General features: G+C 36.2%; 45 protein-coding genes and 4 long non-coding RNA genes across 173 annotated transcripts; 23 read left to right on the forward strand and 26 right to left on the reverse strand.

The window, feature by feature from the left end:
• Positions 1 to 46,938: 46,938 nt before the first annotated feature.
• LOC118269053 (uncharacterized) lies at positions 46,939 to 119,144 on the reverse strand. Of its 2 annotated transcripts, none has more exons than XM_035583938.2 (6): positions 118,801 to 119,144; positions 88,510 to 89,269; positions 80,981 to 81,068; positions 75,270 to 75,366; positions 48,963 to 49,085; positions 46,939 to 48,419 (listed from the first exon to the last, which is right to left on the reverse strand). In XM_035583938.2, exons 2-6 carry the CDS (start codon positions 89,186 to 89,188, stop codon positions 47,433 to 47,435), a joined length of 1,974 nt encoding a protein of 657 aa, XP_035439831.1. In that variant the 5' UTR covers positions 89,189 to 89,269; positions 118,801 to 119,144; the 3' UTR covers positions 46,939 to 47,432. The 2 variants fall into 2 exon arrangements, with proteins under 2 accessions (XP_035439831.1, XP_035439829.1); XM_035583936.2 differs by having other exon boundaries at positions 80,981 to 81,086.
• A 12,070-nt stretch (positions 119,145 to 131,214) lies between these two features.
• Positions 131,215 to 159,530, reverse strand: LOC118269048 (uncharacterized). 2 transcript variants are annotated; one of them, XM_035583924.2, is made up of 18 exons: positions 159,374 to 159,530; positions 155,364 to 155,526; positions 154,824 to 154,948; positions 154,358 to 154,530; positions 153,863 to 153,996; positions 147,944 to 148,146; positions 147,023 to 147,211; positions 146,515 to 146,657; positions 145,910 to 146,061; positions 144,722 to 144,903; positions 144,095 to 144,270; positions 143,331 to 143,740; positions 139,782 to 139,971; positions 133,083 to 133,504; positions 132,762 to 132,934; positions 132,557 to 132,666; positions 132,251 to 132,392; positions 131,215 to 132,026 (listed from the first exon to the last, which is right to left on the reverse strand). In XM_035583924.2, the coding sequence occupies exons 2-18, from the start codon at positions 155,503 to 155,505 to the stop codon at positions 131,643 to 131,645; spliced, it is 3,450 nt and encodes a 1,149-aa protein (XP_035439817.2). In that variant the 5' UTR covers positions 155,506 to 155,526; positions 159,374 to 159,530; the 3' UTR covers positions 131,215 to 131,642. The 2 variants fall into 2 exon arrangements, with proteins under 2 accessions (XP_035439817.2, XP_050554724.1); XM_050698767.1 differs by lacking the exon at positions 159,374 to 159,530 and adding an exon at positions 155,685 to 156,571.
• Positions 149,128 to 150,396, reverse strand: LOC118263849 (uncharacterized protein C01G6.5-like). Its single transcript, XM_035576044.2, has 2 exons — positions 150,314 to 150,396; positions 149,128 to 150,009 (listed from the first exon to the last, which is right to left on the reverse strand). The coding sequence occupies exon 2, from the start codon at positions 149,919 to 149,921 to the stop codon at positions 149,280 to 149,282; it is 642 nt and encodes a 213-aa protein (XP_035431937.2). The 5' UTR covers positions 149,922 to 150,009; positions 150,314 to 150,396; the 3' UTR covers positions 149,128 to 149,279.
• Positions 159,531 to 163,862: 4,332 nt separating the features above from the next.
• Positions 163,863 to 174,656, reverse strand: LOC118269051 (ATP-dependent RNA helicase DDX42). The gene is made up of 15 exons (XM_050698943.1): positions 174,153 to 174,656; positions 173,934 to 174,027; positions 173,325 to 173,497; positions 172,542 to 172,782; positions 172,003 to 172,159; positions 171,424 to 171,563; positions 171,090 to 171,189; positions 170,611 to 170,742; positions 170,101 to 170,275; positions 169,654 to 169,750; positions 169,294 to 169,444; positions 168,731 to 168,924; positions 168,227 to 168,336; positions 167,517 to 167,649; positions 163,863 to 166,799 (listed from the first exon to the last, which is right to left on the reverse strand). Exons 1-15 carry the CDS (start codon positions 174,398 to 174,400, stop codon positions 166,653 to 166,655), a joined length of 2,292 nt encoding a protein of 763 aa, XP_050554900.1. The 5' UTR covers positions 174,401 to 174,656; the 3' UTR covers positions 163,863 to 166,652.
• A 204-nt stretch (positions 174,657 to 174,860) lies between these two features.
• On the forward strand, positions 174,861 to 175,957 carry LOC118269069 (uncharacterized). Its single transcript, XR_004783080.2, has 2 exons — positions 174,861 to 175,189; positions 175,389 to 175,957. It is a non-coding gene; the product is annotated as an uncharacterized LOC118269069 (long non-coding RNA).
• A 111-nt stretch (positions 175,958 to 176,068) lies between these two features.
• LOC118269067 (partner of Y14 and mago) lies at positions 176,069 to 177,848 on the reverse strand. The gene is made up of 3 exons (XM_035583982.2): positions 177,638 to 177,848; positions 176,985 to 177,254; positions 176,069 to 176,470 (listed from the first exon to the last, which is right to left on the reverse strand). The coding sequence occupies exons 1-3, from the start codon at positions 177,669 to 177,671 to the stop codon at positions 176,202 to 176,204; spliced, it is 573 nt and encodes a 190-aa protein (XP_035439875.2). The 5' UTR covers positions 177,672 to 177,848; the 3' UTR covers positions 176,069 to 176,201.
• Positions 177,849 to 178,004: 156 nt separating this feature from the next.
• LOC118269066 (protein lin-37 homolog) lies at positions 178,005 to 180,462 on the forward strand. The gene is made up of 6 exons (XM_035583981.2): positions 178,005 to 178,197; positions 178,463 to 178,571; positions 178,842 to 179,027; positions 179,383 to 179,518; positions 179,781 to 179,929; positions 180,266 to 180,462. The coding sequence occupies exons 1-6, from the start codon at positions 178,122 to 178,124 to the stop codon at positions 180,273 to 180,275; spliced, it is 666 nt and encodes a 221-aa protein (XP_035439874.2). The 5' UTR covers positions 178,005 to 178,121; the 3' UTR covers positions 180,276 to 180,462.
• On the reverse strand, positions 180,401 to 184,140 carry LOC118269060 (rRNA N6-adenosine-methyltransferase ZCCHC4). The gene is made up of 6 exons (XM_035583963.2): positions 183,744 to 184,140; positions 183,319 to 183,563; positions 182,884 to 183,087; positions 181,359 to 181,566; positions 180,780 to 181,112; positions 180,401 to 180,541 (listed from the first exon to the last, which is right to left on the reverse strand). Exons 1-6 carry the CDS (start codon positions 184,035 to 184,037, stop codon positions 180,452 to 180,454), a joined length of 1,374 nt encoding a protein of 457 aa, XP_035439856.2. The 5' UTR covers positions 184,038 to 184,140; the 3' UTR covers positions 180,401 to 180,451.
• A 288-nt stretch (positions 184,141 to 184,428) lies between these two features.
• Positions 184,429 to 188,674, forward strand: LOC118269064 (complement component 1 Q subcomponent-binding protein, mitochondrial). Of its 2 annotated transcripts, XM_035583974.2 has the most exons (6): positions 184,429 to 184,772; positions 184,946 to 184,993; positions 186,007 to 186,157; positions 186,557 to 186,756; positions 187,381 to 187,469; positions 188,046 to 188,674. In XM_035583974.2, exons 1-6 carry the CDS (start codon positions 184,535 to 184,537, stop codon positions 188,193 to 188,195), a joined length of 876 nt encoding a protein of 291 aa, XP_035439867.1. In that variant the 5' UTR covers positions 184,429 to 184,534; the 3' UTR covers positions 188,196 to 188,674. The 2 variants fall into 2 exon arrangements, with proteins under 2 accessions (XP_035439867.1, XP_035439868.1); XM_035583975.2 differs by lacking the exon at positions 184,946 to 184,993 and having other exon boundaries at positions 184,431 to 184,772.
• A 1,577-nt stretch (positions 188,675 to 190,251) lies between these two features.
• Positions 190,252 to 244,023, forward strand: LOC118269054 (amyloid protein-binding protein 2). Of its 11 annotated transcripts, none has more exons than XM_050698302.1 (13): positions 190,252 to 190,452; positions 229,714 to 229,827; positions 233,694 to 233,808; positions 234,971 to 235,097; positions 236,058 to 236,222; positions 237,201 to 237,389; positions 237,832 to 238,039; positions 238,831 to 238,989; positions 239,312 to 239,417; positions 239,815 to 239,957; positions 240,425 to 240,590; positions 240,853 to 241,084; positions 242,530 to 244,023. In XM_050698302.1, exons 1-13 carry the CDS (start codon positions 190,291 to 190,293, stop codon positions 242,663 to 242,665), a joined length of 2,022 nt encoding a protein of 673 aa, XP_050554259.1. In that variant the 5' UTR covers positions 190,252 to 190,290; the 3' UTR covers positions 242,666 to 244,023. The 11 variants fall into 11 exon arrangements, with proteins under 11 accessions (XP_050554259.1, XP_035439833.1, XP_050554273.1 ...); XM_035583940.2 differs by having other exon boundaries at positions 190,253 to 190,452; positions 240,853 to 240,981; XM_050698316.1 differs by lacking the exons at positions 190,252 to 190,452; positions 229,714 to 229,827 and adding an exon at positions 229,837 to 229,920.
• Positions 240,878 to 242,422, reverse strand: LOC126911388 (uncharacterized). Its single transcript, XR_007705942.1, has 3 exons — positions 242,254 to 242,422; positions 241,224 to 241,326; positions 240,878 to 241,017 (listed from the first exon to the last, which is right to left on the reverse strand). It is a non-coding gene; the product is annotated as an uncharacterized LOC126911388 (long non-coding RNA).
• A 1,773-nt stretch (positions 244,024 to 245,796) lies between the features above and the next one.
• Positions 245,797 to 257,254, reverse strand: LOC118269061 (annexin B10). 6 transcript variants are annotated; one of them, XM_035583964.2, is made up of 9 exons: positions 257,149 to 257,254; positions 256,928 to 257,044; positions 255,546 to 255,722; positions 253,804 to 254,008; positions 253,298 to 253,377; positions 251,288 to 251,416; positions 250,889 to 251,021; positions 249,753 to 249,934; positions 245,797 to 247,386 (listed from the first exon to the last, which is right to left on the reverse strand). In XM_035583964.2, exons 2-9 carry the CDS (start codon positions 256,937 to 256,939, stop codon positions 247,327 to 247,329), a joined length of 978 nt encoding a protein of 325 aa, XP_035439857.2. In that variant the 5' UTR covers positions 256,940 to 257,044; positions 257,149 to 257,254; the 3' UTR covers positions 245,797 to 247,326. The 6 variants fall into 6 exon arrangements, with proteins under 6 accessions (XP_035439857.2, XP_035439860.2, XP_035439859.2 ...); XM_035583967.2 differs by having other exon boundaries at positions 251,288 to 251,401; positions 257,149 to 257,253; XM_035583966.2 differs by having other exon boundaries at positions 245,797 to 247,383; positions 257,149 to 257,253.
• Positions 257,255 to 259,990: 2,736 nt separating this feature from the next.
• On the reverse strand, positions 259,991 to 275,806 carry LOC118269063 (SPRY domain-containing SOCS box protein 3). Of its 3 annotated transcripts, none has more exons than XM_035583971.2 (6): positions 274,985 to 275,806; positions 272,748 to 272,944; positions 271,220 to 271,448; positions 267,764 to 267,994; positions 264,905 to 264,978; positions 259,991 to 260,891 (listed from the first exon to the last, which is right to left on the reverse strand). In XM_035583971.2, the coding sequence occupies exons 1-6, from the start codon at positions 275,112 to 275,114 to the stop codon at positions 260,805 to 260,807; spliced, it is 948 nt and encodes a 315-aa protein (XP_035439864.1). In that variant the 5' UTR covers positions 275,115 to 275,806; the 3' UTR covers positions 259,991 to 260,804. The 3 variants fall into 3 exon arrangements, with proteins under 3 accessions (XP_035439864.1, XP_035439865.1, XP_035439866.1); XM_035583972.2 differs by lacking the exon at positions 259,991 to 260,891 and adding an exon at positions 262,173 to 263,216 and having other exon boundaries at positions 274,985 to 275,343; XM_035583973.2 differs by lacking the exon at positions 259,991 to 260,891 and adding an exon at positions 262,173 to 262,905 and having other exon boundaries at positions 274,985 to 275,342.
• A 213-nt stretch (positions 275,807 to 276,019) lies between these two features.
• Positions 276,020 to 281,671, forward strand: LOC118269065 (uncharacterized). Of its 4 annotated transcripts, none has more exons than XM_050698855.1 (6): positions 276,020 to 276,166; positions 277,093 to 277,257; positions 277,437 to 277,569; positions 277,847 to 278,120; positions 278,699 to 278,866; positions 279,146 to 281,671. In XM_050698855.1, exons 2-6 carry the CDS (start codon positions 277,182 to 277,184, stop codon positions 279,317 to 279,319), a joined length of 825 nt encoding a protein of 274 aa, XP_050554812.1. In that variant the 5' UTR covers positions 276,020 to 276,166; positions 277,093 to 277,181; the 3' UTR covers positions 279,320 to 281,671. The 4 variants fall into 4 exon arrangements, with proteins under 4 accessions (XP_050554812.1, XP_035439869.1, XP_035439873.1 ...); XM_035583976.2 differs by having other exon boundaries at positions 276,119 to 276,267; XM_035583980.2 differs by having other exon boundaries at positions 276,119 to 276,267; positions 277,847 to 278,114; positions 279,146 to 281,318.
• A 460-nt stretch (positions 281,672 to 282,131) lies between these two features.
• On the reverse strand, positions 282,132 to 301,720 carry LOC118269050 (protein HID1). Of its 50 annotated transcripts, XM_050703351.1 has the most exons (24): positions 301,558 to 301,720; positions 301,269 to 301,482; positions 300,002 to 300,147; positions 299,522 to 299,575; positions 296,280 to 296,479; positions 293,103 to 293,244; positions 292,804 to 292,875; positions 292,153 to 292,347; positions 291,528 to 291,618; positions 291,032 to 291,262; positions 290,244 to 290,408; positions 289,729 to 289,876; positions 289,562 to 289,692; positions 289,354 to 289,448; positions 289,205 to 289,317; positions 288,884 to 288,996; positions 288,753 to 288,847; positions 288,491 to 288,585; positions 287,875 to 287,967; positions 286,596 to 286,699; positions 286,027 to 286,271; positions 285,597 to 285,763; positions 284,975 to 285,133; positions 282,132 to 284,636 (listed from the first exon to the last, which is right to left on the reverse strand). In XM_050703351.1, the coding sequence occupies exons 1-24, from the start codon at positions 301,621 to 301,623 to the stop codon at positions 284,573 to 284,575; spliced, it is 3,198 nt and encodes a 1,065-aa protein (XP_050559308.1). In that variant the 5' UTR covers positions 301,624 to 301,720; the 3' UTR covers positions 282,132 to 284,572. The 50 variants fall into 50 exon arrangements, with proteins under 50 accessions (XP_050559308.1, XP_050559622.1, XP_050559596.1 ...); XM_050703665.1 differs by lacking the exons at positions 288,753 to 288,847; positions 289,205 to 289,317; positions 289,354 to 289,448 and having other exon boundaries at positions 288,866 to 288,978; positions 289,580 to 289,692; XM_050703639.1 differs by lacking the exons at positions 288,491 to 288,585; positions 288,753 to 288,847; positions 289,205 to 289,317; positions 289,354 to 289,448 and adding an exon at positions 288,622 to 288,716 and having other exon boundaries at positions 288,866 to 288,978; positions 289,580 to 289,692.
• A 229-nt stretch (positions 301,721 to 301,949) lies between these two features.
• LOC118269068 (acyl carrier protein, mitochondrial) lies at positions 301,950 to 303,194 on the forward strand. Its single transcript, XM_035583983.2, has 3 exons — positions 301,950 to 302,176; positions 302,518 to 302,631; positions 302,750 to 303,194. The coding sequence occupies exons 1-3, from the start codon at positions 302,009 to 302,011 to the stop codon at positions 302,927 to 302,929; spliced, it is 462 nt and encodes a 153-aa protein (XP_035439876.1). The 5' UTR covers positions 301,950 to 302,008; the 3' UTR covers positions 302,930 to 303,194.
• Positions 303,195 to 304,309: 1,115 nt separating this feature from the next.
• On the reverse strand, positions 304,310 to 311,787 carry LOC118269049 (serine/arginine repetitive matrix protein 1). 5 transcript variants are annotated; one of them, XM_035583926.2, is made up of 7 exons: positions 311,564 to 311,787; positions 311,393 to 311,478; positions 308,285 to 308,497; positions 307,668 to 307,774; positions 307,452 to 307,586; positions 306,262 to 307,376; positions 304,310 to 306,160 (listed from the first exon to the last, which is right to left on the reverse strand). In XM_035583926.2, the coding sequence occupies exons 1-7, from the start codon at positions 311,598 to 311,600 to the stop codon at positions 305,049 to 305,051; spliced, it is 2,805 nt and encodes a 934-aa protein (XP_035439819.2). In that variant the 5' UTR covers positions 311,601 to 311,787; the 3' UTR covers positions 304,310 to 305,048. The 5 variants fall into 5 exon arrangements, with proteins under 5 accessions (XP_035439819.2, XP_035439818.2, XP_035439820.2 ...); XM_035583925.2 differs by lacking the exons at positions 311,393 to 311,478; positions 311,564 to 311,787 and adding an exon at positions 310,010 to 310,583; XM_035583927.2 differs by lacking the exons at positions 311,393 to 311,478; positions 311,564 to 311,787 and adding an exon at positions 309,610 to 309,973.
• Positions 311,788 to 313,968: 2,181 nt separating this feature from the next.
• Positions 313,969 to 355,505, reverse strand: LOC118269058 (6-phosphofructo-2-kinase/fructose-2,6-bisphosphatase). 4 transcript variants are annotated; one of them, XM_035583950.2, is made up of 10 exons: positions 355,176 to 355,505; positions 322,349 to 322,474; positions 320,534 to 320,694; positions 320,092 to 320,226; positions 319,462 to 319,722; positions 318,722 to 318,940; positions 318,123 to 318,357; positions 317,594 to 317,721; positions 316,698 to 316,724; positions 313,969 to 314,757 (listed from the first exon to the last, which is right to left on the reverse strand). In XM_035583950.2, exons 1-10 carry the CDS (start codon positions 355,345 to 355,347, stop codon positions 314,665 to 314,667), a joined length of 1,557 nt encoding a protein of 518 aa, XP_035439843.1. In that variant the 5' UTR covers positions 355,348 to 355,505; the 3' UTR covers positions 313,969 to 314,664. The 4 variants fall into 4 exon arrangements, with proteins under 4 accessions (XP_035439843.1, XP_035439845.1, XP_035439844.1 ...); XM_035583952.2 differs by lacking the exon at positions 355,176 to 355,505 and adding an exon at positions 325,047 to 325,224; XM_035583951.2 differs by lacking the exon at positions 316,698 to 316,724 and having other exon boundaries at positions 355,176 to 355,391.
• Positions 355,506 to 357,448: 1,943 nt separating this feature from the next.
• Positions 357,449 to 359,456, forward strand: LOC118269299 (uncharacterized). 3 transcript variants are annotated; one of them, XM_050698868.1, is made up of 5 exons: positions 357,449 to 357,587; positions 357,723 to 357,928; positions 358,248 to 358,336; positions 358,652 to 358,868; positions 359,412 to 359,456. In XM_050698868.1, the coding sequence occupies exons 1-5, from the start codon at positions 357,542 to 357,544 to the stop codon at positions 359,451 to 359,453; spliced, it is 600 nt and encodes a 199-aa protein (XP_050554825.1). In that variant the 5' UTR covers positions 357,449 to 357,541; the 3' UTR covers positions 359,454 to 359,456. The 3 variants fall into 3 exon arrangements, with proteins under 3 accessions (XP_050554825.1, XP_050554824.1, XP_050554826.1); XM_050698867.1 differs by having other exon boundaries at positions 357,449 to 357,928; XM_050698869.1 differs by having other exon boundaries at positions 357,449 to 357,928; positions 358,652 to 358,853.
• Positions 359,457 to 359,991: 535 nt separating this feature from the next.
• On the reverse strand, positions 359,992 to 411,759 carry LOC118268902 (uncharacterized). Its single transcript, XM_035583695.2, has 7 exons — positions 411,541 to 411,759; positions 411,247 to 411,401; positions 382,902 to 383,013; positions 371,978 to 372,168; positions 371,664 to 371,793; positions 371,169 to 371,309; positions 359,992 to 367,423 (listed from the first exon to the last, which is right to left on the reverse strand). The coding sequence occupies exons 1-7, from the start codon at positions 411,587 to 411,589 to the stop codon at positions 367,266 to 367,268; spliced, it is 936 nt and encodes a 311-aa protein (XP_035439588.1). The 5' UTR covers positions 411,590 to 411,759; the 3' UTR covers positions 359,992 to 367,265.
• A 532-nt stretch (positions 411,760 to 412,291) lies between these two features.
• Positions 412,292 to 439,606, forward strand: LOC118269104 (kinase suppressor of Ras 2). Of its 2 annotated transcripts, none has more exons than XM_050704819.1 (18): positions 412,292 to 412,605; positions 418,870 to 419,007; positions 419,917 to 420,055; positions 424,455 to 424,595; positions 424,882 to 425,011; positions 425,272 to 425,389; positions 429,492 to 429,667; positions 432,422 to 432,504; positions 433,220 to 433,314; positions 433,709 to 433,889; positions 434,314 to 434,409; positions 434,769 to 434,893; positions 435,723 to 435,893; positions 436,169 to 436,354; positions 436,608 to 436,753; positions 437,294 to 437,425; positions 437,877 to 438,006; positions 438,361 to 439,606. In XM_050704819.1, exons 1-18 carry the CDS (start codon positions 412,441 to 412,443, stop codon positions 438,511 to 438,513), a joined length of 2,505 nt encoding a protein of 834 aa, XP_050560776.1. In that variant the 5' UTR covers positions 412,292 to 412,440; the 3' UTR covers positions 438,514 to 439,606. The 2 variants fall into 2 exon arrangements, with proteins under 2 accessions (XP_050560776.1, XP_050560779.1); XM_050704822.1 differs by having other exon boundaries at positions 436,608 to 436,741.
• A 2,885-nt stretch (positions 439,607 to 442,491) lies between these two features.
• Positions 442,492 to 444,520, reverse strand: LOC126912489 (exosome complex component RRP40). Its single transcript, XM_050704824.1, has one exon. The coding sequence runs from the start codon at positions 444,406 to 444,408 to the stop codon at positions 443,698 to 443,700; it is 711 nt and encodes a 236-aa protein (XP_050560781.1). The 5' UTR covers positions 444,409 to 444,520; the 3' UTR covers positions 442,492 to 443,697.
• A 263-nt stretch (positions 444,521 to 444,783) lies between these two features.
• LOC126912491 (probable RNA 3'-terminal phosphate cyclase-like protein) lies at positions 444,784 to 448,365 on the forward strand. The gene is made up of 6 exons (XM_050704831.1): positions 444,784 to 445,174; positions 445,400 to 445,585; positions 446,078 to 446,247; positions 446,621 to 446,755; positions 447,356 to 447,526; positions 448,132 to 448,365. The coding sequence occupies exons 1-6, from the start codon at positions 444,883 to 444,885 to the stop codon at positions 448,327 to 448,329; spliced, it is 1,152 nt and encodes a 383-aa protein (XP_050560788.1). The 5' UTR covers positions 444,784 to 444,882; the 3' UTR covers positions 448,330 to 448,365.
• A 1,012-nt stretch (positions 448,366 to 449,377) lies between these two features.
• LOC118269493 (mucin-5AC) lies at positions 449,378 to 558,487 on the reverse strand. Of its 2 annotated transcripts, none has more exons than XM_050704285.1 (25): positions 558,186 to 558,487; positions 513,635 to 513,689; positions 506,530 to 506,715; positions 506,039 to 506,190; positions 504,373 to 504,605; positions 499,280 to 499,409; positions 497,958 to 498,143; positions 496,540 to 496,762; positions 496,091 to 496,196; positions 495,698 to 495,820; positions 495,406 to 495,503; positions 494,977 to 495,099; positions 494,371 to 494,597; positions 492,608 to 492,707; positions 492,244 to 492,385; positions 491,792 to 491,911; positions 491,320 to 491,538; positions 491,034 to 491,183; positions 490,511 to 490,946; positions 465,836 to 466,115; positions 454,112 to 454,381; positions 453,605 to 453,847; positions 451,145 to 452,368; positions 450,698 to 451,000; positions 449,378 to 450,418 (listed from the first exon to the last, which is right to left on the reverse strand). In XM_050704285.1, the coding sequence occupies exons 1-25, from the start codon at positions 558,231 to 558,233 to the stop codon at positions 450,225 to 450,227; spliced, it is 5,571 nt and encodes a 1,856-aa protein (XP_050560242.1). In that variant the 5' UTR covers positions 558,234 to 558,487; the 3' UTR covers positions 449,378 to 450,224. The 2 variants fall into 2 exon arrangements, with proteins under 2 accessions (XP_050560242.1, XP_050560241.1); XM_050704284.1 differs by lacking the exon at positions 492,608 to 492,707 and adding an exon at positions 493,957 to 494,056.
• LOC118269494 (uncharacterized) lies at positions 465,914 to 480,447 on the forward strand. The gene is made up of 2 exons (XR_007707106.1): positions 465,914 to 466,133; positions 480,325 to 480,447. It is a non-coding gene; the product is annotated as an uncharacterized LOC118269494 (long non-coding RNA).
• A 5,194-nt stretch (positions 558,488 to 563,681) lies between the features above and the next one.
• Positions 563,682 to 576,405, forward strand: LOC118269318 (uncharacterized). Its single transcript, XM_035584366.2, has 10 exons — positions 563,682 to 563,882; positions 564,506 to 564,635; positions 569,876 to 569,980; positions 570,236 to 570,463; positions 571,052 to 571,146; positions 571,364 to 571,595; positions 571,686 to 572,866; positions 572,967 to 573,150; positions 573,300 to 573,517; positions 573,734 to 576,405. The coding sequence occupies exons 1-10, from the start codon at positions 563,875 to 563,877 to the stop codon at positions 573,900 to 573,902; spliced, it is 2,550 nt and encodes an 849-aa protein (XP_035440259.1). The 5' UTR covers positions 563,682 to 563,874; the 3' UTR covers positions 573,903 to 576,405.
• A 1,500-nt stretch (positions 576,406 to 577,905) lies between these two features.
• LOC118269319 (transformer-2 protein homolog beta) lies at positions 577,906 to 584,802 on the reverse strand. Of its 8 annotated transcripts, none has more exons than XM_050699809.1 (8): positions 584,634 to 584,802; positions 584,384 to 584,517; positions 582,601 to 582,748; positions 581,738 to 581,866; positions 581,322 to 581,494; positions 580,927 to 580,974; positions 580,631 to 580,755; positions 577,906 to 578,544 (listed from the first exon to the last, which is right to left on the reverse strand). In XM_050699809.1, the coding sequence occupies exons 1-8, from the start codon at positions 584,646 to 584,648 to the stop codon at positions 578,483 to 578,485; spliced, it is 834 nt and encodes a 277-aa protein (XP_050555766.1). In that variant the 5' UTR covers positions 584,649 to 584,802; the 3' UTR covers positions 577,906 to 578,482. The 8 variants fall into 8 exon arrangements, with proteins under 8 accessions (XP_050555766.1, XP_035440266.1, XP_035440261.1 ...); XM_035584373.2 differs by having other exon boundaries at positions 577,906 to 578,348; positions 582,583 to 582,748; XM_035584368.2 differs by having other exon boundaries at positions 582,583 to 582,748.
• Positions 584,803 to 584,974: 172 nt separating this feature from the next.
• Positions 584,975 to 594,676, forward strand: LOC118269317 (valine--tRNA ligase). Its single transcript, XM_050699680.1, has 18 exons — positions 584,975 to 585,251; positions 585,715 to 585,882; positions 586,181 to 586,314; positions 586,669 to 586,827; positions 587,019 to 587,280; positions 587,524 to 587,654; positions 587,965 to 588,062; positions 588,350 to 588,474; positions 588,893 to 589,038; positions 589,423 to 589,615; positions 590,062 to 590,250; positions 590,485 to 590,591; positions 590,935 to 591,162; positions 591,486 to 591,627; positions 592,171 to 592,341; positions 592,675 to 592,869; positions 593,144 to 593,428; positions 593,958 to 594,676. Exons 1-18 carry the CDS (start codon positions 585,012 to 585,014, stop codon positions 594,171 to 594,173), a joined length of 3,189 nt encoding a protein of 1,062 aa, XP_050555637.1. The 5' UTR covers positions 584,975 to 585,011; the 3' UTR covers positions 594,174 to 594,676.
• Positions 594,677 to 595,245: 569 nt separating this feature from the next.
• On the forward strand, positions 595,246 to 596,641 carry LOC118269143 (AN1-type zinc finger protein 1-like). The gene is made up of 3 exons (XM_035584086.2): positions 595,246 to 595,695; positions 595,825 to 595,927; positions 596,089 to 596,641. Exons 1-3 carry the CDS (start codon positions 595,412 to 595,414, stop codon positions 596,611 to 596,613), a joined length of 912 nt encoding a protein of 303 aa, XP_035439979.2. The 5' UTR covers positions 595,246 to 595,411; the 3' UTR covers positions 596,614 to 596,641.
• A 225-nt stretch (positions 596,642 to 596,866) lies between these two features.
• LOC118269334 (lutropin-choriogonadotropic hormone receptor) lies at positions 596,867 to 629,361 on the reverse strand. Its single transcript, XM_035584393.2, has 13 exons — positions 628,997 to 629,361; positions 604,099 to 604,228; positions 603,355 to 603,429; positions 602,132 to 602,200; positions 601,609 to 601,701; positions 601,095 to 601,160; positions 600,072 to 600,140; positions 599,915 to 599,989; positions 599,720 to 599,837; positions 598,770 to 598,886; positions 598,528 to 598,631; positions 598,108 to 598,302; positions 596,867 to 598,012 (listed from the first exon to the last, which is right to left on the reverse strand). Exons 1-13 carry the CDS (start codon positions 629,040 to 629,042, stop codon positions 596,920 to 596,922), a joined length of 2,250 nt encoding a protein of 749 aa, XP_035440286.2. The 5' UTR covers positions 629,043 to 629,361; the 3' UTR covers positions 596,867 to 596,919.
• A 10,859-nt stretch (positions 629,362 to 640,220) lies between these two features.
• LOC118268850 (CCR4-NOT transcription complex subunit 3) lies at positions 640,221 to 661,270 on the forward strand. 7 transcript variants are annotated; one of them, XM_050699746.1, is made up of 16 exons: positions 640,222 to 640,589; positions 640,976 to 641,208; positions 644,169 to 644,324; positions 646,595 to 646,774; positions 647,340 to 647,556; positions 648,030 to 648,127; positions 648,772 to 648,813; positions 649,096 to 649,199; positions 650,941 to 651,062; positions 656,658 to 656,743; positions 657,020 to 657,147; positions 658,345 to 658,471; positions 659,219 to 659,305; positions 659,695 to 659,820; positions 659,965 to 660,174; positions 660,335 to 661,270. In XM_050699746.1, the coding sequence occupies exons 1-16, from the start codon at positions 640,565 to 640,567 to the stop codon at positions 660,431 to 660,433; spliced, it is 2,040 nt and encodes a 679-aa protein (XP_050555703.1). In that variant the 5' UTR covers positions 640,222 to 640,564; the 3' UTR covers positions 660,434 to 661,270. The 7 variants fall into 7 exon arrangements, with proteins under 7 accessions (XP_050555715.1, XP_050555703.1, XP_035439488.2 ...); XM_035583595.2 differs by having other exon boundaries at positions 647,358 to 647,556; XM_050699737.1 differs by lacking the exon at positions 640,222 to 640,589 and adding an exon at positions 640,737 to 640,764.
• A 6,026-nt stretch (positions 661,271 to 667,296) lies between these two features.
• Positions 667,297 to 674,211, reverse strand: LOC118269343 (probable ATP-dependent RNA helicase DDX47). The gene is made up of 8 exons (XM_035584410.2): positions 673,971 to 674,211; positions 673,514 to 673,772; positions 672,787 to 672,953; positions 672,085 to 672,321; positions 671,540 to 671,763; positions 671,123 to 671,255; positions 667,830 to 667,958; positions 667,297 to 667,469 (listed from the first exon to the last, which is right to left on the reverse strand). The coding sequence occupies exons 1-8, from the start codon at positions 674,103 to 674,105 to the stop codon at positions 667,314 to 667,316; spliced, it is 1,440 nt and encodes a 479-aa protein (XP_035440303.1). The 5' UTR covers positions 674,106 to 674,211; the 3' UTR covers positions 667,297 to 667,313.
• A 900-nt stretch (positions 674,212 to 675,111) lies between these two features.
• LOC118269410 (PHD finger-like domain-containing protein 5A) lies at positions 675,112 to 676,192 on the forward strand. Its single transcript, XM_035584519.2, has 3 exons — positions 675,112 to 675,327; positions 675,400 to 675,590; positions 675,877 to 676,192. The coding sequence occupies exons 1-3, from the start codon at positions 675,276 to 675,278 to the stop codon at positions 675,964 to 675,966; spliced, it is 333 nt and encodes a 110-aa protein (XP_035440412.1). The 5' UTR covers positions 675,112 to 675,275; the 3' UTR covers positions 675,967 to 676,192.
• Positions 676,032 to 693,733, reverse strand: LOC118269409 (kinesin-like protein KIF12). 3 transcript variants are annotated; one of them, XM_035584518.2, is made up of 14 exons: positions 692,938 to 693,733; positions 692,062 to 692,209; positions 685,919 to 686,011; positions 683,987 to 684,140; positions 683,476 to 683,607; positions 680,796 to 680,936; positions 680,168 to 680,309; positions 679,671 to 679,907; positions 679,209 to 679,324; positions 678,778 to 678,882; positions 678,289 to 678,406; positions 677,626 to 677,842; positions 677,275 to 677,319; positions 676,752 to 676,875 (listed from the first exon to the last, which is right to left on the reverse strand). In XM_035584518.2, the coding sequence occupies exons 1-13, from the start codon at positions 693,083 to 693,085 to the stop codon at positions 677,298 to 677,300; spliced, it is 1,773 nt and encodes a 590-aa protein (XP_035440411.2). In that variant the 5' UTR covers positions 693,086 to 693,733; the 3' UTR covers positions 676,752 to 676,875; positions 677,275 to 677,297. The 3 variants fall into 3 exon arrangements, with proteins under 3 accessions (XP_035440409.2, XP_050555737.1, XP_035440411.2); XM_035584516.2 differs by lacking the exon at positions 677,275 to 677,319 and having other exon boundaries at positions 676,032 to 676,875; positions 692,938 to 693,731; XM_050699780.1 differs by lacking the exon at positions 677,275 to 677,319 and having other exon boundaries at positions 676,743 to 676,875; positions 677,616 to 677,842.
• A 10,957-nt stretch (positions 693,734 to 704,690) lies between these two features.
• On the forward strand, positions 704,691 to 716,210 carry LOC118269350 (uncharacterized). Its single transcript, XM_035584416.2, has 5 exons — positions 704,691 to 704,929; positions 710,497 to 711,293; positions 714,096 to 714,224; positions 714,587 to 714,841; positions 715,178 to 716,210. Exons 1-5 carry the CDS (start codon positions 704,909 to 704,911, stop codon positions 715,419 to 715,421), a joined length of 1,446 nt encoding a protein of 481 aa, XP_035440309.2. The 5' UTR covers positions 704,691 to 704,908; the 3' UTR covers positions 715,422 to 716,210.
• Positions 716,211 to 718,350: 2,140 nt separating this feature from the next.
• On the forward strand, positions 718,351 to 776,665 carry LOC118269340 (unconventional myosin IC). Of its 3 annotated transcripts, none has more exons than XM_050699690.1 (21): positions 718,351 to 718,489; positions 718,777 to 718,944; positions 759,465 to 759,621; positions 759,951 to 760,066; positions 761,963 to 762,033; positions 762,229 to 762,620; positions 762,778 to 762,990; positions 765,283 to 765,545; positions 765,918 to 766,087; positions 767,844 to 767,998; positions 769,829 to 769,969; positions 770,860 to 771,001; positions 771,431 to 771,548; positions 772,361 to 772,474; positions 772,814 to 773,055; positions 773,472 to 773,741; positions 773,951 to 774,078; positions 774,213 to 774,431; positions 774,724 to 774,824; positions 774,980 to 775,082; positions 775,375 to 776,665. In XM_050699690.1, exons 2-21 carry the CDS (start codon positions 718,805 to 718,807, stop codon positions 775,387 to 775,389), a joined length of 3,270 nt encoding a protein of 1,089 aa, XP_050555647.1. In that variant the 5' UTR covers positions 718,351 to 718,489; positions 718,777 to 718,804; the 3' UTR covers positions 775,390 to 776,665. The 3 variants fall into 3 exon arrangements, with proteins under 3 accessions (XP_050555647.1, XP_050555640.1, XP_050555658.1); XM_050699683.1 differs by having other exon boundaries at positions 718,446 to 718,602; XM_050699701.1 differs by lacking the exons at positions 718,351 to 718,489; positions 718,777 to 718,944 and adding an exon at positions 725,785 to 726,091.
• Positions 776,666 to 776,741: 76 nt separating this feature from the next.
• LOC118269339 (cyclin-dependent kinase 12) lies at positions 776,742 to 797,349 on the reverse strand. Of its 8 annotated transcripts, XM_050699667.1 has the most exons (19): positions 797,059 to 797,349; positions 796,402 to 796,541; positions 795,726 to 796,209; positions 795,192 to 795,251; positions 791,178 to 791,341; positions 789,834 to 789,972; positions 789,054 to 789,179; positions 787,095 to 787,215; positions 786,295 to 786,426; positions 785,808 to 786,095; positions 785,450 to 785,611; positions 785,102 to 785,220; positions 784,574 to 784,700; positions 784,231 to 784,350; positions 783,285 to 783,512; positions 782,873 to 783,069; positions 782,387 to 782,591; positions 781,885 to 782,153; positions 776,742 to 780,185 (listed from the first exon to the last, which is right to left on the reverse strand). In XM_050699667.1, the coding sequence occupies exons 2-19, from the start codon at positions 796,487 to 796,489 to the stop codon at positions 779,957 to 779,959; spliced, it is 3,258 nt and encodes a 1,085-aa protein (XP_050555624.1). In that variant the 5' UTR covers positions 796,490 to 796,541; positions 797,059 to 797,349; the 3' UTR covers positions 776,742 to 779,956. The 8 variants fall into 8 exon arrangements, with proteins under 8 accessions (XP_050555624.1, XP_050555613.1, XP_050555612.1 ...); XM_050699656.1 differs by having other exon boundaries at positions 791,190 to 791,341; positions 795,726 to 796,541; XM_050699655.1 differs by having other exon boundaries at positions 784,574 to 784,692; positions 785,103 to 785,220; positions 795,726 to 796,541.
• A 1,182-nt stretch (positions 797,350 to 798,531) lies between these two features.
• On the forward strand, positions 798,532 to 812,717 carry LOC118268988 (titin). Of its 4 annotated transcripts, XM_035583850.2 has the most exons (9): positions 798,532 to 798,610; positions 798,857 to 799,260; positions 800,673 to 801,031; positions 803,790 to 804,638; positions 807,822 to 808,193; positions 808,330 to 808,437; positions 809,700 to 809,786; positions 810,504 to 810,734; positions 811,003 to 812,717. In XM_035583850.2, the coding sequence occupies exons 2-9, from the start codon at positions 798,966 to 798,968 to the stop codon at positions 811,042 to 811,044; spliced, it is 2,343 nt and encodes a 780-aa protein (XP_035439743.1). In that variant the 5' UTR covers positions 798,532 to 798,610; positions 798,857 to 798,965; the 3' UTR covers positions 811,045 to 812,717. The 4 variants fall into 4 exon arrangements, with proteins under 4 accessions (XP_035439743.1, XP_035439742.1, XP_035439744.1 ...); XM_035583849.2 differs by having other exon boundaries at positions 798,533 to 799,260; XM_035583853.2 differs by lacking the exons at positions 798,532 to 798,610; positions 798,857 to 799,260 and adding an exon at positions 800,144 to 800,291.
• Positions 812,718 to 817,826: 5,109 nt separating this feature from the next.
• On the reverse strand, positions 817,827 to 876,996 carry LOC118269207 (GATOR complex protein NPRL2). 2 transcript variants are annotated; one of them, XM_035584199.2, is made up of 8 exons: positions 876,593 to 876,994; positions 874,935 to 875,091; positions 874,068 to 874,194; positions 857,349 to 857,485; positions 823,827 to 823,970; positions 823,320 to 823,404; positions 822,787 to 822,956; positions 817,827 to 822,301 (listed from the first exon to the last, which is right to left on the reverse strand). In XM_035584199.2, the coding sequence occupies exons 1-8, from the start codon at positions 876,790 to 876,792 to the stop codon at positions 822,119 to 822,121; spliced, it is 1,203 nt and encodes a 400-aa protein (XP_035440092.1). In that variant the 5' UTR covers positions 876,793 to 876,994; the 3' UTR covers positions 817,827 to 822,118. The 2 variants fall into 2 exon arrangements, with proteins under 2 accessions (XP_035440092.1, XP_050559058.1); XM_050703101.1 differs by lacking the exons at positions 817,827 to 822,301; positions 822,787 to 822,956; positions 823,320 to 823,404; positions 823,827 to 823,970 and adding an exon at positions 838,530 to 839,343 and having other exon boundaries at positions 876,593 to 876,996.
• Positions 841,036 to 855,270, forward strand: LOC126912183 (uncharacterized). Its single transcript, XR_007706805.1, has 2 exons — positions 841,036 to 841,572; positions 854,697 to 855,270. It is a non-coding gene; the product is annotated as an uncharacterized LOC126912183 (long non-coding RNA).
• Positions 876,997 to 877,227: 231 nt separating the features above from the next.
• LOC118268828 (phosphopantothenoylcysteine decarboxylase) lies at positions 877,228 to 879,807 on the forward strand. The gene is made up of 3 exons (XM_035583569.2): positions 877,228 to 877,434; positions 877,514 to 877,717; positions 877,973 to 879,807. Exons 1-3 carry the CDS (start codon positions 877,309 to 877,311, stop codon positions 878,246 to 878,248), a joined length of 606 nt encoding a protein of 201 aa, XP_035439462.2. The 5' UTR covers positions 877,228 to 877,308; the 3' UTR covers positions 878,249 to 879,807.
• On the reverse strand, positions 879,805 to 955,675 carry LOC118268827 (formin-like protein). 3 transcript variants are annotated; one of them, XM_035583568.2, is made up of 18 exons: positions 955,294 to 955,675; positions 903,067 to 903,237; positions 895,817 to 895,896; positions 894,982 to 895,121; positions 894,338 to 894,561; positions 893,536 to 893,784; positions 892,775 to 892,918; positions 892,422 to 892,538; positions 891,978 to 892,106; positions 891,324 to 891,435; positions 890,245 to 890,588; positions 889,697 to 889,904; positions 888,777 to 889,349; positions 888,228 to 888,403; positions 887,805 to 887,906; positions 887,329 to 887,433; positions 885,890 to 886,007; positions 882,902 to 883,049 (listed from the first exon to the last, which is right to left on the reverse strand). In XM_035583568.2, exons 1-17 carry the CDS (start codon positions 955,444 to 955,446, stop codon positions 885,927 to 885,929), a joined length of 3,108 nt encoding a protein of 1,035 aa, XP_035439461.2. In that variant the 5' UTR covers positions 955,447 to 955,675; the 3' UTR covers positions 882,902 to 883,049; positions 885,890 to 885,926. The 3 variants fall into 3 exon arrangements, with proteins under 3 accessions (XP_035439460.2, XP_035439459.2, XP_035439461.2); XM_035583567.2 differs by lacking the exon at positions 885,890 to 886,007 and having other exon boundaries at positions 879,805 to 883,049; positions 894,338 to 894,525; positions 955,294 to 955,674; XM_035583566.2 differs by lacking the exon at positions 885,890 to 886,007 and having other exon boundaries at positions 879,805 to 883,049; positions 955,294 to 955,674.
• Positions 955,676 to 960,253: 4,578 nt separating this feature from the next.
• LOC118268715 (CBP80/20-dependent translation initiation factor) lies at positions 960,254 to 994,948 on the reverse strand. 11 transcript variants are annotated; one of them, XM_050703254.1, is made up of 11 exons: positions 994,130 to 994,362; positions 981,714 to 981,789; positions 976,526 to 976,605; positions 975,727 to 976,069; positions 975,132 to 975,210; positions 971,326 to 971,467; positions 964,656 to 964,806; positions 963,423 to 963,687; positions 962,848 to 963,038; positions 962,361 to 962,558; positions 960,254 to 962,021 (listed from the first exon to the last, which is right to left on the reverse strand). In XM_050703254.1, exons 4-11 carry the CDS (start codon positions 975,859 to 975,861, stop codon positions 961,800 to 961,802), a joined length of 1,383 nt encoding a protein of 460 aa, XP_050559211.1. In that variant the 5' UTR covers positions 975,862 to 976,069; positions 976,526 to 976,605; positions 981,714 to 981,789; positions 994,130 to 994,362; the 3' UTR covers positions 960,254 to 961,799. The 11 variants fall into 11 exon arrangements, with proteins under 11 accessions (XP_050559211.1, XP_050559201.1, XP_050559198.1 ...); XM_050703244.1 differs by having other exon boundaries at positions 975,727 to 976,090; XM_050703241.1 differs by lacking the exon at positions 981,714 to 981,789 and adding an exon at positions 980,791 to 980,866 and having other exon boundaries at positions 971,326 to 971,479; positions 994,130 to 994,358.
• Positions 994,949 to 997,234: 2,286 nt separating this feature from the next.
• On the reverse strand, positions 997,235 to 1,011,782 carry LOC118269232 (SWI/SNF-related matrix-associated actin-dependent regulator of chromatin subfamily A containing DEAD/H box 1 homolog). Its single transcript, XM_035584237.2, has 15 exons — positions 1,011,495 to 1,011,782; positions 1,008,939 to 1,009,156; positions 1,008,483 to 1,008,799; positions 1,007,818 to 1,007,986; positions 1,007,280 to 1,007,464; positions 1,006,143 to 1,006,336; positions 1,005,670 to 1,005,805; positions 1,005,155 to 1,005,290; positions 1,004,673 to 1,004,810; positions 1,004,109 to 1,004,348; positions 1,003,452 to 1,003,679; positions 1,002,821 to 1,003,032; positions 1,002,396 to 1,002,551; positions 1,001,793 to 1,001,923; positions 997,235 to 1,001,356 (listed from the first exon to the last, which is right to left on the reverse strand). Exons 1-15 carry the CDS (start codon positions 1,011,616 to 1,011,618, stop codon positions 1,001,280 to 1,001,282), a joined length of 2,661 nt encoding a protein of 886 aa, XP_035440130.2. The 5' UTR covers positions 1,011,619 to 1,011,782; the 3' UTR covers positions 997,235 to 1,001,279.
• Positions 1,011,783 to 1,013,119: 1,337 nt separating this feature from the next.
• LOC118269107 (palmitoyltransferase ZDHHC8) lies at positions 1,013,120 to 1,038,474 on the forward strand. Its single transcript, XM_050704814.1, is given in 10 exon segments — positions 1,013,120 to 1,013,317; positions 1,020,765 to 1,020,883; positions 1,023,788 to 1,023,945; positions 1,024,645 to 1,024,817; positions 1,025,766 to 1,025,960; positions 1,027,015 to 1,027,201; positions 1,029,490 to 1,029,710; positions 1,030,000 to 1,030,158; positions 1,034,731 to 1,035,117; positions 1,035,119 to 1,038,474. Coding segments are annotated over 10 exon segments (1,911 nt in total). The 5' UTR covers positions 1,013,120 to 1,013,225; the 3' UTR covers positions 1,035,339 to 1,038,474.
• Positions 1,038,475 to 1,039,111: 637 nt separating this feature from the next.
• Positions 1,039,112 to 1,040,902, forward strand: LOC118269161 (60S ribosomal protein L27). 2 transcript variants are annotated; one of them, XM_035584114.2, is made up of 3 exons: positions 1,039,112 to 1,039,267; positions 1,039,624 to 1,039,853; positions 1,040,681 to 1,040,902. In XM_035584114.2, exons 2-3 carry the CDS (start codon positions 1,039,635 to 1,039,637, stop codon positions 1,040,864 to 1,040,866), a joined length of 405 nt encoding a protein of 134 aa, XP_035440007.1. In that variant the 5' UTR covers positions 1,039,112 to 1,039,267; positions 1,039,624 to 1,039,634; the 3' UTR covers positions 1,040,867 to 1,040,902. The 2 variants fall into 2 exon arrangements, with proteins under 2 accessions (XP_035440007.1, XP_035440008.1); XM_035584115.2 differs by having other exon boundaries at positions 1,039,239 to 1,039,273.
• Positions 1,040,903 to 1,042,137: 1,235 nt separating this feature from the next.
• On the reverse strand, positions 1,042,138 to 1,047,159 carry LOC118269162 (dynactin subunit 2). The gene is made up of 9 exons (XM_035584117.2): positions 1,046,993 to 1,047,159; positions 1,046,716 to 1,046,918; positions 1,046,060 to 1,046,195; positions 1,045,612 to 1,045,718; positions 1,045,159 to 1,045,278; positions 1,044,807 to 1,044,882; positions 1,044,158 to 1,044,316; positions 1,043,693 to 1,043,789; positions 1,042,138 to 1,043,283 (listed from the first exon to the last, which is right to left on the reverse strand). Exons 1-9 carry the CDS (start codon positions 1,047,026 to 1,047,028, stop codon positions 1,043,102 to 1,043,104), a joined length of 1,116 nt encoding a protein of 371 aa, XP_035440010.1. The 5' UTR covers positions 1,047,029 to 1,047,159; the 3' UTR covers positions 1,042,138 to 1,043,101.
• A 480-nt stretch (positions 1,047,160 to 1,047,639) lies between these two features.
• Positions 1,047,640 to 1,049,972, forward strand: LOC118269145 (B-cell receptor-associated protein 31). Its single transcript, XM_035584088.2, has one exon. The coding sequence runs from the start codon at positions 1,047,841 to 1,047,843 to the stop codon at positions 1,048,513 to 1,048,515; it is 675 nt and encodes a 224-aa protein (XP_035439981.1). The 5' UTR covers positions 1,047,640 to 1,047,840; the 3' UTR covers positions 1,048,516 to 1,049,972.
• Positions 1,049,973 to 1,054,459: 4,487 nt separating this feature from the next.
• LOC118269160 (venom carboxylesterase-6) lies at positions 1,054,460 to 1,084,844 on the reverse strand. Its single transcript, XM_050700497.1, has 10 exons — positions 1,084,573 to 1,084,844; positions 1,075,274 to 1,075,370; positions 1,072,950 to 1,073,135; positions 1,066,057 to 1,066,242; positions 1,060,130 to 1,060,320; positions 1,058,471 to 1,058,639; positions 1,057,421 to 1,057,605; positions 1,055,971 to 1,056,121; positions 1,055,439 to 1,055,559; positions 1,054,460 to 1,054,800 (listed from the first exon to the last, which is right to left on the reverse strand). Exons 1-10 carry the CDS (start codon positions 1,084,795 to 1,084,797, stop codon positions 1,054,602 to 1,054,604), a joined length of 1,710 nt encoding a protein of 569 aa, XP_050556454.1. The 5' UTR covers positions 1,084,798 to 1,084,844; the 3' UTR covers positions 1,054,460 to 1,054,601.
• Positions 1,084,845 to 1,108,922: the final 24,078 nt, after the last annotated feature.

The raw sequence follows: 1,108,922 nt of genomic DNA on the forward strand, positions 1-1,108,922 counted from the left end.
TTATTATTGTACTCGATGAACATTTTACTCATTACTTGTGATTGGTCGCAAAACTTGGGCGCGTTCGTATTTCCGAATGCACTAATGGAGACAGCCAATCGCGTGCCCTTAGCTAAGTTACAAGCGGTTGAAACTAACAAACTTTCATTTTTGGCTACATTTGTCACTTTGTAAACTTGTATTCACAATAATAATTTCATCATAAATGGAACTAGGTAGCAATGCACGTGTCTATCTAGACAGACGTTAAATTAGACTAAATCGAATACGATTAGCCGGGCGACTAGACAAGGCGGTCGCCTAAAAATAACTAATAAAACTACTATACAAAACAATTTATTAGTTTGATATTTTTCTTGGAAACTGATTCATTAGTTGTATGAGGAAGGCGGGGACTGCATCCTTTGTAACCGTGTAATATTGCACAACATGCGCTTTGAAGGAGCAAACAGATTTCTAGGCTAGTGGGCTGAATTGCATAGTAATTAGAAAAAAATATATATAATAAACATTCTTCGATACTGATAAGAAATTTTCATGATTTTTAAGGGACAAAAATCTAAAATCACCTTTAACACACTACGTATTATTTACAGATAAAATAATTTCTTAAAAAAACACTGTATCAACTATATTATATCTTAACCTTTCAAGACATTAAACATAATTATGTATCGTAGATAGAAAATCCAAGTATAAAAAACTTACAAAAATAATTCACGTAATCAACTTACCTACTTACATTCTTCTATAAATGAAAATATCCCTTACCAACCCTCAAATAACCATTTAAAAACTTAAATCCAAAAATAATACACACTAAATATTTCTACGGAAAGTGACTCCCAAAATATAAGGTACAGCCATAGTGTATTAAAGGGTACCGAAGCAAGAAAGGACGGGAAAGGTTAAACGAGTGTCGCAGGTGTAAAAATAGTAAAAAAATCCCTTTGAAACTAGTCAGTGGGCTTTGGGATCGCGAACTATATATAGGGCATGTCCTAACCAATTATAATAGGTGAATTAGAGTGTATGGTAACGCGTGAGGTTATTTTTATCAAAGGTACCTTGTTAGTTGAGGAAGGAAAGTGTGGAGGCAGTTGTTGATGCTTCGTGTTGGGTAAAATGTTATGGATTTTTAAACTTACAGTTTTTATTTTGATGAAAGTCGGTATATTATTTTTGAACAGAAATTTTCACAAAAAATCTTTTAATTTATTAAATATGAAATAGTATCAAATACTTTTAAATTGTTAAAAAATATGCGTAAAATCTTATCCCAATAATGGTAATTTAAAAAAAAAAATTACATTAGTTTTGTGATTCATATCTAGAATTTTATAAAACTTGTGTAAAACAAAACAGTTTAAATAAAATCCTCCATATTATTATCAATTACTAACACACACTCACATTAAAACTGCATAATAAAAAAGAATAATATAAAATTGCATTTCCTGCAGAATATAGTGATAAATGTTAAAAACAGTTTGGTGCGCCGGCGCATTAGATCGATAGCCCGGGTTGCCGGCCTGTCGCCCTTGTTAGGCGAAGGACGAATCGACTAATACTGATAGGACTTAGAGTATGACACAGATGCGACTGTGATCAACATGGTACATGGAAAAAAAAGCAAAAGAAAACTGTGTTTTTTTTTATTTTATAAGCCACTTTTTCAGTTTTCTTATTTACGTAGGTATAGCAATATAATGTATGTAATTGCACACATATGCTGTTGTAATATTTAAATATAATATCTTTTAAAATATTTTCACCTGTGTGCCATTTTCTAATAAACTAATGAGTCAAAATCTATCCAAATAACGTTTTCATTCATTATTCGATCATAAACTAATGCGTGACAGTTGTCCACAATATAAAAAACTATGTATAGTATTTAGTAGCGAATAAACCATCATACATGTAATTACTCTTCTTTGTAAATACATACTTAATTACTCTTATTTTCACCAGTTGTTTTGTGAATTTCCGTTACCATAACATAAGAGCCTAAGGACTTACCGCCGTAATCAGAGTCATTTTAATGGTTTCTTAACCTAGTCCTTCGCATTTGGTTTAGGTGTAAATGTTTCTGATTGCGGCAATTAGGTTACTGACATTACCGGAGCTGCAGTCTACCTAGTTGGTTTAGAGGACTCCGGCTCGAAAAGCAAGTAAGAACAAGGTGGTTTTTAGTTATTAAGTGTCTGATACTCCCTGTCCACCCAAGGCGAGAAGTCATAGGATGGTTTTCGCCCTTCATAAAAGGGTAAGAAGGAGAAGATGGAGTCCTTTGTTCAGCAGTAGACGTTTTCTGGCTGATGCTGATCAGGAATATAAGATCTAAAACATACTAAATGAAACTATGAACTAGATTCAATTAGCATAAATGTTTTTTTTGACCTACACTTCTGTTGTGTCATGACGAAAACTGTCGCTTCTGTATAAAAATGTTCAAATGTTTATCGTTGTATGTGTGACACACACACACACATGTATTAGCTGCGTCTGCGCCGATCGTAGACGCCCTTTGTTTTGGAGCCCACGGCCGAGGATTAATGTTTTTTGTCCACATAAAATGTTAATTTTTCATCCTGACTTGTGTACTGAATAAGTAGTGAATATTTTCGTTAAGGTATTTTTTGAAAATATTTCTGAAATTTTTATTTGCATCTCATGCATTTATTTTAATATCTATTAAGTTATTTTTTTATAAGAAATATATGGAAGACCCACCAACTACATTTTTTTATGGTATAGGGGGCAAACGAGCACACAGGTCATCTGATGGTATGTGATCAGCGCCGCCCATGGACACCCGGAACACCAGAGGAGCGACAGATGCGTTGCCGGCCTACGTGACTCTCAATATAACATAACTGGGAGAAATGGGAGTCACATTGCACTTCTGACCATGCCTTCAGAGATTCAAAGCCGTGGAACTATGTGCGTGATGGTAAGCAATTGACACCACCCATGGACACCCACAACACTAGAGGACAAAGTGCAATACCGACTCTTAGCCTTATGGTTCCATATTGAATGGCTTTTTAAAAGTCCATAAATAATATTTAAGCTTCAAATAACAAGAGTTTTTGTATAAAAATAGAAAAACAAAGTACTTAGAGTATTATTATTTATTATATACGTCAAGGTTTTACCAATCCAATGAACTCTACATAGCGTCAGCGTGAGTCTCCACGTGACTCTATCATAGATGTTAATGTAGAGTCATTCATTATGTAGAGACGAAGTATAGAGACGAGATGTTCAATAAAACCAGTATTTGTTTACTTAATAAACCAAAGCGCTTTATTATTATTTAATATAATAATATAAAGCTCTACCTAAAGCAGGAAAATCGTAAGATAGAGCCATAACCTACGACAATATTATTTTCTAACGGCAAAATATTAACTCAAATGTAACCTTGAGTCTCCCGGTCAACGACTCTACCGTTCTAAAAAATAGAGTCACGCAAATTGAAGTGTTTCATCTATTATAGCTCGACCTGTATCGATGTCTCTATCAGAATGACCTTGGCTCTAGGTGCTCTAGGTCACCGACTCTATCTAATGTCTAATGCAAAGTATTACGTCTATGACCTACGCCAATGTTTGTTGTTAGAATTTTAATTTAGTAACTCTACCGGTCGTTGACTCTACATTGTATGCCGAGGCTATTTTAATTTAATACTCTGTTTTGTTTTTATTTTGTGAATATTCTGTTTATAATGCGATGTTTACAAAACTCTACAACTTCCTGTTTCAAACAAAGCTTTATATTTATACCAGGAGGAAAAATTCTATCTCCAAGTACATTATTTTCACAGACTCTACTTATAAAAATAAATACGAAAATAGTCTCTACAATAGCTCTATCAACGTTTGACCTACACTAATGTTGTTTCTATTGCATCGTAACCTTGACTCTCGGTCGGCGACTCTACACGATGACGTCACACAACTAGTCACGTAGAGTCGGTAGAGTTATGCATTCTAAGAGCTTGTGAGCTTCGCATGTAGGCGACGAAATGTAGAGCACGTTGCGTTTGAATATTTATACTCTATTTATTTTTAATTTATTCTATTGATTTAATTCATTTGCATTGAATCGGTAGTTCCTGGGTTTGATTTAAGAAAAAGTTTATTTTCTGTTTAAATAAATATTAGTCTTAATAAACAACTGTAACCTCACACCAATTAATACTCAAGAGAGTAGGCAGTAGAGTCCTAAAATCATGCTCTATTTTCATCAATTGCATTATTAGTCACATAATTATATTAAAAGCAAACATATTATAGAACTAGCTTTTGCCCGCGACTTCGTTCGCGTGGAATAGTGACTTCCGGCAAATTTTTGGTTTTAACCACATAGTTCCCGATCTCGCGGGATCTCTTCAAAAATGAGATGTGGAAGATATTCCAGGGAACTCTTCAAAAATCAACATAATGAGCTCTGCGTTTGAATTTAATAGATGTATACTCACTTAGGGCATTGAAAAAATAGTTTAAAAACGGACTTAAACTAACTTAAAACTAAAGAAAGCTACGAATTACGAATTTATAACAATTAAAAAAGAAACTATATTACAACCTATCCTCTATGCTATAATAACCAAGCTTAAACTAAATAATTTAAAAGAAACGACTTAAATCTAATCTAATTAATTTATATAGACTTACAATTTTATTAAAAAAACTAACTACAGTAACTACTAATAATCGATATCAAACTAAACCTACGTTAAATAGTTTAACCAGAAAACCAGGAAAACCCAACAAATTTTGACAAATACAACGAAACCTCTACATTGATAATACACTTTTTCTACGATAGTACCGAAGGGTCGGCCAATACCCAACCAAATGAATGTAACGAAACCATAGCGCGATCTATTTCGATCCCAACGCCAATCGAGGATAAAGACAAGATACTCCGTTCGGGCATTTTCTTTGTACTAAAAGTTTAATTATATTGATATTATTTTTTTATACCACTATTTACTCTACCGACTCTACGGTAACATGAACCGAAGTCGTGTAACGATCGACATAGAATTATCTATATTCCGTTAGAGCATTATTCTTTGTACTAAATGTTTTATTATATTGATATAATTTTTTTTAAATGTTAACTTTTTTTCGATGAATTTATGAACCGAAGTCGTGTAACGATCGACATAGAAGTAAATAATTTATTTCTTATTTTTATTTTTTGAAATATATCTATGTCCTTTCTAAGGTTCTAAACTATATCTGTACCAAATTTCAACCAAATCCGTCAAATAGTTGCGGAGATTAATGGTATAAGCATAGAATGTTCGACGTGATTCTTTAATTTGACATAACTTTTTTATTTATGAACCGATTGACATGAAACAAACACTAAATGTAAATTTAAGCATCCCACAATATATTCGTGAAAACCGCATCCAACTCGGATCAGCCGTTTCTGAGATTAGCGCGCACAGACGAACAGACAAACAGACAAACAGACAAACAGACAAACAGACACAGAAAACAAAAAAAAGTTGATTACGTTTTTGGGTTCGACATCGACATAACAATAACCCCTGCTATTTTTTTTATTTTTATTTTCAATGTACAGACAGCACTTTTCTACGATTTTATTATATGTATAGATTCTGGGCACTATTCCAAACTCTATTGCACCAAGTTCAACAACCGCTGCTCAAATCGAGAATCGAACTCAAAATCTCGTAATGAACAATTGTTTGTCCTTAAATAACTTATAGTAGGAAAATAATCTAAGGTACTATAAAAAAAACATAAACACATGTCATTGTTTTGTTCCACTCTACATTTGACCTTGGTGGGCAATGACTCTCTATTTGACCTTGAGGCAAAGATGTAGAGTCCATGACTCTACCGACTCTACGGTTAGTCTCATCTATGTATTATTTTAAATGTCAAATTACTGTCACGTGGGATTCCATGGGGCTCTTGTTAAAATTGTCATTTTAAAGTTATTTTAAAATATTATTATTATTTTTTATTTAATACTAGCGCCTCTGGCGCAGTCTATAAATTTTCTCGATTTATAAACTATGCGACACTAAACGAATTATCTACTCATTTTGGACCAGTAGTTCCGGAGATTAGCGCGTTCAAACAAAACAAATAAACTCTTCGGCTTTATATAATAAGTATAAGATAACTAGTTTAATTTATTAGAATTTGACATAGAACAAGGACGAAACAATCAAAACCAGAGATCGGGCTGATTACAGCAAATTTTCCGACTATAAACTCAACTACATTATATTAACTTTTTTAGTAATGTATGTATATTAATTTTAATACGAAAACAACGAATACAGTACCTACTCATTTTTTAAAACACACATAATAATTACTGATACTTAATAATTCGATTCAACTAAATTAATTATTATGTTATCGGCTTATTCACGTCATGTCTTGACGAGGTGCTCGACTAAAACACATGCTAGATGATCATATTCAGCATTCGGCGACAATCGCCGTGTCGTATGTCTCACGCAAGTAACAATAAAATCAATTAATTCAACAAAAAAAAATAATCTGCCTACTTCACCATCATCGTCGTCATCAACAGTCTTTAGAAATGACCAAGGTCCTCTCACGGAGAAGGTTTGATCATTAATCATCACGCTTTCTAAATGCGGGTTGGCGATTTAAAACTTATAATTAGAAATTATAAGCCCAGGTTTCTTTACGATGTTTTCCTTCACCGTTAGTCAGTGGTGTCTAAATATGCTAAGAAAGTATACGTAACTCGGAAAAAGTCACATTGGTACTTTGTCACTGGTAGGTTTCGAACCCACACCCTCATTTATGAGTAGCGGGCGTTTTAAGCGTCTAAGCCATCACGATAAGCTATACAAAATGCCTATAACTTAGACCTAAATAATAACAGAATACTCCTAAAACCCATACTCCCTAAAAAACTTATAATCCCAATTCACGTTTGACCTTGATCTTTGACCTTGAGCTGGTCATTCACTCATTCGCTCCTACGCCTATCCGGTCAACTATTGTCAGCTCTACGTAGAGTCAATTTATGTCAATGTGTTAGTCGTCTCTACTGCGCGATAATTGAGTGGCCCTGACATTCGTCGTGCGTACTGGCGCTATGTAGAGCGGTGTCAGCAGAGATAGAGACGGAATATTGTTTGTGTGTGCTTGGTAGAGTTCTTAGATTTGTTGAGTAATGGGTTGTGTATGTCAAGGAGTGTTAAAGTAGGTTATAATTAAAAGTAAAATCTAAAGTCAAAATAATTTATTTAAATTAGAACAGGAAAACACTTTTAAACGTCAAACAATACTTATATATTTAAAATGTCAGTCTATTGGTGATGGGCTGGTGCCTCGTCCGGACCTACGGACGACCCAGCGAGTGTACTGGGTCTTCGGCTTAATTCAGAAGTAGGAACGGGGTGATTTTTAGTCAGTAAGAGTCTGACACTCCGTCTCGCCTCGCCCAAGGCTATGGATGGTTTTCCACTAAAAACGGTCTGTATTTTAGTAAAAAAAAAACGGTAAGTACTCTAGTGACGAATTTTTTATTATTTTTTTTATTGATCAAAAATTCCACATTCTACTACAAAAACATTCAAGCAGAGAATTTCCACATCTCCTACAGAAACAAACGCAATTTCCTATTTCACATCCAAAACAAACAACAAATGACGTTAACAATCACAATTAGACTACAAAAATAGCACATTTACACCTCATGACCACGTTCTCTGCTTACCCCAGTACGTCACGAGAACAACAAGACACGCTGCAATACAAAAACTATTGCAAGTAGCCGGCCATTCACTAAGCACGTCAGTGACCCGCTCAAGGATACCATTATTTATGTAAAATTAGTCAGCTAACTGACTACTTTATTACTGACTGCACTTATACATGTATATGTGTATGTTTAACTAGCTATTGGTACACGGTTTCACTCGCTGCTCGGCTTCTATTGATCGTGGCATGTTTTTTTTAAAGTCTATATGTTGAAGTCTTCCTTGATAAACTTGACTATCCAACACAAAAAGTTTTATTGAATTTGAACTAGTAATACCAGTGATTAGCGCAATTATTGCGCAATTAATATAATATACCTACCTAATAAAAATACAACTGGCGAAAACTGGTTGAGTAATCTGGGGGCACGGTAGTAGGCCAAGCGAAGCGCAAGCACTACCTACCTTTTCTCGAAGCGCTTCGTCGTATTTTTGAACCTTCATAACTTGAGTTTGGGTTATACCAGATAAACAAAATTTTCAGGATATAATGTCAGTGGTAGATTTAATAAACCTCTAAAGTTTCAATTGCATAGCTCTTATACTTTAGATTTTATTGATATCTAAAATACCCCGATTTCGTCACTCACTCACTCACTCACTGATGATCAACAAAATTCTTAAGGTACTTCCTGAAGTCCTAGAAAACTGAAATTTGGTATGTAAGCTAGTATTAGTACCCAAACAACAAAAAAATCCTAAAACTTGGAACTTTTACCCCCCAACCCCTTAAACTAGGGGGTGAAAGTTTGTTCGAGACTTCCGCAACTTTTGACGCTAGAGGTCTGAATGCGGCCGCGGAGGGTAAAAATCTGAAATAGGGAAACTTAATTCCCTATTTCCTGCTTGAGATCTGAAAATTATACACAAGTACATAGAACACAAACTTTTCATCAAATCAAAACATTATCCTACCCATAAGTACTTAGATATGAATAATATTACTACACTTCACTTCGGTAAGTGTTTATTAATCAACCTATACTTTTGAACATAAGCATCGTAAGTATAGTATGCGCCAACGCCCGCCGCCTGCCCCCTCGTCCCCGCGCAGTAGCTAAAAATAATCGGCCCGTCAGCGAGCGCGGCACCCGAACGCGGGCAGACGCGCGAGGGCAGACGTCGTTGACGGTTGTCTCGTTGAATGAAAAGTTTTCGGAATATTTCGGTGATTTAAAAGTTTGCTATCGCGGAGAAAAAAACCATTTGCCTAATATTTAATTGTTAGTAGTTTAGTAGGTAAAGGTTTAGATACTAGTGTTTTAATTTTCATTGATAAAAATTATTAGGATTACGTTTCCAATTTTCTTATAAATTTAGTAGTTTAGTAGGTGAATTTGTCGCTCATTTTATCTTTCTATCATAAGCAACCTACAAAAAGAAATGAAATCCCACAAAAACATTTCATGTGAAATGTTGCCAAGACGAGACCATATAGCTCGCAATGTCAAAAAGTAATCAGATCCCGTGTAGAGCCAAGTTTCTAACCCTATACTTTTGAACTGGCGAGTTGGCCGCACGGAAAGAGTTTAGAAGATTGAATAGATTTTTAAGCTCAAGCCCATATGACGAATAGCAAAAGTCCGTGCGGCCGACTCGCCAGTTCAATAGTATATTACTACACGGGATCTGATTACTTTTTGACAAAACTGGTCTCGTCTTGGCAACATTTAACATGAAATGTTTTTGTGGGATAAATATGACTATTACTATCACCTTAAATCTAGCTGGAACTTAAATAAGCCACCGTACTTAGAGTTATCCGGAGCTGCGGATTAGCGGGTTTACCGGGGCACTGGCTCGAAAAGCAGGAGTAGGAACGGGGTGGTTTTTAGTCAGTAAGAGTCTGACACTCCCTCTCGTTACTAAGAAATAGTTTAAGTACTCATTAAATGTCTCTAAGTACGGCGGTAAGTTTAAAAAAGCGTATGTTGTTTATTTTAATTTACGTCACGAGCAACGAAGGGTAAACACCTCAACTACTATTTACTACTAATTTCTTAGTATATAATTATTCTCGAAACACCCAGCAAATTAAACAACAAACTATTTATAGAAAAACAAAATAAAATTCGTAAATAATCGCTGAAATATGATGCGATTTCAACGTACTGACAGCATATCAACGTACACTATTTTGCCAAAGCTGTTCATTCTATTTACAACTACATTGTGTTGTATTATGGTTGAAATTCTATTGACTGAGGGAGATATATCTTCTAATGTGAGCGATCTAGCGACCTAGCTTGTTAACCTTGATGGATTCGGCCGTTGACATCCACACTGGACTGTTTCAGTCGTGTTTAGTTGTAATTTGTAATTAACTACCTGAATATTACGTTTTATTTACATATGTTGTTGACCACTACCTTATGTACTGTGTGCGTATTACCTAGTGGGTTACCGGGTCTCCGGCTCGAAAAGCGTGAGTAGGATCGGGGTGGTTCTTAGTCAGTAAGAGTCTGTTCCTTTCGCCTCTCCCAAGACAGGAGAAGTCATTTGATGATTTTACCCACACCCAAAAGATGTATGTGCTGTGTTATCACCAATCCGCCTTCAGCAAGCGTGGTGATTAATATCCTAAATTCCCAAGTAGACTCCCATGACAGGCCACTGCTGAACTATGAGTCTCCTCTAGGTGCTTGCCATAATCATCACCGTACTAAGAAAGATTAGAGAATGTTCGTAATCTCGCCCTCAGGAAGAGTAGGAATGCCTAGCAGCTGCGGACGACCTAGCAGGTTACCGGGGCTCCGGCTCATAGCAGGTGTAGAAATAGTATTTTTAGTCAGTAAGAGTCTCACACTCCTTCCGTAATTATCGGATTATCCCCCATAAAATAGAGAAATTTATAGGTTTCTGCCACTACTACGTGGTAATGTCCTGTACGTACTAGTAATACTTTAACCTAAGCGTAAACCCTACAAGGTTAGGTGCAACAAAATGTGCCGGGGGATTTTTTATACACTCATGACCATGGTAGAATTTTAGTCATTCCGTTTTACGTATTTTAAAGAATTTGTATGTATTGTGGTTAGTTTTATATCATACGTAATATTAATAAAAATATCAGGAGTCCGTTGCGATCACCAAGTGAGATTTCACTTGCTGAGACGACTTTACGTTCATTGAAAGTTTAACATAGGGTATTGAACAATACAATGCCGCGTTGGTTAGATTCCCGGGTCGAGCAAAATACCGCTGGGCGTATTTCGGTTTTTCGCAAATTAAATCTGTCATGTAGACATGGTTCCAAATCTAAAACTATGAGAATTTTGGTTAAAGATAAAACCCCTTACGTAGTTAAGATTTTTTATTTAAATTTATTAAAAGGAAAATTGCCCAGTGCCGTCAATCAATCTACTAATACTAATGGTTATGGTCTACACATCAATTTGTATAACATTTTCCCTATCACAAATTAGGTAGTAATTACTTAGTTGTAGACTTAGTAGACTTAGTTATGCTTTACAACCACGTAGGTACTTCATTCGGTCTCCTATTACACTTGAGGCCAAAAATAACAGAGCAAGCGTCGCCAGTAACTCACAATACAGTAGTTAGGTACGTAGTTCAACAGTTGAATGTCAACAACCTAGACATCTAGACAAGGTCAGACGATTAGACTGAGCTAGGCCGGATATTGAGGTAGGTTGGTGATGCTGAGTCACTTATTTTGCTCGCCAGTGTACTCAGTTAGAGTGATTAGGTATTTAAAGTAGTTAGTGGTTATATATTGTTTGTTTATCCATTTAGTTACTAAGAAGGCCGTGGCGGTCTAATAGTTAGAAGTTCAGTTTGATTCTAATGGAGTCTTTTTACCGTTTTTGTTGAAATAATTTAGCAAAACTTTATTATCCTTGATTGCCGGTCATCCATACTTATAGCCTAATAATAGACAAAATAGATAATACTGCAATAAAATCTCTCGGAAAATGAACCCAATGAATAGGAGTGATAGCACTTGCAACCACTTCTTTCCTTTTTAGTGGTGCGAAAATCATGCAAAGACTTCTCCCTCTTTGGGCGAGGCGAGGAGTGTCAGACTCTTACTAAAAACCACCCGTTCTTACTCCAGCTTTTCAAGAGCCCCAGTAATCCCGCTAGGTAGCCCGCAGCTCCGGATCAGCCATACTGGGCCGCATATGTGGTGGCACATACACCCACTAAATAGATATGTAACACAAAACTGTGAAACAGAAAATACCTACATACCACAAAAACACTCCTACGCATAAAAATAATCGAAAATCTGTGCTCACTAGGTATTAAATTAGAACATAGACATTTGAAACCCAGTCATCTGGCAGCCATATTAGATAGACTCGGATTCAGTGTGAATGATTTCTAGCCAAGGTCTAGTACTCGGACGTTGCGGTAGGTCAGAGGCCTGACTCACTGCAATAGACACGACAATTTATATTAGTGTGCGTTTGTTTTGTTTTTGTGTGGGTGCCGGCAATATTTCTGTGAACAATTTATTAATGGCGTCATCAAGAATGTTCGGAATAGGTTTGGGATTTGGTCGGTATAAAATCTTGTTAAAATCGTAACTTCTCATAATTATGTTACATTTTTTTTTTTTAAACATTGGCCCACTCTGAGGTTTTCTCCTGTATCGTGGGTGTGTTTACAGACATACAAATTCACTTATACATCACACGCAGACTTGAAGATCAACAATTTGTGAATCACACAAAGAGTAGTTCCGTTCACCAATTGTGCAGTGACTTTTTCAACATAGAGCAATATACTCTCCTTTATAAACGTGTCTTTTAGCTGGCATAGAGTGTCCATTCTTACTACGTCTTGTACATCAGTACATCAGAGCATAGCTCCCTCCATCACTAACTGACTTTAAGACAGTCTGAGGTCAGAACTCAATGCCGTATGTTACATCTTTGATAACACATACAGTCTGTAACCCTATAAAATAAAGAAAATACATCAATAATATTTTTCCTTACTCCTAAACCAATTAAATATGATACAGAGCTACTGGTAACTGACTAAAACTGCTCATAGGGATTTTTGATGAGACATACATATTAAAATAATTAATTAGGTGTCTCGACTCCCTCCCAAAGTTATCCTTTACCAATGAATCAATTATAAACGGACATACAAAAAACTCGCACGTCACTTAGATACCTATTTAAAACCTTTAGCTAACAACTAAACCTCAGCATATTGACGTAAACATTAAAACAAACGTAGTTCTAGTAAATAACTTCACGTCAGTAAAATGTCATAGAAACACAAAAGTTGTATGTGCGACAAAAAAGTCGCATGCACTAGACGAAAACAGAACGTTAAGCAGACTCGAGTAGGTACGGAGTGTAGGTATTCAGGCGCAACCTTGGCAGTGCTGTCGAACTCTCGCCTTGGGCTGGGACGCAGCCTGCAAGGGAAAATCAGAAGGACCAGTCCGTCCAGTAACGTTTTACAAAAAAAAATCACATCTTTTCTCCATGTCCTTCCTCAGTCTATTTATCTTTTCTTAGGTAGTATTTTTCTTTTCTCAACCTAAAATTCAACACTTGGAAAACGATTTTCATTCGTTCTCATTACACGTCTCAAATTACACACGCTCCTTACGGAGAAGCTACTTTCATCGTTTCTCTGGCGCAGCAGGATAAATATTGTCAGCAAAATAGAATGGAGGAGAATTAGAAACCAAATTTAGCAGGGGGCAAGGAGCATCGTTTTTTCTGTGGGTCGCGGGACGCGGTGCCCATTTTCACCGGATCAACGCTGAAAAGGAGAGACCTCCACAACGAATGCAATGTAATATAATGCCAAGTAGAAGCCGTTGGACAATAGTCAGTATGAAAAAAGCTAAATGTGGGAGAGCCATGGCCTCATAGAAAACCGACGTGAAACAACGCTTGTGTTGTGTTTCGTCGTATGAGTGAGGTTACCGGAGGTCCAATTACTCCCATTCCCAATCTTTCCAATCCTTGATTCCCCAACAACCTTTAAATTCCTAACCCCCAAAAGCCGGTAACGTATTTGTAACGCCTCTGGTGTTTCGGGTGTCCATAGGCGGCAGCGATTGCTTTCCATCAGGTGATCCGTCTGCTCGTTTACCGAACAAATAGCTCCTCCTAAGTATGAATACAATCCTTTTCAACCACCCGAACCTTTATAGACATGGTGCTAACCTTCTGCCCATTTACTGTTATGTCCCCGACGCACTAAATTTGCTCATATTAGTTGCAAACGTTGGGTTATTGCTTGTATTTATTTTAGCATTAATGGTGGGTTGTTTATTTTGGTCCGATTTGTAAACCAGGTAGTTTCGGCGTTGCACACAGTATCAACATATAGCTGCGCAGTTTGTCGGTGTCAAGGCCGAACATAGTCACTATATTATGTTGTACACGTATGTTAAACGATAGAAAGTAACATAGGTTTTTGTTTTTTTAAAATATTATATTAATAATATTTTCATGTAGTAAAGCTCATGCATCTTCGGAATCAATATCGGAATCGTCGGAATAAGAATAAATAAGCATGGTAACTTATTTGTAGGTCCCTAGGTGTTTAAATTTTCATTAAATTGTTTGTGATAGATAGTAAGATGGAGTCAAGGAGCCATCAGACCACCGCAGATGACGCCCAGTAAGCCTGATGCCCAACCTGGAGCTGCGAACTATCTAACGTATTACCGGTTCTCCGGTAATACAAAAGCAGGAGTAGGAACGGGGGGCTTTTAGTCAATAAAAGTCTGACAATCCATCTCGCCTCGCCCAAGGCGGGAGAAGTCATTGGAAGGAGAAGTAAGAAGAAAATTGTGCTATGTGATAAATAAAAAAAAAACAATGCATAGTAATTATATATTATTTACTATAAATATTACATTATATACAAATGAGTGTATTTTAGTAAATATCAATAAAAGGCCTCGTTTCGTTAGAGTTGTTCACTTCCTAGTAACATACGTAACATAGGATACACAAACATTTAACCTATTTACCGGAGTATACAATAACATTGTGATACGTTTGTAGTACTACGACTGTGTATAGGCACTGCCCTATTCAATTGCTTAATAGTTGGGCACAATGAATGCTGCACAAAGCAATGGGCATTTTTATTTGACTCTTTGAGTACTAAAAACCCGGATTTTTATTAAATTTTATAATCATATCACCTATTACATAGGACTCATAACATAAGTAATTCTATGTACAAAGCATGTACCCTTCTTAACGCAATCACACTACTATTATAAATGTGAAAGTTTGTGTGTTTGGATGCGTGGATGTTTGTCCCTCCATCAGGCTGAAACCACTGAATGGATTTTGATGAAATTAGGTATACAGGCAGAGTATGAGCTGGTTCGGTTTTATCCCACGGGAACGCGGGTGAAGCCGCTCGCAGAAACTACAGTTCATATTTTCAATCACACCTTCTAAATACGGGGTATGAAAATTAAAAATCTGTTTAGTCCATCAGTTGGATCAGATCAGGTTGTCATATAAAAAAGCAATAATTAGATTAAACGCTAACTATTTCATTTCTAAGTATAAAACGCACCTAGAAATGACGCCACGCGATATTTCAAATCAAAATATCTTCGAAAGTATTTCCTTTCATAAGAAAATAAAAAGTACATGTCTAATATTTTAAATAATCTACAAGACGGATATTAAAATAAAATTAGTCATCTACCCCATTGTACTGGGTACAAATCAATGTTTAAAAAGCGACACACAAACATACCTCCAGGTCACACATAACAATATAAATTGGTAAAACTAACGACTAAACACAATATTAACATAAGTCAGTCTCCTTGAACTAATGCAGTGCATTGCCCCCTGACTCCGCTCGTAAAAATATTAGGTACTTTGCAATTGTATTCAGAGTTAGATCATACGTTTTTATAGGTACCACTTTTGTTATTATTGTAATTTGGTGACTAGGTATACAGATAAAATATAATACCTAGGTCACTGAGTTTGACATATTAGTCTAGAACTGCGCAGTAGCTTTTTCAATACCCGTAAAGCCTGTATTTACCTGACTCGGTGATCCTTGTATTCAATATTTTGACCCGCGACTCAGCCATTGAGGTACACATAACATAGTAGAAATATGCTTATTTAAAGCATTTTTTTTTTTGAGCGTGGATAATCATCCAGTTACTTCTACCGCCATAGGCGGGGCAAGAAGGAGTGTTAAACTCTTACTGACTAAACTACCTCGTTTCTTCTCCTACTTATCGAGCCGGAACCCCGGTATACATTAAATATACCCCTGGATTATTTAATGTATAAGATCCTACTATTAACCATCTAGATCTCATTTTGGGATAGCAGAGACAGAGTGGAATATATGAACATCATCCATACCTAATCATCCCATGATTGTAGTACCCATAGAGCAGACTTGGACTGTATCACATTGTTTTGATGATGCACCGCAGCATCAACCTCTAAACTAACGAATGACGTATTGGAAAGCTATAAGTACCAACAAACTGCAATCACAGATCACCCTTCAAGGCCTCACGGCACTCCAATGCGCATGCGCATAACGCGATCATTAACCTACGACCATGATTCATCTATTCTTAGAACAGATCAGGAGAATTTTCACCAACAGCCAAAAGTATAAAATAGAATACGAGTTCATTACACTCGACTCCTGCGTTTCCTGAACGCTAAATATTTACTCTTCCTGTAAAAATTCTTTCAGCTTTTTTCCGAGACTTCAGTTTGTATACTTTTAACCCGTAGATTTATCCGTATAAACAAAGCCATCAATCGCTCAAGAATTGTTCTCAATCTGATCAGCATCGTAGATAAAAAAATATATAAAAAGAAAAAAATACATATCTATAATATAGTCTATGGACAATAGGTTATAGACTTTACCACAGTCTAAGACGTTTTTTCAATAGCCCTAGCATTCAAGGTTAATTTTCTTCAAAATCTTTTCCAAAAGATAACTCCATTTTTTATTATTATCAATCCTTCAATCTTGCATAATAAAAGATGTCAATACAATAGCAAAGAAAATTATTTACACCAGAAAATACAAAGAAAATATCTCATACAAAATCTATGCTTACATGGGACTCCTTGCGGGCCTCTCATACACATCCTGGCTCCCTCGTACATAAGGAGTACATAAGCGCATAAATATAAAATTGCGTTAGGTCGTTAAACTGCAGTAGATAATACATAGGTATGTTGAGTGAACTCAACTCTACTGACGAACCAGTTCATACATTGGTGGCCAAAATTATTAACATACTTAAAATACTGTTGAAGAAAACTTTAGATTTTTTTTAATCAACGTCATCAATTTACTGCAACTACAGCAGTAACTGGATTCATATCTCTTAAAATGTATCCCTAATATCCAACCACTGAGTAAAGAGGTTATTCCTGAGTTACTGGCCAACGATCAAAACCTTCTGACTAACGTTCAGAAAATTCACAACTTAATTTTAGTTGTTCTTCTTAAAAAATATCATTTATTTAGACTCTTCCAAATTCAAGTGTCCACAAGATTCAATAATCAAAATTGCATTCCTATCATATGAACCTTAATTTTACTTGGTGAAATATTAAGGAACTAAAAGTTCGGAAAACTAACACATCAAAACCGTTCGACGCCTATATAATTGACAAAAACACTTCACATGCCCATGAATGCGGGTAACTTGAAATACCACCATAGGTTACAAATATCTAGATGGTGTCTACAGGCTCTAATAGGGCTAATAGACCATAAGTGGGGTGTTCCTAGCCCGCATGTAGACGCCCTAGACCTCGTTGTCCCAATTAACTATGTAAGTGCTGGCAATAAATTAATTAAGGTTCCTTTTTTATCACGTTCAAATCAGGAGTTCACGTTATCATTACATTTTTAACATTACATCCTTTTTCGGATAAATTTCGGAAATAACAACTAGTTAGTCTTTTTGTCTTTATTTATTCATTTAAGCAAATATTCGCAAATATGGACACAATGATGATAAACTTATAATACAAACAACAGAACTCTTTTATAAATCTATATTTCATACAATATCTACAAGTCACAAAAACAATAGTAAATCAGTCATCTTGCACCCACTCGGAAGAACGTCCAAAACACGGCGATATTTCAGCTGCACCAGTTTCCGTGGCACGCAGTGTAATCCTCGCTGCACTGAACATTTGCCAAATATTTTTTTCTAAATATGTAACCGTCAGTTCGTTAACCCCGACCGCCATTATCGGGCTCGCCGGACGAGTGTTTTAGATCGACGCAAGCGCATCGTTGTGTGCATTTACGACGCACATTATAATCTGCATGTGTGCGAATTTTTATGTTTCGACTTGTATTTTTTAGATTCGGATAGATGACGTCATTAGGGACTGGATCCAAATATACCTTTTGGTTTGAAGGTCGGTTCAAGGGTTCTATTCGGGCTGATGTTTCCTATTGCGGAGACGAAGGCAGATAAAGATGATGACATCAGTCGGGTACATTTTCTTAGCACAAGACGAATATCTCTTGACAATTGTATATGACTTTGTTATTTTACGCCACGCCCTATTTGTCCCTCAACTGCAAAATTAGAGGACCTCTAGAAGCTACCTTAAAATAAATAATACCCATAACATAACTTTGGAAAAGATGACGTAACAATTTACCTACGTACCTATGCTCTACTTAAGTGTTCACGCTTTGAAACTCAGTATGATAATCCAATGAGACACAACGAGAGAGGTTAGACGTAGGACGAATAATATTCAATGTTCACTGAGACGTGACGACTGAAAATTGGATACGAATATCTACAAACAATGTGTATAAAATACTACTAAATTGCTGTAAAATGCAATATATTACTTACCTATCATAGTTTATAATAGTAAAATAAAATAAAAATCATAAGTGACTTTTAATCACTCACATTGAATTTGACCTACCTCTAAAAGCTAATATTTATAGAATAGAATCAGGAACGCCTGAAATAAATCATTGTATAGTAAAGTAACGATTTTACTTATGTTTTTTCATTCCGCTTGTAGATATATTCTCAGCATACCGTGTACAGCACCACCCTCCCGCAATTAAAAGCACATGCAGCAGAGATGCTACTTAAAACACACACATAACATGCAACAATACAGCGACATATATTTCGCTCCTCCACGGAGCATCTTCAGGAGGTGTTGACTCGGCGGCTCCCGTAGCTTATAATAGTTAACTTACTTGACTTGACACTATGACCCCTAGATGGGGCAGAGGGCGTCCACTAGTCCTCCATCTCGATCGGTCTTGAGCTTCACCTCGCTCCACGTCATGCCGATGCCCGCCGCTTCCGCCACTACAGTACGTTTATAATAGTTAACTTAAGTTAAATCATCAAACATAAACAACCTCGGAAATCATAACAAACAATAAAATCATACACCCATAACGATTAACAAAACACCACTAACATTATGCACCCAATCATAACAAGGGTCTCTCGGAACACCGGACATATTATTTAATTCCAAACCACGCCACAATTATGGCACACACCCTTCCAACCCAAACTATTTCCCAAACATGATAACAATGTAAACAAACTACAAAACCCGGACATTTCCTCGTCTAGACGTGAACCCGCGACCCTTCGGTTGGAGGTCAAGTACGGTCAACTAGACACGAAGAATATGAGACCCTTGTTATTGTTACCTTACAGTTCTATGGGGAATAGTTCAGACACCTTTATGGCATTGTAATCTTTGTTGCAATGTGGAAAGGGGTGGTTTTGCCATAGAATGGGTTTGTTTTCATCTATTAATCACGTTGTTATGATAGATGCTTGGTATACAGGTATACAGCCTGGAGTTTATTTATTTACTTAATAAAGCTCGTTAATAACAAGACAATAAATTGAAAACTATATTGTGCTTCTTCAATTACTTCGGTCACATCATGCAAAAAATCAAAAAACATACATAAAATACGTAAATACAAGTTGTACGTAATTTAAGCATGGACTATGGACTGGATTAGAGTATAGAATTTATGTCATAAGCAGTGAAATACTGGCTTATCAAATGATCATTTCCATCTAATATTGTTAAGAAAAATAATAAAAATTGTTGACTCTCCATTATGAAATCACGATTATACCATTATCAGATGTAAATTACAAAATGATTATAACAAACCACTTAAATAAAACAATATCCTAAACACTCCATACAAAAAAACACACACTTAAAAAATAACAATCACATCAAAATAAAAAATCAAAACTCCACCCTAAATCAAAAACTACAAAACACAAATCCGCCCAAAATAATCGGGTCACGATATATCGAAGAAAATTACAGTGTATCGTGTAACTATCCGAGGGGGGTGACACACTACCCCATACGCCCGGCGACCCCATACACCCCCTGTGTCTAGACAGACCCCCTCGGTCAAGTACGCGATAGATGCCACTAATGCCGTGACTCACACGATTGCTTGAGAAAGGTCGAGGGAACAGGAGTAGGGTGTTTCTAACACAACTAATGGTATAAATGTGATAGAAAGTTTGTTTGGTTATCTTTAAAGCTGCTGGTAAAAGGTGGCTAGGTAGATAAGATTCTTTTTCTTGGTAATTAAGATACTTAAATGTTGTTGGTTTTGATTGTTATGTTTTCATTAGTGTATTGTAATTAGTTGAAAAAGAGGTTATGCATAGGCATGCTATAGGTCATGGGATATAGCTGAAATAATAAGTAAGGTTGTTAAAGTCATACATATATGTAGCTCTCCACTGCTTTTTTAGATCCTAAAACATAGACTTATCACACTATTCATCGTAAAACTAGCAATACATTAAACTGATAAAAAATTATTCCTTTTTCTAATTTTCTAACTTACCTAAAGATCAATGCCGGTTTAGCTAGCAATATACAGACAAGAAAGCAACCCCAAAAGAACAAAACTAACCACCCACTACAACCACATAAACCATGAACCCACAATTACAAACATTACAAGGAACATACACAACATAAAACTATTTAGAATCAATCACGTGACCCGACACCCCCTCCCCGCTCACACCCCCTACCCCTACGACCCCTCAGAACGCATTCCCGCCGTACACAATAACCCGATCCTGTCCGCAACCTTGAAAACGCCATCTTAACTATCAATAGACTCCACGTACGAGTGAGACGGTGATAGTCTCGAGGAAGGAGGGAGCGAGACGGGATAATAACATAAGAAACGCAAGGTCGCCGGGCAGTGGGTCAGCTCGTCTAGGCTGCGTCTAGCACGCACACTACTGTAGTGTAGCGATAGTCGGACAGTCTTGCTTCCATATTTATTTATTTATGGAGATTAGTTTACGGGTGTATGTGTGTGTGGATGGAAATGTTTATAATTGTCATGTGCATTAGCATATTTAAGCTAGGAATGTTAATTGCATAATTGTATTTGTGTATGGTAATAGAAATACAGTATTAGATAGTAAAGTAGTTTGATATTGAAAGTATTGGGACAGCCTTACTTTCAGAGTTGTATCAAATTAAATATTGTTATGTTTCACTTTTCCCACCAAAATCTAAGTTTCAGTGGTTCACATAAAATTATATAAAAATCTTTATTATAATCTCATCAATTGCTTAATATTTATAAGCGACGAAGCGCTCTTATTAAGACTGTAGGTATATGTGTGTGTAAATTATCCGACTCCATCCATCCACCGCCTAAACCCAAAGAATTAGCACATAGCGTGTTCCAATTAGGCAGGAACCAGATAATTAATGAACGTGGTCACGCGCAGCCGAAAACTGTAGCCGGTGTCACTGAACTGAAGGCCCTAGGGCAACTAAAAGACACTAACTATGCTAGAGGGCATCTGAATGACACCAACTATGGTTCTAAGCTGATAAGACTACGAAATCATTATCAGCCCGCTTCTGTCTGCTGCTGAAACTAGGCGCGCCTCTTTTATGTTTCATGTCTTTGTTCAAAACCATTGTATCATTGTCATATCAGCCAAAAGACGTCCACTACTGAACATAGGACCTCCCCAAAGACTTCCAGATAGGTTGGTTGGATACGACCTACAGGTATCAGGTCGTCTGTCCACCTTGTGGGTCTTAGGTATACTGCACTTACTGGTACGTAGCCTCCACACTTGAATTTTTCTGTCCCAGCACCGTCAATTCTCCGTGCTATGCTACGCTTGTAGACTGCTCCTTCAGGTTGCTAATCCGCTGGGTTATTTTGGAAACCATTACATATATGACCTTAGATAAAAAGTCACGAAAAAGAAGTACATGACGGGTAACGACGCTTTATTCTAAGTGATAAGTTTGAAAAAATAATTTTATTTCCCAGTTCGATAGTTTGACAATCACAAAACTTTGACGTAGTTTCTAATAGTGTTTTCACCTATATAGGGCTATAGGGTAAGAATATTTGACATAATATTCCTATACAAATCTTTACTAGTAACACCCATTCATAAGACTAACTTAACCAATTACAAATCCAAACAAACCCACCCAAAATTGATTAAAATAATATAATCGCAACCATTTCTAAGTTCCGCTGCTGTCGGTCCGTCCACACTAGCTCACACACACTCGCCCGTGTGTGATAGTGTATAGTTGTGTCGCTGCGAACCGTATTGTTCGCTACTTCGCTAGCAAACTCCGCTCTATACGATTACATGTGTCGGAAGAACGAAGAATGGAATGAGATGGAATGGGTAAAGGCTCTGGAAAATAGTTTTCTTTTCCTTTTACCAGTTATTTCAGCGTTTATAAGGCTGAGTGGATTAAAATGTTGAAGTTTATTTAAGGTTGAATTGAGTCATTGATTTACCTTTTTTTATTTCTTACCTTTTTTGTTAAAAATAAGATAGGTAAAATAAGTTAGTAATTATTTTTAGTTCTCTTTATTATATGTTTAGTTACAGAACAATAGCGCTAATAATGTTAAATCGACTGTAGATTCTCATTTATAACCGGTGAAAGATCATATTATTCCAAACTAAAACTTAGCTGCGGACTACCCCGGAGCTGTGGGCTTATCGGGTATCCGGCTCGAAAATCAGAAGAAGGAACGGGGTAGTTGATTTAGTCAGTAAGAGTTTGACACTCTCTCTCGCCTCGTCCTGTTGAGAGAAGTCATTAGATGTATTCGCCCCTAAAAAAAAACTAAAACTTATAAAAAGTACTTACAATAAAATGCTTAATTTATGCATCGTTTCAATTGAATACGAAGATAAATAAAATCTGCCTAACACTTCCAAACATTACTCTCGTATTTTAGTTTATTACGAAAACCTAACAATGATCACTGATTACCATACCCTTAACCGCAATTAAACAAACACACACAAACATCAACTTCGAATTATTAACAGTACACATCACACCATATGTATGTATATCAACATAACTATTAACATACAGAAATCAAATGTTACTCCATTCCCATAGAGGAAACAAGAGGATTAGTGTAGCTTACACATACCGCCCGGCAATTGGGGGGTGTAAGCGGGTTTGATGCCGGCTCGGGTTAGAATGTGGTTACAATATTTAATAGTACTGTTATGCTGAATTTCAGTAATTATTTCGTGAAGGTAATTTTCAATTGTGTTTAGTGAGATTTAGTTGATATAAGTAGATTTTTGGTGTAAGATATTAGTTTCAATATTTGAACCCTGAAGTACAATAAATTTATGAACTTTTACCGCCGTACTCAGAGTCATTTAATATTTAAGTAAGTCTTCAGCATTTGTTTTCAGAACAAAATCGTTACTGAGGAACAGTTTAAGTAATTGTTAAATGTCTCTGAGTGATTGAGTATTGTAATTGAGTGTAGCAGTAAGATTATTTGTTAAAGGAAAAATTCTACATAAACATTATAACGTAGCTAACTAGCATTAAGTTCTTTTTTTGGGACGAGCACGCCACAATCACCCATACCGCTGCAACTCCTGTAAGCCAAGATCTACAGTAGATACAACCATGAAAACACCGGAACACTAAAGTCCAGCGCGTCCCAGGGACATGAATAACTGTTATGGATCCTGCAACAAAATAAACCAGATGATATTATTAGAGAAGAAAATAAAACGATAGTTTACACTTTCCTCGGTGAAATTGAATGCAAGAGATAGAATGACTAAAGCCTAAAAGGCACAAAAAGAGTTTGCACAAGTGGGAGAAGCCCAGTCGTCAAGCACCACGGAAATTTGAATTAAATGTAAATGGATCTAATGTGTGAGCTGTTCACTTCCAGTTGTAGGTATGGCCCTTGCGCAAGGAAAGTGGGAATTCTGTGTAAAAATAATCTAACCGCCTTCCTTTTTTGGAAGTAAACATACCTCATGGGTGTTTTTGTTATACCTTCAAGGTAAATCATTTTTAACCGAAATCATAAAAAGGTTCTGTTTGACATGTATGTATATGTATGTTTTTCCGCGATTGTCTCGCGTTTTGGCTGAACTGTACAACAGTATTTATCAGACTTAGAAAAAGGTTTTAGCGATATCACCTGAGAAAACATGTATTCACCCCTATACATTTCTGCCTATTCACCCTTCGATTTCTTTTTACTCCGGGCTACCGTATGGGTCTCTTATAGATGAAAGGGTTTACCATAATCTCCACTTAGCAGGTGGATTGGAAATTGCAACTTAAAATGTTCAGAAAAATGGAGGCGGAGAAGAAAATAAAAGGCGGTTCCCTTTTTAAAAGAGTTTTTAATCAATAACTTTTTTACTTTCAGAACAACAAAATCTTACATCGAAGGTTTGTTTCTTGAGATAGCAACAACATTAATGACACTAATCAACGTCCTATCACAAAAATCATTAAATTCAGTACAAAAAATATACAAATTACATAATTTTCAGGTACTTTTCAGTTTCAGGGTCAACGCTAATATTAATGTACTCCATAAATCACTAGTCATCATCATTTAGGGTAAAAGTATAATCAAGTTAATACAAATTCGCCGTTTCATGATTTGCTGAAAGTTTCAGGCTCCGCGGCCGTCGGCAGCTGTCGGTACAATACGGCCTACGGTAACATATTTTGAACGTTTACTGTAGCGACTAGGCTCAACAACTTGGCTATTTTTAGGCTAGTAGAGATACTATTTTGATGTACGCTTCATACGATTACCAGCTCATAATATTAAACATAACTAATAAGCATATATGTATTTACCTAATAAGGTAATTAAAATATAACATCATAAACTTAAAAAAAGACTGAAATAAACTATAAGTATAATAAAGCATACATAACCTCATGCCTGTCTCCCATGGAGGTAGGACAATGGAACCCCAATTGCTACGAATCTTACATACCTACTATAATAAAGAAATAGATTTGAAATTTTAAACTTACGACACAGTGCGAAATTCTAAAGAGAAATAAATTTAAAAACACCGTATAAGTACAAAATTAAAAACAACAAAAATATTGAACTTAATTTTCTAGCGGAAAACGTTACTCTTCTTGCTAATAGTAGTTCGAGTAGCTACCTCAACGTTATCATCGTTGTTATTACCTAACAAATCGTCTACCATTACTATTTATTATTTCACTCCTAAAATCCTTTTAAGTGTGGGAGAGCCATGCTTCGGCCCGAATGGGCCAGCTCGACCGGAATGATACCACGGCCTCACAGAAAACCGACGTGAAACAACGCTTGCGTTGTGTTTCGTTGCGAGAGTTAGATTACCGGAGGCCCCATTACCCCCTTCCCAATCTTCCTAAACCATTAAAAAGACCTGCAACGCATTTGTAACGCCTCTGGTGTTTTGGGTGTCCATGGGTGGCCTACCATCAGGTGATTTGTCTGCACTTTTACCGGCGTAGACCATAAAAAACTTAGAACTTCAAACATTTATAAAGCCTTTTTTAAACATAGTACACGCGAGTGGTATGAGCAATGCAACCCTATCTGGCATTATCAAGACTAATCAATTAGGGACACCCTAAATGCTTAGGAGTAGGGTGCTGCCTAGCCCCTAGGCACACACGCAACGTTGATGGAAGTGATGTTTCGAAATATGTGAGTTGAGTAATGAAAATGTTCAACTTTGAAGAATTAGGGTACAAAATAAGTGCTTTTTTACTAATTTCGTACTAATACGGTGTTTTATAACTAGTCAGATTCGATACTGAAATAACCGATATTGAAATGTGAAAAGCTATTGTTTTTTTATATGGAAGTAATTAATTTCTTGAAGACTCGTTAATTCTTTATTAAATGTCGATAATTTGAAGCTGCAGAGAAAAACGGATAGAAAGATTTCTCAATGTGCAGTGGTAGGTACCTAAATTCTAAGACAAATTTACGGACCATTTGATATTTCGAACATTCGGTATAATTCAAAATATTTTTTCGAATAATAATTATCGAAATAACAGCACTATTTGAAAAATGGTTTTCCTCACAATACATCATTTTTACAGCTAAATATAAAATAGCATAAACAAAAGTGAAGTGCACCAACTGAAGACACTTATACTAAAATAAAAAGTGCTTGCAAGAAAATACACTACTAGTTTTCCTCTACAAAACTTACACAAGAAATAACCAAAAAGTACAAACTAGCAGAAATAATCTATAACCAAATAAGTATACATATTTATAAGTAAGGTATTATTATGGAAAATCATCAATTTCCTCATATACTGCGCAGTAGATACGGTTGAAATACCTAAGTCTAGATGCACGTGTAGAACTCATGCCTGGATCATCGACCTACACAAGGCCAGGTCTTGCTAAATCTAAGAAAAGGTAGCTGGTAACGATTGCAAAAAACAAAAAATAACATATTTTTTTTGTATATGCAAAAACTTAATGTAATAATTAGGTTTTTTCTAAAGGTTTATATATGAAACATGATCTAAGATCCTGGTTGTGTTTTCCTCTTATTACAGATGGAGAAAAAAACAATTAAATTCAATGATTCTTCAGCCCTTTCAAAATAAAAAATAATATTTTTTTCTTGTAATCTAAAAATTTTGAATTACATTAAAGAGTGAAAAATAAAACTGAAGATTTGCCACATATTGATTTAAAATGTACAGATTTTCTTTTTAATCTACCTATCAAACGTTAATAATATCTTATACCATTAGAATAACTAAAAAAAACAATAACATAGCACTATTAAAGTCATATATTAAATGTAAAAACGTGTAAAAAATTTAAAAATAAAAAACAGAAACCATTACTCAAAGCTTTTAAAAACACAATGTAAGTCTCCAAGACAAATTTAGCCGGGCTGACGTAAAAAAATACGTTGAGGCTAAGAATTTAGCTCACGAGACACTACAAGGTTACGTTAAAACTATTTGCTCAGTCTAGAAACCTGACCTAGGACAACTAGCAGGCTGAAACGTAGCCTTCACCTCGGCCTGGCTGGGACGTTGACTCAAAGAAGGCTAGGCACCTGATTTGTTCTAGAATTACTCATTGTTTTGGTCGTAACTTTATTGTTTTAGTTGACAAAAGGATTTTTTTTCTTTTTCATATTTATTTTTAGTAAATAAGCTTTAGTAAATGGTTTTTTACCTATAATTGATTTAGTGTTAGTTTTTTGTTATGGTATAAGCCAGTAAATGAGCAGACGGATCACCTGATAGTAAGCAATCGCCGCCGCCCATGGATACCCGAAACACCAGAAGCGTTACAAGTGCGTTGCCGGCCTTTTGGGGGTTAGGAATTTAAGGGTTTTTGGGGAATCATTAATTGGAAAGATTAGGAAGAGGGGGTGCTTTTGGGCCTTACTCATACACGAAACACAACGCAAACGTTGTTTCACCTCGGTTTTCTGTGACATCACTCCGGTTGAGCCGACCCATTCATAGCTTAGCATAGCTCTTCCACACTTGAACGCTCGTGATTTTTGGTTAATTTTAATAGCAACGTTATCTAAGTACCGTATATACCTACTTCATCTTTCACATTTCGTAATAATGCTTATAATATCACTATTAATTTTAATATTAATTAATATCTCAAAGCAAACAAATATTTTCCTAAAGATTTTTAAAATGAAAAAGAAATGGCATCGTTAAACCAATTTAAACTTTACTTTTACTATTCAACAATCTTGCATCGACATAATCATCAGCTGTTATTCTTGTTCATATTATTTCTAACAATATGTTTAGTTCTGCCAACACTACGGAAGATTGAAACCAATAGAAGAATAAGATATGCAATCAAAGCTGATTCAGAGTTACGATATGGTAAATACTGATATGTCATTGCGCAGAAAGATCTAACATTAATACTTATTATAACTTACACTTAACTATTACTGCCTTACTCAGAGATATTAAATGATTACTTAAACTATTCTTTACTGTTCTTCCTTCCGCCATAAATTTTCAATACCGCCTCAATTTTTTTGCAAGTCAGCAAATTTTCGTAATAACTTCTCCTACTACCTCTGAAAAATATTATACTATGCTGAAAAGGGCATCAAAATACATACATACATACAGACTAAACTGAGAACCTCCATTTTTTTAAGTCGGTTAAATATACTACTAGATTTTCATCTTTGAGGTATCGTGAAGAAGGAAGTATAACAATCACAATCTATCTCTCAGAGAAGAATGCTATTAAAAATATATTGTCTTGATCTTAGTTAAGAGACATGAGAAAGGAAACTATAAGTATTAAAGTGTAGAGTTATTTTTACAGTAATCTTACGGTGTACTGAGTAGACTTACACCTTACTCTGTCTTACTCATACTCGTAAACGTAGTAAACCACCTATACCCGAGAGACTACGTGATTCTTTACGTGCATCTTCACAAACGATTACCAATAAAACTACTTGAAGAATTCTCTTGCAAAAGTAAACCTTGCGGCTATGAAAACATGGTATTAATAAGAAAAACAACTTATTTATTATTTTCTTCTGTATCAGACAAACATCTCGACCGAACACATATTTATTCCCCAACCATCATCCGGCCGAATTAATAAATCAACATTTCCTTTGCAATACGAAAATCCAAACAACAAAAAAACGTTTCGATCCAGAAATTAAACAAACAATGTAAATTAAAAAGCGTATATGTATAAAAAGCCGCACATCGTAATTTAAAATGTAATGACGTTCCATTTCGCAGGACGACTGAACGAAAATTAAACATGCTTTGCAGTGTGCCAGTTAAAATTATTTTTTCACTACTTACACAGCACACTGTGTGTCCGCTGCCGTATATACGAAAAAAAAACGAAAAAGGCACTAATACAAACACGCAAATCCATCATGTGCACAACAAAATAACGCACACATTCAAACACTTCCACGTAACACATTCACAGCTTCCACGGCACACAGACGCAGAAAGAATGCATTTATACGAGCACACAAAGAAAAACACGCACACGAAATGAAAATTCGGTGTTCCTATAATCAAAAATTGTGTCTCTGTGTGCGTCCCGTCATTCCCACGCACAGGCAATGTGTTAACATGCTAGTTCTGCAAACAAGACCTCTCCATTCAACTTTAGACCTTAACTTTGAGCTACAAAGTTTACATTTGGAAAATTCATTTTAATGATTGGGTTGCATTAGGTTTGGATGTGTGAGTAAGCGATTCGTTCGTTTTGTTCCTTTTTTAAATTTCACCGTTTAGTTCAATCTATTTATTGGTTGATGGGCATGTGTGCGGTGCGGTCACGTGTGTACGAGCGGTCAGTGTGGCTGTGTGGGTGCGCGAAAGTGCGTAGAAAAATGGTGGGATATAATTATGTATGATTTTTAACTAGCAAATTATACGGCGGTGTCTGTTCTTTGTTTTGGTTTTATGTTGCACTAGTATGGGGTAAGGGGATAAGCAGAGATGTATGTAGCTAGTGTAATGTGTTGGTAATGAAGTCATTATCGTTAATATTCCAAGACAAGATGTTTGCGGTGGCCTAACTGCGACCATGCACGGTCGGTTGCCACATTTCTTGCATCTTGCAGTGTGTTTCCGAGGCGCTCAACAAGTTGTTAGCTCAGTGAATGGGTAGCTCTTGCTGACTTCCGCGTTGCATTTCCTTCCCTCATTTTTGCACCTTATCGTCTTTTAAACGTGGCTGTAAAAGATCTTCAACTTTAACGTAATCGAGAAAAACTACGCTGTTGCTTCTACTGGATTTTTAAGCAGCTATTTTATATACTTTAAATGTGATAAGATTAAAGGGAATTTAGGAAAAATAGAGACGTTTCTTCAATGAATATTTTCACTAGTGAATACGTTACGTTCCACTAACTGATTTAATATTAAAATTAGGTATTATATTGTACTATTTTCCAAAAAATAAACTTATACTACAAATAAATACGTGATTACGTACAAAATTCATAGAAAACTCTCAATATTGGAATTTAAAAAAGGTTTTAACTCTACTAGCTGGAAACAATTGGATTCAAAAGTAGAACTAGAACAGGCCACTCACAATAAAAAACATAGCCCTATAACATTAAAAAAACAACAGTTCCTATTTCAAAACAATGGGAACATTCACTTCGAGTACCGATAAAAAACAAATATTTAATTAGGCGAAGTTACCAGTAAGAAAAAATAAAATGTAATGACCTAATAATAATGTTTATTTGACAAATAAAAAGGTTTTTAAGTAAATTCAATTATTAACAGTAAATGTAATGACTTTTCTTTTAATATTAAATAAACTGAGTGTTTCTATGTGATTTTTTTTTTGCAAGATAGTAAGTCACCGGTAATATAAATGCAAATAAACATGTGTTTAATATCTTTCATAGGTAGGACGATTTTGTTACCTAAATAAAATTAGGAAACAGATTAATTCGAATTTCCAATACAACTTTACAACAAGTAATCACACTTTCAGTCATAGATTTGATGATCTACTAAATTTTCTAAAAATAAATCTGCTATTTGATGTAAAATTCAGATGACGTTTAATTCATAGAAAATATAGTTTGTTGACGTATCGAAAAAGTATTGAATTTGACTAGTATGAAACTAGCCTATTAATTTTTCTTTGGCAACACAGGTGAAACTAAATGTAACAGCTCAGCTACTTAAATATACTTTCCTTTTTGTGTTTTGAAGATAAAACTAATATTGATATGATTCCATAATATTTGCAATTATTTTTTCTTTTGCATCTCTCTTACTCAATAATTCCATGCGTAATATTGACCATATTAAAATAAATAAATAAGTATTATTGGACACCTTTATAACCACAGAACTCGGACGATTTCTCAAGATACAATCAAGAAAACCGTGAGGTCTTGATATCTTAATACAATTATTTTACCCGTCATACTACCGGCACTCCTTATCCATTTTTTTAATTGTGTAATTGCTCTTTACATGCAATTGAAGAGATGTTTCTGTATAAATCATTATACAAGAATTTAATAAAGTCAAAGTCAGGAATACAGTAATTAGACATTAAACATATGGCCGTATATTGATCCCAAAATGAGACTATTCGTATCAAAATATTGGATTCCTAGTTGCCTTCCTATTCTTTGACATATTATTCCCGGAAAACACAATTTTCTTTCTTCCTATCTATCTCTACGAAGTATTACATAAAGTATAATAATAATCTAGTTGAATACAGCAACGAAACCAAACAAAAAACGAGCTAAAAAACTTATTTCATTACAAAACAACATCAGAGAATGAGTGCCTACATCTAACAGCCACCCTGTACCCTGCACCCCTGTTTCATCCCCTGCATTTGAATCTCAAAGTAAAAACGGACGTAATTAAAAATTCTCCCAAATTTAGGGTGTCGCCCTAACTAACGAAACTAGTGCGAGCCGCCACGAGCCGCCGCGATCCGGTGCGAGCCAGTTCAGAGTGGTAACAACCGGTCTATTCCCGAATTCGTTCCTTGCCCTACAGGTGTGCATTAGTGCAGAATGCGTGCGTTTGCGTGCGCTGTGTCGGTGTGCGTGCCGGGTGAAATGCAACTTGTTCTTAGGAGTAGAGAACGACAGCGGGGCTCAAGCTGCGGTTATTTTTGGATGCGTTTTTGGAACTCGCGGGTGAAAAATGTTGCAAGACGTTACTTTCAAATGAGAATCTAACTGGAATAGTATAATATCTTGGCATCGAAAATGAAAATCTCTCGGAAAACTCTGATACCAAAATTTTGTCATGTTTTCTGTATTAAGTATACGTATTTTTAACCAACTTAGTTTTACCTGTATGTATTTATATGAATGTATGTTAAATCTCGCGTTTGGCTAACCCTAAAAAAATGCAGGTTCGCAATTAAAGATTTAAAAGCGTTTCTCTTTAAAAAAGAAAATGCCTTTCAACAAAAATACTATATTAGACCTTATTAGCTACAAAATCTGAAAATACTATATTAGACCTTATTAGTACGTGTCATACGTTAGTTTTAATCCCACCCAAAACATAAATGTGAAAGGCTGCCAAGTTCGATAATATTGGAATGCTTCGCCTATAAAAGAAGTGAGATCTAAATAAGTACCAAGTTCCATACACAGACCTCAGTTAAAAATGATATAACAAGTTGGCAAGTTTTCACACACTTTGTTATAAACCTACTAAACGCAATGAGTCAAGTATATAATTTTCTATTAAAACTTGCCAAATTATATCATTTTTAACTGAGGTCTGTGTATGGAACTTGGTACTTATTTAGATCTCACTTCTTTTATAGGCGAAGCATTCCAATATTATCGAACTTGGCAGCCTTTCACATTTATGTTTTGGGTGAGATTTCATTTATTTTTGTAAGGTTTATTTTCTTTTTTTCTTATTTTACTTTACTTTGACTAAATACAAATCTTCGTAACGAATTTTAAGTCGGTACGACCATTGGAAGATATAGATATTTTTTTTGTTTTAGTTCCTTAGGGGTATGAATTTACACCTTCATTATTTTTAAAACCGACTCACACTTGGCCATTTTCAGATTTTTTCCTTTACCTTGACCTAAAGACCTACCTCCATGCCAAATTTCAAGTCAATACGACCATTGGAAGTGGTCTAGGTTTTTGATGAGTGAGTGAGTGAGTGAGTCAGTCAGTGAGTGTATAGTAAAAATAGCGATTTTCTGACGTCAATATCTCAAGACCTACAATAGGTACATTAATGAAATTTTGTATTTTATATAAGTAAGTAGATCTCGACAGATACTAGAAATTTCATATGCGTAGATAAAATAGATTTTGAGTTATAGGTGGGTCGAACTTGGCCCGAAATGGTTCGTGTAATATAACCCACGGCCGGTGTGTCGGTTTTTTTGCTCGAACTTGGCGGACACACTGCCGTGTGTCTAGATAAAGGGCAATTTTATGAGCTGAAGACATCTCATACTACTTCTCGTTACGTTTAACTTCCAAAACAATGATTTAACATTGCCGCATACAGAACGTTTAGGAAATAATATAATGTGAGTACAAATACTAACATAACATTTTCATTCATTTCAAAACACTTTCATGCTCTTTCAGAAGACTTTCTTCCCTTATAGCTATAAGACAAAGTACCTTCGACCGGGAAGTAACGTAAAGTAACGTTTTGTTTTCATTTCTGCTTATATATCTCTAGAAATAACTACTTATATTATTGTGGTGTATTTTCTGTATAATGTACTACATAGCTATACAATTTTTCTTAAAAATAATGGTTTACTCAGAACTTAGAGCTCATTTTTGTATGAACTGTTAATCTTAACAAATTATCAATTGAATTATTTTAATGTATCGTTAATATACCAGAATAAATTAGTTTCAAACAAAACTGAGAATAAAGAGGTACTTTCAGTGACATAGGTATATTTTTACGGTTACGCTAAAACCTTTTACCTAACACCAGTGCTAGAACAACGTAGTTAAAGCATAATTAAATCTAATTAGACCAAAAAACAACATTACTTACAAGTAAAAGCTATTAGAAAAAAGTCCGTCGGGAAAATTAGTCCCCGAAAAAAGTCCCACACTTTTTGCGTCCGAAATCACATCAAATTAACATTAGCACTCGAAACTAAAGCCATAAACACGACAGTAGCATTAAGAACAATAACTATCTAACAAAAAAATATTAGTTCAACCGAAAAACTCCCAGAACAAACATTATTTGTGAAGTATAATTGCAAAAAGTTTGCAACACCTGGCATAGAGTAATGTAACGCGGTAACAGGTCTGGCGGCCATATTGAAACTTTTTTTAATGCTTTCGAATTTCGGGTGCCTAGGACAACGACCTCGGCCGCCCTGTAGGACTGGGCATAGGGTATTTTATGTGAAATTTTTAAGCATTTGCTGCGTCTTGGGTACACGTTTTGTGGTTATAACTTATGGTTGGATTGCTTTCTTTAGGACTAAAGAAATGAATTAGTTTTCCAGAAGAATGGACTATGAAACGATGTGTATTTGATACAAATGGTTTTGTCAGTAACCTACCATCATGCAAGCTGACGCCTCCTATACATTAATGATGGTATGTGGATAGATTTTGATGATTTTTATGTTCATTCCTTACCTACATTGCAAGTTTAAAGATACTTTTCCATACCTCAGAATGCGTGACGTTGTTTAAAGTAACATTATATTAACGCTAAATGTTGTGCCCATAATTTAGAATGAGAAATGATAGTATGGTACATACATTCATACGAACTTATTAGAAAGACTGACTTGACTGCACGGTTGACCCGTGGCTAGGCAACAGGATGCCGTACAACGTGTAGCGGGTTCAATTCTCGGAGTAATTCTTAGTGTGATCCACAAATTATTGTTCCGCGTCTGGGTGTCACGTGTATATGAACTTGTATGACTGTAAACACACACACTAGTGTGAGGCATTTTAGTTAATATTGATCTCAACTTAATTGGAAAAATGTAAGAAATATATACCTACAAAATAAAACTATGAAACTGTGAAAATAATCCCACGCAGCTTTTCTAAGCCAACAAATTCGAGGTCATCCAACAAGATGTATTGACTTAACAAATCTTATTTCTTACTTGTTTGATGTTTTCACGAAAATTCTTAGTACTCATCGATCGAATTACGATTCTGAGAAAACCCTAAGATTTCTATATTGCTAAAAGCTTATATGAGTACCGACCTTTTGTAAGAAATCTCCAGGGTGAAACCACGTATATGTCTTAAGTACGTTAATTTCTGGAAATTACTTTAATCTGCCTAATATGAGTAAAGTTGATGAATTATTTCGAAATAGCTGCAATACTTTTGTGGTTACTTGATCACCTGATCAAGTACTTGATACCATTGGTACTATTTTGGATTTAGGTTCACATAATGTCGCATCGTATCTCCGTCACTTTAATTTGAATATGTCTTCTACCATCTTAAGGGTGATTTTTCACCAGAGATGTGCTATGTTACGTTGTTGTGGATGCGTTTGGCTTCCACCAATCATATTCATTGGTACACATAGCATTGCACTGGTGGAAACGGACTCAGCTAAGCTATGTTTTTTATATGGAAAGATGCACGCTATGGATGTATGCTATGGATGGGTTCCCTACTATCGATACATCGCATATTCAAGCTGCGCATCTTCCTCGCACAGCTACATAGCTTAGTATCTGTAAAAACGTTTTTACAGACATACATGTTATCATACCATACAGTTATCATATAGCATCCTAAAAGGAAGATAAAACAAATTTACATAATCTTGTTTAAGAATGCCAGTGTGTTATGACCTTCCACACATGCACACCATGTATAACTATTTCAAACTATGAAAGGTAAAGACTTTAGATACTTCTTCATGGAACAATCTGACGACTATGTAGTGATATAATGGCATATGTAGCTCTCTATGTCTAGTTAACGCAAACACCACTCAAACATGACCAATCAATTCTCCTTAATAACAAAATTTAACTTAGTTTTCAATTTTGAACCTTAAAAAAACCTACATAGATGTAAAAACTAGAACTGTTCCACGATTTTAATTTACCGTCAGAGGGGGGTCGAAACCGTTTCTAAGTTAACAAATTTGAAGGGTTTTTTCGATGCCACCCTCGGGGGTGGGCCGCGGTCGCATGAACAAATACGGGAAAGTAGCCAGAGGTCGCTAATTCGATTCCCGGCATACGTATGTATATGTAGAACAAATATATGTGTGGTGAAGGGTTCGCTTCGTTGATGTACTGTTTATTAATTTTTTAGGATGAAACTTTCTTTTTTGTTTTTTTTTTTTTGTTTAGAAACCTTTTGTTAAATAGATAAGGATAGATACGTGGATGCGTTAGTGTAAACCCATTCTTTAATAATCACATTGAAGTAGATACCAATGTCGAAATTTTAATTCGAAACGGCAAACAGGGTTTGTCTGTAGTTTGTAAAATATAACAAACTAAACAAAAGGATTTGTATATAGGATAAAGTGACCAACAAGTAGAGTAGAGGGATCGCCAGACGGTAAGTAATCGACACTACCAGTGGACACCCATAACATCCGAGGAGTTAGATGTGCGATACTAGCTTTTGAAACTTGCTTCTCTACTGGAAGAGAAGTTCAAGATTACATATTATAGCCAAACCTAAGGCACCACCAATGCAACCAATCTAACACATTGAGGTAGAGGAGGCATTGTTTGTTTGTAATATTGAAACAACCGCTTTTTACTACATGCATATTATGAATATACATATATACGATACATAGACCAAAATATTCATATTTTACAATTTTTGTTTGTCTGTCTGTTTGTTTGTTTGTTCTGGCTAATCTCTGAAATGGCTAAACCGATTTTGACGGGATTTTATTGGTAGGTAACGGACATACTAAGGACTAACTTAGGCTACTTTTATTAGTCAAAAAGTCTATAATCCACACACGTGAAGCTACAAACATCAGCTAGTCTTAAATAAAGCTGGCCACACATGATGCGAGTAAACTTATAATTCACTTGTACCGCTCGTATATAAGAGAATCGGAACAAAAAAGTTTATTGGCGTTTGGAACGACGCCTTAGGGCGACATCGATCGTGCACAACATGTACCGCTTTCTAATGTACGCTCCAAGGCACAGGAGGTAGCGGGGCCGCACCCGCTCGAGCAAAAGCGATTTTTATAGTTATCTATTAAAATTAGGTATTATATATAGCCCGTGGCAGTTCTAGTCCTGCGTCGAAACATGGCTTTCATTTCATAAACAGGGTTTGTTATCTGTCAATGGCACACCAATTTTCCAGTATGATGGATATTAGGTGTTGTAAAGTTATAACATCATGAACAAAGGATAGAAATCGATCGAAAGATAGTATCCTCCTATTCTATCATAGAATATATCAAGAAAATAAATATCGAAGGAAATTCTATCATAGAAATAAAAAACTAAATAAATAAACTAAATCGTTGTTAAAATACTGACCATCTAAGTCAAGCGCCCTCCAGCAACGTGGAGTGACAATATCCGCAAGGTACCTGGCAGTGTTTGGATACGTAGAGCTGAAAATCGAGCTCAATTCATCATTCATTCAAAGTCATTAGAGAGGCCTATGGCCAGCAGTGGACGAGAACAGGCTAATGATGAGATGTGTGTCAAAAAAGCTACTGCCGTACTCAAAGACGTTTCATGATTACTTAAATTATACCTTAGTAATGATTTTGTACCGAAAACAATTACTAAGGGGTTGGGTTAAGTTACCATTAAATGACTCTAAGTACGGCGGTGGATATACAATTCTCTGCTTAAATCAAATGACGTTACATAATAGGTACAACATGAAACCCGCCACTCGCTTACAAATCACACCGCGGTATAGGTATACGTACCAACCCCTATCTAAAATCGCTTGGAAATAAAACACGCATAGCGATCTCCTGTAGGAATTAACCGAGGGTAGGCAGAACCACAACTAAATATATTGCGAAATAATAAAGGTTAGCCCGTTATACGGTCAGGGTTTCTACCGAAATAGAGGCTGCCCTAAAGTTAAAATTATGACTTTAATTTATACCTTTTAAAACCTTTTCTGAAATAGATTATGATCTTGTAGTCGGAATGGAAATGTGGATATAATTGCTATCTATACTAATATTATGTAAAAGAGTTGAAGGGTTTGTTTCCAACGTGGATAATCTGGAAAAAATGCTCATTTTAGGATTATTGTGACGTAATTGATTGATAATTATAAAGCTTCTGCCAACGGCTTCATCTGCGTTACCATGGGATAAAAAGTGTTGTATCACCTAAGTCAGCTCATACTCTGTCTGTATACTAATTTTATCAAAATCCGTTCAGTAGTTTCAGCGTGATTGACGGCCAAACATCCAAACTAACAAACTTCTAGATTTATAAGATTAAGTGTTATAGTGTGATTATTGACAACGTAACTATTGTATACTTCAAATCAACACGATTCGAAGTAAAAACTCGTTCGAAAATAAAACGCAGTTTCTGACATCGACGCGACGTTTAGATACTCATACGTCTCTTATTATCAACTTGTTAGACATCAATATCTTTGCTTGTTTTCTTCTTAAAATTCCTGAATCCTTCACATAATTGAAACTTAAATTCCTGCCCCTCCCTCGACTTACCCTTTTTAGAGAAATTTGTCGTGAAATATTATTAAAGCGGGATTTTAATCTAACCCGAAAATATTTGAGCTCGCATACCATTAGCGACATATAGGCATAACTTTTACAAAATGCTAAATATTTTTGAAGGCTTTATTAGCGCATGCCACCCCTAAATGGGCGGTGTTGCCACGCTTATAATGTTTAACGTTATTTTTCTAAATTGCCTGTTTGTGCCCGTTTAATCGAGCATATATTTTCGGCTAGGGATTTTTTAATGGTAACACATATTTATGTTGTAGTAACTGGCACATTTAGTTACATTGTTTGGTTATTTATTGAACATATTGTGTGGTTTCCTGGTGAGCTACATTCTTATGTTCTGAACGTATGACCTGCTACGACTGCTAATCATATACCACCAAACTTAAAGGAAAACTGAAGCTTGTAAGACCTTAAGATAATGCTTTTATGAACTCCATGTTGTAGCATGAACACGTGATGCGGTCTGCATCTCCTTTATCTTCGATTGCTTTGATGGAATTGAAAACGGATCACCTGATGGCAGGCGATTAGCGCCGCCCATGGATACCCACAACATCAGAGGAATCATAAGGCGTTGCTGGTCTTTTGAAAAGGAATATGCTCTTTTCTCTCTCATAATCACGCACAAACACATACATACATGCAGGAAAAACAGAAGACTTCCATACATTTTTTACGTCGGTTAAAAAAATAACAAATATAAAAATATAACAGGGTTCTATTTATTTAAAAATGCATTTAAAATTTCTCAAAAAATATGAAATAACATGCTTCGTCGATATCTTAGTTAAATAATTCTTTGTTCTCCAAAAAGAAATGTGTGTGGAATACTAACATCTGTTGTATAAGGGGTCGAATGTAGGTTAGGGGGGGGATTTTATAGACAAGGAGCCGATCAATTGCAGTATTGATAGTTTTCGAATGTGTGTCGAGAGGGCAACGCTGTAGTATTATGATAATGAGGCTTTTTATTGTGTTTTAGTTTGCTATGAAGAAAGATTGCCCCCGCCCTTATCGAGTTCAATATGGATGAATCGTTATCGGTTGAGGAACAAAATGTAATGAATTGGATTCTTTTTTGTTACTGTTGTCAATCAGTCGCGTGATCATAAACAGTTATTATTTAAAGTACATGGATTTAGTTTTATAATACCTGCTTGTTGTTAAGAAAATAATAGAATATACATCCAGTTACGATTTGCAACGTACTTGTAACTCCTTTCGTATTGCAATCTATCAGGATGATGTGATCCGTCTGTTCGTTTGCCCCATATCGCGTCAGTTTTGTTATGACTAAACATATACATGGTACAATTTAACTCATGGTTCTATTTTATTATTTTAACACTAATACAACATAGATTTGACGAAATGTATATGATATTATATAATGTATATTTAACAGTACAGGTTTTATTTTTGACTCTTTATGTTTTTAAATATGTATACTTAAATCCCTTACCACTTAACTAAAACATGGCTACAAACTAATAAATAATAAGAAAATCTAAAGCTGGGTACATCTAAAACGTTGCAACACGGAACCTCCATTTTAAAGTCGAATTCAAAACATTCTACCCACAATCAATCACACCGTGATTTTCCTCTCCAAAAATGCTGAGAAAGAGACAAAACATACGAAACCCACAATTTCTATTATAATTTTCCTTTGCAGCTGTATGTTGGAGAGAGAGGGAGTATAAAACACTCGTAGTTTTAGCTAATCTGCGATGTATTTCGGGCGACATTTTAAATTCGGGGAGGGTTGTGGTACCCTCCATTTTTAACCGGGGTAGCGTTCTCTATGGAAAATAATTTATCACTCGCCGTACAAGTTTCTAATTAAAACTAATATTTGTACACTTGGATGGTATTCTGATAAACCTGGGGATAAATGAATGTGGTTCGATATTCATATCACTGAACAACATGAAGGCATGCGATTGATGTTTACTTCAGATATTTGATCGAGCGTGACGGAATTCTAACGTCAATCTATTATTTATTTTACACTTCTTGTACCTATACAATGGTGGAGTTAATGCCTTGGCATTCTCTAACAGTCAATCTTATAAGTTGTGCTTAAGATGGAATACTCGGAAACAATAAACATTTCTATAAGTACTTATTTCCAGGGTGTTTGGCGACTGGACTTCTCTCAGTTGTGCAGTCTCTTTTGTGCCTTTAGGCTTAAATCATTCTGTCTCCTGCATTAAATTCACCGAGGGAAGTGGAAACTATCGTTTTCTTTTTCTTCTCCTCTAATAATATCTTCTGATTTATTTCGTTGCGGGATCCAAGACAGTCATTCATGTCCCTGAGACTGTCCCTGTTTTCATGGTTGTATCTACTGTAGATATTGGCTTACAGGAGTTGCAGCGGTTTTAGGAGGTTGTGGCGGGCTTGTCCCATTAAAAAAGTAGCACATATTAAGACTAGAACCAGGAGTTAAAGAAGAAAATCTGAAGGAAAATCCATACTTACAGTTGTTTACTTCGTATTTATCGTACTTTGTAAACTATAGAATAAGTTGCTGTTTCTATTTCATTGAAAGTTTTAGGGCCTTTTACACAAAACCTGATAAATATGCTTTTACTTTAAATCTTAGGGATTTTAGCTAAACCTGACCCTACGTGGTAGTTAGACTTACTTTGCAAGGCCTCTTTTACAACGTCTTATTAAGTTTCTGTTACTCAAATTGTCGGATAATCTTCATTGTTCAATACAAATAGTTATACACAGCTTCTTACTACTTCCAAAAAGCCAAACCACCGTTTAACACCTTATACCGTCTCTTGTTGTTTGAACATTTACCCTTTCATCTTATGGGGGAATTGTCTTCACCCTCAAACCCCCATACTAGTGGTTAACCATAAGCATTAACTATTGAGTTTAAGTAAACTGTTGTTCCGTTAACCACAGAACTTGTTAATTATTTTGTGTAAGATAAAGGAGATTCTTCTTTCTTAATATTGTACAGAAGACAGTACAGTTATAAGAAGTTTTAAAATCAATTATTGATATCTTAAAGAAGGAATAATGAGATGGAATCTCTTTAGTAATGTAACTTTAATATGTAAGATTACGTAATAGAAACATCATTTCTAGTCTAGAATCTTATAAAGCTGTAATAATTAAGAGCACGCTCTTCCGTCGGTATCTCCTAACGCCCACATGTAGGTAACACAATACCTGACCCTCTAATCTAGGTAGCGTCCCAAAATAAAAGTGTAACGCGAAACACAAATATACAACGGCGAAAGGGTAAAACAACACACTAATGATTCGTATTTCGCAAACGGTTTTAATGCGTGCCTTCGGACATATTTAAAACACAAAGTTTTCCGTACCCTCGACCCCTAGCCCCCCTCCCCCCACATTTCGGTAGTTAGCAAGCGGGCAAAAGAGAAAACAGATCCCTCTCGGAGGGGTAAAAAATACGTAGTTTTAGCTAATCTGCGTCGAGGCCCGCGCGGCATTTTTAAACTCGGGAGGGGTGGTTTTAGGCATTTTAACACTGTACAAAAATGTGGGGGGTGAGTGGGGGCGCGTGTGTGGAATCGGACTTATGTGTGAATCTATTTATGTGATGTACCCCCCTCGCGTTAATATCGGTTGCTATGGCGACGGGTAGATTACTGCATCGCATCTACTCGATTTTTCGCCGCTTTTTCTGTTGTAATCAAATGAGGTGCGACGCGTGTGTGTGGGGGGTGATGAGGGGGGTGTGTGGGGGTGTCGTGTGGAGGGGGGGTGACACGCGTGTACTCAATTATCCGCAGTGAATCAATAGCGGCGAGATGAGGGTAGTTGTGATGTTTGTGACGGGGCTAATGTCTTTTTATCAGTTTAAATTTTTTCCGTGTTTGAGCGGCGCGGCGGTTGTTTGACCTATTTTTCCCGTTTACTGCGGTCCAGGGGAATAAAAATGTACGTAGTCAAACGAGGGGTATTTTGGACATACGCGCGGGTATAAATAACTGCCGAGTATTCTTTTATAATTTATTTTAGGAGCTACTTCCTGGTGTAGCGCCCTGTGACATGCAAGCTTTGCTGTTTTTTAATTTTTGCAAATGTTCAAGTTTGTTCAACGATTATTATTGCTGTTTATTGTTACTCTAAGTATAAATATAACGTCTTGACTCTATCACAGTAGAGAATAACAACCTATATATAACATTGTATACACAACTACACATAAAACTATGAAACTATTCACAAAACTATTGAAAGTTTCACACAAATTATGTTTAATAAGATAATGATAATGACATTGTTTATTATATTTTAAGAGTCCTACATACGACATATTAGGACTGTACTACAATACAACTCAGGTACCTATGTTATATGCTTCACGGTGTGAGTAGAGGTGTACTAAACATGACTTATATTGTATTTGTTTTGTATCTCTTCAGGTTCCCTACTCATGTTACTGTAAACAAGGTTAACTTAAGTTAACTTAAGTTACAAAATACATAGAACTTTATGTAATAATTCAAGATGAAAAAGTTGAAAGTTTAAATTATCATCATCACCAGACCTGAAAGTTATTTTGAATCCTATGTATAAAACCAGGGACACAAATTAATTGTAAATTATTCTTATCATATCTTTAAATTAAGTTAGTTGGTCATTTCAAAGAGTAAATTCCTAAGATACTAACACAGATTTTATATTGAAGTACCACTAATCAACACTATACCAACTATGTTATTCTCAATTGTCCAATAACCAACTATCCAGCTTAGCACTCTCCTATTACTCAGCGTAAAGTCATATTTTCAAAATTTAAAAGCACGCCATCTACCACGTTCATCCCTAACTTTTCATTAAATGAAAACAATACAAAGCTATAATAAAATTACCCTCTCACTTATCTTTACTCTCACCCTCAATTTCAGTTCGTTATCCACCCGCTAGATGGCAATGTAACTAAAATCGTTGCGAGAGTCGTAACGCTTAAGTTAAATCTATAGCGTACTACTAACGACATCTATGTAATTTTTCCAGAACTACTAACGCACTGTTTTAACTTGTATGTTAACTTCTACAATGAGTCCGGTGTAGATAGTTTATACTTTTACGGTGAGATATTCCACCCAATTTTAAGTGATACTTTATTGTAGTGACAGAAATATGTTTTTTTTATGGTATAAGCCGGTAAACGAGCTGACGGATCACCTGATGGTAAGCAATTGCCATCTCCTATAGACACTCGAAACACCAGAGGCGTTACAAGTGCGTTGCCGACCTTTTGGAGGTTAGGAATTTAAGGGTTATTGGGGAATCGGGGATTAGAAAGAGGGATAATTGGACCTATTTGAGATCAACTTAAAATTGGGTGATGTTTGAACCATCAAATACCTTTGAATGAACTAATCTCAATGAACTTTGTAACGAAAATTGTAACATAATCGTGTACGCATAAGTCACAAATTCCAATAAAACACACCCTCCGCAAATCACTTTAAATTTATTTTATAAAAGTAACTCCAAATAAAATATTAAAATCATTAATGCGAACTAAATTCATTTTACACGTAGGTAATAATAATTACGTTATCACTTATGTACTAGTTTATATATTTCAAATTCTTAGCTTTTGAACTAGCCTACACAGAAATCATAGTTATTTCATTCATAATATCGATTTACGCGGATATTCCGTCTTGGCAACTAGTCTTACGAGTTTGGCAGACATTTTGTTTTATAATGCAATGTTCTCTTAGTAAATTAATAATAAATTTTGATTCTAAAATCTCATTAATAGCCCTAGTTTTAGAACTTAGGACCTCGTTCTTGGTAGAGACAGTATTTAATAGACTTCCAACCTTATTCTTTTGTAATAAAGTTAAAAATCTATTAAAGGAATTTTGACTTTGTAAAATTTATAACAAATGAAATGAATGATACTTTGTACTTCCAGGTTTGGTTGTATTTTATCTTTTTTATATCGTCACGCCTTTTACCGAAGAGGTAAGCAGAGATAATATCTAAGGTATATTACCTATTCAGAATAAAAGAGGTGTTGTCATGTATTAATCATTCAACGTAATTACACATAATATTTGTCTGTAATTAATTCGTAAAACTAGTTGCATTCAGTTAAACTCTTCATAATTTGTTTCATCATTTGGCACGTTACGTTTCGTTTGTCTCGCGGACGGCTCTAACACACAAACTAATATAATAGAGTGAAGGTTTCTCTTGACTGCAGTACACATGGGAGACATCTGTATTTGAAGTCCACAAACATTATCTTACGACACTAGATAACTTCAAAAATTAATATTAGAGAAAAGAGTCACATAAAAAACATTATTAATTGACTGTCTGTCTATTTTAATATAATTTTGTAGGTATTAGAGCAAATCACCTATTGTAAAATACAAAGGATTTTAGCGTCACTTTGTATCAAAACATAGGACGTTAGAGTATAGTTTTGTTTGTCATCCAAGCCACATACACTACAATCAACAGACACCTTCATATTAAACACAAAAATATTATATTTATTTAATAATAATTAATTATTTTATCTATAAATCCTATCACAACTTCCGAAAACAATTTAGAAAACTGAGCAAAACTAACTTTATCCTAACAACTAACAAATAATAATGTTTTATTATTAGTAATAGTAATTATTAATAATATATAATAAACTATATAAATACAAATGAAAAGAGCTTTTAATACTGAATCTCAATTCCTTAATTTATCAATATTTTTTTATAACGATAAGAATCTTAGTCTAGTTAGTAGCGAAAATTGGTGTAAATGTGGAATTAAAATGTTGACGGAGCATCACAAATTACATAAATTACAGATAAACAATTAAATCACCAATTACCGGCTTAACATTTTTAAACACTTATATTACTTTACCTGTTTGTCTGTTTGGGTCAAAAGTAATTGGCATTTTACCCCCTGACTAAATACAACAAACAAAAAAAATGTATTACTTTCAAAACATTTGGTAGAAAACAAGATATTATGTTAATACCTTTTTTTCTGCCATGGTCGTCCCTCTGCAGGGCAAAGGCCGGAGGCCTACGACCTTACGACCCACCCCTTACTTCTTCTACCCTTCTTCCACTCGTCTCTTCGATAAGCTTTCTGTGTCCAATCCTTTTCATAGGTATCGAGTTCATACCGCCATTTCCCTCTGATCCACTTAGTCGTTTAATACCATTCCATATTACTTCCATTTTCTGTCATCAAAATCTTCCTCGACATATCTCCCAACCTGATCATCATGCCGAAGAAAACAAAACTATTAGATTAGCAACAATTAGAAATACGAGATAATTGCGATATTAATTGTGCGTAATTTTCCATTATTTCTCTGAACAATAGCAGCTTATGGTTAGACCATAGCTTGCAATCACTTCACAGGCAAAGCAATTATATTTATTTAAAAATAAAATTAGCTGACAGTGACAGCCCTGCCAACATTCCTTCCACGATCACTTATGCTATACATATACAACTATTTGGCCACAACGATGAAGAAAACAAATGTACGGAATTATCATCATGGAAATCTTCCCTATAGCAGACATCTATGGTTGAATGTCAAAGACATATATGAATTCAAATCAGTTATTACAATCTCTACAGAAAACAATCAACTTGTCAGTTTTTATTCAAACTAGGTATTTAGTTATAGAGCATCTACATATAATAAGTAACTTAACTAAAACGGTGTAACAAACTACTATTTAAAAATAAATATTGCACTGTCAATAGTTTTTATAATGCTGTCTTTAACATTCAACCATTTATATTTTTACCTGTACCCTTACTATGAGTTTCCTTTACGTTTACCGTAATCGAAACGAGACCGCGTTCGGCGCTGATTGGTTGGCTCGAATAAACCCGCCAATCAAAGTTCCGAACACACTTTCGTTTCGATTACTTTAAACTTAAAGCAAACTCGTACTAAGGCGTACTGATCACTTTGTTTCATACCTATCCTACAAACACTAGGATACTTAGATGACATTTTGAAGAATCCTTCATCATCAGTTCATACTATAAATCCAATATCAACACCTACTGGTACCGACACATTCTCAAAGAAGGAATAACAAGCGATACTAATACAGATATCCAATTTATAGTATGAAGAAAGAGAAATACTAGATAAACGAACATAGTTATTTCTTACAAATCAGTTTTAATATTCACAGAATTCTTGTATCCTTAGTACGAATTTGCTTACGTAAAGAAATCATATCGAGAGCGCTTTGATTGGCCGAGTCGAATGAACCAACCAATCAGAGCGACGAACGTGTTTTAGTTTCGATCTCACTAAAAGTAAAACAAAGTCGTTCTAAGGGTACTGATTTTCTGTATAATTGAAGTAAAATTAGGTTAAGCTATGTGTAAGATACATACAAATATGCACATTGGTAGTCTTTATTCACTATGACACGTGGTCTTATCTTGGAATATTATTTTAATCCTAGATGTCAACTGTATCAAAAGCTTTTCTCAAAACTGGGAATGGTTTAATACAACAATGTTTGTAACTATGTCGCCTGAAAAAAGTAATTCAATAAAACAATATATTGTTAGTATCACCTAAGTATCCTCGTAGAAATCTAATTTACAAATTCACCTACAGAGCAACACACAGAGCGGTCGAGGACTACTAGTGGCTGAACCTGAACTGAAACGGAACGAGGTGACTGGAAGCTTACGACTACTTCAATAGATTTTACAAAATTATTTACTAAACAATGTGGCGACAGGGAGAAAGCGACCCATCCCAAAAGATAACTAGAAATAGACAAAGATAAGAAAATTAATTATTTAGATCAATATGGAAAATAGTATCGAGAATCAAATAGACTTCGCATATCACAAATTGGTATACCTGAATATCACATTAAGTTTCAATCTCTACTTGTATTTTATCAAGTAACCACTACCACGATATTATACTCCCTCGCTGTACTCTCTCCCTGGCACCACACCTCATCACATCAAAAAACAACCTCAAACATACTATATACATAAAAACGAGCGCTGAATTAACTCGTGCCGTCAGACTTGCTGGATTCACTCTCCTCTGTGATCGTGATCATCGGGGGCGAGTCGAACGCTCCATCCCCTGGCGATGTTTCATTCATCAACTTCTCAAACTTCGGAGATCCCGAAGGCAGAATCACGTCTCGAACAGATTCGTACATATCTGTCCTTATAATTGGCAACGATCCTCTCTTACCCTTCAATGAATCTTTCCCAGGAGCATCATCTTCTTTAATAGTTTCCATGGGCACCTTCTCCGGTTCTCCTTCTTCTAACCGCACAGGAAGACTATCAGCTCGATTCAAAGACTTGGAACTCTCAATTTTCTCCGCCACAGGAACTGCTACACCATTTTCCATTTTCTTCTGATCATGAAGATGTTGTAAGCTGTATTCTCTTGCTTGAACATCCGATAACAGAGGTCCATCAGTTGAGCCTTCGATGCAGTATCCTGGGCCTTGCAATGCGTCGCTACCTATGATGGAGTCCTGCTTGAATATTGCTGCAGTTACCACTGGCTTGTCAGGGTCTGTTGGGGTTTTGGTGATCAAGGGTTCTTGGGAGTTGTCGTTCACTATTCCTTCTGGTACATCATCTTTGGATATATCGTAGCCAGCATATACTGGGTACCCGAAAGGTCCTTGTTCATAGCCCAACTGACTGCTATATGAGTAGCTGACGTTGTGAGAGCCGATGGATGACATGCTGAGGTCTGAAATGGAGAGACCGGTACTAGATAACGCAAGTGCTTTGTCCTTTTCATATCTCGTGCTACTCTTTTCACTGTCTTCTTCGATTTTCTTCTCTAATTCTTCAGGGACGCGGTGTATCAGAGCCTGATTGGTTGAGATTTGAGGATCTTGGGGTGGGGAGTTAGGGATAGTCTTGTTGGGTCTGTAGGCTGCAGACTGTTGCACCTCAACGACGAAGATACCGTCGTTGTCAGGAGAATACTTCATTTTGGTTTCTCGACCATTTTTTGTGATGTCCTGAAAAGAGAAGAATATTTTCATAAGTATTTTTTTCAATATACATAACTATATATGTAAGTATACTCATTAAATAAATCTAAAAGTTCCCTCCGAGTTCTTACGTGGTGAGGGAAAATGCTCCAAGTGACCACAGTGTTAGAATTTGCATCAGGGATTTTAGAAAGTTTGCATGCTGGACGAAGCATCTGCTAGAATCCTAACTAACTTTAAATTATCCTAAAGCAAAGTAACATAAACTTTCTAACTCTGATTTACTGCTTTAATTACTATCAGAGAACACACTTTCTAAACTATTAATATATTTTACTCTATTCGTTTTTTTGTGTCCATTAAAATCGTTATTGACGGGAATTAAAATTGAAATAGATGACGGGATTTGAATATTAAAACAATATTTAGTCCGTCAGTTAGGTAACGAAAAAATATAAGACACGTATTTTAATCTCGTGCAAGACTTACTTTGTGAGATTAATGGATCAATGAATCAATGAATAAATAAAATATGAAAAACTCAGTTAAATATCAAATGTTCTAGCTTACATTTCTCTCCTCAGTTTCGACGATCAGGTGGTTGTTCTTCAAGGTCATGGTGAAGATGGAGCCGTTGGCAGCAGGAGTCTCCCCGCCATCAGTACCGGTACTCTCCTCCGTCGGGGACTTCAACTGGAAGTAGAAAAATATGCTTTTTTAACCTAAATGTTGCAATATTAGGTCTATATATTAGGATTTCAGAAAGAACTACGGACTACCTTGGAGCTGCAAATTATCTAGCGAGTTTACCGAGGCTCCGGCTCGCCGGAGTAGAAACCGGGAACACTCCCCTTTACCTCGCCCAAGGCGAGGGAAGTCTTCTTGGATGATTTGCCCCGTTAAAAAAACCGGTTTCAGAAACGGAAATATGTACATATTATATTCTAATAACAACCCTTTATATCTAACGCACTTATACATCCTCGATTATCGTCGTTTACCGAAAACGATACTAATACAATAATTATTAGTAGTTATTTGCCAATGCAAAGAACATACTTATATTCTACGTAACGAAAATATTAAAAGTTTTCCTATTTCGACTGAAGTTTTAATTTAAATCTACTGATTAAGAATAGAACTGTTCCTTATGACTTCATAACAACGGGCGAAAAGTCAATAAATATCATCATGATCTAACAACCCTTAACAAAAAATCAACAGAAGCTATAACATCAAGTCAAAATCATCATTATCATCGCTCTTTTACTCAAAGACGACAACCTGTCCCCAGTCCACACATACAAAAGTATATTGTCCATACGTTTGTCATGTTTTACCTGAAATAACCGCAATTATTACCGAAATGGTGATGGCATTCATAATGACTAACTTGGGGCCAGTCACAAAGAAGCTATCCTCTCGTTTGGACCCGCTAATGACCCGCATTGACAAATCGTTCACCTTCGCCCACGTAACTGGTGCAAGGGATGGGAGGTAGCGGGAGGGACTTATCACTCTACAACCCTACATCATTAACCCAAACAACGTCGACTGCTAATGATCAAAGACCTCTCCTATAACCAAGCAGGTTGCTATAATCCCCATGCTTGGCGAGGGCAATCTTAGTCAGGATTTTTAAATTTAGGAGATAGGAGATGCTGCTGTCTTTCTAGCAGCCTTTGGTAGCAGTTTTAGGACACATTCTACAGATAATAGCAAATGTTCACTGGCTATATTATATTCTCCATTTCCATTATGTGGGTCGTAAACTGATTTTCCATCTCGGGAGTATAAAAGTGACTCCTATTTTTGTAGTTTTCACCAAGTACTGTAGCGTGTATGTCAATCAATCAATTGAAAAATATATGGCGCAATCACAGACCTTTTTTTCTGGGATATGACTATCGCTACCTTTTCTCATTTACGCCACCCACGCCAAAATAAAAAGACCTCTAACGTTACATAAAAAATCCCTAATTCGTTTCACAATTTCCGAGCCAAAGTAAGCGGGGAGGTCATTCAATATTGGTCGCTCTCTCATTTCGTACTCAGATAGAAATTCTTATATTACATTTACATTAAATATTAGATTTGAAACTTAATGACTTGGCGATAAAGTTGCAAATCATACGGCAAAGAATTTTTATGATTTGCGTTTGTGGAAAAAATAAAAAAGTGTTTTGGTATTTCAGCTTTTGACGGGCAATGAAGCGTGGCCAGGTGTTAGCAACCTTTCGGAATTATAATTAGTTATTTAAAGTTATGTTATACGATATTATAGGGTTGGATGATCCTAATATAATTTTATAAGAGTGTGGCCATCAGCTGTCATCGTGAATCATTGTCAGCCAACATTGTAACTTTATACAGTTTACAACGTTGTTAAGTCTATTTACTGATTACAGTAATATTATTATCGCCTATTTAGTTCCTTGTTACCTTTTTTGCCTTTATAATCACAGTCAAGCAATCTTCTTGAAATTTTACATACTTTCAATGCTGGGAGAAGAGAAAATGAGATAAAAAATTGACGCGAGCAAATCCGTTGATGAAAACTACTTAAGTACCCTGGCACGCCTGTACCGTCCGTCGCGGCCCTGACATCAGATCCACTAGTCGCTACTCTGTCGCTAGCCTATAAATTGTAATTAAGAAAACTTATTTTGAAAACACGTAGTAAAGCTTTTATTTATTTCTTTCTGTCCTAGCCACAGATAACAAAACTACACTGGTGGGCGGGAAAACGTGGTCGCTAAGGTACCACGTGGTTTGTAAGTACAGTTTGTTACCAGAGTGACTATGTATTACATAATTATTAAGAACTGAATTAACAGGCGTAAAGCGTGTGTTAAGATAAACAGTATTTTATTCAACAGCTAACATGTGCATTTGTTGCGACACTTCGCTCAAATTTCTTTTCGACTAAGAATTACTTTTAAAGTAAGTATTAAAAATATAAAAAATTAGCATTAAGGCACAGTGTAAAACTCTTTCCTTCATGTAAGCCAACGTGTTGTGCAAACGAAACTATTGCGTCTCATTCAATCATCAACTATACGAAACCACATGCGACACTCGAGTAGCTACACAAACCAATCCCACCAGTCATTAAACCCCGAAATACCTAAACACGAAACACAATAAGTACATAATAAAACACAAATAATACACGACAAAAACTTACACCCACATTCACACTTAAGACCTAGGGTCTTTTAGGTCTAACTTAGGTCGCTGGCCGGTCATCGCCCGCGCATTTTGGCGCACTCTTATTTTTTTTACGCCCTCCCCCCTCCTGCACCTCGCTGCAGCCTCCCAATCGAGTTGCAGTTTTTAGATGCACCTACTTGAGTCGTATGACTATCTAACGACCTGAACAGGAGGTGTTGTAGAGTAGGTGTAGATATTTTTGTTTTTAAAACTTTTTGTCTGCTTGAACTTGTTGGAAAAAGGTTTTATTCGAACATTTTTTTTTTGTGATTTGATAAAATTAATAACGCAATAATGTGTGTTACATGAGCGAGTGCTGAAGAAAAGGTTTATTGTAATATACAAATATCATTATAATTAAAAGTAAAATCACCAAAAAGTTAATATCAAAGATAAAAGAAAACCCATAGATACGAACCATTCACAATTAGTTAAATCATATTGAAAACCTTTCTTATTTTGACGTGATAAAAATTTTCATGAACCCAAAATATCTAACATAAGAAAGTCGACTCCAATGCACTCGTATGCGCACACGCATTCATCGAGAAGTGCGTTGCACTATAGCGAGCCAGTTTGACTAGATTTTTGGCAACGCGCGGCGCATGCGCACTCCTCCCCCTCCCCCCTCTCCTAACCGTACCACCCCCGCAACGCTCCACATGCTCTTACGACTTTCTGCTGGCTTTTGAAAGAGATGAAAGATAATTTCGATAATTAGTTTTTGAAATGTTAGCATTTTGATAAATTACACTTTATCAAGTGGAAGCTTCTCTAAAAGGATTTAAGAAATCACAGTACGTACCCATGTACCACACTGTAGTATTCTGTAGTTCTCATAAACAAATATTTTTAATTAGAAACTTTCTCAACTCCAAATTCTACAGCGATAACCGACTAGAAAATGTACATGTGACAAATAAGAAGGAAATGTGTGAGATATGGCTTTACAACGATAAGATCACCAATTAGCAATCTGTTCTTAAAGTTTTTCTTTTATATGTTCACATATAAAAAACTATATACTAAGAAAACTTAATGCAAACGTAATGGAAACGTAAAAGACTCAATAATACGATAGATATCAACACGTGTAAGTGAGATAACCGAAGACCCAACTTCCTGAAAACTTCTATATCGCAGATATCCAAAGACAATCCTAATCAACTACCATCAGGTGACCCCATAAAAAATACCAATCCAGGAGTCTCCAGGACCTCAAGCTCAGCAGTCGACCTTCCAACCATTAGACGTACAAACATAACTGTGGTAGATTGTAAAGATATCCATGTTTTATGCCTTCCCCAGTGGCCACCATCAAGATAAGCCGGCCTTACAGTGGGTGCGAGGTTTTACAACTCTTTTTACAACTTCAACTGAGATGTACTTGAGATCTTGCGTCCGTTGTGAATTCTTCAAAATGTGTGTGATAACCTCAAAAATGTGTTTTAGTCATGTGTTTTTTTTATTTTTTATTTATAATGAATTGACTTTATATTATAACATGAAAATGAAAAAACCCTAAAACAAGAATACAAGAAAAATTTAAGCAGTCGGGACCCATTCTAAATATTATGAAGACTTAGTGAGGTCACATACGGCTGGCTTTCTAGAATGGGCCCCGACTGCTTAAATTTTTCTTGTATTCTTGTTTTAGGGTTTTTTCATTTTCATGTTATAAAGAAACGCAGTCGGGTTTTTTAGTTTTTTAAATTACCTTTTTTATTTTATTTTCTTTTAGTTTTATTATTTATTATATTTTGATATATCTAGTGTCACTCTCACAGTAAATACGAATCAAACAATTAAGCTGAATTCATCGAGTCGTTCAGGCTAGAGAGTGGGCAATATTCGAATTTGGCGCCAAAAATCCGCCATTTTGATTTTTTTATTATGTTGATATATCCAGTGTCATTCTCACAGTAAATACGAATTTAACGACACCTCTCAAGCCAAAATCCATCGAGTCGTTTAGGCTAGAGAGTGAGCAATATTCGATTTTGGCGCCGAAAATCCGCCATTTTGTTTTTTTATCATTTTGATATATCCAGTGTCACTCTCACAGTAAATACGAATCTAACGACACCTCTCAAGTCAAAATCCGTCAAGCCGTTTAGGCTGCAGAGCGTGCCAAACAATTATACATACATACATACATACATACATACTCTCGAAAAACATAACCCTCCTTCTGGCGCAGTCGGGTAAAAACAGTTTTTTATTTTAATTAGATTTAGATTAATTTTTATTTTAATGTCCGTCTTGTAAATTATTTTGAAATATTAGACACGTATTTTTTATTTTCTTAGAGAAACAAATACTTTTGGAGATATATATCTCCAATTTCAGATTTGAAATGTCGCGTGAAGTCATTTCTAGGTACGTTTTATACGTAGAAATTTTGGTCCCACTCCTAAACTCTGATTCGTTTTAAGCATTGCTATGTTATAGGACAAATTAAAAAATATGTGCCTAATATTTTTTCAATACTTAACAGGCGGACTAAGTAGATTTTTAATTTTCATACCCTGTCATCATCTCTATTTTCTATTTTCATATAGACAATATATAAGGTATTCTTGAATACCTGAAATCGTAATTTCAATTCATTGAATTACCTCGACGAAGACACTATTACCAAAAAAGATCAGACCTCATTGATTTTGGAAAACTATAATTATGTAAAGTTAATTATTAAGAAATTATAATTCTGATAACCTCACTTAAAGTAAAGTTGCATTGATACGTTCGTGGCAAGGCTGTGGAATATTGATAGGTAGCCTGAGGGCTGGGGCTCGGAGACATGGCCGCTAACGGTCGAGAGATCTCTTACGAAATACCTATATATGTACAGACTGCAAAACCGAGAATAAATACTACATTTATATAGTTATATTTAAACAAAAACTTCAATAATTAAAAGTTATAGGCAAAAGTATGCTTTATGACGACCGCATTGAACCACAGAATTCAGTTTTAGTGATCTAATTATTAGTTAAGTTTTCAATTAATTGACCTAAGATTGATCAATTAATAAGCAACACCATCACACATCATCAGCCTATAAGTGGCCAATACTGACCAAAGGTCTCTTCTCAGACGAACAGACTTAAATATTTTCGACAATATAATCATTTGAAATATCGCTTGACGTAGTTAGCTACCTAGCTCACTCCTAAACATAAATTCGTTTTACCTGAGTACCTATTGTTTTCTTATATGATAAGATAAAAAAATACGTGTCATTATCTAATTGAGGGACTAAATGAATGAATGAATTTCCAAACTGTTTTGACTTCATCTAGATTGTATTTTAAATAATTTTGATGTTTAAAAATGCTGTTTTGTAGCCTATGTACAAAATAAATTCTTTTCATTTAAATTAATCTACCAGACGGACATTAAAATAAAAATTAAGTAAACTTCCTTATTCAAAAATACAAAAACAAAACACATCACCTCACAATTTTCTTTCCTATCGTTACATTCGGAGTATCTCAATCTCACCCAGGAAGCCAGCATCGCACAAGTCCCAGCATTTATTTGCGCCCAGTAGGTACGTAGGTAGCTTGCATCACAAAGCCCTCCGGTTCCTCCCAGCTACCCTCTTTCAAACACATCCTTTCAATACCTATCTTCATAAGAATACGTATCAAGGATATACCTTCATAATTTAGGAGGTATCTTTTTTTCAGGACCTTTTCCTAAGAAAAGGCTAAAGAATGGATTAATGTTAGGATTTTTATGGTTATTATTCTTGTAGGATGTGGGAGATTGTGCTATTTTTGGGTTATTTTAGTGTTGGTTTTTAGCAATATCTGTACTTTGATTAGAGAATTGTGTTATACAAAAGCAAAAGGGGCTTGTAATAATATATTGGACACTATTATCTGTGTTTTTAATGTTAAATAACTAAAAAAAAACATTAGTTTGGACAACATACTGTTACATACTTGTATCATCACTACATAGTATAAAACAAAGTCGCTTTTTCTGTCATGTGTCATGTTGTCCCTATGAACGCTTAAATCTTTAAAACTACGCAACGGATTTTGATGCGGTTTTTTTTAATAGATAGAGTAACTCATGAGGAAGGTTTTTATGTATAATATCATCCATTAAATAGTGGACAAATACTGTTATTTTTGAGGTTTCTATGTATGTGATGTCGCAAATAATTACATTTTTTCCGCTTACATTGCAAACGCAGGCTGAATCCTACGAGATTTATCAAAATAATGTACTAAGTATTGTACACAATGAAAAGATCTACAGAAAACTCCGCGATGGTATATGTCTATCTCTTATGGATATCCCACAATAACATTTTTTTGTCATTTACTTTTTACGACAAATAATGACTAATATTCGTAGCGATTTTAACCAATACAGCATTAATCCTTATCCAATTAAATACCTTAAATACATTGTTGATTTAATATAGATCTATTTGGCCTTTTACAGCATCTGATTTAAATCAATATTTTTGAAGATGTACAGATTTAAAAATTGCAGAACGTAGCGTTTACGGCGACGCGGCGCGGCGGCAGCGTGCCTATAATATAGTATAAAACAAAGTCACTATTTTTGTCTGTTCGTCTGTGTGCTTAAATCTTTAAAATTACGCAACGGATTTTGGTGCGGTTTTTTGTAATAGGTAGAGTGATTCAAGAGGAAGGTTTATATGTATAATACATGTATAGTATGTCAACATTGCACCCATGCGAAGCTGGGGCGGGTCGCTAGTATTTTATAATTCAAAAAGTTTAACATTTCGACACTACTCTCATCCCACACATAAGACACAAAATAACCAAATTAAAAAATAACAAACTTCATTCAAACAAACGAATAAAAACCTCAAAACTGAGCAAAATTCCAACAAAACCCTTAACTTATAGAAATCGTGTAACTAAACAAATAAAACATGTTAGGGCCCGCAACTTCACTCGTGTATCCCCAAGTTGCTTGTCCAATATATAATTCAGTTGTACTCTACCATACAATCCCTTGAGGGCCCCCTTTCCTTCCGAAACTTGACGGGCACGCCTTGGGTAAAGACGGGTATATGATATGTGTACGTGTTAGTTTAGTAAAATGGGTTACAAAGATTTGGGTACTGAATTGTTTATTATTTTGGGTTAATAAGATTGGCTGATTTGGGTTCGATTCTCTTGTCAGGTAAAATGTTGTGATATTTTCATAATTGTCATGAGTAACACGAAGTTTGGTAGAACTCAAAATAAATGACAATCAGTAACTTTAGTTTTGGTTTTTATCACGCTATTTCCATGAATGTATGCTGATATATATTACATTAATCCGGATTAGATAGATTAGGCCTTAATTTTTTTATGGTATAAGCCGGTAAACGAACAGACAGATCACCTGATGATAACGCGCCGCCCATGGACATCTGCAACACCAAAGGAGTTACAGGTACGTTGCCTACCATTTAAAAAGAAATTCGCTTTTTTCGAAGGTTTGAAGGTTGTATGGGTTCAGAAATACCGCAGACAACAGCTCATTCCACAGTTTTGCTGTGTGAGTGTGAGACAAAAAGTTTCGTGAGAAACGCACAGTTGTGGCCTGTCAACCATCTATATGATGGTCACTTTACTAAATTGGATATTACGGCACATTATTTCAAGAAAATGTTATGACTTTCAGGTCAGATAGATATTAAATAGAAGATGGTGGAAAGCACACCCCATTAATCCCATCTCAGACGGCAAAACAACACCATTATGGTAATGAGCAGCCGTGTAACTCCGGCTAGCTGTTACAGCTTTCCGCTTTATTAATTCCTATTAAACTATAATGATACCAGTTATGGCTACTGCTGTCTACTGTCCTTGTAAATAGGGTGATGATTTAGTTTTATTCTTTATTATCTGTCTCCAAATGTTAGGTGCTAAGTCTTGTGTTCAATGTTCTATTTAAGAATGATTAAATAACATGGTATCACTTCTACTACTTTTTTATGGAATAGAGGGCAAACGAGCAGTTGGGTCACCTGATGGTAAGCGATCAGCACCGCCCGTAACACCAGATGAGTTACAGTCGCATCACTACTAGTATTCTCTAGTAGGAATATGCCTTATATATGACAGTTAGGTATGTTATGAGTCCCATATACTAGGGGGTATGCCTGTCGCCATATAGCGGGCACATTTCCCTTTCAGAATCTGCACTACTGTGAGGATATTTAATTTTGAAATATCGAAGAATCCTAATAGTAGAATCGAATCCGAAATATTTTTTTAGCGTTGATAAGTCTACGTTTGGTCACCAACCCGATTTCTGCCAGAATGGCAAAACTTGGTTAAGTGTGTAATTTCCGATGTCAATACTAACAATTGTGCACAATTCCAATTAATAATTCCCATTCTCACAATCATAATTCGATGTTTCTTAAAGACAAACGTACTGCTACTAAAATCTTAATATTTAGTATGACCTCTAAGATCAAACTCTTTACCGACACCGAGTGTAATTTCGGCATATTTCTTTTAATCAGTTTTAACATTCGAGTTTCATTAAGTACGGCGTAAATTATTATTTAATTGTACTTTAGAGAGTTAAGGATTTTAAAAGTCTCATATAATTATAGTCCGAAATATTTTATTATTTTAATGAACTTTATTTCATTATGTAATGTATAACTATACCTCGTTAGTTCAACACAATGTCTCTGGTTCGATTCCACCAGTCAGATCAGAAATCGTGCATAACGTCACGCTTTTTATTTATTTATTTATTTATTTTTATTTAAACCTTTATAATCAGGCAACTATGGCCCATAGATATATACCTTAAACTAACATATATACGTCATATACAAGTTTTAATCCCCGAAGGAATAGGCAGAGGTGCACATTATGGCACGTAATGCCGCTATACAATGTACACAAATTTTTCACCATTAGTGTTTTAAGTCCCATGTAATAGAGGAAGAGAGATGAAAAATCGTGATATTCTTTATACATATTATTACTTAAAACTCAACATTTTATGTACATTAGAATAACGACGAGTACAAAGCTGTTATATTTAATACTAAACATAAGATTATATCGAGCATAAAAGAGTAATAAGTCTGTTTACGACATATTTTCATTGCGGTATTATGTTCGAGTGAACTACGCTGGAATGTACAACTGTTGTTTTTGTTTCCGAAGTAAGAAACTTTGCTTTGCTTTGTATGAAGTAGAGTAGAGACTAGCTCGCATATATATTAGTCTACATCATTCCTTTAAACCGAGAGTAAAGTGCACTCTGCATATAAATGGTACATATCTTTCTTTATAAGCTTTTATTTAACTTGTAATGTATATATGTATGTGTGTGTGTGTGTGTGTGTGTGTGTGTGTGTGTGTGTGTGTGTGTGTGTGTGTGTGTGTGTGTGTGTGTGTGTGTGTGTGTGTGTGTGTGTGTGTGTGTGTGTGTGTATTTGTGTGTGTATGAAGTAGGATCTTATAGCAAAATTTTTAAGCAGATAAATATTTTATATTCTTCACTCGATTGAAGATTTCATTCAAGTTTTCAAGGTTTCAAGTTGAAGATTTGTAAAAGCTTATGTTTAAAAAATATTCATGTATGTATATTTATTATTTGTTTTTAATTTAATTTCACCGTTCTTATTACGAGTTCCGTGGAAAAAGGGGTGAGTCCATTGCCATACACTGGACACAATTCACACCTCCGTACTTAGATATTTTAAAACTGCCTAACCTCTTTTTTTTAAGGGAGTAAATCATCCAATGATTTATCTCGCCTTGGGATACGCAGAAGGGAGTGTCAGATTCTTACTGACTAAAAAGCACCCCGTTCCTTCTCCTGCTTTGAGCCGGAGCCCCGGTAACCTGTTACGTTGTCCGCAGCTCCGAATAAAACTGCCTACTCCTAAATGGATTAAAAGGTATGCAATCATGGTATATTACGTAAGGTAATGTAGGTTAGTATATCATTTAAAAGTAAAACGTTTAATAAAAGTATTTCGCGGTAAGCTTCAGTTGATTAATTAGCCGGTAAAATGCTCCGCAAAGTAAAGGTTAACCGACAATTTTCCTCAATCAAGTCGTGTATATTCTTTCTACGAATTTTTTCCACCTCTCTAGTAATATAACTCTTAATTTGAAGTAATCGTGCTATATTTTTAAGGTACTTTATTATAGTCCAAAATTAAAAACTGGATCCTATTGCTGAGGCTTTGCTGTCCGCCTGTTTACCTGTATATTTGTTGGTCTGTCTGTCTATCAGTTAGTCAGTTGGCACTGACTTTACTGACTCCAAACACTGAGTTGATACTCATGAACTGTAATAACAAGATTAGAATCATATTTGACGCATTCGTCTTCATAGATTTCTAAAGGTATGGTTTCCTTGTGGAAATCGAACCTGTGATACGTTGCACGTACAGTCAATTGCCCAGTACAAGTCTTTCCAGTTTTCATCATCTGTCAGTTAATATAATATCTCTTTTTAATCAGTTGGGTAAACATGGGAACGTTAATAATACAATGACGTGCGATTTCAGTGTAACTCATTGAAATCGTGCGCAAGTAGCACAGTTGTGTTAGCGGGAGAAAGCATCGTGCGCTTGCGCAGCGGACTTTGAAGTTATCGATCATTGATAGGGAAGCCATGAGATTCAAAGTATAAAGTGGACTTTTTATTACCAAATATTTTATGCAACCAATACTAAAGAGAAATAGTGAAAAATAATTGGTGTAAAAGTGAGAACTGTTTACTGAATATACACTAATTTTGGAAATGTACATCAGTTCCAAAATCGGTGTTTAGAGCATCGTCATGCTTCTAATAATAATAATATCATTTCAATCAAACATTAGAACTGAAAGTAATATCAGATCAAGTATTTAAACGTGAATATTGATAATATTTTTTTTTTCACAATAACTAAAGCCAAATAACCCAAGCCATGATTTTTACCTGAAAACTTTGAATTAATTTAATATTAGTCCCGTATACATAATAAGACATGGTCCCTATACTCTGCTCTCTCCGTAGGGCGGAGTACATCGCTAACGCCGGCGGGTGAAAGTACGACAGCCACTCCAAAGGGCACCGCTTCAATACTACATCGGTAACTATTCACTCACTCAACATATAAATATGGGAAGACTTTTTTATTTGTAAATACATCACTTATCATGACGAATACATTTTAGTCAGAAATAAAAAAAACAACTACTTCAAGGCGTTAGTATTTCAAAAAAGCAACGTCACGCCTTTTATTCCTGTAGGGGTAGGCAGAGGTGCACATTACGGTACGTAATGCTCTTCTCACCATTTGTGTTAAAGTCCCATGTAATAGGAGAGGGTGAGCCTATTGCCATATACTAGATACAATTCCAGACTCCGTGCTACTATTGAGAAGTTTTCCAAAAACCGAAAAAAGCCCAATAATTCTTTGCCGGGATTCGAACCCGAGACCCCTTGTCCGGCTTGTTGTGACAACTCGATTAACGAGGCAGTCATATTAGGCGTCATAGAGGCGTTAATATTTAATTACTACAACAATATTAATAACTTGTCCCATACTAAGTTACTGGATTATGGGCCTCTTCTATGTAAAAAAAGCATTTTTTTAAAGATTCAGGTTTATCACATAGCCCTGCTGTCCGCTTTCAAATCTATACTAAAAATCACTAAACCCACAAAATAGATTCATAAATTATCTATTTTACAATATCTAAACATAGTATCAAATAACTGTTTTATATACCTGAAACCTTTTCTCCCCAATAACCCAGTTCCTTTATCTCATAACCAATAAATTATAGTTAGGGGTCTTCGGTTCGATTCCCGGCTAATGAGAGAAAGGTACGGTTCTGAGAATAACTCGGTCAGTTAAAGTTAAGTTTAAGTTGTGGTTGGGATCCATGTTGGGTTATTTCCCAATGGTCATCATTTATTAGTAGAGAGGTAAACATCGATGAAATGGAGAGTTTTAAAAAGCCTTTGGAGTAGGAGTATTTTTTTGTGTTCTTGCTTTCATAAAATTTATGAGAAAAAGAAAAACTAGAATTTTCTCCGGTGTCGTAAGTGCGTTTACAAACATACAGGTTCACACATGACACCCAGACCCGAAACAACAATTGGTGGATCATACAAAGAGTTGCTTCGTGCGGGAATCAAATCCGCTGCACGTTGCACGGCAGCCAAATCTTATACTTTCAAATAACTTATTCAATTTCATTCATTGCTACTGAATTCTTCTTATGTAGCCATTTTCGTACTGATTTTATGAATCTTTGTAATAAATGTTGGATTTGACTCCAGTGTGTGATTCAAAAATTCTCAGAAGAAGTATCAAACAAGCAAAGCCCCAAAAATGTCGACAAGAAATGATATTTAACACTAAAACATTTGGTTAGTTATACAATTATGCAAATTAACTCTTCAAATAATTTTCAAAGGATTTTCACCTTAAATACGAATGGCAGAAAGTCCAAAAAGACTTGTAATATTAAACGTGAGCACACACCTGCTAATTAGAGTCATCGGCAGATGTGCCAACGTTTGAAAGTTGACATGTATTGCAAAAACTGTAGGGTAAATGTACCTGTTGTTGCCTTCAGCATTTCTAAAATTTGCAGAAAATTATGATATAACTTTATACCTTTTAATTCGCCGTATGTATCGATGCACACACTTAGTGGCCACTTCTCATTAGTTGTGAAATAAGTCCCGTGTAAAACTAATCCTTCCAAACTCCGTGCTATTTTAAGAATTTAAAAAATGAGTAGTACAATTGAAAAGAATAAGAAAAGTCAATAATACTTTGCTCGACTTGGAAACCGAACCCAAGCAAGTATTTGCAAAACAGGTATTCACATATTATATTTTACCGTAAACAAACAATAGCTAAATGAAGAATTCACTCACTCGAATACTAAACAAAATGGCGCCGGTTTTAATAACAAGGTTCCATCCAATAATTAGCTAACCAACCGGAACTAACCTGAATTCATAATTTTAAAATCGTTTGCATAAAAATACAGGAAAATTCTTTGTTTCCACACAAAGAGTAGAGACAGACGCTGTTGTAATTGTAATTTATGTATTGTGGATTATTTCTTAAGTCCAGAGATTCTGAATGAGACTGTTGAGGGTATGGTCTCCAGTTCCATCCATTAGGAAAGTCAGTTCACTGATCGAGAGGACGCTGGCTTTAACTTCTCTGATTAATTAACATCTAAATAAAAACCATTTCTTAAGATGTCTTAAACCAATTTTCTCAAAAACATATAAACTTCTCAGAAACTCTTCTCTCTCTTTTCAGCCAAAAAACGAACAAGAAACCGGGTAGACCGATTTGTCTACTTAAAAACATCTAGCCGCATATACTCCAGTTCATCCGTGATTGACGCGTTTGCAACAGTGCCAAAAGAAAACTCATAGAAATTAATAAACGTGGTAAATATCACATTTTAAGTTCTAATATGTTGTTAGTGACCATGTCAGTTTTAAAACTTATATTCTCAGAAACTACAACTAAAGAACAATATCTTTAAAAAGTATAGCAATAAATACTTGTAAGAGATGTGTGACGTCTAGTGCTAGACTCTAGTATATGAACTATGAATTATTTATGTGACCTGAAAACGGTTCGAAGTCTTTCCACTTTCAGCGCGATCTAACAAGTGTGACGTTTATTGTGATTAATGTTACTTTTTCTCTGTTGAACTGTGACAATATAAAATAACGTATTTCTTATAGATTTTATTACTTGTTATCGGTTACAATATCACCTTTCACTCAGATGCATCAAACCGCAAGTATGCGAGAAAATAAAAAGTAATACATCAAAAATTATGATTCGCACAAATAATGACATGGCTGCGTATAGGTGCTGGCACCCTACGTGTCCTTAAATATTGAGTTTGCCTTTATTATTAGCAGAGAAAGTCTTGTTTGGTTACCTTCCGAAATATTACGCATTCATCCTTTATGTAGACATATTTGAAAAGACTTATTAAACAGTGAAATATTTTTTAACGTGTACTTTGTCCAAATTAATACAAGGAGATAAGATTTTGTCAGTCAAATTAATACAAGGAGATAAGTTTCCAGATACTAATTAATTAAATAGTTTCAGAAAAATAACATATTTTTTTACTGATTGGTATTTAATAATAAAAGTTCTTCTTTCCTCGATACTATAAGTTCCACATATTTCTTTATCCGCCAAAGAGGTTGACAAATATGCCTTTAATATTAAACGAAACACAAATTTTGTATTACCGAAAAAACTCATTTTCCCCACAACAATATTAAAAAATTTAATCACAAAATAAATAGAAACCTGTTAGAGTTAACCCTAAAAAATAACAGTCCAGTGTCCAGTCTGAGGCAGGTACTTAATTTAAATACTAAACATTCAGAGTGGGAGTTACGGTCTAATTCCTAAACTAGTCGGCGGAACCGCCGGCACTTTAACTACAGGTTACATGGTACCATTTAATACTCGGCCATAACCTTTAATATAATTAAAAAGAAGTAATAATAGTTTGATGGGCCGGTACACTTTGTGAGGCGGTAACTACTTCCCGAGGTAAACGTAGTTGTTGCATTAATTATTATAGTGTTATCGGCTTACTCACGTAGTTGTTTTGCCAGGAGTTTGCGAACTCGACTAGTTTCAAACCATGCTAGAGGCTTATAATGATGAGCAGAATTTCGTGGCATACGACTTGGTGACAGTCACGCTGTAAAACTCGTTTACATATAAGTACCTAAGTATTAAAAAAACACAAAAGATACGTTACTATGAAGGGTAAGACTCGAAAAAATATTTAAACGCTAACAAAATGTTTATTTAGGACCAATACCTATAGAATATTGAAATAGCAATATTAAATTAATGGCCCGTAAATATTAAAAGAAATATAAAGAATAATCACAAAAATATAACATTTCTAAGAAGTTTCTCTGTAGGACTATCAGCCGTCAGAATAACGCTTGGTTTATTTAAATACAATTTGAACAATACAAAGGACAAATCATCGCGCACTTTCTCCTACAAAACATCTTTCCCTTTGTCCTCATTACTTCGAAATACCGAGAAAATTACACAAGAATACACAAAAAAAATGATTCATGACACTTCTACGCAACGTAACGAACGAAAGCTATTATAATTTACGACCGGAGACAATAAAAAACACCACAATTTTGTGAAACTACAAGGAAAAAGTACAATTTGTTTGTCAGTTTGTTCAAAAACCCCTCGAAGGTTCGAGAACAAAGAGATATTAGCACATTTTCTTTTTAGTCATCCCGTTAGCTGACCGGAAAGTTGGGCGAAACCTTTTCCAACTAATACTGGAAAGTTTGTCCAGTTTTTCTCGGACAGCCGTGTAAGTACGTGTCTGGAATTTGAATGTGGGACGTTTCATACAATACATGTCTTGTGACATACTTTTCGGATAAGATATTAACTTCTTTTCTTTAAGGGGGGAAAATCATACAATGACTTCGCCCGTCTTGGGTAAGACAAGAGGGAGTGTCAGACTCTTACTGACTAAAAACCACCCCGTTCTTACAACTACTTTTCGAGCTGGAGCCCCGGTAAACCCGCTAAGCAGCCCACAGCTCCGGATCAGGCATCAGCCCTACTGCCTACTACTACTACTACTACAGCATAGATATATATGTAACTAGGTAATATAGACAGCCTTGCTAATAGACTGATCATAAGTTTCCGACCTCAAAATTATGAATTCAATTCCCGAGTGAAATATAGTAATATTGAGATTAGATATGTTTCAAAATTCTGCACTACGGAGAGAAACCTTTAATTATCCACAATATTACTTCTACTTAAAAAATACTTCTCTTAGCTTTCAATCTCCTAATGAACCTTTCACAAACCTAACAATGCAACAACAACATCACAATCATCATGATAAATCATCGAGAAACCTAATCGATCTCCACCCACATACTTTCAATCACACACTATATATAATACATTGATCTCAAACTGCAATATATAAGACAAAGTTCAAAACCTATATAGGCACGAAACCAGTACTCCCGTTACCAAAAGAAGTATGTAACAAAGATTCTGTGGTTTCCTACCAAGATACCACAAAACTATAACACAAGGGAAAATAACCCTTAAAGCAATACACATAAGAGTCGCAGAATTTTTTGGGTGTGTATAAAAAAATGTTGGTTGCAATTTTGTGAACCCCAATTGTATAGTTTGTTCGTGAACAATGCTTATGACCGTTGTTATGGCAACGCTACGTGTGAGGAATGCGCTCGGATGATCATAAATCGTATTTATTATAGCTCTGCTTACCCCCATAATAATTGATAGATCGACGAAGGTTGGTTGTTGAGGAAAATGTGGCTGGAGATGCCGTTATTGGTTTCTATCTGAGCAGCCTGCGATGTGCGTTGACTTATACGATAAAGTATTGAATTTATCAGGTTTGTCTAATTTGAATTATTTCACAATAAGTTTAAAAGAAAAGGGAAACCGCCTTCAATTTTCTTTACCGCTTCCATTTTTTTAGACCAAGTAATATCTCGAAAACCTTCTCCTACGTCTGAAAAATATTACGCTGAAAAACGCATCAAAATCGGTTCAGTTAAACGCGAGATAGTTGCGCACAAATATACATACAGATCATAAGTACCTACTTTATTTTTGAAGTTAATTAAAATTGAATTTGCGTAGAAACTAAAACTTCTATTCTTCAAATTGCATAAGTACCAGCAAGCTCAAATGAATGAAACCTGATATTATTTTATATTCAAATTAAAGGTGTTATGCGATTAAAATACACGTGCCATACAAATCTCTACCTATAACCCTATAATAATAAGATCAATATTCCTTAAAAGAACTCATAAAACTCAGAAGTAGGTACGATCATAAAAAATATTATTCTTTGAAACATTTTTTCCAGAAAAAATCTAAAACTTTACACGAAACGAAGTAAACAAATCTTAGAAATTCGATGAAGTTTTATTGACTTACTTCAATAACACAAACTATGGGTAATAAAACTTGGTCTACTAACACAGAAAGATATATTTTGTTACATTTATCTTGTACTAGCTACTTCCGCGCGGTTTCACCCGCTCTGCTCGGTTCCTATTAATCGTAGCGTGATGTTTTATAGCCTATAACCTTCCTCGATAAATGCGCTATCCAATACAAAAAGAATTATTCAAATCAGACCAGTAGTTCCTGAGATTAGCGCGTTCAAACAAACAAACAATCAAACAAACAAACTCTTCAGCTTTATAATATTAGTATAGATCAGCTACATTTTCTTGTGATATTCTAGTGTTTTTCTGGCAAAAAATACAATAAATTCGCGTCAAAGTCAAATTCAAAATTATTTATTTCAAATAGACCGGGAAGACACTTTTGAACGTCAAAGTAAATATAATAAATATTAAAAAAATATATATCTGTCTGTCGGTCAGTTCTCTAGTTGCTCTATTTGCTCGTTCGAAAGTGTAGTTTCCTATGGAGAAGAACGAGCAAGAAAGTCCGTCGGTTACTCTTTTTCATAGGTGATAATAAAATCGGTGATAAAAAAATGCTCGGATTAGATATAGTAATTATTCCTATAATTCATAGTAATCAAATTCAATATTAATACAAATATGTATGCAGAAAACACATGAAGTGATTAAATATTTGTAAATAGTCGTACGTTAGAGAGGTATCAGTATTTTTTGGCAATAAATATTTCTACTAGACACATTTTATTTACGGAAAACTGCGAAACTTGTAATTTCAATGTCCTTCATTTCTCATTGTTCTGTCATTAACCTTATATTAACAACTTCCTCCAACATTAAGCACGATAAACCGATACATAGACTCAAATTACATTTCAAAAAAGGCCAAAAGCCTTACACCGGCAGGTCTTCTTAAGGCCAACGCCAAAATGCTTGGCAAAAAATAAAACAGATGCCCTATACTTTGTGGCAAGCAATCGCCAAAAATTCTTTCGTTGCTCATTAAACTATTTATAGGTGTATGTGTACCCTAAAAATGTACTTTGGTAAACCGGCTTACGCACACACGTGTATAGTGTATATGTGTAGATGTAAGTGTGTGCGTCTGCGCTCGCACATCACTCACACATGTTTGAGAAGGGCAAAGGGAAATTTTGGCAATAATTTCGTTTTGTATAGGCCGTGCGAAAGATGGAGGTGCGTGGTTTCGATTTTTTCTTTTAAATGTATTACAAAAACTATCAGCTTATTTTGTGACATCAACACAGCATAATTAAGAATACATTACACTTACACAATTTGATTTTTAAACATTGAAACGGTAACATCACGCTACGCGCTACGCGGACTAGTTAACTCGTAGCAAACAATAGATAATTGCTACGAATAGCTACGATGCGTAGCACGTAGCGTAGCACTATCTATTGTGCGTAGCACTTTCGTAGCCATTTCTATACATTCTGTAGAAGTGTTTATTTGCTATCTTTTTTGTTATACGCTCACAGCACACTTAAATAAAACTTCTAACATAAAATCACATTTGTATCTGAGGCCTGCAAGTGTCGCTTAGTAGATTTTTTTATTTTTTTATTTATCAAAAAGACAATATAAATTGTTACACAAAAATCGCACTCTAACACAGTGCATGGCACACTGCAGCACCCTGTATTTGTGAATGTGAATGTGTGCGTGCGTCGTACACTTAGTGTGTGCATCTGCGCAGGCGATCATTATCCGTAAGTACTAGAGGAGCAAACGTGTATGGGTAGAATTTGGCAGCCTTCACAGATACAACCATGGAGGTTGTATATGTATGTCTATATGTTTTATAACTCGTGTCGTTATGTATGTATGTTAGCCAATTGAGTTTTATAACTTTTGAATTGCTGGTTGCTAGGTATATTTTTGGTTATGTTAATTAGGGGCCGTTGTTTAAAATACCTATATATGTATGTATTAGAGTAGACGTAAATAACGTTTTTATGTTAGAAAAGATGTTTCACATAAGAGTAACATTAAAAAAAAATTATAATTACTTAAAAACAACAGATTTACTATTTAATTCAGTTAAATAAAACGGTTCAGGGTTTACTCACGTATTTTCATGGAGAAAAGCTCTACAAGTTTCGAGTCACAAACAGCGCAGCCTACGTTTACTACTATTTTTAGTAATTTAGTATGTCTCATGATAGTTATTACAAAAATCTAATTCAGTGTTATTCAACAACAATAGACGCTTTTTTATTCTCTTTACAAGTTTTCCAATATCTTTTCTCAATAAAAACTAATCTCTCTATCTAAAAACTTATAAGCATATGAGTTTATGCAACGTAAGTTAATCCGATCTGAAATTAATCTTATAACCCAGTCCGTTATGTTTGATATAACGCGTAATTATCTTAACAAATGACGGTACGCAGATAATTAAAAGGCCTTCTTCAGTGAAACCTGTAAATGCCGTGAAAATAACAAAATTAACGCTGTGCGGCGGTAACCCGATGAATTTCAACTAAGTCGACATCTCGCTGAATCGATAACTGTCAAGCGCTAATTAATTAAATCACGAACGTTACAGGGCCGCATCAGGGCGGTTGAGAGGTGCAACTGGTATTTATTAAAGTTGGTAAGTTTGTCTGTTAGATTTTTTGTCGCTAAGAAAAAACTAAATTTGGTTTATAAAATGTGTTTAGTATTAAACACTTTTATTGGTTGTCGAGTAAACTCAAATCACTTCGTAATATTTATCAAAAATCTGTTGGACAGAACCTAATATAATTTGGATCAAAACCAAATAGATATTAATAAATAATACTGATTGCATTTATGATTTTCATAAATATTAAATAGTAACTTTTAATAATAGAAATAGTAACGTAAGATTAACAATATCTGTTTATCAATTTATTCTTATCCCAAATTCGATATTCCCATTGAACTGAGTCACAGCTATGACGTCGACTAGGTCAACAAATTATATTATTTACAAAGCTAATAATCAGATTAAAACACCTATTCTTAATTCCATAGCTTCCATTGCACCCCACACCGACCCAAATCCAGCCCTGTACCGTGCAGTACTCGTACAGCGATCGTGCGACTGGTTGCCAAACAATCGGTTAATTAATACTATTGTGTTCAGTAAGCGACTGGCTTTCAGTTTAGTTGTATGATAAAACGACACCTTACTTCAGCCTTGAGGAATATAACCGGGCACGGAAACGAGGTTAGATTCTGAATAACAGCACTTAAGTGCTTCGAGTTATTGGGACAAATTAATAAGCTCCGTTTAACTGGAGGTGGGGTTAACGGCCGCCATATTTTGTTCAGTTGGGGTATTAGTTATGTTTTGTAGTTATGGAGTTTCGTTCCTGCATGAGGGATAGATTGTTGTGTACTTCTGCTAGTTGTAATTGCATCATTCTCTAATTTAATCATTTCGATATTTGTATTTCGTCTCATCACTTAGACATTTGTTCAGTCGCGCTTTTTACATTTAACCTCTCGTATGCCTATGTCGTAAGACAATAATAGAAAACACATTGTGTCTCACGTGGATCCACGATCTAAACAAACGAAAGTTTTAAACATAAGTCATCATAATTATACCCAAACATTTCCGAAGTCACCTAAAACCGCAACTAAAACATAACACCACTAAAGTTTTATTCTAACAACAAAAACGCAGCTTTCTTTCGTTGCATTAGTTCCACCAAAAAACTAAAATAAAACTGCAACGGCACGAAATATCTCATTACTTCGATTGCAAGCTTGTCCAAACTGCATTTTTGGGTTCTAGAGAGCGGTATACCCATCCTTTTCTAACTCGTGTGTTAGATAGAGAGGGAAGTACTTTGACCTATGGGGCTATGCGCCTGCGACGGATTTCGTGGCTGTTGCATTGCAGTGCACTTCTTTTTGTTCGATTTATGAAACTGTAGCTATATTTTTTAATATTTGGGAGCGAAGCCTTGTTTCATGTGGTTCGTGACTTTTGATAACGGAGTCTGAACGCGAACACATTAAATACTGTGTTTAACTCGAGGTTGCAGTACCTATTGGAAAGATGATCGAATTATTGTGTTGTTTAAAGGATGTAATGTTGTCTGCGACGATTTTGTTTTGAAGATTGTAATCGACGTAGTTTGTTGTTTGATGTTTCAATTAGTAATAATAATATTCCGAAACTCCTGATAGATGTCATTATATTTTTATTTTCCATTTCTTGAAACTCACTTGATCGAATCAAGTCAACCGATCTTGAGCTATGAATTATTATGAATTGTTTTCAGTCAACTTAGCTGTTCATTTTATTTTTAACGAACTTTAACCGATGATAAGTTAGACACAAATTATATTTCTTTTAGATGTTAGTCAAAACATAACTCACAATCACGCCCAGATGACTACTTGGTCAAATACAAAATCCTTAAGCACCATTACCCCAAACAATATCGTTACCACAAAATCATAATTATAGAAATTGCCACAAAAATCCCTTTAAACCATTCACCACAATTCAAATCATAAGTATATAATACCAAAAGAATGGCCAGCAAACACATGAACGGCCCTCGGTTAAATCATTGAGACGTGTGATTCCTCCCTGCTCCCAGTAGGGAGGTAAATCCTCTCCGACCTCACCAGACGTCACGAGAGGGTTTACCGTGCAAATACTGCTCAGAGGTAATACTCCTGAGAGGGTTACCGGCCTTGTGGTCATGTTGACAGAAAATGAAGGACAACCGATGTGAGTTCTTGGTTTTAATTTGATTTAGTTAATTTTATTGTTTAAATATTCAATTTATAACGTAATGCTTTAGAATTGGGAGAAGCTTTATAATTTAAAGAGGTAAATAAAGTAGGACTTTCAATTTGCCATTGATACCATAGAGCTTGAAAACGGGTGAATAAAGCGCAACATATTGCTCCTCAGTACATGAAACTAAAACGTTATAAGAACTTTTTTTTAAAAAATAAGCGAACCACCTCCATTTTTTGAACCAGGTAATATCCCTAAAACCTTCTCCAAGTCTGAAAAATACTATGCTGAAAACCGCATCAAAATCGGTTTAGCAAAACGCGAGATAATCGCGCACAAACATACATACAAGTCAAACTGAGAACCTCCTTTTTTGAAGTCGGTTAATTAACAAAAATCCTATCAGAAAATTGACCGACATATTACTCTCAATATAAAAATATAAATTATATTTATACTTAACAAGTTTTTTTAAATATATGAGCAACTTTACAAGTATTATTTTGTTCAAAACAATATTTGAGGAAGTTAGTATTGACTGCAAGCGCCTGCAGTATTAACGTGAGCAAACAGTTGCGGTTGATCGATTGTATGCGGGTTTAACTTAAGGAACTAGTCGGTAACTTGGACCAACTTACTGCTTACCGCTATTTGCTTTAAATTAAGAGCTTGTGTTGGTCATTGGTGTAACTTCTTGACAACACAATTACTATTAGTAGGTGCAGTGATATTTTCTTAATGTAATTCAAAGTCAATGTATTCATTTCAAATAAATGATTAATACTTAATTAGTCACTTTTAAAACGTCAAACTGAATTGTCTGTCAGTCTGTATGTCGGTAAAGCTAGGTGCTATAGAGATTCTAATCGAGAAGAACGACAAGAAAGTCTATCGTATACTTTTTTTATGTAAGTCTATCTAGTAAGTCAAAATTTTGTATTTGGTGACCATTTAAAACCAACAACCATTTACCAACTAAAAGTTTGTAAATTCCAGAAAATGTATTGGAACTTGAAGTATTTCCCTACTTTCTCTTCAGAGTAACATTGTTAATGTGTATGATTGTTTTAATTAGTTTGCTTGAAAACAAATCAGACAATAGCTTATCCGAAGAATAGAGAGAAAAAAAGTCTTACGATATTATTATCACGCCTCGAACTTACGGTCTCAGTTACCTGAATCCAAATAAATAATGTCAAAAATAGAACACAGAACCTATTAATAACACCTACGCCTTATAATTTGACCTTAGTATTGTACACCAAAATAAATTAGATTGAATTATTTATCCATTGTCTCAGTAGCGCCTGTACAAAATCTTGTTTCAAATTTACCCTTAAGCAACACATTGCCTTTATAATTACAGCAGGCGCTTTAACAAGAACGCCAGACTAATTTGATAATTTAATCATAAGACAGTTATTTGGTTAGTCTAGCTTAGAAATATGAATAGCAATTATGTAACTGAGAAATGATGTTAGTGTTTCAGATTGGGTTAGGTCTCGCAGCGGTCTAGTTTATCTAGGATTGGTAAATTACTGGCGGGTTTTATTATTTTGGGTACATCTGGCGTGTGTCTGGTGTACATTAAGCAGACACTACTCGTTTGGTTAACTGATTGATTATAATGCGTGTATACTACCTACTACTACTAGATACCAGTTGTATATCATTTTATTGTCATGATGTAGTCAACCATTTTCTTCTCGATTACTTTTGCAATTTAAATAATACTAAAACTAAAAATACTCCGTTACTGGTTATTTCAGTATACTTCTGCTTATCCCTTAAAATACGTTATTCCATATTAATTGAATGAGTTATTTGAATCAGACTGCCCAATATGAAAGCCTCTGCGGTGGAACCCGAGTAACCGACCAACCGAGGGCGGTTCTAAGCCCAGAGCTTAATATTCAGCAATGCGGTTAAATCATTTATATTGCAATGCATTATTGATTAATAAATATTATACAGTGAAACCTTGTTAAGTGAGACATCAAGGGGTCTTTAAATTCGTATCACTTATAGAGGTATTCCACAAACCCAGTGTCTCAGATAACCAGGTATAAATAAATATTTGTCTCATTTACAGAGGGTTCCATTAATAGAGGTGAAAATACAGGTTATTTCAGATAAAGAGGTGTGATTCTTAAATAAGAATATGTGTTATGTGCACATTGTAATTGAATAAGAATAAGTAAGTCGGCAAACAAAACGATGTATCTCAGTTACTGAGGTTTATGCATTTAAAATTCACTTGCTGTCTCAGTTATAGAGGTAACTAATATCAGTTATGAGTTATGACTAATAGAAGTAATTCAGTGCCAATGTGTTGGGACATCAGCATGAGTTCCAGTTGTGTTAACCAAGTTTCACTGTATATATTTCAAATTTTAAGTAACAAAACAATAGTAGACCTGGACACATATTTAGGTTCCAGGTATCCAACACAAAATTCCGAAACACTATACTTGCCAGGTATATTTTTATTATAAAAACTTTTCAAGAAACTAACTAGACTCACGTCTTGTGTTGGTCTAGAATTGCAAGTTCAACGAGAAATTCTTGTAAAATGGAGAACAATAGCTAGAAATGGTTTCTGGAACAGATTGTAGAGAGCTCGACCCGCGGCCATTGTGCCGCCTAGACAACATCTGAATGAACAACTCCGCGGGAAATTACATTTAGTCCGCACAAGATGAAAGATTTGAAGAAACTACGAGGTAGCTACTCGTTTCTTTGTTATATTTTATTTACTTTCGCTGCCTTTTTGGGAAATTGCAAAAGCCAAATAATACGTTAGAGAATACACATAGATTGTCAAGACTCCTTACGTGGGCTCCAGATCTTTTTCCTTATATGTTATGAAGTAAGATTTCTATCATGATAGTAGAATTAATATAAGTATAAATGGCTTGTTCGCGTAGTTTCAATCACACTGATCATGAATATAAGTCACGGTGTGGCTTGAAACTATTCAAGCTTTCCTCCACAAGCTCATTTAAGTTCGCCGTATATTTAAAAAAATGGTGTGTCTCACGACAGTTATAACACAAAAATAAACATATGCAGTTACAAAATTGCAAATAAGTTAAAATGTTTATTTAACCAAATACGATTTAACAGCACAACAACTATCCCAAAACAAAACCACGAGAAATGAAAAACCAAACAACGAAATTTCAAAATGTAATATTGTATCAGAACGGGCCTCCCAACCTAAATCCAATTACGTTATTGGGAGAAAATATAGAATGTAATCTTTGTTTAAAATTGTCCGCCACCCGGCCGCGGCCGTGGTCTGCAAATATTGGCGAAGGCGCTCGCTCGGTCAACCGATGCAATTGATTTTCCGTTCCTCTATCTTTTAGTTAACGTGCCGTGTTGGAAATTGGCGAACAATGCAATCAGTAGCTGCAGTTTTGATATTTTCCGGAGTTTAGCTTTTGCCCCTATTTCAGGTTTTGAATACATTGGACTTGGTTTTATATGATGAGGTTTATTCTGTAAACATTGTTAAGTAGTTGTGAATCATGCTGCTGTAAGAGCAATAAATTGGATATTCACGGAAATGGAGCAGTTATTCGTCTCAATCTCTTCTTTTCTCTGTCATATTCCAATGCTAAAGACAAAGTCAAACTTATTTATTTCAAACAGACCGGGAAGGTATTTTTGAACGTCAAAGCAAATATTATAAATTATAAAAAAAAAATGTGTCTGTCGGTCAGACCTCTAGTGAAGCCTAGAGAAACTATTTGTTCCTTCCACAGTTTTTTTTTTCAGTATGCTTAATGCTTTTTCAAGAAGCGCATGAAGAATTATTGGGTATCAATAATACGATTAATAAACAGATTTCTTAAAAAACATATTAATATTAGTGATCTTACCTGCTGATGATTATTATCCTGCTTCTCGCTGCTCTCAGAGTTAGTGGAGCCGGTGTGCTTCTTGCAGAAGGTGGGGCAGTAGCGACGACACAAACATCTGCGGAGAAGGGGGCCAGGATTAATAGTTTGAAGGTCCCCACTAGTAATATGTACGTGTACACCGTACGGGGATGACGTACGATACTAATAAATATTGTTAAAACGATTGATCATGTTCTATTCAAGCTCGAACGCATGAGGGTGTAGGTTGTGTAGATTCTCTTTACCGACTTCTAAAAATGGAGGAGGTACTACGTTCGAATGCTTATTTATTTATTTATTCCTTTTCCATATAGATTACATTATAATACCGATTACTCTGCTAATTGTGGTCTAATTTTCAAAATTTCTTTTTTTTTCATTCGCGAGGTTATACTCCCGAGAGGGTACCTTTTTTCACCAAGTTAAGATCTAATGATGGAATCTTAGGGAAACCGAGGGCAACTTTCATAGTAGTAGTAGAAGCGAGTAATTTTGACGGTCGATTTTTAAACGCCGTTTTTATTACTTTTAGTAACAGGTAGCAATAGTTTGGTTTCTTCTAATTGTTTTGTGTTTAAAAACGACCCAACAACTGCAACATGAAATCTGTGTATCACTAAAACGTGATTATATACCCCTAAAAGTAAACCAAACAAATCACAATATCCACAAACATGTCTTATACAAGCCACACAACTCACAAGGACACTACACAATACAGAACCTAACAATCTAGCTCCTAGAAAAGACGTAGGTCACGAGCAAACGACTAACTTATGTAACCACGTCCATTGGCTGACAAATACCTAAACGGCCCACAATGACTAAGTGGACTCACTGTATCCTGCCCACCAAGTCCTTTATGTCCAACGCTGAGGCTGAATTAACAAGCATATAATAGCATCAACAACATCCCGTTGAAGCGAAGGCTAGATGGCGTCCGAATTATTATTAAAGGTAGTTTGCTTTACTTTGCCCTTAACAAGGTTAAGTGTCGTCGAGCGGGCAGGAACGGATCTTTGGTTCGTGTAATGCTATTGTTTTCAGTGTTTGGTTTACCTTTTGATAGCCATTTTTGGTTGGATGTGTTTCTTTTTGGAACTTAAACGTGTTACTAATGTGTTATCTATCAACGAAGAGGTAAGTTCACGCCTTTTCATCTCAGAAGAGGCAGGCAGAAGTGCGCGTTACGGTACGTAAAGCCGCTATACAGTGGTACACCCACTTTTCACCATTTTTGTTATAAGTCCCATGTATTAGGGTGTTACCTATCAACAATTTTTTTATAAACACTACTAGCTATACATTTCTTAACTTAGCCATAGCATGATTGCATACATTATACAGAATCTTAAATAACAATTAACTAGCAGTTCTCTTAAAAAACTTATGTCGATCCCTCATCTTTTATCATGTTTATAATAAAATACGAGCTTCTTCAAAACAATGTTCGACATCTGTGTAATCGGTTGCCAGCAGTCGGCTGGGTAGTCGCAACGTATAGCGGTTTCGATTCCCGCACGGAGCAACTCTTTGTGTGATCCACAAATTCTTGTTTCGGGACTAAGTATCATGTGTATGTGAACTTGTATGATAGTAAACGCACCGCACAAGATAGGAGAAAACCTTACAGAGTTAAAAAAAATCTTACACAAAATACAAAAATCTTTTCAGTATTTTCCAAAGAGTTTGTCTAGTTCTGTGTTCAGTGTATGAAGGTAGGTATTAAGGAGAGTAGATGGAATTCAATAAACAGTTTGGCGTCGCTCCAACGTCGGCCACTGAATATATTTTAAAGCGACTTAATTTTACTTCGGGGACTAAGGACAGTTTTGGCTGAGACCAATTTAGGGGTAAAGAAATTGGTCCAGACACTTTTCTATTAGTTGCTGCTAAATTAGAATGTTTACAACATTTTCTAGGGAAGATTTTCTTGTAAAAAGATTAAAAGGAGACGGATTATTAGTCTCTTGGAATGGAAAAAGTAATACGGTATAAATAAGCTGGGTTTACTAAAATATGTGTGTTGGTTGAGTTTTTAATCAAACTGTAATTTTGAAAGAGATTTTCCTAACATAAAAACTGTTAGGAAAAACTATTTTACTTTTACTACTTAAAAATAACATATAACACAAAGAATAACTTGTTAACATCAACGAAATAAACATAAAATACTCATATATTACTTTTCAAAATAACTTTCCGTAGTCACTTATTCAAACACCTATAATACTTAAAATCTAATAAATCCAACAACCTTTTAGAAAGGTTTCGTACCTTAATAATTCTATTAAGATGAGGATCCCTCTAGCGAGACCGTTACTAAAGAAACATACGTTTGGTGGCTCGGGATAATGGCGCCCAGCGTGGGACACAATAACATACTTACAAAATCAACCTCTCGTAAGGTCCGGTGTGCAAACATTCATTGTTCAGCTCTGTGTTAAATTGCAAAATTATAAACAAACAGCCCTTGTTTGTCATAATTATAATTTGAAGGACAAAATGCTTTTATAGGTTGTAATAAATTCTATTACTTAATATATTTTTAGTCAAATTACTCAAGTATTGATGGAAAGAGGGCTTTCTTTATTCCAAATAAATTAGTTTTTCACAAAATAAAATATTAGATTTTTCTCAATATCATCTATTAATTTAAATCAATAAAAATATCTTGGCAGGTACGCGTGAAATAACTATACTCAACCAGCAAAGTTATGTTATAAACTATGCTATCACTATTGAAGCTCACAAATAGTGTCCCACTGTGGGCGCCATTAGACAATAGTGGCGCCCAACGTGGGTCACATTGTAACCTCAAAGAAAACACTCGACTTTAACGATAGCATGAACAACAACAGTAAACAGAACGCAAGTGACATCAATAGCCACTCTTATCAGGAATAATGGTAACTAACCCCGTTAAAAAACAATGTCTTTTTGTTATTGAACCATTAGCGTTGTGGGTGACTAAATTCCACTCATGTATTTTTATGTATATGACAGTATTACAACACGTACAAATTTGTGTTTAAATAGCATGAGCGACAACATTTATTTATCAAACAAAATTTTGAAGTCTATCATTTTGATCAAACTCCAATCAAAGTATTAAGAGTATTGCATTACACTCTTAATGTGAAAATAATACACAACGACAACTTATTGGAAACGTTAATGTAATAATTATTTTTCTCTCCATAGACATACGTAAACACTGTCACAACATATTACACCTTCATACACACACAATCAAAAATTAAAACACAATCCCCATTAATCGTCATACATTCATAAGATCTAATTCAGTTTGTCCACAGCAGTACATGTAACACAATCGCACAAAATGGAGTCGAAGAAACATAATTAAGGGGCCGGGTCAGTTTATTGAGTTTCCATAAACTGCGCGCGAGCGAGTTAGTTGGGATGGTGTCGTGTGTTGTAGGAAATACTCGTATAGCTACGTATTACTTTTGGAAAAAGAAATAAGGTTTCATGGGAGAACTTACCTATGTAGGTATAATACACGTGTGTGTTTGGAGTTAAAACATTATTATATGGTCTAATAAAGGATTTTACTAGTAATTAATTGTACTTTACACTTATATTTTTAGTGTGTTTATGCAACGTCGTCTTACTTTAGGAATTTGTCGTGAGTGCATCTATGAATCCATTCGCACATCACTCTTTTCCTCAGATCAATAGTAATCTTCTTCAAATTCAAACAAGATATGTATCACACAAATAATTGTTCCTTTTGGAAATCGAACCCTATTGTGCTAACCAGGCCCAGTAGGGCTTCGGTTCGAAAAGTAGGAGTAGAAACAGGGTGATTTTTAGTCAGTGAGAGTCTGACACTCCTCTCGCCTCACCCAAGGCGGGAGAAGCCATTGCATCATTTTCTCCCCTAAAAAACCATTGTGCTGACGTTTTGATTACTCCACAATACATGACTTTACAAAATAACTGAAGCTGACATTAATTACGTAACCTAATGAGCAACACTCAAACCATTAGCTTACGCAGCGTTTTGTTACATCCAGCAATAAAACATCTTCATGTCGAGGCAAAATGCCACTTATATATCATACGGAATTTTGAATAATTAGCCTACATTTAAATATCTGCAGTTAGTCAAGTCATTTGGAGTACAGGTAAGATAATAGAGACTGATTTAGTTTGAACAGTAGCGGTTCTTATCCTAAATTGTATTGTTTTAATGAAGCTTTATAATATCTCTTTCGGAGTGATCACGGCCTTACAGAAAACTGACGTGAAACCACGCTTGTTTTAAGTTTCACGAGTGAAGTTTTGTCGAGGCCTCATTAGTGCGTTGTATCGCGTCGTGACGACACGACGATACAACGTCGTGAGAAGATGTCTTCTCAATATATTTATTAAGAGTATTCTCAATTTATTTACGTAAGTCCCTAAACCATGACTTTTGATTAATTTAGTAGTAGGGAATAAGTCTATTTTCAATGTTCTTTACATTTAACTATTTCACATACATGTTTGATTAAAATAGACCACATAATACATTACAAAAAGCAGTAAAGTAAATACAACGAACGAATGTTCATACATTCGAGAACAACAACAATAAAACCACATTATATGTACATACATACAGAATACAGATATTGTTCCGTATTATAGAGGGAAGAAAATATTACATCATAATATCCCCTTTCAACGAACGACTTATGACAAATACGAGGCATTACTTAACAACCTGTCAATACCTATTGCTAGACGAATATCACAACCTTTACTCCTACACAAACGAATAAGAACCTTTCTTCACAAAAATACGGTGCAATTTCCGTTGAATATTAAAAATATGAACGCGTAATATGAGGGTACTTGCGATTCTTACGAATAGTTATTGGATTTGTCAAGTGGTCGACCCATTTTTTTCATTTTATTTTTGTGTATCGCTGTGAGCGGTCGTGTGTCGCGGCACTCGCACTTTTATATTTTTAAGCCTCGGCTTTTTTGCAGTGGTTGGAATATTAAAAATGTTTTGAATGTATTTTTTAAACTGTTTCATTTTGTTTGACAAAGCTGCTTAGTTTCGTTTGTGAGTAAACGTGTCGGGTGTTGGTTTAGTAAATGTTACTGTAATTTAGCATTTTGTTTGTATTTTCGTTTTGTTCGGACGCGTTTGAATTTTAATTCCACTTTCGAAGTGTATTTGTTTAAGCAGAGAAAATGTTCACAATTTTTCATTTATATTTGAACTGGCGACTGGGGTCTGGTTTATTCATACTCTCGTGGATTTAATTGTATTTATATCATAGTATAAGTCTATTACCTCTTTTATTTATATGGCCATAGCCATAGTTTCTCATAACTAAGTTTTATAGTTTGAACTACACATCAAGTTCTAGAAAAAAAAACAGAATTAACGCGTTTCAAATAAGGTACGGTAGTGTTGTTAAACTTTTTAACGTTATTTATTTAGACATTAATGTACACAATTCAATGAAATAGTGGTACATAAGGCATTATTCTGTGACCATCAATTATACCTACGACATATTTAGTCCTGTCAATATCTAGTTGCTTTAACACGTTGAGTGCGGAACAGAGCCTATAACAACTCGTCTATGTCGCGCTTATAGTGCGGCGAGGAAAAACAGTGTCGCAGGAAACGTGTTAAAAAGACAGATATTAATATCTCTCACCTGATGAGCAGTGTGGCGAAGAGTACAGCCAGCAGCGGCAGCAGCGTCCCGAAGCAGGCCAGGAACAGGGTCTGCACGTCCGAGTAGCCTGAGAACACAGACAAAACTGCGACAGTTCACATGACAGGCTAGCTTTGTGTTATACTGAGTAGCCTGAGAACACAGACAAAACTGCGACAGTTCACATGACAGGCTAGCTTTGTGTTATACCGAGTAGCCTGAGAACACAGACAAAACTGCGACAGTTCACATGACAGGCTAGCTTTGTGTTATACTGAGTAGCCTGAGAACACAGACAAAACTGCGACAGTTCACATGACAGGCTAGCTTTGTGTTATACCGAGTAGCCTGAGAACACAGACAAAACTGCGACAGTTCACATGACAGGCTAGCTTTGTGTTATACTTAGTAGCCTGAGAACACAGACAAAACTGCGACAGTTCACATGACAGGCTAGCTTTGTGTTATACCGAGTAGCCTGAGAACACAGACAAAACTGCGACAGTTCACATGACAGGCTAGCTTTGTGTTATACCGAGTAGCCTGAGAACACAGACAAAACTGCGACAGTTCACATGACAGGCTAGCTTTGTGTTATACCGAGTAGCCTGAGAACACAGACAAAACTGCGACAGTTCACATGACAGGCTAGCTTTGTGTTATACTGAGTAGCCTGAGAACACAGACAAAACTGCGACAGTTCACATGACAGGCTAGCTTTGTGTTATACTGAGTAGCCTGAGAACACAGACAAAACTGCGACAGTTCACATGACAGGCTAGCTTTGTGTTATACCGAGTAGCCTGAGAACACAGACAAAACTGCGACAGTTCACATGACAGGCTAGCTTTGTGTTATACTTAGTAGCCTGAGAACACAGACAAAACTGCGACAGTTCACATGACAGGCTAGCTTTGTGTTATACCGAGTAGCCTGAGAACACAGACAAAACTGCGACAGTTCACATGACAGGCTAGCTTTGTGTTATACTTAGTCTGAGTAGCCTGAGAACACAGACAAAACTGCGACAGTTCACATGACAGGCTAGCTTTGTGTTATACTTAGTAGCCTGAGAACACAGACAAAACTGCGACAGTTCACATGACAGGCTAGCTTTGTGTTATACCGAGTAGCCTGAGAACACAGACAAAACTGCGACAGTTCACATGACAGGCTAGCTTTGTGTTATACTTAGTCTGAGTAGCCTGAGAACACAGACAAAACTGCGACAGTTCACATGACAGGCTAGCTTTGTGTTATACCGAGTAGCCTGAGAACACAGACAAAACTGCGACAGTTCACATGACAGGCTAGCTTTGTGTTATACCGAGTAGCCTGAGAACACAGACAAAACTGCGACAGTTCACATGACAGGCTAGCTTTGTGTTATACTTAGTAGCCTGAGAACACAGACAAAACTGCGACAGTTCACATGACAGGCTAGCTTTGTGTTATACCGAGTAGCCTGAGAACACAGACAAAACTGCGACAGTTCACATGACAGGCTAGCTTTGTGTTATACCGAGTAGCCTGAGAACACAGACAAAACTGCGACAGTTCACATGACAGGCTAGCTTTGTGTTATACTTAGTAGCCTGAGAACACAGACAAAACTGCGACAGTTCACATGACAGGCTAGCTTTGTGTTATACTTAGTAGCCTGAGAACACAGACAAAACTGCGACAGTTCACATGACAGGCTAGCTTTGTGTTATACTGAGTAGCCTGAGAACACAGACAAAACTGCGACAGTTCACATGACAGGCTAGCTTTGTGTTATACCGAGTAGCCTGAGAACACAGACAAAACTGCGACAGTTCACATGACAGGCTAGCTTTGTGTTATACTTAGGACGTACAGACAGATAATCATGACTGATTTTAACTTCGACTCCTGCGTTGCCTATCAAAGTCAAAGTCAAAGTCAAAATAATTTATTTCAAATAGACCAGGAAGGCTTTTGAACGTCAAAACAAATATTGAGGCATTTAATGATTACTTAAGTCTTTGACTGCCAATAGAAAACTGTTGAAGACAAATCCTCCGCTAACATCGGTCACCGGTGACCACCACGGCGTTCAATGTGTTAAACTATTCCTTAGTAACGATTTTGTTCCGAAAACAATTGCTAAGGACTGGGTTAAGTAACCATTAAATGATTCTGAGTATGGTGTTTAAACTTTATTGAATATATTTGATAACTGATTTTGATTATTTCGTCGGTCGAGTAATTGCAAGCGTGACTATAGAAAGAGGTCTTGGATTCGATTCCCGGGTGTGCCGAAGTATTATTAAGACGTTTAATTTTTTTCGGAAATTCCTATAAATAGCATGTAGTCTGAGATTGTATTAGGTGGTACGGCAAAAGTCTTACCAGTTCATAACATAACTAACGAAAAGTCGGTAAATACATTTATAGCTCTGCCTGTCCCTTCAAGGATAGAAAAGCGTGACGTTATGTTATGTAGGTAAATAAACTCAATTCTAAATATTACATAAATGCAAAACACATTTATTACTAAAATTCACTGGAAATTCAACATTTTGAAGGTAAAGCATATGTGAAATGGTTTCTATGCTCGCATGGGCCACTCCATCAATCCTGATTGGCATGTTTTGAATAGACATACTCGTACTAGTACAGCAACATTTTAACTAAAAGCTACTACATTTACAGTTGAACGGATTTCAGTAAACCTATTCGAGAGCTGTCTGTTTATTACATTTGTTGCCATTGCTAAACAAATATGTATTTCATTGAACAAGAATTTCATGATATTACGAAATATTCAATATGATGAAAATCTCATTCAGGTTGATATATTCATTTCCATTGACTTAATTAAAGTTATGAAGGTACTCAGATGCGGTTTCACAATCTTGGTATTAGCAATAATAAAAAATGACTGCTTTAAGGAGGCTGCCGTGAAACGCATTTTAGGTTTGGTTCCTGCACGGAGTAACTCTTTGTGTGATCTACGAACTGCTATTTCGATTCTGGGTAATAAAATCGATCGCGTGATCGAATTAAAAAAGGAAAACAAGAATAGGCCCTCTGCTGTCATAATATTACTAAGAGCATAAATAGAGTAAAATAGTGTATTCTACAATTTCTCATTTAACCCTATAACCCAGGTAGTAGAATAACAGCCATTATAGAAAAAAAAATAGCTCACACGATACTAAAAATCATCTTTAATCAAATTCTCACAAGTGAGGCGAGGTAAAGTTCAAAGAAGACTTACAAAAGAATCATAATATCCTTCAGGTGCGCGATGTATTTTAATAAACTTACACAAATTGCTCCAAAACTTAGAAACACGTTGGAGGGAAACTCTAATGTCTGTAATAAAAAGTTCTGCGGGTATAAACTCAAGGAAATAATGTTCCAGCCAATATACGGAATTACTCGCGAAACGTGGGTAGATCGTATATTTTGTCTAACACCTCCAAACTCCTTCAATTAACCAGTATCAGTTCGATCGCACACATGAGCAGACGTGTTATCTATCCGTCCGCTAGTATTGTTAGATATTAATTAAAAGTCAATGTCAAAGTCAAATTATTTATTCCAATTAAACCATAAATACTTAGGTACTTTTGAAACGTCAATAAATAAGTAATAGGTTTGTCAGTCTGTCAATTTATTTCAATAAAAATATAGTACGCAGTATTTATTCGTATAGATGATACGAGTAGTTAGTTCAGTTTTAAATCCACCTTAAAATTAATGACTTTAAACTGAACTCTACAATTTTCTGCAAAGTTTAACTAAATTAAAATCTCCATTAAAAATCTTTTGGATACTTTGTTTTGTTATGAAACAGTGTATGAGGAAGTAATTTATTTATTCGCTAAAAGGTTTTGTACAGCGAAGCGGAGTTGCAGCTCAACTGAGCGGACGCACAGATATGTGGGTACATAGACTTTTACTGTATAATTTGTTAAATGCGCCTCTCGCTAAACCCAGTCGTGTTGAAATACGACGTAGTGTTCAAACATACAATTATGTACATTTTAATATATATTCCATACAAATATAATTACTGAGAGATACTTTGAAATATATATTATAATATTTTTGGGTAGTAATAGTTTTAGATTCTTATTTTTTATTGGTCCCACTATGGGCGCCAATAGTTCAAATGGCACCAAAATAAAATACGTAAATGAAATACGAGTTCACTCAGGTATTTTATTTTGTTGTTTATTTTACTTAAATTAAATATGAGTTTTTTAATTCGCCTTTATGCATAATATTCATAGAATACGAAAAATACCATAACAAAATTGTATCAAGTTTCATACAGCAGATGACCAAAGTCCACTAAAGAGGTACAGTACACGCTTCAAATAAGTCAATTTCCGATGTTCTTTGAACCAAACATTGTGAAGCTGGGCAGCCTTCCAATTGGCACCCACCGTGGGACCAGTCTATCTTGCTGCTGCTGAAAATCTCGACGCTATTCCGTTACAAGCATCGATTCTACGTGACCCAACTAGCAATTAATCGGTTGAGGAATTAGCCAATAATAAGCCGCTATGAAATCGTATTACTGATTCTTTTTGCTTTCTCGGAATTTATTCGGCTCATTTCTACTGATTATGTACAAAGATATAAGGAGGTTTTATCTTTATTCCAGTTTTTATATAATATCTATTTATGTTTAACTTTATGTGAATTAATTTAGTGGCTATAATTAAGTAGCCTTATCTGTCATCTGATTTATACACTCATGTACTTAAAATTTCCAAATAAACCACACCCATCATTAAACAATAAAAGAGGTCATTAAATTTGTACCCCTTTGCTAAATTTACATTGAAAAGCTTGTACAAAAGTTAAAACGCACTAGAAATAAAAAGATATACTTTGAGAATTCAAAACTCCTAATGTTGAGTTATCCCAAAGGGATACAGCAAAACAATCAAGAATAAATAGCATAATAACCAAACAATTCATCCAAAACAGACTAAAACTGCAACAATAGCCGCCTAATCACGCAAACCAAACAGATTGAATTGACACAAACAAAGCACAGCTCGGGAATATCAAGCCGGACGGACAAACTGACGACCATTTGTTCTCTCTATTTATTTAATTTATAATTCCTCAACAATACAAACACTCATCCATTATTGGAGAATCACATCATAAATGAGAATGGTCCAAGTGACTCTGTGCCAAGGGAAATTGTATCAAAAGTAGTGAGGATTTTGTGTCAGTTTTGCTTGATATATTTTTGGGCGGGTAATAATAGATAGTACATTGAATCTTTATCAATATTTCACCTTAATCGACATTTCATTTTTATCTAATGGGTCGAAGAATTTGCCACTATGTCGCCTGATAGAGGCCTACGACGGAGCATAATTTAAAAAAAATATTTAAAAAGTACTCATGTTACTTTCACAAGAAAAAAGTATTTATTTGACAACAGACATGGAACATGGTACATAAAAAAACTTTCAAAAATAAAATAACATCTACAAACAGCAACAAGAAAAAAGAATCAAAACAATTGAAATCTTTACAAATAAATAAATTGAAATAAATCAACTTCCAAACACGTCCCCACTTTTCCCCTTTTATTCCTGTTTCCCCGCCCTCCGCTTTTAGCACGCACCATACAGCTACCGTGGACCCTCGGGACCTGAATACAAATTCGCGCTGAGCAACAAGCCTACTCCATAAATTTTCGAAAAGGCTCGCTAATTTGTCAAAAAAAGGTGTACGATACAAAGTGAGATGTAGCAGAGCGTAACGAGGTGAACAATACTGCCTACCCTCTTTCAGTAACGGTGTAATGTATTCAGAATCTCGAATAGGAAAACACGAAATCTGTTTTTTTTTGGTTGGGGTATTGAGAAAAGAGTGTAAGATAGCAAAAAGTGAGTGCTACACGTAGTACACGTGTACCTCGCGTCACTGACGGACAGACTGACAGATTATTATAGGTTTCTTTATTTGTTGACATATCAAAATACCTATTTATGGTTTAACTAGCTTCTGCCAGCGACTTCGTACGCATAGATAGGAAATCCCCGTTTTTTTTAGTTCCCGTGGGAATTTAGGGAAATCCTCTCTTGGTGCTCCCCGACTCTATGACTGACTACACATAACAACTAATACCGTACTCTTCGAAACTAGGACTACCAAATTTATACCCGTAGTTTAACTTTTTAGAATCAGAACCTACAGCCGCACACACATTTCTTTATGATATAAAAAATATAAAAATAATTTCGTTGAATGGACGCAAAACGTCGTATTCGGAAGTCTCACAAGTCAGGCAATCAATCGAATGAAGTTCTCGAATAAAATGAGGATAAAAGAAAAAATCCGTTATCAAGCCATTCGGTACTTAATTCTTTGCGATAAAATGAACGCTTGTTTGAATCGGAAGTGATAAAGTACGCTTCTCAACTTTTGATTAAGGATAAGACGAAATCCACTCATTTTAATGGTAAGAAAATCCTCATAAACCGTTCCTTGTAAAAGTGTTTTTAACTGAAACGAAACGCTCAAAATCCAAGGCTACTCTTGAACAAAACAAAATGGAGTGAAAGGAAAGCTGAAAATACTGAGAATTTTAGAACCGAACAATTTCATTTTTGTACTCAAAAAGATATAAAATCCAACTAAAAGTCACAATCATAACCAAACAAATGTTGAAATTCCAGCAGAAATCTGCATCTATAATGCACCATTACGTATTCAGTTCGAGACAACATAATACGGAATCTAACTGCGTATAACTATCAACTTAGATAATAGCTCAGGTGCACACAAGCAAGATAACAACCCTAGTCCTATGATCCGGTTCAATGACTCCATTCCAAGCTCCTTAATTATTAATTTACCGTCTAGGGACCGCCAGGTAGCCTCAAAGATATCCATGCATAATACATAGCATGTCACCTTTATTACAAAAGCAGTAAAGCTGATTTTAATTCGCACCTTTCCCTAGTGTCTCTATCCACAATGAAAGCACTTAATGTATATTTTATTCATTTTTTACGTTGGACTGAAAGTTTTGTGTTTATAGGATCAAATTGATACTGAAATTTAGATATAAGTTTTTAAACTGACATGGTCACTAACACTATAATTAGAACTCATGACGGGATATTTACCATGTTTATTGAATTTGGTGAGTTTCCGATATTTCGGCACTGTTGCAAGCGCTCCAGTTAATCCGTGATCATGGCGCTTGCAACAGTGCCGAAATATCGGAAACTCACCAAACAATAAACATGGTAAATATCCAGTCATGAGTTCTAATTATAGTGAAATTGAGGTGTAACATTGGAGACAGTTTCAATTTTATCTGATGTTTGTAGGATAGCTGGTGAGTAATATTTAAAGGTAAACATAAATATAACATCACGTCTTTTATTCATTGAAGAGGCAGGCAGAGGAGAAAAAAATGTAATCTATCCTTTCATCCCTTCTAAAGGCAAGTTTCAATATGAATTCCTTAAAAACTGCTACGTCGTCTACTAAGTTCATCATATCTGAATACTCACTCGTATCAGGCGCCAGGTCGTTATCCACTTCATGTCCAGTGATGTTCATCATCAGCGCGCTCCTGTTCTCCTTCGAAGGCTTGGCCACCTCCACCAGCTCCACATAGTCCACCTTCTTCAGCACATCACTACTGTTCCTGTCTCTGTCTATCTCACTAACACTCCTATTTAGAAAGTCACTCTCATTTATTTTTGCTGCTATCAAAAATTCAAACTTTGGCATGTCTTCAGCAAACTCTGTGTCTGGCCTGAACAGAATATCAGTGATGGTGTCTTCTCTGTCGGTTTCTGAGTTTATTATATCATCTAGCAGACTACTTGATATGTTCATTTGTTTCTCGACTGCCCTATCTTCCCCGTTTGGTATTTCCATGGTCTTCGTCTGGTCTCTCATGACCTTTTTTGATAGATCTTCGTCTCTGCCTTGTTCAGCGTTCATGAGACCTTCTAGTTCGGATTTTGATGTTCTGTCTGTTTCTCTGATTTCTTCATCCGTCTCTTCAGCTACGATGAGGGTATCAGAGTTGGGGTCGATGGGTAAATTGAATGTGTTGTTGTTTCCAAACTTGATGACGATGTCTGTGCTATTCATGTCGGAGTAAGGCCGGGCGTGGACTATGTCTGCTGTCAGCAACGCGTTCAGGAGGAAGAACATGAGTTTTAATTTAACGTTAGTCATTTTGTGTTTGATTATGGGTTCATTATTATTATTTAGCGTCAGTTCATTGTTGATGGGGCTTCAGAGGCTGCTGGTGGACATCTGTGAACAATAACAATATGTTATTAATCTTTCAAGCTTTTCATTTAATATCTGATGGTAATAGTATAATGGCGGGTCAATTATATTCTCACTTGGACGCTCTATGATGGGATTGATTGATGACATTTTATTGTTATTGGCCATACAATAGTTGACTTTATTGCCTTTTAAATCAATTTATTTTTTTCTTTATTCGCGAAATATATAAATAGTCAAGCTCGTTATTCAGTGATACCAGTTGTTATGAATCATAGCTGTATTTCGACAATAAATAATAGAGAGCATAAAATAATAATATTTTAATAGTATCATAGGGTTCATTTCGTTATTACAAAACCAATAACAAAAACTTTCTTCTGTAACAAAGTAATTTTATTCATAAGTTCAGGAAATACATTTTTATATGAATATACCTAACCTACCAAGACACAACCCTAATACCAAATTGTGACCAATTTGCGAACAGCCCCCTGTAATCAAGCAGTAAGCTAATATAAGAACATAGACCAGCAGTAAGCAGTGCCCAGCTAACTACACGATATGATGGCGACGGTCGCGCCGTTCCGTTAACCCTGCCCGTTGACCCATTTCTGCGCAAACTATGTAACGATGCGTTTAACTAGCGTCAGTTGCGGCCGGGAACCGAAGCTGTGACCCTGATAGGTTGCGTGTATAGGCTATCGTTTACACAATGTGTAGAAGATCGTCATTTGTTAATCAACTATTATGGTTTAAGCCCGATGTATTGAAGGGGCTGAATAATTTGTCATCCTACGCTAGTTACAATGCTAGACTCAGTATTACAACTGAAAACTTACGAACATTTGAAATATCCAATAATATTATACCCAATCTAAATCCGAAGTCTTGACCTGACCTCAACCTTGAACAACAGTAGAACTTGCGAACATTCGACGTATGAAAATTGTAAACAAAGTTCGACATATTATTATTGTAAGTAGATATATGTATATACCTAATACATGATATTGATATATGATTGCAGGTAAAAGTCATTGGATGATTTCCCCCTTAAAAAATGGTAAATCTATCTTCTTATAACACACACGTTTGACGACCCTTAAGAGAAATAACACTCATGCCCACCATTTCACAAAAAAGGTACGACAAAAATGGTACCAAAGTTAGTTAAGGTTTAAGGTCGTACACGTACATGCGATGCGTACCTACTGATAACGCCATACGAAATGCGTACGATGCCTACGATGCGGGCCTGTGGATGCGTACCTTTAACAATAAAAAAGTAAACAGCTCACAAATCACAGATTTGCCAAAAACTACCGTACAATAAATAGCCAATGTGTGCGCACGCTTACCCGCGCTCCAGCCGGGCCGTAACGTTTGAATTAAGAATGACTCGCCGGCAATTTGTCAAAGTCCTCGGGACGCGTGACGGCTCATTCAATAGAATGACGCGTAGTTTGCAACGAAGCGCTTTTAACACGTTTTATATCATGAAGTTTTGTACCAGGCAAAATTAGTAATTTCACACATGTTGTTATGAGAAAGATATAGAAACGATTTCCTTATTGAGCAAGGAATAAGAGCTACTATACGATGTCGACTTGTCGCTCAGTCACTCATTGACTAAAACATTGGTGACTAGACAGTCCAGGAGACGAAGCCAAACGACAACTTACAAAGTAAGGACTTTGAAATGTGAAATAGTATGTAAAGAACACGCAGTGTCGAATACCATCCATAAGAAGTAAAGTATCACACTCGTATATTAGATACAAATACAAAAAATTTGTAGTAGTGACTTTAGAATTATCAGCAAGCACAATTATGGCGACTCAATGACACAGTTCTACAGTAAAAGTTGAAAAACTACTAGCTGACCGGGCAAACGTTGTATTGCCATAAAAGTTATTTCGTCAAAAAAAATTTTAAAGATCAACCCTTATCAAATTGTGGTATGGAAAATAGATAGTAGCCGATTCTCAGACCTATTGAATACGCAAAATTTGGTTAAAATCGGGAAAGCCATTTAGGAGGTGTACGGTACCTAACTAACATTGTGACATGGAAACTTTAAATATTAGATATAAATGCAAATTAACTTCAAATCCCACACTACCAAAACCAACAACCATTCTTTGCATCCACACCTCACGACAATACCTTTGACATTTAAGATGACGCAACACAGGGTTGGTGTAAAACTACGCTTGAGAAAATGTGGGACTTTAAAATCACTGCGGCGAGAAAGGGTTACACCTCAACGGCCCAAAATAACCACAAACCCTTCAACTTGTTTGTTATTTACGCAAAATCGTATTCAAGAGGTAAGTAGATACATAATGTAGACATTAGTCTAATATTTTTTGTAAGCTGTAGGTCTTTTCATAATGGAAATATTTGTTTTTATAGTGATCTCCCAATATACTTTCATATAATATATTACATATGTATATTATACATATAATACATGACCGCCTCGTTTATCGAGTGGTTGTAAGAGCGACTACTGAGCAAAGGGTCTCAGGTTCGATTCCCGGGGACGTGCAAAGTATTACTGGGCTCTTACAGTTTTTCGAAAATTTCTCATCAGTAGCACGGTGTCTGGAATTGTGCCTGTACATGATAATAGACTCTCCCCCTATTACATGGGACTTATAACACAAATGATGAAAAGTGGCAGTACCGGTGTACATTGTACAGTGGCATTACGTGCCGTAATGTGTACCTCTGCCTACCCCTTCGGGGATAAGAGGCGTGACGATACGTAATACATTCTCAAACATATTAAACATGGTACTTTATGAACAAACCATAAATTAATATCCTTACAAACAGCCAGAAACTTTAATTAATCCACTCACACTCCGAATGACATTAACCAAAATATTGTATTCCAGAAACACTCCTAACAATCAAACTCTAAACTTTAAACCTTACAAAATAAGGTTCAAATTAAAAAAACAATTGACATAATACAGTTTCAAAGAGTAATAAGTTTAATAATAGACGCTATGGCTAATAACTTTAAAACTATTTCGGCATGTAGCGTGGAATGGTTGGGTGAAGTGCCGTAGAGAGTCACTCCCACTTTTAACCGGCAGTATAAAAGTGATAAAACCCGGACGGAGGGTAGAGAGCACTTTGAGCACTATCACGTTACTGGGAGCGTGCTTATCTGACATGCTAGTAGCCTACATCTAGAATAATCTAGATCATACGTGGGGCACTACGCTTATCATATACTTATATTATATTCAAGTGTAGGAGAGCCATGCTTCGGCTTCGGCACGAATGGGTGATACCTCGGCCTCACAGAAAACCGACGTGAAACAACGCTTGCTTTGTGTTTCGTTGCATGAATTATTTACCCCATTTCCCAATCCCCGATTCCCCCAACAACCATTAAATTCTTACTGTCAAAAGGCCAGCAACGCACTTGTAACGGCGCTGATGTTTCGGGTGTCCGATTGTTTACCATCAGGTGATCAGTCTGTTCGTTTATCGGCTTCCACCATAAATTAAATTATGTGTTAATTAAATTAATGTACCCATTACATATCTTACAATATAAGTACATAGGTCTCAATAGTACTAAACGCACAATATTTGTAGAACGTAAATTTTGTAACTGGCTTTAACATATTAGTATCAAAACAATAATTAATGCAAATTACTTTCCAGATTTTACAGGTGTAAAACCAAACAAAATTAATCAATTCAAAATACGTAATAATTTATCTTAGTTCCGTATAATCTCACACATTTATCAAACAGAGTTACAACTAAACAAAAGTATAACTCACACTGAAACTTACACCCTCATGAAATACAGGAGGTTCTATAAAACAGCCTGTAAAGCTAAGTTAATCTGTCTGCAGATTTCCCGCGGGATTCGAACCCGCACCGCGTAGAACAATGGCTCAAATGTCACGACACATTGTTACTCAAGTCGTTTTGATATCCGAGATTATCCACCCTCCATGTTTGAGGTAAACTCGTCAGGTGGGATTGGAGGGGATTCGATGAATGCTCGTCAATTCAAAACTGCGACTGCGACTCAAAACTGACAAATGTTGGTTATCATCGATAATACGATGTCACTAGTCTTTTGTCAAATGTTCAGTCATCTACAGGAATACAGCTTCATTACAAAATAATGCTAAAGGTACAAGAAGCTATAGAATGCTAAGATTATAAAATTGCACTTGGAATAAAGAGCAAAATGTCCGCATCATTTTACAAAATGTTTCAATTAATACTATCACTGTCACTATCACCAGAGTAAAGTATACTGACTTGTAATAACCTCAGGGATCTTAGTAGGAGTTTGTTTTAAGTTTGACGAGATTGAAATGAGAGTACCGATTCAAATGAACGAACCATTTAGAGCCCCAAACGCGCTTTCGTTTCGATTTCGGGTTTTAGGAAAAGTCTAAATGCATTATACACATAAATACGACATCCACAAACCCGTCACAATATCCGAGGCATGTAATATCACCGACTTGTCACATCTTTGAACATTCTTTAACGTCACGATGCGCAATGTAGAAAGGGTTTCTGTGTCACACCCGCGGCATTTTACAATATGGCGGAGTTTCCCGCATTTTTCCCAACAAACCCTTTGATTCCCCACATAGATTGCGGCGGCCTTGACCATGGGGTTATTATAAGGTGTTTGGGAGTAGGGGGGAGGGGAATGGAATATTGCGTAAGACTGCGTTCAATTGTCCATGGGTCGTTTTAGCTGATGCGTTAATTTACTGGTTAATATGAGTCTCGGTTTAACGTCAAATAAAGTACCTACATTCATCAAATACATGAAATTGTTAACATAATTACGTAGAATAGAGTTTTCTTAAAATTTAAATATTGAGTTATAAAAATATCAATTAGGAAAACGTTAATTAACGAAAGTTTAATTACAAAAGACGTTCTATTCTAGAGTTATATAAAATCGAAAAGACTAATTCATTGTTGATGAAACGAAAGACGTGTGTAAGAATCGTAGCAATTGGCGTTCCATTATCTCTGCCTACCGTCATTGGAGACAGGCGTGAGGTTATGTATGTATGTAAAATGTAAGAGTCACCATACATGGACTGCTCAAGCAGCTAAACAGTGATTCACATATGCAGTCACAGTATTTTCTTTTGTTTTCCCACCCACGTAATACTCATGTTAACAGAAGCATGCACGATTTTTAAATACGTTTGGCAAGCTTACCACCCGCTTACGAAATTCAGTTTTAATCCCTTGTAATTAAGTGTTTTTTACAACGTTTAGCTGTGCTCAGTGGAAATTTTTCGTATAACAAACAAACCGACTAAAATTGCCGGTGTATGAAAGACTTAAAAATTTGGAACGAAAAGTATTGGATGAAGCTTTTTACGTTGGGAGTATAAACGATTAACATTTTTTTTTTTCATATCTAGAATATAGTACTTGATTTTGCCTACGGCCTCGCCCGTATTCCCTTTAGATATGGCTTATGTGTTTTTCCTGACCATAATCTACCCCTGTTTCAAATTTCATCTGGATGTCTACAGCCGTTTTGATGAGAATGAGTAACAGACAAACAATATTTACTTTAAAATATACTCGATTTGTATTCAATTAAAAAAAATAACTTTGCTACAAGTTCATATACACATAATACCAACTAACAATTTGTGGACCACAAAAAGAGTTGCTCCGTGCGGGAATCGAATCTGTTAATGAAAACCGTAAATAGTATCTTAAACCAACTGCTAAACCCTTTAAAATAATCATTAACTACACATGCATGTTTATAAAACATAGTACTTAAAGTATACACAAAGACAAAACAATATCACTGTAACTTGATCAAAGACTACAATCACCCGCGCACGACAAACGACAATAAACAAGACGGAACAAACAGGATATTCAATTATCTAAACATTAATTAACAGCGTCTCAATAACAAAGCCTCTCTATACAGATCTACCTACTAATTATATTCCATTACGGATACCCAACCCATTTCATTTGTTCAAGAACAGTGTTCCCCGATAATGATAGCTGAATTTAACAGTTTACTTAATGGTCCGCTATGACTCTGACGTTGCTGGTGTACTTAGTACATGGTGACCGTTTACCATCAAGCAGATGGTAAACTTTGTTGTTATTGATAGTGATTTAAAAACGATAATAATACTTAAGTAAAGTAATATCATGGCCTCACAGAAAACCGACGTAAAACAACGCTTGCATAGAGTAAGTGAGGTTGACCAGAGGCCTGATTCCCTAACAACCCTTAAATTTCTAACCCCAAAAGACCGGTAATGCACTTGTAATGCCTCTGGTGTTCCGGGTGTCCATGGGCGGCTGCGATTGCTTACCATCAGGAGATACGTTCACAGGCTTATACCATAAAAAAGAGAATGGAATTATGCAATGTTGAATAGATTCATCCCATCATATGGGAATTCAATGTCTAATTTTCAAAAACTGTACAACTTTAGCTTTGTTTAGCTTCTGCTCACACCTTCGAGAAAATAAAGTCATGATGTTTTGTTTATTTAATCAGGAAAACGTTAATTAACGAAGGTTCAATTACAAAAGGCGTTCTCGACCATTTTACAATAAATATTCTACGCTGTTGAGGAGGATTGATCTCTTACAGGTTTGAGAGCTTTCGGGGTCTTATTAAATTCTATTTATATCGTTGATGATGAAAAATATGTAGTACGGTAGTTAATTGGCACTTCATCTGTATAGACCTATTTTAGATTTGTAATTTAAATCTTATAACGTTAACAATAGAGCATTCGTTAAAAAAGTGTCGATAGGAATGCGTTCTGATAAATAGTAACTAGATACTTATTTACCGGCGTCATCTAATTAAAAATGTTTGTTGGAAGAAACAAATAAGTGACTACACGTTTGACAGGCTCCCACCTCTCTGACATATATTACAATTTTCAAATCGCATCCTCTTATTATCCACAGTGGACTGCCACGAGCTATTGACAATGACACTTGGAACGACCAAATAGCTTCAATAGAGGACTAACCGACAGACTGACTTTTAATCTTTTGTTTCACGTTCGAAAGTGCCTTCCTGGTCTAATAAATCTTGACTTTGACTTTGATCCAAGAGGTACAATATCCACTTCATTTCCAGATTTCAGATTTTTCTGTTATTTCCTCTCAACCCTTCCTCCGCCATTATTTATTCGTCAGCTGCTAAGAGCAAAGTTATTAAAGAAACAAGTTCAATGTTTGTTCTTAGATGTATTCCTGGAAGATAAATAATTTTCGAGCAATCCTTACATTAAATTACAGCGCGATGTTCGAAACAAAGTATTTATTCTTGGAATCATATATTCAAATTCCAAAAAAATCTGCAAAGCCTTATAAATACATTCGTTCTTTAAAGCTCGGTGAAGTGCCACCGCTTCATGGTAGATATCCTACCCATTCGCACGAAGCGCTTCGCTTCAAGCTTCCTTGTGCAAACTGCTTGGTAGTGGAAGTCCTTGCCGGAGTCTGTGTTTCCTGATAGGTATAACCTGGGTATCTTTAAAGCCCGAGTAAATAGGTTACTTGTGGACAGACGTGCTCAATCGAAGGCCTCATCGTCAATTACCATCAGGAGACACAGCGACCAAACCATAAAAAAATATATATTCAAAATATTTCTTCAATAAGAAGCGAACAACCTAACTACAATACTCACCTATTAATTTCATAAAACTCTCTCAGCTATGAATCAAAACGAACAATACAAGAAAACTCTAACATAAAGAAGATTGCAAACAAAGCAGATAAGATAGTGAAATTCCACCGAAGGTACCTTGGCCTTTACCGACGCAAATACATTTATTTTCAAAATAACTACGGTGTTATACGATGCTGCGGTAAATACGCCACTACACAGGTGAACGGAGAAGGTGCACAATATCTATCAAAATACTGAACCAGAGTCCAGAGGACCTAAAAATCTGGAGATGCGGACAATATAACCGGTTACCGGGGCTCCGGCTCAAAGTAAGAGAAGGAACGGGGTGGTTTTAAGTCAGTAATAGTCTGAGACTCCCTTTCGCCTCACCCAATGCGGAAGAAGTCGTTGGATGATTTTCCCCCGTCAAAATAAGAACCCCTAAAAGGATTTCACGAAAGTTTAAGTTTTACTTAATTTGTCGCGAGATATGATGTCATATCAATCTTATGACAATGGTATAAGTCGTGCTAAAGTCTCAATAAAATACCTATTACCCAGTACAGCGGCCACTCTTATACACAAACAGCGTCCTCAGTAATCAATTAATTACACTTTCAAACACTTGACACAGCTAAAAGAATAACATAACGTGACACGTTTGGTCCCCAAAAGAGAAGGCAGAGATACATACACAACATAACACTAACTTTTCACCAGTTATCCAATCCCCGATTCTCCAACAATCATAATTATATTCCTAACCCCCAAGAGGCTGGCAAAGCACTTGTAACGCCTCTGGTGTTTCGAGTGTCCATGGGCGACGGCGATTGCTTATCATCAGGTGATACGTCTGCTCGTTTACCGGCTTATTCCATTAAAAAATGATATGTTATGAGTTCGATGTAGAACTTCTCCATAATTTAAACCTTCTACATAACTTGAACAGTGACAAACAAACAAACGCAGCAGATTTACTGCTGCTCAGGCTTTCATTGAAATTAGACGATCGTCCGACTGAATTTATTTTATTGCTTTCGAGAAGGAAAAGCATTCTTTCCAACCATTTTATTATCGCCAAGTGAGCTTCAGGGAAAAAGGCGTTGGAGCTAAAAAACTATTTGAAAAACGAGTTTCAAACAGTTTTTGAACAAAAAATGGCGTTCAGTTTTCTGTGTGAAGTTTTTTAAAATTGTTTTTCAATGTAAACTAACTGGGTGTGGTTGTGAATGGAGGGCTTTTGTGTATTTTATATGTATGTATGTATATAGATAGGTATATGTACTAATGGTACCTATGTATATACATGTACACTAGGATAAACTTTATAACTATCTGTGTTACCCATATCAGATAACTTTCCAAAAAATATAAATGTAAGCGAAATATTTTTTTCCTAACCAATACTCGTGTAACGTTTATTCCATTAAATTAATGAGATATGTAGAATTCTGAGTAATTTATTCCATTTAAATAAGATTTTACCAGTGAGCAATTTCGTATCTTTCACTAGCGAAAAATGAATGTATAATATTCACTTCTACACAATAATATTATCAACTTATACAGCATATATGTAGTGTAATATTATCACAAACTCCCTAACAAAAGAAATTACAATAATATTAAGTCCAGTTGTTATAAACCGACACTCCCCATAAGTCCTTCTTCACACACACTTCAGAATCGATTTTATTACACGTCCATGGGGCTGCCGATACCATTTTCCCTATGAGTCCCATAAGAGGGTGGGCTGGGTACTTAGACAGCGTTTTATTGAACAGTCGGAGATGTGCTGTGTTTGTATATAGGAATGCCTCTTGAATTTTAATTATACTGCGTGATGATATAAATTGAATGTTGTTGACGAAAGATCTTGGATTCGATTCGAAGTTAAGATTGTTAAGAAAAATTAAACCGTTATTAGATATTCTTAATGTTTTGTTATATTAGCTAAGACCTGCCATAGTAAGTAGAAAATTCCGATCCGGAACTGCAGACTACCTAACGGGTTACGAACGGGGTGGTTTTTAGTCAGTTAGGGACAGATACTCTCTCTCTCCTCGCCCAAGGCGGGATAAGTCATTGAATGATTTTCCGATGATTTTATGAAGAAAATATTTTGGTACTGATCTGATTTCTGGTTTAACAAAAATAAGGTTTCGGTTTTTGGGTTTCAAAAGCGTTGCTATCAATACATCCAAAATCATCTCGCTGACCAAATACTGAATATAAATCTTTTAATTATTATTTTTTTAAACAAAATACTAACTACACACACACACACACACAACTTCACGCCTTTTATCCCCGAAGGGGTAGGCAGAGGTGCACATTACGACACGTAATGCCGCTATACAATGTACACCCACTTTTCACCATTTTTGTTATAAGTCCCATGTAATAGGGGGTGAGCCTATTGCCATATCCGGACACAATTCCAGACTCCGTGCTACTACTGAGAAATTTTTCTAAAATCCGAAAAAAGCCCAGTAATGCTTTGCCCGACCCGGGAATCGAACCCGGGACCCCTTGTTCGGCAGTCGCACTTGCGACCACTCGACCAACGAGGCAGTCCAGCCAAATACTAACTATTTAAACAAAATACTAATAATTAATGAAAAAAAAAAGAAATCACGAAAATGATATAACTATTTTACAACGTCATCGTACTTAAAGCAGCTTATTTAGTTCTGAGCTCTTTATATCTCGTACCTAGATAATAAACGTTCAACTTTTATGATGATGAGATAAAAAACAAAACAAGTCGAGACAAGCCTTCAAAATGTAATTACATAAACTTGTTGAGGCCACTTCAGGAGAGTTCTTATGTAAATATGAAAAGATTTAACATTTCTATGTAAATTGTATTTATTGTTTTGTGGTATATTTAAATATTATTGTGTTTTGAGTATGTTTTACGTTTTTATTACTGAAAGGGTGTGTTGTTGAAGTGGTGTTACTGTCAAGTACAAAGTCTTGAGTTCAAATCATAAGCTTCGAATAAGGACTTCTTATGTGATGCTCATCTTTTTCATATGATTTATGATATAAACAAATAAACGAGCTGGCGGATCATCCATGGACACCCAAAACACAAGAAGCGTTACAAGTGCGTTTTTAGGGTTAAGAATTTAAGGGTTGTTGGGAAATCGTGGATTAGGAAGATTGGGAAAGAGAGTAATTGGGCTCCCAGTAACCTAACTTATACAACGCAAGCGTAGTTTCATGTCAGTTTTCTGTGATGCCGTGGTATCACTCAATACCACAGTTGAGCCGGCCCAATCGTGTCGAAGCATGGCTCTCCCACACTTAAAAGTTAGTGGATTTAACTGATTGAGTTAAATAATAATGAATTGCAGGTTCGCGTTGGTTTTCAATCAGGTTGGTTTGTTGGATCACTATAATCGAAACTTTATTTGGAAAGTTCCATCTGTCACAAGTCTCGTCTGTTATTTTACCTGATCAAAGTTTACCTAATTCTTAGATTGACTCTCAAACATTCATAGCTACCAGAAATCTTACCCATACACTCTCAGTGCCACACACACGTTCTAGGAATCCGTTCAGCGGCCGACATTAATCTTGCTAAACCGATATTGATTCACTTAAGAGACTTTCGAAATATATAAGTATATCAAAGTCTCACTTCCAAGATCTTTTTTATGGGATAAGTCGATAACGAGAAACGAACAGATGGATTATGTACCTAATGGAAAATTACCTTTGGCATAGCTCATGGACACTCGTAGTACTAGAGGAGTTGCGGGTGTCCATGGGTACCAGACATTTAAGCATTGCCGGCCTTTTGGGAATTTGAGCATTGGCGTTGGGGGTTAGAAATGCATATTATGCATGCAGTAACATCACTAACACGGTAAAATACAGCGCAAGTATTGCTTCACGCCTATTTTTGTGAAGCCGTTGTATCACTCCGATCGATTCGGGACATTCGTTTTCAAGCATGTCTTTCCCACACGAACTCATCTCAAAACACAATACTTCCCAATAAACACTACCACACTGAAACAATTAACACCGCACCACAATTTGAATAGGCAATTTACTAAAAAAGCAACGGAACCCTAATTCTGCGCAGTAATTGTTCGCGAAGGGTTCTGTACATCTCACTTAATGGAAATAAGGCTGGAATTGGCTCCCTTTGAAGACGGCTGTATTTTCCTTAGTAGTTTGCGGCCCTTCTGTTACGGTCTCGGGTATGTTACAAAGTTATTTTTGTATTATATAACATAACATTACAGTCTATTATTACTCAAAATGATAGGTTACCTAAATGCGGTATACATATTCTATAGTAGGAAGAAAGTCATTCACTTATTAGTAATTGTACACCGAACTTTGGAATCATTTGTTTATTATCGTAGCGAAATCTAAATTTTTCGACATCTAAATAACGATTTATAGTAACCCCAAACTGCAAAAAGCTCGATTATGATGCAGACAACACGTACAACTAACATCAAATTCATAACATAAACATAGAGGGCAAATCACAGCATGATCCCTGATCCTTGACACACATAATTATTAGATCAACAGCACTCACCTATAAATTAGGGAGTCGATTAACAAATTACCTTCGTCTTAATAAAACGTAATAATACTAGGATCCCATTAAATCCCTGCACGACTCCGAGGTGTGTGCTAACGCACTTACAGGGTGTTCTAACATACTTACGGGTGTATTCTAATGAGCAATTGACGGTGGCGCCCCCCTACGTCACTAATTATGGCGACAGGCGGGAGCCCGCTGTTGCTAAGCAACGGGGCGTCTTGTTAATTTAAAGCTAAGTGCGGTGTTGTTTTGTTCATGCGAAATCACGCGTGTAAGTTTGTGATTAAGGAATGGCGTTTGAGAGATTAATGAAAGGAGCGAGGAAAATGACTGCTTGCGGTTTTTGTGTATTAATCTAGCGGAATAAAATGTAATATTGAAATAAAATAACCAAGCTTTGATTCGCAAAACCGTTTTTCTTACATCAAATGTAAAAATCATGTTATGTTCATAAGCAGCTTTTACTTTATATAAATTCTGTGTCAAACATCAATGAAAACAATCAGAATGTCAAAAAGTAAATCCGTGCGCTTTGCCGTTTGAACGTGTCGGTATTGAAAAATGGCGTCCTGTCACCTGTCATTGTCGGTTGACGTCAAACCGTCGCCCGCACAAAATACAAACAGCCTGTATTTTATTTATTTGCATAAAATGTTGGTTATTCGGCGTCGGATATTTTGTGGCTACGCGTCAATCTGACCAGGTTTCATAAACGAAAATATCAAAAATATTGAGAGTTATATAGGTTAGGTAGGTACGCTCTACCACCAAAATTCAATTCGAATCAGAAAGGGATATAATACGCAATGAAACTTACAAAACTAATATATTATTTGGTCGATGAAAAATGTCCTGTGCGACTTGTATCCACTAGTAACACAAAAAAATTAGGTACTAATACAATCTAGTTGGATTACCAACAATTAATAAGTATCACAAATAAAATCCCACAAAAGTATAATTACTACGTTATTCAAAAAAGCTTTAATTATTCTAATTTTAAGTTTAGTCAATATTCAAACCTTTTACAACGTACAAATATCACCAAACAACATTGATTTGACTTCACACAAACAAACACAAATCCAATCAAAATTTTTAACCACTCCTATCACAAACCTACTTAATCGAGTGTCAATCATAGTCGTGCGGTTGACAGCTACCTGCTTACACCTATACGTGACCTACCTTACTCCCATCGCGGGTAAGGGGTAGACTATACATAGTTTACAAGATGTCACGCTTGGGAATCACCCTGCAGGTGTGGGTACGGGGTTATGTATGAAGAGGACAAGGTTATATTTATTTGGATATCACCTCATATACTAGGAAACTATCAAAGAATTCAAGATATACGTCTTCGTATGTAGCTATGAATACGACGTTATTTTACCTGAAAATTAAAGTTTTTAATTTTAAACGTATTAGAATAGATAATAGTGGGTTGTCATTCGCAGCTGCACAGTTGGTGTGGTGGCTGAGAGCAAGTCTTTGTGTGATACGCAAATGTTGTTTCCGGTCTGGGTGTCATGTGTATGTGAAATTGTATGTTTATACAACACACGATGCAGGAGAAAAGGGGTATTTTGTGATAGTAGGAAACCGTAAAAACATCAAAATAAACAATACACTGCAAATTATTTGATTAATGAATTAAAAAGCCCCATCGCCAAAAACCATTTAACCATAACAACGTAACATTAGGACTCCTTCATTAATTATTAAAAAAAAAGAACCTTTTTCATAAACCTAACGGCCTCCATACAACACATGTTCCTTTTTCAAAATAAAACCGTTTTATGTGTGTTGGCGTGCGAGTGACATTCGCATTACTGGCAGCCCTGACTAAATTGTACATTAGGGTTGTCATACACCGGGATATTTATGACGTTTCACGTCTCACCGCGCTGCGAAATAGAGTGGTAGCCAGTCAGTACCGACTTTTTTACTTCATGATGAAATAAAATCGGTTTTTAGACTGTCTCTGATGTTCTATGCTTAATGTTACGCCGTAGAAATTGTTACATAAGAAACAAAATTCAGAGTAACGTGGTGTTTCCCTGCCTACCCCTTAATAAACAAAAAGGGTAACACTAACTAATGTAAATAAAAACACAAAACTCATTATTGAACCATCAATATTCTGAAAGAATACTGAAAAAGCAAGAATAGCCTGTAACGGTTCGTTTAATTACGTAAATATTATTGTAATGTTTCAGGAAACCCCTACAGGAACAATGTTAATGTAATTTGGAAACAAAAAACCCGAGCAGCAACTGAAACAGTATATTGAGTACCTTTTTATCTTTGCTTTCAATCCTGAACTTCTATCTCTGTCACTCTATCGTGATAAAAAAGAGATGGAAAACTTTTTGATAATGCTATCAGCATCAGTATCCGTTCAAAAGATTTTAAGGGTAGCCTTTTGTTCTAAAAATTAAGAAAAGTAATTATTTAATGTTGCTCCTTTTTTAGGCAGACGACTAAAATACTTTTTGCTAATCTCATTACAATAAAAATGGACGTACTTAACCTATTATAATTCGATTTACGAGCTTCTATGGGATCTCTCGACAGCTCGCCAGTCTTATGCACTCGAGGTTGCCTATATACTACAAGTGAAACAACATTTGTGATACCACGGCCTCACAGAAAACCGACGTGAAACAAAGCTTGCGTTTTGTGAGTGAGGTTACCGGAGGCCCAATTACACCCCTTCCCAATTCCCGATTCCTCAATAACCCTAAAATTCCTAACCTCCAAAAGGCCGGGAACGCACTTGTAACGCCTCTGGTGTTTTAAGTGTCCATGGGCGGCGGCGATTGCTTACCATCAGATGACCTGTCTACTTGTTTGTCGACTTATTCCATAAAAAAAGTAAGTATAATAATCTAAGCATAGATTAACTTTTAAATCCTTGATCTTAGCTGTGACGTAGACACAAACTCTTAACTATACAAAACACACTCAAGATTAGATCTAACATCCAACATTTCCCTAACAAGTCAACTTCTAAACCCAACATGAACTCGACAGTACATTGAACTTTAAAACCACAATCTAAGCTTCTTATGTCCAAATAACAGAGGCCTTAGTACGAGTTTGTTCGAGATCGAAGCGGCGGCATTCGGCATTCCGATTGGTTAGTTCATACTCGCCAGCCAACGCGCTCTCGTTAAAACTCCTACTAAGGGTACAGAACAGTAAATTAGAAAGCGAACAAAATGGCGCCTGTCATTTATTAATCTCTGAATGTCTGACAAATGGCAACACTCCCGTGCGGATTAATTTGGCAATGTGGGCTAAATCTGTGTACAGCGACTATAATGCAAGTATTGATGCGGCAGTAGTTGGTTTAGTGAGCAATTACTACTGTGGCTCATTCGGATTTCGGTTTGTTATTTAGTTTTTATGATTTGTTGATTAACTACCTACTTAGTTGAAATATCTTTATCACTAAAAGAGTGAAAGAGCCAACTAAAGAAGTTTTTCCGGAGCTGCGGACTAGCTAGAGGGTTTCCCAGGGCTCCGGCTCGACAAGCAGGAGTAGGAACGGGGTGGTTTTTAGTCAGTAAGAGTCTGACACTCCCTCGATTGATGATTGATGATTTGCCCCCTTAAAAATAAATGAAAAAAAACTAAAGAAGTTTCGAAGAAGCCAACTAAAGAACCCATTTTGATACACACACATCACATCACACAGTTTCTGATAATTAACCTTATAAAGATGATTAGAAATAGAAAAACCCTGAGATCCAAGTAGTGTACACGGCCACTTAATATTACCAATAACGTATCAAGCTACCACATTCTGGATATGTTTATATAGGTTATTTATACATGTTATTTTTATAACAACGAAAAGGTATATTAGCATTTCAGATTTAGAATGTGAACGATGAAATGTAATATTAAAAAGGAAAACAGTAACAAATAATCGAAAATATTCCACTGAGTCATGGAAGCGGATTACAAAAGGGCAATTGTTTAAAAAAACGGGAGATTTTTAGCTAATCTGAGTGAACATGGAACGGCGTTGCATATTTATGAGGCCGGGAACTGCCTGGAATTATTGTAGTCTATTAAAAAATAACGTTAGCCGACTTCGTTAAAAAACGATTATTTAGTTAATGTTTTAATCGTTGTTGTTCTACATAAAATGACTTAGTATTTCATGCACGCCTCTTCTTACGTTATTTTGGTACTGTTGCTATTTTTTGAACGGAGTTACTGAGCTTATGATTTGTATTTTCATAGAAAAATATCGAAAGAAAATTAATAAAAAATAATACCTCTCAAACTTAATTTATATAGCAATTTAAAAACCATTGCATCAACTTAGAACATGCAGAAAGAAAATTAATTTTATCCTACAGTTCAAAATATCTGAGTCTTGATTAAAATTCTGGTAAATCTTTTATTTATGGTATAAGCTGGTAAACAAGCAGACGGATCACCTGATCGTAAGCAATCGCTGCTGCCCATGGACACCCAAAACAAGTGCGTGCGTTACAAGTGCGTTGCCGGGCTTTTGAGGGTTAGGAATCGGGGTTTGGAAGATTGGGAAGAGGGCCCCCGATAACCTCACTCATATAACCCAAGCGTTGTTTCACGTCGGTTTTCTGTGAGGTCGTGGTATCACTCCGACCCATTTTGGTTTTTACATTTAATGGGTCGACGTTTGGCCGCTATCACACCTGATGGTAAGTGGTGGAGCACGTCTGCCCATAAGCAAACTATTATTCACTCGGGCCTTAAAAACACCTAGATTATACTCATCAGGAAACACAGACTCCGGCAAGGAGTTCCACTCCCTAGCAGTTCGCACATTCGTCCCAAAGCATGGCTCTCCCACACTTAAATCTCAATCAGTACTACTACGTCTTCACAAAAAGCATCGCAATTAGGTACTATACAACAATTACAACAGCTACTACCAAATGTAATTAAATACGGCATCCCATCAATACACGTCACATCCATCTGTTTGTCTGTTTATCCGGAACACAAGACGCCCCGCTAAGCTGCTTGAGTTACGCATTCTGACCGATTGATATATAACTTTATATGTATAGTTTCACATCAAGTTACACAGCCAGTATAAACTGACCTTGGAATGCGCGCAAAAATCATACAAAATGAGACCATGATATACTGGTTTTGTATAGCTCGATGTGCAACCATATAAAGATAAACATATATATATAGTGATAAGTCCGATAATACAACTATGTGTTAAGTCAGAAGGCCTACTTGGTAGTTTTCGCCAACATTTCCTCGTTTGACATCTAACACCTAAAACAATCTAAGGAGTAAATGAGGAAAACTTGTCATTTTCCTCTTGCAGCTAAAGAACAAAGGATAGTTAAAATTTGCTGGAACATTCTCGTAATTGAGAAATATCGTTTTTGTTTATTTCACTGCTGTGTTATTATCATTATTACATCAGCCACAAGACGCGTACATCCAATAACTTACAGATCAACTGGATAGGTTTTTTTTATGTAATAGGAGGCAAACGAGCAAACAAGTCACCTTAAGGTAAACGATCAGCGCCGCCTATGGACACCCGCAACACCAGAGGAGTCACCGGTGCGTGCTTTTTTTTAAAAAGAAGTAGGTATGCTCTTTTCTTGAAGGTCGTATCAAAGGTAAAGGGTAAGGTTCTAAAGATCCCAAAATGGTCATCAAGATTTGAATAATACTAAACTTTTTCAAAAAATAATCTAATCCTACTTCCCAAACAAGAACATCATCAAAATATCTATGTATCTACATAAAATAAACTCAACAAGCAAATGAGCGTTACTCCAACCAATATTATTACTCCATTATTATTTAAATCCGCTTGTATTACTGCGCAAATCTGTATTCGCGGATGTGTAGTATCAACAAATCACACAACAAAGGGCTGTGTCCCTATATAACATGAAATATGGGCGACACGAGACCCTACCCAATGGCCTCGTCACAGATAATGTGCTAAAGACACTGTTGACCTTTTTCTGATAACTTTTTAAAGCGATTTCCGATATTAAAAACTGGTAGTTGTTTGATTTATGATGTTAAAGATGGTAATTTAGATGATAATGATAAGGGATGATGAAGATGATAGGAACATTTGGTGGTTGTTTATATTTTAGTACAAACTAGCTTCCGCCCGCGACTCCGTCCGCGTGGATGTCGGTCTTCGCGTGGATGTTTTATTTCTCCATTTTGAGGAACTCTAACAATGACATCTTATAAATATCTATTGGAGCCAAATACGGCTAGGCCCATAATAATTAAGGATATCCCTCTACTGCTATTAAGCTTGCGTTCTGTAGTATAAAAGTGAAAAATTAAGTTTTTTTTTTCTACTTATTTTTCCAGGATAAAAAGTATCTTATTTTATGCCCAGGATAATAAGGTATAATTATATCAAGTTTCATCGAAATCAAACCGTTAGTTTTCACGTGATGCCTGAACATAGAGATAGACAGAAAGACAAAAAAAAATAATCATATATTCCGGTTTAGTATCGATCTATAATAAAATAAAAGTACCTACGCCTTTACCTACTTAATAGAAACTAAGCGTAATTCATGTATATATTTGGTGTTTCTGTACCGATTTCTATGTTTTTTTTTTTTATTTAATAGGTAATAATGTTAATTAATGATGAATGAATGATGAATGATATTTATTTCTGTAAATGATGAATGATATTTATTTCTGTAAATAGATTATAAAATAACACTTTTACACGTCAATATTTCAAATAGCTAGATGAGGCCGGCATTTCCTATCCGACTACTCTGAGAAGAAATGCCGAAACAAACTCAGAGGTCATAGTCTCTTTTAAAGTCCAGACAAAATCAATTAAATATGTCGGAGAACCGTGCAAGTTTATTCTGTAGTGGTCTTTTGAGGAAAGAACCACAGCAGTTTGAGCGGACCTGTTCAGATGGCAGCACGCATGTGTCAGTTTACAATGAGCTCAGCTGACGGCTGTTGCTGTATGATCCGACGAACAATACCTACCAAAAGAACATTTGGGTAGGCCACACAAATGCTCACACTGTCAGAATATAATTAACTAAAAGTGAAATGACTAGGCAAACTCTCACACGGTCCTCAAACTAACAATTTTAAAAATAATATGTGAAAACAAAAAAATATCGAATGATATTAATGTATATCATGTCAAATTGTATAAAAATGTAACTTGTGTTACAAACATGTCAACATGACCTGTGTGGACATTATAGCGGCTCACTCCCAAGCCTCACTATCATCTAAGTAGTCTTTAATTTTATAAAAAGCTTTACTATACAGTTTTTCTTTAATAACATTTTTAAATTTATTCAGGCTCAAACTTTGAATATCGCTGGGAATTTTATTGTAAAAGCGTATGCATTGACATCTGAACGAACCACTTATTTTCTTAAGTCTAGTAGTGGGAACAATATATTTGTTTTTACTTCTAGTGTTTATATTATGTATATCACAATACTTTTTGAATAAATTAATGTTTTTGTGAGCATACACTACATTTTCATAAATGTATTGAAAAGGAACAGTCAATATATTAATTTCTTTAAATAGTTCCCTAAGAGAGTGCCTCGGACTAAGATTATAAATTGGTCGAATGGCTCTTTTCTGCAGCACAAAGACAGACTGAATGTCAGCAGCATTTCCCCACAGGAGGATACCATATGACATGATACTATGAAAATAACTAAAGTATACTAATCGCGCTGTATTTACATCGGTCAAATTTCTAATTTTTTTAACGGCATATGCTGCAGAGCTGAGTCTTTTCGACAACTTATCTACGTGTGGAGCCCACTGTAGCTTAGCGTCCAGAGTTATACCTAAAAAGACAGTTGAATCTACAGGGTCCAACTCCTCGCCTTTGATTAGCACGCTGGTTTTCACATGTCTAACATTTGGTGTTGTGAATTTAATGCATTTAGTTTTTGATTCATTAAGTAATAAATTATTGGCACTAAACCAGCGTACTATTTTTGAGAGAGCACTATTTACATGATCACTGACTAATTGTCCACGTTTGAGTTTAAACAATAAAGATGTATCATCAGCAAACAGTACTATCCCATGGTTATCCTTCACAAGGTAAGGTAAATCATTAATATAAATAAGAAAGAGAAACGGGCCGAGAATTGACCCCTGCGGAACACCCATCCTAACAATAGACCCGGAGGAAACTTTTCCGTTAATGTCGACTCTCTGAATCCTATCACTCAAGTATGAAATAAGAGGATCCAGAGAGCTGCCCCGTATTCCATAATGGGATAGCTTCCTGATCAGTGTTTCATGAGAGACACAATCGAACGCCTTGGATAAGTCACAAAAAATACCCAATGCGTCGGCCGAGTCCTCCCATGCATCATAAATGTTATTAAGAAGTTCAACACCGGCATCAGTTGTTGAACGACCCCTTGTAAAACCAAACTGGTTTCCATGTAATAATTTATTTCTATTAAAGAATCTTTGCAACTGATATAAAATAATTTTTTCAAAAATTTTACTGAAAATTTTAGAACATTTCCGTCATACATGATTTCTGTGTAGCTTTAACCATTAAGGCCGCACACGCGACGGAAGCTTCAAAAATGGAGTAAGTTCTCCGGTTTTCCCAACATTTCCCTTCACTGCTCTGCTCCTATTGATCGTAGCGTGATGAAAAGTATACTATAACCTGCCCAGGAGTATGAAGAACAATTGTACCAAGTTTCGTTGAAATCTGTCGAGTAGTTTTTGTTTCTATAAAGAACATACAGACAGACAGACAGACAGACAGACAGACAGACAGACAGACAGACAGACAGACAGACAGACAGACAGACAGACAGACAGACAGACAGACAGACAGACAGACAGACAGACAGACAGACAGACAGACAGACAGACAGACAGACAGACAGACAGACAGACAGACAGACAGACAGACAGACAGACAGACAGACAGACAGACAGACAGACAGACAGACAGACAGACAGACAGACAGACAGACAGACAGACAGACAGACAGACAGACAGACAGACAGACAGACAGACAGACAGACAGACAGACAGACAGACAGACAGACAGACAGACAGACAGACAGACAGACAGACAGACAGACAGACAGACAGACAGACAGACAGACAGACAGACAGACAGACAGACAGACAGACAGACAGACAGACAGACAGACAGACAGACAGACAGACAGACAGACAGACAGACAGACAGACAGACAGACAGACAGACAGACAGACAGACAGACAGACAGACAGACAGACAGACAGACAGACAGACAGACAGACAGACAGACAGACAGACAGACAGACAGACAGACAGACAGACAGACAGACAGACAGACAGACAGACAGACAGACAGACAGACAGACAGACAGACAGACAGACAGACAGACAGACAGACAGACAGACAGACAGACAGACAGACAGACAGACAGACAGACAGACAGACAGACAGACAGACAGACAGACAGACAGACAGACAGACAGACAGACAGACAGACAGACAGACAGACAGACAGACAGACAGACAGACAGACAGACAGACAGACAGACAGACAGACAGACAGACAGACAGACAGACAGACAGACAGACAGACAGACAGACAGACAGACAGACAGACAGACAGACAGACAGACAGACAGACAGACAGACAGACAGACAGACAGACAGACAGACAGACAGACAGACAGACAGACAGACAGACAGACAGACAGACAGACAGACAGACAGACAGACAGACAGACAGACAGACAGACAGACAGACAGACAGACAGACAGACAGACAGACAGACAGACAGACAGACAGACAGACAGACAGACAGACAGACAGACAGACAGACAGACAGACAGACAGACAGACAGACAGACAGACAGACAGACAGACAGACAGACAGACAGACAGACAGACAGACAGACAGACAGACAGACAGACAGACAGACAGACAGACAGACAGACAGACAGACAGACAGACAGACAGACAGACAGACAGACAGACAGACAGACAGACAGACAGACAGACAGACAGACAGACAGACAGACAGACAGACAGACAGACAGACAGACAGACAGACAGACAGACAGACAGACAGACAGACAGACAGACAGACAGACAGACAGACAGACAGACAGACAGACAGACAGACAGACAGACAGACAGACAGACAGACAGACAGACAGACAGACAGACAGACAGACAGACAGACAGACAGACAGACAGACAGACAGACAGACAGACAGACAGACAGACAGACAGACAGACAGACAGACAGACAGACAGACAGACAGACAGACAGACAGACAGACAGACAGACAGACAGACAGACAGACAGACAGACAGACAGACAGACAGACAGACAGACAGACAGACAGACAGACAGACAGACAGACAGACAGACAGACAGACAGACAGACAGACAGACAGACAGACAGACAGACAGACAGACAGACAGACAGACAGACAGACAGACAGACAGACAGACAGACAGACAGACAGACAGACAGACAGACAGACAGACAGACAGACAGACAGACAGACAGACAGACAGACAGACAGACAGACAGACAGACAGACAGACAGACAGACAGACAGACAGACAGACAGACAGACAGACAGACAGACAGACAGACAGACAGACAGACAGACAGACAGACAGACAGACAGACAGACAGACAGACAGACAGACAGACAGACAGACAGACAGACAGACAGACAGACAGACAGACAGACAGACAGACAGACAGACAGACAGACAGACAGACAGACAGACAGACAGACAGACAGACAGACAGACAGACAGACAGACAGACAGACAGACAGACAGACAGACAGACAGACAGACAGACAGACAGACAGACAGACAGACAGACAGACAGACAGACAGACAGACAGACAGACAGACAGACAGACAGACAGACAGACAGACAGACAGACAGACAGACAGACAGACAGACAGACAGACAGACAGACAGACAGACAGACAGACAGACAGACAGACAGACAGACAGACAGACAGACAGACAGACAGACAGACAGACAGACAGACAGACAGACAGACAGACAGACAGACAGACAGACAGACAGACAGACAGACAGACAGACAGACAGACAGACAGACAGACAGACAGACAGACAGACAGACAGACAGACAGACAGACAGACAGACAGACAGACAGACAGACAGACAGACAGACAGACAGACAGACAGACAGACAGACAGACAGACAGACAGACAGACAGACAGACAGACAGACAGACAGACAGACAGACAGACAGACAGACAGACAGACAGACAGACAGACAGACAGACAGACAGACAGACAGACAGACAGACAGACAGACAGACAGACAGACAGACAGACAGACAGACAGACAGACAGACAGACAGACAGACAGACAGACAGACAGACAGACAGACAGACAGACAGACAGACAGACAGACAGACAGACAGACAGACAGACAGACAGACAGACAGACAGACAGACAGACAGACAGACAGACAGACAGACAGACAGACAGACAGACAGACAGACAGACAGACAGACAGACAGACAGACAGACAGACAGACAGACAGACAGACAGACAGACAGACAGACAGACAGACAGACAGACAGACAGACAGACAGACAGACAGACAGACAGACAGACAGACAGACAGACAGACAGACAGACAGACAGACAGACAGACAGACAGACAGACAGACAGACAGACAGACAGACAGACAGACAGACAGACAGACAGACAGACAGACAGACAGACAGACAGACAGACAGACAGACAGACAGACAGACAGACAGACAGACAGACAGACAGACAGACAGACAGACAGACAGACAGACAGACAGACAGACAGACAGACAGACAGACAGACAGACAGACAGACAGACAGACAGACAGACAGACAGACAGACAGACAGACAGACAGACAGACAGACAGACAGACAGACAGACAGACAGACAGACAGACAGACAGACAGACAGACAGACAGACAGACAGACAGACAGACAGACAGACAGACAGACAGACAGACAGACAGACAGACAGACAGACAGACAGACAGACAGACAGACAGACAGACAGACAGACAGACAGACAGACAGACAGACAGACAGACAGACAGACAGACAGACAGACAGACAGACAGACAGACAGACAGACAGACAGACAGACAGACAGACAGACAGACAGACAGACAGACAGACAGACAGACAGACAGACAGACAGACAGACAGACAGACAGACAGACAGACAGACAGACAGACAGACAGACAGACAGACAGACAGACAGACAGACAGACAGACAGACAGACAGACAGACAGACAGACAGACAGACAGACAGACAGACAGACAGACAGACAGACAGACAGACAGACAGACAGACAGACAGACAGACAGACAGACAGACAGACAGACAGACAGACAGACAGACAGACAGACAGACAGACAGACAGACAGACAGACAGACAGACAGACAGACAGACAGACAGACAGACAGACAGACAGACAGACAGACAGACAGACACAGACAGACAGACAGACAAAAATTTTTCTGATTGCATTTTTGGCGTCAGTATCGATTACTAATCACCCGCTGATAGTTATTTTGGAAATATATTTCATGTACAGAATTGACCTCTCTACAGATTTATTATAAGTATAGAAGATGTGGCAATTAGATTTGTTATCTTAAGTTCAGGCCATTTGTTAGGTTTAGCTTTTCATTATACGAGTATCTGGAACGGCGGACAACCTAGCAAGTTACCGGGATTCCAGCACCAAACAAGAGTACGAACGGGCTAGTTTTTAGTCAGTAAGAGTCTGACACTACCTCTCGCCTCAGCCAAGGTGAAAGAAGGCTTTTGATGATTTTCCTCCTTCAAACAGGAATGTTTTTCTGTATCAGTCTATTCTTAACTTCAATCGGTATATCGCACACGCTGTGACTAACGTAAAACCTAAAAAAAAAGGGTTATTGCTTATACTGTACTGCTAACCGTTAACCAGGAATATAGACATAATATTAAAATATAAGTACAAGATGAACCTCCAACCATTTCCCCTCAGCTCCACAACCTCACACAAAAGGTTACAAACGTCTTTGTGAAAGACACAAAGAAAATCGCCACAAGCTTCACAATCGTACGAAATCTACTTTTTGATATTTCAAATGTTACCTGACACAAGTGACGCCACTCTTAATTCCCAAAAGAAAGTAAATATTGAATGTTTATTGAGCAGAAATAAATCGCCATTGACGGAACATCTCTAGAGACGAGATGAACTAAGTATTATTTGAATCGACATCAAATAAATGGAAGTTACTAGCGAAGGAGCAGTGGACTTGTTTCATTCATTTTATGGTCACAAGCGTGGCTTTTTGTGTTCTAAGAAATGTGGTTTTCGATTTCCGTAAACTTAAGTTAAGAGTGGAAGACTGAAGTATACCTGCATGTCAGCATGGTTGCAAGTTTCACTGAAAGGAATGGTCATCAAAGACATCGACAAACATATCTGTTTGACACAAAACTAAACAGCTTTTAAAGGTTCACTAATCTTGGAAACGGTCTTCTCCACCATTCCTTTCCCCAGTTGCCTTAGCCCTCGCTGCTTCAAGGAAAACACGTCTAAACTTAATGACAACACATTTCCCGCCATATTTGTTTTGCGCTAAAAGAAAATGGCGGCCAGGGCCAGTAGATACAAATGAGCGCCATTGTGGCAGTCGACCCGCGCCTCGCTTGAACCAACTGACTTATTTATTACCTTCGCACTTTACAAAATGTAGAACGTAAGATGTTATGAAAAGAATAGAGAAAATATTTATTCTTCTACTTTTTTAGCCTTTCTTTTCCTTTTCTTATTTGTCTTACGTGTTGGCAGCTGCTGCGTGGAAAATACTGAGCAGTTATTTTTCTCGTATAAAGAAAATATTGAAATTATTTTCTTGCTCATTCTTCTCAACACATTAACTAAAACTACAACAATAATTCATGATGCTGTTGACAGTAATGTCGGCCAAATATACCATTTTACATTTTATTTTTCACAAAATACACGAGTCTTGTGTGACCATTAATTTTCAATCTCAATTTAGGAATAGAAAACCTCTACAATCAACAATAGAGCCAGCTCTAAAAATGGAGATAAAAAACCATCACAATCAAAAATAAAAGGCAACCAGAAATAGAGTACAAAACTCCAAAGTACCGAAATGAGTACAAAAGAAGAGGTCAGTAATACCTAGGTACCAAGTGCCAAGCAAGGTCGCCTCGGTACCGATAAAGTTGAAAAGGTTCTACCCAACCGCCAAAATAAAGCGATTCAATCTAACTTTATGTTCACAAGTAGGGCTGTACTTTCAAAACGATCTGACCACCTCAGGATAAATTATCTGGAAGATAGGTTCAATAGCTTGCAAATATTATCACGCTTAGTATTCAATACAGGAGAAGTATCTGTATTGTGACTAAGATATTGTTTTGTTAAATCTACTTGGACAGACACCGAGACAGATCCCCTGATGGTAAGCAATCACCGCCGCCCATGGACACCCGAAACACCAGAGATTAAGAATTTGAGGGTTGTTGGGGAAGCGGCTCCTAGGAAAATAGGGAGGGGGGAATTTGGACCTCCGGTAACCTCACTTACACAACGCAAATGTTGTTTCACGTTGGTTTTCTGTGAGGCTGTAGTCACGCCGGTTGAGCCGGCCCATTCATTCCGAAGCATGACTCTCCCACACAGACTGAAGTAACAGTTGCCATTAAGGTACCGTTGGGTTAGAGAATTGAAACACGCCAAGCCAAGCAGGCAGGCGTAGCATATGATGACGTCCAGCTAAGTAAGTAACGAATTATACATGATACCATTGGAGAGGCCAACGTCGAATACCACAGCTGGAAATAAGATTAATCAGCCTGTATGCAACCAAACCTGTATGGATTGATGCTGATTAAATTAACGGCATAGTACGTGCATCCTGCACCTGTTGTCGGATTCAATTTACTCCATGTAATGGATTCCAAATAACTGTCAATTTGTTGACTGATGACAAATCCTAGTAAGTATCAATGTGACTTTTGCGAGTTATGTACCTAGTTTCTAAGATTATTTAGATAACACTAACATACGGTGAAGGAAAACATGTATTGTGAGGAAACTTGGTGTTATAATTTCTAATCATAATTTTTAAATCGCTAATCCGCCTTGAGCAAGCGTGGTGTTTAAGCTCAATCCTTATCCGTGTGAGATGAGGACGTTTGGGACCCACTTATAGCCTGATATTACGATATGTGAAATTGACTGATTCAAAGATCAAATCCACATTCTCATTTTCCACAATCACGTTTGTACCCCACTCCCCAAAGATTCAATATCATAGAACATATACGTATAAAACCGTGCCCTTGACAAGGTTAAAAGTATTCCAATAAGGTTATACCCAGACACCTACATCAAGAGGTATATTTATGCGTAACACGGGAGTCAACCCCCACACAATATTAGGGCTCGGCTGATAATATTCCCGGGAACATTACAGGTACCGACATTCATATCTTCAGCTAAAGATGGCTGACGTAAATAGCTGAGGAGGCGCGTAATATAATATCGTGCTTATATTCGGAACGGAGCAAACAGATACCTATCTAATTGTAGTTTTTTGTGTGATATAGGGTAAATGGTAAGACAGGTCGCCTGATGTAGACGAGTGACATGATGTTAAGCGATCAGGACTGCCCATGGAGTCTCGCAACACCAGAAAAGTTAAGAGTACGTTTCCGAGTTTTTAAAAAGGGCTTGAACTTCTAAATGTTGTTTTAGTTTGACAATCCTGTATATATTACATCAGTTCATTCTATAATTAAGTTGAGCGAGGCAATAGTTTTGTTACCTACGTTATTGGTTTCATAATAATAGGTGTCAGGCTGTTACCAAATACCTACTAAGCATCAACTTTATCCCTTTTATTATTACTTACTTTTTGTCTGACACCTTTTTTGTAAGTAAGTATTTTTTTTCAAGTGTGGGAGAGCCATGCTTTGGTACTACGGCCTGACAGAAAACCGAAATCGAACTTCTGAACACTTGTGCCTGTAGTCGGCAATGGACTCCCCTTTTTTATAACGAGACTAATAAACATAACTATCGTATAGTGGGTATGCAGAGGTCTCGGCATAGCTGGGGAGTATTTATATCCTACTACACCTTCTTCTTTTTCGATAAGGAAAAACCATTGAAGTGGTTGTATATAAGACAATATTGTCATTGCACCTGACATTACTGCCTTTATAATCAAATGCCTTTAAAACTTCCTCTCTTGATCAATCCACCATTGCTCACCATGCTTGATTATCCAGTATCCAAATGCTTCCAAATAACCCTTCCATCAGTTTGCAATAATCTCTTAGTAAGTATTATTTAGGGAGACAAATACACATTCCCATAACTATTATCGATAATGATATGGTACATAGTTTCATGGGTTGAAACCATATATTTCGGCTTTTTTAACGACTTCGTCTCTTTGAGGCAACATCGCCCAGTGCTGTTGTTTCTAATTAAAATCGTAAAATCTTACAAAAAAACTAAACTAAATAGTTACTTATATTTAATCAGAGCATTAATCTCATTTTTTTATCTATTAGATTTGCGAATTATTTATTTTATGGTTTGCTATTGTAAAAAAGGATTGTTCTATACTGAAAGCCGAACGAAATTTGAAATAATTCAGATATAAAATATAGTAATAAATACAATGAAAATCGAATTGTAAAAAAAAATCGTACATTCATTGACAAAAATCATTAACAGAAGCCTCTTAATATAAAACACAATCCCATATACAGAAAAAAACGTCACATAAAAACACTCCATTAAAGTTTCATCCAAGACAATCCTTTTAACGACTGAGATCTCCAATCAGGTAACCGAGTAAGGACATGACGAGCTCAATACTTCCACTCTTTTGAGGTCAAACACGTCTTAAGCACACAAAAGCACAGTTCATCGCTTAGTTACATAAATGTAGATGGCAATTGTTGCTTACGTTATACGTTGCTCCCATCCAGCCACCGGTGGGCTCCAGTCCCAACTTGTTGCCCTCACCAAGAATTTTAATTAACCCTAAATTCTTAAAATTAGGACCGGCATTTTAAAGACAATTTTCACTAACTTTATTCAAATTTTCTATCAAAACCATGCCTGTTAACTAAGTGACATTAATTAAATAAATGTTAAGTAAAACTTACCATTAATTTCATGGTCCGAAAACTAAATATCACAAAATGCCACCTCACTATAAAAAAATTAACCGGAACAATAAAATATAATTTAGATTTTGACTAAAACAAAGGTCACAATCACACACGGAACCTCCACTCTCACACAGGCCGAATAAAAAAGAAATAAATTCCAAATTCAAATGTGACAGCTCTGAAACGCGGCAGACACATTTTTTGACAGTTCGATTACTTTTTTAATTATTACGATGGCACTGATCGAATTTTCATCCGGAGTCCGGGAATTTTCGTCCGCACACGACGTTCGCCCGGGAGATCTCGCCGGTTCCAGAGGCTGACTCTGGCTCGGTGGCCGATCGAAGCTACGTAGACTGCTCCTCCCCTCTTGCGTAACTGATACGGTTGCGAATTATAACATTTCCTTCACGTGTACTGTAATATAAGACATTTTCTGTATAATGTGTCTCTATTTGACTTGAGAAACCAAAAGTAAAATATATTTTTCGTTTATTTTAATATTTAAGTTCCTAACACAACTTAATAAAAATTACTTTTTTAACGTTTCATTTAAAGTAATTTAAAATCCAGATACATCCAATTAATCATCATCCATATAAAATAAAACAAAATTAAAGTCCATATTAATTCGCAGAAATGTGCAGCGTACGAAGCTTCTACCGGCCCACATCTTTCGGGAAAACCCTCAACGCGCAGGCGTGAACTGGAAAATGTGAAAGAGATAGCACTACCAGCTTCGTAGAAAAGACAGAGACGACTACAATACCGAAGTGAGTGCAATAATCCTCACAATTTGTTGTCTAGGCACGTCCGAAATTTAAAAAAGATATTTTTCATAGCGCGCGCTCTTTTCTTTTTTCTTTTTGTTGACAAGTTACTTCATAGTATCGAATGGATTCCATTTCTCGTCAAAAGCTTAACTCTGGTTGACGAAAATGGTAATTCTAAATGGATTTTTCAATTTGCATAATTCAGTTTGTTTCGTAATAAATCGTTTAACGTATAATGCCGCGGGTCAGGCGGCTGTTTTTCTTAATGATACGACGTAAATATTTCATCAACAGTTTTCCATTATAGGATGAAGTTTCCTTTTGTGATCATTTAGAGGTCGGAAAAGCGCGACAACACGCAATCATGTTGCTTGTTATTTTCATATAGTAGTAAGTATACGTAGATTAATGGTGTACCCCTATAAAAGTGAGTCAATTTACTCTTCTTCTTGATATGCTACTCTTATTAGAGGACAGTATCACAAGTATAGTAGAGGTTCGTTTAATGCATTTTGTATGTTATATATGCTCATATTATAGTTAATATTATCAAGTGTTTATTACAATTTACTCACAAAACCCTGAGTAAAAAAATACCCTGAACAATGAAAAACTCATTCACTTGAAATAAATAGATAAAGAATATGGTCAGTAACGTTTTCCTGTTTATGAAATGATTTTATTAGTAGCGGGGACAATTTTGTTGTTAAAAGAAAATTCTGTCATCGTGTTATATACATACAACTAATATACGCACTACCACGTACCTATGTATTTCCAAAATGTAATAATAATAAGCCATGGTTTCCCTTTACTCTAAAAACTACGTGCAAACACTATTCAAAACAAAATCAATTTAACACCACATTTTCTAACCGAACTTAAAACTGAATACCAAATTACTGAAACCACCATAAGTACCATTGTACTCCGCGTTGGAATATATACTTTATCCACCAGAAGAGAAAGTCCAAATTGCATTAAAGAGGTAGTAGCATACATTTTGCAGATATTTATAGGGTGTGTAGTTTTAACTGTAAGTTTATCTTTCGGTCGGTTAACGGACGCGGTTACGGTCCTTTTATGTAAGGTGAGGTAAACCTGCATGCGGACCCTTACTTTTTATTAGCGCAGGTTTATAGGGGCTTGATACTATAAGTAAGTAGTAGACCTGTGTCCACATTGTGTTTGAAAAAGCAGACCCTGTATAATCTGGCAAACTTTTCAATATATTACTATAATAACCTGACAAATAAAACCACACCTACATTCAAACTTTCTTTAGAAAATACTAAATTCTGATCACTTTTTCCACAAAATGTTCTTTCTGAAGATTTGGTAGTACTCATAGTGTGTGTGTCAACTTTAAGTGTGGGAGAGCCATGCTTTGGCACGAATGGGCTGGATCGAACGAAGTGATACCACGGCCTCACAGAAAACCGACGTGAAACAACAGTTGCGTTGTGAAATTACCGGAGGCCCAATTATCCAATCCCCGATTCCCCATCAATCCTTAAACTTCTAACCCCCAAGGCCAACAACGCACTTGTAACCACCATATGTATGTATGGTGATTTGGGTGTCCATGAGCGGCGGCGATTGCTTACCACCAGCTGATCCGTTTGCTCGTAAAATAAAACTCATTAACAATGTCTTAATCTGAAACACCAAAAAAGAAAATTACAGCTATCCAAGAATCTGCAACACTCTTCTCCCAATCAATCAACAACCTCACCACCTTGTACATAAAACTGTACCTTAATAACGAAACTAAGCGGTTTCTGTTTCACTTCAGTTTCAGTAGACACGACTACATATCATTCTATACAAAACCAGTGTATCACGGTCTCACCTTATATGATCCCTCTGTGTATTCAACGGTCAAATTATACTGGTTCTGTAGAGCTCAATGTGTACGAGTATCTGAAGGTTTTTCAGTATTTCAGTCGATTTCCATTCATTCAGTGTTTGTCTTGAGGTTTAACCTTTTACTTCAGCTTTGCATAACAGTTGGTTACTGATATTAGTTTAGTTTTGTTGGTTTTATTGTGAATTAACTATATTCTACGAACATTGGTGAAGTTTTGGGTTGGTAAAGTACTTTTTTGGTGAATGGACAAAGGGTTTCCTACAACCGCTAGTTTGTGAAACTGTTGTTTTGTCTCTACCTGTACTGATATACTGTTTATTTATTTAACTTATCAAGACTAAAGTATAGTCCGTAAGCTAGTTTCAGCTTCATCGAGTTTCATTTTAAAAGGCTTACCTGAAAGCTCCCTCATTCCCTGAAGTGGAGGATCACTTGAACAGGTTACCTATTTTATTTCCATTCGTTTTGAAACAAAACACTTGTAAATTGATAATTGAAAACTAATCTTTCAATCGGCTGAAAGTATGTAAACCTATATTTTTAAAAAGACACTAATTTTGAACATGTCTATCCCAATCGTTCGACAGTAAGCTGTTAAAAGTTATCATTAGTAAATACTCGCTACACAAGCGCCTCTATCGTAAAAACAGTCATTGACAAATACCGCGCCATTTTTTTCCACGGTCGCGTAAAGAGGTTGTCATTGCTAATTCGTAAAGTGAGCGGTAATGCGATCTCTCGGCTCTGAGAGCGGCGATGGTATTACGATACGTTTGCATTTTATTCGATTCCCATTTTATTGCGTTTCAAGGCTTTTTCTTTTAGCCATTGCCAGTGGAAATTGACATTTGAAGTACATACTGATTTCGTTATTGTGTTGTGTCAATTTCATTTTTGCGATACATTTTAGGCCAAGTTGTTATGTAAAGCTCTATTCTATCGTTCATTGAACTCATCAATGTTACATGCCTTTCAATAAAACTAAGTTTATTATCACTGCTTCTCAACTAATCAGATTTTTATGGAGTGAAAAGTAAGTAGTAACTATTATGTTTCAATTATAGCAACAATATCCAATTATCACCTCTCCAACCATTACACTAACAAGACTATTCATAGACAGAATGCTTTTCACACCCTACCATTCGACACCATCTGCATAATATATTTCTTTATCACACCTTCAAGAAACCCATGATTCTAGAAGCATCCATAATAGATAAAGCGAGCAATGTGTCCCTCGGTGTGGGTGTACGCGATCGTAAACTGCGTCCACCTTCAATTCGCCGGCGCTGGGACACGTTTCTGATACACTGTAAGTAATTGTTTCCGCGCCTTATTGTGCCGTGCACGTGTCCACTGTCCCTACTACCGGTCTCTACTCGATTCAGACTCGACTTTATATTGTACTGTAGTGAATAGGGTGTGTTGCGTAATTTTTCAGACAAGGGTGTAATATTAAACTGTATATGCTTTGGTTTGACTGCCTCGTTGGTCGAGTAGTCGCAAGTGCGACTGTCGAACAAGGGGTTTGCTTTTTTCGGTTTTTTGAAAATTTCTCAGTAGTAACACGGAGTCTGGAATTGTACTCAGTATATGGTAATAGGCTCACTCCCTATTACATGGGACTTATTGCAAGTAGAAAATGTGAGTGAGTATAAATGTGTGTAATTGGTAGTCTCCATCATAGTAGGATTAATTTAATAATATAACTAGCAGAGATTAGAAGTACAACAAAAAATCCAAATAATTATTATGTTATTTAACGTTTACTAAAAATTACTTTCAAATTCGATTTTTTTTTTCTCAATGTTCTGATCACCATAATTATCATCGTAAAAACCTTAGTAGCGGTGGGATAACCCCTCCAATCAGGATCGAGCTCCCGTCGCCGGCGACCGGTGGCCATCAGATAAAGGTGTGGACACACCGGACTCACCACTCGTTACCAGTTACTATCATGCTGGAATTAATTAGCTAAGCAAGTAAAATTTGACCTACCTTTGGAAAGTCATTGCTGTGGTGGATGTCATTGTTTCACAAAAAATAACATTGTTTATAATAAAATTATAATAAAACATAACATTATTTCACGCTAGTTTTTTAGGAGGCTTGGTATCACTCCTAGGTGCTGCATTTGCTATTTAAAGTCCCAATAATGATTATTGACCATATACTACTATATCTTAATCTTTCATCGGTGCAAATACCTAGGCTGAGTCACTCGTTTACTCTTCAGATTGGAAACGTTAGATGTTCTAACAACCAACTATTATTATAGATCATCAACAGGAAGGGAGGGCGTGGGAATGACCCATAGCGTAGGTATGACCTTAGCAAGGTCAATATACGTAGATACTTTTGAGTGCATTCGAACTAGTTGACATTTTCCTTTACATAAAAGTCGATAGCAAAACTACAAGTTAGGTACACATAAAGTACTAGTTACTTAAACACACAGGAATCGAAGCTGGGTACATGTTCAAGTAAACCACTAGACAAATAAACACGAATAAATTAAGTAATTCTCGCAAAATAAACGGAACGTTGCAAGTGCTACGCCGTAGCACCGTAGCGCCGTAGCAGCTACGTAATTTACGTAGAACTGTGTTCATTTACATAGTGCTACGAGTGGTTTGCGTAATAAATAATGTAAAGTTAGAGTTTATTTATTATGCATTTATTTCATTAATATTACTTTGAGTTGAGTAACTCATACGGAATAGTAAAATAATTTATATTACTTTATGTAGTGTTGGGCCAATATTTTTATTATAATTCACCAAAATGAGAGTGCAATCACATTTATTTCGAAACAAAAGTAGATATTTCCTCTTTTTGTGTTGTAAGCCACTAATTGTTAATTTTCTATTCATATTTATTCTAACACATTCATCCCAAGAAACATCGTTTCATTATTACTCAAAGTACATTTTAATTAATACATTTCCTTTCAGTACATCGTCGTTACAATAAATAAAAAACAGTTTAGAACAAATACAGAGCGGGCAGTAATACCCGCTAGTGGAGTAATTGTGTCAACTCCATTCCACTGCGTTAATTACGTCGCACGTCCAACAGACGTAAGGGCGACGATACAACAGTATGTTGCGACGATGCGTCACAAAAATCTACGATGACATTGATGAGAATAGTGAATAGGTTACTTCTTGGTATGCGCGCTCCATCGTCGACCGCATCGTCGCTTTCCATCAGGTGCAATAGCGGTCAAACGTGAACCCAACCTCATCTATACATTTTTTTATTATCTATAGTCGACTTAAAAGCTAAATTATTACGGTGAAGTTTAACTTACAGTTCTGTTACTGCAAGGGTATTGATATGATGATTATATGTATGTATGATAAGCTGCCGTATCGTATCAACAAAAGAAAACCAACAGCTGTGAAAACAACTACTGTATAACATGTAGCCATTCTCCTCCGCAATAATTCTCTGTGTAATCTACAAATTGTTGTGCCTCGTGCCTGTACTCGGTCCCAGTAAGATATGTACAATGTATATGAATTTAAAAAAAAAACAATAGTGAGACCACGTTTAATAAAAGTAAAAATAGCTTGCATTATTAATTAAGTTTTTGACGTTATATTACAACGCAGTATTGTGACCTCACCCTTAGTGTCCGGTAATGAAACGGTCTCGGTAATGACGGTAAAAAGTAAAATCAAAAAAATACTTTATGTTTTACTGATTAGAACATAATGGAGACATTATTCCATTAACGTATGTTCTCGTTTGTTTCACTTCGTTTGAATTTAACGTAAATTATGAGTTTTCTCTTAAGTTTAATTTTCGCTTTTATGTCCAAAAAGTTTTGAGAATAAATTATTTGTTTTAAATGGGATTTTCTGAGATTTTTATTTATATCGTTGTTTTCTTTTTTATAATAAAAAGTGCTGCTGGATATTTGTCATGTTTTATAACTAATAAAAGGAAATTAAACATTGCAATTACTTGATTAAGCTCTTTCAATTTCCCATACACATCCGTCACCCTTGGCTCACCCCAACATGACCTCTAATTAGTCGATTAGTTCCCAAATGTCACTTAGGACTTAGCCACATTAGTATGGACATTATCATTACCACACCGAGATGATTAGCTCCCTGGAGACTATCCTTGTTCAAGGGACTTCAAAACCGTCTACATGGCGTTTCTACAAGTCTCTTCTCGTTGTTAATGACAATGAACACTATTAGTAGTGGCTAATGAGATGATAATTGGGTTTTTAGGGATAATTGGGGTTTCGGTTAGGAGATTAACACTTTAGGGGTTTGTTCCTATAAATCGCACTACTTAGTACAATTTATTCTAGAAATTGTTTTGACAAACTGCTTTAAAACAATTTGACAACACCGTTAACTACATTCTCCAAAAATACTCATAACAGCTGACCAAAAAGTGACATAACTTTAAATAGGCACAATCACTTTTCCCCAACAAACATATGCCAGAAATCGAAATCAAAACAACCAAATGTACTCTGGTTCAAACTTGCAACAACACTACACTTAACTCATACAAACCCGCATTCATTCAATTGCAAATATACTAAAGATTCCACACAAACATGACCTTGAGGGCAGCCATTGTTGTACAAACTAACACAAATCAGAATCAACCGTTTTCATCAATTGGATAACGAGTCGTCACGAGTGTGGCTCCAATCCTATCAAGCGAGAATTTATTTAAATGGGACTGCCCTATTGTGCCCCTTTATTGACGCATGTATGGAAAATGCTGACGGAAAAACTATCCTTTGTCACATTACTTTGCATTAGAGTGTAGTATATTTATTTTTCGAGTACAGGAAGCTTAGTTTTAAGCCAAAATAAATAATTTGGCTGTTTAGTGTAGTTATATCGATCACATAAAACCCATATTCACGTGAAATAATAAGAAAAGCTCTACTTATTTCGAATAACAGAGGGACTCTCCTTCTTTAGCAACTTGCGCCGTGTGGAGCAATGTGAGTAGGCTGCGCGACGTCGCCGCGTCTATTAGGTCTCTCGATAGTTATTATAAAAACATTATACCTATATTGTTTTTAACCCCGTATGATAAAATTATTGCGTTTGAAAGTTTAGATTATGAGTGTATTTTTGATGGTCTTAAAACTCATAATCGTTTGTCACTTGTCTATACCAGGTGGCAATTTTCGCTCTATGTGATTTATGATCAAAAACGCATTTACGGTATCGAAATATACTGAAATCTTTTTCTTGTGCCAAAAATGCGTTTAAAACTCACCCTACCTAGCGAAAGATAATAAATACACATAGGTGATTACAGTTTTAACAACTAGTAAGTTTTACCCACGACTTCGTACATAAAAAATGCCAGTTTTCCCATTGTGGACTGATGGATACATAAGAGAATTTGCCACAATCTCAACGTTTGCCACACTGATTGGAGATCGCAGTTTAAAAATTTTACCTTACGTGAAGTAAATCCCTCACACACCAATATTGCAAGAATTTCATGTAATGTATTGATTAAATCCATCATAGAATGTATCAATGTTAAAATTCATTGCAAGCTCGACCGATTTCGCGCAGGTGCGAGGAACGTGCGACACATTTCAATAGGTGTCGCGTGAAAAGCGCAAGAAACTACGGTCGAATTATTGGAAATATATTTGGTGAAATTGTGCGAGTTATTTCAAATGATTTTCTCGTTTTTCCTCTTCTAGTTTTTCCTCTATTAGACTTTGGTCTTACGCTAAAGAGTAGGTAATATTTAAGCGTATTCTGTGCAGTATATTTATTTGAGTACTTCCCAGTACGTAGTTGCAATAGCAAATGTATTAGATACTCCATATACGAGGACCCGAGGACTATGTTATGTATTTTTATCTAGCCTAGCATTTAATGTTTTAAGTTTCGTACCAAAAACTTGTATAATTATGTCTTTTGACCGAAATCTCTATCAAAGAGAGGAATGGAAAGAATGTTTGCCCTAAGTGTCTGTTTCAGCACATTGAGACCGATCAATCTCTACGTTTTACATTTACAACCTCTCTGTAGTTTATATGTTATATCAATAAAAAGTGACAAACATTGACACATTCTCAAATAGTTCAACACTTATTACTTTATTAGTAAAGTAGGTAAAGCAGGCAGGCTACATAGATAATAAAACTGAAATCAACTAAAAACCTGCAATAAAACTAGTGTATAAGTTAGCACCACGTGACCGTGTGTTTGAACTGGGTCAAAGCGAAGCCGAGTCATTATGCAGCGGGCCGTGGCTGATTGGATTCATTATACCGAGATAAAGGTTAATTATTGCCGCCACACGCCGCCACACACTACGCCCGACCCACGGAAATTAGAGATAGTTCATAGATTTCATTTTGTAATTAGAAATATTGTACCTTTATATAACTATATTTGTACCCTTAGCTTTACGTTTGAAGTATTCGAAACGAGAGCGCGTCCGGTGCTCTGATTAGTTAGTTTATTCGAGGCGGCCAATTAAAGCACTGAACGCACTCTCGTTTGTCGTTGGCCACAGCATCGCTCACCACCAAGCGAGTTGGTGGCCAAACGGCATCCTATCGACAATAAAAAAATTATACTCATGACTACAAGCCCTTAGTGCGGCTTGAAACTGGTCGAGATAACTCGTCAAACTGTTCCGTGAGCAAACGGTACAACTTTAAGCTGAATATATGTTAACGTTAATTGATGAAAATATACATTAAATATTTTAACAAGCAGGGATTAAATGTAAAAAGACAAACACAAATATATATTCTGTACTAGAAAATATTACTTTAGTAAATAAATAACTTTTAATGCACTTTTTAAACCTTAACACAGTAGCTTCTCCAAATAAACGTAAGCTTAATAATAAGCGAAGTTGCAATAACTCTCAACCAAGCTTTCCAACAACCGACATGATATTGTCGTGTAATTTCAATATAAAACCTCCTCTTACATAAGACATCTGTACGATGACAATATTAAATCCGCGGAGCCCTCACAAACTCTTGACCTCCTCCGAGGGATATAGTTTGTCAAATACTCACTCCCTGTAATATATCTTATCCGAGAAATTTCTTTGTTATGGGCCCATATGCAAATAGAATCTTGCTTGAGTATACATTAGTTGGAAACTCAAAATGAGAATTTATACCCAATTTATACGGAAACTTATTGTATCGACAATATACGTGGAGTTTGGAATAATCCACACATATTGTTAAGATCGAATGACTTGTCATTTTACACAGCAGACTATGTCTTGTAGTTTACAAATATACTCAGTCAATATGCACTTGACAATAAAAGAAGTAATCGTAGAAGTAGGTACATAGTGTAACTAATGAAGACGAGAGTTTCGGTTAAAAGTCAATAAGTACCTAATTATAATTAATATTTACCTCTTTTTGCCAGCGGCTTCGTCCACGTTCTCATGGGATAAACAGTCATGTCACCCAAGTCAGCTCATTGTTTGTATACGAAATTTTGACAAAATCCGTTCAGTACTTTCAGCAAGATTGACGGACAAACATCCAAAAAAACAACTATAACTTTGTAGCATTATCAGAATGTATCGTTGTAGTGCGAAATAACTTCGATACCCCATTCCTTATTTAATTTATTAAAAGAAAATTGAAAGAAAGAATAATTTATCAAATCTGACAGCTAATTCTCGAGATTAGCGTGTTCAAACATAATGACGCAAGCTCTTCAGTTTTATTAACGTAGTCAGCTGTGAAAGTCTCTAGTATATGCATGCAGCTTCACTCCGGGTTGAAAGTATAAATATGCAGCTTCAATTACTGTTAAATTATAATATAATACTTATGTTAATGGCAAATATACGTATCCTATCTCGCATTTAGAATTAACACGATTATTCAGTTTTTGAAATTCTTAAATCTATTCGACAATATTGCATAAGTATTATTCGCGTAGTTTGCCACAATGGAGTGATTTTATAAAAATAATTGAAAAAGCCGTAGCACATAAATATCCAGCGGTGGTCAGGGCTCCAAAGAGAAGAATCTCCTCATATTATTCTGTGGTTAGGCCTTTGACCCAACCACCTAACATTAGCCTACTCAGGTGTTGGTCAAGGCTTTGGTCTATGAATATTGGTAGATATGACTATCGGCACAATAATTGCTGAATTTACGTAATAATTTTTGCATGCAAATTGAAATATTTTGAGTCCGGTCCCACCACGTTTTTGTGGCTTCGTACCTATGTATGTGTTTCCATTGATTACACAGCAATAACAGAATATAATTAATCAATTCACAATTAATAATTTCCAGTGAAACCTGCGGAAACAATGGATATTTCGATTTAATTATTTTAATTGCGAAACTTCAACGCTGTGTCCCGAATGCTGTGTTTTTAAAACAAGTCTCTGACAATTTTATTAATTAAAACTTTACGAAGTTTGTTGTTTTTTGCAGATTATGTATTTTTTTCTCTTTTCTCGAAAGATATATATTTTTTATTTTTATAATTACAGCCTCGATGGGGAGTGCACGCGAACAAGGACCATCATGTTTGATTCCCAGATCGATCTTTTATCAAGAAAATAAATAGACATATACATTTATGGTTATTCCCTTGAAACAAAGCTCTGAATGGATAACCTTCTTTTAATAAGCCTCAAGTGATAAATAACTTATTTGATTCAATACATGTAATAACACAGAATACGTGGTTATTATAAAAGCGAGATTGACCCGGTCGGTAACTGGATACAATAAGTAACCTCTGTCGCTCGATACGCCTACGATTAGGTCGCCCACGCCTTCAATGCGTACAAGGGACATATTGAATGGAATTTGGATTATCTTGTGTTCCAAGTGATTGGAGGTCTTAGTGAGAAACTTGTCAATGACGTGTAGTATGATGGTTTTATTTGTGTGTGTTTCTTAGAACATGATAGACTATGTTTTACTAGAGTAAAGTCTGGTAACAGAAGTGGAGGCAAATTCGACACGTGGTAAATAAATATCAGATGTCAATTACCTACTGGTATTAGAGACATGACTTAAAAAAATCGTTTTATATTTAATCTCTTATGTGCCCTTATAAAAGATTCAATAAAAATACATTGTGTCTCGCGTGGACTCGCTCACGCTCACGACGAGTTAAATGTATTTAGAACTTGAGGTTTAGTTAGAAAACACATTTTATACCCGTTCACCAAGAGATGAATCTTAAAAATGGTGTAGGTACACATTACTTACCTTTTACAATATAAAGTAAAAAATCTCACCACAACCGACCTCATACTCAACCTACAAGTAGGCCAGTCTATCGGTTAAACTCCAAACCAAGTTCACGTTGAAAGGCTGGCAAGTCGAAACTCTTAATTCTAAGCTTTTAAAGAAACGCAAAGTTTGAGTCGCGCCCTCAGCCCTCACTCCTCTTAAGTGCTGCTCAATTGATCGATCAAGAGGCTTAATGGCAATGTTGAGGTATTTTTATTAAAATAAAGTGTTTGCCAATATACTGGGTTACTTTCAAGGACGAAGGTAACGGCTGAGATTGGCTTTTATGGTTAGGTGGCGAGAGATTGACAAGGTTTTTGATTTGAATTGGTGTTTAGTTATTTAGCTTTAAGATAATTATGTATTTTTGTAAAGTTAATTAATAAGTCTTGTTTAATAATGTTAACTTTTTGAAGATGCTCGATTAATTTCAAGCAACAGTGGAGTTTATAATAATGAGTATTGATGCCTTCTAAGATATTCCTAATAAAACAACATAGTCAACATAAATATTTGTTTATATATTTTTCTAATCTTGATACTATACAAAGAGTAACGCAAATTATAAAATTAAAAAATATCATATTAAATAAAAATACACTTTTAAGCAATGCTAATAAACTACAAATTTATCATGATTAACAGTTCACACTATACTATACATACATTCTTCTTAATAATTCTACTTTATATAAAAATAAAGATAATACATACGTTTCATCGTACCCGTAGAATTCACAATATATTTGGTGTTCAATCCGCATTCATCAGAAATAACTAAATCACAAATTAGCAAAAGGGAATAAGTGCCGGCAATTCAGTTTTTCTACATTTCATATATAACAGATGTAGAACTTAAAGTCTACATTCTTATTTCACCTCTTTCCTTCAATGAATGACCAGTCCAATCAATCTATAGGGGTTACTATTAATCTATAGTAACCCTACTAACTCTATACGAATCTCCAACCACTTCAGCAGTACTGTACCTTTGGAAGAAGTTCCCTTTCGTCTCCAGCCCAGTCTCCCCCGTCATGCCAGTGATCGCAGTAACCACATCATTAGTCCTCCTCCCACTCTTATGACCTAGCGTTATATTATACCTATTTATTTCTATACCCAAGTTTTTAGAACTAAAACTTCTGCCTAAAGACTTAGATCTTTTTACGGCAAATTTGTCCCTTGGCATTTTAATGTCGTATATAGGGTTGATGATGCCTGTGTATGGAGGCGTTATAGGGTTGATTTGGGTGATGGTCGGTTCCAGTTGAAGGCGGTTTGGTGGTTGATAGTCTGTGTAGCGGGTTGATACCTGAAAAAAAAATTAGACTCTTATATGATTTATACGCTGCTGTGCAAAGAATCATAAATATTGGATTGGATGTATCCAAATCATACATTTTAGCATAAGGATCGAAACGTATAAATTAGGTGTTTTCGGTTTTTCAGAAATTATTACTCAAAATCTAGAGACAATGCTCCCTTCTATTCCTTCGGGTGTGATACATGGAAATGTATTACAATAATATTTATTACCTGTCTCCCAATACTAGAAGTCCTGGGTAGCGGAGGAGGTGGTGGTGGCGCTTCATCACCTGACACGTAGTCAGGAGGGCGCGGTCGGTACTTCTGGGGAGCTTCGGATATACTGCCTTCTGCTTCTGGGAGACGCCAGGAGCTAAAGGGAGAGGATGTAAGAAATTATGATAATGACTGTTAAAAAGACATATCAAATTAATAATTAAGAAAAACATACTTATGGTTGTACGTTGAATACAAAAGTGTACATTGAAATTATTAATCATCCGCAAATAATCGTAATGAATACCTGTTTGTACTTACCTAGAGGCTCTCTCACTACTCCTGGAACGAGCAGCTCTCGCCAGTCGATGTAAAGCGAACAGCGCGCCCTCACTCGCGTCACCCAGGAATGAACATAGCTCTTGTAAGATCTACAACATAAATCAATTAGATAATTTGTTATTTCTTCGAAGATTACGAAGATTTTTGATGATGATGATGATCACAATCAATCAAAGCAACTTACAGTAAACCTTCCCCGATGTAGCAGTGCCACCACCAGGTCCCCAAGAGCTAGATGCAGAGCATGGTGTCCACTGCGCGCGCATATCAAGTTGAGGGGCGCACACTGCCCCACCAACCACTCGTCTTCTAAAGACCAGGCTGAGTCTTCCGCGTCTGATGCACCGGATTCCTCAACTGTATTATAAAATGTTGAGCTAGATTAACTTTTAGTAATACGTTAATTTCATTTAAAACTGTATAAAACTACTGCTAATGAGCTTCTGACTTCGAATAAAGACCAAAGACCCGTTAAAGGTTATTTAAAACAGTCTCATAAACTTACCACACAACGCATTCTTCACGCTATTAATGAAGTCCAACGTCTCCAGTATACTCGGTCTACTGAGCGCTTCCTTATTCTTCACAGTAGACCCAGCAGACCGTGGTCTATGCCGGATCTCCCGTATACTCTCCACAGGCTCCGTATACACCAAACTCTTCAACGTATGGTATTTTCGTCTCATGGTCTTCGTATCCGCATGGTCTGATAAAGAAATTTCTGGAAACCCATACGATGTGGCTGGTCTATGCCTTCTTGACCGTCTTCTCACTCTGGGTAGACTATCCAGCTGGTCTTTCGATATATCCTGGATGGATGAGGAAGGAATGATGTCTGGTTTTGTGGTTCTCCAATAGTTCCCATTTTTAACGTTCGCGAGAATCTCATCACTGCTCTCATGGCGAGATATTGGTTTTTGTTTATGTCTGAAATGTAAATAAAAATATTTTTTGATCGATAAAGACAAATAAAATTGAAAAAACATCACTGCGGATAGAATAAGTACAAATAAACCGATATATTTTGGGAGTATATTCAACAAACCTGAATTCAGGACGTCAAAATACATAAACCAGCTTTACAATAAACTATTATATAGGTATTCGTTCAAGTTATACTAACGTTCAATATCAATATTCTGTCAATTTTCATGCTACAAATGTGAATTACAAGCAATATGCTAGTTATATAGGATATTCACCAACTGTTATATTATTGCCGATTTCGGGAACAATGTACTACGATAGTACGATAACAAATCTATCTATACATAACCAGTTATCATGACCTCGCTTTGTATGGTCTCTCTGCATAATCAACGGTCAGTTTATACTGGTAATGTATAGCTTGATGTGTCGTGTGTACCATCTCAATACTTCTCATAGTTCAATAGCCTCGCTTTAATAATTGGGGATTGAACAAACGAATGAATGAGCTTATCTGAATGATTGACTGCGCCATTCAATACATGAACTTATAGCCGTATTACGTTCAATGGACTGTATTGAAAATCGTAGAATGTGAACACAATTTCCTGACTCGTGCACTAAGATTGCAAATGGTTTCAAGAAGACTATTTTCTTAGATATTTTCAGGTTCTTGACACGTTCAAGTCGGGACAGTACATATACGTATAGTATCTAGTGCACGTACTAGAACATTCTAGTGGATGCACTAGAATATAATACATTATTTAATAATACGACGATTTAGCATCGAATCCAATAGCGCTAAAACCGTAATACCCTAATACCCATTCAATCCAAAAAACACATAATACGAGGAAGTAATAAACACGGGCAATAAAAACTGAACTCATACAACCGAAATATATTAAAAAATACTTCATCAGAGGTATCAACACCGTATTGAACTGTGTCAAATAATTCACGGCACAGACAGGGCGGCCATATTGCAAATCACGGTAGCAGATAACTGGCGCCCCCTTATCAAACAGGAGACAAATCGTTTGCTACCCCACATTATGTGTCACGTGTGAATATCTGACACTTCAATCAAGATTTTAGATAATGAAACATGTTTTTAACACATCAGTCTAAGCATAAATTTCAGTTTCAGTATTTAATTCATGTAACTCCTGACATAATATAGATTGTTATTTTCAAAAACTGGTAAAGACTTTAATTTTAATTGTCGTAATGTGCACCTCCGCCTACCCTTTCTGGGATAAAACGCGTGACGATACCATACGACAGTTTAATTTTACAATATCAACCTTAAAACATCAACGCCACCACATCCTTTCAACCGATTTTCAATCTCATAACTTTGCGATAAAGTTGAAAATAATAAAAAATACGTTTTCGATGGGATTGATATACTAGCTTTTATACAAATGGATTTACAAGCATTCCATTACATAACAACACAACAACAGTGTCTTCCCTTCACCCCTTCTTATTATATGATAAATGACTAGCACCCTTCTCTTACCAACTACTAACACAATAATGATGAGATTGGTCCGTTAGTGTAGAACCAGCCTATCGACTGTTTAATCGTTCTGCTTACAAAGCCGACAATAGCTTTTGATTTAGCATTATAGATTGATGTTTAGTTTGTGTTATGGTCTAATAATGCCACTAAATGCTGTTTAATGTTTCTATTTAAATTGTCATAAAGTATCGCTGTAGGCGTTTTGAGAACAGTAAGATAAGCAATTATGTGCAGATGGCAGGACTTGATTGCAATGGACATTGGTTTACAGGGACATTAATAGAAAATTCGCTAAATGGTACAAATAGAGGTTTTTTTATTATTTTGATACCTATTCTGCGGAATAGGTATATTTATATGTACATAATATTTGGAAATAGAATATACTCCATACTACACAAAAATAAAGATACTAGTTTTAATTTTTATGTTTTTCAACTTACACACGTAACTATTTGACGAGGAACTCGACTAGTTTCAACATCAACTAGAGGCTCATATTCACGAGAAGCATTCCGTGACACAAGACGCGATGACTGTCGCGCTGCTACTACTCTCTGACTCTGGTTTTATAACCAGCGTCATTATAGCAACGAGCTTCCATAATCATTATAAGCATTCTAGAAAATACTACGTACACATTCCTTAATAATTGAATACCTATATATTTCTATTATATACCCAACAGATCTAAGCGAACCCTTCAAAATACGTTATTATATTTCTAACAACACAAGGAAAGTCGCAGGGTATCGCTAGTAACCATTAAAGTTTGCTGAAGCACAACTTTTAACGATGCTTGGTTAAAATCGGCCGGCGTAACTGCTAACAGCGATCTCAGTTATTGGTAGGCGACGCCCGGCGTCCATTTTATTTCATTACAAATTGAATTAGCAGTTTCAAACTATCGCGGCCATTAGTAGTTACGATGTTATTATACTGAATCAGTTTTTGTGATGTGATATTAGAGGGGATTTTGAGTTAGTAGAGTTGTTATGATTGTGGAATGGAGCAATGGCATTTTGTGTAGTAATTAGGCTAGAATTATAAATCGCCTTTCTTTGAGGGGGAAAATCATCCAATGACTTCTCTCGCCTTGGGCTAGTCGAGAGGGAGTGTCAGACTCTTACTGACTAAAAGTCACCCCGTACCCCTACTCCTGCTTTTCGAGCCGCAGCCAAATCGCTACTAGAGTCTAGAATTATTAATGGAAGAGTTGACATTAATTTTGTATCACGATATTCGGATGATTGATACGAATACTCAAATAAATACAATAGTACGAATATCCAAATAAATATTTTACTTCACATACCATTTAATAATACGGCAAAATGTGTACCATCGTTTAAATAATATTTATCAAGGCATTAACAATACAATATATTGCTCGGTACCCATTATATTTCGTGAACCGGTAATAATTCGGTATGTGGCTCATATCTACGTATTACGTATGACAAATAACAATGAGCTCATGTCGGTACAAAAGGATATAATAGCTATCTCAATGCCACAGATTCGATTTTAGTTTCAGAATACAATTAAAAAATTTACATAATTTTAACGAGACATCATTTTGGGTAATATTGGGTAAATAATTAATTATGGAGGGGAAGGAGAACCTCAAAAGGCACCTAACTTTAGGGAAGAGAAACTAGGAGGTGCGGTATTCTTATATCGCTTAACCACCCCGAACCATCCATGACTCTATTAATATTACCTACTCTAATTGAGCTGTTAGGATACTCTTAAGACCACGCTCGACACAAGCAGCACTAGATATTTTTAGGCTTTAGAATATCATGATTGTATAGTGATCATGGTACCACGAATACTACTGAGTCACTACAACTTGAACAAATATTGTTAGGTATAAATCAAATCAACCGGGGCATCTAACATTGAGGAATCCGGGACACAGTTCTAGTATGGTCCATAATACACATTAATGCTAAATGCTTTCCATGATTATATTACATATAGCTTTTGCCCGCGACTTCGTTCGCGTGGAATCGTGACTTCCGGCAAATTTTTGGGTTTAACCACATAGTTCCCGATCTCGCGGGCCAAAAATGAGATGTGGAAGATATTCCAGGGAACTCTTCAAAAATCAACATAATGAGCTCTGCGTTTGAATTTAATAGATGTATACTCACTTAGGGCATTGAAAAAATAGTTTAAAAACGGACTTAAACTAACTTAAAACTAAAGAAAGCTACGAATTACGAATTTATAACAATTAAAAAAGAAACTATATTACAACCTATCCTCTATGCTATAATAACCAAGCTTAAACTAAATAATTTAAAAGAAACGACTTAAATCTAATCTAATTAATTTATAAATTAGACTTACAATTTTATTAAAAAAACTAACTACAGTAACTACTAATAATCGATATCAAACTAAACCTACGTTAAATAGTTTAACCAAAAAACCAGGAAAACCCAACAAATAAACTTATTAATTGACAAATACAACGAAACCAATTTAGAATATACGAAACAGCAGGACCACTACAGACAAATAATCATACGACTGATAATACACTTTTTCTACGATAGTACCGAAGCGCTCGGCCGATACCCAACCAAATGAATGTAACGAAACCATAGCGCGATCTATTTCGATCCCAACGCCATCTATCGAGGATAAAGACAACTTGGATTATTTATTTATACTCCGTTCGGGCATTTTCTTTGTACTAAAAGTTTAATTATATTGATATTATTTTTTTCATACCTTTTTACTATTTATTTATTTTTTTTCGATGAATTAAAACAATAACATGAACCGAAGTCGTGTAACGATCGACATAGAATTATCTATACTCCGTTAGAGCATTTTCTTTGTACTAAATGTTTTATTATATTGATATTATTTTTTTCATACCTTTTTACTATTTATTTACTTTTTTCGATGAATTAAAACAATAACATGAACCGAAGTCGTGTAACGATCGACATAGAATTATTTATAAATAATTTATTTCTTATTTTTATTTTTTGATTTTTGAAATAAAAATATATCTATGTCCTTTCTAAGGTTCTAAACTATATCTGTACCAAATTTCAACCAAATCCGTCAAATAGTTGCGGAGATTAATGGTATAAGCATAGAATGTTCGACGTGATTCTTTAATTTGACATAACTTTTTTATTTATGAACCGATTGACATGAAACAAACACTAAATGTAAATTTAAGCATCCCACAATATATTCGTGAAAACCGCATCCAACTCGGATCAGCCGTTTCTGAGATTAGCGCGCACAGACGAACAGACAAACAGACAAACAGACAAACAGACAAACAGACAAACAGACAAAAAAAAAGTTAATTACATTTTTGGGTTCGACATCGACATAACAATAACCCCTGCTATTTTTTTTATTTTTATTTTCAATGTACAGACAGCACTTTTCTACGATTTTATTATATGTATAGATAAATGTGGAATGTGGCCGGCATTGACAATAGCCTCCGGGCCACTGATGGCAATGTTTCATTGTGTACCACAAATTAAAAATTACGTTGTAAAATTCATGTAGACACACATTTGTTATGTGCGTAATAGCTTATATTGGTAATGTGGTAAAGCCTTACTGCTGCACTCATGATTACTTAAACTATTTTATAGTAACGATTTTGTTTCGAAAACAATTATTACTTATTGGGTTAAGTAATGATTGAATAACTCTGAGTACGGAAATTAATTTTAAAATGCTTCTTTAGTTTCGTTAATTATTTCCGAAATTATATATTTTTACGTATCACATAGTATGATATCACATAGGATACCCGTTAATATCAACATAAATATCTATGAATAATGAAAGATGATACAGACAGAGTAATTAATAACCAAACAAACAAAATCTCCACTACCCAAAACAACAATTAACAACAGCTAACAAATGAACGTTGGACACTACAAATTACAATTTCAACTCTAAAAACAATTTAATGAATGAATGTCAGAGAACATCCATGAAAGTTTATTGGGGGCGAGGTGGCGACACATGTCGATAGACTGCCGGTTCCAACTTGCCCGGTAACTAGGTGATATTGATGACATCCAGCTCCCACTTACTTAGTACATAAATGTAAGTTGTTCAATAAAGATTTTCAGCATGGCATTTATTAGCTTAGTATGTAAGTGCTCAATGTAACTCTAAGGGTGCTTTTCTACCAGATATGTGATAAGTATGCTACTTTGTTGTGTATGCGTTTTGTTTTCACCAATGATATTCTAGCTTAGCTCTTAACTTTGCACTGCGATGCATCTTTCCATATAAAAATCATAGCTTAACTGAGTCCGTTTCCACCTGTGTTGAATATGTCTACCAATGAATATGATTGGTGGAAACCAAACGCATACACAACTACGTAGTATAGCACATCTCTAGTGGAAAAGCACGCTAAGGCGGGTATTATAGTTCATTTAACAAAGGATGTGATTATATTGAACAGATCGTACATCCCTTTCCAACTACGCTTGAGCTGGGATCTCCGCTTGAGTATCGTTCTATGATACTGGCCTTAGTTTTCGCGGGTTATGTTAAGACTAGCTTCAAACTTGTCTTCGTACTAATTCCAGGGTGATAGATAACCCTTGAAATTCTTAGAGCATCCTTGGCCCTTGGTTAATCATTCACAGCTCTAGCATTACAAAAATCTCCTCTTAAGAAAGAACAGTCGCCTAATGTTAGACTATTATTATCAAAGAACTTTGTCCAACTCACCGCCTATCTCCCACGAGAGCAGTAGCGAAGGCACCCAGTACACATCGCTTGGCGAGTCGTAGCTTAGCCTCGGCCTTATCACGCCTGCTCAATGTGAGGGTACGGGCAGAACTGTGTTCCCTCCGCGACGGTAACTTGATGGGGTAGGATATCGCCATGCCCTCGCCAGTTGGGAATACTAGGCGAAAATCTGGAACAAACATTGATAAATTAATTATTATATAATTATTGTCTTACTCACGTAATTGTTTGACGAGGAACTAGACCAGTTTCAAGCCATGCTAGAGGTATGGCATGGAATGCTGCTCATATTCATGAGCAGTATTCCGCAACACAGGCTTGAAACTAGTCGAGTTCCTCGTCAAACAGTTACGTGAGTAAGACAATAACATAATAATTAATTTAGTATGTCTCACGAAAGTTACAATAAAACAATTGATAAAAAGTATTGTAATCTTATAATTCAATATGTTTTGTTCATTAGATGAAGCTCCTTCTCACATGAAGAAGACTACTCCTATTGTAGTGAGCAACGAACATAACTGTCCAAATGTTATAAAATTCATTTGGAACAATCCAACTATCCCAATTTAATCTATTTGTCGCACTAACAAACATGAAAGAGCAACGTTATTACATCATCAAATGTAGAACGAAACAAACAAATTGCAACAACAGAATACACTCACACAGAACAAATGACAAATTATTTCAGTCGGTACTGGTACTGCATGAAATCCGACACAAGTTATTACAGACGAATTACATAACGTTACCTTTGTGAATACGATGGAACTAGAATAACTATTCACTGCTATAGTCGTACTGTTCATTGTACATCTCTGTTTAACTGCTGTATACGAGTAGGAAGTCTTAACGACTTGTCGAGTTATACTGACGTGTAATTACTCTGTTCTTGAATAGAGACACTGGATTGTTGGTAAAATGTTGTTAAGTGTGGTTATGGACATGGAAGAATAGATTTGATTCCGTTAAGTAAAGTAGAAATCGATATAAATGACCACAGAAAAGAGAACTGTTTTTCTTTTCTGTGTAAATTACTGTGGGCTCATTAATCACAAGTCGTCACAATTCTTTAATAGATATTGAATTTTATTGCAAACTAAAAAAGTTCAAGTTAAAAGTATCCCAGTTGAACGTCAGGGATAACTTGATATCCTGGTAGCATACATTTTAATAGTTTACGTACGAACAATAGAAACGCCAAATAGAGCCAGTATTTACATGCATTCATTTTCTACTGTTCGCGTGCATTCGTTATCCCTCACTTTACATTTTTATTCCGAAAAAATATGTAGTTTATACCTCTCTATTTCCTTTTAAATTAGCACGATTCTAACATACACACAGACTTTTATTTTATGTAGTTTGTATTTAAACAAGAATATTCTTTTCCATGTTATTTTAAAAGAGAAGCAACGAGCCTGTACTCTGTATTGATCGCAATGCTATACACTTGATTTATGTCAGGCTTCTAGCATGCTGCTGTGAAATATTGCTATTTTCATCGTGCAATAAGGATTAGTTTTAAAACCATGTTGCAGCCATAATTGGCTCCCTAAATGGAAAAGCGTATCATAAGGTGTTAAGTATGTAAAAGATTATCATATCAGTAGTTGTTTATGAATACGAAGAGCTATTGGAGAAGATTATATACAGCTGTAGAAGGTGCATAATGAGGATGTGGAATATAAAAGTAGAGTGAACTAGGATTCTACATCCAGTTCTACAAGTCCCTTCTAGTTGTGGCAATGTTTTGACCAGAATGATGAAGGGAACTGCCTCCGACAAAGGTATTAGCGATAACAGAGATTGGGAACAACTCGCGGGAACAGATTCCACGCCATTTCCACAACTTAGGCGGGATTTGCAACTCGCCACAGTTTCAAACTTTACGAAGATGTACGTAGCTGGAAGTGTGGGTTATACAACATTTAGCATTCATTAACATGTGTACGAATTTAAACAAATACGTCTAACTTTCTGATCAAATACCTAAATTAGATTACAAACGACATCCATATCAAGACGTCAATATATCCATAGCTTATATCATTTTCATTATTTCTGAATAATTTAATATCAAACCATATTGAAACGACAAAATGTAACTTCTACCTACTTACAATCAAAACATTCTTCCCTAACTTATCACAATTCGACGCTCAAAACTGGAAACACAGCTTTCCCACAAAAAACCAAATTCAGTTGTAGCCACATCTAGTCTACCTAAATCTATTCAAAACCGCCCACTACCAGCATTAACTCCCACCCAGTATACATTGAGCCCTCCCGTCCTATCACACGTAGAGGGACAAATATCAGAAAACAGTGGTCATATTAAAAATGCTAACGTATTCGGTTGCAAGCGAAACGATCTTGAAATTTTGATCCAGTGGATTGTAATATAAAATAGTGGCTCCTGTTATTGCTGTGTACGTTTTAAATGGAATTATTTAGTATTCCAACTTTAGTTTCACCATACCGTTTAGTTAGAGTATCGGATTTTCACATCAGAGTATGTTTTATGCACGTTGAGTAGTTAAAGTGTCCTTATTTCAGTTTTAGTGGAAAAATAAAGAAAATAATAAGTGATGTGGTGATCTTCGCAGACTTTACTACGTTAATCAAGGAGTTTAAAGTTCTGTTTGGATTTTTTAAACGATTTTATTTAGTTTTAACTCTTTTGTTTAGTTCTTTAGTTCTTTAGTTGCAGAATTTCTTTTCCTTCCTGACGGCAGATCGATCTAATTTCTTGATACACATTAAAACTGTTTACCATAAAACGTATGTTTTATGTAAGTTTTACTTGTTTATTTATGACCAGAACCTATAATATAATGTATGTTTTCGTAATTTACATCATATATATTTCTGTACATATGAAATTAACATTATAACCCCCAAACAGAAAATTCACAAGACTTCCAACGTTAATAAATCTCTACGGGGTACAAAAAGCATGATGTTTATTATTATTCCATACATCCATACACTTGAATAACAAACACGAACAAAACACAACAAATCTAAAATAATGCACGTGAAATTCGAGCCATTCGTGGTTACAACAACACAGCGGTGGTAGTACTATTATCCCTTGAATTTAGGCAAATGTGAGCGCCTGCAGTAAATTCACCGCAACAGTTTAGAGCGGGCTTAAACCCAAGAGCTTTGTAAATTAACAATCAAACTGACGGTAATGTTTATATATACATGTATACGGGAGCAATGACCTGTAGCTGTGTAACTGTGATCATAGTGTTTAGAGCCACATCTATTATTCACGTGGAAGCCTAGGGGTCACTGTATTTTGTTATAAACTACGGTTTTGACAACGTTGAGTGGGTAGATTTAAACGAGAGTTTATTTTAATAATTTAAGTACTTTTAAGCATTATCTTATTGAAGATTAAAAAGTCCTCAAAATTATGGACTCGTTGACTTAATTATAACTTTCATATATAATATCATAAAACCAAATAGACAATAATTACACAAATGGCGAAATGAAGATAAAAAAACTTACCGATATGCCGAAATCTGTCCACAAAGTCCACCATAGCTTTAGCCCATGCAAACTTCTTGGCAGCATCGAGCAACCCCATGCACGGCTCCAAAGACCCATCATGAACACCCATACAATACTCCTTTAGACCTTCAAACTCCTGCACACATTTCTTCCCATCAAAGTCTTCTAAAAACCATGAATTTTCTATAGAAGTGGAGAAAAGACCATCTAGATACGGTCTTAGAACTGGTCCAAGGTATTTCTTGTCGTCTTTGGCCCCCTTATAAAGCCAGTTTAGAATGTTCTTCATGACTACCAAAGGGTCTTTTAGGTCTTCTCGCCGTAGTTCAGGGTCTCTCCGCACGGCGTCTATCAGACAAGCTGATGAAGCGTCGTAGTAATCCTTTAGCTTGTTCCATTTTTTTGACCTGTTGACAAAGAAATTTAAGTCACAGACGTAATGAAGTCCTAAGTATAGTTATACAGTCGTTGGAGAAAATTTTATAATTAAAAAGAGACCAGGCAGAGCGTGCTCCTTTTTAAAAGGCCGGCAACGCACCTGTGATTCCTCTGGTGTTGTGATCAGGACGGGTGTCCAAGGGCGGCGCTGATCGCTTACCATCAGGTGACCCGTCTGCTCGTTTGCCCTATTCCATAAAAAAGGCAGCAACGTTCTCTGACAAACCTTATCTCTTTAAACTGCAATCTTCAACCACGTGCCAGCGTGGAGATTATGACAAGATATAGAGAACATCCGTAGTCCAGCAATGCTTGTTACTCACCTATAAACGGACAGATCCCTATCGAATTCCCCAACACTCTTGGAGTGGAAGTTGTTCAGGTAGAGGTCTCGAGCCTGGTCCAGCATGATGGCCAGCACGTGGATCAGGTCCTCGATGGGCTCCTGGTTCAATGACGTCACTTGGATCAGGTTCGCTTTGAACGTGCTGTGGTTTTCCTGATAATAGTAACGTTTGATAAGCAATCTAGAATTTCTAGAGAAGAAATGTAGTCTTTTCAAATGAACTGGTAGGACTTCAAAAATATAGTCTCACTCGAGCTAGCATATCGTATATGCTAGCTCGAGTGGAGACTATATTTTCATATCGTATAGAATTGTTCGATTTGTATAATACACCAGATGGAAATATGACCAAACCTGAGCTTCCAAAAGGGTAACTTTGAGGCCTGAATGAACTAGTTACTTATTACCAATAACCTCGCTGGCAAAATTAGGCTCTACCTCTGTGGATGGCTCCTTCAGTAGTTATACGTTAGAGTAAGCAAATAATAAAATGGATAAGTACGGGAAGAACATTGATGGTTTGTGGAACTTGCTACACCTTACACGACCACTCTACTAAGCATTTAAACATAAAGAAGAACAAATAACATTCACTCATACTCACACAAGCCACCATACTCTTGCACTTGAGCAGTTCGCTGGCCACCCTCCACAGGTACCGCAGTTGTCGCTTGGAGTAGGATGGAGTGGTCCCGGCAGAAGCCTTGGCTTCTCTGTTCAGACTCTCCCACCGATTCAGTAGTGCTGTCTCCAAGCAGTCTGATGGTGATGGTGGAATGTCTTCTCCTGGACAATTTAGTCAAATCATTTATTCCTATTAAACCATAAAAATACTACTGAAACGTTAACAAATAAAGAAGTAAATAATAGTCTGTCAGTCTATCCGTCAGTGAAGCTAGGTGCTAATTCCAAAACCTCAATCAATACTGGTAAATGGAAGTTTTGAATGCCCAATCCATTATTTTATTGCACCATCATTTTTGGGAGCCTTCTTCCCGAGTTTACTACATGGTGCACGATGCATCTGTGGTAACGCCTCTGGCATTACAATTATACTTCAGTTACGGTATACGTAGCTTTGTGTCTCAATGAATAACTTTAACGGGGATTAAATGAATTAGTACAAAAACGTATAACAATAAAGATACAGATCATACTACACCAGAAAATATACTCCCAATATTGTGTGTTGCGATTGTGGGAGTCATATTCATGTTCATACATACATATATTCGACTTGCTCCCAGCTTACGATTGTTGGAAACTGTACCTAAGTATCTACTTCCAAGAGCCGCGAAAACTTCTTGGCTCCGTTAAAACAACTTTGTTATTTTTCACTTAGGTATCAAATCAAAGCCTACTTTCACAAAGTTATTTTTTCTTTGTCGAAGTAAGATCACGCTAAAGTGTTTTGGTAATCAGACCTTTGTTTGTTTCATAATAATATTTTCTTCAAATCCAACCATAAAGCCTATCTAACAGTTTTCTGTACTACACACGTAGCACTCGTGATTATGAGCCCCGGTGTGGTTTGAAATTAGACGAGCATCCTCGAAAAGGCAACCTGTGTTTTGGCAATCAGACCTTTGTTTGTTTCATAATAATATTTTCTTCAAATCTGACCATGAAACCTATCTAACAGTTTTCTGTGTCATACACATTTTTGATTGTCATACACTTGTAATTATAAGCCCTGGTGTGGTTTGAAACTAGACGAACTCCCTCGAAAAGGCTGCAAGAAGAGTTGTAAATATTAATTTACTTCTATGTCTTTTTTTAATAGAATCATTACCTGCTACGTGATGTAGTTGTTGCAGACAACTCTTGACACAGGCAGCATCGAACTGCCAGTCGGCATCCCTCGCCCCGCGCCGCACCACCGACCCCCGCTCCACTGGGTACACGTACCCTGCTATACCTCCACGCTCACACAGGGAGTATAATCTGTAGGTACAATGAGAAAGTAATCAGTATAAGGTTGGACAAGACGAGAGATGTCACATTAGCAAAATAGGTAGTTGACTTTTCTTGATTGTTATATCTCCTTGATCTAGTAGCACTAAGTATTTGTAGATCATATGAAGTTAAATAGTCTAGGTTACACAAGAACAAACTCATTCCTTCTACTCAGAGGTCCACCTAATGTGAATTAGGTACCTAACGGGTTCCGGCTCAAAGCAGGAAAAGGAACAGGGTGGTTTTTAACCAGTAAGAGTCTGATACTCTCTCTCTCTCTCTCTCTCTCTCTCTACCCTCACCCAAAGCTAGATGCCATTGGATTATTCCCCTCCCCCTCTCAAATTTCCTGATCCTAAAAAATCGAAGTGTAACAAAAGATACAGCCAAAGTGTTTCTTTGTCAATATATACTTATATACATATGAAGGAGTATACTGACTCGTCCAGCAGTAGCAGCAGATGGTGCGCGGCGTGCAGCGCGGGCAGGCAGCGCGCCGCCGCCGCGGGGTACGCGCCGCAACGGTCCACGCGACGACGGACCGCGCACATCGCTGCGTATCTACTTAGCACGCGGAGAGTACCCTGTGGGACACACGAAGAAAGTAACGAAAATAGCTAAAAACTATTTTAATGATGGTCAATAATTCGTTATCTGATCTAAACTGATCGAAATTGTTTCGTAATGTAAAATCATGTCTTTCAGTCCCCAACGTTACATTTACTTTTCCACTTTTTACCAGATGTTATGAGTCCCAAGTAATAGGACCAGTCTATTGTCCCAAGCTGAGCTCAATTTCAGATCCTTTTCCTGTTCTCATCAGGAGAAGACTACATGGGAGAATTTTTTACTCAGCATTTTCCTACCTATGTATTACAAAAATCTTCCAATTCACATTCACACCTACAATAAGATATCAAATTCTTTTACGTCTTAAGTAACAAGTGACCTGGTAAGCTCCCTCCCTCATCTTATCAAGCAGGACATTGAGTGCCCCGGCGACCCTGGCGGCGGCGGCCAGCTGCGAGCAGTGCGCGTCCAGCGCGGCCTCCAGCGCCGGCTGCCACAGCTGCCACGTCGCGCTGCGCTCCCCGCACACCAGGGATGATGGGGGACCTACTGCCGCCGCGTAGTAACCCTGGGGAGACAGTAGAGGAGATGGAAATAAATATTATACCCTTTTTTTTGTGGGGGGAAAATCATCCAATGACTTCTCCCACCTTGGGCGAGGCGAGAGGGAGTGTCAGACTCTTACTGACTAAAAACCACCCCGTTCCTTCTCCTGCTTTTCGAGCCGGAGCCCCGGTAAACCCGCTAGGTAGTCCGCAGCTCCGGATCAGGCATCAGCCCTACTGGGCCCCATCTGTCCATTGACTTAATATTACCTACCGATAACGTTATTATAACATTCGTGAGACATACTAAATCACCGCGTCGAGTGTCGCGGAATGCCGCTCATGAATATGAGCCTCTAGCATGGCTTGAAACTCGTCGAGTTCCTTGTCAAACAGTTACGTGAGTGAACCGAAAACATTAATGTGGTGATTAAGAATGAAATTTCTCCTAAAGTCGATGTCTTCAACGATAAAAAATATTCACAGTTATAAAAAACTGTATCACCATCTGAAATCAGCCATAGATGACAAAAATATACCAAATACTCTGTCATTTATTTTATTTAAAGCAGTTCAAAAGCTAAGGTAACACCATCTATATAAAAAAAAAACCTTTAACTAAAAACCAAAAAATAACTATCATTGTACTGCCCTGGGCCTGTTTCTACCCACTGCTAGTTTAGAAGTCAGTGCCGAATTGAGAACCTCCTCCTTTTTGGGAAGTCGGTTAAAAATAGTTCGTTTTCTAAACTCACCCCCTGAGCACTAGTATAATGCAGTAACGCCATGGGATGTATGAGCGGCACCCGGTTGGTATACGCCGCGGCGTTGCAGCCCTGCACCCTGGCTCCCAACATCAGCTTGGCTTCTGCCTCCCCAGCGCCGACCCGCACCATCACCCACGCAGCTCCCTCTACTATGGCCAGGCGACGATCATTGTTTGATAGTAGAGTTGTTCCTGGGAGAGAAAATAATACTTTGATTGGTAATTTTATCAGCAATATTGTCTGGGAAGGTGCAATTTTTCAAACTGTTTTTTTTTAAGCATTATTGTTACATAATATTGGGCCTCCGGTAATCGGTGAAACACAACATATGCGTTGTTTCTTCGATTTGATTTTTTGCTAAGCCTTAGTATCATTCCGGTCAAGCCCGCCCATTCGTACCGAAGCATCGCTCTACCGCACATAAATTCCCTTGCCGTCAATCAATTCATCAATAAAGGCGCTCTCTAAAAATAATAATATATTTTCGCGTCTACTTTAAAAGAGTTGCCAAATAACATTTGGAAATAAATTAAACAACTGCGAATACTTTATAACAAGCTGATTATGCCTGGTCACTGAATAAGTTGTCGATCTCCTGGGAAATCACAGCCACGGCACAGCGTGTATTAAGCCGAATATGTACTAATAATATCAACGAATTCACCTGGAGTTATAACTCCATTCGCCCAGGGGAGGTGATGAGTTAGACATTTCGGCGGTAGTTATACTATCGAAATGTGGATATCTATAATTTTAAACTATTTGGATTCATTAATAATATTTAGTTATATTCAAAAGAAGCCATTTCCTTGTCAAATTTCGAAGAGAATTTTGGTTTATTAGTGGTCTGATGCCGTAACTTATGATAATGTAAGTTTCAAATGTGATTGCACTAGCCTATTTTACTCAATAGAGGTCAAAGTCAAATCATTTATTCCAATTAAACCATATACTTAGGTACTTTTGAAACGTCAACAAAGAAATAAATAATAGTCTGTCAGTCTGTCCGTCAGTGAAGCTAGGTGCTCTTTGCACAATGACCTAAAATACCTAATAACATAAAGTATGTGTAATATCCCAACGCAAAGATGAACTAACAACGCAAGAACACCTAGGGTAAACTCGTTAGAGATGGCCATAGTTTTATTTAAACATAATAAAAAAAGAAAAAGTGTTGCTTCAATCAGTCTTTTATTCTTATCATAATTAACAGTAATTAGTCTTGTAAAAATCAACGACAAATATTTTTTTATAATTCAAAAACATATTAAAAAGCTATTTCTAAAAAAAAATAGAATTGGCCAACTCTCCCGGGGCTTCAGGGTTAGTTGGCCGTAGCTATACGGGATAGATGGCCAGTACTTGACTTTCCTTTTCCCTTTCCCTTTCCCTGAAATTCGGCTTGTTTAGCTTCTTTTTTCTTCTTCTGTCCGCATTTGGAACACATATCATCAAACTCGGTACAGTTTTCATGTACCCACCTGTCACAAATAAGACACTGGAGCCACTCTTCCACAAGACGAGTCTTATAATAATTTTCTCCGCATCCAGCGCAGTTATCTGCTTCGTTTTCTTTATCTTCTTCGTCAGATGTATCACACAATACTGGTTCACTGAGATCAGAACTGCTTTCGCTCATACGCCTTACAGCTTTCCGTTTTCTATTCTTATTTGTATCAGTCTTCTTATCTTTGGGCTTAATCATTTTTTTTTCTTGTTTTACTTTACGCCTCTGCTCTTTCAAAGTCTTTTCGTTTTCTTTATCCTTTCTTAATGCTATATGCTCCTCTGAAGTCAAAACTTTGCCAACCTGTTTGCTACGTTTACGAACTTCCATTATTTTTTGAGGAATAGGAGATATGTCTTTTAAAATTCTTTTTGTCATTGTTAGTCTTGTATCTTCTTTCGAGTGTTTTACGAGGTATGCCGTAGATAATTGCTGCTCTATACACCGACATTTCTCCATTTTTTAGGGAATTTATAGCAGCTTTTAGTGAATCTTCACTCCAACAACCACGAGTGGCTATGGCTTTTCTCTGATACTTATTTGGCATCTGTAACAAAACATAAAACGCATTAATAATACTTCAAATAACAAAAAATAATATGGCTATCTCAACCTGAATGTATGTGGCCATCTCTCCTTTTTGTGCGGGTGAGATGGCCATATCAATTTTTTGATTTAGTTAAACATTAGCAGGCGCCATTTTGAGGTTAGAATAGACGTTAACATTTGATAAACATAATAAACTAAGCAAACATTTAAAAAATGCAATAAAATGTAGTACTACATGATAATATATGACCACACTATACTATTTTTGCAATACCCTGTAAAATAAAAGTTTATTTACTTACTTTTTAACATAAATACGCGCAGCAGCGTCGTCGCACTCTGTTCCCGAGCGTGGCTTGAGGCGTGCTGACGGCATTGTAGCGCCATCTAGTTATGCATGCCAAAAATAATTCGATTGGCCATCTCTCCCGTATGGCCATCTCTAACGAGTTTACCCTATATACATAAGTATAGTAACTTGGTTTTATTTTTAAAACTCCAAATGTTTAAGTATGATGAAGCACAGCTCTTATTACACTTTTCAAGTTTCATTTATTCAACGCGCGCTTGCTCTAATTTATTAAGAAATCTCTCCATATTTCATACTCACTCCCTGGGCGCTCTGCAGATGTATTATAATGTTAACTGCACTTGATGTGAGAATATTACTAATTAAATTAATGTAGGGGAAATCATCATCTTTCGTGGATTTGTTTAAGTTACGTATATCGTAGCATTCCGCTTTTTATCCCATGTAAACCATAGTGTTTTTGTAAATTATCTTTTGCCAGTAATTGTCCGTGTTATGCTGTGGTGGTACGGAGGTTTAAGACGTCCGCTCCTCATGCATGAGGATGCCGGGTCGAATAAAAAAAAAATATAAGTTTGAAATCGCCAACCCGCATTGAGCGTGGTGATTAATGCTCAAACCTTCTCTGTGTGTGAAGACGCTTTGATCAACAGTAGCCACTTATGGGCTGTTGATGTATGATGTTACAGTAATTGTTCTATAAGATGTACCTACTAAATTAGACAATTTGTTATTTTACTGTCTAGGATCTGAGTTATAGTAAGGCTAACGTCGTAATAGTCTTCAGACTTCCCAAAGAGCTATTTGCCCTCCACTATCATATCTAATAAAATAGATATACATAAAACTAAAAATGTTTAAAATACCTACAATCTTTTTCTTAATATAAACATGTGAACTATTACATCTATCTATACATAGTTTTCGGGAACGAGAACAACATTACAAAGTTGTAACCGCCGGGACGCGAACTGCGGCCAACTGTCAAACTGAATAAATAGTTGCCGAGCAATCCGCGTGCATGTGCTGTTTTGAATGAGAGGAAAATAACCGAACAAAATGTGGAACTTTGAAACGAGAGATTTGTACTTACTTTGGAGATGCTTTGGAATATAGACAGTTACTTGGAAATACGTTCAAAGTAAAATTATTTGGACTGGCAATAATATGATTTTTAAGCACTCCACATTAGGGTTTTCTCCTGTGTCGTGGGTGCATTTACAAACAAACACATTCATGGACACATGACAGACCCAGACCCGAAAAACAAATTTATGTATCACAAGAGTTGCTCTGTGCGAGAATTGAACCCGCTACACGTTGCGCGGCAGGCGATTGCCCAAACACCGCGCCAACCGTGCAGTCTAAAAATCGACTAAAACGTTTAATTCTAGAACTACAAAAAATAGAGAACAGTTGTGAAATCGAAATATGATTTTAATAAAACTTTAATTTTAAGTTGTAATTAAATATACCTACCTACCACTTCAAAGCAGGAATGAAGTAATTTACATACGATATCAAAACCGAAGCACACAACAATACAATACATAGTAGACGTCATACATATCACACACACACACACACACATGCACACAACACTCATATCCAGCGTTTGGCGCAGAAAACTTTGTAAAGTTTTAATTAAAGGAAATTTTCCCCGAGACTGTGAGATGACGTCACAGTTTGGTGTCATGGCGCTTGATGTTTTACTAGCGTTGCGCGTTGGCTGTAAACTGTAACTCCAGTATATTGCGTGGTTACGAGTACTGGTCGCTCTGAGATTTGTAGAGCATTTTAAAATACTTTAACTAGGATTGTAGGTATCTATACTGCTAGGGATGTGCCGTAACAGGCGTTGCATCATAGGGGATTTGAAGCAAGTCTAATTAGAAGACTCGGTGCCCCTTATCGGAGCTGAAGGTGGTCACCGGGGTGGTTTTAGTGAGGTTAAAATCACACACTCCCTAGTCTGTCTCCCCAAAAAGTTAGGCGCCTTTTTTACATAATATTACAAGCAAATAATTTATGGAGTTACATTAATAAGTGTTGAGCATTATCGCCCTACTATGCTATGGTTTTCTTCTTTGTGGTTCTCAACTTTTAAGATAAACATTACTAGGTATACCTATGTGAGAAAATGTTACCTACCTATCTTCGTTAATTCGTTGTTAAAACTACTCTTTGCCTGTTTTATATCATCTTAATAATGTTATATAACATTAGGGTTCATATAGCACTGTCCTTGGAGGTAACTCAAGTAAAATCGCTTTAACTATCTTTTTTTAACATTGCCCCTCGCTAGGTGTTTCTCCAATGTCATGGGTGCGTTTACAAATATACAAGTTCACGTGCACATCACACTCAAACTCGAAACAACAATTTGTGAATTACACAAAGAGTTACCCCCGGCTTTAATCGAACCCGCTACCCGTTGTACGACACCTAGTTTCCTAGCCATCGTGTCAATTCAACATCAAAAATATAAAATCAAAAATATAAAATCAAAAACAATTCCTCCTCAATATCGCAGTAGTTACAACTTCAATGGAGTTTGTCTGCACATTCCTCGAACCGATACGAGCCGATACGAACCGATAACGGGATTCCTAGCGCGCCATCTGCCGGCGATCTCCTTGAACTTACGTAAGGTGTAAAGTAGATTGTATAAGAAAAGCACTGACCTACATTTTATATTAAAACCTTCTACTCGAAGCGTGAAATGCGGTTTTGAATTCATATTACGTTGGAGATCTTTCTGCATTAATCTGGTTCTGATTTTGTTCAAGAATGCCCTTTGCGTTTCAATTAACACTTTAAACGCCATAGGGTGACAGTGTCCGGCGCCGGCAGAGGGTTCAACAGATTTTTGTTGGCAATTAAAGTCTTAAACGACCATGCACGAAATGTGATTTAATATTCTGTCTTGTAACTAAAGTCGAAATTCCCTATTGTTTCTATCCTACTTAAATCTACCCTATTTAAAATCACGCTTAATCACCATCCCAAGTAGACCAATCACCTGATTGTAAGCGCTAGCGACGCTACCCAAAGGATACTAGCACCTTAAGAGGAATTACAAATGCGTTACCCGGCTTTAAAAGATGTTAAAGCAAGCTACTCAGTTATCTGCCATATCCATAGCTAATGACATCTAGCAACATTGATCCGAGTGGTCAGTGGTTAGTCTGTAGACATTCCAGTCGGAGATAACATGACATTCCGACCGCACTGACCATGTTCCAATAACATGGCGTCAGCAGAGTCGTTACATTTTTAGGTTGGATTGTTAAACTTGTGTAGATAAACTATTTCATGCCAAGGCAAGATTTAGCCATGAGAGTATTCGTCGTCGAGTATTTTTTTATTATTATTTTTCTTATTATTCTGTTAACCGGAGTTGAAACAAAATTAAATTCTAAGCTGCCGTTCTTGAATTTTATAAATGGGTAAATTAAGAATGACAAATTAATTTTATTGTTACCGCAAAAGCTTCTAGAGTGTTCCAGTCATTAATAGTATTAAGTGGACATCAACTCACCCCTCTGCAGGTAGCAGTGTGTATAGGGCGCGGCGTGTTTGACTGCGCGCGCGCAGAGTACCCGCGAGCCGCCCCCGCCACGAGCCGACGTGCAGCGAGCTATCAGCTCCACCCAGCGCTCCACTACCTTGTCTCTATAACAATCACAATTTTATGCCATCATCATCATATCAGCTACTAGAGATCTACTGAATATAGGGCTCTCCCCAGGGACTTCCAGATAGGCCGGTTTGAAGCAACCTGCATCCAACGGTTTCCTGCGACCTTTTATGAATTTTAATTAATTTACAACCTAGCAAAGGGTTCACATTTTCGAAAGTCTTAGTACAGAACAGCACAGAGACAGATTTTTTTTCTATATCTGGTCAAAGGAGGTTGTTGCCGTTCTGAATGAAAAACCTGAATATATTTATGTCCATAAGCAAAAATACCAAGTCTCTACACTACAACTCTGCTTTGAAAAATTCACTATCAATTTAAAATCTGTTCTGTTACCTGCACAAATATCCGGATGGTGTCAAAAACTCCTCCCATTTGTCAGCCTCTCTGCCCGTAAGACGAATGCGTCCATAGCCCACCGGTCCGTCTTGTAGACTGCAATCTTCCCCCGAGTTCAAAGGAGGAAGGGAGTCCAAGGTCACCAGGTATTCCAGGGAACGGGATCGCATCTGGCAACAAATAATACACATAGTCATTTTAGTACATGATCACGAAAGCGGTAAATTATTATAGAACACCTTTGTCTAAAGAAGGTAAATTTGTCAGACTCTTACTGACTAAATCCTTAATTACCACTACGGTAACTAGGTACTTATTCAGGTAGCGCAATATTAGAAGAAATTGTATGTAGTTTCTAGAACTTGAGTATTTTAATGATTAGTTTTAACCAAAAAACCAAGACATCTTTATCCATAATCTTTAAAGTGACAACCCGTCCAGTAAAACAACGTGTTTCACTCACCTTCTTCCCTCTATGCAGGGCTATGAGATGACAGCATCGAAACCTGGGGTCCCTCTGTCCAGCTCCATCCACTATCCTCTGGACTAGACTCTCCACTGCACTCTCCAGCTCCGTCGAAATACGTCCTAATTGAAACATCTAATTACTTGTATCACTAAGATAAGTGAGACTTTTACAGACAGCAAGAACATCTATGTACATACATTAAGTGAGACTTATACAGACAGATTAGTAGACACATACATATATGTATTACGAAATAGAGTCGATTCCCGAATTTAATAATTCTATCATCCGTCATTCCTAAACATAATTGCTTCATAAACTAGTAATTTGTAATGTAACAGGAAACCACAACAATACAGACATGCAGCCATTATCAAAATAGTTCAATGGTTATTTGAATGACATTTAATGATCACATTCAATTTTGTATAGGTAAGGCAGGAGACACTTTTTTAAGTTTACATACATGTATATACATTTGCCTTTTTAACTATGATAATTAAAGTAGGTAAACAAGTGAAGGTAAATACTAACCTGTTTGATCTTCCTCCCAAAGATTATCCACGTAAGAATTGAGCGTCCGAAGCTGGTTGAGAGAGAACCGCAGCCCGGATGCTGGTAGACGGAGATCACCGCCCGGCGTTTCGCTCGCCAGGCCTGATGCTCCCGAACCCATTATTCCTCGTCAAAGTCGTTGCTGGTGAATGAATATGACTAGGATATAATTCGTTCAAAGTAATTTCTTTGAAGGCAACATTATTTAAGTTAATGGGATGCGTACCACAACTTACAATAATTTCAGAATGAAGGTTCTGTAAAAAAATACAGATCCAAATTCCAACTATACAGTAGTACCTTATATTGAAACTATTTAGAGGATATTCGGATTGAAGCGAGCTGAGAATCGAAACCGATCTCGATTTATTCGATCGTCACACGTGCACTAAGACCACAGTTAGGCACCTACATTAACTAGAAACACCTAGGTATAATAAAAGGTACGCCATAGTGTAAACAGGTGACACAGCCATGCGTGTCAACGTGCAATGAGCGAGCTGTTCCATCAGTAGTATTAATTATTTCGATGTTATCTCCGTGATGAGTCGACACCAACATTGGACGATAAACACAATGCCCACACGACACCGTGGCAATGACGGGAGATGTGGCCTTTCACCTTGGCAAAGAGCACAAGCATATATACCGCACTACTGAAAAAATATAGCCAATTGACAATGGTACACATCCTTAACAGAGAATATAGAAGTGCCTACATAAAATGCGCTCAATTTTTCCATTGTTAGTTGTATTAATATGTCCCATTGAATAAGACTTTCAATATTTTGTATTATCTTAACCGTCAGTATCCACAGGGAAAATAAGAAACCAACACGGCATTGTATGAATGTTAAACTATGATACATTATGATGAGTCACCATGTTTATCCCATACAATCTAGCTTCCCACCAATTTACCCCAAACACGACGATCAATACAATCACAATCGATTATTGTGTAACATTGATGCCACGGTGTGCGCGGGCGCACAATGTGGGCAGAAATCAAAATGGCGCCGATTGTCGTACTTCCGCCGGAAGCGCATTATGTGGTGCCGGTGATGCGAACAGGTGACCGTGGTCTGTTATCTACGTGGACTTGTTTACACGATTTATGAACGAATATTTTGACTACAGTGTCACATGTTTACAGAGCAACAATTTCCTGGTTTGAACATAATACAAGTAAGTACTTTAACCTTAAGCAGCCTTCAGAAGTTAGGAGACGGTTAACTACGTAACTAACTAATAAGATACACGCATAATTAATTCTTCCAATGCAACAATTTTACTGAAATGAATTTTGTTATTTCCAAATACGGCCTCTTCATACGCATGGAGCATGTATCGTGATGTTACAACTGATATTGTAGCAGATAAAACCATTAATTAAGAACTCAAGAAAAGAAGACGCAAAAATTATTATATCATGATGAACTATAAAATACTAAAGCTCTTTTTATTAAAATACGAAGACCATCAGCTAACACAGTACCAATTAACCAAGTATCTCCTAGAAAACGAACTCCATTTAAAATGTCAAACAGAATGAGTCCACAGAATCTTTTACTTGTACTTCTACACAATGGGATGACTCAGTCTACAATGCTTAGTGGATTCTCTCAATGAATTATTAAGCAGCAATAATTAGCCTTCACGCCAAGTAGATAAGGCTTGAATGAAGATTATTATACAACAGTAGATACTTACTGTGAATTATAATAATATTATTTTTTTAATGATAATACTGACATATGTGTAGTTTGGACGTGGAGGAACCAAAAGAAGTACTTCTTTGGATTCTTGTTAACACCTACATAGATACTACAAATTGGGCATCATTTTCTAAACGGCTAGCGGCTAGCCCTAATGTAATATGTCGGTTTATAGAATCTGACAGTTACATAAGATACCAAGATATCCTTTTACACAAACTGAACAAAATGTATACGGATATTGGATATTTGGGTACTTCTCATCCAATCAATTTCAAGTAAATTAGCGACTTCTAAAATTCACATTACATAAAGAAAATAAATCTACACCTATTTTTTTAATACGCAGTAACCCCAGACAGTAACAAATCATTAAGCAAATTCCAATTGTATTCACAAACTAAACTACATATTTTACGTATTCGTATTTGAAGAGGTCCCATACATCATCGCATGGTAATGAGAACGATTAGTCGCCGGTGTATGCGACAAAGCTATTCGTATAGTCGTACAGACGGAAGCCAGTCGGCCGTAACTAGCAAAAAAAGATAAATAACTATTGTAACCAGACTATTAGTTAAAAAAACTAATTGGTGAGTGTTGAAGGGTACAGAGAATGGGCCGTCATTGTTCCTGTGTTAAGTTTTAATTATAGATGCCTTGTGTAGTATTTATTTTGGTTGTTTTCATTGGCATTAGAATGTAAATTAAATTGTAGCTAGAACTTTCTATTATCCTATTCGGAGATATTGTACCTGACATACATAATACAGATAATTAAGATGACGTTACATTTTTGGCCCCCGAAGAGAATGGGATCTCAGTTTAGATTTTTTAATCTAATAATTATGACATTATTGTCTGATACCCTATGAAGTACTTACAAACGTGCATAGGACTCAACATAACACAAAAAATTTGTTACATTAATTAAATATTTGCATTTCGTCGTTGCGCCTGCAAAAGTCTGTTTTTTCTCGAATTTTGGTTTTTGTTGTTATTTTGATCTTTTTATCATTACACGCAAGGTGCAAAATGCAAAATCACATAGCGACTTTTGGAGGCGCAACGACGAATTCTGCCATCCGGGAAAAATACGTAATTTCATGTTATGTAATACCACAAACAACAGAAACAGAACCTGAACCTAATAATGCCACAAACACGAACCTAAGTACCCAAGTACCTATTAAACGTCACATCGCATGCCCAATCACTGGAATAATCGACAAAGTAGCCAATCGATTAACGAATAATTAATTCATAATTAGCTCGCTATTACATCACCTTGAGATACCGGCCCTAATTCCCATAAACCATTGGTACCATGGTGATGGAGATTGTCAGTCACTGACGGACAGACGATGTAATCTCCTTGTAAAAAGTGCATAAACAGCAGCTCAAACTACTCCTTTTTGTATTATTAGATTTTCAACTTTATGTTATTGTTATAAGGTCGAGAATCCAAAGACAAATTAACAGATAGGAGAAGGTTGATCTGCTGGACACTGTAACATAGATAAGGGGGATTAGGAAGAATGAGGTGGGTGATGACATCTAGGAGATGAGATGGGATTTATGTGGTGTGATATGGTTTGTATTTAGGCCTTACAAGATTTATTATTTGCCTTATACTCACGTATTCAGTGACGTGAGTGAGTTTAGATTTCTAACACGGTAAACTAAAGGGTGGAAGCTTGGACCCTGCTTATTTCTTCAAATTTATTATTTTTTTATCATAAGTAACGTGTGAACCAACCATGTGCAACCAACAAGATATAAACATATAAAAAACTAAGATAAAACGTAATTTGCTTACATATTTTTTACCTCTTAACAGCATTATAAGTTATAATATAATCGTCATTAAATACTGGATTAGCATATACATTATATTTATATGTATGAATAGTATGTATGTACGTAAATTAATGTGAAATCTCGCTTTTCTTTCCTGAAAGTAGCTATAACAAGATAACTAGCTAGTGAGGTCGCTTTAAAACTAGGTACTTAAATAAAAATCTAATTTAACTTTAAGTAGGTAAACTTTGTTTTTGAACTCGTTAACTTTCTACACAAGTACCTAGTTCGTTAAAATTTAAGCCTGTTATGTAAGTATTGCTGAAAATTAATAATTATGTAGGTACCTACGTAATTACTTTCCAAAATAATTCAGTGACTCTGTTTACAAACTCATATTAAAACCGCTATATCTAAACCGTAATAAACACAAACGATACAAAAGTAAACAAACAAAATAAACGTAAATACCTGTTTTTCCACAACTTTCACAATATTCACAAAACTAAACTAGAAACAAACTTCCATAGCTGTCAAAATTGCCGCGCTAACTTCGCCGCGTATTTCCCGAGGCACAGGCGACGCGCCATACAGCCACGCAACAAATGTTTGTGTCCGAACACCACTGTTTACTCTGCCATTCCGCCTTTGTTACCATGGAGGTTTGTTGGAGGACGAATCACCTATTATTTATCATAATATCGCTTTACACTTTTCGGACAAAAACATGTTAGTTTTCCGCGCGCGTTCTGTGTTATTAGAGGCTATTACAGTACTAATAATTTTCCTTGAAATTGTTTTTATGATTTTAAAATTTTTATTATTATTAGTGAGTAACTTATGAACGTAATGAGTTTACTTAGATTAACAACAAAATCTCAAGAGTGTGTAGATTTATGATGGACCCGATTGGAACAGTGTTTGGCCGACTCGTCTAGTGGTGCTTTTTTTGAGATGGGAAAATCATCCAATTACTTCTCTTGCCTTGGGCGAGGCGAGAGGGAGAGTCAGACTCTTACTGACTAAAAATCACTCCTTTCCTACTCCCGCTTTTCGAACCGGAGTCCGGTAAGCTCGCTAGGTAGTCCGCAGCTCCGGATCTGGTGGTGCTGGTGTTGACTTACAGCATATCATGGGTTCGATTCCCGCACAGATCAAATCTATCAATCAATAGGATCTCCGTACGAAACGAGTAAGTATACCTAGTGATTTTGGGCTCATATTTCTCACATTATAAAACTATTGTATATGCACACTGCAGCAGAAAGGTTTAAAAAGTAAAAATTATTCATGCCATTTAATACGAGCACGGCCGCCGTAGACACATAGTTATGTAACTTAACGTAGATAAAGTTGAATAGTTTCGTTATCTGTGCTTATCGCGCAAGTTTCGCCCCAAATGTAAGCCCCCACGTAAAACAGTATTAAAAAGCTATTAGGAACAGTGAACAGTGCCAGTTTTCGAAACTAACTATTAGACAACGTCGATCTTTTACGATGATACCTACGTTGGAACTTTTTTACGAATGATATAAAGGGCTGATTCCACAGATAGTAAAAGTCCTGAGCTGGATGGATTGCCTGTCATATGGCTGCGGTGCTCGGCAATTTCGTAAGGATTTACCAGAATCTAGAAATACTGTATCAAGACATTACATTTTACCTAATATCACGCCTTTAAATCCAATCCCTAAAGTGATAGAACAAGATGCACATGTAAAGAGAAGCAGGTACCTACCTACACTTGCTTAACTCCAATTTTTCATCAGTTACCTACCTCTAGTTAGAGTCCCATGTAACTATATGGTCCAAGCCTATACATAGAACAAAAAGACCTTAGTTAAAACATTTATGGTTTTAAATGGCATAGAAAGAAGAACACTTTCTATGACAAACTCGACTCCTTAAAATAATCTATGCTTTCGCACTTAATACCTATGTATTTTTAACTAATGATCAAATTATAGGTAAGTATTCTGTTTACCTTCACGGCAGAACTCAAACAAAACACGAAGCAAACATACCCAACAGCTGAATTTTCAGTACCTAGAACTAACTAGAACGAAAATATCTTCCATAGTGAAAGAATGAACACTTTTTAAAATTAGGCGACTGCTGCACGAGATACATTCCGGCGCGGCCGTGCTCGCCTCGGATTACTATCCACACGGAGCCTTATCTAGGGAACTTACACCCTCGGGCATTGTCGAGATGTTACCGAGAATACTTGCAGAAGTACCACTACTAATTAGGTAGAAGTAAATAGGTAGTGTATGCTCACAAATGCTGCTGAAAACTACCTACACAGAGAGGGTTTTACCATAATCTCAAAGAATGGCTTCCCTACTGTCGATACATTGGATAGGTACTCGAGCAGCACATCTTCGTCACACACCTACATAACTTAGTATCAGTAGAAACAGTTACATAGTTGAACAGCTTAGCGTACATCTTCGTAGCTTAGCTACATAGAAAAGCGAGCTGCGGACTACTCGGAGCTACGGACTACCTAGCGGGTTTACCGGGGCTCCGGCTTGAAAAGCAGGAGTAGAAACAGAGTGGTTTTTAGTCAGTAAGAGTCTGACACTCCCTCTCGCCTCGCCCAAGGCGGGAGTAGTCATTGTATGATTTTCCCCAATCAAAAAAAACGGCCACGGTAATTGTATAAAAACAACACAGCCCAACACCAACAACGATCACTTGATACATGTTAAACATTAAACTTCTGTACGTAACTGTCTTGGACAAGAGTCTTGGACAAGAGGACTGAGCGATTCAAGCAAAACGTTGAACTTCATCTTTTGATGGAGTATGAATAAGTTTCTGGAGTAATGAGAGCTGTGACCGAACGTCTTTACTCTTTCATACGTAACTCCACACAAATATAACATTCTATGTAGATATACACGGTGTAACAAAAAGGGAATGTACATATCAAGTGCACGGTTTCTAGATAACTTAACAAACGATACAGGAAGGGTTTTTTAAACTCATGTTGTTGTGGAACGAAGTTATGATTTTTTCCAATATTTTTTATGCGAATTAAAATTAGGTAAATAGGTACTAGGCGATCAGATTTACAGAAGAAATGTTTCGTAATTAGCGAGTGACCCCTGTAGTGTTGTGAGACGTTTGTATGCGTAAACGTATTTTAAGCTGAAACTTTGTGTAGAGATTCTATTCAACCTGTATTCTTCAGTGCTTCTTGATGTATATGGGTATTTTGTTACACGCTGTATAGGTACCTAGTACATACTAACTATTGTAACCTTACTTTGAGTTATATAAAGCCTTGTACCAGGTTACTAGTGCTCTTTGTGCTTCTAACTCCTTGTGAATGGTAGTATTTGAGGGATTTTTCCTACTTATCCGTTTGTGGATTATTGTGGATTTGTGTGACGGCTTTTCAATACGTATTCATAGAAGCGTGATGTAGGTATAACATCTTTAGATATCTTTCTCTCTTAGAGAATTTACAGATGTGTAGAAATGTATGTATATGTAGGTACTTTATAGTGCATCTATTTTCCTGCGTCACGTAACAATTCGTAACAAAGATTAAGCTCACTTTGCGCCAAGTCTGATGAAAATTCTAAACTCCGTACATATGTACATATATGTATTTGTGGTAGACGTACCAGTAAACAATTTACAGCCACTTTTCACCATTTATGTTATAATTCCCATGTAACAAGGGGTGAGCCTATTGCCATATGGCAAAATTCTAGACTCCGTGCTACTTTAGAGGGTGGTGGTGTGTGATCTGAGGTGTAGACTCAATGAAAGACTGTTGACGACTGAGTAATGTATTTTTCGAAAACCGGAAAAAAGTCCAATAATACTTTGCCCGACCCAGGAATCGAATCCGAGGCCCCTTGTCCAGCAGTCGCATTTGCGACCATTCGACCAAGGAGGCAGTCTAAACTCCGTACTATTTCGAAAATAGAAGATCTTCTACCGACCTTGAACTTACCAGTCGCAATCACAACCACTCGACGATAATACCAATGAAAGATTACAAATCATCAAAAATCCACAATCGACAATTTATTCAAACACTTTTGCAAATTGCATGCTATTACAATCAGTATAAGAACCTGGTACCCAGCGAAAAAGAGCTTTCATAGTAATCGCGAGGCGATAATCGTTGGCCAAGTTTTAATTTATTCTGCAAACTGTTTGCTGGCACGCACGCGAGTGATAGATGGGTAGTAATCTACTGTAATCTGGCAATCTACAGCCAAACTATACAAGTTTGCTGATTATCTGCAAATTGAACGTATTGTTTTGTGTTTAGGTACCTATGTGAAGGTGTTTTAGTTATGTCTAGGCTATTAAGTGGTTATTTAAAGATAGATTTTGAATTTTATGTATCTTTATTCACTAAAACACATTGTAGTACATTAGGAATTACAGAGTAGGTAGCTTATAATGTACGAAGACTACAATAAATGGAGGGTGAGATGCTGCATTCCTAGCTAGGTAATTGATTACCTGTGTTAAGGAATACAGTGCCGATCCCCAAGGAAAGATGCGATAAAATGTAAAAATATAATATCACGCCTTTCAAAAGCCTAATATCAAAACCAGTGCTTTTTCACCAGCGATGTTCTATGTAGCTATTTCCCCTATACTTATTATACTCTTTGGTAGCTCTGCTACGAAGATGTATGATGATAGCTAAGCTGTGAAACTATGTGACCGTTTCCACAGATATTAAGCTATGCAGCTATGCGAGGAAGATGCGCAACTCGAGTATGTGATGTATCGATAATAGGGAAGCCATCCATAACACAAGCTATATAATGAATATGATAGGTGGAATTGGGGTAGGCAGAAAAACGCCAATTGCTACGAATATTACATACCTCTTTCGCTTCATCAATAGTCATCAGTCTTTTCATGCATGCTCGTCGGTTAAGGGTACGTTTAATTTGAGTTTTATTAAAACACAATAAAGTTCACTTTCGTTAAATAGCACTTTATTTATATTTACAAAATAAAAAAACAATGTATTATGTGCTGACAGACAAACAAATCATGGTAACTAATGATACTTGTTTATTCAGTTTTAAATAATGTCTTGCTGAACATATTTAATGGAAGTTCCATTCCCATATTAAACTATTGTTAAAACAACATGGCAACATGACTTTGCCAAACGACTAGTTTCAAGTCATACTGGGACTCAAACAAGACGCCCGCGCAAGAAAAAGATAAATATGAGTCCTAGTTTAACTTGAAACTAGTCGAGATTTTCTCCATTAGTTCACACGAGTAAGCTATATATTTGAATTAATTAGGTATTGTAACACACACTAATTTCCCATATTTCACCATGTATGTTATGTTATTAGTTTCAAGGAATAAGCGTTACGCCTATAGAAATACGGAAGAATTTTCTACTTTGTATAATAAATACTCATTTATGTACATTGGATATTTCTTGGAAGCTTTCTTTGTATAAGGCCACTCGACAACACCTAAAGCCATCAATATAAATCGGTCTTAGATCTGCTACAACAGATTTCGATGCAAATTAGTGGTAATTTTCTAGTAAAATTCTCTAATAGCTCTATTATATGTATTTATACAATAAAATATATAAAATTGTATAACAATATTTATTTATTTACGTAAATATATTTCGTTTGTACGGGAATTGCACTTCAAAAGAAAATAAACAAGTATCTTAGTTGCCGTTTTAAAACCATAAGAGACGTTATGGTGAGTAAACAAATATCAACCTTCACACTATACAATAGAGTACATTTTTACATATTGTGCTGAAAACAGGCTCTGAAATAAGCGAATATTTAAGCGGAATTAACAAAAATCATAAACAGAACTATAATTTAAAATACACATAATTTTAATTCTTATTTCGTACTATTATTTAAAAATATATTAACAATTATTGTTTAATCGCTGTCTGTAATTCCGCTTGTAAAACGGCTAGTTTCGGAGCCCCGTTGTAGGTAAAAGATAAATTAATAATAGATGACTAATATTGCATGACGAATTTCAAAATGAACTTAAAATATTGCTATCTCTTTTTAACACACACTGCATAACAAGGACAGCAAATAAACCACGAAAATCATGCAAAAATAGACCTTATTTCAAAGAGTGATAGATCAAATTACTGCTTAATTAGATACATTTGTGATTTACTTTAGGCCAGTCTTTTATAGCAAGAAACTGCTGCAGTAATTTGACCCGTATACACATACGCATAAGATACAAATTACATAACACTCAAAATTGTGAAGTACTTTTTTTCTCTCGCGAATTCATAAAGAGTGAAGAAGATAGCAATACTCTGAACAATATTTTTGGTGTAAACGTGAGCACCCAATTACAAAATACATGTAGAATACAGTAATACCCATAGTATTTAATAAGTTATTATAATTATCTAGCTAATTACTATAATTAGCAATAAAGTATATTGATCTATTCATATACAATTTTAAACTTTAAAGAAGAATTTAGTGAATAATAATATTAAAGTTTGACAAAGTGAAACATGTTTCCGACTCGTTAAAAGTATATTAGAGTCACCACTCATGCATATCATCACATCTATCTCCTACTTGGTAATGACGATGATATGATAGCACCTAACATTTAGAAGTCGAGATATTAATTTACTTAATTTATTTGGGGCATGATTATTGAATAACCCTTGGCAAAATACTCCTTAAAAGTCCATTAGAAAGGAATCAAATCCTTAAGTAACAAGACAATAATACATCAATCAATTATCAACAGCCTATAAGTAGCCACTGCTGACCAAAGGCCTCTTCTCGTACGGAGAAGGTTTGAGCATTAATCACTACGCTTGCTCAATGCGGGTTGGCGATTTCAAACTTATAATTAGAAATTATTCTCACCTTTTAGACCTGCCCTGGACTTCCACAAATAATTCAAGGCCAAAATTAGCCAAATCGGTCCAGCCGTTCCCGAGTTTTAGCGAGACTAACGAACAGCAATAGATTTTTATATCTATAAGGTATTACTGTATCCATACACATACACACACAAATTCATAAACCCACATTTATATGTAAATATCATAATATTTTTTTAAAGTTCGAAGTTAAAGAAATTCATCAGCTCCACAGTCAAAAACACTTGCAAAGTGCCAAACGATTTCACTTTATTTTAACTCTTAAAAAAAACAACTATTTTGAAATTATGTTTTGGGGAAACGTGATGAACAATATAATAAGTGTATTAGCTAAATAAATAACATTTTTCTAACATTTTATTTATAATTTGGTCCAATCATTAAGACCAATTAGTTTATACGTACATTACATACATATTAAACTCACGCCTTTGGCAGAAACTACAGAGCGCCACCTACTACAATACACATATACCTCCTGCTTATATATCTTCATGACATGGTTACGCCTGGTAACAAACATTAAATAATATATGCTGACCTCACAAGACATACTATAAAAAGGCCAAGTATGGAGTACTCTTGACACCTATCAGTTCATAATTATATATTTACCATTTACTAGTTAATTACATACGTCTGTCACACACGTGGCTACACATCAACCTATACAAAACCAGTACAAACTGACCTCTGAATGATCCGTAAGATCATACAAAGCGAGACCATGATATATTGGTTTTGTATAGGATGTCTAGTCGTGTGTATATATTTTTCAGTTCCCCAAAACACAAGTCCAGTGTATGTTAATGACATAGTACTCTCTCTACTCTCCCTCTACTCCCACCGGCTTCGTTTCCCACTCTTGCGCAACCTCTCTGCTTTGTCCTCTGACTTCTCCTCCGCCTGCGCCGCGGGGGCATTGACCCCTGGCTGGATACTAGGCCTCGTTTGTTCCCAGGAGTGATCTGTTGATGCTGTGAACTGAGGAGGAAATACGTATAAATGTAACTCCCACTTTTTACCATTGTTTTGCGAGTCCCAAGTAATGGGAGCGAGCTTTTTAGAATAAGGCCACACACTGTGATATTACTGATGATTAATTGATTATTATCAAAATTTTCAATATTTATTTAATGTAAAGCAAACCTCAAAACTTTATTTTTCATTCAACTGGCTACCTAAAACATATTCAATTCTAAGACAATTTTTTTTTACAACACTCAATGTGGCTAACATAGTATGTACAAGCAAAACCAAGTACCTGATTACTTTGCAGCCTTGAGTGAGGCGAACTGGCGGGGACTACTTGTCCAGCGACACCGCGGGGGGCTGCTCCTCGCGGGGAGGGGGGAGCCCTGGCCGTTCCTTGTACCTGGAGGGGGACAATTCAATCTTCACGAATTCCATCAACATCAAGCCATCATTAACTCTAGCTTCAAAGGCAGAATCTTTCAATTTTTTCGTCAGTGACAATCGTCAACAATTTCTCAAAATCGCTTTTATGCCTTAAAACCCACTTCAGCTTGACTGTATTTTAGATCCCATCAAAAACATATGTAAAAAACCCAAGTCTCTCAGTCTTTCTACCGTATTTGAGATCCATGTAATACAACGGTTAATCTATTTATGTCTACAACCTTCTGTCTTAAGTTATTACATAAGTTATTATCATGCCAATATTAAAAATAAACCAAGTACCTGATTATACTGCGACCGGAATGCAGCCTTGAGTGAGGCTAGTCTGTCGGTGGCGGGGCCGTGCGACTTGTCCAGCGACACCGCGGGGGGCTGCTCCTCGCGGGGAGGGGGGAGCCCTGGCCGTTCCTTGTACCTGAGGGGGTCGACCATTTTACATTAGTTTCTTCACACGCTTAACTACTTGCCTCATATCAACATCAAGCCATTAATATCTGCATAAATAACTTTGTAATCCCATATATTTATATGGGATTACAAAGTTATTGATGCAGTTGGTGTATTTGGAAAACTGGACCGAAATTACAAAATATTTAAGTTTTCCCATGATTAAGACACTAAACTCTATATGTATTCCAAATATGAAGCTTCTAAGTCTGCTAGAAGTGCCTTGGACTTTTGATGATCGGTGAGTCAGTGAGTGACAAAATTTAGAAACTTTAACAAGTTGTCATTCTTAAACTACTGGTTCAAATTGACTGAAATTTTAAATATTCCGTGTTTATACAATGCCGGATTAGTTACTGAAGATTCAGGTTTCTTGCTTTATCCACAACCGAATTATAGGGGGTCGAAAAAGGCCCGAATTGCTTCGAGAAAAGGATGGTACGGCCGTGACTTTTTTTGCTCGATTTTGGCGGGGGCACTGCCGTGCCCCCAGATATGTGCAGTTTTGAACACGATTTATTTTGTTAATTCTAATTAAGACGTACCCTAGTCCACAGCCGCCGACGTTAAGGTTCTTCCCCTTGCCCTTCTTGAACCGCGACTTGCGGAACCACGCCGACTGCATCGCTAGCTGCATTAAATCTTCCGGTACTTCCTGTCAAATATAACAGTTTTATGAGGAATATGGTTTAAAAGTACATTATTTGTAGACTCCCTTCTGACCAATGAGCACATCAATCATCAAATTTAAATGTGGGAGAGCCACACGAATGGGCCGGCTCGTGTAACAACGCTTGCGTTGTGTTTCGTTATGTGAGTGAGGTTACCGGAGTCCCAATTCCCCCCTTCTCAATCTTCCCCATCCCCATTCCCGAACAACAACCCTTAAACTCCTAACTCCCAAAAAGCCGGTAATGCACTTGTAAAGCCTCTGGTGTTCCAAGTGTCCATGGGCGGCGGCGATTGCTTACCATCAGGTAATACGTCTGCTCGATTATATGTTTCATAAAAAAAACCTCCGTTCTGAATGAATGAGCACATGGACGAACCTGCTGCACGCCCTCGAGGTTCCTGAGCAGATGTCCCGCGAAGTCCCTGTCCTTGTGGCGGTCGAGCAGCGTGTATGCGTCGCCGCGGGCCCCGGCGCGGCCCGTGCGGCCCACGCGGTGCGTGTGCGTGTCGATGTCGCGCGCCACCGTGTAGTTGATCACCGTGCGGATGTACGGGATGTCCAGACCGCGCGCTGGGGACAGAAACGTTAGGTAGATATTTATAAACATATTGATGTAACTATCACCACCATTGTCGTCAAATTACGTACTGAATATACTTCTGAACACAGGCAACATCATTTATAAATAATATGATGACTTAACTGAAACTTTCTTATATTATTGTCTTACGGGTATGCTCGACTAGTTTCGAGCTCAAATGGAGTCCTCAAAAAGCAAGTATCAAGTACTCCCTCTAAATGAATTCATCTTTTGCACCATTCAGAAAGTTTAGCGAACATTTGACTATCCTATGTAGTTTACTTTGGCGATCCTATCAAAACATTATTCGACTCTTTCGAAATGCAACTGTATAACAAAGTAAATAAGACTGAAATTACCAGCGACGTCTGTGGCGACGAGTATATTGTTCTCATTCCGCTTGAACGCGGTGATGACCTTGTTCCTGTCAGCCTGTTCCATGTCTCCGTGCAGGAGTAGAGCATCGTACTGCTGCACCCCAAGGTTCGCTGCCGTCTGCTCTGCTTCCAACTAAAATACAAAGATTTACCCTAAATAAAATCATAGGTTAACATTCTACTACTTATTTCTACAGCACTAATAAGTGTGCTTATACTGCTAATAAGGCACTTTATAAAATTAAATTTAATAAAAATTATGTCTGTTTGTCAGTCATTTAGTGCAACAATCTGATTATTAGAGGAATAACTTTGTTAGCAATCTTGTCAGTTTTAACTTACCTTCTTCGTGACGAATATTAGCACACTGCCCGCTGATAGGAACTCGACTAAATGATTTAGTAACCACGTCCATTTCTCCTCCGGTTTTTGGAATATCCTAGAAATAAATAATGTAGTTATTTACTAAATACTTCAACATTGTAAGATAGTCATTGAGACAGTGGCAGTCACATTTTTTTTATGGAACTGGTGGCGAGCGTATGGATCTGCGATCAGCGCCGTATATGGAACTTACAACATCAGAATAATGATAAGAATAGGACAATCGCTATGATCACGTAGATATCATAGATCGCGTAGGAATGCTCAATGCTCCTTTTGTTAAATAATATAAGATCTATATGTATGTAGTACCCATATTCGCAGAAATAAATGAATTTGACATTTCCGAGGAAACGCAAGTATGTTGCCGGCCTTTAAAGTAAAGTAGTAACTCAGTCCCCTCACCGTACGTGTTGCGTGACGAGCGCGCTGGCCTCCCCGGCGGCGCCGTGCTGCACGCGCACGGGGTCGTGCAGCGCGTCGCGCGCCAGACGCTCCACGCGACGGGGGAACGTCGCAGAGAACAACAGCGCCTGACGGTCCGGACGCACGTGGCTGCAGATCGAACGGACCTGCGGCTCTACAAGAGGAGGTGAAGAATTACTTTATTTGATAACTTGAAGCAAATGAGAAACATTCGTTCCTGAAATATAACACTAGACACAGTAGTAAGCATGTAATAACAAACATAATATGGAGTGACAAAGTAAATATAGAATTTGGTAAAACCGAAAAATATCTCAAAATATTAGAACCAAAGACGGACGGAAAAGGACTTAATTTGTCAATTCAAATACATGATACATTAAAACTACAAAGAAATTATGAAATTCAGGTGCAACTTTATACAATTTTTAACAAATATGTACCAAATCCAAATATGAACCAGTTCATTCATTTTTACTCTCAACTTACCAAATCCCATGTCAAACATTCTGTCGGCCTCATCCAGCACTAAGTACGTGACTCGTTGCAGATTGGTCGCCTTGCACTTGATGAGATCTATCACACGGCCGGGAGTACCCACTATTATCTCTGCCCCGCCGCCTGGAAGAAATGATAACAAAGATATAACCAAAATCTGCTTTTATGAAACTTTGCTACACTCCTTGTCAAATTTCATAAAAGCATTTTCCCGGATTATGGCAGTGTTTATAGACACATAAATTTCATTTTAAAGTCTGAACCCAGAACTTCAATGTGTAGATCAAAATAATAATAAGTTGCTCCATGTGATAAAACCCACAAAAAATTGCAGTTGTAAGTAGTCAACCTATCCATGTACATAATTACCTATATTACTATTATACACAATTTAAACGTAGTTTTAAGAATAATGTTATCATAAACATCACTATTGTCACATGTATTGATAGAGTAATGAGATATCCAACCTTCTAACGCCTTGCACTGCTCCCACTTGGAGCCGCCTCCGTAGCAACACACGCACCTAATGTTGTACACCTTGCCGAAACGCTTTGCTTCCATGTAGATCTAGAAAAATAATCATATCACTTAGTATTCCGTTCTTTACATTCTAATAATACCAATACAGATTGTTAAGATCTTTAAAAATCTTCTTATTAGAATACTTGATGACATAATAATTTTAATAATCTTTTGTGTATTTGAATTGTCATTAATTCATTACTTTTCGACAATAAGTTTTACTTTTGAAAATTCACATTCAAGTGGCAATAATTTAATATGTATAGTATATGAATTTACCTGTTGTGCCAATTCCCTAGTGGGTGCTAGGATGAGTCCAATAGGTCCGTCTCCAGGCGCCAGCTCCTTCTGGTCCATGATGTGCACCAGCAGAGGCCACAGGAACGCGGCCGTCTTACCAGAACCCGTGCGGGCGATACCTGTGGAGTGTGAAGAGAAATATTAATTTGCTGGGATAGCTAAAAGGTTTATATGAAATAGCTTCACTGAAAAATAGCTTGACTGGTAGAAATTTTGTATTTGTTTTTTTTTTTTAATTTTGTATTATTTGCTTTGACGTTCAAAAGTACCTTCCTGGTCTATTTGAAATAAATAATTTTGACTTTGACTTTACATGTTGGTGGTAAATGCGACTGCTGGGGAACTGAACAATATATTACTCGGAAAACTTTCTGTTTTAGAAAATTGCTCAATAGTGCAGATGATTGAAATAGTATCATACACCCGTAATAGGCTGGCTACATTACTATAAAGAAAAACTTTTATTAAGTTCCCAAAAGGGAACATAAAAAAAAAAAATTGCAGAAATAAAGATAGTCAAAATTTTGAACTTATAAAACTTTTAAACAAAGATCATACCTATAAGATCCCGACCAGACAGCGCGGCCGGTACACCGGCAGCTTGCACGGGGGTCGGCTGTGTGTACTCCGAGCGACGGATCGCCTTCATCAGCTGCTCATCGAAACCCAAATGAGCGAAACTGCTAACTGGCTTTGGTGGGTCTGGGCCTGATATCTGAGAAGGTACACAAATATTGTGATTCAAAACCCTGTCCTATGGTGTCATTATTTAAAATAGCAAGAAGACAACAAAAAGGACCCTTTTCGTGTCAAGCCGTAAGTGTGGGAGAGTGATACCACGGCCTCAAAGAAAACATGCGTGAAACAACCTGATGCCCAAATATCCCCCTTCCCAATCTCTAATTTCCCAACAACCCTTAAATCCATAGTGTTTCGGATGTCCATAGGCGTTGCCAATTGCTTACCATCAGGTGATCCGTCTGCTTGTTTACCGGCTTATACAATAAGTAAGCATAAGTATAAATATAACAATTACACAAACATCTCCCTCCATCTTTTGCAATATTAGTAAACTATTCATATATTGTATCACTCACTTTCACACCCAAATTCTTCTTCAGCTCCTCAACCTGCTGTGGCGTCAACTTCTCAATATCCTCATGTGGAGTGTAGAAGTTCTTCTCAAACGGCTCATACTCAATCTCCGAGTGGTCTATGGGTGGTAGTGGGTCTATGAACTTCTTCTTTGGCGGGGCGATGGGGTTGCCATCCTCATCATATTCTATTTCCATGTCTGAACCATCATCACCCTGATTCAAGGGATTATCTTCCATGTATCTGTCAACATGTAAAAGTAAATTTAGTCAAAGATTAAGTAAATGTTCTATTATAGATAATTTATTGTAGAATTATTAACAAGTGGTATCAAAGTAATGTCGATAAAGAACTAACTACCTATTAGCTTGGCGACCATGGCCAAGCTTGGCGACCATGGCCAAGCTTGGCGACCATGGCCAAGCTTGGCAACTTTGGCCAAGCTTGGCGACCATGGCCAAGCTTGGCGACCATGGCCAAGCTTGGCGACCATGGCCAAGCTTGGCAACTATGGCCAAGCTTGGCGACCATGGCCAAGCTTGGCGACTATGGCCAAGCTTGGTGACCATGGCCAAGCTTGGCTACTATGGCCAAGCTTGGCGACCATGGCCAAGCTTGGAGCACATGGCTAAGCTTGGAGATTATGGCCATGTTAGAAGGCCCATATGATCAATTAGCCCATCGCCTCTTTCTTCGCTTCTAGACTACCAACATCATTTTGAGAAACCTACACTGGTAATTAACAACACAAGAAGCTTAATGATAACTTTACAGCCACAACTCACTTGTAATAACTCTCTTCATCATCCATTTCATCAATATCTCCTCTGGTGCCTCTACCGCTGTCCCCCTTCCCACTGGCTGCATTCTCCTTGCTGGCCACCAGGTCCTTGGCCGCCTGCTGCTCCAAGCCAGCCATGTAGGCATCCAAGGGATCTTCTTCATCTTCCTCTTGTGCCTATAACAGAAGCAATATTAAGATAATTTAATCTTATCACACATTTTAACGGATATTATTTGATTTGATATATTCTAATACTAACTTCCCTAGCATTTTGCCTCATACAAAATATATTTTTTTTTATGAGTATCTAATATGACAAGATGTGTCAAAATTATACTTTAACAAACATTTATACACTACATAACAATTTGTATTTGTACTTAGTATTCACATACTCACACACTTTGACTTTGTTATTAGCAATATCATTTAGATAGCATTTACAGCATGTCTGAGGTCGAAAATACTTCAAATTTGTTTACAATTTAACTTTATTTTGACTCCTATATTTAGTAATGACTTGCAAGCTGAAACAGTATTACTTTTATTGATGGAGTTGACAAGCACTATGACTACATTAAAATATTTTGCTTTTATATCCTCCCTGTACCTTAGAACTGGATCCAGCTTCATATGTAGGGCTTCCAGGAGCAGGGATGTATGCCAGCGCTGGTGTTGGAGGCTCATCATCCTCATCAAAATATCTGAATGGCAATTGTAATCAATAAATAATGAGGTATAAATAAAATAGCTTTTATGTGTAATGAAGACTAAAAATAAACAAATATTGAGATAATAGATAAAATACTTCATGATTTCTGAAACTTACTCATCTTCAGTCTTTGATCGTTTCTTGCCCAATGATCCCCAGTTACCAGTAACCGCATTCTGAGTAATCGAGCTCATAGTAGAGTAGCCTTGCTTCGACAGGCCGGTGGAAGGAGGCGGCACAGCATGCATCGGCGTCGTCGGCGGAGGCACCGCGTGAAGCGATACATTAGACGGATTACGCTTCGGCATCGTGAAACCAGCGAACCCGAAGCCTTTGCTACCGCTCCCGCCAGAATTGTAACTCATTTTGATTATCTAAAGACTATTAATTATCAATAAAAACACCCCGCAGGGAATCTATTTTCATTACCACCTTAAGGTTATTGGTTAATGTTTATTACTAAGTCTTTCACTAATGTTCCGCTACAAGATTACATTAGTTCATTTAAGTACTCATCATTTCTAATTTAAATGAATTATTTTCGTTATTTTGTAATAAAAACAATAAGAATCTATCAGCCCCAACGGGAAAACGAAAATGACAATTACAGCGATTGTTGACAACTAATATGCAATGTTGCAAAGTGTCAAAATATTAGCTGTGCGCAAAACCGGTAAAATTTTTTTACGCATTAAGTAACTTCATTTTCAGGATTAGCTTTTTTACAATACTTTTATTCCACTTTGGTTTCATCAAGTACTTATACAAAACATTTTTTTAAATACAATGCAATGCATACGTCACAAATCTAACTAAACGGTTGCTCCACTTTACAACCCTAAAATCAGATGACATTTAAGTTTGACATCAGTCGTGCATGACGTGACAAAAAGAAAAATAAAGTACCAACACAAAACGAAACTCGCGAGAAAAATTCAAAAACAATTTCTTCAAATCTTCAACAATGAATTTCAAGCTGTGCGTATTTCTATTTACGTTGCTGACAGTAACAAATGTCGAAGCAGCACAGGGTTACGATTTCGGCGACTTCTTGGCGACAATTTTAGGACTTGGAATTGCTGGTATAGGGATTCTTGCATGTTTAGGCAAATATGCGAGACAACAAGCAAGAAATGAGTTCATTTAAACTACCGGTAAGTAGGCTCAAAGTTGATCTATTAGTTTTACAAATCACACTTGAAGTTAGTTGCCCTTTGGTAGAGAAATCATCAAAACCGGTTTCTGCGTCCTTGTGTTAATGATACCAATTTAATTTATATCTTGCCCAATAACGCGCAGTACGTAAAATGCCCAAGGAAAACGTGTCTAATAAAATCTTTCTTTATTTTACAGACCTGCAAGCACTGAAAATGGGAATATGTGATGAAATAACTTGTAACAAAATAAATAAAAACCAAACTGTTCAAACAATAAATCATATACGTTTTGCGCATCACTAATTTGTATGAATGGTTATGAATTGTAGAGGGAAGTGTATTTCTAATCATTACCATCATTATCATTATAAGGCTATCCAAATATGTAGCAAATGTAGAATGTAAGTATATTTTTTGTATGAGAGGAGCTATTTTCAAACAAAATATACATGCCAGCTTAGACTAAGGAGTATTTTATCATGTATCATTATAGTTCTTAGAAAACCTTTCAATATAATATCTTGAACTTGTTATGTAAATTACCTTTCATTAGCTCTATAGTACATGAATGGTAATTACACACAAGTCCCTTATGTTTTGTCTGAAAATAGACAAAGCCTTACCATCAAGACAATGTGATATTTCTTCTATTATTAGAGATGTCTCCGAGATTGGTTAGGCTGTATTTTTTATCTTTATTTTTGTAAAATTTAATCTCGAATTCAGAATTTCAATTTATTAAATATTTGTTTTTGATTTTCAATATGTCAGTCTTTTTATTTGTAAGACACCTATATAACACACAATCACTTTCGTGCGTTAGATGCACATAAAATATCAAAGGAGAAGAGGTGCAGAAATAACTACAGCAAGAAATGTTTTGTAAATAATTTATAATAAAAGAAATTTTCATCAGTTTGCACCCACTCAGAGAACACATTCATGCAACCTATTGACATAATTCATAGTTTGTTTGTCAACAATAAAATATTATTCAATTTGGTATAACTTATTCACTATTTTTCTCTAAAAGTTCAATTTCTTTGATAATGTCATTTTTCTTTGACATTTTTTCTTTTTGATCCTTGTCAGGAGTTTTGAGGAGACCACTCTTGATCTTTTCCTCGAGAGTTTCAATTTCTCTGAGTTTCTTTCTTAAATTCTTGAGGCGTTTCACTGGATCTGTGGCAGAGTTGGTAGGGGTTGAAGGGGAGGGGGTGGAGAAGTTGGGCTCAGTTATCTCACATTTGGCAAGTTTCTCTGCTGCTTCATCAGCACCTGGGAAATGATGGATAGATATCATTAGTATTTGAATTTATACAACCTAAGTGCTAAGGAAAACTGTCAACAAAGTCCCAAAAATTACAATCCTTTATTTTAAGGTGCACAATCCGTACAGAATCAACCTAATTCTATTATTTTTGTTAAACATCTAATTACCAATTCTATACAAGTTTCTTTTTACATAACCACGGAGAAAGTGAAAGACTTATTCATGGTCAGCATTCTAATTAGATATTATACTTTTTTATTTTAATTACCAAGTTCAACTTCTAACAAGTTATTATTGTTATATATTATGTATTTTCCACTTATCAGTGACAGCTCACAGTTAGTTGAGCCTTCTTTTAGATAAGAATACACTTGATTATATATCACTATTAGTTATCTTGTATAATAAATCATTTCTTATATTGCAATATAAAATTGAATATTATCACATTATTTGTGAACTAATTGGAATAAAACCCATTATATTATTATCAGAAAACCATAGAGAAAGTACACCAACCGGACTTCTTTTTCTTCTTCTTTTTGTCAACATTGATGAGCATGCCTGGAATGGGCTGAATGACACCAGGGTTGTTCTTCTTCTTCTGTGCTTGAGCTGCTACCTCAGGGGGCAGGCCCACTGGAAGTCCTGTATTCTGGCGAGCTTTGAACTGTTTGCCCTTGCTCTCATATAGGGGGACTTCCTCTTGAGGAACATATCCATCCTTGATTCTCCGTGGCTTCCGCCAGGTACCATCAGGACGTTGCGTCGCTGGGATAAACTTACAGCCTGAAATGACGATACAACTAATTTCATACTTATCATTACAGTTGTAGAGTAAAACCAGATGATGAATAAAAGTTTTGAATACCGTCTTTTATACCTTCCCTGAGGTCTCAAGAGCGGCGGATGGTATGGTGGAGCGTGTTGTTAATGATGCTAATAAGCAAAAACGACAGGAATGTTATAATTGACGCATCATAGAGTTTAATAATTTATCATTTGAAACATTTGCACAGCAGACTTTCACTGACTTAGCAGTTGTTCATCGACCGCACGAAAATAAGGAAAGTCAGTCAAATATCATCACGCACTTAGTAATATGCTGCAAAATTTCTAATAAAATAAACAAACGCTATGAACTTAATAGAAAAAAAACAAAGGAAGCTTACCATCAGCATCATGCTCATACGCTGTTGTGGCCATTATAAATCATTGATCTATTAAGATGAGTTATAATAAATTAAAAAACTCCACAACCTGGAAGGTAGGCCTTGCGAAATTCTCGTTTCGCTATTTTCGTACACAACTATTTTGACAATTGACAAAAAGACGAATGGTTTTTTTCTTTGGTAGTGATGTACAATTGAAGAGGTAATATAGGAAAGCTAATTGCAGGCTTGGTTTAAAAACCGATATTAGTATCTTAGGTTAGGTTATATACTACTCTAGCTGGGTTGCCTATGTTAAAAAATTACTTAGGAAATGCAGTGGTTGGTCATTTTTTTTTCTTTAATGGCAAACTAAACGGTAGCTTTTATTAGTGACAGACAACGCTGTGGCAATCTGACAGCGTCAAGTCATTCAAAAAACAAATTCGAATTTAGTCGTGATTGTTTTGTTTAGATTAGTATTTACTTGTTTTAATTAATTAGAATGCCTAAACGAAGGAGATTATTTACACCATTAAAGAATAGGTCAGCAAAATCACCCCACAGTAACGATGCCAGAGGTAAGTGACGAGTTAAAACTTTCTAATTTGTTAATAAGTCAGCCGTTGTTTACTCATAGAAATAATTAATTTTATCTTTAATAAAAGTCCTATAGCAAATCCTGACTTTAAAATGCATCACATTAGGATTATACATCAATTACATTGTTTACACAAATTGTTTGCATTAATTTTACAACTGTTTACAGTGGCATGACAGAAATGACATTGAAAATGCCTATTAATTTAAAAATAAAGCTTCATGTTTTGTATTTAACTGTTGTAGAAGTGGCCACAGCTCGTGGGAGGCTGAAGGGAGCCTTAATGGATGTACTGGATCCAACAGCTGATGATTCTGATGCATCGTCAGATTATGCTCCAGAAAAGAGAGACAGGTAATTGTTATCCATATGGTTATTTCAATGAAAAGAACATTAAGATAATTAATAGAATTAAATAATGTACTAAACTGGACCGATAATTTTATCAATAACGGATATGTAAGATGAAAAGTTACCTAATTACTAAAGTACTTAATATTGATGCAAACACTATTAACTTTCCTTTTTGTTTTTACTAAAGTCTCGGTTATTTTAACACAAGAGTAAAATCGCAAGATATTCACCTTTTATCACATATAACTATTTTAATAATTATAATTTCAGCCGAGACTACAGATCAGATGATGAAGACAGATACAGAAGGAAGAGGTCTCCACACCGGCAGTCTTATGTCCTGAAGCTGTTTGACCGAAGTGTAGACCTGTCACAGTTCAGTGAGGAGTCTCCTTTGTACCCTATATGCAGAGCTTGGATTGTTAACCAGCCGAGAGCTAACTATAGTGAACTTGGGTAAGACTATAAAATATTAAAATGCTTTTTCCTTGTATGTATTTACAGATTTTTGATTGAATCAAAGACATGCTTGTGTATTACCATGTTGCACACATGCAATAATGGAAATTCTAAACTTTTTCAAATTAAATCATCATACACCTAACTGATAAATTTATTAAATAATTGTTTGAAACAATTATAATAACGTTCAATCTTATAAAAAGACAATAAGTTCAAAAGCAATATTGTATTCTTAGTCTGAATTAATTTTTGTTTACTTAAAACGCTACTGCATTTTAAAATAGTGATTCACATACATTATTCACATATGTCATTTGACATCTTTTATCATTACTTTATTTTCTTTCAGGAAAAAGGAACACTCCCAATCATCATCATCAGAAAACTTGGAGCTGCCTGGACCAGAAGGACCGCATGTGTCTAAGATACCCCCCTTATTACCGGAGCAACTGAAAGCTGACAAAAATAATATCAACTTGAATTATGTAAGTTGACAATCCCCAACAAATTTATGAAAAGGGACTTGGTAAACTAGGTTTGATTCCAATTGATATAAACTCTAGATGTAAATTGGTGCTTGACATCGGAAAATAGATTTATTACAGAACTTTAAGGCAGATATATCAAGACTCTTGAATTCTTGATGCATTTCAAACCTCTAGATTAAAATCTATTAATGAGCTGAATAAGTTTTGATTACTAATGTTATGATAAATATTTCTTAACCCATCATTGACTTAATTCTAGCGTGAGGCTCCACCACCGACAAAGGAGCAGCTCCTAGCTTCTCACTCATCCCGCTGGGTGGCAGTGCGACAGGCCTGGTTGGAACAGGCTGCCAAAGTGGAGGCGCGCTACGAGAACACACAGCAGGTCCTCAACAAGATCAATGTCAAGTATGTATCTATATTATTTACTTTCATGTTGTACTAAGGTACAACATCTATCTGTGGACTTTATGAAATACTAAATTGAAAGTAAATTGCAACAAAATTATATTGCTTCATTCTTACCACCAAAAATTGAAAAAATGTAGTGACATTTCGCACTGGCATACAACCAAAGTAAAATAAATCAAGATTATGTATTTTCCTAATCATTACAAAGAGTTGCTTTGGATCATTTGTAACCAACTTCAAAAAAATGAGGAGGTTCTCAATTCGACTGTATTTTTTTTAAAGTCATCAATTGTGTACTCAGTAGATTAATAAAGACAATTGTTTTGTTTTCAGTGCCATCTAAACATCGCTGCTATCGAGAGCTACCTGAATTTACTAAACATTTTGATTTATTTACAAATATTTGTATGTTATTGATTAATACCCAATCATGTTGATTTGACGAAAGTGTGAGAATGAAACAATTAGTGTTTTTATAGTGATTTATTGTAAATATAAGAATTATAGTGATTATATCAATCATGCACTTTTTCGTTTCTTCTTATTTTGTACCTGTAGCTGTGGGCAGTCTGACTGCTTGTGTCCTTTCTGTTTGCAGTTGAAGCACGACTGTAAACAGAGAACAAAATCATTAAACATTTAATTTGTGTGTGAATTTAAAAAACACTATATTTATGCTAATACTAATTTTAGAATATATGTTAATGGCATTTAAGTGAATGATTTCAAAATGAAACTAATAAATAGCAATAATAACGTAAAACTTTATACAACTGATGAATATACAATGATATGCAATTTGCATAAATAATTATTTTTTGAACTCAACAAAAATTTCAATTCTTACCTGGCTTTCAACAACAACACCGCACACATGGTTCCGTTGCTGGCAACACATCTCACACTCTTTGCAGTGGAAGAAAGTTGGCTTCACGCATCTCTTGCAAATATCACAATGTTTGTATGTCATTCCGTTCTTACTCGTACAGCTGCCACACTTGTGACAGTGGTTATTTGAAGATGCCACATAGAATTTACATTTGTTACACATCTTGTAGTTGCTGTCGTTTGATAAGTCAATGGTCCGTAATGGTAAGTTGGTGAAGAAGCGGATTGGTGACACAAATTTTCTACCATCCTTCATCTTGTTTAAGAATTTCTTGTGGTTTGTGTATTCAATCTGAAATAAAATTAAAAATATATTTAATGAGAATACTAAATACTATTATTGCAAATCAAGAAGTATGTTTTGAGCTATTGTAGCATCAAAAGTTTTCATCTGTCTATGAGTGATTTACTCAAAAACTAAACAACTTTTCATATGGTTTCACCAGTGAATAGAAATTGTAATTCTCGAGGAAGTCTATAAGAATGTAATTCATAAAGATGCTTATAGAAAGTTGATAAACAAACATTATTACAGTACCTGATAATCATGCATTTTGATCTCTGGTGCCATATTAGTGATATAAGGCTCGGAGAAATAGGGGAAGGCCCATAAGACTGGCAATAGACCTTCATCAGGTCTGTCGCAGACAGTCCTGTAGGTTTCTGTCAGCTCCTTTATAGTCTGGACCAATGGTTCGACACGGCCACCAAATGGAGGGTCCATTACTATACAGATGCCTCCCTCTCTGAAAATTGATGTATAAATAAGTCATCAATAAAAGGTACTCTGCCTCATTCATTAGTATACTTATTAAAATTTCACTACAAGTTCATTCCACGACTAAAATCATTGACGTTGGTCATAAAGCTGCCAGTTTGAAGTGGAACTGGACTGGTCACGTCTGTCGCATGTTGGACGGGCGGTGGGCGAAACTCATTACTGAGTGGAGCCCGTTCAATGTCCACGAACGTCGAGACAGGCCTAAACAGAGATGGCGAGACGAACTCGACATCTATGACAAGGATTGGCTGCAAAAAGCTTTAACCAGAGAGGAGTGGAAGGAGGTCTTTGCCCTGCAGTAGTATGATCATGGCTGAAATCTAAATCTAATCTAACTTCATCTCAACTCTAATAAAAAGTAGAAATAAGTATCTAGACACACGGCAGTGTGTCCGCCAAGTTCGAGCAAAAAAACCGACACACCGGCCGTGGGTTATATTACACGAACCATTTCGGGCCAAGTTCGACCCACCTATAACTCAAAATCTATTTTATCTACGCATATGAAATTTCTAGTATCTATCGAGATCTACTTACTTATCTAAAATACAAAATTTCATTAATGTACCTATTGTAGATCTTGAGATATTGACGTCAGAAAATCGCTATTTTTACTATACACTCACTGACTGACTCACTCACTCACTCATCAAAAACCTAGACCACTTCCAATAGTCGTATTGACTTGAAATTTGGCATGGAGGTAGGTCTTTAGGTCAAGGTAAAGGAAAAAATCTGAAAATGGCCAAGTGTGAGTCGGTTTTAAAAATAATGAAGGTGTAAATTCATACCCCTAAGGAACTAAAACAAAAAAAATATCTATATCTTCCAATGGTCGTACCGACCTAAAATTCGTTACGAAGGTTTGTATTTAGTCAAAGTAAAGTAAAATAAGAAAAAAAGAAAATAAACCTTACAAAAATAAATGAAATCCCACCCAAAACATAAATGTGAAAGGCTGCCAAGTTCGATAATATTGGAATGCTTCGCCTATAAAAGAAGTGAGATCTAAATAAGTACCAAGTTCCATACACAGACCTCAGTTAAAAATGATATAACTTGGCAAGTTTTAATAGAAAATTATATACTTGACTCATTGCGTTTAATAGGTTTATAACAAAGTGTGTGAAAACTTGCCAAGTTGTTATATCATTTTTAACTGAGGTCTGTGTATGGAACTTGGTACTTATTTAGATCTCACTTCTTTTATAGGCGAAGCATTCCAATATTATCGAACTTGGCAGCCTTTCACATTTATGTTTTGGGTGGGATAATATCTTACTTGGACTTCTTGAAGAATTTCTTTAGCACCTTCTCATCCTCATTGCCATTAAACATGTAGTTGTTGAACATGTTGTACCAGATGAACTTGTTCGGTGGATAGAAGTTGCAATGTCTCTTGTCATAGTCCAGTAGGATGGAGTTGAAGTCTGATCGGGATTCTGCTTCCTCGTGGATGGACGGTGTCCCAATGCAGAGGATATTGCTGAAATAATAAAAAACATAAATACACTGTAGAATGAAGAACTTACTTTTTTTAGAGACTTACTTTGAGCAACTTCTATTCAGAAGTTTTAAGTAAAACTTAACAGTTTCTTTCAACATGAAATAACAATAAAATTAATAGTTTTATAATACAAATATATTGCATTAGAATTCATACAGCACTTCTAATTAATTTGATAATCTAACTAATTAAATAACTGTAATGTATTACCTTATATTATTATTCTTAAGTATTCCAAAGACAGTGGTGACAGATTTCTTTGTGAACATGTACTGTGCTTCAACGGAATCATTTTCCAGCATTGGTAGCCATGTAGTGGGCCGTGCGAGCTGCTCGTCAGTCAGTGGAGTTATAATTCTATGGTCCTTCGCATGTTTCTTGGAAGGCTGAGAGACTAAGTAGAGATCTTCACAAGTACTACAGAATGCTCTGTCTACGTAGTGACGGGATTTCACCTGGAAAAATTATTTATTATAGGTTGATAAATATTTTCTGGGACAGATTACACCACATTATTTAATTGTTGTTTACGTTTATTTCGTAACAGATATTGCTAATAAAGGATTTCGATAAGCATATACACTACTTTCATTTAGAAACGGTCTCATTTATAACTGTTTATATACAAAACTAACCTCAACAAAGTTACTCCATGCTGCAGCTTTGTCGATCTTCGGAATCAAACTGTAGTACTTTTCATTACGTTTCCTTACACTTTCCTTCTTCCAATCTTCCTCGTCTATGTGTACGGTGCATTCCTTATTCCTACACGAGGCACAAGCGAAGTATCGGCCTTTTTCAGTAGAGAATAACAACGTCGGCCCATGCAAACATAAAGGATGTGAAGTCACGTCCTCTATTATCACTTCTACAGGTGAAGACTTCTGGGCACTAGAGTCTTTTGTTTCCAGTTTACGTTTTTTAGGCATTTTTATGAATTTTAACCACAAAAGTAACTGGAAAATTCAATTCAATTTCTAAACACACGTGAAACTGACACGGCAGAAACAGTGCTTCTCTCTTGTCAATGTCTTTAACGTGAAATGTCACATTATAAGTAGTGCTGCTCAACGTAACATTTGTTTACGGTTTTTTTTATACCATATGCATATGACACACAATTTTTCATATTTTATAACTCAATTACAACTGTTTAGCACTTGATTATTTCATATACTTCAGCTAATCACGCTTCTTGTATTAATAAAATGAGTACTTATTTATATTCATTTTTAGTTTTATACTACTTGACTCGACTATTTACAAAAACTTGCAAGAGCTAAAAATGTATTTTGACTCAGAACCTCTTTTGGAATTTATTGCAATGGCAATTTTGTGACACCGGCTCAGGCGTTCTATTGTAACTTCTGACATTTTTTCGAATAATTTCAAGAAATAAAGTGACATTTACAAGGATTTCAGAAAAATGAACGGTTTAGGAAGAACCGCCACCCGGCTAATACAAAACTGCGTCAAAAACACAACGTTGACTGGTGCCTTAGTGAATCGCGCCCAGGCTCCCGTAAAACGTGATTTCACCAGGGGAATATGGCACATGAGCTGTTCGCAGAGGATGGATGGGTCCGCCACCACTTCAACCCTTCTGCACAATCACTCCAACACATGCAGCTGCGGTTGTGGCATGAAAGCCCTCCACACAAAAGGTAATTTTTTAGTAATATTTGGGACTTAATTATTTTGAGGTTATGTGATTGCACCACACGCGAAGATCACACCGTAACTTATTCCTAGGTGCATGCACTATCATTGAGTTCTTACCATTCTGTTTTATACAATTAAGTTGATCATTTAAATATAATGCTACATTATTCTCCAGAAACTGAAGTTGATCCATCGACTTCCCAACTAAAACCCAGGCCCCTTGGTGAGTCCTTGTTTCTCCCGTTCCTTTCCTTACACCTTCACAGTCGATTATCCTAAATAAGGTAAGCTTATTTCATGAAATCACTTATAATAGTTCCTACACATAATTTAGTAATTAATTAGTCCAATTAGTTTTATTCATATTCCCTGCACAATTGCCACACTGTGCCCTCCAACCAGGAGGAGTTCAGAGCCAGTTGCAGGGTACATTATAACCAAGTTCACATCCAAGATCATGGACCTGTGTCCTGTTCTTGCATAAAAACTTGGGACATTATTAGTATATTATATAGTATAGGTATAGTTTCCTTATAAATAACTATGTAGTAAATATCTTAAAATGTAGATAATATTTCTTGTTGTAGAATTAATGTTAAGTAATGAGTAATTCTGAACAGTAAATCATAGTGCTGTTGATATAGAAAAGTCACAATCTTGCCCCTCAAAAGGGCAATGACTTCTAAATCTATTTTGGTCCAACATTTTTTTTTTCTATTTTTAAATCAAAGACAATATTGAAATATTTTTGTATGCTGTATAAAAGATTTCAATGTTAAACTTATAACAAAATTGTGTGAAATTTGTTATCATTTAATAATAATAAAGAACTATTTAGGTGTTACAAACTAAATTTTATTCCCATTGCTATCTTATGTAAATGTTGCATCATACAGCATGTATGCTGAAATGTTTATCTTGACTGATAAAACATTTGCTGAGGGCAGAAAAAGCTGTAGGAAATAGTAGAAATATTTTTGTAAATCAGTTTACCTCAAGTTGATAACTAAAAAATGTGTAATAAATAAATACACTTATAGTACACTAATGCATTTATAGTAAAGAGAGGAAATATTAGTAATTATTTCAGTATTTGCAAGTATTATTTATGCAATGAAAAGTCAATACATTTCCAAAATATAAAAAGATTAGAAATGTAATGTAGTTATAAAGTAGAATTAGAGTGGAAAATTAGCCAGATATTATAATTTATAATATTACAATCAATATTTCTAGGTGAGAGAGAGCTGGTAGAGTTCCTGACTGAAGAGATTGTCGCCGAGCGCAAAGCACAGAAAGTGAAGGTGCTACCAGCAGAACTTGAAGGTTTTGTTGTCTGTGGAGACGGTGCTGAGGTTGTGCTGTCCAAGAAACTTAAGGATGAACTGTAAGTTATAGGACCTCTTGAACTTTTAAAAGGCGTAACTTAGATGAGAACAGTTTTTGACCTTATTAAAGGACACAAATATCTGGAAAATACTCTGAAACATCCCCTCACAATTGCCACGCTCGACTTAGCCAAGCAGTGGCATGATCGGGTGCCAAGTGTGGGGTACAGTAAGGCAGTTAAGTAGAATACCATTGCGCCACCATGCCAATGTGTATGGAACAATACTGCTACACTTTTTTAAAAACTGCCATTTTTAGTTCTGTGCAATAAATAACTCCAAAAATACTAAATATAAAATTGAACCTGTAACATCTGTAATATTTCGATTTGACTGATAATAGCATTTAATTTAAATGACAAAATGATTAATGAAAAATACTTTTTTCATTTCCTCAGTGTCAGAATCACTTTCAATGTGAACCACACAGTGGACTCAGATGACTTGGAGGGAGAGGTGCAGCCAGAGAAGCAGGAGTTTGCAGAGATGAGGTCACGGCCTCAGTTCGAGGTTGACCTGGTCCGCGGAGACACCACACTTGGGTTCACCTGCTCATACCTGCAGGAGCCACCACCAGCTGCTGGAGCTGATGAGTACAGTAAGTCGTCTTATAAACTTGCTTTATAATCTTTAATGTGACTTTGTGACAATGCTACTATTTTGTACATGACCATAAAACTGGAATAATTCAAAAATGCCAGGTACATAAATTAAATTTTATTGTTTGTTTCCTTATTAATCTATTATTTACGCTTTTGTACTAATAATAAAGCAGATGAGGAAACTAACAAAACCAAAATGACACTAATTTATTTCTAAATATACATATTTATTTGTAATTATCTCGTCTCCCCTCACAATTGCCACGCTCGACTTAGCCAAGCAGTGGCATGATCGGGTGCCAAGTGTGGGGTACAGTGACGCAGTTAAGTAGAATACCATTGCGCCACCATGCCAATGTGTATGGAACAATACTGCTACAAAACTATTATAACCAACAAAATTACGACAAAAATAAAATGGTGACGATATGTCTAAGTATTTAAACAAAGTCGTAAATCGCGTTGGTTATACGATTTAGTTTTGTAAGTATAGAGTGAAAGCTTAGATGTTCAAACTGTACTATTCTTTAGTGAACTTACTTTTCATCATTATTATTGTATTATTACCATATCTTTTAATTGAATACTGTGGCTCTGACTAACGAAGTCTTCTTTTACAGATGATGTGTTTGGTATCGATGAGGTGACCATCTACAAGGGAGAATGGAACGACAAAGTGTACGCCGTCGCCGGAGACGTACTTGACGGGGTAAGTTTTAATTCAGAATATACGGATAATCAAATATTCGGATTTTTTTTTAAAAAATAAGTAACATTATAATACCTTGTCAGTTAAGTCATTGCTAAAACTAAGTTGATAATATCAAGCCTGTGTAAAAGAACCAGATATTGCAATTAAAAAAAAATCTATTATGCTCCTACTGATACTAAAATTCACTCATTTAACTTAAGCTGCCATAGCACAATAGTTGAACTCGTGGACTTGCGATACAGAGGTCTCGGGTTCGATTCCGAGTCGCCCCATTTCTATGCCACACTTGATACTATCATACAAGTAGTTGTCAGGTGCCAAAATCGGGGTAAATTGATGCATCGAAGTGAAGTCGATCTCGTTACGTGTTGGCGGGATATTCATTGACGTGCTACATTTTTATTTCATTCAAAATTAATGAAAATAATCAAAACACAACGACATAAAATTATTTTTGCTAATTGGAATATTTTTTGAAACTTTTTTATTAATTTTTTTTCTCACGAATATAAGCTATTATGTAGTTTTTGCGTATTATTATGTATTTTTAACCTATTTTTCCTTAATTTTCAGTATCTTTACGACCTTTTGATGAACCTGCTAGAAGAGAAAGGCATCAGCAACGAGTTTGTGAACAAACTATCGGACTTCAGCACGGCGTACGAGCACAGCGCATACATCAAGCTCCTTGAATCTGTGTCCCAATTCACCATTGGAAAGTAATACTAGTAACCCCTATCTCTGAAATAAGAACCATAGGATCAAAAATATGAACAGCTACAAAATTCAGCCAAATTTTATTGAAATATCCATGCAGTTTGGATGTTATGTTGTTCCTGTAACTCCATGTATGTTGAACATACAGTATTCTTTTTGTTATTACATATAAAGTTTTGAGTCTTATTTTATCAATCAACTTTGTTGTGTAACTTTCCAAGATCCCATACAGAAGTCAACCGAATTTAAATATTTCTGTGAGATGTGTCATAGTAGTAGAGTTAACTGAAATTTATTGTAGTTGCTCGCAATTGTTCAGTCAAATTCTTGAAATATTTTAACAAGCAACTCTCGAACTTGAGGCTGCAAGGAGTGAAGCATTTATGCTGTAGACAGCTTTAAAATAATTTAGTTGTGTCATGGTGATGTTTTGTTTAATGTTAGTTATATGTTAGTTATTGTCTCAATAAAATTGTTCCAATTTATTTGTTTGTTGTTTTATTACCCTTCGACTATTATTTCTTGGTGTACCAAAGTGTCTATTGTCTTGTGGTATCTGTATTTGCTTAAACCAAGCATACGATTCACAACATACAATGCAATGCCAAACGTACTTCACAACAAACCTAGTGGCGTAGCGTGGTTTGGCAGGGCCCCGTATGAAATGGTGTTTCAGGGCCCTATATTTTTTAATATTTTTGATGACGCAAATCATCTAATGACTTCTCCCGCCCCTTGGCTGAGGCGAGGGACTTAAAACTACCTCGTTCTTACTCCTGCATTGAGCCGGAACACAGGTAGCCTGTTAACTAGTCCGCAGCTCGGTCGGATTGGGCATCAACCCTGCTGAACCGTGGTAATCTGGCTTTGGTTCTGGTCAGGTGGCGAGTTATCCTTGTTCACCGCCTGTAGACTCGCACTTAGGGCCGAAGATCGGCGCACGATCCCCGACACCCGGAGTGCTTACCGAAACTAAGCATCTGTGTCAGGGGAGGGTAAAAAGCCGTCACGTCCCTCAAGCCACTCCAAGATTCCATGTTTGGGGGCACTTATGATGACGTTAGTTTTTCTAAAGTTGCTGCCAATTTTTTTATCGCATACTCTACGCGGGAAAATAGAATATTCGAAAAGTGATAATAAACCCTCATGGAAACTGCACCAAGCGACACGTGTAGGAAAAACACTACTGCATCGTCTGCATAGCAGAGGACCTATTTATGTACAAGCTATTATAGCTAGCGGATTGTTAATCATATTTAATTTTAATACTTATACACATTAGCTGCTAAAACTACAACAATAACAATCAACATATTGTTTATTTATGCCTATTCTAAATAATTTATACTAACAAAAAACAATAGCCACACATTTGAAACAATCAAAACTTAAACATACCATAGTTAATTAGCCTAAAAACAGCATCAAAAATATTACTACCGTACATTAGGTACCGTAAAACGCGAAACGGGGTGGATTCCATTCACTACGTTTATTATCAACATCATAAGCACCCTCTGGCAGCTGAATATACACATCATCATCATCATCATCAGCCGAGAGACGTCCACTGCTGAACAAAGGCCTGTTTTCACCTGATTAATTTTTTGACATTGTTCGTTGATCTCATTTTTCTACCATAATATGTATAAATCTTTGTTAACACTATTTATTTAAATCAACTATTTTCATATAAATCCAAATCAATTCACAAAAAAATAATTGAGTGCTTGCAACTTTGACGATTTAAATTATCAATTTTTCCCGCGTGTCTTAGTCAGCTGACATTTCGCAAAATGGCATTTGACATTACGAGTCAGCTGTTTACTCGCTCAGCTGCGTCAATATAATTTTTCTATCTCCTTCTTACATTTTAGTTCCACCATTTAGTACTCCTTTGATAGAAAGAGATAAATATAGTTATTCCAATGAGACTTTCCAACGATCGCTATAACCAATCGGAGCTGGTCTTATTTTGAGCTTATTGATAAGCTTTTTTGTGACCAATAAAAACACAGCAAACTGCGTGAAGTTCGTGCAAATCTTGGCCTGTCTGACATCGGCTAGTAAATTGAATCGAGTTTTCATCTACCCAAGCAAAATGGCTGACGCGTCTTCGTCGGCGATGCGCGCAAAGAAAATACCCGATAATTTGTACGAGCTGTGCCTGACGAATTTAGTGAACTACTTGCAGAAATCTAAGTGCGACAGAAATGTGCTCCAAGGGATCCCGGACACCGTCCGCATGGATGTCTACTACAAGGTAAGTTATGCCACACTTGGCTCATTTGCTCTTATCGATAAAAAATACAGACTATAGCGAGGATACCGTTACTATTGTCAGATATTGTTTGTTAGCGATGATATCGCTATCAGCGCAGGGTTGGGATGTGTAGTGTAGTGCAGATAGTTTAGCGTTGCATGGGTTTCTGTAGTGACCGTGAACGTAGGCAGTGCGTGTGGTTGGAGCTAGCTAGTCACTTTCACTGGTGCGCCGCTGCACTGCACCGTCATACGATCCGCTCTTTGTTACGAAACACACACTGTGCATCGGCAGCGTGCGTCGATATCAATTTGCCCACTATTGTGTTTCATACGGTCCATAAAAGTCCAATTTGTTGCTTTGTATGGCAATAAAATATTCGATTACAACGTTGTCAAGTAGCCACTTCCTTGCACATAATGTCTATTCAATACTACAACTGTGGCTGCAGACGTTCCACTGATGATAAACCTTATTGTGGCGGGTATCAATGTTTAGTGTGACCCCCAGGAGGCAGAGATAATGTCGTGTTGTCTGTGAACAATAATATTTAGAGCAGTACCTCGCAGTATCTGTGCTCCAACAATAAATAAAATTGGCACAGAACTCATAGTTTATCTGTAAAATGAGTGCCAGCACCATTAAGATTCATAGATTTACATAACACCCATTCTCATTGCCTTGCTCGTCTGATAGATGTCTCACTCACATGTTTTGTATTCAACAAATCTAATTAGCATAGATATCTTGTTATGAAGTCAGTATTTCCTAAAAACAGCCATTATCCACAGCAAATTATTTTGCTATTTTGTTAAAGTCATTGCAAAATGTCAAATAAGAAAAATATTTGCGTTGAAACATTTCTAATAAGACTGTTTGTTTTTATCCGTTTCTTGTATAAAAATAGATAACACTGATGATAATAATGTTTTAATAATTACATGATACCTAACATGAACTGTGTTAGATTAGGCTATGTAGCTAGATATCATTAATTCATTAAACTATTGGGTAGGACACTCCCAACTACATACAAATATTGTCACTGTTTATTTAAATGTAAATATGTATTATCAGGAATACTACATACAAAACAAATTGTTCGACCTCAATATTGTTTTCTCAAGTAGAAAATGGCTTCTCAAAATAACTAATGTTTATATTATTCTATTGCAGTTACAAAAATTAGATACATTATAACCTTATGTACAAAGAAGAATACATAAATATTATTATGTAAATATTTATTATGATGGTAAACTAAGTCAATAGTTACTGGGGATTCTCTTCATGTTTTTATATTCAAATGCAGGAATGCAAAGGCTTTTGTCAATATTTTACTGTGTAGATGTCATGAAAATGTTTCCGCAGGCAAAAATATGTAATTTTTTCTGTTTATTATGACAAATTCTGGCAGTTGACTAATAGCTTAATGATGGCACTGGCACAATGATTTTTTTGCACATTTCAGTGTTCTTTTCACTTTAACGCAATTACAGTGAGTGACAATGAATTCTTTGTCTTTTTAAAATACTAATTATTTGATATTTATATACCATTATTAAAACAGTAGCATTATTTAAAGTTTTAACTACCTAATAGTTTATCTAACTAGGTATTTAACCTACCTATATATTATTGATAAAATTATATCTTAAGAATCTGGAGATAATGAAGTATTTTTGTGGTTTTGTTAATCCATTTATTGCCTTCCTCAACCCTATAAAAGTTAAGAACTTTGATAAGACATTGAGCAAGATTTATTTCTAGGAAGATCTTATGACCATAAGATTCTAATGTTTCATGGTAATATGAGGATACATAATAGTTAATATTAGTTGGTATGCCAATGATATGATAACAGACATCTTGCAATCTACATTGATACATAAACACACTTAGTATTGTACAAATCCAAACAACTATGGATGTAGTATGTGGATCAATCAACAAATTATACATTACATTTGTTCTACACACATTTACATAATTATGTATTGATAAATACAACTAGTTTATTCATACATTCAATAAATCTACCTATATTTCTTTTAAACATTTCAACCCTATCACAAAGTATTAAGTTCTATTAAAAACATTATCTGTCTGTATGTACTTACATATATAATATACCTATAATGATTTTCCTACGATGTTTAGCTTTCCTAATTGATTAGGGCCAATAAAATACCTGAAAAGGTTCAGTGTACCTTTCTTTACTTCTTGTGTACTTAGTACCTACACCTCTGTTTACCCCATCTAGAAAATGTATGTGTTTGTCAGTCAAACAATAAGAATAGTAGTGGAAAAATTTACGAGTTGTGGACAAACCCAACCTTTGTTTCGTGTCGACTTAGAACAGGTGTTATTGGCCTCAGTTGTCTAAGGAGTAAGGACCGAGGTTATTGTCACTCGAGACGTCTGTGGTACGCCCCGATTTGTGAGACACGCCTTTTGGAAAAAAAAAAAGTAAGTGTACATTGACACACACTTACGAATAAAATATTTGTCTTTTATACTGAAAAGTACGACCACCTTACCTTTTCGAAACTAAGTTGTGTGTTTAGGGTATAAGCCGGTAAACGAGCAGATGGTAAGCAATCGCCGCCGCCCATGAACACCCGAAACACCAGAGGCGTTATAATTAGGCCTCCGGTAACCTCACTCACATAACGAAACAAGCAAGCGATGTTTCACGTCGGTTTTCTGTGAGGCCGTGGTATCACTCCGGTCTTGATGGCCCATTCGTGCCGAAGAATGGTTCTCCCTCACTTGAATGAAATGATAAAATGTGTTTTTTTAGCTTGTTTCTCTGTCTTTCCGCCTAACGACTGGTAACTCCATAGAATGTCCGAAAATAAACAAACTTGGAGATTTATTACATCTCTGCTCACAGAATAAGTAGGTTTATTTGTTTTGATAGAGCAAATTCGTGATTAATACTTTGTAATTATCTTTTTGATTTATTATTCTTGTGTTGTCTTTATCTTCAAAATTAATCTTGTTACGTAAATCAATGTTTTGCTCCTCCAATGCCGAGGATGTTTGTAATTTTCCTCGCTTCGTTTATTTTGTGGTCCGATTGGTCTTACACGGATATCGTAATCAAAGATCAAATCAGTATACAAGATGTAAGAAACAGCCCTCCACAGATTGATAGGGTAAATTCAGTACCTCGTACTAAAGTAAATAAGTATTAAACGAATATGAATATATTTCAGGAACCTGATGGAAATCTAATAAACCTAATTATAATATTACGTCAGACGCAATGCGTCGCTATATACCGTGGTCCAACGCACGTAGCGAACGTAAGTGCAGCGAACCTTCGGGTTCCCAGTCCTGCTACGAGCTACCGAGCTACGGTGTGTCATACTGGTTATTAATTAATACCTATGTCAATTTTTTAACCAGCTCGTCACACTCCAGTGTCAATAGCATTTGCCATGATGATCACATATGGCAGGCGGGTTACGAATCGTAGTTTTAAAAGGTTCAGGTTTACTTGCCAAAATACAGCTGCCCAATCTCTGTTAAAGATTTATTACCTGACTTCCTGCTAATTGAATCTATCAAGATTTCCAATACTATCCTCTAAAAATATATGCCTAGATCAAACTGTCAAATTCTTGCTGTTTTTTTAAGTTTTATCCTTAAGTTTACCGGTCTGTCTGTATTAGCATACACATTTGCTATACGTACCTATATCCTTCAATTGTCACGTGAGCCGCTACATTGGCAGAACGAACAACAATGCACTGATGCAACGCTTGCAACACACAAACATTCGATATCTGTTGACGATATGCAGTATGCACTCGATGAGTTCATGACAGGTCATGGTTTATGGTTCGTTTTTGAACTCTTTAATTGAATAGTTTCCTATTTATGGTAACACGACGATCTTAGTATCAGGTAATCCGTCAGCTCGTGTGCCTCCTATTCCATAAAAATGTGCTACTTTTTGCAGCTTTCTAATGATATTATGCCACGTACTTAAATGTAATCTACCCAATTTTTCAATTAGCAACAATAATAATTTTAATAATGCAAATTGCGACAAATGGTTGGTCATTAATTATTTCCTATTGTTTATATTATAAAATCTTACTTACACAATACTTTTAATTCAATCATGGCTTATCTAAATAGAAATTAAAATGAATAATGGCTACAACGCTGTCACGCATTATTATTCTTAAAGTGGGAAGTGGACTTGTTTTTCCACCTTTTTTGTTGGTATTATTTTTAGCGAACCTTCATTGCTATGCATAGTTTTGCGTATACTTACTTATTAGCAACAAGTCTGCTAAATTCTACAATTATAAGTACCTACCTAATATAAATAGGAATTCTCATCAAATATACCTGCGGACTACCTAGCGGGTGTACCGAGGTTCAGGCTCGAAAAGCAGCAGTAGGAACGGGGTGGTTTTTAGTCAGTAAGAGTCTGACACTCCCTCTCACCTCGCCCAAGGCGGGAGAAGTCATTGGTTGAATTTCCCCCCTTAAAAAAAACCATCAAGTTACCAAGTCCTGTGTAACTGTTTTCCTTAAAGGTTTGCAATCGAGAAAGTCCTTTTGATCGACTTGCGAATACGCACACGGCGCGCACTCTCGAATTCGCGAAATGTCGATTGTAATGCGACAAAGCAGTCGCATCGAAAGTGTGCGCCAATATGAATACTGATACGGATTCCGTAAAAAAGCAATCGTTCTCATTTTCCTCTGTAGAAAGTTATTTATTGCGGATAGTTATGATAATCCTTGCACTGACGCAACGGTCATTAGTGATGTGGAGTCGTGATGTAAAATATTATGCGATGTTGATGTTCTAGCGAAAGTTATTAACTATTTTACCAACCATTTTTTCCGATATCTTGAAGATCTTATGATGTAACTTAATATTATGAAGGAAAATTACCGGTTTATACTGGGAATTTTACCGTGTTAAAGGGTCTTCCTAAGTGACCTCCCTCTGCATTGGATTTACGAGGCACTCAGCAGTCCCTTTCATTTTGTCTCTTTTTTACGAACGGTGTACCTGCTTTTGCGGACGGCATAAAAATATAAAAAAGCAATTTCATTTGAAATTCAACTCACAGCGTGTTTCTTCACAAATTAGGAGGATTGAAAGAGGATAAATAAGAATGAAGTTGGCTTCGGATCAATGTCATTGTATTTCCTGAAGTTAGTGTTAAATGGATGTCGGTCACGTGCTTTAATCCTTGTCGGTAAACAGCTGGTTCACGTGGATAAACATTTGAAAATGTTTACCTAGAAATTGGCGATAAAATATACCTACATTTTCCTCGTGAGGCTGTTTCAAGGCTTTTTATAGGCAATCAGCTAAATGTACTAAGAATTTTCCGATTTTGATATATCGATGTATTTCTTTTCGTTACACAACCGATATAAGTATTTATTTATATTTATACAGCAATATATTACACTACGCGTGACATTTAATTATACACCCAGCTTTTAGTTCAGCAATGAAAAGCAATCAACACGTAACGTGAAACGTGAAAACCTGACGTGAAACGTGACGCGCCAATTTGCGTGTCGCGACGCGACGTTGCGAAAGATGGAATATTTTTCATATTTTTACCTTATTTTTGAGCGTGTATTAACTAGAATATTTTACCTACCTTTTATGACAGCTGAAAGGTTTTATAATAAACCACTTAACACAATTCTTAGCTAGCTAGAAGTTATAGTACTTATAGTAGGTATACCTATACTCATTCAATAAAGATCTAAAATCTATATTTACGTTTCACTTCAGTTCCTAGAAAAATCAAATTACAGTGACACAGAAGCCTTTGAGTACGTCGGCAAAAAATATTGTTTACATGCTTTCACTACGGCATAACGGGTTCCGGACGTTCGACAAAATCAGAACTAATATTTGCTCAAACTAGAGGTGATGAAATTCGCACGTTTTTTGCTCATACGAGTATTCGAACGGTGGGTAAGGCTGCGTGCAGATTGATGATATGAGACTGTTCGGATTTGATTATGATTGCGAAGAGCTCGAGACATCCGCATCATCAGATTGAATCAGGGTCTACTATGAATTTAAATCTCTGATTGGCTGCTCCAAGTTAACCAAGCAATCAAAGGCCACGCAAAAACGTTTCGATAATGTTTGCACTACGTCTCGTTTATCCCTTAAAATCTGAAGTTATGGTGATCGAATTGTAGTTTCCAAGGCGCTTGCCAAAAGTGGGGACTATGACAAACCCTTTCTTAAGAGGAGTCTTTTGTTCAGCTGTGAATGTATTCTACCTCATGATGCTTGTTGACAAATCTTCATTGAATGTAATTCCATGTTTCAAATGTCGTGACGAGAGACACGTAGACATATACCTACTAGATGCAATAACAGATGTACATAATAATGATACGTTGCATGACGCATGTGCATTATGGCTACATAGAGTTGTTCTGGTTTTTAATTGTACTTAAGTATAGTAATGCAAAATTGTAAACCTACTTGCTAACTGTGAATGGAATTCTAACAAGTTTATTACTTTATGCCATAACTGATAAAATGCCAATACAAGAATTTACTGATAAGGTGTCCAACAATGGAGCTGCGGAGTACCTAGCGAGTTACCGGAGCTCCGGTAGAAATGCAGGAGTAGGAACGGGGTGGTTTTTAGTCAGTAAGAGTTTGACACTCCGTCTCGCCTCGCCTAAGGCAGGAGAAGTTTGATGATTTTCACCCCTTAAAGAAGGATCAAACAAAGTTGAAGTTTATTCATATAAATCTCGTATTTTATCACTTCTCTAACTTAGCATTTACATAAACTGAGATTAGGTGAATGTTGCGTCATTTGAAAACTTCACTTTCAATCTTATGTTAGTGTACATAGTACTGACAAATGAATAGCACTTGAAAACCTCTTGAAATTATTTACTTTGAAAGCGAATGGTTATTTAAAATAGAAATAAAAAAATCTTTGATCTAAAGTAAAAGTGTAAACATGCTTGTTAAAGTAAAAGCTTATGGTAATTGCGAAATCTGATTATACATACTTTTTTGTAAAATATTTATTAATTATAAGAACTTGCACTACTTATTTTGTATTAAAAAATAATAATTGTAAAGCGTCTTTTAAATATGTGTATGTGAATTTGTATATTTGTAAACGCTACCACGACACAACAAAATCCTAGTGTTGGACAACATTAAAAAAGCCGTTTCAGTACCTAAAGCGTCCATTACAATTACAATAACTATAATTTGAAAGGCCATAACTATTACCCCCATTATACCGATAACTGCGTCACATAAAAGGCACAAAGAATACTCCTTTGAAATTGAAATCACTAGGTTTAGTTAAACGTAGTCTAGGGTTCACATTAGTCTAGCTTTCATGCTATGGATCGAATAGCTTGCTTTATTAATAGCCAAGGCCTTTAGGAGGGGTTGGTCGAAGGACGCCACCCCTGGCATTTGTTACTTGGATTTTCTATCTAGTTTAAACTGGTAAACCCTCATTTAATATGCATGCATTAAGATTGTTGTCTATAACTGTCTTTTAGATATTACAAAGAAGCTTCCAGTCCCTTTTTAGACGTAAGGGTCAATGTCTTGGTAGTTAGTACTTATTGAAATGTAAGAAAATATGAGAATAAATAATTTACTGATGTTAATCAAGTACGGAGCTGAAGAGATCAGTTTTGGGGTTTTTATTGAAGAAAGTTAAGCAGTACAAAATATAGTTATTGTGAACTTTTATAATATTTGAATCGTGCACAAAACTGCAATGAAATACATTACTTTTTTGATCGACGATAACTTGTCCATCACTTGTATACCTCTTGCTATTTGGCATTATGAATTGCATCACAAACAATCGCTACAAGATTATTTTATTTTACCCGAGTATTTCAAAAGGAGGGTTTTATTTTATCTTTTGGTCATCCAGCAACCAACAGATTACCGATATCCATTGTGAAAGTCCCATATTCGTGCCGAAATTGTTCGTTTAAAGATTTTATCAGCCATTACCGTCAAATATACCGTTGCCTGTATAGCCATCCTTACTCACTATATTACGCAGTTTTGCAATTATATTGGTGAAATGAGGAAAAAATATAAACAATACAATGCATTGGAAAATACGAGATTCGTTTATGAGAATCCTTTTTGAAAGTATCGATAATAAAAACATATTTGATTGATATAGACAAGATTACGGTCTATCCCAGTTAACGAATATTGAATCAGAAATAAATAAATCAGTGTTGTTTACTTACGGAAGTCAAAGTCAAAGCATTTATTTCAATTAATCCTAAATTAGGCACTTTTGAAACGTCAAAAGAAAACGTTAAAGCTGCCCAAGATTTTGCTTCTAAATAGATTTACTTTATTGGCTTCTCCGATAGCAGGTCACTAAGCTGGTTTTTTAGTTCTTTTGGGGGTTAGGAATTCAATAGTTGTTGGGAATTCAGGGATTGGGAAGATTAGGAAGAGAGGTAATTGGGCCTCCGGTAACTTCAATCACACAACGCAAGCGTTGTTTCAATATTAATGAATAAAAAGATACTGTTGGTAGTTTGATATTCTAACATGTCTGTCATTATGTGCTTATTTATCTATGTAAGTATGTACAATTATTTCCAAGGTGCCTTATATTATTTTAAAAATAAATGTTATTTGCTAAATAATATGCAAATACGTGTATTATTATGAGGACTCATTATAAAATGTTAAGGTTAATACAATTATATACTTAGTATAATTAATTACTAACTTATAATATATATATTTTTTATTATATTATTAGGTGCCTGTAAAATGAAGGGCGAATGAATATGCGCATAATATGTAGTGGCCACAAGAATTACTGTTGCGATAAAGGTCTCTGATTTGTTAATTTTGAATTGGTATATTTCTAGAACTATCTGGCATTGTATGGCCAATATTGCTATTTGCAAATAAATAAAAGGAATGGTGCATTTGGTATCTAATAGACACAAAATTAAATGTACTTACTGTATGTATGTAAGTAGGTCTTTAGAATCGACACCCATCCTTAGTACCAAAAAGATATGAGAAAAATAACTAATGAAGGCCCTCCTTTTGAATTTGAATTCGGTAAAAACATGATGTAGGACATAAAAAAACAACATTATCTTGTTCGCATTAACCGTATTTGGTATCGACAATTTCGCCGTGTCCTTAATTGATAACATCAACAGTTTTGTGTAGAGGTAGTATAAAACTTGCGGCTCAATATAACAGTAAATATATGGGTATAAACATAACATGATTTCTTTGTTACCTCAATGGAGACGAATTAAAAATGTCACACAATTTTTCCTTATCATATTTTTATCCAATCCTCCAATGCCTAATCCCCAAAAGGTCTACAACGCACTTGTAATATTGATGTTGCGATTGCTTACCATCAGGTGATCCGTAAGCTCATTTACCTATTCCATAAAAAAATTGCGATATTGTAAATGCTTCGACGACGGTTAATAAAGAAATAAAGTCCATCCTTTGGTCCTTCCATCCGACATATTTCTTTGTTCTTCAATGACGCATATTGAGTTATTGACTTGAGTAAGCCATATTGAATGAACCAGCCCTAATTTAATTGTTTTCGCAGAAACCTTGGAGTCATCGGTATAACCCCAATACTTAAACATCAAATTAAAAACGTGTTTCTGAAATATTTTCTTTCTTGTTTGAACATATTTGCGAATTTAAATGTACATAAGTAAACAATATTCAAATTAATTTGAGACTACATTGAAATGATATAATTTTAAAGTATTTTATACAAATTCTTATACACGATATTGGCTAAATGCCTAGGTAATGAATCTACATATACATCGAAATTAATAATTAAAAACAGCGCTGTTGAAGTCAGTGGGGAAGAGTATTTTAAGCTAGTCCTTTACTTTATTTCGACCTAAATTGATTTGATTTATCAATTCTCTTTGTTCTACCATTTTTTTTTTCATTCATGTATAAGTTTCGTCATAGCATTATGATTACGATAATAAGAATTTGCATTCCATATCTTATCAAGCTCCTCAATACTGATTTATCAAACAAAAACAAGACGTTTCGGTCCCAATTGTGGATAAATTTTACTCTGAATGTGGCAAAAAAGAGGTTTTATAGCAGTTAACACATATAAAGTGTTTTTTTTTTGTTTACGGAAGGCATGATTAAGTGATTCAATGGTCTAGACACACGGCAGTGTGTCCGCCAAGTTTGAGCAAAAAAACCGACACACCGGCCGTGGGTTATATTACACGAACCATTTCGGGCCAAGTTCGACCCACCTATAACTCAAAATCTATTTTATCTACGCATATGAAATTTCTAGTATCTGTCAAGATCTACTTACTTATCTAAAATACAAAATTTCATTAATGTACCTATTGTAGGTCTTGAGATATTGACGTCAGAAAATCGCAATTTTTACTATACACTCACTGACTGACTGACTCACTCACTCATCAAAAACCTAGACCACTTCCAATGGTCGTATTGACTTGAAATTTGGCATGGAGGTAGGTCTTTAGGTCAAGGTAAAGGAAAAAATCTGAAAATGGCCAAGTGTGAGTCGGTTTTAAAAATAATGAAGGTTGAAATTCATACCCCTAAGGAACTAAAACAAAAAATTTATCTATATCTTCCAATGGTCGTACCGACCTAAAATTCGTTACGAAGGTTTGTATTTAGTCAAAGTAAAGTATAATAAGAAAAAAAGAAAATAAACCTTACAAAAATAAATGAAATCCCACCCAAAACATAAATGTGAAAGGCTGCCAAGTTCGATAATATTGGAATGCTTCGCCTATAAAAGAAGTGAGATCTAAATAAGTACCAAGTTCCATACACAGACCTCAGTTAAAAATGATATAACTTGGCAAGTTTTAATAGAAAATTATATACTTGACTCATTGCGTTTAGTAGGTTTATAACAAAGTGTGTGAAAACTTGCCAACTTGTTATATCATTTTTAACTGAGGTCTGTGTATGGAACTTGGTACTTATTTAGATCTCACTTCTTTTATAGGCGAAGCATTCCAATATTATCGAACTTGGCAGCCTTTCACATTTATGTTTTGGGTGGGATATTTATTATCTGTGTAGATATAAGCGATCCTTTACCGTTAGATACTTGGCCAGCCGTCTCGGTTACCGCTACAACGATTAGCATTTTAGGTGAAGGCAAACCGGCCATGTGAACTGAACGGCCGTCTTCAACAGAAACAACACCTTACCTAGTACGAAACAAAGCTGCTTTTCCAACAAACGTCGTATTGCAGAAAGAAAGTCCATCATAATAAGAAAAATTGCATCGATTCTAGACTGTTACGTGATGTCTGGGATAATCTAAAAAAACGTCGATGTTTGTTGTCCGTCTGTCAATAAAAGTTCTGCCTGGATGATTACCTATTTTAACTGTTTATATTTCGTCCTATGTCATGCTGGTGTTGTTTTTATTAGTGCTTGGAAACATGACGACTGAACACGAGCTTCTTTTATAAAACCAAGTATAAAGTTACCTTCTAAATCAAAGTGGATGAACCAAATAAGTTTGTTGAAACAATCTCTTGTGTCTCAATTTCTAAGAACAAATAGGTATTACATTGAGGTCATTGCTCCTATGATTCACGATCATTTTGTCAGTCAGTAGGTAGATATTGTACCAAATGTTTCTGCATCTGCAACGGTACTTTGAGGTTTAACCGTCGAGATGCATGACCCACAAATTTTATGATTTTGTGAAAGTTTCAGACGATTTTTTTCGACCTTATCAAAGTTGGGTCGGATCCAGAGATAACTGGATAATTGGATGACGGATTCAGTTTATCTTTATTTGTTTTGTTTAGTTCTTTAGACAGTGGCTAATCATTTGGTTATCGAGGTTTTATCTGATATTTTGGTGTCTCACGTTTTTGCTTACGTGTTTGGGTGCATGAATATTTATTTTTAGTACCTACATGAATTAAACTATGTAAAGAAAGTCACAAAGACGAAAGAAAGAAGCATTTATTTGGCACAGATGTGAATAAAAAAAACCACACACACAATACCAATAATAATAAAAAATAAAAACATTAAAAGGTAAAAAACGTAATGTGGCAAGGGTCGACAACTCAGCATAAGCCAGGCGGCATAACTATATTATATAAGAAGACTTATAGTGATGGAAAGTTCTATGGAAGTTTCCCAAATATGGGGTCTTAACACATTTTCCTTATTTTAATTTCAAAGGAAATTAATTAACTTTTGGTACTGCGTAGGTGAGTTGTGGCTCGTTACTCATTAAGTTACTCTTTGTCTGACATCATGAGTAAATACCTAATTAATTAAATAAAGATACATAACTATTTTAAATGTAATAAAACGAATATCATAATCGAACAGTAAAAGTTTATCCTTCATAAGTATTAGAACAAGGTCTTAAATATTACAATTTTTTGTTTTATTATTATTTTACATCATGCAGAATTTGTCAGCAATTGCAAAATTACTCTCCGAAATGTATAGTACAAACATAACTCCCGAATGGCTGCACCAAATTCGATATAATCCTTTTCCGAACAAAGAACAAACACAATAAGTGTTTGTTCTTGTCGGAACAATATTTGTGTAAAATAATAAGTCACTGAGAATACTATTACCACCCAAGTAAAGCCAGGATTCTCTTCTATTAAAAATATGTAAAGATTTATCCTAGAAAATAATCTTTTAAGTTCGCTACGCTTCAGTGGAGATGTTTTTGCTTAGGACAACCATTACATCGTTGCCGTTGGAAAGAAAATGGAAACGGTTGTAATATTTGTTTTATAAAGAGTGTGCCTGGGGCTGACGTCTGTGTACATTGTGAGAGGCTGTCAGCTTCAGTAGACTGTTCACCCTTTATACAGAGGTGTAGTTTTAGTGACGTAATACGATGAACGGAGTTCCTGAAGGGCAAAGGGAAAAATGTATTGTGACGTTTTAAAATATTATTATAACTTTAGTGAGATATACTAAATTATTAATTATGTTATCGCCTTCTCACGTAACTGTTTGACGAGGAACTCGACTAGTTTCAAGCCATGCTAGAGGCTCATATTCATGAGCAGCATTCCGCGACAATCAATAGTTGAATTCCTCGTCAAACAGTTACGTGAGTAAGCCGATAACATAATAATTAGGTTTTAAAATAATTTACTATACGGACATTAAAATAAAAATTAGTCATCTACCCTATTGTGTCACAAAAAATTGCATACTTATTTATCTTTTATTTAATATCCTTTATTGTAGTTAAAATATCTTAAAATCGTTTTTAATCAGATAAATGTTTAATTTATCAGCAGTGTATAGTCCAGGGTACAGACCACCCAGAATTCCAGTAAACGAAATAAGTAAATATAGTATTGAATAAACAAGTAAGTCATACGAAGTAAATGGCAGCGTGTGACAGCGTGCGTCGTAAACTATGCTATTTATTTGCGACATTTTGAACTTTCTACATAAAATATTCAGTGCTCCAGTTACCGTAGTATTACTATGTTAAACGCTGCTAGTTACTGCTGATACAGTTTGTTTGTTTATGTAATACTAACATACATACACATGCACAGCAAAGTGCATTTATATCTTCATTAATAAAGCAAAATCTTCTAATACCCCATAATTGTTTGTACACTTTTGAACATAATAAAACCATTATTATTTATTAAGTGTTCTAGCACGTCTGTCTTTTTCGATTATAAAAATAGGAACTGAATCAATTTAAATAACGGTTTAATTACGTTATATACTAACACGTTTTGCAAGTATTTTAATATTCAATTTAAGCATTTCATTTCTCTTTTAAAAGTATGTTTATAGTAAAAACGCTGACTTAACGATGAACCAAATGTTGTAACAGCATTCCTTCTAACCTACGTGTTCTACTTTTTTATATGAATGACCAAACCTTGGCACTACTTTTCACTTGTTTGGGCCACAAAACTGGTTGCTTTCGGAAGCTGCCTGCCTACCACTCGGAGAGAAACACGTGATGTGAACACCTTTCGCTTTTCAAGGGGAATTTCTCTAGCAGACACGTGTTAAGGCGATGTACTATTATTGAACCTTCTAATACACATATGTAGTTATGGAACTAAATAAACTTGGAAAATACTTTGTTTGCCTCTTATTTGTTTACATAAAATATCAAGAAAGTACTGAAGAATATGTGAATAGTTCTTGTCTTTAGTAGGTCGATTCTGGAGAAATCTTTTTAAATTATCTAACATCGTGATACAACTAGAAGAGTAGAGTGCGAGGCATTATGTTAAACTTAATTTTCAACGCTACGAACTCTTATAAAAATTCTACAACATTTTTATGTATACTTACTTAATGATAAGAGTCTCAGTGTTTGTTTTAGTTTTCACAAGATTACTGTTGCTACTCACAATATGGTAACAAATATCGTCTATGAAGAACTAAGTTGTGACCTTCGTGACACAAGTACACCTTTATTAGCTCGTAATAGGCCCCCAGCTGTGCATGTCCATGAAACGCATGATTAGTATCGATTGCAAGGAAAAACTTGCGAAGATAGAACCTTCTATTCAAATAATGATTAATACTATACAGGAAATATGTTAAGGAAAGCGTTTTATTAACAGTGGAAAATTCTCCTGAATTTGCGTCAGTATTGTCCTCAAGCCTTCAAAGATTCTTTAAATCTCCTTTGTCTCAGTTCACGTGTCTATAGGCTGGCAACAAGACGAGGCAAAACGTTTAGCAGAGACCCTCTGAACTGTCTCTTGACATTAATCAATACTCGTCCCAAGGAACAATCAAACAGATTGGTATTTCATTAACAGCAACAATGTAGCCCCAGCAACAGCCTGTACTTTGTCCAACACTCTAGGCATTATGTCCCGACGCCAAATGAAGCAATTACTCGAGTACTTAGGTAATTGTAAACTCTGGCTATTTTTGCTCCACCAACCGCGTCTATTGGCTTCCAAGGGCAAAGACCTCTCTATTCCAAGTTATCAGCGCAGATAATTGACACGGACAGTTTCCGACCACAGCGAAATATAAAAACAACAACCATTTGAAAACCAGAAAGTAAACAAGTTGTTTTGTAATCTTTGTTGCTTTCGATAGACGAAATTGTCCAATTAATATAGCTGGTTGTGTGTCCATGAAACTTGTTTGAGTATTACTAGTTAGGTATTTACATTAATTTACTGTAAAAGCACTGAAATCGATGAATAACTATGCAAATATCATTTCCGTTTATTCAGACGTAACATTTTCCCTACTGCCGTACTGCTAGTGTATATTACCCGCATTAATTCCAACTTTAAATTCAAGGATATATAACTGCTGACAGTCGCCTGACTCCCGCCTATTAGGCAATGCATAAACTTTCGCGTTTGTAAGATCGAGACGAGTGTCGCCTTAACGCGCTGCAGGTCGGGCGCAGCTCCGCGAAATTTCACTTTCGCTTGCTTACATAAACCTGCGACCTTTTATCGACTATCACGCGATTTGTAATTTACTCCTCGTCTGTACAAAATGCAGTAGTTTGCAAGTTTGTGCAGTGATCCCTTTGTTCCCGGATGCTATGACGGAGCTGCAAGTATTGAGTTGCAAAGTTGTCCGACCTACATTGTCCAGACAGCCGCATTAATTTGTGGCTTGTTTACAAAAATCTAGATTCGTTACAATGTAGCATCGTAAACGCGCTCGTAAAACGCTTAACAAGGTCCAATGGTCTGTCTGTCTGTGCTGAAATACGTTACAAACTTCCAATCAATTAAACTATTGTTAAGTGAAAAGTAATCGTGCCACGAAATAGAGCCGTCACACTACGTTAATGTCGCAAATCACTTGAGAAATCGTCATTATTACTATTTATTACTCATATAGTGAAGATCTGCCCACATTATTTGCCACATGTTCTCAGCATGCCGCACTTTCATGATAACGTTAATTATTATCATATGTAGTTGAGTTTATCAGCTTCTCTTTTCTTCGTTTATCTTTTACCCCCGTGTACGTTTTCTTTAAGAGGCTTTAAGAGTTATCTTAAGGTCTGCTGATGATCGAAAAGCAATCTGCATATGGACTTGAATTTTATTGCTCAGCAGCTATTACTTGATGGATTGAAATCGTTAGGAAGTGATATACCATAATTTACATTGCTCTCTCCGAAACTCCTTGGCCAGCTAAATGATTGATAGAGCAGACGTTACGCATGAATGCAGACCATGTTTAATAAATGAATAACGTATATCACAATCACAATGAAGAAGATTGCTGACCTAAAGACGGTTATTATAATTAAAAGACTACAGGGGCCGTATTATGAACTTTTAAACATCCATGCAAGTTCCAGGCAATTCACTTCACGCCCGTAAACTGCCTGGCTAAATTTCGTATTATGACATACATTTATTAGGCCGCTTTCTGAATTGTTTACTCTGTCTATGGCTGGTTTGTAATGTTTGCCGGCGACGTTCGGAAGTATACATTTTTTATTTTCGGTAAGTTACGGTTTTCTTTTAGTATTGAAACATAAGATAATATATTTCCAAAACAGAATATATCATAAAACAATACGTACAAAACATAGTGAAATATAAATCAAATAATATTGACCTTGGATTACAATTTAAATTGGATTTGTACGTTATGTGATATAGATATAGTTTTCGAACGCTATATAGATATAGTTTTTACAACAAGAGCGCTCATGCTCGAAAGCAAACCTACAAGGAGAATGTGGGAAAATATTTCCGAGCATTTGAATGCGTAAGGCGAAGGCGCTGTGAAGAGTTGGAAGGAATTGTGTACTGTGAAGAATGATCATCATTATCATTTAATTCTACTTATACATTGAAAATGAAACAAAAAAAATACGTTTGAATCGATACAAATGCGCGGCACCGGCGTTTTCCAACCTTTTAAAAACGAAAAAAGGGACAGGAGGATATATAAATAAAACACCAATATTAGTATAAAATATGTATTAATCATCTTCAATAATAGGAGAATGTCATCTTAGAATTGTGTAGGGGGTCGGGGTACGTATATTTTTTTGGTATCTTTCCCAACTGAGATACCATATTATACAGGCTGAGATGCACGCCACTGACGAATAACTGATAAAATCGCCTCATCTTCCAAGATTCTTCTGCCAATAGAGTTACTGCGACCAGTCGCAATCGTACAATTTACACAGCGATCCATGTCGTCAATATCCGATTGATAGGCTTAAACAGTTGTCCAAAATAGAGAGTCAGGTAATTTAGAGATGCAAGAGCCGTCAAAAGTCCTTTATAAAGCCGAGGTCGTGGGGTTAAACAATAAAACATGGAAAATACGTGCGCACTCAGAACGAAACACAACGAACGAGTGTCATCTGTCAATCGGTGACTGACTGATGTCAGACAGAAGTGTTTTAAGAAGTTTTAAATCACAGAGTACGTTATACATAAATAATTATTTAGTTTTATAACTTAATTTAAGTTTTCTCGCTTCCTAGATAGAAACAAGGTACCATATTTTGTAATTTCCCTTAGAAAAATATGACGGTTTTTTTAATATACATTTCAACTAGTTAACTGCTGGGCCCAAAAGTCCCCTTCTCCTTTATTTGCAATTTTATTCGGTTGCAACAAGTACTTGTTGAATTTGTATTTTCGATTTTCAATTTTTGTTTTCTTATTTCTATGAGTAGCCGGTGCACCTCTTCCTTGGTAATGCCACGCCACCCACGTGAACATTCATGCCTGAGGTGGTATATTCTCCATTGTAGTTTCGGATTTCGTCAGACAATAAAAGCCTCTTCTGTTGATGTCGATGGGAAGTTTTGGCTGACATCTTCTGGATGTTTGGATGCAATTGATGTTTTTTTTTATGTTTTTTGCACATCGCAAAGATTCGCACTGAATCCTCGGTAAGCCTATACCTTTTAACCAATTCACGGTCAGTGATCGAGAATGGGTCACATTGTTAGCGTATTTTACGCTGTATGGCCATTTGGCGCCTCGGCTCCTCGTCACTACTTGCCAAAAAATCTAATATTACCAATTCCTCACACATTATGATAAAAACACTAAATAAAAACCCTAAAACAAACTTTTCAAGACTAAGCAATTCAGTTTAAGCTGCAAGTAAGACGCTTTTATTGAATTGTTTTGAAAGTCGTAATTTGACAACTAACATGAGAATTGAAACGTCAAAATAGCGTTCATAATACGCGTAAACGCCAGCCAGCCAGCCAAAAGTCGTGCAGAAATCGGTTTGTATTGTCACGTGACCACTGACTGGCTGGCAATTGTGTTCATAATACGAATTAGCCAGGCAATTCAATTCACGGCGTAAACTGACTGGAAATAAGAGTTCATAATACGGCCCCAGGGCTGCTGGATTTTCCATAGGACTTTTAGCCTATAATATGAAACATTACATTCTATAACTAATCAATAATGTGTTTTACATGCAATGTGCCTTCTTCTACAGGGTTTGAATATTTTATATTTACTTATATAAACTTTATACAAAATAAAACCCTTGAAAGATTTCTCCGGAACGCACAATTTCTTTTGAATCACAAACCCGTTTCACCGTTAGGCACACATGTTGGTATTGATTACGAACATAATATATTGTATATACAAACATACATATTTATATTTTATCATATAGCTATCACGTAACAGAGCGTGTATTGATTACTATCACTATAGTACTTTAGTATTAGTATATCTAGGATTAGCAATTATGTTAATAGCCCGATATGATGATGAATATAATGATTGCATTCGAGATAGGTTTGTTTGTTATTTATTTAGTATACACTTAGCTGTTTTAAAGGATTTTGAACTGACATCAGTGAATATGTATGAAAAGATTGATGATTGTAGATGAAGAGAAATAACAGAATTTTGGTCCTTGGTTTTCGGTACCTAATATGATTGTTGGTAAATAATTGTCATACATAATAAACGTTATTGAAGCCGATTAAAAAGAAATTATTTAGCGTTATCCAAAAATTGTTAAGTCAGCATTATGATGATTTAAAATCAAGATTAAAATTTGTATTTCAATTTACCATTAAGTGCATTTTGTAATATTTTTTAGGAGTTATATTGTGTGTTTATCAATTTAGGTAATTATTAAATTATTATTAGACATTCTTTTAAACACATTAAACACTGCATAATAAGCGGTATGCTTAATTATTTTTAATTTTAAACCACGTGATATTATGTAGTACTTACTTAGACTTAGTAGTAGCATAAACAAGTATGCAATTATTACTTTGTACATCGAAAACTATGTAGTATCGCACAATTAAGGGCGACGCGTCGTATTAATAACTTACTTAACACAAAACAATGTATTAAACTGGACATTCATACTAGATTGTATTTCCGAGAACAATGTATTGTATTGGAAAAAACTTAAAACATTGAAACATTCTTGAGATGTTACTGGTTAGTCACTATTTAGACTAGAATGCACTATCGATGATTGAGAAGGAAAACTTCATTAGTTATTAGTACATAGATGTCATGTTTTACAATATTTTCGACTATTTACCTAAATGTGACAAAGGCCCATAAAAATTTTACTTAACGCTTACTAAAGGGCTTGAAAGGGGCTTGTCAGAATTGATCATGTCCAATGTCAAAATCAAGTGCCGATTTTCCGGAGCTGCGGATTACCTAGTGGGTTTACGGGGCTCCGGCTCGAAGGGCAGGAGTAGGAACGGGGTGGTTTTTAGTCAATAAGAGTCTGACACTCCATCTCGCGTCGCCCAAGACTGGAGAAGTCATGGGAAGATTTATAATTTTTTTCTTATATTTACCTACATACATCACATTTATAAATGCCGAAATATTTTTTAACAAACTATAGAAGATTCTGTCTATAAATGTTTGTTGTAATGTCATTCGTTGCGTTATTTTTAGCTGGTCCAAGATGAACAAATAGGTATTACATTTATCTCATCCAAACAGTGATAATAATGTTGTTTTTCTTTTTTTGCAGGTAAGTTATTCAGCATGATGCTTCGTCATGCACAGAACCTGTTTTCTACTGATGCAGTTTGGGTAAAATATGCGTTATTGTATTGTATTCAAGGTTGTGATTGTGTTGTTTTAGTCGATAAAAACATGTGTTCGCCCAAACACGAGACTTTAATTCTTGAGATAGTCAAAGGACTAGGAGCCTATAACTATAATATAGTCACTCTTCCAAAGAATAAAAGGCATGTTTCGTGAATATTTGCGAAGTAATTTGGAAGTGTGTGTGTATGGCGACAGTTGTATTAGCACGACTTACAATATAATCAGCCAATCACGACCTCACTGGAATTTACTTGTTGAACTCTATCGCTAATGATTTTATTACATACTTAGTATTTTGCTCCGGTTCTTTTGGGAACTTAGCTGGTATTTTAGTTTAGTCTAATCTAGTCCACAAATCAATTTGTCTAGACTAGAAACCATCAGCCTTCTTCGTCTTTCTCAGATGAGGGATCTTTGATGGGATTCTTCAAGAAATTCTATTAGATTCAATATTTAACATAACTTCTTCTATGATTGAGCTATTATAACCTCTTCTTACCGACCTAGGCTGTACGCAAAACACCAATGCCACTTAGCATAGACTATAAACATGAAACATTTTGGGTCAAACGTCAAAGTCATATCGAGTAGCGTTGTTATCGAGTATTCGAGTCGCCTTATCGATATGTGCAGTAAAATAGGTTATTGCTCTCGATAGCTGCCTTCACAATTTCCTATTTAAATGGGTTTTGATTGTGCAATTGCGTTTGTTTTTGTTGTAAAATAATATTTCGAATAACAAACTAGCGATAGGAAGGACAAAGGACATTTTAGATATGCATAAAGTTATGTTATGTTCTTATCATTACTATTACTCGTAGATATGACTAGTCTATTATTTAATATCTTTACCAATTTTTCATTAGTATCAATGCTGCTGATATTATAGGGTAGCAAGTTCATTAACCACGGTACGTGGTTAATGGCACTTACGATTGCAGGCTCAGATATCGAAAAATCTACTACTGTTTTTCGGTCAGTTTTGTCAAAATATCAGTCTTGTGTATTTTCTCCAGGGTGGGAGTATTTTCCCTTTCCAACACAGCTAGGGAGACTCCACCTTATATCAATGTTCTCTACACTCCTTTCCACCATTCAGTAATGATGTACTTTCCCAACGTATTGCTTCATTATATCTTCCTTGCCAATATTCATGAACACGATATTTCTTCTTACTCATACATAATATATGTTTACTCATATGTGTTTGTTTAATCAAAGGTTGTGAACAAAAAGTCTGCTACAATGTAACAAACGAGTTGTGAGATGTTAGTCCATACTCCATACTGAGATAGCGGGCTAATGGACCGTGTTGGTCCTCACTAAGACTTGGTATACACTGGATGCAAATATATTTGAAAATTGAATGTTTCGGAATCTAAGCTGAAGAGATTCGTTTGAAAGATTTGACGTCAGTGCAAATTACAACGCTTTAATCATTGTTAACGGGTGCTACTTGTGCGCTTGAAATATAAATTATTTAATAATAGTAGGTACCTACTAACGTATGTTTACAATAATAATTGAAATAAAAAGTAACGGTTTTATTTATCTTCGTGCTATTGTTAATTTCTTGTATGTTTCAATGGATTGCTCTAGTTGTGTGCAATAGGGAATACCACTTGTAGACTGTAGTTATTAAGTAAGAACAATGAGATTTGCTTATCAATGTTAATACTGTTTTTGTGATAATGGCAATCAGGCATAATTAGCTATTGTTGCGATTTATCTAAGCTGTTTGTTTACATACTACTTATCTGCATATAATGTGACGTTTGTATGACGTTTTTATTTCATTTTATGAGTGTAATATACAGGAATGCGGATTTTGATGGTTCCTTAGTTAACGCTTTCGTGGCTATGTTTGTTTTAGTCAGTTTGAGGACAGAAAAGCACCTCATTTCTGAAGTGACAATTAACCTAGATGGCGCAGAGTAGAAGTACCTATAGTATAAAGGCTTCAATAGATTTAGTAGAAAATTCAACTGGTTTGTTTTAGCTAAATATTAGAAGTCACAGCTAATTAAATATAGTTCAGTGCGCATACAACGTTAATTGCTCGTATCGTCTCTGGTCCAACAAGTAGGTAGTCATAGAGCAAGTAAATGTTTGCGCTAGTCACTTCCGCGTCGCCTTATTCCAAATCGGTCCTAAGATCGTTAGCACCTGTTTTTTGCTGACTCTTAACCCGGCACGCCATTTCCTGGTGTTTTTGCATAGTTTCGTTTTACTAATTAACATTTATTCAGATTAAATTTGTATTATTTCTGCTTTAAGTGCGATAATGTGATGTATTTTTAAATTGTCATTCATTAGGGTCTTACCTAAAAACCTTTTAAATAATTATTATCAATGCTTTGTTTCGGGTTTTTCTATCTTCAGTAATTACGCACTTCTACCAGTGTTTGTAGGTACCTATTTGTTTACGTTTTCCATTCACCATCACGATTAAAGCAGCTGATCCAACGATAGCCACGTTGACCGCATTGCAGGCATGCGATGCCAATGTTTGAGAGAATCAAAGGCGAATGCGATTACCATAAACGTTTATCAGAGCACTATTAATAAACATTAGCACTAAGTAGACTCAAGTTCTCCTCAAGGACTGATTTTTATCGCTACTTTCACAGTTCCACACTTTCGCAGCACTCGTCGCGCTCCTAAATACTGTGTGGTGTCATTGTTGCAGTCACATGTCGCACCAGCGGTACACTTAGATGCAAGTGTTATTAACTTGTGTCAATGTGTGTCATGCGTTTCACACAAGTCTAGACTGGGCCGTATCTAGGCAATATGCGCTAGACATTCTAGGTTCTACCAACTCGGTAACCGGGTGGCCTGCTTGCACACTTGCGCGAGTACACCTTTTTGTACGCGTCGTACGCGTTTACGGCGATCGTTGGTCACAATTATGTTTGTTAATTATCTGGCTCCGGGTTCTGGGAAAATATGTGCTATGTGGATTTATTAGAAGTCCGACTGGTTAGTGTTTTCTTACCCGAGCTGTGTTTTTAGGTCTCGCTTTTAAAGATCGCGGATGTCGTTGCGCATGCGGCGCTCAACGCTTGATGGGTGGGACGTTATATGGACTTGATGGGTGTGCCGAGTTGATGCGGCAGTACTCATGTTACGATGTTTTATGTCCTAACGAAATTCCTATGACTGCTACAGCTAAGCATTTAGTACGAAGGGTCGGTAACTGTAGTCTGTACTTGTAAAAGATTTATGCAGTTAGGAATTGATCTCTGCGTCTCTACTACATTCAAAAGTTTTCTATCTATCACAATTATTAAAATGACCGTTTGAACATATCAACCACAGCAACTGCCAAAACAAAGGCAAATAAAATGTGAACAATTTCCAAAAGCATCACAATGCAGATCACCCAACCAGCGCATTGTAATTCTATAAACGCGAGCCATAATCGACAGGGAAGCAGACGATTGATTATAATCCGACGTAGGTACAGCACTACTTAATAAAACATTTTGGCGGGACGCTGCTGGTATGAATGATAAACACCACTCGATCATTTGACACCAATAAGGAAGTTGACGAACTTGATTTAGTGTTGCCATTGACGATTTTGCATGACTGCGGTGTAGAGGTTATGTGTGAGTGAGCAAGGATGACGATGCTTTTTCAGGGGATCTGTGAGGTCCTGTTATGGAAACCTAACTAAACACACTAGATAGAGTATCCAGAAATGTTGTTTTGGACTCTTTGATGTTATTCCTGGGTCTGTATTGTAGCTTAGGAAAGTATGGCTTCATATTTGAGTTGAGTTTTGGGTATAGTCCCAGTAATTGTTTGTTTAGGAACATACATGAGTGCATCTATTAGCATAACCATTTCGCCTTCTGTAGTAAATTATGTAAGCTATAGTCAGAATGTTAACTGTTCATAATTTAAACTCTTTATTTATCTTCTTTGTAAACAAATCTTTGGCCATTTGCCAGTAGTTTGCAAGGAATTGACCTTGAGGTTTGCGGTCAACCTATTTTGCCTTCAAACTCAATGATGGCTTGAACTGGCAGTCCTATGATTACCTACAACATAGGTGCGGTGTGTATGTATTATGTACTTTGATTGTGTATTACATAATGTTGCAAGATCATCAATCATCGTTACGTGTACACATAATTGTATGTACAGTTACCACATGAATAGTAAATAAAGGTTTTTCCTATAAGTGTGGTCTGCATTCGACCTGGTTACCTATAGCTTTTTACATAGATGAGATCGTTTACTAACTTTGTTTTGGCGTAATCTATAGTGGGCGCGTTTGCGTTAGTTTATAGTACTAAACAATGTTTCCCAGGCCATTTGTGTTGAACAATTTCAACATTTACTTACAAAGGTAATTCTCCTAATTGTAAATATTATAAATAACTCTATCAATCAAGAAGTTATGCCCTATGTTTCTTCACACTCTTCATAACACTCCATAGAACAAATGAATTCTTGACACAAAAAGTGTTCTAGTATTTAGTGTTTTGTCGGAATTAGTGTTCTGTTGTCAAAACAGAAGGGATTCCGTTGTATTTCAATAACAAATAGACATGCTTTATGTATGTTCGCTGCCGCTAGCTGCTGTTGTTGGCACAACATAATAAACAAACGGTTTAGTAGTGCGAATGCTTGCTTACTATCGTTGTGACGTAAGTGCAGAATCGTAACATCCCTCTGTAACCAGTTGGGATGTTAATAGTTACCAAAAATGGTATTAACAACTTAGAAAAATAACAATTGGTTAACTTCATACAATTTTGTACTACATAAGAAAGGTTTTTGAAAGTCCGTACTACAGGTTTACATGGCATTTCTCCACAGGAAGATGCGTGATAAAATAATGGTTCAAATTGGCTAGTAAATACATGAGGATTTTCGTCATGTTCATCCCACATTGTTCCTATGTCGTCATTCCTATCAATCTCCAATGTTTACCTGGCTCCAATACAGCAATACATAGTACGGACTATTTATAAACTTGGGGAAACTCCACTCTGACGTCGTACGTTGCTGAAAAACTGCAAAACTATAAATAGACAAAGCTATTATTAATGTATTGTTTCGTCGTAGAAATATTTCAATGACAGTCTTGTCATTTAGTCAGTTGTCTGTTTTGTGTACTGTTGTGGCTCTGTGTATCACCAACAGTTCGTGACAAGCCGCTGCTGGACTGTATGTCTGTTCTACATAAGAAAGTTTAACTATAACTTTTACGCTTGGCTTGATCGTAGATTAACATATCAAACACCGTGGGCTGTCCTGTGTTCTATATACCAGCTAGCGTGGTCCATATGTAAACAATTGCCCTCTACAGTTTTCTGAAAGAATACGTCAATAGGCTTTCCTCGTATTACATGGGACTTATAACACAAATGGTGAATAGTGGTTGTACATTGTATAGCGGCATTATGTGCCGTAATGTGTACCTCTGCTTACCCCTTCAGGGATAAAAGGCGTGACGTTGCTACGTCACATTTTAGGGTTAAGGAATCGTCAAGCAAATACATTCATAACAATACGACCTTATGATAATTTTAGATCATTGTATTTAATTAGTATTCGATACGTTAATCAATAACAAATTAATATGTTTGTATTATGTTTTTATTATATTACGTATACCTAGCATAAATAAATAATGTCACCTCTCGTCGCGAACAATGACACGAATGCTAAAGATAACACTACAAAATATATATTTTCCTTATGTATTATGTAATTATATGCCTAGGTATTGTAGTTATACATATGTAGGTGTTCAACCACAAAAGGTGTGATAATGTAGTCAGTACCTAGTTGTTTGTAAATAGCCCGGTTTGCAGTTATGGTGAAAACGTAGGTAGCGATATTGCAAATGTGTAGTTGTTTGTTTTGTGTGGAACTGTTGTTCGATACCCTGGTATACTTAACTTTTGTAGTTATTTGGTTAGGTATTGGAAGATTTTTTTATTTAATAGTTATTTGGGTTTGACTCATCACCACACGGCCACGCAATCCTACATCTATGTGTGTGATGGTGCATCTACGCATAGAATGATGACGAATCACCCGCTGTGATATCCTAGATTGCTATTTGTAAGGCTTAGCGCTTTTGTCACGTGTTAGTAAAAAAACAAACATCCGAACATAATACCTCCTCCTTTTTTAGAATCGGTAAAAACTAATATATAATGTACTTTTTTGCTTCTTATTTCAAAGGATTAGACGATATATCCACTCAGTGACTCACAGTAATTAGAATATAAAATGCCAAAGATTGAGCTCAGTGACACGCTATTGGAGAGGCCTGTCTCAAGCAATGGATTAAAAAACAGACATAACCGAACAAAAATCTGTACTCGTTTCTTACTGGCGAAAAGAATAATATGGATATTCTAACAAGAAATTGCCTGCATTTGGAATACGATAAATTACACAGCCACTCACTCGAGAACCTTGTACACGTACGAGTTACTGTAACCATTAAGAAACAGATGATAATGCCAGTGATAACAGATGAAATACACTGACCGTTACCCAACTGACTTGGTTCGGTTTGGCTGCTCGCTGCAGTGACCCGGTCACGTTATGCAACTCCTCGCTCCTCTATGGGTTAAGGTCGCTTACACGTCCGTTGTACTACACAATGTTTATGGTTACCATTATCTTCCCTTTTATCAGCCGAAGCACTATCTAATCTTCTGTTTGCTTCAAATCTTGAGGGCCTTACATAATCCTTACCTTATTTGCCTTTGTAATATTATAAATGTGTTCTATATCTACATTCGTTTATGTAAATGCATGTTTGTTAATCTGTGGACCTGATATCTCTATCTGATGTAGATCTCGTTCTATTCTTCTAGACAGCAATTATAACAAGACTTTCTTGCAAACTTCTTTCATGCTGTGCATGCGTATAAATTATGTTTTGTAATATCTTATTTAGATGTTTCCCAAAACTAAGATTCCTTTCAACTTTTTACGCGCAGTTATTTCGACTGATTGGTTCTGACTTTTCAGTTAGTACTCAATCATCACTATGAACAAGTTATTTACAGTATCTCGCTGACGGATAATACACGTACCTGATTACACTGACAACAATAGTTAGCCTGACAGACTATAAAGCCGTAATGATGGCATGTGTTGTTGCAACACCGCGGCGAATGACCGAGTTGTGTTGTGCTAACGCGCAGGTCAAGGTCTGATCGTCTACACATCCGGTGCACTCAGTTTTATAACCGTTCCCATCTCTATTTACTAAACTGTCAATGTTATTTTGTGGATTTGTCTCTATTTGTGTGTTCCATCTACTTCTAGCTACAAAGAGCCTTAAAGTCCCTTTTAAATCATACTTAGTATCATCAGGTTTTTATTTTTCCAATTAGGGTTGGCTGAAGTGTTATTGTGTACTGGGGAATTTTTATATCATCCTTTTCCTTCCAGTTGTATTATTATCAATTACAACTAAAATAGCGATTCACTTGCCATACCTGGGCACCATTGACAGTCCGTGCTACATCAAACAATTTTCCAGAACCGAAAAACTGATAAATAATCAAGAATATTCTGCTTGAATGTGTATTAAAACCGAGTTTTCTAGCTCTGAAGTCTCAATTTCAAACAACGAGGTTTGTTTTAAATATTTTATTCCAAAATGTCTAAGAATAGTTTTGTTGTAATCGGCAAGCAATTGTTCTGGGTACTTGTTTTTGTCCAAAGCCCCACAGGTGTGATCCGGCCTTGTAGAGTTCAAGTGTCTGTCGGAACGGTTATTGCCAGTTCACGTCGCTGTCGCTGACTCAGCTTTTGTCTGCCAGCCATTGTTGCTTCATTGGCGCGTCCGGTTCGATAGAAACCGAGTTAGCCGAGTAATTTTATTCGATTCAGGCTCCTTGAAGCTGAATCGTAAATCTTATGTAAGGACCGAAGTTTTGTGTGAAAATATTGGAGTTATCGCCACAAATGTAATGGAAAAGTTGTTTTTGTTCGCTTGTTTGGACTGGTTAGACGTCGATTTGGCCTTGTTTTGACCAAATGTCTGATTCTTAGCTCCAAAGTGGTATGAAAATAACCCAAACTGAAGGATATATTTGCCAATTTCTTAAATAGGTAAATAGAACGAATATATTAACTCCAATAATGAACTTGGTGTGTTGGTGAGAGTAAGTAACCTTTTACCTACATCTACAGATGCAACATCTAATCTCTTGCATTGGTTGTGCAAGGTGCGCGGGCGCAGTGTTGTAACATAACATACGCCGCCGGTGCCGGCGATCGTGTCGAGGTCGGCACCCACACCGTTGTTTATCGATATTGAATATGAATTAGTTTATGCCTTCTAGGTACTGAATAACCACAATGGCTGTTTGCAAAAACTCGTGTCGATCATTGATAGAAATTATAGAATCGTTTTTGCCATAATTGCTTCCCAATCATCCAACTCAGTATTGTTTTATATACACGGACTTATTCAATATTCATTTAAAACCTCTGTATCCATTGTAAAGGACTAAATCTTTTCTAAATTCTCATCTCGCCTTTATAGCTTTTTTCGCTTGGAATCTGAAATGGAGTGTATGTGTGTTTTATCATTATGTTGTTACTGATTTTAACATTGTCATAGTGTCCACCATTTACACCAAAGACTGAGTCGTTCAGATAGATCGTTCACCAACCCTAGAAACCAGCATCCTTACCTTGAGTTGTCTATCATCATATCGAAGTTATAATTTTCTCGAGGACATCATTTATATTTTCCTTATTTAAGAACTGACTTGTTTGCTCTCTTTATAACTCCGAGTTTAATCTTTACACTTAACTTTATGGTTCAACATCGTACGATTACTAGCAAATGTTTGTATTCTTCGAGGTTCTGCTTGTCTTGCACGTAATTGCCGAAATTAGAGCGACTAATCTTTACAGACTGCCGCACAAGGGGTCTTTAGTCCGATTCCCGGGTCGGACAAAGTATTTATGGACTTTATTCGGTTTTTCGAAAATTTCTCAGTAGTAACACGGAGTCTGGAATTTTGCCCAGTATATGGCAATAGGCTCACCACCTATTACATGAGACTTACAACATAAATTGTGAAAAGTGGGTGTACATTGTACAGTGGCATTACGTGCCGTAATGTGCACTTCTGCCTACCCCTTCGGGGATAAAAGGCGTGACGTTGTGTGTGTGTGTATCTTTAGATTTTTAACCGTATGTGTATTATCAGCTCTTATATTTCTCACTTTAGTTCACACGATCATCTTATTATCAATTCAAAGAATGAAAGTGTAATCCGCGACCTTTCTCACGACGTTTGAATGTGCATGCGACGCGTATCGTGTTTATTTAAATAGGCATTGTTTTTAATATCGAGTTTCACTGGGACGTGTGTATGTGTAGTGTCTCAGTTTTCAACCAGCTCGTCAACAACTTGTGTGTGGCATTCCGTAGGTCAGGGATGGGAGAATATATTAACTACTAAGTAGGAATCTTCTATACCAAAACTGTAGATCTTACAGGACCTTGGTTACTTTTGTTTACTCCAAAATATGCCTTATTTACGTCTTACCAGAATTGATATTTCTAAAACATGTCTAAAATCAGTCGTTGTTTGGTTGTTAGTATGCTAGGAATGTCCTAATTATGTTTCGTTGTCTATTGATCCGGACGAGACAATAGAATTTGATGTTTTGCTGTTTGTATCGTAAACGAATGCTTAGTTGTACTAGCATAATTGAGGTGCTACACTGAAAGGAAAGAAAATGCACGGCTTTTTAAGATGCAATGGTGCTTTTTATTTACTAGTGATACAAGATCAAAAATTGTTTTCTCAAAGGTTTTATACATAAATCGTTGGTCTTCAGAGGCTAAAATTAAACTCATTTTTTTCAGCCCTTTCATCTCTTATGTCGTGTAAAGGTTAACGTGGCATTTTGTCATTTTTATATCACTTTTTTCTTGCTTGGAATAGCAAGCCTTTGTCTTGATATTCAATGTTCTTCTTTTACTCATCTTGCTCGGGACTACATCAAATTTTGTATGGTAGGACAATGTAAGGACGCATAATTAACGCGGCAAGTTCCTAAGTAACGGTAAATGTCCATAATGATCTGTAATAATCGTTAATGGCAAACTCTTTAATTCTTTTTTCAACTTCCCCGTGAACGATGGTCAAAGTTCGGTCATTATTTTACCACGGAAAAGGTCAATTGGGTCACGACACGACTTAAATTAAATTGAGTTTTAGATGACATTTGGAAAACCGTCATAGTTGATGGAATCCTCTTATTAATCTGTGTCCCTGAGATGAAATGATTAATTTGATTGGTCTCCTATGTAGATTCTGGCTTACAGATAGCTTTAGTTTTTAAGGAAATTCGGAAACATACATCGCTGTGACTGAAAAAAATCTGTTGAATTTTATTAACACTAAGATATACCGATTACGAACTCTCTTAAATATAACAGAGCATATGGCCTTGCTTTTCCTAACAACAGCAACAGTATATAATTTCTTCAGTCTTCAAACAATCTTCAGCTCGATCTCGGTCGGAATTGTGAGATTACTGAAATAAATCAAATGTAATGTTTCGTACTGCCATGTGTTGAGACTTGGCGTACAATCACGGTCCGACCTTGCACATACATCTGTATTTAGTCCTAAACTATTAATACTGTATCAACTGTATCACTCATTATTTCATCTACCGTATCATCATTATGAGTTTTTAAATTGTTTTTCTCCATTTAATCATAAGGTTGTTCTAGAAAGAAATAATTATTTGTTTCTCTATAATAATTTTATTAATTTTGAAGGTAAATCATATGTCATCTACCGATTTTTTGGTAGTATTAGATAGATCAGTAGACTGACAACACCAAGATTTTCTTAGAGGCCATATACAGCAATAATGATGATTTAATAATAATTTACTATGATAAATAAATTATGTTACATTGTTATTTGTTTTAAAATATCATACATTAAGTAGCAAATATGTAAGTACCTAGTCAACATGTATTCTTTCCAGTTTCTTGAAGCCTGTTCAATAACTTATTTGTTCAGTTTGTGGCAATGATTGTCGAGAATTTACTCACTATGGGTGTTACCGCTATACGTCTGTACGTCATTAGTAAGTAATTGTTATATTTATTGTTGTAATCTCTGTACATAATAATCTCACACGTGATGGCTACAGCTAAGAGAGCTAAACACGTGGGCCTATTTGCCTAGGCTCATTAAACTGGCTACGACTTTTTATGCGACACGTGAAAAAATATTTGTGATTGCCAGTCATTGAAACGTGTTATGCCTAGTCGAAATTCTAACGTATATCATGTTTCTTTTTTGTGCTTTGTATGTTTAGAATAATTCTATGTGCAAACTTTAACTTAAGATGTTATTGTTGATGATTCATCATCATTTTGGCCCAGGTTTACCTACTACTACTGGATATATATAAGCATCACCATTAAATAAAGCAAACTCACTTCTTGCCAAACGACATATATAGCATTTGAAAGGTCAAACACTAGTTTTACATTTAAACTGAATTTGAGACCTAAATTACTAAGTATAGATGAGTTAGGTATGTCCCTAGGGACTTCGTTCTTAATCGGTCTGGTATGCTAGCATGTTGGATCGATAGCCGCCGTCTGTCCACCGCCAGTAAACGGGTACATAGGGAGCTATGTACAAACCCCGGCAGGTCAACCTATCCCCGTCATTTCTTTTATAGATTTTCCACCTTATCTTTTTTGTAGTAAAGTCCAAAATTTATTGAAGATTGGTGTATGTTGATGTGCCAGTGTCGGTACATTTTTATAGAGATTTTAAACACTGTTATTTCGTGACTGCGAACGCTTTTATAGGTACGTTTGGATTTTACTACATGCTTTACGATTGTTTGGTTCCTTAATTAAGTTGTAAATTGTGAATCCATGCTTTTTACTTCGTTCCTTTATTACCTGTTGGATTTAGAAATGTATGTTTAGCATGTTCAAAATACCTTCATTGCGTAAACCTCAATATTTCGACATTCAGAATATTTAGCCACGTAAAAACTCCCGTGGAAGGTCAACAACGACCCTCCTGAAACCCTTTCGACTGAAAACAATCAACAGAACAATGTTTTGTTTGAACAAAGCCTTTATGAACTTACGCAAAGGCCAGCCGACCGGTTTTTGTCCGGCTTTACAAACAAACACACATACACACATTCATACGTTGTGTTTAAGGGTTTCTGAAAAAAAGTTAATAATTTCGCCATTTATGTAAGACTACGTCATTTAAACCCCTGAAACCTTAACATTGAATACGTTTACGTTTTTTTAAAAGCACGTAAACATCTCATTGAGGGAAATTAACTTTTTTCTGAACATTGTAGTTTATTATTAGGAATTATATGATTTCAGCACTGAGTTTTGATATTTGTGTTACCTACTGATCTATTCATACCCTTGAAAATCTTACAAAACAGGTGTCAATGTGCATGGTTTCATAAGTCAAAAATAAATCATTTCTCTTCATACATAATTTCATAAGGATAAATAGTTTCATGACAATATGCATCGAAAAAAGTATTCAATTTGCCTAGTCGGAATTGTCTATTGTCTGCTATAATTGCAGTACAAAAAACTTGTTTCTTCTCTAAATACTTACATACATAGTTTAAGACCGTGTAAATACATATATGATTAATGCTGTAGCAAAATTACATTTGATACACTCTATATCAAGTTGATATCAAGCTACCAGTTACCTATTTTGAATGAAATCGCAACCAATTACTGTGAATGAGTGAAGCTGTGCAAATCGATTGGCACTTCGCCGTTGCCGTTGGCGTTGCACAGAAAAACTCGAGCGCGTTGATTATACTGCCATTATTTCCCCAGAGTCGTTAGCAGCGCAGTTTACTGAAAATAATCCGTACATTGTTATGTTAAATTGTAATCTTGTTACTAAGACCGTATGTAACATCACAGCTTTTTATCCTGAAAGGGTAGGCTGAAGACTTGTCTAGTAAACCGAGTTCGTGGTACATAATTATATGCTTATTGGATAAGGTAGTTGTAATACTAAAATATTAATCCTATGTTGTCTCTTGTATGTAAATAAACCAGGCAGTATTTCAGCTTCTATTGCATGTTATTAAGATTTTTTATCGGAAATAATGTAGTTATCGAACTTAGACTCAAAGTCTCAAATCAGCTGCATTGAATACTCTTTAAATCAGTCTCTTTCGTGAACCAAGTTGTCACGAGCGACCTATAGGTACCTTCCACGAATTACTTGCTCTTTGCACATGCACATTATTTTACAATTATGGCTTAATTACAGGCATTCATCAATGCAACAAAGTCGAACAATAACAAAACATTTGCATGCAACTATATGCTGTGATATTAGTATGCCAATGACAGTTAATTAAAAATAATGTTAGCCATTGAATCAACATTGGTAAAGTGTAAACAACCAGCTCAAAGTAGAGATATTTTTTAAGGCAGGAATATCATCCAATGACTTCCTGCCTTGGGCGAGGCGAGCGGAAGTGTTAGATTCTTACTGCCTAAAACCAACCCCGTTCCTACTCTTGCCCTTCGAGCTGGAGCCCTGCTAAATCTAAAGTGGATGTCCTAAGTTAGCTTTTGTCTTCCCCTTCGGGAATTAAAAAGATGGAGATATTTACTTGCGTACAATGTATTTTTTTTTCGCACCAGACTACGAAGTATATATCTGCTTACACAAGTTAATTCAATAGACGCTAGACAGATAGTAGAGTAACACTGAAGTCGTATAAAGTTTAGTACTTAAAACTGGTAAACAATATCCTAATTTCCATATACAAGTTGAGATGATAATCAGCAGGCAGGATTACTCTAACAATCTTCTGGAAAGTTTTTGTGAATGACAAAATTATGAGAAAAACTAAATATAGACGCTAAGTGACGTCATAGTGTTATTATTACGTATATTTGACACGCAAGTATTTTTAACTTTATAAATATTTAGTCTTCCCATTCCATTGTCGATTCAGTTTGTTTAAGCGAGTTCATTGGTCATGGCAAAAACAAATCTTTAGTTATAAAGAAAACTGGGTTTAAAGTACTTAAAACTACATTATTTTATTACCTGCGCCTGTTTTTACGAGGAAGGAAAATATTGTAGGTAAATGTCATTCGTTTATAAAAACATCTTAAACGGCTGATTGTTTAGGCACAAGATGTGGTAGGTTCGTTGGGATTTTTTCAACCAATTAAATTCAATTTCCTCTTTGTGATGAAAGAAACACGAACGGTAGAGTTGTGTGACGACAATTGAGCAAAAAAATGGTTCACAATAAATCTTACTCCTCCTCCTTTGAGGATTAACAAGCATCTAAATAAGCAGCTTATTGTGTTCGTTAACATTATCTGACATTCACCTTCACAAATACTAGGGTAAATGCACCTTTCACCTTATCAATAACTCAACCATCACATGATGTGATCCTATTACGACTTACAACGAAGCCCCCAAAGTCCGGACTCTGTCAATTGATTGCAATTACTAAGATACGCGGTCAATTGGAAGGTCTTCTGAATCTTTGTATTGATTTTTCTTGTACGAGGTCAATCATGGTACCGCGCCGAGATGTTATTTGTGTCATAAACACAAATTGTATCTCACGCAGACTAGCTATGGTCCACAACAGACACTTTTACCCTACTTTGTACAAAAAATCTTGCAACTTACACAATACATTTTGTGTAAGCAATTTGATTTTAAAATTCGAATTGTGTTTATCTAGTCTATTTATATCTGTGGTCATACAAATCAGTGTTACCAACTGACAATTAGGGCATCGATATGCATTTCAAGATGTCAATTCAGTGGTGCCAACATCAATAATCGAGAAGCGAGTAATCTAATATTGTTTATTAGGTGCTTGGTACATTAGCGTACTATCGGGGTGACATAGTAACACATTTTCTAAGTGGAGCAAACATCGATGCGTTTATATGAAAACAATCAAATGCCCGGTTATGTCAGACGTGTTCCTATTTGGGCGTGTGTTGTAACGCAGTGGATTAGTGACCGAGTGACCAATGTAGCCGTGTCATGGTCATGGCTGGGTATTCGGGTCGAAATTATAATGTGGGCCACGATCATGGCCCTTCTCGTGTTCGTTAACTTTCCGGAAGAGATTCCATTCCTAAGTGCCGTCGTTGCGTCATTGCCCATCAAATTCCTATAATATAAAATAAGGTCAAGCTTTTTGAGTGTTATTTTAAAGAATTACAGATTTTAAACGTAACGTTTTAGAGTTATGGTACTATTGATCACTGTAACTAAAAGTTATTCCTGTAATCGACTCGCATTAAATTCGCTATCTGTGTATTATTATAGCTCAATATAAACTTGGCATCAGTACAATTAGCTTATCAAAGTGCATAGGGACTGCTCGTGCGCCGTGCTATCTAGATTTTGTTTATTGCAGATCGCTAATATTGCTGTTTCCATAGCAACTAGGGTATTGTGAAGAGCCACTATAAAATCATATTGATATTCATGCACGTAGGCCACTTTAAATCCTGATCCGGAGCTGCGGACTACCTAGCGGGCTTACCGGGGCTCCGACTCAAAAGGCATGAGTAGGAACGGGGTGGTTTTTAGTCAGTAAGAGTCTGACACTCCCTCTCGCCTCGCACAAGTCGGGAGAAGTCATTGGATGATTTTCCCCCTCAAAAGGTCTTATATTCGTTTTAAGAATCGGTTAATTTCAATAATTTATCCGTGGTATGCTGAAGCACTGATCAGTGCGAGACACAATGTGTTTTCTATTGTTGTCTCATACACCCGCATTCAAAAGGTTAAGCATTTTGATTTAAACTAGTCAATTAACATTGAACTAAAACTAAACATATCGATTTCATAAAGACCAAAATCACTATTGTTTAACTTGAAACCTAAGTAAAATTACAATAACGATATTAATTGTATAGATTTTTTCGACTATTGTTTGTAAACACAGCAACTGTTGCTTCGTTAGGTCAAAGTCGAGTATTCATTGATGTGTCAATCGATGACTAATACTCGTAATTAGTATAATTAACTATTCTCTCTACATTATTTAACGAAACCGAATTATTTTCTAACGTCTCCTATTATTTGGCATTGATATATTGTTAATTGAATTGAATTGAATGACCTGCTATACATTGTCTAGTCTTAGCTAATTGGCTATGAATATCAATTCAATGGATACTTTAACTATATTTACGAAAATTATCTCAAGAATCTTCATGAAGGCACAGCAGGCCTAGGTTATGTTCAACAGTAGAAGTAGATGTCTTCTGCTGTATAGGATGATATTCGAGGATTTAAATAAGGAAAATCAAATCTTATTCTCTTTTTCTTGTAAGTGCATTTTGAGGTGCATTCAATGGATTTGAAATATTAAAGATTCATGTTAATGTGTATTGATCAGCGATTTCTTTTAAACTTGTCTTTGAACCAAAGTCACGGCATTCAATGTCGTAGACGTTGTATGGTCAACAACGATAATATTCGGTGCGAAAACCGCTCTTACATCTATAGGAATAAAGTCCACAAAGTTTTATTCAGCTGGGGATTGATTGTACAGTCAACAATGACCATCGTTCCATTGAAGTTATTACTTATATTTTAAAGTATTGTCTGAATATGAATTTTAATATTTCATTCTCATGTGCATACAATTTTATTTAAATATATTCTTGTTTACAGAAAATTATGTATGACATCATGTTAATTGCGTTGATTAAATTCAGTCATGCTATTGACTCTGCGTCCAGCTATTTGATATCTGCTTACCCCATTTGGTAAAGGAACGTGACAAGTTACAAATACATAGGTACTACCTTTTGTATGCGAAAATGGATGAAGCGTGATTGCATTACAATGATTCAGACCAATTGTTTTTAAATGTATTACTCACTAACTAACATTAGGTGCCTAATTGCCCATATGTTCAGTCTTTGCCATTATTCTGGAAATTTTGAAAATATCTCTTGGCTGTCCTACACTCAAAGAAACATAAAGTTTCATTCGTCTTTAGCTATCATTCCTTCCGGAGCTTCGGACAATCTAACGCGTTATCGGGGCTCCGGCTCAAAGCGAGTCTGTCACTCTTTCTCACCTCACCCAAGGCGAGAGAAGTCGTTAGATGATTTCCTTTACACATCCAGTGTCCTGTTTTGTAGACTAGTCAAACAACCGAATATAATTAACATTATAAAAAGTAATTCAAAATCACATCTCACGTTTATCTCTACACCATATTATACTAGCAATCAGACTTACTTCTTGATGAAATAATCACGAAGTTGCCACTTAAAAGACAACCAACAATGTGTAACAAGCGACGAAGGTAAGGTCATACAATTACACGCTAACATAATCTAAAGCTTTCAACTTACTTTGTTCTACATGTAAAGTTCCAAGAAGGCGTTAAATTTTACTTTGTATGGGGTAAGGAAATCACACGATTTTGCCCGGATACCCGGGTAATCTGCCATACATTTTAGTTGACCTACAACGCCCTGATTGTGCTGATAGCTTACATAGTGGCGGCGAACTTTGTAGGAATAAGGAATCTTTTACTTACTTTGTCTTTTTTTAATGAGGGATTAGAGATTGTATTAGTCATGGTCAGTCCTTCCACAGATTGTGGTCCATTACAATATGATTTAAAAAAGAAGTTTGCCTACGCTTGGATTTTCTACTTTGTCGTGAGTGCTTTTAGAAACAACAATTTCTGGATCATACAAAGACTTGCTCCGTGTGGGAAACGAAACCGCTACACGTTCCAAGGCAGCCGGTTGCCCATGCCCATCTACCGCAACAACCGCGTAGTCTAATTTCAATCAGTCAATTGTCATAGATTGTATATTGCCCAGGTAACCAAAGTGTTAAAATTGATTAAGAAACTAAATAAATAGTAACAACGATAAACGACAGAATTTTCAGGTGCAATTTAATTTACCCACTAGGCATGGCATTAAAAGGCACTTTATACAAGTTCAGCAATAACGGAATTGAATACAACTTTGTACCTAGTTTAATGAAACAATGAAATAAAAGAATAAGGGAAGCCTGTTAAGTGGGCGCGGTGCGGCAGCGCAGGTGAGGCGGTGCACGTTAAGACGTGTGGTGGAATAAAGACCCGCACAATGTAGTGCGTGAACCATAATGTGTGGAGTACATTGTAGCGAGGTACTGTCCGCCGGTTATCCACGACATTGTCATATTTCTGTGGGACAAGGCTATAGAGGATAGCGGGTACTTATATGTGATGAAAAACTAAGCTTATTATGTAAATGAGGATTATAAAAATATACCGTATATGTGACTCGTTATTTCCTGAAGCAGTATGTCGAAGTATTACCAAAGTTTATCCCTTTTTTTTACACATACATTATTTATTTATTACTTCATTCGGTTAAGAATCTAGTATCTTAACTCTTAGCAGTTTTAACATACAAAAGAAACTGGGGAAATATTTATTTTGCTCGATATAACCCTACTAATCCGCTCTCCGCTCCTACTAAGGCCGCACCTAATGAGCGTATAATACAACAACATAGCAGTTTTTACAATGTTTGTCTTGAGAAACGCGTTCGTTGACATAAGACATTGGTTTTATTGCGCGTTATAGAGCGAGCCTGTCGGCAACGGGATTCACACTTTGTTGTTATTATGTATTTTGTATCAAAACATTGTATATATGTTTACATAGTACGTGTTACAAAATATACATATTGTACACTTCTCAGCTCATTTGTAGGATTTATGCTGCGGTTATTTTAATGTCAGTGAACCTGTTACAATGTCCATTAGGGATTTGTATCATTGTTCTTTCATCGTAATTTTGGTTTTTATAGCATTTCTACTCTCTTTTGGGATTTGTTAATGCCATGCAGATAGGTTCGATCGGTAAATGTTTGGAAAATATAATCCGCAGAAATGGTATTCGATAATAAAACTTTTGGTTCAATAATTAGATGGTCTATGCGTTGCATTTTGGGAAGACAAAACTGTAACCAAACTGTAATCTATTTTATTGAAACATTTACATTTCAAATACCTTCGCAATACTTAGTGCTGTTTATGATTGTTGCAGATGCTCCAGGAGAAGCGGCTGTGCATCCTGGGCGCCGAGCTCTCGGAGCTGGACACATTCGAGCGGCTGATGCGCTTCGCAGGCTCGCAGCTCAGGCTCCTACAGTGTTTCCAGGTAAGTTCCCATCGTGTTACCATATAGCTGGACACATTCGAGCGGCTGATGCGCTTCGCAGGCTCGCAGCTCAGGCTCCTACAGTGTTTCCAGGTAAGTTCCCATCGTGTTACCATATAGCTGGACACATTCGAGCGGCTGATGCGCTTCGCAGGCTCGCAGCTCAGGCTCCTACAGTGTTTCCAGGTAAGCTCCCATCGTGTTACCATATAGCTGGACACATTCGAGCGGCTGATGCGCTTCGCAGGCTCGCAGCTCAGGCTCCTACAGTGTTTCCAGGTAAGCTCCCATCGTGTTACCATATAGCTGGACACATTCGAGCGGCTGATGCGCTTCGCAGGCTCGCAGCTCAGGCTCCTACAGTGTTTCCAGGTAAGCTCCCATCGTGTTACCATATAGCTGGACACATTCGAGCGGCTGATGCGCTTCGCAGGCTCGCAGCTCAGGCTCCTACAGTGTTTCCAGGTAAGCTCCCATCGTGTTACCATATAGCTGGACACATTCGAGCGGCTGATGCGCTTCGCAGGCTCGCAGCTCAGGCTCCTACAGTGTTTCCAGGTAAGCTCCCATCGTGTTACCATATAGCTGGACACATTCGAGCGGCTGATGCGCTTCGCAGGCTCGCAGCTCAGGCTCCTACAGTGTTTCCAGGTAAGTTCCCATCGTGTTACCATATAGCTGGACACATTCGAGCGGCTGATGCGCTTCGCAGGCTCGCAGCTCAGGCTCCTACAGTGTTTCCAGGTAAGTTCCCATCGTGTTACCATATAGCTGGACACATTCGAGCGGCTGATGCGCTTCGCAGGCTCGCAGCTCAGGCTCCTACAGTGTTTCCAGGTAAGCTCCCATCGTGTTACCATATAGCTGGACACATTCGAGCGGCTGATGCGCTTCGCAGGCTCGCAGCTCAGGCTCCTGCAGTGTTTCCAGGTAAGTTCCCATCGTGTTACCATATAGCTGGACACATTCGAGCGGCTGATGCGCTTCGCAGGCTCGCAGCTCAGGCTCCTACAGTGTTTCCAGGTAAGCTCCCATCGTGTTACCATATAGCTGGACACATTCGAGCGGCTGATGCGCTTCGCAGGCTCGCAGCTCAGGCTCCTACAGTGTTTCCAGGTAAGGTCCCACCGTGTTACCATATAGCTGGACACATTCGAGCGGCTGATGCGCTTCGCAGGCTCGCAGCTCAGGCTCCTACAGTGTTTCCAGGTAAGTTCCCATCGTGTTACCATATAGCTGGACACATTCGAGCGGCTGATGCGCTTCGCAGGCTCGCAGCTCAGGCTCCTACAGTGTTTCCAGGTAAGCTCCCATCGTGTTACCATATAGCTGGACACATTCGAGCGGCTGATGCGCTTCGCAGGCTCGCAGCTCAGGCTCCTACAGTGTTTCCAGGTAAGCTCCCATCGTGTTACCATATAGCTGGACACATTCGAGCGGCTGATGCGCTTCGCAGGCTCGCAGCTCAGGCTCCTACAGTGTTTCCAGGTAAGTTCCCATCGTGTTACCATATAGCTGGACACATTCGAGCGGCTGATGCGCTTCGCAGGCTCGCAGCTCAGGCTCCTACAGTGTTTCCAGGTAAGTTCCCATCGTGTTACCATATAGCTGGACACATTCGAGCGGCTGATGCGCTTCGCAGGCTCGCAGCTCAGGCTCCTACAGTGTTTCCAGGTAAGTTCCCATCGTGTTACCATATAGCTGGACACATTCGAGCGGCTGATGCGCTTCGCAGGCTCGCAGCTCAGGCTCCTACAGTGTTTCCAAGTAAGTTCCCATCGTGTTACCACTTTACTGTGTCACTGTTCCGGAGCTGCGGACTACCTAGCGGGTTTACCGGGGCTCCGGTTCGAAAAGCAGGAGTAGGAACGGGGTGGTTTTTAGTCAGTAAGAGTCTGACACTCCCTTTCGCCTCGCCCAAGGCGAGAGAAGTCAATGGCTGATTTCCCCCTCAAAAAAAACTGTGTCACTATATTAGGGTACATTGTATAAGTACCAAAGTAGCCTTCAAATAATTAATCTTATCAAAAAATTGGTAAGAATATCTGATGTAGGCATAAACAGAGATGTTGCTTTAGCTAATAGCACCTGTAAGTTCTTAATACTTATAGAACCTAACCATTATTTTACATTACAATGACAGATCATTCGTTCACATCACATGACAGATTGCATTCTAAAACCATTAACTGATACTCCCAAAATACATCCTGTAGTCAATGACACAGACTCTCGATAAATCTGTGGTTAGTCAGTAGTCACGTATCACGGTGAGTAGTAAACAGAGTGTGATTACGTCGGTACCGTCACAATGTCATACTCATCAGATCACAGTCATCACACGGAGATGCACGCTCCAACGAGCGTCAGGGCTGACACACATTCTTAATTGTTAGTTGTTACATAAAATTGCTCTATAAATATGAGCATCCCGATATGAGTACTATTGCCGATTCCTTACCGTTAATTTATCTTTAGGTACTTATTTCAATAACCCCTATTGATCCTAGGACATCGCACTCTAACGCCTTGAATATCACCACGTCAATCTATCAATCAGCCTAATCTTACTACGTCTGCTGTAATGAATCACTCATACGTAAGACCCCGTGCATCTTTTATTGTTATCCTTGTATCAACATGGGGTTTCCCAGCTTGTCATCGGTGACACCTGACCGATATTCCCAGAAGGATAAGACGAAGGTCTTAAGGTACCCTTTCAATGATCTCACCAGGTGATGTCTTGGATCCCTTCCGGCAATTACTGGCAGTTCAGAATTTACTACTGTTGCACGATATACGTAAATCAAGTTATTCTCAAGCGTCTTTCTTAGGTTTTAAATAATGAATCATTATTATCACGCAGACACCCAGAAGACTGATGCTCGAATATTCAAACGCTACTCAATTTTAAGATGCTCTCAAATGTAGTACAGTTAAGAATTGATAGTGAATTCTTTATAAAATTACACAGATAGCACGATATGTACAACTTAAAATTGAGTAGCGTTTGAGTATTCGGGCGTGAGTCTTCATAGGTAGGTAGCATAAATTAGACAGGCCTATGGTCTACCAATGAAAAGAAACGGGATGTTCCTACAATGGGAGTCAATACTTTTCTACTCTGTACTAACCGTTCTCTTATAAAACATGTATTAGGTACCTATTATATTATGTACTGCATTGTACATGGCAGCCCTAAGAGTTGTAGCGATTGTCAACTAAATAGAGTGCGCGGGTGCTATCAATTCAGTCGTTATGTCATCCATATTGTTATGGAGTTGGCGAGTACTCTTGATATTGGCCTACTTAATGGCGCCTATTTTACAACGGAATTGTGATTGGTTTCACATGATCTGAATGACCACTATCCACCAAATTAAAAAGATGAATAGAGTTTGGTAAACTTATTCATCTTTTTAAGTGTGGGAGAGCCATGCTTCGACACGACAGGGCCGGCTCGACCGGAGTGATACCACGGCCTCACAGAAAACTGACGTGAAACAACGCTTGCGTTGTGTTTTGTTGTGTGAGTGAGGTTACCGGAGGCCCAATTCCCCCTTCCCAATCCCCGATTCCCGAACAACAACCCTTAAATTCCTAACCCCCAAAAAGCCGGCAACGCACTTGTAATGCCTCTGGTGCTTCAAGTGTCCATGGGCGGCGGCGATTGCTTACCATCAGGTGATACGTCTGCTCGTTTACGTGTTACGCTCGTGTTTCATAAAAAAATATTTTTAATTTGGTTGATGAAGCAACAGATAGACAGAATCCCGATATAATGTTATCTCTAATACAATTTTCAGCTAGATCGCAAATGTTACTGTAAAAAACTAGTCTAATATAAAATGTGACGTTCCCCGCAGGCGGTGATAGAGCACGGGTCCAAGCTGTCCACGGAGCTGGCCACCAGCTACCTGGCCAAGTGCGACTGCCGGTGCCACAGCCGAGCCTCACTCATACATCTCGGGCTAAGACTTGGTGAGTGGAACAACATACCTTGACTGATTTTACGTGCTTTTTATCCTACTGCCATGAAGAGTTACTTATTAGTTGTTGGAATATTAGACTGCCTCGTTAGTCTAGAGGTCGTAAGTGCGACTTGGGAGCCGGACAAGGGGTCTCGGGTTCGATTCCCGGGTCGGGCAAAGTATTACTGGGCTTTTTTCGGATTTCCGAAAATTTCTCAGTGGTAGCACTATGGGGATAAAAGTGTGACGTTGTTTTTGTTATATTTCTATCTTTGTAAGAGATACAGTGTAGATAAAGAAAGAGTAGCTAATCATAGCTCTAATTGCAATAAATACTTAGTAAAACGCATGGGTCAGATGTATAGAAGGCCCTAAAAGGTATACTGCTACATTATGACAGAGAATACCTCTTCCGGAACTAGAAACAGGCTATTATTTTGTATTCAGTATTCCTGATGCAGAAAATTCCAGTACATACATTAAAATAAACACACGTAGACCCAGGAATCCTGTCATCTATCAATTTTAAGTGCACATCCGACACCCAGTACTACCCACAGTCGGTACCCCGGCATGTGCCCGGCACAAGGAAGCGGGCACATTAAAAATTGCACGAACATTATACGCCCACTACCAGTACATAGTTACATCATACACATTTGAATTACTGGAAAATACTCTGACATAATGCTAATCCAGTATTTTGTTTCGTTAAACGGGTCTAGTACGGATGTCCTTTTAATCAAATCAAATTATTTACTTGCACAATACAGGTATAAAAGATGTTAAAAATAAATATAGAGTACACTGTATCACTACCTAATTAGACTTAAACCAAGATTTAAACCAAAAGCAAATGATTTTCTTCGGGTTTGATGACATCTAGTAGAGTTGCCACCAGGACTAACTGGACTTTCAAAGAAGAAAAATTTAATTCACGTATATTTGGGCGAGGCCGGGGAATATTCTAAAGCTAGCAACTACAAACACTTAATAATACTGTAGTATTGATGTATTCATGATTAATTAATGATAAGTCTTTCTTCTTTATAATCTTTGTTGATTAATTAATAATACATGTCCATATCCATACATGTCCAAACCTCCATGTTTTAATTATATCAATGATCAAGTTTATGTGTATTGTAACAAAATTATTTGTATCTTTCCAGGTGGTTTCCTGAACGAGGCTGGTTGGTACGCGGACGCACAGCGCGTGCTGCTGCGATGCCGCGACCTCTGCCGGGAGATGCCGCAAACCACACACTACAAGAGACTCACATTAGAATGCTGTCATAGGTGAGACAAGTTCAGCTTTATTTTAAAGGACCAGAGAATAGAATAAAGAAGTTAGGATAGATAAAACAAGTTTTACCATATTATGTGCAAATGTGACATAAACTACTTACAAAAGAAAAATCAGTACAGGCAATATAATACGTTCAATCTAAACATTATCGTCGTGGTTGTTATTATTCTCTAAAGTTGTAAGAAACAATTACACTACAATACATGACTTCACACTTCAAAGTCTTCAAACTATGATCCTCGTAAACACTGCAATTCAATCAAAGCTAGGTTAATAACGTGAACTTACATAACTACATAACAATAAATAACAAACTCCCCCATGATATAACAAACAAGTTAGTTAGTTACTTCCTAGCCTACCATAATGCAGCACGAAGGTTAAAATAGCCGCTCTATGGTAATGAACCATACATTGTACCAACATTTGCATAAACGATGCACATAATGTAATTGCTATTAATTTATAACGGTCTTTGCGTAACATCATTATTGTAGTAGCGTGTTTGTTATTCCGTGACTTTGTTTTATAATGTTGTTTAGTGGTTAAGTTAAAATTGCTGAGTTTTCGGTTAAATTACGCCTATTTGGGTCAAGCACAAGTATCTGATTCTTGAAAACCGAAAATCTTTATGAACCGAATATTGGTTCTGGCTTCTGGCTTTAATATGGCGCTCAAGATCTCTTTGGGTTTAGTTGCACAAACATTAAGATCGGACAATTAAATAAATGCTACGCTATCATTAGGACTTGAGACGGGATATTTACCATGTTTATTTATGTTGAGTTTCGGATATTTCAGCACTGTTGCTAGCACCATGATCACGGATGAACTGGTTTCAAGTTCTAATGATAGTGTTAGTAACCATGTCTCTTATATATACATATATGATAAACAAGACTTCCAACATTTAATTAGGTCACTTATCAAATATTCCCAATTGTTTCCAGGTTACTAAACACACAGTCGGCGTACTGCTGCTTCCCCGCGGCGGCGGAGACGTACGCGCTGGCGCTGGACCTGCTGGGCATGCCTGATGATGTCCACGCCGAGATGCCCGAGCCCTTCGCGGCCGCCGAGGATGAACGCATTGACCCCAATGATCCAGAACATAAGTAAGTCACCCTGATCTATATTTATACTTTTTTCGTTAGATTAGACTCCATATTGTCCACCTCAGAACCAACCCTGAGGCTGACCATGATCTTTAGACATTATTCTTTACCAATATTGGATACGAAGCAGCTTCGGATTACTCTTTACGAAAGGTGGATTGCAATAGATTAAACAATTTATTAAATTCTCGGATTTATTTGTATACAATCTTATCTGTATTTAATATAAAAGTACATCAATAGTTATTAGTACTCTTGATAAATAAGTTTTTCATTCGACAACACTAACATTTAAACGTTTTTCCACGCCTCAGATGTGCCTTCAGGTATGTTCTATAGTATTAATTGTCATAATAGAAATATTACAAAGTTACTAGTAGTTTTAGCAAATATTAATATATGAAGATATTGTGCCTGTCGGTGGGAGGGCTGTGTGTGCTGCGCCGGGATACGTGTTTACCGCATGTGTGATGTGTCTGCCTAAAACATGTATCCGGCTCAGCAACCCTGGTCCGAGCCACGAGAGGAACCGGGGACTTCATGCCGATATACTTACCTTTGGAGGCTTTATGTGTTTAGGATTTAAATGTGTGTTGTAAAGAAAATGTGAGGCAAATAACTATATACTGATGGTTTCTGTGCCTCTTATTAGGTTTTAGGTGTGTTGTAACTTTCGTGAGGCATACTAAATTAATTATCATGTTATCGGCTCGATGGACACGACGCGGCGATTGTCGCGCTGCTACTGCAGCCGCGTACCGCGTCGTGTGTCGCGGAATGCTGCTCATGAATATGAACCTCTAGTACGGCTTGAAACTAGTCGAGTTCCTCGTCAAAATAATAACGTGAGTAAGCCGATAACATAATAATTAATTTAGGTGTGTTGTGTTGTATTAGGTTCTACCTCTATTGAAAAAGGTTTCAAGTTTTTGTAAGTATGCTTTAAACTTGATGTTAAACATAGTGTTGGTTGTCCAGATGCGACTCGGTGTGGTGGGTGCGGGGCTGCTGCGGGCGCTGCGGCGCGGGCGCGTGGGGCGCCACGTCGCTGCTGGCGCGCGTCTGCAAGGAGTTCAGCGCGCTCGCCTTCGTGCGCTGCGACTACTCCGCCGCCTACGACTGGGCCATGCGCGCTCTCAAACTGCTCACTCCACACACACCGCCTAAGTGACCATGCTTGCAATTTCATACAGAGTTCTATTACACTAACATTCTTATTTTAATGGACAATAAGACAGAAGACAATTCAAAATGTTTCACAATGTCAACCTACAAATAATATATGTAATTGAAGTTAAAGAACGGTATCTGTTCCCGTGTCTTAGAAAAGATGCTAAAGCTACTAAGAAACCCTAAACTCTTCCAAGCAAGTATTCTAATCAAGTGTGGATGGCAGAGTAATAATGACTTTATATAAAATATTAACGTTTAATATAAACGATAATAAGACTTATTATCCATATTTATAAATTACTTACAAGTCGCTAATTATACATATTATACATACTTAGTACTCAGTACTAACCCTTATACTCGTCTACAAAACATTAGTAGAAAAAGATAAATGAACAAATACATTTTAGTATAAAACACCACTCCCGTCCCTTAGGATCACGATCGAGGTGCTCCGCGCGTGCGGCAAGGCGTGCGTGGTGAAGCGTCGGTTCGGGTCGGCCGGGCTGCTGGTGCGCCAGGCCGTGGCGCTGGCCCGCCGCGCCTTCGGGACGCACCACCCGCGGTACGCCGCCGCGCTGCTCGACCTCGGCTTCTATCTGCTCAACATCGACTCCATCGTGCACTCCGTCGCTGTCTATGAGGTACCGATTGCTTTAACACTTGTTAATTATGTAACAAATAAAGAAATAAATAATAATCTATCAGTCTGTCCGTCAATGAAGTTAGGTAGTACAAGAAGTTAGGTACACACTTATCATATAATAATCATAAATCAATATGTTTACCGATTTAAAAAGAGAAGAAGGTATTTTATTATGTAAGAATGTTTATTGAAATTTTTGATTATTGAATCTGGTTGTCCTGAACATTCGCCTTTGCTACCACTTACTAAACAAATAATCTATACAAGTGACTGACCCGAGACTTCTAACCCGTTAAGGCTGAATACTACACTAATTTTATCGACAAAAGTCGGGGGATCGAAGGGATCGAATCCTCCCCTAAAAAATGGCTATTTTAATATTTTTTTTACTTTTTTTGATATCAAAGTTTGTATGCGTCGTAGAAACAAAAATAAGACGACAAACGGTAGCTAATAACCTTGGCTAACTAATTCATTACTTTTTTCATATGTTTGATTGTTTTGTGAGAAAAAAATAAAGAATTATTCTTACCGAAAAAATCACTATTTTTCAATATTTTCAATTATTCAACCCCCATATAATAATCATTTTTTGTCGATAAAATTAGATGTAGTACTCAGCCTTACGGGTTAGAAGTCCCACCCCTATCACATTGTATAAAATGCTACGTTACGGAGTGACTGACCGACAGTCGAAACTACTGGTCATAGTTTATAATACGATTAACGCCGTCCTATTAAAAGTCTAATATAATTACTGTTTACTTAAATAGTAAGTAACGTTTCCAGGAGGCGCTATGTACCCTGCGGCGCGTGTTCGGTCGCAGCAGCCTGCACGTGGCCACGGCGCAGGAGGACCTCGCGTACGCACTCTATGTACTCGAGTACTCCTCCGGACGGTTCTACAAGGCCCGGGACCATGCCGAGCGGGCCATACGGATCATTGAGGTAACATACCCATACTATACTTCTATACGCGTCTAGTTTTCCATAGTGAATGTAATAAAAATATTGTGATTTGTGCTTTGAGTCTAATTATAATTATAACAACGTTTGTTAATATTAATTTTAATTACCGAGGATTTATAAATGGCAAGATGAAGATTTTAAAACCTTAAAAAGGCAAAGATTTTGGCAATATATAATATAAACAAAACACACATTGGAATGTTAAGCAGTCTTCTACAAAAACTTGTAGGTACTATAAATATAAATATTTTGTATGTACTTTCAAGTACATACAAAAATTGAATGTTTTTCTTACTTTCAGAACTTGGTGCCCCCAGACCACCTACTACTGGCGTCCGCCAAGCGGGTGAAGGCGCTGATCCTCGAGGAAATAGCACTCGACACTCCTGCTGGACAGGACATGGCGGGTTAGTGATCATCATATTACTGTAATAAACGTAGCATTACGCTTAGCAAACTTGAAGTAGGGATTAAGTTAGGGGTGGTTTTTAGTCAGTGAGAGTCTGACACTACCTCTCGCCTCACCCAAGGCGGGAGAAGACACTGGATGATTTTTCCCTCTAAATAAAAAAGGATTATGACAATCCTTGCTGAACTATTATATTAGCTTCCTCTACAAAAGAGAAATTTGCACTAATTCATACGTTACGCAGACGAGTTGGACATCGCAGTTTAAAAGGTTTAGGTTTATCAAAGAGTGGTACCCAATTTGTTAAATGTGTAGCCCCTTAGCCGGTTCGTCTTACGACAGTCGTGGTAAGAGTAGCTAAGGTGACAGAAAATGTATGTATTGCGTGTTTCCAGCGCCGAGTTTGCTGGAGGAGTCGGAGGCGCTGCACAAGGCGGCGCTGGAGCTGTCGATGATGGCCTTCGGGGAGAAGAACGTGCAGACCGCCAAGCACTACGGCAACCTCGGCCGCCTCTACCAGAGCATGCACAAGTTCCAGGTCCGTTATTCGTGTAGACGTTAATTGAAATGAAATAAGACTTACAGGAGTTGCAGCGGTATGGGAGGTTGAGGCGGGCTTGTACCACTAAAAAAAAAGACGTTAATTGGTTACAAGAGTAAAAAATAACTAAATAATGATAATGTAGGATATAGTTTTTCTGTTCATCAGTTGGGTGTTATATAGACGTAGGAAGACGTCATGTTTGTCCATTGATTAGTTTTCATGTCATGTCCCACAACTGCATATTACCAAATATAAATAAATAATAATCATCTAATTGTAAACCAGAGACCACTGGCTACATAAGCCAAACTGGCATATATCCCTCATTGAAGAAAATATCCAGTAAATTGCGTATCATAATTAGTCTAGTACCGAAAACTTACTACATCTTGGAATCTACCGAAACGAATCGTTCCGAAATAAGTTAGTCAGTATATTGACATGTTTGTGTACATTTCCAGGACGCGGAAACGATGCACCTGAAGGCCATAGCCATCAAGGAGGAGCTGCTGGGCCCCGAGGACTACGAGGTGGGGCTGAGCATCGGCCACCTCGCCTCGCTCTACAACTACCACATGAACATGCACTGCGCCGCCGAGAAACTCTATCTGCGCTCCATTTCTATCAGTCAGTATTGCATCTTGTTATTTTTCCAACTGAGAATGTCCGATGATGGCAAAATGTAGTATTTTAAAATAAAAAAAAAGCACTTTGATTACTTATTACAACAATTCTTTCATTGTAAAATAATTGTAAAAAATGGTATTTGTACATTTTGGATCATCCCCGAATCATGTGGTTATGTAAATTGTTGATAATAAATAATTTGCAATGTTTATCACCATTTTATTTACTTCGTGTTTAACAAGTTTACATCGAATCCTTCCAGGCTTGAAGTTGTTCGGCGAGCGCTACTCGGGGCTGGAGTACGACTACCGCGGACTGGTGCACGTGTTCACGCAGCTCAAGCGACACGACCGCGCCAACCACTACAACAGGCTACTGCAGCACTGGCAGGGTGCGTACTTACGTAGTTACATACATCTTGTTCGACCTATATTTACATATCAAGCGACACGACCGCGCCAACCACTACAACAGGCTACTGCAGCACTGGCAGGGTGCGTACTGACGTAGTTACATACATCTTGTTCGACCTATATTTACATATCAAGCGACACGACCGCGCCAACCACTACAACAGGCTACTGCAGCACTGGCAGGGTGCGTACTGACGTAGTTACATACATCTTGTTCGACCTATATTTACATATCAAGCGACACGACCGCGCCAACCACTACAACAGGCTACTGCAGCACTGGCAGGGTGCGTACTTACGTAGTTACATACATCTTGTTCGACCTATATTTACATATCAAGCGACACGACCGCGCCAACCACTACAACAGGCTACTGCAGCACTGGCAGGGTGCGTACTGACGTAGTTACATACATCTTGTTCGACCTATATTTACATATCAAGCGACACGACCGCGCCAACCACTACAACAGGCTACTGCAGCACTGGCAGGGTGCGTACTGACGTAGTTACATACATCTTGTTCGACCTATATTTACATATCAAGCGACACGACCGCGCCAACCACTACAACAGGCTACTGCAGCACTGGCAGGGTGCGTACTGACGTAGTTACATACATCTTGTTCGACCTATATTTACATATCAAGCGACACGACCGCGCCAACCACTACAACAGGCTACTGCAGCACTGGCAGGGTGCGTACTGACGTAGTTACATACATCTTGTTCGACCTATATTTACATATCAAGCGACACGACCGCGCCAACCACTACAACAGGCTACTGCAGCACTGGCAGGGTGCGTACTGACGTAGTTACATACATCTTGTTCGACCTATATTTACATATCAAGCGACACGACCGCGCCAACCACTACAACAGGCTACTGCAGCACTGGCAGGGTGCGTACTGACGTAGTTACATACATCTTGTTCGACCTATATTTACATATCAAGCGACACGACCGCGCCAACCACTACAACAGGCTACTGCAGCACTGGCAGGGTGCGTACTGACGTAGTTACATACATCTTGTTCGACCTATATTTACATATCAAGCGACACGACCGCGCCAACCACTACAACAGGCTACTGCAGCACTGGCAGGGTGCGTACTGACGTAGTTACATACATCTTGTTCGACCTATATTTACATATCAAGCGACACGACCGCGCCAACCACTACAACAGGCTACTGCAGCACTGGCAGGGTGCGTACTGACGTAGTTACATACATCTTGTTCGACCTATATTTACATATCAAGCGACACGACCGCGCCAACCACTACAACAGGCTACTGCAGCACTGGCAGGGTGCGTACTTACGTAGTTACATACATCTTGTTCGACCTATATTTACATATCAAGCGACACGACCGCGCCAACCACTACAACAGGCTACTGCAGCACTGGCAGGGTGCGTACTTACGTAGGACTTATATTTATGCACCAGACTGGATATCTTACTACATCTGGTGTAGCACCTATGGAGACATGTTCCTAATGATATAATGTTTCCGCAGAACTCCGCGAGCAGTCGAAGGCGGAGCAACAGCCGGCGCTGGGCGAGGAGCAGATAATGCCGCTGTCGCAGCTGCTGGCCAAGTTCTTCGGGCCCAACGACTGAGGCGGCGGCCCGCGCCCGACTACTTACGTTAAGGCTTCATTGACTACAGAAATTGTCTGTTATCGTAGTGCACTCGGAGTTGCGACGACGCGATGTAGAGGTTTCATTTCGGCCGCGCCGCGCCCAAACATACAAAGTATATGAGCGCGTATAAAATTATTGTAAGTTACTGTAAATTGTCGAATTGTAGCACAAATGAGACCTCGACCGCTGCTAGCGCAGGTTTTGTAAAGCAGACACTGAGTGGGGTAGCGTACTAGCGGACGAGGAACGGTGCGGAGCTCATTGTAATACTCATCATCCCAGTATCTGTGTTCTAGCTTTTGTACTCGACACTAGACGTATTGTACAGTCCGGCCCTACGCCTGCTCAACTTGTAAATACGTAATATATCAGCGCCTGTCCGCTGTACACAACCTGCGCTAGCTGTAGTTAGGACCGGGACGCATTGCCGTGTCTTATAGTAACGCCAAAGGCTAGCTAAGTCATAAATTGTAAAAATGCAGGCCATATGAATGTGATTGAGCCTAATTGTTTGTCGGATTGTTTGTATCGCGTTATGAAAGGTACGTGTGTGCCGGCCTTGACTGGCGGCCCACCGCGTGTTCCTCGCCGTCTACCGCCGTGTAGCGTGTAGCGTGTAACGTATAGCGTGTAACGTGTAGCGTGTAGCGGTTACTTGTCAAATCTATTTGTTCACATTTATGTTGCTCTACTAGACTACTTACTGCACCGTGTACCAAGAGGCTTATATAAGATGTTAAGTGTAAACAAATATTTTTGATACTGTAACGTCAATATGTGATGTTATTGTGTATGTATTCGTGTAAATTTACTTTAGATATTGTTGCTTTCGCGTATTAGGTTTAGTGATTCGACGTATGTATGAACGTGCAATGTTTAGAGTTGAAATTGTGTATATATCGTTTGTGTTGCCGACGTTGCCAGTTCACTAGCTAGAGTACTGTAGCGCATAATAAAGCCGACAAGTATCTCAGACTACATAGTATTCGTTGTGGATCGTTGCTTAGTGCCCAGTGACCCGCGGTTTATGTCTCACTGCCGTTATATTCTAAACGTTCTTGTATGTAAACTGTATAAATATCACAAGTTATTATATAGGAGTAGGAGAGAGAAACATATCTATTTTCGCTTTGCAAATAAGACACTCGTAGAATGGTCCTATTTGGTAACAAGATGCAATATAAATGTGAGATTGCGAATATAAAATTTTATTTTCTTACATTCACAGCTTAATGTGTTTACAAGTATTTTTATGGAAGTTTATAATGATTATGATTATTATATTATAATGTAATGTTAGAATCAGTTAACGGATGGCTGTAACGTGCGAAAGGCGTGCGATTAAATAAGTTTTATGAACATGCAACCTTGTTTCTTTTACACAAACTCTTCCTATTCCCATCTACACACATATAATAAAAGTTCCAATTGACGAATACAGCAGATCTCTGAATTTAAGATATTTTGCTTATATTTTTTCGTATACTTAAATATTGCAAAATTCTACTAATCAATTACAAAAAATACGTCGTATTGAATTCAATTAATTGATTTTGATGATTGAATCAGATTACAAAGATCCATTTGGTTAGTATTAGTAACTTCTTAAAGACAGAACAACAATCAAAGGGCAGATTATAGAATAAATTATAACAAATTACAAAGTGGGCAGTATAAAACATTAAAATGAATCCAACATATAAAACAATCAGTCATATGCCTCACAGTAACTCTAGAATTTCGTTGACGCTTCCACGTATCCTAAATATCCCGTGCGTACGGCGCGTCGCGTTCCGCGCGCGCCTCAAAGAGCCAGACCACCACAGATGGGGCCCAGTAGGGCTGATGCCTGATCCGGAGCTGCGGACAACGTAAAAGGTTACCGGGGCTCCGGCTCAAAGCAGGAGAAGGAACGGGGTGGTTTTTAGTCAGTAAGAGTCTGACACTAAAAGGCGGGAGAAGTCATCGGCTGCATTTCGGGGAGTGTGCGTCGGAATTGCACAATTTAATTCCGCCTAGCCCATTCCATCATCGGACAACCAGGCGTACGGCAATGCGTCATCGATGCATGGTGGATATCCCATCTATACGCACAAAACGTTTTGGAAGTGCATTTATCATACGTACAGCTAAGGAATGGAATTCCCTGCCGGAGTCTGTGTTTCCCGAAAGCTACAACCCTGGAATCTTTAAATCAAGAGTGAATAGGTTACTTCTAGGTAAGCGCGCTCCATCGTCGACCGCATCGTCGACCGCATCGTCGCTTCCCATCAGGTGAGATAGTGGTCAAGCCTGAACCTATAGATAATAAAAAAAATATTTTCGTTCAGAATGTGCGTGCCCCAGGTACTTAAACGATACCCTCTTAAGTGCAACTGCATACAGGTAGACAGGAGGAGACGTCGCCATTTCTCTAGAACCCGCTCAAAACACCATAGACTTTTATTTATATTATACAGAGACTATGAGTCGAAGGACATCGCTTATACACTTCGAGCAACAGTTTGACCGGGTCGATTGAGGGACTCAGCATGACCATGTCGTCAGCATAGCGTACAGTAAAACGGGGTGAATAGAAACAAATCAGGGGTGAATAGGAACAACATTTTGTTGTGTTTTCACGTAATTTAGAACTGTTTACACCATTTTAATATTTTTTATTAATTCATTATTTTAAAACCAAAAACATGAAAACAAACAAAAATCCAATAAAAAAAAAAACCATTCACCCCCTGAGTTTCTGAATATTCACCCCATCCGACACCAGTGCTGCAGAGCTCCTTAATTAGCTAGTTTATCTATATACTTCAGAACAAATATGTACATTTTTTGTTGTTGATCGATCAGTGGACCATGTGACGCTCACATGAAATTTTTGAATACATCTTTGCTAAGACAAGGACGAGTATGGGAGATACTACACTTCTTTAAGAATTTGCGGATTCTTATTTTTGGTTATAGATTATTGTGTTTTTCCCCATAGGCGTACATACCACGTAAAAATATATATTTTAGGGCAGGATATTTAGAATGTAGCAATCTGTAATGCCATGTGTAATGAACTGATTACAGCTAAATATTGTAATTATTACAAATGCTTGAAGGATAAAGGACCAAATTCATAAATAAAACCACGAAATACACATTAATATTTTATTTGTAAATAAAATTAAAGCTACGATAAATTAAAACGATTCGAAATGGAATGGAACTCGGATACACAATAAACATCTTCATAAATATATATTATTATCCAATTAATAACAACAATGCGTTAAACTACAAATAGAATTGACAATAATTCTACATTTTTGTCACTGGGACACTCAAATATTATAGGTATTCTCTTTTTAGTCACTGAGACATTAAAATATTGTTTTCTCTATTGAAATATTATTATTATTTCGTGAAACAAAGGCACTGCTAAGGCAGGATTGCGTGCTACATTCAATGTACTATCGATCTTATATAACTACTAATAAAATAAGCACTATAAGCATACATAATGTGCTGAAATTCGAGAACCGATCAATACTGAACTTCATTTTGTAGGAAATAAGGTTTAAAATCGGCCAGTCGCGATATTCGTTGCACAGATTAGTAAAATCAGTCGTATATTTCGGGGGTTATCGTCATTATGAAGATTTATTATTATTTATTATGCAAAACGGAGGTATTGGAGATTCTAAATAATGTAATAAATATTCAAGTTATTTTAAACAACCAATCAAAATAATACTTTTTTAACAATCCAATATTCGATAAAAATAAAATTTCAATACTTTTTAAAACAATTCAATAAAAAATCTGTTTAATATCTTCAAAAAACCTATCAAATTAGAGCTTAAAACTAATATAATGTGTAGTAAAACTTAAAATATTATGTACTACAAAGTTTTAGGTCCAATTAGACCGAATACATAAATATGTCTAAATGTAACATTTAATAATGAAAATGTGCTAATATGCAAACTATCTCAAAGACAACTTGAGTAGACATAACTATGCTTACTCTACACTTTAGCGGCACAAGACACAGAAGCTTATTTTTGAAGTTTGTCAAATAAATGGAGGTCTAAAGAGCAAAACGAAGGAAATTTATACAATGTGATAGGCGTGGGACTTCTAACCCGTTAAGGCTGAGTACTACATCTAATTTTATCGACAAAAAAAATAATATGGGGGGTTGAACCCCTAATTGAAAATATTGAAAAATAGTGATTTTTCGGTAAAAATAATTCACAAATGATTTTTTTTCTCACCAAAACATTATCAAACATATGAAAAACGTAATGAATTAGTTAGCCAAGGTTATTAGCTACCGTTTGTCGTTTTTTTTTGTTTCTACGACGCATACAACCTTTGATATCAAAAAAAGTAAAAAAATATTAAAATAGCCATAACTTTTAGGGGGAGGCGATTCGACCCCTTCGACCCCCGACTTTTGTCGATAAAATTAGATGTAGTACTCAGCCTTAACGGGTTAGAAGTCTCACCCCTATCACATTGTATAATCGAGTATTGGCAGACTATTCAGCATTTCTCATTCTATCCTGTTTTAGACAGGATTCGGCTAAAAGTTATCACTTTATAAGATTTTCAATCGATTCCGAATCTTTTTAGATCTCCATTTACTTGTTTCCTGCAGGAAAATTCACCATCTTCGCACTTAAACGGGCCCCAGCAGCGCCACCAAGGCGCGCTTGTAGTCTCCGGAAGTTTCACCCTGCTGACGTGTCGCAAAACCAACATGGCGTTACCAAGTAGTTCGGTCGTTCGGCAATAGATGGTGTTGTGTCGTAAGGTTGGTGTCGTCAAATGATGCGCATGCGGCGTGCGGAAAGAGAAAACGCGACATGATTAGTATTTTGCGTGGGTATTGGAGACCCGTAAATAAAGAAGTTAGGGGTCTTTGAAATTGTGGGTTATTTACTCAGTTTCAAAAGGATAAATATAAGAGAGTATTATTACTTAAATATAATAATTATGATCTTAATGACGCTTTTAGCTACCACAGCCATAAAGCTCTATCTTTCTATAATAAAACAAGTATATTCTCATAACAAATAGTTCTCACCTCCTTTCCATTCAGGGTGGCAGAGAGTTACAGAAAATGTGAAATATATTAAACCACATTACATACGACATAAAAGTAATGATATTTCATTCATTAAATTAACATTGAAAGCGCATATCAAGAATTTGCATAAAATAAAGAATTATACGAAGATTTCATGCTGACTTTAATAGTAAAAGCATTACTTTCATGCTTGGAATGTGTTTGTAAATAAAGTGATTTTGAAAAGTGTCATCACCTCTTACAGACTTGTAAACTTTATTAGGTAGAGGCATGGGCTCATATATAAAACTTTTTTACATGATTTATAATAATAACGTTTTATAATATACTAGCTGACCCGCGCAACTTCGTTTGCGTGTATCCCGCTACTTCGACAAATACAGTCAACGCACCAACACATATTGGATACTAATTTTCAATTCACAATAACTTCTCTTTCCCTTAACCGCGTTTAAAATATTAAAATGTTTTTTGGTTTCTGTGACTCTTCTTTGATCGCCCCCCCTATCAGTTTTTGGAAAAAATATTTAAGTAATGTACAGATTTTTTTTTGTCTTATATGTATAGATCAAAGATAGGGACGCTGCCCCCGCCGCCGCGGCCGGCCCGTACCGTGCCGCAATACTAATATCGTGATATCTCCTAAACTATATGTCTAAATAACACACTGTAAACTGCAAAAATAATCTAAATTAAATGCTCGTGATGATGAACTTACTTATTATGATAAGGATATATGTATTATTGGTTATATCACCAGTTAAACATCACCCAACGAATTAAATGTTTTTTTAATACAGAAAAGTAGTTTTTGTGACTTAAATAAAAAAGCTGGATATATGTCATCGCGGACTTTTTTGTAGAACTAATAAAGACCAATGTTTTTGCTATACATTGTTCTTACTTGTATCCAACGGTATAAGCGGCGCACGCACAAATACAATCTTCAATTAGATTTTTTTCTGACTTCTTGGACATAAATCGTTATAACTCAGCTAATATAGTTTCAATGTATTTCAATTATATATAAAAACCTGTCGGAGAAAATACTCTTTCTATTAGTGAAAACCGCATCAAAATCCGTTGCGTAGTTTTAAAGTTTTATGCATACGAAGGGACTACAGACAAAATGGGCGACTTTGTTTTATACTATGTATAGAAGATAAATATCTATTATATATACTTAAACCAAATTCCAAATAAGTAGTTATGTATATGAGTTAAATACATAGTAATTGTTTGCCACAGTATATCATGCATGCATAACAATATAAATATTGTTTAATATTGTATGTTCCCAATGCAAATAATAAAAAGGCAGTGTTTAGCGAGTGCGGTGCTAATTTCAAGCTTACGGCATATAACTTTAGGGCAGTGATTGACTCGATGACTTCATTCTAACTTTGGTTTGGAAACAAAAAGATTATTTGACGCCAAAGTATTTTATTTTCAGGTTTCTGTATATGGTTTTGTATTTATTTGAAAAAAGGATTCTAGCTAACACGCATGCAACAGATTTTTGTTCTCAGATTCTAAGTACGCGTCTCATGTCTTACAGGTTTGTTTTGAAATGTTTTTGGTATATCATATATTCAAACCATGATTGATAACACAATAAGTACGAATGCAAATAAAAGTAAAAGATTTAACATTTAGCGAACAAATTCCTGATATTATCGTACATGGCAACAATGTAAAACCATATTAAAAATATTCACATTGTAGAATTTATTTTATTTGAGCTGTCTGCGTGCGGTAAAAGAATTTGATTCTAAGAAATATAAGGCATACTCTTTTTTGTTTCCAAAACCAGTTATGCAAATAGAAGACATAACGCCACATTTTGCAACCGTTCTGAAGTCTCAAGTGATTGTAGATTAAAGTTACGACATTATTTATTTGAAATTTTGCTATATTTTTACATTTTGACACTGTAACTGATGTCAAAACGGCTGCAAAGTTAGTCACAAAGCACACAAGTCCATCACCGCCGTATGGTACACAGCAAGACATACCGAGAGGTCGCTCTGGAGGGTCTTATCATACAATCGTTCGTACTCGGCCTTGATGGAGCCGAGGTCGATCTCGGCGCGGCTGGTGATGACCCTGACGAGGACCTCGTCCGAGGTGCCGGCGCCCTGCATGGCGTTGCGCAGCCGCGCCGCGAACCAGGCGGGCGCATTCTCCACGCACTCCACTGCAAGACACACGCCACGTTATACGTACCCTGATCTCGCTCTCCAGGGTCTTATCGTACAGTCTCTCGTACTCCGCCTTGATGGCCCCGAGGTCGATCTCGGAGCGGCTGACGATGATCCGGATGAGGGTCCGGTCGTCGGTGCCGAGCCCCTGCATGGCCTTCCGCAGCCGCGTCGCGAACCAAGCCGCCGCGCTTTCCACACACTCCACTGCAAATATTTGCGCGGCCAACAAATGGGTTATAGAGACCACCTAAGTGGCCACCATCATACTATGTTATATTCAGACATGCTGACATGTCCTATTCGTCTTAAAATCTGCAGTGGACAACAGTCCAGTTATTTTGTGTTGTGGCATAGAAGGACAATAACATAACTTCATACCAGTTATGTAGTGCTGATGCTGGTCATTTAAAAAGACGACCTTAATATTGTCCCAAAACAAACATCGTACTCCGGATTGCCGCTTGCTAGTAACATCAACGTTACGGCAATGAAAAATCTTATAACAAAATTATATCTTGGTAGCATTTCAACATCTTCGCTTTAGAATTCGATGACAATAATGATGAACGAGCAGCTTCCGTCCTGTGGTCGCATGTTACGAGACACACAAACTCACGTAATTGTACCAATTACCATGAATTACTGTACTGAGTATTGTATGCACAAAAAGCTACCTTATTCAGACGCAATAAGATTGCATATTCATAAAGTTGTTGTCCTATTATTTTTGTTTCAAGTTCAAAATGGATATTTTAATAATTGTTTGTCGTTCCTCTCATGTGACTTACATAGCAACAAATTTAAAAAGTGTGTAGTGAATGGAATTAACCAATATTGTAAACAGTTAAACAATTTTTCTTAACTACAAAAATATGTCGTAGAGGACTTTAAGCGTCACTAGCGCCATCTATGGAACAAAAAATCTTTTAAAAGTGTTTATAACTGACCAATAGCAGAGAGCGCGTCTTTCAGCTCTCCGTCGATCTCCGCCTTGATGGCTTGCTCGATGGTTCGGCCGGAGATGTTCTTGTACTCCTCGAAAATCTGGCTCAGCTGGGCAAAGCTCTCGTGGGCCAGGATCTGGGTGAATAAAGGTTTATTTTGACTTCTCGGTAATATTAGGGAGTTTAAGAATGCTGTTTAGCTGTATTTCAGTCTATTACGAGGTTTCAAGGTTTTGGAACCTGAATGTATGTCCCAGTGAGAGACAGGTTTCCTCCCATTTTTGGTGACTTGCAATCCTCAAGCCTGCTAAGCATGGGGATCATGGCAAATCTTTAAAACTGCCAAATGCTAAGTAAGAAGTCTTGCTAAGTACAAAGACAAAGGTTTCTTTCTCTACTCACCCTGTTGAAGACCTCCTCATCAGTCCCCCACTTGGCCTCTCCAGCATCATACAGTGCCTGTGCATCCTCCCGCGCCTTCTCAGGGTCTACTCCGCTCTCGTCGTCCCGCGCCCCCTGTCGAGTAGACGACTATCACAACACCTAGACCGTGTTCTTTATAAACCTTGGGTGAAGTGATCAGTATGTTGCATTTTGTATACCAGTAGTAGGTATGCCGCAGTTTCACTTCTTACAAAAATTCAGGTTTTACAACTCTCGTGGGCGCAATAATGTAGTCGATGTTTTCGAGGATAAACTTGCTAATTATAAAACCTTTATTATATAGGTAAAGCCTAAACTATTTCTTATTAAAGCAACATTATACGATTACAAATACGTATTATTTTTAATAGCTATTATATTTTGGACGCTGAAAACAAAAGGCTGAAAATTATGAAAGTCTAGTGTGTTATTTCCAAATTCTAAACAATAATGTAACAATATGACTTTGTTATGCACATTATATGCAGGTAACATTTACATACAATTACTTTCCTGAATTACCTACCTACAATTAAATACGAGTTTTTGTAATGACATAAACATGTTAATTATTTATAGCATACTATCACAGTAATACGTCTAAATTATAACACGCATTGTTGCAGTGAATCTGAATTTAATAATAAACCACAGCAAGGTTCGTTTACCGCAAAACTTTATACAATTTCCTCTCATTACATGTATATGCATTATCTGTTTGACATAAATACACATTGCAACAACTGTACGTGGATAGTCTCTGTTAAAAGGTCCTTGAAATATTTAAATTGTGCTGTACATAATACATATTATAATTACATGAAAAAGAGTTGCAACTATCTACAATAATCCATACGACATTACAATATTCACATTTGCAATAAGTCAAACTAAACTACATTATACATTAAAATATCTACAATTTTCACCTTGACAAACCACAATACATGCAATAACACGTCAAACTCACATTATTATAGAAAAACAATCAATTTGTGTAAATAACCAAACAGTTTGAAGTAAATCAAACAAAATGCGGTGTATAGTACAAACTGATCACGCCACTCCAAGGTTACTGTAACCGTAGCGAAAGCGAAGATAGAAAGGAAAATTAATGGTGCTTGCAGTGGGGGCTTGTACCTATAGAGTTTATGGACAATAGAGGATAATGTGAAGAGAGAAAAGATTCGCTTTTGTTAGAATTTGTTGTACTTATTTTACACTTTACACTATAGGCAAAAAGATATTTCCATAATATCTTAGATTCCATAAAAATAATTAAGTTGAAAATCTATTAAAGATTTTTTCCATGATATTAGATTACTGCAATATATAACTATGTATGTAAAACTTCAACCTACATTGACCTATTGGCGAATGGTGAAAACAAAATTCTCCGAAATTTTGTTTTGTTTGGTATCACAAAAAGTGAATGCATTAAATATGTATAATTACGGTTTACAAGCGCATTGCATGTCTGTATGTCCCTCCACCTATCGAAAGCATTAATGTGCAAAAGAAAATACCGCTAAAGCTACAATAAATTCATTTCTAATGATACTATATTAGTAGAGTTCCGTGAAATTGCCTTACAAATATTTTTAATGAACACCATTCGCAGACAGACAGTACTTACTTTCAAAAAACATGCCTGAACATTACATTGCTTCACGAGGATTACCTCCTGTGTCGTGTGGATATGTTAATAACACAACTTTCCACACTAGATAAACATGATAGTACTCACACCACACACAAAGATCCGATACAATAATTTGTGGGTCCTTTATGGTATGTGGTGACAAATGAGCAGACTGACCACCTGATGGTGAGCGATCACCGCTGCCCATGGACACCCGCAACACCAGAGGAATTACTAGTGCGATGCCGCTACCGGCCTTTGTTAAGTGCGGTATTTCCAAATGTATTTTAGTATTTGCATGCATGGTGTTAAGAAATTAAAAATGTAAACTATAACATAAGACTTACAGTGACAATGAGGGTCAGCAGGCGTCGGAAGTCGCCGGAGGTCTCCGAGCACATGTGCTCGGCCAGAGGACGGTCGTACACTATGAGAAACAATCAGAAACATTCTCTTATTGCAAATACAAAGGTAATAAAATTCGTGGGTGCCTCGAAGAAGCACTGAAATTCCACCTTGTAATGTTTTGTGTATAACTTTCATTTAACTGTTAGGTACTGGTTATAAAAACAGCACAGTGATGATTCTAACACGGAATTCCGTTATTATTGCCATTTGGCAATATTCATGTCTGAACCCTAAAAGTATATTTAGTATAATACTCAAGTAGGTACGCAATAAACTAACTGTGCAATCATAGGACTTACAAATTCTGGAGGCTTTTTGTTTTGTGGTTTTGTCTACCATTCAAACATAGTTAACATGTTTATTATAACTGATAGCGATCCTATAGGAGACACGAACTACAAAGAAACTGAAACAAGGGTACTTATATAAAAAAAAATATTCATACGTCTCTCATAAGCCTGCACGATAGCTGCGATCTCCGGCTTGGTCCTGGTGCAGAGGATCTCGACGAGGGTGTCTTCATCCGTGCCCATACCCTCCATGCACTTGTTCAGCTCCTTGCAAAGGTACTCTTCAGGCGGCATCATCAGCGCAACAATCACATCTTCGAAGTGACCGCCTAACTCCGATTTTAAGTCTTCAATGATGTCCTAAGTGATCAAATATAATTGGAAGTCAGTGCCAAACTAATGATATGTAAAAGTGTTAAGTTTGTATAAATAAACTAAAGTTTTTGCTTGACGTTTTCCAAATGGGACAGATCTATTTAAATAATCATTAGATACTCGTTGAGAATCGATATCATTTATCAGTCAGTTTCATTTGGGATCATACAACGGATGAAACAACAATACATTTACAACTGATGTGATAGATTAAAGCCTAAAAAAGTATGTTTTTATTCTCATCATTATTCTTATTGTTTAACAACTAAATAACCACTACTCAAATAGTACGTCGAGAACAAATACCTCATTATTTTCTTGGAGACCTTGATCTCATAGCATACTAAGTACATACACAAGCATAATAGTAGGAACTATGGTTTTTTCATTAGAAGCACACAAAAAATGATTAGTTTACGTGTTTCCGTGACTAAGGCATGAGTTCATGTCGTCCATGGCGCTACGCCCTTGATATTGTATCGAGCGTAAACCATCAAGGTGATAGATAATGATGTAATAGGTCATTTTAGAGTTTAAAATTTGGAGTTCGCCATTTTTGCAAAATTCTCAGTGATAAGCATAGTATCTGCAAATGTATCTGGTACGATAAGTGAATAGGATCGCATTACTTTGGGACTTAACATAACGTAACTGGTGGTAATTGCGGTTTCGAATTTAGTATAATAATGTGTACGTACTTCCATGTATCCCTTCAGAAATAAATACACAAGTTAATGTAACAATAACGTATTACAAATATTACAAGAAGCTGATAGTCAAGCAAGGCCTTCAAACTCGTATTTTAAAGCTATGACTCATTAAATCTCGTCAGTTCTCACGACACGACTTTATCTTATAATTTTATAATTAATCACAGATACGATCAAAGTCTAACTGGAGACAAGTGTATATAGTAATAGTGTTATATCACGAATAATTTTGCTTTGAAAGAGTGTCAATCCTGAAGGACCTCGTCGAGATACATCCATAGCAGATTAGCAGATGAAGAGCTTAGTTTGCTACCTATTATTTCCTATGCAAAACTACACGTATCTGCATAGAATGTTACACTCCACTATCTATTAGCATAGTGAGTGTCTGATATATTTAGAAGTGATTGAAAGTAATGAGCAAGACATTGCCGCAGCTATTTCTACGAACTTATAATAGACTAGATACAGCTAGTCTAGATATTATTAGGTACGTATTGTCAACGATGTCGTGTATGTGACGTTCATGTTGGCAAATATTGATTTTAAAGTTAGTGTGTTAGTAGTAGGTAGGCCTTCTGTCATTTTCATGCCCATACTTTCTTTTACGACTACTGAAAATATTCGAGTATGAGTTAAAGTAGGTAAGTAACAGACTAGTTTTTGACCTAAAAAGTTATATCAAATCTTATCTAGCCACTCAAACACATTTTTGGCCATATTTGGTTGGCATGCTGATATTGGCACTCCCAAATAACGAACAAATGAAAATACGAAAATACATATTTTAAAATAATGTCGTGGTGACTTACCCTGCCATATTCGTGGGTGAATGCCTTAGCGATGGCCTGTCGCTGGGCGTTGGAGCGCGTCGTCAAGATGTCTATGATGGCCTGCTCGTCTGTGCCGAAACCCTTCATGGCGGCTCTTAGAGCGGCCGCATCTTCGGTCGCATTGAAGTTAGGCACTCCCACCACAGTCGGATCACGCTAAATAATTTAATATTTATTAAAAAAATACCATTCAGTAATTTTAATAGAAAGGAAGCAGGAGATGGTGTAGTATTTTTTTTTTATTGGATAGGGTGGCACCCCATGCAGCAAGTGTTGTGTTGCCATTCTTTTGGGGGCAAGACATGGAAATGTGGGAGAGAATAAGGCCTCCAGTCCAATACTGACTTCTAAAAAGATGACCAGGCATTTTATGTATGTAATTGTTCTAATTTTACATGCCATCATGTGCACCTCTGCCTACCCCTTCGGTTCTAATTTTAGATTAACACCAATTTCAAAAAAAGGAGGTTCTCTGTTTGGTCACTTTTGGTTAATCAATTGACTGTACCAATTTCATAAATCCATTGAGTATGGTATGTTGGAACATTAATGAATGGTAATTTCTGTATGACTAAGAGTACATAAACCAGTATGTAGTGGCCAGACCAGTCATATTCATAGTGATTCATATCCTATGGTACTTAATATTCAACTACTACAGACTGGCTTACTATAAAGGGTTAGTGCATTCCACTGCATCAATGGAATACCAACATCTCACATATGAGTTAGATGCAGTGCCAAGTTTATTTAGTTTACAACTTTAAATGATATTTTATTTAATTACAGGCTGTTGAGAAAATATTTGTGGTACATAGATGCATTTTTATAGTTTGAGACAACTTAAATGAGTAATTAGACATTTTTCTAATTTTAATTGAATGAATAAATGAATATGAATTAAAGCAAGCAATACAAGTGAAAATTAAATTAATCTTAAAAAATACAATGTTGTACTTAATTAAAACTGTTAGTACACAGTTCAAGGCTTTAAACTAGTTTCCTCGAGACTAAAGTTTTAAGTCAGGGCCGTAAACTGGTTTATGACATAATATTTTTTTAAGCAAATAGGCAGTACTTAGGCTGAATGTATTTAATACCTTGAGACTTTAAAAAAAATCACCTGCCTATGCTATCATTAATGAAACAACAGATAAAATATACAAGTCCATTCAATTAACGTGACAAACTATCCCTAATAAGGCTCGATATTTTATTTCGGGAGGTTGTTTACTAGTCGGCGGGGTCAAGGTCACTCGTCCTACCCTATTCGTGCCCTATTTCGCATTCTGATGTCACCGCGACCCGCCCTACGCCCACCATTACCAGGAAATAACGAATTAAACCAATCGAATACTCACTTGGTACACCATTTTACTGTCGACGTAGCGTATCTTCGTATCACAAAAAGAAATCAACGAAGTCTTGAGATTCTAATAAGTCTTATTAGAATTTTCACAAATGAATTCACAGGATATCTGTAAAAAACCGGTAATTGTTATACACTAACATGAAAGTAGATGTATTCACGTAATAATATATTTTTTCGTAAATAATTTCACAATTTAGCAATCTACAATACCGTCTCGATCCTCGTTCGAGTTGAAACTGTCAAAGTCAAGTCACTGAAGTAGTGAAGTCACAAGTCAAATGTCAACGTCGAACATTGTTGACGTTTACCAGTCAGTTCGAAAACCGTTAGAGATATTAAGCTTCTCGTTTGCTATCAAAGATAATAATAGACATTAAGCTTTTGTGGGTAAAACTGTACCATGAGAAACCCCTTTTTTATGTGGAAAGAAAAAGAGAAAGCTATGCTAAAGCCTGTATTTGCATCAGTGGCGTAGCGTAGTGGGGGCGGCAGGGGCGGCCCGCCCCGGGCGGCACTTTTTAGGGGGCGGCAAAATTAAACAATAATTTTTTTTTTTTGTAAATATTTCAACCATTTTATATTTTTTTTGCAACTAGAGATCGGAGAAAGTAGTGATAGTGGGGATGGAACCTTAAACGAGTGGTCCTGCCCCGAGAACTTCTAGACAGAGTCGAGCCTTGGTTCCTAAAAAAGGCGATCGAATCAATCCGATAGCCATAACTTCCTCTTCTCGAAAATAATGGAGTCCATTATCAACTGCGAGCTCTTGCGGTACTTAGAGGATCACCAGCTACTCTACTACTACTACCAACAACACGGTTTTCGTAAAGGTCGGTGGGCTGGGGACCTTCTGGTTTACCTGATCGCCTGTGCCCAACGGTGTGTTGGGCACAGGCGATCGAATCTAAGGGGAAGCGTTGGTAGTCAGCTTGGACGTGGCGAAAGCCTTCGCCCGGGTTTGGCATATAGCGTTTCTTTCGAAGCTTTCTTCCTATGGGCTTACCGAGAAATTGTGCGAATGGGTCTACTGCTTCCTTGCAAACAGAAGCATTTAGGTCGTTGTCGACGGGGACTGCTCCGACTCTCTGTTTGTAAACGCTATCACCTACCCTGTTCCTCATCCATATCAATGATATGTTGCAAATTTGCGGCATTCATTGTTATGCGGATGACAGTACAGGTGATGCCTATTATACCGGCCGCGCTAACATTTCTTGAGAAAAAGTCAACGAGAACCGAAACAGACTTGTGTCTGAAATCGAGACTTCTTTGCGGAGAATCTCAGATTGGGGTGAACTTAATTTGTTCCAGTTTAACCCTACTAAGACTGCGTGTTTACCGTTAAGACTGCCGTTAAACTGCCGTTGGTCGTCTCACGTCAGTTTCAAAGTACCCCCTGACTGCCTCAGCCGGTATTGGAAATCGTCCTATGACTTTTCCCGCCTTTGGCGAGGCGAGAGGGAGTGTCAGACTCTTACCTACTGACTAAAAACCACCCCGTTTCTACTCCTGCTTTTCGAGCCGGATATTTGGGATACTTGGCATCAACATTTAGAGCGACGACGTCCAGTTCCGTGGCCATCTAGCGGATAAGGTTAAATTAGCCTCGAAAAAGCTTGGTGTGCTCAACAGATCAAGGCAGTATTTCACTCCAGCCCATCGCCTGCTTCTATATAAGGCGCAGGTTCCGCCCCATATGGAATACTACTCATCTGTGGACGAGGGCAACCCAGTACCAGGTTCATCTTCTGGACCGCGTTCAGCGGCGTGCGAATCGGATTGTTGAGTGTCAGGAAATTTAAAACCGACTTAATACTTTGGCAATGCGTAGATATGTAGCTTCGTTGTGCATTTTCTATCACCTATACCACGGGGAGTGCTCTGATTAATGACTGTTCTTGCCGAAAAGGTCTCTATTATGAATCCGTATCCGACTCCAGGAAGAGACTACGGGGCCAATCCAGTTGCGGAAGGGCGTGAGACAGGGAGACGTGATATCTCCGAAACTGTTCACGAACGCACTGGAGGACGTTTTTAAGCTCTTGAACTGGAGCAGACACGGCATCAACATTAATGGCGAATACATCACTCATTTCCGTTTCGCCGATGACATAGTCGTAATGGCAGAGTCGCTGGAAGAGCTGAACACCATGCTCAGCGACCTCAATACCGTTTCCCAACAGGTGGGCCTGAAAAGGAACATGGACAAGACGAAAATCATGTCAAATGTCCATGTTGCACCTATACCGGTTGTCGTTGGGAGCGATATACTCGAAGTTGTAGACCACTACACATACCTGGGTCAGATCATCCAGCTAGGTAGGTCCAACTTCGAGAAAGAGGTCGCCCGAAGAATCCAACTCGGATGGGCAGCATTCGGGGAGTTACGCGAAGGCTTCTCATCAAAAATCCCGCAGTATCTGAAGATCAGGATGTACAACCAGTGTGTGTTGCCAGTGATGACGTACGGTACCGAGACATGGTCCCTAACTGCTGGCCTTTTAGAAAGGCTCAGAGTCGCCCAGCGTGCGATGGAGAGAGCTATGCTCGGAGTATCTTTGCGCGACAAAATCCGAAATATGGAAATTCGCCAAAGAACAAGAGTTTCAAACATAGCTCTCAAAATTTGCAGGCTGAAGTGGCAATGGGCAGGCCACGTCGTTCAGAGGACTGATGGCCGCTGGGCCAGGAAGGTGACTGAGTGGCGACCGCAGACTGTAAGACGCAGCGTGGGCAGACCTCCTACTAGGTGGACCGACGACATCGTCAGAGTGGCGGGGAGCCAGTGGCTGCAGATAGCGGCTTGTCGTTCTACATGGAGGACTAAGGGGGAGGCCTTCGTTCAGCAGTGGACGTCTTTCGGCTGATGATGATGAATGTATAGTATACATTAAATTAAAATACCTAAATAAGGGGGCGGCAAAATTGTCTTCCGCCCCGGGCGGCCGACACTCACGCTACGCCACTGATTTGCATAATTACTTTAACTACTTACCCAATTGTTTTTCCCAAATAGGTACTTGGTTATTTTTATGCTTAATTAAAACAACAATTTATTTCTAATATTTTATTTACAAAATACACAAACTAATTTTATTTTCCATATCCCTTATAAAATAGATGGTAAAAGATAAAATTTTTACTTGTATAATAATGTACTCATTATAATAATTTACTTATCTAAAATACGTTCGTTTATATTATAGTCTATTTAATAGTATTATTAGGTATTAAACCTGGAATATATCCTTAAAATATACTTAGTAAATATCGAAATTGGGGCATTTATTAATTAATTTGAAAAAGAGAAAATTTGTACTCGTAAACATTTACTAGTTATAATAACAATTCATTACATTCTCTATAATATGCTAAGATAAATAAATAAATAAAGAAAGAAGAAATAGTAATCTTATGTACTTGAAAATAAAAGAAATACTTTATTATTGAGCGAAGCAAATGGCAGGCTCACCAGATGGAGCTAATTTTGACCTTTCTTCTGATCATTCAGATTCGTCCAATAAAGACTCAGGACAAAAATCCATAGCGCCATTGTTTAAAAAAACGGGTCTAGTAGGAAAAAGTGTAGCTTACCACATGTATCCTCTTAAGTTCGTCATAATCCGTCACTGCATCGTATAACCTTATCCTATTACGTATAAAGTAAGAACCTTCCAATACTTGTATATGAACACAGATAAAATAGGTATTTTTTTTTATATCTACTACAGACTACCATAGAACCCTAACACGTACACCATTGCAAAAATCTTGAAAAATATTATTACCTAATTTGGACTTTGATCATAAATAAGACTTAATGATCGAAGGATTTGTTTCAAAATACATTTCATGTAGAATTGAAACTACTCCCACACGACTATTCTGTAGTCTCGTTCCACATTGTCCACGTAGTAGCCATTCATGAAAGGACTCGGGAAAAACTCGCTAAGCTGGAAAATAATTATAAGAGTTGAGAATATTATTTTCATATTTTTATGGAATGGTAACACCAAGGTTTTATTTTACTTTACCGTTGCCATATATTCGACTGAAAGACTTTGTATCTATGGTCATGAATAAAATTACAAAAAAAAAAAATACTTCACAGGACAGACCTATCCTACATTCATCATCAAGATATTATGCGGGAATCGAACCCGCGACATGTTGTTCAACAGCTTGTACACACTACTTGTAGCTTGTATACGCTACTAGAAACAGCTTTTAATGAGATTACATTCTGTGACTATAAATAATAATATGTAAGAAGTGGACACTAACAATAAGAGAAAGAGTTGAGTGACATTTCTTAAACAAAATTCGCGCGAAAAATCCTTCCTACAGTTGGGTAAAAAAATATAATTAAAAACAAAGCCTTGTATCACCAATGAATACTGATTATTGTGTATAGTATTGTCTATTGGTGCTAGGGGAGATATATGAACTTACAAGATTAAGATTTCAACTTGCAAACATTCTCGGCTCACATTATAATCTCCAACAATGAAAGATGTTGACAAAATAATAAAAAAAAAACTTGCTTTTTCGCACTATTAATATGATATTTTTTATGAATTTTATTGTCATGGAATCATGATATTCAACTACAGTTAAAATTACAGTGAAACCTCGTTAAGTGAGACATCAAGGGACCTTCAAATTGGTATCACTTATAGAGGTATTCCACTAACCCAGTGTCTCAGATAACCAGGTATAAATAAACATTTGTCTCATTTACAGAGGGTTCCAATGTTCCAATAATGGAGGTGAACATACGGGTTATTTAACAAAAAGAGGTGTGATTCTTAAATAAAAAAATGTGTTATGTGCACATTATAAATGAATAAGAATAAGTAAATCAACAAACAAAACGATGTTGTCTCAGTTACTAAGGTTTATGCATTAAAATTCACTTGCTGTCTCAGTTATAGAGGTAACTATGATGATAAATCGAAAGAACGAATCCCAGATATAGAGGGTTGTTTGTCCCACTAATAGAGGTAATTCAGTGCCAATGGGTAGGGACCTCAGTATGAGTTCCATTTGTGGAGGTTTCTCACTTATCCAGGTCCCACTTAACCAAGTTTCACTGTATATAAAAAGAACACAAACAACCATGTTATGTACCTGCTTGTACCTACCATACCTACTGTTATCCTTTCAGTGTTATGCATACAATAATAAAGAATACATAATTAAAACTAGGAGGGTGATAAAGTAAAATTGTCATATTGAATCAAATTTTTAATGATGGCAATATATTTACAGTCTTCTTGATAAGTTTCTATAAATCTACTTACTTAAATTAAACTCACTCACATTTTAAAACAAAATGCAAATGATTACAAATAAATGGAAAAATAATTCTCTCTATACACACATTTAATAAAGCCTTTTTTTCATTCTTACATGATAGTTAAATACCCCTGTATTTTTAAATTTTTTGAGCCAAATATTTTTGTGATAAAAAAATAGTTAAACAGGGGCTGAATATTTGCGACACATGAAGTAGTACAATATTTCTATTTTTTAGGCTATTGAAAATACTAAGTTTTATAACTATTATTATTTGAGTATTTATAGTAATTATACAGTATTGCTGCTAAATTACAAAAACTGTCGAAATTGATAACAAAATGCATGGCAAATAGAATGTTGTGCAACAACTTAAGAAATAATAAGTACACATTTTCATAAATCGAATACATCCATCCAAAAATATTTATATTCATTCAATTACTCTTTTTACAATAGACCTCTACAGAAGTTAAATATAAAAAGCATAAACAAAAAGCAGATCAGATATAAAAAAATAAACATTCATCACAATAATTCCCTTTTCAAATTCGTGCTGTCATGTCAGATTCGCGCCATGAAGGGTTCATGACGTCATAACTGTGACGTAGGCAGTCAGTTCTACCATCTTCTATGCCAGTGTTTTCTCTTCAGGCTGGACGATAGGGACTGGGGAAGACCATTCAAAGTAAGAAGACATAACTTTGTGCATGTAATATTACCCCAGTGACACAGTCTAATAATAAGTGTTAATTGCCATCATTATTCCAGTTAGTTATGTATATCATAATGATGATACCCTTAAAATTCCTATAATATAATATGCTGCGGTAATGATACAACATGATTTTATTGGACTTTTACCGCAAATGATTGTATGTACGTAAATGCAAGTACATTACACATTATTCTTTAAATTCATAAATGTTATATATCATTACGTCGGTTTGGTTTGGCGCAATCCCCCAGCTCCAAAAATACTTAGATTACATGCAACAAAAACAAAAATTTAAATGAAATTAAAAAAAAGAGGAAACCACTCTCAATAGACATGCAACAATGTTATATGTAATTCCTACTATAATAAATAGGTTAACCAGATTATTCTAGAGTAAATCTGTTACTTGATGCTATTGCTGATAAAATAATAGAAGGAATACCTAATAAAGATCATAGATTAATTATTGGGAATTTACAATACTCTGAGTCGTTAGTACGAGTTTGTTTTACGTTTAACGAGATCGAAACGTTGCCGCGTTCGGCGCTCAGAAGGCTTACTACAAGTTTGTTTTACGTTTAACGAGATCGAAACAAGAGCGCATTCGTTGCTCTGATTCGTTGATTCATTCGCACCGGCCAATCAGAGCCCGAAGCGCTCTCGTTTCGTTTTCGTTCAACGTATAGCAAACTCGTACTAAGGGTACTGATTGGCCTGCTTTGAACCAACTAATCAGAGGGCTAAATGCGGTAATGTTTCGATCGCGTTGAACGCAAAAGAAACTCATAATAAAGCCCTCTGTAAGTACCGCTTCCGGATTTTGAATATAATAATATCCTCTAATTGAATACTTAGTCAAGAATATCCATTATTAACCCTTTAAGGACATAATTTGAAATATTTACAATAAAAAAGACCCCTATATCATTAATTAAGTAATTAAGTACAGTAACACTTTTGATACGTCATAATTTTCTGCTGTGTCGTGGGTACGTTTACAAACATACAAGTTCGCATACACATCACACCCAGACCCGAAACAACAATTTGCGGATCACACAAAAAGTTACTTCGTGCGGGAATCGAACCCGCTACACGTTGCGCGGCAGCCAGTTGCCCAGCGACTGCGAATTATCCGCCAGTCTGTCAGTGAAGCTAGGTGGAGAAGAAAGAGCAGGAAAATCCATATTATTCAAAAAGCAGTATTTTAAAATAATGTATATTTATAAATTTAATAACGTATATAAATACAAGGCTTTGTTTTAGTACTTAAGTATAATATCATAAAGAGATTACAATTTTAATATTTTATATTTTAACTTTACATTTTGAAAATTTCCCACCCAAACAATATACATGCAATACCAAATATATGTATGTATTATTTATCCCATGTTAAACATGATACATGAACATACTTATAAATAATTAATTATTAATATATTTACAATAATATTACTACTGGCACATTCGATTAGACAGAGACAACACTACATTCTATCAAGTGTTAAAACGAGATAGAACTATGTTTTAAATATTTTTTACCATTATCACTATAAGTATAAATGCATTGTTAGTATTCGAGTAACAACATCAATGTAAAGTGAACTTTATCCCTTCTAGTATAGGATCTATTTTGTATTGTACTTAGTATATTTAAGGGAATTATAAAGAAATAGTACATGCATTATGTAAACGCCCATAAATAATGAATTTATACATAATAATATAATAATCTAGTATATACAGGTATACCACAAATATTTTAGTTTTACTTCTCATCAGAAAAATCGATTCACTTGAGATGTCCCATCACACATAATATATGTAAATAATTGGTATTACATACATATGTATGTATATGTGATGGATATCCGCTTAGAATTAATCTACAAGTGAATAATTTCTCCCCCTGAGAAGTGCCTTCCATCAGTAAAATAGAATACTTACCATACTCGACTCTGGCTTGGTCGGAGACGTTGGGCTCACGTCAGGAGTTGCGTCGTCTACGTCTAGGATACATTCTGGAAATAATAAATTTATTTTTTAAATGGGAACTGTCTGCAGAAGTTAAAATGCGAACCCACTTTTTTTAATCATGTCATATACCTAAAGCCTTCTCCTAAGTTTGAAAAATACTATGCTGATAATCGCACCAAAATTAGTTAAACCAAACGCGAGATAACCGCACATACACACAGGGCAAACTGAAACGCTCCTTTTTTAATGTAGTCTGATTGAATGGCCGCAAGCGCGACTGTCGAGTACGAATACGAGGTATTCTAGGTTTTCGAAAATTATTTATTACGACTGTTGAAATGTAAGGGCGTTATATTTAATATATCGATAGCCTACATGATGAAAAAGTCAGAACGACGATCTAGAACAAGTAAAGAATAATTAACACACCACTCCCAACACAATATGCATCCGATAATATAAAAAATAATATTCAATTAGTAACATGACCCACTGTTTTTCAACCTTGTACCTCCCGGACTTATTAAATTATTTTCGTTGAAATTATTAAGTTATTTATATGGCACAAACACGGATAAACAAAATGTCTGAAGAGCTACACGAGTAAAGTATCAGTTATCTGAGGTCAGAAAATATTTGTCAACAGCAACGGCCCGATTTGTCAAACAACACGGGAAATGGGCCTTGACGCCTAATACTCCGAAATCCCGCTGGAATCAACTGCAAGCGGTCCTTTGAAGCCACGGTTGCATAGAGTAGGGCCTCTAGGTACCTCAGGAAAGACAGTGGCACAGTGGTCACGTGCTGCCGTGCAACTTGCACAGTAAGGCTCATGGGAGACGCACGTCTCCTTAGGAATATGCCGTAACAGGCGTTGCACCGTGGGGGCTCCGGAGCAGGTCTACTAAGAGGACTCGGTGCCCCTTACAGGTGTTGAGGGTGGCCACCGGCGTGGTATTAGCGAGGTGAAATCTCCTACACTCCCTAGTCTTTTATCTGAAGCTAGGCACTTTTTGAAGGTGTCCCCCGTCATCAAATGTCGGGAATTGGGAAAGGTAAGTACTATTAGGCTTTTCAGTAGAGAATACGATCCATCTATTTCGTCACTTAGATAAAGCTTAAAGCAGACTTTGAAAACGTCTTTTTATACTACTCTTGGTAAAGAAGAAGTTTATGATTCTAGTGGTAAGCGTAACGTATTAGATCCGAATTAAACCTATATCTACTCTCTACCTATTACTACATGGTTTCGTTGTCATATAATTATTTAAGACACGTTTATAAACAAAACAACAAAAGCATATAGCAACCGAAATAACATAGATAAGTAGTAAGTACCTATTTACTCCAACTTATCAAGAGGTCATAAGTAGTCACAACAATTTTTTGTCTCAGTGACTTTCCGCGTGCAAGGCGCGCGCCGGCAGACTGGCACGATGTTTGAACTAAATAAAATACTGATAGGTACTGTTTCAATTATTCGTATCTCCACTGTCCTACTGGGCTTATCCCGTTTGTTTTGGATGATAAGCTTTTGCTTTGCCTAGGTTCAAATGAAGGTTAAACGTTTAAACATTGTGGTAATAAGGAAAAAAGTATTTCGTTTGGTATTTCATTGTTATGTTCAATCTTTATAATCTGCCAGCTTCGTCCGCGGTTCCATGGGATAAAAAGCATAGCCTATATTTAATTCCAGACCATAATCTACCCCTGTTCTAAATTTCATCGCGATCCCTTCAGCCGTTTTGACATGATTGAGTAACAAACAAACAAACACAAACAAACGTCTATTTTAGTCTAAACTGTTGTTAATTTGTGTGTTTGTTTGCAAGTCGGCTTGTTTCACTCGGCAGTCGGATCAAACACGCTACAAACGAAGTAGTCAATAGATATTGAACTATTGTATTATTTTTAAAACTGCCACAGCTAATAGGTTAAATTGCATTTGCACATTAATTTACACTATCAGTATCTAATATTATAGTATTTTTCAATAATTAATGCAGCTTTATAACATAGTAATATTTCCGGGACAGATAGTGAGTTGTTACCTACTTGTTATCGGTTATGGTAGCACTTATTTTATTAGTTCTATGATTCTATGTGACTTTTAGCAATTATCATATTAAATATGAGCTATAAGACCACATACTGATCTAAATGCCCTACCTATTATCATTCGAATCAATACTGAAAAGGAAATAAGAAAAAATTATAATTTTCTTCACTATTATAATTTATCACTTTTATTTGGGAAAAATAATTTGGAGAATAATTTCAGGCACTATAAAGTAAATACTACCTATGTATGTAGGTAGGTAAAGTAAATTATGTAGATTTTCTTACTTGTAAGCTTAAACAGGATAAGATCTAGATAATAAAATAGAAGTATATTATCAAAACGTGTGCTACGCGTATGCATTATGCGGTGACGTCATAAGTCTGATATTGCAGTTTCATCTTACGCGTGATATAGATAAGATACCACTTATTACGTAATGTTCATAAATATAGCAAGGACTTATTTGAGTGCTTATAGGATATGTAGGTATTAAGATTAATACCTAATTATGTTCATACAGTAATAATAATGGTGGGTGGTGGCCCGGAGCCCTCACATGCATTCTGATGCATGAGGGCATAATTATAATTTATAATTTGAAATTTGAAATTTCCAACCCACATTGACCAGGAATGGTGATTAATGCTCAAACCTCCTCCGTGTAAGAAAAGGCCTTTGGTCAACAGTGGCCACTTATAATACCAAAATTGATACTAAAATTGCGGCACTTTCATGTTCCCAAACCCAAACCAAAAACTAAAACTCACTATGATTAGGCAGTGTCAGCCAGAACTGTGACTTCAAAGTATGCTTCAGCCCTGGAGGTAGGAACAGCGACTTCTCTCCGTTGACTGACGCGGCCAGGATCTTGGCAGCGTCCACCAGCAGGGACGCCTGCCAGGACGCCGCGTATATCAGCCGCATGGAGGACTGCGCCGCGGTTGAGCATATCATGGGGTATAGCGCCTGATGCCGGCGGAGATTGTAGAATGCTATGCCTGAAATTTAATTGGGGAGATTGTTAATAATATTATGCATAGAAAAAATTTATATGTTTTTTTTATGGAATAGGTGGCAATGGTAAGCGATCAGCGCCGCCCATGGATACCAGAGGAGTCATTTTTATGACTTACAATAGTTTCTACCATTTCGGGGAATATAATATGGACTGGACAAGCAATTGCCACGTCAAAAAATAAAAAGCGTACTAATTGAAATAATGATTTGTCTTTACTATATAGTTTACCCCGCCATTAAGTCAGTGTGTTTACTAACTTGACTATTAGAGTTTTGAGGTCTCCCATAGGTTATTATAATTTTTTTTTTACCAATGACATATGTGCTACTGCTATTGAAACATATTTAAATTACTAATAAAAAAAAAAGGTAGAATAGTTATTAATTTTTTATCTACTAAACCGAATAAAGTATTTCTATCCATGACCCCTAAGCACTTAGTTCCCAATACTAGAACAATAATTATAGTAACCTAATTAAGTATAGTAATCTATACAACTCAGACCCAGGTCACAGACGTCAGTCTAGATTCGTCCTAGACTGTACAACTGACACTATTCCGACTATCAAGTTGGTCAGACAGACAGTAAACATATTGTAAAACGAAATAATCGGTCAATGCTAATAATAACAAGGTGATCGATTGATAAGCAATTCAATTATTATTCACTATTTAGTAGGTACACAGTTGTAGTAAACAATTAAGGTTTGTTTTTAATTTTGTAAATGGGAGAAGTTAATTAGTGAGTCAGTTGTGTTATTGATAAGGATGAGTAAAAAAGATAGTTATCTTGTGTTTTTTTTTTTGAGTTCACTGTAAGACGTTGCCTTTCGGTGATTTTGTATGGCTTATTCTACTTATTATTTAACGTTGTTTATCGAAAAAATAAATAGCGTTGTAGGAAAAATATTTCAACATTTTTATAGTAATGCATATCATGTAGCATTTCAGTAACAGTAACATCGCGTCTATTTGCGTATGTAGAGGTAAGCAATGTTAAGCTAGATTTTGACTCAATTCCATAGTAAGTATCGCACTATAGACTTATTAATTCGCGATAAAGGGGGGAAACCACAGCACTTATTTTCAGGCAATAAAATCCAAATTATCAAAAACTAAAAATGTCCCTAACAGACTAATCTCTATATAAAAAAAACAATTGTTGTTCGTTAGTCTCGCTAAAACTATAGATCGGCTGCGATTTGGCTAATTTTGGTTTTGAACTATTTGTGGAAGTCCAGGGAAGGTTTAAAAGGTGAAAACAACATGATTGAGGCGATACAAAGTTTGCCGGGACAACGAGTTAGTGATAAGTACGATGTCTTTTGTTATCGTGTGAACATATTGTAGTTTGTACTTGTGGTCTGGTTGTCCACTCGTTATCAGCTGATAGCACTAGCTTGGAGATGTGTAGAGGTCATGTGCCATGCATAGGCCGGCCTGATAACCGTTACATTATTAGCTTAACCAGTTACGTTCGTACGGACAACAAAAGAGATACAAATATAATACAATTATGTTATGATTTAAAATCACAAGACACCCATTACAATCATAAAAGCGATTGCTAAGGGCTATAAAACTCTACTCTCCAAAGAAATTTTTATTGACTTTTTCCCGACAGCAACAACAGACAAGCTTTTCCAAATTATCAGGTCAAAGTTAAATAATTTATTCCAATTAAACCATATACTTAGGTACTTTTGAAATGTCAACAAAGAAAGAAATAAATATTTGTCTGTCAGTCTGTCCGTCAGTGAAGTTAGGTGGCCAGGTAACTCAATCACCAATGTAACAGATGTTATAACCATGAGACTAACTGACCTGTAGAGACTTACTTAATTTTATACCATTTTAAAAGAAAAATGAAGTAAAATAAATAGTTTTATTATTACACATTTGCACGCAGTCGTTACGTGACCGAGCTCTGGAGATAAACGCAATGATAGTGTGTTGCTGTGATAATAAATATCTACGATTATGTTACTATTCATGACATAAGGACATTAAGGACTACTGCTACACCTGAATTGTCTGATACTGTCGAGATTTGACACCATTCTTTCGACCCAGTCCAACTTGGTGGGATCGGCAATGAGTATGAGCTGTTCCATTACTAAATAGGTAACAGCCTAACAGGTCGTGATTAAGTGCTGGTCAAAGCTACTATCCTGTGAATATTATGTTCCTAAGGCCGGTTGCAGACTGGTTACCGGGAACGTAATAGTATGTATACTAATTAATGAGTTTAATATACAATGTATAAGGAATAATCTTTAACACTAATCGCCACGTAGGTCCCCAGTGATCTAGCAGAGGCCGCATGCGGCGGTTAAGGTGATAACCAGATTTGTATGAATATGGAATGAGTATGAGTGTCATAGTGCCAACAGATAAGTTAGACCTACATTATGTGTCGATAGTTACATTAATGAGGAATGAGTTTTACTATCGCTAACTGGCTAACTCAATTAGCTTTTTAATTAGCTAGTTTCAGCCTGAGCTTCTGTTCCTATAAGAATACTAGTTATTTCCTGCCAAAGAATCAACGTCTAAAGCTACTTACAAGTGATAAAATTTAAGAATAAAGCGAACCGAGTCGCGGTCATACCCTACAATATAAAATTAAGATAGCAATACTTGACCTACGAGTGGTACAGAGTACATGGACCGATTAGCAAGTATTATCAGTTAGGATCACGCGACTGATAAACTACACACAAAAAGTAAACAAACTATTGTGGATAGCTGTAGGTACTAGCAAAGTGACGCATGTTTTATTCGGACCTTTTTGTTGGATGGCCTGAGTAATAAGACGGGATAAAAGGTCAACTACCTTTGTCTTTGTTGTTGATTTCCGTGTCAGACAAAACATTGTTTGAATATATAAACTAGAAAGAGTTGTAGATAGAGGCTGTGGCTACGTAATAAAATAAAGTTTAACGTAGGTACTCGTTTACTGAAATATAGTATGTGGTTGGAAGTTGTTAATTTTTTACAGTTTTCAGGTGTAAGAAACATCCCTGATGCAGTTTAATCGGCCTTCTGTTACCCGCTAGTTATGGTGACTGAGAAGAAACATCGAAAAGAAAATAGCCTTAGACTCTACAACTCTACTACTCTATTACGTAGATTCCTATGCTACTACAAGACAGATGCTGAATATAAATAAGCATATACAACATAAAGACTCTCAAAAACTTACCTTGTGACTTTCTATTTAGGTAAAACTCCAGAGTGCCCTGCCAGAGGTCCACTTTGACGCCTATAATGCTGCCTTTGCAGAAGCCTACATTCTCCCTGGTGACGGTGGCGTTGTGTCGCAGGGCTCCGGTGTATGACAGCCCGTAGGACTCCCCGTCCCGGCCCAGGAACGATGTGAATGTGAATAGAGAATCCGCCATGTTCACTTTGTTTGTACCGAGGCCTACCATCTGAAAGAAGGTATTGGTTAGGTCAGTTGTTCATGTTTCATGTTCATACTTAAATAGAGAAGTTATGTCATGTAACGGTTGAATATGTTGATAAAAGAAAGCTTATTTTGTTTCTTATTTCAAGCCGCTTAAACTATTTTACTTTATTGAATGTAGTTAAGAAAATCAGGGTATTCTAAACGCATCTAAAGAGGCATTTTGGAGCAAGTTGGAGAATGCTAAAAAAAGCGATGTAACAATGTATATTAATACCTAAAATGTGCAATTGTATTACCAACAGTAATGGACATTCACATAAGTACAGAATTGTTTATTGACATAGGAAGTGAAGCCAAAAGGTCGCGTGTTCTATTTAAAACTTTTTGATGTACAAGTCGTACAACACACATTTGTGACCACTTGTTGATCAACATTGACATTGTGGCGCGTTGCCAACAAGGAAAGTATTTGCTCATACTACCTACATACACATCAGTATTACAAGTAGTACACATATTGTTAGCTATTTAGCTAGGTATTTCTTTTACAGAACATTTCTAGTTTTTGGAGCAATTTGTATTTGTTTCTAGAAAAATTAACGATTACTGTCTACTATGCACTTGGCTCACTGTCAAAATTGTTAGGATGATTGGAAGTCGTATGTAAAGATTTTAACTATATTGAAAAAGAAAGTAGGTACCAATTCTATTTGTTTCAAAAATAAGGTTTTTTAACATGAAATTTACTTTAAGTGTAATCAGTTTTTTATAGGTGGTGATTGTGCCTTTGACTTTCTTTGATATTCAATGCAAACATAAATGTGAGGGCAAATATTTCTCATAGCAACTCCCTATCATAAATGCTAGCAGGTAGACAGACAAAGATAAGATTACGATTGCCTATTTACAAAGGATACAGCTAGGATGAAATTAATCTAGTCATGTAGGCTTACATTATCAAGTGCTTACTAGTATCTTCTAATAAAATAACTGAGAATGATTTAGAAGTAGATAGACTACAAACAATGCCATTATCTATTTGAATTAGTATTAGTTAAAATATCAGTGCACTGTATAATACGACATTTTCTTTACCTTCTTTACCTCCTAAACTTTGATTCATTTTATCTAAGTTTTGTTTTCTCATATTATTATGACAAAATAAATATATGCGTCTAATATTTTTTCATTAACTAACAGACGGACTGAATAGATTTTTAATTTATATTGTAACAATGGAGAACTATGATATTCAAACTTCAACTTCACGATAGTAGAAACAAGAAGAAAATTAGCTAAAGAAAAAATAGTGTAAACTTACAATATCAGTTCCATAGGGCTCTGTTAACATCTTGATCTCCCAATAGTAGTGGTAATCACGGACTAGTGCGGTGTCACCCTTGACTGCAGCAGTACCGGAACTGTAGAACGGATGGAAGGTCACCTGCTTCTGGTTGGGACACATCATCACCCAACTGGTACCTGTGCTGTCTGGCATCTCCCATCTCCATTCGCTAACTGAAATAAATTGTTAAATAAGGTTTCATCAACATCATCATTCAGATTATGTCTGTTGCTGAACAAAAGCCTCAGATAATGGGACAGGGATCGCAGTTCGGGATCGACGATTAGAGATATTTCATTAATAATCCTTTGAAAATTAAGTAAAGATTTTCTTATATGTCGTGCATGGGTTTACAAACATACAATACATTACATGAATTTGTGGGTCACACAAAGAGTTGCTTCATGCGGGAATTGAAGCCATTACATGTTACACGGCAGCTGGTTGCCCAACCACCACACCAAACATACAGCTAAGTGAAATTGATAAGACAATTAGAATGATTTGAAAGATTGGCTGTAAGTCAGAAAGGGGCAGCTCTATCTTTTGTAGGAAATACCTTCATTGCAACATATTTTATATTAATTCAAGGTTCTACATGACATGATAAACTTCTACTGAGGTTACCAAACTTCTATATTGGTTACAATGTTAAGTATTATCTCAGTGACATACAATGTTATAATAAATTCCTAATTAATGACAATCATAATGGCTAATTAGTGTGTGAGTAAACAGTAGTTGTGCTATTTTTAACCTTAATTGTTTACATTAGAACATTATTAATGATGGCATATGAATTAGTTATTGAATTAATTAATACAATTATTGCAAACAGAATACTATTAAAGCTAAACCTTACACCAAAAACCATGAACAATGATACATTTTAAGTGTGAGAGAACCATGGTTTAGCACATATGGGCCGTCTTGACCAGAGTGAAACTACGGCCTCACAGAGGACTGATGTAAAGCATGGGTTTGGGGGTATGGTTCCTGGGATCCCAATAAAATAACCCAACTGTACAATCTTCCTGGTTTCCTAAAACCAATTTTCCTGATACCAGGCGATGGCGATTGCTTACCATCGGGAGATCCATGTGCTTGTTTACGGGCTTATACCATACAAATGCTTAAACATATATTCTCTCAGAATGCATATCTCAATGAGACATTTCTTTTTTTATGTCTCAAGTAGAGATAGATGAGAGATTAATGCAGTGAAAATAATTAAACAAAACAATCAAGTAGGTACTTAAGTTGGTTTAATATGTATTTTCCTACTATTTGATTGACTCCTAGTCAGATCAAACTTGAACCCTATTACAAATAGCGTAAGACAGAAAAGTGTTTACCCGATAACATTGTAAACCACATTTAATGGTTTCTGTAATCATGGACAAGAGTTGCATCATGCAATATAGAATCTATTAACATTTGAACTTTAACTTTTTAAGATATCTGAGAAACTTTTTAATTGTTCACATGGCAACAATATGGTACATTGATATCTGTATAAAAACAAAAAGAAAAAAACTGAATGCCCCAAATTTGATAATAATTCTTTTAATTACATATTTTGGTTTGTAAAAATGTATGTCGCCAAAAGAGTAAGGCTAAAAAATCAGAATCTGTTTACTTTAAAAAAATCAGTAATTTTACAGATATGCCCCAGATTCTAGATTTACTTCCTGAAGATTTTCATTACATACATCTGTTTATTTTTTTGGTATCTTCTAAAAGGATATGCTGAACAGTAATCAATTTACACTCCTACTTAAATCAGCCCTATCTGTATAGAATGAGCCTATCATCTTTGTCTACAATATTGTCTTTTTATTTTTATTTAACAATATGTCTTTAGCATCCTCCCTTCCCTTAAAATAGACCTGTCGTAATTTTACTCCCATGACTTATAAAACTTGTAGAATTACCATTATTGAAAGTCCAGATTATGATGAAATGTTACTACTAGATATTCTTTTGTTAAAACAGCTGTTGTTAGTAACGTAAAAGTTTATAGCCAATAGATAAAATTATACCATATGTGACATAAATATTTCAAGGTTTCTATTAAACATCTTGCTTGTATCATAAGTTTTCTTTACAAAACAAACATCTGTGAACATGAATGCGTGAGGCAACGCGTATCCATGTTGATTGTGATGGTAAAGTTACAAGTTAGTGTTTGCTTGTTTGGTACATTCACTTACTGTCAGCATGCTCTCCACACGCACAGCCTCCATTGCTCTCCCACAGTCTAGGCCTGTTCTCGTTCCAGCACCGACAATAGGGCTTCGCATTCCTCGGAGTCCTCTCATTATGAATCAGTCTTGATAGCATTTTGTCGTCACAAAATCACGATTCACTGACAAAATATTTGAAATCCACTGTGATTTATCACAAATACACAACTTTCCATGTAATATTTATAAGAATATTGCGCAATCACACACTTAATTCAGAATCACAACAAACATTACAACTACAATGCAAAAAAAAACTATTAATGCTGTTATTTTACGTCGCGTCGACTAGTCAGTTGATTTGATTATTTTTGACAGTTTGGCGGTGGAGGAGGGGTATTTATATACTTTGGTCGTTCAAAAATCGTGCAATAACACAAAAATTGGTGCATAACTTTGTAGCTCCTTGTTCAAGTTAAAATGCAATAAAATGCATGTAGCTTGTATTTTAGTACTTAAATAATCTATAAAATTATAATAAAATGTGTCAATAATACAATTATAATTTGTGTTAAATAGATTTTTATTTTTGACTTTTATGTAATTTTTGAACGAAGCGAATAATGTAGAATTTTCCGGAAATTACTTTTAACTCAGAGGGAAATTCAAAATATGCAAAATGATTCATGTTTATTTATAAAAACATGAAATAACTACAGTGTAAATTACTTAATATCAAAAAGGGTGATTTCTTTTCTGGAAATTGAATCAAATCGATTCTTAAATTAAAGATACAATAACGCTACTTTTTGTAATATACACTGATTTTAATGTCCCAATTGATTGAATTGATTTTCCCGAATGATTGAATTTAGTGTCCCAATATTTTCATTTCATCTTGCAGTTATTATTAAATTATCAACTCAACGATTTAAAAAAAATAGGGAGGTATCACAGACTCACAGTATTGATTGCAAAAACATGGTGCGGTTGGTAGTTCTGATTGTTTTGCTAAACGCGCGCACCCCGCCCACAAATGGCTGTCAAGTGCAAAAGTGAATTGATGATTTATTTTATTATATTTTAAGATTATTACTCCGTAGGTTTATGTATTAGTGTATTAGCTATGTATTTAGATAGTTTATATATTTTTTAATGAGTGAGAAGGTTTTATATTGCCTAGTCCGTGTTAATATACAGTGAAAATAGGTATGAATGAGTGTATTATTAGGTACAATATTAGATAATTAATTCTCAGCTGGTCGTAGCCCGTGGCGATAATAAATTGTGTGCAAAACACAAATAGAAAGGTAAGCTATTTTTCTATAATTTTGGTTTTACATTAACTTCGCCGTCCACTGAGTAAATCGAGATAAACCTTACCACAAATATTTCGCGAATATCGCGAATTTTTATTTATTTTTAGATATAATCAGAAATTCATAATTAATGAAATAAACATATGTTAGTATTTATTATTAAAAAAATCTGTAAATCCAAATAAAATATATCAACTTTGTAATGGTAGGTGTGCCTGTGACACAGTGACATGAAGGAATTTAGGTCACTTCAGGTCAAACCTTTGTCTGCAAGTTAAAGGCTTTGCTACTAATATTTATAACTAGAATCAAGTCTAAATAAATCATACAGCAGTCAGCTGTGATTATTGTAGTCATAATAAACACTGTTTTGGGTATCAAAGTAACTAATTTCTAATCTCTTCTATTAATTATAATTAAATAATTTTTAATAATAGCAGAGTACCTATATTAATGTTGGTAGTTTAATAGCCACACTCTTGTAAGATTGATAAATATTCTCAATAATTATCAAAACAATATCTCAAGATTTCAGATATTAAAATTGATTGATATATGATTGTGTATTATAGTTTAGTTGGGGTATTGTATTAATCCACAGGGCAGTGTGTGTGTGTGTTCTATAAAGTACACAATTATTGTTCTTTGGAAAATAGGCTAATATATAGTCCATCTACACTAGATGACTCGGTAGTATCTACTTGAGAAGAAACATTAAAACAAATGATCAGTTTCTTTAAAAATCCAGACTCAAAACGCAGTTTAAAGTAAAAGTTGTGTGATACATCATCATAACTACTGAATTGTAACTTGCAGCAGCTCCATACAATGGTCCGATGTCCCACCCTCTGAGGGCATTGCACGGCCACTGATATTCCCCCAGCAGTGTGCACCGAGGCGTACCGATGCATTTTTGGATAGACAAACGCAGCCAGTGTGCCTACACCGGCCGCCATCGCGTTCCATCTTCCCTTTCTGCTGGTATGTTGATGAAGAATATGTTTTATTTAGACTCAAGGTATAATAAGAAATTTTAAAACCCTGATTAACTGCAGAATCATTTCCAATTGTCAATAATGTAATAATGAAGAATAGATTTTGGAATAATGTAGTAAGGATGATTTTTGTGTAGTATGAAGGTTTATGTGTTGGTTGTGTAGGGCGAGCGCGGGGTCGCGTGTGTGCGAGCGGGGGCGGGGGCGCGGGCCGCAAGGGCATGGCGGCGCCCGTGCACCGCTTCGCCGCCGTCGACTGCCCGCCGCGCCGCCCGCACCGCTCCCACCGACATGCCGGGTATGTTGGCCGGTGGCCCTAGCACTGTGACATGAACCAACACCTGCAAAGTGCAACATTTTGTTCTGGTCGGCATTTTCATTATCTTCATCTTCATCTCCATTTTGAGCGCTGTTGGACGTAGGCCACTCCAATGGTTATAGTCGTAAGACATTTTTTTACGGATGTCATCCTCCAGTAGCTAGAGTTTTACGGTCATACGTTACAAAACATATCTTACTCAAAAGTGGCCAACTGCTACTTCACATTGTAGTCAACAAGAGTTGTAATCCTGTAGGCCTCCACCGATGCCGGCAGTCCACGCGACGCGGCGGCAAAATGACGAGCCGAGCTTGTACGTGGAGATACCAGCCGAGCCCCCGCAGCCGACCATCGCCAGTCTGGCAGCCGCCCGCTCCGTGACCCCCGACACCTTACTGCGCACCGCAGCCCTAGGCCTCCACCACTCGCCCATGATGGCTCCGCACCTCAAGTTCGGGATGCTGGTCTCCTTCGCACTGGCTACTGTCTTCCTAGCCGGGGCGAAGTACTACTTTGATCGGCAGGTGAGCGTGAGTCAAATTTTATATTTATTTCTTTTTAAATGTGTTTTTAACTGTGCTAATGTTAACTGTTAAGCTAATGGTGTGTTGTGTTGATCTGAATCACCGGCCCGTGTTGTAAATATTTACATTCCTGGGATTTCGGTACAAGTTTAATGGAGTTGCTTTTCTTGCTTACTCACGGCTGTAAATAATGTTGTGGCGTGCTACACGTAGTTAACCGCTGTTTTGTAAAGCTAAACCATGTGTTTATGCACAAATAACAACTCTAAACTAGAATTTTTGTTTTTACTTGAAAAAGTTTAATTTTTTACTTAAATCGTTTTGTATAACTAGGTACTGCTTAAAGCCTTATCTTAATAATTATAATTTTGCGATAAATCCTGTTGCGTTTACTTTTACGAAATATTTGCAATTTCAGAATATTTGGGGGATAGTTATAGAAACACCCTCCTCAAACAATTCTTAATCTCGGAGCTTCTAGCCAAATGCCACTTCAGCATTAAATGGCATTTGGCTACAGGCTCTGATATATGTCTGATCGTAACGAAGAGTTTGGTAGATATGACAGTGGAGTATGTCCGCAGGTGATCCGTTCTGGCGGCGGGTCGGGGTCGGGCGGCGAGGCGAGCGTGGTGTGCGCGGCCGTGGCGTGCGTGTGCGGCGTGGGCTGCGCGCTGTCGCTGTGCCGCGCGCGCCCGCCGCCGCCGCTGCCGCCCGACCGCGTCTCCTCCACCGCGCAGCGCGACCGACACGTACGTTACGTTCTATACACGATACACTTGTAGCATCATCGGTCGTGATGCCTCCACTGGTGGACGAAGGTTTCCCTTTAAGGGGATAAAAAGGTCGAAATAATTTTATATCTTGGCAAATTTGGAGAAAACAATTACAGGAAATGTATCATCATTATAATAATGATATAATAACATTACTAGCCGCAACATGTCCACTACTGAGCGTAATGACTTCCAGCAGATCTGTAGGCGACCACAACAAAATTATATTTATTTATTTGCATTTTCTCTTTCCAGCCTCCACCATCAGAACCATCAGACGACATATCGCTGGCGACCCTTCTACAATCCTCCGAGCGCTCGCAGCCAGTGACCGAGTCCCCTGAGGCGCCGCCCCCGTACAAGATCGCAGTCCTGATGCCCGGCCGCGACGCTAGCCCTCCGCCCCCTGCATACAGCTCGCTCAGCTAGCTAGCGGCACCCGTGAGCCAGGAATTCATCATATAGACTGTGCATGAGGGTAAGGTTATAACTCAATAGTTTAAAAAAGCACCAATAATTTATATAAACTTTTTACAGAAATAAAAATGTTTTAAATTTTGCTTAAACATTGGCAACACTGAACTTTTGTTTCAAAGTGTTGCCAGTTTATTGTAGCTTTTTGAAAATAATGTGATGTTTTGGTGATACAGCTCATTTTTGTCGTGAAAGCTTGGTAGTGGTTATATACCACCATTTGATAAATTAAATCAATTTTAAGTGGCTTCCATCGTTATTATATTGTATAAATATGAAGCCAAATTTTGTCGTAAGTTCAGCATAAATTGCTCGGATTGTTGAATATTATAGGTGCAGTATTTTGCATTACATGCTTGCAAAGTTTAGCAATTTTAGAGTAAAGTGACCCTAACCTTACCCTAGTCTATATGTGAACGACAAAATATCCTGACTCACGAGTATCACCATATACTAATATCACTGAAATGATCTTAATACCTTCACGATCACCTTTCGAAGTTCCCACCTTTTGCTAAGATTCCAATGTCCTTCCCTTTCTGAATAATGTTTAAATTTTAGCACTGTGCAATAACTATATGCAAGAAATGAAAAGTTCTTTATGTTTTTTTTGGAAATGGCAACTTGTGTTTTGTAAGGCCCAGTACTTAATATTCATGTCTTGCCAGTGTAAAATAAACTGTAATGTTAGCAGCTATTTATTTTTGATGTCCATAAATATCTTCTATCTCTATCTTCTTTCCCTGTTAGAAAGTAAGAGTAAACATTTTAGTTTAGTCTGTGTCCAATTAAAATATAGTTTCAAAGATTTTATGGGGAATTTTAACATTTATTCTTAAGTAAGTTGGTCCTTAGATAATAATTGTTGTTATGAAATTGGTACGAAAAAAGGGTATGCGAAGCAAACTATATAGCCTTGCTTACTTCGCTGACATAGGACGTAAGGTAGGATAAAGAAATAATCTTAAAATTCTCCATAGAATCACTTGGTTTACGACCAAAGATCGATGTTTAAGCCGTAAGTATATGTATGTATGTTATATGTTAAAAGCCTGACGGAATAAGCTCTCTGCCGTAATAGATCTCGTAACTCATTACATAGTGTAGGACTTATCAACTATAAGTCGATTTTAAAATGTAAATAACAATAAATGCGGTGTTCAATAATCGGCAGAAATATTGAAGATATTTTTAGAATTGTCTCGAAACTAGTTTTGTATGCCATATAACGATAGAGAGATAATCTTAAACCCCATTTTACTCTGTACATGTTAGTATAGTATAGTTTAGTATGTCTGTTTATATGTGCTCATGTAAATGCCTAGCGATGTCTGAGTGTTACACCCAATCTTGTGACTACGGCTATACTTTTAATATTACCAAATACTGTTAAATCCTGCCAATTTATTCAGATTGCTTGTAAACTTCAGACATCTACTTTCAATCATTACAATTTCAATAGCACTTCAGTGCACTGCCAACTTAAAATTGCTGATAAGGGTTGCCAGAAACGGCAGTCAAGTTGCCAGATTAAAAAAATATATACGATTGGTAGTTTTTTCGGAAATTTTCATGCACTTTTAATAGGATCTGTTCGGACACATTTTAATACATTTTTTACATTAGAATGCTGAATTCAAATTAAAGGTCTGGCAACCCGTACTAATTTAAAATCGGCAGGACTTATTATAGTATAAATAATGTGGCGAATTGATTACATTGTAGCGGTGTTGTACTTCTTGTATATTTTGATATTATTTGTTTATTTATAATAATAAATTGCATGGAGACCAGAAACTATTTGACTGAGGTAGCGACGCACAATGGGACGTAATCGTTTGGGGTTCTGGTTCTCTAAAAAGATTTTTAAATAATTTTGGGTAAATTGAAAACTTTACACTAGGATTTTCTCCTGTGTCGTGGGTGTGTTTACAGACATACAATTTCTCATGCATATGTATATAATATTTATATAAAGGTTAGAAGGCAATGTTGCTGAATTAATAAAAAATATATAAGACTTTTAAAACATTACCTGCTATTAAGTTAAATTATTCGTATTGACTTTAAAATTCAAAGATATAAAGAAGTACATCACCGTAGTAATAAAGTTAAAATAATAATGAATAATAACGTTAAGTAAGTCTAGTCATTCGTTAGTTATAATAAATGTGATGTTATTTAGTTGGACGTTATACTATGTTGGCGGTTGCAATTATTTTACATTCGAGTATCCTTTTTATAGAAAAGGAGGTCAGTTCGTCTTTTATAACAGACGCTTCGTTATTAAAGATTGTATATCTGTGATTTGTTGTTTTAATCTATTACATACTAGGTTTTACCTGCAGATTTACCCGTTTATTTATTTATTACACAATCTACATACATAGATGCATTTCATACTACTAGTAGAGTATATTAGGTAGAGCGTTAGTAGTTAAGGCGTAGCAATGCAAGTAATAAATTTCCAATGAAAGGTAGCTAATGAGTACATTCTTCTTCATATTCCTAACCTAGTATGCATTTCTAGGTTTGTTGGTAAGATACAAGTGAAGAGGGTAACAAACAACCTTACTTTTGCGTTTACAACATTAACATTGATGATACCCAACTTAATTATTTACCTATCGCATTACACATATTTTATCCTAAAGAGTTGGTGAGTGGATCGCTTTACAAATGGATTAAACATTAACCCGATTCGGGATTGGTGCCTAATACAAACTAACTGAGGAAAAGGATATTATTTAGAAAAACAGAAGAGGCGTTATATGCTCACATTATAATATATTCTCTATTTATACATAATAACATTAAGTACGGTGATTGTGTCAAATAAATTATTAAAATTACAAGATATACTAGCAGCGGGCCGCAGTGGAACCGAGAAAAATAATCACTTATTAAGAGATTAAAAAATATTAAATACAATAATTGGTGAATATGAATGCAAAACAATTACTTGAGCATAATATTTTATACTCAAATAATCACATTTCACTTACATAATATTCACACATTAGCTCATTACTAAAAATTCTGACAATAAAATATTCAAGTTATATCATTATTTGTTCATAAAGTATCTCATTACTAGTGCTCCACTAAGGCCCAATTAATTTACACAAACAAACGGTGACAGTGCACGAAACACGACATAAAGCCTCGTTCACACGACACTGCTTTGGTAAGGCATAGACAATCATCATACATTCTATACTCAGCCTAAATAATGTACTTTATAATCATATTTTCGTCGTGTGGACCGGCCTTAACACAAATATTAAGACATTTGGTGATAAATTCATAAACTATTTTACATTGTCATATTATAAAATTGTATTCAGTAATATAAACATAAAATAAAACCATCACATGGAATGTATGTACATCATAATCGCATTTCAATATGTCATAAGCCTCGTTAATTTGTCATAATATAAAAAAAAAAACAAATAACCGAATACATAATTGAAAAAAAAAACAATTCATTCAATATTTTTGCAAAATTCATATCACTTTGTTATATTCGATTTAATTCAAATAAAATATAGAACTAAATAAACGATAGAATAGTCATTTCATTTAGAATTTCAATAAAAACTAATAAATTGTCTCAATCTTTAAGTTATTGATTTTAACTGTAGATTCTACAGTTTGCGCAAATCTTGTATCTTGCGCTAACCTTTGCGCAACTGTGCAACTTTGTTCAAAGAAACTTTAGAAGAAAAACAACATATTCTGTAGATATCTATCTGAAATCTGATTAGCCATTTGCCATTCTATGGACGAAAACGTCTATTTTTGCTTAAAAACAATATTGTTACACTATTAGAATAACGTCTGACACATTTCAACCTAAAATTTATAATAGCATTTAAAAATAGAAATTAAAAACTTCATAACATTTGTCATATTGCGTGTAAAATAAAAAATAATCTGTCGATTGACATTCAAACACAAAGTACACACTATTAGAACTAAAGTCACATTTATAAGTAGATAAATTCATAGAGGATTATATTGTTTCATTAGAATTATGACTAGCCGTCAGCTTTAAGTTAACATTTTAATATTGAGGCCTTTAGCTATAAAATTGCCGTTTGACAAAGACCTACTGTCCATGACGCGTCATATGACGAATGCATGTAACCTACAAATGATACACCGCTGCTTAGAAACAAGGAAACATGTCCACGAAGCGGCAAGGTACCGGTAACCTATCGTCACTTGTAGGTTGTATGCATTCGTCAAATGACGTGTCTGCAAGAGTAGGTCGTAATGGCAGAAACGGCAACTCTATAGGTAAAGAGCTAATATAATTATTTATACACATAAAGCGTTCATAAGACATGGTCAGTTACATTTGAAATTATTACAATTGACTATAGTTATCTTTACGCCGTCTTGTCGTAACTATTTCATTATTCATTGTAATTAAATTAAATATAAATGGAATAAATACTGGAAGATAGGGTGCTACCGTAGTATAACATTAGTTTTTTTATTTACCAATCTATTAAACTCATATATTAATTTATTATATTCGAAGAATCTTTCAATTAATAGAAGCCATTATCATTTAGTCTTGCCATAAGGCTCAATTTACTAAACATAATTATAATATTTTACGTATAAAAGAAAAGGGAATTTCATTTACCTACCATTCAGTAAATTAGATACTATTAATTAATTAATTGAATAAAATATGTCTCGGTACTGATTCTATTATACACAACTTCATTATTTTCTGTCAAAGCAAACCTTTCAACACTGAAGATATAGGTACTATGTATTACGAGACGAAATGAAATGGCGTGGCATATATCCTGTTGGGATAGCAATTATCTTGTTTAGAAGTTGTGTACAATAGAATCAACTAATCGCATTAACATTACAACGGTATTATAACTTCAAATACTACTGCCAATTTTTCATAGACGTACAAATAATGTCACACTATCAGACATGGTAGTAAATAAAAAAAAGTTGAAATAATCAATAATACCTTATTTAAGGAATTTAAATTGAAACCTCATCTTCGACAATCGTAAAGAGCTAATAATTTAGTTAGCATAATATTTGAAGTTATAATACGATTATAATCATCAATGCAATATAAATACGACCGGCGTATCGTCCGGTACAGCAATAGAGATCAACTCGTGTTCCTACGCAAGTTAGCTACAGTCAGTAGTCAGTGATAGATTACACCCGCTGGATCTCGAAGAGCTTCACGTCTGTGTCGTACCATATCGGCGGGTCCACGTTACTGGGGGAAGAGAACAACAAATAAAGTTATGAATAATATAAGGTTTTAATGTTTTAAGATAGACAAGAGGAAAAATTTTGATGGACAGTAAAACTTGTAATATGTTTAAAAGCGTTTTCGAGGAATGAACAAATATTCCTCATTTTCACCTCAAGCTATTAGTTTTAGTTCAGGCATTGCAAGACCAATGGCCCAGAAGTCCAATAAAATAACTCTATGTTGACAATCAATTCACCAAAAAGAGGCAGTTGTGAAATATATGATTGGTGGATGGTTACCAACTTAAAAGGGAACCAGTGAACATTTTCCAGATGATAATAGCGTTTAAAAATTCTCACCGTATATAGATGACACCCCACAGATACGTGCGGAACCAGGCGGCAGTGCCCGCGTTGGCTTGGTACTTGCGGATGAGGATGGGGTGCGGCACTGGCAGTAGACCCACCAGGGTACCGTGCTGCAGGAACCGGAGGATCTCCGACTCGTCCGTCAGTCCCCTAGAGAATCAATGTTAAAATTGGCTTAGTTGATGCGTTACATGCTTAAACTGACGTATCTGCTAAAATCAAATCGGGTAATGTTTTGTCGTTTCTAATATTAGAGTTAAGACTTTTGCACAAAATTAATACAATATTTCAATTTGGCATTTTGGACATTGTTAAATGACCTAGCCTAAACTATTGTTAAAACTTTCACATTCATAGGTAACAAAACGAAATGTAAGTAACAAAAAGTTTTTTTTTTATGTTATTTTTATTCTTTTTTCATTTTTATTTTCTCTTATTGTGCAGTACTTTTATTCCTGTTTTTATATAAGAATAATTTGTGAATGTTTTTATTACTTTTATATTTGTCTTAATTTTCGTTTTGTGTTTTTTTGGTGCATCGTGCCCGGTGCAAAATAAACATTTTTTCTTTCTTTCTTTCTTTCAAAACAGACATTTTAATTGTCATACGTACTTATCGATGCAGATCTTCTCGACCTGCGGCACGAGCACCTGCAGCAGCCTCATGATGGTCTGCAGCGGCAGCTTCCCGCGCCAGCTCGACACCCACTCCGCCGACGGACGCCACTCGCCGCCTTCCTGGGGGCGGCGCCCGCCCGTACCCACTTGTAGGCTGTTCCTCTGTTATAATGATAGAGGTTTATTTAGAGACTTGCGCTAATTTTGCGCAAAACGGGTATTGGTTGCGCAAAAAAGTTTACTCTATGGTGTGATAGTAACTGATGTTTTGTGATAACACTTTATCAATAAAAATGGTAAACTTTAGATCAGTTAGCAACAGACTATTAGTTTTTTTTTTTATAATTCAGTTTATGTATATGCTTTCTAACACTGAAGCATCAGTTTTATAAATCCAAAACAATAAGTTTCATAACTACACTTACATGTGCCACAGTCCGTTTATCCCCATCATCGTCTACATCAGCATCATCAGGTCTGTCCTGTCCGTCGGGTCCGGCCCGCTGCGGCAGCAGTCTGTCCCGGGGCTCCCTGGTGTCTCCGTCGGGTGACGTCACGGCCGTGTCGGTCGTGTCGGATATAACGGTCGCGTCGGACGACTCCATCGCGTCGCCCTCCAATCGCTGCGGCGGAGGGTGAGCCGACTCACGCTCTGTCATTGTGCTGATTGCTGGGAGAAGAAAATATTATAGTGGCTAGTGAAAAAAAAGGTTTTATTTTCATGAATATGAGGATTTTATGATAAAAACGTTACTAACACTTTTGACATTGATATTTCATACATTCAGTCATTAGTTAGGCTACTAAAATTCACCGCTTACAGTTATTTTAGTCACTTTATAAGGTTAAAGAACCGATAAAAATACGTTAGCAATACTTTGATTGCAAAATCACAACAGAAGTATTGAAGAAGCTAGTAAACTATTTATTATTAGAAAATAACCTCAATTTCAAAGGGATGAAAGGACACAATATGTTTAAGCTATATTCTCACCAGGTGTCTCAGCGAGTGTAGGATTGAGAGTGCCGGGCTCCGCTGGCTGCGCGGGCCGGGACCCTTCCATCGGGGTCTCAGCCACTGACTCCGCACTCCGAGACCTACATAGACATCGTATTACATCACATATGAGCTTAGCAAGGATAGATCAAGATGAAATTCATGCTTAGGGGAGACCGGGGTTAGTTGTCACAAAGGCCGTCCTTGGTGTCGTCTGTCGATCGATGAATAGATTGCCATGATTGACTGTTAAATCAAATACAAAGTCAAATCGTTTATTCCTTATTTATTATTATATTAAACTATAAATAAATACTTTTCAAACGTCAACAAATAAAGAAATTAATAACAATCTGTCAGTCTGTCCGTCAGTGAAGCTCCAGTGTAGCTTCTTCGAATGGAGAAATTCCACTCAGTTTCAATCAACCAGCCCCAGTCTCCTCTATTGCAACTCCAGAAATAAATTTATTATTAATCTGGGTGTCGAAGTGAAAGGCTAATATAATTCGAGTGTTTACAATTCTTTTTAATTTCCTGTTTCGTTTTGTTTTTACTTTTTAAAAACGTGTATTAAAATTTTAAGAAAATTTCTTGTAAATGTCAAATGTAAAAGATGTTTTTAGTGACAGTAAATGGGTTTTTAGTAAGTTGAGTTTGATCTTGTTTAATATTCTTAGCATTCGGTTAGATTAACGGGGTTAATACATCGAGAGACGGTTAGGACATATAGATGAAGTAATCAGCATTATCAGTAAATGTTGATCAGTGAGGACGAGCACTTTGTTATGTTGTGAGTAATGAAACACGATAGTAGCAGTAGTACTAAATGTATAGCTAGACTGACGGGTAGTTAGACACCACTATTTATCAATTAATTTGAATGTTAATTTTTTTTTATTGCTATGCTTGAGTATCAAATCTGACATACAGGGGTTCCCATCACTAAACAAGTAAATAAGTGACAATTTAGAGAAGAGTGACTAATGACTTAATTGGTTCTCATAGCTTTTTCCACTTTTTTGTTTTTATACGATGAAGTTTTATTTAAATTAGCAATTGACTAGCCTTCTGTCAACTGAGCATTTAGAAATAATTTTAATCAGTGACGGATAAAGATTGAAATGTATCGAACACAAAAAGCTGTTCACATCATTAGCTTCAAAAGTTATTTACTGTTCTGCCTAGCGTCATAACAGTGAGTATGTTGGTGTGAGTGCTGTAATAGTTATAATTATTATTATTTAGCTAGCGATGCGCATGCGCGTATAGTAAATACCGCAGCCGTTCGCCTGTCTTCCTTTTGTTCTTGGTAGTTCCATTCGGTAAACTGTTTCCTTCTAGTGGTTGAGGCGTTTGGTCTGGCTGCTGGCTGGGTGAATCAATAATAATCCTTATTTTAAAAGGTAGAAGATTTGATTTTCTATGTATTTTTATTGGCCTCTTGGTAAGTTTTATTGTGTGAGTTGTATCTTGTTGGGAGTTCAGACTATTCAATAATATTTTTGATTGAAAGTGTTTTAATAATTACTCATAATTTTTTTTAACGTTTATATGTCTGCGTTTGGCCACCAACCCGCTTACTGCCAAGACGGAGAAGCGAAGACGTAGCCGAGGATGGAGCACACAGACTTAGAAAGTACCTATTTATTCTGACCTTGAAAAGACCCGGATTGTATTTCTCAGGAAAAATAGAATATATAGTTTTCTATTAAAGGTCATATCTCAGTCGTAGTGGATTGTAACATCATCATATTTATTACGTATGTGTAACTTACCTGACCGGCTCATTAACCGAATGGTCCTGACTGAGCGATCTTGGGCTAGATTTATGATTGGGCCTTTCGCATTTGAAATTCTCAGCCTAGAACTGTGCCCTGGCTATGTATGTGTACCTGGGCAGCGCGGCCTTGTGATGCAGCTGTCCCTTGGCCCGGCCTGCGGCCAGCGAGCGCGCGATGGCAGTATGTTCGTGGGTAGTAATATGTACCTGGGCAGTAATATGTACCTGGGCAGTAATATGTACCTGGGCAGCGCGGCCTTGTGATGCAGCTGTCCCTTGGCCCGGCCTGCGGCCAGCGAGCGCGCGATGGCAGTATGTTCGTGGGTAGTAATATGTACCTGGGCAGTAATATGTACCTGGGCAGTAATATGTACCTGGGCAGCGCGGCCTTGTGATGCAGCTGTCCCTTGGCCCGGCCTGCGGCCAGCGAGCGCGCGATGGCAGTATGTTCGTGGGTAGTAATATGTACCTGGGCAGTAATATGTACCTGGGCAGTAATATGTACCTGGGCAGCGCGGCCTTGTGATGCAGCTGTCCCTTGGCGCGCCCTGCGGCCAGCGAGCGCGCGATGGCAGTATGTTCGTGGGTAGTAATATGTACCTGGGTAGTAATATGTACCTGGGCAGTGCGGCCTTGTGATGTAGTTGTCCCTTGGCCCGGCCTGCGGCCAGCGAGCGCGCGATGGCAGTATGTTCGTGGGTAGTAATATGTACCTGGGCAGTGCGGCCTTGTGATGTAGTTGTCCCTTGGCCCGGCCTGCGGCCAGCGAGCGCGCGATGGCAGTATGTTCGTGGGTAGTAATATGTACCTGGGCAGTAATATGTACCTGGGCAGTAATATGTACCTGGGCAGCGCGGCCTTGTGATGCAGCTGTCCCTTGGCGCGCCCTGCGGCCAGCGAGCGCGCGATGGCAGTATGTTCGTGGGTAGTAATATGTACCTGGGCAGTAATATGTACCTGGGCAGTAATATGTACCTGGGCAGCGCGGCCTTGTGATGCAGCTGTCCCTTGGCGCGCCCTGCGGCCAGCGAGCGCGCGATGGCAGTATGTTCGTGGGTAGTAATATGTACCTGGGTAGTAATATGTACCTGGGCAGTGCGGCCTTGTGATGTAGTTGTCCCTTGGCCCGGCCTGCGGCCAGCGAGCGCGCGATGGCAGTATGTTCGTGGGTAGTAATATGTACCTGGGCAGTAATATGTACCTGGGCAGTAATATGTACCTGGGCAGCGCGGCCTTGTGATGCAGCTGTCCCTTGGCGCGGCCAGCGGCCAGCGAGCGCGCGATGGCAGTATGTTCGTGGGTAGTAATATGTACCTGGGCAGTAATATGTACCTGGGCAGTAATATGTACCTGGGCAGCGCGGCCTTGTGATGCAGCTGTCCCTTGGCCCGGCCTGCGGCCAGCGAGCGCGCGATGGCAGTATGTTCGTGGGGTAAGTTGGCCAGGTTGTGGAACACGGCGCGCTTGCGGATTATCGTGTACACCAGGTTCGAGTTTCCTGGTGAAAAAAAAAACGTTTGAATACAAAGAGATGAGTAGAAGGAGGGTAGGGAGGCCTTTGCCCTGCAGTGGGACGACCATGGATAAAAAAATAAAACAAAATAATAATATAACATGAAATATTTTGGGAAATGTTTAAAAACTACTGATTGAATATTTTTTCGTCCATTAATCAAAATAAAAACTTTTTTCGACAGAAATGTCAAATATTGTACTTTCGATCTCAATTTAGCGAGAAAAATACGAAAACCCATTTTATGAATAAACCTATCAATGATAGTAGTATTATTTTTAGACATTTCCACAAATTACGGTACAAAACGCCCCATCGGTACATTCAAATCAAGTATACAAGTGTCACTCACCATCAAACTGGTACTGTATCATGTTGTTGAACATCTCGAGCAGGAAGAACACGAGGTGGTGGTGGTGGGGCTGCGAGAACAGGAACCACGGCGTGCTGAACGCTTCCAGCAGGTGCAGCAGCTTCGTCGACGCCACCATCGATAGCGTCTTCAGGTATGGAGATACTGGACAGACGGACAGTGGAATATTAGTAGTGTTGTTACTGATTAAATAGTAAGTTTGATAGGTCAGAGATGAGAACGTGGGTTGGGATAAATGAATCACATGGCCACAATGCTTGCGTTGTGTGAATGAGGTTACCGGAGACCCAATTACCTTCTCAATCTCCCTAATTGCCGATTCCCTAATAACACTTAAATTCCTAACCCCTAAAAAGGCCGGCAAAATGCTTGTAACGCCTCTGATGTTCCGGGTGTTCATGGAAGGCGGCGATTGCATACCATCAGGTGATACGTCTGCTCGTTTACCGGCTGATACCATGAAAAAAGCGTTCTGCCAGAATGCTGTAGTCTAGTTCAGGTATCAGATCAGACGAAAACCTGGAACTTACATAGCCTAAAATATGTTAAACCCATTAACTCTACAACTTAATTTCATACTCATCCATTAGCGAGTGTATAACATTATTCTTGAAAGTAAAAACATCAATTTGCATGGTTCGAAAAAGCCTTAATTGACAACATCGGAAAACTTCGCCGTCCTGGCAATAAGCGGGTTGGTGGCCAAAGGCAGACTTATCAACGCTTAAAAAAACAAATACTAAGGCCAGAAGAGAGACAAGGCTCACCATTAACAAGTATAGTAAGCAGACAATCAAACAGCGGCTGCAGCCTCTGGTGGCCCGTGGTGATGATCTTGTGGAAGACGACGACCAGCAGGTCCGCGTGGGAGCCGGTGAAGACCGGGATGTCCATGGGCACCGTGGCCGTGTAGGGCTTGTTGAGGCGCACGCCCAGGTTGCGCTCGCCAGACAGCAGGAGCAGGATGAACACGCCGATGTGCATCAGGCCCACACGGGCTGGGGGGATAAAAATACATGTTTTAGAGATACAATTTATAACCATAAAATGTCTTAACTCATCATACACATTACGGCACTTAATACTGCTATACAATGTACACCCACTTTTCACCATTTTTGTTGTAAGTCCCATGTAATAGGGGGTGAGCCTAATGCCATATACTGGGCACCATTCCAGACTCCGTGCTACTACTGAGTCCTTGTTTGCTTAATAGAAGATCAACTATTGTTAATTTCAATTGATATTCGTCTTAAAACTTACATTGATCTGCGCGTGAGTCGTTGAGATGGTACAAGATGGGCACCAATACCTCCAGCACATCACTGCTCTTCAGCACGTAGTACATGAATTTCTGAAACAATAACAAAATTATAATAAGTTCAAACAAATTATACTAAACTTGTCTGGCATACAAATGATGACTGTAATTCATTCAATTTACGTTTAATTAAATCACAGACACGACATTGACCAATTGAGACTTGAGTAATTACATTATTGTTCAATCGTTGCAAATGGTCGAGTATTTTACAAGGCAGTTTCCTTCAAATATGTATAAGTATTACATACTTACCATCAGAATTCGTGATACTGTCAGTCAAAAGATACAATACTTTTTTGATCTTTGAATGTGGCAGGTGTCTGGCACTGTCATCAACCTTAGTTTGGCTCACACTCTCATAACTGATGAATTAGTTTAAAGTAATTAAAATTATTGTACTTTTTTGTGAAATATATCACTTTAACTGTATAATGTATTGGCTTAAGCTGTAAAATTATGCATGTTTTTTCTACTAAATAAATAACGGCTGAGATTTAGGACACTATATGTAAGTAGACATCTCTTCTTCAGAAATAATAAGGTGTAATGTTATTATCCACTAACCTTATTATAATCACACATCTTCCAGAACAGCACCAACAGCTCCTGGTGCAGGTTGACCTTCTTGGCGGAGTTGGGCAGGTACGTCTGCGCGAGAGGGTTGTTGAGGAGGCGCGTCACTCCGCGGAGGATGAACTGGAAGTCCTCGTCGCGGTGGATGCGGGACAGGTAGTTGATGAACAGGTTGTCGGGCAGCGTCTGGAAATTAAGTGGTTTATTTAAAAGAAGAAAGTTGATGTCTAAGTTTTTTGATCGATTTTAATTAATAATTTTGTAATAACTATCGTGAGACATACTAAATTAACTAAAAATCACGGTTTACTCACATAAATTAATAGAGAAAAGCTCTACTAGTTTCGAGTCACAGAGGGACTCTTCATAATGAGCAGCGTGCGCAGCCTACTCTACCAGTGCGCTAGTAGTAGTAAACCGTGATTTTTAGTTGATTTTGATGAATCTCCATCAGGCGATGCTAATATAGCAGTGAGATTCTATTTGCTCAATAGATATTTTTTTAGTATTCTAGTACTAAGCCATTGTCAGCTACAGTAATTAAACAAATAGGACCTCATGCTATTATCACCAGACGGTGAGTACATGCCACCATTACATTGATTGTCTGATTGAATCTTTCTTTGTGCTGTTTTTACCTACCTCGTCAGACTCCTCGTTGACTGCATTGCTAGTGTCATGGTCCAGAGTCACGATCAGCACTTGAAGAGCTACCTGCAACCGAGATTTATTATTTAATAAATTCATTACTCATCACATCATTCATTAATCTCACCAAAGGAGTGATATGGTCATGTTTTTACGCCCTACTCAGGGTCATTTAATCAGTCATCAAGCAATCGTTTTCGATACAAAATCGCTAGTAAGGAAAAGTTTAAGTAATCATTAAATGAATCTGTGTGCGGCAGTTTGACTTCTAAAATAAAAATAAAGATAATTACTTCAACGAGCGGCTCGAGTGTGTCAGCGAAGAGTAGATGGTTGTACGGCAGGCCGAGCCCCACCGGGTCGTACGAACACACCGTGTTCACCAGCGACGTGAACAGAGGCAGCGCGTGGCGATTGTCCGGGCTTGTCAGGTATCTAGAGAAAGAGAAAAAGAGAAGTTAAGTCTTTGATTGCCAATAGAAAACTGTTGAAGGCAAATCCTCCGCTAATGTCGGTCACCAGTGACCACCGCGGCGTTCAATGTGTTAAAAAAATTACCCATATTTTGCTTAAGGAGAGAAAATCATCCTAGTAAAAGTCCTGGGTGAAACAAGTGGGGGTGTCAGACTCTTACTGACTAAAAACTATCCCGGTCATACTCCTACTTGGAGCCACGGAAATTCTTTGCGGTTCTTAGCAGCCCCGGTTAGTTAAAACAAAACTGCCCATATGTATTTCAATTTCATCGAAATATGTTGAGTTTAGAGTGAATGAGTGACCAACATTGACTCTATTATGACAGAAGCTGACTAAAAAAAAACAATTAGTTGACATTGTTGTATTTTATTTTAATATTTATTTTATTAGTTGTATTTTACTATGTACTTTATGCGGACGAACAATATAACCCCTTTTTCAACAATATGTAACATCGTACTCAAAGACTTTTAGATTAGTGTGCAAAGCCGCAAAACGTCTTTATATCAGCAATAAAATAAAATCAGCTGATGACAAAATAAAGACAACTTGGAAAATAATACAAAATGAAACTGGTAGGAAAAAAATACATAATTCGGAAATTAAGTTAATGTGTGAAAATGGACAAATTTCCTCAAATTATGATGTAGCACAGGAATTTGAAAATTTTTTTACTAATATTCCTATTAAAATAACTAGAGATTTAATTCTTCAGCCGCACTCTCAACTAGTTTGCTTAAAAAAAATGTAAAAACATGTAAAGATGATTTCAGTTTTCAATATACGAATCCTCTAGAGATCGTTAAAGTTTTTAAAGAAATTAAGATAAAATCAACTGAGGATCTTTGGGGACTATCGGTGAAAGTCTGTAAAACAATTATTCATACTATAGCGCCCTATCTGGCTATGATTTTTAATAAAAGTATAGATGACGGGGTTTTCCCTGACCTTATGAAATATAGCAAAGTTATCCCACTATTTAAAAGCGGTGAAACCACAGAACCTAATAATTATAGGCCTGTATCTATTCTGCCAGTCCTCAGCAAGGTGTTTGAAAAGTTGATATTGTCTCAGATGCTTCATCATTTTAATAAAAACTCTATCTTCCACCATCAGCAATATGGTTTCACTAAAGGTCGTTGTACAACTGACGCCGGTGTTACTTTAATGAAAGAAATATTTGGTGCCTGGGAGGAAGCACAAGATGCCATAGGTGTTTTTTGCGACCTCTCAAAGGCATTTGATTGCGTTGATCATGAGACACTTTTGCTGAAATTAAATCATTACGGGATTAGAAACACTGCGCTCCGTTTATTAAAATCATATTTAGAGGATAGGCAGCTGAAAGTTCATATAAACGGGGTTAATTCACAAGGGTCTGAGATAAAAATGGGCGTTCCTCAGGGTTCAATATTGGGTCCTTTTCTTTTTTAGTCTACATTAACGATTTGCCACTCATATTCGAAAATGAACCAAAAATGGTGCTGTTTGCAGATGATACATCATTGATTTTTAAGATAGGTCGACGTATGAATAATTTTGACGACGTAAACAGCCCCATTCTTCAAGTCTATAATTGGTTTACTATTAATAACTTGGCGCTTAATGAGAAAAAAACCAAATGTATTAAATTTTGCTTGCCAAACGTACAAAATAACGAATGTTATGTTGCTTTGAACGGACAAAAGTTGGAATTTGTTAAGGAGACTATATTTTTGGGGATCACACTAGATGACAGATTACAATGGGGGCCCCACATAAAAGCACTTTCGGGGAGACTAAGCTCCGCTGCTTATGCAGTCAGACAAATTAGGCAGCTAACGGATGTAAATACAGCAAGGCTTGTTTATTTTAGCTATTTCCACAGCATAATGTCTTACGGCATTTTGCTGTGGGGTCGGGCCGCGGATGTAGAATCAATTTTTATTTTGCAAAAGCGAGCTATTCGAGCAATATATAACTTGCCCCGTCGTGAATCTTTGAGAGAACTTTTTAAAACTATAAATATTCTTACAGTGCCTTCTCAATTCATTTACGAAAATATTATGTACGTAAGAAAAAATCAACAATTGTTTGAAAAAAGAAGCGACAGACACAATTTTAATACGAGAGGTAAAAATAAGTTGGCTATACCGCAATTCCGATTGTCCAAAGTGCAGAAATCCTTCATGGGTTTTTGTGTTAAATGTTATAATAAACTACCAACTACCATACTGAATCTGAACGAGAAAAAATTTAAATCTTGTATAAAGCGTGAACTGTGTAAACAGGCATATTATAAACTGTCAGATTATATTGAGGATAAAAATGCGTGGCAGCATGTTGGTCCGGCTCCACTGGACACTCGCTCACACTAGACAATGCTCAAATACGATCACTAGTTACACGTTAACTTAAAGTATTAATTTATTCCAATGCAGTCTAGGGATCCTGTGGCATCAAGCAGATATTTATTATTTATTTTTTTTTTATGTGAAAGATTAAATTATATATTATTATTATTTGTATAGAAGCATTATTTCAAAATTGTAAGTGTACATATGTGGGCACTATGTTTGAAATAACCCGCTATTTTATTTTCTTTACAAATTGGTTTTATTGTCCCGTTAGTTTTGACGTATTGTAGTTACATTGTTCCTACATATATATACAATAGATAAATAGTGTATCAGAGAAATTGTAAAAAACTTCTTTTTTAAAAGAGTAACGATGGAGTTTCTTGCTCGTTCTTCTCCATTCGAAGCTACACTTTGGAACGAGCGCCTAGCTTCACTGACAGACAGACTGACGGACAATTCAATTTGACGTTTCAAAAGTGCCTTATTTAGGATTAATTGAAATAAATGCTTTGACTTTGACTTAACAAGGAATCCAGGTGACAACTGGTTTATTTCTGTGTACCTACATATCATTTTGTAATTGTTTTTGTGCACATACCCTACAGACAACACAAACATTTAGGCAAAACTAGGAATGTTATGACTCGGACTCACGCGATCCACTTATTATGATGCGAGGCGGCGTGCGAGGCGGGCTTGTAGATGGTCTCGCTGAAGCAGGTGAGCATGAGCCGCAGCAGCTCGGCGCGCGCCGCCTCGTGCGCCGCCACGCGCGCCGGCGACCGCGCGAACCCCACGCCGCCCGCCCATATGTACTCGCAACTGTCCAGGGAGGATAGTTCTTCTGCGCGTTCCTAAGAACAACATACACACATACATATCGTCACGCCTTTAATCCCCGAAGGGGTAGGCAGAGGTGTACATTACGACACGTAATGTCACTGTACAATGTACACCCACTTTTCACAATTTATGTTGTAAGTCCCATGTAATAGGTGGTGAGCCTATTGCCATATACCGGGCACATTTCCAGACTCCGTGCTACCACTGAGATTTTTTTTCGAAAAACCGAAAGAAGCCCAGTAATACTTCGCCCGACCCGGGAATCGAACCCGAGACCCCTTGCCCGACAGTCGCACTTGCAACCACTCGGCCAATGAGGCCAATCCTAAACAATTATAATCAAATTATGTAAAACTTTTCTGTTATTGACTGACAGACAACGTACTATTACAAATATTGGAGCTACGAAGCTACTATTGGTTGGTTTAGTCGTACCGGCCAATCAGAAACGCTGAATACGTCTAATGCGTTCCACGTAAAGCAAACTCTTACTAAGGGTCCTGCCTAACCTAGGCAGATGAATATTTCTTTATTACCTAGTGTAGACCTATGCATCTTATAGGAAGTGAACCTAATGTTGCCCAGTCATCACGGTAGACTCATCATAATACATTATTTATAATTGGCATTACACTTAGTGTATCCATAATCCATAAATACTACACTGAACATACCTTTGCTTAACATTTTTGAGAACAATGTAATACTTATTTATAGACGTTATACTTATTTTTATCACAGGCATGTTCTACATAATATATAAAATCAAATAAGCGAATCGGATGGTGTACGAGCAATACTATTTGCATTGCAGACATTACTAGAGGTGTGACCTTCGTGGCGTATTGTTTTAACAGTCTGCGCCTCGGCTGGTCGAGTACACTCTGCGTTTGGTGAACACACTAATGTAATCGTTTTCATGCCAATCTCGGATACATTAGTCATTCAAGGAACAATTATTTATTGGTCTAGTCGTTCGTATGTTCTATTTATACATTTGTTTGGGCATCTAGGTTTTACAATGCAATGTATTTAGAATGTAGTAATCAACAAACAACTGTCGATAAGGAGTGTAGAATGATCACTATTAATGACTGATAGAGAATATTGGAAATGAAGAGACATAGGCATAAAGGTATACAAAATAAGACATGTATTGGCTTTAAAGGGGAGGGGAAGGAGGGGAACCTTCAATGACTTCTACCACATTGGGCGAGGCGAGAGGGAGTGTCAAACTCTTACTGACTCAAAACTACCCCGTTACTACTCCTGCTTTTCTAGCTAGAGCCCCGGTAATCCCAGACCGATATTGGATACCATATTTACATAAAACATTGAATAATACTGAATTGTGACTAGTTATCAGCATCCACACAGTTTAATAAGCGTCTTTTTCTATTGTTCCAAGTTTATAGCATTGCAACAACTGTTATTGGCGTTGTCATGGCAACCGTGAACGATCCAATATGGCGACCACGCGCTCCAGTGAGCACGCAAATGATAAAACACGGAGATAACAGATACGCTGTGGGAATATTAGTTAATAGGTTCATGTCGTGTCACACCCACATAATAATGTGAACAGATAATTAAATCACTATTAAAAGGATGTTCGATATAAAAGAAGTCGTGTGGTTACGGCAGAGCTTACACAACAACCCCGCTCTTCTGGTGGGTGCAGTCGTAGAGCCGAAGAAATCAAATCGAAATTGAAATTGGGCTTTCTAGACATTTTGAATTGACTTCAACTTGACTGTTTAAGTTGAAAAAGTATTCTGTACACTAGTACCTACTCATAAAAAAAAAACTTTTAGAATTAAATATAGATTTTTTTATGAAGACGCACATTTACCATTGTATGTACTATGTATCTAATGAACTCTTCTCTTCTCCTTCAGAAAATAAGGGCAAGATATCATTAAAGCTTGTTCATCATATCCATCAAACTACTTTCAATATAAGAGGCATAGGAATCAATTTACGCTCAGTCCCCACTCCCTAGAGATTAATAATTCAATAGTGAATCTTAACTACACGAAAATAAGAGCCAAATTATATTGGTATATCAGCACCATAAGGCCGGTAATAAAAAGTTATTCTTATTACAGGTTCTAATGTTGACGACAGTGTCTTTCGAAATATGCTTTGGTATGTAAAAAAATAGAGCACCTAAATAAATAAAGATGCTCAATTTTACCGATAAGGTACCTAGTAGTAATTGCAACGGTCGAGGGTCTTGAGTTAAATTTCTTATTTGATTGCATACATTCAGATTAAATGCATTAAGTCTAAACTTAAGTATTACTTTATGACTTGGAACAATAACTAGCAAAGAATGAGTGACTATTTTACACCCTTTTTAAACGCCATACACAAAAAGAGGGTTGTTGTGTACGTATGTGTGTTAATTATGATATTTATGATTGACAATTTTACACACACAGACTAAGTATATAAAATCAAGCGATAATAAATAGTACTTAGCAACGCCTTGCTTAACAAGGATTGCAGTTTGTACAACACAAGAAATGGATTTTCTGAATGAAAATTAAACATTTAATATTTATACAAGCACAAACACGTAAGTTAAGTGGTTTTGTACGACGAACATTGCAACTAGATTAGTTTATTAGGCCTTACGGTTAGGTATAGATTCAAACTCCTTCAATCCAATTGTAATCTTATTCTTTCGTAGTATAAGGTCTAAAATTCAATACATGTGTCATAGCAACAATGGGCGAATTGGGTCTCCAGTACCATCGCTCATACGGCTGTTGTTTCTTACCGGTTTTCTGTGAGGCCATGGTATCAACAGGCCAAGTGAACATTATTTTGAGGCTTTAAAAGTGTCTAATATGAATTAATAGAATTCTAAATTTGACAATAATAAAATTGAAAATTCAGGCATACATTTTCAACCATAAAACAAAACAATAAGGCTGAAAATCTATAAACTTTGACAGAATGGTGTAGGTTGTATATTGTAGTACCTAAGCCTATAGTGCACAATACAATGATTAGATAAGCATCATTATCAATGGATCGATACTTACGGGGCCTGCCCGCTTCGTGGTGGCGACTGTGAAGTCCGGACAAAACAGTAGATCCTGTCAACAATGTTATATAATTTAATTTAAAAGTTTTTAATTCCTGGTAAAAAAGGAAGTTAATAAGGGATTTCTTCATGCACATATTTATTTTATTTTTGTGATATATTTTAAATAGGGCTGCCACGTTGAGTGGTCGCAAATGTAACTCCGACCTGGGTCGGTCAAAAAGCTTAGGGAATTTTTCGATCACTTATATTTTTTGTAGTAAATTAAATAGTACTAAGTTTGGAATTATATGGTGTATACCAAAACTGGTGAACAATAGCGACAACATGGATTAAAAGTAACATTACATTACTTTTTTAACAAAGAAACTAATCACAACTTCCTACCTCTGGTTACCTAGGCAACCAACTAAAATAAAATAAAACAATGAAACCATTTCAATTGTAAAACAGATACGAATACAGATAAGATACTCACACAGACAGCGTTGATAAGTGACTGGGCTAACGGCACTGACTCATTCTCCGCAGCCGCTGGTAATGATGACCAGAAGAACCCATGCCACTCTGGTTCCTCCAACATGTATGGCAGTACTCTTGTGAGGAGACGAGCACAGTTTAAAGCTAAAAAAAAAAAAATTAATTAAAACTGCAGAGGCAAAATCGTTTAAAATAAATGTCTGTCAAGGTCCCACCTAATGACAGTGAAAGTACTGGTTGAAATTCGTATTTCAGCATTCTTTTTGAGTGATATGTAAAATCTTATTAATTTTTAATAATACTTAGTAGTAATCTGCAGTTTTAAACTTTGTTTGGTTTATGATAATAGATTTCCACAGAGTATTTGACTAATCATTGTTGTTTCAAAGTTAATATTACTGTGGCTTACTTTATTATATCCATTGAATGGTTTTCTGGCAGACATTACTTTATATCAAAACAATTCTACTGACTCAAATTATTTGTATGTATTGGTTCATATTTTAACAGATTAATGATAATGAAGTCTGGCTTCTTGATTTAATGGGTGCAAGTGCACTGCTAAATAAAAAATACTGGATTCCATCTTCAGATCCTGGAAATATTGCCATATCTTATGCTTTCTCATGAATGAGACAAAAACTAGTCATGAAACCTTTAAATAGTAATACTGCCCATCAAACTTATTGCAGATTACTAATAAATCACAAATACTGATGATGATTGACTATTACTATGTAAACATGTCATTTTACAGATAAGATATGACTCAAAAAAAGTACTGAAATCATCATTTTTAAATCCTAATCTAATTTTATATGAACAGGAACTAAACTTATTAGAATCTAAGTAGATTTAAAGATTATTTGAAATTATTCTCTAGTTGACACTATCTGATACAGATAATGAAATGTTATATTTAAACCTCTTTGAGTAACATACTGAGAATTTTGTGTTTAGTCTGAATAAGATTACATACATCTACATTGTTTTGAAATATGTTTGATAAAATCATTGATTTTACAAGACACTGTGACAGACAGATAAATTATGTTCAGATTTAAAATATTTATTTTATTTTAATAGTACATACTAGGGATAGTGTATGAAGGTTACTGGATGACCATTAAATGCAATTTAATATAAAATTTTATATTTATTTAAAAGATGCAAGAAAAAGTAAGGACTATAGTATGAACAGTAAGTATAAAACAATGATAATGTTCTGTTTTCTCATTACTACTACAATATTTATAAAGTGCTACCTGTCTGCTGTTCCCTCTGCGTCCTGCAGCTGCTGTCCACCATCTTCACCAGTTTCTCTACAGCCTTATATACTAGTGTCGCGAGATTGTTAGGAGATTCTTCTCGTAGTGCACGGATCTCGGCACCAGGCACCAATGCGAACACATCCTGGACATTGGTCACGCTCTCTGACCAGAATTGGTCCCAAAAACTATCGTCTCCAGAGTCAATAGGCTAAAATGAAATTATTCCATCAATACTCATCGACTTGGTAAATATATTTTATTTTACCAAATTCGAGACACTTACCTGTGTTTTTGACGTAAGCTGAACAACAGCTTTTCTAAAGTTCAATTTTGTGTCAGCGTTACCCATTTTTCTTGATTTCTAATTGTGTAAATACATTAAATCCATTTCAACTTATGTTCACAAAAACAATGAAAAATGACAAACTGACAGGAGTAAGTTGAGTTGACAGAAGACGACGTGTCAAAGACAAATTGTAACCTTTGCAAAAACTATGCAACAAGATTAAGGGTTTTATTTATTGTTGCGAATAAAAGTTCCCTGTTAATTATTATGTAACTTTTCTTTATTTTAATCAATAATACTATCACTATTTTCAATTGGTCAATAAAAAATTTCGCTGGATGAATTTTGTTTATTTTGACGTTTCGTATTCGATTATTGATCTGTGACTTAATTCTCTTCTTTTGTCTGGCTTGTCTATGAATTATCAAATCATTTCGAAGTCTGGAAAATGGCTGCTGCAAATATTGCCCGCAGTGCTCTAAGAGGATTATTACGAAGCTCTACTACCATTAGAACACCGGTAGTATGCCGACTTTCAACAGTTGTTCTGCAGCAGAAGTTTAGTACAATAAACGCTGCCCTTAAGGCGTACAACACCCAGTATCTTCAAAATGGGGTAAGGGTTCTCTTAGTCAATACAACGTGATATTTTGCGCATAAGGCACTCTATTTGTAAGATAATGGTGTTAGTGAGAACACTAACACTATTGGAATCCAGAGTATGCTCTAAGTAAATCTTCGTTAAATTATAACCTCAATCTTATTGCATAACAAATGTGTACAGTGTTCCCCAAATTGTTTAGGTACAGCGAATACAACAGTACGTCACAGGAGGGTTCCACAAGCCCTCGCCACAGGAAATAGAGGAACGAGTGCTGAAAGTTTGCAAGGCCTACGACAAACTCAGTTGTGTTAAGGTACAGACATAACATTTATTTCTATGATATTCTGTTTCAGGCCCAGAATATCAGTGTCCGCAACTACAGCGGCGGGCCCCCACTCACATTAGAACTTATTAAAAGTAGGGTGCTACTTGTGCTTCAACTTTATGACAAAATTAATCCTGAAAAGGTAGCCTTTACTTAAAATTATTACAAAGTATCTCATGCTAGTGTGTTATTGTCTATGCTTGCTGACTTTTTAAATATAATATACTTCACATCAACTAAGTTTCCTCTCTCTGTTTCAGTTGAGTGTAGACTGCCACTTCATGAATGATCTGGGCCTGGACTCCCTGGATCACGTGGAGGTCATAATGGCAATGGAAGATGAATTTGGATTTGAAATTCCCGATGGGGATGCGGAGAGGCTGGTTAGACCTAAAGACATTATCCAATACATCGCTGACAAAGAGGATATTTATGAATAAATTGAGAATAACATTTAGCACTGTCTGCAATTTAAGGCCAGTTGTACATAATGCCTGTTGAAAATCCAGTTCTAGATAAATTACAGTTTTAGAATACAACTGGCCTAAGATGTAAAGGCATTGAGCTTAGGGTTTAGTTTCATTATTTTACATGTACAATTCTAATAAGAATGAACAATGTAAGTTATGCTGATCCACCACCCACATCTGAAGATGTAAAAAGTGTAAATTCTGTTTTTATTGATTATATGCCTGTTAGAGTAGATCATTTGTTTTTCATTTGGTTCAGATCAATTCCCGAACAAATCAACTGTTTAAATTGTAGTACAATATTTTAGCATTAGTCATACTATGAAAAGCAACTGATGTTACACTGCATTTACTAAGTCTTTTGTCTGTAGTGGAAGAATTATTGCTTGTGATAACTTTCAGTTGAAAATAACATGTTAAATAGCAAACTTTTTTTTTTCTTATTTCAACCTTTCATAGACATTGTCACTGCTACAATGATTATTAACTGACCAAAATGGTCATCCAAAATACTCTTCAATAGGTACTAAAAAATGTAGCACTTTGACTGTACATTTCACATACCAATGAATATGTACTGTATCATGAAATGGTTGGCCCCTGAGTGATTGACCTTTGTTACTGAAAAACATGATAACGACACGACGGGCATCAAGTCTTCACTTGAGTAAATAATAAATAACGGAGTTTCTACTTAGTTTCTAGATGGCGTTGTCCTCAAGTACGCCTACCTTTCAGACATTATTTTATTTATTTACATCAACTTGGTGTAAATTAAAATCTACATTTCTTTTTCTTGTAGCAATCGAATGCGTACGTAAAAGTACTAGTTGGTACTACTTCAATACGCAGTTACTTGCAAAACAATACTGAACAATAATAATAAGCGTAGGAATAACTTCAAGGTGATCTAAAGGGCTATTCATGCCTTTTCACAAAGATTAACTAACTTCAGCCAGTATGTTTATCAGTGTTTAGTACAACAGAAACTGATAAAAATCTACTTTGTTTGCATAAATAGCGTCTGTGCCCTCTAGCTAGCCTCGTAGGGTATATAGGTAATATGTATGCTGCTCAACATCAAAAGGTCCACAAAGTAAATACATAATAACGCATTTGGTGACACGACGTCCTCTTATAATACTTACGAGTGCTCGTAACTAGTGCGCGCCTCGAGCTAGGCTGCTAGGCGTTTTGTTTTTGCCTTCTCCATAGGGTAATGTGCGTGATGTGTTTTTTGGGTAATTATAACAATAATCTGATTATATTCAGATCAAGTAAAATATATAGAGGGTTGGAAATCTTCTTTTCGACGGAATATATTTATATAGGTTTAATAAAACAAATAAGTGAGAATCATAGTAATTTATACATTTTTATTTTGATGAAATTTCACGTAGATAAAGGAGATGGAGTCAGAAATACGAAGTTCCAGCAAAATGTGGAATCGAATACTGACTAGTTCTAATAATTGTAGACACTGAGACAACATTGAGAAAAACACATTTATAATATTACTATGGTTTCCGTCTATGGACAGTAGTTATTGCAGTAATTATAAATATAATATTTATGTAGTTACATTTAGTGGTAGATATGTGAGTGGCTGAAGTAACTTTATTCCTGCATCTCCATTTATCTTAAAAAAAGAAAGATACTTTCTAAGCATACAATAACATTTATATACAGACTAAGTTCGCCACGTCTACTCACTGCACTGGTCTTACACACACACATAGGTCCAAGTCCTCACATAATATATTACACCACTATGTACACAACATTCTGTAGTTCGCAGCCTCGAGATATATTATTCTCTTATAAACAAAAACAATTTAAATACTGATACTCCCAGTTTCATCTGCCAAAAATGGCCAAGTTCATGCTGACACAGACAACAACAGGCTATTTACAAAATAAATAACAAACAACAAAATTATATCTACGCGTCATCGGCGAGCAGTCTACGCAGCTATTATAGCTCCGAAGTGCGATCACAACTACTGATTGTTCGACGGTAGGTTTGGCGAAACAATGGAGTCCATTTGAGGAATTATCGTTGTTTGGCGAGGCAGCGGCGGGCCGCGCGCTATCTGTACCGGTTGGACCGCGGCCGCGCCGCTGACCGCAGACGTCGCGCCGCGCCCGGGTCCACTCGGGCCACCCGCACCACTGGTTGCATCCAGTCGCCCAGTCCATGCAACGCCCGTTTCCTCTTCTTAATATCCTTATCGTCAGTCTCTGAACGTAATTTTCGTTCCTCTTTCTCGTCCTTAGACTTTTCTTCTGATACCTTTAACTCCTGTAAAGTCTTGTCTTTGCTATCAGATATGTCCATAGGATCACATTTCTCAGCTACCGAGTCCTCTGTCAAAGTTTTGTCTTTCGAATCAAACTCTGATTTGGATTTTTCTAATATAGTTTTGTCTTCTTTTTCAGTCTCAGATAAATTAGTATCTTCCTCGCTGATCGCGTCCTGTGTGGTATCATCGTCTGGAGGCTCTGCCGACGACCGATCTAAACTGCTGTCTACTTTGTTTTCAGACTCGACACTGCTTGTCCTGGAACTCTTCTTAGTTTGCTTCTTTTTATTAGGCCAGCCCGTTCTATTCTTCTTTTTAAACTTGCCGCGTCTGCCTTTAGGTCTGTCTGCTGCTTCTTTGATCTCATTTCTAATCAGATCGCAGTTCTCACACTCTGACATCATACTGGACACGTCAAGCATGTTAGTTGACGTGGTGACAGCCGGCTCACCGTCCATCACCTCGTCGGATACGTCGTATTCCGCCGCGTCCTCGAACACCTCAGATAAAAATTGTTGTAATCTCTCAGATGCCTCTTGAGTTTCAGAAATTACAGGATCAACTTTAGGATTACTGTGCGTGTCGCTGATCGTGTCTTCCGACGCAGTGGACTTGTTATCATCAGCATGTCTCCGCCGGTGTACTAAACCAGCCGAACCGAGAATGGCCAGGGTAGACGCATGCTCGCGAGGGGATTTCCGCGGGTGCCCCTCTAGCGCTAGCAGTGCGGCAGTTCTTTTTCTAATTTTCTGTTTCTTCATTCCTCGCGTCCCGTAAGACCGTGACGGTCCTGGCTTTTCTTCTCGTTTAACCAAGTCACTTAGTGGACAGCAATTTGGCTTCAAAGGTGGTAACTGACCAATTTCATATGGTAACTTTGGCGATTTTGAATATAATGCTGTAACAAGAAACAATAAAAAATTATTAAAAGAAAATTACATAAAATACCTAGTACTTTTAATAAATTTATATGTAATATTTGTTATTTCCAAAACTTACCAAAATATTGAGGTATATTCTTAACAAGCACCTTGTCCTCATCTTGTCTTTTGAAGGTTTCAAACCAGGGCTCACTATGTGGCACAGATTCAAAGGCAAACTCCAATTGCTCCACAGCTGGGGTGTACTTCAGCTTTCCATCTTCCCACTTCATACATCGTTCAACGGGTTCTTCTCTCAAAGGGCTTACTTCCCCGTCAGGTGGTGCAGGAGGCTCTGCAGGCACTATTTGTTCCACAACCTCGGGAGGCTCAGGCGGTGGTTCTGTGCTCTGTGCTTTGCAAGGCACTCTGCGTGCTCGTTTAGTGACAGCAGGCGTTCGTTTCTTTCGCCTTCGGTTATCTTCGGGCCAGCTATCTTCCTCCGAAGACTCCTCTTTCAGGGCGAGTGGCCGCGCTTGTCTCCGCCTTTCGACGGGTGGTGGTGGTGGCGGCGGTGTAGTTTTTCTTCGGGAACTTAGTTCTTTGTCATCATCGTCGGAAGATGTGGAACTTGTGGAGCTGGCGCGTTTTGGAAACATGAACTGTTCTGCTTCATCACTGAGCACAGATAACTCTGAGCGCCGGACTTTTCTGAACTTAACGACTAGGGGCTTGGTGCCATTACACGAGGGCGACGAATCTTTTCTTTTATTCGAGAACCCGCCACTCGATCTTAGCTTGGTGCTGACACCTACTACTTTGTAGTACTGTCGGTCTTCAGTGGTTGCTTCACTGGCTCGTTTACTGCACCGGGTATTGTGCTTTTTCTCATCTTCTACATATCCATTCCGCCTCGGACTGAGGTTACCATTGACTGTGGAATCCGGCGACTGGGATCGTTTCGACCGTTTGCTTTTGGGCGGGTCGCTGTCGCCATTGCACATTTTTCTTAGCGAACGCCGTTCACCGTTGATAGGTGTGGCTTTGTCAAGGAAAGTGGCAACATCGGTACCGGCGCCAATGAGCGAATCCAGCGCGAGGAAGTTGGTGTGGTTGCGTACGAAGGCGAGGTGGTGCGGGGAGCGCCGGTGTAGTGTCGCGTCTCCGTAGTCTGCGTTGCACATCTCACAGTAGCCACCCTTTGCCTCTTTTTCTTCCTTCTCCTTGATTCTTGGACGACTTTTACGCGTCATTCTGTAAAAAAATATTTCTATAAGAATATGGCGATTCATGTAATAAATAATCCACATGAGAACAACTTCTACTTACTTTTGTATGGCAATATCTTTTGGATTATTGGCAACAATTTTCTCTGGTGTTTCTTTCTTCTTTTCTCTTGGAGGGTCTGGTTCTAATGATATTTCTGGCCATTCATCAAATTCCTTGTAAATAGGTCTGCACAACCTGGAAATGAACATAACAATTTAGTTTTTTGTTTACCAGTGAGGTAAAAGACATACGTTTCTTATAAATGTTATTTCATACTTGTCCAAAAATTCAATCTTGATAAAATGTTTAGTGAAGTACGTGATATGCGCTACGCGCGGCGGCGTGAAGAATGTATCATACAGTTTATCCAATAGACTTATAGCCTGAAAGATTAATAAATATTTTGTAAAGATATATAATAATACAGCGCAAGATAAATATATAGAGGTTAAAAGAAAAGGAAAGTGGTTAATCGTTTTAGACAAAGGCATGCAGATATGCAACAAGCTCTAAGAAGACCTACAGAGGCATCAATCCCATGTACATAAACTGATATCTTCATACAGGATATACCTATTATGTTTTCAATTTATTTATGCTAACAATCATACTCTCTTTTTATTTAACTCAGTTTATGTACAAGAGATTTATCTTAATTACTAAGCATTTATCACTAACTGTATGAATCTCAATACTAATCTACAATTAACTTACAGTTGTTAGGTTTAAACACTAGGTATCAATTTCATGGATATAGAGCAGCAATAGAGGTATTTGAAGCATATTTACATGAATCTAATAACATTTATACTTTTATATGTAGTGCCACATGTTATCCATCAAACTGGCACCTTGGGTAAGGGTGGTATGAAGTGGGGTATGAGTGGGTGTACCTTCTGAACAGAGATCTGTATGTATTTGTTGTTGGGTGTGTGGTGAGGCGGGTCCGGCCGCACGCGCTCCAGCATGGCATCGGCGCGCGCGCGCCCCTCACGTCGCGCCCATCGCGCGGGGCCCGCGGCTCCTGCGCCCCCCGCACTGTTAGTCTCTGTCACTCGGTCGCGCACAACGTGCGTCACGCGGGATGTTAGAAATAATTCTTGCTGCTGTAAGCAAATACAATCAATGAATACCATTTTACACTACCAACAATACATAACAGGGACCATATTACCATAATAATCTTTGGTTTGTGATGACTTGCCAAAAAATAAATGTTTGGCAAAGTAAATATTGTTATGGAATTTGTATTTGAAAAAGTGAGATAGGCGGGCCTAGTGGGCGGACTCAATGGAATAATTTAAGGCCATGTGTATAATAAATAAAATTAACCCTTAAAAGTTAAATAGTATGTTGTTTATTCATAAAAATCAATCCGTGAACATTAATCTGTGAATTACAAATTGTACAGTTTCTTATTAGAATTCAATATTTATCCCCTGAACAAGGATAAACAGAATTTGTGATCAATTTGACTATGAGGAGGTAAAATATAAATAAACAATTCTCCATCATCTCGATTCCTTGTCTGATATTAAAATAAATTAATATATCACACTGTTCATTTAAAAATATTTGTCCTAGCAAGGCACTAAATATTTTGTTAAATCTATTTACTTTTAACACAGTGAAGTTGTCTATAAGATAGTCTTTGATGCCACTTGTGAACGATTCAAAGCAACAGGTATCAAACTGAGATGTTACAAGTTAATATATTGTTTACAAGTACATTTTCAGAATTTTGTTCATTTAGGTTTCAGTATTACTCGCACTGAAGTTGAGGTTAACATTAATTATTGTATTATGATTTTGTTTTAGAATAAAAGTACTACATGTAAAAATCTAAAGTAATTATGCATTAAGACTCACTTATCAACAGCTTTTAACACATTTGTGGTTTAATAATAAATGTAAAATATAAATATATATTTCTAAAAGATTACATGCACAACTACTGATAAAAATAACTGTGTGAGCTATAAAGAATACATTTTGTATAATAATATTTGTGAATTCTGCATAATTAACAAAATATGCAACATAATCAGTATTGCTAAATGTTTCCATCAAGCTCATGCAACAAGTAGTTGAGTGTCCTAATAGTTTTTGCTGTTTGAATGCATTTTAATAAATACCTAGCTGCATATCAGTGTATGTGTTGTCTTGCTAACCTTGCAATTAACAAGTCAACATATTCCACACACAAAGGTTGACTTACAGTGCATAATAGACCCATTAATGCATCTGTCAGTGTGATTATAGCCATCAACTTTATGTACCACATCACACCCAGTGAGGATAACAAGCATACTTATTCACACATGTACATAGTAGACCACTACAAAATATAACAGCTCACTACCACACATTACCATATCAGTTACTAACTATTGATAAAATAAACTCATAAACAATTATATTTAATTAATCTAATGTTGCCAGCTTTAAATTATGACAAATATGAGAACTTTAGGAAATATGTGGCAACTCTTATAAGAATTTAGTGTCAGCAAATGTTATTGTTTAGGTAATGCAGTGTGAAGTGACATTATGTGAAAGTCAGCATTGCACCAGGCTGACCTAATACGCGTAATGTATGTGTCGCAACAGCTACCTACTCGGTGCGAGCGACGGCGTTTGGTCAGAGAGCATTCTCGGAATATGTTATTGAGCGATGCATGCGACGGCACAATGTAACGGGGCGGCCAGCAGCGCCGCGAGTTATCGACGCGCCGGAACACACATCGCCGAGTTTTCCTTGAAATACGGTCGACACAACGAGACGACGCCGGCGGGCCGCGCCATCGCGCCCTCCACGACTCGCGCCAACCGTCCCGCGCAAAAAAATAACACATTACACTGTCACACACCAATCTCACCCTTAAGACATTACACTTAAGACTCACAACCCCTTGGTTAGATGAAAGCAATATCAACTGTCAAAAATTAAGCAGACACACGCGTAACCCGAAGGAAACTACATTTCAAACGGCTTTTAAAATGGATGTAGTGCAACTCAGCGCGAGAGAGCGCGCCGCTTGGCCTCGGCCCGCTGCATTTCGCGGTGCGGCGGCGGTGGCTCTAACGCGACCGTACAAAAGATGACCTAAAATTGAACGCAAGCTATGCGACCCACTAGCCACTCCAACTGTTTTTAAACTGTTTTCTAAACAATTCTGACACGATCATTGGGTCGGTACGCACGTGTGATTAATATACAGTGTATATACTTACATAAAAGCCGTCCGCGAGGCCCCCGCGCTCCGCTTATCACAAAAATAAGTAACTATATACTAGTCACTGAGACGACCACTATGTTCGTCACTCACAGAATTACCTTCGGACGGTAAATTCATACAAAATTCATGTAGCACTCGTTGAATTATAAGATTATGAACTAATAACGCAACGTTTAAAACACTTTTTATATGTATTTATACACATTTGATAAATAAAATCGAAAAAGTAACAACAAACACAAATCTGTCATACAAGATGGAGATATTTCACGTTAGTTTATGTTTTGGACACTAGAGGCGCTGTCGTTCGGTGGAAGGGGAGACTTCTCTCATTGGTCCATTCAAATTGCGTTCCTTTTCAATTAGAAATTATTTTATTTATAACATTCGATTTGATTATTTTTACAAGAATTAAGTTTCTAAAATAATTAAAAATACGAAATACGCACGTGAAATACAACTCAGTATAAATGTCAAGCCAAAATAAACCTTTACATTTAGGTAACCATTTAATCGTTATTCTTTTTCTATCTACGTAAGGTAGACTGGTAAGCAAAACATGAAACTGCACGTAAATAACATGACTAAATACAGTTACCCTGTTTATAGGCTGCCGAATTAAAAAATACTGTTATCCCTATTTTAGTCGTCCTATATTTATACATAACCAAAAAATATGTGGCAACGTAGCTATACATCTATCGGAGCTAATTCAGGAGAATAACAATTTTGGCGGTAAAAGCTATAAATGTATGCACTTACCAAACCCAAGTCCTGAATTCTGCGACTCATGGCTCTAGACAAACCATGGTCTTGAACATCCAAATAAAAACAGAAATTCCTCCTCACTGCAAAACAGCAACAGTAATGTGATTAAACGAAACGATCACTGTTTCGGAGAAATAGGTCACATTGAAAATATGACGCACGCACCTCTATTAAATTTTTCGTCTGAATTCAAAGTTACCATTTTTGTTATCAAGGAGACAAGAAATCCACTAACTTTCAAAGTACATAATCAATGTATATTCATTGTAATTTTAATTATTTGACTAATTTTAATAAAATAATTATATAAGTTAGCGATTCAACTAAGGAAATTAGGCAAAATATATTTCGTAAAAATACGTTTCGAACGTCGAAATGTCATTGACAGCTGTGACGAATAGAGAAAAGAGTTTGAGAAGATCTATGGTAAAAATCGATACAGCAATCGATTCTAGTCCTGATAAAAATAGTTTGTTCTTTCAAGTATTTATTTTATGATTAGAAGTTTAATATTGAAATACCTTAGTGGTTAATGTGCGAAGAATGATAAAAACATTGTTACTGTAAATGTGGCATTTATTTATTTCTTCCTTTGTTTTAACTACTACAGTATATTTATGTATAAATCACGCTCAAGAAAACGTAGCAAATAACTTTATACATTATAAGATACATCTCTGTATTACAGCAAAATAAAAGAAACCAGTATTTACAATAATAAAATGATAGAATCAACTCCATTCGTTTCCATAGGCGCCGGCCGGGACGCGTGTAGGTAGGCATCGGCAGTACATGGCCGTCTATATAGTATTTTATTGATTGCTCACGTGTTTGTATGTACTAGCCGTGGACGTTCATGTTACATAGTTATCTAGGTACTGTAGGTACGCTCGCCCGGCCCGTTTATTTCATACTGTAAAAGCTATGTAGGTCGCCCGGATGTTTACCTGGAATTTGAAGCCTGCGCTTCCAGGGTGCATTTACAACATTTTAGTTTAGACACACTCAGATTTCATAGCATAATATTAAAAAACATTAAAGTACATACTTAGCTGGTAAAAGTTGCAATACCTACTGCAAACCTTAATTTCATATTAATTTGGTTAATTTAAGTATTACCAATTAAAAACTTCCTTTTTATTGATCATACTGTATACAAAATGCGTTTACGTTTTTAGAATAAGCTTAAACTCCAAATTCCCAAGAAATGTTTCTTATGAATGCTATAAGACAAAGCGACTATTTACCCACTTCGTGTAAGTAGCTTGAGGTTGGGGACCTGTTGAAGAAGGAACTTGTAAATATTATGATGGTAAAACAGTAAGATTTTGAGAAATCTGTAATGTAACTTTTGTGATTTATACGTATGATGTATATTGAATACTTATTGTATGACATTGTTCAAACATGAATATAGTTTAACTGTCCATATTTGCTCGACTTTGAGCTGCGCTACTGTAATTTCGTTTCTCGGAATACTCAGCGGCAGACGAATGCTAAATGAATATGAATGTAACTAGTAGCGCCATCTAGAAATAAGAATGTGAAATACTGTCTTAGCACGTTTTTCGGCAGTGCTATGCACCACTAGAGGGCGTTGTATACAAAGGGCGCCAAGTTTAAAACGTGAATTCGAATATGTTTTGTGCGTAATAAAAAAAATATGATTATTTCTAATTGTAGGCTAAAATTGTTTATTTTTGGTTTTCTAAATCATTGAAGCATAGAAGATTGATGAGTGTAGATGAAGCGGAATTAGTAAGCCAGAATGTGAACAGAATCATGTCATTAAGGGTTCCATTATCTCTGCCTACTTCATTAGGAGACAGGCGTGGTGCTATATCAGCTGCCCATATGTGTATAGCAGAGGCAGGCTTTATGACATTCCGTCTGCTCTTTAGTTCCCTGTCACAGGAATAATTAAAACAATGTGATTGGCGAAATATTATCTTTATCCACCAATAGTTTCAATATTTAAATAATACAGCTTTTTTTAATTAAAGGAGGAGGAGGAGTTAGACGAGGCATTTTGCTTCTCACAATGACTAAAATAATTATTTGTGTTTTGTTTACTGTCCGTTTATAAGCCGAATTATACCTAATTGTTATGTTACACTAAGGGAAACCTGTTATTAGCCTTACCGTAAAAAATGTATCCATATTGTTATTTTACCTACTGTAACGCTGTTGGTTTTCTTAATAAAATAAATAAATAAATTTGTATGTATATCAAAAAGTTTATTGCTATAAACTGATCTGACCAGGTGCAACCCTAACTTAAACTTAACTACAACCATAAAGAGAGAATTTAGCACATATTCTGCATACGTTTACTGATTCGGGAATCGAACCAAAATCAGTGAACCATAAATAAAAACGGGGAATATCTTTTTTTTAATTGGAACATAGTTAAATTAATTGTCTGATCTTTATTATATGTATTTTTATATAAAAACGAATTTAATTAGGTACGTATAGCGACTTTGTTAAGCACACTCGGTAGCAAATGACCAATTTTGGATGAACAGTAAGTAAAATTACTCACTGAATGTGGTAAAATAAAACCAAAGTTCCCACTTACATTAAACTTATATTTAAATAAAAGTTAATTATAATTTTACAATATTACATTTAATATACATAGCCACTTTGTAAAAATTCTTATGTATAATTAAATATTATTTATAAATATGATAGGATGACAGGCGCTAGCTAGACAAACAGAGACAGCATACAAAAATATATAGGCGTGGGGCACAGTAGGTATAGAGAATTTACAGTTTGTCATACGCTGTACTTGCGTTTTACGCCAGTAAGCGAATAAAGCGCTTGCCAGATTATAGCGACAGCGCTGTGAGTGCAACTCAAACGAAGCTAATGCAAAATTTATAAGCGCTGCAGCGCTAAAGGAGAAAACATTAAATCACGAGCGGGAAATTTGATAATGTAAAATAGACCAAAATGCTGTGCCCCGCGCTGACTCTGAGTGAACGGTGACAAACGGCCAAGTGTACGTGAACGTATCAAAGGTATTCATTTTTCATATAAAGATAGACACGACTTAAAAATTTAAAAATCTAAACTCACTTATCATCAGTCTCAAATTCGTCGACTCGACTGATTGCAGACAGTCACAGATAACCACCACAATCTATTTTTACTCGTTCACACAGAAAAAGAAATACCCAAATGTCATTTATAAACTAACATTTTGAACTAGCATGGACAATGTAATTATATTATTAACTATGTGTCCTGTGTATGTATTAATGCGACTGGCTATCCTCGCTTTGTTCGCCGTTCGTCTCTCCGTTGAGGACGGGCGGCGTGGGCGGCTTTATAGGCGGCGCGGGTATCACCTGGGAAGAAAAATCAATATTAATTCTTATATCGAGAATCCTATACGTGTGTTGCGTGCACATACAATACAAAAAATATTATTTAGACACAGATGGAACATAAATAGTTCTGTACACAGATACACAATAAATTGATATGTGGAACCGGTTTGGTCGTGACCTTGTCGCCTTCCGATCCAATCAAATGTACCGGAGATATTATTTAAACGTTACAGTATACAGATAACGTAGCTACGAATAACACATGTATCTCGTTTGTACGATTTTTATTATATCTAAGGTAGGACGAAGAAATATATGGTGTATCGCCCTCCCGTTATTCCTAACGGTACTTGCGTCTATATTTCAATCTATTTCTCTATGCAAATTATTCTATTTTTGGCTACGGCCAGTGCGTAGTTGTTTATGTCGTCATGGATAGTTTTGTTATTTTCGACATACCAAGTTGGTCTTGGTCATAAGGTTACACTTTCATAACATCTATTGACCATGATTGGAAACTATTAGATTTTAATTTAAATGAAACAGATATTTCTAATAGAAATCTTATACAATTCATAAAAATAGATTTAGGTATCTTATTTTGATAATTGAGAAATATTAAAATATTTATATTTTAGAGTTAAGGTCTTATTTGGGTTACAATTTACAATGGACATATTACATGCGTTAATTAAAAAAAAAACTATTCTAATCTTCAAACTGTCGATGTTAGATTCATATTTTACTATTGATGGAAACTATTTAATACACAATTCTGAATGTTTTCTGGAAAATGAGAACAATTTACAGGCTTCAACTTCTAAAACCATTCTTGCATCCCAAAATCTGAGTTCTTCATGAGATTTCCACCAGGAACCAGGACCGACTTTGTATAACATTTTCTTTAGTTTACCCCCATTAGGGAAAGGAATTGGGTAGAGGGCAATATGGTGTGGCACCAACACGGAGTGATATTGGCCCAATATAAACCACCTTTACCAATAAATACATAAACGTATAAATATCCAAAAGAATAAACACACAAATTTTGAATTTAACAAAAAACATTTTTATTCAACAAAGTCCGCATCCGCCACAAGCAAACACACACAGATAACCACCACCTGTCAACTGTCACTTTTCCCGCCAAAAAATAGAAAACCAACTGTCAACCATGTTGCTGTAAAACTCTGATGCCCTGAATTACATCAGTAATAATGAAAATTATCTACGAGTACCTTTTAGACAAATAGGTTAGTACTAGTAGAAAACTAGAGGCAACTAAACTACGAAGCCATAAGAAGATATGACAACTAAAAGGTCATTTTGAGAAAGAAAATATGCAACAACTCAGTATGAAATTAAAAAGTATCCATATCCTCAAACAAACTGGGGTTGCCTGCTAAAATAATTTTGCAGTAGCATTGGGCCCCGCCTCCGACATAAAATAAACAAAATGAGTAAGAACTGGGTGGTTTCTACACCTTTATCAGTCTCACTGGAAACAATGAGTCCCAAATCACATGTAGGTATGTATGTACTAGAGTGAATGAGAATGAATTTATCAACTGCCTCCAGTATCACCATTCAGCCTTGTCATATTTTTGTGTAAATGGGCGAAAGCGTCCAGAACACATGGTGTCCTAAAAATATGTATCAAAATTCTAAAAGATGAGGTGATAATTATGGTAAGAACTGTATTTTTTTTAACTAGGATTCTATATTTCGTCTTCATGGATTTCCATAAAGTATTCTTACTCTCCCGAGCCCTTAGTGAAGCTATAGTTTTTTTTGCAATATTTTTATAAGTATCCAATCTATCTGAAAAAGAAAATATTAGTCCTCGCAGATAACAGCCATGATTACTAATAAACCGCTGACATAGAGGTTTCCACAACAACATACACTAGACCCATGCTATCTATGTAATGTTAGCCCATGCTTCAAACATTGCGTACTTGTATCTCAGCCGCGTCTTCGTCGTCCTGTTAAATAAATTGCGGTTTTAATAATTTTGAATATTATATATTTTTTTTATAATTTTGGTGTTTTGTTCTGATACTACCATTTGGAAGTAGTTCAGATAATTTTGCGAAGAAGAAATTATTAGGTTTAATCCAAAGTGTAAAAAAATCATTATTATCTGTAGGTCTGATTGTAACTAAAATAATAATTTAGTTTGTCATTTGCTTAAGGAAAATGAGACTTGTTTCAGTCACTCAAGTTATTCTTCAATAACAGCTTATTATCCCAAGTCCACTTAATTGTGATTTAATACTTTAATACACCATATTGTTTCAGAATAATATAGTCAATTTAAGATGTCGATAAACATAAGTGTTTGTTATAGAAATTGCGGCTTTTTGCAAAGTATGGATAACTTGCTAGAAGCCATCATAAAGATAAATGTTTCTACAGCACTTACACAATAATAACTAACTACATACACATAATTATAAGCTAAACTATTAATTATCAAGTGACATTACAATGTATCGTTTCGTATGTCTTTAAGACACAAAAATTTTGTTTATTTGTTTTATTTTGGTAACATTTATAATGATTTATTTGAACCATTTGAAATAACAGTAATTTTTATAAATACCTAACTACCAGTGCACAACTATAGCTATGCAGTTAAACTGTCAAAGAAGGTTCTATCAGACTATTTTTTTTATTTGTAAGTGTAAAGGCAGTTTCACAGGCTAGGTAGATAGAAACTACTCAGTCCCATCTACGAAAATCGTTACATCTTCTTAAGAATTACTTTTTTTTTCTATACCTGATAATTTTATCAAGTAGATAGCCTAGCTAAAGACTGAAACCAGGTTTTTTCTTCAACATGTATACTCACAGAAGGTTTGGGGCGGTGCGTGTCGACGGCGGGCACGGAGAGCTTGATGTGTTCCTCGCGGCAGCCGTAGGCCACCGGCGTCAGCTTGATCACCGTGTGCAGCGGCACGTGCAGGTACGGGAGCTCCTCTACAACAACAATGCAGGTTGTTTGTGAGTATTGGTTAGGTTTAAACCGGATTGCAGAGAAGCAAAAAGGAGGATAGAGTTTTAAACGATTTGTTTTCGTTTAAAACTGATCTTAATTTGACTTAAAAGCTACCATTATTTCGAGTCTATCTCCACAAGTATTATTCTGTCACAATTTTATTGTAGAAATTAGACTTTGTGAGTAAATATGTAAAACATTACAGGTAAAATCCAAAATGAAAAAGTGGATTGCAGCTTTCTATATTTTAGTTACAAATATAATGTGAATACTTTTAGAAATTTCAAAACCCACAGCCCTTCCAATATAACAACAACTACAGTAAATAACAAACGAACTAACAGAGAGTCACTAAATAACTGTTTTCAACAAACACACTCACCAGCAGACTTATCAAGGAAGTAAGCGAGTAGACAGCGCATGACGGCCTGGTGGGAGACGACGAGCACGTTGCCCTGGCGCTCCAGCTCCATGATGACGGGCTCCAGCCGCGCCACCAGGTCCTCGTAGCTCTCCCCGCGCGGGTATCGGTACGCGAACTTGTTCGCGTCGCGAGCGTTGAAGTCTGAGGGGTACTTCTGCTGAATCTCCGCGTACGTCATCTCTTCGCATATACCCTGCAATTTGGAGATAGATATTGTCACTTTAAAATAAATATAAATATTGAAAAAGCCTTTACTATTTCTTATTTACCTCCAAGATAGCATTACTTTTAAGTCCTAATTGGAGAAGAATTAACTTAGCGCATCTATTAAATGTCTAAATAAGTAAATATATTGGAATAATTCATGAACCATAAAATAAACTCAATTATCTCTTAACCTACATTGCCTTAACCAACGTTAGATAGTTAACTTGCAAGATTCGATTATAAGTTAACAGTAACGATCAAAATCAATAACCGAATTAACAAGCTGTGAATTGATCAATTTTTTTTACATTCATTGGGACCTAAGAAATCTATTTCAATATATAACTTACCGCATCAATCTCATTGAGTGCCTTCCACCTCTCTTGTGGGGCCTTGACATCCTTGACGGTCTGTATGGCCCTCTTCATCCAGGAGGTCCAGACCCTCAGGCCGGGGATCTGTTGCTGGTCGATGTAATTAGCGAGGGCTTTGGCGTACTGTCGGCCGCGCGGCGAGAGGTCGCTGTCGCCGCCGATACGACCCACTATGTTGTGTGTGCTTTCACCATGCTGCAAGATTTTGAGAATAGTTTTGTAGGTAAAATTGGATATGTTAAGAAGTAATGCTGTTGAATAGGCTAAGTGTGCGATTGTTGTTTGATAAGGTCTTAATTGTATATGTATTGAATAATTATTGAAGCAAATAAAGTTGAAAGAAATATAAAACTTTATTGCCAACCATTGTATTAAGTAAATGCAATAAAATATTTTATAGTATTAAAGTAATTCCAATTTAAGTTTTACGCCAATCATAAACACATTTAATTTTAATTCTATGCCATGGATGGTCTTATTGCGCATTGGGTTCTCTGGAAAAAAATCTCTAGTCTAGATGTAGGCTACCATTACATTACAAAAATACGATGACCAAAAATATAAAGTCGAAGGCAAAGTCAAAATTATTTATTTCGGATAGACCAGGAAGGCATTTTTAAATGTCAAAGCAAATATAATAATAACAAAAATGTCTGTCTATCGGTCAGTCTTCTAGAAGCTATTTGTTGTTAAAATAATAACAGAACCCAACTCACCCTAGTCAAGTAAATAGTCCGTGGCACAATATGTATGTTCATGAGATAGTACACGATCCGGCTCTGTATGTGTCCTTCATGTTTGTGCACCACCACCTTCTCCCCGGTGTCGTAGATCTTCATGTAGCTGTAGTCGGACTCCATGCTCTCGTCCAGAGGCTCGTACTTCTCCTTGTAGTGCTCTATCCGGAGCAGGAAGTCGTTCAGTACATTGTCTGTGTTCTGTATGTTCGTGTAGTCGGGGCTGCTTACTTTTACCTCCTGTAATGTGGTATGGGTGTTCATTAGAATTTGGCAATATTTGTAGTAAATGCTATTGTAAGGGGGAGAAACTATCTATACAGAATTAAAAACAATGCAAGAATTCATTCAAAAGATTAATGACTTTTTTTTTGCTGATGAATGAACATTTAAATAGGCTAGGACATAAAACTATGACAATCTGATCCTTTCTAATATACAGGTAGAAATTACTCAAAGAATCTTATATACCGGGGTTAGTTAATTTGTAATGAAATAACACATCAGACCTAATAATAGAATAAACTATTGAACCGTAATAACTTCAACATACACAATAGTAACACCCGTTAGTTACACAGTTTCCAATTACACATGTGTATACCTCACCATAATATTCTGTTCGATAATCCTAGGGTCGTCACATATGGACTCGACGAAGAAGAGCTTGAAGCCCATCTTGTGCACCACGATGTCGCGGATCATGCGCCGCCGGTCCAGCGTCGAGTTTGTCGCGTCAAACACCTGGGGAAAATAGACTCTAGTTTAATTGTAATAGTGCTTAATTTCCTAGCATAGTGACATGGATAACAGATGAAAGCTACAATGAGTTGCTTTTTCACAAAATTGTATTATTACTGTACAGAGGAATTTAAGCTTTGTGTCAATGTCCATAAGGTTCAATGTTCTTTGAACTGGTCAAAAATAATCCTCCATTTTATAACATGAGAACTCAGACACCGATAGGGAATGTCGAAAGAGGTTTATAGCAAGATGGAAGGGAAAATCTAAAGAAAGTCCAATAAAACTTCTTTAGAAAGTTAGTACGTACAGCGACCTCGCCGCCCTTGACGAGCCACTCGCAGACATCGTGCAGCGCGTCCAGCGCACACTGCTGCCGTATCGCCATGGCCTCCTTGTTGTCTGCGCGGAAGAACTCGTGGCTCGTGTAAGCTGTGGTGGCATGCCGCCTGTATTCACCCAGGTTGAACACTGGAAAGAAAAAATATATTATTAACACATTGAACGCCGTGGTGGTCACCGGTGACAGACGTTAGCAGAGGATTTGTCTTTGACTGCCAATAGAAAAGTGTTCTATTGGCAGTCAAAGACTTAATGATTAATTTTATTTTTGTCTGTATGGGTGATCTGAAAGCTTAAGGCATAAAGAAAAATAATGTAACATTTTATTTTGCTGTCTGATTTGTGGTTTTTGAAGGCTGTATAGTGGGATTGTATTAAAATAAAAATCTTGTCACTTTACTAACACCTAAGTAACTTAGGTGGTCCAACTAGGTATGGTAAATTGGCTAACGATCACGAGGGTGTGTTATCAACTACGTAGGTACCAGGTACCTAACACAATGGCGCTATATGCATATACAAGTAAATAAAACTATTTCCATCCCAGTTATTCAATAAAATTGTTTATTATATCTGCATGCAGTATTTATGTCGCCACTAAGTTTTTGGCAACACACTCCCTGCTAGGCACGTGTAAGATTCTTTAGTTTAGTACAATACACACCATTTAATTTCAATATCATAATAATTATATTTGACGGAAAATAAGGGCGCCATTGTTTTAATATCGTAAAGTAATTCATTAATTAAATTAAAAGCATATGGTAAAACTGAAACAAATTACTCAATAAACTTAATTAATTTTTATACTAAGAAGGGATGAGTAGACATGGGTAGATACATTTTCTACCTAATAGACATATTAAAATGTATCATACCATAGCTCCATAGCAATTATTTCTCAGTAGTAGCACGGAGTCTAGAATTGTGCCCAGTATATGGCTTATCCCATTACATGGGACTTATAACAAAATGGTGAACAGTGGAAGTACATTGTACAGTGGCATTACGTGCTGTAATGTGCAGACGCACATCTGCCTACCCCTTTGGGGATAAGAGACGTGATCACATACAAATATTAAGTATTCAAGTAACATTATTTTACCTACTTGCCATAGAAATTATTACGCTTTGTTTAAGTTAGTATCGACTAGCTAAATCAATGCAGAAACGTGTATTATTGACGACATAGCACCTGCACATGTATCTACGTATAATTTTTAGTGACCTTCAACTGGGTATAATACAATACACTGCCGCATTTGACGTCGCATGACTGCACCACTGGATAATAATCTACTCGTAACTGACCTATTCAACTTTAATTTCGACGAACTTTAGGCTGTGTTATATGGTATTTCTTTTGCGAAAAGGATATTTATTATTTATGAAATTAATAATATAGGTATTATGTATGCGGGTGAGATAGGTAACATGCTCTTGTTTGTATAACAAACAGTATTTTTCAGTTAAGTACTTCATGAAGCAAATTAGCTAATGCTTTTTTGTTCCAAGACCACTGTGTATCTGGTGGTGCGGACTACCTAGCGGGTTTACCGGGGCTCCGGCTCGAAAAGTGGAGTAGGAACGGAGTGGTTTTTAGTCAGTAAGAGCTTGACACTCCCCCTCTCGCCCAAGGCGCAACAAGTAATTGGATGATTTTCTCCCCTTAAAAAAAAAAACTACTGTGTTCCATAATCTTTGTTTAGATAATTATGTGTTGTGCTTTATATTGACTTTCTTCGAGAGCTCTAGTAGGTATAGTTGTAGAAGTGCAACTTACCCCTGGTGTTAATTCCTATCCAGTTGAGGTATCTGGACAGTTTCTTGGAGATGTAGGTCTTGCCGCGCGCCGGCAAGCCGACCATGGCGATCACATGCGGTATGTTCACATAGTTCGCGCGTTCTCCTGCAACAAGTCAAAGCATGTTATTATTAAACAAGTCTAAAGTAAAATAAACTCTGTTCTTATATTGAAAAGGGTAAACATAGGTACATAGCAACAGGTGTATAAGATTAATTATTATGTTATCGGCTTATTCACGTAACTGTTTGACGAGGAAGTCGACTAGTTTCAAGCCATGCTAGACGCTCATATTTATGAGCAGCATTCCGCGAAACTAGTTGAGTTACGAGAGTAAGCCGATAGTGAACATAATCATTAATTTACTGTATCTCACGAAAGTTATAATAAAATTAAAAGTGTAAAAAATATTTATAAAATATTTCAAATCAAAAAAGAAATTTAATATGTCTACTCATTCTTATTTTCCTATAGTTATCGAATGACTTTCATAACTTTTATATTTTATTTACTATCAGAATATAGTATGTTTGTGACTTAATCAAGTATGCGTGGCTATAGATATAAAAATGTATTTTAATAATAAATAAAATAGACCAATATTCTGCCATCATTTAGGTTTGTTCAAATTTGTTTTTTTTTATCATAACAATATGGGTAATCAGGAGGAGTACCAGTACTCAAAATAGTCTACTTTAGGCAACATTTAATATTATTTTCATCATAAAACTCTTCAAACCAACTACTGATTCACACAGAATGTGTGTTATCTATTAATACAACCAGTAAGTAAATGTTTACATGTGAACACGTGATACTCTATTACATGAGGTTATCATCAAATAACTACTTGTTTATGCTTAGTTTTATGACATTCCTGATAGTCTATGCCATGTTGGAATCAATATTGTACTCTCTTTTTAGTGTTAATATTGTGGTAGATAACAAATTTTTGTACACCAAACCATATTGCATTGCCTGTAAATATAATATATGGCGAATATTTGACAAACCATACATAATTCCTAGTATTTCATAGTAATAAAACAATTTCAATATATATATATATATATACAATGTGATAGGCGTGGGACTTCTAACCCGTTAAGGCTGAGTACTACATCTAATTTTATCGACAAAAAAAATAATATGGGGCGTTGAACCCCTAATTGAAAATATAGGAAAATAGTGATTTTTTCGGTAAGAATAATTCACAAATTATTTTTTTTCTCACCAAAACATTATCAAACATAATAATATGAAAAAAGTAATGAATTGGTTAACCAAGGTTATTAGCTACCGTTTGTCGTCTTTTTTTTGTTTCTACGACGCATACAACCTTTGATATCAAAAAAAGTAAAAAAAATATTAAAATGGCCATAATTTTTAGGGGAGGGGATTCGACCCCTTCGACCCAGGACTTTTGTCGTTAAAATTAGATGTAGTATTCAGCCTTAACGGGTTAGAAGTCTCGCCCCTATCACATTGTATATTGAAATTAAATATAAGTAAAAAGTAATAATAAATTATTATATTGAATTATATATATATATATATATAAATTCAATATAAATTATTATATTGAATTATATATATATATATATAAATTCAATATAATAATTTCTTTGAGAATTGTATGAGACAAGTAAATGGTTTTGAAGTTCTAATAAAAATAAAAGATCCACAGAGTTATAATATAACTCTTGGCTCTTTATATTATAAAGAGCCAAGAGGATTACAGTTTATACTTCAAAATATAACACAGCTAATGTGTTAAGAATTTTATTAACAACATACAAAAATGAAGGCTGTTATAAAAAACCTAACATGGTCCTCCTTGATTCACTTCACATAATTATTATGAACAGTAAATCAATAAAACGCAAGGTCAGTCTGTCTCATTGGTCATAGAATTGAGTATAGAGTATTTGACCTTATTTAGATATACTAAAAATACAGATATAGAATTCAAATGTGGATTTATACTATTTATGGAAAATTATCTGTGATTCACAAAATATGATTAGGTACTAGAAAAAAAATATTCATGTTCTAAAATTAATTATTACAAAAGTAATCCTTTGTAAGCTGCCAGTATTTGTTTATCACCACCCAAGAGGCAGAATGTGTGATTGTCTGTTTCTTATCTAGGTAGAAAACATAAGATTTATTATACTGTGGATTTTTCTTTAGTTTATAATGATAAGGTATACAGTTTTGTTTTTAGATATCTGTTGTGTTCAAGGCCAAAATCAGTACAGTTTGCTAGATTCCAACATTTATCTATGTCAATTAAAATAAACCGCTGTAGTTTTTAAAATGTTTTGAAGAGTGTAAGGTGTAACAGTTTACCTTTTCACACCTGTAACACTTTCAAACAATGCTCTATACTCTTCTAATACAATTTCACACCTACCGATAGCAATATCCGACACGTTAATTCCATTATGATGTTTATCTTACTGATAATAACTCATCACTCTGTGTAATTAAATGGTTTAATGAATACCCCATGAAGTTACAAGTTATCAATCAAATAAACTATAAAATATAAGTTCTAACGAACTGGATGTTAGGAGCTCGTCGCCATAAGAATTAAGTACGTCCTTGTGACGACGGCACGGAAACTACTGCTAAATTCACCAACGGAATTTGCAAAATAAGAAATTTCACTAACCATCACCAAAGTACTGCTTGTTGAGGTACTTCCAACCTTCAGCGCGGTTATCTTCCGTGTCCATAGTACGAGAGTTGATTCGCTACTGCCGTCAATTGAATAAATACGTTTTTTATTAATAAATTAAATTAAATTAATTTGCACCCGATCAGCCCCAACGACGGCAATCCGTAAACTGTCAATGTCAAACTGAAATCGATTGACAAACATGACAGTACCACACTGGTTCTACTAAACATAGACAAGAGCCTTTTCAGCCAGTTTAAATTGCGTAAGCAGTTTTGTTTTAATTTTTTGTAGCATTTCATTTTTTAACATCTTAAAATGATCAATTAAGTAGTAGTCAAATTAAAAAGAGTTTCAGTTTGCAATGGAAATCATTGCTTAAAGTATGTTTTAATAATATTAATCCGCAAGCACCATTTTGTGTGCATAATGTAGTATTTGCAAACGAATATCGTATATTTTTCGATACTGGTTATATGTTAATTATTAACATGTTAAAGATTACGGCAAATGTAACCTCTATAATATTGTTAGTAAGAGAAATGCGTCAGAGATCACGCCGTGTGTTGATGAAGTCAGTTGACGACATCCAGGCGATAACCTTTATATAAATTGCATGATAACAGCTCATAATTTTTCCACGTCGACATAATATTATAACTAATCGTTCCTAAGTCCACCAAATAATGCACTTGTACGGTTTGTTACTGTAAACTATGTTGTAGGAAAAAAGTTACGATGTGAAGGTTGTAGCTACTACTTCATAGATGTCGTTGATTGTGCGAATAATAAAATTTATTATACGCACTCGATATACAAGTTGTGCTGATTTAAAATAGGTTAATAGGATTCTCTATCACACCATTGTATCCTTAGTACGAGTTTCCTTTACGTTGAACGAAAACGAAACGAGATGCGAATTAATTAACCAACTAATAAGAACGCCGAATGCGCTCTCTATCCAATCTCGTTGAACGTAAAACAAACTCGTACTAAGCCCTCTGGTCACAAAATTGGATTTGTGACATTCACACTGCCTAGACACTAGGCGCTGATTCATAATCCAGTTAGCACCGACCTGTCTATTAGCCAAAATTGGTTTAGTCGTGAATCGGAGACCGGTTTAGACTGGCTCATTATCTAGATTGATTAGCTTATTTAATACGATTATTAGGTAAAAAACAAGCTAGACAGTGTCAAAAGATAAACAATCGTTCAGTCTGTAGTTGATATTTCAGATAGACAGTAAATGTATCTTACAAATATTGCTTTGGTAACTAACCACCGTACTCAGAGTCATTTAATGGTTACTTATCCCAGTCCTTAGCAAAGGAATAGTTTAAAGAAACGCTTAAGGAATACCTAGTTTAAGTAAGCATTAAATGTCTTTGAGTGCAACAGTGAACTAACAATTGCGAGTGCCTAAAAAGGGATCGTAAATATTAGTGTTCCTTTCAGAACTGGGCCAAAACGCTGTTTTTAAATAATTATTTAAATAAACCCAGAGTTTATTAGATAGGCACGTACGTGCTAGATTAAACGTAATGTTTACTAGGGCCAAGTGTTTACAAATGGCTTTTAATACCAATGTCACGGGCGACATTCACGTGTATAATTCACAAGTTTACGTAAATGGAACGTTTCTTTTTTTATATTTGATGGGTCGACGTTTAGAAACTATCTCGAATGGTGGTAAGCGATTATGCGGCCTACGATGGAACACTTTGGCCCATAAGCAACCTGGTTGAACTTCAATCAGGCCTTGAGGACACAGATTATACAGGAATTTAATCAGGAAACACAGACTCCGGCAAAGAATTCCACTCCTTAGCAGTTCGCACAAGGAAGCTTGAGAAATTACTGCTATTTTATTCGGAAACTGTATGAAGTCAGTGGTAAAGAAAATCCCTTCTTACACCTCCTAGGTATAAAAGTCTAGGAACTCGTTAGTTCGAAACGATTTTCATAGATGGCACTGCAAGTTCGTTGTCTTATAAGGCGGAAGGTACAAACAAAGAAAATCGTATTTGAAAATATCATGGGAAAATAGTTCTAAGCAGTCTTGTTCTGAATTACATTATGTGAAAAACTAAAGTGAGGTCACGCATAGGTCGTTAATCTTACTTACTTTATGACTCCTTTTAGATAAATCGAATCTAGTTATACTCGGTATGCCCAGACATAACTAGTTCTTAGTGTCTACGTTAGTTCTTAGTTTAATGGCACACTCAATTTACAAGGAGTTTCGTCGCTCAGTAGCATGTACATATAAGAATAGCATGTGTATGAAAAAACTGATGACTGTTGATAAAGCGAAAGAGGTGTGTAACAGTCGTAGCAATTGGCTGTCCATTGTCTCAGCCTACCCGCATGGGAGATAGGCGTGAAGTTATCTATGTATGTAGTGAATAGCTTCCTTTTATCTATAGATAGAGAACGTAGCAATGAGTGCTAACGTGCAAAATTGGCAGGCAATTGTTTACCAATACATTTGTGACGTCACTTGTCACTAGTCTTTGAATGAAAGCGAACGATGCTCGGTGGGTGGAGTGCGCTAATTTGGATCGGTGGCGACGTCATTGCATGCCCTTGACATTGTGTCAAATTCGACTCGTCACTCAGTAGACTGTACTAAGTACATGAACTAATAATACGGTGGCAATTCAATGAACATTCCGGCGCAGTAATTAGACGCATTTATTTGTTATATGGCTGATGAGATTGGTGTTACATGAGGGTGGTTTCAGGCAGTGAGATGGGACCTACTGTTAGTCAAGGCAAGAGGTGAACGAAATGAGAATTTTCCATTCTACAAGAAATTGGCACTGAAAGGGAAATATGTATCTAGTAGTTTAGTAAGCGATGACGTTTATGATTACCGATACAATATACAGATTTTTACTCCGTATATTGACCTGGAGGAGGTATATAAGAGGGTTTAAACAGTACCTACACAACGTTTGGCAAACGGATTGGAAACGGTTTAAAAGATTCAGATATTAGTCTGTCAAACTCTCATACCACGGTTTATTGACGCACTGTTTGTTGATTTACACATTTATATTTAGGTTTTTATCTATGTAAACTGTACATACCTGCCTATATGTATAGGTGGCACACCTACAGTAGTAGATATACTTACATAAGTATCTACATATGTCTAACACTGAAATTTTCTCTCCCCTTGGCAGTTGCCAGAAGATCGCACGATAGGTGTTGAATAAAATTCTTGTTCCTATCTATTTGGTGTGTCATGTTATGTTCGGCTATTTTTGTACTTAAACGGAGTATCTATTATGTATATGTACAGCATTAGATTGCGTATTGTATCTGGATCTGAGTAATAAGACCCGATGATTCCACACATATCATGTTACTTCTCTGATCATATTTTGGCTAACCCGGGTGATTTGAATTTTGAGAGCTGTTCTAAAGTAATTATTTTTTGCGAACATAGGGTACAATAATCTTATAAGTATAGAGGTTGGCCCAACTTATAATTATTCAAGTTTTATTGTGTAAAAGAAACCTTATAATTGAAATAAACATGGAACTAAAGTAATGTTGATCAATTTAATAACAAAAACAATAATAATTTTGATATGTTTTTATAGCATTAGACAGCTGACAGCACTCCTCAGAGACTTCAGGGCTTCAGGGTAAATATTTGTTCACGAACATGTGTCACGCGATGGCACGTGTCAAGACTATCCCCATTATGAGGATTAACGGAAATACCGGCACTCGATTAATTGAAACTGTATCGTGTCATCAATTTATCTATTTGTTGATTAAAAAATAACAGTCTTTATTGCCAATATTGGTTTAATAAAATGGAGTATCGTAAATTTATTGTACTGCGTTACATAATTGTTGTTCCAGCTTTGGTTCTGTGCCTAAGAATGATTTTCTTCATTATGTTTACCACATTGTGTTAATCTAAAGCTTTTGTTCATTTGTTGTGGTTATACCCCACACTGATATACCTACTGTCTTTGTAAGACAAACAATACCCATTAAGTACATAATAAATACATTTTGTACTGAAGTTAGATATTGGTTAATGTAGGTACGATTTTACATAATTAAATGAAATCATTAATCACTTGAATACAATATTCATCTCGTAATACTAGTGTCATTACAATCTATGTTTGCATATCCAAGAGCGTACCGCTCCTAAATTCAGATTGTAACGTGAATTTTATGTCAGTGTAATCTATGATTTGGAGATTATGTTTAAAAATATATATTAATTTTCTTATGAGAGTACCTAAGTAAAAGATGAAGAGAGCTTCAACCGTTTATAAAGCCCTGTTGACTGTGGCCGTTATTATAGTACGAGTAGTTATAGTATGTGCATGCTATCCAGCAATGAATTGGATCATCGAGGAAATTGCAGCCTACGTGCTATAACTACGTCCTGTCTGCGCGGGTCATCCGACTCCGGGAATTACTTTTAACGACGGAGATAGTAAAGTACATACATAGATTAGACTCATATACATACTTAGAAAATTGAAATGAAATCTTTTTTCTTGCATGTTAATTTTATACCATGGTAAGAAAGCGCTTGCAACACTTGGCATTACATGTTTTTCGTAAGTATAACAGATCAAATTCAATATATTGCATTCTGTCGGTTATATTGTGTGGATTGTTACAAAGCCTTTGATAATGTTTACTTTTTATTTTAAACAACCACTACGTGCGTTTTAGAAATAATTTGTTTTAAAATAATTGTAGTGTAAGAGGGGGTGGAGTCTTTCGCGTCCGTAGGTAGAAAACCCAATGTTACCCTACACGTGCCCCCGGGTGGTGCTAAACGAAAGACAAACGCCGAGTATCGGGCGGCGGTAAATAACCTGACCAACTTGGTACCAGAAGCGACCAGGTCGGCTTCCACAAGCCGTGAGGCATGGAAATATCCTCAAAATAGGTGGACTCACCAACCCGCAGTGGCCAGCGTGGTGTTTCAAGGCCAAATAAAACCCTCATGCACAAGACAAATAAAGAAAGGCCCCTAGTCCCCAGCAGTCCTGTATGGCCCGGCCAAGGCAGCGGTCGGTCAACCAACAGGACAGGGGGTGCTAAGAATCTCTGGGTTCGATCAGGCTGCCAAAACAAAACGATTTACTTGGCAACGTATAATGTTAGGACTCTTTTAGGTGAAGAAAGACTAGTTGAGCTAGAAAGTCAAGTGCTCAATAAAATAAATTGGCACATTTTTGGATTGTGTGAAACTCGCTGGAGAGGAGAAGGCCTTTTTAAGTTGAACTCTGGACACTTGTTTTACTATAAGGGCAAAGATAACGACAAATCTGAAGGAGGAGTAGGCCTAATTATTCACAGATCCATGGCAAATAGATTAGTATCGACTGGATACATCTCAGATAGGGTTATCTACGCGACATTATCCATAAACAAGCGATACAAGCTTAAAGTCATCCAAGCCTACGCACCAACAATGAGCTATAACGATACGGAGGTAGAAACCTTCTACGATGACATCAAAAAAGCTACCGAGCAGGACTACTGCCATTTCACTATCATCATGGGCGACTTTAATGCCAGAATAGGAGAAAGATCGGAGGAAGAGAACTGTATCGGGAATTATGGGCTTGGAAAGCGCAATGAAAGGGGTGAAATGCTAGTTCATTTCCTAAAAAGCCAAAACTTGTACGCCATGAATACCTTCTACAAGAAAAAGCCCCAAAACAAATGGACATGGAGACACCCAGATGGCCTTCTGAACGAGTATGATTATATCCTGTCTAACAAAAAGCACATGTTTCTGGACGTAGAGGTTCTAAATCGAATTACTGCTGGAAGTGACCATAGAATCGTAAGAGGGAAGATCAAACTCGACCTAAGGAAGGAGCGTAGAACATTATGCTACAACAAGCCGAAAAGATGGGACTATCGTTCAATTGAAGATCAGAGACAAGTGTTCGAGGAAAAGCTAGAACGCAAGTTTGAAACTTTACCCCTGGGCCAGACAGTGAACGAAATTAGTAAAAACATCAATGAGGCGATAACAGATGTAGCTAAGGCGATGAAAAAACCGAGTCGAAGAGGGAAATATGGCACGATTCTCAGCGATTCTACAAAGGAACTTATTGAAAGAAGAAACCTTACTCCTCAACAATCGTTACAAGAAATTAACCATCTTAATAAATTAATTAGAACTTCTATCAGGCATGACGTTAGGAAGAACAACTATAACATCATTAAAGACACTATAGAGAAATATCGCGGCCCAAAAGTGTTCAGAAGAAAGTTGCAAAAAGGAAATGCCCAGATACATAAAATAACAAAGGAGGACGGAACCACAGTGACCGAAAGACCAGCTATACTCAGAGCTGTGGAGGAATTTTATCACAAACTGTACTCCAGTCAGACCGAGGAACTGATACCATCGAACTCTGATCCAAGAGCCAAGCTTATTCGTCATCTCACTGAGGACTTGCCAGACATAAGCATATATGAGATAAAAAATGCTCTGAAGAAAATGAAGTCAGGAAAGACCCCAGGGGAAGATGGAATTACAAGTGAGCTTTTAAAGTACGGTGGCAAGGCTATACTCAAACAATTACAGGTCCTATTTAACAAAGTTATCCACGAGGGAGTTACTCCGGATGAATGGAAAAACGCCATAGGGACCTTAATTCATAAAAAAGGAGATAAGGCTAAAATCGCAAACTACAGGCCCATATGTATCTTAGGCCACATATATAAACTTTTCACCAAAGTAGTTTGTGCAAGACTTGCCAATCGCCTAGATGCTGCGCAGCCAGTAGAACAGGCTGGGTTCCGGTCCAAATTTTCAACAATTGATCACATCTTCACCATGAGGCAGCTGTTCGAGAAATGTAGGGAGTACAACTTATCGGTGCACGTAGGGTTTGTTGATTATGAGAAGGCATTCGATTCAGTGGAACATTGGGCTGTATTTCATGCACTCAAGCGATCCAACGTGGACGATCGATATGTTCAAGTCATCAAAGACATATACAGCAAGGCTACCCTACAAATAAGCCTGCATGAGTTGACAGACCCAATTAAAATGTCTCGTGGTGTAAGACAGGGTGACACCATCTCGCCAAAATTGTTCACATCGGCACTGGAGGATATGTTTCGCACAATAGATTGGTCCAACAAAGGCATAAATATAAACGGAGGGAAATTAACACATTTAAGGTTTGCTGACGATATTGCTATTATAGCCACCTCTGTAGAAGATCTTCAAAGTATGCTCGAGGACTTGCAGCAAGCCTCGTGTAAAATCGGCCTAAAAATGAATATCAATAAAACCCAATTTATGACCCAGGACGGTGTGGATCATATTGAGGTAAATGGGCAAAAAATACAGCGAGTTCCACACTACATTTACCTAGGTCAAATGCTCTCCCTCGATAAAAATGCTCAAAAGGAAGAGATAAAGCGGCGGATCAGGCTAGGATGGGCAGCCTTCAATAAACTGGAGGATGTCCTGAAAGGGAAACTGCCTATGAGCCTAAAGCGGAGAGTGTACGACCAATGCGTCCTCCCCGTGATGACGTACGGTTGTGAAACCTGGACCCTCACAGTGGAAGCCATGGAAAAACTTAAGGTGGCACAGCGAGCTATGGAACGAGCTATGTTAGGTGTATCACTGAGAGACAGGATCAGGAACACCGAGATCAGAAGGAGAACAAAACTCACCGACATAGCTCAAAGAGTAGCCTCGCTTAAGTGGAAATGGGCCGGGCACATAAGCCGTAGGGAGGACGGAAGATGGAGCCAAAAGGTGCTTGACTGGAGACCAAGATCGGGCCACAGGAACCGAGGGAAACCGCTAGCTCGCTGGAGCGATGATATCGCGAAAGCCGCAGGTCCGATGTGGAGAAGGAAGGCAAAAGACCGAAGTGTATGGAGTGCATTGGAGGAGGCCTATATCCTGCAGTGGATGTAATGGGCTGTAGAAAGAAGAAGAAGAAGAGTGTAAACAGAAATTTAATAAAAGCAAAACTAAATGTTAATTAAAGGCTACGAGAATTTTACCTTTGAGTTTGGCCCCGGGAATGCCTCAGGGCGGTATTTTAGGACAACATTTTTTCGGGTTTGTTTTCTTTTGACCCTGTAAGACATTTTTCCTTATCTTGTGTATTTGAATCATTTTCCTGTTAGAAGAGGAAATATACAAAAAATGCCACGTGTAACTTTCACAGACATAACTTAAACTAAAATTAGATTTAATTAACAGTCTATCGCCGTACATTAATTGTCTCTGAGTGCGGCAGTAAGATTTCAATTAGTATCCTAATTAATATTACATTAATCTAATAGCTGATATTATCAAAGCGACATTTTAAAGAATCCAGTTAGTTCTGAACTTCCGATTATTTATAATTATAATTGCTTTGTCGATAACAGACGGCAAAGGTCATCTTTGTCTTCGAACTTTTTGTTTTATTTTGTCGGTTTATTATGTTTTTATGATAATTTAGTTTCTGTTTATACAATATACCTATGCACTTATTAATGTTTACGTTTTGTTCTTTGTAGTCGTGTTTGGATAATTTTGTTTGAATCATGTGATGACTTGTTTTTGTTTAATAGCTATTATGTATAGCGGTTAGTGGTTGGTATTTGGGATGTACCCGATTACTTCATTTTAGTTCTTATGAGTAATATTTGTTTCTAAGAACAACAAAGGCTGCGCGACGTCGCCGCGTCTTCGCACGCTGCTCATGATGAAGAGTCCCTCTGTAACTCGAAACTAGTAGAGCTTTTCTCCATTAATTTACGAGAGTAAACCATGATTTTTAGTTAATTTAGTATGACTCACGATAGTTATTACAAAAATGATAGAATTTCATTCAATGTTGTAAGAGAAATCGCACTTTCTATCGCCTGAAGTACAGAAAACTGTTAAGATTTTGTATTAGGTAGTACCATAGGTACTTTCCATTTCTTCGGGAGACAATAAGTAAAGGATATTAAAGTTATATCACCTCCTCAGACTTGTACTCACGTCATCTCGTCAATAACCGACAAGTGATAACTACGTTACTGTGATCAACAACAATGTATTTTGAAATTAATTCAATAGAGCTCGTGCAGAAACGTAGGTAATAGGTGTGTTTTGTTACGTAAATGCAATTACAATTAAGTAAATCGTTTTATTTAATGGAAAACATGTTTTAAAATTAAAATGTATTGTTTACGTTTTGTTCTGGAATACAATTGACAATTGATATGACATGTCGTCTGTAATTTCCCGTGGGACTAAGCAGAGATGTAATTTTCAGTAGTTTTTCACTTTGCACCAGTTTCTGTCTAGGTTATCTGGAGTAAAAGTCATGAAAAAATGTGGCTGAAAAAATGGCTAAAGCAAAGCACAACATAACATTATCTAAGAAACGTAATAAATGCATCCTGATCTATCCCTATCCCTTTTTACAAACATTACGATATAGTCACAAATAACTAGAATCATTTACACACAGGTGTTAGATCACAAAGCACTTGATACCGATAAGGTTTCATAACGCTGAACCTGCCTCCTGCCTGATATGACTTGATTACTACCTATTGTTCACACAGCGTCTATTGACCTAGCCTTACTCAGGCTGTATGAATTGTTAACTCGAATTGTTGTGTAGTTGATCTTTAATTTATAAAGCAGATCGAATGTCGGTCGTTTCATATTGGGAAATGAAAATTAGGGTGAAACAATATAATATTTTTTTGAACTGCTTTTCAAATGTAGGTTGGAAGGGAAGTAGGCACAAATCTAGATTAAAGTAGTTTGTCGACCGCTTCGTTTAATAAAACATTAAAATTAAGTAGGACTGTAGGAATCTGGGGTAAGTACTAGGTACCACTGACCCATTAACAAAATTAAAATTGTAGGTATCATGAGTCTCGCCGTCGGGCTTAATGCTGTTTTAATGAGAAAGTAAAATTGTTATTTCACAATTAATCTCATAAAACATTGTAAATATTAAATAACAATTGTAATGATATTAAATAATAACAAACACATTACGTTGTCTGTTTACATTACGAGTATTTGCAGAGCTATCACTTTTAGCGGACTTTGCACCGAGCAATATGCAGTTTGTACTTTGAAATGACAAACAATTAGGTAAATATTGTGCTTATATAGTACTTTGGATCTTATATTAGCTGCTAATTGCTTGTATCAATAAGTCTACGTATACACGATTGTACTAATCTAAGTAATTAGACCGTCTTGAAGCAATCAAATGACCTGTATTTGTCAACGTTGCTTGGTCAATGTGGACAGATTATGGAGTATGAACTTAATCTTATACTTTGTTTACGTTACTATCCTTAGTATATTACTTATATTATAAGTTTTTTATAATAAATCATGACTGGTTGAAAAGTGGGTGTATAATTGTTAGCGGCATTACGTGTTGTAATAGTGCACCTCTTTATCGGGGATAAAAGGCGTGACGTTGTGTGTGTGTATAAAATCAAGCTGAAGAGTGCCTCGTTTTTTACGATTTAATAGCTATACTGAGGAACTACTGTTTCGAATTAAATAATTATGTTTGTGTTGGATAGTTCATTTATCGTGGCTATAAAATTATGGTCTAAATAATAAGACAGAGAGGTATCTATCTACTTGAGAGTCCCATTCAAAACGTCTGATTAAGTTTTAATGGGTGTATTTTCCATTTGGAAAATTAATGTAGATGTATTTTCAATTTGAAAAGTGTTAATATAAATATGTTGTGTTACAGAGTAGCAGAAATGGAGAGTTTTTTGGAAGTGGATTTTAACTAGAGAGATTGCTAAAAAGGAATTACATCAATTTTGAACGTTATCGTTTAGTTATAAAGTTGAAAGTTTGTTAAAAGGCAATAGAAGCTGGGTCTGCTCCGATATTGAGCCCTGCTCTTGACCCTCATAAGTGGTACTCAGAAAAATCGAAAGAAAGTAAATTATAATTTGACAAAAAGCTTTTGTTACGAATTTGTTCGAAAAAAAATGCCTTAAATATAAATTCACTTAAGATGGACCCTGTTTTATAAAAACCTTCCGTTAAATCATCTTTAACCCGCCAATGGTGACGTGAATTTGTCTTACTTAGTTATGGACCCTGTCTTTGCACCGTGATTTTGTGGTTTATGTATAAAATTTTCATGTTAATTAGGATTTTTTCGTATTTTGAATTAGAAAGATATAAAATAGGACATTGACATTGGAAGGACATCCTACATAAATATACAAATAGAAAATAAAAGAGATAAAATGTTCATGACATAAAAATAAAACGCCCGCATTGCTGTTATGGGGTGGACTCAAAGGTAAGAAAGTAGTTAGGCAGCTACTCGAAATCGCACTTAATTCGATAAAAGTTCCTAAAAATTATTCTTAGTTTTTAAATTACCCGGTCTCATGAATATAGGTACCAATCGGGTTAAGGCTTTCTTCTCGTAACTTTAAGAGGTGCTTCATCCTACAAAATAATTAGGTTGAGCTTGTTCAGTGTCTTAAAAGATTTTGTCAAAATAATAAGAAAGATTTCCATCAATTTTTAGATAAAGTTCCTTGACTTAGAAAACTGAATTATTACTCAGTAGCATTCCTATACCAGTATAACTTATCCATAAAAATATATATGACTAGCTACTTTCACGCGTAGCATTATATACGTTTCTCAATATACCTTAAACCTTTCTTAATAAATCACAGTGGTTTAGGCGTAAATGAAAGAGATTAGTCAAACAAACAAACTCTTCAGCTTTATATGTATATTAGACTCTTTCATATTTTGAACAGTACCTGTAATTTATGTATGCGTACAAACAAAAGAAAAATAGAGGGAACCAATTATCATACATAGTATTCAAGATGTTCACGTTTTTCATACATGTACCGAAGTTATCGCTACAATCATACATTAACATACATACAATGTATGTACAGACAGACAACAAAACAAACTGTCTAGTTACACAGAACGCCACTGTTTGCTTTGTGACGGGTCATTAATAGTCATCACCATTAAAGTATGGTCAACTGCCTACATACAGTCTAGTCATTTCTTGGATGCCTAGGAAGCTATTTGTAAGAAAGCGAGTAAATTACTTGACATTATAAAATAGTTATGTAAAATGAAAAAAATATAATTTTGCAGTGTAAATTTTGGAGATGGCACGTAATATGGAATCTATTTATATTTACTTTTATTTAGTAACTTTTCATTTGTTATTTTGTGGGGGAAAATCATCCATTTACTTTTCCCGCTTTTCGCGAGGCGAGAGCTAGAGGGAGTGTCAGACTTTTTTTTTTTTTTGACTAAAAATCATCCAATGACTTCTCCCGCCTTGGGCGAGGCGTGAGGGAGTGTCAGACTCCTTACTGACTAAAATCCACCCCGTTGTTTTTATAATAGTTACTCATAGATGTATTCTTACCGAAAATATTAGGAAGTCGGGCAATCGATATATTAATGAACGATGTCTATATTTATAAACCGGCTCCTACGGCATAAATAAGTAATTTTAACGCCAACTCTGTTTGGTATCCTTTGTAGACAGAGGCAGAGTTTAATTTTGCATAGGTTTGGTACCTATCTTCTCACACAAAGAAGAAATTAGCACCTAACTGTTAGATTAAAAGTATATTCTAGCATTAATTATTATGTTATCGGCTTACTCACGTAATTGTTTGACGAGGAACTCGACTAGTTTCAAGCCATGCTAGAGGCTCATATTCATGAGCAGCATTCCGCGACACACAACGCGGCGATTGTCGCGCTGCTACTGGTCAGTCGAGTTCCTCGTCAAAAAATTACGTGAGTAAGCCGATAACATAATAATTAATTTAGTATGTCACACGAAAGTTACAATATATTATAGCAGTTTAAAATATAATAAAAAGTGTGTACGACTCTATCCACCTAATTAAAGAGATAAAAGATATGGTTTTAGTAAGTCAGTAGTTATATACGTTTTGCTACGAGGCGATGTTTAGCCAGAATGTTCTACGTCTAGGTACATAAAGACTGTTGGTATATGGGGCAGAAACCCAACCATATAAATATCTTATAGACTTATATTATTGTTTACATAAACGTGGTTACGTGTTTACGAGAACTATGGACTTAGATCTACGTACTTTATCTGTGCAACTAGAGATAACAGATTATGTATGTAATGGTAATTAGAATGTGAAACGTAGGTGCTTTGTTTACTAAGATTCTGTGACCAAACATGTGCCTAACGGTCGTACTCAGATACATTTAATGATTACTTAAACTATTCCTTAGTAACGAAAACAATTTGTATCGAAAACAATTGCTAAGGACTGGATTAAGCAACCATTAAATGACTCTGAGTACGGCGGTAAGGTTCAAAACAATTTATTGGTAATTTGGTGCTTTCATGAAGCATAGTAAATTTATGAAGTTGTACAGCTTACTCACGTAATTGTTTGACGAGGTTACTAGACCATTTTCAAATCACACTAGGGGCCCATACGTGCGCAAGTCTATCTAGTTATTTATGAATGGAAGTTTAATAAATACGCTGCATATTTTGTAGACATGTTGATTTTAAATAAAAATAAATGAATTTTAATAATGTCTATCAGTTTGTCGTTAGGTAACAGCTGCTGAGATTCACACGTACACTGTACACATTCGTCATTTGGCACTGACAATGAAACATTCAGCCTCATTGCGTACGACGACGGCGGCGGTACTGAAACTCTATTGTAAACAAACATTGAGGCATTTACAAGTCGCCGAAAATCTAATCAGAATTTCTACGGAAATATTTCAGAGAAAAGCGCTGTTTGAAAGAAACATTCGTCCGAATTATTTTAATGTGTTACATCTAATACATGTCACCACATTATGTACGAAAATCCAATATTACCCCCGGGGTCCATTATGAACTGTGTTTAGGGGTCGAATTGACACCAATGACCAAATCTTTTTTAGGGGCAGAAGGGAGTGGACTAAAAGCAATTTTTTATTGCGTTTCTTCTGGCTGGTTCATCATATATTTATGAACATCTACTTATTTTCTTTTCCATTGAATTGTTTTATAGCTTTCATTTTACAGTTGAAAATCAATGATTCCTTTGAAGATCTACAATAACATTTTAATAACATTGTGGGATACATGTAAAATCCAAAGAAAATCCATGAATATCTAGGGATTATCTATAAAATAAACGGAGTGTTAAATACACTGTTATGTAGGTACCTACTTATCCATCTTATCTCTATGTACGTAACCGATCTTAAGTGCATCACGAGTAAAGAGTAGGTATATATATAGTAGGTATATAGTATATGTAGATAGTAACTATGTCACTTGATCACGTACATACTTATCATTTATTAAGAGGTTTTTCAGCGAAGTCTACATCATTTTTGTAAGATAAGGTTTTATAAAGGGGGGAAAATCATCCAATGACTTCTCCCGCCTTGGGCGAGGCGAGAGGGTGTCAGACTCTTACTGACTAAAAACCACCCCGTTCCTACTCCTGCTTTTCGAGCCAGAACCCCGGTAAATGGTATAAATGGGGCTTTTTTTTGAGGGGGGGAAAATCATCCAATGATTTCTCCCGCCTTGGGCGAGGCGAGAGGGAGTGTCAGACTCTTACTGACTAAAAACCACCCCGTTCCTTCTCCTGCTTTTCGAGCCGGAGCCCCGGTAAACCCGCTAGGTAGTCCGCAGCTCCGGATCAGGTATAAAAGGGGCTGGGAAGAAATAATTATAACCTGTAACAGGTATTGAAACCTAATATTGGAAGTTGGAACACAACCCTTGGGTACATAGAGGTCAAACAGATAAATAACCTGTTTTGATAGACCAACTACATAATATTTGTATTTACGTAGCAGACTTAGTTATGTAACACGAAGTTATATTAGTGTTCGTATAGATATAGTTGTATTCTTTATCAATACTATTTTATTATTTACTTAATTAACTAAAGTGGCGAAGTCGAACTCATGATGAAGAGTCCCTCTGTGACTCGAAACTAGTAGAAGTTTTCTCCATTAATTTACATTAGTAAACCGTGATTTTTAGTTAATTTAGTATATCTCATGATAGTTATTATAAAAGTACATATTAGTTATTTGTTTCTTTTTTCTATTGGACTACGAATATACTTGTAAACCCATAACACGAACATCAATTTATCATTATGTATTAGTCATGTGAGTCCCTGACATATAATATTAATATTCTCTTTACTCTGTTGTTCGATAAATACCCAATATATAAGTCGGAACAGTACTGATAACAGTGTTCTCATCGGTGGCCTATCAGTCGACATTATCTTTATGATTACAAACTTTTATTTGTTTATTATTGTTTCAGATACATTGTTAAACAATGTAGATTTAGATATTAATGTTTATTTAGTCGGTGACCTTTACAAATGTGATAACTTGATAAGTTTGGAGACAAAATTTGATATTGTAAACAGACTACGGAATCTTCAGACGTTTGGGTCAACATAGGTTATTAGCAAATGTATTTAAAAAAAGAAAACAGTCATCAATTATGATCATGTGACAAGGATAATAATATTCCTAATTAATTTGGTTACTGACGAGAATCAATAAATATCGTAACGTAAAACGAGTGCGGGTTCGAAACCTACCAACGGGAAGTACCAATGTGACTTTTTCAGAGTTATATGTACTTTCTAAGATTATTTGGACATCACTGATAAACTGTGAAGAAAAACGTGAGGACACCTGGGCTTATAATTTCTAATTATACTTGTTGTTGCATTGTCCTCTATGATTAGGAAAACAGTTGTAGTCTCGGCGTTAGTCCGTGGCGTCACACATAATTTTAAAGATTAAAAGCTTAAATTTCTGAACGCAGCCATGCACATTGGCAACACTGCGTCTGCAACACTAATTTCATTTTCGGATTTTATGTCACGTAATGGCGTCACGTTTTCCCACCTTTTTACCATTTTTTAGTTAAAATAAGTGTTTCTAAAACTGTAATATGGGAAAGATAAAGTCGGAGTCAAGATCTAAAACTGCTGAAGAAATTGAAGAAACTTGAAAAGGAACTTTTGAGCTCCGATTCGAGCGATGATGGTACGAAAATGGCCGGCCTTTCATCTTTTGCAAGTTTGCAACAAAGTTTATAGCTTCGCTATGCAGCAAAACATTTAACGCTACACCGTTTAAAGAACGTGTGTTTTTACTGTTGTGCCTGGGCGTCTTGCGCTTTGCATGTGTATGTAAAGGACGCGGCGACATTTTGCTATTTCATGCGCGATAGATACTTATGTACAAGGAATCGCACGAGCATTTACAAGGCCGGTTATTTTCTAGCAAGAACTGGCCTGACCTGTGGGACGTCCTGCGGGGGCGTACGTGGTCTACAATGGCTAAGTTATCAAATAATCAACCTCTGGGGTGTTCTGTGGGAGCACACGCGGTTGAGTCTTGCTAAGCTATCAAATAATCAACCTCTGGGGTGTTCTGTGGGAGCACACGCGGTTGAGTCTTTATAACCTTCAAGGGAAGTTCTGCGGGAACTTACATGGTTATATTGTGATGTGGCGAAAGCCACATGCTGTACCATACGCCACATGCTGTACCATAAGTCACATGCTGTACCATAAGCACAGCTTGCATTGTGTTTTACTTCCAGAAACTGGAAAGACACCATTAACATTATCACACTACATGGAGGAAGACATTGAAAATGTCCCTCCGGATAATGAATGCATAGAATTGAGCAATGCTCAACAAAATGATACATATGTACATTGTACAACAAGATGTAAATGTGGAAAATATAGAATCTTTATGAGAATTACCTGAAGTCTTACCACATGAAGAGATGTTGGATCCTCAGGTAATAGACATATAAGGTGTGAAGTCACAGCTGGTGAGAGTAGGAGGAGAGTTACACAAACAAATAGCACAAAGGTGATTGGGGGAATGGCATACTGATGAAAATTCACCGTTCTCCAACATGAAATTAATGGTGCATCTTTTGTTAAACCCGGAGGTAAGCACTACAATCAATGATTAATAATCCCAGAAGTGTGACCAAATGATACAAACAAAACAGAAACAAACCTCAACAGCCTTGGCATGTCTGGGTTCATGTCTTCAAATGTGCATAAGAGATAATTAAGGACATAGATGGATATCATTAGAATACTGAATGATGCTCCAATCCTACTCTGTGACTATAAATTTAGATAGAAAGAGACGTAAGTCCCTCCTGTTATCAGTTATAAATAAAAATGTGAAAGATTTTCTATTGCAATCTGGAACAGAAATCTATCTATTTGGTGAAGATCTAGGAGAAGAGATCAGAACAGCAAGATCAGTCAAGAGATCTGGTCAAGAACTGAGGTGGCTGAAACAAAAAGGTTCACTACAAAGCGAAGTACATGGGTGCCTCAGACAGGTACTCCTAAAATAAATAATAATAAAGCTTTAAACTGGCGGGGTCCTCCTCAGGCAGATGCTAAAAAGAGGGGGGGCCGTCACCCAGAACACCAGCAGCAGTCAGGACCAGGGAGAGCAAGAGGAGTCAACCTCAACGCAAATGAACCAACAGGTGAGTAGACTTAACTACCACTTAAATAATTGAAAACTTGATAACTCAGGATCCAATTATTCTCAGTTGGGTTGCGGGATACTCAACCCCTTTGTGTGATAAACCACACCAGAGTTTAACTCAAGATCCAATTATTCTCGGTTGGGTTGCAGGATATTCAATCCTTTTGCATAGTAAACCATACCAGAGTTGTACTCAAAATGATAGGTTTTCTGAACTAGAATCTTTACAGATCACCGCAGAAATTAACCAGTTAAGTACTTGCTATGAAAGCAATACAAACTTGCAAACCTGTAAAAAGATTCATTGTGTTCACCTATTTTCCTTGTTAAAAAGAGCAATGGAACTTTTCGTTTTGTTCTAAGTTTAAAGAATTTAAATAATTTTGTTGAAACTGAGTATTTCAAATTGGAAAATACCGAACAGTGTGCAAGTTTTTACAAAAAGATGATGTTCTTGTCATCTTATATCTGAAATATACTTGTTATATGATAAGTATCAACAAGGATAGTGAGAAATATTTAAGATTTATTTTTAAGGAAAACACTATCAGTTAAATACTTATGTTTTATTCTTGGGCCTTTGTACGGCTCCATCAACATTCACAAAAATCATGAACCAATGATGGTTTTCTTAAGAGAAAGAGGTTGTATATCAGTTATCTATTTAGATGACTTTTTGTTTTTTAAGTATATGAAACAACTATGTTATTATGTTACATAAACAAAATTGTTATAACAACAGTGTATACAAAACATACAAGCAACTGTGAATTTACTAAAAACATTAGGATTTATAGTTAGCCGAGCAAAGAGAATAGTTAAGTGTGATGTTACAACTGTAACTTTTATTGTTACTATACAATACTATAGATATGACTCTTAACATTACTGAAAAGGAAAGAAATATATTCTTTTATTGTTTTTTCCAAGCTTATAAAAGAATTACTGTATAAAATTATGATTAAAGTTAGAATTTAGGCTAATTAAAGAGTCTAGGGCTCACATAAATTCACTGGAATGAATAGCTGCCTTTTTTGTTTTAAAAATGTTTGCTTATAAATGAAGAAATAGTGATAATATTACTGCTGTAACCTATATGTATAAATAGATTAGGAGGAATTTAATATAATTTTTTACATAGGATTTCTAAGAATATTTGGCAATGGTGTGAATTTTAAAAGACTATTGTTTGATGCTAATTACATAAACACTAAAGATAGTGTGATAGCTTTTTTGAGTCTAGAAGGAAGATAGGAAGATAGACATTACAAAATGGGAACTGAGCAATATAAACAATCCAAAGGTTATTGATATATAAGTACTAATGCAAGGTGTTGCACTTATATGTCATGGCAACCAGACCTAGGAGCTGTTGCAGTTGATGCTTTCACCATTCCTTGGACTAAATACAGCTTATTTTATTTATTATTTCTCCTCCATTCTCTATGGTTCTTAAAACCCTAGAAAATAAATTACAGACAAAGCAACAGGTATAATAGTTGTGCCCCATTGGGTCACTCAGTGGTTATTGTTAATGTTAATAGATTATTGTTAAAGGAACCTGTTATATTTTTACCTTCTAAGTCCTTATCTTGCATAATTCCAGATTGTTACACCCCTTTTATAAGAAAGTGGTATTGATGGTAGAAGCATTATCAGGAAAACATAGAGTTAGGAATTTGTGATGAAGCAGTTCTTGTCTTGATGAATTCAATATCTAAAGATACTTTGAATCATGCAAATCATGCATGCATGTGCATTAGTATCATAGGCTAAGTATTTAAATCCATAAATATAAACATTACTAAGCCTACCATTACTGAAGTTATTTCAGTACCGTACTTTGTGATTCAATGAAAGAGTTACAGTTAGTAACATATGGTAATTTGAATTCCGTAAGATTAGCTCTATCATTAGTTATAGGACCACATTTGGATACCGATCATTAGATCAAAAGATTGTTCAAGGGATTTTTTAAATTAAGACCCCCAAACCCAAATATAATAATACTTGGGATATGTCTTTGTACTTGATTATATTGAAAAGAATTATACTCTAGAGAAAGAATTATCTGCAGATTGTTACCAAGAAAACCTTATTAACGTTGGCCACGGGTTAAAGGGCTCAAACAGTAGCCCTGATTAATATTATTAATATAATGATTAAACAAGACTGTATTAATCAATTCATCAATCTATTTGTAAAAGATAGATTGATCAAGACTTTAGGACCAAACAGGGTCAACTTTTTATAACTGATCCTTTTCTTTAATGCTAGGAAAGGAGTATGTCCAGCCACTGCGGTGGTCAACAATTTAAAAGTTACAAAGGGTTTACGTGATTTTAAAAGTACTAGCTTATTTGTATCTACAAAGGAGCCATATAAAGCTGTGTGCTTCAGTACAATCAGCCGTTGGGTCAAAAGAGCCATGGAAGAGAGTGGAATTGACACTAGTGTATTTTCAACACACAGTACCCGACATGCAACAACATTAGCAGTTTTCAGCAAGTGGGGAAGTATTGATGAAATACGACGAACGGCTGCTTGGATTGGAGAGTCTTAAATTTTTTGCAAGTTTTTTCATAACAGACCAATAATTAATAAAAGTTTTCTTAGAACCTTTTCTTCAACAATGTGAATGATATTTGGAATTAGTTTGAATTACGCAGTTAATAGATATATAACTGTTCAGTTATATATTTAATTAAGAAGTGTATATTTTTTAAAAAATAACTCTGTTGATTGTTATTTTTAAACAAATGGTTATTGTTTTTACAACTGGTCTTTGAACATCTACAACTGTTTTCCTAATCATAGAGGACAATGCAACAACAAGTATAATTAAATAGTCAAACGAACTTACCTGTAAGTGAAGTTCGACTGTAATTATTCTTGTTGTTGCATTGTCCGAAGATGATTAGTCCCACCCTACCCAGATCCTTCATGTTATATAAATATAAACATGAACCCTATGTTGTAAAACCAATAAATGGCTATGAACTTAATGAAATTAGTGTTGCAGACGCAGTGTTGCCAATGTGCATGGCTGCGTTCAGAAATTTAAGCTTTTAATCTTTAAAATTATGTGTGACGCCACGGACTAACGCCGAGACTACAACTGTTTTCCTAATCATCTTCGGACAATGCAACAACAAGAATAATTACAGTCGAACTTCACTTACAGGTAAGTTCGTTTGACTATTTAATTATAAGTTTGAAATCGTCAACCCGTATTGACCAAGCGCGGTGATTAATGCTCAAACCTTTTCCATGTGAGAAGAGGCTTTAGTCAGCAGTGGCACTTATTTGCTGATAATGTGATCTAATTAACTGAAAGCTACTCTACGTATTTCACTAGTGATGTTGCCAAAAAATAACAGTTTAATTATTCAACAACAGATTGGGTGGAACCTGTGGTATCGGGAACAATGACCGGTCTGTAATAGTGATTACTGAAGTATGTATGATAAGTACAGTGCAGTATCGAGTAAATAACTAGGTAATTACTATTGTATAACAAGGCGAGTCAATCAGCCTTTACATTACCTGTTTGACGAATAAATATTTACTCGAACGTGTATACTACTGGTGCAATATCGATACGAGTCATTGAGTTCTGTGATTTTATTTTGATGTTTTTAACACACAGGTTTTAAAAATGTGTATGGACACGGATACCTATTGCTACAAAAATATAGATTACAATCTAGGTATATATGTATATTAATGTCCAACTCATCTTCCTGTTTTGATTGCATTAAAGACAATATTATTTCCTCCTTATCGAGAAGTTCAATTAGTATTCTATGAATACTTTCAGTATAATTGGAGACACGTGTGAGGTAGATTTAATGGCTTTAGCTTAAAAAAAAAACAATAAGCATGGAGTGACAATAAAGACGTCGGTGTAGAAGCAAGTGAGCTCCGTTTGTTATGGCAACGGTTTCCATTACACAATTTGTTGTGCGGTTATCTTGGTCACACACGCGGTCGACTCGTGATTTTTCACATTATCGGTGAACAGTTGAACACAGCCACGCAGCTGCCCGGGTAAATTAAATACCTACTACAGTTTATAAATAAAGATTTTATTAGCAATTTCGTGATCTAGGAGAGACAAGAGTTTTTCTTTGGCAAATAATTTGGTATGCGAACTGCGAACCGCTTTCTGGGTCAAGGGCACGACGAGACGTATTACGCAGCAGACATTTTTGTTATACGTAAGAAGATAGTTAAACAATCGGAGATCGCTTCGCTTGTGTAGAAGTGATAGAGTAATTTTTTTTATGTTAAGTGGGCCGACGTTTCGCCGCTATCTCGCCTGGTGGTAAGTGATGATGCGGCCTACGATGGAGCACGTCTGCCCATAAGCAACCTATTCACTCGGGCTTTGAAGACACCCAGGTTATACCCATCAGGAAACAGACTCCGGCAAGGAGTTCCATGACATGACATAGGTACGCCCTTTAATCAGCAAACCGGTATTCTAAGTAGTTGCGTGGTCAAAAATCATTAACTATATAATTGCTTGTTTGCAAAATAAACAAGAAAAATAATACCTACTACTGATGTAGCTATTATGAGTCATCTGTGTTGTGTGTATTATGTTATTATGATTAGTCACAGTAAATTAATATGAGTACCTACACAATCTTTGTCTATGACAGGATTTTAATGGCATGCAGACGTAATACTATTTTTAGTACTTATACCATGTCTTAAGTGGACGGGAAATTCTTACAATTTTTTGTCACTCCGATCTGCTTGGGCGGTTTTCAGTTTCGATGGGAAAAACTATAAGGTCTGTGATTCTTTAGCGTTAGAAAAGTAATATTACGTTTGTCGTTTTTATTAGGAATACAGTTTACGTATCGTCATAATATGGTTGATGAATAAAAATAATGCAAGTAAATTATGTTATAAAACTATCTCGTGTTAATATCATTTAGTGATTTTATTTTCCGATGCAATATTTTTATTACATTTAATACCTACTATTACTTTTTTTTAAACTAGGTGTCGGTTTAATTCAAGAATAGCACTTTAGAATAAATATGTGCACTAAAGAATTTTATAAAAAATGACATTTGATATTTAACTAAATAAAAAGAAACATTTTTAATAAGTTATCTGAAATATTAATCGTTACACGAGAAATTTATAATTTTCAGGTTCTTCTTTGGGCGTACCGAATTTAATCCTGTAAGGGCTCTTTTCAGTTAAAATAAAATTAATTAAGCCGAGATAGGAGATTCCTCATTCATCATTCTTGGAAGCAGATTTAAGATTAACTCGACAGAATATAATCTTGTTACATTAATTTGTTGTTGTGCGGCTTATTCACGTCACGGACCGCTACGCTACTCTGTAACTTCAATTCGAAAGATCGAAGTGAACTCGATCGCGGTCCACCTTGGCCATTGGCTGTGATGTGAGAATAATCTTGACCAATGACGGGCAAGAACGCTTTCGTGCTCACTTCGAAAGTCCGTATTAACAGTTACAAGATAGCCTATCTGTTCAACGAGGTTACTCGACTAGTTTCAAGCCACACTAGGGGCCCATAATTATGAGAAAAATTACAATTTCAAAAGATTTTGATTTTATCATTGTCAATACAAGATACTCAGTAGTTATATATTTTTGTTGTGTAACAGATACTCGTATTGAGATCTACCGAAATTATATGAAAAATCTATCTCCATCCATAAATGCAGCTTTTATCTTCAAAACCATTGTATAACTAGGTATGTTGTTTACATGTTTGTGCATGGCACGAGATGCCACGAGGTTTCACGTCTCCACCTCATGCTCGTTGCTCGACTATGAAAAGATTAGGCTATTTATACGCGAGATAATTTTAGATCTCTGGTCACTGCCACCGTCAATGAAGGATTGAATGTTATTGTTGTACAAATTGAGGAACGTTTCATTTCTATTATCGTTATAACGTTACGCCTTTTATCCCCGAAGGGGTAGGCAAAGGTGCACATTACAGCACGTAATGCCGCTATACAATGTACCCACTTTTCACCATTTGTGTTTTTTAAGTCTCATGTAATAGAGGGTGATCAGACCAGACTCCGTGCTACCATTTAGAAATTTTCGAAAAGCCGAAAAAAGCCCAGTAGTATTTTGCCCGACCCGGGAATCGAACCCGAGACCCCTTGTCCAGCAGTCGCATTTGCGGCCACTCGACCAACGTGGCAGTATCTAGATTTAAAGTATGAAATATTTCCTACTTATTTAATTTTAGATTAAAGCGTTAAGAACGACATGAACTAGATTAATATTGATCCTATTGTTAGTAAGTTTCCGTGAATTAGAATTTACTCATATTATACCTAGTCTTACCATAACTTGTCTCTTGGCTCTATGCCAGTGGAAGGGCCTAGAGAACTGACACTAGATATATTATTTTCTCTGACAAAATAAATTACTATAAGTACCTAGTAAACTTTATTTGGTATACATTTTTTTATATTTGTTTGGCCGCTATCTCGCCTGATGGTAAGTGATGATGCGGCCTACGATGGAGCACGTCTGCCCATGAGCAGCCTATTCACTCGGGCCTTGAAGACACCCAGGTTATACATTCAATAACAATCACATTTTACGATATTTTAAAGCGCTGTGAAACTTTGGTTCCCTTTTTATTTTTCTATGTAACTTGTGCCTAATTAATTTTTATTTGTGTCATTTGAAACTACTTGACAAACGCCCTTCATGACGCCTGTCTAGACAGAAGCACTTTAATAAAGTAATTGTTATTTTTGTCACTGTTCCACTAGTTAACACGTATTTGTTTTATATTGTAACATCACTAATACTGTCAAAGTAATGAGCCACTATGGATTATCCGGAGCTGCGGACTAACTAGCGAGTTTACCGGGGCTCGGGCTCGAAAAGCAAGAATAGGAACGGGGTGGTTTTTAGTCAGTAAGAGTCTGATACTCCCTCTCGCCTCGCCCAAGGCGGGAGAAGACATTGGATGATTTTCCCCCTTAAAAAATAGCCCAGACTATACAATTTATTTTTCTTTCTTGAATGACAACCGCCAAAAAATATCTGAGCACTTCAGATAATTCTATATTACTTTTAATCAATGACGTATATTGACGAAATCTAGGTACTCGAAACTCAGAAGGATTTAGGTCGTTGTAATATCCTATCCACATGTATTACGTAACAGAGAATCGTGACGTCATTAATCCGGCACACACACAAGGATTATGGCAATATCTCTCGTATGTTCCGAGTTTATACAAGTTCTTAAAACGATAACGACAAAATTATGACATGATATGGATACACAAATGTTATGTTTAGGGTATAAATTAAGATTAGCAACTATATTTTTGGAAGTTGGTATAGGAAAACTATTACGTATGTATAGTCATGTCGTCGATTAATTCAGTGCCTAGATATGTATAAAGCGGAGCTGCGGACTGCTTAGGGTTACAGGGGCTGCGGATCGAAACGCAGGAGTAGGAACGGGGTGGTTTTAATCAGTAAGAGTCTGACACTCCTTCTCGCCTCGCCTAAGGCGGGAGAAGCCATTAGATGAGTTTCCCCCTCTTAAAAAAAAATGTATACAATTTGAAATCGTAAGACCTGATGACACTAGACATTACACACAATAAATTAGTTACAAATGCATATTTAATGTGGAGGCCAATTGGAATGAAAGGAAATACTTAATGAGTCGCAATTTCCGAACATGTACTCGTATTGGCATTCAATTCACTGCGAGCCAGTTAATGAACTTGAACTTAATTTAACACACAAACCCGTGACCCCAAATTTATAATTAGTCACATTACGTTTAAATAGTTTTCCTGTAAATAAAATGATTTAAAATACATATAAAACAAAATATCTTACCGAATCGTCTGAAGTTAACAACACAATGATTACATATTTTAAACTTGGAACACAACATGTTGTTTTTTATTTTATTTTTTAAGATGCATTTTCCGTTTCACGATTTTTTTTTTATCTAATTTTAAAATTGTTTTTTTTTATTTGTAATTTTTAGATTGCTTGCGTCGGAAATTAGATTTATATCAAGAATGTTAGTCTAAAACAATAGATGTAGTTTTCTTTAGTAAACACTAAACAAATAGGGCACATGTATGTTGTATACACAGGCGTCTTGGCACTGCTCACCGCCAAATGTAGATTATGCTTATCGCATACTGTATTTCCGTACACATACAATACAATGTGTTTAGAAATATCTCTGCTCTTGTAAGAAAGATCAAAGGGAAATTAAAAGAAAGATTTAACCATGGAAAAGAAATTAACATAATTATATTCGAAAATTATTAACATTTTCCTTATTTAATCAGAAGGCACTTTACCTTAAATATTCACTTGCATCCTTTTTAATTTGTTTAGCATTCTTATCAGACCTGACATTAAACGTCTCAAGAAAAGAAAGAATTAGGTCATTTCCGAAGCCTTGGACCGGCCTTCACGACAGAGGTCTTCTCGTAAGATAGTTGGACAATATACGCAGCCTTGAACTCGAAGAGTGTCTTAAGGATCGATAAAGGAGTGTTTTCAGATCCCAAGATAATATTCGCTGGCTGTTTGTTATTCGTGCAAGAAATTATGTGTTATGATTAATTTTATTGGAATATAATATGTAAATAAATATTCGTATTTGTCTTATTAAATTCACGTTCTGGTTAGTAAAAAGGATATAAAATGCTTAGTTCGTATACGCTCCTTAACGGGAGAATTTTAGAAACTACAGATAATCATTCGAATTTGTTATAGGGTAAAATCGCTTATTCGCGTCCATCCAACACTTCGTCTATGTTATACAATGCCCTTTAAAAATTCCCAAAAATAAGAAAACTAAACGACCACCATATTAGTAGTACTTTTGCACGTTTAGATACATTCGTGGCGATCCGTATAAAAACTGTTAGGTGGACGAGAACAGGCGAAATTACCCTATAAACAATAATGTAACGAAATAATACTCTTTCAAAGAAAACGGATTACATTCGTATTGAACTGAAATCGGATCGCAATTTCGTCAATCAATTGAAACAGCTGGTCCTTACAAAACAATTTGCGAGGGAATTGCTTTCACGTATGACAGACATGTGTTAGTTGGAGCCAAAGCGAATATTTGGCATTGAATGAAAGAAATATTTGTACCGATTCGGATACGGTACGGATAATAACATCAAAGTGGACAATTGCCCGCTCCTCATTAATTAGGGTGTGGGTTCGAAACCTATTAAGGCAAGTACTTATGTGTGATGTGATGTGTGTGTGATTTTTACATGATATTGCGGTAATTTTTACTGATATATCAGTGTATCAATTGTCAATGGCAGAAAGGTCTCATTCTGTCATTGACAGAAAGGTACCTTCGTTTCTTCTTATGAACTTTTTAGACAAATAAAAAATTGGATGATGATGAATGAATTTTGATAACATGACTTCTTGAATGTAGTAACAAAGATTTAAGGTGATTATTAATCTGTTGTTTGAATTAGGAAAAATTATGTAGTGTTTCTATTTGCAAGAAAAATGTTTTTTGACTCCAAAATTTTGAGGGAAATTTTTTTTGAAGTAGAAAATGTAGATGCCAAGGTACGTCATTGTAATTTATTAATTGTTTCTACGTGCATTGAGGGCTCAATATTATTTTCTTTAAATTCGAATTAATGAGTTCATTGATTAAAATGAACAGTGACTCCATTGTTATCGTGTGCTTATCAAGAAGTTGTAAGAGGGGGATTATTTGCCAATTACACGCTATCATCTAGAGTACGATTTGAATTATCTTTAGTCATACCTCGTGAGTTGTGTCGTTGATTATAAGTACTACAAATGGAGCAATATAAACTTCTACGTATTAAACAGATATCGATGAGAAACACAAGATATTGGAAATATGTAAACTGATGTTTCCGTATATTTATCAGCTTACTTTTAGTCCAGTTTTGGCCCCTCGGCCCCCAAAAAAGATTTACTCATTGGTGTCAATTCGACCCCTAAAACACAATTCAAACTGGACCCCGAGGGGTGTGAGTAGATTTTCTTACAAAAGACAGACAAAGCTCGTCCATTTTCGACCTAGCTTGAAAAATAAATTTAAAATAATATTTTAGTAGCTATCAGACTACTTTTATTTTTTATATTTTTATGTCTGAGAAGGCGTGTAGAATTTTGCCCTAATTTATATTTAATTATAATGTCTGCAAATGTGTTTTTAATTAGGTACTTACAGTAAGTATTTATTTAAAGCTGTGCATTATCAAAATATTGAGGTTTTGCTTACTTGATGCCATTATCAATTGGCAAAAATGCGCTGAAATAATTTACAATATTATTTGGGTTCAATGTATGACAACAAACGGATTAAATACCACGTCGGGAATCTTGATCGATGGTTTTTTATTATTTATTCCAAGAAATATTGAAAAAATACTCTCCCTTAATTACCTATAAGTAGGTACATTTATGCTGCCTTTTTCATGAACATATTTAATATTGATTAGAAAACCACAAATCTACGTAAGATTGCAATAACGACCATATTCATGGCTCTACAATTTGGACTAAGTATATAGGTTTAGTTCCCTCTACTTATACAATATACATATTCTTGCTTAGTAAGTTAGTACCTACTTAGTTATTAGGTAAGTATTTCATCCTTGGAGGACAGTTAAAAAAAACCGCCTTCATCCCTTGCCGACCATTGTCTGCCCAAGATAGAGATTACAAAATCCAACCAAAAAAAGATGGTTCAGAATGCCTTGCAATTTTGTATTGTGCCCATTTGAATACTTATTTGAATTCCCAAGACACCAGAAAAGACAGAAAAAAAAGAAAAGGCCAAAGACAATCACGTTCCATTTTCAAACTGTTGAATCATTCATCATCGATTTATTTTGATTTTTTTTAAATACCGCGTGGTTTTTTATTCAAAATAAATTATTTATTCATTGTATTTCTGTAAAGTTGTGAGGTTATATCGTAAATGTATTGATATGTGGAACCGGTTTGCGAAGTACGTTATTATTAATCGAATGAGCGATCAGTCAGTCACATGACTAAAACTGTCGTCTAGATATTGTGGGTCAACGAAACGCAAGGTCGCCTCCTCATAGGGTCGGTCGGTCATTATGACCAATACTCGTAACTACCTACTTACTTATATCAAATTAATTAATTGATCTGACTAGGTTTTTAAATAGTTAACTAGGGATATTGAAGAATTTAAATTGAAGTAAAACATTTACTTACAGGTTTTTTTTTATAATTTATTATTTAAAGGACTTTGTTTGTAATAGACAATATCGCCCAGTGCTATTAAAATAAGTAGCTAATATTAATGGTCTAAATAGTGCGGTCTACGAACTTCTGACCATAATTTTATGTTTTTTGATCTTTCACCTAGGTATAACTATCTAGTTTCGTCTACTCAATGTGTTTTGTAGGGTCTGGGCATTGTAGGTCACTAGGTATTGTGCACTTGTAATTAATCATAATAATTTGTGAGAAAATAAATAAATGGCAGGTAATATATTGTGATTTGTGCTACAATGCTTTCAATTTGTCTTTAAATGTTAAGCATTATTTTGGTACCACAATGAATAGAGGTTATTTAAAAAATAAAATAAAAAATATTAACGAATAAAATAAATAAAAAAACCAGGAAATTCGAGAGAACGTTTTGACAACGTTATCAGTAACAGATTAGGGAGATAAGAAATCGAGTCTTTTGAGTTATAAATAATAAACACACTGTCACTTCATTACACATCTATTCTGCCTACCTGATTTATAAAGAAACGTGCCTTACAATGTAAGATTAAGTCAGCTTAGAATATGTTTATAATGTATGTGCAATAAAACGTAGCATTTGACTCATTTTTACATAAAGGTACCTATTTGAAATATTTTAATAATGAGTTTAGTATAATAATTCTATATTTGTATTTTTTATCTTGCTATAGGAATGTCATATACAAAATTGATTGATTTTTTTAATATCTTAGTTGTCAGTTCGATTTATGAACTGGGAATACAGGATGTTGTTAATTTACGAGATGTAAAGCAGAGTTGTAGAGTCAACGAAAACATTCTTATTGATTGAGCCACAAATAAAACTTGATAATTGTACAAAAATAAACCAGACATTATAATCTAATTATCAAATTTTACGACATTTCTGTGGCAAAATAGGAATTTCCTAAGTAATGTGTCGTAGCGCACACGACACAGCTATCATATCTCGCGCTCGTTATTGTATATCGCGGTTATAAATATAAAACAGCTACCTAAACGACTGCTAAGCTGTTTATGATCGATACTCTACTACGACAAGAGGAAATAAAGCATGATAGTCCAGTTCCGAAGCTAGGACACTGCAAATTAGCGGCAGTTGATCGTCCGGGAGAAGGAGCGACGCGAACACTGCGCGTACAGCTGTCACAAATTCGCGCGTCCGGCGTATTTTTAGTCGGACAGCACTATTATTCTAGAGTAGCGGTTATAGTTACCTCGGATAGGGAACGGCTTCGTCATGATGGTCTCCGTAGTCGGCGGCAGCAGCCGCTGCGTCTCCGGCGACATCACACTCGGGCACAAATTCAACTCATGTTTCTTACTATCACTACTGTTATTCACGCCACCGCGAAGTCGCAGCGACGGCGACCCGTTAGCGACATCCATCTGTGTTCGCTATCGAAGCATGACTGAGAGACGGAATCGAGTCGGGCCGCGCGCGCTCGCGGCTCGCCACAGCTGATTGTACCTACGGAGCGAGTCGGGTGAGACAAGCGATATCGTGTTGTCTCTCCGCCTTGCATGTGCTGCGGGGACGACATTCAAGTGCAAGGGCGAGCAGGCGAGCAGGGCGCGCGTCTTGTGCCGTCACGCGTCTCTCACGGGGAGATGGGCAGATTGCCATTCATCCAACGTAAACACTTCCGACCGACAGCGACGCTTCATGCCGTGTCCCTGATGCTAGTGATAGGTGTAACGTAGACATCTCTTACATTAATGAAATTGAAGAGAATGGGTTCAAATTCAAACAAATGATCCTAAATATATATTAAGAGTCGTCTTTCTTCTTGAAATGAATTCAAATCGTTGTTTTTAGTGTTTAAATTATCTTTGTGGATTATAACAACATTTCAATGGAAGTTCGTATTTTAGAACAACCTGTATATTCGGTATTTACGAAAGGGTTCAAGAAATTTACTATACAATAATACTTAATTTTATTAATAAAAAATACTACCAAATTTTATCTTAAAGCGTCGTTTTTGATTACGATTACGCAGAAAATAATCAAATTTCAAGGGAAGATAGTGTAAATTAGGAAAATTCTGAGATATAAACATAAAAAGATAATAATTATTATGTTACATAATCATATGTAAAATATTACAGCGGGATTCCCAACCAACGGTTATAAACTTGTAAATAGACAAAAGTATATATGTTAGCATCGTAGGTTGTACATCGTAGCTACAATAAGTTGTAGCTGAAAAGCCATATGCTTTAATAAATTATATATTTTAACCTTTAATTTATTTAATACCTTTCTTAAATTAATTTTGATGACTCTAGTAATAGTAGTACCTAAACTGAATTAAATAATCGGTGTACATACATAGGTAGAAAAATATACCGGCCGAATTGAGAACCTCCTCCTTCTTGGTCAATAACTTACTTATACTACAAATAGTTACAAAATTAATTATTTTTCTTCATATTCAATTAAGTGCGTAGGTACCTCTTCTTACTCTTGTTGACTCAACAATATGATTGGTTGTAATGAATCGTAGTAACCTATCATTGTTTTCTGAGCCATTATCAAATCGGTCAATAAATGTAAACAAATAAATATGTCCTTACATTGTTCTAACCACAATCACTGGATTAAGAAATGTGTGTATTTGTTTTGTTTGTACCTACTTAGTTTTATTATTTAAGTATCTACTTAAGTAGCTAAATTATTGTGTTTAATACAAACATTAAATAAATAACGCTTAGTTCAAGCTTCACTTTGTTGTCAGATTAAAAAAATATGATTTATTTTATTGTGTACAATGTAACTCTTTTACACGTCAATCTCTTAAATAACTAGATGAGGCCGATGTCCTAAACAAGTGCCCTTACGGTGTACCTACTTAAGTTCAGCAGTCTAATTTACTATAAAAACTCTAGGGCAATACCTAAATAGACATTTAGATATACCTACACTAGGTAATTTCCTGGCCACAAGACCCGCAGGGCAATCAATTAGCCACCATTAACCGGCTGGCGGTCAATTTACCTCCGTCTTACATAACTGTTCCGGACATGCAGACAATGGAGTTCATGTGTTCATGTAACGTGATACATTATCTACCTAGCTACCATAGCTAGTGGATATGGGTGTGTTATGCTCTATAGCTTCCGATTGGAGAAGAGTTAGAGCTGGGAAATGATTACAGGAGGCTCTTTAAAGATAAGTCAAATAAAAACATTATAACATTAAAATTGGATAAGTTATTGAAAGTCAATCAACATTTAAGAGCTAAAAAGTTGAGTGGTCTACTAGTACCAGACGGTACTTACAGTGAAGTACTGGAAGTGACGTAGGTAACCATCTACCTCTATTAGGGACTTTACTATTACTACTATCTTAGTTAGACCACTTGGTAAAAAAGACAAGGAATACAAAAAAGTAAAAATTCGCAGATCTGTCCAACCGCACGTCTCCATTTCGCCGAATTTTTGCAAACGTGAGTATGTGATGATGCTTCCGGCAGTCGCATGGCAACCATCACGTAGTATCGACCAAACTTAAGCTTCGCAAGACTTTCTAACCGGGTCATACTTGTATACGTGAGTTGAGACGCGTTAACTTAACCAAATGTATCGCTACCGGTATCGCTATCGCTATCCCAGATACTATTGGCGTGAGTAGAACTTAGAAACATAGAAAATCATCCGAAACTCATTATTAAAGTCACTTGTACCATATATTACGCCATACGCCATCAAAATGAACATGTTTACAACGTTATTGAATTCTATACCCAAAAACCGTTCAGATTACGTGGACGACTTGGACATTCCTGACATTACGCTGTCTCCGTACGTGTGTCCTGATCCTTATGACTCCCTGTCCCCACGGAGTGACAGTCTCCTCTCGGACAGCATCAGAGCGTTTGACAGACGGACACTAAGCACAGCTTCCAGTATCCCGCTGTCGAGGGCTATGACGGACTCCGATATTGATTACGGATTTTATAAAAGGGTTAGTATTTAGTAAAATTTCTTTATAGTGCACCGTGACACACTCCAGATTTTTTGTGGAACTGTAAATACTTACCACAACATTAAAAAAGCTCCTGTGTTTACCTCGTATATTTTGAGAATTTCTAGAGATTGAGCTAAACCATTAATTGTTGACCTTGTGCCTTGATTGGTCCATAGAATAAAATCGATATATGTCATGTTATATAATTTTTGTGACGTATTTATTGTTTGTTTTGCAATTGATTGCGCGTCAGCTGTTAGCCAAAAGAAAACCCTCTTACCAAGTATCTGTAGTTAACAGTTTTGGTTGTTTGTAGTACAGGGACTACCACTATGCGGACACCTGGGAGCACCTGCGTCGAGCTATAGACGCCTTCCCGCCATATTACCTCTCTTCTTTGAACAGGTATGGAATAATTAAAGCCAATCAAAGACACGTGTTGCCTTGGTTAACTGGTAGATTACTAGGCTCTAGACACTCCAGAGAGACTAACATAGGGGGAATAAGTTATAACGAGAAATGGGGATCAGTTCTACTACAACTCAGGTCCTGGAAGTATTGTAACTGTAGCTAACTTCGCAGGTTTTATTCCCCTAAAAATTTTACTATAACGGATACCACTTCTTCCATGTACCGTAACTTACCTGACCAAACTACGTCATTGGGTTTCACTTATAAGACGAGACGGTGTATCTATAGTAAATAAATAAATGTTGGCAGTTACATCTCCCTGGACACAGACGACGAGTTGCTCCTGAACAAAGAGTTGGCTTACGCCGCGGAGCTGGCGGCGAGCCGGCGGCTGTACAACGAGAAATGGTGGCGGCGCATGAAGGCGCAGTTTGACGACTGCTACCCGTTCGCGCCTGACGACCCCTCCCTGTACGAGCTGCAGGCAGCTGTACGGCGCCTGGATAAGAAGGTCTTGGACTTGAAAGTTTGTGTTCAGTTTCCTTAAAGTAGCTTTTGATCACTGCTTCGTAGGTACTTACGTAGTTTTAGGAAAAGGTTTCTTAGGCTAAGCTGAGAGCAGGTCGTTGCAGTAGGACCCGTTGCAGGTCTATCGCTAGCTGACTCGGTGCCACCGTCGGTGGTTTTAGTAAAGTAAAAATACTCTATTGTTTCTCCCCAAAAAGCTAGGCGCCTTAGAAGGTTTCCCCCTCATAAAAAGAATGGCTGAGAGACCACCCTTCAGCTTTCAACGATCAGAAGGTGGGTACTATGCCAAAGAACTGTTTTACCGTATTTCAGTTCTCCACAGGTAGTAAGTAGGTACCTATGAATCTACTCTATAATTTGTTCAATGTCGACATTTGTTTTACAATCCTGCGTGCTTACCTGAAGAACTGTAAGTACAAAGTAGATATAAGTACAACTTATCGCTTCTCTTCTCTTTTCACCAATTTTGCTGAATTAAGATAGTTTGTGAGTAGAACGGTAAAATATAGTCCACCTACTAATCATGTTTGTTTGTCATCAGGCCCTGGAAGCTGATTTAGACAGAATTAAGCGTCGCCCATGAAGACAGTAATGGCGCCTGGGATGTCAACAAACCTGTACTTCATCAAATTGTTAACTAATTTTAATTACAACGCATAATTTATTCTAATTTGCACTTAATGATTTTAAATTAGTATTACCTACTAATAATTAAGTAGAAATAATATAGACATGTAATTAAGTATAAAATTAGCAAATAGGTACTTTATTAGGTTTTAATAAATCACGATTATCGGCAAAAAATTGTGTGGGTCTAGGCTAAGTGGACCACGCGGCTAACACAGTGTGTTATTAATCACATTGTTACTGGGGTAGGGGGCGACTCCAACGCACAAACACCGAGCACAAAAAACTTCGATTTAAGTATTTTGAAATTATTCAAACAAAAACCGTTTGCGAATAAAACCACATTCGTATTTGTCATTAACCACTCTTTGACTAATGATGAAGTTATCAGGTTTCACAATAATAGGTTAGTTCGCAGAATCAAAATAGTGTAGGCTGTCCATAACACAAAAAGGTTTATTTATGTTTTAATGATATTTAAGTAAATAAAACGATTATATTTGTGTAAAATGTAGTTTTAATGGGAATGGCCTCCAACATTAGCTACAACAATGTACTTATCATTATGTTCTACGACGGGCATCACATTTCGCATCAACTCAACGTGAACAAACTTACTAAATAATACTTTTTTTATAACAGTTCAATAGTTGACTTTGTATTATTTTTTGATACCATAACATTATGCATTTTATGTCCTGAAAGGGAAGATATAGGTGCACATACAAGGGCAGAAACCTTTTATTTCCAAGAATTGTTAAACATCGTCAGGCAATTGTTTATTTGATTCCTTTTTTTTAAATGGTATGCCAGAATCGTGTCAATTGGCATTCTATTGTCTCTGCCTACACCAATGAGAGACAGGCGTGACGATGATTAGTAAAATAAAAGTTCTGAGCAATTCTAGGAAAAGGCCTAAATAGGAACAATTGATAGCATTTAACATTTGTTGGGTCATTTAAAAGTACAATTTACGAGTAGGTCCACTTTACACCAGTTATCTGATGAGTCCCTTGTAATAAGGGGTGAAACTATTGCCATACGCGGGAGACAATACCAGATTAGATATTGAAGTTATTTCTAAGTTCATTATTTTAATAATACTTCTGTTCCAATCAAAAATATGCCAAAGTCAACTATTTTCCCCGTTCACAATCATAAAAGAAAAACAATAATAATATAAAAAATTGTATTGCACTCACATTTTTGGATTACAATGAGATTCACTGATATTTGTATATCGACATCATTTTTTTTTTAAGTAGTAACAAATAATGTGTTTCACCAATTATATATTTTTATAAATAAAACAGTAATTCATTTCATGGGATTTGTACTAAGCAAAGTTCAAATACAAACAAATTTTTGTTAATAATCCAATCAAATTAATATGTACGCAAATGCAATTTTAAAATACAGACACACGAAATTTAAACTTGAATCGATATTGCACTTTAATGCTTTTGTAATAAAGTAATAAATCCCATAAACTAATTAGACAGTTTCAAGTAACTTCATTTGCTGGACTCTTAACAAATACAGAAAGCAAATTTTTAATGAAAAACAAAATATATAATATCAAAACGATATAAACAGTTTAGTACAAAAAATGTGTAATAATAATTTCTAATATCATTTTTACTGCAAGCAACACTGTAGCTTTAATATAACAGTATAGACTTTATACATAAATAATACAATGTGTGACTTACATAACACGAATACTTGAAATGAATTATTTAAATAATTAATATCTTTGTGTGCAAATCTATGGATTATACAGTAATCAGAGTAGCTAGACTTATATAGGAATGCGCATAGACAAACAGTATTTGGTAACACATTGCCACAATTAATAAATACAAGAAGAATAAAAAATAATATCTTTGGAAAATAAAATAATCTTTTTATATATAAAAAACAGAAACTTTCTTTTCTATAATAATATAATGTTAACAAAAGATAAACTTATATAGATAAAAAAAAAGTAATAATAACCAACTTATATTCATTTATTATGACACGATCACTTACGAATTAAATATTTAGCGAAAAACTAAACGATTCGCTGCCCTCACCGTCTGGACGTGCTTAATTTTATAAAAGGCAATCTTAACCTAAGGTAATTATTACTTTAATATAAAGTAAATCGAGATATATACGCCGATTGTCAAGTTTGTGTTAAGCTAAGGACAGAAACGAAAATTTTTTAGACATAGTATAAAGTTAAATATCCATGTTTAGTGTAAAGTCAATCACATAACTGCCTATAACCGAAAAAATATTCTTCAATATATTTTCGACTTTTTAACTTCTGAAATAGAACTGGTGATGTTTAAAGTGCCATACGGCCCTATCCTTCGCATATAATTGGTAAGTGTTCACTGTCAATAAAATCACTAGAGAGGACTTAATAACACACGAGCGCCTCTAGTGACGTAAAATGACACTTATTACTGAACGGTAGCGTCATCACAAGAAAAGTCCCTTCGATATTTGTATCGTGTCCTTAGCTTAACAAACACTCGTTATATAAATTCGAAGATTCATATAATTAGTCATACGAATCCGCAATAAGCACTATATCACTATAATAACATATATTACGTCTTTTGTACGAGAATTAAATCTACAAGTGCACAGAACTGAACAGACAGAATAACATGAAATCCACATAAAAATCTGACATCGATTTATTTTTTCTACTCATGCATTGCTTTGTTGTGACCAATGACCATTTGCGATCGATTTTAGGAACCTGTCGTTCGATCGAGAATGGACGAGTAAAAACAGAATTTGTACAAACATAATGTGTTTAATTAAAGTAGGCACAATGCAAAATGGCATGCAAGAAAATAATGCAGACTCTAGACAAGATGCAGTATCAACACATGCTTTTGGCAGTGGCTTGTGGCTCTTCGATTCATTAATTTACAAACAATTTATTACAGACTTTCCCACAAAACCAAATAACCCAGCTTTAGAAAAACCTATCCGTATAAAAACGACGAATCCATGACTTTTCAAAAAATGAAAAATCAGAAGCGCAACATTCAACATTAATATAAGACACCGCACACACTATTAGACATTTGCATCAACAGACAGAACGCAAGCCGTCGTCACAACCATTTACACACATTATCTTCCATCCTAAGATCACATTTCATCAGCACATTACATTTTCTACTTTAGTGTGTGTTGATGCAATTGCCTGTATACTCGAGTTACCTTTTCCCGTAGGTTGGCAGTCTTCAATCCGTCGTTCGCGCCCTCTACGCTAGCGTTCAACAACTAGTCTAGGACAACACTTAGTCTAACAACCATTATAAATATACTACACGCATTCATTAGGCGATGTCGTTTGTCTCCGGTGACTTGAGTTGATGGTATATTAATATCATTTTATACAAAGTACACAATAAAATAAAAACTGATAATTTTTGTTTGTTTAAGAAAATACCAGAAATGATTACCCACAGCGTTCATAGGAATTTCAAGATTATGGAAGATGAACTTAAATAATTAAGATGGTAGCAATCATTGATAAAAACCCAACAAAATGTATTTATTTAGTTGATTACACTTATAGAAATAATTTATTCCCATCAACCCAAAAACGACAACAGACAAACACCGGCCGGTATTATTAAAAATGACAAGACATTGCTACAAGCTATTCTATGTAGCAACACGAGCAATTCGTTAGAAAGTCGTTCTCTTGGCGAATACATTGAGATTTCAAAGAGAAGAAGAAAACATTTAGATTTTATGAGAGCTACGCATTACGAGACGAGGAAGAAAGAGTTAGTCGCAAGATTTTTGCAGGAGGCAAAGTTAAAATTGCGATTAGTCTGTAATGTGCGCCCTCTACTATACGCGGACGGTTCATAGGTTCTAGGATTGCCACTACTTGACGATAAATATTTATTTCTTATAGTTTGCGGTTAGTCCTCACAAGTTCACAACACAAGGCTATGTTGTAAATAATTGAATACAGTATTTGTTACAAAAATATCAATCATTTGTTAATAAATATCATTTGAAAGGAAGAGCATGGAGTAGTGTGCGCACTTGCGATAATCGAGGTTTTGTGCTTGTATTACCCGCGAAAATACATTTTCCTAACAGTTAAATAACCTTCATCGATATTGTTTTTTTTTGTGACATTGCCAGATCAATCTTAATGAAATCCGAAGACAAAAGACAGAAGCACATGAGAGATTGGACATTTCGAACTGTAATAGGAATAATGCTGCTACCCTTTACTACGGCTTGATGCTGGTCAAGTTACCTCGTCGAACATTTACGTAGTAATTTGAATAAAACTGTAATACAAGCACAATCTCGATGTAGATGCTAGGCGTGAAGGCGTGCAGACAGGAACGCAACACGACACAACAGACAGAGAGTCACATAATTGACATAGATAGCACATTGATACGTATGACGGACACATCGTCTGGTGGAACCCCGTACGCACGTAGGAGTCTAGCTATTACCCTACTAGAAGGGTCATTCAGGACCTCGAAAGAAAAAAAAAACTGTGAAATTTACTAAATTAACGACCAGTAATATCTCGAAAAAAAGTATATTACTCCGAATAGAGGTCGGTTTTCTTTCTAATGGTTGTTGCTTATTTATTCATTTATACAGATATACAGAGTGTGTTACATATTTATTTTCTACAATCGTATAACACACACTCTAAGTCGAATAACACATTTCTTTATTACAAAATTTTGGGTTTTAAAAACAAAATAATATTATTATTTTTAACAGACGACAAACCCAAAGACCTTGGTAACACCATACGATGCGTGCGGAGTTCCAACCACTTAAACACTAGATCTTCTGAAGCAACCACAACGTCGTAGGAATATTCGTTACAGCGCGAAGGATTGGATTTGAAAGACAAACTTTGTTTGCAAATTATTGGCATGGAGAAAGATATTCAGATACTTATATACTCAGTGTTTGGAAGGTCAATGCAAGGCCTGAAAGAGGTATGCCTTGGATCATATAGATTTAGAACATAATAATGACCTTACTGCCGCTCTCAGAGACATTTAATGATTACTTAAACTATTCCTTAGTAACGATTTTGTACCGTATAAGGTTAAGTAACCAAATGACTCTGAGTAAGGCGGTTAGATATCTATTACTTTTGGTATTATTAAAATTATAAGGTGTCTATCAATAAAACCTAGTTTTTTTCATTTACACATAGTAACTTAAAAATCCATATTTTTGTTTGTTTTCAAATCCCATCCACCACGCAATAGATTTGGTATAGACTTTATTGGCAAATATAATATTTCTTTTATAGTATAGTGCAAGAATAGACAAGGAAGGTAGTGAGAGCACAGAAAGGCAATGAGCTAAGAAGAAGAGAAACTTACTTGCACGCTTAGTGAGAAAATATAATAAAATATAACCTATGTGCTACAATATAAAATTTATTATATTAATACATATTATTCAATTATAAATGTCATATAACCATAACTGAAATACCTTACAATTTGATTTAAAACATTTTCATGATTTTGTAATAAAATTCCAATAAATACCTGAATTTATTTATTGAAGTGACATTTTAAAAAGAGTTTTAACTAAGCGTGCAAGCACAAAGATCGGAAGGAAGTTTAAAATTTGTTATTTTAATAAATATCTATGTATATCTCTGTACATCCTAAGGCTCCCCTGATATGTATACAGGCCGTATACAAAAATAAACAGCTTTACACTTACACAACAATGTTATAACATCAACTTTTAATTTATAACTGCCGTGACGTCACGAACAAATCACGACGATTCTGTGAACCAGACTTTGTAAGCAATATTGGGACAACTATGGCTTTATATTAAGTTTTCCACAAACTAACATGTTTTTTTTTAATAATTTCTACCATGACAGCTGTCAGATGGTTGACAGCTGTCACATCTGACAGCTGTCAAATTTAACTAGATTGTAAGAATACCGATGGTGCTTACAAAGCTGGCCAGTCTTTCGCATCATTGCCTTCAAGTGTCGCAGGACATAACATGGATAATACAACCACTACCATATTGTCATTTATTAAAACTTTCAACAAAGCAGTGTACCATAGCTACGCTACACTGGGCGCTCCCACAAGTAAGCTTATATTACGCCACTACATATATACTAACTATATTATTCAATACCATTGCACCAGTCTCCGTACGATATATATATCAAAATATTTACACTTAACCCTTACCTTACATTACAAAAAAACTCAATTTTACGGAAAACACAATAATCACAGCGTTCAAAATCACAAATAAATTGAAAACAAACCGACATTTCAATATTAAAATGTTAAGTGTCTTAAATACATGAGATCCTCGTTATAAAAATATCATCTAAAATATAGCAAAATATATATATAATTAAAAATATTCTATCACTATAGCTAGCAACATTAACAATATTGAACGTTAAGCAATATGTTTCCTAAAAAAGTTTTCAAACAGATTTTGGGGTTGCCAGAATGGAGACTATTTTATAAGAATGGTAACACATAGCTAGTGCCGTACAAAATATTATTGCTTGGTCGGTTTGTTGGTAACAACATGATGTCTTGTTTTGGTATTGTCGTTTCTTTTTACGTTATACTAAAACAAATTTCCTTTATTATGCTTCTGTATTGAGAGGGCAAACCGGACCAAGCAGCTACGTGTTACCGTCCCTACAAGCTACAATTATAAAATAAAGCGTCCGTGTCAGACTTACGGCGAATAAGTGTAAATGTATAAAAAGTAAATGCAAGCATCAGTTCTTAGAAACAAACGTGTACAATATCATAGCGAACACTACGTTATTCTTATATTTGTATATGGCAACCACCACTACGGTTAAACACGAAACGCTTACAAAACTAGAAATGATCTCTCTCAGTGATTAGTTACAAGCATTTTATTTGCTTTAAGTGGCAACACTGTTTCTCAAAAGTGTGACAAGCATTTCATACAATACAATATTTCACGAAAATTTAAAACGAACAATCTACTGAAATAACTTCTCTCGATGACAGGTGTCATTGATGACATTTGACAGATGTCATTTAATAATTTTACTGAGCATTTTTATATTTATAATTGACATGCAGATTTACAAATATACATTAGCGCCTACGGACATTATACAAGGGAGATATTTGTTCACCACTTTTGAGAAACTCGAGAGCCCTATTTAACCCGGCTACCCTATCGCTCCGATCGGCTAATTAAACGAAACATGCTTTGATATGTCCATCCTTACCCTAGCGTTTGTGAGCCGTTTTCAAATATCGTCAGATGAAAGTAATATAAGCCGTTATTCAATTGATTTCATCTTGGCGCAATTTTTCATTACACAATTAACTAATGAAAGCGGGCATTAATGTCATCAACTGATATTTAAAAACGTACTCCTCTCCATCCAAAATTCACATTTTGGCACAGACTCCGTGATGGAAATAAAAGCGTCTCTAAGCGGTTCAATGAAATTGACGAACGAGCCAAAGCAATTAGTTTCCATGTCTCAAAGGTTAAACAAATATCTTTTTAAGTTTAACCTCTAAGACTGGTGTATGCAGCAGCAAATAGTTCAGGCCACTGAACTCACTTCTCGGTTGGTTATAGTCCAAACATTAACGCTTTTATCCACCACCACGGTTCTGTCGTGTGTCGCCCACGATCATGACAATAGGCCGGAATCGGTGCGATAGAATATCCTAAGGTTAAGTATTGACGAGAATCAAACACGCCTCGGTTTCCCGGGGCCAGGACACTCCGTTGACTTGATGATGGAGGAGGCAAGGGGCTCCCGCGGCCTGATGGGGTCCATCTCCATGAAGCCAGGGTTCAGGATTATGTTAGGCACTAGTTCCATTACGTCTTGATCTTCGACGTAGTCTTTGGGGCGAAGAGAGGAGCAGTCGGGAGAGGAAGCAGGTTGAGGGTTGGTTAGTAATACATACCGTCACCGAGTGTGTGTGTGTTTTGTTAGTGTGCGGCCCCGCAGTCCAAGCGTGCGTTCCAAGCGAGTGCGATAGAGGGGAAAGAAGAAAAAAATCTCGAATGAATAAAAAATTGGCAGATACTGGCGTTCTTCGTATTAAGAGATTATGCAAAAGTCATGCGGATAGATCGAAGAATGGAAACTCGCTCTCGGAATTCGTCTGTAATCAGCATAGACTTAAGAGCGATTTTCTAATGTCTACGTTATGACAGCAAAATTGAAGAGACTGTAGTACTCAACATATTTTGCTCCTACAGACGAATTTCATATTCAGAGCTTACTTCAGATGGTAAAATATTAAAATCAATAATTATAAAACTGATAGTTGGCCAATATAGAGACATGAAAATTTTGCCAGTCATGGAAAATTAGCTCATGTCGTCAGAAGAATATGAAATTCGTCCCTATATATAATGCACTCGAGCGCTATGCCAAGCCACTCTTGAAAAACTTTCTAAAATCTCAAAAATTCTAATTGCTATTGTTAGAAGCAAATCTTAAAGTCGGCATTAGAGCTCTAAAGTGTCAATTTATTCAAGTTTTATAAGTAACATTAGGAAAGGGGCACATTTGTATCTATTCAGCACTGAGGACACATCATCCTTGTAAGTTTTTGATCCAACTTAGGTACAGGTACTCCTTGCTGTATTTGATACAAATGACCCAATAATATCTTATGAATTACGTATCACCCATAGGTAGCTTTTGTGTTAATTTTAGATAGAAATACGCAAGAAATAAATTATTATTCGACCAAGTTTTCAACTAAGCAAATATTATATCAATAAAATTGGCCTCTACTCGTAATATCAAGGAATGATGCCAAATATAATAAGAAAATACCAACTCATTTCACTTTTTCTAATTACCATAATATACCAAAGCTAAAAGAAAATAGTATCTTCTGAAAAAATAATTAAATAATTTTATGGAATTCATGTTACTCTGTCACTTAATTTATTTATTGTGCTAAACTTTATCACTATTATTGTGCATTTTATGCGAATATGTCACTATTAATAATAATTTTATTGCATTATACATGTTTTATGATACTATTTAAGCCCTACCTAAGCGAGCTATCGCATTTATATTTGTGTATATACTTTATAATTGTACTTATAAGCAATAGATACAAAATAGTGTTCTTATAGAATACTAAAAGTGGTCCTATAGTACAGTAATAGTGGTCCAGAAGTCATCACAAGAGATCTAGTGCAAGTATTATAAGTATATTTGTTGCGATCCGGTGAATATATTAATTATTTTAGTTATAATATTAATTTTAGGAAGGCAAGATTATAATTACTATATAAGTATTAATATTTTTATTTAAATTTATTTATTTGTTTATAATTTATAAATTACGAATTAAGAAAAAGAAATGTGTGTATAATAAAAAATAATTGTGATAACAAATAAGAAGAGAATATTCAATTCATACTACAATATCACAAGTAAATTATTGATATTTTTGGAATATATTTTATCACAAACGTATAAAAATCACAAATAATATACTACGTGGATAAAAATATAGTTTTGGCAAGATTGAATTGTCTACTTAGCGGTAAAGCTTCATTACACCTACAACTATTCGCTTTTCATACTAAAATATAATGTACTTACTTTAATTATTACATTTTCTGACCTAAATACTTAATACAGAACCATAGCAAATCCTTCTTTTTATTATTCAATTATTGAGAGCGCGAATTTTTATATTCATTTATAATAATAATTATCACGAGGTAAATGAGTTAATAGTTTAAATACTCGAATATCATTTTATTATTGCTATATTATAGAATTGAGAAATCGAATATTTTAGTAGTATAAGTTTTTAATATATAGATCATTATTTTTATAAGCATTTATATAGTTTATAGATTGTTGTGTGATGTAAACACAGCCGTATATAGGCAATAGTATATAGAGAGAATAGCAGAGAGTCAGTATATTGTTAGAAACTGTTTGACAACTATATAAAGCACAGATCTATTGTTATAATTGACGTCCTGTAGTTATCATTGGTCCGTATTCTAATGTTTGTGAGTCTGCCGGTATGTTGCACGCATTTCATTTTTAAACTATGTTGACACCCTTATTATTCAATGTATCAGGTGTAAAATACAGTTGCGCTTCTACTGCATTAGCTTTTTGCTGATTGGTTTTGTTACCAAACACAGAAAGAGCATAATTTGAGCTCCAAATAATTGAAATTAAATTCCGCAATTTCTGGATTGAACTCAAATCATAGCTCGTTGCCTGGCACAGGCTACAGAAGGAGTCAGTCAATTAATTTTAAATAAGGTTTAAAACGTTGTAAGTTCAATAAAATTCAACACAAGCAACATACCGGCAGTAACTTCACTCACCCTACCTAATTTACCTACTCTAGCAAAACCTAAGCAATATACAGCACTAGGTAACTCTATAAAGCGAGATTCAATCAATATTCTTTTTTGGTATAATAGTTTTTATTATTAATAATAATAAAGTTTATAATTATTTGCATAGCACCAATCGCGTAGCGTAGAAACTCTAGTGAACATTTCAAAATTTATTTTTGTACCATTCGTTTTATTGTTATTTTATAAAAATCTATTCTACTTTTATATTTTTAATTTATAATTTGGAAGATTTTTTATTTACTTTAATGACAAAAACTTGGCACTATATATATATTTTATGCATATAAATAATTGTTTATATTTCTTAATTATTAATTTTGTAAATATAATTTGAGAATTTAAGCTGTGCGTAGATAATTTGTTTGTAAATTGTGCTTAAAGTTTTGGAAAATTGTGAATGACTAAATTGTATATTTCAAACCTAAATAATTCAAATAATAAGTTAAATATAGATGCAATATAAAATATATAACGATAACAAAAACAAATTAATGCTCAACAAAAGTTCAACCTAGGTCTTGGACCTTAAATATAATAATTAAAGGATCACTGAGCACACTTCTACCTCCCTACTCCTACTTGTTCCCTACACCCTAAGGATCACTTACCGAAGGATCAAATAATTTAACATAATTATTGTTCATCATACTGATACGTTTCCAGCTTAAACCATAAAGTCTAAAACTAGTAATTAACTTGTTTAATTATTGCTAAAGGCGTACATCGATCGAAGTGAACGCTTGCGTCACGGTCACCTCGAACGATCAATGTGCAATATGCTCGCGAACGATTAGTGTAGCAGGGTGTTTCTTCGAAAAGTTATTATTATCCTTAACCCAAAGTTTTACAAATCTGACTTTTGAAACATATGTTATGAATACTTAAACTGAGACAATCCGTGATTAAGTTACTAATATACTCTGATGGCTGTTGGAGTACGTCCAACGGTCATTGATTGTTTCAAAACCAGTGACAATTAGGGTAGACGTCTTCTGGAGTTTGACCAACACTGGGACTTCAGCTTGCTAAACTTTGGGCTATATTGTGATGATGATCTTAGAGGATAATTTAATTGCAAGTTTTTTTCGAAGAAACAACCATCCTTAATATCAATATCGTAATAATTTAATCAATGGAATGGGTAGAGTTTGAGCGCTAGTGTCGCTATGTCAGCGCCACAAGAAGTAGAGGCGCGGGAGATGCGTGCGCTAGGGCGCGGGCTCACCGTGTCGGCGCCACTCGCGGCAGAGCACGGCGCACGTGCCGGCAGCCAGCACCACCAGCGTGCCCATCACCACGCACACCGCCGCCACCCACGTCCGCGTGTCGAACTGCTCCGCGCCAGAGAAGAAGTGCTTGTACAGCTCTGTAATGTTGTTCGTACCATGCGATCAGTATAAGAACATACTAAAATAATCACAATACCATAACTTGGACAAAATCTGTACATCTGACTGAATAGTTGCTTGAGACCCACGTGGGCGCCAATTCTCATAATACATTTTAGATTAGTCCCACGTTGGGCGCCAACACTTTTAACAACAAATTGATCATTCACCAACCTTTCAGTTATTGCAGTGTGGAGTCCTCAACCGTTGGGCCTGGCTTCAAAGCATTGGCTGCCTATATTGAACTAATATAATGCCTCGTATTCAAGTGGTACCTACACGTAGAGTCCCACGTGGGCGCCACTTCATATAAGTATAAAGTGATCACTCACCAGCCTCCTGGTCGCTGTAGAGTGTGGTGGCCAGCACCTCCACCGGTGGACCGGGCCCCAGGGCATTAGTCGCCCACACTCGGAACCAGTAGGACGCGTTCGTGTCTAAGTGGTACACGTCTACTTGGCGCTGAAATTGTGTTTACAGACAAAAATGTTATTTTGACGAATATTTAGAGGTTCCATAACTTCGTATGAACAAGAAGAACAACTATTTTATCATGTTTGCGAGAGTTAGTAGTTGTACTAATACCCCTTACAAATGAAGTTACATGTCAAACTCCTAAGTTTAAATCTAATAATTTATACTTTACCGAGTTTGGACTGATGTGGTTAGGGCTGATAGGCCTCCAGGGCTCTAGAGTCCCATTAACAGGGGCCGCTGATCGGTACTGCGCGGTGAAGTCTATGATGGGATGGCCGCCATCACCAGCTACATTCCATAGGATCAGGGCCAGGATGGTGGACGCGTGGACTGTCACGTTCACCAGGGGTGGCGGCTCCGCTGTAGATGAAGAGTTATTTTGGTCAGAATCGACAGAACCAAATTAAAAAAGTGGACAATATTAGCAAGGGCAAGACGTTCCTGTTAAATTTAACTTTGGGTACTTTTTTATCAATCGTAGACGTTAACACTAATCATGTTAAACTTTTTCTTTACAGTATTCGGTCTTGAAAATGATACCTAAAGTCCGTATACCTACTAACAAAACGTCCATTTAATGAAACCTGGAAGGCAAAGAGTGATGCTTCCTCATTGTTACTGGAATTATGTAAGTGGCGCTGTCGACATGATGAATCGTCCACTATACACAAGTATACCACTACCAACCTATGCGACGGCGAGTACCGTCATGTTGTACCAACCGCAAGCCGACAACAGTACTAAATCAGTAGCCAGTAGTTGCGTCACGGCTGACAGCACTATCAAGGACACTATAAAGTTTAATTTGTGGGAAAACACGACTAAATTATTTACTAATGACGTTAGGGGAAATGTGGTATATTTTATAGAGGCTAAACTAATTTAGCTGGTACATTTTGTCCTGCTGTCTATCAAAAATCAAAATCAAAAAAAGTTCTAATTTAGTAAAAATCTTCCTCTTTTTTATCCTTGTGTAATACTTCTTTAAAAGCCGTTGAAACGGTAACAAACTTTTCCTTAATATCATTCTTCATATAACCGAACCATCTTTTCTCTACATTTAAATTCACCACTCGTTTCCTCACATTCTTTAAACAAAGATATGAATCTTTCCTTAACATGTTAGCACAAATTAAACGCGTAAAATATTCACCTAAAACTAGAGCAAAGATGTGACGTTGGAGCGTTGAAAACGTGTAAACGCTGACAAAATGACACGGGCACCAGTAAGTAATGACATAAAACCACGCCTCAGTGAGCACCGTGTGAATGGGCTGCGGAGATAAAATCTCCTACATTTTAATTCAAAGCGGAGTCAAGTACACGTGCGCAAAATATCTGTGCGTCGTCTCGTTTATTGGATGCATGCAGTATTGTGCAGCGGGGCTATTGACGTAGTTAGGCCATTGTCTACGTTGTACATAGCAATGCCCATTAGTTAGCCAACAAAGAGCTTTTTGTGACACAAAAGAATGATGCGATACGATACATAAAAGGACTGTGATATTTTAAGTCAGTAGGTAAAACAGCAAAATTGCAACAATCAAAGTTCTTCTCGGACCTTTTACGTCACAAGTTTCCATTCTATCCGCCACCAAGGACACTCGTCTCCGGCCTGCAACCGTCCAACTGCTGTTAAATTATATTTGGCATTTAAACGGAATGCAGCCCACGGTTTTCCGTAGAAAGGACAAGAGTCTAGTTTTAGAGTACATACATACATGTCTCCGTAGCGGTTTGTTTTCCTGTTCAGTAAATAATACAAATAAAACGTAAAGTATTATATAATAGCACATATGTTTGGAGTAGTGTAGGGATAAGCAAAGGTGCTGTGTCCACCAAAACTTTGTATATTTTTATTAGGTTTGGTACATCTTAGATTTATTTTAGTTCTATGTAATACTTATAGTCAAGTCTTTGGATTGACATTGGAAACTTAATTTCATCTGTCAGAAACTATTTCAAAGGTTCGATAATAGCGTAATAAACTTTCCACCAGACTTAATAAAAGGTTTAAAGTTTTTTAGAACCTTATCATAAGACCAGGCTAGAAAGCAAGGTCAATTTGTAGGCATTAATAACTTTCCTGTATACTTTCATTTACACACGTATTTAATATTATAATGACTCATTTAAAAATATAACATATTGTATTGAGCTAAAATATAACATTAAAGAATTACTTTTTTCATTTCCTAAAGGTCAGGACATTTTCAAACAACACGTTAAGGCCTCAGCCTCGAATTTTGCGGGCAGCGGGGCGGCGGCGGCGCGGGAGCGGGAGCGGGGCGGCGGCGGCGGACCCGTTCTTGAAACTAGCGGGCAGATCGCGCGGCACTACAGCGGTGTAGTGTTGTGTTCGTCGTTGTGTTGTCGAGATATTTGTTTTTATTAGCGAACGAAATCTTTTTGATTCAAATTTATTCCTAACGCTCGATTTACTGTGGGCAAAAGAAGAAGACCTACTATAGGGCAAGGAAAATAAATGGCGAGTTTTATCGAAATTATGAAGAACAGAGACAAAATCCCGACAAATTCTACGACTACACTAGAATGAGTGTAGAAACTTTTGACTATATTCTTGAAACTATCAAGAGTGATTTCAGTTTTTGCTTTAGTCTTCAATATTCAGTTCGTTTTTTATTTCTTCCCATAATTGGTTAATTTTTCTTCTATTTTTATGGTTCACATCTTTGCTGTTCCGTATGGGTATCCTCTCAAAGATTGCCGAAATCATTTGCTCTTGCACGTCCGAGGACATTTTGATACGTCACAAAAAAAATGTAGGTACACAACACTATACTACAATGCAGACGCGCAACGCGGGCGGTCACCGCTTGACTGGAGTGCACCGCTCGTTGCCCGCTCCCGCGCCGCTCCGCCGCCGCTGTGTTCGAAAACCGGTCCATTTGATTATACGCAAAAGATCCTGCCGCTGCCGCGCCGCCGCCGCCGCCGCCCCGCTGCCCGCAAAATTCGAGGCCGAGGCCTAATACTGTTTTAGATGTAAAAATAGACTTTCATATAATAATATATGCCATTAAATAAAGTGTAGACTAGGATCATATTGCAAAGTTAATAAAACTTCTCAAATAACTTAAATTTTCGCGACCTTTACACCTACGACTGTTATCATCTCACTTTATTTAATACTAAGTATCATCGTTAAAAGTTTCAAACTAGTAAAATCAAGCACTATTTTATCTTTAAAGCCCCTCGCCCACAACGAGGATGAGAGATTTTTGTAGTAATGCTGTAAAGCGCTACAGTATCGCTACTAACGCATGCTACTTTAATGTGCACTTCACGACTGTATCGATGCTAGACTGTATAGTAGCGCTACAAAAATTTGCCGTGGACGAGGGCCTAATACTATGTGAACATAATCCACTCATAGATTTTATGGTTATAAAAGAGCAGCAAAGAACAATAGCCGTAACTTAGGGGCTATTAAAAACGACAGAAAAAAGGGGGACGTAATTAAAACAAGCAATCTTATTTAATTGTTTGTTTTAGAGGTTTAAACAATAATATGTCGCGTGCGGGTTATCTGTACACGTTTCGCCCCTGAGCATAAAAACAATAGAATCTGGGTACCGGCCACCCCAGGCCGTCTGATGTCTGCCAGTCAAACGTTCCACTTCGCGTGTTTAATAACAATAAAATGCTACACGTGATACCTTGTAGCTGGTTGATATTCACGTCACCACCACAGGGTTGCCAACGTGCGTAATTAAATATTCAAATTTTTCTTCGATTTAATCATTTCCGTTCTACTTTACGTTATGTAATACTTTTTCCAAATAACATTTATAAATGTCATGTAAAGAAAGTAAAATTTATTTAAAACCATTCGTTACCTCAACTGCACTTACAAAAATATGTGTTACATTTGAATCATAATGGTGAGTGAGTCTTACCATAATAATCGTCAAGCTCACACCAAAAATATGTTAAAAATAATGTCCATTCCCTGACGCAACTTAAAAACAGTTACAACTGGAAGTATTTATATTATTGTAAGCAATGTGATACCCACAGTTGAGTCATCCAGACTACATAGCAATCAATACGATGTGGTCTTACGTGAGGAACAAACTGTTATACAATAATACATATTCATCCAGAATCCTAATGAAGATACAACGCGTGAATAACGAAATATCCGGAGATCGATAACTGAAATAATGATACGGGCTTTCAGTGGAGATCGGGTCGCCTAAAGTGGTTGGGATCTCCGCCCTTAAAGAGATAAGGACCCAAAATAATGACAGTAATGTGAACCAGTGATGGTCTAGTGAATTCAAATAAATAATGCGAGGTTTTTCCAACCACAATCCGCTGCCACAAGGGGCCTTTACGTCGCGAAACCCTAATGAGGTTTTAATCCTATTAGCGTTGGCGGGAAGGTGTTAAAAAGACAAAGTGGCTCATTTGCGGAACGTATAATCTAGTTTGTTGAGCAACGATTGTTTAGGAAATATATATTTTTCCGCTAACAATCTGCAGGTAAACGGCAGATAGCGCCACTGATGAGAATGATGAAATATAGGCTGGTTATAAATTTTTCATTCAACGCCATGAGAATTTTTTGTCCGATGGGGTTATACCATGGTTACACAGAACTCGTAGACTTCATACCTTTCCCTTTTTATCATCATAAAGGTCGGGCAAATGTGGTAGTCGTTAAGCAAATCGATATAGTTACGAGGAAGCGTAGGCTGTTTGTATTGTAACCAAATTCCAAGCCGCTTCCCCGGCCTACCTGACACTGCGGTTCCCCTAACTATGCAGGGAAAGTGAGTGACAAATGAATTGTATACGTAAGCCAAATATTTGTAGAAAATGTATCTATTTGATGTCATTCCATCGATCCGAGTGAGACTAGACATCCAATTAACAATTTGTAAACATAAGCCGAATTACGTTATGCCCTGGGGCAAATCGTTACAAACATTTACTGAAGTTTTAATGTGGAATTTGAAGGTAGATCTAAAAAAACTAAAAAAAAAGACTTTATAAGTAAAATTATAACCAGATTATGAAATGAATTATGGAAGAATGATTTTCAAACTCTCGTGACCCTCATCTGTCAATTTCACCTAATTCATTTGCAACAAATTACAAAATACACAAACTGAAAGAGTAATGACAGTTTACAATTATTTTGAGAAGGGTTTCCCGACTAATTAACGGAACAAATAGCAGCAACATGGCCCTACATCCCACTCTAACAGTGTGTCACGAACAGACACAGTCGCACATAATAACCGACACGTATTTATGAGAAAAATGGCGTGCGACACGTCGTTACGTCACTACGTTTAAACCACCAATTACTGAAGACCCGTTATGGTCCTCTCTGGTGATGGAATCTGTAGGTGGTGCTGCGTGATGAGAGGTCAGCCTGTGCTGGTTGATGGGTAATGACAGTCATTACGCGGCCTTCGTGTGGCTTGCGCGTCTTCAGTACTGTGGAGTGGCCATGTGGGAGGATTTAGATGGATATTCTTTTTCAGCGTGCTGTTGCTGTATTTCGAATGGAATCCTCCGACATAAATTGGGATTATGTTACAAAAATTGCCAGCAGAAAGTATAAAATCGTGTGTAGTAGATATGCTAATATGATCATCGAAAAGGAAATGTAATATAGTCAAAAGCTTACTTTAGGTTAAACTACTTCCAATCATACCCAACATTCTATATCAAATAACTATATCGTAACACGTTTTTACCAGGACTGATTTCAGGCAAAATTAAGCTTACGTTAGGCTTTCCATTTCATATTATGAAGGTACAGGCAGCAGTGTGCAGGTAAAAAAATAAAGAGTCACTCAGTACAGAGACAGTAGCTATTTTTATACATCAAAATAAAACAGAATTTTAATTTCCAGAGCAATTAGCGAGGGCCGATCCGTCCCGGCCCGGCTTCGAACTTCGTTTTTCCGCAGTATTGTCATTCCAATAATGGCATGAAACCCTGGATACCTGAGTAATCAAGGAAATAATTACGTTCGGTGTTGGAACACCTGTCAATGTTGCGGCAAAATTGTAGGAAAACAGGCGAAATTATTTATGAATCATTTTCCTTTACATTCAAAGATTAAGATTCTAATAAAAGAATATTCCGGAATGAGGATATCAGGTGTTGTATTTGTTCTTTCATCTGAATGGATGTGTGCGCATTACTTCCGAACGACTGCACTAAATTAGGCGAGTCTTTTTCGCCGTCGTCTTTATTATTAGGACGCAAAATTCACCAAGAAAATTTTACAACAGTATCGTGTGAAATCGAAGCTGGTATAGATGTAAAACCACGTACAGAAGAGAGATGTGTTCTGCTAAGTTGTTAAAACATGTACCATGAAGAACTGGTATGATCTAATGAACTTTTATCAAGACTATACTGCAATATTGTGACCATTCGTTTTCCGTGTCTCTGAGTGCGGCAGGAAAATTCGAGTAGTTCTTGGTCATTTTAGTACTATGTTTTAATTTATTCGGTCCATAGTTCTGGAACTTTGTCTAGCCAAGACAGTAACAATTATAAATTCCGCCTCATTCCCGGAGTCATAACAAAAGTTTCTTTAGTCTAACTTAGTGCAATTCAAGTTGGATAGTAAGTTTCTATAGTCACATTGTTTCATAGCACATTTAGTCATAAGTCAGGTGTTATATCCATGCATTTTCAGGGTTTTAAAGCTTAAAACGACTCGCAAAAGGAATGAAAACTTCAAAAAGTCTTGTAATTTCAATTGATGTACAAATACGTAAAGACGTGATGATAACTTAGCGGAGTTTTGAACTGATGAGTTGTTGATGGATTGTTTTGTTCATACATTACACCTGATAATGTTTGAAATTATTTATTTGATAATGAGAACAAAAATTAAATTTAATTCTGTTAGTGATAAGACTATTGTATAAAAAAACTTTTAAAGTAGGAATAAATGTGGGTTATATTTCAAAAAAATGTTCAAATACATCAAAATTCTCATTAAACTGATGGAAAATTAGATTACACTCACTTATGTATGGCATATTTAAGTAGGTCGAAGCTAAATTATGTAATCAATTACGTAGAATACATTATTTCAACCAGTGGCCTGGAAATAATTAATTAATATTATCTGAATGAAACGATACGTCAATATGTGTAGTGACCATGACAGTTTCCACGTCGGGAAATTCATTATTTTAAATGGATTTATGACGTTGGTAGCCGCTATTGAGACCATTTATTGTTGAAAATCTATTATATACAAATTAGTCGGGTTTTCTTTCTTGACGCTATAACTCCAGAACGCACGAACCGATATCCACGGTTTTGCATTCGTCGAAAGGTCTCGGGCTCCGTGAGGTTTATAGCAAAGAAAATTCAGGAAAAAATCAAGATAAAAGCAGGAAAACAGGGAAAATCATTGGTGGCGAAACGGAGTTCGCGGGGTTTGCTAGTGCGTTATAATTTTACGTAACATTGGGTAGTCTAAAATATAAGCATTTTACGTCACTCCACCTCAACTTTTAGGCGTTTTTTCAAAAACCAATCCTACATAGATTCTTAGTTCAAACACGACTTAAACGTCAACACGAACTGTCAACGTCAAATAAAAGCAATTCCCATGATCGTGAGCAACCATTGTCTCCCTACTAGCCTCATTTTATCAGATTGCTATTTGTGTCGCCTGGATTTGTATCGCTCTCATTGTGTGTAATGGATTTCCTCCGGCACAAAGCACAGTTTGAACTGTTCTCTAGGGGCACTCGATTGCTTACAATGAAACGATCGATCGCTATGAATTATTTAAATAGACTAGACCGTTCTACAATTCCTAGGAGGCTAGCAATGGCGTCTTGAAGACTAACAAGAAGACATGTTCATTTATTATGTACTTTTGTTAGTTTGACCTTTATCTCGAAAGATGTCCTTTATAGAACTGTTGTTTACAAAAATAGAATCACTAAAGCTTAAAGCATTTACTTAAAAATAAAGTTCCAGTCAATGAAAAGTAAAATTAGATTAGTATTTAAACAAACGCGACCCCGACTCTGCCTCGAGGCAGAATTGTTAATGGATACATTTAAATATCTTTGCCTATACTATTCTCTATCAGGGATGAATGAAATTTACAGATTGTGCTTATTAAAAGTACCTAATTTGTTTTCAGCTATAAATAAAACTAGGTAGACGTAGCACGAGGAATAATTCGGTTTTAATTACAAGATTTTACGATCCTGTGTTACGTCTTTTCATATAATTTCATCATAACTGCAGATGAATACGTACCAAGCAGCGGGGTAGGTAATAAATCGTTTACACAGAAACAATATTCAGTATTGAATGATAAATGATTTGGTTTGGAGATGAAGAAAAATGGACGCTTGCAGTCAGCGAAGATACACTTTGGTAAAATAATGATTACAACAATGAAGTACAAAAAGAATTAAATGTAAGAGAAAATATTATAGTGGACATTGCTGATTAGCCTACGATGTATATTCTGTGCATTGTGGTAACGTGATTTTACAGGATAACAACGGTTATTTATAGACAGAATGGATAAATCCACGTATTATCCCTAATGTAGTTATCGTAATCATAAATACTTATACATACATATAATCTCACATGTGCTACTACGGTCTATTGAGAAGGTAAAGAAGAAAGACATGAATTTCCCATTACAGTAACTAAAAGAACAGGAAAAGGTTCCCGACTAAAACAAAACAAAAGCTGGAAAAAGTAAAAATACGCAAACGGTAATGCCAGCATAAATAAAACTGAATTGAAAAGGCTTTAAATATCAGGAAATAAATAACAAGCTGCTATAAAAACCGCAACGGTAGCTCAACATCAGGTCGAGTTGGAATAAACAGTGGCTATTGCTCATATTTCCCGTTCTGCATAAAGAGCGTCGAGTGGTGCTTGAGTAGCGGCATCATTAATATTCGTAGTATACTTAAAGGTTTAAACATCGCATAATTCAGTAACAGGTGGCTACTTATTGAACACTGAGTTCGACCCGACGAGGAATTGATACTTGACGCCGATGAGTTCAGTGGATGAGGGTAAGGAGTTGGAACTAGAGGCTATTGAAGAAAGTTAGAAAGGTATAAGGTGTTTGGGGTTTTAGATTCGTGAATGGAATCTGGTTGAAATGCTGTTTGAATTGATAATAATAGGGATGATGACGGGGTATAAAAATAAAAATTCTAATCTATTTCTATGTGCACCTTTTTATACCCATGTTATATAAATAAACATTTTGATATGATTTGATTTAGTCCATCAGTTAGGCAATACAAATTAGACAACGTTTAGGTTTGCGAGCTAATTACATCATTTCTACGTATAAAACGTACCTAGAAATGACATCGCGCGATACTTCAAATAGGTAAATATGTCGTCGAAAATAAAAAATACGTGTCTAATGATTTAATCTACCAGACGGACGTTAAAATAAAAATTAGTTGTCCACCATATTGTGTATTTTCACCTTATCGTTTTCTAATTAGTTGGACTGATTCAAACTTAGCTGAATGTCAAGGTACTAAGGGCAAATCAAGTTCACTTACTTACCCGTAACTTTAAAAATAATATATGAGTTCTAAGTTCTAGGAATTGTCTTAGAAATATTGATATCTTCGAGAAATCTGCCAACTGTCTGCTCTCGTGATACGAGTCCAGTCTCAAAGAGATGTCACAGCTTGTGCGCCTGTCTCGCAAAGACGACCACGTGTGAGCTTTGAGATGGGTCAGATTGTTAAATTGAAATCTGTCAACATGACATTTTGTGTCGGAACTAATGCACATCTATTTTTAGTTCTGTAATGTGAAATCTTTCGTGAAAAGAACATGTATTTGCCTCTTTTAAGGAAAACGTCTTCAGTGCGTCAGTTTTGGTAGTTGATTTTACAAAAAAGCCCCAAGAAACTGGACAGCATTAAAAAACACACACGGTTTTTCACCCATCTATTTCCAAACTATTGTCGAGCCACGATACAGCTGCGTAACTAGAACTACTAGTTCCCAAAAAACTAGCACCAACAATCGGGCATATATCAAAACTACAAAGCCAATGTGAGTACATAATAATCCTTTTAACAAAGTGTAAATAACAGGGAACAGTGGCGAAACTGTTCTAGTTTCCGTAGTAAACCGCGGGCACATGATACTGCGACAATTATACCAAACGGTAACTGAAACTTTGTTAGCGATGCAGGATGGCTACGAACAACGTAGCCTGCGTTATTAAAACTTTAGAGGCAGAATAGTAAGTTTTTCATGTTGCCTTGGTCTTTAAAATTATATTAAGATGTTTTATTATAACCTCTTTAAAACAAAGCTAGCACTAATCTGCCAATAAAATATAGCAACATCACAAAAGTAATCTGACCGACTGAATTAAGGTATTAAATCAAAATTAAATGGATATATGGAGGTATATATCAGCCATAAGATATCGTATCTATCTCTCGTAAGTTTTCCCACACCATAATCAACAAATAAAATGAGTAAGAAAGCACGCGAGTCACGTTTCCCCGGATAAACTACATTAATTTAGAAATCACTAATGAGGTACGTATCCAAAATTACCAAAAGAAAATAGTCCAACAACGGGTGACCTTGAAAATGAAAATAACGCGGCCAAAAGGAACAATTACTATTCCCAACATTTCAGGACCATCCATTCTGAACTATGTTTTATTCATCCTCATTACTTAAGTGGGATAAAATAAATTACGGCGGAATTTGTAAAATGGCCTGAAAATATTGGCTTAAGGAAGGTTAAAAGTTATGGCTTTTCATGTCGGTATGCGGCAGGTGGAGAACAAATTGTCTTCTTGTGATTTACATTAATCAAAGATTTAACAGCTGGTCAGATACTTAGAAATCTATTATGGACAACAGAATGTAAATGCTCGTTTAAGATCCTCTGCCATCAGCCTTCGTATATAGACTTAACGACGGTTATGTCTTTGTGATCCATCGCAGTAGTACTAGATGCGAAGCTTATTTTTGGCAATGGCTATCTGCAAGGTCCTAACGATGATGATGATGGTGATATAGTAAAATTTAGTAAATCACTTACTCCGCACTGTGAGGTTTACTCTATCGACGTAGGCTGTCTCGTTCTCCACTGAGCACTCGTACAATCCTGCGTCATCTACGCCTATATTTTTAAGCAGTAAGCTACCGTCGTTCTGAAACAATAGAGAATATTATTCAGCTTTGGAAAAATCATCAATGATATTCACCACATCTTAAATTAGAGTGAGAGCTCCTATTCTGTCTTGAGCGTAGTTAAGAGTAAAAGGTGTGAGACGATGAAGATACATTGTTTAAGAATATTCAAAAGATCGATCGTTTCTTCAAGAAATGGATTAGGTAACATTATTAAACCATATTTTTGAAGGTCTACTGAAGAGAAAGGCTACTCGTCCATTGTCTTTTAAGTGTAAAGTTTGCATGTAAATCAGACAGCTATATTTGAATTGATGTGGCATGTATTCTCGCGCTATTTCGTCTTGATTTCCACCTGCGCCCTTCGAGATATCGCGTGACACCGCAAATGTAGTGGAAGATATTGGGCGGGTTCTATAAATAAAATAACAGTGGCGTTTGTTATTGTTTGGTTACGGCTGCACTTTCTATCGGTCTTTCTAAGGCTCAGAATTCTTTGTTCCCTGCTATCATCAGATCGGTAGTATCTTCTTTAAGTTGGATACAAAGTACAAATATCGTATCACTGTTAATTTCAAAAGACTTAAAGGAAATATTTAGAAATAGCGATTTGAAAGACCCAATAGATTTAGAAATGGGTTGGCCAGTTAGTAAGTAATACTAGTATCCACTCACTCGGCTCACGATAAAGATCGACGAAGGGAAATTGGTTGGTGTTATGCTGTGGGCGTTGGAAGTTGGACTAGTGACCTATTTAATGCAATTTTTAAGCACAGCGCGCCGTCAGTACTCTCTATTGCAATGAACGTGTGCTTTACACACGTAGTGGTACTGCACTTAAAGTAATGCATGTTAAGGGAATGTGAGCAATTTATGTGAATAGACATTCATTCTGAAATGCGAAACCTTACTCGTTAAAAACAGGCCAAAAAGTATCGTTACGAGTGACAGTTTTAAATAAAGTATCTTGTGTCTGGAACCTTAAGAAACTAGGACCAAAATACTTGAAGAGCACGACAACAGACCGTAAAGTCATTAGGTCACAGACAGACATACTATAATAAATTGATCGATCACATAAAACGGCCGTCATTTATAGCCAAACTTACAGCCGACATAAAGTTGTGAGACAAAGTAGAATTTACGACTAAAGTCATTACGCGATTAATACCCGTAACTTAATTCCCTCAAACATAAATATTGACGGACGAACAGCTATTTTGACGGTAGAGTTTAGACAGGGACAGAATCAGGTTAACTGTATTTACGCAACACCATGGCCTGTAGACCTAAGCTATTTGCAACTAGAGGTCATTTAATCTTTGATCTTATACCAGAAGTAAAATGTGATATGTGATAACTGGATTGCAATTGCATAAGTACAAATTTTTGCAGTAAAATAATTTGGAGCAACAACAACCCTGAAGTATATTGAAAGATATTTAATTTGAGGCTCAAGACTAAAAGGAGTTGGCTTTCGAGACAAGAATAAAAGGGCACAGCTGTTCGTTCAATCGATATTTGATAACTTCTCACGAATACTTTTGACAGCTATCATTGAATAACTGAAGAGCGAGCTTCGAAGAGTAACAGCAATAGGCAATTCATCTTCTTTATTATTATGCTAAGAACCCTAAAACTCCAAGTGAAAAATTTGCGTGAAAAGCAATCAGAATAATGGCGGTAACTCGATTCTGGCGAATGCCAATATTTACTAAGGCAATTTTAGTGGCACCGGCCCGTTTAGGCCGAGCATCGAATCATGCCGCCGGCCTTGGTTCAAGCCTTGAACTGCGATCGATATGAAGTGGCCCACGTCTGACGAGCCTAGGTATCAACAGTTGTATATAAATACCATGTAATACCACTTACATGTGCACGGAAATAGTTACGTAAGTACACAGCACAGCCTTTGAAGGGCGCCTGCCAGAATTTGTTTGCAAACGAAAAGGTTCAAGTTCCCCGTTCAGTAGCTCCGGCTATTTTTAGTTCCCATTTTGGTCGTCAATAGCATCGAACAATGAATGAGGTCGTACGTAAACAAATTATAGCGTATTAGTTATTTAAAACAGTAAAACTTTCAATAAATCAGTGGTTAATACAGTGTATGATGTTCTCTGATTTATGGCACATTCAATATCAGCGTGCCAACAAAAGCGTTGCATAATTTATCACTGGTATTAAAATCATAATAGTGTTTACGAATTTCTGCTGCCATTTTAATGAGCAGTTTGATTCAGATATCGTATTTATCATTGTCACAAACAATACAATCCAGTGTAATATGGATAATGTGGAGTGGTGCAATAAAAAATCCATCATCTCTTCTTTTATAACTTGCTGGAAATGGTTTCTTTGGGTCATTTCAAATAATCTTTACTGTCTTTGATATTTATTAACTTGTTTACACTATAAACTTTTGAGGTTCCATTCTTTTTTTGGATAAAACCATGGGTCACATCTTAATGAGTACCAGCCTCAAAAAAAGTAAAAAGTGTTTTTTTTTTTTTTATTTAGATGTAAAACAACTCTTCACACAAATTAATTACTGTTTAGATTTAAACTGTTAATACAAAGTACCTAGACCACTTCTGTGAAGTTATAATCAGTAATTTTGAAAATTACTCCAGACAGCCAGACTAAAATTTAAATAATGCTAGTTTATATTCAAGTATCATGCAACGTCTGAGCTTAAGCCTAGCTTTTAGTATTGATATCATGGATTATTCTGGTCGTCTGCTAAGAAATTCTGGTCGTCTGCTAAGGACTTTTTTGTGTTACAAGTTTCGCAAGACATGTAGTCTGAAATTATTATTCTGAATTTCCACATTCCGTAGCCTTCATCTTAACAAAACACGGGCGTATGAAGATGGATAAGTTAATCCACAAAATAATACTAGACTTAAAGACAACAATTTTATATGACAATGATGAATTTTACTTTAGCATAACTGAAATTGTTTTTCGACAAGATATTATTCGAGAAGTGTCAAGGATGAAACGTCTCACGGTCGTCGGAGTAAGGCGGGATATCGACCATTCTACTTTAAGCGCAAAGAATTAAGGCTTTTGTGTTGAACCACTTCAAGTTAAGTTTCACAAGTGCGGTTGGAGTAAAACCGAGTAAAGTCTCAGGTAGAAATTCATTTGATCTTTAGTAGCACATTTTTTTTAAAGTTCACATCTTAACATCAAGTTGGAAGCCATTGGAATTTTTCTTCAAGAATTTAAGAAACATAAATCTTCAAAACGCAGGAAGCACAGGCACTGGATATAACCTTGGTGTGTAAATCAATTTAGGAACAGTAAAGAGACAAAATGGACTTATCAGTAAAAAGCCATCTGTCCATTAACAAGCTATAAAAGGAAAATGATTGGCCAAAAAGCCATAAGACCTTAAAAGATTCGATTAGCTGGTACCTAAAGGCAACACCATTATCTGATTGGCGCAAATTGAGCGTTCCATTCGAGGCACTCGACAATCTTATAAAATAAACATGGACTTGGGCTAATATTATTAGACTTAGGTACAGCTCTTGTGGAACAAACACCTATTTATCTAGGGCAAGCAATTTACCTGACATGTTCGCTTTTCTGACCAAAATACTCTATCAGGGTGTAAACTCGTTCTCCTAACATTGATTCACGAACCACGAAAGTGAGTAGTGAGATTATTGGCAGCACTAGTACCCAGATTTGGAAATAGAATATGTAATTTAAAAACACTGGAAGCATACTAATTGACAAAGCAGAATAAATTAACCCCGAAAGCACCTGTTTTCCAGCACTTTATTTATGTGGGACTTTCGGGAAATTTATGGTTGACTAGCTTGTAGCGACCCGACGGCTTTCCTTGCGTAAAATTAAAGTAAAGCGGTTCCGTGAACCTTTTCTAGGGTGCTGCGAAAATTGTGTTAAATTCATACAAGGTGTTCTAAAAGTTGACTTCATCTTCCTTTATTGATTTTGTCCCTAGTTTTTGAACCTCCGATTTTATAATCTCTTTGCGTCTATATAGCGCAAAACCGAATTAGCAGGAAAGTGGTTAGGTAGGTCCTCATTACTCCTCTTAACGCCTTAGACGTAGAGAGAGGTAAATTACAATATGTACAATTGTGGTACAAGGTAGATGTGATTAATTGAGGGTAATTTATAGAGGGAACGTTTGGCTTACGGATTAATGGTAGAGCGTCAATATTCACTAACGATTATTTATTTCATTGGTTTACCAAAACCGAACCCATATGGCAATTTGTTAACAAATAATTTAGTTTTGATTTAAATTCACATTTTCTATGATCAAGTACCAAATAAAAATATCTTATTTTCTATTATTCATTCGGGTAGTACTTCTGACCCCACTAACTTTAGACCTATTTCAGTACTACCTACATTCAGTAAAATTTTTGAAAAAATTATTCTATATCAGTTGCAAAGATTCTTTAATAGAAATAAATTATTACATGGAAACCAGTTTGGTTTTACAAGGGGTCGTTCAACAACTGATGCCGGTGTTGAACTTCTTAATAACATTTATGATGCATGGGAGGACTCGGCCGACGCATTGGGTATTTTTGTGACTTATCCAAGGCGTTCGATTGTGTCTCTCATGAAACACTGATCAGGAAGCTATCCCATTATGGAATACGGGGCAGCTCTCTGGATCTTCTTATTTCATACTTGAGTGATAGGATTCAGAGAGTCGACATTAACGGAAAAGTTTCCTCCGGGTCTATTGTTAGGATGGGTGTTCCGCAGGGGTCAATTCTCGGCCCGTTTCTCTTTCTTATTTATATTAATGATTTACCTTACCTTGTGAAGGATAACCATGGGATAGTACTGTTTGCTGATGATACATCTTTATTGTTTAAACTCAAACGTGGACAATTAGTCAGTGATCATGTAAATAGTGCTCTCTCAAAAATAGTACGCTGGTTTAGTGCCAATAATTTATTACTTAATGAATCAAAAACTAAATGCATTAAATTCACAACACCAAATGTTAGACATGTGAAAACCAGCGTGCTAATCAAGGGCGAGGAGTTGGACCCTGTAGATTCAACTGTCTTTTTAGGTATAACTCTGGACGCTAAGCTACAGTGGGCTCCACACGTAGATAAGTTGTCGAAAAGACTCAGCTCTGCAGCATATGCCGTTAAAAAAATTAGAAATTTGACCGATGTAAATACAGCGCGATTAGTATACTTTAGTTATTTTCATAGTATCATGTCATATGGTATCCTCCTGTGGGGAAATGCTGCTGACATTCAGTCTGTCTTTGTGCTGCAGAAAAGAGCCATTCGATCAATTTATAATCTTAGTCCGAGGCACTCTCTTAGGGAATTATTTAAAGAAATTAATATATTGACTGTTCCTTCTCAATATATTTATGAAAATGTAGTGTATGCTCACAAAAACATTAATTTATTCAAAAAGTATTGTGATATACATAATATAAACACTAGAAATAAAAACAAATATATTGTTCCCACTACTAGACTTAAGAAAATAAGTGGTTCGTTCAGATGTCAATGCATACGCTTTTACAATAAAATTCCCAGCGATATTCAAAGTTTGAGCCTGAATAAATTTAAAAATGTTATTAAAGAAAAACTGTATAGTAAAGCTTATTATAAAATTAAAGACTACTTAGATGATAGTCAGGCTTGGGAGTGAGCCGCTATAATGTCCACACAGGTCATGTTGACATGTTTGTAACACAAGTTACATTTTTATACAATTTGACATGATATACATTAATATCATTCGATATTTTTTTGTTTTCACATATTATTTTTAAAATTGTTAGTTTGAGGACCGTGCGAGAGTTTGCCTAGTCATTTCACTTTTAGTTAATTATATTCTGACAGTGTGAGCATTTGTGTGGCCTACCCAAATGTTCTTTTGGTAGGTATTGTTCGTCGGATCATTCAGCAACAGCCGTCAGCTGAGCTCATTGTAAACTGACACATGCGTGCTGCCATCTGAACAGGTCCGCTCAAACTGCTGTGGTTCTTTCCTCAAAAGACCACTACAGAATAAACTTGCACGGTTCTCCGACATCTTTAATTGATTTTGTCTGGACTTTAAAAGAGACTATGACCTCTGAGTTTGTTTCGGCATTTCTTCTCAGAGTAGTCGGATAGGAAATGCCGGCCTCATCTAGCTATTTGAAATATTGACGTGTAAAAGTGTTATTTTATAATCTATTTACAGAAATAAATATCATTTATCATTTATCATTTATCATTTATCATTTATCATTTATCATTGTCGTAGCAAATATGACGGCCGAGGATCTTGCGATTTCGTTCATTATTAGTCAATGAGTTAGGTGTTGCAATGGAAATAAATAGAACGCTACAAGTTTTCTACAAGTAAACCTCTGCACCTTTCTTCGGGGAATCAACAAAGGTTTGTTTTTTTGCAAAACCAGTGTATTGTCAGTTTTCGTACGTATTCAGAATTACATATGTAAATTCAAACAAACAGCAATGTTACGTAAATGTTTGAAGGTCACCACGGTGCATAAAGGGCAGGTGTAATAAACATTATTTTTCCGCACGTGGAAACGCGTGGGGTCTCGGCAATACTCGGTTATACTCGGCACTTATCGTGAATTATGTGAGGACGTGGTATACTCCACTTAGAAGGTTAAACACAGGATGTAGAGAATATGACCCACCATTTATTTTATGAGGCTTGGCTCCGTTCAGCCACTTAACGCTGATTTGAAACGTTTTAGAATATTGTTTAAAAGGTACCCTATTAAAAATTCTGGAGCCCGGGTTTTGAGGCTAACTTTAGATCGGCTGACGCGCAAAAGCCTGGAGCACTATTTACTGTTTGGTAAGTGTTTGAACACGCCCTTATGTAACACTCGTTGCTATTGACAGCTTTATGAAAAAGCTTTTACGCCCGTATATAAATAAACCTTGCCTGTCACCTATAAACAGCGTCCATTCCATAAAACAAAAGAAAAATAAATTACAACTTCAAAAAGAAAGATTTAAGTGTAATAAATTCCACGAAACTCGCGCAAAAGATATAAAGAATTGTCCCAAACGATAACTGTCTCAACTAAACCAACCGAAATTGAACCAGAGATCCTTAGAACGTCTAGACGGTCCTTGATTAAATTTCTCTCAGTTATGACAACGTACAGAAATAGAAGAATTGGCGTCACCGTGCACCGGCCAGTTGTACAACACGCGGTCATGCGACATCGTAAGGGTCATTGAGGGGATACTGCTGGCGACCTCGATCGATCAATTGTTATTTATTGCACTCATGAAAATTGTTTTTCTTTCAGAATTGTGTTACGAAGTTATGAGGTTGCCAGCCGTTTGGGAAGCATTATGGCGATGGAATTTCTGTCTCTCGAGACCAAGGATCGATGTTGGAAAATACTACATTAAAATATTACAAAATTTTATAAAGAAAAACACTGTAATTTTCGTATCGTTTTTATCAAAACCTTGCTCTCAAATTATGAATTTAACTCTCTTTCTAATTAGAAGGTAAAAGCAGCTTTAACGGCTTTACCAGAAGGAGGCCTTGGAATTAAAACACCCTTTTAAATGCAAACAACTTGGAATCATCTTAGATTACCATTTCTGGTTAAAATTAACTTTTATTGCGTTAAATCTGAAATTCAGGGCAGTCCATGTTTTTAGAGACTAGACCATGTTTTTATAGTAGACTCTGTTTTCTTGTTACATATTAGTTTGAATAAAGTTATACACAGTACTTTATTATGTCAATGCTTTACGTTACGTCACAACAGCAAACAAAGCGAGTGCAAATATCATTTATTATTTGCTAACGTTTACATTCCACCTGAGATTTTATGGCTTATTTATCAAAAGTGGTAGCTTTGCGGAACCGGTCCTTATAGCATGAACAAGGACAATCGCTGGATCACTGATAAGACCAACTGGTGCACTGCAATATTGCCATTTAACTTGTAGATTGCATTTGAATACAATTGTTGGTTTACAGAAGATGTGTGTAACATTTGTTGATAGACAATAAGGAATACCTCTAAAAATTCATTATAAAAACGGTCTTTTTCTACTTTTCTAACGATGTAACATTAAAATCCTATCCTCCTCTCCTCCTCTGTTATGGCGTTGCAGGGCGTGTCCATCCGAAAATATGGCAAAGATTGTCTCAGTATCGTATCCAGGAGGGGACAACTTGAAAGTCAAACGAAATTAGATCATTTTTTCACTTTAAAATCAAATATGTAGCAACAGTAATACATGCTAATAACGCATTACTGTGTGACCGAGGTCTGTTGTCGATAGACATTATGTGAAGGACATGTTATACATAGCATTGAGAGTCACCGATAAGCACGAACAGTCTAGCCGTTTTTACATTTAAATACCTACCTTCCAACTATGTATGTATAGCTATGGCATTACGTTCGTAAAGGGTTTAACATAACCGAAAATATGAGCTAGAAATCGCCGTATCATATCGGTGACATGGGAGTGAGTCTGCAAGAAATATACTCGGATAATTCCTTTAGGGATCACCGTAAACCGAATTGAGGACACGTTCAGACAATTTTTCATCGTTAAAATATTTTGGACCACCTGAGTTCTTTGGGATTTTTGTGTTGGTTGCGATAAACATTTTGGTTACGTCTTTAGTACCGAAATCTGGTGTGATTTTAAATCTGAACACAAATAAGAAACGAATTTCTCCTTATATACCTGCCACAAAAAGTAGAAACGTATAATATATCCTTTAATATTTTACATGAGGCTTACACAAAGCCAGTAACTAGTAGGGTTTTTCCTTATTTATTAGAAATCTTTTTTCTTTCCACGTATTGTTAGTAGGTGGTGACAAAACCTGCACAGTCCTTAGTATACATAATATATGAGTGCGCCATGAACACACTGCTGTGAATTGCGAATTGGGGTTGGGACGGTACCAACACGTTTTCTTGAGTACGGTAGATGGGTTGTTTAGAGGTTTGGTCTAGACACTTTTTTATAAATCAATTAGCTCTACACAGGCTTTGTTAAGAGCTCTGGACTTCAAGGTCAATACAAAGAAACTATTTTTCACATTACACGCTGTGAGTATTATTGCACACATTCTAGAAGTAGATAACATTGACACAAAACGAGCAGAAATACTTATTAATAGAAAAAACATACTTGTCGACTTATATGGCAACTTGGATTAACCTTTAAACTCGCGACACTTAAAAACTTCTACAAACAACAAGTGCAATTACTCTCCAGAGTTTTTTAAAGTTTTTCTGTATCAGAACATTAGCATACGACGGTACTTCTAACTACCAAAATATTACGATATTAAAATCCCATCAGTGGACAAAAACGAATGTGTAGACGTAGTTACGAGAAAATCCTAAGCTTAGCGCACACTGCACGTTTTCTAAAAACGTATAAGGCTGGGAACAGCCATCTGTTACGTTTGTGAACGATTTGTATTCGACAGTGAGTGATTTGAATATTGCCTATTGAACAGATAATGCTGGGATTTCAGCACTTTTGGGATGTTAGGTACTGTGTACTTGATGGACTAAACTTTGGGTGAGTACAGTTTTTCGTTGACACTCGAAAGACAATATTTATCAATAATGTCACCAACGAACATTTATCAATTAATCCTTTCTCTTACCGCAAATAAACTGATTTTTGTGAAAAAAACTAGATTATATTTTTTGTTTAACTACAACTTTTTGCAATGCAATAATGCACCGATCAACTTCAGACTGATAAAGATTCGACTATTTAAGTTATACTTTAACATTTTTTTCAGTTAGTCATCCGTCTACAAGTCCCCTTTAGCATTGCAGCAAGCGTTAAGTAGACTAGTAAATCATCCGTGTCTAGAAAGTGCAGTGTGGTTGCCAGGCTTGCAGGTGCCACATTTATTTGGACCGTAACTACATAACTTAAGCCAGCTTTAAAGCCAATGTCTGGGAGCTTGTTTATACCTAGTCTTAAAACTTTGTTTGCAAAATGGCGTAGAGTAAACATGTTGTCTGTGTATTATGATAGTAGTTAAGGGATTTCCAAGTTTGAGATTTTTCAGACTGTATGGAATCTAATTTTTCCTTTTGGGATTGATAATGTGATTTTGTATAGTATTAACTAATTCAGTGATATCTTATCTTGTTGTATATTATTTTATGCAACATATATTTCTTTATCCATTAAGAAATAATGAATTTCAAAGTCATTAAAAAACTTTTTTACAGAAAGCTGTTAACAGAAAAAATAGAACGCGTCAAATTAAAAAAGAGGCAAAAACTTTCAAACGTTCCCTACAGCGAAGAACCAATATTGTCGAAAAAACACCTTCGTAGCTCCGTAGCAAAAACGCTACGAGATTATCGAAAACGGACTACGGCGCGGTGTTGCTACGCCGGGGCGCCCGCTACGAAATATCGCCTTACTGTATTCACATTTTCATAGTTGCTGTACAGCAACGTTGCGTCTAGCCGCTATTTTGTTGAATTATGTGAAGAGGCGGCGCTGCAATAAGTTAGGCGTGCACCCATATTATTCTAGGAAAACGGGAAGCTAACTTTATGAAGAACTATAAGACTTCCTTCACACTAAAGCTGTATACTGCTACGGTTATGTCTGAAGCCCCATCAGAGTGGTTGCTTGTTTTGGAAGTTGGGAATTATTTTAGGTAAGACTTAATAAAGTTTGGAGTTTTACGTCCATGTGTTCTTTTGTTACTTTAACGTTTAACAGAGGTTTCCTCAAAGCAGTCTATTAGGAAACTTATTTGCATACATTAACATAACACGCACACATACATACTACGTAAAATATTGACCTGAAAGAACTACTGCGACTCTCATGTACTTTTATACAACGAGGGCAAAATTTATTTTCGACTACGGGGATCTAATTAGAATAGTGTCTTGCCATAAAAACAATACCAATACACTGTAAGTATAACATCCAAAACACCAACTACCTAACCCCTTATCTCTATCTTCACTACCAAACGGCACAAAGAAACCGCAAGGCGACTAATAGTCGGCAGTCGTAAGTTGTCGTAAACGCTTTATTACGTCAGTCGAGTATAAAACAACCTGAGTTTACACCGCCAAGTTATAAGCGGCAGCGAACTACGGCACAAGAAGAAAAACTTTCAAACTGTACCACTGAAGGGACCAACTTAGCGAAGTTATGAGCTTCCGAAGGCATTAATTGAAAAAGCAATGCAGTAAATAACTACCCAACTAACATTAAGCGCTAATATAAGAGTTATAACAGCTATATAAAGGAGCTAAACAGATCCTAAGGTCATCAATAAGTGCTATCACATAGGAGTTATAGCGAGCTATAACTCTATTATACCCTGGATTGGGCACAAGTTCTTATAGCCTTAGGTTCCACAGTGGCGATATAGTGGAGTTACAGAATGAATTTAAGAGCTATAGTAGAGCAATTGTGGAGGTTCAGTAGCGCTAACTGAGACTTAAAGCGCTGTAAGAGTAGTATTAAAGTGACTAGTGACTCCTCAAGCGGTATAGTAGAGCTACATGCTGCTTTGAGCGCTATAAAGGGAGCAAATGTATGAATATAAACTCCGTAAGTGGCATAGTAGATCTATGATGTACCTTACTTACTGTTTGAGCGGTTAGAGGGTGGCAATAAGGTAAATTGTAACACCTTGAGTTGCAGTATAGATCTACAATAAGAAATTTTAGCGTCTAATTTACTTTTTTCATAGCCGGCTAATGCGGTATGTTTTATTTTATAACGTTGCAATATGTTAAATGAATGAAGATTTATCAAACAACCATAACACATTTTGTGTTTACGAAAATAAATGGCGGAGTTGGGTGTATTATTTTAAATCGTTGTTAGTGGAAGCTGAAGCGGAATTTTCATTGCGAAGGTAAGTTTACTGTGAATATGTGTATATATTATTGGCAAATAATTGAAGCGCCCACTCTTTGTTGTGTATTTATCTAATAAAATGTTTTGCTTCACATGGAGAAAAACATTTTTTTACTAAATATGTAACAAAACTTTGCCTATTGACTTGTGTCGGGACCCTGGTATTAGAACGCTAGATAAATAAATATCTTCATTGTATTAAGTTTTCGTTTCGTACGTTTTACGGTTTTTACTTAACTTCATTAGGTATCTAAAAATGGTGGCCGCATGAATTTGGGGATCCGTAGTTATTTTCCAAAAACCCTACCTAGCCTACGGATGACTAGTACACGTATCTCATAGCTGAACGAGTGCTAAATTGTTTTTTATCGTTTGATTTGCCAAATTAAAAAGATTTGTGATTTGAATACATATATACCATAAAATATTTTATTAAAAATATTTTTTGGTGTTTGTAAAAGAGTTCGAGGATCTTTTGGTAGAATCATGCCAAATCTGTCATTTAAGATTAACAGCAAATCTTTCATAGCAGTTTGTGTAATATTTTTCTCAATGGACCATGCCCTCAATTTTTCACTTAAATGAAGATTCTTAATATATTCACTCGGATCATCCTCATCATCACTACTCAATGAGTAATAACATCGGTCCTCTTCAGAAACATCAAAACTTGCAGTTGCGATATCACTTCCATTACATGCGGAACCTTCATCTTCAAGTAAGTTCCCCACTTGACCGCGTGTAGTGACACTTCCATTCTCATTCAGGTTATCTGGCGATAAGTTTGCATTTGCAACGTTGTAGTTTAAAATATTACGATAATCTTTCAAAATTTTCCGTCTATTTCCACCGGTTCTACTTTGAATTTTCCAAGTTTTAAAACGCTTTTGAGAGGAACTATGTTGCGACGCCATTTTACGTTCGTCACGTGACCAATTAGAGGTACTAAAGTGGTAACGAACTCAATAATTCAACCTTAAGTAATATAGAAGCTATATTTGACACTACAAGTTCTATAATAGGGAGAAATATCGCTACTATTCAGCCCTAAATCATACAAGGGAGTTTTGTATCACTTTAGGAGTTTGGTGTTGTAAAAGATTTAATGAACACCATTGTAGAGCTAGTAGCGTTAAATGCTCCTTTTGTGCAACTATCAGCGCTCCGAAAGAGTTTGTGGTAGCTTGCTTAGAACTTTAGAAGTTAATAGTAAATGTTAATTTCTTATATAGATCTTATAGTCGTAAAATTCGCTCAAAGCTATAACACAGAAGCTTTGGTCTGTATTGTAGGGATAATAATCGCTGCTCTACGCGTTTAACCTCCATATATTGCTCTTATAAACCTGCTTTGTTACTATAAGCGTTATATTTTATTACTAACACTCTTTTGGCGCCTGAATCTATAATTGCAGCTACTATTCTACCTTCATAACACTTTAGGTTCTAAAGTAAGCTCTATTTGCAGCCATAATGTTTGTTGGGTATGTTCTTATACTCACTTATTCATTCATGGTTGTTCGAAAATATTGTTGAATGAAAGCGAAACTCGTTAGCAGCGTGCTAAATTGACGAATGTAACATAATACTAATACTAGTTTGTATATTTACATTTAAATAAACATTATGCAACTGTGTTATGAATGAATGTTTCAAGGATAACGTAAATCAGCTGACGAATCTAGGATACGTCTAGACACTACGCAGGCTAGTCTCCCCCAAATTAGTCATCTATCGCTAGTTCCTTCCACATCCCCTAAAATGAGTCATTTTATTTTCAGTACAACGCCACCCCTTCTAACTTTCACTGTAACTCCGTGAATATGAGTCACCTACAAAGGGCAACGCACCCCCCGTTAATGCGATGCACCCCTGCGAATAGCCCAAGTCGTGAAGTCGCATTGAATCATAACCACCAACTGCAAGACGTATGGGAACTGTCCAACTCCGCAAGCTGAGCCAACTTTCTCCAGATAGCTTTTAATTGAAAAGTTTTTAATACTTTTGTTTGAGAGATTTTATTTTATTTTCCGACTTAAAAGGAGTTTATAAATTTTGCAGGAAAATGCGTCCTTTTATAGGCAGTAAATGTAGTATATTAGGCCGTATATACATTCTTAACATCTTTAGAAACCCCGGTCCGGAATTCCTGATTCGATTTCCTGGTTTACGATATTTCTTTTTATAGGCAAGAAGCGGAAAGCTTCAATTATGGATCCTGGGTCCTTGAGAGTATGTTCAATTTTGTGATGGATTTTCACGGTGGTAAATAGTATTATATATCTAGTTTTACATCAATGAAAATATGTAGATTTTGTAGTTCCAATGCTACGTGCAATATTTTAGTATGCAGAGCATGTAAGTCGGAAAAGCCTTGCATAATGATGTGTAGGTACAGCTACAGATATAAAATATTGCGGCAATTTCACTTCATTTCGTTTTAATGCTCCCACTAGTAACATATTCGGTACCACAAATGTGGGCAGTTATAATAAAATAACTTGCTTTATTTTCCTCACAGGTGTATACCAGGGTACATGACACCCAATTTTCACTGGTCATGTTAACAGGCAGGCTGTTATTGAGTTTATTATTCGATATTGTAATATCGAATTAATATGATGAATACTATAATATTCTTAATATCACCATCAGGTTTTCTCGTTTTTGTCTAGAAACACAAAAGGTTATGATTATTTCGTTGCCATAAAGTCTCAAATGTATGAACGCTTCATAAAGACGTTAATGACATTTTGTGCTAAAGGTTAAGTCAGATGACGATCTTACTTGACCTAAAAGGGGTTCATTGCGTGTAATAGCCATATAAATCTGCAAACGGCACTGAGTTTATCGAGCCATTCGATTTAATGAGATCTAAGGACTTAAGATATAATGAATCACAATAAAAATGTACAAAAAATAATGTGAAACACAGAAAAAAATGTTTTGGCAAAGGTAAACTCAGTCATGTGTAAAAAAACATACATATTATCATGACAATGTTGTTGCACAAACATACAACCTTATTGTACGACTACAAAAGCGGCCATTACAACGCACAGTTGCTTTTAGCACGCTCATTGTCTATGATTAAACGACGGTACACTGAATGGCTTTGTGCTGCGACGAGCAGAGGGATTCAGTCATTTGTTTATATCCGCTACTTATATGTGGATGTTTGGAAAGGGAAACCTGGCATTGGTTTATTTCCAAACCTTCTATTCGGTTTAATCAAAACTTCGTTTGCCCTCCCACGCCTTGGTTATAATCTGTTTGGTCGTTTACAGAAACGAGGTTGTGTTGTCTTAAGTGAAGACTACAGAGGCACAGAGCACAAACTGATTAAGATCATAATTGAATTAAGCCACAAGATGGCTCACACAGCGCCTTGCGAGCGCCGCAATAATCCTATTAAAATTGACGACTATCATAACTTGGACAATTACACGGTATTTAGCTCCGAGTGAATCATAGATCAACAATCGTCAGTAAACGCACAGTTTAGCTGAACAAGCTAAACTAACGATGAATCAACACGACAATTTAGAAGCAAAATACAGAAGAGTAAAAGTCGGCAATCATAAAAATTGCAAAGTCACCGAACCGAATAGAGTTTTCACTTCGCATTCAATGTTTTCAGGATCATAATATAGCGAAGCCAGTATTTCAAAACAGGACCAAAATAAACCCTTTTTATTAAATTGATACATGGTTTGAGGCGCCAAACGTCGCAGCTCGTATATCTAAGAGAGCGTTTTAGATGGCGGAAGCTATATCTGGACACAAAGAACGCGAGGGATCTCATCCGGGGAGGCATGAGGGTGGCTGCTAGCCAGATGAGATATTGATAAAAGACACATCCGGTGGGTATGGCTGGTACTTGGCAAATTGTATCGAGGACTGGATTTACGGATTTTGTAGCTCCTCTTATGGGTAGGAGATAATCTCCTTTGGGAATAAAACCTCACACCTAAAACTATTATTTCGCAATTCCCAAAGCAGATTTTTGAGAGGTTCTTTAACCCTTGATAATAGTGATTGTGTAGCGTATTTCATCTCCTATTGATTCGAGAAAAGTAAAGTCTGCTAGTCGCACTGGACAATTATCCTGAGTGAATGCTTGTTACGAGTTTAAATAGTAGGACTATTGAAGTGCAGAATTTTCACAGATATAAAATAGATTTAAAATACTTCATTTATTTTTTCCATAGTATTCACAAGTAGAAAAGTTAATCACTGTTCTTATTTAGGTGAAAGAGCGCCTAAATTCGATTAATTTTGAGGGCATAAGCAATATAGTTTTTACCGCTCTGAAATTTTCGTGAACAAAACCTTCAAAAGTTGGGACCTCTATCAAATAGGTATTGGGGCTGCATCTGACGTTGATAAAGTTTTTGCTCCAAGTTCGTGGCTGACCTCAATACACAGTTGGCCGGGAAATGACAGGATTTTCGAGGTAGGTCGGGAGTCTCGAGATTAGACCTGTCATCCGGTGCGATTTTAATCATAATCAGGATTCAGCTGTAATTCCTTCTAATTGTAGGTTTGTAGGAAGACCTTCATTAGGGAATACAGAGATTTGATAAATTAAAAAATGTAAAAGAATATGAGTTCTTAGATATACTTTCTTTTACAACATTTATTACAACATCAAAATATTTGAGCTAATTTATCAGACGTCTAACAATCGATCGAGTCAATTTTGCTCGGTGCGGTCAACAATCTAAATACACAAAAAACCAATCATTACATTACATAAACACGAAGGCAACAACTTATGAAAAACCTGTTTCTTATTCAAACGCATAAATTGGCTGAGATCTAGACATTTCGAAACAACATAACAACAGCACGTGGTATCAGATAGCCGATTAAAGAGAGGAAATCAAAAAAACGTTGATGAAGGTCATCAAATTGACGCTTCGATATATTTTTACTAGGGTTATAAAAACAGTGGAGCGGCCGCTCGTTGAATGCTACATAAGTTGTGATTGCGTGTAAATACTACAGGTCCAAACATGGATGTGTGGAATTGGATTGAAGTGGAAAAGCTTGCAGCCAATGTTGTTACAGCATGGAGTGAATTCAGCAAATACATTGGAAATGTGGATAGTTAAATTGATTCAACCACAACTACTTCATTTGTTAGCTGAAGACAAATGTTTGTGAAAACGTCCATTAAGCATAAATACCTATAATTGAGTTCCTAATTAACATTCGTTTACTTATAATTCAACTAATATTTACTTATACTAACAGCATTTTAAAAAGTGTGTACACAGATCAATGATATTAAGGACAGAACCGAAAATAAACTACTGAATTAGAGAAGTTTGCAAAGGAGAAACATTCCGCCCGAGGAGATATCTACTTAACTTAAACAGAACATAGCAAGTAATTAAGGAATTAGTAATTTGAAAAGCTTTTAAGATGAATTAATAAAGAAACCTTTTAATCTTCAAGTCTGTAATTTCTTAGAAGAGAAAATGTCCACATTAAAAACCATTTCATAAGCGAAATAATATTTCGGTGGCACATTTCCATTTACTAGTTTTGCTATATGAGGTGAGAAAGCAAGTCAACATTAATTCCAGAGAGATGATTAAAAATATTACTGAAAGCAGCGAAACGAGGGCAAACATTGACTGACTCGTAAAAGTAGATTACTATGATCATACTCGTAAAATTCTCATATTAAATGTTACATTTATTGCGAACAGTGAAACACTATTGGAAAGTTACGAAATATCGATAGATTTAGATAGCGATATTGCTCACAATAGACATCGAAGTGCTAATACGATTTAATATGCAATCTGTGTTGTACAACCAATTAACATCCGTAATTACTAATGTCTTGATTAGGGCAAATTAGTGGAGCATTGTTACCAAAACTGATTACAAATATTGGACAAAACTCGGGAATTCGCAATATGGTCGATTGCAAATGGAAATCTGTGACAGATTAATAAATGCATCCCACTCTCATTTCAATTAAATTAATAATCTCATACTTACCAATATGTATAAAGAGCCAACAACATCCCACAACACTATATCAGCTACATAATTGAACATAAGTATTAATTAACCAACCAGATAGTTTCGGATCCCTCACCCTCTTCTTATTTAATTGGAATAAGCATGAGTCTGGAGGATACTGCGGTTGAATAACCTCGCGGCTTTCGAGGCTTAGAGGGAAATGATAAAGACGAAAAATGTTTTGTATTCATAATTGTCTAGGAAGAAATTTGGCAAAGAAAAGAAAACAACAAGGGACATTTTGCTAAAGACAATAATCTCCTTACTGAGGCGAGAGGAATAATTTCTTAAAAATATATTAAGGGCCTCTTCTATAAAAAAACTAATTATAAAATTCATCAAACATTTCTTCAGTTTCTACTTACTGGAACGAGCCACATTAATTACAACTGAGTACATACAAAACATTTCAATTTTCTCACAGACATAGAGCCATTTGTGCGAAGTTAATTAAAAATCTGGAGCAAAGCTAAGCTACAGAGCAGTCGCAGTAGTTTCGTTGTCCCCAAACATGGTTTGAGTTTCGCAGTGAACCAGTATTGAACTTGACAATACAATAAAAGGATGTCATTCATCAGCTCCACCGAGCAACATCTGCGTGTTTGATAGGACCACTATAAATAGACGGAGCACTGTCCGAATTGAGACATCGGCCAATTTACTTTACGGCAGCCATCTTTGCAAGATCTTCGACACAAATTAATGTCATTGAATGGAGATTTTTATAGTTTTTCGCCTTTGGGAGACAGGTATTGTTTTTATTTCATAGTTAATTTTATTTGATTATATTTTAATCTAAAATGTGAACAAATTGTTTCATCAGGAAATCGCCATTATTAGAGAGTCAAACCTTCAGATCACTCTAAAGTACAAAAGCAATTTAAAAAAGACATACGGAATGGATTCCTCAGTCGTTTGTTAAATTTTACAAGACGTTAAGGCAGACACGTAGAGAATGGAAGACAATGCAACAAAGCGTGCCCAGATTAAAGATTTATATCACCTTCCTACGGACGAACTATCCAGAAATTCTCTGAATAAAACAGGCAAACAAAACCAGTAAAGTATCCTCTAAAACCACTTTCCTAAGTATTTCGGCAACTGATTGCCAGGACTGCCTACAAAACCTCAAATCCTTTGGGAATCAATAGTAGGTATGTGGGAGACTGTGGTCCTTGTTGTAACGAATGTGATAGAAAGAGATGGAACGTAGTGGAGCACGTTGATTATCTCCAAATGAATACCAGTTGTATCCAGATTTGTCGAGGCCGACGTGGACGCTGGGGACGATCTGCCGTAGACACGTCGGTAGTCGGTAGCAATAAAAATTCTGATAAACATGATAATATTTGGATGTTAAGTGTGTCAGATTGATATTGTTTTTTGTAAGACTTTACGTAAGATGATAATGTTTGGTCATTTTAATTGAAATATTGACAACACACATGACTTTGTTTACCAAATCAGCATTATTTTTTATGTCAGTGTAGTGTTAATGAGTCCGTGGTCCAGATTTATCTTTTAGTGCGGTATTTAGTGATATTCTAGTCAAATATTCTCATCATCATCAATTTCAGTCTAGCTAGGATCATTCAATGCCCCGAAAAGGCCTTCTATTCTTCCTAAAATTATTCTCAACAAAAAACAATAAAAATGCAATGAAATAAATCCAGACAATTTGCACATAAAATATGGATATTAAACACTTATCTTTAGCAAATATCCAGGAACGCGAAACATAACTGGTTTTTCATCCCCTAAGCCAAAGCTGAGTTAAGCAAATGGAAAATGCGGCCCTAATCCTGATTAAGTGCATTGAAGGGAGGAATTACACACGAGCAGACCCTAGTAGAGGATCCCTTTTTAAAACACGATATTGAAAATGGAAAAGCGATATCGATGCTATTCGCGATTGCAAATTGGCTTTTTAATAAAAATGTTTTATAGCTCCATTACTTGGAATTTATGGTTTATTATCATATTCATATTATTGTGCATTCCTAATATACTTATGAAGAATGACGAATACAAATATGGTTACATGTATAATGATATAAGCCTGTAAATTTAGACTCAGATTTTAATTTTTATCTTGCGATTGCACCACACCAAACTATCGCTTTTTTCTTTGAATAGGAACATCTTCTAGAAACAAATGTATCACGGTCTTTAACAAACGCTTGGGAGAGGCCCATAAACGGGTCTTATCTACTCAGATAAAGAATATTGACCCAAAAACACCTACATTACTAGAATGTTTGTTTTCAAAGGCATTCAACATCGAAGCGACAAGCGACGTAATCTACAAATTGTTTGCCATGAAACTTTTATTTTTATGTTTACCTTTGGGAAACTGGAAACTGAAACGAAAGTTAAAACTACCATTCACAACAATATAGCTGACGTAATAAACGAAGAGAAAATACTGGAAGGCTATATTTGACAATTTTGGCTACTCTTATTTCGAGGAAATGCTTCGAGTTTGGTATCGTGCATTAAGGACAATCGTTATCTACCATTGATGCCGCTAATGCTTTTGCCGATACTCTCATCCGCCTAAGGGATTCACAAAAAATCTGTTCATTTATTAGACGCAGAATTTCCGTATTGGGGTAGTTTCGGGCTATATCGAGCTACAACGCTCTACCTATCAACTCAAATATAAAAATATTAAAACAATATGGCGGCACCATACTTCACTATCTGTTGCTGTTAATAGTGCGATCATGCAGCACCTCAATTGGTACTAGACACGCAGGCACCAACCGTCTGCTCCAAATTGCTTGCAAGTGCAAGGTTATATTCAGTACGTACCAGTATGTACCGACATCTATTAGGTACGTACTGTCCGGTGGCGGTCCGAGCAGGGCGCTGACCCAATTAGTCCCTTCCTGTATCTATTTGTCTGGCTACGGCCATTGTAATAGGAAAATCTCGGTTGCTAAATTAAGCCTGACCGAGGGGTATTTGAAGGTCATTGCAATAACCGACACTGACTGTTGAAGCTCGTTAGGATTCGCGTAATGTAGTTAGTCGTAGCTGAAGTAGTTTCAAATTACACCTTTGAAACCGATGGTCCAAACTTGAATTCAATCAGTCAGTCATTCAGCACTTTGTATTGTGTGCAAATCCACAACATACTGCCTGTTAGTGATACTACGCGGATTTGCTAAAACGCACGTCCGGATCTCTATTGTGTAACATAGGTCGGGCGGATTGATTGGACCAGTGAACGTGAGTGTGATATGATTGGTTCTCACTGGTGTATGGCGATATCTAGCCGGTTTGAATGGACTGAAAAGGCCTCTGACCCAATTAGTCTTTTCGACGTCGATGTCCACTGTTCAATGTAATTTTGCAACAACTATTATTGAAACATTTTGTTTAAAATCGATTGGGGTCTTGAACATTACAGTATATTTTTAATAACGCTTATTACTTAGTTCTTCATAATGTCTACTTAATTCTAGCATAGGGTTGACTTTTGATAAAGCTTAGGAGAAAATAATAGTGTGCAGACATATTTATTAATAACTTGAGCCTTTGTATCGAAAAATGTCTTTAAAAATTCGTTTTATCTTTTCATATTTTGAAACAATAGGTCTCTAAGGAACGCTTGCCACTCCAGCTCATATACCTACGCCATCTCCCGTACGACACAATACATGTTTGTTTTATGCATATTTAATATCATCGCTAGCAGAAAGATTGCATGTCGCGAACATGACGTTTTTTCTAAAGACAATGAACGGTATGATATTTTTGGAGTTATTAAAGAATAATACTAGTTTTAGTCAGAAGTAAGGAAGAAAGAAAGTTTTTAGAAGGACCAATCTTATTAGTAAGTGCAGTTGGTGGGTACCACGGTAGATTCTATTCATGTAAAGAGGACTAATATAGTGCATTTTTGGACAATTGTTATAAACAAAGTACAGATTCCGTTGTATGAACGATAATAAGTGACAATATATATATTCCTCAATGAATATTATACCAGACAGAATAACAATGTAATAACATTGCAACACTTATCGTTTAAGAAATAGGAGGTACGATCGTTATGAAAGTTCTTTGGCCAAAACATGGCGAAGTTTTAAGCACAGTTGAAAAACTAATAAACGTTAGACTAACTAATACTAATACACTGAAGAATTAAAAGTCTTTGTAAGGAAAACTGTTGAAATTAAATAATAACACTGCGTTGTTGTGCACTCGGCACGAGATTCGGCAAGAAGTGTGTAGCACTGCTTTAGCTACATTGACAATATCAGGCAAATATGCTTAAATATTTTATCTACTAAGTAGACGATTACACAACCATATAAATAAGTCTTCACATTAATAGCCCAATGGAGACAAATTTACCTAAAAAAGACATTAAATCCTATTATTAACCATAACGAATAAATTGGTATCAACAATTTTTCCAACGTATAATTATCGATAATCGTTATAACTATTAACAACCCTCCTGCGAAGGCTTATAAAGGATTACAACGTGGCCCAAGTGTGAAAAGTTATTAGGGACATAGGGTGTGATACAATCACATAGTCATTTATCATATTTACATTGTAACCCCTCCAACCTGGAGTTACGGTGGACATTCAATTACTTAAAACGTAGACGACAGCACTTCAAGCTATCCCAAACTTCAATACATTTTGGACTTTATTACCAATTCTGAAAGTTGAAGATCTGTTGAAGGAATCAGTGGATTTATTTGACGAGTTGGACAAAGAGACGTCACAGGTAGAAACGAACGACAGTAATCTGTTTGAACTAGAATTAAGACCCGTTGCTTGAAATAAAGAAATGGACAAACAATATTTCACTGTCAACCTGTTGTTGCTGAGCCATTAATTCGTGTTTAGTTCATTAACCTTTAGGGAAATTGTGTATAACATAATAATGAATGTAGCAACATGCAATTTATGGCAGTAAACTTGATTTCCCATAGGCATGTCGCAAAGACGCTGTGGCGCATTTTGCGGTCTAGACGCCTAGACGTTAGACAAGAGGGTTCCTAAAATTTTCATACATTACTTTGGCAAGTAACTGACAGCTTTCTAGGAAATATCTAACAATTTAAGCAGAATTGGTATTTTTAGCATAAGTGACGTATTTAATTGTTCTTGATTGCTTTATGCTGTGATATAGCATTTGCTGATTAAAAATAGATGAGATCTAAGTGCTGTTAATATTCCATAAGAGTTTACAAGATTTTTTATCTTAGTAAACGAGTGTCTAAGTTCGGATTATTATTTTGACTACCAAAAAGCGTCAGTAAACTACCTTCTATCAGAAAGGCAGCTTCGATAAATTCAATTGTAAAAATATTCGCAGTCGTTTTCATTTAATGCAAAACGTATTTTTAGCTCGGAACCCATTCGTGTGACGTAACGCAGTCGTTAAACAATTTGCCATAAATAGCCTGCCGGCAATAAATATATCGTAATTATGTTTTGTACTGCCGAGTGCCACCACGCGAGCAGGTATACAAGTTTTAATTGCATTTCCATGTTTGTTAGACGATTTCATTTATTATTTACACAACACACTTTTTGGCACAAACAGACCCGGTGTACTGAAATACTGGGTTGACTTTAAAATCGTTATTTGACAATCTGCCAGTACCTACAACCTACGAGTTTACTTGTTTAGGCCATGTCCTATGAAATGAAGAAAGGTTTCAAAAAAAAGAGCCATGCGAAATTGCTATCTATTCGAAAAGGCTATATTTTTCGAGTTGACATTTACTTCTGAGGATTCAGGCGACTGGGACCACTACATAACTGGGACCGCGGTCCCAGTCGCCTGATTAGTTTTTATTTATTTATTTCCTTAGGCGAGTGGGACCACCCTTAATTTTATCTACAAATCCATTGTTGAAGTACAAGAATTTGTACAGCTAGCACAAAAGTATCACAAATAAAACAAAGTTATTAATTATTTAAAGTTTTCAAATTATGTTTTTTACTGCAGAATGACTACTGGGTCGAATCCCCTCCCCCTAAAAATTATGGCTATTTTAATATTTTTTTTACTTTTTTTGATATCAAAGGTTGTATGCGTCGTAGAAATAAAAAACGACAATCGGTAGCTAATAACCTTGGCTAACTAATTCATTACTTTTTCATATGTTTGATAATATTTTGGTGAGAAAAAAAAACATTTCTGAATTATTTTTACCGAAAAAATCGCTATTTTTCTATATTTTCAATTGGGGGTTCAACCCCCCATATTATTTTTTTGTCGATAAAATTAGATGTAGTACTCAGCCTTAACGGGTTAGAAGTCCCCTATCACATTGTATAACCTGACTTTTTATAATATTTTTTTTGTTAACTGTACATTAAAGCAAATTAGGTTATGGTCCCAGTCGACCGATTCAGAAATGTTATCAGGCGACTGGGACCGCGGTCCCAGCTCTCCGTGGTCCCAGTCGCCTGAATCCTCTTACTTCTCACTTCGAATGAAAAAAGTAATCCATTCTAGCGTTTTATTTCTTTTTCATAGCAGATCACAAGTAAAACTTTGTCTCATGCCACACTGGTTTTCGTATAAAAAACCGAAATTCAGAAATCTTTTATGCTCTAATGACATGGAAAGAACACAGAATATTATGAAAGGCTGTCCTTTTGAAAATGGGACAAAATCAATGATCCGAATCTATTTGGAGGAGACACAGTTGCTTTTACATATCCACCCCTTCATTTGAGCGAATGGTGGACGGGATTCTCATTGGACATCAATGGCCCACATTACGGAGTCATGACGAGGGTACAGCGACGTATTTTTCAATGGGCAAACACGCTTGATGCACACGATTTGGACACATACAAGGACTATTGTGATTAAGGACCACATCGATCGGTGTACTTAGTATTACTACGCGCAAATGTAGGCTCTCAATTGCAGAACAAGGATGTAAAGTTAAAAGCATAATGAGGCAGGTACACACATTTCGGTATAAAGATGTGTCTTCGGAATTTGTACAAGTGTTTACGGATTAAAACAGGTTTTATATTTACGTTTTTTGCATTTCAAGTAAAACTACTTGTTTGAGTATAATTACGAATTCACCGACAGATGATGGCTTCATTATTTTCAAGGACAACCGAAAGTAGAGATAGGTACCTACTAAACGGTAGACTATTTCCTGAAGTTGTTTTAAAACATATCTTGAATTTACTAGTTAGTAGTTATAACTGTGCAATTTCTGGAATTGTGTAGTGTATTTATTGAAAGTTCTCGATAGCTAATCCGAAAGTGTTATCATTCAGCAGTAGCAAATTGACAACCAATCAAGTTGATTAGCCCCCAACAAAAAGTTAATATTTATAGCTGATTGTCTGCGGTTCCCACTAAGCATAAACTTGACACTGAACTATGGAACGACAGTTTTTGTGATCACATAAAAGTCTTTATGAACATTTCGAATGAACGGTGTGGAGAGGTTTATTACAGACACTGGCGGCTGATTGTACACCGGGAATACGATAAAAGACTACGGTACGTTTATGAGCGGGGAAATAATTTGTTTCCTATGCCGTTTCGTATCCGGATTCGCGAATGGGATCGGAGTTTTATTCAATTTCATTCATTTCCATCAATTGCCTTCGTATCGACATACTGGAACCGATCATGGATAAAACGATGTTTGCTTTCAGACGAATAAATGGATTGATTGAGAATCCCGGTCCTTGCAATTTTTTTATTGAGACGGCATTTTTTCTTGCTTTCCATCCTCGCTTGGGGCGCAATATTATTTATGCGTATTATGGCAAGAGCCTATCAGTTCAATGTTACAATGGAGATGCCAACATTTGGTTCAAATTGGACTTATTCAGTTATTTTCCAGGGGGACTGAAAAGAGCAATTAGTGTAATAAAAAAGGAACATTAGCGTTCAGGACGTTCGTATATCATTTTATATTAACCTTCAAAGTTCATACCCAGTGAGACAGGTCAAACAAACAATAGGTGAGTTTGTGTAGGTAATGTTGGTTATGCAAATCATACTTAATGTTAAAACAACGCTTATTTTACTTATTTACGATGATTTTATGAATCTGGTTTCTTTTATTGTGTTTGTTTATTCGCAATTAACGTTTTTAAGTAAAAAAAAATAGTCGAATTTCACTAAAGAATATGTAGAGGTATCTAGTACTTAGAATAGTTCTTTCAAGTACCTACGCTAAAATGTAAGGGAAATATGTACCTTAATACAAAAGTCGTAAATAATTGCAAATATTATCCTTCCACGTGACAAAACACAAGCAGGTAGACACTCCACGAAATACAATATTTCTGCAAATCCAATAAAACTTTGAAGTGGTTTCCTCGCAAAACGTTGTTTGTTCGGAAAATAAAGATTTTGTCAAAGGTCGCGTGAAGAGCGACGTAGTTTTTTTATATTGTTTATGTATTACGTGCTTACCTACTTATTTCGTTCGTATATGGCTGTTTAAGTACGTATTGTAGAGGTAATTTACAATGCCGTGTAATCTTAGTTTTTATTTTCAGCACAAAATATTAAGTCAGATTTTAGAATTAGATAACTATGATTTTCGCGCCCGAAAAGGTCTTAAACCAGCCCACAAAGGACCAGCAAGCCCGTCCAAAAATTAAGACAATTTTAAATAAGACCTTAACGCGATTCCAAAGACCATCATGGTGGAAGGACCAAAACATAAATAAAGAGAAATAGGGCTTCGTTCAGCAGTGGATGTCCTTCAGATTAGGAATTAACTAATTTTTAGAGTACAACTAACTAAATCTAATACAATTAAACCAATTAAACGCCTATTATTCACAGATAGTATTTAAGGAAGTATACTAGAACAGAAAACGGACCTCAAATTTGGGAATACCACAATTAGAAATAGGACGATAATACATTTTACAACAGGAGACAAGGAAAATGACTTAGTGTATGGTCTTTGAACCCAACAATTATTGATGCACGTGTCGCCCAGTGGCATTCGCTCGGAATATATTGATGGCCATTAGTTCCGCCGTCTAAGATGTGCGTGAATAATTTAGATCACCATCTGACGCAGACGCCGAGGTTTATTTATTTGTTTATGAATGACAAACCTGAAACTGACCAAGAAAACCTTTCAGTCTCCCACTTTCCTGGAGAATCAGGACGTCTCTTGATAAGATCTAATAAGTCTCGTCTCTTGAGAGAAAATTTGGAGATATAGCAATGTTTATAGGGGAGATTGGGAGAAGCGGATTTATTGTGGCAACCGCAGAATATTTTGTTATAGGCAAGAAGGACAAATTATGGCTAACAATTAGCATAAAGGTGGACTTCTGTCGCCGAAAATAAAACATGTATGTGGCAAAAGAACATTTGGATATTTGAAGCAAGTTCACAAATTAGTAAAGGGACGATTATAGAGAACACCAACTCAGTGACCAGCGAATTGTATTTGTTGGAGAAAGGGTAGCCATTCAATTCAGCAGTTTCAAATTTATATTCCTACCAGTCGTATCATGACCACTAGATTAGACCAAAGAGACCACATCCTGTATTTACAGCGGCGGTTATTTCAGGAAGTATGGCGGCTATATTTGGCGGTAAAAATAGGTATGGTCGGTTGACGGAACCGGCGGATTTTTGCAAATTATACCGTTTCGCTCGTAAGTATTAGACGACGCTTGGAAGTCAAAGTCAAATCAATATCAGTTCAGATTAAGCAGTCAGTTTGCAACATTAGATTTAGTTTTGAGATAAAATTGAGTTTTTCTTGTGCTTTAATACCTAATTTCACATTTCTAGTAAACGTAAGTAATCATTATAATGTTTACAATATTGATCCTTACCTATAAGGCAAGTTCAGGTATTTTGAAATGCTATTAGAACTTAATAGGTTCTAATAAGAATAGGCATGAATTTACGTTTTCTGTTTATACCGTAAATAAATAATGATTCTGCAGTAATAGTTAATTATTATTCCTATTAAATTGGCCAATCTTCTTCAAACTATAAATTGGATAACACTTTTAATTATAAAATTGTCTACAGTGCATAATAAAAATTATTTATGGCGGATGAGGTAGTCCATTTGCAATTAATTTTATACTTCGTACAGGGAAAAAGTGACTAGGAATTCAATAAAGCTTTATGTACCTATAATAGGTATCTGTTTATTTAGGTTTTATTTACTACCTACACCTTACGTAACGTAATAAATATAAATAATTTAATTCACACGTTTTCTGTTACAGTTACATGTTTCTGTATTTTTTTTATTGTGTATCAATCGTGTTTTATTAGTTATAGACTCACCAAAACTTCATGGTGTGTCCGATTGCCCCTGTGCACCCACTGCACGTTAGGCAGTGGTACAGCGTCTAGACTGCCACAGGGCACCGTCACGTTTGTACCCTTGTCTGCAGCTACATCCCTGATCTCCACCTCCTCAGATAAAGCCAAGGGGAACGCTAAAAAAATATGCAAATTTAATTATTTTTTTCAAAAGATATATTCTCCCTCAAAAAATATATTTACACATTTTTTTCAATTAAACTAATAGTGTAATTTTTCTACAAGCCGGTTTTTATGAAAATCCAATTTATTTACCTTCTATTCCAAGGCAGAACACAGACAACAATATACGCTCGAAAAACATTCTAATAAAACTACATCTAGACACTTAGAAAAAAAATCCGAGCTATACTCTGTGTAAAGTAAAAAAGATTTATTTCCTATCTACTTATTTTGATCACACAGAATTAATTAAACGACGGAAGGCGAAATAATAGGAAACAAATCTCACAACAAACGTCTTCACTCCATTGATAAAAGTCATAGACTAATATAATTTTATCGTAAATTATGTTGCTGTATTTTGTCGATACAGTATTGCTATTGAACAAAATTAAATGTCAATCTTGGACATAAAGGTTAGTATACAACAACGGATAACATTATAACCTGAATTTTGGTTTATTTTACGTTTTATATTGACTTTTTAATTTTATTTCAGGTCATTTTTTTTCGAAAATCATGACCTTTATTTAAACGGTAGAAATATTGCTAAAACCATTTGGAATCCTTAAAAAATATTTTAGCACAAGTTCGATAAATGTGTAATACGCTTAATAATCATAGACAAATCAATGATCTTATTTGTGAAAACATAAATGTTTATTTTCTTTCAACAGTTTAAGTTATTATTTAATAATATTTCTCTTCATTAAAAGAAAAATGATATTCTTTTTATTTTCTTTTCGTCTTCCATCCATTGCGTTTGTTTTGTCGAAATGACATTTCAGTTTTTTGACAACTGTCAAATTCCAGTTGCTTTTGGAGTACAATGCATGGTCATAGACTAAAATATAGATTTTCTTCGGATATGGCCGCTGTATCGGCAATACGACATCTGCAATGTTTTGTAAATTCATTTTTATAAAATGAATAAGGTGTTTTTTACTTATGTATAGTGATTAGCGGACCGTGTACAGTGCTGTGATATTTGTAATGGATGCAGAGAACGAGTACGAAATAAAGAAAGTTCGTGATGCCATACAAACGATAGAGACTATCCAGTCCATGATCGACGTTTCAGCTGAAAGACTTGAGGGTTTACGGACACAATGCTCGACGAGCGCAGAGCTGACGCAGCAGGAGATCCGGACCCTGGAGGTAGGCAGCTAACCTTCACAGCTCGTTGTAGGTACGGGGAAAATAAGTAATGCCCTTGAAAGTATTATACCGAGAGGCCGGGCCTCAAGGACTTAGCTGCACTCAAGGACTGGGGTGAATAGTTCATTGCCGTTGTGGAAATCGTTGCCGTACGCGCGCGCCGCTCCCTCTCACCTTGAATGTTTACCTTTTTTAATTTCACGCGTTAAAAAATTGTAACATACATTTTATTGGTATTTGTGTTCTACATGCTAAAATGAGGTTGTGAAATCTATTTGATCATGATATTACAGTAAAACATTCATAAATGTACATAGAAATGCTTATTATTAGGTAATTACAAGGTTTAAAAGGAGAATTCTGATCATTTTATGAGAAAATCCATAAATTCCATGATGTAGTTCAGTTGTTATCAATGTGTTTAGTCAATATTCAAGGAGTTTACTAGTGAACATTGATGCACTAGTTTCCCATTGGAAACCAATCAGACTAAGATTAGACAGCATATGTAGAATATAGATTCTGTTTTATTTTGAGTCTACACCAATAACTATACTAAACCCATTTCTTTTTAAACTTTAGTACTACCTAATAGTTGTTTTAAAAATATAAGCTTATTGATATAAGAATAAGTATTATAAAAATTCAGAAACTATAAAAAAATACAAACAATCTTTTGATAGATGCTTGATTCATGTTTCTGTTTTATGTGAATTTATGTAATATTGAAACACTACATACATATTTCCTATTTCCTTGGAAATCTTATATATAGGTAGTATGGCTTACTAGATTTTCAACTCAAAACTTAACAAAATGTTCTTTGAATACTTGTAGATAAATATTCAAAAAATATTTTGTTAAGTCTACTAAAATTTTCTATCACAGAAATGAGGTTTAAAAGAGCCAGTTTAAATTTTTAGTTAACTTCGATTTGAATATTGGATAAAATAAAAATGTGAATATTAACATCCACTGCATAAACAATTAATATAATCTATTATTGAAATTCCAATTTAAACTTATAAGAATAAAATTCATTCAAATAATGACACATAATAAAGCCATACTTAAATACAAATTTAATGGTCCCAGTGAGCTGTCCAAATGTGTCACCCTGCCATAATGCCATTTATCAACAATGGCTGACTGTTTGATGAAGTGATTCAATGCTAATGCAGATATGCATCATCACACTCCACTTATTGGAGTTCGTAATTCCTAATATATTGTCCTACTATTGCTTTTTTGGTTGAACTAATTGCTTAAATGCTTCCTTATGAAGGGTCTGAGATATTCTACTAAGATTGTTTAGGGTATGCTAATACATATTGAAAAAACGACACAGATGTGATTGAGAGAAGTTGTGGTCAGTAGTGGATAATATGCAGATGATGAACAAATAATAAGAGAGACACAAACCAACAATCTCCGGTTTGCTTCGCTTGTAAAAAAATTCAATATTAAAAATACGAAGGCCCTATTGATAGTCTTGACTTCTAACATTTTGTACTTTCGGTTTTAAATTATATAGAATAGAAAGGGATGACAATTTTATTATTACTGAAAATAACATACATCTTCTGTTTAAGATTACATCGAATTGTTACTCATTATAATAAAACATAATATCATCATTAATAACAAGTGTAATCAACTCTGTCTTAAAGTGGTGGAGTGGAACACGGTAATGAACATTTTCCTTCCTGCACCCAAACCATGCAGTAATTTAGTCAAGGTCACGAAAACTAGGTGCTCACTTCCCCAATAGATTTAATTACAATCTATCTATTATCATTGTGATTAATTGTACTGGTTTTAGTTAATTTCAATTTAATATTTATTAAAAAATGACTAGCTACTTTCGTGCAGTTTCATCTGTTCTCCTCGGCCCCTATTTAATAACGATCCTCCATAAATATACTATACAACACAAGACCTAGTTGTAACTGGTGACTGTGATACTTGACAAGAGATTGCCATTAAGTCTACTCGAAAGCACCATCAGACTCAATGTCCGGTTCTGTAATCCTAAAGAAGTTAAGAACAAGTTGAACTTTATTTAAATATTCTTATTTATTTATTAATCAGATAAAAGTAATCCATAATGGTTAGTACCAATAAAAAAAAAAAACAGATGCAGTCACATTGTTGTGAAAATAAAGTCAGAAAGATGTATTAAGAATTGCAAGTATGACCTAATATGACAGACCTTTTTCATTTTACCTCATTAAAGTTTTCCTGTTTGCAGGAATGCTAATTACAAATTACCTACATTAATATTGCGAATTGACTTTTTCTGATTAGGTATATGTATTAACCTGTGGTAACCGGGAGTGTAGATCTATGTGAGTCACAATGTTTTTCTGTTCTGTCTCATAAACATATGAAGAGAATTTAAAATCTTTATCCTCATACAAAGTTGCATCTGTCTGTCTGTTTCCGATAAACTGAAATATTACTACACAGATTTCCATGTGGTTTTTACCGAGGGATAGTAATTAATAAGGAAGGATAAAATGTATACAAATTTTATTAAGATTGTATGTGTATTTACATTGTTTAGACCAGTTGTAATAAGCAATAAATTTATACAATCAGGAAAATTGGAATTTAAACAAAACAAGTGTGTATACTCATATTGTTGACAGTGTTTACAAACAATTAATTGTTGCTAATTTGTTGTTGTAAACAATTAGCAATTATTTTGTTACAACACTTGTATGATTGTGATCTGGTTTTATTGGTATGCATTATTTTGATTTGTCAACAATAAGAATTATTGTGTTGATAAGGAACTGCACTTGTTTATTTGCACTCAGATTGTGATTGATAGGTAGATTGGTAGGTAGTTATTACTTCTGTAAATGGACTTTTAAAAGCGAAAGGAATAGAGGGTGTCTTTGTGACAAAAAAATGGAGATTTTTTGTTTATAACTACCAGAGTAGTATTCAGCTTGCCTATCGCCTGGTGATATTTCATCATTGTGTTTTGGAACAGCCTGTATAAAGTTTAGTTTCGAGTGCTAATACTAATGCCTGTCGCATTCTAAATCCTATATTATTTGACTATCGACCCGAAAAACCTAAAAATAAACATGTAGGTAAATAATAATTTAGCTGAACTAGACATGTTTAAAATCTTCTTCATCATCATCTTTACTGAATAAATCGAGACTGTCATGTAATCGGCTCAGCAATTTCAGTCTTGCCCTCCACGACTGAATATGACGATGATATGACATTCTTTGGTTAAACTCTCCACAGGTATCAGATAACGATTGTACGGAATCATACCTACGTACTCATGAGCGAAACCTACGCATGACGTGGATATTTGCAACAGACGACACTGATTAACTGATTACACATTTGAAAAAACAATTTGATTCATAGTAAAATCCTTTAGTAGTTTTGACTTAAAAATTTCCAGCCCCTATAAATGTTGGAAAAAGTAGTTATAACTTTACAATATTTTTAAAACGGGATTTTTCTCCTATGTCGTGGGTGCGTTTACAAACATATAATTACACATACAAATAACACCCAGACCCAAAACAACAATTTGTGGATCGCACAAAGTGTTGCTCCATGCGGGAATCGAACCCGCTACGCGTTGACGACAGTCAGTTAACCAGCCACTACACCAATCGTGCAGTCAAAAAGTATGATCGAGCTGTTTATATTTGAAGTTTTCTTTAGTCACTAAAATATGAAATTATGTTTGTCGTTTGGTAGTCATTTAACTAGATGCTCTAGTAACAGTTGCTTTACTGAAAAAAAATGTTTGAATGCTAACTAACGTATACGTCATCCGATTTCACTACTTACGTTGCAGTTTCTGAGATTTAGGTAATCTTGTATTAACCTTTTGACCGCCAGAGCATAAACGCTTCGCTGTGCCCTCCACGCCAAGCCACAAATTCAACGAAATGACCTTGAAAATATTAGGGATTCCAAAATGTTATCGATAAACCAAAGTGAGTAATAATTTTCGTCTGATTTTTTTTTGAATAAACTGCTTATAACATAAAAATAATATTTATTTAACCTAATCTCCCACTGTAATAAACTTAAGACCACATTAATAGCAACTATCAATAAAATATCAACCTTTTGAGACACAAAAATACATATAAAATTGCAGCAAGTTACAGCACTATTATCTATCAGTTACGCGCCATTGGCATGTATACATGCCAATGGCGCGGGCAACTATCCATTTTTTTTAATCTCTCGTTTATGATTAGGGATGTAGCTGAATAATGTAACTTATCGAGTTCATTTATGTATTAGGTAATCAAATTTGAAAACTGCTAAATAGGTACAGATTTTAGTGATATTATTTATACACTTTCATATTCTTAAAATAGTTGCCTTGTATTTGTAAAATGTCACATGAAACTTAAAAATATATAAAAAATCAACAATTGTGTATAATTATTATGCTCAATATCAGCCTTGTATTTGTAAAATGACACATGAAACTTAAAAATATAAAAAAATCAACAATCGTATTTATTTATTATGCTCATTAACAGCCTTGTAATTGAAACCGTCACGTGAAACTTAAAAATATATAAAAAATCAACAATTGTGTATAATTATTATGCTCAATATCGATAATATTGAAAATATAGTAAATATGCTATTATACCCAAGAATTTTTCAGTTTAAAATATAGTATATTTACCTTTTTTCTCAGAGACTAAGGTTATATATATATACTTTTTAATAGTTATTACAAAAAATAAGCGAGTCATTTAGCTGAAGTTTTAATATTACTTGAATTACACTACATCACTAGTAGGCATGTATACATGCCATTGGCGCGAGAGAACATGCTTTTTTAGCCGATATTTAAGTTGTTTTTATCAATCAAATATTAGAATAACTATATTGCAATTTTGTTCACTGTGTACAATTATGTAATAACTGGGTATTCAGTTCTTAAGATACATCAATAAAACACGTGAAAGTAATGATTTAATGTGTTTATTTTGTTTTTCTCTGTGATCTGTTTCTTGGCATCTATAGATGTCGGTGGCGCACAGGGCACGCTTGCGCATGACATCTATACATGCCATTGGCGTTCAAAAGGTTAACTAGTTTAATATTTTACACTTTAGATTGAAGATAGAAACAATCGGACAATCGTGCGCGTCCACTACGTCCACTGCGTCAAAAGTGCAATTTAATTTATTCCACTAGATAGATAGTCAAACTGCTTTGCTTGTTACTCCCAAATAAATAGCGTAATGATATTAACAATTGCTTCTGTTGTACCCTAGACGAACATATAGCGACCAGATTGGCAATATTATATTAAACAAGGGCCAAATTAAAACTACCTTTAACCGACGAGCATGCATGAAAAGACTGATGAGTATGACTGTGGATGAAACGAAAAGTGTGTGTAAGAATCGTAGCAATTGGCGTTCCATTGTCTCTGCCTACCCACATGGGAGACAGGCGTGAAGTTATGTATGTATGTCTGTCGTACGTTTATAAAATTATAACATTTCAAGTGTACGTCGGTAATTTATGTAGTTAGTTATATGAAAGTTATTACGCTACGGTCCACTGATTATAGTATTCGCGGCGCGTGTTTACGATACGCAGAATACTTGCAATTTCTCCGTGTAAAATGTAACTGTAGTTTTCTTTTTTTTTTGATGAAAGTAAATCATCATGATTGTGTGTATTGTTAATCTTACCGCCGCACTCAGTCATTTAATGGTTACTTAACCCAGTCTTTAAGAATTGTTTTCGGAATAAAATAATTTTGCAAACCAAAGTCCGCAAACCAAAAATCTCGCTAGTGCATAACCAACACTGTACCTAAAACTTGGTTCTAAAAACTAAGTAAGAGTTAATACAGTAAACCGCTGCACGGTCCAGTGATTGCAGTAGTTAGACGACCGGCTGCAATGTAACGCATGGCAGGTTCGATTCTCGCTCGAAACGAATCTTTGTTGGGTCCACAAATATTGTTGATCTAGGTCTGGTTTGCGAAGTCCTAGTCTTTTTTTTAAGGGGGAAAAATCATCCAGTTTCTTCTCCCGCCTTGGACGAGGCGGGAGGGAGTGTCAGACTCTTACTGACTAAAAACCACCCTGTTCCTTCTCCTGCTTTGATCCGGAGCCCCGGTTACTTTTTACGTAGTCCGAAGCTCCGGATTGGGCATCGGCCCTATTGGGTCTGGCGACACATTTTACATATAATAAATGGGAACTAACTATAAGTGCTTTGTTTTCTTTCCAGGGCAAGCTGGTGAAACACTTCTCCCGACAGCTGGTGATCAAGGCCAGCTTCGGTGAGGAGTTGCGGCGTAAGCTCGGCGACGTGCCGCGACTTGCGCAGTGGCTCAGGGTCGTGGGCTTGAGCCCCGATTCTATTACGGTATGGAGTTTATTATAACAATAAGTATTAAGTATATGTATCTAATATGCAAGTAGTAATAGTAGTAGTAGTAGTAATATTGACCAAGTCAGTGAGACTCAGGTCCATACTAAGATCGAAGTTTAAATTGGAAGCCTTTAAATTGTATTCAAGGATAAATTCTTCGAAAAATATCATTCGCAAGTCATTAAAGAGGAAGTTGATATTTTGTTAACTGTTTTACAACTAACAAATTACGTAACGCTAAGGAAATAACAAACAGCAGTTATATTTTGACTCACTTGTTACGTTGCGTCAACAACAATAATTGTACTCTATCGTGAAATGTTTAGTTTCAAGTGATGATAAGATAAACGAACGGATGCGACTTCTACAGAAGAAAGTAAGATATTTGTAAAGGAAGTGACGCGCGATTGTAAAAAAGTTTTAGTCACTTCCGTTGTGTGTTCGGTGTCGATTACCTGGCGGTTGCGGTCCCTTTCACGGCTATGGTGCACGGGAGAAATAAAACAAACAAACTTAACAAAGTTGAGGTGTTACGGATGTTGAGGAGTTTTTAACTGGATCATGAAAGAGTGACGTAACAGCACCGTCCTCTCTGCTCATGCATATGAGTCCCGGTCTGAAACTAGTAGAGCTTTTCCCGAATGGTTCATAATAATAAGACTATGTCTTATGGCGAACGAGCAGTTAGTTCACTGATTATAAGTACTCGAATAGTTCATATTAATAAGACTATGTCTTATGGCGAACGAGCAGTTAGTTCACTGATTATAAGTATTCGACGTTGCTAATGGACATTAATTATAGGAAAACTCGAATTACCAGTGCTTTGCTGGCCTTTTGGGGATTTTGGGGAGATTGTAAGTAATAATGAATTAGTTATGAATAGTGGTGATGATGTTGCAGGCGGTATGTTCCCGCGTGGCGTCGTTGGAGACGCTGCGGGAGCGCTCCGACCACGAGATGCGCGCGCTGCTGGCCGGCGCGCGCGACGAGGAGGTGCTGCGCCTCTGTCGCGCCATGCAGCGGCTGCGGACTTATATAGGTACTGTATACCTTAGTTGTAATATTAGTTTATATATTCCGTAGCAGTTTACAGCGGATTACTGCAAATACGATTTTGTGGAATTCTGAATTGACAATAAGTGATTATTCAACAGTTTTTAACCCCCGACGCAAAAAGAGGGGTGTTATAAGTTTGACGTGTCTGTCTGTCTGTCTGTCTGTCTGTCTGTCTGTCTGTCTGTCTGTCTGTCTGTCTGTCTGTCTGTCTGTGGCATCATAACTCCCGAACGGATGCAGTGATTTCAATTTAGTTTTTTTCGTATTAAAGGGGACTTATGTGCGAGTGTTCTTAGACATGTTTGATGAAAATCGGTTGAGCCGTTTTAAAGTTATGGGCGGTGAAAGTAACGTAAGCGGGAGATTAACCGAAGGTCTGCAATTTGAAAATGTTTTATTTCTTAAAAACTAATAATGATATCTCGTTCAAACCAATTTTCGTTGTTAGTTTCCATTGAAATCTACAGCATATATTTTTTTCAGTTTTCTCACTCTCTTATTTTAAAAGTTAGAGGGGAGGGATACACATTTTTCCACTTTGGAAGCGTCTAACTTTCAAACGATTGATTTTGACGAAAAGTGGTTATAGGAACCTTAATGTCTTTTTTAAAGACCTATCCATAGACACCAACCACGGATATGTAAGCTGAAAAAAATATTTCTTACCTACCTATAAAAAGTATAAAATAAAAAATTAAATTAAAAATTTAAAAAACCGACACAAAAACTTAATTTCCCTTTAAAAAGTAAAAAATAATAAAAGAAACCTAATCTTAAAAAATACGTCGCGTTGGGGGACCGCATGAATACGGACCGCACACCGCCGCCCGCGCCGCTATATTTCTATTTTCTGCGTTATAGTTAAGTACTTAAACATCAATTTACTTTAATGTTAACACCAAGCATGTGATACTTATGAAAAAATTGTAGAGAAGTAAGAAATAATTAGGAGCGGTCCCCCAACGGGACGTATTTTTTAAGATTAGGTTTCTTTTATTATTTTTTACTTTTTAAAGGGAAATTATTGCAGATCAATCCAATGAGAAGATTTCGTTTCTTTCTTATTGGAATTAATGAGAAGTATTGTAGTCATTGGTCATCTAAAAAGGCGATCAATAAATTCCAATAAGTTACCGAGAGATCGTTAATTTCATTCTTTTTATGTTTTTGAGGGACGATATGTGGATAATATCCGCATATAAGTGTTCTAGTTCTAGTAGCTAGAGGTTAAGCTACTGAGGTAAATGGTCTAAGATCCCACCTAAGAACGACCTTCACCGATCTGTCAACCAGGTGAAAATTATATTTTAAAGATTAAAATATGTTTGTGAATGTATATTAATAAGGTTGCCATTATAAAAATGGTCATGGCTATGATTAACCACATTGAAAACGTTGTTAAAAAAGCCTCTAGAATGCTTGGGTTTGTTATAAGGAACGTTAGCTGCTTTCGTCGAAATAAGACAAAAATTTTACTTTACAATTGTCTGGTTCGAAGCTCACTGGAATATTGTAGCACTGTATGGAGACCTCACTATGCCACTCACACACTTAGATTAGAAAGGGTGCAAAAGCGGTTTCTATGGCACTTGGCATTCTCTTCGGGGGTAGCAAGGAAAAAACGCTCGTATAAAGAGAAGCTTTTGTATTTTAAGATGATAACCTTACAAAAAAGAAGAGATTTATTGGATTCAACTTTTTTATTTAAAATTTTACGCTCTCAAATTGATTGTCCCCAATTGTTGGCCAAGTTAAAAATCCGTGTACCCACAAAATGCCCACGAGCCCCTATAACCCCATTATGCCCCCCTTTTCGCAGAACTGTACTTGGTGCTAATTCTCCTATCTCCCGCCTGTGTACATTGTTAAACAGCTGCAGTGATCTTGTTGATGTGCACTTTGACTCACTTACTAGGTTCAGAAGAAGTATTATGTGCAAAAACATGTGATACCTTTTTGATCTAGTCAAAATTAATGTTTATTGTTTCTGATTTTATTTATTTAATGATTTTTGCTTAGTTTTGTTAAGATCTTCGTTATTTAATTGTTCTGTTATAATTCTGTTATAATCTAATCTAATTTAATTTAATTTTTTACTTTGATTTTGACTTCAGTTTTGTAATGTTGTAATATTATGTTGGGTTGTGATTTTTGATAATTTTCAAGTTGATTGCTATTTTACATTTGATTTGATTATTATTATTATTTTTTTTAATAATTTTTTTTTTATTTAATTAGGATTATAATTTTGTTTATTTTGATTTATAATTTAATTTTTTTATGATGGTGTGATTATCGTTGTGATTTTTATGTTATGTTCAACGTAATTGTTTTACTCCTGATTGATTTCGCTAGCAATATTTGGCCTGATCATGACATTTGTTTATAATATGTTATGATTTAGGCAAATTTGTCCGTTGATTATTATATTATATATTTTTTTTATTTAATTTAAGATCAAGATTCTTTATTCATAATTGGTTATTATAATGTTAACATTACATTTACACAATTATGATTTATATGTTATATTATTATTCAATGTAATTTTGTTAGATTCAATTTCAGTCTTAATTTTTGACAGCGATTTCATTGCATTGTGTCCTTGATTATTGTTATTTTTTGATATTTACATTGTCTTAAGTTTTGTCTTATTGGTATTTAAGTCAATTAACAGATATATATTGCATGCTGTGCTTACCTGTAAGGGATTGAGGCACTAAATTTGTATTCCTTATACTGTCAGCAAAATTTGTATCGGTGTACTCAATTGTTGGTGAGCCAAATAAATAAAATAAAAAAAATAAAAATTAATTAAAATTATAAAAAAGTATTTTTTTTTCAAAATTGACTGTCTTGTCGGCCAAACGACTCATAGTCTTATTGAAAGTATACTACATCTGCTATATGCAGTCGATCGGTTGCCTACCTTTTTCTGGTCCCTTTAATCTGGTAGCCAGGTACAAACAGGTAAATTGATATCAGTGATTGCGCTCATCTGTTTACCAACATATGTTTATATAAAAATGTAGGTAAAAATATAGCGAGTAGAGTAGTATAAGGTTGCCTAAGAAAATCTGATCATAAATAACGGTAGCTAGGTTTTGAAGTTTCAAAAATTGGAGCATGGAAATGTGTGTGACAGAGAAGCGTTGCTCGTACTGTTCTATACGATAAAGAAGGACGCAGCATGGCAGCTGCGCGGTACCGGCCGGTAAAATATGAGAGAGTGCGCAATATGCTTCGTATTTGTAGTATAGACAAGGAGGAAAATAGTATACTATAGAGAATCATTTTAATAAGAAGTCGAGAATAAAAAAAGAATGGAAAACATTTTTCAAAAATAAATTTACTAACACGTGTATAGTTTGAAAATTATAAATCTTTATTATCAAACAATATTTGCATAAAAAGTAATTAAATGCCGTATTCCGGATCGGAATAGTCGGAAGTTATATCGCCGTCTTCTAAGTCGGAAGAAGTTTCTTCATTTGCATTATCCGTTATTTGCAAAATATCATCTATTTTTAAGGGCGTTTGATCTCCATCAAATCCCTTTGGTTTTAAATGACCATCGACAAACCAGCCACAATTTTCTGGACGTAATTTTATGCAATTAGAATCAGTTGCATTCAACCACATTGAATTAACAAAAATTGTGCGTAAAATTTTTTGTTTAAGTGATTCCCAACATGGTGGTATGGTATTTGAGTCAAAACTTTTTACTTTTTTAAGGAATTTCTCACTATCTTCTTATCTCAGTACGAGCAACGCTTCTCTGTCACACACATTTCCATGCTCCAATTTTTGAAACTTCAAAGCCTAGCTACCGTTATTTATGATCAGATTTTCTTAGGCAACCTTATACTACTCTACTCGCTATATTTTTACCTAAATGATAAATGATAAATGATAAATGATAAATGATATTTATTTCTGTAAATAGGTCATAAAATAACACTTTTACACGTCAATATTTCAAATAGCTAGATGAGGCCGGCATTTTTATATAAACATATGTTGGTAAACAGATGAGCGCAATCACTGATATCAATTTACCTGTTTGTACCTGGCTACCAGATTAAAGGGACCAGAAAAAGGTAGGCAACCGATCGACTGCATATAGCAGATGTAGTATACTTTCAATAAGACTATGAGTCGTTTGGCCGACAAGACAGTCAATTTTGAAAAAAAAATACTTTTTTATAATTTTAATTAATCATAGCCATGACCATTTTTATAATGGCAACCTTATTAATATACATTCACAAACATATTTTAATCTTTAAAATATAATTTTCACCTGGTTGACAGATCGGTGAAGGTCGTTCTTAGGCGGGATCCTCTACTAAAATGTTAATCCTTGTCGTGTGTTACCACAGAGGCGCTAGGTCGCGGCGAGGGTGGCGCGGAGTTACAGTTGTTCTGGGACTCGTGGGAGCGCACGGTGCGCGCCTCGCCCCGCGCGCCGCGCGCACGACACGCCAACGCAGACCATCACGGCACGCCGCATAACAAGAAAGGTAACTTACTACTGATTATCATCATCATCATATCAGCTATAAGACATCCACTGCTGAACATAAACCTCCGTCAATGACTTCTAGATTGACTAGTTGGAATCTATCTATATCGAGTGGCCTCCTTCAGGTTGTCTGTCCACGCAACAGATATTCCAAATATAATATCTTGTCGTTTTCCCCCCAAAGGGGTACACATTTTGGGTTGTTACATTTTTATTAACTAACACAAATTATTGTTCCCATAGCAAAATTTCTGTAACCTAATCAAGCTTCTCCTTCTTTCCAGGTGGCAAATCTCCCCCCACTCCAGTAGCGAAGCGGAAACAACCGAGTACCCTGCCCCCTCCCGCGGCGCTCACCAAGTCGAGGTCACACGAGTCACAACTCTCTGTCAGACCTGACGCTTCAGATCTTAGGTAAGGGCTCATAGATCTTTATTTTGTAAAGTCTACTATTGGTTCAAGTGCATTAGGCTAAAGAATTAATTATGTTTTCCGACACTCGTTGTGTCGTGTATCGAACAATTTTCATGTTTATGAGCCCCTAGCATGGTTCGATACTAGTCGAGTTACCTCGTTAAACAGTGGTGTGATGGAGTAAGTCTTTAAACATGATTAGTTTAATTTGTCTTACGATTTTTGTAAGAGGAGAATACTTATAAAAGTCATCTTTACAGTGACAACAGCCAGTCGTCAGCGGTGGGTACGTCGGAGGTGACTCCCCCCGCCTCCCCCCACGACACCGAGTCCGAGCACACGCCGCTACACCGCCCTCTACCGTACCACAACAACAACGTAAGCAGTGACGCCATGTAACATAGTACATTATATACCGTATACCTCGCTACACTGCAAGCTTCAGCTTCGCTCACTACGCCGCCATACTAACCTTCGACGTAAACACTCATGAACCCGCTTCTTACTAGGCGTAGTTTGGACACAGGCCTTTTAAGATGTAGGTCCGAATACGAGGGCGAGTCTTTTGAGATGAAACTGTTTAATCTGTGGCGAGGCTTTATAGAACTTTTTTGATTTGTGTAGGTTTAATAAGAATTTATTTAGCTAGCATTTGAGGCGCTGAGGTTAAAGAGCGTTTGTATTCCTAGTGGAGTTTAGAAGTAGGGTAGAGTTAGTGTGGGCGATATGGTGTCGGGTTTGGAGTGGTGCAGGTAAGGCGTGTACAGGTGCGGTCGCCCGCGAAGGGCGCGCTGGGCCGGCGCCTGGCCACCATCATGGCGTGCGCCTGCGCCCCCGAGCGGCCGCGCGCGCCCCCGCCCGCGCCCTCCGCGCCCCCGTCCGCGCCGCGCACCCCGCACCACGACCCGGTCTGTATACACCCCCTCCCCCTCCCCCCTGTCTGCGTGTCTCTGGTTGTCCCCCGATGTACCCACGTGTCCGTGAATGGCGCACCCTGTAGTAGTGTACGGTGGATCGATGTTGTTGTGAGTATCTCTGCATGGTAGACCACGTCGCGCTGACCTTCGTGACTCTTCACTTTCTATGATTCTATAGTGGACTGCATGGTTCTTTAGCAATGGTGTAAATAGTCAATTTTATCATAAGCTGTATTCAATATCTCTATGTATTCAGTTCTCTTCTAGGTGTTCGTAAAACATGAATAAACTTAATATACTCTTCAGTGGTATTGCTTCGTATCTCTCTTCAATAAATACTTGTAGCATGCATTTCGTTGTTCTTTCTTCAATGTAGGAAAATATCGATGTTTTGTTATAGGTTTTCGTATTTCTTTCTCTATTTTAAGTTGTCTGTAGTGGCATTGCGTTTTTATCTACGTAATTATAATCAACTAATTTGAAATATTAACGCAATCGGACTGTGCGTACAGTGATACTTTTATTTTACTGTAAGAAGAGTTTTCTTCAAACTTGTTTCTGATCATAAATATCTTATTATTTAAAGTATTAAAACTTATTGTTAAGAATAAGTTATTTCACTTAGTAGTCGCCATCAATGGCGAATAAGATCAATACTAATAGTCCAGTCATTTGGTAGATAAAAAGGGGGTTACCTGGAAAGTTTTCCGGGAGTTTTGAAAATTGGCGAATTTATAGATTTGGGTATGCTCTTTTCGAATTTCAACTTTGCCACCTCGTACACCCGCCGCTCGCGCCGCCATATTGAAAAAATGGCGCCTAAAAACGGTTTTTTATTAATATCTCCGTTCCCACGCATTTTACGAAAAATATTTATCTACAAAATTAAACTAGAAAAAAAATCCTACAATTTATGTATTGATAACTTTTTCATAAAATCAATAGTTTTTGGCGTACGAGCGCCGCAAAGTATTATTAGTCCAGTCAAATTAGGATTTCACCTCGGAATTTGAGATACCCAGCTGTAATTTTGTATATACTTGTATATTGACTGCCTGAAACTTGTCTCAAAACCTACATATGGTAGGGTGTAAGCAACTATTAAATTTTAAGGTCCAAAGGTCCCAAAAAACGTTTTTTTGGAAATATCTCATTTCCTATGGGTTTTTGGTATTTGCATTTAATACCAATATTGTAGAATACAAAATTCTCTACAACTTTTGTGTAAACTTTTTTTTTATACGGTGCACCGTTTCCGAGATAGAGGGCGGAGAGCGCGCGGTCACTGCACCTCTACAAAATTTTTTTTTCGTCTAACCTATCCGTAATGGTTGTCTATGGATAGGCCATTAAAAATACGTCATGGTTCCTAAAACCATTTTTCGTCAAAATCAATTGTTTGAAAGATAGACACTTCCAAAGTGGAAAAATGAGGTCTATCGAATGTGTCCTGCCCTCTAACTTTTAAAATAAGTGAGTAAGAAATCTAAAAAAAATATATGCTGTAGATTTTAATGAAAACTTTCAAAGAAAATTGGTTTAAACGAGATATCATAATTAGTTTTTAAGAATTGATACATTTAAAAAAAACACATAGTTTGTACACGTGGTGGTGCAGATGAATAATACTTTGCGGCGCTCGTACGCCAAAAACTATTGATTTTATGAAAAAGTTATCAATACATAAATTGTAGGAAATTTTTTCTAGTTTAATTTTGTAAATAAATGTTTTTCGTAAAATGCGTCGGAACGGAGATATTAATAAAAAACCGTTTACAAACAATGTGTGTTGTACAAACAGGGGAGTTTCGGTAGGTTCCTGTTTCTGATGTTATATGTGTTATGTTATATGTTCCACTGTGTCCTCCGGGCGGTCTTCGCAGTGATGACACCCGGGCGTTTCCTCCCGCCCAATCAAAAACAGGATCCTACCGAAACTCCTGTGTCCGGTAAGCACCTGCGTCAGGCGGTAGGTGAGGACGCCATGGCGCCTCTCTAGCCACTCCTCAAACAGGGGACTTACCTCTGCAATGACAGCGAGCCCAGCCCTCGGTTGCGACAGTCGTTGCTGCACAACACACATTGTTTGTACACGTCTTGGTGCAAATTAATAATACTTTGCGGCGCTCGTACGCCAAAAACTATTGATTTTATGAAAAAGTTATCAATACATAAATTGTAGAAAATTTTTTCTAGTTTAATTTTGTAGATAAATATTTTTTCGTAAAATGCGTCGGAACGGAGATATTAATAAAAAACCATTTTTAGCCGCCATTTTTTCAATATGGCGGCGCGAGCGGCGGTTGTACGAGGTGGCAAAGTTGAAATTCGAAAAGAGCATACCCAAATCTATAAATTCACCAATTTTCAAAACTCCCGGAAAACTTTCTAGGTAAAACTACCAAATGACTGGACTATAATTCATTTAACAGGAGTACTTGGCATCAAAAGTCAATTTTGACGTTCCGAAAGAATCCCATATAGGATTGGTTGTTTATCCATCCATTCATTTATTTGTTTGTCAAGGTCTATTCGATATTTAATACCCTATTGGCAAATTCAAGGCATATGGGTTAGATCATAATTATTCAAGCATATAGAGATTAATAACTCAAGTGTCTTGCACTGGTCAGGAAGCTCTCAAACTCAATTAAGTTTCACTTAACATGATGCTTACGACCATGAAGAGATAAACAACTCAAGTGTGCACTGTCAGAAAACTCTCAAACACAATTAAGTTAGATTTAAATTGATGCTTACGAGTTGGAGACAAATATATTCTACTCTACTGTCCAGCACATGGTTAGAAAGTAGCCTTTATGGCCTTTATTTTTTATTGAGATTAATAACTCAAATGTTTTGCACTGTCAGAAAATTCTCAACCTCAAGTACATTTAAATTGATGCCAACGAGTTGGAGACAAATATATTCTACTCTACTGTCCAGCACATGGTTAGAAAGTAGCCTTTATGGTCATAATAATAAAACTTTCTGCCTGACCCAGTTCTTGAAAATGCAGATGTCACACCGTATTGGGATTGAACTATCATCACAGACAAGACAATTGTTGCTAACAAACCTGACATTGTGGTGATAGATCGACCAAGCCGTCGCACAATGATAATTGATATAACAATCCCACATGACGAGAATCTTGTGAAAGCTGAAAAAGATAAAGCCAGTAAATATCTTGATTTAGCTCATGAGGTTGTCGACATGTGGGATGTAGATTCAGCAATCATTGTGCCGATAATCGTATCTGCCAATGGCCTTATAGCCAAAAGCCTCGACCAACACCTGAGTAGGCTAACGTTAGACGGTTGGATCAAGAGCCTGATGCAGAAGGCAGTACTTCTGGACACGGCGCGTATTGTCCGGAAATTCCTCTCTCTTGAGCCCTGACCACCGGCTACTGCTTTTTATATTTTTAAATGTTTTTTTTTCTTTTTAATTTAATATTTAAAAATGTAACAAAAAGTATAAGAAATAAATAAATGACCTAAACAAACTTAGAATCCGCTACAGTTTATGTACATAATAATAAAACTTATAATCCGGTACAGACGGGGGTGGGCGTGGCGCCGCGGTCGCCGCGCACGCCGACGGTGAGCCGCTGCATGGCGCACGACATCGCGCACCGCTTCACCAAGACCATGCTCATCGCCACCTGCGACTACTGCGACAAGCAGATGTTCGGCTCCGCGCTCAAGTGCAAGGAGTGCAAGTTCAAGTGTCACAGGTACGTCATTCACTAACACCGCTTCACCAAGACCATGCTCATCGCCACCTGCGACTACTGCGACAAGCAGATGTTCGGCTCCGCGCTCAAGTGCAAGGAGTGCAAGTTCAAGTGTCACAGGTACGTCATTCACTAACACCGCTTCACCAAGACCATGCTCATCGCCACCTGCGACTACTGCGACAAGCAGATGTTCGGCTCCGCGCTCAAGTGCAAGGAGTGCAAGTTCAAGTGTCACAGGTACGTCATTCACTAACACCGCTTCACCAAGACCATGCTCATCGCCACCTGCGACTACTGCGACAAGCAGATGTTCGGCTCCGCGCTCAAGTGCAAGGAGTGCAAGTTCAAGTGTCACAGGTACGTCATTCACTAACACCGCTTCACCAAGACCATGCTCATCGCCACCTGCGACTACTGCGACAAGCAGATGTTCGGCTCCGCGCTCAAGTGCAAGGAGTGCAAGTTCAAGTGTCACAGGTACGTCATTCACTAACACCGCTTCACCAAGACCATGCTCATCGCCACCTGCGACTACTGCGACAAGCAGATGTTCGGCTCCGCGCTCAAGTGCAAGGAGTGCAAGTTCAAGTGTCACAGGTACGTCATTCACTAACACCGCTTCACCAAGACCATGCTCATCGCCACCTGCGACTACTGCGACAAGCAGATGTTCGGCTCCGCGCTCAAGTGCAAGGAGTGCAAGTTCAAGTGTCACAGGTACGTCATTCACTAACACCGCTTCACCAAGACCATGCTCATCGCCACCTGCGACTACTGCGACAAGCAGATGTTCGGCTCCGCGCTCAAGTGCAAGGAGTGCAAGTTCAAGTGTCACAGGTACGTCATTCACTAACACCGCTTCACCAAGACCATGCTCATCGCCACCTGCGACTACTGCGACAAGCAGATGTTCGGCTCCGCGCTCAAGTGCAAGGAGTGCAAGTTCAAGTGTCACAGGTACGTCATTCACTAACACCGCTTCACCAAGACCATGCTCATCGCCACCTGCGACTACTGCGACAAGCAGATGTTCGGCTCCGCGCTCAAGTGCAAGGAGTGCAAGTTCAAGTGTCACAGGTACGTCATTCACTAACACCGCTTCACCAAGACCATGCTCATCGCCACCTGCGACTACTGCGACAAGCAGATGTTCGGCTCCGCGCTCAAGTGCAAGGAGTGCAAGTTCAAGTGTCACAGGTACGTCATTCACTAACACCGCTTCACCAAGACCATGCTCATCGCCACCTGCGACTACTGCGACAAGCAGATGTTCGGCTCCGCGCTCAAGTGCAAGGAGTGCAAGTTCAAGTGTCACAGGTCAGATATACTATACATACATACAAAATATATTATGTATTTTGTAAAGATTTGTTTATGTATATCTTAACTTTAACTATTCTTTTGGCTGTATAACGTATTGGCGTAAGCTGTAATGTTGTATATGTAAATGACAATGCCAGATCCTGCCCCTCTTAATTTCATCAATGTACAAGAAATGTAAATTAATCAATATTATGCAATGAAAATAAGACCCTTGGTTACTTAATTATTATTCTGATAAAGTTGCGGATAAAAATTGGAAATAAAAAGAATTTAAAAAACCCAAGGCCTACTTCCTGTATTTATCGCGACCATCTGCGTTTCTTAGTACGCTTGCATGCAGCACACAAAGAGTCATTAAAAAAAAAGATTTATTAATGTAATGTGTACGGATTTTAATATGAATTTGGTATAAATACATACTGTTAGTTAATTTATTTTTTTATAATATATATTATAATGAATGCATATTCTAATTATTATTTCGTGTTTGAACGTTAGTGATTAGATGTAACGAAACCTCATTGGCGTGCGTGTGTCACTATGTCCAAAAAGTCATTATTTGACATTCGCTCTGTCTGTTCTGTTTACATTGTTGTTTCGTTATGACTATGAACTAAAAGTAGGATTACTAAAGGTGATATTGGTGATGAAAATCCTTCCTTTCATAGCTAAACCCCTATGATAGCATTGTATTAATATAAAGCACTTAATTTAATTATTTCTACCATTATAACTCCAATGAATCTAAACTGTTACCTAACCTAAATTAATAATATTTTGTTCTTAGATTTATATAGAAACCGCAAGCTCTAAAGGCTTTTAATCATGTTTTTAGTTATCACTAATAGAGCAGCAATTGAATGCTACATTTGGCATGCCTGTACAATATATTTTTTGGTGGGGCAAAACTCTATAGAGATTCTGGCATTGTCATTTGTAAATTACTCTTAAGACATACGCCCGAATACTGAATTGCTACTCAATTTTAAGTTGTACTTAAATATCGTGCTATCTCTGTCATTTAATAAAGAATTGACAGTGACAGAACTAGTCTTGAGAGCGTCTTAAAATTGAGTAGCTTTTGAGTATTCGGACAGTAAGAAAGGTAATCTTGCCTAACAAACGGCTTGCATTGTACTGAATAAATAAGTATGGAGTGGAATACAATGTTTGAAAAGTATTGCAGATAATAAGGGAAAGAATTAAGTCTCTGGATGCCAATAAACTGCAACAATTTTGGAAATAAATTTGGAAAAACAAAGCTATCTACCAAACAACGATATATTAAGATATCTGAGGAATTTGACACCATGCTTCAACAATCTTTAAGTTAATAGTAGTTATAATGTCAATATTGTTCTATTAAAATTATTGTAATTCTATATAAGTAATAATGATCAGTGTCTAAACATAACATTTAATTCACAGAGACTGCGAAAGTAAAGTACCTCCTTCGTGCGGCCTACCACCGGAATTTGTGGATGTTTTTAAAGAAAAGTTTCACAAAGATGGTGAGTTTTAACCTAAACTAAAAACAATAACTTTCTACTTGTAGTTCTTGTTAAATACTGTTACCTCATTTCTAGGGGACAGTTTAACATATGTTTCATACGAAATGTGACCAAATGTGTTAACATATTTTTTTATTATTTGCCAAAGTAAGCAACACTGCTAATAAAGAAACGAATTGACTGATGGTAAGCGATTAACAACATGCATGGGTATCAGTAAGCCAATTTTCTTTAAAGTTTGAACTTAATTAGCAAATGTAAAACAGGCTCTAAGCGTCTATTTATACTAGCGCAGAGTTGAAGCGCATCGAAGCGTCTTTCCAAAACTGAACATAACAAATTCAACCTTAACTCCACAGGGTAACGCACACATTACTTCTGAGATTTTCTTCTTCGCACCAATCAGCGTAGTTCGCGCGCAGACGCGCGAATTCTGACGAATGCGCGCGTCTTATTAAAATCTCCGAAGTAATGTGTGCGTTACGCTGTAGAGTTAAGGTTGAATTTGTTATGTTCAGTTTTGGATAGACGCTTCGATGCGCTTCGACTCTGCGCTAGTATAAATCGACCCTTAGAACCTGTATTACATTTGCTAATTAAGTTCAAACTATATAGAAAAGAGGCTTACTGATACCCATGCATGATGTTAATCGCTTACCATCAGTGAATTCGTTTGTGAGTGTTTCCAAGATAGTAATGAGTGTTGATGCCGCAGGCGGGTACTACTACATGTCGGGGCGCGGCGCGGGCATCCTGTCGTCGCTGACCCACCGCCGCCGCCCGCACGCGCCGCCCGCCTCGCACCACGCCGTAACTACGCATTCATTACTTTACACCATTTCACACTATCAAAACATCTTGAAAATAAAAAAAATCTTGTCTTCAATAATAATAAATAATGATTCGGCTCTAAACGCCGTACTCATAGTCATCTATTGATTACCATTTTTATCGGAACAAAATTGTTAGGATTTCATTTTATTTAATTGCTCTGAGTACGGCGGTAACATATCTGTTAACATGTTAACTAGTCTTACATTACTACTGAAAGTAATGACCCCGCAATCTCAATCCAAATGCTCTGAATCGACCTAGGTTTTGACAGAAACTCAAAACATATCACTAACATCAAGAATTTTTGAGTTGAGTTGGATAATTTAGTATTACCCTAAACAACATTAAATGAATGATTTATATCCCGCAGGGTGGACCAGATTCCTCGTCGAACACGTCGTCGTGCAATAGCTCGACCCCGTCGTCCCCCGCGCTGGCCCCGCCCCTGACCCCGCACCACCTGCACCACCACCCCCACCATCCCCACCACCCCCACCACCCGCACCATCCGCACCATCCGCCCACCACTAAACAACAGTTCAATTTCCCAGGTAAGGAAATAATTATAACTAGTGTTTGGGATACAGGCTTACAGGCTTACTTTTCATTAGCACTTTTGTGAGAAATACTGGTTAATGATCAGTGCAAGAGGAACGGAGCTATGTAGGTTGTATAGCTCCGTCCCTCTTGCACTGATCAGTGATCGACCATTCTGACACAATTGTAATAGCAGACTAAGGCCCTGGCTTACTTTTCATTAGCACCCGGCGAATATTTGTCGAATTACACAAAATATTTTGAATTGATTAAATTCATACTTTCACCTAAAATATCAAATATGGGCCCTTGACGTGGCTTGAAAATAATCGGGTTACTTTGTCGAAAAGTTACACAAACCATAATTAAGTCTTTGACTGCCAATAGAAAACCGTGGCGTTTAAAGTGTTAATGTGATTGTTTTGTTTGTACCGACAGAACTAAAGCCAGTGGTATCTAGTCCTAACCACGTGTCGGTACAGTCGCCGTCGAGACAACACAACAAGGAAGACCTCACTACTAGCGTGCAAAGTGGTAAGCTCCTACTACAGATCTGTACTTCCATCTAAATCGACTTTCATACATCTTTCTATCAAATCAAAGAAACTTGTAATTTTACAAAGCTCTTTAATTATTTAAAAAAAAACACAACAATTGATTTAACCCGTCGTATGCTGAAGCTCTGATCAGTGCGAGACACAATGTGTATTCTATTGTTGTCTCATATACCCGCAGACGAAAGGTTAATAGCCGAATTGATTGTTTGTTTCGCTATCACATAAAAAATATATTTTGAATAATGTTGAATCAGCAGATTTGGCAAATAAACCATTTGTATTTGTATCTCTCGTGTCCTTCGTGAGAAGATATAGTAGTGTTTGTGGTCGTTGCAGGCGACAGTTCCCGCTGCGTGTCGCTGTCGGGGTCGGGCTCCACGGACAGCGGGGGCTGCCAGCGCGGCGACTCCTTCGACCTCTCCAACAAGCACGGAGACTCGCGGTGGCCGCGACAGAATAGTGTAAGTTATACTAAGCGTACCTATCAAAACTAGCGTAACTATTTTTAGTAGCAATTCGATGTAAAAAGACTAGAACTAGAACTAGAAAACTCGCGTTTATAATTGTCTGAATGCCAGTATTTTACGTGGAATCATCGCCATCTGCTCTCCACGACCAGCTTGGGTTATGGAACAAAAGATAATACTTTACCCGACTCGGGAATCGAACCCGAGACCCCTTGTCCGGCAGTCGCATTTGCGACCACTCAACCAACGAGGTAGTCTTTTCAGTATTTTTAAAGCAATCAACGAAAGTTTTGAAATTAGCATTTATGTAAGTATTTATAAAAAAGCTCCTGACAGTAGCAAACGGTAGGTATGGTTACATCTGTGTAGGTACTGATAACACGGGACTTGACTGCCGACTGCCGGACTGTGTGATAACAATGCGAGTGACATTACAATGATGTCTATTATTGTATCACAGTTTGTATTGTAAGCACAAAGCTCTCGTACATTTTTACAAGTTTGTTTTAATTTACATTCATGTAAAAATAGTTTTTTTTTGAAACAGTACATTTTAAATGAATTGGGAACAGATATAAAGTTAATAGTTGTGATTGAAAAGTGTACAGTTACATAAAAGTTACGTTGAAAATGTCTATTTTTGTGCGTAGACGCCGGTTGTTTGAGGAAGTGAGTGTTTGGATTATTGTTTTACTGAAGTATATCTTAGCCTTTAGCCAGTGAAAATGTATTTTTCTTTCATGAAGACTTTACAACCGTAAATGAAAATTTACTTTTACCAGTACATATCACATGAACTTAATATAATATTTCTCAATTACAGTTGTCAATGAAAGAATGGGACATCCCGTACGACGAGCTGAAGCTGTTCGAGGTGATAGGCACGGGCCGCTTCGGTACGGTGTACCGCGGCAGTTGGCACGGCGCCGTCGCCGTCAAACTGCTGCATGTGCTCAGTGACGACTGTGTGCCGCTCGACACGTTCAAACATGAGGTAACTTGGACCAGTTCTGTATAATAAGCTAAGTTATTTGGTATAAAGGTGGGATTATATATGTATAAATGGGAATTTTACGCAAAAAGTGAAGGGCTCTTTTGTTAATTTTAGGAAAGTATTATTTGTAGGTTAAAATCTGATTATTATATTAAAAAATAAGCATTTTGTAAGTTACTTTTAACGTAGCATTCAATTAATATCATATGTTGATGTTAACTACAAAACCTTTCCCTTGTATAACTATTATTAAATACAATAAACGTGTGATGTAGGTGGCTACCTTCCGCAAGACCCGGCACGAGAACTTGGTCCTGTTCATGGGCGCGTGCATGAAGCCGCCGCGCCTGGCCATCGTGACGTCCCTGTGCAAGGGCATGACCCTGTACACCCACATCCACCTCCGCAAGGACAAGTTCACCGCCAACAAGAGCGTACTCGTCGCGCAGCAGATATCACAGGTATTACGGCACTTGCGCTACATTTTGCGCAACGTTTGCGCAACTTAGCGCATTGTTTGCTGAATTTCAAAATCAGTGTTATTGATGGTTCATTTAATGCATAATTAATTTCATAAATAACAACTCTCGCTATGTTTTCAATATGTACACATAAATCAAGAGTTTCTTCCAAGCTGTAATTGTTAACTTGAAAACTAACATTCTTTAGTAAATATGAAGAAAAATATTCATAAATCCCCTTTCTTCGTTCCAGGGTATGGGCTACTTGCACGCGCGAGGAATCATCCACAAAGACCTGAAGACGAAGAACATATTCCTAGAGAACGGCAAAGTAGTGATCACGGACTTCGGGCTCTTCAGTGTTACCAAACTGTGCTTTGGAAACAAGTTAGTACAAAGGTCATTAGAGAACATTTTGCACTATTATCTTAACTAAATACTAACAGGAGTTGTTGCACGCTACCTTACATTTTGAGTAACGCTTGTCAGGTAAACAGGGTGACTTTTCTGCTTTTATCTCAAGTTGATTACAGTCGGCGCAGTATTACATACACATGATACTCAGATCTTGAATTACGTTGATTACAAAGATTTTGTTGTTAGCGGTGATCATAATGTACCTGCAACACCTGAGGCATCGCGAGTTCGTCGCCAACCATTTAGGACGCTTTATTTGCTTAGTATCTTTCGTGTGACATACAAAATTCGTTAGAATATTTGTAAAGTTTCTTCATACAATGTTTGAGAGTGCTCAACTAGTTTCAAGCCGTGACTGGGGCTCATAAAGCATTCTTCTTTATTTTTTCAAATATTTGGAGATTAGAGAAGTTTTCTCTTTGTACAGACCACGTTCGCCTCCATTAGCCATTAATTATGCTAGTGAATCTGTAATATTATTATGCGTGTACTGTTGATTGATTGACGGTGTTTCTCGTTTAGCCTCCGCGGCGACAGCCTGGGCATCCCGGCGGGCTGGCTGTGCTACCTGGCGCCGGAGTTATGTCGCGCCCTCACTCCGCACGCCTCGCTACATCTGCCCTTCTCCAAGGCCACCGACGTATACGCATTTGGGTAACTATACTTACTTTTATTCAAACTTCATTGTGATTGTTGTATGTGTCGGGTCTGCATAAAAATAAATCCCCTGCCTCTTTTATCGAGTTCTCAAAATTATAATTACCAAGCAATACGCGTAGTCAAATTTTGGGGGTTCAAACCCCCCCCCCCGAAAAATGCGTATCTGGACATTACAGAGCGTTATTTTTCTAGTTAGCATAGTACATCCCCGTTTGGCAAAGGTTTACCTATGAATCTGTTTATTACATAAATTGTTTTTTTTCTCATGTATGAAGGAAGTTTTTTTTTTTTTTGGTCACACATTTCATGGGTCGACTTTCTTGAACCCCTCCCGAAACTAAAACCTGGCTACGCCTATGTTACCAAGCATAAAGCTTCTTATTCTTACGATTTCTTGTATAACCCCAACATATTCCTTTACTGAACTGTTTTATTATGTTTACAGCACGGTATGGTACGAGTTGTTATGCGGAGAGTATCCGTTCAAGAGCCAGCCGCCGGAGGCAGTCATCTGGCAGGTCGGGAAGGGCGTCAAGCAATCGTTAGCCAACATGCAAGCTTCTAGAGATATTAAGGTACAGGTTTAAAGTTATTGTACATCTTTTGTACTTTTGACTGCACGGTTGGTGCGGTGGCTGGACAACTGGCTGCCACGCAACGTGTAGCGGGTTTGATTCCCGCACGGGGCAACTCTTTGTGTGATCCACAAATTGTTGTTTCGGGTCTGGGTGTCATGTGTATGTGAACTTGTGTATACGCACCCACGACACAGGAGAAAATCCTAATGTCCGATAACGTTTAAAAAAAAAAAATTAGAAAGTATTTTTTAAATACAATCATTCTGCATTCTGTCACTGCTAAATAAAGACCTCCCTCTTACATTTTGAGTAGACATAATAAAATGATAAATTCTCTATTCCCATTCGCAGGACATCCTAATGCTGTGCTGGTCGTACCGGTCGTCGGAGCGGCCCGACTTCCCGCACCTGCTGACGACGCTGCAGAAGCTGCCCCGCAAGCGGCTGGCGCGGTCGCCGTCGCACCCGGTGCACCTGTCGCGCTCCGCCGACTCCGTCTTCTGAGACCGGCTCGAGGCACTCTGCGTGCGGCCCTAGCGCTGAGATTGGAGCCCCGGTCTGCGGCCTGTGTGGTACCGTTGTTTATTGTCTACTTTAGGAACTATACTCCATATTATGGTTAGTTTTGTGTGTCAGTAGTGAGCGAGGTACAGGTAAATCAACAAAATACGTGATCTTTGTGATGCAAAATTCTACCTGATCAGAGGATCCTCTCTTTTCACGAAATAGGGAATATTGCACACTGACCTAAAGAATTGAGTTATGGCCACTCCAAAGCCATATCGAAATCGAACGTTTTGATGAATCTTCATAAGCCACATTACAGACTCTTAACTTAATTAGTAAAAGGTCAGACTATGTACTAAAATTAAATATTAAAGTAAAATTAAACTTAATTACGATTTTATCCTACTTTGACGAATGTAAAGTGCAATAAGAACAACGGAACCAAACTAGCCAGCCGACCACTAAAGTATTCGCTCACTGAATCTCGTATATCGACGAAATAAATATAACTATTTAAAACTATATTTATATTTTGAAATGTCATAAATATTACTTTGTTTTCAACTAGTCGAGAGAGAACAGTTTCCGTATTTAAATAAGATTTAATAATTTATTTTTATCAGTAAGACTTTTAATATAAATATGTGCTGCAGTCAATTGAATATTTATAATAGAGGATTCAGAATCAATCAAGTTAGTGTTTCGCCGTCCATGATTACCGGGATAAACAAACAAGTAACTCGAATACTACTATCGAATACTGGCCCTACTCAGTGTATAAAGTCATAGTCAAATTAATCTTACAATATACAGAAGCTGTCCTCTCCACTAGTTAATTCAAGAAGTTATATTTCAGTATAACACAACACACGGGTTTTCGATACTTAGTATAAAAAACATTTATAAATAAAATGTAAAATATGTTAATAACGTCTATTGTAAGTATATCTTGATCTCTGAATAATCAATAGAATAAATTATATTTTCGTAATTAAAATAATAATTAAATCATGGAAAAAATTAAAAAAAAAAGTGAAAAATGACTGCTTTGTTGATAGATTGTAAATATATGTACAGTGTTACGATTTTGCTGTGATCGACGAATCGACTGTTCTTAGTGACAAAGGCCATCTTTCGAGTCAGGAAATCAACATAATCTGTGACTGTTTACCGCCCTCTGTGGCTTATATATAGCTGAACTAACAGAAACTATATTTTTCTCTTGAAGAAAATTCAAATGGTTTTTGTTTCTTAGGACAATCGAGATGAATGCACTGATCTTTTGTACATACATTGTATATTCACCACGAGAAAGCCTTAATCATCAAATTATTATTACTTGGTATGTTAAGAAATATTGTCAACTTTAACTAATATTTATAAGGTTTAACCTAAATTCAAAAGTAGTAAAAAGATTTTTCTAGACTTCAAACTATTGCCTAATGTCTGATAGCAAAACTTTAGAGAAACAAAGGTCAGTGTATTCAACAAAAATCTTTCTAAACTAGGCTAAGAGTTGACATATATCATACAACTACTACATTGTTTTTACAGGTTTTCTTAATAAAGCGTATTATAATAGTCCCCTTGAAATACGACACGAATTTATTTGATATTACATAGTGTAACGACAGTTTCTTTTAATGTTAAACGCAAAATTATAACAGTAGTTATTGAGAATATCTAAGTGCAATAAGGTATGGTTTACGAAACGTGCTCTGGACTGTAATAGATGTAAAAAGTATTTGACTGTACTTGAATTTAAATTATTTTTCAATTTTGTTCGTCAATATTCTCGATAACTATTGATAACGAAATATGTTTTGTAAATAAAAGAATTATAACATTCCTTTTTGTAGGTTGTTGAAGTTTTAAAACTTGATAGTTACTATTCAAGCTGTAGTACATCAGTTTGTATCTTTTTAAAAGTTACCACTTTCTTATATCGTTGCTAAGAGGCTTATCGTTAGTCTAGGCTGAAATACAGGCGATGTTTATGCTTTTTGACGGGTCTTAATGAGACTGGATGTAGTATTCATACAATTATCTTCTGTTCAGTGGAAAATGTTGATATTTATTGCCAGTTGTCCTAATCTCAGTGATTACAAATAAAAACTTATACAGGGTGTCCCTGAAATCGACGTCCAACAGGCACCAGATGATCGGCAAGGTTCCAACTGTTATCAGAAAAATATAAAAAAAAATCTAAGTCCTACAGTTTTTAAATTACAGTGACTTATGTGTTATCCACGAAAAAGTACACCCTGTGCCAGTCTTTTGACTCTTGTTGCTACAAATCTTTATTTTTTCGTCTGCAGTCTTCCTTACATTATTCTGAATAGTGCTCCAGTAATATGGAATCATAAATTCTTAGCCAACTGCTTTAGATTGGAAAACATTGTTAGTTTTAGAGGAACCAAATACTCTGAATAAAATTTTCACCTTACTTTAAGTGACTGTACTGAATAAATTATGTATGGCGCTAGTAGTGGCAAATTTCACCAAAGTTGGCGCATTGAATGAGGATTATAAAATGGTATAGCAGAAATAAATATTTTTCAACAAAACTCCGTTTCGATGAATTTATTTGAACTTACTAAAATTTCTGAACTCAAAGCATACCTTATAACCTCGTATGCAGTAGACAACACCTTACACGCTATTTGTTATCATCTTGTTGAAAATCAGCGAGGATCTCATGATTCTACTCATGATTTCGCTTGCAGCTTTCGTCAGCAATATTACTAGACTTACTAAAGGAACTGATGTTGTGTATCATGTTTCACTAAATAATATTGAATGATTGCAATATGATGTTCATAGTGCATCAAACACATTATTAAATGTGTAGTAAAATCAAAAGTAACGAACGCGGCAGATTCATGTACACAGCATATCGACGCGGTAGTGGTATGGTGTACATGAGCCCTTATGCACAATTACTCGTCATATCCCCATCAAAAAAAAGAAATGGATGAATCCTCCGATTAAGTTACGTGTCATGCCTTGTGATCAAATGCGGGATGAAGCATGAAATATTCTTTAGTTTGTCTAGAAAGAGTTATTTGCACCGTTACAAGGAATTGCAGGTAAAGCTAAAAATAATTAAAAAAATAAATAATCAACACGGCGCAAAAAAGCCAGTGCTCAGCTAAAATGCCGAAGCCCGAGTACGATGGCTCGAGATGCACAACACCAGTTCGTCTAGCGATAATATTGCCGACGAATGTTGCAAGCGAAATCACGGGTAAACAGACAATGTTGTTTGACAAGAGATCCTCGCTGATTTTCAAGATGTAGATAACAAATCGCGTGCAAAGTCCTGTCTAGTGCATACGAGGTTGTAACGTATGATTTGAGTACACTAGAAGATTTTTTAGTAAGTTCAAATAAATTCATTGAAACGGAGTTTCGTAGAAAAATCTTTTTTTGTGTCGAATTTAAGAAATAATGTGCAAAGTGCTATACCATTTTATAATCCTTATTAAATGCGCCAACTTTGGTGAAATTTGCCACTACTAGCGCCATACATAATTTATTCAGTACAGTCACTTAAAGTAAGGTGAAAATTTTATTCAGAGTATTTGGTTCCTCTAAAACTAACAATGTTTTCCAATCTAAAGCAGTTGGCTAAGAATTTATGATTCCATATTACTGGAGCACTATTCAGGATAATGTAAGGAAGACTGCAGACGAAAACATAAAGATTTGTAGCAACAAGAGTCAAAAGACTGGCACAGGGTGTACTTTTTCGTGGATAATACATAAACCACTATAATTTAAAAACTGTAGGACATAGATTTATTTTATATTTTTCTGATAACAGTTGAAACGTTGCCGATCATCTGGTGCCACTTGGACGTCGACTTCAGGGACACCCTGTATTGACATCTCCAGTCACATTTAAACCCGTTACAAAAAGCTCATCATCAAGTCATCAATTAGCAAAAATTATCATTTAAAATGAAAAAAAAATTTAACATAACAGCTCATTATTTTATTGTTTACTAAATTATTGTTATAAAGGAAAATTGTTCTGGTCAGTCGACTCCTATTACGATAGTTTGTAAAGTAATGCGCAGACGTCGCGCAGTGTACATAGAAAAGCGCGGGACGTCCGCCATCTTGTATCATATATTTATTAGAAGAGAACAATGGTTGGGATGCAGACGGATGTAGTTATACATTATGTATTGAGATTTGAAACGATTAGGTTAGTTGCATTTGCCAAAATAAATTTCCGAATCACTGTTTTTGGTTGTTTTATTCGATTTTATATGAAACTTGCAAGAAGTGGACATTGAAACACAAACACAGACACAAAACTGACTACACAACAATTGTTTTTTATTCTTGAATGGCAACTGAATCTCATATTCAGTTTTGTTGACTATATTACATTACATTATGGCCATTCAAGAAGAAAGACATTAGTTTATGAAACTTGCTAAGATTTTAATTTTGTGTAATTAAAGATTGTAATGTTATGTGATTATAGTAGCTAGTGTTCGTTTATTATTATTGGACATGATTGGGAGAATCTACAAAACTGCATCAAAAACTTATTTTACCTGTAACATATTACCAAAGCAATCAATTTAAGCAAGTTTTGTTAGTTCTCAAGAGTGCATAGGGGATGGTCAAGGAAAAATATCAGTTTTATAGGTGGTGGTTATGGGTGGTTGTCAAACATATTGATTGAATACACCAGTCATGTAAGCTTATAATGAATTAATATTTATTATTTAAATCAAATGTCTGGTACATCATAATTATATTAGATGAAAGTTAGCAGTGAGAAAATAATCATATATATCTGATAAAAAAATCTTCGAGACAAAGGTTTGTGTCAAAATCATACATACATTACAAAATACAATATGTTTATAAATCCTATTATACCTATTTTAGAACTTGACTATTTTCAAAGATAATCAATTTAAATAAGTATTGTAGTCTAAACTAAATTAGAACAAATACTTCTTTTTACTGATGGTAGTGTACAAAATTATTCATATACTTTTCTAAAATTAAAAAACCTACATACAATTAACATAAAACTAAAAAGTAATTCACAAAATTAAATTAATTTATAATCAATATTACAACTGCACTTCACTTTAGTGTCTATGGTTGTGGAAGTCCTCATTTGTTTACTTTTTTTTCAGTAGTGGTGCAATGTTATGAAATATGTCCAGCCAGTATCCCAGCAATGTTAGTACACATACTTTTGATCTCGTCATTACTAAGGTACTCAGACCCTAAAATTGCATTCCCTAAAGCAATGGTTTCTCTTAATGTGTTAGCCTTTATCCAAATCCTACCATTCATGCCCGCTGCAAGTTCAAAGGGCCATTGGTTCTTTAACGAGTTTATTAAGGGACAATCTGGGTTTAAGATCTTTCTGATTAAATTTAGAGAACATTTAAACACGAAGCCATCTTCCAGCACTCCCAGGCGACCCTTCTTTCCGTGAGAATCGACACACACTATTTCTGGTTCCATATCTTTGCTGGCTACTAACATTTTGGCGTACACTACATCTCCAATCACCACTTTAGGTCGGTTCTTTTTCGTAGCGCCTTCGAAGGATAGATAAGATAACGATGCTGTACAACTCCCGCCAACATCTACTCTGAATATATCTCCCGCCTTTTGAGCAACAATCCCTATGACATTTTCTCCGCGCGCTGGAATATATCGTTTTTGGTAGTTGTCCACCCAGTACGTATTTGGAGCTCGTTTCCTCAATGTGCCAGCTTTGGAAACATAAATCCCGTCGACTTCTTTTTTCAACCCTGGTCCGAGTATAACTTTACTTTTTTCGCCAGCAGCTACGATTTCTTCACACAGATCTCCGGGTAAAACCACGTCACCAACTTTCACCTTCATGGTTGTGCTTAGCTATTTTAATTAACGTAAAATATCACATCAAATTAGCCTTTTCTAAAAGAACCAACACTATTCCTAATCCTAACCTCAAAATTTGTTTTGACGTATATAATCCATAGACCACAATTATGTATTTTTTGAATGATTCGTTTTGTTCCCCATGTGCATTTTGAATTTTACTATTATAAATACAGTTTTGAAAGAATTTTATTTCACTAATTAAATTAATTTTATATTTTACAGCCTTCAAATGATTTGGAAAACTTGGGATAACATTTTATATGAATTTTAGTTTCATAAAATAGATAATAAAACGCAAATACTTGTAATCCATAAACAAAACTAAAATTTTGACATTGACATACGTCAAACGACATTGACACTTGACAGACGAGATGTGATTGAGAAGTTCAGCACGTGTTTTTATTTGGTTGAATGTTTACATGTTCATTTTTATCTAAAAATTAACTTAAAATGCCTGCCACAGTGCATAATGACCTGTTAGTGTATAAAGGCAGCAATTTTTTTCGGCAAAGACTATTGCTAGCTACTCTGAGTGGTCGTACAATTAAAATAGAAGAGATACGAAGTACACATGATGACCCGGGTCTTCGAGAGTATGAAGTGAGTCTGATACGGTTGCTGGATAAAGTGACGAATGGAACGAGGGTGGAGCTTAGTGAGACGGGTACTTCGGTGTACTACCAGCCAGGGATCTTGGTTGGTGGACATGTGACACACAACTGTAGCACGCAGCGAGGAATGGGTTAGTATCTCATAAAGTTCCATCTAAGAATTATTAGCTCTAGGTAATATTTGTGGCAGTAATTCCTGTCATTATAGTTTAAAAAGTTATTAATTGGGCAATATGTTCATCCCACAAACATAAATTTATTTCAATACATAACATTCAAAGTGGTATTTTTTGTCACTACCTACTCATCTTAACTTGCTGTATGTTTAATTGCGGCTGCCCATTACTATTTTACAGGATACTACCTAGAAGTACTACTAGCACTGGGTCCATTCTGCAAGGAGCCACTGAATGTAGTCCTGCAGGGCGTCACACACAGTGATCTAGATGTCTCGGTAGATAAGATCAAGACAGCGGCCCTGCCAGTACTGCTCAAGTTTATACTGGTTGATGATGGACTGGAGCTCAAAGTTGTGAGAAGAGGTGAGTCTACTTTTAAACAAGTTTTAAAACTCCTTGAGTTTTATTATAATTTTCGTGGGACATACTAAATTAATTTTATTTTATCGGTATACTTACATAACTGTTTGATGAGGAACTCAACTAGTTTCAAGCCATGCTAGAGCTCATATTCATGTGCAGCATTCCATCAAGAGATTCATCTGCCATTGTTTTATGTTTGCCTGTCTCCTTAAAAATATTTATACATGATTGCAGTGTAGTGTGAATAATAGTGGCTTTAATTCTTTTGATGAAAAGTAGAAACTTATAAAAGATATGCCATTTTGTATGAGAATTAAGTGCTTATTTTGTAATCCATCCATCACCTCTGTCATTTACTTAAAGAAAAATCACAAATAGTGTTTAATTATACCTTATCAATGACAGTTTGCATCACTTACTTGCAATTTTCATACATTTTGTATTATACAAAATTATAAATTGGAATTAAATAAATTCTTATTATTTTACCAGGAGCACCTCCCCTTGGTGGTGGAGAAATAGTATTTAAGTGCCCAGTGCGGCGCACATTGCGACCTCTGCAGTGGACACAATGGGGCCTTGTGAAGAGGATACGAGGAGTTGTGTACGCACTGCGAGTGTCGCCCACAATGGCCAACAGGGTGGTGGAGGCTGCTAAAGGGGTAAGATCTTTTATTACTAGTCATATTATCTTCTAATCATGAATTTGTATTTAGGAAAATTCTGTCTGGCGAAAGTTAAATTTACTGAGGTCATCATATTCGGTTGTTATCTTTGTGACTGTAGGGTTGAAAAAGCAGAGTAAATGTTTCTTGTTAACTAGCTTTCCGGCTGCAACTTTGCCTGCACGATCTAATTAAAAAAGTTCATATATCTCTATTTAGACACAAACATTTACAATGTTAGTAAAGATGTTTTATTTCACTAAGAATTGATGAAATATAATGCTTCTAATTGATGTTTATTGAAATATTATTTCATTAACTTTAGTTTTATTACAAAAGTTAATTAAATCAATGTATTTAATAATTCCAGGTGATGCTGAAGTTCCTCCCAGACGTGTATATCAACACAGATCAGTGCCGAGGCTCCAATGCAGGCAAGAGTCCTGGGTTTGGTGTTAGTCTTGTAGCTGAGACCAATGAAAAGACCTTCTACTGTGCTGAGGCTGTAAGTTTCTCAATATTTTTAGCTTAAAAATAGCATTCAACAACCCTTGACAGACAGCTCTCTGTCTGTAATTAAAAAGATAAAGTCACTACTTTGACTTCCATCTTCATCATAAACATCCTATTAATGGCCACTGCTGACCAAACCCTCTTCTCACACGGAGAAGGTATGAGCATTAATCGCCACACTTGCTCAATGAGGGTTGGCGATTTCACGCACGTTGTTTTCCTTCACCATTGGTCAGTGTTGTCCACATATATAATTTTAGAAAGCACATATAACTCGGAAAACGTCACATTGCTACTATAATTGGAACTTAAAACGGGATATCAGGCGAGATAGCGGCCAAACGTCGGCCCATTCAATATAAAAAAAAAAAAAAAAAATATAAAAAAAAAAAATTACCATGTTTTTCAATTATTATGAGTTTCCGATATTTCGGCACTGTTGCAAGCCCCATGATTAAGAATAAACTTATTTGTTTATCCACTGTTGCAAGCGCCATGATCACGGATGTCAGTTTAAAAACTTATATTCACATTGCTACTTCTTTAGCAATTTAAAACCCTTACACTATAGAAACAAAATGTTCCTTCCCAGAAATCAACAGACGTGGGTACGGGCGACATCACGCTGCCCGAGGACCTGGGCCGGGAGTGCGCGCAGCGGTTGCTGGACGAGATCTACCGCGGCGGCGCCGTCGACTCCGCCTTCCAGTGGCTGCTCGCGCTCTGGATGGCGCTCGGACAGAAGGACGTTAGCGAGTGTATTGTAAGTTATTATTTTCATAAATTTTTAACATAATATTATTTATTACAATACATTACATATAATACAATATAACAATAAGCATACCAACAACACAGTCACCCACATATTCAATTAACATAACCAACAAAATATCTCTCGTTGTGTTCCTTGAAATGGTGCTCATTTAATTTTAATGTAACATCTTTTTGCCATCTATATGTCATATGTCATATATTATAAGTGTCATGTAATATGAGAGAAAATCTATTGCTATACACCAGGCTCCATAACATCCCTTCCTACTATTGGAATTTTCTAGGAAATTACTGTTAGGCAGTATTGACAAATCAATATTGAGCCAAAGCATATAGTAAAAAACCCTATAAAATGTACATAAACGTATCATCATCAGCCTGTTCTCGTCCACTGCTGGACATAGGCCTCTCCAATGGCACGCCACTGAGCTCGATCTTCAGCTCTACGCATCCAACCACTACCAGCCACCTTGTGGATATCATCATCTACCTAGCTGGAGGGCGCCCTACACTACGCTTGCCAAGACACGGTCTCCACTTTAGAACACGTTATATGATAAAAATATATAAACTAAAAATATTTATTTCCAGGTGGGTCCTCTCTCAGACTACACGATAACATTCCTGCAACACCTGAAAGAGTTCTTCGGCGTGATGTTCAAGCTGGAGGTACAACGCTCGGAGTCTGACGATGAAGACTCGGACGACGAGGGCGTCACTCCGGCCAGCAAGATCAAGATGACATGTGTCGGTATAGGATACGTCAATATTAGCAAGCGGACGTTGTAGTTATTGTAAATAAATATAGTTTTAAGAGTTAAAGAATTTTTATTTAGCTTTTACACACTCAGACATCAGGTCCCATATACCTAACACCCGGGTTTAACTGTAACAGCCGAGTCGGGCCCCATGTAATGCTCAGGCCTAACTTTAACCCATAAAATACAGTAATAGTCATATCTCCCACCAATGAGTTACGACAAAAAATACGAATAAATATATTTTTTGCGCCGAGGTTCTAGCATTTCATAACAATGTACGAAGTGTATTAAAAATTGAGTTATACTATCATAATACTATGGAATGTTCTTGAATGATATTGATATTAGCACTTCCCTATATGTATTATACTCTGATTATCGCGATTACTACGGAAACTCAAATGTCACCATTTCATTTATGTATGTTTGATAACTTATTTACTATTATGAAATACTACGATTTGTTATGTGTATTATAATGTGGGTAGGGTAGGTACTATTCAAAATATTTATGAATAAAAGTAGTAAACAATACTATGATTACTACGGACACGAATGCTATCTAAGAATATTTGCTACCCACTTTTTAATGTTGATGTTTTATTCGATTTTGATGAAGCGAACGAGGTATGTAACATTCGTAGCAATACACATTCCATGGCCGGTAGGTTCGGTTATGTATTTATGCTACCTACTTTTTTAAGTGTGGGAGAGCCATGCTTCGGCACGAATGGGCCCTGTCTCGACAGAAGTGCTACCACGGCCTCACAGAAAACCAACATGAAACAACGTTTGCATTGTATTTCGTTCCCAATAGTCTCAAACCCCAATTCCTCAATAACCCTTAAATGCCGGCAACGTACTTGTAACGCTTCTGGTGTTTCGGGTGTCCATGGGCGGTGGCTATTGCTTACCATCAGGTGATCCGTATGCTTGTTTACCGGCTTATACCATAAAAATGCAAAGCTTTTTGTTACGTTATAAAATAGGTACTACTACTCAAGTGGAAAAAAAATAAAACCATGAGGGGGAAGAAATAGATTACTTTAACAAAAAAAAAAAAAAAAACACCGCAATAAAATTATAATATTTTTTATTTGTCTCAATAATCTTAAAACTAAAATTGTAAAATAATTAAGGCACATTCTGAAATGTATGTAATTCCACAACAGCGGTACATTCAGGATCTCGCTCTGCCTTTACACACGTTTACGAACTATCTAGGTATTTAGAGTATAATATTGGCAGTGTTCGTAAGAAATCGATACAAAAGTACCATAAAATTGACTTAGAATTATAATTACAAGGAGTATAAAGAATTTTCGTAAAAAGAAAGAATATTTTACTAAAAATTAAAATAAAAAGTATTTATTTTGATTTCGACACGTCAAATTTGAAAGTGTCAAATTTTACTTGTCAAAATAAAATTGACGTATACAAAAATAAAACTTTTATTAATGAAGATCTTGCTTAGGTACACTCCTTCCCTAAAATAATTTTATTTATAAGATTTAATTTATTTTTGTTCAGTCATCGTTACTGGGTATAATATCACATTGATTATACAAAATTTCGATATCTTATAATATTGTGACCATTAATATAACAGATAAATAAAATATCAAGAAGAACATAGACTGAAATAATAAGAAAAATGAGAAATTAAGTTAAAAACTACAATTTTATTTATTTACACGCGTTAATTAGATTAGTTGAACTTTTTTGGGACACATTTTTCGAAGTTGCAGGAATCGTCCACATAAATATGTAGTTGCAAAGAAAAATAATTTAAAAAAAATCAGAAAAACAGAACATGTGTTGACAGTCCCTACAAAATAATCAAATTCCTTGAACGCAACTAAACGTTTAATTTTTCAATTTGTTCCTAATTCATTCTTTTTCTATTTTTTCCTTCATCCACTCTCAGACGTCTTTCTCATCACACCCAAGTCCTGCCGACCAGTTACAGATTCCTCCGACGGGATCGAAGCTCAACCCTTTAGGACAGATGTACTCCCAGCCCAATAATGAGCCGTTCTCTATACGTGCGCATGAGATGAATTTCTTGCACGATTTAGGATGCGGGAAGTTACCGATGTCCAGACACTCGATGCGGCCTGTGAAGAAGAAAAATAAAATTGAAATGAATCGAATATCTTATTCACTATAAACTAGGGTCTCCGCTTACGTAACAAGGATAAAAACAGCGTACGCCAAATGTGAACCGTACTTTAGAAGTTCATAAGTTCCGTGCGGTGCGTACGATCAAACCCGTTGCACAGTAGCCAGTCTTCCAGCCACTGTACCAATCGATTAGTCATATTAACTCAAAAACTCTTTTTGAAGCCATGTCTTGTAAAACAATGCTTATTTCATAAAAAATGCGTAAAACTTACCGTCATCTCTCATCACTATCTTAGTTCCTTCAACATATTTGACGGCGACCTTCTCATCGCTGTCATCATAGTAGTCATAGTTTGCGATCGGCCTGTACGCCTTCTTTGGTCCTTTGGGGATCTTCTCGAAAGGTGCTTTGGATGGTACCCTTCGTGGTGTAGGAGTGGAAGAAGGTGTTGGTGGGTCTGTCGGCCGGAGAGTGGTCGAGATCTTACGTTGGAGCTTCTTTCTGATCACTCTCCTTGTTGGCTGAGTGGCAGGCGTCTGTGGTGTGGTGACTGATGATAGGTATTGGTATTCAGCTGTGGAAGATATTACAAGAGATTAGAAGAAGGATTTACAAAAGAATAAAAGGTCAAAAGTCTCTTTCAAGTCAAGATTATTAAAATTAAATAGTTTTGAAGGATTTTGAAAATCATCGATTCTTAAAAGTTTATCGCACTCACCATCATATGTCTTGGTAACAGGCGATTCCAGGAGGTATTCCCTGGTGAAGTACGAGGGCTCCTGACTGGATCCAGTGTAACCAACAGTGGAGTAGCCAGTGTCCACAGGAACTGGTATCAGCTTCTCAGTTCTGTACCTTGGAGTGGAAGACCTTTGGACTCCAGTGTACCCTGTAGAAGCATCTGTTGAAGACGGAAGGTATCTAGATCCACCTCTTGAGATTTTGGTCGTTGCAGTCGACTTTGGAATGTAAGCAGTCGAAATTCTTGGCGAATTATCTGTTGGTGTGTCTGCGAAGGTAGTTCTCTCAAAGTATCTTGTGGGAGTAGGAGGAGCTAATGACGTAGAAATCTTGGGAGCATTCACTTCTGTAGGTGCTGCGAAAGTATTCAGTGACGACTGCACGTATTCCTGGCTGATTGTGTTCTGGTAGTCTGTTGAGGGGAACTTCGGCACATACGTCGGGGACGTCTTTGATGCAAACTCTGTCGAAGTGTCCAAATAGGTGTTCACAGTTTCAGTATTTGTTGGGAAGTTGGTCGCAGTTGCTTTGGGAAGGTAGGTAGAAATCTTGGAGTCGTAGTCACTTCGTGTATCGAACACGTCTCCGATTGTAGTTCTACCGAAGTCTTGGTTCGTTACTGTGTTGCGGAAGTTGGAAGACGATGACCTTGGACCGAAACTAGTGGGAGTTGCTTTAGAATCATAAGTAGAAGTGAAACCGTAATCATCTGCATTCGTCCTTACAAAGCCTAGATTCGCTGTGTTAGCTGTGTTCACAGTGTTAGGGAATGCGGTTGTCTTCGGGACTTCAAACCTATTGGTGGAAATTTTGGGAGCATCGAAAGTGTAAGGATCGTTGGATGTAGTTTGAGCATAGTCAGTCTTATAGAATACTGAAGAAGTGGTTGGGGCCTTCTGAGTCTCGAAGTCACTTGATATTTTCGTTGCTTCGAAGTCTATAGGGCTCTTGTAACCCGTTGTCTGATCATAGGAGTTATCAAAAGTGCTCTTGTAGTTTGGCGTGCTTTGGAAGTCGTCAAAAGTTGGGCTTTGACTAATATCTGTATATTCATTATATTCCCGGCTTGTGTATTTGTATTCTACAGTGGTTTGTGTCTTTCTTGTCGGTTTGATTTCTTCTTCGAAATCTGGTATGCTTGGTATTGGTGCAGTAATAAGTTGGTGAGCTGCTATCGCTAGAGCGGTTTCAGGACTGTAATCTGAAAGAAGATTTGTATCTTCAGCAAGTGATGTTTGAAAAGTTAGGTAGTTAGTGTTGAAAGTGAAAGAATGTAGTGCTGTTAGTATTATCAGGTTACTAACCTAATGCGCTCTAACAAGGTGCGGCTGACAGATCAGTAACGTTCGTATCACTCTTGAAAGTTGCTGCGATTTAAAAATTAGCCTTAATATTTAGCATGTATCACATTCGTATTATGTTAAGTCATTATGCGTAGTTAATTAAATTAAAACCAACCGGAATGTTCTAGTATTCAATTAAAATCTAATGAAATGAAAAATAAAGTAAAGTGTTATGGTATAACGTAAAGCCATAGTCGTGTTTAGTGATGGGATGTACGGCTACGATGGATAGGTAGTCGATGTTTTTTTAGAATAAAAAACGAAAATCGTGCGTCGTTCAATTGATCATTCTTAAAAAACCTTTAATTGATGTGGGTAAATCCACTGTCGACGCGGCTCTTCTCTGCCCAAACCACAGTGACATTATCTGGAGCAGAAATATGTAGTAGAGCATTTTTCTAGACATTTCCGGCGCCATTGATAATTGCGTGGTGGTACTATTCCAACATATACAAACTAATATATCCTTGTTTTCTTCACGGTTCTGTAAAACTGTAACTCTGAAACACCTCAGGGCTCGGTCATAAAATATTTATTTTGACTAGTATATGACACGTGAGTTAGACTGCACAACTAAATAACACAAACATTTATTAAAAAAATTCAAGAGAATTAAATGTACGCTGCGAGTATCGATAGCGATAAAAAAAGATTTTTCTAATGTCCATCCCTAAAGAGAGACGTCAACGATCATACTGGCATCTGTCATGCCGCACCTTCGTTAGAGCGCATTAGGTATAGCAGTTCATATTTAGACAGTAAATAAGAAGTATCGTAGTCCAGCGTAGTCACTTTTTTTTGGGATACGAAAACGAGTAGATGGATCACTTGATGGTAAGCAGTCGCCGCTGCCCATGAACACTTGAAACATTAGAGGCGTTATAAGTGCGTTGCCGGTCTTTTGGGGAATCGGGGATTAGAAAGATTGGAAAGGGGGGTAATTGGGTCGTCACTATGCCAATATTCTATGTAAATTATGTTAGTCAAATTATTTGTTCTATCTATTGTAGTAAGAATGACACTGGTATGAAATTATTTAAAAGAAGTTATCCCTTTGTTCTAATCTACACCGCTATAAAGATCTTTCCGCTTACCTTCAACAGTAGTCTTCGTCTCCGTGGTGGTCTCCTCCTGACTCTTCTGTTTCAGCAGGTCGTTCAGCTGGTTCTGCTTGATGGTCGCGCTGTACTTCTTACTCTGTCTCTTGTTCTCTTCTTCGTTCGTTGCTGATGGGTTCTGGTCCTTCACTTGTTCCCTCAAATTGACCAGAGGTCGTCTTTGGATTTTGGTGGACTTCTTTGGTTCTCTTGGCTCGAGAGTTGGGTCTTCGATTGCATCTGTTACATGAGAATAAGAGCTTATTTTTTAAAAGTAAACAATCGCAGGTTATTCCTAAAATTCATTGACCGTTTTTTTGGTAAGAATGAATTGATCAAGAAATTCTTGTTTTCTAAACATATTATTCTACAAAATATTGGTACAATGAATACAAAGGATCTTTGTTTGAAATACCTACCATATTTGAACATACAATTTTACTGAAGATTAAAGGCAGATGTATAATATGGCTGGTACACCAAAGGTAACTTCGTTCCACTTACCGATATCACCAATATCCTGCAGCGACTCTTCATCTTCATAAGCATTAGTTACAGCTTGAGGAGCAGCAGCGGTTGGAGCTTCAGTGGTAGTGGTGGTGGTGGGAGCGGCGGTCGTGGTGGTCGTGGTAGTGGTGGTGGTAGTGGTAGTGGTAGGAACTCCAATACGACGTCTGCTGGCGACGCGGAATGGACGCCTGGTCACTACTGTGGATGCTTGTGTTGATACAGGCGCTGCTGCTGTTGTGGTTGATGTGGCAGCTGATGCGTTTGCTGTGAAGAATATCATTTCGTTAGTTTTTAATTTTTGAATAGTGACATAGGCTAAAGATAACATCACGTCTTTTATGTACCGAAAGAGTTATTGGTCCGCCAGCCATGGTATAAGTCCCATTTAATAAAGGCGACAGGAATTTTAAAGCTGAAGTTTGAAGTTGTTCCTATTTTATTGTCATCTATCTAAGTATCAAGTCTTATTAACAAAATTGAAACGCTGAAACCACAGCGCTCAACTAACTCATAGTTAATTACTAGGTAAATCACCTAGCGTCTATATTTTCGTTGCTCTACAATTACAGCAAACAAAACACAAGAGTTTAAAACCGGCATTTTAAGCTCTACTAATCACAATTTAATCTGGTGTCATAATCATAAATGATGCATGCAATATTCACTTTGTACCAAGGTCGGGCGTGTAAGAACAAGTGTGTCTATTGTTTGGGATCAAGCCGTGAAATGGCCGGACGTAGGCGCCCGGCTGAAGCGATACAATGTATGTTTTCAATTGATGCTGTGTCGGCTCTAGTGTCGGTGTCGACTTTGATGAGGCTTTTGTTTCAAGTTTTTTTTTTATTTGGCATACGGTGTAGATTGTTTGTTGATTTTATCTTTAGGTGTTATTGGAAGAAGCTTGGGGTAGAAGCTTCTGTAGGTTATGGTATATATTTTTGACAGGACGTCTCAAACATGATCCATATTATGTTTTACGTTCAATAAGATCGAAACGAGAGCTCGTTTGACGCTCTTATGGTTCATTCCGGCCAATCAGAGCAACGTAAAACAAACTCGTACTGTTGTTTATACAAGATTTTCTTCTCCTAGTTCAAATCTACGAAGATTTTAGACAAAATTTAAGCACGTCTTACCAATAACTTCTCCGTACGTACCTATCTATCTACTATCTACATACTAAGCACCTTAAGTTAAATCGACTCAACACAATTTTGATACGATCGTGAATCGTGACTGAGCGTCAGGAGATGAAGATCGAGGATCACAATGTCCACATCATTACCATTGTCATCATCTATACAAATAAGACGCCAATAATATAATTACGTAACTTGCAATCTAGCACGACTCCGTATAGAGACAGTGATTAATTTCCTTTGATAGCTGTGTTGATTTCGTTGCTTATTGAGATTATTAGGTTCTAAGAGAAAGGTGACTTGGTCTGCTTTGTTCGTTCTAGTTGGGGATGAACTGGTTTGATTTATTTAACTATAACTATATGCGCAACTTTGGAGTATGTTTATGAAACAACTGATGCGACTTTTTGACCGATATAAATTATATCTCTAATTCGATGTCCAAAGATTTTGATTAAAAGTTGAATAACAACAACAATCTTGTAATTTAATTTGTATTATCGTATTAAAATATAACTAAAAATTATTGTAGTTAATTTAGTATAGTACGCGGTTAATGCAGTTTATACGCGTCTGCGCACGCTGCTCATGATGAAGAGTCCCTCTGTGACTCGAAACTAGTACAGCTTTTCTCCATTAATGTACGCGACTAAACCGTGATTTTTAGTTAATTGAATAACAAAAAATTCAGCCGTTAATTAGGTACCATACAATAAAAAGATAGTGAATGACACAATCTACTCATATTAATCTTAACAAGATTACTTCACGGGTAACGCCAGTAGTTACGCTTATCTTTACAACGTATATCGTGACCACGATCAAATGCTACCGTCTACCGTATTACCGTAATGATAATTAACAATTAACTAACAAGACGACACACCGCGGTAATTGTTCATATCTCACGGGAGCCATTACTGATGACACGCTTGTTAACATTAACTAGTTAAGTTAAAAAGTTAACTATCTATGGGTACTATACGGTGTATGGTCATTAAGGAATTATTACCTCGTTACTTCGTCGTCGTACCAGTTTCTTTTTTAAGGGGGAAAATCATCCAATGACTTGGGCGAGGCAAGAGGGAGTGTCAGACTCTTACTGACTAAAAACCACCCCGTTCCTACTCCTGCCCTTCGAGCCGGAGTCCCGGTAAACCCGGTTTATACACCCAATTCGACTCAGTTAGGAGGTTGTTTTATCTAATTTTGCTAGGAACCCAAGTCATTTTCTCTTTCTCCTTCAAAATAATATAGCTATTAACTGTAAATATATAGTTTCTATATATTTACAGGTAAGCTTTAGTGTGACCCATGGCGCTGCAACGGTAGTCACCTCTCTACTCCACTCTTTAATATTATTTTCCTGACGACACTGATCTGAAAATTATGCCAGATTCAGCTGAATGTCAGAGTTAAAGGAACATTATTGTTTGTTATTAGGGAGGATACAATATTTATGATTTGACTGGCTGTCAAATTTATTTTTGTATGAGATCCGTAGACTATTAAATGCACCGACTTTCATACAATTACGAATTGGGTACTAACCTCGGTCAAAAATAAATTATTACAACTTTTCAATACAATAAAATATTAAAAAATAATCACACTCTCATTCATAAATTTGATGAACTATTTAATTTTCGATTTTTTCTAGATAAATTTCTAGAAATAAGTCTGCTATTTGACGTCAAAAACTTATGACGTCATAACGCACTATTTCATACAAAGTTCATAGAAAATATCGTTTTTGACGTTTCGAAAAAAGTATTGAATTTGACTAGTAGGAAAGTAGCCTATTCAATTCTTCCATTACACAACAAATAACTACGCCAATTAATTCTAACAGATCAATCAAAAGCGCGCGAATCTAACTGTCACGCAACGTTCTTAATAGGCAAAGGTAATTGTTCATTCGGCCTATAAACACAAATGAGGTTTGAAAGCAAAGGTGTTAATGTATTTATTTCCCAACGTTGTTGGGTTAAAACGCCATGGTAACACGTGGCTCAACCAGAGCGTGGGAATCGTAAGGGTTATAATGCAATGTTGCGTTTTTCTGTAAAACTGTCTAATGCCTAACATGCTTTGCCTTGCATTATGTCTTTAGATTAATTGCACGTGCAGCAAATTGCGAGAATATTTTAGATTACCAATTTATTCTTGGTTTTAGGTACCCGGTTTCCTTCAATTGCCTTGAAGATTTTTTTGGACTGTTAAGCAAAGATAATCGTCGGTCCATAGTCTTGTTTTTAGAGGATTTCAAATATCTGGTCACTAAAATAGTACATGAAATGTAAACGTGTCTTTTTCCTAGGACCAGAGGTACGCCAATACCAAGCTAGTTGCTAAAAGCAAGCAGCATATTACCAGCAGATAGGCAGATAGGATCGAAGATGTTCTGGAGCAGGTCTACGAAGAGGTTTCGGTGCTGTTTACATGTGTAGAGGGTGGCCACTAGAGTGGTTTTAGTGAGATAAAAATCCCACACTCCCTAGTCTTTTATCCCCAAAAAGCTAGGCGCCTTTTGAAGGTATCCCCCGTCATCAAAAAAAAAAAAGGATCGAAGATAGGCATTTTTCATTTCAAGATTTTATCAACCCAAGATGTGCTCATATAGAACTAATGTATGACGATTAGGGTTGCAAGTGATCTAGTTTCTCACGCGACAGTAACTATGGGACGATTGCGAGACGCCATGCGTAGGGGCAACCTTGATGTAGATGACATGGCATTTGTAATTACATTGCGACAGTTATTGTTATATTTATTTAAGTGGTTCGTTAGGTTTGTGGATGTAAGAACAACTGCTCTACTTGCAGTTCTGAGTTCAAAATATAAAAAAAATTGTAGCAGGTACAATTTTAATGGTATCTTATATATTTTTAAAAATTCGTAATCAGAAAAGTCAGTTACCTTCCACTATGTAAGATCACGATTTTCTTTAGATGGGGGAAAATCATTAAATGGCTTATTCCACCTTGGGTTTAGCTGTTACAAGAAGGAGTGTCAGACTTTTTCTAACTTAAGCCATCCCGTTACTACCCCTGTCTCTCGACTGCAGAGTCCTCGGATGTAACTATGCGCCGTTACGTTTGCAATCCAAGATGGAGGAACATAATCATAAGAACAAAGATTATAATCAACTCATCTAAATCTTTAAGACTCATTTGTTACAATTTCCTCAATCGCAATTCCTACACAATCTTCTGTTCACATCATCACATAATTACCTCATAATGATCCAACACCTTTCCAATAATGTCACCGCACCCGCTTGTATTACGTGTTCACAACGAAAGTGAGTCGCTATCGCCAGCGGTCACACTTGACCGGTCGCTTTCACCTCATCTCAGTTGATAACCACTATTGTTATTAGCAGTTGCTTTCTGTATACTTAGTACGGTTTTTACAAAGAATAGTGAGAAGAATGGAGGTGGTATTATGCAGATTGTTAAATGTTTTTACAGTTTACAGTTAAAAGTGTGGATAATTGCAGTCAATTGTCTGGTTTTTTTTTTCGGTTAGTTCAGCAGCTGTAATAGTCACTTTCGATTTTTAAAACTTGATCGAATTTGATGTTTTCCACTTTTAAAATTAATTTTTGAATCTTTATGTAAAAAGATGGCAAGAAGTTTAGGTCATTGCACTTCGTAATCAATGATGTTCGCAAGTAAAAATATCTGAACTGTCTAGCGGGTTAACAGGGCTCCTTTTTAAAAAGCAGGAGTAGGAATATGTGGTGTTTTAGTCAGTCTGACATTGCTTACCATCAGGTAATACGTCTCTCTTCTCGCAAAAAAGTAAGTGAAATTAAAGATTGACAGAAATTAAAGAACAAAGTGACAAAAAGAGTATCTCTATCTCTTTACCCCACTCGGTTCACTCTTCTCTTCGAAAGACTGGCAGAATTTAATAGCCATTTTGAAAGTTTCTTTTACTATCACGTCTATCGTGCAAAAATCTTAAGGAAAAAGCAGAAAGGGAAACAATAGCCATTTTAAAGATCAGATCTCTTTGACTATCACGTCTATCGTGCAAAAATCTTAAGGAAAAAGCAGACTACTTACTAAATAATATATCTCTCAAATTGCGCAACGCCATAATTCCATACAAAACGCAGATCATCCGCGAATAGGAAACTAAAGAAATGTCAATTACGAACGTTTACAGACACGCGACAATTCTGTCGTATCTGGCAGTTTGTTACAACATGATGTGTCTGGGGAAATACACATCAAATGTGAGGCAATGGTGCTGGACGAAAAAGCGGTTTTCCGTCGTACAGAAGTCGTCAAGGTCGCTTATGTTGCATAATTTACCTATATTGTGGCTGGTTGACCACATTTTCACCATAAACGATGTAATGGTAAACTATGTATGTTTTGTAATACCTTATACGTTGGTTCCAATATCCACTCAGTCTTACTACATAAACTTCTCTGCATAGTCTTGTTGATTTGTCTACATGAATAATTTCTCAGTGTCTCACTTTCAGGTCTGTTTTCCCAATTGCTGCCCAACTGTTGTTTGTTGGGATTTTTCTATCCATGTAAACTTCTCATGTGCGATGTAGAATTTTTAGGACGTCATCCGTCGATTTGCTCGTCGATAGTCTATGTGTGACTTCTGTCATCTGTCACTTGTCATGTGTCGCCACAGGATATAGTCATTAAGAAATCTGATTTCGAAACAGGTGACATAAAAACAGGTGTAACTGTGAACTTCGTCTCCACTAATCTAAAAGACTTAGTCTACCTTCAGCCAAATTGGTATGAAGCCAAGAGCAAGAGAGAAACCTTATACTTTTCAATTAGCACACGTGTCGTGGGTGGAGTACTGTCAGCACTATTTGTTTGTATTTCCAAACAGTGTGTCACCCGATAGAAATCATTCGCCAGATCATTACCATACGCTCTGTCAAGGTTGTGTCCACGCCATGACACCAATCTGTCACAAATGTCAGGATTATTGTCATGTTGGTACCACCTGTTTGATTATTGTGACGTGTTTGGTGATCTGGCTAATTTTACAAGTGTAAATATTAGGGGTCATGTTCATTCAGTTGAGATTGTTTTTACCGATTCATCAGCACAAGCAAAAGCTCCTTTCTAATTTCTACGTTAATTACGGAAATGTGCCCGAGAACTGCGGCTCCTGCCAAAAACCCAAATACATTTAAATATGTAGGCTCACCCTTTTCCAGAGCCGTGGACTACCTAGCGGGTTCACCGGGGCTCTGGCTCGAAAAGTAGGATTAGGAACGGGGTAGTTTTTAGTCAGTAAGAGTCTGACACTGGCGGGAGTAGACATTGGTTGATGTTCCCCTCTTAGAAACTACTTAACACATATAGTGACAAGTGGGCATATATTGTATAGTGCCGTAATGTGCACCTCTGCCTACCCATTCGGGGATGTAGTAGTGCACTATAAGTACAATATAAAACGTACTAAATGTGGTTAATTTCCTCTTCCATCATTTGAAAGACAAAGACAATGACCGTTCTCTTCAAACACTACTCATATGTACGACAACTCGAGGTCATTGCTACAACAGCCGATAATTGATACAACCCTGATACCCGCTAACTGTGTACATCATCGCAGTAGTATTTCAAACAGCGAGATATTTCAGCTCGAACTAATTATTTAGTGATGCCTCATTTAGCAGAGAGACGTGAAAACTGTTCACGGTCACATTGCCAAACAGTTAATGCAATTGATAATTTAATTTTCGTCTGTTGCATTATTTCATAAAGACGAAAAAGTGGCTGTTAGATTTTAGTAGGATTTGAAAATGATTGTTTTATTAAATGTGGCGTTTTAACAAAACAAATATACTGTTTTGTAAAACGTTTAATGCTCCTGTCCTCATGGTACGTTCTAGTTATTTTTTATAAGTTATTGTTTGATAAAGGTTGTGGGTTGGAACGTAGGTGAGAAAATTATTTTCAAATAGAAGACTTAAAACTTGAAACTTTTTTGCTAATTTGGTGCTAAGTGTCATAAAATGTTCATAGTTTGATCACATTATTTTGATTTTGGGCGACTTGTGGATTGAAACGTTTCTGCATAACTACGTCCATTTGAATACTGTTAAAAGTGGAATGTAAAATTGCTATTTAACAATTTGAAATAAAAAACACGCATACCTATTGATGAAAATGCGTATTGTATGTATATTTGTGTCAACATACTTCAAGTACCTACCCAGAATGGAATTCAGTTATTCACGCATTCTTATGCCAAAAACAAATGTTTACAAACCACAAGTTATTGTAATAACTGGAGAAAGTTCTGGGTCAACACACAGTGCCGGCGCAGGCGCTTCATTAGGCCAGTTACATAAGAGGGACCTATTGTTGGGTGGAAAGTGCTATGGGAACCTTAGGAGTGACATCATGTGTTCAAGCTTTATTGTTTTAGGTGTGACGTGACACGTGGGTGGCGAAATACGAAGAGATTACATCAACTAACCACATTTTTGAAGACTTGTTTATGGTCGTTGCTAAGCAACCGCTTGCTTGAATTTTGCGGTTGGAATTAGTTAGTTAATCCCGATGTCTCTATGTTTTACGTAAAATCTTCACATTGTTTCTTGTGGTTAAGACTATGATTGCTAAGTAAAATGTCGATCCAGCTTCCAGGTTGGAAAAAATACTTATTATAAGTCGTTTGTTACGATATTTCTAGTACTATTATGTTCAGAGTACGGTACGCTTTACCTAGTCAATGAGACTAATAGCATAATTTGCGGAAACCGAGTGTTCCGTACACTTTTGTCGACTTCTTCCGGGGAAAGAGTCTGTTGTTTTGTTATGCAAACTTGCGTGTAATAGGTACGTTCTCATCATTTGTAAGAACGACTTTTAAAGACGCTGCTGAGACATAGTTAGCCTACAGTACAGGCAAATTGAAAATACTTATATCCAAAATGTTTCCCAAAGACATTCATTATCAATTACATTAGATCTTCTATTGGTTTAAAGTGACATAAGCAGAAGTGTTGATAATTGTTTACACCCTTTTGAATAATAATTCGTCCCATTTATTATATACGCCATTTATAGTGCATAATATTTGTATGTAGAAAATAAGTCTAATATTTATACAACGATTCGGTACAATTAGAATGTATGAGACATTAATTGACATAAAACACCCATTGTAACTACATTCTGTACTCAAATAAATTTTCCATTTTTTTCTTTCTCTGTAACTTTAAATTTAGACCATGCATTTTAGCTGTGTGCTACTGAGATTTTGGATAACAAACACTTTATAATATATCCATGTATCAATTCTGTCACCCAGGTCTCCCTCATATTTACCATTTACAGAACGAGTCAATCTTAGAGCAAAGTTTAGTATTTCTTAGTTTCCTCCATGCATTTGTAAGCTGTCTTCAACAACATTGCGTGTTCTTGGACTTGCAACGTGCATTTAGTTACGCACCGCTACCGGTGTTCCAGATACTGCATCACACTGAACTATTAAACTGATTTAAATATTAATTTATAGCCCGTTACTCTGTCTGTATTACTGTGGATTATGTAATATCTTAATAGCGGTTATATTCAGCGTTGATGTGGAGTTAGGTTGCGATTATGCGGTTTGTAGTATCAAAGTTTTAACTTATCAAGTTAGCAGGATAAGGCTTGTTATTTTTGCACGCAAAAATAAATTGCTGGATGGATTTACGTGAGTTTTGACTCACATTCGAAGATTGGTTACCGGTATACAGAGTAGATAGATGTGCAGTTACAGATTATCCCACAGTTGCTTAAAAAGTTATGGCCATTGAAACATCGCTTAAGTCTATTAGTTTATGTTTTCAATGGACACTGAATGTTACACTTTATAAGAAGTATTCAAGATTAGCTTTTACGCCAATACTAGATAACAAACAAAACCATTTACTTATCCAATCATTTACATGGATATATTCTTGCAAATACATTTAAAAAGACCATTTATGTACAATTCAAACGACATTGTAACCAATAAATATGTAAACTAGCATATTTCTGCAAGCCTGACATCATTGTGGCCCAGTTTAATTTTAGCATTTTGTTGATATCGGAGGCGACCGACCTCTGTGGAGGTCTGTAGCGTACTGGCCAGTGAGGACAACGTCCCCAGAATGTCTAGGTCGCTCTAGGCAGGTTTGTTTCTTTTTATTCTTAGTACTTGCTCAATGAGTTTGTTTGGCATTCCGAGTTAGGGCTAGCTCTAAAGAGATTATTACGTGCCAGCGTCAAGTACTATTTGAATTCAGAATTTCGTTAGGATTTTGAAAGATTACAAGCGATAAGTATCGCATTTATTTTGAAATTGAAGTTTCCTTGTTTTGCACGTATTGTTAGCTAATCTTGAACTTATGCGGCATTTGGTATTGTGGTATTTGCCAATATTCTTCTTATTAAAAACAGAATAATGCTTATTTATTTTTCTATAGGTTATTTAGTTATTATCACATATTTTTCTCTTATACTCGAGTCACCCAATAAAAATTCCTTGCAATTTTATTGTTAGGTAGAGGCATACCTACAGCAAGATTTTTCTTATACTTATTTAATCTCGTTTTATACTCATTTTGTAACAAATGGTTTAATGTTTAGCTTAAACTTGTCACAGGATACAATATATCACGCCTACGGTCCTCCATTAAAGAGATTTAAGTCCATGTTCCCAGCCATTTTATTTCTTTTTAATTCATTACATTCTGAGGTCGATGATGTCATGTTATTTCCTTTTATTTTATTTATACGTAAACAAATATTTTATGTATTTTATACGATGTCACTGACTTGATATTCAAGGTTGAATTATTTTGAATATTATTTGCAGTTTTGAGTCTGGTTGACAAATTGTTTGGGTAATTCTAGGTTGTAGAGAGACATGTAGAGGTCAGAGTGAAGCGCATAAATAGAATGAGTTAGTTATAAATTATATAATAAATTAAATAAACTTGATCATTCATCATGAGTATCACCTCCATTAAGCTCTAATCTACCTAATTAATTGAATACTAATTGGTTTTCTTTAAAGTCTTTAGATAAATAGAAAACAAATATTTTGGAATTTCAAAAACATCATGACACAGAAGAAAATCCCTTGGCTACGTTTAAAAAAATAGTGCACTTTTCTTTTTTAAAGTTTCACATAATTTTATTTATTTATTTAACACTGCAGGTTTCTTTCACATACTTTCTATAACTTCTTGTCGTGGTGTTAAGTACAAATAAGTTTAGGTATTTATTAAATGAAAAACAGAATAGTATGGTAATCGATTTCTCTCGTACCTTCTATAAGGTCATGTACTAAGGTACTGGCTTATGTAACAGCGCGGGTCAGAGGTGAGTGAGAGGTGCAAGTATCGCGAGTAAAAGTAATCGCCCGGTTCTATTGTTTTTGCGTAGATTCGCCTTTCTCGCCTTTTATAGATTGGTAGAGATTTTTTTAATTTGTATCCACCACGGAAAATAAAAGAACTAGAAAATCATAGAATATTTGAACAGCGCGGTTGGTGCGGTGGCTGTGCAACCGGCTACCACGTAACATGTAGTGGGTTTGATTCCTGCACGGAGCAACTCTTTCGGGTCTGGGTGTCATGTGCATATGAATTTGTATCTTTGTAAACGCACCCACGACATACGAGAAAGTCCTAGAGAGGAGACGCTTTGTATTAAAAAAAAGGAATATTTTCCTCGTAGGTGTTTTAAGAGCAGGCTAAAGGACTATATACAAGTAATAGCGCAACAGCGCTCTCTCATAAATGTGAAGTTTTTAACCTGCGTTCTTCAATTCATCTGCTCAGCGTACTTATAGCAAAGGTCGAAAAGTAATCCAGTGGCGGAATATTCAGGGCTCATAATGATATTCGTCTTTGCGTTTGGATAATATAATTTTCTATTGACTTCCATCCGTATAAAAGTAAGTGTCATCTAAAAACAGGTTTGTTTTGTTCTAAACATATAGAGGTAGAAAATGTCAAAGATTTTTGGACCTTTTTTATGAGGATATTGATCGAGTACGGTCAAGCAGGTCATTTGTATTCACAATAAGATCATCAAAAATATTTTGTTTGCACTATTTATAGCAGAGAGCTGCTAATGTTATATGAATTTTTCGAAAATAATGTGTCGGTATCTTTTTCGCGAAAGCCTTATAGTGTTAACTGGCAAGTATAGAGTCTTCCCTTCTAAAACCTGTAGTTGTAGGTTGTATAGCTACCATTACACCATGGAGTCGTGACGATAGTAAATCGCATCGACCTTCGATTGCCACTCTATGAGTAAGGGCTTCGATGAAAACATAGTTGGTACTTTTAACGTTTTAAATTATATAGTCGATATTTACTTTTCTATCAATCCTGGTATCCTTTAGGTGGGTAGGTTGACTAACCCTAGAAACGGGTTAGAAAGTATAGTAGCAATGTCAAATCGCTGTACCTAATAGGTAAACGAGCAACCAGCTTCACCGCAAATTTCCCTTCAGCTTTCCATGGAAACTATGATAGAATCTGCAGAAAATAAACACACAAATAGCTGGCTAAGAGCAAAACCGGACTCACCGTTTGCCCCTCCACGCAGTCGAACAAACTTGCGAGTCGGGCGCTCACTACGCCGCGCGCCGCCGTTCAAAGATGGCCGACGCGAAGCATTTTCAACCTCATTCTTCGCAGTCGCGCCTTTTTTCTCGAGTTCGGCTTCTTTTCGCGATTTGAATTTGGAGTTCCCGCGTCTAGTGAACCTGTTTGTGGTGGTTTCTATTTTATCTGTGCTGGTTTCCGTCTCCGTGGTCTCTGGAGGTGCGGTGGCTTTTGTGCGGCGAAGGAAATTGCGCTTTGCAGCCTGTGGACAAAATAAACGGTTAGTAAAACTTTTTAAATGTGATTTTCTAAAATAAAGTTTTGTTGTAGACATTTGCCTTGAATGGAATGTTGTTCGTTACAAAACGTAGTGGCTGCTTACATTCGTATTACTAACAACTTAATCATATAAAAGCGTTGTTTGTATACCCATTCGTAAGGTCGTCACAATATCCTTAAGTGATCATATTATGCAAAGTTTACTCAGTAGTAACTTCGAATTGCGTAATATTTGTTCAAGTGAAGACATTTATAAATTGTGCAAACAAGCTTAACTGAAAGCTTCGCTGTTTAGAGGCACATAGCTTAAATTAGAAGTGATCTCTACGATCTTAACTATAATTATTTTAAAACTATTAACTACGAATTTGGTGTAGCAATTATCGCTTAATGTAGAAATAAGGATAAACATTTTTTTCCGACACTAATCGCTAATTTCCACAGTGTTTTTACGAAATTGGTCATGGTTTATCTGTGACTGCTAAAATTGGCGTTGTTGAAAATCTAATGGCGCGAATCACGGCGAAGGCAAGCATTGATTGCGGTTAAGGGTTATTTCTCATAGAAGTTGAAATACGAGGCTCCATGCGGTTTCCTTTGCGGTTGAATGTAGTGACTTGTGAATTAAAAAAAAACATGACCTACATAGTTACCGAGTGTTTGTTCACGTATCGGATTAAATTATTCACATCCGTATTTTAATGTTTAGAATAATGAAACATTAGCCATTATGACTTGCAATTTCATATTCGCTATTGCCAAAATTTTATTAATGTGATATCGCTATAAAATGCTGCAATTTCGCGCCATTCAAAGTCATTCGGCTTTTCTTATTTCTTATTTTCTACACATTTCACGTTCATTATTTAAAACCCGTCGGTTCTTTTTATCTAAATTAAGTAAGAAAATAGATAGATGTCTATAAACGGATTACCATGGTTGGACAACGTGAATATTAATTTATTCAAATCACGTGTAGGAACTTGAATTCCAACATCATAATATTTTATAAATATGCTAAATGACCATAATTTGAATTTTAAATTGTTATGTAATCGTTTTATCGTAACGTAGGACAGATTTCGTGATGATATAAAAAGGTTTTTATTGGAATAATATTAATTTGGAAAATTCCATTGATTTCGTAAAACACCTATATAAGAATATTTTTTCTTTCCCTAGAAAACGTATCTGAGTTTTCCGGTAAAATAATAATGTCTTAGGTCAAACTAATAACAAATAAAAAGTATAAGAATGAAAATAAGTAAAAATAAGACGAGAGGCGAACCTGTTGTGTAGATGGCTAAAAGTGCAGTTGGGAATTTGAACTTTTGAACCTTGTTATGTACGTGTGCATAGAGTAATATGTATATCTATCCAGGTTCTAGTTTGTCTATGGAAATTTTGTGCCTAACGATTCTGATTGTATCATCTTTAGGCCGTAAACTTATAACGAGTTTCTTAACCAGTCGGAGAAAACAGAAAACTAGTTTTTAGTAAAAATATCTTTAAAATAGTTACGTAAACAATTTCTATCACATTTGCATTGTAATGTGCTCCCAACATTTATGATTTTACGCTCTTTCTTGTTGTAGTTGTTTTTCTGTATGAAAGCAATTTATTGCGAAATTATACATTTGAATTAATTCTTCGGAACATAAATAAAATGTTTTCTTATTTTAAAATGAAAGGTAAAAAAATGTATAGAGCGTTATATAAAATCTTTCCATAACCGATACGACTAAAGCCTGCATGCCTTAGCCACTACAACAACCATTATTCAAAAAAAAGAAATCACAACAGCGTAGTTGCTGATTCTGCCAATTCATAAACAACTTGAGTTTGACATTAAGAATTTGATTTAACGTCAATTATCTGTATGATTAAAGCATTAGGTGAAATCTGTTATTTATTAAACATATTTGGATAATATCAGTGTTTTTCTTGTTTTGTGTTTCACGGTCGGTTGGCGCTGTAACTGAGCGTGACGCGCGAGGTCTGTGATGAGCGGAGCGGAAAGATCTGTCATTGTGTTTCATTTTGTCTGTGTCAGAATTTTCAATTTGGCGGTTGTTTTGATTTTAGAACACAGTCTATATGCATTGAAGAGTTTGAATATGGACATTTCGAACATGTTCTTATGTTTTTATTATAACTTTCATGAGACATACTAAATTAATTATTATGTTATCGGATTACTCATGTAACTGTTTGACGATGAACTCGACTAGTTTCAAGCCATGTTAGAGGCTCATATCACTACATAGTATAAAACAAAGTCGCTTTTTCTGTCATGTTGTATGTCCCTATGAACGCTTAAATCTTTAAAACTACGCAACGGATTTTGATGCGGTTTTTTTTAATAGATAGAGTAACTCATGAGGAATGTTTTTATGTATAATACAGGTATAATATATCACCATTGCACCCATGCGAAGCTGGGGCGGGTCGCTAGTTGATAACTAATTTAAAAAATAATAAAGTAAACAATAGTTATTGTATGGAGGCACGTCTTTTCGTATATTTCGGAACTGCTAACTAGTTTTAGACACTCCTCATTACTCAATCGCGTGATAAAGGTTATATGCAAAACCGTAAGGTCCGTACTGACCCACTGAGCGTAGTTACAAAGGTATAGTTAATTGGCTGCCAAGTCAGGTGGAATGATGTGCTCAAAATACCAATTGTAGTTAGATTACTCGCGGAGTAGTTGCAAAAGTTCTATGTAAAATTTACCATGAGTAAGTACTAAGTTCTTTTTTGAGAGGCGAATATCATCCAATGACTTCTCTCGCCTTGGGTGAGGCGGGAGGGAGTGTCAGACTCTTACTGACTAAAAACCACCCCGTTCCTTCTCCTACTTTGAGCCGGAGCCCCGGTAACCTGTTACGTTGTCTGCAACTCCGGAGTAAGTACTAAGTTTGCGTCGCGATTTTGTTTGCTTATTCTGCGCCAAAGTTATCTAACGTTCTTTGGTAATGGAAATAATAGAGGCACACAGATTGTTTCATAGAGTCAAACGTTCAAGTCATAGTTCTCAGCTTTACAGCATTTGTATAGCACAATATGACATAGAAAGTAAAAGTAAATAAGTGCTTATATCTGCGTAGTTTACGCGTCTTCTAGAAAACCATTAGCAATACATATTTTAATATAGACCGGGTCAAAATGAATTAGTAGTAGTATTTGCACTTAAATAGTATCTGAACGAACTTTATCTATATTTTGTTTAGCCTTCACACACGGGTTATTGATGTCGAATAAATATTCATACGCACAGTAAATAGCCTCGTTCCCATATTTACGTTCATTCAATTCGAATCACAGATTCGTTAGTTTTAAGTACGACTTTGAGCTTGAGTTTGTGAACTCTAGTCAATTAAATGGTATATAACAGACTATTTCGATTTTAATGATCTCGTTCGTACTCTATCTGGCCAGAAGTTTGAAATTATACGCAATTGTGTATTCTAATTATAAAATGTTAGAATTTATTCTTCCGTATGGCATAGCCTCTTGTATGTATAGAGGAGGCCCTTGATCCAACAATGGACTGTCACGACTGACTGACATGACTGTCAATAGACTGTTTGTCGGCTATTGATATAACTGTTATCATTCAATGAGGGCTATAATTTTTCAGATGGCACATAAGTATTGAGACTAGAGGTCTGTTTATCCGATAGACAATTAACTGGTGTCCATCTAAGCGTGACAATGATGAAGTAGGTTGTAGTACCTGCTTCTGATTCATATCTTAACAACATTATAATCACGAGGTCGCTACAGTTCGTCATTGGCACTCCTTACTTCATTAGCATGGCCGCACTGACTCATTGCTTATAAATGCAGCTTTAATGCACCATGTGGGACAAATATTCGGATTTTTGTGACGTTCAAATACCAAAGTATTTCTTTGTTTATTCAAATGACGCGTGCGAGTTTGCTAATACAAGTATTATTTGTATCTGATTAGTGATTCTTCTTAGATAATTCTTGTGATTCTTCTTAAGGTAGAATGTAAGGTTATGTTTCATTAAAATAAATATGAAGCCTATGTCTTATTGCCAGGATACAGTCACTATTTTTTCAAATATTTTTAGTTAATGTAGATTTTCTTCTAAACACTATTACATGCAGCCACACTCTCGGATCCAAATAAGTTACAACATTTAAAAATATTTCAAGATAATTGTCACACTCAAACTACAATTTAAAATGTTAAATGTATTTCAGAGCAATGTAGATGTCGCAAAAACGCTGATTGCCTCAATGTAATCACAACCTAATGTCGTGTCAGGCTCATTAAAGTACCTATGTCGTGAAATAAAAAAAAAACGTTCGCAAAAATGTTAAATATTTTATTTATAACATGTTATTGTGAAAACTGGTTTTATTATTATAGCAATAAGGTTTAACTTTAAATAGACGTGTGGTTAGTTTATAAAGAATTTTTCCTTGTAAATGTCCTTTGAATGGATGGCATCTACTCATGTGGCACGTACCTACGTAGCTTTAATATGATATTTTTAACATTAATCATCACTGACGAGTATCAAAAGGACAAGAGTCACAAAAATAATAATGAATACCACAATGTAGGTAAATAACAGAAAATATGTTATTTGAGACATAATATGTACATGAAAATCTTTAAATTCGTTTTAGATTAGTTAAAATATAAGTTCTATGATTATATCTCTAAACCAACTAATGTGCTTAACACATTAAACGCTATGGGGAGCTAAAGTGACCGGCGCTAGCGGAGGATTTGCCTTCAACATATATTTGTTGGCAGTCAAAGTCTTAATTTACTCTACGTTTTAAACAAACATAGCCAAAACTTTTATAACACTACAAATTACAATCACAATTTCAACCCACGAGGTTCTTACAAACAAATCGAGTTTGTTCAAACATGGAACAATGTATTTTAACGAACGTACGTAGATAATGTAGGAGTACAAGTGGGATTGGCAACATAACCAAATTAACTACCAAACATACATACTAATATTATAAATGTAAAAGGCATAAATGTTATGTCTGTTTGTTTGTCCGTCTTTCACGGCAAAACGGAGCGACGCTATGACGTATTTTTTAAGTGGAAATAGCTGAAAGGATGGAAAGTGACATAGGCTATTTCTTGTCTCTTTCTAACCACCTATTTTCCGAAAATAGAGGGTGGAATTTTGTATGGAGTATTACACAATTTACAAAGTAGAAAGCTAAAAATTGGTATGCGGACTATTTGTGCCTAATATTTTTTTTCTGCAAAACTACTTCCAACTCTTTACAATAGCGCAAGTGAAACCGCGATCTAATGCTAGTTGGATATAATCTTCAGTCAAGGTGATCCACCATAGACCATCAGACCACAGATTATAAAATACTCTTGTAATTACTAGTGCCATTGAAATGTTCATCGTAGAAGATTTAACAATCCAGTTTTAGATTCACTAGGCTGTAAGGCAAACTTGATCCGCAATTATAATTATGTATTTACGCAGCTAAAATTAAAATGGAGGACAGAACTAGTTCCGTATTTTCGTACGTGATAATTTATTAATAGATGACTTAGTGTTTATTAATCATGCTAATTGCTATTGTTGGCACTATTTTTATGACTATAAGCTTGTTCAATTTGAAAAGAAACGAAAATTGCTCATTCACTTCAGAACTGCTAAACTGATCTGGATGAAAATTGGCATAGAGGTAGAATAATATCTAATAGAGGTAAGAGGTAGGTGGTCTGGAAATATACATAGGCTTTTTTTCCTACTAAAGAAAAAATGGAAAAATTTCAAGAATATCTTAGAGTAAGCGTTCAAAACTTCATTTATCCCTTCGATTATAATGTAGCTTATAGTTATAATGAATAAAAGTTTCGTAAAAGATATTTACATATCCGCACATGTGTTGTAATGGTCTAAAACTGATGATTTCTCTAGAGTTGTTAGCACACCGGCACACCAGCCCGTTTGAAGAGCTCTTCAATGAGTTGATCTCAACACCATTTTTTCCTGTTAAGTTATATAAATGTCATAAATCTTTATAGATCGATTTACTGACATAAAATCACGTGTTTATTTTCTGAAGACATGGCTTACTTTGAGTGTTTTTTAAGAGATAGGTGTATAGTAAGGTCATATGTTTTTGCGTCTTCAAATTCCGTGCAAGTTACCTCGAAGTATATTAGTTATTGATTTAAGTAATTTATTTTAAATCAAATTGATGGACACGACGTAACTAATATTTTAAATACATTATAGATATTTGAGTTCTGTCGTGTCATGATTTTAAAGTAAGCTCAGTTTTAATAGTAGTTTATATTAATTAAAGTTTAATTTATCTTGCTTTGGCATAAGATTGAACTTTTGATTAGATGTATTGATTAGCTTTTAAATATATTGAAGAGTAGAATAGAATTTATATCTACTAATATATAGCAAAGTTAAACAGTTTGTTTGTTGGAACGAGCTAATCTCCGGAACTACTGGTCCGATTTGAATAATTATTTTTGTGTTGAATAGTGCATTTATCGATGGAGGCTCTAGACTATAAAACGTCGCGCTACAATCAAGGAGCCGAGTAGAGCGAATATAAGTAGCTAGTTATTTATATATTTTAGAACTTTATATAGTAGATAACAAAGCAGATTACAATACTGGTTACTTAAAGGTATTTGTAGTACATGAACGGGTTATGGTAACTAACCAGTGTTATTGGTTATCAACGTATTCTTTGACATACATAAGTACCTACTGTTGTCATTAAATTAATTCAAAACCTTTACATAACGTTTTATTCATGATCATTTACCTCTAGTACGACTAATTAATTAACTAAGATATGAATAACTTGTTATGCGGATTAATTCGTATTAGTTATATAATGTGACAGAAAATTAATCACTTATTTTATTAGTATCGGTAAAACATTGCTCTAATTTCATAACTTTCTTGATAACTCACTCTCCGATTTCTTTCAAAAGATATTTGAAATGGCAAAGTCGTAATAATCTTGCTAAAAGCAGCTAAAAGCTTATGTTAATTTTTGTCTGGTAAACTAAGTCAAAGAAATACGTAACATAACGTTTTAAAACTAAAACAAATGAAAAAGTAAATAGCTACTTAGACAAATGTGAACATTAGCTAACTAACTACTAGTCTGGCATTTTGTGTGACAAGAATCACGTCTGCTAAGTTAGGAGCCATCATTAATAATTTTTTTTTGTGTCAACTAAATCGTGGCAGGTTTTTTAACCTGTGCTTTGTTATAAATTAGCTATGGCATATCAAATGAACGTATAAAACATGTCGGAAATAAATAATCGCTGTAGAAGATAATTCATTCAACAAAAATACTTGATTACAAAAGATATATTTATTTAAACGCGATTTTAATTGTGTGTCCAAAAAAATTAACAGATCTTTGCCGAACAATATTATTATTATCGCAAGGAAAAAAAACAAGGAAGCCATTTTGATTTTAACTTGATTGGTCTCGTGACCCGGTACACAGATTGCAGCGCAGTTTCAATTAATTTGTACCGTCTCGACGCCCTTGCTTCCCAAAATGGCGCGAAGATCACGTAGATCATGGTAAACAGGGTTTACAAAAGGAATCTGGTGTGTATTCGTATGATAAAAACTGTTTAACACCTGACAGATATGGTATTACCAACCTTGAGATATTTCTTAAGTTTTTTTTTATAATTGAGTCCGCCATCTGTCAAGGTGCTGTCAGAATTAATTCGCGCCTTTTATAGTGACCATAAAGCTTTGACCAAAGTCCATTCATGATAATCATAATATTTCATTCTTGTTTTGAATATAATTTATAACTTTAATAGAGTATTTTTTAGCTTTTCGTTAGTTGCTAAGTAGTATCACAACAAAGCTTTTATATAAAAATATGATTTCAGTTTTTTTATTTCTAGATTAGTATGCTAAAAGCATTGCTAATTGACCCTAGAAATGTGTCATGGTGTTACACGTAATAGTTTGCAAAACCTCTTCAACTTTAGCATACTTAAACACCAAGATGTGCTACATAAACCATTTTTAAGTAACTCCTAGCCTCCTGGCAAATATTAGTAAAGGAATGTGTGTAAAATGTATAATTACACTGCATGATATTTGGGAAGCCAATGTCAATCCATTTTGATCAACAATACAAAATAAACACGGCACATCCTGCAGAAAAACCTAACAAAAAATTGTTCCTACATTATCTTTTCCAGATATTCAGACTAAAAAAACTATCAGTTGGCAATGAAAAACTCTTTTGTAAGGAAACTGGAACAAGTAAGACATAATACTTAGGTCTTTAGTATACAAGTACATTTGTAGTAGGTACTATAGTAAATGTAAACACAGGTTTTACGCTAGTCTCATACATATATGCGCATCATGCTTCCATCGACTTGTGAATCGAGTTAAAGGTCATTTTGAGTACTGAATAACAATGTTATTGCTTTACGATATACGGTGGAAGAATGTTAAGTGTTCTGTGTTTTTCCTGGTACTCCTACCATGAAGGTTTTATAATACCTGTACCTTTGTCTATGAAATTGTTTGTTATCTATGCAGAAAAAATGTTGAGTATTTTTGGTTAAGTTTTTTTTTTAAATACTTTAATTTGTTATGGATTATTTGAATTGGTTTTGTTTGTAGCATAGAATTCGAGCTATTTGAAAGATGTTTGTTTGCAGATTTCTTTTGAAACTAAAATACCGTCTATCTATTATCATCCATTATTTATCAAGTAGCGATTGTTAGCGTCAATAATGTAATTGCGTAAATAACTAAAATTGTTTGTACGTGATGGAACGGTTGACCTTGAAGTGCGGTTTTTATGTACTTGTAAATATTTAAAACACATGTCCTTGTGTCGTAATGGTGTTTAGTGCCGTTCAATGGGTCAGTAGGAGCTTATGTTTTGTAAATCAATTATCTAAGTGTTGGTAATCGATCATCGGAGGCTTGAAGTTCATGTTTGTAATGTCAAACTGTATTTAAATGTCAACTTATTGTGATTATTTTAAAAATAAACATGTTAAATATATTTAGTAAATAAGGTTTCAGACACATGTTATTCTTATTTGTAACGACTTTATTATAGGTAGAACATGTTTTTTCTGTACAAATGATTGCAAAATGAAAATACCATGATTGCTAACAATAACCCTGACATCCATGACAGTTTCTCATTTTCCCGCGCAATTGTGACAGAGGCATTTTAATAATGTGAAGTTTGGTTGCGACATTACTTTACTCTATGGTACTTAGGAGTTAAGTGCAACAGATTATCTTATTTTCAGAATATTTTACTTGTAGGCTTTAGAAAAATAGAAAAACCGGTAGTTTATAATTTTACACTAAGTATTTCACATCATTCCAAATTATTAAGATTTCAATGAGAACCTAATTTGCAGAACTATCTGAGCGTGTAGCCAAAACCCACTTTAGCGCTTGTCTACCGAGACAGTAGAAAACTCAATGTATGTGGATGACACTAACTAGTGTCAAAATTTACGCCAATCCCATACAATTTAGGTTTCTATTCTCTTTATAGACAAGCGCTTAGTGGCATTTGGCTAGAGGCTCTAGTGTTATAAGTATTATTTCATTGTACATAACAACAATGTAATCTTAATATAGTTACTTAAGTAAGTAGGCGTAGTCGCACATTATAATGAGCTCACTACAAACTAGATCACAGTCGAGATAAAGAAATAAAAAACACGAAACACCCATATTGCCAATCGATGGTAAAAACATGGCATGTTGAATGTTCATTCCAATTTTAATAAAAAAAGGTTTTTATATAACTTGTTACGAAACCACATAGTAGGTAGTAGGTACCTATGGATTTCTCAATAAATTTTCGTATTCTACTTTGAATTGATTGCTTTAAAAGACGTAGTTTATTTAACAAGTTATTTAATGCAAATAGGACTCTACGATCACGGATTAATAAGATGTTCTTAATAATATACTTAATGGAACGCATTAACTCACATCTCATCATAATTTTAATCGATATTCAAATATATATCCAAGCTATTAGAATGCTCATCATTTTTCAAAATCAATTTAATATTATGTTTGTACAGATTAAATCGAGAACTCAATGTCGATTAATCGGTAATCGATTCTATGAGGCAACTCTTTATAGTAGCTGGCATAGTTTAGATGCCATGCGTGGGCTTTAGTCGATTGTTACTCAGCGTATACTGCCTATACAATTAGCATAACGGCCACATGGTGGCAGATGTGAAACAGTGGGGAATAAATTCTTTATGTTATTATTGTATGAAGGCTGAACGAGTTCTGTCCTTTGCTATAAAAAAGATACCATCTTTTGAAATGAGAACACTTCCACAAAAGCATTTTTTAAAAGGAATAATAATGGAAAATTATTTAAATTTTTGTGGATAGTTGAATATCTACTTAATATCAAAAAGGAAAATTTTCAGAAATTAATCTTGAACAGGCTTTCAACGAAAAATATCCTAATTACAGACATGTCGTGTCGTAGATAAAATCCATAAATAATGAATTTTAAGTCAAATACCGTTGGCATTTAACTACATCTGAATCCCGACATGAGTCATTGGTGTGACGGAACTGCGGTTCCACTTACATGGGATTACATTGCCCAACCGTGCCACTGACCATATCCGACCATCTGATGATGTGCAACCACAGATGCAACGAGACATTCTTAACAAGCTTATTAATTTAATTTTCCTAGAATATTCTTTAAACACATAACTACTTATTAAAATTAATTAAGATTTAGGTACTAACTGCCATACAGAGCCATTTAATATAAGGTACTTAACCCAATCCTTGTTTATTGTTTTCGAAACACAATCGTTACTAAGGAATAGTTTAAGTAACCAAGTGACTTGAGAATGGCGGTTAGAGGCTTAAGAGACAATTTTCACAGGCAATTAACTACGAATCAAAAGAAAGGCTTATTTAATGAATTAGACGCTTTATTCATAGTTCTCATTCTTAATTAGACAAAAGTAACTTTTTAATCCCTTCCCGCTTGTAACTATTTACAAACATAACAACCTAACGAAAAGTAAAGCCGGCTATCCACACACGGGCGTGGCGCCCGACTTAACGTCTCTATGAATGGGGATTTGCATAACGTTGCGACAACGCGACAAAAAAGTCGCGGCAAACTTGAATGATGAGCTTTCTATTTAATCAGTAGTTAGGTAATTGGACATTAACGCTCGATTCTTCCTGCTGCGCCAATTTGTTAGAGAATGCGGAATTAAATCACATCTTGTTTTAGTTTAAGGTATGGCACGTAGGACACTTCAATCTTGCCCTTAAGGGGATCAGATATCGGTAGTCTTGCTACATTAGTACCTACTTGTTACGTTACTAGTAGTGGCTATGTATAAATATTTGAGTGTACAAGTTTTAATGGTGATACATTACACTTAAGTACAGGTAGGTACGGTTGAAGGATTATCTATAGCTGTTTCAAATTCAAATTGTTTTTTTCAGATAAGTGTCCATAGTATAGTAAAATACTTTAAAGACAATATGTTTCAGTTCCAATATTACTCAGAAGTTAGAACCATAAAACAATAATTAATTTTCAATGTAATCACGAACGAAATGTCAGTGACTCCGACAGTTAAGTCCGTATCGCCAGTGTAATCTACATCGTAAAATATTTCTCACGCATTTTATCGCGACAAAGTTTCTTAACAGTATCCAACATATTTATTTCTCAACGGAAAATATCTTCTTAACTACAGGAAATGATTTCATTACACAAATATGTTAAGCTGACCATACATATACAACCTTCTTAGAACAGAAACTCTTTGAGGAAATCCATAGACTAAGCGCTGTCGAATTAGCATTTCAAGTAGGCAAAGGTATTCAACAAAAGGTCCTGTTCAGCCTATTTGGAGCAAAGTGCGAATATTACATAAGGCATTACTTCATCAGTTAATGTAACAAGAATGCGAACCAGTTAATAAACGAATGCTACCGGTTAATTTACTAAATTGCCAGGCACACTGAGAAACGGAAGCGGAAATGTGAAACTGTGGCAACATTATCAATTTTTTTCTGTGGTAACTGTGAATTAACATGAGATTGTAATTAGACATCCTCTCTACGATCATCGTAATTATGATTTCATATGAAATTATGATATGTTGTATTCATGAGATGGGGCGTATTACTGTTTATTTTAATTTTATTTAATTACACTTTCTATCACTTTTCACTTATGAACACTGACGCTTGAATTAAACTGTAATTTCTTTCGCATCCGTAAAATACGTATTGTAACTATATACATTGTACACCGTAGCTACCTACGTACGAACAGATTTGCAAATGGATAAATAGAAATTCTCCCTATTACAATAGATTCTCATAATATTTGCGTGCCCACTCCATCAGTTGTCAATATTTGCTTCGCCCACATTACCAAAACTACGTGATGGCATCTCGACATTGCGTCACTCTCGTAAACTATTTCGAAATATACTGGCATCTATGGTGAAAATTGAGAAGTGTGTGTAAGATTTTCTTCTTTAAGTTAACATTTTTATTCCTATGTATAAGAACTTCCAGAAAGACTGACTGTTGGCTTATGTATACTAAATTAAAATATTGTCAAAAACGTGATGTATAATTTAGAGACTTCATTTTAATATAGACTAATTAGACTTCTTGTTTATTGTATCTTCTATAATAACTTAAACTCATTTGAGTATCCAAACGTGTTTACGTGTTAGCTATATTCAAGGTCTATAAAACGCTCTATCGTACTCAGAGACATTTAACTATTTTATTGGGTTTAAGTAACTATGAAATGACTGTGAGTAAGGTAGTTAGTTACAGATTTGACACAACTAGCTAAAATTTCAACTCAACCATCAACAATATCTACCAAACAAAATCAAAAAGAAATAACGATGTACCGAAGCGATCAATAAAAACTATAATTAATAGTGGAGTGTAAATAAAAACGTGCCAATGACTGACGTAACGGTTAGATAACATCTCGCTAAACAAGTATTTTGTGCAGAGAAAGTAGTTTTCTCTGCTCGGATGCTGCGCTGATGATGTGGGTGAAATGTAAGCGCAAATTAGATGTACATTGATGGATTTGTTTTACGATAGGCGTTTAACGTGGTGGGAGGATATTTGCAAGAGGTTTTAGTGTTTATTTCTGGTTTGTGTTTGAGATATTATTTGAGGTTTTATATAGATTGTTTGTGTGGTGTGTTTTATTGAATGAAATGTAATAAAGTTTATACAAATCTTTACTAGATTCTAATATTTATTATAAATGTTTCAAAAATGCCTCTATTAATTTTCGTGTTCACATTTCTCACATCGTGCAAATAATGATCTATAATCAAATAATTAGGTGTACTTATTTTATTGTTAAATAGCATATCCATGAACAATAATTAACACCGTCCATTGCGATTTAAAGTCCAGATTTAATATTTCGTAGCAATTTAGTAACGCAGCTTGCTGTAACGTGTACCTCTGCCTACCCATCCGGGGATAAAAGGCGTGACGTTTTACAGTAACAAACAAATAATAAGTGAAAAATCTACTAAACAACGTCGAGTTAACCAAACATAAATCTACATGCAAATGCTATATTTGTATAATAGTAACGATCACATCAACCAGTAAGATTCCAATGTCGTAGTACTCTAGTGAAATCGACAGCTGTACAAGCCGGCCGTTCCTTTCAGATGCACATGCAACTCTCCCAGCTTGCATCGCGTGGGAACTTGCGCGTACAATATGTTTTATACCGTCTACAAACTATAAATTACTGTAGAACTAATAAAACTATGATTTATTGTTATTGGATAATGTTCGCTTACCGAATAATGTTATGATGACTTTTAATGTTTGCGTGTGTGGTAGATAGTCTACTATAGGTAGACACAGGCAGTTTTTTAACTAGATATAAGTAGTATGTGGTAGGTAATTATGTTAGTAACCCACTGCATTAGTATAGTACATTGTAAAAACTACCTAGGCACTCCTGCAAAGCCCGAAATAAGGGTTAAATTTTCTTAGTTAATTTTAAAAACATAGAAAAATCAATCATCGCATCAACAACATGATTTATTACTCTCGTATATTTAATTTACATTTTCATTGTTTCAGATCAAAATGGACGGAGGATGAAGCAACAACTGGATACCAGTAGCAACTGGTAGTATGAAGATTTATCATGGAAGAAGAATTTTGCTGAAGGAGGAAGCAGATCCAAAGTCTCTTCTGATGGAAGACTAAAAAGAAGAAAATCGACCGAAATCAAAGAAGAGAGTATAATGGTTTTCAAGAAGAATTTCCCAAGCTAGGGTAGATTTAAGAAAGCAATGATCATAGAGATTGTAAAATAAAACAAGTCAATTTGCGTGTTTCCTTAATTGACCCTATATCCTATAAGATTAAAAACAATATAATTTATTAATATCTTAGCAATAATTGAATTGCTATAAATAGTAACAAAATCAGAATGAAAAATCTTATTTCAAATTACGATATAATCCCAAAGTTACTTGAAATGGGGTGATTGCATGTGTAACCAGCTGGGTTTATAAATAGAACTAAGCATTAACACGACACAATCACATATTTAATGAGATAAAGGTTTTAAATAAAATATCGAACATCTATAATATTTACTGTAATTTCTTAAGGCTCGCAGATGCGAGAGATTCTCCGTAATGTTGTACTAAGATGAACATCAATTTCTATAAATCGAACAAATAAAAGAGACGGATAGCAAGCTGGCAGTTGTAATGGTATCTACTTTTACTGCAATCACTATAATGACGATATAATTGTGATCGGAACTTTCTCTCGGGATTACTTGTGATTGATGGAAAAATCAATACTTTCACTCAATTACAGATTTTAACATTGAGTACCCATGTATTAAGAATTAATCAATTTATTGTAGTCCAAAGTCTGGGTTATATTTCTGGATCGCAAACTACATAAATGGGTTTTCCGACAAATAAATTAATATTCAACTGTATCGCTGGTAAAGTGGATAAGCAAGGGGTTCGATGCCCGGTCCACCTAAGAATCATTAGGTTATATTCTTACATTCAAACTGCACAGAGTTTAAAATTGTATCTATATGGCAATCGGATCATCCCCTATTCCAACATAGGATACATATAAAGTGGTGATCACAATTGGATATTACATTTTATGAGTCACTGTATCACTGTATAGTTTCTGCCTACCTCTGTGGGGCTTAAAAGGCGTGATACTATATAATGTGTATGAGTACCATATAAATAGAACAAAGACCGCAGCTCACTACAAAAGGGAAACTACAATTCTAAACAATCTTATTTGGTATTCGCAGCGTCTACAAACCGGCCCACATGTGGGTCGTGATGATACAATACTGCTCAATTATTTGCCAAGTAAGGCCGAAATACGTAAATAGTGGCTGATCTGTTGACCCGGTAGGTAATAGGGAGTTATGTAATGTGTTAAGGATTTATTGCTGACCCCACAGTTCAGTTTATATGGAGGTAGATATATATCTGTACCCTTAGTAAGAGTTTGTTTTACGTTGACCGAAAACGAAACGAGAGCGCTTTCGGCGCTTTAATTTAGGCGGCGCAAAAGAATTTAAGAACCAACCTATCAGAGCACTGAACGCTTTCTCGTTTCGATCTCGTTAAACATTAATCAAACTCGAGCCCTCTAGAGGCATATAATACTATACTGGCTTACTATACTACATTATATACTGGCTTTAACATTGTATTTTGCCAGTTATGATATCGAGTCTCATTAACATGTGAGCTGTAAGTGCCTATCAACGTACATACGTATAACGTACATACGTATAACGTACATAGAAAGTTTTGTGCGTAAGGAATCAAATTTCCATTCATAATTTGACCAAAAATAACTTAGTCTCTTGTCTGCCGATATATGAGACATATTGTGTCTCGCGTAGATCTCCGTTCCGACATACCAGGAGTTAAGGCTGCTGATTTTACGAATATCGCCTTTGAATGATCAATACCAATCATTTCCTCAATCTGTAACGAATTGCTCAGTATCTTTCGGCAGGTAGTATATAAGCGACATAAGTATCATAGGACTTAGGACTCTCCAAAGGCACGCAACTGGGTTCGATCTTCAGGGGAGTGAGCCTACATTATAGAGAATACAATTGGCACAGGGTTGAAATTCCGTGCTATTACTGAGAACTTTAGAAAATACAATCGGGTTTCTACAATATTATGAATGAATAGTCTCAGATACCATACAAGTACTTTAAGTATGTGTTGGAAATACGAGAGGATTCATTATTCTATTATAAGATGCGCCGGAGTCACGACTTTACGTTATTTATAGATGTAAGTATTTATCAATATAGTATAGGGTTTTGAACTAAGGGACTAAGACTAGAATTGGCATTCAAAACTACCGATGCTGATTTAAAATAAAAATTTAAAATATTAGACACGTATTTTTTATTTTCTTACGGTAGGTAACGAATACTTTCGATGGTATATTGATTTGAAATATCGTGTGACGTCACTTCTAGGTACGTTTTATACGTAGAAATGTACGTATTTACTCCCACTCCTAAACTTTAATTAATTTTAGCTTTCTTACAAAAAAATCTAGTCTCGATAAATTATTGCTCGTTCATGCCTCCAACAACGCAATGTGTTAGATATCAATCAAAAACGATTACCTAGTTATTTCTACCGTCAAACCTAGGCTACCTAAGTTTAGGTTTCATTTATCGGCAGCTAGGTTTAGACATAAAAGTGAAGGGCAGTGTAGGTCTCATGTGTGATTAAAATTCTAATGCAATACAGGTCATTGCTATATACCTAGATATATTTTTTAATTTTGTGTCTTGCTGTGGTGTGAATAAAGTCATTAAAGTGTTCATTAAAATTCTTTACGTGATTCTCGTTAGTTGTGTTTTTTTTTTCTAGGTACTCATGTTTTATTATATCTGATAGCTTTAGGTTAATGGAAATCCTGCTTCAGCTTGTCATGGAGATTTAAATTTGCTTAAAAGTGTTAACGCTAATATCCAAAACTACTGGTCCGATTTGGTCGGTTAGTTCAAATATCAAGGAAGGCTATTAACTATATAACATCACGCTATGATCTATAGGAGTCGAGCAGAGCGGGTAAAACTGTGCAACTCTGTTGAAATATTAATATGTGTTATGACACACACATTTTTTGTTTATAATAGTAAGAAGTATTTAGGTGCAGCTGTCTATCCATATTATCAATATAATATAAACGAGAAGATTATAATGAACAGGAATAATGACTAATAGTAAGTAAGTAATAAATTAGAATGGCAAACAAAGAATTCTGTGGTTAATCATAATCATCAATGACTCAGACTGTAAACTGTGTGGGTACCAAACCAATGATTGTCTACTAGCTTGTTAACTCCGGTAGAATTATTCTTAATTCGAGGTAAAGATAAAAACTCGACAAAACCATTAAAAGAGACTAGGAAGTCACGGGACTGAACTGACTGAACATAAATGGTTGAGATCCTTCTTAAAACATAATATATTTTTTCTTATTCATACTATACAAAAGTATGTGTTCTATTATAGAAAGCCTCAACAATTATTTTAAGTTGTAGTTTATTAGAATTTTGACTAAGAATGTGCCATAGTCATCATTGCCAGAGTATTCTACAATTTTGACATAATTCTACCTATATTAGCGAAAACTACCAAAGTGTCGCGATAGTTACTTCGTTAATTGTTTAAGCAACACAAATGTTTTTATTAACATAAGTCACAATTTAAAATAGTTATTTTTAAACATTATTTTTTATCGATCTTTAATTGCAAAACGAAAAAAAGCCTATCCATTATCTCTAATTAGGAAAGCAAATAAATTACTTTAGTTTACGCACTGTTTACTAAACAGTTTGCTTCGAATCTAGTATTTGTACATGTAATACCTAAGTAAGTAAGTAATTAGGAACTAATGTTGAGTTCAGTGATTGTGATTAGCTTAATTAATTTTGGTCTAGATTTTTTCATTCATTGATTGATGTTTTTCATGAAATAAGTGCGAAATTGTGTTCAAAATTACTTATTGATTTAGTTAATTATTTACGTAGTGTTTACTGTCCTAATATGACTTAAGTATTGAGTAATTAGATATTGTTTTAGGAGTTAAGACAAGATGGTTGTTAAGAATGGTGAAATGAAATGAGTATTACAATATGAAAACGTAAATTATTGTCGCCGTTCCACGAAGTATATGGTTAAGTATTCATCATCAGCCTAAAAGTCTTCTTCTCGCACGGAGAAGGATTGAGCATTAATCATCACGCTTACTCAATGCGGGTTGGTGATTTAAACTACAGGCCTTACATACTCAGATTACTATATACCTAATACCGAAGTTAGATGCGCAATTTCTAATGAAATGTCCACATAGCCATGTATTTTGACATGCCAATGAGAAAATCGTTAGTGTATGGGAACCGATTGTGTTCAATAATAGCCACCCATTGTGCGGATCATAGCAAGAAGTAGTACAATGCCGTTTTAAAAGTTGTACACAAAAACTTAGATGACGGTAATCGTCCGGTAAAAAAGGATAAAGCATTCACTGTTGCTAGTTAGCTAATTATTTTGTTTAATGTACGAAAATAGAATCATTGTGTAGATAATTTGTAATGTTTTTATATGGCTTAGTTTAAGATAATGATTATTTACTTGTTAATTTATTTTTGCTGCCTAATGCCTTGTTCGTATTACGCTAGTATTTTAGTCCAGTAGCGAAGTACATAGTAGCTCTCTCTCGCTTCAGACCCAAAATCGAAGCGAGACAAAACTACTGAATACTCGTTACTTGACTATTATACTAGCGAAGTGCGATCAAGGCGTAACAGAGTGAGATATCTCGACATTAGTTGTAAACTAATTTACTTCTGTGTAAAACATATGTTTTGCAATAAATAAATACTTTACGTATCTATTATTGTGTTTTGATTGCTGTCCGGGAAATTATGGAAGTAGTTAATCTCAGTTTTTGGTCATCGAACGAAGTAAATAGGTTTGTATCATAGTTTACATGCAGCGAAGATGTTCAAATTCTTATTTTAGTGTAGATTAAAATCAAGACAATAGATAAATAAGCACTTACCTGCGAGTCCCAGTCGGTTGCGCACAGACAATTAAAAAGTTGTGCTTATAAATCGCTACACGTACAAATAAACGTTTCAAAACATAAAGATATTGTGACGACTTCAATAAATTAACACGTAAGGGTACAAAACACAAACAGACTAACAATAAAATTAGTTACAAACTAAAATAACATAAAAAATATATTCTTATACTTTATTACAAACCTTTTTCTTTGAATGTTACAATATTTCATTCACATTATTACATAAGACATCCCAATGCTAACCATCCATATGTACATTTAATGGTAACGATTAATAATTATTAATATAATAATAAAACCTTTAAATAAATGTATTCTAATCATAACCTATGACATTTGTAAGGTGAAAGTCTCTTCTACCAAAACGAACTAATAAATACAATTATTTGGTACAATAAAACTTTCAATAAAACCTAGAATATTATTAAAGCTATTAAAATCTCTAAGAAATATGACTATAATGATGTTGTGTTCCTATGTATGTATATATACAAGTTATCCCATCAGTATAAAAAAGAGTATTTTCTTCAAAATTATCATGTTAAATAAAATGTCTTGGAAGATTAACGAATGACAATTTTAAAACTGCAAAATTAAAATAATATTTTCCGACTCAGACGAATTGCTTGCAAATTAAAAAACCAATTATTAAAATAATATCAGTCATTCACGTTATTATGGCCAGGGAAACCGGATCCTACCAGTGGGAACCGCTTAAATCTAGTTAGAACTAGATTTATTCGGATTTTAGGTGTCTCCGGTGGTAACGGGTGGTGTTGTTGTTTTCCTTGGTACAAATGCGGGTCTAAAGTTGGGTCGGATTGGTTTGAAATATATTTTCCTTTCTGTCGTTGTCTTTGGACTTTCAGTTGTGTATGTCTTTGTTGTGGTAAAAGTTTTAATGGCTACTTTGGGAGTGTTGGGCTTCTTCTTAACATCTATTGGTACGTTTTGAACTCTGTTCGCTGTGAAACGCGATTTGCTTGGACTGAAAGCAGTTTTATTGGCTCTCTGGTTCGAATTGGATACTACAGTCGCATTGATTTTCTTAACAGTCCTTGGGACAATACTGGGTCGTGTGAAGTTTGAGGATTTCAAGATTGGTCTTCTTGGGAAGCCAAACTTGGCACGTTTAGCGTCCAAAGGAGATGCTTTTGTAGTGGTTGTTTCTTCAGGCACCGTTTCAGTTGTAACAACAGAGCTGGGCGCTTCTGTCGAGATAGTTGTTGGGGATTGAGTACTAGAAATTGTTGTTGATGAAAGTAAATCTATGATGGGACTGGAAGGAGTTTCGGTTGTCGTGGTAGTTGTAGAAGTAGTCGATGGAATGTCAGATGACAAAGTGGATGGAGGTGCAGTTGTAGAAGAAGGAGAAGCTGTTGTACCCTCCGTAGTTTGAGGAATAACCGAGATGTTTACAGGGTATTTGATGGTAGCCACCTCATCAGCAGAGCCTCCGTTGAATTCTTGGCCTTTAGCAAACGTCAGAATGCTACGGCCAGACTCAGGTTTTAAGACCGACACTTTGACTATGTTTGCTTCTTCTTGCTGGCTAGATACTGGTGCTGAGTAAACCACGAATGGTTGGTTCTTGTCATCACCAACTTTTCGTGCCGTTAAAGGGTTCTCAGTTTTAAACAATCCCTCTAATGGTAAAGTGGATGGGTTAGTCAGCATCGATCGTGGTGTTACTATTTCAAAGCTCTTCGCACTCCTAACTTGTTCATTCTCGTAAGCTGCGGGAACGAATTGCCATGAGGAGAATGGAGTACCGTCCTCTTTGTCAGTTTTGTTATCTTCGTTAACGTAGCTTAAGAAATCATCATTTGGTAAATGTTCCACGTGACTATTGACTTCACCCTTAACGTTGGGAATTTTCTTGACATGTCTGTATGCTTCGTTGATACTTTCGGAAGCAACAAGGTTTTCCTTAGGAGCGTCAGGATAAGTATCAACTAAAGCCCTCGCATTTCTAGCTTCATCAATACGTATAATATTTTCGGGTGGGTGTTCGACTGGGTATACGTGACCTAGTTTAGTCAAATAGATTGGGATTTCGTCTTCAACAATTTTGATAAGACTGAACCTACTGACTTCTCCAATTTTGTCGACAACTGGTTTCTTTTCGACCATGATTTTTCCTTCTTCAATTAGTGTTGTTTCGTTATTCTTGTTCAAGTGATGTTTATCTATTTTAGAATTGACTTCTACAACTCTACTGACAGAGAATAGCTTGTTGAATTGTGTTTTAATGATGGGTGGTGGTGGTGGACTAGCCTCAGTTGTGGTTGTAATTTCAACAGTTGTGGCCACTGGTTCAGTAGTAATTTCTGTATTAGGTACAGTGTAAACTACAGTGTTTTGCACAATTGTTGTTTTGATATCAGCTTCAGTTTGTGAATTGGTGGTAATATCTTGTGTGGTAGGTAGGTTTGTGGTAGTATCTGTACTTTCCAAGTAATCATCAGTACTATCATCCACTTCCATTTGATAAGTTGCTGTTTCCATAGGAATGGTGTTTGTTGTGGATCCGTCATCAGTAGTTGTAGAGTCTTTACCGTCAGTCGATATTGTTGAAGTCACGGTGAGATAATCATCATCAACTGATGTAGTGGTTTCTCCATCAGTTTCTCCATCAGTCTGCAGCAACTGTGGTTGTTACATCCTTAGATTCCTTTTCAGCTTCTTGAGTTTCATTTTTGTTAGCAAGGCCTTTAGGTCTAGGAGCACTAACAGGAGAGTTATAACCTGGTGGTACATTTTGTACTCGCTTTTTACCGTCGATTGCTGGTTTATTACTAAATCTGGTGATGATACCAGTTCGGTTTTGAGTGCTCGGGAATCTCTTTGGTAGTTCTGTAGTTGCTGTGGCAGCTCTGAACGTGTTAGAGTTAACGACACGTGGTCTAAAGCCTGGCCGTCTTGTTGTAAGAGCAAATCTTGGTGGCGTCTCTTCCTCTTCAGCTTCTTCATCGTAAGGTGCTTCTTCTTCTTCCTCCAGTAACTCCTCAGAATTTGCAACTTCATCGACTTCTTCCTCAGAGTCAGGTTTCCTTGTAAACAGTTGGTTTGGCGGTACGAATACGAATGGGTTTTCTGGTTCTGATTCTTCATCCAAAACTTCTTCGTCATTGTAATCTTCTTCTTCTTCCACTCTCTGCGTGGTTCTCGGAGTAAATGGCCTCCTAGTAAATAATTTAGAAGAGAATGGTCGTCTTGTTGTTCCACTCGGCCTGAACGAAGGTCTGTCTGCAGTCGCGGGACTTGTGTAAACACCAGGATTATATTTACGGCTGAAAACTCTGCTTGTAGATGCAACTGTAGGTTCTGTGGATGGAGTGTATAACTTCTTACGTGGTCTATAAGGCAGTCTTGTTCTGCCTGACGGTGAAGTAGAAACAGTTGTGCTTACTGTAGTCGTTTCTGTTTGTGGGTTCTCAGTTTCCGTGACTGGTGAATCAGTGTCAGAGGTTTCTTTGTTTTCAGAAATATCTACAGTTTGACCTTCAGATATGACTGCCACGTCTGGTTGATTTTCGGTTTTGGATTCGGATTCAACTTTTGTTTCACCTTCAGACTCATTAGTGTTTTCATTATTTTGTTCAACAGGCTTAGTTTCGGTGTTCAAACTAGTTTCGGTATTCGAACTAGTTTCAGTTTCAGATTTGTCTTCTTTCGCATCGATAACGGTTTCACTCTCTTTATTCTTGTTTTCTTCATTCTCAACATTAGCATTAGATTCGACATTAGCAGGAGCTGCTGTGGTTTCTTCAATTACAGCTTCAGTTGCTTTTGATGTCACCTCTGTTGTAGTCTCAACATTATCAGCCTGTAGGTCTACTTTAACTTTCTTTTCCTTATAAAATTCAGTTACTTCCTCAATAATAGGTTCTGTTACACTTTCAGTAGTTGTTGTAGTCGATCGAGTTTTCTCACCGTAGTTAAACTCTTCAGTGGTTGAGCTTCTAAATGTGCTAAGGGAATCGACTGCTTTAGCTGTTATTTCTGGTTCTTCTTCGCTAGGTCTTATCTTTTTACGAATAATCTTGCGTACCCTCTGAGGCCCAGGTCCAGTGGGAACTTCAGTTGAAAGAACGGTATCTGGAGCCGCCGTTGTAGAAGTAGGTCTACGTCTTATTACTCTGAATCTCTTTTTACCATCATCACTCGGTATTGTTTCTGTTGAAACAGATCCATCGCTTGCACCAGGTGCTCTCAATTTCTTGACAATAACTCTGCGTTTGGGTGTTTCCTCTTCCACTTCACTTTCTTCGTGTTCTTTCTCTTCTCGGGCACTTTCAGATAGTAAAATATCGTCATTACGGTTTTCTGGCTCATCATCATCATCGTCATTAGACAAAGTTTGCTGCGTAGTAGATTGCCGAGATGGGAACGGTAACTTCCTCGCTACTATGCTCGGTGAAGCTGATGGTGAAGGTCTAGATCTAGCAAATGGTAGACGTGGTGCAATTCTTTGAGTAGAAGCTTCTTCAGGAGCATCAACGTTTTCATCATTTTCATCACCTTCAGTAGGCGCTGACGTCGAGCGAGTAAAAGGTCGCGGAGTGAATCTTGCGAAAGTCGGTCTCCTTTGAGCAAACGACGAAATAGAAACCGGTTGGGCGGTAGACTCGGTCGTAGAACTTATAGTAAACCGACTGCGACCACGGGGGAGAAGATTTGGTCGCCTAGTTTCTAATGTAGCCGCAGAACCTTCACTATCAGGGATCGCGTCAGAAGCAGGGCTTGCGGTGGGACGGCGGAAACGCCTTTCAGCCCTAGAACTAAAACTGGAAACTTGCCTTGGAACAAACTGTGGTTCGACATCAATCGGTGTTAAAGAAATAACTTCATCAGGGCTCAAAATTTGTGGTTTAAATTGTCCTCTCGAAACAGGAGAAGCAGCGGCAGGAATAGAATCATCGCTTCGTGCATTTTGAGACAATTGGAACCTACTCCTAAATCTTCTAGTACCGGTTTCCCTAGGTGTACCCTCATCTACTTCGCGACTATCAGGAGTAGTGGATCTTATTTTACGCGATACGTCAGCAGAATCGTCTGAATCTGAAGATATTTCGTTTGGCCTTGGCAATGGTCGTCGGCGGGTCACGAAAGAATAATTCCTGGGACTCACCTGGGTGGTGCTTGATGGGGCGGCAGTAGTAGCTGATGTGGTGGTGGAGCCTCGTCGTCTGATCACAGTACGACGAGTGCTGGGACTCGGTGGTGCTGGAGTTGTCGTTGTGGTGGTGGTAGTCGTTGTCGTTTCAACTACAGTCGTTGGCGCTGGCGATTCGGTCTCGGGAGTTTCAACTTCAGTGCTCGGAGAGTTAAGTAAGGAGGATATCTGAACAGCTAGGACGGTAGTTGGGTCTGGGCTACTGGTTTCTTCAGTAGCTACGGTGGTGGGACGTACTCTAGGTACAGGGGATTCAGAGCTAGGCTGCTCTTCGTCGGGACGGGTTGTACCGCGAGACCGTACGATAGAAGTGTACTGAGGTTGTGTAGATATTTCTCTTTCTAATGCTGTCTCTTGCTGTTCTTCTTCTTCCTCTTCGGAATTTTGGTATCTGGAAAATAGAAATGAACCCATTAGCAAACAAAATATTTATAACACTCATTATTACTTTTGTGTCAATACAAATTGTAAAACTTACTTGACAGTGGTAGTTTCTTCAGTGGTCGGTCGCTGCCTCCTGATCGTGACGTATTCAGGAGTGTTCTCCCGCCTCGCGCTAATAATGTCCAGTGAGTTTGATGTATCAGATACCGTCACTAGAGGCTCTGAGCGTTCGAATAGAGCGTTCCTGTAATGGGATAACACAATCAATATTTTGATTTCCCAGTCGTAGTGTGTGGTTTTAGTCTAAACTATTTTATTGCAGACAATGATATGCAAATCTACTTCTATTAATAAAAAACAATGTATCTGGTATCTCTAACCTTGAAGCAGTATCATCAGCAGTATCGGATGTGGTTGGCCTGGCTCTCCTGATGTTCACATACTGCAATGGCTTGGCAGTAGTTCCGACCCTGGTCTCTGTCTCCACAGACTTGGCTCTGAAGACCTGCTGCACTTCTTCTTGTTCCTCCTCAGCCTCCTCGCTTACGGGAGTGGCTTCAGTTACACCCTTGCCTCGTTGACGATTGATCGTGGTGTACCTATAACGTTGGTTTATAATAAATAGTATAGTGTTATTTTTCCATAGTATTTTCAACACTGTTACTTAACACATTGAACGCCATGGGGGTCACCGGTGACCAACGTTAGCGGAGGATTTGCCTTCAACAGTTTTCTATTGGCAGTCAAAGACTTAAATCATTGACTTTTACAAGATTACTTATTGTTTAATGCTGAACTCTTTTATAACAGAACTTATTTATAGATACGAGATTCAACGAATAAAATACTTACTGTGGCCGATCCTTTCTTATCAGTTTATCTCTATCGTTCGAAGGCTCAATGCCCGCGTTCTGTGGTCCGCGACGGCTGTTTTGTCCAGAATTTTCTAGGATGCTATTCGGTCCGGTATACCTGTACAAGCGTAATTCATTAACACAACAAAATACTTCTTAATAAATACAGATTACTTTTTGAAGTTGTAATCATATTCTAAAAATATTCTTCAGTCGGTCGGAAAAGGAAAGCGTCAATGTTATGAATTAAAGGGTGAGTTTCTACAAGGAACCTATTAACAAAAGCTAGGAATTCCTTTCAGTAATACAGATTATGATTTTATCTGTTTCAAAGTCAAAGTCAACGTCAAAATTATTTATTTTAAATAGACTAGGAAGGCAGACAGAAGACAGCTTTTGGACGTTAAAGCAAATATAACAATAATATGTAATTAAGAAAGAGACACTGACCTGTTCCTGCCACGAGTTCTCTCCAACACCTTCTGGTACAGCTTCTTCTTGAACGGGGAAGGCGTGGTGGTGATGGCTCCGTCCGTGCTGGCCTGGCTGGTCTCTCCATAACCAAGTTGCTTCTCCAGCTGTTCGATACCACCTATGGAAACAGACAATTCTCAATTACTAAGTCATCTATTGTCACGTCGCCTTTCCTAGAGAATGGGCTAATATCGGTATACCTATCGAATTTAGTGAAGAGTACCAAATTAAATTGGTGTTTTAATAAGTAGATAAGTAAGATAGAAGATAAGTATTGTACTTGCACGATATATATTCAAGCATTTGAATTATTATGTTTGCTTTTTCATTCACAACTTACCGACTTTCTTGATGAGATCGATCAGTTCCTTGATGACCTTGGGATCCTCTGCGTCCTCGTCAGTTGGCTCTTCCGCAGATTCGTCTTCATATTCTTCTTCCTGATTAATTAGAAAACAGAATCTTTAAATGTTATCAAGTTTTTTGATGTAACTGAAGTATCACATAAATGAATTTGTTATGGAAAACATATTAAGTATGTACGTTCTTATTTATAACGCTATCTCTATTACGTATCCTAATTTTTAAATTATGAAACGAAAATTAGTGCAATAACGTTTCATAGCCTCTTCACCTTCTGTTTTAACACCATTCCTCATAATAAGTTTTTGCTTGAACGTTTCATTGTTCATGTACCTACAATTTACCTACTTACGCGTGAAAGATAAAATATCGCGTTCTGTAACAACGTATCGACTAGACACAGCACTATGACTTAGCTCACAGCGTTCAGCGCACGTTCAGTGCGGTACGGGGTTTAGGATACGGCCAAATAGTTCCCGTATCGCACTATTGTACAATATTTACCTTTCTGTGCGTTACGACAAAATAATTCCCGTACATTTTTATTCTTAAATTTGAATACACTTAAGCAAGCACATCGGGAATATAGGTGTCTCTTTTATACTTGAACGAATACTTGAATAAACACCTTAGCTGCACAGCACAGAGCAAGTACAACAAATACTTCCCGTAACGCAGTGAACGTGTTAAAAACAACCTTATTATATGAAAATTATCAACACACACATCATGGTGTGGTTCAAGGACCATTAGAATTTTACTTTTAACTAGCGGACCCGACAGACGTTGTCCTGTCTACACGTCTTTAATTTGAAAATTTTAAATTTTATTAATAAGCTAAAACATTCTGGACCATTTTGATGAAAATTATTATTCAAATGTTAGACAATATCTAACGTCATTAATATTTGACACTGCGATGGTAGCGCCGTCTGTCTCCAATGTAAAACATTCCAAAATCAACAACTACTAATTAATTAAAAATGAATTGAAAAAACATTGTCCAGCGGACAAAATTGTGAATCTAAACCATTCTCAGATGTGAACACACAAAAAAAATTCATCAAAATCGGTCCAGTCGTTTAAGAGAAGTTCAGTGACATACACACGTACAGAAGTATATATATAAAGATTGGTCATTCAACGTCAATAGATATCGCGGCATGCCCAGAAGGACATGGCGGGATGAAATCGACGCTTATGAAAAGGATTGGCCTCAGAAAGCTCTGCATAGAGACGAGTGGAAGGAGGGTAGGGAGGCCTTTGCCCTGTAGTGGGACGACCATGGCTGAAAATAATAAAAATAATTGGTCATTCACAACTTACCGACTTTCTTGATGAGATCGATCAGTTCCTTGATGACCTTGGGATCCTCTGCGTCCTCGTCAGTTGGTTCTTCCGCCGATTCGTCTTCATATTCTTCTTCCTGATTAATTAATAAACAAAACACTTTAAATTTTCTCTAGATTTTTGTCTAACTGAAGTACCGCATAAATGAATTTGTTATGGAAAACATGTACGTTATTATTTGTAACGCTATTTGTATTATCTACTAGTTTTTTTTCATAAAATGAAAACAGATTATGAAACAAAAATAATAGTGCATATTTATCTCAAACCTCCAAAATATTTATATATCACATTTGGAGCTAATTAGATACCAGATTTTTCGGAGCCAGAGAATTACATACAAACTAATATAAAGACTACAGTAATAGTGTACAATGTAGTATTTCTTACCACAGGTTCAGGAGTAGTCGTAGAAGTAGTTCTGAAGAGTGAGGAGCTCTTGGTGCTCAGTCTGATGGGTTTTCTAGTCGTGGTGGTAGTGGTGGTGGTGGTGGTAGTGGTGACAGCCTTGGTGGTGGGGGCTCGAGTGGTGGGGGCCTTGGTGGGAACGTCCTTGTTCTTGCACAGCACGTTGCGGGCAAAGTCACAAGAGTCAGCTGCCTTGTTGAAGTATAGACCTGAAAGGAATGGGGGATGGGTTAGAATTGATTGAAGAGAGAGAGGTTGTTGAATAAGCTGATGAAAAATGTCAGCTAGTTTACTTAATCATTAAGTCAGAATATATAAGTTTTTAGCTAATATTGGAGCCAACAGTTTCTTAAGTCTTTGACTGCCAATAGAAAACTGTTGAAAGCAAATCCTCCGCTAACGTTACCGGTGACCACCACGGCGTTAAATGTGTTAAGTTAAATCTTTACTTTTGTGTAATGATCGTCGAATTTTAGGACAAATCAACAATACTAATTATTTCCCACTGATCTACAGTGAAAGACATTGGGGAAGCCTGTGTATAGCAGTGGACGTTTCGTAGCTGATATAATAATTAAATAAACTTACCAGAAGGACAAGTGAACTGATGAGCCACAATGCCGAGGTTGGAAGGTCCGGAGTCGAGACACCAGAAGTACTTCTTACAATCACGGGGGTGAGGGTAGAAGCCTTCGTCGACACACTTGAAGTCTGGAAGAAAACATAAAACAATTAACATAACTATAGTACAGCTTTCAACATTTTTACATAAAGTCCGGTTACCGAACTAACTAAACAATTTTTTATGGGGCCAACAAATTGTTGGATTTAGGCGTAATATTTATGGGACATTATGGGCTTATAGGCGCATCCATGACATACGACAAAATTCCAATGTTGTTCCACGATTTAATTCTGGCATGTCATGCAGATAAATATTATTGCATGCGATCTTAATCGTTTTGCAGTACGGTACCTAAGAACAAAATAAATATAATTATGTCTGGGGACAATTACCTGATCCTGGGTCAGGAGTGGTTGGTGGCTCCGGAGTGATGATGTTCCAAGCTGGAGTGGTGCTAGTCACACTAGTGCTGGGCTTGCGACGGTTGCTCCTGAACAAGGTAGAAATGAGTTCTTTAGTTATTTTTCATCCATTCTTATCAATAATCTGTCACCTCTAGTTCCATGCTAGGTATGCTAAGCCAAGCGCAAAGGCTTGGCGCAAGCAAAAGCTTTATTCTCATACAGTAACAGTATTTGAAATATTAGTTTTTCTTTTACAAAATGACGATTGTGAACTACTCACTTGGAAGCAGGTTTAGGAGTAGTGGTAGTGGTGGTGGTGGTGGTGGTGGTGCTCTTCGGCTTGTTCCTCCTCCTTGTGGTGGTGCGGGTCAATGCTCTCTCCGTGATGGCGTTGTCGGTAGATCTGGTGACGAAGACAATGACATCAATGATTAAAATTAATTTAATGGTACAGAAAGTGTAGAATATAAATATATATTGTTTTGCCATCAAGGAGCCAAAAAGGTTTAACAATGCTTAGCACAAAGAAAGTTAATTTAAGGTAATATAATATCAAAAGTGCTTTCCATAACTTGAAATTTTACTCTCAATTTTAATATTCTGTTGTGGTAAATGATTTATTTCATTTTCTGAAATTGTTTGTTTACATAGTTTAAAGAAAATCGGTACTCACCCAAGTTTAGCGTAATAAGATTCCTTGGCAGCTTCGATGAGTGGGTAGGGCTTGTCGTGGCACGCGCCGCGGAAGTCGTCGTTGTCGATAGACCAAAACATAATACCTGGAATACAAACGATTATTTTTAAAAGTTTATCACAAAATGTTGTGTGTAAGTACTAAGTACAGACAAAAGATATATGGCCTCTTGTATAACCATAAAGGGAATAATACTAACACATATTGGTATAGTGTTGGTATTTCTTACGACATTAATCTATTTTGAACTATACATTCACCCCTATTACATGGGACTTATAACACAAATGGTGAAATGTGGGTGTACATTGTATAGCGGCATTACGTGTCGTAATGTGCACCTCTGCCTACCCATTCGCAGATAAAAGGCGTGACGTTACTTTGAACTATAGTTAAACAATTCAATATAAATATTTTCAACAACTGACCTCCAAGTCCATTTTCGGCAACGTATTCAGCCTTCTTCCTGACGATGTCCACATCATCGTACCCCACCCACTGGTTGCCCTTGTACGCCACGGGCCCCATCGCGTCAGGGTTGGGGTGCATCACTGTCCATTGTTCCTCCTCTTCATCTTCATCGTCATATTCCTCTGAATCTTCCTCTGATGTCTGACGCTTCTTCGCTTTAGGTTTGAGGGCTTCACAGATCTGTAAGAAAATGATCGTTTGATATTATTGGGGGTGTAAAGAAGTTAATTTGTTTCTGTGTTCCGTGAGGGAATGTAACAGAGAGTGAAGAAGTACCAAGAAGTAGTTTCTTCTTCTTCACATCATCAGCCTATAAGTGGCCACTGCTGACCAAAGTCTCTTCTCGCACGGAGAAGGTTTGAGCATTAATCACTACGCTTGCTCAATGAGGGTTAGCGATTTCAACATGAGAAAACAAGGTTTTCTCATGATGTTTTCTTTTCAATCCATTGAAATAAGACTAACATAAAGTCTTTCCACTTTATGGAAACTATACATATACAGGTACCATTTTCTAACTAGTAGAAGTCATCAACCTGTTAGGGAAATTACAAAATGGTGTTATCTAATTTAAAATATGGTTCCCAACCTTGAAGACCATGGCCAACCTTGAACAGTTAGCCACGAAATACAAACATGACAATAATCCGATTACAATTAATGAATGCAGAGCAACAATGTGTCGTGACAAGTGGTTGATGTGAAGCCAAACTGGTGTCCACCAGATATGTATCTTGATGGACTGATCTGATTATGTCTGTAGCAAAGAATGCAGTTACAATAACTGCTATTTGCATTGTCAATTTTCTTTAGGGACATGTATCATAAGTTACTACATCGCCATGATGATGGTGATGATTCATCTTACCAACATTGAATTACTCTTTTTTATGGAATAGGGGGCAAACGAGCAGACGGGTCACCTGATAGTAAGCGATCAACGCCGCCCATGGACACCCGCAACACCAGAGGAGTCACATGTGCGTTGCCGGCCTTTTAAAAAGGAGTACGCTCTTTTCTTGAAATTCGGAAATTCTGCCGACTACAGCTCATCTAATCTGATATTTTCTGGCATTCTGACTGACTGATACTGACTTTGATTTCGATATTCTGACTTTTCTATCTTTAAACCTTTTTGATTTTCGGTCCTTAAAATCTCAAGCGTAGAACGTGTGTACATTTATAAGCGAAAACGCTCATTGGACGTTGATTTTTCTCCAATGAGAGACTATCTCTTATTGTAACACATAGCGTACGTAAGGCGCTTGGAGCGTTTTCGCTTATGTACACTCGGTGTTCGTATGGCTTTTGAGAGGTTAAACGTTTTAAAGGTAAGCAAAACAAAAATAGCATGAGTCCATTCACGACCTCTTACCTCATAGTAGGCCAAATATCCCTTCTCCCTGGTAGCATCTCCCTGTTCTCCAGGGCCGTCAGCTGGTGCTCCGATGTCCACAGCATCAGGGTTGAACAGAGTGTAGGAGCGACCGTACGTCGGTATACCGAGGACCAGCTTCGATGGATCGGCTCCACTCTCTATGTAGAACTTGATCGTGTAGTCCTGGAAATAAAAGGTAGTGGTTGAAGATTTATGGGAGAGATCAATTTTGCGTTAAGAGTGCAAAAATCTTGTGTGATTGAACAAAATACTACTGAATTTGTTTTTTAAGTTGGAAAATCATTTAATTACTTCCCCTGTCTTGGCAAGAGGAGTGTCAGACTCTTACTGACTAAAAACCAGCCCGTTCCTTCTCCTGCTTTGAGCCGAAGCCCCGTTAACCTGTTACTGTTACCCGCAGCTCCATAAATACTATTATATATCCCAGAAATAATACTGCAGATCAATGTATTGTTCGTATCGCTAATGCTAATAAAAGAAACATTAAGAGATATTATACGCATTTCATTCACTGGATATGTGGAAATCGATCACTATAGTTATTCTTCCATGTATAATAGCGTCAATCTAAATGTAGTCACGAAGAAGATTTGATCAGCTCTCTCTAGTAAAGCTCTTATCTTAACAATAGATTACTCAAACAAATGACCTTGGTATCAATTGTCTGCTGTACCGGTTATAAGGTCGGGTCGTGATGATATTTTGCAAAGCCTACGTCTGGCTGCCGTCTACAATAGACCAGTGTGATTGATTTGTAGGTTACACTGGTTCTTTGTGCTGGTGATATGTGGGACAGACTAGGCGCAGTTTTGGCAAAATCGAAATTCAGATAGATTATTGAGTAACTTGATTTATAAATTATTGGGTTTTATCTGTAGAAAACAGAGCATGATAAAGGAGAGTAATATAACAACGTGAAGTTTAGCAGTCCCAAAAGGGCTAGGCAGAGGTGCACATAGCGGCTCGTAATGCCGCTATACAATGTACACCCACTTTTCAAATATAAAAGAATAGTAGCAGTACAAAAGAGAGCATACAGTTATGCTCTAAATAGATACTCTTTTGATGGAAAGGATAGAACTGTAGGTCAATTAGTTAATATCTGAAAGCTAATCAAATCCAATTTGATTAGCTTTCAGATATATTTTGACATTTTTTTTCTTATTTTCTTTTAGGGATATGGAAGTTGTGGGTTAGGTGTGCTCGACATAGGCCTTTCCAAAACACTTTGAGCGATGCAATTAATATGTATGTTGTATATTCTTAAGAAACTTGGCTCATCTTATCATTATACTTACAATGTTAAGTTCGTTATCGACGCTGTACTCGTTGGGCTCCTCGAGCGGGTAGAGGGGCGCGTGGTGGTTCACCGCCGGCTCGAACGCCGAGTGGTAGTCGTACGACAGCAGGTTCATCCAGTCCAGGTATCTGGAATAAATATGTTAAGAGTTATTACAAAATCGAATGATGATGATGATGATAGTTTGTCTACAATTAAACACAAGTATACCTTGTCACGGAAGGACAAGGATACTCATGAATGAGCCTTTAGCATGGCTTGAAACTAATGGAGTTCCTCGTCAAATAATTACGTGAATAAGCCAAAAAACATAATACTTAACCAGTGTACCTTTTAAACAATATTGGACCCCAAAAAGTTAACGGCGAATACTCACTGTTTTACAGATATGTGATACTATAGTTTGCAATGCATTTGCTAATAAACAATATAGCCATATTTCCACAGTAAATATACAAAACATTGGTTTCTGTGGCTGACCTCAGCACGATCGTGTTGCATTGCCCCATTGGATCACGAAAGTGCACCTGTTTTGTGCGCATTTTATGTATTAAGTACCTATATATCTAGTATAATCTCCTGCGCAGTTAACCTCGTTATGTTTTACCAACATGAATATAATATCAATCAAGACATTATCAAATTCAATCGAAACATTGAAATCATGTGTGATTAATAAAAAACAACCGCCTATTTCAACAAAAAATCCTTTGTGTTACACATTTATCGGCATCAATTCTCATAATCAACTACGGAAATAAAAATCCAAGTACCATCTGATCTACCATAATTACGGCCTCAAAATCGCCATGGGAATAGCCAGCAGTTAAATATGTACCATGTAATTAAGTACATAAGGTCCACCTTGACCTTTGCAAGAATTCAGTCGGATTCCATGGCGTATCTGGTTGAAACCAGTTCGCCTACGGCTACTTACAACAAGTTAAATATTGATGTCGTTATTTATTTTATCCTTGTTAAAAATTTATAGGCAGGTGTAAGGTTCCGCATAATGAGATAAAATATTGTAGCAGTACTTGGATAAATGATAAATGATATTTATTTTGCAAATAGGTTACAATGTAACTCTTTTACACGTCAATCTCTTAAATAACTAGATGAGGCCGGATAAATCACAGATTAATATACATAGTAGGTGCTTATATTGTGAATGTAACGTTTTATCTTTGAAATTATATTTTTTCTCACACTTATTAACGTACGTTACAAGCCACAAAGACATCTTATCTATGCATCTTTTGTATAATAAGTTAATTATGGCAATGGTACAATACTTGTTTAACAACTGTTTAGTATAATAATATAGTGCTTAAGACTTAATCCGCAGGATATGATTCCGTTTAATTGAAGGATCACATGACTTTCACCATGTATAGTAAATTATATTTTAGCATGTACTAGTATAGTGTTGGGATTCCAAATAAACAAAATAAAATAAACGGAGGAATTGATTTGAAAACTTCGAGTAAGATATCCATTTGTTCATATAAATCCTTCAAACTTCTACAAAATATGTTAGTTTCCTACTTCAATACATTTTTCGAAACATTTATCTAGAAAAATCGAAAATTAAGTGGTTCATCAAATTTATGAATGAGAGTGTGATTATTTTTGACTATTTTATTGTATTGAAAAGTTGCAATAATTTATTTTTGACCGAGGAGCAATTATCCCATCACATAATATCATAATCACATTTTAATTACAAACGAAACGTTTTGTTTGCTGTACCCTAAACACTAAGTAATATAATTATAGAACAATCAGTAGATAATTACAAATTTCCTGTACACAAGACGAATTGGAGAATAATGATGTGGGTTCAAAGACGGTGCTAACTTTGTATAGTTACATCAATTTTATTGTGTTAGGACTTTAGTGGGCGAACTTACATTAAAATGCATGTGTTGATTTGTTTATGTATGAATGCCTACGATTTCAATGGGATGAGTGAGGTGACATTACTCAATGTTTTTTTTTTGCGATATTTTTAAAACCACGGTGATAAATTATTGTTCAAGAGTTTTAAGGTTGTTATTGTGACTTTTCGAGTGATCTCAATTTGTAAAGTTAAAATCAAAATTATTTATTTCAAATAGACCAGGAGGGCACTTTTGAATGTCAAAGCTAATGTAATAATATTCAAAATATCTAGTTCCAAAGTGTAGATTCCCATGGAGACTCAGATTCACAATCTATTTTTAAGCGAAAATAATTACCTTTTTAGGCTCATTATACTACCGTCTTTAAAGACGAACTGCCAACTTCTAAGAGTACTTCAACCTAAACTAAATAATTAACTCCAATCGTCAGCTATGTTTTATCTCCAAGCCCGAATCAGCCACCATTGTTTTCCTAGGGCTTTGCGCAAATATCACGAACAAAGCTGAACGTAACCAGAGCGTTGAAGGACAAGAGACCAGAATTATCACATCTCATTGTTTGAAGAACTAAAGTAGCAACGATTTGATGAAACTTCGGATGTAAACTACATAGGTAAAGTACTTGTGAACATGTTTATTTTTGTTAAAAAGTTAACTGTGTGTGGGCATGTAATTGTAGTTACAACAAACAATTGTTTTATTATTGTAATAAAAGCATAACTAGGTAAGTTCTGCTTGAGGAAAATAATCTTGTGAAATGATTTAAATGCATTTACAGTTGTTTTCATGTTGTGCGATTTTTACCTTGATTGTTTTGTATATTTTAAGCATAATTATGTTGATATATCTGTGGGATTATTTACTCAAATAAAATACAAATCTAATTCGCGTAGATGGAGATAATTGATATCGAACTAAAATCATTTTTTCAAATGAAAAATCAAGTTCTAATTCGTACCAAAAACAAGGAATTCACAATCAATCAGAAACCAATAATAATAAACATTAAATAGGGATGTTTTTGGGATGACAACCGAGTCTCCACTATTTAGTAGCCGACTATTCTGCCGGCGTCTTGTAGCAACGGTAGATGATCAAATAGGGTTCTGAGCAATACTGTCTAAAGACATTAACACCATGGTAACGAACCAGGCACTAACCAAAACTTTACGTAACAAAATCAAACAAACACAACATACTACCAATATCCTGAAGACGTGTCACACATGCGCATCACATGGCATACAAGGGCGTATCTTGCATAATCCCCTTCTTCATGGGCACCACATCCCCCCCTCCTTGACTCCCATTGTGCATTCAAACCTTACTATTGTATGCTTCATTCAAATCAGCTGGTACTTGCGAAACTTACTGGTTAACATTGGAACACTATAATACATGTATCAAGCGATGGGAACAAGCTGTGTGGTTCTATGGGAATTGTGGAAAGGTGTATTCAATACTGTCGTGTTTTCAAAGAGGTACTCCTGTATTTGTATATAATGCATGTATATTTTGTTATGCAAAGAGAAAAATAAACTTCGTTAGTTCTTTTTAATTGGGTTGCCGACTCAGTTACACTTAATTGTTTTTTATTTTTGGTATAACGTCACGTCTTTTATCCCCAATGGGTTAGGTAGGGGTGCACATTATGACACGTAATGCCACTTTACAATGTATAGGTACCCACTTTTAACCATTTATGTTGTAAGTCCCATGTAATAAATAGGTGGTGAGCCTATTGTCATATACCGGGCACATTTCCAGACTCCGTACGGAAAATTTTCGCGTTGTGAAAAAAGCCCTGCAATAATCAGTTAAATAAGACGTAGAATATTTCTTAGTATCCGTTAATAAGTAGCGTAGTAAGTAGTAACAGCCTCAGCGCGAGCGTTGCGAAGTGTCTTGTTGGTTGGTTAAAGCTTTACATTTGCAATCATTAAAATTCCGATTTCGATCGTGTGACATTCTTACGACGGGCATGGTTTCTGCGTTGGTACAAGTGACAAGCGATGAGCGGTTAAAATATTTACCACCGTGCCGAGAGTCATTTAATGGTTACTTCATCTAGTCTTTAGGAATTGTTTTTGATACAAAATCGTTACTAAGAAATAGTTAAAGTAATAATTGCCTTTTTCAGTCTCTAGTATAAGTCGTTATGTGCTTAAGGTTTAAAGATGATAGAGCAATGCAGCTGAACAAGCGCTCCCGAGATAATGCTACCTTTAAATAGTTTTTATTTTTATTTTTTGACGATAAAATTAAGCATACGCGTTATATCCATATTACTTTTATCTCTTCATTAGATATACTTTTAATTTTGATGATTTTGTTTTATAGATGTTTGATTAAGCTTTATGTACTAAGTCCATTTCAAATAACACTACCTAATGTCTATCTTTTGGAAGAAAACAATCTTAATCTTATGAATCCAAATCGCGATCGCCTGCAACTTGCACCGACCTATTTTATTAGGCAACTCGACATTGAACTAGTAAATTAAACAAGTGTCGTGATGTGTATGAGTGTGTGTGTCGCAATGTGTGTATTTGCATGTGACAATTATGTATTTGCACAGTGTACTCTTTAGTAATTTGTAGAATGTCATGATAGCTCGCGGTTTGTTTTGTAATTTAAATGAATATCATTAAGTTGGACAATTGTCTTTTTAGTTGGTGGTAGTTAGGTAGAGCTTGAGACAAAGTAAGTCATAATTTTGAAACTGAGTTTTACCTTTGTTAGTCTACTTGTTAATGTATGATGTCCTTGCACGTAACAAGGTCCTAAGTCAGGATGCTTTTGTTTTGGTTCCAAGTTTTTAGTAGTTGTTGTTTATTGTCTACTTAATAAAGAATATCATTAGCAGTTACTTCTGACTGAATTTTCGCTATAGGGACGTACGAGAATTTTATAATGTGAAGCGAGTGGAGTTTCTTGCTCGCTCTTCTCCTTTTGAAGCTACACTTTAGAACGCGCATGTAGCAACATACTTAGACTGGCAGACTATTATTTATTTCTTTATTTGTTGACGTTCCAGAAGTACCTTTTAAGAAATTAAGGAATTTTTCTTTGACTTTTGACTTTGAAACTAAACTACACTCACTTACCTTGTTTCACCCCTTTAAACTAAAAGTTTCCCTTCATACCCATTCTCACTATCAGCTCATATAAAACAATAAGTACTCACTGGTTAAGCGTCTTCACATCGAATCCTTTCTCTATGTACTCGATACCAGCTGGTACAGCCATGGTCAGCAGCAGCCTAGGTCTGCCAGTCTTCTCTGCTTCTCTGTCAAACTCTTCACGAAGTTCCTTCACCAGCTTGGCGTAGTTCTCTCTGTCCTTCGGTTTCCCTCCGTCACGGAAGGCTGGGTACTCCCAATCCAGGTCCAGGCCGTCGAAGCGGTTCTGTCTGAGGAACTGTGGAGATGGAATGGTTGGTGGTCAGTCATAAATAAAATACTCTTACAGTAGTAGATATGAATTTGTATGTTTTGTTGTTGCCCGGCTTTTTCTCAAATAGTCTTGAAGTCAGTACTGAGTGTAACCTAATTTTGTTGAATGTCAGCATTTTACTTAAAGTAAGTCTGTTGAAGAACGGGGTTCCAATTTAAAATTAAGTTTAAAGGTTCCAGAAAAATGAAATGATATGAATGATAACTTATACATTTTTTCATATCTAAAATAATGGTATTGCAATAATAAACACTACTGCAAAGTAAAAAGATTTTTTTTACTTCGCAGTATTGTAAGCGTCGCCAGTAATAATATTCTGTTTACACACAAATCGTTAAGCTACTGCAATTTCATTCGAGAATTTTTAATGGAATTGCAATAGAATGCAGGTGAAAGGAGATGTGAGGTAACTTAATACGAAAATACAATTGAGAAAGAAAAAATTTGTGCACAGCATGAGTCAAGGTCAACACGAATGAAATTATTAAAAAAACAGCTGCACTTATGACAGTACGAAATTATACTTTCATTGTAAAAACAAAACGCATTTAAAAACACCAATATGGCGGACAGAAAGCTCGGAGCATCACGAAAGTGACAGTTAATTTGAACGCAGAACATTAATCATATTTGAAAAAAGAATTTCTCGCAAAATAAAGAGCGTTATTGTGAGAAAATACAAAGTGACTCCCATTTTGTGTACAAATTCACAGTCACGGCTGTACGTATAATTCGTAATAGGTACATTGTAGTATTTTCTAATCTAATTTCACATAGAAAAGTGCAATGTAATTAGAGTTCTATGGTGAAAGTAATAGACTCGGAAATGCTGTGGCGTTTGATGTCTGGCGAGTGTAGTTGAATAAAGATATTATAATTATAGATATAGTGAAAATATATGATATTGATGACAATGACTAATGCCACAATACCAATGGAGGTTATAATAACTCCATTGGAAAGTGATTCATTTGGTAGCTATTGTGGTTAGTAAAAAGTAAAAAATCCCAGTCAATGTGTGTATTAAGAATGCGATATCACACTTAGCGGATTACGATAAGCATGTGATAATCAAAATTTATTTAAATCTATAAGAATTAAAACCAATACCAGCTTGATTGGGGAAAAGAAGAACAAAAAAAAAAAGTAGCATTAGGTATGCTATTAGAACAATATGTTCACAATTTTGTCGTTATTTTCAACCATTATGATTTTCTTGTAACCCTCGTAAGACATTCTAAATTTATTATTATGTTATCAGCTTACTCATACGAGTATACTAGTCAAGTTCCTCGTCAAACTGTTGTGAGAGTAAGCCGATAACATAATAATTTATTATAGATTTTCGTATAGTGTTATAAATAAACATTTAAATTAAACAAGAAAGTGATCCTCACCTTGATAGCGTTCCTGACGAATTCCTTCCTCCTTTCCCTGGAGCCGACCATGGGGGAGAACCTGGTGGAGCCCTCGTTCCAGCCGCCGATAGCCAGCATCGTCTTCAAGTTCTTGTTGTACGTCTTCAGGCCGGTGAATTTGGCATAACCACCTATACGGATGAAGAAAATTGTCATGCTAACATATTTTCAAGTAGAAGAGAACTTTTAATTATGAAAACTAAGTTAAAACTGTAACTTCTTAGTGAAAATTTTTGTGGCGCCCAAATGGGACTGAATTTGAACAGTTATTTTGTGTCAAAATTTAGTTACTTTAATAACAAAAATCAGGAATTTTAAGATTTTTGTAAAAGCGTAATTACAATGCCTTATTGACTACATTTTAAAGGGGCGTTGCAATTGGCGCCCAACGTGGTACTCGTAAAAAATTCAAATACAACAATAAGTAGTAGTTTGAGTATTGAAGACAAATAAATGTTAAAGAAACTAACCTTTCTCAATATCCTGGTATTTGTCGAAAGGTTTGAGCGTGTTGTCCTTGGTGAACCCTCCGAAGGCGTAGATGAGATGTGTGCAGAGGTAGGGGTTGATGTTCTGTGGGTTGAACTTGGCTGTGCCGGGCCTGTACACGGACCAGTTCGTGTAGTAACACACCACGCGAGGCTCGCTGGCTGATGCTGAAACAATAGTAATGGAATTTTAGTTTTTAAGATAAACAACATTGACTGCACGGTTAGTGCAGTTGCTGGGCAACTGGCTACAGGTAGCGGGTCCGATTCCCGTACGCTCTTTGTGTTTGTATGTGAACTTATATGTTTGTAGGGCGGGACAAAGTTTAAAAAAAAACATGGATATATATGGCAGTGTGTTATTCAATATCGTCTGGCTTTGTAGAATTATTTTGTAAATTGTATGGATGCAACTCTCATAACAAACAGTAACAAGTAAAACATAAATTTATTTTACAAAGTACATTTAACTAAACAAATCAATATCCCTATAATAATAACGTGCACTCATAATAACACAATTACAACCTAACCAACATTCTTCAAATTCTTATTAAGTAACCTTTTGTTTTCCGCACATAAAACAGGTAAGTTCCACTGCATTATAGATTGCATACTTGACATTTAAGCACCACTTGCAACGGCAGACATTTTGCTAAATATTGCAAAGCATTTCCAATCACTTACTGTGAAAAATTAAATACTAATGCGGATTATATCTTGTTGCCACACTCTCTATTCCATTGAGGTTATTGGTGTAACGTAAAAATAAAAGAAATGTATGAAACTACGTAACAAAAGTATCTTAAAACTAATAAATAGTCTACGTTTTAACTTCTGGGCGAATTAAAGTATCGACTCATTTCGAAACGACTATTGCTTTACTCGTGGAATAAGTAAATACCAATCTTAAATAAGGACTGATAGACATACATAATTTTATTAGTATTGTAATGTAGTTCAAAATTGCAATAAACGACTTAATTGTAAAATCGGGACGTTTATAAATCAAGTTTAGAGCGATATTATATGCCTTCTATGGTAAAAACTGCCATACTCAGAGACATTTAATGATTACTTAAACTAATCCTTAGGATTTTGTTCCGAAAACAATTGCTTAGGACTAGGTTAAGTATCCATTAAAATACTCTGAGTGCGGTAGTAAAACTGGTAAAATCAACCATAAACTTTAAACAAACATTATCATTTGTAGAAAAATACGTTCATATTGTATTTTATATCATCCGTATAAGTATCATTAAAGTTTTCCCGGACGTGGAAAGCAGAGCAGTAAGTGTTGCCACGTAACTCGTGAGGCGTGTAATAGCTGGCAATACTTGTATGGACGCGGCAGAGATTGTGACAGCCCACGCTTTGTTCAATGTGCCATAGTGCTATCATAATGTGATATGTGGTGAGATTGTGTAATGTAGCTTTATGTATATTTTTCCTTGATAACAAAAATGTATTTATTACTACGTTACCAGATTCATAAAATAAATGTGTATATACAATGTGATAGGGGTGAGACTTCTAACCCGTTAAGGCTGAGTACTACATCTAATTTTATCGACAAAAAAAATAATATGGGGGTTTGAACCTCCAATTGAAAATATTGAAAACTAGTGATTTTTTCGGTAAGAATAATTCACAAATGATTTTTTTCTCACCAAAACATTATCAAACATATGAAAAAAGTAATGAATTAGTTAGCCAAGGTTATTAGCTACCGTTTGTCGTCTTTTTTTTGTTTCTACGACGCATACAACCTTTGATATCAAAAAAAGTAAAAAAAATATTAAAATAGCCATAATTTTTAGCGGGGATTGGGGATTCGACCCCTTCGACCCCCGACTTTTGTCGTTAAAATTAGATGTAGTATTCAGCCTTAACGGGTTAGAAGTCTCGCCCCTATCACATTGTAGATGTCACATTTCAAATAAAATTTTTAATACCGACAGGTCATAATTTTCCTTATACAATAATTAACTCAAATCAAATATGTACGTGGTCAAATATCTTGACTGATTCAAATTAAAAAGAAATATGTTTGTATTCTTTAACAAAAAACTATGAATTATTTTTTTACCAGTAGGTAAGCCAGTTAATCAGTCAAAACAATAACAGAGTCAATCATTACTCATTTATTTACCCAAAAAAAGTGTAAAAAGGTATTCGATGATTGAGAAATAGTCAGTATATACTAACAAAGTTAACGCACGACTGGATTTCTAGACCCAGACTTATTGGATAACTGAAAGTGTTACTTTTTAACGTCTAATACTAAACAACCGTACCGACGTTACTCGCCGACCTGAGCACTGTGCCTAATGTAACGGAAAATTATAAAAAAAGAGAATTATTTATGTTCATTCCATTCTGTTACAATACCACTGGATTTTCTCTGCAGTTTGCTATTACATATTTACTGTAGCACTCAGAGTTATTTAATGATCACGTCTATTCCTTACTAACGATTTTGCTCTGAAAATAATTGCTTAGGACTGGGCTGTAAGACTGTAAGCATAACTTAAGAACGACGGTTTGGGCCTCTTTCACAATGTCTGGATAGCCGCTATATCCCAGATAGATTTGAATTAAGAACGTAATTTGTATGAACTATCTGTCACATAAATTTATCGGGCACTTATATGAAGGTGGTAACTTTATCTTTGACTTTTATGACTAAGGGTAAAGGTAGGCAAAGCCGTATTAAGATCTGAATGTAATAGGAGATGAGCTTATGTCATATTGGTACAGGTTTCGATCACATTAAACGCCACGAGGGTCACCGGTGACCTATGTGAGCAGAGGATTTCCTTTCAATTGATTTCTATTGGCAGTCAATGGTTTAACAGAATAATGAATGAAAAGTCTTAAGCAAATTTCACATTCATAACTTAAAATTCTCGTACAAACTTACATTTGTCGTAATTTTTTTAGTAAGTATCGTCAGGTATACTAAATTAATTAAAAATCGCGGTTTACTCGGGTAGGCTTCGCGACATTGCGACTCACGCGATGAAAAGCCCCTTGTGGCAGTTGTCCCACCAACGGCGAGTGAACGACTAACTATCGGCTATTTTCTCGCTCAAGAAACGTACAATAGATATACTTTCCGTGTAAACAAAAGAGATGCATATACAAATAGTTGATCGCTGACTGTTCACACTGCCGGCGAGTGCTCGCTTCACTAGTTTGTTTTGATTTGTTTCGTTTCACTAGTTCTAGCTTTACTCGTTACTCGTTCATCGTTGCCGGTGGGACAACTGCCTAATTGTCGTTAGTAGGTAAGTACGAAACCTGGAATTATGAACCGGGTTTTTTTAAACTGATGATCGAATCTAAGATTATATTTCGAAATTGAACATATGAATCGAGGTTTTATAAAATCTGAGAACCTAGACACCAGATTTATTTATTTTGTAATTCAGAAAAAATCAAGGAAAGGTCATAGTAGAAGATGTTTTGTGGTTTCTCACAAAGGTGAGTACAAGCTTACAAAATCAGTTCGAACTTATTTTTTAAAAATTACCCGACCTCATCGTCTTTGTCAGATTCTTACAACACAATACTATATCCTACTTAGCCTAGATTCAGATTTTAATCTTCAATTTTGAACTCTGTTGCAATTATTATACAACTTTAAATCATCTGCCAAACATCAAACCTTGCATTAAGCAATCTATCAAACCATATTGATGAAATATTAAACTATTAATAAAAACTTTCAATACATCATTTGTCAATCAACAATACAATTAATTTACAATGATATATTCTTAAGTAAGAGTGGCAAAAAATGGTTTTTGATGGACGTGTACGTAAAATTATACTGACACTTGTATTACACTAACAATATAAATGCGGAACTTATTGTCTGTTTGTTGTTGTTGTTCCATTTATGCTGTATAAATGGTAAATTACTGAACCAATTTCGATAATATCTTGTTAATAAAACGTGACTTATTCGGATGTGCTCTAGATCTGTCAATCAGTTTTTAAAAGGTTATTTCTAAACAGACTTCGGACGTCCTAAAACCGTGCCCAGGCATCGAAAAACGGATAGCAATACCTAGGATATGTTCAGTGATGTTATTGCTAAGCTACAAGCTACTTGTCAAGTGGGAAGATTATGGCAAATCCTTTCTTAAATCGGGAAAAGGCCTCCCGTTCAGCTAAGAACGTACTTCTACTGATGATGAAATAATTAGAAATATTTGTTTATTGACTACGACCTATAAGAACAAACTAAGTAAGTAAAACCGCAAAGAAGAGCCTTACATTGTATAACTCATGACTAAACACAGCTTCACAGTTGACCGACTGTGCAATGAGGTGTTATGTGTTACGGTCACATGCTCAATGGTCACTTGACATCTCTGCCTACGACATATTAGACTGGGCTTGGCTGTATCGTCAATATAATAATGACCTTTATCTGACCTTTGTCTGGTTGTTTATTCGGTAGTCCTCTCAAAATAGTTCGCCTTTTTCGTAGGCTTTGGCTATTGACTCGCCTTCTGTTTTATGGGTGTGGATAGATATATTTACATACGTCAAGCCTTTGCGATCTTTTAAAATTTAAAATGTTAATTTACTTCATTAATGGACTGTAGTTTATTTAGCTAATTATATTGTAATCCTTATTGCTTTTCCACCAGAAATGTGATATGCTATGTTGCTGTGGATGCGTTTGGCTTCCACCAATCATATTCATTGGTACACATAGCTTAGTACTAGTGGAAACGGACTCAGCTAAGCTATGTTATATAGCATAGCTACATAGGATATCTTTGGTAGAAAAGCAACCTTAAATCTGTTGTACCACGGTAACTATGTAAAAGAAATATGTATAAAATATTGTTTTATATCATCATCATATCGTCTATATAACACTACAGTGCATATAACATAGCCAAGCATATAAATAACTACATAATTACGGACGGTCGAAGGCTTTACTCACTGTTCAGGAATTCACATTGTGACTCACAAGACGAATCGCTTTAAAGTTATTCTCCGAGCTTTTCAATAAGGCCTCGCAAGGATTCTGATTGCATTGTCTTGATGTAAAATACAATGGACTGTACCTATGTAATTGTTTCTAGGTATTATATAGACAGAGAGCTATTTTTTTATGGAATAGGAGGCAAACGAGTAGACGGATCACCTGATGGTAAGCGATCAGCACCGCCCATGGACACCCGCAACACCAGAGGAATCACAGGTACGGTGCCGGCCTTTTAAAAGGAGTACGCTCTTATCTGATACCTGAATATCTACGAGTCTACGATATGTATATTACCACAGATAACCGAATTTAGAACCTTGTTAAAGAGAAGATTTTGTACGTGTGCTACCTGATTGAGCGACTATCTAGGCATCTATAGTTTATCTAAATAATCACTGATACACTAAATTAACATGCTACACAGTAGATATTCACTTCAATCTTCTAGAAAATTCGATACAAGGAATTGTCATATTTTGTACATATATGTGCATATGTATTGCAAGGTCATCGTCCGCTTCTTGCAGCTTTAACTTTTTATGAGTTTTTTGCAATAAGAGAATAAACAAAGGTCGGTAACCAGACACAAAGAAATTGCAAGAATCCATAAAACATTCAAGGAAAAGTGTACAGCTTGCATCGAGCTGCATGAGGATGTACGTACAATATTCAGTTATTGGTTGATTTATTTATCGACCGCAGTACCTACAGTGCAGTGCCTGAGTTCTCGGTACTTACAAGTCATTAAGAGTTTCTTTGGTAATCAAAACGTAAAAAACCTTTTGATCGTAACTTCGATTAAATTAAACATCTGTAGCAATACACAAAATAAAAAACGACAATGACATAAAAAAAACCTTGCTCAATTTACAAGCAAAACTTTTGAACTTCATTCAGTATTTAAAATGGCTAGATTTATTTTAACTGTTCAGACAAGATATATCATACAAAATAGCAAAAGCTTCTTCGTACTATAAATATAAACTGCAGAACATAATCATAAGCTAAGGTCATCGCTCGATGCGCCGGCGCAGCGTGCGGCAAAACGTGGGACTAATGATCCATTGTTCGGGATTCACTTCCAACCGCTCACGTTTACATGACATTGGAAAATGCTATCATTTTTAAATAGGAACATCTACCATTGAATTTTGGACCATACTCTATTAAATATAGGGCTTATTTTTAGTATTTTTCGTGGTTTCCTGACTTGTTTTGTTTTAGTGGTTGCAGATTTATTTATGGAGTTATAAAAGTGCAATGAAGTGAAATATTGAAAGACTCGAGACTACTAATACATATATGTCCATTTGATTGTCCTTAGTAAAAGAATGGTCATAATTTAATCTTCTGAAATGACTTTGAAAGTTTGCTTTTGCAGTAAATTTAGGCATTCCTGAACTTTTCTAAGCTCAGACATTATGTTTGCAGCTTTTAAAAGTTATAAGCCGACTAAGTCGCCTAAAGTATATGAATAATAATAAAAAAATAGATATATTTTTTTAGGACGTCAGCTAGAGGGTTAAATGCCAATTTTAAATTTGACCGACACAAATAAACAGGTTAAGTTAAATAAAACCTATCTCAATTACCTACCTACATAAAATACTAACTACACATAATGATCGTCTAGTGATCAAGTTTTTTATTCAAACACTTTAAATAATTGATGGTCAGTATTTAAATAAAAATAAAACATTTCTGTAAAAGGAAACCATGATTGTTCTTGATCTTCTACGAGCTGTTTTATCTAAATAAGGCAATTACGTGGGACGCAGCCTGACGCAGGTTTATGCAAATTACGTCATTGGACGGAAACACATACATGTTTGCATGTTTTTGTTTTTACATTTTAGATAACATCAGACGATACATAGAAATAGAAAAAGATATTTATAAAACTACTAGCAAACCCGGCGAACTGCGTTTTGCCACGAATGCAAAGCCTTGGAGATCAGTTTGTGCGTTCTGTAGTTATAGCGTCAGAAGGAAAACCCGACTTATTTTTATATAATAGAAGATAGATTTTATGATTTCAGTATATGTACAAAAATATAGTAAACATTTATTTACCTGTGGTTCCTAATGCTAAAACTGCTAACAGTAGTGACAGCCATGTTGTGACTTCCTGTGAACAAAAGAAAAATATATATAGAACAAAAACCTTAAAACCATTTACTAAATACATAACATCCTAACGCAGATACTCGTATAAATTCACGACCTTATCACACACACACACACACACACACACACACACACACACACACATTAACATTTCTTAAAAGAAAATGTTACAAGAGATCACATTTTGAAATGAAATGGAAAGTAAATCAATGACAAAACTATCTTAGTAAATCATTTAGCAAGTATCATACAAAAACTTCATACAATAATTTCAAGAACTTGAACTGCGCGAATGAACTCGGCCATACAATGCATACTTCCTTCACAATAGAAGCAAGAAAACCTCCATTGTACATTGTATGCAACACAATCGTTGCTTTTTGAAATAGACTAAAAAGATGCGCGAACGCCGGCCGCGCGTTGATGTCTTTTGTATGAAGATTTATTAATGTATTGACGTGGATGATATTTTGCGTAGGCGCTCTGTTGTGCAGTGTAACATTCTTCAGGATTTTTTATCCGAACACTTGCCTATAATATTATTTTAATTACGCGGTAATTTAATATATTCTAACAAAATTATTTGTGGAATGAATAATCTTTTAAAAAACATCTACAAAGAGATAAAAATATATTAAAAAGAAATTAAAAAAGCTAGCGAGGTTCGTTCAAGGTGAACTAGGAAATAAAAGAGTTCCATTCAACTTGTTTCTCGTATCTTCTTTAATTATGCCTACAACAGCCTTTCTGGCATTTACATATACACTATACATATGTATGTATTGAAAGCCTTAAACGTATTTATATAGCTGCCTACATACATGAAGGAAGTACTTAATTAAAGTTTAATGGTAATTTCTGTGATTAAATCAATTTAATCAGTTTAAATAAAGGAACATCGATGTGGTTATTGAAAGATCTAAGATATCTCATAACTTTTGCAATTTATGGATTATTTTGTTAAAAAAGTAGAAAATAAAAGATGTGGTTTTAAAAGACCTAAGGTAAGTACAAAGGTTGACAATGTATGAATTATTTTCTTAAAAAAATTAGAGAATAAAACAAAAGGTAGAAGATACTATTCTCTCATATATTTTTTTAAGAAAACACCTGCCCCACTCTGGTGTTTTCTCCTGTATCGTAGGTGCGTTTATAAACATACAAGTTCAAATACACGTGACACCCCGACCCGAAACAACAATTTGTGGATTACGGAAATCAAAACTGCTACATGGCAGCCGGTTGCCCTGCCAACTACCAAGCTAACCATTATTACCATATTTATTTTTGCCCCATAAATATCGCGCTTTATGTATTATCACTAAGGACCATAAATCATAAGTATGAATGAATTTCATATCAATAACATGACCTCAAAACAAACTTATTTACAAATCTTTACTAAACTATTTTCAGTAGTACGAAACAAAAATGAACAGGTATTCAGTACAATATCATTACATATATGTATTATTATATAATGTAACATTAACGAAATAGTTTCGCACTCATTACAGAGGTGCAACAATTTCTTTGTTAAACTCCAAAAGAGTTTCAATGTGACCTCATTTGTAACGCATTGTATACTCTGTGCCATTCCACTGACACTGCACTATATTTCCTTGTATTTCTCAGTATTTCACAAAGTGTCATATTTGTTTAGTCTTTTGATAGTCTTGTTCGACTACACAGTTGGTGCGGGGACTGAACCACAACGCAACGTGTCGTGGGTTCGATACCTGTGTAAAAAACTTTTTGTATGATCTACAAAAGTCAAATTGTACATATGCTTGTTAACATAAGCAAGGACGTATATTTAAAAAACAATATTTTTTACATTACCAACTAGAAGATGTACATTGGTAATCAACTGCGTTCCCCTTAATGGAAAGAGGTGGGTCATAATCCTCACGCTGAGGATGCTTCCTCTTTTCTCATGCAACTGAAGTTCCCAAGCAGCTGCTTGGGAACTTTAATCACACATACGAAAGGTTTAAATGACTGTACTCCCCTTTCTTTAATGACTGTGGAACAACACAAACGCTTATATGTTTAACTGTCCCATTCATTCATTATTAAACTAGTTCACACACAGCCATAAAAATAACCTCATTTCATATTCAACTGCAGTCCCTTTAACCATTCACCACCAACCACGAACCTTTAGGATTCACCTCACGCTAACCAATTAAACAATATAGGTTGGTTCCCGTTATCAGTGGGTATATACAGGTGGTTGCTAACTAGTGACCACCCAGTCACCGTTATAGTTATAACTGTATCGATTCTGTGATTTGAATATGCATTGTTATTGGTTATAATTATAGGCATATGGAACGTCTGTGTGCCTTCCTGTTTGTTTCCATTCATCGTCTGTGGCTAGTGATAGTACTGTTGGATATTGGACCTCCTTTGCGTATGAGGGTTTGCTATACATTTAACGTGTGTCAGGTTAGAGATTGCAGTTTAAAAGGTGCTTTCAAAGGTTCAAGGTTAAAGTTTAACAGATAGTGTAGTTGCCTGGCCTCAAAGTCTTTATATTTATCATTTATTCCAATTAAACAATAAATACGTGCTTTTGAAATGTCAACAAATAAAGAAAAAAATACGGTAATAGCATGTTAGTCTGTCCGTTAGTGACGCTAGGTCTCAGTTAAGAGAGCCCGGTGCCTCCTCTAGGTGCATAAGGAGGTTTTAGTTAGGTAAAAGTCCTACACTCCTTAGTTTTTTCCCCAAAAAGCTAGGCGCCTTTTGAAGGTATCCCCGTTCAACAAAAAAAAGGTCTCAGTTAAAATTGTAGTTCTTTTCATTCAATCTACATTTCATGAAATGCGTGTCTCAAAAGCGCATTCGTCAGATGTAGATGCACCATAAAATAATTCATTTGAACCACTTCACAACCACAGCCCACAACCACAATTAAGGAAGTACACCATGAAACAAAAACAGTTAACCAATACATAATTGAAAACTTGCAACTTGAACTCAAAAGTAAGAATTCCAATCCTAACCATGGTTAACCGATTAACCACACGTGTAGCGGTTTACTCGTAACTGTTAACGTTGAGTAACTGCGGCCCACCGTGACGCAACGTTGGGCACTGCTAGTTAAAGTTAGATAATGTAATTATTGTTTACATACTTGCTGAACATCGTTTGATAAGGATTATGTTAGGTTAATTGTGATGTCTAGTCTATCTAGTTAGTGTATCTAGATTCTTGAGCTAGTCTAGATAAATGAAAGTAATTGCTTGTTGCGTAATTTGTGAGGTGAGTTGGTGTAGGTATAATGTAGCGTCGGGTTCCTTGACCTCTCGTTTATGATTTTAATTAGGTCGAATGGTTCATGAATTTGGAATCATTATAATGAATATGACTTTGGTGGTTTTCTCACCTTTTGGAGGGAAAATGAGTTTCTATCCAGTCTTCTTTGCAAACGCAGATGACACAGATAGTTTGAAAAAAACATAATTATCGAAAACATAATAATACTCTTTCGACACAGGGTACTAAATTTGTTACAATACATTTTTATTTCAATAAAACTATAGCGACAACCATTTATACCAGACTTAATAGAAAGTTACACACATGCGTTTTATATAAGATAATATTTGTTATACATAAACTATAAATAATTTCCTCAAGAAATATTCAATTTGAGAGTTCACAGTGATGTTACAAGTTTTACACAATTTATAGAAGCAAGTTTACATAAGAAATTGCATATGCTATTGTTATTGCTCTGGGCAGGTTACGCAATGTTCACAGGCGTTTAAAAACCGCTTTGCATAGTCAAAGTATAAGGAAATGTGAAGATAAACGATTGCCGCGCTGTAATCTTGTTAGGAACTTGTTTTATGAAGGGTGAATAGCTTGGTGATCAGAGTATATGATATCTATGTAGGTGAATATCTAATGTATCGATTTGCTTATTTAAAGCACATGGTATTAGATTTTATCTACATAAATACTTGATTATTTTTTTGTCCTCTAATAATATCTTAATATTTATTTCGTTGCGGGTTCCAAGACAGTCATTATCTCCCTGAAACGCTCAACTCCCGGAGTTGCAGTGGTTATGGAAGGCTATGTCGGGCTTGCGCCACAAAAAAATAATTGTTAATTATTGTTTAATTAAAGAAAGAAAGAAGTAGATTTTCCCTCCTAAGGCGAGAAAAAATTTTTTAATGAAAGTATATGAATAGAGGTTGATACCAAAACGTAGTAGTAGTAGCAGTAAGATGACTACTGAGTTTTCACATGTTCTACTCAATTTAGGCCGAACCCAATCACCATCAACCAGACAGTTTCCTTTAGTTTACGACTGCAGATCTTCTAAACAACATTCATTATTACTATTCCAAGTCTCAATTAAACACTAAGTATAAACACAAGCAAGTCAAGCTACTCCTTATGTCAAAATTATTCATTGGATTTTCAACTTTAATGTTTTGATATAAAGTCGAAAATTAAATGAGGATAAATTGACAGATTAGAGTAGGTTGACCTGCTGTTGTACCCAGTACAACTATCCCAGAGCCAGTCCATTACTTTTGCTGTTGCATTTGGTTGCTACATCAGTTGCGTTGCATGGGAAGTTGCTCCATAATGCAGCGGCTACTTCTCAATGATTAGAGGCATATTGTGGCCATTGGCTGTCCACTTCCTCTGATGCAAGCTGGGATGCAGGACCAGCTTTAAGTAATGTTTTATTGAGATTGGATGGGAGGAGTTTTCCGTGAGAACTGTGCGTTGTAAGTTAAGAGTTCGATATCTCTTCGTTTTCTGTATAACCTTTATGTTTACGACAAGAGTTTTCTTGTTATAATGCTACATGTGTGTAGATTTCTCCTCCTCTATCACGTCTTTTGTGCTCTCAATTAATAGGTGGGTAAAATTGTTATTGTAACTACTATAGTTAAGTTAAATCCAGTGTTCGTTTGATGAGTTTTTTAATAAATACTATCACCAAAACTAAACATTGTAGCTAGTTTTAAATCTATGTACGTTAAAACGTAACTACTACTAACTAACCTATTTCGTGAGAGATAACAATAAAAACAAGACCTTATTGCACGAATTAATAAACATCACATTTGACCGAATTCTACAAAGTACAAGGCCATAGATTATCTAGAAATGGCTTACCACCAACCCATACAAAACCATGGTACATCTTGTCATTTGACATCCATGTACAGACACCAGCAGGTTAACCTATACCTTTCTTCATTGGATTTTCAATTATATCGTTTTGACATAAAGTCGAAAATGCAATGAAAAAAATTGAGAGATTGGTGCAGGTTGATCTGCTGCCAGTCAGTTCTTCGTGATAGGTTACATTCCATTTGCATCTTCGCAATTTTTTTCCGCAAGTATTTTTTTATCAAAGGTCATATTCATTGCAAAGTGACAGGAGCCTCTTAGGATGGGCTCTTGTAATCTTTATGACCTGAATGATGCAATGAACTCGTAGGCTCTTTATTGCATTTTGAGAACTGTAGGTGAGATGATAAAGTTTATTTTTGACTGTATTATAAGAAAGCTGTGTCTAGTTTCCGTAAGTTAGGTGGGATAACATTGGTGCCTTGTGGAGTGCCTACTAACAACTACGTAGAACGTAGTATGGGAGGAGGCTATTACAATAAAAAGCAATGATGACAGAAATGCGTGTAAGCAGGAGACCATATTGACCTATGCTTTGCAACTTGACCACGAGATGAATACGTTTTTACGTAAGTTGTATAACGAATTTGACATTATTATTGTATAACACCTACAAAATTATAGATAATACACAAAAAATACAAAGAAAATTATTATGACACCGAACAAAAGAAAATTGAGAACTTGAAAAACTACTACCTAATACTACTGATGCAGGCTAAAAATAAAGAATTCATGCTATTCTACTGTCAAACCAGAATTCCCATGATTTATTTACATGTGAAAGTAAAATTATATCATATTGTTACCACAAACTATTGTTCCGTGAGAATGTTGCCCGCATTATATTTTTTTTGTCATTGGCAACACCGCACGATGGCACAAATATTCGAAATTTTAGTTTAGTGGGTGGCCAGTAATATTTTGAACTTCAAACCTGGTATTCAGAAAATGAAAATATATCTTATTGTTTGTAGTTTCGGTAGGGTACATAAAAACAGTAATGATATGAAACTTGTGAACGCTTTTAGTTTTTAAGTCAAGTCGTTCTGTCTCCTGCATTAAATTTACCGAGGAAAGTGGAAACTATCTTCTATTTATTCATTTTTATTAATTATTTCGTTTCGGGATCCATGACAGTTATTCGTGTCCTTGAGACGCGCCGGACTTCAGTGTTCCAGTGTGTTCATGGTTGTATCTACTGTTGACCCTAATTTACAGGAGTTGCAGTAGTTTGGGGAAATTGTGGCGAGCTTGAGCCCATACATGGAAAATGAAATTGATAACTAAGTTTGAAGAAAGTTGACTTCTATATTAAAATGGTTTTCTAAAATCCAATAATACTTTGTTCAACTTGAAGATAAGATTTGAGACCTCGTTCTTGGCACTTAGACCAAGGCAGTAATATATTTTATTCTTAGACTCTCCTCAGGCTAACGCAGTTGTGTAATTCAAGGAAAATGAAGAATGCATTCTATGCCCTTTTTCAACTCTTGCGCAGACTATTATGTAAATGTATTGACCATTTCAGTACATATACAAAGTGTTATGTAAACTGCTGTCACATTACTAGTGGACAAAATCCTATTTAAATAAGTTAGGAATCAACTTTAAAAGAATATTTATTGATTAGTAAGCAAAAAACTGGGTCGGAAAAAGTGAGTCGACTGGTTTAAGTAAAAAAAATCTTCATCATTATAAAAACTACCATCCTAGCATTTTTCCAACTACAGGAGGTGTAGCAGGTGTAGTGTGTGTGAGCAACCGATTTTCTTATTATTCTATTCACTAAAAATATACACAAGTTCGCCAAATATTTAAACAAATAATTATGTGGTTCACTAACGACTACCAACATTAAATTAAACCAAATAAACCAATAGTTTCTGCCAGCGGCTTCGTCCGCGTTCCTGAGGTATAAAAAGAATTTTCTATTTTTCCAGACGACAATTTACCCCTATTCCAAATTTAATCCCGATCGCTTCACCCGTTTTAATGTGATTGAGTAACAAACATAGCATGTATAATATTATTAAGATTCTGCAAATTCAAATCAAAATAGTTTCATCTACTAACCTAACGTAAGATTCCACACACATTAGTTACGCAATAGCCGCGGGATCGATTCCTGTGCGAGGCAACATTCCTCGGACGAAAGCCGGCATTTCACTTTCAACGTACGCACGACTGGTTGGTACTACTTTTTGTTGTCAATACAACTATTTACAACTATTTTACTTGCAATATTCCTATTGAATGATGTCATACCTGCTAATGAAGTATCTTCATTGAGAAGTCTTCAAATTGAATAGTTATTCATTGCATATGCATATACATGACAAATATATAAACAATGTTCAATAACCATACTAATTCAAATTCAAATTTATTTATTAATTGTAGATCAGTGTAGATTATATTTTTTTCTAATTTACTATGAAAGTAAGCCCTATATCAATAGCTCTGTATTTACTTACTTTTAAATAGTTACATAACTCACACCTTTTAACAAAAAGTAGGTTACAAAACTCAGCAGGTTAACATGCTTCCCCCATTTACAACAATATTGTAAAGGCATAACTATGAGCTATCATTAAAATGTTATTTATCTCTCTTAAAGTTAAAAGCGTAACAGATTCGCATATCGATAGCAACTTTATATTCTTTTGTTTTAATATTCGCACGCTCTTATTTTAATGTATTTATCTCACTTTATTTATCTGCACTTAATATTTTTTGTTTTACTTGCACTTTCGTATGAAGAGATGAGTTTTTAGCATTTAACTTACTGATCTTGATCACATGATAACATCTGATAATGCTTTCAGATTTTAAAATAACAAAGTAATGACTAAAATTCATATTCATTCGCAATCCAAAATCTTTAGTTCAATTCAGTAGAAACTCCATGGCACTACGGTCTTTTTTTATACCACAACGGTGGCAAGAAGGTACCCGACCCACCTGATGGTAAGTAAAGATGATAAGATGGTGAACGCTTGCAACACTTGGGGCATTACATGCGCTTTGTCGATCCTTAACTCATTAAGTATGTATGGAACAATATAAACACCATGGGGATCACCGGTGACCAGAGTTAGCGAAGGGATTTCCTTCACAGTTTTCTATGACCAGTCAAAAAGTTATTATGCTCTTTGTATTTCCATAATATCGCCCCCCATTTAGGTTATTCCCTGAGGGAAGCAATCAGTGACATACTATACAATACAGCCACTTTTCACTGATTATGTTATTACCTTTATGTAATGAGAGGCACGGCCTATTGTATAAGTCTCATTTTAGATTTCGTGTTGCTATTGGAAATCCTAATATTACATTTACGTTATATGTTTGTTTCTCTTAACACTAAATATCTACTAGGTTTTTTTAATTTTTTTGGGTGGATCGAATAGATTTGTGTCCAGGACTGTCCTGTAGGCATTGATTGTGTTTAACATATTTCGAAAAAGAAAACTTTATTCTTGGTACTAAAAAACTTAACCCGTAGTATGCACGCAAGACACAATGTATTTTCTATTATATATACCGGCATACAAGAGGTTAAAACTCTAGGTACCAACAGTAGTTAACTGTCAACAATAACATTTATTTTGTCCCCAGTAAGTTGTGTCCATTGTAAATCTACTTTCTGTGTCCGGTTCTATTCCAAACGTGTCCAGTTGTCGCCATGCTTTCCTTATTAATGGAAGTTTCACTCGTTTCATAGTTTCCTAGTTTGAAAGCAGTTTGTGGTGAATTTAATTGTGAAATAATTATTAATCGTGCCACATTAAATATAGGGTTTAGGATTTAGGGTTTAGGATGGAAGGGCTTAGGTTGGAACGTACAGCAATCATTACTTTTTACGAGATTTAAGAACATTTACAGCACAATTAATGCATGAATTTTTGCATGGATCGAATATTGATTGTCTAGAACAGCAAATAATGAGAATTGTTCTTAGATCCTCGCTTCTAGCGTTCATTAGAACTAAAAAATCCAAACATGTTACATATTTATACATTAACACGGTGCCTGAGCGGTTGACTGGCGCTGTGTGTCGCGACTCGCGAGTGGAATTCCTGCACGGAATCTATTTAAGATGTGATATATTGACTGCTTTTTGTGAGGTTTAAACATATTGTGCTATTTATTTGTCTAACACACGATAGATGCACAACTGCATGACTGTCTTAGTGGCTGTTATGAATAACGTATCCTGGATTCAATTTACATATATGTATGTATGAGGCCAATAATTCATTTATTTCCCACGGGGGTTTAATTTCTATAGCATGCCATAAAATTCAAATTAGTTTTGGTTTTGGAGAACTATACCAGTCGTTTAATGTAATACAAAGGGCTGAATATTAGTGTTGCATAAATGGTCTTTCCAGTTCCAAACTAATTTCTTAAACTGTTGTTTCCTAGGTTTATTTTCGTGTCGTGCATAGAGAGACTTTCAAGATGCAGTGGTATTTTGACGAAGAATGTAAATAATTCAGTAGGAGAGCGGCTTGCTTTGCAGGCGGCAGGATTCCTGCCTCTTTATATGTCACGGTCATTGTTCTGCACGTAGCAGTGGGAATCAATTGTTATTAACTTGTATTATTATAGAGTTTTAAAAAAATAGTTTTATATATATTGACTTCGATAGCGTCACAAACAAATGTTGGAGGAGACCTAGTCTATATTTTCCAGGTATTTGTTTACTTATACTTTGCGAGGTGATTTTTAGTCAGTAAGAGTCTGACACTACCTCTCACTTCGCCCGGGGCGGCAGAAGTTGGTGGATGATAATTCCTAATCAAAAAAGCGTCTCTTTAGTGTAATATAAAGTGTAGTGTCTTCGTCAGTTTCTTGTACATATTGTTCACATCATATCATAACATACAGCTTGTAGCACTACATTACACATAGTACTACAGTATATCCGTGTTATATCTAAAGAGTCAGTTGCGTGCTAAAGATACATATCTTCACGCTCTTATTACTGCAGGAGAAGACGTTTAATTACGTCATCGCCAACTATCTACTGGATGAACAACGGGAACGGATGTTAAAGGGCGATGACACGTATGTTGGCTTTATGGTGGGTACCTATGATGTCATACACATATGTGCGTATTGTTATTATAAGGTAAAAGACATAAATATTAAGCAATTTTGAAATGTGACATTTACGTTGAGCAAATCTGAATTACAGGAATGATCTACAGCTGTTTCTTTGTTTATTTTTATTTTGGGTGGGGAAATCGTCCAATGACTTCTCCGGTAAAGAAACAGACAGAGAATGTTAGACTCTTACAGACTAAAAACCACTCTTTTCCTACTCCTTGCTCTTTAAGCTGGAACCCAAGTAGCCTCCTAGGTAGTGTAGGTCCGGGTCCGGAACTATCTAAGTATAGCTGTATCCGTATTTTTAAGGTTTAATGATGATAAATATTAATAAAATTTCGTAGAAAAGACTTTCAAAATTAGATTCTTATCTTGTCCAATCCATCACACCTTATCACACGACATCTTTACCTTCGTAACTCATTAAAAACTAAACTATAACATACACGGGCCATTCACACGTATGTCAAGAGGAGGTAAATATGATCTGTAACGAGGCATCTACTTTCCCTGCACGAGGAAGCAGGCGTGGTGAAATGTGGAGAAACTGCCATTAGCCACGGAAGGTACTCCGCTAAACATAATGTCCTGCCTCTAACTACGTGTTCTGGGTATTAGCTAGTTTAGAACTCAATGAATAAGTTGTTTTGTTAACAGCCAATGGGGTTGATAAAGGAGATTTGACACCTGAGTCAGGTAAAATCTTAAGGTCTTTCGTTTAAGAATGAGATGTCTGGAAAATGTCGTTTATGGCTATCGATTCGCACTGTATTATATGGGATGGGAATGTTGCCACGCTGACAAAATATGGGTGCTAAATTAATAATGTGGATATTTATCTATACATTTGCCACTTGAGGGAATTAAAAGATATATTATGTAACTAATTTACACGTGTGCGGTGTATGTACAAAGAAGAAAGAATACCAGTTTTAGTTTTTATAAACAACACCTAAAAATATCCTAGCTATTAGATAATTTAGTGATCCATAAATAGCTAGATTACGACGTAAATTAATAAAAACATCCTGTTCAATGATATTCAAGAATATCCATAAAATATTGAAAGTCTCGTTTCCTATTCCCATTATTGAAATATATAAACATTAAAGTTGCATTAATGTTAGTAGATTTTAATGGAGATGACTCAGTAGGTATTACCTATGTTATGCCCAACCCTAATATTTCACAGCTCGAATACTGAGAACGCACTGGCTAAAAAAATAAGTAGTGGGATTCCGAATAACCACAGGTTGTCATTATTTTTCTCTGGCGTTCAACGCTTGGACAAAGCATATACATACTTCCTTGTCTGTCTACCATAGGGGTTACACTATTTATCAATTTCAAGATTTAATATTAACACAATTCTGTTTGAAATTGTGTTTAGTATTTGCCCTAAAGTAAAGATAAGAGTAATATGATCTAACCATTTATCTGCATCTTATACAATTTCTTCAAAAAATTATTGCTTTATTTTATTTATACGACATATTTTCTAGAAGGTAGTCAACATTAATTTGGACAACGTTCTAATTTATAGCACCATTCACTGACCGGTCGATCGAGCCTTAAACACACACACACACATATAAAGCAGGCTTTTAATATATAGAAAAGCCTTTTCTGACCTAAAATATTTAGATCCATAAGTTTCGTAAACATCGATACGTTTATTAATAGCAATTCATATTCATATTAATTTTAATATAAATACTTAGTTTAATAAGGATTTATAATTAATAACATATTCACCAGTAACTGTTGTAAATAATTAAGTTTTCTTCGAAATTTTATACACAAATAGGTAATTTGACATTACCAATCAAATGGAAAAATATTTATTTCAGCACTAATGATACCCTCATTGATGTCATAAGCTCCAATACTCTACAGTAATGGCTAAAATCTCAACAACTTTACAGCGTACACTGTGATATGCGCAGCCGCAAGTGAGGCGTTGCGCAGCGCCGCTCCAGTTACCGCGCGCGTCACGCGACACTGAGAATTCCGCAGATCTGTTAGTCGAGTTAAATGTGACTAAATGTCAGGTGATTGGGCCTTTTAACTAAACAATAATAACATATATTTCGTGACATATTTTTTTTTATGTGGGAAAGTCATCCATTGGCTTCTCCCGCCTTGGGTGAGACAGGAGGGACAGTCAGACTCTTACTGACTAAAAACCACCCCGTTCCTTATCTTTGAGCCGGAGCCGGAGTTAATTTCATGACTTCATGCGTTTTTTTTCCGAAAGATTAGATATTTCTCTGTATTATTTTTTTAGTACTGTGCCTTAATCAGTTCGAAGATATTACATGGAACAAGACTGGCCGTTATTGTCACCCTTTGGGATAATCAAAAGTTAAAGGTAAGTTAAATTAAGTACGTCACATGTTACAAGGATTGGTGATTAAATATGTATACACACTCACTAATAACATTTAAATACATATTGAATTTGAGCCCTCATCCTAAGCAATAGAGCTTAAATTCAAATTCCAACATGCAACTACAATAACATTAAAATAAATCCTCGAAACTTTGTCATGTAACCTACCATTGTTACACCATCGTCACCAATTTCTTTCACCATAAAACAATTAAAATTCAAATCCGAAGGCAAGTCATCCCTTGCAACATACACTTGACACCATAACGTGTCGAGCAACTCGATGCTAACTCGCTTTTGCGAAATATTCATGACCTTTGATCGAGAAACGTGATCATGGTACCGTGCGCAGGTCAACTGACACATTTCTTTAATCGATTTTTTTACTTTAACGTTATTGTAATAGAGTTGAATATTGAATGAGTAGAATTGATAGATTAGTGTACGTTGATGTGCTTTTGTCTGTACGTCTTGTGCATTTTTTGTCAGTGACTTTTGTGGTCTATGATATAATGATTCTGGTGACTGACATCGCGGAAGTTTTGACTAATGTAAGTGGTGATTGAAATCTATTTATTTAAGGTTGGGCAACTCATTATGGTTGTTACTGTCGTGTTATTTAGAAGCAACTAAAAAAAAGATTTGAGGATGATTCTGTTCGAGGATTGACCTTTAGTTTTGTTTCGGGGTTTTTACAAATGATTATAATATTATGAGTTAACGTGTCGCGTGTTCAAGTTCCTTTGAAGTCCTTTATGGTCACAAAAGGTCCAATTCAAATTTTTATAACAACATTTCCAAAAATCACAAATCTTAAAAAACATGCCCTACACTAGGATTTTCTTTTGTATCGTGAGTTCGAAACATACAAGTTCACATACACATGACACCCAGACCCGCAACAACAATTTGTGGATCACACAAAGAGTTGTTCCATGTGGGAATCATACATAGTTATAAAGTTTTCCCAAGATTTTCCCAGAACAAATACCTCCGTAGCAATTATATCTACTACCGGTCACATTACCAAGAAGGCAGTCAATCTAATAATATAGAAACAAATTAATTAGGTTACGACGACGTAGGTCAATACATATACATTACACATTATGTACTAGCAATACATATACATTACACATTATGTACTAGCAATACATATACATTACACATTATGTACTAGCAATACGTGCGTCCACTAGCCTTGGGCCGTGGCTCCTGTTACATTTTTATACCATTATGTCATTCCTATACTGTCACGCTTTTATTTATAATCTGTGGTTTTATTAATGACGTTTGTAATGAGTGCAGGGGAATTTTCAAGAGGAGAATGGAGAAAATAAATGTATTGAGACAAGGTTCGGTTAGATTGAAAGTGGATGTGTTTTTACGGTATAAATTGCGTCGCCGGCCTTTTAGAGGTTAGGAATTTAAGGGTTGGGAAATCGGGGATTAGGAAGGGAGGAATTGGGCCTCCGGTACCTCACTCACACAACGAAATATAATGCAAGCGTTGTTTCTAGTCTGTTTTCCGTGAGGCCGTAGCATCACCTTGGTATCACACGAAAAACCGAAAAAAGTCCAGCAATATTTTGGCCGGCCTGGGAATCGAACTCGAGACCCCTTCTCCGGCAATCGCAATTGACAAACAAGGCAAAACTAAAATAAAATGAAAAAAAAAACAAATACAATTAGTTTCCTGTATTCTGAAATACAGTATTATAGCTTAACTTTATACAGTCATCATTTACGCTAAACTTCCTATCTAGATCAGAAAAGGAACATTAGACCGCGCAAATTGAATTGTACACAATAATTATCTAGCTATCTTCTAAAAATAGTTTAGAAAGACAAGATGACTAAGAGTACAGTCAGCAAAGAGTTTGGTGAGACAGTAACAACAAGTCCATGTAGAAATGGAATTTAAAGAAAAAAAAATTAAAAATTATCTGGTGAGCTATTTTCAATTAAAAAAAAAATTGTTCACTACCCAGACTAAATAACAAGATTAGTAGATCTTAAAATAGAAAAAATAAAGAATACGTAAACATTTAAACTTACACCTTTGTCCCAAAATGTAAGGTCGATAAAAACTATACATGGCGTCACATCACCAAATCATACAATCCTCTCATCACATATTTATTCACGGAAGAATACTCTCGTGAAAAACCTCCTGAAATATTCAAACCCTTATTTTATCTATCACAAACTAGTTTGCGGATAGTACAAGTAGTAATAGTTGTGACGTCAGTGCGCAGGCGCAACTCACAGGTGGATGGCGAGCAGGTTCCGGTTCACTCTCACTTTCATTACATAGTCGCTCTGTGTTATTGACTCTTGGAGGCAAACTGTTCGCTTGTGGCCAGTCTGTACTGTTTGTTATGACGGGAAGGTATATTATGTATATTCTGTTATTTAATGGCCCCTTTTAGTATAGGACTAGTTGAGTTTCTCCTTTGGGGATTCAAAAGCGAGTAACGATGATCCTGGGCAATATTTCGATAAATATTTCTTTGTGTTATAATTGGATGGGATCTACTGATGGCTATTCCACCCCATGATAGACGCCAGTAGGCTAACCAAGGCCGAAATGGAAGGACTATTATTATTATTTATACTGATTACGAACTTGTAGATATTCTATCAGTGTCGTTGATACTGCAACTACCAAAACCAGGAAAATAAAGGAAGGAAGGAATCAATTTGTAAGTCCATGCCTAACTTGCATCCTACTCTATAACCATAATCTTGAATGATTATGCAGAACCGGTAAAAGTAGGAGTCTGGGACTAGTCGTACGGTAGCCAGTTTCAATAACCGATCAATCAGCAGATTTCCTTACTGAATATAGAATTTTGAAGCTTACAGTCATTCACAAAATCCAGTGAGCGAATATACGTATAGACGTTATTGAGACAGGTCATAGAACTTTTTATGGTATAAGCCGGTAAACAACCAGACGCATCACCTGATAGTAAGCAATTGTCGCCCATGATCACCCGAAATACCAGAGGTGTTACAATTGCGTTGACGGTCTTTTAGGAGTTAGGAATTTAAGGGTTGTCGGAGAACCAGGGCTGGGTACAATGGGAAGGGGTAATTGGGCCTTCGGTAACCTCACTCACACAATGAAACACAACACATACGTTTTCTGTAAGGCCGTTTTATCACTCCGGTCGAGCCGGCCCATTCGTGCCTAAGCATTACTCTCCCATACTTAAAACTGTACAACGAATTGCAACGTGAAAGTTAATAAGAAAACCGATTTTAAAGTCCAACTCCATCATCCAACTCCCAAGGCAAGTCTATTAGCATACCTATCTATAAATAACCATCGATCACATTCATTCTGCCTCCATTGAGACTTCCTGAATGAACAGTCACCTTATGTATTAGGACATTGAGTCCACGCGTGACCCAAACACTTGCATAGAATGCCCACTATGGCCAGGTCAACCGGTAATATTATATTGGACCTTATAATTAGCCTCGTTGGCCTAGTGGTGGTAAGTGTCAGTGTTTGAAATGAGGTCTTAAGTGATGTCGGTCGCGTGTACTGTGTAACTGTTTAGTATAGAGCATATTATCTAAAAGCATCACCTCAATTTCAATGAACGCAACATTGAGCTCCAGGACTTTATTGTAAGTTATTGATTAATTGTTTTGTGAAATAGTACTTTAAAGCATAACTTTAGTCATCTACTAAGCCTACAATTAGAATAATAGGCGGTAGGCTGTTCCGCGTGACAAAAAAAAACAACATCAATTCTGCCTATTATGAAATCGATTACTTAAACATCGATGCCATAACAAATCGACTAAAACAGATAATGCAACACGGAGAAGCCTCAATCCGTCAACGGTCAATTCACGAAGTTATCAAGGTCAATTACAACAGTCCACGAATAGATCAGGGTCATAGCTGCATATTAAATAAATACTAAATACATTTAGTAAACTAAACACGTACTTAGTCGATTTATAAATCGTCTCGAATACTAGTTTCCGAAATAAAGGCTGCATAACAATTTTGTCCTTGCTAGCACGAAAAAAAAGCGAATGGACATAGTTGTGATAGATCAATGACATTTAAATTTAGATTTCATTAGTGCTTTAGCCATTTTTTACGACTTAACGGTTATTTGGAAATAAAATAAAAATATTTAGTATCAAATGCATCAATTTGTTCATGACCCATAAGAATACGTTTTTTAATAACGACTCAGTTTCTAAATGACCAAACAAACAAGAGTAAGTAATTCGTTTAAAACAATTATCATTTCGAATTACAACTCAATGCTCGCAGTGAAATTTTGTAATCAGTGAGCCTATAAATCATCGCCATGGCTTTCTCGATTTAAGCATAGACTATAACAAATATGGCTGAACATTGACAAATGAGCTCCACTGTCGTACACAAGGTAGGTGTCAAGATTAACCGATATTTATGACAGAGGAAAGCCGAAGATAAATGAAAAATAAATGAATGCTTTGATTACATCTTTACAATATGTAATAGGTAAGCAATGACTTACTTATTGACAATAAATATTAATTATTTTGAGGACAGATTAATCAATGTATGTGTCATCAGCATCACATAAATTAACATGATATGCAATAGCCATAAAATTATTTTGTAATATACGTTCTTGAATAAAATTGTAATATTCTTAATAACATTTCAAAAGAAGCTATCATTTCAAACATTACCCGCCATCTTGTCGCTTGAAAATTAAAGTTTAAAATTCGAACAATTATTGTTATCATTTCAAAATTAGAACAGCGTCGACACGCCACAGACAATACAATACAAACAGCCAGTTACAAAATTGCCATTGCACAATGAGTTTTTCGCACGCAGAGTAGTCGTTCTTAATAATTAGTACCATTGATAACTGTAACGGCAATAATAAGAAAGTATAAGCTAAAAAATAGAGCCTAAATTCCTACAGCTTTGAAAAAAAAACAAATCGACTAAATTCGTAATTAGAATCGATACCAAATGTAATCGATTTATTTGCAATTAATGATTTTAAATCTGACATTTTTAAATGCGTTTAATGATGTAACTGTTATCGGACAATGGTTTATTGACCGTTTATGCTCGTAATTATGTACTTATGTTGATGTAATACTTAATAGACTCAATTATAAGATAATTATGAGTAATTATTCTTGCATGTATGCTTTGCAAGAACTTGAGTTCAGATAATATGTTTAACTAAATGAGTTCAGAGGTTTATTTTTTACATCGTTGTATAATGCCTTTTTTAATCATTGTTATTAATTGAAAAAATATAATAAATGATATATAAAAAGCAACATTAAATATTCTGGTAACACCTACCTATTGTAACACAAAATTTAAATAGTGAGGCGCTAAAATACATACTTTAACGAGCTAAAATACCTACTCAAAAAAATAAGTTACATAAAAAATTACTGAGTGTAATACTTAATAAGTATACTTACTAAGTGTCATTGACAAAAAACTATTCAGGCCACGCAATATTTAAATTAAAATTTACAAATGCGATAGTCAATCAAAATAATCTAGACCTCGGTTATCATTCGAATTAGACACCTATTTCTTAAAACAGACAGTAGGAAATAGCATAGCATAGGCATTCCAATCTATTGCTTGTCAATTATCACTCTTATTACTATTTGTTGAAGGTAGAAAGTTATTTAATGATTAATTATTAATCTGTATAAACTTCAGGATCTTTGAATTATGCAACAAACCGCATTCCGTTGAATTGAATGTGGCACATACCTGAAAATAAAAGAAACATCACATTAGTCTTGGAGTAATTAAATAACAAAATGGAATGTGGGTTACAAATATAAAACATTGTAAAACTATAAGCCTATTAGTGATTTTAAGCCTAAAAGTAAACTTTAAATAAGTGAGCCCAAGAAGAAAATGGTTACAGCAGTCTTTTATTAAAAAAATTTTCTGCACCTACAATTTCACATGCACATGGCACCCAGACCTGAAACAACATTTTGTGGATCAAACAAAGAGTTGCTCCATGCGGGAATCGAACCCACTACCCATTGCGCGACAGTCAGTTCCCCAGCCACCGCACCAATCATGCAGCCTTCACACAAGAATGAGCTTTCCATCAAACATTTTACGTCACAACACTTTCTGTTTTACTACAAGGAAAACAAAACTGTTATCAATTTGCATATCAATACATCGAACGAAACAATAGTAAACAGAATTATACACGTGTAACCGCCAATCAAGTCCTTCGATTTTGAAAATGGAAAGCCCATTCGGGCGCGGTCGGCTCATCTCGGCCGCGCCTCATTACATCACCCCGTATATCGCTTTCTATCATACGTAATTTCGTTAACATGGCAAGCATAGCCCAATACAGGTGTTGCCAGTGTTGCTCATAAAAAAACTTGATTTTGTCAAGGCAAATATGAGAATTACGTAATGACCCTGTTTACAAAATGATAACTCGTTTCGTGTCACACCAGAGATTTATTTTCTTAAAATAACCATGGATTAGTCGATTGATCGTTGAACGAGTTTCAAATCGACTAATTTTACTTTTCATATTTTTCATTTACAAATATGGCTCATAAGATAAACTTATGAGTGAATAGTGCCAAACATGAATCTTACGACCTAAATACTTTAGCCAAAGTCACTCATTTTACTCCTAAAATAGTAAGAAATGCTTTAAAATCTCAAGCCAAAGCAATAAAGGTAAACGAGAATAAGCAGCGCATAAGCAACATATCTCCACATTCAGCCCTAAAAAAGCAAATACCATAGATACGGAACTTAGACACGCGAACCTTTTTGCTGCTTCCACATTCTAATTTCAAACATAGTAAGCCATAGAGAGGCACAGAGTAATTAGTCAACTGACGAACTAAATAAGGATTAGTAGCGATCTATTGCAACAGCTTTTCTTATATTCCGAATGGTGCTAATGTGGCCCTTAAAAAGAAGATAATAAGAGTGCTACCTTTGAATAGTGATGCGACTTACACATAGATAATGCTTTGTGTGCAATGCTGTCTTCGTGTTTAGGGACATCACTATGCGAGTTGGATTGCAAAACGTGTGGTGCAAGTGTTGGAAGACAAAAGCTTTTATTGCAATCAATATGATAATTACGAGATTGTGTAAAAATTTGCTCAAATGACTTAATAAAACTTGAATACACTAGTGTGCTAAATGTTTACGCAAATGAGAAAAATAGAGATTAGGTACCTACTACTTGTAAACACACTTTCACGGAAATGTTGAATGCTGTCCTTTAAAGGATTCGATATCTATTTAAGGAATTCCTGATATCCATTCTTTAATCTTATTGCCCTAAATACTAATTGAAGTTATTTAACGTTGTCAATAATTTATTACTTTCTGTGATTAAATATTATTATATTCGTGAGACGAACAAATACATGCCTTATTACATTTGACTTTTTACAAACCAAAATGGGCAAAAGTGTATTAAATAATATCCAAAGCTTCTTCGTTCGGTGACCGAGTGATAGACGATTAGCAAAAGATTTGCCTTCAACGATATTCTGCTAATAGTCAAAGACTTTTCCTGCATTTTCCAATTTCAAACTCAATACCACAGACTATGTAAGATTTTCTGAGTTCTGTCATTGTCAATGTGTAAGAAAAGACTCCGCTACCTCTCATAAATTGTCCCACGAAGTGTTTACTATCGAGTTTCAAAGAAATTAATGATTAGCATTCCTAGTGCATCTGTCTGCAGGGTTACCTCGATACTTCGATACTAATGTCTAATTAGTATGGTGGGAATACCTAGGTTTCGTAATTATATGTCCGGTGCCAAGGAAATATCGAAAGTTTTCTTTGCATAAAACCTTTTTAGTTTGCATATATTAAGTATAATAGTTGACTAGTATACAAATCGTTTAATAAAAATACTGGATACTATCAAAATGGTGAGAATTTTAAGTCACTAAAATCAAATTTTATTCTTTCGTAATATCAATAAAAATTATAATTTTCATATTAAGTTATCGTCTATATTTTCACAACATTTTCTTTGGAAATTATCAAAAATGTTGAAAAAACACAGGGCAGATCTAACGCAACATAACATTAAATCATAATTTCACGCAATTATGACATTTAATAAGAATGCTATAAAAACGATGATCGCTTACAAAATCAAGTGATATAATATCTCATTCAGTCAATGACGACCTCGATTTATAAGTAGTAGGATGTACACTTGTTTCCCGAAAACTAGTTCTAATTGTAAAAAAGCAATCATAGTGTTTTGGACGCAAAAACAATGCCCTTTGACAACGATTATTTAATCTAGAAGATGAACTATATAAGTACCTACCTACTTAATATGATAGTTCATCATTAGGTGTAATGATATTCCCTCTTTTGTTTATACTTTTTTAATCTTTGATTTTTCTGTTTTCGTTGAAATATTTAGTTGTATTATGCTTCTGTGGACGATTACTACTTGTAGTTACATTTAAATCAAATGAGTGATCTCCATACAGTATAAATTTCATTTAAATAGATTTCATAAATAAATTATAAATCCATTAGATATCTTTTGCGTTTAAATTTTTATCAAAAAATACCTCAAATTTTTGTCGTGAAATTTTTAATGGTTGTCTATGTTTCTTTCAGACTCTGTAACTTAATGCTTAATAGTTAGTGAAAGCTGAAATAATTGATAAACTTATTATCTCATTATTATCTTACTTCATTAGAGAGTGAAAGTATAATCTTTAATGCCTATTGAGTGTTTTGTTTTAGTCAGTAGACAAAGTCTGAAATTATACCTACGCATTCAACGTAAGACAATGGGCTCCACACCGCAATATTAAGCTCTTATAACATATATTTTTACTTAACTAACCGCCGTATGCAGAGTCATTTAATGATTACTTAACCTAGTTCTTGAAAATTGTTTTCAGAACAAAATCGTTACTAAGGAATTGTTTAAGTACTCCAGTAAGTTTTTATGTAGTTTAACTATTAATTAACACTCAATCCTTTTATTCTTCATAATAATAGGCAATGATACATATATCAAGTAAAACCCACCACTTTTCGCCATGAGTCCAATATATAGGTATATCTAGTAAATACCAAATTACTATCAAGATCATCAAGCGGTCAAAAACCTATTTAAATCGCCCTATTTAAATCAAAGCCCAAACAGTAAGTAAAACAAATCAATTTCCCATACTATCCGCATCACTAGTAACGCGTAACGTCTACCGGCGCAGGCGCAAGTTCGTGTCAATCAGTTTAACGGTAGATTTCACTCATTTTAGCATAGCTGTGGTAATTGTTCGCGCAAGCCCTTAGGTCATATGTTGCTTCATTTTTGAACACAGGTTAACAATTAGACGTTGTGTTAGGTAATACTTAAGTACTAGGTGCCAGGTAAAAGGCTTGGTTTTGCGAAATTGCCAACTGGACATTGCAAAATCGTAATGAATTTAAGTAAATAGGAGTAGAATGCTGAAATCTTGAAGCGTAAATCGAAGTTATTATTAAGTAAGTTAAAGGGAAGAGCCTTTTAACTTAAATATCAACCATAATAACATAATATAAATTGCATTACATTTAAACCACTAATTTGCGAACCTCCCGTAATCACAAGAGATGACCCATTTCTGATTATTATTTAACTGCATCTAAAATACGGCATCAATTTTATAATTCATTCAATTGACATAACTGACCACAGCCTACAAAACTAACAGTTACACCATCGACTCAAAAAGCCACAGACTACATAAATCAACAGTTAGTCAATCAATAAAAGTCGTAAGATGACAAGATAATGTTTCAAAACTTAGTCTATTGTATTCCTGAACAGAAAAACTTTATAATAAAGAGGCATTGAGTAAAACAATTTGTTTAGAACAAAGTTTTAATGAATCTCTTTCTTTGTGCGCATGCGCAACCACTTCACAGACCATTGGCTGCGAAACCCATCAATGGGGCTTCGTTATTTGAAATGTTTTTGATGAAATTCAAGATGTAGGGCTATCAATTTTGTAACAAGCTCTTAGAGTTTTTATTTCATCCATTAAAATTTACTGTTTACAATAAAGAAATAATAGTTTAATAGATAGTGCCGTGCACTTTAAAATTGTTTAAATTTAGTTCAACAAAAGTTATTGACATTTGAACGGAATGTATTTTTATTAAATTCAATTAATTTTATTAGAACAATTCGCCTTCAATGACATTTTACAAAATGACTTTCACTTGATTTAGTTCAATTCTCCCTGGCCTTAAATACATAGTAACTTAATAGTAGTTTTTCGTTTTAAAGACATACATTTGTACACAATATGTACCATACATACATACTGACACGTCTGTTGATCCACGATAGGGATAGGGAATGGTGAGTATAGACAATGTAACACCAACTTTTCACTATTTACGAGCTCCTATATGGGATGTATGCTATCCAGACTTTATTAAAAAGGCCACTTACATACCATACTCAGTAGCTTCGCGCTTTTGTCTTTGTTATATCACTTCAAATTTCTCTTACTTGACAGCCCTGCTGACCCACGACAGTGGTCGCTAACAAGCCATCGAACCTCATGAATCGAACCTTTGTTCCACTCCTCAGGTCATCTTTAGCTCTTTACAAACATAACCTACATAATTACTTAGACAACTGGTCAGTGGTAGCCATTGATGTCGTAATTATAATATTATGATGATTCTCTGTGACTTCACTTTCTTTTTCGGTTAAATAACATTATGATTTATTAGGCAAGGTGTTTAATTAAGTTTGTCGGTGTAACCGGTGTAATTAACTTAGTTAATCTGATACATTAAGATTAAACAAGATCTAAGATAAACTTACAGTAGCAGGTGAATTGAGTAGATCTTCTTTTATCGTTATTCTAATCATTCCTTACGTCATATTTACAGAAAATATGAAATCAAAATCTATTACGAGTTATTTAAATTGAATCTTAAAAAAAATTAAGTCTTTATTTAAGGGGGGGGAATATCATTCAATGTCTTCTCCCGCCTAAAATAAAGCGAGAGAGAGTGTCAAACTCTTACTAAAAACCACCCTATTCCTACTACTGCTTTTCGAGCCGGAGCCGGTAATCCACTAGGTAATCCGCAGCTCCAAGCCTCTGAGCATAGAGGAAGATTTTCAGTGAAGAACAAAAAAGTATCGGAACAACCCAACAAAAAGCAAGTACTTCATTATTTTAAGTCAGAACTACAACATAATTCCTGGACAAATAGAGAAATTAGCAGAAGAGAACAAAAAAGCACATCAAGAGAACTCAATCCAACAATAAGTATAAATAATACTCCGCGATAGATCCCAATCAATACAGGTAGCTGCAGCATCCGATCGCATTACACATCAATCAAGTTGGACAAGTACCAGCTATCATACCAGTCCGGGCGTCACTCTCGCAGCGTAACATTTTTATATAGAAATGTGGACATCCGCTCCATACCTTCCGCGTCTATTTGTAACTCGTGGTCGGTTTAATGTGATGGTGTGGTCGTAAACGGATGTACAGTCAGCCAAGTTATTTGGTATGCAGGTAAGAAACAAAGAATGTTTTAGTATAGTGATACTGTCACAGAGTGACACACACTTTTTGGACCTTTCAGATATTCCCAAACAATACCTAATCCTAAATCAACCGTTTGTTTGCATATACAAGTGCATTGAACTTGCACTTTATGTACTCAGCATACGTATGTATGACTAATAACATAAATGTTGGTTTACAAGGTAGACACTACAATTTTCTCATTATAGAGTTCAATGTTCAAGAAACGGTATGGAATGAGACCCTTTGTAGTTTCACTTATGACTTCTTGACTAATGATGTCTTCATCATCATCATCCACAGTCGGAAGACGGCCTCTACTGGACAATGGCCTCCCCCTAGTCTTCGACTCTGGCAATGTCGTTGTTCTAAAATGACGTCTTATTATTACAATATACCTACATCATGTTTGGTTTCGTAGTGGTGATAATGATGGTGCCTGCCGCATCTATGTGCCTTTCATTAAATTCCATGTACTTAACTTATTATACTGCGAGGAATCATATTTCATAGACCTCTCACTTAAATACCCGATAGATGGAAATAATCTTGTCATAATTAACTGAACAGATTCCTTAAATGTGTTTCACAAGGCGTGAGTTCGGAACGCGGAGTGTCTGTATGCGCAGGAGTGTCGCAATCACCGCGCACCGGCCGCTGCGCGTGCTCACCGCTTTCACACGTCGCTACAACCGCGGGATGCTGCTGATATTGAGATTTTTATGCTATTACTAAGTACTTATTGATGATCGGGAAAAGATTTTGTTGCGCATTGTTTATGAGAAATGGGATTTCGATAGTCCTATCTTAATAGATAAGTCAGTGAACCATTTAATAAAATGAGTACAAGTCAAAAAGCATTCATTGTGGATATACAGATTTTCAAAGATGGTGTCTAAATCATTGCTTATACAAACTTTTACATTGTAGTAAATTATTGTAATTGCTGTTTGTAGTAAGTTATTGGAGCCTAGAAGAAGAACCTAGTACTTAGTAGCTTTACAATTATAAAGCTTTTTTCGAAATTAGATGATGTTTTCTCAATTCTCGCAACATTTAAACAAACATTTTAAATAATCTTTACCACGGCTAAACCCTATTTGAAAATCAGTCCAGCCTGAATCATGGATCGAGATATTTATTGAGAAACCAGTGAAGCCTATCACCAAGTTTAATTATGTACTTACTGGAGCGGAGTCGACCGCAGATTACACTGCCATTCTTTAGTCATTAAATCTAATAATAAAATCAATGAAATAAGAGAAAAAACAACGGAAATAAAGAAAGTTAAAGTTATTTACGCAAAGGTGAATAAAATGTTTCTTTTCTTTGTTTTGTTTTAAAGTCTGATTAAGTTGTTGTTTATTATGTTTTTTGCTGATGTTTTTCTATAAGATTTTGTGGTTTATTGGTAAAATTTTAATTTTAAGGTGGAATACAATGCAGCAAATTCTATTCAAAGAACTTTAAACGCTGGATGGATTTGATACTGTATTTATATTATAACTTTCGTGGGACATACTAAATTAATTATTATGTTTTTCAGCTTACTCACGTCACTATTTGAAGAGGAACTCGACTAGTTTTAAGCCATGCTAGAAGCTCATATTCATGAGCAACATTCCGCTACGCCAGTCGAGTTGCTACTGATTTGATACTATTAACAATTAAGTAACACTTCCCACATTAAACTAAGTTAAAACATAGGCATCACCACAAAATTATTTCATGTCACTTTTATTTCATTTAATACAATCGTAACATGACATGGAACATTAAACTCATACATAACGGCAATTAATGACAAGCGAAATTTTAATGCCAAAATCCTAAGATATCACATCTATGTATCTAACAACATAGCTAAGTATGTATTATATAAGCTGTAGTCTACATTAGACACTTTCTTTTTAACAATGCAAGTTATGGCCTTGGGCGTCTGCAAAAGCTAAGCATTAGAAAAATGGCGGACTGTCCTTACGTAATAATATGTAAATATAGTTAAAGCTGATGTTTAATATATATGCTAATTTTAAACGGTGATATATCCATTCATTCTTCGCTCTTTCACAAGTTGGTTGACTGATATTAAGTCTTAGTTAGATTAGGTTGTATGCCAGTATGGAGACAGATCGACTGCCATCTATAAGAGGAACGTAGTTACATTCATTGCATTATTTCGAATTAATACGAAAATGATTCGGAATTTTACTATTAAATAACTAACTAAGAAAATCAATTAAAAATAACTGTAAATATTCAATAAAATACCTATAGACACATAACTGTAAATTCATAACTATTTATAGGTATGTATAAAATTCGATAGACTGTAGCCGAACTATTGTCTATTTTTTAATTCACACATAGATATGTAGTGAAATGAATCGATTCGATATTTCAATTCTAATCGATTTTGTATAGTCGACTTTCTCTATATCGATTCATGTTTGCATAACTTTTAATATGTAGGAATGTAACGTATTTGTTTTGTTCACAGCAATTATTTTTTCTTCAGGTAAACGAATTCTACGGGATACTCAACTAGAAACTATAAAATGGTTTGTAAAAGGTTACAGATCAAAAAAGTCGTCGTCTAAGCTATAAAAAGTATTAGGTACATTAAAAGCAAATATTTACTTACATAGATATAATAAAGCATACTAAGTTATTAAAATAAAATAGCGATTATATTAGTTTTTACCACCCAAATTCCTGTTTGATCATCTTCTCATTTTGCAACTCATCGACTTGTTTAATAATGTCAAAGTTGACACTTTAAATACTGGTCCGACCTTGCTAAAGGCCACATCCCTATTTAACATACCGACTTGACATTTAATTTTGTATCTTAAAAACACAACGTAAGGCCGCTTTTCCTTCACATGACGACAATGTAATATTTATAAGTAAAGTTGTAATAAGAATTTTCCTTGCTTAACATAAGAATGTCACATCTCCAAAATTAGTCGAGTTGCTATTCCATTTAGTCGATTATCATTTATTTAAAAAATGGAATGCTGATTATGACTCGCCTATAATTATTAATTGCTATTTCAAAGGTCATGATGACAGGCTTTAAAAAAAATTAAATGTCAAATGTATTTTCTTCAACTTTTTTATACTGGCCATCAAAGTACAAATTATTGACTAAATGCTAACCTTTATTATAAAAAAATCTTAACATTTTTGTCAAATATGAACTGTCTATTTCTCTAATTAACCATGATACACTTTAAAGAAAATAAAATATGAGACAGAACCAAACAACCATTCATACAAACAATTTATTGACTACCAACTACATTTACAACCTACAATAATAACAAATTAATAGTACTATCTGTACTATACCTAAGTCCAAAACGGCTGCCCACGCTCATACAGTGTAACTTGGCTTAACTGCTAAATGCCAGGGGTGAGATCAAAGCACTCCACATCACGACTTTGACATTAAACTAACAGATATAGTTTTAATGGCCGATGTTCGTATTATGCCAGTCCGGCGATTTCAAGCATGCAGTCTATGAATCTATGATCTAAGTGTTATGTTCTGAATTTGAATGCTTGCAATAGTGTTATAGATATTGCTTTATGATTTTTATTTGTTATTCTGCATAGATTTTTTTTACACTTTATTAAAACGTTCTGATAAATAAATACATCTTCTGTGTATCTGTATTTTTAAGTTCCATAAGTGAGAGTGTCTCATTTGAATCTAATTGAATAACGAGGTAAACTGAAGTGTTCGTTCAGAGTTTGTTTACCTAGCTTCACTGACAGACACACTGATGGACAATTCAATTGGTTGTTTCAAAAGTGCCTAGTTTAGGATTACCTATTGAAATAAATACTTTGACTTTAATTATTGACTTTGTTTTGAATTTTTTATAATTTCACTTTGTTTCCACCAAAATCACTTTAAAAGTCAGATTGTAATACAAGATAAATCTATCGGCTAACAACACTTTTAACCCGTTCTTGTGTTTTACCAAGAAATGGATAAACGACGAACCTTCACCTCTTTATTTCCAAAGTATTATAATCGCATCATTTTCAAACGACCGCTGCAGTAACCAATGTTATTTCACAATAGATGTGGTTGTACCTAGCAATCTGGACGGACAGGTGATAGGTAGGCGAGCCGTGGTTCGCGGTTTTATACCATAACGTTTCTTATGATATTGTAACTATTATTATTTAAATCCGCCTTAAAGGTTGTCTGGAACCAATTGCCTTGAGTGATAACACTGCCCTTTGAAAATTATATCGCCTTAAGTAATAATTTTGCCGTTTGGAATTAGTACCCTTAGTACGAGTTTGAGATGAACGAAGCCGAAACAAGAGCGCGTTCGGCGCTCTGATTGGCTGGCACGAAAGAACCAACCAATCTGTTTAATTGTCGCTTTTATATTATAAAAATAATATCCAGCTGTTTTTAAATTCGCTAAAATGGACATTAGTACTTTGTACATTAGTTTCTTTAACACTAAAAAGAAATTGAAAGGATGTTTTCCCCAACCAAAGAATCAGTCTAAACATTTCCGAACACAAAATGTTGTACCCGGAACAAGTCACATTACATCCAAATACTTGTAATCAAGCAGCGATTAATATCCCCAATTATTTTTCTAATACATTACGTACTCGAAATTACAAGTTATAGTGAACTCCGATCATAGTAATCGATGTATGGTGCGCAACACGATTCGTGTGAAAGTTTCACCGTTCATATCTCACGTTGTACGAGCGGATTATTGTGGAAAATGGACGAATCATTACCTGCCTGTACTCACTTCCTCAGTTTCTTTATATTTTGTTTTCTTTTTATTTCATATTTTATAATGTTACCTATACGTTATGTGGAGTTATGTAACTGTCATGGGTGATGTCTCGTAGTAAAGGCTTATAGTTCTGATTCGATGCAATTTTACATTTCTTTAGTAAAGAATGCTGCAGAATGTACAAAAAGCCATGTTCAGATGCATTGCTTCTGATAATTCGAATCTTTTATAATATGAGTAACATTAAGGACGAGGGCGCGGTTAGCTGACAATTGACTTCAACAGATACCAATGAAAATAAAAAATATAAACATAAAACTGAAAATAAAATATAACTATTTCATGCTAAGTTATATCAATTAAACAGTATTTCAGTATTTGAATTACTCTTTACACAAATAAGTTCATACATGATCCTCTAACATGTTGCTGTTACATAAATACATCCAAAATAATAATAACCAATCAATTTCTTTTACCGTTCATTCTAGGCCACGTAGCTAATTAAAATATCTGCAATTTTAGCGAACAATAAGTAAAGGAAATGAACTGGAATATAAATGAGTACGTAACCTTCGGTCATGCATCGGCGCGTACGCTTCTGTCTGGACATTCGATCGACAGCTTTTACCGAGTAAAGAGACCTGTTATGTGTTAAATTGAGAAATAATTGCTCATCTTGTTCTAACGTATTTATAGATATTTTTGCGATTTTGAGAGTATGTATATATTTTATATATATATCTGTGACTCGAAACTAGTAGAGCCTTTCTCAATTAATTTGCGTCGTGTAAACCTACTAAATTTAAAGTTAATTTAGACATACTAAATTAAGTAAACAGAGGGACTCTTCATCATGAGCAACGTGCGCAGACGCGGCGACGTCACGCAGCCTACTGAGGCTAGGCTGTATAATTATATTTTGTTAGCTCGTACTTCTGCACTGTCCATGCACGTGGTCAAAGAAAAAAATTAGCCATCTTCTCTCGATAGTCTAAAAACTACCTTCAAACTATCTCCAGACACAAAAATCAACATGAAATCATTGCATTGCGATAAGGTATATCACGTATTTCTTCAGGAAGTATTACAACACACTTTACTATATTGTCATAAGAAATAGTTCCTATTTTATTGACTTGTTGTCGTTCTTCTGACCTCGACAACCCGATCTCAGTTACGTGACATTCTTCAGTTACTTAACACGACTGAGTTTTTGTCTCCCTATTTTATACACTGATAAATATAAACGCCATGTTTTAGTAAGAATACATGGGTGCTTTTTGCATAAAGAAACTAATCAACGCAGACTTATCAACGTTAATAAAAAATAAAGGTCAAGATTTCGCTCCAGATTAGTAATCATTATGACGAAATTACAGCGAAGCGTTAAGGATTCTTATAAGGAGTTTATGAAGACATGAATCCAATGTAATAGTAAATGACTATTCACTAAATTTTTTAATTTAATTTAGGGTTTCGAAAATTTCTCAGTTGTACCACGAAGTCTGGAATTGTGCCCAGTATATGGCAATAGGCTCACCTCCTATTACATGGGACTTATACATAACATAAATGGTGAAAAGTCGGTATTCATTGTACAGTGGCGTAGTTACGTGACGTAATATGCACTCCTACCTACTTCTTCGAGAATAAAAGTCGTGACGATACGATGAAATAAAAAAAAATATAATGAACTTGAAGAGAAATGTTGACTAAAATGTTATCTGCGTAAGTCGAGGCGCTAGTGTGCAATAAAGGCGGCAACAAATCTGACCAGTGAATGAAGATATTATGAGAGTGACAGTGCGTAAAACTCGGTTATGAAACCACTTTCTTACTTCGTTACCCGATTATAACATTTTTACTTTGCTTTCTTTTGATTTATGTTGCTTTAAAAACGTTTTATTATTGTAGGTACTTACCTAAGCCATTTCTTCACGTGTTATATCCAGTGCTATTACAAGTACTTGAAGTTTTTTTATGATTATTATCGCCAAGTTAGTTAAACAGTTGAAAAGTGAGCAAATAGTTCCATTCTCAGATACGACAAAGTTAGTGGGGTTATTCCTATTTCAATAAAAACAATTCTCAAAATTAGCATAGACTCATTGAGTTATACGTTATGTATGCACTCCTGCCTATCCCTTCGGGGGATGAAACCGTGATGTTGTGTAATAATAATAATACAAGACCTATTCAAAACTAAATTCTAATGCAATAATGAGTGTTTCAAATACCATTCAGTCTAACTCGACCATTTCGACATAAAACCACACAACATCGTAATATAACTATAAATAATAGCAAATTCCTAGATAGCAGCTAGAGAGGCTGTTTGGCTAACTAGGTGATTGGCTTATACACTGATACCTACACTTTAGACTAGATCATGGGAAAGATTCTGTGATTTATATGCGAACTAAGAACTTACACAACTACCAACTGGGTAGGAAATGAAAGAGGCTTCATTAGCTTCAAATTAGTTTATATTGGATTAAAAATTAATTACTAACGGTGAAGGAAAACATCGTTAGGAAACCTTGGCTTTTAATTTATAATAAAATTATAAATTTGAAATCGCCAACCCGTATTGAGCAAGCGTGGTGATTAATGCTCAAACCTTCTCCGTGCGGGAAGAGGCCTTTGATCAGCAGTGGCCACTTATAGGCTGTTGATGTGATGTGGATTAAAAATATTGAACGGTTCCTTAGCCATATTCTTAAAATATTATTGTAGATCTCCAGGTCATCAGACATACAAAATTATACATGTGTATATTATGTAGAACTATGTACAAGCCAGTGCAAATGAGCACGCATGGTCATATGAAATGGAGATGCGTTTACTTTTTCTTCACGCAAATAACTTTACTATTACGATATTTACATACAAACTGATGATATTTCCAATTGTCACGCAATTTTAACCCACAAATATGTGGGACACTACGTAGAAATTCTACAAGAGAATATAACATCACTACCATGGTTATAAAGGTGAGAATCGCGTGCGCAAAGATTGTCAAATATTACGCGAATAGTCATGCAATGTTTGAGTGCTGATGGCGTTAATGAATTGAGAAAGAACTTGTTAACCTCACGCTATAATCGTAAATGGGGTAAACGGTTTGACTAATCGTAAATTAATATGATTTGTTTCACGTGTGATCAGAAGTGATATGCTCATTTTTGGTTTCGCAATACGATTAATGTTATGCAAATCAGTATTTATTAAACATTATACTGTGGTTTAGAAATCTTACTGGTTTCTACAAATCCTAATGTCACATTCTTTCTTTTTAAAACATGCAACTCAAAAGCATATATTTTTACGAGTAGTTTCAAACCAACATTGTTTTAGTACTATCCTATTACAGTTTGGGAATTCAAATGACGTTTCGAATTACTTATACTTTATCTATTGTGAATGGCATCCACACCATGGCGTCCATAGCATATCTAAATTCCGAGCTCGCAGAACAACTTTCATTCCCCTACGATCGGAATCTTATTCTAGAAATCACTCGACAATGCGACTGTTTCGCAAAAATGCCGGTGAAAAGTGAAAGAATTAGTTATCGATTGATACGCAGCACACGTTGCACTTTCTCGCATATCTGCGTAGAATGTGTAGCGTTATGAGAATACACCCCGAGGTAACCCGCAGTTTCTAATTGTGACTCGATTTGGACATGACTGATTAGATGACGAAGATGTCATGGTCTTTCAAAAGTCATGATCTTCATTATGTAGAAAATAATTGAACAAAAAGTCATTCTATTCTTTAAAAAACGTTGCCCCACACTAGGACTTGCACCTGTATCGTGGATGCGTTTACAGACATTCAATTTTCATATCACACCCAGACCCAGACCCGAAAAAGTATCTGTTTCCTGAGTTCAATGATGATTGATGACCTCCCATAAAAACCTTAGATAGCGTTATCATAAAGGTGACATACCTATCATCTAACATTGATAGAACAAACCTTCAGAGTCCACCACATATCTCACAGACCTCACAATAGTAAAGCATCTAAGGCCACAATTGTTTTGATCACCTTAGATAACCACACTGCGTTATCCAATGCGAAGTTCCATTGTGCACTCAATAACAAGCCTTGTGTTGCACCAGCAATGTATAGTGCACATGAGATAATTACCGTTAAAATAAATAAGCCTATTCACTATTTGTTTTCCGTGGGAGTGACCTCTGTTAGTTTTTTGTTAAGAACCACTGACCCGTGGCAATTTTACTTTTAGTTTTTAGTTTGTTAGAATTTACACATTCATTGTTTTTTATACAATGGGATACAGACGCCCTTCTGTTTCGGTATTTTCTTAATTTCGTGTGTATGTGGCCCTTCTGTGAGAACCATAGACTAGGATTTCGAAGTGTCAATTGCAACTGACACGCTTTTGCGCGCGGAAATAAACGTCAAATTTGAATTTAGAAAATGTACAACTAAAAGTTATTGCGTGTCGAAGGAGTTTACAATCAATCAGAAGTTTGGCATTAATTCAACCATTAGGTAACAATTTCATGTCTATCATTTGATGCAATTATGCTTAACTGAAGATTATCTGTAATCGATGCTTATCTAACAAGGATAACTGACGGAAAGACAACATTAAAAAAACAAAAGGGTCCGGTTGAATAACTCTTTCCTGCGATTTGTGATGTTTTAATTCTTGTAATGTTAGTTAGTTGCCATGATGAGTACGGTAATTACTTCCATCCATCGCTTTAGCTAATGTGATAATACTGGTAATGAGGCAATCAATCCGGTACAAAGTGTATCGTCCATGAGTATGTGTTTACATTATTGTAACTACGATTCAATTTCCACATCAATTAGCACATTGCAAAATATTCAGAATAAGTACCATTTAGCACATAGGCGATTGTGTTAGGACAATATTTTCAATAGTATATGTTTATTTATCAACTAGCTGATGCTTCGCGGATTACAGACTTTGTGATAAATAAAGTAGTAAGACAAATAAAGCTACCTGCCAAAAGAAGTCCCGTCAAAATCGGTTCAGCCATTACAGAGATTTCATTACGAGAACAGCAGACAGACACAAATTATAAAAAATGGAATTTTGGTGTATGTATCGATCGTATTTATATGCTTGTAGTAAAAAACAATAATTTTAATATTACAAACAGACACTTCAATTTTATTAATAAGTCCAAATGTAATTAAGTACTGGCTGATTTTATCACTTGGTACTAGCTATATTTCAACTAATGGCTATGGAACATAAGGCTTCTTTTTCTGCGTATTTCCCAATGGGTTTTCAATGGTTATAGCAAAAACACCGCATTGTTCATAAACCATGCTATTTGCAATTACTTAGTGACAAAAACATACAGCAATACGATTTCAATATCTTACGACTTATGGTATTAAGTTGATGAAAGTCAATTAACATAGAACAATTTTTAAGTTAAAGAATTTACGTTTGGTGTATATTAAACATTTTAACCAATCCTTAAACTTGTAGCCTTATTGTTAACAAAAATCAATATTTCCAAAGTCAAAGTATTTATTTGTGATAAACTACCAACTAAGATCCAAATCAAGAAAATCGTAGCATTACAAGAATCATCAAAATTACATTAAAATAACAAACAACTGTATGAGAGAAGATCAAGTTAATATGGTAAGCACGAAAGCCTGAGGGACTTGAAAACAAGCTATCATTAGCGTGTCAGAGGTTGCCAGGGAAAGTATAGGCACCAGCAGATCAACCTACACCAACCCGTCTAAATTCTTCATTGAATTTTCGACTTTATTTCAAAACTATAAAGTCGTTATTCTAAAAGAGGATTAAGGAGTAGGTTTACCTGCAGTTGTCTCCACATAACCTGCATGATTGCTTCATTAGAAAAGTTGCCATAGCTTGCATGTTTTCACGCTGGTAGGTAATTATAATTACAAATCTGCAGATAATTGCTGTGATCCTTTCGATTGATTGACGGCTAAATTAGAAATATCCGGCTAAAGATAAATGCTCTTCTTTTTTTATAAATATTGAATGAGGAAGGTGAGATAAAGTGTGGATGGTTTAGATTACACTTGTGGCCTCAAGTGGTTTAGTGTTTTTAGTTTTAAGTAGGTAATAATAGACATAACATGAACTTAAATACATAGACTAAATGATAATAAAAATTGAGTCTATAATATTTACATAATAATATAATAATGGATTTCTACAATGAAAAATCAGAGCAATAAACTACAAACATTAAGTAAACTTTGTACAGAAACAAATATTACTTTAATAATAAAATTCCTAATTCCTTTTTATATTTTTAAATGTTTTTAATTTAATATTTAAAAATGTAATAAACAAGTATAATAAATAAATACTAAAACAAATTCCTAACATCCGCTAAAATATTACGTGTACCTACATGAAACTTTCATATATTATTTTCCAAACTTCCGACCTTTATAAATGATTATCATACGCACATGTAATGGAAATAAATTCAAAGAAAACATCCTTAAACATAATAGAGAATTACATAACAATACATATAACCGGTAACACATTCCGGCTGTGCGAGTATGATCCGGTAAAATAAATTGCAAATATCCCCAAAGGAAATATTGGTAGAAAGCTGAATGTTTGAAGTCATTAGCTAATACTAATTGTGTGTGCGTATGTACGTACGTAACTGCGGTTGCGACATATTTGTGTAGTAGTGGACTTGGAGGCCGGATAGTGAAGATTGTTTTTAATTGTGTTATAGGCCAGTGCAGATAGGTTTTATTAGTGGGAAAAGAAGCTGAGTTGGTGATGGGCAAAGGACATGTATTTAGCTTTATAGGTATAATACATATAGGCATAGGTATAGGACAGGTACATCACAATTCTCAATTCTTTACTATCTATTCAAGCAAGCAACATTTTCTTATTCAAAGCATCCCCAAACGGGCAGCAAAGGTGAGTTTAAATGTACCGTATATGCATACTCACACATTTTGCTATCTATGTTCGAATCATTCAAAAGACAATTATTATTTATTCAACCCTCAGCATTCTCAAGTTACTACTATACTACTTTTTATACAACACTAAAATCCCTCTTTAAAGAAAAACCCATGATTGTATTATCTCGTGTCGCGATGTCCTTCTACAAGTTTCGAAGTCAGTCAACAAGTTCTCTCATTAAATACTTCAGTAATATTATTACATTTTCCTTTTAACAGATTTCATAGTTCTCACGGTTGTTCTCAGTTAGCCAGCACCTAGTAACGGTTGCACAACCATCATTAGCCAGAACTAGTACAATCGGTGGTCCCTAACGTAACCAGTGGTTTTCTAATCAATTTTCATTGGTCCAAATTAGCATGAAGCTTTTTGTTTGTTTATTTTGTTCAGGCTATTGTTGGATTATTCGATTAGTTGGGTTTCTTTTGATTGTATTCGTTGTAATCTGGGTGTTAGAGAACAATGTCAACTGGTTGTTTTGTTTTATTAAATAGGAGATTAAGAATTCCTAATTTTATTGTTAATAATGTACACTCACTTTTTACCATTTGTCAAGTCCCATGTAACAAGAAACCTTTTGCCATATACCGGGCACAATTCCAGACTCCGTGCCACTAATTAGAAAAGTTCGAAAAATCGACAAATGCCCAGTAATATTTTGAAATCAATACTCAGAAATCAAACTATTTTATTGATCAGTATAGGTAAAACCAAACTCGTCAAAATGAAGGAAATACCAAATATTTAAAAAGTGTATTTTAAATTCCTTTTTACGTTTCTCAATAAAGCTATTTGCGTACAAGCAAACCTTACAGGGAAGGCTCAAGGAAGACGACTGTTCACAACCAACCGAACACCGCCTTTATAGTAGAACAAGTTTTAAGTTATTTTCATACAAGAAGTATTTTTGAGGGCAGGTGCCTGTTGAATTTTATTTTATTTCATTCCATTAATGCGTTGTTCCTTGAATTAATGGTTGGTAAATACAGGCTTGTGATTCGTGGTATATCGCGGTTTGTTGATACCTAATAGCAAAAATGTAGGTAAATATATAATGTATCGCCCACTTTTGATGAGTTAAATCGTAAATTTCAAAATAATTCTTTTTAGTAAATAATTATTTTATTCACTTTAACTCTTCAAAATCAAAGTCATTAAAAGAGCATTTTATTTCAATGAATCCTCAATTAAGCACTTTTGAAACGCCAAATTGAATTTTCCGTCAGTTTCTCTGCCAGTGAAGCTCGTGCCATTAATATATTGTGCCATTATTATATTGCCATTAATGACCTAAATCAGACCGTTGTACGTTTTCGTATAAAATGGTACATAAATTATGATTTAGGTTTTATCATCAGTATTATTTTGGAAAGAATAACGTAATGTATTATGTTGACCTGACATTTTACCTGCAAAGGATGCACTGACTCACAGAATTGTAACATACATCGGAATCTTGTGCACAAACCTCTGAATCAGCCACATTTGTACGCGTCCGTTTGGCAAGCGGATCTGTATGTGACGCAACACGACACTTGAACTTTAACGTGTTTATATTAAAGTTGGAATTCCAAGTACAGATTTATATACACATTTTTATTCTTGAAATTTGCCTTGTTGATCGAAGAAACCCAAATATGATTAGATACTGTTAAACTCAGAGACATTTAATGATTACTTAAACTTCCTTAGAAACGATTTTGTTCCGAAAACAATTGCTAAGGGACTGGGCTAAGTAACTATTAAATGACTCTGAGTCCGGCGGTTAGTAAAACAGTTACAAGGTTGAATACAGGATCTGTCAAATAATTTGGTGATATTCCAAAATAGCTCAATGCAAGGCAAGATGCCCTAAGTACTACTATCGATAAAAAAACATAACTGTCAAAATATCTCATATTGTCATAACACTGTAACGTAATCCACCAATCACAACTCACATCCTTATTATCCCTATCAGTATCAACCAATCAGAATTGCCCGCAGCTTATCACACATACATTAGCACCGGTTGACATTGTAGCCGCACCCTTGAAGATAACCGCTGTGTAACCCTTTACTGTAACGTGATATAAACCTGTTCTATCGATGTACTGTTTAGCAAATACTAAGTACTAGACTTTGTTCGTTAACTTGTAATTAATATTTCATTTACTAAATAACCACATAGCAAAATCAAGGTGTGACTTTAGACAAAGTTGGCGTGGGAATTTGACCGATTTTCATGTTTCTCCAACCCTAATGTCCAATTAAATATTTTTAAAAAGAAAATATAGGTTATACATTAAGTTAAATACGTAACTAAGTTTTTTTTATAATTAATAAAAAAACCTAAATTAGCACTTTAGTAAAAACATATTTAGCCAATATATTATAACACAGCCACAGCATAAAAACTGAGTTATGAAACAACTCATGCGCAACCTACGGCTGACAGTTTTTATTAACTTTTTTACTCTGTCCGCGTCTATCAAATTAGTTTGACCTACTGATGTGTATAATTTAGATGCTAGGAAATTAAAATCGTAGCGTTAATATATCGTTGTTTGGTTGTTAAGCTGTAAAAGGTAAATGAGTCATTTAATCAATCTGTATGTCATATACCTATGTAGATATAACTGTATTGAACTTATATCTATCTATATAATTTGGTTTTAATATCATACTAACATTAAAATGTTTGTAATGGCACAGTAGTCGTAACATAACATTAAAAACACCATCAAAATCGTAAGTTTTCTCCACCAAGATTGAGTCATAAGCTGCAAAAACCCATCCACAGTTATATTCATCTAACTTATACCAATTACGTAACTTAAACAAAATAAAAAATGAGTAATAAAAAATAATTTTTCACTGCACCTTCTGGTGAGCGCGTTGAACTCTTTTGTATGAGACGACGATATGCCCGTGAATGGGTATAACTGGCTACTGTTACAACTCTCACTCAGTAAGATTTATAGTAAAAGCGAAAGTTTATCGTATTGGTGATACTCTATGGGTTTTTTATTACCACGTATTTGACCTTGAGTAATCGGTTATGTGTAGTAACATGTGTGATATTTATTACATTACATTTATATTTATTTTTATTTATAGTTCTGTGGCACTTTTACGAGCTGACGGATCGCCTGATAATAAGCAATCGATTCTGCCCCCTAATGGACACCAACACCAGATGAGATGCACGTGTGTTGATGGGTTTTTGGGTGCTGGGGATTAGGGATGTAAGGATTGGGGATTTAAGAATTGAGGAGGAAAGGAAATGATAGTTCTATTTATTTCTATTTATAGATTGATGATGTGTCACTCATTAAATTCAATTTCTATTTCTATAAAAGCCTTCTGGTCTTGATAAGGCGAAGGAAGAGATAACCAGTATATTGACTGGATTAATAACTGCATCGTATCGTCAAGCTTCCGTACTTGAAGTAATCGTCACTCGTCGATTGTGCAGAGACTGCAGACCGGTAGCGTGTCGATATAAACGAGTGACTGACATGCCATCAGGCCTTCAGTTTAAGTAGATCACTATTTTCTCGTTACAAGAATTCAATAATACCTCTTTGGTTGAACAATAGCTCTTGCTGAGCTAAGATACGTCTAAAATTCAATTATTGAATCAGTATCACGGAATCTGGAATTTTAAAACTTGTATTTATGATAATGGAATTTGTTACTGGCTCAAAATGGGTTGTAAATCTAATAACAAACAATACAAACCAAGAATTGTATTTTGTATTGTGAACCGGATTTAAAAGGACCTATGGAGTTTCGTGTTCATTCTTCTCCATAGGAATCTATACATTGGAATGAGCAAATAGCTTCACTAAAGACTAACCATCAGACAGACATTTTTAATATTATTATATTTGTTTTGACGTGCCTTCAAAAGTGCATTCCTTATCTATTTAATAAATAATTTTGACTTTACTTCGCAGCTTTACATATAAATCCAATAACTCAGTAGGAACAGGTATAAGTATTGCAAAGTACAAGTATCAACATTAAGAAGAACAGCTCGCGACGGGGAATGTGCGCTGACGCAGCTCAAGGACGTATCGTTACCGCCATGTGAACGTGCGGAATTATAGCGATACATAAATAGATGAGATTTATTTCAACGACCCTCGAGAATATAAGTATAGCATCACTTATATAAGTTTATTACCAGGATGATAGAATAATCAAAAAAGTTATTGACGTAATTATTTTTCACGTAATAGAATGAATCCAACAACTTTAATTTAAGTCTAACAATTAACTACATGGGACTTATAACACAAATGGTGAAAAGTGGGTGTACATTGTATAGTGGCACTACGTGCCTTAATGTGCACCTCTGCCTACTCCTTCGGGGACAAAAAGGCGTGACATTGTGTGTGTAACAATTAATTAAGCACTATTAGGTAAAAATATCAAAGACGTTTTATAAAACACGTAATCACTTAAAAATAGGTACCTGTAATTAAACATCAAGAAGATCAACTTAATATAAAAAAGCAACATAACCTATAAAACTAGTATTACCAGATCTCCTACGCCATAAAAGGATTCAGGAAACAATTACCTGATTCGACTACTTTTTGCACCCCAAGCGGCATAAAACCTTTTTGAATTAGTAGTCATGTCACGACAAATCCATTGACTAGTTCATCAGTAAAGTCAAATTGACCACAATTTAGGTTTCGAGTTATAAAACAAGTGTATCATTAGCAATCTAAACCTGTTACCTAATTCAAGTATTTCTTGTCGTTTGACCTTGAAGAATCAGGTCCCTGATTCCGTGATAGGCATGTTTTTTAACGATCTATGGAAAAGTTTTTAATTTTTTCCGTGATTTTGTAATCTTCGTGCCTATTGCCATATTCCGGGCTGAATTCTAGGCTCCGTGCTACTATTGACAAATATTCGAAAAGTCGAAAATGTACCGGAAATAATATAACAGTGTGCTGTGCGACGCACTCTGCGTCCTATACCTAGTTTTTTAAGTATAACTTACCTAATCAGATTCATAAAAAATAAGATGACTTCATGACAATATCATTTACCAAAATAGACCAGGAATCAACGTACCAAGGTACTTTGCATTCGCTCAAAGAATTTAAATCATGACATTTAAATAACGTAACTTTAATAGATTTTTGCAAATAAATAGTCAAGGATCATCATTTACATTTTTAAGCAAAAAAAAAACATTGTTCTATGCCTTTAAATGAAGTATAAAGCTATTAGAATTGCAGCTCGTGTATTTATAACAATTAATTATATTCCATTGACGTTTCTCATTAAATATCTTAAAAAAAAAATATGAATTATTAAAAGATCACTTGTCTTTTCAGTATTTTTTTTTAATATTGTTCCGTCATATTATTCATTTATTAAAAATGAAACATAGATAAAATTTGTATTCTAAGCTCAAATTTTAATTTAAAATATTCTTGTATCCAAAATTCATTAAGCTTTTAGTAAAATAAAACATACCATTCATTATCTATTTTCTATTAAAATTACCATTCAAATATGTTTTTCCAAACTAAGTATTGCCTCATACATTCAATCGAAAGTCCAAAAGTTTTAAGACGAAATCCTCAAAAAGGTCACAGGTTCGAATTCTATGACCTATTGTGTGTGTCATAACATTTACAGACTTAGCAACAAGACTTTAAAGTTGAAAGTCAGGTTTAAAGGTCAATTCAGCATATCTACATATACATACCTAAGTATACATTCTTATATTAAGCATAAGTAAGTAGGAATCACAGGAGAATGTGATTCGTTACAAGTTATGTTAAACATGGAGCCGTTCGTCCAGTATTATACTAAGAACTCGCTTAACACCAGTTTAGTTGAAATCGTTCAATTTAAAAGTTTAATCTCTGATTGGTTCTATATTATTTCATGCATAATTGTAATACTATTTCGGTGCGGGATCCAAGACAGTCACGGACTTTAGTGTTCCGATGTTTTCATCGTTGTACGGTACAGTAGATTTTGGTTTAAAGGAGTTGCATCGGTCCCAGGAAGTTGCGGCGCACTTGTCTCAAAAAACATTGTTATACTATAAATGGATAATGATATTCAGATCAGTGTACAACCAATTAAGTCTCTGTCAGAAACCTAGATTAATCCAAAAACTTTTCATGATCGGTCGATCGTTAGTTCTAAGAAATGTTATTAAGTTCGGTCGTGTAATTACCTCGTGTATTTCTTCATTCATCCATACACAGTACATATGAGACGATATCAATTCTCATTTTTTTCTACACAATAAAAACATGCGGAAGTTGCAATATCTATTATACAAACATATAGCTAGTATTTCATCCACACTGTATCTTTACAATAGGAACACCTAAATACAAGGTACAAGATACTATTATTGGCGTGTGAATGGCAACTATGATGACCTTACATCGATGTTTCGAGTTACAGTTACATGGCCACACAAAGGTTTTCAAATATAATAATACTCTTCAGTTCCTATATGAATAGCCCTAGCTGTTTAATATTTACGCGTTTGTTAAATTTTATATAAAATAGATGTTGTCTTTGCATTCCCTAAAGGTTTCACCAACAGAGAGTTGACTTCACCTTGTGCATAACTAAATGCATAAAGAAAGAACTAAAAAAATATAAACGAAGCAATTCCAATGAAACGTATGTATCCTTTTTTATTTTTATTTATGCTGAGCGAGAATGTGACCTGCGCACACAGCGCCCGCACGACCTAAGAAACAGTTCGCGATCTTTCCTTAAAACATACATTGATTGGGTATTTTAAAAAGCAAAATCTAATTGAAATTAGTTTTCCTATCAACCAGTAACTGTTTCCACACTATGTAATTATAAACTACTGACTATTATAGAATAAAAATGATAATTGGCTTGCAATAGAATCTCGAATCTTACGTAAAGCCCGTCTGACTAAACCTGTAGCTTCTGGTTAACATTCCGAACTAACGCACGGCTAAATATGTACCCATTAATAGTAACTGTGTAACTCAGTTACTGGACAATTATGTACAAGTTTTAAGTTATGTATTATGTATAGCTAAATTCGTGACAAAGGTTAAAAGGATGGTTTGTTTTTCTATCTATTTTTGTCTCCAAAAAAATTTGGTCCGACTTTTTTTGTGTAGGGAAAATCGTCCAAAGACTTCTCCCACCTTGGGAGAAGCAAGAGAGAGTGTCAGATACTTAAGACTTACTGACTAAATACCACCTCGTTCCTACTCCTGCTTCAAGCCTCACTAGCATTTTTTCCTGTGTGTGATCTTTATCATTTCTGAATTTATCATCAATCTGAGATTATTTTTGCACATCTAACAGTGCAATGATCGTTCACAAACCGTTCTACGACTACAAATACCCAGTTCTTCAGAAATTGAACAACATCTCAAGATGTGTGCACGCTAATATTACACTAAAAACTAAATTTCATCTAGACTGACATTTTTATTGGTTTAACGACTGTCTTTAAATCATTTTACGTAATGCAAGCTGTTGGTAGCACTCTGTTAATTACGTACCATTTTATTTGTAATAGACATAATGTGTAGGTACATTAATTTCTGGAATTACAATTTGCGTAATCTTTTACACGGAAGCTCTATTTCTCTTTCTAAGTGCAGAAGAGAGAAAGTACTTCGTCCATTTACTTCTAAATTCTGTTTGCATTCGCTGCACCTAAGTAAGATTATCGTCATAGATTAGGCTTAACGCTTGGGTGCTATTTAAATAATGTTTTCTTCGATTCAAATACCTGTCCATGTGTTTTTGAATAGGCTGAATAGAATTATTTAAAAATAGGGTTCTATTGTTTTTACTGAGCTTCAAATTCCTTCACCATTTTTCTCTTTCTTATTCGTATATTATACCGCTATATTGGATAGCCAATTTCATCTGTACTTGCTTTAGCAATTCATCCTATGATTTTTGTACCTATAAGTAAATTGTATTGGATGTTATTTAAGTTACATAAATTTGAAAGTGAACTTGAATGTTTTATAGCAGCTTAAACAAAATTAGATAATCCATAGGGCAATATAAAAATAGTTATAGAAATTAAGAACCAATTTGTTTTCTAAACTCGCATAACAAACAGAGAAATCGCAAAACAAATCTAGAGAAATTCCATAGTCGAGTCGATTTTACTCGGCACTACGATTGTGTCGATTAAATTATTAACCAGTTTGTTACCCAATCCGGATTCAGATAAATTCTTCGCCTTCAGTAAAAGTGACTAATTTTGACTATTACGTATGACTTATGGAAATATAGTCATAATATATTACGAAACGCATTTAACGTACATTAATTAGGCTGTATCTCATTCATACCGGCTTTCTTGCATCTCATTTAAAAAAAGAAAAGTTAATACCTTCATTCAACATTTGTAAATTTAAATTAAATTAGACTTACCATTTTAAATATCGTATAAAACCAACTCGTCCTGTCAAAGTTCCCCATCCTTATAAAATGTAAGAACACAAAGAATCTATCGATTGTACTTTGTAACACTACTGTTATTCACATTATTCACAACATCACATGCGAAGTAGATCCGATGCACATTAATAAAAAAAAAAAACTATATTGACACTGGCCGTGAACACGCGATTTAAAAAAGTTATGAAAAGTCGCGTTCGTATTTCAAGTTTTGGCGGGAAGCGTCGACTCGCGCGGGCTGCGCGCCACAGACTGCCAACATGGCCGCCGATTTTTTTGACGGTTCACACGAGTCGATTCACTTTCTACGACCTTACGGCGTATGCGACTCGTAATTAAGCATAAAGATTTACGTAACACCCCGATGTAACCCATGTCAAATTTGATTTCCGCGAATATTCATATTTTAGGACACCTGACAACGTGTTTAAAGATTTTGAGGTCTATTTCGACAAAATGAATAAATCGAGGGTAGTTATAAAATGTTGTGAATGAGTTTCACGCTTAAGATTTAAAACCGAGGTAGATGTATAATAATTCAAATGATACACAATATTCATATAAAATTCTGGTTCTCAAAAATATTCTCTACCTAATTAGAACGTTGTCTACGAAATATGCAATACGCAAATAACTCGCCTATTTCAGGCGTACACATAGGCTCAAAGTTAACAGCTCTCAAATTCCTTAGCTCCGATCAAAGCCGTACTTTTACTATATGACAACTAGATCTCGACCTTATTATTAATGAGTACTGGTCCGGTTTGCCTGACCTTCAGCCTAGATCGAATACTATCTGGTGAGCGAACTGCCCGGGCTGCCATCCGAATCCGTAATCGTAATAATATAAGTACCTATATCAAACGAAATTAGACATTATACTAACACCGTGTGGTAACGACAGAAAATTTTGTCACATGAGGGTGCCATACAGTCAAATTAATGTATTAGAACGTTAGGGATTGCTTTTGCCTTCAGAATTCTGGTGGGACTGCTCCGCTTTTAATGGTGAAAAATTTTTGTGCAATCATCTGTCAAAAAGCAGCCTCAATGATGCAGATTTGGGTACAGCGCCAACTGCTGAATCCTTGGGAGGATATGACCATCTGAAAGGCTACATTTGCTGTTTTGAGAAGATGTGTATCTGCATGTTGGGACATGATAGACTCGTTGTATCATTTGACATTGATTATTTTTGAATTGCAATCAAATACTAATACTGAATAGATCCAGAGTGAACAAGACAAGCTAAAATATACGGTAAAGTTAAGGTCTTCAGAGGAGGTATTTTTTTTATCTTAAATGGGCCGGCGTTATATACGAAATCTTATAAAAACAAGCTGTTTTGTAAAATCTGTAGCTGATAAATAGGTACCGATGTATTACATTACATGCTTTATGATTATTATAACAGTGAAGAATGAGTACCTATACTCATTACGCCAGATCTTATGTAATACAGGCCCAGCCCATTATCATCCGTTGGCTACCTCTTCACACTCCTTGTAGTTGCTCCTACAGTCAATTTCGAAATGGAAAACCCAGTTGTAGTCTAGTACCTACCTACTTAGTACCTTTTCCTCACAAGGGTCGAGACTTCCACTAAGCATTTTGACTATTTACGATATTTTCCTTGATTGATGTTTTGGATGACTTTTTTTACATTTATTGGGTCGACGTTTGGCCGCTATCTCACCTGATGGTAAGTGATGATGATAAGCAACCTATTCACTCGGGCCTTGAAACACCCAAGTTATACCCATCAGGAAACACAGACTCCGGCAAGGAGTTCCACTCCCTAGCAGTTCGCACAAGGAAGCTTGAAACGAAGCGCTTCGTGCGAGTGGGTGGGATATCTACCATGAAGCGGTGACGCCTCGCCGATTGTCTTGACTTCGTTGAAGTTAGGAATACCTAGTGTTTTTTTTTATTATTATTTATACTATACAAATGATATCATATATGTAGTATAAAGACAGAAACAAAACATACACCCGGCTGATGGTAGGGCAGCACCGTAGCCTAAGCATAGGTATGCTGTATGAGATACCCTTGGTGTTGCACCTGCAACAAGAGTGCAAGCCGTGTGGGAAAATGTTTAGTTGTACAAGACATTATTCTGATTATCAAGACTTCATGCCTTGCAGACTGTATTAGGTATGATTGGTTATTGGTACAGCAACCCCTAAAACCCCAAATTATTTCAGTTCCACCTAACATTCTAGCTGAAACATTGTTAATATAACATTTTTGTCAAGTGTTTTTGTAAGGCGCGCCAGTCTGACTACATTCCAGCCTTTGGGGAACCGGTCACGTATGATCTAGGACATGTTGAAGGCTCGCGGCGTGTGTGACAGAGAAGGGCAGGCCGCAGACCAAACATAAGTATGTCGCTTTTTAAAATAACTAAATAAGTTCACACAACTGCAAGTCAAACTGTTCTAAAATAAAAATATCTTTAGAGGAATTTTAACTCTGTTGCTTTAGGTGTAAAGTCGAAAATCTGTTGAAGAAATTTTCAGTTTGAGGGGTAGCTTGATGTGCTGGTCTCAGTATAGTCGTTTATTCGCTTGTGCGCTGGGAGGTTTCCTGTAAAAGTACGGAAGTCGTGATAATAAAGAGGAAGTCATGTTTTGTTTAATGCAACTGGAGTATTTAATAAAAAAATAACAGATTTAATTTTGTGGTATAAAGTACCTAGTAGATACTCAACAGCCCTTTATCACATTGATATTGAAAACACATAACTACCATAATATATTGAGAATACTTAGGTAGTTTCCATTTCAAGGTATGTATGTGTATGATCCCAAACATTTTTCGACCCGGCAGTAGATTTTGAGATCGTATTTTAACTAATAAGACCATACAGCTTAATTGTATGTATCTTGAGATTCGAGACAAAACACAATAAATTACAAATAAGTAGATTAGATAACGATAAACCACGGTTCGTAGTTGTGAAGTATTTCTCGAAACGAATGATTGATTTCATAATGTGTTGCCGAGTTCGATGACTCGCTCAGAATTTCTTGTGTTCAGCAGTCGCGTCACGGGCGTCGAGACAAACACGGCGATGTTACTCGGCAGGGTCGATACAGAAGATACGTTTTGAGCAATTTTAGAAGAGAAAAATATCTGACATTTAAGATAATAAAATATAAGTTTTTATTTTCAACTTTTAATCACCATCTACCAACAAGGTGCTTAGAACAATTTTTCTATACAAGTACGTTACAATTTTGTCAATAAAGAATTCTTATTTGGTGTATCTAATTAAAAGTTTTTGAACTGTGCATAGCCTCCTTGATTGAACCAGAACAGCGGCATTCTTTATAATTCTTCCTAAACTGCGGTCCTCATTAAACCACGCCTTTTGGTTAAAGCATTTTCAAAATTATGTGACTACTATTAAGCTACCGTAGTTCATACTTCGTTCCTTTTTCTATGAAACTTCTGCACTTAACTACTCGATGACTATTCTCTTTGTGCTGCACCCACTCCGTGTGCAGAATACGACGTCCAAGGAAAGTTTATTTGTCAATGAAATTACTAAAAAAAGTGTCCGGTGAAATTGTCTACTTACTTTTTCGTTGCAAGATATTTTGTAACTGAGTATAAAAGAAAGCTTGTAATGTGTAGGTAAAACAATGTATTAAGTACTAAGGTAAACTTTATCCGTAGCTACGGACTACCAAGTGGGATTACCGAGGCTCAGGGTCGAAACGCAGTAGTAGGACCGGGTGGTTTTTCGCCTCGCCCAAGGCAGGAGAAGACATTAGGTGATTTTCCTGGTTTAAAAATAAAAGGGTTTACTCTTGGAGCTCCGGCTTGAAAAGCAGGAGTTGGACCGGTTGGTTTCTAGTCGGTAGGAGTCTGATACTCCCTCTCACCTCGCTCAAGGCGGCAGAAGACATTAGATGATTTTCCCCCATTCAAATAAGGACACCTAATTCTATAGTGACCTTATGAAGCATAAGGTTTCAGTAAAGATAAGTGAAATGATATCATTAGTCTATTCTTAAGTCAAGATGGATATGACGATGTTTGTCAACAAACCAAACGCACTCCTGCCCAATTCCTAACAAACACAGAAACGTGTTATTCGGTGCGGCTATAGATATCGTTTTACTGTTTACAAACATCTTGCGTCGATCGTAGTCTAAATAATATTATAGTCTGCTCCAGTAATTGATTAACACAATTATTCTATTAGTACGAGGACATGCCATAACTAAGAGTGTCTGAGACACAATAGTGGGGATATATATTTTTTTCGAGATTACTAAATTCTTCGAGTTCCTGGTAGTTACCTGTTCTGTTCAAATAAAATTCTTTGACGTAGTAGTTTTTATTACAGTTCTATTAAAAACATTACTTACCTACTAAGTATCACGATGACTATAAAGATCACAAAGACACAGGCTAGCACTTGGTCTTTTAATAAGTTTAAAGTATGTCAAGTAATAAGCTCGTGGTCCACGAATTAATTATAAAAATAATATATTCCATGATTCTGCTTACTAATTATGATTCTCTAATGTCCCTTCATCGGCGCAGCCTAATGTCCTACAACCGGACGCTGACGGACATCAAACAACTCCGCAACGGAAACGGATATTGTAGCTGCTGTTGGCTGTCAACGTGTCTTGACCATTTATTTCGCATTAAAATATTAATTATTTTTTATACATGCCTTCTTTATAAAACTCACTCTCAACATTAGTCATTTGATATCCATCTATAAGTATTCTGTATGTCTATTCAAACCCAACTCGATTAAAAATATAGATATAATCCTCCACTTCTAAATTCAATATAATCCTGCTGATCTACCTAACCTTAGGTGTTACATATTTTTTAGAGGGAAACCGGTGTATCGTGCAATATAGGTAGTGTAGGTACGCTACTACTGAATGAAGCTAAAATATTTATCTCGTACACATCCTGAATCGGGGCTGCAGACGGTGAGCAAAGTTTGCTCGCCGCCCGACCAGAACCAGACTCACGCATGGAACATCGCGATCCGCACACGCCTCAAGTACCCATCAGAACACCACTGCTTAGCGGGTAGCAGGTTACCGAGGCTCCGACTCGAAAAACCGGAGTAGGAACGGGGTTGTTTTCAGTCGTCAATAAGAGTCTGACACGCTGTCGCTTCGCCCAAAGCGGGAAGCCATTCGAAAATGCATCCTAGTTAGTAATAATTTGATGTAGCTACCGCCATCTATTGTTATCATAATTAAAACACGTCGCGATCGTAGTTCAGTACTGCCATATAAAATTAATAATATATACTACAAGTCTAACTTATAAATAAATAATCAAATTAAACTAGAATCATTGTAGGTTGAAGAAAATAATGCTTTTAATAAATATGTCAATTAGATTAGGTAAAAATAAAAGTTATAATCAACACAGTCGCCCATTAATAACGATCAAGGCGTTAGCAAGCATTTCTTACTGGCAACATCGAAAGCAAGTGTCAAAAAAGTGATATCGCCGTGTGCGGACGGCTGTTTATTAATGTTTAATAAAATTATGAAAATAAACTAAACATTTCCAATCATACATCTGTTACATTAAAATTCTCATTATAAAGCCTTGAAATGGTGTGAATAGTGTTTTGTATCTGTGAAGGGGAACGAGATAAACGTGCAAAATGGCAAAGTAAGTGAGAAATTAATTCTGCTAAGATTCTAAGTGGATTATTGGAGAGTAACTCAATACTAAAGTGTCGCCTACGCGATGTTGCGGTTGATTAGACACGGCTGATGAAATCTCCGGTTACTGATGTGATAACTGCACAATAATATTATGGAAAAGGTTCTTGTATCTATTTTCCATGTTCGATGTTTTCACAACTGCTTAGCTCCGACTAAGAGTGTCGTAATGATATTTTCGTGTCAAGGAGATTTAGAAATTCTCCTAAATTATGTTTTAATGTCTATGCAATCAAGTTGTAAATATCCAAAAATAATGACAATAAAATAGGTGTATATTACTTATACAAAATAATGAGATTTTTATTTAGATATTTTTTATTTTATTCGTCCCCTAAGATGACCTACTGATTAACCCTCATAATCCATAATTTATGGCACATTCAACAGTCCTAATTTCACATTCACATAAACAATCCTAATTTCTTTATAATTATAATATTTTATATGTGTGTACATAAATATAAATAAATAAAACAACAAACACAATATTTTATCAACCAGGTATATTTATATTCATAGATAAAAAATGAACAGCTAACATAAACACACATGTTTTGTTTTTCTCAGGGAGATGATGATAGTGTTTGTCTATGACACTCTGTGCTGCACTTCAGAGGAGGATGACCCTATTGATGCAGTGCTGTACTTCCATCCTGGATGGGTGTCTGATACCCAGAGGCATGCACTAGCAGGACAGGTAAGTAAAGTTAAAGTTACAGTCAAATATACACATTCTGTTGTAAATCTTTAATCCTGAAGTAGTAGACGAATATATGGAATTGAAGAATTTGTTTGTGTGCTAATCTCCAGAACTACTAGTCCTTTTGTGTGGGATAATTCTTTTGTCAAGGTAGGATATAGGCTACAATACATCATGCTATGGTCAAAATTAGCCAAGCAGAAAAGGGTGAAATCAATCTGTAATAGCTGCTTAACCCACCCAGTTTTCACCAGTTGTCTTATAAGTCTCATGTGATGGAGATGAGATTGTTACCATAACACTACACTGCTGCTGAAAATATTTTTTATAACTTATTTTTATAACAATAGGTATTATAAAAATACCTATTGTGAGACATACTAAATAAACTTGAAATCACGGTTTACTCATGTAAATATTTGAGAAAAAATCTCTACTAGTTTGAGTCACAGAAGAACACTTCATCATGACCATCATGGACAGATATGACGTAGATGATTTGTAGTTAATAAGTTAATAACCTATTTCATTAGATCAAAGAAGCTTTTAAGTGGTAAACAATTAAAATATCCTTAATTGTTTAATGGTCCAATTAGCAAAGATTTCAGTAGTTATAGCCTTAAAAATAGAATTTCTCTTGCAAAATTATTGCCCTAGATCAGTCTAAATCAATAAAATATATTGATAACATGTTTATTTAGTATGTGATAAGATATGGGCTTTGCAAAATTAATAACTATTAAATGTTATTTTAAGGAATTGACAACTAATTTTTAAACATAGTAGATAGGTACTTACTAAAAAGTTTCTTATCTGTGTGACTGTGACCTAAATTAAAGTATTGAAGGACTAATAAAAGTTTGATAAGTATATAATGTCATTCATTAATAACTTGAGCAAAGGAAATTAATATTAAATCATTAAAAAAAAATTACAGAATTTTGTTTTCGCCCATCAAGTTTATCGTAAGTATTAAGTTCGTCTATCAATTTAAATAGCTCTTTGCGTGATGATGTAATGATTTATATTCTCACATAAAAGAAGATTATTTATTTTCAGCTCCATTAAACATACATCCTTTCAGCTTTGTAAAGAAATAATTAGAAGCCAATTGATGTTTAGCAAATGTGCTAATTGATTTATCTTATTAGTTTATTAGCAAGATTAATCGCCAATTACCGTTAATGTATGGATTCATTCACGATGTTAGCGTGTGTTCACGATAGCGGCGCGCCCGTCAATATATAATGTAATAGCATGAAACTTCGCGTTCACCTACCTGGATAGCATTAGTGAAGAAGTTGGGGATTATATCTGCTGTATTTACACAAACTGATAACATAACTTCAACTGATATTTTAACATCAATTTATTAATTGATGTGATGAGTCACGTAAATACCTTATTTAGTTGTTTAGGTATATTTATCTATCCAAAATCTATGACAATAAATTATAACAATAATTCTAAAAGTATCAATAGTCTAATGTTTTCTCTATACTTCGTTACTGAAGACACACCATACTTCATTATTTTGTTTTTTTTTCTGGATTTACTCTATTTCTAATAACGACTCATGTCAAAAAATGTGCCATCCAATCCGTATACAGGGTGTCCCTGAAGTCGACGTCCAACAGGCACCAGGTGATCGGCAAGGTTCCAAATATTATCAGAAAAATATAAAAAAATTCTAAGTCCTACAGTTTTAAAATTACAGTGACTTATGCGTTATCCGCGAAAAAGTACACCCTGTGCCAGTCTTTTGACTCTTGTTGCTACAAATCTTTATTTTTTCGTCTGCAGTCTTCCTTACCTTATCCTGAATAGTGCTCCAGTAATATGGAATCATAAATCAAGAATCTTAGCCAACTGCTTTAGATTGGAAAACATTGTTAGTTTTAGAGGAACCAAATACTCTGAATAAAATTTTCATCTTACTTTAAGTGACTGTACTGAATAAATTATGTATGGCGCTAGTAGTGGCAAATTTCACCAAAGTTGGCGCATTTAATAAGGATTATAAAATGGTATAGCACTTTGCACATTATTTCTTAAATTCGACACAAAAAAAGATTTTCCAACGAAACTCCGTTTCGATGAATTTATTTGAACTTACTAAAATTTCTTCTAGTGTACTCAAATCATACGTTACAACCTCGTATGCACTAGACAACACTTTACACGCGATTTGTTATCATCATGTTGAAAATCAGCGAGGATCTCTTGTGATCTTGTCAAACAACATTGTCTGTCTACTCATGATTTCGCTTGCAACATTCGTCGGCAATATTATCGCTAGAGGAACTGGTGTTGTGCATCTCGAGCCATCGTACTAGGGCTACGGGATTTTAGCTAAGCACTGGCTTTTTTTGCACCGTGTTGATTATTTAATTTTTAAATTATTTTTAACTTTACCTGCAATTTCTTGTAACGGTGCAAATAAATCATTCTCGTCAAACTAAAGAACATTTTGATGCTTCATACCGCATTTGATCACAAGGCATGAACATGTAACTTAATCGGAGGATTCGCCCAGTCCTTTTTTTTTGATGGGGATATGACAAGTAATTGTGCGTAAGGGCTCATGTACACCATACAACTACCGCGTCGATATGCTGTGTACATGAATCTGCCGCGTCCGTTCCTTTTGATTTTACTACAAATTTGATAATGTGTTTGATGCACTATGAACATCATATTGCAATCATTCAATATTATTTAGTGAAACACGATACATAACAACAGTTCCTCTAGCGATAATATTGCCGACGAATGTTGCAAGCGAAATCATGAGTAGACAGACAATGTTGTTTGACAAGATCACAAGAGATCCTCGCTGATTTTCAACACGATGATAACAAATCGCGTGCAAAGTGTTGTCTAGTGCATACGAGGTTGTAACGTATGATTTGAGTACACTAGAAGAAATTTTAGTAAGTTCAAATAAATTCATCGAAACGGAGTTTCGTTGGAAAATCTTTTTTTGTGTCGAATTTAAGAAATAATGTGCAAAGTGCTATACCATTTTATAATCCTTATTAAATGCGCCAACTTTGGTGAAATTTGCCACTACTAGCGCCATACATAATTTATTCAGTACAGTCACTTAAAGTAAGATGAAAATTTTATTCAGAGTATTTGGTTCCTCTAAAACTAACAATGTTTTCCAATCTAAAGCAGTTGGCTAAGAATTTATGATTCCATATTACTGGAGCACTATTCAGGATAATGTAAGGAAGACTGCAGACGAAAAAATAAAGATTTGTAGCAACAAGAGTCAAAAGACTGGCACAGGGTGTACTTTTTCGTGGATAACACATAAGTCACTGTAATTTTAAAACTGTAGGACTTAGATTTTTTTTATATTTTTCTGATAACAGTTGGAACCTTGCCGATCATCTGGTGCCTGTTGGACGTCGATTTCAGGGACACCCTGTACACCTTGGTCACATAGCAGAGTAAGTAGAATACATTTATCAGTATTTCCCGATCTCTTTTCTTCCCGCATCTCATGTAGAGGCACATCATCCTCGCAAGAATGAAAATCTCCGAATCCTTGAACTGGTCAATGCTACATCAGCTCATGAACCCGCTCTCTAAAGCCAAAAAAATGTAATAATGGTCAGCTGGTCCGTACCAAACGATGCGATTAGAAAGTTTCGTCATAATCTGTGCGGAATGTCCACCGGACAACCTGCTCGAAACATCGGTTATGTGAGCGAGCATAGTTCTCAAACTTGTTCGTCTAATGTTATGTAGACAGTTGTTGTAATTTAATTATTTGTTGCGAAATTCTATTTGTTGAGGCTAATTCTATTCTGTCGCGTAAGTTGTCGTCAAGGTTAGCAGGAGTCAGAATCAAGAATATGTAAAGAATTCCTTGTCTAAGTGTTTAGGCTAGTCTAGATGTTGCGCATTTGATTTTTAACTCCGATTTAAAAAATTGAGCTACGTGGTATTATGTTTGGAACAAATAACTAAATGAAAACTACGTTGTTTATTAAATGCTGAAATGGGAACGAGCGACTTTGATTTATCAGGCAAAATATTAAGATTAAGATTTTCGATTTTCGGCTTTTATTTATCTGGTTTTTCAGTAATAGTAAGCGTCATCTGGACTTGAGCCCGGAATTATGGCCATACCTAAGCCTCTGTTACATGGGACTCATATTTGTGTCAAAAATGTGCACTTCTGCCTAGCCATTCTTTTAGTATTAGCTACATATAATAATTTAATCTTACTAATATTATAATTGCTAAAATTTGTGAGTTTGTATGTTTGTTTGTTACTCAATCACATCAAAACGGCTTAAGAGGTCGAGATGAAATTTAGAACAAGAGTAGATTATAGTCTGAAATATACGCAAAGGCTGCTTTTCCACACTTTTTTCCACCGGATACGTTTCTGTGGGAAAAAGTAGCAGCGAAGCCGCTGACAGCAGCTAGTATCTAATATCTACACGGAAATATTAAGAAGAATGTATAATGAGTCATTATGTATTTAAAATGTCGGTTTAATGGACGAATCAACAGGTCAAGCAACTTATTTATAGATTGTCGACACTTGTTTTTATCTTTTCTACGAAACACAACAGATTGGCTTGTTGTTTTTTAAACTAAGACCAGTCGATCCAATGTAACCTACTAGCAAAAAATTAAATAGTATTTTCACATTGTTATTGTGCTTATAAAATAAGTACAAAAAACGCAATATTATTTACCATTTTTTGGGTAAAATGCCAGGTCTCTCGCTCCTCAAATTAATTTTATAGTAGATAGGTAGCACTGAACCAAGCACTTACCTAGGTACTTGATTGTTACTTTGACTAAAGCCCGTATTCTCTTCTGTCTCAAATGCCTGATGAATATTTTAAAGCCTCGAGGAACTTCCAGAAACTGTCGCTCAAACATTAAAATCCTTGTCTTTCGAGTTGAATCATTAATAGTCATATTTCAATGTTTATCAGGCTCTTGTTTTATAACTAAAGAAACAAATCTATCGATAAAACATTTATAACTACAGTTTAGGCACCCAAAACTTAGATTTATTTAAGTCACCTACTCCCACGCTTTTTAACCCACTTGTCTGCTCCTATTGGTCGTAGTAGTCTATGATTTGAAGCCTGTAGCCTTCCTTAATAAATGAACTATCAGACACAGAGATATGTTTTCAATTCGAATACGTATTCAACCGATCAAAAAACTCTTGAGGTATTCTAGAATGTTATCACCACCAGGTCGTGGGCGCCGCACACTGCGTCAAGACGCTGTTCTCCCAGCCTATCGCCATCACCCTGCAGAGCGGTAAATTCATCATCAGGGAATATGGGAGGTACATATTGGTAAGTACAAGAGATTTTTTTATAATAACTATCGTGAGACATACTAAATTATCTAAAGATCACGGTTTACTTACGTAAATTAATGGAGAAAACCTATACTAGTTACCAGCCATCGAGGGACTCTTCATCATCAGCAGCGTGCGCAGATACGGCGACATCGCGCAGCCTCCTGATTTGTGCCTAAAGAGTGATTAGGTCACTCTATATAATAAATATTTTCTATTTATTATATTATTTCTTATCCTTTATTTACAGGCAATTGGCAGTGACAGAAACATCCCAGACTGGGTGCTCAAAAACCGTGCGAATCTGCTTACCTCCATGATCAAAGTGTACCACGGAGACCTGCAAGTCCTGGCTGAACAGATGGAAGACCAGCGCCGACTGTCGGAGAAGCTGTACCAGGTGTTTGAGACGTATCTACCGGTGCTGCAGTATGGCTGTCATATATTTCAAAGGGTGCCTATGTTGACTTTGCCGAAGGTAAGAAGCATTTAGTAAGTTTATTAATACAAATGTTATTACCTATATATTTTACGCGAAGCTATTAATTTTGTGAAGTCCTTAAGTGCTGCAAAAAACTTTCAGACTTAGGTAGATAATTTGGCAATAATGTACAGATGCATTCATGTTTATAGTAAGTAGGTAGATGAATGGTAGAAATCCGCACATATAACACTCGTCCTAAAGTGAGCTAAGGCAAACTGTGACGCGTACTCACCGAGATATCAAGAGATACTCCACCGAGTGTTTACTCAACACATTTATCGCGCATCCGCAAATATTGCGCGCGAAACGAGTGCCACTGCCCTATGGTGCATTGTATGCAATGCTACAAATGTATGTAGAAGGACATGTTATACTTTTGACTTTAAGAAAGATAAATGTCGTAAACAAAATTCCCAAATTATTTATGAAGAAGTTTCAGATAGAATATTAATCATTTTCTATGAATATCTTCTAACTGACTCTTCTTTAAACTAATAAAACGGAAACGAGATACTATAACCAAAAAGCCATTAATGTAGTTGAATGATTTAAAAAATCTGAATAGACTTTATTTAATTTCAGAGTGCGACATCGGTTTACATGGAATCCATGCAAATACTGGAACACTGTAGGAAGAGCAGCGGCGTCTTAGGCGGCGTCGTACTGTACAATAATAAGTGAGTTGAAACAAATTCGGTACTTATATTTCCTACACTTATCCCGGTGCAATGTCCTCTATTTCCATTCTCTCTACAAAACATCATCAAGTTAATTTTATATTTTACCATTTTTCACACGATGCCCTTTCTGTCCAAAATTTAAGTCTGAATTGTAGATATTTTACCGATAATGTTTTTAGAGAAATCAATGAAAACGTACTCGTAATATTTGCAGAATAATCGCCACACAGCTGCCTCCCGGGCTCACCTCCTACCTGACAGTGGTGGACCCGTACAGAATAAAGTCTCCCGCCGAGACCCTCGACACTGAGACTCCGCTGCCACTCGGTGCTCAACTCCTCGTCGTGTACGTCGGGAAGAAACTCTACGATAACCTGAAGAAACAGGTCGATAAGATACAGGAGTTCCATCAGAATGGAGAGGAGATGATCGCTAAGTTTAAGAAGGTAAGTCAAATATTTTTTAGTTAATAATAGTTTCAAAGATCAGAGTTAGTAGTGAGCATAAGTGTTAAGTTCATGATGTATTCATTTCAGAGTCAAGAAGTCGAACGCGAAAAACAACGCGATTTTCCCCAATCCGGCATGAAGAGAGACAAGTCGCTACTCTTTACCGCCGTCCCTGAAGAAGACCACACCATGATATCTCCACCCAGCCGGGAAGAGCGCAACCCTGACGAGGAGAGGAAGCCCCCCTCCATGCCAGATGTTGTCCCGTTCACTAACAAACCAAGACAAAGACCAACGAAACTGTCACTAAGCTTCAAAACACAAAAATCATTGGACGAAGATATCCAAGAAAATGATAAAGTGTTCACAGGACAAACTAGTGTGTGCTCCACCCCCATGGTCGAGTACAAACGACTCCACGGCAACATGCTCTCCATCTGCCAAATACCTGAAAGCCAGCAAGATAACATCAACACGGAATTAGAACCCGACGTCTTAAAAAATATAGAAAATTGCAATAAAATTAATTTGGAAAACGAAAAACGGGATAACAAAATGGTTCTAGACATCAACTGCATCGCCGACCACTACATCAACAAACCAGATCCAATCAGAAAGCTGGCCAGTGTCACAGACCTACAAGAGACTATAAAGAAATTGTCAAATCGTGCGACTTCCAAGTTTAAGTTGAAACGATCGAAAGTGTCACTAAATGACGATACTCCGTCCCCTGAACATACTCCTAAGAACCCCGGCACTATGACCATAAACGACCCATTGTTCCCAGTCTTTAGGAACGATGGTGTTGCCATATCAGAATCCCTATTCAACCAATATTTGGAACAGCACTATTCGAAAATGAAACAAGATTCTACCGACAATATGTTCACCTTTAATATGAAATTATGTGAACAAGAAAAGTTTGAAGACTTTGATTCGGAATTAAATAGATCTCCACAGAGGACTCCTAAGAAGATAGCAAAAGATTCCACGAAGACATTACCGACGGACCAGTCGAGGAGGAAATCTTTATCGTTGCCTTTGAAATCTTTGAATGAAAGTACAGATTCTCAGATAGGGTCAGAATCAGAGGCGACTAGTTTCAAAAAGAAGTTGACTGGTGTGCAGCTGACGCCTTTGATGGAGAAGCTGAGTCATTTAGCGTTTTCTGACAAGTCGAGTGGGTACAGTAGTAGGGTTATGACGCCGCTTGAGTTGAGGGAGTTCCTGACGCCGGCAGCTGACAGGCAGATCACATTTACTGATAGGTAAGTATTTAGAGAATTGTTTTACTAATTTTAACCACTTTTTGGTAGACAATCAGCTTCCTTTCAGAATGTTAATTATTTTCATATATTTAAATTTCAGGCCAAAAACTCAGCGCCAGGACTCGGAGAGTGACGATGACTCCGACAATGACTTGGAGCTGCTGCCCGAGTACAGCAAGCATGCCGTCAAGTGCGCGCTGTTTGTGAGCGGACTACACAACATGGCGCTACTCGCGTTACTCGACACCGACGCTGCCAATAATGTGGAAACTATTAATACTCTGGTATGTTGAGAAATAACTTATAGCCTTGTTTGAAGAACGTTGAAGGATTTTGGAACTAACTATAATCATCTTATTCATATTTTCACCCTTGGCAACCCTTAAAAGTATAACAACTTGTGTTATTACCAACAAATTATATTTTTTTTCAGTGGGAAACATCGCTAAACGCTCTAGGCCCAATAGAACAGAAATGTATCGAGCCTCTAGCAGCCGTGGGTGACGCGACCGACTACAGCTACTTGACGTTAGACCCCGACTGGGGCACCGTGCGCAAAGGCGGGCCCTGGGCCGCGCTCGACATAGCCACCATGGGGCTCATACATAACGAATTCGCAGAAGATCCTGAGATGTCAGAGTTTATATTGAGGTATTTCTTTATACTACTTTTCTTTCTTTTTTATTATTAGACGATTAGATAAGATTTTCTGATTAGATCACCAGGTACCACCTCGACCTCACGCTACACACCTTACGATTTAACTATACATTCCGACTTCGTCAGGTACCTAGTTTTAACTGTACAATTAAAACTGCACGGTTAAATGATTAGATAGAGATTTAACACCCGTACAATCTGTTGCAGGAGTGACGAGAGCGTAGTAGTGGGGTCTGTATGCGGCGGAGCGCAGGTGTACTACCAAGAGAAGGGGCCCCGTGGTGCCGGGCCACCGCCGCCGTCTGATGTACTGGCGGCCGCGCCACTGCGCGCGAGGCGTCGTCTACACCGTGATCACGCCACGCTACTCCTGTAATCCTAGCACGCTGACTTGTAGACACAGGTATTACCATTCTATGACTGTTCTAGTGACGTTATCGCACTTACGACGTGAGGTGCGTCAAAGAGAAATCGCAACCGAAATTAAAATGTTACCAGAAAAGGATCGATGTATAAGCCGTTGAAATGTTGTTGTGTTAAGATTTGTACTGTTTAGAAAATACTTCTGTGGGCATGGTATTTGTCAATTTATCAGCAGTGATGCATGGATAGATTTGTAACGAATTCAGTCTAGCCGAACATTGAAAGAGATTATTGTTATGTAGGTATACTAATGGAAAGGGCGTTAATTTCGACGATAGTAGAGATAGATAGTTTTATCATGACTTACATCTACACTTGAAGTACATAACAGTATAGATACTTCGACAAAATGGTGTCATTATACCTTCCTATTTAATTGAATACTTTGGAAAATGGATATCTCGTCCATAATTTTGTTCTACCTGCAACAACTTATAGGTATTTGTAGCCAATTTGAGACTTAATCACATCTATTTCATAGTTTCTAGTACCAATCTTGTTAAGATGCAACTTAGTACCTACATAATTCCAAATATTCTATGTAACCAATACCAAATAGCTAATGAAGCTCCACAGACCCTATTCCGTTATATTTTTTACTGTAAGTAGAGAAATAATTAGGTAGCTATTGTATTTCCTGTAGAACTTTATTATTTCCACAACCAGCATAGTTTACACATCCAGTAGATCCCAAATAATTAATAGCGTTGTTTTTATTGTGGGTATTTAATCGAAATTTAAAATATGACAAATTCAAAATGCGCCTGAACGTACTCAATGTACTTATTATAATATCGATTATGGAAACACGGTTTTAAGAATTTTCTACCAAGCATATGGCATTTTTCTACCATTTAAAATGTTGCCCACTTTAAAAAGCTTGTAAATACTGCCAAATTGTTGTTAATTATAAGGAAAATAAAATTAGGTGAAGTTTTTTATGAATGTCAATGGTGTCTGTATGAGAAAATTAGGTATTATGTTTTTATACAAGAATTTTTTGCTTTTCATAAGCTATGTTCAGCAGCTTTACGCCTGCTGTACTACACCAATATGATATTATACACACAATACCTGTGCCATAAGAGATGCTGAAATTGACTCGTTTTATATTTTGTTATATATTTTTATATGACTACACAAAGTAGTATTTTATTTGACATCGTAGTATCGACGTCTTCTATTATTAACCGGTAAAATCTTATTCATTTTAATTTCCGTAGAAGTCTGTAGGTGTAGTAAGGGATGTAATGAAACTTCACAAACATTTTGGCTTAGTTTATTTACCAAATACGTAGTTATTCGATGGAACATCAGTTAGTGGGTTACGACGGGTTAAAAAACCACTAGGGTTGTGTAGGTCCAGCATTAATATTTAGTACATACCTGCCCTATATAGATATTCCTTGCAGTAATGTAGTGACTGCATCGTAGACTAATTGTTTCGAGCTCATTCTATTCTTGCCACTAGAAAATAAGTTATTCGGCCAATTCTAGATTAGTATTGCTACAGAGAATGGTATTGCCAAATTTTATATTTATTTTCTTAGACAGCTGAAAGTCTCTAGTCCTTCCAGAATTTATCTTGTAGTATCTTCGCTAAAAGCTGTTCTTTGCTACGAACTGGGAACATAGGGTAGTTAAATTTATGCGATAATGGATTGTAGGTATTGAGGCGTACAATTATGTTGATAAAATACTTTGACATAACATTCCAATGCATAACAAAATGACGATAACTATGGTTCATTATCTTATAACGATAAAGTGGCAGTTTTATTTTTTATATTTATAGTGTCAAACTTTATAGTATTTTCCGCCTTAGATGTAAGTATATATTGTTGTAATGTTGCTTGCCAAGTACCTAAAGTGTACTTTTATTCAGCAGTATTATATGTGCAAGCATTCCAGATGTTTGAAGTAGTTGTTGGATTTGAAGTCGTACAACCACTGTATAAATTACTTCTGGAATGTTCTTGTATCTCTTCCTCAAGCCATTTTCAGATATTTTATTGTATATTTGACAACGCCGTGCTAAGCTATCAAGCTTAGGCAGACCATAAACAGGTGCTATTTGTGCCAAATGTGGCATCGCATGACAGGCTTACAAGGGTGCATTTAAACGACAAAAGACATCTTGTTTGTTAATTAAATAAGGCAGACTTCAAATCAAACATTCAAATCATATCACATTCCACGTCCCGTAGCTTTAAGTGACACAATTCCGCCAGAAATGAAATCGCGTCCAATGCAATCAATGCTAAACAAAACGATCATATGTTGCCGTGTATTGTTTTTAATGTTATTTGTATATTTTAAGAGTATTTAAGTTTATCAGCGGTTAGCCTAGTCGCCATGGTGAGTGCCAACACGACACGATTATGTGGTATATTTATAATAATAATAATTATACATAAATATTGTTAAGAATTTTAATAAAAATCTGATAGAGAGAATTTGGTTAATATTATTTTACTATATAATACCCATTCTATTCTAATACTAATGTTTTGCATAAAAACTGTAGATTTTATTATGGATACAACTTTAGCAGATTGGAATACGCACTAGGCTCAACGTAATTTAGAACATCTGAGATGTGCGCATTGCCTAGTGGGCTATATCATTACATTAACTTCTATTGTATAATTATGTGCTTTTTCCAATGTACATTAGGCCTCGGCCTCGAATTTTGCGGGCAGCGGGGCGGCGGCGGCAGCGGCGCGGCAGCGGCAGGATCTTATGCGTATAATCAAATGGACCGGTTTTCGAACACAGCGGCGGCGGAGCGGCGCGGGAGCGGGCAACGAGCGGTGCACTCCAGTCAAGCGGTGACCGCCCGCGTTGCGCGTCTGCATTGTAGTATAGTGTTGTGTACCTACATTTTTTTTGTGACGTATCAAAATGTCCTCGGACGTGCAAGAGCAAATGATTTCGGCAATCTTTGAGAGGACACCCATATGGAACAGCAAAGATGTGAACCATAAAAATAGAAGAAAAATTAACCAATTATGGGAAGAAATAAAAAACGAACTGAATATTGAAGACTAAAGCAAAAACTGAAATCACTCTTGATAGTTTCAAGAATATAGTCAAAAGTTTCTACACTTATTCTAGTGTAGTCGTAGAATTTGTCGGGATTTTGTCTCTGTTCTTCATAATTTCGATAAAACTCGCCATTTATTTTCCTTGCCCTATAGTAGGTCTTCTTCTTTAGCCCACAGTAAATCGAGCGTTAGGAATAAATTTGAATCAAAAAGATTTCGTTCGCTAATAAAAACAAATATCTCGACAACACAACGACGAACACAACACTACACCGCTGTAGTGCCGCGCGATCTGCCCGCTAGTTTCGAGAACGGGTCCGCCGCCGCCGCCCCGCTCCCGCTCCCGCGCCGCCGCCGCCCCGCTGCCCGCAAAATTCGAGGCTGAGGCCTTAATGTGCATCTTATAGAAAGCTAAGACATCAAAGATTAATTAAATATTGTTGCTACAGTTTTTATGCAATAAACTATTTACTATTAATATAAAACTAACTAAATGCCGTCAATATTACATACATAATTAGGTAGTATAATAAAATAGATACAAAATAAAAGCAGAGTACTCAGTCTGCTAGGGTGTGACGACGCTGACGTCGGACCAGGGAATGATTGGACTCTAACCAGGCAGGTAGCCCTTGTATATGGATTTTAATCTATTTTTTTTTTTCTTGTAATTCTGATTTCAATCACAACAAAGTCACTAGTTTTATGACATTGTCTGTACAAGCTTGTGTAATTCAAAGTTTGAAAGAAAAGATACTTCATGTTAGTTTGAGTTGTGCTAAATATGACACAATAAACAGTAAGTTGTCCCCTCGATTGCCCTAGACCCTACGCAGCGTCAGTCGAGAGAAAGGATGCGATGGATAGAGAAGGTGGGACGAACCAAAGTGAATGAAGAAGAACCAATAATGACGTTACATCTATTGTTTTATTAACAAGTCGTACAACAACGCTACGCTAATATCGTGAGATGCCAGACTCGATACAACCGAATACATAATAATACATATGTAACTAGCAACACGAGAAATGCGAGGTCACGTCGCCACAACGTTAGAATGTATATACGGTAGTCGGAAGATAAAGAATATGATCTATGCGCGCGCGACTTCTCTCTTCTATGTCTTCGCAAAGCTTGGGCTTCCTACTTAGCGGCTAACTCGATCATATTCTTTTCGCTTCGACAAGCCGGTGCCGTTGGCTGCGACACGTCACGGACGGACGCCCGGCGGCCGGCTGCCGGTCCCGGTTCCGGCGAGCGCCATTTCGAAAGGACTTTTCAATCAAACATTTTCAAAACTTCAACACAGTTAGTTTCAAGGAACTTCATCCTTTACTTCTTGTTTCAATACCTTTTCAAACAAACAAAATCAATATTAGACTTAGTGTTAAATCTTTATTAGAGCTAGTTTTACATCCTAGAGGCAACTATGCCCGCGCGGGCGTTACACGCTAACTTAGTCTAGACCCTTTCATCACATTATAATTAACACAAAGGAGCTTCTCTCTTGGGGCCGCGCGGCCGGCGCACGCTCGGCTGCGGCCCGCCTGTTACAGAATGTATACAAACGTTAACAATACGGCTAGCACTACCGGCCGGTACAGTACACTATAAATGCATAGAAGCCGGTCGACACATAGTTGGGATCTGTTGTGGTATAAAATGCTATGCTATGTCTGAAGTTGAACTCAGCATCACGAACTTACTAATAACGACCTGCAAAGTCAAAGAGGGGAGTAACTATGTGTTAAACCAGACATTTATTATGGTGCTACGTGTCAAGTGGCAATGTTTCTATCAATTTATTCCATGCTCCACAAATGACTAGTGGATATTACAATGTTTGTTACAGTACCTAGTGTAAAATATATCGAGCAATGAGTGCGCGATAACAATGTAACTCAGCATTATAGCAATAGTAATAAACTGAAAATAACGATTTACTGTCGAGCCAGTGCCGAGCTGGCTGCGGCGCGACGTCGTGTAATTGCCGTTACATCATAATTGCGGACACGCATGGATTATACAGTAAATGATTCAGAACTCATGAACCGAGCCGAATGCCAAGAGAATAAATTGATAGAAAACTAATATATCAGACATTAAAAACTTATTCCTAAATAAACTAAAAGAAAAACAAAGATTCAAAGACAGACCCCACTTCATACAATCACAAACATTATATACAGAAGTTTTGGAGTTATTTACCAATTTATATATGGAAGAGCAATGTTTGCCCACTCTTTGGTATATGAAAAAGGTATCTTTGAATAAGTACAATTGCTCATTGTTTTTGTTAAGGTTTCACCCTTACACATGAAAATGTATTTCAAATAATTAGTCTATTGAAATTATAATGAATAGAAACTGAGTGCACTGACTCAAGATAACCTATAATAACAAAAGAACGAATAATGACTTGTGTCAAAAATAAAACAAAAAAATATATATTATACAATATTTGTACAATAAAGCTTGAGCTTCAATAGTCATACAAAATTCTCACATAAGGGGCTATAAAGTATTTGCACAATTAGCAAGTTAACAGGGCTACTAAAACTAACAAATTGACTATCTTCTGTTAAAGTATTTAGGGTGAATTGTGTAAAACTTTGATGTACACTCCTTTCATCCAATTTAAATTAATCTATCTAATTTCACTATTTACATAGTATAATTGACTCTACACAGCCAATAGAAGCTGTTACACATATTGCTATCGAATTTACACAATTGTTGCGTATGGCACGCTATTTGCAAACTTGTAAGTTTAAGCATTGGTCTCACCACTTGGGGACTTGCTTTCACAATATCAGTGCTCACACTCAAAAATTTATCAACACTGGTTCGAGTTGTGAAAGAGAATAGTAAAAACTTCACATCGTGAATTTCATTAACTACATCAATTTGTATGCACACCAATATCTTTTATTACAATTTTGTAATTACTGTCAGCCCACCACCACAGAGAATGACTACAATTCAACCAGCCTTTGTTGTTGCTAGTACTGTCTACAGAGTTAAAGTAGCCCTGTATGTTGGAACCCGACAAATTAGTTCACCACTACCATAAAATGTCCTAATTCACACATAGAAAATAACTCAAAATAGAAAAAATATCTGGTTATGTATCAAGTTAACCGTCTGGAACAGTAGGGGGGGTAAACCACATCTCGTGAAAGTATTTAATCCTGCACACAATCGTCACTCGACAATGAATAAATGGTTCAGGTAGGAGTAGAATAAAAGAGGTTCAGGAACCAGAGGAACTAGTAGAATACTTCATTATATTGACAGTAACGAGGGCATGAGATGTTTGTTTTTTTGCCATAAACTAATTCACTACTAGTGTTTTATGAAAAAAGTTTATCTCCACTGTTCAAGAGTGTGTGACATGTTTCTAGCAGTCTTGTAAGTTGATCTATGATTTTACATCGTAATGGTTTGGATTCTGTTGGCTTACAAATTACCTTGCTTACACATTTTGTTTGGAAATAGTATGCCACTGGATAAATTGTGAAATTATGTTTATGAGTAAATAAGATTGTAAGGAGATTTTATGGTGAGTGGTTAGCTAGAATGGGGCTGGGTTAGGAGTGGAAGCCTATCGCTCTTGGTGGTAATAGGACTTACGCGGCGAGTAGGAGCGTTCCCGCTCGTAGCGCCGGCGGCGGTAGTGCGGCGACGGCGACCGGTGCCTGTAGCCGCGGTGGTAGTAGTCGCGCTCGCGGTAGCCGCCTCCGCGGTAGTAGTAGTCACTGGGGACAACATTCTCATTAATTCGGGTGTTCACATGACACAAGCATCATAACTATTGAGTAAAATATGAAATATTCATTAACAAAAGCGTATTTTCTAAGCAAATAGAGAAAGCTAGAGGGAACAAGAAACGAAAGTCATGTTGTATGCAAATATCAAACAATACTTACTCTCTGTCGCGACGTCTGTCGTAGCCGTTGTCCCCGCCTCTGCTCACACTACAAATTAAACATTTTAGTTTAACCACTGTGCCTAATATTCAAGTCTTTCACATAATTTTACAATGTATTGTACAAACAGGCCTTAAATAAACGTGCTAGGCTTAAAGACAGTCTACTCTAAATCTGTTTGTAGTTATGTTATACCAACACATAGGAGTCACTCATAACATTAGTATTTAAGTGTGAATTTCTATGTTGGATGACAGATTTTGTTTGCCTGCCTATAGGATTTTGTATCGTCAAATGAACTATTTATTATTCTGCTCATCCAAGAAAAAATTACCTTCCAACAAACTATGATGATGATTACAAAAATAATGATTATACTAGAACTTGATACTCACGTAGGTTTCCCCATGTAGATGCCAGGTGTGGGCGTGTGTGCACGCTGCGTGATGGAGTAGTCGACGCGGATGCGGCGTCCATCAATCTCCATACCCGTGCACTCGTTCTTTGCAACTTTGGCGTCCTCTTGGTTCTCGAAATACACGAAGCAAAAGCCACGAGAACGTCCGGTCTGTAATAAGGTACAATAACGATCAAGTGGAAGACCTCTATTGCGGAACAACATTTTATTAAGTTTCGTGAGACAAACCAAATTATTTATTATGTTTTTTGGCTTTTTTATGTTACTTACTCGGATTTGGAACTCACATCCAATGCTATCAATAATATATTGCCGTAACTAGGAGTTGAAGTAAAGGTTACTTTAAAAGAATGTAATGACGTGTGAAGAATGAAAAGACAAACAATAACTCACCTTAGCATCAATGACAACTTGTACTTTGTCGACGGGTCCGTATTTAGAGAAGATGTGGTTGATCTGCTGTTCTGTAGTGTACAGACTCAGTCCGAACACGCCGAGACATCTAGACGGCGTGGGATTTTCCTGTTGACGGTACATGGGGTCTATTTTCTTGTAGGCGAGCCTTACTTGTTATAACTTTCAGAAAACTATTAAAGATTGTTGAGTTGTGTGTTCTCTTTAGTTTCCTGTTTTGAATAAACAGTCCAGTATTTCCTGTATTACTCAAAATTACATGTTCTTAGCACCAAATAGTTTTCAAATTTTCAGTGATCCAAACTTCATGATAACAGATACTAGAATTTAAAAAAAAAGTTTGTACTTGTAGAAATCAAAATCAAATAAAAAGATCACATGCATTACTTTTTAATATTTCAATAATGAATTTAAATGGGAATTTGCATTAAGTGCATCTTAATTCTAAATTCAAATAGTATTTTAATATCTTACAACTAGTTCTTACATCTAAGTTCGCAATTGGCTTTTGGGGGGAGTACGGTGACAAAAATGATTTGTCACAAAATTAGCCAATTGCTGTAATGACGAACATTCCCCAGAAAGTCGTCTTCCACAATGTATGTTAGATAGCAAACAGTTGTGCTTGCCATCAACATTTCTTTGTTGCTTTAGCACACAATGGCCAATGTTTATGTATTTACAATGAGGCTGACTTTATAGTACACTATAGGAAATCTCATGACAACAAGAACATAACAAAACATGGGCCACTTTGTACAAGCCTTGGCATGCGGGGACAACTTAATACTATTGGATTTGGAATAATTATAAAAGGTATTCACATAAACATCGCTCCTCACCCTGTCACCCATATGGCGGCGACGCGAGGACATTGGGCTGTGGCTGTGGGAGCGGCGATAGGAGCCCCGCGGCGAGTACGAGCGACTGCGGGAGCGGGAGTACCGCGAGCGGTACCCGCGCCGCGCAGACCCCGACCGCGACCGCGACCTGGAGGCGGACCTAGTGTCAGCGGGAACGCTCAGTTAACATGCAACACACACAAAGCCAATGCATCAAGCTAAGCTGCCTTCTGGTCATCGGGCCTATTGGATGTTGACATTTTTCCTTATTTTCATAGAGAATGATTATAAAATATAGTTTTATCATATTACCATGTAATAATCCCACATGGTCCAAACCTGGGAGTTGAACCCAAGATATTATGAATTATTATTTACTTTTATCTTATTAATCGATTGAAAAGGGGACAATTCAACCTTCAAACTTAGTACCTACACAACAATAATAAATCAATAATCATTATAAAAATTCCACTATTTGAATGGGTCATAAAAAAGAATATTCATCAATAAATGTCAAAATCCAATATCAACTAATATAACTGTGGTCTTTATTCTGTTAACATTAAAATTTGTTTCAGAATGCTATATAACATGAGGGGTAACCAGAAAGCTTATTGTAGTTAGTACACAAAAATTGTTGCTATGGTTTCTTGAACACAATATTATTGATCGTAGTCATACTACTTAAGTAATTGAATCCACCCAACATAGGGGACATAAAATATAATCAATAATATTGTGACCAGGTATGCGTGATAAAGCATTATTAGCTGTTACACACCACACAGTGTTAATATTATTATACATGTTAGTTAATAACAAATTATGTGATAATAACAGGATACTGTAATAGACCTAATTAAAAACGAGCCTATAAGTACCTATTTGTAATGTTAATTTATAATATGGTCATTTCTAACGATTCAATTATGTATTTTATACTGTCAAGTTTTCAATATAAGTAAGTAGCTTATGTTAATTAGGATATTAGTTAAGCATTATTTACTTAGTTATGTATTATCACTTCCTTGTTTCATAAACTTAAAACTCGCTCCCTTTTTCCCTAATTCACCACCATGATGTAAAATACCACATGATAGTGAATCCAGACAAACCCGTAATGCTCCAATAAGAATAAGACATGTGGGATTATTTGTGTTATTATTTAGTGTTCTGATAATAAAGTTGATACATTTATTTAGATGATTTTTTTTAGACTTCTTGTTGATATAATATTGAGATATTTGTTGATGTAAATAGGTGCTCTATTTCATCATGGGAGGTAGAGTGATTGTGTAGAAGTCATTTATCAACAAAATTACTCGAACAAATTTTCATTTGAAACCTAATTCAAAATGTGTTTTTAGATCCATAAACAATAATTTCAACTTTATTTACTACCGTTCTTATCAGTACCGTGCGCAATTTCTCCCCCCCAAACAAATTGATAAACTGTTGCTACGATTGTTATTTGTGTTGCTACCGAAAACAAGTAATTACGATTCCCATCAGATATTGCCCACGGATTATAATGCGGATCGCTAAAATATCTGCAAGGTCGAACGCTAGAATAAATGACTACAGAATGCGAACTTCCGAGATGTGTGTAAACTATGTTTGAGTTTAACGATACACACCATTGCGCAACACGCGAACGAGCGTTACCCTTGAGATCGAGGTTATAAAGTATTCGTTAGTCTAACTTACAATGCCAAATCGTCACATGAATAGGTTAATCAAAAACAAGCTTCCACAACCAATATACAAAATCAACACTTACGGGCTCCTATATTTTCTGCTCGATGCTTTTGGCGGGGGCGGCGTCCTAGACCGGCTTCGGCTATGGCCCCGCGACATAGCGGCTGGCTTGGGTGCCGGCTCTCGAGACCCGTTGCGAGTCCTAGAACGACTCCTCTGAAAGCACCCAAGTGGTATTTTCTTTAATAATTATAGAACGATCCGCCGACAAAATAAAACACACGCGGCGGGAATGCGACACGGACGTGACAAACTGAAGTTAAATATAGTACCTCTCGATCCGACATTTTGTCCGACGTGATGAATCCAACGAATAAAAAGAAGACAAAACGTTTTCAATCTATTTTTGAATGTATAAATTTCAAATAAATTTTTGCGAGCACAGAGCACACCTCAGTCGCACACAGCAAGAAACGAAAAACAAAATGGCGTTGGCTAGGGTTGTCAACTAACGATGTTAACTCGGTTTGCAAAATTGTTAGTTGATTTTTTGTATGGCAACATTACAAGCAGTAATTTCTGAACGTGAACTTCTAAAATTTTTTAATTTTCCTACGAGCTATGAGTTTCTGGACGACTACAAATCTGTCAACTGTCAGCTGTCAGTCATATCGATTGTAAAATCGTTTTTATCCACATCACATTGCGGAATGTGGATAGAGTTACTTATAGGCTGGATCCGTTCTTTATTTAATTTCATTTATAATTTCTATTTTAATTTAAATATGACTGATAAGGCGGTACAAGACGGTTCCGCAGGGGACCAGCCTCAAGAGAAGACTGCGAAACAACTTGAGAAAGAAGCAAAAAAGGCTGCAAAGTTGGAGAAACTTAAAGCTAAGTTGGATAAAAAGAGTGCTGCGCCAGCTGTGCAGAAAGATAAACCAGAGGTTGGTGTTTCAGGATCTATAATTAATGGCAATGCGTATTATTTACTTCACTTCAATTATTTATTCAGTAATTTTACCTGTAACATGCAATGTTTTGATTAGTGAAGTCATGCTTTGTGCCAACAAATTCTTAGGTTAATAATGCTAGCCGACTTCCCTTGGTGAAAGTAACGCCAGTGTGTGTTGTGTCATTCTAATTGTTACTCAAGATAAGTGATCTGTAACACATGAAATGAGATCAGTTGTTAGAAGTAGGTATTATTAGTAATAAAATGACTCATATTTTATATGAAAATTATAATAGAATTTTCTGGGTTACAACATAATTATCGTAGTATGGGAAAAATAATACTTTTCATAATCTAAAACATAATAAATATTGTTTTCTTATCATAATACATGTTAAGATATGATTCTATTGTAATCATCTTGTAATTTATGTCTTGTTATATTTTATTCCCAGAAAAAAGTGAAAGAATTAAAAGAAGGTGCTGTATACACAGCAGAGACAGCCCAGGGTGACAAGAAGGATGTTACAAGTTCAATGCCTGATGCATACAGTCCACGATATGTTGAGGCAGCCTGGTACGCCTGGTGGGAGAAGCAGGGCTTCTTCAAACCTGAATATGGAGTTAGTATAATCTGAACAATTTTTGTAATAGTAATAATCTAATGAGAATTTTTGTTAGAAAGCCATCCACAGTTTTGATGCAATAATTAAAACTATCAATATTCATGTAATAGATTTTTTTAATAGTAATAAAATAAATGTAAATTATATAAAAAAGTAAAAATAAGATGAAATTAAACAATATCTGCATCTTGTCATTGAAGTACTTATAAAAAAGTAAATATGTAATATAAGTTACACCTGAACAAATAAAATAATTTAAATGAACAATAATAATGATGATATTCTTCATTTGCAGCGGAAGTCCGTCCTTGAACCAAACCCAAAAGGAAAGTTTGCAATGGTAATACCTCCACCTAATGTAACTGGCACACTTCACTTGGGCCATGCTCTCACTAATGCTGTACAGGACTCCCTGACAAGATGGCATCGGTAAGGCAGACTGTTTTCAATTCAATTTTACATCTCTTTACACCTTTGCCTCATTACTTCATAGTGTAGTAGATAAACACTACAAAGTGCCACTTAATATAAATAATACAATTGATAATATGCTTCCACACTTAAGTTCTCATGTATATGCTCATTCAAGTCTAGTAAAAGTACTCCAAAGGTACCTAGCATTTACTGAGTATTCTTCAATGGGTTCAGCTTATGTTCTCCTGAAGCAATCACTACCAATTTCATGAGCTATCTACATCCTCAAAGAAAATTACGAATACCCCTTTTATAATACAAGAAAATAGAACTTATGTCACAAGTAATAAGTGTGCTTTTCCTTAACAGAATGAATGGCAAGACGACACTATGGAACCCAGGCTGTGACCACGCAGGTATAGCCACGCAGGTCGTGGTGGAGAAGAAATTGTGGCGCGAAGAGAAGAAGACCAGGCATGATCTCGGCAGAGAGAACTTCATCAAGAAAATCTGGGAGTGGAAGGAACAGTAGGTTTCTTTTGTTTTTGTTCAGTTGACAATTGAAAGGTTGAAAAATTCATCCTGATGCTCCTCTTTTCTATACATTTTTCACTTAGATGCAATTAAAAGGTGCGTTCAGACGAATGCCCCGTTCGCAGGCACAGCTCGACGCTCGATAAGGTTGAATTTCATAAACCTTGTTTAATTTACTTTCTCAGAAAAGGCGTTCGTATCTACGAGCAGCTGCGAGCTCTTGGTTCGTCTTACGACTGGTCCAGAGTCCGGTTCACGATGGACCCGATAATGTGTAAAGCAGTCTGCGAAGCGTTTATCCGCCTCCACGACGCTGGCGACATCTACCGAGCCAACAGGCTCGTCAACTGGTCCTGCACCCTCAAGAGTGCCATATCAGATATTGAGGTCGATAAAATTGAACTGACTGGACGCACATTGATGAATATACCTGGATATCAGTCTAAGGTAATTTGAGTAGATTATAGTTTGACCGATTGAATATAAACGGATAAATACTGCTTTTAAATAACACATACCTTCCACGAGTCATATTTATACAAATCTTGCTAACTGGAAAAGTGTGGTTTATTTATTAATTGGACAGCCAGTAGTTGATACATCTAAACACTTTAAATGCACTAAAGAAATGTAATATACTCTAGTAATACAGTTCTGACTAATATAAATTGTAAATTCACTCGTTCATAGGTAGAGTTCGGTGTGCTGGTGTACTTCGCGTACAAAACGACTGACGGTGAGAATGAGATAGTGGTGGCCACCACTCGTGTCGAGACCATGCTCGCTGATGCAGCCGTCGCCGTCAACCCTAAGGACCAGAGGTATGTGGTTTTTAATGTAATCTCTATCCCTTTTACACTAAAGTTCAGTATTGATAAAACAGTAACCACCTTAATTATATATAATACCGTATTACTAACATCATAAACAATTTATGTTATATGACTGATTATGATTTACCTCGATTAGTTTCGAACCACGATAGGGGCTCATAGTCATGACTTGTATTGCGTGATAAACAACACAGCGAGGGTCGTGCAGTTTACTAAAGTGATAATTTAATATGTCTCAGGTCAATTATGAATACACAAATTAATAGAGATATTTAACCACGCAACATTTTGTTGGCAGGTACAAGGACTTGGTCGGCAAGAAGCTGAAGCATCCGTTCCTCGACAGAGAGATCCCGGTCATCACGGACGAGTCTGTCGATTTAGAATTCGGAACCGGTAAGTATATTGCATTAAGCCTCGTCTCCACTAGGAACATTTGTCGAGCGACATGTGTCCCTAGAGACATCGGGCGATGTCGGATATTGTTAACTGTGCGACAAGGAACAGTTAAACAATGTCGCGGCGATGTCGTCCGACGTCGCCGTCGACGTCCGACCACAGAGGCTGTGTTATTTTAAACTTACTTGAAAGTTTATTTACATTAGGGATCTAAAATACATTTATTTTCGTGCTATTCTGTTTTGCATGCTTTTGCAAAATAAACTAATTTAGAATAATTCCAGGTGCGGTAAAGATCTCGCCGGCGCACGACCAGAATGACTACGAGATCGCGAAGCGCCACGACTTGCCCTTCATCACCATATTCACTGATGACGGAAATATGGCTGCCAACTGTGGACAATACTCGGTAAATACTTTATACTTTTCCGATAGAAGTCAGTGTTTTTTTAACAATTATAAGTGTGAAAGTAAAATAAATCTAGACATACACATACATGTAGAATGTTGTTGTTGAAGAAAAAATTCAGGCGGAAAGTTAGTGTGACATTAATTCTTGTCTTTTTTGTTTAACATTTCTCCGAATGTCTCCTAAAGGTAACCGTCCACATTCCCGCATCGTACGCATTCCGTATGACGTCATCAGTACGCATCGCATGTAGGCAATGCTGATGATGCGGTGCGTACGATGCGGATCAATGGACGCAGTTGTATGGGCTTCTATATAAGACAAAGTAAATTCATTGCGAGTGATATATATAGTAGTTATAGTATAGTTGTGTGGTCTGTGGACGCGTACCTTAACACGTAACATTGACACTGTCCAGGGTTGGAAGCGTTACGACGTGCGGCGCAAGATAGTGGACGACCTGGCCGCGCTCGGCCTGTACAAGGAGACCAAGGAGCACGCCATGGTCGTGCCGCTCTGCAGCCGCTCCAAGGACGTGGTGGAACCTATGCTGAAGCCACAGTGGTCAGTATACATGATAAAATAAGGACAGTTTTGTATTTATCTCTAGAAAAAAATAGTACAAGCACACTAAACTCATGTTCAGTCGGTATTGAGGAACAAACTTCATTAACATTATTCCGCACATTATTCCGATAATCTCCAAAAAAACCAACCCACTACTGGGCAGATATATTTAAAAATATTTATTTACCCAATCTACTAATATAAATAAACAATTCTTTGGATTGACCCATTAGGGAAAGGCTTCTAGTATGGAACAGAAATTACCATTAATCACCATATTTGCGATTCTCTCTATAACCATAACTTCACCATAAGTTTAACCAGTTTGAGTTTCCTCATGATATCTCCAATGTTGTTTACAAAATTATTTACACAACACAGGTACATAAAATGCGACAACATGGCGGCTGAAGCCATTAAGGCAGTAAAGTCAGGCGAGTTGAAGATCATCCCGGACATGTACGAGAAGACCTGGTTCCACTGGATGGAGACCATCCGCGACTGGTGCATCTCTCGGCAACTCTGGTGGGGGCACAGGATACCCGCCTACCGAGTCACGTTATCTGGTGTTGAGGTGGGTAGACTATTTGTGGGAGATTGGGGAGAAGGTCAATTGTTTATTTATTTTTAGCCATAGTCGTCACATTGCAGGGCAAAGGCCTCTCTACCCTCCTTCCGCTCCTTTTTCTCTCTCTCCTCTTTATAGAGCTTTCTGTGGCCAATCCTTTTCATAGGCATCAAAAAGGTCAATTGTTTTATGTAATTAAGTGATTACCTAAAATTAGACATTTTTTTATTTAATAGGTAAAAAAACGATCAAGCTTAGCACCTGATGGTAAGCAATCTGGAACCATGTACATCGGCCCTTTGGGTATTTGGAGATTAATCAGAATTGAGCCTCCGGTAACCTTACACAGCTAACCACAGCGCAAGCGTTGTTTCACGCCAGTTTTCTGTGAGGCCGTGATATGACGCCCGCACATTCGTGTATACTAAAATGACCCTTATGTCCACTACCAGAGTGACGAGGAGTTGTGGGTATCGGCGCACAGTGAAGCGGAGGCGTTGGAGAAAGCCACGAAGAAGTTCAACGTCCCTGCTGACAACATCAAGCTCGCTCAGGATGAAGATGTGCTGGACACCTGGTTCTCGTCCGGACTGTTCACTTTCTCCATATTCGGGTGGCCAGACCAGACTGAGGATCTGCAGGTGGGTCCCGTGAATTATGTCCTGAGTTCTATAACTGCCATTTTGTCTGTTGTTTATCCTAGTCTTATGAACATTAACCTAAAAAAAATCTGATTTTTTTCTGTTTTTAATGAAGCTGTTAAGATTTCTTGTGACAGATAGATCTCAGATATAGCTTAAAACTGCAAGATTCTAAACTAGTATCCTTGAAAATATGAAAATTGAATAACAGCAGGAGTAATTTCGTTTAACCAGGCCTTCTACCCCGGATCCCTGCTGGAGACCGGCCACGACATCTTGTTCTTCTGGGTCGCTCGCATGGTGTTCTTCGGACAACGACTGCTTGGGAAATTGCCTTTCAAGTAAGTTCTGCTCATTAATATTATACTCCCGAAGTCCCGATCTTCAGAGTCTTCTCGTCGTAAAGGTTCTTAGAAAAATAAAAGTTTTGGAATGGGGTGTCTTTTTAGTCAGTAAGACAGTCTGACGCTCTGACAGACACAGTCTGACGCTCTTTCGCCTCATCTCTCACAGGGTTATTTATGTGGACGGACCGCAAAAAGACTCTCATGTTGTACACTTAAATATCTTTCTTTCAATGTTATTTCCAGAAAAATTTGGAATTCGTTAAATTGAGTTTCCAATTTAAACCTCCCAGATAAACATCATTTGCAATCTAAACTAACTTTAAAAACCTTTCCACAGGGAAATCTACCTCCACCCGATGGTCCGCGATGCCCACGGACGTAAGATGTCCAAGTCTCTGGGCAACGTCATCGATCCAATGGACGTGGTGCACGGAGTGACCCTGGAAACGCTACACGAACAGCTGGAGGACTCCAACCTGGACCCTCGCGAGGTGGAGAAGGCCAAGCAGGGACAGAAACAGGACTACCCCAACGGTATACCCGAGTGTGGCACGGATGCACTTAGGTAAGATGTGGTTTCTTTTAGCAACGTGGTACATATTATGACAAACTAACAGAGTGTGTAAGGAAGCCTGTTAGGTCAACTATTAGGCTTCCTTACATAAAGGTTACGAATTAAACATTGAAATAGATTTCACAGAACATTTTATTTTTTAATAAGATAAACCAAAGGGATTTGAACTTAGCGCATATTTTGCGCAAAATTAGTTATTATATTCTACCTTTATAGAGACTAAATTTATTCCATTTAAGGTATTATTTTCAGTTATAAATGGGAAATGTTGTTTTAATGGAATCTCCTATATTTTATATTATTATTGTTTCCAGGTTTGCCCTATGCGCGATGACACAAGGCCGGGACTTGAACCTGGACATCCTGCGCGTGCAGGGGTACCGGTTCTTCTGCAACAAACTGTGGAACGCCACCAAGTTCGCGCTACTCTACTTCCCCAAGGACACCGTGTATGAAGTTAGTATTGAAACATGTATAAAACTTTATAATTAGAAACTAGCTACTTCCGCGCGGTTTCACCCGCTCTGCTCGGTTTCTATTGATCGTAGCGTGATGATTTATAGCCTATAACCTTCCTCGATAAATGCGCTATCCTACACAAAAAGAATTATTCAAATCGGACCAGTAGTTCCTGAGATTAGCGCGTTCAAACAAACAAACAAACAATCAAACAAACAAACTCTTCAGCTTTATAATATTAGTATAGATATGAGAGTCTGTTTAAGGAAAAATACAATTTTATTTTTTATGTTGGCCTTATATTATTCCGCTCATCTAGACGGCCTCATTTAGTTATTTAAGAGATTAACGTGTAAAAGAGTTACATTCTAACCTATTTGCAAAATAAATATCATTTATCATTTTATCATTTACCGCTACTGACCAACAATGGAAGTTCAGATCTGAATTAAAAACTAACTTTTATTAAGACTTTCACATCTCAAGACCATACTCAATTATGTATATTTGAATCCTAAGCTAATAAACACTTACTTGTAGGTCCACACACCATCGTTACCCAGCAACCTGTCCCCGATGGACAAGTGGATGTTGTCCCGCATCGCGTTCGCAGTGAACAAAGTCAACGCCGGGTTCGCGGCCTACGACTTCCCCACCGCCACCACACATTGCTACAACCTGTGGCTGTACGACCTCTGTGATGTTTATTTGGTAAGTCTGTGCTATGTTTTGTTATACAAATGTGGTCGGTATGGTTTAGGAAATAAAGTAGGTTGTGTTGAAAAATTCAAGCTATGAACACATAATTTCAACCTCGTATTTTCTTTGTGTTTAATAAGTTCATGTGATGTTTTATCGTGTACTTAATTAAAGACTCTATTACAAAATCGATAAGACTCTTACTCATTAGTACTCGTTTAATAAGTACTTCTGATTAAATGGTACGAATATCGATAGTATTGTTTAATACACGAATTATAATTTCACTTACATTTCTATACCAATTTCCATACAGCTATTCTAAAACTCCCGTATGCTTTCCAGGAATACCTAAAGCCAGTATTCGCGTCTGGCTCGGAAGAAGCCCAAGCTGCAGCACGCCGCACCCTGTACACTGCACTGGAGCTGGGGCTGAAGCTGCTCAGCCCGTTCATGCCGTTCCTCACCGAGGAGTTGTACCAGCGACTGCCCAGGAAGGATACCAGCTGTCCTTCCATCTGTGTGGCTAGTTATCCTACTGTAAGTTATATCTTCTTATTAATTATGTCAATCTTCTTTCTAATACTATTGCACTCCTGTTTGTTTCGTTCACTGCTGAAGATCATGATCTCTATGAAGAGTTTAATCTAGAGTCAAGTAAAATTATGTTCTTGTATTTTCTACCGCGTGTATTTTTTTTTCTTTTAAAGTTTAAAATTGTTTCAAAGTGATTGCGCAAACACTTGCGCTAATTGCGCAAAATGATAAACGACTTTTATATTGTCTTTCTAAAATAATATTATTGTTTGTCTAGGACGCCGACACACCGTGGAGGTCTGAAGAACTAGAATCTAACGTAGATACCGTGCTCAAAATGGTGCGTCTAGTACGATCTACTCGTTCTGACTACAATTTGGCTAACAAGCAGAAGACCACGGCCCACCTCATCATTGCTGATGACCTGCCGGTAGACACCCTAAAGGGACTGTTCAGGAGTCTGCAGTCCTTGGCGTACAGTGAACTGTCTGATGACGAGCCTCCTGTTGGATGCTCTATCCTCACCGTGTCGGATAAGATTGAAGTTCGACTTGTATTGAAGGTATGTTGATGTATTTTGAAGACCTTCGACTATCAGATTCCCTTTTAGAAATGCACGCATTATACAACGTGTAACAAAAAGGGGGTATACATATCAATTGCACGGTTTCTAGATAACATAAGAAACGATACGGGAAGGGTTTTTAAACTCATGTTTTCATGGTACCAAGTTATGAATTTTTCAAATTGCGCCGGCGCGCGAATCAAAATTAGGTAGACAGGTACTAGGCGATCAGATTGACAGAAGAAATGTTTCGTAATATTAGCGAGTGATCCCTGTAGTGTTGTGACACGTTTGTATGGTTTGAAAGTAAGCAGTATTTGGTACTAATTATTTTTTAAACGTATTTTAAGCTGAAATTTTGTGTAAAGATTCTATTCAACCTGTATTCATCAGGGCTTCTTGATGTATATGGGTATTTTGTTACACGTTGTATAGGAATAGAAATTAAATAACATCATAACTGTCGAGTTAAAAGTAATTACCCTTTGTAAAACTACAAATAAATAATATCTTTCCATCTCCACAGGGCCTCATCGACCCACAAAAGGAGATGACCAAGTTAGAAAAGAAGAAAGACGCTCTGTCTCAAACTATAGCGAAACTTCAACAGGCAATGGCTGCCGAAGACTACACGACTAAGGTCCCTGCAGAGGTACAGAAGACCAACTCAGAGAAACTAGCGCAATCCCAGGGCGAGATCGAAAGGCTACAGGCCGCCATGGAGACCCTGAAACTCATGTAGATAGAACAAAACTTTAGAAAAACCAACCGCAATGTGTTACACAGTTGCGAACCTTATTAAATTTGAAATAAAGAAGATACTCCTATGAACTTACTGTTGGCTGCGGTTGGAAAAAATAAAACAATAAATAAATAATACTATACTCTGAAATAAACAACTAAGTTGTTGTTTTGAAGTACATAAAGCTCAAATTGCCTTGCTAGCTTCAAGTTCAACTACAGTGTGATCTTACTGCTGTATGATCACTGCCATGTCATGTTTTTTTTCGCTGTACACGTCCATGATGCAGCATTTTTTTTATACTTACCACAGAATAAATAAAAAACATAAAAAGCAATTTTTGAATTGTCACAGAATATTAACGTCATTGGTGTTCTACCTCTGTTAATGCATTTTTGTCTTTAGGATCCTAGTAATAGGTTGTTTTAAATGATTCAAATATGTAATGTACTAAGTGAAACAAATTTAATTTATTTTCATTGCAATAAAAAATTGCTTAACTACTTTTTGTGTTTGTATTTCTCACATCATCACATTCCACCGCCTAGAAGAGTATCCATGAAGCAAATACAAAGAGATGTCATAATTAAATTTCCTTTTAACATAATGCCTGATACTCTATAGGGTGCGCGGGATGTTACAAACCACGCCCTTCTGTATTTTCTACTAAGCGGTACCTTGTCCCATATACAAATGTTGCCCGTTGTCCAAATTTGAATTTTACACTATCTCAGCTTATAACATTATCTACACTACACCTTTTTACTTACTATACTATTATTGGACAGGGCCTCAGTGCACAATCACATTATGGCATCTCTTCTTTGAACCTTACCCTACCCCTCCGTACCCCCTCTATCCTTTATTCTGAATCAAAAAGAATGTAATACTTTCTAAACGAAAACGATGACTGTCATTTTCGCTTTTCTACAAAATTGACAGTGACATAAAAGGCTCCAATTCAAGTTATAAATGTTGGGCATCCTAAGCATGTTCCAACGTTGTGTTTGTTTCATACATGCGGTAAAAGCATATAGTTGTCTCTTTCTAGTCAGAATGTTAAATTCTAATCGGTATGGAACGTTAAATTCTTATTTACTGTTTTCATTTTCATTGTGATAAAGTGAATTTTAATTTATTTATAGGATAATATTTTTCTATAGAAAATACCTACTAAGTGCTTTTGAAACAGAAAACATTAATAAGTTTGTATACAGACGATCAGGATCAGTATAAAAATGGAGTTTCCTACCCTTGGTGAACACTGCCAGTATAAAGACTGCAACCAGGTAGATTTCCTGCCTCTTCAATGCAAATGTGGCAAGGTATTCTGCCGGGAGCACTTTAACGAACATTGTTTGTCCGGTGAATGCGAGTTGGCGCCAAAACCTAAAGAAGTTAACCTCAAAAATGATGACCAGATATTCAGGTGCTCAGAGAAAGGTTGCCGGAAGGGAAACCTTCATGAAATGTTGTGTCCCAAGTGTAACAAACACTTCTGTATTGAGCACAGGTTTCATCCGTAAGTATTGAACATATTTTTTCAAATAAACAATATCCTGTTTGTTCCTTCATTTTAATATAATCCATATACATTTTCGTTTTTAATGTTGAACCGAGGAAATATATTATTTCACAAATATTTTTCCAGTTCCTGTCCGGAAATAGATGATGAGACAATGGCTGCCAAAATAGAGCAGCTTGAGGCTCCAAGAAGACAATTCCGAGAAGCCAATAAACATTTACAAGAAAAGGTAAATAATTTAGTTTAGACTATTAAATAAATCTGGACTTAATTTGTTTCCAATTTTGTTTTAATGCACAGAATATTATTGCTGTAGTAAAAATTATTAAAATATTTATTGATAGTTAAGTATGAAGATGCTTAATTTCCTATATAATATCTTGTCTTCAGATCACCGAGAACATCCGCAAGGCTCTCCAATCATCAGCCAAGGTGAAGACAGCATCAAAAATACATTTAATGAGGATAAAACAAAAGGCAGTTGGTCCAAAGACAATACCGGCTACAGACAGAGTATACTTTGCTATAAAAAAGCCTGTTAATATGGAACCAAAACCAATTAGAATAGTCCAGGAAGAAGATAGTATAACTAAATTTGATTCTGTGACTCTAGACCCTGACATCAAAGATACAGTACCAGTTTTTATCAGCTCCAAATGGAGCTTAGGCAGGGCCATAGATAGCATTTGCGATTCTTGTAATATAAAGAATGATAACAACAAAATTAGCTCTGTGAAGCTAAGATTGTTCAGGCAATTGGACAGTTACTGCATAAGTCCTATAAAGATGGATGTGGAAATATCGGAGCTGATGAAGAATGAGGTTTTATTGGAAGGTGACAGGCTTCTAATCGAGTATATTGATAGCAATGCACTGAGTGAGTTAGAGGAGCATGCACAGCTGTTCTTAAGTTGAAAGGTTTGTAAATAAATGTATAAACAGATATCTGGTTTCATTTATTAGTTTAGTAATTATTTTTTGCTAGGATGTTAGATTTTAATTTACAGGGTGAGATGTGTAATGAGTAAACTCCACACACTATATTCCACACCTAGGTGTGGACTAGTCCAGATTCTTGTGCACTTCACATAGATGCTTGTTCTTAGTGTCCTGGTAAGTCTATGAAAAACACGAATATTATATGGGTTGAGTCAATAAAACACAAAAGTAAAAATAAATAACCATGTAATAATGTCAACATAATCTAATTACAACTAACACTTAAAGCGGTACTTCACTACTGTCTTTACACTGTGACTGACTCCTCTGATACGTGACGGAGTCTACTAGCGGCATCAGCTGCGCCGGCGCAGAGGGGTTAGTGTGCGCGGTGGGGGGCGGGGTCGCCGCCAACTTGTACTTCTCCACTAACCAGGTGCAGTGACCCGTCCGTGCTATCAACGTTATTAAATCTCGTCGGTATTGTTTCGTTAATATCGCGTATAGGAACGGATTCGCACAAGCGTTCAGAGGGTAAAAGAATACTAGCAACACTTTCCCGTGACTGACATCGACTAGCGGCACTCCTGCTAGAGCTGTGATACCGAAGAACGCGACAGGCGCCCAGCACAATAGGTCAGTCCCTATCAGTAGCGCCATCTTGTTCGCGATCCGTCTTTCAGCTGCTGCGGCCGCCCCCCTCCCTCCGTAACTCTCTCCTCCCCCCAGTGACCTGTATATCTGCACGTAGCACACCACAATGGTGACCCACGCCAACGCACTCACTATGAATATCGAGCCTTGGTACACAGCATCTCCCACGTCCTTGCTCTCGACTGGTAAACATATTGAGGTAGACGAATAGTCTGACACGCCGACCAGCGGCAAGCCAGCCATCAGGAAGGAGTACAACCAACCGCCCATCATTATCTTAGCGGCGGCTGACAGAGAGATCCTCCTTTCTAAATAAATTGCATAAGTTATGGCGAACCAGCGCTCCAATGTGACTATAGTTAAAGTAATTACTGATAACTGTCCAGAAAATACTGATAGAAAGCCAGCGATCTTGCAGCCGACACCGTACTGCCAGTCGTAGGCGTAGTTGAAGAATTCTCCATAAGACCTGAGGTCTACGACGGCCAACATGAACAGGTAGAGGCCGGTGCAGAGGTCGGAGAAGGCGAGGTGGCACATGAGGAACCTCGGGACTGTCATCTCCGTGTGGTTGGTGAGTAGCACGAGGAGAACGGCAACGTTGCCCACCACAGCGGCCGTGATGACGAACCACACGCTCGCTCGGAGCCACGACCAGCCCATCACGTCTTCGCAAGGATTCAGTGCATCAGGTGCGGGAAAACATTCCACTTTTCGTGGACTGAAAATGAAAAACAATGTAGTTTACGTGAGTTTTCTTTTTGTACCATTATTTAGTTTAGTAGATAAGAGTTTCACAAACTATAATCACTTTACCTAATACTGAAGTTCCCGCACTCCGCGGATACAATCGCGAAGCCAGTCCCGAGCGTATTGTTAACTGGTTCGTGGAACTCCCCCTGGTCATCGTCGTCCTCCCAACTACCGGAGTCGGAGAAATACTCGTCCATCAAGTTAGCGTCGTACTCCTCACTCGTAGTCGCTGTTGACAGGTCTTCCTCTAATGAGTCCCTAGAAACGGAAAAAATGGCTTATTTTTGTGTACCTATTATTCGTACCAAGTCGTTTCGCAACTCTATTACATGAGGTTGAGATTCATAATAATTGGTATAATCTTTAGGGAAATAAAGGTCGTAAGATCGTATGGTATCTTGCCTATTCATTTGAATCCGAGTGGCAAAGATTTCTCAAGTTAAGGATAGGTACAAAATTAATCTAAATCATTATTGAACTCACGTAGTGTCATTTTTCCGTTGAGGCATAACGATCTTGAGTGGCGCTAGTGATCTCTTCTTTCTTCTGGCTACTGGCTTCTTCTGCTGACTAGCACTCGCACATTTCTGTTAACAAAATAAAGTGGTCTTGTTACCCTTTATGATTTTCTTTACTTTTTAGCTGGTCCATAAGATTTCAGTTTATAGAAATATTTGTTACTTTTTGCTACTTATTACTGAGAAAATATGAAGGATTCTTCTTACCGACTGCATTATAGCGATTTGCGTCTCATAGAGCTTGTGTCTCGTTGGGTTGTGTCGCTCCGGGAAGTGGAACGCGCAGCAATGGAAATGATGCGTCAGGTACGCTTTCTGGAGACTCTGAAGGTGGAAACGTAGAATTGATTAGAGAATAGTGTGCCCTTTTGCGGCATTCCTATTTAACTTGGTCAAGAATCAATATTGAACTCTATTAGAGTCTGTCCGTTGTCTCTATTAAATGGATATTTTTTTGTAAAATTATTACCCTGCAGCAAAATAATAAATTTATATGATAGAAAGCCACGAAGCAATTTTGGGCTGGATGCTAATCACAATATAAAATGTTAAAACTACTAGGATTATAACAAAACTAAAATATATTCATCTACTAAGCTTTTAGCCACAAACGAAATGACACGTCATGATTAGTTAATACATAAATCACCTGTCGCGCCAAGCCTAGAAACATGCTAAAGCTACATTGAAAGCGGCCATTACTGAGTCACACAACATTTGCACAGGAAGTAAGGGGTGCTAGTATTTGTTTGCAGGGCACACAGACGTGACCTTGCCCTTTATTTTAGAAACGGATATGTGCCATTAGTTTTGTTTTTATTCAGGAAATGAAGATGGATTCTTTACATTTGTCCTATTTCTGTGATTTCTCTGGGAAACTGGGAATTTGCTAATGCAGAGTATTTGTCGTGTAACCCAGCCTTTCTCGAGGAAAATTGTGGCGTAGTCAAATAGGTCTACAATTGACACGTTCAGACGAAACGCAGCAAAATTATGTTACAACTTTACAATTGTAAGTATTTTGTGAGAGGGTGATACTTCCCCGGTCGAGTCGGTCTGCATATTATAGTCTGCTTGGCATCACTTCATAAAAGACCACTTTTATTTTTCATGATTTTCAGTGTTGAAAAGCTGACAGGTTGGTTATTGTAACTCACCTGAAATTCGTAAATCGATGGGATGTACTTCAATGAAGGTGTCTTCTCTATTCTAAGGGTTTCTAAGTTCTGTAGTCCTGCGGTCGGCAGGGAGGTAATCGCGGTGTTGCTTAAATCTCTGGAGAAATAGAATGGATTAATATTGACACCGAGACCTTTATTGCTTGACTGAGTTTTGATAAGAGTAATACTTACAATTGTCGGAGGAGCAAATTCGATGCGAAGGCATTTTCATCAATATGTTTTAACTTCGTGTTGCCTCTGAAACTCCTGAAAACATAAATATATATGTAAGTAAAGACAGAGCAGTCAGAAAACAGCAAATTAGATAAAAGTAAAAATATCAACTCACAATTTAGAAATCTGCGCATTTTTAAACGCGAATGCAGGCACTTCTTCTAGCAAGTTGTAGTTCAAGGACCTAGAAAAGGGGAAAGAAAACAACTTTTTATTTTACAAAACTATGCTAAGTCAGCATGTTTGGATTTGGACACTTCTAAGTAAGCACTTAGAAGATCAACAACATAGGTAAATATAGTATAACGTCACACCTGTCTCTCATCGGGGGTAAGCAGAGACAATGGAAGGCCAGTTGCTACGAATCTTACAAAACAATAACACCTTAGGAAATAAGAGGAATGATAATGTACCTATGTACCATATACCTTTTTCTTCTTCGACCTACCTATACATAAATATGTAATTAGATAAACCTAATAAGTAAGTGGCTATATATTACTTCCCAGGAATGTCGTGTGTAGGTAATATTTCATAGCAACCATTCCGTAGGTTTTGGTGCGGCAATAAAGATAATAATTTTCACTTATGGCTGCAATTGCTAAGGTAAACTAATTAGCGCTAGATTACAGATAACGTCGGATTAACTACAGTTATTTGCATGAGACTTCTCTATGCGCCATGTGACAATATTTGGTAAACGTATTGTACGAACTAACTTGTATCTACGTGATTAGTTGTAGGAGGCTAGCCGATATTCGCGTTACTAAAAGCAACATAAATACTGCTCGTTGAATTTCGATTGAAAAATGGTCCAACGTTACATGACAGGATCCTGTTACTGAAAAATCATCAAAATTTTCCTGTTTTATATTTAGGTAATTAGCTATTAAATGATTGTTTACGATGCGACTATCTTATGAATTGAGAGACTTTATTGCTTCTAGGTAGGCACTTACTAACTTACCTAGGTACTTACTTAGAATTTTCGTGGTGTATTTGAAACTCAGTTGTTTTATTTTTTGGGAGCTACATAAACTTAACAAAATCTTCTTAAAATAAATCAGCAAATCATTGAAAAACCATGCAAAGAAATGAAAATAAAATAGCACATGTGTGTATGTACCTAGGGACTTACACTTGATCGGCGCGCACGCGCAATGCGTGCGGCGACAGGCGCTTTATGTGGTTGCCCTCTAGGTCTCTGTAACAAAATTACTGAAATTAAAAATCACTTATTTAGGACATTATTAAATCTATGTACTTTATTATTTGAATCAGTACATAGTATGTATAAAACAAAGTCACTTTCTCTATTTCTATGTTCCTTTATATGCTTAAATCTTTAAAACAAAAGGCCTAAAAAGGCCTTGCTAACGCTAGGTTATATTTCCTGTAATGTTAGTTATAAGAGTTGAAATAAATAAAACTACGCAACAGATGTTGACGCGTTTTTGTAAATAGATAGAGTGATTCAAGAGGATACTTTTATGTATAATACATGCATAATATATCATCATTGCACCCATGCTAAGGTAGGGCAGGTCGCTAGTCAGTTATAAGTTTGACAGAGAAGATTCGAGCTTGATTGAAAGTATCGGACATGCTCTTGCTGGTAAAAAATATACTTAGCTGGTAGAATAGATACTTACATAGCTTGCAGATAGGCGAGCGAGTTGTTATTCTTCTTGTCGTGCACGTGGCTCAGGTTGGGAACCTCCACCAAGCCAGACGTTGTGATGATGCTGTGGTCATTTTACAATGTGAATTACTAGAACATCATAATTACTTACATTTGCATTTAGGTTCTTAATTAAAAAAATAAATAAAACAACGTCCTCCTTCTTTTTACAACGTGTAACAAAAACAGCTTGTCGTTTGAATAACCGTTTACCTGGGCTACCTAATTGGTTTCGTTAATAAATGTAACACTCATGTTTATTATTTCCCACAACAAATCAATAAAAAGTCTGATCGATGATTAGTATTTAGAGGAAAATACAAGTAATGATAGTTTTATTATTATGTTTACCTTGTATGTACTCTGATACCTACAAAGAAACTTGCCACGTGTCTGTTTGTAAATAACATAGTAAATACTTAGTTTATGAATCATGATAAGCGATTATGTGGTGTGATTAAAACAAAAGGGTAATAAATAAAATACATACGTACAATGTGCGTAGCTCGGGCAGCGGCGGTAGGGGCGACACCCTGTGTAGTCGCGGCGCTTGCGTTATAAACCTGGGACACATGGTGGGCACTTCTTAGTTATTTATTTACATTTACACATAGTTTGACAGGAAAAGGAGACCGTGCCGTACTAAGAGACGTTTAATGATTACTTAAAGTACATTAGTAAAGATTTTGTTCAGAAAAAAATTGCTAAGTAACTATTAAAAATCTCTAAGTTCGGCGATTAGTGACTATCTTTGTTAGGTACTGACATTTAATTCGTAACTAATTCCTAGAAGGTAAATTTCCGATACATTTAACTAACTCCTGATATTTACTGTTCTGTATAACAGAACGAGAGAAAGGACTAGATGACGTTACAATGTGTTTATTTTCGTTGACATAATATTGGCTACACATCCTGTAACTTGTACTAGTTGAACAGTATTGGTTTGTTACATTTGTTTGCTTACGTTGGGCGTAATGGCGTAATGTAACATAACTCACAGTTCCTGCGTCAATCTTTTAAAACGTAGGAGTTTGTTGACTTGTGACGCCCCACATGTTGCGTATTATATTTCCGATATTTTGACCATATAGAGAACAGGGACCTGTTGACTTGTGACGCCCCACATGTTGCGTACCTATTAGCTTCCCGGTACATTGACCATATAGAGCACGGACCTTTTACTTTAATACTTTTAAGATATTGCTCTGTTAACTTACAAAACAGCTTTTAAAGCAGCATACTTATATTTAAAGTATGAGCTAAGCTTATTTCTAGATTGATAGCATAGATACTATAGTTATAATAAAGAAGATATCGTCCCACAAGTGCTCCTAATTGAGGTGTATTTCAACTGGCAATACTACCAAGTTAATTAAACAAATGCTTTATTGCACAGCTAGATAGACATTTCTTTTCCTATTACAGAAACAAGTAGGTATTAGTACCCAGACAAGACCTAGTCTCCCTGTTAATTGTCTATTTGAGTGTGTAGGTAGCACGTAGGTAGTTACGTTGTTTTGCCACGCACTTCAAGACGCACGTGCGTAGACATCAAACCGACAAGATCTCATCTGGAATCCTAATCCAAGATAAGCTGGTTTACAAGCACTTCAATCCTAAATACCATGAAATGTAGTTTGGAACGTTTTAAAAGCTATCTTCGGAAAACTGTAGTCAATAAACCAATTTTATGACTTGTATAGGAAATACTTACAGCGATTTGAGATTAGGCATCTTAGTCAGATCGTCTACTACTATGTGATCCAATTTCGGCGCATCCATTATTGATCTGGAAGAAACACAACTCTTTATATCTACGCATTGTTTCTACGTTGATTTCGGAACTAAAGATAAGGAGATAAGTACCGACAAGTTAAGGGTCTTCTTATCTACGAATCGAAGACGCAACCGACAGATAACGAATATGATTATCTATTTGTATCCAACATTAATGGCCATCAATCAAGATATTCGGGAAATATAGACAGTAGTACAAGATACAGAATAAAAATAACTACATACGCATCAAAGCCTTAAATAACAAGGAAATATGTGTAACAATGTTTACTTGTTACCTACTACTGCGTTTTTCGGTCGTCGAACATTCTCGATAAGTTGGTAATAGCATGAAGTGTGCCGTCGCGCTACAAAAAGTTTTGAACGGGGTTTTTGGTCAATAAGAGTTGGGCACTCTATCGCCTCTCCCAGGGCGGGAGAAGTCATGGGATGATGTTTCCGCTAAAAAAATTGTACGATGGGACTTATAACTGACGAAAATTAGATTTTCCATTTAACTAATAAGTAGCCATATCCATGTGCACCTCTGTCTGTCCCATAGTGTCAAAGACGTGTTATTGTACCAGAGTTGTCTATTTTATAGGACTGGACTGGACTGGACTAGAGAGTAAAAGAAGAACTTATAAAAAATACTAGGTATATCTATAGTAATAATGCTTACAAATGCTCAACTCGATGCAGATGGTAGCCGGCAGCATGGATGGCCTTCGCCGTGAGCCTCGTCATGTTGGTCTGGTGCAGCACCACGGACACACTCTCACTCATCGTGTGGCTTGCTGCTTCTCTGCTCCCTGGAACAATGCAAATGGACAAATGCTAAACAGAAATATTGTAATAGAAAAAAATAGTTATTTATCTAATAAAGGAATAATTATTCGAATAGATTATCCTTTATTTGATTGTCTGGACTTTAAAAGAGACTATGACCTTTGAGTTTGTTTCGGCATTTCTTCTCAGAGTAGTCCGATAGGAAATGCCGGCCTCATCTAGTTATTTCAAAGATTGACGTGTAAAAGTGTTATTTTGTAATCAACTTGCAGAAATTTATATAATTTAATATTGACGTCGTGCGATTGCGAACCAGGGTGGCACACATATAGTTACAATCAATATTAGTTGTTAATTATTCGCATACAAAATACAAGATTTCATAAAACGATGCAAAAATACATTAGAATGAGCTAAAGTTACGCAAATCGATCTTGCTTTTAACCCAGTTGGGATAACGCCAGGCCGAGGAAACCCGAGAGAAGCCAAGATCACACCACTAGAAAATCAATCAAATTATCTTCGGATTTCGGCAAATTGAGTGTTACCTAATCAAAGATTTCGTGAATCACACAGACATACGTAATTTTCCGTTTATCTATTTGTCGAAGCATCCATAGAAATACGGGGCGTAGGTGTTGTAACAAGGGCAGGGTCCAATGTGAGCTAAGCAAATATCTTAAGGAAACTGAAGTGACCAAAATATTCTTGGGAATAAGTAACGAAATGTACGAATTATACAGACTATGTCTTAAAAAATTGTTTCCAAGATTTCAGAACTTACCTACCTATTTAATAGTCTAACTTGACGTTCAGTAAGTAACTGAACGTACAGTTAGACTATCAAGTTACATACTAAAAATTTACACACTTTGGGTAGCTTCTGCCACTTCTATGTCTCAACTTTCAAGTAGGTACGTCAAGGTTCAAAATTCACTTAGATTTTTTTACATTTTTCACCCTTATGGTATTGTTTTATTAAATTTTAATAGTGATTTCAAATTTCCTTACAAATTCTCATACCTGTGGAAACCTCATAAAATCTACATACAGGTCCTGTAGATTTCAATATATTTTCTTTGTTTCACTACCGATGATGTACTATTTTAATGTTCTCGGACGGTTTATATTTATCTACTATTGTTTATTATCTATTCAGTCTTCAGACTTCGTAATAGCAACAATATACCACAGATTTATGACCATTTCAACAGATATTTTATTTCAGACTTTGTTTTCACTGATTGTTATTCAAACTGCAGTGAAAATACACAACACAATACCTAGATATTCCGGAGCTGCGGACAACGTAACAGGTTACCGGGGCTCCGGCTCAAAGCAGATGAAGGAACGGGGTGGTTTTTAGTCAGTAAGAGTCTGACACTCCCTCCCGTCTCACCCGGCAGGAGAAGTCATTGCAAGAATTTCCCCTCTCAAAAATACGTATGTGTAGGTCTATAGTTTATTCCATAGCTATGTCGATATAATAAAATTGTCATTACGAGTACACCATAACGAAGACGGAGTATGATATTTTGTAGCGAAGATAATTAACGCGACGACCGACGATACTGCGGATACTTCTGGAAACTTCCAGGGGAGCTTTCATAATATAATTGGGCGACGTTAATGACTTCACTAGAACATGTTCTTGTTTTTGTGGAAGTTGGCAAATACGTAGGTAGGAACTTACTTGTCTACCTTAGATTTTGGTAAGCTAAAATACCCATCGATCACTAAGCTCTAACGTATGGTCCGCGATTTTTTTTAGTTTTCATTAGGTACTTTTTATATCAGTAAAATAATGATGTCGGTGGCTTTTCTCACTCATAATTTACTTGTAATTTGTTTATCAATGGCTGTGCTCATAAAGAACATACTTTTCAGATCGAACACAAAATTTTCATAACACCAACAAAAGTTGTGCAATAATGATTTTGTTCTAAGATTTAAAGTTGCTACAAATCTTCGAACAATTTTATCTCTCTCACATATCTATCTACTTTAGACACTTTGGTATCGGAAATTGACGTAATTTGTCTAGTATTACTTTTTATTTAGATCAGATACATAGAAGTAGTGCTGAAAACTAAGTTTGAAAGCTGAAAGTTTGATCAGATATATTTTCGATCATTTTGATTGGCATGTTATGGCATTTAGACTCGACCTAGGTTCAATCAGTATCTAAACCTAGCTGATCAAACATTTTGTCGAATATTTTTTGGTATATAAACATTTTGTCTGTCTACGCAAAGTAGGTACGAGTGCTTCTTGTTTTTTTATTGATGATTTTTATTCATTACATGATCCATTTATCTTCTGACATTCAAAAGCGTCTACAAATGTTGTCTAATTAATTAGACACGCGGAAAATCCGCGTATACTATCAAGAATTTGTAACAAAAACAGCGATTTGCGAGCTGTTTGAGAGATGCCAGACATCAAGTAGTTAGTTAAGAGTACCTATTACAATAAACATGGTACATGCCTCAGTTTTACGACACACCTAACTGGTCGGTAGTTCTTCATGTTAGCTGCAAGAACATTAATCTCTGTTTCATTGTATTGTTTATATTATTTGCACGGAACTGTGAGTAATGTGAAGTGAAATGGTGTTTGTTTTGTGCATGTGTAAGTTTATAGTAAATGCAATGTGTAATTACAAATCAGTAATAACAAACTATTCGCCAATATATCTATCAGTAAGTTGAATCAATCTCTTGCTCATCAGGTCAGATTTACGAACACAAGATTCGAAATAGATCATACAGAGTAGTAGGTATAGGTATGATTGGATATTAATCTTTGAAATGCCATTGTCGGTTTTATTGACAGTACAGAATTCTCACGAAGAAACGCGCAAGCGAAAAACTGCAGTCGTAGCTCATAGCTCGTAGCGCGTAGTTCGGAGCGCGTAGCTCGTAGTGCGTAGTACGTAGCGCGTAGTCCGAATGGCGTAGTTCGTAGCGCGTAGTCCGAAGGGCGTAGCTCGTAACGCGTAGTCCGTAGGTCGTAGTGTAAAGCTCGTAGTGCGTAGTTCGTAGCGCGTAGCAGCGTTTTCTTGTTATTAATCACATAGTTGTGCAATTGGCGAGTTGACCGCACGGGAGTTTATACTCGTAAAGTCTACACTTTAGTTAAAACGCCTAGCCTGTCCACTTTACTACTGCGGAACCTATTGTATAAGAGAAAAGTAACAGTAAGATTTGACTTGTTTTGTTCGGCAGCTGCCCCTTGAAGGAGCTCGCGTGTTTGACTGTTTGATGGGCAAACACAGCCGTTGTCAATTAAAAACACTGTTATCAGTGACGTGTCGAATGCTACACAGATAACGCGGCCTTGCCGAACTGCGTTTGATAGATCTTGCCGGTCCAGAACAGTGGGAGACAATTTTACAGTAGGTACCTATGTAAGAAAGTTAATTTTTTCATAAGAAGACGTACATTAAGATAAACATACTTTAAATAGACATTACAAATATACCTGGAAAAAGAATTTGTGCATCACACAAGACGTTAACAGGCCTTTCGGTTACCCAGCCACTGCGCCAATCGTGTAGTCATATTCCGCATATTTATCAGTTAAACCTGCTCTTAAGTTCTACCATGTATCTACACATTTACAAAGCCTATTAAACAAGTCTATTTTTATACCAGTTTGAAGAGAGCAATAAGATTAATTTAAAGTGTGATAGAAGACATAACATTGACTTTCAAACGTGATTGTAAATAACGTGTAATTGAATAAATGCTTTGATGTTTACTTTGACTATTGACATCTAATGGTATCCTGGTACCTGTCTGTCGGAAAATTACCAAATCTACTATGAATTAGCACTAAACTTGAAGTAAGATTCGTCTGTGTTCAAACGAAAGCACTCGGTGACTTTTCATATTTGTAAATATGAAGTCAAAAAGTCGCTTTTAAAAACTTTATAACTTGTTTTATTTCGAAATACTAATAATAACTTCGGCTTGCATCGTTAACAATCATAAGCGCGTTGTGTTTACAAATATTTGTCTGAATTCTGTTCCGCAGATGAAAGGCACAGACATACAAATATTTCCTCTAATTACCATTGCCTGTGAACCGGTTTATTGTAAACATGCAAGTCTTATTCCGGATTATATTATGTTTTATAAGCATTTTATTGCTTGTATACGTACATTAATGTGTAAAATATGTTGTTATTGTTTGTTTATGTTTACGTGTGTAAAAGCAACCTCACAATTTAGAAGAGTTTAGAAGTTATTCGAGTTCATAATACTGAAATATATACAATTTTAATTAGTTTTTATTAATAAATTCAACCATTTTCGTGTAAAGGTGTGTCCAAACATAGCGCGGCATTCAAGCGCGGCTCAGCTTGCCGCGCTATGTTTGGACGAAGCAGCGAGCTACCTACGTTCGCCGCGAACGGTGTTAGTGTCGCCGCACACGGGCCACACGCGACAGCCTCAAAAGTAGCTGAAGCGCGACAGCCAATGGTACTGCGGTCGGGAATATGATATAAATATTTCTATATCCATATTTATCTACCTATATGAGAGGGGGCGCGGAATCGCGCGTACCGCGCACAGTGGCGTGTGGCGGCTTTTTGTGTCAACGTTTATTGCGGGCCACAAGAAGCAAACTGCGACGAATTTGCGTGTGGTAGTTGATAATGAATTCTTTGTCCTTTGTTGTGGTCGCATCCAACACTGCCTTTCTTTTAACGTAATTTTCGATTAATAAGCATAGCGACATTAATTAAGCATTACGCTGCGGGTCTTGGCGAGCAAGGGAAGCTGCCGCCCGACGACCCGTCGCGTCGCGTTCCGCGCACGCCTCAAGAGCCAGACTCACAGTGGGGCCCAGTAAGGCTGATGCCTAATCCGGAGCTGCGGACAACGTAAAAGGTTTGCTCAAAAGGATACAACGGGGTGGTTTTTAGTCAGTAAGAGTCTGATACTCCCTCGAGTTACCCAAGGCAGGAGAAATTGAATGATTTTCCCCCTGCTATATTACACGCAGCCGCTTTCATTGTAGTTTGAATACGAAATAAAGAGCGCGGCGTGTCTCGAACATGCCGCGCAGCATGCCGCGCAGAAGGTTTAAACTAGTCGCGCGGCAAATTTGTGTATGCCGCGCAGCTGCCGCGCATGTTTGACACACCTTTGAAATTCTTCGCTTTGGGTTAAATAGCTTCCATACTCAAGTTTATTTCTTGAAGACACATTACTCAATATGCAATATAATGTAACATGCATCTTCTGCATTGAAAGATCAGAGCATATGAAGTGTGTTTGTGGGTCAACCTTAAAACAATGTTGACAAAATTAGCACGTTACATTTAGCACCACGTTATGACGCATTCCGTCACTTTGACATGACAGACTCCGTGCGGTAAGCTCGGCTCACTTTGAAAAACAATTGTAATCTTCAGTTAAGTGTTTTGTTTTTCTGCTTTTTAATGGAAATTGTTAGCAGATGTTGATTTGAAAAAAGTTAGGTGTGTATTTGTTATGAACAGTTTCCTTATAGTTTTGGGATTGAAGCCCCAAAACTTTGTCACTGCCGTTACAGGGTCTTTATAATAGAGTTATTTTATGATTATGTAAGTATTGAGTACTTTTATTTTTCACATTATTTCGTATAAGTACCTACTTATTGTTATTGGTCTAATATCAAGTGGGACTTCTCAAATGGCCGTTTTATATCAATCATTAAAACAGAAAACGGTAAAGGCTTACAACACCATCCAGCACCTACAGGACCAGCAATACGTTGCGGACACACTTGAGCAGTTAAAAGAAGTAGTTGCAACAAAATTAAATACGACTGAAACTACTTCGTACGCTAGCATGGTAAAGAAAGGTCCCGAAAACTTCATCCGTCCTGCAAATTTAAGCTCAGTCGCTATTTATCCCTGCGATAAGACTAAAACAAGTGATGACACCAAATCGCTTGTACAAAAAATTATCTCGCCCGAGCAACTTAAGCTGCATGTACGTGGAATGAAAAAAGTAAGAAATGGCGGTGTTGTCATTAGCACTGAAAGTAAAGGAGATATCGAAAAGCTGAAGAAATCGGAGAAGTTAGTTTCCTCAGGCCTGACGGTAGAAGAACCATCAAAAAGACGCCCGAGGGTCGCAATTATTGGTGTCCCAGTAGCACTAACGGACAAGGAGGTTTTTGACTGCATTTATGAGCAAAACCTTTCTGATAAGGCACTGAACATAACTCGTGAGTCCTTCCATGAGTCCGTTAAATTGAGCCATAAATCGGGGAAAAAGGCCTCCCTTCCTGTAACTACATCGTGGAACTTCCCGCCAGTATCAGGAAAATTATAATAAGTCAAGGCCGAATTTTTATTAACTGGACATCGTGTCCTGTAAGAGATTTCACTGTCGTGACCAGGTGCTTCAATTGCCAACAGTTTGGACACGCAGCCAAGTTTTGCCGAGAAACTAGCCAAACATGCAACCATTGTGGAGAACCTGGACACTCAGGCAAGGAATGCAACAGCAGCTCTTCCCCTACATGTGCGACGTGCAAACGCTATAAGAGGAAATGTGACCATCCTACTGGGGATGTAACCTGCCCTGCACGTAAATATGCAGAGATGAACTATATTAATTCTATTGACTATGAAGGCGTCTAAGAGCGCCACCTAATACATAGCTAGTAGGCACATAAAAAGGCAGTTTACTTTATATTTATAGTTAAGTCTTAGTTTGCAACTAGTATGAGCAATCAACTAATCTGTGATCTGGATAGTTTCTCTGTGTCTGAATCTAATACTTGCGATGTTGAAGACTGCAAACATCTTCTTCCTTCGAGTAACAAAACGCTCACCCTGCTCACCCAAAATATTCGCAGCATAAACCGTAACATGCATGGCTTTGAGGTACTCTTACAAAGGCTTGACATAAGTAGTGATGTTATTGTTTTAACAGAATGTTGGTTATCCAAACAGAAACTCAACTTACCAACACTGGACGGTTATTACTCATATAAAACTGAGAGAAATATTAACCAAAACGATGGACTTGTAGTTTATATAAAAAATAATTTACAAACAACCAAGGAAGAACCTGTATCCCAGGATAGTAATTGTCTAATAATTAAAATTAACCCTGATACGGTGGTCATGGCTATTTATCGGCCCCCATCCCAAAATCTGGACAGTTTCTTAGGTTCACTAGATACTAACTTAAAATACTTATCATCTTATAAAAACATTATCCTTGTGGGTGATATGAATATAAACATTGCCCCCGGCAAAACCGATGCTCATGCTCATAGTTATCTGAATATTTGTTCATTTCATGGGCTTTTGCCAGCGCACTATCATACCACGCATCAGAGCGGCTCATGCTTAGATCATATCATTCTTAAATCAAAAAATCCATCAAAAACATTTGTTATTAATTCCTCGCTTACAGATCACCAAGCTGTTTTACTAACGTTACATATAAATTCACCTAGATTAAACTGCATGCGTAGCTACACTAAGTTCAATATGACAACACTCGAATCTGACATACGAGGCATTAATTTTGACCCAGTTTTTAATTCAACTGATGTAAATTTTTCTTTAAGTTATTTCATAATTTCGCTACAAAATGTAATTAGACAAAATACGATTACTAAGACGATGCCTAGAAAGTATAGCTGTCTTAAACCATGGGTCACGCCAGGACTAGTTCGTTGTATAAGACACAGAGATAGACTTCACCAAAAATCAAAACATGCACCTGAGAACGAAATACTTTCTATCACTTATAAAAGGTATCGAAATTTCTGTAATAATCTTTTAAAAAGAATAAAAAATCAATATGACAGAAGTGAATTACAGAAGGCTGGAAAAAGCAGTAAACTGGTGTGGAAATTTATTAAAAGAAATACACTTAGATATAAAAATCCGGAACCTCCGCTGGTTTTACTATCTACTGATGTAACGCCGTCCGAAGCAACTAATAAAGTAAACAATTTTTTTGCTAACATAGGCAAAAATCTTGCTGAAAAATCGTTGAAGTATGTTGGACAGTCCACAAAAAATCTAATGTCAAAATCTACGTCGAATTCTTTTGTTTTACTAAATACCGACATCGATGAAGTAATGGGAATAATTAACGGGCTCAAGGATAATTGTGCTACTGGGTGGGATAACATTCCTAATAATATACTAAAAACATATAAATACTTTCTTGCCCCTCCGCTAACCCACATTTTTCAGATCTGTCTGTCTGAAGGAATTTTTCCTAAATTGCTCAAAAAATCAGTGGTAACACCTGTATTTAAGGCTGGAGATAAAAACTGTGTGGATAACTACAGGCCCATCTCAGTACTGTCAGGTCTCTCAAAAATTTTAGAAAAATTAATTAACAATAGGTTAATAAAATATCTGGAAGACAATAAACTTCTTTCAAATAATCAATTTGGCTTTAGACCCAAAAGATCAACTGCACAAGCAGTACACAAACTGACTAATTACATCAGTACCAATCTGGATAATGGTATGCACACAATTGGGATCTTTCTAGACCTCGCGAAAGCCTTCGACACTATTTCTAATTCTTTACTATTGCACAAGCTTGAAACAATTGGGATAAGAGGAACACAACTTCTACTATTCTCAGATTATCTTAGCAATCGACTTCAATGTGTTAAAATTGGCCAACAAACAAGTACTGAACTTGAAAATAGTGGTTTTGGCATTCCTCAAGGCAGTATTTTGGGTCCTACCTTATTCTTAATCTATATAAATGACCTCTGCAGCCAGTCAATCCATAATGGTATCATAATGTCTTATGCGGATGACACGGCAATATTGTTCTCGGCTAAATCAAAAGAAGAGGTTTATGAACATGCTCAGAAGGGCTTTAACATTGTGACTAACTGGCTCCAGAATAATCTACTAACATTAAATCCCGATAAAACAAAATACATTTTATTCTCAATGAGAAATACTGCGCTTAGCAACATAAACATTTACGCGCACAATTGTAGCACAAACGCTGATACTGCATGTTCTTGCCCCACATTAGTTCAAGCTGAACAATTGAAATACCTAGGTGTCACTATTGACTCCAATTTAAATTTCCGTAAACATATCGAATTACTCTGTACTAGAATGCGCAAATTAATTTATATTTTTAAAAGTTTACGTAACATAGCTGACTATAAACTAATTAGACAGGTTTATTTAGCATTGTGTCAATCTGTTATTACATATTGCATAACCTCCTGGGGTGGAGCTGCAAAATCAACTCTACTACCTCTCGAGCGTGCTCAAAGAGCAATTTTAAAGGTTGCCACATTTCGCCCCTTTAGATTTCCTACACATGAGCTTTATAAGGTATGTAACGTGCTAACAGTTCGGCAATTATTTATTCTTAATATAATTCTCCACCAACACACTGCACTTCCTTTTGTTCCAGTACCCTCTGACAAGAGAAGGAAGGACTTAGTTTGCACAAAGCCTCAAACTAAACATGCGTTTGCTAGGCGCTTTTATGTTTTTTTAGGTCCTTTCCTATATAATAAACTTAACAAATTGTTAGACTTCTATAGTGTTAGTTGCAAAAAATGTAGTTATTTAATATCAGAATATTTAGCAACACTCAATTACACAGACACAGAGAAACTTCTAGAAATTTTGGATTGATTGCATTATTTAGGTAGTGCAAGTACTTGTAATATTAACATAGGCTCCTCTTACGTATAATTATGCTTATTCTCGTAGTTATTAATATATTACTTTTATATCCGGTTAACATAAACAAATATTGTCCTAGTTAAAAAGCGTCGTAAAGTGATGGTCTGAAACACAGGTTAATATAAACCTAGTTCGGGCAGGTCGCTACTTTACATTCTTATTCCAAATTACCACCATTTGTATTTGTAATTTAATATAAGTGTAGTAATAGATTATCTTAAGGCTATGATTATACTATTATAAGGTAAATGTTACTTGAACGTGAAATGTATGTAACTCTTTTTGTGTACAAATTTTCGAATAAATTTCAAATTTCAAATTTCAATATCGATAGACAGTTCAATAACAGTAAGACAAAAAATCATCTGTTTCTTATAACATTCAATACTTCTATGTCATTCACATGAAGGAACATTTGTTTATCAGTCGAGGCGGTGCGAGTATCTTATCAGCACCATAATCGCTCGGCAAGCACGCCGGCTGTGTGGCCTGTTATTTCGGTAAATTGTTGTAACACAGCGGATTAACACACTCTTACAACTTCCCACAAAACCCGCCTCATTCATCATTATTATTGGTACATGTTTGTCTATATAACCAGTAGATATTGGATTAGGAAGTAAGAAGTATGACACTATCGGAAACAAAATATCAATGATTTTGTTGTCGCTTTCGTGAGACGTACTAAATTAATTATTATGTTATCGGCTTACTCACGTAACATTTTGACGAGGAACTCGACTAGTTTCAAGCCATGCTAGAGGCTCATATTCATGAGCAGCATTCCGCGACAATCGCCGCGTCGTGTGTCGCGGAAAAATTAACTCATTTAGTATAGAACTAACTAAAGTCCATTAATACGTTATTTATAGGCAAATAACCAGATAGGATTTAAATATTTTAAAAACATAAACCTTTTAAATGTTTGTCAAGATATTTCAAGAGTCGCCATTGATCTGGTTGTTAAAAATAACATAAGGTAAATAATTATGAGAAGTTTACGCGGCGTAGTCCTCTACTACAGTGGAGCTGTATGTAACGAAGTGATCACGGAGTTCTAACTGGTACTGTCAATATGTGATCACGACTTTAAACTGCTGCTAGCACCTACCTACATAAAGCTAATGTATAACTTACCATTTTAGGTAAAATATATGTTGGTACCAAAACAGTACATCATATTCGTAGCAATATACCTGATCAAGCAATGATCCTGACATGTGTAAACTTTTATTTTTAACTTCTTTGTAACGACGGGTCTTACAGCCAAAGTCTACTTAAATTAGAAACTTCTACATACTGATTGTATTAATCGATAAATATTGTTCCTATTTACTTCTTATTGAATTAAATTAATATTTATTTAGATTTGCAAGCGGAACTTATAAGTTACTTATTTTAGGGTGCTTTTTAAAAAGAAAGAAAGATAACCGCTGTTAAATACATAGCTTCCAGGTCTATTATAGTGCGCGCGGAACTAGTTGACCGCGCGCGTTAAACTTCTAATAGTTAATTTGTCTTTTGTTTCAATAATTGAACATTTCAAAAATCACGAGATTGGTCATCAAACATCGTTGTTTAATCTCATATTCGTTGCAAGCTACTGCTAGGCAAACCTCACCCCTGTTCGCCACCTAAGGAGCGGCCAACTATGTAGTTCCGCGCGCACTATACTTATCTATTACACTGATTGTTTTTCTTTATAGCAAGTGAGTAGTGACGTAATACGGGTAAACAAAACAACATGGGTGCAAGTTCAATGCACTTGCACGTGAGAAATAGATATCTACTACTTAAGTAATTAGGTTTTTTTTTGAAACACGTACACACACGCAGACGTATCCCCAGATGGTAAGCAACAAAAGCGTTGCCGGCTTTTTGCGGGTTAGGAATTTAAGGGTTGTTGTTCGGGAATCGGAGATTGGGATGATTGGGAAGGGAGAATTGGGCCTCCGGTAACCTCACTCACACAACGAAACACAGCGCAAGCGTTGTTTCACATCGGTTTTCTGTAGCCGCACCCGGTCGAGCCGGCCCATTCGTGCCGAAGCATGGCTCTCCCGTACTTAAAAGTGTACAAGGTACAAGTTCCTCTAATCAATTCTTTGTTTACTAAAACGTCTTTTGACAAGAGCGAGGTTGGCCGTACATGACTTAGGAGAGAGCTGAACGTGCGGCAAAATAGGTCACATCCTCTCATTCGAACTATAAAATGTTCCAGATATCCGTCTGTCTGGTGTCTTTGTAGTCTGTCTATCGAGTTAAAAGCAACGAGAATTCGAGTTTCATTCATCACGTCACGCGATTCACGAATATAGTTTTATGATCGGCTGCAAAATGATGATTCTCTATAGATACGTGTTTATCTTTAGTTTAGAATCTACGAGTGTATCAACGAAAGAAAAAGCTTCTGTACAAAAAAAGAAAATCACTATTTGGCAATGTGTATTTTAGATCCATAATGACAGAATATTCATAAATTCAGGCAAAATTTGTAAAGGCGTCTTCAAATTACAAAGTAAATACCTTAATTGATGTAACTAATAAAAGCTTGGAAAATTACGTAAGAATGTCTCAAGGCTGAGGCATATTTCACTTACTTAGAATACCTACTTAAGCTAATTAAGCAAAGGTAATTTCCTACTTAGCTACTACTGAAAATCAATATTTACATTTATCTATGTACAATCGTGTAAGCAGGAGCATGCAATTAAGAAAATTGAAACACGTGGCGAGGTGTTGTTGACAATAAATTTTAATTGAATTGATATAAGAGCAAATAGTTATTGATGGTAGACATGACACTATGTGGGTTTGTACCTAGGTAGCTATTATAAGCTCTAGTTAACCACTTAGCACGTAGGTAGCTACGTAATACGACTACTTTGGAATAAAGTACTACTATAGGTATATAAGATGCATAAACTACAATATGTTATAATATAAACATACTTTGGAATAGTCTGTAGACCCATTAAATTCTTGTGTTTATCTATAACATGACTTTTATTCATTTTTTTCGGTGTTAAAACCCCGAAAAGCGCCTATACACCAATGCTAACGTAAATCGTATATCAAAATCCAACCAAGTAAAACCATACAATATATTTATTCACCTGTAGCCCGAACACCATATGTGCTCGAAAACCATAAGTATCTCTGGGAAATACTTATGGCCGGCTGACTGTCATTTATTCCCTTCATACACTTTTGGCAACCACATCTCATCTATTTACGTAGTTTAATTGATAATACTCACTAAGATAAACCTATTAATAAACGTAATATATGTACCTAGGTATTTACTGAAACCGGTTGCTAATAAAATGCAGGAATTTAATGCAAACTACTCAATTTATTTCTTATTCCTTATGTATGAATGAATGAAATCATTGCAGTCATGTATTTGGATATCTATCGATATCTCGGCTGATGATGATGATGATTATTTGCCGATATTTATGTCAACTTATTAGTGGAGTTTAATTTAAATATGAACCTATATCCATTACTTATTGTGAATGTTGCATTTTAATCTTTATTTGCGTAGACAGCGTTTGCCAATCGAAATAATGTATGGTTGGTTGTAAGTACTTCACAAAGTATGTTTAGTAATGCCGATATCCAAAAATAAATAAATATTATCTTGAAAAATTGGTAATCGTGCCAAAACGCTAATTTAAAAACTAGGGCTAACATTTTTATCAGACACAACACAGCGGTAATAAAATAAAAATCCTATAATAAACCGCGTTCCGACACGATGACTCGGATTAACTCGATTCTCGTTATTGACATTCCATTTGAAAGACAATCGATAAACACTTGTATTCCCGCCACTTTATTCTAAAGATAACATTTACTAGAAATAACAATTGAGATCTGCCTGGTGCCGGTGCACGGTGGAAAATTCCTTCATGTGTGATCCATATCAATATTTGATCGATAAGGATTTACAGAAGATAATACATTAAAAACAAGCTGTATAAGTATCATGTCATATTTTTTATTTATTCTTTAATCTTTCAACACGTGTAAATACATGGGGATTTGATAAGAAGTGCATTTACCTGTTTGTTTTGTTTTAGTTTTTCTTATTCGACTCTACACACGATGACTTTTAAATATGTATTTACACCCGTATTCAGAAACCTTACTATGCGGTCTCATAGTGAGCGCGAGCGCACATGGCCCCGAAAACTAATTCATAAACAATACTTGAGTTAAATATTCTTATTTACTTTATAATATGAAAGATTTCACTAAATGCTTCTCTTAAAGCTCTTCAGTATAACTTACTCACTTACAAAACAATTAATTGTTCACATTTACTCAACTTTCTGGCTAGTAAAATACCAAATTAGTTAACATTGGTACCTCTATAAACACGTCAAAAATAGTGTAAAAAGCTATGTAGATATAAGATGTAGCATCAGTATAACATCAGAACGGATGTTATGATGATAAAGCGTTTGCTTCCTTAAAATCATCCAAACATGAAAACTTATTTTATTACATCTTTATAGTTAGACTCAAAATGTAACTAGGTTATAAAAATGTGAAAGATAATATTGAAGATTCTGTGTTTAATGGTCTAAAAGTGTAGTTTGTACGAGTATTACCATAAAATATTAGTTAAAAAATTGTCTTGATAAATACCTAACTACGTGATAAGAAAATATTCTTTATGTATAAAGTTTACAAAGGAAATAGTTATATTACTGGCAGTCTTAAATGTTAAATTGTTGCATATTGCATACCGATCTCACAGCATGATATAAGCCAAAAAGCTGCTGTCAGATGATGAAGCTTTGCAGACGATGCACATGCACATAGAATAGTGTATGTACCTACCGATTATAAAGAGGGAAATCATACTACATCCTATTATTTTCTTTATAAAATAATTTAAAAAAGCATTGTTGTTGGAGTGTTATCTACGTAATCACTACTTTCCTTCATTGACATTTTAATCACGCCAAAGATATCCGTGACTCCTAAGTTATGACATTCAGTGTGCAGAATCCGCTATCTCAACAAGTTTGCCCACTAAAAATAGATGTGAATAACAGATTACCTTTATTTTTGGCAAACACGATTATGCGTACATATTTTAAAGACATTTCTGTCTGTATTTATTAAAGACTGAAATAGAATTTTATCGCATCAATAGACGAACCGGAGATGTCACCTACCTAATCATAAGTGTACCTATGTATGTAGGTAAGTAATCCACTTATATAATACTTGCTAAAATATCGATGAGTTTACAAACAAACCTTTTTGGGGACAAGTGGTTTCTGTTTAAACATTTTCGAGCATATTTGTGTTTGGTCACCTTTAGTCATTCATACGTATTTTACGTATGTAACACTTGTCACAAAAGTAGCAAGTCTATATAGATCCATGTCCCTTACCAATATATGTAAATCTAAAAATCAAGGTTTACTTACGTAAATTAATCGAGAAAAGCTCTACTACTTTCAAGAACGAAGGGACTCTTCATCATGAGCAGCGTGCGTAGACGCGGCGACGTCGCGCAGCCTTAGAGCTTTTCTCCATTAATATAGGTATACGTGAGTAAACTTGTTGTTTAGTTAATTTAGGATGTCTTACGATAGTTATTATAAAAATAAACAAACTATGTGTTTGTATAAGGGCAAACGAAAATCACAGACAGTGAATGTCTTAAAAAAATTGCTGTTTACATATTACTAACAAAATAGTGACTAACAAACTGCCCTACTCAGAACCATTTAATAAGTAACGATGTTGTTCCGAAAACAAATTGCTAAGGATTGGGTTGGGTAACCATTCAATGACTCTGAGTGAGGTGGTAAGTAAATAAAAACATGTCGATTCAGATTGAAATAACAATCTATATATGTATGTATTTTGACATAACTCGTATTTATTAATTAGCGTATGTAATAACATTATATTTGCAAGGAAGGAGACAATGGATTGCGTGATAAAACAAATTGATTAATGCGCTCTACGCTCCCCGATATCTATTTGCATAATTATAGCCGGTAACTGATGTGGCGGACATTACTCTAAGTACTTCCGTCATTTGCAAAATCGATGCCACGCACGGCTAGCATTTTGACAGACATGTTAAAGCTTTGTATTGTTGCTATTTATTTTATATTGTGATATTTCAGCCATTTATCGTGTTAGTTAGCCGGTTAGTTCTATTATACATTGATGTGTAAAATTATTGAAATTTTGTCGTCTTTATACATAATTTTGTTCTCTTTCAGAAATAAATAAGATGTCGTTAGTTCTTTTTCGTGTATTTCAGTACCTAACTATTAGACAAGTTTCTTATGAAGTTACTATTAAGTAGCAATTAAGTAAGTGTAGTTGGCATTTTTCCTTAATTATCCAATTTAATTGTGCAAACCCATTCTTCGTCTATTTCGAAATTAGAGAGGGAATACTAATAATAAGAGAATACTTATTTATCTACCGGCGACGAGGCGCTTTGAGTAAACGTCATTCAACATTAAAACCCGACCGCGGAGGTTTTTAGCAGACTTTATTCAAATATATTCCACAAACATTGTTGAGGTATCTATTAATACATATTTATTGACGATCGCCGAAATAGTGCGTCGGACAATATACCCATTTTTCTTTTATTTGGTCTTATTCATAAAACAGTACCGTCTGCATAATAATACGTAGATATATTTACGAAAATATATCTCGAATGTATTGGTATTTTATGGTCGTAGAGTTGATTTTGTTATCCGTGGGCTTCTTAAGAGAATAACAATGTTACAGCTTACTACTTAATAAGATATTTTATGGCACCTACAACTGCGGAGGTATAAAAGGGAATAATAAGTTACTAAGTAAATAATTGTTGAATCTCAATGTAGGACATGATCAAGTTAGGTATAATGTACCCAAAACAAACACACCTATATAACTCACCACTAAACTATGCGTCCTACTTTTTTTGGAGGGAATATCGTCCAATGGCTTCTCCCGCCTTGGGCGAAGGCGATAGGGAGTGTCAAACTCTTACGGACTAAAAACCACCCTGTTCCTTCTCCTGCTTTTCTTACCGGAGCCCCGGTAAACCCGCTATGTAGTCTGCAACTTCGGTCCCACCATAACTTGCTACAAGACGAGGCTGCTTTGTGTTGAGAAAGTATTTTAATATGTTAAGCAGTAACTTGACTAGTTTATAGCTATTTCTATTGCGTTGTTTTATTATACTAGTTTTATTTAGGTTTATTTTTTTATCCAACTATCACCTAAAGCAACTCGCTAGCTAGTAACACGGCTCAAGTGTTTACGGGCCGGGTAAGCTCGCCCCACTTGAGACCAACACTCGTGACTGTTTTCTTTACTTTTATTTATTTGAAGCTGATTTAGTAAATGGAAGCTATGACGTCATTCCATTGTTTTTGTATAACCAGCTTCCACGATATCTGATAAGGGTATTTCGGCAGCTTTAAACTATCTGTGACGGAAACGCAATTGTCTCTATGTAACGTACCAACTACTTACCAATTGCCATACGATGACGATTTGGAGTTCGGTACTTAAAAGTAGAACTGAGATTTTTTTACCTAAGTACCGTATTTCTTTTTAGTCATAGGTTAAAAGGCATAATGTCATTGTCATTGTGAAATGTCATAGGTAAAAGGCAAAATGTCATAATGTTTACTTAAATTTAAGTTATTTCTTATTTGAAAACCTGGTGCCAGGATCTATTATTAGTTTCTTCTGTCTCATAACTAACTTGTTCAACGGAACCCTCTGGTTTGTGAGCTAGTTTGACTTGTAGGTTCATGTAATGGAAATAATAGCTGTTAACGTACCTGAACGTAACTTGTTGTTTTGACCGATTTCTTGTGTGACGTCTATGTGGCGCCATTTCGATATAAATCCGTAAGTAATCACCCTAGGAGGTCATTAAAGTAGGTGAATAAATTATTATTCGGTATATGTGTTAGATCAGCTTATATCCCTAAAGTCGTTGAAATATTTGCATCCAACCAAAACCAACTTAATTATTATTTATTACTAACAAATATGTTAATTTTTTACCTATGAATTATACCTACTTGCTATGATTAAAAATCTAACAAATTATCGTAAAGTTATCTAACTAATTTTGTCATCCATGGTGTCAAGATACTCATTAAATTAATTATGATAATAAATATCTATCTTTTTAGATAATCCGCATTATATTGCTTGTATCTAGTTGTATCAGATACCATATAGAATAGATACATTTAAATTAATGTAAGCATTTAATAGTGTAAACTGGTAGAGTGTATATTTTATAGCTAACTAGCTGACCCGGCAACTGCGGACTACCTAGCGGGTACCGGGGCTAAAATCGAAAAGCAGGAGAAGGAACTTGGTGGTTTTTTTCAGTTAAGAGCCTGACATCCCTATCGACCTTATTTTAGGTTCTATAAAATTGTCTTGTAAGTAGAATTAAACAAGATAATTAACTGCAACAAGTTTTGCTGTGATAAAGCATTGTAATAATTTTGCGATCAGCATTTTGATTTAACTCATACCACTATAATAAGTTATTATTAAGTCATTTAGAGTGATAAGCGTGAAGATCTATAAGATAGATCTTACTAGTTAATTTCCTTTGTTTAATGACTGTATTAGAATAAGTTGTCAGGAGCTACTTATCTACAGATAAACAGTTTTAGATCTCTCTAGAATAAACTTGAGCTTTGATCTTCAAACTTCACTACGGGCGAGCGGGTGAGGATTTGGAAATTTTTTTAATCTTTGCTTATTGTTTGGATGTTTATGTTAATACTACATGAAGAATATATTGTCTAAGTGGAACTAAAGTTATTTTGTAATGTGTTTCTGAAGTGGGATTATTAGAAGGTGGCCACTAATGGAGACAAAATTATGAATTTCTCCATCTTTGGCCACACGGCTGGCCAAAACTTTTGACATAAACGCCCCACTTCTAGTCATTTATCGTAATTTATTTATTATTTTTCTTTGGCTTTACATATCAACAAATACATATTTTTCATTTTCAGAGATGCAATAAATTGCCTTAGGGAGGTCAGTTTACTTTGCAGCTTTTACCGAACGTCATATTAATGTTGATCTCTTTATTTGTAAGTTAAATTCAAGTGAAGTAATAATATTTCATATTTTCCAGACGTAAATGAAAACCATTGTTTCTAAAATGTCAAATTTAATTAATAAATTTTGATTACTTTTATTGTATTTTTTGATGGCCAGAACTGGCACACGACCGTGGAAGAAATGGCACGAATCTGGCCAAAAATGGCACAAACTGAATTTTCAAACTTTTTTATACAGTTATTTTTCTATTGGACGTTCTTTAAAAAAAGGGTTTTCTTGGGCAAGATTAATACAAACATGTTAAATCGACTTTTTACAAGAAATATGTTCGTGATAACAAAAAATATGTTACGAAAGCCTCAAAGTCGACAAAATTCTTTGGCCACAACCGGGTACTTACGATATATAGAGATATGGTATTTTTTTGCAGTTAAAATGACTATATCTTTGTTTTAGATTCTGTAAAGTGTCTTGTAAGTAAAATTAAACGAGATAATGGTACCTACAACAAGTTTATGCATTGTAATAATTTGTCGATCAGCAATTTGATTTAACACAGTACTTACTACTATAAGTTATTATTTAGCCATTTACAGTGATAAGCGTGAAGATCTATAAGATAAGTCTATCTTATTTCCTTTGTTATTTTCTATAATGACTGTATTACAATAAGTTATCAGGAGCTACTTATCAACAGATAAACAGTTTTAGATCTCTCTAGAATGAACTTGATTTTTAATCTTAAAACATTTTCAATAATACTAATCCGCAAGAAGAAAAACGCCTATCATTATTTATCAAGAAATTGCTAAATCATACATTCCTAACTGTATACGAAATTAAAATTGTAATTAATCATCAGTAAGTGTATCACGTAGAGATAATGCCTAATTTGTTCATCCATTTTTAAATTAATAATAAAGAAATAAACACAATTCTATTTTCGGTTATCGATATTTTTATCGAGTAACTAACGAACATCGTTATCGGAGCTGATAATCAAGTTGTAGGTGGTGTTTAATACACTACTACGAGAGATTTAGTTAGTTTATCTCTACTGGGTTGCGGATTAATGCATATTATAATTACACGTATTTATCGACTGTCGTACGACTTTAAATTCGTTACTAAAATTCATTCTATCAAATATCCGCACTAATAAGAAAGAACGTTCGTAAACTTCGTTTCGTTTTACGACTGAAATCGTTGGCCGGGTGGTTGCAAGTGAGACTACCGGGCAAGGGGTCTCGGGTTCGATTCCCGGGTCGGGCAAAGTATTACTGGGCTTTTTTCGGTTTTTCGAAAATTTCTCAGTGGTAACACGGAGTCTGGAAATGTGCCCGGTAATGGCATGGCAATAGGCTCACCTATTTTACATGGGACTTACAACATACATTGTGAAATGTGGGTGTACATTGGCATTATGTGCCATAATGTGCACCTCCGCCTACCCCTTCGGGGATTAAAGGCGTGACGTTTATAGTATTGGGTAGGCACAGTCTGACGGTCAAATATAGAAGCAAAACTTATGAGAGACTTGTCAAGATTATGATGATAGAATGAATAGAGATTATTACCTCTGTCTGTAATAAAGTTCATTGTGTTCAATGGTACACGTGCGTAGACCATCTGTCATCAAAGTCGGTACGTTATACTTTATACTAGACACAAGTGCCGCGCCGCGGGCGGCAAATTGTTACACCACGTAATTTGCACGCACGCCCAAATACATGTTGTACACAGATCTAATCATATTGTACTCATAGTTTTACTTGTTCTTGCGTCTTTTATTATATGTTCAGCTAGTTTTTCCAGATGTATACAATTGTGTGAAGTAGAAAGTAAAACAGACATCATTTCTTAACTTAGAATAATGAAGATAGTAGAAAGATTTCTAAGACATTTTAAATCAAGTTCCAAAATCGGTTACCCTTATGAACCACGTAGTACGTGTCTCTAGTGTTTGTGGCTACGTATCGAAAAATAAAACCTAATTTATCACTTTTATATGAATGTAACACGATTAAAATTCCGTTTGAAAACTACCAAGTGCCTATTATTACAAATTGATCATAAAGTAATGTGAGTTCTATGGGTTATTGTATGGGTACTACACACATAAATACCTGTACTTGTTATGACGCCAGCAATGACCTAGTCATGTATGGAGTGGGACAGTGTAGACGCACGTAGTTCGTGGTATTGGTCAGGTATTCCAAGTGACAAAGTTTGGATGCCAAAACCAAAGGAAAAGTCTTTAGTAATGTTGCATTAAATGCAAGAGTACTTGCAAGTTTCCATAGTGTAGAAAATTGGGTATTATGTAATGGCGTCATGTGACAAAAAGTCAAAAGTAACAAAAATGCTGTGTAGGTTTAGAGAACAGGTTATTTATTGAATTTCTGGTTCTGTCCATGGCTTAAACACCTTTTGGCTGCTGGTATCACGTGATAACTAATAGTTCAGTAGTTCTGCTCTTTTTACCTTGGTTTAGTCGATGAATAAACCTTCAGAACATTTGTTCCTTTTGACCCACCGTTACTTTTGTCCTTGGTCTCCCCTGATTCACAATCTTCGGTACCTAAGTAACCTTCGCTCGCCCATGCCACATGGGTTTGTAACCTTGGAAGCTCCCCATTGCTAAGAATATTAGCAATTACCAATATTGTTTTAAGTTTAGCAGTTTAGTGTTTTTGACGTTAAAATGTACATACTTACATAGTTAGTCGTACTTTTGCAACTTTGTCAAATAATACACACAATAAGTAATGGTTTTGTCACGATCAAACATATCATCAGAGTCATGGTCATCCAATCGTACAGAAATATCAATGTTCATCACTTGTTGTGGTCAATTGACGTAGATAATTAATCAATGAAAAATAAATATGTTCATATAAGCCAGCAGTATGCGACATCGGATTTTGGGTAAGAACATGGTATAGCCTCATAATGTATAGATCAGGTCTCAGATCTGTTACAAACGTTAGTTTCTATTTATACCGTAGAAGATATAATCAGTTTTCAGGGAATAAAGACGAGACAACATACCTGAAATAACTCTTATTTCTAGAAACTAGGTACGTTTATTTTTTTACTTACACATTAATGTTGGCAAGGACGTTTAGTTTTCTTTTCCTGATATTTTTTTAAATGTGGAATTGTCAGTTGTTTTGACACATTGTTGTCTTATTCCCAACCAGAAATATGACGTGGTTACTGGTTATTGTTTAGGTAACATTTGACTGACACTGTCCGCGTGTATTTTTAAGATTTGCTTTTATTAGTTACTCAGAATTCAAATGGAACATTAGTTGACGTTAATTGACACACCTACACTCCTTACAAACGTATTGATTATTGCCCATGTATTTATTTATTTATATATGCTTTATTGTACACATTTAAGTAGCCTAGGTTACATAGGTACATGTATTGCTTATTGTCAACAATCTTAACAATGTAGGTCCAACTAGATAAATAAAACATCATAATAATATGCATAGTTTATAACAGTGGACTTAAACATTATTGATATGTATGTATGCAAAGTATATGACTGTTTGTCTACCTCTATACAAGTCTAACGGTTCTTGCTAAAAGTCCCCGAGCCTAAACCTTAATGGCACGCCTTAATACTAACGACACACCTACAAACAACTTTAATACTAAGTACCTACTTACCTACATAGTCTACGTGTGGTTCCATAAAACAAAATGTTCCCAAAATATACGAGTTATAGCAATAAACGTCTTAGGCAGTCGTAAAAAATTGTAACGTTTATAAAAATGTCCCAACAACGTGTTTAATTTTTTTTTAAGTGTGTCATTCTATTTTCGTATTTGAGTAGTTAACTACTCACTTTTTTTCTAATGTCACTTAAATAACTAAACTTTGACCACAGCTCTGACGTAAAAAAATGTTACAATTATAAAAATAAGTAGTCACATAAATTTAGATAAAGAAACTAAGAAGTCATTGCCCAATAAATAAATTACGTAGCTAATTTAAACCACTACCAGTCCAGCTTAAAATCATCGCCATTTAATATGAAAAAAAAACCTGATTAATAAATAAAGACAAACTTAAATCATGGTGTCAAGTGTTCTATTAACCCGTGCACAGTCCACAGCTACCGTCATACTCACAAATTGATAAACATACATCCATGAGTGATGGCTGTTTGCAAACTACGCGCGGGTTAACTGATTACTGTGCTCCGGTTAAAGGCAGGAATACATTACCGTGGCGTGCCATGGTGCGTCAGAAATATATTGGTTTCATACATTTACTATTGACAGCCACGCTGCTGAATGTCAGCGTTAGATATTGTTGCACTTGTTTGTTCACATTGTGTGTATCAAAATATGTCCGAACCACACAATGTGCATCAAATGTCCGTACATATCTGGCCCATAAGAGGCAACACACTGCATGTCGTGTTCTGTGTGCCGACAAATGCTTGCAGCCAATTGGTGGCCACGGCATCACGCCACGCCACGGCAATACATTTCTGCCTTATTTATGTTTTCGTTTCATCAAAAACAATAGGGTAATAAATTGTTGTTGTCTACACTTGTTAATTCGTACTGGGAAAATGAGTAATGCTTCAAAATATGCTGTTTTACTCGCTCCTAATTCTGCTTAGTAAATAATGTGCGTTTGTTTACGAAATCGGGAACGCTTGTTGTTTTTTGTACCTAGGTAAGTAAGTACCTACACTGCTGTACTCTGCATCATCCTATAGTGGATATATTATGATGGTAGGCAGTTCAGAAGATACTGAGACCGATTTTATGTACCTACGCATTTTGTGCAATAGGTATCTAAATATTAAAATTGTATTTTAAGTAGATACTTATACTTAGGAAAAGAGAGAGTTATAATAATGTTTATGAATGAAAACGCTCTTTTGTTTTTATTTGTGTAATTAGAATATTCACAACCAATTTGATACCGAAATAAATGTACTAATGAATGCAATACATAATGTAGTTGGAAAGTAGTTATAAGCACCTAATGAAAACTGTTACGATTTAACAGCTATAATTTTGACGATATTTAGATATTATAATATTCACTTTGGTTATACAGTAACGATATTATTTAGAAATATAACGTCAGCATCATAAAACTAGGATTACAATCACGAGACCGGATGCCTAGAGAAAAGTATAAATCAACATTAGATACTAATAAAGTCCTGTACATTAGAACGTTATCAAAAAACTTCCAAAGAATTGAGATAGCACTAAATAGGGGCATTAGCGAGAGATCTTGTAACATCAAGTTTCAGGCTTCCTAGTACACAAGGGGCCAGCGCAGAGATAACTAAATAGATATTACAAATGATAACTAATATTAAGAGCAAACAGCTGTCGGTACTTCACAAACACCTCATCACGACAGCCGAGCGTGACGCCTCAATTAAATTATAATTGATGTTCACATATACCACACCACTTTGGTACAATATTTTTGCAAAAATATCTAAATGTTGCGCAGTAAGAAGTCTTTATTCGCAAAAGTTCCATACGCTTTAATCATTTCTTATAGTGCTAAAAATATTTGAGTGCAATATTCACACGTCATATTGAATTGAAGCGTCTGTAATTGTGACTGTGATCAAGTCGGACAGCGCAGCTGAAAGTCTACACCGATTAGAGTTGATCTCTCAATTATCTTCTTAAAGCCAATTAAGACTTTTAATTGAAGTAGATAACAGTGTTCTTAAACGCCACTATTTTAAAGTCCACACTTCATTGACTAAACTAGACCGACTAATGTATCGCCGGGTAATAACTTCAATTCGGTCCAAATTATGTTAATTAATACCGGTACGCCTTGTAAAATTAACATAAAACCTCGTTTACGCATGCCAAAACAAAAACAAATCTAAATTCAAATCATCGACCGAATGTTTGTAAAAAAAGCGGCAAAAATAATGTTTTAAAAAAGTTGAGGAATGATTCGTAATGACGCAAAACTTACCGAGTAAAATAAGGGCAATGGCCCAAATACATAATCTCCAATACATGTTGATCACTTTAAATAAAACACTATTCACTAATCATCCTTTTTCTATTAAAAAACATCGTCTTTTATTATAAATCAGTCTTTTTTCCTCTCCAAAACACTACATCCTATCGATTGCACGATAAAACTTCACTATGATAACATATCTTTCATTAATGATTAATAAAATATAATAAAACTATTCAATATTAGTTCTGGCCACTCGTCTAACGAATCATTTATCATTAGATTTCCTTTATCGTATTTTATCGAAAGATTGGCGGGAAAAACACGCGCGAACTCCACGCTTTCCGTGTTCCGACTGATGCCGCGGAAAATCTCAACGAGACTTTTCAGGCATAGTCAATGACCGATTTTTTTTCGTGCGCCTTTAGTTATGTGAATTATTAGTAGAAATAAATAAAAAAGTTTATATACAAGGAGCACTTATTATAATCTTTATAGAAACCATATAATATTTTAAGAGATTTATTATAAACGATAAGTATCAGTCTGGCAGCTCTATCACAGCTAGAAAATATGTCATAATGTGGTAGCATATTTTTTTTAACTTATATTTATGATCAGACATTAGAACATGTGACAAGATAATTACTAACTATTATTAATTTCTATAATAATTCTTAAATTAATTATCTTTAGATATAAAAATAACATTGAAGTATTCAAATATTGTAATTTCTTTTATAAAATATTGTAAGTAGTAAAAGCAATTCTTTTTAAACACGTTTCTTTTTAGAACGAGCTACAGTACTGCAACTACCAAGTCAAGCACATATAGTATTGTAGTGAGTGAGTAATGCATCAAACCACGATTTTCTTACATGATCGTTGACATTATTATTATGTCTTCAATGACAATGACATCGATCAAGTTCGATACAGATAGGTCGACATGTAGCTGCTAACGCGCACGTATTTGTAGAACAAAGGGAGATGGACTAAGTCATTATTACTGGAATTTGCTGTCATTTTTGGTAATAAACCGTGATCATCAAGTCGATTAGTTTCTTTTGTTTTAGCACAAATTCGGTGTCATTTTCGTTCAATGAACGGAGTTTATCTTAGGTACTGTGTCCTCAAGTAGTTACTAAGTTAACATTTTAAAAGTGGATTCCTACCTAGATATAATCTAAAAATAGGTGCTAAAAATAGATTCGGAGCTGCGGACTACCTAGTGGGTTTATCGGGGCTCGGGCTCAAAAAGCAGGAGTAGGAACGGGGTGGTTTTTAGTCAGTATGAGTCTGACACTCCCTCTTGCCTCGCCCATGACGGCAGATGGGTGATTTTCCACCCTAAAAAATCTCTTAGGGAAGTAATATAGGTTACCCTGATTCTAGTGCTCTAGTACTTGTATTATTTCGCCCAACTGAATAGCGGGCATTCCTAAAAGGAAAAAAATAAACAAGTTTAAGAGGTATATTTATTAGGTAAGGTAAATGTGAATCGTTCATGGTCAGATGTAAGCATGTGTATAATAAATAAAATGTACTGATCCGCCCCCCGGCCTCACACGGGTGCTAATTTACAATGTGTCATCATTGAAAACCGACCGTCTTCGATGCTAAGTAAAAGGTGACAATGGCCGAATGTAGTTGAGTAACCGTCGAAATTAATTAATCTAGCTCAATCGAAGATTTCTGAATCAATCTTGGTTTTTAACAGAAACTCCATTGACTGCACGGTTAGTGCGGTGGCTGAACAACTGGCTGCCGTGTAACGCGTAGCGAGTTCGATTCCCACATGGAGGAATTCTTTGTGTGATCCACAAATTAGTGTTTCGGGTTTAGGTGTCATGTGGATGTGAATTTGTACGTTTGGAAACACACTCACACACAGAAGATATTACTATTGTGAGGCAACGCTTTTTTTAAAAAACTCCTATATTTCCAAAAACATACAACAAACCGATACATAGTAGACGTAATTTATTAATGTCTGTAAAAACTAAAAAAAATAATTCTACATCATCTACCTACAGTGAAGGAAGTATAAAAAGTATCAAAAATCATATCAATTGATTTGATGATATGCTTTTCTTTGTTTTGTAACTAAGAAATAAATATGCTATTTGACACAAAAACAAAGTCATCAGGTCCAAAATTCACAGAAAACTGCAGATAAATATCTTGAAATTGGAAAATATGGATAAAAAAATGTTGTTTTGTTCATCCGAGCCAAAATATTTTCACATGGAAACAGCAAGTCATGCTGGATAGGATTATTCTTTCAATGATAGTATCTACGAGATAATGTTTCAATTTTATACACAAACAAAAATATCTTACAAGGATCCCTTTAAAATGATAGTGAAGACAATAAATACCTACCTAAGCGAAAATACGAATGATATAATAAAATCAATAAAATAGATTTTTTTATAATAATTTTTTCAAATATAATAAAATAAGGTTGTATATCAAATTAGGAACCATATTTAATTAGTTGCTGGCCGATTTTCCCAAAAAAATATAGTAAAAGCCATTTAGTAAAAAAAGGCATAATATTTTTTTCTTCACAACAAACAGCCGCTTTCGTTTCCTATGTACCAGCTACATTTATATAAAATAGAAACTTTTTAATAACACAATTCGTAAGTGAGTTGTATTTTATCAGACTGCATTATTTTAATAAAAGGCCAAAGAAGAAAGGCCTCAAAATGGCTGCGATCATGGAAATATTTTTAATATAACCCTAAACGTACAGATAGTTACAAAGATCCTTGAAATATTGAAAATATATAAATATAGACAGCTACATATGCACTTTAGTCGTAAATCATAATTGAATTGTTTTACCGTTGTACGTAACTACAAACAGTGAGTTTTGGCGGCTTTCCAAACTGCCCGTGGAGATTTATCTACACATTTTTATCGATTTTATGCTCAGAATCTATGTAGATACTATAGGCACACGCACACAAGACTACGAGTCGTAAAATATATTTAAATAGATATCTTAATACATATTAATAAAAACAATATTTTCGTACTCCAGCCTGCGATGCAAGTTGAAGCCAATCTAAATAAGTTTTTAAACATTTCAGTATTTAATTCCATTCATAAGGTATTGCATAAATTATTTTAATAATTTTGATAATAATCGTGAAAGAAAATCTTTTTGGTAAAATACTTATAATAATAAGAAACACACTGGCTATTTCTTGCCTAAAATTATTTGAATGCCATATAAGTTTTATTTTTAATGCATTTTCTTTTTTTATTGTTAAATGGCTCGGATATATTTTTTCATCAAAATCGGTCAGCTATTTTTAAAATTCTTCTAATAAAACCTTATTTTGTATTTAAGAGACACACTGGCAATTTTTTGTGAAAAAATTAACTCAACGCCATATATTTTTACTTTTTTATTGTATTTTTTTTCATTTATATAAATGGCATTTTTATTTTATTTTTTACCTAAATATGCCAGCTTTATTTTATTAATTGACATAAAACCTTTACGGTCATGAAACTACATTTAACATGTAAAAAGTAAATTAATCATTTACTTTTGTATTTTTGTTTTCAACTGTTGTCTGCATTATTCAATTAGATACTTATACTTATAGTTTTATTAATTCTCTGACTAAATATTTTATCGCTATATTTATATTTTCATCACAGTAACGTGTTTTGACTAAAACTACACAGATTTGACAGGAGATATGAGGTCAAAACATTACGCATTGGCAATTTGCCCATTTCATTCATAAACTCGTTGGTACTATGTACGTATTGAATTATTTTTAGAATCAGGCCACTTGAGCGGGTCAAACCAACCCTTCATACGTAGCCATCAAGCTATGAAATATTGTAGCGTGGAGCTGGAGAGTGGACGGTATAATAAAATATAAATGTTTTGCTATTAATATCAATAAGGATTTACATAAACTGAATATTGGTGGTTTATTAAAAACTTCATTATGTATATAATAAATAAAAGATTATTGCGAGTAATTTATGATAAAAAAAGTGTTCAATTAACCACCAATATTCAGTTTACCTTCTGCACTCTACATCAATGTTGTTAATCTGCATTTCAAAAACAGGCAAATGCTATAAAATTAAAAAATATATATTAGGTATTTGAGATTACCTAAATACTTAAAGAAAACAGCAAAATTATAAACAAACAACATGATTAGCAAATAATTCTTGAAATAAATCCGCTAGCAACGAGAGCCTAATCTACAAATCTACAGCAATAACGATTGAACGACTAGATTAACGATCACAGTTTTATTGTATGTGGTAAATTAATCGTTATTTTTCCCTTTAGAAGAGAGTATTAAGATAATGAGTACTTAATAAAGTTAAATCTAAATATTTTATTGATTGTTATTAGAATAACTGTACAGTGTATAGTCAGATACATATTAAACGTGGTGACTACTGCAAATGTCCTGTAACTCCTTATAGGGGTTTTTCTGGCTCCTTACAAAATGGTTATATTATGGTGGACAGTGGATCGCGGACGTAACAACTGCTGCCGATGTTGATGAAAATTAATCGACAGTTACTGAATGATTGACAAACAACTAACAGCCCGAACTACAGTACCCTTAGTACGAGTTTGATTTACATTGAAAGAAAATGAAACGAGAGCGCGTTCGGAGCTCTGATTGGCCGGTGCGAATGAACCAACCAATCAGAGCGCCAAACACGCTCTAAACTAAACTATGACGTACTCTAGCTAAGTTGCTTGTAACGTGAACAATCATTTTTTTGTAGCTAAGAATACCCGAATTTCAGTATTGGGAAAAATATAACTTTTATGCGGATATGAAATCAACGTAATTTTTGTTTATTTTTCCCTACTTGTTTTATTTTAAACAGTCAAGATCTTTGTGATTATAACTTTTTTTTGTCGCTGACTGTATTCAATTAGCATTATTAATCACTCAATCACACAATGATACGCTTTACAACAATGCCCGAGACTTGTTGAAATTTATTGTTATATATCCGGTCCTACGATTATTTATTTAATAATTATCTTTTTATTGCTATTATTTATAGCTATGACGTCATTCAACTTAATTTCGTTAAAAACAAAATAATAAATGTCTTTGTTGTTGAAGTAAGAACAATGCAACAAGTTATTTGGGTGACCTAATCTATTTATTTTTAACGTTTTTCCTTTATCACACACGAATGACTTACCTTATAGGTGGGTATTATTTACACATTGTCATGTAAAAACGATACAAACCCATACCTATATCGATGTAACTTAGGTCTTTTATTTTATTTGGACTATGTGAAATCGATTATTATCATAATAAATATAAAAAAAATATTTTTTTATTATCATAATCATCCACAGGCCATACACAACTGACCTTAAGCCTCTCCCAATGACTTCTAGATCAGCCAATTGGAAGCGACCTGCATCATGCAACCAAAACCATCTTGATGGTCTGCATCCAGCAATGTAGGATTCTTCATTATATTTTCATTTTATTCCTGATTTGAGGGAGAGCCCTCAAAATTCGCTGGTAAATGGTTAACAACTTACAGTGATTGCATAATTTCGTAGAGTGTTGGTTGTTGGTCGTTGGCTGTGCATATTTGTTCGCGGCCGGTAATCGAGAATCAATGGCGGCGACACTCTGGACGACTTTGATTAATTGCCATCGTGACGCAATGCCTGGCAAACATACTGACCAAATGTTGTGGTGCCTTATTTCTATCGACTGCGCAGTAGTTTTGGAAACTGGAAACTGTAGGTAATATAACAATTATTTAGTACCGTCGACAGAAGCCTGCCGGCGATTTCACTGTTTTACCCAAGTTCCCTGGAAACTCATAGAAATTAATAAACATGGTAAATATCCAGTTTCAAGTTCTAATGATATTAAAAAGTATGCTATCACCCAAATCAAGTTAACGTTCTTAAAAATAAGACATTTTTAATCTAATATAATATGTATAAAATTTTCATGTCACAATATTAGTTACCGTACTCCTCCGAAACGGCTTTACCGATTTTTACCAAATTTTATATGCGTATTCACGCGTATTCACGTCTGGTAGGTTCGGTAGGTCTGAGAATTGGCTACTATCTATTTTCCATACCCCTGAGTGATAAGGATTGTTCATCCTTAATTTTTTTACACTAGAAATAATTTATAAGGCAAAACAACGTTTGCCGGGTCAGCTAATAATGTACAATACGTACTTAAATTACTAACTTGTGTTTATAAATAACGGAATTTTATCTAATGGTACAAATTAGTCGTCCTCGGTAAAGGTCGCGACGGTACCTAACTACCTACTACAATGCGGGTGTTATCACGCCGTTCCTAGTTTGAGCCAAATAGATTATACAATGTGTGCTAAACCCAGCTGCAATAACAGATAATGCAATGCTTATTTAATACCACACCGGCGCGCGCGCCATCTATGTAGTATTTGTATTATAGCCACTTTTGAGAAGGTTAACGGCTGATTTCAATTGTGTTGTTGATCTTGTAGCAATGTCAAGATGTTTTCTTACGGTTGGGAACTATATTAGGTATGAAATTAACTGCACGCTTGGCGTGGTGGCCGTGCAACGTGTAGCGGGTTCGATTCCCGCACGGAGCAATTCTTTATGTTACCCACAAAATGTTGTTTTGATCTGGGTGTCATGTGCATGTGAACTAGTATGTTTGTAAACGCACCCACGATACAGGAGAAAATCATAGTGTGATGCAACGTTTAAAAAAAATTAAAACACTGGCATGGCTGTCACTTAAAAATAGTTGTATGTACAGTCTATCTGTCGCTTTAAAGTTACCAAAACATTTTACATTGTTACTATAATAAAAATTACCTACCATACTGAAAAAAATGAGGATTTACGTAAAATGTATTACAGTTAGACAAAACCCATGACATCATCTACTTCGTTGTGACTCGATCTACTACGCAGCTACGCCGTAGCGCACCTACGGGTCCTTAATAAACAACCGTGCTACGCATTTGTTGTTTACTACGCTGCTACGACGTAGCAGGGGTGCGAGAAATAAAATAATGATAATTAGTTCTAGCGTGAAGTGGAGATTACATACATAACTTCACGCCTGTCTCCCATGGGGGATAGGCAGAGACAATGGACCGCCAATTAATTGCTACGAATCTTACATACCTCTTTAGCTTCATCAACAGTCATCAGTCTTTTCATGCATGCTTGTCGGTTAAGGGTACTTTTAATTATTATTTATAAAGTAGTTCATTCATCTCTGACTGAATGACTGACATCTAGATAAAATAACAAAACAACAACTAACATGAAATCCTCTAAAATGTAAACTGAAGTTCATACTTATAATTCAAAGTCAAATAATTTATTCCAATTAAACCACATAGTTACTTAGGTACTTTAGAATCGTCAACAAAGAAAGAAAGAAATAAATAATAATCAGTCTGTCCGTCAGTGAAGCTAGGTGCTCGTTCCAAAGTGTAACTTCTTTTTAAATTATACTAGTACCAGTGACAGTAATACCTTATACATATATTGAATTTCTGCACATAACCTTGGCGGTAAGTATACTAACCCAAAGTGATCTCCATCCCGAGATTCATAGTAAAATAAATGGAAGGGAAGGGCACCGTAGTACTACTACGAGTATTGAACAGCGAGGTGATCTATTACCCGCGTGACGTATGGTGTCTGGTAAATATTGGTACTCTGCCAGCTTTGTGTAAAATATCACGGTTCCGTTAATCGTAAGCACATTCATACTATAAGAGTTATAGAAGGTAGGTCATTAATTTCACATTGTCAGTTGCAAACGACTTGCAATTTACCTTCTACAGCTGGGAATCAAACTGTTAGTTATTTATGTATTGCTTGCACAGTATCTCTGTATTATATTATAATTATACTATCAAACAAAGTGTGGGAGAGTTTCAGCACGAATGGGGCGCAGTAATACCACGGCCTTACAGTAAACCGACGTGAAACAACGCTTGCGGTTGTGTTTCGTTGTGTACATAAGTGAGGTTACCGGAAGCCCGATTCCCCCCTTCCCAATCTTCATAATCCCCGATTCCCCAACAACCCTTAAATTCCTAAACCCCAAAAGGCCGGCAACACATTTGTAACGCCTTTGGTGTATCGGGTGTCCATGGGCGGCGGCGATTGCTTACATTTTGGTGAACCGTGCGATCGTTTACGGGCTTATAGCGTAAAAGATAATAATTAACTGATGCCCTTTTTATTTTTACTTAATACGAAGAGATCTTCAGAGTTTATTAGTTTAACCTTGTATATAATTTTGTAGATACTTACTGCTAAATGTCACAAGCATGTTGAGGAAAGTTATGAAAAAAAAGTAATCAATTAAGGAAGAATTACTAATGGTTTAATTAACTAGGACCTACTGACCTGCTGAAAATACATTAAGATGTCGCGAAACGTCGTAAATTATATAAAAGTTCTGGTACACTGTAAATAAAGAATACCGTCAGGAGCCTTTAATTTATGACTCCATCGAAAAACATGCAAAAGCCATGATAATTAACGAAGTTTTACCGACAAAAATCTAAATGATATAGTTTATCATAGGTAAATCAGTAAAAAAAACTGTAAAAACATCTGTCTAATTTCTTATTTTGAAAATACTTTGTAGCGTATATAGGTACTAAGAACGTAATTTGGTTAGGCGTCTATAACTACAAACTTTAGGGCAATGAAAATTACCTCAGTAAACATAGATTTAAAAAGGGTGAAGAAACATTAATTTTATTAGTTAGTGTTGAGTCTAAATATTTCATGAGAGAGAATTCTTTTTATGAATCACAAATGAAACTCTGTTTGCTATTTACTAATAGTAAACACAGTTGTAGAGATTATTCTATTCGAATGGCGTTTGCGTGAGAAAGCGAATTAAAAATGTTCCTCTGATTTTTATTCATAAAACAAGGGCATTGGGCTCGTTTGGATTCATAATAAAATAACAATGAAACTAAAGGTCATAAGCATAAAAAGACTTCAAAATATTTATCTAAAAATAAATCTTCGACATGTTCACAATGAGTACGAAATGTATTTATTTCGTGTGACATAAATTGAAATTAATAACTTTGATTTTTATTTACAATTCATCTTTCAAGAGCGACCTGTATCAAATCTCTATCATATTTTTTTCTATTCTGTGATCATAATTGTAGCACCCCTAGTGTATTCTAATATCCACAGATTCGTTTCTCTTCTAGACACCTAATACCTATCCCGTCGCTAGGAATTTTCCTGTAAGTATGCCACTTGCTACGAGCACAAAATGTCAGTCACACAAACAATCCCACCCGGAACAACTATCTGTGTGGTGTACAAATATTTGTATTAAGCCGGAATGACATCAGTTTTGCAAAGAGTCTTAACTTAATCATAGATCTAAAACAGAGTGAACTAAATCTGGATGCAATCAGCAAAGTTACATTTCTTTGCTACCCTATTTGCCTGTATGTATGATACGTATGAAAACTAACTAGTGTATAAGAATAAACTGTGTATCTTATGTTTGTTTAAATAAATAATTATAATTATATTATTTGTCCATACTTACGAGTACACTATAGGTTACAGTCTTAGGATTTAAGGGATTTTTTAACAGCACCGAAACCTTGATCATGCTGTGCTTACACTATTGGTTAACATTTAACCTAAACAAATTGTTGTTTAAGTATCCAAAATATTCTATAGATTTATTAAGTAGGTAGTAATTAGTAACTAAGTATGTATATACCTATGTTACAGCGTAATTGTATTTACACACTACACGAGATCTATGCCAGTATTGAAAACTGCCGAGGTTTTAATGGCGGGAAAGCCATGAAAAACCGACTCACATGACCATTGTCTACCCAATCCCTTTACGAATTCCCAATAAAATAACAAACACGGGATTGTTCACGACAGTATATCAATTTGAAGAACTTAGCAGTAACCGTTTTTACCAGATTTATTATGAACATCACGAGGCCTACCGATAAGTAATTTCGTGATGTTCCTCATTAAACTTACAAAATGCAAATTGGTCAGCGAGAACAAACGGATAACACCTAAGTTTACGATGTCTACTGCCATTAAGGGAGCCATCAAATCCACAATATAACGATTAACGGCCCATTAACGTGTTGTTTGACACTCTTCATAAGTTATGTTTGAATACCTAATAATGGTGAACTTGTTCTAATATAGTAACTAACTAGTGCTGGGCAAAGAGTACCTATACCTACCTATTGCTTACTCCTGTAGCTGTAGTAATGTTGAAAACTCAAGCCAGCCTACCTACCCATATACTTACATGTAACTACACAAGACTACTACAATAGCTTTTATAAGTAGGCTTGGTGTCAAAATTTATTAATTAGAGACATGTCAGGTAAACGACTGGAAAATATGTATAGGTACTTCACTTGAATTTAATACAAATAAAGGAACTTACAACATTTATATACGTTGGAAAAACCAAGGAAAAATAATAAATAAATTACGATAAATGACTAGAAGTGGGGCGTTTATGTACAAAAGTTTTGGCCAGCCGTGTGGTAAGTACCTAATAATCCCACTTATAGGTACATGACATCCTTCTTTTTTAAGTTTCAAAAGCAAAAAGTGGTGGAAATTCGAATGTAACACTTTTACCAGGGCAGTTAAGTACATGATTACCTAATGAGTTAAGCGGCTGACAAAACCTTTTGTAATCAGGTTTTGGAAGGTTAAGCAAAAAGTGGGGTAAAATATTGGTTGGTATTGAAACGTGACAATTGGTAATTTATCTGTGTTATAATAATAAAGCAGATATCATTATTATTATGGAATAAAAATGCAGAACGCAGAATTCTAATAGCACGTGAACTTCAAAACGTGTTGCAGAGAGCAAAAAAGTTTCTTTAAACTATGCGCCATCTCGCGGATGGTAGCAGAACTAAGTAGTTGCAAATGCCGCCATCTAGCGATTACTTTATGAAAGTAAACCATAGACAGAGACTAATTGTTTTCGTTTACGATTATTAATCTAGAATTAATCTAATTATTTCAACGTATAAAATTAGATTTCATCAATTAACTAGACATTTATTATGTTCAATGTGTAAGTTTTGCAATACATTTCATTCTTATAAGAGAAGCTTAAAGCAGAATCCTATTTTATTCATTACCTGCTATTTTGTCTATGCCTTGCTCTATTATTTTGCGCCTGCGCTCTTGATGGTCTACGCGACGTACCTAAAATCATTTTGTGGAAAATTTGAAGTTTGTTGTTATTTGTGACAACTTATAATTCATAATTATTTATGAAAGCTCCGTGCTAATTACCATTCCAGGCGCGGGGCAAGATTTCACTGTGGTGGTTAGCCTGGATGCGTTCCGACACTATACTTCGAGCGGTGTACGGTAGCCATCTTGGAATCGAACAAAGCTTCAGATGTGTAGTTTGTCTGTTTATCAATAATTTTTGTGCATTTTCTTGTAAATAGTTTGTATGTTTAGGATATGTACGGAACGTTCGTCCATATGTGTAAATAGCTATGGCTGCGACAAGGAAATTACAAGGTAATTTGTTATGTTATCAGGTTAGAGATTGATTGACCCCAACCAATGTAGGTACGTGTTCTAGAGCATTATTGTCAATTGATGAGACCTCTGGCATACTGGAGCCTGCGGTGGCAAGCAGAATATGTGAAACGTGTGATAGTTACACGCGTACAGAGCGCTATGCGTACAGGTGGTCGGTAAAACTTGACAAACTGCCGCGTTTCTTTCGATAGTAGTACTACGGCCACGATTTTATTGTTGTGAACTATCAACATAGACAAGCAGGCGATCTTTATCTGGCCTACCCCCAATATTAATGTGAAAATCTCCAACCGCCGTATTGTTTTTATGTGACACGCTAGTGAAGCAGGTTTCTCGCATTAATGTAATGATGTGGTTTACAGGTGAAATAGACAGGTGTTTAAAAAAGGTAACAGAGGGAGTCGAGACATTTGATGACATCTGGCAGAAGGTTCACAATGCGACGAACAGTAACCAAAAGGAGAAGTATGAAGCAGACCTCAAGAAGGAGATCAAGAAGCTTCAGAGGCTACGGGATCAGATCAAGTCGTGGATCGCCTCCGGGGAGATTAAGGATAAGAGTACACTTTTAGAATATAGGAAACTAATAGAAACAGTGAGTATTGTTTGTTATTATTTACATACACCAGTTAATCTGGCACAGATTGTGAGTGGACTCCGGGCTATATTTGAGTAGACTTAATGCCTATTATGCATGAACTTTGTTATCAAGAGCACTCTTATTGACATTAAAAGCAATGTCAAACAGTTGTGTGTTCATACTCTGTTGCCATATGTATGTGTAACAACAAATATTTGATACAATATTAATTATTATCTGTGTCTTAATTGAATCCATTTAAAGTTCTGAAACATTTTCTAATTAGGTTATCAAAAGGAACAAATCTTATTGCATTATTAGTGTCTTGTTGGATACCCTCAATCCAGTATAAACTGTGACATTGAAATCTGACATGAATTACAATATATACCTTTTAAAAGTGGTCTAAGATAGTCACAACATTTATGTGTTAAAAGTTACTTTCAACTAGACTATCTTTCCACCAGTTTCGCTAGAGATTTTCGAACTTTCAGTATTCTACTTCAAATAATAATTGTTCTACCTCCGTTTCTACATACTGTAAAATAATACCAATTTATGAATTAAATTGTCCAACTACCTGTATGTTGTGTTTCAAACAAATATTAGAAGTTAGGCCTAGCAACTTGCAGGGAATGCTATTAGAATCTCATCGAAAAAAAATATTTGACTCGGACTATCTAATAGATGAATATACTAATTGGTAATAGATACTAATTGGACTATTAGTAATAGTAAAGTTCCTAAAAAAACTTTACATACTACTATAGTGTATCCGTTACCATTTTTGATGTAACTACCAAAGTAATGAATGACTAGTTCATCACACTTCTAAAACAGCTCAATATTTGTGACCAAGTCTATTATATTTCACTCATTTTCGATACTATGTGTACATAGGCTTTTTTAAACAATAATTACTGTCAAAAGAGCCATACTTTCATTCATGAATATAGCATATGATGCTTGTTACTACCGTTTAATACTATATAAAGAATGCTAATAACTTGAGTGCTTATTTGCACATGTTCAATGTACCTATATCATGTTAACATAATAACACTGCCATTACCTGTAACTGGTATTATGAAATGAAGAATATAATTTCCTCATTAAAATGACAATAAAGTTACCAAGAGAGTTTTAAACGAGTTTATTGAACAACAACAGACTTGTTCCATTATGCTTCAATTAGATGTATTTTTTGCAATGATATCAATTGATTCTGTCTGGACACTGGTTGCCTTATGTATTTATACCCAATTGCACTGTACTGTGTATGCATACCAAATAATGTCAGGAAACTTGTTATCCCCATTACTAAATAAAACTTAAACAATTCGATCAGAATTAACTTGCCCAATGAACTGTTAAAAACTTGTGCACTTTCGTAATGCTACTTACCTTAAGTACTTACGAACTTAAACAAGAATTAAAGAAATCAACTTTCAATATAAGTTGTAATTATTGAATTATATTTCAACATTAATTAAAGATAATGCAGTGTATGACACACCCCCAAGTTTCATAATAACATGAGTGACTGATCAATCTTACGAGTGGTGACACAACTTTATCAGTGAGATAAACATGCATTTCATAATACCTACGCTTAGGAACAATGCAGTGCTTTTATGTGTCCAAGGTAAATCAAAGTTATAAAAACTTTATTTATCAATATAAATATCATTGTCGTTGTTGTCAATAGTTTAAATCACTTATCTTTTTTGATAAATCACTTTTACCATTCATAGTACAGATTTTAGTGGTCTATTAATTTATTATAGGCTTTAAAAATCAGCTGAAACTTTTAACAATTGATTATCATTGTAAAATCAAAAGCTAATCATTAATTTTAGCCCAAGCTAGGTACTTCAAGTAATTTAGTACCTCACATGCTATGTTAAACAAATACATATTATGAACTGATGACTAATTAGAATTCTGCTTGTCTAAACTTTTAAGGCTGTTCAAAATCACGCCTATAAAGTACAAAAGTCATCAAAACACAGTGCTTGTATCCTGTAAACAATTTCTCATGTATTAGATACATGTGTGGCACAGATAAAGTGATTTAAATTCAGACTTAACAATCTGGCTTCAGTGCAAGAAACTTGAATGTTTCATAATCCTTGTATGTGTGTGTCATTGAACTCCTAAACCTCTATACCGATATTGATGGAAGTTTTTATGTAGTTTTAGTGGATTCTTAGATACATTTAGAAAATATATAATACTCTATTATTGGGTCATCTAGTTATATTTCAAAAATAATTATTATCATTTATATTTTTATAGACATTTTACGTTTTGTATACAATTTTGTTGATTTGTGAGGAAAAGTGTACCAGGTTATTAAACAAACAATAAAAAACTCATATGCCAAAGGTAAAATGCAGAGTGAGTTTAGTAGGTACCTACATTATAATTGTGTGGAAAACAACTAGTTTATGTATAATGATATCATTGTTGAGATTCAAAGGTTAAATCTTTATTTAATTCTCTTTGCTATATTACAATTTTATTATGTGTTTTTAAAGTGGAAGACTTGGTCAACATCATAATGGCATTGTAGAAATTCCAAAATGTTTATTATTCTTCGCAGATTTGAATTACCAACAAGAGGGACTTTCTCTAATAACTTGTTGCATTTAAGCTAGGAAAACCTGGGCTTAGGAGTCATTCCATTAGACAGTTAAGATTTTTTGTCTAAATCTACAGTTATAATGTGAAATTAAATTACTTATATATATTTATAGACATGCTGATGGCAATCATAGCATTACTTCCGCTCCCAGATAACCTTATAGCTGTTATCAGCATATACCCAGACTCACGACAGACACTTACATTTAGAATATTAAAGTCGAAAATTACCTTAGATATTAAACCGTCAGTTACCCAAATTATGCTGTGAATTGTACCTTATGTCATTTGATAAACAATTACTAATGATGTGTTTTCGTTGTTTCCAGCAAATGGAAAGGTTTAAAGTAGTGGAGCGGGAGACGAAAACGAAGGCGTATTCCAAGGAAGGGCTGGGCGCGGCGCAGAAGCTGGACCCTGCGCAGAAGGAGCGGGAGGAAATGTCCTCGTGGCTCGTCTCCTCCATCGACGCACTTAATTTACAAGTAAGTGCTGACGGGGCGCGGCACACGCGACTAACAATATCGCTCGGCGTGTATTTGCGAGGTATTGTTGGCTTGCGTGCTGCACACCTAGGACACAGATAGACATAGAACTAGACGAGAATACTAACCAATGTAACAATGTACGCAGTCACTAATGTCGATATACTCATGGTTACCTTGATCTGACCTACTGGAGCCCGAAATTAATATTGAATCTCAATCCCGATCTCCCAATCTTTATTCTATGATTTGTCCTCTAAATTAAGGACAAATTGAATGAATGGATTGGCAATTGGCAATTTGTGAACTGAACCAATCGATTTAAATGTCAAAATTTTGATTCGGATTGACTATAAATTTCGGACGCTTGGTGTGCATTATTTGTAAATAAGAAAAGTAAAATGACTTACATGATATCGAATGAAGTATCGATCAGTTTGAGCAACAGTTTGAAGTATCGAGTACATGGTCCAAGAGCTCACTCAGCATCGCAACGATCATATCGATACTTGCTTCGAATCCTGGAGCCACAAGCAGGCAGATTGAAAATACGCTCTCACTCTTAAATTGTCATTCTGAGTAGAAGAAATAACAAACTATGTATTAATCTGCTGTGCTTTGCAAATAATGTTGTTGGATAGCTTCTAACGGTGCGCGATTTGACGGATTCGCACGCTAGTACAAGCAAAGTACACCCAGTTGCCTATGAACGGTCAAGACAGGAAAGTGCGACACAGTGCACTGCCACAGAGCACTGTGTTTGACATTGCTTTGATCCGCAATAGGGTGCAGTGCTAGTAACATGAGTGCATAGCTTGTCGGAAATCTCCCACCTTCAGAAGCCACTTGTATGAATAATCTGAATTGTTAACATCAATTACCGATTGTCTTCTTCAAAATTTAAGTTTACCGAATAGACAGATTTTCACGGTTGTGTAATGTACAAATCGTTTATCTGAAAATCTGTTTATCGGTGCAACGCTACGTGCCGCAACGTTACGGTGCCGGCGGCTTCGCGACTACTCGGTCGTATGCCGCCGGGCCCACCAAATGTCGCGGAGTCTTCGGTTCTCGCTCGAGTCCACGTAGCAGCATCGCGCGCCAATTGAAACTGGTGTGTAGTCTAGTTAACGTTTGCGGGATTGTCAAACAATTATGCCAATTCTAAGTTAATTTGTTTGATAATTCCTGGCAATCTTTAGCGTAGATCGATGTTATTGGTGTTATGATAGCTGTGAGATTGCTCCTATCACTGTTATGGCCTGTGGCAGACGAGGTAGTCAGTTTCCTATCACTGAGATTTTCGTATTACAAAAAATATTACTGTACTTTTATGGTAAATATCAGATGACTGTCTCTGGTCCACATTTAACAGCTGTCACACCAACTCTCATCGATCAGACTTGACACCAGTGAGATTCTCTGTAGAAAGCTTAAGTTCATCAGTGTTGTCGTCCAAATTACGCTTTTCTTCAATTATTCAATTGAATGCGATGTGCACTACCTTAACCAAGCTGGCCAGTTTCCGCTTATTTATCAATGTTACGTAGAAGCTGTATTTAAAGTAATCTTTACATAACATCAACATGCCTTTTATCCCTGAGGGAGCAGGCAGCGGTGCATGTATGAATGTAACACCTATTTTTTTAGCAGTTATGTTGGGAGTCTCATGGGCAAGTCCGTTTTTCATAGAATTTCGAAATTCGAAAACCCTAATACTTAAGTTCCTCGAATGTTTTTACATTTCGACCATTTGACCACCCAACCACATACAGACTACAACCTAAAGTGTGCTTCCATACCGCAGTTGTTACTGGGCGACACGTCATCAGTCAGTATTTTACTAAACTTACTATCAGACGTAAAATAAAATGAATACATGTGGTGGTCAAAGGGTTAAACATGTGAAAGAGGTCTTCTTTGTAATGGGGATGTTTCCAACTCTGTCGAATTCAATATCTAATACACACCACATCATAAGAGAGTACTAACTGTGAAGTCATAGCTTTTGTGCATCATCTGTCTTGATTCTTCCTCACAACTTAGATAAATAATAATACAAAGCATGATCAATTAATAAAACTGTGATTCTTCTGATATATCTCAATGTATTGATAAGCTCGATTCATTCATTCATTGTGACTTCGGAAACATCCCAACTGTATGTTTGTCTTTTGTATGTTCGAAATTGATGAATGGTAGCTGTGCTATGCGGAGTATGCGGTAACATCTTCTTATTTCGCGATAGTAATGCGTGTTAATGATTGCAGGTTGATCAATTTGAGTCTGAAATAGAGTCACTGCTAGTGGGTAAGAAGAAAAGGTTGGACAAAGAGAAACAGGATCGGATGGAGGAACTGAAACTGAAGCTGGAGAAGCACAGGTTCCACATAAAGAAGCTAGAGACACTGCTGAGGATGCTGGACAACATGTCTGTCGAAGTAGAACAGGTTGGTACCAACACCTTTTTTATTTTTAAACTATTTCAGACTATTTTACTGTACTGTACTGTACTGTATTTAGAGCCTTTGTAAGCAGTTTCGAGACTGTTTAATTGTATAAGTGTTTGTATGACCACACTTTATCGACCATTCACTTGGTTTGATCTTCTATGCTGTGAGCTGTGGTCTGTACACACTCAAAAACCCTATCACCAGTCTTGAACAGAGGCCTCTCGCTTGAGGCGAGGAATTGCCATAATCCCCATACTCTACAGGGGCATGAGGGTTCACAGTTCGGTGACTTATAGTTTAAAGGACATTGCTGTCCATCTATCAATGACTAGTCATAGTTTTAGGATGTACTCAAGACCAAAATCCCTACAATAGAGAAAATTTAGTCCACTGTGTTGTGTTTGTGCGTTTGCAGCAATGTACAAACAGTTCTGCTATTAATTTTAATGATATTTTATAGAAGAAAATATCTTTCCTATCTTATTGATAATATTTTTCCTGATTTCTTGTGTATGTATGTGTATTATGTTGCTTAAAGACAATCTTTCTCAAGTCTAAGCAGGTGCATGTTGTATTGCAGATAAAAAGGATAAAGGACGACGTGGAGTACTACATCGACTCGTCGCTGGAGCCGGGCTTCGAGGAGAACGAGTACATCTACGACGACATCCGCGGCCTCGACGACATCGAGCTCAGCGGCGTCGGCCTGCCCTCCTCCGCCACCACCGACAGCAACAACAGCAACGACTCTGCAGGATCTCCCACTAGCATGCTCTCAGGTACCTCAACTCACTAAACAAATATTAATCTTTGTCAAAATCTCGACAAACTAATAATACTAACTCTCTAGTAACCTGCTAGCTAATAAAACAAAATGCTTTCCATGAAACTGGTTGCCTATGTGTGCAGGTGACGTGACGTAGCCAATTTTTAACAAAGCATGCCCCATAGAAATGTTTAATGCTTAGTCATTTCCTACTGTTAAAGGGTGACTGACTAACTCAAAGAATTGACGCAATTTTCCAATACTACTTTTACTAAAAAAAAATGTATTTTGTTTTACTTTCTGTTGTTACTAAAGACTAAACATTAATCCTAATAATTGTATGGTTTGTTCTTGATAAAATTTTGTTTAACCTTTCATTTTGAATATCGAAAAGTCATTAGCATAAAATTCAGACTCGCAATAAATGTTACAAGGCGTCTAGAGTAAAGAAGTTGATTAAAAATGTATTATATCTTTTATTTCCAGGTACAAGTCCAGTAACATCACCAACGTTAGAGGTACACAATCACTCAACAGATTCCATAGACGTCGAAAAAAAGAAAAAAGAAGAGATCATAACCAAAGTGAGTATACACACGTACATACCTGCCTCATACCATTACACATATATTTATTATTATCCATTATCTTGTCTCTTGTACTGCTACGTGGAGTTTTGATGTGGATTTTCCAAATTGATACTTATGTACGATTAGTTTTGGGTTCCAAATAGATAACCGAATGTCCTCCACTAATTTTCGAAGATATCGAATCTTAGTAGGCCTCGAATCCTTCGATAATATCGCTCATTCGTAACATTAGTTGTCGTTCAAAGTTACACGTTAACCCAAATGGTTTTTCATGTAAACTTTAATAGGATTAGTTCGCTCTATTGTCTTGTCCATGTTTACCTATCAAGTAGCTGATACTTGCGATACAATCGCTTTCAATCTGATAAGTCGTAACAGGAAAACAAATACAATATTTTTAACGAAAATATCCTAGATACATTTATAATCTATTGTGTTTAGTAATTATGTATTTGATATTATGATAACTGACTAAACTTTTATCGTATCTAGAACAACATGGGCGTATTTTCAAACACCAAATTTACAAAGAGATGCATGCCGTTTTTATGTTTTGTTATATAGTATATAACAAATGTTGTTATATCTCTCGCCGCTGTGTAAAGATGGTGTGCTCACTTACGCCCTTTTTGTTCTAGGTGTGCGATTTGTCTTTTTCGCCGACAATACATACAAACTTGGTAAGTGCTTTTTTCAATATTTTATTCCTAAAATATTTTTATCTCAAAGGTTCAAATTAAATTCATTTCAATTGCCCATTTTGTCTAAATTTCTCAAAAAAGTGATTTAAAACTTATGTTGTCTCCTCTAAACCACCTAAATGTCAATTTGTCAAAATATTAATGATTCTCTAATGTGTAAAACAAGAGAATTCCCTTCTGCCTCAGTTCTTACGAACCCAAAACCAATCTGGAGAGAGTTTGTGTAAAATAATGTGTGATATATTTGCGTTTGCATTGCAGCCGGTAAAACCGCTGCCGCTGCGCGCGGGTAACGCGGGCGCGGTCAGTAACAGCACGTGTAACGTTAGTTCCTTGCTCAATAACTCCGCAGCATCCACCAATAGGTCAGTCCACTGACACAAGTCTATTTACCACCTTTATTGTCATTTACCCACATATACGGGACTGTTTCAATGAGAGAACGTTGATTAATCAATGGTATAAACAACCATAAAATCTCTGGATTAAGATTGATTTTTGACATTAATTGTGTGGAGTTTCTGTCAAAAAACAAGATCGATCCAGAGGTTTTAGATGAACATGGGTCTCTAAAGTCGGCCATAAGACAGATACAAGCTTTTATATCCCAATAACTTAACTCACACCAACTTATTAATTCAAAATATCCAAATTGACACCCTCAAAACTTGCTAAAATATACTTTATGTAGAAATATTGCAATAATAAGTTTGTGTGGCGAGATATTTGGGTTGTAAAAGCTGTTTCTGCTCAAAATACGGCTTGATCATTTACTTGGCTTAAGCAGTTCCTGTGTATCTTTTATAGATATAAAGGTTAAATATTGTTTTGGAAGGAAACTCCCTGCAAGTATGAATGTCTAAGAAATTATATTCGGACAAAGACCTCCCAAAACCTTATTTAACATTTTTATTCTATTGTTTCGTATCTGCGCATCAGTTGCTATGTGTAGTGACTCATTGTAATGCATGACTTAAAATCTCTCATTGAAATAATTGTCCTGCACACTCGAATATGTAGATAAAAAATAAAATTCACATAAAAATGAGAATACAAAAACGAACTGGCCTTAAATTTATATTTTTTTGTTCTCATTTCGTTGCGCGCATGATTCAAGCTCATTCTAGAATAATTATCATAAAATCTGAATTTTTATTAGACAATTTGTATTACGGAATTGCTATTTTGTACAATAAGCTTATGAAGTTATGTAAATATATCTATCAATCACCTTTTTAATTGCACAGCTTTTCTCATTTATTTGTAATATATTTATTTTAGTACATTTCACAAATCAGTTTAAACTTGGTAGTCGGCGCGTACAAAATTGCCGCCGAACGTAACCTATAAGCTTGTTGTAAGGCAGTTAGCGACATCTCTTCCAATCTCAATGAAATATCTAGCAGACGTAGTCGTGACGCAGGCTGCATTGCACACTGATCTCTGCGCTGCAAGCAATACGTTCCAAAGTCCATTAGTTGACAGCGCTCGATGTGCATACTCATAATTTATACGTGCCGTTTATTGATTTTATGAGATTCTATTTATAAAAGATAGTGTAAGTGACTTAGCAGTATCGGACGCACGTTTTCGTTTGTGATAAGAGTTTCCTTTGATGTTGGCAGTTCTTATTGTTGAATTCGCGTGTTTCGTGCGCTCAAACGGTTTGTGCAGTGTTAGTAAACATGGAAATGTTATGAGACCGTCAACAAGTGCCGCGAGTTTTCAAGGACGTCGGGAGATGTTCGGTTTTCACTTTCCTCGTGTTTAGTGTTGAAGTAGACGTGATGTTATCGATTTACTCTTACATTTAGAGTTATGTAGGACTGTAACCGTATGTAGTTAGGTACGTATATGAAATTAGTCGGTAACTGTGATTGAATAGAACGCAACAAGTGGTCTAGTTTCTGCGTCGGGATCGTTCGAGGTGACTTTATTGTTAACGAGCACTCGGTCCTAGCGAGTTGCAACTTCCTGTAGGAAAATTGTGGAGATCGGTCAGTGAGTAGTTAGAGCGCGCGTGCAGTAGATGTGCATTGAGATGGAAGGGATGTCGGGCGCGGGTCGGTGGTGACCGCGCGGTGCTGACGGCGCGTGTATGTGCAGCATAAGCAACAGCACGGGCGGGCCGGCCGCGTCCAGCTGCAGCACGCCCAGCAAGGCGCCGCCCCCGGACACGCACCACCACCCACGACACGCCAACTCCAACTGCGCCAACACCTCCACAGGTCAGTACCACATACTTACTTATTGTTCTATACCTCTATACTAACTATGTCATTAAGTACACTAACTTGTGTTGATATATTTCGTAACTTGTTACCGTAGTGCTTGTTTTGTCCAGGTTTAAGATTAACCAATGACTAAGTTTGACGTTTAAAATTGTTGTTTTAATAGTTATAATAATGTTCATACAGCTGTGTATAACGTGTGCGTATTTATGTTTACCTTAGTCCCTCGCCTTATTTATCAAATTATAGTTTTAGATAAATAAAGTTTCGGCTGGCTTGTAGGAAACTGTGTTCTTGAATATCGGCATAAAATGTACCTCGTACGTTAATATAGGTCATGGTAGGTGCGTAAGTAAATACACATAATTCATGAGTGTTGTCTGAATTAGTTTAATTGTTTTATATCGAAAGACTAACGAACATCTTAATTTTCCTACATTTATTTAAAGAACTAGCTTTTGCCCGCGACTTCGTTCGCGTGGAATAGTGACTTCCGGCAAATTTTTGGTTTTAACCACATAGTTCCCGATCTCGCGGGATCTCTTCAAAAATGAGATGTGGAAGATATTCCAGGGAACTCTTCAAAAATCAACATAATGAGCTCTGCGTTTGATTTTAATAGATGTATACTCACTTAGGGCATTGAAAAAATAGTTTAAAAACGGACTTTAACTAAAGAAATATTATAATCTTTCCGAACTTAAGATGAAAACTAACTTAAAACTAAAGAAAGCTACGAATTACGAATTTATAACAATTAAAAAAGAAATTATATTAGAACCTATCCTTTATGCTATAATAACCAAGCTTAAACTAAATAATTTAAAAGAAACGACCTCAATCTAATCTAATTAATTTATAAATTAGACTTACAATTTTATTAAAAAAAACTAACTACAGTAACTACTAATAATCGATATCAAACTAAACCTACGTTAAAAAGTTTAACCAGAAAACCAGGAAAACCCTACAAATAAACTTATTAATTGACAAATACAACGAAACCAATTTAGAATATACGAAACAGCAGGACCACTACAGACAAATATTCATACGACTGATAATACACATTTTCTACAATAGCACCGAAGCGCTCGGCCGATACCCAACCAAATAATTGTAACAAAACCATAGCGCAATCTATTTCGATCCCAACGCCATCTATCGAGGATAAAGACAACTTGGATTATTTATTTATACTCCGTTCGGGCATTTTCTTTGTACTAAAAGTTTAATTATATTGATATAATTTTTTTCATACCTTTTTACTATTTGTTAACTTTTTTCGATGAATTAAAACAATAACATGAACCGAAGTCGTGTAACGATCGACATAGAATTATCTATACTCCGTTAGAGCGTTTTCTTTGTACTAAAAGTTGTATTATGTTATATTTTTCATTGCTTTTTACTATTTTGTAAAAACAAATTTCCAATGAATTAAAACAATAACATGAACTGAACAATTGTAATTACACCATTGCGCGATCAACGCCATCTATCTACGGAGTATAGGAACAGCCCGACATTGTTCAATTCCGTACTATAAGTACGAAATTGAACAATAGATGGCGCTGTATGTCCGGAATAAATTTATTTTTTATTTTATTTTTTTTTTATTTTTATTTTATATTTTTTTTATTTTATTTTATTTTTATTTTTATTTTTATTTTTATTTTTATTTTTATTTTTATTTTTATTTTTATTTTATTTTTATTTTTATTTTTATTTTATTTTTATTTTATTTTTATTTTATTTTTATTTTATTTTTATTTTATTTTTATTTTATTTTTATTTTATTTTTATTTCATTTTTATTTCATTTTTATTTCATTTTTATTTTATTTTATTTTATTTTTATTTTATTTTTTGATTTTTGAAATAAAAATATATCTATGTCCTTTCTAAGGTTCTAAACTATATCTGTACCAAATTTCAACCAAATCCGTCAAATAGTTGCGGAGATTAATGGTATAAGCATAGAATGTTCGACGTGATTCTTTAATTTGACATAACTTTTTTATTTATGAACCGATTGACATGAAACAAACACTAAATGTAAATTTAAGCATCCCACAATATATTCGTGAAAACCGCATCCAACTCGGATCAGCCGTTTCTGAGATTAGCGCGCACAGACGAACAGACAAACAGACAAACAGACAAACAGACAAAAAAAAAGTTAATTACATTTTTGGGTTCGACATCGACATAACAATAACCCCTGCTATTTTTTTTATTTTTATTTTCAATGTACAGACAGCACTTTTCTACGATTTTATTATATGTATAGATAGATTGGCAGAAAATTTAATTCACCGAAAACGAGGAAGTACCTACACAGCAACTCATGACTGACAATAGAACTTGCCAAAATATATTTCATTGATTGTCAGCCGGTATACAGAAATAGCCCTTTACTGTCCACGCCTCATCTTCACACGTAAATGTTTCCACACGCCGCGCCGCCAAATTGTAACCAATGATGAATTATTGCGGATATTCCCGGCCGTGTTAGTGGAATGAAATCACATTGGTTACCACTGCATCCGCACAGTTCCGGCTGCAATAGCCTCCATAGCAGCCCCAGCACCGTGCGACTTCCTCCACGCACGATAACCACACATACACAACCCGCGCATAATTAAAACGCACGTTATCATTACAACTAAACGCGATAACGTACGCTTCCATTGTTTACAAAATAAACAAAACGTTTATCGTCGCGAATGAATGGAACACGGCGACCGACAAACTCATTACGAATACGATTAATCGTACATTGGCATTCCGCCAATATTCATAAAATTTGCTAAAAACTGGCGGTAAGCCAGAGCGATGACATGGCGAGAGCGTCGGTTCAGTCGCTAGGCTGTATCGGCCGAGACCTGTGCCTAACTTTAGAAATAATTAAGAAAACATAATAACAATGGTTTCCCGCGCGAATGTACGATAAAACTATGGACGATGGTAAAGATATTGGTGTGGTGTGTCGTGTGTGCATGTATCGCGGCGCGGTGGCGGCGCCCGCCTCAAGGAATGCCGCTACAACTGCGCAGTTTTATGTTTTGTGTGGTTTCCGTGAACTTCAATGGCAGTTACATAATATTTTTGTCATGGTGTGTTGCTGGTGTTGCTGCTTTATGGGAAACATTTGTTGTTTTGGTCTCCTTGACGGTTTTTGTTGTGAGGTGAGCGATGGCCCGGGCGACGCCACGTCAGCATTTTGAAAGCTATCTAGATTGCTACAAGTCGATGGTTACGAAGATTAGATAGCTTAGAGAGCCTAGCACTTTAGATTATATATCTGGCCACAGAATAGAGAAAACATTGAATGGAACCATAACAGTGGTCTGTGTTGTTTGCATTTTGACAGTTGTTGTGTCACTAATGTCAAATCTTCTACGTTTCGAATCTCGTAGAGTTGGCACTGTAATGCGATTTTTGTTATTAGTAAACAAAAGTAGTAAAATAACGAAACTAAACCAACATTTCATTATCAGAACAAAAAGAAATGGTTGTACTACACTTTACTTATTTTATTTTTACTAACAGATTTAAATACATTTGGATATGATTGGTGTGTTAACAAGAGTAATGGGTTACTTTCCGTTTGATTTGACTTTATTTTAACCAAACTAACAATATTTATTTCATTACAGAAATCTAAATATGTTTTAGATTTTCTTACAAGTTCAGTGTGGCATTGTAGTGACAGCATTACAAAAGTCATTATTTTATTTGAAGTTATTTTTTCACAACGCCGATGTTCGATCGACCGTTGCGATGCGTCAGAATTGGGAACGACATTTTTTACTGAATCATGCTCTTTCTAAACATGTTGACATAAAAATAATATGACACGAATTCTTAGCGTCTTTGTCTCAATAACGGGGCATTTTTTATACAGTATTATAATTTTACTTTGGATTAGAAAATGTTCAGCTACTAGTATCATAGATGTCTGTGATAAACAATGAAATATTTATTAAAATTAACATAAACCTGTTGGGTCTAAATAAGTAGATATACTACTAGAAAGAGTTTCATCTGTGTGATTTAAAACACAGGTAGTTTAATTCCCCAGGTACCTGTATACTAGAGTTTGCTTTAGCTAGAAGTAACAATATAAAGTAGGTCAACGGGCTATCGATCGCCTCTCTCCCTCATTATTAATTACACTTCTTTATATTTGTAGTACGAAGGTTGCGTGTGATCTGTATAGACACTTTACTATTGGTTTGATCAGAATAATTATGATAAAGATCAAAAAACTTTTGAAGACTTAGTTATCATGGTGGCAAAGTTTATTGTACTACAAAACCATCTTTATTTGATCTAGAAATTATGAGTTTGCTTTCAGGTATGATAGTATACTAATCTACATGTCTAGAAATTAACTCATCTTTGAATAGATTACATAGAAATTACGATTACAAATTACCCCTAAGTTTGTATGACAGCGCAGCATTATAGGCGATATAAGTATTACAGTAAATCAGTAAATACCTCTAAATTAATGCATCTGTTCTGACAAACAAAGTCACTTCATCACCACGTTTACCTCAGAACATAAATAATCTTGAAACTCCATCAATTTACAGATGACCCCGAAATTGAGACTTCACGATGCTTTTGAGTCACGCGAACAATGTTTGTGAATTATCTGAATGCTAATGCATAATTAGTTTGTTTGTAAACATACAGTTTAGCATCATTTGTATTGTCTGTGACTACAACTGTGGGTATTATGTATTACATTATGTGATTGTCATGTTAATGCTTATTGCGTCAGAGAATCCTTGTACATTCATGTGCAAAAAAGAATACAGATAGAGTTGTGGTATATTTTGAAAGAATACTACAATGAAGTGTTTCTCTGTTTTAACTCAACTGTCACACAGTAGAGTATGAGGAAGTTTGTGACATCACTACATAGTATAAATCAAAGTCGCTTTCTCTGTCCCTTTGTATGCTTAAATCTTTAAAACTATGCAACGGATTTTTTTAATAGATAGAGTGATTCAAGAGGAAGTTTTATTTATATCTATCACCCTTGCACCCTTGCGAAGATGGGGCGGGTCACTAGGAAATAAATAAATCATGTTCCCTAGTCAGATCATAAGTAAATAGTTGGATAATAATGCAATACAATATATTAGCAATTTTCTTAGTACATGTACGTTATGTACCGTGAAATTGTTTGTTAGACAGTAGTGCCCTTACGTGCAACGTATGGCGGCTGCCGTAGTAGCGGCGCGGCGTGAGTCAGCTCCACGTGCGCGCGTTGCGTGCGAGTCTCTGTTTGTAAACACGCCGCATCGATAACCGCTCACGTTTTACGATGCCGTGTCCTACTCACTTCATGGTCTGCCGTGATAAACCGCATTTATGGTGTTGTGTGTCATACTAATCATTATTCTACTAATTAGTTGATAATTATTTATGCTACTAACGTTTGCCAGCTGTATGAAACATTTTTAATTAATCTAATTAGGTTTTTATGTAATAAATTCCTTAAAAAACGTGCGAAAAGTTTTGTCTAGTCCTGTTTGGTTCACGTTACTAATCGTGGTTGATATTTGCATTACAGAAGTAGTGGAGAATGGTCCGGTGTCGACGACCCCCGCGCACACAGCGACACACCTACCGGCAGCCGCGCCCACGCAACCACCGCCTGTGAGTACTGGGCCTACTGTATATTATGTCCACTGGTTTATTCTCCTTTCATTCCCTGAAACAGAAATGACACCAAAAGCTTTCCCATTGTCTTCTTTACTTCAGTGATTCACATTAACCTATGTACAGAATACATTGATTATCAACATCAATCTATTCATTGATGTACACATGTTTATTACAGAACAAAAATTAACACCACAATGATCAAGTTCACTGGGATAAGGTCTTTTTTAACTAATTAAATGTACTAATTCATTACAATATGTTTTGCAGACGTCAAAGAGTTCGTCAGTACCGCTACTTGGTTCGAGCGCGAGTGCGAGCGAAACGGCGCCTTCGCCCCTTACCGTCAACGGGCCTAGCCAACCGCCGCATCATACGCCGCAACATGTTGCTAACAAGTAAGCCCAAACACGCTAAACAGCCAACCTAAGCATTACACACCAAAATAGCTTAAAACTAATTATCAATCCGGAACACAATATTTAGTATAAAAAAGAGGTAAAAAGACAAAAGACCACTGCGCAAATCTCAACTTTAAAATACAGCTATATCACTAAATCATGTTTCGAGAATGATCGCAGTTGCAGATTGGTAAATAGGTCGGGAGTCAGGACAACAAGGGTATTGAAATGTCAGGTTGCGCGCTGTAACTGGGTCGCCGCGACCTCTAGCCGCCGGGCTATAAAGGGAATCTCTATTGTAAATGGATAATGGGTCTATCTAGATAACTACATAGTTGCATTCGAGCCACTGCTCGTCGTATGCAGAATGGGCCGGAAACTATTGTTGACATCCTGATTTAGAGGCTGGGAAGATCTTCTAGGTGCATGAATCTGTAACACTCTGTGATAAATTGCAATGTGTATTGTGTGGGTTATATGCTATATCTCTGCGAAAATATGTGATTCTATATGGCATTCAAATTAGACGTGCGATACTTGGTCAATCTTAATAATGTTATAATACAAAAAGATAGGGAAAGCCACAGACTATTTGTATTGTTTTTTCTATAACTCTCTGATGTATTTCCGTATACACCATCTGGTACTGATATCTCTGTAATTTTCATCCCATTAATTAGAGAACAATATTGAATATACTTCAAACTTCCCCCATCCTAAATAATCAAAATAACCTTGAAACGAACTACACGCGAATCCTTTCAATTTCTACAAGGACAGTGAAACTCCTGTCGCCGGGAATGGGGTCGCTTTGTGAACTAGTTTCACGTAAACGGGTCACGGGCTGTAGGACTAGGTTATTGGGTCAGACTACAGATGGTACAAGTTCACTGGGATAAACTGGAACATTGATTTATAGTAAAGGACTCATCCTTTTAGTAATTTATTAATATTTATGAGATAGTATTTATTGGGGTAGACAGAGATGTATAAAATTGACTTGATTATTTGTTAAAAAAGTTTGCATAAGTCAAGTTCTTAGTTATGAATGATGGGGCACGCTTTGTTAAAATAATTACTATGCTGATTTTAGGTATGAAAATTTTAGTTTAATTTCAGCTTCGTTTAGTAGGATTTTTATACATATGATTAATTTTTTTAGTTGTTTAAAGTTAAGTTTCTGTTTCCCTGTAGTGGTAGAGTGAGTGAAGCGTCGAGTACAGGCGGGCGTGGCAGTAGCGCGGGCGCGGCCACGGCGTCGCTGAAGAGCATGGCGCAGGAAGCCGTGCAGCGGGCCGGGCTCGACCAGCATCATCCACAGGTACACTATACCTTCTCACTTGCAACGCTGCCAGCATTACCAAAGTTCCCATATACAGTGAAACTTGGTTAAGTGGGACCTGGATAAGTGAGAAACCTCCACAAATGGAACTCATACTGAGGTCCCTACCCATTGGCACTGAATTACCTCTATTAGTGGGACAAACAACCCTCTATATCTGGGATTCGTTCTTTCGATTTATCATCTTAGTTACCTCTATAACTGAGACAGCAAGTGAATTTTAATGCATAAACCTCAGTAACTGAGACAACATCATTTTGTTTGTTGATTTACTTTTTCTTATTCATTTATAATGTGCACATAACACATTGTTTTATTTAAGAATCACACCTCTTTATGTGAAATAACCCGCATGTTCACCTCCATTAATGGAACCCTCTGTAAATGAGACAAATATTTATTTATACCTGGTTATCTGAGACACTGAGTTAGTGGAATACCTCTATAAGTGATACCAATTTGAAGGTCCCTTGGCTGTCTCACTTAACGAGGTTTTACTGTATTTATTGCTACAGTAGTCATAAAATGGGGTGTCATTGTAGAAGACATAAGCCTTAAACAACAATGACATTTTCTCCTGTATCAATCAACCTTCAGACACATTTGAAAAAGCACACCTAGACCCGAAACAACACTTTGTGACAGACACAGTTTCGGATCAGTTTGACTGTGCAAATAAATGTAAATCTTAGTATAATATTATAATGCACTTGTTGTATGTTACAGAACCTAAGACGAGGGGCTCCCCTAGCGCAAGCGCACATTCCTCCGTTACTGGGCGTGGCACCGCTAGGCCCGCTACCACTCAACTCTGTAAGGACATCACTTAGTTTACTACGCTATACATACTAACTCTTTACAGTACTAACATTGGTATGGAATACTCCATAAATGAGGAGGAATATTTAACTTGTTCCTCTCTATAGGAGTCACTTTTCTAAGAAACAAAGAAATGTGTCTACATTAAAAACCAACCAAAATATTTTTCTTGACATTAAAAGAATATTTAGGTGTAATTGTAATAAAATTTACCTTTTAGAATAAGCTGGTGACTGGAATTATTTTTCTATTGTTCGTTAGGTACTTACTAATCGCACACAGACTTTCCAACGCACGAGTCTACGACTACTAAGCACGGTGGGGGTTGCCTTCAATAGCTGTATCACTGCCTTATCAAATTAATGATACTGATATGTTTCCAGGAACATCAGCTACAGTTCCAAATGTTGGAATCATCGTTCTACCACATGCCGCACCCGTCCGACTCGGAAAGAACGAGGGTATATTTACCGAGAAATATATGCCCCACGCCGATATACTACAACCAGGTCAGTAGGCGGCCGGGGGAGGGTTACCCAGTAGTTTGCATGCCGACGTCAGCTGTGCTCTTACAGGGCGTTGGAGGTCGATACAAAATACGAATAACGGTTCTGTCGTCCGTCTGTCGGTAATGTGAGCGAGTATGTCCACAGGTGCTGCTTCCCCATTCGGACTCCGTGGAGTTCTTCCAGCGACTGTCGACGGAGACGTTGTTCTTCGTGTTCTACTACATGGAGGGCACGAAGGCGCAGTACCTCGCAGCCAAGGCACTCAAGAAACAAAGCTGGCGGTTCCACACCAAGTACATGATGTGGTTCCAGAGGCATGAAGAGCCCAAGGTCATCAATGAGGAGTATGAACAGGTAATTATCAGGTTGTTGTCCTTCACTTCTGAGGCATAACATGTCAGTTGGTGTTACAATACAATTAAAAGCTGTAGAGTAAAATTTTCACATATCAAGCAAAGAATCCAAAAGCGGCATTATCTGAGCAAGTAGTAATGATGTGTGTGTATGTTTGCAGGGCACATATATCTATTTTGACTATGAGAAGTGGGGCCAGCGCAAGAAGGAGGGCTTCACGTTCGAGTATAAGTACTTAGAGGACCGTGACTTGAACTGAGCGCGTCAGTGTACAGCCGCGCCGCCGCCGCCATTCCTGAAGCAGTATTGTTGTCCACCCGCGGGCCGTCGCCGGCGCCATATTGTCGTCCAGTACCGCGGCCGTCGCCGGCTCGCTGCGGGGCTGTGTCCGTACACTACAGATCTGAATACCTGAGCCTGAGTGTGACTCGATGCTTGAAGTGAATGCCGTGTGCTCTGGACGAGTGGAGTGTGTGAGAAGTACGTAGTGTACCGCAGGAGAGGCCTATCGTCCCGCAGTGGACACACGGACCTCGCGGCCGAGACCTGCGACTGCGCCGCGGGCGTTAACTAAACTCTTACAAAATAGTGTATTTGAACATATTCTGGCAGTTTGTAACATGGAATAAGTTGTGAGGATTGCAAGTCAGTTAGTATTGAAGCCGAAGTGTTTGTAAACTGTACACAAGAACGAACAAGCGAAAGATAACGTGAAGATTAGTTTCAGCCATACAAGGTTGTAAGTAGCGAAACATGTGATATTGTTATAGGCGCCCGGGACGGCGTCGACCCGCGCGACAGTATCGGGGCCGCTGTTCCGGCGGACCGGTCCCTGCACAACCCCTTACATTCGGTTCCACGGAGGGTAGTGTAGGCTTGTGTTCTTATGTCCTTGTGCAGAGACCGGTCTGACACTGGCCACCGATGACCGAAGTGATGGAAATCTCCATAAAACGGCTAACGCACATTATAATTGTAGTACTTTTATTGGAGCATTTTAGGAGCGTATGGCTTTAATATACAGGGTGTCCCTGAAATCGACGTCCAACGGGCACTAGATGATCAGCGAAGTTCCAACTGTTATCAGAAAAATATATATATTTTTAAGTCATACAGTTTTTAAATTATAGTAACTTATGTGTTAGTCATGAAAAGGTACAGCCTGTGCCAGTCTTTTGTCTCTTGTTGCTATAAATTTTTATTTTTTCGTCTGCAGTTTTCCTTACATTATCCTGAATAGTGCTCCAGTAATACGGAATCATAAATTCTTAGCCAACTGCTTTAGATTGGAAAACATTGTTAGTTTTAGAGGAACCAAATGCTCTGAATAAATTTTTCACCTTACTTTAAGTGACTGTACTGAATAAATTATGTATTGCGCTAGTAGTGGCAAATTTCACCAAAGTTGGCGCATTTAATAAGGATTCTAAAATGGTATAGCACTTTGCACATTATTTCTTAAATTCGACACAAAAAAAGATTTTTCAACGAAACTCGGTTTCGATGAATTTATTTGAACTTACTAATATTTCTTCTAGTGTACTCAAATCATACGTTATAACCTCGTATGCACTAGACAACACTTTGCACGCGATTTGTTATCATCATGTTGATAATCAGCGTGGATCTCTTGTCAAACAATATTGTCTGTCTACTCATGATTTCGCTTGCAGCTTTCGTCGGCAATATTACTAGACTTACTAGAGGAACTGATGTTGTGTATCATGTTTCACTAAATAATATTGAATGATTGCAATATGATGTTCATAGTGCATCAAACACATTATCAAATGTGTAGTAAAATCAAAAGGAGCGGACGCGCCAGATTCATGTACACAGCATATCGACGCGGTAGTGGTATGGTGTACATGAGCCCTTACGCACAATTACTCGTCATATCACCAAAAAAAAGAAATGGGTGAATCGTCCGATTAAGTTATGTGTTCATGCCTTGTGATCAAATGCGTGATGAAGCATCAAATATTCTTTAGTTTGTCTAGAAAGAGTTATTTGCACCGTTGCAAGGAATTGCAGGTAAAGCAAAAAATAATTTAAAAAAGAAATAATCAACACGGCGCAAAAAAGCCAGTGCTCAGCTAAAATGCCGAAGACCGGGTACGATGGCTCGAGATGCACAACACCAGTTCTTCTAGCGATAATATTGCCGACGAATGCTGCAAGCGAAATCACGGGTAAACAGACAATGTTGTTTGACAAGAGATCCTCGCCGATTCAACATGATGATAACAAATAGCGTGCAAAGTACTGTCTAGTGCATACGAGGTTATAACGTATGATTTGAGTATACTAGAAGAATTTTTAGTAAGCTCAAATAAATTCATGAAACGGAGTTTCGTTGAAAAATCTTTTTTTGTGTCGAATTTAAGAAATAATGTGCAAAGTGCTATACCATTTTAGATTCCTTATTAAACGCGCCAACTTTGGTGAAATTTGCCACTACTAGTGCCATACATAATTTAATCAATACAGTCACTTAAAGTAAGGTGAAAATTTTATTCAGAGTATTTGGTTCCTCTAAAACTAACAATGTTTTCCAATCTAAAGCAATTGGCTAAGAATTTATGATTCCGTATTACTGGAGCACTATTCAGGATAATGTAAGGAAGACTGCAGACGAAAAAATAAAGATTTGTAGCAACAAGAGTCAAAAGACTGGCACAGGGTGTACTTTTTCGTGGATAACACATAAGTCACTGTAATTTAAAAACTGTAGGACTTAGAATTTTTTATATTTTTCTGATAACATTTGGAACCTTGCCGATCATCTGGTGCCTGTTGGACGTCGACTTCAGGGACACCCTGTATAATTTAATGAAATTAGCAGACGTATTAGTACGGACTGGTGAGATTTGTTAAAGGAAAGAAGTTCGACGTCGTCCCGGGTCATTTGTTTTTTAACTTGTGTATAGACATTGGAATAGTTTGAAATTATTTTAAGTGCCGGGGCGTGCGCACCACGGCCGCAGTATTTGTGATCTTAATTTTTGTAGACTGACTAGTTTTCTTATAATTGTGATCAACGCTGGCGGCGCCAGGGTTCAGTGGACGGGCATCCAACCGTGCGCGGCCGTGGTGCGCAGCGCCCTCGATACCTAAATATAACTACAATAAGGACCTCCAGTGTGATTTCATTAGTTTGCTAAGTAATACACTTTTTCACCTCTAAAATATGTATATTTTAGTTAGTGCATTTAAATTTGAACAAAAGTTAAATTATGTAAGAGCATGCATGTCACACTGCCAATGTATTATATTATTGGATAGTTATACGGTATATATATTTATATAAATTGTACTTATTTATTGTTTGTGATAAATTTACGTGATGCACCGGCACCGCTTTGTATCGAGGTGAAAGAGTATATTATCGAAGGTAACGTGAACGCGAGCGCAATAGTGCTACTGCCAGATAGTGAGTCACCAACACGTTTGTTTTCCATTGTCCATGAGAGCATAGAAGTAATTTTGTATTCAATGAAGTAGTCGCACCCGCGTCGCGCAGCTCAATAGTTCGCGCCCCGGCGCCGCGCCGGCACCGCGTCGATGCCGGGCCGGGGCCGGGGCGCCGCGGCCGGTGGCTAGGGAAGCGGTGGGTGAGCGGTAACTGCGCGCGATCTCGTTTATTACGTGCGTAATGTTGATAGTTTTCACTTTTGTAAAAAGTCTATCGTGAGAGCAGATGAGATGTGGTAAATAATTTAAAAAATTATCTGTACAGTTCTATTTGTATAGAAATAATAAATAACGATTAAAAAAATTAAAAACAACGTTGTGATTTCTTCCTAAACGCTTAGTTTTAAGTGCGTCGGTTTTTACAAGTGCGCGCGCGCCGAATTTAAGGGCGCGACGCGATTTTCGCATTTCTTTTTTTTAATTTATTTTTTTATAGAAAGAAATGACTGTTTACTTTTAGAATAAACTGTAAGAAAGCATTGAACACATTTGTTTCGTTTGAGGATCGCTCTGATTCCCAGTACATAAGTTGATATTAATATTAACACCGCACAAAACTGCATTGCAACTCTTCTAACCATGCTTTGTGTATCTATTAATGAATTAATGTCTGTTAATTATGTTATCCATAAACTGGAGACAATCTACTAAAGGGAAGGTTTATATTTCGATTAGTTCCATTTAGTTGCAATGGGCATACGACGTTATAACATTTCAAAGTATAGTTTTCTAATAGCCATGCAACAATAAAAAATATCAAATCCCTCTTACCTTTCTTCCTCTCTATTCTAAGTAATAAGTGAATCAGAAAGGGGAAGATTTTCTAAACGATGAAGTTTTAATAGCCGAAGAACTTCCATGGGACTACTGAAATAAACAAATACTTCATCTTGTAGCAAGAACTGCTGACAACAGTGTAAGGTTATATGGTAAGTTGTAAAGATGGAAATGGATCTTGGCCCTTGAGCAGTATTCAGATACTGACAATACTCATTTAAGCCACGGGTTCGATTCTCGGGTTTGATGAGTTTTTGGTCAATAGTCTTCAATGAGTCTTGATTGCATATTTGCTTCGTTGGCAAGTGGTACTGCAGATCATGAAATTTTGGGTTCGAAAAACTAGACTATAACATGAAGCGTTACAGCACAGGACATTGTTACTTCTTGCAAGGGATATCGCACAATGAAAAGGGCGCATCAATAATTACAGCAGCGATCAAGACTTAAAAAGATAAATTAATGAAAATCAGAAAGGTCTCTTCCACCTATGGTAGTGAAAGTTAAAAGTAAGCCATAAAAGTAAATTATAGAAAAATGTAGGAAAAGCAATGTACACCCACTTATCACCAATTGTGTTATAAGTTTCATGTTACAGGGGTTAACCTTTTGAACGCCAATGGCATGAATAGATGTCATGCGCAAGCGTGCCCTGTGCGCCACCGACATCTATAGATGCCAAGAAACAGATCACAGAGAAAAACAAAATAAACACATTAAATCATTACTTTCACGTGTTTTATTGATGTATCTTAAGAACTGAATACCCAGTTATTACATAATTGTACACAGTGAACAAAATTGCAATATAGTTATTCTAATATTTGATTGATAAAAACAACTTAAATATCGGCTAAAAAAGCATGTTCTCTCGCGCCAATGGCATGTATACATGCCTACTAGTGATGTAGTGTAATTCAAGTAATATTAAAACTTCAGCTAAATGACTCGCTTATTTTTTGTAATAACTATTAAAAAGTATATATATAACCTTAGTCTCTGAGAAAAAAGGTAAATATACTATATTTTAAATTGAAAAATTCTTGGGTATAATAGCATATCTTTATATATATAATTCTTCTGTACGTGTGTATGTCACTGAACTTCTCTTAAACGACTGGATTGATTTTGATGATTTTTTTGTGTGTGTTCAAGGGGATCTGAGAATGGTTTACATTCACAATTTTGTCCGCTGGACAATGTTTTTTTTAATTAATTTTTAATTTATTTGTAGTTGTTGATTTTGGAATGTTTTACATTGGATCCGACAAATGTTCAAATTAAAGACGTGTAGACAGGACAACGTCTGTCGGGTCCGCTAGTTTACTATATTTTCAATATTATCGACATTCCCTTTTTGCCAATCATGCGCATCCCTAGCATACTACCGATATGCAATCCCTTCTGCGCCATTGACATGTATAGATGTCGGACTCGTGACGTCGTAAGCGCATGCCTTGTTTTTAAATGCGGGGAAGTTGCAAAAAATATTTTATCGAGTACCTACATTATAATTGCAAAAATGGCGAGTAAGTTAATTCTAATTTAATGTCAGATGTTTTAATAGTAAGTACGAGTACAGTCTAGGGTAAATATATAGATACAAGTAGGTATGATGTAAGTTTATATGTACTCATATAAAGACGACTCATTTTAATATGACGAGTTTAAATAATTAGGTATATACTTAGTGCACAACTTTGGTAGGTATATAGATTTATAATGTCATTCTCTTAATAATTATGCTATGTTACCTACTGCTTTTAATTATTTAAGTTTCATTTAAATTTCGGTACCTGGTTAAATAGTTTATTTCGTGTTTTTGTCACATATTTGTGTCGTTGGCGCTCAGGGACAGTTTTCGCTTGTCACGTATTTGTGACCCTGACGAAAATGAAAATAAAATTGATTATCGATGAAGTTTTGGAATCCCTATTTTTTTCGTAGGTATTTGCGGTGAATTTGTGGCCTGGCGTTGAGGGCAAGTTCATGCGATTTTGCTCTGGCGTTCAAAAGGTTAAGCCTATTGCCATATACACCTACTGGGCACAATTCTAGATCCCGTGCTGTTATTGAGTTTTCGAAAATCCGAAAAAAGCAACTCTGCCTTTGCCCGATACAGGAATCGAACCCCGAGACCCCTCGTCCGCAGTGGCATTACGTGCCGTAATGTGCACCTATTCGGGGATAATAAGGCGTGACGATAAAAAAAAAAATAGGTAAAACACTTGAATTAGAGATACTTATCCAAACTTCAGAACAAAAATTATGCATGCTTATTGCAAAACAAACTGATTGCTGGAATTATAAAATCCTTTTTTTTACCAATGGGCTCCTTTATTTTTCAGTGGATTTTGCCCCAAATTTTCTCTGTAGAAGTAACTTCTGAACATTGACACCGTCAGCAATGAAAAATGATGAACTGCCCAAATAACTGGAAAGGCCATCCTGTGGAGTGTTGGGGACTGCCCTAAATAGAATCGATTCCCTATTTTAGGGAGCCAGAAAACGCACAGACGGATCACCTGATGGTAAACAATCGGCGCGACTCAAAACACCAGATACGTTACAAGTACGTTGCGAGGGCTTAGGAATTAGAGGATTGTTGAGAAATCTGGGATTAGGGGGAGACGAAACAAACGCAAGCGTTGTTTCACATCGGTTTTCTGTGAGGCTGTGGTATCGTATCATTCATTCGGGCCGAAGTTTGAATCTCCCTTTAGGATAGTCGGGATGCTCTAAAATGAGAGGGAATAGGTACGTGTGGGTTAATCAATAGGTTATAGGACAACCCGAAAATTTTGCGTATTAGTTCAGATGGTGTGACAGGTATGTGAATAAATTGTGTTCGACAAAAATAAAAGACTAATATAAAACTAAATTATTTATTAACGTTTTCTCTTTTTGCCGCCATGTTTAATTTTGTTGTTCGGCTTCCCCTTGATACGTCTTCGCACGCCGGCCGCCTCCTCCGTGTCGTCGTCCGAGTCAGCGCCGCGCTTCTTGCCTTTACTGCTCTTTTTGTCTTCTAGTTCTTTCATTTCCTATAGGAAAAAGACTTCGTTAGTATCCGATGTTTATAATATCAACAACAATCATAAAGGATAATTATTATTATTGTGTCGCATTTATCCAAAACAAGCATATATTTTCTACATCCTGATAGAGGATAAGATGAGAGTAGGTCATAATTTTGATCGAGATTGATATAGATCCGTGTGACGTGTGTTTGATGGATAATGTTTTGGAGAATTTAATGGATTTATTTTTAATCAGACCGTGACGAATCTACTATAGAAAAATAATATAATAGAAAAAGATTAGAACAGACTTCAGTCGAACGGCTTGAAGAGCCGTTTTGTCCAGTATCAACAAGATTATCGATTATAAACGGGTGTACGTACAATCTTAGTGAGCCGCTGTGCCTCCGCGACCCTCTCCTGCAGCACCATGACCTCGCTCTCCTCCGTCTTGTACAGCGGCAGCTGCTTGCCTATCAACTGCTCGATGCGCTGGTACAACTCCACGTCATACTGGAATACAATATTCATGATAAGTTCAGACACTACAAATAATTAGGACGGGATTTTATGTCTCTCGGATGATATATTATTATTATCCCTTATGATATAGATATTGGTGTATCACCCTATTTATAGTCACGCACTTAGTAACTTACAGTCAGTTGCAGGAACGATCATTAAATTTTTAAAGTGACTTTAAATATTAATGAAGCTTTAAAGTGTTGCACAAAGAAGTATTTCTATCTCATTTTAATGCCGGATTAACTTTAATTAAAGAAACGTCAAATCGGGACTTTAGCCTATTTTTTACGTTGCACAAAACGTCATTAGCGCTAAAGGAGCATTAAATTGACAGTTTGGGGTTATAATTTTTAATGCCTAGTCAAACATCCATTAAACTTGTTATTAAACTCTGAATTCTTTTGTAAATAGTGCTAGTAATATTTTTTTACTTTATTACAGTATTATTTTGTCCCTTTCATCTTTATCCGCTCCTTCCACGACGACGTCGTGTAATTCCAGATAGGATAAATTTATTTGAAAAACATGACGGAGAAGAGTTTCGTGTGAGATACAGGATTTCTAAAGCTTTACACATTTGCGAGATACTCAATTTACAAACAAACTCGAAGAAATAGAGCCATCGATGGCCTCACATAGTTATTGATATGTTTGAGATTCTTCGCTACTGGATCTGCCGAAGATCAGCTTCCTGCCAAACATAGGCCTTCCTTAGTGTTAACAACCACTAGCAACACCAGACAGATATAATGTAGGATGTAATTATAATATAATAGTATTTAATTACTGAGTACTATTCATAGGAATAAATATATTAAACCTTTTTCGTCATTTCATAGACTACATAAACTGTTTAAAATAAATGTTAGCTGACATGGAACGTCAAATGATATATTTAAAAACCGGCCAAGTGCGAGTCGGACTCGCCCATGAAGGGTTCCGTAACAGCAAGTAGATGACATATTATAAAAGTTACAAAATAACTTGGTTTTACATAGTGTTTGTATGAACGACAAAATTATATTTACGGTTTTTGATATCTCGTTCAAACCAATTTTCGTTGTTAGTTTCTATTGAAATCTACACCATATATTTTTTTTTTGTTTTTTCACTCTCTTATTTTAAAAGTTAGAGGGGGGGGGGCACTCATTTTTCCTCTTTGGAAGCGTCTAACTTTCAAACGGTTGATTTTGACGAAAAATGGTTTTGGGAACCTTTTGGATGGGTGTCTATGGATATGTCTTTTTTAAAGACATTACTTTAAAAAAGACATATCCATAGACACCCATCACGGGTATGTTAGCTGAAAAAAATTTTTTTGAATCAGTTCCATGTATGGATGTAAAAACCCTTTAATTTTTAAATTTAATAATTTTTATTCAAAATTCGAATAGCGGTTATCGAAATACATCAACCTACAGAGTTTCAACTATGTAGGCCCAACAGTTTCGGAAATAAATGGCTGTGACATACGGACGGACAGACAGACAGACAAACATGACGAATCTATAAGGGTTCCGTTTTTTGCCATGGCTACGGAACCCTAAAAATGGCGGAAAATAATTAATTCGAATATTGGTCGATGAGACGGATTGTTGGTTTATAATAGTTCTGTAAAAATAAATTGTAATTCCTGAAATGTTATGAATTTCATTTAATCTTCTCGCATCTTGAAATAACATTCGGTATTTCCATATCATGCTAGGGGAATAGGTGTATTAATAGATGTATATACCTTGTATATTTTTAAGAATAAATAAAACGACTAATCTTGTTTTAAATTAATTTATTTTATTAGATATTTATTTTACTAAAATACCATACCGTCATTACATGGGGGCAATTCGTACTTCCTCTGTGGGTGCAATATTATACCATTCTTTGGTTAATTCTTTGCTTAAAAAGTTAGTACAAGGGCGATGCATACTGCCTGAACCAGCCTGTATTGCACCAGATACCATGGTTAATGAATAATGCTGAAAATTCTTTCTACAAAAGGAAAACTCGAGACGAGTCCAATTCTCAATTAATCACAACAATAACAAACACCTGGAAGCTACGTTAAATCTTCTCTCTTACAAACGCTGTTACGATACCAATGAAAGATAATTCAACACCACATTAAAGCAATTGATAATATTTTTATCGTAAAAAATTGGATTTTTCCTAAATACAGAGATGACAGAAACGCTCATGATGTCAATATTGACAACTAGGGCTGGCGATCTAGGAATTTCTTCCCGCGAACCAAAAAGGTTGATACCTATTTTAAATCGGAACACATAATTGAATCGGTCAGTGAATTAGAATAAGATTTGATATTTATATGTATTCCACTATTAAGATACTACAAAAAACATTTAATAGTAGCTAATTAAATTAACACATATGCTTAATCTGTCAAATATAGAGATATTTAATCAAATACAAAATATAGATATAGCTATTACGTAAATAATGTAATTAGCTCTGAAAAAACTCATAACTGAGTCTTAATTTACAAGTAACTAAGTAGTAACAAATGGTATTGTATTGATTTTTATAGTGTCCTTTAACTACATGAAATAAATCCAAACACAATCGATAAATCGTCATTTTAAAAAATCGGTTTCTTTCGAAGCGGGATTCGCTTCCTTCCATCCTTAATGACAATTTACATTCAATCAGTTCCAGAGAGTATACAAATACTACGTAATCAGTTCATTCAAAATATGTGTTTTAACTTGCAACACTTTTTAATGTCGTCTTTAGTTAAAGTCCCATTAAAGGGACCCGCAACAGTTTTGTGCAACGTCTTTAAATTTAATGGAATATTAGCGATAATGACGGATTAACTAATGTCGAATTTAAAGACAGTTTTCTGCAACTGACTGTTAGTCACGCACGTAACTTGGCATTTTTTTTTTAATAATAAGAAAGTTCCGCCAATCACACAGGGATTGATCCTCACAAACATCGTGCGCAGACGCGGCGACGTTGCGCTGACTATTGAACGTCCGCGTCTGCATATTTTTAGTAATTTTCTTGAAAAACATTATAACAAAATCTTGCCAAGTTATCTGCCAACCTTTATACCCAAGTGCCTTAATTTATGGACCATAAGCTATTTGACGATTTGAAATGGAATAAAATATGTTTCTAAAGGAACTGACCTGAGACACAAAAGTGATAGCCTTGCCGGCGCGTCCCGCTCGAGCGGTGCGGCCGACGCGATGTATGTAGTCCTTGCTGTGCAGCGGGATGTCCAGGTTGATCACCACGTCCACGTGGGGAATGTCCAGACCTCTGTAATATTCAAAATAAAATAAAATTTATTTGCGAGAACTGTAGTACATTCATGTAGGATTTCTGTTTGATTAACTAACAATTTCTTTAATAGATTAAGATTATATGGTTAACATAGTGTGCTGGAGTTTGCCTACTTTTAAGAAAAATTGTCCAGCAGCATACAAGAAATATTTTTTAAATGTGGAACTGATATCAAATATTTTTAATATCCTTACGAGTACTTGCAAAAACCAGTTACAGTTTTAGTTAATATTACACTATATATTTTGGTCATTACATACCTTGAAGCGACATCAGTGCATATAAGCACAGAGCGACTTTTGTTCTTGAACTTGTTGAGAGCGGCGAGACGTTTGTTCTGCGACATCTGTCCGTGCAGCGGCACTGCGGCCAGGCCGAGGTTGCGCAGTAACAGGGCGGTGCGCAGCGCACCCGCGCACGTCGCCACGAACACGATGAACGAGTTGCCAGACATCTCGTTTAGAATGTGGACTAGGTATACGTCCTGTGGAATTATATTGATTGTTTACATAACTATTGGTAACTTCGCAAAATAACTGAGGAGAAGGAACTTCGCAAAACTTAATTCGTTTTGTATTTTCATTTGACTGTCAATATGTGCTGGGTGCTGACAATAATGTTATTCTCATTTTTGTCATATAGCAGACAAAAGCTGATAATAATACTTAATTATTTATATGTATGTCAATTGTGGTTGCTGGTACTTTTGAGTCTGCAGTTGTACATGTACGGTTACAGTGACCATTTATTTGAAACAGTTCATATTAAGCACTACTATAAAAAATAATATGAAAAAATACCTCACCTTATACTTAACAGGTATGAACAGATAGTACTGCAGCAGCTTCTCAACTGTCTGGTACTTGGTGGAGACCTCGACCTTCACAGGGTCCTGCAAGGAGGCCCGCTGTAGCTTCTGCACCTTCTTCGTCATAGTAGCGGAGAAGAGGTACGTGCGTCGCTCGCGAGGAATCACGCGGAGTATCTTGTCCACTTCCACCTCGAAATCCATGTTGAGGATGCGATCTGCTTCGTCCATCACCTTCAAGGAGAAAAAAAATATGTGAATTATAAGATTTAGATACATTGACAACTCAGCATCTTAGTTTTTAAGAATATTTGTTTGATGGTAATAAATAATTAGAACATACTTTCGGTTTTTCTTTGACCAAGTTGTGGTAGTATCCAAGGTACTTTTGTCTGTTACTGTTATTAAAGTTTTTAATATGGAGAGAACTTATTCTAACGTCATTTTATTCTTTTTCTCCTAAATCCTATTACAAAATTGAATTTTGTAAGAAATACTTTTTGGACACTTGAAACACCAGAGGCTTTACAAGTGCGTTACCGGCTTTTTGGGAGTTAGGAATTTAAGGGTTGTTGTTCGGGAATGGGAATGGGGGAATTGGACCTCCGGTAACCTCACTCATACAACAAAACACAACGCAAGCGTTGTTTCATGTCAGTTTTCTGTGAGACTGATAAAGTAACTTCTATATCAACTTACCAAGAACTTGAGTGCCTTCAGGTTGAATCCCTTGGTATTCTCAAGATGGTCGACCAGTCGGCCAGGAGTGGCTATGATGATGTGTGGCTTCTTGGACAGCATGAGAGCCTGCGCCACCATGTCCATGCCTCCCACTATTACTGCACATTTCACTCCTATACTCGCACCTGAGAGTTACATAGTTATTTTATTATTAACAAAGTAAACAAAAGCAGGTTCTTAGTTTGACTTAAATGTATGCATATGTATGTTTGTGTGCGATTATCTCGCATTTGGTGAACCAATTTTGATGCAGTTTTCAACATAGTATTTTTTAGGCTTAAGAGAAGGATTTTGGGATATTAACTAACTTAAAAAATGAAGGCGGTACATCAAATTGAAGTCTTGTATCCTTTCAAGAATTGCATTGTTCAGAAAAAAATAACTATATTTTTGTCAAGCTGCATATTGAAACTTCATAGTCTTATGCAAGCGTTAGAACAACAAAACATCAAATAATATTCTAGTATTTATTTACGATTATCAACCAAACCTTATGTTATCTTCGTGCAACTTTACTCACCAAAATACCACACTATAGTTACTTAGTTACAATGTTGAACAAAACATTAATAACTAAAGGTAAATAGAGTTGTTTTCACACATTATGGTCTATGTGTTCAATTAATATCATAATAATGTTAGTTATCAATTAACATGTATAAATTAATAAAATTCTAAATCTTACCAAGTGCCTCAAACTGTTCAGATATCTGGAATGCCAATTCTCTGGTAGGTGTCAGAATTAGTGCGAAGTATCGTTGTGGGTTCTCCAGCAAAGCTTGTAGTATAGGCAGGGCAAAGGCACCAGTCTTTCCAGAACCAGTCTCCGCCAACCCAATGATATCTTTGCCTTGCAAAGCCACTGGTATTGACTCTTTCTGGATTTTCGAAGGTTTCTTCCATTTTAGCTCTTCACAAGCTTCACATAGTACATCTACCACACCCTGAAAAATAATAAAGAAGTATAATAACATAACCTCACTTCATGGTCTTTTTCTAAAATGACTTAAGTGTAGTAGTTTAATATTACATATTAACGCTAATATATGAAGTGATTAAAGATAAACTAAATGTATGTGAGGAAATATTGTCTGTTAAGAACACTATCTAATAAATACCACATGCAAGGTGGTCGTACTTACCAAGTCTTTGAACGTCGTGTTGTCATCATCCTCGTTGTCCTCTCCTGCCTGTTCTGGTTGCTGCTCCTCTTGTTCCTCATTATCTGACTGCTGGCTATCATCTTCACTGCTACCACTCTCCACGTCAGGCGTCATTTTCGTTAAATTATGAAATTAAACTAAACTCTACGAACGAAGGCGGAGACGAAACATGTGTATCAATATGTCAAACATAACTGACAGCACTGACAGTAAGATACATACTAGTACTGTCATTCGTTAAAAAACTGAAACTTGAACGTATAATCATGTTTGAATTTTGAAATTAATTTCCTATTATTAAAAAAATCGATTTCAATATTATAATTCATTTTTACTTATCTATAATTAAATGTTCTCAGCCTTAGATTAGTAATAAAGGCAAAAAAAATGTAAATTATAAAAATCGTAATATGTTTTTGAACGAATAAGCGCGATCAAATACTGATAACTAAACCATTATTACCTCTTATCTTAACGATTTTTTTAAAAGAATAACTTTGGTTATAAATAGTTTATAAAATGAATTAATATTTTCCCTAATTTTATTGAGCTAATACAAAAAGTGAAACGCTTCTTATATCTTTGGTGTTGCCAACTTTACCATAAATCCTCTTTTGCGGGTAATTAAAAGTCGGAAAAAGAATTTGAATTAAAAAGTTTCTGGAAGTTTGAATGGATTATTTGCTTACAAATCCAGTAGGGCAGTGCAAAGTTTATTTTATATTCCTCACAATACGGTACATGACAATTATTAATCAAATTCAATATTTTTATAATATAATATGTCTAAAACAAAATACTTATATTGTATTAAATAAAATCCAATTTACATATAATTAACTATGTTAATTTTATGTAATTGAACAATTACCATATTTTTACTATGATAATTTAATATTAATATTATTGTAATATTATAAAATTATTTATCGTACCACGAAAAAAATTTGAATATTTATAAAATTTTGTATAATATTAAAATATTTAATTTACAAACTAAGCTGATAGCAAAATTATGCAGTAGTATATTTTTCGGATACATAAAATATTATTTTCTAATAGTATTTTAGGAGTAATTTTTGCCTTACGCGGTAACCCTGACATACTCTGCGACACGCGTTGCCGGTGTCTCGTAATCTCATTCTCTATTCTCTGTCTGTCTATGCCTCTACGCTGTCAACTGTAAACAACTAAGCGTCGTGTTTTAGAGGTTACCTGTCAGTGGTATTATTGTAATATTTGTAATTTCATTAGATTATATTACAAGTAAACTAATTATAAAACATGGCAAAGCATCATCCAGATCTTATTTTCTGCAGAAAACAACCAGGCGTTGGTAAGTTTCTCTACTATTTATGTTAAAATAAAAGTAATTGTGCAGTTTCATTAAAAACAAATAATTTTTCAGCTATCGGCCGATTGTGTGAGAAATGTGATGGTAAATGCGTGATCTGCGACTCCTACGTGCGTCCTTGCACCCTGGTGAGGATATGTGACGAGTGTAACTATGGATCATATCAGGGGCGATGTGTGATCTGCGGTGGCCCCGGCGTTTCCGACGCTTACTATTGCAAAGAATGCACTATACAGGAAAAAGACGTGAGTATTAACAATTTCAAATGTATAATGAATATTCATAACAACACTTAATATTAACAGATCTAATTGGGTTAAGCCCTTCAAAGTATAAAAAACAATATTTTGTTGTATTCAGGGCTTTGACTATTTTGCAATTGGAAATTAACACACAACATCTATTCAGACGTTTACAGTTCTAGTTTCGAAACTAAAATCTAAAACTGATAATAATTAGTGTGTTCACTTCATTCGTGTTATTTCTACTATAACTGTAAAAAGTATTTATTGTAATGTTGTTTTATTACAGAGAGATGGCTGTCCGAAGATTGTGAACTTGGGTAGTTCTAAGACTGATCTGTTCTATGAAAGGAAAAAGTATGGATTTAGAAGACACTAGCTACTGTGTTATTAGGATAAGTTTTTATTGTATAATTATTTTAAGACATTCATAAAGTTTAGGGGAAATTATGTCCCATAACTTACCGGTTATGGTGTCTCATTCAAATCTAATAAGATACCATAAAAATACCATGAAAATATTTGTAATGTAAAAATGGTGTTAAAATTGAAAAATACCATGGACATGGAATAAAAACATAAATAAAACCCATACACTCTCATAATGTTTATTTCTTTCTATTAAGCTAAGTTTTTACTTCTACCCAATATCTATTTACATGGAAATGCAATGTATTACATACAGGTCAAATGGGATGAAAGAAAATTGAGACAAAACATGGTATAAAAAATAACATGCTTTTTACCATGTTCTATTTGCATCATTCTATATAAATTTTCCATCATCCTATTTTACAGTACTTACTGCGTCTACAACTAATTTAATACCAAAATACTATCTTTCCAAACCCTTGTTATTGTCTATCTATACAATTTATACATTTTAGGTAGGTACCATAATGACAATTTCAATGAGAGCTCCTGATTTTTTGCTGATGGCACTAATGCAGTGATTACAACAGATGCATGTTTGTGTAATCACTGTAGCTGTCAATAATATCCAATGGTTTCATAGAAGTTAATAAATTTTCTGTTGGACAAACACCTTGAGTAACAGCTACGTATAGTGCCGTATGTCTGATGAGCAATAAATGCTAACCCTTTTGGCCCGAGTCTAAGTCCACTTTGGGACTACCAAAAATACAAGTCCAGTACATTTTACTTCTAACTGTCTCCACTGACAACACTTGCGGATGAACTGACGGGGTTGGTCCAAATGTTGGCTTCAGTGTCGTTGGAACCAGAGTATGTAGGCCGCGCCGGTATGATAGGTGACCGAACGCAAACACTGCAACATTAAGAAATATGATAAAAAATTTGTTTAAATGTTCCTGTAGGGTGTAACATCTTCAAAAATGGGTGACCTGGTATTTTTAGGCAGACAATTTTATTGATCTCTGAGATGATTTCAAAATAATGTATGTCTCTTCTCAATATTGTTCACTACAAAGACAGCAGCAAAATGCTTCCATTAATAATTGTTGTGTAATTAGTAACTGCAATTCTAATTTAGAGAATTATTCGCTAAAACACACGTGGTTAAGTGGAATAAGTGTTGAGAAACTTAAAATAATTTTTATTCATGCGCAGAACCATGGTTTTAATATTATTATCTATTAAAATTAGCTTTTAAGTGTGATGTGTCTTGTGTCATGCATTTTTGCAGCCTTTAGATTTTGTGACTGACCTCCCCGAGTTCTTTCTGGAGTATCAGCTGAATCCAAACATTGTCCTAGGAACACCATTATAAAGTTAGAATTTTAGTTCAGTAGGCATTCCAGATTAAAATCAAATATTGGTGTTATTTCCCTCCAATCTGAAGTTTCGTAGTGTCCACTAGTGCCCACTAGATGGCACCACTAGCAAATGTTTGATCAATACACGAGTTTGTTTACAATAGAATTATCTGGGTATAGAGAACAAGTAATTGACAAGTCCAATAAATTATGCTCCATTACTTTTCCACAATGCACTTCCAAATCCCAAGAGTCCCCATCTCGTCGCATATGAGCCACAAAAGTGTAGTACCTATACTTACGAGTTAACGTCCTCTAGTTTCTTCAGGAGCCTCTCGTTCTCTCTGCTGAGCAGTTCCTGGTCCCTCAGCAAGGAGTCTCTCACTCCGAAGAGTTCACTGTTCTCAGCTCGTAATGCTGAGTTCTCCTCCATGTGAAGCTGCACTAATTCCACCAGCTCTGATTGCGGAAGCTGGTACAGTTTATTTGGTTCTATCTGAGTGGGAGTTCTGCGTTGGCCTGTGGAAATGTGAAATTAGGGTTAAATCTATTATATAAAAATAAGTCGGGTTTTCCTTCCTGACGCTATAACTCCAGAACGCACGAACCGGTTTCCACGGTTTTGCATTCGTTGGAAAGGTCTCGAGCTCCGTAAGGTTTATAGCAAAGAAAATTCAGGAAAAATTTAAGAGAAAAGCAGGAAAACAGGGAAAATCATTGGTGGCGAAACGGAGTTCGCCGGGTTTGCTAGTATCGTATAAATCACGTTGCGTGTTGATGTTGCTATAAGAAAACCTAACGATCCATTTTCAATTTCAGTAGCTACCATAATTACGCGACGCTTATTTTATTTATCGTATTGTTGGACCTGTTTTTGACCGCCAAGCGCAGTAGGTAAGATAAATTTGGGAATAAAAAATTGTGAAAAGTATTCTATGCCACTTAAGAATTGAAAAAGTCCTTACTATAAGAATCCGAGTTGTAGTCCGTCTGAACGTGCAGCGCAGTCCTCAAGTGTTGGTTCTCAGCTTGCAAAGCTTCCACCTCCCTCTTCAAACTCAGAATGAGAGCGTCTCTCGCATCCTGGAAGAGTTAAGAATTTCAGATAGGCACCCAAGTCCGTAATATAAGCATAACTAGGTACTGATTGACTGATAAGCCCTTTCTGACTAACGCCCGAATACTGAAATGTTACTCAATTTTAAGTTGTACTTAAATATCGTGCTATCTCGGTCATTTTACAAAGAATTGATAGGGACAGAACTAGTTTTGAGAGCGTCTTAAAATTGAGTAGCGTTTGAGTATTCGGACATAAGACAGGCTAACTAAGTAAGTAGTCAGCTAATTTTATTCAGTAAAATCTTGCGTAAGAGTTTTTGAATAAGGTGATGTAGAACTGTTCTGGTATCGATAAAATTATAGGACCTAATAAGGCCTGTAGTACTTGTGCTTACCATTTTGACGATAGGTTTTGATTTAATCTTCTTAGCTCGTGCAGCATATCGGAGAGTGTTGATCGTCTCGCTCAAGTTTGATCTCGTAGGAGCTATACAGGCGATCTGAAGAGAAAAGGAAACTATTACTAAAAATCACGGTTTACTCACGTTCATTAACCCGTCGTGGGCCGGAAAGCAGATCTACGCGAGACACAATGTATTTTTTATTATTGTCTTATGTACCGGGGTCTTATATATTGTCTTATATACGATAGGTTAATGGAGAAAAGCTCTACTAGTTTCGAGTCATAAAGGGACTCTTCATCATGAGTAACGTTCTTATAAAAATACAATTGCTATCAATTCGCGTAATGATAAATGTCATTGAATATCATCGTATAACCCTCACAGCACGTAAAAAGGTGTTCTATTGAGTTTGCGATGCTTACCATGAGTGTGACTCCATTCCCAGCGAGGCTGTCTGCTAGCAGTTTGGTGAGCTTACTGTCCCGGTACGGTATGTGGCCGCGTTTCTTGCCGTCACTTAGCTGCGCTATACAGTAACCTGATGATAAAATAACTTTGTTAGGTGTTTCCAACTTCAACATCAATTACACAAAGGAAGTAGCAGTAGTCTAGTCTCTTTTGTGGTAGCCGTAGGGGGAATCGATTGCAATGCAGAGAAAGGTATTAAAACAACCTGGTAGAGAAATTCCACATACATACATAACTATATGTATAAATACATAACCTCACACCTGTTTCCAGAAGTGTGCGTTGCCTGTAGGCAGAGACTATGGAGAAATTCCACTTGCATTCTTCTCAATTTAGACTAAGTTTTACTCCTAATACAGCAACTACCATTATGATTTCCACTATCAATCCTCTTCTGACTTAGTTTAACAACTTACCAAGCACCATAAGGCTCCTGTTGATATTGTTGGCCTCCTCCAAGGTCTTGCCGGTGCTATGCGTCCGCTTGGTCATCTCGCTGCCGGCGAGGTCGACGAAGTTGATCTTCCCGTGCGTGGAGCAGACGACGCCGGCGTCCTCGCGCAGGTCGCGGCGCACGCGCACGCACAGCAGCGTGTGCGACCGGGACGAGTGCGCGTTCATCGCGTGCGCACCCACCGCACGGTTGCGCATGCCTGGAGAGGGGCGCAGAGAGATTTATAAAGAAATTCTTAGATTAGGAAAGGGACAAAGTAAGAGAAGAACCGAATGGCTTTTAGTATTGAACTACATATGTAGTATGCCAATTTCGAGATTTCTCAAAATATTTAATGGTTAAAGTAAACTTAGCTGAAGATAGAGGGTTTACTAAAAATATATGTATTACCTTAGCATGTAAACTAATAACTTATCTACGCTGTATGCTATATCTCGTGAAGCTTCAACAGTCACCTACCTTCTTCTAAAACAGCAAACAGGTCATCAAGAGTTTCACAGTCCACCGTGAATAGGTTCTCCACATAAAATCCTCTGCTCTCCTTAGACCATCGCACCTGTAGCGGTTTCCGAGCACTGCCCGGGTTTAGCAGATCTATCACCTGGAAACAAGGTGTAAACTGAGAATGAGAAAAATGAGATATAGCCAGGTACGGGAGAAAGAATCTCAAATGAAAGCCATAGAGAATCTTTTTGATCTATACTAATATTATAAAGCTGAAGAATTTGTTTGTTTGTTTGTTTGAACGCGTTAATCACCGGAACTACTGGTCTGATTTGAATAATTATTTTTGTGTTGTGTAGTGCATCTATCGAGGAAGGCTATAGGCTATAAAACATCACGCTATGACCAAAAGGAGCCAAGCAGAGCGGGTGAAACCGCGCGGAAGTAGCTAGTAAGTGATAAAAACCAAATGTTAATGGTTGTTTTAAAACACTAATGAGAACTATAATTTTTTGTCCTGTAAGATGGCGCCAGTGTAGGTTGAACCTTTGCCTCATTTACTTTTCCATTCCAAAAAATAAACTAGCCATTGGAAATCGTTGCTTATCCTGACAGATGTAAATAGAACAAGCTGGTAACATACCTTTTCATTATATATTTCTAAGAAGGATGCCTTTAGTATGAAGTGTGACTCCGGTCTCTCGGAGATCAGTCGGAACAGGTGGACGAAGGAGCGGACCACCAGGCCGTGTCCTGGATCATATGGACTTGCCCCACTCTCCACCTGTAATACAAGTAGAACCTATGTAGAAGCAAATTGTAAAGTTCTTAAAATTACAAAGTTTTAGTCTAGGCCAATCCAAGGATTAGGTAGAGACGACTATTAGGTATAGGGTATAGGTATAGGTAGTCCGCTACCAACTCCGTTCATAGTAACTGGTTACCGGGGCTCCGGGGCTTACTGCTTCGAGCCGGAGACCCGTTAACCTGTTCCTACGGACGGGTTGGTTATATTTTCAGTCAGTAACCGCCGTACTCAGAGTCATTTAATGGTTACTTAACTTAGTCCTTAGTAATTGTTTTCATTACAAAATCTTTACTAAGGAATAGTTTAAGTAATCATGAAATGTCTTTGAGTGTGGCAGTAATCTGAATCCTATCAAAAAGCCCTATACCTAATGGAGTTAGAAGTTGCGAAGTTTATTAGCCATAAATAATCACTTAGCGGCTATAAAACACAATGAGTGCAGGTCGCGTGACGTCACGTGTCACGCGTTGTAGTTTTAACGTGATTGACTTTATAATTGTCCCTAGTTTGTGTCGAACCATTGTGGTAATGTAACACTGTTGTATAAAATGTAAATTAGGTAATACAGTCGATATAGAATTACAAAGTAACGATAGAACCTAGTTAGGTTGGCTTTAAATTAAGTGGGAAAGTCCCCTAGTCTGTTTCATACGAAGTTCAAAACATTGTTAGCTGTTTGTTAACTAGGTATTTAAGTACGGTAGCTAGCTTTTTTTGCAAACAACTTTATGTTAGGTAATCAGTTATTAACATTTAAGTTAAGTTAAAGTTAGGGTGAAATATTACAACCGATTAGCTCATAGCTCGTAGCACAAAGTTTGTAGTTCGTAGCGCGTAGCGCATAGCGCGAATCTCGTAGTACAGAACTTGTAGCACATTGTTGAATACGCGTAGCGCGTAGTTCTTAGCTCGTAGCACGTAGTTTATTGCGCGTACTTCATAGTCCGTAGCTCGTAAGGCGTATCACCGTTTTACCGCTATTATAGGCGCGCAAATCATCAACTCAACTTGTGAGTTGACTACAGGAAAAGATTTTACTAAACTCTACACCTTGGTCAAAATGCATGTCAACACCAAAACGGCCGTTTTGCTGTTCGTTTAATGGAATTGAGCTTAAAAAATCTATTAAATTATAGTCACTTTTGGGTTTTTACAACATAGGTAGGTACCTAGTAATATCAAAATGATCTACATTGAACAGGGAACCGCCTGTTAACGATGAACTGGTATGCATCGCGTGACATTGTCTATGTTACGCCATTGTTTTAACGTGATTACCTTTATAATTGTCGCCGGTTTGTTGTGAAGCTTTCTGTAAATTGATGAGTCAATTTATCGCGTACCAACTCGTAGTCGCTTATCTAACTTATACTGAAGTGAATTATTATTGTCTTATGATCTAGATTCTAGAAGGAAAACGCTTAGATAACATAGGGCAAGGCAGATAGATAGATATGCTTATAGTACATTTTTTGCTAGTTAAGTAAAGGCTTTTTGTAAAATATTGGTCATTAGTCAGTCAAAGTATAGTACCTATTAGTCAGTCAAAGAAAAAAATCTCATTCATTTTTTTAACTATTTGACAAACCAGAACCACATGAAGGCTTGCGGTACTACACCACTGGGCTAGAGCAATAAGTCACTCAATAATAAACCCTCAAAAACTAGCCTTAAGTTCGAAATCAGCCCTATTTCCAGAAAGTTCATACACGGTTTACTTATCAATGAATCTGTCGCAATCATAACCCATCAATGCACTATACACACATACATAGACACAATGTGTCTAGTTTCGATCGATAGTAACCACGAGGTCGGAATGGCCTGTCATTTCCAACCGTTATTAACTTATGTTCACACTAAACTGTAGTTACGGATGTTTGGCTGTCAGCTCCTGATCTTTAGTCGTTGATAAGGGAATTGTTAAGGTTTTACTTGTATGATGTTGATGTTTTGGTGGTTTTTGGAGTGTTTGGTTCTGTTATTGAGGTACCTAAACTACTTACCTATGTGCGATTAATACTGGTAATTGTTTCGTGCACGTACCGTCACAAGTGTGAACATATATTTTATGTACGTAGCTTTAGAATTATAAGGGCCCGTAGTATATTTTTTAATGTGCGAGCCCTTAATTGTATTTATTTAGTTATCACGAAATAAAAATCGGTTGAAGACCTTAATTTTTTTATGGCTTAACCTCTCGTATGCTGGTATATAAGACAACAATAGAAAACACATTGTATCTACTAAGGGTAAATGAGCATGCCGATCACCTTATGGTGAGCAATCGCCACCACCTATCGACACCCGAAACAAAAAAGCGGTACACGTGCGTTGTCGTGTTTTGAGTATTAGGAATTTGAGGGTTGTTGGGTCGGGATTGGTAAGGTATGTGTTGTTTGCTCCGTGTTTTTTGTGATACATATATCACTAAGATCGAACTCTCGTTAATTTTTTAATCTTGCTAGATAGGTACGTGGTGAATCAGGTGCTGATTACTAAAATAAAGGCTCACCAGCCCCGGGGGTCCAGTGAGTGTGTGTGTCTTCCCGCTGCCGGTCTGTCCGTAGCAGAAGGCGGTGCATGAGAACCCCTCCACTGCCATCTCCAACAGTCTCTTAACTCCCGAATATTCTAGAATGTCTTCCTGCAACATTATTTTGATGTTACTCATCAGTCAATCGATTATGCTATTTCAAAGTAAACTAAGAAATAGGATATCTTTGTTGGTGTTTATTAAAGTGATATCTTGGGGCTCGGCTAAATTAGATTATTAGAATTTCGTACGATAGGAAAGCCTATAAAAGAGAACAATTATTGAGAGAATGTGGAGGTAAATTTGGAATCTATGGAAAAGGTTCTTAACGTAACGCAGAAATATATTTTTATTTATTTACATTACAAACTGACACGTAGGTACAACATTACAACTCAACAATCTTATTTAACTACTTGAAAAAAAAACACAAAAAGTAAACTAGCAAATCAGATATGAAAATGACAAACGGTAAAAAAGTTCAATGTACCTGCGTGGCCTCAGGTTCGAAGACCACATTATAGGAGAAGACCTTCGCCTTCTGGCTGGGCGTGGTGTTGTGGCAGACCACCTGTCCCTTGCCGGGGAACTCCAGCAGCATGCGCTCACCACACGAACGCTCCTTCTCACTGATTGGCCGCACTCTAACGTAGACAGGAGAAATAAGCAAAGCTATGGTAAATGATCTGTACTTATTACAACTTTCAAAATCTATGCGTAACAGCACAAATATGTACTAGGTTTATTAGCGGAACATTTCGGATTCATCAGATTTTAGATCATTTCGGGGCTCATCATTACCGAAGATGCGGAAAACGTAAAAAGTTGTCGTGGATCTGGGGTCTATTATGTTCCAACTGAACGAGATGGTTTTTCAGTCAGTAAAAGTCTAAGTCTCGCCTCACCCAGGGCGGGAGAAGCTATTTGATGACATTACATTGACATTACCGTTTCAAAAAAGGGGCTTGGTGACCGTTACAGTGTATTCTATTATCAAAAAAAAGAATCGCGCTTCGGTATACGACGTTTTTTATTTATTTATTTATCAGTGAAAAAAACCATAAATAATAGAATAGCAATTTGTTTCAAAGTTTGTAATGATAATGTTCCTTACATTGTTCACTGTTACAAATAGCCTAACCACAGAGCTAATGACACCAGTATTAAAATTAAATGCTCACAGTTCAATAAAAAAGGGGAAATTACGGAAATATTTACATAGAAACCATACGGAAATATTTATATACAAATGGTTGAAATTAATCTTAGAAAAGTGTCGTGTATCTTGTACTTGGTGGTGGTTTAGACCATCGATCAATCAGGGGCGGAGTCGTCCTTTCAGATTGAAACTGATTGTGTGAAGAATATTCATGGGCTTGTATTATAGGGGACTATTGTTTATTTTAAGTATTGTTTTAGATAGTAGAATATATAGATGTTATAATTATTGATTTAAAACTACCTGGCAAGCTACAGCCTGGCACAGGAGACAATTCTGATCACGAAACTTTGGGTTGAAATTACTGTCTTGATTTCCTTAAATACTTGCTTTCAACTTGATATGTTTGAGATTTAATGGGACTAATTACTGTTACTTCTTTCTTTCTTCTTTTTTGTTATTAGAAACAGTCTAAAAGTGTTGAACTCTAGGCATGTCATACAATTTACAGTTGTCTCCGGAGAAATATATAGTCAGAATTTATTCATCAAATATTTTAGTAGGCTATAATTATTAATAACCTTCTATCATAATAATTAGGACCGTCCAAACATGAAAATATTCACCAAAAAACAATTGAGATTTCTTTTGTTACTAAAAATCAGAATTCTGCGATTCATTAAACATCGTCTAGGTGAAGAAATTCGTCCATTGTCAAGGTGTCATTCATACGATTATCGATTTGTTAACATTTAACAATATCATGTCAATAACCCAAATACCTAAGTCATGTTCGATTAAAAGCATCGATACATAACACTGTTCTGGCAATTATTCGCCGATTTATTCTGTGAATCGACTCTCTGATTATATGTTACAACTGTTAGATACATTGTTATTAAAAAGGTTGATACAGTTTAATGCATTAATGCTGTATATTGCACCTTAATTGCTTATGGTAAAGGTACATTCTATGTTGAAACTAAGTTTGGTGGTAGGTATAGGAGGACCGTTGGCAGTCATTTCGGTAATTATACTGAAATTCAAAATCTAGTTTAGATACAGTCTTCACTTTCTTAAAGCTTACTTTAGAACGAGCAAATAGCATCATAAAGGACTGACCAACAGACAGAGATTTTTAATATTATTATATTTGCTCTGACGTTTAAAAGTGCCTTCGTAGCCTATTTGAAATAAATATTTTTGATTTTGACTTAAGAAGTTTCACATTCACGTGTATAGTCTCCGGAATCCGTATCTTACCTGACGACGACATTGATGTTGTCTTCATCAGCATTGAGCGTGGTGCTGGACCCACGTGTACTTCTGTCCAGGCTACCAGCTCTACTGCTGCCGCTGAAATTATTGGCAATGATTAGTATGGAAGCAAATATTATCAGGCTATAAAGGAAAAAATAATAAGAAACAAAATGTTACAGCTGGGTCGTTTACAACTCTCTCAACTTAAACTTTAAGATCTTCATGGATGAGACAAAATAATAAAAGTTCAGAAATAACAAAAAATTCCATCTGACGCTGGATGGAGTTCTAAAGTTTGTCCTCCCAGCACTTGAGTATAGAATAAAACGATGATATTTTAGGGTGTTTAGAGAACAAATACGATAGTAGATTATTCAACTAGTAAAATAAGCTCCGTCATTGAACAATTTCTTAGAAAAATAAGCTTTACAAAGAAATTGTTTGTTAGCATAGAAAACAGCTATTTTTCTGCTTGTAATATTAAAGAAGCCATTGTTTAAAGGCCAGCCGACCTAGATATGAATGTTTGCTTTATCTAATAGTCAGCCAAGGGACAATTTTCTCTACAAACTGTCACTGAATTCTTTGATGTCAGAAATTGCTTATTTTTTATGCATGGAGAGTAATGGTGCTGGCAGAATCGATTCGTTGTATGACGTGCTTTTTGATTTTGCATTCTGAGTTGATGTCAAGGTCATGCCAAGTAGTTATTATATCTAGAGGATCAAAATACGATATGATAGTTTTCGGATATGGTTAAATTCAGGGATTGGAACTGTGATCATTAAATGTGGCTCCTCATATGAACTTAATTTCCCTACTTACTGACTAAAACCACACTTGCTTTTCGAGCCAGAGCCCCGGTAAACCCGCTAGGTAGTCCGCAACCTCGGTACTTACATATGCTGGGGTCTTGATTTGGAGAATCAAGTGCGTCCACAAGAAAGTGTTTATAGTGAATGGAGTTCAAATATTTTGTTTATTGAAGTAGAATCGACAAATCTATCCAACAAGACCAGATATATTACATTTTCCTTTTACCTAAGTGAACATTCTGATCCGGAGCTATCAAGCGGATTTACCAGGGTCAGTCTGACACTCCCTCTCACCACGCCCTGGCGAGAGAAAACATTGGATGATTTTCCCCTCCTTAAAAAAACCTAAGTAAACAAAAAGTTCACAAAGTTGCAGTACTTAACAGTTGATGGTATGCAAATGTTTATTAACCAATTCGTTACCTCCACGGTAATTTATTACTTTGTCGTCCGCCATCATGACTGTATCGAATTTAATACACGGTAATTTGAGCAAAACCTGAAGGAAATGTAGCGTCCAAGTATTTCCTTTGCGTGGTAATCAGGAATCTCACGCCATCGCCATGATGAATTATGATGGAAGATTGAGTTTAAAAATAAACTTGTAAATAAGGTAGTGGGTTTAAGAGCTTTGGATTTAAGAGGATTATGGTTTTATTCTATTTATTTAGGTAGTTCCTAATGTTATGTTTAAAAGATATGTATGTGTAAAAACATATAATCATACAAACGGCGAAGGAAATCATTGCGAGGAAACTTGAACTAATTTCTAATTATATTAAAGTGTTATGCAGATTTTACTTTCTTTAAAGCTTTTATAAAACTTATTAGATCTACCTAATTATAGGCAAGAAGGAAAAAAGAAAAAGATTACCCAAACATCAATCTACCGATAATTTGACTAACAAAAAGTCTAGGAACTTTTCCAGCAAAACCAATTCATGCAATAAATAAATAATTTTAATTAAACACTTCAGGTAGTAGGCTCGCGTGATTTACATAAATTGTCGGTGGAACAACAAATTGTTCCCAGAAATGCTTTTAAGTGAGGGTAGTTGAATATTCAAACAGATTTAGTGGTGATTGACAGCTGGCGAGTTGTGGCGTCGAGTTGACTAAATGCCAAGGGCTCGCCTGTTGACCGCTGGGGCAGTAGTCCGCTATAGAACTACTTACCTCTAATAAGGCTTTTGCTCTTTCACTTTAATTGAGGATATTGATGCCATTTAATTTTTAGGTAATGAAAACAGGACGACCTAAGAAAAGATAATTAATTAATGACAAGGTTTTGGATTACTTGATGACGTCTGACAAGTAACTTGATAACTGAGTCAGGGAAATGTTAATTGAGTAGTCGTGCTCGTTTTATTATGAAAGACAATAAAATCAAAAGGTATTTCCTTATTAATATTTGAAGGAAGCTTTCCCTGGGCTCCACAAGAAAGAAATAAGAATTCATACAGCCAATATTTTTTATTTATGGTATTTTCTTTGTTCATTTATATAACACTGTCCATATAATTTAAAATCGACGTGTCGTTCTACGTTACCTATTATTTACCTATTATCTACTGCCAACCTACGCATTCGAAGAAAAACTTTTCATTGTGTTATTGATACTTTTGTTTAGCTACGTAATTTCTAATGAAAAAGTGAGTTTGTTTTATATAAGTTTAAATCTATATCCCAGAACAAATATTGATGGTGCTGCGGACAACGTAACGGGTTACTGGGGCTCCGACTCAAAGCAGAAGTAGGAACGGGGTGGTTTTTAGACAGTAGGAGTTTTACACTCCTCGCCTTAACCAAGGCGGGAGAAGTAAAAAGGAACAAATATTGATGAATTAAGATGTAGATGGAGATCCTAGACATACCTAATGTAAAATAGCCTAAGATACTTAATTTTGCGAAGAACATTAAGGGAAAGGACTTAAATCACGAGGTAAATCAAAGTTAGAAAATTCTTATTTGGGATGAACGAAGTAAAAACATCTGATGTTAGAAAAATCTTATTTGTGATGAACGAAAACTAGTATCTAGCTTCTTAACAATAAAGTCTATAAAACCTTTAATTTACTAATCACAGCTTAGCGCTTACTTGACAGGTCTAGAAACTGAATAGTTCACGGCCAAGGCTGAACTACGTGCAACTGATAGCATACGTTTACTAAATTATTCAACCCAGCTTGAACTGTGATACTAACGGTTAACGGTGTAGTAGGCAATCGTACCAAATTGATTAATTACGTAGGCGGTACATAAGGTCACTTAGCTTTAACATTTAGTCATTTGTAAGGGTTACTTGTGAAAACAAACTGATTTGTGTTGAATGAGTCATTACAACTATGGTGGTAATAAACGATGAATATATTATTAAAGGTTTTGTTGTCAAAGTTAGTTAGAAACTTGGGTCAACTCTGTTAACTTTGTACTTTCCACAACTTTTCGAAATATTTTAAATTTTTTTAGTCACCGCCCCACACTAGGGTTTTCTCCTGTGACGTGAGTGCGTTTACAAATATCTTTCAAGTTCACATACACATACATACACACCCAGAACTGAAACAACAATTTGTAGATCAGACAAAGAGTTACTCCATGCGGGAATCCGACGAACCCGCTACACGTTGAGTGGCAGCCGGTAGCCCAGCCACCGCACCAATCGTGTAGTGAAATTTTTTATTTGCAATACTGAAACATTAATTACTAAGCGACAGACCAATAAACATGTCCACGTTTATTAGCATAACTAAACTTAGAAAAGTAAAAATCGGAAGTTTAACTATAACCCGAACGTCCATTAGTGCCCTATATATGATGGCACTAGGCTAGCCCTCCATTACGGATGCACATTGAAATTTATGGAAATTATAAGATAACTGACCAAGACAGCATGAAATCATTAAATAAAACCTTCAGGGATGAACAAAGGGCATTAATGACGCCACTACTATGATGCCTGAAAATTAAATCAAAATTTTCTTTACATCTTAACCTTGGGACTATATTCATACCGGGCAAATCAATATCATCATTTGTTAGAGAATACTTTCTATCAATGAATGGGGAGCGGTGAGCTATTTGGAGCAAGGCTTCGCATATCAATACTCCATTAACTGCTGAATGGTAAGGGTTAATTCGTTTAGACATTTACTGTAAACTTCATACGTCATCGGTGCGATTTGGATTAAAATGTTTTGTACGACATGAATTGAGGGAAAAAACTCCGGGTACCTAATGTACGTTTTTATAAAAAGTTTTTAAGTACTGTGCGCTGATAACTAACGATTTTATACTACCTTTTTTCGTGTTAGAAAAGAAATCAGAAGTTCTGCTTACAGAACAGTAATTTAAAAGCTAGTTTTCATGTCAATCACCTAATCATAAATCAAGTCAAAGGTGCTTGAAACTACACTAGACATCGATAAATTATTCACATAAAACAATCCGTCAAAGTGTAAACCTGCGGGGTATCGATAATAGAGGGGCTCCTAGATTACACGTTTGAAGTGTTAAGCACTTTCTTGGGATGTGACCACATTGCGTGTTTCGCGCCATAGCTATGGCCCATAGTGATTCATTACTTCGGGAGCGAAGGAAACTTGCGTACAGCCTACTCAGTTACTCATGCTTTTAAGTTTTCGTTGTACGTGGAAAACAGGAAATTGCGTAGTTTCAGTTAGATGTTAGTCATTTTATGTAGATTTTTTGTGAGTAATCTTTTAAGTGGTATGATTTAAGCAGCTTTTATTTCGCCTACTTTTCACCAGAAAATTACTACACAGGTAGGTACTCTGGTGCGTAGTCGCACTTTAATAATGAATTTTCTGGAATAACTTCCGAATTATAATGCAATAAACGGTTTGACTTTGACTTTGAATTATTATATTCCCTAACCTAATTAACTATACTAGTCTTTTTAATTTAAAATTGCTTTATCACTAAGTTTGAAACCGATGACAAGTCTAGCCTAGTCGGTAAACAAAGTAAATATAATATTCCGAAAATCCTTTACAAAAAGGCCAACACTAGAACACGTCATTTCAAATTCGTAATCGTTTGCCATTTTAATGACGTCATTAATTCTGTTAAAACGATAAAACTTAAATTAATGCGTATGAGGTCATTTTCTTTTACTAAAAGGTTACTTTGTATGAAATAAAAGTTTCTAGGTAAACTGTGAAAGGGTTTGTACCTACATAGGCTACACATTATATTGAATCAAAAGACTTTAGGTCTGGCCTGTCTGGTTAGTGTTAGACCATGTTAGTGTCAATTATTATCTGTCGTGTATTGACGTTTTTATACAACTTGAGGTCGTGCAGAGGTCAAAATTTTTGTTGCGGTATTAAATTTTTTGTATGCTTTTATGTATTGTCGTGTTATTTTACTGATAAACAGAAGCGGGTCCCGTACCTCAGCAAGTTCCGCTTGTTTACAATGTGTTGGATATTTGGTTAGCATGATGATGATGAGCTTTAGTCCTTCTTGGGTCGATTAAATCCGATCCTCATCGGCTACATATGATACAATAATATTTGCTGCCATCGACTTTAAATAAAGGCACCTATTAACATATTAGAACGACCAGCATGAGTTTCGCACGTTTATTATTTAAAATAGGTAACCTTTACTTCAGTAAAAGCTACACTTCTAGTATAATTAAATTACTGTCCCTGTATTGGCTGAGCGACTGGTAATGAGTAGTGTAATGAGAGTGCTTATTATTTAATTATCCATTTACGCCAACTGTTATACTTTGACGTCAGCTGTCTGGCCAAGTATTGAGTAAGTATGGACTTATTCAAGCTATGAGTACCACAACAGATGGCTAAAGTCAGTGGACTTGGTATTCAAGGACTAAGTATGGCTACCTGACAGTGTAAGGGTCAAGATCGCTATTGATATGACCTTGGTGTTGCAACACTTTTAATTAAGCTTTTGCGTTGCATTTTTCTACTACTACGTAGTTTGTGGGGATGAAAGCCTGTACATCAAGGTCATTTAACGTTTTCATTCGTTTTAGATATTATTGCGAAATAATAAATTTGTTTTTTATATAAGTAACTTTAAATTTTTGAGACAGGTCGACATTAGCTTGCATTTATACTTCGATCTTTCGACCATCTAGTTCTTACCTATTCGTTCAAAGCATATTTAATACGATGGAAAAAAGGAGAGTCTAGTTTTGTGGTCTACACAACATACTGTACATTAATTAAAATTTGCGATGCTACCCAACTACTTATAAAAAATGAATAAAGCTTTGATTTATTAACAACTCCGGAGTTAGTCATTATTTATATGTTGCTGCTTGTGAAGTGATCATACCTGCCGTTCCTGGATCGACTTCGTATGCTGTCATCATCACGGCCCCAGCCCTTGGTGAGATTTGGCAGTCCCAGAACGCTTCTGCCTTTCGCCATTCCACCACCTGGCTGTTCCGTGCTGCGAGCTTTCCGCGTCTTTGGTTCTTTAGCTAGTAGGAAGTAGATAGGAAAAGGTTACAATTAACTGTTTGGAGATTTTTCGGGTTATGACAACTTTGTACTCAAAGACTTACCGGCCCTAGTCATTAAATGGTTACTTAATTGACCAAATACACAATTAAAGTATTCAACCAATAATTTAGGTTACTATAAATCTAGCTTCACAGAGTAATTTTTCCTGGATTTGGTCCTAGGATCGCCAGTCCTATGCAATTGTTTTCGGAACAAAATTTTTACTAAGGAATAGTTTAAGTGATCATTAATTGTCTCTAAGTAAGATAGTTGGAGTCATCTATGTGAGATGAGATCTATTAGTGGATAGGTAGGTATCTGAAAACCCCTTGTGGTACGTAGGGAATAGTTGTATGAGAAAAAGTGAAATGATAGAAGACAAATGGTTTATTTTTTCAAAACACGTGTGGCGACCCGAGCGTTAAAAAATCTCTAAGGACTTACTAACTTCATGAAAACTTTCAATAGTGTTTAAGGTTTTAAGTTATTTCGTAGATGGTATTGAAAGTGATTGTGTTAATGAATCTTTAAGTTTGTGGGCGTTTTCAAAGTCTGTTTCTACCAAAACTTACCAATCTGAATAGTTAAACTAGGTTTTCCTAAATCATAAGTACAATAGACAGGTATTAAATAGAAGAGAGTGCTTATTAAGTCAAGACACAAGAGACAAACTAAATTAAAAATTAATATCGACTCGAGAACTCACATTTGGTGCTGCCGGCGAGAGTTTCAGCAGACCTGGATATATTGCGGGATAAAGATGTTGGAGGGGCTCTCATGGGAGTCGCCTGTCTCTGCTGGTAGCCCATCTCTGACCTCACAGGATGAAACAGTTGCAGATTCTTCAGCGCCATAACTTATATCGACCATTTTCACTTCTAATCAACATTTGAAATGTTTCACTCGCCAACTCCCCAACAAAACTAAATACAGCCAATTTGTAACCAATTTTCAAAGAACAATACGCGAATAAATGGCGCGAACTAGAGCTTGTTTCTGATAACATTATCACATGATGCGGGCGCGAATCAACTTTCTAGAAAGTTTATAAGTCCTCAAAATACACAGGTTTTGTCAAACAACAATCACGTAAATTCAGTGATGGCTAATTATCGTCATAAATAAATTGTAACATAATCTATTGAGCCTATGTCATAATAATCGATGTCTCCATCAATGCCATGTGAACAAAAATGTGTTAAACTCGATATGGAAGAATGTACAACGAAATTAACACTCCACTAACAATTATATCAATCCAATTTAATGTTTAAAGATTATTAAAATTTGTTTTATTAATGGCGCGAACGGAATGGAGGGAATTATTTTTCTGTGGTCAATATGGCGGACGCAACTGTCACATACGCGCGCGAGGCACAGACTGAAGTGTTTTCAGCCAGGGTGGTTTAACTATTTAGTGGGGTTCGAGGGTTGGTTACTTATACCTAATTTTTAGCGGTAATTATTACGCTGTAATTTTATATTTAATGGATTATGTTTTATTTTATTCAAATGATTTTTTATTTCAAACTAGAGAAACAGTAGGTTGCTTAGAACTTGACAATTATTTTTTTAATTCAATGTCACCGGGGTATAAAGGTTGCGTAGTTGCCTACCCACCTATTTCTAAATAAAACAATAATATGAATTTCGCTGATCTGTGACAAAAATGTGCTTAATTTCGTTTACGAAAATTACTTAACAAAGTGCAAAACAAAATCAATATTTTTTACAAAATAACTAGAATTTTAATTTAGTTTAATCATTGATGTGGATGGTAGCTACCTATCTAAAAAGTTCACGCGATACAAACATCAAGTCGTAAGTGTCTTTTTTTCAATATTGTTTGTTTTGTCGCCCCATTAGCGACCAGCATGGAATAGTGACCGGCGACGGCATGATATCACATTTTCATTTATTTCTTTTTGTTTTGATCGATATGAAATTACTTGAGTGAGCGATGAGCGTCTTCTTCTATGTAAATACTAAATACTACCTACTAATAATACTTAATTGTGAATAATAACTAGTCGTAGTAATATTAGTACGTATAAGTTATAACTACTAGGTAGATTAACCTATACCTAATTACCTACCTATTTTCTACAAGCATAAAGTCTGCGTAGTGTGTATTTTGTCTTCGTTAAAAATATTGGTGACAAGTGATACCTTAGTTCCAATTACATTAAAATCTTTACATATCTTCATACTTTTGCGAGACTGTCCCGACAAATGTAGGTAGTGCCAGCCTCTAGTTACATTTAGTGACGATATTAAGTGCTGGCCAACTGACAATGACTGGATCCAAAAAGTATCAGACTCTTAGTGACTAAAAATCACCCCGTTCCTAGTCCGAGTCACTTTCCGAGTGGGAACCCCGGTACCTAGTGGGTACTAGGTAGTCCGCAGCGATCCAAAAAGCTTAAGATTTATCTCCGTGGCGTCTTATTGGAGAGGATAAAAGCCTCAAGTTCAGCAATAGATGAAAATATGATTGATGCTGCAAAATAATGCAGGTTATGTACGGTTGCCATTTTAATAATTTTTACCGTTTTTTTGGACAAATAAGACGATCCTAAAATACAAATTAAAAGTACCCTTAATCGACGAGCATGTATGAAAAGATTGATGACTGTTGATGTAGCGAAAGAGGCGTTCTGTTGTCTCTGCCTACCATGGGAGACAGGCGTAAGGTTATGTATGTATGTATATTATATTATAACACATTTTTCAGAAAACTTTTCTTGATAATTAAGAGGCATCAAGTCGCTCTAAACGAAGCTCCATCTAAAGTTTACATACACATATTTTTATTTATTTTTGTTTATACATATAGACATCTAAATATAATACTTTAATATAAGAATAATTTTATTTAGTAGGTATAGAAGGTCAGCGTCCTCATGTATTTGTAAATATGTAAATGTGTATGTAATAGTTTTGTACAACAAATGTAAATACTATAATTTTATTACAATGTATTAATTTGATACAATATTAAAAATGTAGGTGCTAGAAATTAGAGGTTCATTCATAAAAGTCGGTGCCTTATGGGACCTCATATAAAAAAATATAACTCAATGGTAAAAAAATGTAAATAGTTTAATATTAGGTATCTATAAAGGGTTCAATAAATATTACAATGTAAGTTTAGGTTAGGTTTAGGTTAGGTTTAGGTTAGGTTTAGGTTAGGTTTAGGTTAGGTTTAGGTTAGGTTTAGGTTAGGTTTAGGTTAGGTTTAGGTTAGGTTTGGGTTAGGTTTGGGTTAGGTTTGGGTTAGGTTTGGGTTAGGTTTAGGTTAGGTTTAGGTTAGGTTTAGGTTAGGTTTAGGTTAGGTTTAGGTTAGGTTTAGGTTAGGTTTAGGTTAGGTTTAGGTTAGGTTTAGGTTAGGTTTAGGTTAGGTTTAGGTTAGGTTTAGGTTAGGTTTAGGTTAGGTTTAGGTTAGGTTAGGTTAGGTTAGGTTAGGTTAGGTTAGGTTAGGTTAGGTTAGGTTGCACACCTCCGTGGGAGCTGGAGGCGTGGGTGCTCGCCAGAGTCTATGATTGGACGGCAGAGCGGAGGGCGCGCGGAGAGCACCCGGCTCATGAGGTGAGGGAGGCCGTGCGGCAGGAGGCCAAGGAGGCCATAGTCGTCCATTGGGCGGACGACCTTGCCGCTGCTGCCTTTGGCAGACGAACGCTGGACGCCATCGGGCCAGTCCTCCAGGCTTGGCTCGAGCGGCCGTTTGGTTTCCTCTCCTTCCGCCTGGTGCAGGTGATGACAGGCCATGGCTGCTTTGGCTCATACCTGCACCGCATCGGGCGGGAGGAGAGCCCGTCGTGCCACCACTGTGGCGCAACAGCGGACACGGTGCGGCATACTCTGGAGGAGTGCCCATCGTGGTCCGAGCCGCGGCAGAATTTGGTTGCGGCGGTCGGAGCAGACCTCTCGCTCCCTTCCATTGTTCGCGCTATGCTGGGGAGTGAGGAGGCATGGGCGGCGGTCGCCTCTTTCTGCGAGTGCGTAATATCGCAGAAGGAGGTGGCGGAGCGTGAGCGAGAGGAAGACGCTCTTGCTCCAGCGCTCCGACGAAGAAGAGTCGGCAGGAGAAGACGATAATACGACCGTCTTCTCCCTCCCGGGGGTGAGTAGCGGGTGCTAGGCGCGGGGGCGCCTACACCTGCATTGCACTACTCACCTCTCGCGGGACGGGAGCGGTTGGCACACGACCGTTCCCGATGCCCCTTTCCCATGCTGGGGAGGGGCTTGTAATGGCCTGCCACCACAGGTGGGCTCCGCCGAGGGGTTCTGGTAGTAAAGGTTCAGCCGGTCTCCCAGACCCCCTAACTGGCGATGCGGGTGTGCTCCTGGGTTTTTTAGTGGGTATGCCGGCTTCGACCGGAGAGTCCCACATATCCCTTCCGTCCCCCGACGGGAGGACGATACATAAAGTATTTTTCCCAGGGTCAAAAAAAAAAAAAAAAAAAAAAAAAAGGTTAGGTTAGGTTAGGTTAGGTTTACGCTCTTGCTCCAGCGCTCCGACGAAGAAGAGTCGGCAGGAGAAGACGATAATACAACCGTCTTCTCCCTCCCGGGGGTGAGTAGCGGGTGCTAGGCGCGGGGGCGCCTACACCTGCATTGCACTACTCACCTCTCGCGGGACGGGAGCGGTTGGCACACGACCGTTCCCGATGCCCCTTTCCCATGCTGGGGAGGGGCTTGTAATGGCCTGCCACCACAGGTGGGCTCCGCCGAGGGGTTCTGGTAGTAAAGGTTCAGCCGGTCTCCCAGACCCCCTAACTGGCGATGCGGGTGTGCTCCTGGGTTTTTTAGTGGGTATGCCGGCTTCGACCGGAGAGTCCCACATATCCCTTCCGTCCCCCGACGGGAGGACGATACATAAAGTATTTTTCCCAGGGTCAAAAAAAAAAAAAAAAAAAAAAAAAAAAAAAAAAAAGGTTAGGTTAGGTTAGGTTAGGTTAGGTTAGGTTTAGGTTAGGTTTAGGTTAGGTTTAGGTTAGGTTTAGGTTAGGTTTAGGTTAGGTTTAGGTTAGGTTTAGGTTAGGTTTAGGTTAGGTTTAGGTGAGGTTTAGGTTAGGTTTAGGTTAGGTTTAGGTTAGGTTTAGGTTAGGTTTAGGTTAGGTTTAGGTTAGGTTTAGGTTAGGTTTAGGTTAGGTTTAGGTTAGGTTTAGGTTAGGTTTAGGTTAGGTTTAGGTTAGGTTTAGGTTAGGTTTAGGTTAGGTTTAGGTTAGGTTTAGGTTAGGTTTAGGTTAGGTTTAGGTTAGGTTTAGGTTAGGTTTAGGTTAGGTTTAGGTTAGGTTTAGGTTAGGTTTAGGTTAGGTTTAGGTTAGGTTTAGGTTAGGTTTAGGTTAGGTTTAGGTTAGGTTTAGGTTAGGTTTAGGTTAGGTTTAGGTTAGGTTTAGGTTAGGTTTAGGTTAGGTTTAGGTTAGGTTTAGGTTAGGTTTAGGTTAGGTTTAGGTTAGGTTTAGGTTAGGTTTAGGTTAGGTTTAGGTTAGGTTTAGACTGAGAGCGGGAGAGAGAGATCTCGACTCCCTTTCCCGCCCGCAGTAGGCACACAAATGGGTCCAGTTCCACGTTCCATGGCGAGGTGATGGCGTACGCGGGTGGCGGCGCGCGCCTCCGAGACGGTAGTCCAAACTTATCTACCCCGTGCAAGAGATGAGGTCAGTACGGACTTGCCGGTATGTGATGTGGGGCTGTGGAAGAATCTGGATTCTCGCGCCCCCACAATCACGTGCTGAGAAGACACCGGGATTTATCTCACACTTTAGAATAATTTCGAAATCAATTTAAAGCCAGTAGGTATTATGCACCTTTATCTTTTTTTTCAACCATAAATAAGCCTTGGTGTTTAGAGCAATGCAGATAGTAAGTAGTTACTTATCGGGTTCATCAGGTATATGTGAGACCTTTAGCGACCCCATATCAGCCCATAGGAATCTCCAAATTGTCGGCATTTTACTAAGCAATGACCGTCCCAAGGACTTTCCATTGTTAAGTCTATCAGACGACTCTGAATGGTTTTATATACTTTCCTATACATATGTACATATATTGATGTAGGTACGTAGTACATTGATAGACCTATAGACACTTTAGTCTATTAATCATGAACGTCACAGCGTTGAATCACGGCGAAAATTATAATAAATTGTTTTCTTATGATTTATTGGTATTTTGGCAAAAGAAGGAAATAAATAGTAAAAAGGTATCTTAAAAGTACATACAGAATTAAACTTTAATGAGAGGGTGTTACAACTCGACCACGCATATGCAACGAATCTGTCGAATGTCCTAACTCAACAAGTCAACAGGTTCCGCACACCTCATCATAAACATCAACAGTCTATAAGTCCTCTTCTAATGCGCCACCACGCAGTTTAAGCATTAACCACTAAACTTACTCAAGGCGGCTTGCGCACACTACGTGTCTCACGTATCTGCGGTATCAATCAGTCTTTCTTACAAATATAAAAAAATCGAATCGATCATAAAAATAATTTAGATAAACAATTCAAACTGCATTCTGTTTACTTCGAATTCAAATGCAAATACATTGTCAAACAAAAACTCCCTAAAATCGATCGTCCAAATGTGGAGAAGGTGTTATTATTGTTTACGTTTATTTTCCATTAATTATTCACCGGCTACAACCGTGTAGGAAGGGTGGCAGGTTGTTGACACCACTGCCCTTTGTCCATCACTGATTTTTGTAAAATGTTGACCTCCGCGTTAGTTGTCATGTTAACATGGCTCTTGGTAACTCTGGCTGGTATGTACTTTATGGTAAGTATACTTTTAATCGTGTTATTTTAGGGAGCGGGAAATTTTAAATATCGAGAAAAGAACGTTAACTTTTTTATTATTTCTGGCTGTCAGTTTGGAACGTTTCGAAAAATAATGTTGGTATTACAGGTAGTGGTTAGTCGGTAATCATTTCTGCTAAATAAGCGTGTATGTATTTTGTTGATATAAAATATTTCTCTACTTTTTTACGGGATAGGGGGCAAGTTCAGATGGAAAACCTGATAGTAAGCAGCTAGTCAAGTGAACCTACCTACCGCTCATTTTGCATAGATATACATGTTATGTCACGTTCATAAATTTTACAACCGCCATAGAATTCGACAAACGAACTTCAAAATCAATCTACTCAAGCACCTAAGTCTCACCTCTCCACTATTCCGTCGTGGCCATTCAACGTCACTATTCCGATTAAATAATATCGATTAACCGTCAATCAATTCGGTTGATAATAGCCTTCGGTTTGATTCGTCAAAACAAATTGCTGGCATCTGGGTCACACACGAGTAGTGTGGAAGGGCCCTTTGAAGTCAAAGCATGGCCCAAAAAGCCGAGGTTTTTAGTTCACCTCGTTTAAATAGGTCGGAAAGTGTCTGCCACCAAAGAGGTTAGTTGAATTTAAAAAAGTTAATGGAATGTCGTAGAACCTTCTTCATTGAATGAGAATTGAGAAATCAGTTCAACTAGTAGTCTAGCTTTCGAAATTATACTTGTCTAGTAAAAGTAACAAGCGCGTTTTACAAGATCGCAGGTTCGATTCCCGCGTAAATACGGTACTGCGGGTGTTACAATAGAGTTGATGAATAACTAATAAGATATTCTTTACGTTTTTACTTATTTAAGGTCTCGGTTCCACCTTGACCCCTATGGAAAATGTGGAATTAGTTTGAAAAAATCCAAAATTACTGATATCAAATCTAGTAAAGTTGCACAATCATAGGAAATAAGTAGGTATCTACATAAATTTACATACTGCAAAAAATGTGACCATTGACATAAAAAAAATATGAATCACACACAAAACACATAGTTTCCAATGTCATCGGCCAGAGAGCGCTGGCCGTCACGCGCATGCGTACAACAGCCGCTTTGGGCGGGAACCACATCTGTCATCCGATCAAAAACCGCGAATTAAATTGCAAGGCCTCATTTTGTTTATTACGCCATAATCATAATAAATTGTACATGTACGGTATGTAATTCTTCTTCAAATTACGGCAAAAATGTTAATAAATTGGCAACAAAAGTATGTCATTTCAAGTAGCAGGACATATATTGTTATTTCATTGAGCACTTGGAGTCTTGGTTAGCTGTAAATAATTTAACGATGTGTGATAGGTACTTTCTGCAGAAGATTACTTTTTTCATAGGAGGTACATGATCTAGTTGTGTATTTCTCCGTATCTTAACCCGTTAACCGTCGCGTAGGTCACCGGTGATCGGCGTTGTTCGAAAGGATTTGCCTTCAACAGTTTACTGTCGGTAGTCAAACACCTACTTAAAGGCGTTTACGCAAGTATTTACAGTAACGTAACGTACCTATTTACTGAAAATACCAATGCGTAGTCCCTAATGTACAAGCATAGCTTAAGGCATTAAAATATCCTACTAATATTATAAATGCAAAAGGTTTTGTGTGTTTGTTACTCCTTTACGTCAAAACGGCTGAAGGGATCGGTGTAAAATTTGGAACAGAGGTAGATTATGGACTGGAATCACACCTAGGAATAGGAGGACACTTGGCAGAAGCTAGTTTAAATAAATTTTGTATAGGTATCCGATTGGTGTTTGGTATTGGATTGATTTGGTATGGAGTAAGGGAAGTGCATCCAGCAACTAATATACGTTATTTTCATCAATATATTTATTTATATTAAAATATAGGTGTATATGTGAAATAATTTGATGTGATTTGATAGCATGCGTAGTGTAGTAGCACGGTTCGTTGGCTGGCGGTGCACAATGACGTGTCAGTCGCGGTTCGGTGCCCGACGCTTTTTGATTTACTTGTTTTAATTAGTTTGTTTCCATTGGTATACGTTAAGGTTAAAACTTTAAATATGTAAATGGAAAATAATCGTGTTAATAACTATGCAAGTATTTATATTATAGCTCTCATAAGACAAAATCAATTATGATAAAATTTAATATTAACGGTTTACACACATCACTGATGGACGTGGTAACTCGACTGGTTTAAAGATTCGCTAGTATTTTTAGGAGAACTACCAAGAAAAGGGCAGTAGCTGCCTTAAAACATTCAGAGATCTAACTGCATTTTCCAAGCCCAATGTAGAAATTGTGATCAATGGGCAAACCTTAAGTCGGAAGCCATAATTTAAGACTAGACATTTTCTCGACTTCTTCTATTCTATTCTTAACACTTTCTGGACAGACTACTACATTTCCAGAAAGACTCGTGTATCTTAATTACTCAAAAAAGGCAGTTAGGACAGTGGACACCAATGATTGATGACTCTACAACAAAGTGCAATGGAAACAATCCCCAATAGTTTTAAACAATAGCACTTCCCCTTCCTGCTTCAGAAGTTGCGCAGATTACAGTGAGTCGACTGCTATTATTTAATTTTGGACACATCCTACTTCAAGATAATCATGTAGACCATATCTTCTCTACCGTAAACCTAAGTAGCTGTAGAGTATTTGTCATGAAAAGTGAATGACACCTGACCACGTTGTGCATAGTTAAGCATAAAATGTCACAGGATTGGATTTGTAAATTATATTACAGGTGGGTCGTCGTCTTCGAGATATTTTCTAGAGCATCTAAGTTAAACGAGTTATTGTTAGATTTTTACTGTTCAGGTTACAGCTAAATTAACTAAATAATCATTTAAAATTAAAGTCAATGTCATTTTTCCGTATTATTTCAGAAAGGGCATTTCCTCACGTAAGCCTCCTTCGAGTCTTTCATACATATTCTTTGGATACAAAGAATCGTACCTTATTTGTACGAGTGATGCCCTTTTAATTCTTCTAGTATCTACCTAAAGCAGACAGGTGTCCATGATCGTCACTGATTACTTATCTTTGTGAGCCATCTGCTGTTTAGTCAGTCATAAAAATATCACATTAAGAGGTCCTGGGAAAATACTGCATCGAATAACAACAAAAACAAACGTCTATTAAAAATAAAATAGCTAGTTACGTATCTATAGGTCATTATCCAGTGTTAATGAAAGGAAGTGTTAAAATATTTCACCTGTATTTGATGATGTGAGCTGTAAAACACACGCTAGCTCATATCATATCAGGCGCCATGTATTCAGGCTGTGTGTGATATTGTTCTGAACCATGTAACGATGCTATCGTACATCTGGCCTTTGGACGCAGTCTCATGGAGACCTTCGCTACACAGTCGAATATTAGGGGACTAAAATAAAACAATTAGGTGCTGATATGACTGCGTTGTTGGAGCGTATACGATCTGATTTGAATATCGGATTGCACAGCCACTGCGCAAATTGGACTAAAATGTAATTAAATGAAAAGATACTCGTAATTTAGCGATATTTAAAAATATTCGTAAGCACCATAGATTCTAGACTTTGATTTACATAATCAAATATTCTAGATTGAATTAATACTCTACTGAGTACTGACAGCGTAGCAAATATCATTAATTGGGTCTAAAAACACAATGGAAACAATAAACCGGCAATATCCTCAGAACTAATTCTTGTTGCGAAAATTAATTTACAATACCATTTTGTAAATACTTATACCTATGAACTACAATATTATATATTACATTAAAATCAAAGACATATTATAACTCTATTCGTTTATTACTTTCAAAAGATCTGCATGATTATTTGAATATGTATTTAACAAAATACAATCATAACTTTAATCAATGACCTCCCAAAAATCATGAATGAGCCATGTGTGCTGTTCGCAGATGATATTTCTATTTTAACCTCATGTAATGATAATACCAACTTAAATGAAAAATTAAACTTAATATTTAATAAAACAATACAATGGATGGATAAACACAATCTAGAAATAAATTATAAAAAAACTAAACTTATGACATTCCACCCATACCAAAAACCTCCACTACCAGTAAACTATTCAATAAACGGGACGAACATTGATGTAGAAAAATCTTTTACGTTATTGGGACTTACTATTGACTCACACATCGCCTGGAAAACCCATATCCAAAACATAAAATCTAAAATCTCTAAATTTTGTTATGCTTTTAGAGAAGTAGCGAGAACTACTGACCTCCATACATCACTCATCACCTATTACGCGTACGCACACTCTTGGTTTAGCTACGGGATCATAATGTGGGGTAACAGTACAGATGCTCCTGCACTTTTCATAATGCAAAAAAAACTAATTCGCATACTAATAGGCTCCGCCTCATAACAAGTTAGTGCTGAAAATCAGCACCGTGCCTCACCATTGCCGTTGTGTTCGGGCTTCGGCATTCTAACTGAACACTGCTTTTTTTCCGCAAATATTGAACAGACTGATAGCTGTAGGCCATTATTTAAAAAACATAAAATATTGACTCTCCCTTGCCTATATATCTTGGAAGTATGTAAATTTGTCAGAAAATACCATGGCTTCTTCATTAAGCGTGGAGACAAATATAAAGACCGCACCGTTAGACATAAAAATATGTTAATGCTACCCACTTCTCGCATTACACTACACTCAAACAGCACATAACTATGTAATGGCAATAAAAATTTACAATAAGATACCCGACTCATTAAAGGACGAGATTAGTGATTTAAAAATTCATTAGTAAAATAAAATATATACTCATAGACAAAGCCTACTACTCCCTAAACGAATATATCAATGATAAATTATTCTTAGTATAACAGTGTCATTTAATTTAATTATAAGTATATTGCATTATTATTTGTTATTTAATTTAATTATAAGTTATTTAATTATAAGTATATTGCATTTTATGTTTTGTTCTGTACGTGTAGCTATTGTATCGATTTAATTTTGTTTTTGTCCTTCAATTTGTGCAATATTAAGTAAGTAAAAACTGCTAAAATAGTATTATTAAATTATTACTTTATTAATGATTAATGCCTAAGATTTGAATTTGATAGTCTTAATTGATGTTACCAATGTTATAAATTTTTATATATCTTTTTTATGGAAATTTACCTATAAATGTTGTAATTACAATTTTAATACTATTTAAACAATGTTACCAATTAATAATAATATGTGAGTAGATTAAGTACTTTTGCGGTGCCCAATAGGGCCCATAGTTGAAACATATTACTGTAAAACTGAAGACCAAATTGTACACTATGGATGCATTAAAGTGATTTGATTTGATTTGATTTGATTTGAAAAAAACAAATTGGGGTCAAAAGTTTAATTACCCATAAAATATGTACTTACTCAAATAAAATTTATTTAAAAGTCCAAAAAAACCGACGTTTAAATAATAATAAAGAGACTTCACTCCGATCTTTGACCCTATATTATTATGGGAAAGCAAAGTCAAAAACCTCTCTATCATGAGTTCAGGGTACATAGATGAGTACAGAGAGAACAGTAGCCTTCACAATACGACCCAGTAGACCCTAGGCGGATGGGCAAACAAAAAACCACCGATCGCCATAATTATTATAAGCGCGGGACGCATGCGCTGTAGCCAGTCCGCCATAACCCGCCCGCGCATCCACCTGCGCATAGACACCAAAATATTTATTTATATCCTTTTTAGTTGAAAACTTTTTTAAATATGTAAAAGTTTTTAAATAATTCTTCTTTTTGGTGTTTGAACAAAAAGTTTTTGTGTTTTTTTTTACGGAAATAATGAACTCTAAATATTTATTAAGATAAGTTAAGTTTTGAACAAAATGGAACGAATCGCAATTTTGGTGAGTACAAAAATTTGATTAAAAATAAATTATTACAGACTTTAAAATAAGTTAAAAGTCTGATGTTAAAATGAGCTTTATACTGCAGACTACACTCGATTAAGTTTTGTTTTTACATCGTCTGGATTGGACCTATAAAACCTGTTCGCAGTTGATACACCTATTTATAAATAACCCAATTCGGGTTGTTTGAGGAACTTACTTATATACTGACATGACATGGATAAATAGATTTTAATGGAGAACTATAGAAAGATTGTGTATAAAAAATTAGACTATTGTTTTTTACTATTGTTTATTTTTGATACATAATCGTATACTACCTACACTACGTTTTTCATTTATAAAGCCGAAGAGTTTGTTTGTCTGTCCGAATTGAATAATTATTTTGTATTCGATAGTCCATTTATACAAAATATCACGCTACAATCAATAAGAGCCGAGCAGATTAGGTGAAACCGCGTACCTAGCCAGTTAGTTACTTATAATTGCTCAAAAACTTAAGTAATATTTTAAGCTTGTAAATTGAATAATATTGCATAAGTAGATACAGAGACAATAGGGCACAGATATAGGTAATCCGTTATGGCATATAATAATGGAGATGAGACACAACACTCGTAAAATTAACTGCGAGCAATAAATATTCTAACTGTACTGCTGTTGTACTACTCCTATAACTATGGCGATACGTTAATATATGACCGACAGACCTTTATTCTACTGCTATTACCCTAAAGGGAAAGGTATACATTCTGATAAGAACTAAACAAAAACAAAGATGCAATTCTATCGAAAATATTAAAAAATATCTATCTGGAAATGAGAATTGTAAAATGCCCGCGTGAATGTCATCAGATCAGAAACATCATCAAACTCAGTTCTTTCATCTCACAATGAAAGAACTGCTAACTGCCAATCTCATTATATTGGCATTATTATACTGCTGATAATAACAGGAAGAAGTAAAAAGCTATACCAAAAAGTGGGCTACGTAGGAATTCTCCCGCCTTGAGCCAGGCACAAAGAAGTGTCATTTCTTACAACAATTTCAAGACTAAATCTGCCTCAGTATATAACGACACCACAGCTTAATAAACGTCCTAACCATCATACTCATAGTCATTAAATGATTAAGGAAATGTTTAAATAATCATTAACTGTCTCTGAGTGTGGCAGTAACACTTTATAAAGAGTAAATGAGATTTGCATTTTCATATGGATGTAATACTTAAAATCTAAAATGGACTATGTTATTTACCTATATAAATATGGAATACTTATATTATTAGCATAATAATATGAGTTCTGCCCACCAGCGAAAGGGTCAACATTCTCTGATTGTGGGTCATCTTAACCTACTTTGGACAAAATACTAAGAATAGATCACCATATCACTGGTATTTTCATCCGAAGCTGCGAACTACCTAGCGGGTTAAAAGCGCGAAAAGCAGGAGTAGGAACGGGATAGTTTTCGTAGTCAGTAAGAGTCTGACACTCCCGCTCACTTCGCTCAATAAATTAATCATACCTTTCATGAAAGATAATCCCAAACAAAATAATAAAGATAAAGATTTGCGAACTTAAATGAGAGCACTTATAATTTTAAGCATTACTAGCTACTTCCGCGCGGTTTCACCAGCTCTGCTTGGCTCCTATTGCTCATAGCGTGATGTTTTATAGCCTATAACCTTCCTCGATAAATGCACTATTCAACACAAAAAGATTTATTCAAATCGGACCAGTAGTTCTGGAGATTAGCGCGTTCAAACAAACAAACAAACAAACAAACTCTTTTAGCTTTATAATATTAGTAAGTATTAGTATTCAGCTTTATAATATTAGTATAGATTAAAATGTTCGGATTGATTTTTTGAACATCCAAATTAACTGTAAATATCTAATGGCTGTCATGTTACAGATATCCACGTGTGACAACCCTGATATTAAAGCACGAAAACCACGTGCAGATACTTAAGCACCAACAATCATTACTCAAAAATGTGCAGCACACACAATCTCCATTAAAAAATATGTTGTAAGCACATAGTTTACGCGTAAAGTCGTATCATAATTCGCGGTCTCACAGGGTTAATCTTTTGTCTCCATTAGCCCATGGCCACACAATTATATACCGATTAAACACTCGGATGTGTGTCCACTAGACAATGCAAGTTAACTCTGTCTCATTTGTATTTTGTTTGTGTTATGTCATTTATTATAAGTCCTAGTTCTCACGGCTTGAACACAGGTTCGTGGTCAAATATCGTATTGTCACATTGATGACGGTATATGGATCGGGGTAAATATTTTACCCGACTGCAACAGAGGGTTAAGTAGGTGTAGCTTTTTTATAGGTAACCTAACCAAATAAGGCCTACCTTATTTTTATTACCGCCTAGCTCGTAGGTTTAAAATGACAATGGACTGATAATTTCAAAATCTTATATTTATTTATTAAACTTTGTAATAATGGAATCAAAATGGCTTTAGAAACAAAATTTACAATTTTATAAACACAAATAACTAAAGTGTCACTTTGGCCTTATTGGGAACCCTATGTCTTAATAAGGCCTCAATAAAAACTAGTAAGTATTCAACTTCTTAATTATAACAAAACTTTGTCAATGCTTATAATAAATGTAATGAGATCTTATTAATTAATTTTTGTCATTATACATCAGGCTAAACGAGTTTCTCATCATGTAATACCCAAGTAACATCTTTGAAGTCATCGGCACCCCAGCATCAGTCAAACGAATGAGAATAACTTCTTGTTCTGTAGCCAATTTAGCGACCGACCTAGCTTTCGTGTAGTGGAAACCACTCTTTAGATGATGCGTACTTCTTTGGATGTTATATCTGGCTGCAGCAGCCTACCGGGTAAAACAGGGTGTATAAAATTCGAAGGGTGAATAGATACTATGAAGAATTTCCCGATATCCATTCACCCCTTTTCTGTATCTATTCACCCCGTTTACCCCTTTCTACCATTTTAACAGCGTTTTCCATCTTTTGCAAAATCCATTGGCTTTCTTTTTGACAGAAGCTGGTGATCCGTTTTCTTTGAAATTACTGAAAAACAACTATGCCGTAATAAGGCCTACACGTTTTTTTGTAGGCTTTATTAGGGCATGGCACATAGGTAAACAAAACAACGATTATATGAAATACACCGATATTATAGCTATTTCACTAATGTGAGGAGATGGCTAAATGTATAATTGTTATACAGACAAAACACGGCACGTCGTATACTGATAAATATAAAAATACTAACAGTTTACGCTACTCGAATTTTATAAAAACTAAAGTGCGCTCCACGTCGTGATTGTTTTCGTCTGTAGGTTCCAACATAATCGCGGCACGGGTTGCTTGCTGTGCTCAAATTAGTTAAGTAATGTGCATGCACACTTCTACAAACTTTGGCGACCATTTGACATCGGGAAGAGGGAAATTTTCAAAATAGGCTTTATTGGGGCATAGGCCTTATTTGGTTAGGGTACTATACACGAAGTTCTGCAATCTGCTGAATTGAATATTTAGCAATGCTGAATATTTGGTATACCATACATACCAACTGCCGTATTTAAATAAAATATCTGTATTAATATGCATAATATACATACATTAAATAATATGTATTAAATACAATTTTAGACAGAAAACACGTTACATTTACTTATTATTAGACCTACTTCCTTGTTAATCGAGTTTGAGAGGCCTGACAAGGAAAATATTGTTGAATTTTCTTAAAAAATGTCTCTAATAGCACGCACTTAGGAATCGCACCTGTTAAAGTTGCCTTATTTTATTAGTAAGCCAATACCTATTAATATTAAACAAGTAAAATAAAATAAACATTTCTACATGTACGCACCTACCTCGTCTATTACTAATAGACTACCAAGGATGGTTTCAGGCTTGATTCCTAGTTTGAGCGTACAGATTTCCGGCTTAATTTTTTCGCGATTTACCTATTCACTTGCACATAACTTAGTAATTAAGTTTAGATAACTGAATGGCAAAAAGTGGGTGATACGTAAAACACGTCTAACAGAATCAGTCCTTTCATCCAATACATTAAATTAATGATTACGTTTATCATTCTTAGCATAATACATGTACCTATAAAAAGTAAATATTCACATACATAACACATTGCCACATAACATGACGTAGTCAGTGTTCATCTTCCTGTACTAAATTACACAGAAACAATACGAAATTAGGTTGTGTCCTTCACTTCAACACATTTTCTCTTTGTGTGTGATCATGCCATTGTTTTTAAAGGTCATAGGCTTGTTTCAGGGCAATTTTATGGTGTTTTTTGCATATTTTGAAGTACATGTAATGTTTATACTGGGTAATTGGTTTGTAATTAGTTAAGTATACGTTTTGGTAGGGTTGGGTTCTCAGGCATCGTTTGTAATGGTGGCTTTTACCCTGAACTTTGTCAAGAGTAGAAGATCCTCTGTTGTTGTTTTTTATATTTTTACAGTTAAATATATTTAGCGCCTGTTATACCACCTTCATATAAGTGCCGGATAAACTTATTATGAGACAAATAGTGCATACAAATAACATTCTAATTCAAAATTATCTGATACACAGCGGCTATTCAGACATTGTGAAACAAGTAAAGTCGTTAAAGTTATATGTCTCAGGTATAGGTAATGTTATCAAAATCTATAAGTAGCATACCGTTAGCTTAGTCTACGAGTTCCTAATTCAATTAAAAGATGTATAAAATATTGTCAAAACTTACAAATTCAATAATAATTTATTCTTTTCTGCTCATTGAAAGTGGTGTTAAATTAAAGTCAAAATTATTTATTTCAGATAGACCAGGAAGGCACTTTTGACACGTCAAAGCAAATATATTAATAACTCAAGTCTGTCTGTCGGTCAGTCCTCTAGTGAAATTATTTGTTCGTTCTAAACTGTAGATTTCTAAGTATAAATAGAGCCAGTTAAATTCAAACAATTACATGAAATCACGTGTGTATTTCTGGTTTTACCAAGCAATTTTAAACTCGGCTACCGGATCTTGGTCACAGGTCAATCAAACATTAGTTCAAACATAACAATGAAATATTTTTTCAACTACTCACAAGTATAACTCATTACACATCTCAAGTTAGACGGACAAATTACACAAATCATATTTACATTAATACAATTACGTGTTTTTTCACAATGACGTGTTGACGCGGAAACTGCTGGACAAAAAACGATGAAACAATTCGTTCGCATAGCTAACGTGCCGTGATATTGACTGATCGTAATGATAATACTTGATGAGTACGTAATGCATATTTATAATTGTAACCTCTTTTGTTGTAGTTTAGCTTTTTGTTGTATTTTTTTTTAGTGTAAATGAGTTGAATGCGTTGTCGTAGATATAGATAGGTGTATGTATCTAATACGGAAGCTTACGGAAATTGGATGGAGTTAAAATATAGTGGGAACCGCTCAGTTACTTTGAAACGTAAACATCATTGTTCCAAAAATATTAATAAAAAATCTGAAAGAAACATCCATTAAACGTTTCTATTTTGTTCCAGGTTGTATTCGCCTTCGTTTTCATCTGTCTCCAATATACCTCAGCAGAAGAAACAGTCTTATCGGAAGTCTTAACACCCACGACGACGACTGAGAATGACAAATTAAAAAGACAAAGTAGGAGTTACTATGACTATAGATATGGAGCACCAAGGCCATTGTACGACAGACTAGAATACGGGAGACAGGATTATGACAGGCCACGATGTGGTAGATGTGATGATCGGAGAGACGATCGTGATGACAGAGATGACGACTATGACAGACGCGACCGGTACGATGACGACAGACGCGGACACAAACCAACATACGGCAACAGATACGACAGCAAAAAGAACTATGACAGCGACGAAGACAGGTATTCCGACAGAAATAAAGGACAAAAGAACGGTACGGAAGAAGAAAACGGAGATAACAAGAGTGGGTATGATGATAAAGATAGCCGCCCAAGCGGCAGTCGACGAGGAGGCGATAGAGACAGAGATCGAGACCGCGGGAGAGACAGGGACCGCGATAGGAGACGAGGAGGAAGTGGAGACAGATACGATGACAGGGACAGATATAGACCAGATTATTACGACAGGTTCTTAAGAGATCCGTATAGAGAAAGAGATTATTATGATGACTATAGAGGGAGGCGGCCGTCGTATGATAGGTACTATCCTAGCTATGATGATGGACTGAGCAGATACGATCCCTATGGATACCAAGGTGTTAGAAGACCAGTGTACGATGACCGAGGATATGATGACGGATACGGTGGATACGGACCAACCGCTGGAAGGGGAGCACATGATAGGTAAGTCATTAGGAAAATGAAACTAGTACTTATGAAAGGGAAATTGGTAATTTTATACACGCACACGCGACATATAAAACACTCAGGTTATTTTTGTGTCGGGTTTATGTGCTATTGTAACGGATAGAATATTGGGTTAATCAAATAATAGTGACAGCTTTGACCTAGCCTAACCCAAACAGGTTTACTGTCCATCATGTGATGAAAGTACCGAACCAATTTCATTAACTTTTTTGAACTGAATGGTTTAGTGCTTTCCATTATGTAGCATTCACATAAATTAATGACACCTTAAATTTGTAATAATCTCCAGTTATCAGGCAAATTGGAGATAACTGTAGTAACAACAAATAAATATCACCTAGTACGTGTGATGTACACGCTATTAATCAACCACTCCCGTACAACGCGATCCGTTGATAATCACTTTACGTGTCCGATTAGAAGTAGACCATAAAATTAACCATTGAAGAGTTCATTCACACAATACAGGCAGCACAATGTGTATTATTCATTGGAATAATGTCAAACACATCGATACATGACGCTTTCACCTAAAATTCAAAATGGCAATACGAATTATGGAATGTAACGGTAAAATTGCATAGGTTAGGTTGTTTTCCCGCCACGCGCCATTATGGGCAGCCATTATTGTTGTTTTATTGAACTCTGCGATTACATATTTGTACTTGTTTAAGTACTGGTTGAGTTTCCGAACCCTTTGTTGGTGTTTGGGCTATTTGGTTTGAGTAGATAATTAACCCTAATTTGGTTATAGTTAGTACCTAGTGTACTATACATTAGTCATATACATATCCGTTACTGATTGTAGGTATATAGCGAAACTACTGTATTACTTTTAATGACCTATAATTTTGAACATTCTACATAATTTATCAGAATTAGCTTTAATATTATGGTCTTTAAAGAAACCCCTAATCCGACCACATTATAAAACTACTTCTAATTTATTTGGCTCTGAATTCTCTCACACCTCGTTACCTCTCGACACATATGAAACAAAAAACTCAGCTAACTTCTCACGCATTAAAGTTACATTACAACTTACAATAGTAACCTACAAACGCAAATACCGTAAGTTGTCTGACTAGATAATCTCGGGATGTCTCTAATTCCATACAATTATCTTATTTGCAAGACAATCAAATGTTTCGCGGGTTTTTGATTAACAGTACACGAGTACTGTTACCTCTGGCAGATTGTACACATTCTTGCTGAAGGAGTTTAATTAAAGGTAGGTAAAGACAAAGATTTGGGAGAGGCTTATGTTCAGCAGTGGACGTCTTGTGTCTGATGTGACAATGAAGATTATGATGATGATGACACAGAACGCCGGCTTCTGATTCGTGTCCTGTTCACTTTCCTTGTTTAGATTTTTTTCTTTTTTAATAAACGTTGCCCCACTATAGAATTTTCTAAACTGTGTGGTAGGTCCTTTTACAAACATACAATTTCACATAGATACACATGACACCGAGACCCGGAACAATAATTTTTGGATTTGTGTGAGTTGCTCCATGCGGGAATCGAGGCGCTGAACCTTGCGCAGCAGCTAGTTTCCCAGCAACCGCGCTAACCGTGCAGTTATCTGATTTGGTTGATAGACTTATCATTACCTGACTGACAACATCCAGCTATATCATTATTCTAACTGACAAATAGTAATAAAAAGTCCTGGCTTCTGAATTCACGCTACGTAATTATGAATTAAAACGTAGGTATCATTTATCAGGTCTCCAAATGACTCCAAAACTGATAACGATCGCGATTAATATCTGGGTGAACGGGCCATAAAGCGATGCATTGTCTTGTCAACCTCACATGCTCATGCAATATGGTCATAATGCATAATGCGACATAAAAAAAGGGTGCATGAACTACTCGTATAGTTAGAACTTTAGTTATGAACATTATAGAACTAACTACTAAACTAAACTTGAGAACGAGACAACGTCACGCCTTTTATCGTTGAAGGAGTAGGCAGAGGTACACCCACATTTTTCACTATTTATGTTAGGAGTCCCATGTAATTGGGGTGAGCATATTGCTATATACTGGGCACAATTCCAGACTCCGTCTTACTCTACTACTGAGGCATTTTCGAAAAACCGAACTTTGCCGCACCCGGGAATCAAACCCGAGACCCCTTGTTCGGCAGTCGCACTTGCGACCACTCGACCAACGAGGCAGTCTCTGTAAATAAACTAAACATTATATTATTAAGTAAACGCATTAATTTTAGTTTTTAAACTATCGCCCCGTACGCGTCTATTCTTAATTCACAAAACGGTGTTTGTATTTTTTCTGCCATGTTGTATCAGCTCGTTGGTCACGGGTTGACGGTTACCGACCGTTTGTTTCCTCTACGTTTGATTTATGAACAGAGATCAAACACCTAACTATAGCGTAAGTACTTATTATAGCGGTTGTTTATAATCAGGTTAATCAGAATCACTTTTTACACGAAACCCTATATTCGCACTAAAAATAAGTTACTGGAACGCTCATCTGGACCCAAAATCCCGCTAAAACCTAAATCCCCACTTTCTATGTAAACTGACAACCATACCAGTAGTATCAGCCATGTTATCCGTAAGTCACAGACTCATGTGCCAAAATAATTTTATTGACTTTCATTCATTGTATCGTTGCTATGAATGTGATGATAGGGCTTGGCGGATCAGCATATACTTAAGCATATTAAGATCTGATTTCTAATGTAAAGCAAGTTCCTCCCAATGTCCAAGCAATAATTTCCCTAATGTTCTATTTTTTTATTAGTTTCAGGCCTTGGGACGAGACCTACCGTGGTCAGGCAGGGTGGGATGCAGGTGGCAGAGGCTATTACTTCGCGTCAGGCAGGCCTGATGCAGCGCCCGCTTCGGGCTGGGGACGACCTGAATATTCCAGGTAAATAAAGGAAACATATCAATAAACCGTATTTGGCTAATCTTATTTATTTAATGTTAAAAATCTCCCTTCAACCACTCATAGATGTTGAAGGTCTAAATTGTTTATTTTACAAAAAGGAGAAGCAAGTTGCTGAAGGATTATACATTATTGATGTAAAAATTATCATTCGGCCCCGCTTCGTATTACGAGTTGGAACGTGGTGGTTTCTTGTCAGTAAGAGGCTAACACTCACTCAACTTTGACGCTTAACCCAGGAAGGAATGGAACCACTTGAATTCCTTGAACAAAAAAAAGTTAAATTAAGATTTTTAATTTTGCCTCTACATATGTAATTTGACCAAATCCTTTTCAATTTCCAGACCACAAGAACCCTACCAAAGTATAGGAGGCTACTCAGGTGGATATAGTGGATCGTACCGCGACCCATACGCACAGGTGTCCAGCGGCTACAGTCAAGGGTACGGCCAGGGCGCCAGCTACGGCCAGGGAGCTGGATACGGCCAGGGTGGCTATGGACAGAATGCTGCGGCTTATGGAGCGAGCTTCGCTGGGTATGGACAGGGTGGCAGTGGATGGCACAGCGTGGGAGAAAGGAGACCGTATAGAGATGAGAGGTGGGTATGGTGTGATGATATTTGGCTTCTGTGCATAAAATGTGTATCATACTTAAGCTTACTGGATAAAATATGCATAACTCGCTGCCCCGGCAAACTTCGTAACGCCTCAAAAATATTTTCTCACCTATTAAACCTACGTGGACTTCCACTAATAATTAAAGACCAAAATTAGCCAAATCGGTCCAACCGTTCCGTTAATGAATAGCAATAGATTTTTATATAATTATACATATTGTATTTAAAGACATAAAAAAAGCTTTGTAACTTAACCACACGAAACAATAACATTTTGAATTTCATATCAACATCTTATCATGACAACTATGTCCACAGTGGCGTCAAAAAGCTAGAGAACAGAGACAACTACAACCAGGATTCCAAACGCAGTCAGAACAGCTACGAGCCGTCCAGCCGTCAGCCGTCCAACTACGGCGCAACGGCCAACTATGGCCAGACCGGCTACCAACAAGGCTACGTCCAAAGCAGCAGCACCACTCCTGCCACCAGCTACCTGTTCCAAAGAGATGATGAGCAGGTCACGGTGAAGACTAATGAGACTACCAAGCAGCCATCTTAGGTCCTCATTTGTGTTCTTTTTATATTTCATGGTTGACTTAAGGTTTTAAAGTGTGGTTGAGATATGACTGTGTTAATTGTGTTCAGTCTTTAATTAGTTTGAATTGGAGAAAAACTTTTTAATTTAGTGTGTGGACTGTTTCATTACTTGAAATGGGTTTTAGAATGTCAGATATAATAAAATTGTATTTTTACTCCGAAGGGTACATAGGGAAGGTGTGTTCTCTCACAGTTGGTTGTCTTAGAGGTCATAATAATTGATAACTTACCAAACATATTACGCACATTGATCGGTGTTAAAGAATCGACATAGATTCTTCGCCGCCGATCGATAACTGCTAAGATTACTAAAACTTGATAGAACTTCTCCCCAAAACTTGAGTCCTTGACAACAAACAAAGGTACCTATCACTTGTATGTTGTAGCTTATACAGCTAACTGCCCTAACCTGTCAAATGAATTCCAAATAACAACCAAAATTAATGATTTCCAAACAAACTTCTATATATCATTATGTAACCGTCACGATTTCCAATTAAGTCAGCCTTGGAAACTCTCTACAAAGCATTTTCCACGATGTTTGTACCAACGTGTCATGTGTCATCAATCTCCCCTGTGTCAGGTTGTCGCACTCTGACACTGACCTACGGCCTGACACAAACTCTGACGTTAGCGTAAGCATTAGCTATAGCTTCAGCGATAGTGTCAGCGTTAGCGTGCATTCCCACAATTAGCTCGTAATTATTCTAAGTATTGATAAAGTTTGAAGTAATAAAGTATTTTTATTGTGGGTTTTGTTTTATTTTGTGTGCCTTTTAAAGATAACCTAACTTGGCATTACGTCTACGGAGCGGCGACGTAGTCCGCAGCAGTCCGGAGAGTAAGTACGGGGTAGGTTTTAGTAAAAGTCTGATATGTTTCGAGTTTTACGACATAATGGGCGAGTCTATATCACACCAGGCACTAATTCAGACTCCGTACTGTACGGCCAAGTTCCAAAAAGCAAGAATGAGACGAGGAAATCAAAAGAATGTTTACTTTGATTTTTTTATTGGTTGTGTTCGTGAACACTACTGCTGATGAATTGAGCTATGTATGTCTTGTGATCGATATATACGATTTAACATTTTGGGAATTGTCAATAATATTTATTGTAATGATAACTCAAGCTTTCCTAAAATTAATACAATAATTCAATTAACAAGAAATAAAGAAAGAATATAAAATGTTATCGCTATAATCTCTTTCAGTACCATACGCCTAGCATTCGTTTCAGCGATCACCCTACCAACGCCACCTGTTGACGAATAGTAGAACTAATGTAGTTCAACTATAAACCGAAATGACCTAAGTTTATTCATAGTTACTCCATTCCGTAACAGATGGCGTTGTATTAGAAAAATAATTTTATTTTTAAAAATATTTTCGTTTTGACATTTACACAGTACATAATCGTCGATTTTCCAATTAATCAGAGAATTAATAAGAGATCATCCGCTTTAAATGATGGAACCTGTAGGTAGGTAATTTTGTAGTCATATTTAAAAACCTAGACTGAATTCAAGGCTTCTTGGTGTTTAATCAGCTGATAGTATTTCCGGTCCTTGGATATCAGTCACGTTAGTCATTGATATAATCATATAATGGCCATCGAAACTAAAGGGTTATCTGACACTCCGAAATATTAACTGGGTAAAGTTATAACAAAACTTAATAGTAAACAATATCCAATCTATCGAACTTACTCTAAAAACATATCTCATCATCAGAATCTGTTAGAGAATGCCACCCGGCATTAAGTCCACCACCGTATGTTATAAGTAGAAGTGTAAACAAAATAAGATGAAGGCACAAGAGCGTGTGGCAGGTCACCGATATGATGGACGGATCAAATTAAAACTGCATTCAATGATCCAATTTAACAATGCACGAGAAAGGCTGCAGCGCGCGAGGAGTGGCGACGAATTGTTAAGCTTGCCACCACGCCTACATGATGGCTGCGACCACTCTGCCAAGAGTGTAACGACTACGAAGAAGAAATAAAGAGTTACATATAGGTGTGTATAATAACATTTAGGTACTTTGTCCGTAGTGACAAAGTCATTTTAATTCTCTTAAGAGCCTTAGGAAATCAATGGCGAAGTGTCACCGTAAAAATAAGTCATAATTCACAATTATGAGGTTTTTATTGGATAATGGTAGTAACGAGCAGACGGATCACCTGATAGTATAGGCGAAGTCAGTGTTGCCTGCTGACACCCACATCACTAGAAGAGGTAGCCCGAAGTATAGCCAGTGTTTTCTTAAATAGAGTTCAGCCTCTCATGCTACTTTTTGGCAGTTATGATTCCCGTGAAAGTGTTACAAGAAAATAGGTTTTTTTTAGATATAAGCCGGTAAACAAGCAGACGGATCGCCTGAAGATAAGCAACAGCCGCCGTCTGTGAGCACCCGAAACACTACAGACGTTACAAGTGTGTCGCCGGCTTTTTGGGGATTAGGAATTTAAGGATTGTTTGGGAGTCGACGACTGGGAAGATTGGGAAGGGGGGTAATTGAGCCTCCGGTAACCTAACTCTCACAACGAAACATAACGGAAGCGTTATTTCACGTCGGTTTTCTGTGAGGCCGTAGTATCACTCCGGTCGAGATCGATTCGTATTGAAGCATGGGTCTCCCACACCTAAAGGTTTTTTTATTCAGTTAGAAGTTGAATCATAGTTAGATAGGCTCTTAATTTTTTATAATATTGTAGGTTAGCCTCTTTATTTCCTTAATGGTTTTTGTTTTTCAAAATATTTTCGAAATTTCATTAATTTACAGTACCTACGTACTACTGAAACGTTTTCAAAACACGAGAATCTATGAATTTAAATATTGAACACAAAATAAAGTGTTGCAAGCGACAAGTTATCACTATTATCGCAACACACATAGGTACTTAGCAGGAATGTGACTGTAAATTACCTACTTATTGATTGAAACAATTAACTTCACTTGATATGATAAAAGGATTATTTTTTATATCTGATAAGTGGCCGACGATCGGCCACTTGGCATCGGATTCTTGTAAGGAAATATACTAACTTAAATATTATTTTCAAATAATTATTATTACCAATTTAACTTCAAAATTCGGAAAATATAGAAGTGCGATTACTAGTAAAGCCGCGAGTGTGAACGTAATGAATTTAAATTGGTTTTGGCATTAGATTTAAAAAAAAAACTATTTTTTTTACAAGTTGCATTTTCTCGCATAAATTATTGCACTTTTTCTAATTAAAAAGGTAGCAATAATTTACGCAGAAAATCTTGAAATAGATGCCAAAAACATTTTAAATTGTATGTTGGAATAGGTTGCGGTAGCTCGCGTATCTAGTAACGATGTCGGAATCTGTGAATGTGGTGGATCAGGTCGCGGACTCGCAGGAACCGGAGTCTAACTCTGGCGTCGAGCTGAAGAGGGACTTGCTGAAGGTCGTCTCCGACCACGAACAGGCTGCCATGTTGAAGAACATGAATGAGTAAGTACCATTTCACGATTAAATTTGTATACCTACTGCAATTCTAAAGCTTATCAGAAATAAGAGTGAGAAAATCTAAGTTATATCTAGTCTATGAACATTAGGATCTCGAAATCGGTGAAAATTCATCGTTCAAAACCCACCAAGGACCCACCAAAAACGTGATAACTCCAAAAAAATTTTACTAATTTCTCATCAAACCTTGAAGGATCCGTTTCAAATCATAGAATTATACATTTTATCACGAAAGACGTTCATTATCACGTTATAAATGTGTTTACGTAAGCGATAAATTATTTGGAGTGCGTTTTACTAAAAAATGTAAGTATCGTCAGTTATCGAGACTATCTTTCGATTATATTATATTATGTTGACTCAGTGTGCTTTGTAGTGTGAATACATAATTATGTCGCCAGTCGCTACACTGGTGTTGCTATCGTATCGTTGCTATCATCATTTCAAGGTCTCATTGCAATTCTTTCGATAGTACCTGTTTTATCTATGTATACTATAGTCGATTTCGTTACGATTATTTGCACATCATTATTGGCTAGACATTTGTAGATCAGCATTGTTGATGCTATAATCACTCGCTACTACAACTTCAATTGTATGCCTATAGCCTGCGTTGTCTACTATCATTTACACAGGATCTATCAAAACCGTATTCATTACGAGTAGAAAATTTTCACTACGGTACCTATACATTGTACGAATCCTAAATGCCTGGTCAGAAAATTCAGTCAGAAATCTTGATATCAGTCAGAAAATCTCTATATCTCGACTACCACTGTAATATTGTCGACTACAAGCTTAGGGTTGAGACTTAGTTGGACGTTGAAATACTATAGAGAGCTTTTCAATTTTCCAAATTTTATATTTTCAGTAACAGTTCAATAATAGCATAGTAGAAAGTACCTAATTACAAAAGCTCATACAATAGCACACATTGCCTACTCTTTCATTGTACAAATCAACGTTTGACATGACGTAAGACAAGAAACGGAGTTGATATGCGCGCACGCATTCAATCGCTACAACACAACTTTAAAATGTCATCAATTTATATTAATTGGCGACTGGTAATATCTCGTATTGGCTCATTGGGGCTACCACATTACACGGCGTCGTTCGTAAACAGTAGCCCGCTTGTTCATTAATTTACGATTAGATTCGACATGTGTCTGATTTCAATATTAATTTTGATTTGTATCGTATTTCGTTAAATTATAAGTACCTATGTAACAAGTTTACTATAAACATAGATTATTCGATAAGATTTCGGTTAACATAAATATTTTGGAAAGGAATTTGAAAACAATAAGCCCTCCGTCATAGCATTCTGCTGTCAATATCATTAATGTTAAGTCTCGACGTACTGACGTAAAATATGGAGTAAAAAGAAGATAATTTTGTTGAAGACGACACAAAGCACGCCTCTCATAATCTTTTAAATGTATCGCGTATTTAAAAGTCCCATTGTTTTCCATATTTATTGTAAAAGGCTGGCAAAGTACTAATTTCGGTTCATACTTGCTTTTAAATTTTCGGCGATTGTCTTCAAGCCTGGCATCTTCATGATTGTTCGAGATTAAAATATTTTAAAAGTAAAAAGACAATGGTTCTAATTTACTTTCTCTCTTTAAAGTACAATGTAGAATTAAGATGCAATTGTAATTAAAAGACAATGCTGATTTGTCTCTCAAAATTGAATGGCCCTATTATAGTGCCTTGCGGAACGCCATCTTCAATCCGACATTTATGCACAAAAATTGAAGCATCGAATCATTTCAATGAAGATTTTACTTTCATAATTAATATGCAGTTATAAAACTAATATATACCTACTAATACTTGGTATAAATTGTAGCAATAAAAATATTCTTATTAAACGCTCCATAAAATGTTAATCAGCACCTAAATTCTGGATATCATGGAATCTAATCTTAATTTCGTTAGATAAATGATAACTAATGAGGCGCAAAGATAATGAAAAGGTGATTTACATAATATTACTCGTCGTGACGCTAATACAATTATGATTGATATGATGATGACCATTTCATTGGTGTAGAAGCACATGACCAATATTCAATGTATTTTCAAGGGATACACAAACACACTTCTTATTGAGATAAGCGAATAATAGTAAATACTCTTTATTCAACGCTTCAAACACATTTTTTATTGAAAAATCGTTCGTTCATATGAAATCTAGGTGAATAATATTAGAGTACATAGTACAATATCAATTATCTGAACGTTAAAACCTTCTAGACAGTATGTAGATTAGCTACATGTAAAATTCAGTCGCTTCGTCAATAGGTATAAGTCTGATCCCTTGGTCCTCCTTAAATAAAGGAGCTGCATGAGAAATTTCTATCGCGATCAAAAAAGAGTTGCTTAGAAGACAGGTACTAATGTTTACACTATCTAGACTTATATAGTATTAAGGCAAACAAAATCAATATATTCTAATGTTAGTATTTACACGCTAATTTTATTCGATCGATATTTTACATGTTCCCGTGAGATAAAAAGTATCCTATCACCCAAGTCAGTTCATACCCTGTCTGTTATGAAATTGGTATCATCAAAATCCGTTTAGTAGTTAAAGTCAAAGTCAAAAATATAAGTTTGATCTGACCTTCTTAGAAATGTCATTATATTAGGTAAGTTATACAGGGTGTCCCTGAAGTCGACGTCCAACGGGCACTAGATGATCGGCAAGGTTCCAACTGTTATCAGAAAAATATAAAAAAATCTACATCGAACAGTTTTTAAATTATAGTGAGTTATGTGTTTTCCACGAAAAAGTACACCCTGTGCCAGTCTTTTGACTCTTGTTGCTACAAATCTTAATTTTTTCATCTGCAGTCTTCCTTACATTATCCTGAATAGTGCTCCAGTAATATGGAATCATAAATTCTTAGCCAACTGCTTTAGATTGGAAAACATTGTTAGTTTTAGAGGAACCAAATACTCTGAATAAAATTTTCACCTTACTTTAAGTGACTGTACTGAATAAATTATGTATGGGGCTAGTAGTGGCAAATTTCACCAAAGTTGGCGCATTTAATAAGGATTATAAAATGGTATAGCACTTTGCACATTATTTCTTAAATTCGACACAAAAAAAGATTTTTCAACGAAACTCCGTTTCGATGAATTTATTTGAACTTACTAAAAATTCTTCTAGTGTACTCAAATCATACGTTATAACCTCGTATGCACTAGACAGCACTTTGCACGCTATTTGTTATCATCATGTTGAAAATCAGCGAGGATCTCTTGTCAAACAACATTGTCTGTTTACCCGTGATTTCGCTTGCAGCATTCGTCGGCAATATTATCGCTAGACGAACTGGTGTTGTGCATCTCGAGCCATCGTACCCGGGCTTCGGCATTTTAGCTGAGCACTGGCTTTTTTGCGCCGTGTTGATTATTTATTTTTTGCTTTACCTACAATTCCTTGTAACGGTGCAAGTAACTCTTTCTCGACAAACTAAAGAATATTTGATGCTTCATACCGCATTTGATCACAAGGCATGAACACGTAACTTAATCAGAGGATTCACCCATTTCTTTTTTTTTTTTTTTGATGTGGATATGACTAGTAATCGTGCGTAATGTGCGTCGATACGCTGTGTACATGAATCTGCCGCGTCCGTTCCTTTTGATTTTACTAGACATTGGATAATGTGTTTGATGCACTATGAACATCATATTGCAATCATTCAATATTATTTAGTGAAACATGATACACAACATCAGTTCCTCTAGTAAGTCTAGTAATATTGCCGACGAATGCTGCAAGCGAAATCATGAGTAGACAGACAATGTTGTTTGACAAGAGATCCTCGCTGATTTTCAACATGATGATAACAAATCGCGTGCAAAGTGTTGTCTAGTGCATACGAGGTTGTAACGTATGATTTGAGTACACTAGAAGAAATATTAGTAAGTTCAAATAAATTCATCGAAACGGAGTTTCGTTGAAAAATCTTTTTTTGTGTCGAATTTAAGAAATAATTTGCAAAGTGCTATACCATTTTATAATCCTTATTAAATGCGCCAACTTTGGTGAAATTTGCCACTACTAGCGCCATACATAATTTATTCAGTACAGTCACTTAAAGTAAGGTGAAAATTTTATTCAGAGTATTTGGTTCCTCTAAAACTAACAATGTTTTCCAATCTAAGGCAGTTGGCTAAGAATTTGTGATTCCATATTACTGGAGCACTATTCAGGATAATGTAAGGAAGACTGCAGAAGAAAAAATAAAGATTTGTAGCAACAAGAGTCAAAAGACTGGCACAGGGTGTACTTTTTCGTGTATAACACATAAGTCACTGTAATTTAAAAACTGTAGGACTTAGAATTTTTTTTATATTTTTCTGATAACAGTTGGAACCTTGCCGATCATCTAGTGCCCGTTGGACGTCGATTTCAGGGACACCCTGTATAAGAAAATAACAATAATGAGTTTACTATACAGAGATATCAAACTGACGAATATACAAACCCGTGCGCTATTGCTGACAATAGCAGGGCAGACTTTTATTACATTCTAATAAGGTTGGAATTTCTATAGCTCAACTGTATCATTAAGTTTGTAGAATGTATAGCTCAAATGAACACAATCTTGTGTCTCATTGTGTTCGCTAGGTAGTGCTAAAAATGACGATGTTCTATCTCTAGGTCTTTCTACACAAAAATGTTTGATCTTTTATCTTAAGTGCTGTGAAAGGATAATCTAATGATAAGGGAGAATGTGATAACTACATACTTACGTCTTACATACATCTCTAACTGATAGGAAATTCCTCAGCTGGGAATATTTGTACATTTTCTTCTTTTTTTAAACCTTGCTCCAGACTAAGAAGTTCTCCTGTGTCGTGAGTGCGTTTAAAATACAATTTCACATACATAATATGACACCCAGACCCGAAACAATAATTTGTGGATCACACAAAGAGTCCGTGCGAGCTCCATGCGGGAATCGAACCCGCTACACGCTGCGCGGCAGCCGGTTGCCTAGCCACCACGCCAACCGTGCAGTCAAAATTTCTTTTCTGCCTTATGTCTTTGTTATCTACTGCTACATTTTAAGAATAAATTAAAGTTTACCTCTATATAATATCATCACTGAGATTATCCCATTTATCATGATCGACCGATATTCCAAACCAATATTCCATTTCTCTTTCAAATGTTCGAGTTATAGGGCAAGTGACCCGGTTGTGGCCACCGACCCCTTTGTGGCCATTTGGACCTTCAAATATTTATAACTAAGGCATGGACAAATTAATTACTCTGTTATGTACAGTATTTAAAATATTGAATATTGGAGACACTGATACCGTTGGCAGCTTTGATGTGTCAAACTTCACTTCGATGCAACAAGTCATTATTTTTAGTTGAGGGTGAAATTGTTAAGATCTTAACAAAAAGGCTAAGGCGAGCGGGTGAGGATTTGGTTTTTATTTTTTAAATCTTTGCTTATTGTTTGGATGTTTAGGTTAATACTACATGAAGAATATATTGTCTAAGTGAAAATAAAGTTATTTTGTCGCCATATGTTTCTGAAGTGCGGTTATTAGAAGGTGGCCACTAATGGAGACAAAATTATGAATTTCTCCATCTTTGGCCACATGGCTGGCCAAAACTAATGTATGTACATAGACACCCGACTTCTTCCCCTTTATTTTATCGTGGCTTTTTTTCCTTGGCTTTACATATCAATAAATAAATATTTTTCATTTTCAGAGATGCAATAAATTGCCTTCACACAAAGGGGAGGTCAGTTTACTTTGCAGCTTTTACCAACGTCATATAAATGTTGATCTCCTTATTTGTAAGTTAAATTCAAGTGAAGTAATAATATTTCATATTTTCCAAACTAAATAAAAACCATTGTTTGTAAAATGTCCATTTTAATTTATAAATGTTGATTACTTTTATTGTATTTTTTGATGGCCAGAACTGGCACACGACCGTGGCCACAAATGGCACGAATCTGGCCAAAAATGGCACAAACTCCCTTTTTTTTTCTTTCGTATACAGTTATTTTTCTATTGGACGTTCTTAAAAAAAGGGTCTTCTTAGGCAAGGTTAATACATGTTAAATGACTTTTTATAAGAAATATGTTCGTGATAACTAAAACTATAAGTTAAGAAAGCCTCAAAGTCGACAAAATTCTTAAAGTGGCCACAACCGGGTCACTTACGATACAACATTTTCCTTTGGATTATTCTATTAGTCATCATAATGGAACAGGTGTCTATCTTATTATATCAATATTATTATTTTATCGCAGTTTGTAGGCACTAAGAATTAGACCATGTTTAGAATTAATGGTTAGGTAAATATAAACACTAGCATGATAACATTCAACTGTTTTTTTTTAATCATGCGATTAATTTTCAAGACCACCTCTTGGCTGGTAAAGGTTTTGAAAAAATAGGGTCATTAAATAACTGAGGGAAATAATACAAGATAATATGATTTTTCTACTTAAACTTCTGAAGAATGCAAATGTTAGTATACTAATTTGCGGAGAAATAATTTCCTAAAAGTTTTTTCAGCGAAACCAAAATATTTGCTTTGGAATAATATTCTTAATAGAAATGGATCCAACATTTATCGATTGGGAAAAACCTACTAGATTCATTGTTGAAGTCATAGCACCTTATCAAGTATCAGACCAATCTCCAGAAGTAACAAGTATTTATTTATCCACCCACACATGTGTGCTTAGCTGGAACACGGCAAGAACTGATGACACAATGTGCGCTCTCACTTGACCGGGCCGCCGCAGTTCAGTACAGCGCCAACTCCCGCGGAGACTTCATGCCCGGCGACATAACGCTGGCCGTTAACGAAACAAAACTTTTTAAACTTCGAAGTCGTTTAGAAAAATAAAACGGCATTCGGCGGGAAAAGTGACATGTGAAAATTTTTATTAGAAAAAATATTAGATAATTTTTTTGGTGTGTGGAGGCCATTGATTGATGTGTTGTAGATAAGAGTGATAAATAAATCGATAGCACATGTTATAAGGTGTTATTGTAGGTTATTCTCGTGTTGTGATGCACCGTGGGCTGTCGAATGTTTTGGAGTAAGCAAGTTTCGGTTTGAGCAAGGTGAGTCGTGCACTTTTTTAGCGGTCATTGACTTTGAACTTTTTCAGACTACTCACGATTCGAATAAGTGAACCGTTGATAATTTTGGCTATCGCGAAATGAGATTGCAGAAATATTCTAGTGTCTGATATTTGATTATTTTTAATAGTCACTGAAGATTTATTTGATCTAGCGTAAAGGCAACAGAAGTATTTTTGTAATAGTTTATTTAGTATGAGATATTAAGTAATTCCACACAATCCACACATTAGAAAAAAATATTATCTATTCAAAAATAACAAATGACAATTGCACTTATTTCTTTTATTACTTTTTTATTTACATTCTGCTTAATGGGTCATCCCCATTATTATTATTTTAATTAAGTCTTTAAACTAAAAATTATCCCAATTGAGAATCGTCAGATGCAAATCATTTCTTACGCCATATATAAAGTCATCGAACCAACAAGATTGACGTAAACTCATCCACATTATCATCAAAAAGACTTTACTTCTATAGAAGCAATGCTCCTTTTGTCTCAATTTCAATAACAACAGTAGTTTCTATGACGCGCGGTGTTGCGGATATTCAGGCGACTCTTAATATAAATGACTATGCAGTATCGTCATCCATATTGACCTGGCTAAAATTCTAATGCCGTGAATTGTCTAGGTTAGTAACCAATTGGGTTTTTCTACCACATTTGTTATAACTTACAGGGAATGAATAATATTTTTTCCTTGAAATTCGCTTATTTTCCGTAGGTTTTTGAAATTTGTGGGATGACGACTTGAAATTGTGCATCATTATTTATACATGCTTATAATTATTAAAATGTTTAAAAATTTGAGTGTTTTCTTGTCTTTATTATCATCAGGCCGTTTCCATCCACTGCTAGACACGGGCTTCTTCAATAGTACGCTGCTGATCTCGATTCTGCTACTCATTTTCTTATCGCAAATTGCTAAAATTTTATAAAGGACATATTATGGGTGGCTGACAATGGTTGGATGCCAAGGAATGAAGTCAAGTTCAATGTTATTGGAAAGGTCTATGTCCCGTAAAGGTGGAAAGTCGATGGTCCAGTGGAGGTCGATGATAAAGATAGACAAAGGAAACATTATAAGCTTTTAATTAATTTGTAACAAACATTTTAAAGTCTCGATCACATCTATTGAGGCTAGAATATACGTTTGTGATTCACATGTTTGTTTGATAATGTAAATATTTTAATTACTGATGTCATAACGTTCGTGCTACGATGTCATTGTTACTAATACTGGCAAGGGTTCTAAGTATTGTTACGGTCGATTGTAACTGGAAAAATTTAATTCGAAATATTAATTACATTATTGGGAAACCTACACCTTAGATACCTATGACCTAGGTGAGAACTATGACATAGGATAATTACTAAATTCAAGTATTTTTCTCGAAGATAGGGCCAAAATGTTACAGATAGAAGAAGAAATAAATATATGGTCGTAATAAGTATAACCAAAACAACAGTATAAATTAAGACTGATGCTAAAAACGGTAGGATGAATGAACCACGTCGGTATAAACACGACATTTTTGAGTGACATCAGAAAGAACAAGTTCCGTGTAAAAATAAAGATTTAGTAAGACAGGAAGTTGAGTCAAAACTTAGTTATAAATGTGACATTCTCTACGTTCTTCAAAATTTATTTATTAAACTTTTCTTATATGACACACTTTTTCCTTCCTTTGGACGTCATTCTATTCCATAAATGGATTTCTTTCACCTGTAATCCGGCTTAAATTCACATTCTAAAATACTAGTTTCAAAATATCGACCTATGACCAAAACAGAGTTACCAAATTCGGTCATTTGTACATTCTAGATGAAAAGATTAGTTCAAATCTTGCATTTTAAATCAATGCTTTGGCAATTGTGTTTTGAAATATTGCAAACAAGCTTAATAAATTTGTTTCCTCTCCCATTATTTGCGGAACGAATCCTTTTGATTTCGTCTTATTGGTGTTTCTAATTGGTCATTGATTTTTATGGGCGTGAGCTTGTAATCTGCCGTTATCCAAACAGATTAGATTGATATCTTTCTATCTTATTTGATCAGTACAACTTCTGTTACTTTCTCCATCAATTCTATTTGTTTAACTGTCATGTTTGAGACTATTGATATGGATATAACGTTGGAACGAGTTTTGTAATGGTCTTTATTTTCTGGGTTCATTATCAAGTCGCTAACATTATTTTTAAATAGATATGTTGTTATTGCTTGACATTAGGTAGGTAGTAGTTTTAATTTTCTTGTCTTACCATGATCCAAGTGAAAATTGGCGATAACAATAACAGCTTGCGAAAATGTCTCATTATTTAGAAGTTTTCTCCAATTTAGTATTAACAAGATGTCTACATAAAGTCTGTTCCAATCAGTATTAATGGTGTGGCCAATAAACTACAAATAGTAAGCTATGAATAGTATTGTTTTGACCATGACATGTTGGTTTGAGGTGGAATCAAAGATTTTAAGTTATAGGGAAAAGGTTAATAAAACGTTTCATCGCTAGCGTTGGTGTGACCAGGAAATCTAAATGGATCTACCACTACACGGCATAACTAACTGTGTTTTCCCACCCACGAGGAAGAGCCATGGCGAAACGAATATTGAAACTATTATGGCTGGATTTACATTTTTACATTATTTTCAACTCTGTCGTAAAGCCTTAGGGTATTTTTTGGTATATTAGGAATATGTTAAACCGTTTTCTTTTCTTGATATTAATGCCTCGTTTTTCTCCGTGTTCGTCAAAACTTACTGAATTCTCTTGAACGCTTATCTACGTGTATTGGACCATTAATGCTGTTTTTCTCACTAAGTGTATCTATATGCCTCATATTTATAGCTTCTTTACAAATATTCTATAGTAAACCGTATTTGTTTCGGTTAAGGTTCTTAGTAACGTTTGGGTGTATGAACTCAGTGACCTTAGTTGAAATATAACGGCTTTGCATGTGCTTATTTTTATTACGATTCGTTTGATTATATTATTATTATTTTAGTTGTGGAGTGCATCATCTGTTTCTGGTCCGGATCGTAAGATCAAAGTTGGTATTAGTGAATGTTTATTAAGATAAACGTCTATATTTGGAATTTGTGAAGATTTCTTTTTTAGCTTTGATTTCTTTGATGGTTCAGTTAAGCGAAATCGTTTTTATATATTTCTTCTTTCTCTCCTATAATGTTGGGAGTCAGAAAACTCATTTTATTTGCGATTCCCAAATGTAAATAAAGTTCCTAATTTGTAACTTCATATTTACTATTGTAAATGGCCCGGTTGGTTTAAAGAATATCTAGACATACCTATGCTTAAAAATAAATGTTTTAACCACAATAAAGCTCGTCCTCTCACCTCCGCCGTCGGTTTCTGCCACATTAAAACCAGCTTTATTATATTATACAGGGTGACTTTGAATTCGACGTATTCCTCTCGGGAGGTGATAATACAACAAATTTCCTACAAAATTAGCCCTGAGGTCCTTGGGCGGAAAGTGGCTAGTTTCTGAGATATTCAACATTTTTGGTTTTGGTAAAAAAATCCCGAATTGATTACAAAAACATCAATAAATAAAAAACTACTGGTTGGATTTTAGTAGTTTTAGTTTTAATCAGTTGCCAATACATCAGTTATCATTTATAAATACTAATAATGACACAAATATCATTCGTTTTAAAATAGCAAGTAATTTCCTATCAAATTTTGTTTTGTGTCACTAATTTGGTCGATAGAAAACTAGATTTATTTAAAAAAATATATATGACACTAAGCGTACAAACTATTAGAAAAACTTCCTTGGTTTATTAGCTACCCAGAAACATAAAATTATTTACAACATTCTCAAAAATTAATGAATTAATTGATGATAAGTAGAGTGTAAAGAGAAAAGGGCAATTTCAAAAACATCTTTTTTTGCAAAAAAATGTTCAAAGTAACCTTCCCTACGACGAATACATGCCCGAACACGCTTCCTTATCTCTATGACGGTCACTCTTGGACTGAATATGCGTCTAATTTCGTCATTATCTTCAAATACGTTTTGGAGAAGAATTTCGATACATAGCCTATTCCGTCTGTATAAACAAGGGACTTTATGTAAAAATCAACCGGCGTTAGGTTCTGGTCATTGTGCATGCCATGTAGTCATGTAGTGGGACCGCCCTGTCAATCCAACACCTGAAAACCGATGTATCCAACCACTGCCGCACAGTAGTTCGATAGTGCACTAAACAATCGTCGTGTTCGAATAAACTCATAATCTTGTTTCTAAATTTAAATATAAAACAATGACCCTAGCTCATTCCTTAAAAAAATATCTTAATTCTCACCATTTAAATTATTGGGTAAAAATTAGAGCCCAATCAAGTCATTATTAATGATACCTATCCAAACATTTGAATCAAAACCGTATCCGTGGACTTGTTGGTTTTGCTTTTTTAGATTTCGTTGACTTTTTTGGGACTAATAATGGATATTGTGATAGTTTGATCAGAGCACTATCGATCTACTGTGCGGCAATAGTAGGATGTCTCGGTTCCCAAGTGTTATATTGACAGGGCGGTCTCACTACATGACTACATGGCATGCACAATGACCAGAACCTAACGCCGGTTGATTTTTACATAAAGTCCCTTGTTTATACAGACGGAATAGGCCGTGTATCGAAATTCTTCTCCAAAACGTATTTGAAGATAATGACGAAATAAGACGCATATTCAGTCCAAGAGTGACCGTCGTAGAGATAAGGAAGCGTGTTCGGGCACGTATTCGTCTTAGGGAAGGTTACTTTGAACAAATTTTTGCAAATAAAGATGTTTTTGAAATTGCCCTTTTCTCTTTACACTCTACTTATCATCAATTAATTCATTAATTTTTGAGAATGTTGTAATTATTTTATGTTTCTGGGTAGCTAATAAACCAAGGAAGTTTTTCTAATAGTTTGTACGCTTAGTGTCATATATATTTTTTTAAATAAATCTAGTTTTCTATCGACCAAATTAGTGACACAAAACAAAATTTGATAGGAAATTACTTGCTATTTTAAAACGAATGATATTTGTGCCATTATTAGTATTTATAAATGATAACTGATGTATTGGCAACTGATTAAAACTAAAACTACTAAAATCCAACCAGTAGTTTTTTATTTATTGATGTTTTTGTAATCAATTCGGGATTTTTTTACCAAAACCAAAAATGTTGAATATCTCAGAAACTAGCCACTTTCCGCCCAAGGACCTCAGGGCTAATTTTGTAGGAAATTTGTTGTATTATCACCTCCCGAGAGGAATACGTCGAATTCAAAGTCACCCTGTATATCAAGAGAGAAATAAAGAAAGCCATTGTATCTGCGCTGACCCTGTGAGTCAGATAGCCGTAGATGTCTGCGAGGGCATGCTATTCAATGCCAGCTCAATAGGTACCTTTGTACATACTGTGTAAGTACGTGTGATATTTCATATTATGTATGTAGCTTGTTTATTTCAAGTTGTAAAGTTTGGTTATAGAAGATAGTTGTAAAATACTGACATAAGTGTGGGAGAGCCATGAAACTAGTTTCGGCCTCACAGAAAACCAATAACGACCAACAATCCTTAATTGCTAACCCCCAAAAGGCCGGCAACGCAGTTGTAACGCCTCTGGTGTTTCGGGAGTCCATGGGCGGCAGCGATTGCTTACTATCAGGTTTACCGGCTTACACCATAAAAAATTACCAACCATAAAATTCAGTCTAATCTGGATCATCAATTTTGTATAGTGCTACTTAGGAAAAAGAGATCTATCAAATATTTGATCGATAACAGATATACACTAAGACTTAAAGATCCTAATCTTAGAACTCTGTTGTAATAAATTGTCATAGCACTTAGCAGTTGACCTATACGAATGTTAATCAACAGTCAGAGGAAGCCATTAAACACAGTTTGTTTTATCGAAACTGAATTAATCATCGCACACGTAGGATTAACACTGTGAAGGCGTAGGTACAGTTATCGGAATACTTTATTAATGTAAGATAACATAAACATTAAACAAAATGTGTCAAACAAACATCAAAGCATTGCGAAAAGTATACTTAGTTTAAAAATAAACCTATTTCGTTACTCCAGTGGTTAAAGTACCCGGAGCTTCGGACTGCCTAGCGGGTGGTTTTTATTCAGTAAGAGTCTGACACTCCCTTTCGCCTCGCCCAAGCCGGGAAAAGTCATTGTATGATTTTCCCACCGTATAAAAAGTTTTTAAAAATATGGTAGCTTCAAACATCAATAAAGTCCCGATTTTTGTGCAAACCAGCAAAATTTAACTAACTGATTCCATCCATTATTCGTCATCAAATAATTAAAAATGAATTTAGTAACATAACAATTACATATCTACTAAAAAGATTACCACATATTTTATAGCGAGCGATGAAGCACGTATTATGTACTACGATTGGGTAATCAATGCGATAAAGATATGTAACGTTTTTTAACACACATATGTGCATGTCCTTAAAATAAACTACTCAAAACTAAATAGGGCCCACCATGTTTTTTTGCTCTAACTTAAAATTGAACCGAAAAATTCAGTTTTTATGAATGTACAAGTTTCAAATGGGCTTTCAGGAATACTGTAAAACAGAAACAATAGAAACTTTGGTTTATTTTGTTTATTTAATCAATAAATTACACTTTTAAGGCAAATTTACAAAAAATAAGGGAAGAACATAATCTTGTAAAGCACTACTATTCTGGGGAAAAGTATGGAGTTTGTTATTTGTTTATAACGAGTGGGCCCTCCTCTGCTCCGTATGCACTCTCTGAGCCTATCTCGGACACTTTCAATCAAGTGCGTCACGGTTTCTTCCGGTATTTGTTCCCAACAGAGTTTCAGGGTGTTTATGAGTTCCTGCTGGCTTTTCACATTACTGTAATTTTCTTTGAGGCGTCTTTTGAGCTGATCCCATAAATGTTCAATAGGGTTGAGGTCGGGACTCATGGCCGGCCATGGTAAGATGGTGATATTGGCTTCAGAGAGTGCTCTTTGTGTTAGACGAGCTGTGTGTGCACGAGCTTTATCATGCATAAAGACAAAGTTATTGCCCAATCTTTGTGAAAATGGGATGACATGAGGCCGGACTACTTGCTCGATGTAACTGGAGGCGGTTACGGTACCTTCATTTAGAATTACAGGCTCTGTTTTGGCATATAAGCTAATTCCACCCCATATCATAACACTGGGACCCCCAAAACGGTCTGTTCCATGAATGCAGGGTTCAGAAAAACGTTCCCCTTCTCTTCTCCACACGCGTACCCGTCTATCGACACTGAAAAACTTCACTTTACACTCGTCAGTAAAAAGCACATTCTTCCAGTTGTCCATGGTCCATTCCAAATGCTCGCGAGCGTACCTTAAACGTGCCGCACGATGAGCCCTCGTCAGTTTCAGTCGAATAGCTCGTACTCTGAAGCATTGTCCATCTTCATGAAGCCGATTCCAAATGGTTTGATCGCTGACCCTCGGTCCTGTAGATTGCCGTAGTCGAGTTTGTAAGGTACGAGCGGTTACAGTACGCTCCCGGCGCGCAGTCAATCGTAGGTATCGATCTTCCTGGGCAGTTGTAGACCGAATTCTTCCTGTCCCAGGTCTCCTGGCTACACTTCCCGTCTCCTGAAACCGTTCCCAAACGTTTCGGATAGCTCCTCGTGATACACCGAGCTGCATAGCCACAGACCACTGAGACTGTCCCTCCTGAAGCAAAAATACCGCTCTTGCAGCGGTTTCCATGTCCATATGTCGGCGAAAACCAGGCATAGTGTTCACAATGAATACAGAAATCAATCAAAATCGTTAAAAACGCGAGTGTTCCACAATAGCGTTTAGTATAGACTGAAAACATAAGTGACTGTGAATTTGTGCAATCGATGTTTTTTTCCAATACTTTAGTTTTTAGCCACCCTCTAGAAAACAACATGAATGCTGTCGGAATAAACATTGATAAGGCACTCCTAAACATGTCAGCTTGACGGTTAAATGCATAACTTTGTTAAAAACTACTTAAATAATTATATATTAACCGAAATTGTGACTAATTCGAAGTGGGCCCTATTTTGTTTTGAGTAGTTTACTACGAAAGGATTGATTCATACAAATAAAAGGAAATCGTTCTGTTACAACGTAGGTGAAGATAACATTTCATAGCACTTCAATTGCTTACATTAGGTGATCCGTCTGCTTATTTACCGGTCTGGTATGTATCATCTTAATGTACACATGAATGCAATAAATGATTTGAGTTTGAGTTTGAGTTTGAGTTTGAGGTCTATCCCATAAAAACTTTAAGTATATAATATAATTTAACTTCATAACGTACTCGGAGAATCATCATAATTATCATCGTCAGCCCATATGTTCTTCTACTACAGAACTTCTCCAATACAAATCAAATTCGTAGTCTAAATTCCAATCACTAATTGAATGATCTAATACTCGTAATATTGCCTGTTATTCTCCGATCGAAAAGGCAGCGAGCTGATTTTCATAAGTTTAAAGTTCTCAACAAAACAATTACAAAGATTATGAAGTAGATACATACACATTAGTCATTTACAATACACTCTTTACTTCTATTAAACCTCATAGTAAAATCGTTAAACAGTTCATTATAGTAGTGATAATAAAAGAACAAAAGTTGTGATCAAATAAATAGTATGATTCACTCAGTTATAATATGTATTCAGTTGTATATTGTATCAACATACGTAAGAACTGTAATTATTCTTTGGAGGTTAAACCATTTGTGATACTATACAAGGAGTGTTTAGAATGTATTGTATGTTGTATGTGATTTCTTTCATTTTAATATCGTATGTTGACTCTTTTTGTACATAGTCATCGGTCACGATACACGTAAAATTATCATTGTTAGTAAAAGTTAAGTTCTGTTCGTATAAAAAATATGCCTACAAATGATAGAACCTGAATTAATCAACACAATTAATTTTATCAACAAGTTTCGAGCTAGATCAAGGGTTCATAACTAGTAGTTTGAAACTAGTAGTGTTACCTCGTCAAGTAGTTATGTGAATAAACTGAACAATATAATTAATTTAATGCTGAAAGCTGTGCCTTAACTATTATAGGATATCCACGACAGTTATAGTGCAGAAATAATATGTACCTTCTTGTATAATCTTCGGCTCTATACATTTCATAAACTTAACACATAGTATGCGCAACATTTTTTTAAACAAAATAAATTGACTCCCGCTTACAAATCATTGCCATTCCGACATCTTATTGGCATACAACTCAGTTCCCATAGCATGCACAATAATGGGAAATGTGACTTAAAAAACCATACTTTCCCATACAAACGCTAAGCTCAAATGAGGAACGGGAAATAAAATAGGATTTATTATTGCTATTGCTTTACTGGAGGTTCTGTCTTTGATCTCCGGGTCGGGCAAAAACGGTTAAGATTTTTTTCACAGATAAGTAAATAGATGGCTGGCTAGTAAACAATCTCTTTATTCGATCTATAATTTTGTTGGTAACGCTTTGACAATTCCCTTAGTTTTGGAATTTGATTTTTAGGGTTCCATAGCCAAATGGCAAAAAACGGAACCCTTATAGATTCGACATGTCTGTCTGTCCGTCCGTCCATTCGTCCATCCGTATGTCGCAGCCATTTCCGAAACTGTTCGGCCTACATACTTGAAAATTTGTAAGATGGTGTATTTCGGTAACCGCTATTAGAGTTTTGAATAAAAATTAATAAATTTAAAAATTAAAGGGGGGCACTCCATACATGGAACTGATTCAAAAAAAATTTTTTTCAGCTTACATATCCGTGATGGGTGTCTATGGATAGGTCTTTAAAAAAGACATTAAGGTTCCTAAAACCACTTTTCGTCAAAATCAATCGTTTGAAAGTTAGACGCTTCCAAAGTGGTAAAATGAGTGTCCCCCCCCCCTCTAAATTTTAAAATAAGAGAGTGAGAAAACTAAACAAAATATATGCTGTAGGTTTCAATGGAGACTTTTAACGAAAATTGGTTTGAACGAGATATCATTATTATTTTTCAAGAAATAAAACATTTTCAAAATCCGCAAATATAACTTTGTCGTTCATACAAACACTATGTAAAACCAAGTTATTTTACAACTTTTATATTATGTCATCTACTTGCTGCTACGGAACCCTTCATGGGCGAGTCCGACTCGCACTTGGCCGGTTTTTTTATAGAATTAGCCGGCAAACGAGTAGATGGTTACTTGAAACACCAGAGGCGTTACAAATGCGAATGTTATTTAATTTTGGGTCTAATAAGGAGTTCAACACGGTTTTCCGGGCAAAACCTCTTATGTAGACGATGCTCATAGTCCAGCAGTAAATGATGACGACACTTTTCTTAAGTCTTTGTATTGTAAAACATACATACATGTATGTAAATCTTATTTACTTACATGGCTAAAGCTATTTATGTACAAGCTGATGTGAATCATTGTACGTGGAAACTGAGGCTGTACATATTATTGCTGTTTACATTACAATAATTAGCTATTAGCTGAATTTTATGAGATTCTTCCTGTATGTGGCTGGGTATTGTAAAATAACTGCATGTTGATTAGGTAGCTTTGTAGTACATAGGTACTATTGTCATTTATAAAGACTTGTTTACAGTTAACTGCCGAGAAACTAACTGCTTGTTGGTAGTGAGGGGGTTTTAGATCCGATTTTTGTGTCAGGCATTTTAATAAAACGAGGTCCAAAATAATGCCCGATGTTTGGACATAGTTTGTATCATAAGGAAATGATAACTTAACTGGCGAAGTAAAGGAAAGTTCATCTTGAAAAACAACAATAACAATCTCTATAAATAAAAATCAATTGCTGTTCGTTAGTCTCGCTAAAACTCGAGAACGGCTGGACCGATTTGGCAAATTTTGGTTTTAAATTATTTGTGGAAGTTCAGGAAAATCTTTGAGGCGGTACGAAGATACCGGGTTAGCTAGTACACAACAAATTTCTCAAAAAAGTCTTCACGATGATTTTCGCGAAGGAATCATCGTGTATAAGTAATCGTGGAGAGTGAATGATCTCGCTAAACCGTCACGTACACTTGAAGGATACAATGTGACATCATCACTTGATGACTCAAATGCGAATTTCGAGCCGTCAAACAAGGATTTAGCGATTAGCATTCGTTTTTTGTGATAGAGGTACCGAAGTTAGTCATGCAGACACATGAATAGATTGTAAAATATATGTGTAGGTACTTATACTTTCTCATCAAAATTTTCTTAACATTATTGAATTTTAAGCGAAATTACTGTGAATAAATCTTGTAGTAATCGCGCTTTAATCGTTCTCATTTCAATCTGAAACTGTGATAATCATAAATTATTTCTAATTGCTAAATGCTAAGCAGGTAATAAATTACTAAATAGTTTAAAGTATTTTCGTAAATGAATCTAATCATTTCTCGAAAAGTAGACTGTGTCATATCTGTTTGAGCATCTAAATCGATTGTAAAAATTCAAAAGCAATACTTAAGTACTTTATCTTTGTTAATTACCGAAAAACTGTAATCATACGCGATATACTGATAGAAAGGTACTATATAACTATAAAAATGTAATAGCCATTCTAAATATCTGTAATCATTGCATGCAAATTCACAGCTAACGCGCCGCAGACTGCCTAGTGCCTATAAATTGAGGACTTCCAGGAAATGCAGGCGAGTTCATAGAGAGACCATGAAAAAAATAGGTAACCCACTAATTGACAATGGTGCTGTTCAATCTAGCCAGGATACCTGCTAATTTGGATACAAGGCTGTTGATGCAATGGGTATAATCTCTCCTAATAACACAGACTGAACTCTTTTTAATAACACAGTTAAATAGTGTTTGATAGTAAGTATGTTTACCTACGTTGTTTGGGTTGTTTATAATGACTGAAAGGACAAGGACTTTTGCAACACAGTCATCCTTTATTTATGTATTAACGAGCTACATGCGGTAAGGCCTAAAATAAGCCAAACGACCTTTTGCATTGTCCGTCTTTGCAATCATCTGTTTTTAAATAAACCGTCTCTAAGAACTAGATAAGTAAAGAAATTCAGCCACAATACGAATAAACATGAAATGTTCTTGTGCCTGAAAACTGAACTATCCAATCTTATCATATATCCCTTTCTGTATATTCAAACAAATTTTGTTTATACAAAGGCCTGTTGCGGTATAAGTCACGTTATAGAACGCAATGCAACGGATTACACTTGAACTTTGCATAGCGGAAGCTCACGTAACTCCGAGGATATAAGCCACATAGCTGCCCATCACGCTGACCATAACTGCACATTGACAAATATGGGTCTCACCATATACTTCTATATTTAAATACCTTCACATATACATATAATAATTTATATTACTTTGTTTTGTCTTTAACAAAGGTTTTAAGCAATAGTAGTATGTTTAGATGCCTGCTAAATTCATTAAAAATCACGGTTTACTCGTACCTATCATTAATCATGATGAAGAGTCGAGGACTCTTCATCATGAGCAGTGAGACTCGAAATTAGTAGAGCTTTTCTCTATTAACGTACCTGAGTAAACCGTAATTTTAATTTACTGTGTAGCTGTAGATCCATCCAGATAAAATTAGTAGAAATTTTGCACCAACCTCAATCTGAAACTTTTCATTTATACAACAGTTTTCCCAAGTTTTCCCTTTGCCCTGACCTGAGGCTACACAAATATAATTTTAATTTCACAAACGGACATTTCGTTAAGGCAAAATATCCAAAAACACCAACCTAGTTGGACAAGAGCCAGGACAAAGTAAACCTTCATAGATAAACGTTGCAAAATCTTGTAACGAAGGTATGCTTGAACGCGGTTGTCAAATGACCTCATTACTCGTGTGCATAAGTTCGTGACACGCGGATCAATATGTTTCGGAATGCACCCTTTAAAGTTTACCATAAAGTCATGCGTATATTGGCCAGATAATATAAAACTAATACAACAATATTACTTAGAAGAGTGCGCAGCTGTGATGTCATGTGTATGCATTGAAACATGACATAATTTATATTTCTGGCTAATAAGTTAATCCCTATTCAGGAAATTACGTCTATTTATTAGAACAAATATAATTTTTATCCTGATGGAAAACCAAGACAAAATACAAATAAGGAATTAACGAATCAATGTTTAATTATGTAAAATACCCGAATATTTCATTTGATCGAACATCAAAGTTTATCTTTGTGATCAACGAGACCAGTTTGCAACTTAGTTAATGGAGTTTAAACTACTTAAAGTTAGATAAGCATTGCATCTCGCGTAGATCTGCACTCCCGGCTTACTAAGGCTTAAGGAATAAAAGGACGATAATGTTATGAAGAATAATTTTTGCAAAGAAACTGCAAGTGCGGAAAGAGACATCCGGAGCTGCGGATAATTAGCGGGTTTATTGGGGCTCTGTTTCGAAAAGCAGGAGTAGGAACGGGGTGGTTTTTAGTCAGTAAGAGTCTGACACTCCCTCTCGCCTCGCCCAAGGCGAGAAAAGTCATTGTATGACTTTCCACCCTCAAAAAAAAAGGCGTTAAGGAATAAAAGGACCGATAATGTTATGAAGAATAATTTTTGCAAAGAAACTGCAAGTGCGGAAAGACATGACGTAAAAAACTTTCTACGTCAGTTCATGATTTCGGGCCGATATACGGATGTGCGATGTGGGTCATGGGCGCGGCTGAAGGTGCGCCCTATGCGGCCTGCGACTGTGTGACCGCTGCCTTCTCCCCATGTCCTGACCCGGTGAACATTATGTTTCGGTTGTAGCACTTTTTACGTATTTTTGATCAGAACAATGACCTTACTAAACCACATGGGAACCGTGTAATTGGTATGTTTTGAACAGCAGTTTTCGGTGTCTCGGTTAGTTCTTTTACACGTACTTAAAGACTACCAATAAGTTTATAAATGAATATATGCTGAATGGAAAGGACAATGAAAACAATTCATACTCCCAGTATCTTTTAATCGCCGCCGCAGTATCTTTGCCGCCGCCAATAATACTTTTACAAATTAATTAAATAAAAACATTCAGTAGTACAATATTTGATACAGTAAAACATTTCGATACCGTCACAACTAGGTGATGTTTTTAAAACATGACAATTTGTTTTAAATATTCTATGTTCATTCACGTATTAACCCAATCTATGACACATGGCGAAAATACGCTACATAGGTACATAGAATCACGTCTGTCTTCAAATTGAAACCAAAGATCTTTATATTCTTTAACACATGTACGTTTTTCTATTACTTATAGGTACATAGGTACATTCTCCTGTATTCATTACTTTTGTTGGCTTTGCAGAGAAGTTATTTAGAGATAGATGTGTTTCTGTTTTTTTTATTATTTATTTATAACATAATATTTACAACTAAACCAAATAAATTAGAGTTTGGTAATCACAAGATAATATTCTATACTAATAAATACTGTCAACTATCAATATAATTTTTCCCGAACCTAGGATTAAAAAAAATGTTTTTTTTTTTCTGCATAGCATTCAGCTTACACTGTAAAATTCTATATTTAATATTCTTTCTCCTAGAAACTACTCGCCAAAAAACATATAGGTACATTATATTAAACAGCTATTTTTGCAATACCAATAAAATTCTCAATAACGTTCTCTAATAAAAATAACAGCACGCTGAATAGAAGTCATGGTGGGTGTTTAACACCCATGGGTATGGTGACATAAATATAATGGCGCGGGCGTGGCGGCTGTTTATAACTGTACCTTATCACCTTTCGACTTATTATATGGTTACTACCTACGTGTGTATGAAAGTATGCCGATATTCGATTCGATAAAAGAAACATGTTAATCCTTTTGTTTTGTTTTTCATAAATATTTCTGTCTATTATTATAAACGTTACCTACGTTTACTGCCGTACACAGAGTTATTTAATGATTACATAAACTATTCCTTAGTAACATTTTTTTCAAGGACTGGATGAAGTTACTATTACATGACTCTGAGTACGGTAGTTAAACTACGATACTATACACAGTGTATAAATCGAATGTCTTTGTACGAACACCAGTGTGTGTAATTGGCAAAAATATTGTGACACGATAATTTACGTATATCCGCCGTCCTCAGATCCATTTAATGATTACTTAACCCAGTCCTTAGCAATTGTTTTTGATACAAAATTGTTACTAAAGAATGTAGTTTAAGAAATCCATTTATGTAATGTAGGATATAATGTCACAATTCGTGTCGCAGTCTAAAGTTCTAAATGTACGTGCATGTTTTTCCCCGAAATGTAAGCGCATGTGCAACCACTCTAGCTAATTACTTAATTAGGGCCAAATATAATCATAAAGTTTTTTTATTTTATCAACTTTCTTGTAAAAAAAATTACACTTTAATATTAATTTTACTGTGATTTAACCCACAACATTCTTTTATATTTTTACCCACTCAAGTTGTCTTGATGAGTTATTGTCGAAAACGGTAAATGTCAGTGACATTCAACATATGGTGACTAATGTTGTATGTAGGAACACTTTGTACATATATACAAAATGTATGTTGTGTAAACAATTTATGGTTTTGGCAAGTCTCCTTATATGGTCAAGTGTAAGTCGTTGTACCGACATCCGTACATGGTAAAAACCCAAACCCATAAAAGTGAATAATTTTGTCAATATTAAATGCCTGTTTATATTATATTAAATGCATAATATGTATCAGATTGAATATTGTTGTTTTGGTGTGGTCTATGTTCCGGCCAGTTACAATACCATGGGTTAAATCCAGATGTTATCTGAATTCAAGACTCGCGTCTGTCCTTAAAACACATCAAACACAACGTATTTATTTCAATGTGATTTCAATCTATTTATTTATCATACTATGTCACCTTACTTACCAAACGAGTACAAATACTTCACAAAAAAAATGTGGATCTATGGAAACAACTTACATACATAATTACCTATTTCTATAAATGAATGGCTTCAGGCGTATCCAAAGGCAGCAGTGTTTATGTACACACGGCGTACATTACATTGTGCGCTTTCACAGCTCACAGGCTGTACGCTTTCACATTTCAGTGCCTTTTCCTCAGCCTTCGACTCCATAGTTATTTAAATTACTGTTTCACACATTGTCTTTAAATGGTTTACCTACTTACTTTCATACAAACTTGATTTCTAAGATGGACGGAGGAAGATTCTGTGCCTCTTGTATGGAAAATGTATTTCTAGAGTAATTAGTTGCACTTGTATGTGTTTTATTGATATTTAAATTGAAAATCGGTTCAGTTCAGTATTTGCTGTACATTCACGTGCTAGAAACTGACTTCATGCAAAACTAACACCTATAGGATCATTCGAATTAGGACCTTATAGTGCCAAAATAATAAAGTACATAGTACCTAATTGTGTGTACCTACTCTATAACAGTTTATAGTCCAAAATACGTTCACGTTAAAGAGAAACGGTGCCAATTAGGTATTAACACTATTAACCAAGTACTTAAAACCTAATTAGGATAATTTTGCACTTAGAAGGTTTCTTCGCCTAAAAATAGACACAATAATCTTTACTTAGACACGTTTTGTGTCTATTTTGGGCATAAAACGAAAGTCAATGAGGACGATAAATATATATTTTATATAATAAACTTATATATTATGTAATAATGTAAAACGAAAGGTGACTGTTAAGTAGGTAGCTAAATTGAACCACTTTTACTAAATCTTTAATGGTCTTGCATATACTATGTGGTGAAATTATCAACACTGTTATAGGCTACCTCTTATTGAAGGATTGTCTTAACCTCTTGCATATGTGACACAATAGAATACAAATTATGTCTCGCGTAGATCTGCGTTCAGAATTAATACCACGGGTTAATCTCCACGCTTGGAACTTGGTATTTACCCAAACACCTTTGGATTAAGAAATTAGTTTACGATTCTAATTATATAAAAATTCTAAATATTAACATAATTCTCACATTGCAAAAGCCAGAGCGGCCTTGAGAACACGTTTGTGAAGAAGTAAGTTTCGGAATTAATTTAAATAATTAAATAGCATGCGCCTAATACATATAAACATCTCTTTTGTTCACTGTTCTCAACATGTGGTGTTACAAGAATAAAAACAATTGTCGGATCTGGGAATCGAACCCGAGATCCAAGAATAACGAGACAACGTAATGTTAAGTTTTAAAAAATAGTATAAAATATCTACTAGCGACAGAAAATTCTATTTATTTTTCGGTTTCTTAGATAAAGTCTCAAATTCCGTGTTTTATTAAATACAAGCCTCTGTTAGTGGTTTCTTGCGCATTCCCGTGGAATAAAATGATAAAAATGGCTTATGTTTTATTCCAGACCAAAACCCACTCCTGTTTTAAATTTCATCTCTATCCGTTTAGCAGTTTTGACGTAAAGAAGTAACAAACAAACGTACAATTTTTTATAATATTAGTAGGATATATTTCACAACCAACACGGTGTAATCCAAGATCTTTACCCAAATTCCATTACATAAATAAGATTAAAATACCATCTTAATTATTTACACACACACATAGGTAAACTAGGTAATCAGATCTAAATGATCAACGAAAATTAAACTAAGATTAACTTTAAATGTATTTCCAAACATTTAATTAAGTCCGCTCTAATTGCCCATTCAGGCTAATTCAGGTAATTAAAAATGTTCTTTGCTTAATCACGGCACACGTAAACAGTGAGTTTGCACTCACGAGGCTAAATCTCTTAATTTTTTTTATCTAATAACTGTTTAGACGATTTTAAATTATTATAATTGCTATCATCAACTAAATCATTAACTTTAAAGCCGATTAAAAATCTCGAAAACCAGGAGTAGGAACGGGGTGATTTTTAATCAGTAAGAATCTGATACTCCCTCTGGCCAAAAGAAGGTATCTACGTATACGTTACGTAATCACTGTTCTTATATCCGTCTGCTTTAGCTCCTTAAAAAACCAAATACCAATACCTCACTTCGTTTTTTGAACAAGATAAAATATCTAAACTTACCTCACAAAGGAAATAAACGTGATGTTATTTTACTACAGAAATAATCCACATCCTAATCTCGCTGATATCTCTATCTTTACTGCAAATCGTAATTATATGGTTCTTGTACGAAATGTTTTTAAACTGCGGCCGACCTTGCTTTGAAAGATAAAATGGAAGTGTTTAATATTGCACGTCTAAAGATAAATAGTTATTGCAATATGTACTAACTAACCAATTAAATTAATTAGATTTAACTACAGGATAGAAACTTAAAAAACATTCAGTATTTTTTACTTGCCTTAATTCATTCAATGAACTCTTAAGTTCCAAGGTAGACGAATTGCTTGGATTTCTAGTCTAATGCTAAAAGTATTTAGTCTAATTATTGTTTTCAAGTGTTTAACAAAACAAAATAAATTATAAGTTGTTTCACCAAAGACATCTAAACTGTCTAAACGTAGCCCCTAAACCAACCCTTGAAGTACCTTCTTGTAATGTTAGGTGTTACTTATAGGTTGGTGAAAACAAAACTGACGATAAGTGTCTCTTATCTAAGCTTAGGAGCTTGCATACCTCTTTTGCTCCAATACCTATTTTACAGACTTTACTTAATATTGTCGTTGAAGTAACAATTATTATTATACATCATTCTAATAATAGTCACACGTAACCCATGGCCGTGACATACCTATATCGCGAATTTACAGGAAAATATTAACAATAACAATAAACTAATTACATATAAACTTAATGACGGCAATTGTTACCCGAGGGAATTATGTACTTACCTCAATATACCACAAATAATTAAAGTATGTAGGTATGTTGTGTGTATATTTGTAGATCTTTCACAGTAAAATAGAATAGAATAGAATAATACAGATGAACTGACTCTGAAGAAAGTTAAAAAGTTGAAGAGTGACACGGAATACTTTTTCAATCACAAAGAGAATCTTATTCCCGCGGTAACAATATTTACCATAGTTGACATTACGTCATTCAGTGATCATAGGTGGCGCTACTGTATCTTAAAAGGCGTTACGTTATCTTGGTATTACTTATACTGTTATACATTTACTTTTTCTATTTCTTTGGACAAATAAAGCCACGAGAACTAACCTACTTACTTAGTGGTGAAGCATTTTGAATAGAGTATAAAATTAGCAATGACAAAACGATGATGTAATTCCATTGGCGACCAACATATTGATCTGGTATAGGGACTTATTAATGTCATAAGTACTTGCAATGAATGCGTATGAGGTGAGCAAAAGTAATTTAATTTGAATTGTAGTTTTTTCCTCTAAAAGGTTATTTATACATCTGTTGTAGAGATATTATACCTGCCTAATGGATCAGGAGGTACACTCGTATTAATTATATTATAGGTATCCCTCTAACGCCTCTCATGTATGCCTCTAATGCCTCTCATGTATGCCTCTAATGCCTCGAAAAGTGGAAAAATACCTGTTTTTTCCATTCCAGGTAAAATAATTGTCAATAAAGTCAACTTAAAAATTAAACCGACATTGAGTTTCATTGAAATGAAACTATTTCACAAAACATAACAACTGACAATGTGCTTTACCTATTTGATAATAAGGTGGTAAGTACAGCTGACTCCCTAGGCGGCATGTTACACATTACTTCATAAATAGGGACTACGTCACTATCTTAGATTCTACATGTGCAAACAAAGGCTAGCTAAGGTCAACATGTGCCATATCAAGTCTCGTGTAGGCAGTAGGCGGCCTGACGCCATACCTAGGCTAAACTGTAACAAAAAACTATAATATATGACATACATACTGTTCCATAGCGCTCGCGTTTGAACTTCAATAAAATTTATGATTGCGAGTCCCATTTTCGCCCACTATATTGGAAGGTTAACGTTGTTAGCCAGTTTTATTAAAATAAGAGCTAAGTAATATAGGTTGCTTTTTTATTATAATTTCAAAATTGATTAAGTCATTAATCTTGATGTTCAAAGTCAAAGTCAAAATTATTTATTTCAAATAGACCGATAAGGCACTTTTGAACGCACGGAAGGCACTTCTATTGTGTCGCTCAATCCTCTAGTGAAGCTATTTGCTCGTTCCAAAGATGAACGAGCAAGAAACTCCATAGGTTACTCTTTTTCAATCAAGTTCACAATACAATACTTGTTTACATTGTTCTAATATAATTTATTCCGTTTGATACAAAAAAAAAAATACTGCTACTGCTAAAAATTCTACTCTTTAAAATCATTTTGAACCGCATACTTCTTTGCCTTACCAATCGGAGAAAGAATCATAACATTATGTCACTCAGAATGTCACGTCACTCGCGTCACTCGTCATCTAACCCCTTCACCGTAGCACACAATATTTCCTAGATGTTATCAATTCTACTCGCTTCCTGCCTTTCACATCTCTAGTAAAATGTTTATACCTACCAATAAAATCAATTACCCAACATTTGAACCTAAACGTTGATTGGCCAATAAAAAAACTGATTTGAAAGGTCTCCATTTTGTAATTACATCGATGAAAGGCGGCAGATGTGCGAGTGTGTTAATCTGATAGTGTAGTAGTTCAGTTGGAGGTCGATTTCGCACTCCCAGCGCTGGAACAAAGAGTGCTAGTTTAGAACATTGCTTTGTAAATAAGCAGACGGTCCGTGATGGTCATTGAAGGTTTCAACCGTAACTGAGTCAAATATCTAACAGCTCAACGAAATTCGAAATAAATCTTAAGTTATTTGACCAGGGAAACACCAATTCGGGTTTCCAGTCTTGTTTGTTTTGCAAACGTAAGTTACTCAGGCGACAAAAATCCCAAAAAAATATTTACTGATATTATCCCAAAAAGATAACTTGGTATAAATACGTGTTAAAGTTCAACTTCTATGTCTTACTAAAGATAGACCAATTGAAATGTTTCAAAGCCTCCATGCCATTTTTTAAGGCGAAAATCATCCAATTACTTATGCCCCTTGGGTGTGACAAAAGAATGTCAGGCTCTTACTGACTAAAATCCACCCCGTTTGTACTCCTGCTTTTCGATGCCTCTAAACCCGCTAAAGTATAGTTATCAGGCATCAGCCCTAGTGGGCCCCATCTGAAGCCTCCATGCCTAAATGTTCATGTAGCTATTGTTTCCCAAAATTCTTTGCCATTAGTAGATAGTTTATTAGGTTCTCCTATCGAGTCGCGATAACGTGTCATATCCGCCGAAGCCTGATAACTGTGATCCCAGCTTTAAGGATAGTTAGTAATTAGTGGATTTAACGTGTTTTTGGTGAAATTGCTAAACTGTTCGTCTGATAATGTGAGATCGTGTGTAAGGCTGATCGTGATCAACGATGAAGTTTAATTTTTCCGTTGAAAAAGTCTGAAACAAAATAAGTTTAGGTATAGGTATAGGATCATCTTAACAATAACACGAAATTGGAAGTTGTTCACTTTTTATTCTATTTACCACATTACCTATATTTTAGGGATTGAAAAGCGTGACATTATTTTATAATAATTACCCTTCTATACAACATTTACCTATTCTCGACACTTACTGATATTTTAACTTGATGTTAGTTAGTAACACTTCTGAATATGAGTCACCGCGTCGTGTCTGCGTTATCGTGAATGCATCGTATCATTACTCACGATGTTCTAGCCATATCTCTCGAGTGTCTGGGATCAAAGAGTCGCTTTATTTTACTTTGTAGGTAACACATCAATACACCTTTCATTTTTCGACGTGACAGACTGAATTAGTGAGATGGTGAAGCATTTCTTTTTGATATGTAACATTAAAAGTATTTTTTTTATTACACTTTACCGTATACCAAGACCTTTTAGGGTGATGGCGAGAGAGACGGAGAGAGGGAGAAACATAAGTTTTTTGATGCCTCTATTTTACCTAATTTGAAGTCCAAGTCTTATACAGTGATAATAATGAATGATGAAAGTTCGAGAAGCCATGTCAAAATCCGTTGGTTGGCTAGACTTGACTTGACTTGAGATCTGATGGAAATCAACAATTAATCATATTGAATGATGGTGACGATGCTATTCTACCAGTCGGTAGATGACTATATGAGTCACTTACTTCAGTGTCTGCGAGTAACCGCTTGTTCAGAAACAGGTTATAGAACTCTTTACGAACTTACGTCACGATATCTGATCCTTTTGTTACGTCCACATATATCTTATTACTTACGGAACTTGAATTAAAAAAGCAACAAAACGTCTGTTGTTTTATTTCTTTTATATAATGTTGTATTGTATTTTCCCTTCAATATAACTTTCATGAAAGATTTGCACTTTGTGTGAAAGGGATAGAAAGGTTTTAACTTTCTTTTTATTTTTAATCCCGGATGCTAAATTAGTGTTGTATGTATAACCTGGCTGTCCATCTGTCTGTTTGTGGTATCGTAAAAATAAGGATGTTTGAAGTTCATTCACAAGGCAGATACAAACTCGTTCGCTTCGTCAAAACAATCTTACGGTGGGTTAATGATTCATTAACATTAGTAACCGAACATTTAGGAATGCGACGTACCACAAGGTTGACCTAAATTTACCTCTGCCAGTTAGTAACATGCTCAGTGTTCACATTAAGCAAATGTTTACAAATTGGTAGTTTTAAAAGCACAAACTTGACGGTAGAAAACAAATAACACAACGTAACAGGTTACTGGGGCTCCGGCTCAAAGCAGGAGAAGAAACGGCGGGTTTTTAGTCAGTAAGAGTCTGACACTACATCTCGTCCACCCAAGGCAGGAGAAGCCATGATCCCCTTCCCCCCGTCAAAAATAGGGTCTAAATAGTCGAAATGTTACCATTGATTAAGATTAACATACAATATCTAAGATTAATCTACATATACTACAATAGCAATCTAAATGAATAGTTTTAACTACGATCTCAACCCATCTACCAAGCATGGAATTTATGGCAAACCCTCTTATGCTTATGTAGAGAAGACCCCTATTAACAGCAATGGACTGTCACGGGCTGTTGATATTGTTATTACCTACTAAAACACTACGTTTCAGAAATATTCATAGTGTTATTTTAAGTATAATAATGGCACACTAAAAGCACGTATGCAAACTAGAGTGTGACGCGTGCCAGACGATTTCCTGCAAAATACAATGGTTGAGGCCGCAGATGGAGTCATTTTCTTGTTAAGCACACCTCTAACGGTACACTTAGGGTTGGCGTACGTTTCGATCAGGTTTATGACCTACGTTACCTAAGTACAGCTGTTCTCAATACTATAACGTCTATAAGACGTTATGTCACACCTGCTTACCCCTTAGTTATATTATTATGACTTTTAACCGTTATCGAACGAGTGAACAGAAAAGTCAATGTATGGGATTGACACAGACATTCGACAAATTAAGTCGCCAGTCTAAGCTCATAAATTGACTTTGCTATTCATTTCTCTGAATTCACTCCAATAGAGTTTAAATGCCATTTATCTAGTAGGACTTTCCAACGACAAAGTTAATTTATCTGTAGGTATATTACACGTCTTTGTATAGTTAATTTTTAGTTGGTCAAGCGAAAGGCTTTAAAATAAGATAAAATAACATCCTGCCAATAAATAATAGATAAGTCAATAAATTAGGCACGCCTTTTACCATTTAAAAGGTCTGACTTCATTTAGAAAGTTTAAATGTTTATATTGCCCACTTTCTTAGTAATTGTAGATAAAATATCAAGTCAACATTTGCATAACTAATGTGTCTTGTCAACTAATAAGTGTACTATACCTACATGTATATAATACATATAAATTATAATTATTCATGCACGAACACACAATTTAAGTCAGTTCGATTTATGATACCAAATTCTATTAACATTTATGCTAATTATGATTTATGTGATTATATAATTATCTGTAGCAGAATATCATATTAGCTATCTCAAATTGTATCTAACCAACTTTGCTCAATTTGATCATTTCCTTTTCTAAAAATAATTAAGTTTATGTAACTAATAGCTATAAACTTCTAGAAAGTTGTTTAGTATTCTGTTAATAACCTAACACCTAGATATGGGATTGTAAACCGACAGTGATGTCTTAGAAGTATTAAATCCGCCTCAATCGTCTTGGTATAAGTGGATAAGTCAACAAATACTATTTTAAGAATGTACAAGTCTCCGATTCGTTTCGCTATTCCGAAATTCAATTAAGTTTTGAAAACTGGAAAAACTTTATTTAACAATTTTTTGCAAAACAATTCGGGTGTTAATCTGGATTATAGTAGGTCTGTGCGGTTACCGTAGCGTAAGTCGTAGGTTGCCTGTTAACCGTTGTAACCTATTTTAAATCAGTTGTAGTGCTTTGCTAACCTGCATTGAGCAAGCGTGATGATTGATGCCCAAACCTTCTCCTTGTGAAAAGAGGCCTTTGGTCAGCAATGACCACTTTTAGACTGTTAATAAAGTAGTTTTTATTATTGTCGTAAGTAAAAACTCCTTTAAAATAATCCTTGTAGCGCTAATGTGGCAATAGTAAGATTGTAATTATTATTAATCCTCTAATCAGACAAGATTGTTCACTAGATAGTTTAAATCTGACAGCCCTGTCCTTCAAAAGCGTCCGCAATGTTGGTAAACAATCATTTTCTAAGCAAGCGATGTACTTTCTCCCATTCTAGGCATTGCAATCTAGCGGTCTAATGTTAGACAATGTCTTAAGTTATGTTTCTAGAATGCATGGTAACAACAGCAGCTAAAATATAACCTGGTTTCATTTTTCTCGATTAAAAAGTATTGTTTGGTATAACCTAACCTACATCCCATAAAAAAACATATTTTTCCTTGTATATGAAATACCTATAGGTCTTTTATATATTTGGCAGTTTCTATTAAATTATTACTCTACATACCTATAAATTGTTCTTAATGTACCTTAGGTACCCCATTTACCAAGCATCCCTGTCAAACAAGCAACCGTTTTAATTTTTTTTTTTTACTTAATTAATACGTTTAATTATCCATTTCGATATTAATGGTGAATACACACTATTGAAATATCATTATCAGTGTACAATAAATATATTAAAACAGTTTTTGCAAACGCTGTTGTTGTTGTCTGTACGTTGAGATTAGATATTAAGTCATTGAAATTGTTCATTATTGAAGGTAGAGTGGCACTCTTGACTAATGCACTTAGTGAGTGCATTAATCTTAGCACATAGGTTTTATGGTCATTGTCGCTGTCGTTATTTACTACAATAGGTAGCATTTTGATTTCATATTTAATATTGTATGTTCTAGAAACTTCGAAAGTTTGTTTGTTTTGGCAAAAATTCTTCTTTTTTAAACGTTTCGATCAACACTAGGATTATCTCCTGTGTCGTGGTTGCGTTTAAAAACATGCAAGTTCAAAAAGAAACAACACATAGAGTTGTTCCGTGCGGGAATCGAACCCGCTACATGTTGAGCGACAGCCATTCTCCCAGCCACCGCGCCAAACGTGCAGTTATTGATCATCAGTTTTAATTAACTGCTTTACTTTGACTACGATCAGTATTACGTAATAAATATAAAAAATCCTACGAGCCAAAAGCATAATTCTTGGCAATAAATTTACCAGGCCCGATGGTCAATTAAAAAATAAAGCTTTACCTAATCAGTAAAGCATCATAAAAATCGAAGTCATTAAAAATATTAAAAGTAAAACAGTGTTAATGTTCCTACAATGTCTTCGTAAGTTTTTATCATCGGCGCCAAGTAAATGCTTGCCATAAAATATCATATAAGTATAATTACTTTGTAACTATGCAATTTTAAGAGTGCACTGTGACGTCATAATACCGTTTATAATGTGTTAATGTGACATTGAAACACAAACGTTAAAGACAACTGAACGAATTGAATTGATATCCTACGTCAATATCGTTAGGGTTGGCACTGAAAATTCCGAATTATTTCATTAATATCTCCTAGACTGAATAATTGGCGGTCATAAAGAAGTGATTGGTCATAATGACGGATACAAAGTCTGGAGTTCAATGAACGAGTCAAATAAAGTATTAAGGTAACCTAACCAAATAAGGCCTACCTTATTTTTATTACCGCCTAGCTCGTAGGTTTAAAATGACAATGGGCTGATAATTTCAAAAGCTTATATTTATTTATTAAACTTTGTAATAATGGAATCAAAATGGCTTTAGAAACAAAATTTACAATTTTATAAACACAAATAACTAAAGTGTCACTTTGGCCTTATTGGGAACCCTATGTCTTAATAAGGCCTTAATAAAAACTAGTAAGTATTCAACTTCTTAATTATAACAAAACTTTGTCAATGCTTATAATAAATGTAATGAGATCTTATTAATTAATTTTTGTCATTATACATCAGGCTAAACGAGTTTCTCATCATGTAATACCCAAGTAACATCTTTGAAGTCATCGGCACCCCAGCATCAGTCAAACGAATGGGAATAATTTCTTGTTCTGTAGCCAATTTAGCTACCGACCTTGCTTTCTTGTAGTGGAAACGACTCTTTAGATGATGCGTACTTCTTTGGATGTTATATCTGGCTGCAGCAGCCTACCGGGTAAAACAGGGTGTATAAAATTCGAAGGGTGAGTAGATACTATGAAGAATTTCCCGATATCCATTCACCCCTTTTCTGTATCTAATCACCCCGTTTACCCCTTTTACCATTTTAACAGCGTTTTCCATCTTTTGCAAAATCCATTGGCTTTCTTTTTGACAGAAGCTGGTGATCCGTTTTCTTTGAAATTACTGAAAAAACAACTATACGTAATAAGGCCTACACGCATAATTTTTTGTAGGCTTTATTAGGGCATGGCACATAGGTAAACAAAACAACGATTATATGAAATAACCGATATTATAGCTATTTCACTAATGTGAGGAGATGGCTAAATGTATAATTGTCTACAGACAAAACACGGCACGTCGTATACTGATAAATATAAAAATACTAACAGTTTACGCTACTGGAATTTTATAAAAACTAAAGTGCGCTCCACGTCGTGATTGTTTTCGTCAGTAGGTTCCAACATAATCGCGGAACGGGTTGCTTGCTGTGCTCAAATTAGTTAAGTAATGTGCATGCACACTTCTACAAACTTTGGCGACCATTTGATATCGGGAAGAGGGAAATTTTCAAAATAGGCTTTATTGGGGTATAGGCCAAATTTGGTTAGGGTACTAACAAAATTTACTATTTGAAATCTTAATTTCGAACTTTTCATGATTCCTAATCCCTTCAAAGATTAACTACTGGTAATACATAGAAGGTGTGAAATTTCGTTACTACATTATAGTGATTGTAATTAATATCTTTTATTTATTTATTTATTTATGAACACAACTTTTACAACACAAAGGTACATAGACACTGCATATCTCGTTTGTGATTTCTTCCTGTAGCACTGCGACGGGATAACTAGACACCACTTACATATTTTATGACACAATATGTTTAACAAAAAACCAAGCAAAATTCAGGACTAGGATTAAAACTTGTAAAGTTTTAATAGATGCTTAAGATTATTACCTATTCATATCAAAATCAAATCCCTTTTAAGTACAAAGTTCACCGGACATTTGTTTTATACGACTCATACCCATATCAAACCAATAGGTAATAATAGTTAGCCTAATTTTAAAATGATTGCGTGCTTCTGATAGCATAATACAAAAATTATCGCACTGAACAAGCAGTGTATGTTGTACTAAAGTCATTACATATTTAAAAAAATGTGATTATAACTTTACAAGCAATCTTACAACGTCAGTAATCTAATCTATACAACAATAAATTAATCCTGACTACATCGTGTCGATACGTGAATAATTGAATATTAATTAATGTTTACCTAATTTGAATTTAATAGAATAAAATATTTAATAGTTCTCGTAATCGGTATAACCTCAAATTACCAAATCTTAAAACTAAAAGTAATTAATGCAATTTAAGATTTAACATTGGTGTCGTTTTCATTGTTGAAACTTCCATGGCAAGAATCGTGTACTGACAAAAGCAAAAGGATTTTTTTATTATAAAATCTATAGATTAATACAGTGAAGCAAATAAACTAAATATTTTTTTTAGTTTACAATCGATTACATCACTACAATCTTACAATTTGTAACAGTCATATAGAAAGGTACGCCTACACATAAAAGGCTAGAAAAAAGAATCAAAAGGGAAGGTTAAAATCAACATCAATCATCATTAAACATCTCTTTGATTTAGTAGTTATTAAAAAATCATCATCGGCCTTGAAGCGATCATTAATGTCAATGACTTATTGCTAACCGGTTATTGAATAAAAGTTTAATAATTATACATACATATGTATATTAGATTGCGTGATATCATTGCACTATCGACATGATACATATTTAAACTTTTTAACTTATCATGGATTGAAGTTTTATTTAAATAATCATTTTTGTTGAAATTTTCCTCCTTTTGCAAAACACAAAATTAGTTAAGTACACGTGTAAAGCATTGAAACAAAGAATTAAATTTTATAATTAGGCTACAAAAGAACACACGTCAAGATTATTAAATTATAAAAAAATACAATGGCAACACAACACAACTTGTTTATCTAAACGCAAAAATCTAAACAAATTCTGAACGGATTATCTATGAGAATAGGCATGTTTCCTACTAGTCAAATTCAATACTTTTTTCGAAACGTCAAAAACGATATTTTCTATGAAATACTCTATTATGACGTCATAAGTTTTTGACGTCAAATAGCAGACTTATTTCTAGAAATTTAGCTAGAAAAATCGAAAATTAAGTAGTTCATCAAATTTATGAATGAGAGTGTGATTATTTTTGAATATTTTATTGTATTGAAAAGTTGTAATAATTTATTTTTGACCCAGTCATCATCGCTATTCACAAGCCCAAAAACATTTTGAAGGGACATGCGATCACACTGTCATCTGTGAATTCAATCATATGAATCATTTCCACACAAAATCAACTTTCTATTACAATAAATAAACAAAAACAATATTCAGTTGACGACCCTGAAGCAAGGCTCAAAGCATTCAATTGATACAGTGATTACTGATTAGTAGTCGAAGCGCATTCATCAACTGTGATCGATTCAAATGAGCTCTGAATTTGGCATGAATAACGGATTGATTTATTGTACTTTCATATCGATATGTCGGGGCTTGAACACTATGTATCTATTTTATTTAGTATTTTCGTAGTACTAGAGTATTTAGATGCTGATGCGATTGATAAATCTTTGCATATCCTGTAGTATCAATCCTTTTGTTTAGAGTTGAACTTGTTAAATGTATTTCAAAGATTAACTTTATGAGGTTATTCTATAGCCCTATTATTAACTCTATTTATCATAGCGATTTTGTCTTACTGCATCAGTTTTTATTTACTGACTTTTTATTTAATTACTGATTCGAGCGAAAACGGAAAAGAAAAATACACGTTTGCATTTCTTTGTACAGGTATTAAAAACCGTAATTTGAACTTACTTTTAACTAAACGTCCTACAGCTAACCATGCCTTCAGCACCATACATTACAAATTAATACCACGGTCGAACCCACCACTTGAGTCTTAAACTCATTCACACGCACTCAATTTCGTAAGATACGTAAGTGCATCAAACAGCACACAGCTTCCAGACATCCTTTACAAACAAACAGTTAACTTCCATTCGGAACCTGTATTTATAAGTTACAGCTCTTTATTTAGCGATTGTAACCGCAGGGTGATTGACTTCGGGAACGTTTTTCGGACTTGCTTCACCGAAATAGTAACCAGCTTTGAGCTAAACATACAAACGACACTTCCAAGGCATTTTAAGCTTTAAACTCCAAGATATAAGTTAGGGAATGGTCTGTAGCTAGTTCGCATTGTAAGGATACCTTATGCGGAACATAAAAATGTGAAGAGAATTTGTAATGAACGTAATTGGACACGTTTCCGAATTGAACGCGTATTTAATGGGATACATTGTCGGCTATTTAGTCTGGTCACGATTTCTTTTAAGTTTCAAACCAATTTTATATATTTTATTATTTCCGATAACAGTTTGGATGTAGATGTAGCGAAGTTATCTTGTCAAAGTTTTTATTTACGTTTCTATCGTTGCATAAGTACAACGCATTACTACATTAGTTATTCATAATAAAATTTCATATCCATTAGTATGAGGTAAAATGTTGAAATCAAGCCAATACTGTCTATCTATTTGGCTGTTTTACGAACAAAAGCTCATATATGGCACAATGGTAAACTGTTACAAACACTGCTTGGCACATCGGAAATCTCACTCACGATATTAACCCATCTGATAATTATTAAGATAGACAAAACTTCAAATTATAAAATGTTATAACATGGCCACACTTTTTATAGGTCTCCTATTTATTTTGGTAGTCCTTGGCAGCTTAAAAGATATTTTACACGAATCCAAGGGAACCTGCTGTTAGAAATAATATAGGTAAGTAGGTAAATAATACGAAACCTACTAAACCCCATTCGATCCAATTTTTCCTGCATAACAATCAAACGTGTTGGCCTGCCAACTTGACCTAGTCGAATGTTTGAAGTAAAACAATAAGCGGATAGCGACCGGTAATGAAATAGGGCGAGCTCGCCACCTCGCCACCTCGCCACCTCGCCGCCTCGCCGCCTCGCCGACCGACCACACGCGACATCGCTTTTTATTAATTAAGTGCGAATTTGTGGAAATGGCATGACGGTTGACGGTATTTCAGGAGTGGAGACTTGAGTGGACTGTGTCGCAATTTATCCGATTTATTTTCTTTTTAAATAGGATTAGAAGTTTCTTTGGTTAGAACGAAATGCTAGAAGTTACTTGGCAACTGTATACTTCTTATACATAGAAGTAGATCCTTTATTGTACTCAATTCATAAGGTAACAATTCGCTTTATTGGTTATTTAATTATTTTAATAGCAACTATAAAGTAGGTAGGTACTTACTTAGTATTTTACACGAATAACCTTTCATTAACAATCGAGATCATGTTTAATACCTAAGATTAAGTAACTTAGAAAAAAATATAGAAAGAATAGAGTAACTAGGTCATAGAACCTCGAAGTCATGACTTAATGCCTAAAATATGCAATGACTGTGTAAATGACGTCAATCGTCCCTGTAATGTAATCATACACTATCATTCCTCCACTCGTTATTCGATTATCCAAATCGATAATTCCGTATATCGATGATATAAGCCTAATTTTCATATTTACTCGTCGGTAAGCCGAATTCCAGCCGACGGGAAATTACCGATGTTTTGTAATTAATTATGGCTTTAAAAGTCACCTTCAAATGTCCAAAATGTGGTGCTATTCCCAATTTTAACTGGAAAATAAAACATTACGATAGTAATTAGGAATTTAATTACTTGATTAGGTACGATACTTAATAATAATAGTTCACCATTATGCTAATAGGCGTAATGTTTGTTTACTGAATTAAGAATAAGCTTTTTAAGTTTTAAATAATGTAATCGACTTCGCCTATTCACGCGCTATGTGGTTTTATAGCAGTCCAACCTTGAAGTAACCCAGTATTTTTGTACAAAAGCTCAAAGTCTAAATCACTAGTAAAATAATGAATGAGGACTATATTATGTCTCCAAAAAAAATCAAAATTTGCGAGCGATAACAGCCCTCAAATTCCATGAAAACACGATCATTATTCCACTACTCCCACTACCTACACTCATTTGTGTGAGTAATCGTCTCATGTTGCGGGAATCGTCCCGACTCCTAATGTCATGATATTTCAGTATAATGTCAAGAAAGTTGACATTCCAGCAAATATCACGGTTTCAACTAATTGGGCCGCAGACTTACTGCAATACGACACTTTAGTCTTACGTAAAAATTTTATGCGACGTCCCATAACTGCTTCACATTACTTTTTCAGGGATGAACACGATGTTTAAAGGTTAATAAAAGGATCATATCACTCACGTTTGTTTAATGTTAAATTCGATAAAAATGGCTAAACCATTATTTGGTAGATATAAGTCGAAAACAAATGCTAAACCATAAAGTTATTTTCATCATTTATTAATGACACATAATCTATCTCATTAACTTAACAAAAAGGGTCCATAATCTGTTAATAACATCAACAAACAAACAGGACTATTTACTGTTCCCATGTCCCTTAATGATGGTAAACAAGCTAATGACCTATCCTTTGGCTATCCGTTCTCATGGTGTCAGTCGTCAGTCTAACGCTCCCAAAGATGGGCTACATTGACTTCCACCACGCTTGGATCGAGTCCTCGAAATTAGGTGCTAAGTGCGATTTCAGTGATTTTTGTTATATTGTCTTTATTAGTGCGAAATTGTCTAAAGGATGGTAAGTGCATGTTTGAGTGTCATACTAAAACTTGACTTCTGTGTTAATACTGTGTTTTTTTTCTAACTCTTCCTAACGATTAAAACTTCGAAGATTTATGATTTGATGGCGTGATAGAAATGGATTGGAAACGAAGTCGGTTAACTAAATGTGTTTGATGAAAAATTGAAAATGAACTTTTAAAATCCGATGGGCAGTTACTGTTAAATATGCCAATTGAAACCAATATGGTTCTCTTTAGACTTTATGATATTAGTAGTAGAAATAATACTTTTAAGAAATTCGCCCTGAATAACTTAGGATATTCAGGATGTTAAGCAGAAAAAGTAGGTACTCTTGAAGTTTTCCGTCCACATAATTTAACACTAACATGTAAATGAGAATCTATGGCTTACCGTTGACCTATTAGATGACGAATTTTGGCAAGAAACGAGGTATTTAGGACAAGTAGTTGGGAAAATGCCAAAACATTGGATCACTTCCGACCAAGTTAAGACTTCCTAAACTTGTGCCGTCCCAGAACTTAATTTATTTGTTCCAAATATTTTTGTAAACAAAGTGCATGAATGTGAAAGAACGACAAAAGTACACTAGGCATTTTGTAAGTTCTATGTGTTTGAATATCATCATCATCATCATCACATCAGCCAGTCACACAGCTGATAAAGGCATCAACTATTAAACATAGGTTTCACTTTGTAAAACCCATATTAGTTAGTAAAATTCACCTACATCCATCTGCTTTCTGCTACCTTTATCAGGTCATGACTTCTAGATCAGCCGGTTGAAATCAACCTGCATCCAGTGGTTTCTGTCCACCTGTGTTTAATAATTTTGTACATGTTTCTAATATATGTGTTATCATTGTCTGCAGGCTCTTGCGGCCGGTGTCTGTGACAGGCATGATGGAGCACGCCCTCGTGCACCGCGAGCGCGTCGGAGTGCAAGACTTCGTGCTGCTCGAGGACTTCCGATCTGAAGCCGCTTTCATTGACAACCTCAGGAAACGATTCAACGAGAACATTATTTATGTAAGTTTTTATATTTGTGTCACTATTTTTCATCTTGTCTCTAAGTGCTTAGTAAAAGTACTACATTATATAACACCATCACCCCTATCAAAATGACGCTCTGTTATGAGTCTCACGTAATATAGTATTCAGCCTTAACGGGTTAGAAGTCTCGCCCCTATCACATTGTATATAACACATACCATTACCCCGATTAAAACGCCTGTTATGGGCCTCACGTAATATGATGCGACTATTTCGCAATTTTTCATTTAACATTCGATTCTTTGCTCGTCAGTTGGGTTTGCAACCAAAATTATCTTATGACCATGGTATAATTTCCTCGCCAGACGTACATCGGCAACGTGCTTATATCCGTGAACCCGTACAAGAACCTGCCAATCTACACGGAGGAGAAGACCAAACTATACTACAAAAAGGCTTTCTTTGAGGCACCACCACACGTGTAAGTATCATTTAAATACATACATACATACAACGTCACGCCTTTTATCCCCGAAGGGGTAGGCAGAGGTGCACATTACGGCACATAATGCAGTATCATTTAAACTTGAAATTAAAGACATTATACTGAAGAAGGAAACAAGGGCAACCAAAATAATACATCCACTACCGAAATACCACCTGTAAAAGAGGGATTTTTCAACAATCTCCATACTTCGCTGACAGCTAGAGGATCTTATAGTTGCAGTTTTAGGTGATACTTAGGAGCTGTGCGAAATGAAATAACACCATGATTTATTGTAATTATTTATGCTCTCTAAAGTTATAATACGACTGATTCTTCGCACTGTTTAGAACATTTTGAAACATATAGACATAGGGGGAAATCGTGGGAAGCTTTGGGCTTATCCCACGTTCTATATAAAGAAGTAGGTTTTGATAAAATCTCATTTAGTCTAGACTACGTGAACACTGTCAAAAGATAATACACATTATTATGCGATAATATATCTTTTTGTAACGATAATATGAATTTATTAATCGACAGACGCATTGGGTTCAATAATGTACGGTTTTATTGAATCATAGACATTAGGCATGGTTACCAAGTCATAAGCAAACAAATGAAAATTACACACTCATAATAATTCGTAATAGGTGAATTAGTCACGACATTGAAGAAAGATTTTATTGGCTTACTCAAAATATATGTAGTTTCAATGCCACATTGTTTGTGACAGAGAATACAATCCAAAACAAGTCACATTTTTAAAGAAAAAATAGTGAAACAGACATCTGATGTGAGCACTCACTATTAAAATCATTTAGAAAGAAGAGACTCAAAAAGTGTAAATGGTATATCAGTAATAGGAAAACCATGAAATCATGGTAAAAATTAAGAAAATGATGAGGCAAAAAACTATTTTCCTTCAATTGAATGGACTGGACTCAATGACGCAAATAACGCAATGTGTGTGACGCCACTTGTGTCAGATATATACGGATAAATCGATAATATCTATGACATTTGATGTGTGGGAATGTTGTATGTTACAATGAGAAAGCATAGTTATTTTATCTCCAATTATTATCAGTATACAGAAAACCGTTGAGTGTAAAACCGCGTAGGCAGATGATAAAGTATGAATGTATGTATTGTGGAGTGTCAGAATGGATTATCTGGGAAAGAATATATCCACTTTCGAATTTGACCTGTGCCTCAGTATCTTTAATATTGTTAGTTTCATAGTAGGATACTTACAATTTGTGTCTATCTAAGATAGATACAGATTTCCAAGCTTAAGTAGACAATGTCGAGCAATTAATGAAATTTCGAATTCTGAAACAGCCCAGTACATTATAAGTAGGTACATAGATAATGGATTGACAAACATGTTAGTAGCCATAAGTTTGACTTTGATTTACTAATTTAAATATAATTTACGGTAGTGTACGTAAATGTTGCACTGCGAATGCTCGGAACACAAATCATCATTACATTTATTATCATCTAATATCTCTATAATTCTAAAGAAATACGTGATCAATAAAGTTATAATAATACTTAGTGACAAAATATTATTGTCATAAACACTTAGATAGATACTATTTATTATTGGACTGATAACAGCAACTTATCTGTTCGATAACTGTACCTAATGGTTATTGGATGGTGAAATAAACTCGATCTACGTACTTGTAGAAATAAAGGGCTTAGGAAAAAGGGTAAATAATACGACTCATACGGAAAATTCTGAGGATAACGTAAAGATATTGTTTTTAAAGTTGTCTGGATAGAAGAAATTTTGTAACTGTGTTCTGAGGAGCCCACGATGCTTAGTCTATCGTCCGTTAAATCAACTGATTGATCATTATCTAATTATCGTTTCTTTTGCAGATTCGCAATCGCAGACAACGCCTACAGGTCCTTGGTATATGAACACAGAGAACAGTGCATTTTGATCTCAGGTAATACCTATTTCCTTACCTAGTCGTTTTATCTTACATGTTATTTATTATATAACGATTGAACAATCAAACATGGCCTCACTGCACTTACTTATATTATCATTTATATTGTTATCAACAATTTAAATCGTTTACTGTTAAAAACGATGACGAATACATAACATAATGTTTTAACCTCATTGTTTTCCTGTACAGGTGAATCTGGTTCAGGCAAAACAGAGGCGTCCAAAAAAGTCCTAGAGTACATAGCAGCAAGAACAAATCACCTCCGCAACGTAGAAACTGTTAAGGACAAACTTCTTCAAACGAACCCTCTACTTGAAGCCTTCGGTAACGCAAAAACACACAGAAATGACAACTCTAGTCGTTTTGGAAAGTACATGGACGTCCAGTTCAACTATGAAGGAGCCCCTGAAGGTGGACACATCCTCAACTACCTTTTGGAGAAATCCAGGGTAGTCAGTCAAATGTCTGGAGAGAGGAACTTCCACATCTTCTATCAGCTATTGGCTGGAGCAGACCAGGACTTGTTAAGACAATTGAAGCTGCAAGGAAGGCCGGAAGCTTACAAATACACTACTGATGCGGTCAGTGCTCAATTTTTAAGTCTGAATAATACATTACATACAATTAGACAAAACAGTGATGGTCCCAATATACTGCCCTGTGGAATCCCAACTTGAAAAAATAAATACAATTTTCCTTAATTAATTCAGTTTCTAAGCTTCTTTTTTGTTTTTCTAGGGTGCCCAAGGAAACCAACGTAACCAAGACGCTGAACAGTTCCGTACAGTGCAGGAAGCCATGAAAGTCATTGAGATCAACCAAACGGAACAGACTGAGATTTTCGAGATCGTCGCCAGCGTCCTTCATCTAGGAAATGCCAAGTTCGTGCAGAATGACAAGGGATATGCTGAGATTCTGTCTCATGATGCCAACTCTAACAATGTCGCTGAGGTGAGAATAATTTCTTGTTTAAAACAGTATTAGGACATATTTTTTCTTAATTATAAGTTCTGTTTCTTTTATTTTCTATGTAACATTCTGTTCCTTATGTAAGCAAATATTTTAATATTTAGATTACCAAGTGACTAATGAAAAAGGTAGTACAACTACTTCGAGCAACTTAGCGACGCCTTTTATCCCTGAAGGGGTAGATAGAGGTACACGCAACGCCGCTATACAATGTCCACCCATTTTTCACCATTTGTGTTATAAGTCCCACGTAATAGGGGTGAGACCAAATCATAGGAATCAATGATTTCGTATCCTGTACTACATTTTTATAGACAAAAATGTCTTAAATTTCCTAAAAAACACAGTTAGTATGAGAAACAATAGTGTTTATAATGTGGGCACCAGTAAAATTGGAGCCCTAACTATGGCTATTGTTCTGCTTTGTTTGTGTTGAACTAGTATTTGACTACCATTGTCTAGCCATTACAGAATCACGTCACTCGAATTACACGCGTACGGTTTTAATCTTATTTACGCTGAAATAACGGTTACTCTGTTTTTGGTGTAAATTGTCTCATTGTTCGTGATCTTTAATTTAATTTGTATCACTTTCCGTCTACGATCTTTTGCGGTGTCTCTATCACAGCCATTGTCAATTTCGCTAGTTGTCTGTCTATCATTCCAGCAACATAAAACTGATTCCTCTTCTTCCTGTACTTATCCGAAATTATTTTGATGTCCACACAATAAATTTTCTTTTTACACTACCCCGTCATTCTGGTCGCCTCACCTTATTATTTGTCCACATTTTTAGCACTTGCTTTACGGTCACAACTATTGTTTAAGTAAGTTGAAAAGTACATCATTACCTATAGCCATTGTGTTTAACAGATTTGTCAAATATGTTTAAATTATACAAGTAAAATAATATCACTTTGATCATTGAGATACTAGTACCTACTGTTTACACGTTTAAAAAGTATTATTATAACATAAGTCCAAATATTAACCTATTGCTACTCATCGAGCTAAACAAAACCACTTTATCAAAATCTCGCTTTGTACGATCTTCCCGCACATCCAACGATCAGTTTATACTGGTTCTGCTTACCTTGATATGCCGTGTGTACATCTACATAACAATAACTCCATGATTTATTAGATAGGTCAACGTTTTCTGACCCAACCGTTGGCGATCACAATCTTTCAACGGAAGAGTGACGGAGCATAGTTCTTATGAAGACGTTTATTTCGCGTGATAATGTTCGTGATAACCCGGCTTTTGCGGAATTGCTTTTGTTCTTAGTAATTTTAGCATAAATGTAGTCTAATGTAACAGGATATAAGACCTAGATTTTAATGTAGACATCTTAAACTTAGCTAGTTTAGTAGGTATGTGTAGATTTTTATTTTGAGATTCTTAAGACTAGAGGTATTTTGTTAAAGTTTTCATTACAGTTACACTTTATTTCGTTATAAAAGTTTAGTCTTCCGGTGTTTTCATAGTTATATCAATTGAAAATCCTGGGTTACAGGAATTGCAGCGGTATGAGAGGTTGTGGCGGGCTTGTCCCAAAAAAAACATACAATTTGAAATGAAATTTTTCATAAATATTTTTGTCGGTAAAATATATTGCGACTAAGGACTTTCTCAGTCATTTAAATACTTAAGTTTAAGATATTTAATCTTCCAGTTAAATTGATTATTCTTGACAAGTCTATCTTGTTCAGGGTTTCTATTCCTATCTACTACCAATCGTAAATAAAAAATCTTATAAACTGATTTAACATCTATTGTTTGACTATCCTTATCTCAATATTCTTATTTCATTTCATAGCAACACATAATTTTATAGAGGTCACAATGGACAAATGGCTCTCTTATCAAACGATAGTAACTAGTATTGCAGGGCATTTTGTAATATCCTTCCATGTATTTTGGCTCGACATGATTTAACTATATTTTACAACATATTTTATAACATTGTTTTATTATTTACGATAAGAAAATAACGGTTTCTTGTTAAACGAAAACAATAACAATTTTGTTGGTACACAGAATATTATGAAATCAGCAAGTTATTATATGGCAATAGTTTATTGACTGTGATCATGAAATTCTTTAATTTCCAAAAGCACAACTGCACACTCAAATCATACCAAGTGTCTATAGACAGCCCTAATTGCTTCTCATCAATAGATCCATATACTAATTTCGTCTCTATACTATCAGAAAAACATCAATTAAATAATTAGAACCACCATCTAAAGTATAAACAATTTCTTCCACAGCTTCTGAAAGTGGACAGCACAAAATTAAAAGAGGTACTTACCAGCCGTACCATCAGCGCTCGTGGGGACGTTGTGAACACCCCCCTGGACCTGGAGCAGGCGCAGTACGCCAGGGATGCCCTCGCCAAGGCCATCTATGACAAGCACTTCAGCTGGCTGGTCTCCAGGTTGAACGCCTCCCTCGCACCCAAGGACAAGGACAGCCAGTCGTCCGTCATTGGTATTCTGGACATCTACGGATTTGAAATCTTCCCTAAGAATAGGTAAGTGTGATTAGACTACACTGAAGTTGATTATGTTTTACGGCTTACTCATGTAACTGTTGAAAGTAAACGAGGTAATTCGACTACTATCAAGTCACACTAGGGGCTCATAGTAATTGAAATCAATCAATCCATCCATCCAAATATGGATTGGACAACATAATTCGAAATGATATTTTTAACCAATTGCCCAGTAATACCCAGTAAGTTAACGATTATATCCTTATTAAGACAAAACCAAGTTACAGCAGAAACACTAGATACTTAAAACAGTACAAGACTAATAGTTACGAATGTGATTTTATTGCTATTTTTTTACAAACACAAGTTTACGAATAAACTTACACATAAAACCTTCTCATTTTCCCACAGCTTCGAGCAGTTCTGCATCAACTTCTGTAACGAGAAGCTGCAGCAGCTGTTCATCCAGCTGACGCTGAAGCAGGAGCAGGAGGAGTACCTCCGCGAGGGCATCGAGTGGGAGCCCGTCGAGTACTTCAACAACATCGTCATCTGCGACCTCATCGAGGCCAGGCACACTGGTACGTAACGTGACATTACTAGATTATAGCTGAAGCAGGAGCAGGAGGAGTATCTCCGCGAGGGCATCGAGTGGGAGCCCGTCGAGTACTTCAACAACATCGTCATCTGCGACCTCATCGAGGACAGGCACACTGGTACGTAGAGAGATACATCATACATTACTAGATTATAACTGAAGCAGGAGCAGGAGGAGTACCTCCGCGAGGGCATCGAGTGGGAGCCCGTCGAGTACTTCAACAACATCGTCATCTGCGACCTCATCGAGGCCAGGCACACTGGTACGTAGAGACATTACTAGATTATAACTGAAGCAGGAGCAGGAGGAGTATCTCCGCGAGGGCATCGAGTGGGAGCCCGTCGAGTACTTCAACAACATCGTCATCTGCGACCTCATCGAGGACAGGCACACTGGTACGTAGAGACATTACTAGATTATAGCTGAAGCAGGAGCAGGAGGAGTATCTGCGCGAGGGCATCGAGTGGGAGCCCGTCGAGTACTTCAACAACATCGTCATCTGCGACCTCATCGAGGCCAGGCACACTGGTACGTAGAGAGGGACATTACTAGATTATAGCTGAAGCAGGAGCAGGAGGAGTACCTCCGCGAGGGCATCGAGTGGGAGCCCGTCGAGTACTTCAACAACATCGTCATCTGCGACCTCATCGAGGCCAGGCACACTGGTACGTAGAGAGGGACATTACTAGATTATAGCTGAAGCAGGAGCAGGAGGAGTACCTCCGCGAGGGCATCGAGTGGGAGCCCGTCGAGTACTTCAACAACATCGTCATCTGCGACCTCATCGAGGCCAGGCACACTGGTACGTAGAGAGGGACATTACTAGATTATAGCTGAAGCAGGAGCAGGAGGAGTACCTCCGCGAGGGCATCGAGTGGGAGCCCGTCGAGTACTTCAACAACATCGTCATCTGCGACCTCATCGAGGCCAGGCACACTGGTACGTAGAGAGGGACATTACTAGATTATAGCTGAAGCAGGAGCAGGAGGAGTACCTCCGCGAGGGCATCGAGTGGGAGCCCGTCGAGTACTTCAACAACATCGTCATCTGCGACCTCATCGAGGCCAGGCACACTGGTACGTAGAGAGGGACATTACTAGATTATAGCTGAAGCAGGAGCAGGAGGAGTACCTCCGCGAGGGCATCGAGTGGGAGCCCGTCGAGTACTTCAACAACATCGTCATCTGCGACCTCATCGAGGCCAGGCACACTGGTACGTAGAGAGGGACATTACTAGATTATAGCTGAAGCAGGAGCAGGAGGAGTACCTCCGCGAGGGCATCGAGTGGGAGCCCGTCGAGTACTTCAACAACATCGTCATCTGCGACCTCATCGAGGCCAGGCACACTGGTACGTAGAGAGGGACAAACATTACTAGATTATTATTAACTAGAGTGATGTTCCTGATCGTAATGGTCACCAATGTGAGCTTATAGTAATAGGATCACTATTTTGAAATTTTGATTTTATTCTCACCACCTATTGCCATATACTGACCAATTGCACAACTGAGAAATTTTCGAAAAACCAGAAAAAGTCCTGTAATACTTTACCCGACCCGGGAATCGAACCCGAGACCCTTTACCCGGCAGTCGCACTTGCGACCAATTCGACCAACGAGGCAGCTTTATACTTATTGTACTACAAAATAAAGGAAAAGAATTATCTAGTCCTGAAATTAATTGTACTTACTATAAACTATAATACACAATTCACAAATTCCTAATGATCATTTCCAGGTATCATCGCGATCCTGGACGACGAGTGCCTGAGGCCGGGAGACGCCACGGATCTGAGCTTACTGGAGAAGCTGACGCAGAACCTGGAGCCCCACCCCCACTACAAGTCACATCGCCGCTCCGACATCAAGACACAGAAGATCATGGGACGTGATGTGAGTAACTATCTATTATACCTAAAATATTTGTGAATAATCGTCAATTAATCCTACAGACATTTGTAATAATTAGACGAAGGATTTTGTTTGCTCTGTTTAAAGTACCATTTCTTTTTCATGGTTAAGACAGTTTCTAGTCTCAGATAGTCTTCTCTTAAGCCTGAAAAATATTTTGCTGAAAACCGGATCAAAATCGGTTTAGCCAATCGTGAAATAATCGCGAACAAAAAATACATACATGTCAAACTGAGAACCTGCTTTTTTGAAGTCGGTTTAAAATAGGAAATAGGATTCGTTGTGTAGCTTGGTAAGAATTGATAATTCTTAACTTAGTTGTAATGAGATTTACACACTAAAGCCTTCCTCGCATCGGCCTTCAAGCATGTAAACAATTTAAATTACAAATAAAGTCTTTTGCCAAGAAGGAAAATGTCGACACCTTCATCACTCGTCCTCAACTCCTCACGCTGCCATTAAAACAAGGCTCCGACCCACTTGGTAAATAGTTACATACCTACATTTATATTCTAACAGCAATTGTATGCGCTGGGAATGATTACACATTTCATTCGCTAGTGTTTACGAAATTCCTTGATCATTATCTAAACTATAATAAAATGTCCTGAAAAGAAATTCTAATACCTAAGTAATGGGTATTTGAAAACATAAAAATGTACCTACTGAATATGAAAACTGATGCAAAAATATCACGATTTTTATTTATACCAGAAAGGATAGTTACACTACAAATTAATGCAAACAGGCAAAAGCAGTCACGTAGCTAGCCCCGTATCTACTGTATCGATTTATACGTGCTTAGGCAAAAAATAAAAACTTCCCAAACGTCAGTAAGGGTCTAACACTCTACCTTACCTAAGGACTGGAGAAGTCATTCGATGATTTTCACCCTCAAAAAAGGGGCCCCCAAAGATTTTTTATACGGGGCCACCAAGACGCTCTACGCCACTGGGCACAAGATACAAGTTAGCCTCATGGCCGGGCCAGCTTCTAGGTTTTTGGTCTGAACAGAACAACTAACTATTGACAATAATATTGTCAATGGCATGAACATTCCCTGCCTGCTTAACATTTGGATGAAGCAGACACGAGGCAATGTAATGTACTTCTAGAAATTGTATCTTAAAAATCCCATGTATCTCCACAATGTCTAGTAAATAATACCATTGAATAGTAAATACATTTATTAGCAAAGGTATCCGGCACATAAGTATGTGCTCTAAATCTAAATCAATGAGCCACATGATGTAATATTTGAATGGCTCGCCAATACATTCACATAAGTTGATGTTACCAATAGATCAGTATGGAAAACAATGGTTTCATTGTAATGCTTTCACATTATTGTAATTAGATTGGATTCTGTCCTAAGGTGCCGACCCGCCGACCGACTAGTCATAACCAAGTTGCCTTTGAGGTGATACGTAATTAGTGTCAAGAGGTTTTAGTGCATTGAACTTCAGAATAGTTAGAATGTTTGTGGATTAGTTACGAAGTTCATTTCGATTTGTGGTTCAAACGTTGTCGCGTTACATTTAAATAGTAGGAAGTTATATTTCCTTATATCAGATACGTAAGTACATAGATAGAAGTTATAAAATTAAAGTAAGTAACCGACAAATGTAAATAAATTAGCAACAATTTTAAATAATTCAATATATAATTCAATTCAATTAAATAATTCAAAAAAACATTCTGTAGGTGATTTTCTTGTTTTGAATACGGGTTGTGTCTATTAACAACTATTTCTAAAACTTAGTAATATTTTAAAATCGAAATAATATGAACCGATTTTGTCGGTATGTGCAGGAGTTCTGCCTGGTGCACTACGCGGGCGAGGTGACGTACAACGTGAGCACGTTCCTGGAGAAGAACAACGACCTGCTGTTCCGCGACATCCAGAGCCTCATGGCCACCAGCGGGAACACCATCGTCGCCACCTGCTTCAAGGTACACTACTTACACTTTAACTATACCTAGTATAACAACGACCTGCTGTTCCGCGACATCCAGAGCCTCATGGCCACCAGCGGGAACACCATCGTCGCCACCTGCTTCAAGGTACACTACTTACACTTTAACTATACCTAGTATAACAACGACCTGCTGTTCCGCGACATCCAGAGCCTCATGGCCACCAGCGGGAACACCATCGTCGCCACCTGCTTCAAGGTACACTACTTACACTTTAACTATACCTAGTATAACAACGACCTGCTGTTCCGCGACATCCAGAGCCTCATGGCCACCAGCGGGAACACCATCGTCGCCACCTGCTTCAAGGTACACTACTTACACTTTAACTATACCTAGTATAACAACGACCTGCTGTTCCGCGACATCCAGAGCCTCATGGCCACCAGCGGGAACACCATCGTCGCCACCTGCTTCAAGGTACACTACTTACACTTTAACTATACCTAGTATAACAACGACCTGCTGTTCCGCGACATCCAGAGCCTCATGGCCACCAGCGGGAACACCATCGTCGCCACCTGCTTCAAGGTACACTACTTACACTTTAAATACCTAGTATAACGAAAACAAATAAAGTTATTGTATGCAGAACCAATAGTTTTGTAATATAAGAGCAAACAATTTGAAGACTGAACTAGTGGAACAACTTTAACCCCGACTACGTAAAAAGCATTAAGAATCTACTGTTTTTGAAGTATCAGTATCAGATATGTGGTGTATAACATTTGTTTATATCGAAAGAAAAATGTTTTGGAAAAATGTATAGTTCACAGCCACGCTACGCCGATCAAACTTAACTAAATTACCTACTTCTTAGCCTGTATTATTAAAGCCCTAATTGACTAATGTATCATATTATCCAGGACATCAACCTAACGAGCAAGAAGCGACCAGAGACAGCGATCACTCAGTTCAAGAACTCGTTGAACGAGCTGATCAAGATCCTGAGCAGCAAGGAGCCTTCCTACATCCGATGCATCAAGCCTAATGACTTCAAGGCGCCTAGTGAGTTCACATTATATAGAACAATATTTATACCTACATTACATAAACATATACACATAACTTGCTCCCTCTGTGAATGTCGTAAAATCTTACTAATGATCTACAAACACCTCTACCTCCACACAACCATAGACCATACTCCATGCCATATCATGACCATACTATATGCCCAATCCCCGGTTCCCAAACAACCCTTAAAGTCCTAACCCCCAAAAGGCCGGCAACGCACTTGTAACGCCTCTGGTGTTTTGGGCGTCTATGGGCGGCGGCGATTGCTTACCATCAAGTGATCCGTCTACTCGTTTACACCATAAAAGTATAAGACCATTTTCTGTCAGTTAAACTGAACTAGGTACATTGTAGACTATTCCAAATCAAAATACTTTTGTCAATGCTTCGAGACCAATCTAACAATAATGTTTGTTACAGTGCAATTTGACGACAAGCTAGTGTCTCACCAAGTGAAGTACCTCGGGCTGATGGAGAACTTGCGCGTGCGCCGAGCTGGGTTCGCGTACAGGAGAACTTACGAGGCCTTCCTTGAGAGGTATGTCTTAATCTCTTCACTAAAAGAAGTCTGGACTCTCAACTTTAAGTCGAGTATAAATATTGTTAATAAACTATTCATACAGTTTTTAATTAAGTAATTACCGTAACATCGGGTTTCTTTGACCCTAGAGGGTAACTTTGACCCAAACTTTTAGACCAATGAAAAAATATACGGTCAAAGTTACCTCCTAAGGTCAAAGAAACCCGATGTTACCACCGGTATATATTTTTTTTAATATTCTGCCATGGCTTTAATGGGAGGTTGTGTTGTGTTTGAAGATTACGACAGAAAATATTAATCATTGATTATGAGTATTTTTTTTTTTGTTGATACAAAGAAATCTACTTATGAGTTTGTTATGAAAGAAATATCTCTGCCACTGTATCTATCAAACAATTGCTATCAATTGTTTTCATAGACGAAGCGACACATCGTGCGTATTTGTGAACCACTTTATGCAGAGTAGAGTCAATGTTTATTTAACTTCTTTATGTTCCCAAATTGAATTAACTGGTCCGAGGTACGAAATTTTTTCACCATTGTAATCTTAAAACACAACATTCCCTCCTATTAAAACCGTGCAGATAATTTTAGAACACCTTATAATCAAGTTCGTCAACAACAACAATTATTTATTCAATACAGTCACCAATTACTCGTACCAGGCAATTTGAATCTACTTTTCAAGTTTTCTAACCTTATTCTTCTTTACTCAAAAGCCTATTACAGAAACAGTGTAGTTCCAAGTATCTGTACTATCAACCAAATGAAAAATCATCTTCATTATTAATACACAATGTTCCCCACAGATACAAGTGCCTGTCCCGCGACACATGGCCCAACTTCCGCGGCGCGCCGAGAGATGGCGTGCAGAAACTGGTCGAAGTACTCAACTTCGAGAAGGAAGACTACAGGATGGGCAAGTGAGTACACCACGGTTACGTTTCTTAGTACAATGGATTACTTTGAAATGAAGAAACCGGCTTGAAAGCAGACTACAAGGCTATACAGAAGCGCTTATCTATCTGAAGTGTGGATGTGGACCCATAAACGGTTACTCAATACGCTTACAAAATGATCTTGGTAAATCTTAACGATGAAAAAAATATCTGGCCTATTGAAAATTACTCATTAGAGACTTCAAAATATCATTACATCATTTGGATTGATGGATAACTAACATTAATCCAAATAAATATTGTCTGCACTCCAGTTTCCAATGTAATTCCATAAAATAAAACATTTCAATACCATATTTCCAGCACAAAAATCTTCATCCGTTTCCCGAAGACGCTATTCGAGACAGAAGACGCTTACCAGATCAAGAAGAATGACATCGCGACCATCATCCAGAGCAGGTGGCGAGGGTACTGGCAGAGGAAGCAGTACCTCAAGATGCGAGAGGCGGCCATCGTCATACAGAAGTGGGTGCGAAGGTTCCTCGCCCAAAGACTTCTGGCCAGGAGAAAGAAGGCCGCGATGGTCATCAGAGCTTTTATCAAAGGTACAATATGTTTTTTCAAAATATTTGATTTGAAAATATCAACAAATATGTAATTAAAAGGATTTCCTTTAATAATCATTTTCAGCGTAATGATATGTAGCTGAGATTATGAGCAGATATATTTATTAAGATTAGATGAAGGCCAAATTCCTCACTCCAATAATTAATTAATTAAACACTGATTTTAAAACCAGAATTATGATAAAATACTACGCCTATAACTTTAAAATGCAAGTACAGTGCAATGCAGTAACTATTGGTTCTAATTTGAAAATATGTTTTGTGTGACACAAAACATATTTTAGTGCCTGCATAAATGGACTTTCCGACACAAATTGTGTCGGCACACAAAGGCTATTAAACATCCCGCTGTGATGAATAGGAGCCAAATCAATAACATAATTAAATCTCATCAGGCTTCATCACCCGCAACGGTCCGGAGACTCCAGAGAACCGTCGTTTCCTGGGTATCGCGAAGGTCCACTGGCTGAAGCGTCTGGCGAGCCAGCTACCAACGAAGGTGCTGGACTTATCATGGCCGGCGTGTCCCGCCACGTGCCAGGCGGCCTCCCGCGAGCTGCACCGCCTGCACCGCGCCCACCTCGCGCGCAAGTACCGCCTCGCGCTCTCGCCGCAGGACAAGAAGCAGTTCGAGCTCAAAGTACTCGCTGAGAAGATGTTCAAGGGTTAGTATTAAGTAACACTCCCTAGTTAGAAAGTTTTAATAGGTATATGAAACTATTTCCCTGAGAAAACGTCTAAAATCAAAGGAAGGGCTCGGATTATAGAATATATTTAAAAAAATACTTTGGCGCTAGTGTCGCTTTAAGTCTGCTACCTTTTGAATAAAGTTATTTGCTATCAATGGTGACTAAACTTTGGCTTTATTCTCCAGGCAAGAAGAACAGCTACCAGGCCAGCGTCGGCGAGCGGTTCCAGGACGACCGCCTGACATCGGAACACCAGACCCTCAGGAATACCTTCATGGCGTCACCTTCCTGGCCTACCGGGGAACAACTTATTGTAAGTTTCGCATTGCCAATATTACATACACACACTAATATTACACATTGAATAAGCGATCAAACAATACAATTTCTATACACTATCCACTTGTCTTTGCAATTTCTATCACTCACCAAAACTTCTTCCCCCAGTACTCATGCGAGGCAGTGAAGTACGACCGCCGTGGGTACAAGCCCCGCGAGCGCGCCCTGCTGGCCTCGGACAAGGCGCTGTACGTACTGGACGCGGCCGGCCGCAAGACGTACAAGCTCAAACATCGCCTGCCGCTGGACAAACTGCGCGTCGTCGTTACCAACGAGACCGACACGCTCGTACTCATCAAGATACCGCAGGAACTTAAGAAGGATAAGGTATGGCACTACTAATTATAGTTTAGATTTAAAGAGTAAGTTTATACCGATTGAGAATTTTGGCAACTTAATTGTTTGAACTTCATACTTGAGAGCTGTATATAAGCGTCAATCACTCCACTAGCGATGTAGGGAGTTACAGCAAATGAAATTCGCCAATGTACCGATGTGCCTTTGAACTCTTCAAATAACCCTTAAGTGGCCTAGACTGACGACTTCTACCGTTACAAAAAAGAACAAATTTTCAGTCAGCAAAATACATATACTACAAAAGAAACTACTTACCTTACAGGGCGACCTGATCATCTCCGTATCGCACCTGATCGAGGCGCTGACCATCGTCACCGACTACACCAAGAAACCCGAACTTATCGAGATCGTCGACACCAGGACGTAAGTTTTCACAACATTTCATTTATTTAAAGAATTGCACAAATGGCAGAACATTGTATACTTATCATTAACCTGAAGCCTTACATATACACTTTGTCTTGTTTGAAATTAAATGAATGTAGGTAATGCTGACTAATATTTTCTCTCTCCCCCAGTATCGCGCACAACTTTGTGAATGGTAAGCAGGGCGGCACCATCGAGGTACAGAACGGTCCGCAGGCCAACATACACCGCGCCAAGAGTGGAAACCTGCTCGTTGTAAGTATATTCATGTGTTATACAACTTCATGATAATGACTCCAACGCTAGTCGAATCGAGATTATAGATCTGCCTAAAGAGTATTAAACACTTCGTTAGAAAAGGAAATATTTTGCAGAGACAGTTACTAGACGATTTTCAAAGCACTTCTTGAATGAATATGGAGGCCTATGTGCATTAACTATTAAGTTTAAAGCTATGTGAACAATTATATGTGGCTTCCTACCAAATAAAAGGTGAAATAGTCACATGATAAAAGTAATAAAGTTGTATAATTATTATTTGTTTCAGATCGCAACTCCCTGAGAAGAGACAGTATTGCAAGCAACTACAACAACGACGTTACTTAGATTTACTAAAACTATTCCATTTCGTATTACATAGTATTTATTGTTAGTACCAATGTAATGTGCCTGCTCGTTGTACATAGCAAAACTACCTGAAATAGATCAGTCATACAATTCCTTCAAAATTTCTGCTATTTTCATATATTTTTTATGAAAAGTCTCCAAGTTTTCACCATAGCAGGTGCTTACATAAGTAATACATAATGTTTAAGCTTTGCATTGAAGTTAAGTGAACAAACGACTAGTGAACTTTAAGTTTTATAAATTACGTCATGTTTTATGTTTACGTACTTATTTTTTATCCAATTTTTATTTTATACCCTGTATAATTAAGTACGCATTATTAATAAATACTTATTGATAGATATTTTCCGATGCGAGCTACATAATTATTTTATCAGTGATGTTGTGCTTAATTGAACAGACAAATTACAATTATACACGTATTTTATAAATGAAATATTATGTATATGGAAGTGTTATTAATATATAACAGTTAAAATGAAGTTTTTATGTATTGAATGTGATATAATGTTCATGAGATTTTCGTACAAAGTACTTAGTATTTTTTGTATGCCATACAAGTTAGGTATCGCGCGAAATGTGTCAATTATTGTTACATAAATGTATTAGAAATTATGAAACCCCGTAAAGGGTAATTTTGTAAATAAGTCTAAAATATTTCCTATCTAAAAGATCAATGTTTAGTCGTAATATACCAAAGGTATTTGTATTTTCCAAATTTTGTGAAATGTGATTAACACGGTTATGAAGACAGGCAACAAGATTATGTAGTAAAATTATAATATTGAGATAATTGACACATTTCCTTTGTTTGTAATAATGATTAAGCTGAATCAAAGGTGCCTACTATAAGGAAACAATTTGAATTAATGTTACAATGAATGTATTTATAAAATTAAGATATGCTTGGCGTGGTCTGAAACACTTGGATAGAGTAGGACCACTGCTGTATATAACATAATTACGAACTTGAGGCCTATTGTACAGCATATTGATACATTGCAACTTGAAGAGTCATTTTGATAAATCGTATGGAATTAAACGTTCTGGAATTAGTAAAGTACTTTTATTAAATCGCGCCTAATTGTAACCAGGAACGTGAATGTGAGCAATAGACCTCAAATGGCCATATTAAGGTACACAGGCTAATAAGTGCCTTGTTTATAAGCCAGTTCCTTCAGTCATTTTTAAATAAATGTATTTTAATAAAATATGCAGACATTTTCAATCCCTAACCTTATTTGTATCATAAGTAGAAAATGGTGTTATTTGAAATAATATGCAGTATCATATTTCATCGTAGTATAATTATTTAAAAAAAACATTAGGTACATTTTTACAATTATTATTATCATAAAATGTGATAACAACAATCCAGAGTTACAGTGACAGACAATCGTCTGTTCCCGCCCTACTTCAGTCTTACTTTAAAACAAAACATTACCAGAGGACAGCTCTTAAAGAAACTGATCCGAAAAATTGATTAATTATATTCCCAACTGTTTATAAATACACAGTTCCAAAAGAGATATTTAATTCCGTCCATACATCACATAATACTTATGTTTCTCTGGACGGAGATCCAAACAAAGTTACAAGAACATTTACATCTCAATTCTTCAAAAAACTTGAATGACCAGCTATCCACATAATTTTTACAAACGATAAGATCAAATTGTACCATAAGCACACCATACAAAGTATAAAAAACGACGATTATCTCCGAAACTCCGGATTATTCACGATGGACATCGCGGTCTTACATCTAGTATAATACAAGGAAACTTAGTCTTTCAGTCGGCGACCTTGCAGCCGATACCTGGGTCAAGACAAGCGAAAATTTACACCATATGTCAACTACGTCTAACATATTTTATACAGTCATACGGGTTAATGTCATATTTATATATTTTATTATGTACAATAGCTAAACTGAAGCTAGATTCATCTAAGACACATGTATTTATTTTATTTATCAGTACATTTATATATATAAATAGTAGCAAGTTTCCAGTGCAAACCTTCGCTTTCTTGACACGAGAAACAATATTGTTTTTAAAATGCAGGGAAATATATTCTATTTTATATACACATCAACTAATTCATGGAAGATACGTTGTTGGAAAACGCAATATATTTTAGGACATACGCTTATTTACAAGACATTGTTTTAAAAAAATAATGCTGCTCCTAACGATAACCTTTACATCTGATCATAATATTTGTGAACAAACAACATGATATATATTATTATATTTACTAGATGCATACTGCCCTGGCAGGCGCTTGGAACTCACCAATATACATACACGCTTATGTAATATAAATGCCAACTAAGTCGGGTCCGATATTATTGCTAGTTAGGACCTAATATTCGAATTGAGAGCGATATGAATACACATTGTCGAGTTAAGACTAACATAATAAATACAAAGAAGCAATAAAATATTGATCTTTTCAAAATAAGTTAAGTGTTAAATACTTTAAATAAATATTTCATTAGAATTCGGACTTGCCGCTTCTTTCATAGCACGTGTCATTCAATTACGATCTTGTTACATCTACCGCATTATCCATATCGCCCAAAATCACCTACACGATCGAGACCCAACAAGAACCTAACATTAAATGTATAAAATTACGCGAAACAATGAAACATGAAAACAACTCAATTCCATAATATACACAATCACACGACTCTCGGCTAACACTGTCTTACATTTACAGAGTCAACACAACACCAAAGTGCTATATCTTGAAGAACACAGAATTGCTTAACACGATTATAACTTTTGGTGTACCACGGACTGAGCAGAGAACGTGACTAACAAATAAGAATGACAGAGATAGCGATACGCTAATCACTTCACATAGAAAGGTTCATCTCTTCGTACATCGATGATACCGAAAAGTCTTTACAATGACAAAAGTATAAAAACTATGACAAATATTAAAACCTGCTCAGAGGCAAGTCCTTAGGGATTATTTCTGTCTGTCAGTAGTCGACATTGATAACATACACAAGACTAAAAGTACTTCAAATGAAGGAGACATTTAACATGATGGACTTTTGTCCCTATACAAGTACAGCTTCTACAAGCTGCATCGCCGACTTTCAATTAATTAAATATTTCATTCGTATCCTAAACCTTTATTCCACTTATTTCTTCCTATCTTAGATATGATGAATTTCTAGGGCCTAAGTCGAAAGGTTATTTTGATATAAGTATATAAATATTTAGGTAGGATATACGACTTTCATATAAAAGCAACTTTAAAATGTAAGAACTGAGGAATTCAGAATTGTATTGAAGCTAAAGGCTTGAGTTTAAAGCCACGTTGTCCCTTCGACCCTGTATATTATACTGAATAAAAGTTATGCAATTTACATTGCAATAGCAAATTCTCGTTACATAGTTTTAGGATTTAAATATCCATAAACTGTCAGCTGTATCAAATATCTACTAAATTCAATATTCAATCAAGTTTGTTATTAAAGTAGGTGTTTTCCAATAATTACGCTAAATGGCAGTTACTATTGGACTTTTTTCTGATTCTATAAGGCGCACATGGTCTTACATAGTGGAAGTGGGGATATATAAATAACCTTTTCTTGCATTTTATTTTGGCAACACGAATTTGGATATATTTTGGCTGGCAACCTTTTGGCTCTAGAAAGCTCTGACAAAGGAACAAGCTGCCGACCAACTGGATAAGGAGAAATGTTGGCAAGAAGAATATTAAAGAGATCACTTTGTACTCTGCATATAAAGGCACCTAGTGCTGCTTTACTGACTTGGCAGGGAACTGTGAGTTACCAGCTTCATAATCATGGAAGTAAAATAGTGTTGCCAACCGTCAAACAGTATTGCTACACTCTCAAGGATTCTTAACAAAAATAAAACAAGTTATTTCGCTAAAATTGAAATAAAATTAACTGTTCTTATTTAAAATTATTCTAGTTTACATTATTTACATACATATGCACAGGACGCCTGACATCCGTCCGAGGGTAACTAGCGCTATGCGATACTTTGGTTACTACAATATATCATACGTTTTGGTACGCGTTACATACAACGCAATAAATTAAATTGCTACACAGGGTTCCGCACCTTTACAAACTTTGCGAAATTCAATTTTGATAAGATTCACTTTACTAAGAACTTACTAATAAAGTTTATTCAGACGAAACCTCTCTGAATCCCACATTAGCAGATCAGATTCGGTTGTTAAATTTTGTACTGAATATTCGTAAATTGTGCAAGAAGCATAGCATAGTGCTAAAGTTTCTTGAAGAACACAGCCTTCACCTTACGAGCTAATCGTACATGAGATTGAAGCTAAACATTAGACTAGGCACATTACCGCACTCGCACGGAACCCACACATCGTCACGACACTCCACAGGCAACAAGTTAAACTAGATCACATAGTCAATTGGTCTAATATAAGCACCGTTTCTTTCTTTTGCGAAAGTATCTTTTACAATGTAGTCTATACTATTTCACTTGTCCCACAGCCTCTTGCGCGGGCTCGGTGGGCTTGAAACCACTTTCAGATTTGTAAGGCTCACTTTTGTAGTCTTGGTTGTCATTTTTGGGTTGGTCGTCGCCGTACCCGCAAGGCTTCTTGCCCTGCGTGTGGTCCTGTTCCCTTTGCTGGCGCCGGCGCTGCTTCGACCACAGCTCGTGGCAGTCCTGCCACGTCGGAAGCTCAGGCGCAGGCATCCTGGAAAGTGATTCGCTTAATTAGTTCTATATCTAGTTAATTACTTACAAATACGCAAAGCATGAAAACGCCGAATTATCTGGCAGGCTTGTGAATGCTGTAGTAGAGCAAACAATCCTTAGAAGGAAACCTTTACTCGATATTCCTTTTAGATGAGCGAGTACACACACAATTCACAGTTTGGCATTCATTATTTCAGAGCCCACTGCCTTGTAAGAAGCAACTGTTTCTGGGCACACATTCATGGACCGTAACGTGGTCCTGGAATAATATAGCTGGATGAGACACATCTATTTCCACATGATTACACTCATTCACTCCTCATAAGGGTCTAAGTACTCATTGCCACAGTCAGAAACAGATCGCAAATAAAAAAAATAAACCTGAACAATATACATATAATCAATACTCACGAGGTTTGATAATCCCAACTGGTATAACTATAGGGATAAGTTAGCATATTAGGTCTTTACCCTAACACAATTCAACCTATTTACCAGGCACTACGAGGCTTGTGCGAAGGAATTAATAAGCAAAACTTACTGCGCTATTTGCGCACTACTGAGTCTTACTTTGCGCATAACATTGCGCAAACAGAAATTCCTTTGCGCAAACCTTAACTTAATTCTATAATCAATCACTCATGATATCTCAGTGTCATACATCATCCCATGTTATTGGAAAAGCCATGCATTCGACTTAATTCAAGCAGTTCATAGTCGTTCATCATCAATAAGTATAGTATAGTATACTATTAGTATGCTGTAGGCGCGAACAGTTTGCTAGTACAATACGGATATATGAGTGATGATGACATGATCTGAAGTCGCCTTCAGTCCCCGCTGTGATACACAATGTACAATGTCACATATACAGATGATAGGATGACAAATGATGGAAGCTTATAACTAACACATAGAAATGGGATGCATAAATATTTATAAAACAGTGTATAAGGTTAACATAACTTGGCTTATTGTGTAATCTTTCACAACAGATGTGGTATTCGACGACAGCCCCTTCAATACTTTCATACTTGCCAGTAAGGAGTTCATTTATATTGCTTTAATGTAACACTTATTACTAGAAGATAAGCTATCACAATATATGATAGTGTTAGTCCATAGGCATTCTATATATTAGTAGTAGTGTAGCAGGAATCGAACCCACGTCATGTAGCATATGTACACATATTATCGTTGCCACTTTAAGACCTCCTATATATAAAATTATACTTAAAATTAACTTTTATAATGTAACAATAAATTACATTTTAGAGCCGCATAACGCATTTTCAGCCTTCAATGCACATGAGATATTTAGATTTAGCTCCATTAATGATTACCCAAGGCCCCATAGATCTAGAAACTAGCATGTGTCGCATCGACACAAGATATTTTAAGCACCAATATTTTATTAGGCACATTTTTGATATGGAAATTGATAAACAGATAATAATTAAATATGTGTATACACATGTGAGTATTTATACTCGATCGAGTTTCAAATTGTCAAAAAGACAAGTATAAAAAGTAGTTTTGCCAATATAAACACATAAGAGGTGTTAAAGTCGCAACGTCCATATGCTACGTAGTACTTGGCAACTAGGCTCAGTGAGCCTAAGATCATCAGTAACGGTACCGTTAGTGATCATCGCGCCTACGGTGCCAAGCCAAACAAACAAAGTCAAACAACTCACTGCTCTGGCACCACATTCTTCAACCAGGGGCTTTTCAGAGCATCCTCGGCGGTGATCCTCTTGTCGGGGTCCAGCTCCAGCATTCGGTCGAGCAGCGTCAGAGCCTGCGGCGGCATGAAGGCGAAGTGTTCCCTGACGCAGCGCTTGTGGAACTTCTTGGGGCGCAGCGTGTGCCACAGGGGCAGGTTCACCACGTTGGGCCACACGCCCGGCACCGGCGTCCCGCACACGCGGGAGATCATCTCCAGCTGCATCATCTCCATGTTGGCCTGCAACACCAGACACCCGGTCAATCACATACTTTACTCGCTACACAATCCACATGGTTACCATTTACAATCGCGTATGCAATGGAACTACAAATAAAACGACGAAAGGTAGTGCACATGCCTCCTTTCCCGACTTTCAATAAAGAATAAAACATCTTACTCATTCCTTGAAGCAAACAGCTATAGAAAAATATATTATTAACACTAGAACGATTAAAGTACAAGATATTTACCTGGAAGAGTGGGTGTTTGAGGAATAGTTCCCCGAGTATACACCCCATGGACCATACATCGACGGCCGGTCCATATCTCTCCTCCCCCAGTAATAGTTCGGGCGGCCGGTACCAGAGCGTGATCACCTTGTTGGTGTACGGCCGCGCTCGATCCTCCGCGGACCATAGCCGCGCCAGACCAAAGTCGCCTAGCTTCACCTCGCCCCTGGGACAAAACATATTTTAATTTGCAATTCATACTTCCACAACAATAGGTAGAGTGAAGTGAAATAGAATTAGACACAAGAATTTCTTATACATAGTATTATATTATATAGGTTAACTACAGTATATAGTTATTGCTCAATCTGTACAGCTGTTCCTGACTTCAGATTGATTGGACTTGAATAAGAACTAACAATTAATTTCCCTATTAGCAAGTTTACACGGCTATGCAAAACACAACTTAGAAGCAAAGAAGAACAGCCAAAAGAAATACAAACTCACTTATTGTTCATCAGTATATTACTGCACTTGATGTCCCGATGCAGGAAGTTCTTCCTATGACAGTAAGCCAGCCCGTCCAGTAGCTGGCGCATTATCGACGCGTTGTGAGACTCCGTGAAGTCCACCATCTTAGATTCCAGCAGACCCATCAAGTCATGGTCCATGTACTCAAATACTAAGTAGAATGAACCTTTGTCCTAGAAGAAATTGTAAGTAATATTATAATAATTTAGTAGAAGATAATAAAACTTTTATGAACGACTATGAAGGAAACTCGAGCCAATCTTAGGGTAACGATAGTCCTTAAAAGCCTTAGGACAAACATCTACATAACAAACAGAGTAGAAAAAGTGACTGTTTCATAGAAGAATATTTTATGATAGTTTTCAAGTAACATGTGGTTATCACTAACCTTCCTGAAGTCCATAGCATCCTGTTTATCAGTGACAATTTCCCGCAAGTTGACAATGTTCTTATGGTTGAGCTGGCGCAATATCTTGATCTCCCGCACCGCAGTGATGGGGAACCCTTCCTTCTCGTTCTCCAGCCGCACTTTCTTCAGCGCCACCAGTTGGCCCGTGTTCTTATCCCGTGCTTTATACACCTGCCCGTATGTACCTTCTCCAATTTGGGTGATAACCTGAAGCATATCAAAATGTTTTGTTGTATTTATTGTGCTTTTAAACATATTACAGTAAAAAATATTTTCATAAAAACAGAACAACTAAAGTCCCCGTCACGAGAAGCTATAAATTTTGTAAACATGTGTTCAGGAGTTCACAACGTAAAAGTAAAAAGTAATAACGAAACAATAACAAAATTAACAATAACAACCAGATCCGCGATATATGCAAAGCAATGAAACAAACTCGTAAGCATTCGAAACTCGAATGACTGTTTATTTCAAAATGACGTCCTGATAGTTTACAATCCCTGCGACGGACGCGTTCCGGTACCAAGAAACACAAACGATAGCGCTTTGCGTCGTTAAAATATAATTTGACTAAATTAAATAGGTTGTTACTTTCATATAACCCGTCTATATTTCATGTCGATTGAATATGTTCAAGTTATTATTATCTCGCCGTATAAAATGTTTACTTAGTAAAAGATGTTTGTTTACATAATTTATAGCTTCTCGTGACGGTTACTTTATGTGTTGATAGTTAAGTCAGAATAGAATATCCACCAACAGAGTGGGATAACCCAATTGAGTTGTCTGGGAGCCGCTAGATGTAGGTTGCTTTAAACCTATCTGAAAGTCATTGGGAAAGGCCTATGTAAGGCAGTTGACGTCTTGTGGCTGATATGCTGATAATAATGATATAACAAAGTTTCAAGAAGAAAGTAAAGTTTACCTGGAAGCCATCGACGCACTTCTCTCCCCAGTCCTTGGCGTGATGCGTGGGCGTCGCCACAGGCACCACCTTGGACCCGCGACGTTTCAAGATACGTGGCCTCTTTAGCTTCGAACCAGACTGTGAAATACAAAATTTTAAATAATTTATTTTACTCTCGATAGCGATAGACACAAATCGGTCTTTAAAATTTAATCTCAGAGTTTCTTTCGGTGTTTTTTTTCAGAGTAATCAGACAATAAATTCCAGCCTAAATGCTATTATGTATCTTATATAAAGTACTTAAGTCCTAAATATGTTATCTAACAGTAACTGTAGAAATAAGGTAAAAATGATCACTTACATTATCCCTGGCATGTTTCCTATTACTAAACACATGCGAGTACTGGTCGCGGCGCGACGCGGGCGGCGGAGTGCCTCCGTCCAGTTCGTCGCCCGATAACTCCTCCGAGCCAGGGATCACTGTAATGCCCGTAGTTTTAATGTATACCGTTAGTATTTTTGTTCAAATGTTAGTCACACAAACATATGATGATTAAAAAAGCGTTAGTATAAAAGCGTATATACATTTAAGTAATCATTATAATCCAGATTGCAGCAATGCAATGACATGGTTAAGTTTTCAAAATGATATTTTTTAGTTTGTTTTTTTTTTGTAATGGATGGTGGTGATGGTAATGATGGAATTAGTATTTGTTAGTATTCCCAAGAATGTCACTCAACATAACTTTAGATTTCAAACTTTCTTTAATGGACCCCAATAATATAATTTCATGCGATTTATTAACATGCAGTAAAATATAAAACTACTAAAAGCTTCTAACATAAACTATTTAGCAATGATTGCATAAAGAAAATTATCAGATACTTACCAGGTGGCATTGGTAGGTTCATGATGCCAGTTCGTTTCGGTTTCTCTGGTTTTTTGACGGGAGATGGAGACGGTGTGCTTAGTGGACTCTCATTCACTAATGTCTTCAGGTCCTCAACCTGAAAGAAACGCGATAGAAGATGAAATAATGACAAATTAAAATCGAAGTATGTTTTTCGCTTATCGAATATAATATAATATTCTAAATGAGAAATTCAGGGAAAAATATAGGAACAATGTTGACCATGCTTTGCAGAGATATGAACAACTGTTTTGGATTAACGAAATTATAAATAAAATCTTGCTAAATAAGACTGCTTCCATCAAGGCCATGAAATAAGCAAGTACCTGTGTATTAGGCGGCATAGGCAGCTTGGTGAGACTCTTGGGTTTGTGTGTAGCGGGCTGGGAGTTCTGGTAGTAGGCCGCGTCTACTACACTGCCGCGGGGCAGCGGGGGCTGCGGGGGCACCGGCGGCGGGGACACTGCTGGACTCTTTGATTTCTGTGGCTAGAGAAACAGAAATGCAAAATGAGTTATTTAGAAGAAAAAAATAAAGTTTATGTATTTGCTCCAGGCTGGAGTTTACGGCGCTGATATGCAGCTAGTTATGACTTATTACAGTTTAATTAACAAATTAAAAAAGGCTATTATGAATTCAGATAGTATTTTGAATAATATGAAGAATGAAAGAGTATGCACAAACCTCGCTAGAAGGAGGTTCAACAGGCGGCGGAGGTGGTGGCGGCGGTGGCGGCGCGTCCCCGTTGGACGCAGCGTGCGGCGCCGGCTCCTGGCGCCCGAACGACGCGAACTCGGGCGGCGGGTTCAGAGGCGCCGTCACCGCCGCGGGGGCTGCGGCCGCGGGTGCAGGCCCGGCCGCTGGCGGCGCCGCGGGGCCCGGGTTGGACGCGCTTTCTTCCGCGCCCGGCATCGGTATGTCCACCACATCGCCGCCCTCACGGGTCGCCTCACCATTCTCTTTGTTAGATTGCTGGAAGACATTCAAATTGAATGTTACTGTATGTTCTTACACCTTGAGAAATGTTTTAGAAATTACTATACAACATTATGTCAATGCAAATAGTGTTCACAGCATTGGTACGCCTCCTATTTCATAGGTCTCAAAACTGGAGAAAAGTGAGTTGAGTACTTTAAATATTTAGGAAAAATAAATGAAGCGTTTGGCTAACCTGTGTGGAACTATCACAAGTATTGCTGGAGAGTTCATCAATGGTGAGTATCTCAGGATTGTTGATAGATGTAGTATTTGACAATGCGCCCTGAGACTCTTCTTCCTTCTGATTTAATATCTCCTGCAGTTTCTGTAATGGAAATCAGTATTAAAATAAATATTTATGACATATATAGCTGGTATACTATATTGTAAAATTACTATTTGGACTTTAATGGAAATATTACCAGGAACCAACATGAAAGCTGTGACTTAAACACGTTAGAAAATATGACTAACTTTGACAAAATCGCAAAGGCTGCTTATTTGCTTTACATTACACTAGAAATTCGCTGTCGCTTTACGATATAATGAATAAAGTATTACTAATAAGGGGGGATTAACTAAATCCTAAACTCAGAGAAGATTAGTACAAATAAGTCTTTGACTACAAAAAAGATGAAATCTATAAGATTTTTCTTCTTTCTTTTTTTTAACTTAGCCGCCCCATCGTAGGGTTTTCTCCTATGTAGTGGTTGCGTCAAACATATAAGTTCACCTACACATGACACCCAGACTCGAAACAGAAATTTGTAGATCACACAAAGAGTTGCTCTGTGCGGGAATCGAACCCGATACATGTTACAACTGTAACATGTAGCCCAGCCACCTGGTCAACCGTGCAGTCAATTGGCCGATTAGAACAAATGTACAGACGGGTCACTAGGTGTTAAGTGATCAGCGCCGTCAATGGACATCCGCCACACCAGACCAAATACAGTGCATTACCCGCCATTTAAAAAGATGTAGGGCTCTCACCTTAGCTCTCTTGTGCTTGTCCTTGACTAGTTCAGCAAACAGACTGGTGTCACTGATCTTCTCCTTGAAGTCTATCTTCCGCTGCAGCATCGTCGGGGGACTCGGCGACTCATGCTTGATCCTGTATTGGTGATTACAATAGGTCAATATTTTGTAAAATATAGATACTGGTAACATATATTCCTCAAATAAGACGCCACACGGGGATTTCTTCCCGTGTCGTACAAACATACAACATGCATGCAATTTACATAGTAAAAGAGTAACATCAAGCCTTTTATACCCCGAAGGGATAAGCATACACATAATAAATTTAACATCCACTTTCCACCAGCTATGGAGTCCCTTAGTCGTTTCCAACTGAGTTAAAATGATTGTGAGTTTCGACTTTACGAAATTCTCAAAAGTCGATCTATCGTGATTTATCTTTACGATTTTTTTTCCAGGATTTTAGGGTATATATCCATTCTCCACTCACACTTCCAGTCACCATACTGATTTTTTGATTTTTCGAAACACTCAATAAATGTTTGCCCGACTCTGGCAAACGAACCATGCGTCGGTAACGAGTCCACCACTCGAGCAGGTTAGTACGAAATTAGATGTTATGGCGCATTTTCTACAATGATGAATAATTTAATGTGATGTTCAATGAAATATGAGCTCATTCAGTTCTCTTTAAATGCACAGAAATTACAGTGGGTATGATGCACTATCTTAGGTTAACCTAAGATATTGAATGACTTATGTGTTACGATTTGCATAACTGTACATAGTTATTGTTCATTTTCCTGATATATTTTGGTCATCTTATCCTATGGTCAGTTTCACAAATAAAGTTGTTCCTTAACTTAGTTAAAGTGTATGAATAACAGTGTAATTACCATATAACTTCCTGAACCACTTCCTTAGTAGTAGCAGTACGGCTGATTGAAATGAGAAACAATGATATATTGATTTCAATTCTCAAATGAGAAAAAAGCAAGTCAGAATCTCAGAGAGGGTTTTTCCCTCTGATGTGTCAAAATGTAAAATAATTACTGTTTCCTAATAAAATTTCACATAGAAATCAGTTTTGTTTAATCATGCAATATCTTCTATTTATATCAATCTCAGTAATAGCTCAACCTACATAATTATTATTTTTAACCACTTCCCAAAAAGGGGGACATGCTCAAGTGTTCGAAATTTTATTGACCAACACTGAATTTCAGAAGAATTGAGTAATAAATAAATACTGTTACAAAACAATATAATTCTGTATGTAATGACAAATGAATATGACAGTATTTACCAATGATGTTGATGATGCCGTCCTTGTCTGATTGAAATAGAAAATATCTTATTTAATATTTTCAACCAAACAAATGTAACTAGCATTTTGACAAACTATTCGATTTGTGACTCTATAGACAATGCACTAAGATGGAAATTGGATGGGATGATGTGAAAAGGATCAATAGCCAGGTATAATTTAGAAAAGAGTGAATTGGAGTTGGTGGAAGTGCAAAAAACTGTACAAATGAGAATCTCCTAATTGAAGAACCTAGCTTACTACACTGTCCCAAGATTTGAACCCAAGATACTACTCAGCTTTTCATACCGTTGCTTTTTATTACTCTAGAGTTTACATTTCAAGCACAAACCGATTGTGCTTCGTACACATAAGTAGTTTTTCCTATACCCTGTCATCTTTCCCATTAATTCTGAAAACCACACGACCTTTTACACACACATACATAATTATGTACATAAACTTACACCTTCATATCACCTGGTCGTAATATAAACAGACACTACAGAGACGCTTCTTACTACGATCCTGACTAACTTCTTTAGCTTTCATCACATTCATACATTAAGTCACACAATACAATCATTACTTCTTAAATTTCCCTTTAATCTAGCGACGAAAATCCTCTGCACATATAAATATGATAGACAAACAAACAAACATACCTGTGTCGTTCCCTGGGCGACGGCTCCCTATGTTTGGCGCGGTGTCGCGGCGGAGATTGCGTGGAGCCACGCCGTCTGCTGCGCGACCTAGTACGGCGCCGCTTCAGCGAGCTTCGGCTATGCGACCTGCGTATGAACGGAGTTGTTTAGTAAAAGGTATAATCATATATGGACGCGCAAGCAGATATATGTTTAGTAAGTGTATTTAAGAATTTAAGGTGAGGATTGTAACTATGTATGTATGTTCAAAATATAGGTTATATAATAGTTTATACAAAATCTTTGTTGTTTTCGGTCAGTGTAATCTTGCTTTCTTTTTTATTTTAAATCTTTATCAAAATCTCACCAAGTGTACTATCGCCAGCATAAAATATTTTGTCTATCTATCCTTACCTGCAGGATGTCAGATAGTCAGGTACCAGACAACAATTGGACTCAATATAACTGTAATTCCAGCAGATCTAGTAGATGGTTAGTGTTTATTTCTAAATTAAAAAGTATACCAGAAGGCACAATCGGCAACATAATCACGAAACCTTTAGTGGGCACTATTAAACACAACTTGTTAAGTTACCCCATATAAACCTTTTAAACTTCGAAGGGCAAGGCCGAGATGCTCATAATGTAAAATGGGTTTATGTAAGAAATATGTGATATTATTTCCCTATTAGAAATTGCTTACTGCCGATTGCTTACTATCAGGTGATTCGTCTGCTCGCTTGCCACCCCATTCCATAAATAAGTCAACTTATAAACATAACAAAAATGACTAAATCATACCGATGCGAAGTTTTGAAGTCCCTGTCACGGTGCCGGTCTCGGGATCGTGTCCGCCTCCGATGGTGAGGACTCCGGCGTCGGTGGGAGCGACGCGGACTGTAGTCGCGGGGGCGTGGCACCACCTCGTGGACCGGAGAGTCTGAGGAAGAATTTATGGTGATATGGCAGATTTTGAGTATTTAAGGTTAGGTTTTGTAGCTATGAAGCGTTTTATTCTGTATTTTTACTAGAAAGTAATGTCTTACTAACAACAGTCTAAAATATTTTTCGTAAAATTATGGCTTTTATCTGGCTCCATAAAGAGGAAAGATTTAGGATTATTAGAGTTTACATTTAATAGTTCATGTCTTTCCTGTATTCAAACTAGATGTAGTAAGAACATCTAACAACATGATTTAAATTCCTCCAAAGTTAGGTAAAGTGCTAAAATAGGTACTAACAAATAACTTGAGCTCTGGGTCTAAGGAAAAAATCTATTAATATGTTAACAATCAATTGTGTTCAAGGTTTTTAAAGATGACCTCTTTTGACCTTCACCTATCAAGTAGGGCATCGCAGTTGATAATGTCAATCATAGACACAATTACATATTTATTACTACGACTATCTATGATTGTCGAGAGGAATAAAAATATCGTATATTTAATAAATTCTAAAGTTCCTCTCAACAGCAAAAATCAATAAAATAGACAAAAAAAACCATGATAATTAAACCAACCAATGAAATTTACCAACATATGAAATGGAATAAATTCGTTAAATACTAATTATTATTTACCACTCAATACATAAATAGTCAAATACATAACATAATATCAAGCTTTGTTTTTCCCGGGAAAGATATAGAGAACTCTACATATGAAATGTCACCAACTTTTCACCATATATGTTAAGAGCCCCATGTAATAGAGGATGAGCCAGTAAACCTTTTGCCACATACATAAAAATTAAATGATCATGACATTAAGTAAAGATAAATAATAATCCACTCTTTAACACAATCTAACTAACAAACAGAAAACTGCGAAAAAGCAATTAAATATACGAAATAAGAAGCATTCTAGACATATGCGTACGTCTTCAACACATAAAAATAAAGAAATAAGATTTTAAACAATCAACGTAATGTTTTAAGGTATAAGGCAGAAAGTCGATTGACTTTTCATGTGCTATCTGTCTGACTGTATAATACTATGTCATTCTAATAAGGTTTTCATCAACCAGTCTTCAGATAATGCCATACACCATTTACTTCTAATACAATAAATTTTCGGCACACGAAATATACGCATATGTCTAAAAATGAAAATAAAAAATGCAAATGAAACATAAAACAATACCTACAATGCGTATTACCTGACACCATGATAGGTGATTGCAAGCGATGTTGTTCGTGCCAGTAGTCTCGGCGGCCGCGGTCATATTCCTCCGTGTCCGAATCTATGGTCACCGTCTCGTGGTACGGCGGAACTGACGGCGTGTGCGGCGTCGTGGACTTCTGTCTCCTTCTGTAGACATACAAGGAAGTAACATTAGTAGATTATATGAAAATTTTAATATTACTATCTAGGTACTTAATTAGACAACATCAACATGCTGGACTAGAAATAGAAAGGGATAGTTAAGTTTATCAGCATTTTTTGCCAAGTTTATATAGTAAAATAGCTTAAAGATAACAATATCCTGTAGCTCACTTCAGATCGGTCAGGTTCAATCGTGTATACTTCAGTAACTAACTTATTCTCACTTTCAGAACAATCAAATACCGAATTTATTTTTCCAGTGGTTGGAATAATGAGAGACCCTTGTATCTCTGTGAAACATCGCAATGGTAATACGATAAGGTTTACTAACGACTGTCATGTAAAACGACAGCCTTTAATTTGCAGGTTAGCTAAAGCTAGCGATAGGACCACAGGTTTTAACTTTTAAAACTAAGTACTTCTATAGTAGACGTACCTAACAAAGGTAGGTAGAATCAATTTGCAAATGAACAGGTACATTATTAAAACTATCGATAACTACGTTTACGATTCAATAAGGAGGTCAGTGTAGGATTTTACTGTACCTATGCGTTTTAATTCACGTATTGTTTAGGGAGTAAGCAGAGAAGTCAGGAAGAAAAAAAAACAGGTCTAGACTTCGAGTAATGTATCAGAAAGATTATTTTTTTAAAAGAGTAACGATGGAGTTTCTTGCTCGTTCTTCTCCATTCGAAACTACACTTTGGAACGAGCACCTAGCTTCTGTCGTCTGTCAGTACAGACAGACTGACGGACAATTCAATTTGACGTTTCAAAAGTGCCTAATTTAGGATTAATTGAAATAAATGCTTTGACTTCGAGTGGAGTGGAGGTGATATGCAAAAACAAGTTCGACTTATAAAAGGACTTTTGGGTGACATAGGATCCATCTATCTTTTCTTTGGACAAATGCCATACCAGAGACTTAATAGCAAGTAAATTAAGAAAATTCTACAAAACCTAGCGTGGTGTTTGTTGTGTAAATTAAACACAATATAATGAATTAATCATTTCGATCCTTGCAAGGAGAGTATCTAGAATATTCTAATATATTCATTAGATACTGAAACCTCAGCTACTTGAATATGTGTCGCATACGAACGCCTGTGAAAGGCACCTCAAATGTCTCGTAAAATATTCCTTATGCTAATTAACTACATGCGCTTAGGTATATGCCATACTATGGCGTCAATAAACACTAAAGTACATATTTAAAAGAGAGATGTATGGTAGAGTTATGTACTAAAATATCTTTACGTAACGTACACAAATATGAGCAAATACTTAATTATTAAATGTGCTTAATTAATAGATTTTTTTTGTAATATTAAGTATTTAAAGAGGAGTGCAATAAGATTCTCACAAGAATTTCGACTCTATAACAAAACGACAAAGTCGAAAATATAACGACAGTTTAAATAAAGTTAACATGCGTTCGACGCTAGCCTACTTATCAATACTAAATATATACCAAAGTAGTAAATAAGAATTAAGAAAAAAAACTATACTAAAAAAACAATGAATTCATGAGAGTAAGATGGAAAGCGGTTTGTTAAACAATGAAGGCGCTACTGACGGTTGATTTAAGCAAAACAATTACCTAATAAACCTATCCTAATTAAGTTGTTCAGTTTATTTGATTGCGCTCTCTGAAACTACTATTAAGGTGTAAAAGAATAAGATACAATAATCATCTCAAGTCACGCTATGATACTAAAGAAAAGAGCACGAAACCGCGTCTAGGAACTATTTTCAAATATAGAGGAATTACCTATTTGATTGTTTGTTTGCACTGAATAGCCTCCGAAAGTAATGAATACATTATTTTACCGTAGAAAAAGTTAACTTTTTAGGGAGTAGCATAAATTTTTATCCCAATAATCATACATAATACCATAATAATAGAATCCAAGCTCCACGTAAGGGAATCCGAAGGTGGAAAGCTAGCGTATACCACTAGCAAATCAGAAACTATTTAAATAATATGTGTTTTTATAGGTCTTTATTATAATTTGCCGATTTGATTGGTCAAGACGCTAGTTTATTTCATGCATGTGGAAAACAAACGTGCTAGCCATTTACAAGTTCATTGTAACCCACTTCTCACAGTCGATAGAGAGAACGTGCGTAAAAAGATAAACAACCCATACAAGGAACTTTTAAGTACTTTACTTAATGCAAAAACTACATGGCTGTATGTAAAACCACTTGACCTTGAATAAAAAGTATTAAAGTTTAGGAATAAAGTTATATAAAAGTTATTACTCCAAAAATATTGGCTATACAACCGATGAAATGTGTGGCCCATAAATCAACAAAGCTGTAATTTTTCCTAGCTGCAACACTTCTTTTTAAATAATTTGGATTTAGCGCCGATATTGTTTAAGTATTATTTAAAAGCTAATGACAAAATATGCGGGTTTTTACATAATCTACGTACGATTATTGTAATTATTTATTTATATTGAAAACGTGACACAAACGAATTAACTCGAAATGTCGTAATGTTTTCAAACAAGCCAGTGCACCAAGATAAGATAAACGTTTAAGTATTGCGATTCGTTTTAATTAATTGCAGATTATTCGGTTCCTCGTGAAACAAAACCGATTTTAACAGACTGTACAAGTGACCGATCGTCATAAAAATACATATTTATTGAGAAAGTTGCACTAAACTAGCTACAGTAGGTACCTGTACTTACTTTGTATCACGCTTTTTATTGCTTGAAGAAACTGGCACAGGTGCCCAAGTGGACATATCAACAGCACCACCAACATTTCGGCTGTGTATCAAAGGACAATTGCATTGTCATAAACCGCGTTCAATTCTATACTTTGAACTAGAACTAAGCATGTATCTAATAACTACTAACATAATGAACTAACTTTCAAATATAGCACATGCGTGTCTTGTCTACGTGTGGAAAATAAACTTATGGATATTACGTTCTTTTATTTTCGGATCATAATTAATGTGCTCAAATTAAAATACAGCATGTGTAACGAATGGTGATTATTTTGGTTGATTATAGTAGTACTTTAGAACATTCATGCAAGATACTCTACTTTCAGCGAAGATTTCAACAGCCGATTATGTTTATCTTAGTTTAACTGCTACATTTGATAGAAAGATACGTACGTCAAGATTTATCCGCTAGTTATTTAGCTACAGGCATAATATAGTGGATATCTAAATATATCGTCACAATAATGGTCAAGTCACAAGTCGTTCGAGTCTCAATAACCCATATCCGGGCGTTGATTCATAGGGTCTTACACAACGTGATAAGAAATTGATAAACACTATTTACTTTCACACAGACCAAGAATTATTTAAACTAGTTATAAATATTTTAAAAGGCTTTTAAGCACGATAACGTTCAAGTTCTTTCTAACAATATGCATAAAAGTATTAAAAAATTAGACAACAAAGAGAAGCTCAACTCAAGGCCACGAAAAAACTGCATTCAGTTATCCTTTTTTTTGTTCAAAATCAATTGTGGGCTATAAACTAGGCATTTAGTTTTGTTCTAATAGTTAAGGACATGCAATAGCAAGGCGGCCACGCCTACTTCTACAGAAACTACGTCTAACTTGAAATTTTTTACGCATGTTGTGTAATCGCGATTCGAAAAATAAAAAAGCTGATCATATGATAAATAAACATAAAAAATTAAGACCTCCTGATAAGGCTACGAGACTTTAAACTTGTTCTAATTGGGACATTCCACTCAGTTCATTGCTATTTTTTTAAAGCATAAATATTTAATTATTACCTATTTCACACACTTTATCTACAAGACAATTAGTTCATGCTCATTAAAAATTCACTCACAAATCACAATTACTCTGTATAGAGTAGTTTGCAATATGATGGACCGGCATCCAGGAGGGGCTGGAAACCATAGTAACCATCCATCCATTATCAGTACAATAATAAGCACATGACAGAAAGTAATACATTAACGACATATCTAACAAGACAGACTAGACAAATAGATAATGAAATGTTTTCATATCATAATAGCTAGACCTCATCACATTAGTGATAAAAGAAATGGTTGTCAGTCAACATTAGACATCTATGATATAAGCACAATAAAAAATTGAGAATAGTCAACCTACTTATGGTCCCCAAAGGTCATATTTTAATAGCATATAGATTAGGACTCGCGTCATATGCGCCTACCAACTTATAATACCACTCTATTCATTATCTTCTCTACATAAAAAAAGACCACAAGGCTAATGGGCTGTGACCACAAAAATTAACAGGTTTAATAGTAATGACTCATTAACTTCAGTGAAATTTTAAACCACACACCCAGTAGCCATGTGGTATTTTAAAATAATGAAAAGGAAAACTCACCTGAGAGGTGGTGATCTGTCTCGATGAGGCGAGTAGGGCATGGCATTGTGATGTAATGATGGCTCCCTCGGGAAGGCTCGATGTCGTGGAGACTCGTGCCGCATCAGCGGCGTCATCGACGGAGACACAGGGGAACATGAGCCCCCATTCCTCAATGGAGAAGATGCCTTCTCCCATTCACTCACAGGCACCTGCTGGTATCTCTGTGGCGTGACTGGCCTCATGGGAGGCTCCTCAGGAATGATATCATCTGGAGATACACTCTCTAAGCTTGCTGATCTAGACCTATTCTTTGATTTCTTCTTCTTCTTTTTCTTATCCTTTTTCCGCTTGTCTTTTTTCTTCTTAAAACTACCATGGTCAGCAAAGTCTGGTTCACGTTCGTCATACTCTGAACGTCTCTTCCTAGGCACTGACGCATCCCGCAGAACATATTCTTCAGCAGCTCGACGACTTGTTGTTGTCACTGATATTGTCTTGTTATCTACAAATGTACGGATGGAATGGGACTTCCTCGTTCTATCAAGGTCATCAGCGATATGCCTGCTGATTGAGCTTGTTTCACTGTCTATCTCGCCAGCCTCAGGAGCTGATAATGCCTCTGAGCTAACATCAGAATATTCCACAAGCGGTTTATGAGAATTGACTGTAGCATAAGATGGATCATGCGAACTACCTGAGTGTGACTTGTGCTTTTTATGAGCCCGCTTCTTATGCTTGTCCTTGTGGTGTTTGCTATGCCTCTTATCGTAGCCTCGCTCCATGGTCGACTGGGGCGGCGCCCCCGCCCTGTGTCGACACTTCACATCACTTCAACTAAAACATAATAAAAAGAAACTTCTTAATGATAGGAATTATGTATGGCTGCACTACATCAAAGCATAAATAAAATTGATAAGCAATAAGCTGAACAAAGTTCATCTCAAAACACAAATACAACAGAACAAAATATAAGTATAGAAAGATTAGTAAGAATGGTTAGTACATACCTACAAAACTTCACAAAAGTTGATGTAAATAAAAGTACATACATGATCGGTGATTGTCAAGCAGTACTAATTATTATGGCTGACTGTACCCGCAAAAATAAGCACGTAGACAAAAACTATGAAGGTACATCTAAATAAATTCAGGATATCGTAAATTAAAATAATAAATACCACTTTATTGGCTACACAACAACTGATTATCGAGGGAATTAATTAAATTGCAATAAATTCTAAAAATAAAACAGTCGTAAGCACTCGCGGTTTCTAATAATTCCAAAAAAATTATAAACAAATCACTGCACTGCACAAGCACATGCACATTAATGAAAATTAAAAGGACTTACCTGAGTAATAAACGGACGTGCGTCCGTCACACGCACGATAAATATTTTTGCAATTTAGTACGAATTGTGTAAGCTAAGGTATTAGTTTCTGATATATCTTTATTTTAAAAGGCTTTCTGCCTGTAATATATATTAATCTTAGTTCTTTACTCTTTATATAATCTTATTTCGCTAATCATAATCATGAAGAGCGCATAATTCATGTAATTACATCGGATTTATATTAGGACCAAGAACGTCGATTTTAGTCAGCCATTTGCTTTTTTCATTCATTTTCTTTCATCATCGTTTAGTGGTGTGCTCGTCTATTCAGCGTGGTTATGTTGGCACTCGTGAACTCTCGATACAACATTTAATACTCGTTCATAAATCCGATGAAAAAATATTTCAAGGATTTATATTTATTAACAATTGCACAAATTAATAAAATAAATATTTTTAAAGTAATAATTACTAACAATACACAGTATGTTTATAATTTTTGGTTCTTGAAATGAAAAGAGATAAGTAGGTTTTTTGAATCTACAACTATCTTGGATAATAAATAATATCTAGCAAAAAAACTCTTTTGCAGATGATCTTTCAATGTGTCAGCTCTAATGATTAAACTCTACACAAATAAAATATTTTTTTTATAACAAAATACTTTATTTCTAAAAATCTGATCATAATTTACATATATAATGAAATTTTATAGTAAATGTTCATTTGCTGAATGTAACCTTTTTTAATAGACGTTATTTTCATCTAATTTTTTAAATTGAACTGTGTTTTAGTAATCGATTACGACGTAATGTATCGATATAATTGTTATGTGTGTACAACCCTACTACATTTTTGGTTGGGTTGGCGGAAAGTTTGAAATTCATAGTAGTTTACGATCGTATTACACTTTAACGAGATATTAACCACTTTCACATTATTAAATAATATTAAAATTTGAAGTTTATAATATAAATTAAATTTTAATAATATAATCTACAATATTTACATTATAAAAGTAAATTTTGATTGTCCTTTTAACTCATGTGCATCCGCCGGAAAAAGTATTTTCCTTTACTCGCAACACTTAATTTTTCTAAAAAATATAGAATCTCTGAATTGAAGCATGTACAGTGACAAGAACACTAATATTTTAATAAATAATGTTTTTGAATTTTTACTATAAATTGTATAAAATTAAAATAGACATTAATTTATACATTAGTATTTACAATGACAATTACGATTCTGCGTGTAATCGAATTGTGGCAAATTTATTACCATTACAAATATTTCGTTACCAGTTGGTAGAAAACATATTTTGTTCGTAAAATGATTATTTCATATTTTATTTTCCTGGAAGTAAAATTAGTAAAGTAGATTTGGTGCGCTATGTCGATTCATCTACAACTTTGTGATTAATAAATTCACTTAATATAATAAACGTTTACATTTCATTACAATTACAAATTTTAAGATTTCGGACTATGGCAACTCTGAACAATTCGCGTGCGATTTGCGTCCTAGCGCTGTAGCATTTATTTTGCTGATAATTTTATAGAATACAAAAGTAATTTTAAGCTGGAATTAAATTTACTTCTAATATGATGTGCAGTGACTCGTTAAGATAGTAAACAGTGTACTATTGTCACGAAATTACTCACAATGACCCCTGAGTTCACGGCTGCTATTGCTAGTACATTGTGATATTACCCAATATGGGAAAGAAATTACAAATAATTTAGCAATTAGACTTGTTTATATAATTTATTTAGTTATAGTACAACGTTTGTGAACCGTTGAACGTTTGTTGTAGATCAGTGTAATGAATTATGGTTACAAATGGTCATTTTAAAGTCATTGAACCTATGCGCGGCGTGGTGACACTGTGCAGTGACTTGTGAATCGGAAATATGTAAATAAACATGAACGATATAAGCTTGAAAATAGTGGAATCTCCGAAGAGCCACGGTGGTGTTGATGTGTCTCCGACAGGGGATACAAGTGCTGAGAATGAGGTTGATCCGTTGGCAATAGACGAAGGTGAACTCGAGAGAGTCAAGGAGCCGGTATCGCAGGAAGCGGTGCTCGAGAAAGTTGACGAGGAAAAGGCGGGAAACTGTGATGATAATGCCAAAGAAGAAAATATAAGTGAGAGCCAGACTGGAAGTAGTGATAGTTTTGTAAATGTCCAGCCTGAGAAACCTGAGAATGCTAATGGTAACTATAGTTCATTATTCCTGCTTACTTTTAAGTTATTAGCTCTAATTAGAACATAAAAAATCGTTTATTACCTTGGTAACAAAATGACATACTGTCTAAGTATTTTAAGAATGTAATACATTGCATGTTTTGATATGTGTTATGTAGTAATTTGATTCATCTATCTTATTTCACTTTTTGTCATCAATTTGTACTGTGTAACAAAATTACAAGACTGTTTCACTGCATTGCTAAAGAAAACAATAGAAAATGGTGGTTTTTACTTAGTTATATACTAAAATATTCAATAAGAAATCATTTAACACTTACAAATAACATTAAAACAGCAAGAAAATATTTGTATTTTAATTTTATAACAGGAGGTCAAACATATTATATGAAATTAACCTAAATAATACAGTACTTACTTACTGAAAGGGAATAAACATAGGAACAAAAAATATTTAACTTAATCACTAAACACTTAATAACTAGTAACCCATGAAAAACTAATATCTTGTTCATAATTCTTTAAAAATATTATAGATAGATAAATGATTTGATCTAAACATACAAAACTAACTATTTCAGGAATATGTATGGTTTTGTAGTAAAAATTTAACTCAATCCACTTATAAATCCATTTGAGTTGTTAAAAATAATAGTACTTCCATTAATTGGTTTAATTTACTTTTGTTTTGTAGCAATAATTTTTAAAATTAAGTAATTTACAAGATAGAAACATATGAAATCCCATACAAAAATTTATAGAAAACTGTCAGCTTTGACATTCCGAAAAAAGTTAATTTATTAATAATATGTAGTTATTCTTGAAGTTTGAGGGTACCTATTGATATAATAACTTGAAATAACCTTGTTTCATTAAGTATTCAGTATTAATTTGAGTGATATGTGACTGACATAATTAGTTAGTTATATGAAATGTTTTGTTCTCTATTTTCTTAGTTATCATATATTCTATATATCTTATTGTTTTTGAGTATATAAAATAACTTCTAATAAAATGATGTATTACAACTATAAGTTAGGTAAGTAGAAGTAAGTCTTTATCTTTTTGCAAATGTTTGAATGAAATGATAAATTCATTGTATTAAAACTCAATAAATTGGGTACCTTAATTATAAAAACCTATAAAATCTTATTTAAATCTTAGTTAATTTATATTGTACCCACATAAAGAAGAAAATACATGTTTCTTTACCCTCATGGGTAAATATTTAAACTTCATAGAGTTTTCGTGAGTTTTGGAGTAGACGATGAAATAGTTTAATAAAATGTAATTAAGCTATAGCACCATCTGTCTGTTTTATTATTTATAAATGCTAGGTGTTGAAAAAGTGTTAAATACTGTTCTACTTTTAAGAAAAAACTATCACTATAATTTTGCTAAACTCATTTTAATCTTTCAGAGAATTTGAAACAAGATAGGAGTAGTAGTAGCCCCCCTGTGGCTCCAAAGACTCCAACTCCTGAACCGCCTAAACCACAGAATGAACCAGCCCCCACCATTGAACCAGTTCCAAGTACCAGTAAGGCTCCAGATGTAATTGAGAAAGTGGTTGCTTTAGACAAACCGGTTGTAGAAACCGTGGTCCCAGTAAAAGAACCTGTTTCTGTGAAAGAGGAGCTTATGGTGGTTGAGGAACCAAAAAAATTGGAACCAGAGGCTGATGCAGATATGACCGAAGTGGTTACGGTTGAAGAGAAGGCAGAACAAAAAGTAGAGAAACCTAAACCAAAGTCAGTGAATGGGGATGTTGTAGCTAAGGTAAATGATATTCAATTTTTTATTTAATAGAATAATTATGAATATTGATGAAGAAAAGATGTAACAATGTAAGAATTGTAGTAATGAATGTTCTGTGTTATGTGGCAGAGATTATCTCAGCCTTCTTTTTTTTAATATCATCTAATTTCTTCTCCCGCCTTGAACGACGCGAAAGGGGGTGTCAGACTCTTAGTGACTAAAAAACACCCCATTCATATTCCTGTTTTTGAGACTGAGCTCGGTAACCCACCAGGCAGTCAGCAGCACTGGGTCAGTTACCTACACTTAGAGACAAGCGTGAGATTATGTATGTTAATGGAAGAATTATAGTTTTGCTTATGATGACAAATATCTATAGAAACTAATTATTTACTGTATAATTATGAAGATGCTGCACTGGATAGTGTAGGATAAATTAATTGAGCTTGAATTTGATTTTGGGAAGTTACTAGATTGATGATATCATTCGAAATTGTATATGTGTATTATATTAAAACACTCGCATGCATGGGTACTGACTATGTTATGGGTAATACAATATAAACAATATGTTACATATTGTTATTAGTAAACATTGGACTCCAATATAATAGTTGACTGCATTGGACGACTATGCTACGTCAATTTAAATTTTAGCCACCAAATAATAGGCTTGTAACTCTTCGTTCATATTTAACTGTCTAGCTGGAATCTCGATAAGGATCTTTTGTGCCTCCAGAATAAGTCTTTATAGTCTTTGTCAAAAAAATAAACTTTCTTCGCTGTATAGACCTTTCTTGCTCCGTAAATATGGTCCAAACTCGCACCACATTCTCAAACCACGAAAGATCCAGTCGATGGCTTCAGTTACTAGTTTCACTTTTATAAAGTTCTAAACTCCGTGTTTGACTCTGGTTAGTGCATAAAAACTTGTTGCACAACGACCTTCCGTGACTCTTGATCTCAGCCAAGGTCATGTTACCCAAGCTGCTGACAAATTGTTCAATATGGCGTTATTGTAAATTATAAACTATGCCGGCTCGGTACAATAATATTATTATTTCAGTTCATTTTATACTTATTCTCCGCTCGCGGTTTCGTACACGTGTTGTCTTGATCCTGTAGGAATATCTAAATAAAAGTAACCTGTGTATACTTCTTGAAAAGCAAGCTCTCTAATGGTAAAAGAATGCTTTAAATAGCTCCAGTAGTTTCGGAGCGTATTCCTTGCAAACAAATATTCTTTATATTTTTTATGGTTTGAAAGGAAACAGGTTTTATTAGAACGACCTGTAATAAAATCACTGTCTCAAAGAACTGACTAATTAATTGAAGGTTTTTTGTGTTAAGATTGTAAAGAATCATGGACAATAATAATTAGAAAGAATTCTTATTATTGGCTTCTCGTTATTTCAACTCGCTTAACAATAATTTTGCTTGCAGAAGATAGAATATTGATTTTTAACCGACTTCAAAAAAAGGAGGAGGTTCTCAATTCGACCGTATTTTTTTATTGTATACCAGCTGTCCCGCGAACCTACCGCCTCAAACATTATCTTCTCACCTTTTAAACCTCCCCTGGACATCTATTCAAGATCAATTAATTCAAGATCAAAATTTGTCTAATCGATCCAGCCGTTCTCGAGTTTTAGGGAGACTAACGAACAGCAACGATACAAATTTTTGTATAGATTTCTTATAGTGGCGATTATAATTCCAACATGACATTACTACATCTTATAAGACTAACCACAAAAATAAACAAGTTATAAGAAGCAAGGAAGTTGTGCATAAAAGGTTCCCAAGCCTATTTATTAATGCTCTTGCATCTGGCGCGCGCGGTACGGCGGTACACACATCCTTACATGACATAATACTACATCATACATACCTATAAACATACATAAACTTACTCTAACTCTTTTGTCCCGTAGGAGCAGACAGAATGTATCCTTTTTTTAAACACTATGATTTTCTCCTATATCGTGGGTGCGTTTACAAACATACAAGTTCACATACACATGACACCCAGACCCGAAACAACAATTTGTGGATCACACAAAGAGTTGCTCCGTGCGGGAACCGAACCCACTATACGTTGAGCGACAGCCGGTTGCCCAGCCACCGCACCAACCGCACAGTCATATTCTTACCTATATACGTTAGTTTCCATCACATTACTGCACTACATAGTAAGGATCGTCTGTCTCCTTATTTATTTTACAAGCTCAAAATTGTATGGTCATGAGTCGAAATGAACAGGGTCAAGTGAGGTCAGAAATTAAGGCCACCGCATCTTACCATGTCTACTCTGTCTACGAATTAGATATCTAGACTTATTGATAGGGGTATTGGATACTTATTTTATTTGTATGTAGTCTGGTTAAGATGTAATTGCATATTTAATGGGAAGGCGTTTGGTTGGAGCCCACAAATCTCCATTTAATATAGATTCTATGTAAATTTCGCATCTTACTACATGGGACAAGAATGGATAGTTGTGACTAGTTCCTAGATTGGTAAAGTTTCTAGTTGCCACCACAAGTGCAGTGTATAAACACTTACTTACATAATGCGAACGTAATTTAAATTTGAAAGTAAATAGCAACTGTGTAAAGAATGTGACGTTTATTTGCCTAGAGTTCAGCGTCAAGATCTAACTTATGGACCACCGTAATTAGTGCTAAGGATAATATACCTTCAGAGGCGACATCTTCAACTAATGCAAGATGAAAACTGATTATTTAATTAATGTACTAATTTGTTGCTTACTTTCTAGGAGGATCAAGGTACAAAGAGACGGCCAAGCGAAGACGTGGACACGGAATCTCCTTTGAAGAAGCTCTGTCAAGAGGTAGAGAAGACGTTTCCTCAACACGACACGATGATCAACGACTACATACAGAGAGCCACCAAGAACAACGTCGACGAACTACAGAGGCACACAGAACAACTGCTGTCCGAGATACAAACGCTCAGAGAACTTGCACAGAAAAAGGAACACGAGTGGAACAACATTCTTCATCTAAAAAAAGTCAAAGAAGAAATCCTACTCCGACTCCTAAGGCGAAAACAGGTTTTAAATTACGAGAAATCTCAAGAAGTTAACGGTGGTGATAGGGATCGGGATCCATTCGACTTTCTCAATAACCAAGCGAAGAATTTAGCTATAGATAAAAGTGACGAGATATCTGGGCTGTCGTTGAAGCAGCCTGGTGCGTCCATGGCTCCGATGCTGCCGACCCCGATCATGCCGAGCACTTCCCACTTCAACCCCATGGCGGGGTTACCGCCGCCTTACGACAAGGCGCACATGTCGATGCCGAAACCAGTATTCCCTCAACAAATGATGATGCCCGGCCACCTGACTGGGTTCCCGAGAGACATGAATGGTCAGTTACCTTCTAGTTTTGGTCTTCCTATGGGTCGGCAAGGGCCTACTAAAGATGTTAAATCCATTATAGCAGACTATAGGCAAAGGAATCCAGAAGTTACGCCGCGGAGAGGTCGGAGGATGAAGTCTATATTAAATCCGAATATGATGAACGCTCCAAGACCGATTGCGCCGAAAGTAGATAATTTGAACAACTTGAACAATATCAACATGCTGTTCAACAATCTGGATATGGTAAGTGCTTCTTTATCTCTATATATCATTAGAATGAAGCTATCATCAATCCCCATGATTTTTGTGTAATTCCTAATTAAACCTAGACATATTGCTTTAATTTTAAATAAATACAATTTATAGTCATCGTCATCTATCAAAGTAAGGAAATGAGAATGAGTCATTCACAACCTGTAATTGAATAAATTTATCAATAACTATGATTTATGACTATATTTTACTGAGCATATTGCTATACTCCGAATAAATACAATTCTGGACTCTATGCTATTCCCGGCCGGCTGCCGACCGCCAGGTTAGCGGGACACCGGCTTTACAAGCAGGATTAGAAACGGGGTGGTTTTTAGTCAGACAGAGTCTGACACTCCCTCTCACCTCTTCCAAGGCGGAAAAGTCATTGGATGATTTTCCCTTCAAAAAAAGACTATGCTATTACCTACTGTGAAATACACAAAAGCAACAAAAGACTTTACTCGACTTCGGGGATCGCAACCCTTTGCCCCTATGACCACTCAACTACCATCGCAATCGAAAAGGCTCAGCTCAGCAGCATATGCCGTTAAAAAAATTAGAAATTTAACTGATGTAAATACAGCGCGTCTAGTATACTTTAGTTATTTCCATAGTATCATGTCATATGGTATTCTCCTGTGGGGGAATGCTGCTGACATTCAGTCTGTCTTTGTGCTGCAGAAGCGAGCCATTCGATCAATTTATAATCTTAGTCCGAGGCATTCTCTCAGGGAACTATTTAAAGAAATTAATATAATGACTGTTGCCTCTCAATATATCTATGAAAATATAGTGTATGCTCATAAAAACATAAAATTATTTAAAAAGTACAGTGATATACACAATATCAACACTAGAAATAAAAATAAATATGTTGTTCCTAATACTAGACTTAAGAAAATAAGCGGTTCGTTTAGATGTCAATGTATACGCTTTTACAATAAAATTCCCAGCCATATTCAAAGTTTAAACCTAGGTAAATTTAAAAATATTATTAAAGAAAAACTTTGTAGTAAAGCTTTTTATAAAATAAAAGACTACTTGGAGGATAGTCAGGCTTGGGAATGAACTGCTATAATGTCCACACAGGTCTTGCTGACATGTTTGTAACATATAGTTACATTTTTTATACAATTTGACATTAACATAATTTGACATTGTTTTATATATTTTTTTTTCCTTTTATATTTTTATATTTCCTTTTAAAATTGTTAGTTTGAGGACCGTGTGAGACTTTTGCTAGTCATTTTATTTTTAGTAAATTATATTCTGACAGTTTGAGCATTTGTGTGGCCTACCCAAATGTTCTTTTGGTTGGTGTTGTTCGTCGGATCATTCAGCAACAGCCGTCAGCTGAGCTGATTGTAAACTGACACATGCGTGCTGCCATCTGAACAGGTCCGCTCAAACTGCTGTGGTTCTTTCCTCAAAAGACCACTACAGAATCAACTTGCACGGTTCTCCGACATCTTTAATTGATTTTGTCTGGACTTTAAAAGAGACTATGACCTCTGAGTTTGTTTCGGCATTTCTTCTCAGAGTAGTCAGATAGGAAATGCCGGCCTCATCTAGTTATTTAAGAGATTGACGTGTAAAAGTGTTATTTTATAACCTATTTGCAAAATAAATATCATTTATCATTTATCATTTATCATTTATCAAAACCGTCTCTAAAAATATAATTGAATAACAGTAACCCAGTTGCAACATACGAACATAGATCGTTAGAACTAAGAGTCGAGTCAATAATCTAATTTGTAATTGTTCCTTGACCCCAATAGTCAATGACTGTCTGTATAGAACAGTACTGCCACATGTAGTCGGCTATAGCTTGCTAGGGTTGATAACGTATCTTTACGCTCGGTTTTGGGATGGGTAGAGTAGTTTAGTTTAGTTAGATCACACTCTTTTTAGTTTTAAACGGTAATAAACTCGATAAGTCCCACCCTCTATTAAGAGGGTGGGACTTATCGAGTTTACCGGGGCTCCACTGGCTCGACTAACAGGAGTAGGAACGGGGTGGTTTTTAGTCAGTAAGGGTTTGACACTCCCTCTCGCCTCGCCCAAGGCGGGAGAAGTCATTAGCTGATTTTTCCGCTTAAAATAGAGTTATTAATTTCATTCAAAAATGATTCGTAGCAACTGGCGTTCTAGTCTCTGTCTACCGCCATTGGAAGACAGGCGTGATGTTATGTATGTATGTATCTATCGATCACACAAAGTCTATGATTCTGAAGACTCACCCCCTATTACATGGGACTATGGGACTCATAACATAACACAAGCTAAAAGTGGGTGTTACATTGTAAACCGGTCCTTGGTGCCTTCTTTTCCTTGTAACAAAACTTGTCGCTACAAGTCTAAATACTTTTTCTTTTATTAAAAAACTTTAGGTTATCTAGTAACCTTTGCAGAGCGCTGTTAGGTGACTGACAGACAGACACCTTGACCCAATATGTTAGCTAGGATTCTAATGACCTTCGATCAACTGGTCTCTAGCTATTAAAATAGTTATTACATATATTTATATAATGACATGGCTTAGCGGTTTGTAATGATGTTTGTTGAGAGTTAGGATTTCGGTTCGAATCGTTTATTTTATGTTGGTTTTTTGTGTTATGTCCGTTTTGTTGTCGTTGTTACTGCTTCGACTGAACAGGGCGTCTCGGATTCGAACCCCCTGGTCGGAAAAAAGCTTCTTTATTTTAGTTTCCTCCAATGGGACGTCATCACATCATACCCACACTCTCTCTTTCTTTACTCATATCTTTGATCAATCTTTCTTTCCACCTATCTTTATATTTCAATGAATAGCATTGTTCGTAATAAGTTAGTAATTAATAAATAAAAAATGGTCAAAGAATTTATTTATTTTATGTGATTCAAGTACAACAGCCTTGAGAATTTAATTAATTAACACTATTGACCCGCTGCCGAGCTATTGTTCTCAATGTGACCCGCTCTAAACGAGGAATACGACTTTTTTAAGATGCTTACTCAGTTGACTAAAAATAAATATTCTTTTTAGTATGTTTGATTACGAAAATTATAACTACCAATAGTTTGCCCTACCCGGGAATAAACGTTACGTCTTTCCCATCAAACACCATATCTAAAGTAATAAAAACATTTGTTCTACATAAACTAATGAAGATTATCTATTATTTTCAGAACCAGAAAGCCATGCTAGAACGTCTACAACAGTTCCAAGCCAGTGGGCTACCGAACGGGCTCTCGTTCAAAGACGTGCTCGTCCAGTTCGCCAACATGCAGCAGGCCAGTGCAGGCCTCATCCCCAACCGACCACCAGAAACCATCACCACCAGGCCGGAACACCATATAAGGCCCGAGGGCAGAAGAGGGAGACAGGAGAGGAGTCACGAAGATGTCCACGTGTCTGTCAAGCAACAAGAGAGACTCGCCTCTCCGAGCCCCAGGCTGCCCCCACCCCCACCATATCCCGAAATTTCCCTACTACCCGTCACCACCAGCCAGTCGGAAACAACACAACAAAACTCCTTACTCCACGGCATCCTCACAAAGGTAACTATAACTATTCAACCATCACTTTATGGCTTGTAGAAATACTCATATCCCAGCTTCCATTAATATTATATTTTTTTGTATATGGCAATAATGCTTGCAAACTAGCTTGAAATGAGTGTTGCCAACCTTCCAGCAGTCGTCTCCTGCGTCTCACAGTTACTCCCCGACGTTGGCTAAACTGCTCATGTCGCCGGAACGGATACAGAGTGCGCCAACGTTACCAAGTTTCGGTCAGGCCAAGGTACCACTAATGTACGAAATTATAACAATTGGTGTGCTGATTGGCCTTGATCATTCAAAATTCAAAATTTAGTTTTAAGTTATGTTATGGCTTTTAAAAAGTTGGAGCTCTTGTGATTAGGGTTTTGACACGTTGGGCATACCTCGACCCCGCATACTTGATTGGACCTTTAGCAAATCTGTTGGTAGTTGATGTATGAATGACCATGTGCCTTACGCACGGCGTCAGTATCCAAAATGTGTCAAAACTTTAACAACTTGTACCTAATCTGTTAAGGGCAACTTTAAATTATAAACAAAGGTCAACACGTATCATTGTTTCACTCATTTTATCCAAACAAAAGAAAGTTGCACTTAATATGTTACGAAATGAAGCTTCAACTTTTTAATATAGAGATTATTTGATTTGATTTTTGAGAGACTGGCAATGCTCATTGAATAATGCCACCTCATGATCATAAATCATAATATCTAAAGAACATTAATGAGCAATAAGTATTTATTGAAAATCCTAATATCCTGTAGGCAAATATATTTTGGACCCGTATCTATAGTTTTTTTAAAGTGATCATGTATATTTCATATCAGAAATATTTATAGTATTTATCTATATTATATATCCTTGAGATAGAAGGCAATTTTTTTATTATGTTCTTAAAATATTTGCGTATAAGGTTGTACATTGAATGGCTCAATTTAAGTTGTACCTATTGTGATAGTCTTATTGATCAAACTTTATTCTTCTTTGTGTATTGTGTAGTCTCATAAGTTGGGTAGCAACAGTTCAATTGGCTAACAGAACTGCTTGCATCTGACACTCATGAGCAACTACAAAAATATGATAGACTTGTTGTTATCAAGATCTATGTCATCCCTAGTGTGGACAGTAGGGTAAAATCTGATTGAACCTTTGACACAATAGAAAATATGTTGTGTCTCTTTCTATGTTCAGGCAAAACATGGATTAATCAGAATTTGATTATGGTTCATTTCAACCCTAGTCCATTGGCAAAAGGCTAGAAAAATTTGTTTAGATTAGATGCTAAACACACAACTAAACATGGAAGCTATATCTATTTATTAGGAGTAGTATTTGAGCCAAAATCGAAAATTAAACAAATTGGAAAAATACAAATTTTATACATAAAAATATCTTATTTATAAGTACATTTATACAATAATAGTTATAAACTATGTATTCTATGTGCCTGTAACATAGCAATGTGACAATATGGCTGACCGGTGCGTTGGGTTGTGTTGTAGAACTGTGGAGAGATCACGATAACACCGGTGCAGCCCGCTCCGACGGCCGAACCGCAGCCTGAGAAGCCGGAGGAGGTCGTCCAGCTCGTAAGTATTTAATTATAACATATTCAGTAAAACGGGGTGAATAGGGATCGAGAGGTGAATAGGGACAGAAGAGGGGTGAATAGATACTATGAAGAAGTTTGGTTTTCCTATACCTATTCAACTCTCTTCTGCTATATTCACCTCTTGATCCTTATTCACCCCGTTTTACGGTTCTGAAAGTATCCTGTAGTAATGTGTGGAAGCATTTGACCACTAAATAGTACTTAACACGACCTAACAATGACAAGTAAATTGATAAATTGTGTAATTTGAAAATGATAATTTGGACCATAGCTATGTCTTCTATACACAATAGTGTAAGAGATTCGTAGGATCCTTCCATTTTCGAAATTATGTGGAACACTCTGTCCACTGTTTTATTTATATTTTGAATGGTTTGGTGGGCAAATCATACAGTGACTTCTCCCGCCTTGCGTAGTACGTGTTTGTCATTCCTCTTCGACTGATTAAAAACCACCACATTCCTTCTCTTGCTTTGAACCGGAGCCCTAACATGATTGATGCTGATGGTTTCCATATGTTATTTATGTAGTTTGAGAAGATACTTCGTGATTAATGTTCAATTAGTTTTTCTTTTTAAGCCTGCTCGAATGAATTCCTTATAGGCTCGACTTAGGGAGCGAGTAGTACTAGAATTCGATTTCTTACATTTTCATTTATTCCTACCACTTTAAAAAATACTTATCTCATTTTCAGGACGATGAAGAAAGCCCGGCGTCAGAGGGTGAGGCATCGGGCTCTCCATCTGGTTCGGGTTCAGGACGGCTAGTGATCGACGAGGGCGGGGGCGAAGCCCCGACCGAGGGGGCGGCGGAGCAGGCCGACACCAACGAAGACACCCCCCTGTGTCAGGGCTGTCGGCGGAGAGACGCGCAGTTCGTGTGTGCAGGCTGTGCTAACCAGTGGTACTGTAGTAGGGATTGCCAGGTGAGAATCACTATAGCTTTCTTAGTTCTAGTGTTTAATTATGATCTTTAATAACCTAATTGTCATTATCTTTAATGGCACGTAATTAAATAAATTACAATTAACTTTATTCCGTATAATAGACAACGCTGACAATAAAATATATGTTGAATAAGTAAATCATATTTTTCGTTTTGGTTAAAAATACGTTAAAAAGTTCCTAAATCGATAGTAGCGACATCTATCAATCGCAAAAATGTTTAGTCAAACAAGTTTCTTTTATCCACAGGTGGCAGCATGGGACGAGCACTCAGACATGTGCTCCGGATAGCCGCGTCAAGTATGACAGAAGCCGCGTGAGTATATTGTAGTTATATACAGTGTGACAATGTACGCACCGGGTGTATACACACATACATGATACATGTATTGTACAGTGACGGCGCTTGCGAGTCTCAAATTTAAATAGACATTTGCCTTAATTCGAATAGTGCATATATGTGAATCTCTATTTATCGTGTGGGCTATGGTTGTGGTGCGATCAATTCCTTCTAACGCCCGAATACTGAAATGCTACTCAATTTTGAGTTGTACTTAAATATCGTGCTATCTCTGACATTTAATAAAGAATAGATAGGGACAGAACTAGTTTTGAGAGCATCTTAAAATTGAGTTGCGTTTGAGTTTCGGACATAACTCTCTTAACTTAAAATTTTGACACAATTTCTATGCATTTTATACGAATATGTATTAGTTTATTGAAAAAAGTAGCTCGCTACGTTACTTCGTTACATTTGTAGAAGTAACGTTGCTAAAGCTTTGACATCAATATTAATGGGACATTTTAGTCCTTAAGCAATTAAAAAAATACCACTCGTCTAATATTTTTTTGTAAACAAAGGTACTTGGTCCATGATTATATTGCATTTTAAATTGGCCATGATTAATATGTGGATAAGGAAATCGGTCGCACCAAAACCGTAGAGAAATCCCTAAAACTATATAAGTATGATGCTCACGTCTTGATAGGACGGTAAAGCATCGCATGTAAAAATATACCAGTAATCCTTTCTTGACTTTTTAATATTGTAATACAATTGTTGAGTAATGGTTCATTTAAAAGTAATATGGCTATGTTTTGGTCAAAAATAATACTACTACTTTAAACTATGTCACAAAATTTCTTCAATTATCAACCTTATGTCATAATTCTCAAGTCGCCTTTTGTGGAAGCCTTACTGAGGTCTTTAGTATGCTTTTTACAACACCCACCAAGAATTTGATAAAAAAAAAATGACAAAGAAAAGTATTAGTAAACACCATTGCTTATAATGATGGTTGTATACAAGAGGTTTGAAAATACCGTCTTGTAAAGCTGTGGTGAAGAGTTTGGGTGAAATAGTATCACCTTATTGCATAATTATTGGTTTAGAGACATCGTTCAGTGTGACCTGTATGGTAGCCACATGAATAAATAAAACATTACTCAACAATATAGTTTCCTAAAAATATTCCTAGTAGAAGAGCCGTATTAGCTGTGTCATAAGCCTAAACATTTGTTTGATACACCTAGTTATAGTATTAGATTTACATATTTATGATTTCAATCACTAGAAATTATTATTCCTATTATTTTGGGAGTACTAAATGGCTGCGGTAGGAAACGTACTCTAATTTGACAGTTGTGACGTCATTTGACAGGCCGCCATGTTGATTTCAATGTTACCAGTTTATAAAATTAGTGATTGATTTAAATGAGGAATACTTTGCGGTGTGATGTATGATTATCTTTTTTTTATGAAGCGGCTATTGTCAAATGAGGTTTTAATGTTTTTCCTACTGGTGGTATGACCACTTTATTGTATGCATATAAGGTTCAATGTTATATGCATTATCATTAGTTCCTAGAAGCATAAGGAAAACAATGAAAAATAAATCTTTTGGTGTACGAAATACGTACCATAATATTATATAATAGTTACAAGACTTGACTTACACATTTGTGTGAAGAAATGAGCATAATAGCACTAAATAATTGACTGAGTTTAAAATCTTAATAAATCAAACATTTACAAAATCAATATTATCGAAGAAATCATTTACAAATTATTTTACTTGACATTTTTTCTATAATTATGGTTTTATACATGTTTCGTACCTATATTTGAAATTCTGCTACGTTTTGTTGCTCAAAACTTATAATACCATATTTTACAATATGACTTTTGTCAAATCGGCCTTAATGTTATTGCAGTAAGGATCATTTTTTTAAATCATGTATAACTTACATATTATACTTAACCTTAAAGAAATGTACTAAAAATATCACAACAATATAATTTGTAGGTAAATATTCACAGCCACTGAAGTACCCCCAGTTCCCCAAAAATTAGGCCATTCCTTAAAACGCTATGTATAGATACAACTAGTTGTATACATTATTTATGATATTGTATGTGCGTTCTGAATTATGCCTTAGCTTCATAGATATAAAGAATGAAATTGCACCTTTATTTCATTCTATATCCTTTTTAAAATTCGTTCGTAAGTCTTCGGACATATTCGGCTATCAACGATCTCTCGACCAATCAGCGTCGTTTATTCTCTCGCGGTATAATTCAGAACTGAGTGTGCCTGAAGTGTGTATAATATAAAATATAAAAACAAGTATAAGTTAGCTAATAGATTATAAGTTTAATAATGTGAAAAATATGGTTCTTTTTCAAATCAGACATAGGAAATCAAATTATTTTGTAATAATTACCTATTTGACTGTGTGGAATAGGTGGCTCAGGTAATCTTAATTAGATTCAGGTGCTTAGCGATTTTGATATTTTTTACCATCGAAATAAAGGCTATATTAGCGTTTATTTATCAAAGTTACTGAATCAAATAGTAAACTGTTTATTTAATACTATGTATATTGATTTAGTGTCCTGTTTTCGACGACATTTTTCATTATAGAAATCGTCTATTCACAGAGACTTACTTCACACAGTCAAATACAATAGAAATCGGAACACATAAATAATAAGGATTATTTTCTACAATAATGAACATTAATCGAGTATTATATTGTAATATAAAGAAGCGTTCTAATTTTCTACACTATGTGCAGTGCCAAACCTTTTGAAGTTCCTAATGTACGTCGACCACGACTGGACAGCACTTGAGAAGGTGTCCTCCCGACACACTGGCTTGCTTTCCGTGCCTTGCTGTATATTTTATGTCATTAAGGGGATAAAGAGTAAATGTTGGTAGTGCTCAAAAAGCCTTAATTTAAAAATAAAATATTCACAAATAATTTTAAGTCAAGAAAGTCGCATTTTAGTTTTGCCCGGTCTGTGTTGACTACATTATCGACTTTAACGTTTTATTATTAAAGTTTATTTTCAATCAATCAATCAAGTTCGACTTTTGTGTTTGTCTCAAAGTGGAGACGTTATCCTTTTGGGTATTTTGTTTAGTTTGCCGACTTATATTGTCTTCAGTAATATGGGGCATCTAGTGTTTTGAAATATAGTACCGACTGTGGTGTTAACGTATTTAAATGTAGCGAGACATTATCTGAATACGTTTGAGTATTCAAATAAAAAGAAACTATGATTATATCACTTTGTATTAATTATTTTGATCAAATGTATGTTGGTTCTTAAGGTTCGCGCAGATAGCGTACACGATAATTAAGGTACAGCATGTATTATTAAATCTACAATATAATATATACTAATATATATACCGACTATCTGCGAATGCCTTAAGCCAGTGTAAATAGAAGTAACTTGCATGTCATTGAAGATCAACTAAAGAAGAACATTTGATGAGTATAGACGTAGCAAGATGAAAGGAAAATAAATAGAAAACTGCATGTTTACGACATTGCTGCCATAATGTGGAATGAATAAAACTCTGTTTTATACAAGAAATGTATGGCTAGCTGGTAGTAAAAATTATAAAAATGAGTAACGCTAGACACATAAACAAGTACTTAGAGCACCTTCAAATTGAACGTTCTTCCAGCGTAGAGTCAGTGTCAGTATAGTGTAGTAAATGAATACGCAGTGTTAGCAGCGCAGGCGTCGCGTTGTCACGGTGTCTGTACACCGCATACGTCATAGAACGCCTACGCTGAACAAACGTTCAATTTGAGGCGTTCTAGTGCCATCGATTTGGTATTGGTATGTCATTATCAAACTAATAGCGACGTTTTATTCGTTTATCAACCTTTTTAAATATATGCATAGTACACATTGCAGAAAGTACTGAAGTACCTAGTTTCTTTAAATCAAAAGGCGGTTTTGATGAATCTTTTTTAATATAAATACTTCCTTGTGAGCAAATTTTTCAGGAGACATTTAAAACTCTATCAAATTTTTGGTTCCAAACGATGTTAACAAAAAAACTTTGACGAAGTATGCAGTTGGCTGTTTTCCAATTAAGATATCGATTTCATAAAATCAATCAGCGGTTTTGATGAACCTTTTTTTATATATTATACATATTTCCTTTAAATAATTGCTACGTCTATGCTGATCAATACAGGTTAGGTAATGCATCTGGTCGCTAGTTACTCGCCACAGTGTCACATAATGTCTTCACATCGACTCGTTCGCTCGTGTCCGCAACGCTAGTCACGTTTTTTGTTACCTATATAACTGTTTATGTATTTTGTAACTTATGTGTTATATAAGAATAAATCACTACTGTATTTCAAGAGGTTTTGTTTTATTTTCATTATTTAACAGTATCCCACAAGGTGCCACCCGTATATGGTAGATGTTCCGCCGGTTCGCACGAAGCTTTTTGCTTCAAGTTTCATTGTACAAACCGCTAAGGAATGGAATTCCTTGTCGGAGTCTATGTTTCCTACAAAATATAACTTGGGTGTCTTCAAGTCCCGATCGAAAGAATTAGGTAACTCCTAAGAGTGACCTGCCCCTTCGTCCGCCACATCATCGCTTACCACCAGGCGAGATGGTGACCAAGTGTCATCTATTAAGTATAAATAAATATGAAATTAAACAGTTTCCTACATTAATTATTATGTTTTTCGGCTTGCTCACGTAATTATTTGACGAGGGACTCAATTAGTTTCAGCTCAGATTCATGAGCAGCATTCCACGACACACGACGCGGCGACTATCGCGCTGCTACTTGCTTCTACATACTTTTATTGCATAATAAATGTCATTCAATAATACTTTCTACCTATGTATTATTATACTTACAATATTATGAAGGCATTGTATATTAATATGGCTTATATTTGTGGGGTTATTAACTAACACATTGGTTAGGAAATTCCTTTTTAACTGGGACCTCTTGATTATGAGATATTGTAAATTTTTTAAGCAGGCAACTATGAGATCAGCTGATCTGTCATTGAAGGTTATCCCAATCCCAATTAAAAAATAAAACCAGATTTATAAAAATAATCAATTTTAATGAGTCATTACATGTAGATAACATAACATAGAAATTAACATTTATGTACTTAAACTTACACATGTATCCAAAATGCTAATTACAAATAATGAATAATAAATGGAAGTAAAAAAACAACATTATTTTTAACCCTAGTCAAATTCCCGCGCTTTTTTGGAGTTGTCACAGATTATCTAGGAGTCAGCAAACCAACCAAAGCCAATCTGTCAAAGATTCTTCCATTAATTTTTAACCTTGTCACAAAGTAGTAAAGTTCAAAATAAATAAAAAAAGCAAATTGGAGTAGGTTGGTCTCCTAGCGTCAATTCCTTCTTAAAGTAAACATGAATACAACAGCACATGGCGATAATCTCTTAAAAATAACAACGATTATAATAAAATACAAACTAATATTATGCATTGTTTACAAATTAACCTTTTGAACGCCAGAGCGTAAACACATCGGCGCCCCTTCTACGCCAAGCCACAAATTCAGTACAAAAACCTACAAAAAAAATAGTGATTCCAACATCTTAACGAAAAGTTATCGATAACCAATGAATCCGTGCTTTTCGTTCTACCCAATTTTTTAAATAAATATTATTCGTTGCATTGGTCTTTTATTTAACTTGACCCTATTTGGTATCATACTATCATTAAACAGCAGTTACTAAGTTCTAAGCAACCTAAAAGCAAACATTAGAACTACAAACGAATAAATCAATAATATAATAAGGTACATCACTAATCTGGTTCGTGACGTCATCCGCCGACGTGAAGACACGTCTCTGGCGTGGCTGGCACGACTTTTGACAACTTTCTCGCATGCGAGTAGGGATGTGATCATGTGATATTGTGGTACATAAAAAAAAAAATATTTTATTATTTAAAACAATTTAATCATCACTACATAGTATAAAACAAAGTCGCTTTTTCTGTCATGTTGTATGTCTCTATGAACGCTTAAATCTTTAAAACTACGCAACGGATTTTGATGCGGTTTTTTTTAATAGATAGAGTAACTCATGAGGAAGGTTTTTATGTATAATACAGGTATAATATATCACCATTGCACCCATGCGAAGCTGGGGCGGGTCGCTAGTTTTACATATAATTATTAGTCGGATTCTTCGAAACTTGGCAAACTTATGTCATCCAAGTCCTTTTGCTGTTCAAATTTTAATATTACCACCGATCATAATAATAAATGTAGTAAAGCACTAGCAGACTCCCGTAGCGCTAATGACGTCACCGCTTGACGTCCATTCCCGTCTGTGGCGTACAGGTAACTGTCTATGAGCTCTTACATAGGGATGCGCGAGAGTGGACAGTAAACTATCGATTTAAGGATATCAATTATAAGTTCTTTTCCACATTTTTTTAAATATTATACATTAGGAATATTCAGATACGAATATTTGTCAGTAAAAAGTAATTGTCAAAGTAATAGTAAGCTACTTTCAATAAAATATTTCATAAATTTGGAATATAAGTTACCTTACCTACCCATCACTAGCTGACGTGTCTTGACGTCTGTGGCGTGGGGAAATACACAATTTTACGGATTTCGATTAGCAATATTTGACGATTGTTTTTTCTTGTGAATTCAAATAATGAATATATCTTTGTGTCAATTTACAATATTTCACTAAAGTAATTTGAAATAATAGGAAAAAGAAACACAGAAAACTTAATTTAGTATATTTATTTTGTATTTAAAAAATGTCGTTTTCTTGACGTCTATAGACGTCGGTGGCGTGTTTGGCACGATTTCGTTAGACGTCTATAAACGTCCGTGGCGTTCAAAAGGTTAATTTCAAATATACAAGAAATAAGGCACAAAAGAATCCTGACTAGTTTTGGCGTGTTCAGGCGACTTATGGAGAAAAGAGAATGAAATTTCGTAATCATTGATTCATATTTGTCGAGAAAAGAATTCCTCATAATTAAAAGTCGCGTTTAATTCATCTGAATCAGAAAACCAAATTATACCTTGTGCGCTATAAGGTGCGGCTGACAGATGCCAGTATGACGTTGACGTCTCTCTTTAGGGATGGACATTAGAAAAATCTTTTTTATCGCTATCGATACTCGCAGCATACATTTAATTCTCTTTAATTTTTTTATTAAATGTGTGTGTTATTTAGTTGTGCAGTCTAACTACGTGTATATACTTGTCAAAATAAATATTTTATGACCGAGCCCTGAGGTGTTTCAGAGTTTCAGTTTTACAGAACCGTGAAGAAAACAAGGATATATTAGTTTGTATATGTTAGATTAAGTACCACCACGCATTATCAATGGCGCCGGAAATGTCTAGAAAAATGCCTACTACATATTTCTGCTCAGATAATGTCACTGTGGTTTGGGCAGAGAGAGCCGCGTCTACAGTGGATTTACCCACATAATTAAAGGTTTTTTAAGAATGATAATTGAACGACGCACGATTTTCGTTTTTTATTCTATAAAAACATCGACTACCTATCCATCGTAGCCGTACATCCCATCACTAAACACGACTATGGCTTTACGTTATACGCATAACACTTTACTTTATTTTTCATTTCATTAGATTTTAATTGAATACTAGAACATTCCGGTTGGTTTTAATTTAATTAACTACGCATCCGAATGATTTAACATAATACGAATGTGATACAGTTAAAATACTAAGGCATAATTTTTAAATCGCAGCAACTTTCAAGAGTGATACGAAACGTTACTGAATCTGTCAGCCGCACCTTGTTAGAGCGCATTAGGTATAAAAGAATGTCCAACATAATTAAAAAAATATATTTAATGAACACGCCTTAAAATTAAGAACAGAGTAAGCTGACAAGAGAATAATAATAAAATAACCGGATTAAACTGACTATAACCGGTTGTAGTCTACAATATAAAGCATACAATCAACAAATATACAGATTATTCCACTAAACACGACTAGACGCCACTAGATGTACATATTTTTTAGGTATTTTTTAAGTCTAGTTTAGAAATAGATAGAAATTAGTCATTGCTTTGGCTAAACTGGTTATAAACATCTGTAACTTGGCAACAGCGTCACCTCTGAGGGCTTAGTACGAGCTTGCTTTTCGTTTAACGAGAATGGGTTTGGCATTCTGATTGGTAGGTTAACACGACCCGGCCAATCAGAGCGACGAACGCTTTATTTATATCACAATAACAAAATTCCAAACTTTTATTAGCCTGCGTGCGTAAAGATTCAAAGTATCTATTAGTAACACGCGCGCGAAATTTTGTTATTGTGATAAAAATAAAACTAATGAGTATACAAGAAAAGTTTCTTAGGGAAAGTTGTTTGTAATCATGAGTACAATCACGTGTTTAAATATCGTTCACTAATTACCAGTCACCCTAGGTATATAGGTATGGATACAGTTTAGCCAATGCAAATTTAATTTACATAATATAAAGGTATTAAAATATTTAGTTAATTTAAGGTGCTCTCTTCCCTGATGTCGTTGCGTTAGGCGTTATATTAATAAGAACACTGTCGGTGGGTTACTGACACTATTTAAAGAGGGCTCGATCGCATTCGATGCTGTAATCAATAATAGTCCTTATTGTAACAAACATAGTGAACAAAAATAAACAAGAAATATTATTTAAATGTTTTTGAAACTTGTTTTAAAACACAGATGCACTTTACGTGTGTAACGTAACGTCACGCCTTTTATCCCTGAAGGGGTAGGCAGAGGTGCACATTAGTGCACTTAATGCCACTGTACAATGTACACCCATTTTTCACCATTTATGTTATGAGTCCCATATAAGAGGGGGTGAGATTTTTTTATTCGTTTTATACATAATGATTAAACAAATTGCATTTTAAAAATGTACTTTAAAAATATTGAAATAATCAAACTAAAACACTATTACAAAAATACCTAAATAAAATATTTTTCACATTGCAACACAGTCATACCATTTTTTCTTTGGTTTTTTAAAAACTTTTACAACAGAATTACGCTTGCATACATTTTAACGTTACAGTAATATATTAGCACCTTTACGGATTGAATGGTATTATGTACAATTGATAAACTTTAAAAAACAAACGTAGGTATATAAAAATACGTCTATAACTAAGAATATTGAGCAGTTTCTTATGTACATTATACAAATTAAATTAGACGCTCTTTAGAACGACGTTATAACTAAACTTAGACCAAGATCGATGTAAAATGTTTTGAAACAAACTATAAAGAGTAGGTACGGTTGCACGGCGGTTGTACATATAATGCTTAGCGGGATCTCATTTCCGCACGGAGGAGTGTGTGATCCAAACACACAAGAAAGTCCAATTAGATCAGATAATTTAGGTATGAATATTTCAAGACCAATGCCTGGTTTACTTCTTCGAAATTCAGGAGTAAGTAGGAACGGGGTGGTTTTTAGTCAGTAAGAGTCTCCCTCTCGCCCCCATCTCGCTTAGCCCAAGGCGGGAGAACACATTGGATGATCCCTCCCCCCCTTAAAAATATTTCAAATCAATCTTGGCCTAAGTATAGAGATTATTTCTAAAATCTTATCATAAAACCGTTTTCGTTATAATCTAAAAATAAAGTAACTAGCTTTCTAAATACGAAGGTAATATTTTTACAAAGTATGGTTATTTAAAAATCGTCTTAAAATCCTTACAAATACGGTACAAAATTGCATAGATTTACAGAAATATATTCATTTCAGATTGGTTCGAATAAAATCGTTAATTACATTTACATATTTACAAAAATACACGTATTAGTGACAAGATAAAATAGCTCGTTTGTTTTAGTTCTTAAAGTTGAAAATCGCTTGCATATTATAGAACAATAAGATTTATTTTTGCTTGCAATAAACTTCATTTAGAATAGAAAATGTTACTATAATATTTTTTTTATAAAATGGAGATCTAATGACCTTATATGAATTTTAACACAACGCCTTTTTGCGCTATGTAATAGGCAGAGGTAACATATTTAGGTAATAATTATAATTATTTAATTAAAAAATTTCGTTCATTCGTTGTTTTATGGACCTAATAGTCATAATAAGTTTTTACTGTGGGTCATTGACATCATTTTACAAAATTTACATTGATTTGCAAATATACACTTTATACTCAAGCATAATAGTGTCCAATTTCGTACATCATCCTAAAATTGAGAGTATTGCTGTCCTTTTCTCTTGTTCTTTTTAGAAGAAGATAGCTATACTCTAATTTTAGATTTTCTTATAACAATCAAATAACTTGTATTTACAATAATAACGTTATTTTATAGAATATATGAATAATAATAAATATACAAGCATTTCACCCGGCTTCGTCTATTTCAATAAAATTCACGTACATTATAAGTTTTATAAAAGTTATCTGTAAACTGTGGCTATGAACACGAGACAATGCGTATGCGCAATAGCATAAAATGTAGCGCAATTATGTAAAAAATCTATGCAGTCAAGTTTTCAAATATTATGTCACATATGGTTTCAAAAATTACTCGTTTAAACTTACTTAGTTGCAATAAACTCTTTAACTTTGACTTACTGCTACCCGCCGTGCTCTGATCATTTAATGGTTACTTAACCCAGTCCTTAGCATTTGTTTTTGGAACAAAATCGCTACTAAGGAGTATTTTAAGTAATCATTAAATGTCTCTGAGTACGGCGGTTACAAGTTTTCATGTCCATTCTTCAAGCAGCGACATAGATATCATATTCAAAAGCATTTAGAACCTTATCAACGGTCCATAAGGTTGAAAATTACGAGTCAAGTGCAGATACTTTTTTCAGACCAAAAAATCTGAGTCTCACCAGGAACAGCTTAATTACCTTTCACAGATAATAAATTCCTCTTTAAATCGTCAAAAGGCATTTTGTCAAAAGACTGATTCCATTTATAATATGACCAATGACCATTCTGCTCATAGATCTCCCATTTGTGGTAGTAACAGACAAAACACGTGCCGTCTCTTTCATTTGACGATGAATATGACGTTGCTATCTCTTTCTAGCTGTTCTTCTATCTGTAGGGCTGACAGGCCGCTTTGACAGCATAGTTCGTCCAAGCACACTAGGCCGTTGTACGTGCGCACGAGTGGTTGGCTGTGGTCGCTTATTATGGATGCTGAATCGTCGTTGTGAAGAGTTATCGGGAACTGAAATGGGTGAAAAATTATATAAGATACATAGTTTATGTAAATAAACTGTAAAATAAACCAGGTTACCGTGGCTCCTGCTCGAAAAGCAGGAGTAGGAACGTGGTTTTTAGTCAGTAGGAGTTTGACACACCTTGTCGTCTCGCCAAAGACGGGAGAAGTCATTGGATGATTTTCTCCCTTCAAAAAAGGCCCTTACGGGTGATAAACGAATTCTCTTCTATTAGCATCTCAGGGATCTTTACAATAAAATAAAGTCGCTTTCTCTGTCCCTATGTCCCTTTTTATGCTTAAATCTTTAAAACTACGCAACGGATTTTGATGCGGTTTTTTTAATAGATAGAGTGATTCAAGAGATAGGTTTTTATGTACAATACATGAATAATATGTCACCATTGCACCCATGCGAAGCTGGGGCGGGTTGCTAGATATATTATATATCACACAGTCTCTTGCAGTTGGACAAAAAGCAAAATGTTCCATACCTTATACACCCTCCTAATCAGTCCCTCTAGTACTCCGAAGAGCACGAGCTTCCTCTCGTTGATGGCCAGCTCCTGCGGCTTCATCCTCCGGCAGAGGTCTCTGATGGTGCTGCCGTACGACATGCCCGCGTACATTCGGAATATGTCGCTCACTTTCGGCAGCTGACGAGCTGGAAGGTGGGAGATTAAAGGGTTAAAATTGGTGTGTCATTGTTGTAGATAGAAATGCCTCACGAAAAACCGACGTGAAACAACGCTTGCGTTGTGTTTCGTTGTATTAAAGAGATTACCAGAGGCTTTTCCCGCCTTCCCAATCTTCCCAATCCCCGATTCCCCAACAACTCTTAAATTCCCAAAAGGCGGGCAACGCACTTGTAACGCCTCTGATGTTTCAAGTGTTCATGGGCGGCGACGATTGCTTACCATCAGGTGATGCGTATGATAGATACCGGCGTGTTCCATAAAATAAAAAAATATCTACAAGTATCTACTGTTCTCTTAGACAGTTTTATCAGAACAACGTAGCAACTTACGTGTTCGTGCGCAGAACTCGACACACTGTCTCTGCAAGCCCGCGCACCGAGTGAGCTGCCTTAGCTTAGGGGTCGCGCTGTACACCTGGAACATTACAATAAACTTTGATAAATTTTACTTCGTTAATTTTTCAACTAATTAATAAGAGAAATACTCTGAATATTAAGACAAAGTCTTGAGTTTTATTGGAAATTACTTTTTCATAGATTACCTGAATTTGGAACAATTCAATCTCACAGAAAATCGACGTCAAACACCGCTTGCGTCGTGTTTCGTTGTATGAGTGACCGTAGGTCCCTTCACAATCTTCCCAGTCCCTGATTCCCAAACAACCCTTCAATGCCTAAGTCCCAAAACGTCGGCAACGCACTTGTAACAAATTGTCTCTGGTGTTTTGGGTGACCATGGGCGACGGCGATTGCTTACCATCTGATGATCCGTCTCCTCGTTTCCCGGCTTATACCATTAAAAAAACATTGGCTCATAACAAAAGAGACATTACTCACAGCACAGTACTGGAAGATGGGCACGAGCGTGACCACTCCGTAGTAGACGAGGTTCTGGACGCAGGCGCGCACCAAGCTGATCTCCACGTCCGTCAGGGCCGCGATCTTCGACACGTGGTTGAACCCGTCTATGTACGGCAGGATCTGAAATAGAAAAGGATTTGTTAGTTAAGCAGGTACTTAATTTCGGCCTTTAAAAATGATAATTTTGCCTAAAAAAACATACAGTTTTCATGTTTTTAGGACATGGTGTGGTGGCCCGGAGGTTGTAGACGCGGGCGCTTCTCATGCATGAGGGTTATATGTACTTTCTAAGATTATTTAGATACCACTGACAAACGGTGAAGGAAAACATCGTGAGGAAACCTGAGCTTATAATTTCTAATTATAAGTTTGAAATCGCCAACCCGTATTGAGTAAGCGTGGTGATTAATGCTCAAACCTTCTCCGTGTGAGAAGAGGCCTTTGATCAGCAGTGGGCATCACTTATAAATGGGCTGTTGATGTGATCTGTTTCTAGGATGCATGGAAACTGTATAGTTACGTTCCTTTTTTGGTTGGTATCTACTTTAGATCTTACAGGAGTAGCAGTGGTTACATAAATATTTAGTTTCTATAGAACATCTGCCTTTGTGTACTTATTCATTTTCACGAGGGAAATTAAACATCACACAGTAAGCCTTTGACAATGGGAGTCATTAAGAAAACGTCAATTACATTCTTTTGAATTTTACCTAGATACTTATTAAATAAAATGTCGAAATTTTGCTAACAAATAATGTATTTTACAAATAAACGCGAGCGAGTTCTCTTTAATAAAATTCTGAGAACGTAATAATTTGTATTTGTAGACATAAATCTACAAAATGGGCCACTTAAATTACCTACAGGTAGCTACCGTAGGTAATATTTATGTTGAACTTCAAAGAGCTCTTTGGTGTTAATATAAATAAGAGAAATATGTATTTTGAGAAAAATATCTGTTAATTTCGGTAGCAGACAGATACGTGTGCTTTGATATTCCTACATAGATTGAAAATGATGTTTGAAGAAATAGGAATGACATGAAAGAATAGGAAGCAGGTGATTGGCAGGCGTAAAATACGCACGGACTCCTCATTGTATCATCCAACCAAATGGTCATTGGTAGAAATTACATAACCTCACGCCAGTCTCCCATGGGGGTAGACAGAGACAATGGAACGCCAATTGTTACGAATCTTACATACATCTTTCGCTTCATCAACAGTTATCAGACTTTTCTCTTAAGAGAATACTCAAGGCATTAATTTGACTAATGTTGGTTCTAAATGTGTAGGTATCTGTGGCCACTACGATACTGCAACTAGTCGTACGATCTCCCAATGGAATAAAGTCAAAGTCAAAATTCAAAATTATTTATTTCAAATAGACCAGGCACTTGGAACGTCAAAGCAAATATAATAATATTAATAACGTCTGTCTGTCGTTCAGTCTTCTATTGAAGCTATTTGCTCGTTCCAACGTGATTCCTAGGTTGAAGAACGAGCAAGAAACTCCATAGGTTACTCTTTTTCTTGGTTTGTTTCGATTGCATCAACTATGTGAGATAGGGCACTAAAGCAACTTGTTGACAAGAAGATCGCCCATTCCCATACCAATTTAGTTGGCTGTCATAATAAATTATGAGTCACTTGTATTTCTAAGCATTTTGTGTATAATCTAAAGAAAAACAACTATGAACTTGACCTTCTGAATCCATTATTGTCTTGTCAGAAATAATATTTGTCTTGCCAATCAATTTGGGCGCTGTATTGGACAGTTTACTATTTATTTTTCCATTTAGAAATTCTTAGTTTATATTTGTGCTCGGAGTTTGGCAAGGATGTTTAAAAGGTTGTCATAATAACAAGATATCTAACGATCACTTGACATATTTTCATTTAGCATAATTTTGTTAAGCATAATATGTAGTCATTTTTAATCTTTATTCTATAAGTGGGGCTTTTTTTCCTAATGGAAAAACGTCAGCCCCATCAAAGGAGTACAATACATATTTTATTTATTTAGAAAACCAGCATTTACATTTCTTCATGTCAATTACAGAGATTTAGGCTAATAATAGGTTTCCCTTTTTAACTAGAAATTGTGTACATATTTTCTGAGTCGATGTCCAAATTGCTTTTACAAATGTTAATACATTTAATAATGTGTTGTTTAAATTTAGGTTTAGTGCAACTGAATACTACAATGAAGTAGCTAAACTAGGCATAATAGTTGATGAATACTTTCAATGTTAATTTAGTCTAAAACTGGATACAAGGTACATTATTATTAACTATCTATTTCTTTGTAGAAGTAGAATAAAAGGAATGATGTTGGATCTATTTAATCTGTTTATGAGATTCCTTCCACTTGGCGAGGGTCCAGCTAGGAAGTTTCCATAATAATAGCAGTAGGTATGTTGGTTTAACCCGATTGAGCATAAATATGTTAGGAGCGTTTTTGTAGAACTAGTGGTAAAATGGGACCATGTTATGTTAATATAGGAATGTGCATAGTATTGTTTTAATACAAAGGTTTTAAATTAGCATCAATATAGGTACATTTTTTCTGTGAAGATATGAACATTTATCTCTCTACAATTTCTATTTGTACATAAACCAAAATTTGCTCTTGACATCTCTATTTCGAGATATATCTACATAAAAGCAAATGACTGAAGTTGAATAAACTAAAATCATGTTTTACTCAAGTACCTACTTAAATACATTTCTTTTCAAATTTCTCTCGGCTACTTGAAACTAGTAGAGTTTTTTTCCATTAATTTAAGTGAGTACAACGTGATTTTTAGTTAATTTAGAATGTCTCACCATAGCTATGACCTGATTAAAAGAATAAGAATATAAATTATGGTATGGTACAGAAAAGAAAAAACATTTCACATTTATAATATCCATTGAACGAACTAATCTATTATCGTTTTTTGTAAAAAAAGCTGGAGAAAACTAATGAAAGTAAAAATTAACAAATTCTGCTTGGTTACGAGAAGTCACAAACGAACTCTAGTTACATCCACATCACGTTATTAACAATAACAGTTAACAACTGCATAAGCAACGAGATTAATGCAGCGTCTGATAATTATTCGTTCCAGTTTCAGCATAGCAACAGTGCGCATGCGTGCACTGTGCAGCCGACTGGCGTGCGCGCAATCTAAGGCGAAGACAGAACAGATTGTATACAGTTTACGGGCATTCATGGAAAGTTTGGAGTAAATTACATTGTAGATAGTGATGTAATATGGATCAGGATTGTGAAATGGTTTCTATATAAAATTGGTGATTGTGGTTGATTAAAAATGCTTTGAAAATCTGCTGACTCAGTGAAAACAAACTTAGAAAGAAAAACAGTTTATTTACACATAATTATATTAAACAAAATTTCAAAATGCTAGAAAGGAACTCTACAAAAACACTTTTCGATGTCCTAAAAACAAAATTTACTCAAGTCTAAAACCAAACAAGCCTATTTATTTTTCAAATCGATGATTAATTTACTAAACCTAATCAATCAGTCTACTCTTTGAAAATACACAATTCATTAAAAAAGAACATACGATTTACAGTTGTCATTAATTTTAATGATGCACCAACTAAGATGCGCCGACGTTTCAACGTTGTATCAATCTATTATCTACTACTTGCATAGCAACTGCGTACACGCATTAGCAGCGACTAACAACTGTCAGTTGAACACGAGTGTTTACACTGGAACATTGATACGCCATGTTTGTTTTGATAACTCGTACAAATAGTAACAGATTCGATTTCGTGTTTGGTTTTGTTCAAATCAATTTTGTACAATATATCTTCTTAGGATTGCCGAGTTTTTATCAAATGTTTTAAATTTAGTTTTTTATGTTGTTATGATGTTAATGCCATTAAATATCTTTTAAATGTCTTGCCTTCAATAAGCAGATAACTGAAGGCTTTTTTGAAGGTGGAATATCATCCAATGTCTTCTTCTGCCTTGGGTGAAGCTAGGGGAGTGTCAGACTCTTATTGACAAAAAAACCACCCCGTTCCTTCTCCTGGGCCGGAGCCCCGGTAACCTGTTACGTTGTTCGCAAACCCCGGATCGGGCATCAACCCTACTAGATACCATCTGCGATAGTTTGGCTCTTTGAATAACTGTAGGCTTGCAGTCAACAACCTAATTTCTATCAGGAATAAAAGAAGATATGAACAGTTTGAAATTCTGTTACTGCTGAAATCAATCCAACATCTGGACATGGATTGATTGGTGACATTAGTCTTAACTGTTTGTAATTAAAGGGGCTCGAAGTCTATCAGTAGATGGGCAAAACATAGCCAGGTATGGACAGTTTAGCAGCCATAATTGCAAATACTTGACCATCGACTCGAATAACCTACACGTGTATCGCTTTAGTTTCATGGAACAGTTAATTCCGATTACAGTTTAAGGTTTCAATACAAATAGGAATTAGTGAACGTTTAAGTATTGTGGATAAGCCAGTGAGTTTCTGCAACCATTCTGTGATGAAGCGATTTTAAATGTAAGTTCATATCATAACATAAGAAAAGCTAAGTTACAAACAATTGTTTTCGGAACAAAATCGTTACCAAGGAATAGTTTAAGTAATCATTAAATGTCTCTAAGTGCGGCAGTAAGTCTGGAATGCCCTGGAAGGGAATGAGATGAGTTTGGGAGCTCCCTCAAAAATCAACGAATAGGTACTTTGCAAAAAACATCGCGAACAATCCACTACCGTACTTCATTACTCATTACATACCATACATACATACATAGGTACCTATACCTAAACTTAACCTTTTATAATATAGTTTAGCAAGTCCCTAGATACTTGAAAATATCCTCCAAGGCAGTGGACTTAAGTGATTGGAAATGAAATCGATCACTTCAGAGATATTGGATCAAATTCAACCCACGCCTTGAGTACACAGAGCGAAGACAACAATTTTGTTTATCCGCAGCCATTAACTTTGAGTAGTAGTCCTTTTAGACATAATTTGACTACGACAATATTGAATAACCTTTCTTTGATTTCTCTGATGCCAAAGGCAGATTTTGAAGCGCGCCGACAAATTGAAAATTGATCTATCGTAATTGTTGTGAAACTTACAAAGAAGTGGGTTGAACACTTTGTAAGTAAATAACAACTAAAACTACACATTAAGTGTGGTAGAGCCATGCTTCGACATGAATGGGCCAGCTCAACGGTTTCACAGAAAACTGACGTGAAACAACGCTTGCGTTGTGTGAGTGAGGTTACCGGAGGCCCAATTTCCCCCTTCCCAAGTCCCGATTCTCCAACAATCCTTAAATTATTAACCTTAAAAGGCCGGTAACGCACTTGTAACGCCTTTGGTCCATGGGCGACGGCGACTGCTTACCAGCAGGTGATACGTTTGCTCGTTTACCGGCTTACACATTAAAAAAAAATAACCGCACTTTTTGTTCTCCGAAGGAATGACCAGAGAAGCGTATTAGACATTTAATACAATAAGTTCCCACTGGTAATGTTTTTAATAACAACGTAAGGTTTAAGCGACAATGAAAAATAGCAAATAATTAAAATATTTATTAATGAAGCTACCATATTTAGACTCAACAATATGTACCTAGGCTTTGCGGTTTCTACATATATGTAGGTAATAATATAATTTACATTGTAATTATTACTTAAATAAATAGTTATTTTCCTTATTTTTGTCCAAATAATACTATGTAAATGAACAAGGCATGTGTATGTTTACCAAACACATATAAAATAGGCAACGGCCTTGACTTTAGCAACCTATTGCCGACTCCAGTGTTCGAATAGGTTTACAGACAATGGGCTGACCCTGTTGGGCACTTGTATTTACGTATTTTTTATGTATGGAATTCATTCATGATAGATTTACTTTATAATTAAAAGACACATTAGTGATAAGAGCACGTCTTGAGGATCACCCCTCCTACTTCACAGATGAGTGTCAGAAGACCCAGCGAACCCACACACATTTTGACAGAGACTAGCAAGCAGCGCTCTATGTAAAAAAAGACCTTTCAAACTATGATTTCTAACTACCAGGCGTGTAGATGATGGCAAACATTTTATTACAGAGGAGGCGGCTTTTTTTATTGGGACAAGCCCACCACAACCTCCCAAACCGCTGCAACTCCTGTAAGCCAAGATCTATAGTAGATACAACTATGAAAACACCGGAACATTGAAGTCCGGCGCGTCCCAGGGACATAAATGACAGTCTTGGATCCCGCAACGAAATAAATCAGAAGATATTATTAAAGGAGAAGAAAAAGAAACAGCGCAGGCGGCTAATCAAACAAGATATCAGCTGAATTTGTTTTATTTTTCAATATCAAACAAAAGCTTAATTACACGGAAGCCATAAGTAGCTGATCTATTTATTAGTGCTTAACATGATCGGTAGGAAGGTAGCGTCATCTAAATATGATATAGATAAAGAATGACATGCTTAGCTACTTGAGAGTTAAGAGTGGTCCAAGAGAAAAACGCTAATCTAAACTTACACCTAATTTCACCCGGAACTGCGGACTGCCTAGCGGGTTTACCGGGGCTCCGGGTCGAAAAGCAGGAGTAGGAACGGGGTGGTTTTTAGTCTGTAAGAGTCTGACACTCCCGCTCGCCAGGCCCAAGGCGGGAGAAGTCATTGGATGATTTTCCCCCCTTAAAAAGGCCTAATTTCATTAAATAAGGCACTCTGTGTCCGTTTCTACGAGTAATTGACAGTAATTATGATAATTTATTTCATGGATAGTAAGCAATGTTCAGAGTGAAGAGACACCAGGTAGCAGTTTTATTTTTAAATATTTTTAGACCTCTAATTACCGGCCATTCTACGGTTTAACATGTTTTGTTTTGACGTTTCTAATTACCGTGGCCATTTATATTTTGACCTAAGCATATTAAAATATGAAATATAGATAATGTGTTTAAGTCAAAATAGAATTGGTCACTGTAATTAGAAATAAGAAACTTGAAACTGAAAAATGGCAGATTCGCCAATTACAGTTAGGTATGCATAGTTTCGACTGCGTGTGAAAAGATGACCAATAAATTTGATGCGGACAATAATAATGTAATAAAAAATAATATGTCAGTTTTATTTATATGAATGAATAGTTACGTAATAGTTTGTTATGTTGCAATGACCTCAAATGACATTCATATTTATAACAAAAACCAAAAAGTAGTTATACCAACTTTTTATATAGTTATACCTAGTTCTATGTGAAAAAACGATGAATGAAAATATCAGCGTTTGACTATCTATCTATGTGTTATCAGATAAACGAGCCAATAGATATTTTTTGACCGTTGTAATATCCGTATTGCGATGGGATATCGATAAAATAATTACTAACATTCGATTTAATGGTGATGTGTTTAGGCATTAGTGGAAACTGGGAACCTATTGATGTAAAAATTGTAGGAATGGGTATCAATAACCAACTGATTTTATTTTTATAATAACTAGGTAACGGTTTACTCAGAAAGCTCTACTAGTTTTGAGTGTAATCATGAAGAGATTCTCTGTGACTCGAAACTAGTTGAGCTCTTCTCCATTAATGTACGTGAATAAACCGTGTTTTTTTTAGTTAAACTAATTTTATTGCTTTTCATCCATTAATTGATACAAACACAAATGAAATCTGTTTTATTCTTACTGTCACGCGGTGTCGTTGATTTATTGACCACAACTACCACAAGGGCTGGTAAGCATAAAGTCATTAGGCATGATAAAGGGACCGTAACGACCAGTTTATCCGGGTGGCCTTAAGTTTGTAGCCCTGATATTGATAACCAAAAAAATATTCCAAAGATTTTCAACTGCTAAGCTTTATGTTTATACACGTCACTCCCGCAGTCGGGAGTTGTGCATAAAAAGCGCAGATGTATTGCAGACAAATAAACACATGCGTCGTAACCTCGACGAAATAAATTAGGCTGTTTTGATACAATTACGTAACAGAACCCGTGTTTTATGTCCAAAATCTATTAATAGACTCACTTGTATGGATACAGCTAATAGAATAGATGTAAAATGATGAATTAAAGGTCTTGAAAATTCTGAGGTCAAATAATAAACATAAAATAAAAACCAGTTTTCAGTTTACAATATTCTAGGACTATGGTCTTTGGTAGAAATCTCTTTAACTCAAAGAACAAAAGTCTTGCATCTCCTTCTCTTTTATTTTCTCAAAGAACTGTTGACAGATGAAGGTAATGTTATTGCCATTTCTATTATTTTTCAAAGTCAAAGTCAAAGCATTTATTTAAATTTAACCATTAACCATAAATAAATAAAGAAATATTATTATAGTCAGTCATTCTGTCCGTCACTGAAGTTAGGTGTTCGTTTCAAAATGTAGATTCGAATGGAAACCTTTAATCTTTTCCCTAATAAGAATTTCTTGCTCCATAAAGACCTAGAAGATCACATTTTTGACCACATAAACAGCTTTTAAATTAAAACGCTACATCTACACTCCACCCGCTACCGCTTACACCTCACACCACGCGGCATACACGTGGAGTGAGGAACAAGTTGCGCGTGCGTCGAATGCAATTAACGGCTTTGTTTGTTTATCGTATTGTTATCTTATTTACATTAGTAGGTATCGGTGTCTCTCACGGTGTGTAGCTGATGGATAAACCATTCATTGAATGATGAAATTAAGTGATGAAAGCGGGTGAGATATTTAATTTCCGTCTCATTTAAAAACGTATTTTTATCATTTTTTTTAAAAAGATGTTTAATTGGAAGCATAGTTAGAATACGATTTTAAATTAATATTTATATTATACTGCACTTACGACTGTAATCGTTTTATTTTCTATTCTAGGTTATGTTCATTTTACAGTTAATTAATTTTGTTTAAATGTTTTTTATTGTTACTCTGCACCGTTTACTTGTAAACGTCTAGTACCACACCATATTTTACTTTCCAAATGGATATTTTTGGGTGAATTGGATGTATGCGTTCATGTACCTAAGTAAGATACTCTTTTGAGTATGTTTACAATAACTTTACAGGATATGTTACACTTTTCACCATTGACTTTGCACCATACTTCCATGTGGGTTTTTTCTTTTAAATTATCTTTATACCACTTTATATCACACTTGTGAAGTCTTTTTAATTGCAATCAGCCTTATCAGATAGCAAATATCTATTACATATATGAATTCCCATTGATTTCTCTAAGAAAAATAAATTTATTCAATATGAAAACCAATTTTACTATACCTACTCGAACAAACAATTTGATAGACTCAGGTCTCAGGAATCAAATGAAATGACTCACTAACAAGAGCCGCTGATAAAATATTTAATTTAACAAGAAATAAAAATCCAAACAAAATTCCAACCGATCAAACATTGGCTACCAATATCGACAACACATTACAATATCCATTGACGCTAAACTTAGCACAAAAAACAGACATCTTAGGTAAAACACAGCAATGTATGCTGCAGTATAGCCAACATTTACATTGTATTGTTGGTGGAAAAACAATAATCGTATTATATTTCACTGGCCTTGCAGGTACACGTGTAACTCGTGTAAAACACTGCATCTGTGTAATGCACTCGTTGGTATGTAACGAGTCTGCTGTCATTTACTTAGTGAGAAGATTTGCATATTGAATAAATAATTACATAGTGATGATGAGTGACTAAGCCACCAGATGACAGAGTAGTTATGTTTCGTTTCGTCCAAACCCTGATTTTGCTACAACTTTTAAATTACCTGTAACGCTTCTGGTGTTTCGGATGTCTATGGGCGGCGGCGATTGCTTATCAGGTGATACGACTGCTCGTTTACCAGTTTATACCATAACTATACTATGAAAATCAGTCACCAACTCACGAACTTTTACCCTTCTTGTGAGCATCGTATGAACCAACTACCTGATAGTAATAAGTGATCAGCGTCACCCATGGAAACCGACACATCAGTGCGATTTTTGCGATTAAGTAAACGTCCATTTTTACATTTTCTGTCTGAACTGATTAACCTAAAGGTGCTTGAGCACATTACTGGACTTGGCTTGAAAAAACATGTCTCTTCTTAGACAATTTTTCTGGGAATAAGTCAAAGTCCCAAAGGAACCGGTTGGCAACAGGATTTATCATTATTTTTGTTCATCCTACACAGCGTGGATGTGATATATTTAAGGATATCTCGAGCACATTGAATTACTTTCTCATTTCCTGGTTGTGTTAAGTATGCTTTATTCCATCTGTTGAAAGCCGAAAAAGAAATCAAGCCCACTATCTAAATCGAGACCTCTTAATGTCTTAATCTTAATGCGACCTTTCAATCTTATCAACAGTAAACGACTAAACTCAAAACTAATATCAGTTGAACTATATACTCTATTAATTTATCTATTCTATTCCAAACGCCAGTTTCCTATCTCGTCACGTTGCCGAGCCATTAATTCCAACACACTACGTCCTGCCGCCATAGTGGCAACACCATGACCCTGATTTTTAACCGTCTGTAACGCGTCCGTAGATTATATGGGGACTGGCAACACTGTAGGCGGTTAGCGTGGGAGGTGGATTCGAATTTCAACTTCTTTGTTAAAGATAATTGATAAAAATATTGTTTACTTTTACTGTATGGAAAAAAATGAGATTAGGTGGGTAAAGGTAACTTTAGCTTTTACCTTATTTTTGATCTGGATTGCCTTAATCAAATCAAATCACTTTTATGCATCCATAATGTACAGTGTGGTCTACAATTTCAATACAGTAATATGTCTCAGCATTGGGCCTAGCAATGAGCAAAGTACTTAATCTACATACATAATATTGGGTAAAGGGCCTTACTGAATAAGATATACATATACATAATAAATAAAGATATGTAAATATTCATGTTTTCGTGCATAATCCAATTTCTTAATTATGGTTGTTGTGATAGGACGAAAATTATTATCCCACAGGGACCGATTATTATCCCCCATTTTGGATTCCGCTTATTTTGGAACTCAAAACCATAATTAATTTCCGAAGAATCATATGAAAATCAATAAGAAGGTGCATAAAGGAAATTGGCATACATTTAAAGCGTGACATTCAGAGAGTCAAACCGGCCGGTACAGCCGGCTCAACCAGTTTGTATGTAAACAAGGAATCAGCCAGCTTTCCTCTTTCCAATCCAATTTGGACAAAGTGAACCCTTGCTTAGTATGAAAGCGGGTGACGTAAGTAAAGGATCTTTGAAATCCTCTGCAAATGATTACATTTACCTACATTAAGTCTTTGACTGCCAATAGAAAACTGTTGAAGGCAAATTCTCCGCTAACGTCGCGTCGGTCACCGGTGACCATCACGGCGTTCAATGTGTTAAACCAGAGGCGGATTAACCCTTTAAATCCAGTTAAATATCAATTACCGTGAACCTAGCGCGCGGCTGCAAATTGTAAAAAATATATCTACACTAAATAAGGAGGAGTAATCGTGTGAATAGAACGAAAAAATCATGCATGCTCTCTGTCCCAGCAATACGACATGACAGCAGAGACACGGAAATATGTGTCGCATATAAGCGACACAGGCAATTAAAGGATTAAAATCCGCCATCTCTAGGTAATGTCCTAGAGAGCGCCCTAGTCAAGCATCTCATAAGCGCCCCAATCTTTTTTGGCGCCGCTGTCATTCCGTAGGTACGCTTATCTCGCGGTGCTGCAGCGCCCAGTCTTCTACCTATATAACCTGGCGTCCTCGACATTTGCCTAGTCTGTCTAAGGGATAATACATTTCTGTTCCCCACTCCAGTGGTTTCAATTCCATTTTCTTTTTTTATGGTAAGCAATCGACGCCGCCCATGGACACTTGAAACACCAGAGGTGTTACAAGTGCGTTGCCGGCCTTTTAGGGGTGAGGAATTTAAGGGTTGTTGGGGAATCGGGATTGGGAAGATTGGAAAGGGAGGAATTGGGCCTCCGGTAACCTCACAGCGGTTTTCAGTGAGGCCGTGGTATCACTCTGGTCGAGCCGGCCCTATCGTACCGAAGCATGGCTCTCCCACACTTTACCATCGGATCGAGCCGTTGCAGTAATGCAGTTTTCTATTTTTAAACCTTTGTTTTTTCCGTCGATAAACTTGATAGACCTTGACGGTAATACTTGTAAGATATCCTTTTGAAGGTCACTTGAGCGTGAAATTGACCTTCTATCATCGTTAGTAGGATCGTGACTTCCTGTCATGCGTAAGCGCATCGGTGAGAAAATGAACATTTAGAAAGAAGTTTAATCAACTGGGAATAGATTGAGTAACTAGCACCATCAAAATCAATGGCTCGTATCGGTCCACTGCTGGACTGTGGACCTTGTCTAATATAATAAAAAAAAAAGAAAAAATAAGTAAGTTCACTGAGTATCCCAGTTAAACTTAAAAAATTGAAACATAAATTATTCTCTGTTCTTAATTTTAAAGATTATTTGAATACCGATTAATCGATAAGTTAATGAGTAAAATCGATTGAATCGAATTCCTTATCGAGTAGTATTTTTATTATAACAGTGAAATGAGTTAGTAAGTCGACCTTCAATCAGCGACGTAATCGTAATTATGCATATTCATTGTTTATTAGATCCATGACAGAATGTCAAAGAGCTGGGGCGCTCAACATTCTCGGAGAGATGTATGTCGCTTTTTTTTAATATTTTTTTTTTATTTAACTTTACAGCGCATATTATAAGGAAGGCTCATAATGAAATGTCACGAACTTTTTGTATAATTACCAAAAATTAAGAGCATCTTCTGCCTATATTAAAATGCAGAAAGCAGATTCACGAAAGGCATAAACAAGACGCCCTAGAACGGACATATATTACAGAAGGGCCAAATAAAACGTACCCTTAACCGACAAGTATGTCTGAAAAGACTGATGACTGTTTTTCTAAAAATAAGTGTGCTATTTGACGTAAAAATCTTATGACGTCATAATTGTAAAAAAGTATTGAATTTGACTCTTAGAAAAGTAGCCTATTCTAGTGACAAGAACACAAAATTAAACCATTCATTACAAAACCCGTTAATATGCAAATTAAGTCCAGAATTAAATAAAAGTAGGGTTTGTTTACAATGTAGAAATACTCAAAAGGATTGACCTAATTTACAGGTCAGTGGAGTGGACAGTTGAACACGTTATTTTTTTAATTAACTAACGAGTTGAGGCGGCGGTCGCCAGCCATGAAAACATAATGGTGGCAGTGGGCAGTCAGCTTTATCATGAGTTACGGTGTTTTAAGTATCCAGGATGTCAGGTGTCAAAAGTGTTGTTGAAATGTTTTTTTTTTTGGTCATTTCAATTGTATAATTAGTTTTGGTTCAATTATTAGGGTACTTTTTTTATTATCTGATTTTTTTCATAGTGTTTTTTAAAATATTGTATGTGCAATGTGATATTTTAAAGTATTGTTTAAAGTTGTAATTAGTGACGTAGGTTTTACTTATACAATTGCTTTTTTTTAATTAAAAAGCTGCACATTAATACATTGGTGCACATAATGCCGCATTAAATATTTTCTTTGATTTTTTTTTTACTTTACACAAGTGTTCGTGTTATGATAGTAGAATAAATATCATTACGGTCTACCTTTATTTTCCAATCACAAATAGGTAGCTACAATATATTTTTGTATTTATGTAGGTTAGATATATGAAACAAAAGGTTTTATTCGAACAAAGACCACAACCACTATTGTTCCATACTTAGTTTGTTTAAAGGAAAACAAAATAGAAATCAAAAGACTATGAACAATAATAAAACGCTTTGAAAACATCAAAAAGAAAAATTAATAAAAGTAGAACAAAACAAGTAAAGAAATAATACATTTTCTATTTTCTTTTGTACGGATTTCCTTAATTAAGGATATTTTTCTAATAATGTCGCTTGGTGATACCCACTAGGTAAGGCTCTTATTACAATGGTATTTAATTATGACTTCACACACTTTTTTTACTAGTTATACAGGTGTTTCTGAAGTCAACGTCCAAGTAGCACCAAGTGATCGGTAGAGTTTAACCCGCCATTGGTGACCTATATGTCTATGAGACCGGGTAATTTAAAAACTAAGAATATTTTTTAAACTGTTTATCGAATTAGGTTGCGATTTCGAGTGCCCGCAACAGCAATGCGAGCGTTTTATTTTTATGTCCTTTCTATGCGATTTTATCTCAGTAAGACAAATACACGTCACCAATGGCGGGTTAAACAGTTATCAGAAAAAATATAAAAGTACTCTATGTCGTATACTTCAAATTACAGGTTTCCTATGTATCCACGAAAAAGTACACCCTGTGCCAGTCTTTTGACTCTTGTTGTTACAAATCTTTATTTGTGCTTACGTTCTACAGAATAGTGCTTCACTAATACACACCTTGTATAACATATCAACAACACAAACTCACTTTTAATTATTAACGGCTTACTCACGTACCGGTTTGACGAGGAACTCGACTAGTTTCAAGCCATGCAGAAGCTCATATTCATGAGCAGCATTCTGCGTCACACGACGCGGCGATTGTCGCGCTGCTACTAACCGTCAAACCGTTACGTGAGTAAGCCGATAACATAATAATTAAATTAGTATGTCTCACGAAAGTTACAATAAAATTATACTCACTAATATTAAGTTTTTATTTTATCTGAAGAAATTACACTTTAGTTATTGTAATTAATATGTAATAAACTTTGCTACAGACGGGTAATCATCATATGACTACCGAAATTAATGTCGCGTTACATTTAAATAGATACTGGAAAATTAAACACATAATTAGTATGTTTTGTTTTTGGAAGAGTGGAGGCTATCTTAATCTTTTTGTAACGCGGAAATAAGTTTTGTCTGCAGTACAGTTAAAGTTAACATATAAGTATGTTAAAAAAATATATTTACAATTTAGGTTGAAGTAACGCTAGTGTTCGGTTTTTCTTAAAAAGTGTTTTTTTTTTTTATATATTTTTAAAGTCGTCACTTCTCTTTTTATCCGAGTCGATGTCAAAACCATGGTTAAAATTATTCGAAATTTGGAGGTGTGTATAATGCCCGGTTTACATTATTCCAGTCCAGCGATCCAGTCCAGTATGGCATGTGTGTTTGCAAAATATTTAGGATTATTCGCTGTCATATTTCCGTATTTCAAATCGTGTAGTCGACATTTTGTTATCACACTCTGAATTTCTTCTTGGCCTAGGATAGCCTGTTCTGTAGAAAGGGTTCTTAATTGCTTCGCAATGTGTTTCCCGAAGATGTCGAATTCATCTTCCACTGTTTCTGATTTGGATAAATCGTATTGCATATCTTTCATGCTACTGACTATTGTAGACAGCTGTGAAATTTTACTTCTTTTCTTTCGCGGTTCTGATAGACTTGGTTCTGGGTCACTAGGTTGAGTATTGTCAGTATTTTCTTCATTTTGAGCATCATCAGTATTTTCCTGGAAATAAAATATTTTTTCTTTAATTTTGCAGATACCCACTGCGGAACAATGGAAACAAGTCGAGGAAGGCTTTCGGAATAAGTGGAACTTTCCTTTGTGCTACGGAGCGTTAGACGGAAAACATATAAAAATTACTGGCTCCTATGAATATGGAAGTACGAACTTTAATTATAAAAAAGAAAACAGCATAGTATTGATGGCTCTTGTTGACCATGATTACTGTTTTACGTATATCAATGTGGGCGCAAATGGAAGCGCTTCGGATGGTGGGTATTTTCAAAAACTGTTCCATTTTTACTGAATTAGAAAATGGCAGTTTTATTCCAGAAAATGAAGTGATTGTGGCTGATGCAGCATTTCCACTAAAACATACTTAATGAAACCATATCCTGGGGCTAATTTAACTTTTGAACAAAAAATATATAATTACAGGCTGTCCCAAAATAAAAATAAATAAAAATCTTAAAATACATACGTGTGTTTTACGCTTCACCATCACATTTTTAATAAATGAATTGAATTCGGCGAACCATTTCACTTTGGGTTGGTAAACATTGCCACTAGCACCAGATGTGGATGACTTTTTAATCTTGTCTAGTTCAAGGTAGTATGTCGAACGTATACTTTTTATTTTGTTTTTCACATCTTCCACTGTGAATCCTTCAATTTCCATACCAATGCACAGATTTTGCAAAGCAGTTTGGCGCATAGCTTTGTTTTTATAATTTTCTGATGTTATGTCCCATAAACACGGATTATCTCTGTATATAGAGACAAACTTTATAGTTTCGTCTTCAGATAACTTCTTCACCATTGTTAAATCTTTTTTCTTCGCAAAAAAAGTCCGCAAAAACAACCAACACGTGTGTACCTACTTCGTCAGCACTGGAATGGCACTGGATTGGCCGTCTACATTATTCCAGTTATTGATCGCACTGGACCGAAAAGTAGACCGCGAATCCAGTTACTGGACTGGAATGCTTACTGGATTCAGTTCATTCCAGTACCGGTTTACATTTTTCCAGTAAGCAATCCAGTACTGGACTGGATCGCTGGACTGGAATAATGTAAACCGGGCATTAGCAAAAATCCACGATAACATAACAAAACATAATAAATGTCATGTCATTAGTCATTATAAATCCAATGCAAACAAATTGTCTAGGTCAGTAACAAAGTGGCCGCATTCTGTGGTCGTTAACAAAAAAATAATGCTACGTGTTAACAATATGATATGTTTACCAACTCGGGGTAATACAAAAAGTGTGATGGCTGTAGGTACCAGGAAGTGATTACACATATTATGGAGTGGTCACGAGTCTGTTATAATTACATACAATATTTCGGTATTATGAGATAATTTTCCGGTACGAAACCATTCATTATTATTTTATTGTTGTTTGTGTGTCTGTAGCAGGTAGTTTTATATGAAATATCCATTAAGTGCTATATTAAGACAAACCAAAAAATTATTTTTATTCATTTTATAGAGTAATAAATTGATTAATTTTAGTTTTATCAACTACTGTACTCTATCGGATTCAATAAGATCTTTTAAAACATTGAGCGCCGTAGTGGTAACCGGTGACAGACGTTAGCGGAGGATTTGCCTTCAGTGGCAGTGACTTAAAGTATATTTTATTGCAAGCAGATATGTCGGCCATATGCTTAAGTAAAAATATTCGATAACCTTGAATAGAGCAGTAAACATGCTGCAAGGTATACCACTACTTTACTTTTAAATTAACAGACAGCTAAAAATAGAAATAACTTCGAAGTTATATTTAAAACATACCTAATTACAGCAAATATTTTCATTTACAAAATACAAGTATTATTTTACCAACCTGACATTTCACGTTGGCAAAATAATTAAATAACCTTACCTATCTAGACACACGGCAGTGTGTCCGCCAAGTTCGAGCAAAAAAACCGACACACCGGCCGTGGGTTATATTACACGAACCATTTCGGGCCAAGTTCGACCCACCTATAACTCAAAATCTATTTTATCTACGCATATGAAATTTCTAGTATCTGTCGAGAGTCTACTTACTTATCTAAAATACAAAATTTCATTAATGTACCTATTGTAGGTCTTGAGATATTGACGTCAGAAAATCGCTATTTTTACTATACACTCACTGACTGACTCACTCACTCACTCACTCATCAAAAACCTAGACCACTTCCAATGGTCGTATTGACTTGAAATTTGGCATGGAGGTAGGTCTTTGGGTCAAGGTAAAGGAAAAAATCTGAAAATGGCCAAGTGTGAGTCGGTTTTAAAAATAATGAAGGTGTAAATTCATACCCCTAAGGAACTAAAACAAAAAATTTATCTATATCTTCCAATGGTCGTACCGACCTAAAATTCGTTACGAAGGTTTGTATTTAGTCAAAGTAAAGTAAAATAAGAAAAAAAGAAAATAAACCTTACAAAAATAAATGAAATCCCACCCAAAACATAAATAGTGAAAGGCTGCCAAGTTCGATAATATTGGAATGCTTCGCCTATAAAAGAAGTGAGATCTAAATAAGTACCAAGTTCCATACACAGACCTCATTTAAAAATGATATAACTTGGCAAGTTTTAATAGAAAATTATATACTTGACTCATTGCGTTTAGTAGGTTTATAACAAAGTGTGTGAAAACTTGCCAACTTGTTATATCATTTTTAAATGAGGTCTGTGTATGGAACTTGGTACTTATTTCGATCTCACTTCTTTTATAGGCGAAGCATTCCAATATTATCGAACTTGGCAGCCTTTCACATTTATGTTTTGGGTGGGATATTATCATACATGCCCAACTATGCCTACACATTACGGAAAATTCCCGCACCTCATATAATTATTCCAATATACATATAAACACAAAACAATAACGCCTACAAAAATAATATTAACGACAGGAAGATACCGATAAAACAACTAACAAGCAACGAAACAATGATTCTATCGCAAAGGTTGAGCACCTCTGCCTTCGCAAATACACTGTCGTCAACTGAAGATTATACGACTTAATAAAAAACACTACTGATTTATACGACCATTTTAATTTAGGGCGTACTCTTTGATTTAGCGGAGTTATATCATACGGTTAGCAACAGGCATGTTTTGATAGGAGCCACTATCGTACAGTCTGGTCGAATTCTCGAGTAGGTATGTTTGTAAATACGAGTAGAGTAGGTACGATTTGACCCGAATAGTGTTTGTGTAGACGAAAAAAACTACTTTAATGAATGCGTAGTGTTAGATACCAAGGTTATAGCTACATTACCGATATATTTGTCAATAGAATCGGTAATCGGTACGAATCGATGTGGAATACGGTACTCATAGAAATCGTGCGCCGTTGTTTGTACAACAGGCTCGCCTTCTATTATATCGGGATTTATGGCATTACTGTCGACTCTTGGCTGTGCAAATATAGTTTTGGTACACCCTTTCGGCGAATAACAGGTTATGTACCGTTGAATATACATTATTATACATGCATGTAGGACTAGGTACTAGGAGCCCATATAGAAACAAAACAGTAAGTAATCATTGTGAGTCCTCTAGTGTTTCGGACAGGAATAGGGGTGAAGCTAGGATTGTCAGATCCAGACTGGTAATTTCCTGGACATTTCTAGGGCCTCGAACTGAACTAAAATTACTGGACACGGCACAGCACCAACATTCGGGTAAAATCCCGGAAATCCCGGCCATCTGGCAACCTTAGGTGGAGCAGTCACGTATCGTTTGCCCCTATCTAAGTATCCCTCAAAAACATCTTTAGAATGAACAGTCAAACCATCTAACTCCCTGAAATTATCTTATACATATTTTACAGCATGCAATTTTATTATACTATTGAAAAAATTTTAAGAATGCTTTACGAAAAATTTTCAAAGAAAACAATACCGCGTTGACTTACATACTACATACATAAAATAACAAAAACACAGCTGAAAGCATGTCAAATTCTTGGAAAAATCCACCAGACTGTTTGGCGATACAGATAGACATGTAGAAAGAAATGTATAAATATGTAATCGTAGATAGCACTTATCAAAATACTTGAGTGACCAAATTGCTACATATTCACCTTGTATCTAATCTAAGAAGGCTGAAAAGATAAAGGTTTTGTGCTAAATAAATAGATGTACCTAGTTATCTTCCTTGGTTACGGGTTTAGAAGTGAATGACCTTTTGACAATTGATATTAATTAAATTTCCAAATATTTAGACATTAATGAAATGTTGCTATGTGGAAATCGTTAGAGTGCCATTTTATTTAAGAAGCTAACAATCTATGTACATTTAACCTATATTGAGCTTATGTGTGCATTTAATATTGAACTATCACGTTGATTTATACTTCAATCAATTATTCAAGACTGTTCCTATTTTTTTTACCTTGCTGGTAAGCGTTCAGTGCCGCCCATGGACACCCGCAACACCAGTGGAGTCACAGGTATGATATCGTCCATTTAACAGGAATAGGCTCTTTTTTGAAGGTCGTATCGGATCGAAAATATCGCCGACGACAGCTCATTCTACAGTTTTGCTGTGCGAGGCAGAAAGTTTCATAAATAAGCGCTACGGATTTTTTGGTGAGCAAAAAATGAACATTTTTTTGGTGAGTAAGTCAAATGACAAGAAATTCGTAGCTTCGTGGCATTGGGAACTTTCCGCATACTTAATACTAGAAATAGCAATCCTCTTGTTTGACATATACGACCAATCCAGCACATACGATCACTCTACTAACTCGTGCTATGTATTCAAATACCGTACGTAGGTAAATAAGTATATAAAACATCACATAACATTCTTGATCTATCATTTATTTTGTAACACTTTGATTCGCGAGTTTACCCCGGTAACTGCCAAGATCAACAAATCAAAATAACGCACACATACACATCACACGCACGAGTAAATCTAACAATATTATCCGCAAGCGCTCTTCCTATAGATATCTCACGTCACAGTTACATGTTAAATAATAATAAAATACATATATTCAAGATGTAAATAAAATAGCAAAACCGTTTTTTTCAAAACAGAGATTCGCGCGAAATTATGTTACCGTTTTCACTGATACTAAGCTATGTAGCTGTGCGAGGAAGATGCGCTGCTCGAGTATGCAATGTATCGATAGAAGGGAAGTCATCCATAGCAGGCATCTCTACATATAAAAACATAGTTTAGCTGAGTCCGTTTCCACTAATGCTATTTTATGTACATCAATGAATATGATTGGTGGTAGTCAAACGCAACCACAGCAATGTAACATATCTCAGACTCACCTTTTTCCGAAAATAATGAATATTAAACAATGAAAACATAAGATACGCATCGCACGAGCGAAATCCGGTAATAAAAACAATTATCATTTCGAATCGCGTGTAGTTTAAAACCAAAACAAATGACGTCACATGAAACAGTTCTACAATTAAAGATACTTCTAACAAAACGGTTGGAACAGATCGGCCTTCAACCGACTGGTGTTAGGGTCCCCGGCCCCTTCGGCCTTGGAAAGGGACTGGCGCACGTATCATTGACGAAGGGACCGCATCTACGCGAGATATTTCGTTATTCGATTATTTGTTTCAGAATTCCTATTCAAATTGAAACTATTTGTTGTTCAGCTGTATCAGCTTGCATCGAACTTTCTCCTACTATTTTCTGATCATCGAAAACGGAATAACTTTTCAGGATGAAGAAGACATACCTACCTATGATATTCTGTGCTTTTTTATGGAATAAGCCGGTAAACGAGCAGACGGATCACCTGATGGTAAGCAATCGCCGCTGCCCATGGACACTTGAAACACCAGCAGCGTTACAAGTGCGTTGCCTGCCTTTTGGGGGTTAGGAATTTAAGGGTTGTTGGGGAATCGGGGATTGGGAAGATTGGGAAGGGGGTTAATTGGGCCTCCGATAACCTCACTCACACAACGCAAGCGTTGTTTCACGTCGATTTTCTATGAGGCCGTGGTATTACTCCGGTCGAGCCGGCCCATTCGTGCCGAAGCATGGCTCTCCTACACTTAAATGCTATTTAACCTATGTAATAACTATATTTGATTGAAATAAATACATGAGCAGTTGCAGCCGCAGCTGTTGAGTTTCCACCAAGCAGTTAATAAAAGAAGTCTACTCTGGACATCTTTAAAGACACATTAATTTATTTAGTGCTAGCATGTTTAGTTAGTAAATCTTCTTAATTCATTTTAAAGTAAACAATTTTATCTAACGATCAGCCTATTGTTAGTTGTTAGTAAGCTGGCCCGTGGGCTCCGTGTGGTTTGGACATTGTTGTAGGCATTTAATGACCCTATAAACATTTTCACGCTACGATCCACCAACCGCCTCTGAATGAAGTCATAAAAATAAAATAAAATTAGGGAAGAGCATAAAACTATCGTTGTCGTGTTGCGAGTTAAATAAAACTATAGATTTTTTTACTCTAGCAATTTACTAGTCATGAAAAGGGCGCGAAAATAATGTAGGGACGGCAATTCTTTTTATAACCACAAATATTTTAAAATTTTTGTTAGTAACGTAGTGTTTAAAAAAATGTTTTCTACAATCTCCACCAATATGATTCTAAAAACACGGTGACGAATGTTTTAAATAATGTTAATTGAATTAACAATAAGAAAAATAATAAAAATACAACACCCGGCGCCATAGTGATGCGGATGCATCATTTACATAATCGACTAAATTACTCGCTACCGTTTATTAGTCGACTATTTATAGATCAATTTAAAATAATGAACTTTAATAACAGGTTGTATGATAATTGCAATTATTTATGTTTTTTTATTTCCTTTTGATTAAGAATACGAACCGACACATATTTATAAAGCGTGAAATTAATGTTTGAAGGTCTTAAAATTTGTGTGTTGCACGGAATGTCGAGAAATCTGTAATATTTAATGCCCTAATAGGACTTTAAAACTAGCGTCTCCTCTTAATCTGAAACTGCGGACTACCTAGCGGGTTTACCGGGGTTCCAGCTCGAAAAGCAGGAGTAGGAACGGGGTGGTTTTTAATCAGTGAGAGTCTGACACTCCCTCTCGCCTCGCCCAAGGCGGGAGAAGTCATTGGATGATTCCCCCCTCCCCCAAAAGCGTCTCCACTAAATATTATGTTGTTTACGATGATGAAACGACGACGACCACTAAAACTAATCGTACTTAGGAAGTGTTTTGTTAGCGAACTAGCTAGAACAACAAAGAGAAAAAAATAATTATTATAATATAAATATTTAAAAATCGAAGACGTTCACGATTTTGGCGGTTGTATTTGTTTTTTCTCTATTACCAGCCAGCAATCAGCATAACATTATTTTGTTTATAGCTAATAGGCATCGTTATTTTTAACCTGTTTATGCCGCTGAAGTATTTTTCGCGGCCGATGATCTCATAAGCTCATTGTTTTGTACGAAATGTTTATTTACTATCCACAGTATCAATGTATTTACTTACATTTACAGGTGTTTCAATTATTTTCAACGATAAAGCGTAAAGCCAGCCTTGAAAACGCGAATAACTATTATTGACCGAACTTTAGTAAACATGTAATAAAATTGTGTTAATCGGATTCGATTTTTGTTATTCCTGGTTTATCAAGTTGATCTACGAAAACCATTAAAGTTGTTTTTTAGAATATCACGCATTATTTTAGTCTATGCACAGATTTATTAAAAAAAAAAGCGAATAAAAATTGGTTATCACGCAGTATTTAAATGAAGATAGAAAAAAACAAGTCTATGTTTAGATTCATTAAAATGTACAAACATAACATAATAAAACTTGACACTGAAAACGTGAAAATAGTCATTTCATAATGATTTATTGTTTAAGACTCAGTCACCACAGATTCCCAATCTTTACGACACATGCGTAGTATTTTATGAAAGTTTCTGTGACACACCAGTTGTTTTTAACGATCACGGATAGCTGGCGAATCGTTATAATTAATTTTATTGCTTTTAGCAATTGACTGTTTGTGCTTCTACTTATTGTGATACGACTCTTCCGTAGAGCGCAGAGTACAATTTTAACAAAACAATTCTTATACTTAAGAATCTAAACTCAACAGCCTCTTCTAACGATACCATCAATCAGTAATTCATATTTACAAAAGAATAAAACCATCAAGATTATCCAGCCAAGTCATATTTTATATTACATTCATTCACAAAACCCGTTTGCTAAGATGTGTGGGTACAAACAAAACTAGACCAAGTCTTAAAACGGTCTAGATATAAATTACTTTTAGCCTTATCCATTAAGTGGATGCTATCAGCAAACCAGCTCCTAATAAACACGTATAATGATGTCACTTTAAAGACGAGAACATTGCTTCCTAAAACGCTAATAAGATGCAGACGGGCAACTTCGGAAGCAACTGTTACGCTGCCGATAGGATGTAGTAGACTGTAGATATATATATATTTTGAATACAGAAAATAGTAGGTGCAACTAAATTGGTACTACAAGCCTTTAATGAGAATGAAACTAATGTTTGTTTATAGTTAGAGTGTATTATTTGGCTAACGTGTGTGGTAAAATCGTTGGCTTGTTAAATTAAAGGTTTTAATTTTAAGCCCAAAAGCCATATGTATAATGTAAAATCTAAATATGCCTTGCTGAAATGAATAGAATTATATACACAATTAAAAAGACTGCTTTATATGCCAAATATAGAACAGTTTCTTAGAATTTCCACTCGAAGATAAAATCATCAAGTTTAATCAGGTAGAGGGAATATATTTAAATAATTCAACACTTTATATCAAAATAAACATATGTTAAATATTGTTGCAGGAAACAATGATAAGATAGCCGATAACAATTTAGTCTAGACTGCAAATATTATCTCAGTGTGATATGAAGGCCACACTTTTGTTTTATGCATGAAGGTTGCATACATTCAGGTTGATTTCCAAAACATGTAAATAAACGTAAATGTAAAAATGAACACTGTATTTATGTTCCTATCTCTATTTTAACATTTTACAAGACAACGAGGTACAGAATTTTGAATAATTTTATATGGATTTTATGTCAACAAACATCTCAGAAAGTTATTGAACCGACTGCAAGAGCAACTTTTTTGTTGTCTCTGAGTTGCTCGTCTACAAACAAGTAATTCCAAATTTAGGTTAAGCACAAGCAACGGCTCATTACGACACATAGCAACAGTCATATCTATCTTAGGCGACACGTTCGACATACAAATTATCTTTTTTATATATCTCGCATCGTAAACCGGCCGAGTGTAGTATAGACGTTTTATGTTTTCAATTCGTATGCCATATGTTCAGTATTTTGTTTACGTATCGTTTTTTTCTACATTTGTAGATATTTATATGCTATTTTCTATTTCGTGATAGAACTGCGTTTTTACATCTTACCTTTTTATGTGAGACATAAATAGTAGTTATACAGAAAAAAGTAGGAGCACTAATTCCCTCAATTTTTACTTCATCAATCATCATCCACATTATAAGAGAAACATTGTAGAAATGTGTTCATCTCTATTCACAACTGAATAACTGATTGATTGAATAATTTACCTACACTTTAAAGTACTTAAATGATTTAAAGAGACATGAAAATACACTCTCGAAACTTAATACGGAATTGGCAATCAATTACAATTTACAAAGCAGGCCATATAACGGCATGAAAACATAAAAAATAATAAAATCACGATTGTTTTGATAAAAGGAGTTTTATACTGTTTTGTTTTTCTTTTTATCCATATTGATCTCGACGTGGGAGATAAAAATAAGCTCGGCCGTCATCCGCGGATCTCGTCTCATGACAAGATTGTATAAAATTTGCATTAACGTATTAATTTTATGATGTTACGTAATGTAGACAAAAAAAATGTAGATATATTTATCGGAGAAAAATAACAAACATAATAAGACACCCACTATTCTGAGTTGGATAGTTAGCTGATTACCATTTTTGAATTCAACAACATTTTAGTTTTATTAAACTCAAAAATGTTTTGAATAAATCGCAAAAAATCGAAAGTGTTTACAAAACAAATAAATTAAAATATGATTATTACCTACAAATTACAAAAACGGTTTTAATTATAAATTTAAAGGTGCAGCCGAATCACGAACGCACGAACCAAATAGCACTAGTGATGTGAAAACCTTAGTTTAGTCGATTCTTGGTTAACATCGATACCACTCGATACATCGACAGTCGTATTACCATAACGAGAAGAACCACCTTGTAGTCGAGAATACTAAAATTAGTTGTGTATTATGCGCCGGCGCCTATTGACCTCGATACTGGTACTGGGCCATTAATTTGACAAGATATGGCCTCGAGCTACAAATGGTAACTCAGTTTATGATTGCCTACTTCATTTAATATTAGGAATATAAACAATTATATGATGATAGTGTACTTTGAATACATGACAGGTTCCTTGACGATATTGATATTTAAAAATGATTAATGATTATTAGTTTTGATTATGATCGCTTCTTTAGTAAGAAAAAAAAGCAGAGCTACGATTTAATTAACTGCATTAGATTGAATTAATAAAAAACGAGTACACATTTTCCCTGCAGTGTCGGATTAGCCATGTAGCAGGAGACAGCAAATGCTAAGGTCCCTGTGCCATATAAGGGCCCTGCGCCTGAGCCCAAATCAACAGAAAACCGACTTCAAAAACCATAAACTAAAAATCTACTAATGACAAAAAATAACTACCTATTAACCTTTTTTTATGGAATTCATGGCAAACGAGCGGACGAATGACCTGACGGTAAGCGATCAGTGTCGCCCATGGACACCCGCAACATCAGAGGAGTTACAGGTGCGTTGCTAGTTTTGATTATGATCGCTTCTTTAGTAAGAAAAAAACAGAGCTACGATTTCATTGCATTAGATTTAATTAATAAAAAACGAGTACACGTTGTCCCTGCAGCCTGCAGTGCCGGATTAGCTATTTAGGAGGAGCCAGCAAATGCCCCGCGCCTGTCGTCACAGAAAACCTGTTTTGGATTATTTACATCCTACAATAGGCAATGTAACTAAAGGGCCCCATGTTCGCTTTAGGTACGGACTCCGCGTCGGCTTTATCCGGCACTGTGGCAAAATATCTTATATACCTAGACCAAATTAGGAAGCTGGAGAGTGATATAAGCTGCTTTTTTTCCTTTGTCCATATGACTAAAGCCGTGAGCAAAAACTGGTAAACAATAAACATGTCAGTTATAATGTGAATGCAATTATAAAACCTGTCCAGCTAGTCCGTAGATACAAATTAATATTAATTTGTTTTGTGTTACCCTATTTACCTTGTGTTCTCCTATAGTAGCAATATTATTAAATAAATTCTGTAATAACTATAAATTTACAAAACTTTAAACTATAATAAAACCACCAAAATAATCCTCATTCAGCCAACTTTTCCCATTTAGTAGGCTGGCAACATTAAATGCTATAAAATACATCGTTGGAACAACTCTGCTTGTTGTTTTACCTAATTGGTCGTATATCAGCATTATGTATGTTTGTATATTAGCATAATAAACGTAGTAAATTAACAGTTTCTCTACACATTCGGATAAAACCAGTTAACTATGTATATTTCGAAACTCTTTCTCAAAATAAAACGCACAGATTGACAACTCCTTTTTTGTGTTCTTAATGTGCTGTGCTAGGGTTGTCCCTGACAATGATGATGTGGTTCCATTTCTATTATTTTATATTTTAACATTTTATTTTAATGACCTATAATACTATAGAATTAGTGTGAATATATCAATTTTCAAATTAAGTTAAGAGATAGGAAGCTATAGATATTTCTGCGAAGTCGTGGTATCACTCCGAAAAAAACCGTCACATTTGTCCATAAGCTTGGCTCTCCCAAGCTATGACATAATTTCATTAAAGAAATTATCAAATTATATACTTAATTAGAATTTTATGAGTTTCTATATCTAGATTCTAGACATCTAAATGTTTCTATTTACGATCCCACATCGTCACATACACGTGTTAGCTAGACCAAACTACTCAAATAGACAACTTTGGCAGCCCTAGGCGGTCGGCACGCGTTCGGAACGCCGAAAATATTTCTGTATACAATATCAGCCGGGGTCAACGCCCTCTTTATCTTCACGCCACATATACCTACGAGGAGTTTATGACATTATCCCAGTTATAAAATTAGATTATTCTGTTACATTGGTCTACCTACAGCGGCGCTGTGATGACAGCAACAGACTCCACGGCACGCGTTTGGGCTCGCTGTCATCGCAGCGGTAAGTCCCCTCTTTGAGGAGTGGCTTGAGAGGCGCCACGGCGTCCTCACCTACCGCCTAACGCAGGTGCTTACCGGACATGGGAGTTTCGGTAGGTTCCTGTTCCTTATTGGGCGGGAGGAAACGCCCGGGTGTCATCACTGTGAGGACCGCCCGGAGGACACGGTAGAACATACGGTGGCGGTGTGCCCTGCGTGGGCTGAGCACCGCCAAGTCCTCAGGGATGTGGTCGGCGACGGCGACCTCTCGCGCCCGGCACTGGTTCAGGCCATGGTGCGGAGCGAGAGGGACTGGGATGCCGTCTCCTCCTTCTGCGAAGCAGTCATGCTAGCTAAGGAGGAGGCGGGGCGCGTGAGAGAACAAACCTCCTCACGCCCCAGCCGTCGCGAAAGACACTCCGGGCGTAGGGGATCCCGAGACGATCTCCGGCCACCGTAAGTGCGGGCCTGCGGACGGCGAGCAAGGGTAGCTCACCGCCCGATCAGAACCAGACCCGTGCGTGCGGCGCGTCGCGTTCCGCGCGCGCCTTAAAGAGCCATCAGACCACCACAGATGGGGCCCAACAGGGCTGATGCCTGATCCGGAGCTGCGGACTACCTAGCGGGTTTACCGGGGCTCCGGCTCGAAAAGCAGGAGAAGGAACGGGGTGGTTTTTAGTCAGTAAGAGTCTGACACTCCCTCTCGCCTCGCCCAAGGCGAGAAAAGTCATTGGATGATTTTCCCCCCTCAAAAAAAAAAAAAAAAAAAAAAAAAAAAAAAACACCACGCGTTGCAGTTGGACATTTACTTTTTTCGAGTTTTCTAAGAGTTTCAGACTTTCAGCTTTATAGAGTTTATTTATTAATTCTTTACTACTAATTATTTATTTTTATGTTTGTTCAAACAATTCAGAGCTAGAATGAAGTGAATAAAATTGTGTTTTATTACAGAATACAAAAATTATATAAACTATTTTTTATAAGTAGTTTTACGTCAGCAATTTTTTTTACGTTGCCCCACACTAGGATCCTCTGTGTTGTCTTTTCTCCTAACAATTTCACGTACATAGGGATCCCACAACGAGTTGTTCCGTGCAGGAACCGAACCCGCTACCTGTTATACTCGCGTCAACCGAGCAGTCAGGTAATCTTTGACTATCGTATAATAATCTTTGTATAATCCATCTTTCTCTACTCTCCCCCTCAATTCGCCAGTATTTAAATGTATAATTACTGGAATAAATAATTCATAGTCCTCAATAATAATGAAACATATGCTGCAAATATTTCCTGTCAGTACACATTATCACATCGAATGGTTATTGAACCCGACGTATTGTGCGCTCCACTGATATAACCCGAACCAACATTAACATACATATTAATTAATATACATAATTATTGAGTTTTGTTGTTATGTGAAGTGACAGTTTGTATTTAAAATACGCATTTAAATATCTAACTTTCATATATTATGTACATATACGGCGCATTCCAATAAACTACCGATCGGTAAATTTGCTTACGAGCCGTAGAATTTTGACATAAGCTCCATACAAAATGTGTCAAAAATCTACGGCTCGTAGGCACATCTACCGATCCGTAGTTTATTGGAATGCGCCGATAATAAACTTAGACGGATTGTGTCTTGCGTTTAAAATTTCCTTCTATTATAACTTTCGTGAGACATACTAAATTAATTATTATGTTATGGGCTAAGTTTTTAAACTGACGTGGTCACTAACACTATTTCATAAACTCATAGAAATAGAATAACATGATAAATATCCCGTTTCAAGTTCTAGTACTAATGTTATGGGCTTATTCAGGTAACTGTTTGACGCCATGACATGCTAGAAGCATTAGTTTCAAGTCATGTTAGACGCGACAATCACCGCGTTGTGTGTCGAGGAATGCTACTCATGAATATGAGCCTCGGCATGCCTTGAAATTAGTCAAGTTCGTCGTCAAACAGTTACGTGAGTAGTTTTTGACGAATGTATTTTTTCAATGTTTGCAATGGCGGAATTCGCTTTGATATCTCGGACAGTGTAAAACCAACTCATTCGATAATTTAAATTTATGTATCGATTTAAATCTCATTATAACGGAATCTGTACTTGCAAAATGTTGCCAGAGCCAAAAAGAAATGCAAACCGGCTGCGGCGTGTCATGTGCCATTGAATGAAAAACATTTATTGCTCGCGTCCAATTTATGGTCTCGGTGGCTTGCTGTTTCAGATTTCTGAGAAGATACAATATGAACTACAAGAAAAAATGCAAGTCGTGACTCATTTATTATTATGCAACGTCACGCCTCATATCCCCGAAGGGGTAGGCAGAGGTGCTCATTACGACACGCAATGCCGCTATAGGTACACCCACTTTTCACCATTTGTGTTATAAGTCCCATGTGTCCCAGGGGTGAGCCTATTGCCATATACTGGACACAATTCCAGACTCCGTGCTACTACTGAGAAATTTAGAAAAACCAAAAACACCCTAGTAGTACTTTGTCGGACCCGGGAATCGAACCCGAGAGTTCGGCAGCCGCACTTGCGACCACTCGATCAACGGGGCAGTCGTGACTCATTTATGATTTATTCAAAATAACAGCATAGCAATATTTATTTTATTTACCGAATAAAACATATCGTATGAAAAATGGCGTTGCTCTTCAGCAGTGAAGGTTTTATAATGTAAAATACAACATAGTCAGTCAAAATATATCTAGACACACGGCAGTGTGTCCGCCAAGTTCGAGCAAAAAAACCGACACACCGGCCGTGGGTTATATTACACGAACCATTTCGGGCCAAGTTCGACCCACCTATAACTCAAAATCTATTTTATCTACGCATATGAAATTTCTAGTATCTATCGAGATCTACTTACTTATCTAAAATACAAAATTTCATTAATGTACCTATTGTAGATCTTGAGATATTGACGTCAGAAAATCGCTATTTTTACTATACACTCACTGACTGACTCACTCACTCACTCATCAAAAACCTAGACCACTTCCAATAGTCGTATTGACTTGAAATTTGGCATGGAGGTAGGTCTTTAGGTCAAGGTAAAGGAAAAAATCTGAAAATGGCCAAGTGTGAGTCGGTTTTAAAAATAATGAAGGTGTAAATTCATACCCCTAAGGAACTAAAACAAAAAAATTATCTATATCTTCCAATGGTCGTACCGACCTAAAATTCGTTACGAAGGTTTGTATTTAGTCAAAGTAAAGTAAAATAAGAAAAAAAGAAAATAAACCTTACAAAAATAAATGAAATCCCACCCAAAACATAAATGTGAAAGGATGCCAAGTTCGATAATATTGGAATGCTTCGCCTATAAAAGAAGTGAGATCTAAATAAGTACCAAGTTCCATACACAGACCTCAGTTAAAAATGATATAACTTGGCAAGTTTTAATAGAAAATTATATACTTGACTCATTGCGTTTAGTAGGTTTATAACAAAGTGTGTGAAAACTTGCCAACTTGTTATATCATTTTTAACTGAGGTCTGTGTATGGAACTTGGTACTTATTTAGATCTCACTTCTTTTATAGGCGAAGCATTCCAATATTATCGAACTTGGCATCCTTTCACATTTATGTTTTGGGTGGGATCTTTTTTCTATAGAGTCTACCTTCAAAAATAAATTGAAGTCCACAGTCTTCATTGCATTGCTACCACTAATCTTTTTGTTAATGCTGTATTTTTTTTATAAATTTAACTAGAACGAACATCAGTATCTACTACATGGCAGTTGCCATTACTCAAAATTTAAAACAATGTTATCTACGAAACCAAATATCTGTTTTTATTTCGACACAATCGCGGAATGTTTTTAACGAAAACAGATGTCTCCCATTTGTTTTGTTCACATTACATTAAGATAATTAAAATTAATATTTCTCGCGGTATTTTAACAGCGTTGTAGTTACGTTTAATTTTAGTATCGTGGAACAATGCAATGTTATAATGTGTTATGTCACTCTGACTAGCACTTGTGCCAATAGTGGGCGAGGTCGTTGCACCCGCCATATGTACGTAAAGCTAATTGCATTATGGAAATATCAATAATTAATGAGTAACTGGTACTAATGTACGAGTTATGCTTGTCTGATTCCATTTAATATTGCATCGAATCAATATTCAATGTATGGGCATTAAAAATCATAAGTAGCTGACGGAAAAAAAGAAAAAATAGGGATTTTGAATTTAGAAATGTTTAGCGTTTTAGTTTAATAATGAACGCTTCTTTTTACGCACTAAAAACTCGTTTATTATTATTTCAAATATTGTATTGTTTTTTTAACATAGTGCATTCTAAAATTTGAATTTTTAACGCATGTTAGTGTTGGGACATGAACAGGTACGTATCTATTGTTAGTCGATTTTATACAAATTTAAACAACACAACATAATTATTCATTAGTAATGTTAGCCTAAACAGACTCGTAATAATACATTCATCATGTGTATAGGCCATAAAGTACGTCAAAACCGTCGAAGTTGTCTAGTCTACCACACCAAAGAATTTCAATGGTATGCAAATGTTGACAGTTCCAGTTACCTTGCAGGCGCTGTCCAAAATAACTCGTTCTCCATAATCGACTAAAACTTGCGCAAAAGTATTTAGCAGTAAATGTATTAGGTAAAGAATTAAAGTACATTTCAAATTAACTTTAATTCCAAAAAATCGAATCGAAAATATGTTAATTTTCCTTCCTTGCGTACTTTTTCAAAGACAAAATAGTTATGTAAAGCAAAAGCACAATTAATTTTTCAAAATGAATAAATGCCTCAAGCATATTATCCTAAAACTCATTTGGTTTACGTAAGTATCTTCAGATTCAGTGAAACAAAAGAGGCAGCAACTAAGTACTTACAAATAAGATTAGTAATCCGATATTATAAGATTTGTTTCACAAAAACAATTTCGTTTTGTTACTAGCTACCATGGACAAGGCTTTACAAGTGAGTGAAACGTTTGAAATTGTAGTTAGTTAAACCTATTACTAGACAAAAACCTAATTGCGTATTTAATAGCCATCAATTGAATAAAGTGTTCAACTAACCGTATTGGCGTACGTAGTTGGTTTTTTCATTACTAAACTAACCTACATCAATTACTAACCTATAAAATAATTGTATGACGCCATACTAACCTTTATTAAGCCGCAAATTATTCAGTTCATTGATTGGATGTTGGTAAAAATAATTATCTCCCACGTATCGCGTATAAATAACTAACGCCTACATGATTTTTGTTTGCTCTTTTGCTATTGTACCAAAAAAGAACGCAAGAATAATATGTTTAAATTAAAAAGTTGTTAATAAAGTTTTGCCTGTTCAATGGAGATAATTGTCAGTTGTCAAGGTAAAAACCACATGTTATGACAGTCCCTAATGAGCCACAGGCTGACATAATCATCGTTTTTCCTCAATTAAGGGTAGCTTGGTAACTATTTAGCTTTCCCTCGTTACGTATCATCGAATAAGTTGACACAACTGTTAGGGTTGACGTAAACCAATAAATTGTATTTAGTCGATTAGTATCTCACATCCGATTTGAGTCGAGTTATCTGCACATAAAATCGTTTAGTATAATTTCAGCTTTCTCAGATTAAGATCAGTCAGACATTTATTTATTTATTTAAAACATCAGTTTTAAGACTAGATTGAGAGTTTAAAAACTAATCTTACCTGGTTAGTAGTTAGGTCCCATTGATCAGCGACGAAGGAATGCCTGCTGTAGAGGAACACGGGAACCTGATGGTCTTTGACTGGAGTAGGGTCACTGTTCACCCTGACCACCGTCAAGTGAGTCGTGGTTGTGCCGACTGTGGACAAAGAGGCGTTTTATTAGAAAGGGGAAGATCACAATGTCCAGTTTTGTAATAACAACAGCAGTAGTAACAAATTGCGGTATTCAAAGGAATACAGGTCGACAGATGTAATGTTAAAATTAAATGGCCTTGTATGATTTATCAACCGGAATTGAAATGGTGAACATACGTCTATCGTTATAATTTTTGTTTTAAAATCACAAGTCTGTATTCCCAAGCCCGCAGATTGTTGACAGTATTTTCATTAAGTTCTCAATATTTTTTTTGCCCATATTTCAAAACTTTTTCATTTATTATGAGAGCAGGAGTGGGAAGATTATCAAATTAAGTACTTACTAAGTTAATAAAATTGAAGAAAAGTTTTTTTTGGATTATATGGGATTATGGATTTTTCGCTGTCTCTATATACTTATTCAATATAAAACATTTTGCTTTCAAGTAGTACTGCAAACTGCAAGCATGCGTGAAGTACGGAACAATGGTAGAATAAAAACTAGCGTACCTAATGTACAAAACATTTGCTATTACTGTTGCTAAGTGCATTAATTGCAGCATTAGAAATCGATAAAAAATAAATCGATTACAGCAGTATTTTTTGTTCCAATTTAATCGATTGTTTTTTGGATTTTCTCGAGAACTAATTTAAAAAATAAATTAGATATTTCATATTCAGTAACAAAGTGCACAACAAGTCTTTAGCGATTCTCGTTACTGTGATAAAAAAATAATTTAAATACTTCAACGATCAAGTAGATTGAACGAACCAACCAAAAAATTAAATGAAAACGTCTCATTCAAAATAAGATTATTTTGCTATTTATCATTTTATTAAATTAAAAGTAACACTATAATCGAATAATGGTTGCGTGTGCGCATTAGAGAACAATGTGGTAAGTAAAAAATTTCATCTGGCGCGTTGCTAAGTGCACAAGCTGCATAAAAAATACGTAAGTTGCAAGCAGTGAAGAGAATGTGCGATATAATTAATTAGATTCAAACTATAAACTAGATAAGAATATTTTTAATACGTTTATTATAATTGGACCATTTATGTGCATGAAATATTAGCTTTTTTCAAGAAAGTCAAGAAAGTCTTTGTCTTTTTAATCAGAATGTTTTACAGAAGGAGGTTAGTTTTGCCTCATCTAATTATTTGAAAGATTGACATGTGATAGAACTACATTATAACGCTATTCGACAAAAATAAATATCATTGATCATCTATTTAAGAATACAGTTTTTAATTTAATGGTATTAATGCTACATGTTTAACAAAATCTAGGTTAGTTTTACTACTGTCTTATTTGTACTGTATTGTGATCACAGCTGCAGTCCTATTAACGCCATTCGACAAACAATACGTCATTAAAGATTATTATTTTAATAACAGAAGTTTGCTGCAATTGGTATAATTTATAATAACTATAGTGACTTCACCTACTTACTCTTATGAATTAATCTACATATATAATATCGAGTGACCTTTTAGATTTATAATGGCTGACATCAAATCTCTATGTAATAAATCTACCTTCCGTTTATGATGTAGGTACAAATTACTTGAATTACTTGACTAATTCATAGTTATCCTTGTCTGGATCGAATATCGATTCGATAAAAATCTCTTCTCAAATCACTGACAGCACACTCTTGTTATCTATTGGGGTCAGCTCAGATGAGAAGAGAATAATCTCTTAAAAGGGTGAAGGTTATACTGTGGACAGAATATGAATTAGGGTTAGATATCACATTGTCCTTGATATATTTCCTCATCATGTACACACAGATACATGATACTTATAGCTATCAATTTTTTCACACAAAATTTGCTGAGAATATATCATAACCATAAATCTGTCATGTATATATTTTTCTTATCAAAATAAGTACTTGTGTGTATAGCTGTGTAACGAAACGAATATAGAACCTAACCTAGCCTAACAGCCATAAAATTCAAAGCAATAAAATGAAGGTTACTGCGATAACAACGAGCCGAAGAGAATGGAAAGCCATGAATGTGATTTCTTTCATTTGTATAAATATTAAAGTACGTAATATAATAAGTTATAAAATATAATATTTTAAGCTGTTTTTAAAAATGAACTATATATTAATCAAAAAAAATAGCAAAAGGAAACACAAAAAAAATTATTAAAATAAAATATAAAAATTAACTAAAAATCATGGTTGTACTAGTACGTATATTAATGGAGAAACGTTCTAGTTAATTTAGTAAATATCATTTATCGCATAATTATTATTTATATCGGAAAAAGTATAAAAATTACTAAAATCTATGGTACCTAATAATTTAGTAACACGTTCCCATCACTAGACATTAAAGTTCCCGCCTACAGCTACCGCGCGAAAAGAACTATCGACTAACAGTACAAGTGTATTGAGAATTGAGACTTAATGAGAAATTCTTTCTTGTTTGAAATGTAATTACAAAGATGCGTCTAGACCAGACGATTTTACTCGCTTTCTCACTGCGATCAAATGGGCTATTGTTTGCAATACAAGTTTATTTATAGACTGATAGACTTCTAGCGAGGGTGACGCTACTTTTTAATGAATATTGAGTAGTCGACTGTCTGCTGTGGACTGTGGGTGGAGATCAATCTACATAATGATCTACAATTTCTATCAAGGAACTAAATTTATTTTTATCAAGTCGTAAGGAAACTTTTGTGCAGTCACAAAGAAAATTATTTAAATCTACCTACCTCTGTAATCCTGTATATATAGGATATAATATAAATAAGTTTTCTGTTTATTATTTTCTGTGTACATTGCGTACACACACAGTAATACACACCTCTGCCTACCCTTTCGGGGATAAGGGGCGTGACGTTGTGTGTGTGTTTTCTGTTATTTTAAAGTTTTAAAATAGTTACATAGAAAAGTAGCCAAAAATGTCCATATTATGTCGATGACGCAATTTAAAAACTAGTGTTGCCATTATTCAAGCTGAGTAGAACTTATGGGTACCTACGGATTTAGATAGCCATACTAGTAATACCACATAATCCGAAAATGCCATGATCATAAATTATACTTATGAGGGACTACGGGACATTATACATATCAGTTATCTTGGTATATAATTTTATCACTTTATAAAAAATGGTCATGCTTAAGATCTTAAATGTGTAGGTAGGTACCTAAATCACTTTTAAGATGACAAAAGAAATATGATTAATCGTTTGGACTATTTCGCAACAAAAACATCCTAGAGTTTATATTAAGTTTAACTGGTAAAAAGCTTTTACACGTTTTATGCTTATATAAACTCCGCCTATTTGGCTTATGATAAAGTAAATAAAAAAGTCTAGAAAGTAAATGGTTGGCCGTATTTAAGTGGGCGATAAAGTGCGGCTTACTTAATTTTTATCAACGTAGATACATTTACCACAATTTATAATGCTTAATTTAAATATTATCTTTTGTGGAATAAATATGCGGGCAGATTACGGTAGCCTACACAGCCTACATCACCTAATTTCCCGCGCAAAGCTCAGTGACAGTGACATGTCACAGATAAGTAATATTTTTTTTTTCAGAGCAGAACGTTATCGTTGTCCTTGTCCGGAATATTTGACACTTGATGTATTTAGGTCGATTTTATTGTTATGATTTTAAAATCACTGCAAGAGCGACTGTCGGGCAAGAGGTTTCGGGTTCGATTCGCGGATCGGGCAAAGTACTGTTGAGCTTTTTTTGGCATTTCGAAAAATATCTCAGTAATAGTAACACGGAGTCCGAAAATGTACCCAGTATATGGCAATAGGCTCACCACGTATTACATGGGACTTAAAATAACATAAATGGTAAAAAATCGGTGTACATTGTACAGTGGCAATACGCGCCGTAATGTGCAACTCTTACGTTAGGTACGTCATTTTATAAACATTTTTAATATTTTTTGATAAAAATTAACCACTTAAAAATCTATGCATATTTTTCAATAACATCTAGGTACTTTATACATCTCTCAGTATAGAAACATAATAAGTGGCCCAGTTTAAAGTGTGAGCTAGTAACACGAGGAAGCTGATACGCTCACCAGTTAATGATACCCATTGAAAATGATAACGTAATCGTAATCACTGTAATTTGTAGACGAAGTGTATTTAATGAACGAGATACAAACCGGTCGAGTTGAACTATGTTGTGTGTATTTTAAGCAAATCTGTAATGAAATATGAAAGCAGAAACATAAAATCTTGGTGGTACTTTCTACAGAAGGGGTATAAGTTGCAGTGATTACATGTACTATATAGGTTTAATTTAGTTTAACTACCATAAAAATACTAGACTACTAGTAACCCAACAATTAATTGATAAAATAAAATATTATGGTTCTACTTCATCTGAAGCTGCTAGTAAAGTGAAACCAATGAATTTTGTATTAAAGAGTATACATAATATATTACTATAATCCCATATTCTTGAGACATAATATGCTTCACAATTCACAAGCGACTATAAGCTTCACAAGCGCCATCTACCATGTATACAAATATTTTGGCAACATGCAACAAATACAGAATTTGAATAAAGAAAGACGCTGTAAAAAAAAATGAATGTGCAACTGACAACTAAACAACTCGTGACGTCACGAGTCAGTATTTTCATACAAAACTCGTAGAACTTCATAAATAAACACCCGCTGTGTTTGCTCATCTCATGTCAAAGTGAATTGTTATCGTCAGTCATCATATCAGCCACAAAATGTCCACTGCTTATTGTCAGTATTACACAGTAAATGTTTGTCGTCTTCGTATCGTCACGCCTTTTATCCCCAAAGGGGTAGACAGAGGTGTACATTACGTCACGTAATGCCACTCTAAGTCTACAAACTGCGAAAAGTCGGAAAAAGCCCAGCAGTACTTTGCACGACCCGGGAATGGATCCCGAGATCCCTTGCCTGGTAGTAGCACTTGTGACCTCTCTCTCACAAGTGCGACTCGTTGACAACGAGTCAGTAAATGTTTATTAAAAAGTACTATATAAAGACTAAGTGCATAAGTTTATACCTATACCTTTATATACCTATATATAAATGTATATGACACTCACTTATCTCGAGTGTGTACATAAGAACATGGTGTGTTTTATTTCAAGTACATAAGTATATAGGTGTTATGTATTATTATTTAAGTGTGTACTATCAAAAACGTGTCTATTATTATTTTTTAACAAGGTCATGAGATAGTGCTGTTTAATCAGCGGTGTTAGTGTTGCAATTAACAAGTCTTTGATTACCGTTACCGTACTGATATTTTTGTTAAGTTATTTTATAGATACACTAGCTACTTCCACGAGGTTTCACCCGCTCTGCTTGGCTGCTATTGGTCATAGAGTGATGTTTTAGCCTATAGCCTTCCTCGACAAATACACTATTCAACACAAAAAGAATTATTCAAATCGGACCAGTAGTTCCGGAGATTAGCGCGTTCAAAGAAACAAACAAACTCTTCAGCTTAATAATATTAGTAAGTATACATAATACAAGTTATTCATTAAAATAAGTAGATAGTTGATTGTCATTATTAACAACAACTAGTGTCACTGTTTTACCGGCTACACTATGGCATTACTTGAGCCTAAACAAGCTACATAGAGCTTTTTTTTTAATAACTATCGTGAGACATACTAAATTAGCTAAAAATCGCGGTCTACAGCCTCTTCTAGTAGGGTGCGAGACGTCGCCGCGTCTGCGCACGCTGCTTATGATGAAGAATCCCTCTGTGACTCGAAACTAGTAGAGCTTTTCCCCATTAATTTACGTGAGTAAACCGTGATTTTTAGTTAATAAGCGGGCTTGTCACAATATATCGTAAGTGACCCGGTTGTGGCCACTTTAAGAATTTTGTCGACTTTGAGGCTTTCTTAACTTATAGTTTTTGTTATCACGAACATATTTCTTGTAAAAAGCCATTTAACATGTATTTACCTTGCATAAGAAAACCCTTTTTTTAAAGAATGTCCAATAGAAAAATAACTGTATAAAAAAGAAAAAAAGGGAGTTTGTGCCATTTTTGGCCAGATTCGTGCCATTTCTGGCCACAGTCGTGTGCCAGTTCTGGCCATCAAAAAATACAATAAAAGTAATCAAAATTTACTTATTAATTAAATTTGACATTTTAGAAACAATGGTTTTCATTTAGTTTGGAAAATCTATACTAATATTATAAAGCTGAAGAGTTTGTTTGATTGTTTGATTGTTTGTTTGTTTGTTTGAACGCGCTAATCTCCGGAACTACTGGTCCGATTTGAATAATTCTTTTTGTGTTGGATAGTCCATTTATCGAGGAAGGTTATAGGCTATAAAACATCACGCTATAACTATTAGGAGCGAAGAAATAAAGGAAAATGTGGACAAAACGGGAGAAATTATTAATTCTTGAGGGCTTCCGTTGCGTGCGCTGCGAAAATGGTTCAAGATACGAAAATTATATGTATGAAAGAATTATTCCTCTTAAAATGATCTAAAAAAAAGTCAGCGACAGTATATGTCTATCTTTTAGGATTAACTTACTAGAATCGTTTTTATGGTAATCAAAATGGGTCGAAATTAATGCATTATTTGTTAAGAGTTGTATTAACGAAAAATATTAATCTTTATCGAAATAAATGTGTTGTTCATTAAGAGTATTTAATTGTGAACAAAATTGTCTTTGACATCACTAAACTTTAATAAACATCTTAGAAGATATTACAATTTTAAAATAACTCCGATATAAAATTCACCCGCGCCGCATGATGTGCGAAACACGACGCTGCCAGGAGGAGAGGCATTGTTTGCGAACGACGCGGAGCCTGGTGTAACTATACTCAAAAAAATTATAGTCTTACTAACGAAGTAAAACATTTTTTGATCATTGACCATCGAAAGCGTTTGTTTAGAGCGTAGAATGGCAAAAAAGCGGTTTACCATACGCCCACATTTTATTGTGGCTGTCTAATAAAGTACAACCAGATTCTACGTATAGTGCAATAATATCGGCTGAAACATTTGACAAACAAAAAAAACCAATTCTTCAATTTATTGTCATAAAAATATGATAGGGTATAAAAATATGGTCCTTAAGGATATCATAACCTTGCGTCACCATGTATGAAATAAAACATTTGTTCTAGAAAGTACTCTTTTTTTTTTGAGGGGGGAAAATCATCCGTTGGCTACTCCTGCCTTGGGTGAAGCGAGAAGGAGTGTAAAAATCACCCCGTTCTGATTTGAGCCGGGGCCCCGGTAATCTTTTACGTTGTCTGCAGCACCGGATCGGGCATCAACCCTATTGGGTCCCATCTGTAGTAGTCTGGCTCTTTGAGGCGCGCACAGAACGCGACGCACGGTACGCACGGGTCTGGTTTTGATCGGGCGACGAGCTACTCTTACTCGCCGTCCGCAGACCCGCGCTTACGGTGGCCGGGGATCGTCACGCGATCCTCGACGCCCGGAGTGTCTTCTGCGACGGCTGGGGCGTGATGAGGATCGTTCCCTCACGCGCTCCGCCTCCTCCTTAGCTAGCATGACTGCTTCGCAGAAGGGGGAGACGGCGTCCCTTTCCCCCTCGCTCCGCACCTTGGCCTGAACTAGAGCCGGACGTGAGAGGTTACCGTCGCCATTCACATCCCTAAGGACATGGCGATGCTCAGCACATGCAATGCACACCGCCACTGTATGCTCCACCATATCTTCCGGGCGGTCCTCGCAATGACGACACCCAGACGAAACGCCCGGGTGTTTCCTCCCGCCGAATTCGAAACAGGTACCAACCGAAACTTCCGTGTACGGTAAGTACCTGCGTCAGGCGGTAGGTGAGGACGCCGTGACGCCTCTTAAGCCACTCTTCAAAGAGGGGACTTACCACTGCTATAACGCGTATGTAGCGAGCCCATCTATAAAGTACCCTAGGAATTTTATTTCTGAAACACAATCCGGGGTGGCGGTTACCCAACCTATAGGCGCAGGTATCCGGATAACAGTGGAAACACATATAGTATAGAAATGAGTGTTCCTTATAATCATAATCCAGTGCTATCACGAATTTTCATTGCACAAATTAACCGTGGGTAACAGCTATAATTTATGAAGCTGAGAAAGTTGTTTGCAAAAATAAATATAATGCCTAAAATAACTATTCCACGCGGACGAAGTCGCGGGCACAGCTAGTATAGAATATTATTACTTCACTTGAATTTGACTTACAAATAAAGAGATCGACATTTATATGACGTTGGTAAAAGCTGCAAAGTAAACTGACCTCCCCTTTGTGTGAAGGCAATTTATTGCATCTCTGAAAATGAAAAATATGTATTTGTTGATATGTAAAGCCAAGGAAAAATAATAAATAAATTACGATAAATGACTAGAAGTGGGGCGTCTATGTACAAAAGTTTTAGCCAGCCATGTGGCCAAAGATGGAGAAATTCATAATTTTGTCTCCATTAGTGGCCACCTTCTAATAACCTCACTTCAGAAACATATGGCGACAAAATAACTTTAGTTCCACTTAGACAATATATTCTTCATGTAGTATTAACATAAACATCCAAACAATAAGCAAAGATTTAAAAAATAAAAACCAAATCCTCACCCGCTCACCTTAGCCTTTTTGTTAAGATCTTAACAATTTCACCCTGTTGCATCGAAGTGAAGTTTGACACATTAAAGCTGCCAACGGTATCAGTGTCTACAATATTCAATATTTTAAATACTGTACATCACAGAGTAATTTATTTGTCCATGCCTTAGTTATAAATATTTGAAGGCTCAAATGGCCACAAAGGGGTCGATGGCCACAACCGGGTCACTTGCCCTATAGGTAGGTACTTGGCAGACGAGTTAAATATCGCAGTTGTTATAATTTCGAAACAGAGATTGATTTTGAAAAGACCAAATCCCGACGGCAACCGTCTCTTACGCTATTTTAATAAAACAAATGCTAGGAAGAACGAAACAAACTTACGATGACAAGATAACAAGTTGCATTTAATATTATCATCAAAATGTGTATTGTAAAAATATACTTAAGCATTAAGTACTGATAACTTTCAAGGTTCATACCTAGCATTAGTCAACTGTCAAAAACACTATAATCCATTGAAGATTGATTCGTATTTACTTTTTTGAAACAGTATCTGAGGGCCTAGTGCAAGTTTGTTTTACATTACGAAAAGTTTATGAGGTTCGGCGCTCTCATTGGCCATTTCAAATTAACCAGAATGTCAGAATCGTGTGATGATATCGATATCTTCCACAACTCTCTCCGAAAGTTTAGAAAAATAATTGCACGTAGTTTGGATTCCTGAATGTTGACGCATCGAAAATTATTACAAATATGTAACCGTTAATGTGCATCGGGTGTGATTGTTTTTAATTATTGATTATTTTTAATTGATTATTTGCTTATATGTGTTTGATTATTTATTTGGTTATTTTTTGGATCATTATATTATTATTGTATAATTTAATGTGATTTAATTTAATTTAATTTAATTTAATTTAATTTGATTTCAGACATTGTTATTTGTTTAAGTTGATTTTCTGATATTATTTTGACTGTGATTGCATTTGTCCGATTATGTTTTTTTTTTTTGATGTGCCATATTTCACATTATTAATTGTTCTATGAAAGTACTATTCTATGTTGTATTTTTTTAGTTTTCGATATTGTGTATGTTTTTATGTATATATTTTTTTTTTTGCATGATGTGGCCTCCTATAATTGAGGAAGCACATAGTTTTAATATTGATGGTATTGTTATTCGTGTTTTCAATGTGTATTCCTTGTTGGAGACCCTTAAGTGAATAAATAAACCAACCAATCAGAGCGTTTATATTTTGATTGCATTAACGTGAAAAAAACTCACACTATGCCCTTAGATAGCAGTCAGATAGACTGGCAGACGAATGATGATTACGTGGTGTAATCACATAATGAACAACTTTAGTTATCTCCGCCTCATGATAACATGAAGATTACATATTTATAAATACTTGTAGCGGGTTTAATGAAAAAAAAAAGGTTGTATAAAAGGATGTGTGAAAAAATGGTATTAATGGAGTTTGGCCGGTAAAATATGGCAGTAGACTTCACCCTTTACTGCGGATAACGTAACAAATTACCGGGGCTCCGGCTCAAAGCAGAAATAGGAATGGGGTGGTTTCTGAGTCTGACATTCCCTCTTGCTTTACCCAAGGCGAGAGAAGTCCTTGGATGATTTTCCCCCTTCAAAAAAGACTTCACCCTTTAGTACGGGGCTTCTCAACCTTTTCTTGGTCAAGAAACATTTTATTACATTATTGGTAGGCCAAGAGACCACTATTACTATTACTTTTTTCTTGTGGTCCCTGTGGACCACATGTGGACATCAGATTTTCTCCAGAGTGGTGACAAATTCTCGTTCTCATTTTCTAGGATAACTATAAAAGGAACAATGGGTTATTTATTCACTAACGATGTGCACTTTGGTCTTTATAAAAGCGCTTGTTGTGTTTATACCAGTAGTATTAGGTGTACTTAATGAAAAACGTTTAAGATTTTAAATTAAATATTTGCACGTGTGCTTCAATACGTTATCAAGGTATTGCATATAGTATTAGATATTGCAATATACATGTACATATTATGATTGCCAACAACTTAATAAAAATAGCGTTATCTCGTGTCAGATTACAGGTTATCATTACACTGATTACAATGTTTCCTTAGTACTTAATTAACTCTCAAAGATTTTGCTTTATCTTCTGTTTGTTAAAACAATTTTGATTGACTTCCCGATTTTTTTCTTTTAAATTTTAGTTTGCTTGTGAATGACGTATGTTTAGATACAGTGGCCTCAAGATGTATGCAAGGCTTTGTGAGATTTTCAAAAATAATCAGCAATAATTTCATGGAGAATGAAAGTGTCCAGTGTTTGGGAATAGGTCCACATCATGGAGACTGACAAAATAACAGTAGGTGTTACATTGACTATATGTATAAGAAATAAAAACAGTTTATTTGCACCGTTATAACATTGCAGGCAAAAAGAAAATAATTTAAAAGTAGACAAATAAGCAACACGGCGCAAAAAAGCCAGTGCTCAGCTGAAATGCCGTAGCCCGAGTACGGCGGCTTGAGTCTAGGCGCTGATTTTCACTACTGGCCATGTATTACGCGTCTAACAGCTGACTATCCCTTCCAAGAGTTATTATTCTTTTATAAAACTGTATCTCGCTACATTAGTATACATATCACACAATATTTAAAATAAAATAAATACATTACTTGCACCTACAATGATTATTTAATGCTAACTACTTCAACGTCCGTGTCTCGTCGGTAAACAGAAGTATTCCCGCCTGACTAGATGACGTAACTTGTGAAGACACTTGCATATACCGTACACCTTAATATCGTGTACAAATCGAGCTATGAAAACCAGTATAAATTGACCATTGAATATGCGGAAACATCATACGAAGCGAGACCATAATAAACTGGTTTTGTACACACGGCTGTGTGTTCCTACTAGTTTATGCAAATATAGATGGCGTCTATGAATTAATTTATATGCATGATTGACAATACATTTTCATTGTTCTAAAGTACTTACACAATAGCTATTTGTATTAACAAATTGAATTTGTTTTCATTTATTTGGTCTAAATAACATCGGACCCAAGTTGCTCCCTTGGGAACACCCATTATGTTGGAAAGTAATTACTGGCGTCGCTAGTTAAGAGGAAAACGAGAACTTAATTATTAACTTGTCCATTACAATTAAGAAGATTTAGATAGTAGATAGGTATAGTATTCTTAATCTGTCACTATAGTACTAAATCTGCTTGGTAACTTAGTCAAACGCTTTAGTAAAATCTAAGAAGATAAATTCATAACATTGAAATGTTTGATAAAACAGTGAAATGTTTTAAAACTACATATTATTGCAATTTTTGTATTCGTTATCGAGTGTGTTATTGCAATTTTGATAAGATATTAAATATTATATAAAAATAACCAGATATTATCTTCTCAGACGAGATAGATAAACATCTTGTCTATTAAAATATTCAATAATTGCTTCTCAAAGTGAATCGTGGTTAATTTGCATAGAAACGATGGCTAATACATACCTACACATATAAAAATGTATATCAATAAAACCAGAAGGCAACGTAAGTTACGATTAATGTTTAATTCAGTGGTTTTTGTATTGACGCATCAAGTACCGATAGGAAAATTTTGTTTAGTATTTATTTTTGTAATAGGTAATTTGTCGTGACATTCACAAATGCAAATAAATAACTGTTTTCATTGCACTTTCATATATTTCTATATTATCATTTTATAATGGGGCTAGATGGGTGATATTAAAGAAGGGCCAAATTAAAAGCACCCTTAACAAACGCACATACATGAAAAGACAGCTGACTGTTGATGAAGCGAAAGAGGTGTGTAAGATTCGTAGCAATTGGCGTTCCATTGGCTCTGCCTTCCCCTACGGGGGACAGGCATGAGGTTATGTATGTATATGTATCCTTTTATAATTAGGTATATGACTTAATTAATCTTTATGTACTTTTCTGAATGAATGAATCTCTTTTGTTATGAGTGCTACAACCAAGTATGGTAATTTATATTGATCTTTTCATAATGACGCTATTTGTTAATACATTGTATCATTAGTTGTTACTATATGTACCTAGAGTAAATACAATGAACATTAAATAAAATGAGGATAAACGATAAAATTGTGCTGTATACTCGACACTCGACAATCGTGGTCACGATTGGACACGGAACAGTTTACTATTAATGGCTAATAAACGGTTATAATGTATGAGTTACTGAATGCCGGTAGTTATTAAGAACTTGTGCATATTTTGTTCTCAACAAGAATCGGCGGTTAACTCTAATTTTATAATAGTTTGTGAAATATAATAAGAGTCAACCAAGAGTCGTTTGACATGGGCGGCAGCAGCACCCTATATTATCAGGAACCTTTTAAATTCTGATCACCAACTCGGAGATTGTGGCAGACATTCTCATACAGAGGAAGCCTAAAATCCAGCATAGGACTACCGACTATGAAGAGCATGATATTATTCTCTGTCTAACTTATCAGCCATATCTATTTACGCACCCTAAACCACCTAGATCCATCGTTAAAATCAGTTATGATAAGAGTCCTTTAAAAAATATTATGATGTAATTTGCAAATGTATTGCAAGAAAACCCGTGGGAAGTATCTTTTAAATTGTGTAAATTATAATTTCAGTAGCTGTATGCTATATGCATTGGGTCGTGTGTAACGAGATGAGCCTTGACTTTCAAGTATTTATTTCCTTAATAAATACCTGCATGACGTACGTATCAAGTTAAATAAAGACTTGCAAAAATTGCTAAACGTATTAAAGCTTCAATAAATTCAAGATTTCCTTGGCGAAGCGCTAATATCCACGATCTTACAATAACACAAGCACATCAACCTACACCAATTCACTTTAATAGATTTTCAACTTTACAGTTTTGTTATAAGGTCTATGTTCATCTGCTGGTGTTCGTACTGTATATGTTAATCACAGTTAATAGAAATCACAAATAGAAGAAGATCTATAGAAGGCGCGTTTCGAAATATGTGTCGGCACTAACTACGAAATATTAGCACTTTGGAGTACATAAGCCTTGCTACGTGAACAAGACTGCATTGTATCATTGCAAAAAAATTCGGAGCTGCGGATTACCTAGCGGATTTACCAGGGCTCCGGCCACAGAATACTACTCTGGCTCGAAAAGCAGGAGTAGGAACAGGGTGGTTTTTAGTCAGTAAGAGTCTGACACTCCCTGTCGTCTCGCCCAAGGCGACAGAAGTTATTGGGTGATAATCACTCCTTAAAAAAATCATTGCGAAAAAAAGAATAAAAAGTGCGATCAGCACCAACATTTGCGTCTTTAATACGTCGATGAGCGCAACCCACTTTGGAGTTGTTACAAGGTACCTCCAAATTCGTTGCCAGACACGGAAATGGAACCCGAGACCCGCACTTGCGACCACTCGACCAACGAGGCAATCACATACACAGTAGATAATAACATCAAAACAATAATGTTAACTAATTTGCAAATTGTATTAATTAATTATTGCAACCGTCATTAAACAGACTCAATTATTAATTAGAAACTGAATATACTGGTAGATACTGTGAACCAACAAAAGACCCTGATTCTCATGTAAGGTAAGCTAATATTTGAATCTGTGTACAACATTAATGCTCCTTGACAGGCAAGTGACAAGGGCTCAAGGATAATATAGTCTGTGTACAGGGATACTCTAGTTTCCAAGACCGAAGGATTTTAGTTAGATCAAAACTAAAATTATACTTAATACGATTACGAATTATGACAGTGCAGAAAACTTACTAGACATGTATTTTCGACTAGCTACTTCCGCTCGGCTCCTATTGATTGTAGCCTGATGATATATAGCCTATAGCCTTCCTCGATAAATAGACTATCCAACACAACAAGAATTATTCAATTCGGACCAGTAGTTCCGGAGATTAGCGCGTTCAAACAAATAAACAAACTTCTCAGCTTCATCATATTAGTGTAGATTTGTCGAAATAAGAAAAATCTACAAAAAGCGAAATATTGTTTAGGAATGAGTGCTTCCTTACATTATTTACTTCGATGTAAATGTGTCAAAGTGACTTTTCAAACGTAATTAATGCTGTAAGGAACATGAAAATGCTTTAGTCGTCCTCCGTATAATTTAGTCGATCGTATAAATAAATATCATTCCTTTCCCCCACTGAATACAATACTTCGTTGTTCATATATATTCTACTAATATAACGTTATCTACATAAAGACAGACAAGTTCTAGAAAAGGTTAATTGGTGTGATTATGTGACAGGCTGAATGTCCAACAGATAACTTTGTATGTATTAGTTATCAATAGCTAGTCTTTGAATTAGTAACTGCCTAGATACATTTAGCCCTATTTACGTGCTAATTGATTTTTAAATAAACAATTAAATATTAATCCTACTACACTTTATTTTGATCCCAGTTCTATAACGCATAAAAAAAAGAATACTTAAACTTATTTTTGAACGCAGTCATACGTCATACTATAGACAATTTCTTTAATTATTTTTCTAGTGGCGGGAATATTTTGGTTCTTCTGTCAAAATTTTCCAAACAATTGTAATTCACAATTTGTATTTTAGCTTTACACGCTTGATTAGAATAGGTATGTAATGTACCAGCTGACATTTATGACACTATTGTTTATTGTCCAATTTGCGTAGAGCTGTCGCACGGCTTCTATTCTTATAGATAAACAGGCGAGTTTTGAATAACACGGAGCATTTTAAAATAGAAATTGGCTATTCGCATGGCAACAGCGTCAAGAACCGCGGACCGTGATCATTTCTTGTTTGAATATGTTATGTATTCAATTGTTTATACGTTAATTTCTAAAGCGACTATTTTGATTTATGTCATAGTGGGTACCTACTACTTACATACCTACTGAATGTTCATTACAAAATTAAATTGCAAATACATTAATAATATCGTTGTTTACCAAGAAACAACTAGTCTACAGAAATCACAAAGAAATGGCTAAAGACTTTTATCAAATCAATTTTGTAAAAATTTGCACTAAAATGGGGTAATTTATAGAAATGGCAACATTAGGAATAATTTGATAACAAAACAGTCTTTTATTACAGAAATCTGACACTTCGGTATTAGTCGAGCAGTTTTTATATAATTTGCATAATACCCATTATTTTGTAAAAATTATATATGTATAAAAAAAATTGGTTACCAGTTTTTTAATATTATCATTATACTAATGTAATAAAATACAACTTGTGTAGGTATCTAAGGACACATTTGCAAGTAAATAATATTCAAAGCGATAACTATAACTGTTATAGTTATTATACTGAAACTGGTTTCTTAATGTATACCTAGTTTGTTTCAAAGCTACGCCGTTTTATGAGGTTGATACAGTAAAACAAAGAAATAATATTTTTAAACCAAACAATTTTTAAGCGGTTAGTTTTCTCAAATTTTGGAGAAAAATGGCTAATAGTTGCAGAGAATAATATATCGTATTTTTTTTTTAAGAATGCTAATTGATTTTGCATGTAGGTAACAATCTTTTTTTTCTCAGTTTTCTTATAACGTCTGTCAAAGTGTCAATATTATCTTCAAAAATTAGCATCAGAATCAAAGTTCGGGCAACTTGCTAAAATCGAAGGAAAACAAGTTATTTGGGTGAATGACGTTCGTACACCCGATAAATTTTATATTGGCGCAGTAATAGGTACCAATAAACATCAAACTATAGCTTTACGCTTCAAAGATTTAAGAACTGGGAAAATGGCTTAGTCGACTTTTCTTTCATCTAAGGCCATAGAAAATTACTGCTCTGGTTTATAATTTACAATTTGCATTTTTTCTACAGTTGCAAGCATGATAAATCTAAAAATAACTATCTATCATTTATATTTACTGAGCAGTCAGAATTGATCATTAGAATGTAATTTAAAGTAAATACTCACCGGTGAGTGTACACATTCTTCGACTGTTGATATCCTGCATCACCTGCCGCATCAGGCCACCAAGTGCTTTAGCTTCGCCAGAAATAGACTGCTTCGACAGCCATTCAGTCTCCAACTCCATCGACAACTAGAGAAGCATAATGAAAACCGTTAAGTTTAATCTCGAATAATGCTATCAATTTCACCTTCTAATTAACTTTGGAACTTTAGAAGTATCTGTAAACGATGTTGATTAACTCAATTTATTTTGACTTTACGGAACATAATCTTGGAAATGGAAAGCAGGAATCCATTAAAATACATCCATTTTTGGATATTAAACCAAACTTCTACGAATATGTTTCGAAATCTTGAAGCTGAATTAGTTTGTTTAGCCTTTCAATTTATTCATATTCTGTTCCCATTTCTACTTTCCTCGACTAAATTGGAAATCGGATTGTGTTAAAGTTAGAATAGAATAGATTAAAATAGATGAATAATGGGCATATTGATTCGTGTTGTCTTTAAAAGGTCTAGTAGAGAATTAATTTGTTTTTAAGGAAAATCCGTTACATCTCTTCGAGTATGGTGTCGCTATATGGAGCTGTTTACTGAGAGTTGTCCAATGCCATTAATATTAATGAGCTGAACCTTTTACTTAGATGTGTAACGTGAGTGTATATCCGATAGGTAATAGGATTTTATCACGGAGAGATGTAAGCGGAGTCAATTTGGTTTAATGTACCTTTGAGAGATGGAATGGAATAATATCACTATGTTCTATTATCATATTTATTCTGATGATTTCTATGGAATCAGTATTACCTTAATAGTGTTACCGAATTTGTAAGGAACTGTATCTTGCTAAATTAAAGAAGTTTTACTAACCAGATATTCTGTGAGTTTCTTGACAAGTGGTTCGAGATGCACAGTCCTGGCCCACGCGTCGCAAACGAAGCAAAGGTTGAAGTAGTAGGCATTGCGGGCGTACTTCTTGTTGTCTATCCTCACTGGGAAGCCCAGGATCTTCGACCCGAGTAGAGTACTGCGAGAAATTAAATTGAAATTAGAACATCATTATAATATTACATTGTTTTCGCAAAGGCAGCTGCAGAGCACAATATTTATGTTGGAGGAGCTTAAAGTGAGTATGGCAACAGACTCGCCCCATATCACACGACATCGATAAGTGGTGAAAAGTGGGCGAAGATACGAGGAAACTTGGACACTGAACAATCTCCCTGGAGTGTGACGAAACGCATGCACAAGTAGCTGTTGCTATGGACATTATAAGAACTTAATTGCTAACTGGGTTTTCTCTAAGGAAATATTAACTGTTAATTATTTATACGATATGTTTTACATATACAATTATGTATAAAAACTCAAGGATGAAGTGTTAAATATAATATTATTTACGTTATGCAAACGTTGAAGATAGAACGTTTAACATGCGGAAGTAAACATTATGATGACCATCAATCATATAAAAATAACAGCTGTTCACTGAAAAAAGATGCTCACGAGATTATTTACTTTACCATCGTCTTTTCAGATCTTATTTTTTCAAATTTAATGTTTAAAATTGATGTGTTCATTAACCTCTCTAGGTGTTAATTTTACTTTTGTTTATCAGGTGTTTAAAGTTCAAGGAACGAGACAGTGATCTTAATCATGTGATATCTTGATAATTTTTCTATACAAGTGCACGGAAGCCGGCGAACCTGACCGGAACGGTAACTACGGTGCATAAATTAATTACCGTTTTTCAAACTATGTACTATAAGCTACTACAACTGACTCCTTTGTTGGTCTAATGGTCACAAATGCGACGGTCGAGGAGGGTCCCATGCCTGGGTCGGGCAAAGTAAGTATGATTGTAGCACAATAATAAGGTTACCACCTACACTACGGTACGGAAGTTCATGACATAACTGGCGAAAAGTGCCTAGGTGTTCCATTGTAGGTAGGTATGTGTATTGTTTAAGATATCTGCCTTCCCACCTCTGCGGAGATTAGCAGATGTGAGCTTACGATATGTTATATTTTACAAAATTACTTTGTACAATGGTCTTTAATAGTGATCAATGTATCAATCTGAGGAATTAGGCATTTACGTTGTCTTTTATTTTCGAATAATTAATCTTTCTATGACAATATAATTGGTTAACCAACATAGCAAAAATGGATAGTTGTTTAAAAATAAAGGTAGGTAACAGTGTCTCTATAGTATTATTATGTATAGTTAATAGTTGAAAATCCATATGTACAGACTAGCAGTAGTTAACAAGTATAAGAAATCGTGCAGAAAAACAATTTTCTACGCTCTTTCAATAGCACCAGTGGAATTCCGAAAGTGTTAACGTAAGACGAAATATGCACATGAAAATAAGCAGATAATGTAAAACACCGCTTTTCTTTCATTCCGACACGAACATTTCAGTATAATGGCAAAGCTTTCAACAAGTATCACCGATATTGTTTACAAAATATTGACATTTCTGTCATAATTTGTAAACATTGTCCAACTACCCTACAATACTTACACTGTCAATGTGCATCTCTGAAGTTGTACTTTCGGTATGATATAATGACTGACTGTATCAAAAATATCTTTTGATATATAATTTTCTGGCACTTGGCATGTTATCTTCGGCCCAGCGGTCGGATGGAATTCACACAAAAATATACAACGAATCGGCCCTTCCTGTCCACAACCTTCGTAATATTTCACTTTGCCATCCATCGTAAACAATTTTTAATCAACACATCACTCACATATTTATATTTACACTTAACCAAATCACAAATAAACACTGAACACTCCTAAAGTTTTAACAACTGTTGTAATACACTAACATTATTTTCATTAACGTAAATATAAAAACAGTTTTCACGCGCTAATTTGTACACCCACTCCTTCCGCGTATTAAAATCGACTGACGTAATTTTATTATGGTTATTTTGTTGATAATAGATGACGTTTCAGATCAGTGTTATCAGTATAAAAATTCTAAATTACCCTTCACGTCAAAAAATTCGATATTATATTTAATTGAACAAGAGATTTATTGATTATAACTTCATATACGTCGTATTTTTAAAAACCAATCAATTGAATATACAATTAAACAAATGATAAATAAAATAAAGTATGCCTAGTTCTCTGAATTCTGAACGAATTAAACTAAAGTCATTCATGTCACGTAATGTCACTAGTACTGTAAATATTTATGTATTTGTTGTTTTAAATTGAAATAAAATGGATACAAGAAGATCTTGTAAATTATTGTTGGCAGCTACAGGTAGCGTAGCTGCCTTAAAAATACCAAATCTAATAAAAGCTCTATTAGAAATACCTCCGGAGCAAATGACTTATGATTTTGAGGTTATGTTTACAAAGTATAGATGGAATTAGAAATTTAATAAGTAGAAAAATAGGTTTTTAATTGAAGTTTTATTCGTAGGTGCACTTAGTAGTGACGGAACATGCGAAGCATTTCTTCAAAATGTCGGATTTGCCTACTGACGTGAAGGTGTACGATGACAGTTTGGAGTGGCAAGCTTGGAAGCAAAGAGGTGACCCTGTATTGCACATAGAGCTTGGCAAGCTGGCTGACATTATGGTGATAGCTCCCCTAGATGCTAATACTCTGGCTAAGATGGCTCAAGTAAGTGAGACATTGATTTTTGTAAACATGTTCAAGATAAAAGTGTTTGTAAACAAAATATTTGTAAAGAATGTTCGAATTGTTTTGGCATCCAGCACTCATACATTTGTATGTTTGACTTTTGAGTGCTGGTGTGGCACTCTCACAATATGATTTTTAATCTCAACAAATTTAATGTAGTTTTTGAGATTGATATGTGAAAACACATCATGGCCTGAATTAAATGTAGGTAATTTATAATCATTGAAATTTCAGGGTCTTTGTGATAATTTACTAACCTGCACAACCAGAGCATGGGACATGTCCAAACCTTTGATCTTCTGTCCGGCAATGAACACAAGGATGTGGGAGCACCCCGTCACTGCTCAGCAAATAAAATTGCTGAAGGAATGGGGTCATCAGGAGATTCCACCAATCAGTAAGACTCTGATGTGCGGAGACACAGGCATCGGTGCAATGGCTGAAGTAGATACCATTGTGAAGAAAATCATAAGTGTGGCTGATGTGAAATTCAATGTTAAATTTGATTAATCTCATACTGTGGTGGTTTATGGTAAGCGTCCACAGGTCCGCATCGTACACAACAGATTTTAGTTTGTCTTCTTTAGTATGTATCTCAAACAACTGCGTCCACTGGTCCGCATCATCGGCAATGCCTACATTCGATGCATACTGATGACGTCATACGGAATGTGTGCAATGCATATGATGTGGACGCTTACCTTTACAAGTACTTGATCTTTTTCCTTTTTTGAATGGGCTCATTTAGGGTTAAACAAAATGTAAGGGTACATAGAGGTTGAAGGTTTAATAAACCTTTTTTTAAGACATTAATTTTTTAAATAATATTTACAGTACTTACGATCAAATAATCTGCTTTAGTTAATGCTTCTCAAACTAATATTCCATTTTGTATAATTATTATTTTCTTTTATATTTAGACTTAATTGGTACTTATGTAAAATGATTCACAGATATACTCAGATCTCACTTTCATGTAGGATTATGAAATCTACAAATTAGACTAAGTACCTGCACTTATTCCAAAATTTATTATAATTGGGTATAGATTATCTATTTAAATAATATTTTTTCTAGTACTAGGTTATAATTGGAGTTTCTAAATGTTTAAGTAATTAGGACCAAAGAATTGTTTTCATAGTTATAGTTTATTTTATAACTTTTTTAATACTTATCAAATAATATTATTTACTTTCTTGTTTTGATAGTTTAATGTATTGTATTTCGAATACAATTGTCACAAAGTCACAAGTCCTATGTAATAAAATTCACTGGAAGTTCTATAATTATTAATACAGTAGAAGCTCTTTATTCGCGGGGTATGCGTTCCGTAAATATGCCGCGAATACAGAAACCGTGAATATGGATTGGTAATTTGTATGGGGTTATAGGGGATACGTTCCTAGATGACGAAATTAAGAAGCAAATAGTAGATAAAAAAAATGTTTAATTGAACTTTCTGATCATACAGATTGCCTGATGATAATATTATTATCATCAGGTTTAGGTCACACTAGGTTTAGGCAGAAGTCACAATCTAGATGTAGCTGTAATAAGATCTATTTACCCGACTGCGCCAGAAGGAGGGTTATGTTTTTCGAGTGTATGTATGTATTTTATTTTTTTATCCTTCTACTGATGCGTTGACAAAGGATAGCGAATGTATTTTTTTAGGTTACGCACCGATATTTCGATTCGGAATTGGGTCGCAATTTTTCAATCCGCGAATAGTGAAAACGCGAATGACGGAAGCGCGAATAAGGAGCTTCTACTGTATTATAATAAAATTAAGAGTGATGTTTTGACTACATAATTCGATGATTTTATATAATTATATTCTCACTTTCTTCATACAGCAAATTTTCTGCTAATGGCACTAGTGTAGACTTTCATATATTCACTGAAGTGTTCATTACTACTCATTAGACTTGATAGGATCTAACTCGCAAGTGGCGCCATCTATGAAGCGCAAAAATGACCACGAAACTTTGTCTCAATATAACTATAGATATAAGGTGCTACATGACACATAAAATATATACAAGGTTAAATAAAATCACTGTTAATTAGATGTATGTTTTATTTATTTTATTGCATCCGAATACTGTTACTATGCTAGCGTACATGCGATACTAACAAAAACTCAGAAATCGAATACATAACTATACACAAAACGTTTCTATAAATTTCTACTAAACTTAAATAGTTCCCGAATACAAATGAAAGGTTTTAAAATGTATATTTAATTTTAAGAAATACTTTTAAAAGGAACAAGTTGGGTATATAGTCTTATATAAAAATGGTTACATGTTACATAGGTATAAAGAGTTTAAAATTATTTGGTACTATGTAATATTTAAAGCAAGTTATTGCTAGATGAATAAAAAATTGGATAGGCACATACTGTTACATTACACTTATTTGAAATACTATTTAAAAATACATCTTATTATAGGTACGTAGCGGGTAGAATAATACAATAATAAAATACAGTCAGACTACTAAAATATCGCCAAGAAATAAAATACAAATTATAAACAAAACGCTCAACTATAATAAATTAATATTAAACCGTAACTCCATAAACTGATTTATTAACATGAAAAAATTACACGATTTTATCTCTTGGCAACATTGAAGAAATCTGGGTAATTTTACCTCTATGGTGGGGTAAAATGGTGGGTACGATTGTTAATGATAGAGAAGGCACTATCATGTGTATTCGGGAAATAATAATAATAATATCGAAAAACGTATAACTTGAGAAACTGTATCGACAATAATAATACACAACGCAATAATAAGACTCGATATAAAATTATTTTAATCAATTTTATGGTCATTTCGCAATTTCTAGCATTTGTGCGGTAAAAATAAGTGAGAAAAAGTCATGTAATTTGATATCTTGTCGCCTTTATTTTACAACCCAACAAACAATATTTCGCTATTTCAGAAGAAATTATGGTTTTAGAACGACATTATCCAATTTAATATTAATTTAGTATTACTTGTCTCCATCCCAAATTACGAAACAACCATAAAATTGTCTAAAATCAATTAAAATTTGTGCAAACATTTTGTTTAACGTAACCCTGTATATCTTATACAACTCCCGAACGAATATTCATTTTCATCATTTTGTCATGACTTAGCAAACGTAATTAGAAGCTACTGTGCGGTAAAGCACCTCTATTTTATAACGAAACCTGAGAGCGTAGCCATTGATGTAAATACATACAAAATAATCATAAAAAAACTGATTGATTACTTCCCAATTAATTAAATAAATCAAATTATGTTTTGTGCGGACCATATTGCGCCATTTTGAATAGAAAACAAGGGAGTTCTTGTTTGTATTCTTAAATAATTGAATTATTTTATTGTATTACAAACGTTACGCGCCCAGGTAAGTGCTGAAGCATCATACATACAATATATTAAATTATATCATCCACTGGATCAATTAAATTAATTAAAACTTATTCATTCGATAATTATAATGTAAAAGTACCGATTTCAGGCATATTATTAAATACATAGGTACATTAAAAATTATATTGCCCGCTTAAATGCTCAAGTAACTTGAGTGAATAGATAATAATATAAAAAATACAATATTTACATTTTTCTATTTAAACGTGTATAGTTCTGAAATTGGAACTTTCACAGGGTGAAAAACGAACACATATTTACAATAATTAAATTAACTTATTCGAATTTCAAATCAGATTATTGCCAGATCAAAAAATTATAAATTTTATAGGGGAGAAGGTTTGTATACAAAACTTAATCTAGTTGGAATAGAATCGTATAAATAATATAATTACAGCTACAGTGTCATGTAAGGACTAATATCAGATACATGCAGACACCCTTGTTTTTATTTTGAAAGTAACATACTGATGAATCAACTGGCTTTCAACTTTACTCAAAGGAAATAAAGTTCACAATAGATGAACAAGAACACTTACACTTAAACTATGCATGATAAAATAATTACTGTATTTTAAAAGGAAAACAAGGGAGCCAATAAACATTATATCGTTTACAAAAGAAATTTGAACTATCACAAGTAGGTAAAAATGCTATTATCATAAATGCGTATGTTACATACTATATTTATCAATTATATATTACTAAAAATCGTTTATTGGTTCATATTCGTGTATATGTGTACATATATAAGGACACTGTTACATTTATACCTATTTCCTATGTTAAAATTCGAAAAAATCGCGGTACAAAACCTGTGCGTCTAATTTCAAAGGCCATTTTTGATCTAGCGGGACTAACTGCCCATAGCTTCACGAGATTTCTCTATTGAATTCTATATTCGAATTTGGTCCTATTCTTTTTAATTTTGTGCTTGAGATTCGTGACTCAGTTCCATTAAAAAGTATTTTATTGAGTGTCTGAATTAGCTATGGGCACATACAAAAATACTAAAAGCTAAGCTTTCGTATAGAAAATTAAAAACACTCGTGTAAATGGTATCGTAGCAAAATACTGGATATCGCTGTCGCGTGTGGAATGGAATGAATCGTAGGCGTATCAAAGTTAGTATACTCTTACATATATTGCACCCGGCTTTCAGGGTAATTATTTTTAAATGGCAACACTTAACGGTTTCAAAAATCGAATTGTCTGTAATTGGACGTTTATAACTCCGTACCTTTTAGGCCAATTTAACTACAAGCCAATAACGTTGAATATATATTTAAGACTAAGTAAATGAGTGCAATACACGCGAAATATAAAATAGGCACATCGTTCATACGACGGTTTCGTTTTGTTTATCAAACATGGCTCTCGTGTACTTCGAAATGACTTCGTAAGTAGACTTGATGAGCTCGCAGCGCTCCTCGACCTCGCAGTCCATGGGCGCGGGGGCCACGCGGTACGTGGACCTCTTCCGGGGCTCGCTGGGGGGGAACTCAGTCACATTGTCCTCTATGTTGTAGATAGCTATCGATTGTTTTTTGTGGACCATCTCGAGGTCCTTGCGCCGTTTCTTTTTGTCCGTGTTGCACCTAGCGTTGATGGAGTTGACTGCGTTTTGTACGGGGGATTCCAGTGCGTCACTGGAGTCGAGCTCGTATCATACATCCAGTTCCTCGAGTCCCTTGGACAGTCGGTGGGAGTTGATGCGGCGGCGGTGCGAGCGCCGGACGGCGTCAGCGCGGCGGTAGGGCTCGCTCCTTAAGCCATGCAAGATGTCCTCCAGCGCTCCGTTGTATACCTCGTCTTGGTGAAGCAGTTTCTTTTCGCCGACGGCCTGAGATTTCGTTTTTAATTCGTTGATTACAGCCTCCTGTTGACATTAATTTGAATTAATATTGAATTTAAATAATTATTTTGCTATAGAAGGTAATTTAAATGCTATGGGTATACGCATGCTAAGAGCTATCTATCAAGTTGAAGTAAAAACCTATTCTACGCACAATAGCTAAAGGAAAAAAGGCCATATAACATTGGAATTAAGATTGGAATTTTAGCTACATTGAATAACAATATTTCACAGTAACAAAACAAAACATATCCAAAAACAAAAATAATGCAGAAGTAATTGACAAAGAGCGGATAATCGTTTCAAAAATTTTGCAGCACTAAAATTATAATAAAAATACCGTATCTAGCTATTATAACAAGAGTCACAACACTACATAGTTACAAATTAATATAAATTAGCTTAGTAAGTAAACACATTCCCTGTTAGATCCATGCAAGTTGCAAGTGCAGCATTAAGACAAAATATATATTTACATTTCATATCATACATCTCATAAATATATAAATAAGTTTCGTGTGTAAACACCAATATTTTGACAGAACAAAATGTTGCCAGACGAAAATATTTGTTTTACCAATTAATTACATTACACGTGTAATTTAAATAATTTACAAATACCTTTCGTCTGGCGTAGTAATTTTGGGAAAATATAAACATAATGTCATGATAACTCAATGATGGAAAACTAAAAAAGAAAATAATGTTCTTAATCCTGATCCGTGAAGAGATCATTATTAATCTATCTTCGTCTCACTTACCGCCGTACTCAGAGTCACTTAATGGTTACTTAACCCTGTCCTTAGCAATTGTTTTCGGAACAAAATCGTTACTAAGGAATAGTTTAAGTAACCATTAAATGTCTCTAAGTACGGCAGTACACACTCTAAGAGGTGTAACACGTGGAGTAAGGGGTATTGGTTTCATTCAATGGAAAGACAACCTTGGATCTATAGCGACAGGACTCTATTTCGACAATGCCCATACACCATGCTTCATATCAAAGAAGTATTACCTATTGATAGAATTACAGCCAAAATTAGTGGAAGCTCCAAGCACAGTGAACAAACCTTAAAATTTTTGTTTTAAAAAAGGTCTTCCTTAGGAGCCCATTTTGCGTGCATACAGGGACGCACGTTATGCAAAACTGTTTACTTTGGAGCGACCACAAACTTTGGCCGTTTGTACCTATATAGAAGTGAAATATTTTTGGCGTGTGTCGGAAATGGATTCATGCACTGAGATGACCAATTATACTGTAGATGTAAAGTTACTGTGTGTTTGTGCAATATGTTAATACCTTGCTACCCTCCAACAAACCACGTTTTAAGAACCAACACCTTACATAAAATCACAATTTCTATACACCTGCTCTTGTTCTTTGAATCGTTTTCGGATCAAATGAAAGTCAAGTTTCAGAATAAGTGTTAAAGTAAAATCCACTTTAAATTAATGTGTTTACAGATAATTTTCATTTGACAAAAAACAAATGTTATTTTCTCCAGCATGAGATTAAGATATATTTTAACTACAGTATTATTATAAAATTTGAAACATGTAGTGATCGTAAACCCTCTTATATCTCGAATAGGGATGTTGCGAATATCTACATCCGCATCCGCATATGCGAAACATCCGCATTGATTTAGGCATCCGCATCCGCATCCGCATCCGCAAAAATCGATGCGGAGCTGATGCGGATGCGAATGTGTTGCAGGTTAGTACAAGAAAGAAAGGGGCGGGTCCGGCGAGTGGCGCGTGTCGCGCCCTCGTGCTAATTGACCAATAAGAAATCAATTATTTTAATTACTAAAATGTATAATTAGTACTTAATAGTACTTGACTTGCTTTTTTATAATTTTACTGATTATTTGGCTTGTCTTTTAAATTTTTCTCCCAAAACTTAAGATTTTTCTAAAGATCCGCTTCCGCATCCGCATCCGCGGATGTTTGCCCCCTGGAATCCGCATCCGCATCCTCATCCGCGGATGTGAAAAAATCAGCATCCGCAACAACCCTGATCTCGAACCTACAGTCCAATACTTGCATGTTATGGGCTGTTAATACATAAAGAGACAAACTGAATTATTTACAAATAATATCAAACACAGAAGTCAACTAAATATCTCTGGTATTCTTTACAACCCACATTTGCAATACATTAACTTTCATATTGACCCAAAAACAATCATTTAAAATCAAGAGCAAGTCCTCTAAAGAAACCACCATATAATATCTAAGATCCCCCTATAGCTTAAAGACATCACTCCCCCGTCCCCCTTGAACCGTGGTGCGAGTTACTATGGTCGTGTGCATGCTAGGCGAGTGGGTTATCAACCAGTCCAGACTTCGAGTCCCCAAAAGCATGCTGCATCTTTCTCAAGGTCTATTAGTCACTCCGAGGCCTGAATATTGGTGTGTAATAGGTATAGCCGGTTTAGGGTCATTTTGGGGGATAGAAAATCGGGGTGAACTAACATGGTGTCTTTTGCCATAACTAAAAAAAAAAACATTTCTGTATCATGGCTTTTGCAATAAAATTAAATTACTTATGAATCTGTGTATGTAATCGTGATGGAAAAGTTTACTAATGAGAAAAACATTAAACCTGAATTGTTGCTGTAATTGAGGTATTAAATAAATCGCAATTAATTCGGATTAATACACAAAGGAATTCAAGAATATCACTGTGGATTGATTTAAATGGATGAATGGATGGATTTAAACTTATTTTTAAAGTATGATAAAAATTAGACCCCATGTATAAACCAGCCACACCCATTACCCACCGTCCGATCCCACCCAAAAGTGGTTAGTACACACGCACACTCAAGTGGTTCCCCGTCAGTGTCAACTGGACTTACTCCTATAAGTTAGGCCTTGGCCTGAGGCCGGGCAGGCCTACACGGGCTCTAGACTGTGCCTCAACTGTGACAAGTGTTGCTGCAATAGGCCTGCGCTGACGGCCGCGTAGTTAAACCTCTGTGAGAAAGTTTATGGTGTTACCATCACCTACTACTTGTATTTGGTAGTTTTTGTACTGGTTGATATGGCAACACTTTGTCAAAATTTGGTAGTTTTTCATTACCTGTGTATTTTTGAGTGTTGCGATATCCACCGTTAGCTGTAATACACCGCCACCACTAAATAGCATGTTACATCATGTGTTGTATGTAATGTTGTCTACCTGTCACCTCCAATCACAGTATTAATGCACATCACTCACACATCTTTATGTACAGACTGCAAGTGAAATCAAAATCAAACCTGACTTCTTAATCACCTTTAACAATTAATAGAAAATAATAAAAAAATGTTTAAATAAAAGCAATTAACATTAATGACAATTAAAGCACAAATAAAGGTGATTAAAAATTATGTAAAAAAAAAACAAAATTAGTGGAAAATATGAGTACATTATTTAGAAAGTCGAGTCACTGGCTACAGTAGACAGAATGCATCAACAAGTAGCACACTTTGATTCGCCGATGTACCACAATGATCAACCAAATGTATGTAAACCAAATGCAAAATCTGAATAAAATGGTATAATGAAGATGGAGTCGAATATTTACAACGAGCATTTTTTTTATTAATGATACCCTTTTAACATCAGTACCCTTAGTATAAGTTTGCTTGACGTTTGAAGTTATCGAAACGAGAGCACGTTCGGGGCTCAGAGGTCTTAATACGAGTTTGTTTTACGTTTAACGAAATCGAAACGAGAGCACGTCTGGCGCTCTTATTGGTTGGTTCATTCGAGCCGGCCAATCAGAGCGCCGAACGCGCTCTGTGCATGAAAAGTTTCCTTCAAATATTTTTTTTTACTTTTGTGTAATCAAAGTGTGCACTCAAAACTCTACATCAAATTACTGTCCATTCACCTTGGAAGCGTTATGTAGAGCCATCGAAGCGAGTCTAACAGTTTATGCAACATCGATTTATTATGGAGTTAAGCTGGGTTTAGAATATTTATTATAGGAAAAATAACATTATAAGGAGATGAATATTTATATTTTATTATATTTGGACGATATTTGAAATATTTTGATCTCATGAAATAAAATTTTGATCGTCTTTGTATACATGAAACCATTTTGCTTCAAAACTGTTGTCAAACAAGACCTAATTCGAAAGTGGCGCCATCTAGGCAGAATAAAATTGACAGTTACCGTAAACTTTTACCAATGGGAAATGTATAATTGTAGTTAATATATCTTCTAAACAAAACTCAACTCCCTTTGTATCTGGTCACGGTAATATGGTCTGTACGTGTAGGTGTGTAGGGGCGAGTATGGCGTACCTGTTGCTTCTTCTGCGCGAGCTTGGCCTTGTTGGGGTCGACGTGGTCGGCGTGCTGCGCGGCCTGCTCCAGCCGCCGGCGCTGCTCGTTCTCCGCGTCTGCTTGCTGGAACCGTACAACGGGGACTTTAGTAATGTTAATCAATGAAAAAAGTTTAAAGTAGGTAATCAAAATACTTTAAACTGACATGGTCACTAACACTAATATTAGAACTTAAGACGAGATATTCAGTTTATCCGTTATCATGGTGCTTGCAACAGTGCCGAAATATCGGAAACTTATAGGCATATTATATAAACATGGGAAATATATCGTCTTAAGTTCTAATATTAATAATGAAAAGACTACGTGAAACAAGTGTTATATATCCGTTGGCATTTTATCAACCATTTTATATCTACTCGTTTTAAAGATGTAAAAATTAAAAATTAATTCAAGCGAATATAAACCTTATTGTTAAGAACAGAAGACTTTACCTTGAACGCTCTCGTGAACCGGACGAGCAGCGAGAAGAAAGCATTGGCGTCGCAGCCTCGCGGCGCCTCACCGAAGTACTCCACACAGGACGCGAACGAGTCCTGCAGAAATGTACATATATACATTTCATTTCATATTTGTATAAAATAAGAGATAGTACTAAGCCTGTTTTCCTTATTTAGTGTTAATAATAATAAGAAAACTTTCATTGAGAAGTAAAAATCTGGGACAATGGGAATTTCTTTAGGACTGTCAATCAGCATAGCAGATTAAGTTTTTGTTTAGAAGTATGTTTTATTAGGTAAAGACAAAGATAACACAAGAAATATTACATAATTTTTCAGTAAACGTTTAGTGGTATCAACATTTCCCTCATCCCCCATCCCCACAAGTAGGGGTCATAGGGACACCCTCTTTGTTACCTGTGCATGTTTGGTCTCCCCCCGGAGCCGGCGCAGCTTGTCGCTGGCGTTGGCGAGGAAGTCCCGCAGCACGTGGGGCGCGGCCCGCAGGCAGTCGCGGGCCTCCGCCTCGCGCCGGACCAGCTCCATGCCGCGCTCCAACTCCGACACGTCGCCCGCCACGTTCTCCAGGGACACTGCGCCATACAATCATTATAATTTACTTATACAACACGAATAGAGCTTATATAACATAGATAGAATTAAACAAGGCAAAGTTTTAAATCATTTAAATATGAAACGAAACTTCAAGAAGTATGTTTCTAGGACTCGATTTTCCATCAACATAACAACAATTAACGCGCATCGTTGGTAATATCGCATAAGTTAATTAATATTTGATATTTTTTAATCATTAATCGATCACTAACAAGACTTTATAGTACAACAGCACCATCTAGTAGGGCCAAAACAAAAATATCTTGCAATTGAAACCAAATCGTTGGTTGACTAAATGATAGCGACAATCCTACATACAAACGTAGATACAATGCACAAAACATAACTCACCTTGAGCCGCCTTATCGATGTACAGCAGCTCGGTATCGAAGTTCATCAGCTCGGGGAAGTTCTGTCTAATGGTGGCCACGATGTAGTGCAGGAGAGATATTCTCTTATCCGTCGACTTGGTATCCATCAGCGTATCCAAAGACTGCAGTTTGAAACCGTACGCCGGCCCCCGCTTACTACTATTCAAATAATTACCAAATGCTAGAATAATTTCCAGTACATTGCGTAGTTTTGTGGACGATTTGACTGAGGAGGAGCCAGAAATGATGGCATGTATTTGCGGCGTGATCAGGTGAATGTTGTCGAAGAAATTTCCCATATAGCTCATGATGGAGAGCTTCGCCGATATGCGTTCTACTTTGGTCAGTTGCATTAGGAATTTGTCTTCCTCCGTTAGTTGGTTTATTGGTTTCTTCTCAGCGACATATTCTTTGTATGCTTTCTGTTCTGCCTCTGTCGGCACCATACGCTGAAGGATCTCTACGCTTTCTAGTGGTAGCTGTTTGAGGTCTAAACTGTTGACGGCTGCGATCACCTTTTCTACGGGTGTGTCGAGCTTTCTTCTTGATATTGCTGTAATAGACAATAGTAAGTTAGATTATAGATTTTTGGTTTCACTAGGAGATATGAACATGAATAGATCATATTTAATATTTTACTTGCTTAAACAGTAAGGAGTAGATAGAATTGCAGTAATTTTTGTCATAATGCATGTTTACAAAACAATAGGTTTGCATACAGATTTATAGATACTGTTCTCGGGATCTGGCGTCTAGAGTGTGTACTACGTTTTAAATTTAAGGATCCATCTTCAAATCATTTCCCTATTTTAAAGCCCAGTAACAATCGTACGAAAAACACCAACATTATATTGTATTTCTGTTTAGCAAAAAGTTTCACCACATTAACAAATACCATACCTATATTCCTAAGCCTTGTATGCTCCAGCAACGACACGGTGTCTGGTTTCCTGAACCTCTTGCTGGGGAAGGAGGCGAGGGTGTCGCTGTCGGGGTCGGGGGCGGCGCCCACCGCGCCCCCCAGCCGGAACTTCTCCTCGAACTCCGCGAAGTTGATCCGGCGGCGGGGGCGCTCCTCGTCTAGTTCGTTGAATATTGTGCCGCGTACCTGCAGGGGGGAGGGGGTGTGATTAGTTAAACTTGTTTAGAGATGGTATTCAATCTAAAAAAGGTATTTTTTTACCATGTTTTTCTATTTCTATGAGTTTCTGATATTTCGGCACTGTTGCAAGCGCCGTAAATATCCCGTTTCAAGTTCTAATACTAGTGTTAGTGACCATGTCAGTTTAAAAACTTATACGGTATTTTTATATTTGAAATCATTGAATTTTAATTGAAATAAAATATAATCTTAACATTAAACTTATTTCAATCGCAATTACACACAAAATGTTTTTTTAAACGCAATTTCATTCAAAGTATAACAAATAAAACACATTTCCACTTACTTGATTAGGTTTGAGCGCGATCCAGTTGAGCGTGGGCAGCTTATACTTAGTATCCACCTTCCTCTTGATGGTCATGGCGTCTGTGTGCATGGGGGGTGCCATGAGGCCGGGTGCAGGGGGTGCGGGGGGAGGGGGTGCGGGAGCTAGCAGCGGTGGTGGAGGAGGGGGTGGGGGACATGGGGCTGCTGGAGGGGGTGCGGGTGGTGCGGGCGGGGCCGGCGCGGGTGGCGGAGGGGGAGGGGGACACTTTGATGTCGGCGTATCACCGTTTGGAAGGGGAGGAGAGGAACCGCCGTGACCATTTGTAGTGCCGTTGCATAACGCGTGTGAGGATATAGCACCCACTGGAAGTAAGAAGATTTACACCCGTATTCACAAACGATACTTTCCTCAGTGAAGTAGCAACGCTCTGCGAAGTAAGGCATTTCTCACTGCGTATCATCTGGCAAGCCTTTCAATTCATAAACGATACTCAAGCGACCCTTGTCTAAGCAAACCCGTAGCGTTGAATAGAGCTCTGTGATTGGTTCTCGTATGTTGCGTATTTCACGTCGCTGCTTGACGTTCATATCAGTTGTCATACAACAACGTCAAAACATAAACAGTTACCGGTAACCAAGAACAATTTTGAGTTGTCATACAACAACGTCAAAACATAAACAGTTACCGGTATCCAAGAACAATTTTGTTAATATTTGTGTTGGTTTTATATTCACAAATATGGATACAATAACAAAATCGGGATCCCTAAACACAACTGTCTGTCTGTCCGAAAAATACTTATATTTCTCTAACAAGAAATAAACCTTGTGACATCTATTGCCATTGACAATGGCTATGCGTTGCTTAAAACAGCTGGCAGGCTACTTTAGCTGTGCGTTCATTTTGAAGGACGCATAGTACCAGCTGTCACTCAAGTAGTGTTTATGAATTAGATTAAGGGGCCCTGTGCGCTCGCGCGCACTAAGAGACCGCAGAGTATCGTTTGTGAATACGGGTGTTATTATATTTCATAATAAAGAAACTGCTGACAAATGAAAATCACTCTTACTGCTAACAAAATAAAGTCGTGTACTTACTGGAAGCTCCCCTGGGCAGGGATTTGGTGAGAGATTCAAGTTCCTGGACCTTGGACTCCAACATCGACTGCCGGTTGCGCGAGTCCTGCTGCGCGCGACGTAGCGTCGATACCTGGAGGACAATAATACGATTATTTTATGTTAAATTGTGGCTTGTAGATCTTCTTCCTGTAGAGCTTCGACTGCACGGTTGGCGCGGTGGCTGGGCAACTGGCTGCCATGCGACGTGTAGCGGGTTCGATTCCCGCACGGAGCAACTCTTTGTGTGTTTTTCGGGTCTGGGCGTCATGTGTATATGAACTTGTATGTTTGTAAACGCACCCACGACACAGGGGAAAATCCTAGTGTGGGGCAACGTTTTTTGTAAAAAGAGTAAAAGAGAAAGAGATATATTACGTTCACCATGACTTCCAGATAGGCCGGTTGGAAGGACCCATGCAACCTAATTAAGAAGTCTTACCCGCGTTATAAGTCATCTCATCATTAATGAGAGACCAATGACCTGTTCGTGGATGGATGGAAGGAGATTTTGTCGGAATGCCTGAAGTACTGCAAGGCGTTTTACGTTATGTATGTAAGTTGCTTTAATTGGTTGTCTACCGTTGTAACTTTTGAATTAAATAAATAATAAATAAATTAAATGTGATTGCTTACCTCCTCCACGACCTGTCTCCTGGCCTCAGCGAGCTGGTCTCTCTCGGCTCTAACAGCCGCCAGCTCCGACTCCAGGGTCGCCAGCTTCGCTATAGCTTCTCTCTCTAGTGCCGCCATTCTTTCGTGTGCCTGAAAATGTTTAAATACATTTTATTGTAGATTTTTTTGAGAAATATTGGATGGTATCGCTAAAAATTGATTTTAGAATATAAGTTTTTAAACTGACATGGTCACTAACACTACAATTAGAACTTGAGATGATTATGAGCAGACAAATCCACCCGCATACTCCAGTTCATCCGTGATCATGGCGCTTGCAAAAGGCCGAAATATCGGATATTCATAGACATAAATAAACATGGTAAATATCCCATCTCAAGTTGATTTTGTGTTATAAAATTCATTACGCATTTCTGCTATTCAATTATTAGTCAGATAACTCACATGTCCTAATTCATCTTCGAGTTCGTTGACCTTCTCGAGAGCTGCAGTCTTGGTCTCGCTGTCCTCCATCAACGCGGCCACGTCGAACACGTTGTCCAAGTACGCTGAGATTTGCACCTGATTACATACACATTTATGTAAATTATACATACAAATAATAGATAGAGCAAACGAGCAACAAGACAATGTTGTAATGCAGTTTTTACATATTCCTAGACATTGTCAATTTAATTTTGAACTTTAACACAAAACAGTAAAATTAAAAATCTAATGCTGAAATGGATTTTGTCAATCTTTGAAATATTGTGAATTTGATGACAGGACATTGCCAATACTCTACTATTTTCTCTCACCTGTAAGTCATCGCTCTCACACAACCGTAGCCTCTCGAGATAGTCGTCCAGCTTTAGCGCAGTGAACTCATACTGTAGATGCACTCTGAAGTTCATGTCCTCCACAGAATGCACTATTATATTCACAAACTGCATGCACGCCACCTGGAGAAGAGCACGTAATATTAAGTACATGATAAAAATAAAGGAAGATTATAAAGTTTGTAATGTCGGTTGCGCATCTTTGCGCAACATCGCATTAAATTGCGCAAAATATTTTTTTTTTATTTTGAATTGAATGGGCCGACGTTTGGCCGCTATCTCGCCTGATGGTAAGTGATGATGCGGCCTACGGTGGAGCACGTCTGCCCATAAGCAACCTATTCACTCGGGCTTTGAAGACACCCAGGTTGTACCCATCAGGAAACACAGACTCCGGCAAGGAGTTCCACTCCCTAGCAGTTCGTACAAAGAATATATTGAATTGCGCAATGACCGTTTTTAGCCTGTGAACAACTGAATTGGGACCTTAACTCTGAATCTTTATTAGATGAACCAAATCAGTACCCGATTAGTATGAGTTTGCTTTACGTTTAAAGTAATCGAAACAACAGCCAATCAGAACGCCTTACTAAAGGTAGTGATTGTCAATATTTTACATCTGCCCTCCACAAACAGCTACACGTGATATTATGAGTGCTTTTGGTACAGGTTCCTAGGTCTTGCGCTACGACTCATACTTTAATAACTTAATTTACCAAAAAATATTTTAGTTTACTCACCATAAACTCAATATGAAAATTATCATAATTCATAAAGTACTCCATGAGCGTGTGAAACCGCCGGGGCTCTCCAACGACCTCTTTAAAGTTATCGAAGGCAGAGAGTATGATCTGGTGGCCGCCCTTGACCAGGCAGATGGCAGCCAGCAGTTCCAGCACCAGGGCTTTGGTCCGCAGCGAGTGGTGGACCAGGGAGAGAGCTATACTGTTGATCGCTTCACGATGCTGGATCACCATGTTGAAGCCATACTGAAAGGAAAAAAATAGATTAAGATATTTATTAAGAGTTAACCAATTTTAGTTTTTAAATGACAGTGTTAAAAAAGTACTTTAAAAAATATCTAGTTCAGTATAGGACTTTAGAAATTACTAGTTTACTCTTTATTACTTCTGTGAGGGCAAACGATCAGACTGATCACCTGATGGTAAACGATCAGCGCTGCCCATGGACACTCGTAACCCCAGAGGAGTTATCAGTGCCTTGCTGTCATTCAAAAAGGAAGTTTACTTCATATTCTTTTTACATTTTATTTTTTTAAAAAAACGTTGCCCCACACTAGGATTTTCTCCTGTGTTGTGGGTGCGTTTACAAACATACAAGTTCACATACACATGACACCCAGACCCGAAACAACAATTTGTGGATCACACAAAGAGTTGCTCCGTGCGGGAATCGAACCCGCTACCCGTTGCACGGCAGCCAGTTGCCCAACCACCGCACCAACCGTGCAGTCAAGATATAATATTAAGTGACTTTTAACCCTACCACTAACGTAATAAAATCCAAAATCCTAACACCCACCTTATTATTCATGATAGCCCGCATGCACATGATGCAGACGTGTATATCATCGGTGGAGGCGCCCATGTTCAGCCGGGCGGCGTGCCTCGTCCGTCGCCTAGCAACGGCGGGGCTCGCTGCACCCTCACACTCGGCCTCTGCACTGCGCGCCCTCCGCCGCCACGAAGCCGACATTGTGGACCCTGTTTCTGTTGGACCACTGCATTCTGATGTTGTTGTGTTTACTGGGGATGGTGATGAAGAGGGGTTAATGTAAGGGACGTGCGTTTACTAGAGTAAATTCTAGTGACTAAATAGGTATAAGAGCAGGTGAAGTGGTGTTATTCATGTGGATTCATTTATTCAACTCGTTATGTTCTAAAGTAAATACTACTAGTAACCACTAACTACAATAATCGAAGTTTACGAAAATACGTACTCTATTCTACAGTCAGCTTTACATATAATGACTTAGGTATCACTTTATGAACCAAGGTGTTCTACATCCATTTAAAAGTTTTTTTTTTCTGGTATAAGCCGGTAAACTAGCAGACGGATCACCTGATGGTAAGCAATCGTCGCCGCCCACCACTCGAAACACCAGAGACGTTACTAGTATGCTAGATTTAATCTTCCACTATGATCATAGGTAATGTCCACCGTACCTTGGTTGATCCCATCGCTGGACTGACTCCTAGCGAGTGCGATCCTCTGCTCATGCCGCATCATGCTGAGCCTGAAGCTCAGGTAGTCGATCAGCACGTCCAGACCCTGGTTTTGTTCGTTTAGGAATTCGCGCACCCATCTGGAAAGTGAAAAATAGATCTTGTTACCTATGTCACAAATGCGTCAGTTTAATGTGTAGTTGTTGAATCGAACTGAATGTACTAGGGATAAATAAATATCATGGTATAGTATTCTTTTTTTATTCAGAAACGGTAGTGGGATAGATTTTTCTTGTGTTTTCCAAAAGCAAGACATAAAACAATGTCTAGTAAATGAGATAAAGATAGGTATGAAATGTAAAAGAGTCTTCTTTGGCACGACTTGATATCCATTACAAATCTAGCTTGAACGACTCGAAGTCATTGGACAAAACATAAATAGTGAACAATATTTACGATAGCAGTGTGTTACATTTCACCCGGCTGTCAGGAAGAAATACGCGAGCTATCCTTAAACGGTACATAATTTTCTGGCACCCGTCCAAACAGTTATGGGACAACATAAAGTTGATATTTTGTGCCAGAAGCTCCGAGTGCTGTGCACTACTGGTTTGTAGTATTATACTTGTTACAATACTCCATTTCCATGGGGATAACTTCATAAAGCAAGATGTTTGATGTTTGTTTTTACTACTCATGCTCATCATCCTGATAGTACATCTTATTTAGATCCTCTGCTAAACATAAGTTGTCTTCCATGATGTAATACGATTGCGCATTCCTTCATAATAATAGTTTATTTAAAAAATGATTACAATAATGACATTATACTCACTCTATATGGTTTGTTCGTAACGAAATCTCCAAGTCCCTGAGGACTTGCGTCGAAGTTGAGTCGCCGACCATTTTTCGTTTCTGAAAAAACAAAGTGCATACATTAGCATTTTCACTTGTACTCGACACAATGTACTAATAGATTGGATCAATAGCCCAATAGGTAGTATTAAATCGGTTTCTAGAACAAGAATCGAGTGCGCATTAGTAGATAGGATTTAATAAACGAAGCTCAAATAGAATTAGCAGATAATGCCGCCAGCTAATCACGAAGTTTACAATGGTAAACGGAGGAGAAAGTAGCTCCTCCCCGTGCACCCTTCGAGACCTGACTGGGAGATATGTTTGTATGTGGCGATCACGACTGCACGAGCTACGACTACATGATGTGGATCAACCAAAGGTCAGGCATCAGACATACGTTGGGAGCTATTTAAATTCTTATTTAGGAAACCATCGCTCGCAGAACAAACATTTATTGTGGACTTTACGAGAAAACGACAGAAATTGTGACAACAGCTGTAGGCATGGATGTGTTATTGCTTCGGCGATATTGAGTTATTGTCGGCTTTTGCGAGTCAGTGAAGTTGTTGATGAACCGAAGATAAATAAAGTTTAAAGAATTACGCGATTGGCATTGAAACGACTAACTAAGGAAAAGCTTAAAAATTTTCTTATTGATTCTTAAAACAAACTTACATAAAATATGATCTATCTATCTGTAGAGAATTAGAGATGAGTGTATCTAATCGTGTCTTATGATACATGGAACTAAGAAACTCCATCCCTAATTGGTCTACCCCGACCTGATCAAGTGACCTTACGACCGCCAACACAACTGCTACATATCTGGCGAAAGTTCAGGTTATACCTCGGATAGATAAGACAATTTAAGTCCATATAAGTTGTGCTGGTATTCATCTCGATTGTAGATGCATGTATGACTATTCATGGTACGGTACAATGAAAGAGTGGCAGCGGTTTTAAATGTATTACAATTGGTTTGTGTAAGTAGTAAAGAAGATAGTCGTTGTCCAGCTACCAATTTCTATAATTGAACTTAACTTAACTATGAACTATGAGTGACTAGTTTTTCTAATTATAAAATGAAATGGCTTTTCAGTCATCTAAATAGTTTAAGTTAAAAAGGTATTTTGGAGAGCTTCCTTGTGTATTTCTTGATTTTTTGAACCATTTTTTTAATATTCATCTGTGTTGCCTAAAATGTTTACATGCTTATGCCATGTACCAACGGACGATCAGAAACGTACGACAAGTACTTGTACGTGAGTCACACAACTCACACATGATTACTATTTGCGAGACGACGTTTTTGGGCAATGCGACACGACTGTCGTACGACCTCAATAATTAAAATTAAAGAAAGGTCAGGGATTATCACATCGCTCTAGTGATCCAAATTACTGAGTTATGTCTGTGGAAAAATTGACAAAAGTGTGCTTTGGATTTTATAGCAGAAATAATTCTGCTATAAATTATCCTGTATTTTATTGGAGCTTCTGACACTCAAGATTTCTTAAATTCTCTAAAGGATTATTTTTAACAGTGACATCTCGGAAACCGTTATTTTAGCATCCCATAGGTAATCATTTCCGGAGCTGCGGACTACCTAGTGGGTTTACCGGGGCTCCGGCTCGAAAAGCAGGAGTAGGAATGGGGTGGTTTTTAGTCAGTAATAGCCTGATACTCCCTCTCGCCTCGCCCAAGGCAGGAAAAGTCATTGGATGATTTACCCCGCTCAAAAAAATAGGTGATCATTTCTAATTAACTATTCACATTAAGTACATCACATACAAAGTTCCGTACATCCAAAACGGATAACCACTTCAACCTTGCACAACTGCATTAGCGTCCAGGAAACCGTCAGTTCCTTAGTTGACATGATAACCTAACATGTGTTTGTGCCGTGATCTTGTGTCGGGGTCAAATGGCGTCTCGTCTTGTGGGGGACTAGTCTGTCTTTTGTCTCATCTATCTTCTCATCGGGATTTACTGTTACCCCTGTTTGTTCTACGCTAGGTTAATTGCCAGTTAGCTCTTGTTGAGAATTTGTGGCGCTTGTTCTGGATTAATGTCTCTATTGGGAGCCATTTGCTAAGTGAGGAAGTCCTAGTAATATTCTTGGTGTACCATTATTACTTTACTAAGAATGAAAGTAGTTTTTGGTATGTTGAAGAGTTTCCGTATATTAATAATTGAATAAGGTTCTTTTGGATGTATTGTTGGTAAAAGTAATAAGATATTTCCTATTATATTATTTTCGTGATGAATGAGGTTTCCATACTAAATTATTTCTGTGTCCATGTTATGTAAGAACTTGGGTAGATTGGGTGACTATTTTCTTCTTACATATGAATATAAATCGTTAGGCACCGTATGTGTTTCTCTCACCATCTCGCGACATATGACCAAAGACCTCTTCCGATTGCAACATTTGGCGCCACATGCCTACAAGGGCCCGCCCTGGTTCACTTATACATCTCCGTCAGTACTTCACAACGACACCGTTGAACTCGCATCACGAGTATCACTTTACATACAGATATTTTATATGTATGCCAAAGCGATTCCCACATAGTCATCGATAACTTTAAGTGCTTTAAGTTTATTATTGTTGTATGACAACAAACTACGATTTCTAACGACTTTAAACCAGCCTGACAATTGTGGACATTATGGACAATCCTCTTATGTAAAGGACAGACACAGTTAAACAATATTGGGATTACTAATTCAGCAAGATCTAGAGCTGCGGACTACCTAGCGGGTTTACCGGGGCTCCGGTTCTAAAAACAAGAGTAAGAACAGGGTGGTTATTAGTCGATAAGAATCTGACACTCACTCTCGCCTCGTCCAAGGTGCAAGAATTCATTGGATGATTTTCCTCCCTTAAAATAAATCAATTTAGCAAAACATTACAATCTGCTACGTCTTTACAAACAAACAAACAATATGACTAATGCCCCAAAAACTGTACTAAAATCACATAACAATATTTGCTAAGTACAAAGAAATGTCGAAAACAACCAAGTGTGAGGTTTTGGGCAAATACATGAGCGTCTGTCAGGCGCCTGTTGCTTTTATATCGCCATAAGGAAAATGGGAGTAGTGTGTAGATTTAATGCGTTGTAATGGACGTTACATGGTATTAGGAGGATAGCCTCTAAGCTAAATTAACCATATCTTTAGGTATATGTGTCACTCCGGGACAGATTAGTCTGATTTATTTTGTTCTAATCACAGGGAAGTCAAATTTAGGAATGGCGACATCCAAGTTCATTAAACATACTTTACCCACGAAAAACATACTTTTGAATCGTTTATTGGTAAGTTCTAATGTCAGGACTTAGAATTGTATAAAATCTATATCTTTGTTTAAATAAATTGAGATTGGTCACGTGCTAAATTGTACATCACATAGAAATCTCTTTTATACTTGTATTTTTTACATTAACCATATGAATATTTACAAAATAAACACAATATTCGCTTAATATTCCTACAACAACCGTACATAGTTCGTCAGTGGATCCATACATCGTATCTACATACAATCTCCCCCAGCACCTGCGCGTGCGACTCCACGTTTACGTAAAAGCTGCCAAACCACAACACAGGTGTTTACACTGAGTTTTACCCACATATTACATGCCGATGTCGATACACTAAAAATAACGCTCTTGAAACATATTTTTGAAGATAAAAATGTAGTACGCAGAAGTGCATTATGTTTTTTGGCATTTATATGTCATAATATGTAATAGGGGATAAGCGAATTATCGTACATCGGACCCGTTTTTGACTCTATACTAATATTATCTCAGTAAGATTCTTGACTGCACGGTTGGCTTAGTAGCTGGGCAACTGGCTGGTTCTATTCCCGCACGGACCATATCTTTGTGTGATTCACAAATTGTTGTTTCGGGTCTGGGTGTTATGTGTATGTGAACTTCACGACACAGGAGTAAATCCTTATGTGGGTTAACACAAAAAAAGGACAATACTTTCCCTAAAATAGCATTGAACTCTAGACTCTTTGCTTGGCAGCATTCAACAAATTATGTAGTCGGTAATAGAAACATTAGCACATCTCATAAAACAGCAATGAAGATTTTAAACTACACTAGATTGTTAAGTTTCATACAATTGTATTGTGTTCATAATTGTTTTATAGGCTAAGCGCAATGAAACGCGTGATATAATCAACATAGGATTCTTGGTATAATAAAACATGGCTGGTTTGCATGAGCGACACGAACCCAAAAGGTTTTACTATCTGGCAAAGCAAACTATCAATGGACTTTACTTTGTACTACTACTGAGAATTTTGATGCCTAAATATTATTAAGGAATGTGGATTATATTTTTGACCCTGTTTGCACCCACAGTGTATGCAACGTGATGCTTTTATCCCCGAAAGGGTTAGGCAGAGTTGCACATTACGGCACGTAATGCCGCTATATTGTGTTGCCATATACTGGGTTCACAGTTCCAGACTCCGTGCTACTATTGAGAAATTTTCTAAAGACTGAGAAAAGCCCAGTATTACCTACTTTGCCCGACCCGGTAATTGAAACCGAGACCCCTAGTTGTACTTACGACCAAGGCAGTCAAAGTGTAGCTGTCAAAAATTGACCTCCTTTTACGTTGTCCGCTATTTTGATACTAGCAGATTATCTATTGGACAACGGGACTTGGTTTCCACTAGGACCCCCTGCTGTATTAATATCCCACCCCTATAGAAAATTCTGGCGCGATAGTACAACTACATTCTAAGATAATCGTTAGGAAAAGAACGATTATCGTGGGCATACAGCTTACTTATAATTATTTGCGCCATTGCATTCGCGAGCCTTGAGCTGAATGTTTATTTATCATGGTAAGTTAACCAGCGGGTAATGACCAGGTAAAAAACAAAGTATCAATGAACAGGTGGGTCATTCAATTATTGTAAAACGTTTGAACTATATGCTTAACGATTTCTAAATTATTTACTGAGGTGCCTTGGTACATAGATTTACTCACGATGATAAACTAGAACACTAAACATGAGACAGATTTTAGAAGCTGTTCAAAACAACATCGATTTTTTGTTTGGAATATGGCGCAGACTACCAGCCTGATAACCTGATGATAAGCGATCAGCGCCGTCCATGAGCACCTGCAACACCAGAGGAGTCACAGGTATGTTGCCGGCGTTCTAAAAAGGAATACCCTATTTTCTTGTAGGTTTGAAGGTCAAGTCGGTTCGGAAATGTCGTCAACGAAGAAGAATTCATTTAGTGAAAGAAGACCAAAATTGAATAAAACTTGGCCTGTAAAACGTCATAGTCTAAGATTCTACCAAATTGCACATTCATCATCTATTCACATTAGGAAAGAGACAAACAGAATGGAAATGCTCCTCAGTTCTGAAGAATATTTTCGTTCGCAGCAAAACAAACAATATTATCCGCTATTCACAAACAAAACTCTAAACATGATAATGAAGGCGTGCCCATAAAATCTACAACGCTATTACATTACCCCAGTAGACGAGTTTGTTTGTTTGCGCCAAATCTGGAGGTCATATAGTAGCTGTCTAGCTGGTGAGAGTTCAAGTTTAATCGAGAGCTTTACTAGGTCAAATGTAACGTGAATCATTATAACAATTGTTATATTGAAAACATCAAGTCGCTCTCTTCATACGATGGACGGGTTTTCCCAGTTGAATCTATTTAAGATATTTTAGTATAAAGTTTTTTTTTTTTAAGGTGGAAAATCACACGTGAGTGGAACTGTCAGACTCTTACTGACTAAAAATCACCACGTTTCTACTCCTGTTTCGAGCCGGAGCGCCGGTAAACCTAGCGGGTTTCCGTAGGTAGTCCGTGGTTCCAGAAGCATTAAGATTAATAATGTTCATAATCACTCTTATATTCTTATCCAAGTGAGCAACAGATTTGATGATATTAAAAAAGTTTACCAAAGTATATACGAACCAGAGCCACCCCAACTCTCGTTTCCAATTTTGATTGCACAGACATCAATAAGTGAATCAAACAGCTAAATGGCGTTCAGCCTGCATCCTTACGCGACATCAATAACTCGTGACTTAAAAGCCAATAAAGTTGTGAACAGAATTCTTAATAGGAACAAGTAGACTTTTTCTAAGATTCCCAGGCAATTCCATTAAAGAAACCTAAAAGGCTTTAACACATTACTTGTAACGACTAGTTGTACAGAAGCCTGGGATTGCCCACAAATTGAGGCTGGCCAGCGATCCCTATCGATAAAACGTGATGTATTGGTCATTGTGTGCGACATAACGGGACTGGGAGCTGGAGGGCTTTTCTATGTTTGTGTTGTACAGAGCATGATGTTTTTATGTAACAAGCTTAGTTAAGTGTAACTAACATAGCTGTGTACTATCTATGTGTGCTTCTAATCAGCTTATCTCTATTGGCACAAATCACTTATTAGAATTTTGTAATCAGTGCCATCCTCACAATACTGCCTATGCAAGGTTCTAGTTCTCTCTAGGATTATAGACTGAGGTTAGAAAACAACAAGAACTGTGACCGAGAGCATCAAGCACAAAAGCTCTGCCATCGAGCTATCACAGAGATCGAAGGTGAACAGGTCTCCTATCAGTGAATGATGACTCACTCTCTGACAAAAGAGGTTTTAACAGTGTTGTTACAAGAAAACAAAGTCCTTTCCGTTGTTGTTCCAGTGCACAATGGTGTCGTACCCACAAATTGCCGGCGGCCACAGATCACTATCGTCCACTAATGCCCGCTCATTGTTTACAATGTGTAACGGTATCGCCCAATACGGAGCTTGGCGCAACTTTGTTAACATTTCTATAGTATCCTTTGACGGCGAAAGCTAAAAAGGAACAATGTTGTGTTTTTGCAACATTATCGTCTACTCGCTTGTCGTAGCTGTCACAACGAATCATAACTTTTTTTTTTATTTAGTAACATAGCTTGCGGCCCGCGGGAAAAGCGGTAACTTTAGCCTAAGTACACCTTCATCAAAAGTGCCTTGTCGCTATGGGACTTCCTAAATGTAGCGTATAATTCCAAAAGTACTTTCTTCTATAAAACTTCTTTACACACCCTAAAGTAAACCAACTAGAAGAAGTTAACATAAAACATGTTTAAGCTCTTTCACTGACGTCACTTTAATTAAGAAACAGCAAAAGATAACATCCTACTATTCTGATATTTATTCTATGTTACGTACCCTGTGACTCCTGGAAGCTTTGGGGTCGAGGTACGTTCTGAGCTTGTTGAGGTAGTGCGCCGGCGAGTCCTTCGCCTGCACCATGTCCTGGTCGCAGATGATCTCCCATTTCTTCTCCAGGTCATAGTTGCGTAGCAGTTTCGCTTTGTCCGGGGGAAGGTCCATAGACGCCTGGAACAAAAGATAAATTGACTTTAATAAAACGACATTACGATAGTTATATGCAAGTTTGAACAGTTAAATATCTTTTTCTAGAATATGCTTCTGTATTCATAGCCTCGAAAGATGTTTCAGTCCCAAATCAGCACATTTATAGTCAGCCGTACTACCATAGGGGCATAAAAGGCAGCCTATCTATTCCCAATATCGCAAATTCCAATAAAAATATCCATTGGCGTATACATTACGCCTATGTTATAACAGCACATTGTATTCAATCGTGATGGATTCTGTATCCCAACAAGGATCGGCTAGCAATGAACCAGTTTCCAAGATATTGGCTTATACGTCTGTAACGGTATACGCAGTAACAGGGCTGATACTGTACTAATAAATTATATTTTATGGCATCTAACGCATGTAATACCTAAAAGGGAGATCAGAGTACATAGTCTTACAGTTTAATCTCGGTATCGACCGACATTAGTAGCCGACTTAAATCAAAATCTTCGGATTAAGACCAATATTTTACATTAGTTTTATGGATATAAGTTTTTAAACTGACATGGTCACTAACACTAACATGAGAACTTAAGACGGGATATTTACCATGTTTATAAATGTTTTAATATCGGAAACTTATAGACATTAATAAACATGGTAAATATTCCGTCTTAAGTTCTCATGTTAGTTTTATGGAGTTTCTGTCAAAAACTTCGTTAGTTCCAAAGATTTCTGACATTAATTTTGGCTGTATATCGATACCTCTTTATAATTTACATCTTCTTTATTGAACATAGTATGTACTTGATCTCTAAGGGTCCACTACACTGGTCTCAAAGCATACAAAAATTCTCCCAACAATTAAATGTTCTATCTTCTTAAATACAAGACTATAAATACAAGGACAAACCTACAGCTAATTTCGAACACCAAATACCAATATATCAATTTACAGCTGGTTATACACCTGATCCGATATAATCTGTCGGTCCCATCTGATCTGATAAAGACATTCCTTCTCTTTGAAGTGAGCTCAATACTTGTCGAGGACTATTAGAGGTACTTAAATGTGATAAGTGTGCTTCAGTACTAAGTGATTTCGTAAACCAGCTTTTTTAATCGCAATTTTAGAAGAGACTTGTCAAAAATCTGCACTCGTTTAATAATCTGCATCTAATGAGTAGATTTGATGATGTTTCAGAATAATAGCATTGATTTACTGTTTGTCTATATTCGCTATACCATTATCTGAGAACAATCTCATTGGACTCCGACATTTATGCTGATCTAGACACACGGCAGTGTGTCCGCCAAGTTCGAGCAAAAAACCGACACACCGGCCGTGGGTTATATTACACGAACCATTTCGGGCCAAGTTCGACCCACCTATAACTCAAAATCTATTTTATCTACGCATATGAAATTTCTAGTATCTGTCGAGATCTACTTACTTATCTAAAATACAAAATTTCATTAATGTACCTATTGTAGGTCTTGAGATATTGACGTCAGAAAATCGCTATTTTTACTATACACTCACTGACTGACTGACTCACTCACTCATCAAAAACCTAGACCACTTCCAATGGTCGTATTGACTTGAAATTTGGCATGGAGGTAGGTCTTTAGGTCAAGGTAAAGGAAAAAATCTGAAAATGGCCAAGTGTGAGTCGGTTTTAAAAATAATGAAGGTGTAAATTCATACCCCTAAGGAACTAAAACAAAAAAAATATCTATATCTTCCAATGGTCGTACCGACCTAAAATTCGTTACGAAGGTTTGTATTTAGTCAAAGTAAAGTAAAATAAGAAAAAAAGAAAATAAACCTTACAAAAATAAATGAAATCCCACCCAAAACATAAATGTGAAAGGCTGCCAAGTTCGATAATATTGGAATGCTTCGCCTATAAAAGAAGTGAGATCTAAATAAGTACCAAGTTCCATACACAGACCTCAGTTAAAAATGATATAACTTGGCAAGTTTTAATAGAAAATTATATACTTGACTCATTGCGTTTAGTAGGTTTATAACAAAGTGTGTGAAAACTTGCCAACTTGTTATATCATTTTTAACTGAGGTCTGTGTATGGAACTTGGTACTTATTTAGATCTCACTTCTTTTGTAGGCGAAGCATTCCAATATTATCGAACTTGGCAGCCTTTCACATTTATGTTTTGGGTGGGATATTATTTACAACCAATGTTTCCTAGCAATGAGTTCGCGAACTTACGATCAACGCTGCGTAGCACACTCATAAATCTGCAGAAATGCTGCTCTATAAATAACCCTTTTATTATTTTAATAAAACCGAAAAGATAGTACTTTTATTCACGAAAGCAGGTATATCCTTATTGACAAAATTTACGTAAGAGGGCCATTGTTACTTCAAAGCGAAATATAGAGAAAATATGTAATGTGAAAGCCCTGGCGGGGGCGAATTTGATAAGCTTCTATATCAAAATAATATTATAAAAGTTCCTAAGCTTCTTCATAAATGGTCTGAGAGGAAAACTCATTATCATACAGACCGTCTGTTGTTTTCGCTTTTTTAAGAGGATTCTAAAGTCAAACTAACGCTCCTGGTAGTCTGCAAGCAAGGATGCAATATGAACTCCATGTTGCAATAATAAACTTCACAGACGTACAGCAGAGTATGGAAATTACTTTGATAAAGTGAATTAATGGATGCAGAGGGTCCTTCCAACTGGCCTATCTGGAAGTCATTGGGGGAGGCCTATGTTCAGCAGTGGACGTCTTTTGGCTGATGTAATGATGATAGTGAATTAAAAATTTTGAAGACCCACTCAAGCTCCAAGCGAAATTATTATTGGATCGTTTAATATTAAGTATTTTTCTCTTAAAATAAAATAAAAATTCTCTTAACATTTCTAATCAATGAATCTTTGTAAGTTTATGATACCACAAAAAAGGAACACATATACGTACTTCTATTTCACTACAAAAACAAACCATGATCCTTTTTTGAGGTAACCCTATATGCCTAAAGCTAAAGTGTAATCAGTACTCGGGTAAAGGACAAACTGCTTAAGTGGGTCTAATGTAGGTACTAATTGGTAATGGCCAAACTAAACTCGACTAAATTGGGCTGCTCTAGTCTGCATGATTTACCTACCAGATGGTGCGAAGTTAGCTCGTTTACAGTTCTAAAGTTGCAAAACTGTAATTCTGTTATTTTGGAGAGTATTGTTATGTTTTATGGACGTGTTTGTGGTAGAGAGACTGATTACTTAGTATTTAGGGACAAGGAAACATTTACAAGATGGCGGCTTTCTCAGAACAGAAAAAAAATGGATTTCTTGTAGAGCTACCGCATTTGTTTAAGTCATCAGAAGTGAGATTCTCCTTACACCAAAATATCGAAAGTGAGATATCTCCTCCTATCCTATCTCCGACATATATTATAATTTATCAATAATAACAAATAACACATACAAAATGAAGTTATTCCAAAGAATACGATTAGCTTAACTCCCACACACATAAAAACCAATAAAAACAACTAAATAAAATTCTTAATCAAAATGTCAACATTTATTTCGAACAATGACTCATGAATACAGCAGATCCTACCCAATTAGATCCCACTCAATTTAAAGAGAAGACCAAATCCAATAGCTAGTACATACTAAATCACCTTACTGAGATCTGAGGTATAGCAACATTACGTCAGTTGGTTCATAAATAGTCCATCTCTATCGAAAGCCTTAGCACGTGCCAAGAAGACTTGACCCACACCTGATCAGAAAGTTTAAGCATCTTATCTTACATCTAACTCTTGAAGTGAGTAAAGAATACTGAGTTGGTTTTTAAATGGCATTTGTTGATGCTTCTTGATTAGGACTTTGGAACGTGTGTGGTCTTTTGAGCCGAATTGTTTTCTTTATTGATGTTTTGTCATTTGATGTGTTTGTTTTAGATGCTTCGGTGTGGTCGTCAAATATCAGGTCTATTTTAAATGTCAAAGCAATCTAACTTAAAAAAATAAAGGCATATATATCGATCAATCGATTCCCCATCTAACTAACCACACAGGTAGCAACGTGTAACAAATTAATCGATAGATAGCTAACATCGATATCATGTGTGGTCCTTCAATAAAACCACTTGATACAAAGCCATAATTTGTGGAATCCCAATAATTATAAACGACTACATTAATAGAGCTGATAGCATTTATGAAACGCCCATGTATATCGCAAACAGTCTCTATTACCCGTTTCATTACTGCAACATTGCCTATCACGGTGAATGAGACTCATCTCCCATGATTCACTACTTCAACTCGAGCAAAATTCTCAACGTCTTCCATAAACACCTTATTCCAAAGCCTTAGCGGTTGTTTTGACATGGCTGCTCTGAACGTTTATGTTTGTACTCAGTTGCTCGTATTAGCATAGACAGTGTGTTCTCAATTATGATGCTATGGGCGTGATCCCACGCGTTTATATCTTAGGTGTGGTCCTAAACTTAAATTTGTAGGTAGCGAATATCGCTTTTGAAATTGCGCACACTGTAATTGAATATTGGATGATAGAGATAGTTGATTTATATTGGTCGGGTCTACAAGTTTAATAAAGAAATCAATCAATTACGATAGACCAAATTAATACAACAGCACAGAGGAACGAAGTATAATTTAAGAGACGGAATCGGGAATATATAATCAATTTATCAGTAGAAAATAATACAAGATCTAATTTTTCAATCAACAAACGCATTTTACTTAACGTAATTGCGGAGTAACAAAAAACTGCTGATCATGCGGGTGAATGACCATTTGTTTGTGCTTTGTAAGTATTGCCTACACATCTCTACATGTCTAATAAGAAAGAGTAGTGAATGATGGCTACTGACAAATAGGTAGAATAATTATTACTGAAATTGAATGGTAATCGTTTTAAAAGAGAACAGGAAAACGAAATGGATAAAGATGAAACTTTATTGAAAGTATTGTCTTGCAGTTGTTGTTTAGAGAACAGAAAGTAAAGATCTCTAAAAAAGGAGGATCCTCCAACCGGGCGAGGTGATCGTGCCTGGTGGGCTTTCTGCACAAGTGTTCTTCGTTGGGAGTTTCTATCCATGTTTATTCGCATGGAAACTTCATATGTGCGATGTAGGATTTATGACGTCGATTTGCTCGACGAGCACATGGACATGGGCATCTTCTGTCATCTGTCGCCATAGTTGCAAGCGTAACCGCTAAATACGGTATTACTGTTTCAAGTAATCCTGTTTTGCTCATTCTTGTTAGCCGAAGTCTAGAAACAGTTTGTCTAGCTAATACGACTAATAAAATAGCAGGGAAATTGAACGAAAATGTTTTAGTGCACAAAAGCCCTTTTTGAGAACCAAAAAGACTGAATGATGCCTATCAATCAACTTGAAATATCGACTCTTCTCGAGTTTTTCCCGATCTTGAACTATTCAGAAACTGAGTCAACATAAGCCCTTGACGACTCAGCAGTATTGAAGTGCCGTTAGTCACACTGGAGTAGTTATACAGGCCTACGATGGAAAAATATTGTGCTCATTTTTCATTTTTGGATTTTCTCAGTAAAATAGATGAAGTCACGGAGAGGAACAAGGCCCCGGGGTAATCCTAATTATTGGGGAATAATGACGAGGATTCTTTGAAACTTTTTTCAAGATGCCCTTAATTTTTTTTACTGTGTTATATTAATTTAGTAAGAAGTAGACAATGGCCATTAGAATAAACTTATAGACACAGGATTTCATAAAACATTTCAAAACATTAAGACCAGATAAATGATTAAATCCTGCATTATAGCCGCTTTCTCTATTATTAATGGTTCCTTCTATAAACTGCACTCCTGGTACATTTGTCATTGTAGCAGTCGTCGGGTGTATTGTACCTGTTAAAGCAAGTTTAGTTACACAGCCAGATTTATTTAGTTTATTACTAAAATAATGACTTTTGAGATAATTGATTTAATATTGCTAGTTTTTACTCTAAATTTCTATTGAGTCGAAGTTTTGACGAGTATAAATCAGAAAATCTTGCGTACTTGATCTTATCTATTGTAATTTTTTGTAAAATACTTATCGTATTATTCTAATAGCGGAGTACCTAGCGGGTTTACCGGGGCTCCGGTTCGAAAAGCAGGAGTAGGAACGGGGTGGTTTTTAGTCAGTAAGAGTCTGACACTCCCTCTCGCCTCGCCCAAGGCGAGAAAAGTCATTGGATGATTTTCCCCTTAAAAAAAATCATTCTAATAGTGTAGTGTCTTTACTTACAAACATCTACCACTCCTAACTTTTACAACTACAATAGATAAAAAGTAGGAAAATGAAAACGACCATTTCAGTCTTTTCTGTTGTTTCTGATAAAAGGCTAAAAGCGTTTGCGTATTATAAATGTGATATTAATGATCCGCTGTAAACGTTATTAATTTTAATTAAGTTCTAAAAAGAAACTCTTTTTCCTCCACTTAAGTGAACATTCATTAAATGGAATGAATAACATAATGCTATTTCATTTTCCTGTCGTGTTTAGTAAGCTTTTTTGCTACTATTTAGCTTAACTATGGGTTGGTTTGGGGACTGTATTCTTTATAAGCCGTGTTAGTAGTACAATTGAATGTTTTGAGTGTTATATTGAATAACAATCATATTTTCTTTCATAATGAATAACCTTTTGTATTCGTACACTGTCTATACTAAGTACGTATTTAGGTACGTCAACATGATTGTTACCCACTGCCATTTACCTTCCTTATGCCCCTGATACATTATGAACCCCGTCTTCAGGTAAAGTGGCATTGTTTAACATTCTTTTATGTGAATATTTATTATCTCTTCGTGTCAAATCTCTACGTCTTCTTCTTCATTGAAAAATTCATTTTACTGGTACTCTAAGCTGATATTCCCTACGATTCTACCAAACCATAAATTCCTAGGAACACAAGACAATATGCCGCCATAGCGTCACGCATGTGTTTTCGAATCGATTCAGTAGCGCGTATCGAATTCGATGCAAATGCGTGACGACCACGATGTTGACTGAGTGATGGATGGAATCTAGATCGAGAATTTATCGATGTACAAGAGCTAACATCGATAATTTAGTGTTTAGTACAAAAACTTCGGGTGTTGAGGGAATATGTGTTGATTTTTATGTACACGATGTGAACTCCATGTTTATATCTACGCTATTTTCCAGATCTGGCTTTACAAAAATAAATCAGACATTTTGGGCAATAAAAGGAATTTAGGCAAGTCTGATTTAGGGCAATGGGTTCAGTTTACCACTTGTATGTACGGTCTCACAAAAAATTGGTTTAAAAACCTGTCATATGTTTATTAGGTTTTAGGATGTGTTGTATTTGTGTCAGTACTTATTTTTCTTACTTTTATAAACAAAAGATTCTATTCATTAGCAAGAATAGAAGTTTTAAACCCCAACTATAGTTTCACAGACAGTATTAACGATATCTTCCTGAAATTCCTCACTGATTTCATCTGACCCATGGTTGCTTGCTAGAGATATGCGTCAAGACAGGCAGCGGCGAAATAATTAGATTTTCTACTTTCTAATTAGCCACTCGGCGTGGCGCCGGCGCTTCCCGCCTCATTAGACGCACATGCTTGCAATCAAACCATGAAAGTGCACGGGCTTTACCCTTAAATGGCTCGCATATCTCTTTATTGCAGGTGGGTAAATTGTTAATGGGTCTATTTTGTTTTATGTTCTTGTTTGGGTCTTTGGTGGACTGTTCCTGCTGTCTGACCAAGGAAACTTTTCGTGAATTATGCGCCTCGGAAGGCTGTTAAATTAATTGGTATGGACTCGTCATCAGAAAATGTACAATTGATCAAATTATTGTTACGTAAATAAAAAACAGTAAACTCTTTAACGACACAAAGGATGATGAAGCGAAAGTACCGGTACTAGTTAGTGGAAAGGTAATAGCTGACAAATTGCCAATACATAATAATGTTGTTAACTTTTCCTGTACCATTAAGCTTTTAATGTGTTTAAGAGTTGTTAGTGTTGTTATTGCTAGAGTAATATTTTATTGGCGATGTCCAAAATATATTTCGTTTAGAATTGTAAAGGTGGGCTAAATTAATTCATATGCACTAGGAATTAACTAGAAAATCACATATTGGAGAAAAGCTCTAATAGTTTCGAGTCACAAAGAGATTCTTCATAATGAGCAACGGGCGGAGTCTACTTTTATTTTAAAGTGTATTTCTTCAGATAACCTAGACCCTCTTTATTTTTTTTTTTTTTTTTTTACATTTAATGGGTCGACGTTTGGCCGCTATCTCACCTGATGGTAAGTGATGATACGGCCTACGGTGGAGCACGTCTGCCCATAAGCAACCTATTCACTCGGGCCTTGAAGACACCCAAGTTATACCCATCAGGAAACACAGACTCCGGCAAGGAGTTCCACTCCCTAGCAGTTCGCACAAGGAAGCTTGAAGCGAAGCGCTTCGTGCGAGTGGGTGGGATATCTACCATGAAGCGGTGACGCCTCGCCGATTGTCTTGTGGTTCGATGATGAAAAGGACTAGGGGGAATCAAGTTGTGCAATTCCCCCGCACACTCTCCGAAATGTATCCGGTAAAAAACGGAAAGGCTTGCGACCTTGCGCCTGTGTTCAAGGCTTTGAAGCCGGGCCTCCACAAGCGCATCGTCATTGATGAGCCTCTTGGCACGCCTTTCAATGTGTTCGAGCGCATCCAGCTGGTATTTGGCCGAGCCGTCCCAAAGGTGAGAACAGTACTCCATACATGACCGAACCTGCGCTTGGTACAGGCTCAGCAGTTGTTTCGGTGTGAAGTACCGTCTCACCTTCGAGAGGATACCCAACTTCCTACCAGCCAGATGCGCCTTCGACTCTATATAAGAGCCGAAGTTAAGCGTTGGCGATAGAGTTACGCCCAGAAGCTCAAGACGATCCGCTACCGGAACGGACACATTTCGGAAAGTCGGAGCCAGCGGAAATTGACTCCGTTTGGCAGAGAATAGACACGCCTGGGTTTTGGTAGCGTTGAACTTGACCAAGTTGGCGTCACCCCAATCGGAAACCGCCTTCAAGGACGAGTTCAACCGTTCGACCATGGATTCTCTTAGAGACCGGATCTGTGTTCCGCTACTCCGCGCATCGGACACATACCTTTCAACAACTGTGCTGTCATCTGCATACCCAAAGATACCGGGCTTAAGCAGGTCGTTGATGTGCAGCAAAAAGAGCGTTGCTGAAAGTACTGACCCCTGAGGGACTCCGGCGTTGATGCCAAATTGGTCAGACGAGCAGCCATCAATGACTACTCGAATTGACCGATCCCTCAGGAAGTCTGCAATCCATCTGCACAGATCAGCGGGAAGTCCATATGCAGGAAGCTTGCCGATAAGGCTGTCGTGCCAAACCCTGTCAAAGGCCTTCGATATATCGAGAGAGACCGCTATTGCCTCCCCGTGCTTCTCGATGGCCTCGCTCCAAATGTGGGTGGCATACGCAAGAAGGTCCCCAGTGGATCGGTTGCGGCGAAACCCATACTGCTGATCACTGAGGAGGTCGTTACCTTCAAGGTATGCCAGGAGCCTGTTGTTAAGTACACGTTCCATACTCTTGCAGAGTATGGACGTGACCGAGATTGGCCGGTAATTATTAGGGTCGGCACGACTACCTTTTTTGGGCACAGGCTGCACGTTGGCTAGCTTCCATGCAACCGGCACTTGACCAGTCTCCAAAGAAAGTCGAAACAGGCGTGTCAGGATTGGAGACAACTCAGGCGCACAGATTTTTAAAACCACGGCTGGGATTCCGTCGGGGCCACCGGCCTTGTTCACGTCAAGATTACGCAACGTCTTATATACCTCCTTCTGTCGTATGCGAATTTTTGACATATTCGTCTCGCAAACTCTATGGAGAGAAGGAGGCAAAGCGCCACCAGTATCAAGACGTGAAGATTCCGCAAATAGAGAAGCAAACAGGTTCGCTTTCTCTACCGCGGTGTGTGCCAGTGTCCCGTTAGGCCCCAGGAGAGGTGGGAGTGAAGGGCGGCAGAAGTTCGATTCAACCGCCTTGGCCAGGGACCAAAACGCTTTACTACCCGCTTAGCATTGACTATAATCAATTTACTGTCCCCAAATTCAGTTGCTGCACACTCAAATAATTATTCATAACCCACTGACCATTTACAACTGAAAACGCCCAAATAATAAATTAATCGGTTGGATTGTCTGTATCTCTCTCTCTTTCTTAAAAAGCTATGCATCACCATGTCTCTTAAACGAGGAAGCTACAATCTCAGTTTTATTTCTTTTTAAACATGAAAATGTTGCTTGTTGTAATTCCGTAATACACCTTCCTCCAGCACTCCAATCACACGTAACGACCCTCGTAAACTGCTGAGAGGATCGTAAAGACAGTTTCAAGAAGTCCGTGTTGTTTTGTGGCCTCTGGTGTAAACGCGCCTGTTTTTAAACGTCAATTGTTTCAAAACAATGTTTAAGATAAAGCCTCGAGTCATATACTTCGGAGAATTTTCGTCTACTTAAAATAGCTGTTACTACAATGAATTTAGTATCGTTTTATTATGTTTTCCACAACGCTCCAAAAATATTATCATCTAATACATACATACATACATACATACATACATACATACATACATACATACATACATACATACATGCCGGCCTCATCTAGCTATTTGAAATATTGACGTGTAAAAGTGTTATTTTATGACCTATTTACAGAAATAAATATCATTTATCATATCATTTATCATTTATCATAACCCTGTCTCCCATGGGGGTAGGCAATGGAACGCCAATTGCCACGGTTCTTACACACTTCTTTCGCTTCATCAACAGTCATCAGTCTTTTCATACATGCTCGTTGGTTAAAGGTTTTAATTTGGTCTTTTTTTAATACATCATCTAATATGTACCGGAAATTACAAAACCAACCTCAAAATCACACAATATCATGTACCTATATCAAATTGAGGCTAACAATAGCAATGGGCGTGCCTAAAACGAAGTGCGTACTCCAAACAATGTAACAAACCACTAAATGGTAGAACAATACCAATTTAAACTTAATATTCCCTATTTCCACAAAGTCACGGACGAAATTTTATTTCGAGAACCATATTTAGTGAATGAAACGGCTGTGTACACCTAAAATACTATATTTAGCTCACTAGAGACGGGAACGAGGTAAACGTAAACCTATGATTTATCGACAATTTATCTAGGTATCGATAAATTAATCGAGATTTACTGAAGTCGATAGAGCTTGTTATTGGTGAAATAAATCGTTAATTTATTGTTATTATCCGATTGTTAAGCGATAATTCAATTTTATTTGAATTTAGTTTATTTATGGATATATTGAGATTGTATGTGATTTATTCTTATAAAATGTTATGGTGTAAACAAAGTTTGAACGTATAATATTAACATTGAAAGTTCCAGAACAATTTCAGAACCAGAAGAGCAATCCTACATAGACTAAAGCAAAATAATTTTATAAATATCTTCTTCCACTAGACAAACAATGTTTATTGACATCACCATCAGTTTCATTGAATTTGATGATTCAACATTCTATAAATACGGTAATAAACAGTCGTATTTACGTATTTTTCTAATGATATTGCCATGAATCACTGTTTGAGACAATGAGGAAACTCGTGACTTGAGTTATAACGAGCATAATATAATAGATTGACGTAACTGTATTAGAAATTTAATATTCGTATTGGTATTTAAATGTTACTACTAAATTGCTTAAAAGGGTCTTATAAAGGGCGGTTACGAGATTAGAATATCTATTACCAGTTTATTATAGTACAATAATATTTTGATTGGCACGCCACATGGCATTCGTCCATCGAAGTAATTGTAACTTACATAAAACCATAAATCTCTTTCCCATTCGTGGTGATTGCAGCAATTTTCTTACCAAACGTGGATACGATATGAACATGCCGTTGACATAATGATCACCATTTACGTTACCTACAGAGATGGAGCAATTCGGGAAGATGTATTCATATTTACAACATACAGTTGATGATCTAGGAAGAAATAGCTAAAATATCGTACTGTTTACATTAAAAAAAGACATTGATGAAGATTTGTTGATATTGGATTAATGGTTCTTATAAATATTTCTTGTAAAAACAAACAGTTACTAAGTGGATTTAATACTAACTCTTTTTTAACGAGGCTAACAATTGAAAATTAATATAATTGAACTTACAATCGATAATCGACTCACTTATTTCTAACTAACACACAATAAACAAAAAATAATAAAAGAAAACAATATAATTATGTGCATTAGAAAAGTATTGAACATTTCAAAGAATCGCATCGAGCATCGAAACATTTGGCGAGTTGTCGATAATTTATCGATAACGAGCGCGCAGCTCTAACCCGTGGCTCGTGATTCAGTGGTAGAAAAAATAAACTTCGAACGAATATAGACAGCGACCTTCGAATGAGTCAATCACTAAATAGGTACTTAACGAAAGGGAGACTGAATAAAACGACATTAAATTATACCCCTGACATAAATTGTTTCAACTCGTTTTGGTAAACTGGACCAAAAGTCTGTTTTACGGAGCGGTGGACTTGTAGGCACATACATGAACCATTTTTGGTGCAAATTAAGGAGTTACCAGTTAAGAACTGCACCTGAATTACTTTAAACACTTGTTAATAGAAAAAGGAAAACTGAATCAAGGTTCTGAGCGTTATTCATATGTACGGGATACTGAGTTTACTTCAGTTTTGGGTAAAGAAGTGTCTTAAATTAAACGGACAATTAAACGGACTAAAAAGGTAAGTGACAAAAGCAATTAGCATACTATTGTAGATCCAGTAATGAAGAGAAATGATTACAAAGATGATACTAACACAGATACACAACAAACACATAAAGTGACTATAACTAAACGTATACAAACCTGCCCAGTCGTTACAGAGATAATCGCAAGACAAACGGACTTTCCAACAATATTGCACACAAATGGCCTATTTGGACGAGATAATAACACATTGGAGTGAGCATTGGACAATCAAGAGTTGTCACTTCCTGATAATAATGACGAGTTTCCTGCGCAATTTGAAATAACTATCTCTATGCAAATATTATGATTATTTGCGTTTTATGCAGTACTTTGGGTGTCGATGTTAAAGTTATGGGCAATAGAATAACTGAAGAAAAGCTACTGATAGATAAAATATAGAGTTGGATGAAGTAGTAGACAGAGTAAACGGATGACTGAATGGAAATATTTGTGGCCTTTATCTTGCAATGAAGCACCTGCAGTCTACAGAAGGGTAGGGATGCTTGATTTAAATTCACTAAACTATAAACAAGAAGAAAAACATAATAATATTTGAATAACAAACAACAAAACGAATAAAAGGACCAAATACTTAAAAATCGAATAAAACAATCAATCAAGTGACAAATAATTCACCCTGAGTAATCGATTTTCAATTCATTCGTTCGGCTAACACAAATCGATATTTCGCGTGCAACTATGCGAGCCACGTCGATCGTACAACGGTTGCGTGACGGTAGTGGCGAGAGATCATCCGATTCTTGGTCGCTAACTCGCTACCGTCTCAGAAGCTACAATTTTGATCGATGAGCTAGATTTTCACTTTCTATCCATTTTGCGTGGCCAGTGAAATTTGTTTGTGTTTCGTCGAGTAATTTTGTGTAATTATAATATATTGACACGAACTTTGATACACGCGATGTGATGGGATACCATTTTAGTGTATTTCTGACGATCAAGGTCATGTCCTCTGAACCTTTTAATGTAAATTACAACCCACCCATCAAAAATAATTTATAAAAAAAGAATTAAGACAGCGTCATTACACCGCAGCAATTAGTAAAAGCTGACAGTTTACGAACCAAATAAAGTAAACAAAAGCATTATACTCCAGTACTCTTACAAAACGAAAACAAAAGCTGAGGAGTCGCTTCATTAAAATCCAAAGAATGTGAGGAAAAGAAACGAGTGGAGTTTCACACGGCGCTTGTAACGAATGAGGAGTACATATGAGTCAGTGAGCATCCAAAAATAGCCGCCAAAACAGTTTTAGCCCTGCCCCTAACCCTAATCTTTCAATTGTACGCCGCCATCCAACAAATGTAGTTTTTAAGTAACTATAAATCTAAATCCGTCTTATACTCGTAGTTTCTCGCTATACAGTCGGAAGTCATATGGATTAAAATAACTTCATTCATATGAAGTGGACGGTATATTGAGGAAGCTGATTGATAGTTGGACACTTTTTAGCAAAACTTCAAACGTTAGAAAATGTGTGATTTTATGATACCAAACCAATTTCCTTTTCTACTTCAGGGAAATAATGTATCAGCTACCACTATTTTTTAAATCTTGTTGACTAACAAGAAGCTGTGAAATGAAAATGATAAATATTAAACAGAGGAAGCTACAGGACATAATACTCATTAAGCAGATCAGTTTCGAGAATCACAATCGATGCCTGAATGGTGTCTAATATAAACGAGGCATTAGCAACAATGTCAGCTCATGGTTCTGCATGCCTGCCATTCTGCATACCTTTGTCGCATGACACCACGGGTGGGCATACCGAGCCTCTAGAGAATTGTTCATGCTGGAACTCACGGAATCCTGATCATTCAGAAGTTATTTTACATCTTCCTTCTTGGTTTAAGAAAGAGTTGAATGGTTGCAAGTCGTTCTTGAGTCTCGAAGGTCTCTGGATGGGCAAAGGACTACTCTTTTTTAATTTTAATATAGCATCAAGTCTGTTAATGTATCTGGTTTGCATATTCAATACCATGGAAGTTGTATTGTATAGTACCTTGTGGAAAATAGGCAATATTATTATTGAATGGATACGTAAAGTGGAAAGTACAGAGTAAGGAAATATACCAGGACAAATCGAGTAACATAATATATACGGTTATTTGGATAATTGAACGCACGCGTCTAAAAACTATAATTAAATGTTATTACACAAAACCGTTTATTTATACCAAATAATATTTCCAATTTCCTGTTAGCTGTACAGTTTAGATTAGTATTCAGTCAGTTAGACTGGTCACACGATGGGTACTGCTTAACATAACCTTTATAAGGCCTAGAACAAATGCTCATCCATGTCATGTAATATTCAAAATGGAAACGTTGAAAGCGCAAGTAAAAACTATGTTTAAGTATTTTTATTAGTAAATATGTTGAAATTTGGAATGCGTTTATGTGTACCTATTATACTCAGAAACGGCTGCACTAATTCCGAGGATAGGAGAATTTTTGAGTCGTGTTTTCTGCACTAAATAAGGTATGAGCATTTTTGAGTCCTGTTTTGATGTTTGCTGGACCCAGATAAAGAAGATTCTCAAATATTGTTTAATTTTTATAAGCACAGGCATATTAGATGATGGTCCTGCACGTCCCATAGCTGTACGACAGTTAAACTGGACGAAATTTCCAATAATACTAAAGGCAAACTCGCACCGCAGTTCAGTAAACGCATAAATATATTTTAGATGTCTAGTCCAGAGGCTAGTCTCAGTTTATGGGCTTCCAATTTTCCATAGCTCTGTAAACGATACCTTTGTGACCGTTCGAAGTACAGAAGTAACATTCCTGTGCCCAAATACCTTTTGAAATTATTCCTGTACTTCCTGAATGAGCTTAAGGAGACAATACGAACTAGCATGTTCAAAAACAAGAGTATTTGTAAGTTGTTTTTTTTCACTTGTGATGTTGGCATCTTTATGGTAAACGATACCCTGTTCAGCTAGTTCAGCTTTTATTAGTTCCAAGGGTGGTCTTGTATAGTTCAAAGATTTATTCGTGTATTGACACCTGAACGTAAATATTGCATGCAGCATAACCAATTCCAAGACTTGATGGTCGTATAAACAGCGATAAACAACTTTATTCTTGGATTCTTTTTATTTTTCGGAGTATGTTGATCGAAATGTGCAATACCAAAAGAACGAAGAGAATTATCTTCCTTACTAAAGAACATCACAGAAAGTTTATCTTATTTAAAAACCCTATCGGTGCCAAAATATTTTTTTGCCCGGCCGGTAACGCCTTTTTTTAGCTAAGCACCACAACCCTTAAATTGCTAATCCCCTAAAGGGCGGCAACGCACTTGTAACGCCTCTGGTGTTTTACCTTAACATCTCGTGATCCCAGCCGGTTCATAGGTGACATTCCTGTCCTTATACTGTCTTCAGCCTTATTTGTGTTGGCACACGAACAATCGCCTCGCTATGAAATATATCAGCGTTCCTTGCTTCGTAATTAATTTTGTAAAATGATAGATGGATTATGTAAGCTGTTGAATTTCGATTTCAGATTCATGCACATAAAATAGACGACAGACTATTATTACATAGGGCTGAATTGTATTGTATTGAATGGCGTAAACCATGTAATGTGTATTGTTCACTCCTAGTGACAACATAATCACAGCGCAAAATTCGAAAGGCCTGAATGTCCCGAAACTAAAATACAGCACAACACGAAAACAAAAGCGACAACAGCTGTATAAAGTCACAGAGATAGCTATAAGTCTAGCCGAGTAGATACAGATACATTAGTCAAGTCAAACATGAACCTCGGCACCCCGGGAGTCTGAGCTTTGATTGGCGACCATTCACTTGCATTACTCACTATTGATTCAGTTTATTTGCTTAATTCTGGCACGACGTACGCTACTCTATTTACTACTCGTAAACCAGACTGAGAAGAACGAAATAAAACGAAAGCAACACAAAATCATGATAATTTTTAAGAAGCAAATATTTCATCATCAAAGCAATGAAATATTTCTACGCGTTTATTTCTACGATCAATCACAACAGTCAACTAATGCTATTCTATTACCCAATAAAAGCTACCCAAACAAATACGACTAATTTCAGAAACGACATCAGAATTCAATTTATTTGTGTAGCCGTCAACCATTTTGGATTAAACAAAATTACCCAACCGTCAAATGAGGTAGCCATATTTAGAAGCGATGGGCATGAGAACAGAGCACGAGGAATTTAAATGAACATTTGAACATTCATCCAATGTTTATCGCAGAGATTATCGAAGCAATGAATAATAAACAAGACTTTTCCATTGATTCACTGAATTTGCTTTAATCTGACATCGAAAGCTTACGGAAAGCCAATTTTTTTCAATAAGTCCGATCATCGGTTTGTGGAGGAATTTGAAGGAACGTAGATAGGATTTAATTGATTGACTTCCATGAAAATTCTCAATTATTGGTGAACTCTTGTAAATTGGTGGGGTCAAGGACGGCTCTCTGCTCTAATAGACTCTCTCGATCTGACTTCTTCATAAGTTCAATATGAAAGTTCTCAAAAAACTCATTATATAGAATTGGGAGAAAAAGAAAAAAAACGGTTCAGTAACTGTTTGCTCTGTCGTTGAACTCGTAAAAACTCTGGAAAAGTTTGTTACGAGTTTCTGTACGGGTATTATGGCGGTTGTAATTATTTTGTCAGTAGCAGTCGCGTCTTCGTTGCTTAACGAACTTAGGTATCTTGTATTTTTTTTTAAATTTTGTTTACTTTTAATCTCCGCAACAACTTTAAATGTACATACTTTAATATTGGCCTCTTGTCCTGTCTTAAATTATACCCTATTCTAGTATTTTCCCTAAATATCATTTATGTTGTCCCTATCGCTATCTGATGTATGCAACGGGAATACTGTCATATAAAAATTATTTGGACCAGTCATTTGTAACTAATACTAAATAAACATTTCCATATAACAGTTCATGAGGGGTGCCCTCTATTGCCAAACAGTAATTTGTAAGAAATCAATCATTGGCGGGTAACAATGGGCTTTAGGCACAGGGCTATTATGACGTCACACTGCGGTACTACGCCAAATGTATAATGTTGCTAATGCAAATATGAATATTTTTTTCGACCAGAAGCTACATTAGGAAAGCTATTGGTAACTGAATTTTGGACGATAACATATTCGCAAAGCCATCATTATTGAAAATGGTACAGTTCTCGTTAGTTAAAACCAGATCACCAAATCAAATTAGTTAATAAAAGCACCTAAACTCCTGAAAACTAAAGTAAAATCTCCCAAACAGAATAACCAACAACGTAACAAAACTCATCATGTATAAAAAAGCTAGTGCTAGTGAACCCAATATAGTAAACAGTAGACAAAAATTACGCAAAAGCCAACAGCCCGTTGGCACATATTTGCGTTGATCTATTGACACTGTGAAGGCCTAAAAATGCAAATAGCCACGATTCCGGTGCAGAGCCAACGAACCGAGCTGCTAACCATTCAATGGAGTTCCATATTACTGGTATAGTGGTATCAAAAGTCGAAAGCGTGAAGGATAATAGATTCTCTAGGTTTATTGTTTTAGGTCAGGTTTCTAACGCTGATGGAAAAAATCGAAGTTGAAAATATTTAGGTGATAATTTCACCTCATATTCTAACAATAATATGTGGGGCGTTCTGGAATAAATAAGAAAGAGAGAGAGACAGACTGATAAGTAATTTCTAAGATTCAAGGCTTAATTTAAGGAAGGAAGATGTTGTTTTGTTCCCTTTTAAGTGTCTTACAAATAACCATTAATAACGTACTTTGCTTTATAAAGCTCGTTCCAAAGTGCTTTTAACTCTTTATCATTTCGGCAGCATTCATTATTTTGCCTTCATTAAGTATTGATTTGTTATTTCGCTCTTTCGCTGATACCTTAATTGAACGTTACAGATTATGTGCTTCTTAATCTTTTTATTTCTTTGACTTTAACTCCTCAGTTCAGAAATGTAGCTGAATAGCTGATGTAATAAGCAAACACTGATTACTTCTTCTTCTTCGAGTCTTCTTGTCCAAAATAAATTACTTCTAGATTAGTGGTCCTTAGAGACAGAAAAGGACCAGATAATTTCAAATACAAAACTGTACCGAATTGGTGAATCCCTTAGGCAAAACTTTAGCCATTAAACGATTAGTAAAGTAAAGCTGCTTGTATCTATTAACGAACAGCGCCGGAAGCAGGGGAGACATGGGGGCATACTGGCCTGTGTGCCAGTTCGATGCCCGCCCACAAAAACTTAATGCTTCGATTGTTCGCATGTGATGCAGATGTGACTAATCTCATTGTTTCATAGACGTTGTCAAACTATATGAGTGACAGAAACGGTTGTATGTTACGTGACAACTGTGACATGCAGAACGGTATTTTTACTCGTGTTTTTGTCTTTCTCAATTTCTTTTATATTACCGTTGATTTGTTCATCAAATAAGAATAATAGATTATTATTAGTATTCTACCCATCTCATCTACCAGATACACATTGTTGCCATCAAATTGACGCTTGCTTTACTCTGAATTAAAAAAAATTACTAGATACTTTTGTTTGTTTTCATGGATGGTAAACCAACCAACCTAAAGAAAACTTGGACACAGATTCAAACACCACAGGTACTATTACTCAGAATTTTAAAATGGAAAGTATTTATTTCTACACAGAAGCTACTATTCCAGATCTAATTAGGGTGTGCAGTGTGGCCTACACCCGCCGATATGCAGCAGTAATGACAAGCATGTGGGTGCGGGTTCGATGCCCGAGTACGGACATAATGGAGCGATTGTCGCCGCCCGTTAGCCGCCCACCTTGGTGCCTTAGACGTCGTTAATATATTATTAACAGAGTTCTAGGTAAGCGATTGATCTCATATATTTGGAACAGGTTGAAATAATAGCCAGAGGTTGTAAACTTTGGTCCTTCGAGGGTCATTTTCAGGAGGGATTATATTCCATACTTTCCCTGAGATGGGCTAAAGTTATAAGCTAAGTTTAAGGCATATTTTTTGAAGTTCAGAACTGTATTCCTCAATAAAAAAAACCTCCTAAAGTTGGAATCGCTGTGGTTACCTCATAATCAGTCAGGTAAAGGTCGAAATATATCGACCGACTTAAATCTGGGTTACCCAACACATTCCTAAGGTCGATGCGGACAAAACCGCGGTTTAGGTAAGCAGAAGGTTAGTCACCAAATGTTGACAAGTTCAGAATACTAACAGGAATTCTTAAGGATAAAATAACCTGAATGATTTGGCAATGACATCGGATCACCGAAAAGGTACACTTACCTGAGTATGGTGAACATTTTATTTTTGGATGTTATGCATAAAATTGCCATAAGTAAGCATTTTATAATATTGCTACGGATTCGTTGAAACGCTGATTGAAAAATGTACGATCATTACATATTTTGGTACACCCAGACCCATGCTGATTTGATGCGGTTGAGTTCCTTACCTGGAAAAAAAGAGAATTTGAAATTAATTTAAAACATTTACATGAAGAACTAATTTTGGTAAGAAACGTGTTGGGTGAAGTTGCGACTGCATCCATTGCCTGCTCTCATCTCGGCGAGACGAGAGGAGAGTGTCAGACTTTTACTAACTAAAACCACCTCGTTCCTACTTCTACTTTTCAAGCCAGAGCCCCAGTAAACCCGCTAAATAGTCCACAACTCTGGATCAGATTCAAAGAATGACTAAATTTAAAAATAAATGTTGTAATTATCAACAAAGTAATTAACGCAACCAAAAATAAACCCATAAATAGATTTACCACCTATTTTGCACATGTAGCTTGAAAAACCTGACTACCAATTACATCCTATCTGACTAGAATAGATTCAGTTACCAGTACACCACGTTAATTGCCTAAACATGTCTCATTTGGGTCGCCAATTAGCAATATAGGACGTATAATAATTATATCATGGAGACGCGAGATACATTATGTAGTATGTATACAAGTTATGTCAATCAACGTCATTTGCCTGGCATTGTCTGACATAAAACTTTCGATGTTTGTTTACAAATAACGTCACATTACATTATGTGTGAAATGAAACAAGGTGCCAGGTGCAAACCTGTTCTCTTTTTATTAAAAAGCTTGACACTCCTAACTCGTTGACATCGATATTTGTCCACTATGGAGCCTGGTAGTAATCGATGTTTCTTCAAACGTTACTAAAGCAAAAAGAACCTAATAATTACTAGAATAACTTGAAACCTTAATCTGTCATTACGATATGTTACTAGTATAAGGTGTCTGCCTTATATTAATATCAAGTCGTAAAATGAAATTGATTAGAGGAAAAAGATGGAAGCAATACTGTCTACTTAGGATATATCATGCTACGAACTTAAACATCGTCACTCTTCTTCACTCATCTTCAAGGGGATGAAGTCCAGGAATGACCTGACAAGAAGCAGTTGTTAACATGTCGAAAAAGAGCAGCTGCTAGACTAGACCACAATTACGACTAAGTAGGTATTAATCTAGGCGATAACTCAACCTACATTCCTAGAAACTCTAGACACGGGAAGCGATGATGTCAGGGATGGCACATCATACTCAATATTTGATAGGCGAAAATAATTCTTAAAGCTATGAAGATAAGGAATATTAGGTTCAAAGTTATGGTATGGACCCATATTACGTGACAAATCATTATTATGAATATCGAAGTAAATACTAATGAAGTGACGCATGCGCAGTCAATGATAGAAATGTTTTTAATTCCGTGAACTATTTGATAATGTGTATAGAATGGAGAAATAGGTTTATCAATGTGTTCGAAAGAATGTTTTGGTTAAGGTTAATTTAGATAATGTAGTGTGCCATGATGTTATTCTTTGAACTGTATTTCACCTGATTTGTCGAGTCTTTTTTTAAAGGGGAAAATCGTCCAATGACTTCTCCCGCCTTGGGCGAAGCGAGATGGAGTGTCAGACTCTTACTGACTAAAAACCACCCCGTTCCTACTCCTGCTTTTCGAGCCGGAGCCCCTGTAAACCCGCTAGGTAGTCCGCAGCTCCGGATCAGGCATCAGCCCTACTGGGCCCCATCTATGGTGGTCTAATGGCTGTTTAAGCCGTACACACTTGTCGATAGTCTAATTTATACTTTTCATACTAAACTGCTTCAAAGAAATTTTGCGGCATTTCTACAAAGGTTTGTCCAATGATGCGGTTATTTGTTTGGTCAACAACTTCGCAAAAACAGGCAAAAAGTCAAATATTTAACTAGGATACCTATAATTATTATTAAAATAGCTTTCTAGTAACTACTACTACCGTTGACAACATGACCGATGCGTCAGCAGAGTACCCATTGGTCAGTTATTGTTTTGAAAACCAACATCGACTTTTAGGGATACCTAAACTGTGCCACCATTTTGGACAACAAACCACACGATGCACGGCATGACTAAGACCTTATGGCCGTCGTTTCTTTGAATTTAGTCTCTACACGTTAATGTTATATCAATAAAAGGTGCGAATGTACTGCCTCGTTAGTGGTTGAGAGGTCAACTGTCTTGTTTCACAGTAATATCATGCAGTTTGGACATGTGCCCGGTGTTTGGTCAATAGTCTTTTACTACGTTGGATTAATAACTATCTAGCTGTTGATTGTAATGTGCGGTTCTCTCACGTTAACTGTTCGAGAAAGCTCGATTAATTTCAAGTCACACCGGGTCTCATAAAATCATAAGTTTTGTTGTGTGTATATAGTATGCGGATCTCTGTCTTCACCTTTAGAGTATAAAAAGACATGACACGATGATGCAATGTCCTTATATTTTCATAATAAGAATATTGTACAAAAACAATATCTTTGTGAGAATAAGAATGCATAACCGCATGTCTGATGATGGATAGGTGCTTACCATGACATGTTTACATTTGAGGAGAATTGACGTGTTAAAATATTGAATATCAGGCATACGGAATAAGTCTTCCATCAAAGTTGTGTTTATAACAGAATACAGGTAGACAGTTCATGAAAATAATAAGAAAACATTGCTACAGAAAGCCGTATTTTGAAATGTTTAGTCTTGTACCTGTACATAATGTACACAAGTTTAATACGATATACTCGGAATCCTTGCATTGCACGTATTCTTCGAAGAACCAGTGTGGGCAGAGGATATAAAGACGATAAAATTAGGTAGCTACATTCACTTTTCGCTTGTTATCTTGTTCAATTTTGTTAAGCAATTGTGCCAGGATATGTAATTGAAAACCTAGTACTTAACGAGTTAACATTACTAAGCCCATTTAAAAATAGTTAAGAGCACGTAGCCCCACGCTCTTAATTAATCCTGAATCGTGGGTGCCATTACAAACATTCTAAGTTCACATACACAGTAACCACCCAGTACTCAGAGTCATTTCATGGTAATCAAACCTACACGTTCTTAGCAGCATTGTTGCCCAGCCACCGCGCAGTCAAATTTAGACGTTACTAAGGAATAGTTTGACTAATGACCATTATAATATCTCTGAGTGTGGCAGTAAGCATCTTACTCATTCACCCCAATTTTAAGCTTAGGAGACCCTTAAGCTCACTTTCACACACTCAATAAACAAAACGAGCCAATAACCACTAAAACTATTGACCAAAAACTCCGCCTAACTATACAGAAACTCCCCAACTATTTAAGCCCTAAAACCAGCCATTTACAGAACACTGGTTGCACTTAAAAAGCGATGGAAGTTCACTCCCTAAATACCCGCAGCCCATAGCCCATAGTACAGTGAGTGGTGTAGAAACAATTGATTCGTCAAGTCCGTCCGTCTGTGGCAGTTCAGATGATACAAGGGATAAGCTATAAGCGATTTCTAGTGTTATTTGTTAATTGTTTAGTGCGTAACCATGGTTACAATAAAACTTCTAAGCAACTGTTTTTACCTGAAAGGACCATAAGAGTTCTACTTTATAAGGGAAGAGACTTAAGTATTCTTTATAATAGTTAATTTAGTCTGTCTTTGGTGTGTGGTCACTGTAAAGACAACGCAGCTAATGATAATATCAGAGATGTTCAATCCGCAATTACTAATAACTAATTCATCGTAGTGTGATTACCATATCGTAAATAACTCGTCGTACAATAAACATACTCTTACATAACTGTTCAAATAAAAGTAGATAAATATTTTACATAATATTACGATGTCATTCTTTGAACTGAACATTACAATCGTCGATTCAAAGATACATCACCCAATAACTCGCACCGAGCCTCTAAGAATACTGAATCTTTTTTTACTTTATAAAAATACTATCCTTTTTTCACTTTCATGAAACTCGCTACAGTCTGGAACACGCACCACACAACGGAGTCAACCCTTCAGGTCGTCGCCCTATGTAGTGGGCACGGCTGAAACTTTCAGCGTGACGCAGCAACATTACTGAAACACGACTGTTTTACAGCTGTCGCTCATTTGACAGCTACTGTTCAGTTCAATTTATGGTTAAGATTTTCATATAGATTCGTAGTTAAATAGTCAAAGTAGCGATAATTTGGTTAAGTCAGTTATCGATCTGATTTTAATAGGGTGTATATTCCTTTTCTAATATTTTCAACAGAATAGTTCGCTTCACACTTCTCATTAAAAGTTCCGTCACAAAACTAGCCAAGTGATTGTTGCACATAATGCGGTGTTATCTATGGTTGTGAAACACTTTAATCAATCCTTACTACACACAACTATTTACCATATAAAAGCACCCCTCTCCCCTTAAACACAAAGGGACAAAGATTCCCATACACACACACACACCATTTCCCTATTAAACATGCATGAAACAGTTCCACCCTCATCAACGCTACACATGGGACGAGCAGTGATCCCATTCGTAATGTCACTTGATTTGGAACCGCCTTAACATCAGCCACTTCAGCTGCCAAGGGTCGTACTCCAATGTGGAGAGGATACGGAGGCAATTGAGATAACTATAAGGAAAATGTTTCAGCAAAACATTTCCAATTTGATGAGTTAGGGGATAAAAAGATATGAAGTAAATGTGAAATATTGCTTGAAAGATTTGGGGGAAGATTGTTTTTGTCACAATATGTTCGATGTTTATATTTTATGGCCTTTTTATACTCACAAGGGAGTAAACTAGAGTAGGTGGAGATTCAATAACTTATATCTACTTTTCGCTCAATTTCGATTGTGTCAGAAGTTTCGTATACAACCTAAGATATTATCCTTATCCTTGGCATGCTTCATATTTCTAATGCAATCGGACATTTCTTTTTTTAAATAAATAAATAAACAAATATCAGATTACTCCAAATGTTACACACAAAACAAGTTAATCATAATGACGTTAGTTTATGAGGTTTTCGCACGAATTCATAATCTTTTCAGTCCTTAGGGATCAGTAATGAATCCAATACTAGTCGTAGTTAGTACTTTAGCAAATTATAATGAAACATTGGAATGTTTATTTTATACATATGTTTAATTATATTTCTATTTCCTTCATATATAAATAAGGTTTGTTTATCATCGACGCAGACCATATGCGTGTGGTGTTTATACCCTTAAATATGCGCATATAATTATTACTGGCTAGTTTAATACTAAGAGGTTTATTAAACCCAGTGTATAAAGATATGCTTACTTACTTTGAATAAAATTTTACCTTAAAGCTAATTTTTATCAGTCATGTTAGTCCCATTATAATGACAAACAATTACGCTTGACTACAGATTCCGAGCTACTACAGCTTCAGAAACAATTAATTGCAATTAAACCTGAATGGCACTTTTAAACTTCGAATAACTAATAGCATTTCTGTTTGCTAATATTTTCACCATCTCCAATATGCATATCGTACCAAGAAGATAGGATATCTTCTAGCAAGCGTATATAAGCGAATTCTTAAAACTTGTATCACCAACTGGTTTGTAGGAACTTCGCAAGCATCGTAAACTTAACAAATTCATAGCTAGCAGCAGGAGACACAACTGCTTTACCTAATACTCTCTTTCACAGACTGTATGACCATACAGTAACAATAATATCCACAAATGGCATGCACAGCATTTATTAAATCCTCTTTCTCAATATAAAATTCCAAACAGCAATATTACACGAACAGCTTAACCTAAACCTTAAGGACCAGAAATACCGGTACATAAAACAAATAGTTTTGACCCAGGACAGGATGTTTCGAAATACCTCGGACCATCGGGTCTCAAAACAACTTGGAAGCTTGGGCAACCACCCTATCAGGAGTCGCGGGAAGGCAGATTGTCACGTCGTAAACTATACGAATTCATAGACACGGACTGGGAGTGCGAAACTCTATGATACGGCACGTTCGTGTTTAACGAGTTATCTATACATTTCCACATTCAATTAACCCAGTTTATTACGCATTCTTGGTGTAGGTGATAATTTTTATATGCTTTCCGCAAAGGAAAACTATGAAACATTACCAATAGTGTTGACTGTTCTAAACGATATCTGCCCAATGTCCATAGGTTTTATTTTCTCGTAAAGGTTTAAATGCTTTTTAGTTTTGACCTCTATTTTCACTAAACACAAAGGCTACATTTTACGACAGCCATAAGCATTAATAAGGGAACGGTCCACGTCAACCACAATAACATTTACGCCTCATATCAAAAGACCCTTGGACCTCATTATGAGGGTCTTAATTTCGCAACACGTCTGCACCAAACGAAACTCCGTTTTACTGCTTACAATATGCATAATGAATCAACAGTGACCCAAAGACGTAGGTTTTATGGCACTAAAAGTACTAAAACATTCGAAAATGCAATTTTATCGGTATAGTAACGTAACGTCACGTGTTTTATCCCGAAGGGGTAGGCAGAGGAGCACTTGCACATTACGGCACTTAATGCTACTGTTCAATGTACACCCACTTTTCACCATTTGTGTTATAAAGTCCTATGTAATAGGGGGTTAAGTGTATTGCTATATACAGGGCACAATTCCAAACTCCGTGCTACTGCGAAGACTTTTTCCAAAAATCCGAAAAACGCCATAAAAACATATAACTAAACCGGTATGTCTTACCGTGTAAGGGAAAATTAATTGAGTTTAGGGACGTCCATTATATTTTATGAAGTGTTTTTATGGACGGTGTCACGTGAACCAGCCTTTTTTCATTTATGTTGTGTTTGTATTAGTGATATGGCAGTTTAAAGGGCTGGGTCAGTTCCGGGTGTGACACGGGGCTGTGTGCTTTATGATGGCTCGTTAATTTTCTTGTGATATTATCATTAGCTACTGTTCTGGAAAATGTTATGGGCCACCGAAAAGTGAATTTGGGTTAGTTGTTTTCAATTACAAAGTCTATAGCTTTTCCTATTGTTTGTTTTATACATTGTCAATTAAAGTAAGCGTGATGCTACTGTTGTTTAGTGAAATGAAATTTTAATGGATAGATATCAATATAAATGAAAATGTATCAAAAAAAGGCTTAACTATTTACAGTTCCTTGTAAATTAGAAGATATTTGTCCCAATTTAAGTTTACCGCAATGCGTAAAATAAATCCAAATTAATTTCAACTTTAAAAAAGCAGTTTGTAGAAGTTTTTTTAAAATGCTCCATTCACATTGCAAGTTTCTAACCGATTAAATGCCAACAGGGTAAGTACGTGCCACAGCAAAAAAAGGAGTCGATTTTCCTCCTTATTCCTTCAAGTCCTCACACGATCACACTAAGAGGGAAGGCGTGCTTAAGTAAGACCAGGGAAATGCAAAAAATGCAGTTTGCATGCGAACTAAACGTGTTGATATCGAGTTAACTACTCTATATAGTTATATTTTATACATTTTATTTTCCTATAGTAAAGTGATGTCGAGTTAATTACTCTATATATATTACACATTTTATTTTCTAACAGTTTTTTTTAAGGAAGTCTTTGGTATTTTTGCAATACATGTAAATCTTCAAGCATTATTTTAATGGTTATGAGAAGACAGACAGTATTTTCAATGCGAATATTTAGATACATTGTGAGGTAAGAGGATTTTAAACAATATAATGTATATTCACATATATTCACAGAAAAACAATATAATGTATATTGTTTAACGATTTTTCGTTATGTGAAAATGTTAATTTCCCAAGAGAATGGTCGGAAAATCTCATATTTTATAATTTCAGCGGGTTACGGAAGGGAAAAACGATTATTGCTTACAAGTGGTTCTTGGCTTAACTCAACATTATTTATGCACCCACTATCGATTTTCTTATACCCACAGGCACTCGGGGAGTACGCCTCATATAAGAATTATATCAGATACAGTATTATAACAACATACAATACAGTTGTAAATAAAATCAAATGTTTAATACAAATATTTTTGTTAATTTAATTAAATAAACTACCTAATATTTCATTTTGGTACACTACATACACGTCAATTTTATTATTTACCCACATTTCACATAGTTACACGACAAAAATATCAGTTATTAACTAAAAAATTCCACTAACTCAATAACATAAACATAAAAAAATATTTTTATTTATGAATAACAAATACTGGCCACATAAGGATCCACATGCAAACAAAGGAGTTTCTATATCAATAAAATGTGCCATAAGTAGCAGTTGGCAATAATGAATAAAGAAAACCGCAGTATTATACAAATATCGTCTACAATAATACTTAAATATGGCGTAAAAGAGTCATAAAAAAAATAAAAAACTTACAAGGAATAGTAAAACTACTTAAGAGGTCAATGTGGTTGGATTGATCAGAATGAGTAAGAGAGTAAACATAAACATTGATCTTTTTCTATATTAACCGACTTCAAACAAAGATGAGCTCAATGAGTTTTCATTACCATTTATAAAAGTAAAATATTATAAGAGTAAATTCTCTGTACACTTATACAGTTAACTATATGACTAAATAAATACTTTGTACTTTTAGTCATATTGTAACTAAAAAAAAGTTGTCGTAAGTTTAAAATACATTTTTAAAACAAACGGTAAAAGCTTTGCTTTTAGATATAACTACTTCAATCTCTACTCAACAGTTTCCAAAAATCACATAGAAATATTAACTTTAAATTGAATGCTCAAAAGCTTAATTTCAGATATCCTATAGCCCCCACGAAGATCGTGAGAAACAAAACACTATAACTAGTTACATGTCCATTGATAGCTGTTCATACGGTACCAAGTGTATTTACTTTAAAATAACAAGCGCAGGCGCCGATGACGTCAATGTTCCACAACTTGGTGATATAAATGGAACGAATTGTGGAAATAGCTCACTATCAATTAATAAATATAGACATTTTTTTATTGAAATATTTTTATCATTAAAAATGTGTCAATTGTTTTTTTTTTCTTTATCTTATACTGTAGTTATCTACTTGTAAAATACCTATAGCCATGATCCAATGTTTTTTTTACTCGTGACAGTATATCATTCTTTTTTTAAAAAAAAACGTTGGCCTACATTAGGATTTTCTCCTGTGTCGTGGGTGCGTTTACAAACATACAAGTGTCACATGCGCATGCCACCCAGACCCGAAACAACAATTTGTGGATTTGTCGCACCCGCTACCCGTTGCGCGGCAGCCAGTTGCCCAGAAACCGCACCAACCGTGCAGCCATTCCAACATACAATAAAAAAAACACACAAAAAAGTCGATACAAGCAACTGTCGCTTCCATAACGCACTAATGGCGGCTGCATTCAAGTTGCATTGCGCATGCGCATCACGCGGTGCGTTTCCTTCCCGCCTTCTGGGAACTGTTGTTTGCACAGACCAAAAGTTACGTAGAGAAACTTATTGGAAATTAATTGTTTTGCTTATGGGAATAGAGGGAAATTAGCCTAGGGAGCTTGTTTGCATGTCGAACGTGACGTAGCCAAGCATTGTTTATTTGTTTCTCTTTTATTTGTTCACAGACCTACTGTGAAGAACCGAGGATGTTGCCTTAGACAAAGTTTACCTTGAAATTAAACACATTTTTTTTTAAACTCCATAGTTTTTAGTATCGATATTAAATTATTTTGATCCAATACGGAGCCTCACAACTGAAAAATAGAGAACCCTAATCAATACTACTGTTTAAAATCCAATAAATATTTCAAAACCCACTCAAGAGATTGCAATCACTCTGTTAATCGGTTAATAAAAATGGCAAACATTGCAAAATATAATAGATAGTACATAAACAAGATATATAGGTATACATATATAAGACGCATGTTTCGCAACAGCTGACTCATTGTAATGTATTGGTACGGAATTGAGCAGACAAAAGGTGTTCCGACGTGTCTATACACCGCTAAAGATATTAAAGGGCATTAGACTTTGGTAGTACAGTACCAGGCAATAAATACTGCACATCGAAAAAATACTTAATGGGATTTCAGTTTAATATAATGGCAAACGTCTAACTAAAACCTTTTATTAGGAAAGCAAATGTTATCTCAAACGAATGGAATACCTCGATAAAATAAGGACCAAAGACCGATGTGCAATATTTATAGCCGGGTACTGTATATCATTGTATTGTGTAAAAGTCTTTGTTAGATACACTTACAGCTAAAGTTTGCGCCATCTTCAAGGCCTATTAAGAACTTCAAAAGATTTTCATTAAAGATACCTACTTCATATAAAGGAAGTTCTGGACTCTTCGTATATGAAGTTTCGAACGGATATTGTCCCACAAAATATAAGTACTGTCTCAATAAATACTTGGAAATGGTTATATGTGTGCCCTTACAGTATATTAAGAACGATTATCAGGGTTTTGCAAAGAGAACTGACCTCATAATGACGTCAGTATTTCGAATAAAAGACTTATGCAGCTAGAATTAGAATATAAAGTAGCACACTCATATAATACAAGAACTGCAAGTAGACAGTTTATATTAAATCAATATTGTTTACGATTGAATATTGCAGCATTTTTATTGAACGATCAAGTCTAGCTAGCGTGCTATGCAAACCGCACATCTACTATAGCTAGTTTTAGTATTTATGTTATGAAAAACAGTAAACTTTATGATAGATGTTTATCAACAAAAACTATTACTTGTTAGTTATTGAACAGGTGGTGAGCAGAGCAGACGAGTTATTGGTCATATTGAATAGCATACAATTAAACGAGACACACATTTCAATAGTTTCTTTGAAATAACCAGGTAAATAGGTTCCATCAATGAACTGCGGATCTAAGGTCCAAAAGCTAAAATAAATTAAAGAAATTCGCCTAACACTATTTCTATACTTCAAAAACAATGTGAAAATATTCACACATAGTAATACCATTAAAAATCCAATCATCGTTATTCTCACGCATTACATTTTACGACAACAAAATCTTACTCGATTAAAATCGAATCATTCGATAATCGTGAACTTTGACAGTGTGGCTATAAAAAGCTCGTGGCTCGGCATCAAAGCATCAATGAGTTATTCATTGAACGAGCCATATGTTGGACAGTTACGTCAATACTGACCGATTCCTAATAATCAATGGAAATTAGATCTAGCGCCAATACAGTTTCTTTTATGGCCACACAAAGTCCCGATATGATATGATTTTATTATGATTGGATGGTCTGTGTGTCCGTGACATTATTTCTTGTAATTGTATTGCGTAATATTGCAATCAAATTGTCATATATCTGTCTGAGAGCTTTGATATTGGAAACGTGTTAGGAATGGCCTTATTTTGAGTCAGTCATTTTTGTAAGTTCAGGCGGCGTACTTGAAAGGAGAGTGCAAATTGGTTTATTTAAACTATTTATTTAGAAGCAGCATTTAGCGTGTACAAGTATAAAACTACGTATAGTTTTCCGCATAGAGAATAGGAAAGACAACATTTTCAGTAGTTTTCATATTCATATTACTATCACGCTAATAACTAACACAGACACGATTTATTCACAGAAAACTAGGCCTAAAAACAACAAACCCCAATATTAAAGATCATTAAAATCCTTTCAAACGATAATTAAGAAGAAGGTCGTGATTCAATTCCAATTGCCAGCACAATGACCATATCAATTACCAAAAATTGTGTAACAGTACATAAAAACAACGCTTCAGTACAAGGTAAGCATTTGGCAATACAAGCGATACACGTAGCATGTGATTCACAACACGACCTTACTAAGGAATTATCAAAGTTCGAATTTCGTCATCATGCGTGCACCGTTTATGCCCTTTTACCTGGCTTTGGTGATCGGTGAACCTTGGTCCGAAATGGCTAGATACAAGACAATGGCTAAACTAAGTAAGAATAAAGCTAGGTTTGACGTGGCTTGTAGAGAATTGGGAATAATTTGGTAGGCTATCTAATTCCTATACTTGGATTAAGAATAGTAGCACTTTCGACAAACACATCATTTCAACATTTACAGTAGTTTATTTTTATATCCAGAGATTAAACACAGATGATGGAATAACACCGTGCGTTGTATTTCCAAGACTAAAATTCACCCTCAACCCCAGACAACGGCTTCAGTGGTCCCCACAACAAAGTAAGCTAAATCAAACCATCGTATGGCTCGACCGCAGTTCAGTAATATCCGAGAGCTATCAGAATAAGGAAGTCCACTGCAACCTATTTCATACTCTTTAATGCGACAGGGTTCCAACACGCAACGTCACTCCACAAGTTGGAACCTTATCTGAGTAGAAGTATAGCGACATCCTGCTTAGACCAATCACTCGTTGAGACTGCAAACGTCCGCGTTTGTGATTTTGTAATGAATCTGGGTCGGTTCGTGTGGTTTTCTACGCTGATTCGGTTTGAGGAGGTAAGGTTTATAGCTATGGCCATTTTCCACAACTGATAATCGTAAATAGGGATCATCTTTAGCACACAGCAGACTGATTAATGAAGAGTAACCATTGAGCGTTCCAATTTAATTTTCTGTCTGACAAAATTACAAACGACACTGCAGTGTGTGGAAGCAGCATCACCCGTAGCGTGACAAAATGGTTACATTCATACACGTACACAGTTGCAAAATAATACACCATCCGATGTACTAAGCCACATGATGAGCGATATTCGTCATGCCAGACTATTGTTTACGACAAAATTGCTACATGGAAAGCGAAAATATTGCGCAAGTCAAAAAGAGGAAGCCGGCAAATAATTTATTACAACACAAAAGAAATATGGTACGGATTAATATGTAATGTGTAATATATTGTGGGAGTTTCGCAACAAAAACAAATGTAGCCTACATAATATCTTACGAAAGAAGAACAAAAATTGCGTGCTGTACTGATGAGATGACAAAAATGTTTTATAGAACTTAACATCGTAAATTACAATGCCATAACAAATCAAGTGGCATCAGAATATAACCCTTCAATGACTTAATAGAGACTCAATCACCAAGAGACTTCTACTAACTAAAACAATATCTATCTTCATAGCCTAAACTACGCAGTGTTCCCGACACCATATCACAGCATAATACCGGTAGGTATGGAGCAACAACCGAGTGAAACATAACAGGGGTGCTGAGGTCATTTATAAGACTTCCAAAAATAGCATGATCAACGACTGTAGCAGGATATTGCGAGGGAAGGACAAATACAATAGCATTTAGGAAGATTGCTCCTGCTAATACGACTTATTGTTGACTCCCCGCTAATAATAGCAAGGAAATGGCGGTCGTCTACTTCAACCGACGCGAATTTCAGGGATAGGTACTTGTGTGGAATTATATAATGAGACTTGGTAGAGTTAGGTCAGGAAATTTTAGAAAGGACCAGTAATGTAATTTTGATGACTTAAAGGACCACGAATGAATTTTTTGCTAAAAGTGCATTTTTCTCTATTTAGTTACAAAAACACATCAATGATAACAAATGGCGTTATTCTTCAAAATACAATTCCTGTAGTAAGATTTTACTTACTTAATAAATCCATCACCAAATCCTCGCAAGAATATCAATCACAGCGACAAAACTTCCATCAGAAGCTTATTCTTTGACATTTTAGCAAACGGAATGAAAAATGATTCCAAATGGATGTTTTTCTATTTGAGTACAATTGTTACAAGTTGGCAAAACGAAAAAAAAAGGGAATGCGAGTTCAACCGACCGACAGGACAATTTGTTAGGGCCTGTCTGGTTCAGACTTTCAATTTCGTTGAGTGTATTGCACGATATTACGATACATACACTTTATATATCTGTTCTACAGTTCTATACGAACTAGAAACTCGCCTTTTTAATTCGAAGGTATAAATTCCACAGATAAAGAAAAGCTTCTGAGATGGTTCGAAGAGTGCTTTCTTAAATGTTGCAAATCGAAATATGGGAAAAGTTTATCATACATCCGTATTTAAAAAAAAACAAATCAAAATATTAGGATTTTCATCATCTAGAGACTTCAAAAGAACGATTGCAAGATCAAGAACTTCAAACAGCTAATGTTGAAAGCAGAGCAGACTTTAGCAAAATTATTTCAAACAATATTATGTTCCGTCAAAAGGTAGCCTACAACTGTGAATATCTCTTATATCATGGTTACATCAGCAAACAAATCTCCCATGCACAAACACTACCTACACGAAACCAGTAATAGTAGGGCATACAAATATTTGTTCCGGGCGGACATCGAACCAAAACTGGGCACCGTAAGTAGCCAAAACTGTATATGACGAAAGTTTAGCCACCTTTAGAATTTTAAATAGAAATTCTGTAATAGACAAGCAAAATGAAGCTTCTTCACAGTCAATTAAAATACCAACTTTACCATAACTAGATCCTACAATTTTATTTTTATCTACTTTCTAGGCGGCAATAAATTCGAACCTTTTTAAAATGCACAATATACACCAAGATACCGGTCATAAACGTATCCCAGGACCACGCAGACTCCTAATTGATGCTAATACCATATTATCCATGTAAATTGAGTTTCAAACCATTTTACGAGTGCCATTACTTGATGACGATGATCTCAGTAAGATGCTAGAGAATCTAAAAACATCGTGGGATGATGTCAACGTGGGAACCTATGTCCTGGTTATTGTCCACATGAATGTAAATATGGAAATGTTTAATAATATTTGTGGTTTGAGGAATCCGCGTGAGGAATATCAACATCATAACAAGATATAAGTTTTAAAAGTCCAAAAGATTGGTACGTATTTAAGTTACAAAACTTAAACGGTTATAAACGTGACTACTGAACACGAGGTTCGGACTTTGGATCAGCATTTGTGTATTTGAATGCTCTGTACCTGGTCCTTGGGTACGAAATAATAAAAATCCTTTCAAGGTTGGTTGATAACTACCTTCTGCAAGTCCAAAGATGAGTCAGTAACATTATTGGATGACTCATAACTCCTTAACGGGTCGCAAGAAAAGGTCATAGGTAAACAATACTATTTATTGAGCTTGTTACTCATGTCAAAGACACTGGCACAACGCGAGACGTCGAATGCCAAGAATTCGCTACAGTGCATTGACTGATGCTGCTATCTGAACTATCGATAAGAGAATTCTACATAATGAAAAGGATATTCATAGATATAAAATTACTTGATAAAAAATATTCCAATAGTCAGATTAACAATCATGAATAAGTCTGTTAAACTATCCTGTGATGGATAGGGAAAGAGAAAACTTTTTTGGAATTCTCGGGTAGTAGATTTTAGATTTCTACCCGGGGTATCCTAAATGGCTAGTCATCAATCAGGTACACAGAAAGGATTAGGTAGAGGAGAAAGATTGAACTTCTTGTGCCTAAAATAGAAGTCTTCACCGAGCAAAAATCTTTTAGAAAAAAATATTTTTGTTTGATTCAATCAATGAACTTAAACAAGTATAAATAAAATTAGAGTGTCGGAAAACAGTTTCTAAGAAGTGATAAAAAGATATCTAGACATACAAAATTACTTAAAGAAAAGTTTAAACTTAATATTCCTTTGTACAATCTGTATTCCAAAATAAAGGACCACGAGAAAATAAACCATCGGGCAGCAACAAAGAGAGGCAGGAAACAAAACGAAAAGGTCGCGGGCTGGGTGCCACATGTGATGACGTCACTCAATGGCCGCCATGCCAGTCAGCTGGCGAGTGCAACGTTTGAAGTTCCGATGCGCTAACTTTGAACTGAAGTCATCGTTTAGTGCAGCTAGCCCGCATGTATGATTGTTATCTCTTAAGATTTGTTGCAGTTAAGATTGGAGATAAGAAACGCATTTGTAGTTAACTAGTCAACTTGTGGGCGGCTTTGTTATATAGAAAGTGTATTTTATACGATAATATCTGTTAGCCATTACATGAATTGAAAATTCAATTAAGAGTTGTCTGCTTCGCACAGACATTGGATGTAAAACTCATGGAAACTTTGTGGAATACAAAACTTAGTTTTTCTTGAAATCTTTTTAATGTCCTCAACATTACGACTTTTCCTTTTAAAAGTAGACCTATCTACTTAAACTGACATTTCCCTAACATACAAGAAATGTCGTTGGTCGCTGCCAAAGTTTTTATGGGATTTTTTCCATGTAAGTCCCCGCTTGACATTTGGACGGTCCACGAAAATGTTCATTTTCCCATAAAAATGTTATGACGAAGAAATAGGTTAATGGTGATCGCTCAGGCATCTTATCCTTAATGGGTAAACAGAGCAGACCTTTATTATATTTGGTTTACTAGTTATTGACATAAGTGTAAGACAAGATAAATCACTTAGAACACCAGTTGCTTTTCAAAATAATAATGCATCAATTTCCATGGAAACTCCATAAAAATTACTCCAAGCTGCATATATGGGCTCTTAGGTATCTATATCGGACAACAGAAATATACTTTCAATTTAGAAATGACTTATTAGCACATAGACGGTAATGTGTATGACAAAATACATTTAGCACATTCTTATCTAACAGCTTAGTAATTTTATAAAGGTTGAATGTAATGTGTGACTTTAATGTTTCACATTAAAGCATTGCTTCACTAATTCGCATTGCCATGCTAAACTAATCCTTCACATGTGAAATACTATAACCAATTTCCTTTAATTAGAAATACCTATGAGGAGATGTTGGAGAATTGCAAAGTTTTTCAATTAAACTTTGAATCCATACGATACCGTCGGGACTTCTCGTGACTATATTATGTACGTAGATTCGTTGATAAGGGTCTATTGTGAGACTTCAGATTGGAATGTATCTCCTAGATTCCATATAGACTTCGTTTCAGCAAGAGTTATTTCTTATAACTAGTACAGAAAATCAGCTGAATATTTTAAAGACTGGTCGTAGAAGAGGGATAAGGATGACACCTAACAATAGTTATTTATTTATTAAAAAAAATAAAGATTCCTGCTATCCATCAATCTAAAAATAATTGGTCCTTTCTTCCGCGTACAATTTGGTCCTTCTGTTCGGTCTGTATTTTGAAGGTCAAAGCACTGTTTATTACTCATTACATTTCCGATCGTCGTATCAATAATAAATAACAAAAAGAGTAGGTATATAAAATAATTAATTTCACATACAATGTTCCTTCAACCCACATCGAGCTCTCAATCAAAAGATGCGTAGATAGAGTGCGTTTTTTGTTAATGACGCTGAGGTCATCGACCCGACCGTAGTTCAGTATGGTAGGACCGCTATCTTAGAGTTTCGTGTCTCGTGACGTCATCTATCCTAATGTCTAGGGTGATAAGGATATATTGTTTGCTATTGTCATTCATTACTGTCAGTTAATTACGTATTTCTAGTATTAAATAGTGTTAGAACTTAGTCAGTACTTATTGATACTTATATTTTAACCTGCGCAATTCATTGTATAGTACTCGTCTTGATCTCAAAAATCAGAAAAAAAGGTAAGAACAAAAGACAGTCTTCAAGAGAATCTGGAATCCCTTCATCCACATACCACATCATATCAGTCAAGTAAATCTAAGTGGTCCCAATCATATGGATGTTCACCCTAAGCTCAAATGCACAAATGGTCGTAACAGGGTAAGGCACGCGATATGTCGTGAGTTCGCCACAGGATTACGCCCTTCATTCCAATAAAAGACTGACGCCTTTGCAAACTTTTTTGTATAAAATTGTTAGGTTTCAAAACACTTAATTTATGGCTGCTGCTGTTCTTTGTCTGGTAGGCCTTTAAAACCTTTCAGTGCAATTATTTGTGAACGCAATTTCTACCTTCGAAAAAATGGATACCAATTTCACATAATGTGCTAATCATTTCTGATCTTTATATCTGAAAATATACAGCATTGGTCCTGTATATTTCCGTAATGTATCTAGCTAACTAGATTCGAACATTGTTAAGGTATAAAACCAAATTCTGTCATAACATTGACCACTAGAGCTATTAGCAACAGCTCTAACTACGATGACTGACTATAAATTAGACTCTAATTCACATTTCATACCTACAATTTGATAGCCCACCTGCCTATCTGGATTCCTTCGGGAAATAATAGTTTAGATGTTATATAAGATTCTAGTCACGAAACACATAACGTCATGTCATGACGGATGAAATCATAATCTCATTGGAATACGTGTAATAGTTAAAGACTGTAAATAAAAAAGTATATGAAAAGACGACAATGGCAGAGCCAATAGAAACCATATTACTATTCGTATTAATTGATGTTTATTAATCAGGACATTATTTGATTATTACGATATTTCACAAAGTCGTAGACACACTACCTACTTTACATTAATTTGCCATGAAAAAATAAATCTGTTTTTATACAAAAATGTTAACGACAATAACTGCGCAACAGTTAAACGCATTATGTTAAATTAGCAATAACTAATAAGTATTTATTACAAACAATATGCAAAGCAATAACTACAATTACCATCCATCAAAGTGTATATAATTCCATATAAGTAGTTAATTTAAATATTATAGAAGTAAACAAGCAAAAGTATAGATACGAACTACAGAGGTAGCTAATTCTATTACATCAAAGACCAGTGGTGGAGAAACCAATCAAAATTAATCACGACACGAACACAAACTGACACTCGAAAGACGTAGACCCTTACAAAACAGCACCCAGAAAAGGGCTTTAAATTCTTACATCACCAAATCACAAACCAAGGTTTCTTACGAAAGGTTTTTACTACGTTCCGTTGATTCTAACAGGCCGTAGTATTTCGTGGACACTCGTAATTTCACGGTGGATGACCACAATGGCTTTAGACACGTAATAGTTTATGCAGTTCGCATGATTCTGTTTACTAGAGCGATCCATTGTTTTCACGACAATGAAGGTGAAATGTGGCTGTCGTTAGTCATATCAGGATGTGTAAGCCAGGGGTATGTGTTGATGTTTCTGTGTGATACACTTTCTAGCAACATTGCGCTTCGAAGGACCAAGTTCTATATTTAAGGACAAAGCTACTTAAAGTAATATTATGGTTGGCAGATTTGGAATAGTTATTATAAAAAGCGTAAATTTAATTGTATGATTCCTCTCAAGAACAACAAATAAAGTGCAAGAAATCTTACAACAAAAACTTTTTTCTACAATAAATTATATGCTTAACGACTTCAGAGTCATTTTATTACACTTTTACAGCTTCTGGGAACTAGAACAACTTTTGCTCTTTTCGACCTTGAAAACTGTATTGTTATTCTTGTATAATACGTACATCATACTTAATAAACTAAATGTTATTACATTACAACGGTGTGTAAAACGACCTTCTGCGGGTCTAGGCCGCGACGGCGGCGCTAGCGCATGTCGAGTATAACTGTCCACACTGGATGCACTGTGGGAATTTTATCAAGTAATTATACACAATAGATGCACGTGGAATGTGGACATTTGTAATGCACCTGCGACGCTCACGTGTATTTCTGGTCTTTGAAAAGTATGCAATCTAACGTACTTAATTGAGTTCGTCCGTGATCATGGCGCTTGCAACACTGCCGAAATATTGGAAACTCGTAGAAACTATAAACATGGTAAATATCCCGTTTCGACTTCTAATGATAATCTAACTTACTACCGTACATCTTTTTTAATGCAGAGTTCATTAGTAGAGTTTTCGTCAAGAATGATACGCTGCATGTTTCAACATAAAGACTATTATTGCTCAGCATTTAATCGAACTTCAATATTATTAGACACAGCACATTCAACATGAATATTTATTAATTCTCAGTGACTTATAATTAGCATTGAATGGAAACCACAACAATACGATATTTTTATAATTCCAGCGCTTGACTATTTACTAACATTGAGGTGGAATCTAGTTTGTGTTATCGCCTACACGTCCCACATAACTAAATTACACTGATTATTTATTATACATGATTTCAAAGAAGCCAAGAAACACTAGGAAGGACCAAAAAGACAATTCTATAAAGCGAGGTACGAAAAATGCTTACTTAAAATTATTGATTTTACAGAAGACTATGAAAATTAAGACGAATATGAGACGAACATACTTCTACAGCATTAATAAAACTGTACTTAACCTTTTTAAAAAAATCACAACCCATGAGCTGTGATTACAAGCCAAACCATAAACTTTTTGCAGAATCATCTTTAACGCAGTTCCACGAAGCATTTTTAAAATTTCATAATTATCTTATACTAATCAACTTAATCAATGTCAACTGGCTTGTACTTATGTCGCGCATGCCGCATTATTACTCGCCAGTTTTCCGTTCTGGTGACTCATTAGCCGACCTTGCTTGGACCTCGCAATTAATAACCCATACTTTTTGCCCTCTAAGTGGAACATGAATAAATCTGAACGCTCTGGCTTGTGCCATGTCATTCAGACTTTTTTGTCCAAATACGGAACGTCACATCTGGAATTTACTAAGTGGCCAGGTGGTCTCAAATTGGTAGCATGTTATTCTTATGTTTAAAGTAGATGATCAGTCAGTATCTGAATGCTTTTGTTTTTCTCTGTTCTATTAAAATACCTGACTGACAAAAGGACCAGATTTTAAAATGACAAATGACAATGACTGTTCGAAATTAGAATTTATCGTACGTTTTTCTTAATAATCAAATCAATGCAGCCAAGGACAAACGCGATGACAGCAAAGAGGTTGAAAGCAAAAACTTGTAGTTAAGTTTGCTCAATTATGAAGGTGTTTAATTATGATCATCTGAGAGTTGGTGACGTCACGACACAGTTGGCCACACGCCACCATTGTCGGTGTGTCGGTGTTCACTTACCTTGCAACATGATACATGGTGTTGTTGACAGTTATCGGATCTAATGACGAACAACCCAGTATCGTACCATGGTCGTGAAACTGCGCAGTTGGTTTGATAACTGCATATAGTTGTGGGTGGGTGGGAAATGAAACAAAATATTAAAATTTATTCGTTTTTTAATGACTAAAAGTTAACCAGTTATGTAGAGTTTACCATAAACAGCACAAGACAATAAATCATTGAAGATGAAGGAGTTTGTCGAGAAGTCACATATTAAAAAGTACTGAATAGACTTGAATGAAATTAGCCAATTCAGATACATGTAGTTAGTACATTACAGATAGACGATACATAAATCAGGATAACGCAGATAAACTCAGTGCAATTATTATTAAATAATTAAAGGTAATTATTCAATTTAATTGTTGTCTATTTTCATTGCAAACTATCTAAGTATGTAGGTATTATTTTATTTATAACTTGCCTTTGTTCATTATAAAATCACAATTAACACGCAATAGTCCTTAGGAAAGGACATCGAAAGACCAGCACAAAGGACCACTTGTAAATTACATTATGTGACCTCATTTAGAACATTAAATGGCTATCGTTAGTTCCGACCGGCGTGTGCGCATCCTTCCAATGCAACGGACGTTTAAGAGCGGAAGGACCAAATGTTTAGTTAATTTATTACGAAATTATTTTCAATGCTTGGTTATGGCTATTTGGCTATTAAAGGTATTGGTTTTGGTGTTATGGGTTACATGTTTAATGGTAAAGGAAGTTCCTGTGTTCGGTAGGTTGTAAACGACTGCGTTATTGTGGTTATTTATTTGATAACGTTACAGAATATAATGTGCCATAATGAGGCAAATAAAAGCACCTATTATTATTATTTATTTATTTATTCCTTTTCCATAAATTACATTATGATATACTAAGCCCCACAAAACCTAGTTATAGACTGGTACCACAATTTTTGCACACGATATTAGGTATTTACAAAATAAAAGTAGGTATAGGTATTACAATTTTTTAGACACTAGATATTTATTGTACCTAAAACTTAATTTAGTATCTACCTTAAACATTTAGGAACGTTCGAAACGTCTAAAGCATCACCCAGTTAAAAGGACTCCTGAAGGTTAATGAATAACAAAACATAATCTCCTAGAGAAAGGTAGCAAAAATAAAATAATATCAAATACTCAGACAGGACTTATGAACAGCAGCATTCACCCTTAATATTAACTTCGCAATATTTGCAAACTCATTCTTTCTGACGAGGTCGTCAGCTTTCTTATATTTATCATGATCGTTTACACGCTTTGTGTGTACCAACATAATATTATTATACTTTCTTCCCACTGATTTGTTTATTACAAGAGTCACAGCGAAAAATAAGTGCTTAGCGTTTAATTTGTGGAAGATTATGATTATGAGCATCCGATCCAGCTGTGCCGCCCACTGTGGACAATCTTGATTTTGAATATTACCAAGTTATTTAGCAGTCACCATTTCCAATTTCTGCCATTTACATTATAATAAGAATGTTTTTGATATTTTCATAATTATGACAATATCATTATAGCTCAATGTAAGCATGACTGTAATGTGTGCATCATGCCTAGTGGATAAAAATTACCTCAAACGTAATAACGAGGAATCCCTGGGAAATACAATAATGGGAAAATGTTGTGGCAAGGAAAAATTAAGTCATTATTAATTCCAAACTAACAAACGAAGTCATAAATTCTATGAAGGAATATTAAATACAGCTATTCATAAGGAGAACGAGAATCGTTTATTGCGGCACACCCAAAAACATATTAACACCATAAATCTCAAAGTTATTACTAAACCCATAATATCTCGGATATTACACAGATACGTGTGACTTTACACATGTGTGGCCATGGTAATGGCACCAACACACGATTCCAAAGTTAGAGACAATTTCATAATTCTCGTCAATCAGCCTCGAGCCCTAACTCCTCGGAAATGGGAGTTTTTCATCGACATCAGCGCGCAAAAACCATTTCCAGTACTAAGGCGTACAATTACCGAGCAATTTGCCTGTCAATATCTGTACAACCGTTAAAAAGTCGTAACGTGGAACAGGACCGGTGCTACTAAATCATAACAAATGCTTCGGAAGATTTATTGAAACATTAATTGTGGGTACTGACAGCTATAAACGTGAGATCACAAAGTAAGCAGTAAAAACGTGTTCTCGATGTCTTGCTGCATCGATTTGTCGGTGTGTACCGATTGCTAGTGACAGTTGCGCCTGCGCCACGTCGCATTCGATTGTAGCGTTTTTACCGACTTCACAAAAAGGAGGAGGTACTATGTTCGGTTGTTTGTATGTTTTTTTTTTGTATGTTTGTTCATCGAATACTCCGTCAATTGTCGACGGATTTTCAAAACTTTTTTTTGATATATTAAAACGCGTCATCGCGTACAACACATACTTTTACCTGTAATAGCTTTGTTGCTGCAACTCTATATTTATTCATGACTGAGTCAGTTTATGCATATTATAGGTCTCATTTATTTAAATGAACTCGACAAACTACTACTTAGACTGGATTATAAAGCCCGCATTGCATTTTTTCCATTACTTTGGATTCTGCTGAGTGGATAAAAGCGCTTGCTTGCTTGCTTAAACAAAGGGAACATCCCTACGTAAGGCACTGGTTTCCCTAAATTGGATTAATAAAATAAGTGACCACAGAATGTGTCATAACTATTAGTTATTCCATCTACCTGTTTCATCGTTGGCATAGTTTTTAGGGAAAATATATATCAGGTAATTACCTCATGACTTATCCTATGACGATTTCAAGGGAAGGACAATGCATTTGTCACCGATCGATCGTCATTGTAATTCCCTTTGATGAAATGTTGAATAATAATGTTCGTCATAATGTTTTACCCTTAAATTAATAAACTGGAGATTCTGTATTTTACCCTGCGGGTGACGAGGAGACTGCTACGTCATGATGACGGTGGTATTATCCATTAATGTGGGGTGTCCCCACGGCGTGATGATCAACATTAGTATAAAAATGTTTTGAGGTCATTTAAACCATTTACTCATTTCATTTAGGGCAGCTTTAGCTATCGAGTCTTTCGATATACTGAGTAAAAGCATGGAATCTGGACTGATGGTTAGTTTATGGTTAGCTTCCTAAGTACCTTTATTACGGAAGTTAATTTAAGAACCTGAGTAATTTAAGTAGTTAAACCGCAAATGAAAATGTTGGTCATAAAATTAGGCTACAGGAACTCTTCAACCTTCAACACCTGCTTGATTTCAGCCTAGACGTGTGTTTAAATATTGAACTAACGATATAAAAACCAGATGCATATTGTGATGTTGTACGAGCATGTTATTAGGAAATAGGTAGTTTCCTAGTTAAACAAAATTAAAATATAACTTGTTCTGAAATCCATAAGGAAGTATATTAAAACCCCGAATAACTAAATGCACATTGTTAACCATTTAACCTTGGCAATGCTTTATTTTTAGCCAGTGTTTATAACTGAACTCAATTATTATTTCTGCGCGAACACAACGCTACTTTAACAACAGTCACAGTGCAATTTACGCTTTCAAAAGCACTAATTCCCTAGCACGTAGAGATCAAAATTGCACAACTCACATGCTTCAAATTCAAGTTGATCACTTGTATATATTTTCCTGTAAATAACTATAGTTTGGTATTAACTAACAACCGATCGTCATACATTTTGTGGTTTTACGTATGACTCCTGATTCGTCCAATTAACTTTTATCCCTAAGCTCTAATAGTTAGTAATTAAACACATTGAATAAACAACAGCTCAGTTGATTAAGACTAAACTAATATTTAGGTAGTTAATTGAAATTTATAGGTGCCTACATTAATATTACCTACCTATTTACTATCCCTAAAGTTACATTTTCGCTCGCTCGCATCGCTCGCGCTGTCAACATCACAACATAAGCTGTTTTAATCTGAACCTACAATAAGTACCTAATCTTCATTGAACTGCTGAACTTATCTTAAAGAAAGAACTTGCAAACCGAACTACTACTCAGTCTGTTTAACTAGTAACTAACCAATCCGCATGCAAATTAAAAATTTCTGCATTCTAAGTACCTACTTTAAAATGTTGCAACATCATCAACTATCGCCATTATCTAATCCTGATACCATCTAATAGCTGTTATTTGTACGGACTCCGTGCTGGAGGCACCGAGGCACCCCATAGTCGTAGGAATGCAGCCGACTCATGCGTCGCACGAATGATTAATAGAAAACCTGTATGACAAGCTATAAGACGGGATACGCAACTTACCACGCTTTTTCAAATACCCCTCTTATCGTGTAAGTGACGTAATTGCTCCAGAGGAATCCAGAATCAATGGTAGAAGTCTATGAGAATGAAGAAGATTCTGCATCAACCGCAGTGAATTAAAAATTAGAAGTCTTAATTTGAATCCAGTCCAGTGTCAGTTCTATTCTTAATCGTATATAACTAACTAGGGCAATCAATACCAATGGATATTTTTGCATGCCCTATTCACATGGACACTATTGGACTTCACATATTTTCGACCAAAAGGTTTTCGAAAAAGAAAAGACATGCTTTTTGTTTTACTACTTCTTGCAGCAAGTTCCATTTTATATCAACTGCAGTTTCTAACGTGGAATATTCGCTTATTAACACCGATCATATAGGTAATTATTACCTTGAAATCCATACCAGAAATCACAATAAAACTATAATAAATCGTTTCATATTCAAAACGAATCAATTTGTGGCGCTTTGAACCGTAAGGTCCGGCCGTAAGATGGGCATCAGAGGTCAAGCCAAAGAAAGCGTTGAATAAAAGAATTATTATCTTTGAATTATTGTTCCGGTTATCCAATAGACAAGGTTTAATTTGATACTTAGTTATTACAGTATGTTTCATGACAGTTAAAATTACCAATAGAATGAAGGATTATGGAAAAATAAATAAATTAAAAAATTAAAAAACCCGACTGCATAAAAAACACTTTAAATAAATACTGAAAAGTAAAAAACAAGCTTAGTCTAAAAGTGTAATTCATAATCAATACACAAAAAATAATAATCTTATGCGAAACATAATTGAGTGCAACAGTCGGGACCCATATTGAATGATTTTAGTCTAGTTTATTTAATGGGTCCCGACTGTTACACTCAATTATGTTTCGCATAAGATTATTATTTTTTGTGTACTGATTATGAAATACACTTTTAGACTAAGCTTGTTTTTTACTTTTCAGTATTTATTTAAAGTTTTTTATGCAGTCGGGTTTTTTAATTTTTTTAATTTATTTATTTTTATTTAACACTTTTTAGTTAGTTATAATACGGCTATGTGTTTCTCAAGATTTCACCCGCGACACGAAACGACAGTTCAGAAACCGCTAGTCAATCGCGTCGCGTAGTACCTATACGAGTATTTAGTTTGGATAATAAAGAACCTAATTGCACATAGTTTTTTTTTTCTATATGTCAGTGATATACCATTTTGGAATCCTCATGATGAGCTCTTTAATTTGATACCCATATTGTAGCAAATAATTTTTTTTTATTTTTTTTTTACTTCTATCTAGGGCGCCTCACGGCCGCCATGTTGGTTTTTGTTTTACGTCACATATCTAAGAACACTTGGGTAATTAAGACGAATCTAACGATACCCTGATTGTCGAAATCCATCAAGCCGTTTCGAAGAAATGAGGTAATAAAGAATACTAGTGGTCGCCTAGTGGTTGAAATTCAACCATATACGATTTAATTTACAATACCACTTAACGTACGTTGAAGGATAATTTTTATTTAATTCAAACTCTTTTATAAAACTCTTTTCATATGAGACGTGAGAATATCATCGCAATGTCTATTGATTTTGACGTTTTGTCAAATACGATCAGATACTATGCATGTGTGTGTAATGTTTTATTTATTGATTTAATGTACTTTATAAGCATTATTTTTGAAAAATATTGGCGCTATGCACTTCTCCTACACATAAACTATAAGTATACCAAATTTTATGCTCCTACGTCCGCGCAATTTTCGTAAAATGTGGTCCAAAGTTTTTGCATCACGTATTAATATATAGATTAGGCTCATACATACAAGATACGCGCGAAAAACATAACCCTTCCTTGGCAGTCGGGTAAAAAGACTGGCGAATGACCCTATAACTAGCCTTCGTGAATAGACTAACTAGGACTTAAGGCTAAAAGTTCCTTTTATTTATTTCAGAAGGCGTATTTTTGGGTCATGGTAGGCAACATCTATGTATCATCTGGATAAGACTAGGTTCCACACTAACTTTTTGGGAATAACTAGGGCAGCAGGTAAAAAGAAGAAACTATGACATAATTTTCAGAAATAGGCTAAGATACTAAACAAACCAACTAAATAGTTAGTTAATCTAACTAACAAGATGCGTATTTAATTAAGGATAGTGGCAATACAATGAACGCATAATAATATCGTTTATAAACCAATCAAACGCTTGACAAAGGCGCCAGATGTAATAATAATTAATGTGGTTTATGATTTGCGATAATATAATGATGACTTGAAATGACAGAGGTACGATGGCTGACTAAAGGAACCGATTGAATATTCATTAACAATAAGTTTAATAGCTATGCGGGTAATACGCAAACGCATAACTAGCTAAATAAAATTTAAATATGAATTTGTTATAGATCAGAAATAGAAGTACGTATAGATAGGTAGTTTTAAATTCAATGTTGAAGCTAGTGAATATTACCTACGTAATTAAAGGTCTGGTTTACCGGGTCTCTGGCTCGAAAAGCAGGAGTAGGAACGGTGATTTTTAGTCAGTAAGAATCTGTCATTGGGTGATTTTCTCCCCTCTAAAAAACCTAGGTATAGGTACTTAGTGCAGTCGCTAGATGAATAAACACACTAACTAGCTCAACAGAAGTTGATTCAATAAATTCAAGAAATTAGGACACGTAAATAATGCTACAAGTTTGACAAAGCAATAAATTACTCCATCAATAGATACTTTTCATCTCCTCAAACGTCTCGATACTCGTACGCAATGTTCGGCTATTTAATTAAAACTTTGTAAGTGCTAATAAAAATCCGATTCAATCAACTCATGCGCACAATTTACGATGTCAGTTACTTGGTGAAAGTAATCGATAACATCTACAAAGTAATATGCATGTGTTGTGTTATGGAATGATAGGGTACTGGTTTAACTATAAATGACTTTTAATGCAACATAAAATTTATATTAGCTAAAGACAAGATCATTTTTCTTTAGAACTTACTACAAAGGTAAGGAAGGTATTTTGTAATGGAAATTTTGCCTGCAAACCAAAGTTAAATCAAACCAACAAAGACTTGTTTAATATGGACGAAAGATTCTTACAAGGTGCATTGAAACCATAAAAATTACAAAACATCTGATAAAATCACACTATCAAGGCTGTCGATCTGAATAAAAGTGTATTTTTATATTCAAATAAATGATAATCAACGCCTATCAGCTACACGGTCTGGCACCCATCACCCCGATGAGTTAATGACATGTTGATTGCTCCTCCCAAGGCCTTGGTGTGACCCTATTTCAAAACGACCAGCTCCAGTGACTCACTCGTTGTCATTTACTTGTTAAAAACTCGCCCGAATGACCTTGCCGTAATGAAGAGTTCCTGTTTTTATTCGAAGCAGAAGTAATCGCCAACCTTTGTTTACTCTTGCTCATTTAACTTGAGTTATCCAAAGTCGGATTGATAAACGAAATTGTTGAGGTCATCGGGGTCAGTTCCCTTACAGCTTGAATATTTACGAGCTGTGTGGGTCGATTTGTGACGACCCTTTTGTTATTTGATCGTTTTCGTAAAAATAGAATGATACAATCATTTGTCGTTTCACGTTTCTGGATGCATGCTGTTTAAATTGCTTTTATTTACCTGAAACTGGCAAAACAAGGACCCATGGACTAGTTAATGAGAGACAAATAACTAGTTACTATAATAAACGGAATTTCCACGAGTCCTTAACCTCATAATTATTCCAGCATTTATTACTCAACCCTATTTTCCATTAGTTACTTGGTTACTAAACAACTATTTTTGTACATTCAATTTGAAGTCCTAGAACGATGCCAGACACAATATGATTCATATAGGTAGGTACTTCATTCATTAGACAAGGCGTGTGCGTGTAGCACATGAAACTAATTCGGCGTTACAATTATGACTAATATGCGCTTGTAGAATGACATACCCTGGAAGGTCACAGCTGAACCAACAAAAAAGCAACGATAGTTAGTTATTTGACAATTTCTGCGTCTCGAAAACTAGTTAGCTTTAACTAGTTAAGTTTGCCTTATGTTTGACGAAGTCGACTAATTTCACGCCCTGCTGGGTGTTCATAATCATAAGCAATATTCCGTCACAAATATGTATAATTAGTTCAATATGTCTCACGAAAGTTACACATAGTACGAAAGTTGGAATGTAATTTTTCGGAACGTAAAAGTAACTATAATTGTTGTACAAACTACATGCTTGTAGATACACGCGGTGGGCACGATATCCTCGTGTTGATAGCACAGAAATAGCCAGCCATCAATGGGGCTCTGTGCGCGATAACGGCGCCTGCGCAGCCCCCGACCGCAGCATCAATCGACCGACACTCGTACGCACGTTATTTGTGTGAGAGTAACAATAGTTTAATGGAAATCAATTCATTAATATTTAATTTGAAGTTTGTCTTAAAATAAGGTGTGAGGTATTAGGATACACTTACTCTACGCCAATATAAAATATACCTAGTCATATTTTATAACATGCACATTTCCTTAGTAAAAGCAACTTGCTTTTTAGTAAGGATTTCAAAACTTGAACTAAGTACGAGTAGTTAGTTATATCAGCAACTTCTACCACAATCTGCGGTACTCAGAATGCTTTTTTTTATTGTGTGGTTCTGTTTTGGCTATCTGCAACTCTTATCTTTTGTAACAGGAAATGGTGTTTTCGAAGGTCATAACATTGAACTAAAAATAAAAAACATAACACACAGTTTATACAATATTTATAAACTTTGTAACACTAATTAAAATGCAGTGAGAGCTTATCTGTTCCATCCGAGTGTAATTAAAAATAATTGCAAATGCATTTGTTACTTTTTTAAATTAGGTAATACTTATTTGTGATTTAAATAGCATAAGTAAGTGCTTTTTATTCCTAGTTGTATCATGACTTCAATGTAGTTAACAGGGGGTGAACAGATTGACCACTGACCCATTGAGATGCTTAGTCTAGTTGGACTTTTTTACCGATTTCATTTATTGTTTTTAATTGGTAAATCATTGGTATCTCCGATTTTAGTTATTGTTTTTAATCATAATTAGTTGCTTTCGCTTTCGATTTTCAATTAATAAAAATAGCAACTACCTCAACTGAAACTAGTTTTCGTGTGTAATTAAGTATTTACAGCCATTACTTAAAATTGGGTAATAAAAGATGACAATCACAGCTTGTCTATAGCTTAATTTATTACGGCCAATCAAATTGTAACTTGTTTAGTAGATTTCTAATTTAAAAATAACTGGATCAATTTTAGTACTGCATTTTATTGCAGGTTAATTTCTAACTTGAATTTTAATGGCTCTGTAATAAGAGCAATTTTATGATACAGGACAGTAAATCAAAGTTTTAGTGTCTTTACTTTATCTTTACTGATAATATCGCAAATGTGTCAATAGTCAATAGTTATTACTTGTTTCAAGTACCAGGAAGTAACAAATCAACAAACAACAAATAAAACCAAGAAACATGACAAATGCTTGATAAAACAGGATATGAAACATTTCATTTTGTCTTATCACAATGTTACTTGTGTCAGGAACTTTAAGATAGAAATGGGTGATATGTTTTGAAATAGGAATGATAACGGAGTCAACAAACAATACAATTGTTTAGTTAAAACTTTTTGAAGAGCAACTTTATCATGGCTATGGTACAGTGATTTTTTTTATCTGTGGTATGCTGGAAGTTATACTATTTTTATAAAGTAAGATAGGTAGATAATTCATTTTTAAATTGATGTTATATGTAATTGATATTGAATTGAAATATTTTAAATGCCACTATTTAAATTATTTTTATTTACTTGTAGATGATAATTATGGTGATAGGACATTACACCAGTATTTGGCTTCAATCAAAACTGAATCAGAAGAGAGAGATGGAGATAAAAATGAAAAGTAGAGCAATTTTAGATGACTACATACATTTATAGTTCTTCTAATAGGACAAAATTTCATTTTTAAATTAAATCTGAATGAACATACCTACAGACATTACACTGTCAATGAATCAAGTTTATAAATATTTAAATATAGGTACCTCTACCTACTGTAGCCATATTATAATTAATGATGCATTAGTTTAGTACCTACACTACATGTTCTAACAATTAAATATAGATGCCATAGTCATGAGCAGGCTCCATAGCCATATTATCAATGCTGCAGGAAAATACAACAAAGGCAGGAAACTGCACAGTTTACACTGACAGACTGCCCACTTTTACGATTTATAACTTTAACTACTACTGAGAATCACACTCAAATGTTGGCAACTGTTCCCTTTCAACGTAAAATCGTTACATTCACAAAAACAAATAAGAATCCCTTTGAATTTTATGCACTACAGACCAGACCCACCCTTGCACCACATGTGACTATTATTATTAGTAACACCGCACGTTCCCTCCGAACTATAACATCGCTACATATTACTAGCGACGAATATTTACTACCTTTAGAACTTTGTTTACAACGAATTGTTTAAATATTGACGCGAGTGCCGAAGTCGCGTAATAAAAGTAACGTCTGCCATTCACACGGTAAACAATGTTATGTTTGTAAACATAATGCCGGCAAATTCGGTGCCAACACTTACCAAAACTTTGACGAAACGGTTTTCCAACTCATCCCGGTCCGGCATCGGGGGTTTCGTCCGGTTCCTAGTCGAAGGCTGCCGTACATGGTGGCTCTTCGCCGACGCCACCGGACCGTCCAACATTGTCTGCTCCCTTGAAGTTATCAAACCCATTTTACACTGAACACAAACACTTAACGCGCACCACTTAAAACATTTTTAAACAGCATCATGTCATTTTTATCACAGACAAAAGCACAAAACACGATGAGTAATAAATCAACAGGTCACATCACACGGTCGCGGCGAGGCGCAAAACTAGTTCGTCGGCAACTGCAGGCAACAACAAAGCAAACTCGAGCGAAGGGCGAAGGCCGAGCCAAACGTATGAAGTATGAACTGTCAGTAACGTGAAGTTAGCAAGAAGCGACTGATAAGCGCGTCCAATCAGAAACATTCTACGTTCAGAAACGACACATCCATGCATCGACAATAAGATTTTTTATCCATTATTTTGAGTAGTACAATATCTATTAAACTACATTCAAATATTTTGTAACGAATTTACTACATACAACGTACATAATAAATCAAAAATAATAATTTCAACGCATTGTTGTTTGTACAAAAAAAAAAAATATTTTGTAATTTCTGGGTGTTCTTATCGCTGTCAAAAAACCAGCTGACGTTTCTGTTTTTTAATTACACCGCCAAGTTTCAAGTACTAAGCTTTTAGTTAATTTAGATTAAAAAAAACAATAAGCTTTTAGTTTCAAGAAGTTACTCGAGCCGATATAAAATAATTTAAAAGTTCATGCAACTTCTAGTATGTTTATTTAATTTTAGTAAGAAATAGACACTTACATAAATATAGTCGTAGTTATTTAACGTGAAACGTTTAAGTTATATTATAAGTCTCAATATTATTTATAAGTGGCAACAAAACGCAACACCCCGCCTGTTATTCTGCGAGGGGAGTAGCAGCACAGAATAATATGGTAGCAGCACAGAATAATAAGTAAAGTAGCAGGTTGTCAAACGCCGAGAATGAGAGGGAGGTAATTTCTAAAAAGGAGATTTGCGATCAACAACTGACGACAGTTGTAGGTAAACTATAAGGTAACTAAATAACTTTTAATCACCTCGCCAACACGTCTCTTAAGAAATTCTGAGCCTAGCAAATACCTAAGTTTTATCTGCTATAATGAAATCCAGAAGAAACTCCATACCTAGGTACCTATTTAGTTTTGGTTGACCTTGGAGGAATTTTTCTTTTTTAACCAGAATAATGCCGAACTAATTCCTAATGTCCATTGGATACTCAACTGAGGCCGCGTTTCCATTGACGCAGAGCGGGGCGGAGAGGAGCTATGAAGAGCGGTGAAAAGTGGTCAGTGTTTCCTCTGACGCGGAGCTGGGCGGAAAGGAGCGATGAAAAATGGTCAGCGGAGCGGAGTGGAGTGAAGCGGAGTGGAGCATACTTTTGGAATCATATTGAGAGATTGACCATGTCTAAATACAATAGACCCTTTATCGATCAAATATCGCAATCGATATTTTTATTTAGAGTTTATTGTTTTTTTTTTTTTATATGATATATTAAACAAAATAAGATTTACAAATATAATAAATTTTGTCATTATTAACGATATGTCGACATGAAAATAAAACTAAAAGAAAGTATTTTCTCAATTGAAAGTTATGATTTACTTGAATATCAATTTTCATTAACGACTATTTGAGTACCGACTGTTTAAGAAAATTTAAAACATCAATATAACATTGAAAATTAATATATTTTTGTTTGATAAGTAATTTGTTTCGTAGTAACGGGTTTTTTAAATTATCTTTTTTTATTGTACTAGCAGTGAAACGGAATGTAGGTCGCGCCGTAAATAACGACGGAACCACCGTCGGGAACATGGCGACTCCGAGGAAAGCTCTCATCAGTACCGCCACGAGGCTCGTGACCGCCGTCATTCTACATCTCGATCTCGACAAGTGACCCTTACGTGCAAAGATCACTGAATTGCACAAATAGGAAAATGGCTAATAATATGTGTGTGTGCGGGACAATGCCGGTGCGGGACGATGCCGGTGTGGGACGATGCCGGTGCGGGACAATACCGGTGCGGGACAATGCCTGTGCGGGACAATGCCAGTGCGGGACAATGCCTGTGAGGGACAATGCCTGTGCGGGACAATATCTGTGCGGGACAAAGGCTGTGCGGGACAAAGGTTGTGCGGGACAATGCCTATGCGAAACAATGCCTGTGCGGGACAATACCTGTGCGGGACAACGCCTGTGCGGGACAAAGGCTGTGCGGGACCACCCCTATGTGTATCTACGTGCGGGATAATATCCGTGCGGGACTATCCCTGTGCGGGACTATCCCTGTTCGGGGCAAGGCCTGTGCGGGACGAAGACTGTGCGGGACAAAGCCTGTGCGGGACGAAACTTGTGCGAGATAATACCCGTGCGGGACTATCCCTGTGCGGGACGAAGCTTGTGCGGGATAAATCTTGTGCGGGACAAGGCCTGTGCGGGACAATGCTTGTGCGGGACAATCCCTGTGCGGGACTATACCTGTGCGGGACTATCCCTGTGCGGGATGACACCCGTGCGGGACTATCCCCGTGTGGGATAAATCTTGTGCGGGACGAACCCTGTGCGGGATAACTCTTGTGCGGGACTATCCCTGTGCGGGACAAGGCCTGTGCGGGACAATACTTGTGCGGGACAATGCCTGTGCGGGACTATCCCTGTGCGGGACTAAGCTTGTGCGGGACCATCCCTGTGCGGGACAAGGCCTGTGCGGGACGAAGCCTGTGCGGGATAAATCTTGTGCGGGACAATGTCTGTGCGGGACAATGCCTGTGCGGGACAAGGCCTGTGCGGGACAATCCCTGTGCGGGACAATCGCTGTGCGGGATAATACCCGTGCGGGACTATACATGTGCGGGCTATGCCTGTGCGGGACTATCCATTTGCGGGACTATCCCAGTGCGGGATAAATCTTGTGCGGGACGATCCCTGTGCGGGACAATGCCTGTGCGGGACAATGCCTGTGCGGGACAAGGCCTGTGCGGGACAATCCCTGTGCGGGACAAAGCCTGTGCGGGACAATGCCAGTGCGGGACAATACCTGTGCGGGATAAAGCCGCCGATCGCCATCTATGGGTGAATAGATAAAACATCCGCACAAAGCGTGTTGTTGTATGACCTATTGACATACTGTAAATGGCAAATCTTATCTGTATGATGTCCTTGTGATATAACTGGCGAGTCGGCCGCACGGACTTTTTGCTATTCATCATAATATGTATGGGCTTGAGCCTAAAAGTCTATTCAATCTTTTAAACTCTTTCCGTGCGGCCGACTCGCTATTTACGTCCACGGTTTGCACGCCTACGAGATTATAGCGGGAAATCTCTGCTACGCACTACGAACTCGCAGTACGCGCTATGGCTGTAGTATTTCCCCGTAACTTGAGTGTAAAATTAGGACTTATCGATTTAGGGCTGGGCATGTAGTGTTACAAACTTGGCTCCACACTAGATCTGATTACTTTTTGACAGTGCGAGCTATATGGTCTCGTCTTGGCAACATTTAACATGAAATGTTTTTGTGGGATTTCATTTCTTTTTGTAGGTTGCTTATGATAGAAAGAAAAAACGAGGGCTAAAAAAAGTAGAATCAACTCAACATGATCCCGTTATAAACAGAATTCTTCAACGTGCTGTTATTTGTGAGATACAGGGGTGAGGGAGGGAAAGGGGGGTTTCGGATTTTTTCGTATAGACTGCAGCACTTGTTATAACTACGACGCTATCAAAAGATTTACCTCTCCGCCGCCGCATTCAGACCTCTACTGTCAAAATTTGCGGAAGTCTGAAACAAACTTTCACCCCCTAGTTTAAGGGGTTGGGGGGTAAAAGTTCCAAGTTTTAGGATTTTTTTGGTACATACCAAATTTCAGTTTTCTAGGACTTCAGGAAGTACCTTAAGAATTTTGTTGCAGTGAGTGAGTGAGTGAGTGACGAAATCGGGGTATTTTAGATATCAATAAAATCTAAAGTATAAGAGCTATGCAATTGAAACTTTAGAGGTTTATTAAGTCTACTACTGACATCACATCCCAAAAATTTTGTTTATCTGGTATAACTCAAAGTCAAGTTATGAAGGTTCAAAAATACGACGAACCGTTTCGAGAAAAGGTAGGTAGTGCCCTTGCGTTTCGCTTGGCTCGTCTTGGCGGGGGCACTCCCGTGCCCCCATATATAAACGATAGAAATATGGTGTCACGGACTTTTTTGTAGAAATCATTAAGACAAACCAGATTGCCATACACTGTTTTCAATTTTAAGCAACTGTTTAGGCAGCGTACCTATGCATGTTATTCTATTTTATGAGCTATTTCTGTCCGACTTGCTAGACAAAAGTTGTGATTGCTCGGTTAATATACATGTTATAAAAAATAATTTATAGGCTATCACACTCAGGAATAATGTAGCTTTCTATCAGTGAAAAAATTTTAGGATTAGATCATTAGTTCCAGATGTGAATATCTGCTCAGCTCTGCTCCGCCCCGCTCGTGCTGTTTCCATTGAAGCGGTGCGGAGATTTCGAGCATAGTGATTCGACGTGACGTCAATGGAAACGCGGCCTTAGGGCTTGTCTAGCGATTGCGAAATAATGTTTTTATGTTCATCAAATGACCTATCTACATATGTCTGTGCGAGGTCCAATGGCTTTAGTGTAATCTCGACCAATAGAACTTTACATTAGGGCTCAAATTTCTCATTTGCCCTTTTCTTGATAAGGTCCTATCACATTCTGAGAGTGCGATTTTACGCTGGTGCTATATAGTGAACTCAGGGACCGGACATCCTAACAAACACTCATGCATTTAATGCCTTTAAAAGTTTCCACATTTGCTATGTAGGTAAATGATGGCAGGATTCAAATAAAAACACCACATTTTATTTATATAATTTATTGGTTATATATCATTTTTATGTTTTATTCGTACAAAATTATAGCGGTAACGAGAACAATGTTATTGCCCGTATTCTATTAAAATAATATACAATACACCAATATTTTTGTTAGCACCATTTTTTTTATATTTTTTCAACTTTTCTACAAACATACCATTACCTTATATTGCTACGAATGCATAGTAATAACGAAAAGTTTATGGTCTTTTAACTTTTTCCATAATAATGTAATTAACTAATATTAAAAAAATCATTAGTTTGATAATGGTGATCAGACGTAGGAGTACGAGTCTACAACTAAATGAACTTACAATAGTCACTGAAGTGAGTGCGGCCGCGACAGAGCCGGCGGCGACACGAACATAATTTGGTCCAGCTTCAACAACATCAGTTTACACTTTGTTAATCATATCATGAATCTCCACACCGTCAGTACAGTCTTTGGTTAGGACAGAAGAGATATTATCAGAGATTACATAACTTAAATTTATAATATCACAAGCATAATAAATTGAAACACTTCATACTTAGGAAGTTCAGTCATACATTCATATGATCGTCGTGTAAGAAAGCTGATAAGGTTCATCTATAATTTAATAGAATGATCATTTCATAATTGGGACATCTACGCTACGGGAAATAAACTAGGAGCAGAGTGCATAACGTATAGTGCGGGCCGTGAAGCGAGGCCGTGCTACAGGCTACTGCTACAAGCGCTAGTACAGATGGCGACACTGCGACACTACAGTTAGACACAACCGACAAAGGGTACAATGCACCAAATACTATGCGAAGAACGTACAGTAATGTACATCGTCGTTTTGTCCTACTACTTATGTTACACGTACTTTTTAATACTTTCAAGGCATATCTTGCGTTTACTAAATCCACCTTAAGCTAAACTACACCTTACATTTTAATTGCTACGTTCCGCGCTCCCGAGTGCGTCTTACGTCCGATAAATATTACAAAATAATTTTTATGTCTCGAGAGCGCGGAGAACGTGTCTATCACTACTAAAATCTTTAAAGGCACAATAAATGAGCTTATGGCAGCATCATGCCTACGATACGTATAAGGGACAACAAAAGGAGACCTCCTGTACAACTAACGCAACGCTAAGGAGGTCAGTAGAAACAAATCAAACACTACAAGAAATGCTTGTAACCTTTGTATACTAATCTAACATAATTACTCCCTACAGAATAATATCGTACCCCTCCGGAGCGCGGCTCGGGGCCCGGCGCTCTGTCTAAGGCTGTCGCCGCATGAAATAATACTCCGAGCAATTTACGAGAAACCGAATATATACCACCACCGAGAGTAGTCGCCACTAACTAAATCTCATCAAGCAGTACTCGCTAACTAAGATACGGTATACTCTACGGTACATTGGGGGACTGTCCACCTTATGGAGATACAACGTGGCAGTTCCGCGGTACGCAGGTATCACCGGGTATCTTTAGTGCAGAGGGCAAAGTTAAGCGAATAATTTAGTTGGATGAGGTCGCGGTGCCGAGTAGAGGTCACTTGGAGGAGGGGTAGTAGTAGAGCACGGCGCAGCCCGGCAGCTGCCAGCGCGAGGCGTGCAGCTCGATGAGCTGCAGCAGCGTGCGGCGGATGGAGGGCGCGGCGCCCGCCGTGAGGAAGGCGTCGCGCACCGCCGTCAGCAGCCGCTCCAGCTCGCCCGGCAGCTGCGACTCCAGGTCGCGCCCGATGTACGTCAGCACGAAGAACAGGTTCTCCGTCTGCCAACGTGCACCACTCGTCAGTTTACACAACACTATCTTAACAAATCAAACATTTTAGATACTCTCCAGAAAAAACCTCTTCCACTTCAAATATTCTTCTAATCACAAAAGACCCAACAGGGCCGGCGTTAGGTGGGGGCGATGGGGTTATGGCCCAGGGCGACAAATTCTGGGGGGCGCCGATGCCACCGCCGATGGAATCCGTAAAAAACTAACACTTGATTTTGCTTTCCTCAAGTGGGCGCCACAATATTTTCGCTGGGGTATCATTGGCCCTTATGCCGGCATTGAAGCCCAAAAAAGCTAGTCAAACAGTGTATAAGCTGGTGTACTCACGTCGCTAGCGGAGGGCACGGGCTGGCGGATGCAGTCCTCGCAGCACTTGCAGATGAGCGTGAGCAGCACCTGCCCGGGCTGCGCGGAGGCGCCGCGGCGCTGGATGGCGCGCCGCCGCAGCTGGCAGTACATCTCCAGCAGGAACGACAGGAACGCCATCAGCCGGGGACGCCCGCCGCCCACCGTCGAGCCCAGCAACTGATACCAAGGACAAACATTAGTCATTCAATTCATAAGAATAAATTGGAGCTAAAGTGATGAAAAGACCATAAAAGACCTGTCGAGAATACTTATTAGTTATTTAAAATAAACTTTTTTTACATTAGAGAACCATAGTTCGGTACGAATGGGTCGACTAGACCAAAGCGCTGCCACGGCATCAAAAAAACTGGCGCGAAACAACGCTTACGCTGTGTTTCGCGGACTGAGTAGGGTGTAAATGTCTCGTTTGTCCGTTTATCCCATAAAAAGCATGTATGGTTGTTACCTTGTCCCGGTCGTGGTACCACTGCTGGCACGTGTTGAGCAGCGACTCGAGGAAGGTCTCGGTGCTCTCCCGCTCGACGACGGCGATGCAGCGGCGCGCGGCCGGCAGCGCGTACCGCGGGGACTCCACCGCGCGCGACACCAGGTGCCCCACCGCGTCCATCAGCGTGCGCGCTGATACTGCGTTCGGGTCTGAAGTAATCACCACCAGACATATTAATATGCATCACGAAACTGTGGTTATAAACTTAATAGAACGCATAGAGTCCTCAAGTAAAGCTTTCGATCGAGATATCGACCTGAGTTCCTACAAGATTTCAGATTTCAGCCACGATCGTTCCACTACTGGGCAAAGGCCTCCCTACCCTCCTTCCACTCCTCTCTGTTTAGAGTTTTTTGCTTTTTGCTTACAACTGAGTGAAACCCGCTCAACGTCCACAGACGTCGCGGCAGGCCCAAAAGGAGATGGCGGGACGAACTCGACATCTATGAGTTCCTACAACCCCCCTAAAAATCTGAATATCATCGAAAAAGACCTAAGTATTCGAAATGGCATCAACTTCACAAAACACTTACCTTCGAGAGCCTTATCGATGCACTCCTGTATTTCGGGCGGGAAGTTGCCGAGGTCCCCTGCATCGGCCGCGAGTCCCAAGGCCGCCATGCCGCTGGCCAGCGCGTCAGCCGACGTGAGCGACTTGGAGCGCTTGAGGCCCGGCGTGAACGACTGTGGCCGGATGCTCTTGCCGTTGCCGTTCGTCAGGGACGACGGCGGCGACTTCTTCTTCTCCGGAATGATCGCTTGCTGTGGCTGCAGCTTGAAGTGGACACGAGGTCCCACCTGTAATGGTACGTGAAATAATGTGATAAACTTAGCTTCTTGGTAGTCGACCATCACAATTTCCGATCAATTTTTATCTTTACTTCTCTCATTTGAGGTGAGGAAGGCCAGATATAGCTGAACTTTAGCATTTCACACAGAGTGATTAGTAATCCGCTAAGGGTAATTACCTTCTTGGAACCCTTTAATGATATTATTGGTCTTCTGACATCAACCATAACAACTTTAGCGTTAAACTTTACACATAATTGGTCTATCAAAAACAACAATTACAACAGCCATAAATGTTGAACCAATGAGTACGAAGATATCAAAACAAAGCTATGATCTGGAATCTGAAATATTTTATAAGGTTTTGAAAACATCAATCTATGTCCACATAGACACGTAGTCTGTAGCTAATTGGATTTCAATATTTTAATAATTTTATGACCCCTTGTGAATAGTGTTTCAGTTCTCAAGAGCTAACAATCGTTTAGTAACCCGCGAGTGTAGTTAGATAACCTGTCAACAATGAAAACTATGGGAACACGGCACATCAGACATTTTTATAATTAGCAGCTGATCTGTTGACTAGATGCTGGGTAAGATGCGAGAGATTACATTGTAGACACGTTTGCATCTCATAATCACCGTCCGGCTTAATAATGCTTACGGCGTGCCATTTGAGAGTCAATCATTATTTTCTTGTAAATTGTGCAGCGGAAAACAAAAGAGCGTTCTCTTTCTAAATAGACCGGCAACGCACTTGTCTCCTCTGGTGTTGTGGGTGTCCATTGGCTGACGCTTACCATCAGGGGCCTTAGTCTGCTATTACAATTTTGTCAGAATGGTCGATCATTGAGCAGTGCAAGAGAGACGGAGCTATGTAGGTTGTATAGCTCCGTCCTAAGACTAAGGCCCCAGGTAATACGTCTAATCATTTTCCTCTTATGACTTACAAAAGTTGGGTATAAAGAGAGTAGTACCTGTGCATGCGGCACGTTCCCGCTGGAGGCGCTGTTGAGGAGTGCGTGCGGCGGCATGACGGGCCGGTAGTGCGGCGGCACGTGCGCGTGCAGCACCGCCGAGCGCGAGTGCTGCAGCCCCACCGTCGCGTACCCGATGCCCATCGCCGGCCTGCAACGTTACACGATACACCTTACATATTTTAATATCTATCATTTTCGCTGTAATTTAGATTCACTCAATAGTCCTACCTAATAATGTACTCAAGATGTCTCAACTCAAGTCCCCAAGATACAGGATTATCCTAGTTTGGGGGCTACCGATACACTTGATGACAACACCAAAATTAAACAAATTATTGTGATATAGTATAAGACCATGATGATTGTGAAGTTCATTAATAAATTTATTCTTATTCTTACATATTTTAATACCTTATTTATTTTTAAACTGACATGGTCACTAACACTATCATTAGAACTTATGACGGGACTGTTGCAAGCGCCATGATCACGGATGACAGTTCATCCGTAATCATGGCGCTTGCAACAGTGCAACTCATCGAAGTGAATAAACATGGTAAATATCCCGTCATAAGTTCTAATGATAGACTTAATTTATTGTATTGCATACAGCGTGATATAAGACGTTCAAATAAGGTGTTCCAATGAAATAATAACACTTAGAGCCAATGATTCACAGGTTCCACCATAAGTTTTGTGACTGTACATTGCATATGTTAATAATATGCGCGACCGAACTAGGGCGTGGACGTGCATACTGTGCATAGTGGTTTATCTACTGTGCAACTAGACATTGTCAAGTAAGGATTTCATTTGAGCTCAAGAAGAGAAGCAAAATTGAACTGGATTATAGTACAATGATAGAAATAGTAAATGAAAGTCACTTTTTCAGGTTTTTCTTTTCATTGACCTAAGCTATAAAAGTTCAAAGTAAAATCAAAGACCATCAACGATCAGCCGCAGCAGACAAGACGGTTAATTTCCGCGCGTCCGCGATTCAGCGTAGGAAAATGTGTATTTTATGTAATGTTTGTAAAAGATAATTATGTACGAGTAATATATGTCATGTTTATAATGGGACAATACGACAGAATCGTTTATCTAGTACAATGCCAGCCGCGCTCGTTAATGTTATTTAAGTACGGTACATATCACACGAGATTATTAACAGCATCGCGAAAAATCAACAGTGGTATTGAAGTAAATTACATTCAATGTGGGACTCTTACTAGACAAACCCAAATGAACTCGCTCACTCGCAGTACGCGTAGATCATAAATAGTAGTAACTAAAATGTTTAGATAAGCATTTTGAGGCCAAATCTGTTAATTAGTCGAGACAATGATGAAAACGTTATGATCACCATCACCAATTTACAATTATCTCCATGCATCTTTCACGAAAGCTTCCATGATTGTAGGAAAATCTCGATCTGATGAAATAGCAGCGTGTTTCAAACAGTATCTACTGTAAATACTCTGATTCATAGCAAACTATTTCTATCTCAATTTATGGACACTTGTAATTTATGGCTAAATGTAGTAAGGAAAGTTTATTCCCTATAAACTAAATAAATCTCTGGCTGAACGTTCAAAGCGTTAGCTGCAACGTAAGAGGTATGATTTCCGTCGGGTATATTTCTGTTTGTGATTGCAATCTCTATCCTTTTATGATTAAAATTAAACAGAGTATAATATAATGTTTTTATAATGCATGTTTGTTTTAATATATGCAGAACAAGTCGCACCAGTGCATATAAACTACACGTAAATGAACCAGGTGATGTCAACTTTGACGTATTGTGTTCTTTCATATTCAAATGCCGTGTGCCATTACTGGACCATCTACATTGTTTCGCACATCTCCCTTACAACAGTGTACTGTTGAATGATGATGATGAGGAAAAAGCCACCCACTTTAATGAGTTTTAGCCGTTGAAACGTCTCGTTAAAACTAATATATTAATCAACATAACAGAGCCGAATGGTGGTGCTATAGCGATTGTTATTCATGGTGGACAATGGCAAGCAGTGGCGCGTGCCTTATAGCCACGGGCAATGGACATAAACCTCATAAATAATAAGTGATCATTGTCGTGATGCCGCGCACTAGCCCGTTATGGTGCTCCACTCCTGCGCAATGCCACGCAAATTATCATTATGATAGGAAATGATGGCGAGGATTAATGACGAACCCATTGTGGTTATACATAAACATTCTACACCATACGTTACTAATACCGTGGATATTTTTATAATGAGATACAAAATTTTGACTAACTAGGTACTTACATCCTGATTTTTTTAACACTTGTTCGAATCTAATAGTTGAATAGAACATTTTATTTTATGACAATTTAAACAACAGAGTCAATGAACTTGAATTTGATATGGAGCATGAAATTAATAATGAAGCATCTCTACAAAACTAGATAGATCTCGTAACTATCGGAATAATTCTGAAACGTCTGAAATTGGAAAGAGACATTTGATGCACAAAAGGCTTTTAATTTCCATGTATGCAGAATAAGCTTAATTTAAAACTATCCCCAGGATATTCTTTGACCTATATTCTATTTCCAGTAAGTTGAAGGTCCATCTATTTCCCCTCGTGACACAGAGAACGTGTCTAGAGAGTAGAGAGCCAGTGTTTCATAACCGGTGTCAGTGATGACGCGTCACAAAATGGGGACAAGTGGCGTGTCCTGTCCACACTGCACTCTATTGTCGCTTCACAACCACGTATTTATCTAATTTGTTCCTCAAACTGGCAGCACGTGATGTATCTCAACAAGTGGAGTTGAATGCCCCGAGTTTTTGTGAAATAAAGACAACTTTGGCGTGTTAAATGCTCTTTAAAGAATTGCTTATTCTGTTAGAAAGACTGCGAACTAAACTAAGGAGTCTTATAGAAAGTTCAGTGCTGCTAATACTTAAACTTATAAATTGTAAAATTCATTACTTAATTACAATTTTACTTTGTCAACAGTTTTTCCTCTAATTACCTCACTTTCTATAAGACCAGTGCATCATAATAATTAATTGGCGTCTAGTAAGGAATTTTTATTCTAAACACAACATACTCGTAAATATTAACTTATCAGACACTTAAAACCGTTCAATACTTTTTAATGTCACTCTGCGCGATTTATATTCAATCAACACGTTTAGTTAAATGAACAAGGTAATGTAAAGTTTGATGCATTGTTTCCTACAGGAGAAAGTGCTACAACTTATGTCACCGATAAATATTACTCAGCCACAATTGACACTTATTTAACCACAAGACGACACGAAACTTTAAAGCGCGCTGAAATAAGTTTACTGCCCATCATGGATACATTAAAATATTTAAACCTCTGCCAAAGAAAATTCAAATGCTTATCCATTTTATTAGCAGTTTCGACACATTTAATTCACTCAATGTGAATCTAAAATTAAATGCTCGAGTAGTCCAAGATGAAAGTGAGGAACTATGTTGAAAAATTGTATAAATAAATAGGTAGGTGATGGTTGCAAGGTTCTATGAAAATAAATTCTCGTTCTCTAAGCTAAGTGGCAAATATCTAATCACAACGTATAATATGATCTCTTAAGAGTGATTCAAAATGAATTGTGTGATCGTGGAAGGTAGGAGGAAAACCTTCAGGAAAATTGGAAACAATATCTACATAGACTTTTGGAAACTGGCAGCTCCTTAACGTAACCTGCCAATGTTGCCCAAATACATCAAATTATATTCATAACCATATTATATGCCCCTCAAGGTTGATTTGCGAATATATATATATATACAAACTAGGTCATAATTGTGACAAAACAGATGACACAGAAGCTGTGGGACATTGCAGACATGGTCCAAACAATCGATCAAACATTGCGTAAAGGGTCATAACAGATAGTTGATACTGATACATGCGGTCAGTGTGGGACAACTGAAGCAATTACGTATAAACAAGACATCCAACACGGCCGCTCATATTGCAGCCAGCATGCCGTGACTCACAACCAATAAAATTGCACGCCACCGGCACTAGTGCAATTTTTCCACGATGTCTTCACAAATAATATTGTTATTAATGATCCAAATTGTATTTGGGAAAGTTACAATACAGTTGCAATTTTATTGAAAAGGATGTTTAGAAACAATTTCAGCTGAGTAGGAGGGGCCTGTCGACACTCATGCAGGCCACGCCACTTGTGTTGACAGAATTTGCATAACATTTAACGATTGCCAGAGAAGTCAGTGGAAAAACGTGAACAATTAGTGAAAATGGTTAAAACCTAAGCGGATGAAGTCATATTTATAAACAGAGAGCAACGCGGTACTTTGACCTTGAGATCGTGTAACGACAAGTCGACAAACATTAGAATGATGTCTAAAGATGATGAAAATGACGCACCGCACTGTCGCTCTATTGAAAGGAATCTGTTTCGTCTGGGAACTAACTAGTGTTTGAGCGAGACGACTTATTGACACAAGAACTAAATTAAAGAGCAATCAATACAAATTAAGGAAGATCAGAGTGTCGTGGTGAGTAATGAAAATGAATAGCAAAAGTTGCCGATGTGTTTGGGAAGTGGCTACGTAATTTTATAACCCACGCTGTTTCTACGATGCCAAAAAATATTCACGTGTTCGTGTTCGTTTATCGTTTATTGAAACAAGTTTTTTTTATTTGTCTACTTGAATACATTTATTATCTGAATATAAGAGTAAATTTTTGGATTTTAGTATGTTTTCGATGGTGCAGCATTAAGCATTGGCCTTCAACACATGAAAAGAGAATAATGATTTTAAATACTTGTACACTACCCACTGACCAAATAAAATAGCACAAAACACACCTAAACGATAACACGTAGCCATAAGTAAATAATTGTTCTTGCATGTTAAATTAAATTGTCTTTGTAAATGAAACTTATCGTGCTCCAAGGCATCAACAGATGTTTTTGATAAGAACACCTCATGTTTGCTCATCATTATTTACTTACATGAACAACTCATAGCCCAATTCAGTATGTTATCAATTTTCTAAATTAATACTATAGTTTGTTCACATCGAGGCGGCAAACAGCCATGCTAAGTGCGACAACGGATGAAAACAAACGCAAAGCTGTGCGCTTGCGGTGGTCTATCAACGATCCACTGGCGCCTGCGCCTGCGCATATACCAGCATCAACAAAGGACAATAAAACAACGTAGAAGACGGCCATACCGTCAATTGGGTAAAGTCTTGAGTTAAGTAGCTCGAACAATTCTGGAATTACACAAACGCTGCAGCCTGACTAACATGTTGTTTTGGAAAATTTTGGTACTCACACGTCTGACGTTGAATATCTTCCACGAACCATTTTCACAACAGTCTTCGTTTAATTAGACTAGAATACACACCAACTATATCACGCTCATCATCGCACTATTTATTTAAATCTTGATGTTTACGCGAGCTACAATAAAATTTATCACTATCTTCAAATGCAAATCTCAATGCAAACTTGGCAATACTGCCGACAAATTACGTCTCATTTCCCTCTTAACACCACAACTTTATTAATAGAATCCAGTATCCGCGCATATCCTATCCACAGCTTACACTTTCCAGTGCGCGGTGCATACACTTCACGTAAAGTGGGCGATTTGTCGGCGAATCACTCAGACGGCACTGTTGAGATTTGTACTCAAAAATACGGAGTGTACGAGTCAAGTTCGTTCGGAAGCGTTCGCGATTCGCGTTATAATTTGGTCGTTGTTTGGTCGCGGTCGTGTCGGGAACTCCGCGCTTCTCCCGGCGCGTGCGCGGACTGCGCGGGGCGGCACGCTGTTCAGCCCGTTTTGGCGCGCGCGGGCGTGTTCGCGTCACCGTAGCCAAGAACAAAGTGATAACAAAAACTCTACAATTGATACTACGAGTACGTGCCTACATACGCGTCGTGAACATCACAGTTTCGCACATTATTTCATAGATTTTTGTTTTGTCTCTGTTGGCGCCATGCCAGCATCGACCATCGCTTCCAGTCACGTTACTACCGTTGATGAGAAACAAACTACTCAACACCAACCAGAGCAAGGTCAAAAACCGTGTGGACGACGTAAAATTTTATTTGAATTCTTATAAAAGATAGGTACATGAAGTGACTTCAACTGGAAACCAAAATACCTATGTATGTAAATTCGAATCTAAATAAGTGCGCTGAAATAAATAGGCACTGAATCGATAATTTGACATTTAGCACATTTGTACAATGGACAGGTTCATCGTATGCAAAGTCAAGGTTTCACAATCACTTCGCATCATGCGAATGCAATTAGATGGCTATGACGAGTCTGAGGCTAAACTTGTCGACATGATTTTATCACAACAGTGGAAGCAAAATACATGCTTGGTAAACGCATGGCAGCAACGGTTTGGTGAAATGGATTCACTATAAATAGCAGTCAAGGACTATCTTGATTGGTCATTGTTAGTTCTTGAATCATGATTACATTTTTTAAACGTGATGATGTACCTTTACCCTTAAATATTACCAAAATTAAGTTATTGGTAATATTTAATAAAACAATTCTCTTATCATAAAGATGGAGTAAAAAAATTTAATTCGATAAATGTACTTTCAATTTTAAATCGAAAACGTGTTCTTAATACAATTAATCAGACAGAACTCACCTATTTTGCAGGTCGGCAGGCTTGGCCATGGTGAACTCCTTAGCGTGAACATTGAGCTTGTTGGTGGAGGCGGGTGTGGATGCAGTGGCCGCTGTGGTCGAGGTCGTCGTTCCCGAGGTGGCAGCTGTGGTCGCCACGCCGTCTGTGCGGACACCTGGTGGTCAACGGTGGTAGTCAAGAGAAGAGGGAGATAGGACAGATGTCGTGTACTAGGTTATTAATGGAAGACAGTAAGATGTACAAAGCACGTTCCACTTGACTATAGTTGTGGAACGTTCTTACATAGCGGTGTCATCAGGGCGTGATCGTGATAAAGAAGTGAAGAGTTCTGAACGTTGTAGTTGAAAGAAGTGTAATAAACAATAACAGCACCATATCCCTCCTATCCGGAAGGAATATGGCTAACATTTACGTATGAATGAACAGATGGAACTTGGCCAAAACACCGTGACACACTAAGAAAATATAGATCAACAAGAAGCCTGAAACTCAGTAATATACTTAAATAATAGATCTATTAACCTATTGGCTGTAGACATAATGGTGCAGATATTGAAATTACATTAGTTTTAAGGTCTCCATAATACTTAAGATTTTCTTCGTCGTCGTTCCTATTAAAAGATATGATGATACGAGATTATTCATACGAGAAGCAACGATTAATAGTTTGAATGTTTCACCCTCTTCCTTCGTCACTTTGCCAAAACTGTCCTACGTTGAACGCACTGAAGTAAACAATACTGACATACTGAATTCAAATAAAGCCAAGCTATGTCTCAGCGACACTTCACCCAAAATTCGCAAATAATTTTACAAAACATACGAATAAAACAAGTGACTCAACCATGTTTAACAAAGCACATGAAGCGATAGAATAAACTAGTAGCAAGGAACACAATACACAATGTTTGACATGAGAATCAAATCAAAATATGCAACACCTAAACAAAACCATGTATAAAATCAATGTTGTTACTGATTCACATTTACAAATGAGACAGATGGTCAACAATTCAACAGCCTAAAAGGCACTGAAGGACTAGGAAGCAGGTGTGTGATCAGAGTTCACGAATGATCTTATGGTTATTAGGTACTAGGATTTGATAGGATAGAGAAAAAGGATATAGGAAAAGATACTACTAAGTACCGTCTATTACTTATCTCTTGGCAAGAAAAAGGTTAGTTAAGCAACCGTTTTTCACAATCTTTTGAGTAATACAGTCAATCTGAATAATTTTCCAAATTAAACCAATCTAGTATGAGTTAATGCTTCTTGCTTCTCTACATCATCAAGACGTTTTGAGTCATATTCAAATCATAAACCATCCTACGGAGGAACTGCGTCACAAATAGTCATAATGTTTAGCAGAGTTACTATATAATTTATTTTCGGATAGCGACGCAACTTTTCAACGAAATACGGCTAAAGCTTTTGGGCCGCATTATGTCATCATTAAAATCATATAACATTTCATTGTTAAGTAAAAGCCTCCTGCACAAATGAGGTTCATATTTTTATGAGGTAGTATTATAATGGTGTACAATATGTACCAGTTTACTGCATTGGTCAATACGTGCATGCATAGTAAAGGTACAGTTACATTGATTGATGTCCGGTGGGCCGCTAGCTTGGTCTGGTATGCGGGTCTTCAATTAGACACGTCAATTATTATTTTACTCACGGTTGGATATAATGCGAGTGCATTTTATTTTCTTATTTATACTTAACAAAGAAAATGGTCTCACAAAGATGGAAATGGAAAATCATGTTGATTACGATTCATAACGTTATGGGCATTTTACACAGTAACATAAAACAGCAAAACTTTTAAGTTAGGGAAATATTTTGTCCCAGGTATAATCAACAATACAAATTGTGACGACAAAAATATTTTTGAAATCTTGAAGAAACCAAGTCTCGTGGTCACATTAGACACTAAACATACCAGCATCATGAATTTCATGGAAAACTTAACAAAACCTTTAGTACCGCAAAACCATAAAAAGAATTGCTTATTTTATAAAATAAATAAACGGCACAAAACGGTATTTATTCTAAATCCAAAACTAAAAACTACAGCCATATAGCAACTATATAAAATCATCACGAATGTAGTAAGCGTGTACATCTAATTGGGTAACCTAGATCATCGCGCGCCACACGCGAGCCGGTCCCGCTCAACTGAACAAAAGCGAAACTTTCATCCAAGATTTACTGGCAATTTATTTTACAGTATTCGCTGAAACTCATATTTCGACAGGGAATAAGTGGATTTCAAATTAGATATTGAAGCGACTAGCGACAGTAGCGACACTTTCCTTTTCATAGACAAAGATAATTTTGATACAAAGTTTGACAACATTTTCTAAGGAGTTTTGAATTCAATCATGAACGTGCCGAGAGCAAAAACATCAGAAAGTGATTGGATCACGAAAATGCAATGGGGTCCAAGTGATCAATTCCATTTTCAAGAGGGTTCAAATTCACTATTGTAGAGTCGGTAATCGAACATTTTGCCATTGTTCTACAGTCTGCAAATAACTAAAATAATAGAGAGATATGAAAATTTAAAAACTGCACGAAAAGACTGATGACGGTTGATGAAGCGAAAGAGGTGTGTAAGAATCGCAGCAATTGGCGTTCTGTTGTCTCTGCCTACCCCCACGAGAGAAAGGCGTGAGGTTATGTAAGTATGTTCGTAATAGAGACAGTATCTACCGACACTTCTTGCCTCACAAAATTGAAAACTATTCAGTTAATTTGTGAAAATGCGAGTCTGACATCTTTAAACATCACATTTAGAACAAACGACAAAATGTCACACGATTCAAAAACGTAGACTTTACGACAGCTTCGTCTATTCCACAAAATCACATGCTCATCTTTCAAAAGTCAAAACTCGACTGCCAAGAATAATATCCATTTTTTTATTTACATTACAATTAATTTCCATTGTATAGCGTCGCCAAAATACTCATGTTTTGTGACGGAAATAACATATCTGCCGCCAAGACTCAATGTTGACATTACGGAAAGATTTCAAACAATCTCACGACCGCCATACGGTCCGTGCTGTTACAGCTCAATGTAAATAATTTGGCGATTTACTACAACTACCGCTGCCCGTTCCTGAATGTATAAACAAACCTGGGGCTTCAGAAACTGGTTGTGCAGCAGTCACGGTCACAGACACCGATACCGGAGTCACGGACACGGGGGAAACAGATACCGGCGACACCTGAGCCACGGCGGCGACCGGCGCGACCGCCACCGGCTGAGACAACGACTGTTTCACGATACACCGAGACATAATAATATCTCACTTATATCACAACACATAAAATCACAAACAAACATTCGTCTGACAAACGCGTCCCGTCGCAACAAACATTCGACTGTCGACCTGTTCCAAATATGAAATTTGTTTATTTTTAATTTTGGCGCCAATTTTACGTAGAGACGCTAGCTAGCCAAGTATTACATTCAGCCTGTGACAAATCGAGAATCGGTATGCAACACATTAAAATCGATTACATTTGAGTTACATAAATAATTGAATGATAGTTATTATTGTGAAGAGTAACTAAATGCATTTAATACTTATTATGACTGCACGTGAAAGTAAAAAATAATTGCTACGATTATTTTATTGGAAATTATGGTCGATCGGTAAACCTTTCTAGAAGGTTTTTTTTTAATTTAAATATAAAATTCTCTGCAATAAAATTGGTCAAGTATCAGCGACCACATTTTTTTCGTAAGTAAGTGCTTATTAATTTGTAATCAGATTTTTAATTTTACGTACCAGGGGGTCTGTAAATTTCCAGCGTAGGTTTCCCTTTAGCGTTGGTCAGAATCATGCTCCGTCGTTTTGCATTGTTGAACTGAAATAATAAAGTCATTTCAATGCTTTTACTGTTACCAAAACCAAACCCAAACCAAAAAGTTTATTAACTGCACAAATTAAAAGTACATAATATAATTGTATGATAAAATAGTTTTATCGAGTTAAGATTAATCGATTACAAAATAACTACAAAGGCTATTGAGTTATGCAGACAGGACGTAGGCGTCGGAACAGCGTATCGCGACCTACCTCCCTACCTACGCATAAACTGCAATCGTACTAGAAATCCTTAGCATATAGGTACCAAGGCCTTGTTATAATTTAATTAAATAATAAAAAACGCAATCGGTGCTTGCGTTATAAAATATTTTTCAATCGAATAATCAAATGTGCTGATGTTAAAGATGGACTGAAACAGCCATATCTTGACAATTTAACTTTTACAAGAGATATCCCTGATCTGAGCCTAATGAGCCCACATTAATGACTTGTGACACAATATGTCAAGGTTGGATTAGAAAGTCGGTGCTCCAATTAAAAAAACAACACATACCTGGTTATGATGCATATTGTGATGGGATTGAGGGCGGATGAAGCTCCGCTCCCGCATGATGACGCCAGGAGATGCGAAATCCTGCATCCTGTAGCTTCTCTGCAGCTCGTTACCAACACCGATTTGGGTCTGCATCTTGCCGATTGTGGTAATCGATACAACAGAGTCAAGCACTATTCTCTGTTCGTAGTCTGTGGTACAGCCCACGGATTCCCGCCTTCTTTGACGTACTGGCTTTTACTTTTTAAAAAGTTCACTGCTATATTTTTCTTCTTTGGTTATTGACGCACTCAGGCTCAGTTTAATTTTTTAGTAGATATTTTAAATACGTAGTCAGAAACCTCTAATAAAATTAGTTTATCCTCTATCGATTATAAATTGAATATTATCAAAATAAATACACTAGATCAATGACTAGTATAATAGTTACTTTACGCAATGTCACACCTATTATGATTAAGTATATTTTTTTAATATTTACAATTTAAAAATAAACAACTAACAATACAACGGGCAATACGCGTTAAAAATGCGATTTGAAAACAGCAAAGCGATTATAATAATGAATTAATTATTTTAAATAATCACAATTTCTATAATATTGTGACGTCACGTTAGAGATCACTATTTTTCTCTTTTTTTATATATGCATATATAAAATGTACATAAATTAAAAACCCTCTGTCGTGGCCACTGATAGAGGGCGTTCTGTCGAGATTTTTTCGTTTTTAGTACGGCTATAATACAAGAAATAGTGCAGGTTTGGTTTAGTGCCTGACAGTCACCGAGCGATTTTTACAATTTTTCGAGGGGCCGAGAAGGCACTTCTGCGGCTCCGATCTCGAATCGTTTCGTCGTGGGGGTTCGGTGAACCCTAATCTGAAACAAGGAAAAATAACTTTTGAAATAGATCTCTGAAAAAGCTTGACATGAACAAAAACTCGGTAGTCGAGAAGTAGTGAAATTACCAAACCTACTCAGGTATTTCCCAGTTTTTATACTATTCAATTCTTAATTCTAAAAGAAATTCAGTCGATATCAATATTCTTAATACCGTATTAAATAAAAACCAGTTTTTTCAACATTTCATCTTCGTGAGACGATTCAACAAGGTTAAGCCCAGTTTCCCAAAATGGTGCCACCATTTGCCACACTGGCAACTCAACGCATGATACTGGATTGGGCGGATTAAATGAGTCAGTGGATTAGCTACATAATGACACACCTTTATCCTTTAATCATACAAATATTTTTATATCTATGTTTCAGAAACCTAAGTCATTCTACTTACTGCCGCTACTGACGCTTTTCTTAGAAAACATACCGACCAAAGAACCACCTCTTTTTGGGAAGTCGGTTAAAATCCCTACACTGCGATTTTTTATCTGTATCAATTAATGCATTTATAAAGATACCTACAAATTCACAATATGTTACATTATTATTATCTATTATTTAGCTAATATTGTTTAAGACACTCTTAATTTATAATTGTTATCATGGAAATAAATTAATCATTAAAAAAAATTACGTTCATAAAATAATTCGTGGAACACACAAAGAGTTCTTTCATGCACAAGCAATCCTAGTGTGAAACAGCGTTTTGGCAGCAAAATAGGTATTGATAAGAAGGGAAACATAATATTATTAACTTAATTTAAAAACGAAAACGCTAAAATTGTAGTGTTTCGTATAAATCAACGTCCGTATTACGTTATTTCCTGATAATAGCTGAATATCTAGTAATACTGGCTATCTTTCAGTTTCCTAGTAACCGGTTAGTTCATTACAGCCAGTTGGAAATAAAGGAAACCACCAATTACGAGTAACTATTACGTTCGCCTTCTGTGTTAGTTTAGTACTAGGTTTAATTCGGCGCCATTTTTATTGCGGCATAGGCTCATTAACGAACAGGGGTTATTGCATACATTTTGTTGGTTGGAACTATTTTTTGGCAGTATTTTTGTTTGTTACTATGAGTGGGAGAGTCATGCTTTGGCAAGAATGGGACGACTTTACCGGAGTGATACCACGGCCTCACAGAAAGTCGACGTGAAAAAACGCTTGCTTGTGTTTCGTTGTAGAAGTGAGGTTACCGGAGGCCTAATTATCCCCCTTTCCAATCTTCCCAATCCCCGATTCCCTAACAACCCTTAAATTCCTAACCCTCAAAAGGCCGGCAACGCACTCGAAACGACACTGGTGTTTCGGATGTGATTGCTTACCATCAGGTGAGCCGTTTACTCGTTTACCTGCTAATACCATTAAAAAGACATATGATATGAGTCTGGTACCATATTTATGCATGTGACTGTAGGTTATACGACTCTTTTGTCTGAAATTGTCTGAGATTAAAAATTGGAATCATATTAAAAACGAAGTGATCGTTACAGCTTACTCGGTTAATAGCTTTCGCCGTAGAAGAAATTTCGTAACGTCTATAGCGTAAAAATATTTAGTTCATCCCAATTTCTCAAATGCTCTCCCATTCGGTTTAACGCTGCCGTGCAGATAAATAAACTTTTTATTATGTTTACTCCTTAACGTTACGCAAATGTAAAGCGTTACTATTTTTATTGAAGCCATAATAAATGCGATCACGCCTCCGCCACGCCCTCTACTCTTCGAAAACAAGAAGCGATGTACTAAAACTAAATGAAGTAATTATTAAGTGAGTTTCCTCGTACAATGTGAGAGTCAGTGCTTCTACGGAACTAAAAGATTCTAACGATATTATAAACAGTGTAATGATTTTCATTTCATGCAAAAATGTATCAAGGTAGGTAGTAACTGATAACCGGGGCTCCAGCTCAAAGCAAGAGAAGGAACTGGGTGGTTTTTAGTCAGTAAGAATCTGACACTCCCTCCCGCCTCACCCAAGGCGGAAGAAGTCATTTGATGATTTTCCCCACTAAAAAAAAATTTATTTCTCATGTAATAGGTGGCGAGACTATTATCAAACACCGGTTGCACTATCATTATTAAAATTCAAGCTTTTTTTAACCAACGACATCTAGAAAAGAAAATCATGCATAAACACATGAACGACTGTTTTTTTAAGCTTCATAAATCATCTCGTGATGCAAGTGTCAGGTATGTGACAGTAAAGCCAATGGAAATAAATTGAAACTGCGGAGTGCGTTGAACTGTGCGTACGCGCATCGAGCCGGCACGACTGAGAAATAGCTTTGGTTTCACCTGAAATGTTTTGGCATATAGTGCATTTGTAAAATGAACGGCATCAACGTCAACAGTCTGTGGTAATGTACTGCCGGGTTAGGGGCCATCTCTACATAAAAATATTTGCCATAATCTTAATGCTTAGCTGGCGAGTTGAAGATAGCAATTTGCAAGGTTCAGTGTTATCAGAAAGCGCTGCTACCCGGTCCTTGTCTAATGTGCAGTACATTTGTACATTCATACATCTTAATCTGCTCTTATGATACCCGGCAAAAATGGAGAGGTCTAGGGATATGACAATTTGAAGTTTAACATATAACATATAACCACGGTCTTTTTTTGAGAGGGAAAATCATCCAATGGCTTCTCCCGCCTTGGGCGAGACGAGAAGAAGTGTTAGACTTGTACTGATTAAAACAAATCCCTACTTCTGCTTTTCGAGCCGGAACCCGGTGAACCCGCTAGGGTAGTCCGCAGCTCCGAATCAGGCATCAGTCCTACTGGGCCCATCTGACCACGGTCTACTCCTTTGAAAAATGCAAGTGATATGCTATGTTAACTTCAATATACATTTCACAAACATTTTATACGATTTCTAATTTAAAAAACAGCGAAATATTTTTGCGTTTTTGTAACGTATTTACCTAACTTAATTAAAAACTGACATAATGATGTGAATGTGACGCTCTTAATGGAGTGCCTGGGGGTTTTCACCTCGGATTAGAGTTACTGTGAATGAATTAATATGATCGATGTGGGATATTGTTTTTTAAACTATAAACAATGTTTACCCAAAAATTTTTTGTGCACTCCATTTTTTTATTGTTTAAACAAATTATTATAAAAAATTAATGTTTGACCATATATTTTCATTTAAACAGTATTTTTTTTTATTTATATGTTAAATCTTACCTTAGACATTGACATTTTTCAAAGATACCTGTGTATAAAAATAGCAGTATCTCGACAGGTAGAAAAACGTGGAGGGGAGAGCGGAGCGACAGCTGCTATTACAATGGAACTTCTTGGCCAGTTTAATTATAAATGAAACGCACTCTATTGTGACATTTAAAAAAATACGGTAATTAATTATGATGTAAAGAAAAAAATATTTGTACAAAATCTGTTTATTTAAATATTACATTGTTCTACATAACATTTTCTTCTACTTCATCTATCTGTAGGTGAAGTATTGGAACAACTATTTCCGCTGCAGTAAACATGATACACTTTATACACTCGCGAGCAACCAAATCGACTCAACCTACATGCGCATTCGAAGATGTTTTCTTAAAAAAATCTGAATTGTTTTTAAAAACCGAAATACCATTAGAAAGCTTAAACTTCAGCTTTATATGGTACCATTATTATAAAAATTGTATCAGTACTTTTTAAAATATTTAACTTAATTCAGCGGACTAGAGTATTTGCTCACTACGACTCCAACATGTTATAACACAAACTACCCCTATAAAACCTCCACATTAAGGATCTATGGCTTATCGAAAGTTGATCGTACACATTCCGCAAAAACGCTTCATTTTATTTCCAAAAATTTTGGATACGACACCAGAAGAACAGTCGTTGCTCTACAGGAACAAGGACTAAGGTCAGTAGAAGACGTTGCTGCTCATCTGTTTTTAGTCCGCAGTATCAAGAGGGTACTAGTATCAAGATACTAGTACCTCTCAATCGCAAGATCAAGAATGTCCCCATCGGAGAGCGTTTTATTATTTAAACTTCAGACGAAACGTCTACTTAACCGGTGTCGATGTTTACTGGTTCGAAGAGTGGCTGTCAGGTAGTTACGTTTAATTGTTTACGCTACAATATTAATGAGTAGTGGTGTTCCATGTACCAGACGATGCAGTTTGTATGACTCACCGCTCTCTCGTACAGACTGCGGTCTGTCGTTTCGTCCTCTGCACTGAGACTCGTTCACGTACTCGTAATAAATTCACTGCAACAAACGTGAAAGTTTATTTTATTAATCTTTTATTTATGATTTCATAATAGTTTAATGTTTCAGTCTGAAGTTTTATTAAGATACTTAATGATGAAATTGTCGCGTTTTTGGTCTAGTTGGCAAGCAAACTATTAGTGGGCATGACTCTTAAAAAACAATAAGAGATCATATTAATTCATTCACTGTAACTCTAATCCGAGGTTTGTACGGTTTTTTCCAGGCAACTATCTAAAACATAATTGTAGTTTTTATGCAGTTTTTATACTTAATTGTTGCAAGAAACAGTATTCATGAGAAAATGACATCGATTCTTAATTATAAGACAACAACGGGTTACTTAGCTCTAAGCAGGAGAAGGAACGTGGTTTTAGCAGAAAGAGTCTGGAACGGGGTTTTAGTCAGAAAGAGTCTGGAACGGGGTTTTAGTCAGTAAGAGTCTGACACTCCCTTCGCCTCACCCAAGGTGGGAGAAGTCACTATACACAAAAAAATATATTCGTTTCTTTGTAGGTACACCACTCTCTATCTATACCTAGGCTATAAAAAGATCTACACAGATTTTTTCGCCTCTAAAAGGGGGAAATGGCCTAATATCGTTTCTTAAAAGCAACACAGCCTAGAAGCAGGAGTAGAAACGGGGTGGTTTTTAGTCAGTAAGAGTCTGACACTCCGTCTGGCCGCAAACAAGGTCCCCCTCAAAAAAAAATCAGTCTGTTCTACTCCGGTGTGTACTACTGGCCAAATAGATAGTGAGGTTACGTTTAATTGTTTACGCTACAATATTAGTGAGTAGTGGTGTTCCATGCATGATGTACCAGACAATGCAGTTTGTATGACTCACCGCTCTCTCGTACAGACTGCGGTCTGTCGTTTCGTCCTCTGCACTGAGACTCGTTCACGTACTCGTAATAAATTCACTGCAACAAACGTGAAAGTTTATTTTATTAATCTTTTATTTATGATTTCATAATAGTTTAATGTTTCAGTCTGAAGTTTTTTGATACTTAATGATGAAATTGTCGCGTTATTGGTCTAGTTGGCAAACAAACTATTAGTGTGTATGACTCGTCAGTAAGGGATATTCTGAATTCTGTTTGGGCTAACCTAAGTTTTGGGATCTTTGATTTCGAAATTCTTAATCACAAATATTCACGGAGTCAAAAGTGGAGCAAAAAGGTCCGGTACCTATATGGCTATAGACGTGTCTCTTATTATAATTGGACTTATAACATAATTGTGATTCAATGAAGTCATGAGGTCATTTCTGCCTTTCCAGAAGTTCAAAAATATCAGAGTCTATGATTACAATGGTATTATCAAATTATCTCTGTATAGCAACAACACCGATCTTACAAAGATGACTAAATTCCGCAGGAAGTAAGACATGCTATGTAATCATAGTTATTGTTATTATAGTAATGTGACAAAAAATAACAATTTACAACGTTTCTTAGTTAATGGTTATGGCACATAGTTCCAATGAGGTATGGAGGAGAAGAAGGTATTTTAAACAAGTGGAAAACATAGTTAGACTGTAAACTGCATTTCCCGATTCACCAAAATTTTATTGAAGGACTAGCTGACCCGGTAAACTTCGTACCGCCTCAAACTTTTTTCCTCATCTTTTAAATCTTCCCTGGTCTTATACAAATAATTCATAACTAACATTTCCTATATCGGTCCAGCCGTTTTCAAGTTTTAACGAGAAAACAGCAATTGATTTTTATATACAAAGAAGATAGAAAAAGACTTGCAAAATATGGGTATATAAAAGCACTGACTATGACCTTATCTATTTGGAAATAAAAGACTATTGGACTCATGCCGTCTCTATTCCGCTACACTCGCTCAAATAGAATCGCATTCTCATAATCTCCCAAAAAATACACACAATTTAACCGCATAGTGTCAATTACAGTGTGCCTATTTAGCATATTCACAGTAGATAATAGAGATGACGCAGTTTACTTAGCCTGGTAAGGAATATTTTAAAAATGACACATAAGTAGGTACACATACACAGACACACCTACTTTGTGCAAGAATGTCATCAATTACTTGCGCAATAGAGTTGATTGTTGCTTGAACTTCTTTTATAGGTGTTATAACTAATGCAAATCCTAAATTGCTGGTACAATAGATAGGTACGTATTTCGTAGACACTATGTTTCTCATTAACTAACTAAATGTAAAATAGAAATAATAATCATTCACCTTCACCTAGTCTTTTCCTAAGTTCTAACCTAGCCTAATGCGATCTCTTGTCGACATTGAGTTTTTAAAAAGTTCCTTTGGATATTATGGAGTTCCTTATTATGTTCGCGGACGCACGTGTTGACGGTTTCCATCATGCGGAAGCTGTATGCTTCCATGCTGTTCCATCTGCGCTCCTCCCCCAATGGCATACTGAATGTGTTTTCAGAAAGATGAAATTCTCTTCTCTTACAAAGATGGATAAGTGTCCAGAGACACTTGTCCCTCTTAACGAAACATGGAACTGGTGTAACAATTCATTTGGTTGTGTAAGTTTTATACTGATATTAGGCTTAATTATACCAAATTATTTATGTGAAATAAAATATTTAAATTTGAATTTATAAGTAAGAAACCTATGTTATGTCACTAAACAAATAATTACGTTTAATATTCTAGTAGATTTGCACTCTAAACTTAGCAACTACTTATGCAAAGGCTAGCCTTGTAACTTGCATGTAATGTTTACTCAGTTATGTACCTATATATATACATAAATAAATAAACAGCTTCTCTTAGAGTCGAGTGGTAATGATGCACCTTGCCATCCGTCTGATGTCATCGACACAAACTTGCATTAATCAAATTAAGGACATGTGATTGTTAAATTCAACAGTTTCAATATTATTTTGTGTATTTCTTCAATATTTGTGAAGTTAAAAACTTATTGCCTCGTTGGTCGAGTGGTCGCAAGGTTCGATTCCCGGGTCGGGCAAAGTACTACTGGGCTCTTTTCGGGTTTTCAAAAATTTCTCAGTAGTAGCACGGTGTCTGGAAAAGTGCCCAGTATATGGCAATAGGCTCATCCCCTATTACATGGGACTTATAACACAAATGGTGAAAAGTGGGTGTACATTGTATAGCGTAATGTGCACCTCTGCCTACCCCTTTGAGGATAAAAAGGCCTGACGTTAATACGTTAATGAAACTTATTTATACATAGAGCTACTGTTTCCTTATTTGTAGATGTCGCTACCGTCGATTTTGGCTAACAGAAGTTGCTTAGAGTGAATGGCGGATTAGTAATGAACGAAAAATGTTTGTGAAGGACTTTTTGTTTCCTTATATCCGTTTGCATTCAAAGAATGTCAGCTAATGTTCAGAGCAGGAGACGTGATGAAAATAATAAAAGAAAATAGACTTAATTAAAAATAGAACCACAATTTGAGAGACAAGATAAGGTTCCCTACTTTAAAATAAAGACGTCATATCAAAATTCCAACATAAAAAGTGTAAAGAATAAATGTAGGCGGAGCGAAATGACATCATCGTGTTTACTCATGTACACAGCTACAGACGCACACATGCTTCTGTAACTCACACAAAGACATTATCTCACCACAACCACCAATCGAATTGCAACTCTAGCTTCATGAGTTACAGTTGTTTATCCTTTGTGGTTGGTTTGCGAGTTACGGCAGGATGAGCAGATGGCAGGAGTGTAGACATCACGAAGTCTGCAAAGGTTTTGGGTCAGTGGGCACGAGCTGCTTTTGTTTCGTCGGTATCGATTCATTGATCGATGGAGTTAATCGAGTTTGAATACAATGATCTCGTTTGTACATCGTCCTTGTGTTGTCTGTGGTTATTAAAAATTGTTGTTTTGCTCGATTTTTTTGGTTCTGTGTTTAGAACGAAACAAAAATTTTCGCGTGCCTTTGATTAGATTTTCCATCATGACAAAAAGTCTGTGTTCATGAATAAAGAAGTTGTTGTTCACGATTCTTTTGATTCTATTTCTTGTACTTAATATTAGCAGTACCAAAAATATCCTTATTTTTTAAAAACGTAATGTAGGTACAGAGATGTTTGACTGATGATAGTTTATTAAAAAATATAGACAATGCTTAGTGTACATGTAAGCACCTGGTCAAAGCAACAATACTTCCGATACCAAAATAGAAACGCGGATAACAATAATTTAGGCACCTATTTTAGTTACATTGATAGACAATACAGAAACACTGATTCTATTTAGGTACGAGTACGTGCATGTAAAATACCAATAAACGCTTAGAAATAAAATACAATCTTCTTCTTAGCCTTTTCCTAATCTTCCTGATTTTTCCTGATCGGATAAGAGTCCCCCTATAAAAAAAGCCTTTTCCTAAACAGTTGGTAGTCCATATATTTCAGCAGAATCCTTCCCAGAGCTCATTAAAAAAGATATCGACATTCTTAGTTAAATTTGAAGTCAGACTATCCCAAAAATCCTGTTTCATCCATTTAATTACCAACCAAAATCATAACCCTACTTTAAGGTCCGCCATTGTCTATCCGACAATACAAAGACAAAGAAATAAAAAACAGAACGATGTTATAAAATTAAGTAAGTACTGTAATAGAAGACTGACCCAGAATGTCGTAATAGCTATTTGATAGTGATGGCACTCAATACTTTTATTGAAGTCTAGCTCTGCACCTGTAGCTTCACCCACATGGAATTGAGGAGATTTCTATCGAGTGGATCACGAAGTAACAGATTACGATTCTGCAGGAATATCGGGATTCGGGATAAAATGTCTTAGTTACATCCTAAAGGGATTTTTTTTTTGAGGGGGGAAAATCATCCAATGCCTTCTCCCGCCTTGGGAGAGGTGAGAGGGAGTGTCAGACTCCTACTAACGGAAAACCACCCCGTTCCTTATCCTGTTTTGAACCGGAGCCCCGGTAACCTGTTACGTTGTCCGCAGCTCCGGCTCGGGCATCAGCCCTACTGGGCCCCATATGTTCTGGACTGGGTAACTCCTTAATTTTCAAATCGGTTACAGAGCAAGCATTTTATGATGCAAACAAAGACAAACAATCAAATAATTACTTTTCAAAATATGTATTGTATAAGTCTGTACGACTTATTGGGATCCACCACGGGTCATTAGGTAATCAAGAAAATGTTTGGATAGAGACAACGAACAGAGGTTGAAGCTGTGAGTTCTAGAATCTTATGCAGTGTTGACCTATCGCCGAAAGGACTACTGCGATTATATTTACTTAAGAATATTACGAAAAATAAACATACTGACGATGCTGGCATTTGCATAATAGAGGCGCGGCCGAGCCAATCCGTTGATTGTGTGCATAATACCAAAAAATATTTAGCACTTTATGTGCAATACTTATTCTACAAAAACGCTTACCTATTTGATTGCAAAGAGTCCTACTAAAATCCACTCTTGCAACGCTGTCATCCCTATTTAAAATTTAAAAACTTTTACATAAAACCCTCCTTTATCAGAGAAAACTGAAACATTTGTATAGTTAAAATTAATACACATTTCGGTTTACCTGACTAAATTCCGATAACCGATAATACACTAAATTTAACCAGGTCTCACGAAAGTTTACCAGACAGATTTTTTCCCGAGATGAAAATATATTTTTTCGCTATTCACCGGACCACACAAAAATATATTTTCAAATCGGACCCTACTGTTCTAAAATATGTTTGTGTTGATATACCACTTATCGAGGGAGGCTATACTCAACCGGCCTTTTGTTTACAGTTCTGTCTCAATCCAATTACAAACCAAATTGCCCTAGGAAATTGTCAATAAACAGCAGTTAGTGTTGGGAATTAGCCGCGAACGTGTGAAACTGCGTGAAATAAGCGATCGAGATATAAATCGACCATTGTTTACAATCAGACGCGTGAGTCACTCGGCGGTACCAAACCGGTCCTGGGGCTTACATACATATACATCATCTATAGTAACATTTAGCTATGTAGTCATAAAAAATAGTGTTATGTATTGTAAAGAATTTTAAGCTAATTACATTTTTTTGTCTTATGTAATGGTAATAAGGACAGGGCTTTTGAAATTAAGCTCCAATGTGGGAGACCTATGCTTAGGCACGAATGGGCCGGCTCGACCGGAGTGATACCACGGCCTCACAGAAAACCGACGTGAAACAACGCTTGCGTTGTGTTTGATGAACAGTACCACGTTGATATTAAACTACTTAAGAAGTATGGACATAGATTGTACCCTGAATAGTGTGAGTGTCACCGTGGGAGTCAGCTCATTGGTCGCTGCCTACACCACTTGCAACGCAATTTAAACTTGATAGTGATATTTATTGGCTTGGGAAAGGATATTTTGTGATCACAGATAGAGATAGGTTGTAAATGATTCGTCATGCAGATGAATGGAGCTTTATTGACACCTTTGAAGGGTCTTTTGAAGACTATTTATTGAGTGTTGGGGATGACTCTATTTAATGATGAAAGCATCGCGCTTTTATCATCAGCTCAGCTTGTGGATTCGACCTCAAATTCTCAATGATAGTTAAGCCTACCACGTGCTACAAAAAAAAATCTAACTGCTTAACCAGTCAATATAAACATAGCTCAAGGAATGTCTATTTATAAGAGTAATAAATTAATAAGTTTGCGCCGCGGACGATGGGTAGGTACATCGGAAGCCGTATGACTCATGGGCAGTCGACATAAAAACCTCTTCGCCAAGCCTTTGGCTACTGCCGGCAAAAACAAGATGGAAGCCATTTCTTACATCTAATGGTCACTCATTGTCGAGTAAATGAGTTTTTACTGCCACACAAGCAGTACCACGAATTCTTGTAATGTAAGAATCTCTTAGTTTAAATTTAAAACCGTCGTCTTCCATTAGATTTGTTTACTACTATCTTCTTTATTTTGTTCAAGTGTAGGTTATTAGAATTCTAAGTGCAGTTTTGATGAAACATAGTGCGGAAATGTGGACTTTGGTTTTGGTATTATGTATTTGCGTATAGCAAACTAAACTTTGTTTGTTCTCTACGTGGGAAAACGCCAGGGCCCATACGAAACGGAAGTTAATGAATTCAGAATACTAGTCTTATGGTATTTCTAGCTATTTTTATCTATGTAACAGCAAAAATACTACCTAAAAATCTTCAATATGTTTATCAATTTTAAGCAAAGATTAATCTTCCATCTGAAATTCTGAATGCGTCCACCATGCATTGAGGAAATTGTCCAACGGACGTCAATTTGAACAGTGATAACAGTCGAAAACAACATATTTGTAGATTGCCGAGATAAGGACGGTACAGTTCTTTTAAGAACTGAAATTAATCACTCTTCTTGCATATAACCGCTGAAATAACTATTTAAACTAAACTTTAATTTGAAGAAAGATGAAGGCAAATGAGTGGTTGGATATGGATCATCTAATGGTGAGGGACTTACAACACCAGAGGAGTTACAAACTCCGTCCGACTGAACAATGGGATTACCGGGCTTGAAGCAAGAGTAGGAACGGAGTGGTTTTTAGTCAATAAGAGTCTGACACTTCCTCTTGCTTCACCCAAGGCAGGGAAACTTGAATGATTTTCCTCACTTTTAAAAAAGGAGTGAAATGATTCTGTTAATTAAGTGAAATTAAATATTATCTCTTGACAACTCAATAAGAGCCCAGCACAAGGTACCGTGTGAAAAACCACTACTAAGCAACCACTTATCCCTTTCTGCAGTATGTAGGTACAGCAGAAACATGAGTAGAGTATCAACAAATGCTCTTATTTGCACAGCCAAGTGCGATGCAAAACCTAATCATTCGAAGAAATCCTTAGAAATTCCAAGCGTTGCAAATCTCATTCTATAACTCGTACACACGGCAAAACTTCAAGCTACACAAACCAGTATAAACTGACCGCTGAATGTGCAGAAAGATCATACAAAGCGAGACCATTATAAACTGGTTTTGTATAGCCTGATGTGACTACATGTATTGTCAATACAGACCTCTTACTAAGTCATGCTAATATGGTCCTACACACAGGTGCGCGTCCAATGCCGCGCCGCCTACATACACTGCCTACGGTTGCCCATGCGCATATCAACTGCAAGCTACTTATTTACCGTGTCAACTGTACAATACAAGTGTTCATGAATGAGGAACAAGTTTAAATGTATGCTGTTGTATTCATCGTCATGTATTGATTTACGTTTACCTGTCAATTTAAATGGATTTTGTCTTTCGATATGAATTGTGAGTTATTTGTCTGGGCGATTTTGTAATGGGCGGTTATGGAAAATGCAGGCTAATGCAATATTACTCTGTGTTGACGAGAGATATCGGTATTTCCTGAACTTTTCATTTAGTGCCAATGCGTATAGTTGAAAAAACTGGTGAAGAGTTGAAGAGTATATTTGCTACAGCTGGGCTGGGTAATGGATGGCTAAGGAAATAGCTGGAGTCTGAGTCAGTGTTCTTAGGGATGTGCCGTAACAGGCATTACAATGAAAGAGGTAGTCTATTTAAAGCATCCGATATGTCTGCTTTTGGGGCTCTGATAGTGACTACCATGAAAGGTAGTTTTTAAATACTGATTGTAGCCTTTAGAATGGTCGTTTTAGTGAGTTAATAATCCCATACTCTACAGTCGTTCTACACAATAATTAGCTAGTTTTTGATGATTCTTCTGTGACCAGAAAAGGCACCCTTATTTATATCCAAAAACGTATGTACTCGTAAATGTATCCACCAATTTCTACATATGCCTAGAATACATAGTGCATTCAACACCAAACAAAGATGGCGTCGGTTAGCAGAAACCTCGCTAATTGGCCGTCTAGGCGATCGCGGTTATGTTAACAAAGCTACGCATGCGTATTCGCATCTTACGTTATGCTTACATTATTCCTAATGCAAATGCTTTGAGCACGAAGAGATCTGTATACACTAAATTAAATGTTTGTGAAACATTTATATTAGAAGATGTAGATTCTAAAGATAGCCGAAGAAGCATCTACAGAAGTCATGGGATACCACGGCCTCACAGAAAACCGACGTGAAACAACGCTTGCGTTGTGTTTCGTTGTGTCAGAGGTTACCGGAGGTCCTTTACCAATCCCCCAAAAGGCCGGCAACGCACTTGTAACGCCTCTGGTGTTTCGGGTGTCCATGTGTGGCGGCGAATACTTGACAGTTTCAGTCTTACTGCCGCACACAGAGAATGATTACTTATTGTATTCCTTAGTAACGATTGTGTTCCGAAAACACTTGCTAAGGACTGGCTTAAGTATCCAAATTACTATAAGTACGGCGGTTAGATCAAGCATAGCAACACAATAGCATTTTTCCAAAGCATCCATGACGTCCTAATCGTCACCATTATTTTATTTATAGAAAAACATGTTCATCGATAGCTATCTAGCAGTGTAGCAATGATCGTAGTTACTACAGTAGACTGTTCCTCAAGGCCGCAAAGTTGGCAGGATATCATGTACATAGGTACAGTATTTATACATACGTATCACGTAACATGGTAATAGTCCTTGCATGGTCCACTGAGTTCGATATTTTTGAGTTGCATTGCTGTTCTTTTAATTACTTATTGATTTAAATAGAGCAATAAGTTCTGATTTGGAACGAGCATCTAATTTTACTGACAAGTAAATTATGACAATTCAAACATGCCTAAATTAAAAATTAATTGAAATAAATATTTTGGCTGTGACTTTAAATGGCGCCTGGGACTATAAGAGCTGATTGTAATGTTTGAAACTTTTTTACCAAAAGATGTAAAAAGACTGTCACACTCTTACGTAGCGAGGGTACTATTTTTAAGAGGGGAATTTCATCAAATAAATTGTCCCGCCTTGTGGGTGAGGCGAAAGTATCAGTCAAACTCTTACTGACTAAAAGCCACTCCGTTCCTTCTGCTCCTAATAACACACAAGGTCGTCTGCAGCCCCTGTCAATAATGCTACCCGATTGGCGTGAGGCCGCAGACACAGTCTATTCCAAAGCCCCTTTAAAACAACGTATGTACTGTACCTAGCTGATTACCCAAGTATTATAAGTCTTTACAACCCAGGCTTTGCAAGATTCTAATCTTATCACACATATTTGACTAGCACACATCCTATGCAGTGATAGGTCATTCACCTTGCATTTTGTACCTAACAAATCATAAACTCTTTAGCTTCTAGTGTCGGCAAAAGTTTATCTTAACATTAAAACCACATGCTTGAAGCAAAATAAACAATTTCTATAAACTCTGCAGTATTTGTGTTATTATGCACGAACGTGTGAAAGTATGATCAATGGAAGTCTAGCTAGACTTAATGATCTTAGGTGAGGAAAGGTTGGAACAAAGAGAAAGCTAGATTATATTCATAATGCAGCAGGAAAACCTAAATAAGTACCTTGGCGCTTTTGTGAATAAGATATACATTTTAGAAGACAGATACCGACACCTTTTTTGAAGGTGAAAATCATTCAATGTCTTCTCCCGCCTTGGGTGAGGCGAGAGGCAGTCTTAAACTCTTACTTACTAAAAACCACCCCGTTCCTACTTCTGCTTTGAGCCAGAGGCCCGGTAACAGGTTACCGGGGCTCGGGCATCGGGCATCAACCCTACTGGGCCCCATCTGTGGTGGTCTGGTTCTTTGAAGATACCAGTAATCTGGTGTTGCGGGTGTCCATTCGTGGCCGCACCGTTTGCTTACCATCATGTGGTATGTTTACCGCCCTAATCTATAAAAACTTTAGTCAAGCAAACTTTGTAGAAGTTCTTTCTATAGAAAATGACAAACATTTTGAAAACTCATCACGCGCATATTAATAAGATGTGGGATTGAGTATTTCAAAGAATATTCGAAGATCACACTATAAGATTACTACTAAAATCATTTTTATTCTGAATAAACAGAAGGCACGAAATTTAATTGGACAAGCGAATAATAAGGCAAGCATTGTGGATGTAACCAATACTGCAGAAGTTGCAAAAGTCCGGGAAATGTGTTATTACGGTCTCGGTTGTCGACCATCATCCAACCTGCACCTCGTTTCAAACGGGATTCATTTGGATCCTTGAACTCTCTGCACCAGTGACAATGATCTACATTCGTGCTATGGATTTATCATGCAGACTTCTAGGGTTTCTAGTCGACTGAGAAGCATAGTAACCTAGGTTAGTTCTTTCTTTCGATATATTCGTTGATACACTACTCGTATATTGGTCTTTCTTATAGAAATGGAATCTCACAATCGGTTCTTTTATAATTTGAACCAGGGATATCCCAAAAACTAATACAAATAGTATTAGCGCATTATAGTTCTTACCTAGTGCTTCTACAGATGTTATCATATCAATTGACGGCACGGTTGGCACGTTCGATTCCCACACGGAGCCACTCTTTGTGTGATCCACAAATTGTTGTTTCGGGTCTGGGTGTCGTGTGTATGTGAACTTGTATGTTTGTAAACGCACCCACGACACTGAAGACAACATTGTAGGGCAACGTTTTAAAAAAATAGCTTTCAGGTTTTCAATGATCCTAAATGGGACTGCCTAAGTATTTGGGAAAAATGAATATTTGCTGTGTTAATTTATACGTTCCTTCTTTGTCTTCTGTTTCTACGATTACTTTCACATTAGGTAGGAAGTTATGTTGTCTATCCATATCCATCCCTTTCCTTCACTCATTGAAATATCGTATGTAATAAAGTTTATAGCTGGTCTTTATTGAAAGTGCTATCTCTCTTAACTATTCGTACTTCCTGATAATATTGTCAGCTTTCTTTGATACAAGTATACAACACGAATATAAAATAGCTGGAGCTCATTTATACTAAATCATTTTTATTGGTTTACTTTGCTGAAAAGTGTCGACTTTCTCACACATATTATTTACAATCTTCTTTTAATTATGAAACATTCTCACTTGATGCATTTACTACCTAATTAGTAAAGTACGATTAAATCTTTTTTTCAAACTTTCTATCGCATCTTGAAATTAAATCTGAAGCTAAATTAGTTTTCACTTCAGCCTTATCAAGTCTGAATAATGTTAAAAATGCAGCAAGCAAACGATTACAGTAACTCCGCTGGTCGGTCTCAGTTTCAGGGGTAAACGACCTGAATCAATCGTTCGACTCCATTCGCTATATTTTTTGTTACCTAACTCCGGTGCTCAGGCGCTGCCGTACTAAAACTCGAATTTTACCTTATAATTAACTGTAAAAATATTTGAAATATGATATTATAGCACAGTAATAAGTTATTATGTACATTGTTTTTTATTTCTTCTTCTTGTCTTCCATCGCGTGATCATAGGACGTAACGGCTATATGCCTTTGCCTTCAGTTTTAATGACTTCACTTTTTATTCGGAATTGTCGATTTAAAATGAATAATCGTTCGCATGTTTGATTTGATCTTGTCGGTCAAATAATAATGTAAAGAACTAAAAATATATTTTCCAATCCCAGCACAATTAGGTAGATAACTTAGGTAATGCCTATTTTTTGCTTCCTGACAAATCTTGAAGATGACGCGTCTACTCTGACGGTCATTAGTCATGTTTGAAGTTTTCTTAACCGTGCAACATCGCGCTGAATAAAATTCCAGTTGAAGTAAACGCTCGTTTCGGAATTAATCTCCGAGTAGGAAGCTAATTATGTCCACGTTTGTTTACAAAGTCGACGCAGGTAAAGTGATCCACTCATTGACGCCTCCAGTCCAAGCTGAGACATTGATCTTTAGTTGGAGTGTGTCGGTAGGTATTTAGGCCAGAGCGCAGTCTCGTCTTATTGAGAACACAAGCACACACAAGAAAATCTATTTTTTATCTTGCTCCAAACTAATTATCCGAGTGGAAACGATATTTTCGCGTCAGTCGGTGAGAACCATGTGCGGCCGACACTTTCATTTTACTTATTCGATTAATATAAGTCGACGGTTTCACTAGCCCGTAGCCAGTACCAGTAGCCACCTATTTAATTTTGGTACTGCGCAGCACTGAAGTCTGGGTCTGACGCACGGGTTAACGTGGGTCAATTGTTGTACCTACTATGTTTCACAAAGTTAATTTTCACGCGGGAAACACACGTAGACGGAGGAAACCGCGTAAAGCGCAGCGTGAAACTCCCTCGTCAATGCAGCGTCCCAAAATAAGGCGCAACTATATTTAGACGTAGGAAATGCCTTTACTACTGAGATTAGTTACAGTTTGTGACAGTGTAGACTAGGGGAGCTAGTAGGAGTAAGTACTCACCAGAATCTTGCGCTCGCACGTTACAGCGTTTGGCGGATACGTGTTTATTTCACTGATATTATTTTGGTTCGCGTCGCCGCTCGTCGCTCGCGCAGATCCCGGTCGTGTGGCGCCCGCCCGGGCGGTGTGCCGACTGGCGCGCCGGTCGCGCGCTCGCGTTTCCTCTGTGTGTGCGTGTGTCGCGACACACAGTGCTGCCAGTACGCACCGTGCTGCGTCCGTCAGCCACGATTAGCGGCTCGTGCTCAGCCCTTTTTGACCATCTCCTCCGTGTTCATAGGGAAGCCACACTACTGCACCATGCGCCACTCTCTCGCACTCTACACTGGCACTACTTCACATCTGTGTTGTTATTTACAAGTAAGAATGTAGCACAAAGTCCCGCGCGTGTATTGTTGGAATACGCGCTGCGCACGATTCGCGAACTATTCAACCATTGAATTAGTGAACCGATGCGATGTTTGGCTGCTCTACATCGACTGTTACTTGGTAACTGCTTTGTATTGTCCGCCTCGGAGATGTCGGTAATAAAACATTATGTAAAATACTGTAACAATATCTAGACTATAGGTACAGACACTGGAACTCTAGGCACTGAAGTTAAAGTCTGTTTAGAAATAGATTATTTTTCAGTTGGTATTTAGTTCATTCTAAACATTGGCTACTTTGACCACCATCATTCACGCTTTATCTGAAGCCTTTCGCACCTACTCTACCAACACCTTAACACATCACAACAGTCTTCTCCAAATCCACAAAAACTCAACAAAACTACACAGACCTACAACTGCATCGACCTAACCAAATTCCAATCACTTGAGATTAGATGCACAAGCAGCACCCACACTCATTAAGCCATTACCTAACTTAACAACAGCACACCACTCCAGCTGCCACCCACACCAAATGACAATGTCACGAAGTGAAAGGCTTCTACCTCACCTACCTGAAAGACTCACGAATTGAGAAGCTCCTAAAAAAGTTTAGGCTACTTACCACACCTTGTGTCTGGTGATCATGAACCGTTATATGCAATTGCAATCTGAACAACAGAGAGAATACAGACTATTTGTGACAAACCAACACCAACCTATTGCTTTGTAATATACACCTAGTAACATTAGATATAAAAAGACTTGATGATGTTGATGAAAGATATAGGTACCTGTTATTGAGATATAAATTAAGAAGAAGATATTAAGATTTGTGTTATACCTGAAGAGTGCCTAAACACGGCTCTCTGGCACATCAAGCTACCCTAAATTATCAAAATTCTAGTAATAGATTTTCCACCTTATAACCTAGTGTGTATAAAGTTTATTTAATTTTCAACATTAATCATGGTCATCAACTACTACATATTTCAACAGGACAAACAGTAAAAAGTGCCTCATAAGGAATAAAGTGTTATCATGCCTAACCCTGTAAAAAATTGGGTGTCTCAATAAAACGCAAGAATCTCACTCAACCCGTGTTCTCATTTACCATAAGAAAATAAATATATTGGATACATCAGCAACTTAGATTGCCAATCCCATTGTCTTAATAATTTACATATTATTATGTTTTTAAATACACATCTAAAGAGAATAAGAGACTTGTTCTTGTGCCCCACACTTTAAACATACTCCTTAGAATGTTATATTTATGCAGTTAAGTACCTAGGAATCATCCATAGAAGACAATCTATGATGAGCAGATTTTCGCTTGAATTTACCACTAGAGGGCGCTTGTGTCGTTTTAGGCTTTTAATTTACAAAATCAAGATGATATTGAAGAACAACGATTTAGAAACTGTGATGTCCTTGTTTTATTTTCTATAATTATAACATTATTAACAAATAAATATCCAATTAAATTATAGTTTTAGATGCATATAAAATGTGGTTTTTAACTTTCAGTAAGACAATGGGATAGGCAAACCTTTTTATACAAATATTACATTTTACAATACACCTTTTATACTACAGACAATACTTCTTATTTGAAGTATACCTATACTTACTATAATTTCCATTTTATAACATTACAATCCAATTTATGATCAACGTATTTGTGCGTTATTTAATTCAATATAATACATTATTTTAATATACCATTTATATTTTATATGTGTAATGTACCTAGTCTCTACAGAGCTATGTGCCAAAAAGTATTTAAGTGATAGTCGAATGAGAGAATGGAAAACACATGCAGGTGTTGGAACGGGGTGGTTTTTAGTCAGTAAAAGTGACGCTTCCTCACGCCTCACCCCTCATTTAATGCACAGGATGGGAGGGGGAGTCATTTGATGATTTAACACCCCCTCTCCTCCGAAAAGTTTAGATAAAATTAAACTAGTTAGTACTGATGTAGTTTTGATCGGTTATACTTTCTTGAACCCCCCCCATACGCTGCAACCTGGCTATGCCTGTTGGATAGCCAATTTAAGTCTTTGACTGCTTGTTGTAGTAAAGTGTTGAAACCAAAGCTGCCGCTAACTACGCTCATATATGCATATGATTAAAGAAGGGACAAATTTTCTATTCTCTCGGTAGACTATCACTAAAATACCATTTGAAACGCGCGCGCATTCTTCGGAATTAGCGCGTCTGCGCGTGAGTACGCCTATTTTTAAAATCTCAGAATTAATGTGTGCGTTACGCTGTGGAGTTAAGGTTGATTTTGTTATGTTCAGTTTTGGAAAGAAGCTTCAACCTTAACTCCACAGCGTAACGTACACATTACTTCTGAGATTATAAAAAAGGCAGTCTTCAGCATTTTCGCGTCTGAATACGCCTGGAGTTGTTGTTCTGTGGAGTTAAGCTTGAATTTGTTATGTTCAGTTTTGGAAAGACGCTTCGATGCGCTTCGACTCTGTGCCAGTATAAACTGACCCTAAGGGTACAGGTTACTAATAAAAAGTTACAGGGGATACTTACAATGGGCTTAGTAGCTAATCAATATCTACAATTATTCGTAAACAAGACTTATATATGTAGGTATATGTGCCCGTAGTCTCAATATAGCAATACTTATATTTTTAAATCGTAATCTACAAGTCAAGAAGCATAGGTAAAGTAAAGGAAAGCCGTGCAAAATAAGAGAAATAAAAAAGCAAAAAAATAAAATCAACTAATTTATTTTACTAAGGAATGTTCTACACTAAAATTAAACTAAAAACTTACTACTTATAAACGAAAAATTGAACTAAAAATATAATAAATTACTAATTAAAATACACAACTCATGTAATCGTTATGTTGAATAATGTTTACATTCCAAGAAATCACCTGTTCAAAGAAAGTTAAGACATAATACACTTGAACTAAGGTTTAAATTTAAACACAGTGGTTACTTATAAACATAAAAAATTGTATAAAATCATAGAATAATTTTATAATAAAATGGCAAGATGACGAATTATAACATAAACATTATTCAATCAAATAGTTTGAATGAGTAAAGGTATACTTTGGCCTTAGGAAACTTGAGCGCCATAAAAATAGAGTCATTATAATAAAAAATAATATTTTCTTGTTCTTTTTCAATTTACTGAGGACTATGCTGTTCTTACTGTCTTCTAGGCTTCCTAGGAACTCATGATTTTAAACCAATACCCGATTGCCTATTAAGGTCACCTATTCACACCATGAAACATGTTACGGACCTAACTCGCTAGTGGCGCCACCTACAGATTGCAAAAACGAAAAGTCCTCACTTTAATGTAAAATTTTTGTGTAACGAAAACTTTTTATCTCAATGTTTGTTATAATTTAACTTTTTTAAGCTTTTATAGCATATCACGACAAGATTAAAGGTATTTTGTGCACAGAAAATGGAAATAAATAAAGTAAGGCCACTAAGCAAATACAAAGAGGAGATGCCATAATGTGACCAGTTTTAGACTGTGACAAAACAAATCGGCCCAGCCCAATGATATTATAAGTAGGTGTAGAAAGGTTATAAGCCCTCAGAGAGTGGCATATTAAAATGAAGACAATTAGCAATGTATTTGTAGTAAGGGACCGCTAGAGAGGGGCGTGGTTTGTAACGTCTCGCGCTCCCCGTAAACAAAAAGGAAAATCCAATTATTGAACTCTTTGTATTTGCTTCAAGGAAAAGACTAATCACAGTAGTAAACTTTTGGTTATTTCAGATGTGGTGAAGAGTAACGCATTTTTTTAGTAATTTCAAACCCCAGCTTTTAAATTAATTTGATAAGTCCAAAACACTATTTTTGAACACCTCATCGGAAAGAAGTTTTAGCCAAAACAGAATCTCTAATATGAAAAATAGACTAATTAAACCAATTTAAAAAGTATTTAACCGTATTTACTAATAACCAAATATCTTACACGTTCATAGTAAGTAATGATGAATTATTTACTACACCTAGGACCAGTTTCAGAACTCCCTGTACCCTTAGTACGAGTTTGCTTAACGTTTAACTATATCGAAACGGCAGCGGGTTCGGTGTTCTGATTGGTTGGTCCATTCGCACCGGCCAACCAGAGCGGCGAACGCGCTCTCGTTTCAATCTCGTTTAAACGTAAAACATACTCGTAGTAGGCCTCTAATGTACTTAGAGAAGGTTAATATAATACGTCGAACGTATCATCGATCGCACTAACGTATCATCGGTTGAGTATGAGCAGTCAAGTGTTTTTCTATACATTTTTCTGTCCTGGCATTACCAATATTACGCGACGCTTATTCCGTCAGATATTATAAACCTTCCCTAAATTGACAGCTAAAGCACATCAACCTACAGTTAATCGATTTTCAACCTTATTACTAGATGTATACAGTTGAAGATAGATTGAGAGTCTGTAATTCCATATATCTGGTACAAAGTGACGATCAGGAAGATCTAAAACTGGCCTTAATGAATTTATTACACTAATAGGTACAATTTATAAACCGCGTATACGTTTTTTTTACAATTTTTTGTTTGTTCCCAATGTTTGTGTATCATGTTTGTACTAGTTTACAAAACGGCTGAACTTATTTCGATGCTGTTTCGTAAATTAAAAGATTAACGACTTGAGTTACTTTTGATCTGGACAACTCAAGTGCAGCACTGGTAATTAACTAATCATATTGTAAATAAAAAAAAATATGTTCAATGTATAATAAAATTAAATTAAAATAACTATAATTAATTAAACATGTAGATCATAAAAATGAGTGTAACCTTTTGTTTGACACTGTCGGGCGCAGACGGTTATGAATCCCGAAATGGTTTGAAATCAGTCGAGCATTCTCGAAAAGTTTACGGGATGTTTTTTTTTTAATTCTTATATTATTTATTAATAATAAGGAAATTGTCTGTAAAACGAAACTAAACAAAAATAACCAAATAAATGATACACAGACATTGGACCCAGATTTATAATTTATTTTTAATTACGTACTTAATCTATTTATTCTAAGTATTTATACCTCAGTAGTAAACAGCAATAAGTCACATTTTATTCAGTAAAATAAATTAACACTAGTCTGTGGGCGCTTCGATAAATCATTATTTTCATTTTCTATAACCATTTATATTGATATCCTGACACTTTAACTACTATAATCTAATTTCAGAAGGTTTATTTTATAATCGCCTCTAAACGCTAGTACAAAAGATTTAAATTCGTATGTACAGTCGTGTGATATACGCTCTTATTACAGAGCGTAACTAATCTTTGACAAAACTTCATAACTACCTCGATAGAGATAAGTTGTTTGTTGCAAATTCATCCTTCCTGCGTAAGGAAAAGAGTTCAGAATCGTCCACGATCCCTGTTCCATAGGAAAAGCTCATCAAATCTTAGAAGTTATACAAACTTCTATGTCATTGAGGGCATCAGTCATTTACTTGAAGTTAGCAGTCAGCCATTTTGTCAGTATTTCAATATAAATCATCAGATCAGCTTATTAAATACTGAAACACGCGGAAGGCGCTTTACAAATAAATAATACGTTCTACAAGGTCACATACATTTTTATTTTCACACTTTCATCAAGTAGAGTACAAAAAATTACCAGTCTGAGGGTCTAGTATGAGTTTCTTTACGTTAAACGAGATTGCACCGTAACCACGTTTAGCCCTCTGATTGGTTGGTTCATTGTAGCCGGCCAATCAGAGCGCCGAAAGCGGTAACGTATCGATATCGTTAAACGTAAAACAAACTCTTACTAAGCCCTCTGAAATGTGCTGCAATCGTATCGCTGTCTCACTCGAAATTACAGTTCGTGTATACTTGCATCTCGCTCACACACAACTAACTTCAGTGTGGTCTGTATACAGAGTGATTTCACAGTGTTTTGTTCTTTGCCAAATGTATTTATTTGTTTTAAATCCACTACATATACATTTTTTACAACTTCATAGAAAGTAAATAAATAAAGACTTTTAAACAATTGAAACTAAAATAAATATGTGTAAATATACACTAGAATTTACTAATGTAGGTGTAGAAATAAATAAAATAAAATAGGCGCCTCAATTCTATTTGCATACACTTGTAAAATCTAGTTATTTATGAGAAATTAAAATAAACATATCTTTTAATGAGTAGTAATCCCAGAAAAGTCTTTTACTCCTAATACTCCTATAAAAGTCCAGCTTTCCAGTATAAATATTAAATTATTAATTGATACTCGCGATTGTTTTGGCAGATGTTTTGCACCATATTCTCTCTGACAGTATTTTTATTTTATCAACAAGAAACTTTAAGTAACCACTAAAAGAATTATCTTTAACAATTATTTGATAAAACGTGACTTACACGTTTGTAGTAGTAATTTCATCCCAAGCACCTTGAGATAAGGTCTAATACCACATACTATTCGACTGATATAGCACATCTATCATTAAAAATCGCGAGCTTGATATTGAGTAGGATAACCACGTTTATTTAGAACTCTATTAACATTTGTATAAGGCAGTGGATGGCAAATCACATGAACATTATCTTTACACACTGAGAAAATTAACGAATTTGCGTCCAAAAGCTTCATCACTTAAATTCACGAGTAAACTGATCATATATTAAATACAATATACACTATTATATTCACAGCGCGCACTTCTTTCACTTTGTAACAAATGTTTGCACAAATATTGGTTCACAAGTTTGTGATTGGTCGGTCACTCGGGGCTGATGTCACTGTTCAGTGATCATTTGGAGGGGGACGTGAGACCAAGGGCCGCTGATAATAACCGCACCACGTTCTTCTGCTCCGTCTTGTCGTTTTCTGAAAGATTACAATACATTATTGCAATGAGTCTTCTGATTTTTTATAAGTATGTATCTACCAAGAAATAATTTAAAATAAGGTTCCGTAAAGCATTAAAGGATCCTGGATTTATCGCGTTTGCATTATAAATGCGAAACCTAATCATAAATACGCTACATTAGCTTAGCCAGTCGTGTGCGGAACGGAGATCCATGCGAGACACAATGTATTTTCTATTATTGTCTTATATACGAATAGAATAGAATTAGACACGAAAGAAGGTATCTTGTCTAATAAACAGGAACAACATAACAAACAGCGGCAATCTCTACATTCATCTAACTTTATCAAAATTGTTTCATTATTTAAGAATGAAAGCACAATACAACATACCTATCAGTTACTATCATAAATATCAAAATAAGTGTACTTCATAAAAGACTACAATACATACCATCATCACCAGTGACATGTTTCTCGAGATTGAGTTTCTCCTGCGCGACCTGGTAGATTCCTTCCTCGATGGTGCCGCAGCTCAGCAGGCGGTATATCGTCACTGGACGCGTCTGGCCCATCCTGTGACATCTGGAAACACCAAACATATTGTCATTATTCCTTAGGTTAGAAATAAGTTGGTATGAGCAGACAGATCACCTGATGGTAAGCAATCACTCGGTCGGTTAAGTAGTTTGAAGACCGGAGAAATACAACATAAGCGTTGTACCACGCAAGTCTTTTAAGTGAGGCCCTGATATCACTCCAGACGAACCTACCCATACATGCTGATATTGGCTCGATTCACACACGAAACTATAGTATTTTTGTGATCCACAAATTATGGTTCCAGGTCTTGTTACAATGTGAATATCAAACATTATTTTCTGTAAAAGCACTTACGACACGAGAGACAAATAGTTTCAATTTAATGTTAATAATGATTAAGTCTTTGACTGCCAATAGAAAACTGTTGAAGGCAAATCCTCCGCTAACGTCGGTCACCGGTGATCACCACGGCGTGCAATGTGTTAATAGATAATGTATTAATAATAACACTGACCTGTCCTCAGCTTGCTTATCATTGTAAGGGTTGAAGTCTATATCGTGTATGATGACGGTGTCTGCGGCAGTGAGGTTGATGCCCAGCCCGCCCGCCTTCGTCGACAGCAGGAACACGAAGATATCCTCGTTGTTGTACTGGTCTATTAAGTCTTGTCTGCAATTACGAAATTAAAATATCATTACGTAATGTCACTTATGTGTAGGGTTGGTTAGGAGATGCATATCAATGTCGTAAAGATTTTTTAAGAGTTATGTTCGTGAGTCTTGAGTACTAAACAAAAACAGTGGTTTAGAACATTCTCACATCTTATTAGTAATATTGTATACTCTACTTATCACAGTTTATAAATAGATTTGAAAAAGATCCACATAATAAGTCACATAATGTACGTGTAGTAATACCAAAAGACAAGTATAACCTACCTATCAGGGACGGCAGTGCTGCCATCTAGCCGCAGATACCGGTGCCTGCGTATAGTGAGGTAGGGCTCGAGGATGTCCAGCATCATGGTGAACTGGCTGAATATCAGCACGCGGTGCCCGCCCGCCTTCAGTCGCGGCAACATCTCGTCCAACTTCTGGAACTTGCCCGAGTCCAGGATTAGGTGCTCGGGTAGGGAGTATGATGATATACACTGGAATAGAGAGAGAAATGTATTAGTATTGAGTTTGTAGAGCGAAGTAGGTGTTTTGTAAAGAAAATTAGGAAGTAAATAGGGTCGATGACCGTGAATACTAATCAATAAGATGAAGAGAATATAAAAATTTGAATTTGTGTGATGTTTTACTCTTGCATCATGTCTTCACATGAGTAAAACATCGCACAAATTAACACAAAGTTTAAAGCTATAGAGCTGCTATAGACTGTAGTCTGTACTCTGGATAGAAATAAATAAATAGTTTTCACATTCATTGCCTATCAGCAACACTTTTCATCACCATCAATCATTAGATGATGGTTACGGGTGAATGAATTTACAATTTGACAACAAAAATCATCAATTTTCATACACTATTTGAATAGCAACTAGAGCTAATTAATGCAACATCTTACGCTATACTGCAGCGTGAGCTGGTGTATCTGGAAGTCGGACATGCAGAGCAGGTCCTCCCAGGCGTACTGCTCGTTGTTCTCCTTGTAGGCGGGGTCCCGGGCCAGGCGCGCCGCGGCCCCGCGCAGCGCGCTGTCCGCGTAGTGGTACCGCAGCAGCAAAGGGTGGTTGGCCAACTTGCGCATGTCCATCATCATCGACATGCCGCTCTGCTCTGTTGTGGCGTGGATCTGGGGGGAACGGGGGGAGTTATAACTCATTTTGATGTTCCGTTTAAAGTTAAAGAAATATTCAAGGGTGTAATAACACTCATTTTTGATATTACACATTTACTATTAAAGAGAAAATCGTATTTGATGATTCCAAAAGCACATAAATAACTCATATTAAACATGTTTCTCTGGAAATAGCGTCAGAATCATTAAGTTTAGTTTTCGAAAATATGTATAGTGTATATTTTTGTTCTATTAAGTGCATGTTTCAAGCATTTTTGGTAGATATTTTGGTACTTCCGACAATACTTTGATTTAAAATACGAGACTATACATATAAATAACAAAATAAATATAAAGAACTATAACATAACCAGAAATTATAATTAATTTTAACAAGCTAAGACTACTCTTATTTCTACAAAACAAAAATAAAAAAACACTCACCGAACCATCCTTAGCAGAGAAACTAGCAATAAGGTTCTTATACAGGATCCCCTGTCTCTCCGACATGGGGCAGAGCTCCCTGTGGTTGGTCTTCTTGGGCAGGTCCTGCAGCACGTCTCTCTTCAGCCGACGGAGCACGAACGGCTTCATGATGCGCTTGGCCTGAGTAATCTGACTCTGCTCGAAGGGCAGCTCGTCATCTTCTTGCTTGCCTTCTGCCTTTTTCGTTGTTTTAGATTTCTGAAATTTGAAGTTAAAGATGTGTAATGTGAGATGAAGTCGAATGCTACGAATGATCCTGTAGTGTAATGTGTATCCTGTAATGGGATTGAGTAACTCAACACAAATTGTTATTTCGGGTTTGGATGTGATGTGTATGGGTGTGATGTATGTTTGTAAACAGAGAAAATCCTAGTGTGGGGCAAGTGTACTGAGTAACAATCAACAGATATACATACATCTTACAACAACATATGGATTGCCTCATGGGTCAAGAAGTCGTGTATATACGTAATGGTAATTAAGGACTGTTGGTTTCAAAGAAATTTTCAAAGTAAAACTTACAGCAGTCTTCTGGAACAAACTCTTAAGGTCATCAGTCTTCCCGGAGAACATGTGAGGCATGACGAAGCACAGCAGGGACATCAGCTCCAACAGGTTGTTCTGCAGCGGAGTGCCAGTCAGCAGGAGGCGGTGCTTCGACTGTAATGGAAATTACACTTTGTTATTTACTCTATAATGTTCATAATGCAAATAGAAGCGAGCAAGCGAGTTGGAGACTGATTAAAAGGGTCTACTTTATCAGAGCGAACGTTTTTTATGGAATAAACCGGTAAACGAGCAGACGGATAACCTGACTGTAAGCAATCGCCGCCGCTGATGGACACTTGAAACACCAGTGGCGTTACAAGTGCGTTGCTGGCCATAATTAGGTAGGAATTTAAGGGTTGTTGGGGAAACGGGAATGGTCTCTATTACCCATGGGAAGATTAAGAGTGGTGATAATGTATTCTACTCTGTCAGAATATAAAAGTAAATAAACTTGCCTTAATTTTAAGCAGATTGTCGTATCGCTGCGTGGACATGTTCTTGAGCATATGTGCCTCGTCGTAGATGACGTAGTGCATCGCCGTGATGCGGAACATCTTGCGCTCCTCCGGGCAACTGTTCACCATTGTGTACCTGGGAAATACATTTATTGGTACAGTTAAATAAGTCATTAAACTGGTTGAATGTTGTAATAAGAGACGTTATACGCGTCAGATTTCACGCTGCTTATGATTATGAGCTCCTGTCGTGGTTCAAAAGTATTCGAATCACCTCGTCATACAGTTGTGCGAGAAAACCGTACAACGAAATAAATAAATCCTCACAATAAAGTAGACATTATCATATACGTCACTAAAATCAATTCTTAAGCGTTATGTGAAAGAACATGCATTTTTCAAAACAAATATTTGAGTTTGAGTCAAGAAACATTCTATAACAAATGTAATATCAAGAATACAGATGTAATAACTATTCAACTATGTTTTATCATAAATAATAATAAAGAACTCACGTGGTAAGTACGATATCAACGTCATCGAGTCCCCTGGCGTACTGTATGCGCAGTTGTCGCCTCTCCTCGGGATGTCCGTAGTACTTGCTCACGCGCAGCGCCGGGCACCACCGCGCTAGCTCACTGCTCCAGTTGTCTACAACCATCACATGTACCTTAGTTACCTTTGGTCATGTTGCAAGCAAAACAATTTGAGTAAAAATGTTTTAAAGAGAAGTCTTGTGCCTTTGCCCTGCAGTGGGACGACTATGGCTGAAAAAGAAATGAAATGAAAGAGAAGTATTTTTTCTAACACTACAACATTATTTTTACTGTAAAAAGTTGTGAGTGTTACACACAAAAACACTGAACACATCTAAATAGCATTTGGTACAGACTGATAGTATAATGTAAAGGCTACTTTTCCGAGTATCCGCTAGCGAGAAACTAATTTCATATAAGAACACAGACAATGAAAACTATATCTCACTTACCAAGTGTAGAAGCAGGTACAACAATCAAATGTGTTCCCCTCGCCTGGCCGGTTTCCTTCAGATGTGCCAGGAACGCTATCACCTGGACAGTTTTGCCCAGCCCCATCTCATCGGCCAGGATACCCGAGACTCCCTGCTTATGCAGCACTGCAAGCCAGTTCAGGCCTACCAACTGGTATGGTGCGAGTTTCAAGCTGTAAGATTTTTAAGTAATATTAGTATAGAGAAAATAAAAATAAAATAAACAACGTCACGCCTTTTATCTCCGAAGGGGTAGGCAGAAGTGCACATTACGGCACGTAATGCCGCTATACAATGTACAACCACTTTTCACCATTTGGGTTATAAGTCCCATGTAATAGGGGGTGAGTCTATTGCCATATACTGAACACAATTCCAGACTCCGTGCTACTACTGAGAAATTTTTCGAAAATCCGAAAAAAGCTCAGTAATACTTTGCCCGACCCGGGAATACCGAGACACCTTGTGCGGCAGTCGCACTTGCGACCACTCGACCAACGAGGCAGTCAAGTATTAGTATAGAGTATTTCTATTTATCAATTGTATGACAAAAAGTCTTTAGTTCAATGTCAGGTCAGGAACAATATTAGTAGAATTTGGGTCATGCTTAAATTAGAATTTGTCAAACATGTTACTACATTTATACAATGTTGTTAGATGATCATTTTAAAGTATAGATTCTTATGGAGAAAAACGAGCAGCAAACTTTATCATTACTCTCTACTCACAATACATTACATTACTAACATAGTTTAACCTAAGCTATGTGGATTTTTAGATAGTATTAGATAGCACCCGTGACTTAGTCCGCGTAAAATAATGTCTTGTGGCAGAATTTGGGCTTTTGAATTATTTGAATTTCCTTAGCTATAAACCTCATAGAGCTCGAGACCTTTCCAACAAATGCAAAACTGTGAAATCAGGAATAGACAGAATAGAAGAAATAGACTAGCGACCCGTCCCAGCTTCGCATGGGTGCAATGGTGATATATTATGCATATAAACCTTCCTCTTGAATCACTCTACCTATTACAAAAAACCGCATCAAAATCCGTTGCGTAATTTTAAAGATTTAAGCACACAGACAAACACAAAAATAGCGACTTTGTTTTATACCTTTCATGCAAAATGGCGGGTTGTTTGAGCCGGCCCGCGCCCGCCGCCACCGCGGACTCCAACTGCTGGGCGAGGACGACGCACTTCTTCATCAGCCGCTGGATGTTGTTCCTCGTCGTCAACAGCTCTTGCGTGGAGTTCAGAAGCTCCGTACTCAACGTCTTATTGCTGTTAAACTTTTCTACCTGGAAAATTATAGTTACATTTTTAATAACTATGTCGAACTGGACTGGGAAAATACTGGAGTTGTTATTAGTTTGCCTTTTATGTAGGTGATAGGTATCTTCAAGAGTAACTCCGGGTCAAAGCAGGAGGAAGGGACGGGGTGGTCTTTTGTCAGTAAGAGTCTGATACTCCTTCTCGCAGGTATCTTCAAGAGTACATGAATCAATCTTTTATGACTGTATTCTCTACCAGACAACCACAACCCACAAACACACTTTACATTCATAGAAAGTTAGCAATTTCTTATAACTTTACCACAATTTATTATGAGAAAAATAACGATATTTTATAGGTAAGTGAAAAAGATGCTTACCATATCAACCCAGCCCTTGAAAGGTCTCAAAGACATGATGGCTTCAGCTTTCTTCTGTGAGCATCCACTGAGCAAGGACAGCTCATTCATATTACTATTGTTGAGGAACTCGAACACTTTCTTCTTGTCGCCTATAAGATCATCTGTGACCTCATTGTCAGAATCCTCACTGTGAAACAAAGTTGGAACAGGTTATTGTACATTCAGATCAAATTGATTTTAGTAGGATGCTATTATAGAATTTTAATTTACTACACAGCTCTTTTTTCTTAGAATGTTGCCCCACTTTAGGATTTTCTCCTGGGTCCTGGATGCGTTTACAAACATACAAGTTCACATGCACATGACACAAGATCCGAAACTTCAATTTCTGGATCACATAAAATGTTGTTCCATGCGGGAATCGAACCCTCTAGACGTTGCACGGCAGTCAGTTGCCTAGCCACCACACCAATCATGCAGTCAAAATAAATAATTATGATTTCCTAGCAACACTTTTTCTAATCCGAAAACTAGAACTCTTATAAGTTTTCGTGTTCATATCTAATACATTGTCTATAGACATAACAAATTACAAGTGACTGCAACATTAAGGAAACTTCCTATCAAAACTACAACTAACATAACATAACATTAAAATGACTCAAACAACGAGTTCTACATACCTGTCATAAACTCTATCATCTTTTCCTTTTTTGACGCCATAATCGTCGTCTTCACTACCACTACTACCCCCCCTTTCCCTTCCTCCCTTGGTCGCCAAGGGTTTCCTCACCACCACATTCATCTTAGGTCCACTAGTCACTCTGACTATCCCCATGTTAGTGTAAGTTCTTGGGGCACTCTGTCCAGACACACCCGGCTTGGAACCGAAGTATGTGGATGTGGATCCTCTGTCGTTACTCTCAGGGTCATGCATCAGCAGCTCGTCCCTGGCTCGCTCCTCACTCCAGCCATGTTTTATTAGTGTGTTTTTGACGAACTGTAAAAATGTTATAAGCAATGAGAAAGGGCCAAATGTATATTAATTTTGTGTTAAGCAAAGAGTTTTTTTGTGTACAATATTGAAGGTTATTACACAAAATACCAAGAAAAGTATATGAATATAAAACATTACTTACTATTGGAGATATATCAGGAAACATTTCCAGCATATTTCTAAATCTTCTCTCTTTGACTGCAGTTGTGAGTTCCACAGTAACAGTGGGCTTCTTAGCGGGACTCGCTGCATCATCGGAGTCCGAGTCTTGCAGCCGTATCCGCTTGTAAACCACTGGTACATTCCTAACTACCACTGTATTTGGCGCAGCCATCCTAATTTTATTGTTGTGCATCATTTCTGTAAAGAAAAACCCACTTTATTATAAACTGCACACAGAACATTTTTCTATAGTATAAAAACAACACTTTTCATGTTGAATGAGGTATTACAACACAGAATGTATCAATTTCGCTTATCTTGCAAGTTGTAACAAGTTTTGTAAGCAATGAATAAAACTATGCCTTCAACCTAGTTCTTTAAATATCACACAAATATTATAAATCTGAAAGTTTGTTTGTTTGGATATTTGTCTATCAATAATGCTGAAACTACTGAACGGATTTTGATGAAATTTGGTATACAGACAGGGTATGAGCTGACTTAGGTGATAGGATACTTTTTATCACGGGAATGCGGCCAAAGCCGCTGGCAGAAGCTAGTATACCATTTGGTACTAGAAGTAGGTTACAAATTCATTGTTTACACCAGTTGTTTCAACCATTGTCCTCACAATAAATCATAAGTCTTGCAACTGTGAGAGAATTCAACTCAAATAGTGAGAAGTTTCCTAAATTACGAATACTCCCACAATAACAAAGCTCATGTTTTATTGTGACAACTTGTTCTACACTTACTGCTAAATGGGGGATGATGGTAGTAATCACTTAATTGTTTTCTATTCTGCTTAGTCTGTAATGGAAAGTTGGATGATGATAGAAGAAAGTTTTTAATATGAATTCATAGCTCATTAAACTTTGTCTCTATAGACATGAACACTGTCATGATATTTACCAGTCATCTTAGGCTTACAATTCAAGTTGAATGTAGCTTACTTATTTCTTGGTAATCTTAATAATTCATCTATCATAACAATTAGTATCTAAACAAAAATCTTTGATAAACAAAGAAGTCCTAATATATATTACATTCAGATACAGATTACATCACTTTTGCTACTACATCTATTTATTTTAATACACTAAAAATATATTCTTTCCACTGTTCTTACAAGTTACTTGAAGCCAGCCCAATACATAGATGACATAGTGGGCCAACCATTCTCTACTTTCCCTAACATAATTTTCCTTCCTATCTTAATACATAATCTTTCCATCTTTTCTTTGGTCATACTTTTTCTCTATTAAGGAAAGGAGCTCTTTTATAGTATAAAAGTACCTACATACATATTCATAACCTATCAAACACATATCCTTGTATTCCAAATAGCAAATGCAAGAATTATAATATCACATAACTATATTGCATAACAATATATCACAATAAATATGAAAAATTTATAGATTCACCACCTTGATGATAATAACCAAATAACAACAGTATATGATTTGTTAAAGGACTTGGTCTCTTAAAGGCAACATTGCCCAGTGCCATGACAAACATAATAATTTATAAAAGAAATTATATTGTTAATGGACTAAACAATATTGTCTAAACTTAAATTTGTATCACAAATTGGGTAAGCAAGAATGCTGTTCACAACTCCAATATCATAAGAGCTGACTGTAACCAAAAACACCCACTCTAACACTTTCATTCCACACACAATCAGGCCATGAACAACATCATCTATTACACCACATACATCACAATTTGATGATACACTATAAGATAAAATACCATAAACTTCAACTGTAGTTTCTGAACTATTGAAATTAAGGTTAAGAGAAGAACAAGAACCTATGATGTGTTTCATGTGTTATTATAAGCTTACATAGTAAAACTCGAAATCATTGATTGCAATTACATTAAGGTGATTTTGGAATTCAAATAAAGAAACTAAATAAGTATGAAAATGTTTGTCTATGTATTTTTTAATCACACAAATATGGACTGTGGGTAAAAATATGGCATCCAATCCAATGGTTAGTCAATTACATTTACAGGTTTATTTCTGGGTTTCTAGCAGTAGAAATGGTAGTGAGAATAGTTGATAAATAATTTAATTTGTTTTGATAATGAATTTGTAAGTTTTTTGTAGTTGATAATCAAAATGAAGGTTGTTAGTTACTCATTCCCCATTTGATGTAAAAGCTTAGTTTCAGGACTAAATTCTTTGAATAAATACCACAGAATAATAGTAGCATTTATTGTGGAGTAAAGTATTTTTCACCACTTGAAAAAAAATATAGAACTTAGCATTATATTGGGAATAACAAAATATTGTAAATAAATAGAAGCTCTAGTACATTATGCACTGAATATCACAGCAGCTTTTTTTATTAGTACTTTATTACATGGTTATTAACACCATATGACCGGTAAATTAAATTAAACTTAAAAAACACGGATCAGTGAACGTGGTGATTTTAATTCCTCGTGGTGAAGGTACACGCACGTGCCATTTTAACCGTGACCTTGTCTTTAGTATAGTTAAACCCTTTTTACAAGTACTTACGAGAACCAGAAGGAGATGAGGTAACCGTTACTGGGCTGCTAGGTTCACCAGGACCGTTTGGTTTCCTCTGGAACCTGTATTGTCTCAAAAAACTCAACACACTCGGACTTGTACCATTAGACATTGTCACACTTAATCAATCAGTTAGTCAGCACTTTTCAGAAAAAAAACTTTCAAGTTCTTTGATAAAAACGTAATAAAGATTTACGAAAAAATTATCAAACCACAGAAGCACGACAAGAAGACAACACTACGGCCATTTTTATCCGCGAGACTGCCAGACTGAGAATGAAATAAAACAGGCCAATGGAATGAAATGTCATAAGCTGTCAAAATATTTATTAACCAATTACAGCAGCGTTCGGATAATTTTAACTAATGGCACTACTTTCGAATTTTTAATGACGTTATCGAACAATAAGAAAAAAATGTGGCTATAGTAAAAAATATATATTCTAGTGAAAATACGGTTTTACTATTTATTTTTATTTATGTAACAACGAAAAATTTATATGGATACGCTACTTATAAAAAAATCTAGAGACTAAAAAAGTTAACTTGTGAAAGTTTTGTTTCTAAGTTATTTATATTTTTTAATATATTTCCCTCCTTTTTTATTTTATTTAGTTTTGAGGTGTACTTTATATGTTGTTTTTTTTTAAGCGAACGAAGCGAACGAGGTGTCATACATACCTCTTTCATCGTAATTAATCGTAGCAATTGGCGTTCCGTACAGTTAAAAAATAAAGATAATTATAAAATAAATTAATAAAGTAAAGAGAAATAAAAAATGATTTATCAGTCATAGTTTTTTTATGGAATAGGTGGCAAACGAGCAAACGAGTCACCTGATGGTAAGCAATCAGCGCCGCCCATGGACACCCGCAACACCAGAGGAGTGACAGGTGCGTTGCCGGCCTTTTAAAAAGGAGTATGGATAAATACTAAATAAGGGTGCTTTTCCAACAGAAGTGTGCTTTGCTACGTTGCTGTTGATGCGTTTGGTTTCCACCAATCATATTTATTGATACACATAACTTAGACCTGGTGAAAACAAGGTCAACTAAGATAGAATATGTTTTTTACATGGAAAAATGCGTCATGCATGCTATGGATGTGTGTTATGGATGCATGCTAAGGGTATGTGCTAAGGATGGTTTCTCTACTATTGATACGTCGCATACTCGAGTTGCGCATCTTCCTCGTACAGCTACATAGCTTAGTATCAATGGAAACTGTCACATAGTTTCACATCCTCGCATCATAGCTACATAACACATCTCTAATGGAAAAACACCCTAATTAATTCTGGGCATTTATCCATTTCCCTCTAAAACTATCAGTTGCTTTCGCGTTCTCGTAAAAAATGGTAGCTTAGATATGTCTACTCCTGTTCCAATTGCCGATCCCTTCAACCGTATTACCTGCCTGAGATGAGTGAGAAATAGTTTAAAGTAGATAAGAAAGATTGTATTTACATGCATGTATGTTACATGCAAAGTCTGAAATTTACAAACTTTCGTATTTCAAATTTTTGATATTAGTAAGATCCACAAGAGAAACCGGTTTTATATTTAGTACCGGTTATTTGTTTATCTTTTAATTACGTCCCTGAAATTCACTGCTGCCACACTGTTTCTGGTTTCTGTCAGATTAATAGGTGCGGCCATGTTGATCTGTAGTGAATAAAACTGAGTTAATTTTCTTTTAGGGAAATAAAATTGACACAATATGCCCAAATGCGACCTCAAAACGAGATACATCCCAGCGACGTTCGCGTGGACTCTATTGTTGGGCACAACATCCCTGTTTTTTTATTTCCCGTAAGTATACAATGTCGTCGATCGTCTGTAAATTCTCATTTTCGGTTTGACAACTTTCACATGAGATTGTTGAATTGTTTCTATTAATATCTTGGGGCTGTGGACTTGCCCTGTGTGACTGTGTGTGGATTATACCTTTGATATGCCTGTGGCGCTGACGGTAAGAGCATTTTGATGAGATCCTTGGAGTTGGTGTAGGAGCCATGTTCCAAGTAATTGTATGTCATATTTACATGAACAGTGTATTAATGTATTAATTAGTGTGTTTCTTGAAGTGAGTAGGCATCGGTGTGTAGTCGTGTCAATGGACAGGTACTTCCTGTGTGGTTTCCAAATCTGTATAAACAAAAGATGTCTCATGGTGTGTTGGGAATGAGTCAGTCAACCTTACAGTACTGTGTTACAGCCTATTTATTTGTTACAAGTTATCCTCTAAATGTTTGTGTGTTGTTTACATAGATATTTAAATTATAACACATCTATATGAGACATGTTCTAACAAGTTGTGCAGGTGTTATCTCTCTGTAAATATTAGATGATGATTACATTAATAAATTAATGTCAACTCTCTAGTGCTCAGTGTTTAGTTTATTACTTGTTAGAGTTTTGGTTAATTCAGAATTTAAACTTAAAAGTAACTTTTATTCTGTTTCTTTAGTAATATTCTGTGACCTTACAGATGTTTTTTTTTTTCTATATAATAAGATATTGAATTTTCCTCTATTATAATTCTACAGCCGTTTCCAGTTCAATAGAATCACTGAACAAAAAGTTTGAAAAACAATTCAAAAGCCAATTAATTTTCCAATAAGAATCAACTTCTAGTTATTTAAAATTGAATGAAAAAGAGCTTATCAATTAGATTTATTTGTAAACATTTCCATCTGGCATGTGAACTGACACAATTTAAAGCAAAGTGAACTAAACATATCTGTGGTGTGGTTGGCACAGTTAAAAACCAGATACCTAATAGTGTGAGCTAATTATAGCCAATGTTAATTAATATCAATGTGTATCATACTCTTTCAATACCATTTTGAAGTTTATTCTTTCGGAAACAAGGATTAAATTTGCTTTTGTGGATGATTTTTGCTCTTGCCATGTCTCTTATAGCTGTGTAATAATTATTTGTTACTTTACTGTATTGTTCATTCATTAATTCCAGTACTAGCTACATTCTATTTTTTCTTATTAGAAAGTGTCTTATTAGACAGCTTTCCAGTCAATTGTAACTATTAAATAATATGAAATAGTTCATTACACTCAATTGTATATCATGTAGATTTCATAAACCTTATACTTTTGTACATATTTCAGTACTTTTCCTACAAATTACGCTTTTAGACAGCAAATTACAGTAATTTCATTTTATTTAATGACTCCCATGTTGTTAAAAAAGCACAAAACAAAACATTTAATTCACAATTACGTCATTGAACTTTATGTCATATGACTGACCTATGCATAAAACTGGTAATACCTGTAATTTATTAATTTGCACTGTCCGTGACTTGATTTCTTTACGTAACTGTAAAAAACTGGGTTAAGTTTACACTAAATACCGTGCAACACAGTGAATTCATTAACCAGTGATAGTAACTGTTTGATGCTTCATTAATTACTCAAAGACTGTTGTAATATTAACCTGTTTTACTCGGAGGATGGTAGAAGTACTAGATTTAATTTTGTACATTGTTTTTGGCACTAAATGCTAGTATGTAATAGGGCTCAAACCGCTAAAGTTATTTAACTGTTAAAATGAGCTAGATCCCAACGACATTTGCATATTTCATCGCATTATTCAGATTTGGTATTTTGAAACTAAAAATCTACCTTTATTTTGACCTACTAAATAAATCGTGACATAATAAATAACCAACTTAACTGATAATTACTTCTTTAAATACATTATCTTAGCCACTACAAATGCTGCAATGTGTGTAGAATTCTAATGTTTTAACCTATATTTTGCACTTCATTGCATTTGTAGATTTTCATTCTACTTCCGATAGCAAACACTTCCCTATAACTGTATTTAATACTTTGTTGTCAAATGGGCCCCAGTCCAATTAGAACCTTAAAAGACTATGCAGATCTTTTAAGTTGTAATTGACCCAATTTTTATACAACACACTGTATTGCAAATAGCTAATATAAAAAAAATTGGTGCTTTATTCAGAATGTAAAACTGTCTTCCCTTTCGAAATATAATAGGTGTGACGTTAATGTTATATGTTTCAAAATATGTTATTTATTTATTGAAGTATCAAATGAGTAGGCCGAAGCATTAATAGTTAACATACAGATACTCAGTACAAATGGTGAGATTTCAGACATGGTCTAATAACTTTCACACAGCTTGTAGTTCCACTTAACTTAATATTTCTATGTATGGAGTTATAGTGGTTGCTTTGCTATCTCTAATTTAATCGTCTTTGTGTCCAATGGCCTGGGATGTATTTAGAAATTTGTGAATTTGATTCCTAATTCAGGTTGGTTTCTTTCACTCATTCCTCTTGAAAATTAATGCACAAAATCATTGTTTGTTTTCTACTTACCTACTTTACTTTTGTATCTTATTTATTACTAGCTACTTCCGCGCGGTTTCACCCGCTATGCTTAGCTGCTATAGGTCATAGCGTGATGTTTTATAGCCTTCCTCGATAAATGCACTATTCAACACAAAAATAATTATTTAAATCAGGCCAGTAGTTCCGGAGATTAGCGCGTTCAAGCAAACAAACAAACTCTTCAGCTTTATAATATTAGTATATATTAGTATAAATTAGTATAAATTATTTTTTATTTATAGCCTTTTTATTCGGACACAACAAAATGTATCTTAAACTATCATTGCATTCTTCCTCCATTTCTGCATGCCAGTTTGCCAGGCTGCAAAGACCTCCTCCAATATTCTCATTTTTGTATGTATTGTATTTAAAATCTAATAGGTACTCATATTTTGTTACTAATCAATAGTTTCATTAATATTTCCTTTCAGTTACTATCTAATTCCATTTTATAGTCAACTATAAATAATGTAATAACTAAGTCATAATGGTAAATCGTTATAGCGGCCTTGTACCTTTACGTTATTACTTAGAGAGCATTAAAAGATACTCGACTCTCTCTTTAGATTTGATGAAAGGCGTCTGCTTAGCAGAAATATCCGCCTTCGACTTCCATATAGGCAAAACATTATTATAGCAATTAATTCCCACATCAAATCATTGCTTACCACCAAGCGAGGCCGGATACAGGCCGAGTCGGACTAACTAGCGGGTTACCGAGGCTCCGGCTCGAAGAGCAGGAGTAGGAACGGGGTGGTTTTTAGTCAGTAAGAGTCTGACACTTCCTCTCGTCTCAGCCAAAGCAGGAGAAGACATTAAATGTAATTCCCCTCTCACAAAAAAGATCCTATTAAATGATTAATAATATTAATAAATACTCTCGCAAAAATACTAAATCTTAGTTTCAGACAATAGCTCCGTTCCTCTAAACACGAAATAAAAAGCCCCTCTGATTACATTTTCCTTAACAAGACAAAAACGCGCCATAGTTATTCAAAAGACCTAGTTATTGTTTAAGTCTTGTAAAGTAGTTTAAGTACAAGTAATATTATGGTAATTTAGACACACCTATGTTCAGAAGCCAAGTCAAGTAGAAATAATTTATACATTAAGTACATAAAAAACGTAATAACTACGTATTAAAATTACTCTTAAAACAGTCTTAAAGTTATGGCAACAAGGTTCTTATTCCATCAATAGATTGCGTAATGAATATGCAATTTTAACATAATATATCCTGCTATTAATTAGTTGAAAATTGATATGTTGTCGCTAAATGTATGAATAATAAGTGTACAACTATAATGTTCATTGACAATCAACTGAATGTTATTACGATTCCTTTCCTCATGGGAATCTGTTTTGAATTTGGTATTTGAAAACTGTGTGAAACATTTTGTCTAAACAATTATGTAGATTTGTTTCGGAACGACTGGCTTGGCTTGGTCGATCAATAGCTTCTATCTAAAATATTTTGATAACAATAGAAATTTAGATACTGATTCTATCTAGGTTCTTAACTGAAATCCTATGATTTCAGTTAAAAACCTAGATACATCCAGATTAAAACGATAAAATTTTGACCGGATTAAATTGAAAGTCCAGTAAGATCCGACCCGGAGCTGCGGATTGCCTAGCCCGTTACCGGGGCTCCGGCTCGAAGAGCAAGAATAGGAACAGGATGGTTTTTAGTTAGTAAGAATCTGACACTCCCTCACCCAAGACGGGAGAAGTCATTGGATGATATGCACCCCGCAATAAAAAAGTCCCGTAAGTTTTCCTAGATTTTAAAAAAATATTTACGTATCCACAAACCGACAAACGAAAGTCTAATATCCCGTTAACTAAAAAGTGTAAATAATTTATTCGCTTTAACTCCGAAACTATTGAAGTGACTTTGATTAATTTCAGTATAAACACACACAGCGTTTATTACATAAGTAGAACATTATTAATGGAAGAGAAATAGTGTATACAGTTGAGAAAAATAGAGTACTTAATGTATTTCCAAAATCTGTTGATATTGACGAGAGACGAGTAATAATTACGCAATATTTTTTGTTAAACGGTTTTAATGAGCGCATATTGTATAGTAGTCAGGATTAACCGCCGTACTCAGAGTCATTTAATGGTAACTTAACCCAGTCCTTAGCAATCGTTTTCGATACAAAATCGATACTAAGGATTACTTTAAGTAATCATTAAATGACTCTGAGTGTGGCAGTAAGAGTGTGTACCAAATATCAGATCGATCGGACGTCAGGAAGGGAGTTAAATGCCAATGACTAAATTCGACCCAAACTAAGAAACAGGTCAAGCTAAAAACCGGTTAAAAATCAGATCAGAATCTATCTATCATCACATCACTTCATCAGTATCTCAACTTTCTTTATCCGTCTGAAGAGGGAAATCTTATAACCCGATACAATATGCCACGCGCGTACTACAGACGATTATGTTGCTTACATACTTTTATCTTTACTTAATATGTTATAGCTCAAGAGTTTATTTGTTTGGACACGCTAATCTCTTAAATAAGCAGTCGTATGTGAAAAGTATCTTGAGATTGTTAGATAACTTTAAGGAGGTATTATTACTTGATATTTATTACGTCTTGTCTCGCTGTTTGCGTCAGATTACTGAACTAACTACTCTACATAAGAGGAATTAGCAAACGGGTTGAAGATCGCAGTTTAGGGGTGCTTTTCCAACAGATGTGCTATACTACGTTGTTGTTGATGCGTTTGGCTTTCACCAATCATATTCATTGGTACACGTAGCTTACCACTGGTGGAAACGGAACGTCGAAAATTGCGTGCTATCATCGATATGTCGCAAACTCGAGCTGCGCATCTTCTTTACATAGCTTAATATTTTTTTAACGGTGATAAATCTGCGTTCGGCCACCGACCCCCTTACAGCCAGGACGGTGAAGCGAAGATGTGGCCGATGTGTATGTTAGTATCGGTGCAAACGGTCACATAGTTTTACAGCTTAGCTATTAGATCTTCGTAGCATACGTACATAGAAAGAAATATCTTTGGGGAAAAGAACTCTAAAAGGCTCCGGTTTATCAGAGAGCGCTGCTGCTTGGTCTCTGTGAAATGTTGGTCTCTAAGTCGGTTTTAACTCTTGCGTTACCATTCGGCTTATTTTCTTATCCCATATCTAATCCATTTAGTTACCGATTGCGATTGGATACACTGCGTTGTTCAGATGCTGATTCATCAAACAAATATTTGTATAACACTATATTTTAGATAGTTTTTCCAGGTACAACCATGTGTGTGTAGGTTAATGTTCTAATAATGCAGGTGCAAAGATTTTTTAATGCTATCGTGTGATTTCTTAAAGGCGTAGTTTTCTACTGTGTGATCCTTTTTGGCATATAATGGCCATAATCCTTGTGGCAAGGAATATGTCTTTCGGATCTTAATAAACTTTTTTAAACCTCTTGTGTGTTGGTATATGAGACACAATAACTCATTGTGTCTTGCGTAGATCTGTGCTCCCGGCATACTACGGGTTAAGACCCAAAAGCCTTGCCATCAATTTGGGCGTCAAACGCTTTAAAACCATGTAAACAAAGCAACTATGTAGGTACTTCCAACCTAATTACTACATAAATCTATTTCAAATCTTGTATATACCCATAGCTTGTAACTTAACACATTCAGTGCCACCGACTCGCCCGGAGAGTCCATGTAAATTTTATTCCAGTGCCGTCGACTCGCCCAGCGAGTTCAATGTTTTTGCTCTTTCTTTCCAAAATGCATGGTGTATTTTCTGCTTAAAATAATACTGAAGACTAAAGATACCCTAACCTAAGAATTGCATAGAGGGTGCGACTCTATGGTTCTGGAATTAAATTTACGTGGACTCTCTGGGCGTGTTGGTGGCACTGAATGTGTTAACCTTATAACTTGACATTATAAATTAAATTATAATCTACAATATATGTTGATCTATTTATAGATACCGTGACCTATAACTCGTAAATGTCAGATTTACTCTGGATGTAATAGGTACCTAATTAATTACATAATAGCTTTCTGCTTTAAGAATAGATCTAACTGCCACACTCAGAGTAATTTAATGATTACTTAAACTATTCCTTAGTAACGATTTTGTATCGAAAACTATTGCTGGGGACTGGGTTAAGTTATTTAGATTCTGAGTACGGCTGTTTTTTTTTTTTTTTTTGATGGGGTAAATCATCCAATTACTTCTTCCGCCTTGGGCGAGGCGAGAGGGAGTGTCAGACTCTTACTGACTAAAAACCACCCCGTTCCTTCTCCTGCTTTTCGAGCCGGAGCCCCGGCAAACCCGCTAGGTAGTCCGCAGCTCCGGAGACGGCTGTTAGTCTGGATCTTCATATTGGTTCAACCTTACAGAGTGCGTGAAATTAATGGCTGTGCCCAAAATCGTCCTTAATCTTTAGGGCTTAAGTGTTACGTGGAGTTAATCTGGCGAGCCATCATTACAAAGTTAGTTGTAAAAAGATCGATAGTTCAGTCTGGGCGAACACTATCACGCTTTTAGTGTTAGTATTGGTCTAATAGGCTCTTATTCGCTAGAAGCGCCATCTGGTGTGTCCAAATTACATATAGCTCGTATTTTCGGACACTGGAGAAAAGCTAAGGCCTTAAAACTACAATAAAAATGTCAACTCTACAATCAATCTAGCATTATGTATCTTTATATCCAGTTTAAACGAACACCTAGCATCTAACAGACAGACTAACGGACAATTCAATTTGACGTTTCAACAGTGCCTAATTTAGGATTTTTTAATGGATATAAATGCATTGACTTTGAAAAAAAAAAGATTTTAAATTATATTGTAATAATAACAGTCTTTATTTTGTCTATTCCAGGTGTCAATACTACCTTCACAAGCACCCATGGGTTCCCGCGTGCCAAGGCTTCATAACGTTTTTTGTTTTGGCCAATTTTACCCTGGCCACTTTCATGGACCCGGGAGTTATACCAAAAGGTATGTATTCGCTTTATCTACTTGTAAAATTAATTACGATAACTAACTTTTCAGGCCCGATACTCGCACCATTACGAAATGTGACATAAATCTTCATTAGAAATCTTTCTATCCATTCGTAATAACAGCATAAATATCTATTTAGAAGTTTTTAAGTGCCGTAATCTGACAGACGACCCAAAAAGCATCTTTGTAATAAGTTATTCACAAGGAAACATTAGAACTTATACCATATGTCCTTGGTATTATGACCTAATTTTCTCCCTACGTACTAAGCTATACAGCCGTGTAAACATACATGTTTACTCCCCCTGGTAACCATGGCAACGGAAAACTACCCATTACCTTTATTTACCCACCACACGTGAGTTCATTGTTCAATTTCTCACTAATGGTGTCACAATACCTTATTGTATTATTTTTAAGTATATTTCTACGCTATCTTCATTTATGTAATTCATTAGTGTAGGTACCGTGAATCGAGTTTATCAGATAATTCGATTTCAGTGCAATGAGTAATTCGATAACGGTGACCAACCCTCTTTTGTGATTTCAACTTTATTTTTATAGTAATGGGATATGCTAGTGATTGGTATAATTGTTGTATGATGATAAACTTGATTTATTACATTGACATCAAAACCAGACAAAAAGTAAATTATTATTGAACCTACAAGGACAAATGCTTTTCTTTCTTTAATAGATTATAGCCGGTTCAAGTTATAATGTTGTCTAAAAATGTTTTTTTCAACTTTGCCCCACGCTAGGATTTCCTGCTGTGTCGTGGATGCGTTTACAAACATACAAGTTCACATACACATAACACCCAGACCCAAAACAACAATTTGTAGAACACACAAAGAGTTGCTCCGTGCGGAAATCGAACCCGCTACACGGTACTTGGCAGCCGGTTGCCATGCCAACCGTGCAGTAGATTAATAAAATATTGTCGTATGAACTACAAATTATACCTCTGTAACCTTAGTATGACTTTGTTTTTAATTTAAATTAATCGAAACATGGTTGCGTTCGGCGCTCTGATTGGTTGGTTTATTCTAGCCGGCCAATTAGAGCGCCGAACGCGATGTCGTTAAATGTAAAGCAAACTCGTACTAAGGATACAGTTCGTACCTTTAGAGATTAAAGTTTCATTACACTTATCTATCTATTATACGAACTAATAATTTTATTGTGTAGATATCTAGCTGCCTGTTTCCCTAACGAAAATTGCCGTCCAAATAAATTACAGCTACTAAGCCGCAAACAAATATTAGACTAACTAGGAAATTGTTTACCTCACACAAGCGAAACGCGAACCGAGGCGTTTCTTACCAGGCCTAATGAGGTTTTTTTATAGACTCGTGTGTTTGTCTGTGCCGATTTGTTCGTACTGAAACACTATCTTATCTACAATGTGAATGCCCTTGTGAAAACACACGGTTACAGTCGTTTTAGGGATTTTCGCTACGGTCATTAAATTGCCAATAAGCGATAACATCATGATTTGTTCAGTAGTTTCTGAGAATGTGGCGGACGTATTTTGTTGATATTGTTATTTTTTCGTTGATTAAAATGTGTAGTTGTTCGGTATTAGCGTTTATCTACTGGTTACATTGATCGATATAACATTGAAGAAAATGACAAAATTACGCCTATTACATCCCACTGGCGTGGTGGGCAAATCTAGTTCATCTAGATCTTAGACTACATAAACGTTTAACTTTAACGTTATTCGTAAATTATTTCGTCCGAGTTGTCGTGAATACGTTTTTTTATTATACAGACCCAACTTTGAATCCCGGGTTGGCTAAATTAAAGTGTTCATTGTACCTATTAGGTTCTTTCTGTAATGACCAATTGATCGACCTGGATTTGCGGACTGCCTAGCTTGAAAAGCAGGAGTAAGAACGAGGTGGTTTTTAGTCAGTAAGAGTCTGACACTCCCTCTCGCCTCGCCCAAGGCGGGAGAAGTCACTGGATAATTAGCCCTCCTCAAAAAAACCTTAGTTGGTAGGGTAATCCCTACACCAGGCACCTAAAACTAAACTAACTATGTTGGATTTTAAAGTCAAAGATTAATCAGTCTAATTCTTATTGTTATTCAATAGTAATCGAACAATAACACTATGGCACTGCTATTGAAAACATCGATTCATCTTATTGTGTACCAGTAATTTAACAGAATAAAGTAAATGTTGCTACATATTTAAAATAAAATATCTTCATAATAAAAACATGATTTACACTCATGACTCAGTAATCACTTATTGATGGCATTTTAATATCCTTAGTGATTTATTTAAGTTTTTAATATATTGTCGCCTGATCTTCGTCCTAATTGTAATGTAATAAGACGTTTGATTTAAACGATTTGACTATGTTTTGGGTGAATAGGAACCGATTTTTTTATGGTAAAAGCCGGTAAACGCACCGACAGATCACCTGACGGTAAGCAATCACCGCTGACCATGGACACCCTAAACACCAGATGCTTTACAAGTGCGTTGTCAGCCTTTTAGAGGTTAGAAATTTAAGGGTTGTTGGGGAATGGAGGATTGGTACGGGGGGGGGGGGTTATTGAGCCTCCAGTGACCTCACTCACACAAAGCAAGCGTTGTTGCATGTCGGTTTTCTGTGAGACCTGGGATCACTCCGATTGAGGTGGAAAAACAATTTCTGGATAGATTTTAACACATATTAATGACATTACTCTTTTGTGTGCAGCTCCATTGCAAGTTGCCCCTTTGCTAAAATATCTTTTCAATGTTAGGGTAGGTATTAGTGGTATTGGATAATGAATCTTATTGTCTCGGTGTTAAAGATTGTTTTTAGATTAGCAGTTTGGAAAAACTATTTCTAGATATTTTTTAACACATATTAATGGTATTACTCTTTTGTGCGCAGCTCCACCTGACGAGGATCGGGAGGACGACTTCCGAGCGCCCCTGTACCGCAGCGTGGAGATCAACGGTATCACGGTGCGGATGAAATGGTGCGTCACCTGCAAGTTCTACCGGCCGCCGCGCTGCTCGCACTGTTCCGTCTGCAATCATTGCATAGAAGTGAGTACGCATAATATTATTAGTTTATCCCCCAGGGCAGTGATTCCCAAAGTTATCTGGACTACAACCTATCTAAATCAAGTTCCCAACTTTAGGACCTATTTCAGAGAAATAAACCGCTACCGTTTATATAAAAAAATTAATACAGAATGTTTCTTTAATGTATCTTTCTACAGGCAAAGCCCACTAGAAATTCGGCTGCGACCTACCAATGGATTGCGACCTATAGTTTGGGAAGCTCTGCCCTAGGGGGTATGTATATGTAACACCCACTCTATACAAGTTGTGAGGCTCATGTAATAGTAAACCTTTTGCCCACACATTTGCATAATTCTAGACTCCGTGATTGTACTGAGAAATTTTCAAAACCTGAACACCATCAGTAATATTTTTCCTTTTCCGAATTGATCGAAAACCGCCAATAATGCTTTGCCCGACACGCGACCGAATCAAACTCGATAGCCCTGGACGGTAGTCACTTTTCCAAGTTTCAGTCAAGTACACTACCAGTCTACAAATATTGGCAGTCAAGGTTGAATATCTATTAATAAATCGGGATATGATGTGCCTGTATAATTCTTACGTCTTCCTCATGTGAAATTATTCGAAAAATGCTCTACTAGTTTCAGTTTACACCGGGATCCATATTCACGCCGTACATTTTACTTGATTTGTAATGAGTTATTCGTTTGTCCCCAGACATTTGACCACCACTGTCCGTGGGTGAACAACTGCATCGGACGGCGTAACTACAGATTCTTTTTTTTCTTCCTAATATCACTCTCTATACATATGCTGAGTATATTCGGACTTAGTTTATACTACATCATGAACAATAACAAAACGTTGACGCAAGTCGAGCCTATTGTGTCGTATCCTTTTCAAATTATACTAGTTTTAAGATGGTTTTGTTGATTGTGAATCTTATTGTCTGTGTGTTAAAGGTTGTTTCTGGTTGTTCCTTGCTGAAATATCTGTTCAATGTTAGGGTATTTGTGATATTGGATAATGAATCTTATTGTCTCAGTGTTAAAGATTGTTTCTAGATTAGCCGTTGCATTGAAATGTGAATATAAATTTTGGCTTAATGACATTGGCAATAAAATTTATTATTCAATATTAGTGAAAATATTCGATAATATAAATAAATTTAAAATAGTTAGATTTATTTAGGTTATCGTATGTAATGTGTAGCAATATTATAACAAATATAAATAGAAGCAGGTAAATGTGGAACAAAATCGTACCTGTTATTGTGATACTAACTGTATCAGAGTAGTTGAGAATCAAAACATCAATATACTAATTGTTATTTAATTTGTACAATTTTTCATTTTGGTGGAGAAAAAATAAACGCTATCACACATTAGAACCAGCATAAACTAACCATTGAATGTCCGGAAAGATCATACAAAGCAAGACCATGATAAGCTGGTTTAGTATAGTCCGATATGAAGCCCATGTGTACAATAAATATGGTGACAGAATCATAAATCAAAGCCACCAAAGTCAAAATACCTAATTTATTTCAATTAGACCAAGATACAAAGGGACATTCGAAAGTCAAACTAAAAGTTAAAAGTCAGTTGGTCAAACCTCTGCTTGTTCTAAACTGTAGATTGAACGAGCGAGAAACTCCATAGGTTACTCTTTTCCAATCAGATTCACAATACAATTTTTGGTTACATTGTTGGTTCACATAATATCAGAAACTCATCGAAGTGAATAAACATGGTAAATATCCCGTCATAAGTTCTAATAATATTGTTAGTTCAATCATGTCAATTTTTAGAACAGAAATCCTTAACAATTAACAACAGAATGGTAATAATGGGCATTATAGCACTATTAGCGATACCAATATTTGGTTTGACGGGGTTCCATATGGTGCTAGTGTCCCGGGGGCGCACGACCAACGAGCAGGTGACGGGCAAGTTCACCGGGGGGTACAACCCCTTCTCCAAAGGATGCTGGTACAACTGCTGCTATACGCAGTTTGGACCTCAGTATCCTAGGTAAGTTGGTATATTTTATAATCTTATATCAGGGTTCGGGGATATTCAATATCAGTGATATATAGGGTGACTGGTAATTAGTGAACGATATTTAAACACGTGATTGTATTCATGATTACAAACAACTTTCCTAAAGTAACTTTTATTGTATATTCATTAGTTTTATTTTTATCACAATAAAAAGTTATTATTACTATAACATTAAGTTATGGAGCTGAATAGTTCTGTGTCAATTTGGTTGCCTCGGAGCCAGCGTCACGACCCATACGTACCAAACATCATCTTTTTAGAAAAGCTACTTTATTATTATGGCATTATAGTCTCATTTAGCTTCAAATCAATATTTTCCATCACTTACATCTACGTAAAAGGTTTTATTCAGCTCTACTGAAACATACGACATATTTGCAGATTCAAAATACCAAAAGATTCAAATACTAACGAACGAATTAATGCGAGCCTACTATCCACTAGCACTAAACCAGGCTCGAAATCATTCAAGATGCAAATCCTGCTTTGTTGCTCCGTTTAGGTAGGGAACTCATATTTTGATAGATTAGGAATCATTTAAAACCATTAAACTATTGACACAATAGAAAATGCATTGTGTCTTACTTAGATCTATTTCTCGACAAACTACGGCTTTATGCTTAAATATGTCCATGTATTTTATGTATTTGTTTTCATCTAAACCAGTGAACTCATTTTTCGTAGAATGTAGAGCTATATTATTAGCATACAACCTTAGTTCTTGTTTATGCGAAACCCGAATATAGTTTATTCAGAATGTAACTAAGTGAGTCCTCTACGATTTTTATACCTACCATGTTGTATAGCTCGTTACCAGTCCGCCGCATGGCAAGGGATTTTGCCGTCAGAAAAAACTTTCAAATTCAACCAATAAAAGCAATTAAAATAGAAAGACAATTACTTGTTTTTTAACTCATTTTCCATAGTCGCCGCTAAACGTAGGAACTGTAACTCTTCCTCCATTAAAGTCCTTTATTCAATAGAAAATTTCCATTTGATGACATATTTAATATATTATTTACAGTCTAGTCCGACCATCGAAATACATATACAAAGGTGGTAAGAAGCGAAGAGAAGCGATGCCGGGAGGCGGGCACTCTGCCTCAGCTATATCGACGATAGCTACCGACACGCAGCATCAGGTAAAGACGTACACGGCGGACAACGGCACGGCGCACCGCCCCGCTGGACCGCACGCGCATTATAACAAGGTGAGAGCCAGACGCTTTGCTCCCATTGCTAAGCTAATAAGCTATAAATTGTTGTTAATAAGGTTCAAGTTCCCGTGTATAGACAGCTCTGAAAGGGGTCAAGTTGTGGTGGTAGGGGATGTATTAAAAGTTTTCCAATACATGTAAAAATTACCATTGTGTTCATTGTTATAAGGTGGGGATTTGTATAAACTCTTCAATGGTGTCTCCACATATCGTTAGATCTGGATGAACCATAGGGTACATGTTAACAATCAAAAGGTTTCCTAAAACATACGATAATTACAGTTATCTAAATTGCAATTATTATTACCTACATTAATTTAACTTAGGCGCATTCTACGGACCCAAGTTTATAAATCAATGAGTATGAAAATTAAATAAAACCCAATAAATAGGGTAGGCATTTATACAAACTTCAAAATGTCTGTTTTCAATCTGGGTGGCATGATTTTTCCTTTGTGTTGTGATCATTTATTTAATTATGTAATATTATATATCATTGCATCTCATTTATATTTAGATTTACACTACAAACAATTTTAAACCCTAACTAAACACATTTAAGATACATTTTCAGTTAAACATATAATATATACCTAATATTTCATTTTCATTTAACATTCTGTACAAAATCACTAGAAAAACAAGAAAAGCTTGTTTCATCCAAGTAAAGCAGTAGCATCATCTAGTTATCATGCTTGTAGAGCGAATTACATACCTTCAATTCACAGACATAAGGTCGATAATAGCACTTGCACTATTTTGGTTAAAGTTTTTCAACTTTACGTGAATTGAAGACATGATATGTCTGGCTCTCGACTTATACTCGATAGTGGTTACTGTGGCCCGTATTATGAACTATACTCAAGTCAAGATAACTTCTCAAGTACGGTTAGAAAGGGATGCAAATACATTCACCAGATATGTGCATCCCTTTCTAACTATGCTTGAGCAGAATCTCGCTTGAGCATCGTTCCATAATATGGGCCTATGAGTTTTCTCTTGGTGATGGTACTACGAATGGTGGAACAAGTTACTTTTACTTTAACGTAACTGTCTTTTGGACAACAGCACATCAACCTGTCTAAATTCCTGTAATCGATTTTCAACCTTATTAGTATTATTGTAAGGTTGGAAAAACGAGATGGGTTTGGATGGGTTCATGTGATTTAGATCTGATTTTCATAATGCACAATTTGTTTTCTTTTGCACTGAGTTTAATTAAGTTTTAAATGATAATTATAATATTTTTCTTTTAACTTTTGTGCACTGTGAAAGTAAATATTTATTTTGGTTGAAGTCGGAATAATAACTGCCACACTCAGTCATTTAATGATTACTTAACCCAGTCCTTAGCAATTGTTTTCGGAAGAAAATCGTTACTAAGGAATAGTTTAAGTAATTTTTAAATGTCTCTGAGTACGGCAGTAAGACGATACGCAGTTTTCCCTTTCATTTTGAGTATTTTGACTTACGTTGAAGATATTTTATGAGCATTTAGACATTTATAACCTTGAAAATATAAGAATATAGTATGTTTTAACTTGTATGTGATCCAAAATTATTTTTCCATTAAAATAATTCCGACTTCATCCTAATATTTACACAAATTCTCATGTAATATTTGTAGCACTATGTCTAATTTAAATACTAAAATATTTATGTATTTTATCCAGTATATGTATATCTTGTAGCTTTATGTGTCTTTACTTATAATATTCTAATTCTAATATCATAACAGTCAATGTTTCACGCACTTGCTTCTTTAAACTGAACTAAATATAAAATTAAATAATATAATAATTAATTCTGTGGAATGAATGTTTGATGTTCAGTCTCTATTCCTACTTTCTTTCTTTTTATTAAATGTTTACTAACATTCATAAGAGAAAAATAAATAATAAATATATTAAAGGAGAAAATAACAGCTATAGCTACAAACTAGTACAAATTCTAGATCTTATCTGTATTGAATCTAAATGAAGATAATATTCATAACATTATTTAGTAGAAAAAAAAACAATTACGTAATAAAATAACGCCCAACTTTAATAACCCATCATAATTATCCAATTTGTATATAAATGGCTCTGATAAGGAAATTGATTGCGTTGATTATATCCCAATTAAATAATTATACTAAAAGCCAATTGTAATTACGGAAATTGGATAGATTCAATATGAATGGATTATTATTTTTGGGCGTCACCCCCTTTATGAGAGGGGTGCCGGGTGGTCCCCCATACCCCCTCCCACGGTGAGTGAGTAAGAGCTAGAGTGTAAAGTTGGTGTGGGCGGCGCCCTCGCAGCTGTCTCCTGGCCGCGAGGAGACGGAGGCCGAGCTGGACGGGCCCGGCGCCTCCCAGTCCGCGGACTGCGAGCCCACGCCGCCCCCCCTACAACGGAGGGGTTCCGCAGCCAACCTCTTCCCCCCCGACGCACATCATCACTTGCCGCCACGGCCGCACCATTATCCACGACTCAGCCCGCTCTCCAGAAATACCAGGTAAATCTGATTAAATATTTTATGAACTTATGAAAGATTTATCCACTTTCAGTTAGGTATGCAGTGCGGTAATCATTTTTCACCTTTACATCCCCAGTGTGAGATACAATCTTAGAATGGTTCTAATCTCATAGGGTTCTTAACAAATACAAGTGTAAATATTTGCACCACTTAGATTATGTCATTGTTTATAAGCCCCTAGTTATAGAGTAAAGGACTAAAGTCAATGGGAAGGGCGATATACATTACTTCTTCAATGCTATGCTAACGTGTTTTGTAATAATTCCAGCCACGGTGGCACAACGACATCAGGCTACCGGGTGGTGATGGAGCCGGTGAGATACGACGCGGGCTCTAACGGAGGAGCCCGGCCGTCGCCCACCATGCAGCAGAGGATCAAGGCGCTCGGCGTCCCCACGCCGCTAGCAGTCAGCAGTCCTGTCAGAAGGTAACAACCTCAATCTCAAACACAAGCCACGGAGACTGAAAGATACCCACGAACATATTGGTGCTGGTTTTCTAAATTACACTTTCAGTTTCCGCATGATTTTAATTGAGGCAATCGGTATAATATTTATGGTTTACTAACGTAACTTTTCGATGATGCCTGTTAAGTGATTATGGGCCCCGGTGTGGTTCGAAATTTATCGAGCGCCCTCGATTAGTTGAGTAAGTAAACCGTAAATATTGTTTAAATTGAGTATGTCTCATAATAGTTGTTTACAAAAGGAATCTACGGACTACCCTAATAAAGTCTAAAATGTATTAAACTTCACTATATTACATTACTTGAAATGTTACTAGATCAAAATTTCGATAAAGGATTAATTGGCTGATTTTGAGAGGAGAAAATGTTCCCATAATTAAATAGGTATTTATATTATTTCCCATTGTATCATGGCCTGTTCCTATCATTAACAGAAATGGTTTGATCCCCTTCTACCTAAAACCGGGAATGCATCGCTTAAACCACGGTACAGATCAACGACAGAAGTATAACTTTGAACTAAAATAAATTCTTAATAAATGATAAATCTTAGCTCTTCTCTAAAGACTTGAACAAAGTTATACTACTGTGTGTAGTCTGTATTGTGCTTATACGTTTTTATTTTATTCAGTGTTTATTTGCATGTAAAATGTTTTGCATTCACGTACTAGAGGTTAATGAGTTCGGGAACACTAATTTATGTCGATATTTATTGTCATTGGTGTATATTTAGCTTCGTAAGATGTGAGGGTCGCTTACTAATATAATATTTAAATGTGGATAGTCTGAGATAAAAAAAATACTTAAAAATGTAGTTTCAATATACAATTATTCACTCATTCTACACAAATGCACCTTTTATTTAATCACAATAAAAGTAGAATACACAATTACAGAATAAATCTCAATTACAGAATAATTCTTAATTACAGATTCCATAATTACAGGTTGAATCTCAGACTAGCCTCAAAATGTAACAAAATATAATTGGATATTTATTTGTCCTTGTATTACGTGTTAACTGGGACTGTAAAAATTGTATATAATGAGTACAAATGGACGAATTATATGCAGTGAGACCACGAATATGAACGAATATGAAATTATATACCCTATTCAACTATCCCAGTTCCTATAGATATTTTTAAACAAGTACAGTGCTACATTTTACTTGATATCTATTTAGCACTGCATGATGACAGACATAAGTATGTTGTACTACTAAAATTAATTAATTTTAGTCCATTAAAAATGAAAAATGTTGTTTGAAAAGCACTACAACGCCCGACAACTAATTTTTTCAAGGAAGAGCTTATACATTATAGGGGTCTAGAGAAATACCCTAAAAGGTTGCTGAAATACACGAGAACTTTATTGAGATAATGCCATTTTAATTTCAGTTAAAGATTGTATTTCAATGCTTTATTAGAACTACAAAATGTCTCACGTCTTTCAATCTTCAAAGGGGTAAACAGAGGTGAGGGAGATGATACATTATGTAACGCCCATTTTTCTTTAACCAGTCCATAGATCGAAAACATCAACTTTCAATAAAATGTAGTTTTATTGTAAAATAAAAATATTTGTGGTCTCACAGCTGATACGACACGAAATATAAAACTTTGTGATTTACCGCTTACCGCGGCAGGTGGACCTAACGCATAGAGCCGACGTGTCAACGGTAATTCGTAATGTCGTTTGCTCTTGTGTGTGTTTGTGTGTTTGACATTTCTTTTTTTAATCTGTGGATATGATTAAAATAGCCTACATGTGTTGTAGCCTCTTTGGTAAAAATTATAGACTTTTTGATATTCTTCTTATGGCCAATCTTATATGTATAACCTATATATAGATAGATTTGTTTACTAGAGATGAAATTTTGATTTGCGCCCGTAATTAATAATATCAATGCAAATCTATGGAATAACCTCTTGTCTATATGGTATATGAGACACAATAGAAACATTAACTGTATGGAGTTTCTGTCTAGAACAGAGATCGATCTAGCTGCGGACTATAGTGGGTTTACCGGGTCTCCGGCTCGAAGGGCAGAAGTAGGAACGGGTTGGTTTTTAGTCAGTAAGGCGAGAGGGAGTGTCAGACTCTTACTGACTAAAAACCACCCCGTTCCTAATCCTGCTTTCCGAGTCGGAGCCCTGGTAAACCCGCTAGGTAGTCCGCAGCTCCGGATCAAGCATCAGCCCTAATGGGCCAATTAAGATCGATCATTTAATTCGGTCGCTAAGGTCTATACTAATTCTGTCGACATTCTTTAGTAAGCGGATCTATCTATATTTTTTTTTTTTTTAATCTAAATTTTTATTAGGGCTTTTTTCCTAATCGGAACATGACAGCCCCATTATATGCTACAAAATATATACATAGACAGCAGCTAAACCATGTTTAGCTTGCCCTTAAACTTAAAAAATAAATGGTCAAATGAAACAGAGATCTAGCCTCGGGTGATAATGGAGATGCCAAAATACTATTAAAAAAACCAATATTAAAATGATCTAAACCAAAAATATAACTTCTTTGAGACTCAATTCGTCTACACTCGTGGATCTATCTATAGGCTTTTCAAATTGGCCGTTAGTAAAGAAAAGGTATACAGTATTGTTAATCGTTTTTAAAATTCCAGATATGTAACAGTAAGTTTTGTATAATATTTAAATTAAAACTATTTTGAAAATATCCACCGATTTTCTTTATAATACTTTTGTATATAATTTTGACTGGCTCTGCACTTTGGTTTTGTTTTTGCTATTAATTTATTTTTTTATATAATTGATAGGGGTTTGGTTTGGCCGCAAGATGGCGTTGTTCTCAAATGTTTGAATTGAATTATTTATTTACTATGTTAATCTTGAATTGTAAAAATGCACAGATTGTCTATAGATTATACAAAGTTTAAAAGTATGTTAGTTATGCCTTGCATAATATTGATTCTAAGCACAGAAAATATTTTTTTGGCATGTTTTTATTTGTATATATTTTCTAAAATAGATTTTTTATTTTAATTCAATAACCAGTTACACCGTAATTTAAAGGATTTGCATGTTTTTAACGTTAACTTTTCTTTAGTTCTACTTTTTTTTGCGAGAAATGGGGTAGAATCAGTACCTAATTAGGTAGCATATTTGTAATTCTACTATTTTTATGTATCTGGGGAAGGGGACCAAATAACCTTTGCAATTTACCAAAGCTCTGGATTACTTTAAAAAATGGTGTAATGATGTTATTGTGTGAATTTTGTCTGTCATAAAAATACTGTCTTATTTAAGGACCTTAAAGACCTTAGGACTTCAAGTGTAGACAGAATTCACAAATATAGAACATGTAATATATATAGATATTTTTTTATTTGCAAGCTGTTGTGACACGGGGCGCAGGCGTAGCACAACACACTATACAATGGCTGATAACAGCTACCAACGACTGTCCATGGTCGACTTATGATCATAGACACGTCATACTCTATGGTAAACGAACTACTGCTAGTCAACGTACACTTTAAACTTTTTTCAAATATTTTTACGCCGCTCTTACGTCATAAGCTAGTATTTTACCTTTTTTCCAATTAATTTTACGCTATTTTTTCCCCAATTTTTACGGAAACGTTTATGAATTCTTCGTTTTCAGAAATGTAAGCCTGATTTTGAGTACACTTTAAAGATACAAGTATATCTATGTTCTCACAATGTACAAAGCCATTGTATATGTCGTGTCGTCGCTTGCCCGTCTGTTGTATTATCCTGATGAAATTAGCACTGCATTCTCTTTGAAGCACTATTCGATTATTTTTATGTAATATGTATGAACATATATTTTTTATTCAACTAATGTAATCATTTTTATTAAGTCAACTTTATTCAGATATCTATTTGAAATGTTAAACTTCTGCTATAAACATTTGTTACTTAGTGACATCGGTAGTTTCACCAGGATAAGCATGCAGTAGTAGACATGTAGTGCAGTAGTGTGTATGATATGATAGTGTAACATAGTTGTGGCATGTGGCGTTGGCATGCTCCCCGCAACCGTAGCAGGCGGAGTCGCCGCCTACGGACCCAAAGTTCTACGCGTTCAGAACCCGGTCATCTCTCTGTTCTAACGATGACTATACTTTGATCCCAATCACGTGTTACATGCTCATGGTTATACGTAGCTTAGTTTTATTTATAATTGTGACATTTGGAACGTAGTCGGGATTGCGGTACGGTCTTGTCATGTTGATGTATTCATATTTCAATTGAAAATCCGACCGATACGTTAGAAAACGCACGTCTCCCGGTGGGTTGTACACTTTTTGGTTGTAGTCGACGACACGGTCGACCACCGCCGGGTGCGTGCGTATCGACGTTCTGAACGTGCACAGTCCGAGGGCGGCGGCTTCGGTCGCGCGATCGCACGTGCAAACGCTTCGCCCCGCAGCTCCCTTCTCCTTCTGTCCGTAGGCCGTACGATAACGATAGCGAGGGCTCGGACGAGCTCGCGCGATTAAACCCCTGACGTGAGCGCCGCGCCTGACAGGTCCAACCCGGGCACGCCGACGCAGCCGCGCCGCCCCGACTTCATCGGCGTCGGCGGGCGCGCCTCGCCGCAGCGCCGCTTCCTGTCCGAGGGCGAGCTGCTGCGGCCCGAGCCGGCCGCGCCGCACCGGCCCACGGCCGACGACATCCGCGAGCTGGCCGCGTCCCCGCAGCGCGGGAACTACCTCTGGGCCGAGCGCCCGCCGCACCCCGCCGCGCACGCGCACCCCGCGCACGCCCCGCACCCCCCGCACGCCGCGCACCTCGCGCACGGCGTGCCGCGCGGCGGCGTGGCCGTGTTCCCGCCCGGCGTGGCGGGCCCGGGCGGCGTGGCGGCGGCGTCCCCGCTGGCGCGGCGGCGGGGCGGGGCGGGCGGGGTCCCCCGACGCGGCCGCTGTCGTTCGTGCGCGCGCTGGAGGTGCAGGACGCGCTGGAGTCGCGCGCGCCGCCGCCGGAGCCGCCGGACCGCGCGTCGGTGTACGACTGCAACTACGAGATCTCCGTGTGAGCCGACCGACCCGCCCGGGCCGCGGGCAGCGACTGACTCTCGGCACTCTCGTGACGTGTGATCGCACTTTTATATCTATGTATATTTGTGAGTATCTGTAATGTTGACGTATATTTAATTGTGAATTTGTTGAGAGAGTGTACATAGTCCCCAGTGTTGTGATTCCGAGATGACATAATAATTATATAGAGGTTAAAAGAGTAAATGTATCAGCACCCGAGTGACTCAATTATTGTGTAAAAAATATATTTATAAAAATTGTTTTTCAAGGAGCTGTTGTATGTTTTTCCTTTAGGTTTAAATCGATGTGTCAGGTAGTCGGAGGTTACGGAATTGACTGATTCGTTAATCTGCCTCAATTTTTTTAGTTGAAACGGGCGGGCGCAGCGAGGTTTACAAAATGTCGCAGCGTGCGTTTTTTACTTGACTATTTATATAAAGTATTAGCTTGGTACATTTGGACGCAGTTGCCGTAGCAAACTAAGTGGTGTAACGACAGTAATGACGACTTGTTTCCTGAGTAAAAAATGCACGACGTGTGACATAATAATGTGCCAAATATTGTGTAGTCACCGGTAGCTTAGAGCACGCGTCTTGTTATTTCATTCTGATCTTGGACGTTACGGAACTTTCCTGAATTTTGTTGTGATAAGACACTATTGTTAAACAATCGCTAAATCATTGTATCACTTGCGCTATTTCCACTTGATTCGTGTTTTATTCATTCTTGTAATCTAGTGATAACAATACTTTCCTATTTTACGATAAGTGACAAAAGTTTAAGTAGTACGGTGGGATGTTTAATGGGGTGATGCGGCTTAGTGCCTGAGGAAGGGAGATGGTGATACATTCTTATGTGTGAACTGCGCGTGTAATTATTAAATAAATCACGTCAATATCATATCTGCGTGTGCGCAAGTGTGAATATCGTTGTGATTGCACCGTAATTTAAACTTATGATTAATATAAAATAATGTATGCGTAGGAATCTCAAGCAACTATGACTTAGACGTAATAATCGCGGGATCATGGCAGCTTTGAAAAATATGACAAAATTGACTTAAAATTTGACATAGCGGATTGTAAAACTCGATTTGAACTTTATTACTTCTGGCATACGATTGATTTTTCAACTTAATTCAATTTCAATCGAGTTTATAAATCCGTAATACCACCAAAAGGGTCTATAATGGAATTAATAAAGATTAAATACAATTTTAGTTCCATGTAAAGTCCCTAAACATTCAGTTGCTTGAGTTTATAAAGATTGTGATTTATTACACCGCAGATCTACCTAATGAGTGAATCGTAAAAGCCCACTATTTATAGTTATTTTCCATTTTTTCGATAATTAAATCTAAACTACAGGCAAATTTAATTAGATTTTGTTAATGGTGCGTAAATAATTCATTCTGTAGTGATTGAGTAGTCCAATCTCCCTCTGATCTGACTTTTGTAGATAGAGGGAGACTAAATAGAGATTGGTGACTGATATGTTACTAAATACGGTTTTTCGGTAAAAATCGGTTTTAGTCGTCTTCAGCATTCGTTATAATATGGTTATGTGCTAAATAATTTTATACGATTTATTTAAATTATTTAGTTGATCATGTTGTTTTTGTTGTATCTTAATCTACATTAGATTTACCTGTAGTCTTAGGTCTAATTATTATAAAATAAAGTATTTTTCAATGAGCGAAAGTAATGTTTGCATTTCGCGGGGTTGTTTGCAATGTAAAACGGATCTCAACTTTCCGAATTCCTATTTTGACCTGGAGAAACTGTACTTATATTGTCTATAATGTAATAAAAAGAATATATTATTCTAAATTACAAAAGATGTACTGAACACATTGAAATAGAAGTGAGTCAGTTGAGATTACCTTATGTACATAAATAAATAAAGTATATATTTAATATTATAAATTAATATCAAGGTATATATTATAAATGGAACGTATCACTAGTTTTTGATACAAAATGTTTAGTCGACGAACGCATTTTACCAAAACGTTCGGCAGTGATACGTTTTAACAAGATTGTATAGATATATATAAATTACAATAAACAGTCTTCTATTTATTAAGGGTTAAGTATGTAAATATTCACGAGAAATGTAAAAGGAATAACTAAGGACAATTTTGTATAGAACTTGTGTACTAGTATTTGTTATGAATGTTACAACTGCGTATGTAATAACAACGGTTTAGGTTCGGTGCCAGTAAATACAATATTTTTTTAATCTACATACAAACATATCAGCAGCGTATTCTCCTTTATACGTAGCAAAGGTTTTGTTGAACGGCCTACAATACAATACAAGTGTTTCAGTACTCTTCATCCATTCGCCTGCCTCTCACCAATGCACATTCCGTTTCTCATATTTATTTTAATGTAGTTTATTTTGGCACATTTGTTTGACTGTGCGTACTTAAATTTTCACAATTAGTGCTTTATGGAACACTGTTGAGATGACAATGCACACATTATAGAAGTTGTTGTTGATTGAAACCTGACTAAAGTCCATGTTAATGTCCATAAATATGTTAGAAAGACTATTATAGTTAGACGTAATTATTTGAAATAAACTTGTATGGTATTTTGGAGTAAAAGCTTATTGTTTTTAAGTAATATTTAACGTTAATGTGACCACAACACGATTCATTTTTGTAGGACAACTTAACGTAACGTTGCGCTGGATTTTATACGAAAAGGCATTGTAGATTTGTTGGTTTTTTATGTACAATAGCCCCATAAAATGGACGGCTATTTTATAACAAAGTGTTTGTCTCGAAAGTTATTTTTATGGTACACAGAGTAAAATGTAATATATTGGAAAGTAAATATGGTATAGAGTAACAAATAAATTGATTCGTGTTGCGGTTTCTTGTAAATTAAGCAATCGATTTGGAACTAGTGTGTAACAAATGAAACTAAGTATTGATTTTTTATAATGCTTTTAGACCCAAATATCATACGATGTGAGTGTACAAATGTACAAAATGTTTGTTTTTTTTTCTCGACTTTTCCCTAAATCCGAAAATGTGTAATTTGAGGATGTAATAGGTTTGAAATACAGCTGCGCTGCAACATACCTAAGACTAATGTGTAATTATAATAGTACCTCCTCAAACGTTATTACCTAATTATGTATGTGACAGTGTTTTATTTTTGTATTTTGATAAAATTTGTGTAAATAATTTTCTTATTTTATTGATATTAAACTCAATTAATCAACTTATGTTTTATTTTCTTCTTCAATTTTTCTTACTGGCAACTTTGCTTTGTTCTAAATTGTGTCACTAAACAATCTAAGTAAAATATAACACTTTGTCTTAAAATGCTTCCACGTCCATCACTACGCATACATGCAGAAATCCAGATGCACGCCAATTAATATGTTTACTGTAGTTTGGAATTGGTTTCAACGGAGTACATATACAGCCTTGCTACAATTATTGAGAATTTCTAAATACAAGGAACTGATAAATAAGGTCGATATTGAATAAACTTATTAGGCTACAACAAACGCCTAAAAAGGACCTACCTACATTCACCACTCCTAATTTCTTGGTATGCCAGCCAGAAAAGTTTTCGGTGGTCGATAAGAAACTAAACAAAACTGGACAAAAAATTTGTGAAATTATGATGGTGGGAATATAAGTAGATATTCTGCCGACCCCACCTATTTAGCAATCCGTGAAGAAGCAGTGAAGATCTCAAAATTAATGCAGCTCTTATGAATTCTAAAAACCGGTATTGAAACAAAAATCGACTAAAAAAAATTATCTTTCCTACCCGAAATTTCAAAATTTTTAAATGATCTTTTCCTAAAATAAATTTATAACGAATATTTTTTAGATTAAAATATTATTATATGAACATTTTTTTATTTTTAGTAATATTATTTTTTCGCTATCCTACGCGTTTTGACAATAATCATAACGCGGTCAGGAAATGTCACTGTCAAAGAGAGATCTTTTTTCCTCTAGCAACACAGTTTCTTTTTCAGTCGACGGGTAAAGGGAATGTGAGTGTTAGAAACTTTTATAAAAATATCCATAAAAATCTGTGATTTTGGGGAAGAAATTGAATAAAAACCTACACGTATATCATAATTGTGAACCCCTTGATAGAATAGTGCCCATATTTTTTGAAATCCCTTTAAAATTATCATAAATACTGTAACTTCTAAGTTCGTGTTGTACACAGAGTTTGTGGTGGTTGTCGAGTTATTTGTGCTTATTACTTGGTGAATACACACTCTGCTAGTTTGTAATGAGTGTTAATTGATACACACTTGATAATTGATAGGGATTCGCGGCTTGTATCATATAATAATATACAGAAACACAAGTTTTGAAGGTTAGTTTTTGTTGTTTCCAGATCCACCCAAAATGGGTAAGATTATGAAACCAGGAAAAGTGGTGCTGGTCCTCAGTGGCCGGTACGCGGGCCGCAAGGCGATCGTGGTCAAAAACTACGACGAAGGCACCTCAGACAAGCCTTACGGACACGCTTTCGTCGCCGGCATCGACAGGTATCCCCGTAAAGTGCACAAGAGGATGGGCAAAAACAAAATCCACAAGCGATCCAAAGTAAAGCCTTTCGTCAAGGTGAGTACTCTGTTTATTACACTTTAAAAACTTTGTTATTGAAGTGATACTTTGATAAAACATCAGTTGATAATAGTGTAGCAATGTACCTAGCTGATTCAGGCATATTGATCTACATCCTAACCTATAAATGTGAGGATACGTTATGTGCATTATCTTGCCTGTATTTATGGCAACTTGAATACATCCCATGTGCTTTGTGTTTATGTTTACTATATTACCAACTTGGACAGAAGTTCAATAGAATTTTAGTGCCAATGTTGGATACACTAACCCCTATTGAACTGGTTACAATTTGTTTTGTAGATAATTCATAATATAGATTGAATATGTACACTGTTCTTTGCTAAACAGATACTTAATGATTTAATTTAACACTATTTGCAGAGTTCTTGAAATATTACTCATAAACTTAATTAGCTGAATATACTTTTACTAAATTATAATCTTGTAATGTTTCTTTCTAATCCTAGATTATGATCAACAGTATAGTAGCTTAGTTTAGAGACGAGAGAGAGTGACAAAGCAATTTATAGCAAAGTTTGCACATTGTCAGTAGTGTAATATGACTTACCAGATCTAGGTATTTAGACTTTATAAACCATAATTTATTAAGTCAGTAGTGTAATAATATATGGTTCATCAACCATAAAAGTAAAAATCAAATAGTTGTAAGCTAGTATACGGAAATAACTAATTCTACAAAACTATTATTATGAATTAAAGACAATAAACCTTTTTGATAAGGTTTATAATAGAGTTAGGCAACATGCCCAAGTTTTGTTCATATTTCCAATGATACTAACATAGTTCTGTAATTGTTTCAGGTTGTCAACTACAATCACTTGATGCCCACTCGCTACTCAGTTGACTTCAGCTTCGACAAGTTCAGCGCAAAGGACCTGAAAGACCCCGCCAAGCGCAAGAAGCTCCGTTTCAACACAAGAGTGCGCTTCGAAGAGAGATACAAGAGCGGAAAGAACAAGTGGTTCTTCCAGAAGCTTAGGTTCTAAGTAATTTTAAAAAATAAAACATTACATTCGTAATGATATAGTTGTTTCATTTTTGTCTAGTTTAGAGTAGGATTGTTTGAATTAGCATTGGATGTTGACTCCGATGGTATAAGACCATCTTGATTTTATAACCTGATGTGTATCTATTACATGGGACTTGAAACACAAATGGTGAAAAGCGGGTGTACATTGTATAGTGGTACTACGTGACATATTGTGCACCTCTGCCTACCCCTTTTGGGATAAAGGCATGAGGTTGCATTGCAATCCGCTGTGCAAGTTTTGCTTCAATTTATTAGTATAATGTACATAAGGGTGATTTTTTAGATTATTTTACCAAGTAATACAACAGTTCTGTTATACTTCTTTATTTAGATGTTGTTATTAGTGAAAGAGAAAGATTTTGACTATTAGAAATCATCTATTAGTAATATCCCTGAGTGTGACATCAAGCTGTGCACTCAGTACTACTATCTAACCATAAAATCTTACAGTACTGCAAATATTGTGTCAAATCAGTTGAGAGATTATTAAGGGCAGGAGTTGCTTCAGCTTGGGTCCACTAATTTCTGGGAGGACCCCATTATGTTTCTTTCGTAGCGTGGATTCGCAATATGCGTATTGTGCGTCCATTGTAATGCTATGCATGGTAAGAGATGAAACTAAGTACCTATGTGACTCCGAGTTATATACTTTCTAAGATCCATTTGGATCAACTGACAAACGGTAAGGAAACCCAGTCTAATTAATTAACCTATTCTAATTATATGTAAATTGCGACTGCACGGTTGGCACGATAGCTGGGCAACCTCACGCAACGTGTAGCGGGTTCGATTCCCGCACGGAGCAACTCTATGTGTGTTCTATAAATTGTTGTTTCGGTTCTGATTGTCATTTGTATTTGAACTTGTATGTTGTTCCTAAACGCACCCACGATACAGGGGAAAACCAGTGTGAGGCAATTGATATCGCCAGTCAGGATTCAGCAATCGTGGTACTCAAATCTCCATGTGAGAAGAGGCCTTTGGTCAGTAATGGCCACTTATAGGTTGATGATTTAGCAAGTAACTTAAGCATGGCTGCTATTAGCAGCCTAGATAAGCCAAACCATGACAGCGGCCTCCTTAACCTCTTGTCTGCCAATATATGAGACAAATAGAAAACACTTTGTGTCTTCGGCGTTCCGGCTACTGCAGATTAAAGGAGACCGTTGTCTTGCTGTTATTAATTTGATTTGAAGTTTTGTGGGTAAAAAATGAAACCAAGAAACATAGCTACATAATCGATTTATTTAAATAAATTATATTCTCTTAAGCAGTCTATTCTTATAGATAACGTACAAGAAGTTAATTAATTAGTGAACATTTTAATAATTGAAATAATAATACACAGTATAAAATGCCGTACGTATTATTTATGTAACCGCAAAATAAACGCACTGGTGAATGAAATTAAGTTGAAATTCCTACGAACGTGCGTAGGATTGACCTTTGACTATTAAGAAATTATGTCACAAATCAGTTGGAATATAAAAATAAACATTTATTTAACCTAATTGGGCTACAAGCCATATTCCCAAAACTGGGAATAGTTACTTCAGTGCAAAGAGCTTTAGATGTAGAAACTCTGCATTAGACTATCAACAATACTATTTTATTTATTCATAAGCTCAAACAAATATTGCACACTGCAAATCGCTTTTTTTAATGGTATGTAAGCCAAGATTAGAATTTGAGCTCTACTTCAATGACCTTAGAGTTGAATTTAAACAATTTACTAGTTTGTTCCTAGTTGCTGAATAAAATACCAGATTTGTACGGTAAAGAGTAAGTTATTTTCGCGTTATTTACAAGAAATAGCGGTAACAATTGTATAGCACGTATTTATGAGCAAATCATACAAAATGGTGATAAAGTTATTCTCAAATAATTGTTTTATAACATTGTAATCATTCGAGAGCATTCAATAAACCGAGTGTTGTTTCAAATCGATAAGTTTGTCGACTAAATTATTGCGAAAAAATGCAAAAAAATAATAGATATTCAAATAGTTAAAAAAGAAAATATTGTCATGGTATATTCTTTCAAAATAAACTAAAGAAACAAAATCGATTTGAGTACATTCAGCAATCGATTCAAGTAAATCGATAAGAACGGTAGAATAGAGGTGCACCACTACAATCGACTAATTTCATCGACAAGCTTCTCGATTTAGTATCAACACGAGACTCGCTCATCACGCCGCGGCCAGCTTCGAGATCCGTTCGTCTAGCTTCTTGATCTCTTTGTTGACACTGTCCACGTTGTGTGCGAACACTTCTTGAACACCCTGTAGTAGCTCCTTGTTGTTCTGCACCCCACTCGCTATCGTAGTCTGCAGGGTTTCCAACTCCGTCAGTGATTTACCGAAGTTACTCGCTGTGAAGAAAACATAAAAATAAACACGTTGAACATTAATTTATAAAACATTTTTTTTTTTATGGAAAAAGGTCGAACAAGTAAACTATTTGATGATTAGCAATCAGTGATTATGGACATTGGCAACACTAAAGTGCGTTGCCAGCTTATTAAAATGGATTTTTTAATTTTTCTTGAAGATTTACAGGTACTTGATGGTGTGTTCATGATCAATAATAATTCTTTATTTCTACGCCAACATCCAAATTACATTAAGCTCTGTCTCCTAAATTAGGCAATGCTTGTTTCAGGAGGTAGTTACCTTGCCATTACATTACAATATCAAATCAGATCACCTGTTGGTAGGTATTTGAATGTTGTATAGTATAAATGAATAAAACAATAACGTGTATGTTTGCATTGTACTCACCCTGGTTGTGCAAGGCTTCCAGTGCCTCCATGCGTTCCAAGATCTCGGAATGTGATATACCATCTATCTGCTTCAGTAGTTTGTACAGCTCGTTCACCTACAATTTTAAACAATTAATTATAAATAACATACATCTCAACAATAGTACTTTAATAGGAAAGACCAAACTTGCTTTGGGAAAGTGGATTTTGTTTCCTAATACTCATTGATTTTGAAATTGTGTATAAGCTTAGAGTAACGAATGGAGTTTCTTGTTCATTCTTCTCCATTCGAAGCTACACTTTGGAACAACTTAGCTTTGGCTTCACTGACGGACAGACTGAGAGACTATTATTTATTTCTTTATTTGTTGACATTTCAAAAGTATCTTTTTATGGTTTAATCGGAATAAATTATTCGACTTTGACTGAAATTGGAAAATAAATGGCGTGATGTAATTTCACGTTTTATACAAACAATAAGTACCTTAGCATCCAGTTCAGGGTCGGCAGGTTTGACGGCTGCCTTCAGAGCGTCGACGTTGGACAGCAGCGACGTGACGCGCGCCTCCGCGGCCGCGAGCTCGGCCGGCCGCAGCAGGGACGTCTGGGCGGCCAGCGACGCCGCCGCGCCGCATAGTGTCGCCTGGAAATACACATTAAATAAGTTTTAAACTTGAATTTTTGCCTAAAAATTAGTTATAGTGAATTGTCATTTTTCTCCACAGTGCATAGTGAAACAGTGAATGTATTTCCAGTAATAAGGGATGATACCAGAGTTTCTGTGAAATCTGGTAGTATCCACACTACATGTGAAACGTGGGACCAGGATTTGCATCCTCCTTTATTTGCACCATTACAAGATATTGCAGACCAAACAAGAAAGTTATTTATAAAATAAATAAATAATCGACACAGCGCAAAAGGGCAGCTCAAATGCCGTCACCTGAGCATGATGGCTCGAGTCACTGGCTGGGCTGGGAATTCTATCTAAGTGTTCCTTTACGTTATAATGAAGGAAACAATATACTTTTTCTTTTACAGCCAGTGGTTAGCTAACCCTTTGTCTCTCTGTCATCAGTCATGCAAGAGTTCTACCTAATCATTTATTTATATGAAACACTCATTTCACAAACCTGTCCCGTAGCTGCCTGCAGTCTCCTAAATGCCTCTTCATCTCTTACTCCCGCTGCCTGCTCCAACTTGTGTAACCTAGGAATTAAATACAAAGAAAGATAATAATTAACTCACAAGAATTCTTCAATATAAGCATTATTAGTTTTAAGCCACAAAGGGAAATGGAATCATATTTATGAGCTGCATGAAGGGTGGCAAATAAGGCAGTGTAAAACAGTGTAATATATGTTCAAAGTCAGTCAGAAAGTTATTTCAATTATGCACAATTAGGCACTTTTGAAACTTATACTTGGATTGTCCATCAGTCTGTCTGTCAGTGAAGCTAGGTGCGAAGTTAGTTTATTTCCATACCTATGTTCAAGCTGCGCTATCCGAGTGGTGTATGCCAGGTTGACTTCAGGTTTCAGCTTCAGGTGGGCAGTCGCCACCTCTCCCTGCTTTGTCTTCTTATTGGAACTTGATAAGTATTCCCTGTAGAAAAAATTAAGAAACATTTATTATATTAATTACATATTGATAATTACTTGGTAAAAACAGCACTGTAAAAAAGTATGGTTTATTTTCTAAACTTTTGCCATAATAATAGGAGTTGTATCAAAATCTGGTATGATTTATAATCTCCATACAAAAGTCAAGTTGGAAAATACAGTTATTTTATATTCTATTTGTATTACTTCTCCACAGACTCTTCGTCCATTCCCTTGTCATAAATACGTAAAAAAGGAACATACAGTTTGCAAGGTTCATGTTTATCAAGGACCATGTACTGCTTTATACAAATACTTATAATCAAAAATATCTTACTTTAACTTCTCTGCTTTGGGATCAATTTGTTCTCCCTCTTCCAATTTTAATTCTTCTAGTAATTTCTTTGTTGAGTTGATTTGAACTGCTAGCTTCGTGTACTCGTCCTGAAAGTAATTATTAAAATTAATTTGTAACTATATTATTGCCAGAGAAAAGGAAAGAAAATACTAATACTCAAAGAGACAGAGAGAGACCAGAAAGAAGCACTGAATTTGTTCAGTCTTTAGTTAACAAATGCTTCAATTTCTTTTCTCTACAACACAAAAAGAGCTCTGAATAAGGTCTAGGAACTATGTACTATTGGAAACCCAGCTTGCCCTTGCTGAAATGGTGCCCACAAACCTAGGGACATCTATCTAAACTCCACATAGTCACATACATGCTTCGTCTCTTGATTTGTGTGTATGACATTTAAAGTTTATAATCTTTCTTTCTTTGTTCTTACCTTTTCACTCTCAGTAGCTTTGTTCTGCTGCTCTGCCACTTGTTCAAGTAACTCTGAGAACTCACAACGGAGCCTGTTGTACCGCTCTAGGATAGTCTCTGGCTCTCCTTCAGCTGCCAATTCCCATTCTCCAGCCCTAAAGCATTCCAAATTTATATACAATGTGATAGGGGTGGGACTTCTAACCCGTTAAGGCTGAGTACTACATTCAATTTTATGGTCAAAAAAATAATATGGGGGTTGAACCCCTAATTGAAAATATTGAAAAATAGTGATTTTTTCGGTAAGAATAATTCACAAATGATCTTTTTTCTCACCAAAACATTATCAAACATATGAAAAAAGTAATGAATTAGTTAGCCAAGGTTATTAGCTACCGGTTGTCGTCTTTTTTTTGTTTCTACGACGCATACAACCTTTGATATCAAAAAAAGTAATAAAAATATTAAAATAGCCATAATTTTTAGGGGGAGAGGATTCGACCCCTTCGACCCAGGACTTTTGTCGATAAAATTAGATGTAGAATTCAGCCTTAACGGGTTAGAAGTCTCGCCCCTATCACATTGTATATAAAAATATATGACAGATTAGGCTGAATGGCTTTGTGCCCTTGCTTTAGTGATTGGCTATAAAAATGAAATGTTCTTCTTTCTTACCTATATCCAATTCGAGATTTTCGGCTCAGTCTATCGGAAAAGTCAACAGCACCAGTTAAAAACCTCCCTTTAAACTTGTTGAAAGAATCTTTCACAGATAAATGCAATTGCTCAATACATTCATTTTCTTCTTCCTCAGTAGGGTCAGGCTGGTCGGCCTCCGGTAAATCACCGGTCTCATAAACATCAGGTTGGTCGTAAGCCTGAGAAAAATAAAATATTGAGCACCACAAAGCAAAATCAATAATGTTCTTCTGATTTGACGTTTTGTACTCACTATGCCCGGGAGATTTTCATATTTAGGATCAGCCATGGTTACAATTATGAATTATTATATTTATTTTATAATCAATAGGACAATTTATTAGAATTTACAATTTTTTTTACATAAAATGACGTCACTCGACAACTGGATTAGCAGTCATTTTTGACAGACACGTTTGGTTACACGTATTAAACATAGAATAAAAAAGAATGTAAATTATTGTATTGTATTTCAACTGAATAATGTTTCAGGCTATTTTTTATAATCGAAATATACTTTACTAATTATTTTTTTCTTTGAAAATAATACTATTTTCAGTTTTTGATAGGATTTAACTTTTTGTAAAATCGCTGACTTGTATAGATGCGTAAAGGAACGTGTTTTCGTTCAGAAATGTAACAAATTTAAAAAAATAAGTCTACCCATTCATTAGATTCCCTACTTTTGTAATACTTGTCGCCAAAGCAAGTTCTTAATTAGAGTGATAAAAACAGATGATAACTCTTTAACATTTTAATTTAGCGTTTAACGTTTCCATATTAGTATTTAATGAAGTTTTTACATATAAACTTTTACTAATACGTACTAAAATATATTAATAAATTGCGGTAAATTCTTCTCATCTTTATTTTAGTCTATGTATTGGAAAGGTGAGTGGGCTGCTTTATAAGTTTGAGACACGTCATTTATTATTTCTTTCAACAATACGTCATTAAAAGTCATTTTCATTAGTCACCGATAATTTAATATTTAAACCGCATTGAGTTTTGTTTTAGTTGATTCTTTACCGTGTTGTGCTGCTGCTAGTATTGTAGCTGTTGATTTTTTTGTTGTAAGAGTAGAATTTACAAAGTGCCACAATGAGTTTACAGTGGACCATCATCGCGACGTTCTTGTACGCCGAAATCGCAATCGTGCTCCTCTTGACATTGCCGATCGCAAGTCCATCAAAATGGCAGAGATTTTTCAAGTCAAAATTCCTCGCTTACATAAGTGGTCAAGCGTCTATTTACTTTTTAATTCTTATTGGAGTGCTAGTACTATGCCTTCTCGATGCCATCCGCGAGATGCAGAAGTACTCGAACATCGAGTCTACCGACCACCAGCACTTGGACGCGGAGATGCAAGGTAACATGAGGCTGTTCCGTGCTCAGAGAAACTTCTACATTTCTGGGTTTGCGTTATTCTTGCTGGTAGTCATTCGCCGGTTGGTCCAACTGATTTCGCAGTTGGCGACTCTTTTGGCACAGTCCGAGGCTAACTTCCGTCAAGCGCAGAGCGCTACAGTTACTGCCAGGGACCTTCTGGAAAAGGCTGGCGCCGGTGACGAGCAGAATAAGAAAGAGCTAGATGAACTGAAGAGCAAAATCACATTGCTGGAGAAGGAATTGAACAAAGAGAAGAAGGACAAGGAAGCTGTGAAATCCCAGGCTGAGAGCCTCAACAAGGAGTATGACAGACTTGCTGAGGAGCACAGCAAACTACAGAAGAAGCTGACAGTAGCCAGTGGAGGTGACTCCAAGAAGGATGAATAGATTTGTCCGTTGTTAAGTCATGGTCTGATAAGTTAGTGATGTTTAAAGTCCAATTCTAATTACCAAGTCTTCACATCACTGTTTAATGCTAAATGAACAACTTGGGAACATACTTGACATCATTCTATTCAAAATAAGCAATGATGTAATTGTGATTCCAGTTATACTAGATCTATGAATAGGTTGCCTTAATTTTTGTTGTAAGGTCTATAAAATTTGGTCATCGGAGAATGTTTACATACCTAATAACTAATCTGATAATAATCTAATGTCCACATAATTATTGTTACAACTAATTAGATACTAATGGCATTATTGAGAGTAATGTTTTGCATTTATTTTTGTTACACCAAAACATTTAAAACGTAAAATAATAGCTTCTATACAATTATGGTAACACTGTTAATCAATTATTAGATTCCATTATAAATGTAATGCCATGTGCTAAACAGATGGTTGATCAATGATATTTATATAATTCTTGTTGTATGAAAGTGGAATGAATATTCAATGCTTTCTAAAGCACTTTTTGTGCACATGTTACTTCTCAGGTATTTTTGTATAACATAAAAATGATAAGTAGGTACTATGTAAGTTGATTTGTATAGCAAAAAGTCTGAATTGTTAATTTATTTGTTTTATTTTTTATTAAAAAGACAAGCAATGCATAATTTATTGTAATATAAACCAGTTTGCAATGTCGATGAAATCATAAAATTTTTGTTTTCTTTTTAAATCTACCCTAAACATACCTTTTGTGAATGTTTGTTATGTAATATGATTATTGCTTTAACTAGATTGTCTTTGGTTGCCTTGAACATTAAGAACCAAAGTTCAAAGTACATAATTACCGGTTTAACTAAATAAATGATGAGTCATCTCACATTGCCTATTTTGAACATATGTTTAGCATATTTCGTCATTCAAGAATTCCAAGGCTTACTTCGTTAGATCGCACAGAAAATTTATACTACAATGACGAAATAATTTCGCGGCTTTTGACTTATAGGCATTTTGCTTAGAATTTTTCTCAATATAATATTACCTATTTTATGTTAATTTCTAATGTTTGTGGAATGTTCAACCTTTTAATTTATCACAGACATAGAGCATTAAGGTAGAGTAATGCACATTTGAATAAATAGAAAGCAGAGGTGAAAAATAAATACCTACTTGCAATGGCGGACACTGGTTCAATGACCTTTTGACATAATACTAGCCTAACGGTTTATTTTTTTTACCCTATATGGGTGAAGGTCGTTTATTAGAAAAACGCATGTGCATTTTTTTTCATTCTGTGTTTGTGGTAAATGTACTAAACTAAACTTTTTTTACAATTTGTATAGCTATAAATAATTTCGGTCGGGTTGTTATGGGTAGTCTAGCAAGAGGGTTTGTTTGTGATTTGTACTCTTATACTATTTTCAGTGTTGCTTCGAAATAAATTTGTATTTTTATCTTAATGTTTTATTGATATTTCTATCTTACCTACCTTGAGTTTAACATAACTGGCGAAGAAATACCGTAAAACAGGATGAATAGAATTCGAGAGGTGAATAGATGTTGGGGAAATGTTCTAGCATCTATTCACCCCTTTTATGTGTCTATTTACTCCGTTTTACCGTTACTATAAATATTTTAAATATAAAAACAACGCGTCTATCTGCCAATCCCGAAAGGTATTATAATTAAGCACGCTCAGTCAACGTCTGAGTTTAAATTTAAATCAGAGTTAAGATCTGACCGATTGTTATGGACAGACACAGACGGTCAGACACCGTATCAGTTAAAATTGCGTCTGGTCTGGCTTGTGTGTCTGCCAAAACGTCAATTCTATTTTTAGACACAACTACATTATGATTCATAGTGGATCATGTCATGATATAAATAAATAATCATTTACATGCATGATGAAATAGTTTGTTAGTTGTTGCATTGTGAAATCATACTCGGAAGGTGTACGTGGGTTTTTGATAATAGTCGGACTTTAGTCTTACGATGCATAAGTATGAGTATGAGTATGGATAGTCGAATCATTTATTTTCTGAACACGTTATCGTTTAGCTATGTATTACGAAGATTATGACTGAATAATTATCTAAGAATAGATTTTTTTGTGTGGAATATTTGCGGTTTTTATGTCAAACTAAGGTCGTCAATCCTACATAAGCCTCAAATCATATTTGGTATATGTATATTTTATAGATTACTTATGTGCAAACGAGCAGACAGATCACCTGATGGTAAGCGACCAACGCCGCCTAGGGACACTTGCAAAAACAAGAGGTGCGTTGCCAGTCTTCAAAAATCTACATAATAAGTACTTAACACAGCTACAGGTCTCTGTCGTTTGAGTGTTAGTAGATTAAGTAAATTTTTAAATTAATCTTGATCAAATCGACTACCCTCTACCCTCTAACTGCCCCTACCCAAATAAACTTGCGAATCTGCCCACTCCTTCGGGGAATAAAAGACATGATGTAATGTAGTGTAATGTTAGGTATGTGATGTCACACGTTCTTCTACCTTTGTGTTTAATATGCGAGTCGTGTAGTAGTCCTACTAGGAGTTGGTTACTAAACACCAGTCCAGACAATTGGGTAGGCAGCAGTCTAGGTACAACTGGACCTAGGTGTCTATTCAATTTACGCGATTAAGATTAACATTTTCTTAGACTTTGTACAAATCTAATCAGACTCAAACTCAAACTCAAACTCAAATTATTTATCAGGACGTCTATTATTAGAATATAACATAGATATTTAGTAGAATAGGTATTTAGAATAACATAAGTATTTAGTAAAATTATGAACGTATGTTGCTATGCATAGGTAGGTACCGTTCACCGAGCATTGAACCTAGATATAACAGTAGATATATCTACTATCGCTACTTACCTAGGTAGGAACGTAAAGTATGAAAAATAATATAAATCAACGAAAAACGCGCTACCAGGAGTTTGCGGTAATTTGTCTTTCTCTCTTTCTCTTACACATGAGATAGGACATTCTTTTAACGGGGGAATATCATCTAATGACTTCTAACCTATTACTGACTTAAAACCACCCCGTTCCTACTCCTGCGTTTTGAGCCGAAGCTCGGGTAAACCCGCTAGGTAGTCCGCAGCTCATGAGATAAGACATAGGGTTGGTTTTTAGTCTGTAAGAGTCTGACAATCTCCTTCGTTTTCCCGGACTAGGGAGCTCTATGAGCATATTTTTTTTTGGGTAAAAAATGTAAGTACATGAAACACGTGTTTGTGGACAGCAACCACAGAGCGTCTCCTAGTTAGTTACCTAATATTTATTTATTTAACAGGTTTATGCACATAAATTCATGGTTGGACATAATGCTGTTGGCATTTTCTGCGTGTGGTACCAACCTTGGATGGTACAGAGAATATAATCAGTGAGTGTAAAGAGCATGCCAAGTAGTAATCTATTTAGAATAGTGTTAATACTAATTACAATCCTTCCATACATCATTATTCGTTAGCTTCCATCACATTCTCCTATTCTCTCCCTAATTTATCAATTCAACCGATAGAGTTATTTATATTTGTTCTAAATATCGATATCTAATCGAATCCATTAATCATTAGCTAATCGGTAACGAATGGACCATTGACCTTTTATTTGTAAACAGTCGTCGAGTCCAAAGTTCGAAGGTTATAACTTTAATTCAATAATTCTTGAAATATGCACGTCAAACGTCATGAGTATTTATTCCCGAAGAGGTTAGCAGAGGTATACATATTCAAGGTATACCTAACTAGCTACTTCCGCGAGGTTTCACCCGCTGTTCTCGGTTCCTATTGATCGTAGCGTGATGATTTATGCTTATAACCTTCCTCGATAAAGGCGCTATCCAACAAAAAAAGAATTATTCAAATCGGACCAGTAGTTCCTGAGATAAGCGCGTTCAAACAAACTCTTCAGTATAATATTGGTATAGATACCCACTTTTCAGCGTATATGTCTCCCAGGGTGATGAGTGATAAGGAGTACCGATACGAAGCCGTGGAAGAATTAAACGGGTTAACGGACTTAACAGGAGAAGGAACAGGGTCGATAGAGCAGAGCAGTGGGAGTCAATCATAAAACAATTACAGAACATCAAATACATCGTTTTCAAATTAATATTAAAATAGTTAGACAGACCAATTACTAGAATGTCTAAATTAAATTAAAACTTCACTGACGAGGGTGTAGCGTAATTATCTCCGTTTAATTATAGACGTAATTAATATATCTTTGATATTTCAACCCTGAAGGCTGAAGCTTCAAATTCAGGATCAAAACTAACTTTGTAGGTGTAGTATCAACTTCAAATGTTTATTTTTGGTACCTGGATCTATTAATTATGTTTGTTATCTACGGCATAATATAATTTAAGTCTATATATAGCCTATATTAATTTAAGTGAAGGAGTAGGTAGAGGTGCACACAGAATGTATGTGGCTAGTAGTAAAATATTACAATAGGGTAAAGGACTAATTCATATTTTATTGTCCATCTTGTACATTATTTTAAAACATTAGACACGTCATTTTTATTTTCTTACGGAAACAAATACATTCGTAGATATATTTATTGATTTTGAATATCGCGTGACGTAACTTCTAGGTATGTTTTAAACGTAAAAATGACGTATTTGCTCCCACTCTTGAATTTTTATTTAATTTGATTTTTTATAAGTATATATCTCATATATCTTATAGTATGTATCTTATATGACAAAAAAATTAGGTCTGTATTATTTTTTCATTACCTAACCGACGGACTAAATAGATTGTTAATAATTTTCATACTCATTTCATCATCCCTATTCTTAGAATGTGCCTAATGTACCTAACATAGACTAGTTTATCTTTTGTTACACGAGAGTTTTGACACGTCATGAGTTCAACAATATTAAATTTTCTTGTGAAATTAATCATTTTCTTATTTTCATAACCAGTTGGTTGCCTAGTCACTGCACCAATCGAGCATATTGGGTGTAATCATGCCTATAATCATTGGGTATAATGGTGCCAAGATCAGGCATGAACTCAGTTCATTGAGTCATGATCACGGATGGCGCTTGCAACAGTGCCAAAATATCGGAAACTCATAAAAACTAATAATAAAATAAAAATATCCCGTTTTTTTTTTGAGGGGGGAATCATCCAATGATTTCCTCCGCCTTTGGCGAGGAGGGACGGAGTGTCAGACTCTTACTGACTAAAAACCACCCTGTTCCTTCTCCTGCTTTGAGCCGGAGCCCCGGTAACCTTTTACGTTGTCCGCAGCTCTGGATCGGGCATCAGCCCTACTGGGCCCCATCTGTGGTGGTCTGGCTTTTTGAGGCGCGCGCAGAATGCGACGCCCTTGCTCGCCGTCCGCAGATCCGCACTTACGGTGGCCGGAGATCGTCACGCGAAAGTATCCCGTTTTAAGTTCTAATGATATTACCAGTGACCATGTCAGTTTAAAAACTTATACCTACATAGATTTTCAAAAATCATATCGGTATTTGCTACAAAACTTTGCAGGAACTGTCGATAGATGTTATCGAACATTTCAAAAAGCATTGTGAAGTGTTTATATCTAGCTTTTATTCCAATAATCCAATGTGAAATGATATTTATTGTTCGCTGTGTCAAGGCTGTATGAGGATGTATGCGTGTTTTCCTCAGTCCAATGTTATTTTAGTTTAAAAACATGTTTATGTGGCATTGACAGTTTATAGGTTTTAGGTATTTTTCATTGGGGGAGGCCTATGTTCCGTTCAGCAGTGCACACGTTGTGGCTGATATGATGATAATAGGATGATTGACTATTACTTGTGTACTAATTGATTGCATATTACTTTCAGTTGTTGTAAAAGGTTCACTTGGAATGTTGAACATAAACATAATTTTGTAAAATGGATGAAGGGGGGAAAAGGGAAACAAAACAATATATAATTTTAAAAGTCTTTTATTTTTCCTTCTTGAACACAATAAAACAAAATTCATCATCTGAATTAGTAGAAAAAACGAACAATAATCTTCGAAATATACACAACCTAAAAAGTACGAACTTTTTACATTATCAAAACAGTTTTTAAAGTTCGTCCCTAAGATACTCGCGGTAGTTCTCATTTTCGTTCAAACCTAGGCTGTCCCAGAAGGCCTTCTGTCCAAAATCTGATGAGGCCTTCATTTCCATATGAGTAGGAGACAGGATATCCAAATAGTTCAGTTCAGGGGAGTTAGGCTTCACTGGTTCCCATACAGGTGCACTGTTGGTTAATTTGGGAGTTCTGAAAAAATAGAGATAGATTATTAATATGTTTTACTAATAATTGGGGTCACAACTGAACTGAGTGATTACCAGATTTCAGTGATTTGTCAATAATTTATTTACTGGATTATTTGAGGGATGAAAATCATCCGATAACTTCTCCCGACTAGGGGAAGTGAGAGTCTCAGACTCTTACTGATTAAAACCCACCCCGTTCCTACTCCTGCCTTTAGAGCAGCTCCGGGTCGGTATCAGTTCTATTGAGCCCCATGTGTGATGGTCCGATAGCTTTTTCTTGCCGGAATACTGGTAACCCGCTAGGTAATCAGCAGCTCATTGATACCAATCAGCAGCCGCTAGGTATCACTGAGGGCTGTCCTTTTTTCTTCACTTCTATTCCTAGCATTCCAACTTTCCTTTCCAGACAATTCATGTCAGTTACCTATGTTTAGGTTATTGTTTCAGTCCTAGACTACTTGCAATTGCAAGCACAAGCTGTACATCTTGCAAATGTATTAAATATTTAGTTTTTAATGTTTCTCTTGCCCGGCTTTCAAATATGAGAACTTGGCAATAACAATATTGCTATCTTCGGTTCTACTAAAGCTATATATAGACTGTGAAGATATTTTATTGAGACTGGCTCTAATTGCTTACCCGGTGGTTGAGTAGCTGTAAATCATGTTGATGAGACCCTCAATCATGGCTGCATCCTTCTCATCGAGGACCATTCCAGGGTAGCTGAAGATGCTCAGCACGTCGTCTCCATGGCTCACACCTGTATAACGTAACGTAGGAGTCTATTTAACCTTGTAGTTAATCATAATAATTTATTCAGCTCTACTATCATCATGAAGAGAATAGGGATGATGATGAGGTATGAAAATTAAAAATCTATTTACTCCGTCAGTTAGGTAATTAAAAAATATTAGACATATTTTGTCATATAAGATAACAATGCTTAGATAAAACGCATCAAAGTTTAGGATAGGGAGCTGATACGTAATTTCTATGTATAAAACGTACCTAGAAACAACGTCAAGCGAAATTTCAAATCAATAATTTATCTTTGAAAAAAATTGTTTCCATACCAAAACAAAATACACGTGTCTAATGTTTTAAAATAATCTACAAGACGGACATTGAAATAAAAATTAGTAATCTACTCTATTTTGGTGTAGAATCTTACCGTAATTTTCTTCGTTATGTGCCATCAAGTTGGACAGACTGGAGGTTCCACGGAAAGCGTATCGATACACGTAGGTCGGTTGTCCAGACTTGGCAGCGTGGATCTGCGCCATCTTGCCAACGTCCACCATGAAGAGACGGTCGCTTAGAGCCTGGGAAGGAAGGATGAATTTCATTTTAAATATTTTTTTTAATCTTTGTTTTTTAAAAATCGTTGCCCCACATTAGGATTTTCTCCTGTGTCGTGAGTGCGTTTACAAACATACAAGTTCACATACACATGACACCCAGACCCGAAACAACAATTTGTGGATCACACAAAGAGTTGCTCCGTGCGGGAATCCAGCCCAGCCCAGCCACCGCACCAACCGTGCAGTCAGATTTAAATTTAATTCAGATTTTAATCAGAGTCTAATGGGTTTACTTGTCAATACGTTGCCAACAGACAATAAAAAGGATTAACTAGGTATATTACGTCGAAATCTCATATTATATTATTATTTTTAACAGACTTAAAAAAAAATAGGAGGTTCTCATTTGACCTGTATGTATATGTATGTTTGTACGCGATTATCTCGCGTTTGGCTGAACCGATTGATTGATGCAGTGATGATGGATGCGGTTTTCAGCATAGTATTTTTCAGACTTAGGAGCATGTTTAAGAAATATGTCCTGACTTAAAAAAAAGGAGGCGTTCAAGAAAGTTAAGGCGGTTCCCCCCGTTTTTTTTAATTATTCATAATAATTCGTGTCATCAGTTTAGTCCTAAGGTAGTAAGTAGTAAGGACTTTCGTATTTTTTTTAAACGTGTCTCATGTCACCCAGAGTAGACCAGAAATCAATCAATAAATATATACCAACTTATTCTATGTACTATGATTAATTAGTTAATAACATAATGGGTTGTATATCGGCAGGTAATTAATTAGAAGTTCACGGGATTATGTCGCAAGCTCCGTCGCGTGTTCGTCGGCAATACAATCAATCAGGTTTAACTAAGGTACACTATCGACTAATTTACTATTATTGGTCCATGACTAAACAGAAATTCAAGGCTGAGATAGAAAAGAATGTTAATATGGCATATAAAATTCTTTCTTCACGGAGTGACTGAATTGACTGATGATTGATAGAAAATGTACACTAATAGATTCTGCGGACAACGTAACAGGTTACCGGGGCTCCAACTCAAAGCAGGAGAAGGAACGGGGTGGTTTTTAGTCAGTAAGAGTCTGACACTCCCTCTCACCCAAGGCGGGAGGAGTTTGGAGGATTTCCCCCTCTCAAAAAAAGGTCCAATACATATTACTGGACCCAGGAAGTTGGAACTTAACATGTATGTTTCCATGGGGATTTAAGGATATTCTTTCTCAATGGTCTTACATTCGCCAAAGAACTGAATTTTATTTAACCTGATGAATAACTCACAGAAGAGGCTTATGGCTCATTACCTGGATCAATTGTGGGAATGTCTCCTGGCTAACGGGCTTGCCTCCCAGGTAGTGCTGCTTGATCTTCTGAGCAACCTCGTCACGACGGTTGAGAGGCAGGGTGTCGTTGTACTCGAAGATGTTGGCAGCCAGCTGGTTCCAGTGGGCTTCGAGGTCCGGCAGTAGGTCTGGTGACTGTTGGTAAACTGGAAGAGGAGATGGAAAGTGGAAGATAGTAATTTGATTTATAATTTTATTGTAACTTTCGTGAGACATACTAACAACTTTTTACATCTCTGTCAAAAATATAAATCAAATTAATTATTATGTTATCGGCTTACTCACGTATTGTTTCGACAATCGCCGCGTCGTGTGTCGCGGAATGCTGCTCATGAATATGAGCCTCTAGCATGGCTTGAAACTAGTCGAGTTCCTCGTCAAAACAATACGTGAGTAAGCCGATAACATAATAATTAATTTGTTTTATATTTTTGGAGGACCAAGGGGAGGGCTTTGTTCAGCAGTGGACGTGTCTCGGCTGATGATGATGATGATGATGTTGATATTTTTGACAGAGATGTAAAAAGATGAACGAGTGCTCTTGAAAGAGTATTTCAGTTCTCACATAATTGAACCAACGAAACAATGTAACCAAGAATTGTATTGTGTACCTGATTGGAAAAGAGTTACCTATGGAGTTTCTTGCTCGTTCTTTTCCATAGGAATCTACATTTTGGAACAAGTAAACAGGTTCACTAGAGTAGGTACTGATCGACAGACAGATTTTATTTTTAATATTGCAATATTTACTTTGACGTTCAAAAGTGCCTTCCCGATCTATTTGAAATAAATAATACTGACTTTGACTTTGGTGTTCTATAGTTTCTGCTAAATGTGAGAAGAATTGGAAACTAGATAACATTCTCGTTTGAATTTAATATGGATTTTTATTGATGGTCAGATGATAACAATGTGCTCGTATTACTAAATATCCATTTTTAAAACCATAATCTGGTAAGATGTTAGAAGACAGAAGAAACATTTGGAGACTCATAAAGTTCTGACACTCACCGGCACCTGGGTACAATCCCTCCTCGGAAGTGACACTAGCAATGAGTGGCACGTTCATCATTTGGCCGCCTCTAGTTGCGTGGTACGGATACTGCTGCAGGAACGGCTCCCGCACTCCTCGGGGCTCCACCACTGGAGTGAACGGCGTGAACATGTGCACCTTCCATTCCTGGAATATATGGTATTTCAGGATTATTTTTAGGCTTTATTATAATATGTACTTATACAATAGATATGTTGTAAAAATCTTTTTTTAAAAGAGTAACGATGGAGTTTTTCGTCCTTCTCCATTCGAAGCAACACTTTGGAACGAGCGCCTAGTTTCACTGACGGACGGACTGACGGACAATTCAATTTGACGTTTCAAAAGTGCCTAATTTAGGATTAATTGAAATAAATGCTTTGACTTTTTTTGAAGGCTATTGGTCGAAATGGTCGAAGTGAGAAATAGGATAGATAGAAATCCTTTTCCTGCCTGGTCGTCCTCATGCATTACCTACTTTGTTTATTTTTATTTGCTCTTTTCTACTTATGCTACTAACACTAGATATAAGTTATTGTAATACTAACAATATGGACTCCTGTTGACTGAAATAAATGCATTTTAATTTCATTTAATAAAAGAAGAATATTATTTTGGAGTATCTATGGTCTTCGAAAAGGGTGGGTTCCAAAAGTATATTAGGTAGGCTTAATACGGATGATGACGGTGTATGAAAATTAAAAATCTAATTAGACCGTCAGTTAGGTAATGAAAAAATATTAGACACTTATTTTTTTTATTTTTATAAGATAACAATACTCAGATAAAACGAATCAAAGTTTAGGAGTGGGAGCAAATATGTACGTCATTTCTGCGTATAAAATTTACCTAGAAGTGACATCACGCGATATTTCAAATCGATATAATATCTTCGAAAGTATTTGTTTCCGTAAGAAAATAAAAAAATACATGTCTAATATTTTAAAATAATCTACGAGACGGACATTGAAATATAAATTTGTCATCTACCCTATTTCATTTTCAGGTTCAATTATCATATCTTGTGATTATGAATGGGAATGGTGTGTGTAAATCAAATAATAATAAATAGCCAGTCATAACTAGTGTTTGGATGTCAATATGGAAGTTTTGTTTTATTGATGTAACTGGTATTGGCAGATCGTAATTAACTTATGCTGCGCCACAGAACAGCATCCTGGCTGCCTGCCAATATCACAAGCATACTGCATCTGATTGAGGTACTCTATGTTAAGGAACGTAACAGCTTGCTGATATTTATCTCTATATATAAAAATCAATGGCTATTCGTTAGTTTCGCTAAAACTCGAGAACGGCTCGACCGATTTGGCAAACTTTGGTCTTGAATTATTAAGTCAAGGGAGGCGGAAGGAAGTTCGCCGGGGCAGCTAGTATAAAATATAAGTATTATATACTACTAGCTTCTACACGCGACTTCGTCAGCGGAAAATTAAAAGAATTAGGGTTGTGCTACCCCATTTAGGGGGATGGGGGGAATAGATACCGGATAAGCACAAAACAATTTTAAGGGTATTAGGATTAAACTCATTTTTGACCAAAATGTCGCTTATGACCTATTTCCTTTTAACCGTCGATATACTATAACTACTATATAACTTAATAGTTTTTCTACTTACAAACATATCAATCTGTGCGTTGACGATGGCTTCAGCGGGTCTATACTTGAGGCAGTCCATCATTTCCTTGTTATTGTTGGTAGGGCAGCCCACGATCGAAGACAAGGCCTTGGCTTTCTCAGCAGGCTTGATGGAGTGGGTCCACTCCGAGAGGGCAGATCCACTGAACGCTATGCCTCGGTTAAATGTTCCTGAAAGAGGGATATTACCAAAACTGAAACTCAAATCATTTATTACAATGAATCAGCACTGTAAATCTTATTTTTCTATCATTCCTGTTTCTATCCGGAAACTATTGGTCAACATTTTTGTTCGTCAAAGTGTAAAACTTAAGACGGTCTAATAATTATAAGGAATGAAGCGTAGCTGTACAATTTTTTTATTAAACGAGCAGACGTATCACGTGATAGTAAGCAATCACCGCCGCCCATGGACACTTGAAACACCAGAGGCGTTACAAGTGCGTTGCCGGCTTTTTGGGGGTTAGGAATTTAAGGGTTGTTGTTCAGGAATCGGGGATTGGGAAGATTGGGAAGGGGGGAATTGGGTCTCCGGTAACCTCACTCACACAACGAAACACAACGCAAGCGTTGTTTCACGTCGGTTTGTGGTATCACTCCGGTCGAGCCGGCCCATTCGTACCGAAGCATGGCTCTCCCACACTTACATTTTGGCAATATTATACATCTATTAATGCCTTCATGACGTAATCTTAATTTGAAGAGTTAATTATAAAGGCAACACCTCAATAACAGTTCTAATTGGTTCCTTCAGTTCCTGTGGAAATGGTCATCGGGATTAATGTCTGCGCCGTGGGGACTGACACAAAGATAATTGGTAAAGTGCTCACACGCGCCAGATTTGTGCGGATTTGTCGAACGGACCAAAAAGGTTGACCGTTTCAAATCTACGGTTTTTTTTTTCGTTCCCCGAATTCATTGGTTCGTTGGAAAAGTCTTTTGGGTTGAGGTTAGTTGGAATATGTTGTCTTTTTGTGTTGGGAACTTCGTGCTTTTGTTGCAACTGTGAAGGTAGCTTTTTTGTTTCTTTGTTTTTGCGACTGGCTATGCTAGCGTTGACGTTGATAATTTCCATTTCCATTTTGTTTCTTTTTTTCGAAAGTCCTATGATTTAAACCAAGTTCCAATAGGGTATGAAAATTAAAAATCTTAACTCCGTTTTACCTAAGTATTATTTATTTATATGACAAACCAAAATATGTGTCTAATTTTTTAAAATAATCTATTGCACTCACAACACAGTCATATCTGCGTCACACGGATGCAGCATAGCGTCTATGACGGACAGTTTTTATCGAATGTCTCCTCGCAAAGTCGCGACGACGATAGATAATAATCAAGCCATTCTTTTACGTATCTCGGTGTAAGTCGGACTTTAAAATAAATATTAGTCATCTACCCTGTTATGTAAATCTATCTGTTTTGACTCACGAAAAAAAATTAAGAACCTACTGAATCGATGCTGATGTTTAACACAGAATTTAGAGAAAGCCATCAGTCAAAATCCAAGTGCTGCCAGAAATTATTATTCCACGCGGACGAAGTCGTGGGCAAAAGCTAGTATGAAATAAAAGTGCGAGTAACTGAAGTTACACGTGCCAATTTTTCAGGTGAAAGATATGATTTATGTTCAAAACACAAAAATAAGGGAGTATTTTTGGCAGTTTACCCGCTGTTACCTACCGAACTTGGTAAACAAAAGATCGGATTTGAATCAAAACTTATTAAAAAGGATTCTTCAATAACATTTTTATGTGAATAGATTTTTGTACTGATTTTTCATTAAAAATTTTGATAATATTGTACAAATAATATAAATTGATTTGGAACACGAGCGAAGCTGCTGGTAGAAACTAGTAGAAAAATAACAACTATATAGTAAACCACTAACAAAAGTTGAATGCACCAACTTACATTAAAATCACAAAGCACATGTTGCATTGCAAAGCAATTAACTAAGATGAGCCACTATTATCTTGGCAAACAAACTATTTATGCTTCTTGCGAAACTAACTCTCCTTATTCCAACAGATAGCGAAGTTTGCTTTATAAACATACTCCTATGTAGAAATGTTAATAAAACTACATACGTCTGTACATTTGCAATTTCTATTTACCTTTGGTTGCAAAATGTTTAATGATGCATTTTTTTTTAAGGGGGTAAATCATATTATGACTTCTCCCGCCTTGGGGAGTGGGATTGTCAGACTCTTAGTGACTAAAAACTACCCCGTTTCTACTTCTGCCCTTCGAGCCGGACCACTAGGTAAACCGCAGCTCCGGATCAGGAGGCCTACTCTAATTCAACGAAAAGCAAAGTTTCGTCCAAAACTTCGCAACGTACTACAATTCCATTTATTGCACCCTTGCGTGAAAAAAATTTAACGAATGAAATAAAGATAAATATAAATAGGTTTTGATTTTAAATTAAAAAACGTTATTTTAAGTAATTTCCTTAGTAAATCAATAAAACCTACGGCCAAAGATTACACGAAACTTCGCATTCGAGAACCGGAGTAGCTCTACAGGCATCAGCTCTACTGGGCCCCATCAAAGTCAAAGTCAAAATCATTTAACTATTTCAAATAGACCAGGAAGGCACTTTTGAACGTGAAAGCAAATATAATAATTATATTATCTTTCTTCTATCTTTCTTGACGCATACAACTATGTGTTAAGTCAATGTACGGTACCAAAGAGAGAGATATTTATGTGTAGTAAAAGCTTGCATTTATTTGCATTGTAAATGTTTTCTTAAACTTGTTAAGGCGTCTAAGTGGAAATACTTGCGCAAGTTAATTGTGTTTTTAGTAGTTGTGGCTGTTGCAATGTTTTTCTTGTAACAAGCATACTAATGATGTTCACGGAGGCTGCTTATCTAATTTGTAAGGCTCTTGTTTGCATTTTTAGCTTATCTCCAGCTAATAGGGTTTTTCATCGTGTGCATAGGTATTTTGATCTCAGTGTGGGAAGAAAAGGATTGCGACGGCTGGAGTTTCTTGATCGTTCTTTTCTTTTCGAAGCTGCAATTCGGAATGAGCACATAGCTTCACTGACATTTATTTGTTGACGTTTCAAAATTAAGTACCTGATAATGGTTTAATTGAAAGAAATGGTTTCGACTTTGACTTACTTGTCATAAAAGGTCGGTGTTACTCGTACGAATAATTTAAGAACAATTGATTATTTGTACTGAACTCCACGAATTTGGTTGAAAGTATTAGATATTTTTTTTTACAAAGAGAACTCCCAATATTCCTAGGATATTTAATGAAAGTAACCAAAAATATTTTTCCTTTTGTTTAGCCATGTGTACAAAGGTAATAACAATTTCATAACTCAAAAAACACACAAAATATAATCGTTACTTACTCTTTTAGCAGTACGTGCCGTAAAGTTGATTTTTTATTGATAAGGCACGGATTCATTAGCGAAACGGCTAAGCCAGCCAGTTTATGCAAAAACATCCTTTTTTGTCATAGAGATTAAAGACCTTTCAGTAGATCACTTACTATAAACAGCTCAGTAAATAATAATTAATAAACATGGTAAATATCCCGTCATAAGTTCTAATAATAGTGTTTGTGACCATGTCAGTTTAAAAACTTATAGCTCAGTAAACTTATCAAAAATTCTAATTTTGTAATCTGTTATTCTTAACCTTATACCTAGTTCAAAGATCAAAGAGTTATCCAAAATTTGTCTAGTTTAAGATAATCTCTCAGATAAATTATGTTTATTTTCAGTTCAATTATGAATGTCGAGAGGTTAAAAGGGATTTGTTTCGTAAAGGTTTCTTGGTAATAGACAAAGGTGGGTGTAATCTGGAATGTTCCATGGACAATACAGTAACTCACTAACCATAGACACGAGCACCTTTACGTAAAGGTTAAGCGTAATAAAAAGGTTATGATTCAAATAGTTTTGCTCTATGCTCGTCCAATTCCATTTTCAAAAGAATTTTTGGCAAAAGTTTGACATAAATAACGTCTGTTTTTCTAGCTTTTGTACAACGAGCGTGCGTTTGAATGTAGAATGGTTTAGAGATATATTTTTATTTTTCTCTATTGGGTTACGGATTTTTGTTTTAATTTTGCAGTCTGACTTGTCTGCATTTAAAACAACATATTATTAGGTTATAATTCGTTTCAAGTAAATGACATTCAATTTCCACTGTTCTTCACTTTTGTCTACTTTGCCCAAAAATTTTAACTATTTATCACCACCTTCACTCTTCTAGCGGGTATCATAAATCGACTCTAAGTAATTGAGGACTACCCTACCTAGCGCCAGAACCGCGGAATATCTAGCGGGTTTACCGGGGCTCCGGCTCGAAAAACAAGAGTAGAAACGGGGATATTAAGTCAGTAACAATCTGACACTCCCTCTCGCTTCACCCAAGGCGGGAGAAGTTATTAAACAATTTGCCGCCCACAAAAGAAAAGATACAATATATACAAATAAATATAAACAAAGACGCCTCGTTGGCCGAGTGGTTGCAAGTGCGACTGCCGGGCAAGGGGTCTCGGGTTCGATTCCCGGGTCGTGCGAAGTACAACTGGAATTTTTTCGGCTTTTCCAAAATTTCTCAGTAGCACGGAGTCTGGAAATGTGCCTGGTATATGGCAATAGGTTCACCACCTATTCCATGGGACTTACAACATAACGTACATTGTACAGTGGCATTACGTGCCATAATGTGCACCTCTGCCTACCCTTTCGAGGATAAAAGGCGTGATGTTATAATAAAAATAAATATAAACATGGAGACCAATCTAAAAATACCATTAAAGTTACTACTTCTATAACTAAAAGTACAAGATGGAGTCTCCTCGAGTCATCTCCATCTAGTTATCTTAGAATCGATGTTCAAGATTAAAGTTACCGAGTCGAAACTGTATTGGAGTTGGAATAGTTCATTCAACTACTTCAAGTGATGAGATTAAGTCTTGTCTGTCTAATCCCGTTTATCCTATTATTAACTGTTATAAAGTTACAATTATAATAGCCATAGTTTCTCCAGAAATTACGTGAGAGTAGCTCTTATACGGTGTATTTCTGGTAACGTTTAGTGAACTGTTATAAGTTATTGGATTTTGATAACTGGTTCTTAGTAATTGAGTTTAGGAGTGGGAGTAAATACCTACGTCATTTCTACATATAAAATGTACTTAGAAGAGACGCCATGTGATATTTCAAATTCAAATCGATAATAATATAATTATGTTCGAAAGTATTTGTTCGAAAAAAATACGAATGTCTAATATTTTTAAATAATCTACAAGACGGACATTAAATAAAAATTAGTCATCTACTCTATTGCGGACGATCTCCAGTCCGCCTGGCGAATGTGGAGGTTATGATATATAGTATTTTATGTAAAGGTGGGCCATAGTCCACCAGTCCATTGGTGAGTCACAGATTGTTCATGATGGTGATGAGGACCTAAAATTCTATTGTTATTGTACTTAAATTCTTTTTTTTTTGTATGGAATAAGTCAGTAAACGAGCAGACGGCCCACCTGATGATAAGCAATCGCCGCCGCCCATGGACATTTGAAACACCAGAGGCGTTTCAAGTGCGTTGCCGGCCTTTTGGGGGTTAGGAATTTAAGGGTTGTTGGAGAATCAGGGATTAGGAAGGGAGGTAATTGGGCTTTCGGCAACCTCACCCACACAACGCAAGCGTTGTTTCACGTCGGTTTTCGGTGAGGCCGTGGCATCCCTCTGGTCAAGCCGGCCCATTCGTGGCGAAGCATGGGTGTCCCACACTTACGACGCATTCCAGTAATCTACCTATCGGTAGATTTGCCTACCAGAGGTAGAATTTTGACACATTTTGTATGGAGCTTATATCAAAATTCTACCTCTGGTAGGCAAATCTTACTTTAAAAAATACGTTCTTACCTCTGGACAAAGGTGACAGGTAATGGTAGTGCACACTGGCGCCCCCAGCTGAGCAGCCGGTGAGGGTGATGCTGTCAGGGTTGCCTCCAAACATGAGGATGTTGTTCTTGATCCAGTGCAGAGCGTACGACTGGTCCTTCAGACCCATGTTGCCTGGTGCGAACTCATCGCCTGTGCTCAAGAAACCTGGGGAGAAATGGAATGGTGATTTAATAATAGTGTTAATCGACTTTTTTGCAGCTATAAGGGGTTATAAGTATATAACCCTTTATAGCTGCAAGGAGACGCTTGCATAGTAAACTATGTACTTTACTTTACTGTCAAGTTTTAAGTTGATTTCAAAAAGGAGGTTTTTAGTTTGACGCGTATGTATGTGTTTGTGCGCGATTATCTCGCGTTTGCCTGAAGTGATTTTGATGCGGTTTTCAGCTTCGTATTCTTTAGACTTAGGATATGGTTTGTGGGATATTATCTGACTTAAAAAACGGAGGCGGTAAAGAAAATTGAAGGAGATCTCTTTTTTTTATTTTTATTTTCATCTGAATTTCAACACATTCTTTTGTGTAATAGTTAGATTACAACTGTTTTAATATCGTTTTTAAACATTGTATTACTCAATTAGAGTAACGTGGTTACCTCTTACTTACTGAATTTTCGAAAGATAGATTCTTACTATTACTATACGATACATTATGTCAATTATATGTAGGTACTAGCGGACCCGACAGACGTTGTCCTGTCTACACGTCTTTAATTTGAAAATTTTAAACTTTTTTTACTAAGCTAAAACATTCTGGACCTTTTTGATGAAAATTGTTATTCAAATGTTATGACAATATCTAACGTCATTAATATTTGACACTGCGATGGTAGCGCCGTCTGTCGGATCCAATGTAAAACATTCCAAAATCAACAACTACTAATAAATTAAAAACTAATTAAAAAAACATTGTCCAGCGGACAAAATTGTGAATCTAAACCATTCTCAGAACCCCTTGAACACACACAAAAAAGTTCATCAAAATCGGTCCACTCGTTTAAGAGAAGTTCAGTGACATACACACTTACAGAAGAATTATATATATAAAGATGTAAATAAAGGCCTAGCGACGACTCACACATTTCCACATTTCGTTATCTAGGTATATTCAACTGTCTGATTTTATGTTCGTTATCAAAGAAAAAAAAAACTATTCCACCTTGATATTTTTTTGTCTATGGAACTTAACTAGGCACATATTATAATGGCAATGAAGGCGTTCACTGTTAGAGCCTAACACGGAAGTACCATGCAAAAAGCAACCATACTGTAATTACACTAAAGTTTTTTTTCTATTAAGAACAAAAGTTTGTCGCTAGCTAATTATAGAAAACGTAACTCTCCAAATAATCGGAGCAAATAGTATCTTAGAACCTTGTTTTTGCCATTTTGTGAATAAAATATCTGATTTATCAAAGGGAATTATTTTGAGCCCTTTAAATGTGGTTCGTGGTAAAACGTGGGTGTTGAAAATAAGCTTTCTCAAATGTGAAGAAATAAGTAGGTTAGGTACCTACTTTCTATTTTCGTGTCGTCTGTCTTGTCACTAAATTCGACTAATCGAGTTTCAATTGAACAAAAGGTTTTTAGTTTGATCTTGTCTAAGTTCTTTTATGTAAAATAGTATAGACGTAGAACGCTTTGTGACAAGTAATCAGCAATTTTGCTGAAGATAAATTATTTTACGGGGACGTAAACGCAAGGGAGGTAGATTGCGGACTACCAGGTGAGTTTGGTGGGGCTCCGGTCTAAAGGCAGGAGTAGGAACGGGGTGGTTTTTAGTCAGTAAGAGTCTGACACTCTCTTATCTCGCCCAAAGTGGGAGAAATTATTGAATGTTTTACTATTTAAAAATATTTAAAAAAAACGGGAAGGTACATTACCTCTGTGTTATTTGAGACTATAGTTATGAAATATCTCTTCGTCATAGTTCATCTACCTAGATTTCCCGAAACCTGAACGGATTTCAGTGGAACTGAAAAAGGAATGAGGAATAGTATTTTTTTTTATATTGGTAAGATAGAATTTCTGGACTCCAGAATTATTCGAGGCCTAGGTATATACAAGAAGGAAATTTTGGAAGAATTGAAAGTGAAAAAATATGGTGTACAATAAAATGGTCACCTATTTTCTTTGCTTGACCTTTTGAAATATTTGACACATCCCAAAATACATTCCGTATGTGTGAATTCGTAGAAATCCCAATTTCCTGGTTGGAATTTAATCCCACATACAATGAAAATTGCTTTCTCTTTCCTAACTTTTTTCATTTATTGAAAATTGAATTTTAGCCCTATTTGTATGGAGCTTATGTCATCTATTTACGGATAGGATTTTGTATGCTGGATTTTAATAAATGTCATACAGTTATCAAGAGGCTTATCTATAAGCATGTAATCGGAAAGTAACCAGTACCCTACGAGTACCACAAGTAACCAGTCCCAGTATGAGTTTGCTTTACGTTTAACGAAATCGAAAACAGATCACGTTCGGCGCACTAATTGGTCGATTCATTCGAGCAGCCAATCAGAGCGCCCTCTGACACACACTCATAATCAAAATCTATGAAAGATTGATACAAAATGGGGTCCTATAAAAAAATCAGATCCTAACATTATATATGTATATTTTAATCATTATGTTTTTTGGTTTACTCACATAATTATTTGATAAGGAACTCGACTAGTTTCAAGTCATGCTAGAGGCTCATATTTATGAGTCAGCATCGTGTCGTGTGTCGCGGTAATGAGTGTAGTATGTCTCACGAATGTTATAATATAAATGTTAATATATATGTTTTGCAAAGGAAACCAATAATTATGATTAAATGCTAACAAAAGACGTACAGTAGCATTATGTTTGGAAGGTTTCCTGTTGTGTCGAGTGTTTGTTCCTTATGTAATTGGTTTTCGACCACCTTTGTCATTCAGGCGACCTTGGAGCGAGATAAGTTCTGTTTTTCTATTATATAAACGTGTATGAATATTGTTTTGTTCGTATGTTGAAGAGTGTGGTTACCTGAGAGGTTTCCTTTTGTGTTTGTTTGGAATATTGTGACTGCTTTCTTCGAAGGTCTACCTTTTATAGCAGATTTTTTTATGTCATAAAATTATTCCAAATAATCGTCGCTTGAAAGAAACGTTATGTGAATTAAGCTTTGCCAAAACTGCCCAAAGTATGCCTTGGTAAATTCGGCCATATAAACATCCGGCCAAGCAATGATTGTATAAAATGATTTTTATGCCATATACATATTCGTTTAAAGAAAATTATGCCAAGTGTGTTATGCCAAATAAATTTCGGAGCATCAAAATTCTGACAGATAGAGGGAACCCTTTCTTCGGAGTATTTTGTTGAAGATGGTTTAAGAAACGGACATTTGTACACTTTATAGTAAGTTTCCCAATTAGTTGTCGTGGTGGCTCGGAGGTTTAAGACGTCCGCTTCTCATGTATGAGAGTGCGAGTTCGAAACCTACCAATGACAAGTAACAATGTGACGATTTCCGAGTGATATGTACTTTCTAAGATTATTTAGACACCACTGACAAACGGTGAGGTATACTGGTCTTATAATTTCTATTATTATAAGTTTGAAATTCGCTAACCCGTATGAATGAGCCGCTGCTGCCGTTGAGCAAGTGTGATGATTAAAGCTCAAACCTTGTCCGTGCGAGAAGAGGCCTCTGGTTAGCAGTGGCGATTTATACCTAGTCTTAATCCTCCGGGCCAACACGACTATACCTAGACCTACATAAAGGACATTCTTACGTAGGTCTAGGTATAAATCCTATACTTACCTACATAATTGTTTACTCTCGCGCTATGTATGTATTATCTCGTGCCTGACCTCTCTATTATCAACAAGATGTTAACTATCAAGTTAAGCCCCCGTTTTACAGTTTACACTACAACTATCAAACACCTTGGAATATTGAGTTACTAAGACAAACCTCGTCTTTGTAAACACAGCTTAAGTAAATGTTTGTTTCAAATTCTGTATCAACGATCTCCAATATGGCCCCCAAGCGCTTTAGGTCAATTTCATTTTCCAAACTTTAATTTCATATTATAGCTAAAGCCTCATCCGTGCTAGGAACATTTGTCGAGCGACATGTGTCGAGAGACATCGGGCGATGTCGCCCTACATCGCCACACGTCGCCCCATGTCTTGTCTCCGTCCACATCAGGAGGTCTACTCTAATTCAACGAAAAACTAATTTTTGTTTGAAACTTCGCATTTCGTACTACAATTCCATTTATTGCGAACCTTTGTGAACAAAAATGAACGAATGAAATGAAGATAAATAAAATTAAATAGGTTTTGATATGAAATTTAAAATAAAACGTTAATTTAAGTAATTTTATTAGTAAATCAATAAAACCTACGGCCGAAGATTAAACGAAACTTCGTATTCGAGAACCGGAGTAGCCCTTTCAGTCAAACCTATTATGTCTCCGGAAGAGGTAGTGTTGAATAGTGCGGTTTATACAACGTGTAACAAAAAGGGGGTATACATATCAAGTGCACGGTTTCTAGATAACATAACAAACAATACGGGAAGGGTTTTTTAAACTCATGTTTTCATGGTACCAAGTTATGAATTTTCCAATCGCGCCGCCGCGCCAATCAAAATTAGGTAGGTACTAGGCGATCAGATTGACAGAACAAATGTTTCGTAATATTAGCGAGTGATCTCTGTAGTGTTGTGACACGTTTGTATGATTTGAAACCAATAACTATGCGATACCAAGTATTTGGTAGTAATTTTTTTTAAACGTATTTTAAGCTGAAACTTTGTGTAGAGATTCTATTCAACCTGTATTCATCAGGGCTTCTTGATGTATATGGGTATTTTGTTACACGTTGTATAATGATGAATGCATCAAGAACTAAAAAGAGAAGAGAAAAAAGTGAGAATGATCGTCTGACGTCGCCCGACATCGCCTGTTGTCACCCGGGATACATGTCGCTCAACAAATGTTAGTGTAGTAGTCCCCTAGTGGGGACGAGGCTTAACAGTTTTGCCCTAGATATGTAAGAACTAAATTGATATGCTTTTCCTAGAACTAAAGCCTTTTTTTTTTTTTTTTTTTTTGAGGGTGGAAAATCATCCAATGACTTCTCCCGCCTTGGGCGAGGCGAGAGGGAGTGTCAGACTCTTACTGACTAAAAACCACCCCGTTCCTACTCCTGCCCGTCGAGCCGGAGCCCCGGTAAACCCGCTAGGTAGTCCGCAGCTCCGGATTAGGCATCAGCCCTACTGGGCCCCATCTGTGGTGGTCTGATGGCTCTTTGAGGCGCGCGCAGAACGCGACGCGCCGCACGCACGGGTCTGGTTCTGGTCGGGCGGCGAGCTACCCTTGCTCACCGTCCGCAGACCCGCACTTACGGTGGCCGGAGATCGTCGCGCGATCCCCGACGCCCGGAAGAACTAAAGCCTATGTTAGCTTCTCAGAATTACACTGTACTATTAAAATAAAGGGTTCGTTTTCTAGAACTGTCGGGTTGATTTGGAAATTCCTTTTTGCTAGAGAGCGTTTCATGGAATTTCTAAATACCTCTCTAGTCACTAAAATGTCAGTAAAATGAAATAGTGGTATCACACATAGTTGTTTGGATGTTTGTCCGTCAATCAAGCTGAAACTACTGAAAGGATTTCGATGAAATTTGGTATACAGACAGGGTATAAGCTGATTTGGGATACATTTTATTTTACGGGGACACGGGTGAGGCTTCTGACAGAAGCTAGTAATTAATATGTAGTATACGGTATCAAAATGTGATTCAAGCAATTTTGAAGTTAAGATTATGTCAAAGTTATTCATTTAATTACTCATTTTAGCTCTTATTAGGTCGGCCAAAGTATTATTATTATACTTAGATTATAGCCAATCGAAAGCTAACTACATCTCTGCATAATTTTTGTACAATCTCTGGAATGGCTGGACCGATTTTGACGGGTCTTTTAATGAGAGGTAGCTGATGATATTAAGAAATAAACTTAGGCCACTTTGATTAGTCAAAAAGGCCTTAATCCATGCAAGCGGAACCGCATACATCAGCTAGTATTAATCATATAAATGTTACTGTATATTCCTTTCATCTGCCAGTGTCGGTATCGCCCACAAACACGTTGCCCCGTATAATATTCAATGTCTACTCAATAAATAAACGCCAGCCTTCAGATTGCGAATAACACTCGTATTCTTAATAGATTGTATCCTCTGTAACACATATGTTCATGGATATTTTTAGAAAAACACCTACTATGTAGTCAGTTTGTTTGTAAACTGAAAGGATCTATTTTCTAAGGATAATAGGTTAATGAAAGTTTATTTTTTGTCTGTTTTACATACGGGTACGTGTTAAATACAGACAAAAATTAGTCCGATTAGTGCTAATTTCTTTCACTTTATCGCCACTTAATCTTTTGACTAAATAAAATACAATATAGAATAGAGCCAGGTCACGTCCTCTATTTAATATTTTTAACATATTTTTCGAACAGTGGATTCCAAAAGTGATCAAAATTCTTATATATACAATATACAGGTTGTACAAGGAACGCTCCCAAACGCCGCAAACAGGAAAGTGTAAACGACGAGGTTTATTTTCAAAAAATTAGAGAATACGATGTTTATTTTATATAAGGATAGTTGTAATAAACTGATCAAGGCTGGTGTTCTATGAATAACACGAAAACGATTAAAGTAATAAAAACAAAAAATTCAATAATTATAGCGTTTTGCGGGAGTGATCCGTTTACATCCTGTATATTATATATTATAACTAGCCTCATCAAGTCATTATAGAGATTGATGTGTAATAGTGTTAAAATCATTTAACCTACCTAGAGGTCCAAGTCGGTAGTTCAGGGTCACCACCACCATATCCCAGTCCATAAGGTTGCTGGGGTTGTATATTCCCCCTTCACCGTACATGAAGGCTCCGCCGTGGATGAAGACCACGACTGGCAGGTTGGCGCCAGGGTTCATCTTCGGAGTATACACGTTCACGTACAAGCAGTTCTCGCTACCTGGTGGAGGAAGTAGATATGTTAAAATGTTGACTGCACGGTTGGCGCGATGGCTGGGTTACCGGCTGCCACGCAGCATGTAGGGGGTTCGATTCCCGCAAAAATCAACTGTTCATGGTGATCCACAAATTATTGTTTCATGTTTGGGTGTCATGTGTATGTGTGAATTTGTAAGTTGTAAATGCACCCATGACAGAGAAGAAATCTTAGTGTACTGATAAAACTACCATGTTTAATAAAGAATAACTCTGAACGGACTAAGATTTGGAACTTGGCGCCATTGTAACTTTTATTCAGCTCAAAATTACCTATACCTATAACACAAATGCATGAATTAAAAATGATTTTTTGCATTAACTCAGCAGGAATTTGATAGGTATGGATTACAGTTATTTTGCGATTACAGTGCAGTGTGTTTATCGCGGTAAACAGTTGCAGCTGCGGTAAACCAACTAAGTATTACTTAATTAAGTATTATTAATTTATATTACGAGTTGTATGGATAAAGAATTGTTGGCTTCCATTATTACAGAGATGAATGATACATCTATACCTACTCATAACGAGGGAGTCGTAATTAAACTTACTAAGGACAAACATACAAGTTCACATATGACACCCAGACTTGGAACAACAATTTGCGGATCACACAGCCATATCCCCCAATGATTCATTGTATTCTACAATTTGAACGAAGGTCGACTTGGGAGGGTGGCTAATGAAGGACTTGACTATATTTTAAGCGCGTATAATAATTAATCACAGAACTTGCTGTACACACAAAAAACTTTTACAATTTTGACCTCGTTAAACACCAGAGAATCTTAACATCGCCATTCACAAATCGGCGCTCAACTAACAACGCCATCTATTGGCAAAACATACGAACTAATTTTCAAATTAAGTAATATTTATGTGAACACAATTGATGAATTACAGGTTTCCGTATGTAATATACGTATACGGATACCACTGAAACCGGTTTCAGTAGACCCGAAACATCGTTTATTCGGCTGTAAATCAAAGCGGATAGCTTGCTGATTCAGGCTTGCAATATACGTAGCTTGGAGTCATACATTATCAGTGACATTTAAGGCTTTGCGACTAATATGCTATCTGCAAATCGAATGAGATATTGTATCATATACACTTGAGAACAGAGAAACGGAGCCATTAGCGTGTTTTCTTTTTGATTTCTTGATAAATATTTTCTGATACAAGTATTTTATTAATTGGTAACGTATGTTGTATGAAAGGCCATTTAATTGAGATTATTTTGTTGTGTAAAACAAAATATTCCAAATCAATATATCTTCGCAAGTAATTTGTTTCCGTAAGAAAATAAAAAATACGTGTCTAATATTTTAAATAATCTATTGTGTTAGGTACCTACGTGTGTCTATATAAACCCTACCCTATACTAAATAAAAGGTATGAATGTATGCTAGTGACCTTAAGTCACCTTAGGCCTGTAGACTAAGTGGAGTTTATTTTTATGGTCGTCTTCAAGTAAATTGTTTGGTATCCAATTGTCCGGAGTGCTGAGACAACGGTATCTCTTAATTTCGGGGTAGCATTCGCTAATTACAACGAATGGAACGAATATTGCCAAAGGTTTTTGTATATTTGTATGGAAATAGTACTGTGTCTTAAAAAGTATTTGTTAGAGCTACGCTGTACATTGACCTTTTTTTGTCATATGTGCGAACAATGAAATAACTGGGATCAGCATTTCTGAAAATTGTAAACTAATTAATTTAAAAAAAACAACGTCACGCCTTTCATGGTACTCGCAATTCCACTATACAATGTGGTGTACATTGTATCCTTTTCACCATTTGTGTTTTAAGTCCCATGTAAGAGGGGGTGAGTCTATGGCACAATTCCAGACTCCGTGCTACCATTGAGAAAATTTCGAAAAACCGAAAAAAAAAACTGCAATCCGTTGCCCGACACGGGAATCGAACCCGAGACCCGAGAGATTCTTAGATAGTATTACATCTTCAAGGTTAGATTTTATGTTTGCATTTTTTATAGCGCTCAGAAATCATCTTGCTTGTCCCTGATTATAAATAGAGATATAGGAGAGGATAAGCCACCATCAGAAAATCTAATAAAATAAATAAAATGTTGTTTACCTGTAATCTTCTTGACGAAGGGATCGTACTGCAGACACCCGGGCAGTGGCCTGGACGCGTCCCACACTCCAAGCCATGGCTTCAGCTGTTGTGGTTCCTGATAACAATAGAAAAATGATCTTAAAACTCAATTTTATCATACTATAATATACTGTATATTATAATTAATATAAAAATAAGTTGGGTTGTCCTTCCTGACGCCTTCCTTGAAAGGTCTCGGGCTCCGTGTGGTTTATAGCAAAGAAAATACAGAAAATATTTCAAAAGAAAAGCAGGAAAACAGGGAATATCATTGGTGGCGAAACGGAGTTCGCTGGGTTTGCTAGTAATTAAATTATAATACATGTGGATCATATTATCAAAGGCTAATGCTTAAAAATAAAAGATTTTCTGACACATTGCTACTTCGGAGCTGCGGACTACCTAGCGGGTTTACCGGGGCTCCGGCTCGAAAAGCAGGAGTAGGGACGGGGTGGTTTCTAGTTAGTAAAAATCTGAAACTCCCTCTCGCCGTGCCCAAGGCGAGAGAACTCATTAGATGATCTTCTCACTAAAGAAAAAATAAACACATCGCTACAGAAACAAAGGGTTTCTGATATGGGTAAAATAAGCAATTCCGCATCTATGTGGTAATTTATTTATAGAAAAACATATTATAACTTTTTGCCTGTCCTAAGGCTCGAACCCTCGTATCCCGCTGTCATTTACACAACTGTATACTGTAGCCTTACCTTCATATAATATTGTACATATACAATTATACAGCGTGTAACAAAATACCCATATACATCAAGAAGCACTGAAGAATATAGGTTGAATAGAATCTCTACACAAAGCTTCAGCTTAAAATACGTTTCAAAAAAAATTGGTACCAAATACTTGGTATCGCATGGTTCTTGATTTTAAATCATACAAACGTGTCACAATACTACAGGGGGTTATTCGCCAATTTACCTAATTTTGATTCGAAAAAACAATCATAACTTCGTTCCATGAAAACATGAGTTTAAAAAAAACCCGTATCATTTGTTATGTTCGTGTCCAGAAACCGTGCACTTGATATGTATACCCCGTTTTTGTTACACCGTGTATATTTTGCTATTGATCTCATGGTGTAGAACAATAACTAATAACAAAATGCGTATTCGAGAAAAGTCAGCCAATTAGAGGACACAGCTGCATGGCGCACGGACGAACAAACAAACAGACCAATCAATGGACGCGTGACCCGTAAGTAATTGGCATTCTGTCATGTATAGACGCAACAGCACGTCAAGCTATACCTTCGATTTTTTTAATGGAATTTTAACTTTAACATCAACGTGAAAAGGTTTGGAATAAATAGTTCCAGGTGTAGACTTTTGAATTTGAAATAAGGTGCCTTATGATTGCGCTTTTTATATGGAGAATTTTATTGAGGAATGCATCGTTTCAATTTTGTATGAGTACATTGAATTGTAGCATACCTAATGTAGAATTAGTGAAGAGTTTGTTGAGTAAGAAAATTGGCTGTATATGATATGTAGATAATTTTTATTTTATTTTATTTTATAAAGACGACAAACAGCAGTTGATATATTAAACAACACATACATGAAGAAATAAAAAAAAAGATTCAACAAATACACTACTCACGACGTTGTCACACACACAGACATATGTAAGTAGCAATAATAATGGGAGCAAACTTAAAGCTATCTACTATACAAAAATAACATGAATTTCAATTACAGAAATTCTCGGATGTTACACAGACTACATTGGATGATACACAGACTAGGTATGTATCTTATTTTATTTTTACCTAATGAATAGACCTATATCTACAAGGACATTTGGTCTCGTCTATGTTCAATCGTGCATTAAAATGTTTTTGATCAAATTATTTTGTTCAGATCGTTATGTTACGCTTTAAGTTACTTTTTATTTATTTTCCTAATATTTGTATGTTTCTTATATACTCTTGCTCGCCGCCCGCAGACCCGCACTATGTGAAACCATTACTTTAGAAATCTAGATTTCTAGAAAGATCTTTATTATTCCTAGTTGAAGGGTCAGTCACACGACATTAGTATTCCATCCTAATATATTCAATGTTCACTGGATTGGAACCAGAGTTATTAATGAGTATGATAACCTAGAGAGTTGAGAGGGAGCATGTACGATGTACGTGAATGTTCCAGTCTAGATATGGGGGAGTTTCGTCATACATTTTATCTTGCCAGTGTGTAAAATTACCTGTTTTTTGTTATTCTTATAGTCCCAGTGTACAATTGTAATGAAATATGTGTCAAGTAGTTTCTGCTAACGGCTTTGCTCGCGTTATTGTGGGATAAAAAGCCTATGTGTTATTCTAGACCATAATTTATCCCTGTTCCAAACATCTCAATCCTTTTATCCTAGCCGTTTTGACGTGAAGGAGTAACAAACATACAAACTTTCGCAATTTATTATATTAGTAGGATTGATAAGCACTAAGCATAATTTTATGTTGATTCCGTACATTTTTTTTGAGGGGGAATATCCCCAAAAGTCATCTCCTGCCTTAGACGAGGCGAAAAGGAGTGTCAGACTCTTACTGACTAAAAATCTAGTTCGCAGCTCCGGAAGATTCCGTACATAGGACAGTAAACAGTTTGACACTTCGAAACCATCCATATTTCTATATAATCCTTTGGTGTGAACTAACCCTAAGTAATGAAGAGTTGAGATAGTAACAGACATAAGGTCATTTGTCTAAGACTATTATTTGTGAAACTAAACTTAATAGTTCGTCAAACAACACTATGATGAAGTTTAACTTAAAAGACTCTGTTACCAAGTAAACATAGTGGGTCAAGCGGAAAATTAAGTAAACATTTGCTCTTTGTACTTCGAGACGTTTGGGCCTGAAATGTGGACGGTTGAGGATTTTTGTCTCCAAGTTGATGTCTGGCCAATATTACTTTACATAAAAAAACTTTGGGCTCTTTGCTATGGTTGATAAATTAGGCCTTTCCACTATAGATGTGCTATGCTACGTTGCTGTGGATGCGCTTGGCTTCCACCAAACATATTCATTGGTACGCATAGCTTAGCACTGGTGGAAACGGATTCAACTAAACTATGTTTTTTATAAAGTGGAAAATCACCCTAACCCAGCGGAGATTATAGTAAACCATTTTATGGAGAAAAAGGACAATTAATCAATGGTGTCTAAGAAGTTGTGAAATTACATTAAATGCTATTCAATAGATTTTGGTTAACATTTACTAATTTAGTTTTTCAGAACATTACAAAAATAAAAGAAAGTAGTCGTTGGCTTAATACAATTATGTTATCAGTAAATTAAGCATTACGAGACCTACACGACTCTTCTGTATACCTACAGACAAATATGAACCTATAACCTGATATACTTAAACCAGATTAATTATGTTTTGAGTCATTGAGGTCAAATCAATTAAGTAATAGATAAACCTTGTTTTTTTAACTGGTACATTGTGAACTTTGACTCTTTCACTCGAAACATTTGACTTTGAAATTATGGACTGTGCGGTTAGTGCGGTTGGTGTGCATTGTTTCCGAGAGAGGGGGAGGTGTGTGTGTGTGCGTGTGTGTATGAAAGAGAGAGAGAGAGAGGGAGAAACAGAGTTCCAGGTACCACTTCGCAGATGAAATGTAGTATTCGCGTAAAAGCCGTGCCTTTTCCCAGGTGGAGCCAATATATTCAAATTGCATAATGCAGATAGGCTTTACCTCCATTAATGACAGTGTTGATCTCTTAAACATAAATTAAACCAATTCATAATGAGAGTTTTATGAAATGAATCGGTTTTGCGGATTACAAATGTCGGCGAATTAGGTTATCATTTTCGATTATAATTACATTTGTTTGTTTATAATATAAACAGGGGTCACCCCTGATAACATACCGATATGTTTGTTCAAATAAATAAATATTACGTAGGTACAATGGTGGTCACATGCGTCTGACCACCACTAACTGCCTCACTCAGAGTGATTTAATGCTTACTTAAACTATTCCTTAGTAACGATTTTGTATGAAAAACAATTGCTAAGGATTGGGTTAAGTAACCGTTAAATGACTCTGAGTGCGCGAGTAAGTTAATATTTGCTTGCACCTGATGATCTCATCACTGGATCTCTGTTTTCCGGGCAGGGTTGGGCGCCAGCGCAGATAGCAGAACAACATTAAACGCACCACTGATTAAGGGATTAGTGTTGCGTCACTAATCTACGACGTTATCGATTTTTTTATTAGACGAGACATTTATGTTGTCTAAGTATTATTTATTTATTAGCAGATAAAAACATGCATAATTTTACAGCTTAAGCCGATACATTATACAGTTAAAATGATATAAAATACTTCACTTTATGTAATCACCTATTTGACAAAAAATCACAATAATTTTAATTACTTAAAACTATTATTTCAATTAATATTTTAGTGGGTTCAAGCTATAAAAAATTAAAATGATCAGGCGGATTTGCCCTTCACTGTACCTATGCATGATATTATGTAATCGTTAATTGGTCAGAGATAAATATACGAATACTGTAAAGTAAATGTTTCTATTACATTGGTATACCTTCTTTTGATCTTTATCCACAGAATTTGTACCGAAATTGGTTATTAATTTGGATCGTAACCCCTACACGGCTGCTTACAACATAAAGTTATATGAAACAAGAACAAGGGATTATCCTCGAAACCAATTATTTTATTAAATACCCCTAAAGACAAAAGATTAAAGGGTTTCCGAAAATAACGAAACGTTTTATGAAAGTATAATATTATATTCAAGTGGGCGCCATATTTAGGCAATCAAATGAAAATATATTACGGACAAAATGGCTTCTTTAACTGTTCATAAGTAAGTAGATGAGAAACAGATTAAATTGGTTAGCTTTGAAATGTTGACAGAGATTACTTCTAAGAATTTTAGGTAGTACGAGTAGGTAGGTTGGTGCTTAATTTGTTTTTAAGTCTGTTTCACGAGATTGACTTGACAGGGGCCAGGGAACCTTACTGCCGCACTCAAAGACATTTAATGATTACTCAAACTATTCCTTAGTAACGATTTTGTATCGAAAACAATTGCTAAGGACTGGGTAATGTAATCATTAAATTACTCTGAGTACGGCGGTTAAACTTTCAGGTCAAAATTAAGTCAAAGTCAAGTTTATTTGTTGACACTTGAAAAGTACCTACTTACTTATGGTTTTTAATTAAACCATAAATAGGTAATTTCTAATGCTGTCGTATTCGTTTTATCAAATATTGCAATTTACAGCTTAACTCATCTAGATTTTATTTTCTTAATAATATTTGACGTGTAAAAGTCCTCTTTTGTAGTGTACTTACAAAAAAATAAAATCATTTCTTTTCATTTCACAAAACTTTAACAAGAAATGCGAATAAACCATTACTTGTCCCGTGAAGAAAATGTCGTCGTGAAAATGTGTTATTTTTTAATCTTTTTTCCTTAACAACGGAATAAAATTCCCGGGAGAGCGATCTATTATGGGTACAACGTAACTGCACTCTACTTCAGTATTCCGAGACTCATTATTGATATAAATTGTAAGTAGAGCAGCCAACTCGACGTCTTTCTGGCTGCTCTATGAGAATCTACGACGTTGTTTTTGTTTTGAAAAATATTTAAATTAAACTTTGTTTGGGTGATTTTCCACCAAAGATGTGCTATGCTACGTTGTTGTGGATGCGTTTGGCATCCACTAGTCATATTCATTGGTACACATAGCTTAGTACTGGTGGCAACGCGTTCAATTAAGATATATTTTTATATGGAAAGATGCGTGCTATGGATGAGTGCTATCTAAAGAGCTCAGTACCTAATTAGTAAGTAAGTTAGTAAAGGATATTTCGAACATGCGGTAATTCGAAATAATGTAAGAGTCCCTTTAGTTTCGAATTAATAACTACTGATTCTGTACAAAGTTAATCCTTTATTTTCTTACCTGCTCATTAAGTAGCTGTGCTAATTTTGCATACAATTAAATTATAGTACATAGTAATTATACATATTATATATTAAACCAGTTAGGTCACTTACGTAGTCAAGTTGTTATTTATTCGAACGGAAAAATTGTAATGCAACACGTCATAATTTGATACCATAAGTGTGGAAGAGCCATGCTTCGGCACGAATGGGCCGGCTCGACCGGAGTGATACCACGGCCTCACAGAAAACCGACGTGAAACAACGATTGCGTTGGTTTTCGTTGTGTGAGTGCGGTTACCGGAGGCCTAATTACCCTCCATCCCAATCTTCCCAAATTCTCGATTCCCCAACAACTCTTTGTTTCTAACCGCCAAAAGATTGGCAATGCACCTGTAACGCCTCTAGAGTTTCGGGTGTTCATAGGCGGCGGCGATTGCTTACCATCAAGTGATCCGTCTGCTCGTTTACCGGGTTATATCATAAGAAACCTATGAAACGGGTCTCATATCATAATTGGTATAACAATTATTATAAACCTTATTTTCGAAGTCTTTCCAAAAAGGAATTGTATACTTATCGAGGTTTCGATTACTAGTGAAAACATTATTGATTTGAGTCTTAAACTGTAATAAGCGAAGATCAATTGTCGTGTAGCGGGTATACCATATTTTTAGATCTCATTTGTAGTTCAGTTGATAAACACGTGTTACTGTTCAACCAAGTCAGCCAATGAAATATAACACCTATATGTATTATTACATAAGTACGATTGTTGTTTGAAGCAAATGGAACCAACAAAGTATCCTCAACCCATTGTTCTTTACCCAAGTACATACGTTTGAATGTTATTTGAAAATACTTTACTGGTGTTTACGTAATAAACACTAATACAAAATATGTTTGTTAAAAAAGTGATTTTTTTCAACCAGTAATATTAAAATAGGAAAAGAATATTAAAATAGATAAATAAGTTTGGCGTTCCTTTACTCTGCCTACCTCCTATGGAGACAGGCGTAATTTTAGATATAGAATATAAATAGAAAATAAAGAATATAAGATATAAGATAATAATATAAGATATAATATAAGAATATAGAAAATAAAGATCTGACAGTTTAGTATTAATTATTCACGATTTCAATAGTGAAAAAAGATTTAATAGGGATGATGAAAAAAATAGTGAAAAAGGATTTAGTAGGGTAGGGTATGAAAATTATAAATTTTGGTTAGGTTAGTTGGGTAATGAAAAAATTTAGATAAAACGAATCAGTTTAGGAATGGGAGCAGATACGTCACGCGAGAATATTGATTTTAAATCTCGCGTATTTTCGAAAGTATTTGTTACCGTAAGAAAAGAAAAAGAACGCGTCTAATATTTTAATATAATTTACAAGACGGACATTAAAATAAAAATTAGTCATCTACCCTATTACCAAAAAGTTAAGCCTATATTTTTAATTAAAGCGGGTAAATGGGACAGTCGGTAATTAAAAAAAAAAAATTAAAATGACGTGATTGCTTCTGTGTTTGCAATTTCAAATTAAGAATTGAGATCTTTGTTGTAGTCATTTGTCTGACCATACTCTAATAATTCAACGAAAAACGAAGTTTCGTCCGAAACTTCGCAACTTTCGTACTACAATTCCATTTATTGCAAACTTTCGTGAACAAAAATGTACGAATGAAATGAAGATAAATAAAAAGGTTTTGATGTGATATTAAAAATGAAACGTTATTTTAAGTAATTTCATAAGTAAATCAATAAAACCTACGGCCGTAGATTAAACGAAACTTCATTCGAGAACCGGAGTAGCCCCACAGATTTGGTTTTATACTAAACATAGAATTGTTATAGAAGGGCCGACCTGAGCACGTGGTTTAACCTTGATATCAGCATGGCCGGTTATCTATGACATAGCTATGAGCTAATAAACTATGTTAGAATAAACATAGGTAATGTTAGTTGCCTTTTAAATCGATTACCACATTTGACTACTATTTCGACACCAGCAATTTATAGTACGCTAACTCGAAATATGGAAAAAACGTTTTTTTATGCCAAGTTGCTTAAAATGTGTGTTTACATACGTCATAAAAAAATTGAGAAGAAATATGCAAAAATAAGAAAGTTACAAATCTTATAAAACGCTAAGTAAAGGTACTTTTTGAAATCACTCGATTTATATTACGCCAACTATTAATAGCGGAGTGTGCGCGAGGATCACTTTGGTCAAAGTCCGTGCAACACTGCACTAACTCATAGTTAGCGTAGTTTAGTGCGTTCGTGTGTATACTTGTTCGTTTGTAAAATGAACGACTTAGCGAATTTTACATAGTAAATACTTATGTGTTAACGTATTAATTAGTTTATTAATGGTACGTTGACTATTCTTTTTGTAAGTAAGTACATGTTCTTTATAAAATATTGAAATATGCATCAGATGATTGATCATGCACTACGACCTCCCGTACTACACTACGCTAACATAAGTTAGACGTGTATAAGATGTAAAATTTTTTTTATTAATTACGTTTATATACGGCTAAATTGCGATAAATCAAAAAATAGAAATAATTAAGGAAATATAAATATGAGATATTACAATCAATAAATTAAATATTAAGCATACCAAATTTCAAAAAAGTATCTTAATTAATGTAAAAGTTATCACGTTTTTCCCTTTAAACGCCTCTACTGTAAAGTACGTTTTTTTGAGTTAGCGTAGTATAAATTGCTGGTGTCGATTTATTTATTAGTAGAAAAATCATGTTTAATTTTACAGCTTAAGTCAATAAGCGGGTAGTAATATTAATAAGACAGTAAGGGTCGGTGGCCAAACGCAGACTTATTAACGTAAAAATACATTATACAGTTAAAGTGATATAAAATTCTTCACATTATGTAATTACCTACTTGACAAAAAAGTACAATAATTTTTATAATTTATTTCTAGTACATATTATATGTATTTATAGTCTATATATATATAAGGCATAAGAGCTAGTTTTGTTGCACCCTCAAATTATGAAAAATCTACTATCGTAATACCGAGTTAAATTATATAAACAAAAGCGAAATAACCGCTTCATTTAGAGATAACATAGATAAAGCATTAGAATCAGCCACTCGATAGAAGTTAAAAGTAAACATTTGTATTTTTGTCACAGAGTCACGTTGCTATGTGAATGCCGGCCGGTGGCGAGCAAAACAAGTTTAATTTAGTACAAATATAATATCTAGGATTGCTATAAGACTATAGTCCGTTCACAAAACATGTTTGTGCCTTAGAAATAGTGTAATAAAGCTTTTAAATAAAACAAACTTACCCTAAATCGATATTTTCCAATCGGTGGCCTAGCATATGGAACGCCTTGGAAGCTGGCATAGGACCGGCCTTTAGTGGACACCTTCCATGCTCCCTGCAGAAGCCCATGAGCCACTCGGAGCGTAGGATTAGGGCCCTGAGCAGCCACCAAACCCACGACCGTCAAAAACAGAAATAACTTTAACGACATTATTTTGAAAATAGAACAATATGGCGCCACTGACATGCGTGCGCCAACGCAGATCGCCGGCGCGGTACTGAATTCCTAATGTTTAATGTATACAATCAGTGAGACTTGGCGGTGCACAGATAATAATATTGTCATTAAGGGCGCCCACAGACACCTATTGTGCGTGACCGGTTGTGTCTCGCGACGCTGTGATTGGTTGTTTCATATTTTACTCTTGATCGGTTATATCAATTTGTCAACATTATCAACAGCTCGTGAAAGTCTGTTGTTATACTATCGGCTTAAAAGAAAAGAAAAGTCATTTGCCATTATTGGACCACTTACCTTCGTATTGACGTAACAATTGAAATATGACAGTTAGGAAAAATGTGATTTATCATTTGAATAAACCTTACAAATATAAATATAAGAACGTATATGCGACGTTCAACATTTTCTGACTACCAATGGTTGCTTTGTTTGGACCAATGTTTCTTCGATTTGACCAGTTATTTGCTATCATTGGGCTTAGGATTTTTTCTCTACTGGTCCATTCACGGTATACTAGGAATTTACTATACTACAAAATATACTACATATTTAATTCTTTATTATTTCTTGAGACATTTCGAAAAGCCAATGTGGTGCAAAGAAAGTACCGGTCCAATGGTCGCAACCTTACCCTAGCACTAATCACGATGCAGCATAAACACAACGATCTCCGGCCCGAGACGATCTCCGGCCACCGTAAGTGCGGGCCTGCGGACGGCGAGCAAGGGTAGCTCACCGCCCGAACAGAACCAGACCCGTGCGTGCGGCGCGTCGCGTTCAGACAGAGGCATAAACACAAATTAAATTTAGCATAAACAAAAAGTAAAAAACATACTAGCAACGTTTTCTTTTCTTCTCCTCTAATAATATCTTCTGATTTATTTCGTTGCGGGATCCAAGACAGTCATTTATGTCCCTGGGACGCGCCGGACTTCAATGTTCCGGTGTTTTCATGGTTGTATCAACTAAATCCTGGCTTACAGGAGTTGCAGCAGTGTAGTGGAAGTGGCGGGCTTGTCCAATAAAAAAATGCTAGCAACGTGTCTACACTAAACAGGTTACGCACTCATTATAAGCTAGGCCCACAAGTCACCCAGCATTGATTTTCTGTAGACACCTTTGCAGTGACGCACGGACGGTAGTAACATTTTATGTTATGTTAAGAGAAAGAGCAAACAAACAAAAATAAATGAATATAATTATAAATTATAATTTATGAAATTATGAGTTATGTTTGCCAGCATAATAATATGCTTTGCATATGAGATTGAGCCACAATATTCACACTTGGATGAAGTGTTGGACATCGCATTTTAAAAAGGTTAAGTTTGTCAAAATGTAAAAAAAGAGAATAACCTATGGAGTTTCTTGCTCGTTCTTCTCCATAGGAATCTACATTTTGGAACGAGTAAATAGCTTCACTAGAGGACTGACCGACAGATAGACATATTTTTTATACCTATTGTAATATTTGCTCTGACGTTCAAAAGTGCTATCCTGGTCTATTTGAAATACTTAATTTTGACTTTGCCGTGCTTGCTGGTCGCTGTCAAGTATGTAGTCCATTATTTTGCCGTCAACACACTCACAGTATCACATTTACCATCTCAAGTAATATCGGTTCCCTTAGTATGAGTTTGATTTACGTTTAAAGTAATCGATACTAGCACTCTGATTGGTTAGTTTATTCGAGCCGGCCAATTAGAGCCCCGAATGAACTTTCGCTGCGATTCCTTCGAAGGGCACGGACATCCGTATCATATCGTCACGCTTTTTATTATCCCTGAAGGGGTAGGAAGACGTGCACATTACGACACGTAATGACAATGCACAATGTAGTTCCATTCACATTTCACCATTTGTATAAGTCCCATGTAATAGGGGGTGAGCTTATTGCCATAAACTGGGCACAAATCTAGATTCCGTGTTACAACTGAGAAATTTTCGAAACACCGAAAAAAGCCCAGTACCTACCTAATACTTTGCCCAGTTCGGGAATCGAACGCGAGATACCTTGCCCGGCAGTTGCACTTGAGACCACTCAACCAACGAGGCAGTCTCAGAAATGTGTTAGTTATTTATCTCCATATAAATTCTCCATATAATTTTGTACTGGTTTACTAATTGGGTCGCTCGTTACCAGATATTCTGTATATCAATATTGTGGTTGCGAAGGCATACATAATGATAGAATTTGGTTTCAATCAAACCGGAAAATCGAGGTAATTTATTAATTAGTTAGGTATGGTCGGAATAATCATGTATCTAATTCATCTATAAGTGTGGGAGAGCTTCAGCACGAGTGGGCTCGACCGGAGTGATACCACGGCCTCACAGAAAACCGACGTGAAACAATGCTTGCGTTGTGTGAGTATGGTTACTGGAGGCCTAATTACTCGCTTTTCCAATCTTTCCAATCCTCAATTCCCCAACAACCCTTAAATTCCTAAAAGGCCGACAACGCACTTGTAACGCTTCTGGTGTTTCAAGTGTCCATGGACGGCGGCGATTGCTTACCATCAGGTGATCCGTCAGCTCGTTTACCGGCTTATTCCATAAAAAAGTATTTAAACGTGTTTTCGTTAAGTTTGTTTCGAACAACACGTGTAGTGTTTTAGTTTTAATAAATTGTTATTGTTCAGTTTGCAAACTATCAGAGAGTTCAAGGCGATCCGGAAGCAATTCTTTTTTGTGTGGACAGGCCAAGGCTGTTGTCTGGTTGCTAACGAGACAGCTTAGCAGAAATTATTGGGTCCTAGATTTTACCAGCGGCTTTGCTCGCGTTTCCGTGGGATAAAAATGTGGTCTATGTTCCAGATCATAATCTACCTCTGTTTCAAATTTCATCTTGATATTTGTAGCTGTCAGACATACAAACGTCGTATTTATATTTTTTTACATTGCCCCATACTAGGATATTCTCTATTCTCTTGTAGGGGTGTTAATAAAAATACATTTTCACCTACACGTAACCAAACCCGAAACAATAATTTGTGGATCACACAAAGAATTGCTCCGTGCGGAAATCGAATTCGCTACACTTTGCGTGGTACCCGGTATATAGTATTAGTAGGATAGCAAATATATTTTCCTAACAACATCAGTAGCTTCCAGTAACCAATATCATCTAGATACTTAGGTCTTTTAAGGCGTACTAGAATTCCATTGTGAAGTAAATTTCATTTCTTAACGCCTCAAGTAAATTTACAAGCAGCCTTTGTTCAAATCATCGTTAGAGTACCAGTCACGTTTTAAATGGCAACACTTGAGAACAGCTAGTTACATTACATACACATTTTCAACTTCATACTTTGACCATGTCACATTTATATTGCTGGTTTAGTATTAAAGGCTGGTGAGTGAGAATGAAGTGAGACGGCAATGGATACCGAACAATGACTTTTAGTAGATGGTTCGATCTATTCGAGTAAAGGATTCAAGATACACAGAAACCGTATGAATTTCTAAAATTAATTGGTGGCAATTGTTAACGCGCAAGTAATTTTGTATTCTATTTCCAAATGTTTATGAAACATTTTTGATTAAATTGCGTCTCGTGTCCTTTTTGATGTTCTGAGTACGAATGTCATCAAATAATTATGTTTCTGAGTAAAGTGGAATACTAGTATAATCTGTATTTAATGAGATATTTATTTTGGGAATATTATTTTGTCTTGGCACAAAAATGATGGTAATGGCATCCACTTAATTCCTCTTCATAATTATCTTTCCTCACTTTTTTGGTATTGATACAGTACCGTACCTATGTACAAATAAATTGACTATCTACACTAATATTAATTATATAAAGCTGAAGAGTTTGAACGCGGTAATCTCCAAAACTACTGGTGCGATTTGAGTAATTAAATATTATTGTGTTGGATAGTCTACTTTTCGAGGAACGTTATAGGCAATAAAACATTATCTTATGACCAATAGGAATGAAACCACGTGGAAGTAGCTAGTGTACAAATAAAATGAAATAGAATAATAAAAACACAACATCCTAATTACAAGGAATTCATATAAGCATAATTTCTTACTGGCCATGGCAACTTTAAAAGCAAATTGTTCTCATTTAAACTCGTTGATTCACCATGGTGCCAATGTTCGACAGCGGAGTTGCAACATGAGCAATCCGCCCATCACATACTCTGGGAGTGTGGTCTCTGGCAATCTGAGCGTAACACTATGCTGGATAATTTAATTGTTTCATCAGGTGTAGTTTATTACACGGACCTTGTGGAGTCTCGAGCAAATTTCCGTGCGTTTAGGCGTTTTTGCCATACCTATTATTGGAAGCAAGTATAACAGCTCACGCATAGGACCCATTTAGTATTAGCATTTAATATTTTAGTTTTAAGTAAAATTTCCGTGGTGCTTGGCGACTGGGCTTCTCCCAGTTGTGCAGTCTCTTTTGTGCCTTAAGGCTTAAGTCATCCTGTCTCCTGCATTAAATTCACCGAGGGAAGTGGAAACTATCGTTTTGTTTTCTTCTCCTCTAATAACATCTTCTGATTTGTTTCGTTGCGGGATCCAAGACAGTCATTCATTTCCCTGGGACGCGCCGGACTTCAGTGTTCCGGTGTTTTCATGTTTGTATCTACTGTAGATCCTGGCTTACAGGAGTTGCAGCGGTATGGGAGGTTGTGGCGGGCTTGTCCCAAAAAAAAAAAAAAAAGCATAAGTGATTGAGTATTTGGTAAAGTTTGATTTGAGACGTCTATGAACCAAGTTTAGTTTTCTTAATTTGTCAAAATAATAATTATGTATTTTGTACCACATAAGTATGTATTCAGATATATAAGACGTGTATAAAACGTAGCTAGGTATATAAGACGACCTATTTGTATGCTAATTCTTATCATCAGGTGATCTGTCTGCTCGTTTGCCGACCTATCCTATATTAAAAATTCACATTTTTAAAAAGTCACGTTTGTAAAAAAAACTCAATTTAAAGAAACAATCAGTTTGGATGAAAACAAGTTCCTATACAGCAGGGTTTGTCAAACTTTCGGCTCCACGAACCTCTGTTAAAATTTGTAAGTGACAGCGGACCCCTTTACTAAGAAAAGGATAAATTTGAACGTTGAAGGAAATAAGGTTTATATTGAAATAAAAGGTAACACATAAAGTACGGTACCAAAAGAAATGTCTTTGTAATAATTAATGTGATGGGTGTGATTGTTGCTTGTCGCAAATGGATTCAATGTTACGAGTAATTTTGGACAATTTTTATTTTTACCTTAAAGCCTTGTCCCCATTAGGAACATTTGTCGAGCGACTGTGTCCTTGCAGATATCGGGCGATGTCGGATGAGGTCGGGCGATGTCGGACGACATCGCTGGGACATTGTTGTAATTGTCTACTCTAACACTAATTTTCATCAACTATGCGACAAGGAACAGTTTTTATCATAACCAGGTGTGAAAACATTAATCAAACATTCTCACATAAGCCACCATTACGTAAATCTTGTCGCCCCTTTTTTTGAGGGGGGAAAATCATCCAATGACTTCTCCCGCCTTGGCCGAGGCGAGAGGGGGTGTCAGACTCTTACTGACTAAAAACCACCCTGTTCCTACTCCTGCTTTTCGAGCCGAAGCCCTGGTAAACCCGCTAGGTAGTCCGCAGCTCCGGATTGAGGAGAATCTCTGATTTACAGCAACCTGCCAGTAACTATTAAAAAAAAAGGAAAATAAAAAATGAATTCCCGAAGTTTTTGATAAATCTTCGAACTTCAAACAGCCAACGGTTTAGAACTTTCAATTCGAATTACGAAAACAATTTGAATGTAAAATAAATTTTGTTTACTTTGACTTTTTTAACGACAACACAGTTTTACAAAGCGGATCACGTTGCCTTCTTAGGAGATTCGGCCCGTGTTTTCTTAAAATAAGTAAATTTGAATTACTTATGGAAATATGAAGAGTTCATTAAACTTCGAGTATTTTATTTGCTGAGCCTCGGGTTTATTTTTGAGATCGGGCAAAGGGTGTTATTCGGTGTTTTGAAAACTGTTCACTTATCTTTGGGCACTACCACTGTAGTGAAAAAACACTGGAAAGCCTGCTGTTTTTTCGACCATTTATGTTATGTTCTACCATGTATTATCATAGATATAAAAATAAGAAATTGCGTAATATTTACTTCGCTTATATTATTTAATAATAGGTAATAAGTAGACACGTGTATCTAAAGTATAAATAAAAAAGCCTTGAATAAATAAAGTCTTACTATTTTTGAATGTATTATCTAATTGTTTATTTTTTAATTTATAGATAGAAAACTTCTTGTTTACTAGTTGCTAGCTGATGACGAATTAATGCTACAAATTCACACTGCAAACAGAAGTCGACTTTATGTTAATGTCGTAAAGTACTATATAGAATGTGTTGTTGAAAACCGCGTAAGTTTCATAGATTTATGCGACAAATAGTTCGAACTGGTGAGATAGTTACAAACTTCAGACGTTCCGTATTGATTTTTCTTCGTATTGTTTTTAGAGGTCGTCTGTATTCCCAAGTTATTGGTAAACAATGTTTCTTCAACGCTTACTCAACCCGCATTGAACAAGTGTGGTGATTAACCCTTCATGAGGTTTTGGGACAGCGTGTGATCCAAAAGTGGTTTTGTCACAAGTGGTTTTGGATAACCATGTGAGTCTTAACATAAGTACACTAATTAATTATAATGTTATCGGCTTACTCACGTAATGTTTTGACGAGGAACTCGACTAGTTTCAAGTCATGCTAGAGGCTCATATTCATGAGCAGCATTCCGCGATACACGACGCGGCGATTGTCGCGCTGCTACTCACATTACGTGAGTAAGCGGATAACATAATAATTAATTTAGTATGTCTCACGAAAGTTACAATAAAATCACATAAGTACACGTTTAAAATTCCCGCTGTTTCTTATTGGAGCGTTAAACCCTTGGTATGCCAGAACGCAGATCCATACAAGACATAATGTGTTTTCTATTGTATCTTATATACCTACATATACGAGCTTTTCCATCAGAGATCTGTTATGTAGCTATGCTACGAAGATGTAATAGCTGAGCTGTGAAACTATGTGACCGTTTCTACTAATACTAAGCTATGTAGCTGTGCGAGTAAGATGTGCCATGAAGATGCGCCGCCGCAAAGTAGCTGTGCGAGGAAGATGCGCAGCTCGAGTATGCAATGTATCGATAGTAGGGAAGCCATCCATAGCACATCTTTCCATATAAAAAACATAGCTTCATCAAAGAGTCTTTTTCCAACAGGGCTAAGCTACGTGTATCAATGAATATGATTGGTAGAAGCCAAACACATCCACAGCAACGTAGCATAGCACATCTTAGGTGGAAAAGCATCCTAATGCTCAAACCTTCTCCGTGCGAGAAGAGACCTTTGATCAGCAGTGGCTACTTACAGGCTGTTGATGTCGTCTGGGAGTTGTTGATATTTAATATCCTTTCAATGTTGCAATACCTATTTACATAATATGTATTCAAAAATATTCACATTTTCATTAAAATCAATTCGAAAAGTATAATACTTAGTACTTATGTTACCTATTTGCTGTTGCTCAATAAAATTAATACCTATGCTAACTGACACTTGACCTTGTTTATTTCCGTTCGGTTTTTTACTTATGTATATCTTTTTTATATATGAGTACTATAACATGATCTTGTACCAAACTCAGAAAATATCAATGTAGAAAAATACTTTAATCTGTCATACTGTCCATCGAGTAGATGTAGATATTATTATATGCAAAAAGTTATTTGTTCTAAAAGGTTAGATACATTGTAGCGACTTCTATTCCCGCACGGAGCAACTCTTTGTGTGATCCTCAAATTGTTGTTTCAGGTCTGGGTGTCATGTGTCCGACAGAACTTGTATATTTGTAAACGCACCAACAACACAGGAGAAAATCCTAAATCCTAATGCTACCACATCAGGATTTGTGCAATTTAAAAACTATAATATGTATATTTTATATATTTCACGGCTGGAAAGACAGATAATTTATTGGATATTTTGTTGCATAATAAAAAAAATTAAGTATGCTCCCATAGCCATGCTTCGGCACGAATGGGCCGGCTCGACCGGAGTGATACTATGGCCTCACCGAAAACCGACGTGAAACAACGCTCGCGTTGTGTTTCGTTGTGTGAGTGAGGTTACCGGAGGCCTAATTATCACTCCCAATCTTCCCAATCCCCAACAACCCTTAGATTCCTTTTCTCCAAAACGCCGCCAAGGCACTTGCCTTGCCGGCGTTTAGGCGGTACAAGTGTAACGCCTCTGGTGTTTCAAGTGCCAATGGGCGGCGGAGATTGCTTACCAACAGATAATACGTCTGATCGCATAAAAAAAATCAAAGTCTATAAAAAAGTTTATAAAGTCAGTTTGTCCGTAGTACTTTTATACATGCAGATTTGGTGCTCGTTCATTCAAATAAAGTAAACATTTCACTTCGGACCCAGATGGAGTATAACAATATTATAAAAAGCGGTTTGCTATCGATCCCTTGCCCGGACCGCAGGGCATAGTATCTTTGAATTTACAGCAGACCCGTGATAAATGAGTGCCATATTATTGTCAATTTACATAATTTACAAAGGTCACTCCTTCGCTGGGACAGCATAGATTGGCGGTCGGTCGGCCTAATCTCCATTTAAGAAAATACATAAACATGTTTTGGGTTACAACGTGAAATGATGTATGACTTTTCATTTTCAGTTTTTTCTTATGTATATGAGTGTGGATTAGTATTATTGTGTATAAGAGTATGAAATTAGCTCGCCTGGTACGCAGTTTTTTTTTACGGTACTGGTATGGCCTTTTTGAGGGCGGAAAATCATCCAATGACTTCTCCCGCCTTGACTGGTATGGCCTATATTATGCAACTAGCTACTACCGCGCGGTTCCACACCGCTCTGCTTGGCTCCTATTGGTCATAGCGTGATGTTTTATAGCCTATAGCCTTCCTCGATAAATGCACAATCCAATACAAAAATAATTATTCAATTCGGACCAGTAGTTCCTGAGATTAGCGCGTTCAAACAAACAAACAATCAAACAAACGAACTCTTCAGCTTTATAATATTAGTATAGATGATCATTTTTAGAGTTTCTTTTTTGTCTAAAAATGTTAGTGTACATTTTCATACTGTGCACCTTTGTGTTGCTATCTTTTGCTCTAAACCTACTTTAGTAGTTCCAAGTTTTACTAAAAAATTAAATTCACGGAAAATTAAATTTATAAAACGTATTTATAAGCCAAAAAATTCACGATAAATCAGATCCTCTATTTGGAAATCCGGAACGATCCGAAAAGTTTGTTGAAATTTATTTTACAGGTGTAACCCAACAGGGAAGGTATATCCAGCGGGAAAGGTTTTGTTGGTTTTTAATATTATTGCGACTGAATTACTCCGAGGACTCCCTAAGTAAACAGTTAATTTACTCACTTTCCGAGCGGAGTTTCACTCCTGTAGTACTCGTATGTAACGTTATATTAGTTAGGTATGTTACTATTTCAAAAGGTAAGTATCGGAGTGTAGTTATATGTTTACTAGCTAGTTCCAAGCGGTTTTACCCGCTGCTCGGCTCGTATAGATCACAGCGCTATTACTAGGCTTATAGTCTTCCCCGATAAGTGAATTGTCCAAAACAAAATAAATAAGAGAATTCAAATTGAAACTGTAGTTCTTTTTTAGAGGGAAGCCATTCAATAACTTCTTTCGCCTTGAGCGAGGTGAGCGAGTTACTACTCCTACTTTTCGAGCTGGAACTCCGGTAACCCGCTAGGTCTTATTCTGAAAAAAATGTATTTATATGTATATTCATATGAATGTAGTAAAAAGCAGTTATTTCAATATTACAAACAGACACTCCAATTTTATTGATTAGTCTAGATTACATAATGTTTTCAAATATAAAACAAAGAAACAAACATAACAAGTTTCAATCCAAGCTCCATTTAACTGACAACAGAAAATTCTCTTTGAAAAATTACACTTAACCCGACTCAGATGACAAACGAGATTGTACCGAAGTACTGTAGATTAAATTTATATGTACGGACAAGAACATACTTAAGTATATGTATGATAAGCTTTAAAATTGAATGGAATGCGCTTCTTGGCTGAATTATATTAGACTTGATGTACTTTGGGGGCTTCGGAGTAGGTCTACTTACAGGACTCGGTAGGCTCTTACTGCCGCACTCAGAGACATTTAATGATTACATAAACTATTCCTTAGTAACGATTTTGTATCGAAAACAATTCCTAAGGACTGGGTTAAGTAACCATTAAATGACTCTGAGTGTGGCAGTTAGAGTACTACTTACAGGTGCACCTGTAAGTAGTACTCTAACGGGGGTGGCCACCCGGGTGGTTTTAGTGAGGTAAAAATCCCACACTCCCTGATCTTTTGTCCCCAAAAGCTAGCGGTATTTGAAGGTTTATCGTCATCAAAAAAAAAAACTTAGGTACTTGATGTACATAAGTGGAGTAACTCTCGGCTAGTACTGAAAATTTCGGAAAACAAAACTCAATTTTAGTTTGCCGAAACCGAAAACTTTTTCAATCATCAATTTCAAGGTAATAAAAAATAATTCTTTACTTATTCCTGTAAAATAAATAGCCTGAAAAAATACGAAATCTATGTAGGTGTCATTAAGATGCTCAATAGAAGTGTAATAGAATTAAAATAGTTTATTAAAGATTTTTTATTAAAAAACCAATTCAGTTTTTAACCTACTTAAAAAAACAGGTTCTCTGTTTGACCTGTATGTATGTTTGTGCGCAATTATCTCGCGTTTCGATGTACCGATTTTGATGCCGTTATTAGCATGGTATTTTTCAAACTTAGGAGAAGGTTTTAATGATATAACTTGACTTTAAAGTGGAGGTGGTAAAAAAATATCCTTTTTATTATTAAAAAAAGTTTTACATAAATTACTGAAAGAAGGTACGTAATTACTATCAGGTATTATTTACTAGCAAACAACATTTTTCGTGCTCTCGTATATTTACCAAATTCTGAGCGTTATGTAACAAATGTGTTCTAAACTTTAAGTGCCACTTTACTCTCGGCTCCAATTCAATAAAGTGAATGCTGTAAAGTATGGTTTGTTTGTCTGTTTGTTTGTTTGTTTGTAAATTCGTTTATAAAACGACTTAAGTTTAAAATAAAACGTGAATGTGTTTTGTTTTCATTTTGCTTCTTTTTTGTTTGAAATAAAATGTAAGATGAGTCTGTTTTACAACTTCTTGCAGATAATGTAAAGTTATGTAACTACATATCTCTAGATTTCTTCAATGACCTATACTTATTAACTAGACTAGACAATTAAACAGATGTTACAAAATACACGTGTATTTTCCAAGTAATTTTAATCTTTACTAATAATAACTATCCCTAAATAAAATATTTACAACTTAAAATACCTAAAAATAAATAAAAACTAACTTAAAGCGTCGATAAATAATCCTCATCGGAGTCGTTTTGCAAATTGTATAATAAATCAAAATTGTTTCGACGCTTTACCCGTGAGAGTTTAAAAAGTGCTAACTTTAACATTACATTATTAAAGATATTAAAGCTGATTATCTGATTAACTTACAAAACTTTTAAACTCCATCAACCATTTATAAGTATATGCAACGTCACGCCTTTTATCCCCGAATGAGTAGGCAGTGGGGTACCTGCACATTACGGCACGTTACATCCCATTAAGTGGCATTATACCACTGGGCAATGTACACCCACTTTTCACCATTTGTGTTATAAGTTCCATGTGATAGGACGTGAGCCTATCTATTGCTATATACTGGGTATATTTCCAGAGTCCGCGCTAATACTGAGAAATTTTCGACAAACCGAAAAAAAACCCAGTTTAGTTATTATGTTATCGGCTTACTCACGTAATGTTTTGACGAGCAACTCGACTAGTTTCAAGCCATGCTAGAGGCTCATATTCATGAGCAGCATTCCGCGACAATCGCCGCGTCGTGTGTCGTGTCGTCGTCAAAACATTACGTGAGTAAGCCGATAACATAATAATTAATAGCTTTTGCCCGCGACTTCGTTCGCGTGGAATAGTGACTTCCGGCAAATTTTTGGTTTTAACCACATAGTTCCCGATCTCGCGGGATCTCTTCAAAAATGAGATGTGGAAGATATTCCAGGGAACTCTTCAAAAATCAACATAATGAGCTCTGCGTTTGAATTTAATAGATGTATACTCACTTAGGGCATTGAAAAAATAGTTTAAAAACGGACTTAAACTAACTTAAAACTAAAGAAAGCTACGAATTACGAATTTATAACAATTAAAAAAGAAACTATATTACAACCTATCCTCTATGCTATAATAACCAAGCTTAAACTAAATAATTTAAAAGAAACGACTTAAATCTAATCTAATTAAAAAAAAATTAGACTTACAATTTTTTTAAAAAAACTAACTACAGTAACTACTAATAATCGATATCAAACTAAACCTACGTTAAATAGTTTAACCAAAAAACCAGGAAAACCCAACAAATAAACTTATTAATTGACAAATACAACGAAACCAATTTAGAATATACGAAACAGCAGGACCACTACAGACAAATAATCATACGACTGATAATACACTTTTTCTACGATAGTACCGAAGCGCTCGGCCGATACCCAACCAAATGAATGTAACGAAACCATAGCGCGATCTATTTCGATCCCAACGCCATCTATCGAGGATAAAGACAACTTGGATTATTTATTTATACTCCGTTCGGGCATTTTCTTTGTACTAAAAGTTTAATTGATTATTGATATTATTTTTTTCATACCTTTTTACTATTTATTTACTTTTTTCGATGAATTAAAACAATAACATGAACCGAAGTCGTGTAACGATCGACATAGAATTATCTATACTCCGTTAGAGCATTTTCTTTGTACTAAATGTTTTATTATATTGATATTATTTTTTTCATACCTTTTTACTATTTATTTACTTTTTTTCGATAAATTAAAACAATAACATGAACCGAAGTCGTGTAACGATCGACATAGAATTATTTATAAATAATTTATTTCTTATTTTTATTTTATTTTTTGATTTTTGAAATAAAAATATATCTATGTCCTTTCTAAGGTTCTAAACTATATTTGTACCAAATTTCAACCAAATCCGTCAAATAGTTGCGGAGATTAATGGTATAAGCATAGAATGTTCGACGTGATTCTTTAATTTGACATAACTTTTTTATTTATGAACCGATTGACATGAAACAAACACTAAATGTAAATTTAAGCATCCCACAATATATTCGTGAAAACCGCATCCAACTCGGATCAGCCGTTTCTGAGATTAGCGCGCACAGACGAACAGACAAACAGACAAACAGACAAACAGACAAACAGACAAACAGACAAACAGACAAACAGACAAACAGACAAACAGACAAACAGACAAACAGACAAACAGACAAACAGACAAACAGACAAACAGACAAACAGACAAACAGACAAACAGACAAACAGACAAACAGACAAACAGACAAACAGACAAACAGACAAACAGACAAACAGACAAACAGACAAAAAAAAGTTAATTACATTTTTGGGTTCGACATCGACATAACAATAACCCCTGCTATTTTTTTTATTTTCAATGTACAGACAGCACTTTTCTACGATTTTATTATATGTATAGATTTAGTATGTCTCACGAAAGTTACAATAAAACCCAGTTTAGCTTGTGCTGTTTACACGAAGCAATTACGATTTTGATATTATTTAAACAATGTTACCAATTAATATGTAAGTAGATTAAGTACTTTTGCGGTGCCCAATAGGGCCCATAGTTGGAACATATTACTGTAAAATTGTAGACCACATTGTACACTATGGATGCATTAAAGTGATTTGATTTGATTTGAAGCTATCATTCAAACCGTCACATTCCAAATGTCTCATATCGTAGCCTGCCAGTACGTGTAACGACGCCTAGCCTGCCAGTATACGTAATAAAACCTTAACCGCTACACCAGTAATATTTTTCCCGAACCTTGAATCGAATCCGAGACCCCTTGTCCAGCAGTAGCACTTGCGACCATTCGACCAACGAGGCAGTCAAATCCCTCAAACATTTACCTTAGATTAAACAATATAAATGTATAACTTTGAACATAACTAAATACAAGTTTATTACCGCACTTAACTACACCAGTTAATTAACTTAACTACTACTTGTAAGTAATTATAACTAGTACCACTTAGTAGAGGTTTATATATTAAACTTTAAAACAATAATCGTTTACGACGGGGTTTTCATTATTTCAAGTAAATTGGGGGGATCTTAAACTTATATGTGTGGCCTTGGTTGGTTTACAGGTAGCTGTTTAAGTAATATTGCTTTGATCTGTAAAGTTATAAGTTAATTGAAGTATTTATTAAATTAATCGTAGTAGCTATGTAAGTAATTAAGTTTTGCTTGTGGCTTCTCCCGTCTGCTGCTGGTGATCGATTTTGCCCCATTTTTGTGCTTTGATTTATTTAAACTTAAACACGAAGACTTAATAAGTCCTCACTCTGTAAATTGTGCAAGACCTTACCTTAAGGCATTATCAACATCCAAGGTTACCGCACTTCGCGTTCCACGCCCGTCTCAAAGAGCCATCACACCACAGATGGGGCCCAATAAGGCTAATATCCGACCTGGAGCTGCGGACTGCCTAGTGGGTTTACAGGGGCTCCGGCTCAAAGAGCAGGAGTAGGAATGGTGTAGTTTTTAGTCAGTAAGAGTCTGACACTCCCTCTCGCCTCCCCAAGGTGAGAGAAGTCATTGGATGATTTTCCCTTAAAAAAGGCAATTTCATTCAGTCCATCATGTGGTAGTGCTGAGAAAATTAGAAAGGAATATTGCTATGTATAACTTAGACAAAGTCGTAGCACTACGCTAGTCGCTATTGATGAAATATTTATTTTAACTTAAGCAAAGCTGCTGCCAGTATTTCTCTTTGAAGTGGGCGTTTTCTTTGAGCGTCGATGTGATAGCATTTTTTAATTTATTAGTCGTCCCACATATTTTAAAGTACGTACCTACAATGCTAATTCGATGAAAACTGCTAGACGGCAAGAAATAGGTTTGTAAAATATTAGTATCGTTTTTGATTAGGTAGTTTATAGAAAAAATGTTAAATATGGACTATAATGTGTGACGTTACGTTAATACAGAGAGGTTAATTTAAAAATATAAAGAATAAAAGTTCGCTCAAACTCAGGCATTCGTAACACTTGTACCTTTAAAGTGAATTATACATACAATAAAACGGACTAATTACGAGTTTACCGGGGCACATAGGCTCGAAAACCAGGAGTAGGAACGGGGTAGTTTTTAATCAGTAAGAGTCTCACACTCCTTCTTGCCTCGCCCAAGACGGGAGAAGTCATTCATTTCATCCCTTAAAAACGAGTACTACTAGTAAAACGTATCTAAACTATCAATACTAGTAGAATACTTATCTGTTTTATCGATTTTAGATAGTCTAAATATAAACTAGACAAAATCGTAAATATCTAGTCTACCCAAAAATACCTGACGCTGACGCAACACAAGAATCGAACACCCTGACCTTGACCCAGTAGGCTCAGAATATTAGAATCCGGTCATCTATCTTCGTCACTGAGAGTGAATGTAAATACGCACCTCCCTTTCGTGATGTCGGTGAAATATAGAAGCTTTTGCCGTTCGTAGGCTATAAGATAAAAATTGATGTACTGGTTTTATATTATGTAGGTTTAGTTTTGATTTTTTGCGTACATAGGTCGTATTGCGAACGCAGGTCGGTGAACTAGTTTGTGAATGTTAAAGTCAAAGCATTTATTTTAACTTATTTTTTCTATAAAAAACATGGTAGTAGCATGATTTTTAGGTACCATTACTACAACAACTGGATGATATCTGATGAACTAAGTATTCATAGGTTTCATGCAAAGTATTACTGCGCGTTTTTCAGTTTTTCTAAAATTTCTCAGTAGTACCACGGAGTCTGGGAATGTGCACAGTATATATGGCAATAGACTTACCTCCTATTACATGGGACTTATAACACAAGTGGTGAAAAATTAGTGTACATTTTACGGCATTAAGTGCCGTAATGTGAACCTCTGCCTACCTTTTTGGGGACAAAAGAAGTGACGATACACACACAAATATCAGTGACATTTTCAAAAATCTTTTTAGTTTCACTAGTTTCACTACAAACTTTACCAATATAATATATCCGTTTACCTTATTCTGTATTCTTATACATACCTCTACACACATTACCTAGCATAAAAAGAAACCTGTGTCCTTTCCGCAAATCCTACATAAACCAGAAAACGGAAAGGTAAGGTTTACATACGAAATTGGGTGCCAAAATATCTACACAGCAAACGCTACGAGCCTACTACGCGGCTACGTGTGTACTACGCATTGCTACGAAATCGCTACGAAAACAGAATTTTTATATTCCCAATTTTGTGTGGCCTTGTTATAGGCAGTTGTTTATAAAGTACAAAATAATAAGACCACTTTAGGTTTTAAAGCCTTATTAATTTTAAGTGTAGGTATTGTATTTCAGAAAGTCTAAAATAACTTATTGAATAAGGTAAAATTCTGTTTTTAGTTGAAAAAAAGGGCCTGAAGCTGGCTTTATATTACTTTAATTGGGGTCGGGCTAAATTGCTAATGATATTAACTTCTGTAAGTAGATTAACTTACTCGTTGCTCGAGTGGTTGTATCTGAGGTTGCCAGCCGTGACTACTGCGAGATGGAGAGAAATATTTTATCAAGTTTTACGATGTAGACATTTCTGGTACAACATTTATTGCCATTAACATAATTCATCACTGAAATTGTGATTATTATGAATGTATTGTTAAGTGACAAATATTTTGACTATAATTAAGGACTGAATCTTGTGTTGATCTGTGACAAACAATAAATAAACTAGAATTTGAATCACAAGACGCAAGCAGATAAACAAAACCCTCTAAAGAATGACTTTCAGATCAGTGTGATATGGGTCCCAAGGAACTATTGGATACAAATAGCTTCTACCCAGAAGATCTGATAACTATAAGCATTTTATACTTTACTAGCGGACCCGACAGACGTTGTCCTGTCTACACGTCTTTAATTTGAAAATATGTCGGATCCAATGTAAAACATTCCAAAATCAACAACTACACAAACATTGTCCAGCGGACAAAATTGTGAATCTAAACTATTCTCAGATTCCCTTGAACAGATACAAAAAAATCATCAAAATCGGTCCAGTCGTTTAAGAGAAGTTCAGTGACATACACACTTACAGAAGAATTATATATAAAAAGATATGCCACGAGGCTGTTCACCATACCCAACGAACAATAACCATGCCTGCAACGAATACTGACCACATTTTGCGTAGAAACCGCAACAATCTGGGGAAAGGGACGGAGCTGTGTAGGTTGTATAGCTCCGTCCCTCTTGCACTGATCTGTGATCGACCATTCTGACACAATTGTAATAGCAGACTAAGGCCCCTGGTGGTTGTTGGTTAAGTTACCGGGAAAAGACCACACGGTTGTCTACCAACCCGTTGTTCACCAACCCGTTGGCTGGATGCTATAAAAAGCCTCACCCTGTCTGGCATTTCCACAAGCTATAAAGAACGCCGAGGACAGGGGCGCTTGGAGGAGGGTCGTGCATCAAGTGACGCATGCACCAGACTAGTACCACAGATGGGGCCCAGTAGGGCTGATGCCTGATCCGAAGCTGCGGACTACCTAGCGGGTTTACCGGGGCTCCGGCTCGAAAAGCAGGAGAAGGAACGGGGTGGTTTTTAGTCAGTAAGAGTCTGACACTCCCTCTCGCCTCGCCCAAGGCGGGAGAAGTCATTGGATGATATACCCCCTCAAAAAAAAAAGACACGACCTTCAGCAATGAAGAGAACGTATGAGAAGAAGAATGAGTTATAATAGATGACGGCAGCATCTCAATTTTAATTTTATCTATTAAGAGTTTAGACTTTAAATTTTCACTATCTCAGGTTATCCACCCACATTAACCTTAACATAAAGACGAGAAGCTATCAAAATCGTATGAGATATTAGACAGTTAAAGTCTAGCCACAGATGTTGGTAATATTCAGTAATATCCAGCTCGATGGTCAAATAGCTCGATTTAAACAGTTTTAGAACATCGTATTAGACTAATATAACAGTCACATACGCGTCATAAAACTATTGCTAAGTCATAGTAAGAGTTAAAATGTGAATTTATGTTTGTTATTCCAACGCGTCTTTTATTTTGAGTGCGATAAATCATCCATTGACCTCTCTCGCCTTGGGTGAGGCGAAATGGAGTGACAAACTCTTACTGACTAAAAACCACCCTGTTCCTACTCCTGCTTTTCGAGCCCGAGCCCCGGTATCCTGCTAGGTAGTCCGCAGCTCCGGGCAAGGCTCGGAACCGGTTTAAAAAATACCGGTTAATACCGGTTTATATCGGTTTTCCTCCGAACTTTTCTTAAGAACGTGAACATTAAAGAACTTTATTTTAACCTAAATTAACCGGTTTATTCGACGAGCGGCATGTCGGTACACGCGTTGAAATATTATTATTGAAATAAGCTGAACAGCGCGCGGCGTTTCTTTGATGTGCGTCGTATTAACCGGTTTTTATTGCTCTAAACCGGTTAATCCGAAAAAACCTTTATGAAAATACTGTTCCAAATACCGGTTTAAAAAAACCGGTTTCGCGAACGAAACCCAATGTAAAGGTTTTGCGTACAAGTACATAATAACGGTTTGAAAATTTAACCGGTATCCGAGCCTTGGCTCCGGGTCAGGTATTATCCTTACTGAGACCCATCTGTGGCGGTCTGATGGCTTTTTGAGGCGCGCAGAACGTGCCACGCTGTATGATTCCTTCGCGTCTAGCGAGATTTATGCGTGTTAGGGCAGTGATATAAAGGGGAGAGATACCTCTTTGCCATAAACATTTTTATGGCAAAGAGTTATTTTATTCTTATAGAAAAACAGTTTATTATTGTGATGGCAAGAGTGCTATTGTCGTAGTTTCCTGAATAACCTGTCCTTCTTTTTGAACCTTTCATTCTGATTCAAAGGCCAAACGTTAATTATGAACACTCGTCTAGTTGAAACTTCAGAAAATGTAGTAAAAACTGATCAGGTATAAACCTTAAGTGCTTATAAAATAATGAAATAGCTTCTATGATATAAAAATGAATCTCTAAATATTTCGCTAAGCACAAATCTCGGGAACAGCTGAACCGATTTCGTAATTTCCTGGTAATTGTTGGGTTTGTTATTGTTAAAAAAAAAACAAAGATGTGCAGGAAAATTTCCAAAGTAAAAACAACGTTTGCGGAGTCTGCTATTCTTTAACATAATAGGTTAAATATTAGACACGTATTTTATATTTTCTTACGAAAACAAATACGGTACTTTTGAAGATTTTTCGATTTCAAATATCGCATGATGTCACTTGTAGATAATTTTATCCGTAGAAATGATGTATTTGCTCTCACTTTTTATCGTTTTATCCAAGTATTGTTATCATCTTATAAGACAAAATAAAAAAAATACGTGTCTTATATTTTATCATTACCTAACTGACGGACTAAATAGACATTTAATTTTCATACCCCATCATCATCCCTATTATTGTAATGTTCACAACATCAGCGTATAAACAAAGCAAAAAAATGGAACAACAAAAATATTTACCTACATAGGACTCCACGACTAATTCCATTACAGTGAACCTTTGAATAGTTAACATCAGTTGTACCCGGGTTCCGGATAAGAGCAACAGGCTCGTCCAATCGATACCCGGGCAACCGAGTACAATACCGAATATTAAGCTCGCTGCTATGACGTCATTTCATTGAGGTAGACTTTGTTTGTTCAACGTTCGATATATCAGATTTATGTGTTGTGTGGACACTGGATATTTTTGTGTGGACTGTGGTTAGATAGTGAAAGAGTTTTTGTAATCAAATCAAATCATTTATTCGCATTCAGATGAAGGTGGTACATTACAGGTTAGTTTTAACGTGAAACCCAGTTAGGGCACAACAACATATATAGTGACACAATAAGCATTAAGTCAGTTGATATTACAAGCTTAAGGATTGGTTCATATCTGACGGAACATGCGTCGCGTAACGCCAGGACAGACAAATGTATAGAAACACACTTGACCGTTCACACTCAACCGATGATACGTCAGTACGACCGATGATACGCTCGACGTATTTTACGTCAGGTATGAACCGACCCTAACACATTTGTCTTTGTAATAACAAAACTAACATAGCCTGAATTGAGTAAAATATTGAAGCGTTGGCAAATAGTTTGCGTTAAAAAGGGTCATATAAGTACCTAAACGATCACTGCAACCTAGTAATAACATACTTATCGCAGAATAAGTACTGAAAACTAGTCGCATTGATGCTAGTATGTATTTTTTATATTTTTATTGGCAATAGCCTGGAGTTTGGCTATTATCTCGCCTGCTGGTAAGCGATGATATAGCCTACAATGGAACACGCCTAAATAAACAACCTATTCACTCGAGCCTTGAAAATACCCAGGTTATATTTTATCATATTGATTTACTTTTGGAAGGAACAACCTCCTTTCAACACGTGGGAGTCTGTCACTGGCTACATGTCACCATTTCTTTTTTCTACCTAACGTAAACGACATAAATATCATATCACTTGTCCAAACATTTTCCTCCCTTTTTCTAAGAGATAAAACAAACACGCGGAACTCACAAGAATACATTTTTCCTGATCATAATCACTCTAATGTCAAAAGTTTCTGTTTTTATCACAGAACGGGGTCAGTGACCTGTATTTTTTAGAAAACAAATAAACATTGCCCATCTCTTTTATTTTCTACTGTGTCAACAAGTTCACATGCCATCCAGAACCAAAACAACAATTTATGGATTACACAAAGAGTTGTTCCGTGCGAGAATTGAACTCGTCACACGTTGCGTGGCAGTCACTGCACTAACCTTTCAGTCCTTGGTAGATAGATGAAATATACCTGTAAGGTTTTCTTCAGGTCAAAGAAAATATAATCTAAACCTATTTATCTATGTGTTCTATTAATATAAAATAATCACATAAAAGTCTATGCATGCTCATATCTCCCGAACGACTGCACTGAATTAGATAATTATCTTTGTTTGTGTTCAATATTGTTAGCACAAAGTTTTTATTCAAGAAAAAGTGGCTGGACTCATCGGGCGACGGCGCGTTCCATACCCATTTAAGTGACGTAAGCGTTATACGACACCAGCTTATTAAGATAGAATTTCATACAGTTAATATGATTTCTTGATTACCTAGTAATTCGTATTATGATATACAGTGTCTTAGTATTCATTACTGATATGATAATTGGGTCGTTCTATTCATAATTTATGTATCAGTTGATTGTTATGTATACATATAGGGCGTTAGAAGTTATTTAAGTTTTACAACTTTCCCATTTATCTTTTTTCCATAGGACTTGTAGTTTCACCGAATATTGTGATGAACCGATTTTTTCTCTTAAACCCTCCCCCCTCCCCACTTCCCGAACTCGGATGGAGCGGAATTTTTGTTTTTTTTTTTCTATTTTTAGCATATTCTCTTCCATTTCCAATAGGTTTCATTCTACTATAAATGTTTATTACTTTTTACCTTTATTAGAGGTATCGGCATTGGTATTAGGTCTACTGCCCATGTTGCGTCATTTCACGAATGTATGCATTTGTCAAAAACGATAAACTAGTGGATTTATAGTTGCTGTTTCGTGACCAGTTTTGATTGTTTCTAAGCAAGATGCAAGCACTTGTCATTTGTAGGCCGCCTATTATTCATAAAGAATGCTTGCATTTGTAATGACGCAATGTGGACAGTTACCCTTAGCCTGATTATACAGGCATAATTTATGACCTATTTTAGGGCTGCGCTGTCAAGTACCTAGATTGAGAGATAAATTATAAATGACATGTCTAAACTAGGCTAGTGGCTTACTCTTAAATGGACTGTGGATCTCGTACATCGCTTATTTTCAATTACTGATACTCTAGAACAATTTCAACATTACAAAAAAAAAAAAAATCAAAGACAATGAATAAAATTGTCCTAGGAACTTTACATGTCCTGGAGCTGCGGACTGGCTAGCTGGTTACCGGGGCTCCGGCGGCAGTAGCAGAAACCGGGTGGTTTTTAGAAAGTAAGAGACACTCCCTTCCGCCTCGCCCAAGGTGAAAGAAGTCATTGGATGAATTTCCCCGTAGAAAAATAGGGACTTCACATCACATCAACAGCCTGAAGTTTCTATTACTGAGCAAATGCCTCCACTCAAACGGAGACGGCTTGAGCATCAATCACCACGCTTGCTCAAGAGGGGATGGCTATCCTATCAAACTTATATGTAGGTAGTTAGAAAGTTATTAGTCCAGATTTCCTCACGTTATTGTCCTTAACACGGAACATAAACGTGACTAAATGAAGATGTCTGTAGAAATGTTGAAACCAATAATATTTAGATGAAGAGATATTGTAAAAAACGTTTTTTAAAAAGAGTAACGATGGAGTTTCTTGCTCGTTCTTCTCCATTCGAAGCAACACTTTGGAACGAGCGCCTAGCTTCACTGACAGACAGACTGACGGACAATTCAATTTGACGTTTCAAAAGTGCCTTATTTAGGATTAATTGAAATAAATGCTTTGACTTTGACTTTGAAGTACTTAAACAGATGCTAACAAACCTGAAGAAAAAGTTACTACGATACAGTTTCAATTTTGTGTGTGTAGGTATAGAAATTTCTCGCATCGTTAAAGTGAGTTAGTGGTCTATTTTCGTCTAGATTTTCTTTGTAATTGACCCGAGAACGTATTGTATGAAGATTAATAGTTGTGGTGACGTCAGAGAGCAAAACAACAACACAGATTAATATACTTGCTTACGAATCAAAATCAACAGCTCGTGATACAGTAGGTACATAAGAGGTCTTATATCATTGTATATAAGAGGGATGGTGGCCCGGAGGTATGGGCGCTTTTCCACCAGATATATGCTATGTAGCTACTCGTATGCTACGAAGATGTAATAGCTAAGATGTGAAACTATGTGACCGTTACCACTGATACTAAGTTATGTAGCTGTGTGAGGAAGATGCGCAGCTCGAGTATGCGATGTATCGATAGTAGGAAAGCCATCCATAACACGCATCTTTTCATATAAAAAAAACATAGCTTAGCTGAGTTCATATCCACCAGTGCTTAGCTATGTGTACCAATGAATATGATTGGTGGAAGCCAAACGCATCCACAGCAACGTAGCATAACTCATCTCTGGTGGAACAGCACCCTTAAGACACCCACTTCTCACGCATGAGAGTGCGGGATCAAAACCTACCAACCGCAAGTACCAATGTGACTTTTCCGAGTTATATGTACCTACTTTCTAAGATTATTTAGATACTGACATACGGTGAAGTAAAAGATCGTGAGGAAACCTGGGCTTATAATTTTATTTTGAATTATAAGTTTGAAATCGTCAACCCGCATTGAGCAAGATTTATGCTCAAACCTTCTCCAATGGAAGAGACCTTTGGTAAGCAGTGGCCACTTATAGGCTGTTAATGATGATGATGGTGATGACATAAGAGGGGTTTACTATAATCTTCACGCTCGACAGGTGGGTTAGAGATAAAATTTATTAGAGAATGGGGCTGCCCGACCCCTGCTTATATGTTCTTCCTTAGTCAGCTCGTGAAGAGTACAAGTATAGGTAAAAAAAACAGTAGCGAGAATCGAAGTAATAATAGTAGTCATTGGCGTTCCATTGCGTCTGCCTACGCTCATGGAAGGCAGGCGACAAGTTATGTATGTATGATAATCGTACTCTACTCTAATCAACACACAGTTCAATATATGCAATGTATACATGTATATATAGCTAGTACAAAATGGCTTAATAAGTACTTCGATCACTTAACGATTTTGTATTTTGCAAAATGTACATACAGTTGCAAACGTTCCCACGAGAACGCCTGCCGACTTA

The sequence above is a fragment of the Spodoptera frugiperda genome, chromosome 2 (assembly GCF_023101765.2).
Source record: "Spodoptera frugiperda isolate SF20-4 chromosome 2, AGI-APGP_CSIRO_Sfru_2.0, whole genome shotgun sequence".
NCBI classification, from domain to species: Eukaryota; Metazoa; Arthropoda; class Insecta; order Lepidoptera; family Noctuidae; genus Spodoptera; species Spodoptera frugiperda.

Bases quoted from the DNA above. Each gene is read 5' to 3' on its own strand.
- LOC118269053 (XM_035583936.2), bottom strand. From the start codon at position 89,188: ATGACTAACGTTAAATTAAAACTCATGTTCTTCCTCCTGAACGCGTTG. The intron at 81,087-88,509 runs GTGAGTATTCAG...GAACTGTCGCAG, and splicing joins CGACCTGGCGCCTGATACGA to TTTTGTCTGTGTTCTCAGGC. The intron at 75,367-80,980 runs GTGAGAGATATT...CCTTCTCCGCAG, and splicing joins TTCGCCACACTGCTCATCAG to ATGTTTGTGTCGTCGCTACT.
- LOC118263849 (XM_035576044.2), bottom strand. From the start codon at position 149,921: ATGGAGAAATGTCGGTGTATAGAGCAGCAATTATCTACGGCATACCTC.
- LOC118269048 (XM_035583924.2), bottom strand. From the start codon at position 155,505: ATGGGTTCGGGAGCATCAGGCCTGGCGAGCGAAACGCCGGGCGGTGAT. The intron at 133,505-139,781 runs GTGAGTTGGACA...TTTACATTTCAG, and splicing joins GCTCTCGTGGGAGATAGGCG to ACATAAACAAAAACCAATAT. The intron at 132,393-132,556 runs GTAAGTACAAAC...CTCTCCCTTTAG, and splicing joins AGTAGTGAGAGAGCCTCTAG to CTCCTGGCGTCTCCCAGAAG.
- LOC118269051 (XM_050698943.1), bottom strand. From the start codon at position 174,400: ATGAGTTACAATTCTGGCGGGAGCGGTAGCAAAGGCTTCGGGTTCGCT. The intron at 170,743-171,089 runs GTTGGATATCTC...CATTTCTTCCAG, and splicing joins GCAGTGCAAGGCGTTAGAAG to GCGGCGGGGCAGAGATAATA. The intron at 168,925-169,293 runs GTAATTTCAGTC...TTCTGTCCCCAG, and splicing joins CGTCGCCACAGACGTCGCTG to CGCGCGGTCTGGACATCCCG.
- LOC118269067 (XM_035583982.2), bottom strand. From the start codon at position 177,671: ATGGCCACAACAGCGTATGAGCATGATGCTGATG. The intron at 177,255-177,637 runs GTAAGCTTCCTT...TCGTCATTTCAG, and splicing joins GTATGAGCATGATGCTGATG to GCTGTAAGTTTATCCCAGCG. The intron at 176,471-176,984 runs GTTGGTGTACTT...ATCATTTCCCAG, and splicing joins GAAGAAGAAAAAGAAGTCCG to GTGCTGATGAAGCAGCAGAG.
- LOC118269066 (XM_035583981.2), top strand. From the start codon at position 178,122: ATGCCTAAACGAAGGAGATTATTTACACCATTAAAGAATAGGTCAGCA. The intron at 179,028-179,382 runs GTAAGACTATAA...ATTTTCTTTCAG, and splicing joins GCTAACTATAGTGAACTTGG to GAAAAAGGAACACTCCCAAT. The intron at 179,519-179,780 runs GTAAGTTGACAA...ACTTAATTCTAG, and splicing joins ATAATATCAACTTGAATTAT to CGTGAGGCTCCACCACCGAC.
- LOC118269060 (XM_035583963.2), bottom strand. From the start codon at position 184,037: ATGCCTAAAAAACGTAAACTGGAAACAAAAGACTCTAGTGCCCAGAAG. The intron at 183,088-183,318 runs GTAATACATTAC...TTATTATTTCAG, and splicing joins CTTAAGAATAATAATATAAG to CAATATCCTCTGCATTGGGA. The intron at 180,542-180,779 runs GTAAGAATTGAA...CTCTGTTTACAG, and splicing joins GTGTTGTTGTTGAAAGCCAG to TCGTGCTTCAACTGCAAACA.
- LOC118269064 (XM_035583974.2), top strand. From the start codon at position 184,535: ATGAACGGTTTAGGAAGAACCGCCACCCGGCTAATACAAAACTGCGTC. The intron at 184,773-184,945 runs GTAATTTTTTAG...ATTATTCTCCAG, and splicing joins GAAAGCCCTCCACACAAAAG to AAACTGAAGTTGATCCATCG. The intron at 184,994-186,006 runs GTGAGTCCTTGT...CAATATTTCTAG, and splicing joins ACTAAAACCCAGGCCCCTTG to GTGAGAGAGAGCTGGTAGAG.
- LOC118269054 (XM_050698302.1), top strand. From the start codon at position 190,291: ATGGCTGACGCGTCTTCGTCGGCGATGCGCGCAAAGAAAATACCCGAT. The intron at 190,453-229,713 runs GTAAGTTATGCC...TGATTGTTGCAG, and splicing joins GCATGGATGTCTACTACAAG to ATGCTCCAGGAGAAGCGGCT. The intron at 229,828-233,693 runs GTAAGTTCCCAT...CGTTCCCCGCAG, and splicing joins GGCTCCTACAGTGTTTCCAG to GCGGTGATAGAGCACGGGTC.
- LOC118269061 (XM_035583964.2), bottom strand. The intron at 251,022-251,287 runs GTGAGTAGAGAA...TTATTCACCCAG, and splicing joins ATGAGGAGGTCTTCAACAGG to ATCCTGGCCCACGAGAGCTT. The intron at 249,935-250,888 runs GTCAGTTATAAA...TGTGTCTTGCAG, and splicing joins AGACGCGCTCTCTGCTATTG to TGGAGTGCGTGGAGAATGCG.
- LOC118269063 (XM_035583971.2), bottom strand. From the start codon at position 275,114: ATGCTATCAAGACTGATTCATAATGAGAGGACTCCGAGGAATGCGAAG. The intron at 264,979-267,763 runs GTGAGTTTTAGT...TATTATTTCCAG, and splicing joins GCTGACACTGCCTAATCATA to AATGTATCCTAGACGTAGAC. The intron at 260,892-264,904 runs GTAAGTATTCTA...ATTATTTTCCAG, and splicing joins CCAAGCCAGAGTCGAGTATG to CTTAGCGAGTTTTTCCCGAG.
- LOC118269065 (XM_050698855.1), top strand. From the start codon at position 277,182: ATGCATTTTTGGATAGACAAACGCAGCCAGTGTGCCTACACCGGCCGC. The intron at 277,258-277,436 runs GTATGTTGATGA...TTGGTTGTGTAG, and splicing joins TCCATCTTCCCTTTCTGCTG to GGCGAGCGCGGGGTCGCGTG. The intron at 277,570-277,846 runs GTATGTTGGCCG...GTAATCCTGTAG, and splicing joins CGCTCCCACCGACATGCCGG to GCCTCCACCGATGCCGGCAG.
- LOC118269050 (XM_050703351.1), bottom strand. From the start codon at position 301,623: ATGGGTAACGCTGACACAAAATTGAACTTTAGAAAAGCTGTTGTTCAG. The intron at 293,245-296,279 runs GTGAGTCCGAGT...CTCTTTCTCTAG, and splicing joins CATCATAATAAGTGGATCGC to ATACCTGACAAGCCCGGACA. The intron at 287,968-288,490 runs GTACACATACAT...TGATTCACCCAG, and splicing joins CACAAGGCCGCGCTGCCCAG to CCAGCAGCCAGACCAAACGC.
- LOC118269068 (XM_035583983.2), top strand. From the start codon at position 302,009: ATGGCTGCTGCAAATATTGCCCGCAGTGCTCTAAGAGGATTATTACGA. The intron at 302,177-302,517 runs GTAAGGGTTCTC...ATTCTGTTTCAG, and splicing joins CCCAGTATCTTCAAAATGGG to GCCCAGAATATCAGTGTCCG. The intron at 302,632-302,749 runs GTAGCCTTTACT...TCTCTGTTTCAG, and splicing joins ACAAAATTAATCCTGAAAAG to TTGAGTGTAGACTGCCACTT.
- LOC118269049 (XM_035583925.2), bottom strand. From the start codon at position 310,246: ATGTGTTATTTTTTTGCGCGGGACGGTTGGCGCGAGTCGTGGAGGGCG. The intron at 307,377-307,451 runs GTAAGTAGAAGT...ATTTTTTTACAG, and splicing joins AAAGATATTGCCATACAAAA to AATGACGCGTAAAAGTCGTC. The intron at 306,161-306,261 runs GTAAGTTTTGGA...TTCTTGTTACAG, and splicing joins GAATATACCTCAATATTTTG to CATTATATTCAAAATCGCCA.
- LOC118269058 (XM_035583950.2), bottom strand. From the start codon at position 355,347: ATGGATGTCGCTAACGGGTCGCCGTCGCTGCGACTTCGCGGTGGCGTG. The intron at 318,358-318,721 runs GTAAGTTATATA...TCCAAATTGCAG, and splicing joins CACTCAATGAGATTGATGCG to GGTATATGCGAAGAGATGAC. The intron at 316,725-317,593 runs GTGAGTATACAT...TTTATTTAACAG, and splicing joins CGCACCGCCCCAAACCTTCT to GACGACGAAGACGCGGCTGA.
- LOC118269299 (XM_050698867.1), top strand. From the start codon at position 357,674: ATGAACATGTTTACAACGTTATTGAATTCTATACCCAAAAACCGTTCA. The intron at 358,337-358,651 runs GTATGGAATAAT...AAATGTTGGCAG, and splicing joins TACCTCTCTTCTTTGAACAG to TTACATCTCCCTGGACACAG. The intron at 358,869-359,411 runs GTTTGTGTTCAG...GTTTGTCATCAG, and splicing joins AGAAGGTCTTGGACTTGAAA to GCCCTGGAAGCTGATTTAGA.
- LOC118268902 (XM_035583695.2), bottom strand. From the start codon at position 411,589: ATGTTTTTCGAGCGTATATTGTTGTCTGTGTTCTGCCTTGGAATAGAA. The intron at 411,402-411,540 runs GTAAATAAATTG...ATATTTTTTTAG, and splicing joins GTTCTGCCTTGGAATAGAAG to CGTTCCCCTTGGCTTTATCT. The intron at 372,169-382,901 runs GTAAGTGATTTA...CTTCATCTACAG, and splicing joins AGTAAACCTCACAGTGCGGA to CGGAGCCGCCACCCCTGGTG.
- LOC118269104 (XM_050704819.1), top strand. From the start codon at position 412,441: ATGGATGCAGAGAACGAGTACGAAATAAAGAAAGTTCGTGATGCCATA. The intron at 429,668-432,421 runs GTACGTCATTCA...TTTAATTCACAG, and splicing joins TGCAAGTTCAAGTGTCACAG to AGACTGCGAAAGTAAAGTAC. The intron at 438,007-438,360 runs GTACAGGTTTAA...TCCCATTCGCAG, and splicing joins AAGCTTCTAGAGATATTAAG to GACATCCTAATGCTGTGCTG.
- LOC126912489 (XM_050704824.1), bottom strand. From the start codon at position 444,408: ATGAAGGTGAAAGTTGGTGACGTGGTTTTACCCGGAGATCTGTGTGAA.
- LOC126912491 (XM_050704831.1), top strand. From the start codon at position 444,883: ATGCCTGCCACAGTGCATAATGACCTGTTAGTGTATAAAGGCAGCAAT. The intron at 445,175-445,399 runs GTTAGTATCTCA...ACTATTTTACAG, and splicing joins TAGCACGCAGCGAGGAATGG to GATACTACCTAGAAGTACTA. The intron at 445,586-446,077 runs GTGAGTCTACTT...TTATTTTACCAG, and splicing joins GCTCAAAGTTGTGAGAAGAG to GAGCACCTCCCCTTGGTGGT.
- LOC118269493 (XM_050704285.1), bottom strand. From the start codon at position 558,233: ATGGGGAACTTTGACAGGACGAGTTGGTTTTATACGATATTTAAAATG. The intron at 491,912-492,243 runs GTCAGTGTCTCT...ACGCTTGTACAG, and splicing joins AGAACTCGTGGCAGGAACAG to GTATACCGGACCGAATAGCA. The intron at 454,382-465,835 runs GTGAGTCCGGTT...TATTCTTCACAG, and splicing joins ACTGCGTGGAGGGGCAAACG to CAAACGCATCAGCTGCCACA.
- LOC118269318 (XM_035584366.2), top strand. The intron at 569,981-570,235 runs GTAAGTACAAGA...CTTTATTTACAG, and splicing joins AATATGGGAGGTACATATTG to GCAATTGGCAGTGACAGAAA. The intron at 571,596-571,685 runs GTAAGTCAAATA...TATTCATTTCAG, and splicing joins TGATCGCTAAGTTTAAGAAG to AGTCAAGAAGTCGAACGCGA.
- LOC118269319 (XM_035584367.2), bottom strand. The intron at 581,495-581,737 runs GTGAGTTATTGT...ACCTTATTACAG, and splicing joins AAGTTGTCATTGATGCTAAG to ACCGGACGTTCTCGTGGCTT. The intron at 580,975-581,321 runs GTGAGTATCAAG...TTTAATTTGTAG, and splicing joins ATCTACATGGGGAAACCTAC to TGTGAGCAGAGGCGGGGACA.
- LOC118269317 (XM_050699680.1), top strand. From the start codon at position 585,012: ATGTGGATAGAGTTACTTATAGGCTGGATCCGTTCTTTATTTAATTTC. The intron at 586,828-587,018 runs GTAGGTTTCTTT...TTACTTTCTCAG, and splicing joins ATCTGGGAGTGGAAGGAACA to AAAAGGCGTTCGTATCTACG. The intron at 590,251-590,484 runs GTGGGTCCCGTG...TCGTTTAACCAG, and splicing joins ACCAGACTGAGGATCTGCAG to GCCTTCTACCCCGGATCCCT.
- LOC118269143 (XM_035584086.2), top strand. From the start codon at position 595,412: ATGGAGTTTCCTACCCTTGGTGAACACTGCCAGTATAAAGACTGCAAC. The intron at 595,696-595,824 runs GTAAGTATTGAA...ATATTTTTCCAG, and splicing joins ATTGAGCACAGGTTTCATCC to TTCCTGTCCGGAAATAGATG. The intron at 595,928-596,088 runs GTAAATAATTTA...TCTTGTCTTCAG, and splicing joins ATAAACATTTACAAGAAAAG to ATCACCGAGAACATCCGCAA.
- LOC118269334 (XM_035584393.2), bottom strand. From the start codon at position 629,042: ATGTATTGGAGATTATGTATTTGGGCCATTGCCCTTATTTTACTCG. The intron at 599,990-600,071 runs GTGAGTTGATAT...TTATGTTTTCAG, and splicing joins AATGCGCAGATTTCTAAATT to GAGTTTCAGAGGCAACACGA. The intron at 599,838-599,914 runs GTAAGTATTACT...CTATTTCTCCAG, and splicing joins AATTTGCTCCTCCGACAATT to AGATTTAAGCAACACCGCGA.
- LOC118268850 (XM_050699746.1), top strand. From the start codon at position 640,565: ATGGCTGCGACAAGGAAATTACAAG. The intron at 647,557-648,029 runs GTACCTCAACTC...TTTTATTTCCAG, and splicing joins TCCCACTAGCATGCTCTCAG to GTACAAGTCCAGTAACATCA. The intron at 648,128-648,771 runs GTGAGTATACAC...TTTTTGTTCTAG, and splicing joins AAGAAGAGATCATAACCAAA to GTGTGCGATTTGTCTTTTTC.
- LOC118269343 (XM_035584410.2), bottom strand. From the start codon at position 674,105: ATGACGCCTGACGTGGAGAGTGGTAGCAGTGAAGATGATAGCCAGCAG. The intron at 673,773-673,970 runs GTAAGTACGACC...ATTATTTTTCAG, and splicing joins ACACGACGTTCAAAGACTTG to GGTGTGGTAGATGTACTATG. The intron at 672,322-672,786 runs GTAAGTTGATAT...TTCTCCTTGAAG, and splicing joins TGAAGGCACTCAAGTTCTTG to GTGATGGACGAAGCAGATCG.
- LOC118269410 (XM_035584519.2), top strand. From the start codon at position 675,276: ATGGCAAAGCATCATCCAGATCTTATTTTCTGCAGAAAACAACCAGGC. The intron at 675,328-675,399 runs GTAAGTTTCTCT...ATAATTTTTCAG, and splicing joins CAGAAAACAACCAGGCGTTG to CTATCGGCCGATTGTGTGAG. The intron at 675,591-675,876 runs GTGAGTATTAAC...GTTTTATTACAG, and splicing joins GCACTATACAGGAAAAAGAC to AGAGATGGCTGTCCGAAGAT.
- LOC118269409 (XM_035584516.2), bottom strand. From the start codon at position 693,085: ATGGCGCTGAAGAATCTGCAACTGTTTCATCCTGTGAGGTCAGAGATG. The intron at 680,310-680,795 runs GTATGTTACCAG...CCTTGTTTCCAG, and splicing joins TAGAAATATATAATGAAAAG to GTGATAGATCTGCTAAACCC. The intron at 679,908-680,167 runs GTAGGTGACTGT...GCCCCTCTCCAG, and splicing joins GTTTGCTGTTTTAGAAGAAG to GCATGCGCAACCGTGCGGTG.
- LOC118269350 (XM_035584416.2), top strand. From the start codon at position 704,909: ATGGAACGAATCGCAATTTTG. The intron at 704,930-710,496 runs GTGAGTACAAAA...ATTTTGTTCCAG, and splicing joins TGGAACGAATCGCAATTTTG to GTTGTATTCGCCTTCGTTTT. The intron at 714,842-715,177 runs GTGGGTATGGTG...CTATGTCCACAG, and splicing joins AGACCGTATAGAGATGAGAG to TGGCGTCAAAAAGCTAGAGA.
- LOC118269340 (XM_050699690.1), top strand. From the start codon at position 718,805: ATGTCGGAATCTGTGAATGTGGTGGATCAGGTCGCGGACTCGCAGGAA. The intron at 762,991-765,282 runs GTGAGAATAATT...TTTCTTCCACAG, and splicing joins ACTCTAACAATGTCGCTGAG to CTTCTGAAAGTGGACAGCAC. The intron at 774,079-774,212 runs GTAAGTTTCGCA...TTCTTCCCCCAG, and splicing joins CTACCGGGGAACAACTTATT to TACTCATGCGAGGCAGTGAA.
- LOC118269339 (XM_050699643.1), bottom strand. From the start codon at position 796,489: ATGGAGCGAGGCTACGATAAGAGGCATAGCAAACACCACAAGGACAAG. The intron at 786,096-786,294 runs GTTAGCCAAACG...AATGTCTTCCAG, and splicing joins CTTGTGATAGTTCCACACAG to CAATCTAACAAAGAGAATGG. The intron at 784,351-784,573 runs GTAAGTGATCAT...TGTATTTCACAG, and splicing joins GGAAACATGCCAGGGATAAT to TCTGGTTCGAAGCTAAAGAG.
- LOC118268988 (XM_035583850.2), top strand. From the start codon at position 798,966: ATGAACGATATAAGCTTGAAAATAGTGGAATCTCCGAAGAGCCACGGT. The intron at 799,261-800,672 runs GTAACTATAGTT...TTAATCTTTCAG, and splicing joins GAAACCTGAGAATGCTAATG to AGAATTTGAAACAAGATAGG. The intron at 809,787-810,503 runs GTAAGTATTTAA...TCTCATTTTCAG, and splicing joins CGGAGGAGGTCGTCCAGCTC to GACGATGAAGAAAGCCCGGC.
- LOC118269207 (XM_035584199.2), bottom strand. From the start codon at position 876,792: ATGGATGGCAAAGTGAAATATTACGAAGGTTGTGGACAGGAAGGGCCG. The intron at 875,092-876,592 runs GTAAGTATTGTA...AATTTCTCGCAG, and splicing joins CAGAGATGCACATTGACAGT to TACTCTACTCGGGTCGAAGA. The intron at 823,971-857,348 runs GTAAGATTAGTT...TTTCTATTTCAG, and splicing joins GGGACCTAACTACTAACCAG to ATCCTGCCGTACATAGACGG.
- LOC118268828 (XM_035583569.2), top strand. From the start codon at position 877,309: ATGGATACAAGAAGATCTTGTAAATTATTGTTGGCAGCTACAGGTAGC. The intron at 877,435-877,513 runs GTTATGTTTACA...TTTTATTCGTAG, and splicing joins AAATGACTTATGATTTTGAG to GTGCACTTAGTAGTGACGGA. The intron at 877,718-877,972 runs GTAAGTGAGACA...TTGAAATTTCAG, and splicing joins CTCTGGCTAAGATGGCTCAA to GGTCTTTGTGATAATTTACT.
- LOC118268827 (XM_035583566.2), bottom strand. From the start codon at position 955,446: ATGGGTTTGATAACTTCAAGGGAGCAGACAATGTTGGACGGTCCGGTG. The intron at 903,238-955,293 runs GTAAGTGTTGGC...CTTTTGTTCCAG, and splicing joins ACCGTTTCGTCAAAGTTTTG to GCGTCTATGGACCTTCCCCC. The intron at 888,404-888,776 runs GTGAGTTATGTT...TGTATGGCGCAG, and splicing joins CATCGATAAGGCGGCTCAAG to TGTCCCTGGAGAACGTGGCG.
- LOC118268715 (XM_050703241.1), bottom strand. From the start codon at position 975,861: ATGCAGACCCAAATCGGTGTTGGTAACGAGCTGCAGAGAAGCTACAGG. The intron at 971,480-975,131 runs GTACGTAAAATT...GTTGACCACCAG, and splicing joins GGAAATTTACAGACCCCCTG to GTGTCCGCACAGACGGCGTG. The intron at 962,022-962,360 runs GTGAGTACACCA...GCACGTTGGCAG, and splicing joins CCGTGCCCTCCGCTAGCGAC to ACGGAGAACCTGTTCTTCGT.
- LOC118269232 (XM_035584237.2), bottom strand. From the start codon at position 1,011,618: ATGTCTAATGGTACAAGTCCGAGTGTGTTGAGTTTTTTGAGACAATAC. The intron at 1,007,987-1,008,482 runs GTATGTAGAACT...TTTGTTTCACAG, and splicing joins GATGATAGAGTTTATGACAG to TGAGGATTCTGACAATGAGG. The intron at 1,002,552-1,002,820 runs GTAGGTTATACT...TCGTAATTGCAG, and splicing joins AGCACTGCCGTCCCTGATAG to ACAAGACTTAATAGACCAGT.
- LOC118269161 (XM_035584114.2), top strand. From the start codon at position 1,039,635: ATGGGTAAGATTATGAAACCAGGAAAAGTGGTGCTGGTCCTCAGTGGC. The intron at 1,039,854-1,040,680 runs GTGAGTACTCTG...TAATTGTTTCAG, and splicing joins AAGTAAAGCCTTTCGTCAAG to GTTGTCAACTACAATCACTT.
- LOC118269162 (XM_035584117.2), bottom strand. From the start codon at position 1,047,028: ATGGCTGATCCTAAATATGAAAATCTCCCGGGCATA. The intron at 1,044,317-1,044,806 runs GTTTGTGAAATG...GTGTATTTCCAG, and splicing joins TGCAGGCAGCTACGGGACAG to GCGACACTATGCGGCGCGGC. The intron at 1,043,284-1,043,692 runs GTGAGTACAATG...TTTTCTTCACAG, and splicing joins GGAAGCCTTGCACAACCAGG to CGAGTAACTTCGGTAAATCA.
- LOC118269145 (XM_035584088.2), top strand. From the start codon at position 1,047,841: ATGAGTTTACAGTGGACCATCATCGCGACGTTCTTGTACGCCGAAATC.
- LOC118269160 (XM_050700497.1), bottom strand. From the start codon at position 1,084,797: ATGTCAGTGGCGCCATATTGTTCTATTTTCAAAATAATGTCGTTAAAG. The intron at 1,060,321-1,066,056 runs GTAAGAACGTAT...TCCCTCTTTCAG, and splicing joins CCTGTCACCTTTGTCCAGAG to GAACATTTAACCGAGGCATA. The intron at 1,054,801-1,055,438 runs GTAAGCAATTAG...CTATTTTTTCAG, and splicing joins TACAGCTACTCAACCACCGG to AACTCCCAAATTAACCAACA.